Source organism: Anas platyrhynchos, chromosome 6 (assembly GCF_047663525.1).
Source record: "Anas platyrhynchos isolate ZD024472 breed Pekin duck chromosome 6, IASCAAS_PekinDuck_T2T, whole genome shotgun sequence".
In the NCBI taxonomy this organism is placed as follows: domain Eukaryota; kingdom Metazoa; phylum Chordata; class Aves; order Anseriformes; family Anatidae; genus Anas; species Anas platyrhynchos.
Genome location: NC_092592.1, coordinates 19,348,910 through 20,502,342, shown reverse-complemented (window position 1 = coordinate 20,502,342; position 1,153,433 = coordinate 19,348,910). Strand labels below are relative to the sequence as shown.

At 43.2% G+C, this 1,153,433-nt stretch overlaps 21 protein-coding genes and 5 long non-coding RNA genes across 157 annotated transcripts in view; 15 read left to right on the top strand and 11 right to left on the bottom strand.

Moving 5' to 3' along the window:
- TM9SF3 (transmembrane 9 superfamily member 3) overlaps positions 1–11,670 on the top strand; it is a 43,810-nt gene extending 32,140 nt beyond the window's left edge. The window contains exons 10-15 of the mRNA XM_038180928.2: positions 3,654–3,793; positions 5,291–5,359; positions 5,449–5,595; positions 6,022–6,105; positions 6,210–6,286; positions 10,314–11,670. Of these exons, the coding sequence (XP_038036856.2) occupies positions 3,654–3,793; positions 5,291–5,359; positions 5,449–5,595; positions 6,022–6,105; positions 6,210–6,286; positions 10,314–10,381 (585 nt within the window). The 3' untranslated portion in view covers positions 10,382–11,670. The remainder of the gene's footprint in view (positions 1–3,653; positions 3,794–5,290; positions 5,360–5,448; positions 5,596–6,021; positions 6,106–6,209; positions 6,287–10,313) is intronic.
- A 1,547-nt stretch (positions 11,671–13,217) lies between these two features.
- Positions 13,218–21,535, bottom strand: LOC140002807 (uncharacterized). Its single transcript, XR_011810366.1, has 2 exons — positions 19,504–21,535; positions 13,218–13,405 (listed from the first exon to the last, which is right to left on the bottom strand). It is a non-coding gene; the product is annotated as an uncharacterized lncRNA (long non-coding RNA).
- Positions 21,536–21,603: 68 nt separating this feature from the next.
- On the top strand, positions 21,604–113,833 carry TLL2 (tolloid like 2). Of its 6 annotated transcripts, XM_072040175.1 has the most exons (28): positions 21,605–21,846; positions 50,375–50,485; positions 70,052–70,126; positions 72,604–72,774; positions 74,433–74,550; positions 74,905–75,083; positions 75,379–75,484; positions 80,449–80,573; positions 85,971–86,086; positions 87,592–87,694; positions 90,470–90,586; positions 94,688–94,833; positions 95,794–95,989; positions 98,219–98,344; positions 99,181–99,341; positions 100,082–100,262; positions 100,581–100,706; positions 101,295–101,422; positions 101,509–101,722; positions 102,496–102,746; positions 104,183–106,953; positions 107,080–107,350; positions 107,640–107,755; positions 110,567–110,602; positions 111,563–111,613; positions 111,870–111,986; positions 113,059–113,124; positions 113,498–113,833. In XM_072040175.1, the coding sequence occupies exons 1-21, from the start codon at positions 21,693–21,695 to the stop codon at positions 104,315–104,317; spliced, it is 3,039 nt and encodes a 1,012-aa protein (XP_071896276.1). In that variant the 5' UTR covers positions 21,605–21,692; the 3' UTR covers positions 104,318–106,953; positions 107,080–107,350; positions 107,640–107,755; positions 110,567–110,602; positions 111,563–111,613; positions 111,870–111,986; positions 113,059–113,124; positions 113,498–113,833. The 6 variants fall into 6 exon arrangements, with proteins under 6 accessions (XP_071896280.1, XP_071896276.1, XP_071896279.1 ...); XM_072040179.1 differs by lacking the exon at positions 100,581–100,706 and having other exon boundaries at positions 21,604–21,846; XM_072040178.1 differs by lacking the exon at positions 50,375–50,485.
- Positions 113,834–115,359: 1,526 nt separating this feature from the next.
- Positions 115,360–121,369, bottom strand: LOC101805432 (cytochrome P450 2C9). Its single transcript, XM_027460066.3, has 9 exons — positions 121,136–121,369; positions 120,646–120,808; positions 119,967–120,116; positions 119,414–119,574; positions 118,993–119,169; positions 118,317–118,458; positions 117,695–117,882; positions 116,367–116,508; positions 115,360–115,868 (listed from the first exon to the last, which is right to left on the bottom strand). The coding sequence occupies exons 1-9, from the start codon at positions 121,313–121,315 to the stop codon at positions 115,687–115,689; spliced, it is 1,485 nt and encodes a 494-aa protein (XP_027315867.1). The 5' UTR covers positions 121,316–121,369; the 3' UTR covers positions 115,360–115,686.
- Positions 121,370–125,955: 4,586 nt separating this feature from the next.
- Positions 125,956–130,483, top strand: ZP4 (zona pellucida glycoprotein 4). Its single transcript, XM_027460067.3, has 12 exons — positions 125,956–126,188; positions 126,502–126,623; positions 126,703–126,805; positions 127,132–127,287; positions 127,657–127,844; positions 128,011–128,108; positions 128,440–128,570; positions 128,768–128,957; positions 129,028–129,175; positions 129,759–129,837; positions 130,144–130,260; positions 130,335–130,483. Exons 1-12 carry the CDS (start codon positions 125,990–125,992, stop codon positions 130,463–130,465), a joined length of 1,662 nt encoding a protein of 553 aa, XP_027315868.1. The 5' UTR covers positions 125,956–125,989; the 3' UTR covers positions 130,466–130,483.
- A 1,410-nt stretch (positions 130,484–131,893) lies between these two features.
- Positions 131,894–163,207, bottom strand: LOC101799848 (uncharacterized). 3 transcript variants are annotated; one of them, XM_027460069.3, is made up of 9 exons: positions 162,823–163,207; positions 152,463–153,316; positions 145,884–146,045; positions 142,903–143,089; positions 141,757–141,911; positions 140,523–140,549; positions 138,755–138,873; positions 134,359–134,487; positions 131,894–133,884 (listed from the first exon to the last, which is right to left on the bottom strand). In XM_027460069.3, exons 1-8 carry the CDS (start codon positions 162,869–162,871, stop codon positions 134,391–134,393), a joined length of 1,650 nt encoding a protein of 549 aa, XP_027315870.1. In that variant the 5' UTR covers positions 162,872–163,207; the 3' UTR covers positions 131,894–133,884; positions 134,359–134,390. The 3 variants fall into 3 exon arrangements, with proteins under 3 accessions (XP_027315870.1, XP_027315869.1, XP_027315871.1); XM_027460068.3 differs by having other exon boundaries at positions 134,368–134,487; XM_027460070.3 differs by lacking the exon at positions 162,823–163,207 and adding an exon at positions 162,658–162,804 and having other exon boundaries at positions 134,368–134,487.
- On the top strand, positions 155,881–162,594 carry LOC106015786 (uncharacterized). 2 transcript variants are annotated; one of them, XR_005266657.2, is made up of 4 exons: positions 155,881–156,106; positions 160,177–160,277; positions 160,698–160,790; positions 161,638–162,594. It is a non-coding gene; the product is annotated as an uncharacterized lncRNA (long non-coding RNA). The 2 variants fall into 2 exon arrangements; XR_011810359.1 differs by having other exon boundaries at positions 160,177–160,323.
- Positions 163,208–182,223: 19,016 nt separating the features above from the next.
- HELLS (helicase, lymphoid specific) lies at positions 182,224–207,152 on the top strand. The gene is made up of 22 exons (XM_027460887.3): positions 182,224–182,379; positions 182,492–182,604; positions 185,227–185,349; positions 186,620–186,679; positions 187,730–187,766; positions 187,863–187,927; positions 188,384–188,425; positions 189,211–189,435; positions 190,830–191,012; positions 191,287–191,430; positions 192,018–192,214; positions 192,927–193,023; positions 193,944–194,105; positions 194,607–194,749; positions 195,833–195,971; positions 197,179–197,262; positions 197,344–197,463; positions 200,529–200,645; positions 201,268–201,427; positions 204,408–204,504; positions 204,713–204,789; positions 205,960–207,152. Exons 1-22 carry the CDS (start codon positions 182,349–182,351, stop codon positions 206,055–206,057), a joined length of 2,514 nt encoding a protein of 837 aa, XP_027316688.1. The 5' UTR covers positions 182,224–182,348; the 3' UTR covers positions 206,058–207,152.
- A 3,734-nt stretch (positions 207,153–210,886) lies between these two features.
- On the bottom strand, positions 210,887–251,254 carry PDLIM1 (PDZ and LIM domain 1). 3 transcript variants are annotated; one of them, XM_027460901.3, is made up of 8 exons: positions 251,058–251,254; positions 240,968–241,119; positions 231,969–232,053; positions 221,705–221,766; positions 219,972–220,265; positions 216,164–216,318; positions 212,994–213,111; positions 210,887–211,423 (listed from the first exon to the last, which is right to left on the bottom strand). In XM_027460901.3, exons 1-8 carry the CDS (start codon positions 251,151–251,153, stop codon positions 211,237–211,239), a joined length of 1,149 nt encoding a protein of 382 aa, XP_027316702.1. In that variant the 5' UTR covers positions 251,154–251,254; the 3' UTR covers positions 210,887–211,236. The 3 variants fall into 3 exon arrangements, with proteins under 3 accessions (XP_027316702.1, XP_027316706.1, XP_027316704.1); XM_027460905.3 differs by lacking the exon at positions 219,972–220,265 and having other exon boundaries at positions 251,058–251,252; XM_027460903.3 differs by lacking the exons at positions 219,972–220,265; positions 221,705–221,766 and adding an exon at positions 221,964–222,154 and having other exon boundaries at positions 251,058–251,249.
- A 1,280-nt stretch (positions 251,255–252,534) lies between these two features.
- On the bottom strand, positions 252,535–487,962 carry SORBS1 (sorbin and SH3 domain containing 1). 50 transcript variants are annotated; one of them, XM_072040126.1, is made up of 40 exons: positions 487,820–487,962; positions 483,057–485,312; positions 447,874–447,974; positions 422,471–422,569; positions 375,652–375,710; positions 335,321–335,426; positions 319,789–319,844; positions 317,704–317,769; positions 315,577–315,672; positions 311,642–311,761; positions 310,021–310,047; positions 309,767–309,882; positions 306,627–307,424; positions 305,649–306,020; positions 302,646–302,793; positions 298,201–298,230; positions 295,776–295,951; positions 294,879–294,942; positions 293,670–293,744; positions 293,273–293,335; positions 289,320–289,367; positions 289,076–289,205; positions 287,592–287,706; positions 284,939–285,022; positions 281,526–281,591; positions 280,853–280,954; positions 279,437–279,486; positions 275,947–276,122; positions 271,975–272,060; positions 270,162–270,329; positions 268,703–268,749; positions 267,251–267,365; positions 267,028–267,153; positions 265,985–266,179; positions 263,334–264,062; positions 261,777–261,893; positions 257,171–257,230; positions 256,356–256,546; positions 255,495–255,607; positions 252,535–254,682 (listed from the first exon to the last, which is right to left on the bottom strand). In XM_072040126.1, exons 7-40 carry the CDS (start codon positions 319,796–319,798, stop codon positions 254,615–254,617), a joined length of 4,947 nt encoding a protein of 1,648 aa, XP_071896227.1. In that variant the 5' UTR covers positions 319,799–319,844; positions 335,321–335,426; positions 375,652–375,710; positions 422,471–422,569; positions 447,874–447,974; positions 483,057–485,312; positions 487,820–487,962; the 3' UTR covers positions 252,535–254,614. The 50 variants fall into 50 exon arrangements, with proteins under 50 accessions (XP_071896227.1, XP_071896228.1, XP_071896232.1 ...); XM_072040127.1 differs by having other exon boundaries at positions 483,057–483,172; positions 487,820–487,960; XM_072040131.1 differs by lacking the exon at positions 483,057–485,312 and having other exon boundaries at positions 487,820–487,960.
- EIF3F (eukaryotic translation initiation factor 3 subunit F) lies at positions 476,894–481,600 on the top strand. The gene is made up of 8 exons (XM_027460898.2): positions 476,894–477,263; positions 477,362–477,432; positions 477,510–477,589; positions 478,599–478,736; positions 479,769–479,860; positions 480,063–480,199; positions 480,334–480,447; positions 481,212–481,600. Exons 1-8 carry the CDS (start codon positions 476,909–476,911, stop codon positions 481,287–481,289), a joined length of 1,065 nt encoding a protein of 354 aa, XP_027316699.1. The 5' UTR covers positions 476,894–476,908; the 3' UTR covers positions 481,290–481,600.
- A 5-nt stretch (positions 487,963–487,967) lies between the features above and the next one.
- On the top strand, positions 487,968–503,264 carry ANXA7 (annexin A7). 2 transcript variants are annotated; one of them, XM_038181435.1, is made up of 14 exons: positions 488,012–488,083; positions 491,807–491,861; positions 493,056–493,165; positions 493,503–493,692; positions 494,014–494,121; positions 495,273–495,313; positions 496,230–496,332; positions 496,662–496,756; positions 497,485–497,598; positions 498,862–499,032; positions 500,549–500,719; positions 500,825–500,900; positions 502,133–502,245; positions 502,916–503,264. In XM_038181435.1, exons 4-14 carry the CDS (start codon positions 493,674–493,676, stop codon positions 503,036–503,038), a joined length of 1,134 nt encoding a protein of 377 aa, XP_038037363.1. In that variant the 5' UTR covers positions 488,012–488,083; positions 491,807–491,861; positions 493,056–493,165; positions 493,503–493,673; the 3' UTR covers positions 503,039–503,264. The 2 variants fall into 2 exon arrangements, with proteins under 2 accessions (XP_038037362.1, XP_038037363.1); XM_038181434.2 differs by lacking the exon at positions 493,056–493,165 and having other exon boundaries at positions 487,968–488,083.
- On the bottom strand, positions 499,812–551,391 carry PPP3CB (protein phosphatase 3 catalytic subunit beta). 9 transcript variants are annotated; one of them, XR_005266719.2, is made up of 16 exons: positions 550,942–551,391; positions 538,776–538,976; positions 536,516–536,640; positions 533,344–533,455; positions 532,608–532,753; positions 525,332–525,471; positions 525,156–525,233; positions 524,966–525,060; positions 523,268–523,393; positions 521,091–521,168; positions 519,443–519,469; positions 516,801–516,885; positions 515,779–515,876; positions 506,282–506,341; positions 505,675–505,751; positions 499,812–502,345 (listed from the first exon to the last, which is right to left on the bottom strand). XR_005266719.2 is itself a non-coding variant. In XM_038181431.2 (15 exons), exons 1-15 carry the CDS (start codon positions 551,009–551,011, stop codon positions 508,405–508,407), a joined length of 1,590 nt encoding a protein of 529 aa, XP_038037359.1. In that variant the 5' UTR covers positions 551,012–551,391; the 3' UTR covers positions 506,885–508,404. The 9 variants fall into 9 exon arrangements, 7 of the variants coding, with proteins under 7 accessions (XP_038037359.1, XP_071896286.1, XP_038037360.1 ...); XR_005266718.2 differs by having other exon boundaries at positions 499,812–500,183; XM_038181431.2 differs by lacking the exons at positions 499,812–502,345; positions 505,675–505,751; positions 506,282–506,341 and adding exons at positions 506,885–508,583; positions 510,258–510,287.
- A 9,631-nt stretch (positions 551,392–561,022) lies between these two features.
- On the bottom strand, positions 561,023–659,899 carry USP54 (ubiquitin specific peptidase 54). 12 transcript variants are annotated; one of them, XM_072040108.1, is made up of 23 exons: positions 659,573–659,899; positions 611,039–611,902; positions 608,382–608,474; positions 598,428–598,562; positions 596,838–596,951; positions 596,582–596,664; positions 594,707–594,812; positions 591,717–591,863; positions 590,223–590,372; positions 588,633–588,801; positions 585,523–585,693; positions 581,303–581,434; positions 580,681–581,064; positions 579,022–579,253; positions 578,047–578,186; positions 576,840–577,013; positions 573,808–573,927; positions 572,449–572,641; positions 568,734–570,190; positions 566,048–566,184; positions 564,933–565,073; positions 563,216–563,402; positions 561,023–562,452 (listed from the first exon to the last, which is right to left on the bottom strand). In XM_072040108.1, the coding sequence occupies exons 2-23, from the start codon at positions 611,183–611,185 to the stop codon at positions 561,794–561,796; spliced, it is 5,271 nt and encodes a 1,756-aa protein (XP_071896209.1). In that variant the 5' UTR covers positions 611,186–611,902; positions 659,573–659,899; the 3' UTR covers positions 561,023–561,793. The 12 variants fall into 12 exon arrangements, with proteins under 12 accessions (XP_071896209.1, XP_027316679.1, XP_071896214.1 ...); XM_027460878.3 differs by having other exon boundaries at positions 566,066–566,184; XM_072040113.1 differs by lacking the exon at positions 659,573–659,899 and adding an exon at positions 646,056–646,200.
- A 106-nt stretch (positions 659,900–660,005) lies between these two features.
- On the top strand, positions 660,006–677,754 carry LOC113843972 (uncharacterized). 3 transcript variants are annotated; one of them, XR_011810364.1, is made up of 5 exons: positions 660,006–660,379; positions 660,859–660,914; positions 665,638–665,717; positions 671,124–671,246; positions 675,912–676,510. It is a non-coding gene; the product is annotated as an uncharacterized lncRNA (long non-coding RNA). The 3 variants fall into 3 exon arrangements; XR_011810363.1 differs by lacking the exon at positions 675,912–676,510 and adding an exon at positions 677,597–677,754 and having other exon boundaries at positions 660,014–660,379; XR_003497981.3 differs by lacking the exon at positions 675,912–676,510 and having other exon boundaries at positions 660,023–660,379; positions 671,124–671,534.
- MYOZ1 (myozenin 1) lies at positions 666,191–681,069 on the bottom strand. Of its 2 annotated transcripts, XM_005015683.6 has the most exons (6): positions 680,869–681,069; positions 678,672–678,773; positions 676,910–677,091; positions 669,019–669,253; positions 667,638–667,797; positions 666,191–666,776 (listed from the first exon to the last, which is right to left on the bottom strand). In XM_005015683.6, exons 2-6 carry the CDS (start codon positions 678,745–678,747, stop codon positions 666,545–666,547), a joined length of 885 nt encoding a protein of 294 aa, XP_005015740.1. In that variant the 5' UTR covers positions 678,748–678,773; positions 680,869–681,069; the 3' UTR covers positions 666,191–666,544. The 2 variants fall into 2 exon arrangements, with proteins under 2 accessions (XP_005015740.1, XP_005015741.1); XM_005015684.6 differs by lacking the exon at positions 678,672–678,773 and having other exon boundaries at positions 680,869–681,068.
- Positions 681,070–686,033: 4,964 nt separating this feature from the next.
- Positions 686,034–721,607, bottom strand: SYNPO2L (synaptopodin 2 like). Of its 2 annotated transcripts, none has more exons than XM_038181243.2 (4): positions 721,350–721,607; positions 707,630–707,781; positions 704,691–705,352; positions 686,034–692,096 (listed from the first exon to the last, which is right to left on the bottom strand). In XM_038181243.2, the coding sequence occupies exons 1-4, from the start codon at positions 721,452–721,454 to the stop codon at positions 689,758–689,760; spliced, it is 3,258 nt and encodes a 1,085-aa protein (XP_038037171.1). In that variant the 5' UTR covers positions 721,455–721,607; the 3' UTR covers positions 686,034–689,757. The 2 variants fall into 2 exon arrangements, with proteins under 2 accessions (XP_038037171.1, XP_038037172.1); XM_038181244.2 differs by lacking the exon at positions 721,350–721,607 and adding an exon at positions 719,276–719,297.
- A 473-nt stretch (positions 721,608–722,080) lies between these two features.
- On the top strand, positions 722,081–755,588 carry SEC24C (SEC24 homolog C, COPII coat complex component). 7 transcript variants are annotated; one of them, XM_038181242.2, is made up of 25 exons: positions 722,081–722,233; positions 729,176–729,378; positions 731,524–731,607; positions 734,182–734,302; positions 735,000–735,178; positions 735,758–735,967; positions 737,227–737,357; positions 738,623–738,691; positions 740,417–740,528; positions 741,160–741,287; positions 743,932–744,070; positions 745,182–745,297; positions 745,619–745,743; positions 746,009–746,200; positions 747,120–747,213; positions 748,343–748,459; positions 748,935–749,105; positions 749,435–749,531; positions 749,816–749,961; positions 750,432–750,570; positions 751,203–751,321; positions 751,551–751,730; positions 752,354–752,545; positions 752,973–753,062; positions 753,498–755,588. In XM_038181242.2, the coding sequence occupies exons 2-25, from the start codon at positions 729,204–729,206 to the stop codon at positions 753,636–753,638; spliced, it is 3,267 nt and encodes a 1,088-aa protein (XP_038037170.1). In that variant the 5' UTR covers positions 722,081–722,233; positions 729,176–729,203; the 3' UTR covers positions 753,639–755,588. The 7 variants fall into 7 exon arrangements, with proteins under 7 accessions (XP_038037170.1, XP_027316011.1, XP_038037169.1 ...); XM_027460210.3 differs by having other exon boundaries at positions 735,515–735,967; XM_027460211.3 differs by having other exon boundaries at positions 722,097–722,218; positions 735,515–735,967.
- Positions 755,589–756,936: 1,348 nt separating this feature from the next.
- FUT11 (fucosyltransferase 11) lies at positions 756,937–767,405 on the top strand. 3 transcript variants are annotated; one of them, XR_011810355.1, is made up of 5 exons: positions 756,937–758,028; positions 759,261–759,886; positions 764,042–764,319; positions 764,858–764,920; positions 765,094–767,405. XR_011810355.1 is itself a non-coding variant. In XM_072040186.1 (3 exons), exons 1-3 carry the CDS (start codon positions 757,315–757,317, stop codon positions 764,187–764,189), a joined length of 1,488 nt encoding a protein of 495 aa, XP_071896287.1. In that variant the 5' UTR covers positions 756,937–757,314; the 3' UTR covers positions 764,190–764,588. The 3 variants fall into 3 exon arrangements, 1 of the variants encoding a protein (XP_071896287.1); XR_011810356.1 differs by lacking the exon at positions 764,858–764,920; XM_072040186.1 differs by lacking the exons at positions 764,858–764,920; positions 765,094–767,405 and having other exon boundaries at positions 764,042–764,588.
- A 4,315-nt stretch (positions 767,406–771,720) lies between these two features.
- CHCHD1 (coiled-coil-helix-coiled-coil-helix domain containing 1) lies at positions 771,721–774,372 on the top strand. The gene is made up of 3 exons (XM_021269766.4): positions 771,721–771,908; positions 772,600–772,718; positions 773,579–774,372. Exons 1-3 carry the CDS (start codon positions 771,767–771,769, stop codon positions 773,690–773,692), a joined length of 375 nt encoding a protein of 124 aa, XP_021125441.2. The 5' UTR covers positions 771,721–771,766; the 3' UTR covers positions 773,693–774,372.
- Positions 774,373–775,210: 838 nt separating this feature from the next.
- Positions 775,211–805,411, top strand: LOC101802664 (neurotrypsin). 4 transcript variants are annotated; one of them, XR_011810354.1, is made up of 17 exons: positions 775,211–779,840; positions 781,932–781,977; positions 783,295–783,531; positions 784,373–784,496; positions 785,239–785,414; positions 785,949–786,096; positions 786,906–787,084; positions 787,355–787,496; positions 788,131–788,333; positions 789,349–789,490; positions 789,762–789,967; positions 790,539–790,617; positions 790,850–790,972; positions 791,496–791,776; positions 793,546–793,808; positions 799,199–799,716; positions 801,838–804,803. XR_011810354.1 is itself a non-coding variant. In XM_038181245.2 (17 exons), the coding sequence occupies exons 2-17, from the start codon at positions 779,769–779,771 to the stop codon at positions 799,334–799,336; spliced, it is 2,559 nt and encodes an 852-aa protein (XP_038037173.2). In that variant the 5' UTR covers positions 775,211–779,438; positions 779,609–779,768; the 3' UTR covers positions 799,337–805,411. The 4 variants fall into 4 exon arrangements, 3 of the variants coding, with proteins under 3 accessions (XP_038037173.2, XP_021125353.3, XP_021125352.3); XM_038181245.2 differs by having other exon boundaries at positions 775,211–779,438; positions 779,609–779,840; positions 799,199–805,411; XM_021269678.4 differs by lacking the exons at positions 793,546–793,808; positions 801,838–804,803 and having other exon boundaries at positions 799,199–799,223.
- Positions 805,412–809,830: 4,419 nt separating this feature from the next.
- On the top strand, positions 809,831–877,168 carry ZSWIM8 (zinc finger SWIM-type containing 8). 2 transcript variants are annotated; one of them, XM_038181256.2, is made up of 26 exons: positions 809,832–810,866; positions 837,951–838,104; positions 839,275–839,369; positions 844,390–844,562; positions 846,326–846,433; positions 848,955–849,036; positions 850,027–850,147; positions 850,509–850,710; positions 851,596–851,771; positions 854,752–855,751; positions 857,515–857,646; positions 857,840–858,019; positions 859,355–859,538; positions 860,097–860,195; positions 861,077–861,201; positions 863,691–863,922; positions 864,663–864,815; positions 865,529–865,751; positions 865,947–866,236; positions 866,973–867,196; positions 867,491–867,973; positions 868,573–868,741; positions 871,085–871,258; positions 872,656–872,775; positions 873,749–873,927; positions 875,182–877,168. In XM_038181256.2, exons 1-26 carry the CDS (start codon positions 810,689–810,691, stop codon positions 875,383–875,385), a joined length of 5,460 nt encoding a protein of 1,819 aa, XP_038037184.1. In that variant the 5' UTR covers positions 809,832–810,688; the 3' UTR covers positions 875,386–877,168. The 2 variants fall into 2 exon arrangements, with proteins under 2 accessions (XP_038037185.1, XP_038037184.1); XM_038181257.2 differs by lacking the exon at positions 871,085–871,258 and having other exon boundaries at positions 809,831–810,866.
- Positions 877,169–882,732: 5,564 nt separating this feature from the next.
- Positions 882,733–1,012,871, bottom strand: NDST2 (N-deacetylase and N-sulfotransferase 2). Of its 8 annotated transcripts, XM_027459795.3 has the most exons (18): positions 1,012,681–1,012,871; positions 986,821–986,900; positions 963,032–963,125; positions 931,872–931,932; positions 921,489–921,758; positions 905,063–906,462; positions 899,749–899,836; positions 899,274–899,428; positions 897,573–897,758; positions 897,031–897,159; positions 892,401–892,583; positions 891,500–891,596; positions 890,037–890,160; positions 888,682–888,856; positions 888,300–888,470; positions 886,430–886,539; positions 884,834–884,936; positions 882,733–884,655 (listed from the first exon to the last, which is right to left on the bottom strand). In XM_027459795.3, exons 6-18 carry the CDS (start codon positions 906,053–906,055, stop codon positions 884,530–884,532), a joined length of 2,640 nt encoding a protein of 879 aa, XP_027315596.1. In that variant the 5' UTR covers positions 906,056–906,462; positions 921,489–921,758; positions 931,872–931,932; positions 963,032–963,125; positions 986,821–986,900; positions 1,012,681–1,012,871; the 3' UTR covers positions 882,733–884,529. The 8 variants fall into 8 exon arrangements, with proteins under 8 accessions (XP_027315596.1, XP_027315593.1, XP_027315599.1 ...); XM_027459792.3 differs by lacking the exon at positions 921,489–921,758; XM_027459798.3 differs by lacking the exons at positions 921,489–921,758; positions 931,872–931,932.
- On the top strand, positions 933,673–936,632 carry LOC140002730 (uncharacterized). The gene is made up of 3 exons (XR_011810020.1): positions 933,673–933,879; positions 934,400–934,518; positions 935,771–936,632. It is a non-coding gene; the product is annotated as an uncharacterized lncRNA (long non-coding RNA).
- LOC140002729 (uncharacterized) lies at positions 995,349–1,000,772 on the top strand. The gene is made up of 3 exons (XR_011810019.1): positions 995,349–997,222; positions 997,404–997,543; positions 998,150–1,000,772. It is a non-coding gene; the product is annotated as an uncharacterized lncRNA (long non-coding RNA).
- Positions 1,012,872–1,017,446: 4,575 nt separating the features above from the next.
- On the bottom strand, positions 1,017,447–1,126,751 carry CAMK2G (calcium/calmodulin dependent protein kinase II gamma). Of its 30 annotated transcripts, none has more exons than XM_027459811.3 (23): positions 1,126,446–1,126,751; positions 1,124,628–1,124,722; positions 1,078,271–1,078,330; positions 1,064,326–1,064,380; positions 1,063,699–1,063,764; positions 1,061,272–1,061,344; positions 1,057,968–1,058,070; positions 1,057,006–1,057,089; positions 1,056,067–1,056,161; positions 1,053,442–1,053,564; positions 1,051,087–1,051,170; positions 1,050,391–1,050,433; positions 1,045,205–1,045,245; positions 1,037,458–1,037,490; positions 1,033,554–1,033,622; positions 1,031,923–1,031,967; positions 1,031,189–1,031,237; positions 1,029,042–1,029,155; positions 1,027,459–1,027,584; positions 1,025,173–1,025,248; positions 1,024,556–1,024,650; positions 1,023,191–1,023,436; positions 1,017,447–1,020,210 (listed from the first exon to the last, which is right to left on the bottom strand). In XM_027459811.3, exons 1-22 carry the CDS (start codon positions 1,126,508–1,126,510, stop codon positions 1,023,204–1,023,206), a joined length of 1,827 nt encoding a protein of 608 aa, XP_027315612.1. In that variant the 5' UTR covers positions 1,126,511–1,126,751; the 3' UTR covers positions 1,017,447–1,020,210; positions 1,023,191–1,023,203. The 30 variants fall into 30 exon arrangements, with proteins under 30 accessions (XP_027315612.1, XP_012951445.2, XP_038037177.1 ...); XM_013095991.5 differs by lacking the exon at positions 1,126,446–1,126,751 and adding an exon at positions 1,126,088–1,126,143; XM_038181249.2 differs by lacking the exon at positions 1,126,446–1,126,751 and adding an exon at positions 1,126,088–1,126,143 and having other exon boundaries at positions 1,017,447–1,019,861.
- Positions 1,126,752–1,153,433: the final 26,682 nt, after the last annotated feature.

Here is a 1,153,433-nt window from a genome sequence, read left to right as displayed (position 1 = left end):
TGTGTGCTTGCTTTTTCACTGAAAAACTGGGATTTCAGATGTTGTAGATCTGTCTGTTCACATAATTTGTGTTTTCTGAAATGGTAGGTAACACCGTTCTCTGAATTCCTCTTGGATGATGTTACAATAATACTTCTCTTAAAAGGCGCATTAAGACCTAATTCCCACACCTCTGCCTGCTATTATTGATTCTTTTTAAAAATTAAAAAAAAAAAACAAACTTTAGCCTCCCTCTGCCAGGAGGCGCTTCTGCGGGAAGGCAGAGCATGCCTCTGTGTTGATCCTTCCTCCGTTTCCTCTTACCATTTGTGATGGTGAACCAGAGACCAGCTGAGCTCCTCTTGCCATTGTAATCTCATTCTTTGAAGGTCGTGAAGCAGAAATCATTCTTCTTCAGGTTTTTTGTTTGTTTGTTTGTTTGTTTTCAGATAAGATACTTATTTACCCTACTACCTTGTGTTTGCTTCAGATAGGCTTTACACTCTCTAGGCTTAGGCATTGCCCAGTCTGCATCATCACTGCCCTAAGAAATCTGTGGCAACACGCAATACCCCTTTAATTTGGGAGGGAGTATTGTTTTCACATCAGATCTAAAATTTAAAGGAATATGCCTGAAATGGCAGAAGCAAAAAAAGCTGGTTTTCTCCAGTCATCTCTCACATCCAGAGAAGACTGTTACTGCCAGGAATGAAGAAAGTAATTTTCAGCAAGCATCAGTCTGAGCAGGTAGGCTACCTTGGGGGTCAGACGGTGAGTTGAGAGCAAGGAAGAAGGCACACATCAGCAGTGTGTGTTGACTAAACAACACCGGTTGTTTTGGCCAACCTTGTAAGACTTGCAGGTTGCTTTCACCAGGGCAGGGTTATTTCAGAAGACAGAACGTCAGCTTGGACAGCCTGTCAGAGACAGGTATAAGTGGGAGATATCGCAGAGCCTTCCCATTCCTCATTTAGTTTGTCCTTCTTTGTACTGCAGAATCATCTCAGATGATTTTTAGACTCCTTAGTGACTCTAGGAGAAAAGCATACTCCAAATGCAACTGTCCTCAGAACGCAGCATTGCGTTAAGACAGACAGTGCGTTGTTTAACAAAGCACTGGTTTATCTTAGTGCTGCTTACTAGATCTCACCAAAGGTTCTAGTTGTTCTGTCTGAAATGTCTTCATTTTTCAACCGAGTAGAATGGAAGATAGTATAACATCATCGGTCATGGCTTGGCTGATCTGATAGTGAAACCACAAGCACTCAATTTTTCTGATGTATGCCAACTGCAGCTGTACTGGGGACAGGTTGGCAGTACTTACTGAAGCCATTATTCAAGGAGCATTGGTCTGTCCTGGCTTGTTTTTATGTAGGTAAACAGTTTTTAGGTTTCAGTGCTGCTGGTGAGTCAGTCTCCCAGACAACAACCATGCCCAGCAGGAGGAAGTTGGGCCTGCTCCTTGCCCACCTGGTTTGAAGGCACTTAGCTCTGTAGTTAGTGTTAATGGAGTGGGATGCTACTGACTGCCTTTCCTCCTCTCTGAGTCTGCTAGATAAGCAATAAAACCTGGATGATTCCTTCCCTGAGGTTATATTATTTCCATGCAGATTCTCTGGTAGATGAATTGTGCAAGACAAACAATTACAGGCTTGGAGGTTTGAGCTTGGAATTCAGGGCTGTTGCTGGATAGTTTCTTTCTACAGTAGAATAGTGGATTTGCTCTCTACCAGTATCCCCAGCCAAAGGCTATTTCTAAGATCCAGAAGTGAAGCTGTGAACACTTTGATAACGGCACTGTAAAGGGCGGTTCTAACTGGATGAGTCGTGTGGATGCCCAGCCCCGCTGCTGCTGAGCTTTGTGTTTGAGCCAGGCCTGAAGCCTACGTGCCAGCACGTGTGGGGAGCACCATGGACAGAGCCAGCCCAGCGCGCCCTGTGCACGCAGGATGCAGAGCAACCTCTTCTTGAAATGGAAATGGTTTCAATATGGTCAGCTCGGAAATTCTTTGGATCCTGTCCAGGCCTTAATTCGTGAATGTCATTCTTCCCCCTACGGCTCAGACAAGCTGAGATTTTTTAGTCAAGATCCGTTCAAGTTTATTTAGTAGTGATTTCAGAATGTTATTTATTTTTGTGGTAGTGCTTCTCTTGTCCTGTTATGTTGAAGGGCTTTTAAAGGATTTTAGTAAATGTGGCACTCAATATGTTGTTCTTTATTTCATAGTTCTTGGCATTTTTCTCTGAAAATTCTCATCTACTCATTCTTTTAGATTGAGTAGCTTCCAAGTGCAGGGTCTGCATCCATTAAGTGATTTATATGCTTCTGTGATTCATTCTTAAGTGACCTCAGTGGCCTACCTAAGAAATTGTGCTTGTTTGCTTGTGTTTTTCCAGTAATGAAAGATGATAAATGGGAGATATTAAATGTGTATTAAATGTATAAAATCTGCTTTATTATTGCCAAGTATAAATGCTACTTAGTTTCTCCTTATTTACTGCTGAAGCTTCAGGTTTTAGTGGCTGATGATGTAATGCTTTAAAAACATCCCCAAGAAGTACAGAGCAGTCTGGAGAGCGTTTCTGCTCATTGGCCACCTGTTTAGTGTATCCCTTCTGAGAAGCATAAAATCTTGCTCCATCTGACCCCAGGCAATGTTTTCCATTCACGTCTGGCCCAGGCTAGTGATAGTATGCAAGTCAGTAACAGAGGGATAACTCACTCTGTTTTGTCAGATGTTACCTTAAACTCATGTGATTGACTTAATGTAAAGTTTGTGTTGAGCTAATGTAGTACAAGTCCTCGACGCAAAAAGTTAACAAAATACTTGACGCTAATTCATTTTGCACTAAAGATTTGAGAGTATTTCTTGCTAAACATTTAAAATTATCCTGTTTTGGAAGATAAAAACGTATTGCCTTCCAGGAATAGCAGAACTACATAGATATGTTGAAAAAAAAAAAACTCATGATAAACTTCTAAGGAGGATGTTTCATTGCATAGCACAGGAACATTGGCTTGACTTTGCTTGTTGTGTGTAAACCTAATCTTTGCATGTAAGTAGGGCCATTGTGCTGCTGAACTGAGTATTTTTGCATACTTGTGGTCATTTGTATTTTCGGCAGCTCTTAATTACCTGGTTGGTTGGAAAAAGTCAAACCCCAAATTTTGATTGGTAGCATTCTGACATGGCTTCACAATTCTTGTTTGGGTTTCTTTTTGTGGCTTGGATTGAAAATCTCGTACCTGTATTTGTCGTAATTATGTATGTAACTGCCTGACTGCTAGATGGTAAGTCCGAGGGATAAATCTGCAAAAGTTAAGAGAAGCTGACAAAGCACCATGAAAATTTCAGTTGCATTCCTTTTTGATGTATTGAATGTAATGATTAGAGGAAAAACAGTTTTTAAAAAAATAAATCTATAATAGTTCTGTTTCCTGAATTGATATAAGAAAACAACCTTAAAACTTTTTAATAACATCTACTCTGAAGTTTCTTAGGAAATAAATACTTCAATAAAGTAGACATATATTGACTAATTCTTCATAACCAAGGAGTATGATTCTGCAGCAATAGCTACTAAGGACTAATATATACAGGATATATTGGTTATCTTCTTTCATCTTTTTATACCTTTTTTTAAAAAAATATTATTTTATTTTTCATTTACAGGTGGCAGTATGCTGCATTTGTTTCTTTGTCATTCTTCCACTGAACCTTGTTGGTACGATTCTTGGCAGAAATCTGTCGGGACAACCTAATTTTCCGTGTCGTGTCAATGCAGTGCCTCGTCCCATACCAGAGAAAAAATGGTAAAGACAACTGTGCATCTTAACTAGATGTATTCATTTAAAATGACATTTCAGGTGTGATCATTAAAAGCCTTTCTAAAGTAACTTTTTTATTTAATTTGAAGTGTACCTGGAAGAATACCTGTACAGAGATTTCCTGTACAGAGATTTTCTTATTTTATTTTTTTTTCTGTTGGATAAAAGCACCATGAGCGGGTAGTGGTTAATAGTTGTAGCGGTTCTGGATCACTGGTTTACATTTGGCCTTAGGTACTCTTTCTTCGGTCTCTTAGGTAAAAGCGATGATTCCGAGTCAGTTCTGATACGGTTATCTTGAAACTGAACCTCTCCTCTTTAGTTAATACCTCTTACAGATTTAGGATCGAATGTGTCTTAGAGGCATACCTGTTCTGTTTAATGGCTTCCATGTTCAAGCTGAGATATATTTGCAGGGTGAAGGTAGGGAGAAGCTTGCAATGCTCTTCTGCACTTTTGTTGATGGCACAGAGCCTAAAATACTTGAACTATACAGTTTGAATTGTGAATTAATTATTTTTGAAGTCTATGTAAAGGAGTGCTGGTTCTCAAAAAGTAGTCTTCATTTTTTGGCAAATTTGAATGCAGTCATTTTTTACTACTGATTTATTTCAGTGATGGAAGCAGCAAGCTGTGGAAATGAAAGTATCCTCAGAGGAAATTTTTAATATATTTTTCTTGCTTTTCCTGTTAAGAGGAATGGAACAGAGTGTTAAGAGGGCATTGAAATGTGTACACCCACAGTAACCAGGAAGTGCAGCACACTTAATCTCTCATTAGTGGCAGGTTGTGCAGCTCACATGCTAGGATTTGATTTATATTTGATTTATATTGTGGCATGTGTCTTGGGAATCTGATGGATTTTGCGGGATCAGGATGACAGATTAAAAGAAATAAGATGCTTTCCATGAAGAAAATGAAAGTCCTCACCACCTATTTAGACAAGTCTTCAAGTAAACAATAAAAGAAGCTGTAAATGAAGTCACAGGTTGCTAGCTAGATTCAGCATCATTGCAAGTACTGGGCAGAGATCACCTTTAGTAAGTGACAGGACCATCTGTGGGTAGCTGAGTATCAATTTTTAGCCATGTGCTTATGACTCAGTATAGCATTAAAATGAACACTGGTTCTTAATTATATAAGCATTGCTCTGAAATTTTCATTGCAGTATCTGTGGTCATCAACAGCACTGAGTTTTTACTGTCTTCATTGAAGGCTGGTGGATGTTACGGGGTTTGATTGTTTAGGCCCTTTTCAGGCAAAAGAGATCCTTTCTTAGTTGGTAAGACTGGTTAGATTCTTGACCGTAGACCTGTAAAGAAGTGTGAGCCTTATGTTTGTTTATTTCCCCCAAGAAGGACTCCTCCTACCCATACATGACATCCTATTAATTAATCCATGTTATTTTCCTGGTTATATGTCTTAATATGTTTATAAATAAAATAATAAAATGGTCCCTAAACTAGTTTTAATGTCTTTCAGGTTCATGGAACCGGCTGTTATTGTTTGCCTAGGTGGAATTCTTCCTTTTGGATCAATTTTTATTGAAATGTGAGTTTGTCAGAGATTTCTCCATTTAATTTAAAAATAATTTAAGTACAATTACAGTATCATCTGCATATTTTGTTTGCTTTCTACAGGTATTTCATTTTTACTTCATTCTGGGCTTATAAGATCTACTATGTTTATGGCTTTATGATGTTGGTTCTGGTTATCCTCTGCATTGTGACAGTTTGTGTGACTATCGTTTGTACCTATTTCCTGCTAAATGCAGAGGATTACAGGTGGTAAGTATTCTGTTATTTGCTTAGTTGAACAGACTGTGAAAGTATTATGGAAAAGCTATGTCTCGTCAGTGTAGACAGGTCTTTTCAAAGTATCCCACAAACAGATTTTAGCTGTAGGAAATAAAAGCAATTCTCGGACCCTTTCTATCCAGGAGATTTCTCAGTGAGTGCACATCTGTCCATGCATGTATATATGCATAAAAAATATGCTGAGGCACGAAGGAATATAAAGAAGGGTCATCACTGATATTAGTGACAGATGTTGCAATGGAAGCTTTTGGCACCTCTAGCAGACATGTAGATTTCGTTAAATAAATCTATAGAACAAAGATGCTTTGTTTTTAGGACAAGTTTTTAGTGCATTGTGCATTTTCTTGGGAAGATTTTTGGTTTAGATGTATGATGGGCATGCATGTTTACTTTCAGGCAATGGACAAGCTTTCTTTCTGCTGCATCAACTGCGATATATGTTTACATGTACTCCTTTTACTACTACTTTTTCAAGACAAAGTAAGTGGTAGTTCTTCTTGAATATCAGATTGCCATATTGTCAAAGACAAACGTATTGAGAAAGATGAGGAAAAATAACTAGCATAATTTCCTCTCTTTTTCAGGATGTATGGCTTGTTTCAAACATCATTTTACTTCGGTTATATGGCAGTATTTAGCACAGCTTTGGGAATAATGTGTGGTAAGTTTCAAGTATACTGAAATTTTTCTATCAGAATTTTCAGACTGTCATGTTTCTGGCTTTAGCTCTGTGTTTTGGTGGAGTATGTATGTGGTGCAAGATCTGGTCAAAAAAGTGTACAATCCTTAAAATTAAACTTACATTTCTCTGTTTATACTTCATTCCTACATAATATAGAAGTTTCCCATAGACTGTGTCTTCTGATAATTGATTTTAAATTTTAAGGAAGAACATTTATGTATTGTGCAGAGAATTTCAGCCTTCATGCAATGTTGAAAGACTCAGTATTGGGCAAGAATACAGTAATAGGTTACATTTTTAATGCAATCTAAATTCTTCAAAGTTCCAATTTTTAGTTGAGTCCATGTTAATTTTTTTTTTGGTTTTGAGTTTTTACCGTTGCTCTGAGACAAGAAGCTAGGTACACACAATAAGCTATCGGTGGTGCAATGCTGATGGCGCTGCCTTCTGCGTCCTGTGACATGTATATGTGAGGGTGACAGTCCAGAAAGGACTGATACCTCAAGACAGCGTTTGAAAAATGAATATTGGAATATCCACAGGTGAAGAGAACACAAAGTGCTCCTGTGTGCAGCTGGGTTTCATTGCTTTTTTAAGATACTGTTTTGAGAGATGTTTAGAGGAAAACATCTCTCTTGGCATGGAAGTCATCTGATGAAGCCATGCATGATTATTTACTTGTTAGCTTTGTTTTTAGTCTTTGCTTTATGACTTTCAGGAAGTCATAGTCAGGAAGTCAAAGTGCTACTTTGTTCTTTTGCACTTTCCTATGATATTACTTGCTTTTCAAGTATGATCCTTATTTAATACTTCCCTTCCTACCAGTGAGTAGTCCTATAGCCTCTAGTGGAAGGCTTTCTCTCAGTTAGATATTTGAGACCCATCCCTGGAGGGTAATTTTACTATGCTTTTTGAACAGGGGAGGCAAGGAATCAGCTCTTAGCTGCCGAGTACCTGTTACCCATTTCTCTCATGAAATCTAATCTTGCCTCATTGGGTTCTTGGCACATTACAAGACTTCCCTGCTGTTCTGGTAGTCTTGCAGCCATTTTTTTTCTTTAATAGGCTTATACTTTTCAGCTCTAATCTTTTCTTTATAAAGTGCTCAGGCTGGTATTGATTAAAACGTCTGTGATGCAGAAGCCAAGCTTGCCCACCAGTTCTAGTAATTAAAATGTTTTGTGTTCTTTTTAACATGGAAAAGGAAGGTTGTAAAATGCTTTTCTGTCATGGTAGGACACTACCTGATAGAATATTGGAACAAATTCTAAATTTATTCAGAATCAGAACATACTTGTATGTATGAAATCTGATTTCTACAACTGTATTGAGATTTTTCTTTTCCTTTTTCTTCTTTAATTGTGTTGGAAGAGAAGCCGTGAGATTCCTTTTTACTGAGAACTCATACTTTCAGCATGCTGGGGGAAGAAAAAAAAATCCCTATCAAAAAGCATTTGTCCAGTGAACTTGCTGTCATTGAGATCTAATGACGTATCAGCACACGCTGCACAATTGCATAGTGACTATATCTCCGGTGAAAGTGTGTAGAGCTGTGCTTTGGATGCTCATGTAACTTAGCAGGTTCAGTATCATACAGCTGGATATACAGCAAACTAGTTCGGACCAAGGCAGTAAGCTAGTATCTTCCAACTCTATTTTCAGTGTTTCTGGTTATGCTTACAGAACTCAAATCCCACATGCAGTGGGATGCTTTGATCCAAAGTTTTTTGCCCTCTACAGAGCATCTAAGCCCAGGGACTGGACAGTAGGGAGCCATGAGAACTTCCAAATCTTTTGAGCTTCTCATACTTGCCTCTTAGTGCCAGAGAACAAAATTGATTCATGAACTCAGTGTATGGCTTAGGAATTAAGTAGTATAGAATGGTCTTTTGCAATACTGCACATTGGCATCCAGATAATACTGTAAGTATGACTGAAGGATGTTTGAAAAGCTTACGTGCTTACAAAGACACAGCTGTAGTAAGTGCTAATTGGCTTGAAATAATAGATGGGAAATAATCTATGATTTCTTTGCAGCTGCTCTTCCTTGCTATTTGGATTCTTTTGGGTTCTGTTCATTTAAAGGCTTGTTCTGCTGAAATACACTTACAGTCTATTTCTGCTAAACCTATGTAGGCTAGAACCAAATTAAAGCACCTTATCAGGTGATTAAAAAATAATGTGATTGCTTTTTTATTTAAACAAGCCTGCATTTGTCTCAGGAGGGCATTCCTTAATTGTTTGTCATCATTGTCTAGTGTTCCTCACCCTTCCGCTACTTTTACTCGACTCCTGTGAAGTAGCCTTGAGGATTAATTGCTGGCTTGGACATGGCCATGACTGGTAGTTCACGGATAAGGCTGCTGTGGTTCAGGATGGGTTGTGACTTGTTTATGGAGTTCAGAGCTGTGGTCTCCTGTGACTGCTGCTCTCTACTCTTCCCTCTAACTTCCATTTCATGCACACATTCTACAGATCCCAAATGAACCGCTATTAGTGCTTTGCTCTCCTAAATGTCTGTAGTATCTGGCATCACATTACTAGAGATATCCTCAAAGAACAAGTTCTATGATGCACCTGATTTTAGGATCTGAAATGAGCATTGGATCCATTCACAGTAGCTGCTTTAATAGGCAAAAAGTGATGTCTTAAAACAGGCGTCTGGTGCCCTTATTTTGTCGGTTTGCTGCCTGCAACAGAAAATGAGTTTCTCCACAGTCTACAGAACAGCCTGTTTGACTCCAAGCTTATGTCACCTCTGCATGTCATTGCCAGGCTTCCTCTCTGCTGCATCCTCAGCACACTTGCTTTTGAGCAGCAACCTGATCTTGTATGCACTGTATTAATTTTAACTGGACTCTACTTTGTCCAAGTTTGTAATACAAGTACTTCATTCTCTGACTAGTGGAATGATTGTCGTGATATCTTACACTGCTTGCAATGCCATGCAACAACACAGACTGACTCTATAGGCTCTTTATTATTCCAGCGGCACTGGAATCATTCAGCAGGTTTGCTTTGTGCAGATCTCCTGACTTCACGTGAATGTTGTGCTTTGGGGGTCTGAAAACCAGAATTCTGTGCAGGTTTAATGGCTGGACTCATGAATTACCTGAGCAATCCCCAGGATTTAAAGAATTGTTCCAGTTCTAAATAATTCTGTGGTCAGCCAAGGTAGCTGAAAGAAAAGCACTGGACAGTTCACTTCAGGCATTGTTTGACGAGGATGCTTAATCAGCCTGGCAAAACAGGTTCTGGGTTTCACCAGTAGGCTGCTGAATCTCTTTCTGAGAAGAGGTCTTGGTCCTGTACTTTTTTTTTTTTTTTTTTTTTTAATTTTCCAGGTGTCCTTAGTGCTGCAGTATTTTGGATTTAGCATAAACTGTTGCCCCTATCAAAAACACAGTGACCTGTTCTTTTACTACTGCTGTGACAATGCATAATCTGCTCATGACTCTTACTAATTTGAAAACCACAGGTTGCAATTTCCTTTAACTACTAACTGCTACTAGTTTAATCTCTTTGTACAGACCTCCTTGGAGTTTAAGGCTCCTGGGATGGGGATCTATTATTGTTTGTGCCTTGTGGGAAGGAAAAAGCCATCTGCCAATAAAACACTCATCCAGAAGGCATGCAACTTCTAATAAAAACCCGCCCTCCCATCCACCTTCCCTGCAGAGTGGGTGATTGTATGTTTTTTACCCTCTGTTCAGAAAAAGGGACCTGCTTATTGGCAGCAGTGGGGGAGCCGCTATATTTATCGAGGCCAAGTGAGCATGGCCTCTTGGTAAGATGGCTTAATAGATTTAGTTTGCTAGGCTAGGGGAGTTCTTGCCAGACATTCACTGGGAGCAGGGATAATTGGAATTTGAGAAAAATATTGCAGGTAAATAATTTTCTGTTTGCAGGGTGCATGATTTTATGTGACTTTAAGTGTGTGCGTGTTATTTCTGATTTATTGTGATCAGCTCTCTAACATATACAACATTTTCTGTTTGTTTTGCAGGAGCTATTGGTTACATGGGAACAAGTGCCTTTGTTCGTAAAATCTACACTAATGTGAAAATTGACTAAGGAAATAAGAAAATTGAACTATGGATCAGTTCCTGTTTTCAGGGGGATGAACTTGCACAACAAAAAGCGCGAGAAGAGATTTGGGTTTTAACACTGGGCACTATATGGGTCTCCATTTTGTGGATGGCTTAAAGTAACATCTATTTCATTGATCCTAGGTTCTTACTGACTGCTTTCTCCAACTGTTCACAGCAAATGCTTGGATTATATGCAGTAGGCATTACTACAGTACGTGGCTAATCTTCCCAAAAAAAAAAATAAGGAAAAAAAACCTAGCTCGTTAAAGATGAATAGACTAGCTCTCTTCAGTGAAGAGGACAAACAGTTTATTTAAAGCATTTGTTCCATTCAATAAAAAGAGGGAAACTTGGCTGCTAAAACTACTTGATTAGTAGTCTTCCTGGTACTTAACATTTCTAAATTATGTAAAAATGCTGTTCCAGAAAGATTACTTTTCTGATTTTTACTGCCATTGCCAGGATAGGAGGTATGTTTTATATTTTGAATCCAGGTGCTTTTGGGTTTATTTGCAGTATCAACTATACCCTACACATTTGTTTAAAAAATAATTTAAAAATATATAAAAAAACCCACCTGCATGTAATATATCAGCTATTGTTCTAGTTGGACCAACTTCCCTTTATTTATCTTTAAAGTAATATCCAGCTACATCTTAAATCCATCCAAAGAAAATACAGTTTGAAGACCGGGTATGTTCTCTGCAATGCAATTTACTGTACAGTTAGAAAGCAAAATGTTAAATGAAGAGGATTGTTTGTTTTTTAATAAACACTCTGAGGTCTAGATTAAAACAAAACCAACATTTTAACTGAATGTCTAAAGTGATTCTCCTTTTCTTTCCAAGTTAGTCTTGCATATTTTTTATTTTTTTTTTTTGGTTTGGGTTTGAATGAGAATTTTCCTTTAGACATACAAGGGGTAATAAGTGTATATAACATTAAATAATGTAACTTAGGTGTAGATCCCAAATGTATTTGGATGTACAGATTTACTACAGAGTACTTTTCTGATGATTCGGTGTAAAAAATGTGTGAATTTGGGTGGCTTTTTACATCTTGCCTGCCATTGCATGAAAAGTTGGGGTTTCTTCACAATGTGTGTATGTCATGCTTTTCTGTTCCTTTTCCTTTCTGAAGCTCTTACAGGAATTAAATTTGTAATTTAGAACATTTTAATTTTTGTTAATCCTATCTGGACACTTGTAACATCAAAAGCACAGTTGCTTTAGAGTGTTCAGAAAACTAAAATAAACTTTTCAGACAAAAATATTCTGATTGTGGAAATAGATGAGTTTGCAGTTGAAAGTGTTTGAAAAGGCAATACCACTGAATGCCAATTTCTGCATATGATATTAGTATGGGTTTCAAATATCAAAGCCCCACACTTTGAACTCAGAATTTGCTTGCAACTGTATTGTACAATACAGCTCCAAAGTGGATGACCAGCCCAAAAAGATTCTTCTTGGCTGAATTATATGTAGAGAAGTATGTTTTGTGATCCAGCTAGTGTACTGAGAAAAGGGGTAAGCACAGACTGAAATAAATGGGCAAATAAAGTTAAGTCTTTCTAAGATGACTGTTAATTATGCACTGTATTAGCTAGAAAAATCCCGTGTGTTTGTGACAGATTTAAGAGCCACTTGGCTTGATGGATTTGGTGTTTTTTTTTTTGTTTGTTTGTTTGTTTTTTGGGGGGGGGGATGGTGGGAGGGGGCATCTGCCATATCAGGATGTTTTTATCAGTGTGGCTGTCTGAAATACAGCACCAGCCACAGAGAAGGCAACTTCCTGAATTTAAAAAACGAGCAAAGTGGTTGTATTGATTAGTCCTGTATTGTCTCCATAAAAAGTATTGATAATGCAGTAGCCACAATGAGAAACAACCCTGCTTCTGCAGGGGTGGGTTGGGGAGTGGGGGAGCTGAACTTACAGTTAATACTGAGAAGCGATGCATCCTGCTGTATATAGCTTCTGTAACATATCTGAGCTTTCAGCTCTGAAGCTCTGATTTTCTTGGCCAATTTTAACCAATCTCTCAGAAAATAAGTTTTGTTTCAAGTGAATGGTTGGTGTCAGTAGCTGAACACTGTGCCATTTAACAGAAGATAATTCTTTTTAAAGTACAGACTGATTTTGAGATGGGCTCATAAACTGTATCAACAGTTAGTTTTCCTTTGTTCTGAAACATGGAGACCTAAAGCAAAAAATGGGGTTTGTACTCGTTCTTGCTAGTGCATATGGATGGGAGAAGCCCTCTTTTCATCCATGTTCTTGTAAATCTAAAGTGAGAAGCCATTATCTCCACACAATAAATACATTAAGTACTCCTCTGAGATACAAGTTTTTTAAAGGGAATATTTTGATAATGGGTCTGTTTCTCTATTTAGAGCACTGCTATGTGATTAGTCTATCAGAAATGTCACTAAATGGTTTGTGAATTTCATTTAATCACTTTTTAATGCCACAGAACGGTGGGCTGCCTACTTGCTTTCTCTATCCTCTGGCATTATTAGCTTTTGCATATCCAGATAGGATTGTATAGCTTTTAAAGTGACATTGAAAAGATACTTACTGCACAGGCATTGCTTTTCTTTCTGCAAGCACGTTCCTCTGGAGAAGTACTGTGCTGAAATAATTGACATTTTTGTAATTCCACCGTAGCACATGAATAAGTTGGGGTTTGACTTTGCTTTCCCCCTTTCTTTTGGTTTCTGAAAGAGTGCGAAATGTGACCAGTTTTGAACAGCTTTTCTCTATGGTTGCTGTTTGGGGTAAGGCCATTTATTTGCACCCCCCAAAAAAATGTGGATATGGTGTGAACCATCTTGCTTCATAGAATTTGGAAGTTCTCTGCTTAGATGATGTAGTCCTTCCTCTTTTATGGAAGAAATAAAGATGTTACAGACAACACTCTTATTTCCATGGTTGTTTCTTAGGATTTTCTGGTTCTTGAATTGAAGCTTTTGATGACTCCGCAGCTGGCCGTTCAGTGCTTCTCCTATTTCTGGGGCCAGAGAATTGAGCAAATAGTTGTGTAGTAATAGCCAGTATTGATCCAATGCTTTAGATAAATACAATTCAAAATCTTATATGTTGTGGCAGAGTACATGCAGAAAGCACCTCTGGTACTTTCTGTATGAGAAGTGCATAAACACTGGATTGGATGTAATGGAGACTGCAAATAAATACTACATTATGCTCTTTTCTGATGTCTGAACATTTTGAAACAAATTGTCTATTAATTCCTCTCCAGATTTACATTCCAAAGTGTGTAAAGGGCACACATTACTTTCTGTACAATAGTGTAGGAGTACTTTTCACAAGTTTCAGATATTAAATATATATATATACCATTAATATTTTGTGTGTTATAAAACTGGGTAAAATTGGTAACATGTTTTTAAAATATTTTTATCAAGGGGCATCTACTAGCTTTTGTGAAGATTTGTGTTTCTTATCACCATCATCACTGCACAGGTAACTCAGGGTTATGTTTTGCTGTGGCTTCAGCATCAACAGCATCCAGCCAATTTGCCCGCTGAAGGATATGTAGGCAGCTTTACCGAAGACAGCAGAGTTGCATAAGTGTGACTGCATCAGCAATTACTCCTGAAATGTGTCAGAAAAGTATAAGCTCAGGAAAAAAGCCATTTCTGCAGTCTGTGGGCAAGTAAACTGAGTAGTTGGAGCTAGAGTTAATTGAGGGGTCCCCTTATATTGAATTAATTCTTAAGCTTGTAGTTTAATTAATTAGTTCTTAAGCATATGCTTTAATTAAGAGTCAGTTGGGGCACTGGATTGGACAAGGATTCCATCCTCTGGATCCCTTCAGTCTTTCCTAGCACTGTGGTAGTGGCAGTCCTGCAATGGCTGTTGGCACTTCTCCTGAACCAGCAGGCTAAACCAAGTATCTCTTAACAGGGTTAACACTGAAGTCATAAAAACCACTGCTATTGTTAAAATTTTGTTGCAATAAAGCCCCTCTTCAAAATTTTGAAGCAGCGCATTCACAGCTTGCATTCTTTGGTAGCATCTTTTTGAAAAAAAAAAAAAATTATATATATATATATATGTTTTGGTGCCATTTTTGAAAGGCAGAAATGTAGAAACGAACCCTTCAAAGGACCACTTCTTTTTTTCTAAATAATTTCAGTGAGAAAATTCTCCCAGTTTTGTGAGGAGATGCATCAGCATGCAAGTTTTACAAATAGCACTAGTATTGTTTACATCTTGCAGTTTTATCCAGGAGGTTTCTTTTCAGTTATGGCGAGGGGCTGTTACTGCATTTACTTTCGTGGCTAGTTACATTATTATGGTGTTGGGTGTTTTTTGGTGTTTTTTTGGTTTGCTTTCTTTGGGGGGGGGGGGGGCGGGGGAGGGGAGGGCCGTGGGGGGGAGGGAAAGATGCTGTGAGAATCCATGAATCTTGTAAGGCTTTCTGCAGTTTCAATGAATTTGAGCAGTTACTGGACAGAATTGCGTTTAAGGGGCAGAAACCCAGCTGGGAAAAGGATAAAAGTTGCTTTATCGAGTGGACTAGTCTCTTTCAAAGACGAGCCTCTGGAGGCAAATTTTTAGTTCCAGTATCATGTGCCCCAGCCCCATATCAGCTGCTGCCTTCTTATTTTCATCAGTGTGTTCACCATGGTGCTGGGCTTTCATTTGCAATGTGTAGTGCAAATGAAGCCAGGGGGGTTGGCGGGGGTGTTAGTTGTTACAAATATTTGTGGCTGATGGGAGGGTTAATTTTCCTACTAACACAATTCTGAAATATATGTCGCACATGTCTGGAGGCTCTGTTGTGCCAAGGCTTTACTTCTTATCAAAAGAAAACCTGTAGAAACTTTCCTTACATTCTAGACCGAAGATTTCCTTCACGACCTTGGGCTTTGGAACATTCCAAAGCATATCGACTATTCAAGTTCACGTTTATCCTTCAGCTAGCTTTGCGTGACTGCCTTCCAGAAAATACGTGCATTTTTAGCGTTGGCAGCTCGTGCAATAAACAAAATACCAAACTATTTTTTTTTTTCTGTTAAGAAATAGCCTTTACTTAGAAATAAACTTTTCTAATACCATGAGGCATACTTACCCATGCAATGCAATAGTTACCTTGATAAGATTTATGCACTGTAAACTTGAAATACTATGCTGGGTCTGAGCCCAAAAGTTCAGTCTCTAGTACTATCTGAAAAGCTGAGCAAACTAGGAAAAAAAGTGTTGTAATTAGCATGCTATGACTTTTTTTTTTCTTTCCTGAAGACACTGAGTGGCAAGCTTGTACTTGGTTTATGAAAAATTTTGAGAGTGATGGGAACTTTTTGTGAAACTTCTAAACATGGCTGAGAACATCATGCAATACTGAACTCAAGGAAGCTTTTGTGTGTGGCTCATTTCTCAAAGGTTTGTGTCAAATGTTTTGGAACTGTGTGATATACTAAAGCATTAGACAAGGCATGGTTGTTTTCTGGGCTACTAGAGATGTAATGCTCCCTTGGAGTTCATGTTACTCAGTTATTTGATTCTGAATCGCTACAGTCTTGGTTTAGCCATATCACTTTACTGGGCTGAGAGTATGGTATATCCTATCCATTGCATTTCGGTATTAGCTTAGCCTGAGGCTTTTCCTTGCTTTGCTAAAGAGGTATAGTTGCAAAAATGGGGAGGACATTTTCTCATTTCCCACCTAATGTCTGGTGCAAAACAGCGAGCATTATGATGAACCAGTTTATATTAAAAAGAGATCTGGCAGTTTTACAGACACACATTTACCTGCAAGAATCAGAGATGATGCTTTTTCAAGTGATTTTTACAATAAAAAGTTGAAGAGGTGCAATTAAGTTACTTAAGTTCTGCATTCGGACTCTACAAAATCACTTTTAGTAATCTGAGTTGCTCATCTGAAAGTTGATTTCGAGTTGTTGTTTTTTTTTGTTTTTTTTTTTATCTCACCATCAGGAAGTGAATGAATGCAAACACCTACCGTTGTCTGACTCTGTAATGTAACACTTCTTTTTAATGGTATGTATAGCAAAATAAATAATGGAAAAGGAAATGGCTGTTTCTGATTCTAGCAGTGTAAAGCGCAACATGTAAGATGAACCTAAAGGATTGTTTGCCTAATTAGATGAAATGTCTGCATGGTCTGTACTGTGGCCAGGTGTGTGATTTCCTTGCAGATGCTACTATAGATAAATCCACATGCAGAAACTGTGATTGGGAGGCTTCTCTATGGCAATTCTTCATGAAGCATTACCAAAGCTTTTTTGGCAAATGCAGTCACTCTGAACTCAGGTAGCACATGCTATCAAACACTAAGAGATGCCTGTGGGTGAGCAGATAAATGCAACTATCCCATCCTTTAGGAAAGAGGGAAAAAATATCTGACAGAAGTTTTCCTGTAGCAAAATACAGGCTGTTCTTTGGAAAGACCAATGGATTCACCTTCCAGAGTTTTGAACTCGGCAGATGCTTTTCCAAAGGTGTTCCCATGCTCTCCTCTTTAACATTGCATCAGACACCACCAAAAACACCAACTGCTCAGAGCTTTCCAAACACAGCTGACTCCTGTGTGAACCCTAGAAATAGATGTTAAGTGAATTAATGGAACATCATTTCACATACCTCAGTTTGGGAAACAGTGGTCAAGCCAAAATTCGTACTTCAGATAAGACAGATTTTTCCTCCTGACTCCCACAGCTTGTCTCAGTACATCTCAAAAATGCCTCAGTTGGTAATTTGCTTTTCCTCACGGAGTTTAAGGACTGCAGTCACAATGGGATTTTTTTTTTTTTTTTCCAGTTGGGATAACTTAAACCACTGTCTGCTGCTATTTTGGAGAACAAAAATGATTTTTTCCAAATGTGAGTTACTTACTCCTAGCTTCCTGAAGAAATGTCACTGCTTGTGTCTATGTTGGGCTATGTCGATACATTTCTTTTGAATTGCTAACAGCTCTGTGTGCAGGGAGCTGTCTTGTATGGCAGATTTCAGAACCCCTGGAACATATTTCAGCAGATATGTGTCAGCACCTTTAAAGATTCCTTTTGGGCAATGAATCATTTAAGCTTAAGTGAGGTATTTGCTGGGTGGTAATGCAGTAAACTTGAAAAAAGAACAGCCCACCCCTATCCTATAGCAGGAATGACTAAATGAGGGGTGGAAGGAAGGAAGAGGTAGCAGGGATCAATAGTGACCTTTGTGATACTTCCATTTTATCATCTGGATTTGTCAATGACACTGGCCAAACTAATGAAGAAAGGGTGTCCTAGGAGGGGTCAGCTCCTGGAGCGATAATGGGGGTCTAAAGCAATAGATTGGTAGATAAAACCAGATGGAGGAAATGGGCAAGAGGAAATGGGATGGAAGAGGACAGGCTTCATCGTGTGGGAAGCCTGAAGTGATATTAACAGGCTAAATTAACCTGTGATACAGTGTCATGAAGCAGAGGGATAGCGGTGCATCTGCAGAGTGCTCAGAAGTGCCTGTAGGAAGCAATGCACATCAGGTTCAAGCTGCAGCAGTGGTTGTTTCCTACCAAAAAGGAGGCAAATAAATTTCTAAACAGAAGGGAGGGGGTACTGGAAATGCAGAGGGAAGAGAAATGAGAATTCTGTGGGTTCAGAGAAATGAGCTCCATCTCTCCAGGGCTTCATGCCCTTGTAGTGGTGATATAAATGGAAGAAGAAAATCTTTGTGTGTTTGGGGAGCTGAGACCAGGAAAGGAAATCTGCTTGTAAAGCTGGAGGAAGTAAAGGAACTAACAGTGAGACAGGCTGCAAAGTGCCTTAGTCACTTTGTTAGATTTGATGGACCCAAGTGTTGGCAAGCGGCAAGAAGCAGGTCTTGTGGAAAAACTAACAAACTTCTGTGTTTTGGCCTCAGGACATGTTGTGTGCAGAGATAGTCCATCAATGCTAAGTGGCTCCCACATAGCTTTGCTCATGGATGCTGTTCAAAACAAGCTGTGTGCATTCTTGTTCAGCGAGGCTTGAAAAGACGGTGGATTTTGTTTGCATGCATTGGGCAGGGGGGGAATTCTGAGCGCGAAGGGAAAGACTGTCTTTGACAGTGATGGATATAGATTGTGTTGTTTTCAGATATTTAACTATTGCTGTCACGAGTTGCACTGCCTATGTGTAACTTTGCCAACTGTTTTAACAGCTCAGATTTAAAAAAAAAAAAAAAAAAAAGCTTTCACAGGGATTTTTGTCCCTTATTTGCGCTGATGAGGCACCTCCAACCAAGATGACATAAACCAGTCCTCTGAACACTTAGCAGTTGTTATCCTGTGTGCACTGCTTTGGCTGCCAGTTGCAAAATGCAGTGATTGTTACTGAGAGCCATTTCTAGAAAGGTTGTGCTGCTCTCGTGTTGGGGAATGGCTTTCCAGAAAGAGTCTGCTGTAGTGGGGGAATTTCATTTACGTGGGGATAATAGTAACAGGCTCCTTTTTAAACTCTCTCATGAGCTCATTCCAACTGCATGATTAAAAAGACAATTTATTTTGTTCCCTCCTTCAAAGCTGTAAGATGTCCTCTTGTATACTCCATCTACGTATATAATAGAATTTCTATATGCAGAAGAGCTCAGGCTCCCCTACGTAGGTTGTCATCCTGGAAGAGGTCAGCAATTTCCATGCATTGAAATGGTTTTGTTCTTTTCAGTGGGTGACAGTCCAAATCTCCCCACTGCTGACAAGTGCAGAGCTTGCTCTGCTGATTCATGATGCTGATCAGAGAACCTGTCGATCAACCCCTGCAAATGTCCAAGATTTTATTTTCCAGCTTCCCACAGTACTCAAAAAGTAACGCTGCTGGAACCTCCTCTACAGAGAAGAGAGAAAGGAGCAGCTAGCCCGGTGTTCTCATCTCATAGGAATCGAGAGTCCCTCTAAAGCATGCACATCAGCCTCTCTTTAAAAGATATTAATACTCTTTGTCTGAAAATGTTGTAGAAAATAGCAAGATAATGCAGTAAAAGTTGCTAGTGTATGAACAGTATAAAATGTGGGAGATGGGGATCTGGTTAGCTCACAAAGCTTATTCTCATGGATTTTTTACTACTTTCCTCTTAAAACAAACAAACAAAACTACAGCCTACCTTTGTTCTTCATGGCAATCTGCTCCAGGGCTTCCCCATTTTACTGCTAGAAATCTTGCCTGAAACCTAAATCTTCCTTGACGCAGCTGATGCTGCTTCTTCCTTTACGTATTTGAAGCTGGCTACTGTGTTCTCCTCTGTCTTCCCTGTGGCTCTCCAGTGCTGGAATAGTTTCCAAATATTAGCCTCCTTTTTTTCATTGCTTCTGTTCAGGACACTCATCACCAAACAGGTCATCAAATCCTCATGAGTTTGATGAGGGCATGAGTTCATTTAGGGTTCCTCTCCAAAGTGACCTTATTCTCCAGGCTTGATCTCAACAGGTGGATTTGGTATTACAGCCCCATTCTGCTGATCATCAGTGAGGAGTGAAGGGCTGGTTACCAGTAAGCCCCAGTGCATTGAAGTTTGTTTCTCTTATATGTGTTTTTGCCTCATCTTGCCAAGATCAGTACAGGAAAGGCATGTTTCATTCTTCCAGTGCAAACGAGACCTTTCCCATGTGTGTTTTCTCCATCTGGTCTGTGAGCAACGGGCCCAGGAGTAGCCTGGGCTTTCCCTGGGGATTTACCCAGGCTCCCCCACCTATTGGTCCCTGTCCTTCACGTTTCTCCTCTGATTCTCTGGGACTGGCTCAGAAGCACAAAGTGGAGGAAAAGTGGTGTGTCTTTTGCTGAGTTGCCCAGCTATTGCTGGAACCTTTCATGTTAATCTGCATGCAGGTTCTGGCTGTCGCTGTGGGCTGTTGCCTGATTGCTGTGTTAATCAGGACCACAGAGTAAATGGCCAGCTTGCTCCACCTCCCATCGTGTTCCAAAGACAATGAGAAAGATTCTGAGGTGTTGGTGAACACCTGACTGCCATTGCCTTGATAACAGCCCTTCGAAAATGCAGAGTAGACAGAAAAATATGTGTTAGAAGTTTTCTTCGGGGCATTTCTGGTGCAGAGGGAAGGATCACATTCATCAGGTGTGCAGAAATGACTCATGCTGTAAAGATTTTTAGAGTGCTTTTGCTGGAACCTCTAAGCCTTTGCTGGTAGTTGTATCTGTGACTTTTTTTTTTTTTCCTTTCTTGACCTTTCCCTGAGTAGCTATGCATGTGGAGGTGGGATACCTTGTCTTAGTGCTGCCTGATACAGAAGGCAGGTGGAGAACGTGATGCTTGGAGTGGAAAGCAGGTAATTTGTGAGCGCCTCCTTGTTGGTGCTCCCAGCTGGCTGTTAGCCTTCACCTGGCAGGCTTTTCACCAGGTGCAGAAAACTTGGGCACGCGATCCACCGGGCAGCTGCAATGAGAAATGGTACTGGTGGATGCTGCCGTGGGAGCTTGGACGTAGCTGCTGACAAAGCAGAGTTATATCGTAAGAGACGGTGGTTCACCTCGAGAACCTTGCGTGGAGCCTGTAGACGTGTCAGCGCTCCCTGCTCACTGACGCCGCTCCTGCTGTGTGGCAGGAGGACAGGGGAGAGCCAGAGCGAGCCGTGACAGGAACCTCCTGCTGTGGTGACCGTGATGGAGCAGAGGCTGCCCCGAGGCTTTTATACACCTCGCACGGGCTGTCTGCTTTTCCCAGGCCATGCTGTACGTGCCTCACCCCCAAGCCCAAGTCCCCAGAGGGCACAGAGCGCACCTGAAAGCTGCAGCGGTGCCACTGAAGGAAGGAGGGGGCTGGATGCATCTCCTGCTGCTTCGTCCTGCCTTCCCTCCAGCCTTCCCACCTCCCGCACCTCGTCCTCAGAGGAAAATCCTCGACTTTAAACGAAGTCCCTCGACTAGGGACTTGGCGTGCCCCTTCCTTCGGGCGAGGCGCTCCTCAGCCCGCGGGCAGCCGCCTTTCCCCGCACCGCCCTGAGGCTCTGAGGAGCGGCCGTTGGGCGCGCGGGGCGGCCGTTGGGGGGCGCGGCGCAGCGCGGGCTGCCTGAGGGGAGCCCCCCGGGGACCCTCCCGCCCCGGGGGGCGTACGGGGTGGGCGGGGCGTCCGCGCCGGGCGCGGGCGGGATTGGCCGGCGGCTCCTGAGTGACGGCGGCGGGGGCCAGCCGGGACGGGGCCGGGCGGTGCCCCCCCCCCGCTCCCCGCCCGCCCGCGGCAGAGCGGCCGGCGGCGGCGGGCCGGCCGGCAGGGGCGGGCGCGGGGCTGCTGGCGCCGTGCAGTGCCCGCAGCCCGGGCAGCCGCGCCGTGCCACCGCCATGGGCCGCGGGGCAGCCCCGCTCCGCCGCCTGCTGCTGTCGCTTCTCCTCCTGCCCGCCCCGGGGCCGGCCGGCCGGGGGGCAGCGCTGTCCGCCCGGCAGCTGGAGCCGCCGCAGGAGGAGCCGGCGGAGTACCGGGACCCCTGCAAAGCCGGTAGGCGAGCTGGGACGGGACGGGGCGGGACGGGGCTGGTCCGGCAGGTGGCTCCGCCGCCGGGCTCAGCTCGCCGGGACTCCCTTCTGGTGCCCCCGCAGCTCCCTTCGCCGCTCGCAGCGTTCCCGGACGGGGTAACTCGGGTTGTGTTTCCCTCTGTGCCTCGCTGCTTCCCCGCCGGGAAGCTGGGCACCGGCCCCGCGCCGCTCACGCTCTGCTCGCAGAGAACTTGGTGCACAGCCCCCTGCCCGTGCCCTGGGAAGGAGTTTCTTTGTGTGCCGTGCTCCCGGTCTCTCTGCAGAGTTGGGACTTGGCCCCCCGATGCTCCCCCGGCTTTTCCCTAGCGTTCCCTGCCGGTCGCTCCCCTGTTAGCAGCCGTCCCCCACCTGTTTGCGGGGTGCTTGTGGCTGGATCTGGTCACACACCCGAGCTCTGTCCAGGCAGCATCCATCGGAGCCCCTCTGCCTCGCACTGCAAACCGTTTGGCTGCTCTGCGTTACAAGCGGTACGTTTCATCCCAAAATTCATCTCAGCCCTCCTCTCTCCAGTGTTGCTTGCACAAAACGTTCCGCGACCAGCAAATTACTTGTGATGTGATGTGTGTATATTTTTATTCATGCTTTTCCTGTCTTTGTGCCTACTTCTGAAGTGGTGATGAACTCACCTCTCCCTTCCAGTGGAGCTAGGTGCTGGTGCCATGGCTGTGGAGCAGACCTGGGCAGCTGAAGGTGCATGTCTTTGGTCTTCCCATCTGGAAAAGTCTTACCTGCTCCTTCTCCTCGAAAGCGTGGCATCGTTTGCAGTCTGCCTCATTTTCTCTTGGGACTGCTCAGTGTCACTGCCAGCTTGCCTCAAGGTGTGTTAGGTCAGGTATGCAGAGGATGGGGAATGCTCCTTTAAGGACCACATAGAGAGCCTTTACTTTAATTAACTCACCTGCATCGTACAGTGAACCTGTAGTAGAAACAGGGAAAAAAAATCCAACCTGCGTTGCTGTGAGAACCATTCTTTCTCCTGCAGTTCCCCCATCTTCCAGGCTCTCCACCTGTCACTGCTGCACATACACAGAGGAGAGCCCGGACCACCACCAGCAGCCTCCCTTCATTGTACATCCTCACTTCTCTCGTGGTTGGCAAATAAACATTTTGTGTGTTATTCCTGTCAATTCAATTCAGTCTGGATGAATTGCAGAAACTAGCTTTATGTTCTGACTTATCAGTGTTTGTCTCTAATACTTTTCCAGTGTCTTTCTAACAGAAAGAAAGGAGTGAACAAGACCTCTGGAGGTCACAGTTCTTTTCTTGAGCCAAGACCAGACTGGTGTTTGCAGCAGTGCTGGCAAACGTCTGTGGATGCTCCCAGGCAGCCAAGTCCAGCACAATTTTGGCTTTCCCATTGTCTAACCTGAGGCTCCAATACTGTGTTTTAAGTCTGGCTTTCTCACCCGATCTGTATGGGTGTGATTGACAGTACTGTGCCTTCTGCTTTGCTGCAGCCCTTTTCACCTGTGAGCACTGTTTGTTCCTGTGTTTCTTGTGTCTCAGTTGTCTTTTCTGTAGACTGTGTGACTGGCTTTTTCGGTCTGTCCTGACAGGCTGCATGTTATGGCTCTCTAATACAGTTTGTCTCCATGTGAGCTGTTTCAGCCCAAACTGAAGTACAGAGCACTTTGCCTGCAAGACCTTCCTTACATGCCATGTACCTGTCTCTGTACACTGAATGGCTCTGGTTTTTGAAGTCAGCTCAAAAATAAAGCAAGCAGGACTTTTACCACATGGACTTGTTAGACACTGCCTTTCCTCCTCCCCCTGCTTTGCATTCACATTCTTCATCTTCCAGTTTTAGACCATTAACAGACCCAAACATGGGTTCTGTGCTGAAAACATCATCCCAAAGGGTTAGTCCAGCCAGTTAATGAGAGAAGAGATGCACTTCTGTAAATGAGGTGAGGTGAAGACACCTCTAATGGAATCAGCCCTCCAAGATGGGCTGTGTAGGTGCAGTTGTCTAATGATTACACATGAAGTCTTTGAGCTCCGTTCCTGATATGCCATAGCAGTGAGTAGTCTCCTTAACTTCCTGGGGCCTGAGTTTCTACATCAGCAAGACAATGTCAATATTTATCTAGAAGAATGACCTGCAAGAGGACGATGATTGCAGACCCTACTGTGAACAGCTCAGATGCCAGATACTTTGTGAAGGCAACTTTTTGATGGTCTTTGGATACAGAGCTGGCACCGTGTGACTTGCAGAGGTATTTCCAGTGTCAGTAGTCACAGCCTCCTGCGTACAGTCCTGTGGCTGCAGATTGTATGCGGACTCAGCCCATTGCAAAGACAAGCTGCTACTCCACTTACATGTTTTCCAGAGCTGTTAAAACTATAGTGCTTTACTTCTCCTTTGCTGCAGGCTAGTGGCTGTGACCCAGAGGCTGTGATGGATTTAGATCTGGCAGGTTAAGAAGTGAAAGCTTGCCAGTTCCTCACCCCTGCAGCTCATGCCCTGAGGTTGAGTGCAGACTGTTGATGGTTCATCAACTAGACTGTGAGTGAAAAGCCTGGCATACGCTCCCCTCTGTTGCACTAGCTAAGGATGTAATAATCTCCAACAGCCAGGCAGGACAGATTGCACAGTGTGCTAACCTCGGGAATCACTGCAGCTACTGAGCTGCTAATATAAACCTGTCCAGTTACCAGGACTCATTTGATGTGTCATAACTCCACTGCTGCTCAGTCTCAAACTCCAGCCACCCAAGTTTTCCTTTTCATAATCTGTGGCTGCTTTCCTGCTTTTTTCATAGGGTAAGAGGAGAGGGCAAAGTGTGTGAACGAATGGTAAAGGGGTAAATGGTAAAATTGAGGTAGGGCTGTACAGTTGGTTGGGGTTGCCAGGGGAGATGACAGTGCTTACTCTGCTTTGTGGGTTTTGCTGAGTGTTGTGTTGTGTCACTGGGGCTTTTCAAGGGGAAGGGTACAAAGGTTCCTGCCCAGATCCCTTCTGTAGATGGAAAAATGTCATAAGCCTGATGTGTGCTTAGGATCTGCTCAGGGGGTCCAGCTCATGGATCACGGAGTCACTGCTTGCCATGCTCTTGAGCAGGCAGAACCTGGCGTAGGGAGGCAGCAAAACATGAAGATGGCACCAGAAAAGTGAGTTTGTCCCTAGGGCTTTTGAAGAGTGTTGGGGATGTGAGCTCAGAAGGAAGGAACAAAGGCAATAAGTGCAAAGGGTCTCTGGAGAACTTGGCAGTAATTCCATCTCCTCCATTTCTTTATCAGTTGAAAAGTTGTTAGAAAAGCAATTGCAATTTGTCAGTGATAGAGCAGCTTTTCCTACTAAACCGTTGCCCCCTCAAGAGTGGATGCTAGTTTGCCTGGTCACAGGATACCACTATTAAGCGTCTCTTCCTGCTCCACCTGCTGATTTGATCCACTGGATTCTGAAAGTCCCCCATCAGAGGTCTTAAGCCTTGACTGAGTCCTGCTCGGAGTGAATTTCTCAGAGGGAGATGTAAATTGTACTTTGCTTTCATTCTGTTCCTCCTAGCTCTCCTCTGTAAAGGCACAGTGCCTTTTGTTCTGGAGGCAGTGAATTTCATTTGAGTTGTGGTATAAACATCTGAAGTCACATGCAGACATTTCTGTGGGAAGCTGAGGAATTTGCTGTTAGGAACTGAAAGCCCTGGGGGGCTAATCAAATGGGAAAGGGGAGGGGGGACTCTGTGAAGTCCAGGTTTCATGAATATTGCTCGGGTTTTGAGTGCAATGCAGATGCTGTTTTCTGTGTCGGAGCATGGATCCATCACATTAGCAGGGAAACTTGAAAGCTCTTTGCAGGCTACCCGGTGGATCCAGCCCACTCCCCCTGGGACCCTGCAGGTCCTCAAGTGACAGATGTGAGCATAAGCCTGACTCTCGATCAGGGCTTTCCCGCGTTCTTGCAAGATGTCCCTTTCTGGTTTTGGCAGCAATGTGAGCACTGGCAGAGCATTTGCTAACCCGCTGTTTGCTTGGGAATCCCAGATTCCCATGGAGCAATCTCATTTACATCTTCCTGATTTTCTTATAAAGCTTTGAAGCCTCTGAGCTGGCGTGGAAAGCCCAGTGCTGCGGTGCAGGTACTGGTGTCTCTGGCTCTGAATCTTAGAAGGTGGTGGTGGGAGTTGATGACTTACCCAAGGGCAGTCAACAAGTCAAGGTGGCAGGGCTGGCAGCTGAATACAGGTCTTCTGGCATTTGAAGCCACATGGGCTTCCAAAAAATAGTTTCTATCCTTCCTTTTTTTGACATCAGTACTTACATGTGTGCTTTGAGGTGTGAGAGAGAAGAGAACCCAGCCTGTGGATTCCTTGATGCTGATGCAGAAATGTACAGAGGAAGCAGCAAGCTGTCACAAGCAATCATGCCCCCTTCTGTTTCTTTCTTCAGCAGGTCGCAGGAAGGGTTAAAACCCCAAGGAGGAAGTTGAGTGAGTCTTTTTGGGTGGTCTGGGAAAGAATGAGAGAACAGGCTATTCAGTCTTTAATTTACCTGCTTTGGGGAGGTGACAGCAGTTAAAGAATGGGAAAACAGGTGGGTGAAGACTACTGTGGGCACTCGGTGTTTATATGCGTTCAGCGAGATGCCTGTTTGCTGTTGGGGAGGCTCCACTTTGCAGTGGGGTAGAGCTGTGGCAGAAACTTCCTCCTTAAAGGGAAGATTTATGGTAGCTTCTGTTATAATCGTAGCCAAGCACAAGCTGATGGCTGAGGCTTAAAGTAAAAATAACCACTAACCATTTTCTTGCAGCTTGAAGTTCCCAGGTAGAGAATCCATTGGTGTGGGGAATTTGAGAGCAAAACCTTACGATCACTGGGCAAAGAAACTCTTGAAATCTGGGTTTGGAGTCTTCCCACCATTTAGCTGTCTTCTCGGTATCTGAAAAAAATCACACTTGATCTTTGATACTTCTTGGGATTATGTTGGATCTGCTTGTCCTGCATGAGATTTAACACTTAGTGCTATACCTACACCTCAAGATTTAGCAATGGACAGGACAAGGGATGGGCAAACATGGCATGTAGGACTTTTATTTCCAAAAGGAAGGCTGGTAGAGCGGGGAAGAAATGTTTGGAGTTGTCATGAATATTTTTCTACAAAGAACTTGTAGAGCTTTTATTGAACATTGCAGTCTTAGTGCAGTTCACAGGTGTATGCCCTTGACTGTAACCTGTGCAGGTTTGATCAATGAGGACAGCTCATTCCTCAGGTGTTCCATAAAATGAGTAGTCATAAAGCCCCAGCCAAAGGAATTTAGAAACTATGCTGCATATCTTCCAGGCTTCAAAAGTCCACAAAGCTCTCTTAACTCCCTTCCAGAAGCAGTTGCTTCTCTCCTTTCCATCTCAGGCATTGTGAGGTGTTTTCTGCCTCAGTCTGTGTTTGTGGGGTACCCTCTCCTTTCCCCTGTCCCAGCAGCGACTCAAGCCATTTTTCCTCTTATCTGTAGGTTCTTATATCTTTGCTCACCTTCACAACAGCCCTGTGCTATGGTGTGCTTTTACCTGTTGCGTTGCACTTAATGAACTTGTTCTGTGGAAAAGGCCGTTTGCTGTGGTATGTGGGCTGCTTTGCCAGGCTCCTGTTTCCCACAGAGTCCAGAGAGAAATGACTGGCCTGACACCTGTCTGTACCAGGACCAGACCTGTCTGTACCAAAGTGATGGTGCTGGGACTGGGAAGAACACTGACCTGATGGGGGGTCTGTATGCTGTTTTTGGAGACAGGCAAACTTAGAAGGAAGGAGGCACCTCTGACAGTGAATGACCTCGTTGTCCTGGATCGTGAGTATTGCAGGTATGAACCTGCAACAAAACTGCTTTCACCTGGTGATGAAATGTGCTTTCACGACTCAGAAAGGATGGATGATTGAGTAGAAACTGGTTGTTGTTTTGATTCAGCTACTCAGGTTTTCTGCTTTTTATCCCCTTTGTTGTAGCTGTGCTCCCTGAAAACGCTGATCTCAACTGGTGGGTATACTTTGATGTTCACATCCCCACTTCCTGAACAGGAAGGGTCTCTGTCAATAGAAACTGCTTAAATGTGCAAAGAGGCCTTTGATTAAACAACTGTCAATGATTGATTGCTCTTTCTCAGCCAGTTTGTGTCAGCCCAGCTTGGAATGGAGAAAAATGTTTAACTGTGAGTTATGAAGGAAGCCCACACTAAACCCCAGCCACTGGTAAATCACCCTCTGGTTTGACTAATGCAGATTGTCAAAGACCAGCAGCTGCTGTTGGTTCGTGAATCAGCTCAGCTTTAGACCCAAACAGAAATTCATGCCCTCTCGAGGCATTCACGCAAATGTCAGCACCCGAACAACACAGCATCTGTTTCACCTCCCCATCCACAAACTCCAAACTATTTCCAGAGAAAAACATACCAGAAGTTCATAACCATAAAACAGAAGTCCAAGTCCATGGAGTATTTCGTCTCTTTCTGTTCAGAATTAGTGTTGGAGTACTGTTGAGTCCCTTTGTCTCCATATCATAAACTGATTGATGCATCCTGGACATTACTGAGAATTACTTTTCTCCAGTTCTCATGTCATAGCAGTGGGCGTTGCCAGTCTCCCATGCCTCATCAGCACGACTATGAATTTAGTTAACATTGCCTGCAAAAAAAGTGTTTTATAATCAACAGTGTTTTAATTTGCTTAGAACTTCACCAAAATTGTATGGTTTGGTTAGTATTTTCACACAGAATTTCAGGTCAGACCTGCTGGGGATTGTTTGTTCCTTGCAGAGAACAGGGTTTGGAGGAGAGAGACTTATTTACAGACTGTGCCCTGCCTTCCACGAGCATTGTCTGTACGTAACAGAAGGGGCTCTTCCCTGCTCCAGTGGGAGATGGCTGCTGTGGAAGGGCAGGACTGTCTGCACTGGTGTGTGTGTTGGCAGGATGCTGTGTGATGAAGGTATTTGTTCCTTAAGGCTTTGGTTTTGCTTTAAAATTCTCCAGGTTTCAAAATAGTTAGATGCACTAGACTGCCAGAATTAAGTCTACTTTGGAGCTTGTAGTGTAGCTCCTTGGGCAAGAAGGGAGACCTAAATGATGCGCAACTCTGGAACTCTGTGCCTATTCTGAGACTGCACCAAATATGGGTAACAAAGGGGACTTCTGGCTGCATTGCCCATGTCTCTGTTGCAGAAGATGGGTAGTGCACAGAAAAGGAGGCAACTGCTGCAGGAAAACCTTGGGTAGCTGCATGACAAAGGAATTTGAGCTGTGCTGCTGGACCCCAGACTGAAGCAGCAGTGGGTAAATGATCCTGCCAGGCCAAGGAGCTGGCAGGCAGTGGGGAAACCTAATATAGTGATCTGCAAGTTAGGGGACTTTGGAAAGGATGGAAATCATGCACCTGCATTTCCCTTACTGAGTATCTTGGGCTTAAGTGAGACTTCCTCAGGTGGCCCATTGTAAGTAGCTCAAGCTAGATACAGGCGGAGGAGTGACAAGACAGCAAGGGTCTGCAGTTCCTTAATGGAGCCTCTTTGTAGGGCTCCAGGCAATAGAAGTTGTAGCTCCAAGTTATATGCACCTGGCTGTGGAGTATCAATGCATTTGATACTCCAGAGCTCTAATTTAGGCTTCTGTGGCCACCAGATCTTGTATGCTGCTGTTATCCACACACTTCTGTGTTGGTTTACCTGCTGCCTGTGTATTCCTGACAAGAGAAAGGCATGGCTCTTTCACTACAAGTGAATTTTGAGAAGTTTTGGCTGCTGGGCCAAGAGCTTTCTGAGTTATTTGCACAGTGCGAGTTCTCGTGTGGGCTTTTTTTTTTTTTTTTTTTTTTTTTTTTGTGGTTCCATTGCAGTTACTCTGATTAGAGGCCTATAGTCTAGTTTGTTTTGTCCCTGCTGACCTGGAAAAGCAGAGGTGCTCCAGTTCTTGGGGGTCACTCTCGGGGGGAGCTGGGGTGGCCTGTTTGGCTGCTTTTGCAGTGGAAGAGGAGCCTGTTATTTGCTATACTGCTGATGTTGGAAGTGTATTTTGCTCAGTGACACACTGAGCTGCAGCTGGCCCTTGTATTAAGATGCTGATGTGCTGTGCAGTTGAACGCTGCCTGGATTTAATCTCTAACCTTTGATTGTTCTTGAAAGCATGTTCTAGGGATTGCATTCCCACCCACACTGCTCCTGTGACCCTTTCCATTTCCTGGGTGTCTAAGTACAGAACAGAAAAGATTCATTAACCTGGCAAGTAACCTCTTTTTATGGGGGAAGTGATTTTCTGTCACGCTCTGTTAGATCCTATTGATTTCTGTTTTTCCCCTCTTTGGCCTCTTCTGCCATATATTCTCTTCTTTGTCATGCTTCAGTTAGGAGGTGATATGTGATATTCTGTGTTGTGTTTTTGTTTCGTGGGCAGAGAGCTGGGATCTCCTAAGGCCATTGCTGAAGTTCTGCCTTTTCTTGGAAAGCTTTTCTGTTAAGGTAAACTGCTGTTTAGTAATGGGATGTTGACACTAGGATTAAAATCTCCTGGCTGCTGTCTTTTTTCTTGACAGCAAAGAGCACTTTATATCCTTTTGCCCTCTTCATACATTGTAATTATGAATCTCCTGGCGAAGGTGTAACGTGTTTGCTGTGGGGTTTAGAGCTATGTGTGAAATAGGGACCCTCGAATGTACTGCGCCTGCTCTTCCTGTCTTCCTAGGCAGCGCTGACTGCTGGGTCCTGAGACTGTGCCTGTGCACTTTACAGCTAAGTCTCTGCTTTCAGAGCTGAATCTTTGCAGATTTGAAGAGCATGGCTGGACCCAAAAGGGTCCAGAGTCGTGAGCACAAGTGGCATGCAGTGCTGTGCTTGGCCATGCGCTTGCAATCTCTTGTCTCACCTGCAGGCTGGAGGAGGACGTGGGGATGCCTTCCTGTGTCCCAGGAAGAACAGGACATTCTGTACAGAATTTCACAAAAAGGTTGTAGAAAATATTTTCTTCCCGGCAAGTTCCACTTTTCCTGTGTACGACTAATGCAGCTATTTCAAATATAAAGTATTACAGAGGTAAATGCTAAATATATGCTCTCTGGGCAGGTTTCCTCAGCTTTGAGAAGGCTGCTGCTATTTACTGATGTATTTGACTTCTAGACAGAGCCTTTCTGTGGTTCGAGGCAGACTCATAGATATTTCAGTAAGTAACTAGTTGGAGAAATAGTGTCCCTTCCAAAAATACACTTTCACTTTTCATATTAATTTATTAGCTTTAGCAGTTCTTGCGAAATTCCTCTTTTTTACATCTGAATAATTTATGGTAGCCCCATACAGAAGTATTGCAACTCCAGTGTCAAAAACTTAAAATCTAGGGGAACATTGTTGTTTCCTTTAGGTGTTTGTTTTATTACAAGAAGCTGTATTGTGCAGAAATGGTTGGCCTTTATGCTGCCTGTCCTGCTGCTGCTCAGGTTCAGCTGATCAGAATTAGGACCTCTGTCCAAAGAGAAATAAAACTCACTACAGCAAGGCTTGTCACTTAGGTTGTGCTAAAGGAAGATGCATGAACAGTTCCTATTCATATCCAAATCTTAGTCTGTAATTTCCTTAAAATAGCCAATTAAAAATAGGCTAATACTGGCTATTTTGGAGGACATTTCTCTGTAGTACAAGAAAGTATTTTATTGGAGATTGGTCTTGCATGTGGTAATGGCTAAAGACATCTGTCAACCAAGAATATTTCTTTGGTGTAAGATGTTGTGATACAGGATTTGATTCACAGAAGCATTTTTGACTAAAACTCCCCAAAATGCTGTGTGACTGATGTTTCTGAATTTTATGTGAGAGTCTGGCAAGGTAGCCATGGATATTTTGTGTGTGTGTGTGTGTGTGTGTTTGGAAAAGGGCTGTCTTTGGAGGATAAGAAGGTATGTGGAGTTGGGAGGTCTCATAGCAAAACGGGGAAAGCTGGCAATGTTGTTGTCAGCAGAAGGCACCATCAAGGGAGCAACTGATGGCTAGGGAGGTTTGAGACTCTAAAATATGCTTGGGAGGGATACTTGCTATCCCTTGTGAGTGCTGGACTGGAGCTGGGTGAGCAGTCCCTGCAGGACTGTTTCCAGAATGCCCTTTCAATCACTATGGAGGCTCAAGGGATTGTGATTAGGGGTGTTCAGGTCTGTCCTGCATGAGGAGTGGACCTCTGCTCTGCGATGCTGCTGTGTGATGCAGGCAACCGCTACGTCCTCGAGGGCTGGCCTGAGGGTGGTGTTCCCTCTGGAGACAGAAATTTCGGAGTCAGCCATGTCCTGGAGAGACTGGAGGTGAAGGATGGGGTTGTGTTGCTGGTGGTTCTTCTCCCAATCTTCTGCTGCCACTGAGGCAGGGAGGGTGACAGATAAACCAGAAGTCTGGTGCCTTTTGGGGTTTTTGTTACTCATTATCAAAAACCTGCCAGCAACCTCCTTTGCACTGACACAAGCCAAGGTCCTGGCTTTGTCTCCATCCCCCTGCCTTACCCTGCATTTTGCTAACATGCATGAATGCAAAGTCCTGAAATTTAGGTTCATGGTTCCAAAGTTCATGGTCTTGAGAATAAACAAAAAACTATTGTGGTGGCTGCGAGCTGGGTACCCCATTAACCCAGAATCATGAATATTTATTACATTGGATTACAAAAGAACATAGAGACTATATTGTATTTCCTATAACTTTATTTCCATGGCATCTTTTCGTGGCGGGTCACTTTAATGTAAGCTTTGCTTATTTAGTTGCACACTTTAAGCCGATTAACTTTTTACTAATAAAATGTGTGTTGACTCCCTTTGTCCCAGCTCCTGTTTGTTTGTACCTACACTCCTGTGACAAAGAGTCACAGAGAACTGCTTTAAGCTTTGGCTAAATCCCCCTGCTGGAAGCTTTGAGCGAGCTGAATGTGTCTGGGGGTTATTTCAGCCTTGCATTTTCTCTCTTGCCCTGTCACTGCCTGGAAGTTGGGCCTTGCAAAGCAAAATCTTCTGAACACCTCCTTCATTTCTGAAGCCATTTGTGCTGCTACGGGGTTTGGCAAGAACAATCCAGCCTGTTATTGTCACTCTCTGAGCTGGGTCAGAATAAAAGTGGGAAGGAATTGGAGAAACTTTCCAGACGTGAAGACTGATCTGTGGTTCTGTATGTTTGGTAGTTTTCTGGCTGGAAACTGTGGAATAACCACATTATTCCTTCTTTGCTTGCATTCCTCGCCCTGCCATTCAGTGCCCAGCATATCATATGTTCTACTGTGGGATGTTCCCAGAGAGATGACTACATCATATCTTTTTATAAAAGGTGCTCAGTGAAAATTCCATGCCCAGCTCTTTTTAATAGCGTAAAATACTCATCCTTTGCTATTGCAAGAAAATCTTTTCTTTATGGATTCCACAGTCAGTGGCTATTGAAATAGAGAGGATGTGTTCAGGGGAGTAGTAGCCATGCTTCACACCCCATGGAAGTTGTTTAGTACATCCCTGCAGCAGATTTTCCAGGTGAGTATTGGACCATTCAGAAATTGTTTGAGGGGTAGTTTTGAATGTGCTCATTATCTTGCATACAACAGAGAGGGGATGCCTGGAGTCATTTCTTCCCCGTTGCCTGTGCTCTGCAGGGAAGTGTCTAACAAACTGTGGTGGGTGGCGATGGAAGGAAGGATGGTGTAGGAATCCAGAGGGAATGTACTCACTTGCTCACCACTGCAGTATCTGGGCATCTTGTACTGGGAGTTTGAAGCTTTTGTTACTTCATTAGATTTTTTTTTGTTTAGTGAGTTTTGTAGCTTGAGGCATGGTTTCAAAAAGTACCTTCAGTTCGTGATGGCAAGGCTTTCAGGGAAGGACATCCTGCCTTTGCTGCTGTCCTCCTGAGAGAACGATTAGTTTGTATCATGGCCTAACTCTGCTCTTGTTGGGGGACTCACAGTACCTCTGAAGGAGCAGAGGTGGGAAGTGCTTGCAGGTGATGTGGTGTGAAGCTGTCTGGGTGATAAACAAGTGGTTCTTCACTACTCTCAGCTAAGGTTAATATAGAAGTACAGGTGCGTACCATGCAGGGAGGCACTGGCATTTGGTAGATTAAAAGTTGTGTTGGTGATGGAGCTGCAGAGGAATAACTGACAGGAGCGGGGTGGGAGATCTGCTGGTACTTGCTACTGGGTTGTTAGAATAGTCAGTAGCTGGAAAGCTTTTTTTTTTTTAATGGGGGCTGCCTTTCTGGAATCTGCTTGCTTTCTGTTTTCTGCTGATGTGGAACTGGCACTGGGATCCTGCTCCCCGAGCTGGTAAGCTGGGAGCAGCGTGTGTGTTTCCATGAGGAGATGGATCCGTGGACGGGGAGGTGGCTGGGACTGGGTACCTATCCCTGCTCATCCTTTCAGCTACCTTAGTAGATGATAACATGGGGCTTTCCAGTGGGGCTGGTGACTGTCTTCTGCAGATATCCAGGAGTGCCCCTGACAAGGTCTCACTTACAGCTGTGGGAAACTGGAACCAGTTTTTAGTTTGCAGTTCTTTGGGCTGGATTTTTTCCTGACATTGGTCTGCTTGGGAATGGGAATTGTTTTTAGAGCCTGAGCCAACAAATGGCTTCACTGCCTCAGAACAAGGCTAATGCAGAGAGACCTTGCTGGCAGTGTTAAATTCTGGCAGCTGTCTTGTGGCAGCTCTGGGCCCGCTCCCCTTTGCCCTCTGCTTTTGTCAAACTGCAACCTCCCACTTCAAAGCCAGGCACACTCCTGACACAAGACTGTTTGCTATCCAGAAGGCACAAGCATCTTGTCAGGGGAAGAAGTTGTCTTCATTGTGAAGACATTTTATTAAGGCTGGAAAATGTGAAAACTGAAGTTTCTTTTGCACATCCAATCCAGCCCTGTTTATGTGTAGTGATAATCACTAGTTATATGATTGCATTACGCTGCCTCTGGAATTGATCCAGCTCTGGGGTGAAGCAGACTGATGATGACTGGGATCCTTTCTCTTCTCTTGCAGAGCTGGGGACGTGCACAGTGAGCAAGGATGAAAAAGCTTCTGTCTTTTAGACAGCTGAGTGGTACCATGGCAGTGCATGCTGATGCTTTGCATCAGTGTTCCTACATGTTCTTAAGCAAGCTGTGGCACCAGGCTTTGCAAGGATTCTTACACCTTTGTGCTTTTCTGGGTGTTTGACGCCCCTGGCTGCACGTACAGACTGGGCGATGAGACGCTGGAGAGCAGCCTAGAAGAGAGGGATCTGGGGGTCGTGGTAGACAGCAAGTTGAATAGTAGCCGGCAGTGTGCCCTGGCAGCCAGGAGGGCCAACCGTGTCCTGGGGTGCATCAAGCACGGCATCGCTAGTAGGTCAAGGGAGGTGATTGTCCCGCTCTACTCTGCGCTGGTGCGGCCTCACCTTGAGTACTGTGTGCAGTTCTGGGCACCACAGTATAAAAAGGACATGAAACTGTTGGAGAGTGTCCAGAGGAGGGCTACGAAGATGGTGAAAGGCCTGGAGGGGAAGACGTACGAGGAACGGCTGAGGGCACTGGGCCTGTTCAGCCTGGAGAAGAGGAGGCTGAGGGGAGACCTCATCGCAGTCTACAACTTCCTCGTAAGGGGGTGTCGAGAGGCGGGAGACCTTTTCTCCATTAACACCAGCGACAGGACCCGCGGGAACGGGGTTAAGCTGAGGCAGGGGAAGTTTAGGCTTGACATCAGGAGGAAGTTCTTCACAGAGAGAGTGGTTGCACACTGGAACAGGCTCCCCAGGGAAGTGGTCACTGCACCGAGCCTGACTGAATTTAAGAAGAGATTGGACTGTGCGCTTAGTCACATGGTCTGAACTTTTGGGTAGACCTGTGCGGTGTCAAGAGTTGGACTTGATGATCCTTAAGGGTCCCTTCCAACTCAGGATGTTCTATGATTCTATGATTCTATGACATGGGAACGTATGGGTTATTTGCTGAAGTGCTTGCTACCACAAGGGAGGAAGCTGAGCTCTGACACAGAGAGGACTGGGCTAATGTACAGGACTCAGCCGGAGTCTTTCAGAGAGGGTTGGCCAGCACAAGTGGTTGTGGTGCCCATTTGGGGTTGTGTATTTAATGTAACCTTGTGAGTAACAATGCATCCTTCAAATTACTTACTGTAATAAGTAGTCATCCTGACTCTTGATATCTGTTGTGATGTGATACAATGTAGTTTGTCATGACGGGCCTTTAAATGGCCAACAACTTCCACCTGAGATCCTTCTGGCTTCGGAGCCTTGGATTCCAGTCTGGGTCTGGAATGATGAACAATGATATTTGGTATGAATTCCACCTTGCCTTTTCAGGTGGCCATGAGCTGATTTTCCTTCTGTACAGAATCTCCAGTGTACTCATTTCCATTCCTGAGAAGACTTGTGTTTTCTGCAGTAATATTCCCAAAAGCTACATCTCACTGTGATGAGACAGACTGTAATGGACAACCTGGGTGTGTTCCTAGCACTCTCTGAGGGCAGCTTTCCATTACTATAGCTTCACAATTCCATGTGCTCCAGGCTCCCTGCAGAGTTCAGGGCATGAAGTTTCTTCCGTAACTTGGACCCAAGGAAAGATCCTGAACCGAAGACCCCACACTACTAGTGGAGAAAGCAGAGGTGGCTGCCACTGGCATGCTGAATTGCACAGCGTTTTCATTCATTCCATCTGTTTAACGGGATTACATGAGGAGTGGCTTCTGCCTCCAGGCACTTAGTGCCTATGGAAATCTGCAGCTGTCTGGATCAGTTATGTGCAAATCTGATGCCTCTCCTTTATGCAAAGGAATTTATGAATTACGGAAACCATGTGAATCAGTCGCATGAGTAATTTTTTATGTGCTGCACTGTATGTCAGATTTGAGGGAGACTTTGTTAACCGTGTCTTATCCCTGACAGCTTCCCCAAAAAGGGAGGAGATGCTTAAGGACGGCCACTAGGTGTAGGAGTAGGATAGCTTTGGTGAATGTGAATCTCCTTGCCTTGGACAATGGGAAAAAGCCCATTGTGCATGTGAACTGTGGTTGCTTGGTCTGCCTGCCCTTCAGTAGCATGACTCACTTGTGAAGTGACAAGGACTTGAAATCCTTTAGCCTCAGGAGGGAAGGTAACTAGTACCCGAGTGCCACCCAACAGCAGATGGTCTGTCTTGTGTATGAAGCACTGGATTGAGGAGCTGGGACATCCATCTCTGCTTTGGCTTCTGTGAGAAAAAATGCTTTGCTTTTTCAGGACATCTTGAGAAATATATCTTTGGAGGACTATTTGGGACATCTGTTTGAGGCCTAATTCAACAAGCTTTGTCTAAAGAAATAAGGCAGATTTTACTGTGCAGGGATTATTGCAGTGGATGCAGGTTGTGCATTGCACTTTCTTAGGGTACAAGTACATGCCGTTATTGACAGGCAAAATACTGGCATCTATTTCCCTTTCCCCTTTGAATTGTTAAATCATTTTAGTAGCCTCCCCTGCGTTTTCAAGCAGATATTTATTGTCTAGGTCCCTGACCAGATCTGTTTTTAGGAGAGCAGTGACCCTGAGTGAAGTCCTTACCTATCTGCTCAGTCTGCCTGTCCACCCAACTACAGACTTAGTTTGGACGTGGTCTAGCTGGAACATGACAAATGACCTGCTGCCAGGATGGATCTGAGCAGGAAGCCACAGCAGGTGCAATGAAAGTGAGATCCTAATTTCAGATGTACAGCAAGATGTTGAAACATAAAATTGTAGCTTACATGGAGTCTCAGAGCCTCACTTATGCTTCAGGGAACTGTAACAGCTACAGCCTAGCACCCAGTGGTAATGCCTGGATGAGGGCTGGGCAGAAAACACGCCTGTCCCATGAGTAACTGCTTTGGAACCAGGAGCACTGTGCTTGCACTGTGCGAATCGATAGACCTTCTTCACCTGCTTAGGTGTTCATTACAGGTCTTCTCCAAAGTCTGCTGGCTCCAGCTCTGTAAAAGCGTGTTGCTGCAGTGGTGGATCCCGGTAGGAGGCAGCATTTAGAGCAGTCAGCAGCACTGGACTGCGATAGGCACTGGAGAAGCCCAGGCACACCGGGGAACAAAGGAGCTGTTGCTCAGAGCTGCGTGATAAAACCTTTCTCTGTGGAAGCCAGACAATCTACCCATTTATTTGTAAGTGGCATTCGGTCACAGTTTTTTGGCAACATATGGAAACTGTTTAAATCAGTCCTATGAGCCATACGTGAAACAGATGCATATTCTTGAGCAGGCTTTTGTCATTCATGCTTGAGCGAGTGAAGGGTGCAGCTGGCTTGCTTGTGGAGTGGGGAGCATGTCCTCACCCGCATGTAGTTAAGTGCTGGGAGTGAAACAGAGAACCAGACATTGAGAATGACCAACTTCTCGCAGGGATCTACTGCGTAAATAAGATGGATGGATGTAACGGCACTTGATCCTTCGCTACCTTCCTGATGGCTCACTGCTGGCGCAGGATCAGTTGTGTGAACGGAAGGCTGTATGGTCCATGGCTGTCCTGCTTGTGTCCTCCACCTGTACGCTAGTTTATCAACAGAATAGTTTAAAGCTTGGAGGTTTGATCAGAGCATAATTCTCTGCCTTTTTGAGCCATCTGAGTAATCAGAGGGCTACAAGACCTTGTTGAAGAAAGCAGAACATCATGACTGCTGTGGCTTTTGAATATGCATCCTAAGAGAAATTTTGTGTGGGGAGAAACTGCACCCAAACTGATCCCTCTGTAACTGGACCTGTGACAGCCTCTGAACTCGTGGAGCTCTGTACACAGGGAGGATTGTGTTGCTGCACAGCCCTATGTGCTCCCTGTGGTGTCTATGGCTGGAACAATAAAAGTGGCTTTGAATAGTAAGATTGACTTTACGTGTGCCAACTGTTAAGGAATAGACTAAGGTGGGAGCTGCTGAGACTGCAGTGATGGTTGTTGTGGGTGTTTGCATGGCTGAGTTTAAATGTAGGTCAGCAACACTGGAAGACAAGACTGGGAGAGTTTATGTCATGGGGTTCACCAGTGGGCAAAGAAACGGTAAAAGAGCTCTGGGATGAGTGATGTTAGGGCTGACTGAAAAGGAAGTAGGTTTTGGGGCATCAACAGGAACCATCCTGGCCAAAGGAAGGCCATGGCAGGATGTGAATCACTCCTACAATGGCACCACTGATTTTGTGTGCCATGCGGGGATGTTTGTACAGTAAAACATTAATTCATGGGTGTGATGCTGACAGTCTTGTAATGCTTGCCATCACAAAATAGACTTCATGAGGACTGAGCTGGGCTGGGTGACTAGATCCCTTCCCACATGTATGTCTAAAGGTACAAATCCAGAGAGGTGTTTGAACAGGCTGCTGACAAGGCTTATGAGTGGCAGAAGGGGAAGTAAGAGATCCTGTTTACTTTATTAAACATTAAAAGACAATCACCATTTTTTTTTCTGAATTGATTATAGGAGTTTAAAACATGCAGGGAATTACCAGAGAGGTCTGAGGTGTTTTAGGGGGCTCTAGTTGTCTCCCTGAACCTGGTGTCCCTCACAGCAGCTGGTACTCTGGGCTGTGCCACGCTGAGCTAGCAATGTGGTTCGAGTCTGGAGCATCACTACATCCTGTAGGATTCTTCCATCTGTGAAAAACCTGTTTGGATTACATGGCAGTGCAGGCCAGGTTTCTGTGGTCAAGGTGAGTTATTTGGCAAATGCCTGTTTCTAGATGAATTGGTGGTGTGGAGCACAAAGAAAACTTCCACGTGTTGTACTCTCCTCTGGGAGCTCAGCCTGGGACCAGAACAGAGGTTCTGTAGAAAGGTGACCAGATTTCACTGCAGCACAGGTGGTAAACTTGTCCAAATGTAGAAACAACTTGTTTTTAAACTTAACAGGTGAGCCAAACATCTGTTTAACATCTTCTCCGTGACAAATGCTGGTATTTTGGCTTGTGGGTAAACCTGGGTGAAACATTTCTTGTGTTTTGACCTCTCCTTTTTTGGTTTTGTTCATGTTTCTTTGAGTTGTTTTTGCCAGTGGTGAGACCTATCCGGGAGCATCCTTGTCACATGCATTACTCTAGTAATGTTTTGCATACTGTAGGGGGTGGAGCGCTTCATTTTCAAGGTTATTTTTAACCCCCAAATACTTGTCTTGAAGCCACTCAGAACGGTGGCTCGATTTTTCACAAGGAACTGCTGTGCTCTGCTGCCAGGGTGAGTGATTTCCACTCTTCCTGCTTGGGGTGCTGCTATAATTTTCCATGCATAGTATCTCCCTCTGGAGAGTGTTTGTGCAGTTTGATTTTAAAGGGAAGAGGGGAAAGGAGGTAACATCTGCTGGGCTCCTTTTGTGGATTTTTTTGTCTTTTGCCCTTTAACAATGCAGTGCAAATGCCACGTTTCACACTGCATCTCAGCTCAGCATGTGCCTGAGACAGTGCTGGTGTCTTTTGTGACCAACCTGCTTCCTTGGTTTCTCTCCTAAACTTGTGGTGCTTAGTGTTTTGCTGGGTTAAGCTACAACACAGTCACCTGTTTCCCCTGTTGTGAAAACCTCTTGGTTTTTCTTGGCACTGTGATTTAACAGCTTTCAAGAGTCCCAGTGCTGTGGGGTTGCTGAGCCTTTTATTGCCTGCGGTGAGCGCAGTGGTCTCTGACGGTTCTTGCTGGTTTGCAGAGCAGGAATGTGACATCTGCCCGTTTCCTGAGATCTCATACAAGGATGGATTTTTTATTTATTTATTTTTTGTTTGTTTGTTTTTGTTTTCATATTTTCTGCTGGGACACCTATGCCTGGTTTAGGGCACAAACTTCAGTATAGTCTGGGGGTGTTTTGGGGTACACGCCTTGCCCCCACGATGCCATTCAGTGCTGCAGCCATTCTGGCTGCTAATCTCATTCTGATCTTTTCATTGTTGTGTTTTTGGCAATCAAAATTCCCCACCCAGGCCTGAGAATTTAACATCAGCACATTTGCATGACTGATCAGATTTGTCTCGCTTCTATGACGACATTGTTTCTATGGAAAATTAATGGATTCTCACGTTGTATTTTTAATGGCTGAAACCACCCCCCTGCCACCCTTCCATCCCCGAGCTCAGAGGGGAAATCTGTAAACAGCTCAAATTAGCTTTCCTCCATAAATGGTTCCCATTTCTTTCCTGCCTGCTGTCCATTTCTTTGCGTTCCTCCAACAGTGCTGCAACACTCCTCTCCTAGTGTTGGTAGATAAGGAACGATGAGTAAAAATGAGCCTGTTTGCTTTCCTTGTCTGGCCCTTGAATAGATGTGATCTATCATGGACTATCCCCTTTCATCCAGCACTGTGATTTTAAATTGTTAGCCTGCCCTGAGGTTTGCTCCAAGCAGGCTTAAGCAGTTACCTTCTTTTTTCTCAGGATGTTACTAAGCTAATGGTTCTGTTCCTGTTCATTTCTTCAATGAACTAATTTCTTCTACGTGGGAGCATTTGGTAGTATATTTCCTGTATGTCTGCTTAGGATCACCTGTTCCCCTGCTGCATTGCTTGGGGCTCCAAGCGGGTGGAAACACTGAGGTTTGGATACCTAGTGTGTCAGGGAAAAGCGTCATTTTTTGGCAAGAAAGGTGCCACCTGAAGGAAGAACACCCCTCCCCAAATGTTGCAGTTAAATAAGCTGTAATGGTTCACTTTGCTTTGTGGTCATTACTGGTGAAATGTCTTTAATGGTTGAAGTGCTTAGTTAATGAACCTGTCCAAGTCAAACTTGGGGTTGCAGCAGTTTTAATTTTAAATTTTCTTCTGCATCTCTAAGGTTGCTATTCCTCAAATTCATTTCAAGGAATATATCCAGGACAATTCCCATGAGTCAGAAACACCTGAGTCAGAAACTGCTGGCACCCAATCCCTGCATGTGTGCCTGCCCTTAGGTGATGGTGGAGATGAGTCCACAAGGCTTAACTACGTGTAAATGCCCTGTTCCTGCCTTCTCCAGGGAGCTCAAGGGCATCCTTTGTGGCATCCCACCTTAGACAGACCTCACAAGGTGGAGGGGAAGGGCCTGTTGAAAAGAGCTTGTTCCGTTGAGCAATGCTGGACTGCACCAGACTGTCCTTTTCCTGTCTAACCCAAACTTGGCTTGTGGACTAGAGTATGCTTGCCGCTAAGGGCCCTGCTTTCAGTCCTACAAGCCCAAGGTGGGGTGGTGTTTCTTTTTAAAGGTAGGTGGAGGTATTGGGGAGCTCATCTGAACTTGGTATTCCTACCTTCCACTTTTATGTTGGTGTGTGGAGTAGCAGCCCAGCCTGGTACCTCAGGCAGGAGGTTGTGTTTGCAAGTGGAATGGGCTTTCCCATAGCACTTTGGTAATTAAGATGTGCTGCTACTGGAAACGTATGGGGAGGAAAATTGCTTAGCTACTGGGGACAACTTCTTTGCCAGTTTGGGAAGTAAAAATGCTGGAGATAAGGAGATAAGGTGGTTGATTTGAATCTTTGCAGTGCGGGGAGGAAAGGGGCAAGAGAGAATCTGCTCTGGGCTGGCAGAAGCTGGGCTGAAGTACCCGACTGCAAAGTGTTACATTGCTGGATGTGCTTGTTGCTTGGGGCTTTGGATTATATTAGCATGGAAAAAAAGCCTCCAAGTGAAGGGCCGCAAATCATATCTGGGCCTATAGGGAGGGAAAGAGGACTATAAAACAGGAAATCAATTTAATACTCAGTGGGTGTTTGCAGCGTGCTCACCCTTCCTTCAAATTGCCAAAGGAAGGATTAATTAAAGTTATATTGAGCAGCAAAAATGATGGAGGGTGTGAGATGGGGCTTGTGTGGTATGGCTTTCTCCATAGCTAATTGACAAAGGCATGCTTGGATTTCATTACCCAGAACCTTGCCATCTCCAGCTCTTAAAGGGCAGCTGATGTGGTGCTGTATTTGCTGTGTTTCCAAGCCAGCCTTGCTGCCTTGCAGGGTGAGCTAGTGAGGAACATTTCATATGCACTTGGGGAAGGTGAAGTAGAGATGGAGGGAAAACGTGCTGCCTCTATCAAGTAGAGTATCTTTGTCAAGTGCCACCGTGCTGTTTATGGGGCCTATCATTTAGGATCTGACCACAAAATGCTTTTTTCTGCTGGTGGTTTTGGTTCCTAGCTCCCACTTCCGCTGTGGTTGGGAGCTGTGTGCACCGCAAGGTGTAGGTGTTGGCAGGGGATGGTGGTGGCTGGAGCCTACTTCTCTTGTCTCCGTCTGCTGACTTTTAGTTAGTTAGTATAATTTTTGAACAGGGCATGACAAAGCCATAAGAGACCAAAACTGCTTTCTGAAACAGAGAGGGAAGAGTGTACGGCTTCCCTTTCACTGCTAGCATGATCCAGTTGCTGTGTGTGTCCCTTTATTTTAATGAAATACTGTACTTGATCAATGCTAACTCCCTGAGAGGTTTTTCCTGCTCTTGCACTGGCTGCTTATTGGGACAACTGCATGTTACTTTCTCTCTGCCTTTCTGGATTAGGCTTTGGAGACACCAGGGTTTTGCATTCATGGAGTTTCAGAAGGAACCAACTCCTGTAAACCAAAATGCAGCCCACGCTGCCAGCTCCTACCTATCAGTGACTATAACATTTTCTCCTGAATTTTCCCGTTGAGATCTTAATTTGATTTCATGCCAACACTTGCCTTGAACTGGGCTGGTTACAAAGCTTCCTGTTCTTGTCCTGAAAAGTAGCAGTGCCATTCTTCTCTAGGGGTGTCTAAACAATTTGTGGTGTAAGAGGGAGTTTCTACATACTGAGCTGTTATAAGGGGAAGGCTCTGCTATCCGCCCAGTAGGTCTGCCAATCCTGGAAGCCTGTTTTCTCTGTTGATTTCTGTCATAAATTACTGAATATGCTCACTAGTGCAGGGCTGAGAGATGTAGTGCAGGCTGAGGCTTTAGATTAATTGGATGCAGCAGCTCTAGCCCGTATTGGCAACTTCTGTGCCATGGCCATGTCCAAGCTCTGTTTGTTGTGCATTACGGCTGTGATGGCTGATAGCACCTGGCTGTGAGATGCTGCAGAAAATAACTAATTTGTTTAAAAAAAAATGTTTGTGTTTAATGGTCTCTTGAAGCAAGGCCAGCACAAGGTGTTCCTAAAACCAAATGTAATTGACTACACAAAGAAGATGAAAAAGTGATTGCAGCTTACTGTAAGTATTGGGTATGGTACTTCTTATACCAGCTAGGACAGAAGAAACAATGGCTGAGTTGGTTAAATTACACGAAGTTGAGAAATCATGGGGGATTTTTCCCCTCTTGCCTCCCCCTGTCCTCCCTTTTTCCTCTGCACAGTCAACTAGAGGAGCAAGCAGAGTGCAAGAATGGTATTAAGGTCACATAGCTCAATTTCCTTTGCATGGAAACGTGAGGGGTTAAGCCAGACCCTTGGGGTTTGCATACTGCATTACAAGGAAGTAGCATCCTGAAACCTGTAAGTGCTGTGAAGTATTAGGCAATGAACATCCTCCTGCAGTACTCTTTTATGAAGAGATGGGTGTTTAACCATTTAAGAGCCCATAGAGGGAGCTGCTTTGCTGTTTGTGGCACGGATTTTCTGTTCTGTGTTCACTTATGGTCTCCTGCGTTGCTCACTGTACTAAGAATGGATTCATAGATCTCTGGGCAGAAGCGAGTGCCATGTAGAGATGCAAAATATATAGACCTTGAGAGAGGAAGCAGCCAGCAGCAGTAGAGTTATGACTATTACAAGGAAAAGATCTTTCTCCTAACCTAATTTTGGCAAGCAGTACAATTCATGCCATTGAATTTTTCAGTTTTGTGTTAAAATAATGTATCATTTAGCCAAGAGAGAGTATGTATCGTTCCTTAAAGCATGTATTTATGTAGGATCACATATATGCTTTCAGCCTTGGACAAATTCAAGCCAAAAGTTTTTGATCATTATAGCATCATTGCCTTCCAGGAAAGGAAATCCATGAATTGGAATTTCTGGCCTCGTTCTGTCTCCTGCAGATAACTTCCCAAGAGAGGGTACTGTGGAAACACTGCACATGATAATTCAGGCAGTTCAAATTTCTGCGAAAGTCTGAACAGGGCTTCAGACTGATTCCCAGGATGTTTTGATGTTCTCGAAGTATTTGCGGTAATTTAGAAGTGGAACGTGTTCTTAGTCACTCTTCCACAAACTGTGTCTCTGAAATGAAATATGATTCCTGGGCAGGGGAACTTCTGCTTACTGGAAAGTGAATTGTTGAGTCTCTGTTGCTGAGGAACCATGCTCATGCCAGACAGCAGCTCTGGCTCTAGACACCCTTGTTATGTGGACTAGTTTACAGCCAGAGCCTTCGGGTCAGTTTATCCCTAAAGCTAGCCAATGGGAAATTTCTGATTATTCCTACTGAGTAGAAACAAGCTGATGCAGATAAAAGCATAACAGCTGAATGTAGTGGTCTTGATGCTTTTCTAGTAACCATTGCTGTTGCTTGTTTTTCATCCTTTGGCAATTTCCAAAGCCATCCTTCAGCTTTGGAGATAGGTCTGGCCCTGTTTCCAAAGTCTGTGTTTAGGATCTTTTTCACTTTTCTTTCACTGGTTTCTGCCTTATTTTGAGGCATTGCTCTTCTCTCTGACACAGTTGTTACTTTGCCCAAAGGAATGTGTTGAGTTTTTTTCTTTTTTAAGGTATGAATCTTTCTCAGCATACATCAGAATACTTTCCTACTGGTTCCTGGGTCAGCACGTAGTGCAGCAGCAGCAGACCGATCTTCCTGCACGTCAGCGTGCAAAGAGAAAGAAATATGGATGTGCTGGAAACTCACTTTGATCTGTTGATTTACTTACTTATTGCTAGACTGCAGAGTGTTAGCCCTAATGAAAGCATGGCCAGCCCTGAAAATTTAATTTCCCAGTACTCAGACCTGTCAGGCTGGAAGTCAGCAAATGCTTATAAGTAACTTGTTTTTGCCAGTGAACCAATAACCATAGTGTGCCAGGAGATGACCCTCGTTATTACCTACCTGTGTGTGCATGTACCCAGCACTCCTTGCCTGTAGCTTTTGTTGCCGAGGTGGGACACTGGCTTTCCCTGGTGCTATTCTGATAAGGTTCAATCATCTCTGGAACAACAGGAGGGAAATAGGTCTGTGCAGGGACAAATATTGCCCCTTCGAAATACATGTGGGATTGGTCTTGGGGGGGTTGTTAAGAGCACATCCTTTGGTTGCGGTGTGAGCCGCAAGCAGCTGGTGTAGCTCATGACTTGGGTGACACAGTTGAGTCTGCTGCTTGGGCTGCCTGACACTTGCATCTGCTGATGGCCACAAAATTGGAAATGCCAGGATTAATTGTGCAAACACATCTTCTTTGGATGTTTTGCACTGACACGCACATACTCAAGTAGTCGTGAAGCGTTCCTTCTTGTGAATCCAGGTTTCATTTACACACAGTGCTTGTGGACACGAGCAGAAACTGAGTTTGAGTCGTGAGCATTGCTGAAACAAGCGTGAGGCATCTGTTTGGGTTCACGTAGCTATTTGTTTTCTGTGCTCATTGCTATGCTGCACTGTAGGAAATCTGCTGGGCAAGAGTAAAGTCCTTCCAGCAAAAAAGCTGCACTGGAATAACTGCGATGAAGTCTGTCAGCACGAGCTGTGCCAGATGGCTGCAAGTTCGGACTAGGCCCTTGGGCTAATGGCATACGTGAGCTTAGCATGCCTCTGTCCCCACAGAAAGAAGATTCCTTTGACTCAACTCATAGGGCAGAGTCCTCAGTTGAGGTTCAGATCCCATTCAGCATCTAAAACTTGCCATTTCTTAATACAGCTTCCATCAGTGAGTCTGTATCCGAGATGCAGTGGGATGGGGGGAGTTTTCTTGGCAGGCAGAGTATGCCCGTTTCCAAGGCCTGGTTCTCTGTGAATGTCACAGCTGTTCCTGATGGGTGCTTCAAAGAAAATTCCTGTGGTCTCCCGTGGTGTCCAAAGGCCAACTGCTTTGTAGATCCCTGTCATCAGAGTAAATCTGCAGGCTATGCTGATCCATTGGTGCTGGAATGGGGTCTTCCTACAGGGGGTCATTGCAAGCACATGGGTGAAAGTTTTTCTTCTAGTCATGGTTGGTGGCTGGAGATCAGTTCAAACACAGACACGGGATGATGTTTCTCAAGCATGGAGTTAAATTATTCTGACAACTCAAGTGGCTTTCATATACTTGTGTAAACTTGGAGCTGGTGTTGGTTGGGGCTAAGGATAGCTGTCCGTAGGTATTTTTCTGGAAGTCTTAGAGACCAGCCTGCTTTTAACAAATTGTAACATTGCATTTTGTTTTGATGTTTATTTTTAGGAACAATGTTATTTAAGTTTATGGTTGAATACCAGAAGCTTTTATTTTGTATTTTTTTTTCTACTTGCTGCTTTTGGAAAAAAAGAAAAATAGAAAGGAAAGGAATTTCATTAAAAGGCCTGCATGAAGCACAGTTTCATGGAAAATGAATATTTTAAACTGTTGTGAACATTTTTGTATTGAATTTTCATAAGATACATCAAATTTTTTTTTTTTTCCCCTGAATTCCAAGTCTGACTCAAAACTAGGGAAAGGAGAAAGTGAAGGAAGTGGGAGAAAGGAGTTGCTTGGGGGCATTGTAAGAAGAAATAGGTCAGGGAAGAGAGGTAAAGATATTAGAAGGAAGATGCTTTGTACAGTCACATTGCTCTGAAGTCAGAAAATGCAAAGAGTCCTCCAGACGTGTTATTGTGGAAAATGGGCTGTGAAGACATTGCTGGGTTCAGACTCTGTGCCTGTGTGTGAAGCACAAGAAGAAGCTGTTCGGCCTTTTCTCTGACCAGAAAGAGGTGTTTTCCTTCCAGGTGCCACGGTGCCTCTGTGGTTAGGACACAATGCAAACGCCAGTGTGTGGGTATTCAGTATGTTCTCCTGGGGGAAAATGTACTGAAACTCATACTTCCCCTTTGCCCCAACAGACACATGCTCTCCAGTTGCATATGCTCAAAGGTTAAACGTTTTGGGTAGTTGGTGCTGACTACTAGTCCAGCATGGAAGCAAACTCTGTCATATTGGCTGCATCAGCATCAGTAAGAGCTGCTCTGTTCTTACTATCCAGCACGATTAATGCTTCATCTTAAACAAAAGCTGGCATGCTATTGCACTGAGTGTTAAGAGTTTGCACCTGGCTGTACGCTGCAGAGATTCCTGCCAAGAGAAATACTGGTTTCCAAGTTTGTTATCCTACTGTTTGGAGATTTTAATTTTTTGTTTGTTTTTGTTTTCTCTTTTGGAAATCCTCCCACATTAAATTAAAAAGGAGACATTGATAAAGGAAATCAGAAGGGATGCTTTGAGAGATTTCATTTGCCAGCAGTCTCTGAACTTGTGACCCTTTAAAATAAAATACTTGGGCTTTCCTGTGGGACAGCTCCCTTGGGGTGGAAGCAAGCATCTTTATGGCTTGCCTGCCTTTAGGAAGGAGCCTTTGAGAGGAGAAGTTGCAGTGCAGCATTCCCAGCCAGGACTTCCAGTAAGGAAAGTTGTTCAGCTGGCTTGAGACTGTGATAAATCATGGTTCCCCTAGAGCATGCTGGGACTACAGAGAGCTGGAAATAAATGCTAGGGAAATTCGGCTTTTGTTGTGGGCCATCTTTCAGGATGATGTATGGCTTTGTAACAGAAAGAGAATCCTTTGCTGGGGATGGGAGAAAACTGCTGCCTTGTATTGGGAAGGAAAATGTAACAATTCCTTTGCGTAAATCCTTGCTGCAGCTTTGCCTTGAAAACTGTGTTTTGGCGTGGACTACCTGATCCTGAAAAAATCTGTGGTGGAGATTAGGCTGGGGATGAAATTATGCTATTGGCTTGTATTAGGGTGGGAATGATACCTGGTTGGCCAGTATAATAGTGATCTAGTTGGCCGGTATAAATGTGGCTGGGGAAGGAACTGGATGACACGGGATGCTGTTTGCATCTCTGCCCCTTGACTCTGCATTGTCCTGAGCAAGTCACTTCTCCATATGGATAAAATGTCTTCAAACTGTAGTCACAGGAATGTTGTGTCCCTGTTTCTTTCACTGGTTGTTGTCAATTAGCCTGCCTCATGGCCACACTGGTTGGCACACTCTTGGTTAGCTGGTAGTGAGCTGACAGTATTTTAGGTTCTTCTCTGTTCTGTGGGAGGACTTGGGTTGCCAAGGCATTGGGGAGAGCCTGAGCTGTGTGTTTGTGTAGGCTCCATCCTCGTTACAACTGATGCTAGTTAGCACGTAGGCTTGCCTGCACTGACTATGGCCTCTTCTGGAGCTTTTGCTGTACTAACTCTCTGAGTTAACTCTTTAAAATTCATTTGCCAGAGATCCAACTGCTGATTTCTGATATACAGACAAACGCCCAAATTTCAATTGATCCTGGCAGTAAAAGTGAAATGACGAGTAAAGCTCATTGGTTTCTCAGACCTAACATAGTTTGCTGCTGCTAGCATAGCAATGGGACACTTTTTTTTCCTCAGGAGTGTAAAAGTTGTGTTGTTTGACAAGAAAAGAAAGTGTTTCCATCCCATTCACTGTTGAGACGACTCAGCATTGCCACTTGTCTGATGTCCTGAGTTCTCTTGAACTGTACCAGAGATTAATTTGCTGTTTTTCTTTTTCATCAGCTTATGCAGGCTCTGAGTTTTAACTGTTCATAACCTGATTGTTATCTCTGAAGGATCTGTTCCGTTTAGTGAACTGCTTCATCATCTGTGCTTCCTTTGTTGAAATTCCACAAACGGTAACTGTACACTGTGCAGCATCATCTGTATTCCAGCATTATCATTTATTTTTTTTTTACTCAAGAGGTTTCCAATCTATTCCTTTGAGCTGTGAGTGTTGAGGTATCAGTTTGTTTATTTTCATGGCTTTTGGCTGAAACCCAAGGATTTTTACAAAATTAAAAACTCTGCAAACTTAGGTCAGGTTAACTAACCTCAAGGGGACAAATAACCGGTGTTTCTCCAGCCAAGTGGAAATGGTGGGCTGGCTGTCTGCTTGGCTTTAGACCAGCGCAGTGTGTCTGAGCGCTAACCATGTGTAGTAGGTCCTACAGGCTGATGCTGTAGCCTTGACATTTGCACTGATGAGCTTGAGTGCTTTGCGTTTTTCCTCCTGTCTTAACTGTTAGCCTGGGGATGGTGAGGATGCAATATCTCAGTCAGAACCTGAGCTGCTGCAATGTAGTTCACTCCTTCACACTAACTAGGGAAATATCAGTAATTGCCCCTGTGTAGGCTTTAATGTGCAGTGACCAGTACCACCTTACAGCCTGGTACAGCCAGGCCTGTAACAAGACTAACAGGAGGCACCTCTGCTAATCAGCTCCTCCCTGTGCATCTGCACAGTGGCTCATTTTAAATACTGTCACCTGGCCTCCACTATGTCTACTCTCTCTGTACTTTTAAAACTGCTACTATATATTATTGCCTTTTTCTGGTCCATTGAGTAATCGCCTTTGAGGTGCGGTATGGTATGGGCCTCATAGGAATTATACTTTCCTTCCAAAATAAAACTAAACTAATTGCAGTTTGTTTCTCTCCAGCTGCCTTTTGGGGAGATATCGCTTTAGATGAAGATGATCTGAAGCTGTTTCAAATAGACAGAACTGTTGACTTAAGAAAGCACTCAGATGGCAACGCAAGACACACTTCAGGTAAGGGCAGCCCAGAGGTGGCGATGCCTTCTTTCCCCTGGTTTTGTTGTTAGGTAGAAAGGAGTTCCCCATCACTCATGATGCTTCTTCGCACAGGCAAGGAAGTGCATGTAGAGGGAGCTTAGTTATGTGGCTGAGGGTGGGATCCAACTCTGAAATTTGTTAAGTAAAACCAGAATCATGATGTGCATAGAGGGCAGTGATGCAGCCTTTCTATCTGGCCTGAGGGAGAAGAGTTTAAAATTTACAGCACTCGTCTCTTCCTGTGAGGATCTATCTCTACAAATTTGTAAGGAAATGTGTTTGAAGTAGGGACACTCAGTTTGGCACTCAATTTGACTCTTACTGTCCTCCCCTCCCTTCCTTTTTAATGTATGGTCTTAACGGAATAATGTATTTTTTCAGCTTTTTACCTAAGTGAAAAATATTGAAGTCTAGCATACAGACTACCCTTGAAGTGATGATGCAGTCGTCATTGGTTAACAATCATTGTGATTTTTTAAAAAACTGATAGGTGGGGTAACATACGCTTATGTTGCCCTCTGCCCCTACACAGCTCTTATGTATACTCAGTTTTTGTGCCAGACCAGAGTTGTTACGTGAGTCAGAAGTTCTGCTTTGAGTCCATCTCAACAGTCTCTGAAACACTGCAAATGGTTTGAAGGCTGTGAGGGACTTCCCTCAGTATCATTACTTCTACTCCACTTTATGATGGCAAGAGAGAAATGGTTGGAAATCTGAGCTGTGAGAGACACCAGTGGGACTGGAGACAGGGCAGGCCAGGACAACCTTTTTCTTTCTGTGCTGTTATGCTCTTAGGTTAGTACTGTGAAAAGTTGTGTTGAGACTCAAATCAGTGTTTTGTTCAGCTGACCCATGTGCTCATGTTGTATCATTCATAAGAACTGGCAGCTGGTTCTGTATCTTTGTGGCTGCCTACCTTTGGTTAGGAGTATCTAAGAGTATCTAAGCCCTGCGTAGGTTCTGTTCAGTGCTCTAGCTTCCTCTTGGAACAAGTGTGAAAGATGACATCCATCACCCAACACAGATGTGTGGTTTTGATGTCAGCATATCTAGTTTAAACTTATGCTGATGCTGAAATTCTGGGCAGAGGAGGTCTGCATGTTTCTTTATATTACTGATTGTTCCCTGTAAGTGCCATTATCCTGCATAGTCGTGTCACTTAGCCTATTCATGTCATGTTTTGAGCTGCGATGTATTCTCAGGTGATAAGTGATTAGAAGCTGGTTGCCTTCAGAGCAGAAGGTAAGTCAAAAAATGAGGATTAAGTAGGTGGGACAGGCAGCATTCATCTCTTCCATGTCCCTTTGTCAGTTTCTGAAGTTAGATGAAACTGCTGGAGAAGCAAATCCAAGTGGTGTTTGAATGTGTCAGTTTGCTGTGGTGGTTTTTTTTAGTTGTCAAATCACACACATTTTTTGTGCTCAGCACTTATGCTGGACAAACTAGCAACTTAACTGAATTTTATAACCCACTGGTCTCCAACAACCGTGTCTCCTGTTGTGTAGTTAGGCTAGTGTATTCCCAGCACCCTTTATTGCCTGAGGCAAAGTTGGTGCATCATGAGATGCACTGCATAGGGGTATTGTGCTGTAGTGCTCATTTGGCCCTGTCCTCATCTCCAGCAGGTTTCATTCATCGTGCTAGCTTTCAACCCTTGGAAGTGTGAGCTGACAAATGGCCAGCCCCTGTGACTGTCACAGTGAGCTTAGCTTTCTGCAGAGTACACATAGAGGGTTTTCTGTATTCACCTGCCCTGCAAGGGGGCTCTCAACAGGGGCAGGAAGGGTTGATTCTTCTCCTGTGGGACTTACTTGACACTCTTGTGAATTGTAAGAGGGTGGTCTACATAAGCATGGCGGGGATTGGGACCCATTCTTCCCTGGGAGAAAGTCTTGCTCTCTGCTCTTTTATTTCCAGTGGGAAGAATGCAACCTCTGTACAGAAACAGTCTAAGACCTTTTATGAGTGGGACCCCTTGAATTATAACATTTCAGAATTTCCTAAAGCTGCTAATCGGATTAGTTGTATAGTGGAGGAAGTACTTAATACGTATGTACAGACACACAGGCTCTTCGTATCTGGGAGCTGCAGTTCTGAACAAGCTATTAGGCCAGGCATTCTTCTTTCCCTGTGTTGTTTCCTTGTCCCCAGAAAATGTTGTTTAGCTGCGAGGAGTGGGAGGAGGGGTGAAAAAAGTGCTACTTGACACTCTTGGGCTGTTTGTAGGCATACACTCTATGAGCTTGTTGCAGGCTCCAGAGGAAGAATGCAGTTTGCATGCCCTGATGAGTGATGAGGGACAGCCTTCTCCAGTAAACCTAGATCTACCTGCAGATGATCTATTTTTGTAAAGGCTGTGTGTTGGCTCATAAGGGATGAGACTTCCAGATGTGGAAAGGTTTCCCATTCCAGTTCCCCTTTGCCGCCTTCTAGTATCCTGTCTAGAAAGATAGCTAGTGCACTTCTCTAGGTCTTTGAGAAAGAGGCAGAGAATCTGGTCTGAGGACAGCCTGGCTTCTGCTGCAGAGCTCTGTGCTGAGCTTAATTTCAGCATGGAGGTGCTCAAACCTTGGTTCCTGCATTAATTTCCTCCTTGCAGAAATTTAGACCCTTAAAACTTGTAAACCTACTTGAGAATGGGATGCCTTTTATTTTGCTGAAGCATCTTTGCCCTTGTTTTGGCATCTGTGAGAATGCTTTGAAATTCACTGTCCCTGAGCATTTTCTCAGTAAACATCAGAGCTAGTGTTTCATTGCCTGTGTCTGGGACCAAGTAACATTGTCCTCCTGGTGGAGTTACAGAGCAGGGTCACAATTCCTTTCCCTTGAGGGACATTGGCTGAGAACTCTCTGGAGGTCCCCTTGAAGAATGGTCACATGTGGCTTACAGTTAGGGGTAGCTTTTGCTTTGGTACCCAGCTTGGTACCTTGCTTCAGAGCTCCAGTAATGATGGCCTTGTCTGGATGTCTCTGTCCAGTGTGCCTCGATTTTTTTGTGTGAGTGGTCATGCAGGGAATTGGCATTACACAGGAAATTGCACCTCTTGTTTTATGTATTTAAAGTACATGTCAAGACTATGACATGAAAGTCCTTTATTCACACGGGGAGTCTCCTTTCACAGAATCATCTAGTTTGGAAGAGACCTCCAAGATCGTCAAGTCTAACCTCTGACCTAACGCTAACAAGCCCTCCACTAAAACATATTTGTTCCAAAGGAGCTTCCTTTTCAAGCATTTGTTAGGGAGAGCACAAGTGAGGCAGCTGAATACTGCAGAAGGCAGTATCAATAGCATCTTGCATGCAAAGCATCATTCTCAGATACTTCTGTAGCAGTGGGGTTTTCTTCAGGCTCTGTAGAGGGAAAGACAGACACGATGACAGTCTATAGCTAATTGTAGCCCATTTAATCCAAGCAGGTTTTGTGGAGTATGTGTGCTGATCTCCGTCCACTCAGTTAAAACTCTGAGCTGTGAGTTAACAGAGAGTTTTTGCAAACGGTGCAGGTGAACTCTGAGTGAATGCCACAAGACATGCTCTTACAAGAGAGCTCATAACTACCAACTAGTTCATTTCTCATCTTGACCCTTTCAGGATTTTCCTGAAGATTTATTCCCAATTCTAAACATCCAGTGTTGTTTCTTTCCTCCTTCTTCTCTCCTTTGAACTTAGGTCCTAAGGTCATAGAATTGCATGTGTTCTTTTTGTTTGTTGCTTTTTATACTAGTAGAGATTCTGTAGGCCAAATTGTGTCCTCCGTACCCTCCTGTTGCTACAACATGTAATGCCATATAAAAATATGCCAAACAGGAAATTTCTCCCTTCTGCCTAAAATGGTTTTCAGCTAAAGGGGTGAAAAAGAATAAGGGATGTTGGTAAAGGGAAAGTGTTACTTTGCATTTAGAATGTTTGATAGCTGCCTCCCTGCCTCTGTGGGATGAAGCCTGCATGTCGTGTTCGCTATGAAAATCAGTTGTTCTCATAGGATAGTGTTGAAGTGGATACCCTTAGGATTTAGTCCAGCAGAGCTACAGTAATGGCTCAAAACATAATGAAACAAATAAAGTGTCTGGAGATCTGCCAGTGGGTGCTATTCTCAGCATGTCCTTCACCAATTCCTTATAATTTTGATGAAAAAATGTCCAACAGCTTATGGTTTTGAAAAGTCTTATAGATTTTTAAGTTTATTGAAAAGACTTGCTTTACAATATCAATCGTTCAGAAGAAATTTGAGTCTAAGGTTTGAGGATTCCTGTGCTGCTGAAACCCACTGATGGCTTTGAAAGGTGGGGAAACAAGAAAGTCCACTGGCAGGCTGTGAAAATGCACAGTCGCTCAGATCGAGTCCTCAGGTGCAAAGTGATCCTCTTTGCTGTATTGCTTTATTTGCTGAAGCATTAGTCACAGAGGAAGAAGGCCTTTTCTTTTCTCGCTGTGCCTTGGGAATGATGTGCCTATTTAATCTTAACGGCCTAATTTAAGTCTTTTCAGGCAGTTTAGGGATTAAGTGGAATTTACTGGTATATTATCTCTTTTTCCTGATTTCTGTATCACTGAGGCAACTTCAAGTCCTGAAAGGCACCCCTGTGAGTGAGAAGGGGCAAGTCTGTCTCGTGTTTGTTCTACTTTGGCAAATCAGAAGACATGGGAGTCTGGCTGCCCTCAGTGCTACCACGCTGTGTTAGACTTGCTGCTGAGGCAGTGACTACATCCTGCTGCAGCCAAGAATGCTTTTCAAGAACACTCAAACTAGGTTTTCTTGGCCTCTGATACTGAGAGATTTTTAGGCTCATGGCTTGAAGGCCTTGATGAAGCTTTCGCACTTGCACAGATCAGTTTCAGGAAGGATTTATAGAGCATCTTCATGGGATAGAATAGGTAATACTTCAGATAACAGTGTGGTCAGAACGGGGGTATGTATGATCTCAGGGATTTTACTGAAATAACAGTGGGAACTGCCTTTGAACCATGTAAGGTATTTAATAACTCGTGTTGTGACAGGGGCTGCCACGAATGGCTGGAGGCTCTGGTATCAAATTCATGAGCCCAGTGCAAGCAAGTTATTCTCTGGTGAATTAAGCAAAGGGGAGTTCTGAATTAAACTTTCTATTAATAATAGCAGGGAGCTGGTTTGTTGGCACACTTTTTTTTGCACAGCTTTGCTGTTCTTGAGCATGTTGTGAAGCAGCACAGTAGATACTTTTACCAGCTCTGCACAAGGCCCACATCTACAGCAGACTGCTTTTCTTTTTTTTGTGTGTGTTTTGGGATGTCTGTGGTCACCTTGTTTCACCCTGTTTCACAGGACTTTTTCTGTTTCAGGACTTGCTCATGGCAAGTACTGTGCATAAACTGCTTTGGGGTATGGAGGCAAACCCTGAAGAAATCTGGAAGGGAACGCAGGACTGTGCAGTGCTGTGGAAGTGCATACCTAGAAGGTTTGCATGCTGCAGGGGGGATGACTGCAGTGCTTTTCTAGTTGCATAGCAGCTTTCCTTTCAAAGTGTGGTGGGTTGGCAGCCGCTGAAACATATTTCACTTCTCTCTGGTTACATTACTGAGACAAGGCATTAATTCCCACATAAATTTGGATCGTTTGCAGGACCTTTTACTACAGTGCAGCTCTCCTTCTAAGAGCTATATTGTTTAGCCTCAGACTGGAGAATAAGACTTCTTCACCAGTGGCATGCTTGAGGTGTTCAAAGCAGTCACAAGCAGGACTTCCACTGCTTCACGCTGGGAGAGATTGCTTAGTTTAGGAGCTGAAGGTATTGTGAGATGTGATTGACTGATATTCCAGGGAAGATCTGAGCTGTGTTTACCGTAACTGGCCAGGAGCAACACAAATACTATGCATGTGTATAACTCACATCTGAGAGCTCTTCCACCGGGAAATCTTTGGTGAAGGCTGCTTCCTCTTATATGGGTAGAGGAACATCTTTATTTTGGGAGAGCTGTCTGAGGGCTCAGTTCATCTGTGTCTATACTTCCTTTCAGTTTTCCACAATGTGATATGCATGCTAGGGATATCTCTTTGCAATCCATGCAGTCTCTGAAAAGGAAGAGGAGTCTCAGCCCATTCTGTGGAAAAGTAGGTGGCACATGCCTGATGCTTGGCCTGATGATAAAGTTTGTTTAGCTGTGCCAAATGATTTTTCCATGACTAGCCCCAATGTTCACCTTTCTGAGTCCATTCAGTCAGGGGTTTTACCAGAGAAGGCAACCATGAAATGAATTTTCCATAGTTATGTAGTTTTACAAAGGCAGGGCAAGAGTTCTGCTTTGGAAGAATTGGATAAATCCTCTAGGGCTGAGTGCTCATTTTTTTGTGCAGTAAGCCAGTCAACTTTTCTTTGCAGAAAAGCAGATACTGTGCTTTTTTTTTTGTTTGTTTTGTTTTTGTTTTTGTTTTTATTTTCTGTGATCCCAGAATCTTACAAGCCTGTTGCAGCCTTCTGAAACCTACCAGATTTTCTCCAGCATAAACGTGATAGCCTCGTGACCCTTGGCTGTAGCTGATGAACCTTCTAATTCCTCCTGTGTGTAAGGCTGTACTGATAACAAATACTAATCTTTAGGGTTGATACTTTCACTCCAAATGCGTCTCTTTTTCTTTGTTTCTTGAGTGCCATCTTGTAGTCCTTTTGGGAACATGTTGAGGGAGATTTTTCTTTCTAATTGCTGGGGGATGCCCTTTTGCTAGTCATAGGAACATAGTCTGCCAGTCTCGTACCTGTGGGATTTGTCTGTCAGGCAGGCAGTGTCTGTGGGGTTATCCCACAAGCTTCAGGTCTAGAGAGCTGGTGATATGTTCTTGGCCATCCAGTGAGCTGCGGCTCAGTTCACAGGAACATATTCTGCTCTGGAAGGCCTTGCAGCTGACACTTCCAAAAGCACACCACAGGCCAGCTTTGTGCTTTTGGCTGTGCTGTTTTATCCTTTCCGCACTGCTTGCTTCCAGTAAGGAAGAATTCCATTAGTGGTTTAATGTGGGAGCACAAGAGAGGTGTAGAGCAGCAGCTCATTTCTTTGCTTTGCCCTTGTATGTTCAAGTGATTCTTCTGACTTCCTTTCTCTGTGAGCTCCTGTGTGTTGCACATTCAGCTTTCCTGCTCTAGAGATTCCCTGTCTTACTTCAGTCCTCTGTAGCCCCTTGCCCTGAATACAGTATTCTCCTTCCTCGTGGGGCAGTTTCACTTTGCCCCCTGCTCAGACAGGGTCCTGTGCATTTGGTCTTCCATTACAGGTTAATACAGGTTCTTCCTTCTTCTATTTACCAAAGAGAGTTAATTCTTCTCCTTAGCTGCCTCCTAAGAAGCTCTCCTTAAGGGATACCTGTGGAGAGCTTTCACATGCTGGTAAGTGCTGTCTTAGTGTTCCCTTACCCTTGCTTCACAAGTGCGTGTGTTTTTTTGTTTGTTTGTTTGTTGGTGGTGTTTTTTTTCCTACTTTCGTACCACTTTGAGGCTGTGGTTTGTACAGTCCCTATGTGTCCTTGAAGTATGATGAGGTAAGAGAGTGGTCCTTGAGTACTAAATAATGTTTGAGTCAACATCAGATGTTAATGGAAGACTGCCGATGAGTGAGATGCTGCTTGTGATGTGTGTATGTAGTAACAAGAGGTATTCCACCTGTTGCACTAAAAGGTACGTGGGATCTGATTTTCTTTGAACTAGGGAATTTCCAGGATGACACTTTACTTCAGAACCGCTTAGGACAGGCGTTGTGGTGTTCCTTCATGCAGTGGGCTGTGGTATTCCAAACACAGTTTATGACAAACAGAGAAATGCTTCGCTCACGACAAGAGAAATAAAAGTCTATCTCCTCTTCCCCCTTCGCTTGTGATAAATGTGATAAATGTCCTGCAGGACAGACTAAAGAAGGTCCCAAGCAGTAAGTCAGCATACCATTTGGCCCTTGCCAGAGCAGAACCTGAACAACACAGCCCTGCTACTTGCTCTGTGTCCCCCTTGGAGTAAGATTTTGTTTTGTTTTGTTTTTGTTTTCCCTCTTGTCTAGGTTCCTGATGGCAACTGGTCACATACACGACAAAGTTTGTTTTGGAAATACATTGTACCCTGAAATCAAGTTTTCTGAATTTCTCCCACCTGTCAAAATAATTAGTTTCAATTTTGTTTTGCACTCAACACTCAGCTTTTCATAGGTTTTTATTTCTTTTTTTTTTTTAAATGATTTTGAGCTCTGAAATTTTGCTCAAATTAAAATGCTGTTAACAAATGGCATTGTAACAAAATTCCCCAGCTATTTCTTTTCCCAGATATATTACTTATCCACTCTTAGTGGTAACTTTGGTAGTATTTACCCTATGAATCTAATTCATATGCTTCTTTCAGAAATAAACCAGGAAGATGACAACTCAATATCACTCTTGTCAAATGCTGAATATCAGAAATCAATTAGCTTAGATTTTGTTAGAGAGCAGGTAACTTACTTTAAGCACCCAAACGCAACTGCAAAAACTGTATACATTGATGCTGTAGTCCAAGCTGCTTCCAAGCAGCCTGTTTCTATAGCTTCTTCTTGTTCATTGTGGTGCCATCACCCGATTTGGGCATAGCTGCAGATCAGAGCAGTAGCTGTTACACACTGTCACTGCACAGGCAGTGCCGAATCCCTGTTGCTACCTGCTTGGCTTTGCCTGTCTTTGGCTCCCAGCCCCACAGCTTTGTCCGTCCCCCAGGTTCTGTTTTGGCGAGGTCTCAGGTACCTGGAAGTTGGTGCAAGATGGCATTATTAATCTTTTAAGGAGCTGGGGTAGTCACCATGTAGAGCATTTATAACATCTGATTGCTGTTTGCAACTGTCTTGCTCTTGATCGCTCTTAATTAAATTTTCTTTAGGTCTTGTCTACAGCTGGTGTATCACACTGGGAGACTGTTCCTTTTACTGGTGCCAGAAGAGTCTGAATAGTCTTTTGTGTTTAAGTGGAGGTTATTAAATAGATTTATATTAATTAACTGTGATGCTGGGAACACATGGGCAAATGTACTTGAGGAGATTGGTTTATCCATATGGAAATTACATTGGAAGTTAAATCCATTACCCTAATTGTAAAATTCGACAGCGCTTAGCCAATAACTGTGGAATTGCCTAACTCATGCATTTGTTTCAGAGCTGGGCAAGTGCCTAATTTCCTTGAATACTTGCTCAAATTAAAAATTGAATTTGCCTCAACTGTGTATGCTTCTTTGTCATTTCTATGAGTGGCCTAGCAATTGAATTTGGAGATAGGAATGGTCAGTGAAAGACTAAGATCTAAGAAGCTATGAGAGGAGCCATTGCAGGATGGTAACTCTGGGAGGCTAGCTTGGATGCTCTGAACTTCAGGCTCTTTCCTTTAAAGCAGGGATGTTGATGTGCCCACAAAATAAAAGTTGCTTACCCCATTCAGTGAAATAGCTGGCAGGTCCAAGAAACAATCAGCAGCCAAAATGACTTGAATAATAGAAAATAACAAATAAATTAGAAAAAGTTGTAAACTGCTCATGGTTGATTGTGAACAGAAAGGAGTTAGGTTTGTGGAATAAATGTGTTTGCCTCAAGCTGGTTGTTCAGGCCTAATTTGGAAAGAAGGCTGGCGTTTGTAGCTACAGTGGACAAAAAAAAAAAAAAAAAAAACTTCACTGCAGCTCCCCTTTTCAAATGGCAAGGACAAAGTATTTATTCAGCTGTCAAGTGGGGAAAGAAAGCAAATTAGTTTTAGGCTGAAATGCTGTGCTGTGTTTGCCGCTGCAGTTCTGAGGCCAGATGGTGACTTGAACAGCCCTGGGGAATGGGTAACAAGTTTCTCTGGGGCAAAGATCACAGGCAAAAGGAAATATTCAGCTTATCCTGCTGTTTCACTTCCTAGAGCTGTTCTGCAGAGAAGATAGTGTGAGATTTAGAAAGCTGTGTCTGTTGGGGGGATTCACTGCTGTTCTTGAAACTGATGGAGTTGCTGAATCCTTGAGTCGGTTTGTGGCAGAGATGCAGAGGTCTGAGAGTTGCTTTTCTACCAATTTGATTCTTGCACTGAAGTGCAGCTGTCCCTGGGCCAGGTTGGGTAACTTCTCTGCCAGCAGCTCTCAGTGCGGCAGTGTGCTGTGGTGAAGAAAGTTCACTTTGCCACTTACACCCCAACTCCCCCGCTGTTTTTTTAATGACTGCAAACGGTTCAGACATCTGTTTCACCAAGGAGCTGAGAGATGGCACCTGGAGCAGAGTGGCATCGTGCATAGGTCCACTGTGAAAATGTAGGTCTTGTGCTCCTGAGGCAGTGCTGCTTTTGGTCTGTGACCTGCTGAGGTACCAGCTCCTGGCCTTGCAACAGCAGCAACAGAAATCCATGCCTGAATGGTTAGCCCCATGCTCAGAGAAGCTCTTTCTCAGGTTCAGGCCTTCTTTGGGCTCCTTTATCTGCATGCCACCTGGAGTTGCTGGCTCAGGTGTAGCTCCTGCTCCACCTGCTGCCTGTCATGGTCTCGCTCCCCCTGGCCTGCAGAGCTTCCCTGGGTGCCCACTGGGGAGGCTGGTGCCCTGGCTGAGCAGCTCCTGGTGCTGCGGCTCACAGCTGGGGTGCAGGCAGGGGTCTGCTGGGTGTGGGGCTGGAGTTGACCTGAGGCTACCCAACGGCAGCCACATCTGTGCTCCCAAAGCCTTTTGAGCCCTGAGCCAGGCCCCACTTGCCCTATGGCCTCTGTACTGGCTCATTCCTCAGTTTCCTACCCAGTCAGGGGTGTCCTTTAAATGAGCTCTGCTTGAGCTGGTGGGTAACCAAGCAAATGGAGTGTCTCTACTGCTGTATCTGCTTAGGGTCCTCATCCGTCTGTTAGCTATGGCACAGACCCCATGAGGGAGCAGAAGGCATCAAAAACTCTCCAAGAAGCTACAGGACTTTTTTTTTGAACTTTTGTTTGAATATGCAGGCAGAAAGCAGTCTGGAAGAAAGTACCCCGTGCTGGCACCACACGTTCTCTGTGGAAGGAGTTTTAATTGCTTTTAAACAAAATTCAGCTTCCAGTGTAATGTTTTCATTTAGACTTAATTGTTATCCAGTATAAACAAGGTAAGGGGAAAACAAAAGGATTAGAAGGGCTCAGTGGGAGGAGAGCTGGCTGGCTGTGCCTGGGAGCCCACAGCTGGAATGGAGCAGGGGGATGCTGCAAGAGAGCACAGAAAGGCTGAAGCAATTAGATTGTGCAGGTCAGAGGGAAAGGGATGTTAACAGGAGGGGGCCAGGAGGTTTTGTACTGCCCACCAGAACAGCATTGGATGAACCCCAGCCAGCTCTTACCATTTCTTTAACACCTGGGGGTTCGCTTCTGTTTTCCTGTACTTTCAAAGGAGAGACAGGTAAGAGGAGGATTATTGTGAATCAAGAAGGTTGTCATGGAGAAGCAGACACCTGTTAGAAACAGAACTTGATCGTTTGGATTCACAGGAAATCTAATACAACAGAGCATAGTTGGTGCTACACATTGCTGCTTTGAGGTGTTGGAGGGGAGAGATTGCATGCTGGGTTTGCAAACCTGGTTGTGCAACAGAGACATGCACGTGGTGGAAGTAGTTGTGTACTCGCTTTGGCCTTTCATTTTCACTTGGCTGAGTTTTTTGAGTTAAAAAACCTTGCAGGACTCTCACTGGAAGAAACAGGCTGTAGGTTGCTTGCTTTCTTTTCTCTCCCATCTGTCTGTCCCTTTTTTACCCCAAGGGAAAGAGGTGGTTGGTAATAGCCTGCAGGAAAAGGCCCTCTTCCATTCTTCTCAGTCCTTCCCAGTCTCCAGAAAGTATTGCTCCTTTCAGCACTGACTCTTGGTTTAAGGACTGGTGAAGAGGTCAGTTCAGATTCTTCCACTCCTTGCAACACCTTCTTTAAAAATAGAAGACGCATCACAGTGTAAAAGTGATGCAGCCACTTCCAGAAAACCCAGAAGTGCCCAGGGAAAACACAGGGTGTTGGGGAGTCATGCTGCTGGTGCTTCTGCTCTGCCTGCAGAGGATGGCCAGCAGAAGGACACATTAAGTGCTTTACAGCTCATGTTTTCTGCATTTACTTATCTGTGATCACCTTTCCCTTCTTGTGAACTTTTCTGGCAGGCTGATGTCTTGTTCCTGCACGAGCATTTGCAGAGCTGACGTGGACATGACACACCTGCTTGTCAAACCTCTGAACCCCGAGACTCTCCTGAGTTACTGCAGCTAGTCAGATTACTCTGAATAAGAAAAACTTACTCTGAATAAGAAAAACAGATTCCTGAAGGGAATTTGGAGTTCAGAAATCTTTTCCTCTTTACTTTATTTTTTCTTAAGTAAATTGAGGGAACGTCAGCTATTCCACTGACAGGAAATGGTAAAGGATCTATCTCAAATCATTTGCTTAGATCTCCAGGGCCCTGGGGTTTATGAAAAGGTTTTTCTATAGACTCTACCAGTTCTGGGAAACATCTGTTCTGCATTCTGAATGCATTTTCCCAACAGAGCTTGTTTTAATAAAATCATCACTTTCTCTGTGGTTAGAAAATCCAGTGCAACAAAGGGTTTTGTGTGCCCTAAAAAGTTGTTGACCACTGGTTAATGAGGAAATTAAAAAGCAGCATGTAACATCATTTGTCTTACCCTATGCTTTTAGAAGCTTCCCTGATGGTCATAATATGACAGAGTTTACCAGAACTAAAACTCTGAAAAGAGATGGGTGCTTAATGTTACCTATACTTCTCATTTTATATTTTGATGCTTCATTGTAGCCTCTGTTTGAAATCCAGACTCTAAGCTATGGTGTGTGACTAACACACGTGTTGAATAAAACTATTAAAGCGAAGAGTTTTAAGGCATGAGGAGGGGAGATTAAATTGTAAATCTTTTTTTGAATTTATGATGCATTTTTCCTTGATTTTGCCTGAGCTCTGAAATGGCTTTTCCTCCACCATAAGACATATTAAAAAGTCTTGCTGAGGTTCAGTTCACGTGAGACCAGATAATTATCTGTACAGTCAAGTTCTTTGCTGAATTAGAAAAGCAGGAGAGACTGGCAAAGTCACCAGGGCTCACTGGAGAGTCCTTTGTCCTTGATGGAGGTGACAAGCGTAGTGGTTGAATCTACTGCCCAAGTTCAGCTATGTAGCCCTTCCCCTGTATGAAAAGCAGCCAGAGAAAGAAGAGGATATCCAGTGAACATGGTTGAGAGAGGTCTGGAGAGAAAAAATTATCCTGGGGTGGAACTGCATTGAAGGTGAGAGGGCTTGATCTGGACATTATCTGTTCTTTCATCTTGGAAAAAAGGGAGATGTTGGAGCTTCATCTCATCCAGCTGCCCATGTAGGAACATTTTGTGTTCTCAATCTGCAAGTTTTCAGACACCTACAATTCTTCTTGACTATCATTGGGTTTTAAACTAAAATTCTAGATAAACGTAGTCTGAAAATTAAGGTTCTAGTAATTTTGCTTAGTGGGTAACTCAACGGACTCTGAACTAGTTTTCAGATAAAACTTTTCAGATAAAAACTTGAATACAGGTGTTGTTACAGCAGCCTCTCAAGCAGTTTTGCAGTGTTATGGGGGTATTATACAGTGTGCACCCTCAATAGGACGGTGGTGTGTATTTTCAGGCCCACAGCTTGTGTCCTAATTAGCAGACTGCTTAGCTGCTTTGCCTGGCTTTCCTCTCCTTTGTTAAACAACAAGGCCTTCATGCTTTTTGATCAAGTGGAAGGAAGCATGGAATTTTTATTTTGCAAGGGATCTCATCACCCTGTCTTCTGTAGTTCAGTCTACTTGCATTTTACAACAAACAAACAAAAAAGCAGAATGCATGCAACAATAAATATATTCTCAACCCTAACTGGCATCTGGTAGAAGACAAATTTACAGTTCAAACAAATTACTAAGGTGTCCTCCTTGTCCCAACCTCTCCTGTGGGCATTATGGATACTGTATGGAGTCTGCTTCTGCTCTTTGTTTGGATTACATGTCTTTTTGCCTGTGCTAGTGGCAGAAGGAAACTGCAAATAGTACAGTTTTATCCAACTCTTGGCATACTTTGTGCTCGCTTTCTCTTAATCTGCTGCCTTTTATTTTGGTCCCAGCTGAGCAACTTGGACTCCTTTAAACAAAATTGGGTTTTCATTTTTCTCTTCTGGAAGAGGGGGAGAAACTGCTTTCTTTCCGACAATGCCACAGCCTGCTGCTTTCTGCTTCACTGGACCCTTACATATCATCTCAAGCTGCCTCTGTAGTTTTTGCAAACAATTTAGGCACCTGTTCTTCAGCCATGATTGTAAGCGTGGTGGATTTAACTCAGACTTACAGTGCATTTAAGCTACTGGAAGCAAGCTCCCTTGGCAGTGCTGGTCTGTGGGGAATAGAAAAATGAATTGTCATGCAAGTGCACTCTAGGCTGAAGGTGAAATATTCCAGCCTGGGAGGAGAATCTTTTGTGTCTTTGTCAGGCTGTGCACAGGAGCTAAGTTATCGAGCAAGGGACTCCAGCAATGCTCAGCTGGGGTTGTTAATTCCTACAAATCGTTAGGAAGGAGAGAATCATAAGTGTGGGAGCTAAAAGAACATTGAGGATTTAGTACAGCTCCCTACACAGAGGCATGATCAAACAAAATCTATAGATTTGTGATCTATACCAGCCATCTATAGCCATCAAACCAGTGTGATGGCTGGTCTGGCACAGCAACAGGTAGGAAGTACTGAGGATGAAAGTGATTTTAGAGGGCTTGATAACTGCTGTTTTTAACTACATTAAAAAAACAAAAAAAGTCAGCCCTCTTTTGCTTATGTTACTAAAGGTTACTGTAAGTAGTAGATCAGGTCTGCCTTTTTATTACTATACAGGGCATTGCATCAAACTGAAAATTTGCATTCTCCCTTTCAATGTTTCTAGTGATAATAGGCTTAAATGCATACATGGGCATTTCATGCTCTGGAGCAGTGATGGCTGGAATCCACTCTGCTCTCTGATGTGACAGAATAGTCTGACAGAAAGGTGCAACTTCAGGGACTTGTTGAGGGAGCAACAGGACCCACACATTGCCTGCAGTCTATGTGCAGTTGCTTCTGGACACAAGGTACATTTCTTGAATTTATTGATAACATGCCAGTGACTTATCCTTAGATAGTCCTGCCACTATCATGCACTATCCTTCTCTTGGGAAGAATAAGGAGAGAGGATTAAATGTCTGTCAATTCACTTTAATCTTTGGGATGGATGTGTTTAGGTATCATAAGGATAGGAGATGTTTAAAAGCCCAATCAGAATCAGAAGAGTGTCTTCCAAAATTCTCAAATATGATTTCAAAATACCCCTGGGGGAGAGAAGGGTATGGGTGCTCCCTGGCTGTCCTAGTGCGATTAGTAATGTTTGAAAATATCTGGTGTATCTGCGCACCCATATCTGGCTTTTGTGTAGTGCTTTCCCGTTTCATGGGCTACAATGAGACAAAATATGCAAAGATGTTTTAGATTTCATTAGTCACACTCGTTTATTCAAACATCTCCTTTGCATAAGAAACCAAGGCTTGCACTGATCTCTGGGAAAGAATGTGTTCACAGCTTGGAAAAGCAGTCTGTGCAAATGACACTGCTGCACGGCAGAGGTCAGCAGCCTGGGTGCAGGAGAAGGGGCCCTGCTGCAGGGTTTGGTGCCATCATTTGCAATTCAATCCCATGCAGTTCCCTTTTAGGGGAACAATTCACTCAATGCAGAGTTGTTCTTTTTTCCTAATTCACCATATAATTCACCTCCCAATTTCAATTAAGAAGCAATCTGTTTGTGACTGCAAGCTGCATTTGTTTAGAAATACGAAATTATCCTTTGCTTCAGCAAAACCCACATACGTTAATAATTCTGGTGGTGAATGGCTGGTTGAGGTTTCCTTTAAATGCAATGGGATGTTGTGTGAAGAATAGCGTACTTTGGGAGGGTGAAAAGTCCTGGGGATGTAAAATTTAACTAAGAAGAGGAACTTTTGTTGAGCTTGGGCTTAAGGAAGTGACAAGGACTGGGTATGAAAGAAAACAAAGGGAAATCTTAGGATGGGACATTGGGGCTGGAAAAGAGTGATAGAGTTCAGAGCAATCCATCTTGTTGAATCAGGCTTGTTCCTGTTCACACATCTAGTGGCTTTTGTCCAGTCAAGCTCTGTTAAATTATGGCACTTCCTTTTGGAGACAATTCCCTGATTTAGTGTGTCTCTTGGACCAGGAAGCTTTAACCTATAGTCATCTGAGAGTCTGGGTATTTTATTTTCCTCTGGTTCATTTTATTGCTCTCTTCGAATCATGCCTTTCCTGGTATGCTAATTAGTTATTGTAATATAATATTGGGGGGATAGAATTTGATGCCTTCCTCCCAGGTGTCAGAGATGTACCTTTCCCCGTGTCCTTGCCTACTTGGAGGGGGTGGAGGAGGTTTTGCAGGAAGCCAGCTCCAGAGCAGAGTATCTTCCAGCTGGCAAAACTAGACTGTTACATGCAATGGAACATTTCCAGCTCTCTTGAAAGTGGGACATCTCTCTTGAAGCATCTACACGGGGTGCAGCAGTGCTGCATGAGTAACACTATCCCCCTTGCTGCATCTGATGGTTCACAGAATCACAGAATTTCTAGGTTGGAAGAGACCTCAAGATCATCGAGTCCAACCTCTAACCTAACACTAACAGTCCCCACTAAACCATATCCCTAAGCTCTACATCTAAACGTCTTTTGAAGACTTCCAGGGATGGTGACTCCACCACCTCCCTGGGCAGCCCGTTCCAGTGCCTAACAACCCTTTCAGTAAAGAAATTCTTCCTAACATCTAACCTAAAACTCCCCTGGTGTAACTTTAGCCCATTCCCCCTCGTCCTGTCACCAGGCACATGGGAGAACAGGCCAACCCCCACCTCGCTACAGCCTCCTTTAAGGTACTTATACAGAGCAATAAGGTCACCCCTGAGCCTCCTCTTCTCTAGGCTGAACAAGCCCAGCTCCTTCAGCCGCTCCTCATAGGACTTGCTCTCCAGGCCCCTCACCAGCTTCGTCGCCCTTCTTTGGACCCGCTCAAGCACCTCGATGTCCTTCTTGTAGTGAGGGGCCCAAAACTGAACACAGTACTCGAGGTGCGGCCTCACCAGAGCCGAGTACAGGGGGACGATCACCTCCCTAGCCCTGCTGGTCACAGTGTTTCTGATACAAGCCAGGATGCCGTTGGCCTTCTTGGCCACCTGAGCACACTGCTGGCTCATATTCAGCCGACTGTCCACCATCACTCCCAGGTCCTTCTCTGCCTGGCAGCTCTCCAACCATTCCTCTCCCAGCCTGTAGCTCTGCTTGGGGTTATTGCGCCCCAGGTGCAGGACCCGGTACTTGGCCTTGTTGAACTTCATACAGTTGACCTCAGCCCATCGGTGCAGCCTATCCAGATCCTCCTGCAGAGCCTTCCTACCCTCGAGCAGATCGACACACGCACCTAGCTTGGTGTCATCTGCAAACTTACTGAGGGTGCACTCAGTGCCGTCATCCAGATCATCGATGAAGATGTTAAAGAGGACCGGCCCCAGCACCGAGCCCTGGGGGACGCCACTAGTGACTGGCCTCCAACTGGACTTGGTTCCATTTACCACAACTCTTTGGGCCCGGCTATCTAGCCAGTTTCTAACCCAACGAAGCGTGCGCCAGTCGAAGCCAAGAGCAGCCAGTTTCTTGAGGAGAATGCTGTGGGAGACGGTGTCAAAAGCCTTGCTGAAGTCAAGGTAGACCACATCCACAGCCTTTCCCTCATCCACCCAGCGCGTCACTTTGTCGTAGAAGGAGATCAGGTTCGTCAAGCAGGACCTGCCTTCCATAAACCCATGCTGGCTGGGCCTGATCGCCTGCTTGCCCTTCAAGTGCCGCATGATGACTCCCAAGAGGATCTGCTCCATGAGCTTCCCTGGTACTGAGGTCAAACTGACCGGCCTGTAGTTCCCCGGGTCTGCCCTCCGGCCCTTCTTGTAGATGGGCATCATATTTGCTAGTCGCCAGTCAGCTGGGACCTCCCCCGATAGCCAGGACTGCTGATAAATGATGGATAGGGGCTTGGCCAGCTCCTCTGCCAGTTCTCTCAGTACCCTCGGGTGGATCCCATCCGGCCCCATCGATTTGTGGACATCCAAGTGCCGTAGCAGGTCACCAACCAGTTCTTTGTGGATGGTGAGGGCCACATCCTGCTCCCCGTCCCCTTCCACCAGTTCTGGGTACTGGGTATCCAGAGAGCAACCAGTTTTGCCGCTAAAGACTGAGGCAAAGAAGGCATTAAGCACCTCCGCCTTTTCCTCATCTCTTGTAACTAAGTTTCCCCCTGCATCCAGTAAAGGATGGAGATTCTCCCTAGTCCTCCTTTTGGTGTTGATGTATTTATAAAAGCGTTTTTTGTTATCTTTAACAGCAGTAGCCAGATTGAGCTCCAGATGAGCTTTGGCCTTCCTAATCTTGTCCCTGCACAGCCTCGCTACATCCTTATAGTCCTCCTTAGTGGCCTGCCCAATTTTCCAAAGATTATAAACCCTCTTTTTCCTCCTAAGCTCAAGCCACAATTCTCTGTTGAGCCAGGCTGGTCTTCTTCCCCGCTGGCTCATCTTTGGGCGCATGGGAATAGACTGCTCCTGCGCCATTAGGATTTGCCTCTTAAGGAGCGCCCAGCCTTTCTGGACCCCTCTGCCCTTCAGAACCGCCTCCCATGGGACTCCACCAACTAGCGTCCTGAGCAGCCCAAAGTCAGCCCTCCGAAAGTCCAATACAGTGGTTTTACTGGTTCCCTTCCTGGCCCCGCCAAGAATAGTGAACTCCACCATTTTGTGGTCACTCTGCCCAAATTTGTTGATCATGTTCTTCCTACTTCACCTTGCCACCAAGACTATAGAAGCTTGCTCTTGCTGATACTTCTGCAGAGATCAGCCCAGTCCCTTCTTCTCCCAAGGGACCCATGATACTAGGGTGGGAAATGAGGGAGGGTGACAACAAGGACGGTGTTAGAGGCACTGCTTAAGGCAGTGGATGTAGTCCCAAAGCACATTTTATTTGTTATACATCTCGTTGTCTCGTGTTGTGCTCTTTGACCCTAGGCATGATTTTTGAATTTTTCTTCCTACTACAGTAACATGGAGAGCTTTCCTGCCAAAGAGATGCTGGGTTGATTTTCCATGTTGTTTCTGTGTCTTCAGTGGCTTGTTGCCCAGGCTTCTGTGCTGTGTATAGCTGCTCTTTGGTGTCTGTGGTTTTCCTAAGTTGGAATGTGCAGAATGGAAAGGCTTCCCTAGAGGAGACTTTTTGCATTTTCAGTATATGGGGAAACTGAGGTACAGGGTGATTATGAGTTGAAAGGTACCATTGTAGTCTAGGAAGATATCCAGGAAAAGAGCCCAGCATTATCAGGTTTTTAATTCCTGCTCCCTGTACAGGTAAAGCAGCCAGTTTCTGTGACCAGCAGACACACAAATGGCCTCACTGACAGCAGTTGTCCTTCCTGTGTCCGAGTTCTGACAGCGTACTCACCAGATGTCTCTCCTCTTTTTCTTTTGCAGGAGGCCTTGGAGAACAGTCTGTTGCGCCAAGCGAGAACGCCACTTCAACCGACAGTAAAAAAGCAGTTAAAAAGGGTAATGTGGTACCCCACCCAGACCTTTGGGTATCTTTTGTTTACTATTTTATCCTCTGTAAAACAAAGCTTTGTCCTGTGTATAGGCGTGTGACTCCATGCCTGGGAGACCAGCCCTTCCCAGGCATCTGTATTGGTGCATTTGTTGGTGTTGGTGGACTCTCTGCAAGGGTGTGTTTGCCTTTCATGGTGTGGTGGGTTGACCCAAGCATCCACACTTGAGCTCACTCAATTCCCTCTCCCCCAGTTGGATGGGGGAGAGAACAGGAAGAGCAAAAGCAAGAGAACTCATGGGTTAAGATTAAGACAGTTTAAGAAGTGAAGAAAAGGGGCTGGGGGGGGGGGGGGGGGGAACACAAATCAATGACAAATGAACAAGTGATGTAAAAACACTCACTCACCCCCTAACACAAGCAGAGTAATGCTCAGCCAGTTTCTGAGCAATGTCTACCTTGGAATAGAAAACCCTGCAGTTTTATTGCTGAGCATGGTGTCAGATGGTATGAAATATCGTTTAGACTAATTTGAGTCAGCTGTCCCAGCTGCATCCTACACCACGCCTACTCACTTGGGTGGAGAGGGCTCAGCAGAGTGAGAAAAAGAAAGCCTTGACACAGTGCAAGCACCATTCAGCAATAGCCAGGACATTGGTGTGTTATCAGCGCTGTTATAGCCACAAATCCATAGCAGCACCATATGGGCTGCTATTAAGAAAAGTAACTCCATCCCAGCCATACCCAATGCATATAGGTGGCCACAAGTGTTACTGGGCAGCAAAACAATTTGTCTCCAAAGCAGAGTGTGTAATGCTAGCTGTCTGCTTCTTGCTGTTGGGATGTTTCAGCTAAACTCATTTAATCTTCTGTTCCCCTGAAGCTGGGAGATCATCCAGGCCGAGTTTTGCAGTTGTTTTTTTCCCACTCTTGTAGGGAGGGTATTGCTTACAGGATCAGTCCAAACCTGCAATATTACAGGTATTCCCACAGGGTTGCTGTGCTCTGTACAAGACGTTTGTGACCACTGTGTGCAAGAGGGACTGGTGTTTCCCCCTGGTAGACAGAGGCACTGAAGCAGAGAGACCACACAGCAGGTCAGTCTGTGGGGGGCATGTCCCGTTCATGAGCTCAGTACTGTATTCCCATGTCAGGGCTGCTCACATCTCCTGAACAGTTGGCAGGCCTAAGGTAGTGAAGCAGTGGGCAAGAGCACTTGAGAAAGATGCTTCTGCTTGCAAAGCTGTGTTGGTCGCTTCTACCTCACTGTTTCGCCTTAGAGGTTGGCTGGTGCTGCTGTCAGAATGAACCTGAGCTGCCTCTGCTAGCCAGAAGAGTCTGAGAGAGCCCTGAGTGAGTTTCAGAGGGCAGCTGTGGCCTTCTAAGGCCCCAGCAGTACTTTTGTGGGATAGATGTATGCAAACAAGGGAAGGGCAGTTCTTATTTAATTGTGGGAACCCTGCAACAGTGGAGCATCTTCCTTCCAGGATCCAGCAGCCGGTTTAAGGATGGGAGAACTTCTGAAGTGGCTGGTGCGGCCAGCATGCTGGGGAGGTGCTCCAGAGTTAAATGGAACAAAAGGCAAACTTCCAGCCTTGTCCTACAGCTGAGAGCAAGCCCTCTAGCCGGAAGGGCAGGGCCTGATGAAACAGGAGGAAGGGTTTGAACTTCATTCCTTCCATTCCTCTGCACTGCCTCTATTTCCTTCCAATTGTTTTGGTCCCTTCAGGCTTGACAGTAGCGGTTTGCTTTACCCGTGTTTCTGCTGGCGGGATGAATAGGAGAAGACACTCTCAGCAGCCCCTCTAATCACAGGAGGAAGGGCTCAGCGCGGCTGGTGTTTTTTTCACAACCCAGCAGCCCATGGCCCTGACTGGAGAAACAAAGCTGTAGCCAGTCTTGATGATTTCCATACGAATCACAAGACCGCAGCTGGATTTTAGATCTCTCCTCTTGGAGCTTCTAAAATGCCTGCCAGCACCGAGGAGCCACTGTCAGCAGAGTTGCCTCTTCAGAGCAAGAAATGGGATACCCGTTCAGTTTTTCTTCGTACATTATTGCTCCTTTTCATTAAAAAGAAGAGGTTCAGCAAGGAGATTTGTACTAGGTATAGAATGCATCAACTTTTCCACCTTAAACATCCCTCCTCTAGCAGTGATCGTCTGTCCAATCTGTATATGTTTCCTGTATTGAGAGAGTGCTGCTATTTGAGAGAGCAGGTAGCCCAAGACAGCCCTTTACACCTTTCTGGGAGAATAGGTTTGTCATAGTGCATAGTGAGAGTCCATGACAAGAAGGGCCAGGTTTCCACAGATTAACTGTCACCAAGTCCCAAATAAATCACTGGCAAATCTGGCTATGGCTTCTGGTTTGGTTTAACATCTTGCCTTTTCTGTTTTTCTTTTTCTGAAGCTCCAGGGTATTACCTGAGGGCTGCACATGGAACTAAAGAGGATTTAAATGGTGTTGCCACTCTGTCTTGCAGACGGCAGGCAGAACACAACGCTCGTGAGGAGACCGAAGAAGGAGGAATATAAAGATGAGTCAGGGATGGATACACAACCCTCTCCCAGAGTGCGCAGGGCAACCACATCCAGGGCTGAGAGGATCTGGCCAGGGGGAGTCATCCCCTACGTGATCGGAGGAAATTTCACAGGTCAGTAGTGAAAATGTTGCTCCCTGTTTGCTCAGGGGTGAGTGTCACAAAATGTGTGAGAGATCTTGGGAGCAGTTTTCCCACAAATGGCTTGGATTTTGGGGAACATTTTTGCTGAGGCAGGGTGGTGAGTGTGTGATTGCACAAGGAACTGTGTGCTGTGGAAGCCTGAGATGGAAGTGTGCGGAGAGATGGTTCTCCTCTTGGAGTCCAAGAAATAACTGGGTGACTTGGTTGCTTTTCTTGATTGCTTCAGGGACTGGCATCTGTGAACTACAGTTACACCCCGTGTTCCCAGAAAGGGACCCTCTCTGCAGCTGGAAGAGCAGGGCAGTGTGGGAACCGCTCTTGTACAGTGTGGGGTTACCTCCCCAGTCCTGCTCCTCCTACCAGTTAGGGGTGATCCTCAAGACTTCCTTAACAAGTTCACTAAGATCCTGTCTCATTCTGGCACCCAAGCTTCTGCTAGGAGTCCATGAAGCCCTAATGGGAAGGTCTGTTCACCTCATAAAAAAGGAATGGCATATGTAACCTAGTAGGATATTGAGTAGCCTGTTAGCTACAGGTTTCCCACAAATTTGTCAGAGAATAGACATCCACATCCTTCAGAGTCTGACAAGAGAGTCTTCTCTATATTGTGTGTGTCCCACTGCCCTAACCATCCAGAGAAGGTGACACCATCCTTCCTTTTGGGTGACTGTAAGAAGCAGCTCTCGCAGTAGTGCAATTCTATCTTACATTCAGCTTGGTGTCTTGTCTCAGATAAGCGTCCCCTGTGAAACTCGTCTCTGCATTCCTTGTACTTTTTCAATGTATTTCTGGCCTTTCCCCACATTTTAGTCTTCCTTGAGAGTGGCAGCTTACTCTGTAGCCCTGTGTATCCCAGAGGCTATGTTGGAAAGACAGTACTGTAGTGAGGCCTCCTGGAGCCACGTCTGGAGCATCACTTTCTGGCTGTCCGTGTGAATGTTCTGGAAGAACCTGAATGACCACTGCCGGTATCCCGCTCCCTGGGGAGGCAAAGTGTTGTCGCCTGTCTTGCTAGTATGAGCCAGGCATAATACCCTTCTTGCAGGCGTCTTCCTGTTCAACTCCTGATTTGTCCCTGAGTTCAAGCACAGACCAGCAGTGTATCTCTGCCTTCTTACACAGCCCTCAGACCACTCCACCTCTAGCTACAATACTGCTTTTGGTTCTGATTTTAAAGATAAATTATCTGGCAATAGTTTTGCCTCCGTTTTGTAGAGCACATGTAGCAGTGATGTGAGATTCCTGGGCCTTGAAAGCCGTGCATGGTGATTTTATGTTGCAGCATGCCACTGAGTAACTGGTGCACAAAGCAGAATACTCAACAGCTATGCCAGAGTGACCTTTACCTGATGAGGTGACTTTTTTTATGAAGAAACACTGATGTGCTTAATCAAGTTTGTAGCCTGTTTAATTAGAGCCATTAATTCATCAAACACAGAAAGAGAGAAAAGTATGATACAGTAAGTTAGTGCAGAAGTAGGAATAGGGTTCCAGATTCCTGTAGGTGTCTACAGGTATGGGATTGACTATTGGAAAGGTTGGCTGTACCCCTATTCCTATAACGTCTGTTAGAGATTTTCTTGAAAGCCAGGCCTTCACTGTTTGCTATTCTTGGATTTATATTTCAGGAACCCAAAGAGCTATCTTCAAGCAAGCTATGAGGCACTGGGAGAAGCACACTTGTGTGACATTTGTGGAGAGAACTGATGAAGAGAGTTTCATAGTGTTCACATACAGAACATGTGGGTAAGCAATACATACATTCCCTGAAGCTATGTTGCAAACGTGTCTTTCATTATATGGCTTTGTAAGTCTATCTCTGGTCAGAATAAATACGGGGGGAATCTGTCCTTTATGAATTCTTTTCTTAGGATAACACTTAAGGTGAATGTATGCATTTTTACAGACATGCAATTATTTCTTTCTAGGTACACATACACATACAACTGTGTGCATGCATACATATATATATATATGTATATATATATACACACTTGCACACTTAAGTACATATAGTGTATGAAACTGATGGTCTGTCCCTGTCTCAGACATTCCCAATTCAATGATGACCTGTATGGGTTTGTGGGTTTTCTTTTCCAGATGCTGCTCATATGTGGGCCGCCGAGGTGGGGGCCCTCAGGCCATATCCATTGGAAAGAACTGTGACAAATTTGGGATTGTGGCTCATGAGCTGGGTCATGTGGTAGGTTTCTGGCATGAGCACACACGGCCTGACAGAGACCAGCATGTCACAATCATCAGGGAGAATATACAGCAAGGTAAAATGGCACTTCTGGTTATTCTGCTTTGCTTTTGGCTGGGTGGAAATTGTCTTCCTTGCTGGGCTTATGCAAAACCCTAGTGGTCTGTGAACTGAGATGAAATAAAAATACTGCTAGTCCTTCCCTAGAATAAGGGCCAAAATAGTTGAACAAATAGAGATTTTTGATGTCCAGCTAGAACTGCTGGAATGTAGGAGGATATTCCTTTAATTCTAGATTCTTAGATTAGGAAGGATTTTTTTAAAAAACTTTTTAAGTGATTTTTTTTTTTTCACTTTGTATGGTAACACAGGTCAGGAGTACAACTTTTTAAAGATGGAAGCTGGGGAAGTGAACTCGCTGGGAGAGACTTACGACTTTGACAGCATCATGCACTATGCTAGGAACACATTTTCCAGGTGAGAATTATAGACTATCTGTCCTTACTACTATTTTTAGCAGTCATCATTAGCTGTGTAGAATACCTGGAGAAATACCTGTTTGAAAAAGCAAGGTATGTGAAGAGAGTTATTGCAGACTACTGTTTTTTCCCTGCTTACCGTATTCACCTAATACTGGTAATCCAAGAGACTTTCCAAAGCTGTGTTAGCATGTTTTGCAGCCTTCCCAGCCAGTATGTGTGTTTATCTGCCCGCCTGCAAGGGGATAATGCTAAAATCAGCTTTGAATCTCATGGTTGTGCAGCTCTTGCTTTTGAGTTACAATATTGCCTTCTGAGCCCCCAGCAACTTTGCCAAGGACTTGAAACTGTAGGTCACGATTTTTAATTGCTTGGGTATTTTTAACCATTTGTGTATGTGTTCTAGATCATAGCCTTGCAACTTTGTAATTCTCTGTGATTGGGTTCCTCATGGAGTACTTTTCAGTCCCATTCCTGACCCAGCTAATTGGCCAGTTTCTTTGTGGGATGTTATTTGCCCTTAACTCCCATGTCGTCCCTCCAGATGCAGCCCATTTTCTGAGTAGAGAGCTCTGCTGGGAAGGTGTGGTGAGGTGAAATTAGTATACTTATTTATGTCCTGTATTTGGAATGAGAGCTACTGGATGACCAGCTCCATTTTGCTACACTTTGAAGGTTTTTCCATAAATAGAATAGGAGCTTTCCTTCATGATATATCCCAAGTGAAGGGGATGAGAGGTAGAGCCCAAATATTCATGCTCTCAAGAGCTTTTTTGTTGCTGAAATTAAATATGCCTTTGGGGCTTTTTTATTTTATTTGCCAGCTGTATGGGAGTACTGAGCCTATTGTTTTGTGCTTTTGTTTCTGAAACTTTGCATCAACCGGGGAAAATTATCAAACTTGCTAAAGTGTTGCTAGTTCTGGCAGGAGGAGATGGTGGCTGGGCAAGGGTGCTTTGCAGCCTTTAGAGATTTCTTTGGATCAGATACCCAAAGCAAACAATTTTTCTTCCCTTGAGGCATCTGCTAGATCCTTCCAGCATTCGCTAGGCTCTAAATGGTTGGAATTGTCTTGCACAAAAGCAGGATTAAGTTATTACTGCCATTTATATTGTGGATACCTTTGAGTCTGTCTCTCTTGAAAACCAGGGTCCTTCAGAACACTGCTGGGCCAAAAAGGGATAAAAATGGCAAGAGTCCTTCTAAATTTAAATTGGTGCTTAATAGGATTTTTAAGTCTGTTTTCTTTAAGTCTTTTGTCTCTGTGACCCACCCTCACCCCAGTACCAATCTTTGTGCAGTAATTGAACTGAGCACTAAGTGGATCTGTGGGCTGATTGTGCTTTCAGGGTAAATAGGCAGTGCTGGGAACAGGCTTTTATTTTACCAAAGCCTGTCTTGAGATCTGCTGACCTGAGGGAATGACGCTTGCTTTGACCAATGAGCATGGATACAGATTTGTGAGTGTGTGCATGTCTCCTTCCTACCTTACTGAATTTTACAGGTATTAGACAACTGCAACTAATAAAGGCATAGAGCCCATGAAGACACTAAGTTCTAGCAAGGTTCATTATTCCTAGTAGCTAGATGTGAGAGACGCTGCATAACCTTAGAAGAAGAAGGACTGTAGCAGGTTAATACATCAGCAGACTATAGAAAGTCCATGTAGGAAAAAGATGGTATGAGCACCATACCAGTGGAGAACAACATATGAATGAGGAGAACATGAAGGATTATGAATAATCTGGCACAAGAGTCTCTAAAGCTGCACCTGCAACGCATTGTCTTGAAGCAGCTCCTACATAGCAGTCAGCACAACTCTTTGTTGCTTATAACTCCTAGTGAATACTGGTGATAACAAATCATGTGGTGTTTCACATATTCAAATACTGCTGCAATTCCTAGGCCATTTTTATTCTAATCTTTGTGCCTAGGACAGAAATGTACAGTTTTTCTGAGACACAATGAGCCCTAGCAGTGGAAATTGCTTCCAATGGTGCTTTTGAAAAATGTGGCTTTTATTTCCCGGTGCATTCTTTACAAACATGGAAGCAAATTATGTTGAATTTTGCTGTCTCATAAAACAATTTCTGTTATTGCTTTCAAGATCTACAAATGGCAGTCTAACAATAAGAGAGTTTAAACCTTTAGACTCCTAAGCAAATAGTGGATTACCTTAGTTCAGTAAGCCTCTTGGTAGTAGGCATGGCAGTACGTCCTGGAGTTACAGCACATGGCTCTGCTTTTCTGCGAAGCTTCTGTTGGAGTCAGGGTGCAGGAAGCACTGTCTGCAAGGCAAGGGGAATCTTCTTCATGTATTTGCAACACACCATCCTAATCCTCCACACTTACATCCTCCACAGGTTTTACTGTGTGAAGTAGGGTTATGTTGTCTCTCTTCTTCAGATGGGGTTGTAACTACAGAGTAGGAACAAACTGTAGCTGTCTAAAGTTGGGTGCTTAACCTGCATTAAATATATGCTTCCTTGAGTGGTGGTTAAAACACCTGCCTCTATTGACCTCAGATGGGACAGTGAATTATCAGCATTTCTCAAGATTAGTTGATAACTTCATGATATTTGCATAACATTTGTGGTGCTACATGAATCTTAAAGACTCTTAGGAATCTTAATGACTTTTCAGTAGAGCATCTCTGCTGAAACTCTGTCATTCTCAGCTGAAAGCGGTGGTGGGTTGTGCTTGACTTAACCAATGCATTGGGCAACTAGTGCATGCTCTGCCTATGCCTTCACATCAGGAGAAAGGGGCATATGGTATTCTGGTTCTCTTCCTCCGTCTGGCAGAAGAGGTTAGGTATCTTATTCAAGTATGGTTCTGGTGTTATACTGCCTGAACTGCTTTGTTTAATGGTATCTGCTTGGTGTTTATTAATTTGTGAAGCAAAGTATTGGTGCTCTTAGAGACACTTACCAAACATGCATCTTAACATCATCAGTATTGCTAACCAAATGGGGTTTGGTTGGGCAGCATGGAACTGCTGGAACCTATGAGGTTTAGGCCAGAAAGACTCTCCTTTGTTCTCAGTTCGACTGTGAAATGATAGGAATATTGCTTCCTTAGAGCTGTGTTCAGCAATGCTTGTCAGGGGAGTACAAAATTCAGTTGGTGGAAAAAAGTGAAACCTTAAATCTTCCTGCCCCAGCCTAGGGTACATCCTTCTGGAAGAAAATGTGCTTGGCAGGTAATAAGGGATCACAAGGTAATTTGAAGTTGTGGGTTGTTTGCTTTGTGTGAGCAATACCTTAGATGTATGTTACGTGCAGGAGGCTGGAGGCTATGTGTATGCAGTTGTGTGGGCTGGAATGGTCAAAAGAACCAAAGGTTTACATGCACAAGTGGTGGTTGCTCAGTTAAACTTTGTTAGTCCTCACTGGTTGAGCCTGGGAATCAGCAGAAAGCCTTTCACTGCCACAGAACTATGTCCCTGCCACATGCCAAGCTCTTTTATGAACTCCAGAAATGGCTTGCAAAATTGCTTTGAGCAGATTGATCTGCCTCTATGTTCATGTTGTTTCTGGAATTGCAGTATTTATTTTTGATACATAAATAAATTCATATTGAAGCATGCAGCTGGCTTGTAGAACGCCAGCCTGAATTTGTCAATCAACATTTGATGGGCTTACCTCAGAGCTCGTAAGCACTGATTTTATTGCTGATCAGGAATTTTCATACCGCTGGGAAAAAAAGAAAAAAAAAAACACAAAACCCTTCCTTGCAAGAGTCGATTCATTTCTTAAGCAGATTAAATTCCTTCCCCTCTATTTCTTCTGTCAAATTGAATATTTACAAAAGATTTTTTTCCCACAAAATATGTTTAATTGAATGATATTTTCTGTTCAAGAATGCTAACTACAGCTTTGGACAGCTGTGATCTGCATACTCTGCTTGCAGTATTTATTTAAAATTAAGCCACAGCAAAAACTATCTGAAACTTCTTGATGTCCTTACTCAGCTGAGCAGCCCAATGAATAAGCTTAACCCATACCTGAAGACTCTTATATCAGGACTTGCAGCACTAAAATTACTGCTTCTGCCCTGACTTTTCCATTTGACTCTGTGAACTAGTATTCATTCCTTCAGAAAGAGAACTGCATCACGGAGCTGATGCCGAAGCTTCAAACTCATTGTTAGCATTGGCACTGTCAGGCCCATCAGACATTCAGGGATGCGGTGAAATGGCTCCTGTGAACCAGACAGCCTGACTACTAGAGCTTCAATTTTTACCAACCTGGCATTCCATTTTCTGATTCTTCCCTCCTACATTAGCTGTGCAGCCTTAATGTTCTCTTGCGTGCAGGCTCTTGTATGTGTGCATTGACTTTGCATTTGGATGGAAGTGAGGCCTGAGCTTAAATCCTTTGCTGGACTGAGATCAGAAGTGCAGTAGAGAGCTCCCAGGTATGAAGTACAATGTGGAAGAAATAGTAGCAAGGGAAAAAAGGCAGAGACAAATGGAGTTATTAGCCTGGAAACTCATGCAGAACAAAGGTAGAGCACTCGATCTGTTTCTCATCTGTGGCAACCACAGCCACTGCTGGTCCAACCCCACCTGCTACTGAACAAACAGCCCTTCCCTCTGCTCATGTGTCCAATCTGTGCTCCTGCTAAGCCAGATGTGCCGTGAACCTTCTGCAAGAATATTTCATTGCTTTTTCTGATTTATGGCAATGGATGTGTCTATGCTGAAGCACCAAACAGTGGCAATTCTGATATATCAAAATAATTTACTGGCTTAGCAGACTTGCCTGTACATTTGGAAGCTATCTGTGATAGGGAGAGGGCCACCTCAAGACATGCAGTTGTTAAAATCCGTATTACTCTTTCTTGTTAGCATGGGATACTTACAAGGAAATGGAGTGGGAGGCCTGCCAGGATAGCTTTCTGTGCATTATGTCACTTTTCTTACTTCACTACTCTTTGTCTCTCTGTTCTTCCCTTTAGAGGGGTTTTCCTCGACACCATCCTTCCCCGTCGTGATGATAATGGGGTCCGGCCAACTATTGGTCAGCGTGTTCGCCTGAGTCAGGGAGACATTGCTCAGGCGAGGAAGTTGTACAAGTGCCCAGGTAAATATGGCTTGTGGGAAGAGCTCCTGCTTTGTCATAGACAATGCTGAAAAGCATGGGAGTTCAAGAGCACGTTAACAATCTCTTTGATGAAAGGACTCAGGAAATGTAGGCCATCCAGTGCTTCAAGCTGAAGCTGTGGGAGAACTGATCTTGTCTAACATGTGTCTCCTATTAGTACTTTGCCAGTATTCCTGTTTTAGGGCTTTGGTATCTGGTAGGTTGAAGTCTCCTCATACCAGCTGACAAACTGTTGATTTTTTATATAGGTGTTGTCCCAAGGGAGAGCTTTGTTATGGTGTGTGTTGCACTAAGACTGTGGGAGTAACATGGAAGACAGCTCAAAGATTTTTGAAACAGCCAGGTACTAGAAGCCATTGCTTTGGACTGCTGAGGGGAGGGTTGCATCCTTCTTTCTGCTGCAGAAGATGTGATAGACTGGGAAGAGCTTTGATTGAGAACCTGTCTAAATGTATATGAATACTAAAGACAGATAGTCTGAATCCTGCTTTATCTGAAGTCTGCAAAGATTGGCAAAAGGAGCATTGGTGTCACAGCTATGATTTAGAGACTAAATTTATCCACCAGAATAAAAGAATCCTTTTAAATTGGAGATGTTAGTAAAAGCTTATGCAACAGTTTTAGCTGAATAGATCAATAGAGAAAAACAGATTTCAGAGAAGAATCCTGCCAGACTTAAGAACAAGTAGAGTATCAGGATGTAAAGAGATGCTTCAAGGAAAGATGGCACTCTGTCTGGCACCTGTGTCGTGGACTGCAGCAAATGAGAACAGAGGTAGCATGGAAGGTGTAATGGTTGGAGGGAGAAAATTTAACGAGCTCTGAGTATCTGCTGGTAGCAGAACATCTATGAGAAGACACTAGATAATGAGAGAGTTGCCCTAGTTTTGCAGAATGACTCTTAACATTTGTAATAATGCAGGGAGGGAAAAAAGGACTTTTGCAAGTGTGGTTGGGAGGTTTATCGAAGTCGGTGAGTCTGGCCAGCATATCGATCTGATTGAGAATGGCTTCGATTGATCGTAAACCTTTCCCAGATCAGTGTGTGCTAAACAGAACAAAAGGTTAATCTGCCTAGGATAAGCATATAACAGGGAAAGGGGAGAAGGTGGGAAGGAGAGAGAAGTTTTACTGGTATACAAAGTCATATTGTAAGTTAACAGCTGGCTAGCACTGATCTGTGCTGAAATGCCACAGAAAATGGTCTGTAGTTGGTGTGCAAATCCTCTCTCTAGGTATTTGTCTTCTCTAGGTATAGATCAGAGAATATGGGTTCATAAGGGTCTAGAATAAATTGTGAGGATCAGCAGTACTTCAGGGTCCATGATGTTTGGGGACCACTGCTTAGTTTATAGTGAGGGATGTAACTTTCCTAGGTGTGCTAATCTTAATTAACAATTTTTTTTTCTTTTTACAAATCCTATTTTTTTCAAGTAAATCCCCTTTTGGCTGAAGAAGATGAAGTTCTAGAAAAATTACCTCAATTTGCTTTAGGGATTGTGTTGTTAGAATACTCCAAAAATAAATGAATAAATAGGGATGCCTTGCATCACGTTTTTGATTGAGTGAGACTTAATCAAGTTAGACTTTTCAGCCTCTTAGCTGGAAGCATTGACTACAAATTCAGATTTCTTGAGGCAAACTGAAAAGCTGCTTTTGGCCTGAGGTTAAAGTCAAACTAAAAGCTATGAAGCAACTTTTTTTTAAAAAAGAGGACCCTTCTGATTCTCAAGATTTCTACTTGCAAAGTAAAAACTTTTTTTTTTTTTTTTTTCCCCACAAAACTTAGCAGAGGGGTTATTTCTGTTCAGAAAATATTTGGCAGCAGAATGATCAGAGCTTTAAGCCTACTAAACCAACTTTCTTCAAGTATCTATTGTTTTGTTTGTTTTGTTTCACATCAAAATTTATACACAGGTTGCATTTGAAGAGAAGGGGTGCAGTATTTTTAATGAAACAGACATCTGCAGCTGTAGTTTGAATCTGTAGCTTGGAAAATGTTCTTCTGCAAAATGCAAAGCTCAGGAGTTCAAAACCAAGGGGCTTGGTTGTATGTTCGAGCAGGATCTGACTGAGATTTTTGGTTAAGGACAACTTTGTTCAATAGTCAAGCTGAGGACTTTTAGGTGAAATACAGCCACATGATCCAGGAGTTGAAGGACAGGTGGTTTCCTGTTTAGTAAGAGAGTATCTGAATCCCCACTGCCAAAAAAATCTAGAATGATGGAAGAAGAGTTATAAGCGTGCACTGGTATGAGCCAGAACGACTGTTGTCTATTATAAGAGACATGGCTTTCCAACTCATTAGACTTTTGGCTGCTACATTTTGGGCTGTCTTAACTTTTCTGTCTAAAACTTTGCTGTTTTAAATTGCTTTTAATTCCCTGAAGCTTACACCTGCTGGGTTAAAGTTAGTGCCAAGCCAGGTGGAACCGGATGAAATTTGCTGAAGGAATTTCTGAAAGGCAAGATGAATTCTACTGCAGTAAATGCTGGTTTTGATATGGCTGCATAGTAGAGGCTTTGATGAATATAGTCACTATAAAAGCCTGTCCTGCTATCTTGTACAGTGCTAAAGGAAACAGGCCCGTATGGCTCTGTTATCTGTATCATGGTTATACATTGAGAATGGTCCTGCATTGTTATCCCATCCAATTCCCTGTGAATTTTCAAAAAGATGTACTGGTGAACAGTAAGTGCTTGCTTCTCAACTACTTCATTTACAAATGAGTTTTGAAGTATTCACCTCTTCTGCTTTGGTTTTCACCTCCATTCCTTTCTAGCAGCTTGGGTATGCATTAGCCTCTTAATCACGTGCAAAAAACACCTTGGCTCAGTTTCTTGGATCCCAGAAGCACCAAGCACTAATCTTATTGGACCTCTTGTCTTCTTTGATACTAAGCAGAGTACATTTGTAATGCTTATTGGTGTCCTCTGCAAGAGACTGCTCCACACCTAGGTATGTGTTGCTTCTTAGTATCCTGATTCCCCAGCATGTGCAGGCAATCACCTTCCTCTCCACTGAAAGGCCAGCCTCTCCCAGCATGTCTGGAGAGCCTCCTCTGCAACGTGTAGATAGTTAGCTAGGTCATGACTCTTAAGCAGAATAGTGTTTGGTAGTAGATGTGTTAGTACCTGCTCTGTAATTACACATTCTTTCCAGTTACTGTGTAATTACACTTAGGAGAACTAGGTCTGGACTGTCAGAAATCTTCACTGGGGTTCAGGGTAGCAGTCTTCTTTATCCTGTGTCCTTATGATAATATAGTGTGTGTTCCTAGTTTCTTTATAATTTCATGGGGACAGCTTTGTTTAGATAGATTTTTGAGCAGAGAAAAAGAACATCTGTATACCTTGGTGAGTTGTGTACCTGGAATCCCCTGTTTACTAAGACAGCTTGTCAGATATTGGCATTCTTAAAACAATCCTAAGCTGGTGGCCACTCCAGACCAAGTATTGAGATATTTATTTGTTGGGCCATTATGTTTTTCCTGCCTAAGAGTCCCAGGAGCATCCTGGAAACTGGAAATAGATCCTAACAGATTATGCCACAGATAGCAATGTGCTGCATCTTTTCAAGAGATGGAAAGGAAACAAGTGTGTTTGTTCTGAAAATAATTGTCCAGATTTCTTCTCCAGTGAATGCAGGCCTTTTACCACCAGCCAACCTCTGCCCACCTGAAGATTAGAGATGGCATTACCATGCTGGGAGAGTCTGGGGAGAGAGAAGCTATTTCTGCAGGGTACTTTGAAACTAAATCTTGCTGTGCAATGCTCCTTTGTAGTTGCATAATGGTAAGGGAAGTTCTCAGGGCTCCAACCTGAGGAGGGAGCAGGGTGTAGGTTTTGAACTCTCATTTATTTGCTTCTTTCTATAGGGCAGATGTATGTATTTTCCTGCCTGTTTTCCTCAGTGGTGCTTCTTTCTAGTAGTTTTAAATACCTTTGGCTTTCCTGACAGGAAAAACCCATACTGACCTGTGCCTTGAAATATGTGCAATTTGTTCCTAGTAGTGACTTACCTTCCAGAGCAACCCTAGGAGCTGCTTGGTTGAACAAAATAAAACCCTTTTGTGTCCCTGCCCTTTGTTCATCTAGTCTGACATGTCAAACTGTGGGTCAAAGTACTTCAGGGAAATTAAGAAATTCTGGCCTACGTGACTCCCTCTCTCCTTTTTAAAGATATTAAACTTTTTGAATGGGACGGGTCTCTTTTCACCTCCAGCTTCCGATCCGCCCATCTAATAGTGATCATGGCTGAAAAATTAGTGACTGTGTGATAGCATGAGGCCGAGGAACATCCCCTGACATTTCCATGAGAAAGGGAGCCAGATGTTCGGTCTTGTCAGATCTTTTAAAGGACTGCTGCTTAACAAGGGATTTTTGGAAGCTTCCTTGCTATTGCTGAGGAAACCAAGCTGCAGCTCAAGGGGAGCTTTATAACATCAGTGGTTTATGATGTTAGGAAAACAACCTGAAAGTAGGCAAGCTAAGGTCCCCGCTCCTTGGAATGGGTGTTTGCATGTGCCTAGTGAGTATTCTCAAGGATGGGGATAGGAACTTTGATACGTGTGATTCTACAACCTAGGCAGTCAGCTGCTCTGGGCATATACACCATCATTCCTTGCTCCAGTGAAGTTCTCCAGGCGCAGAGAACAGGAACTACAATTAGCTGTTGCTTTCCCACACATTGGAAGCTGCAGTTCCCTAAAGGAACGCATGCAAACTATTCACTTCCCAGAAGTCACTCTGGGATCTACATTTTGTCAGCTGCAGCAGGACAGCAGAGTGGGCTGTGGTGTTCGTATTTTATCCTGTGCTGTGTGACACCAGGGTAGATGCTGGACAGACAAAGTCTGGTGTCACTGGTGTTTGTCATGCTTTTTTTTTTTTTTTTTTTTTTTTTTTACAATGTTTTAACCCAAAAGACATTTAACAGTGGTAAACTAGGGTGAACTTCACAGAGAAGTGGGTAATAAGAGAAAACAGATTTGCTGGCAGTAATCTTGGGGTTGCAAGGTGGAATAGGCTATTATTTTTTGTTCTATCAGTGGATGAGATATTCGTCAGTAGGACTGAAACCTTGAAAGTGCTGTTGTGTGTAAAGATGAAGGAAGTGTGCCTTTCTAAAAGTTGTTTCTCCTGTGTCCTTTTACTTACAATCTTCTATTCTAGGAACCCTGACAAATTTCACATCATGCCTCTTTGGTGAGGTCTCACGTGGTAGCTGGCCTTGTGCCAGTACCATGAATGAACATCCTTAGACTACAAGCCACCAACCTCCACCTAGCAGCCATCTGCAAACATTGCATTAGACCCCAGTATCCTTTAGAGTCACTCCTTTTGCTGTTTTGTTATTTTTCCGCTCTCTTGTAGCTTGTGGAGAGACCTTGCAGGATACAACAGGGAATTTCTCAGCCCCTGGCTTTCCAAACGGCTACCCCTCCTATTCCCACTGTGTCTGGAGAATCTCGGTGACCCCAGGGGAGAAGGTAGGTGCCACACAAGGACAAAGTATACTCTGCACTTCTGCATGTGTGTTTTTGCCTGTGATGACACTGTTAGTAGCTGCCAAAAATTGTGCTGCACATCTCTGCATGCGTGGAGTGCAGGGAGGAAGCCTGGAAAGGCTCCTGGGTGCTGTTGTTGTCCTCCCAGAGATGGGATCAGGAATATGCGGTCCTTAGAAGAGGTAATTCTGGAACAGAGCCCCCTTGCAGGTCTGGGCTGTGAGTTGATCTCTGATCCCTTCTCTCAAATCACAGTTAGACCCTGCCTGGACAGTTTCCTCAGCTACTCAGTGTGCCACCTGGTATATCTGATTGAGTTGAGAGCTGAGGAAATTACCTTTCAAACATAATGCTGGTCAGATAAGTTAAGTAAAATGGACCAGCAAGATGGGGCCCTGCAGGGAGCTGAGGAGTCATGAGTGACAGCAGGGGTCTGCCCCTGTCATACCGGCATAACATCCCTGTCAGGGGACCCCTGCTCTCAGCCTTGAAATGCTGAGGCCAGCTCCACATTGGTTAGCTGCTCTGTCCACTTTCCAGTTCCTTTTGTGTTATTGATCTTCCTGTGAAAATGAAACCTTTCCTTAATCCACTAATGCCAGCCCCTCAGCCTTTCATGTCGTACCAGGCTGCAATAATTCATGTTCCGGCTTGGGAGCTTCTTGGCAGAGCAGCTTTGCTGAGGACCACCCTTAAGACACGCTTAGGACTGAGACTCAAATGAACAAATGAAAGCAGAGCTTACTTGTTTTGAGTCTTCCCCATTGGCTTCAGGGAGAACTTTGCAAGGAGGAAAAGGTACCAAGAGCAGGCCAGGTTTTGAAACAATTTCTGTGGCAGACAATATACATAAATTAACATCAGGGTCAAATTGTGCAAAGACAAAAGTGCCACAAATACATCTCATCCTGTGACTTCCTTAGGCCCAGAGCAAGGCCAGTAATCCTTGTTACAGAGGAAGGAGACAAGCAGGATAACGTTTTCTTGCTGAACTCTGTTCTGTAAAGCCAGTGAACATAATTGTATCGCAGTGATTATGTGAATATAAGTGTCAGAACGTGGAAGCTTGTCAGCAAAATCAGCTGTTTATTAGTGGAAACATTTATATGAGGGAATAAACCCCAAACATATGTATTTTGGGGAAATGTGTGTCTCCATAATATTTGCATTAATCAAAACCAAGGATTCTGTTTTCAATTTAAAAAAAATGTCTTTTTTAGTAGCATTTTAGTAACTGTGGAGCAGTGACTGTGTGAATTACAGAATGGATAGCAAAATGCTGTCTTCTGTAATGTACTGTATAGTATAATTAAAATTCCTTGAGAAGCCTTCTTTTTTCAAGGAAAGCTCATTTAAAACTCCAACCAGTTGTCCAACTATTTTTTCCTGCTTACTCACATACACGCTGTAGCAAAGATGAAGCACGCAGTCTATAGGATCTTCATTTTAAAATAGTTCCTATTCCAAAGAAAAATCTGTTCTTTCAGATTATGTTGAATTTCACGTCAATGGATTTATTTAAAAGTCGCCTTTGTTGGTATGATTATGTGGAGGTGCGTGATGGCTACTGGAGGAAGGCTCCATTACTGGGTGAGTAGCTGTTTCATATTAATTGCATTTTGTGTGTTCTACTTCAAGCTTATTGCGGGGGAAAAAAACAACAGAGCAAACAAACAAACAAAACACCATAAACCAGCTGGTTTACCTGGAAGGAGGCTGTGTACAGGCAGTGTGCACTGGCCATGCATTAAAGTCAGAGTTCCCTCTTACTTTTCCCAGCTTTGCCACTGGCTCTGATCCTGACCTCCTCACTTCAGTGTCCTTACATGCAAACAGTTACTTCCACCCAAAAGTAAAGAAGCAATCAGCTTGTGTAGCATCACCAGCTGCGTTAGAGGTGCTGTGCCCAGTGCTGCAGCACATATCTGTGCTAGCGTGAGGTCAGTGGGGTGATGGAAGTTTAGGAGCCGCGCTCACCTTAGCCCCATGGGAAATTCCAGCTGTAACACAGAATGAAGTTCTTAGGCTGGAGCTGTACTGCTCTCTAGAGGTTTCTATGGGCCTGTGTTTCAGCACGGAGTTGGCTGCTGTTTTTATTGCTTCCTGTTTGTTTTGGGGTTGGTAGCAGCTATTGTTTTCTGCTGCACATATATCAGGTAACATTGCTCCAGTGGCTTTAACTTAGGTCCCCGTTATTTATTTTTTTTCTGTGGAGTAATTTGAAGGTATTTCAGAAGCCAAGCCACCTCCCTGTCACCTTCATGCAGGTGTACTTGTGAGTGTTTCCATCTGGAATGAGACACTGCTTGAGTGGCCACAGCTCCCGCAAGGGGCTGAGCCCATGAAATTAGCTCGGAAGAGGCAGACAGACGGCAATTCAGCAGGGGGCGGGGAGGGGGATTAGTGTGAATTGTGAAAGCTTGGACTTCTTGCAAAGAAAAAAAAAAAAGTATATGTGCGCTGCATATTTTCCCAGGGAAGTGTGTGAAAACCCAACCTTTAAATGGTATATAACTTTTTATGAATGGGCCCTTTATCATGCGCTGAGGAGCTTGATCATTCTAGTTCCTCATCTGCGTTTCCTCTCCTTGACACCCGTGTTAAACTGCAAGTATAAATCCAGGAGGCAGTTGCTCGGTGACCCTAGAGGAAGGAGCTTTTTGCAGCACTGATGCTGTTTGTTAGTATCTGGGAGTGGAGATGGGAGATGCTATTGTTATGCTGCAGGCCTGTGTCATGCTTCCCCAGCAGTGCTGGGCAACTTTGGGGCACAGAGGCTCAGAATAGAGTAGCTGAGTATAGCTCAGGTGTAGACTAATATTTGAGTGAGGGACTCCACAAGGGGAAAAAGTTGAAACTGCTATTGGAGAGAAGCGAAATTCGCAACTCCCTTTCTGTGCATTCTCATTTGCCCTGACCGGCCTGTCACGGGGGCAGAACTCTTGCATCCCTGAAGGTCATCAGCTTCCTGAGGCTGCCAAATGGTGAAGATGAGGCAGGCAGAGACAAAAGTGGCAACAGCTGATTAAGGGCAGACAACTACACAGGGGGCCTCTTGGCTTCTAGTGCACAAGATTCATGCCAACCGTTCCTCCCTGCATACACAGGAAAGTCACAATCTTCTCTGCCAGTCAGTCAGTAGAACTCAAAAAATCCATCTCTTTATCCACTGTAGGGAACCACTAATACAGTCTGCTAGTGGAAACTAAGGTGTTGTCTTGCCAGTAAGGCATTAACCAGGTTTTCACCCAATTGAGGGTTTTCAAAGGAGAGAAAAATTGTCTGGTTTCACAAGGCCAGGATCAGGATCCTTATCACTACTGTCCTGACTGAATTTTAAGGATCCTTATCACTACTGTCCCGACTGAATTTTAACCTAAGTAACTGCTCTCTGCCCCTGTCAAACTCCTACTGGGAATTCAGTCGGACAAGGTGCCAAGGCCTTCAGCACATAGACCTGCTGGTGTCAGCTGAAGTGAAGAACTGTGTTTGCAGTATGTGCTCTTTGTGCATACTTAGTGTTTGCTCTGTTTGCCTGGGGAGCTTCTGGGTGAGACAGGCGGAGGAACACTAGAACTGAGGGTTGTTGAGGTGTTTTGGGCTGTTTTGGCAGAGGCCTTTTGCAGCTGTTCTGTTTTAGGATTGTCCATTGCTGAGGGTTTCAGGTATATACCAGTGCTGATGCATACTAGAGAGCTCATGGCAGAGTGCATGATGGACCAAAAAGGCTCTTGGTCACAAAGATACTGAATGGGAAAGAGATTGAATGGCTATGAAGGTTTAACCTGAAAGAAGTAGGTTTACTGGAGGAGTAAGACCAGAGGATGAGATAAGGGATTTTTAGCACCAGTAACAGGATGAACTGTGTTAGATGGTTCTTTAGGGATTCCGCATAATCCTCTTAGCCACATCCCACCCTCGGTTTGACTTGGACAATTTGGTCTTGGGTACAAATAGCTGAAGAAGTGTCCAAGTTTTAACAGGTGGAAAGGGTATTCCCTAATGTCCTCTCCAGAACGACAGGGAATGGTTCTCCACCTTTGTCAGCTCATTTGTCCAATCACGTAATTACAACAAGGACCCCTTTGAACTTAACAGGGCAACAAAAGCTGAATCTATGACTACTGGATTCTCCTCCCAGCTGAAGGAAATCTCTATTTAATAATTGAAGAGAATTAAAATTAATGGGGAAAAAAGAGAAACTCATTCAAAAGTATTCATGGTGGGAGTGAAAGGGTGTTTTACACAAGCACTGCTCCTTTAACCACAGATTCTCTTTGCTTCCTAGAACCACCGGTGCCTGCTACCAGTAGGTGTGCTGCCAGTCAGCCAGGAGATCTTGATCGTCTCTTTCCTGCCTTCTAGGTAGATTTTGTGGTGACAAGATCCCTGATCCAGTAATCTCCACGGACAGCAGGCTGTGGATCGAGTTCCGGAGCAGCAGTAACATCCTGGGCAAAGGCTTCTTTGTGGTCTATGAAGGTACAGCCTCTAGCTAGAAGTATGTTGCATTGCATGGAGCAGTCAGAACAGGATGCAGGGATTTTTGGAGTCACTAGGAGTTCAGCTTCACCGTGTAGTTAGACACAGAACCCACTCTTGCTTTTATGGGAATTGTCAGAATTTGTGGACTGTTTCAGCAGACCAAGATATGGATCTTCCAACCAGATCGTCACATTTTTTCTGGAGAATAGGATAGCAGCACAGGGTGATGGCTTCTGCTCATAAGCCAGGGTGCTGTTTGCCCTAAGCAGCCTCTGCAAGCAGCCTTGTTATATGTAGCAAGGGTTGCTTCTAGTAATTTAACAAAGTTCTGTTTTAGGCCATATGCTTTACATTACTTAATGCAGCTTATTTTGTTGGTGTTTTTTTGCTTAACTCAAATGCAAAGCCTGTGCTTTGGTTTCTCCCTTGTGTTTTACTTACAGAAGATTAGAAATTAGCATGACACATTTTCTGCAGATCAGGTACTTTCAAAGTTTGCATGACACTGGAATGCTGAGACTGCTTCAAAGGAGGAGCAAAGTCACTAGTAACATCCCCTTTCCATATATACTTATTTTTGACAATAACAGTTCTAAGATATATTAAAAGCTTTCATTGTTCTCTGAGCAACAGGCATTTTCTTAGAAGTACCAGTGTCCTCAGCAGTAGTGAGTTTGAGTGGAATGGTACCAATGATACATCATCTTTCTGCAGCTGCAGGAACAAGCATGACATTGGACACTCAGCACTGGGCTTCCAATATACTCATGAATAATGATATTAACAGAGGAAAGGAAAGAAAATGCAGGACTGTTGGAGAGGTGCAAATAAAGCATATCAGGACTTCACAACAGAGTGCGGTTGGCACATACTTTACGCAGAAGAAATGTCTGTTTTCTGCAGGAATTGTTGGCCAGAGGCAGAGGTAGCTTGCTTGATTTTTATGTTTCTCCTGAGAAGCAGCTATTGCCTGGACCATGCGGTTTGTAACACCCCTTTTATGGTAGTTCACATGAATGAGAAGTGATCATATTAGTGGGTCTCTAATAGACTGTTTTATTTAGGTTTATTGCTTTTGTGGGCCAGTCAGCTTAGTTCTTTGCACTGGAGGATAACCCACTGTGTCTGCTCTAACTTTGAAAGAAAAAAGAAACACAAGGAATGTTCTTGGGAAGCAACTTCTCTGTTCTTCATGATGTGTGTTCATATGGCATCATGGTTTATATTGATAAGTGATATTGAAGTGTTCTTTTATATATATACGTATGTATATATGTATGTATGTATTTGCTACAACCAAAAGTCAGTTTGCAAAACTTCATTTTCTTTGGATAACTGTCCGTATATCCTATTAATGAATAAGTGACCCCTATAGGTTCATTAAAGATGAGCAATAATTGTTTCCCTTAATTTCTGAGGAGAGCAAATGGAAATGGTATGTGTATCTAGTGGGTCAGACTTTGCGTCCCTCTGACTGTTCATATTTTCCTGCTTCTTCAGGGTTTCAGCTTTCTATGTAATCCTTTCCTGTAAGCAACTTCCCTTTGGAAAGGTGGGAAATCTATTGCCAATTCTGAGAGCAAGTACAGATTATGACTTGTGGAAGCCAGTTTGTAGAAGTGATGGCCCACTTTTCTTTTCTTAACTCAGCCTCATCTTGTTAGAGGAGCAGGTAATGAGATTGTCTGCATCTCTCTGGATATTTTATTTGCTGAAGTGGGAGAGTTTCCAAAAATCCTCCACAATCTCAATTTCCCTCTGATTCAACTGCAGATAGATAATAGCTTGTTTCTTGCCTTCATTGTCAAGTAGTTTGGATGCTTTATGACTTCTGTGTCTAGGCAATAAGGGTAATTTTGATTTCCAAGAGAGACTGCTCTGAAGTCTTTAATTTTCTGTTATTTTTTGTTGTAAAGTTTTCTGCATTGTTGTTAGTTACTCTTTTTCTTTTGAACTCTTCTCCGTCACATATTGAAAAGTAAAGGTGGGTCTTACCACTGCTTCTCTGTCCTCTTCTTTTCTGGGAGTGCATCTAAACTTCCATGCATTCAAACTTTGCTGGGAGTTCTGTGGGTGAGGACTGATTTTTGGATTAGATTCCTCCAGTTCTTGTCTCTAAGGTTTTAAATAGATGGGAGAAAAGAGGTAGAAGCACATAGCCAGGTAATGGTAGAATTATTGTACAGTAAAAGACAGGAAGTCAGTTTAGTGAAAATGTCCTCATTTTTTTCAGTCATATTGTTCCTTTTCTTTTGTTATATTCAAAATGGAGAAGATGCTGGTGGTTTTGTCCTATAGGACTGCTGGCAGCCTCAAATTTATCATTGTTATTGCCTTCTCAGGCTCTGTCAACAGATGTTCTTTTAATTTAGCAGTTAAACTCTTCCAGTACAGTTAACCACTTAACTGAATATTAGTGTGAACTACTGCCATGGGTAGAGAAAAAACTGTTTGCAGGCTGACAGTTTTATAGCCATTAAAAAAAGAAAAAAGACTGTCACTTTTTTTGGCTCTTGTAGTTCTCTTTCTGTTAGGTGGGAATACAGTTCACTAAAGGGTGCCTCGGAGGTTCTAGCACCACTTGTAGTTCTGAATATGTGACCTTGAACTACAATCTGAATTGTGTTCTGCAGCTGAATTTCAGGTGCAGCTACTTGGTTGTGCCTTAGCTCTGATTCTCTAAGAAAGAAGTTAGCACTGCACTAGTGAAGTGCTTCTTTTAAATAGGTTGCAGTTAAATATCAGCAACTCACAAAACAAAACCAAGACAATGTTACCCGCTGTAAGCAATTTTTAGGACGTAAGAAGGCTCATATCCGCACAGCTAACTCCCTCCAGATGCAGGACCTTGCACTTGCCTTTGTTAAATTCCAAGAGGTTCCTGTCTGCCCATCTCTCCAGCCTGTTGAGATCCTTCCGAATAGCAGCACAGCACTCTGCAGTATCAGCTACTTCTTCCTGTTTTGTATATTCAGCAAACCTGCTGAGGAGGCACTCTATTCATTCATCCAAGTCACTGGTTTAATTTATCACTCAGTTAAACAATACCAGACCCAGTATTGACCCCTGGTGGACACCACTAGCTATAGGTCTCTAACTAGACTGCCGCTCATGACATTCTACTGAGACCTGCCATCCAGCCAGTTCTCAGTCCAACTCACCATCCACTCATCCAGCCTGCACTGACTGAGCTTGCCTATGAGGATGTCATGGGAGATGGTGTCAAAAGCCTTGCTGAAGTCCAGGCAGACAACATCCACTGTTCTGTCATCTGTCCAGCCAGTTGTCCCATCACAGAAGGCAATTAGGTTGGTTAAGCGTGATTTCCCTCTGGTGAATCTATTATGCTGACTAGTCCTGATCACCTTCTTGTCTTCCACATGCTTAAAGATTCCTCCAGGATAAGTTTTTCCATCACCTTTCCAGGGACTGAGGAGAGGCTGACTGGCCTGAAGTTCTCTGGGTTCTCTTTCTTGCCCTTCTTGAAGACTGGGGTGATGCTTTCTTTCGGTTTTCAGGCATCTCTCCTGCTTGCCACTATGCTGAATTGCTATTGTCTTTGAGGTCTCTTCTATTTTTGTATGAAAACAGATTTTGTATTAAGTTATCTGTTCTTGGTCTTGATCTTTATTCATTTTTTCATCTAGCACAAACTTAATTTTTCATGCACGGAGTCATCCTGATGGTCTCCTGGTGAACAGCTCAACTCACGCTTGTTAATACTGCCATCTTGTGGTTGGATTAGATTTGCAGCTGTTCGTTTTTTTTTTGTTGTTGTTTGTTTTTTTCCTTCCATCTTTTCGTGGTCCTTATTACTAATTGTAGGTGTTGAGCAGTTATGGAGGTGACCTAGAGTGTGAAACACACAAATCCATAAAATTCTTTGTCTCAGTGAGTTCGCCTTCTAAAGAGGTTGGTACAGCACAACCGGAGATGCTATTAAAGACGTAATGTTAGATTTTTAAAACCTGCCATGACATTTGTGTTGCCTTTGTGCAAGAAGTGTTACTGATTCAGATTTGAATGAGGAAGAATGCTAACTATGGAGCAGGCTTTACCCCTGCAATGTCATGTTTTTGATGCTTGTTTTTTACGAAGCTATTTGTGGTGGAGAAATTCACAAAGATGCTGGCCAGATCCAATCTCCTAATTACCCAGATGACTACAGACCTTCCAAAGAGTGCATATGGAAGATCACAGTTTCTGAGGGCTTTCACATAGGAATCACGTTCCAAGCCTTTGAGGTGAGAAATGGCATTGTAAGCTCTTGAATAGATATTGTTTCAGCTCTTTAGGTCCTTTAAAATTAAAAGGGAAGTAATATAAATAATAATACTAACTTAAAGATTTTTTTAAAAAAAGTTCAGACCATTATTTATCCTCACCAGAAGTTTGCTCAGAAATTTTGAAGCCAAGTTTAAAATATGATGAGTTTTCAAAAACCGTTAGTCCAGATAGGAAGAATAAGAAGGGGCACAAAATTGCTGATTATGTTAACTAGGGGATTCACGAGTGCTTAATACTTCACTCTGGTCAAATGAAATTGAATGTTCACAATCCAAGCAAAAAACCTCCCATTGGCGTTACTGGGACTTGGCAGATTCCAGGGTGTTTGTAACTATCCAAAGAAACATCACACTTCCACATGGCAGACAGTCCGTGAAAAGCTCAAAAAGATTTTCTACTATTATAGGATGTCTTACGCTCTTAAGTGCTTGATGATCTATTTCTGATTACTAATGTGTTAGTCACAGTCAGGAGTGGACAGGACCTGGGTTTGTACATAAATCCCATCTAACTAATTGTTTGCTGTGGCTTGTGCACCCTTACTGTGATTGTCCAAGAAAGAGCTGACACCACTACTCCCTGACTGTAACCCCAAGGCTATTCCTTGAGCACATTTGTTTGTAGTTGCTCTTCTCTATTACTTAGAGCTTCTCATGAAAAAGTAGCTTGTCATAGAAAAAGTAAAGGACTGAGTTTCACTGGAGGGTAGCCATGAAATAGTTGTAGACCTGAGATGTATCCGTGTTTGAATGTGATTTCAGCTGCAGGAGTGACAGCAGCCATGAGATATGCAGCTCGTTGTGACCAGTTTGGAATGCTGCTTTCAAAGCTGATCTCTGGCCAGTGTCTAACTGGGTAGCGATCCTGACTCAGCTGTCATGCTAATGAGCTATAGGCCCACCCTTTTCTATTTGCAGATTGAATGGCATGACACATGTTCCTATGACTACCTGGAGATCCGAGATGGCCTCACTGAATACAGCCCATTGATCGGTCAATTCTGTGGCTATGAGAAGCCAGGAGATATCAAGTCCAGCTCAAATAAAGTATGGATGAAGTTTACATCTGATGCAACCATCAATAAAGCAGGCTTTGCAGCAAATTTCTTTAAAGGTATGTGATCTCTGGTACCTCTCAAGGTTGAACTTGGGGACCACTCATCCCCTAACCTACTGCCAAACTGAAGTTAGCATTTTATCTGCTTTCAGTTAAAAGCTTTTCGACTTATCTGTACAACTGCCAAAATCAAGTCTATACACAAGTTGCTTTGAGTGTATAGAAAGGTTTGATGATGAGGCATGAACATCACCTTACTCATGATCACCCTCAAAAAAGGGCAGCCTTTCTTTGATGGGTCATCACGAGCACAGACACTAGCACCTTGTTTGGAGTAACACAGGTATTAGCCTGTGATCTTATTTTCACTTGTTACATAGTCTTTCAGAAAATTATCACACACTACTCCACTAGACTGTGACCCCCATTTATTTGTGCCAGGGGATCCTGATATTTTCAAAGAAGGCATTAGTACTGTATAAAGAGTGTTAAAAATAACCCTCTGCTTTAGTTCTATTCCAAAAGTATCTGTTGGAAAGAAGGTAAATTGAAATATAAGTAGAATCACAATGAAAATTTTAGAACGCTTTTAGAAACAAACATGTTCCTAATCTGAGATCCTTTTCAGGAAGATGCGAATGAAGACAAAGATTTTTCTTAAAAGCTGAATCCAAGACATGGTTCTTTACCAGCACCCTGGCTTGATAGAGGCAGAAACCAAATATATAACTATTTGGAAAAATACCCTGATGCAATATACCCTGATGAAAATAAACTGATGCAGTTGCTGTGAGGTAGTACCTAATAGCTGCAATGCCAATATTTGGATTGCATAAGTCCTTTATTTATTTCTAATTCAACTTGTGGCTTTGTATTAAGGGTGTTTACAAGATCACTGACAAATACTGTGATGTTTCATTCCAGTCCCTGGACAATTCTCAGAGTGCCTGGGTTAAATTTCTCAGGTTCCATAGAGATACGGATAGTATTTCTTCCTCAAGACACGTTGGGTTCTTTCAGGAGCTGGTAGTGCAGGGTGATTGTGGCAGGAGTATAAAACTGCTTAGAGTGAATTGTTAGTACAGGTGCAGACATAGGTATTGTCTGTGCAATTTTTGCTGGCAGACTAGAATTTGCAAAGTCTGCTCAAACTTGCATGTATGAACAAGAACAATGCAGTTTGTGGATGTTAAGGGTGTTGCTGAGTCCCTGCTAGTCAGTCCAGCTGAGGAGCGTAAGTGTCTTTGCTTTGGCCAAGCACCACAGTAGCCACAGTTACACATTTTCTAGCCAACTTGCACTGTGAGCAGAGCTGATGATGGTTTGCAAAAGCTGGGTAGACATACCCATAGTCTGTGTGGAATCCCAAGCTGGGATCTGAAGTCTGCAGACTACCTCCATATCCAGAGGGATGTTGTGTGAGTACCAGCCACTCCCTGAACAAAATAAATGAACAAATTGGATGTCTCTGCAGGCACTCAGACTACCATCCATACCTGATTGAGCCAATGGGTCAGCTTTGCCCTAATATACTATGAAAGAAATAGAGCATAAATCACATGTCTTACAACACTGAAAGAAAATAACTCAGCTTAAAACAAAAGAAAAATTGATTTTAAATTTATGCCTTGTGACAAGTTGCAGTGGTAACTTCTAACTTCTCAGAGAAAATAAACCTGCAAGCACCTCAGAGAGGGTAAGTCATTGATCATGTCCGAGAGAGAATGTCAAGAAGATATGAAGAACAATTAATTCTTGTCCAACCTTTCGTGTATATCTCAAGGGAAAGCTCTAAGGTTGTGCTTCGTTACTTATCTTCGTTTTGGTAACAGGTTGTTTATATCACTGAAGCATACATATACATATTCTGTACATGGTTAAAGTATTAGTTGTGATGTGTTTGACTTATGCTCATGTTGTGCCTTTCTACCTGATGGCAAATATTAGTGGAAAGACAATACTTAGTGAAATATAGCTGCCCGTGGCCAGGACGTGAGAATTCATGTCCCTCCCATTGTGAAGACTATTTACAGTTTTTTGTTTGTTTGTTTTATGATTGTAGGAGAGAACACCTCTCTTTCCTCTCAAGCACATAATTTAACAGCCAGATTAGAAGCTATTATACTGTGTCCAAGTGCGGAGCAACAAAGGAATGCTCTACTTTGTTCATAGTGAATCCACAAACAGAAACCAGAAAACGAAACCTCTATGTACTATCCTTCTGTCCAAAAGTGTTGCCTGAGGAATGTGAGGGAAGTGTGACTTTTTCTGGTTTTCTCCTGACAGAGATGGATGAATGTTCTCTGCCGGATAATGGTGGGTGTGAGCAGCACTGTGAGAACACACTGGGCAGCTACAAGTGCACCTGCGAGCCTGGCTATGAGTTGACAGCTGATAAAAGGAGCTGTGAAGGTGGGTGATGTAGAGATTGAGGCATCTCTCCGTAGGGTGGGTACTACAGATAACAAAGGAATTGAACAAGCTTGGAGATGATTCTCCTTTTCCCTCCAACATCTCTGGTTCTGTTTATCCCACCTCCCCATCAACTCCCTCCAAAGTTATTTTTGTTAACATTAAGTTTAGTGAGAAAAACTGAAAATAGAGTGATTGTTTACTGCTAAATCCCTCTAAAAACTGTTGTCCTTGGTCAGAGCAGATCTCCCATGATACACCACATGGGGTAGGGGGAACATTGGAAGCTGACAGCTAAAGCTCCTGGTCTGGCTTTCTTAGGCTGGATGCCTAATGCTATCCTGCCTTCTCAGTGCAGAGCATGTCTTTGTTACGGAGCAGACAGCAGCAGGTGCAGATCCGTGGAAAGGACAGTGGGGCTCCCCTTTCTGTCACTGCTACCTGCTCTCATGCAGAACACGGGTGATTTGTGTGGGTAGATAGCCTAGACAGTGTTGCCCACTCTGATGGAGGGAAATGTAAATGCGACCACATTGTCCCCCAGATGAGGTGGTTGTTCTACCTCTGCTAAAACTCGTGAGGTGCTAAGAGTAATAAGCAAGTGAGTTGGAAAGTTTGGGTGAAACTCCAAATGCTTTGTGCAATTTTTGTTTTGTTAGGTTCTACGACAGTCTTGATTTCATATTACTCTTTGCTCTATCAAGTCCATAAAACACTTGCTGCACTTCTTTGCATTGAAGCTGCCCCCTTGTGTTAATTCTCTAAATGCAATATTATGCCAGCTCTGTGTCTGAATAAAACTAAGCAAACCTTGTGTTCATTTATTGCCTCTCCAGCTGCCTGTGGGGGCTTCATCACCAAGCTCAACGGGACCATTACTAGCCCTGGATGGCCCAAGGAATATCCTACTAATAAAAACTGCATCTGGCAGGTGGTAGCTCCAGCTCAATACCGGATCTCTCTGCAGTTTGAAGTGTTTGATCTGGAAGGCAATGATGTACGTAACCAACCCCTGCATCTCAGAAGTGTGACTATTGGCTAACTTGGGACTGGGTAAATCCTTCGGGTACAAGCCAGAGGAGCCTGACTTGCTGGTGGAGCTTCTGGTTGTTTCCTGACCCTTGGTATAATAGGCCAGTAATGCTGATTGTTCTGCTTGAAGTCTGAATCTTCTTTCTCCAGGGAGTGGAGAATTAAAGTTGTTCTGTTATAAATGGACTTCTTTCCTCGGCCAGTTCTGCAAAATAGTAGGTGTTCTCCATCCTTAATAGGTGTCCCATCCCTCCCTTCCCTAGGGCTGCCTTTGTAAGAAAATAGAAATGAGTAGAGAGGTCGTTCTTCAAGGGTAAAGCAAATAACCATGAAAAGAGACCATTCTCTGCCCTGCCAAGGACAGGATGGATTCTGAACAAAGCATTCAGGTTTCACTTCCTCCACTGGAAATGGCTCTTCCTTAATTTGGGAAGCTGCTGAAGTTCATTCAATACCACTAGGCTCTTGAATAAGGTAGGATTCATTATTTTACCTAAATTAAATGGAAACCCTACTATTCCAATAAACACAGTCCTGCTGGAAGACTAGGGCAACAAGGGAATGGGGTAAGAACACTGACAAAAGAGAATTAAGGGAAATCAGGAGTGTGTATGCGTATACGGATATTTTCTTTCCCTGTCAGTCAAGCCCCTGTCCCATCTCTCTGAAATGCTCTATTCTGAGTGCAATGCCTCTTCTTGGCAGGTGTGTAAATACGACTATGTTGAGGTTCGTAGTGGGTTGGCTTCTGACTCCAAGCTGCATGGCAAATTCTGTGGCTCAGAGAAGCCCGAAGTAATCACATCATACGGCAACAACATGAGACTGGAATTCAAATCAGACAACACGGTATCCAAGAAAGGATTCAAAGTCCACTTCTTCTCTGGTATGTGTCTATGTGATTCCTATCCTGGTCCCTATTTGAAAAGAAAGAGGTGTTGCTCTAGGTTTCTTTTAGATAGGGAGTCTTTAATAATTCAAAACCTGCGTTATGTAATGCACTTTTGTGATGCATCTTATGGACTGAGAAACAGTTGAAGAAAACTCTGTATGGGCTAATAAGGTGGTGACTGGACTAATCCAGCAATAGGGGTTGGAGGCTTGTGTTTGTATTCTCCAGTCTGGATATGGGGTTCAAGGCTGGTGACGGCGGTAGTCTGCTTCTCACTGGCAACTCAGTATTTATTGGTTTGATCTTGCCCAGACAAGGACGAATGCTCCAAAGACAATGGTGGTTGCCAGCATGAATGTATCAACACTTTTGGAAGCTACGTATGCCAGTGCAGAAATGGCTTTATGCTGCATGAAAATGGCCACGATTGTAAAGAAGGTAGGTCCCTGCTCTCTGCAGTCAGGAAAGATGAACTACCACAAACACAAAGAGTGCTTCAGGCCTATGTTGGAAGCTAGTTTGTGCTGCCAAGTGCCGTACCAGTCTGGGGCCCTGAAAAAGCCCTTGCTAGCTGAAAAACTACTTTGGGGAAGGAAAAACAGGGCTTGTTTTCAGCTCCACCCATTTCCCAGTCAACACGGTGGCAGGGTTGGAGACCGTGTGACCGGGAGCAGGGCAGAGGAGACAGAGGAGCAGGAGAACACATTTGGGAGTGAGGGTGCAGATGAGGTTAATGGGGCCCAGGGGAATAAACTGGTTTCTTTCACCAGCTGACCAGTTAACTCAGCCAGCTAGTGCGGCTGCACCAGGGGATGCCAAACATATAGGCCTTCCGGGGGACAAACCCAGCAGAATTGGGCAGTAATCCTGAAAGACTTTCTCCAGTGACTGAAGCCTCCCCTAGTTCTGCCATGCTTAGGGTCTCAGTGGGCGGGAAGAAGCATGTAGGCCATTTCAGTGATGCAGTTCCTGTATGAGACCTACCTTGATGCCTCTGTCTCATGATCTCCCTCTGTTTTTCTCAAGCTGGTTGTGAGCATAAGCTGAGCAGTGCAGAGGGAATGATGAGCAGTCCAAACTGGCCTGACAAGTACCCAAGCCGGAAAGAGTGCACCTGGAATATCTCTGCAACATCTGGCCACCGAGTGAAAGTAGTGAGTGACCAGAGAATGGGAGTGCCAGGGGAGAAACATGCTCAGAATTGTAAGTGTCTCTGTCATTTGCCTTATTCTTGCTGTAGATCTTCAATGAGTTTGAGATTGAACAGCACCAAGAATGTGCCTATGACCACTTGGAAATGTATGATGGGCCCAACAGCAAGTCACCTATCCTCGGTCGCTTCTGTGGCAGCAAGAAACCAGACCCTGTGGTAGCTTCTACCAACAAGATGTTCCTTAGGTTTTACTCTGATGCTTCTGTGCAAAGAAAAGGTTTCCAGGCAAAACACAGCACAGGTAAGCTGATTCCCTGCCAATATCCCAGTGTGATGAGATGTCATCAGATCTCGCTGTGTTGTTTACCAGTGAAGATCAGACCCACTTTTTTGCAAAAGGAGCTTAGCATGGGTTTTATTTGGTTGTAAATTGTGCTAATCAGCTCTCAGACCATTGCTGGCACCATACCATAGATGCTAGCTGAGAGGTGTACTGACATCAGGTGTTCCTACTCATCTTCCCTTGTTTAAATTGAAGATGGTTGGTTGAGCAGCAGCCGCATCTGTTCCTCATCCATCCTCAGAAAATGAGGTGATACAGCTTAGCTTAGCAAGGGATGCTGCTCAGGTATATTGGCCCACACACGGAATGAGCGTATACCAGATTGATTATGGTGGAAGTAGAGATGTGCTGTGAACGGACACAGCAAACTTGGTCTTCTATTTGTGGCAGCCCAGAGGTGGGTGTGTTGTGCAGAGGTTCACTTTTCTGAAACCTTTGCCAATAAATGAAGGAAGCAGACTGAGCAGCAGTACATGTGAGAGGCATCTTCCTCACTGGCAGCGGGGAAACCAAAAGGATCAGGCTGCTCTATATTATGTGGGTCATTGGCTTTGTGGATGACTGAAGACTTCACTGTTTTGTCTTAATCGGGTGCAGTGGTTAGTTACCTTCCCTGTTGTACGTGTGCTGGAGGTTTTCTTTTCCCACAGATGGCCCAAAAGCGAGATGGCAAGTCTTTGTCATGAGGTAGGGCCTTTGTGGAGACTGTTTTGTGCCCTTTCTTCCTTCAGTGTGTGGCGGGCTCTTAAAGGCTGAAGTACAAACTAAGGAGCTGTATTCCCATGCTCAGTTTGGGGACAACAACTATCCAGGTCAAGCCAACTGTGACTGGGTGATTGTAGCTGAAGATGGTTATGGGGTGGAGCTGATATTCCAGACATTTGAGGTCGAGGAAGAAGCTGACTGTGGGTACGACTACATGGAGATCTACGATGGTTACGACAGCACTGCACCCCGCCTGGGACGCTTCTGTGGTTCAGGGGTAAGCCATAGTGATGGGGAATTCACAGTGCTGGCTGGAGGTGGGAAAGAAGGGAACTCGTGTCCTTTTTGGGAGAGGGTCAGCAGTCACAAATTGGTGATGAGAATGCCTTGTGTGTCTGTGTTTTCCTTCTTCCCCTCTTGGTAAAGATTACGGTCATTTTATCTGCTATACAGAGTTGGTCTGAGAACCTTTCCAGCTGGCTTTCCCTTGCTAAGCTAGGGCTGTGTGCAATCAGCATGGGACTGCTGCATTGCTGTGCCCTAGCCTGGCCCCAAAAGCATTGTGTGAAAGTAAGAAACTACTTCCAGAGACTGGTTTAATCCTCAGTTACTTCCTGCCTGCAGCCAAGGTACATTGCAGTCATGCTCTGGAGAGAGTGAAGGGTGGAGCCGTTTGTCGACTCCGGGATGGTGTCCTGTCCCCTAAATTGTTATCTGTGTCCCCCTTTAACAGAAGTGACTCCGGAATTGGAGTCACTCACTCCAACAGTGTGTGGTATTTAAAACCAGAGGTTCCATGCTTGGTTTCTCTAGGACTTCAGTGATGAAACAGAGAATGTGCTTATTGAATTTAAAGAGAGACAATCAGGCAGCCCGTGTGTCACACCAGCCTGTGCAAACTGGGGAAATGGTCTGGAAAACAAACAAAGGCATAGCAGATTGGTGCGGAGAAGTTCAGGACAGGGGGGCAGTAATCACCTACCTGCATGCTGTCAAACAGAGCGGTGGGGAAGCATCAGTCCTGCAGAGAAGCACAGGGAGGTTATAGCAGGACACAACAGCGAGGGAAATCACCAGTTTGCTTGTAAGAGATATGGCTATATATTAGCCATATATATATAATATATATATATTTATATATATATAATATATATAATATATTATATTATATATTATATTATATATTATATATATTATTATATATATTATATTATATATTATATATATATAATATATATATATAAATATATATATTTATATATATATTATATATAATACATAATATATATATATTAGCAGCAAGTTATTTTGCTGCTAATCGATCTTGGAGGGGCCTCAGCTGCCTACAGGGTCCACTTGGCATTGTGTCATTTCCTGAAAAGATTAGGACAAATTAGAGCATACTCAGAAGACTGGAACAAGAATGTCCAGGGAGTCCTGTGAATGTGACCTACCAAAACCAACCGGAAGAACTGGGATTGTAGAATGGACTGGCATCAGACGTCACATGTTAAAAGGCATGCATGCAAAGAGCAAGGGTATATACTCAGGAAAGCAGGCAGGGCAGGAGGTACTGAGTTCTCAGTATTTGTGTTCTCCGGCCAGTCTGTCTTCACTGTGATCTTGAACTCTGGTATCATAATGCAGTTATTTAGCATGCAAACTTGACCGATCTATGTTCTCTCTCTCTTTTTTGGTCTTCCTTTTCTGCAGCCTCTGGAAGAAATCTACTCTGCAGGGGATTCCATCATGATTCGGTTTCACACAGATGACACCATTAACAAGACAGGCTTTCACGCCCGATACATAAGTACCAAATTTCAGGATGCACTGCATATGAGAAAGTAATGTGACTGCTCCTTTCAGACATTCCCCATCTGAAGACTGAGACATTTAACTGTGATCTTTGTCTTTTTTTTAAGCTTCTGTGCACCTGGCCTAAAGCAGTGTACAGCATTTTCTGTAACTAAAACTAAATCCAGTCACAAAAGTTTGCCTCTGAACTCATTAGCTTGACCCTCTCTTGTTAACATACCCAGGACCAAAAATTGTCTTCTAATCATATCCGTCAGGGCATAATCATTGTATTTTGCACAGCTTCCCGTGGGGTTGAGTGAAGACTGAGCTTGAGCTGAGAGAAGTCTCGGTCTCTTGAATATCCTGTCTCTAGGTGACATTTCCTAGGCATCCTGTACATGAGCTGTGTGAATGCATTTTCTGCTCCTTCTATCCTATCTATTTATTGTCTTGGTTATCGTGGATTGTGAGGTTGAAACGGTACGGGGAAGTTCTCTTTAGGTGTCTATTTCATTAAGGCACTCATGGGCAATTATGAGCTAAAAGCTGAGGTATGTTAGCTTTAATAAAGTATTTATTATCCAGGGATTACTATGTTTACAGAACCAATGTACTGTCAGGCTCTGGGGTGACACCTTCTGCTTGGGTGTATGACTGTGAAGTGGGGGGCCAGCGCCACTGTCAGGCACCAATGACCTTTCTGGAGGTGAGGCCTTTTCCAGATGGATAACAAATTGACCCATCCCTCTCCAGAAGTCCTTGAACAGAATACAATCCAAGTATTGTGAATACTATGGGAAGCAAATGCATGACAATATTTTCTTGCTTGGAACAAGAAAAATAAAATTTATACACACACACACGGTTGTATGTATATAAAATGTGCATGTAGAAGACCGGTAGTCAAAGCCTTAATTGTCATGTGACCAATACCAATCCATTGACTATAGCTTTACTGCAGACTGCATAAAACCATGTTATTTCTGTTTGTTTTTCTAGCTCTGTTTTGTTTCTGTTTTCATTTTGTGTGGGCTTTTTACAGGCAAGGTCTTTTGTCTCAAGCTGTTTGTCCATACAGGTCTGGGAAAATGCAGTCTGCTAGCCGGGGTCTCTTCCTTGCCCCCATTCAAGCAAAAGTGCAGTGACTCAGGTCTGGAAATAAAAGCCAGATGCCAGTCCCTGTGAAGCAGAAGGAAAGTTCCAGGTGGCGAGCAGCAGTTCAGATTTCCTGGCTCTCTAACGGAAGTAATGACTCTGGAGAGAAGTTACTGCAGAAGCTTCCTGTGTACTTCAACATCTGTGCTCTCTGTTCCGATATTTTCTCATCTTTCTCAGACTGTGTTCAATGCTCTGGTTTGTTGCAATAGGGTTTGATGGATCTACTGCACTTGTTACCATTCAAGCAGGTGTCTCTTGTGACAGTGTACTCACAACTGTTGTACTGTACGTTTCAACCAATGATCTGTGTGGAATATTTCTGCTGTACTGACTGGGCTTGACAGTCAATTCTAAATGTGTGAAAGTTTCTTAAGGAAAAAAAAGTGAGACCCTCTAAGGTGTATCTACACATTCTGGTCTTCGTGTGGTTTTACCTTTCACTAACTAAAATAATTTTTTTAGAGGGGGAGGGAGAGGGAGGGTGTGGGGGCAACCAAAATGTACGTGTGCAGAATGAGTCTCTGCATTCATTAAAGACTGGATTCAGTTGCATGTTCTGTTGTATGCATGCGTTTACCACGTTGTCGAGGGGAGAGAATTTCTCAATACATTTCTTGTTTCTGATGTGTCCGCTGGTAATAGTGGGTGGGATTTCCTGTCTGCAGAAAGTAGCCTTCGCTTGATCGTGGTTTTGGGAATCAGAAGGACACTTAGGCAGTGACACTTGGTCAGCCAAAGGCTACATCATTGTCTTGTGTTCTGTGCTGATCCTTTAGTGATCTGGGATGTAGATCTAGAGTGATAAACATGGATGTGGAAATTAGTCCATAAGTAGATTTCAAAAGAGAAAGCCCATATAGTGCTCTACAGGGTAGAGCCTTCAGCAGCAGGTCCCACAGTCTCTGGGACGTGAAACTCGTGTGTAAAGGACAGCAGAATGAGCATAAGGCAGGTGTTCCTTACTGCAGCCTTCTGGTCTACACTCCCACTCTAGCAGCAAAATGTCCGGTAGCCAAGCAGCACGTAGGATGCTTTTCTTCCTCTTTTTGCCCTCTGCTTGATGCCTGTCGTGCTTCCTTAAGGATCGTATCTCTGTTATTCCCCCAACACATACCCAGTTCATGCATGTCCCACCACCCAGTACGCTTCCTGTGGTGTGTGTCAGGGCCACTCAGAACTTCATAGTGACTGAATTTCCTCCCAGCTGCTCCCAAAGGCAGAGCAGCAACAGAAACACAGTAAGGAATGAGCATCCCCGTGCAGCCTCCTGCACCAGAGTGGTGTTGCACAGCATGACTCTGGAATGAGCCTGGATGCTGACAGTCAAGTCACTTGGTAGACATGATTTCCAAAATGAGGGCCAGGAAGCCTTCAGTCACATAGACGGTTATGGGCTGAAGTGATGTTGAAGCCTTGGAAACGATGCAGACCAAGGGAAGCCAGTGGGGAATGGGAGGTAAAATAGAAGATGGAATATGAACCAATGCAGCAGCTCACGGAGAAACACTGACATCTGCAGTTGCAGCAAGGTATGTTCTCACTGTGTACATGATCTATCTGTTGTACGTGTGGGGACCTTTCACAGGCTTATATATATATTCCCTGTGGTTCAAATAGCATTGTCCTTTAATTTCTCTTTCCGCTCTGATTGCCAGCTACCAGTGCTGTGGGAAATGGCCAAGCCTCATTTTAAGAGACGGGACTTAATGTTCCAGAAAGTGCCCAAGAACCGTCCAGTCACCATGCGTGAGATGCTGAAGGGAATATCTGTCGTCTGCCAGGAGATGCTTCATCCTCTGAAAGCATGAATTCAGTGGTACACCACAGTTGAGACAGAGAAGGTTGTCCACAGCAGAGAGCCCTTGGTCTCAGCATCAGGCATGAAAGAAGCTGGCAGAAATCCTCCACTTTGTCCTGGCATTCCCAGTAAGCGTGCTCTGTCAGACAAGGTGTTAGCCTTAGAGAATAAAAGTAGGATTCCCCTCAGGCTGGGCTCTGGTACGTATTAAACACATCATCTGAGCCAGGAGCACTTTTGCTTGCCATAAGGCAGATAAAAGAAGAGGTGGAGTCCTCAGTGCCCTGAAGCTCAGCTTTCCGTGTGCTGGCCAGACTCTGCCCCCGGCAGAGGAGCTGTTTTACCAGGTGTGCTGGGACCCAGCCAGGTTACTTGACTCACCCTGACAGAAATGCCATCGTCTCTTCCTCTTTACAGGTCTGCAGTTTGTTTTTTAGCAGGAAGAGAAGCGTATCTTAAAAGGAGTGCTAACCTGGAGCAGGACGGTCAGCTGTTAGCGCGTGCAGGGATTTCTCGGGGAGGAGAGCGAAATGGTGAGTGGGAGCCGTGCTGTCTCTCTCGGTTGATGGATGAACTTGGGGGAGCGGTCCGGGCAGGAGAGGTGAGGCCATGGGAACGCTCAGGTGTTTGGTGGAACGAGCATTCAGCCCTCCTGTTCTCTGCCCCAACCGAGTCAGTCAAGCTGGCCCTTCTGCTATCTCTGCATTTCCCTGTTGTGCAACCAATGCTTTCTGACGCCTGACTGGGTTTTAGTGTCTATCCCAGCTTTTCTGTCCTGGAGGTGTCACCTGGTGTTGGGCAGTTGGGGCAAAGCGGAAGCATGGTTGTGTTGTTTTCTGTTTTAAGCTAAACTGCAGTATAAAGCTTTCTCTTGCCCAGGATGTGCCCTCGGCAGGCAGTAGCTCCTGTAGTTAATGCTGCAGGGAAATCTACCCAACTCACGTCAGGTCACTGACACTCAGAGCCCTGTAAACATTATGCTCGAGTAATCTGGGCAATCGGCAAACAAAAGCAGGGGCACTGCAGGCATTTGTCTGCAACCACTATGTTGAATTATGCTCACTTTAAGTTTTGAAATTTCAGAGCAGGCAGATGATCAGGATTTTCAGCTGAGACAACTAGAAGTATTTATACATTGGAAGTCAACAGTAATTTACTTGTAAAGATCCTTTCACAATGGTTAGTGTACAAATTTCCATACTTATATTTTTTTTGGGACTGACTGGAGACAATTGCTTTAAGCTCTTGTACACTTGAGAGAAACGGGTTAGTTCTGTGTCTTGCTCCAGTGCAGAACCAGGCTTTTCCTTTAAATAAGGGCTTACTTTATACTTTCTGTCCTCAAGTGTTAAGGGATTAAGTCTTTACCCCCGGTCTGAAACTAGGATTAAATAAGCTAGGAAAAGCATTTCTACTCAAATCAAGGGCTACCAGTCAGGTTATTGCAAGGAACAAATAGACCTGTTGCTAGCTGGCAAGTTAATTTTGTCAACAGTCAACTGCACACACAGATCTCGTTTCACAAATACCTTGAGCACAGAGAGGTGAACAGAGGTAAACAACACATTCTGTGTGGCTCCTTCTCTTCAGACTTTGATTTAACCTGCATATGCACAGTCCTGGAAATAATCACGAAGTCCATTAAGTGTACGGTCTTTCACCGAGAAGAAGGAAATAAAATAAATGTACAGCTTCAGAGAAGATAAATACCCAAGAGATAAATATCCAAGCTCAAACATTAACAGGTCAGCTGTTCAGAAAGGTATGTGTCAGTGAGGAAGCTCAAAGAATGCACAATAGAAAGTTCGGGTGAGAACATCTCTGTTGTGTTTCATTCCCAGCTGGCGAATGTTTCATTCGCAGCGGTACCTGGGCCTCTGGGGAGTTAGGAAGAAATCAATCCTTCTCACTTGGTGACTGGATGTTAACTGGGTCTGCTCAGAGGCATTTCCCAACATCTGCAGTCCCTACGACAAGCTGTTGAAAGGTTATACTTCCAGTTCAATGTCCACGGCCTGCCTGTAAAGGCCATAGTTCTGAACATGCCTCCAGCTGCAGTCTGTAGTGGGAGGATCAGTTCTGGACCTCTCAATGAGCATTATGATCCTTCACGCCCAGTGATGTGTCCTGCTCCTAGGCCACAGGACTCAGACTGGGCTGAGACTGAAGAGCCAAATCTCTCTCAGCTTGCTTGCGTTCCGAGCCTTCCTTCTCCATAAACTGCAATGCCCAGACTTTTATTGGCATGCTTTGACCTCCCTGATCTGAAATAACCATGCCCAACTCAGGGCATGGCAGCAGAACTTCCTGCAGGCAGAAAAAGGGCAGCTTTCTGCCAGCTCCCTCCCTACTGGCTTTTGGTGGATGCAAAGAGAAGCTCCCTTTCAGTCTTCTCCTGTCCCCTTCCACATCAGTTCCAGCGGAGATCTCAGCAGATTTGCTCTTTCGCTCCATTTTATTTAACTCCTATGTGTTTCTGGTGCTGACCAGGGTTCAGTAATAACATTGAACCTACATGTCTTAACAGAGTTGCTTCCTGTGGATTAAAGAAGAGGAGGGAAAAGCTTCTGCAGTGCTTGCCCTCATTGCCAGCCCCAAAGCTAAGCTTCCCTTCCCAGCACTGTCAGTAGCACGGGTCCCTACAGGCGGCCTCAGCTGCCCACAGAGCTCACCATATAATGGACTCAGTGCTGCTTCCAACAGTACAGCTACACCAGCAAGAGAGACTGAGAGCAGCTTTTAGCTTTCTCCAAGCCTCTTTCTGCATTCCTCCTAGAATGGTAGTGTCTGTATCCCAGCTGCCCCAGGCAGCAAAACATCACCAAACAGCTCTTGTTCTGCCTGGGGAAACAATTTAGTCAGGAAGGAGTTAGTCTTTTTTTCATCTGTCTGTTGAATCAACAAGAGCAGGAACTGCAGCTGGTCTGGGGCTCAGAGGCTGCAGGTGGAGGTGCTTGCTGTCTTACAAGCTGCCACTTTCCTGTAGCTCCCCAGCCACTATGGGGACAAACAGCCTTGTCCTCCCTCGCTGGGAGCTAGCTGCCGGGGTGAGCTCCTTGCACGATAATCCCCGACTACTCAGAGGAGGCTCTGCATGGCGTAAGCAATTCCAGTAAACCTGTTCAAGTTTGTTTATTTGTATTGCTTTCTTAAATAGTATGACATGCTCTTTGTTTTCTCTGGAGTACCTATCACAACTTAATATTCAGATCACATCGGTATATTCTCATGCCGTCACCTCCAGTCACTTCGGAAATATCCCTGCCCACTCCCACAGATGGTCAGGGCACCTGACACTCAATTCTGTTTTTTATTTTTTATTCTTATTTGTTATTTCTCTTCAGACAACAACGTTTTCCAAACCCTTTTACAACACAACAGTAAGTACACTGCATAGGATGAAGATCTATTGCCTACTCAGCACTGTGGTACATATAGGAGCTGGGGAAGTTCTGGAAGAGAAGTTCCAGAAGAGAAGGAGGTGCTGTTACGGGTGGGCGGCTGCTGGGGATCTTCTCTGACATGCTGTCCTAACGCCACTGACCTTATATTGTAGCACTAAGGACAGGTGAGATGCTTACAGAACCCCCAATCCTGCCTTTGTGCCTGTTTTCTCGTTTATTTAGAAATGGGCAAATCCAGTATGTTTGCAGTGTTTTACTGCATGAGCTGTCAGCTGCAGGCGGTGGGTCAGTGTGGGCAAGGGAATAACAAGCGATGCGCTTGCCACCATCACTGTGTGATAGGCTTTCATGTCGTGGGGCCTCAGGTGCCTTTGGAGCCGGGTGGGACATTTTTCAATGGCTAGAAAAATCCAGAGGGTTTTGTTTTGGGTTACACGCAGTTTTCAGGGCCCTGCACTACACGCATTGCTTCTGTGAACCCAGGCAGAGTGTGCAGCACTCTCCACTGACTGATGCTCGAGGGAAGGCCAAGCAGGCAGATGACGTGGCAGGGACAAAGAGCAGCCTGTTGCAAAAGCACATCATTTTTGGGGGCTTCCTGCTACCCTTTTTGCAGCTTTCCCTTCAGAGTCCAGCTTTCTCTGGCATATATTTGTGCTTATTTCCTGCGTACGCTTTTTTTTTCCAGCCCTAAGCCCCTTTCTGAGGAAGAACATGTATTCCTTCCAGGCAGAGCCATTGCTGGAAGGACCAAAGTCTGGGTTCTTGCTTATGACTGGCACTCACAGGCCACAACCTCAGGGTGCAGCCGAGTTCTCCGTGGGTTACCTACCATGTGCTGTTATTGAAGTCTTGCAACTGCTTGCTTAGCCTCTGTCCATGTTTGCTTTATATGAAATATATTTTCGCAATGTTCTTTAACCATCTTATTTCTAGACTTCTGCAACTACAACAGGAAACACAGCTGCCCAAGCAGATTGCAATGGGGTAAGACTTTGCTTCGTTATTTAATGTGATTGTTTACAGGGAACATTTTCCCTCTAAAATCAAATCTTTGCTACCTTTGTCCATTCCCATGTGCGGTGCAGCTGGGCTAGATGCCGCTGTTGTGGCCCAGGGCTGCAGTTTTGTCTCTCACATTGGCTATCCTTGTTGCATGCTAGCCCCACGCTCTGCTACTGAGCACAGCATTAAAGGATCACCATGCATGCGTTTGACCTGATTCTCTTTCTTTGTGAGGTAGTACCAGCCCTGGGTGATTGGAGTAGCTGCAGGGATACCCAGCTTCCTGGCCTTGGTCCTTGCAGTCATCTTGGCAGTGGTCTGTGTTCTCCAGTGGTCAAACTTCAGATGGAAGCAGGTAAATACCTTCCATCTCCTGGATGCCTTGCCACTTCCGAGCCTAGTCCTCTCCATCAGAGTTCTGATTCAGTACCTTCTGCAGCTCTTAGGATGTTCAAGACCGAACCCCTAGGCACCCCTACCCACAAAGCGTCACTGCTCTGCTTAGGAGTTACAGGATCATAAAGATAAAAGAGAAATTCATGTGAAAATATGGGAGCGTTACTGCCAAGTGGTCTGTTAACTAGCAGGAAGTAACCAAAAAATCTCTCATCCTTGTTGTTCAGTGGATTTCTCTTGTTATTTGCTACAGGAAATCATTCGTTTAGGAATCCTCTGACTACAAAATAGTGTTATTTAGTTCCCAAAACACTGCTGCATCGTTTCATACTATGTGGTCAACTTTTTCTCTGTTCCAGCCCATGGGGTGGGTTTAAATGCCCACCTCCCCATTGGTGGGGTAGAGCGAGGGGGTTGTGTAGTACCCTGCCTTGTTCCTCTGGGGTGAAAAAGCATTCATGTGTCCACGGAAGAGGAAAATCAGGAAGCATTGTGGCAACCAAACACTGACAGTTCTGTGGCCCTTTCCTCCCCCTACCACTTTTATAGGTGTTTTAACCAGCTCTAGGGCTTGCATGGCTCATTGTTTTCTTACTTCAGAAAGAAACCTGTAACAGTACTGAGGGAGGTAGTTTCCATGTTGTTGTTGTTGGTTAATGTTTTTTTGATTTGTTTTGTTTTCTCTGTGTGTAGTTGTGCTAGTGAGTGTTTTCCCCTGCATTAAAGGGAACCAGGTGGATTTAGGATGATGTAGTGAAAGCGATTCTTGGGCATCAGGGGTTCACTGCTACAAGGTAATTCCCATGGGCTGGCATCAAGTGGCCTGTGTGATTGTCCCAGATGAAAAATCATTTTGACGTCCAGCTTAGATTGTTAGATACTATTCCATGTGGTTATTTATGCCCCGAGTATGTTCTGAGTTCTGAGCAGTTTGGTAACAGAACATTTTTTCCCTGCTCTGTATTTCTTGCACTGTTGTTGGTGAATTGTAGAGAGGTGGTGTTTGTCACTCTTTCTGCTCATCTCTTCAGACAAGTGGGTGTCCTGAGATACGGGAAGAACACGAATATGAACGATCTCCTCCCAGACCTCCAGATGTAAGTCATCTGTTAACTGATTCTTACTGTAGCACACAGGCTTCCGAGTGAGTTACTCAACAAAGGACTGGCTTTAAGGGTAGCCCTAGACAAATAATAGAGACTTCATGGAAAGCTCTCCCCCCATGCTTGCCTGTGGCTCCTACACTACTGCTGTTTCTAGCTGTATGTCTGTCCGATGCAATCTCAGATGAGGGGCCAGCAATAGATTGCCATTGTTTTTAGAGTACACAGGTATTACAGCTGCATCCATACATTTTCTTCAAAATACTGCCAACTATTTCCAAAGAAAGGCAGGAATTCTCATGCACTGTATTCTCTGTAGCCTGCGTACTTTGTTACAGCCATCACAGAAATAATCTTTTGCTTCTAGGACTTTTATCTGACCATGATGGATCAACAAAAACACTTCAGACCAGACATCCAAGCACAGGCAAAGCCCCCAAGGATGAATAAGCCCAGAAGAGAGCCACCTGTGGTGGAATACATTTATGAAAATCATCCTCCCTTTCACTGAGAGAAAAGCACCAAACAGTGGCTGTTTGGCTGTGTGGGAAAGAACCTCTTTCGAATTATGCCTCTGAGATATGGAAGCAAAATGAGATTCCCCCCATTTCGAAAGTAACAAAGTGCTGTGGGAGAGGTGGTCTTGCTGTTCTCCTGAATTTAATTTATTTTAATAAAGAACATCTAAATCCTTGTAGTGATAGTAGAGTGGACAACTAGAGTGTTTGCTGGAATCCCCATCGGTCAGGTTCTTGAGCTCCTCACAACTGCCTGGGAAAACATGAATGAACCCTTGTTTTCATTTTACAGAAGGAGACGAGACTGTAAATGAGGTGAAGTGATAAGCCCAAGAAAACTGGAGGGAGTGAAGTTCCAGCTGCTGACTTTAGCTCCAGGGTTGGCAATTTCCCTTAGTTCTCGGCTAATCCTTACCCACAGTGGTGTCTCACTCACACTATTTTCTCTGTGCCCCTACAAGAGGTATTTCAGCTGGGAGGTGAAGTAGGAATGTTTATTCTCCTATGATTTCAGTAAGAGACACCGTTCAGAGAAATGGTCTCCTCTGCAGCCCCATCTTGATTCATGCGAGGATGCTGGGTGGCCACGGTGACAGGCAGGGTTGTGTTGGAAAATGCTTTGGGAAGAAAGAGGAGCCATAGGGAAGATGCACCCTGCCTGTGGAAAGGCTGGGCCATGGAGTACCCTAGGAATGAGAGGGGCACCCAGGCGGAGGCAGAGGTCCCACCAAAGGGGCACAGCATTGAAAGTAGCCAGAGCTTCAGCCCGTGAATGGAGGAGTGCTGTCATCCTAGAGTGTACTGGGTCTGGCTGGAATGTTAACTTTCCCGGCAGCAGCCCATACAGTGCCGTACTCTGTACTTGTAGCTGGAACAGCAGTGTTATCACACCAGTGTTGTGTCTACTGCTGAGCAGCAGTGGCACAGCATTGGGCCTCTCTCTAACCCTCCTAGGGGGTGGGCCAAAAGGGAGGAGAGAAACATCACTAGGGCAGCTGACCTAAACCAGTCAAAGGGATATTCCATAGCATGTGATGTCACACTCAGCAATAAAAGGTGGAAACAGGAAGAAGAGGGGAGGGCTCTCGTTGAGAAAACGCTGGTCCTCCTCTTGAACACTGGCTGCGTGCGTTGAGGCCTTGCTTCAAGGACGTGGTCAATCATCGCTCATTTGTGGGAAGTAGAGAGTAATTTCTTTCCTCTGCACTTCCATATAGCCTTCATTTATTTTGTTTGTTTGTTTTCCTCCCTTCTTTTTATTTTTCCTTTTCCCCTCCCTTTTCCCCTTTCCCTTTTTATTTCCCCTTAGTTAAATTGCTTAGTTCATGGTAGTCTTTATTTAATTGTAATTATTATTTCCCTTTAATTAAATTATCCTTATCTCAACCCGTGAGTTGTTCTTTGCTTTACTTCTCCCCCTCCTCATCTAAAGGAGGGGGAGTGAGAGAGTGGTTGTGGGGTTCAGCTGCCCAGCACGGTAAAACCACCACAAAGAGGGTTGCTGCTGCTGTTCTTCTGCGGGCTGCAGGGCTGGCAGGGTTCCTTGCAGGCAGCAGCAGCAATCTGGTGCTGAAGCAGGCAGGGGTTTTCGCCCTGGGAAGGTCAGCTCTTCTGGCAGCGCCGTGGCCACAGGCACTGTGACCTGCTCTGCAGTCGAGCAGTTGCTGCGGGGACAGCCCCAACCCAAAGAAAGCAGCAGCTCAAGGCCTCATAAATAGATTTTTCTTTATTGGGCTGTTAATGTACACGTACCATACTGTCCATCAGCAGAGCATGCTGCCCTCAGTGGGACACGTGCTGCAGGTCGTGGGCAGCCACAGGAGCCCTGTTTGTAAGCAATTTGGCTGTTCAGTGGGACTTCTGCACCTTCAGTGAGCACACACAGTGTCAGTGGTTTGAAGAGCCTGGGACTCTGGGAGCGATCTTCCTGGAGGTGTTGTGTAGGTGAGCCAATACTCCTGTCATTGGATTTAGTAGAGGCGTAGAGATAGAGAGGACTAGATGGGCTAGGGAACACCGCACAGAGGTTTCGTGCCCTTCAGCGGGGAAGAGCACAGAGCTGGTAAGAGGGAGGAACGTTTCCTAATCCACTCAGTGTAGGGGTTATGCTGAGCTCCTCAGGCTTGAGGACAGCCTTCAAGGTGAAGTTCTGCAAGATGGTGGTCAGGAACAAGAATATTTCCATGCGTGCCAGGCCCTCTCCAGGGCATATTCGCTTCCCTAGAAGTAAAGACAACAAATAGCGCTGAGCAGGTGCTGCTGTGTGGGTTGGAGTTTGTGCTAGGCCTACGTGCTATGCAGCTTTGTTTACTAGGTGCAGCTAGTAAATAGCAGCAGGGAGGTGACTGACTGGGTGTGTGAAAGAAGAACAGGAGAAGCCTGGAGGGTGGAGGAGGCATCACGTGGAGAGGTCGAGAGAGTGAGGTGACACAGCGTGGGTGAGAAAGAGGGTTGGGGCTGTTGGTAGGTGAGTGGTTGCGAGTAGCCTACTTAAAGGTGCCCAGAAAGAGTGGCAGCTCCCAGTAGGAGTTCTAAAAAGCCCCCAAAAGAGAGGGCTGATGTGGGTGGGAAGGAACAGCAGAGAGGACGTACACAGAGAGCAGCGAGCCCCGGAGAAGTAGTGGCAGGACCACCCGGGGAGCAGGTGTCATGGGAAAAAGCAGGGTGGTTCCCCCAGGGGAGGACAGCAGCTCCTGGGAGAGGAAGCCTGTGTGTTACCTGCTGAGAAGGGCATGAAGAGTTCACTCTTCCTAAAGGTGCCGTTCTCGTTCAAGAAGTGTCCAGGATTAAACTCATGTGGGTTTGGGAACTCCTTGCTGTTATACAGCACAGAACTGAGGACGGGGAAGATCGTGGTGCCCTGCAGTAAGACAAGAAGAGCAGAAGTGAAGGGGAGGTGACTTAGGTCACTTAACCCAACTGCCTGTCAAGTTAAGGCTGAGCTGACTGGTGCAATCCTCTCAGAGCCTTCAGTGGCCCTTTGGGGACTCTCCCTTTGGAGAGGCACATTTAGGGAGGCCCTGCTAGATGTTACAGCATAGACAGTTGTTCTGGCTGCCCCTCCTGTGTTCCCTTTCTGTTTCAGCCCATTTATCCTCTCCTTTCTCTGGTTGTTTAGGGACACCCCACCTAATTCTTCTTTCTTGGTGTTTCACTATAATGAACTTGTAGATGTACAATGTTCCTTCTTTTGTGTGAGCCCTGAAAAGCACACAAGATTGTAGCTCTCTTCTCTTCTGACAATTTTTTCCTGCCTCCATCCTCTTTCTTCTTACTTTCTGAGCAGCCCCTGACTGGGGAACAGGATAAATGATCGAGAAGCGATGACAAAAGAGCACTCTGCTAGAAGCTGGACTCTGCTAGTTCCCTGGGTGCTGTCTTGATTTTACGCTGACAGATGAAAATTGTGACGCCAACAGGCCCCATGTTGCTGTTCCCCCAGTGTTTGTGGTCCCTCAGAAGATGGGAAGTAACATGAGCATCACTGCAGTGGTCCAGGCCAAACCAGGCCATGGGCTGCCCTAGCCTATCAGGCTGTCTCTGGGAGTGGCCAACAATGATTGCCTCAGTAAGCGTGTAAGAACAGAGCAAACAGGTTGTGTTCATTCATCTGAATGTAAATACAGTTTCCATCACGTTTTGCCTTGGGGTCTCTTTGCTCTCAATAACCACAGACTGACTCTGCCTCCAAGGAGATGCCCAGGCTCCCCCAGATGGCAGTGAGCAGTTCCCCAGCTTTGCTGCCTTTGCGAGGAGACACTGCTCTGTTTTTTTGTGAGCTCAGCATGTTTCTACTGACAGGTCAACCCACAGAGCAAGTGAGCAGAGGTGTTGGGCAGACCTAGTGTTCCAGTCTCAGCCCAGGGGACAGCAACAAGAATTGCAGGTATGCTACAGCAGCCTGGGGATCTGAGGAAAACTCTATGAAGGCCCAGGTGCTGACATGGTCAGGTCACAGCATTTCTAGCTTCTGGCTTGTAACCGACAGCCTGAGAGCAAGCATGCTGCCACCTTGTTGCTGGACTTGAGGGAGCTTGCCCACTAACCTTGGGAATGAAATGCTCTCTGAAGTAGATGTCTTTGGTCACAGCATGAGGGACGCTCAAGGGGATGAGGGTGATAAAGCGCTGGATTTCATGGGCCACTGCATCTGTGTAGGGCATCTGTGTCCGGTCAGCCACACAAGGTCTTCGTGATCGTCCTACGACCCGGTCAATCTCTTCTTGAACTTTCTCTGTCAAGAGAAGCACAAACCATAAGATGGGTGAATAAAGCCAAACCCACCCAAACAGCTTGTCCTAAGCTGTCCACAAACCTCATGGATTTGCTAGCAAATGATGGGAGCAGTTATATTGATTTTGGTGCTGTCTGGAAAGCAACTCCACTGCAGCCTGTGCAAACAATGCCCTTATAACAAACTTGGCTAAATAGGAGTACCGAGAGAGAAAGATGTGGACACAGCCAAATCCCTCGCTGATGAGGGGATGCATTTGCTGTTGATGGCCAGTGAAGCTGAGGGATGTGTAATGGCCCTTGAGGGGTATGAGCATACAAGGACTTTGCCCATTTAGGTAGAATATGAGAGAAGAAAAGTTGAAAAGGCAGTAGCATTGGATCTGTGTCCAGCCCAAGGGAATGGCTAGAGGAGAAGAGATCATAGAGTGGTACCTTGTATATGCGGGTATTTGAGAAGAAGCAGAAACCCATATTTTAAGGTGGTGCTAGTTGTCTCAGTTCCACCAATGAACAAGTCAAAGACTGTGGTTATCAGGTTCTTCAAGTGGAAGCTGGAATTGGGATTGTCTTTTTCCTAGAGAAAACGCTGGGTTATTTCTCTGGTTGAACTGAGAAAAGGGCCCTTTCTTGTGTCATCCTGGGCCCTACTTTCCACCCAGAGCTGTTGCATTTCTCTGAGAAGGTGCGGCAGCCATGTGGCACATTGCAATGCTATCTCTGTGCAGTAAGCAAGACCCCAGAGCAGCCTTCTTTGAACTGCACACTGTATGTTAGGTATATAGCCGTCTGCTTGCCCTTGCTGTGCCAACTGCTTTCCAGTGCAAGAGCTGCAAGACCAGCCTGCAGATGCCCCTGTGTTTTGCTGCAAGCAGTTGTAGGTCTTGGTGTCCAAGCAGCTGTGGGTAATGAATGCAGAGTGTGCAGACCACTAGCTCTAAGGGGTGTTGTCACATCAACCCATCACATCAGGGGTGTTGTCAGTGCCTTTCCACTTGCACAGATCAGTTGCTTGTGTTCAGCCCTCACAAGGGGATATCCCAATATTTGTATTAGTTAGGAAAGGAAAGGGTGTTTGGGGATGAGCTGGGGCTGTGTGCTCTCTCCTTACCTCCTGCATTTTGCTGAGAAAGCAGTCAATGAAATCCTGAGGAGAGCTGGGATCCAGGTAGGCTTGGTGCGTCTTCACTTCCTCTGCTACAAAGGCTTTTACAGCATCAATTTCTTTGAATATTCTGTTGTGTGGGCCAGGGAAGTAATCCAGGATCTCTGGGAACATCTGGTATAGCTGGAAGGAAAGAAAGAGGAGGTCTTAGTAGAATTCTCAGAAGTGGAGAAAAAGAGTGGTTAGGACTAGGGAGAAGCTACACTGAGCTGGCAAAACCAGCTGCACGTGCAAGGGTGTTTCTTGCTCTTGAGCAGCAGAACATTGATGGGTCCTGGTTTGAAGGTTGAAGTGAGACTTCGTTGGGAGGGAAGCCTCCTGCTCCCCTGGGGGAATGTCACCACTGTGAACTAGTTGCTGAAGGTACCTGTCCCCAGCGGGAGCTGAGCATCTCAAAGATGTTGTTCATGTTGTTCATCAGAGACAGGAACTTCTTGTCTTTATAGTCATATCGTTTCCCAAAGATAATGGAGCATATGACATTGGAGACGGTGCAGCTCAGCATAAATGTTGGGTCGAAGGGCATTTCTGTGAGTTCAGAAAAGTTATAAGCCATTAAGAAAGAAATCACAAAAAAAGGCAAAACCTAAAAACCTACAGCTACCGTGGGTAACCTGACCTCTGGTGGTTAGTGGAAACTCACAGGTTAGTGGAAACTCACAGTGCTTTGTAACGAGGGGCAGCTGTTGCAAAGACCAAATGCATGGGAACATCAATTCACAGAATCACAAAATGGTTGGCAAACCTCTGGAAATCATCTTGTCCAGCCCCTTCTAGAACCACTTGCCCAGGACCATGTCCAGACACCTTCTGAATACCTCTAAGGATGGAGACTCCAGAGCTTATCCTTAAGAACGTGGGCTCCCTAAATGCAGTCTTTTTTTTTTTTTTTAATAAACTATATTAAAAATAGGCTATACTCTTTGTTTTTCTGAGCTCTTCAAGCAAGTGCTCGGCTTCCTCTTGGATCCTCTCTTCAATGCTCCTCTTCCCCATCCCAAAGTTGCGCAGAGTGCTGAGAGCAAACCGACGGACATGTAGCCACCCCTCGTTGTTGCTGAAAATAATGCCTGCAGAGGAAAAAGAAAGAGCGAAGACCTGACTTTGGTGCGCTGGATGTAAGATAAATGGAGACTCATGATGACAGTGAATCCTAGCCCTGTAGATAGCAATGACATAGCATCTCAGAGTACTGTGGTCTGGAGACAACCTCTGGAGGTCCCGCAGTCCAGCTGCCTGCTTTTGGCCTTCTCCAGCACATCCCCAACCTCCTTGCGAACAATTCATCCCTCACATCCACACAGAACTTCCTGTGCTGCAGCCTGAGGCTGTTGCTGCTTGCCTTTCCACTGTGCATCAGTGAGATAAATCGAGCCCCATTTCTTAGAAATCCTCTTTGGGTGGTGGAAGCCAGCAGTTGCAGGCTGCCCTGCCTGCCGTTCTGCAGGTGGGACCCCCCCACATCACTCAGTCTGTCCTTGTGCATGGGATGTCCCATGCATACCCTGCCACATACCCTGCATACCCTGGGATGTCCCATGCATACCCTGTCCTCAGCCCTTCCCTTAGCCTCAGGAGGAGCTCAGTCAGTGAACATACCTAATCCTTCGTTAGCCCGGTCTCCCAGTGGCATCCTTCCTCTGGCAGCAAACTCATCCCCACGATCAATCAAGGCTTCTTTTACCACGTCATGTCCACACAGCACCACCACTGGATCAGTGCCCAGGTGCACTGTGAAAACTGGCCCATACTCTTCGCTGAGCTGTCAAAATGCAAGAGAGAACTCAGCCATGTAGAGAGGAGGAGTTGAAAAGTGACCACACCGCTGCATTGTTCTGCGGGCAGTGCAGCCTCACAGACCAACAGGGTTAAGATCTGGTCCTCTTATGGCAAATGTCAGTCAGCCATCAGATCCTAAGCAAGGGTGAGAGCGGGGGGGAGAGGGGACGACGACAGCTGAGATCCCCATGGCTTTTCTGCTCCTCCGGGGTTGGCAGTCATCAGGTTATAGCCACATGTTGTCCCCATGCACAGAGCACACACACTTCTCACCCCCAGAAGAAACCGAGGGGAAAAAGAGAGTCCTTACCTTCTCAAGGGTTTTGGCTAAGTCCTTTGGTTTCACCTGGAGCAGATTCCCTAGGATGGGAAGAGGAGCTGGTCCTGGAGGCATCTTCCCCTTTCCAGACCTGATTTTCCATCTTGCGACGTTGAGCAGGCAAACAACACAAACCAGGAGGACAACAGATGCTGCCCCCAGCAGCTCCATATTCCAGGTAGAGGAGAGCTTAAGAGGCTAAGGAGGAATTGAGTTGGGCTGCCAAGCCTGAGCTTATATACTGAAGAGCTCTGCTCTGTTAGGTCAACATCACGTTTTTGATCACGTGGCTGAGTTATCCAATGTTACTAGTCAATCGTTTGAGACTGCCGTGTTGCGAAACCAGGACTGAACTTCTCCAAAGTTAATTGGTCATTAACAACACACCTCCTCTCAAGCAACTGCAGAGGCCAACAGAGATTAAGTTAAAAATGTGCTCATAAGACTTGATTTGTTTCACTTAAACTTCATTGTTATGGAGATAATAGTATGGGCTGGGCGTTCCACTTGAGGTGCTCCCAGAAATTTGCTGTTATGAGAGCACCTTCCGCGTACCTCGGTGCCGTGTGGGTTTCCCATTCTTCAGCATTGTTTGCGTTAGTTCTCAGTGGGGACAGCCATCCCTGCTTGTTCCTGAAGGCTTCCTGGTGCTAGCAGGGGAGGTCACACTGCAGGCAGCGTGCTGAACACACGGATGTGTTGTCTTGTGATCAAAGTAAGTGCCTCAGTTTCTCTCCCTAGGGGATGGTATGGCCTCACAAGAGAGGAAGGTATAACATATCCACCTAGCACAGGCAGAAAGATCTCCGGGCATGGTGATAGACAACAAAGGGCCTGCTAGAAGAGAGACGTATGAAAAGGGACCTTGAGACTCTGACCTCTTCAAGCTTTTGTAAAGGAAAGAGGGAGATGAGGAGGTAGAGAAGAGAGTAATCAAGAACTTGAGAGGGCTTCTAGGGAATGGGTTCCCAGGCTGAGAAGGAGCTGAACTTGTGAGAGACTGAGTAAAGGTTAGTGCAAACTGAGAAACAGTTTGCAGTTGCAAAGACAAAAACGCCCACCCAACCTACTTCTGGAACATGGCATCATCAAAATAAGTTATTCTTTTGTTAATGTTTGATGGGTGCACCCTCAGCAAGTCTGTGGCTGATGCCAGCTGAGTGGTGCAGTGGAAACTCTAGAGGGAAGGGATGCCACCCAGAGGGACACTGACATAGAGAGGTGGGCCCATGTAAATCTTGGGAAGTTCAACAAGGCCAAGTGCAAGGTCCTGCGCCTGGGCTGGGGCAATTCCAAACACCAGAGCAGACTAGGTGGTGAACAGGTTGAGAACAGACCTTTGGAGAATGACTTGCAGGTACTGGTGTATGAAAATCTCAATGTGAGCTGGCAGTGTGCACTTGCAGCACAGAAATCCAGTCATCTCCTGGGCTGTCACAGGAAATGTGGCCAATAGGTGAAGGGAGGCAATTCTCCCTCTCTATTCTGCACTCGTGACACCCCCCATGGAGTACTGCATTCAGCCCTGGGGGCTCCAGCGCAAGGGAGACATGGACCTGTTGGAGTGGGACCAGAGCAGAGCCACGGGGATGATCAGAGGGCTGGAGCACCTCTCCTAGGAAGATTTGGGGTTACTTAACCTAAAGTAGAGAAGGTTCCAGGGATGCCTTATAGTGACCTTCCAGTACTTAAAGGAGGTTGGGTCACAAGCAAGACGGAGAGAAACTCTTTACCAGGGTGTGCAGCAGTAGTACAAGAGGTAATGGTTTCAAATTAAAAGATTTAGAGTAGATCTAAGGAAGAAATTCCTCATGATGAAGGTGGTTGGATAGTGGAACAGGCTGCCCAGAAAATCTGTGACTCTTGCAAGCTGACAGATCTCATCCAACGAGGTTAGGGGATGGGTGACTTGGTGGGAATTAGCTGAGGGCCTGGGTGAACTGGATGCTTGGTTGGAGTGTGCTGGGTTTGCGGTGCAGCAGCACATTCATGTGAGTTTTGCCTTCACTCAGAGATGCTAGTGAAGGTCTCCACCCCCTGCAAAAATTTCAATAGCTTACCTATGAGTTTTTAAGTCACCCTTGCTCTCTAACATAGGTGCAATAATTTGCTTATCTTTCTAAAATGTTTTAATATTTTTATCTTTACTTGTTTTTCTTTTTTAAACTCTTTTCACTTCTTATAGACTGGTATCTGATTATTGCCAATAAGTTCAAGCTAGTTTGTGATCTTCTGATCTCATCTGCTGTATCAGCTCAGGCCTTGCCAGGGCAGTTCATGGAAGTTTATGTGTGTCTAAGGACGTCTAGCCAGTGACAGTGGAGTTCACGGGAGTTCGCCCTGCTGCATGTGGCCTCTCTGCTGCTAGTTCATGACTCCGTCACCTTTTCTGTAAAGTTCTTCTGTTCCTGGGAGGAAGGGTTCATTTCTCAGTTCTGCCTCACAGTTTGTATATTTTAGGCAAAATATTCCCCAGCAGAAATATTTTCAAGGTTTCTCTCTCTCTCTTTCTCTCTCTTTTATTTTTAATCAAGATGAAATCAGTGTATTCCAAATATCCCCACCCCCAGCAGACACACTGAGGATTTACAAGGCAGGAAAACTCAGACAATTAGTCACACCGACCTTTGCCCGAGGGAAGCCATGGGCATTTTCATGTCATCCAAGTGACACTATTTTCTGGGTGCTTGCTTCTACTTGCAGAAGCCATGAGTACGCAGGGCTGGTTGTTCCTCTCCATCCATGTGAAAGTGCAGGGAAGCCAAGCTCAAAGCCCCTCCCTCCATCTTCTCCAGGAACTTTGTCTTAAATCCTTTGGTGGCAGGCATTTGGGATTTTCAAATAAAGGGCTAACAGTGTCATAGCTTTGCCTCTTCTTTCTAAAATAAAGCTTAAGCTTGAAGAAAATAGCATAACTGTGCAGATTCTCTTGCAGGCTTGGTGTCTGCTCCTTTTCTTCTTGGACCTTGGTTCAGAAGGTGACACTGCCAGTGCCACCTCTGCCCACTATGCAGCCAGCACTCCTCTTCCACAGGATGCTCCGTGTGGATATCCCTGCTGTCTGCAGATGCCTTTTGGCTTCTGGGGGCAGTGTGTCAACTGTGGTACACCTCTGTGAACAGCTGATCTGCACAATGCTGCAGGCTGTAGCCTTGGCTCTCATCTTCCAAGAGGTTGGGTGGACAGTCTTTTATTTAGTGTGAAGGTGAGGAGATCATATCTGGGGTTTGGCATCTCAAGCTGAGGGGATATGGCAGTGCTGAGTACCCCTCCATCAACTGGCACTAGAGTCCCAAAGGTCCAAAGGCTCGCTTTTGGGGAGCCAAAACTGGGGAAGGGAACTTAACTGAAACTGTTCTCAGCACAGGTATTGCTGTGGTGAGTCGACAGCACTCCAGCTGTTTTTTCAAATAGAGTTTTCTTCAAGTACCTGTAAATATTTTTCCTATTGGCATAAACAAACAATTGGCGAGTTAAAATTTAATGAAAACTGTCTCTTTAACTCCAAAGTACTTTATTTATTTGTTTTCGTTATCCTAATTATCAGCAAATAATCCAGTCGAGTACACCATTCAGGTGTTCACAGTGGCTGTGAGACTTGGGCAAGGTTTCTTGGCACACCTCTCCATATGACATCAGTTTCTACAGAGATCACAGGCTTATACAGCAGTCCACATTAGAAGGGACTTTGAAAGATCATCTGGACCAGCCTTTTGTGGAAAAGGGTGCTAGCTGAGGTTGAAGCTTCCCTCCCTGCCAAAGTCCAAATGTTTTCCCCAGTGCCTCTCCACCACGGCTGCCCAGTGCCCAGGAGGTGCTGGGGAGGGCATGAGTAGTTCATGAGGGCTGCTCAAAAGCAGGCAGCCTGTCAGGATCCATTCCCTCAATCCCAGCTGTGCAAAGCTGCTGAGAAGGTCTTGTGCTTTGTGGAGCAGTACTTTTAGTCCGAGAGCAGAAGGGCTGACACGTTGCAAGGGAAAGACTGTATGTGCGAGGGTGTGAGATGCATTGCAGTTATGGGCAGGCAGTGGGTACTGGCAGGCAAAATGTTCCCTGGGATCACGGAGGTTCACCCTTATCTGTGTTTCTGGGCCATTTTAGGCTTCCCAAAGGAAACCAGTCAGCTTCTGAGGGTCAATGTCCCACAGAGTGTATGGGCCTGCCACCCAACAGCCTGCCCTGGAACAGTCCTGCAGCTATCCCCACACAAGCTGCACTGCAAAGAGGGCTGCAGTCCAGAGTTGGGAGTATTCAAGGGCATCGACTCTTTTTGCTTGTGCAAAGCTCCCTGAGCTTCCTAGTTTTCCAGAGGTTTCATGTGGAGCATTGTTCTGTGCTTCCATGTCAGCACCCTGTGTCTAGCATTTGAAGCAGTGGCACCTTTAAAAGAGAAAAAGAGCATTGACACTTGGCTTTTTGCACTTCTGTGGTGTAATAAGTAATCAAAGCAGCAGTAGGGTCCATGGGGAAAAGAAGGTACATCTCCTGGATGGGCACATCTCCTGGATTCTTCTGGTGATGGGAAGAAGTCAGAAAAGGGTCAGAAAAGGAGTTTGAAGGCTCTTCTGAGGCTCCAGAGTAAATTGCACAGATGAGCCACGCTCAGCTCTGTGATGTGAACGCAAACACATCTCTTGACATTAGCTCAGCTCCTACCTGTTGGTTTGCTGGAAGGGATGCAAACAGCCTGTGACCAATTCAGAGCCAGGTGAGAGCAATAGAAGGTGTTAAACTGCTGGGCTGGGTCCACCTGGACACGCCAGGAATTGGTGGTCCCAGCTGGCTCCACAACTTAAAAGGCCAGACTAGGAGCAGGTGCTTCATGGTCCTCAGCAGGAGAGCAGGATGGGTGTTGTAGGGCAGGCTAGGCCTGTGTGTGGAGCTCTGTTCTTCTGGGGGTTGCTTGGTCCCTTTGCTTTGGTTGTGGGGTCTCAGGGTAGCTTTCTTGATGAACCTGGCCTGCTGGCTTGTGGTCAAGATAGCTTGCAGCTCACCTTACCCGTGGGCTGGGAAGGGAATGTTTCCTTTGTGCTGACTGCTTGGGGTAAGTGAGAGCGATGTCAAGGGGCCTTCTGGCTGCTGCTGTCTTTACACAGTGCAGAGGTATGGCTGGAATGAGAAGAGGAGGGCTGGCTATGATGTGAAGTGCTAACAGCTTCGGTGCTTTGTGCGTGACTTGGCAGCTGATGATAAGACCCAGCCCTCATGGGCAAGGTTTAGGTGGCCCTGGCTGCTGGGTTCCCTTGTGTTCCTCTGCTGGTTGGGCCCCTGTTTCCTACAGAAAGTTGGGGTTATTGCAGGTCCCTGTCTTTGGTGTGGCATGCTGAAGCCCCTGCTGCTGTCTGCTTTTCCTCTAGACACTGAGGGGAAGGCACATGCCCTGCACAATGACTCTGGCTGTGGGCTCTGGGTTTCGGGGGCTCCAGATGGCTCCAGGAAAGTGTCAGTCTCCTACACCAGCTGCTATGTCTTTGAATGGGTGAGTGACCCCAGGGACCCTGCTGGGGCTGGTCTTTACTGCTGCTCTGGCTGCCCTGACTGGTGTGGTTCTCCCCCAGGATGGCAACTACCTCATGATTGTGGGGCTTGAAGGCACAGATGCAACTGGGCAAAGGGTTCTTCAGGAAGAGAAGCTGCTCAGGTGCCCTGTGGACCTTCCTGGTAAGACTCTGACAGCTCCTTAGGAAACCCTGCCTGTGCCTAGTGGCTGCTCCAAGTCAGCCTGGGGTTGGGAAGGGGAGCTCATGGCTGCCCAGGAGACTCCCTGGGGAAGGATGCGGATGCAGGAGCCCAGCTTGCTGGGCACTTGTGCCTCAGCCAGCTGTGGGCCATGTGTTTGACTCTCACCTGAGTCCTTGAAACTTCCCTTGACTTATATGCAGAGTCATCAGGACAGCTTACACCGCTGCCCTCTGTGTTTTTGTCACACACACACATACCCCTACTGTTCCTGTGCTCTTTCTGAAAACTTATGCTACCTCTTGCAGCCCTGGATGCCCCAAGCAGCAGTGTCTGCTCTGCTGTCCGCAGCCAGGACCGGCTGCCCTGTGCCTCCTCCCCTGTCAGCCAGGGAGACTGTGAAGCACGGGGCTGTTGTTACAACCCCAGGGACAGGGTGAAGACTTGCTACTATGGCAACACGGGTAAGTGTAGGCCCCTGTTCTCCCCTCCTGGAGGAGCTGCTGGCTGGGAAGCTTCCTTTCCTTGGCAGAGCAGGGTTGGTGCATAGCAGGCCCACAGGTGGCTTAGGGTTGTGGTTTTGGCTGTCAAGGATACTGCCTCATGGAAGTGTCCAGTCGCTTTGATTATTGCAACAGAGCTGGCTTTAGGGCCAGGACCAGTGTTACTGTGGGGCACAAGTCTATAGAGCTGGCTGCAGTTGCACGTTGTTGTGCTCAGTGTGTGCTCTGGGGATTAGAGGCAGGAGGACCTGCAGTACTTGCTGCTCTTGTCTCTGCTGTAATGTGTAGGGCTGTTTCTCCCTGAACTCAAAGCTGACTGTTTTCCTCCAGTGACAGCTCACTGCACACCAGATGGCCAGTTTTCCATTGCTGTCTCTCGGGATGTGACTCTGCCACCTGTTATCCTGGACTCTGTGCATCTGGCCAGTGGGCCAAGTGCTGGCTGCACCCCTGTAGTGAAGAACAGTGCCTTTGTTGTGTACCAGTTCCCACTTTCTGCCTGTGGCACTACTTTTCAGGTAAGAGCTGCAGCTGTCACCAGGCAGGACTGCGAGCTCCAGATAGACCTGGAGAAGCCTGAGGCGGCTTTGGCTGTTTAGTGGGCACCCTACAGGCTTCTGGAGGCCAAGCACTGTTCTGCAGCCTGGCTTTACTGCAGCCACAGAGCCTGGTCTGTTGTTGCAGGTCACTGGAGGCCACGCTGTGTATGAGAATGAGTTGGTGGCATCCAGGGATGTGAGGACTGGGAGCCTTGGCTCTGTCACTAGGGACAGCACTTTCAGGTAACGTTCTGGAGCTGGGACTGCTGCTATGTGCAGCCTTCCTGGAGGCGTTCTTGCTTGTTGCAAGTTCTGAGCTCACAACAGGGACACTGGTGTAGGGTAGGGACTGGCGTGTCCCTGATTAGAGGGAGGAGTAAAGCTGTTGCTGATTAGTGACACTACAGATTCCCATCTGAACTCCAGGGAACTTCTAGTAGGTAAAAGGAAGTGTTGGTGGGGAGACTGGGAATATAACTAACTTAAGAAGATAATTAGGTTGCAGCCTTGGAGAAAGGTAGATACTCAGCATCAGAGTGAACTTGCTTGACTTGGGGTGTTCCTGTTCTACCAGGCTACATGTCCGCTGTAGTTACTTGATCACTGGGAGCTTCATCCCCTTGAGTGTTCAGGTCTTCACGCTGCCACCACTCCCTGCTGTGTCCCAGCCGGGTCCTCTGTCCTTGGAGCTGCGTGTTGCTTCAGGTATGAGGTCCATGCTACTTGCTCTAGCTTCTTGGGGTGGGACTCTGGTCTTCACTGGGTATTAAGGGACTCCTAATGGGTGTACCTAGTGGGTACTGCTTTTCCCCTGCCCCACTAGGGACTTAATGATATAACTATGAAGGACATGCTCTGTCTGATTATTCGTGCTCTAAAATGACTTGTTTCTTCTCTCCCAGATAAAAGCTATAGTTCCTACTACACTGACAGTGACTATCCTGTTGTGAAGGCTCTGAGAGACCCTGTTTATGTTGAAGTTAGGATCCTTCAGAGAACAGACCCTGAGCTGGTTCTGGTCCTGCACCACTGCTGGGCCACTCCAAGTATCAATCCCCACCAACAGATGCAGTGGCCTGTGTTGGTGGATGGGTAAGTATATTGTAAATAGCTTTGGGGATCAGGGGAGTGATATGCACTTAAATTTCTGGCCCTTTCTTAGGTGCCCTTATGCAGGGGACAACTATCAAACACAGCTGGTGCCTCTGAGTATTGCCTCAGGACTACAGTTCCCATTGCATTACCAGCGTTTCACCCTCTACACATTCACCTTTGTGGACTCCATTTCCCAAGAGATGCTCTCTGGACTGGTAAGATGGTGTATTGGTTGCTTAGCTCCTTCCTGAGCAAGTAATATGTGAACAATAAACTCTTTCATGTCTGAGACTCTTCTTGTCCTTTTGGTACCTGGGAGGTATCTGGACTGAATCTAGCTCCATAGTACTTAGGTGATGTTCACCAAATGCAACCAAGCAGGTATGGAGTAGCCTAGAAGCAGGGAGGTCAGCTCATATAGCTGACCCAATTGGCCAAGGGGATATTCAATACTACATGACAACATGCTCAGGAATGAAAACTGCAGGGATTTTTCTGATTAGTCTACTGTTCAGACACTGGCTGGACTTCCCTCCCACTGTGGGAAGGGGTGTGTGAGGAATTGCCTTTGTATCACCTGTCATTTAGTTTTTGTTTTCTCTGCTCCCACTTCCTCCACTTATTAAACTTTTTCCTCTTAAGCCACAAGCTTTCTTGGTTCTGCTCTTCTACTTCTCTCCCTGTCCTGCTGGGTGAGCGAGTGGTATGTGGGTGTTTAGCCGCTGGTCAGATCAATGTACCACACTGAGATATCTGCCCACAGATACTGGGTGATTCAAGGCTATGTCCCCTTTCTAGGTGTACCTGCACTGCAGTGCCTCAGTGTGCCACCGGTCTGCGCAGGAGTCTTGCACCACCACTTGTCCTGCTGGAGCCAGTAAGTGTCCTAGCCTTACTGCATCCCCATCCAGAGGGGCAGCAGGGGTCTGGGCTCCCAGCTAGTGAATAGGGCCCATGTGCAATGGGCTGGATCCCTGGTACAGCTTGGCAGGCCCTTCCTGCTCATTTCCACTGAGGAAGGGCTCTTGCCCTCATGGCAAAAAGATAGGGGGTCTTCAGACTTAACTCTGTTCTGACTCATGCAGAAGACTTGGCCATGTGGTGAGAAGGCGAGCTGGACAAAGTGTGCTGACCTTCATAGTTTAGTCATCTTGTCACCTAAAACTTTCCTGCTATTCCACAGGGGGTAAGAGGAGTGCTGACCATAACATCCAGGATGGTGCTTCCCATGTCTCCAGCAAAGGCCCTGTTATCTTCCTCCAGAATGAGCTAAGACAAGGAGCTGCTGTGGATAGCCTCAGTAAGTATGGAGCACAGTCAGGCTGGGTAAGAGGGCTGTTTTCTCTCTTAACCAGAGCTTTGTTTCCCTTACAGGAGCAGCTGTGCTTGCTGCAGCCCCCTGGGCTCTTGGCTTTGCTGCTGTGGCAACTGTGGTGGTGGTAGTGGCTTCTGTGCTGAGGTGGAGGAAGGTGCCTGTAGCACATGAAGTCAATGCACTGCAATAAAGTGGCTCCCAAACAGTCTGTCTGTGGGTATCTCCTTCTGCTTGGCCTGGGGCATGAGAAGTGGAACGGGGTAAGCCCTGGATGTAACTTTTTTTCTTGCAAGAGCTTTCCAAATGCTCTTGAGATAAATGCATCTTGCTTTCTGGCTGTTCTGGAATTGGTGTTAACTCTCCTCTTGTCAAGAAGGAGCCCCTGTTGTGCCCTGGGAAGCTGCAGGCTGAACCAGGAGCGATGCTGGGTGGGGTCTGTGTTTGTCAGTGGCTAAGCTAGCATTTGGTAAGTACTTCTAAAGTGCTTATCTTGGTTCCTCTCAAAGACTGAGCATGACTGCTATGAAACTAATGCAAAGCAGATTCTGCATGTGCTCTGTCTCTTGGGGGGCATATAGTCCTCCCTATAGCCATATAGCTGCTCTATCATTTTTAAGTTTAAGCTGTCTTTTTCAGTAGAACTGCTCTCTCCTGGCATCTCTAGGACAGGACAGTAAATGCTCTTAGTCCTGACTTCTTTTCCTGACTCTAGTTAGGACAAGAGCAGATGATATTCTCCTCTAAGTTTTGCGGGAGTGAGTGGGTGGTATCACAGGCTGGAGAAATCATCAGCTGGGGATAGGTCCAATACCTTCCTCCTTTAGGGAGTGCCTCTTGCAGTTAAATGGTTTTGGTACAGGTGGAGCTCTGTCTGGCAAAGCAGTGCATGAACTCATAATGTGCCTCATGATCAGTGTTTGGCAGCCTGTAATGTTAATTATCTGGGCAATTGAAGGAATAGTGCTTGCCACACCTCTTCAGTACACCAGTCAGGGTCCTCTTGCACTGCTCTTAATTGCATGTGCTAGCTGATATCTACAAGCATGTTCTGGGCTCCTACTGGAGCCTTCCCATGCATCTGTAAGGCATGCAGTACTTGTGCAGAAAGCTTATGATAAGGTGCAGGGCGGTTGGTTGAGGAGAGGACAGTCCCTGCCTAAATACTCTGCTGCCTTCCATGGGTTGCTGAACTGACTCAGAGTGGTGGGACTTCAGGCTTTGTTTTTTTTTTTCCTCTCCTTTGCTGGGTCTCACTTATTCTCCTTGATTTGCTTTCTTTAAGTGCATCTGATTCCTTGTGTCAGCACCTTCTCTAGCTTACTGTGAATGGAGATAACACGCACTGACTGGCCTCAGGGCTGCTTGTCCTCAGCCTGTGTCTCAGTCACAGGCTGTGCCACCCTCCTGAACGGAACAGCTTTCCTTCATCTGAAGGGGTCTAAAACAATGCCTACAGTGACCCACAACACTTTTAGTTCAGCTGTACAACTATGTGGTATGGAGCATAGGGTCAGTGCTGCCAAACTCCCTCCATCATTGCAGCTGTGGTGAGGCCAAGATCATGCTTTTATTCATGCATTTATTTATTGGTGTTCACCAATAAAACATCTGAAACTGGTTATTTTGTAAGTGGTGCTTTTTATTATTAAACTTATTACATTGTAATACAAGCATAGCTTGGAGTGGAGAACTATACAGTATGTTACATGTTATAAATATTTCTGAAAATACATGAATATATTTAATATAATGCTGTAATTAGAGTGCTAGTTTCTTATTAAAAAAACTAAAAATGAATGGGGTGGGGGAATGGGGAAATACCAGTCCATGACTGTCTTAAAAAAAAGTCCAGTTCTACACTGATTCACATTCCTCATGGCCTCTGTAAAGCTGGAGGGATGAAGGAGGGTGTAAGTTAAGGCAGGATTTTTAGCCCCCTGTATTTATGGAGTTATACAGACTATTCACAGAATAATCAAGTTATAAATCTTTCTAGCTTTGGGTGAAGCTAGCAAGATATACAGTGAATAACCAAGTCTCACAACAGCAGCTACAACTAAGGACAACTGAAATATTATATGCAGCACCTTTTTTTTAGGGTGCTAACTGAGTCAGCATGGACCTGTTTGTATATTTGTTTTTGAGATAAGTAACAACAATCACAATGAACTTCACCTGTGAACTGTAGGTGTGCTGAGCAAGGGTGACCTGTTTTTCCAGTGAGCAGCAGCTCTTTGCCTCATGTTACCACCTGCTACTAGAACTGGGACCAGACCAGCCTTCTGGGGCTGGGGTACTCTGCATCTCAGGAGGAATCCTGCTCTGGATTTGAAGTCCGCTTTGAGGACTTCAGGGGCTCCAGCTGATCTGGGTGAGCAAAGGGAAGCACCTGCTACTGAAAGGCTAAGCTTGGTGAAACTTACCCACTCCTGCCAGTTTCAAATCTCCATTCACAGGGAAGAATGGATTGGAAGGCATTTTAAACAACAATTGTTTGACTTGCAATTATATTACAACTTAGGGCAGTAGAATATCCTTTAATAAGAGGCTAAGTTGGCTTATTTGAATCTTTACTCCATGTGCATGAATTGTTGTGCTACTACCAATAAGAGCTGGTGAGCAGTTCACTGCTCCCATGGGACCTTCAGAAGCAGGTGCTGTCTGTCCTCTGAGTCAGATCAGTGGGCACACAGCAATAAGGCAGCCACCAAGCAGGGCCACAGCGTTACACAGAAGTTAACAGACCCAAAAGAACAGCCCTGGGGAAAAAGGCACAGATTATAGAGGATGTATATATTTGAACTACTCATCCTTGCAGCTCTGCTCTTTGAGAAGATGAGTATCTTGGCCTGTCGGGGAGCTGGGCTGTCAGGTGGGCAAGGTGCTGCCCTTGGTGTGCCCTCCCATCTCTCAAAAGGCCTGTTTCTGCAGAGCTACTCGATATAGTGACTTCTGCATAGGTTGCTACTGAAGTCAAGGGTTGCAGAAGGTGCAGCCCCAGGGAGGTAGAAGTTGGTGGTGGATTTGGGAAGGGACCTGAAAAAAATTTGTTTTTTTTTTTTTCTGTTGGAGTTGAGTAAAACTGCAGAGCTAGCAGGACGCTGCTCTGAAGGAAGGAACTCTGCTGGAGACAAGCAGATGGCAAGTTGAACCCCCCCAGGAATGTAGCTGCCCACCCCAGCAGCACCTAGCACCCCCTGGGATGCTGCTGTCTACTGTGAGGATTAAGTTTATTTCAGCTGGAGGTGGTCCCCACAAAGCAATGACAACTTAAAAGCTTCAGCATTTTGGGTAGTTCTGTTCTGGACCCAGATAGGAAGAACAGTTACCAAATCTCATTTAAAAGTCTCTGCTGATTATACTGCCAAGATGTGGGCTGCAGTTTTTGTCTGCTGCCTGATTCTGCATGTATATTTCAGTTTCAGGAGTGAAGCCGTATGTAGCTGAGCACGTGCCTGTCCTCGGACCTTTCTTCACCTCCCCCTTCCTTCTTTCCCTTTCAGCGCTCAAGTCAGAGTTGCTCTGTCAACAGCTGGAGGATGCGTGGTGTGCACAAAGCAACCCCAGACTTTTCAATTTTGTGTCCATTGCTGCTCTAGCTTCTCCTTTCTGAAACAGAAACACATTGTGAACGTGAGAGATAAGAAAGGGGTTCTCTGCATTTACTCAGTGGGCTGAGTTGAGATGGAAGATGAGGATGAGTCTGTTTTGATAATGGGCAGATGGTTTCCCAAGACATGTGGTTGGCTTATTATTTGGGGCCCTTCTGACTGAGTGCAGATAATTGAATTTTCTGATGCACTTCTTTGTGCAATGCAAAACAGCTGTGTGATACAGACTAAATGACTATGGTTGCCTTAAATTGACTGCCTTAAAAAAGGGAAGGAGGGAAGGTGAGATGTCTTCCATTAATACAAAGGTATATGGGCCAGTCAATTTGAACTTCAAGAATCTGTCCTGTTCCTGCCTTTGCATGTTGGAGGATGTTTGGATGAAGGAACAGAACTGTGTTATTTCTGTGCTGTGTGGAGACAAAAAAGAAAAGAGGAAAAAAAAAAAAAAGAGCAAGACCTGCTGCTTTACCTATTTTACCTTGTTCCATTTGATTGAGGTTATCAGAAAGGCCATATGTTTTCATTCTTTGTGTTTTGCCCCAGAACGATCATGGAGTTCCTCTCAGTTTTCCTCAGCTCTGAAGTCGTAATATCTGGCCTTAACAAATAGAAAAATACAATTAAAGTTGACAGCAGTCAGAACACATGGTGGTGCTTTTAGTATTAATAGGCCATGCATCTGTACCCAATGTCCAAGCAGCACTCAGAGCAGCTTTCCCCCTCACCAGTCAGAAATTCCAAAACAGATGCTGTCCAGGTACTTGTGGCAGCATCCAGAAGGAGGGGAAAAAACAAAACAAAACAAAAAAACACACAAAATATGTTTTCTGCCTAGCTAGAGGTCAGGGAAGAGACTGGTGGGCAAACATCACAGGGAAGTTAAAAATTCTGGCCTGAAGGAGTAAATAGGAAATAAAGGATTTTAAAGAACAGGACTAAGCTAACCGCTGTGGACTGTCCCCATCTTAATTCTTTTGTTCATTATTTATTGCTTCCAAGTGCAAGACATCCTGTTTGGTTTGAGCTTAGGCCTCCAGGACTTAGGAAAGAGATACCTCTTGAAAAAGCTTTTTTTAACCTTTATAAAAACAACTGTTGTTTAAGAAAGAGGAGCTGTGAGCTTTTTTTAATGCACTACTTCAAATCTATTCAAAGCTATTTATGGATAGATAACAACTAATAGCTATCTTCAACTTGAAAAATTGTTCAAGTCAAAGCTACAACTGATGTGGTTCAGACTTTTATTTTGTAGCTACTAATTTATTTTCTTTCTAATCTAAATGTTGTAGTATTTTTGTTTCATTGACATATGTCTTTTGCAGTGAAATGGCCCCATTTGTACCTTGATGATTTTCTTTAATCCTTTGGCTGCCTCTGAACACTGAGATCTCCCTTGGTAGTAACCTTCCCTCTGAAGAGCAGTGTTCAAACCTGTGTCTGCAAGCTCTAAGAATTTTTTCAGCCTTCGTGCTCGGTAGTTCTGAAAAGGGTTTTGTCACATTGGAGTTGTGCTGCCCTTCCTCGCTCACTTTGGAATAACCACCAAGTAGTTGTCATACAGCTCTGAGCTTTCCGTGGCTGTCACGTTGAAACTAACATCCTTACCACGAAAGATAGTGTAACTTGAGGTTAGCTCAAGCCCACGCAGCTACCTTAAAGCTGCAACTCCCATAGATAAATAGATGGATGTGTCTGAACAGGAATGCCAGGCTGGGATTGTCCAAAGCTGCCTAAATTAGATCCTGCCCTAGCAAGGGACTGTGGGATAGCATCAGTGAAGCTCCTGAGCTCAACTGCTTTTATCAAGATGGCTGGGATAAGAACAAGTGCTGGGCCAGGCTGCTTCTCAGCTGCAGTCAGGGTAAGCAGCAGGGGACTAAAAGTCTCCTCTGTCCTCAAAGGGAGCTGGGAAAAATAAGGAAAAATTAATTAATTAATTAAAGGAGCACTCCAGCTTGACCCTGGAGTTCTGGGGATTGGTAGCAACATTGATCTAGCTAGAGACAATTTCACATGTATTTAGTAGAGTCAGATAGACTGGCAATAAATGAGCTAAATTTATCAAGGTGGGCTCCAGCAGAACTTGCAGCCCAGCTTTCACAGACTAGGCTGGCTTCTCTGTTCTGTTCAGAACAGCAGCAGACTGTGTGATTATTTAATGAAGGTGAATATTTGACCTTCTGATGCTCAACTACCATTTGAAAACAGTCTTCTGTCACTAAAGCCAGTCACAGTGGAAAGTGAAAAATTATTTTCTTGAGGGTCATTTGAGCTGGAAGTAAGCTGCTTGCTCTTTGTGGAGGGTTCATTCACAGAATCACAGAATTAGAGAATCACAGAATTTCTAGGTTGGAAGAGACCTCAAGATCATCGAGTCCAACCTCTAACCTATATTCTGCAATGACTTGAGGAAGAAATCTACTTTTCTGCTGTGTGTCAGATCCATGTCTGTGTGCTGTTCATAACACTGTGATCAAGAAATTCATCAGCTTGTTCTGGCCCTCTGTACAGAACAGACTTTGCTTTGAGGTAGTATAAATGCTAGCAGGAAAAAGAAAATGAAATGAAAACCTGAGCATGTTTGAAACAATGTGTGAGAAACCACTGAGTCTTGTGCCAGTGTGTTTACCTTGGCAGGCCCCCATCTCTCCCTCTGGAAGAACCAAATTCTCTCTCTACTATAAGAATTCTTTTGTGGATGTTTTTAAAAGAAAGAGAAAAAAATAAAAAAAAAAACACAAAAAACAACACGCACAAAAAAACACCACCCTGGAGCAGATCATTCATCATAAACAGAGTGGGAGCATGAAAGGGGATTTGCTTTGACCTAGTTACAAAAACAAAAACAAAGAGACTTTCTCTAATTGCCTGAATGACTCAAGTGGGACCCAGTGTCAAAAGCAACAAATCTCTGCTTCCTTCAGAGCTGTATGCTAATACAGGACCCTGGGCTCCTGCCTGCTCCAGTTCAAGACCTCATGCAATGTCTCTGAGCCTGAGGAAGCCTGGGTAAGCAAAAGCCAGCCAATTCTGTATGCCTGCATGTACAAACAGGACCAGGAGCCAGGACAAACACGTTTCATAAATTGTAGCAAAGACAGTGACTTTAAATGCTGAGACTATCAGGGCTTCAACACTTGCTTTGCCAAGAGCTGTAGACAGGTACTACCGTAGGAAGCACCTGGCTTTCTATCCAGCAGCATTTACAGGGCTGTCACTGATCCACAAAGGCTTAACCTTCTATTTTAAATGAGTCAGTGTAGCTAGGTACCCAAAATGCTATTGGAGCAAGGTGCCCAACTTTTCCAGGCACCAGTGAAAAGCCCAATGTCAATGCATTGCTACTGCCGGACATGGGCTGGAATCACAGAATGGGTTTGGTTGGAAGGTGCCTTAAAGCTCACCTAATTCCAAGTCCCTGCTGTGGGCAGGGACACCTCCCACCAGATCAGCAAGGCAAGAGCAAATAGAGAACAGAGCTAAGAGAAGAAGAGGGAATAGAGGAATTTAAGGGGCATGGGCAAGGAGTGTATGCGGATGTGTCAGAGAAAGCCATTTATCAGCTAAAGGAAGCAGTCTGGAAAATTCAGTGTGCAAGATCTTTGGGTCTTGAAGGTCAGTTCCAGCCAGGTAAAGAAATTTCTCTTTGAAGTCTCATTCTCCAGCCTTCCCATGACAGTTTTAGTCGTTCAATATGCATGCAAGAATAACAAAAGAGATTTAAGAGCTACTGGGGTGGCCTTTTTGTGTGAGAGCATTGATTTATCTAGCCTGTAATTGTCAGGCAAGGAGCCCTGGCAGCATCCTCAGCCCTTCAGAGGAAAGGCCAAGCAGGAGGTTACAGCGACAGGACTTTTCTGAAGCCCAAATAAAGTCTCAGTTTTTCATATTTAAGAGGGAAGGTTCACAAGAGTTTGAATGTTTTCCCCAGCTGGTTCACCATCTATTTTAGATAGAACTGTTTGATCTCTTTCTGCTTTGTGTTTCTTTCGGTTTCCCAAACAATGGGAGGAAGCTTGCCTGTTACGTGTGTTTGGGCCCCAACTAAGCTTTTCCCAGCTGGAAAAATCACTCCATGAACTGCAGAGGTGTTTTTTTTTTTCTTTTTTTCCCCCAGCTGTAATTACAAGATTCCCAATTCCCTTATGAGCCTTGTAAGGTAGGAACAGGCCATCCAAGGGGGAACAATGGGACATTCCTGAGTGCTTAAACAACTGCCGTTTCCCCACCATCGCCCCCTCTAAAACCCGAGGAGGGCTTAAGCACATCCAAGCTGTTCCCCTCAAGGTTACTGAAACCTCAGCTGAAAAAACACAGGGAGGTGCCCAGTTCTCTATGTAATGCTCCTGCTTTGGTGAATAAGATACCCAAGCTCTTCCTGTTACCCGCTTATGTACACAAATACCACAAATCCAGCAGGCCAGCTGGGAGGACTTGGCAAGCACGCAGAGTATCTGTGCAATGGGTGGCTGGTGGTGCTGTTGTCATCTCCGACAGACACGGTGCTGTACAGCTCAGGTGCCGGGATATGACCAGCCCAGCAGACAAAATTCCCTGAGGGACCAGCACAGATCTCCTAACAAAAATAGTAGTTAGGTGATGGAATGGCTCTGGCTGGTGGTGAGTGGGGGTGAGCACCTCCTTTTGGGTACCCGAATGTCTCCATTATTCTCACACAGGTAACATCAGGTGGGATTTTAGAGTGCCTGGGCACTAAGGAAGCAAATGTGCTGGCCAGGATCCCCATCCGTAACAGAGAGAAGGTAAGGAGGGGTCTTCTGCTCAGAAAAACACAACAACCAAAGGTAAATCTCTCACCAGCTCCTCTCATCACCAAGTGAAATCCTCCTGCAGCCCTGCCTTACCTGTACAACTGTGGGCACGACCTCTTCAGAGCAGCAGAGGACAGCCCCAGCTTGCTCTGGTTTCGCAGTCGTGTCTTCCTCATGAGATCTCTCATTCTCCCCCAAGCATGGCTCTCACCCTAGGGAGCAAAAAGAAACCATAACTTGAAGGACCAGAGGGAGGTTGCTGGCCACCTTACAATACTTTGGGTACTCCAGGGTGATGGGAAGGGCTTCCCACTCAGAATATGTCCCTAGCAAGAGCCTCACTCCTGACAGAGCTGGTGCAGGGCTGGGACTCCCCGGTTTTGCAGCTCACCAGTGCATATGGTGCCATGCTTTCAGCTGCTTTATTTTGGAGAGATGGGGAGAACCTTATTTTTAATTCAGCCTAGGTTGTCTGGGGTTAGGTCTCACAAAGAAGATTTTAATACCCTGCAGCAGAGCCTGGTAGCCAGCCTGTACCTACACGGGGCACAGTGGAACAGGATGGGTCAACCATCAGTAGTAGTGCCCTTCTTGTATTTGTCCCATATCATTTCTGTGCCTAGGGCCCTTCTGTTCCTTCTGACTTCACATTGCAGAGAGTGAGAGCACTTCACTGGGGAGTGTTGAGTAGCTGCCTAAAGGCACGTTTTACCTTATTGTTATACTGTACTAAAGGAAAAGAAAAGTAGTTTGGTTTTCTACCTACTTATATGCACCCCAGGAGGCAGAGGTGGGGGGGCAGTAGCTTTACATAGCAAACAACCCAAAAAAAGCAGCTTGGCTCTCTTCTCCTTTCTGTTAGGCCAGGTGCCTTGGTATCAGCCCTTTTAAAGGTGTCAACTTTTTTTTTGCGGACCATGAATTAGAAGAGATCAGGCCTTTGTTTCTGTGTCACGTCTGCAAGCCACAGCTATAGGGCACTTACATTTGAAATGCTAATAGTGATTATCAGGAGGTCAGGGATTCTCATGAGGCTCTCCCTAATGTTTGCTCTCTTAGGACTGAACTCATTTAGACTCATGAATTCAGAAGTAACCATGTATTAAATTTTTTCAATTTCTTTGTTTAAAACAACCATTGTTTTAAATTTTCTAAAATAATGGTTGAAAACCCTGGGAACAGAGTGAAAAAGATCATGTTCTAGGGCTAACGTGATGAGCAGAAACGATGTCAGTGCCCATTTCAGTGAAGTTCTCAGTGGCATTGTCACATTTGGGGCATTGTCTTGCCCTGTCTCGAGGTGCCTTCCTACTGTGCCAGCAGCAGAGCCATTGCTCTGTGAGTTGTGGGCACCTCAGAGCACAGCTTGGCAGCTATTGCAGTAATTCCTGAGGCTCTGCTAAGTTTTCAGTTCAAAGCTTTAGATGAGGTCAGCGGCTCAGCTGAAAACTGCACCACTGGTTTTTGTGCTATTGAGTTAATTGCCAGTAAGTGGGACTGTTTACTCATGGAAATATCAAATCTTTGTGTTTGTTACTAGGATTAATGAGAGCTTTGAAGGCCTCAGCAGTTCACTTGCTGTGCTGGTGTCCCAGACGAGCCAGCACTGCTAACATCAGAGGAAGCCTAAGCAGTTGCCTGTTCCTGAAGGCTAGCTAGCTGCTGCCTACAGTGGGAGTGGGAGAACAACGGAAGAGTGCAGTAAGTCACACTAAGGACACATGCCGTCTGTTACTTTGATAGTAAACTTTGGGGGTCAGTGAATCTCTTTTTTGTTTTTGTGAACTGCTGTGTGCTTCAGAGGCTTTCTCCATGACAAAGCAGATACAAGTGAAATACATTTCAGAAAGGTATTACATACCAAGCAGTTCTTGCTGGTGTCCAGACCCTAAAAACAAAGGGAAATAAACTGGTAAATAACATGACAGTGAGACCAGGCTGGGCTCTGTTCTCAGCTCTGCCCTAGGCTTCACCCATGGCCTTATTCAAGTCCTCTATCCCTTTGTGGTTCTGTCCCTCACATGTGCATGACAATTTTGTTTCCTTTACCTTTTGCCTCTCTTTTGTATTTAGACTGTCAGTTCGTGTATATAGCACCTTGATTGGTGTGGCAGGACCCCCATACAGTGCTGCAGCTGTAGAAGGAAATGGGGCACTCCATGCTGAGAGTACAAAATGCAGGAGCAACAATACCAGGGTGTGGTGTAAGAAAACAGTGCTAAGATTCAGCTTAAGGAGTGTGGATCTTGATTCTGCAGTCCTGTGAAGCCATCATGGGACTGTGATGCATGAAATAATGCTAAAAGCCAGAGCTTTGCTAGACACAAGCACTGAGCACCTTTCAGGATTCATCTTTGACTGGGTTCCTGAAGACCATCCAAATGTTCACAACCCATTTGCAACTTTGGGTGGAAACTTCATGAGAAAGTCTTTCCCGTGAGAGACCTACTCCTTCCTTTTTCCTGTAGAGCTGGGAATACTTTGATTAGGGCTTCTGCCCTGGCATTTTAGCACTTCTGATCCCCACTGGAACAGCAAAGTGCTGAGGCAGCCACAAACAATGGGAAAGAGAGGGAGAGGAAAAACATTCGTCCTGGCTTCCTTGGAATTCAGCGATAGGGTTTCCCTGAAACAAGCTTTGGGGGCTGCTGTTAATTACACTGATATGCAGCCAGTCTGGCAGTAAGTTTTTTCAGCTATGGACTGACACAGAATTTTTTATATGGTAATGAATGTGTGCTTGGTTTATCCTTGTTAGCAGCAGTAGTGAAGGCTCTTTACAACTGACTTCATGCATCAAACTACCTGGAGTTAGTGAGGGCTAAAGCCCATGTTGCTGCCTGCAGTGCTTCTTTCCCCTGCACCAGGTACCTGTTCTGTGCCTTTCTTGCCCCATCAGCATATCCTTCATCATTATTTAAGCCTGAGATCAGATACATACAGAGCACCCCGGCCCACACAGCCCCAGCTCTGGTCGGGAGCAGGCAATGTTGGCTTGTTCTCCTGGTACCTTGCTCTGCACTTGCGTGAGCAGAACTTCTCCCTGCTTCCCCCACCGACCCCACTCGGAGCCTGGCTCCAAGCTTATCACTCACCTTTCGGGCTGCAGGGTCCTTTGACGGAAAAGCCTGCCCCTCAGCCATGCTACCAGCTTCTGTGAACTCATTCTCCTTGTTGTTCCTATTGTTTGACAGCTTCCTGAGCCCCGACATTGGCTGGCTGTTTCCTGATTCCGGGTATCTCTCACTTCCTGCAGTGAAACACAAGGACTTGCTCACATTTCTCAGCAGTGTCCTGCTAGGACAGCCTTTGGACAGTGCTGGCAAAACTGGATGAAACCCCTTAGGACTTCCTGATGGGATGAAACCTTTTGTGTCTTCATGACATGCTTTAGTGCAAAGAAGGGAAATGATTCAAGCAAGTGTCTGGCCAGGGCAAACTTTCTAATGGCTTCCTCAAGGTCTTATTTTCTTTCTGGGCCTGCTCTGAAACTGTCAGGGAAGAGTTTCTTCCCTGAAAGAAGTGCTCAGCACTAGAGATCCCAAAGGACATTTACAGCGACTCAATCCCATTAGGAGGTGTTGATGTGGTGTTTCACCAGGTATGAAGGCAGGCTTAAGTCCAGGGTTTGAAATGAACTAATCAGCCTCATTTAGTGGGCTGATTCACATCTAATGTTGGATACAGACTTTCCAGCTGGTTTTATTGTCAGTAGTCTTAGCCTACTTTTTCTCAGCTTTCTGGAAAAGTTGGTCTCTGGTTCCAAGCCTTGCAGCTGGGGCTTATTTCCACATGGTCTATAGAGTAAGTCATCCTCCAGGAGCATGTTCTGTGCCTGCTTGAGAGGGTAGGAGACTAATAACAGGTGTAAGGCTTTCCACCTTAGATAAAATCTCATCCCAGCTGGGAGGATTTTACAGCCACATGGAGGACTTACACTAATGGATTCAGGCAGGTATGCCAAGTTTCCAAAAGAGAGTGACATTTGATAACGTATTTGTCCCAATATCTGTAGCCATAGCTACAGTGGGCAAGAAGTCCTGCTTCACACATGAAGGAGTAATCCTAGATGTAGACAAAGTATTTTAAAAAGCACCTCTTAGTGGAACTAAGCCTTAGCTGGGAAGCTGACACTTTGCTCTATTCCCATCTGTCTGTCGTAGGGAAAAGGAAGCTGCTGGTCAGCTTATCTCACCAGCTGGTGACAAGCAGGAGGGCAGGTTAGAGGCAGTCGAACTCACCGCTGCAGCTGCTCAGCTTTTCGGTGTTGGCTCCTATTTCTGGGATGATGGAAAGATCAGAAGGGTTTCCCGTCTGAACCAAGAGGCTGTGAGGTCTGCTTCTTCCTGCAAAAAATGTCTTCATGTCTTGGTACGAGTTGAGGAACACGCTGGCAGCTCCGCAGGAGCAATGCTGCATGAGGTACTCCTACACCAGACAAGAAAGAAGAAAGCATGCAGACTTTCAGGCTGCAGCAGCTCAAGGTAATGGGCAATGCAATGGCTCAGACAAATTGCAAGTATCCCAGCTCAGCCTTGTCCCAAGACCCAGACAAGCAATTTTACTCCCTAAAAAACTGAGCAGCCTGGAGGCAGTAATGCAAGAGTTTTCATGGGTTCGTTGGTGTTTGCCTTGAATTGCCTGGTACTACTCGGCATCTTTTGGGTTTGTTTCCCAGAAAAAGCTGAAGACAAGTTTCTGAACACATAGCTGCTCAGCTGAGGCAATTGTGTAAATAAACAAATCGATTATAACAGTGACTCACATTTTATGATAATGTTATTTGATTTGGAACACGCACAGACAACAGTATCTTGTATTTTTATTGATGGGAGGTCATAGTTTGCTTATGTGTTATCAAACACTCACTGTATGTGGTACTTTAGCTGGTGTACTTCTGTAGCTGATGTGGTGGAAAGGGGAGATTTTCAGATTTGCATGATCATGTTGTGCAAGAGTTTAGGAGGGCAGGAAGCAAAGAACAGCTTTGTACAGTCAAAGTGGAAAGAGAATCACACTGTGTTGGAACTTGGACAAGCCAACACCAGTTTAGACCCACAAGTGATTGACAGATTTAATGTAATATGTCATTTGGATAAGTTGCCACAGCAGCATGGCACTTTGCAGTACCTATGCCTTTGACGAGTGCTTTGAAAATCTGATTAAATATGTTGCTTTTGGCCTATGGCATTGAGCACTTCCTTTTGAAGCAAAGGATGTGGAGTATGTGCTCCCTGTGCATCCCAGGATCAACACTTTTTTTTTTTCTTTTTTTAATCCATGGTTCCTTTGGTAAAAGCTGTGTTCTGCACAGAATTTTGCAAAAGATTAACTACTTCTCTGGGCAAGACATGCTTAGGAGAGTTATGACAAAAGGTTTCTCAAATGTTTGAAGTTTTCAGTCATCCTACCTGATGAAGGCTAGTCCTGCAAGCTATGGACTGCTATCAGCCTTTGGTGTTATAGACTGCCTGGTGCTTTATAGAAGAAACCAGTATAGCTCTATCAGCTTTAGGAACCTGCATAGTCTGAGTGTTTCTGGAAATATCATCAGTTTCTGTCCATCCCCCAAACCAGCTCTTATTACCCCAGTAACCCATTTCTGTGCTGGGAATGTGTTGTGTCTTTCCTGGGCATGGAAACTTTTCTATGCTCTCACTCTGCATGGAGAGTGAATGTGGTTTGGAAAGTAACCTGAGAATGCCCCCCAGATTGTGATGTGGACAGCAACCACCATCTCCCATGGCAAATGAGAGTAGTAGTGGTTCTCTTCTACACAGAGATGCTATGGGACTGAAAAAGGAAATGATTGAGAGCTACTTGGATATAGGAGAAGCAGGCACACAGGCATTACAAGGATACCCAAGAGAGACAGCACCATTTTGTAGAGCAAGTGCTGAGTGTTATAGTCAGGGGTCCAATTCCCTGCTGAGTATCATGAGACTTGTGCAGTTGAGAAGGCTGTGGTGAGAGACCTTGGAAAATACTGAAAAGACCGGTTTCAAATATTTACGTGAAAGAACAGTGCCTTTCATTTCAGTGGGAGCTGGGGAGGAGGAGGCCTTTACACCAGATGAGGATTTGACCCTGAATTTTCAGCTTGGAAGAGTTACTTTGAGCAATGACTCAGTTGTAGAGCTTCAGGAAATGTGCTAACAATTCCCAGGCTCTATGTAGGAGGCTGCATTCCTCTGAGAATCAGAGATGGGTACATGGAAATGACAGGCTACGCTGTTCTGCAACCTGACTCATGACTTGGCTTTGGCTCTGAGGAGTCGGTCACCTACTGCAGATCCAGCCCCAGCAGGTGGGAGAGCAGCACCAGGGGAGGAACGACGCTGTCAGCAGAATGAAAGAGTCACCACAGCATGGTGGGGATGAGATAGCTGAGTGTGACAAACCCCTTCTGTTCCTTTGGGGGTGATACAAAAAATACAAAGGGAAAAAGTGGGGGGTGGCAAAAAGCTGGAAACCTGGTGTAGTGGCCAAAGAAAAGGACCCAAGAATAAAAGGTGGGGTGGAGCTGAACAGAGTATGCAGGGGCTAAAAAAAAAAAAAATGCTGTTTAGGAGGAAGATGAAATGATTTGAAAATTTAAATCAAATTCCACAGCTAGCTCTGGCTCTCTTTATAAAAAAAAAAAAAAAGACAAATGGGAACACTGAGATGTTCATGTCAGAGATTTTCATTTAGCAGCTCAGAAGAGCAGGGAGGGAAAGGGAGCATCAGGGTTGGGCAGTGGTGGGCAGTGGTACTGCCACTACTTCCTATTGTATCCATTTTGTGGAAAATTCTGGGATTTTGACAGCTTGAAATCAGAAGGATAAGAGCTTTTAATTCAAAATGCAATTGCTAGGGAGGTCCATGGAAACATTTTGTTTTGATAGCACTGACAGAAGGAGGTGCCTTCTTGGGAAGTTTTCAACTGCAGAGAAGCAAAAGCTACCAACTGAGCTGTCCATCGCCTGAGGCGAGGGGACTCTGTAACTCACCAGAGGCAAGCAAATGGCAACTAGGACATCTGAGAGCAAAAAGGAACAAGAAGGCTGACCTAAGGGAAGCTGAGCCCACCATGGTGGGCAGAGGTTCCCTGAAGACCAGAACACCCAGCCCAGGTGGGTAAGGGGTCAAGTAAGTTAGCATCATCTCTTAGATGGACTTGAAACTGCATGTGGGCTTTGAGTTATATCATTTAATGAAAGATTCTCTGGTGTCTGCTTACCTCTTTTAGCTGGCTCATCTTCTGCTCTTTCTGCAAGCTGCAGACCTGCTTCTGGAGCCGCAGGTTGTGCTCCTGCAGCTGCCCAATCTTCTCTATCAGTTGGCAGATGTGTTCCAGGTATCCCAGGCCTGATCCCAGGGCCTTGCTGTTCCCTTGGTTCACCTGCAATGACAACACAGCTTGGGCTAGGGCGCAGAGGCAGGGCAGTCCTTACCAGCTCCTTGTGGTTGTGTGGGCTGGGGTAAAGACTCTCAGGCTTTCACCTGCAAGGAGCTTTGGTTGTGATCGTACTGAGCTGTACATTGCTGGCTCACGGCTCTTCTCTAAATTAGCCCACAAGAAGCTCCATCAGAGGGACTGATCACAGGCTGACACTGAGGGAAATGAGGGAAACCTTGTGAGAGCCTCCCAGGTTTTTATTTTTTTTTCCTGGTGACAGCACCCCTACAAACAGGTGAGACCCTACTGCATGGTATGGATGGATGGGCCCGTGCACAGGCAGGGCAAATATGGACAGCTATTTGCTGCTAGCAAATACGGACAGCGTCTCACTTCCACCTTGGCGCTGCTTGCTGGCGTGCGTGTGATATCGGTAAGTAAAATAAGCTTCAGTCTTTACAAAAGCAGTACTCTAAGTTTATCTTACTTCAAAAAATAAGTTCCCTCTACAAAAGCAGGAAGCCTACTCTGTCTCCTTTCCCACAACAATCTACATTTTTGGGGAAATGCCAGCCTTGGGACTCTTCCTGTCTTTTCATTATGTCAGAAAGCTCATGGTGCGTTCAAAAATAATCAGCATTAGGATTTACTTCTCTTTAAACAAATGATGATACAATGTTGTTTATAAATAGGCATTATTATGTCCAGATGCTTTTGTGTCTGAAGCTGGGACAGAGGTCACATGAAATCATATGAAAAGCTACAGTAACTCCGAGCCGGTCTGCCCCTCACATTTATGACTTCAGTGCTCCTCGGGCAGCGCCTGTAGGAGCGGCGGCAGGACAGAGGTCACAGCCGCAGAACTGAGCCCTTGGTGTACCAGTGCTGCAGGAAAGGACCATCCTAGGGCTTGCAGGGGGAACAGAGCCCAGCTGGCACCCACTGGGAAGAGCTGGACTCCACTGTGCTGTTCCTCAAGTATCTGAAAGCAGTTAGTGGCTCTGGCGTGCACAGCTTCAGGAGAAGGTTTTTCAGAAAGTACGTGTCAGCTTCTGAAAATTTGGCTTTTCTAAGCTGCCCCAAAATGGGTAGTCAGAAGTTCCTCGTTCCCCTTGAAAATGTAGGCTTTCTGACACACTGTACCCTCTTTCTGCACATTTAACTGTTCCCCTTCTGCTAGAGAACCCCATTTCCCCATCTCACAGCCCTCCTTCAGAGGATGCTCAGGGCAGGAAGTTTGGGCTATTTAATAGGGAATTAATTGGCTTTTTGTTGCAGTGATCCCAGCAAGTGCAAATGAGCAGAAGGCCAACCAGGCAGAGCCAGCAGTGCTTGCCGATCCATGTAGGGCCAGCCATCTCTGTGGTCAGCATGCAAGGGTAAAAGCTTTTAAAGAGATGCTTCACCTTGCTTGCCCTGCCACAATGCCCGTTAGCATCGGGATTGCTCAGACATGGCAGGCATTCAACACAGAAAATGTGTCATTTGGCAGGATGCCCCCAAAATGAGGGGGTTGCCCTCAGAAAAGGCCTCTCCAGGGACTCTTCCTGGACCCTTTTGTTCTGTAGACTGGAAACACCTACACATCCCTATCTTCTGGTCATACCATGTGCAGCACAGAACCTGCTCTGTCACTTACTGGTCTGAATATGTTCCTCTCAGCAACTATCAGAGTTTTATGCTTGAAGTTGAGGGGGAGCTACCACAGGAAAACTGCAAACATTTTCCAGGAGGAGTCCCTTTCTGTCTCTGTCCTCCCAAAACAAGCTTCCCAAAACATTCACCTAATGGGGATGACATTTTTCCCATTCCCCATATGGAGATTGTTAAGTAGTATTGGAACAAAAGCCATGTACCCATTTTGGGGTACCTGAAACCTATTGAGAAGGAAAATCATCTCACCTACTTTTTTGAAGGTGAAGATGCAGAGGATGAGGTAGGCACAACTTAAAAATCAGATGGTTAAAGCTGCAATAGGAAAGCAACAACATAACGTACAAATAGGTGCCAGCTTTTGCTTTCAGGTACATCAGAGGGAACCAGACCTCAGCTGAAAGAAAAGGATGGCAAGGCCCTCAGCCATACTGTGCTGCTCCTACTAAGGATTTGACCCTATGGAGTTAAGGGAACTGAAGATACTGAAGATCTCTGCCCTTGTGAGTACTCACCTAAGTTTTGGGGACAGGTTTTTAGCACACAGAGCCCTGCTCAGTTAGCAATAAATCCTCACAGCTCTGCTAGCTCACGTATTTCATAGGAAGCCTAAAAATACAGAGTCAATATATGTAGTGGCAACTTTAGCTCTTATCTAGAGCCAGTATTTTGACTGGTATAAAATCACACTTCTGAAGTCACCAGAGTCCCTCTGTCTTGCTGCTGTACCCGGTCACTACAGAGGTATGAAGTTCAGTGGGAGCTGCAGGAAAGACAGATGTTTACCAGTCCCGTGCCCAACTGAGATAAAATAAAAATCTTTGTTACTGATCATCTACTCGGCACTCTGTCCTGCCAGATCTCAGTCCTGATCTGTTGCTTTGATGCGTTTCTTCAGTTGGGCTTGATGGAAAACAGCTCTGCGCTGGACCTGGCAGCAACAGCTGGAGCTGGTGGTGGGACTTGCTTCATTCAGATGAGAGCTCGCCAATATTCCTTGCAGTGACTTAGGTTCCTGGATGTTCGTTGCTTTCTCTCAGTGCTTCATCCTCCCAGAAATCCCTACCCGCTCTCCCACACCATGTTGGCATGGCCAGCGAGGATGGCATGCAGTGAACGTGCCAACAGCTGAGGAATGTAATCACACAATGCACATTTTGGGCTTGGGGTGACTGATCAGTGACGCCATAGGCTGAGCGGGAAACATTTGTCAGTGGGAGCTGACAGCACCACGAGGCTTGTGAATAACAGGAAAGAGAGGGATCGTGCTGTATATTTCTGACTGCTCCACCCTGATGTCCAGGAGTGGTCATGCTGGCTGATAGCTTCTGGTTTCCTCCGTATGGCACGCACAGGGCAGAGCGTCACAGCTTGCTGTATCCTTCCCCTGAACCATGCCGCTCTCCAGAGAAGTATTTTGACTTCTTTGGACAAGGATAATTAATGCTATGTGATTAATAGCCTTTTTTTAATTTTTTTATTTTTTTTCCATTTAGTGACGACAGTGCTCCCACCCTGTCTCTTCTTCTAGGGGTCTGGGCTGACTTTAAATGTAAACTTTATGAAACGCAAGGAAATGTTTGCAAAGCAAAAGCATCAAAAGCTATGCGTCTTCAAACTGACCCAAAACATTTCATTTGGCTTAAAAGGAAATGCTTTTATTTAGGCTTCAAAGTTCTTTCATTTGTTGTTTAACAGCTTCCACTCTCTTTCATCTTTTTAAATGTAGACACATTTCAAAATAATGACAGTACAAAATAAAAGATCAGAAAGATTTGTTTAAGAAGTGCCAGACTGAAATGGTGTGATGTATATTTTAAGCCAAACCCATTCACCAAATGAATCTAAACCACCAAAACGTTTGGTCTTTTCCAGCCTCTCTCTTTCAGCATTTTCCCTCCCCTTCTCTCAGAAGCAGCCTCAGCAGCGAGGGAGGCTGGAGGATGTTGGGGGCCATCCTCATCCAGCACTGCCTCCTTGCTGGGCAGCAGCATGCCGGTAAACTCAGTGCCATTGCCACAGCCAGTGGGGTCAGGGAAACTCATCTGCACTCCTGGTGCTTGGGACTTAATAATTCACCTATAATTAAATAATACTTTCACCTGGCATTAAATAGACAGGCAAGAGTGCTTGCACTGGTTTATATCAATACAAATTTAATGCACTGGGAATTAATTTGAAGGGGCATGCTGTTTGCCAAGCGGAGTGGGAATACTTTGTACTAGCCTGCTGTCTTTTAGACAACACTGACTGCATTTCCATTGACTGGCAGGGTCTCAGGGACACACAGAAAAGGTTGGCTCCTAACAACCGTGTTGCATCTTGGACAGGTGACAGGAACATGTGAAAACCACTGTGTCAGCCTGGAGCAGAGCCTCAGCTGGGGCAAACCAAGGTACATGGATAGAGGGCCATCTGGGTCTCACCCTGCCTCTGTTGCATGATCGACAGAACAATTGCATGACAGCAAGGACAGGAAAACCTTGTGCAGGTTTAGAGAGGGCACAAAGCTCTGTTGCTGTCCCTGTGCTCTGAGGCACAAACCACAGCAGCAGCAGCACTGGGCACTGGGCATTGCCTGTCATCCCAGCAGTCAGCAGAGTGCTGCTCCTGAGATACAGCAGCCTGGAGGGGCTCTGTGAAGAGGGGCAAGCTTCCCTGGTGTCCAGGTCACAGCTGTATTTATACAGCTCAGAAAACAAACACAGAAAAGTGCTCTGGGGCACAGAGCTTTAGCGCTCAGCCAGTGAGGATATTAAAAAGGAGGGGAGATAAGCCACCAAGCCTTCATTTCCTCTTCAGCCTCTTTCTAATTTATTCTTTTGTTTATTTAAATGCTCTGCTTTGGGAAACTGAGTCTCCATTTCGCATGGGATTTAAAGGAATTTCATGGGCAGCCAGAGCTGTTGGATGAGATCAAGTTAGCTGCAAGACCTCCAGAGAGCAACGGAGAATTTGGGTAACTTCATAAAAAGTCTCCTTGTGTTCAAAGTCTCCTGCTCCAATCTTTTCTGAACCATCTGTCAGAAGGCCAGGTTGCTGTCTGGGAACCATGCAAAGTCTCTTCCTCCCACCTCCCCCAAAAAGTGAGACAGCTCTGGGGAAGAAGAGGGTGCTCAGTTTGATCATGCATGCTTGTGCTGCCCAGACACTTAGTGTTAAGGGAGACAGGCCTGGCCTACAGTGCCATCTCTGACCTTCCTCACTGCTTGGGAGGGTTTAGCCTGCTGGAGAGGGTGGCCATCACCTCGTGGTTCAGGGCCTGGGCAGAGGTCATGGTGAAATACACTCATCATGTGCACAGCAACACCTCTCACTTGGCTCTCTCTGCCTTCCAATCCATCGCTGTTACCCTGGATGGGAAGCGATGGCTGGGCATGCCCAGAAACATGGCCCCAAATTCTGATCCTCCAGGCTGCATCTCCAGGCCTGATGTGAGCATGGAGCGGCTCCCTCGGCAGTGCCTCTAACACGTCCTGCCTCTCGGGGGGCTTGGGGTGGCACTTTCTGGCAGCTGCTCCCTGTGTCATCTTTCAGGTTGAGCCATCAGAAATTGCAGTTTCCCAAAACACAGGAAATACTGGCTTTCTTTAAGGCATCCAAGCACCTAATGCCCTCTAAAATAGGAGGCAGCTAGGATGCTTAAACACATATTTAGGATCCAAGACTTCACTACATCACATCTTTCTGACCTCTTTCTTCCCTCTCAAAGTGAAAAAAGAAAATGTGAGTGGTACACCCCACTGCTCTGATGCAGAAGGAAAACGAGCAGCAGAGAGAAGAGCAGCGTGCTGTATCTGTCTGTAAAAGTCACCATTATGCACCGTTTCATGTGTCCCTCTGCACCTAGCCTGCCCTCTCCTTTCCCTCTGCCCATGGGGACTTTGGTCTGGCTCTTACTCAGGCATTAACCCCCCAGTGAGATCTTTCTGTCACTGGCTTCTGGAACCCCTGCAGCAGCAGGCCTGCGATCTGTCAGCGTGCCTGTGTGCCTCTGGGCACAGCTCTGGCCTGAGCACTTGCCAGCATTCAGTGTGGGAGCGGGGGCACAGAGGGCATTTTATTCTCCTGTGTGTTGCACAGTGTACCTGGTTAATGGAGAAAGAGCTAGTCTGGAGTAGGACAACTGCTGGAAATATTATGTCTTTGCAGTTAGGTCAGTCTCTGAACACAAGAGTTTCCATCACAGCTGTTCTAGCAAAGCAAAGCGGGAGCTCCAGCTCTACCCCAGCAAAGATTTGAATTTATACATTAAATCCCTGTCCACTCAATATTCAAGGGCTGGCTCTTGAGACAGCTTCAGACCTGGACAGAAATGAACTACCCTTTAGATGAATTATTCCCAAACTTCAGAGCCCCAGAGCGCCCATTCAGCTTTTCCCAGGAACAGGAATAACCTGACCTTGAAACTGTGTTCTGCTCCCACCCCATGTATCAGAGCTGGTGTGGCTCTGCAAGGTGACTTACCTTACAGTTTTCACTTGAAGCACAGACGCAAGCACATGCTTTAATCTAAAGCTTTTTGAAAACATCAGACCCTCCTGAACTGTTAGTCATCCTTACCTAGAGACTACACGGGAATCACTTCAGAATTTCACTGCTATGAAAAGAGACCTTAAACATCAACTGCCACAATTTGCTGCTCACAGCAGTTTCAGGGGAGATTTTCTAACTCAGACGTGTCCTGACCTGAGACAGATAACAGCACTCTGACAGAGGTATTTGGACAGGCCTAGCTACAAGATTCAGTTCAGGTGCCTTCCTTACCTCACTCAGTCGACAGCATTCATCCATGTATTCATCCAGGCTGTCACTTGTGGGGTACTTCTTCAGTGGATGCCCAGGGATCTGAAGGTCTTGCATGCTGCCAAAGCTCTCTGGGTAATTGTCAGCAATTGTCTTTGGCTCTTCTACAGGATCTGGGGTGGGAAGAGTGCTTTCCCTGGGTAGGTCCATCTCTGGTGCAGGTTCCTTTTCCAGAGATTGCCTTTCGCTCTGGTCAAAATGTTCACCAGGATTTTCTCCTTCCTGAGGGACACTGAAGTTGTCAAGGGGAGCTGTGGGAACCTGCACAGCATCAGACTCCTGGCTGTAGCACTCAGCTTGCTTTTCACTCTCTGGACCTTGGTGACTGACTTTTCTGGCACGTTCTTTACATGTTCTCGTTATCAGATGGTCAATTTCTGGGGACGAAGAGGTGCTAAGCACGCCCGAGTCGCAAAATGAGTCTCTGTTGTGAAGCACAAAGCTCTTCTCTGAACCTGTTGGCGTCGATGGAGAATTAGCCCCACTTGGCAATTCGACCCCTGAGTCCTCAGACTCAAATTTGGAGAATCTGTGAAGCTGGCACTTGGACTCAAAGGTGCTGAGGTCAGGCAGTGTGGCTACATAGTCTGTGCCTGCCGGGGCATCTGCACAGTCTGGGTCTGCCTCCGGGGCCACAGCATTGGGACTTCCCTGGCAGTCCTGGGGGAGGCTGGCACCAGGGAGATGGGGCTCTTCGGTGCAGGCTGCATCAGTGGGGGTCTCTGGTGTTAGCGCTGGGTTCTGAATTCCTTCGTTGGTCAGTATCTTCATGTGTGTTAGCACTACTTTGTCCTCAGCAGGTGGGCTCTTCTTACCTGCATAAAGGAAAACAAGTAGAAAGTCACAAGGGGCTGCAAAGCTCAGTCTAATCTATACTGCATTGCCTGAGGGATGTGGGATTGAAAGCTGTCTATATAGTAACGCAGTAGAAGGGGGCAGCCCTGGTTTGTTTTTCTTAAGCTATATGAGACTTTCTTGTAGACTTTGCTGTAACAGAAGTGTTTTGTTTCACAGACTCTGTGTCCTTCGGGGGAGGGTTACAAATGCACAGAGTTCTGATTTAGTAGGTAGGTAGGAAACAGTACAAAAAGTCACATGAATTTTAGTGATTACTTGCATGCAGACACAGATAAGCACAATACATTAATTTAAGGCTAAACTATTTCTTCTGATTAAATGTATTCTGAGGCAGCAGCAGAAAAAAATGTGCAAAACTAAATGTGTATTTCTGGAGATTTGAGTGGATTTCAGATTGCAACAAGTAATTTGCAAACTGTTTGGTCAGTAGTGCTCTGCACACATACAGGTGATGAAAAGCAAGTACTGATAGGAAAAGTAAATGAGGCATTGTAGATCTTTTGTAGTCCCTGCATGGCTTTATCTATGAAGTCATTTCTTTAAATGAACTCTTACCTTCCCTTTAAAGAGAAAGGGCATGGGAGCAGCTTTGTTCATGAGTTTTTGCACGTGGGCAAAGACGACGCATTTCCACATCACAACTATTTTATGCAGTGATGTGGATGAAGTGTTGAACAGCTTCTGGATGAAAGGCTGACCTACGTGAGCTGAATATCTGGCCCCAGGTTTTTTCACAGTTTTTCTGGACCTAGCATTTCACAGAGCAGAATCCTGAGCCCTTATTACCATCTGATCCAGGGTACCTCGGAGGGCTACAATGCGCACACACGTCAGGATATCTTACTTCCTACTTCATTTCCTTTCAATCCCCTCTCCTACCTTCCTTCCTTTTTGCCTAGCATCAAACATGCAGCTGCTTTAGAAACTCACTCCTGGTAGCATAACTGTCCCTAAGCAGGTAGAAAAGTCTGAAGCCCAGTGGAAGGGAGTTCTGCTCTGTGCAGCCTTCCTTCGTGGGAACCCAGAAAAAATCCTGTTTCTGAAACAACCCATTTTCCAGCCTTCCCTCCTCCAGCTTGCTTTCCGCAATGTCAGCAAACGAGAGAATTTTACTCATCAAGTCCAAGCTAGCTATTATATGAGTCATTTTCTACTTTATTTAAATATTCCTTCTATTTGATCTTAAGAATTTCTTGGAACACCACTGAAACATGCCCTTCGCTGCTCATTGGCAGACACAGATTTAATATTTCACACTGGATTTTCAAAAAGGCTGAGAGTGACAAAGACTCCTATCTGATGGGAATACTTTGGGGCTTTCTATGAGCATGTAGTGCTTTTAACCCCTCATAAAAGATCTTGTTTATCCAATACAGACCTATGCTCACTTCCCTTGACAGCATTCACAGGCATCTCTCCGCTGCAAAGAGCCACATTTGAGTCAGTGCTGGACTGTCAGCAATGCAACGCCAGAGCATTGTTGGGACGGGTGACAAGAGAAAGACATTGCCAATGGAATGGTTTTCTTTTTAAGAGCATATCATGCAGCTGTCATTCCTACCAGGAATGACTGAACGCAGTAGTAGTCTATTCCCACAGGATCTGATTGCCTTCTCTTATTAATCATGCCATGTTCTCGTTTGATTGGAGATTCTCTCACTGTCTTTCAACCTGCCCCTTTTTTTTCTTGCTTAACCGGTTTCACCCTGGCCTACACAAATATTTCTTTGTCTGAAATCAGGAAGCAGCGTAATAACGTGAGGTCTTGCTGCTTACAGAAGGAGATGTCAGATGCTTTAATTCCTATCTCTTATGAATACCAAAGCTGCAATGTGAGCTGCAAAGTTTGGTGGAGACAGAAAAAATAAAAAAGAGATGAACGCCCTGACCCTCGTGAGAAGGTCCCCTCAATTCCACCAGCTCCAGAGCTGAGAAAGTTGCCCCCATTCCATGACCATTAGCAATATCAAATAGTTTCACAACAATTTATTGTTTATCTCTTGTAGGCTGCAAACCATTGATCTTGTCACTGACAGGCCCTGTAACCACAGTGCTTAATTTATTTCTGATTTATCCTCCCAGCCCCTTGTGATGATGCAAAATGTTATCATCTTCCACCACAAGTTTAGAATGGATGCAAAAGACAGCAGGATTTTGCAACATGTTTAGGCACCTGATCCTCATTCATTCAATGATACTTTCCCATGATCAGCAAGGTCATCCATGCTACCGCAGAGATCAGCTGTGATAAAGGCAGCAACCTGAAACTGGAGTTCTTGCTTCATCTCACATAAGTAATAGTCTCTTATTCCTCTTTGTTGACTGGGTTATGGACTCTAAGCCATGGGCCTTCCAAGATGCAGACTGTTTCTGCTACAGATCTTGAAAGAGGCTAACAACAATGCTCAGCTCTTTGAAACCTGGTGCCAACAAAGCCTAGAATGGTGCAATTAAAGTTCACCTGTGCAACTTACAAAAAAAAAAAAAATTGGCCTGACCATCAGCTGCTATAAATTAGCTCATTAGGTGGGGTCCTAACAAAGTTGTGGTAGTTACGTTGAGATGAGATGTTAGCCTGCCAGTGTTTTGTCCAACAACACCCAAGGGGCCTGAGCAAAGCTGGGCAGGTGGCCTCCTGCTTGGTGCTGGCTGGAGCATGCTGCGGGGGTAGAGTTACGGGGCTGTGCGGCGGCTTCTGAAAGAAGGTGTCAAGCACTTCAGAGAGCTGAAGGGTGGCGTTAAAGCTGGTAAGATGTATTTACTTGTCCTGGAGGCTGGCCAGCTTTGACACTGCTGCTCCCTGGGAAATCAGCCAAGATGTTTTGTTTTGCTTTGCTTCCCTTCCTCAGGCTGGTTTTCTACACCCCTGTTGGGGTAGGGGTAAGGTACTATAAGATCCAGCGTTCAGACAGCTGGCTGGGATGCTGGTGAGGCAGTGCTGGAGGGAACGGAGCTGTATGTGCATGTTTAGGAATCAATATAGCTTCCTGCAGCATCTCTGGCAATGCGTGCCCAGACCAAGTGTTGTCTCAGGTTAACTTGTGCTACTTGCATAGTAGCCTTCTCAAGGGATTATATGGTTCTTTAATTGCACTAGAGATAAACAGCATTCTCTGGGTTGTAATACATCTATAAATGACAGTGACTGATGAGGTATAACCTTGGGCAAGTTGCTGGGCTTCCTGCACTTGCAGAACTGGAGGATAAGGCTGCTTCCCCCTAGCAGGGAGGCAGTAACAGTGCAGCAGCTAATATCTGGAGGTAACTGGTAGGGAGCAAAAGGAGCTGATGTACCCAGCTAAATCTCTAGAACTTTGCTTTGCTTCACTTCCAAATTGCTTTCTAGGATACTTCTCTGTTGGCAGTTAGCAAAGCCTGGCAGAGAGGCTTAAATCCTTCAGAGATGATTACTCTCACATCCTCTTTCCTTTCCTTGGGGGTTTAAGTCCCAGAGCTTTCCTTTCCTTGGAGGTTTAAATCCAAGTGCATTTTTCCTGTTTCACAATAACCAGCAGCTGCCAGGGCACAGCCTAGTACATTAATCCAGAGATCTTTGACCTAAGGAAGGAGGATGGGTGTCTAAGCATGAAAATGCTTTCAAGCAATTTCTTTATCCCAAGTAAGCTACATGTAAGAAAAACACACAGACAACTGTCTAGACAAAACTCCTAGGCATTCCCAGTCCTGCCCAGACCCAACTCCTGTGAAAGCTCCAAACCTTCTAGTAAACAGCAGCCTGCGTTTATATCCCTGTACTCCAAAATATTTGAAGTCAAAGTCTAGTCTTTTCTCTTTTGACTTTGTGCCTTTGCCTCTGATGTACTGACTCGTGTCATATCGTAGCATTATCAGGCTAGTAGAAGGACCGATGATGGAAGAGGCCAGGCTGTTAGTGGGGTGACTGCTGCTAGTGGTAGTACAAAGCTTCCAGAGGAGCTGGCATGGTGCAAATGCTTCTGATCATACTATGCTGTAAACCATATGGTGCTGCTTTCCTCCCTTCTGATCTGTGTCCGTCTGTCTTCTCAAAACGTTCACCCTGATTTGTGCACTGACACAGCTGGAGCCATGCTTTGTTTGTCTCTCTCTGCACTTGTGCTACAAGTGACAGCAGCGTTAGAGCCATCAAAGCCCTCTGCTTGTCCCTAGAGCTACTGCAAGGTTCATGGGCAGAACAAACCCTTCTACAGTGTGCGGTGCTGGCAGGGTTTTTGAGGCTGGCAGTCCTAGGCAGAGGTGTGAGCTGAGCAGTCCTGAGGTGCTCAGGGAGCCTCTTCCACTCCTGCCTACCACAAGACACACAACTCTCTCTAGATCCAAGTCTGGAAGGCCTGTAGTGTGCCACAGGGAGCAGAGCACCAGGAACAAAGAGCATTGCCAATGACTTGAGTCATTGGAGCAGCAGGAATTGTGCACAGCTGCCCAGCAAAGGACGACCAAAGTCAGACCCACCGGTCTGCTCACCTCTGAACACTACTAAAGAAAACATAAAAGGCTTTTTTTCTTTTTTGGCACTGCAGAGAGGACCAACACAGCCTGTGTAGTAACGCCTCTGTATCTCCAGTGGTGCCAAAGGTTCAGTCTTGTCCAGTGATAGGGCTGGGGTCTCCAGGTAACACACTAAGAGATAACCACTTTGTACCAGCTTGAGAAGAATCACAAGGCAGCACTGAGTAGCAAGTGGAGTCACGCTCATGACCTGGAAATGAAAGGCTGCCTCTCCCTCTCAGTCCTCACATTCCATCATTTTCCTTCCTTTACAGCCTACCCCCAGCTCAGTTGCCTGCTATGTTCTCTCATGTTGCTGGCAGCACAGCTCAGGTGGCATTTCCCTTTCACTGCAAAGAGGGGATTTCTTTTTTTCCTCACCAGTGATGAGGTTTCAATTTCCCAGCATTTAAGAGAAAAGGGTCACTTCCTTTCTGAAACAATAGGCATTTTTTGCTGCTGACTCTTCCACCATATGTGCTGGGAGGTGGGGCTGGGTTGTCACCTCCTTCTGAGCCCTGGCCCACCAGCTGGCCCTGATGCAGGGTGTGCAGGAGCTGTTACTTCTGCAGCTGGGCAATGGCTTCTCTCACAGTCCTGTGTTGTTGCATGGATGGGAGTCCTGTACTTAGAAAAATTGGATCGCTCTTAGGCTGTTGGGAAAAACAAGTAGCAGCCACTCCCTGATTGACCTTCTGAGAAGGAAATCTAGCTCTATGAAGTTTTTCCATCAACTCCCATAGGGTGAGAATTTCCCCACCTCCTGATGTCTGTTGAAGGCCAGATCCTAGTATTGGTGATGCCGGGGGTGCTACTGGGCACAAAGTTTCTGCATTCCCAAGTCTTTCAAGCAAAGCTAGTCAGTGAGCACAGTACTGTGTCTTGGGCTGCCTGCTCTGAGCGAGGGCTTTTCCTAAGCAATTAGGGTGATCTGGAGTCTTGGAAGTTCTAGGAGCTTCTAGAAAGGTGTTGTGGCCTCAGCTCACCAGTTACAACCTCTGTCTGCAGGGGTGGAAATCTGTGAAGGCTTGAATTTTATTATTTTTCTTTTTCGGGGGGGGGGGGAAGACGTGTGTAACTGCAAAACCCGTATTTGCAGAAGAATGTATTCCCATGTGGTAGCTGAATGTTTGAGTGATAGACCTGGTTCTCAGAATTTGTATTTATATTCACCTGCATTTGAATTTTTTGGGAGTATAAATACAGTTTGATTAGTTAGAAATGTCAAGTGTAAAGGAAAGTTTATGACCAAGCTGATATCTTGAACAGTCCTTCCTTGAACAGAAAGTTCTTGGGTTGTTTGGTTTTGAGGTGCTCTCCAATGTCACTATTAGTTAAGTGTATGAAGTTCCTCTGGATGATAGTTTCGTAATATAATGTGACCAGAGACATTATAGATAACCCCAGAGCTGCAGCAGGTAATGATGATTCCATATAAAATAAATGCTGTGAGAAAGATAACAGGGTTCAGGGACTCTGAAGAGGTGTTCATTGCTTTAATATGTATGTTTTGGAAGAGGAGGAGATAATGATAGCTGTTTTCAGGCATTTGAGGAGCAATGAGCTGGAGATGGATTGTTTACTGATGGATATAGTTGGGGGAACTAAAGAGGAAATGGTTTTCCAAATAGTGAGGCCACTTGACATTTTTACTGCTTGCTCCTATTGATTCCAAGTGACCTGTTAAGTTTTTGAAACAGGGCAACAGGTCTGATAAATTAGTGACCTCTGGCAGAGTGCTGAGGCCCAGCAGGTCCCCACAGGCCACCTGGTTTATCAGGTGCTTGTGCAGGCTGGCAGCCACCATTCTTAGGCTGACACCTGACCTCGTGCATAGCACCAGCTAAAGAGCATCACCCAGTCATTACTGCATTTCCCTTGCAATTTATTTCTCTCAATACGCAGCCCAGAAGAGAAATCGGGCCAAGGGGAATTCCAGTGCACAGGATCCCTGCCTAAATCCTCCATGCTCTGCCTCATAATTGCTCCTGGGGAGGGGGTGGCTCGGCTCCAGCAGGCACCTGTGGGGCTTTCTGGGGAGGCTCCACCAGGGAGGATCACAGCTCTTGCTAAAGACCTGTGAATAGTTCTCCATGGCCACTCCTGTGCCCTCCTTCATGAGGGAGATTCAAAACAGATTTTTATTTTATTATTATTTTTTTATCTTGCCCCTGGATCTGCTAGGAGTAGATAATAGGCTAACTGCAGGTACTGGAGGCTAGCACAGAGGAAAGATCTCCAACCTACGGTGCAGGGCTAAACACTGGGAAGTCTTGTAGGTACAATGCCTTCCTGGTGAACTTCTTCACATTCAGATATCTGTCTCTAGGATGAAATATCAGAAATCGTCTTGCATAAATACTCTGGCCTCCTTGACTGGGGACACTGCAGAAACTAACCTTTACCTCATCAGAGGTGTGACAACTGCTGGTATGTCCTGTGTCCCTTCATGTGGGAATGTGACAGAAGGAAACAGGCCAGTATCTTTACAGTATTATATACATAGTAGTAATAGTATACAATTTGTATACTGTTATGATAGTGTAGTAACAGTATATGCTTGTTAGTATATTTGATATTTTCATATTGTTAATATATTTAATGCATTAATATTAGTATATTTAACATATTAATAGTATACAATTACAATTATTAAACTATTACTATAGTAATAGTATGCAATTTGTATAGTTATTTCTACCTCTGTATTTCACAAACAGCCAAGCATAAGAGCAATGTTAACTAGTTATCTAGCATGCAGCTTGATAATGCATCTGAGTAGAAAATGAAAACACCTTGGCAAAACTGCTTAAATTAGAAGACCTTTCCCTTCCTGTCTGATTTTTCAAGCCACCTCATATCATAAAGGTGTATTTGGCCAGAAACGTGCTGGGAGACAGGAGGCCCTCTGCAGGGATGGAACTTGCCCCCCAGGGATGACAGGTATGTAGTAATTCAGGTTTTATTGCCTATAATAAGCCTGGATAAACAATTGTTCAATAGCCCTACAGACTAAAGTCATTAAGACCCCAATGCTTCTGCTGAAGTCAAAGGAACTCACGAATGGTGTCAGAAAGGTCGCAGGAGCTATTAACCCATTCTTCATGCGCAGCCATTGCTGTCCCTAGGTAAAACCCTGGAAAGCTTCTTCAGCTCAAACAAGGTAGCAGTAGGCAGGTATAACTGTACCAAAGGTGATGTCTCAAATCTTATGGTGACAGTAACAGTGGTGAGGATTCTTGGTTTTGTTGCTTTCACTGGGGCCAGATGACAAGGAGAGGCAGGTGATGCAGCACCCTGCAGCTGCATTAGACCAAATTCTCTGTTAGGAGAGGTCCTGCCACCCTCATACCCTCTGCTCCAGCAGCTTTCCCAACAATGGGAGCCAGATCCAGCCTAGACCTCTGGTATTGAGCTGCCATTCTGAAAACATTATTTGGATTGTATTCTGTCTCCTAAACTGCATTTCTATCTGCAACTTTAAAGTTCCTGCCACAAAACTTGCAAGAAACAGCAAATTCTTGGCTCTTTCCATATAGAGAGGGGGCCCAAACTGGGATGGAAATAGTATTTGATGTCCCTTTCCAGATGAGGTGATTAGAGAGTGCCCTCCTTATTTCGTTCTTAGATTCCAGCTGAATCTCTTTTGATTCCTCTGTGCCCTGTGTGATTAGTCTGTTCCCCTTACCAAGTCCTCTAGCAATCCCATGGCAATAGGGCTGTCTGGGTGATGAGGGACACTTCCATGTATAAGAACAAGCTTCCTTTCCTCTCCCAACCCTTCTGGAAGGTCTATGCTATACCACTGGGAAACAAGTTCATGGCCAAGTAACACCCAGGGAAAAAAAAAAAGCTCAGTTTCCACCGTTCTGTAAAAAGGCATCTCTTCAAACACTCTCTGCATCTTGTGGCAATGCTGGAGCGCTTTCACAGAGCACTGCTCTAGAGCAGCTTTCTGTTCGAGCCAGCCCTTTGCACTGGGGAGATGCCCACTGGCACAGCAGTTGCAGTGGCTCCCCAGGAGCTCCCTGCCCTGGAGCAGTCCAAGTTCAGCATGCAGATGGGAAGTCAGAACCCCGGGCAGCAAAATCACTCCAACACGGTGCCTTGCAACATCTTTACCGTCCTGCTGTTGCGCAGCACAGTCTGCTGAGACCCTGGCAAACCGCAGCCACCTCCGTGCCAAGCAAACCAATGCACTGCAGCCATGTCAGTGGGGACAAACCACACGCTCTGCTTCCAGCTGGTACAAGCCAAGCTGATGGGCACGCAAGAATGCCACGGGGATTCTGGTCTCAAAGCCTACAGAACTGGCTAAGGGATAAAATGCGCTTTGACCTATTGTGCCTGAAAAAGGCTGAGACCACATCATCTGACAGACTCACGAAGTTACAACTCGTCCACAGTGGGGCCAAAGATGCCTTCTCTGCCCGGGTCACCTCAACTCCATCGAAGAGGAGGGAGCGAGTAGAATAAAACCGCTCAGCCCGGTGGCAATCCCCGTTGGATGGGGATGCGTGAGCTGATGCCCGGCGCGGTGGCAGGCATGCAGCGCTGAGGGCAGAGCTGCTCTGCCTCGCCTTCCTGAGATGCCCGAGGAGACAGGGTGCACGCAGCCCCTGCGGGTGCTGATCCCATCTTCCTTCCCCTCTCCCGAAGCAGTTTGCCCTCCCTCACCCTCTCGCAGCCGGGACACCCCTGCCTCTCAGGAGCCCCTCTCTGCTCCCAGCTGCCACAGCAGCCTCTCCTGAAGGGAGAGCCGGGTCCTTCCCTGCGGGGCCGGGGGCAGCAGCCGTCGGGGCCGCCTTACCTGCGTGGGGACAGAGGCAGCCGGAGAGCAGCGAGCGCAGCATCGGGCCGGCGGCGGGGCGGGCAGGGCCGTGCTGCCCGCAGCGGGCCGGGCACCGCCCGGGCGGCCCCGGCCGGGAGGGAGGAGCGGGGCCGGGGGTGTGCCGCGGGGGGCGGCCGGGCTCACCTCGCCTCCAGGGCGCTGCCAGCGCGAAGCTCCGGTGCCAGCTGAACATGCCGCCAGCCTCAGCGCCGGGACGGGGCCGGGGGTGGAGGCATCGTCGCCGGGGTGCGGAGAGTCCCCCCCCTCCGCGGCCGGGGGTCCGGGCTAGGGCATGGCCGGGAGCGGAGCTGGGTTCCCGGCGAGGGCTGCGGAGCGGCGGGCGGGCGGCCAGCAGCGGCTTATAAAGGGAGCAGCCCTGAGGAATGCATCTCCCTCGGCTGATAAGCCGAGATGACTGGAGGGGTTTGAACTACCTTTGCAACCCCCAGAGGAGGGAGGGGGGAGGAGGAAGAGAAGACGGGAGAGAAGCAAAAGGAAAAATATTTCAGCACTTGCATAATGTCAATAAACAACCCCCCTCTCAAGTGGCAGGAAAGGAAAGGCTGGAATGCTCTGGGTGGGGAGGAGCGAGAGAGGAGTGGGCTCCTCTTCTCTCCCTCTCCCATTTCTCTCCTCTCCCATTTAAATTCCAGGTTTTGTGCATTCATATTGCAAAACTCTGCCTTGATCGTACCTCGGGCTGCAAGCTATGGGAAAGAGGGGTGAGGGACATGGCAGGACGGCCCCAAACATGAGCTTCTATGGGCAAGTTCATGGTGCCACCCCGGTGCAGTGAGCTTTAAATATGCAGGGCTCTGGTGTGCCCTGGGCACGGCTGCATACACCACAGTGCTGTGCCAGGAGCCAGCCTTGCTCATGCTCTGTTAGCACACACAACAGATTACTTCTGAGCTAGATTTGAGCACTACAAGCTCCCTATGAGCAACAGCCCCATAACTGATATGGGGTCTGTCTGCTAAGAGTGCCCATCCCTGCATTACTCTCCCATCCAGACTTGTGCTGACTCCGGTGCTGTCAGCTGGAAACGTGCTGCCCTGCCGGTTAAACCAGCCCAGGTCAGTGGACAGGATCAGCGGCCCCATGCAGACAGCAGAGACAGTGGTGTTACCTAGGGTTGGATCGGCCTGGGACCGGCCCTACAGTGAACCAGTCCTGCTACCAGTGCCATGAGGAAGGCAGCGGGAAGGGAGCTGTCAGGGGAGATCCAGTCCAGCCGCCCCTCCCTACACTCCCAGTACTCCTCATCCCATGCCTCTGAAATAAATGGCCAGATACCAGCTGAAGTGAATCAACTTTTTGCTGTAGTGAGGTTTGCTGATTGTGTTGTATTGCATTATTATTTTATTGCTCCCAATCTCCCATCACCCAGCAAAAGAACATCCCTCCTCCCCACGCTGAGAGATCCATTGTGCTGCACCCTGCTCCCCTGCTGAGGCGGGACGGTGTGCTTGCAGGCTTCATCTAACACCTTTGTCCTGGCCTTGCGGCTCTCAGTGAGCATCCAGCACCCCTGCTCCTGTTTTTTTGGTAAAGCAAAAGAGGGTCACATCCAAGGCTAGTGAGAAGGAGAGGCCATAAGGTCACTTGAGGAAGGAGGTCTCTGTGTAACCCACCTGGTGCAGGGGTTTTCCTCTCTGAAACCTCCTGCCACATGCAGATGTGGAGTGTTTGGGTGAAACAGCTGGGGAGGCTGTGGCCCTGGTGGCTTTCAGGAGAGATAGAGCTGGGACTGTTTGTGGTGGCCTCTTCTTCATCCTGCTGTGAGGTGTTCTTCGATTAGAGACTGTTTTGTAGGAACAAAAACAGGGTATTGCTTTTGGGTAGATCTGAACTCTGGCTTAAGGTAGCCTTGATAGCTACAGTAGATGATAAAGTGCCTCTTGCTTTACAGTGTTTAAAATGAATTTCCCATTCTTCAGCCTCGTGTTGCAAATGGTGCCAGCTTTCAGATGGTGGTAGGTGTTGGGCACCTACTCACATAACGTATTTTCCAGGATGAAGAGATGGTGTCAGTGCATTAAATTGTTGGAGTGGAAGGAGAATTACAGGCGCCTTAGGCTCAACTCAGTAGCAGGCAAAGGGATGTGGCAACAAAGCATTGCCTTCTCACCTCTGAGGGCATGTCATATACCTTCCCTGACTCGGTTTGCACACTGCTTTCTTCCTGCCATAGACCTCCACTGTTTTATACACTGCTGAGCATACTTCTATACTACCCAGAATATATATATATTTTTTTTAAGTAAGTAGTTTGGAGATGAAAAAGAAAAAAAAAATTACTGTGCTGATGTCTTTATACAGTTGCAATTCAAAGTGCTCTGGGCTGGACTAAATGCATACAATAATTATTGCACGGGACTTTCCCTTTTTAATAGGTATATGGCATGCTTTTTCATCTCTGCGAGGCTTCTCCTACCCAGCCCTTCTCCAGAAGACATCCCTTTAAGTTGCTTTCAGCTCAGATCAAACCTGAAAGTTACAGAGGATTACATCCAGCATTTTCAGAAATGTCTTGTGATCTGGGTTCTGCAGTTCTGGGGTCTTATTACCAGAGAAATGTTTCTAATACGCAGTGAGCAACAAGTTCGATGCTGTCAGAAAACCAGGTTGATAGTCTCAAGCTGGCTGTTTCTAAGCTCAGTTTACCTCCCTGTGTTCAGCAAATGCTTGGGGCCAACAAAATATAATAAATAAAAGAATCCGGTGACAGCTTTTGAACAGGAATAGAACATCCTCTGGAGTGCACGCAGGCCAAGCACTCCAGCCCAGGGCTAGGGCAAAACTTGAAGTGAAAATGGCTGGAAATGAGTGCAAGATTTTAATGCTCTAGGTGCTCTTATGAGAGGGTGTGTGTGCGTGTATGCAACTGACAATTACTACTGGAAGTGCCCTTTGTTGACACAACGTATGACGGTGTTCAGAGTCTAGCGGGCCCCATAAAGCTATTGTTAGCTGTTGTGCATGGTTATTTTTGTCTGCACTTAACAAATCTTAGTAGCATAACTTTTTTTTTTTTTAAATAAGATTTGTGTTTTAATTTTTTTTTCTATTTTCCAGTATAGGTTATTTGCATATTAGCATTAAAATGGAACCAGCCGGAGAGGCAAGCAGGCTGCTCAGCTGCTGCCAGGCGCCTTGTGGGGTTGCTGTGAGCTGCCAGCACTGGCCTGGACCCTGTGCCAGGGCTCCTTCCTGTCCATCCATGTGCTGAGTGTGTGGGATGGGTTCTCCAAATCGCAACTGGGCAGGAAATTCCCTCTCGAGCTGCAGAGGATGTAAGAGGAAGAGGAAAAACCTCTTAGTCAGCATCAGCTTGGTTTCTGATGGACGCATCGGTTTCCTTACCCATAAGAAAACTCTCCACCCAGAGAAGTCCCCGAGTGTGGAGAGCTGTTGTGTCTCTGGATCCCCCGGGCGTACAGCTGCATCCTATCTCTCTTGTCAACTTTGTGAGACTTGGGGCTGGTAGGAAGCGACTTGAGAGCAGAGGGCACTTCCCTACAGCAGAGGCGTGAGCTTCCCAGGGTTGCCCAGTCTTTGCTGAGCTCCTCAGGCTCTTCAGATTAAAATGCCGGGCAAAATCTGCCTTCTGTAGTATGATTCCCAAGTTAGGCTCTTGGAAAGCAAGACATCTGTATTTAGAGGTGACTTTTGAAACCAACTTGTGCAACAGCGGTTGAAATCCCCCCCCCCCAGATCTTCCACAGTAAGTGACTTACAGTGTCTGCTGAGAGGCTCTGCAGTTGCAAAGGAGGTTGACTGTCAAACGTGATCTTTTCTTCAAAAAACTCCCCAAAAGCCAAATTAAGCAGTGGCAGGGCAGAGCCCTGAGTGTGTGCAGCTATACATGGGTGGGACAGGTGTTCCTCTGCTGTTTTGCTTTAGGCAAGTCCCCTGTGCAAATAACTTCATCTCCCGCTGCTGCAGCTTGTCTGGCAGAACAGGATTTTTGTAGGTAGTTTCAGGACCCTTCTTCTTCAAGGTACACAGCCCCCAAATCACAGAAATTTTCGTGCATGCAAGGGACCCCTCCACCTGGTGCAAATTATTCATGGTAAAGAAAAACACATTCCAGTATCATTGTTGCTGTGGTTTTCTTACTGATGCACACAATGAAATAATTGTCAACCTTTCATCGTATGCGTATATCAGACATTATTTTCCATCCTGTTCCCTGACCCTTATTTAAAGGACAGATCTGGACAGGTTGCTCGACTGCCTCCTGGCTGGGTTTGTGCACCTGCAGCGCGGCACAGAAGGACCCTGTGCAATGCTATCAGCTCCTCAGCTGGAATGTGTTGTCCTTCATCCTGGTGCAAGCAAGGTTTTGGGACTGGATCTATGTGACAAGTGGGAGAGAATGGGGGATGTAATGTCATGCTGTTGGGGGCTCCCCATCAGCAGAGGAAGAGCAGGGAGGGGACAGTTTGTGCAGCAGCCTTCAGGGTTGGCTTGGACCTGTCCCCACCAGGAGACCATCGGGCTGCTCTTTGCCTTAACTTTTTCCTGTCTTTGCCTTGCACGGATTGTTGCAGCCCATGCTGCCTCAGCCAGCAGCCCCTCAGACAAGAGCTGGGTCGAGGGCATGGCCGAAAGATCAAAAAGAGAGGGGGTGTTTGAGGAGGAAACGCATGACATTTGTGTTCCTGTAGGGAGAAGTTTCCAAAAGACCCCAGTTTCCTGTGAATGGCTCTCCAGCTAACTTGGCAGTGGCCTGCACGTGTACAGCCTGCTCAGGTGAAGGTTTGGGGTCAGAAAAGAGGAAGTTGTTTCACTGCAATGTCCTTACGGTGCAAAAAATAGCCTGCTGGGACAGCAAGTGGCCCTCAGCTCCCTCAGAAGCAGCATGTTAACCCCTGTGAGTCCTGGGACCTGCTCCATCTAGATGCATTGCAACATTTGTTCTCTGATCAAGGAATCTGATAAATGCAGCAAAACTCAGAAGGAGCAAAGCCTGCCTGTACAAGCAAAGCCCCTCTGCACCTTCTCTGTCCTTTGCACAGTCACTGCTACTGAACCACAGAGGAGGAATAAATCTGCCACCCTGCTGCCCTATTTGCCCCTGCTGCTCACTGCTCACCACCATGAGCAGAGAAGGCTACCAAGTTGGGATCCTGGAGCAGATATGTTTGAGTATATGGGTGCTGGGAGAGGAGGCTGGGGAGCTGGCGAGGGGGGGGGAAGAGCAGCAGAGGTGCCTGAGGAGTGGGACAGCCCCTTGGGAGGGAGGGAAGGGCAGGTTGGAGAGGGAGGCACCTTGTTTTTCTGCTGGGACCTGCATGTCCTGAGTGGGCTGTGAGCCATTGCCCTGCCCCGGGGGGACCTGAGCCTGCTCACGCCAAGCACCTGGCAGCACCCCTTGGTACGAGGGGTGCCTACCCCCAGGGTTTTCCTAGGAGGAGCACTGCCGCAGCTGTGTGTCACAGGGACTGTCAGTGTGTCCCAAAGCTGGGCCCAGCTTTGCTCCTGTGGGCCATGTCACTGAGACCATCCCACTGGAGTGTGGGACATCACGCCTGACCTCACATTCAGGTGTGCCCCAGAATACACAGGGGGTGAGGGTGAGGCAAGGGTTGGGGCATGCCAGCATAGCTCACTGGGGCTGGGTGCATGGCTGCGGGCAGCCTTCTCCTTTGCAGAGCCCTAGCTGAGCACTCTGGACCTGCTGCAGAGCTTTGTGCTCAGCTTTGTCAAGAGGAGACTGGTAAAGCTAGATGGGAAACCAGGGCACCGTGACAGAAGAGATCAGAGAGCACAGGGGCAGGGAGTTTCCCACCATGAAATCAAGGAAGAGGTGACAGGGAGGGGCTCCCAGGGCTCAGAAGAGGTGCTTTTGACCTCCTTTTCCCCTCTCCGTGGTGTTTGCCAACACCATGGCCAGCACTGGTGAGTGCTAGTGTCCCAAGCATCCCTCAGCCTGGTTGTTGTTTGCTTGATTTTTATCCCTTGAAAATCTTGTGGACTGTGAAAGTGCTGTTTAAACCTTGCAATTACCAGGTCTGAGAGTCTGGCAATCCTTTGTCTCATTTTAAATGCTGCATTGTTGTAAATGCTGCAGTTGCTTTAGTTTGGAACCACTCACTCCCATTTTAAAGGAATCTGTTTCAGTGGAGTGCAAGAGAAGAGTTAGGCGTGTGACTTGCTAAGCACATCACCTGAGTTTAAAGCAGTACAAATAGCAATTCATGAGGTCTGCTTCCCCGGAATATATGTACACACATCAGGAGAACTAAATATTTTTCTTGTGTAGTGATTTAATTAGAACTGATTAAAGTAAACATGTCCTGAAGGCTTGAATATGACAGAAGCATTGCATTATAAATGTTGTTTTGATTAAATAATCACCTCTTTCCTCGAATGGGATAGCTATCCACCCGAAACACAGAGGTGAAACTTTAGTTAATAATAAAACTCCCACCGACTTCAATAGAGCTATATTTCACCTTAATTGTGCTCATAATTATACTTTCACAGCTTGATTACAGAGTTGACCACTTGGAGGGGGCATACATTGTTGTGCTCCTCCAGAAGAAAACTGGGAACCAAGAGCTGCAGCAAACCTGGTCAGGAGCGAGATGATTGGCACTGCTCAGGGCAGCAATGGAGATCCTTGTCCATGAGCACACCAAGTTGCTCCATGGACTTTTCCACTAAAAGAGATACCAAAAGGTAAGCCAGGAGCAGTGTGTGCCAGTTCCTGTAGACCTAGTGACTCTGGTAGTCAGAAGTAACTGTGGAAATCAGGCTGACTGTGACTGGGTTTAAATATGCTTCACAAGACCTCATCTCCACCATAAAAATTTACAGGGCTTCCCTGACCGAAAAAAGTTGAAAACTATTGTCCTTGGTGGTGTAGTATTCAGTAGCCAAAGACTTGTCTGGATAACCCCAGGACATACTTTACAAATAGCATCTGTTTCTGCAAACCTGTTATTTAAAAACTCTCTTGCTGAAGCCAGATCAGTGCTCTTTCATTTGTGTACAGCCCTGATATCCAGTTCTTGGGTGTGTATTTCCTCTGGACATCCCGGAGGATATCTCTGGCTCCACTGTTTGTGAAATCAAGTCGGTAACGTGACTGTGGACCTTACGCCATGGTCTGTGTACATGACTGCGTGCAAGCAGCAGGTGTGTGCTGTTATGTGGCCCCACATCTAGCACCTCTTTTACGCAGTCGAGAGGGCACAGGAGCTCAAATTTGGCACAAGCATTGAGCACCTGCCTCCCGAGCACAGTGGTCCATAGCTCTACTTTTCATCTTTCTGCCCATGAAAAGAGGTGAAATGAGTCTCCTCTCTAAAGGTGCCTGGGCATTAAAGCTGTGAGTCTGCACTGAACTCGGTGTTTCTATGAGCAGTGAGTGACCACTGCTGTCCAGAGTAACACCGGAAAGTTCATCATAAAGAGACATTTTTTTCCCTCTTCAAACTAACCCCAGAGCAGGGCTCTTCTAGGTCTGGATGGGGAACACTGGTGATACTTTCTCTGTCCAGACCGGATCCAAGTCCACTAAAGGAGATGAAATACTACCAAGGACTTTCAGGGGTTTGGGACCAGGACTTCTGTAACTTCTGTCTTAGCAGTGGTACTTGTGCTTTTATCTATAAATCTCTGCTTCTCTTGGTATTCCTGTTTAGTGTGGGGTGAATGGAGACAGTCTGCTATTCCACTGCACACTTCCCTGTGCTTCTAATTTAAGACTGCCATTCAGACTGAAATTTCCAGGTTGGCTCGTGATGAATCCATAGTCTATATGCAGTGCTTGAGAGATATTTCCGTATCCTGAAATAACAGAAGGTTTGTGATACATCACTTCATGACCCCACAGCACTCTGCAACTTATAGTGTGGAGGACTGATGTCACCAAGCTGTTATACAACAAAACAGTCGCTGTGTAACAACCCTTCACTTAAAGCCAAGGGAACTGAGCTGATGAGGAAAAAACATGCATTTTTCCATGCCAGGTAAAAATAATGGGCATATGTATTTCTGTATTTGTACAAGGACAGATTGCTTTCTTTGGTGCCTTCCAAAGAGTTGCTGGCAGTGCTCTTAACAGAAAAAAAAAAAAAAAAGAGAGAGAGAGAGAGAGCAAGAGTGAATACTGACCTCCAGGTGACCCAGCCTTCAATGTCAGTGATTTGCAGTCCCACAGCACAATTTGCTCGCTCCTGAGTTAGTTTTAATATGACAGAACAGGCAAAGACACAATAAAATATTGTCCCAAGTTTGTAAACTGCATCAGTCAAGTTCGCATCTGTCAAAATCAGAAGCAGGTGGGGGCTAGGCTCGTATTTGCCCTGGTAGCCCATGTTCATATAAGCTCAGAAGGCAGCGGAACAAGGGAAAGGTTGCAAGGGCTGCAGAGCAGACTCCAGTTATGCTTGGCTGCAGGGAGGCACCTGGCTGGAGTCTGATTTTACAACAAAGGCCCCACATCTAACTGTTTTGGGGATGTTTAAAGCTGTGTTTTCAAAGCACGCCATTACAGCGAGCCCTCTGGGAAGAGCTGGCTGCAACTTTTAGTGCCCAAAAATGCAGGCTAAGCTGTTCTGAAGATCTAGCTCTGCTTGTGGCTGCTGAACTGTTGTGAAAGCCGAACCCTTTTTTCATATAAACACCAAACTGCCTGGTGTCAAGTCAGGCTTGCAAGATAAGATAAGCGTGCTTCAGTGAGGGATAAATGGAGGAGAGTTTATGGAAACTGAGTTATGGCAAAGAGATAGCATCGAGAATCGGGGGGTTATGTGGTACTTTGCACAGCAAAGGTGGGTAGAGAGTGTATATGGTCTTCAGAGCTGTGGGAGGGTTGGGTTTCCCCACCCTGTCACTGTGACATCCATGAACCCAATGTGAGAGGTGCAAGCAAGGGACCTGGAGGCCCATGGCAGGGCTGGCAGGACCTCGGAGGCAAGCAGAGAGGAGGGCGATGAGAGGAATGGAGGGAATGTGATAAGGCTGGGGGAGGACTCGTGGAGGGAAGGGGAAGGAGCAACCCAGGGAAAAGAGGAGGTGAGGGAGGTTAGGGTCCCTCAGATGAGATGCCAGAGAACTGCTCTACTGAGGGGTGTCCCTATTCAACAGCAGATATCTGGCCAGTGTGCCTCCAGCCATCCCCGATGGCAGGCACAGAGGGCAGTGTGCTGCAGGCAGACATTTGCCCTAGGCACCAGCATCCTCAGAAATAACAAGCCTCTGTTGCCGTTGTCCTTGTGTTTGTGGGTGATTTGGCCCAAGCAAAGATGAAAGCTGGTGGAGGTGCATAAGTTGTGGAAGTTCCTGTGCAGGTAGCACAGGTTTGTGTGCTTGTACCTTAGAGACTTTATTTTGTTTAAAGAGAGAGCTCTTGCTCATTTAAAAGGTTTTCAGAGCCACTTGTTATCTGTGTTGCTCTCACTAGCTGCTTTAACAGTATCTGCAGTAATAAGTTAGAGATGCTGTCATTGTGCTTTTGTTGGCTGATACCTCCTAAAATGATCGTGCCTGAGTCACACAGGTGGAGCAGTGTAATTCCCCGGTACAGGAAAGCTCGGGGCATGGTGAGTGGTTGCGTTGCAGCAGGGGAGCGGGCTGAGCTGTGCTGAGCACTGCCGCGCTGCTGGAGCCACAGCCCTGTCAGATCTGGTGTAACGTTTCTGGCTCCAGCACTAACCCAAGCGTCTGCACATCGTTATCAGCAAGCCTTGCAGGTAGCGTTACGTGTTTGTCCACTTGGAATAAAAATATTCCTTAACTCTGAACATCCCTGGCTTCTGTCTTCATATGCTATCCTCTCTTGGTGGTCGATGTACTCTGTTGACTGATACACCTCCTGGCCTTAACCTTTATGGATATGTAAATTCATGCTTGCAATGTCTCATGACCTTTAGAATTGTAAAAAAAAAAAAAAACACTATTAGAGAAAATCCATCATGATGCAAATGTACAAGTGAGTCTGCATCATCTCATCCCCCCGCATGCGAGCTAATGATCAGGTGGCTATGAAACATGAAAATAACCAAAGCCCTGTATCCAAACAACTGGACTTTTACAGAGATTTAAATCAAACTGGGATTTAGTAGCTCAGAAACACTTTGAGAAAGCTCTAGGAGAAACATGGGCAAACTTTAAAGCTGTGAGTGGAGCAAGTCAGTGAAACATAGGACAGACAGAGCTAGGCAGGCTAGAGATTGTAGTTAGCGCTCGACTCTGATTTACCTAGAGTTTACAGAGGATTCTTTGGCATAGATCCTAAATTTTTGCAGTCAACTGATCAATTTAAACTCTCAGCTTCTTGCAGACCATCATACATTTAGCTGAAAGTATTAGAAGGAGGGTGCTCTGTAGATTTCCTGGCCTCCCAGACCAGACTTTGTTGCTGGCACAGAAAATACTGTGTGGAAAGAGCTGTGGTGAGGAAAGATTTCACAATGTCAGCAGTACCCAAAGGGAGGACAAGGTGGAGCTCTTGATGAGTAATGGGACCAGCAGGTCTGAATGTCTCAGACAAAAGTTGTGATTTCATCCTGGTATTTGGATGAAGATCTGGTCTGCCAAGTGGGCTATGGCCACCCTGGTTTCTCCTAGCAAAAAAAAGGAGTAACCTCCCCTCCCTTGCCATCTGGGTGCCGGCAAGGGAAAGCATTGCACCCCTGTTCTTGCTCCATCCAACCAGCCAGCAAAAAGGCCTCCTGATCTTTGCAGGGTTGCTTCCCAGGCAGTGTTCCCAGGTGGTTTGAAGAGCCTGTGGCTCTTCAAAGCCCTCCTCCTTTTCCCCAAACCAGCTGCTCCTTTCCTATCACCACGTATACTTGCAATGTCTTGCTGTCTTCAGCAGAAACTCCTGCTCCTTCAGGAGGTGCCAACACTGCCACACCACCCTGGGAAAGGCGGCTGAACTCTGTGCTGCAGCTGGATTTCAGTGAGATATTTTGATCTTGGGGTAATAAGATGTGCCAGTGAAAAAGAAGTGTGTGATCAGTGTGCTGTTGTTGTGAGCTGGAGCAGAACATGGCGAGGAGCCTGCATTAATTAGTATTAAACCACAGTTGGCAGATGCTGACTCCTCCATAGAGTTGCTCGAGGGCACAAAAACTGCATTTGGATGGATGGGTGAGGTGCAGAGACAGCACAAGGAAGCAGGGCTTACACCATGATGGCGCAGAAACGTGCATGGTGGACTTGGGCAAAGAACCACGTCAAAGCAAGAGGAGATGCCTGTGAGTTACATCTCCCTTTTCACTTGGACAACAAAGTCAGCTGTAAGCAGAGAGAAAATGATTGGCCTCTTCTGGCCAGGAAAATGCAACTGTGATTGCTGATCACTGCCTGAGAGGGCTCAGGGAGTAGGGGCAGAGTGAGGAGGAATATCCCAGTATATGAAAACAGGGAGCCTTTTTTCACCAGTAGATCTCAATGTGTTTTGCAGAGAAAGTCTCTACGGTTATTTCCATTTATTTGTATTTATTTATTTTCAGGGGGAATACAGAGTTCAGGTACCTGAGGCACAGAAAGGGGAGGGGAGTCAGGTGTCATAGGAAATCTGCATTAACTGTTCCTAACTCTTTAGGGACCTATGATAATTAAGGACAACATACGGAGAGCCTTTGGCTGCTATGAAGTCTCCATAAACTAAAACAGAGCTACCTGCAATTCATTGCTTCTATTTTGTGATTGTCCTTTGAGTATAAGATCAAGTCCTGTACAGGAATAGGGATTTTTTTACCTGTTTCCCTTTTACCAGCAGTAAGTAATGTTTCCAATAAAGAATGCAGGGTACCAACATTGCTGGCAAAAGACTTAACTCCCCCGGGCTCTCAGGTTGGTACTCATCTGCTAGGAAGCACTGCCTTGCTCGGAGTGCTGTGGGCATATTCAGTCATGTTCTCATGGACTTCAGGAGAAGACGAAGTGTCACTTCAGCTTCTTTCCCACAAATGGTTGGTTTTCCCACCACCACCCGAACAAGAGCCTCCAGCACTGAACACAATGGATTGTTAAACCTAAATTGATGCCCTTAGTATTACTGGAATACAAGTAAAGAAAGTTTCAACACAGCATTAAAAATGTCACCTTCGCTGTGGCATTGTAGGCGAGCTGACACGAATACTTATTTTGTTTGCCTGTGGAAGAAAACTGTCATTTTCATTACTAAAATATTTGCTCATTGGATGGAAATGATTACAAATGGAACAAAACAAAATGTTTTGATTAAATACAGGGCTGGTCTTGTTTTTTCCAGTAAATGTTTGATGTTTTCAGTTCTCTTCCCCCTCTCCCGGGGATAACATAACAGACAGTTATAGATCACCTTCCATCCCACAAGATTCCTGATTGTGTAGGGATCGCTTCCTTTGGCACTGAGATGTTGCTGCCCATGGGCCAAACAGCATTTAACTGTGTAGCTGCCCAAGGTACTGCAGTGAAGGCCGTCTTCCACCGGGCAGGGGAGTCTTCAGGAGGCAGACTCCAGACCATAATCCATGCCAAACCCGGGGGTTAACGCTGAAGTGTCAGATCTGGCTGCCCCATGGCTGAGGAATGCAAACCAGCGGCTGTCCAAATTCCAGGCACGGTGCTGGGAACAGCTGCAACAAAACCAAGTCCCACCAACTTTGATCTTGGATCTCCTGCACAGGATTAAAGGGGTAACCAAGCCTGGGCCTGAGGCACAGGCGTTTGGGGAAGCAGCACTGGGAGTCTGCAGAGTTTTCATGGGAGTTTCTGGGCATATGACGATAAGGCAAAGAAAACTCTCCTTTATTGTCATGATCCATTTCTTTCACTGTGAGTGCTTCAAGGCCCATGCAGGATCACAGCAGGGACATTGGCAGATATGTGGTACTCTCTGCATCATGCTTCTTTGTTTGGGTTGAAGGGGTGATGCTTTGCCCTGGATCAACTTTGTAAACAGTGCTGGAGTGAGAAAAGATTTGTTTGCACAGATCCAAACACTCTCCTTGCTCCTCCTGCTTTTCTCCGGGGTTTGATGTGATGGGTTCACATACCTCTCACTTCCCTGGGATATGAGCAGCTGCCAGAACCCCCTCTGGCTGCTGTCAGTCCAGCTCAAGACACCTTTGCAGGAGTGGCTCAAACAGAAAAGAGTGCTGTCTGTACTCATACAGCATTCAAACCCCACCATAGTCAGTGCGAGGAATCGTATTTCCCCCACCCTTGCCCTCCGGGTAAGAAAAGACAAACATATCATAAAGGTACCGTAATAAGTCTGCTAGAGATGTCTTCGCAGCCTCTTGCTCCTCCCCAAACTGGAATGTGCCTAAGCTCCTTCTGGTCTGCTTTTTTTTTTATTTTATTTTTCTGGCAGCCCTTGGGGAAGGCACCTAATACTTTTTAGCAAACATTATTTATGGACTCAGAACACCAGGAACGTGTCTTTACAAATAGTCTGTACAATATGTCCTAAGCCTTCCTGTCTGGCACCTATTTATGTACGTCCACAATGCTCAGATTTCTTTGGCTTTTTGCTGCAAGCCAGATTTATTGATCCTGTGTTGTTTCCACGTGACCAGAGTACTGTAATGACTGATGATCTGTGCTTGTATGAGTTGCACAGTAGTGTCTCCAACTTCACAGCTTCTGGTGATTCCTGCTTTGGTCCTAGTGCCAATATTTGGTGCTTCAGGAAAAGAGAAAGGTCAGTGCTAGCCCCCAAGGACTGGTGTTACATCGCACAGCACCCTAGGATGCTACAGACTTGCCCCTCAGAGGGTGAGCTCACTTGGTCTGTAGTGCATCATCTCTTACCCAGCATCACTCTGTTCTGTGAGGTCCATAGTAGTTAGATGCATCTATAGGTCCTTGTGGGAGCTCTGCTTATGCAGCCAGCACAGAGGTTAAAGAGGGGGTTTGCACAAGAGAGGCAGCTGTAGGTAAACTTTTTTTATCAAAGCTACCAATGAAAACTACCTTCCTTTCAATGAAAACCACTGTCTTTGTTAGCATTTCTGCCTTTTCAAGATGAAGATCACAGCATAAAATCTTCTGAGAGAAGTTCCCATGTTTGTCTTCAAGGAAGGCTCTATCTTGTTGACTGGTGTTTTCTGAATGCTGGCAGAGATGGTCGGACTTGCTGAATTCAGACAAGATGCCAAAGCATGCAGAGAGGACTCCACTGTAAACAATACCTTAAAATTCATTTTAAAAGGAGAAAGAGATGAGGGGAGGAAAAACAAAATACTCAGAGACGCTGACTTGCCCTCTACAGTCATACTCCCTCACTGGTGATTAATCATCTCCCCCTTTGAGCCCAACAGACCAGCTACATTACATTCCTCATTTTCTTTATTGCTGGCAAGAAATTTGCTTTCTGGCATACCTTTTGTAGGATTCAAAATGCCTTTGTGCTGCGGTGAGTGTGAGGGAAGGGAGTTTAACTTCTTCGAAGATATGCTAAAAGCATACATTATGGGCTGAGCTCTGCACCCCACCCAGGTTGCAGGGAGCCATTTTTGGTTCCCTGGTCCCTTATCTCTGGCACCTAATGGACTTAACAGGCTGGAGAGCGGCTCTGGGTACATCGCTGCCTGCTGCGGGAGGTCAGTGTTGTCTTGCCGGGTGCAAGCCCCTTCTGACTCATTGAAAAACTGAAAGGAATCTGAAGGAATGGGATTTCAAATGAGATAGTAACTTCCATTTGCTCTCTGCAAGCTGTGAACCAAGTGAATTTTGTGCCCTGTCTGTATTACAAAGCTCAAGTAAATTACATTTATAAGTACAGTTGCAGGAAAAGCATGTATAATGTAGATTCCCCTGATAGTCTGAGCTTGGTAAAGGTGTTGTCTGTGCCCTAGGAAAAGGTTCTCAATGGCACCAAAAGGTCTCTTTCCACCATGGCTGTGGTGTGGCTCACAGGGTGATGTCAATGTGATTCTGGTCCTCTTTACTGCAGGGTTAAACCATGGTCTGGCTAATAATGCAGCATTTCCTGGTGTTTGTTATGACAAATGGATGGGTAGAGAACATTTTCCTGCTGATAAAGCTTGTATGCTAGCCCACTTCTGAAGAAGTTACAAAAGAACTAGACTGGTCATCTCAGGCAAACCAGCTGTCATGCGATGGGACTGAATCAGTGATCAAAAGCCACAGAAGAAGGAACTGGTGTGCTGCCCACGGATGGATGGTGCTTGGAACACACTTGCATGCTATCAGTGCTGGTGTATGCCCACACGTGTGTCTCCTCTCTCTGTGCTCTCAGCCTGTACCAAGCTCTCAACCTGCATGTTTGGTACATTTGGCCTACCGATGTTTGTGTTCCCCCTTTGCCTGCCAGCAAACGTTTCACAACAGTTTTTCTTTACCATAACTTAGAGGTCATTGTCTCATGTGACAGCTCAAAAATGTAATCTTTCCTGGTCAGAGTTGACTCAGACCATGAGGAGAAGCAGGGGGCTGGTGTGTACAAATGCAGGAGAAGGCTCTCTGGACTTGTATGTCTATGGGTTGCAGTGCAGCAATTGCAAAGTTGCACCCTGTGATCATTTTTCTAGATCCCTTAGAAACAGCCTGCAAACTCCCCACAGATCTTAGGCTGTGCTCTCCCTCTCTGCCTCACCAGTAATGTTTTCATTTCTGGCAGACAAAAGCAAGGAGATGGTTTAGGGACCAACTAAATTGGATGCTTTCTAGGGTCTGGATACACCTTGTACTCCAGGGATGACTGGAAATGAGGCTTTAAGATCTGATCCTAGTATGTGTTTGCATCAGGTAAGAACAGCCTGGAGTTTTGTAGCAGGTTATTGGGATGAGTTCTGCTTCTCATACAGTCATGTACAAAGTTGGTGCCTGTCTGAAAGCACAGCCACAAATCATTGCAGAGGTAGGCATTTGTGGTCAGAGAAACTAGGAGAGGATTTTGTTACAGTTACCTGATTATAAGTCAGGAAATTCATTGCTGGCAGAGCTTACACTTGAAAGATTTGGACCAGGTGATGAGCTGGATAAAACTGTCATTTCTTAACAGACATCGTATTCTAAGTTACAAGTGAAAGTGCTGTAACACCCAGATTTAATCATAGTGAACACAAGCAATCTTTTAAGCAATGCACGAATACGGTCTGTATTCAAGCACCGGGTTAAGAGCTGACTGTAATGGTCAGATGAACGTGGTGAATTTATTTTTTTTTTGCCACTTTTGCAGCAGCTTTTTTGAGGGAGGGTCCTGCCCTCCAAGAGAACTGCTTACCTGCTGAACTACGTTATCAATCCTTATCCCTGACAACCTTAATCCTGTTCTGGTTTGTCTGGGCTGCATGCTGCAGCAGAAGCTAGAAAACTGTGAGATGTGTGCAGAAAAATCTTGAGATGTTGAAGTACAGAATGGTGGGTGGTGTTATTTAGATGTCTTTGGAAACAAACAAATACACCTGATTAAAGCCGGCTGCCCATGGAGGTTTCTGCTTCTCTGTGCACACCCCACCCTTTTCTCTGCAGCTATGGGGATTTCAGGTTACTCGAAAGGCCAGCTTGGAAATGGGTGTCTCAGGTGCTGCTTTACACGTGGTTCAGCTCCTGCTGGTGGAGATGGAGCAAATCTGGAGGAAGGCTGCTTCACTGCAGCACGATATTTTTGTCATTTGGTGAAGAGCTTCAGTCCAGCCATCAGCAAACACCGTTCCTAGTACCCTGCAGCTCTGGCTGCCAGCTCAGAGGAGAACTAGTTTACTACTACTACAGAGGGGATTGCGCACAAACACGCTCCTGCCTCACTCATCAACACATCTCACCTTGCATGTTTTGGGTCCACAAGCTACGTAATTGAACTTGAAGGCAAGAGCCCCTTCTCGGAGGCTGTGCAGCCATCTAGCGTTACTGCACATATAGCACGCCGAGTAACATCTGAGCCCCCAGGTCACTTCTAAACGGCCTCCCAGCTGAATGTTTAACTCTAGGTAAAGGAAATTTAGTTAAACCTGCTAATCCACTAATCTTGGTGACCACTGATATTTTTGCCACATAAAAAATGGTAGTTGTGGATGGAGAAGTGGCTCCTATTACAGTATTTCTTTTATCTATAGAAGGAGAGGGGAGGAGAGAGGGAGAGGGAGAGGGCTACCAGGGTGTCTTGGCTGCTGCTGCATGCTAGCAGCACTGAGGACAGGAGATTTGAAGACCAGTGAGCAAACCTAAGGAATGCCACTGCTATCTGCCAGTATGCAGGTTCCAAAGTGCTTTGGAGACTTTCTTATGTGTTCAGGAGTAGGAAAGCTTTTTACATATATTGTGAATGAGTAGGACAAATGTCCTGAATCTATATTTCTCACTTTTCTCATCTAGAGAAAAACAGCTTATTTCAAAGTCTCAGCTTCCCTTTTGGTCCTTCAGCAGGCAGGGCAATTAGTACAAGGCACTGCTTTTACAGTTTGGAATAAATTTATTAGGAAAAGCGTGTAGGCATGGAGCATGATGAAACAGCACACATTCTTGTGTTGCATACCAGAGCGACAAGTAAATTTCAAAGGTGACAGCCTAGGGTTACTGTGTCTTAGCGGCAGCCACTTGGCTGACCTGAGAACAGAACTGTCTTTGTTTACAATCTGCATTTTTCTAACTCTTATCTCCTCTCTTGCACTGTAATTTCCCCCATCCCCCTCTGTGCCTCTAGGTTCATCTTTCTCTGCACCTTGCCTTGTACTGTGTAAATGTCCAGGTGTGTTACAAGGGACGTTCATCTTCCAAAACAAAAGGTGATAGACCGGCAACTTTCTACACCTCAGTAACAAGTCAACAACTACTGGAATAAAAGACATTTCTTCTGGATAGAGGTTACATGTTACAGACTCTTTGCCTGGGCTTTACGGTGAATGGAGATCTATGCCATGAAGACACACCATTTTCTGGATCCTGCTGCACTTCTGGAAGGGCCTACCAGCTCTGTCCATTTAACATCTCACAGCATTTACCTAACATAGTTTTTGAAAGGCACTCTTTACAAGGAGTCTTTCACTGCATCAAGTTTTGTGGGTATAAGACATCTGAATGTCCCTCTTTGTGAAAGGGATGGCAATCATGATGCTGGGAAGTGCAAGGGGAGGGGGCCACCCTGAGCCATAGCCCCACTACCTGCCAGCACATCCCCTTGCCCCAAAAAGCTTACTGCCACAGTATCGGGCATAGCAGACACAGATGAAACAAAATTGTCTGATTCAAAGTGATAACTGATATAAGGCAGCTCAGTCTTACAATTCTAAGCTAGTTTTAATGATATCACAAAGTAACATGTATGGATACAGGAGTGAGATGGAACATTTGGATTGTGTTAAGTATTGTACTGGGAGGCTTATTTTGATAAGGTATGTAAATTAAATTGTGCAGATCTTACAGTGACTTGTTTGTTTTAAGAAGCAGAGGTGTTAACATTTATATCCCAATCAAAATCTTCGCAATTTCATTTTCCCAAGTGCTCCTGAAGCTCTTGTGGCACCTTCATCCTTGCTTCCTGCCTGGAACTGGTGCTGGGAGTCTCTTAAGCCACCACTATGTTCCAGCTGGGCTGCATTTCTGCAGTAGTCTAGGTGATTACTCTAACAATATAGTTTAGTAAGTATTTTAAAGCCTCACAGAATGGAAGATACCTTAAAAAATAAAAGTTTTGTTTGTTTATTTATTGTGATGTTTTGAGAATAGTGAACTAGAAAAGTGAACTAGAATCTTGAAAAAGGTTGCATTCATTTGCCACAATGCCAGTAAAATACTTTATTAGGGGTTAATAACATTCTTCCCTTTTAACATTTCCTCATGTCAGTGTAGAACCATCTCGTGCTAGCCTCCAAACTATGTCTTGCAAAACAGAATCACTTTTCCATAAACCGCATTACAACATCCAGAATCAGCCTCTAAGGCCTGGGAATGAGAAGAATGCCATCCACCTCAGTTGTTACTGGAGTTGTTTGTTCTGCTGCTGCTTCTCTCTGCCCCTTTTCTCCCTTCCCAAGTCTCTTTCAGAGCCGGGAGCTCCGCTCCCCATGTGTTTGGAGTTCAAACTAGTGACCCCTCAGACGGTCAGGTGTGAGATATTGCTAGCACAGTATTTTTTTTTATGGATCGGAGGCGATGAGATAAGCCCAGAGCTATTTTGACAGCTGGTGTTTTTGGGGTCAAGCTGCAGTGTTTGTGTTCTCAACACCAGAAATATTTACTTGAATGCAATCTGCGCAGCGGGAAAGGTTTTCCATCAGTGGTGGCGGTGGCGGTGCAGCTCTCGCTCGGTTTTAAGCGTTCCCCTGCCCTCTCGTGGCACAGACGAGAAAAAGTCCAAGGAAATGGTGGAGTCACCACCCCTGCGGGCGTTCGGGGAGAGGTTGGACGCGGTGCTTGGGGACACGGTGCAGCGGGTGACTGCTGGCAGGGCGATGGTTGGACCAGGTGATCTTGGAGGGCTTTTCCAACCCTAATGATTCTGTGATTGTATGAAATACACGTGTCTGCAGGGGCAGGAACCAACTGACACGCCCGGGGCGAGCAGGCAATGCACGCGGGGTGTTTCCGTAGGGCCCTTCCCCGTGACAGGGGGCGGGCCCCCCCGCGGAAGCCATTTCGGGAGCCGCCCCCACCTCGCGAGAGCTCGGCGCCATCTCGCGCGGCCCGCTGAGCGCGCGGTTTTTGGTCTCGCGAGGCGGGCGGCGCGCGGCGGAGCCGGTGCAGGGCGCGCCATGCCGGCACGGAGCGCGGGCGGCAGCGGCGGTGGGCGCCGGGACGGCACCGGGGCGGGGCGGGCAGGGTCCGGGTGGGACGGGGCGGGCAGGGCCGGGCCCCGCGGTAACCGTGCCCCGCGGTAACCGTGCCGTCGTTGCAGAGTCGCCGGGAGCCGAGATGGGCGAGCAGGCGGTGATCACGCCGGCCATGCTGGCGGAGGAGGAGCAGCTGGAGGCGGCGGGGCTGGAGAAGGAGCGGCAGATGCTGGAGAAGGTGAGCGGGGAGCGGGGGCAGCCGCCTGCCTGCCGGCTGGGTGTGTGTGGAGCAGCCCCCGGGAGGTGAAGCCTCCCTAGCACATCTGGCACGGTCACGGCTGTGTCTCGTATTTTTCCTGCGCTGGGTGTTTGCGAGTGCTGGTGTTACGAGTCTGTTTTGGGGAGACAGCCCGAAAACAGGGTGCTTCGGCACTGCTGGCACAAATCATCACGGTACCAGCGTGCCAGAAATAAAAGGCACTGTACTTCAGCCATAAGGCAATGTAAGTGTGGAAGAACACGCATCCCAAATGCTCTCCTGAGATTTTTTCCAAGAAGCTAATGCTGCTACTCAAAACACCTGAGAAATCCCCCCCCCCATCTTTCCACATTATTCTTTTTGCTCAACCATCTGCCTTTGTACTGAACAGCCCACAGGAGAATGGTAGCTGCAGGTTGAAATGTTACTTTAGGGACATGAAAAATACAGCTTCTAAGGCCCAGAACCAATTTCATCTCCTATTTCTGTCTTTACTGAAAAAAGATTTTCGTTTACTAAGTACATTTTCAGGCTGCAACATTGTGATTCTGTGGTTAGAAAGTATTACTTTATTTATTACTTCATTCTCCCAGAAGTCTCATAGTCATCTTTCTTGCAGACAATAACTCATGATAGAGCCTGGCTGAACTTTTCTTCAGGTATTCCTTGATCTGCCTTGGAACTGAAAATCTGATGGCAATCCTTTTGGAGAATCCTTTTGGAGATAAGGAGGAAACTCGTGTAGAGTAAACATCTCATTGCACAGGAAATATTGAGAAAAGGACAACTTACTTTCTTTCACAACCAGCCACTTAGGTGTCATAGCTGTAATATGATACTGCTTTGTATTTCCTTTTTATGTTGTTGTGGTGGAGGTGGTTGAGTTTTTTTGCCACTCACTATTCTTTCAATTTCCTAAGGATCTGCAGAGCTTACCTCTAACAAGGGTGTTGTTCCTGTGTTTCTACCATGCCTTCACTCTGTGCTCAGGGGTCTGCCGGACCAAGGGAGATTACCCATGTCACTGAACTTGGGCTTACTGGCATCCTGGGGACAGTTGATATTTTTGAAGCTCCTGTTTTGTTTCTTTTTTTATGTTTGTCACTTCTGCAATCCCCTTGCCAGGTGACTTGTGCAGTTCAACAAATGAGTCACTTGCTCTTTTTGTGGTCTAAGAGCAAAATACCACAATGCAAATATTTGAGAATGTAGAGTAATGAAAAATGAGTGGCAGTTTTGCCATAGTCCATATAACAGGTATAAAAACAACCTTGTTGAGGCTTGGAGGTTCCTTCAAAGGATGAAGTCCTTCAGATAAAGTAATTAACGGAAAGAAGCTGGGTTCCACACCAACAGGAATTGAGTAATACCACCTCAATGAATGAAGTACTTCAGTTTCACTTATATTGCTTCTTGGCATTGCCATCAAGGGTTGGTTTTCCTGGACTCAGGTACATTCTGCCTGAAGGAAAATACCTGGAATGAGGAGAGCAGTAGCAAACAAAACCTTTATGGAGAATTTGCAAGAAGGTCACATAGCCCCCAAGGAACACTTGGAGATACATCTTCCGCTCACAAACAAATAGAGAGATTGCTACTTACAAGGATGACATGGCGTACCATTAGTGGAAAAGGGTGATTTTTGGGATGAAGAAACACTGATTTTTTTGCAGTTTCTCATCTCAGTCAGCTAATACCTCTTTTTGCTACTTATTAATCTATTTAGTTCCAGAAAATTCTCTTGCTTTTCTGTCTCTGTGTGCCCTTCCCCCAGTGTTCCTTCGGAAGGCAATGGCACAGATAAGCATCTTGTAAAGCTCTGCATCTTGTGTTTCCTGGGTTTCTTTTGGAGATGCTAATTTATACCTTTTCACTTCCTTGACATCTCCATCTAACAGGCAAGTCTCCACCTAACAGGCAATTTATTTTATGTGACGGCTGCAGGGTGAACGCTCTTTTACTTTTTGGAGAAGTCTTGATCAATTACACAGTTTTGACTAATTCAACAGGTATCCTGTTTTAAAAATAGTGGCAATTCAAGCACTTGGATTTTGTAAGTAAAACAAAGAGAAGTTGCTGTTTTCACACTGGGAATTCACTTGGCCACTGTAAATCAAGCACTAATGACTTTGTAGCCACCTGAATATCTTGCTAATGAAAAACTACCTGTGTGCAGATGGTATACAGAAGTGTCCCAGTTACTACTTAGGAAACTGCTGAATTTTTTTTTAACCCAGATTTTACAGGCTATGAATAAACTTAGATTTCCTTGTAACTCTAAATCTACAAATCAGAGATGAGACTTCTTTAAGCCCTTGAATGCTTTGTGCTGTTGCACTGGAAGCAGGTATATTCTGCAGAGCTGTTTACATGTGCAAGTGAATCTGTCCCTCAGTTACACTGATCTTGCAGCAAGTGCTTCATAGAGAGATATGTATGGGTCAGTACATCCATGAATTATAAATGTATAATGACTCAAAGAGTAAAAGCTTGCACAGGTGTGAGACGATTGTGATTATCCTCTAAAAGAACCCTTTCTTATGTGTAAGGCATTAAATTTGAAGCATCTTTAAATACTTGACCTCTTTTTGTGTTGGCCAGGCTCGCACTTCTTGGGACAGGGAGTCAAGTGATATGCGGTATAAGAGGCTTCAGCATTTGCTTGAAAAAAGCAACATTTACTCAAAGTTCTTGCTAACCAAAATGGAACAGCAGCAACTGGAGGTAAGTGTATTCTCTGTGGTGGGGATTCTTAAGATGAACTGTCACCTGCTTTTTTGCTTCAGTTCTGCTGAGAAGCTACGGAAGGTACTGCCCTGGAATGAGGTGGTGCTTTACGTAATACTCAGAGTTTGTCCTATAAATTTATATACAAATCAGTCTGGAAAGAGCATGAATTTTAATCACAGTATAAAGGTAGTGGTGATGTCTTTACAATTTTTCTGTTGGCCTGAGAGATAAGACAAAATTTAAGGAAACTAGAAAATCTGTAAGGAGGACAGAAGGATGCAAAGAATTGACATGTAGAAGTTGTGCAGCCTGGTTTTGTTGATTACTGAAGGCTGAGGATGAGGCTTGTCTTCAGGATGATAATGTAGGACAAACATAAATTACAGTGATCTCAGACCATGCTGTTCCCAAACAAGAGCTTCCATGAAATGATTTTGTGTTCTGCTTTTTAAATCTATGAGTTGCTGAGTTCACATCTGGCTTTGTCTTTACTTTCTTAATCGTCCTTGTACGTACAAACTTGTGAGAATTTGAGCCTGAGGGAGGAAGAATCTCAAGAAAAGATTCAGGATAATCACGTGCTCAGAAAAGTGATACTTGACAAGCTGCAGAAACATCCTTTCTAAAATACTTCTCTAGTGTCTACTGTCAGCTCAAATTCATGATTACTACAATGATAGAATGCCTATTTCAATATTAAGTTTTACTGCTCCATCTGATAGTTATAAAGGTTCCTTATCTTTCTTTTTCCCCAAAGTCCTTTTGCTTTCAGCAAGTAAAAATAATAGATGAAATGAAAATCTTAGATTCTTAAAGATATGAAAGCATTTCTTCCTTAAAGGCATTGTAGGCTACTTACATTGCATTCTGTTTGACAGTGAACACAAGTGGTAACTCGTAGAAGTTAAAGAGAAGATACACACATGGAAAACTTGCTGTAGTAAATGTGATCTCTACAGGAGTTTGCAATTGGGTATATTTTTGTTGGCATCTTCTTAAATTACTGTATTTGAAAATGTTTAAAGTAGTCACTGACAAGCAATTCAGAGCAGCTGCACTTACATGCCCAAGTTCTGTTTTATGATTTTTAACAATGTCAGCATAGAGGCTTTTACTGAGACTGCTAAAACACTCCAAGTCTGTAGAGTACACAGCAGTCTACATTACCAATGTAATCTGCATCTGTTTTTATTTCTATAATGGATAGTTCTCTTGTGAGTGTCATTTAAATACAAGAAACGTGTCTTTTTGTTTGTTTTTTCAGGAACAGAGAAGGAAAGAGAAGTTAGAAAAAAAGAGAGAGATGATGTTAAAATCTGCAAAGGTGAGATTAACTAGAGGTTTTACGCAACTTTTCTTTGCTATAAGTCTGTCAAATTGCCATGTCAATTTTGATCATCTGGTCAAGGTAGCTAAAGTTAGACTTACCCAGCATTTGACTTGCAGTAAGATCTATTGTACCATATTTTTAACCATAGTAAGACTGTTTAAATCTACTCAAAAATCACATAGCATGACAGTCCTACTAAGGAGACTTTTCTGACTAATTGGGCCCTCAGTATAATAAGGACCTATTATATTACAGCATGTCCAGCATGTCCCGTAAGGATGATCAGAGGGCTGGAGCACCTCTCTTTTGAAGACAGGCTGAGACAATTGCAGTTGTTGTTGAGCCTGGAGAAGAGAGCCCTAAGATGTACTAGCCTGGAGAAGAAAAGGCTCCAGGGAGATGTGGAGTTGTCTTATAGGCCCCCTTTAGGTACTAGAAGATAGCTGGTGAAGGACTCTTTGTCAGGGAGTATAGTGATAGGACAAGGAGTAGTGGCTTTAAACTAAAAAGTGTGGGTTTAGATTAGATATAAGGGAGAAATTGCTTACTATGAGGGTGGTGAGTCACTGGCACAGGTTCCCCGTAGAAGCTGTGGATGCCCCGTCCCTGGAAGTTCTTAAGGTCAGGTTGGATGTGGCATTCAGCAACCTGGTCTAGGGGGAGGCCCCCCTGCCCATGGCAGGGGGGTTGGAGTTAGATGATCTTTAAGGTCCCTTCCAACCCAAACCATTCTGTGATTCTGTAACTTTCATTCAAGGAAATTTGGATTTGCCTTGTGGGGGTTGCCTTTTAGTTGATTTTTTTTTTTATGAATGATTGCTCATCTTATTCAGTAGGCTAAGTGCTGGCATACCAAATAAAGCAAGGTTGAAAAAGATAAACAATAACTACTTCTGCTATACTTTTTATAAATTACATAATACTAAGTCTTTCAAAAAGATTTCCAAGACAATGCTTGAAGTTGGATTGCATATTTCTCTCATTTGTGCCATGATAGTTAGACATGCATGAGATGATGATCATCTTCCTATATTTATTTTCTAGGGTCAAAGTCCAGCGGATGGCAAAGAGGAGAAATCAGGTAAAGTATTAGGTTCTGCCTTCAGTTAGTACGTACTGGTGTTTTCAGTTTCTTTCACATTTGATGTGTTGTATAAACTCAAATGTTATCTTATAGCTGCAAAAAAGAAGAGAGGAAGAGAAGACGGAACATACAACATCTCAGAAATTATGTCCAAAGAGGTAGGCTGTATTTGTAAATGGACTTGTTTGGGTTTTTGTCACTCAAATTTTAACTGGTGAGACTATCACTGTGTGACATCTGTATTTTGGAGCAATGCATTCTTATATGTTATTGTCAGAAATTATTGTCTGACAGCCAACAGTAGCCTACCTATAAGGTATGACTTCCTCCCAGCAAAATTCTATATAATAAGCAGTGTTGTCGGACCTGTAGAATCCAAATGCTTTTCTTAAATTTTTGGGGAGGCAAGCTGTGAAGATGTATTAATTTATCTTTTGTGATCGAAATACATTTGCTGTTGTGTTGCCTTCTTACAGTCACATATGTTAGATGATGTATGGAAATTTGCTTCAAGTATGTAAATGCTCTTCAATTAAAAGATTTCTTGAAATACAAATTGTAGTAGCCTTTAAAGTTGAAAAGCACATACGTGTAATTTTTTTTTTTTCTTGCAGGAAATCTTATCAGTGGCAAAAAAAAGTAAAGTGGAAAATCAAGTATGTTGTCAACGTGTTCTTATGGTTTGTGTGTTAAGCCAAAAGGGAGTGAGGACATTTTATACTTGATAGCATACCTTTAAACTTTTCTTGTAAATAAATATCTTTTAGCTATGTATTGTAGTTCTGAGTTAGTAGTTTTAAAGCATGGTGCAAGTAAATGCACTTAAACACCTATTCTTATATAACAGGTGAAAACTTCTGAATTTTACTGTAGTTTTCAAAAATGAAGGAAATAATTTACTAAAGAAATGCTTGTGCTAGTATATAAGACCTTACTTAAGATGCAGCCATTTTTAAGCATTTAAATTGTGGAGACAAAAGGTGTGGCCTTTTTTGCTTCTACTGTGGCTTAAGAACTACAAGCACAGTACTATATACTACTTTCTAATATTATCTAGAATCCACTTACAGAAAAGAAATTGCTGCATTAAATGTCAGCCTCTTGGCAATGTTTTACGTCTGCTTGCTTTCATGGGTAGAATAGCCTAATTGTTCTGGAAGCTATCACTGCTCTTCAGTTCCAAAGGAGTAAAGGATGCCAGTAAGGTATTGAAATTTTGCATGGTTACTTCTGCTTTTGTGGTGATACTAATCCTAAAAATAAATTTTACTCTTTCATTGACAGTTACTCAGTCTTTGTGTCAGGGGCTCACTTGTTTTGCTACATAATAACAGGCTGGCAGAAATTTACCACAAGTTTCAGCACCTGGCATAAGTGTGTCTTAGATGGGTTTTGTTAAAGTATGCCACTTGTCACATGTTCCTTGAACTTTCCTCTATAGGATGAAAGCTCTTCTGATAACCTGTGTCCAGAAGACCTGCAGAAAAATGGAGACTCAAATAGTGTCATTAAGGATAGATTGTGTCAAGCCGTACGACACAGTGCCAAGCAATTCCTTGATCCAGTACGGAAATTTAATGGACAACCAGTGCCCTTTCAACAGCCAAAGATTTTTACTGGAGGTGTCATGAGGTGGTACCAGGTGGAAGGCATGGAGTGGCTAAGGGTAAGGAGCAATTGTTTACAAAATTGAATGTGTTGCTGACTGGAGACGGAAACAAAGGGGAAGAGACACTAGAAATTTTTGGTTATATAACACCAGATTCTTATATAATGAAAAAAGTTGCCAATCCACAAATAGAAAGTTACAAACCCAAATATCCTCCCCACCCTGTAAAGACTTCTATAAGACTTCTTCTTGGTTGGTATTCTCCACCTTTCCGTTCTCCATCTATTTTCACGTTCAACTCAACTGTCCTTTCAGTCTCTTCTTATAAGTGCTTTGTGAAAGCAGTAGGTCTATGTATACTTAACTTGAGGGACAGTCTTACTGTTTTTCCTCTTTCAAGGACTTGAATACCTGGCCTGCAAAGTGAGTATTTTAAACACCTAACACAAATAAGCTTTCAATTCTCTCTGCATTATGGACTCTTAACTAGTGGTATTAGCATAATGTCTTTAAATTGTTTTGTCTTTAACATTTGATTTCAAAAGCCAGTGAAACTTACGTATGTGGGCATTTCTCTTATTATATTTTTCCCCTTTTCTTCCTTGCAAGCCATATTAGAACAGCTTTTTTTGTTGTTGTCAGAATCATGCATAACTAACTTTTCTTCTGCTGATGATCTATTTCCTTTTTTATCTCTTTCTTGCTCCCTCAAGCATGTATATCCTGTTTTAACAGGCTTAAATTCATCTCACAAGTGAGTGCCACTAAACCCACTCATTCTGTTCTGTCTCTGGGAGGTGCCTGAGGAAGGCTGGCCTGTTCTGGGGGAATAAACAGCTTCTGTTGTTGGACCATCACTCATAACCTTTAAGAACAGTAGATTGAATAGTCAAAGGGCGCTTCCTTTCTGTTCTGTTGTGAGAAGTTGCTCTGTGACTTGTTGAAATAGGCAGTGTCTGTACAAATAATTTTTGCCAGAACAGCAGGCAGTGTTGGTCAGGTATTGCACCTTTTTCCTATGCTGAAGTAGCCATGGCTATAAAAGCTACTTGAAAAGATAAAACTGAAACACAGTAACTTGGTCTTTTGGAAATAGAAATTATGGGAATAATTTAGAATCAGGACGAGTAAAAGTCAGAGTATTGTGAGGTATATTTGCTGTTGAAGTACTTTTGATATAACGATAATTCACATCCTTTCCTTTGATAGTGTTCTTTTTTTTTCCTCCTAGTCAGGCAATTAACTTGCTCAAAGCACATTACCCTACATATGACAGTCTGGGGTTTACAAGATGCTGGTGTTTTATTTTCATCATGGAGAAATCTTATTCACCTCCAATATAGAATGTGCCCAGTAGAGAGTTTCCACAGATGTTACATTCCTATGGATGTTTGTTGTTCCTAAGGTGTGATAGTTAATCGATGCTTATGTATTTTTCTTTGTGTGTGCAGATGCTTTGGGAAAATGGTATCAACGGCATTTTAGCTGATGAAATGGGGTTGGGGAAGACAATCCAGTGTATTGCAACAATAGCACTGATGGTGGAGCGAGGAGTCCCTGGTCCCTTCTTAGTATGTGGTCCTTTGTCTACTCTTCCAAATTGGATGTCTGAATTCAAAAGATTTACTCCAGAGGTAAGAGAAACAAAGGTTTTTCTTCCTCGGGTCTAACAGAACTATTTTTTAAAATTCCTACCTCGGTTCTTAGTTTTAATTATTTGCATCAAAACATTCTCTATATAGAACATCAAGTTAACTATAGTTCTTTATGTTGTTAGCACACGGTATGCTATGTCTTACTATGTATTTACAGCCTTCTTGTAACTAAGCTAATTATTTCTATTACCTGTGAGGTTTGCTGTTTTAAGTGAGCTTAATTCAACTGACTTCAAAGTCTTATTTCTTTCAGATTCCGATAATGCTGTATCATGGAGCTCAGCAGGAACGTCGTAAACTGGTTCGAAAAATTCATGTGCGACAAGGATCACTGCAAATCCATCCTGTGGTCATTACTTCCTTTGAAATCGCAATGCGAGACAGAAATGCCCTGCAGGTATCTACGATCTACTGAAAATCCTGTGACAGGTGGAATGCTGCCTCATCACTAATGGCAGTGCTTTTCCTACATGCTGCTTTTTCAATGAGTGTTATACTGCAGCAGCTATGTTGGCATTCAGTTCTGCTGTGATATGTTTCTTTGGTAGAAATGGCTCTTTTTTTTTTTATTGAGAAATTCTTCAAATCTTTTCTTCTGTTTTAAAAAGTGAAGCAAGCAGATCATTACAACACAGTTGTAATTAACATATTACAGCTTTTTCCCCATTATCTCTCTAGGTAATGGAAGGGAGACACTTGGAGAAAAGTTTTCCTTTTTATATAAGTAACAGAGTTAATATTAGAGTGGTTGCTTCAGTGAGAAGAGCTTCTTGTAGAAGTTTTCACTGTAATCATCAAAACTAAATGCAGTCATTGTGAAGCATAAACTGTTTGGACTCTGCTCTTCCAGTCTGACAAAGTGAGAAACAAGCAAATTAGAATCTTTCTAATGGTCAAGATCAGGCAGTCTTACTAGTGCTGCTCATTGGGCACATTTTGATGGAATGAGCTAAGATCTACTGAAATATTGTTTCTTGTTTGTAGAACTGCTTTTGGAAATACCTGATAGTAGATGAAGGTCACAGGATTAAAAATATGAACTGCCGCCTTATCAGAGAATTGAAACGATTTAATGCAGACAATAAACTGCTGTTGACTGGTACCCCCCTGCAAAACAACTTGGCAGAACTTTGGTCGTTGCTTAACTTCCTGTTGCCAGATGTGTTTGATGATTTGAAAAGGTGAGTTGCAGTCTGGTTAAGAAAGAATGATTCCTCTTTGTTCTGTTTGGGCATTATTCTTACTCTTTAATAATTAAACTTCTATCAGCCTTTAAAGAGTTCTTTTATGATATGGTTGTAATTTGGTATAATCATCTGGTTATAAAGACTTTGAAATGTGTGTTGTCTTCACGCTAGTAGTTTCAGAAAGGAAGGAAGTAATTGTCAGCTCCATGGGTAGTGGAAATTCAATTCTGAACTAAGACATGGGCACTGGGGGGAGACGGGAGATGGTTGTCTGATCATAAGTGTCTGGAGTTGCTTGAGATTTTGTAAGGTGTTACAGACAGTTGTGTGAGGCTGTCAAACATAGGACCCATGGGAGACTGACACTTTCATGAAGCAGTACAGGGAGGTCAGGAACATTGCCAAAACCAGTCAAATTTGAATTTAGTCAAAATTTGGAAAAAAGCTACAGACTACGTTGAATATAATTGATCATAGTGAATATTCAAACTAATACAGGTATTTTTATTGATTGATTTTAAAATCTCAAGCATGTGAATTGACGGGTATATTTCAGAAATGTCTCTTGTTCACCCTTTGTACGTGATAGATACCAGTGCTTTGTTTCCTTAAGTCACAGGATGAGAAGAAAAATAGCATAGTTATATAAGGAAGGAGAATCATAGCTATGAAACAAGCTATTCCTTTTTTTGTTTTGTTTTTATAGTTTTGAATCATGGTTTGACATTACCAGCATTACAGAAACTGCCGAAGACATCATTGCTAAAGAAAGGGAGCAAAACATCTTGCATATGCTACATCAGGTTTTCATTTTTTTGTGTTATTTTTTCATGGTTTATTTCTGACATTGACCATTATTATGAAGTGTACCAAAATCTTGTTTGTGGATCTGACTTCTGATCCTGAGGCTTTTATTGTGGCACTTCTACACTTAGGTATCTCCTTTTTTTTCCTCCAATATTTAAGGCGTTTATAAATGCTGAAAGGAACAATGTACTTCTTTGATAAAGACTCTTTTTTGTTCTTGGAACTGAACTGAGTTCAGTTAAACTTAATTGCTGTTGCTTACTTCAGTCTGCCAAAAGATTTAATTTGTATATTGAACTTGTGGAAATATAACTTTGAGAGAACTTATGCAGCTCTGAGGTGTTGAACAGAAAGCCTTTTAACAAACTAGTTTTATAACTTGCTTCTCTTCAAAGGCAAAACAAAGCTAACATTCAAAATGTTTTTTAAGGAGTGGTGGAGGGGAAAGTAAGTGCTTTCAAAACACATTTTCCCATTGAAGCTGATGGTGTGAGATGCGATTTATGTTTTTTAGATATGATTGTTGATGGCAACTTATATATTGCTTTTAAAGGTTTATGGCTATCCTGGAATAAGTTGAAGAAATATAACAAGCAAAATGAGCTAATTTGTAATAAGATTACTTTCATTTATGAAAATTATTTGAAAGGCCTGCAACCCTTATTAAAGACAATTTTTAACATGTCCATAGACGTGGGGTTTTGTTTTTCTTTTAACACACATGACCAGTATGTGTGTAAAAGTTTTGGAGCAGGCATCTCTATTTAAAAATGAAGCGTGGAGCTCTGCAGATTACATCCCTTAGTTTAAATTGTAAAAATAATGTTTTATTAGTAAACTTATTTGTGTGTCTTTTCTTTTAACTAGCCCTGTTGAGAGCTTTGAGTAATTATAACACAACTGCTCAACGTTTCAGATTCTGACGCCTTTCTTATTGAGAAGACTGAAATCCGATGTTGCTCTTGAGGTTCCTCCCAAACGAGAAGTTGTGGTATATGCGCCCCTGGCAAAGAAGCAAGAAACATTCTATACTGCTATTGTAAATCGCACCATTAGGAAACTGCTTGGAAATAACGAGGTATCTACTGATACGGGTGTTATAAATGCGCTTGCTAGTAATGGTTTATAAGCAAAACCACGCTGACATTGCTTCATTACTAGTGTAACCAAAATGTTGTTTGCTTACATTTTGAGTCTGACCCTTTCAGCGTTTCAGTAACAGTTGATGTGACTGGCCTCTGTGGTCACAGAACTGGTAATACATGAGTGTTAGTGTGCTTTTGGTTGCTTGTAGCTTAGTGGAAAAAGACAGTTTTAATTGAACTGACAGTTTCTGCAGTGAAATCAGTATGGTACTAATGCAGCTTTTAAAAAATGAGCAGAAGCTTTCAAGATCTACAATTAAAGACCTTTAGAGTTCGGACCACTCTTTCTGCTTAACAAAATTTACAGCTGCAGAAACTAAGTATTAGATGGAGCATGTTGCTGAGACCTCTCTTCAGGATTGAAAATTCTTGAGTCTGCACAGGCCTTTGAATTTGGAGCTATCTGCTGTTGATGACAATGCTGTTTCCCACAGGAAGAAGTAATAGAGTTGAGTCCAACAGGCCGACCAAAACGCCGTAGTCGAAAACTGGTTGATTATTGTGAAGAACATAATGGTTCACCTGATGACTTGGAAAAATTGATCAGCAAAATGCAAGAGGAAGTGGAAAAAGAGAGGTACCTGCTATAAAAGAATATCTTTTTTTGTTGTACTGAGTATTGTCCTCTTAAGATTCCTTCAGAGCTTTGCTTATATGATTTTACTGCTCAATTCTTGCACCCTTTGCGAAGTTCAGGTAAAACTTTTGTCTATGTTGTTCAGTTACATTTGTGTCAGCTGTATCTTTCATTGGCTCAATGATAGGACAAGGGATAACATCGGTGTATTAATTACAGTTAACTCCCAGACTTTTGCAGAGTTCCTCAGGAATACTTGAAGCTAAGTTTGGGCTCAGGACTGGAGTAAAGGGATAACTGATTTACTTGCTAAGTTTTATGAAATAAAAACTTAGATTAAAACTTAAGTTTAAACTGAGAGCTAGAACCCAAATAGCCAGTATGGTTACTGCTGTGTTTGTGGCGTGCAGCTCACTTACTGCTTGGTGATTATGATCAAAATGGAGGACCAAGACTGAGGGTGCTGAGTAATCCTGAGTTTGACAAGATCTGTTGGTGGCTCTAAATTGGTTGGAACTCCTTTGGGCAGAAGGAAAGCCAGGATTGGTCTTAAATTACAGGGCTGAACTGTATTTATTTTGTTAGATTTTTAGTCCAGTGTACTCTGAAAGAATGGGTATTAAATATTTGCTTGTGTTAGTGTTATGACATGCATGGTTCCCTTATGCTGGATATAGTTCTTAGGTTTGGAAAGAGCAAAAGAGCTGTAGTAGAATCCTGTAGTGTGTTATGTGGCTGAACTGGGATAGGCCAAGAGCTGATTTTGGAGTAGTTCACGTACTGTTCAGTGGGAGATATGACAGTTTCAGAGTTCCCTTTTCTGTTCCATTTTTTTGCTTCTGATTACGACTTTACCATCCTTCTGTATTTTAAACCAATAGTGGCAAACTCTAGTGCCTTTAGTGTCAAGCATGACACTAAAGGAAGTCTTCTCTGGTAATAGCTTTATTAACTGTGAGGAGTTTAAAAGAAGTTTGACACAGCATGTGAATCTTGCTTTCTATTTTATTTATTATTCTGGGGAGGGGGTGTGTATTTTTTCTGTAACACTTTCTATACTAATAAGATGGCACGTCTTTCAAGGCCGGTGGTAGAAGTGAGCATGCCCATGGATTCAGAGGTGAACCTTAAACTACAGAATATTATGATGTTACTGAGGAAATGCTGTAATCACCCCTATCTTATTGAATACCCATTGGACCCTGCTACGCAACAATTCAAGGTACGTATATTAAAAGGATTAGAAGAGGAATTATTCTAGGCATTTAGAAGCAATAGATCATGAGCTGACAGCAGTTAGGAATGACCTTTACAATGTATTTACATATGCCTCCCTACTGAATTCCAGCATGTGACTGAATCATTATTTGAAGCAGCAGTTGCAAAGAGCAGTTCAAGCTTCTGTGTCTTTAGCCTCTGTAGTAAGCAATACTGTGGTGTTCTCCATTATGAAGGCGCTCATCTGCTGGAAGCAAGTTATTGAGCTAAAACAATAGCTGGCTTCTGCTTATTCAAGCTATTTTAGGGTCTGCCTTAAGCTGTCCTCAAAAAGGCTTATTTTCCAAACTAAAAATGCTGATGTTTGTGAACTGTTCATGATGTAGACTGTAAACACTGCAAAAGGTATGATGGCAGTTTTTAAGAGTGAGGTGCTAAGGGCAGACAAGTACAAGAGGATCGTCTACTTTGGTTTACAGCATCAGATCTATGCCTTGAAAGGGAGAAAGTCCAATGGAAGTACATCATAAAGACCAGTTGGCAGTTTAATCTAGACAAGGCAATTGGTAATATAGGAAAATGGAAAGTACTTTGAGTTAAAGGAAAGCTCAATCAACTTGAAGTTGCTTTGTTTGTACACTTCTAAATGAAGTTTGTAGCCCCTTGTAGGCATGTTTCCTGCTTGGTGTGTGGTTAACAGATTTGGCTGCACTGTGGAGAAAACTGTTAAAGTTTATCAATGCAAGGTCAGTGCATAAAAGAAGGTAACACCATGCTAGCATGTAGAAAACAGATTGTTTCACACTTGCAGGAGCTAGTACCTGTAGCTTGTTCAGCTAGTGCTTCCTTGTCTCCAGCAGGTGGAAGCCTCATGCATGAATTACCACTGATATAAGCTGGGAAAGAAACTACTTTTCCATGTGAAGAGAGAAACCTTCATGACTTTTTTCCTTCCAGAAATGGGATGAAAGTTAATTCATCTAAAAAAATATTTGGGCATATAAAACAGTGGGGTTTGATTTAATTTCATCATGATTTAACTGATTTGGCTTACTTTGCAATTTGTCAATTTCAATATTATGGCTTTTAGTTAAAAGGATTTTACAAGTTTATTTCAGTAAGCATTTGTTGATGCTTCTGAATGATGAAAGCCTTTGACATCCTTCCTTCTAATGTACAACTGCTTCTCCCCTTTTTCCCCCTCTTCTAAGGTTGATGAAGATTTAGTAAAGAATTCAGGCAAGTTCCTTCTCTTGGACCGGATGCTTCCAGAATTGAAAAAGAGAGGACATAAGGTAAAACCAATTTTTCTTTTTGGCACAGTTGTCTCTTGATGACCAAAAATGGTACTAAGGAATCTTCTTGGTTTTTTTTAGGTCTTGTTGTTCTCACAAATGACTCTAATGCTTGACATCTTGATGGATTACTGCTATTTGAGAGACTTCAAATTTAGTCGATTGGATGGGTCTATGTCTTACTCAGACAGAGAAGAAAATGTAAGTACATGCTCATGTCCTTTGAGCCTGTTACCAAATTGTGCCTGTTAATGTGACATTGGAATGAGACTTTGCACAGCATTTAGTCTTCAACAGGCAACAGACATCTGTGTTGAAAACTGATGTTCTTGCTGCTGCTTTAAAAACTGCAGTTGAGAAACACTGAAGTAGTGAAATACGTTACCAAACAACATCCTGGTATGCCTAGAATGATGAATGCTTGTGTTGGGTTTGTCTGAGCTGGAGCCACCTTTTCCCTGGAGCAGCCCACACGGTGCTGTGCTCTGCACTCATAGCTGGAACAACACTGGTATCACTCCCGTGTTGTGTCTATTGCTGCATAGTGCTGGCACAGCATCAGGACTTCTTCCAAGTCCCCAAGAGCCAGCAGGCTGGGGGTGGGTGAGTGATGGGGAGGGGACATCGCCAGGGCAGCTGACCTAAGCCAACCAAAGGGATATCCCATAACGCCTGATGTCACACTCAGCAATAAAAAAGGGAGGCTCTCGTGGAGGAGTGGTCTGTTCCTCCTGAACAACCACTACACGTTTTGAGGCCCTGCTTCCCAGGATGTGGCCAAACATCGCTCGTTGATGGGAAGTAGAGAATAATTGTTTTTCCCTCTCTCTGTGCTTCTGCGCAGACTTACTTTTTCTTTTGTTTCTTTCTCTCCCCATTCCCTTTCCCTTTAATTAAACCTTTCTCATCTCAAACCTCAAGTTCTCTGTGTTGTATTTTCTCCCCCTTCCTCTTTGAGGAGAGGGGGAGTGAGAGAGCGGTTGTGGTGGAGCTCGGCTGCCCACCTGAGTAAAACCACCACAATGCTCATGTATTCTTGTTGCCCAGATGTAAAGTATGCAATTTATGCAGATTGCAACAGGTGCTAATCCCAGTGTTACCCCTGGCCCTATTGTTTCCTAGTGTCCAGGGTGTTATACCAGTGTCTGTGGGAGTGTGCTGCAAGTCTAACACCAAATAGGTGTTAGAGTAGATAAGAATAGATTTCCAGGAAGTGGTGTTGTGTACCTAGGTGCACACTTGTAACTTCAGCCTGAAAGTAAACATGGATTCATTACAGTGTAATCCTTTGTTCTTGCATGCTTGTAATGAAAAGATGACAGAATACCTTACTGTTGAGGCACGTATTTGTCATGAAGGGCAGCCACATAGGGTGGTTTTGGAAAAGCTTTGAGGATTTGCAGGGATATGAAAAAGCAATACATACAGAGTGTGGAAGAAGAACACAGAACATATCTAGGCGATGTGCTGCAACTGCAGCACGATCTTGCAAGTATGTACCAGTATTTATGCAGATAAGGAAAAACAGTGACTTGCTGATCATCTAGCTCAAACTGCTTTTGTTTGCACTGTTTTTTCTCTGCCACAACGTGGCTGAGGATAGCCACACCCCTCAACATTTAAGTTACTATTGTTAAAAATGATTCTGAAAGACAGAAGGCTAACTAGCAATGTGACTTACATGAAGCAGGTAAAATTTTGTGCTGCTGGTTTCTAGGCATTTTTAGGAGTTGATTACGCAGTTATGTGGTTGTAAATTGTCAGCAAATAGAATGTGAATGGCTTTTGGAGAGTATGAATTTCGTACTGTTCCATACTGTTTTGTGATCTGACATGCACACTTTTACTCCGTATTGCTGCTTTTCACCTCCTCACAAATTTTCATCCTATGATGTGGTTGAAACTTTTGAAAAGAGGCATTCTGTGCCTTGCTTTTGGACGTTTGATTGTTGTAGGGGAGTTAAAAGAAATAAAAAAATCAATGTAGAAGTGTACAGCTGTAAAAATCTGAAGAAATCAGGTGTTTACATGCTTGAGCAAGGAGAACCTTATTCCCTTCCAATGAAAACTCCCAGCAGGGTATGCATAGCTCAGTTGAGAAAGAACAGCCTCTCAGGGTAACAAGAGGTGAGTTGGAACATTACTTCATTTAGTAATATGTATCCAGCAAACCGTGCTTTGGAGGAAGAGTCACTTGGAGATCAGCTTCTGTATTCTACAAAATGATTTGGAAGCTAGAGGGAATCTTGGTGTAAAATGAAACCTGAGTGCAGATAGACCCAATGCAGGCCCAAGAGGTACAAGAGAAGTTCAAAGTAGCGCATGCATCCGAGCACATATATTTGATAGAGAAAATGTAACCAGAACATGCCTGCTAATATGTCTGTATTTTGAAGTTGAGATGTTGTGTTTCATTCGTGGGTTAAGAATTGCATATGGTACTTCCTCTTATGAGAAGACATGCAGTTACATCCATCTTCTGTCTCCTGCGACTTTTATTATTTTTTCCCTTCATTGAAGTATCTGTGTTAAGCATGATATTTTTTTGTCTGTTAGGTTTTTTAGTATACAGTTAAAATGTCTTGGCATTAGGTTCCCACTGTTTCAGCTGCATAAACAGCAACGGGTGGCTCAAGAAAGCCATGGGAGCAATGGATAAGTGCAGCACGTTTTAAAGGTGCTGGTCTGGTCCAATTTGATTCTTTTCCTCTCTGTTCCTGGCTTCAGTGCCTACCACAGAGTGGTGTAGGTGCAGAACAAGAGAACAGATTTAACTGCTCGTAGACCTGGTAGGAGTTCTAATGGTGCTTGGAAGGATCTTGCTATGAAAGTAGGTTAGATGCTGAGTAGAAGTTGAGAAAGTTGTTCTTAGTTTTGAAATAAGAAAAGGAGATATACAAGGAGGCTGGAAGTTAGAGTCAAGATGGCATCAGAATTTTAGATTGCTCTGGATGGTAGATTACGTGGGGGTAAATGTGACTGGGATTATGTTACTGTAGTTATCTGCACTCTGTGTTGGACAGCTCGTTGACTAACATTGACTAAAATTGGCAGATAAGAAAATACAGTTGTTTTACTTCTTGCTCTTGCCCCGTCCCAGATGCACATAATGTCTCTTAAAACTTTAGTTTGCCTCTGGCAGCATGTGTTATATTCTACCTGTTTACATTTTAAATTACAGACGTGGATTTTTTTTTTTAAATAAAATGTTGGATATGTTTTGTTTGATCAATCTGCTGTTTTGTAATAGTCTTATTCTCTTCCAGATGCATCGATTTAATAATGACCCTGAAGTCTTCCTGTTCTTAGTGAGTACAAGAGCTGGAGGCTTGGGCATTAACCTAACTGCGGCAGATACAGTTATCATATACGATAGTGACTGGGTATGTTGACAGACTCTACCTAATGATGTCGTAAAATGCTTTCTTTACGGATGCTTTCAATAATTGTTTAGTAAGCCATTATGGTGTGGGGCACTTTGTTATTTAATGATGTGTTACATAATGACAATATAAGCCATGTATGCTACCATGTTATACGTTAAATATACAGCCTGATTTGAAAATAGCTTCTCAAACAATGTTAGAGCTGGTTTGCAAAACCAGCATGTTTGTCCCCTGGGTTATACCAAAAGTAGGAGCATTTTTTGGTTTCTGTTACTATTTTATTTGCATTTCTTTTTTTCTAAGATATTATTTGTAATTTGAATGTAACAACAACCTTGGCTAAATTTTCGATACAAAAAAAGTTAATTTGTTGAAAACTGCAGCATATAATGGAGAAGCAGTCAAGCTAGCTGGGTTGCTTTGGCTGTGCAGCTATACCAGCAGAGCTTGGCACGGGCATGTTTTAAGAGCGAAGAGATGTACGGTTTTATTATACAATAGCTGCCCTGATGTTTGCTTCAGCTGTGACTCAGCTCACTGACTGAAAATGCTGCCTGTGGTAGCATTTAAAAAGCTGCACTGTTAACTTTTCTCTAACTTGGTTTTCTTATCTCCTCAGAACCCCCAGTCGGACTTGCAGGCCCAAGACAGGTGTCATAGAATTGGCCAGACAAAACCAGTGGTTGTCTATCGTCTTGTGACAGCAAACACAATTGATCAGAAGATTGTGGAGAGAGCTGCTGCCAAGAGGAAGTTGGAGAAGCTGATTATCCACAAAAGTTAGTATCCTCTTATGCCTTCCATTAAGCATGTGTTGCTTCTTCAAATCTTGGAGACATCTACTCTGTTTTGAGACTCTTCAGTATTTTTTCCTCAAACACGAATAGCTTCATCCTTCCAACAATGGCTGTACAAAACTGCTCCTCAAAATGTGTTCTTAGACGTATTACAGATAACTTCTACAGCAAATTAAAGGAAAGCACTTGTATTATTTCAGGGGTTACCATGTTATTAATACTACTTTACTGGTAGGTAATTTAGAAAAAAAAAAAGTGATGGGATGTTGAGCCTGCCTGGAATAAATAAAAGTAAAAACAGGCAATGAGGGAGTACAGCTCTGGGGCTTGTTAGCAGCTTGTCAGCAAGATGATACTTTGTTCAACCCAAATGTTTTAGAATTCTAGGATGGAAAATGTCAAGGCTGGGAGTAAGTGACAAGTCTGAGCTGACTGTCTTTTTTCTTATGACCAAATTAAATGAATCAGAATATAAATGGAAAAGCAGACAAAAATTGCCATATTGCTTGCAGTTTAGCTTATAACAATTCTTCATCTGAAGCAGTAGGCTTACCTAATTATATTTAAAGCTGTGTTTAATGATACGAAGTTTATCAATAGGTTTTCTAGCTGCACTAGCAAACTTGCTTGAATAGGGAGCATTCCATTAAAATTGGTAAAATAAGCAGGGACTATATGAAGCTGGTTTCTGGGAGTTCCTAGTGAATGTGGCTGAGACTGCAAGTCTTAGACCTGTAAAATCACTAGAAAATTTCAGAATCCTTTCTGCATCTGTCTTCCTAAACTTAAGAATTGTCTGTTATAACCACAGTAGAATAAGCCCTCTTCTGGGGCAATTGCTGAATGGCACCATAGTCCTCTTTTTTGTGTCTGTGTTTGCAGAACAATGGTGATTCTTGTGTTCTAGATCATCTAGCTGGTCATACTAAAGTGTCTTTAAAAAATGTTTGGGGTAAAGCTTCTCTTTTGGGGTAAATTTGTTTTGTTTAAGTTCTGTAGGAATCCTGCTCTGCTTCTGTAGCATACTCTGCGTTATATTTGGATGCTAGCTTGCTATAGCATTTTCCAAACAGTAAGCTCAGTTGGGGAGGGAAAAAAAATCTTGCAACCTCTGACAATACATGTAATTAGCTGTGTATTAAACTTGTAGGATTTAAAAACGTCTTGTAGTATATAAAGGGGAAAAAAAATACCACAATGTTTTGGAAAGGCAGAAGGGGGGCAGAAAGGCCACACCTGCAACTGTCTACTGCACGGTGTTTGTCATGACTAAGCTGTGGATTGTTTGGATGATGTTGGCTAATGGTTCAGTACTTCCTTTGTCCTAGCCTTTTTGTAACTGCTGTCTTCATGTGACTGTTAGGATTGCCATCTGACTTTTCTCTAGAGGAGCTAATGCCATCAGCCCACAAAGCAGATGGACTCAAACATTTAGATGACTGCCATATGCTAAAGTAGCAGTGGGAACTAGGACTAGGCAGTGTACAGGAAGGAAACTGAGCAGCAAGGGTTGTGTCTTTGGTTTTGCAGCGAGTTGAATGTTTATCTGGCTAGCTTTTGGTGAAGCCTGTCGGTAGGAATGTTCCCTGCAGGAGCCTTTGGGGCTCATTCAGTAATTGTAAAGGTGATGTAATGTATCCTGTAATTCTGAATACTTAGAAGTTATCAGAAATTGAGGAATAAATGAGGAAGTAATATCATAAAGTCTGCATGTCTGTCAGACCTTTCTATGGTGTCAACTATGTAGGGTGTACAGTACAAGTACCAGACCTGAAGGATTGAAATATATTGCAAAGCTGTGTTTCTGTTGAGCTCAGCACTATGTTGTGCCTTCTGTCTTGTTTCTGTTTTCTTATAGAAAGATGCCTAGGTAACTGTGTGAGAACCAGCACGATTTTAGTTAACTTAGTAGATGTTAGACTAAGATGAAGTGATGCACATAAACTCTAATTTATGTTATGTGCATTTCCTGTAGCTTTCTCTATGTCACTACTACAGCCGAAGATCTGTACAGCCGTATAGTTTGTGAAACTCTGAAAACTTATCCAAATGAGTAAAGGGAGAAATTCCATCACTACCAATGTGGGATGTGACCTGGGTCCTGTGTGTCACAGCAGGAGAGAAATTGTATAGCCCTAACCTCTCTGGAACTCTCATTTGATTTGCACTTTGCTGAGAAACAGCTAGTCCTTGGAGGAAGATGGGGAGAGGTGTGGGAAGGTATTCTGAGACCAAGACACAGGAAACAACAGCAGTAAGGCTGATAAAAGGGTATGAGGGAGACTTGCTATGAAATGGGTACATGTGTTAATAAAAACTGGGGAAGCACGGGACAGTAGGCCTTGCCGTGCACAGACCGAGCTTAGCTTCATCCATGCTTAGATTTAGCAAGGTAATAAATAATCTTGTATAACTTTTTGAATGTTGGTGCTGACATTGTGATAACTGTTAGGTTGGTTTCTTGAAGAAACTATGCTATCAGATGTATTTTGTCATTTCTGTAAAATTATTAAATTGAAGGAGTTCCTACAGTGGAACAACATTATCCTTCTTATATTTCCTGTCTTGTGGTTAATGCTGCTTACTTTGTTCCAACCAGCTTACATTACAAAGCGAACAAACTTCAGCACCTACCATCTAACTTTATTTGCAATCTTTTTACTGTAAGTAGAACTAATGGCTTTTCTGCTCTGTGTGTGTGTGCATGGTGAATTGGTGTTTCAGTCAGTTTTCTGCATACTACAGCTAGAAGGTGAAAGGCCTGCATGTAAACTTCTCGTGCACCTCTGTTTTTTTGACCAGTTAGCCTATTAGCTTAAGGTGTGTTTAGTTCAGGGCTGAAACAATGAAACATAGCATTAGCCTTGATATGCAAAAGTAGATTTGTTCCATCTGTGCCTAGAATTGTTGTAACAGTTTATGGAATTTTTCTGTCTCCACTTAAAATTTCTACTTTCTACAGATCAGTTTAAAGGTGGCAAATCTGGCCTAGCACAGTCAAAGAGCTGTCTGGACCCTCAGGAATTACTAGAATTACTGAAATCCAGAGACTATGAAAGGTATGTAAAATTTTACTTTTTTTGTTGACCATTAAGTCTGTAACTTGCAGCTTGCAAGCAGCTGTCAATAGTTCTCATGTTTTACAAAGTGGGTCTTCAGAGTGAAAAGAATGTCCTAGGGATTCTGCTATGTGCAAAACTGACTTCTGTGCTTCATTAACTCTTACGCACTTTTATCTGTATTGAGAGAGTGTTTCTTCTTCAACAGAGAGGTTAAAGGATCTAAAGAAAAAGTAATCAGTGATAAAGACCTTGAGTTACTCTTGGATAGAAGCGATCTTATTGGTAAGTCAGAATTCTCATCCATCTCTTATGTTAAACAGTAAATAATATTTTTAAGATTCTTTATATGTAGAAAATAGTCAGTTTCACTTCCCCACAACTGTTGTACATGTGAAGAAAGACACTTTGGCCCCAAGGCTGATGTTTCCAATAGGATCTGCTGAAGAGGATGACTTTGACAAAAGTATTCCAGAAAACCTCATTCATGCATAGTGTGCCCCAAGCATACATACTGTAAAGGAAAAGCAGATGTTTTGCAAAGAAATTTTCCCTGCAAGTTGCTGTAATTGGTCAAAGTAGAAGTCATTCTCAGGAAAAAAAAGCTTATTTCAGCAAACCTATTTGAAAACCTATTTTGATACTTTCGTAATTCAAAATATAGCCTAGTAAAACTTAAAGGAGAAAAAACTAAACTTAGAGGGTTACCATGCCTCGTCCGTAGATCAAATATTTTTTTGGGGGGAAAAAAAATTCAGTTGTCTGTTTTTGTAAATAGACCAGACAAAGATACTATAAAAACCTTAATTCTACTGAGAAATTGTTTAGAGGAACTTCTAGTTTCTCTAAACATTAGATAGAAGATGATGAAGGAAATAAAGGAGAGATGAGACTCCAAACATAGATACAGAAGAAAAAACAGTCATTATAGAATTAATAAATAATTCGTAGGTAGTCTTAAATACATATGGTATGTGAATTTTGAGTAAAATAACTTGCCTGAGGAGAAGAGAACAGTTACTACACTTGGAAATTTCTCCTGGTTTATCTAAAGAATATTTCAATGTACTGTTGATATAGAAATGGTTCGTGATGTGCTGACACAATATAATCCATTTTTATCTTTACAAGTTCCAGCTATGAAATAATCAGATTTGTCCTTTCAGGTTGGAAAAGGTGTCATTTTTTTGTGGTGTTATTAGCAGGCATCATATTTTATAATGGTTGCTTCTTTTTTCTTATCCACTGTAAGCAGAATTTGATACACAACTGTAAAATATTTTCAAGCACGAACTTTTAGTTGCTGAGTGGTTATGAAGGAGCAAAATGATCTATCAACTTGATTTTCAAATCCAGATGAAATAAGAGTATATATGACTTTTCACTTTGCATTGCTGAACTTGAAAAGAAAGGTTGCAGACAATTCACCTATTGGTTGTTTTTTTTAAATTCTAGATCAAATGAAAACTCCTGAAGCAATTAAGAAGGAAAAAGTGGGTGTCTTCAAGGTCTTGGAGGAATCATCGGATTCCAATGCAGAATGTGTCTTTTAATGTGCAAATGGCCTGTTGTCTTACATGACAAACATGACTGACATCAGCTCTCAGAGATGTCATTATACGTACTGATCCTTTATGCTGACTCTTCATGGCCTTTTTCAAATCCCCCAGTTCTTTCAAAGAATGTTAACATGTTCTAAAGTGTAATGCTTGTTATAGTTTCATGTTTGTAGATTTGTTAGCCTCTGATAAAGGATTAAGAGAATGAGCGTGTTTCACATTTTCAGCTAGCTTTTGTGATCAGTGATAAAAACTGGCAAACTTGTGTAAAATCTTCCTGTGGAAGTCCTAAAACACTTTTTTTTTTTTTTTTAAATACGGTGTTACGATTTTATTTGGAAGGGAAAGAGCATATGCCTTTGTTACAGCTTCTGTTTTGTTTTTTTTTTAACTTCTGCAAATTATTTTGATAAATAAATAAATGTCTGGTTTGTCCGAAGCATTGCAGGTTTTTTGACATGGATACCACCTAGGCTTTGCTTATTTAAAAATCTTATTATTCACTTTTTCTCTATTCGTGTAACCCTTTAGCCCATTTCACACATCAAAATAACACCCAACTATAATAAACCTCTAAAATGAGGGAGCTAAGAGTACCCAAACAAAACTGTAAGGTTTCCTGCTGCAGACAGCAATTATCTATTGACTGGCCTCTAAAGTATGTAGAGGGAGCTCTGGGTACTGGAAAGAGGAGAATGTGTGGATATGTGGAAGACCAAGGACTAACTCTCGGCAAGGGTCAGTCTGAGACTATACTGGGGCAGAAAAGACAGGAATTCAAATTCCAAATCAGCGGGAAGCCTGGTTTTATTCCAGGAGTGACAGGAGGGGAAGTAGATAATAAAGCAGGTGAAGTATATAACTAATTGCATATCTATCCTCTAACAGACAGCTGCAGGCAATATTTTTCAACATGGGCATCAGCTTTTAAACTGTATTATGCTTTGTGAAATGTCTTTTAGGCTTAATGGGAAATGGCAGTTATGGCATTGCAGCTGGAGCTGTCACAATTACAGTTACACTAGTTATACTAAGGCATGGGTAATGTTTCAGAATAAACTACTTAATTCATCAAACTATTGGAAACTACTTTCTTGTTGCTTTATGATCATTTGTAGATGAGACATATAAACACCAGGTGAGTGCCACCTCGCAAGTAGGGAATTCATGTTCTCCATTGGGAGTAATATATTAGCTGATGTGGAGTTATTTTATACTCACACAAAATACATGGTGCCTTACAGAAGTAAAGATAAACAAATAACTGTTAATGAGTATGCTGGCTTTGACTTTTGCCTGTTGAAAGCTGTGTCTCGTGTGCAGTTATTGAAGACTGAAGTTTTCAAGTTTTTGTTCAGTTACTTATTATCCTGACTAACACAAAGTCCAACCTGTGTTGTCTCCGTGTGTTCCTTATATTTGCTGAGCTGCCATCCTAGTTTCTTATGCCTTGTTTTATGCTAGTAAAGACCTACCACAGGAACTGAGAGTAAATGATAGGCATACAATAGAATCTAAATGGAATCATTGCAACAGTTTTTATTAAAACTGACATAACTGCTTCCACACAAGCTTACCCAATTTTAGAAGATTAATTTACTGTGTTCATCCAGCACAGCTATGTGTCACGGCAGGACTGTATGATAGGAAATAAAAATGAACAACTATTTCTAACCCATACACTAGCACAGCTAGGATTTAGTCATAACTGCTTCCTACCTAAGGATGCATAAGCTAGTATTAAGACTAAGGGTAGCATTAGGGAAATGTGTTCACTGTTCAGTGATGTGTTATTTAGAGACTTGCTTTGCAGAGGTGTGACTGCTTTTTTAGCCCACTTCCAGAAGGTAAAAGCAATGCCAGGTTTTGCATTTACTGCTGTAGAAGAGCCCAATTCTCTTTTTTTTTTTTCTTTTGGCTCCCAAGCTCCCAAAGTACTGAGAATATAGTTGATGAAAGCAAACGCGGTATCTTCTTGGCATGACCTTGCCTTTCTTATGCCAACAGTCAAGAACAGTTTTCATGCTTGCTACTCACCTGAACTGTGCAGGTACCCCCCAGCCGCTCAAAGCAGTTGAACATTTGTGCCCTTAATGTCTATAAGCTGGGACACACTTCCTGGTGTTTCAGAAAGCAGCCTTCTTTTCCAGAGGTGGAGGAGATACACAAGTAAATGTGGTAATGGTAATGTAAGGGTGCTTGGACAGTGGAGGGGATGACTGAGGCTAACAGCTTTATAATGTTTTGGATGAAGTAATGTCCTCTTGATTGGCCATTAGAGGGAAAAAAATATTTTAAAACATAGTTGATAAAGACAAATTCTTGATGCATAGGCGTGTCCTGGCGACTTGGAAGCAGTGCTCCTTGTCACATGCTGCACCCTAATACATTCAACTATTGTTCCTCCTGTTGGGAGTGTGTGGGAGATGTCTGTGTTGTTTGAGACCAAATGCAGGGACTGGAAAGCTGGCATCTCTGCTTGCCTGTTCCTACTGTTTGTCTACATGCAGATTTTTTTTTTTATTTTTAGCTGATGAGCAGCTCATATTCTTATCTGGAAGCTGGGCGGAGAGAGAAACTGCTGGTGGCTTTTCCAGGTGATAACATAAGAAAATGCATGTGGTGAATTTATCTCATGCATTAGATTCTCCTTAATGGCATTTCAACAGAACTTGAATAAATTAGCACATACCACCACTCAGGTATTTTTACTTACCTGCCTAGCAAACACGTTGCTTGAGCTGGCAAGCCCTCACCATGACAAGAATCTCTGTGCTTATCAGAATGCCATTAGCAAATGAAATTTAAATGTGCAAGCTGGAGCAACTGGCCATGCTGCTCCAGCTTGCATGTTGGCTGGGGGTGGAACGACAATAAGAGGTCTGTCTTCATTATGCTGCTGGGCTTGATTATGCTCTGAGACTTTTGCAGCCCTTTTCTACCTGCAGGTTTCCAGTTCAATGTGCTGTGCCTAGGAGGGCCCTGCAAGCCAGCAGGGAGCAGCAGGGCACGAGGAGAAAGGACGATGTGGCAGCAGCAGGGAGAGGCCGTGACCAAAAACCCAAGTAGTCTGTCAAAATGATAGACTGTGCCAGGCTGCACACCCACGGGAACCAGTCCCTCTATGGGAAGATGCTAGCTCAGTTTCAAACTGCCCGACGCTTTAAATTGGAATCTTTTACGTATTTCTTGCTTTATTTTTATACTTTTTGAGTAGGCGGCTCAGTGGTGCAGGCTTGACCCCACTTTGCCTATTTTTTTATTGTTGACAAACTCCAGATGCCAACTGCTAAACTCAAGAGGAATTTGGAAAGTCAGACTACAGTGAATGCTGCAGTTGCCAAATATTTTGGGCTGCATCATAAAAAATGAACGCATTCCTTTTTCCAATGAGCTACAACAGAGAGTGAGCAATGAATGTAGACTGCCTTGGCCAGCCTGTTCCCATAGTAATAAATTGGATCAACACTGGTATCTGCATTAGAAACCTCCACTTCCAGAGCTGGCCCACAAACCTTTTGTAGTTCCCGGCTCGTGCGTCAGGCCCCGCACAATCAGTGTTTTCCCAGCAGCACCGCCAACCTTCGCCGCAGGAGCTCGGCTGGGTGATAAAGCATGCGGCCTGGGACAAAGCAGTGCTTGTTGTCTGTTTACAGCGAGGGGCTGGGGCTGGGGCTGGGGAAATACCGGGTATGGCTCAGGCTCTCTGCAAGAGCCAGCTCGCGAGGTTAGCTGGAGCCAGCCGCTTTTTGCTGACAGGCGTTATACAGTGTGGAAAGATTTAGGGACTTTGCACAGCCTGCAGGGCACAGGCGGAGTGCTGGTGTCAGTGTGCAGTACAACAGAGGGAGCCCCTGGCCAGCATTTTTGCCCCATGAGGCAAACATTCAGCCACACATGGTGTGTGGCCAGCAGCCTGCTGAGAGAGTGGGCAACGAGGAGTTTGCCCTGCTGGGGAAGCCACAGTTCCTTGCCAGGGCTAGGCCTGAGCATGAAGGTGTCAGAACCTTCAGTTTAATGTGCCTGTGGGACCTGAACTGAATACCTGGGACGTTCCCATACCTGTGAGCAGTACTTTGCAGTGAACATGTGGACTGTGTCCTGCTCAAGCCTGGCAACCAGCACTCAGGAAGGTGATGCTGTGACTGACCAGGCTCCTGCCCAGCCTGTCTGCACTGGCCAGTACAGCAGCAGAGAGACATCATTTCCCTGGGAAAAATGTGCAGTGGAAGGGAAGGTACTAACTCTGTAACAGCACTGAGGGAAAATGTCATCAAGGCAGGCCATAAATAAATAAATAAATAAATCACACCCTCACAATAAAGCTACCTGTGTTAGTATCAGGAGCTGTGTGTGTATGCACATGCACGCACCAGCAGCACGGACAAATCAGCCTATCCCCAGGGATGAGCCAGCTGAGGATGCCGGCCGAGCTATTCCGTCATTGCTCGCTCACCACTGCCCATAGAAGGAGCCTGAGGAGAGGAGCTAAATTTAGTTGGGTTTGTGAATTATTCCCATTCCCAACCCACCAAAAAAGCTGCACAGTTGATCTGGACAGTTGGAGGCAGAGTCTTAGTGGCAGGTCAGCCTTACCTAAGAAGAGGCTTGTGATGTTGTGGTGGTTTGTTTACTAATTTTTGGAAAGGCAGCATCCTGAATGTCTGGGGGTCTGGCAGCAGCTGGGCGACATGTGAGGCTATTGTGCCCCAGTTCAGCAATTCCCTCCCGCTGTTCCCCAGAGCAGGCACAGCCACATGCTGGGCACCTCCATCAGGCACCCAGGAAGCCCAGTCCAGGAGAAAGTGGACACAGCCACCTGGTGGAGTCACCCCGTTTATTGAATGCAAACAGAAGGCAAATAACTGGGACATGGTGGGGCTGTGATCTGACATTGGCTTCCAATTTTCCTGTGCAATTGGCAGCACAAAGGAGGAGGAAAAAACATAAAAATCTGTGTATTAAAAAAAATGTGAAAGAGAAGATGAAAAGAATGTTGAATGATTAGTGACACCTCGCGTGAACAGATGGGAGGATTAATGTGGCAAGGAAACTCAAAGCCGTGCCTAGCATTCCTTATTGCAAACAAGATTCGGCAAGAGGGCAAGGGCGACACTTTCCAAGGAAGAGCAGCAGAGGAGAAACCATCCACGCCGGCCCCGCAGCAGCGCAGTTACTTGGGGAAGACGGTGACCACCTCGTAGCCCTCTGGGGGAACCACCCGCTCCCGTGCGTGCTTCTCGCAGTAGATTTGGTCTTCCACGAAGAAGTGTCCTTTCTGCTTGAGGTTGGTGCCGCAGTCGCTGCACACATAGCACTCGGGGTGACGCTGCTTGTCCCGGATCTTCACAAACACGCCTCTGGGGAAGGAACCGGCACCCTCAGCACCGGGCACGCACCAACGCTGTCCCCACCCCAGCCACCTCACACAGGCCTGACCCCCTCCGGGTCTGACAGGCGACCATCTTCCCAAATACACCCTGCCTCTGCTCGAGCTGGTGCTGACAGATCAGTTATGCCCAGCAGGGGAGCCCTGCTCTGGAAACCATATCCTAGCCTAAATTTCCCTAATCTCCCTAAATTTCACAGGGCCAATCCTACCGCCTGTGGCAGCATGAATCACTGTGGTGATTCCGAAGGCGGCCCACCAGCCTCCAGAGGCCTGGATGAAATGAGGGGAGCAGCTTGGCCATTGTGTGGGGAACAAAATCCATGTGGGTCGACAACTACTGGTTTCCAGAACAAACCCAGGAACAACTGCCAGCAGCAACAGTGGGGACACTGCTAGCGACTGCGACGCCTGAGGCAGGAGCACAGGGTGACCAGCTCCTGGCCCCAGCCTCAGGTGCTGCTGCTCGGGAGCAGCGGTCCCACTCAGCATGAGTCAGTCTGACTGGAAACCCTCACAGCTTGACCCAACACTTGACAAGAGAAACTACATAGCAACTTGCTAGCTAGCACCAGCAGCAGCACCGGTTGCCAGGAGTATGATTTGGTTTCGGCAGCCACCTATATTTTCCATAATTCATTAGTTTTTACAGCTATTCACAGACCTGTCCTGTGCTTTCCCTCCAGATCCCCCTAGCTGACAGAGTAATTGTAGGATTTGTGTCAGATTCACATTTACAGCCTACAGATTGCCTCTGTAATGACTCTGCTGGTCCTTGGTGATGGAGGTGTGTGAGGACCACGCAGTTACAGCGCCCCGGGTCTCAGGAGGCAGTGTGACAGTCTGATCACACAGGAGAAATCTGAGTTTGTCCGTGGCGGTGCAGGGGGCTCCCAGCACTCGGCTGCTGGAGCCCGCTGCTAAGCTAAGGGGGTTGCGGGGAACTGAAGGAGAAAATGAGTGAAGAAGAACTATTGGTTGAGAAACCAGAGGGTGAATAAAAGACATGGGCTGTTTCCCTTGTGCTGTCACACAGTACAGAAGCTCTGTATTGTCCTTGCTGTGCTACAAGTCAGGCGTACCCTTACACGGGCAACAAAAATTAATTTTGCCTCAGCACAGCAGAGATGTTCCGTCCTGCAGCAGAGCAGGGAGCAGAAGGCAGCTCTCCCAGTCCACATTGCCTCTGACTGCCAGGGCACTGCGCTGCTGTATTGCTGGGAGCACCAAAACGTGAAAATCATTAAATACTGTCCCTAAAGGGAAAGGTCAGTTTGTTTCTGAGCACTATAAACAGGATTCAGGTAGGAAGAGAAACACTGCAGCCACAACTGCACCGGGGGTTGTCTCACAGTGACGTGCTTTGATACAGATCTGTAGAGGGAAACCCAACTCCGCCTTGCTGCAGGGATTTGCAGGGTGAGCGCTACCAAAGCTGGTGAGAACCAACATGCCTGGGCCGGCTCCTGGGCACGCTGGAGGTGAGAGGTGAGGTGTGCGCAGGCACATGGGGTGCCTGGGACAGGGACAGGCTTACTTACACAATGCCAGATCCACACTTGTCGCACATGGGCAGCTTCTGGGCATTCCCAATCGATGAGGCCACCTTTGTGGTGGGGGCCTTGACGCTCCTAAATCCAGATGGTTTGGTGGGGTCTCCTGGGGGTGGAAGGAGAGTGCTTCAGAGCATGTGAGATGCGTGGCTGTAGGCTCTCCTCCCAAGCAGATAGTCTGCTAGGGAGGGGTGAGGTCCTTCAACACCAGCTCTGAGGCAGGGATTCATGCATGGGAAGGAGGCAAGGCATTTAGGGTGTGTGAGGAGGAAGGAGACAAGGGACACAGCTTAGCCTGGCCCTGGAAAACTGAGGGCCTGAGGTTGTGGGCAGTAAGAAGAGCTTCTGCCCCGTCTCATCTTCAAAGCCCTTTGGACATCAGCTAATGTATCTTGCATGCACAGAGACACAAAGCAAAGCAAAGCCTCAGCTCCAGCCTCAGCAACACCAGAGCCTGCCTGCCATGTCCTGAGCACCCACTCAGAGTCAAGCTGATGGCCAGATTTGGGTTCAGAAAATGGAGACGGGTGTCCTGGCAGACAAGAAGGCCTGTCAAAGCCTTTTTCCACTCTGCTGTCTGCTGTAGGATGGAGCTGACTCCCCCACAACTCCTGGAGGATTTGTTTAACGAACCCCTTGTTGTTGCAGGGACACAGGGTGTGTGGCATGCTCCAGGGATGGCACCTCCCTAGTGCAACCTCTCTGGGGCAGGGATGTTCTGCAGGACCTTCACAAGAGACATCTGCTGACCTGGGTGCCTACAGGCAGTGGATCCTAGATGCAGGATAGGAGGCAAGCCTTCAAACATCTGCAGTGTAAAAGCAGCCTCTTACAACATGACACGATTGGTACAACTAGCCTTATCTGTATGACTTTTGCAAGAGGTTCAATACCAGGCAGGAAGGGAAGGAGGGCTGCAGAGGCTCCCACGACGTTTCACCAGGAACAGAGGAGGCTGATGGGCAGGCATGTGCCACCTCAGAGGGGAAGGCTGACAAAACCCCTCAGCCTAGCACCAAGCCAACATCGAACTGCACCCATTGTTAGTGGTGGAAAGGGACAAAGAATCCCACAGAAGCTCACCCTGGTGACTAGCACGTTCTGGGACATGTTGCAGCCCAGGGCAGGGCCTCCGACAGATGAACTGAGGGGAAAATTTGGGGCACTACCCATCCCACATTCCTGTCACCAAGCCCAAGTACCACTGCATTGCCTCATGCAGCCCCACACAGCACACTCCAGGCTGAGCTTACAGTCACTTCTGATGTGCCTCAGCATTTAGCCCAGGGACTTGAAGGAGCTCAGTGCTGAGATGCTGCCCCAGAAGTGCAATGCCCTGATGGGGACAGGAGTCCATGGACCCTTCAATCACACCGGCAAGCACCTGGCCCCCTTTACCGTCACTGCAGGTGACCCTTGCTGGGAAGGGCAGCAGCCCCATTTTCAGGCTCTACCCTATCACCCCTGCTTGTTCCCTCTGCTTCAGACAGCACTTAGTTCACACCAGTAACACTGACAGCACATTTTTAAATCTTTCTAAGGGAATCAGCTTAATAAAATACCCACAGGAAATATAACCTGTTCCACCTTGCCAAACACCCTAAGCCTCAGCGTGCAGGCTCAAGTCTAAACAGCGAGCAGCCGCCGTGCCTCCACGCACCAGCGCCCACACACAGACCCCAGGTCCTCCCAGCTGGTGTGGCTCAGCGCAGCCCACACCCCGGGGACCAGCCCCAGCTGGGGAGATGACAGCTCCCTGCTGCTGCACGCAAGCCATTGCCTGAAGACAGGATCAGGGAAGCATCCCACAAGGGTGCTGTTTATCACCATGGATGTTATCAGTCAGCAGCAGTGGTGTTTGAGTAGGGGCGAGTGGCGCGGCTGGGGCACTGTCTCCTCTGGGGCTGTGTAACCCCGCTCTGCACGGGTGATTACAGCTCACTGTGGAGCAGTGCCCAAGCCTATCCCGGCCTGTGATCAGGCAGGCAAACCTCGTGCCAGAGAATCCCAGTAATGCTGCAAATCTTCAAAGCCTGATAAAATAGAGAGGCTTTTGCTTCTTATCTTCTTCAGCACTACTAGGCACGGGGGAGGACCTCGGAGGCGTGAGAAGTCCTGGCTCCTCCAGTCCCTTCCTTGCAGGAGCTGAACTCTGAGGGGCGAGCTGCAAACACTCACAATTTAACAGATGCTTTCAGGTAGGTATTTTAATATCAGATTAAAGACTCCGAAATCCTGGTTTCTTTCTTCCTATAATTTCCTTACTTCCTTCATTTTGCTGTTCCCTTACAGATCACTCAGACCTAAGAGCACTTGGCTGAGCTGTTTCCCCTTCTGGTGAGTATCTCGGCACCAGGCTTTTGTTGGATGAAATTAAATGTTCCTCTGCCAAGCTAATAACACAACAGACAAAGTCTCAACTGGTCTAAAGGGGGAAAAAAGTCATTCTTTGAATTCTTTTCCTAATTATTTGTTTATTTTATTCTATTTAAGGGGAGAAGGGAGTATGATTTGGCTCCCACCTAAGTTAATCAGAGTTTTTATCTATAAGTCTATAGCCTTGAACTATACTAGTCCAGATGTCAGATCAAGAGTGCCAAGTAGTGTGAAGTTTCAGAGGTTCAAAGCTGTGAACTGATTGCTGTAACTCAGTTTCCAAATTTTTACATTCAGCTGCAGAAGTCGATCTCTTTCTTGTGTAGAGGGATGGAGACCAGAAGCTCTAGGACTCACTAAATAGTGCTATCTCGTGGTACCTTTAGAAGTCTTGACTCTAAGATGTTCCTTAATCAGTGAATATTATCCTAGAGGGGCAAAACTTTAGAAAGTGTAGAAGGGTTTTTGTAACTTTTAGAATTCCTTCTTGACAAATAAACACTGCAGGGGTTTATTTCTTTAGCCCTCAGTCAATGAATGAGCAACAATAATAGGCCCACAGACGCTGAAAAGAACCAAGGAAAAGAAATTTAAAAGAGTAAAGTTAGTGAAAGGGTCTGTAGGTTGTTTTTTTTGGAAACCATCTACACATGTTATCTTGAAGAAGCAACAGCTGAGAAAGGAGAACAAAGTTTCAGGTGTTACTCTGAGACACTGTATACAGCTGAAGAAATGTCAAAAGGGAAGAGCACACCCAGGTTAGGTGTGCAGCAAGGGCTTACCTTTCTCTTCTGACTCCAAAATCTCTTGCAGCACCAGGAAGGAAGCCGATTGCCTGGGTGGCTCATGCGACTCTTGGTTCTCTTGGAGCATCTTGTAAACCTCAGATTCTCTGTCTATGACGATACTGCCCGGGGGCTGGTTGTGCTGATCTAAACTGAGAATGAAACAGAGTACAGGCTTGTTAAATGGCTGAAAACTAAAGCCAACTCCTCCAGCAAAACCATCACGATGCATCATATGACTGAGAAATGAACGTGCAAAATGAAGGCAGAACAGGATGCCATGAGACATGGAAGTGCTGGACGTGCTTGCACAAGACAGCTGCAGCCCCGGTGGGATTGAGGCACTGGGCCACCCGCACGCCCCACTGTCAGTGAGTCCTTGCCCACTGCCCCCAGCCAGCCTCTATGTGTTCCCCCAGCTTCACAACTGCTGTGTGCTCCAGAAACTAAACCTTCCTGTCCAGGAACCAGGAAAATAAAGAACGAATGTGCCGGGATGGGAATCCCACATGGTAGCTGTGTCATTACTGCATGGTCCCCACATGCACAAACCACCTGAGACTGCTACCTTAAGCTGCTGTGATTTTCAAATTCAGTATGCTTTATTCTGTCAAAAAATATTTGCAAGTATACTCTGAATTGGTCCTGAAGGCCACCTTCACACAGTAACAGCTGTAAGATGCAGCTAAAAAGATCCTCTGATTGGAAAGAGTTCTCTGTGGTTTTCAAGTGGGCATTATTATTTCCGTTTTCTAGGTGGAAACCCATAATCACAGCCTATTAACTGGAGTTAATGAGCACGTCAAGAGCAAGGAGAGATTTCTGCCTGCTAAGACTAAGCCCACATTTCAACTGCTTTCTGAGGCACTGCTGCTGCCACTCATGTCACGAGCGACTTGCATCCTAAGCCTAGAGCTTGCAGTGCTACTGCACAGGGTTGCTCCACACTGGAGCTGAACCTGTGGTCACTGTGCCACCAGCAGGGTCCTCAAGGGAAAAAATATATATAAAGATGCCAGAGGCAATAGTTTGGATGTTCTCCATGTCCAGTAGGTACAGGACAAACCATGGGATTGATCTGCAGGAGGATATTCAGAGTATCCCTTGGGAAAAGCTTTCCAGCAGACAAGACTCCGAAATGCCATGGATTGCTGTGGACAGGTGAGCAAGCTCTGCACTGAAGAATTTAACAGAAGTCTGGACAAATATCTACTGTCTACTAGTTTAAATCAGTGGCTTAAATGGATGAAATGCTGGGGTAGGTCTTGTACTACGTGGCATGGGAGGTTCCTCCCATCCAAGTGTTCTGTGGATGGAATAAAACGTCTCTGGAAAAATGAGGTAAAAACTGACAAGTCTCCTCTGATGGCTCAATTACATAACACAGTCATATAAAAGTAAATGCTCTATTGGGTTTCACTATTCCTGCACCCTGTGATTGCCTGACATGTACATAAACATCCTGAAGTTCAGACTGAATTGAAGGGGGAAATCTTTTTAATGAGGAGGCGACTGCAGACTTTCCATGCCAATGTGCAATTGAGTCATCTGGGAGGTACTCTGCAGAATGAACTCTCTAAGCATCAGAGGTATAATCATTGCACATGCTATACAATGCTATTTCCATAAACAATTAGTTCATAAAATGTTTCCATCTTCAGTAATTCTCACTGGAGCAGGAAGCACATTAGACTTGCAAGTAGTTGAACTCTTGAAGCCTGAATCTCGTTTACTGAAGCGTCTCACCCGATATAAAATAATATTTCAATTACACGGAAAATGGCCCAAGTTATCCCAAATGAATACATGCTCCATATTACATTCCTCTTACATAAACTGATATACTGCCTCTACTCTGTCTACCTACAAAAACATTGGACAAGAAGCCTGTCCTTACAATGTGCATACTGAGAACGTTTCACAAACATGCATTTGAAAAGCAAAGGCTAAATCATCTTAACAAGCACAAGAGTCAAACAGAGCCATCACATTTCAACCATGCATTGTGATAGTGTGCAAAACATACAGATCAGCTCTCCCAGATAGATACACTTGCATGTACAAGACGTCAGAAAAGCTACATTAAAAAAAACTCAAACCCTAGAGAGTGAAACACCTCCACTTGTCAGGGCAGAAGACTGCACTACTTGAAGAAAATCTAAACAAAGCACATACATGTACATTTTTAGAATGGGCAGGGACAAATGAATGTAGAGCATGCAGGATAACAAGTATCCCTATGTTAGCAGACGCATGGTACCTGCTGTCACCCAGGCACTCCACCTGCAGCAAACACCACAAGCTGGCGTCCTTGCTCAAGCACAGGAGTACCCTGACACAGCAATTTTGCAGGGGACAGCTTCAGCCACCTTTACTGGACTTCAAACTCCAGCAACTGTTGCTGGATTTCACTGCTTCTGCCCCAGGCAACTTGCAACACTGAAGGAATAATGCTGGATTACTGAGCTTTGAAAATTGGCAGGAAAATGGTAATAAAAGCCACAAAGACAGCCTTGTACAGCATCTTCAGGGAAGCACAGCATACTCATTACTAATGCGATTTTACTATTTTATGTTAGCACATTTTGTAAAGTTTACAGGGGTCTTAAAGCCAGGCTTCAGGAAGGTTTCGTACTTGCCTGTGCCACAAAACAACTGCTGATGCCTGGGGCTCCTTTGTTAGCAGGCATCAGCTCTCTGGCACAGCAAAAGACAGCCAGCAGTGTGCCAGCTCCTGGAGAGCTCAGCACTGACCACAGGCCTGAGCAGTGACTTGCTGCAAATAACTAGGCTGAGAAACAACGTGGGAGCAAATCCACAGCTCCCATTATCACTTGGCTGCTGACAAATGGCAAAGCCTGGCCGTGGGTGCCCAGGGGCCACAGGGGACTGGGAGCAGCCAAGGAGCTATGAGTCAAACACACGGGATGAAGACAAGCAGCTCCCTGGCCACATGGCAGCAAGACACTTGGTAATGTACAGGGGAATTGCTGAAGGTTCACCTCCTCTGAACAGTCCAGCCCTGGCTGGAGCCGTCCCACAAGATGGCAGAGTGTGCCTTGTGCTTCATGTCTCGATACCAAAGTCCTCCCTGTAAAACCCCATGGGCTGTCACTTAGAGGCACGGTCCCAAACCGCCACAAAGAGCAACCACCAAAGAGCACCAAGGCCTTGTGGTGCTGAGGCTCTCCCCAGGTCCTGCAGCCTTCAGAGCACATCAAGCATCCTCTCATGGGCAAAAAGAGCCCCAAGAGCCTGGGTCCTTCACACACCTGGTCCCACCTCGGCTGTGCTAAACTCTGGAGCATTATCAGCCAAAGAGGGAGACCTGTGGGCACCTGCATCATGCAGAAATGAAACACTCCTCAAAGGCCAGTGCACACCTGTGGCACAGACAAAGAAAGGAAAGCCACAGATCACTGTGCAGATGTGCAGCAGCACCCAGTAACAGCCCTTTTGGGCCAGGAGAACGACTAGCTTTCAGGATAAGATGCCCTGCACCCCCAAATCTGTCTGCTGCAAGCAACTCCTCCAGGAAAACCACCGAACTCCCTGCTGCATGGAGTTACAGACACGTGGGCAGGCTGAAATGATGTTTTGGTGCTCGTCACGGCGCTGGACACAGACACGATGCAGAGAAAGCTCCCGTGGTGTCATGCACTGCCCTTGGGAAGGCGAAATGTAACCGCTGGTTTCTTGTGACCACCAATGCTGTGAGCCACAGACAGGGATGAGGCACTCGTGGACACCAAGATGCGGATGAGCGGATGCGCTGCGCTGGCCGCAGAGGCAGCAGGCAGGTTACCTGGGGAAATCGGGGCTGACGGAGGAGATCTGCCCCTGCAGGGAATCCAGGATGTTGCTCTGCGAATAGAGCTGCAGGGGAGAATTGAACTGCACGTGCAGCACCTTCAGTCCTGGCACCTCCACCTCCACGGGGCTTTTGGGGCAGACCTGGGCCGCGTGCTTCAACTGCTCCGGCCCCACACGGACCTGGCTGGAGGGGCTGTGCCTACGCTGCTGCTCCATGCCGGGCGACTGCAGGGGGTTATAGACGGTGGCGAAGGGAGCCTGCTGCGCGCTCGTCGGCGATGGGCGGCTGCAGGCACGGGTGCCCACGTGGGATGGGCAGTGAGAGTTGTGTTTGTTTGAGGTGTTTGTTTTTTATGTGGTAGAATCGAGCGAAAGTGGCAGAGGAGGAAGAAAGGGAAAGAAGGAAGTAGTTAATGAAGAGCTAAACCAAATACACCAAGTGACATAAACAGAACACCACCTGTTGCTTGTGCCGGAGGGATATGCCACTGAATACATCACTTTACATTAAAAGCTTCTAGCTGATGCTGGAACACCAGTCTCACACTCCAGGTGTGTCCACACACAAAGCAAAACGCAGTCACACCACTTGCAGCCACTCCACTTACAGAAGCAATGAAGACGGCAGCAGGTGTGAGCACGAATCCATGGTCCCACTATCTAGGCATGACACTTTCACTTCTGCCCTACCCAAAGCTGGCCTGGGCATCCCACTGAGCAGCAATATCAAGTCCAATACCAAAATGGCCATGCTTAGTGGTATGGCTTTGTCCTGCCCTCCCCCTCTGCTCTGAGACCAAACCCTACAATTTATTAGCCTCACTGACAAATTAATTGTTAAATAGTCTTGGCTTCCAGGGAGCACTCTCAACTGGAGGGGACTCTAGGCTAGTCCAGAGGTGGAATTTGACTGCCAAGTGGTCCCAGCAGGTTAACACAAAGCCAGATTTCCCTTGTCCCTGCTCTGCCTTGACTCAGCTCTTGAATGAGGCCACTGAGGTCTACCAGAAGCAAATGAGGAGTGAATACCCATTACCCTGTCCACCAGCTGCAGCACCATTGCTCTGCCCAGAAAAGCCAATGCTGCTAGCTGGGCAAGAAACTGGTTTCAGCCAAGAAAACTTTCCATGCTTGTATTAAACCACGCTTTGTACACTGCAAAAGCAGTGTCTCAAGTTACTTTTGTCTCCTTAGTCACAAGTGAGAAATTTAGTCAAATATCTCCAAAAGCATGGATCTTGCAGCTTTTGTTTTAGAAGTAGCCAAAGTCTTCCAGGCAGCTTGGTACTGCTATACAGAGACTTGGGGCAGTTCAGCAACACAGCCAGAAAGATTTCAGAAAGCTTCTGGCTTCTGGTTTATAGCTTCTATTAAAGAAAAAAAATAAAAAAAAAGGAACCTTGTACCTCTGGGAAAAAGCCCTGGTCTTGGCAAAGCTCAGGTGCAACCACAAACCTTTCAAGGTTGGGACCGTTTTCAGTCCCATACATAAAATCACTCATACAGGTATAAAAGCTTAAGCTACTTTTTAAAACTGGTGTGACAAACTGAGTTTGATAATAAAAATAGAAAGATCCGAGCCTGTCTGTGAACGCTGGGCCAGCCGGGAGCTGGGACGGACGGACGTGCTTCCTGCGCTAGCCATACCCTTCCTGCCCCGCACTGCCCACACAGCCAAAACAAGACGCCGAGTGTACAAAGTGCTCATAACAAGCGGTCAGGCACCTGTTCAGACCAGAGGGCTGGTATGTCATGCTGAACGCACGCGGAAACTGCGTCGGTCTCTGCTAAACAAAGAAAGACAAGAGCATTAATTTCATTCCCACACCGCACGAAACGCTCCCTGCTCCTCTGAGCCCTGCCCCTGGGTGCCACGTCTGCTGCTGCCTCTGTCCTGAAAGAGAGCTTTTTGGGTTAAACCAGGACCCTGCCAGCGAGCCTCCCCCAGGCCGGGCAGGGAGGGAGAGGTGAGGGCAATACTTACGGCTTGCTAGGCTCGGGGGCCCCGGGAGATGTCTTTGACTCCACGGCATTGTTGAAGGTCTGGATGTTTTCTGAGGAGTAGAGGCCCGCCGGGCTGTTGTACTGAGCAGTGATCACTTTGGGGGCAGAAGCCGTGGCAGCAGTGAAGGGGACCGCGCTCCGGTTGTGTGCGCTTCCTATGTGCCTTATTTCCTGCATGCAAAGGAGCAAAGGCACAAATCAGAGGTGCTCAGGCGTGCGGGTGGGACGTGGCGGGCAGCATGGTGCGAGCAGCTGCTGCAAGGCACGTGGGTCACCTGAGGCTCACACCACCCCAGACCAGACCACCAAAGCTGGCGAGGGTCCTCCAGACATCAGCAGCGTCCCCGTCCCCCTCCTGGTTAGTCAACATACCCTTCCTTGGGCTGGCACTTAGGAGGTTTTGGAGGTGATGCACCAGGAAAGAAAGAGCTCAGAAATATGGCCAGAGCAATTAGCTCCAGCTGCCACACGCCTGGGAGCTCTGCAAACCACAGACCCACCTTCTCACACGAGACTACAGATTGTAAGTATTCTTTGCAATTTCTGGAAGCAGGAATTCTATGGGAAAGTGGAGATGAGGGGCAGAAGGAGGAATACTCTTCAGTGGCAGCCCAAAAGAAGGGATTTGTCATGGCTACAAATGCTCTGGAGTATGTCTGTGCCTTCATTGGAGACAGAAGTTCACAGCTGTCTTTCATGAACAACTTTGTTCTCTCTGGACAAGAAAACGCCACGGTAAAGGTGGGAAGATGATCCTTGTTAAACAAAGCATTGTCCAGAGGCAGTGACAGCTAAATGCCTTGACAAGACCAGAGACTTCTTTAGTACCAGAAATCACCCAGATGTTCTGGGTTTACAGCAAACCAGAGGCTTCTAGAGGCATTAGTGGATACTTTATTGGCCAAATCCAAGTTAAATTAGACGTGACACGAGACTCTTCCAAATCGCTAACAAAAAGGGGAAATTTTGTAACGCCAGCTCTAGTTCAGAGTCTGGGAATTGCAGCCCTGGGGCAGAGCTAAGGACAGCCGGGGCTTGTTCCTCCTTGACCAAACCAAGGTGAGCTTAACGGGGCCTCAAGAGAGGAGGCAGAAGAAAGTTCACAGAGGAAGCTGAAATAGCCAGGGCAAACAGATGGCACCAAAATGTGCATTTTGAAATGTTCCAGCCAGAGGCTGGGAATGGCTTCGTTACAGGGCTAACGCCCAATGGCACAGGATGAAACAGGGCCCTTCTCAGCATGCTGGGCTCCCAGCTCCCAGCCCTAATTACCACAACCGGTTTCCCTCCCACTCCGTATACACACTGCCTTCGACAGCCACGATGTGAGCCTTCGCTGCCCTTTGAACGTCTCACGGCACTTGTTTGATAGAGCTATAGTTACAGAATAAACACTCGTTAGAAACAAGTATGACTAAATTCCCCTACAGATTTTCCTTTAAATCACTTATATGCCCCCAGATTTCCTTCTGCAGCTGGCTTGCCTTCCCAAACTTACAGCTGGGAGTCATCGTGCTCCATGGCACACATCAGGTGCAGCACAGGACCCCTTACAGAAGAGGAACGTAGCTCCAAACTCACTCATGAGTCACAAACCATTTGAAATCAGTAGGGCAGCTCGAGAAGTTCAGGTGTGGGGTGGCAGGACTGCTCTCCCACGGCTTTTTGGCCAACACAAATGGAAGTCAGCCACAAAACTTTCCCACACACCGAAGGAAGAAAGACCCTGGAGTAATTAGCTAATCTCTCTTTGTTACAATCTCATTCAAAGCACATGACAGGGCTCATAAAAATAGTCTTTCCCATGGCAGAAACTGTGGATATTAGCAAAAAATAATCATTACTTCAGCATGTAAATCACACCATGGGGAAAAGTATCAGTGCTCTTTTATCAGCATTAAGCGCACATGTTAGAACTCTATTCAGAGGCCGCAAGCTGGAGAGGGGATATGCTGTGTGTATGAGCAGCTGGTTTAATGAAAGACAGAGGCAGGAGTTTTAGGACAAAGGGGTTATACTTTTAGGTCACATAGGCTCAAAGTTTAAATCATGTCACAATCTGTATTATGGAAACATTTAACTACTAACCAAGAATTACAGAAAGGGAAGTCATTTAGGGTATTTTTTTAAAAAAAGATCTGGTTTCCTAAGGAAGTAAGGCATCTCAATTACATGCTTTGTATGCATGTGGGCGTGTTTCCACCCCACCAAGGACTTCTGAATCTGTCAGCCAAGCCCAGATCACTGTGACAGAGTGACATAGGCCTCAAGGATGGTTAAGCTCCTACAAGCTTTGAGAGAATAGGCAGCCAGATGGAGAAAAGAGACTGAAATCATGTTAGTGCCTTGACTCCATGAACTGCAAGTTGTGCTTGGGCACAGAAGCCTCATTGGGGATTTTGGCCCACTTGTGGCCCCCTGTTGTGTAATGGCAACCAAGTCCATAAATGAAGCTTCCAGAATTGTCATCTGTAGCAGCACTCATGGCTAAGGTCCACAGGAGACTTTAAGGCAGTTTAAAATAGCTTAAATAGAGATAGCTGGGCTGAAGGTGGTGTCTGAAGATTAGGTTAGAAAAATCCCATCTCAGGAAGAATGTAAGTCTGTAACCTGAGAGCCTACAGACAATATCACAAGAGCAATAACATTATAAAGGACGTTTGGATAATCCAAATTCTCCAGTGCTTCCTGTTGTGCTGTGCTGCTTTTTCTGCTTGAGCTGTGGAAGGAATTTGCAAAGAACAAGTGCTTTCATGTACCAAAACCAAGATGAAAAGATAACTTCTTCTCACTGTCAAATATATTTACATAGTGATTTGCCAGACTTGCCAACCAGGCCCTGTGTTGGGCATTAGTTTTGTGAAAGCCCCAGCTCCTGAGATCATTTGTTTATGTGAGGAACTCTGATTTAACACTGGAAAAAAAAAATCAGAAATGTGGCACTCCCAGGCACCTGACCACCAGCAGGCAAGCAAAAAAATGTTAGCACAAAACCACCGGGATGCTGCATGTACTTGTGTGGGGGCAGTGCCAGATTTAGGCAGTCGAAATGTTTGGGGTCTGCAGCATCTCTGCAGCTGCAGATCTCCCAGAACCAACCCAAGAGGGGGAAAGAGGCATCATGTGCAGCATCCCCAGCGGGAGCACGGCCTGCAAGAGCACAGCAAGCGATGCTCTGCTTGCGGAGGCAAGCCAGCAGCCAGACACATGGAAATGCAGGGCTTGACCCGCTCTTTCTTTCCCCATAGCACAGAGGAGTGTGGCCAATACTTTCCTGAACTGTGTCTTCATGGAGGCTGGAGGGTGGCAGAACAGGGTAAAACCTACCAGCAACTGCACAGACATCTCTGCCAGCACGCTTCTGAATTTAGAGCAGTCCCGTCTTGCTTTCCTTTCAAAATGATGTGGGCTTTCAGAGAGAAAAGAAGCTACACAACCAACAAGGTTCGTAGCACCCTGGTTCTAGTTCATATGCACAGGTCTCCTGCCGGATGGGATTTTGGGGCAGCCTATTCCGGGCAGGGAGCCACCAGCCACTTCGGTGCCAGCTGTGGGGACGGGGACAACGTCCCTGTGGCGGGGCAGGAAGCGGCTCAGCATTTCCTACCGCGCCGGCGTCATGGGGAATTATCTGGGAGAACAATGGCCCCTTCCTCCTGCTCGCGCCAGGCCACGCTCGGGGACGCCCGAGCCTGTGAAATCCCCTCGGCTGTGCCTGCTCTGGTGGCACGGCTGGCTGCTTCCCCTGCCACTCATCTCGGATGCTGAATCATGACCGAAGGCCACTTGAGGCACTGTCTGAAGCTCCAGGTCATAGTGTCAGTGGAGCTCAAGGGACTCACTCATATTTTATGGTACAAATTGGGAAAAAAAAAAAGCACCCAGCAAGTTCAGCAACAGCAGCCCTGCAGGCCCCAGAGCAGCACAGCGAGCTGGCCAAGCCGTCGACCTCACCGGGCTGCAGAAACGGAGGCTCGGGGCAGACGATGCCAGCATGTGCGCCTTGAGAGCCACGCCAAGAGGAAACACGATTAAACGTTTCTCAGTCCAACTGTTTACTCAGCTCGAAGAAAATGGGCCCCTGACCAAACCTCAGCAAAGGAGAGTGCTCCAGTCATGCTCTGGGTGGGGAAGGAGAGCAGAGACCGGCAGCCAAACTGCCCAGCCCCATCCTTGCCCTCGCAATGCCGTGCAGGGAGCGAAAGCTGCATCGTGCCCATGGAGCACATCAGCCAAACACAGCAACACCTCTGCAGAGGACATCTTCACGGCAAGCTCCAGCTGATGCTGCATCCCACCAGCTGCAGCTGCAAGGAGAAATGCCTTCATTTTCACCTCTCCCTCTGTTATTGTTTGGGGTTTTTTCTGCTATGGAAAAAATCTTCTGCAATGCTTTGAAATCTGATTAGAAATTAGGAAGGGTCTGGGGCTTTGTTATTGTAGGGGGGTAAAACAACAAGGCTGGCTTCCCACATCCTCTCCCTCTGAGTCCCCAAAGCATTCCACATCCATGCAGTAACGCCTTTTAACCGAAAACAGCGGGTCACCATACTTTGTTACTTTATATACCTATTGCTTCATACATTGCCCACGCATGCAAGGCCTTATCAAAGGCCAGGCCAGCCACACACCCAGTTTCTATAGCCCCAGCCTTCTCAGTATCCAAGGAGATAAAATACACAAGGCGGAAACAATGACATCACTCGGCAAGGACGGCGATGGGGACGGGGACAGGGACAGGGCAGGCACTCTCTCAAGAAGCCTCGGGAGGACAGAAGCAGCTGTCTGTTCCTGCCATCCCACAAGTACCATGATTCACCTCCAGAACTCCCCTGGCTACATGTCTGGATGTTATTTCTCTCTCTCTCTTTTTTTTTTTTTTTTAAAGCATTCTTGAGTTTAAAAGCCCGTATCTTTTGTGGTTAAAAAGAGGTGGTGTCAAACCGAGAGCTTTCAGCTTTTTTTGGAGACAGTCCTGGTGTTGACCACCCTCAAAACTGGTTTCTCTCGGCTCACTTCCTACATGAGCTCACCCAGAGCAAACAGAGACCTCGGCCCCATTGACCTCAGTGTCGTACAAACACAGGAAAAAGACAAATCTTCTCCCGGAGAGCCCGAATCTGGCACAGCCTGAGGGATAACAAGTTTTATGGTTCATTTTACCAACGGGCAACACAGCCACGCACAGCAGCCCGTGGCTCTGGAGCTTAATGCCCAGGCCAGGTTACCGGAGTGTGGCAGTTCCAAGTTATCCTCATCTCTGGCCAGTGCCACAAGAACTGAAATCACCTTAGTCACCAGAATAAGTTGTTCTCCCTCACTTCAATCATTTTTATCAAAAAAAGTTAAGCAGAAGGGACAGGCAGACATTATTTTAATCTTTCCCACCACGGTAAGGAAAAGCTCTTGATGGGAAAATGACACTGAGTGATCGCCCTCATGATGTGGGTGAGAAGTGCAAGTGAAATAATTGAGTAAATATACGAAGAAGTCTCGTCATTTCCTTCCCCTGATGTAGCCATAGCCACATCCAAAACAAAGCTTGTTCAGCCCCTGAGCCATCACGACTGACAGGCTGCTGCACCTTTTGATGAAATGTGATTTTGTCATCACTCTTGCCTCAGTTTAAATTAATTTAGAAAGATAAAGATAATGGTAATGAAACAATAATAAGGCTGTAGCTCTTTCATTTGCAAAGATCAGCACAGACAATGAAGTCAGTCTTAGGATTCAGGACTTTGGGGAATGCATGGGAGGTTGTGGAATGTCTTTTTTTTTTTTTTTTTTTTTTTCCGAAGGCCCTTAGAAGCATCTTGAAGTTGCATTCCAAGTAAGGGAAAATACTTCCACAGACAGACGCAGCATTTCACCAAGTATCAGCCTCTTAACAGGACTACAGCAGTAAACAAAAAGCCTATTTCAAATAGTAAAACGTGTGAAAACAGAGATCTTAATGTCTATTTAGTCATAGAGTTCTTGACAAAAAAAAAAAATAATTTCTTTTGTAAGATCATTTGCAAAGACTTAAGTTATTTAACTGCACAAATAAAATGGGAACAGGAAAAAAAGGTGGACAAATACTGTGAGAAGTTTCAGTTTAGATGGTGAATTTTGGGAGCAACATCAAACAGAACCTCATTTTAAGAAAGTGTGGAACTTATTTGAATAATTGCAGCCTAATCTCTTCAGCAAAGGCTTTAAACCCCCCCTTTTTTTTTTTTTTTTTTTTTTTTTTGAGTCTGCAGTAACTCTATTTACATATATGATGATGTTTCTGCATGCAAAGGGCTGTGTGCGAAAACTATGAGAAACATCTTCAGAGGACCCTGGATCAGGCCATAAATGAACTACTTGGACTCAGTATGTCTTATTTTCTTTGGTAAGTGAATTAATAAGTGCTCTGTATAAGGCAGCTGCCAAGGAAAGCACATGGGTTGTTTTCACTGGCGAGGCAGCTAGAAAAAAAACTAAACAGCTCAGACAGCACTGCCTTCGAAGAGTCAGCTCCACTCACAACTTCTAACAGCTCTGTTGGGAAATGAGATCGGCACCTTTGTGGGGAAATTCCTACCAGTTTGCCATGCTGGTATAGAGGCACAGCACCTTCTGCACGCTGCTGCTGCTTTGCAGCAAGCCTGGCTGAGGGCTCTGGGCATGCTACAAAGATGCAGCCCCAGAGAAACGCGGCCAAGGGCTCACCACGGATCTGGCAGAAGTCAGCACGCTGCGCTGACATCATGCTGCGAGCAGACAGCCCTCGCCACTAAACCTTCCCTGCTGCACTCAGCTACTGAAAAAGGAAACGGGTGTACATTAAAAAAAAAAACACAAAAGAGCACACCTTAACACTTGGTGGTGTTCATGCCACTTTCCCTCGGCACAGCAGACTAGGATGTTCAGGCACTGTGGAGCAGGAAGGGTAAATGGCAGCTTGTGGTTTGGAGACATGAGCCGAACAGCTCACACTGCGAAATTCCTCTGCTCCAGTCCACGCCCACGTGAAGGAAAGCCCCATGCTCCACACACCAGCAAGAACCACTCACATAGGCCACCACAGATGACTTAACTGGCTTTGTTTTCAAAATAAAGGGAAAAAAGGCAAGAGTTCTATGGGAGCTTGACACCAGGTTTGAGCTTGACACCAGTGTTGCTTTTACACCAGGAAATACATGTAAATCTCTCCTAGCATCAACTGTAACAAGGGCTCAGAGCCTAATTTTCAGGCGACAGGTGGCTCCTAGTGCCAGACTAAAACAGGGGTCCCTGCTTAGACACAAGGTTTGTAACAGGAATCTTGCTACAGTCAGTTTCTCTCCAAGTTCCTCAGTTAAGGGTGGGTATCACAGATGCAGTCATGTCACACTTGCAAGCTGGCAGCATCAGGGTATCTACACAGCAGCCAGAGCCGAGCCAGGGGTAGGGCTAAGGCTAGGGTTTAACAGGAATGCACCCTGCAGCCAGGGCTATTGATGAATCCTGTGCCATCTGATCTTTGTGATGCCATTTACTCGGACTTTAGGAAGCAAAGCATGACTTGCAAGCCAAAGACAAGAGTTAAGATTAGTTCCTCACACCCTTGTTTCTTCCAGAGTTGCAGCAGGCTTCCCCAGGCAGTCAAGGGCTGACTCATGCAGCCAGCACTCTGAAGTGCCCCCAAGGACAGCTGACTAAAGAAGAACTATTGATTAGGGTTAAACATGCCAGAGTAAATGAGTTAAAGTAAGAGGTGATATCAGAGGATTAAAATAGCCTGTGTGTAATGTTTGACCAGTGGCAGATGTCTGTCCAGTGACCTAGGCTGGACTGGGGGAAAAGGGGGGTGGTGGTGGTGCGGTGGCTGGTGGCAAGGGGGCTGCAGCAGCAGGTGCCTTGCAGCAGGTAACTCAGCTTCGTGAGCCAAGTTAAGTTCCTCCTGGCATGTATAGTACCCCAGGGTGGGAGAAAGGGTGAAGATTTAGCTAAATTCTGGTTAATGCCTGGGTTAGGGTCTTGGTCTCCAGGGTGAGGTCTCCTGCTGAATCCTCTGCTGCTAAGAAGCTCCCTCCAGGCTGGGGGGGTCTAAGCAGGGACATCCACTGCCTCCCCCAGTACTCAGGGTCCCATCCAGCCCCGCACCATGGTAAGGACCTGCACAAAGCTGTAGGAGAGGATGCTTTTACAGGGCTTTTTCTCACTTAGTTCTGCTGAGCACATTGAAATGAACTCAGGTCCTTATCAGGTTGGTGGCCTAGTTTTAGATTTTTGGGCTACAGCCCTTATCTCTGTTCAGACCCAGGCATCAGGTGATTTCTACATCTAGTTCTTCCTGATTTCTGCCAACATTGATCCAAGGATCACTCAGGAGAAGCAGGGCTGCAGTACATATACATACTGAAAGCCACTGAAGGCTCTCACTTTGATTTCTACAGGTCAAGGTGAAGTTTCTGCTTCAGCTGACAACAGGCACAGACACTGTGGCTGGACCACCTCTTCCTTTGCCCTGTAGCATTGCTTGAGTTGCACTTCAGAAGCATGAATTTTCTCTGTGTGTTGGAGTTTGGAGCCCTTCAACACTGAGTTCTAGAGAAACACACTATTCAAAATAGAGTGCTTCAGGGAGATTTAGTGAGCAGTGAAATTGTGCCATAAAGCAGCTGCACAGTCAGATTCACCAGCCAACACTGGGTTTTACAAAGCACCAAGACAAATTCTGTTGTGTTCCAAGATGAAGCACCAGCAGGGCACTGAGCTATCTTTGCCTTTTATGAGAGCACTAGATGAGGTTATTTTCAAAGGCTGTGGGTTATCCACCTTTCCCAAAACATGCTGTTTAAACAACAGCCCTCTGCAGCCTTGCAGGGGAGCCTCTTCTGCACTCCTTTGGCAAGAGTTGGCCCCACAGTCTCGAGGTTTGCAGCAGAGCATCTTCGGAGCAGAAGACACAGAGCAGATCCCAGCTCAACAGTGTCACAGGCAAGTGTCACTGCAGGGCCCCAGCCCAACCTAAGTCCAAGCAGCTCAGTCTCGCACTGTGCCTTGGCTAAGTCATGAAATACCTGCAGAATGCAGCACCACGCTCTCAAGCCAAGTAAAACACAGCAGCTTGGTGTGAAAAGGAGCATGGATCGATCCCAAGCCAAGGTCTGAGCTGGGCATTGCTGCACACATGCTACTTTAGGTTCGGGTCCTTTACATCCCAAACAGATATATTAGCACTTAATTAATCGCAGAGTCAAACTATTTTTCTCTTTACTCATTTTGCTAGAAAGACTCACAGGGGAAATGTGCTAGGGCCAGAATCCAAGTCATTACCCCAGTGAAATCCAGAGCAATGCCTTTGATTTTAGCACAGCTGTAGATTTCTGCAGTGTAATCTTCCGAGCCTAGCCCAGGCAATGCCCTTGCACAGGTCACTGTTATTACTACGTTTACTTGACAGAGGCAGCAGACCGATGAAGCAAGGCTACCAACAGTTTACAGAACCAATCTCCTAGAAAGGAGTTGCAAGATCTGCCACACAGATAAAAATATAGAAGGCTGGTATATTTCTCTTCCACTTTTTCCAGGGCTAGACTGCTGATAAGAGTCTATTAGTAAGAGGAAAAAAAAGAGAAGCAAAACCAGAAAACATTGCAAATCACTTTACTCTCCTCTCGAGACCTTTCTTATCTATGAAAATCAACAGGCTTCGCAACGGTAGTGATGATTTATTGAGCCACACCTCCACAGTGCCTTCTGTGCGCCCTGTGACAGGTGTGAGCATGCACATGGCAGGAGACACCACCTCCAGCCCAAGCAGCTTACCTGCGGCGAGGTATCCGACTAGCTCTGACCATGTCTGTCTGTCTGTCTCTGCAGGTTTCCAAGGGAGGTAAGGGGCACGCGCTGTCCCCAGTGTGACCAGTGGAGTGACACATGCTTGACTCCTTGGAGGATCAGGCCAGAAACTGCTCCAAAGCCAGCCAGGAGTAAGCGGGAACGGGAACATGCAGATACTCTTACTTACCTGGGGCTGGGAGGCCAGATTCATCTTATAAGGATGCGTCTTCCCCTCTTCATTTACAAGTGGTGACCAGACTTTTGATTCTGTCCTGCAACACATGAATTTTCAATAGTTAACCTACCTCCATCACAGAGCAACATTATTGTTATTAAAGGATTTGAAGTTCATCAGCTAAAAACATCTCCCCCAGAATTTTGTATGCAGCGCTACCATACTAGAGGGAATCCATACTAGAGCCTCATTCCAGGTACGTAATTCGGATGGCTGTGTAATGCTGTAAGAGGTCCTTGGAGCAAGACAGGATCTCAGCAGCGACTGCCCTGGCTTGTCCTTTGGGACTCCACTGGCGACACAACAAGCACAGGCTCCAGCCCAGGCAGTAGAGCTGGGAGTCACCCAACAGCAGAAGCTGGAAATACCCCTGGGATGCAGATCCTTTAACTAAGTGGGACAATTCAAATTACTGCATGTTTCAGCTTTTATGGGTAGCAGGGAAATGGAACGATTCTAGTCTGTATTGAATACACAGAGAACATTTTGTTCTTGAAGTTGAGCTGCCGGAAATGTTTCTTGGTTTGGGTCTTCAGAATTTCCTTATTTATGCAGTGGTATCCATGCAGAGCAAACAGAAATGTTTGGAAGTTATGAAAAAATGGGTCAAAGTCTGCAATAGGACTAAGAACTGAGACGACATAATGTGTCCAAGGGAAAGTCTGCATAACCTTTGCTGCTCTGTGGTCTGACCCAATTACTCACAGCGGCCTGAAACACAAATCAAGACCTCTGACCAAAGCCAATCACTTCTACCATCATCATTCTGGAGTTTTGCTATGCCCCACAGAACAGTAGACAAGCAAGCAGTGAGGGAGAATTAAGAATTAAGCTTAGATTTGCTTGAGATATATTATGGGAAACACATGCTACCTAAGTTTCTCGGACCTACAGAGAGCAGCTAGCATCGAGGAGGGACCAAACAGTGCTACTTTTGCAAACTTTTTAATAGTAGGGAACGAGTTGCTGTAGAATTGCTGATTGAAACCTATTGTTCGATGTTACACATTGCACAGTGCAGCAACTAGATAGCTGATAAACTCTTAGGATTAATTTTGAAAGCCATGTCCTGTTTTGACAGCAGATCCCGCAACTTTGTGACTCTGCAACTGCAGATAGATGTTCTTCCCAGATATCTGTGGGGCCAGGGCCAGCTACAGTTTAAGTTCTTAGTTAGCAAAACAGGAATGTTTCCACTGAGAATTAACTGGACAACTGGAAAGATACTTTAAACAGAAAAGGCTTATAAAACTGACAGGGGTAGAGAAGCAGGGTGTAGAGCTACCCACAATAAATTAATTCTCATCTACCTCATTTCTCTAAAAGCCCTCCAATGTCAGTACATTTTAAAATAAAATCAAGCAAAAAAAGCCTAACTGTGATACACGTGTATACTCCAGACACTTGCTGCATAAATTGTATTTTAATGCTTAACATCCAGAGGGTAGCTCAGTGGGAGGAGGTGGGAGCCAACACTCTTACTCAAGGAAGAGATTTTTTATAGGACGTTTATTTACCTATTAGCTATTGCACTCTGGACTTTACACAGAAGAAGCCTTGACGGAATCCTGCTGTACTGTACCTGCTGTACCTCCTTTCTCAGGAAACTTCACAGACACAGGTCACACCTGATGGTAGGCTTTACACACCATGAGTCAGGCAGAGCAAACCTTTGCCTCTGGGCTATTGCATCCTGTGGGCACAGCTGCAGCACCAATAGCCCACAGCCTACTTCACCCAAATCCTGGCATCTGATGCTCTGGAGAACACATAGACTGACAACTATGGATGTAAGAGCTGCATGAGGTCAACTCTATGACAATCTGATCATTGTCTTGCCCCAACAGCTGCTGTTGCTGGATGTACAACACCCCAGGTGAGTGTAAAACAGTCATTCCAACCTTACTTCTGGCCACCAGTGCTTTAAGGGGCCAGAGGAATCAGCAGCTTTACTCAGATGACAGCTATCAAGCATAACAAAGTCACAGACACCTCTCAGATGGTTGCTTTTTGCACTTGAAGACTTGTATTTGCACAGAGGGGAGCAGCCCATTGAGCAAAGCAAAGCCTTACTCTTTGGAAATGCTTGCAGATCACATGTGACTGGGTTTTCACCTCTTCTGGAAATACAGGGGACACAGCAAAGCACATGGAAATTAAATACCCTGCCAGCCAGGCTGCAAGCAAGTGGACGCTGGCTGGAGATAAAAGAACAGTTCAGAAAGCATTAAACACTTCAGCTGATTTCTAGCATGAGGTAGCCCTGGTGCCAATTCTCACTAGTATTTTCCAGGCAGTACTTTCTCTTGCAGCAGGTTAACATTACCAGATTTCAGAAGCACTGAAAAGCCTTTTTCAGACTGTGGATTTAATCTCAGAGCAGGCCTGTGTATGAGCACAGAGCAGAAACCTCCCCTCAGGTCCCTGGGTGCTTGCTCTCGTCCCATTGCCCTGGCTCGGTGCATTGGAGGTGGCAGAGCGCGTTGGTCTCCAGCTTTTGGGAGGCACCTTGGGTTAGTTACCACAGCCAAATTTGGGTTTCTGACCAGATTTTTCTCCCTTTTTTAATAGCGAGGCAAAAAGCCCCAGTTTGATTCCCAGCCTGCTGCCATTCCAGTCTGTCACTGGATATAAATGGAAGCAGCAAGGTCACTCCAGGCTTTACTTTCAATTCAGCTTAAAAGTTATCCAAACAGAAAGGTTAAATAGCCGGCACGGTTGTCCCTCTAAGGCCAGGAGGACAAAGCTTCCCTTTGTCTTTACAACAGCTGTTACAGAGCCCCTCACTTGCTCTCTCAACACCCATTTATGGCCCCAGCAAAGATGAGGCAGCTTTGCTGTGGATGCCCTGCCTGGAGGGGCCAGCACAGTACGTGTCCTGTCCCACCACACCACCCGTGGAGCTGCTATCCCAGCTCTTGGCCATGCTCCTGCCATCAGCATCTGCACTTGTACTGAAGCATGGCAGTAAAAAGAGGACAAGCACCCAAATGCTCACCTATGTCCCATTTCTGACGCAGAACTTGATTTCTGTAAGGCTGGGAAGTACAGGTACGAGACATGAGTCGGGTGGATTGGTTAGACGTCATATCTCTGTCATATCTGCCTGTGCTTGTATCGTTTATGTGAAGCTGGAATCAGCTGTTGGAGTGGCTAGCTCAAATCCAAATTTATTTTATAACATGGTTTCTCCTCTATATTCCAGCAAAAGGGACTCCAACAGAGAGTGACATCTGAACAGTGAAAAGACAAAAACATGACAGCCAAACAAGCCCAGAAACAACTGCCAGACAAATTAATAGTGGGCATACAAATAGACAAACTTCATTGTGTTTGCAGTTTACACTTCTGTGCTATTTTCTTACCACAGGACAGTGAGCAATCAAGGCAGGGCCAGGGAGCGAGCCATGCATTTGGTGTTCCATCCAGGCAGAAAACAAGACCCAAGATTAGAAAATTTGTCTGAGGTTAGCTTGGATGGGAAGGTACTGGTAGGAAGGAGAGGAAGGAAACTGCATGCAAGTCAAGGCAAGAATGTGGAGAGGTATTTGTGAAATACAACATTTTTCAAGAAGCTTGGCTCGAACACGGTATAATATAAACATCATAAGAGGCTACATTTTGCTATCAATGGGGTTTGCGTGCAGGGCTGGGCCATAGCTTCAAGGGAAATTTCAGTGCTGGAAAATGAGGGTCTAATTCTGTAGCCAGGAACTGCGTAAGTAACTTCTGCAGGGCAGAGGCACATTTACATTCCCCTTTCAAACACGGGAATGGACACAACTAATTTACCCAAGTAGCAACTAAACCCCTAAATACTAAAAAGTTTCTTGCACATCAGAAGGTTTGACGGCTGAAAAACAAGGAAAGGATTAGGCAATTCCTCTTTCAACAGCCCCCAGGGTTTTAGGCAGGCATTTTAACAGCTTTAGTGACTAACTACAGGAGCTTTCAGGCTACCGGGAAGGTACCTGTTTACTCAGCCTGTTAGCTATGGAAGTACGTGCCCTTGGATTTAAACACCAGCAGACTCTTTTAGCAAGCCCTCCATTAACGGACAAATTCGCTTTGGCAAGCAAAACCGTCTCGAACAGCAATGCTAGTCACAACTTCCTTGAGACAAGAGGTCCCGAATTAATTTCTTATTTCACTTCATACTGCCACTAAAAGCAAAAGGGCAACTCTGGCTTCAGTAGCAGCACCAGAGGAGCACCACGAGCCCTTTCATCGCAGCATGGAGGAGGACAAGGCACACCTGGCTGCTCACACTGCTCCTCCACCAGCCAGCTGCAGCGTTGCCAGCTTTTGCCTTCCCAAAGAGGCTGTAACAACACCTCAAAAGCCAGGCTTGACTTGCCAAAATGCCTTTGAGTGCCCCCATCACTGGTAAAAGCTGCTGGCGGGCACCTGCGAGGGCTGGGGAGCAGCAGGGCGAGCTGTCGGTGTGCATGGCCTTATATAGCTGCTGCACAGCACCGGCCCTTCCCAGGGCCACGAGCATTATTAGCAAGATGACAGAGCTGGAAAACTCTTGCTGGCAGGGAAGCAAAAAGCAAGCCTAAATGAGTCAACAAACTCTGCAGACTTCCCAGAAAGCAACCTCGAGCCTATTGTGGCTTTGTGCAGCCACGGCCGAACACAGGGGACAAGCAGAGTGAGGATGGGGAGCTTCCCGCAGTGGGGGTGCAGCCAAGCCTACCAAGTAAAGCCCAGATGGCATTTTCTCTCTCTCCCCTGCCCTCCACTCCTTCTCCATAAGCATCTACACACGATCCTTTGTGACAATGCACTTAACATCTGCTGTTAGGACATCTGACTTCTCTGATTTGAGCAGTTTTCAAAGAAAAAAAATGCATAGCTTCATTCCTTGGCATCACTCTTAGCAGAGTAACAGACTGTTTTGCAAACAAAGAAAAGGTGTATCAATATATCATATGCTGGCAGCGGAGGTGCAGAAGAGCAGCTGGATATTTGAAGAAAAGGACAGCAGGAGCAGAAAAAGAGATTACATTTGCAATCCCTTTTCACAAATATTCCTCTCCTGTTACCACCCCAACCTGCCTCCAGACACAAAAGAAGGGCAGGCTCACTGTAGGAATATTTCTTTTTTGTTCACCAAACATAAATAAACAGTTTACCTTTGAGTTGCTCATGGCTGCATATGAGCACAGATCCATTACACACTTGGTGACATGGGCAAAAAGCCATTTCTTTTAGAGATTACTTTCACCTGTACTGCAACTGGAATTAGCGTTTGTCTGCTCTTGTCCATCTGTAGCTACAGACACAGAGCTGGGTGCCAAATTCCTTGTGAGCATTACCAGTGACATGGGTGATGTTGGACCTTTTGGATATCAGGTGAGTTTTGTTTTCAAGCCTTCCTGTCTTGAGACCTCTCTCAACAAAGTGAGTTCATTTCCCCAAATTCATTAAGCTTCCAAAGCAAGCTGACAGCATTCTCCAGGCTGCTGGACATGTCGCTGCTTACCTCTGTCAAAGGAAAATCAGTGTTGCAATTGGGAGGGGGGCAGCCAAGGGCAACACTTTGTTTGACCCTATACTGTCAGTGCTGAGGTACACACCCTCACTGGAAAAAAAGAAAAAAAAAAGAAAAAAAAAAAAAAGAGGTCTTCCCAAAGATTTAAGATCCCAAACTTCCTTTTTTCTGCAAAGCCAAGAGGCTCACAACCCTGCCTGTGAAATTTCTTGCTTTAGCAACTGGGTGGTTCTGAATTAACTGAAGTGCAAAGTCTGCTGTAGGTTGGTCTTTCTATGTGTACTAAAGAAAACCACCATGCAGAGCTTGACCGCACACTGATGAAGACAATAATGGAAATTTTACCTCCATTTTTTGTGAACTATGATTCTAAGAGGACTCTCTAGCCTGAAATAAAAAGCAAAATGAAGGAACAAACAGGCTGAGAAGAGAGCAGCGATCTGCTGGAGATGCAAAGTCCAGCAGGAATTTGGTGTGTGTGCCAACATTGTAAAACAACTGCTTCCAAGGCAGAAAGCAGACCTTTCCAGTTCTGTTCACATGTCAGGCAGTAAAGCACCTGGCAGTGCCACTTAGAGAGGCACACTCAGAGAAAACAATTTGTGGCTGGTTCTGAATCCTAGGAAATAAACAGATTTTCACCAATAAATTCGCCCCTTTGGGTGAAAAAAGCAGACCAGGCATGTTTTCTTCTGCTAGAAATTCAATCCATTTTTAACAGTGACATGTGTTAGACTAGATTTCCTGCCTACAATCTGATCTGAAATATTTTTGGACTGCTACCATCGTTAAGGAAAATACCGAAACAGGAAACATTGGAATGCTGTTGATATTTGCAATCAAGTACACAGTGCAAACAGCATTTCCTTTACCAGAAGTGTTTAAGTCCTTTTGGTTCTCTGCATTTACATTTCTCTTAAATAATCATTAGTGCAGCCAAAGATAAGGACATTTTAACCACTCAGCCACCATTAAAAGCAAAGAGGGTTGCATAGATGCTGAGTGCACATAAGGTTTGTTTAGGCCTGGGGAAGAGGCACAAGAACAGGACAAGCATAGCCCCGTACTTCCCCAAAATGCTCCCAGCCTTCACGTCTTTGCAGCTTAGGGGCTTTCTGCAGCAGAGGTACTACTGTGGTACATACTAGCCTTTACAGGTTTTATTTGCATGAATTCATCCCATCTCCTCTTGAACACTTGCATTTTCAGCATTCACAAGGTATGTCCTCACTGTCACAATGGTAATATCCCTTTGTGGAAATAAAATTCCCAATGTAAGCTCCAACCTGTGTCTGTAAAATCCCTCTTGGCCCATCTCTGCTGCCACCCCAAATGCAGATCTGACAGCATTTTGCACACCTGGCTCTCAAAGAAATCATTTAAAATTAATCAGCTATCAAATTAATAATCAATAAAGGTTTCTTCTTTCACAAGACATCTCTATGATGATGAGTAAAATGAAGGACTGGAAAATTTCTCTCTCCAGAAACCCGGCACAGCTGGGCACACCGGCAGCACCAGCTGCAGTGCCGCCCAGCCCGTGGAGCTGCTGCCGTCAGACCTGGAGCCCTGGCCAGCACGGCTGCTTGGCACAAGGGACCAACTAACAAGCCACGACTGCAGAGCATGGAGACCTGACCCAGGAGCTGGCAGTGTTGAAGCACAAGTGATATCCTTTTGTTTTCATACACAACTACCTACAAAGCCAGGTGGACAAAGAGATGCAGTTACAGGGGCCCAGAAGGGGACAGCTCAGAGCTTGGGATAAAATATCCTCAACAGAAAACAACCAGGAAGGACAGCATGATGCACATGTCTGTCTTTTGGCATTAAAGCAGAGCTTTCTCCTCTGAGAAAGCATCCTGTAGTATCATATTCCTGATAGAAACACATCTCTAGCAGCTATCAAATCTCCAAACAAGTAAGCGATTCCCTAAGCAGAATTTTAGTCCCAAAAAATGAGGAGGACCAAAGACTTAAAGTTCCCTGGAACTACCTGAAATGGATTTCATACCAAGTAATGGGCAGAAATATCAAACCCTGGGGTGGATGAGTAGTTAGATCACTGCTTTTTTCACATCCTTGCAGTCTTTACACTCTCCTTGGCCATTTTGTCATTTGTACTTGCTGGTCAGTAAAGCAGCAGGGTCTACCACACTCTTCATGCTTCCACATTTAAAGACAGTCTTGAGTTTTCACTCAAAGCTCCTGCGTGGCTTTACACAGCTGCACAGAAATCTCCCTCTGGGCAGCTTCCACATCCAAGGCTGAAAAAACACGCATTGAGTGGCTATAAAGCTAACGACTTGATAATGAACATTTGCAAACATATTTTCCAGACTCATGACTGGTAAGAGTGAGCTTGCCCACAGGCTCAAAGAGCCCCCCTCTCCCTCTCCCTCTCCCTCTCCCTCTCCCTCTCCCTCTCCCTCTCCCTCTCCCTCTCCCTCTCCCTCTCCCTCTCCCTCTCCCTCTCCCTCTCCCTCTCCCTCTCCCTCTCCCTCTCCCTCTCCCTCTCCCCTCTCTCAGCCAGAACCAGGCAGCATTGGCTTGCTAAGATCTAGAAGCCAGATATTTGGGGGCAGACAAGAAGCACTCCCTCACAGGAACACTACAGGCTGCCAAGCTAGGGGCGAGCATGAGAAATGCTGGGGCTAACACGCTGCTGTAATGCTCACCACCCATTCACACTGCCTTCCTCTGCTCGGGTCTTCTCTCTGTGAACTCCCTTGATGAATTGTCAGGCTTGTTTTGGCCAAGGCCCATCACTTCCTCCTGAACTGGGAAATGCCTGCTGAACTGCTGCCCCTGTGCAAGCTACAGAAAGAGTTCCCTTATCACAGGAGAGCCGCAGCAACTGAGCTACCGTGTCACTTAGGGCATGCTTTTGTGCTTCCCCTGCCTTGAAGCTGGTACCTGTGGCTGCAATTCGGGTAAATCCCCTGCACCCCTGAAATGCCAGGCCCCAGTACTTTTAAGAAGCTGAATCAAGAGACTCCAAAATGCACAATCTTTCTGAATCTGTGAGTGACAAAACCTTGGTAACTAATAGCTTGGACAGCACACAGCCATGTATTTTAACTGCTAAATTCATGCAACAGGAAGAAAGGTCATCTCTGGTCACACCTCCTCTGCTATGAGTGAAGTTTTTGTGAGACCCATCTTGGAGTTCTTGCTGTAAGGAGCCACAGAGCAGGCTGACAGACTCTGCCACAAATTATCAGCCGATTTCTCACAGGGAAATTTGTTTTCATAAGGTCAAAGTGCAGCAAATGCAAGCAGCACTAGGATTAAAGGCTGAAATGCAGTTCCCCCTTGCCATTCAGTGCCTGGCCAGACAAAGCACTAAGAGGTCAAATTAAACAAACCAGCCAGGGATGTCAAACCAAAACACAGCTACTGTCCACTCCACCTCCCTCCTTTTCCCTGTCCCCAGTCTCACCAGGCGACCTACCTGCTGACCGTCAGGGTTAGCTCGTCTCCGCAGCCCTTGATTTTGTTCTGCGCCTCGAGGTGCGTCATGTTATCTGTGTTCACGCCATCAATGGCTATGATCTGGTCGCCTATACACAAGTTGGCTGTTGCAGCTTTGCTACCTGGAGTCACCTGCGAGAAGACAAAATGAGTGAATGGACTGTCCAGAGAGCCACTTTCCAAGAGACATCTGAAAAGCAGCTGCAGCGCTCAGGGCTTCTCTTGATGGTACCTGGAAACAAGGAGGTGAAAACTAAAGCAAATCTCAGCAGAAATCTATATGGATACAGGTCTTTTAGATAACCAACTCTATTAAAATGAGGAACCGGCTTCTGTTTTGGCACCCGCATATAGAGATTTAGCAGGGAAGAGACAGGTAAATGGCAAAAATTTTATTTTCATTTGAAGCAACTGGCTTTGTAATAGAGAGTAACAACAGAGGAAGCAACTCTGTTCTTTGCTGGACAGAGAAGTGCTCTCCAAAGCAGAGGGTGCTGAGAAAAGCAAGGTAGCCCAAGCCGCTAAGAAAAGAGATGCCAGAAAAGAGAGAGAGAATTTGAGTCAATGCTAATCATAAACACCTTCATCTGCATCACAATGTCTTTTGGTTCCTTCCTTGGGAAAAAGGTTTGGGCACAAGATTTTGGATTGCATCTTTAGTAAGCTGGTTCAGCCCAGGGGCAGGTGGAGCAGACTCACTGACTACAGTGCGATCGATTCCAAAGCAGTGCTTGATCTAACAAGCAGAAGGGGAGGCAGAAAGGCATCACAAACCTCATCTTTAAAGCACAATCTGACAGTACTATCTGAAAAATTGGCAGCATGATCCCCAGCCTCCCAGTCTGACCTCACCTTGATACATTCTGCCATATTGCACCTCCCTTTCCTCTTCATGCTTGTTTTGTTTCCCAGATACACTATGGCACTGCTAAAGAGCTGCTGTGCTCTGCCTGAGAAATGTGGGATGGGAAGGAGCTCAGGGTAATCTGCTGAAATCCCAGACAGAAGACATGATGCAGCAATGCCACCGGTATGGTACTCCTTGTGAAAAAAAAAGATCCCCGCTAAAACTTGGCATTTTCAAGCTAGTCAAGTGAAGAGCTCATTCACTTTTCTCTATTTCTGCTAAAGAGGTGTCCTCTTAACAACCAAGACCTCTCTGGGGAAAAATTATTGCCAGGGTTGAAGGTGAAGAATGTCACATTTGCTGGTGGCTTTGCAATCGCTATGTAAGATTTTGTGCAGTGTTAATGACTTTGTGGGAGGGGCATCATGATTAATGTGGGCTTTCATCAATTATTTAACAGGCAGAGGAAATGAGAAGGGTGGACTGCTTCCACCCTTCTCCAACTAAAACATGCCTTGCAGCTGGGACACACCTCATTTATGAGTCCGTTGCAACTGGTATTCTTTCTACGCATTCGTGCTAGGTTTCAGCATGCTGGAAAGCAGCTGAGCAAACCCAGCAGGACCGTCAGGCATAAATAAACACTGTTCAGAAGATTTAGAGTGCTCCTAAGGTGGGACAGGATGGCAAACCATTCCCCCTAGGGAAATGTTCTCTTCCTAGAGGTGTCACCCATTATCTGCAATCACTGCTTTCCCTGGGCCAAAAATGAGGCTATTCAGCACATCCCCTCGCAGCTGCAGTGGGATATTTTCCCTAACCAGAAGGAAGATGACAAGATGCTTTTTTTTTTTCCACCTCTCTGCTAAGTCATTAATTTATGGAAAAGGGAAGGACACAGATGCGTATCACGGATGTCCAACTTGGCTAAGGTGCTCAACATTAACCCCAGGACCTTCGGAGGGGTCAACGAACAGTGCCTGTCTACCTGCTCCCTGCTTGTAATGCTGTAAGCGGACTGTGAACAGAGGAAGTGCTAATGGAAAGCCCAGACAAGGCACCAGCTGGATAGAGAAAATCTGTGGCCACCAGTCCCATGGGATTTGGGAGCTGCTGCTAGAGAAGCTGTGAGACAGATCCCTGAAGACACCATTGCAGCAGAGGGAGCTCGCAGGAGACACATTGTGGGTCCTGGCCTGGTTGCTGGGCCTTTACCTAGTCCCTTCTCAGTGCCTTTATTTCGCCCGAGACAGGAGAGGGGCACATTACTCAACCCCATGAAGAGCGCTGAGCTCAGCACACAATTACCGTGATTCATTTTCAATCAGACAAGGCTGCGAAGTGGTCAAGAATAACGCTGGATTAACACCACCACTGGCACGCTGCTGAAGGCTCAGCCATATAGCTTGTATTTAAAGACCGACAGCCTATGCAGCATTTGGCAGGCTGCTGGAAACGATCCTGGACCACAAGGAGCAGCTGAGCTGGACACTGATACTGAAGCCTCCTGGAGAAACCCCAAAAACCACCAGAATGAAAGAGTGGCACCCACAGAAACACCTCAGTGCTTTGCCTGGGCTTGCGGTTCCTCTTCTGTGTCCACTTCAGAGGAATTTGAAATTTGAGTGCTGATCTCCATCAGATAAGAGCTGGTGATTACACCCATTAGGTACCCTGCAAACCTCTCCCCTAAGGGGAAGCCACAAGGATGCACAGTAATGAAGAAGATAAGCAAACTTGCCAAAAGGAAACTTGCTTAAACACCCAGCTCCAGTTCTTGAAATAACTTGCCCTGAAATGTAACCTTCCACAAACCATTTCCCTGCAACATCCAGCTCATGCTCTCTGCCAGGACTGCTCATAGCAAACGTGCCTACACAAGAGCTCAGCACCGCAGGGAACCCATCCCCCAGCCTTTTAGCATGATTAATAACTCCTAATGATGCTCCCTCCCCCCTTGCAGCATGGTCTGTTCTCATCTCAGTGCTGCTTTTGAGAGGTGCTCACCAGCCAGTTAGCGTCAAGATAGCAGAAAGCCAGCAGTTATTAAACAAGGACCTTTTTCTGCCTTTATTTGCGTGGTGCCCCTCTCTGGGCCGTGGCAGCATGGCAGGCAGGGTGCTCAGAGCACTGGCAGCTACTGGCCAGCTTGCACAACCCAACAAGGACTCCAAAAATGAACAGCCTACAGGCTCACAAGCTGCACAAGGGCATCGATGCTGCACTGCCTGACCCTGCTTTGCTCCTCTCAGACCACCTAAAGCTCTGCACCAGCCTCTCCCCCTTCTCCCTTCTCAACCAACATCAGAGCAGCAGCCTGGGAGAACAGAGGGGATGGTGGCACAGCCACCTCGCACACCATGGGATGCAGCTGCACCTCTGTGTGGGAGGGCGAGGAGGGCTGAAAGATGCTGTGAGGAGCAAAACCTGCAAGCACGACTGCACAAGTTACATCTTGTGCAAAGGCTGAGCCTCCTGCCTCCTTAAAAACTGCTCCCAGCTGGCTTCCGCACTGGGTCCGGCAGCCTCTGGCAGAGGGGACGTGCCTCACCACAGGCCCTCAGGACACTACATGGGATGAATAAAGCTCTGCACATCCTGTAACATCATGCCCTGAGGCTTCCTTTGGAAGCAAGCCATGCCCTACCTCCCGGTGCTTGCTCCAGTGCAATTGTGTAAGACTTTGCCATTAGGTCATTCCACTGTTGAGCAGACAATGCTGAGACACGCTGGCAGTACTGCGTGATATTGTACCTGAAATAGGTCCCAGAGCTCAACTGTTTTTTAGGTGTTGCCCATGGAAACATCAGCGATGTTGGCTGGCTGGTGTAGGTATCTGGCCTGGGTCCATCCATGCAAGTGAAGCTGTCTCGTGTCAAGCAGTTGCCACAAGAAATGCCAGTTGTGACATGGGAACAGGCCCAGCTTGCAGGGGCAGTCCTCCAGCAACTGGGCCAGGAGCAACTTCACCCTCCAAAGACCCACCTCTGGAGGTGGGGAGGGTGTGCGGCTGGAGATGTGACAGGCAAGATCTTCCTGTCCCACGTAACCTGGGCTACTACTGCAATAATCCAGTCACTTACAACCAGACCATCCAACCAGGCCCCTGACACCAGCTCCGTAAAACTAAGAAGCAGCTCAGACTCATTTGCCAGAGTACAGAAGAAGCCCCATCGTCCATGGGCTTGATTATGACATTTATACTGAAGTAATGAATGTATGCTTGGACCCCTCTTTTTGAAGTGGTCCCTCAGATTCAGGGTTGGTATGGCTGGGAGAAAAACCTACCCTCTTTTGTCATACTATAAAGTGAGGTTTTGTGTCCATGGGCACCACCTGGCCCCACTCTGCCTTCCCAGTGCACATGCTTTGGGCTCCGCCTTGCCAACACCATGGGGATTTTGCAAAGTCTAGGTTTCAGACTCCCAGGTGGTTTTCCTGCTGTCACTCCCTCGCACTGGGGGCCAGGCAGCCAACAAAGGTCTGGGCTGTGACATGTTAATCCCTCAGCTAGTATCTTTGGGAAAGAGCATTTGCACTAGGAGAGAAAATGCTTTGATTTAGCAGAGGGAATGAGATGTATTTGGCTGCTTACCCAGCTCCAAGGCCCTCTTTATAAAACCTCTGTCTGTCCCAGAGCTAGCCAAACACAACCACACTTTACATTTGCTGCAATTAACTCCATACATACTCTCTAGCAAGCCTTGTGAGCCCTTTGCAGAGATACACGGCATCTCCTTTCCTTCTGCAGGCGAGGATCCGAGAAGCAGCAGTGGGATTATTAAGGGAAAGCTGCTGCCCGCAGCAAACGAGAGAGAGGAAGGGTGGGAAGCATGAACAAAATGCTGCATAAAGCAGCTCAGAGTGAGTCAAGACATGTGGGCAGGTCTGAAATTCAGTGCCCTTTCTGCCCTTCTCCCTATCCATTCAGGCACACTGCTTGCTTACTCCATCAAACCTCTGCAGTTTCTCACAGACCCTACAGCCTCCGGCACCACCCATCACTCCACACCTAGACACACATCTCAAGAAGCGATGAAGAGATAAGAAAACAAGAAAATTAAGAACAACAGTGAGGGAAGAGATCTGGATTAACAGCACCTATCTGTGCTGGAGAGGAAAATCCAGCTGCATCCCTGCTGGACAGAACAGACGTGCAGCAACATACTTATAAGGCCACCAGTGACGAGACATCCCTGACATTGTTTAAGCCTCCCCACCCGCGCACACTGCTGTTTTACCATGAGTAATGTACTCAGCACCGGAGCATTATGCTAAGCAGCCACAGCTTCTCTCAGCAAAAGCATGCAGCTGGGTCAGCAGAGATCAGAGGCTATGAGAAAATGCAGGCAGGCACGTTCCCCACCCCTGCTCTTTTTAAGGGAGGGGGGCCACGGGCTGGTTCCTTAAAGCAGCTCCAGGAGATTGCTCTTCCAGGCTGCCACCACCCCGTGCACTGCTGCGGTCAGACACTGCCCAGCCCAGGGCTCGCCCAGGGGATTCTCAACACAGAAAAGGGAAGGCATCAGACACCGTGTGGAGAGGGCTGACCTCAGGAAGGCAATGCAAAACGTGGGTCAGACTCCCTGCATTGCACAGGAGTAATGCTGGAGGCTGCGCATTCCCACAGCTCATTTTGTAATGTGCTCTGTATTTAAAAAAAAAAAAAAAAAAAAAAAAAAGGAACACAACCACAGAAGTATAAAGTTTTCTTACAAGGGCTCAAAACATTACAGAATGCTGCTCATCAGCTGAGCCTTTCCTGATGGTTTATTTCATCCTCTAAATAAAACAAGATGTGGTGTAATCAGCAACCATCTAAGATACTGTGTCATGGTCCAGAACTGCATCAATTGTTTATGCAGTTTAGGCCTCTCTCAATTTCCGTGTTTACAATGAAAAAAAAAAATCCTTCCCTGTTTATACTGAAAATAAAAAAAAATATTTAAAAAATCCATTTGCTGCAGTTATTTTGATGTAGCACCCTTAAAACCCAAAGCATTTTACAACCCCTGCCCAGGGGTGCCCCAGGGCCCAACAGGGCGAACATCCCTGCCATGATGTGGGGCACGCAGCAGTCCCGTGGGGCAGGAGAACAGGATGGGAACAGACAGATATCCATTTCTGTGCTAAGTGTGAGTGAAAATGGAAACGGCTGGGGGAGCTGGCAGCCATCAGCTCCCAGCAGCTGCAGGGAGGCGAGTGGGGAAGTTTTGGTGCTCGGTTTGGCAGGTAGTGACTTGGCGCCTGGCTGCCCTTGAGATCGCAGGATGCTGCACAGAGGACAGGGGTGTTCCCAGCACCATGAGCTGTGCAGGCAGCGCTATGGGGCTGAGCACGGCGTGGCTGCTCCTGCTCAGGCCGCTAGGCAAGATGGGAACAGAGGGGCAACCGAAATCTGCATCTGCAGCACCCACTCCAAATCCACCAGGGCCACCTCCGCCCAGGGCAGGCCTGTCAGACGTGATGTGGCCTGAGGAGAGGACAGGGGGACGGCTCTTCCCCGGCATGCACAGCAAATGCTCAGGCATGCGCTGGGCAGATCACCCCCACATACCATGTCAGCCCGCCATTTTGCTGTGGTTCAGCTTCACGCCCCTCCCCACATCCCTGAAAATCCCAGCCAGCCATGTCTCCTCCCGCCTGGCAGCCTAGGAGCCCCGGGTATCTCGCGAGTCACTGCCTGCCACACACACATACGATACCATGAGGTAATCCGACTCACACCCCCTCACGCAGGTTTTGGGCTGGCGCCGCTCCCCCTGTGTGTGTGTGACAGTGCCAAGCCAAACCCGACAGCTTCACACCCCAGGCACTTAGTTCGGCGTCTGACTTCAGGCCATTGGGCCTGGTTTTAGCACTGAGTCACGTCTCTGGGTGTAAGGAACCAACATCTGATTACCTTCCAGTTCTATACATGCTATAAATCCAGAGATGTTCAAGCACCATGAGTAGATGAAATATCAGACCGAGCATGGATGAATTCCTGTCACTGTTGTTGAAATCAGCAACATGCGTAATGTTGGGCGTTCAGGTCTTTAATATATCTGCAGAACTAGGTTGTCTTTAAACCACTCTTTCAATGGGAAAATGCTCAGTGTCATACCAAAATGTGGATACTGAGGTGCTCTGCCTTTGGCCAGTGCCACAGATTATGGCAGACATCACTCCTCAGTGGGGCTGGGGATTCTTGGCCTGACAAAGTGTAAATCAAAACTCCCTTTTACCTGTATTTTGTGTCAGCCATGAAAGATCAACACACCACTAGTACAAAATATAAATTTAGTTCAAGAGCAGGGCTTATGGAACAGTTCCATGTGTATATTCAAGTGCAAACAGAAATCCAGTGTTTATCAACATAAAATGCAAACTAACAGGAAAGAGCTCGTATTACCTGAAGGACAGAGGGGGATGGGGTCTGTTATCTGTGCAGCTTTATCAGCTGTCTCACTATGCAGCTGCTTGCTTCCTCTGCCAGCCCTGCTGGTCTCACAGGAATTTAACAGGGAACTACCCCGTGCACAGGGCAGCCCCACCATCACCACCATCCTGTAACATGTCAGTCCACAGCTCGGGCAGGAGCTGGGAAAAGCTCTGCCCCATGGGCTCACTGCTGCTATCACCCAAAGGGTGATAAAGACAATGGTCTTGCCTACTCCTGCAAGCAAATCCTGCAGGGTTTGGTCTCAGGTTCATTACACTGACCAACACAATGCTTGTTCTGAGCAAAGATTGAAATAAAATGTCCACCATAACCCCACATTTTTTTAAAAGAAACGTAAGCCAGGAATGCCTATGAAGAAAGGAAGAAATGAGGGATTTCTATGAAGAAATCCCTCTGAAAGAAATGGGAGATCCACTAGAAAGTCACACGTGGAGCACTTGGGAAATCCCCACGTTTGGCTCTTGCTGGGCAGACTGGTCCAACACAACCTAGGAACCAACCTAGGAACCAGGAGCATTTGCACCAGAAGATGCTCCTGAAGTATTTGAGCCTGAGGTAGTGCCAAACACACAGTTCAAGTGGAAAGGGAGTTAGGGAAGTAATGAAAGACAGGGCAAGAGCAGCTGTGGAAATACACTTATCTTTCATCTGCTACTCTTGTAAAACACAACAGGACATTGGTGCCATATAGCCACTGCCAGCTGGGAGCTCACAGCCTGGCTGCTCTGTCGGTTCCCATGTCCATGGCACCACTGCTCCCCACTTGGCCCTGAAATTGAGGCTCCAGGCTCCAACAATTCATGTTTACATCTCAAACAGTGCTGCCTCCCACCAGCAGGACCGGGATAAGCCCCCCTTGCAGCAGTCGCAGGTTGCGAAGATAAAAGCCAGTGGTAAGGCGCTGAGGTACAATGGTGATGAGGGCCATAAATACCAAGACCAGCTGAACAGCTCACCCTGAGGGTCAGCAGAGGCCAAATCTGAGCTGCTGACAGGCAACACAGGCTGAACGTAGGCACCTTGGTTCACAGGGAGGTGTAAGACACCCAGCTCAAGCCCGTGGGCAGATGGACGCAACCCTCTGGGCATGCCTGCGCCACGGCCCCACGACTTACATGCTGCAGCACAGAGCAAACATAACACTGCTGGGGAGGGACAGCCGCACCGCACCCTCCCTGCTGCAGGCGATGCTCTCATCACACTCCCCTCCCTCCTGTTCACCTCAGCTTGCCCCCCCACCTCGCACCTTGGTGGGACCGAAGCCCTCACAACCCTTTTTTACATGGTGAAGGGGGGAGCTCGCTGAGAGCTTTGTCACTAAGCCAAGGGGAGAAACCCAGCAGCCTTCAGAGTGAACCACAGGAAAGATTAATGGTTTGAAGGCTTGGAGGGTGAATTAACAATGTCAGAGGAGCTGCCAATTGTCAGCGTTTTCGTCACCAAAACCAGAAAGGCTATTTTACTACATTTCAGTCTCCAGAGTCACAACCAATTTCTCACGAGGCAGTTATTTTTGCCGCTTTGCTGATCTACATCCCTTGGTATGCGACCATGAGCGCTGGCACAGACAGTCATGGAGAAGAGGTAGGAGCAGCGAGGTGGAACTTCAGACATAGTGCTGCCTTCAGACATAGTTCTGCCTGAGTCTCTCGCTGGAAGGAAATGGCAGCAATTACCATAACAATGTACTAAATATCACTTCCCCTACGCTAAACCTACTTTCATGTCCCAAACAAATGCTTTACAGGAATGTGGCGTTATGACTGCAATTGAAGGAGAACAGAGGGAAAATTAATAACGGCCCCCCCGCTGTGGGTCTGACCTCACCAGCGCTGCCATCCTGCAGCCCGGCGGCAGGACCAGCGGCGGGGGATCCCAGGACAGGAGGCATTTAGAAAAATCACAAGTTTTTGCCACCCTCAGAGGGATTCACAGAATGCGGTGGCCTGGTCCCAGTTCTGCGCTGCCTTCAAATCCCAATGGCCCCAGGTGAGGAAGGGCCGTGGGAAGTGGGATGTATCGGACATTTCCATGACATCAGAGGGACAACCGCAGGCAGCCCCGATGGGATGCTGAGCAGGGCACCCCACGTGAAGCAACGGGTGGCTTGGGGTGCGTTGTCCCCAGCACGAAGAGATGGGCACACTCGGCCCCACTTTTCATGGGTGTGTGGCAAGCAGCTCGGGGCAGGGCCCAGCTCTTTGCCAGAGCACCACAGGACGTGAGCACCCATAGGCGGTGACAGCGGGGTGCAGGTGGGAGCAGGGCAGCCACAAGGAGCCCTCAAGTTTTGCCGTCTGGAGCAGAGAGAGGCAAGTTAAGTTACACCTCTGAAACCGTTTGGATGTGAAACTTTAAACTGCCATTTCCCAATTTTTCCTTAAGTGGGGGTAAGAAGGGCTTGCAACAGAAGCAGGGAGAGGCTTGCAGAGGTCAGTGCGGCTCCTGTAAACAAAGGCTGCTCCTGTAGCTATACAAGGCAAGCCGAAGCGGCCGGTCCCACAGCGGGGGCAGCTCCCCGGCACGGGCACCGGCTGCCGCGGATTTCTCCCAGATCGTCCAAAATCATATAGAGAAAAACGGGGAAGAAAAGGAAAAGACCCCCACGGACACCTGGCTGTGTGACCACCCCCGTCTCGGCACCAGCAGCCACCTGTCAGCCCCGGCTCCCCTCCCGCGGACCCGCTGCCGCTCCGAGCCGAGCCGTGCCAGCCTCCAGGGGTCCCGGGCAGCCCCTGTCCCCCTCCCAGCCACCACCCCGGCCCCGCCGAGCCCTACCCGAGAGATGGTGAGGGGCTGCTCGAAGTCCCGGCCGCCCACCAGGCGGAAACCCCAGGGCCCGGGGCCCTGCAGCACGATGCGGAGCGTCCCCATGTGCACCTCGCCGCACAGCCCGGCACCACCGGCACGGCACGGCCCGGCTCGGCTCAGCTCGGCACGGCTCGGCCCGCCCTCGGCCCGCCCCCGGCCCGCCCCGGCCCGCCCCGGGCTCCCGGCCCCGCGGCCCCGGGCAGGAGGAGAAGGGCTGAGCCGTGGCCGGCCCCGGAGGCGGAGCGGCGGCCGCGGTGCGGAGCTGCTGGTGCCGGAGCTGCTGAACCCCGCGGCACCACCCAGCCGCAGGCGAGAGTGCCCCGGTGCGGCACCTCCGGGGCAAACGGGGCTCGTCCCGCCTCGGGGAGCTGCCGTGTTAACTCTGAAACCTAATGGTGGCGGGGGAGATGAGTTTTGCGGTTTCCCAAAGGGAGGGACACGCCTCTGGGAGCTGCTGAGTGCGAGTGGAGCCTGGCAAGGGGATTATGTGTTCACTAGTTTAGCTCTGATTAGTCTCCGCTTTAGGCAGGATGCTGCTTTTATTGATTTTTTTCCCAGTACCCTTACAGGTGGCATCACCAACAAAAGAAGGAATTCTTCAGACAGGTCAGCAAGCGAGGCTGAGGCACTTGCTAGGATTAATTATCCAGGAGAGCGTGATCACGAGCAATCCCCCCCTTACAGACGTCAGTTATTGCCCTCAGCTTACTGCCGCCCACCGCACCACGTGCAACATCACGTACACATCTACGTAGGCGCACCACCTCCAGCAGGGATCCGGCGCAGCGTGATTCAATTCATCGTTCATTTAATCACTCAGTTCATTCAGCAGTGAAGCCACAACCTCCAGCACTTGAATTAAAGTTAAAAGCTTTCCTATGAGCTGTACACATAATTAATGGGCTGATCTAGCTGGAGCTACTGTAAGTGCAGGGGGTAAGGCTCGGACACGGAGGAGCAGCCAGCTGAGGAGCGGACCTGCTGCCCAAGGCTCGCAGCCCCCAGCCCCTGCCTGCAGTGCTGCTGACACCAAAGAGCAGGGTCTGGCAGGACTGCTCAGGTACAAAGCCAAGGGTGAGGTTTAAAAGCACCTTTTATTAAGTATGAAATCACAAGATGCTCTACAAGTGGCACAGAAAAGTATCAAAGCAGCCACTGAACCAGGACATTGGTGACCAGGTGCAGGACCCTGGAGCAAGAGCCTGCCTCAGGTGGCAGATGCATGTTAAGGACATAGCCTTCCCATCAGCATTTTTAGACCTAATTTTCTTAATCATTAAGAAAAGCAGGATGTGGAGGTGCAGGATGCTAGGGAAGACCTGAGGCAGACATCTACCACTCAGTGTGGCCACAGCCACACAGTGGGGCTTTGGTACAAAAGTGCATTGCTACAGGAACAGCAGGAATAGGCTTTATTTAATAATCTGTACAAGAAACACAGTAGTAATTCAATACTTCCATTTATTAATCATCAAATAGTAATCCACTGCAATAAGAAACAAAAATCAACACAAAAATAAGTTGTGGGGTGTGTGTGTGTGCGCGCGTGTGTGTGCGCAACTTAAAATGGCAAGAGCAAGAACAGAAAATAAACCTTTACATGAGTAGGTTATATACAGTCAGTATCATCGTGTTAACTTGCTGGATAGATTAATTTGGTGTTATCCAATCTTAACAACAGGTCTAAATATTGCTGCAAATAACTGGAGGACAAACCCAAAGCAGAAAAACAAACCCATAAATAAGATGCAGGATTAATGATATGTCCTGTAGAAAAAAAACAAAACAGTGGTACTTTGTGTCATATTTGAAACCTTTTCATAGTGGATATTTTGTGCTAAAACTCTATGTGAACACACATGGAATTCCATCATTTAAATAAAAGTGGAAAAAATCCCAACCTTTCACAACTGCCTTTCGTTTCCTCCCTTCGCTCAATGTGTTTAAATTATTTTTCTATACAAGGTAAGTACATTGTCTGTACAAAGTTAAATATACATATTTACAGTCAAACTTCTGAGACACCGAGTCTTCTCTTCCGCTGACCTAGGCGGAAGACAAGCCTACTTGATTTTAAACCCAGGAGCATGGCTAATTTATCAAAACATATTGCAAGTCGTGCTAACAGTTAGTTGTAGTTATTCTTAATAAATCTGTATAAAAGCATCAGCATAAAAATAGGCATTTTATATTATTAAATACGGCTTATGACAAAATAGCAATCTAACCCTTTGCTATTTGTATGGTAACTGTAGGAAGCAGAGTCTGAGAGAACTGGTTTTGTTTATGCTTTTTCTTAATAACAAAATGTCTATCAAAAGAGTATTCTTAGTGGGTTTACAGGCAAGCACACAGGCAAGCCATGTTTGTTTTTTTTTTTCTCAAGGAAATACAAATCTCTGTAACTGGTAATAACCGTTGGAAACACAGCTTTCCAAATGGATTAGACTTTTTTTGTCTGACTAAGAGGCGGCCAAAATGCGTGTATTTATCAGAGATCTAGCATCAACGTTGTCAACCACCTCCCTCCCACCCCCACCCCCAAAAAAAGGCACCCTCAATGACACGTTGCTCAGATTTATCAACGCCACTAAGATTTAATGCCAGGAAAAAAGCAAAGTCTTCATCCCAAATAGCATGCTTCAAATCCTCTAGGGCTACCAACAGGACAGGAGAAGCCGAGAAAGTGACCAGCCATAGGACTCAGAAGCAGGATTTGCTCTCACTGACGTTTTGTTTATTGGTTCTAGTCTTTGTGCAGATAAATTTCAAAAACAGGCTGATTTCTCTTTAAAAAAGGTTTGTTTTGATGCACACAATACACTCGCACACACACACCCTGCACAAAAGAAAAAAACCCTGCAGAAGTAGGTAATATGTTACGTATATGAAGGGGTTTGGGCTTTTTGCGCATTTGCAGTATGTTTTGGCTGACCCCTCCGGATTAAATACCAGTCCCAAACTCCTTTTCCACTCAGAGCTCTGCAGTTAAACCATACCAACTATCCTCTGCCTGTGCTGGGTCTTAAGGTGCATGACATGAAGGAAAGGTTTTCTGTGGAAATGGAAGGCAGAGCAGAGTAAGTCTCCAGCAAGGCAGAAAGCCTGGCCTTCCTGAACCTTGCCAGTGAAAGGGAGCAGCTGCAAGGCTGCGTACTTTCCAAAAGCACTATCATTTCTCAACACACAAACAAAACCCATACCATTTGCTTCCCTGAAGCCTTCTCAGAGGTAAAGTACTCCATACAAATTAAGATTATCACCAGAACTCTTGCTGGGGAGGGGAGAAGAATACACAAAGGCAGCACTGTAAACTAGAAACTGTCTCTTCTTCAGCAAACAAATCATACCCTGAATCAGTGGAAGCAGGGCTGCACATTCAACTCAATACTGTACCACATAACCACATCCTCCTAACACTTTGTCTCCTGTCTATTACATTCATAAATTGTCTCTTTCATTGCTGATTAAAAACACCACCTGGAAAACAACCCCATCTTTGTGACTGTGGGATCGCTGTTACTTTACAGGTACAGAAGCTTCACGTAGTTGCCTGGGAAGGTGCCGAATTGCCTTGTTCTCCTGGACGTACCTGTAGCAAAATAAAACACACGGAAGCCAGAGTAAGACAGAGCCATGCAAGGAAGATTTAGGGGTTTAACAAGGTTGAGAGGGCAGCCCTTTCTGTTTCCAGGCATTGCTTTCTAAAATAAATAGGAGTCTGGGCCAAAGGGCCTTTTGGTATAGAAGAGATCAGAACTAGTTCTGCTAATCATCATCTTTGGTCTTTCCTTTTAACAATGGATAGGGTGCTGGTGAAAGCTTCTGGGCCTATAGTCTAGAAGCCAAACTCCTACCAGTTCAGATGAGCTAATCTTCCTCAACAACCAAGGATGAGCCTAATTTGCACTGCTGAGACAGATAGCACTGTCCAGACTTGACTATTTGAAGATACAGGGCTAGATTTTGCTAAATACACATCTACAAATGAGGCTGGGTTTCCAGGGACTCCAACTCCCATACAAGTGTTCCCTCTGTCCCCTACTTGCCACTTTCTGTAACTCATCATAGCTCCCTCAGCTTTGGAAAAGATACAGAAATCCAGCTTTCCTTGGTTCCCTCTGCTGCTCTGCTATCTGTGTGAGCAAGGAGGATCAGGAGAAAAAGGAAAATCAAAGGCACAAAAAGGAAAATCTAGACAGCTAGCAAAGAAAACAAAGTTCCATCACCCTGCAGCCTAATTTTAATGTTCTTGGTGTGAAAAGATGAGAAACCACCAAAAAAGTTGAGTTGATTTTTTTCACCGTCTTTTGATTCTTCAGATGAAAGCATCTTCTAGATGCTCTGCAAAATCGCTCATCTGCATCTCAAAGAGCCCTGCTGCCTGCCAAGTGTCACACTCACCCACAAACCAGCCATCATCACATTTCTCCATGACATCGACAATATCACCATCCCTCAGTTCCAGCTCATCATCGTTCTGAGGAGTGTAGCTGTAGAGGGCTTGGTAGCTAACTCTGAAACCAGAAAAATAGCACACGTTAGCTGTTGGATTGTTCTGACATCCTTTTGTTAAGAAATTTCTGGGCAAATTTGGTGGATGCTTGGGTCCCCTGGCTGTGGGGAGTGAAAATAAAGCTGATGTGAGACTTTCAATTCTCCATGAGGAGGCTGGGGGAAGTAAAGACTCATTTTAGGAGCCAATTGTCAGTGAACTTCAGTCACCAGTGCACAGTGCAGGTTACTGCTCTGTGGCAGCTTCAGGTTTAAATCTAACAGAAACCACTGAAGATCTCAGCCTTAGTCTCTCAGATCATTAAACCAGATACTCTCCCCTGGACCTAGACAACAATGCATGAGGTGGCTGGTGTTGGGACTGCTCATTGTGCTGTGAGAAGCTAAGAAAAGGGATGAACATAACAATTCATGCCATATGAGCCAGGTGTAGCTAATGGATGCTAATTCACCTCCAGCTTCAGATACGAAGCCAGTGAGAGAACCTCTGTAAGCAGCATGAATCAAGAGCCCAAAGGCGACCCAGTCTTGGATCATGAGGTCATTGCCTCAGGTGGTATACAGAAAAAAAGGTCCCAGTTTTAGAATTCTCACTATGATCATGTGGCTCTTTTTGTTCTTCAAAAAAAAGCTGTCACTTTCCCATTATTTGAATGTAACCCCTGAGATGCTGAAGCTTTCACACCACCCCATCTTCACCACCAGTAAGAGACAAGGCTCCTGGAAGAGACAGGAGCCAAAAGGACTTACATGTCTCGTGGTGTATGACTTCTGTCAGGGCTGGCTCCTTGCTGCTGTGCTTGAGGTTGCTGAGAAATGATGAGAGATGGTTTATTGTCATTAGAGGTCACCTTGTGGCGAGAGTCAAGAGGCTGAGAAATAGTACTGCAGTAATGAACAGACTTTTCTGCAATGTTTATGATCTCATTGCAAACAGCTTCCTGCGTGGTAGGCAGCATTGACATCCAAGAACACCCAAAGAACAGTCAACAGGGGGGAGGGAGGGGAAAATATAGACAGGAAGAGATGGGACATTCCAGATGCAGTACATAAGTCCAGTTAAAAAAAAAAAAAAAAGAAAAAAGTTGTAGATCCAGGTAAACATCCAGGTAGTGGAGTGCAGAAGGGATCCAGGTGTAAGCATGGAAAAACAGGCAAGATACAGAAGAATTTGGCATTTAGTTTGAAGATTTGTCACAAATACATATACATATATTTTAAAAAGCAGCAGCATAAGAGGTTGCAATTAGTTCTGCAGTGGCATCATTAAAAATGCTATGAAGTCAGTTCAAGACCACAAGGTGGGCTGCTCCATTCATGCATTTGGCTTCATTTAGCTTATATCCAGGGATGGGCAGCACAATTAGCCCACCTTCTTGTTGAATATGGCAGTTTTTCTAAGTGCTAAATTCCCCGCTTCCGTTGCAAACAAGACAACGTAAATAGATAAAAATGTACCTACTTTGCAGCTAAAAATGGTGCTGGCATATTATACTCTACTGAGATGTTTCTGCCTGGGTGAAGAGAGGCTAGGACTACACATCTGATTTAAACAGTGGCCTTACCACATAGCTCTTTTCAGACTCTGTGAGATCTGGTCCAGCTCTCAATGAATGGTGGGAAGGCTGTGTGATCACCAAGCAAATGATAAGGAAGACATTTTAGCAGATGTCATACTGGTCAGAATTAAAAATAAATAAATAAATGGTGTGCAGACAACAAAAGAAAAAGAACAACTCCTCCCCTCCCCACCCCAACACCACTCTTTTTGGACAACAAGGTCTTTCATTTAAACATTAGGACTACAGCAATGCAGCACACAGGATGCTGCAAAGAGGAAGGTGACAGCGAAACAGAAGCTTAGAGCAGGGACTGAGAGGATGAGCTGGAAGATTACGGACACAGCTACAACCAGAAATGATACACAGCATCATGTTGCATTCCTGTAGGGGTGAAAAACAAGGACAGAAGCACGTGCTTGAGTGCATCAAACTCACTGAGAGGAATCTGCTGCTGGTTTTAGAAAAATTCTCAGTGACTTTGACACAGGAGAGAACTTGCTTGCTTCTTAAAAAAAAAAAAAAAAAAAAAAAGAAAAGAAAAAGACCAGTTCAGGTCCTCAAAAGGCACAATGCAGTGTAGCCCCATCACCAACATCACTCTAGCTTGTACCACGTGAGGATGCAAACTGCTCTGTTAATTCCCCAAACAAGGCAGAGCTCCTCCAGGTCAGAGGAGGCCTTGAGTGAAAACTCAGCTCCAAACACCACCACCTTTGACTCTGCCTTCCTCCCTAGCCACACCTCTTCACAGGAGCTCACACGTCCTAGGGCACAGCAAGGAAAACCAGGCTTTAAGGGGGTGGAGGTTTTATGGGGAAGGGGACTGTCACTGAGACAGTCACACAGATATCCAGAGCCTAGTTTTGCATGCTTTTGTAGATTCGAACACCTACTGAAAGCAAGGGGAATGCTGTGTGTGTGCTCTAGTAAATGGGAAGCCTGAACTAGTCCAGTTCTAACAGTCCGTGCAGTACTGATTAGCAAACCGGACCAGATAAGATACAGAACGTTGCCTTCTTCTGTGATCACTCAGTATAATATTCCACCCAAATGCCTCAAATTTATGCTTTCCCTCCTCCTCTTTACTTCAACAGTGCCCTTCTGTCATCCTGTGCTCTCAAAGATGTGGCTGCAGCGCAGTTTTAGGGAAAGGCTTGCTTTCTCATGGCATCCTGACACAGAGCAGAAGCAGAGGATAAAGATGTTTTGTGACACCTTCAGCACAAGCATGCTCAAGGAGTTTGGATAAGCGTGGGGTGATGAGCTCATCCCTGCCTACTTCCCGTTCTCAGAGCTCCTCTGAACCACATCTCGGACCTCTAATACAATGGGCATGGTTCCAAAAGAGCTGTCTGTTTTCTCAAGGACTGTGACCCAGTCCGAGCCAACCCAACCCCACAACAACGCCCCCTTAATCAGCTGTGCTGCCTGGGGCTGGGATCTGGGATCACTGCCCTAAGACACAATGTCCTATTACTGTGCATATTTCTGTAGAGAGAAAATAAAATGTCATCGGGATGGGATAATTGCAGTGGAATTTGTCTTCAAAGCCTGAAATAATGACAGAATTTCTGGAAGTCATTTCTGCCTGTCTGTCATCAGCCCTGAAAGGTTAACAGAATAATTAGAAGTTTAAAATTAATGTTGTGCAGAGCAACTGAATATAGTGCATCAAATCCGATGTGATCAGACTAACACAGGTGGTAAAGTAGCTGGGAAAACCAATTTCCAGTCTGAGGTGAGAGACAGCTGTAAGAACGATTTTTTAAAATTCAAGAAAGTGCTTCCTTGCTCCTTACTAATACATTGACAGCTGGAATTGCTCCATGAGCTCCTTAAGACCGCATGGTCCATTTCTCACTGATTATTTGTGAACTCCCTGGCCAGCTTTTCTCTAAAAAGCATTAATAACTCTGAATTAAATTAATTACTTGAGAGCTAAAAAATTAGCACTACTTCTGAATGCTCCATGGTACTGGCTTATATCTGTAATACCAGCAGACACAGCCTACTAACATCAGAAACTTGGCCACGTTCCCTTTCCTGGTACCTTGGAAGCACAAAACACAGGGGTTCCCCCAAAAAGCTGATCCAGTCCTGCAGCTGCTGCAGTTAAACTGAGGGCCCTACAAGTGACAAAGCATTCGCGAACCATCAAGACAACCCAAGTGCTACCCTCTCAGTCACACTAAGTGCTTTGTTAAGACTAAGCAGATGCTTAAGTGTCTCTGTCTCCAGACTACACAAATATGCAAGACAGTCGGTTCTGAAGCACAGCTGGCCGCTGTTTCCATCTCATATGGGGTCTGAGAACGGATCTAAGGAGCACCACAGGTCTGTGGGAATATCAGAAAGATGTTCCATGTTAAGAGCCTACAGGAGTCCCCAGACAGGTGTTTACTGTTAGGAAGAAAGATCCTGGGGCTACTCAATAGTGCTTTCACCACGCTCCTAGCAGAATCAAGGGTCATCAGTGGGGTGTCTACCTGTTGCAGCTCTTGTTTATGTGTTGTCTTCCAATCCTTTTCTGGTGGGAGTTAAAAGGACCACATGAGCAAAGAAAGCTAAGCAGAACAGACCAACAAGACAGACGGACGAAGGCAGACAAATTGGCATCCCTCAGAGACAGGCACACAGCAGCAGCAACGTTCCTGCACGTGGACAGAGAACCATGAGCAGGGAGGACTGCTCAGGAAAACTGCTGCACATGCCAAACCCCAGCTCCAGTGGGAGTGAGGGGAAAGCTGGCCCAAGAGCTCTCACAAAGGATGCTGAAAAAGCTGCAGTGCACAGCAGCCTGACCTAAAGGCTGTCAGAGTTAACACAAATACTCCCTGGCCCCAGGAGCAGGAGCTAAAGGTTGTGTCTACAGCAGAAAAATGAATCTCCACTGTGTGTGAGGTGCCAGTGCCTGCTGCAGGATGTGCAGCTGTGGCTTGGATAACCAGCCTTGTGGTGCTGGACCAGTGCAGCAGCAGCAAACCACTGGGTGGGGGTAAAAGCTTACCATGGAGGCAGTGCTAAGTAATGAACACAGCATAGCTGGTCTGTGCTGATGCCTGAGCAGGCCTGTTCTGCCACTCCTCTCCTTTTTGCCAGCACAAACTGAGTGAAATTACTCACATCTCTGCCTGCCTCTGCACAAGCAGAAAGGAGCAGGCTGTCCCCAGACTGAGACTCCTCACACTGCCAGGGCAAAGGACCCTCGTCCAGCTGCTCACGAAGACACAGCCCTGCCTTCCCAATGTCTGCAATGTCTCGTTTCCATGTCTACTAAATGCTCTTCTCATTTGATTACAATCAATGAAAAGACAACAGACTTTTGAGAAGGCCCCCAGGGGATTAGCAGCAGTTCTGCTGAAGGTATCAGCCTCTGTATGGGCCATGCAGGTGATGGGAAAGTCATTTGCACATATAAATCCCACTCCTGCTCCCTAAATAGCTGTAGGCTCAGAGCTGGAAAGGAGGCCAAGACTACTGACTGTCAAACAATTTTAACTTGACACTGACAATGGGCCGATTGTCAAGGCACATAACATAAATTTTGGCTTGACTTCAACTCCAAAAAAAAAAGGCCATGGAGTCCTGTTACATCCAGGTGTGACACCCAAAATAGAAGTGCACGCTAGTCAGCATGGGAAATGAGGTGAGTAAAGGACACAGGGAAACTTCAGGGTTAAAACTGGATCTCTCTCTCAGAAAGCAATCAAGAAAATAAGTATAATTGGCAACTCTTTCCCAAACTCATTCTGTGTGAGCAATTGCTTGATTCACTGACCAAGCCATGAGTGCTGCCCCCAAACCCGCTGCTCCAACCTCAGTCCGTTTTTTGCTGATTCTGAGCATTTTGTTTCAAACATCGCCATCGTGTGGGAGTTGCCTGTAAAGACTGAGGAGTCACCAGAAGCATTGCTCCTTCCTGGAGCCGGGAAGAGCCACCACACAGTGCTGAGGCCGAGCTGGTTACTGCACACAGACACTGCTGTGCCCCTCTTTAAAGATGACTGTAGCTCTCAGCAGCTGAGCTGAGAACCTCTGAACTACAGCTATCCTACCTGAGAGGCTGCGACAGGTCCCCAGCACAGCTGATACCAACCTGAGCGTGCCTCATCCCAGCTCTGAGACACTCAAGCCCTGAATCCTGATCTCAGGTGGTTAAACAAAAGCGGAAACAAAGTACCTTACATTATATTGTTCCTGCTAACAAAGCACCGATACTGCCTTGCAATGAAATCAAGCTGTAGGAATGCAAGGTCAGAACCTATCAACAGCTGAGGAACTGAAAGGTCCTGAGTTAATCCTTTGAAAGAACAGAAAATCAGATCAGCTGGTGCAAACTGGCAGAAACCCACGGACTTGCAAAGCTATGTGGGTTTGCACCAGCTGAAGATTTTGCTCATACCTGTCCTTCTGCACAGCCTGGAAATTGTTTAAAATTATTTTATTTTATTTTATTTATTTATTTATTTATTTAATGAAAATGCTTACTTAAATGGCAGGAGAAATATCTCATCTGTTGAATCAGTGAATGGATAAACATATGACAAAACAATGTCGTGGCATGGAAACAACTCTAGGTAATGGAAGAGTAATCAGCAAAGATGATTACCTGTGGCTTATTGACTCTGCGTGTATGTCTGGGAGGTGGCTGTGTTGTGACAGTAGAGGAAGAGAGGGCAGAGGAAGAGAGAGGAGCAGATGAAGAGAATGCTTTTGAGTCTGCAGTCTTTTGAAGAAAAGAAAAGTTGGTCAGCTTGGCACATGCACTCTTATCACAATCACTCCTAGTGATAAGAGCATTTGCTATGCAGTAAAATTTGATGCACACACAGCAAACTGAACTCCATGCAAGGGCAGGTGCAGTTTCCTAGCTGGTTTGTCTGAACTCACCACCTCATTCTGTTTTAAACATGCAAGTTACGCCTGTAGAAAATGCTGCTAAAAATATATCCAGATGGTAAACAGCATAGATTTTACACAGCTTTCAATATGCTTCTGGTTATGATTCAAGCAGAAATCAAGCAATTTGTCCTAAGATTTCCCAGTGTGAAATGTGTCATCTTAGAAACCACAGTCCTTCATTATTTAACATCGGCCAGATAGGGCATGCCAAGGAGGCTATCACATTGCATTCAAGAAGCTACTTATAACACTATGATGTTGAGCTCTCAAAACTCCCACTCCTGTACAAGGTAGCATGAGGATGCTCTCACGTCTTTTGGGTGGCTGTAGCCCACAACGGACACCAAGCCAACTGAGGGCTGCAAAGTAAGGCAGAAGACTGCGGGCAGAAGATGTAGAAACCACTAGAGGGTTCCCCTGTGTTCCTTCTAATAACATACCTAAATACTCTTGGGGGAAAATAACACTTGGTCTAATTCGCATTTGGGGCTGGACTATGTCACAGCATTTTGGATATGCAAAATTAATAAATTCCACTCAAAGCACAGATAAGAAGCAAACCTCCATGAGTTAGTCTTGCACATCCAAAACTAAAGCTCACTAATGCACAGACTCCACGATCAACCATCCTGCACTTCCACAGCAAGGAATCGTTTTTGTGATTCCACAGGCCAGGCTGACATTTACAAGAAGTGCTTGCATTAAAGGGGAAGAAATAAATCCCATTACCAAAGATGGTCCATTGCACACTGGAAAATCTTTGAATATCAAATAATTGCCTGTATTCTATGTGGTGAATTACAGGGGCATGAGGCCTGTGTGATACTTTTATCCAATCTAGGTTGGATGGGACTTTGAGCAACCTGATTTAGTGGGAGGTGTCCCTGCCGTGGCAGGGGGGCTGGAACTAGATGATGTTTAAGGTCCCTTCCAACCCAAACCATTCTGTGATTCTATGATCTGACACATCTGATAACAGCCACTGTCTGGGACAGTCACCTCTTTAGACAGGACCAATTGAGTCAGTCCTGTGCTATTATCTACTCTAGAATAATTCTCACTACACTACTCCTGAGCCCTGTTCTAAAATTTTTTGACCTGCTGTCCAGTGAATGCCACTGGTGAATCCTGGATGAAGGTCTTACAGTCACCAACAGGACACGTGGCAGCCACTGGCTTTGTGTGGCCAGCAGAGCAGCACAAACCCCAACACACTGGTAAAATCAGGGATTCAGAGCAGTGCACACACATGCAGGAGAAGTACCTTATTTTCCCCGCTTTGAAACTTTCCCAGATCACCTTTCCTCACGCCTCTTTTCTCTGCTTTACCTCCCTGCACAATAGCCATTAGCTCCTGACACAACTGGTTGTCCTCATAGGAACTCAGAGGTCTCTTTTCTGGGCTCACACGCATGTCTAGCTGGGACGGTTTCAGGCAGCGCTCAACAGAGATCTTGGGGCCAGCATAGGAACCCTGCTCGGGGTTACTGCTGCCCTCTCTGGTCTTCTGGAGCCAGGCTTGGCTGCCAGGGGTGCCACGCTGCTCTGCGAGGACGCTTTCAGGGCTCCCACCTGCCCAGCGAGGGGAGTTAGAGTAGCTCGCGCCGGGAGACGGGGAGCCAACAAACTTTTCTTCGCTCTGCGGAGTGGCCTGATAGGAACTGCGAGCGGAGGACTGAGGCCTGGATGAATAAGAGGGCAATGGGGATTTAATGGACCTGGGAGTCGAGGAGCCCGAGAGATGAGAGTGGTGGAGGCTGACCGAGGGGGAAGGGCTGGCTGCAGCAGAAGGCGCGAGAGAGTCAGTGTGAGGGAGGGAGGCTTCAGGCGGAGGAGGCAATGGAGGAGTTATGGCAGGAGTGGTGCTAGGAGACACTCCCACGGTCAGAGCAATCCACTCGGATGTGACCGCCTGCACCTCTGGAGATAAGGCGCGGCGTGCGAAAGGCAAAGGCGGAGGAGTTGGTGTATGGAGCAGCTCAGAGCTGGGAGACTTGAAGGAGACAAAAGCAGAAGAGAAAAAGAAAGAAATGAACAAAAATAAGAAAGGAAAATACAAAGCAACTGAGCAAAAGTAAAAGGAGAGTGAGCGAGCATGGAGAGGAGCAGATCTGTGATCAAGCATGTGTGTAGTTTTCCACGGACAGGCGCACCCTGTCAGAGAACGTGCTGTCCACAGCTACCCCAACCACAGAGTCCAGTCCTCATCTGTGCTCCTAATACATTTCCCCAGTCTTTACCAGTATTCCAGACACAAAATGCCTTGTGGAAGATCTTACACTTCTTACCATATGCCCTAAGTCCCTCAGGGAGCAGTTGAAGCCATCATCCGGGATAGCAACATAGCGTTTGACTGGCCTGGCAGTAATACCCAGGACTTCAGCAGCTCACATTATGAAACCAGTCAGAATTCATTGCTGCATTGAATTTTGACTTTATCCAACCCTACAATGAGTAACGCCTGCTCCTCAAGAAAATTGCATTGCTGAAGCCATGGGGGAGAAACGGATCAAAAAAAACAACAGCTATGGCTATTTGGACTCTGGATGATTAAAGTCCTATGTTTATAAAGGTAGAGCACAGGACCAAATTCTGCCCTAGGCTGTTACTATCAGCAACATCAGTGAGATCAACTACTTTAGCACTGATTAGATTGTTTCTCAGTTCTCTGCCAAGTTAGGTGGAAAAGTATGGAAGAGAACTGCTTTACTAAGAAGGAATCAAAGGAGTAGCAAAGGAAACCAAAGAAAGTTGGTTACAATCCCTTCCACCAAAGGGAGAAGAGCTTGCAGAGAGCTGGTGGCAGAGGGGCCACAGCTACAAAGAGACTGCCAAGCTCAAATGGAAAAATGCACCTGGGGACCACTCTCACAGGGAACCCCAAAGAAGCAACAAGCCTCTCTTCCTTACACAGGAGGTAAGAATAAAACCACTCCTTTTAGGGACAATCCACACAAACTCCAGGCTCGAGTCACAGAAGTCTTTCCCGTCTGTCCTGTACTGTACATCCCCTCCTCCTGATCCCAATTCTTAACTTTCATTCCTTGCAGTCTCGACCTCAGAACAACCTTACTTCAGTCCCAAGTGATAAAAGGGATGCACCAGAACCTCACAGACACATCCTCGACATGTATGCTGACCTTCGAAAGTGTGAGTATTTGCAGAATGAGAGCAAAACAAAGGGATTTAGAGACTCACTGCCTCCCTGACACCTTTTCCATGGCAAACATTCTGGGATTCCCACATTCCCCATGCAGTTATCTGCTGCTATTTTGATTTCTGGTTTGAACTGTAGTATGGTTTATAATGAAATCATGAGAGATCCCAGAGAGGTCTGCTCTCTAAACTTGAGCTCATTTAGCAAGAGTTGCAAATACTGCAGCACACCCTCGTGACCTTGTCTCCTAAAATCTTGGTCCTGATCTGGAACATTTTGGAGTAAAGGTATAGCACGATTCAAACCCACTGGGATCCATAGTAACAGCTCCTATGGCACATAACAGTCCATGATAATGCTCTTTTAATAATCATTATAAAAAATCCACTCATCACAGTGGAGGCCTGTAAACACCCACTCAGGAGAGGTTGGATCACCGATTCATTCCATCTTTGGCAGTGAAACTTATTCGGATGGCTATTAACTATAGCCCTTTTGCCCTGGCTTGAATTCAAGCTACAGATCAGAGAAGAAAAACTGAGTCTCCAAATCCCCAAATTACCCATTCATTAACCTTTCTGGTAAATGAAACATCACCTTTTCCTGCAGTTTCAGCATACTGCAGGGAGCACAAGGGCTTTTCTGTGCAGATTACTAGTGTTAGCTAGATCTTTTCCCACCTATTGTTTCCTGCACAATAATGGCAACATCCCTCTGTTCCACAAGGTGCAGTAACTGGCTGCAGCCAGTCCAAATACCTGTGGTGAAGCTGTCATGCTGCGGTTAGGGGAGAGGGACATAGGTGGGTCTGGATAATCAATGGCATTCTTGACCACTGGCCGTTTGAGTACTTCCACGTAAGTGACGGGGAAGATGCCTTGGCGACTGGTGCCAGGGATTCTTCCTTCATACCAATTCTCATCCACTCGTCGAATCAATGTGATCCTTTCACCCTGTCGAAAGAATGGCAATGGAGTTCCAACTTCAACATATTAACATATGATCATTCCAAAGCATATTACGCTTTTAATCTTGCTGCAGATGATTTAAAATAATCTGTGGCTCTCAGCCTCCCTTATTCCCAAATCATGTGGTTCTTACACTAACCTCTGGGTGGGAATGATACTTGTCTGTTCAGAGAAGGAGATGCAGATCTTCTGGTGCTCTTTCATGCTGCCTACAGACTCAGTTACACTTACCTCATGTTTTCAAGACTATATGTACTAAAGCCACATAAAAAAATTGAATGACTGTGAGACCTTTAGGGGTATGAGGTGTACAGGGAGTAAGCACCAATCTGCAGTTTAAACTAGGTGTCTGTATGATCTCTCATGTTTTGCTGACAAATGAAGTGACTTCCAGACTCTTAATATAAACTACAAGTGCCACCTTCACTTATAATGCAAAGAAGGCTGACAAGATCTAAATTGATCATCAAAAAACTTGAGTTGGTTGAGAGATTAAATAGCATTTCTCCGTAAATATGCCTGACTGCTCTGAACAGCCATTCCACAACCCATTCCTATTCTCTGACTCTGCAATCAAATGTAGGCAGTCACTCCAGCACCACAGAACCTTGCCTGCCTGTGCTTAACAATGTAGCTTGTAGAGTAAAAGAAGGGGAAAACAGCTTTCTTCTTGTCAAATCACCATTTTCATATGACTGTATGCATCTCCACTGGGGGGGATCAGACCACTAAACACTTGATCTTATTGTAGCTTTCATTTGGAAATTGCAAGTTGCTAGCATAAAAAAAACCTTTTGTCTGGGTTCAATTCAACAGCACAACAGAAATCCCACCTTTCTGAAGGACATTTCCACTTGGGTGTCCCCATTGAAGTTGAACTTAGCAATGGCATCTCCATATTCCAATACTTGCAATGGTGATGGCTTTTTGGGCTGAGCTTTCTCAGCTGGTGGAAGGAGCTAGAATGAACAAACAAAATCAAGTGATAAACATGCAAAAAGTTCATGAAGTGGTCACTGGAGAAAGGGAGTGAGAAAAGAGAACATTTGCAGCTACCTCTATGTATGATCGTGGGAAGATGCCAACTCTGCCATGGTGTTCACCTTCATACCAGTTCTGGTCAATCTGCTTGTAAATGTAAACAATATCTCCTTTTTGCAGAGGAAGTTCCCTGTTAACAACACAAGCACTCCATCAGAATATCACTGGAGATCAGATGTGTTAACTGGCCAGCAACTCATAGGTACCAAGATCTGCATCAGCCCTATTGATATATCGCACTCCAACCAAAGTGAAAGCTACATGCTGAGAATTATTATCCTGTTCACACTGCAATGTGCAAGGACTCTCTTGTTCTTTTGGATTGTGTCAGAAAAGCAGACCTATGAGGGCCCTACTGACCACACAACCTCCCAGCAGGATTGGGGTCAAACTCAAGCAACAGATGCCACTGGCTGGTTTCTGTGTTGGATATGGAAGGACTGAAAGTTGTGCTCAATTCCTGTTTTGAAAACAGGCATTACACAAGAGCCTTCGAAAAGGACACATGATTTTAATGGAAACTAATTTGCTGATTAGATGACCTCTCTCACACACAAATGTTGATCCTTATTATGCTTATGGTCAGCCAGTACAACCACTGACCTCACCTGGCCTAAAAACTGGGATTTCAACCCAGAGTCTTCTGTCCTAGATTTATCAATATCTGCACCTTGAGGAACAACCACTGTGGGAAGCTTGTACTAGGCTTATAAACCTACTACATGGGTCCTCACAAAAAAATCCAGCCTTTCTTACCATGATTTTCATGAGCTCTGCTTTATTTTTGTTTGGTACTTTGGTATGTTCTCCTCTAGGGATACATCAGTTAATCCTTACATTTGCTTCAGTTTTATTACAGGTCCTGGGGAGATGTTGTGTAAATCATTACAAATCATCACCTATAGAATATATAACAAAACCATCCCAGGGCATTAGCACCTGAGAAGGAAAACAGCTGCTCCGCTCCTTCACTGAAATCTGCTTTTCTTTCTCCCCTCCTTAGCAATGTTAAAATGAGAGACTCTCCAGGTTCATGAAAAGGCAAATGCAAAAAGTAAGGTTCTTGTTCTTGTTTGATTCATCACAAGGACCACAACAGAGTTTGAAGGTACAATGCCACTAGAAACATCTGCTGGTTTTTCCACAGATATCAGGGGAGCGGTGACCAGTCTGTATCCTTACAGTTCCTGAATCAGGAAAATCCTGAGTCAAAGGCCCAGCTACATGAACTAGGCACCTGTTTAAATCTCTTGCTGACCCTGAGAAAGAAGACATTTTCCTAAAGGACCATTACAGGCTATGACCTGCAAGATTCGTATTACTTTCACCTGCCATATTGTGAACTTTGTTTCGACTGAGTTGGAAAGATACACTTAAATCCAATGGCATGAAACTTCATAAATGCTGCATCCTAGGGGAAAAGACAGAGGAAGAACACCAAAAGCAATAGTAACAAGCTATACTCACTTCAGCGTCTGCGCTTTAAAGTCAAACTTGGCTCTAGCAGGTCTCATCTAGAGATCAAAAAAATATAATAATTAGCACATTAAGATAATAATTAGGTTTTCCATCCTCTTCTAAGGAAAAACAACCCAAACTCTTCTATAGCTACCATTAGTCTAGGGAAGGATGTTGAATGCAGGTATTCTGCTACAAGCTGGTGTGCAACTGGTATGACAGTTCAAATATGCTGGATGGGTCTCCCTTACCAAGGCAAAAAGTGGTATAACACTTTTGGTTTAATCATAATTAATGCTCTAAAGAAAATGGATTTAACAGCAGTAAACATTTAAATTTGACAAACCCTGGTTAACAAGAGCTGCTCCAGTAACTACAGTTACCGGGACTCGAAAAATAATCCTCTCAGTGTCTGAATCAGAAAGCAAAATTAACCAGCTGGGGAAAAAAAATAAAAAAAATATGGATTGGTAGCAAAGAGACGAAGGTGAGGAGGAAGTACGAATAAATCAGGCCTGTACATAAAAAACATCTTCAGTGGCTAAAAAGCCAAAGAGGACATGTTGACAGCAGGCCTGGGCTTCAAAACATGATTTAGCTGGCTGTTTTCTAATAGCTACTGAATACTCAGACAATTTAAAAGTCATTTTGGTAATGAAGCATAAAATAAGAAGTAGATGCATTTATATGGCACAACTGCATTTGAAGCTATGTAAACAAGGGGCAGACAAATGTACCCCATCCACATGGTGACCACCTCACCCACTGCCACTGTGCTGCACCTCTGGGGAAACACAGGAGCTGTAAATAGCCACAGCAGCAATCTGTAAGGCAGGAGATAGCATGTGGCCAGCACACCTGGCCTAGCATCCAGGGAGAGTCTAGGGAGAACTGCCTTGGGCTCATGAAAAAAAAATACATCTATCTCCTCCTTTGTCTCTTTCTGAAAGGCTGACCAGGTTTTACTCAGTGGAACATGCTGAGACCATTTTTTTTCCATTTTTTTCCCAAGGACATCTTTAGATAGGAGAAGAAACAATCTATTTTTTTTTTTTTTTTAAAAAACAACAACAACTATGAAAACAGTCGCATGGCCAGAATCAACAAGACATGAAGTTTCTAAGCATAAGGCACAGACAAGAAGGCGATGTAGCAATATGATGCAAAGGATGTAGAATGCCTTTGATTTACTACAAGTAGCTGATATTTAAAGGCATGCATCACAGGTGTGCACCAGCAATTCTCAGCAGGCATGCTTTAACATATGCAGCTTGGTATAGAGGTATCTATTAAATTACCAGGCACAAGAGTCAAAGCAGTTCTAAATGAAGCCAGAATGGGAAAGGGGAAAAGGGATAAAAAAAACAAACGACATTCTCCGAAGAGCTAATGTTGGCCTACAGCACAACATTGTGAGAGGCAAATATCGCTTTGGGTCAAGCAGCAGACTGAGGTAACTAAAACAGACCTCTGACCCAGATTTCCTCTTTGCTGTATCGTCTACATTTAGGAGGTCCCCAAATCGTTCATTAGTGATAAACTGATGGTGCGTTGGAATAACCCCTGTGTGCCTTCTAGCTGCAATATCAGCTTCTTCTTGCTCACGTTTAAGCCGTCTCTGGTCCTCTAAAAGTTTCTGCCATAAAATTGCATAAAATGGGCAGTAAATTATCTAGTTAAGGCCATTTGAAAGCTGCCACAAATGTGACTTGAATAAAATTCCTGAGGTCCCAGCAAAAAGCTGGAACTTTACAGTTCAACATAAAACACTGATTCTACTAACTACACAATACCCTTTGGTTTAGCAAGCACAAAAGTACATTCCCTTTATCACATAACAGCAATCCAGCTCATACAGTGGATCTGATCCAACACTGATGGAAGTCAATGAGGTTTTCTAAGTTTTGGCCAGGTCTTGGGAACTTCTAAGAAAATTGGAAGCTCGCTGATAATGCAGGGGGCTGATGCAACACCCCCTCCAGCCAATAAGGAGTTTCTCTCGACTTCCAAGAGACCTGAATCAGATCCACAGGTAAGTTGAGGCACCAAACCCCTCTGAGCTTTGAAAGGAGCTTGGGAGAGTGCCTAACCCACCTTCAGGTATCAGATTCTCCCATACTTCCTTTTGGGTTCATGTAACACACTTCATAAAATAAACAAACCCCACAGAAATATTTTGGACTTCTTTAGGCTCTGGCACATTAATGGAAATGAGAATTCTCGAGAACCATGCAGAAGGGTTCTTGCATGTTTTGGGGCTGACTGTAGGCTGAAGAGTTAGGTTCTTTGGTAACTCATTTGGCGGTTGAAGTTGATGACCTTTGTAGGTCCCTTCCAACTGAATGATTTTATAATTTGAAGCCAGCATGTCTCAGTGAACTCAGAGTTTTGCTCTTAGATGAGCTTTCTTGCTGGCTTTTGGCAGTGGGGGGATTACTGTTTCATGGGAGAAGAAAGCTAAAGGTATATTTTTCACATTGGAATTAAGAACAGATTTTACACACATTTCAAAACCCACACAAACATAATTTGAACTCAGAAAGGTAACATGATTCTTCAGTAAAATTGTTACTTGGTTTTATTTTTATTTATTAAACAAGCTCCCTAGAACGCAAACACTTTATAATTTCTTTAACCCAACTTGAATATGGTCAGTGCTGAACATCCTTTGTTGCTCTCTTAGTATTTCAGCTTGTCCATACATCACCTAGCCATTTCAAAAAGGGCTGATACATTCTGTTGACAATTTGAGATATCAAAGAATTCTAATCTGCATTGGGGAAAAGCTTCACACTTCCTGGTGGCTTGATACGCCTTACATTTGTTATTCAAAACCTGAGGACTCTTGCATGAAAATAAACCCTTTCTGACCAGCTTGATTAATACTGACTCAGGTGGCTTTCGTGGAGAACAATAAAAATATAATTCACTTGTAGAAATACCATTTCAGCTTTATCTGCAAGTACCGAGGTGTTATACCGCATCTCACATACCTCTCCAGCCTTTATACATTTTTAAAGCCCCCATATATTGTTTTGTGCAATTGATAAGAACTATCAGGTTCCTTTTGAATAAAAGCTAAACTGGACTACACATTATACAGTAAATTAGTGGCAAAAGTAGTATTAAAAATAAAATATACTGGGTCTACCTTTTTGCTATAACTTCCAATATACATATCAATGCACATATAAGTTGTCCTTCTAAAAGAATTACTGCTTTATTTCTTGCATGTAGAGCTGCCGTAACTGTTACTAGGCCATAAAAGAAGGCATTATTACCTCTTTATCATCATAGCGTCTGCGGAGAATTTCTTCGGGAGTTTCCATGTAATCAAATGGTGCAAAATGCCTTGGTGATTCTGAATCTACTTCGAAACAACATAAGGAAGTTAAAATACAGATGGATTTATCTAGCATAACCAGAAAGGAAAAAAATAAATATATTTTAAAAATTTGCTTCCATTACAACGGTAAGGATTCTCAATTGTCATTTACCAAATTGCCAATCAGATGTTGATAATTTAACCATTTTCATTTTTTTCCCTTTTGGACTATACTTGTTAACAAAGATCCAAAACCAGGAAGAAAATAAAGGTACGGGAAAGAGTAAAAACACAGAAGGACTTTGTGAAGAAAAGATTTGCTGCCATCAAAATATGATTTGGCATTTTACTACTGAGAAAAGTTTAACACACACACACACACACACACACACACACACACAAACATACACACACAACATGACCTTGAGAAACTGCTCCTTACAGCAAATCATCTGGGTTTGTTTTATACTCCCATGTCTGCAAATGATATAGGACTAGAAATAACTCATGTTGAGATTCTTGCATCCCAGGAGCTGCTTGAGACCAACTGAACACGATGTGATTAGAAAGGCAGCAGAAATCGTTTCTCAGAAGTGCAGCTGTTAATATGTCCTGAACAAAAATGCTCAGCAAGACACGCAAAGGACATTAGACATACCAGAAAAAAATAAAATAAAATAAAAAATAGAGAGTCAGGGGATGCAAAGATGGGGGGTAAAAATGCAGGGATTGTGGAAGAAAAGGGGAGGAGAAAGGAAAGCAAGAAGACAGATGAAGGGACACTGGTAAAGAACACAAAAAGCCACCTCCTAGGTACGTCCCAAGTTCACTTTGCGGGTTGTTGTTTGTGTCCAAGCTGTGATATAGAGCGTATGGGACTGGGTTCCCATTGTGTAAGGAGTCAGGAGTACCAGACCGGCCCATGGAGCTATCTCGGCTAGATCCCCTGGTGGGGAAATAGCTAAGCCTCTCCACAATGTCAAAGGAAGACAGGCGCCTGGGAGCCAGCGGCCTGCTTCTGGAGCACAGTCTGTGCTGGGAGTGGTGACTCTCATCTCCTGTGCTCCCCTGCAGCTGTATGGGGTCATCTGGGCTGTCGGGCCTGGGCATTGCTTGGGTTTCCAGGCAGCCTGGGGGTGGAGTCCTGCTGGACTTGTGTTGGAAGGGTTTTTTCAATCGGAAGGGGAGTGGGCTCATCAGGTAGACATTTCTGGGGAGTGTGTGTCTGTCCCCAAAGATATCCCCTTTGGAATCAGGGTTCCTGGAGGCCTGCTGCTGCTCATGCCTTCGGATGGTAGTGAACCTGGTGTAGGAAGCTGGGCATGTGCCTTTGCACCTGTTGATTTTATGCTTCTGAGGTCCGTTGAGGTTGCTGCTGCTGCCACCACTGTCATTGGATGCATTTGAGAGGAGATCTATCTCATCTGTGCAAACTGAAAGTGTGTCCATAGGGATAGCATCACTGACATCCGAAGCTGTGTCCTCCACATTGCTGCAGGAGCGGGAGGATTTGTCTGCCAAGCTGGTGGCATCCTTCTCTTCTCGGTGTGTTTTTGGCAAATCCAGAAGAAACTCTGCGGAGTAGGCAGAACTCAGACAAGTTTTAGATTGGAGAGAAGTGGTGAACTTGCTTGGTCCGGTAGAAAAATCAAGTGCGGGCATTGATCGGGATCTCTGGATCAGCTGCTCAAAGGCACTGATACGGGAGGAAACGGTGTGTTTGGGGATCTGCTCTGAATCCTCTCGACTAAGGCTGTGCTCCATCCTGTCCTTTGCTTCATTCTCAAACTGAGACGCGATGTCTCTCACGCTGCAGGAGGAGACTGTGCTCAAATTGATCCTGGACCGGTTGATCTGGTGCATGTCTTTATACAGCATTGTGAACTCCATCCCGCTCTTCCTGGAGGCAGGGAACAGGTAGCCTTTCCTAGAGTTGGTGCCATACTCCTGTAGGCTCATAGTACTGCCAGATTTGATGGCATACTCCTGCTTCGACTTCATCAACATGTCTTCTATGCTTTCCCCTATGTCTACCATAAAAGCTTTTTTATTATCAAACAAGGCAATGGAGCTACGAAGGTTTTCGCAGCTTTGAGCTTTCTCATGAGATAGCAAGATACCCTTCTTGTCCTGCACAAGAGCAGCTGGAGCTGCTAGTTTGGGTTTGAATTTGGAAGGGAGGATTTCAGTAATGCAGGCTTTTGCAGCTGATAAGGGCTTCTTATTTTTACATGAGTGACCTAACATACCGGTATGACTAGCGTTAAAGGTTCGGCTATTAACTGAAGAGGGTGCAGTCATATGAGCATTCCCACCTTTACGATCCACTGGTAAGCATGCAGAATAAAATAAATACAACCTGTTAGCTTAAGTGCTAGAAAGCTATTGAGAAAGGAGAGAGAACATGCTTGGATTTCATACAATGCACTTTAAAGAAACAAAGTTCCAAAACATAAAGAAAAGCAGGAAGACACCGCACAACAAGCTGCACTTACAGGAGTAGGTGAAGTGCTGCTAATGTTTCTAAGCTGAGAGGCTTGGCCAGAAACAGGCCTGTTGCACTTTCAAGGTACCCTCCTAAAAAGTGCTGAGCATCATCAGCTTCCAGGGGAGCTGTGGCACTATGGAAAAGGGCGGCTGAACTCTGGGCAGGATCAGGGTGTCAGCACGAATGCAGAGGCACTAACATTGCAAAAATGGCGTAATGCACCAAGCCTGTAATCACACCTACACCATAGTGCATCTCACCACAGTGTGTGCCACAGAGTTTATTCCTGAGAGGGAGAAGAAAATCAAGGGCTGACTGTGCAAGCACAAGCATGCCACATTAGCTGGCCTGGTCAAAGACCTGCTTGCTTAGAGATTTCCCATTCCAGGAATAAGCTGAGTGTGCTTCAGACAGCGTGGTGTGGCCTGTGTTTGCTTTAAAAATCAAGAAGTCAAATAAGAACATTTTTTTGACATCAGATCCAGACTGAGCTGAGCCGTGACTGCATTTTTTTAGGTCTGTTTCCAATCTGAGTTCAAATTAAACTGTCAAAATAACCATTCAGGTTCAACTGCAGTTTGGGGAACAATTACTGTTTGACCAGATTTTTTTTTGTTCATCTCCAGTTTGACTCCTTGCCCTATAGGCCGGACATAACACTGAAAAACAGCTGGAAGATGGAGACAGAGACCTTTTTGGTGTGATGCACTATTTTTAGGGAGAGCAGTTCAGAAACCCAAAGCATTCCTTCCCCTGTCCTCTCCCCATCTCAATCCATTTTTAGGTTGAAGTTGGCTCAGGGACACATTCCCCAGTATAACTCCCTGATGGGAGTCAGACTCTTCCTTGACCTAATCTTCTTGAAAGTCCACGATGGGGGGAGGAAGGGGGAGGAGAATGCAGCAGCCTCTACTGTCTTGGTGCCTCAGAGACTGCAGGGTGTTGCTGGTTCAATGTCCTGTGCATTCTCTGTACAACCCTCGCAGGCAGGAGGCTGCAGAGCACATGGTGCTGGCTACGCCAGGGTGGCCAGGCCAGCAGCCATGGTGTCGCCTGCTGAGACCCCCCAGCAGGAAGAGCAGGAAAGGCAGGGAAGGGCTCTAGCATGACAAGGCAGTGGGAGCAGATGGACAGCAAGGCCAGCCTGAGCAGCCTGGAGGAAGAACAGGAGGGTGTGGAATGTGGCTGAGGTGCAGGAGGGAGAGAGCTGGTTCCTGGTAAGAAGAGGAACCTGGATCAGATAAAGGGGTCATGAAAAATACTGGCCAGTGTAGTCTGAGAGATAAAAAGAGAGAAAACCAGGGATGGCAAAGAGGAAGGACAGAGGAAACCTTGACTGGCTTGAATAGGACTCTAAACCCTGCAGGAGTTTGCCCCATATCACCAGACTTTTGACACTTTGTTCAGAACAAAGGTCAGGTTAGGACCCTGACCGCCTACCTTTTGTGGAAGCAGAGCTAGAAGGTCGCTTGAGACCACTCAGCCCCTGGAACGGGATATCTCCACCTTCCAGCACACTCTTGTAAATCTGTCTTTCATTCTCCAAGCCAGCAAAGTCCCCTGGTGCTGATTCTGTCTCCCTCTTCGCTGCGTGGTAGCTGGGAGAATACGTGGAGCTGGAAAACAGTTTGCAAAACAGAAAAACAGCAAAGAACGTCAGTGGTCACTTCTGTTTGCTGAGAGCTTCATGCAATGAAAGAGAACACCACACTTATAAACCCAAAATAGACTGTGCATGAAGAACTGATGCTGAATGAGGAGGTTATGAGTACATTGCAATAGTGCTGCAAGTATTGCACTACCACAACATTCTCCACATGAGGGAACTCTCCCAGCCCAATCCCCCAGAAAACAGGAGGCAGGAAAGCATTCCTCCTTTATTTTACAGACGAGACAACGGGGTCACAGAGCAAATGCATGAAGTCCTTGCAAACATACAGAAATTCAGTGGCTAGCTAGCAGTAGCACATACATTTTCCAGCTCTAGCCCTCTCTTCTTAAACGCCAGCCATTCCTGTCCCCTGGTTACAAAGCACAGCTGCTCAGGAATTCATCTCAACCAGTTCGGCCTCCCAGCCATCATTATAAACCAAAACTCCCAGAGCAATTTTCCAAGCCAATCAGTGAGGGACTGTGCAGAGAAGCACAAGCACTGGGCTACAGACACTACTGTTTAAACACCAGCAAAATTTCCCAGACAGGCACAATTCTGCTCAGCTTTGCCTCAAGCTTGCACTAGAGGAAATACGAAGTCACAGACTCTAGGTCTACCATGCAGACATACAAACAAAATGCTGGATTCTGAAATATATGTTAAAAGTGGGCACAACCGTAATTTCTTCGGCCCTTAAATAGTGAAGGAATTACAAATGGAATTACAAAAGGAATTACAAATCCCTTTCCCCTGTCCTAAAACAGAACCAGTAATCTCCCACATGATTTCTAAATTTCACTGTATTCTCTCTAAAAAAGAAAACCAAACCAAACCAAAAACAATTATTTCGTGGTATGAATGGTTTTCCCAGGTGCAAAAGATTTGCTGAACAATCAGGCAGACTGTGTTTTCCTAAAAGCTGAGCTCATCCAATACCACTCCTCGTACATGCTCAACCAGGCTCTTTGGAATAAGATGCAGTCTCACACACAAAGCTATTCTGAGGCCAAAGCACGTCTGCTAGAAAGTTAAAACAAAACCAAACAAACAAAAAAAAGTTTTTTGCCAAATCACGGAAACTTTTGAAAGCTTCTTTTCACTGTGATGTCCAGGGGTGATTCAAATTTCTGAGAGTGTGGAAATGCTTGTGGTTAAGCCTGCTTGTTGTGGCTAAATTTGTACGTGCATCTGGTTATTTTGGATGAACACTGTAGTTACAGGGTAAAGAGAAAGCTTTCAAACACATCAGAGGACTGGCTATGGGGGTGGAATTACACAATGCCTGGATCACAAAGAAGATTTTAGTTTCTGGACAAGGAAAATCAGGTCATATGCAGTCCCATCAATTATTTTCTGAAGTGAAAGGGCTTGTGAAAAACGCCACTAAAGAGAAATGGAATAATGTCACCACTTCTACCTAGGCAATGCTCAAATAGAAGCAAGGGCCTGAGCCATAACCATAGCTACAGAGCTGTTCTGTCTCGTGCGTGTTACTCCAGTGCCTCTATTTGTCAGGTTCCTGAGGAAACCCTGCCAGCTGCTGCAGGGACCCATGACTGCCTTGAGGTTCCTCACCTGAGATGTGAGAGCACTTGAGCCCAGCTGTTAAAAACAAAGGGTTAAAATAATTTTGCTGCTTTGGGAAAGCACGTAGGGGAGAGAGAGGAGGTACTTGGCAAAGGAGTCCCTATACTGGTTTCTTCCCCAACAGGGCCAGCCAGCTGTATTTAAGAGCTGGGGCAGTCTGCAAGAAGGTTAGAATCAGGTGAGCAGAGGGAAGAGCAACACCAAAGAGAGAAGAAAAAAAAAAAAAAAAGCAATAAACTCCAGGTAGCTCTTCTTCATGTTCTCTATCAGCAGGCTAGGGAAGAATGTATGACTTCATCAGCCCTCTCTGTTTCCTCCCATTCCCACCCTACCCAGGTTGCTTCTCATCTGCCAGCACAGACGTTGGCACTCCTGAATGCTTTGCATGGTATCAGAAAGGGCACAGACAGTGCTGCCATGGGTGGAAACCTTGGCCTTTGCTAACAGATCAGTCTGTGCACAGGGGAGAGATGCCTTGCAGAACAGAATGCTGTTCTGTGTAATGAAAAGTAGAGGTAAGATGGCTTTAAAATGTATGATAACACACATACATTATGCACATGCTTATGCACAGCTTTTGGTGCATTGTGCATTATGCACAGCTTTTAGCTGAAGGGTAATTTCCTTGACTTGAGTTGTAAATATTAATTCTGTATGTACAGATGCAGCTTTCAAGGTCCAGAACAGCTCCTACAACCATCAGTGGCAACTAACATGGGCTCTATAAGATGACTTGAATGCAGGAGAGCAAAGCTGGCCTGCCTAGCAAAAACAAACAGAAGATTCACAGCTTTTGTAACACTTGGGGGACAGTCAGGATTTGAGGATTCTTACCAGTCTTTGGCAAATATAAGCTATCCTTTTATGCTAATCTCTGGGATTTCCATGTATTTTATTGTTCTCTCCCTGCCAAAACAAAACTAAAAAGTCATAGGAACAACGAACAAAATGATGTCAATGGGTGTCTGGAGGAGAGAGTGCCTTTCCTAATAATCCATGCATGCAGGGGAGATTGTGTCTATGAGAAATGCGATGCACCTAGTCCAGTTACATGGACAACTCAGCATATTGCCCTCGATTTTTTTCTCTTCCTCTTTCAAAATGAACCAGTTCAATGTATAACTCATTTAGACAGAGTTCACTGTTATATTAAGTATTCAGCCAGAAAACCAGTGCCACACTGGATCTGAGAAATATTGCAACTGCAACTACTTTTCCCTTCCTGGAAACTAGAAAATTATTGTGTTTCATCAACAGCATCCTTTTCCTCTGGAATGCATAATTGGAAACTTCTAACAGGAACCAATCTGCCATACACAAGGAACTTTTTTTTTTTTTTTTTCCCCTCCAGGCAATAAAGTTGTTTGCAAATAGGCTGTGGCTTCATGCAGTTTCATAAAGATGGAGTTAAGATTCCGTTTGATTTTTTGAAAGTAGCTGCCTAGGCACAATAGCAATTCTTAACTAGACAATGCAATCACTTAAGTAATCACTTCAAAATTAATTCAAGATCAAAGAGCAGACGGAGTATCTGGATTCATCTAAAGCACACACATAATTCCCATGGGATATATGGCTGGCTATATCCATCACCAAAAAATAAAGCCAGCCCATTTCCAACACCCTAAACCCTGCCCCACATGCCCTCAGACTGTACGAGAGACATCAAAAAGCAATTTGAAAACTTACTAGGAAGAATGGTCTGTGGAAGTTTCCAGAGGAGTAACACCTGCTGTATTCTGCAAAAGTCCAAACAAAGGAGTCATTGATATCCACTTATACACGAGGAGAAAGAAAAAGGCTTGCTTAAGTAATTTTCCATTTATTGCTTGAATATTAGCCTTTATGAGACATTGAAGTTTAAGTCTAAATGCAATTTAAGCTGTCAATGTCTGCAGAAAAGCGACAATTTTCCTGAGTTCCATCAGGGCAGTGACAGGTTTTTAGCACAGCCGATGCCTTTTTGCAGCGCCTATTCTTTTGTCTGCCAATGAGTCATTGTGCGTAAAGCCAAAAGCAAGAAGAGATAACCAGCTGGGCCAGGACCAGGAGACATGCTCATAATTATTTCCCCAAGCTTTTCCCCCAACCAGTCACTGCCCGCCTTTGCTTTAAAGGTACATTACATTTCCGCAGCACAATACATTCCTAAGCGTTCAGATGAATATCAAAGCACTAACAAGAAAAGCAATGTTTCAGTTCAGTTTCCTTACTTAAGAGAAGCAATGCCAGCTGCACAGGTTCAATAGCAAAAGCCAGTTCTTATCCGCTTGCTTTAAATCCATCTAACACTTCCTAGGTATGCTTATTTAAAAAATTGATGGCAATTTAAAAAGAAATGCTGCACTAGGTCTCCTCTCATCTACCTGAGGATTCCTACGTAGGAAAAAAAAATAAAAATAAAAAAATAAAAAGCAAATCTTGTGTTTGGAAAAGAAGCTTTTTCAAGTCCTGGTGAAATGCTGCAGCTTAAAAAAAAAAAAAAAAAGCCAACAACAAAGGGAAAAAATGGCGTGTTACCAAATTAATCTGTCATTTCACGGTTCAAGTCCTGCAGACCCTCGGACCAGCAGCAGCAGCTGACCTGCCCTAGAAGGCCATGACAAGGTGCAGCGTAAGGAAAATTGTGCAAAATCTCTTGGGAATATTCAAATCTTGGGTAGGCATGCGCTCCTAGCAGGGAGCAGCAGGGTTTGTACGAAGGGAGGGTTGATGGCAACACGCTTGAAAGGCACGAGATGATGACGTGACACCAACCAAGAATTTTAATCTGATTGCTGCTGCCTATTCATGTGAAAAATAGAGAGGGTTTTTTTTTTTGCAGACACCGAACTCAAAACCCTGAAGGGGGAAAGGGGTGGGTGGGGGTGGAGGACAGCTGAAAGGGAATGGGGGGAGAGGAAATCACTCTATCTGAAATGGATTTCAAGCCGGATTCTCAGCATCACATTCTATTATTTCTGACAGCGACACAGCAAGCCATGCAGTCAGAATGGTCAGAACCATTATTTATCCCAACCTCATTTAATAATCATCCAGCAGTGAATAGATTAGAGCAGAGAGTTTGGAAACAGGGATTGGCAGCATGAAAAGAATAGGAAATACCTTCTGTGGCTTTTTATGTGGCACTTTATAAAGCTTCTCCATTTTTTCTAAATCTGCCTCTAACTCAGTCTGGTAGAGGTAGAGGTCTTTTTCTAGATCAGTCTGGTTAAAGAAGGAGAAGAAGAATGGGAAAATAATGCTTAGGGTTAGGGGAAACCAAAGGAATGTTAATTTTGAAAAAAAAATAAGCGAGCCTTTTTAATTGAAAAAGACAAAGATGGTATGGACAATACACAGAAATTCACTAGTAATTAATCACATTTCAATCATTACAGAGGAAATTGATTTAGGCATTTAAGATCCAAAATTAAAAGATGCACAGCAGGCCTACTAGAATCTACTTCTACAAACCATAAAGTTATAAAACCCACCTGTAAAAAAAAAAAAAAAGATACTGTAACAATATTCGATAGTATGTTAGTATAATTATCATTGCAAGTCAGATAGCAAAACCACCACTCTAAACTACTGTTGATTATGTTTTTGAGAATTGTTTATTAAATCAATTCACTAGCTACTTGTTAGGCTAATGAGCTGAAGCCCAATTAAAAAAAAAAAAATCACAAGCACACAAAACCCAAGCAGTGCTACGAAAGAAATAAAGAAATAAATCCACATACACACATACATACGCACTGGATGCTGTAGTACAACGTATGCGAGACACAATTACCTTTCTATCCTCTCTAGTAAGGATAGAGCAATCTCCAGGAGTATAATCCCAAATCTTTTTTGGAGGCTGATGGAAAGCAGAGGAAGGAAATGAGGAAATGAAGATAAGGAAAGACATCACAGAGAATATGGAAACTGGATTAGAACAGAGAGGGAATACAATAGGGGTTTTGCATCAACACTGAAAAGAAATTATATATATATAAAAAAAACAAAACAACAACAGAGAAAGAGAGAGAGAGAGGGATAAAACCACTCTAGCACAAATATCAGGAGATCATGGGAGGTAAAAGGGAGCATACATGCAAGTCAGGGAGGGGTTGTTTTCAGCAATGTTTGAGGACAGTTTTGTTTTTTCAAGGTGCTCTAAGGCATTTTGGACTCTCTAGGAGGAGCCCACAGCTGGTGGTTAAAGCATTCGTAACACACACAAAAAAAAGGAAAAAAAATAATAAAAGAAAAAAACACAAAGCAAAACAAGGAAAAAAACACATGGTCATAAAAAGCGTTTGTTTTGCTCATTCTTCTTTTCAAAAGGAAAGGGTAAAACAAGGGCCTTTGATAAAGAAAAGGGAGGTATCTTTCCCACCCCCGGCAGACTCTGAATACATACCATGTGAACAAATGGCTGAATTTCCAGTGTTGGCATTGTGGGGCAATGAGAACGCAGAGTTGTTATTTTCTATTTTTCTATTTTGGAGGAGGGGGGTGTTTGTGGTGGTTTTTGTTTTTTGTTTTTTTTTTTCATTGGAGATAGTGAAGTTTGGAAACAAGTTATTTAAAATATATTCTACAGGAAAAGGCTCCTATTTCAAAATAGGATTTTTCCTGTTTTATATACATGTAAATATATCGGGAAGGAATATTCAAAATGTAAGACCTTTGTCATATCCAAATAATGCCACGATAACCGTCTCTGATCAAACATGCACTTCACCGATAAGCTCAAACAGACTTTGTTATTACTTTGTGAAATCAAAATACGTTTACTCTGTGTTTCCAAACAAAAATAACCTTTGTTGGTTGGCAAGCTCAACTTCACCCTGTATGTATGTCCATACTGGCTTATATAACTATTTTATCAAAGCATCTCTGACAGAGAATCTCCCGGTGTCAGTCCATCAAAGGTAAGACTGACCTACAATGCTCAGGTCTTGGTCCAAAGTCCTTCAGGTTTCTGTACAGCCTGGATCTGTAGTGTGAACTAGATCCACTTCTAAACTTGGACAGCCACCGTGGGGATTGCAAACACTGTAAATCCCTATTTCTTATCTATAAGATCGGCAGCTGCAGGTGAATAGGTAAGATGGTGCTACAAAGATTTAGGTTTGAGATGTGGAGGGTAGGAGGTAAGAAGACAGGACACAGACCCTTTTTTTTGTTCCAACCCCCTGCTTCTCTGTTACTAGAAAAGAGCTTGCCCACTGCCATCGCAGGAGAGGCCAGGAGAAAAGTGCCCACAATCACAACAGAAGGCAACTGAGCTCTAGACTTACTGACCATCAGGTTTTTTGGGGGGGGCTTCATGGAGCTGTGAAGTCACAGTCAGGAGGAAGAAGAAAGAAACCTGTGGGAATTCAGTATCAGCAGCACCCTGGAAAATCATCCATGCTGCGGAGTGATCTCCATGTCCGTAGATCTGCCTAGAAATGCATCTGGGATGCTGGACAAGCAGAGCATTGCTTTGGCTGCCCTAGGAAGTGCACGTGCTTTCCTCAATGTAAATCCCTATTCATGGTCATTCTGGTGTGTTCGGGGAGCAATACCACAGCCTCATAAGAATCCTGTGCTTTCAGCAAGGGTGTTTCTTGCCCGTGTCACATAATTGCAGTTAAAGCCATAAAATTAGGGGAAATCATGCTTTTAGAAGGATATATTATCTGCAGCACTAGTGGGGGGAAGCTTATTCAAACAGAATTTTTGAAAATCACAGGCCCTAGCAGATGTCACTTGAAATGCTCTGTGCCTAACCACATAACAAAAATCTGGTCCTCTCATGGCTGAACTGAGCACAGTTCACAGTACTCCATAAAGAGTACTCTGCTGGCTCTGGCCACTGAGCTCAGATGGAGCTTTGCTGAATTTGTCAGGTTCAAGAGCAGCTATCTATAGAAGTCTGAGATGGCATCCTCAATTAAAGTGCCTGATGTAATGCTGAAACAGTATGTGCTGAAACACAGAGTGGAACATCCAGACACCAATCAAGTCTGTTTTTCAGTAGAAATTACATTATTTCTATGATGTGATCAGACTAGGTATCCAAATTCAGGCAGCTATATTCTGTGCAGAGGAATTTTGTCACTTTCTTGAGAAGCATGAGCAAAGCTTCGTTTTAAAGAAAGTCTGCCCTCTGGTGTCCACGTTCAATAGCCTTTGAAGCCAGTACTGAACCCTAAAATGTTTTTGTTTTGGAAGGAAATCCCAGCAGTGCTCAGAAGTGGAGTGCACGAGCATTTGACAACTGACCTCAAGGAGAAAGGAGAAATCGCTGCTACACTTGAATAAATGTGAAAGGCTGATGCTGACCCTCTGATGCAGTAAGAACAGATTATTAAACAGTATTTAATAATGAAATGCAGAGCATTTAATCAGGGTAGCATTTTGTGGCCTGATTCTCAAAGTCCACTACCTCTTTTTTTCTGCAGGTAGCCCTCACCACTGATGTGTTCCTCCATCAGAAAGGTCCTTTGACAAATAATTCAAATAATTAAGCTTTGCTTCATCCTTTTCCCGAGTAAGAAATCAAGGCTATGCTTTTTCACGCATAGCAACACAGCTCCATTTGAAAAGAAAGAACACTGTTCTCAAACTCCTTTGGTTTCAAGGAATGGTCGGGGCTGCTCAAACAGACTGATGCACCCCATTCAGACAACGGGTAGCTAAGTGCATAATGAAAGGAGCAGGAAGTGGGGTCATAATCTGTTATGGATAGCTGGAAACTACTTATCTATAGCTTGCAAACCAAGGCCAGAAACAAATGAGTGATTCACTTTGAATTAAAGCTACCCCAAATATTTTTAGGAAGAGAAAGAGAATAAGAGCATTGAAAGAAGACTTTCATTAGTAAGAACGGGACGTTACTGCTACTGTTAACAATAAAAATGGGGCTTGAACTGTGGTGTAAAAAAATATTGCCTTCTTGGTAAATATAGCTGGAAGGTGGGGAGTGTTGGTAAATGGTTTCAAAGTACTTTAAAGCAGTCGCACAAGAGCTGTTTTACATCAACACCAGAATGATGTTATGAACAATCACATTTTTAAATGAGTAAAACAGCTGTTCCAGGTTTAGGGCCTAGCAAGAGATGTGACAATAATTAAAAATAATAATAATAATAAAAAAGAAGGAAAGAAAGAAAGAAAAAAGAAAAAAAATGGTAGGTTGATTTTATTGGTCACTGCAACTATCAAACTTACCGGTTTCCCAAACTCCAATTCCGAAAAGAATTTATACCAAGGTTCATTCTTTAAATCTATCTCTTCTGGGCTTATATCCCGAGTCTAAAGGAGTTGGTGACAGGGGAATGGAAGAAAGAGAAGGATAACATTATGCAAAGAATACACGGAAAGGGACTGTTAAAGATGCAGATCCCATGGTTTCCATTCTAAAATGCCGATATTTAGCCTTATAATTTAGAATTTCTATAGCACCTCTCTCACAAAAGCCACAGACGCTTTGCAAACATCAGTTAAGCCTAATGGCATCATTGTGAGAGACATGAATATGAATGAATTCCATTTTACAGATCAGGAGACCTACACAGAGAGATTATGCAGCTTGCCCAGAGTCACAGGGAGACTCAATGGAAGAGCTGGGAGTCAACCAGTCCCTCAGTCCTACTATCAGACGATTCCACTAAGACCAAAGCTGCACGTACTTCTTGAACTTTTTTAAATCATCCTTTGGTTTAAAAAAAGGCAGTTTCAGTGAGACACAAATCAAATACAGCAAAATACTGCATCTTTAACAGTACATGAATATGTGAGAAACCCTGTTCTATACACTGCAAACAGCATGAAAGGTGGTTTTCTAAAACAAAGGGGAGACAGGTCAGACAGAGAGCATTTCTGAAATTTCTGAAGGGACAGAGAGAGAGAGACATTATTACTTGTTTCTGCACAAATAAATGTTAGAGAATCAGAAAAAACTAAAATGAAGGAAAATCAGACAGGACAGAAAACAGTACAGTTGAAAAGAAAATTCCCTTTTGATCATACAAAACAAAGTCTGTCCCAATGCTTCATATGATGGGGGATTCTGATAGCCACAGCTCTGGGTGTGATTACTAGCAGATATTCACAAATCTGCAGCCTCCTCAGAAAAACAAAAAAAGATCTAGTTGCTAAACAGCATATTACTGTTGTATTTAATGAGACTGATGGAGACCACAAAGCCACTATTTCAAGATGTTTCTTTCTATTGCTTGAAATTAAAGCTCAAAAAATAACATTGGAAGTAATACAGCTATCACATTCTTCTCAACTTTGATGAGCTCTGTACAATTTTTTTCAATTATGCTGATGATGATCCTGTTCATGGCTTTTAGATTCTGATTCAACAGCTCAATTAAATACTCTCTGAAGTCTGAACATGTAAACAGTGACACTGGTGAGATCAGAAGTTTTGCAAAGGCTTAAATACGCAGATGAAGCAGGCCTTTTGCCACAAGGTTTAATCTTGGCTGTTTATCATGAGACAAAACTGCCACTGAAGTCAGCAGAAATCTTGCTCCAGGATGGGCTGCAGGAATGGAGTAGTCATACTATGTTCAAACCACTCCTCACTTGCTCTTTTTGTACTGGGCTGAGGCAGCTCCCATCACAATCAAGGGAGTAATCCATTGCCTACTTCAATCGGCACTAGATCATGCTCCAACCAGGAGCGACTTCGCTGAAGTCAATGAAGGGACACAGGTGTGAAAAGAAGTTGGTTTCAGGATTTTTAAAAAGTGATGGACCTTGATTGCACTTGGAGGGAAAAAAGACACAGTAATAAGAAACACCAGGTCCCAGATCAGACTTGATTCTTATGTTTCTATTGATTTAAACTGCTGTACAATGCTTGTGTTTCAGCACAAAATCCATGGTATGTTTTTCAGGATCGGTCATCTACCTACTCCATGTATAGATCAATGTCTGAGCTATTAAGGCATAGAGTCCGGTTTACATTTGGAATCCCACATGCAATTAGCACTTCCAATCAAATCCTTTAAATTAATGCCTATATCGAACAATTACATCTTTATCTAACAAACCGGCTATTCACTAATAACCCCACTCAAGTGCTTACAGTATTGAACTTGTAGCCTGAAGGATACTGATTCGCGGTGATTTATGCAGGACTGGCTGAGGTTAGCACCACCTCTCTGCCTTGCCCCGTACCAAGTCTTCCTAGTTAAGCCTGCAGAATGAGACTTCTATATGTCTCCTAGCCATCAAAACTGACGGCATACTCACTAACTCAAACTGAAATCAGTAACAGTTCACTTAGTACTCCAGGTTATGCACCTGTGTAGCTGGGGAGCCTGCTCACGTTCAGTTTTGCCACCCCAGCCATGGCTGAGGAATAAAGCAGCCAAGGGGCCATATCCCAGTGCACCTCAGAAGCATCCCCTAAAGCACATTACAGGCACTCTAAAAATTACTTTTTTTGGTGTTTAAAGCTAATGGCATCAGAGGAACACATAAATTGAACCATTCTGCTTTGTTGTATAATTCCTTCAACCCTACTGCTGTGCCCTAGAAAAAGTACAACTGGCAAAACAGCTACTGAAGAAGTCAGTGTCAAACATGGATTAAAAACTAGGGTTAGTGATCCATACTTAACACAGAAAACAACATGTCCAAAAGTAAAGAAGCCTCTCAGTCACCCTGGATCTTGCTTTATAGAGAGAGACAATGTTAAGAAGTTATGCAAAACAGTTTTCTAAACAAAATATACAGGAAATACACCACATGAGCACTGCAATGCAAACATAAGGAGTCATATTGGAATGGAACTGGACAAGCACTCAGGGAGTGTATTACATTCATGGGATCAAGGCACAGAGTAGGATAAGACAAACATTACCATCTTTTCGCTGTTCAGAACTGAGGACTTTCCTGGCTGATAGTCATAAATGCTCCTGGGCTCCGCACGGTATTTTCTAGTGTCCACCTTCTTGTCTGGAGGCTCCCAGTCAGTCCTGAGGAAAGAAAGATCAATTAACACAAAATGCTGTGGTTTCCACGGAGACAAATACTTTCTTTTGACAGACGCCTTCCCCTGTTAATCCTGGTTTAATCAGGGTACTTCTTTCATCTAGGAGAGAAACCTGCTGCAAGAGGCCCAGTTTAGATAGGGCTCTGAGCATGTAGTTGTTTTTCTACAGCAGGCAGAGTTTGACAGAACTCAAATACTGAAACCACTGGAACATAAGGGCTTCTTCCTTGTACTTTCAATAAACTGCCAGACTTTCATATCTTTCCTGATTGGAAATAGCTTAATAATGGACTTCAACTAAACTCACAAGTACCAACACATCCAAGTTTTGAGCAGAACTCAGATAAAATCTCATTTTGCTAAATCCCTTCTTTTTGGTCACGTCACTGATTAACTGACTACTGTGCAGTACCTGGAACTGCTCTTGACTCTGGTGGCACTCTGGGGTCCAAGAAATGGTCTTTTCTACAGACAAGAACCCATTATCTCTGACTGACATTTCTAAAAATAGCTTGTAAATAATAGCTTGTAAAAATAGTCCATTATCTATCCAAACAACTATAATTTTGTTCTGTATACACACTGGCACAGTTCAGACAGTATCAGTCATAACATATGTAGTGTCCATATCCTATGATGTCCAGTGCCTTCTCAAAAAGTAGTATATTCAAAGCGGGGAGAATTCTGCAGGACATTAAATATTCATTGCCCAATTTTTTTCCTTCATTTGGTAAATATATTCTTTGCTGTTACAATGAGATTTAAAATACATGGTAACAAATAAAACAAAAGATCAGAATAGAAGTAATACTGATATATCAGAAATGACACACCTAACTAGAACCTGCTTCCAATAAAGTCCATGTGGGTGGGACTTCTCAGAGAAGAATAGTATAGAATTTATTTTATTTATTTATTTATTAACCAAGGCTCAACATAAATTCAAATGCTTTTCCTCTGCAATTATTGCTATTTGCTTGTATTCTGAGGTGCCTTTACAGTGTCACACTGAGCAGAGACCTTTCGCTATGCTCCTGTGGTAGGCACTGTATAGACATGATATCTAGGAAACACTCCTCACCCCAGCAGGAAGCTACCTATCTAACAGAGGGTGCGATGCCTGGTAACAACAAAATACAACCACAGAGAGACTTGAAATGGGTGACTGCACTATGACAATAAAGGAGTTCATTGGTGCCTGGTAGAATAATCTGAATTGAAACTACACTTCTACCTCCCCAGAAAAGTTTAACTGGAGTTGTGGACCTAGATCCTCCACCTTTGTTCCCTTCCCATTTATAGCTTTCAGAGATTCTTCCAGTACTGAAAAAACATATCTTAGTTTAGGTCACCTTTCTGGGCTTGACTTCCGTGATGAAGAACGGTTTGGCAATGGCAAAGTGGCAGACCTCTTAAACACCTTCTCCGAGTCAATATTGTCCATCTCACTCTTGGAGCGGGGAACTGAAGGCTGGCTTCTGGCTGTAGAGTAAATCAAATGTAGGAATGTTAGTGAACAGGACGGGAGGCCAACAAATATATCCTTTACTTACCCCTTATGTTTGAAAGATTACACAAGAAATAGGAATTACTTACTATCATCAGAATAGGAGTAACGAGGGGAGTATGAATCAGAATCTTCATCTGAAAGACAAAAGCATTTTGCAAGTGAGATGAAAAAGCCCCAGAGAAGCATCAGAGACCCTTTTCATTTCTTATACTAATACACTGGACATAATATGAGAGTAATCTGCCCAATACTTACCACAAAGAGGATCCTAAAAAAAGAAAAATCTTTTTGAGGTTTAGATTGCATGTAAAAATAATTTATAGATGAGATATAAATATTAATGTTGTACTTACACTAATACCTTTCTCTAGTCTCTCAAAGCACTTTAAAAATAATCACTTTTTGTCACAAAACACCTCTAGAGCAAGTGTTATTAGATCCACTTTATCAAAAGCTGAAAGATAAATCAAGGATCTAAAAGATGAAGTATATACCTAAAATTACTCATCAAGTGTTAGACACAGTAATAGGTCTGAGGAGTCCTGCTCTCAATCACACATGATAATCAGTGGGCCATCTTCCTTGTATTAAGTAGCGCACCAAACTGAAGTATGTTCACAGACTCAGATTATCTTTTAAGCACGGATATACATGTGTGTATTGTGCCAGGAATGTTACTTAGACCAAGAGACTGTCCTTGTCTGAAGAGCTTACATTTTAAATAAGAAAGATACACCTAGATAATGTAATTGAGATGTTCAAGCAGCTCTATAAGGGCTAGCAGTGAACATCATCCTAAAGAGTATTTCTGGCTTGATCAAAAGCCTAGCACTATCTTTCTACCCTCTTCAGCATGCTTTGGAGTAAATCCTCAATGAACCACATGTAGTAGCAGGGGGAGTTGGGCTCAAAACTGGAAAGTAGACCCACAAGCCCATCACTTTTCTCTACAGATGAGGTTCAAACTAGCCAGGAAATATACATGAGATATATACAGGACTTAAAGGCAAAATGCAGGAAAATATAATGCAATGACTGCAAAGAGAACTGCAAGCAAAGGTATTACTATTATCTCTGTGAATAAACAACTCAAAGTGTCAGAGAAAAATACAGAAAACCAGAAATATACAAAGAAAAGATTATACTATACGAGTGTCACATGAACTTAGTGATGTCAATCAACAGATTGAAACAATCTGCAGCTTCTCTCTCAAGAAGGACGTCAAGGAGCTGCTTCACCCAACTTCATCCCCTGGAAAAACAATTTGGCTAATACAGCTGACCTCAGCTTGCACTTTTAGCTTAATCGAGCCTTTCAGAAAGGCTCAAAGAAGTCTTAACTCTTAGCTCCTCTGTTGGGTTCTCGTGGTGAATGAATTAAACTGAAGGTTTAAGTTCCAAGCAGATGGTTATTGATTCTTCAGTGCTTATTATAACCTTCAGGCTAAAAAAGTAATGAAGGACAATTTTCAGGCCAATTTCCATGATTTAGACCTAAATGACAGAAAATAAATATTGATCTACTTTATGTTATTATACTGAATTGTTGAAAAAGTTGACTGCTATTCCCATATAAAAGATGGGTTTATTCAGGTAGCAAAATACTCGGTAAGCCACTGTCTGTCCCTACAAAAACGTAAACGTATCTAAAACTATCTTCGCACCCATTCAGTTCTTGTATTTAATGTTAGTGATCAATGAAAAAATCGATCTACTTACTTGAAGAGAAATATCAATATTTGTTATCGATTATCATTCAGATAGGAAAAACAGGAAAAAAGATCACTTCAGATAAATGCAAGACTCCAATTGCAAATATTTTAATATCTACAATAAGGAATACAGTTATAATGTTTTATCTCTTCAAGTACCTTTTGAAGAATAATATCTGTGTTTTCTCCCCTTTTACAACAATGAATACTAAAACACAGAAAACTGGAATGACTCAATAAAGTTTAAAGAGTAAACCAGAGATGAACATTAGAATAAGATCTCCTGCTTCTCAGAGCTGCATTTTATCTATGGGACGCTCCTTACTGGAGCTGGGTATCACCAGTTTGTACTTTCAAAATATGTTTCTTCTTTGTGAGAAGAGACAGCTCCCCTGTACTTTCTAGCAAATCTGTAGTTTTTCCTTTTTTGTAAAGAAAAAAAAGGGGGGGGTATTTTTTTCTTTGGCCAAAATCTCTAGATTTCGATATCCTTAAACTTTGAAGGTATTTTAAAGAGAAATGCAAATCTTAGTGTTTTTAGATCATCAACCCAAGGCAAAAAGACTATGACACTTAGATTGCATGAAATTTGAGGCTCAAGGTTTCAACCCCTCTGTGTATAAGTACTCTGCAGTTGAATGCATCACTTTCAATAGATATATAGATATATATATCTTAGATATATAGATAACATAATAGATAAAATGTTATATCCTATATATAACATTCCTATCCTATAATCCTATATATATCCTTCATATAACATGAAACATGGACTTCAACCCTGCTATGTCATTAGATATTCTGGATTCCTTATCGATAAAGGAATCCAAGCGTGTGTTAGAGAAGCATTTCCCAATGTATTGAGAATAAAGAGCAAGCATTCGGTCCAATAAAATTTCAACTACCTAAACCAGCAAATTACTTTCATCTGCACACTTGTAAGTGCATAGGGGACATTTATGGGAAAGCAGACTTTTAATACACTAAGATCATTGGTTTTGCAAACTATGTTAGTTCAGACAAGAGTAAAATGAATTCTCAAACTTCATTACAAACAAGAAAATTGAATCACTGTAAAATTCCTTTAGCAACTAGTTATTGAGGCTCTTTGTTTCTCTCTCATCCATACTGAAATGCCATTCTGCCAACAGAAGATGATTTACACTACATTGTGATTTGCTAGACAGGATTCTTCACCTGCAGGTTTCACCAAGAAATAAACATATTAGATACCTCTATGACACTAGTCCATATTAATTGTCACACTGAAATGCACCTTACATCTCCTATTCTTTGAGCATCTTAGCTGGAACCCAGGTTGAATGCTTTTTTTTTTTTTTTTTTTTTTAAACAGTACCCACCAAATGTTTAATACAAACACTGAATAAAATGGTTAATTAACAGTCTCACTAGGGTTGGCTTGAGGCACAGGCTAAATAGGCAAGTTCCTAAATTGCAGGATCCAAAGAAATAGCAAAACACCAAGCCAACAAGGCTGTCACCACCAACAAATTTCTAATCAGGAAACATCTGTATGCCCAATATATGCAGCAGATTCCAATGTTTTTCATATATCAGTATTTTCACACACATGTATATGGTTATAGGGTTGTAATGACAGTAAATACAATTCCATCATCCCTGAAACATGACTGACAAAGGATTCTAGGTTGTACTTGAAGTTTAAAAGAATCTGCTGGGCACGTGAGGAAGCTGGTGTAACTACAGTGTTACAAGTTGTAAGATATGCTGATGAGACTGTCAAAATCTGTCCTTGCCTAGATATGCCAGTGCACATAAGACCAGCCCTGAACCCGTATTACTAAGTTATATTTATTTTAAAGGACTACATCAAGGGACTGATCCAAAACCCACTGAAGCAAGCAGTCATTTCACCAGACTTCAGTGGAATTTTGGTCTGGCCCTATTACTGTGTTAATAGTTAAAACCAGAAGTGAATAATTAAAGAAACATATTGATTTAAAGGGGGGGGGGGCAGAATAAATCTCAGTTAAACCGCATGTTTACATGTATGTCAGCGTTTTAGGCATGTTAAATAATCACTGCACACACATGGCTAAGTACAACTGATAAGCGCATAAAACCAAGCAAACCCCAGGTCTGCAGCATTAGTCAACTACTAGTTAGAAAGCCAGAGGAGCACTGCAAAGCCGAAAGGCGGCATACAGTCAAGGCAATGCTTAGAGTGCAGCAAATAATTATGATGCAGGATAATGCTCAGCAACTAGAAAAAACTCCAGGAAGAAAATAAATGGACAAGGCAGCATTTGTGCAGAAAAATATATAGGGTCCTTTATTTTTACCTTCAGAGATAGGGCTAGGAGTAGACGCAGGAAACTGGTATGTAGGAGAATAAGGATTGTCTTCTGCAGCAGAGAAAAGCAGTGGATTTTGAGACTATCCACAGTGAAGCGGAGGTTCTGCTTCATCCCCCAATTTCCTACCACCAGATGGTTTTATCGTTTACTTTAATAACACTTGTGTAAACATCATTGTACTTTTAAAAAGATTAATGGATTAGCAAAGATTTAGTTATTTTATGCATCACACGAGAAGGTATGCTGGGCATAACTGAATTTCCAGCTAGTGTAACAAATGGATAACAGAAATCTAGAACCTGAATCTAGTTACTATTACGGTGCTATAGTACAGTTAACTCAAAGCACGAGACAACATACACTCTGACTAAGCTTCTGGTACCTTCAGGTTTTTGCTGGATTTCAGGAAGTTCAGGAAATATGTAGGTAGGGCAATAAGGGTTTTCTTCAGGAGTGTCTAAGGAGAGGAACATGGTTTGAAAAAAGAACAGAGAGTAAAGATTTAAAGGGGAAGAATGGAGAGACAAGAATCCACACAAGCTGCAGAACAGTCTCTCACATGCTGACATTACAGCATAAAACTACCCAGATGCTTTCTTGCTCATTGCTGCCTTGCATGTAGAGGCCCTGGGGGAGATCCTGGAGGCACAAAGTACTGAGCTGATTCTCTACATCCTGAAGTACAGGCTCTGGCTGAGCTGAAGAACCTCTGTTAGGAGCGCTGGGAGGAGGAAATTGTTCAACTCTTTCTCATTCCATCCAATACAATGCAGTGCCTATATATGCATAAAGCTCACCATCACAGCATCTGCAGTGGCAAATACAGCTCCAGTTTTGCATGCTATAGGGTTTGTTATGTAAGCGCAGTTCTGAATTGCATTTGCCTGGACATCAGGCTGGTCAGAGCGTTCAGTCTGCACACACTACTGCAGCCATTTCTCACACAGAAGAAAATGTGAATGTATCAGCAGCCAGGCACAGAAGTGCCTCAAAGTAGTGGATTCCTTGAGAACACACCATGATGATGTTTGTAAGAGCTTACCACAATTTTGAATTTTGAAAGAAGAAAATCTGAGGTTTTGAAGAGCGAATTCAGATTCTGAACTCCCCCATATCAATGCAAATCTTTCCATTGGTTTCAGTGTGCCTCAAACCAAGCTCTATTAGGCAGGTACTAAAGCTTTAAAGTGTAAAAAGTTCTCTTGTGTACAGTGCTGTTTCAGAGAGGACTTCCTAGAAGTGTTAGGGGCAGGGAGGGTCAGCTGCTAAAGATGAAGTTCAGGGATCTGTTTTCTCTAAGTATGAAATTAATGACAGCCTTCTGATTTCGGTTCTCAAACAGCACTCGTATTTCATGAAGGCACTGCAGTACACCTCAGAATAACTCAGACATTTCTTTGGACTTCACTATTTTTTCACCTTTGTCTCTGGAGATGTTAAATACATCAGTTGTGTTCTGTGGTGCAGAGAAAATACTAGTTAACATAAAAGGCTTTTATTGATCATCCATAGTACAATTCTTCACATATCTGAAACAAAGTGTTGTTATGATGGTCTTTTGAAGTAAATAAAAATATTTGTTTTACAGTACCTCTGTTTAGCTTGTGGATCTGTTTGAACATCGTCTTGTACCAGTCCTTCGATCTGTCTGTATTCTATCAGAAACATAAACATGCAAATAAATAATCACAGACATGAATTCTACCAGCACTTCAAAGCGTTTTTCTTAAAAAAAAAAAAAAAAAAACAAACAAAAACCACAGATCTTGCAGCAGCAGTATGGTTAGAACCCTGATTCCTAGTTCATTTATTATGTTTACCTGAAAATCAAGGCTATAATAAAATATGAGTAATTTCACTCTGACATAGAATTTCGTATCTAATGAAGCTACAGGCTCTAGTTTAATAATACTTTGATAATACTTTGAAAGTTCTTTAGGGGTTATGTTCTAGCCTGTGTAGAACTTTACATTGTGCAGAAGATTGTCCGCTGTAATCCGATTTTATTATATTCATCTAAAAGTAGACACTATGCCTAGTTTAGCCATATATGCCGATTTCCTCTGTATCCAATGGACAGTCAGACACACATAGTGCTCAAGTCACTCCAGACACTAGTTGTAAGAATGAGTTGTTGTTTTCATTACGATTTCCCCAATCACTGAAGGAACTTACACATGCTGTTTAGAAGAGATAACTGCCTTTAAGATGGTTAAAATAATGCAAGATTAATCTCTCTCCCTCAGCTGCTAGCAGTGAATGAACAATATTCTCAAGTAGGATGAAAAGAGATGATCATATTTATTTTTTTAACCTGATACAGCTGAAACATGTTATTGATAACAAAGCTGGTAATAAGATATGCTGGAACTAGAATTACGTCTTCTATCTTTGCAGCCCCTGCAGCTTTAGGGAATTTCGTAAGTCTCACGACAGGCAGAATCTGGCCCCCATTTTTGCAGTGATCACTCGTCCAGCGTTGTCTTACCCTCAGTGGAATGCCAATATCATCAATGGAGGTATCAGGCATGTGCTGAGGGCTCCTGACAATTCTTCTCTTCTCCTCCATTGCCCTCTTTTCACTTGGCGCTATCTCCTGAACTGGCTTGTCCCGTGTGAGTCCCAAATCTACTTTATCAGAAACTAGTCTGTCTGGCACTGAATCTGGAAATGAAAACAGGAGATTATCATCTCATTCCAGCATTCTACCACCTCACTGTATTTCACATTTTTTAAGGCAAAAATCCTAGCAAATAGTTGATGAGACAGACTGCGTCACCATCTGCTGTGGCCAGCAGATGGACTGAAGGAATCTACCAAGAAAATATTTGGTATGAGCAAAAGCAGGTTAGCATCTCTGTGGTAGTCACCTTCACACACCTCGAGATAGGCTCAGCTATTATGTAGGACAAGAGATATTTGGTTTTGGAGACTGCTTTTTTGGTCTAATTAGCAACTCCGTAATCTCATTCTTCACACCTTTTTCTGCTGGTGATTTCAATCTAACAGAGCATCCAGAGCATCCCACGTGGTAGTGAGGCACTATTTTTTAACAGCTTGCACTCACCTGCCTGACAATCCTATTTGTTAGTCAGTATGTGATATTTCCAGGTCATCTTTGTGCCCTAATCAGAATTTGCAAACAACAAATTGTACTCTTGGTTAGCACAAGCACGATTCCTCTCTCTGAGGGCAAACAACTAATTGCTGCAGCCTGCTTTGCTTCCACCTGGAATCCCTTGATGCTGCCTGACTGACAGCCATAGGTAGTAGCAAGCACCAGCACCCCTGGGCAAGGAACCAAGGGAGCTTGCACTGCTCTGAAGATCTGCTATGCTCTGGAGCGCTGCAGCACTGCAATCCTTAGGCTCTGCTGAAAACTTTTTCTGTGTGCATGTCTGGGGAGGAAACATCTGTGATTTCACAGTCTGCCTCATCAAGGCTTTGCTGGGTCCTATCCTTTTTACATCACTGCATGCATTGAAGAGAGAGAAAGTGGGTTTATTTACATGCACATCACCATGCTGCCCAAAGCCATTAAAGGTGAAAGAAAATGAAAGAGGCAGTTAGCAGAGGAAAAGCTCATGCATAACAAAGCTTTGGTCTATTGGTACCCCGAGCAAACACAATTCTGTCCTGTGAAACTGTACTTGAAGGATTTGCATTTGAGTGATTGGCTTGAAATCACCAATCTTTGTCTTCTTCCTCTTAAAAAAAAATTAAATAACATTTATGAAAGGTCAAGATGGGACAAAGCATCAATTAAATCCTTGTTTAGCTTTTTCATCCTGTTTCCCTTCCCTGGGAATGCAGATGCACTTTTGGTCCTTCTATGTTCCTGGTGCAAAGGACTATTTTATATGAAGTTCTCGGTTTGTTCCCCTACAACTGGAAGAATTAACAGCTAAATTCCACACTGAACTATTTGCCACAGCTCTGATGATTTCATAAGTACTGGTGGAGGTATATACCAGGCTCTGAGGTATTTAAAAATCAAATAGCCAAATCTGGTGCCTGACCATACAGATAACCAGGCTGCACCACGTAGTACATCCCATGGCACCTGAGTCATCCTTTTCCAGAGCAGCATCATCAATATGGGGTCATGCAGCAACAGTTTTACTGCTGTGACCAAGAATATGTGAAAAGCAGGGGGACAAGGTGGCAGGCAGCACCTTTGTGGTTATTTGGACACACTGAGAGCAGGTGCAGGCCCAGCTGTGCAAAACAGGCTTCATTTGCAGATCAAGGATCAGTTGGGCCAGAACAAGCTGCACCATGAATTAGCTCTAGTTTAGAGACTTAGAGAGGAAAAAAAAAAAAAAAAAAAAAAAAAAAAAGAGTTCCTGATCATGAAGGGAAACCTCTGTCTGGGCTTGCAGACCAGCATTAAACTCACAGCTGAGCGGTGTCCACTTGGCACCACCAAGGGAAGGAGCAGGGAGACAGCTGGGGGCAGCCCATCACCTCAATAGGGGGCAGCATAGAAGAGGGACAGGCTGGTGCAGCAGCCAGAGGAGCCTGGTGGAAGAAGTTAGACTAGGTCTGCACCTGCCTTAGGGGCAGGCTCTGCACACCCTGCTAGACCGGGTCCCCCACAGCAGAGCCAGAGCACAGAGTAGTGGCTTCCTTGTATTTTTATATGTAATGTTTTAAAGGGTTTTATGGTTTAAGGAGGAATAAACTAATAATTTAGGACCTAAGTACATTAGCATGTCCAGAGAGTAACATTTGAAGAGACTGAAATCAGACATTTCAGTGATCTAGATGAAACCAGGACAAACATTTATTTATTGTTACAGTTCCCAGGACGTGTGCTTGCTCAAGGTACTCCACAAGCTAACAGAGCTGAAGGAGCAGCTTTGCTCCAGCAGAGGCAGCAGTTGGGAGGTAGTAGACCTTTCACATCATACCTGCCAGGCTACTAAGCCTTTTTTGCTGTTCTGTGGTAAAGGAAGAAACAAAACAAAAAGAAATACAGAACAAATGGGTGAGACAAACAGCAAGTGCTCTGGTGCTGCACTTCTGACAGGCAAGAAATATGCTGTAGACAGAACAGCAGCAGCTGCTGGAGAGAATCTGTTTTCAAATACCCTGCCAAAGTGACAATCCACAGCCTCTTCTCCACACAGCAGCCTCGTGGATAACACAAATCTTATGATGCAGTGACCAATACATTTGCAAAGAGGTGTTTTTTGTTTTTTATTTTTTAATAGAGAGAATGGAAAAAGTTGGACAGGAGACAATTTTAAAAATAATAGACTCTCAGTCAAACAACTTGATAAATAACTGTTACCATTAAGTACATTTTAAAACAATAATGCTGTAGCATGTTGTAGGGATATAGGAAAGGACCAAGCCACTGTTGGTGTGCTGAGTCTCATCACACACTACTGTGCCACAGACTGAGTGATTTGCCCCCAGCCACAGTTTCAGAATGATCACTGTTTTAGGGCCTTCCATCTCTGAGTTCCCAGACTAGACATTTGTGGTAGCTTCCACAGTTTCACCACCGTGAAGCTGACACTAGGAACTGCTTTCTAATAGATGCCCAAATGACTTGTCCAAGTCATGGCTAGGAATAAAGAAAGGATTCTTAGATCTACGTTCTCTGCTCTACCCGCTCCCCAGCGATCAATCCAGTCAACCAACACAAAAGACATTTGAAAAGAAGCTATTTTACTGACATACAAAATGCAAACACTCTTGAATGCTCATAGAGTTAATGCAAAGATACCAAAACTTGAATATATTAATCACACCTGTTAAATATTCATAATAAATCATGCCATGCAATGTCTACCCCTGTGTAGTAGGTAAAACACATCCTCCAGTTGTATGTTGTTTACTAGCAGAACCTACCTTCAATGGACATTTATACTAAATGGAGCAACTTAGCAAGGGAGGACGGTATGTCTCTTCACTAAGGGCAGGTCCCTTGCCAGTATGTATGAACTTTGTTCTTTAATCCCAGTGTTTTTGCTCTGTTAACCACCAAGGGCAAGCTGCTTGCGTGCATTATGCTCATGTGATAGTTGTCAACATTTGACTGTGTGCAATTAGGACAAGAAAGGGTTTGCAATCTGAAGCCAATAAATAGATGGGAATCACCTACTGCAGGATTTGCTCTTCCATGCAGGCCATCAGGAGTCAGTCTTGTGTATTATGAGAGAGGAGAAAGGATGCAAGGATGATCTCAGCTTCAGTCACTGCTATTGCTGAAGAGAACTGTGTTCAGTCACTAAGGTCTTCTGGCAAAAAAATGGTGTTTTAAAGATCCATGCTAGAGAGTTCTTCCCTGTCTCTTCTTCCATGGGGGAGAGAATATCATGGATGAATAGAATTTTCATGAAAAAAAATGTATTTATCTGAAGTGTGGGTTTTCTTTTCACTTCTGTCTCTGACTAGAGAAGAGAGCTGTTGACAGATAGAAGCTGAGGAGGGGGAGGTATCTGCTATTTCACTCTCCCACCTGACCAAAATCAGCTTGTAGCCCCAGGTCCACACCTGCTAATGAGGATTTTATCCTTGATCTTGTGTTCCAGGATCGTAGGCAAAGGCCAAAGACTTGTAAGCCTCTCAGAGAAAGGGCTGAGTAGAGGAATATAACTGCTGGCAATAGTAAAGGAATGATTAAACATGCCTTGAGAGTTCCCAGAGGAGCAGTGGAAGAGACTAACATTTGAAACCAATAACAAAAGGGGGAAGAGGAAACAAATATTTGAGTAGATTTATTAAAAAATTATGTCAAAAAAAAATGATCAAGGCACCAACAACTGTGAAGGGAAGAAATTCTTACTTTGGTGCTAGGAATGAACTAGAGGATGTGAAATGACTTGTTTATAAGCATTAATGGTATTGTTCGCATTGCTGTCAGTAATGCCAGTTGGTATCACTGAAATCCGGTAGAAACAAACAGATCTCTCATCATGACATACCAAGATCAAGCAGACAAAAAAAAGAGAGGATATGCAGTATCTTCTGTGCTTCAAAAATCATTACCTGTTTCTAAGACTTTTATAGCACCAAAGCAAAGTATCTTACATGCTTATATATTAATGAACTAGCAAATAAAGTATAAGATAGGACAGTAGGTGATATTTGCTACAACTGTCCCTCCAAAGAATAAGATAACAAGCTCCTGAAAAATTAATCAATAATCTACTGAAGAGAAAAAAAACACACACACATTATTCATCAGGAAGACTAACTGAACTACTGGAGACTTCAGACTACCAGCATTCAGACTACCTTGAAATTTCTAACTCTAAGGGTATTCATAGCACATAAGAGGAATTTATATTAAACCTGTTCTTGACATAAAGAAATTGATTTGAGAACAAAATATAATTAACTATCAGGGGAAGGGGAACCATAATCCAATAAAAATGTTATGTGCCATTAGACCAAAACAGCTTTGAATGGATAAGATCCATAAAGATGAAACCAAATATGAATCATGTCAGCCAGGGGAAAAACACAGAAGATCACTAAAATCTAAGAACCACTTAAAAAACACATCAGTTACACTACAAAAAAAAAAAAGTCTTAATGTTATGCTGGAATAAAGTCTAGATAGGAGAGGAAGCATAAGTAACTGAGAAACTCTTAATGCATTGATAGAAAAGTAAGAAAACATACCTATGAGTAAATAATACATGCTAGAAAGTACAAGATGACAATGGAAGTGAAAAGTCACAGAATGTTCAAGAAGACTCATCAAGAGAATTCAAGGTTCATGAAGAATAAACAGAAACCTAGTGATAGTCTTGGTATTTTACCAAATAGGCATACTGGAACTGCTTGTAAGAGGGCTGCCTGTAAGAGGGATGATGCATACAATCATTATTTACATTCTGTATTTTGAAGAGGGGATGAAGAAAAAAAGTCTGACGTCCTACTGCCTGGTGGAGAAATGCTTTCCACTTCAACAGTACCTAAGGTCCATGCTGAATGACAACAACTGAGGTCATCTGCTTGAAAATCAGCATGCTCATGTAAACTGTACTGAAGACTTTCAGAACAGTTTTCTAAATAAAGCATTTTCAGGAAGGGCAGCTTGCTGGACTGTTGACATTCATTCTCAGTATGATTTGGAATACAAAGGAAAGTCCACAGGACAGGAAGGAGGTAGATGTGATAATATTTGAGAAGCATAAATGTGACTGCCAGATGTCTGTCACGTTGACAGTAATCCCAGGAAAAGAATATATCGTAATGACTAATACAAGATTTTATTATTGAAAACGGCATGGCACATACAGCATCAGTTGATACAGATTGATGATTAAGGTGCCTTGTCAAACCAGCTCAATATGATTCTTGCAAATTACAGGTTTGATTAATAAAGACTGGAAAACATGCATCAGAATACAGATACCATAGCTCAGTCATGTTGCTTATCTAGTTGTGATCTATACACTGTCAAAAAACGTCGTAAGAGAAGCTCTTCAATATATCAGGCTACAGTATCATGAGGGCTGATGGTCAGAGGCAAGACATTCAAGACAGAACAAATTTTTGTTTGTGAAGGTAATTGATCAAGAGAACAACTTGACATCACTTGTCTCAACGCCAGTGTGTATATGGACCATTGTATTATACGAGTTTGTCCCTTGTGCTCTTAAGATCTACAGAGAGAATATTCTTGTTTGGCACATGCTTCAAAATAGTCCAGATTTAATACCAAAAACCTACTAAAAATATCCCTGCTTAAGGAAGGCAACAAAAAGATTTGAGATAAAATGGCTGCCTCAGATAATGTTCTCTCCTCTCGATACAGATAAAACATTTGGGAATCTAGGCACCCTCATTCAGGAGGGCATAAACAAAGCTGCTTCAGATGCTAGCAGAAAAGAAAAGATATAATCTACTTACATGAGTGATACAATCAGCTGGGCTACAGTGAGGACACTATCTTTGCAGCCAAAGACAGAAGACTGTTTTACAAAGGCATTGAAGAAAAAAATAAAATACCTTGAGAAACACAAATGAATGGACCAATGAATGCTTTTAATTAGACTGATTAAAAGGAGATGAGCGCAGGCCTTTCCTTTATTTTCTGATATATTTTTTTTTCTTTGGAAAATGCAACTTGCCATAGCTTATACACATGTCCAGTTACAGACCTTTCCTTCAATGTCAGAGTGGCTTCTGATCTACAGGTTCTAAGTAGAAAAAGTAGGCATTGCCCCTCACCTCTGTATTGTATGCTCTGGTCACTACAATTCATGAAGGCAGCTTTATTATCTCGTAGTAGCATGGACTTCACTGTCCATGGCACACACGTTCTCCAGTTTCTTGCAGTTCAACAGATTACTCAGTTTGAGTCCAAATACCTATCTGGAAGTCTCCTTACCTCGATTGTGCTGCAAGAGGACAATAGTGGGATTGACGATTGTGGTAGAGGGATAGGCAGATGATGACTTGTTGATTGACGTGAAGGAGGTTGAGTAGTCAGTGCCAGTGCTAGGCTGGGACACTTCATTTAGCACAGGACCTGGGTCCTGAAAAGTAGAGCAACATACCATCAGCATGCAGGAAAATTACAACACTGGGAAAATCTGAAGAAAAAAGCCATTTTAGACTGAACGATAAGCATAATCACAGCAAGTTTTAGTAAAAAGAGGCATAAGCACGAGCATTACCTTGCTTCACATATGTACCCTGCTCTTTGTTAACGTGATTAGTTTGCTAAGGCATTACTATGGTTCTTTGGTGTTGGGTTTCACAACTCCAACCCCAAAAGAAAGCACTAAATTAATTCCGCTTCCTGAAGCAAACACAGGGTGCCAAAAAAAAAAAAAAAAAAATCTGGTTGTGGGGAAAGATGCAGACACCCTTCCCCTGATACATACACACACAAACATTTTTTTTTTGGGGGGGGGGAAGTTGTTTTAAAAGAATTCCTTTCATTGCAAGAAGTCAAGCATGCAAAACTCATGCAGTTCTGGAGTGAAACATTATTACTGCAGCTGGTATGGTAAAGAAGGTCCAGGAAATTAGGTTAGCACCATCGTTCAGGAGACCGCGACACATCTACATGGTTAAAATCACGAAAAACAAAACAAAACAGATAGAGCATAAATGGCAGGATTCTTGCAAGGAAGATACTCAACATGGCTTTGCTGCTGGAACATGTTTAGCAAGCTGCTCTTGCTTTCCTAATGCATCCAGCTCCATTGTTTATTTATTTCAAACCCACCTTTAGTATCACCACAGCTCTGGTTGTTCTGTAGAAATACAAGTTGTGGCCACAGGGAGACTTTAAAAACTAGTTCATCTTTGAAAACTCTCAGTCCAAGAATATCAAGCTTTTGTTGACAGTAAGGGGAAAAGATAAAGAAGGGGTGATGGCATAAGAATGCATGCACCAGTTTAGGCTGAGATTTTTCAAAGCTTCTTGAGGAATCTGGACACATGATTACAATTAAAGTTAAGGGGGAATAAGCATCTAATCAGAGTGAATGTGGAATAATGGTGTACCAAATTTCTGCACTTCTACTATTCCATCATCAGATTGGAATGCTGCAGGCTACTGGTGTGTGAAATGGAGCTGAGCATTCAGGGGGATTTTAATCACTGTTGAAAAAAAATAAAAATCAATAGACAGACTATTACTCCAGAAGAATCCTTTCTCCTGGTGTTTACGGCTATGTGCAAGTCAGTGCCCTTCACACCCACCAGTGTCAGTGGAAAGGACTTACAGGTTCAGATAAGGGGCTGAGCCTGGGCCAGAGATCAGAGACAAATCATACCAAGAATTTGCTGTAATCTGAAGAAGCATCTACAGTCAGTCCAGCCTAGAGGAGAAGGGTAGGCTGGATAGAGCTATGTTGCTCCAAGAAGCATCTTGATCAGCCAATAGACATTTCGTAAGGACAGAACAGAAGGTTTCTAACCAACAGTCTTCAGAAATAAGGGTCTAAGAGACATTTTGCCCTATTTCACTGGTTGGGACAATATTCTCAGCAATGCAATCTGGGAGAGGGAGGAGAGATATGCTTGAGCTTCACCTTGATAACTAACATAGAAAGAATCCTAAAAAGAGAAGGGGACTCCTAAGCTTAGGAGTCCCAGTTAAGTCACCAATCTAGGTGAACAAAGACCACTTAAATCACTGTGGAAAACAGCTCTCTGGCCACATGCCTGAAGTGAGAATGCATGAAAATAATGTTTCAAAACTCATCATATGAAAGCCAGGTAGAAAAAAATTTCTACTACTCCCCTATGATTTGGATGCCTGCCGAATTTTTCTGATGCCTGCAGACAGGCTCCATAAAAATACTTCTACTATTCTCAACAATAAAAGCCCACTGATTCCAGCAGGAGCAGAAAGGCCAATGCTAAAAACTTTAAAAAAAAATCATCCTTGGTTGTTTTTTTCCCTTTGTGCCCTGTCCCCATATGCCTGTTCAGGGCACATGTTTGAATATAGATTCAAAGGCCAAAGAAAGTAAAGGAAGTACCATCCTAAGAGAAGGGAACATTTGCTGAGCTGCTTACTTGCCCTCAAGCTGCCATATAAGAGATCTGGCTGTTTTAAGACTTTCTCTACAAGGAGGGAGGAGGGTCAGGTTTTTTTTTTTTTCCCTCCTGTTCTGCAACTTTAACTTACAGCCATTTTCCTCCTTATTCCTAAAGACTTTTTAAAAGAAGGTGATGAGCTTGTAAAAAAAATAACCCAGGAAGAAAGCAGTAAAGTTCAAGCTGAAATTACTGCAGTACATTTTGAAAACTGTGAAGACTTCCGTGAAAGACGGAATTCCAAACTGAACAGATACTCTCCCCTGATCTATCCCATGGCACCTACGTACTTGGTAGAGTCTTAGCTCAGTAACTGATATTATTGCTTCTAGGTCATTGAATACCGGCAATCTTACACTGCCTTCAGCAGGAATTTGTGTAGACACCATACAGTCTTGTGGCTCCAAGTGGAACAGAAAGCCAGCCCTAACCTTTAACTGGTCTGCTGTCACTACTTCAAATGTTATTGAAACACAATTAATGATGCTATTAAAAGAGCCTGAAGAGATCAGTTAGTCGCAGCTATTCTGTTTACACAGTTAATTATTCTCAGATAATTTTGGTGAACACTCTTAAGATATGTATCACCTAGCAGAATGGACACAAAGGTAGACAGTCAAATGTCATGTAGGAGAAGTCAATAAGAAGTTCAAAGCTGCACAAGGCAGGCAACATGCATGCACTAGCACAGGACGTAAACAAGGTTTCAGTTGTCATGCTGCTAGCAGGGAGTGAGTCATCACTCCTCTCAAGTTTAGTATGCCAAGGAGAAAGTCATTTTTATCTGGGTATATAAATTTAGGAAAAGGGTGAGGAGGGTACTTGGCAAGCTTACTGTACGTGAGATGACTCCAGTGATTTCAGGCTTCAAGCCCCTGTGCAAAGCCCCCGTTACCGGAGGGACAAGTGAAGGTGGTGATGAGAAGAATGGCAGTTTCGGGTAAGCAGAGGGCAATGTGTCAGATGGAGAGGGTGCTTTGTTATGGTGGAGACCCCTCTGGAGATGTGGGGGAATGAAATCATCTAAAGTCGGAAAAGTCAAGGGTGTGCCAGGAGAAACAGTCTCAGGGAATACGGAGCCTTGCCCGAAAGGAACCAGAGGCGGTGGTGGAGTGCTGGAGCTGCCTTCTTGCTGTCTGTCTGGATTAACCTGGAGGAGGGGGACTACTATAACTCCAGGCTGAGTTGTGGTGGTGGCAGTGGCATCCTGTAGGAAACAAGGTGTTGTTATGCAATGGGGAAGACCGGTACTTTAGTCTAACGCAGCCATATAGTGTCATGCAAAGATGCACCCAAAACGATATAAAGCCCCAGCAGATTTTCTTTCCCTAGGGAAACATACTTCTTCAGTCTTTTGGCCTTGGCCTCCATGAACACACACACACAACTTCTTGCAAAAAATAATAATAATAAATAATAAAAATATATCTTCCTTCCCCTCACCACCCCTCTCTCCTGTCATTTGCAGTGAGGCTAAATCAAACCACAAAACAGTGCTGCACTCACCCATCACTTGAGAAGCACTAACCATCCCATTACAGAGTTTCATCCTTTTACACCTTCCTAAAATAGCAAGATCCTAACCAGTCCAACCCAACCCCCTGCAAACAACACACACACACAAACACACAGATCAATGTTGGGGGGCACAGAGTGTTAAATATTATCAGGTGGAAGACCAAAAGACTCAGGTGGCATATCAGATGCTCAGAAATTAGGAAGGAGGGGGATAAAGCATTAAGGGAACATTACAATGAATTAAAGAACCGTTCACGTGGCTGAAAGAAAACAAGGTTACAGAGAAAACATGTACCATGCTGCGTCCCATTGCCTTGTACGGCGGCTGCCGCTGCTGAGTAAGGTAAGGCTCTTTTCTCATTCTGTCCTCTGCGGCAGCTGTGCTCTGGGGCTCTAGCACTTTCTCCCTCAAAGCTTGCGGAGGTGATGACTGAGTCCAGGAAGGCTGGCCCGCACCATAACTAACTGCGTCTTTATTGAGGACAATGTAAAAGTACGGCCTGGGAGGAATAGGAGGAGGAGAAGGAGCAGGAAGAGCTTTTCCCGGTACAGAGGAAACAATATCGGTGGCTGGTGCCTGAGTGAGCTCAGCACCCAAACTGGTGCTGGCTGCTGGGTCATGTGTGGTGCCAGTGGAATTTTCAGATGCGGCCGAGCAAGTGTTGTTAGATAAACAAGCTACATATAGTCTGGTGACCTTTTTATCCGCCTTCGTCTCATGACTGGAATTCATTCCAGCCTTACTACTGGGATCTGCCCTGTCAGAGCTGCGTTGTATGGATGATGCATTTGACAAGGAGCAACTTTCCGAGAGTGGCTGCCCAGCATGCACCTCATCTCTGGAACCTGAAGAAAAATGCCCTGCTGGCAAGCCTTGCTTCCCACTGGGGACTGCCCCATAGGGGGTGGGTGATGAGAAGTAAGTCCGTGCACTGGCATTTGGTGATGCACGCTGCGCATAAGGCTTGGGCGCATTCAGGTACACGCAGTCCATGATGGGCACCGGCAGCAGGTTGGTCACTTTAGTGTCAGTGCGAGGACGCCATGCAAAGCTTTCCTCTTTGGGAAGAGGGGGACGGGGAGGAGGAAGGGCCTGCCCAGGCAGAGTCAAGAAGCAACAGAGGGATAGAAGAAGCAGCACAAAATGAAAAGAAAAAAGGAGGGAAAAAATAAATTTGAAGAATGAATTCGGTCATTAGACTTGGGTTAAGCAGGTTTTAATACAGCAAGAACAAAAAGCAAATACAGTGTCTGGAAGGCCAGCGCAGAACTCATCCACATACATCAACTCACACAGCCTCTCTCAGCACTGCTCACTGCAGCACACAAGCATTACTCAGATCTCAAGGCCCTGCCTACACACTGCTGAATTAAGATCTAACATCCTGGCGAACTAAACCCTGGCTCATGTCTCTGTAACCACATGCTTTCCAGCACTGGGTACATCTGAATCACAAAGCTGAATTCAGAGCTCTAGCCCATCTCTGCTTCACATTAAGTGCATCGCCAGAAGATGAATGTTACGCAGTTTTGCCAGGGCTATTGAAAGCAAACATCTTGTGAACACAATGGATTGTCACAGATGACTAAGTAAAAAGTCAGCATTTATCCCACTGAAAAACTGGCTCTTAAGTTTTCTTCAGGACTTTTCCGTCTTAAAAATGCTCTTGACAAAACCAGAACAATTAAAGTTTCTTGAGAAACTGAGATCATAATTTGTCTCCAGAACCAAAATAGGGGTGAGAAAGCGGAGTAAGGGTTAGGGGAGCAGCTTTACTGTTTTTTGGTACTTTGCAACATGTTGGTACTCCATAACTGCCTGCTGATTGAAACTCTAATTCCAACCACAGTGAATTTTTGCTGAAATCCAGATTGTTCTGAAGTAAAGTAACAATGCAATAGAAAGTTGTTTTTTTGTTTTTTTTTTTTTTTTCTTTGTTGTTGCCAGTAGCCAAAACTAATGAACTACTGAAAAGAATAGAACTAAAACACCAGCCTAGTGAACAGTAGCTCCCTGCATTCCTGCAAGTTAACCCTCTGGAGACTATAAAAGGAGGTTTTACACATACACACCATTGTTGTATCTTTATGGGCTAACACTGGCTAAATCACTGCTAAAATAGTTTAAAATGCACACACACACACAAAAAAAAAGCAGAGAATTAAGATGCCTTAACAGTTGACAACATCCAAATCTGAAAGAATATCACCTTTAAAATTCATCCACACAGCAGGATGAATTGGGACCAGCATATATTCTTGTTACATGGATATAGGTTTAGAATAGTTTCATAAAACTGCAGCTACTGTCTCATGATCTACTGAACTCATGCTACTCCTCTTTCATCCTCATCCCTGATGTGCAAGAACTGCAGAAGTGAGTTGGTAGGTGCTCCTTTTGAAGGGCTTCTGGCTTTGGAAGAGGTTCATCTTTTTTGGTTCCTTAAGGAAAGTAGCTTCAGTTTGGAAGAATTCAAATTGCCACAGTATTTCCCTAAATGATTGGGCTAAGCCTCCTGTTATCACTGTATGGTATCAGGAAATACTAATTTACTACCTGCAATTTCCTTTTTCCATTTTGTTCCATTTCATCTCTGTTCAGACAATAGTCCTTGTGACTTCTGTAAGAACTACCAACTGCATCAGTGCTCTGTCTGTTCATCAACAAGATCAGTAAGTGACTACAGCTGTAAATATCAGACAGTAAATGGACCTCTTCATTAGGGTGCTGCTCCCTTCCCCATCATCTTCTGAGCTGCACCATATTCCACTTTCACTTACAATTTCAAGAACGGTGTCTGTTCTGTAGCATTGCTACAGGTCCCTGATGATGGGAAAAGTCACCCTGCTAGGAGACAAAGGGACTTCCAAGGGACTCCATTTCATACAAGAAAGCAGCTTCTAACAAAGGGCTTCCTTATCAGACTGCTTCTCTACAGACCAACCACCCAGAAGAAAAAGGATGAAGTTACACCTCTTTTAATAGATTCATTTCAGCAATTTATCTTAGGGTTCAAATAACCTTTCCCTTGATAGCCTTAGAAGGCTTGTATCAGTTACAGCATTAAAACTGAAGGGTATTTCCCCAGTAACTTGTTTTAATATCCTGTCTAACTTTGCTTTCAGTCTGCAGCAGGAAATAAACCAACACAAAAGACAGACTAATAGATGGCTACTTCACCTTTTTCTTGCAAAGAAATAGCATTGTTACCCTTCTTCATCCACCAAGGAAACACTGTGGTCTGTCTGAACACAAAAGCTCCACAGCATTCTGCTGACATCAGCATTGTCCCCGTTTGACAGGTAGGAAAAACTGAGGCATGGCAACTTACCCAAGTCTGCAGCAAAGCTTGGAGTTCAACCCAGGACTCCTGACCATGAAATGAGTGCTTGAACCCAGAAGATCACCCTCAGAGCCGCAGAAGAAAGGCTTACCTGTGGCTTGCTGTCTGAGGAAAGGTTTGGACGCACACTCCTGTAGCCCTTGGCAGCCAGAGAAGACGGTTGGGCATCCCCATTGGCATCAGTAGTAGATGATGACCTCCAATCATCTAGAAGCAGAAGGAAGAAAGTCAGATCACAGAGGATTCCCTCCAGCTACAGAATGAGTGAAAGGAGGGGATTTTTTTTTTCCAGTCAACAAGAAATACTTCCAAGAAAGCAACAACAAATGCAGCCAATGTTTGTACCTGTTTCTGTGTTTTCTGGCTCCAGACCTAGGCATTTCACAGAAAAGAGGGATAGAAGAGATGGGGGTGGAGGATAAGCATAAAGGAAAAGAAAGGGGTGGTGGGGGGGAAGAAATAAACTGTTACATTTACGGAAAACATGTACCAACTGAAGTTAAGAGTCAAATTACTTCATTTCACACATAAAATGCTCTCTGACAGGGCTGCCTAATTACCATAGAGACCAGCCCTAAACATGATGCCCTCCTTGTTTCTGACCTTTGTAAACACAAGGCAATTCATTCAGAGCAATGAAGAAACAATTGTTCATTGACATTCTTATTTCAGAGGCAAAAAGGCAGCCCAGCTAGCTAGTTTCTAAAGCTGCAGCTTTTAAGTCCAAACACCACACATTACTGGAAATACAGGGACCCCGTATTCAGCCCTAATAGAGCCTATGAAGAGATATCTACCCTTGTCAACATCACTGTGTATGATTAACAGGGGGAGAGGACTGCCAGCAAACAGATCAGGTTTTGATGACTAAGGGCACGCATATGAAGAGGATTAAAAAAAATAAAATACAACGTCACTTTACAACCGAGTCCCTGCAGACAGATGCTTTAGTCTCACCAACTATTTACCCACCTCCCACTGGGTTCTTCCCCACTGACTCTCCCCCTGCTAGTCATTTTGCTGTTCGAGTTACATGCAAAAAGGACTTCCAGCTCCAAAGTACATTTCATAAAGTGACTGAGAGAGTAAGCAAAAGTAGTATTAATGATCTCATTTCCATAGTAATAGGCTCATTGCCATTCAGGCTGCAGGAAATTTATGAAGCCATCAGCAGAAAGGAGTGAGGCAATGGTGGGGGGCAGGAATGAAGAAATAGGGAATGGCAAGCATGAAAAGAGGGGAGGTCATAGGTGGAGCAGAAGGGGGAGGAGAAGACAGAGCAGAAAGTGGCACATTGAGGCTGGAATTAATGGAATCACCCTTCCTACAACAATGTATCCAGAAATGATGTGTGTTTTGCTTTCAGGAGCAAGTTTGACCCCCTCTTTCCCCTTAACAGCATCTTGCCTTTGGGAGTTCATCCTCTCTGCCAGACCCACGACACTGGACAGGTTTATTATGCTTTGCCTGTCTCCTACAATTAAGTAATTACACGTCTGCTATTGAACGATGGCAGAACTCTGTGGCGACACTGCCTGTCTGGGATGCCATCCCTGCTGCCTTGACAACCCAAGTGAATGCTGTGGTGGCAGCAGCACCACCCAGCCTCTTTCTGGTCCACCTTGGCTTGGGATAAAAGGAGGTGGATAGGAGCCTGCCAGGAAAACAGAACTAAAGAATACCAACCAGCTGAGATTTTTTGCTGCTCCTGACAGCGAAAGGGAGCTGTAAGCAAGCTATAGACAAAGAGTGAGTGGTCATGAAACCTGTTCTAGGAGACTGCAGGACTTCATCTCCCTCTGCTGGTCTGGGTCTTACAAGAGGTTTCTGACTAGTACAGGATCTGGGGCTTTAAGTCTTAGTTTAAAAGTTAAACAACAACACCTTCCCAGGACTCTGGACTGACCTCATATGAGCTTACCATGAGGTAACATATTCCAGTTAACCTCGCACCCACTACACTTACTTTCAGGTTGCTCAGCATCCTGAGGACACGGTGAAGAGAGATTCTGATTCTCTTCATAGGCTGGAGATGCCCGGAGGGTCACAGCTCCTTTTCCGCTGCAGACTCTAGTGGGATCCATTTCTACAGGAAATGCACAGGCCCAGAGGAGACACATTGAAAGAGATATTAGATGAAAACTATTAGAAGCCATCAGAGCTCTATGGAGTATTTTTAGCATGGCTGTCTTTGGGTGACTTGATCTAGTAATGTTTATGTTGATGAAGATTAGCTCTGGATTTAAAGCATTGAGAAATCAAAGCAGTTTTGTATTCAAGTAACTGATGAACGTAGAAATAAGTTCTGAGCCAGTGTAACAGAGCTAAGAGAGGAGGAAAAAAGCATGAGTGTTTGAACCAAATTTAATGAGTCCACTTGCTTTATTAGGCCTGCTTTGCATGAATTAGCAGGACACAATTATACCCAAGACTTTTCTGTAGGTTCTGTAGGGATGTCACAGTGGTATAAAGCAACAGGATTTTCATGCTAAGGCCTTAAAAATTCCTTTTGTGCTGGACTGAAAAAGACTTAGGCCTACTGGAGGACAAAGTCTTGCAACTATGCCAAATACAATCTAACAGCAGGACAATGCAAGCTACCTCCTTGCCATCTCCTCCCATTTCATGGTGGTATTGCAGCTTTTTGACACAGGAACCCAAATCACTAAAGCAGGAGATTTAACATACCTGCTTAGATCACCCTGTGGAGCACAACACCAGGTCATGCCAGCTTTCTGGCTAAGGCCTGATTCAGCACAGCGTCAGTGCACACTTAGCCTTTTGCATTTCAGTCCATGGTTTGGGGTTTTTCCCTGTCATCCTATTCATTATCCTTGAAGTTCAAGTTTGTTATCTTCTTACCCTTATTTAAAAACCTTTCCGGAGAGTTGTTTCCTCTAACATATCTGTAGAAACAATAAGCCTAAAGAGACTCTTACTTACCCAAGCTACTTCCACAGCAAAACACATCACCTCCCTTTCTTATGCACTATTACTGCCCCTGCAGCTGCCAGACTTCTCATTTTGACCTACCTAAACAGAAGCGCTTGTCCTACCATGACAACACACATGGAGCCTGAAGGTGTTCTGAGGATGTGCTGTGTTGCACAAGTGACAACATGATGATTTTTAACTTTACGGGGTGAGGATTAAGCTCCCTATGCCCCAGGAGGAATGCAGCTGCTCTTTAGGAAGTGTTATTATAGTGACAGTTATGCCTCCAGACTGGACAGAGGGGGCAAAAGCTGCTGCTTGCTGCCCAAATAACAGCTCATGCTTACTGCAAAACTGCATCGCCTGGCTGACATCAGTAAGACAATGCTCAACTACATCCACATCATGCCTGCAGACCATGACGACACCTCTGCCACGGTTGCAGAACACTGCCACAACGTAATGAAACACCAAGAGCAGAGGTGGACAAGAGCAGTAAGGGAAAAGACTGACACTAGAATCACCATGGTGAAGGCTTTTACTTAGGCTTTCAATGCTTTAGGGCTTTCTCAAAAACAAGTTTCAGGTAGCGGATCCACACTTAGCAAATGCTGCTGAAGTATGCCAACTTCACCCTCATACCACACAACTGACCACGCTTTAAGGTCACCCACATGGCTGTTGAAATAGAAAGTGACTTTTCTGACCGAGAAGCATTTAATACGTCTGTGTAGATAGTTTTGCCCCTCTAGAGGCTGCCTCAATGTTGCAAATTAAGTAAAGGCTGTACTGATAGAAAATATCCTGATTCTCTACTTAATCCACCTTTCCTGTAGTCCTACACGTGAATCTGCTACCTGAAGCTATCGTTTCTGAAAAAGTCCTGAAGAACTGGATGCAGAACAAGGTTAGGAAATGCTCTTGTACAGGACACTATTTCTGGCTACATTTCACATCCACACAGCACAACACACAGCCTCAGGACTCTTTGGACTCATATTCAAACCAGAGTACCAAGGTTTAAGCTCTGTGAATCCAGTTTCAAGAGTACTTTGACCGAGGCATAGATATATTGCTGGGAGTCACCACACCTGATTCAGACATCCACAGAGTAAAGGGTTGCTGTTGTTCTACATTCTTCCCCTATATACCCTTCACATGCACTGGAGAGAGAAAAAAAAAAAAACTAGAGCTCACGACAAAATAGAAGTGTCTCCGTTATATTGGAGGAAAAGAACCCTGGAATTGACCACGGACTATTAGTCCAGGAAAAAAACAGTAAGTGCTCTGTGCCTGACTCCTCTTGTCATTTCTGTACTCCATTTAGATACTAAGTTTCGGGTGGCAGGACCCTTGACAATAGAGAAAAATGTTGGGACTGACCCCTCTGTAGAGATTGAGGAGAGATGTTTTAGCAGGACATGGAAGACTTCACCTGTGCTGTCCAGCAAATACCAGCAGCTTGCACAAGGGACTAAGGCCAACACCCAAAAACCAGCACTGAACTACAGCTGGATCCTGAAACTCTCCTCTGTGCTCTGACTCCACTATTTTGCTTGTTTGGTTAATGCTGCACACTCTCCTTGTTTGTATCAGGCTTCTTTTATCACATTTGCTGGGCTGCTTTGCAACAAATATTGCACATACATTGTGATTTGGTGAGGTGTCAGGTATGATCTTGGCCACTGTTATTAACAGCAATAGGATATTGCTGCTCGTTATTCTTCCAGAGGTAACTGGATAAACAATAGTCAAATCATCATTGATGAGTGAATACTCAAATGCATAGTTCTAACCTTCAGGGTCCATAAAACAACACTTTTAAAAGGTCTACCATGGTGTGAAGAAAAACATTCACTAGCTAGTCTCTTAAGCTTACCATAAAAAAAAAACTAAGAGATGGGACTGGATTTCTCTCATCAGATCTGACCGTCCCTGAACTTTGAGTTTTCAAAAATCCAGATATAGATGTAATCTGCCGAGAATTTTCCACTAGAAGTTGTGTTTGAAAACAGTGACTCAACAAAATAAAAATATTAAGAAACCAATCAAGTTAATAGAAATTCTCATGGGATACTACCAAAGCACTTCACTATAATATAACAAATTACAAATGTATTACAAATCAAAGCAGTAAGAGTTGGGAAAAAAAAAAAAGTCTGAACTCAAAAAAATCAGGGTGTTTTAAAAAGGGTTGAAAATAAAGTTGTCAGACTATTTCACTTTGGGAAAGGAAGACAAACAGCTAAGATGTTGAAGTCCCTCACAATTTAGGTGAAAAATAAAACAAATATCCAGATCTCTCATTACAGGAGTCCACCAGATGTTAACAAACATGAGGACATCAGCCCTGTACTTCTTACAGCAAAACATGTGTGGCAGATCAGAAGAGACAAGCAGTATCAGCTAACCTAGCATGACTGTCCAAATCCAGCAGAGTACAAAAATAATTTTGTACTTTTAGCAGGAAAACATGTGCTTGGGGGCGGGGGGTATAACAGAGCCTGACATCCTTATTTACAGATTCTTTACATGGATAAAGTCAGCGTGCGCATAGATGTCTGTTTACTTTCATAAAAACTAAAAGATAGGCAGGAAATATTCTTTGATTCATCAGGAGCTTGTTTCACAATGAGGCTGTACTAACAATATCATTCATAACCAAGCATTAGTAGAAGAGCTTACTACGATCCCAGATTCAAGTAGACACAATTATGTCTGCAGAAGAGCAGCATAATTGAGAACAGTGCATTGTGCCGTCAGGAGCTAACTTTATTACCTACTGATGAAATCCACAGCTCTGGAAACAGTGAGAAGGATGAAGCTGAAAACTAGCCAAAGCATGTGGGTGAAGCAGAGAAAGAGAGAGAGGAGACAGACAGAGAGAGAGAAAGATGATGGATGGCCAACTAATGCGGGGGGGAGGAGGGGGGGAAGGGAGGAGAGGCTGGGGTGGGGAGAAGATACCTGTAGGCAGCACTAGGTGAGGAGAAGTTTTCACTTTCTTCACAGGGATTATTTTAACGGCAGAAATAGAGCGTGTATATAAAGGGACATCAACAGCTGCAAACACAAAAGTGTAAATGGCACATCCAAAAGGGAAGAACAGAGTTTGGGAAGCATGCCACAAAAATTTCTAATGTACTTGGAGACACAATAGCAGGAAATTTCAAATACAAAAGCAGTCCAGAGAGCACTGATGCAACCGTTAAAAATATCCCTTCGCTTGTCCTAAATCAGGACATGTCTGTTTTATGCAGTGTGCAGAACTGCTTACTGAATCGACTAACTGCTGACTGTCACTGCGCTGCAGGGGATGAGAATCTGGAAGCATTAGTTTTTAGAAGCCATCAAAAACTTTTAGTGTAATCATTTTGCTGAGACACACTACATGCAAAAAAATAAAAATATTAAGTCAATGTTAAAACGGCTCAGTTAAAGTGAAAAAAACACAAAGATGGAGAAGTTCAGAGTGGATAATTAAACTAGCGCATTACATAAATTCTGGATTTTATGGCACGTGCTTTACAAGTTCAACAGAGAGTAGAGAAACACAAAATAATTCTGAAAACACTCTCATGACAGAGTGCAGCATCAAATACCCAGTTCAGAAATAAGTATCGGTTTAAGAATTAAAAATTTCTACTGCACTTCACCATTTTGCATACTAATTATGCCAGGCATAGTAACACAGGGGAAAATCATATTACACTGTGCAAAGTACTAGCAATTATTGCAAAACTCTCCAGAATACCTGCTACTTCCTCTCCAACTCTTTATTGCTACTAATGTAGAACTATTAGAAACGACAACAAAAAACACCCTACTCATTGGTAAAGCTTAACGAGACCTGCCAAGATAAACACCTTTTAAGTCACAGCTCCACAAGAGTAATGAATTGTACTGTTGATTTCTGTAGATCCAGAATTTTCTCCTTTAAAACCTGCTAGTTTTCTGCAAGTATTGACAGGAAAATGCCAGGTGCTCCCTTCTTTCCACCTCCTTCAGGCCTGCATAATCAGGAGCAAGAACTACATTACTAATATTTAACACACCAATTCTCAGTGCTGGGCCACTTTGAGGCAGGCATGGACATCAGGATGGTGTGTACACCCCCTCTTGGGGGATCTTTCTAGTCCCAGGCTAAACTGGAAAACAGAGATTTCAACCTGGCAAAGGGATTTCAAGCAAGAGGATAGGAGAAGAGCTTGATAAGAGTTTTTTCTAACTCCAGATAAAATTGTTATTTTTATTTGATGAGATGGTTTTAAATCCACTTGTATTAAAAAAAGGAACCCAAATCAAACCCTGTTCTCCAAGCTTCTCCCTGAACACTGCAAATCCTGTGAAAACAATAGATCCCAACTCCAAACAGTCTACAGTTTGGGGAAAAACCTTAATTCTGTTCTGCTCAGTAACTGATGGAATTCAGCCATCTACAAAGCAGTCAAAATACTAACCACTATACAAAGGCATCAAAGGAAAAGAAAGGAAATGAACCCTGCAGACAACCAACCCATACACTCATATACTTTCACTGTGCCAAAACACACCCCATCGTTATACAATATTGAATGCTGTAAAGCACGCTTCAGACCTGTTGACATTAACGTGATGACCAGTTTGTTCAGGTAAGCTGGGATTTAAAATCCTTGTTGCTAATGACAGATTTCTTCATTACCTAAACAGTTAGTTCCAGCTCTTTAATCCTGGGCTCAAACCTTCACCTCCCTCTGAAATGAACAGGATTCATACATAGGTACCCCAAAATCCATGCTGTCTAAACACACTGAAATATGGATTCTCAGGTGGTGACAATTAACACAGGCAGTGCACATATTTCTTCAAAACAGCACTGGAAATATACAAAGATGCAAATCTAGCCTGTCACCTTTTGTTACTTAAGAGACAAAGAACACTTGTTCAGCTAAAAAATGCTGCTGGCATGCTGTAGAACAAAGCCTTTCTTGTATGAGTCGCCAGGCAAACTAAATTTGGAAACCCCTGCTGCAGTGAATGCCCAGGAAATCAACCACATCACTCAGTTGACATGCAGGGGGAGCTGCAGAGGTGCGTCTGAAGCTCTTAACCCACCTTTGTCCTGTCCATTGCTGCTAAGCCCATTCACAACAGTTTTTGCAACATCAATTTCTTTGTGTTCTGCAAGACAAACAAAGAAACAGATTATTTCTGGGTTAAAGTATTTGCAACTGAATTTAAAATCTGACTATGCCATGGGTCAGAGCTATTGATTCAGGAGTTAGGTAGTATTCCTACTGTCTCATGAGATGTTGCTTGGAGACAGATCTCCCTCGAATGACAGCTCTGTTTCTCCTTCCTCTTTGCCTACTTGGACTGCAGCCTCTTTTAACCGGGGACTCTCTCTATACATGCACATTGCACCCAGCTCAGAGGTGTTCCAGCTCTGAACGGGACATACACATTCTAGCACGGGAAAAAGCAAATACTCTTCACTATTGCATCAGCCAGATGTGTGTAGAAACCCAAAGATAATGGAGTTGGCCTGCAATCCCCAGTATTCAAGCTGCATGCTACATTATGGCACTCTGGACTGCTTTGCTATTTCCCAATAATTACTGACTTTTGGGCCCAAGGGGAACAAGGAGAACAACCACCTTTTGCTACAAGTATCTTTCACACTGAAGCCTTGCTTCTTAAAGCTGATGGGATAACTCTTTTGCACCATTTCAAATATGAGATTTGAAGGAAATTTAATGTGAAATCCAGCTTATTGAGAAAACATTTGCTGAACTCAGGGCCAATATAAAGATCACAATGTTCTCTACGGAAAAAGAGAGATGTGAGCCTGCAGGGTCCTCAGCTGACATGAATAAAACTGGCTTTTGTGAATTCAGAGAAACACAGAAGACAATGCTGGAAAGAACCTGCAAAAGTCATCTAATGCTCTATTCCTGACCCACGGCAGAAACAACTCTACCTCTGTCATTGCTGACAAACATTTGCCTAAACAGTTCTTACAAACTTATGGTATCACCCTAGAGCAGTCTACTCCAGTGTTTTACAAGCTGTAAAAGTTTTAGCAACTTTTAATTCAAATTCCCAGATCGTGTTTTTCAGACTTCTGATTAGTTTTCTATAATTCCTCTAGGCTGTCTCCAAATGGTTCATGTTTTTATCAAAATGTGGTGCTAAACGTTGGACATGATACTCCCGCTGAGACATGATAAAGTGCTAAAATCAGTCGAGAATATTATTCCATGGGTCCTACATATGGCATTTCAATATGGTGTCTGCTTTAGTTTTTCACTGTGGCTTGCCTGTTACCTAGACAAGCCCAGCAGTTTTACTCTTGCCAACTAGCCCCATTTCCTCTTCCCTCATTTTTGTTTGAGCAGCTGATTTTTCATGTCCAGATGTCAAATTTTGCATTCACCACTACTAAAACATACCCACTTCTTTCAGATCTTTTATTTTTTCAAGTAGTCACAATAATTTTGAATTCTAATCTTGTATTACAAAGTAAAAGAAGCTGAAGGGACCTACCTTGTCTCAAAATATTTCTAGTTATTTGAGCTTTATACGCCAAATTAACACAGCAAAGGTCAATCCATGACGCTATTTATTAAGAAGCCTCCCCATTCTTTCTCCAATAGTTAGGTTCCCTGAGATTTTCCTCAGAGAGCTGCAGCACCTCTCTTATGAGAAAGGGCTGAGAGAGCTGGTGTTGTTCAGCATGGCGAAGAAAAAGCTCCAGGGAGACCTTATAGTAGCCTTGCAGTACCTGAAGAGGGCTTACAATAAAGCTGGAGACGGACTCTTTATCAGGGATCGTAGTGATAGGACATGGGATACCAGCTTTAAACTTAAAAGAGGGGAGATTTAGATTAGATGTTAGTAGCAAATCCTTTACTCCACAGGCGGTAAGGCACTAGAACGGGGTTGCCCAGAGATGTTGTGGATGCCCCATCCCTGGAGGTGTTTGAGGCCAGGTTGGATAGGGTCCTGGACAACCTGACCTAGTGGGTGGCATCCCTGCCTGGGGCAAGGTGGTTGGAACTAGATGGTCTATAAGGTCCCTTCCAACCCAAACCATTCTGTGATGCCAGGGCTTTGCCTGCCAAGATGCAGAAGAAGAATAAAAGAATGTATCAATGAAGAGGTAGGCTAATGATTGCAAATAGAAAATAACAGACTTACCAGAGCTCATTGTGGCAGAAGGACTTGCCCTTTTCACTTCTGGATTTTGTTTATCTCTGTTTAAAGTGAAAGACAGAATGGTTAATTTCTTTCATGCCTGCCCAGGCAGCAGTAGATACGATGCTGAACAATCACTACAAAAGTCAAGGTAAGAATTGTAGTTTCATCAAGAAATTTAGTTCAAAACCCAAACGAATTTATGTCAGTCAGCAGTTACAATTTTTATTCATAATCATCAGAAACTGATGAGTATTTCCACCCAATTACAGGTACTACTTTCAAACCTTAAAGTGAATCCTCAACACCAAATCATGAGATACTGATTAAAGCATATGTCTATATATGGAAAATTACAAGTCTGGTTAGCTTTTAACATATGAAGTGTATCACTTTCAGGGAGAAAAAAAAATCATAGTGAGACCATCTTTAAGCTAAAACCCTCAGCTTAGGCCACTGCCAGATTTCAAGACAATCTGCTGCTCATATCAAAGTCAGCCTCTCCTCTGGAAGATGTTACAGTGAAGAAGAGACATTTGTAGAAATGCATATTAACTTCTGTGCTAACCATTTCCAGTCCTGCAGTGCTACTGGTATCTTTAGGAACAGACTCTGATAAGTGAAACTTAAAATTAGAAGCTTTAATCCTCCTGGAACCAAAGGCAATGAAATCACCAACCCGAGAGGAAAAACTATCAGCCTGGGACTGGAAGAGAAAAGTCAATTTTCAGTCATGAGAAACTACAGGGGACAACTGTGGAGCCTACTCTTACCCAGTACCCACTCCAGGCAGGATTTGATGTGTGCAGCCTAACAGCTTTCACAGCATCACACTGTTGATGTTGGTCTCGACAGTGAAAGAACAGCATGTCTACAAAACATGTCTATGTTTGCCAGGATGTCTTAACTCTCTAAAGGCCCTAGATTGAATTCAAAACCCTTTCAACCACTCCCACAAAAAAAAAATAAAAAATAACACTAATGAGAGCAAGAGTGACTCCGGGTAATTAAATGCATCCCAGGGCATGAATAGGAGTAGGTATCACAAGCTGTACAATTGTGCATAACCAAAGACACTGATCTGTGAAACATGGGAGAAAGGGGATACAACACCTTCCCCACCTTCTCTCCTTCCAAGTTGCTAGGAACAAGAAGCTGAAGAAGAGAATTGGAGATATTTGTTTTCCTGTTACTAGAACTGGAATCAGCAATACAGCATGGTAAGAGGTAGAAATTGTCTTCAGGGAAGGAAATTTGCCCTTTTGCCCGAAATCCCCCCATTCTTATCCAGTATTCATTTTGTATCAGCCGGAGTATAATGAGCATGTTCAACAGATAATCAAAAAGGAAAATAAAGAAAATTAAACAAGCAGATATAGTAACAGACTAGTCTGTAAAACTACCCAATACCTGGGCTCCAGGCACGTCACTCTAGGAAGAGCTACCAACACCGAATTATTTTATTCATTAAAATGTCCACATAAGATATACATTGTGGGCCAGGGAAGGCTCAGCAAGACACAGCCCAACTTGAAGCTGATCCCACCAGAACACAGTGTGGGTTCAGGGGGTACAGTCTCAAACCACCTGAACAGGAACTTAAAGGCCCGCTTCCCTACTTTGCCTGCCAATACAGGATCTGTCTTTGATTTCTACCAACCATATCCTGGGTACAGCAGGCACAGCACAGCCAGCTGGTTGAGGGAAGTGATCATCCTGGTGCAACCTCACCTGGAGCACTGTGTGCAGTTTTGGGCACCGCAGTATAAAATTATCAGTCAGTGTCAAAATAAGGGTTACAAGGATGGTGAAGGATCTAGAGAGCAAGATGTATGAGAAGTGGTTGAAGTCACTTCGCTTGTTCAGCCTAGAGCAGAGGAGACTGAGGAGAGGCCAAGAAACCCTACACCTACAAACCTCAATTATTTCGCCTTAAAAGAACAAATTACTTTCTCACAAAAAGTGATCTGAGATTAAAAATAAAGTTGCAATTACAGAAATAAGCTTTCTAAAATTAAATGAAGGTGTACAAACTCATTAGTACTAGATGTAGAAAAATGACTTTTCTACATATCCCCATTCTGATTTCAGAATTCAATTAAAATAACAAGCATTCAGCGTTCATTAACTGTGAAGCCAATCAGCATTACTCAAGCACTCCAGTGAATGCACACTTAACACAGGTTCCCTTACAAAGAATGGATTCAGAGGGCTGGGGGTTACCATAAACAGTCCAGAGTGCTTCAACTCCTGTAACTCCAGAGGTTCAGTTTTAAAGTTGATTTTAAAGTTGATGTAGGTCACTTGCAGTTCTTTGTGCAGATTCACTGCGCACAGGTAGAAATACCTGCTGTTTAGATTGAAGAAATTATGGTGCATGTTTGAAGTTGAGAACATGCTTCAGTGCCTTTTTGGCATCAGGGCTACGGAGTTATTCCTACCTGTCTCCCACATGCTTAATCTAAACCACACACTGAAGTGCTGTTACATCCATGCTGTATTTTATGGAGTAGCCTAAGGCTGCTCTTGGGACCAGACACCTGGTTCAGACAGAGCACATTTGGCTCCATGGCCCCCACACAGCAGAGTGCTGCCCTCTAGCACTTGGGGATGTACACACGAGGTCAGTGCTCTGCGAGTATTTGGGTGGTGCATCCTTGAGCAGAGCATCTCTGCCAGGTTAGCCAGACAGCCTGCCCATGGGCTGCAAAAGGGATGGATCTGGAAGCACTTGCTGCTCCCAATTGCTCTAGAGAACTTCCTGTAGACACAGCGAAGCCGGTCCCATAGACATGGGCAGTATGCTCACCCACACCTCGTAACTGAGCCATTCAAAAGGAACCAGAAAGAGATCCCTCGTGTCAGTCTTAGAAACTGAAAACTGGTACTGCCAAGATCACACAAAACAAAAACCAAACCACACACACACAAAATCACCCAAGTATCTCCTTCCAGCTCCCTGACGTAACCAGCAGTCCCCTGTCTCCTTGCCAGGCTTTCATGCCTTTCCTGAAATACGACAGATGTAGCAACAACGGTTTCAAAGCTGCAAACATTCAAAACACAATGAAAGGTAATGAATTCCTAAGGGCATATGCCAGCAACTGTAGTCCTGAAGATGCCAGTGTCTGTACTTAATGTCCACCAGCTCCTTGCCAGTTCCCTCGTGCATCTAGGCAGATGTTCAACGGCTCCTTCCTCCCTTTCACCCCAGCACATTTCTCCGAAGGCTGCAGCTCCTTCCCTACTTGGTGTGGAAACACAGCACAGCGGATTCAGAGCCCTATTTAGGAGGAATGCAGATAAGTGGTGACTACTGCTGTGCAACATGTCTCTGGATTATCTCACATGCTCTAAACATTCAAGTACTCCCCCTGCAATGGCCAGAGGTAACAAACAGCTCATTAATAGTCCCAAGTAAGGACACACGCTCTTAAGTCACTGGTATCTCAGCTAAGAGTCACAGGCAGTGGTTATTTTCGGTGGTCTAATGTACACGTGGGGAAGAGTAATTTCCTTTGGTTTCTTCTCTTGTTACTGATAGCTTTGATGACTTGCTTAGGATTTAAAAACAATTGCTAACCACAAGCATTCAAGATTTATCAGACAGGCCCCTTAAATCCCTGAGACTCAGACTCCTACGTTAGCTTCCCAGTTTTGAGTTTTTATATTTGCAAAAGTTTCTCTCCATGTACAAGAGCTTTAAGAGTTTAGTGGCTGCATTTAAAAGGAAAAAAATCTTATGTATAAATAATCTATGAGATAAGGCTTTTAGAAAAACGAGAGACTTTCAGACTTAAGGGAGGATCGGCAATCACAAAAACTCGTCAGATTTCATACATCACTGATGGCACTCAGTCTTTTAGTCCCTGGCTCAGACCCTTTCTCACATTGTCACCAGTGTTTCTGATCCAGATCCTCTGCTCAACCAGCTGTGCTGGCAACATGGGTTCCCAAAGCTGGAAAGAAGGCAAAGGGCTGCGCTGCAGCCAGTGTCTCCTACCAGGAGGTTCTGTTTAAAGGAAGTCTCTGGAAAGTACATCTCTGCTGCACCTCTCACACTGTCATATGAAATGTGGCAATAGAAAATAACTAGAATCTAATAGGCAGCTGCAGGTTAACCCATGCAATCATCTCTCTCTAAGTATCATTATTCTCTTATCCTGAAATAAGAGAGAAACGTGTTGGCTGTCATTTTTATTTTAAGAGTTAAAGAACATTCTGTCATTCCTTCAGAAGACATTATGCTCCTAAGAATAAATGTCATGAAAGGACTATGAATAAGCAGTACACAGAAGAGTCATACTGATTCTGAACAACACAGCCTCCCCACACTCCTCAGCAAGTGTTAAAACAGCAAAGAGAGAGCAGCAAAGGCTCAGCTACATGAAACAAATGGCAGCACTGAACACAAGCTGAAATAGTGTGTTCTTATAAATAATTGAACTTACAGCTGTTGGAATAAACAAGCATAGCACATTTCATATGCAATATCGCTGTCTTTTTTTTTATATGGTGCTTGTTTGTTTTCTTCCTAATGGGTATATCTGGGGCATGTGCCAAGTTCTGTGCAATTTAGCAGTAACATGTCACTGCATAGATAAGAAAAGTCAAATAGGAAATGTAAACCGGGAGATGTGGCTTTAAGAAACCAGATGCTTTTGAATCAAGTCATCTTCCAGTCACCAACTTCAGAGTAAACAAAATTTACCAATAACCTGAGTTGAACTGAGTTCAAGGTCACCACTTTGGAACACAGGGCAGAAAAGGATCTCCGGGGTCATCAAAGCCTACTCCCATGCTATTGCAGGCAACTGTGTCATACAATCCTGGGCAGGAACATTTCAAGTTCCAGCTTGAAACTGGTAACATGGCCTGCCTCCACAACTCCTTTCTTATAGCTGGAACAAAGTTTCTGACTTGCAGCCTAAATTTAGTTTACAAACAGCTAGCACTCCACTGTTTTGCATGAACATTGTTTTTCTGTTTCAGTAGCACGTGTGCTCCCCCCTCCATGCATTTTCAGAAAGAGATCGCACCTCAGAGCCTTCATTTCACAAACCCATAAACAAATGTTTCCAAAGCAACTGGTCTGCATGTTGTCATCCAGCTCATTACAATCTAGTAAACAGCAGTAGGTTTTAAAAGGTTGGCAGTCCAAACCCTAAACTCTGCTTAATATCACAGAAGCAGAGCAAAGCCTACAGCTGGCACGCCCAAGAGCTGAAAAGGCAAGGTTTAAAATGCAGATCAGCTTCTTTGGTCCACTCTAATTCTGGCCTGCCTACTAGACACAGCTAGTTCAGACAGTGACTTGATGTCTACACAGACCTCCCTTGTAAAGAAACAGACTGGAAAAATTTCATCAGCTGCTGAACCCTCATTAAGTGATGAGGGCTTATACCTGCAGGGTTTCGGGGCTCAAAGGTGGCTCCTGCTTGAGTGAGCCATCAGCCTTCTGCTCAGCCACAGATCCAGGGCTTGTAAAACAGCAGTCCAGAGGGTTGCTTGGCACAGAGGAGACAAATTAGTAACTTGACATGCAGTGGGTCACTGGTTCCCTCTGAATAAGTTAACCACTCTTATCAGCAGCTTTCCAGTCAAAAACATTTCTTCTTATGACAATAGGTTTTTAAATGCGCTGTAACTGGGCTTTGACTTCCTCCTGAGTCTGCCATGACCACCCTTTATTTTTTGTATTTTGTGGCTGAGATCACAGTGACGTTAGCTGCAGCTTGGGTATCATCTGTGCCTACTAAAGAAACAAATGCTTTTGTGCCGCACCTATATGCCCAAGCAGCTCATAGAACATCGCAGATTCAGACAGAAAAAAAATCTGGAATATTTTAAAGTCTTGTACTCATTTTAGCAGGAGATCCAAGGCACGGCATCTGAGAACATTAGAGATGGGCTTTTCTGCTCAGATGTATCTGTGATAAGTACGCTAACACCTCATGAGCAGCCTGTGCATGGGAACTCTGGGCACAGCTCTCGGATTGCCAGCTCCAGAGGGAAAGCAGCAAATGATTTAACAGCCTGCCACAACCTGGGACAGTTCAGGACACTTAACTGAGACACAGGAACTCAAGCAGGGCACACATAGCTACTGAAACCACAATTTACAGTTAATAAGGGGAAATTAATTCAACGCCAGATTTACCTTTCTGCAAAAGGGAAATCTTTTGGGCAATCTGCAGTGACCACACCTAGCCACGAGGATGCTGGTTTTACACTTCAGCTGGAAGAAACAGAAGATTCATTGAGTTCCATCTGGTTTGAGACTGTTTGTACGCTCTGTGCAGCTGGGGTGCTGTGTGCTGTGCTCAGCTCTGTGTACACCTCTGATATGGGGCCACTTGTGTCTCTGCTGAACAATTGCTGTAAATAAACAAACCCAAGTTCCAGAAGCCCTAATTATGTATAACAATGGATCTATTCAGCCAACCACAGGATGGAGGGGCACACATACACTACATCGCATTTAATACAGTGAATGGCATTCTGTAAATACAATTAATTAGATCATCTAAACAACATCCAGCAGCTTCTCTTGCATGATTTTGTATAGTGAAGACTACAATGGCTGTTTTCACTGCTGTCATATGCTCCCAAACAGTGAAGTAGTAAATAAGTGGAAGTTGCATTAAGTAGAAATATCAATTAGAGACTGACTAGTGTCACAAAGTTCAGATCTGCACTAGCCTATTTTTTTGTGAGATGTTTGTAGAGAAAAGATTCTTGTGTGCCTCGGACATATAAAGCAGATAACTTTAATACTACAGATCACCCTATACAAACCCAGATACATTCTGGGATTCCTAGTTGTGTAAGGCAGAAGAGTTGCACTGGTATTGAATGCTCACACTGGCACCCATATCGAACAATTTTTATTCCCAACCTCTGCTAGCACTAGCTGTTTTCAAGCTCTGCACAAACCAACACTAAGCTACACCTTGCAAGCCATATAGCTGATACTATTACACACAGAGGGAAGATTCAAGCCTCTTCACGCAATACCTGAAATTAACTGAGCCAGCACAGTGCAAACAAGGTGTGTGTGTCAGTTGTATGGGTGTTTTACGATGGCTTCAGAATAAGCAAAACCAGTTTGAAAGTTGCTCTCATATAAACACAACTGCAATGACCTCCAAGAAACCACAGGAAAAGCTAAGTTTAGGCTACGCATAAGGGGACTTGGGCATACCCTACCTCCACCTATAGCCCTGTCAGAGGTGCACTAGAAGTTAGACAGGGTCATTCTCCTTAGCTTTTGCCAAGCTGGAGGCACTGCTACTCAGGAAAAATTCCCGCAGAACCAGTTCATCTACCTAAATATCAGGCACAAAAAGGTCCCAGCAAAACCCAGAAGGGCTGGTCACTGTCACGCATCCCAGGCCAGGCAATAAAGCCACGCCTGCCAGGGAGTCCAGGCTGAAGTCCTGGCTGGCTAACCTCACTGGACAGCACTGCCTCTAAAGCCACCTAACATGCTGGAATGGGGACACAGTGATTCCTCCTCTGCTAAGTACTGAAAATGTTGAGAGAAAATAAAACTGCTGGGTTAAGTAATGGTCTAACACTTGAAGTGTCTCCAGAAGTAGCAGGATGTCACATTCCAGAAACCAAACCTCATCCTTGCTTCCCTGACTCTTCCAGCCTCAGGTGACCAAGTTCCCTATTGCTGAGAGTTCCACATCCATTCTCACTTTCATTTTAGCAACAGCCTTGGAATCTGCTCTAGGAACCGCTCTCAACTACTCCTTCCCGTAAAATTAGTCAGGAGAAAGATGCAAGAATTTGGGTATGGAGGTGAGGACCTGACTGTTCCTCCAAAACAAAGCACAAGCCCATGTAAGCACAAGCCCATTTTAGATACCTCCCCTCTCTTTTCAAGCAGCAACTGGAAATACTTACACAAACAAGAGAAGCAATTTCAAAATCAGTTAGTAGTGCCACAACAGACCTACCCACTCACTGCATGTCAGCAATGTCAGCAGATGCCAGTGCCACGTGAAGTCCTGGGAGCTCAGCTCACAGCAGCTCCAGGAGATCCAGCTTCGACCAACTGGGAACAAACATAGTGCCCTTACCTTGATTCAGACTTTTCAGTTAATGGTGCCATTTTCTTAGTCCCTCGATTTCACCCCATACGAGGCACTAACGAGTTAAGGAACCCTTTCACTGTGCTGCCCAGTCACTTGGCTGCAGAAGTATAACAAGAAATTTGTGGAGGCCTCTCTCCCCCTCTCTGGCACCCTTAAATACTTTGCTCCTCCTCCTCCTGTGCTTTAATTAGCCAGCTGGTTCTTAGTCACACCATCCTGTCACTAGGCTTGCTCACCAGCAGCCACCCCCACCCAGCCTGCCTGTCACTCGCATGCCACTGTCATCATGCAAGACAGTGACTGTGCGTGGCTCCAGAGCTGGGGGTAGGAGAGAAAGTTGGGAGATGACACCCCGTGGTAGCAGGGGGACAGGAAGCGACAGGCAGACCCTGAAGAAATACTTGATTAAAGTACAGGGGAAGTACTTGAAAAAGCACTTTAATAACCAGGGAGCGTCTGCTTGTCAAGGGAGGGGTATTTTCATTAGCACTAGACATGACAGATCTTATTTCAATGGGTTGGAGCTGAAGGGTCAGCTAAAGTTTCCACACTTGGCAGCCCAGATTTGTCGCATAAACACCTCACGTGACACAAACTAATCACTTGCATGGCCACCCCACGGGGCATTAGCAACCTTTTGAGCCATAAGCTGTACTAGGATGTCCAAGTGTGGAACAACCCCACCACAGCACAGCCTGGCTCCCCCTTAGCCCGAGGCACACGCTGCAGGGGAAGCGGTGCCAGCTCTCAGGAGGGCAAGGGGCTGCTCTGCCTCTTGGTGAGGATGCTGTGGTAGCAGCACAGCATCATCTCTCCTTCCACAGCAAACATCCACACAACAAGTAACTGAGAACAGGACCTCCTGAAACCAGAACTTAGAGTTTGGTTCATGCAAGGCCAATTGGCAGTTTAATAGGGGAAGTAATTTGAAGAAGAGCCCCAGATCTCTCAGTACTGTCTTTGTCACCAGACCACAGCACCCAGAGCTTCAAGCACTGCAGGCTTTTGTGACTGACACTCCAGAGTGTCTTTGCCTGCAGCCTGTCTCCAGATTTTGATGCCTCAAACATGCACGTACAGGCACTGATCTATTGCCAAAATTAGGAATTGGAAAAAAATGTACTGAAAATCACTGCAAGACAGGCAGCTCAGCACTCAAGACCTAAAAAGCAACACTGATAGCAAGAGTTGCTGATAGTAGAAGGACACAGAGCAGAAGTTGCTACACTTACTGTACCTTTAGACTCTCAGTAAAGTGTTAGTGAAGGACACAGAACAAAGGTCTCCAAATACCCATGCGTATAAACCCCTACCAATGTGTTGTGAAATGCTGACTGAGATTCTGATATTCAACACAAGATGTTCTTTTTCCCCCTCTCCAATATACCTTTTGGTATCACAATACCTATCCCCCACCAAATGAAGCATTTATTATCCAATATAGGCATAGCTCTGATTCAGTAAACTGGCCAAGGGGCCAGAAGAGGCCAGAAAGTTCTACTTTATTTTTATTTATTATTTTTAAAGACCAATCCCACGCCTCAATGTGACCATGTCACTGGTAGTATCTGATTACAGAAAAACAAAGGGGCTCCATGCCTGTGTTTATTACCAAATCCCAAAAGACTAATGTTGGGGAGAGCTTGGATTTGGAGTTTTGATTTCATCTACCCCAAATTCAGGTCTGAATCTAGGTTTAGGCTCCAGCCCCTTAAGTCAGGTATATTTGGTTTAGGTGGAAGAGGAAGGTTTAGACATATTTTAGACATAACAGTCAAAATAAAGGACGATAGAAAAAAGTTCGAGTGGTCAGACCCTACTGTCCCCTCTACAAAAATAAAAAAGAACAAAAATACAACAAAAAAACAAACTGGGGGAAAAAAGTTGTTCTCACCAGTAAACTAGGAAAGCCAAGAAAAACAAACAAAAAAAAAACACACAAAGCAAAACACTACATTCTCCAAAGTAAACTCTGCAATCATCACCAGCTTCAATTACTTGAAGCAAACTTGTTTATACAACAGTGCACAATAGGGGACCTCCCTCACTACCCAAGATAACCTCCTTGATCTCCTCCTCAGGTCTGTTCTGGAGCCTGACCACGTGAGAGTTTCTATCAGCTGGGAGCCCTGCTTGTATGTAGCAGGGGGTTATAAACAAGCCTCTGACAGTTCGTCTTCAGTGACTGTGATTAAAGTGTCAAGAGAGCAGAAACCGTACTGTAAAATAATTCTCTCTAGTCAATGAGAGAATGGCAGCTCTGGAGAAGCAAAGTAGGGAAGGATCCAGCGGCTGGCCCAAAGCCAAATTCAGATTGGTAAATTTAGGTCAAGAATTGGGTCCAAAACACTTCTGGTCTTTGCAGAAACCAGCCTAGACAGCCTTCAAGTAGCTTGGCAAGGAGAGAAGAGTTTCTGCTACAGACAAACACTTGGATGGAAAACTGAAGGACTTTCACAGAAATCGCTATTCCACATGGGTGAAGGGAGGACTGGGCAGCACGCGCAGCACAGCCAAATGTCTTGTTCCCTGCCCCCCAGACGTCAGCCATGACTACAAGATATAAAGCTTTACGAAGTTTTGTTGCTGTTTTACCATCAACCCCTAGCAAGAGTGTAGTATCCATTGCAATCATCCCAGAACTTAGTGCTGCACAGCCACTGCCACATTATTCCCCACAATAACCATGTCTTTATTTCAACAGCTGAAGGAAAAGGCAAAATAGACTAAACAAGGAGGTCTTTGGCATAACAGAGACAGTTACCAGTTCTAGAATGTCCTGGACCACAGCTCTAGCCCCTGGACAAGACTACCCTCATCACATCTGTTTTGCTGTCACAGCCATTCATAAATCCTGTCACTGGAGGGAGTGGGTTGTTCTCATAATAAGCTACCCTGGAAAGCCTGCTGCACAACTGATAGTTTGTTTTGATAAACATCATACAGCCACACTTGTTCTTTTATGCCACCCCGATATGCCATGGGGCTGGATCTTCCCTGGTCAAAGAGAAACCATGAAAAGTAGTTTAGAAAAGAAGGTACTTTTGATAGATCCAGGAGATATTAAAAGTGAAAGTTCATTTGGTTCTGCAGATGGAAGACAATAGCAAACTTGCATCGTGCTCATGTTTTTAGTTCAGTTTCCTCTGAGAAACTGGGGTTTGAATTGCACAGCAAAGCTTGGCCAAAATAACACGCTGTTGCTAGAGTTACACCCAGCACCATTATCGAGCAAAATCACTCACCCGGAATCCTCGCCCTACTGGGCTGGAGCTTCTGCTGAGTTACAAAACAGCCTCTCGGGTTCTGGTTAGGATAGTTTTACAGCACTTCTGCTCAGAGATGAGCCCTAGCTTGCCCCAAAGCTCCCAACACCCAGATGCCCTTGCATGTCTCAGACCCGAGCCTGAAGCCCACAGTTCAGACCTCCCCAGCTGAAAGCTAAGGGAACCGGTGCCACCACGGAATGAAACACTGCAGCCAGCAGCCCCTGCAGCCTGCCAGCCAGCTCAGTGCAATCGCACAAGGACTCAGGAAGCACTTACAGCTGATCTGTGTGGCACGAAGGAGTTCAGACTGTCACCAGAGACTGAGCAAGGCTCCTTGCAATGATATGTACAGGCCTTTTAGGAACCTGAGACAGGAATGTAATCTGCTAGTAGGAACAAATTTGCAAGGCAGAAGTTAAGAGCTAGCAAGAGGCCCTGGTAACAGTAACCTGCGTATCAATACAGTGAAAGCAAGTACCCAGCTAAGCCTGTAGAGCAACAGCTAGAATATTGTTTCTTACAACTGGAAAATAAAAAAGGCATAAATTGGCTTCCTTGCTGGACTGAAGAACTACATGTCCCTTCTGGCTGTTGGAGATAAGGGACATGTTGTAAGAGTATTTAAAACAGCCAGACTTACTAACTGGTAGGGTTACAGCTGATCAGGATCTCAGGTCTGCAGCATCTTAAGAGAGCCTGCAAAGAGAGGCATGGCTCCTGCTGAACTGAGGACTCAGAAGGATTTGTGAAGCGATGCCTCACGCTGACACAAGCAGGGAGTGATCAGCTGTTGAGCAGCCTCCTAGCAGCAGTTTCTCCCAGATCCCACTGAGCTGCTCTCCTATTTAAACTCTCATGCATTAAAGAAAGTACAACCTTGCCCATCTACCTTGAATAGTTACTGATCTCGATCCCAGCGATCATGTATAATTAAAGGCCTGCTAAATGCAACATTGCAGGAGAAAAAAACAAACAAACTTAGGACTCAGCTATGCTTACCCAAATCCTAAGGAAATTAGTGGTAGTTACACCATACAACCAAGGAAACGTGCACCGTCACCTGCACATTAGCATCCCCAGCCCTTTGTACCCAACATTGCCACTTACCATTCAGGCAAAGTGGAAGCAAAACTTGCACTGTGATTTGTGGATTAGGCTCAGTGATCACTGGAGTGTGTGGCAAGAGAATGCAGGCTCTGATCCCCTACTGCAGAAAATGATGACACTTCCCAAAGTAAGCTTAGCTAACCAGTGTCCAGACTCCTCAATCCTTACTAACCCAACCAGCACCACATTTAATGAAAGGTACTGCTGGCTGTGAAAGTAACAGAATACAACCCAACCAATATTAAAAGCTGTGTAATAGCGCTAGCTATTTACCAGTGTTATTGACCTTTGTGCTGTAGAGCTTGAATCAACATTAAGGTTGAATCAGGAGAAAATCATCTCCTACATTACATGCAAGGAAGCTTTTTTTTTTTTTGTAAAATCCTCTTACCTTTTTTGCAGACTCAAAATACTCAGATATTTGGCACAGTTTCCAGGCCAGCAGATGAGCTTACTGGCTATTTGAACAACAGTGATTTTATATGTTGGTCCAGGGTAAAAAAAGGAGAGGTAGAACAGTAAAGAAAGAAACTAGCAGAAGCAGCAACAAAGAAAACACAGACTGTGCTGTCTACCCATCTCAGTATTTTCCTACAATGCATCTTCTCTGCACCCTAATAGCTAAAGACAAGTGAATATCAAATCAGAATACCCCCAGCTGGTTCTCTGTTCTCCAGGAACACAACCATACAGCCAAAAGAGGCAACATGTTTTCCAGTAGAGAAGCCTGTGCATTCATGGAAATCTGGTCCCAGCAGCTCTGCCCACTGCACTTACTGAATATGTCATTAACAAAGATCCAGCCCAAAACACCAGGCTGAAGAGAAATTTGCATTTGACTCTAACTTGGCCAGCTGGCTGGAATTATTAACCAGTTACATTTGTAATGATGAAAGCTAATGAGAGGATAGTCAGATTTCACAGTTCACAGCAAGTCACTGCCTTGTGGAGTTAAGAAAGGTTTAACAACCCCATCTCATTGATTCCTCTCACAAACTGGCTGCCACATAATGCTTTGAATGCATCAGTGAACTTTTATCTGTCCTCTAAGGGAAACACCTGAATATGTTTATTGAAAGTGTGTCCATGAAGAGGTTCAAGCCTAAGAGAAAAAACTAATCTTCCCCCATGCCCTCCCCACTGCTCCAATATTTCTTGTCAGAGCAGAGAAACAGCGACTGGATGACTAAGTAATGATAATGACTGCTGTTGAGTGCACTGCTGGGCTCTGATTAGATTCTTCTTGGCTTCTAAATAGATTAAAAAATAACAGCAAGAAGGCTGTTTGGAAAGGCAGGACTAGCCTATTAGCGCCAGTACAGGGCTCAGTCAAGACACTCCTGGGTCATTATGCAGAAAGTCCAGACCCTTTGCCATGGAAGCTTGGAATGGAGTAAACAAAGATGTTGCCTATCAGGCTATGAGCTGCTCCCACAACCCTTTGTGTCAAATGTCCCTTAGACCAAAAAACACAAGGAGAGCTCTGGGGCACTGAAGTTCTCATGTCCTACACTAACTACCCTGTACTGAATAAGCAAGAACTATGAGTCTATGAGCAAACTGGGAAGACGTTAAGGAAAACATTTGAAACACACTGTCCCTTCCAGCATCTCTGCCTCATCAGCTCTCCATCTGTTCCCAGAAGTTCAATGGAAAACATGAAAATGCCATTTTCCTGCTTTCTACAAACTCACTTTTACTGCTCTGGTTTCTGGTGCAGCATGGCACTGTTTAAACCCCTTTTGCAGTGCAACACAGGTAGAGCTGGTGTGATCAGCTGCCTGTAGCCAAAATAATGTTTTGTGCAACATCTTCCTCTAAGAGATAGTCAGGTGAAGTAGTGGAAAGAGGTCTTTTTGCACTTCACAGCATCCTGAATAACCTTCAGCTTTCACTTGAAGCAATGAATTAAGGAACTGAGAAAGGCAACAGCTACTGACCCGCAAGCCCTGGGAAATCCAGCCACCAGTGAGAACAGCAGCCCTTTAGCATTCTCTGCAACTGTTCTCTGCATGCACTTAATATTTTAACAGGTAGTTTCACTCTCTTTTGAGAGAAAGAAAAGAATCAACATCTAGTCTAGCCTTGGAGTTGCTTAGTAGCATTTTCCACACCTTGCTCCTCCACATACGACAGCAAAAGATACGATCAGGATTTACCCACTGTGTTCTCCTAGGTTGCAGGTCATGGTAAAAAAAAAATAATACAGTGCCCTAATTAGATCTTAAACAATAAATGCAAACTAGCATGGTGTGTGTGTACTCTCCCGCATTCCCATAAGCTTCTGGAAAAAGGAAGAGTCAGACCGAAGAAGAGATATGAGCAACCCTTGAGAATCATAGGGTCAGTATGTATGCAACTCTGGCACAGAGATAAGCATCAGGTACAGTGTTACGTGGGGAAGGAGTCAAGATGATCGTACCAAGCTGAAGTTTGAGATCACTAGAGCATCTGTACAGAGAAAAGGGAAGGGTAGAGGCAGGAGAGACTGCTCCCCTGATGCTTTCAGTCTCTTTAGAGAGTAAAATATATGTAGCACAAAGAAGTTGTATTTGCCGCTTCTTGGATGCAGCCCTCCCAGTCCTCACTGCAATTCCAAAATATAACCAGCACCATATGTTCTTGACCTAGACTAAGTCACAAAGTATCTGCTGTTTATTCTGATCCTGGTGACAACAAAGGATATCACAAGTGCAGATAACAAGTGAGGAACATATCTGAGAACATATCCAAAGATACAATAAGTAAATTAGATAAAACATCGTAGTTCCAGCAAGGATCAAATACATCCAGGAGTCACCACAAAATAGCACTTAGAGCTTGATCCTTTTTCAAGCACTGGAGCTTTTGATTGGTCACCTACAATAAACCCCAAATGATACAGTGGTGCTCTGACCAACACAGCTTTCTGCTGCACAGCCCAAGTAGACTGTTACTAGGAAGAAAACTCTTTCACTGCTGAAGTGAGAAAGCAATAGATACAATTTTGGTGCCCTAGGTCAGGATTAGGTCTCTAAGCCATGTGCTCCATCCCCTTCCCTTCAGGGTACTCACCACAGTCGACAAACTCTTCAGACCCAGCTGAGAAGGATGGGATCCTCCACCAGTAACTTCCACTCCAGCTTCTTTTCACATGCAACTGTTCTGTTACAGCACATACCTACAAAAGGTAAATGGGGAGAAAAGATGAGTGCCACTGGTCCGGCTGCTCAACAAAACTACAGAGAGGTCTGTACCAAAGCAATCAGCTGTTCACAGAAATAGCATTACTTTCAGGAAAAAAAAATCCCTCTACTCACCATGCAGGAAGCATAGTTAACATAAACAGCAGGCTGCCCAGATCCACATCATAGCATCATCCCCTATGTGAGAACTAATGTTTTGGGTTGTCTCCAGGGAAGGCTGAAACCACATCCGTTTTCCTGCCTTTCTGCTGGAGATCCCCCCAAGCAGCAAGGACAGCTGAATAGCAGAAATACTCACGCCTCCCCACAACCTACAGTCTATTTACTGATGTAAATCACTGCTGATATCAGCTTAATTTAATATACTTGTTCGCAAAAATGCAGAGAAAGAGGAGTGAATACACATCTTATTCAGCTATCCCTGATGCATGAATAGGCTTGTCTGATACAGAGCCTAGGCTGGGAGTTGGGGTAGCAACAACTGTGAGATGGGAACTCCCTGACACAAGGAGCAAACACCCTCAGAAAGAAGGGGAGAGGCACTAAGAAACACATATCAGTTTCTCTTCAGACATTCTTTGGTTAGGGTATACAGCTAGACAGACAGCCATGGAGGCTGAATTTGCAGAGGACAAATTCCCTTTTAGTGGGTTGATGGTTACTAAATGTGACAATTTAACTCCAGTCCAGTATTAAATCTAAATGGTCAGATTTGACATTGATTTGATAGATGGCTGTGCAGCTTTATTGTTTCACTCAATAACATTAACAGCAGCCTGGCTTTAGTAAGCTGTTTTTGCAGGTTGATTTATAAGGTAAATATTGACACCATTCAACTTTAATCATGTCATTTATGGCATTGAACTAGTCAGTCTCCATAGGTTTCTTCTGCACTGAATGGAGAGGGGGGTTCTCCAGTGGGCAATTCAGCCTCTTCCCCCACGCTGCCTTCTTGGCACTTGCCTGTATACAATTTTATAAAGAACTTGGGGAGACCAACTGACCAAGTTACATGCCCACATTGGAAGACTAAACAAATCCCCATGTGTGCTTTAACCAAGCTCTGAGGGCAGTGGAATCACGTTTCCTTGGACAAGCAATGCAGGTCCAGATCCTCCAAGGGCCTGGTATGACACCAGCCTGTCAGCCAGCGAGCCTCGCAGGTTGGATGTACTCGTGACCGTACAGGGTGCACATGAACATGGCACAGAGAAAACAGAAGGTAAAAAGTCAGATTGCAGCAATCGTATTTGGGAGCCATCTCAGAACATGCTCACATGGCGCCAGTAATAACTTCAAAGAAGCTCATGATTTCATTAAGGAACCACTGACATCCTGAAGAATGAGCCTAGGAGAATCAGGACAGTTTTTCAATAAAACTGGAGCAGTTCTAGGAAGACACAAGATGAAACAAATCAGAGTTTTCTGTCCAGGACAGCCTACTAATTCCATCTCCAACAGTTAAAAAGGGACAGATGAAAGTACCCAAATATCTCCCTACATTAAGCAGCACACTTGATTATTTGATAGCACTGGGAAGACAGCTTCCTATAAAGAGTTAACACTCCAGTTACAAGGTCAAGTCTGGTTTTGCTGGGAGACAAGGAGCTGCCATGCTGGCACAAACTGCTGTTTGTTTGCTCTTCCAACCTGACCTGTCCTTGCGAGTTGGCAAAAGGCTGAAGCTGGCCTGAGTCCCAGCTACCAAAAGCTGCCCAAAGCAGAGAATGTGTTGGACTAGCAGCTAGGTGGAGAGAGGGAGGAGAGAATAAGCAGTACAAAAAGCAACTGATAGGATCTCCTCTGATGCTGGGAGCTGCTCTGGAGAAGGCTCCCACCTGGCACACAGCCACGGAGCACAGGAAGATGAGGGAACACAGACACCAACTGTGGTCAGTTCAGTGTCACAGTCTTGAAGAGACAGCTCAACATTCAAAGTTCCTCCTTGGAAATATGCCTCACATTGGCTACTGGAGGACTATAGGAAATTATTTTTGGTAAAAATCAATTTAGGATTGACAAGAAGATTGAGCTTGGACAAACACTGTGCCCACTATAGTCAGTGGCAAAACTTCCTTTCCTGCCAGTGGTAGCAAAACTAGGGAACCCAGCAGTGCAGAGATGAATTTTAACATTTTAATTATGTTAAAACTCCAGCCATATTCTATGTTATGTGCTGTTAGAATTTGATCTCTGCTGTAACAGAGGAGTCGACTGAAGGAGTCTGCTGGAAGACTTTGCACTGAATAGTGCAAAAGCTACTTGACAGATCCTATGTGAGCAGCTGCCAGGCCCCCCAACAGCGACTGAGCCACTGGGCCAGCCACAAAATCAGCACACAGGAGCACGTAACCACGCCAGGGCTCCCACCCAGGCACTTCGAGTGTATGTGGCCATGTAAGAGGGGAGTGCTGAAATCAAGCAAACTGAGGGGAAGAAAAAAAATATATTTAAAACAAAAATCCAACAGTGATGGTGAAGTCTAAACACTCCTTGAGTTTACAACATTCCGATCCTTAATTCATTAAATCACTGCTGCTTATGGCACACTGCAGTACAACCTCAGCTGGTCCCAGTACCAAGACAGGATTAGGGGGCATTTCACAAGACACAGGAAGGGGATAGCAGGAACCAGATGGGAATGAGCAGCAAGTACAAAAGTAGCAAGGTCCACGATTTTACAAAAGTGTTTCTTGAAGCTGCTCTATTCATGCTGAGGGCTGTTACAATGCCCTGGTAGCACAAAATCAAACTGTCCAGCTCTTTTTCCCTTTCTCAGATCAACAACCAGTAACCTAGCACTTCTTAAAAGGGCTGGCCACAGGCCACACTTGCTCAAACCACATCTCCATGGAGAAAGGAACATTGCCAAAAGCAGAAAGGAGAGGTGAGAAACAGGAGAGAACTATCCCAAACAGAAGCCAAGCATGACCCAGCAAGACAAGCCTATGTGAGCCCAGGTAACCCCTGATCCACTGTAGACATGGACACATCCTCAGCACACTGCTATCCATTGATTTTTCCATTCTTCACAGCTTGAGCTCCTGCAACCACAAAGCAGACCGCACAGCTTCCTGTCCCCTCCTAGGCAGCAATGGAAAAACCCTGTCCAAGTGATCTCGCACCTGAGCACGACAGGAGGGCAGCAGACACACACAGAGCCTCAAGCCCAAGAACTAAAGGTGCCAAGCAAAAGAAACCCGGGAGTTCCACATTGTTTCCAAGGTAAAAAGAGAAAGGGGTTGACCCTGCTTGACTTCATCATGTTGTTTGTCCAGGGCCCTGTGCTTTGCGCACTGAGCTGCAAAATCAAAGCAAGTACAATGGCAATGAAAACAATCAAACACATCAGCGTGGGGCCAGCTTTGCAATGGAAAAGCAAAGGTTTGGAAAGAAAAAACAATACTCAGATTTAAAGGCCATTTCTACAGCCATTTCGGAAAAGAGCTGCTTGAAGTTGTTAAGATTAGCAGGATAACAATATTTTTATTTCGCCATTGTCCAGCATAAGAACAGGCAGTCCATTTTCCAAGGAATCTAAATGGACAAGACGGATGAAGGGGAAACACATTCATAGATGAGGAGTGATTTGACCCCGATCACATAACACCAGGATCAGTGCCAGGAAGAAACTGGCTCCCAGCACAATGCTTTTCACTAGTCCATACTGCTTCCAAAGCTGGAAGCAGACACCCATCTTTTGGGCCTAGCTAGAGAAACTGAAGGTGTTTCCATCACAAGGTGCCTGTCACCATCCCATCAGCTGTAGGTTAGCAGACTTCGCTCATGTGCATTGTGCAGCTGGTAAAGCTGTGAGCAAATATAGCAACAAGCAGGAGCAGGGAAGGGAAGACGAGGGTAACATCTTCAGCCAGAGCAATTACTTTTGTTCATGGCCTCATATGGTCATGTTCAACTCTGGAAATCATAAGACTGGTGGTTCAGATAAGAACAGCTATCAATGCATCTTTTAAAAGCATCCTATCTGAACCACTCCATCATGTGAGTTCTAGTTTAATTAAGTCACATCCAACAAAAATGCTGTCCTTAGCTAATGCAGCAAAGATGAGATTCTGGATGCGTTTTAGCTAATTATAGTTAGGACTGAATCAGCTTGTTATTGACAAACCATCTCCAATGTTATTGGCTGTTAACTTTTTGTTAGATTTTACCAAGCTGTTTGTACGTCACCTATATGGACTGCTCGTGGACATCAGGCCAGTCCCTATCAGATGACCAGTGTTCAGGGTCTATGGACTGAATGACTCACAGAAGACTGCTTTGGGCCAAAAGGAAGAGTAAAAAGAACAGTGATATTATTATGAATCTGCATTCAAGGCCAAACCCTGCAAAGGCATACGATTCCCAGAGAGGTCAACAGAAAAGGCACAAGTAAATTCCAGGGCAGATCTCTAAAAGCTGTCTTAGATTTTCTCCAATGTGAAACCAAACTCTCTAACTGATGGACCTTTTACCTCAGAGAGCTAATGTAAACCAGTAGCTTCACTCAACTACTGCTCAGCAAATGTGCCCTATATAGTATGTGATCTCCGAACACAAATTCCTTACACGGACTACTTGGGATTCAACTGTGTTGAAGAAACACTGTTGGCACATAGCACGTTAGCTCAAGCTTTCTCAGAAGCAGCAACACTTAGCTGCCACTGAAATTCCTCTCAGGTTTGCTCAGCCTATGTCTGAAGGCCTGCTTTTACTCACCCAAGTGAGTCAGCAAGATCCATTTCACCTCTTCCCCAGTGGTGCGGGCAGCACACACGCTTTCTGGTCAGCAGTGCCAGCTCAGTACATAATACCCTTCTCTGCTCAGGCATGGCAGTCTTTTAGGTAGGCCTTGTAGAGAAAAATTGCTCGGAAGCAGCTAATATACACCAGTAACGTGTCCAAAAGCACAGCCTTCCCAGCAAATGCATAGGCAGGAAGCTGGATGTGGAGAATGCCCAGTGGCAGCTCACAGTCTAACGCGGAGTTTAAGACCCCATTTGCACACAAAGGGAGAAGAGAATGGGATAGCTACAGGGCAGATACAGCATTGTCTTTCAAGGAACTTTTCTTTGATCAGGAAAGCACATTAGAACAAGAAAAACTTGTGTGCTACAAGCCTGGTTTCTTGAATCTTCTGCATCCCCAGCTCAATACAGTGGACAGGAACAATCAGAAAAATGCACACTGCGAAATAAAGGAACAAAGTCATGGTACGTCTTCATGGTCACAGAGAATCGAGGCTGTGTATCAGCTCTTCTCAAATTTAGTCCTCGAGATATAATTTCAGCAATGTGCAGTTGCCTACCCCTGTAATTCAGTGGTTACCTCTTGAAAGAGAAAAAGTGTCAGCACCATGTAGAGATTGAACTGAAAGAACAGTATCACTGCGACGCCAGAGCTCAGGGCGCATTCTCACTTTGTCTCCGTTTTCCATTAGCTAATATTGTCAGCTCCACAGAGGCGATGTATGACTTACTGCAGAGTAATACCATCCAGATACAGAGGTTACTCTTGCCTGACCCCAACCTACATGAGATTAGAATCACCCCCTCCCACTCCCACCTCTTTCAGCACCTCTATATTTAACTGCAGATTAACTCATTTCCTCTTTCCACATGTGAGATTAAAGTGTCCCAAGTTCAGTCGGCTCCAGCAGAGCCTCAGTGCATCCTCATGTAAGTCACCACTCATTACATGTACTAAAGCATGTCAAGGAGGAGAATGAGTCACACTGTTCACTCTCAAACTAAACACTTGCTCCTCAAGAAGTAGAGCTGGCAGGCAGCCCAGGCCCCAAGATAGTAGGAGATACCTGCAGTTCTAATCTTCCCTGTCTGGTACAGGAATCTTAAAGACATAAGAAGTGCCACTATTTACCAACGTGTTTGAATGAAATGTGGGTCAGTGACCAAGGCAAAGGGTCAAATACACAGTGACTTGGCCTCTGGGCATAGCATCGATTACAGGTCTAAGACTCAATAGCCAGTATATACCAGGAAGGGTGGGGAATTAAAAAAAAAAAAAAAAAGCACAACAAAATCTCACTGAGGTTAAGCCCACCATTCTTGGTTCAAAACAGCTGAGACAGTAAAATTGCCTGGGAGAGTGGGATTGGGGCAGGAGGCACCAGCAGAAAAGAGGAGGCAGCAAATGCCTTCCTCACCATGTGCCACACCGCTCACAAAGGGCTGGGTGCCAAGGATGAAAATGCTGCAGTCAGACTGTGATTCTCCACCCACAGCTCTGTGGGGCACACGGGAAGATTAACCATAAGGAAGAGAGGCATTTCCACTTGGGGAGGGGCAGCAGCCACAGGGAGGTGCAGGAGCCCTGTGCAGGCTGCAGCCCTGCTGCACTCACACTGCAGCCCCAACCAGCACCTAGCATCACCAGGGAAAGCAGGATCTTTTTGCTCCCACAGCCTCCCTCCCTTTGCATCTCAACAGCACTGTGCAAGAAAGACTGTATTTCTATATCTACCTGACCTTCCTGCAAATCACTTTAAGCCCTAGGGTACAAAATCTTTGTTCACTGGTTGAGAGAAACATTAAGTGGCTGTAAATAAAGCTGGGACTTTAAATCCAGCCGCATGAGTCAACTCCATGGTGAATATAATTTTTCATAGCTAACAACTGTGGTAATGAATTTTATCTCAATGAACACAGAAAAGATGAAGCATACAGAATCCAGAACAGGAATAAGTTTCTTGGCCTTAGATTTTATATCAATAATCCTTTAAAGTACAAGTACTTATTTTCCTCATCCTCATAATGGTAAAACCTCTCTTGTTCTAACACTTCAAGAGAAGAGGCCCCCTTAATTTTAAGTGGCTGTAATAATGGGCCTCAGAATTTCTGCCAAGAAAAACAGAAAATCAATGTGGACCGGGAGCGGGGAGACACGCAGGAGAGCCACTGGCATTTGCTTGAGCAGAACAGCTGGAGTAAGTTGTCAGTTCCCCTTACTGTATCTTCAACTGCACTGCTTGGCAAAGGGGGCTATTAAAGGAAAGAAAATGCCTACAATGAGCTTATGACACATCTCAAAAGCAATAGCAGCCTCTCCACGATTCGAGGAACAATGGAATGACAAACAGATGGAAATGAGAAATACAGCTGTGGAATGGCATAGGGAGGGCTCTGCTATGGATTGCAGGAGCAATGGGGCATGGCAGGCAGACGTCTTGTTGCCAGAGCAGAATCTGTCGGATCTAATTCAGTGACTGCATTGCCTGCAAATGAAATCACAACAGGCTAGACAGAAACAACTGTTACAATTTGGTGCTGCTGTGCATACACCAAGAGAAAGACTATCATACTCTTTCCTCTATATTTTGGTGTAAAGTGGCTGAATTCTTCCATGAATAAAAGAACCTAGTCTGTGGAGATCAATAACCACTAGGGTCATAGTGATTCTCTTTCAGTTCAATTATTCCCAGAGGATTACAAATAGACTGCAGCGATTTGGAAACATCCTCCTTTTATTTGAGGGTAGACTGAAAGTGTCCTGAAATCATTTTTTCTGCCAGTATGAGGTCACTGTATAAAATATACATCAAACCGAGGATGCATCTCAAAATCAATAGTAGGCTTCCAGTCATTTGAGAAACTGGAAAGATGAACAGATGGAAACGAGAAGAGGAAAAGTGCATCGCACAGGGTCACTATCAGCTCACAGAGAAGCTAGTACAAATATACCAACCAAGAGCTGCGTAACTGACAGAAACGCCCCTCTGCTTCTTCTCTATGCAAGTTCCAAGTTGGAATAAAACCACAACTGTGTCTTATGGCAGCAAGCCTCATTCCTTGCTTCCATTTAACTGTGCACATGCTTACACACCTTCGCACACATCTGTTCATATATTTGCCTAATTTTTGCAGAGACTTAGTACATAGGGATATTCTTCTCTTTGTTGCTCTCCTAATTGAGGAAGATTAGGCTCAGATCTTTAATCTAAAACATGACCTGCTCCTGACAAAAAGAACAAATGCTAGGGGTCTATACCAGGAATACAGAAAAAAAAAAAAAGCTTCCTGTTCTAAAGAATAAATTCGAATTTCCATATTTCTTTAAGCTTCACGCTGTTTTGATGCTGTTATATAGAACACAAAAGAAATTTCATTGTAATTGCTATGTGAAAGATACTCAGGAGATTCCCTGCCAACTCTGCATCTTATGCTCGAACACAGCAAGTGACAAAGTAGCTGGCAAAGTGACATCAGGTACAATTGCAGTTACACTAATTGCAAGGCACCCTTACAATGGGTGAAAACAACTCAATAAGAAACTTTCTGCTAAGAAGACTTTCAAGGAATTTAAAAAGCAAACGAATAGAAGCTCTCAGAGCACTCTGGGTTACATCTACCATATACTGCAGGGTACTGCTACAGGATACTGAAAGGGGAAATGCAGGAAGGGTTTACAAGGATGCTATGATTGCTGCTAGACTGGGGAGCTCCCTGCTGCACCACAGACATGTTTTAGGAGAATTTCTGCTCATTTCAAGCACAGAAAGCAAGGAATGGAAAAACTAGGTTTGCTACAGCAAAGGCTGAGCAGCCCCAGAGCAGGTACCTGTAAGCTGTTGAACTCCTGGGGACCACATCACTCCCTGGGTTGAGATTTGCAGTGCTCCAGGACCAGGCAGACCCTTGGAGCAGCCACCCAAGAAACCTGACTCACTAGCCAGTGTATAATTAAATAATAGCAGGGAACTTCAAAAAAAAATTAGACAGCTGAGTCAAATTAATGCTTGAGAGACCAAAAGCAGCAAACATACATTGAGGTTATAATGAAAGATTAGAGGAATATTTAGCTGGAAAAGATGGAAGCAAAGAAGAAAAGCTGATTGATTTCAGGCTACAAGTAAAGCAATGAATAATTGTGAAGCAAGATTGGAATGTGCTCATTTATCCTGTTTCATGCTATAGAAAGGCAGTAAATGTAATTGATATTCTTTTATTAAAATTATAATAAAGTAGCATAAAATCAGTCTGAGGAATTTATTACCACAGGGCAAGGACGGATACTAGAGTTGTACTGGCTTTCAGAAAGGATTAGATAATTTTATTAGCATAAATAATACCTACAGCTGGGAGAGCTACATGAAGAGTTACACAAATAATCAGCTCAAAGGCATCGTTCTCTATTCCATTTGCCATCCTGTATTTGCACCTTCAGGCAGAGTGTGCATTTTCCAAGTCATCGTCAGAATTAGAAAGGATGTAAAATTCCTGTTTGGCCTTTAAATCGTCTTGTGAGATGGGCGCTCAGACTCTGAGGGAACACTGATTCAAGTTCTTCTGAAGAATTTTGGATTGTACCAATGCCAAGAAGAAAGCCTACAGCAGAAGTCTGGTACAGCAACTGCTATTTCTACTCCTCCAGCGAGCTGGAAAGCTAACAAGCACTGCAGCAAGTTGCTTACTTTAGATCAACAGCCTTTCTCCCCCTAGAATCTGTCCCAGCGATGACTCAGTCCACTGCTACGAATGAAGATGAAGACCAAAACACTCCATCTTTGGTCTTCATACTCAGACCACCACAAAGCATGCAGACTTTGACAGAGATTCATTTCTTGTGAACTGGCTTGAAAAACCACCCTGTCTCCAACAATGCCCTGGTGCTAAAATACCAGTCCAGATTTTTAGCTTCCGCTGTTTAGCAGCTGCACTAGTTCCAAAGTGTCATTGCAAAAATACTGAAGTCTTCTCACATAGCTCTAGCATCCAGTCTTTAACTAAAGAATATTCTGGGGAATTCTCTAAGCTTGAACCTGTCCAGAATTGCCTGTAAGAAATTATGATCTGCTCTAAACATTATAAAATCTCTCAGTTAAGAATGGGCACAGCACTAGATGCCATCTCCCAGTTTGATACACCTCTGAGCACCACACATCTAGTAGGGTGTTGTCAGATTTTACAATGTGTGATTTCATAAAGTCTGACCTGATGGAAACAGAAGATTGCACAAGAATCTCAGCTTTCAACTAAAATACATAGAAAAAACAACTCCCCAAAACACATACAGTAAGTTACTGACATGATGAATAGAAAGACTTGAACAACCAGAATGGATCAGGAACCAGGAGGCAAATTAAATTTATTCTAATGTATTTTCTCATGACAAACAAAAACCCCTCATGATTCTTTAAGTGAAATCCCTTAATTTGGGGCAGGGGGTAATGCCCATGATAATTCAAGAATATTTAAAGTGGCAGAATGACAAAGTTAAAGCACATGACGTCTCAGCATGCTCTGACCATTCTCTTTTGGGAAACACAGATCCTATTTTAATGCAAAGACCTCCAGAACCAGAGGACAAGAGAGGAGAGTGCCAAAATAAGAAGCTGAAAAGATGCCAAGCAGAATAATTGTTGAAATACTTTGTGACATTTCTCAGGAGCCACTGCTTCCCTTTGATCGTTGCACAAGTGCTCTAGAGGCAGGATGATGCTAGTGGTCCTGGCTATGCTGGATTTAGGAACCCCCAGTTGGACTCCATCATTCTCCCACCTGCAGGCACCAAGCAAAAAGTGTCTCAGATTGCTGCTGCATCCTGCCAGGTGCCAAACATCACTAAAAAAAAAGAGCAAGCCTGGACAAAGTCAGAGGTTTTCTTCAGTCTCTTCACACTGAGGTCTAACATATCCAGTAATTCCAAAAGCTCAAGAAAGGGGAGAGTTAAATTTAACAGGGGATGTTGTTTCCCCATCTGTCTTTATGAATGTATGGCAGGAAGCTCTGTCCTTTTCTTCTGATGCCAGGAGAACACGCCTTGCTTAGCTTTGACTTGAGAAACACAAGAGCCTATCTAGCTCTGTGAAAAGGCAGCGTAAGAGTCTAAGCAGTAACTCCCCTTGGGTCCAACGCCTTCCACAGTTTACATCACAGTGGGCACAACACAGAATTTGTACCCTTGTCCCAGGGGTTTTCTTCCTTGTGAAGTCAAAGCACAGTAAGAAGCTGAAAGTAGGATGTGAACTGAATACAAAAGGCCCAGTCATGCCAACTCCTGTGTTTGAACCGCAATTCCTATGATAGCTGTTTTTTTTTTTCCTGTAAGATCTGAGCTGCTGAAACTTATGCAGTAACCAGGAATCTTATATTTCAACTAAATAAAGTGTTCTGGGAATGTCTATTCTACATAATGCAGAGATGTGCATGAGCCCTGAGCTAGCTGCTACATAGCTGCCTTAGCACTGTGCTCCAGGGCACAAGACAGGCTGCTCAGGGTCTCCAGGTGAGATCAATTAAGTGTTCACATCGGTATTCCTAATGTAAATACACGCAAGGCTTAGGCACTGTTTACTTCACACATTCCTGAAGACTTAGCTCCCTGTAGAGGCACTATTTATCACCTTTGAAGGCCCAAGCTGTAAGCACCATCCTCCAGAGCTGACAACTACCTGCTCTTTCTGCAGCAGTGAGCATTGTACTTCCATGGCAGAGGAGCACAGTAATGGCACCATCACCTTGCAGATTAGGCATCTTCATTCTTACAGGAAGACTTTTTTTTTCTTGGCCTTGCCTTCTTAATTTCTACTTTTAAAAAACACATGAATATGTAACAACCAAAGCCGTCTTTGCGGCTTCAGAAAATAAGTTTGAAAGATGTATTGAAGGCTCAGAAGAAAAAATAATAAAAAAAATCAAAGGGGCAGAGAAAATACTGGTATACTTTTAAAAAATCCAATAGATTCTTATCTGTATCATAATGAATTAACTATGACAACCTTGTTTGTCCATCAAAGGTGCTTCTATGCATTGAGATTCTGTCCAAATGCAGATGCAGATACATTTCGTAGCTAAATATCCCATGGGGTGGGAGACATCATGCTAATCCAGTTAAGAATAGAGCATACCTTCTCAGGTTGTGCAGAATACATCACAGAATCTATCTACAAGAAAGCACGTGTTGTGGTTATAACTTTCTCATTCTGCACCATGATGGTGGTCCTCAACATTTTAGGGGTGTCACTTGGAATGGTGAAAGAACAGGATGATGTACATACCTTTGTACCTCCTCCAAGAAGACTTGTATTCTACAAGTGACCAAGAGGTCACTTGTCAGAATAGTTGCAACCCATGAACATGATTGACTAGACGTTTCTTGTATCTCCTGTGAGATATTAAAACCCTCATGTCGGTGAATCAGCCAAGCTTTGATTACTCGGCTGTTGTTTACATCTCTGCATAAGATACAAGCCATTAAGTCAAGTTGTTTTTCAAATTCTCTAAGCATGCTAAACTTTCAGTACTAATCCTATAAACTAGGTTCTCTGGGCTTTCAGAGCTTCCCTAATATGGTCATTAAATATCTGAGAGATGAGGACACCTCACAAATACTCAAATGAACTATAAACTTTTCAGATTTATCATTAAAAAAGTCAGAGACAAAAGATATGGCAGATTACACGTTGGAGCCAAGAGACAACAGGACTACGTGCTTGACAAATGCAACAGATGTCTAGGATAGCTCAGACAAAACAGTCAAATATGGTTGCAGAATTTAAAAAGGGACGAAGGATACCATTGCAGGGCTATGAGAAAGTTATCCAGTAATCTTGTGATTTGCAAAAATGTTACTGAAATGCAATTGTTCCATTTTTCTATTTTTAAAACATGAAAACACGTTGAAATCCAAGAAGTACAAGCAAGCCTAACTTTTCTGATATCAAACACCCAGATCAAACCCAGCTTGCTTCTTATTCAGCACTGTGTAAAGTTCTGCTACTCTTACTGATGGCTTTGCAAATGTTTATACATTCAATCCAAGTCAACATTTTCACTCTGAGACAGTGCTGCCATTTATGAGACCACATATTGGTTGGATGAATTCTGTACTAACCCTATGCCAGAGCTCATGCAGACTGTCTTCCACTTCTTCACATTTTACTATTTTAGCTTCGTGGAAGCTAGACCACATCAGTGCTGTGCAGAAACTAGTATACCAACAGAGAAAGGATAAATTCTCTTCACATCCCCTTCACTCATTCATCAATTCTACCTATGCTCCTTTTAACAGAGGCAGGGAAATCAGCAAACACTCCCCTATAAGTTTGCTTGACCTAACCAAGGGGCTGATAAGCAGAGCCTGGCCATTCATTCAAAAGCAGAGAATGCTTTGGCCCAAGCAGACAGTTTTATCCAAATAGCAGGGGCTGACAGACCTTTTGAATGTAACTTCACAGTAAAAGCAGCCCATTTCAGGAGATCTGTAACTCAACTGCTTCACATCTAGCCCATAATGTGATGACAAATACCTTTTTCCTTCCCATCCATTCAGATAATAGAAAGCTTGGCTTTATTATAACATAACTGAGCTAGTTATAAGGACACTTGGCCAAAATATTTTCAACAACTTGTTCAAACATTATTGGTTTTGTCCTAAAAAGAGCAAGGTACTCACTTGTCTTTTTGCAAGTGAACATCTGTTTAGTTAGCAAACCACAGGACATGCAATGTCCATTAGCTAAACTGCCAGGATCTTGGGAACTTCCCCTGCATTGTACTTCTGATCTCGGCAAGCGTTAGGCAGCATTGTTCCACCACATTTCCCTGTGATCAGGGCAAACAGGGCTGCTCCAGCATGACAGGACTGGAAAGAGTTAGGAAGACATTCCCATTCCAAAGATCAATAGCAGCAGCCAGCATTACAGACTCAGTTCTTTATTATTCAGCTGCTAAAATCCACAGGGCCTGAGAGCAGTGAAGGTGACTGTTCGACTGTTATATTTATTTGCAATGTGTGCTCACGGCTAACATATTTCACTTCTGAAACAGATTCTGACCTTAGAAGGAGAACTATTTCATTCTAAACTCCCCATGGCTCACATATGGTATAGAAACTTCCAGCTGTATCATGTGCCAAGAGAAGCTGAACAAGCTTTCACAGTAGTTATGAAAAATTTTCTCCCCCTTTCCCACATTTTATTAAAATAGACACTTCAAACTTTTATTTGGTTTTGTTCTCATTTTCCTTCCAGCCAGGACTCCACAAGACAGGTCCAAGGAGATTCTTTAACAGTTCGAAGCACTATGCACTACCTTGACCACCAAGGTACATCCATGCCATGGAAATAGCTCAATAGACAGAGACTGTTCATACAGCTTTCTTCACCCCAGTCACCTCCATACCAGAAGAAGTCCTGAGCTCAGCACATCACTTTTCACAGCCCCATTGAGGCAGCACTTACCACACGTCTTGCATTTGCTGATGATGCAATTAGGATAAATCATCTAAGTTCAGGACTCGTACTTACAAACTCCATGGCAAAACATTTACTGATTTTCAGGTGAAGCAGATCCCTAAGGCTTCATTGTAGAAAAAAAAATTAGGCACCTGTATGTAAATGAATTCTTGAGCTCCACAAGAAAGAAACAGAGTGCAAAGAGTGTCATCTTTATTACAACAGGACCCATAAAAAGGAAGGGAGCTGATGAGGGGAAAATAGATCTACTGAGATGAAGCAAGATCCAAGACCAACTTTACCAAGCTCACGTCAGTGCAGTTATATCCATGCACTGGGATTCTACTGGTTTTTTTTGTTTTTTTTTTTTTTTTCCTCCTCTCTTTCTCAAGAAAGAGGGAGGTGGGGTCATCGGCACCCAGAAGGTGCAGTTTTTCCATAACTTACATTCACAGTACACATACTTCTGTCACAGCATACCAGCCATACATTTCATGTGGGCCTAACTTCTTGTACAAATTAATCCCCTCTTGTTTTGCTATCAGAGTATTGTCATGTAGGAACAAGGAAAGAGGAATGCTACATGTGCTCAGTGAAGAGGTCAGTGACTAAACATATTCTAATGCAGTCTAGACTACAGAAAGTGAATTATCTCAATGGTACAGGATGAGATCTTCCATAAAAGACTGATTTACTGAAGTCACTGGTATGTGTGTTTCCTGGAAGAAGACTATTCTGAAATACAAAAAAATTCTACTTCACTAACTTCTGTAAACCAAGTTTGGATATATACTGGCTTGTTTTATTCTCCTTATCATTTGCATAATTCATGGGAAAGTATTCAGCAAGCCTAAGATAAGTAAAAGGACAAATTCTAACTTACAGCTTTCAGAATGCAGAAGTCCATATATAGATGATGATACAACAGATTTAATAGTGGTAACTAAGTAGCGTCTGCAGTTAATTAACTTGCAGTGTTTGAGATGTTTCCTGTAATAGCTTTAAGAAAACAAGACCAGAACAGTTGGCATTTTATCCTTTTATGCATAACTAAATTGTATCACAAATTAGAGATCTTCCTACCAGCAGGAAAGTAGCAACAAGCCCTAACAGCACTGGGAAGTTCCAATAGCATCTGCCTTTGAACAAAGCACTACAGGGGCTCTTCAGCAAGAGAAGCCTGAACTCTCATCTCATGCTGAACCTCATCTTTACACTGCATCATATTACAGAGCTGTTCTAGGGCTTCAGTTCAGAGGTAGTTCTCTCATGACCACAGGCTGGCCTCCAGCAGGCAGGAGACAAGGCAACTCCTTGGGGGTCTACAGCTTTTTTCGATCTCTATTTGCCATTCAAATCCCTGCACTTTGCTAGCCCCAGGGTTCCTCCTTTGCCCAGACTGAGTGGGATGTATTTCACATCTTAGCTGAAGTAAATCACAGAAACGCTTTGCATATTTGGCAAGCAACAGCCCTCCCCAACCTCTTCTATAACTAGGTGCCAAGTCATGCTGTTTCACTGACTCAACTGCTAGGAATCAGAACAGCACTTTCTATTGCTCTAAGACTAAAGTCTGAGGGGTTGGAGATTGTGGCTTTTATTCTGAAAGAATGACAATATCAAGCTGCTTTACCATGTGGGCTTTTGGGCTATCAGTGCCCCTAAAGTGGTATTGTCACACACACCCCTCTGGGTGTAAGCCATCCCTCACCCCCAGCTCCTGTGCACAGAAAACTAAGGGTATCTTCTATGTAGGTAGCCACATCGTGCAGAAAGTTGGCTTCCATCAATGCTTTTTAGGAAGCAGACGGCAAAAGTTAAAATAATGCTCTTTACTGAATGTGGTATGTTATAGCACATCTTATGACCCACATGGTAATTACTCGAAGATGCAGAGAGGTAGTATTTAATTACAAATAGTGGCAGGTGACAATGCTGTTGGCAATTAGTCTGAATTGTCATGCAAATTGCCAGCAGCAGCATCTTACCAGATATAGACCTCTTAGGAGAATCGCTGTGAGAACAGACAGAGCGCACTGTTACCTTCAGGGCTGGCTGCCAGCTCCAAATGTCAGGGCTGTGCAACTGCAGGTCTCCCAACCCTGTCCACCATACAAGCTACTTGACATCTTAATAGGTTTGCCAAAACAAGGAGGGTTGGCAATTCAAACCCCTGTCTCCCTCTTGCATCAACAAGTCACTTGTATTTTAAACATTGCTAACAGCACTTACTGACTATGCACAAGGGTGATCAGCACTCAGGAAAGCAGACATGCTTCTCTCGATGCCAGCATAATAAGTAAGGTGAAGAGGAAACAGAACAAAAATATTTAAGCCTTATTTAGTCTCAGCAAAACCTTGGGTAGTTCAACCTGATCCGCTGCCAACCCTCTGCATCTGGATTTAGTTTCTGATGAAAGCATCTATAGAGACAAATAAAGTGACATAAGCTAGTCCTAAATTATGAGCAAAGCTTAGAAATAGTCTGTCATGGCAAATGGAAACTATGCTGTTACAAATAGCAGGAACCTGTCCTGTGAGGCAGTAAGAGAACTGCTATAGGTACAAAAGCCCCAGCCTACTCTTCATATCAAGAACCACAAGGGGAATGGTAATGCTGCATTTCAGTCAGAAAAAAGAAAAGATGCATTTCTATAGCATGCCATCTCAACTTCACAGCAGCTCTAAGAAGTCCCTATTACTATGACTATGCAAGTGTCGCTCCCACTCCACTGATGCAGAAATTGGAGCACAGGCAGGATCTGACTTTTCTGAAGTCCCCAAGGAAGTCACAAGCAGCCACATGAACTGAGTCTGCGGTGTAATCAGTTGCCAGTAGACTCCCAAACCACAAAGGGAATCCTTAATAAAAGGGCAAGCCCTCTCCACACTGTTTCTCTAAATAACCAGTGTGATTTGGGAATACATGTCTACAATCAAGATATTAAGAGTTAATTAATAAGCTTGTACAATGAAGTGTTGACACCCTTCAACAGTCACTCACTCCACAAATGTGCCTGGAGAAGCATGTAAACAGCATAACAGAAGTTGGATGACTCCAAAGAGAGCTGCTCTGTGTGGTGAGCATCCCACTAGAACACTATTTTGAAACTGGTCCAGGAGCGAACAAAAGACTCCCCCAGATGAGCTGCCCAGTGCCTTGTGAAGAGAAGCTCACCACACATGCACGACAGCACCTTCTATCCAAACCTGTGCCACCAGCAAACAGCTTGGGTCATGTCAGAGCGAGGTAGACATTGCTATCTGCAAAGTGAGATTTGACGTTGCTTCTGCCCATGGTACATGAGGCCTGTGACTAAAGGAATTCAGTGCGCTTGGCAATCAAATTAGTTTTTTTTTTTTCTTCCATCAATCCAAAAAGAGAAGACATGCACAGACAGTATCGTATTGCATCTCTTTTCTCCCACCCCTGACAGAAGGAAAACAAACAGTATGCCAGCCCCTGTGCCAAAAGAAAAACCTGGATCTCTCCATGCAATGTTTGTTAAGGAATCCCTGGTGTAGCTTGGATTCCAGCAGGTCCAGGTTTCAAAAAACCCACAGAACTAGAATATACTCCTGCAGCTATGTAACTCTGTGCACATGATCAGTGTCACTAACCAGAATTACGCAGTACTGTAACTTTAGGCATGTATAAAACTGCAGTTGCAGATGGCTTCTGAGGCAGCAAACAACAAGCAAGTGCCATTGCACTTTGCTAGACAGATTCAACTTTGTCCCTAACTTCCTCCAGACACTTCTGTTCTTTGCTAGAACTGAGCTCCCTTCACATTGCAGACATTCAGTTTTCATCTTTACACAGATCTGCAGTTTTTTCTTTTCAGCCTGCCAAGTATTTACTGAACAAAAAGACAAGTAGGTAAACCTGAAGAGTTTCTAACCCCTAATCTGTTAAGATAGGCAAGTAAAAAAAATAAACAAACTGTATAGCAACTTTTCGTTTATTATCTTTAAGCAAAGGTGTTATGTGCACAGCACATATAAGGATGGCCCTCCTTATAATAAGAATATTTATGGGATAGTTTAAGAGCCACATGGAATAAAGTAATACAGTGACAGAACACTAGAGACCTCAGAAATTAATAACAGTAAGTTTTCACAGCAATTATGTGACACATTCAGAGCAAAACTCTGTTCCTTGTTAACAACTTCACACAGGCAAACAGGTAAAATCCCATTTGGCTCTAAATAACCACCAAACATACCACACATCTGAAACATTAGTAGCCTTAAACTCTCAAGGTTTTATTTTTTCAGAAGTTTTAGATCTTGCTGACTGCTGCAGGTGTAATCTCTCTGTAATCCTCTATTTTTTATTTCCCAACAAGATCAGCCACTCAGTGCTCTTCAGCAGCAGGAATCCACATCCCCTTCCCCTCCAAAAAGCATTGTCAAAGTGTGACTTGCAAACGAACTTTGTAAAACATAACCCTCACTCAAGATAACAATGAAAACAATTTGCTATTCTGTTGATTCTAAAAATGGACATTTCCGCATGCACAAACAAAGGATAAATAATCCTTTAATGACAGGATCCGCTTCACCTCAGGAGAGCTAAAGAAATGTCAGCCTTTTAGACCACTACCTCTGCAGTCAGTGACAAGGGCTTGCAGAGGACAAGTCATCCTGTCCAAAGGCAGGCATACAAGCTGGAACGAAGCACCCCACAGCAGTGCTGTTCTTTCTCTGCTAACTAGAGAGAGCCTAGGAACACAGTTTAAGAGATGTACCTCACCTTAGTAAGCACAGCAATAAGCCCGCTGTCACAGGCCCAGGTGGAACAGCTGAGATGATAGCAACTAGCTAGACCTAGGTCACGGCACCCCAGCAGCAGCTCCTCTTTGCAGGGCTCCCCTCTTTCCCTGCTACATGTAGATACTTAGCCCTTTACAAAAAGAAAAAGGAAATATTGAACAAACAGCTGTTGCCTTTTCCTACAAGAACAGTAAATACATAGTCAGGTCGTGTCAGCTTGTAATAGACCTCAAGCTGTGGGTTTTAAACTTGTGGTTTGTGTTTTGACAGCAATGTGGTTTGGACACAACCACACAGTACAAATACCACAGCTGAAGGTGTCAATTCCAGACTGTAAGTGGGGTTGTACTTAAAATGTAGACCAGCCTGTGATGGAGTATTTGGGATCCTGTGACATTAAAGATCACTAACCAGATGCCTACAGTTCCTTGATGGAAGTCTTGATCATTAAAACAGCAATTTCGTAACACTTTCACCTTCCCAAAGATCCCACACGGGTTGTACATTTGAGTGCTCAAATGAGACTCAAAAGTCCCAGCACCCCTCCCTGCTCTGATACAGATGAGGTCAGGGCTCTTTTCTTAAGGCACAATTTGGGTTTAGACTCCTCAGAGAAAATGCACACTCTGGTTGCAGCCTTACTCTGACTGTTCATCACTGGGGGGTTTCTGGATACAGCCCATTTGGCATACTGGGAGATCTGGACAACTGTATCAGTTATAAAATATTGTAGCTGATAAAATATAATGCATTTAGAAACAAGATGCTTTACATGCACTGTGCATCTGAGATGGTAAGGAGCCCTCTCAGCTACCTGCACAGTTATTGGAAGAGCACTGGTTTACCCATTTCCAGCCTACTTTACGACACCCATATTCACAAACCACAGTTAATTTTTCTATGGGTGAACCAATTTGCATTCCAAAAGAAGTCAATATTGTTAGCTGTATTTAATAATCTGTTCTGGCAGATCCTGTTTATTTCAATGTTGAAAGGGATTAAGTATGCCACCATGAAAAAGGAAATACAGATTAAGCCCATGAAAGATTTATGTACATTATTGATCACGTAAATCCAGAGACAGCACTAAGGAACAGAAGTGAAATGAGGTCTTCTGAAGTAAGATTTTAGATCACAATCAATTTTGCACCATACTCACTTATTTGAAGGGAAGGCAGAAGCCCTACAACTCAACTAGTCCCCCACTTCCACAGAATAGCCATGGTGCATTCTGTATTTAGGATGTGATTTTGCACCATCATATGCAAACAGCCTTTTCATGAGCGATTTCACCAACAGCAAAGCAATTGCTCATGTAACCAAGGATTTTTCTTGCAATCGCAGGGTTTACAGGCATCTGTTTAGTATGGCAATCTGTGTTCATATTAAATCAACACTTAATATAGTGGTTTCTTAAATTACCTAACAACTGCTCATACAACAAGATCATGTAACAAGAACACCCTAAAATACATTTTTTATTTACTGTTAGCACTTTAATACAAATTGAGCGATGTTATCCTGAGCTACAGGGCGTGGTATTAATTTGAGCTTCAGAATGTCAACGGCAGAAGAAAAGGCAGTTCATTTCAGTAACAAAATGCTTTATTATCTATCTGCAAAATACCCGTGGCATTTAGAAGACAGTGATCCTCGTATCTTTGTGAACTTTAGCAAGGATCTGTTACAAAATGCCATGCGCAAATGATGGATTGTTGTAGCGTTACGACAGAAAGAAATTGGCTTCCAATAACAGTCTTGTGACCTGCAGCACGGTTAGCACAGCACAACAACCATCCACATCGCAAGTCCATAACATGTCTTAGGCTCTCCAATTCATAATCAATACTTTGTTTTTCTTCATAAAACTAAACGACTTGGATTTGGGAATGTTTCTAAAGGAGACAAAAAAAATACCATGTACACTTCACTGATTAGCAGACAAATTAGTTCAAGCTGGTGTTGCTAGTTGACACTCACATAGCACCAGACAACTTCAGATGGCTGTGCAAACATTAATTTAGCTTTACTGCAATTGTATGAGATAAGTATGTGTTATTAGGCCTATTTTAACAGTCAGGAAACGAAGAAGAATAAAACAAAATTTTAAGAAAGCCACTACATTTGTTTAATTTTCCTTCCACTGAAGTCAATGGAAAATTTGCCAGGGCCAGATTTGCATTTGCATGAGGTCCCTTTATACTCCTCTGGCAGAGCAAAAAGCCTAGTTTTAAGGATCCTGACCTTGCCAAGCAGCATAATGAAACCTTAGTGGAAATAAGAATTGGGCCTCCATCAGCTTGAATGGGAACAGATTTTACTGTGCTATATACTTCTGAAATTCCTACCCACAACAGCTTGATAGTTTGACCAATATGACACAACAGGCTTGCAACAGAGAAGAATAATGACAACTCCGTCTGACACAAGCGAGCAATATTGCAAACCAGCCCACCTGAATACACTTCTTGCTTTGCAGAGGGCTCAGTAAGTCACACATTTTAAATTATGGAGGATTTTTTTAAAATAGAATCAGATGCAAGACATGTGACCTGACAGCTCTGCCAACCATCCATTGCTGACCTGCTCCCAAGTGCTGTCTGCACTAAGGTGTGCATTGTTAGAAGATGGCAGTGGTGAAGTTATTTCTTTAGGGTGTGTGTAAGAGATAGATGAAGGCATAAAGGCTGAAGGGAGAAATACCACCTCAGAAGAGGCTCCTTGCTCAGATAGGCCTGGATGGAGAATTAAAGCTGGCTGCTCTTGTATGCAAACACCATGGCATTCACTGTACATGGACCTACTTCCATTAGCTATGCTGGAAGCTAAGACGGAGATGCCCCCTATATGAACGTACACATCTGACTTTGAGGGGACCAAAATGCTGTTTTGAGAAAACCACTCAAGTTTGTTTAAAGCTATCAGTTTAGTAAGTTGTTCCCTCCATCCTCCCCCTCCACCTCCAAGCAGCAGTTACACTTTAACCATGTATGGAAGAGACTTCAGAGTCTGAGTCATTAAAACCTACAGAGAATAAAAGAACTTGGCAAATATGAAAGCAAAGCATTTTAAATGGCTCTGAGACAGCCTGCTCCCCCTTGCTACTGAAGATGTGATAGATGAGTTACCATTTATGTGTAGGAGCTGACAATCTGAGGTTTTGGACAAGTCCCTAAACTTAATTACACACAATGTGCCCCAAACAGTTCAAATACAAATTATGCCAAAAACTGTGGGAAACCTTTTGATCTTACCAAAGAAAAAAAGAAACCAACGTTTAAAGTAGTAGTCTTGTGTGTTATCTGCAGACAAACTTCCTGCCAAATGTTATAGTGCCTGCCAAGAGCTACAGTATTTTTGGATAGTTTCTTATTTACAGCCCCTCAGCGTGCATGAAACAGTGATGTTTTGCCATTTTTAGGAGTGGCTGATCACATGAAAAGCTCTAACAATTTAAAGTTACAAATTCTTTTCACAGTACTTGTCTTAATGGAGGGAGTATTACAGCAGTCTTCAACTTCCCTATAAAAAAACAAACATATCAGAGGGGGAGAAAATGCCAACAACAACAAAATCACAACTCAATGTGCTGAGGAAAGATCCAGGAGATGTCGTGTGGAAGCTCAGACAACCAAATGACATTACCCATGAGCATGTGGGATTTAACAGGGACAATATCCTGCTCCTGGTATTACTGTAATATGCAAATAAAATCAATGCTTATGTTTTTTCTTCTCTCTCTCTCCCCCCCCTCCCCCCCATACTTTTAGAAGATGTGTAGCCACACATCAGCAAGATTCACCTGTATGAAAAACAGACTGTTAACAGTCAACTTTCAAACCTTTTAGGATGCTCCCAGAGTGCTGCTAAGTAATCACAATTCAGCATCATGCTTCCTCCCTCAAGATAATTTGGCAGGACTCGGATTCTCAAAGAGTTTGTTGATGAACTGGGATTCAGGAAATTCAAGCTTTATTCCCTGCCTTCTGCTACCTCTGCACAGCACCTCATTTTCTCAGTTAAAAACCAGGACTAAAACCACCAATTTTTAAGTGCTTGAAAAGGAGGTAATCAATATCATGTACAAACTATGCACTTATTCAGCCTCCCCACCCCCAAAACAACAGAATTTTGACATTTACTTGCTATATACTCCTGAAATACTCTGGCTAATATTTATTCAATCATAGCAGCATTTCTCAACAGCAGAAACTTCACTTACCCATTTCTACCCAGCATAAATCCCAAACACATTTACTCTGGAGTTCAGTTTTACTGCTGTAAACCCAACCTCTGGTCCTCATTATGGCATCCGATCCATGCCAGCACTTGCAGCCACACAGATCCCCACCAGAAGGGCTGTGTTTACCCAATTACAAAAAGCATTTGGGATGAATAACACAGAGAAAAACTGGTCCAAAGTGATTCCTAGTGCCATTTGATTTCCATTGGCATCATTAATGATTACTTCACTTGAGAACCCCACCTTCTCTCCCACTCCGACCGCTCCCCAATTCACAACATGAATAAGTTCAGAAGAGTGAGAATACCAAGTACACTGAAGGCAAAATCCACCCATACATTTTCAGTACATCATGGATAACAATCCTTCTACATATACTATCCACAATTAAGTACATTGTTACAGATAATACTCTATTCTTCATAAAGTATATAATCTTTAAGAGTATATATCTTTAAGGAGCCACACACCATGCAGAAAATCATATTTAAACACGTTCTCTACAGTTTTTTTTTGTTTTTTTGTTTTAATATATATTACCTACTCCTCCTTTCTTGGTAAGGGGGGCTCAAATTTGTTCTGTTTATCCAGTATTTGCTCAATTTGTTCTTTTTTCCTCAACACTGCAATCAACAGAGTTGAAAGCAATTAAGTCACAAAGAAATTATCAGGACACGGTGAGAATAAAAACTCTGAAGAAGCATCTGAGAGGGAGCTGCAAAACAGGTTAGCACAGATTTGAGTGCCAAAAGCTTCTCACGAACATGGCAAGATGATGAGAGGTAAACAAAAAGAAATAGGCTTTTCTCTGTTTCTCATGGTTTATTCTCTGAAAATTAAGTAGGTCTTAAGAGTTTTGGAAGCTTATAACACAGTTTTTGGAATTCAGAAATGGAGGATTTTTTTTATATGGGGTTTCTTGTACAACAGGACACCCCTGAGTTATGCAGTTTTGGCCTTGGGGTATCTTTACCACATACAGAGAGAGCCAGCAGATTTCAACGGAATCTAAAAATAATTTAGAATGGTACATTAAAACATATTCACGTGCTAAACATCACTGCAGCCTGCCTCACAGGGCACATTCAACACACATCTGTGCTTGCCTCCATTCAGATACTACCAGAACTTGAAATCAGAAATAAGAAACCAAGACCTCACTTTTACCAATTAATTGAAATAAATCAAAGTAAAATAGATATGCTGTGTGACACATGCAATTCTTTCCCAATAAAGCTTGCAGCAGATATTTAGTTCAGCAAATGCTTTCTATATGGATACATGCTGATGACGCAGTTACCTCAAAGAATCAGTTTTCATATCTCAATGTTTTTATTAGAGCAGTATCTAATAGTTCAGTCACATCCCATCCCTAACATGCTAGGTACATTCAGGACTGCAGTCCTTATCAGACTAGTTCAGAGCCGATACAAACAACACAGACAAATAAAGCATTATTACTTTCACAGGTGGGGAAACTTGATGCAGATGGATCAAATAACATGCTAGAGATCACACTGTGTGCAGCAGAGCTAGGTATTCAGCTTATTCCTCCTAGTGAGCCCCAGTTCACTGCCAAAACTAATTTTCACCTGCCATAGGGAGGTTAGACTTCCCAGGCTGCTGTGCCCAGTTATTTTCTCTCTCATTGGGCGGGAACTGATAGCTGTACAGGACAGTAAGCTATCATGCAGGTTATAACAGAGAGGATTTTCTATAATGGGAGACTATTCAGCCACCTCAGAGGAGCCTTACAAGGGGAATCCTCCTGTAGGACAGGCTGAAAGCTCTATACAAGGTAGTTTACCAGCTATTAGCAACCAGGCTCTGGGTTCTGGCTCTAAGTGTCTGCCTCTGCTGGACTGTTTGCCTCAGAATGCTCTAAAATAGCAAACTTGGTATTTAAATCTCAAGGAAATCATCTGGGAGAACTTAACAGGGACATGAGGCACAGCATTCAGTTCTGTTCAGCCTCCTGAGCTCAGACCACTAACAGCTGTCTCCAGTCACGGATGGGGGGACTGGGAAGCTGCTCAGGGTGCTTTGAAAGGTGCTGGCAAGCATGAAATATACCTCATGAAAGCATTAAAACCAGTCACAATCAGGAGAAAGAGACAGGGTTACAATCTTCAGTTATCACCCCAATCTACCTAAAAGCAAACATTTGGGTTTGGTTCTAGATTGAGGCTGGTCTAAATGGTTCCAGCTGCAGCACACCAAATGATTTGACTCAGTAATTCCTATCACAGTTAAAACAATTTACATGAGACCTAAGATTTAATTCTTCTGGTTATGCTGATATAAATATGGGAAAATTCATTTTAAAAGTCCCAGTCGGTGTGAGTATGTGGACACTTGGACTGTAAGGCAGGAATAGTGACTGATATTTGGGCTGGATCTTTGATCTTTTTCTCCAGTTTTATTCTAGTCCCATAATGACCTGCATCTGCCCTTAGAAACTTAATTTCTAAGGCTTCCTGTCAGCCTCAATTTTCTGATAAATTAAGGCAATTTCAGCCCCAAATTAGCACCTCTTAAGAAGACTTAAAGTTGAACTCATTTTATTCCCAGTTTCAGTTAAGAACTTCTCAACTTGAACTTGCAGTTATACACATGGCATCCATGGCATCCGTCTTACTTTTGTTTCAGGATGTTCGTTTGGGGAAATTTCACAGGCAAAAGACGCCCATCAGAGAATGGAATCAATCAGGAATGCAGCTACAACAGAAAGAATTTCAGCACACCATAAAAGAGAGAGAGAAAAAAGCAAACCCTGCTACAAGAATAGTCCTGCGAAACGCAACTGTAGCGAGCTTGGGCTGCTTCCCAGTACTCCATAGGGAATTCTGCTATTTGCTGAGTTTAGTGAATGTAATCTAGTGCTGAAGGAAAACCAGAAAAAAAAAAAAAAAAGAAACACAGAAGTACTGCTGCTTTCACCATTTTCTCAGTTCTGCTCAGTATGAGAAAGCATACGGAAAACAGAGAAATGATTGTGTTGCTGTGGAAGCGGACAGAAACTTGCAAAGCAGATGTTCTCAGCACAAATGAGAGCGACTGATTAGACATTGAACAAAACTACACAGCCAGGCTTTTTACATTCTGTTTTTTTAAAGTCATTCAGCTGGCAGAGAAAAAGCAAGGAAAAGGAGACTCAAAAAACTATTTCGGACACAACATCTGTAGATATAAGTAAGTCCCACTTAGTTATACAGCCAAAAGGAATCGATACTCTCCACTGCACATCACATACAACACCATTTGAGCTACTTCCCTCCGTGAATCTCAGCGTACAACATTAGGCAAGAATTTCTAAATCGCTCAGAAGAGATTCAAACAGTTAACAGGAAATGTAACATAAAACAACTCCAACAGAATCTCCTTCCAAAGACAACAGATACACCACAAGTTATTTATAGTGGAAAAATTAGAAGAGATTGGAAAGGTCTTAAATCTTCTGAGGTTTTAAATACTTACTTCTTGCAGCCAAAATCACGTCAAACAAACATCCAGGAAATTTTTAAAAAGCTTGCATTAAGGAGCTTAACCAGCTGAGAACATGATGTAGCCCTTCCTTTGGGCTGTCCAGCCACAGGCATTTACTCATTCACCAGAAGCACAGAGCACGATACTGTAGTGCAGCCTTTTACATACCGATGCCAGGAGGGGGGGCGAAAGGAGAGGAAAGCCCTTCCCCAAAGGTTTAAGTTCAGCCCACTCATTAAAATATAGAGTGCAAACAGCTGCCATAGAAAGGAAAAGGATGTCCAGGCAGTTTTTGATTAAGTTTCCTGGGTGTAAAATAGTTTAGTTCTGGAATCTTTATAAGAAAAACATTTTTTCTTCTTAATTTCATTCTTAGTCTGCAATGGGAAAGGACAGGACAGGACAGGAAAGGAAAGGAAATCTGTCTTTAACTCAGCTCAGAAATTAATATAACATACTGGATAGTTATCTCTCCATTTTCAAAATCATTGCACTGTATTAGGGGAAATAGATCCCTAAAAGACCCTCCTTCTCCTCCCTACAAGAACTAGTGTGAGTATGCGTGCACTTTCAGAGGCTTAAATCTGCCTGTAATGTAATACTCCATTCATCTAGAATGACTGCCCACCAAGAAGTCCCAAGCAAACAGCAAGTACTAATTCATGAATTGCAACATCTAGAATTGATAGCGTGCCACTTACAGATTAGCACCTTGAAGTTAAAACTAGATAAGGAAGACAAGAAGGGGGTAACAACAATCAAAGACCCAGAACTGTCTCTTGACAAGGAAATGCTGAATAAGTGAGGATTCTTCAGTCTGAGAAAGTGTTGACAAAGGGGAAATGAGAGAGTTCTATGAAATCTTGAAATGCATCAAATCTGCTACTCTGGGAATGGTGGTTCATTCCTTCTGGTAACACAAGAACTAAGTGGCACTGAAAGAAACCCACAGGCAGAAGTTTTAGAACAAAGGACCATACCTTTTCATGGAGTACATAACTGGACTGCAAACCTCATTGCCACAGGAGGTCGTGGAGCTCTCTGCTCTGTAAGCAAGCTCAAAAATGAAACATATATATATTAAAAAAAAAAAAAAAAGGTATGATCCCAAGCTAAAACACTTAGCTTGGAAAGTTTTTGGCCCCAAGTTACTAAAAGGTGCAGATACCTCAGGTGAAGTAGTAGTTTGCATTTGCCTTCTACATTAACTCTTTCCCTAAACCTGTGACACTGGTCAGTGCCAAGACAGCAGACTGAATTAGGAGGATCTCTGAGCCACACCTGTGGTTGTATATTCTCATTTACCTAATTTTCACTACAGTGAATTTCCCTTAATGGAAAATTGTCAGTAGTATTAGGTCTACTTCACAAACAGGGCATTAACTATGTACATTAAGATTCCAAGTATCAAACTACTTAGAAATTCTGACCACTAACCAAATTGAGAAAGTTGGATACTGCCCTTAAAAGTTGGCCTGAGGTGACTTTGTGCTTCCTCAAAGGCAGCACCCAAAGTGTCCTGATTTTCACGTTGCTGCCTATGTCTCTTCCCTGCTATATCATTCACTCCAGTATAACCACTTCATGTACAAAATTTCTCACCAACAGTTTTTCCCTAACAGATTTCAGAAGTCGTTTTTCCTATTTTCTCTTCTCTGTCCCTTTGCCTACAGTTACACTAGCTAACGCGTTCTGGTAGTGAAATCTGATATTTAACATCTAAGCTAATTTAAATACATATGTGACTTTTATATACTGTCAGTTGGCAGTTTTCAATGTAAGGCAAGCAGACAATCACTGGGTAATGACTGTTCTTATAGCAAAGAGCTGGACAATGAAGGTTCCTTTTTTTCTTTTTCCTTTTTTTTTTTTTTTTTTTTTTTTTTTTTAATGAGAGACATACTTTAAAAATAGACTTGTAGTAGCCAAGCATTCACTGTGTGGCAAAAGGTGAAACTGCCCACTGGCTCTTGCTGGTTCGACAGCTGGTGTTAATTAATATTCAGAAACAAGATACTTCTATGCAAAATAAACCAATTGACTCGAGATCCTTTTCAGACTTGGTCTGAGAAAAGCAGCCACAAACTCTGCTTCCCTTCTCCACTTAATTTGAAACTGGGACTTAAGAGCTGTTTGTCTGTCTTTGTGTGTTTAATGTTTCCTGTAGGCCTGCAAAAGCACGCAAAATATTTTAGTTCAAGGCCTCTATATGGTTGTAATAGGAAATAGATGTCTCCCTTAAAGAGCTGGGTTAGTATAGAAACAGAGATTGTCTGAATGACAGTGAAGTCTTTAGTGTTTATTTCAAAGGGAAGGAAAGGACGGATAAATATTTACTGCCTTCCGTACACACCGTAGAGTTCAAATGCTGCCTATTTTTGGTTACTTCTCGTGTAAGCAATCTCCAGGCTAAGGTCTGGTACTGTTGTTCTCTTTGTCAGATTTTTTTTCATATCAAAAGAAAGCTCTGCTACCACCTTTGCCAGACAGTTCCTCTAAGCTGCAAAACACCTCTAGAAACGAAAGGTGGTTTCTAAATCCTCGGCTGGTCAAGCCTTCCTGCTCATGCAAGAAGCATGGTCACCAGAAACAAATCGGATCACCAGAATCAAATCACAGACCTCAGAAAGTTGCAAATTATCAAATCACAGACCTTTTGGTCTACCTCAGAAAGTGAGTGCTTCCTGTGCAAGGCTTCACACCGATATTGAAAGAGCCTTCTGAGAAATGTTTCAGTGCTAAGCTTGAGAAACGGTGAAGACAGCCATGTCATCAAGACTCTGTTTCCTAGTTCCATACTCTCTATACTCTCTCACTTAACCCATTCTGAAGAGCAAGTAACATCCCCTCCATAGCAAGTGCATGGGAAGCTAAAGCAAGAACTGATGTTCTCCTTCCTCCTGCACAGGAGGAACACCCGAACAATCTTCAGGTCCTGGTCTTTGACCCATTCATGGAAGCAAACTGTGGTCCTGAGTTGTCTTCACTACTGTGTCCTGACAAGTCCATCCTTTCTCTTTCACTTTACCATGCACTTACTGCTAGAGAACCAACAGGATTAAAAGTCACTTTGAGAAAATTTGCCTTTCCTAAATATGGTCCTACCTTCCCTTCTTCAAGGCTTGACTAAAAATGCTATTTCCATCCATTCCCCCTTTCTTTCCCTCTTTTAAATAAGAGTCACATGGTAAATCAAGAGAAGATCAGAGGAAATGTCATTACCTTCATGTAGTTGCAACTACACCTCCTGGCAGAAGACGTTCAGGGAAGTAGTGATGGAGTAACCCATGTAACTACAGGGCAGGGGAATCTAGTTTATCCCAACAGCCAAGGTGCCGCCAGATACTTGGTCAGTAGGTGAATGAGAGCTCAGGACACTGATGGGACACGTTCTTGGATGCTCACATCCATGGACTTTCCTCCTTACACAGCAACTGCACCAAAATCTACTAAAATAAGCAGACTTATGACAATTCAAGAGCTGAATAGGAAGTCCCTTAGGTGTTACAGAGGGAGACAGTGGTTCAGTGAATTATGTTCTCCTCTGAACAAGTGCCTTAGCACAAAGCCTTCAAACACATGGACTTGTACAGATAGGAGAGTCACTAGAGGGTCTGAGGGTCCACCCATACAGACTTCTGTATGCCCAGCTGGCAAGAATTATTCATGCATTATGGTCTAAAGCAGCTTAATATAATTTATTGCAGCAACTGTAACCCGGTAAGATTTTCTGTACAGTTCCTCAGAGTTTTTGTATTGTCTCTTTTTTTTTTTTTAAAGTAATACAATAGCTTAGGTGTATCCATAAGTTTCTACCAAGTTCTCCTTACCCCTCTTCCATTGGATGGAGCAAAGAAATGAAAAGGAAAGGAAAGCAAAGGTATTCAGGTGAAGGAAGGGGAAATTATAGATTGATTTTCAAGGAAAAAATTGATCTACAAGTTGAAAAGTGAAAAACATTTTTTCCCGGTTTTGAAAGCATAGCACAGCTAATCCTACCATTAAAATGTAAGATCTTCTTTTGCCACATTGTTTTACAGTTTTCATTAGCAATCGTTGCTTTCCGGAAACACTCATAACTACTTCAAATTAAATACTGAGAGAGAGAGAAGCTGCAATATAAACAGACTGGATGGCTAAATGTATCAAAACAATGACTTTCCAGTTTTTGGTTCTGAAATGGCACGCACTGATTTACTAGTGATGCTATTATCTTTGGAAAATTCCTGGTGATCTTATCAATACCCAGATTGGCTTTAGACCACCATTTCTATGACATAATGAGGGGGCTCGTAGGATCTTTCCCATATTTTGCCATATTTGAATTTTTCAAGCCATCTCTATAGTCTACCTTGAAAAACAGCTTTGTGCTTTCACAGAGACAAAGACCACTGAAAGGCTGTTGGTGGACAAGTTATATCCCAGCTGGTCTCTCATCACAGAAGCTAACAGATAATGAAAGGCCACTGCTCCTTAACTAGCATCTGCAAGCAAATCTGTTCTCCTTAAAAATCAAACATGATCCTGGACTTTAAGTGCAGTACTTTTGGATAAACTCTCAATCACCACTTTCAACCTAACATATCCTAATTCTTTTTCTCAGCAGTGCAATCTTTTCAAAAACATAAACACTTCCTCAACAGAGACTAGCAGGGTGCCCATGCCCAGCATCTTTCTTGACCAAGGAAAATAATTTATATGGAAGTCCAATGGGATATTTTAATATTCATTCTGAGCACAGAGGGCTCAAGTGTCTCAGGATTCTTCCAAAAAATGCACATGCTGTATAAAACCGGAGATTGACCTAACTCAGAAATCTGGCAAGCTGAGGAAATGCAACCAAGCATCAGAGATGCTGAACAGAACCTCGATGGTCTGAATCTGTTCTTTGGAGCACAAAGCCTCTCTCTTCCAGCTAACTTCCCCACCCACCCTAAAAGCATTCTGCTTTGGGAGTGGCTCTTCTCACCAGGGAGGCAAAACTTATTTTTATTGTGGTTCATGGAAAGTTTTGCCTTTCTTTCCTTCTGCAGCCCACCTAGCCTGGAAAAAAATATTAGTCCAAACCAAAATGCAGTATTAGCAACTCTTCCCATCTGTGGATAGTTCTTTTCAACTAGTAAGGAAGCAATCCCACAACTGCATTTCTTGTGGTTCATTATGGGAATGGTGCTGTAGCACAACCACAGGAAGACTTGTACTGGAATGGTTTGAGCAGTCATTGTAGAGCACTTTGAGGCGCTTTCATCCAAAAAAAGATTTATGAAAATAGGGATTAGATCAATTCTAGGGCAATTGTGGTCTTTAAGTGTAGGAAGGCTTCCCATAAATTCATATGGTAATAAGAGACAATTGGGTACATAGGATGAATTTTATTCCAACTTATCTTTTATTATACATTATGAGATATAGAGACTGAGCTGGGGAGTATAAACAGTACAATCCCCAGGCACAATAACCGAGTTTATTACTGATCCAAAGTCTGCTATCAGTAACATGAATCCTATTATTGCTTTCAGTGGGATTTGGATCTGTCTCCCAAAAGCAATGTGGAAAAAAAAAAAAAGGAAAAAAAAAAAAAAGGAAAAAAAAAAAAACCCAAAAAAACAGACAATGAGAAAAAAAGACAGTTTAATTTTAGCAATGGAGGGAAAATTTTTACTTTTCAGAAAAAAACAGGAGCTGGGAGTTGCCACCATTGGTCAGATCATTGATTTATTTAATCTAAAAGCCTTCAGTACCAGAAGCCTCAAAGTCACATACAAGAAATTGATCAGCACTTCTGGGAAAGCAGCAGCTGGGCACCTCTCCTGCTTAAGACGACACAAAGCAGCTTCCCTGCATCAGTGAGGCACCATTTTGTATTTGATGGATACGTTTTTAGCTGGATCAGTTCCCAATTTACCTCACCAGTGCTAGCCAGGAGTTGGATCAGTTTACACTAGTCATGAAAAGATAGCTCCACAGAACTTAAAGTGAAATTTCTTAGAGTTGGAAATCTTTTACCAAGTAGAAACCAAGAGAACAAGTCAGGTTTGGTTAAGACAAACATTTGGGAACAAGTAGGATTGCCTGTATGTCTGGAGAAATGCACCTGGCACTTCTAAAGAGTTGGAACCAAACACCTGAATCTACTCATAAGTGCTCTGGTCAAGGTCACCTAAAGAACCTCTCACACAGCAAAAAGCAGAGTCTGGAAGCCCTAACTTAGCACCATCCCTCTTTGGATGGTTGGATGTTCTCCAGAGAGCTCAGTTCCCTCGTGATTACAGGGTGCTAAGATCCTCTTTTTGAAGGAGGCACCATTTCAGCACAAATCCAGTGCCCTGTACCTTTCCCCGAGCTGGGTCTGGGTTAGAGGCAGTGCACTACCCACACACCCTCCAGATTTTCACCTTCAGTCTAGACTAGAGAGGCACCTCAGCCACAAAGCTGTGGTCTAGGTCCTTACTCTGCCTGTTTCTCAGGTCTGGTTGAAACCTTACCACTAGCTCTCCTCTCCAATCCTCTTTGTCATTGCAGCTGTGGTGGTCTCCTGCAAGCAGCACAGCTGCTTCTCCTGCCCTCTTGCTGAAGCTTATTTCTAAAGAGCCTCCTCGGAGCAGATGTTTCCCATGTGCTTTAACCTTTATTTTCTCTCCACCCCCCTATTTGTTCCCATGCAAGTAACAATTTATCTCCTTGATCTTTCAGATCCAAACCTGAAATAGCACAAGCTTTATCAATCTACCCAGCTTGGTTCCAGAACAGGAGAAAAACATTATTTTTTATTTTTTTTTTTGACTTTTCCCTGTGATAATATGTGGGAAAGAAAAAAAAGGTTTAATGTTGGCACAGCCTTTGGTTCCCATTTCACCTCCACATCACCAGCTTTAGTCTGGCACTTTTTGTTTTCTTTCCAGGAATGAAATTTAATTTCTTAGCAATATTTTGCAGAGCAGAATTACTTATAATCTCAATTATTTTTCACTTTCTTTTCTACGTCTTTCCCTTGTTTTCTAGCTGCCACTAAACTGTGATTTGGAAATAGAAATCTTCAGTTTATGGATATCTCATGTGCCCCATCCCCCTTCTCTGTGACATTTCCCTCTCCAGCTGTTTGTCCTTGGCACCAGGGCCTGCAGTGGCCCTATACTTTTACACAAATTACCTTTGCTCTGCTTCATGTTTCCAAAACTGCTTTCAATATCAAGCCAATTCAGGACAGTTTCACAGTCTTATGCTACCTAAATTAAATCTAAAAGGAACACGCTTTAGCAGATGGATACTGTAATCCCAGCTTTAGGATATTACAAATTTAGCTTCTCTTATGTAGAGATAGGTTTTGCTGGGAGAAAGATGGCTCCCCATGCAGTATGATGTTTCTCTAAGCAGGACTACTCACCTAGGCCAAAGCCTGAAAGTGCCGTCAGCCTACAAAGGAGCACGTAACTGTGCCACGTCGGCTGGTCTGTCAGCCCCGCCACAAAAGGCAGATAAGACTATGAATTTCTAGCAGCTTCCAAAGGATCAGATGAAGCTCTCAGAAACATGAAACCAAGTCACCCAGGTTTTGCCCAAACCAGGGGCAGAGAGCTCTAGATGGAGACTTAAATGGAGACAATCTATGAAGTCCTTGTTGACACGGACTTGGTTCTTTAAAGCCCTCACTCCGGTCCCAGCCCCAGGCAGGAGCTACCCAGTAGCTATGCTGTCTGTGCGCCTGTCCTCCCCACCGTGGCCTTTGTTACATTGCTCACAAATGGACTTGAGCTGGCAGAGCCGGCCAGGCAGGACGGATGGTGTGACCGACCGCTCACTTTGCTGGTAACTGTGTCGGAGTACAAGAGCTGGTGACAGGACGTCCCTTTCCTGACAGCTTGCTCCTGAATTCGCTGCCTCTGTGCAAGTAGCTCTCCAGCGTGTGATTTCTCACATTCCATGAGCGCTCTGATAAAAATTGCTGCATTCAGCCAAATGTTTAGTAACTCCTCTGATAGCTATGTATTAAAAATGACCATGGGAGTGAGAAAAAAGAGTAATGGTCTGAGATCATTAAGTGCAGTCCTGGGGCAAAGAAAAATTTTCCTCTCCAAATGCCACACGCAGATTTACTGTGGGGACATAATGGGTGGGTGTGTAGGCACTGAGAAGCCCCAGGCAAAAACTTTAGTTTCATTTTCAGCCTTGCCCAGAATCGATGACTCTCGATGACTTCAGCTAAGTCACTTCATATTCTGCTTTTTCAAAAACAGGCAAAAGTCTACATTAGTGCTACATATAGCAAGTCTGTAATGCTACATACAGCAAATCTGTATATTCACAGTGCACCCTCCTCATAGTGGCAATTGTCTTTCACTTTACTTGCACCATGCCTAGATCTTAGATGAAACCTCAAGGTAACATAAAATTTGCAGAAACCTATATCATTTCACAGTACTACCATGAAATTACTTGTATGGACTACTAAGAACTAGCACTAGTTGGTTTTAACAGGCTAAAAGCTTCCCAGCAGTATGGACAAAATTGAATGCATCTGAATGATGGATCTGGCTGTGTCAAAGCTGTCGAGGAGCCCCGCTGCTCCTGATGCTGTCAACAGAGCAAAGAGGAAAAACAGAAACTGATGCTTATGGAAGGTGCCACTCCTTTCTCAACACCAACTAGCCCTCTGTTTTATATAGTCTTTCTGTCAGCAGCGCCCCAGTGGAGTCAGCCTGGTTTTTGGGACCAGAGAGTACCTGTACCCTAGACAGGTTTGCTTAGAGCCAGCCCCAGATAATACTACCATTATTTCTCTCTTCCCATACAGTTCACTAGACTAATCATGCAGTGTTTTCTGTAGCTCCCTTACAGGACAGGCTCCAGACAACAGATACAAGCATCTATACAACCCTTCATTTTTCAATTCCTTGATACTGCTGTAAGAAAAATAATAGTAATAAAAGCTGAGAGGGAACATAGATTGAATGAACCTAGAGAGAATAAATCCAGTACTGGAAGTTCCCAGGCAAACAAAGAAGCTTCCCAGGTGGAGCATAATGAGCGCTTGTTCAGGATAAAGTGCAAAGCTCAGAAGATCAATAGGTATTGAAGGAACACTGTCGTGTTTTGATCAGGGTAAACCAAAGAAATTATATTAATTGCTTTTCAAGACAGAGACTTCCACAGACTTTATTCCATTTTGCTATTATGCAGAGAAAGTTGGTAGAAAGCCACTTAAGAGTGTCCCATCGAGCTTGAATGTTGAAAAAATGATAAAAACAGTGAATTCTCCAATCTATTTAATGTTAAATTTATCTTATAACAACTTCTTCTTTGTTCCTTACTACCTCCTAAACCTATTTTCACTGTTTTGCACCTTTTCATTTTTTATTTCATAGACTTGCAAATCCCCTTCTCCAGTCACCATCTTCTCAGAAATCACTTTTCTTTCAAACTGTTCTCACCCTTCCTCCTACAAGCAGCTGTACTGTATGTCATCGTCTGGGCATGATTTAGACTGGGAGCTCTACAGTGCAAAGAACAGGTCTTATTTATGTTTGTGAATCCTCGTCTAACTTTATACTGCTGTATAAATGTTTAATAGGTAATAATGCATTTGCTGGAACAAGCTGTGCGCTACTCCTCATTGAGACTGTTTGGATACAATCCTTGCTGACTGTCAGAAGCTTCTGGAATAATAAATAAATAAATGCAGCTGTTTGGTGACACTGCAGTCTCAATGTTAAAGGATGCAATAGTTGAAATGGTCCATGAACATCCATCATAGCACTGGAAATGGCCATATCTCCTCTTTTCAGTTTTGAATTAGCATAGAGCTCAAGAGCTCGGTGCTATGGATGTATGCTCAGCTTCAGCCATTGAGCTTTATCTCCTTGATGTTATCTATATCCAGGCCTCCACAATGACACAATTTTAAAGAAGTATTTCAAATTTTTGTTTCCTCTTTAATGTTGGCTAAAGACTCTAGAATGGTTCTGTCCATTTTCTACTCCACTCTTAGCATGATGTTTCTTTGAGTGTATCACGACCTGTGTTAGAAATAATTCTGAAAGAGAAAACCCAGTAGCAGATCGGACGCATAGTTTTTATTTCATGGACCAAATAGGAGCCAGATGATTCATCACTGACACCACACAAATAATGAATGCTCAAGCAAACAGGGAATGTATCATGTCTTGGCCTCAGGGCCAATAAATAAAATATGGTGATGCTAACGGAGAATATGCAATAGGGCAGCAAGCATCTCAGGTCTTCATGTTATCTAGCCTAAGGTTAACATTCATAGAGACAAACCGCAACATAAATTTCCACAACCTGCACAAATAGATATCTTTGGGATTTGTTCTGCCCATGTTCTCTCTGTATCAGGTTGCTACTGATGGTGAAGCTAGTGATGACAAGTCTTATCCCTTCATCTCAACAATTTGTGCACTGTTGACATGAAATCCAGGGATATATTAAGAATTGCTACTGTGGCATGCTTGTAGGGGCTCTGAAAGGAGGAGTGAAATGGGGCCCCTGTCTAGCCATCTATCTCCAATAACACATCTTAGGGTTCAGATCTTTTTCCTATGAATTTTTATACAGTTTCACTAATAAGATATTTTATCCTTGAAAGAGATTTGACTAAGTGATGAATTAAGAAGATTTGACAATTGTCAGTGGGCAGTAGGAAAAAAAAAGGAGCTGTATCCAAGAGAAGTCAGTTTAAAATGCAGAAGATGACTCTACTATGAAAAAATCCTATTACAGGCATATCTCATGGACTTTATATAGTTTCTTCAGTTTCATAAACCACCACTGTAGCAATTTAAAAGTAGATTTGACCAAGCAGTATTGCAGGGAACACAGATATATCATCATGGATGAGCTAAGAACCCCCTTTTCTCCCATTTTCACAATTGTGCATGACAAGATTTCAGTACTAGTCAAAGTTTATTTACCTGTAACCGGCACAATTTTCAGGGTTTAGATTTTAGTGACAATAACTCTTTAGGAAGAAAGTTGTCTGCTATTTATCAAGTTAGAAATATTACAGGGGCAAAGAGAGGCATGGCTCCTAAGTGAAGATGAGCTAGCAGCATAGAATTTGGAAAGATCAGAACTGAAAAACTTCAGAAAATCTGCTCCCATATGACTGGAAGCTAACCTGTTTACAGATTCTCACTCAGTTGCAAGCATTCGGCTCTTGCAAGAAAACTGGCTACAGTTCTCTACCTATACTAACTGGTATCAGAAATGCATTCCCTGGAGCTATAATAATTTTCATTAACTTTTCATCTCATCAAATACCAGAGCTTACATGTGAAAGCTGTGTTCTATAAGGCCAAATACTTACAATCAAACTAAAACAGGAAGGGTCTTCAAACAGACCACATTGAAAGTCCACTCTCTTATTCTGCCTAGTCAGAGACCATCAAAAAACACTTTTAAGTACAGTGTAAGCCTCTTGGTACAAGAGGACAAGTGGTACAATGCCTTCATGCTTAACACAAAGTAATTTGAAGTGAAGAAAATAAAACTGAGAGTTGTTAGTTATTTTATTTTGCCTCTAAAGAACATGGTTTCAAGTACCCAAATGTATAGCTAAAATGAATAGTTAACAACTAATTTTACACAGCTTATTTAGAGCTCACAGCTTGTAGGAACTGCAAACCTGTTGCCCCCTCCTCCCCCTCCACCACCTCATTGTTTTTGTCAAGGAATCCATATCTAATTCACAAAAATATATTTCTGTAGAAACTATAAAACTTCTTTCATGACCACTTTGCTTTGTCTCTAGTTCATTTAAAATGTAACAAGCTCTGACTCAGATATAATTAGAATAATTTGCATTAATTCTAGTACTTAACGATTTATGATACCTCATGTATTCACAGAAGAGTCCCATCTTCAAAAGGTTTCAAGGATGAACTGCTATGCCTCAGAGACAAAAAACCCTTTAAGATTGGGGTCAAGCTGGGCATTTAGATTCAAAAATAATAAATAAATCCATTTGGAGACAAAAGCCTATTGTATATTGCTCCTCCAGGAAAACCCATGGGTGGTTGAGAATTACTTGGGAAAACTTTGTGTAAATTAGTTCTGAATCACTCTCAGTTCTTTCTTCCACACTGAAAAGAGGGGTCTATGGAGGGAGAAAAGCATTGGTGAGTTCACACAGGGTCACGGAATATCTGGCTTTCCAAATGCAGCACTAGAAACCATTCATGCTTCTTGGGATGTTGAAAGGCAGACTGAGCATATTCCCTGCCCATGGCTCACTGAGGAACTGGGGCACCCTCTCTACATGTACCCAACTAAAAATGACGTGGGGGAAGTGGTGTGGGGCTAGAAGGTACAGAGGGGAGCACAAACTGCAGCAGTAAAAGCTTATGCATTGTGATGGTTCAAAGGCACCACTTCCTGCTCTCTGCTCAAAAGCAAAAAAAAAATATCTATATATATAGATAAATAAATAAATAAATAAATCAGTCCCACTGTTCCTCATCCAACATTGCTTTCTCTGCTACTGGGCAGACACTGCCAAGCTGACAAAGCAGACACATGGAAATCTAGAGTTTGTTACAAACCACAGAATTTTACTCAGGCATTTTGCAACATCCTATAGAATTAAATAGAAACTAATAACCAGACTACAGAGTTATTTACATTAGTTCAGAAAAACTGGAAATATGAAGTTATATTCTGGTCTTTCATAGTAACATTTATAGAAAAAAAAAAAAAAAAAAAAAAAACGATTCTTTATTCTTAACTCTGTAATCATATGCTAACAATTATCGCCACAAAAGCTATTTCAATTCTTCCAAGTTATAAAACAAACTAGACAGCAGGAACAGCTTTGAACCTTTGAACATCAGGTTCTTATTTACTTTGCCATCCTATCTTTAGGTCAAAATCTTACACATCTGCTGAAAGCACGTTCTCCACCTGAGGCAATTCTCCTGGTAGAACTGCTTCAGGTACCAAGCTGCTGAGGAGGAGCAGTACAACCTTGATTCAGTCCTTGATTAGAAAACAAGACCTCCTTACAGAGGTCTGTGGAGACTCTCAGATTCAGCAAGTGAAGGACACAGCACTTCCATTATGTCTCGTATTTGCCCAGGAGTGAAAACTGAGTGAGTTAGGGCATAACCCTGGGGAACTATGTTAATCAACACACACTGGCCATGATTTTGAAGTCAGCGTATACATACATGCTATATAGTTTGGTTCTTGTCCTGAAGCCTCTGAAACCAAGTGTTTTCCTATTACCACAAAGCCCAGTCTTTAACATCATTCACGGGAGACAGTACAAGCAGGGTGGTAAACGATGTACAGATTGACTTGATTTCTCAAGCTTAGTTCTAATTCAATGCAACTCTCTGAGGAAGACATATATCTGGTGTTTAAAATATTGCATTCAAAATCAAGCAAGTATTCTTCTACCAATGGCTTTGCAAGACACTTTACTGAAAGTTTCCATACTGTGTTTGAGATGAATACTGGGGAGTGTAACAATGCATGAAGTACATACCTTTGGCAGAGCTTGCAGAAAGAGAAGCCACAGCTCCACAGGTATGCCCTGGCCTCCTCCTGGAAAAAGAGAAAAGCAGCAAGTGTTTTACAATATAATAATCTAATGCATCTATTGGAAAAATGAACTATAAAATAGTCTCTTAGACTAAAATAGAAGAAACCACCATGACACTGGGGTCTGTGAGAAATCTATATGATTTTTTCTAGCCTATCTACTTCAACTAGTATTGTTATTTTTTAAAAGCTAAAAGTCACCATTTGACTATGAGTATGCTTTTATGAGGAAAGAGCCTCCATGTCTACGTGAAACCCAAAGCAACATCATCTGTGTTTATTATTCTGTAAAGAGAAACAGTGCCAAACTTCCTGCAACACCCACTTTAGCTGCTGAAATCCAGAGAACTGAATGTGCTGCTGTTAGCATTTGGAAACAGAAATATGTTTTGATCTAATATATTAGACACAGGCTTGCTTGGTAACTAGAAGGTACTGGATTCCAGAGCAGGTTGAAGTAGTGCAAAATACTCAACTCATACAGGATAACTTCTATTCACCATCTTTGAAAATCTCCAAGTGTTCTACACACCCTAAAAATACCACGAAAGTCAGTAAACAGTTGAATTCTCCCAGGTCATCACATAAATCGCAGCTTAATTGATGCATACTAATGTTTTAACACTACTCTTACTACATTGTACTTAATACAAAGATACTCATGAGACAGGACTAAGACAAAACTTCTCATGAAGAGAGATTTCTGTGTTGCAGTTGGGGCTATTGCTGTTTGGTCAGGTGTCTTCCTACTGGCAGAGGATGCAGCTTGTAGATATGCACAAGTAGGGATACAGTGGGATACAGGGCCAGCTCTCTCCTGTGGACACTATGCTGATGCTTCTCGTCTTACAGTCTCTCAGAAAAGTGCCTCCTTCTGTCTCTTGCCTGTCTCTTCCTGAACATCTCCCTAAGAATCAAGTGGGAAAACAGCTGCCCAGAAAGACAAATCTACAAAAGTTGTCTAGAACATTTCAGTGAGATCTAAACCCTGCAGAAGTTCTGCTTTCAGGATTCAAATTTCAGGATTCTATTAAAAATTATTTCTAGGATTTAATTCTAAATCCTAGAATTCTAAATTCTAAAATAATTCTAAATCCTAGAATTCTAAATTCTAAAATTTAATTCTAGGTTCTGGGCTTTTCTGACCTCATTAAGGCTGTACAATGGGAACTCACCTATCCGTTTCCCTGCCCACAACAGGCAATTCTCTACATGTCTTCAACAAGTGACAGCAGATAGGAAATTCATTCTCTGCTGTTACCACCATAGACAAGTAATCAGAAACGCCAAAAAGCAGCAGATTTCAACTGCTGCTCTCCAAGTCCAGTGCGGATGATACGAGCAGGGCCTATACTCCAAGCTGTCCCCCTGCCACAGAGCCTTGGGATGGGGAGAGCTCACAGTTTAGCAACATCATCGTGCTATGACCATGACAAGGGTCCTGTATACTCTGAATGAAAAGCTGTCAGTTAGCAATATATAAGTAGGCACTTTTCAAAACTGAAAACCTCCTCCCTGCTTCTTTCTTTGCTTCTCAAGTGGTAGCCCATAGCTACCTCTGGATGGGGAAAAGACACCAGCTTCTCCCCTGCAGGAAGGGCATTATAGGACTAAAAGTATTCCTTCAGCTGAATATATTATATCCAAACTTCCCTTTCTCGTCATACAAGTTCTATCTCTGTCAGGACAGTTGCAGTCCAGAAATGGGAGGAAGAAAAAGTCTCCCCAGCACGCTTCCAGCCAGGGGGAAGGGCTCCGGCCTACGCCGGCAAGTGATCCCTCATGCCTGCCGCCCTGTGCACTAGCAGGCCCCCGGGGAGCTGCTCCACATGAGACAGCCTGTCTCTTCTGTCCTGCTCTTCCTTCTCAGTTGTAAGGTTGATGCACTCATTGGTATGTCCTTGCCAGTCAGTGAGGAGTTTATCCCTTTCAACAGTGTTGTTTTGGGGAGCAAGTAAAATGCTTCAAGTGTTCCCACCTCTTTCTTCCTCTCAGGAACCAATCCACCTCACCAGTTGCATCAACCCAGAAGCAAGGACTAAGGCACTACACACACCTCAACCCTCAGGTTCTGAGGCTCATTCTCCTCACAATTCAATGCATCAAGCCCGCCACATTGGACAGTGGAACCCATAACCATGCCATAACACTACTGGGTATACCTGTAAGACGTGGTGTGATACCACTGTTACCCTAAAGCCTCTTCCACCAACAGACACATTTTTGCCAGCCCAGCTTGGCTGTCTGTCTTTCCATGGTATTCAGCTTTTCATTTCTCATTTACTACCTCTTGAGAGAAAAGTAATGCTATTATACCCTACTTGGGTGCTGTGACAATCTAAGATCCCTACAGAAAAGCTCTAATAAAGAAAAAAGGCACACCCGTATATTTTCTTTCTATCCTAAACTTAACTTGGGATCAAATCTCTTATCCAATGCCTTTCCTTTAGGTGTGGGGTCAACTAAGCCTACTCAAATCATAATCTGACTTACTCTTGGTCTAATGCCAGTGCTGTTATGGAAAACATAAAGGTACAACACATTTTTCTTTTCTATTAATTTACCTAGGGAGGAAATGCTGAGCACACACTACCTGTAATGTGTCAAACTTGGATTGTTTACCTGCAAAAATAGCTTTTTGACTCAAATCACACCCTATCCCTGGCCATACTTAGAAAAAAAAATGTTTCTGAAAATAGTAATAAACAAAAGTCAGACCTCATTTCAAGAAAAACTATTGGATGGTTTTGGCTAAAATCTAGAGTCCAAAGATAGACAACATGAAGCAAAATACTTAAGCCCTGATTCCAAGAACGTTATTCAAGGAAATTGACACTTTCCACTTGCCAGAAGACAGCAAAACACGTAAGTATAACTGGAGCACACAACATTATGAATAGCAGTAACAGTTAGTGTTGCCATTAGATAAGCAACTCTGACACGAACCACTCTTATCTAATGTTGATTTGGAATGCCAAAGGACTGTTATTTCCACTCGTTTGCCACAGAGGAGAAATTCTTTGAGAGCCCAATTAAGTTCAATCATGAACACATGCTTCCTACAGATATCCCTGAGGATCAGGCACATATTACAACTACATTCCTAACAGCCAGAAGGGCAGTAACAGCACAACCAAATTCTACTTTCAAACTGCTGGATTACAGCTTGAAGAAACAGTGCCCAGGATGCTGCCTGCTCCCTGCAGAATGGTCTGGTGCGGGCAAAGTATGTATAAATTTCCACTCTGGCAAGCCCAACAGTCTAACCTGCTTATGTGACAGCCATGCAGCATCCAGACAGCTTGAGAAAGATGAAGTAAAATATCTGAATTACTATCTTTTAAATTAAATAGTATAAATAATGTACAGAACATATGTTCTGACTGGGACACTATTTTAGGGTTCAAGTAAATTTTCTAAGTTACTTACGAGGGTGGAAATGTTTGGATATCAAAGTATTAACAGCAAAAGTGCACATCCTGGATACCAAGAACAAAGACGTTATGATACTGGAAGCTGCTGGAGGTACAATGAGATATATTCTGGGCAATCTTTCCTGCATCTCATGCAGAAACCTCATTCATAACTATTCCACGTCATTGCCTCCTCTCAACCCAACCTCGACCATGGGCTTTGATCTTTTCACACACTCTCTGCTCATCCTCCCAGTCTATACTTTTACTACCCCTGTTAAGCCTTTAAAGCAGAAATTAAATTAAAAATAAAAATTAAAAAAAAAAAACAAACAAAACAAAACACACCAGTGCCTTCATGGAATACAAGCACACGTCAGAAAGCAAAGAGCATGTATATCCATCCTGCTACCCACAAGAGTCTAACACCATTTCAATTCTGCCCTGCAAAAATTAGTCTTGCACATCAAAGGATGGCTGCTGTGCCACTTGTAGCAGTATGAAGGCCATCATTTTCCACACACCTTCTTGTGAAGGAGAAACATGCCCAGCTCTGCACTGTATGTGATGCACCACAGAGTCAGCATTCATGTCTGTAAAACTTGAGTGTGGGGGAGCAGAGATGAAGGAGAGGGAAAACAAAACTGTCACTGCCTCTGCCGCTTTGGAGTGCTTGCCCCTTTTCATCACAAATTAAAATAGCCCCCAGACAAGACACTGAAGGTTCAACTCAGAGCACAGAATGAAATTAAGTCATTTTCTCCAGCTTAGTCACTGACTTTCCATGCCTTTCAAACAAAAAGCCAGGAAGAGCATTGAGGAGCACAGCAGCAGCAGCAACAGCACTGCTGCTGAGAGGTCTTACAACAAATGCCTTTGGAAAAAATGACGTCAGTAATGCAAAGAAGAACAGAAGATCACAAAAGGAAGCTGATGACGAAGGGACATTTCCCATCCCCAGCCTTATGAGTACTGTAATCCTAGCAACCAGAGCTGTTCAAAAGTGTGTGTAGGAGGACAGAGGGAAGAAAGGGTAGCACTGTTTATAGTACATAGAAATAGAGGCTGCAGCAGTAGCCAAATGAAGAGAATAACTTTTATGCATGAACGGAAGAATGGAAGGAAATGGGTAGGTAAGGACAATTGTAGGATTTGTACTGTACAGAAGAGAATCACAAAGGATGCAATTTCTTCCATGGAAAAGATGTTTCACCCATGGAGTTGGATGAAATAACTCATCTGGAATAGTAACCTTGTAATATTTGTTACCTGTGGTTCTGTTACTAGACAGGTTGCAGTTTTTACTTATAATTAGCACTTTATCAGCTAAAAAGTCAAGGCATTCTGTGCATCAATCCATTTTGTCTTACATCACCTTTACAAGATGCTTATCAACCAAGACTGAAAGGAATGCCTGGTGTGACTCACAAATACTTTAAAGGGTTCTCAAAGTTTGAATACTCAACACTTTCTGAAAATAAACTTCCTGGAATAAGCTTTTAGGTCATTTCGTATCACTAAGCCTTTCTGATATCCTGGCCATTTCCTCTCTTCTATTGCAAACAAAATGGAAGTGCACAGAGGCACCAAACAGTTTGTTTAAAAAATGCTTATTTATAAACCTAAAAGAAAGCAGTTGTTTTTTCACCAGTTGTCAAGCACTTCAGATCTCACTAGGAAAATTATATCCCACCCTCAGAACGTCATAGTATATTTTGAAAATCTATTAGGGGGCATCTAATAAATCCCACAGGATTTCAAACAAATGCCTATAAAAATGCATTGCATTCATCTAGAGCCCACACAGGCTTCTCTATTGGCAGATAAAGAAAACTGGTCTGCTCACAGACCTGCTTACATATGACATTAATGACCCAGTCCACAAGTATGAAAATACTTTCCGAACTGAATTGCTTTGCATCAGGGTAGGAAATGCATGCAGAACCGATATGTTTATTTATTTATTTATTTTTACTAATGGGCACTTTTACCACAATTACTTCTGTGTGGACTCCTTCTCCATGGCACTAGGTGAGCTGAATGAAGCTGCTGCTTACCACTGATATTTTTCAGTGGTTTTCTGTGCATGAAGAAAAGCAAGTCTGCTGCCAAGCGGCTTAAGTCAGGTACTGGGGGTATCTGGGGCTAATAAAAAAAATTAAGGGTCCACACAAAGAAAAAATGTTGAAAAACACTTATGCTGACAGTATATTAATTACTGTCCTGCAAGTAATTCTATTACACCTCTATAGAGAATCCAAATATTCACACAATTATTTGGTGCAATCAAGATAACATCTTAATGATCTGGAAATGTAAATTGCAGCAAGGCAAAAATACACTAAAACAAAGTGAAAGGGGATCCTCGCGATTTGACGGACCTCTGACAAACATCCAAAAAAACCAGACACATTTCACCACTAACATTCTTCATATTATTTCCAACTGATTTTTGACACTGGAATTGGTTTTTAATAGATGCAAAGGAGATAAATGTCTCATTACCAAAAATAAATCCGTCTGTTAAGGATGACAGAGAGAAGCAGAAGCGCTGCACTGCCTATTATGGTATTAAGCAACAGATTTCATTCCCTCTGCTACATGCCCATTAATTAAAAATCTGACAAGCTTTTCCAAAGAATTTCTGAGCTTCTTTGGTCCTCTTTAATTCATCCATAATTCTTTGTATATATAAACATGTCAGGCCTGGAAAGAAGTGGGACATGCCCATAATTTACCACAGAATTCTTTTTCTATTCAAACACAAATACTGGTAAAGAAACAATAACAGACAAAAGGGGGAATAATGCAAGAAATTATTGCAATGAAACAAATGTGCCTGCAATTCCCTGTGCAGTCACCAGATGAAGCTGCTTAAAACACCAGCTCCAACATGTTTGTCTGCCTTTTTGACCACAGAGACCTCATATGTCTGTGCCAGAACTAGATGCATCAGCTCCCAGTAAGTTAAATCACTTTGCATTACAGCCTCTCACGAATGTGAGATACTACTTTAATAGGAAATGGTAGCTTGCTTTGCATTAACAGTGTGCTGCACAGAGCCACAATGCAGTGAGGCCTTTGTTCTCTTTGCAATGTGTTGCCTTTGTAAAATTCCTTCCCCCATGGTTTGGCAGAGTAGCCATTTTGTTCTTACAATTAGTATAACATGGACAGAGCTGTCAAACACACACACACACACTTACTTGCACTCTCATAGCTAACCATACTCACAGATTTTTGCCTTTACTTCTTGTTCTTCTTCAATGAGAAAAATTCACCACAGAGCAAAATTGCACATCTGTGCAATCAGAACTGCCCCAGTTCAGCCTGTTGTTATACTTTAAGTCAAAAAAAAAATATTTCTGTGGGCTATTGCTGCTTATAAGGTTCAAAGGTAGATGCAAATGTAAAAACTGAAGCACAGAGGGGCTTCCACCCTGTCACACAGGAAAATGCTATCCTATGTTTTACCCAGCTATTCTTCTCTCCTCTAAAGCCAATCCAAATGAAACAATTCTTCACTGGCATGCAGGAGGGCTAGATAGCCTAATAGCTCTCTTCTACCTCTAAGCAATTCATGCCTTGCATGGCTTGTTTTTATTGACTTATCTTACTGGCTGTTTGTGGGCAGAAGCACGTGCCTCATGCAAATGCCAAAACCTCTCTTGCTTTGCGATGCTACTGTACAAGTGCAAGTAATCAGAATTAAAACAACAACAAAAAACATTTTTTTCTTTCTGTCGGACTCTGTATCGCTTTGCATAATTTTTACATATGCAGACGTAAGGTTCAACAATACCACACCAGAAATAGTATATTAACCAATCTAATCCTTCCAGTTCAGGGCCACAAGCTTTAGATATCCTGATTCACCAAAGCTAATACCTGAGCTGCTCTTCAAAGACCTGAACTTTAGCAGAGATTCCCAGTCCCAGTGAATGAAAGCAGAAGTCATGACACCTGAGACAATCAGGAAGACAGAATAAATATGTGTTTTGAACATATCACTCTGCTAAGACAGAAAAAACATTCTTTGTGCACCTTTTTTAAAGAAAAAAATAAAATGTCAACAGAGACTGGCAGTGACATTTCAAGTCAGCAGCAGAAAAGGAGGCATTTCCTCAGAGTACATTTACAGCTGTGGCTTGGGGTAGCACTTTGGTAGACTTAACGGGAGCATGACTTTAATCCCTGTCCTACGGAGCACCCACAGTTTTGTACAGCTAAAATCATTTTGCTTACTACATTAAGAGTTAAGAGAGATGATGAGAAGTACACAATGGGCAAAAGCCTCCTGGGCTTTCCATGTGAGGGGTTGATTTTTTGGAAAATTATGAGTTACTGAGGGAAATAGATTTGAATAGATCTTGAATTAGATGAAAAACAAATAAAAAGCCTCTCTGAAAGCACAGTAGGTTGTGTCTAGTTCATGCACTCTCACAGCAGACTTTGCCATTAAAAGTTATTTAGAAACTCTGTTAATGATAAAAAGACTCCAATGCAAGTCAAAAAAGATTATCTAATATAAAATCCTGCTGCTGCCAGATTAAAAAAAAAAAAAAAAAGCAGAGTTAAGCCAAGTTACAGTAAACACAGTTAAGACAAGGAAGAAATTTGTTAAGAGGCTAATATTTCTTCTTAGATTTGTTGAAAGTACAAGTCAAGTCCTCAGCAAATATGAAAGGGGTCGGCTATGTGTGTTCTAACACAATAGGAATGCTATTCTGATTTTGCCTAAAGGAGTTACTGTAGCATCAATACCAAATCACAATATGTATTAATACTGCCTTTCTGACTAAAAGAGCAAGCATTGAACTTGTACTTCTAAGCTCAAGTGCAGAGGAAAAATATCAGCCCCTTACCTTGAAAAAAAACTTATTATATGTTTCAGCATTAATGTTCTGCATGAGATTTTTCCACTAAGTCTATCACCTGGAAAGGAGAAGCAGCCCTGGTCAGAGCACTTGAGAAACAGAGGACTCGTGATTTTTAATGTTTAACCACATTAAAATAATGACCAAGCAAGCTGTAGTTTTGAAGGTTAACAGCAAAACTTAACTACAGGAAAGGAAAGTCTGCTTTCACTGCTTGGAAGTGTTCCTGATTTTTTCAGCGAGAACATTCAATACTACATGTTAAATATTTAACTCTGTGTTTTTCCAGTATTACACCAGTTTTCCTCCGGGGATACAAAGGAAGGCAGTGGCATAGCTGAACCATTACTGTCCTTTAAAAGTAAAAAGGAGAATAGCCACTACTCACAGAAAACAGCTACAGAAAAATAAAATAAAGAGGAAAAAAGTTTCTGTAAAGAAACTTTCTGTATATCACATCACAAGAACATCATAGTAAGTCAGCATTTCATATAGGCAGTAAGTGATGAAAAAGATGTAAATAAAAATCATCATCTGTCCTCTTTACAGATGTTTGGAGAGTGACAGTACTGCTCTACTTCATCACTTAGTCTTTCTGAACATGTAACAGGTTAATTTTTGAGGAAACTTTCAATTGCTGGCTAGCGAACATCTGTTCCTATCTACAGCTAGTTATCTATGGCTGCTGCAGCTTCCAAGGCAAGCAAAACACGCTCATTTGATGTCCTGCCCCCCCTATTGCAAGGCACTCTTACTGTCTAGTTTTCTGTAATCTTGTTATGAGACATCCCTTCCTTCTGCCTCCTCATTTTTTCTTTCTTTCTTCCTGAATGTTTTCCAAGTCCATTTCCTTGATTTTTGAGTTAGCAAGAAACAAGACTTTCAAATTCCATGCTGAAAGGAATCCACCCACACTCACAGTAAGCCATAAGGAAGAAACAACTGGATGTTCACGAGTGGCAGCACTTGGTACCCTCTGGTGAATACTCCCTTCACATCCCCCTCATGCCCCACTACCAGAGCACAGGGATATGGGACATTTGCAGCCCCATTCTTCAAACACGCTGGTTGAGAGAATGTGATGCTGACAGCTCTAATGGGAACCAGTGATACTTAGGAGCAGCCAGCACCTTTGAAAGGCAAAAGCCACATCGTGTTGGTGCTCAGATCACTCTGGACTTAAAAGCCTTTAATGTTAGAAAATATGATGACTGAATGAAAGATGGCATGTATTTTCCAGATGCAAACTTCACTGTAATGAGATGCAGAAGGAAAACCAATACTCCTGCAGACAGTAAAAGCCTCACAGTGTCAGAGCCTTCTATCCTTCCAACACTCTGTTCAGCACCTTTAAATCGAAGATGTTCTGCAGCCTTTCACACTTGACCTCTTAATTAAAGCATGGTAAAATTAATATCTCAGACACAATATATCCTTTACCCACCTATATCAGTAATTAAACTAATTCTCAAGGGAGTGAGAACATTTGTTATGTGTAATGTAATTTGAGCAGGGGTATTCTAAAGAGAGAAAAGGAGCTGATGTTATAAATGCAGTCATTTATATTTTAAAGGGAGCTATTGTAAATGAAAGAACACCACCTGTGTTGGCTTGAGGCAGCCCCCAGCCAAATGAAATCTTTTGTGTCACCTGGGACAGTTCATTGCATATGGTCTCCTCATCTCTGGCTGTAATACTGAATATCTACATGGCACAGAAAACAGACTTCATGCATTCTCTGTGATGCTAGCACGAAAATCCACTTTCAAAACCAATGGAACTGTATTTAATAGTAATTTCACATTTGTTCTACATGTAAAGTAGGACAGATCTAAGCAGGTCTAAGGTGTTTTTTGTTTGTTAGTTTTTTTGTTTGGTTGGTTTTGTTTGTTAGGTTTTTTGTTTGGTTGGTTGGTTGGTTGTTTTTTTCCCCAGGGGCAATATAGGCTGTTTGTTTTGCATTTGTAGAAAGCCTGGATGTGAAGACCTTGACTCATGACTGAAACAATCACAATACAAATGAATCATCATATAGAAAAATTATATGTAACTAAAGCTATCTAACAAATAGTTTAACACTGAAAAACAGGAATCAATGGCATCAAACCTGCTACGAATTATTTACTGTTTTTATTTCAGCAGTTCCAAAATTGCTCTGTTATCAAACATCTATACCTAAAGCCAAACTACCCAAAGTAATGCAGTAAGAAAATAATTTTGCCTTTAGGTAAAAAGAGAAAGTTACATATCTCTTGGTACAATGACAAGCAACTATGTGAGCAGTATAAACAATCGCCCCAGTGGGAACAAGATGAGAGTACATCTTGGGAACAAGTGTACATCTTGCTCCGAACAACACCCAGTCAGAATGGCAAAATTTAATCTCTTCGTGCTGATGTACAAAGGACCAAGCAATGTGAAATACATCCTAGAAAGTAACTAAAAACATATATACACAACTAAGGAGGTACAGAGGATACACGAAGTGCTACAATAAGTAGCACAGAAGACAACACCCATTCCTTCAGGAACAAGACTCATCTGCTGACATCTTCTCAGGTGCAAGTTTGGGGAATTTAATTCATGCTTGAGGCTGAAGCGTGAACAGCACTATTTCAGTTATCAAATCTGAGCCTTGCTCAAAAGCCCTATTTACTTAGTCAAGGCATAACTGTTGATAAACATGGCCCAGCAAAGGTCTGCTCCCCTGCACAGTGACCAGGTAACCCTTTCTGAGGAGCTGTCTTAGGCTGCATATGGGCAAGGCAGACCTGCCTGAGCTTCAGGGATTCCCCACAGATGTCCCCTACTGGGGGGACAGAGGCTGTTGTTGAGCTGCTTAGAAGTCGACACAATACTGAATCACCAGCCCTGTCTGGGGTTTATCAAATGAGCAGCCACGCCTTCAAACCTCAAGGGAAACATAGCCACATCTGCCACTGGTATTAATCATTAGACTGCTTGCTATAGACTAATCAAAGACCAAGAAATGGGCTCAGCAAGTTTAGCCCTGCATATCTGATCACAAAACAAGTTGTTTGCGGTTGTTGTGAATTCTGCACCATGTTAACAAAGTATTAATTTCAAGCAAACATCATCAGGAAAACTATGTAATTTCTGATCTATTTCCACCATCTTTTTCTTGGTTTGTATCACTCTCTGTGATTAATCTTTAAAATATTGCTAAGGAAATAAGATAGCTAAATGGCCATTGCTTTAAGTATACATTGAACATCTTATAGCACAGTCAGTTTATTCCAATTCTGCTATGCAAAGCATCAAATACTGAGCACATGACAGCTAAAATAATCAGAGGCATTCAGTTGTGAATAAACAAGGCCAAAGCAGAACATGAATGTAGGAAGAGAGGATTTTAAATCTTTTATAAACAGATTGTTATCAGCCCATGGAAGGCAAAATTGAGTGGGCAAGTTCCCATCATATCCAGGGCACCATCTGGAAAACGAAGAGAACATTTTTAGAAGTAATTAAGATAACTTATTATGATATTAGCAGCATTAATTGGAGTATATATAGGCTCAAAAGACCAGATCCTCAACTGGTACAGTGAAAGTATCTTCTCAAGCTAATGGTGTTACACCAGTTTAAAGTGTAATGCCACAATACCAATACTAACACATAATTTTACTTCACTTCCATCTGCTTTTGTTTACCAGCACTGCAATTTCAAGCCCTCATATATCTGAGTTTCTCTCAGATAGATTCTATACAAGCTTCTGATCTTCATTACACTGGAGCCAACACCTTCACTCTAAGAGTATTACTCCAGATTTATATCAGTGTAGGTACGAATGAGATGCAGTATCTTTGATACATAAGGCATTTGATACTAGTCCAATTCCTCACATTGTTTCAGGTAAAACAATACTCAGTACAAATGTACAAGAATACTTTACAGACTATACAATCCGGACCTTAAACTTGCAGATTTGACTCTTCACCCCATGCAATGGAAATGTACCGATGTCAAGACCCAATACATTCCTTTGTCCATCTCAGTGCAGAGCCAATTATTTGTCACTTTTAACAAACCTTATGAAATATATCCCAGGATAATGCAGACAACCTTATATTCACAACAGTGGCATATTCAACTTATTTGGATAAGCAAGATTATTTGTATGAGCAAGAACTGGTTTCAACTCAATAATCATATCCAAAGATTTGGGAAGGAAAGACTACGATAATGTAGGGGGAATAAGCCAAACATTTTTTTTTTTTTTTAATAAAGAATAATTTTTGAAAATTTCAGATGTGAAATGCCACAGTGAAACTTGTTTGTGAACCTCTGACATATAGCAGTAGCCACAGATCATGAGAAACTTCAATAAATAAACATGAACTTCAGTGGGCTGATTAAGGCAGTACAGATAAAGGTTCATAATTAGTCAGAAGATGACATGCTTTCCCTTTATGTACAGACAGAAATCTGTTTTGACTTCACTGGGGGTACTATGGTATATAAAGCAAAATTTGTCTCTCTGGTGTTTCTGGAGGAGTTAGCTTCCAGCAGGTGCTTCCAAGTTCTAACTTCTGCTAGAAGCATCCCTAAAGATGGTGGGAATGAATGGAGAATAACGTTCCAAAACTACATTGCCAAAAATGTGAGTGTCTCCACCCAGAGATGCTGGAATGCATTAGTTTTGAGGTCACTAGAATATTTCTTTTCTGTGGGAGAAGGCAACAGGGCAAGAGACGCTAAGCCATTGACCTGAGAAACTCTCCCAGAAGTTGTCTTGGAACCAAGAGGATCTAAGCTGTTCCAAAGCTGCAGTAAGATAGCTGCAACTCAAGGAAAACAGATCAATCATGACAAGCCAAGAACACACCTGCAGACTTTTGGGGACACAAGACAGACAGAACTTTGTCAAAAAATACAATGACACCAGCAAGGTTTTAGCTAACCCCCTGGAGTCCTTCAGACTGCCTCATTCAGCCTGTATTCTCCATCGTCACCATTTGGCAGGTGACCTGAAAATTTGGTCTGAAGGAAGAACATACAGGACTGAACCACACAATGCATTTGAAATGTGTGGAAGATAACATAATGACAGTGTCCAAGGCATACTGTAAGACATGTAAAGATTCCTTGGCGAAGTCTGTTTAGGATTTAATCCCACACTCCATCAAAAGAGACCCAGTGTCTGACCAGGTGTCTGACCTAATTCCACTTGAAAAAGGGTGCAGTGGGAAGTCAGAGGCAATATACATATTCTGATTCAGCTCCTGCTGCTTATTTTCTGAATCTCCTTTAACTATTCTGAAAGAAAAAGGGGGTTGGGGGGCAAGGGTAAAGTTTCACACTGTATCTCATCGTTCGAATGACTCTGTAATGACAAAACACTAAATCCTCACAATTATACACTAAAATCTTGATCAGATCCCAGCTAATCATCACTTCAAGACAGCAACATCATCCACTTTTCCTCTCAGAAACAACAGTTTAGGGTTCCTGTTCTATTTACAGTCTCCTTGTTACCCTGAGGCTGCCAGAAAATGAAAATTATGGTTGTAAAATAGCAGCATTTTTCATTAAAATCCCAAGGAGCTAATTACATAAATACTGTTGTACACTGCACTTCACATCCTCTCCCCAGGAAACTTGTTAGGCCCTTTTAATAATGCACAAGCATCATCTTATTCCCATGAAATGGAGGAAATCGTGTTCAGCACAGCCACAGATGTCACTGTGAGGTGTTCCTGCACAAAGATAACAGCGATCAGCTTCTACACATATCCAATGGCAGAAACTGGCCTTTATTAAGGTTGCATGTCCAATGATATCAGAGGGGATAAAATATTTCATGAGGACAAGGGCAACGGTGCTCTGTTCAAGGGCTTGTCATCACTTCCGATTAGGAGCGCACAAACGCAAAGCCTGTTGTCACTCTAGAGATGCAGGCAAAATAGCACCAGCCTCAGCAGCACAAGTGAGAAACAAAATAAAAATGAAGGAGAAGAAAAGGAGGGAAAAAAAATATCCAAATTATGAAGAGCAAGGCTGCCGTGTAATCACACTTCCACAGTGAGAAAGAAAACACTTGTAGCCTCGGTTGGGGGCTGGCTATACAGACTCTGAAGAATGGGGAATGTTTTCTCGTTTTTCACAGCTTTTCTTTACATCCAGTTACATTTCGTTAAGGCATAAGAAGGTGCTAAAGGACATAGGGGCTGAAACAAGCACATCTCCTCCTCCTCAGCCCAATAACTCCTGCCAGATTTTAATCTTCTGTAACTACTGGGTGTTAGTACATATTCCCTCAGGAAGACAGGACAGCTCTAATTAGTCTACGATAATGAAAGATACTTTTCAACTGCTATATCCTTTCCACCACAAGCTGGAGGCCATCAGAAATTTTCACAAACTAAATGATGCAGGGACATGACCCAGACCAGCTGTGCCCGTATTCCTGCTAGCCCTAGTGGCCCATGGCCACCAGCTGGGACTCCTGAATAATAATGCCAGCATGCTGACAGGGAGAGGACACCAGGCAGCAATTAAAATATCAGCAGCTGTAACTGCTGTGAGCACTAGTGCAGCTGAGGGAAGGGAAATGCTACTGGAGATAAGGTCAGCAACTTCTGTGGATGTTTCCTGTTTTTGCCAAGCTGTGTTAAAGCTAAATAAGAAACAGAACAATAAAGAAAATATGATCTAAGTCTACCAGTTTTTAGTTTAAAAGCTAAGAAAGTAGAAGTCTCCCCCAACTTCACCCACTTGCCTCTCTTGAGCATTATGTGGCTGAACCATAGCACATAACAAGATGTCTGTATTTATAGCTGAAGTACACAGGAACAGATCTTCTGATTTAGTTACAATTCATACCATCACCCAGAACTGCAGCAGCACACCCACACGGGCACCTGGAGCCAGCACTCAAGTGGGAAGAAGAAGGTTCCACTTCACAACATGAGCGATGCCATTACAGCCAAAGAGACCATCAAACACCACGACTGCCAGCAGGAATACAGCGGAAAGGTTTCAGTGCTGAAGATCACACCGGTTTTGTTTCGTAAGGGAAAGCAGGGTGACCCAGCGTTAAAGGCTGAAGAGCTGAGTTCAGCTTCCTTTGAAGGAAGCTTTCTGAACAATGTGGACAAATCTTTCAGTTTCACAGTACCTCCCCCAGCACAATCCAAAAAGTAAGGATAGCGTTAATATTCTGCTGTGCAGGAACAAAATACCTAAGTTGTCCTTCTACGTGCCACCAGGATACATGTTCTAGAATGGTGCACAAAAAGGCAATTCTTACTCACAGGGAAATTTTCCATCTTGAATTATTTTTTCCTCTTCTTTAGAATGAAAGAGTATCAAGCCTAATCCATTCTCTGAGAAAAGGTGCAGAGGTCCAGGGGAAGTTGGGGTCCTGGCCACCTGGAGCTCAGAGAGGGTACACTTAGGATCTCCCGAAGGCAGCGACTCAGAGGCCAGGCAAGCCAGCAAATGGACAACCAAGGAACCAGACAGGCACCCAGACAGGAAATGTGTTTGGCAGTTAGGATCCTGTCAACGTTTTGTCAAAGTTGAGCTATCTCTGCAGCACATTTCGATTTCAAGGAATTTGTGACTTGCTAAATATATTGTACTGGAATTTTTCCAAAACATTGCAGTCACTGGAAACAAACTGTAATGTGCTTTAATGTGCATCAGCGTTATCTAACCTACAGAAAGTATTTATAGGTTTAATGTGAAGAGTTTTCATGGTCAGAAGAATTTTTGGTTTCATGCATTGGCTAAGATTGTTCATTCTGATGAGTGATATTTGGGTTTGAGTGAAATTTGGGTAATTTTTTATTTTATTTTATTAAAAAAAAAAAAAAAGCTTTTAGTATGTGCCTTGCTTGGCAGGAGTCCACCACAGCTAGAATTTCCTATGTATGTTTTGCTTTGGGACCATCTGAATAGAAGGGCCATTTATTGTTCAATATCTCAAATAAAAAGGCTTCAACCGTTTCACAGGATTTAAACCACAACTGACTCAGCTATTCCATTAAAAAAAAAATAAAAAAAATCAACAAGCTTCTTCAATGTTAGAAGAACAACATATTCCCTGTGGAAACGTATCTAGCATTTTGCTAGAAAGATATAACCAAATTCTGGTCACAATGAAGAAGCTACTGTAACAGTGCTAAAAAAAAAAAAAAAAACACACATTATGTAACATTTATATGCTTTTCCTGACTCCTTAGGACATAACACTTCTGCCATTCTAACAAAGTATTTTTCCTCATTTTTTTAAACCATTGTAGAAGTTTGGTGATTTGACAAGAAACCTAAAGTCAATGTGATTTGCTGAGTGAATTTAATATATAAAGAAATACCCTCCCTTATGTAACCTCCTAACATTATTTATTTCAGCATGGACTGCTGCACCAAGAATCTGGAGCATTATACTTGCTCGGAAAGCTCTCAAAGCCACGAGGCCTGAACTCATTTTGCTTTACTACTGTCTTCTGTGGTATGCACAAGTCGAACAGATCTGTCGCGTAGCTGAAATTAAAATGTTCTTCCTGTAATGAGGCATTTAAAAAAGCCATGAAGAATTGATTCTAAAAGCACATCCATATTTCAACCCATAATTTTATCTGTACTGTGGATGCACACACAGTAACATGTATGCTCAAAATATACTGCAAAATGAGCCAAGGTAACAAGAGAAGATAAAAGACTTTCAAATAAAGATTTTTTTTTGGTTGGCTGTTTTTTTGTTTTTGTTTTTTTTTTGACACACAATATACACAGCTTTCTTTGCTGAGTTAGTACTGGTGAACTGATACAACATTTTAATTCAGAAATGCCTTTGTTGATGGTCAAAAGGTAGCTAGACTTATATTCAGGATGTATATGTCAAATTAAATGAGAATAAAATAATTGGAAGATGTCTGAGCCGAAATTAGATAAGGCGAGGTTCAGTAGCAGCCATTGCTATAGTTTATGAGTATGCAAAAGCACTCAACAATGTCATAAGCCAGAATTACACTGTATTGTTTTAGGCCACTTCATTATACTATTCTTCAGCTAGACTGGTAAGCGAAGACATTTTCCTTTGGCCACAGACAAAATGTCCTATAATGTCTGCTTGAACTGTAAGCTTTTTGGGGCAGGAACTAAATTTACCTTTGTTCAGAGCCTAATTAATAGAATCTGTGGTCCTGACTGTTTAACAGCAGTTAAAAGATAACTTCAGATTTTCTTCCCACCTATGAAGTGCTAGATCCATCAAATGTAGCCATATAGAAAAAGGAGGAACAACATTTTTTCATCCTTCCCACTCTCTGTTAACACGCAGGCTGTGGTAGACAACAACTTATCATTTTGGTCTTCCTAGTCAAAGAGCAGATAAACTGAATGACCTGGGGAAAACCAGTCTCAGGGAACTCCATAAGGTACTTTGAAAATTAGCCTCCTTTCCTTTGTCTCAGTATCTGCTGAGAAAAGATCATGGAGTTTAAATCCTAAGACAACAAACAAAATTTAATACCATTTCCTGAGTCTGGATCTTTTTCTTGGCTGTACACAAAGAATAATATCCACAGATCTCACAACAATGGGGTGTTAGTTTTTTTTTAAATTATTTTTTTAAACAGTTTTTTCCATGATACAAAGATTTCCCACAGCACACACTGAGGTATCTGATCAAGGCTTTAGACTTTTATCTTACAGTCCCTGTCTCTTGTTTGTTAGTGAGCTCATCTCTCCGAGAATAGTGCTACAAAAAGCACTGAAAAGAACAAGACATTACAAAGGAACTTGCATGAAAAGCAATTTTGCTTAAAGTGTTTTAAATTTAAATGGCATTTCATTCTGATTCCCCAACAAATGATTTTAGTTCATTTTTAATGAAAGCTAAAACACACACACACACACACACAGCTTCAAGGTAGATTATCATAGATGAATTGCTACTGTCAATGAACCATTCAAACTCTCAGTAGGAGAACCAAATGCCTGTCAAACAAATAAACATAATGTTTAGGACACTCCAGGCATGCTATCAAATGGACAGATCGTTACATTGGACAGATCACTTCATGTAACAGAGTTACTCTGCTCTCAAGCTACAATGTCATTTATCAAAACACTGTTTGTCTGAGCATTCAATGCCCTATTTGTGGGGATTTTGCACTAATTCGCTATCCACACCCACAAGCAACCTGACGCCTGTTAAGCAGTAAACCAGACTGGCCAAACCACAGTGCAACCTGTTGCTGCATACAGAAGAGAACGACCATCTTGAAGGACAAATTCATTTGGGGGTTTAGATATGAAGATGTACATCAGTTTTTCTGATGGTTTGAGATTGTTTACCTTTACAGAATCAAACATCACAACACTTTTCCTTATTTTGATCCTTCCCCTTTTAGCAAGTTCAATAATCTGGCAACTCCCATCATGATCACAAGAAAAACACAGTAGAACATCGAGCTTTCACACCAAGCCATTTCAAAGATAATTTAAATTGGAATAAACTAGCAACCTTTCCAGAAGTGGACTTAGAATAAATATTTAGAACTCCATTTCCAATATGAGGACAGGTCTGAGGCTTTTCTTGAACAATATAATTTCCTATGTAACAAGAGTCTCTGCATTAATGGCAATTAAATATTTATTAACTAACTGTACTTGGTATTCAAGCCAGCACAAACAAAAACTGCCTATTGTAGCAAAAAATAAAAGGAGGCAGACGCATTCAAGAACCTGAAGTGGAAAACTTTAAAAGGTATATTAATGGACTTCCATTTAACAGCTTATTACAGAGTTTCAGCATTTTCAAATGACAGCAGCATGCCATTACAACTGTGAGTATAATAATGTTTCCCCAGCTCTATTTGCAGCCTTTTGCAAACCACTGTTCAAAAACAGGTGTTTTATTTTCTCCATCTGGTACATTCTCAGAAGAGTGTTATTGACTTCTCCTACTCCAAATATTCAGAGAGGCTCAAGGTATTTGGGAACCCAACTGTTATCAACAATTTCATGCCTTTCAGCACCTGTGAAATTCCCAGCTGAAGAAAGAAAGGAATTTGTCTTGACTTTTCAAAGTTGGTTTTTGAGACAAAACAGTTTTTTGGAATTTGTCCATTGTCATTTACGTTTAAGACATCACTGAGCATTTCAGACTATCTAAAACTCCTTACACCATCTGTGAAAGACTGTAACATAATGTCTCTGTTGCACGCCTATAACTGGAATTTGCATATAGCCCAAGGTGATATCCCAGGTAGGTCATAAGATTCTCAACCCACAGAATATTCATACAGATATATCAACACTGATATAAGTCGGCATAACACAGAAGCGGAGAATAGGTGAGCTGGATCAACTTACTGCTTAGCTGAGTTTAGTCTCAGGCTTGGAATGAAACTTCTCTCTTGCACAAGAACCTTCTTAATTGTTTGTTAAGAGCTTAGTAACAATGCTCTGAGACATATGAAATCAGTAATGATCATATTAATTCCAAATATTTAAAAGTCAGACTGCCATACAACTTGAAGTACTAGGTTTAATGGATAAATTTAAAACATTTTCAATAAATTTCTTTGGAAACAAACAGAAGTTCCCAAAGAACTGCCTACTAAACATACGTCCAAAGGACAAACTTGAGGCTGAATGAAAGCGATCATTCAAGGAAAGGCAATAAAGAGCACTGAGGTCCATGGATCTCTCTGACAGTTGCTAGCACCTCTTCTAGGATTTTATTAATTTTTATAGGAAGAAGCATGAAATGGCTCCAGACTGTAGACCAACTGATGCTGAAGGAGCATAGGCTACGTCTGCATCCTATCAGCCCCACGTTCGCTCCAGCCCAGCCCTACAATATGGGCTCACTCAAGCTTGTGACTCAGTGCTCTGGAAGACAAACATAAATAATAAAATCGAGAGCTTTTCACATCTTCAGTAATTTAAATACTACTCATTTCAAAATCCATCTGAAACTATTGCGTTCTGACCAACGTTTCATGGCCTTCAGGGACTGCCTTTCAGGCTAGGGAACTAGCCTGCTTTCAGGCTAGTTCCTAGTATCCAGCAGGCAGCTATCCGAAGGTGTTTAGGCACCTACAAATACATGGAGCCTCATAATCAGATCTACAGTGTGAATTAGGAGCCTAATTTACTTAGGCAATTCTGAAATCCCATTTAGAGTCTAATGGCTCTTAAGCAAATAAATACCTTTGAAAATCTGACTCTAGGTCACTTAAAGTATAAAGATCATAACAACAGATGACAGCAGTTGGTAGTCACAATGCAATGGCTGCGTGCCTTGTCAGGCATGCAATTTGGCTTTTAATTCCAGAGGTAAATCCTCTGCAGAAGGAATAAAGGATCTATTAGAAAATATATGGAGAAAACTAGGTAGCTGTATTATAATGGCTGTTTGCTACTTACAGCAGAAGATGCTGGTTCTGCACTTTAAAATGAGCATTCAGTGGCATAATTATATATAATATTATACATATACATCACTTTTAAAACATTTTCTCTAAGTTAAAAGATCACGTCATACCAGTTATTACCTACAAGTATTCTGAACAAGCACCGAATGATGCCTCAAGCATAAAAAGACTCCAGATGATTTCTTTGGGATGGCATAATGCCGAATTAAAAATACAGTCAAACAAATAGGCTTCCCTTACCACTCTTTGGGGATCCACCCTAAGGGAAGCTGTCCTGTGAGCAAATACCCTGCTGCCCTTCCCGGAGCTGAACAGTTCTACACCATATCCTTAGGTCGGACTGCTGCAGAAGTGCCACAATGTGATCACAAGGACAACAGCTTAAATAAAGGCTCTTGATTTCACTGATGAAGACTATCTGCTGGTTTAGTGGATATTCTTCATCCCATTTATAATTTTGTTCAAATAAGAGTAGTTAATGAGTTTATGAAGGCTGAGATGTGAAAGCTGCAACCAGTGCTCGCAATGGTTTAAATGGTCTGGTTATGTTAAAGGCAATGTTGATTAACACCCCAACAGGGGATTTAAGTTTTTTTTGGTGGTGGTGGTGGTGTTTTTTTGTTGTTGTTTTTTAATATACCCTCTTCTTGTTACAGAAGGGTTTCATTCCTCAGTAGCTAAACTGAGAGCACAGTGATTTTGAAATGTGTTTTTAAATGAAATGTTTAAAAAAACACACCAGCCTGCACCTGAAAATTCCTGTCTCTTCCCTGAAAGAGAGCAGAATTGCAGAACAATGTAGTTCCCTCATCAAACTGGCCAATGCACATAAACACAAATGAAACTATGGCTCACTAAAAAACATTTTCTAGCTACCCACTAAAATAGCTTTGAGAGGCCAGGTCCATACATGGAATAAAATGGCTTTCACTGCAGTCCTAAGCCAAACTCTCGTCTGGAATGACATTTTAGGTAACATAAACAGTTTAAGGCAAATGTAGAGCAGAGCAGCCTAGTTTTATACAATCTGTGCAACAAAACTGAGATTTATTCTGTGCTGGATTAAGCTCTTTATATTGTTTCTACTTAAAAAGGAAATGTATTGAATGCAACACTTATTATAAATTTCTCTTTCATAACAAACACTTCTATAATCTACTTTATATTTCACCAAACAACACGAGCCCCGCTCAAAGCAAAGGCAGAATTTCAGCCCTACTCATTTGATAAAAGTGGAATAGCTTTGCCCTTTCTACTCTTCAAGCAACCTCCCTGGTGATTCAAGTCCTCACACTGTTGTTGCAATAAACTTTTAACAAAAGTTACATAAAGCTCTCAGACAGCATGACTTAGATGCAGACGGGTGCTTTTCAGAGTACCTGCTTTCAGCCCTCACCATAGATCAGAGGCAGAATCTGTATTTAGACATAAAAACCCTGTCAAGAACTCTATACACATTGAAAGCACTGTGGGATGAGTAATTAACCCTCGCTACTTCCTGGTGCACTGTATACCACGATTCCCGTTTTATCTGGGAGCAGAGGGGGGAAAAAAAAGAAATACGTTGATCAGCAACATACTGCATAAAGACAGACTGTAAATATCTCTTAGCTCTGCTTCACAATCTTTACTGAATGCCTGAAAATAAGTCTATCAAAATTGCTAGAAGAACTGTGTGGGTTTACACAGAAACAGAATCACCAAAATAAACAGACAGAAAGCCACTTGAAACACAGTGCTCCACAGAGCCTGTCCCTACATCCATCTCCTTCCTCTAGGACCCTCTAGAACCCATTTCTATCCCTTGGGGCTTCCTGCCGCAGTATGTTGTAGCTGAAGCCTCCACAGCACGTCACAAACATTTATCAAAGTGTGTTTCCACTCATGCTATAGGCACAGGAGTGGATTTGTTGGAATAGGTAGCATTCCTCCCTGTTTCACGTGTGATTTAAGCACAGCGTAAAGTGGTGGGTGGCCCTCAGCAGAAACACAGGCCTGTGACAGATGCCAGCAGCCCTGTGGGCTGGGGAGTCTCAATTCAGGCAGCAAGCAACAGCGTGAAACTGGGATGCTTCGCCACGACTGTCCATCATGGCCTGTGGCGCCTGCCTGTCACAGCACTTTTGGTTCACGAGCCATAAGGCATAGGAATGAAGGAGTTTGCCCGACGTGACAGTCGGACCCCACCAGAGCTGGTATCAGAAGCACAGAGTGATTCAGAGCTCCTCTCTCTAAACACCAGCCCCCGTGCTTTATTGCCACCTATGAAACACATGGGAGAGCAACCAGTACAACACGTGCTGTGGCACAACAGAACACGTCTGATAGAAAGTGGGTGGGCATTTTATGCCAAAGCCTACCTGTGTGCATGGAAATGATTAGCAGGATCTGTTCAATAACCTGCATCTAGATGCATCAGAGTAATAGCTAAGAGACTGATAAGCCTGTCTGAGAAAAACATACATACATGTATATACATATACATATATATATGTATATGTATAAGTATTTCATTTTTACTTCTTGGGTTCAAAGCTTTTAGAAATCACATTTTGATGCTTTCCTTAAAATTTCCTCTGATGCTTTGCAGAGGAAAAACAATCCACCACCTCAGTACTGCCATGGAATAACTCTTCACTTTTTCTTTTCCAAGGAAGTTAAGAGGGAGGTTGGGTAGGAGAAAGGGACTCTTACTTAATCATCTGAAGTACCTACTAAATCATTTTAAATGCCTGAGAAACATCAATAACTAATAAACTAATTTAGGTCTGACCATTTGAGCCTGAGACATCCAATTTTGATCTCAGTTTTAAAATACCACATAAATGCAAATGCTCAGATGAAGGATGCTAGTTCAAGCCTTGCTAGTGAAAGAAGAAGGAAGACAAAATGGAATTCTGCGAGCAGAGAATTCTGAGAGCTCAGACCTCATTTTGGGGAATCAGCTCTGGAGATACCCACATACGCAAGTCAAGAACTGCTGTAGATACTTTACATGATCATTGAACAATTTCTTACTGCCACTCAGCTCCTCACAGTTCACCAGCACCCTGCTCGTGAGGGGAAATACTAAAATCCATGCCTAAGGTTCCAAACAGAAACCATGACGATATAAATAATATGCTGACTTTAAATTCTAGTATAGATTGATTATCTTGAAATATGAGTCAGAGTGAAATGATGTCAGGTTCAGCGAACTAAATGTAAAGGTTTTTAGCATTACATTGGCTTCTTTGCCTCTGTTGCAGGTGTCATTGGCTATATTTCAATACTGTAGAATACAAAGGTTCCTTGAAGCATGAGCTAAAAATAACTGAAAGCATTTTCCCTTAGAGAAAATGGACAGGCACTGTATTCTACAGGAAAACACACACTAATGATCACTCCAAACTCACAATGACAATGTTTGTAAGGCCAAAAGGACTGACTGATGCACTGGGACACCCCATGTCTCACACAACAGGTACTTACGCACACAGAATTATAAGGATGAAATCTAAACCTGACTATTCCAGATACCTCCAGCTCAAACCCAGATGGAGAGGAAATTCAGATTCACACCTTGCTGGGACGGTCCAGTGTTAGTAACAGCCTATATTGCTACTACTGTGTGAGCAGCTCTAGTGAGAACAGTTTGCTCAAATCCATGTCAAAACTCTATTCTTAAGGTAGCCTGGACCTTAAGCCTGAGTTTAAAGTGATCCAGTTACTGAAGAACGTATCACCTCCTCATCCATTCTTAAAAGAAAGCATCAACAATCTGGCGATGAGCTGAGGCTGTAGACTCATCTAGGATTCTCCTCTTGCAGTCTGCATTCTCCTCAATGTCATCTTCTTGTAGTTGCTTTCTCTCACACAGTGAAACACTGAGAGACATATTTCCCATAATATCTATAAAACAACAGCTTGTGCAAACAATGAGCACCTTAGTGCAGTAACACTGTGCAGCCTTGCTGAGTACAACACGCACATTACCTGGGGCAACACAGCACACTGCATTTGTGGTTCCTCAGTGAGGATGGCAAGCACACCCTCTTGCCCCAAAAGCAGCAATCCCTAAGCTAGGAGATAGTGAATACTTAGCAGCTACTTCAAAGGCAGCGGAGAACTTAGGATACATAGGTGAATGGCTCCCATGTATCCTGCAGAGTACTGAGTGTACCCACATACAAACGTGATACAGTATTTAACAGGAACCTGAACTCTCCAGTGCTGCTGTGCACAAAACCAGCCCATCACAAACCGTAAGTACTTCACAATCCCAAACACCTAATGAGAAAAACAAATCTATATATCTGGAAGCCTTCTTAAAAAAATAAAATAAAATAAAATAAAATAAAATAAAATAAAATAAAATAAAATAAAATAAAATAAAATAAAATAAAATAAAATAAAAATAAAGACCTAATCTGAAAGATCTAAGACATATTCACAAGGGCATTAACAAGATACGTGGAGATAACTAAGAGAAAAGCAGGAGTAAAGCATTTGTTTTCTGCCTGGAACCAAAGGACAGGGTGTGACTTTATGACTTATCTTGTTTCCTAGGCAAGGAGAACAACCCTGCTCTGTATTGCCAGACAGTCTCTGCCTAGCAGCCTCCCCAGCCCTTCCTTCCCAGCCTTGTTCGTCTCTCACCCCCAGTCACACCAGCACACCGACAGAAGCACTGAGCCTTTATTCAAGTCAGCTTTTATACAGCAACTACTGTGCCATGATCAGGACCTGATCAAATGAAAGGAAAACCCTCACACACAAAGAAATGGAATCACTCCCTGAAGCCAGAGTAATTACAAATCATCAACAGCAGTAAAAACGGATGTTCTCTAAACTCCTCCATTTTCAATGGCACAGAAATTGTGAAGCTGTGTGACTGGTGAGGGAAAAAAAAAAGTTGCAACTCAAAGACAATTTTTTCCACTTAGAGCAAACAGCAGAGGCTTGACTAACTTCATACAAAAAGACTTGTTCAACATATTTATTTAATATTTACTGACATAAGTATTATCTTGCTTAACAGTCTAATTTACTTAGCATTGACTTCTACAGTAAAATACATAAAAGATGACCTTTCAAGCTCTGTATCCTCTTTTGCTAATACTTAAAGGTCTGAAAACTGTTTAAAATGAGAGAAAAGAGTGTTTGGGACACTTTTTTTTGCTGCCTACCCTTTTCATTAAAAAATATCTCATCGTCATTTTGAACTTTGTAGTTTCCTTAGAGGTATTAGATGTAGACTTAGAGCTCCTTAAGCCATCTATCTGAGCAAGCTATTACATTCTACAAAAGAACAACTTCTCTCCCGTATTTTTTTTCAGGTGCTTGAATGCTTGGGGGTTTTGTTTGTATTAAACTTTTAAGCAATCTGAATGAAAATACCTCTTCCCTAGACAGTTAGTTAGTTTTCATTCTCTTAATATTCTTTAGATAATTCTACCAGATAATCAGTTATGATTATACACCCTGGCAGAAGCAAATAAATAAATAGAGGAAATGAGAAATGCTTCTTCTCCTATTGAAGAAGACCAGAGGTTAAAAAAAAAAGGGGTGGGGGGGAGGGACCCTTTTGGCCTATTTTTTATATTGAACAGGGGAAAAAATATATCACGTGTACTTTTTATCCTTTACAGATTACTTAATGATAGCTTGAAAAATCCCCAGAAGGACATTAAATATTTCATTCATTTAGTTCATCCACTTTGCATATGAGGAGTAAGGGGTACAGAAATAAAAATATCTGCTTGAGGACAACCATCTAGCAGGCATTTAGCTGCTCTGCATTCATATGATAAATACAAATGTTAGATTCATAATTATGTTATCTTATAAAATATTAAAGTAGGATGAAGGGAAATTATCATAAGATTTGCATAACAAGCTAAATTTTTTTGGACTAAAAACATACAATTTTAAACCCTAGACACTTTTGATCTTTTTAAGATTAAGGAAAGAAAACAGTTGCATGAGACATCAGCTGACTGAAGTCTGTGTGCTGAGTTGCTTGCTCCCCAGGCTAAGTGTATTTGTTTTCTGCTTCCTTGTGCTCCTTGCCTTATGTGCTTCCAGCTTTCCTAATTTGGGCATCCAAAAGTTAACCTAGGACTTGTTGTGTAGATTCCTTCTATAGTAAATGGAGCTGGGATAACTTATCAGAGTAACCAGAGAAGGCTACAGTGAAATACAAAGAAGCACACACATTTTATCTTTTTGGTGTTCCTTGTCCATGGACAGTTCAGTCCCTGGACTGAACTCTTTGAAGACAGATTGTTATTTTGTTCTGGCTGGGACAGCACAGAGCACAATAGTCTCCTCGTCCATAACTGGGGCTCTTATGCAGAAGAACCCAATTTTGCCAGCAGGAAGACTACACACATTACTTGAATAGTTGCAGTGAGCTTTGTGCACAGCCCCTTCCTCAGTGTAAATCCAAATCTGTATTACATGCTACGTAAGCAGCTGCCACAACAACAACAACAACAAAAACAGTTAATTCCATCACAGCCACAGCCCTGCTTGATTCTGAATTAGCTGGGGGAAAAAAAAAAAAAAAAAAGGCAGAGGCAGACAGCCTTTCAGGCATAGGTTGGTAACCCCTTATTAGAATAATGCTAATAAAAATGGAGTAAAATTACATGGGTACTTTGGGAGGGCTCAAGCATGTAATTCACACAGAAGGATGTGAATGCTGTGCGCATACTGGGTGAACTTAGCAATCACTTTGGCTGATACTCATGAAATAGTGGCTCTTCTATAGCAACAGTATGGACCTTGGGAAGATGCATGGGACTTATTAATTTATGTGACATGTAAGTGTTTTGAGGTATAAAATGACTTGGGAAAGTGACAGTCTGTTATTTCATTTCTTTAACACCCAGGGTATCTAGTGGACTGAATGGATGTTCCTCTATTTCATTGTGTATCCGCCTCAGTGCCCCTGCACTCTTAGATGTTTCAGGAGCATAAACAATGCTCCTCTATCCTTGATCATGCCAGGACAATTTCTGGATGTGTTCTCTGTTGCATACAACTAAACAAGTCATTTTTTCCTCATTCAGATTCAGATCCTGATTTGGTTAGGTTCTAAATACTTGAGCTGTGCTTTGTGTTGAAGTCTCAGCCTCAGTACTGTACTGAGCTGGGGTTACAATGCAGCATGTCAAATCAGTAGGTATTCCAGCATGTAGAGCACGTCCAGAATGGCTTAATAGAAACAGAAGTCCTCAGTGGGAAATGATAGCTTTTTACAGGAACATATGGTCCACAACCACTCAGTGGCTATAAAAGTGCTTATCTCAACACTTCATGGAAGGCAAAGCAAAACAGAAATGAAAGAGCACACACATGGCTTCTGAAACTCGTGTGATTAGTGGACTCGCATAAAATACTGACCGAACAATAGAAAATGTAGAAAGCTCCAATATTTAGAGCAGAAGCTTATGGTAATGAAGATCATTAAGACAACTTTTTTTTTTTTTTCTTAATTTTAAATCCGAAGATAGAGTCTCACACATCTGCTGCACTTTCCACTTATAATGACTCAAAAATCACTCCCACAAACCACAGGCGGGGAGTTCCTCCACTCACTGCAGGGAACCCAGATGCTTCTGGGGTAGGTTAAAATGGATGCTGGGAACTGTGCCCCTATGTCATATCCAAAAAATGGGCTATTACCTGAATTAATGCCTCTGTACACTTGCAAAGTGCCAGGCAGAGATGATGAGAACTCCTTCTCACATTTATGAGTTCTCTATCTACTCACCATGTAGTCATCATACTCATCATGGTATCACGATCAGCATGCACCTAGCAGGACTGCCTTGCACTAAGCCATCAACATTGCTTCCTGCATCATTTATGTTTTCACGTAAATTTGAATATTAGCGATGGAACAAAACACTCCCTGCCCACCTCAAAAAATCACAGCCTTGAGCACCAGCACAAAAAAAAACAAGGTTCTTACTTACTGTACAGCAGAACACAACACTTACTGGCAGGCAAAAATTCTCCAGTCATATCATAGATGGGAGAGTGGAAGCATAAAAGAAGGTTGTGTAATTTACCCGTCACCCTGCTCTATATCAGTAACAGAGCTGGAAATAGAAACCTCCCCTATTAAAGACACCACATCAAGAGGCATGACAGGTGCTTCACGGAGCTCTGTTCCAAAGCATGTGCAAACTAGAACATGGGCATAACGTCAAGGGGAGACAAGGACGGGTGCTGAGACAGGCTCACTTAGGCTTGCTGGCGAATGCTTTCCCCTGCATCTATCCTGCATGCAGTCAACAGCTTGCAGGAGATGAATTTTATCGTTCTGTCTGCACCTACGTGATGACAAGAGGAGGTAACAGAACTGTGACTCACTTCTGATAGAGCCTTGATAATGAAAGGCAATAATCCCAAGGCTCTTCACTCATGCAGAATGGTCTTCATTTCAGTGGGAGCCTTCCCAAATACAAAATGAATTGCATTCTCAGATTTGACCTTAGTTTACTAAGCTATTAGAAACAGAATTAATTAATTCTGACTAATGCAAGGATGGATCATGGTTTGGCAGGATGCCAAGTAAAGCAGACTTTTCACAGGATTAAGCTTTGTCTGAGAAGCTAACTGTCAGCCATTAACTAACTCAGCATCAAGAAGTTGCCTAGAATAAGGAGGTCTCTGGCATCCAGCAGCTCAAGAAGCCAGAATTTGTCACTCACTGCTAGCAGGCGAGCAGAAGGCTCTGGTGTGCCCTTGTACTCATACCTTGGGATTCATGAAGGACTTTTGTTGCCAGGTGACTGAATTCTTGTCTTAGTTGATGTGCCAGAGAAGCAGCATGATATTCTTGAAGGTCATGAGTCTATGTAAAATTACCCTTTTTAAAATAAATAAATAAATAAATAAATAAATCATTTCAATGGCTGGATTTCACTTGTAAAAACTTCCCTGAATTGACTTACGTGTGTATATAACCTGGACAGAATCCAATTGCAGATTCATGAGCAACTATCCCCTAACAGTGATTTTGCTTTACCTCAAGTAACAGGGAACATACTAGTGCACAATTAAAGTCCATAATCAGCCTGAAATTCCTACAGACTTTTCTGTCTTTGTAACAAAAATAGGGGACCCAGTGGTCTAGAACTGCTACAGTACTGACAGATATTACTAGAGGACTAAAAACTATGATAGACAGGAAATCGTTTGTCATAAAATTTTAATCTTCCTGTAAAATAAAAGGAACAATCTACTAAGTGAAACATCTATCATCTCTCCTCTCCAATGGCTTATAATCTTTTATAAGAGAACAAGGGTATGCCATGAATTAGTCACAGTATTTCATATGGCTGACCTATGAGTCTTTATGAATACCAGGCTCTGTAATTTAAACAATAATTACCTTTTTAAAAACAAACAAACTAAAATACACAGTAATGCATCTAAGAAAAAAGCAGGACAAAATTTGACAAAAACAGCTGACACTTCATATTTAATGGAAAAGGAAAAAACAAAAGTCCACTCAGTTTTAGTGACAATCAAAAAAGTAAGTAAATGTTGTGCATACAGAATAAGATTGGGGAAATTTCTAACATCTTTGCTTTGGGAGGGAGAGGTGGAGATGCCCACATTGTCCTCACTTGCTGTGCTGAGCTGGCAATGCCCTGGGCCCTCTCCAGAGCTCCTCCATTAACTGCCCTTGAGGAATGTGTGGAGGCCTGAGACCACCAGCGAGCACTGAACCGCTGGTGCCTGGGCCTTCCCTGCGGGCTGGACTCTGCCTGCACCAGCCCTTGTCAGCACAGGCCCTCCACACCATCAGGGAGAATCGCAGGGCCAGAGGTGTGGTGTTTGACAGGACTTCTGTGAACCCTGCCGACTGTGGGACATCTGTAAGGGGCTTCCAGCCTTTGAGCCTACAGCACTGCTTGAAAGGAACAAAGAACTGAAGTGCCACTGCAGTGGTTCTACATTCTCTCTCACTCCGGATTAATTCCAGGCCAACTTATTCCAATTTAAAAACCAAAAGGGAGAATTTATTTGACATCCTGTCCGGAGGCTCAGCCCAAAACCTTCCTGGATGAATCTAGTTCACTGAAGCCAACAAGATTGTTTCCATCCAGTACATTTGGATCAGGTCTGGGGTCCCTTGCGCTGGCAAGAAGAATCTGAGGCTGGAAGGCAGCTCGCAGAGTCTGATGAAGCATGAGTCACCACACACCACAGCTCGCAGTGTCTGAGCTCTATTGAGTGCAGTATCAGCAGCAGAACATTTGTTTGGGTCAACACAATGAGCGCATGCCTGACACTATGGTTTTCAGTGAGCACACATATGCAAATCTGAGTGCTGTCATAGCTTGTTTGTTCCAGTAAAATACAAAGCAAGACAGCAAGAAAGAACAAAAATGAAGGCTGGGAAATGGCAGACAGTTGTTGCCCTCTCTTAAATAAGGCCTCACAAAATAGCAGGTGACTCTCCAGCAGCTATCTCCCAACTTCACAACTATGCACATCAGAGCCATTAATGTTATAAACCTTCCTCCAAGGGAGGAGATGCCAGGAGACAGAGGAGTCAAGTGGAGATGCTGAGGTACTCCTAATTCTGCCAGCAACCTGATTGCAAAACAAGACACTTGGGTTCCTTTTAATCAAAATTCCACCCAAAGAGAAACAGACGTACCAAATATGTAAATCGAGGAAAAAGACTTACTGGCAGGAGTGCCACGAGTTAAAGCCAGATGCAGTGAGAAGGAACACCTCTGCCTCTTTCATTTCCTGCACCTAACAAAATGATTTTATGTGGAATGCCTGACTGCCCAGCCTATCCCACTTTCCATCCTTCTGAGCTAAATAACAGGATTCCCTTTTGTCCTTCCATGGATTCTTACCCAAGAATCTCCAGCATATTTATTTGCTTGATATACCATTTCTCATAGAATTCTTACTGCTTGTTTTTAGCACCAAGAGACAGACTAGCATTTTTATAGATCATAACCATCACGTAAAAATATGTGCATCACATTTCTCAGCTAATTAGAAATAAAACATAAACAGCCTGATGTAACTGTAATAATCTCTCATTCAGTATCATAAGCAAAAAGATTGATTGCCAGTCATTTTCCCCATTCACATCCATCTGTTATACAAAGAGACACATTGACCCAGGAACTCTAATATGAAACAGTCTTTGGGGGCTTTCTTCATTTCATTTTTCTCTATATAAATAATTTTTAATAAAACAAGCTCAGTAAAATATTAAAATATTAACACTATAATTTTTAATAGCATCAATATTAAAATATTGATGCTATTTTAAATATAGATTTCCAGAGATTGATCAGCAAACTGAAGCTATAAATGATATATATTTTAAGAATTTTTTAAATAAAAACCTCATCATTAATAAAGACCAAGTGTATCCAGGCCTGAAGATCTGTTCTATCCTGAGTATCAGTCTCACAGTCAGATAGCCATCTCTGTGTGAAGATGTTGTTAGTTTCTTCTTCTAAGTACTTTCTGTCCTTTTTTCTATGGATAATGTATCTCATGATTGAATGAGCAGTGTATTATTTATGAAAGTCTTCATTTCATAGGAGAACTCTTGTAAAACTACACAGACTGATAAGAAAGAAAGGACAGAAAGCCTATGGGTTTTCTACTGCTAGTTTTGTCTCACCTGTCTGTGGCAGAAGAGGACTCACTACTGAATACACAAACTGTCCAAGGATGCTAGGTCACAGACCAAAGTCAAGCTGCAAAGCCACAGATAGGAAAAGGCATCAGCCTGCAAGGCTCCATCTCAGTCCTCACACTGGAGTCCATGTCAGCAGCACTATGCCTCTCTGCCCTTCTGTCCTCCTAATCCTCCAACTCCCAGTCTTCTGACTTATTTGGACTAAAAGTGTGCTCGTTGCCATCTCTGGCATATTTGCACAAGGCCTATTGTTATAAGGACTTTGCCCTTGGTTGGTGCCTATGCTGTTTGAATCCAAGCAATAAAATAGAACCTGCTCCAAAAAAAGACCAAGAGCACCTTACAGTTACAATCATACATTGTTTGTGTTACAGCACTGCCATGATACATGTAATCAAGCACTGCTTTTAGGAGAACCACAACACAGTTTGTGCAAGTCTTTGCAAAATCCAGATGCCAGAACAGCAAGCAAAGGCTGTTGACGTGCACAAGGTACTATGTTCAGCTCCAAGTATCCTCAATGTTGAAGAAACGTGATTTCCAGGTTTGGGTTCTCTGATTCTGTGATTTTTCACACATCTGTGTAGTTGGCATATATGTGAGTTGTGTGTCTCTACAGCCAAGAGCCAGGTGCCTAACAGCATGGCAAAGGAGGAGCCAAACTAAGAATTCTTCATTAATGTTTGTCTCACCTGGTCTTACAACACCATGCCACCCTTGCTTGGTATATCTTACCTTGTAGAAAGTAATTCTTCTGCCACATGGATTTGCATTTATTCTACATTCACATAACACTTTGCATAACTTTGCTGGACATACAAATGTACAACAGAAACCTCTTTTTAGAAAAACAAAACAAAACAAAAAAATCACCACCCACAAAATCATTTCCTTGGTTACTTACCCAAGAAAACAGACTCAGAGAGGTGCTGTACAGAAAGAGAGAAAGAAGAAACTAAAGCAAAGATGCAGCAAGGAAACAAATATTTACAGAATCTTTGTTCTTTTTGAATCTTTTATAGGGAGACATACAGGTTCTTAGCGCATACTGTGAGTAGGTTTTCCTCTGCTGTTGTAAACTCTTAGAAGAGGAAAAATATCAATAGATAAGATAAAAAGATAAAAAATATAAAGGTGTAAAATATTTAGAGGGTTCTTTTAATAATTAATCAGCCCAAGAGCTTTTCAGACTAGCTGTACTGACAGCACAGCCAGACCTTTCAAGAGAAGAAATAAAACTAAATACCTAGTCATCTATTAAAATGTGTTGTCAGAGTGCTATTTCTAGCCCTCTGAATGTCACACTGCATCAGAAGAAACTGCAAAACCTAATCATTTTTTCTGAAGCTGTAAGTCTGGGGCATGTGTAGCTTTTAACTGTCACCCAACATGTTTGAGCATGTGACGTGTTCTTTCCCAATGTCTTTGTGATGCTGACTTGTGCCCAACGCACTTCTGAGATTTCTTCTTCAGGGACACATTATGCTGGTACAGGGTGCTAAGCAGTATTTCATCATAATTTTCTTTGCAGCACAAAACTTGACTGGTAAGTCTAAGATGACGTACAGAATACTATGTGCAGTACCTTTCCCAGTACGTGAGGAAGGGGGCTCCATTGTAATTAATACAAAGTTCCGTTGTAAGGCTTCTGGAGATAGAGATTGTATCCTGTTAGTTGTATAGAGCAGTGAAACCACCTCCTAGAAGGAACCTCAGGATGGACCTCAAGTGACCCTGCTGGTGTTCCCAGAGAAAGCTCAGACACAGGCAGCACTGTGAGGAGACCTGACGTGGTACAGACCCTAGTCATACCATCTACCCTTGCAGTAATGATTTCAGGTGGGTAAGATGAGGCGGGAATCCTTTGAAAATACCCCTCAGCCTCACATCACCCGAAGCAAGGACAGGTAGGATTTTTAGGCAACCTGAGCTCACCCTGAATTCAGACTTTGCAAGGGACAGCATTGTCAGATCCCTGGTGCTGGCGGGTTACCCAGCATCTGGGACCTCAGTCATTCTCCAACATAAAATGTGGATATGGACAGATCACATTAGTCTTCCTGGTTTTTACACCTTTTACCTAGCTCTGGCTGAGCTGCCTCTTATGATGACCGAACATGCCTCAACGAGGAATTAAGCAAAAGACAGCCAGCCACACTTCAAAATCCACTACGTGCTTGTGGAGCTCAGTACTGCATGACTGGTTGCTCCCTCAGTACCTCCTCCCCAAGCACAAGAATGACTTTCCACAAGGATAAGAGGTAGTTCGTGTGCAAATAAATTCCACCCATTATTTTAGAAAAGCAACCATTTGTAAGAGCAACACTTTCCTCCCCAAAATTCTACAAAATTATAAATTAGAGTTACAAAAACCACCACTGCAAAGACAACTTATTTGAAGAACCGCTTGCAAGTAGTTTATCACAGTACTTAGCTCAAAGCATACTGCAAAAAATGAACACAAAGAGTAGGAAACAGTTGTCTGTTGAGCAGAACAGACCTGGCATGACCTAATACTACCCGTTGTTTAAATAACACCAGCCATATATGGCTAATACCTATAAATTTTCCTAGACTGGGATAGTTTTGTGAACGTACCATGATCTACCATAAATACTGTATAAACTCTCGGATGAGTTGATCTGAATATTTCTGGGATAATGATAGCTATAATCTGACATCACATCATACCAGATTCTGTTCCAACACAGGAATCATTGCTATTTTTCAGCTCTTCTGAACTACGGGATTGACCTGAGCTAGGCAAGGGCTAAGGCTACCTTTCATGTCGTTGCTGCTATTGACACAGCTGGGCAAAATTCCAAGCAGACAGTCCCTAAATCTGGCCTCTTCCCCTCCTGTGGTCTCACATGACTATCTGGCCCTGCATGATCTGGAAGAGCCATGGCTATGATTGCAAAGGGCATTTGACTGTGAGGACTTTGGCTTGGCCTTCCTGTGAGAGGACCGCTGCTGATCTTTGTAACAGCGATGTTGTGGGCTCTGGAAAGTGGGCTGAAATCACAAAACCCATAATAACAACTGCTACTTCTGATCTTTACATGCTAGGATCAATACAAACATAGAAACAAATTAAAATGGACTTGCATTCTTTTATGAGTCTCCCTTTCCACACAGTTACTTTCAGCTTAATTGTGCTCCTTCTGATTTAAGGAAAGGTAACTTCTGCTGTTTGTGTGAGTGAGTGCCACTGTGTTTATTCAAGACAAGAAGAGTCTCCTGGTCTTAGGGTGTATTTCATGGATATTATGTAAACAATCAATTCTTTGAAAGACCAGAATAGCTATAAATCAAACCTGTAGGCAAACTGTTTTCATGCATGCTGCTGTGTTTCCTGTTTACTCATTTTGATACAGACATTGCAGATCCCAGCCATTAGAGCACTGAGTAGTTTTCTCTTGGTTCTCAGGATAAGAGGAAATGGAATTATTTCAGTAGTCATCCTAACAAAGAATAATTTTAGCAACAGTTTGCTTTCTAAGATAAGGCTACTCACTTCAAAGTTTGCATTGTTTTTTTAAGAGGGCAAACATCAATAAATTATTACAAGATTGGCTGTGGATATCAAAGATAATGTCTTGTAGAAATTGCTTCTTCTCTCCACATGTCATTTTTCTCAGCTGTAAAATGGTGGCAAAGTTGCCTGCCTATGCTGGCATCTGTAGATAAACAGATTTAGTGCTATTCTGTAATGCTAGAGGGACTGAACACAGGATATAAGACAAAAATACTTGAAAATCAATTCAGATTGTTTCCCCTTATTGTGAATGGGTAAGAAATCCAAACACACGGGTTTACGCTGTATACATTGGACAGGTGTGAAAGTAAAGGAAAAAGAGAGAGAGAATAAGACACTGGCTGGCATATAGGCATTCACACCCCAAATTCAGATATGAATTTTCTGATTGGAAAAGCACATCACTAAACCAGTTCCTCTACCTAATTACTCTCATCTAATACTATTTGTTTTCCTAAGCACATTCCAATGAACAGCATCTATGACACGGGGATCCAAAATTATTTAATCATGTTTCATGACATCTTAGTGAGACCATGAGAAGGTATACATGTATATAAAGGTGTTACTCCTTCCAGTTTTTAAACAGTGTTTATCTGTGGGATGGCACATAGTGTCCGTTTTAGCAACATTCAGCGCCCATACGCAAGAAGCAGAATGAAGCATAACTGCACCTGGTTAGCAGTGTTATTGCAGTGTGGCCAGGCACCACTACCCATGCTGCAGTTTGGCAGAGACCAATCCTCATGCAGAAAGAACAGTGGAGTTCTGAGGAACCAGAGCGTGTGTGGTAGTGTAATGCCTTCTGTGAACATCTCCAGGAGCACCTTTGCCTTTACTTCCATGCTTGGTTGGATAAATGCTGTCTCAGCTGAGACTGAAGACATGGCATCATCATTACCTGAACCCTCTCCACTAGCTGATCCCAATACCAAGTCAGACCAAAACCTGCACAGAGAAGGGTAGCAGCACAGGAACAGGGTCTGCACAGGAAACGAGACTGAAATCACACTGAAGTTGAAGGTCAGGTTCATAAATGCCTATTTAGGTATATAGATTAAGCTCCAATCACTCAAGGAAAACAAAAGATGTGAAGGGAAGCATCTGGATACTCAGCATTGTTGAAAACTCAGTCTTTTGATAGACTCCTATTTCAGAAATCTTGAGCTGCAAGAAAAAGCCTCAGCATATTCTTTTGCATGATAAGAGCAATGAATAAAATAACCTACCCATGGCTAAGAACTTCAAAGGCCTCAATCAAAAAAAATAATAATTGTTGGAACACTGGACGTTATCCTTCTGCCAGTGCATTTCCCAGTGGGAAATAAATCCAAAACAAAAAATCTCACAAAAAAAAAAAAAAAAGCTTCCCTGTTGAAAACTTCTTGTTCACTTTTAGAGGTGCAAGCATTTTCTACAACTCTTCTGGTAGTCTCTGCTATGACATAAATTAGGCTTAGCAATGAAAGTGTTGACCCTGTCTTAGCACTTGCACCAGAAATGACACATACTGTACAACCTAATTCCGTAATGCTCATTCACATATATAGCTCCACAGAAGTTAATGGGATTATGGAGGGGATTGAAGACTTCAGGATTAGACCAACAGAACCTCTCTGGCTCATTGCAAAGGACTCACAATGACTGTTCATCCATCTTAGGAGACATATACCACAGACTTTGCTCAAACAAAATAAATAAAAACATTAACAACACTGCTTCGGTCTCCCTGTCTGCCCTATTCTGTACCTGAACAAAGAGGCATTTAATGAAGTTAAAGACCAGGAAACTCAAAAAAAACACCCGTGAAACATACAGGCACAGGTAATTAACTGGTATAGCTCTCTGCTGCAGGATACCATTGAGACAGAGCATTTTCTATTAGTTTCATCAATTGATTATCACACTGGATATAGCAACAAATCAATCAATAAATACGTTCTGTGACCAACATCTGCTGCCATCTCTTAATAGAGACCTGTGTGCCTGCACACACATGAATGCACCTGAGCATACATACGCAGAGCACATTCTTAAACACGGAACATGTAACTTGGACAAAGGTTTAACATTCTTGGTTTTCTTCCAGACTCAACTTCTGCAAAAACAGTAAACTCAGCCACTCCACATTTGCAAGGTGCTTCGAAGTTTCCCTGAGCTCTCCTTTTTCCTCACACCCCCCCAAATACTTTCCCTCCCCTACATACAAAAAACACAAGAAGAGACCTGCTCATCACATGACCTTCCTCTGGAGGAATCCTCACATTTGTACTCTCTGAGCTGCCTATGTGTTGGAGAAAAAGGAAGCTGCAAATAGCATTCACAGAGAAAACACAATTCTTACCTTCCTGACTTTTAGGTTAGCCTTCTGGGCATGTGCAAGTTACTGGGCACTTTCTTTCTTGTAGACAGGCTAGGCATGAGCTTGTGTGTTTATGTTTGCAATAAATCTGATACATTGCAAAGAAGGCACAATCACTGTGTTTCGACTGCCTAAATATAACTACTTCTGTCTTTTTATGATTTTATCAATGTTATTGGCTTTATAGAACGGAATTATCTTTAAGGTAATAAATATACTTACTGTACCAGAAAAAGGAACACAGAAGAAATGAGAGTCAACAGGGACACTAATGCGACACATATGTATGTTTTCTGTATGCACCTATATGCAGCGGAACCAACATGGTCCAGTCCCTACAACTCAGGAGACAGTACCTCTGCTGGTAACCTTGAGCAAGCTAAGCGTCCCCTTGCCTTCCCAGTACCTTCTTGGTAGAGAAGCTGTCCAGGACAAACGCTTCCTTTTTGTGACACAGAAGTAACAGACACAAAGAGAGCAGTCTTTCAGTGGCACAATTCATAAAAACAAATTACTAATTTAACAGAGATCGTCCTGGAACAGCAGCATGAACAGCAGTACTGGGCAGAATAAAGAAGCTGAAACTGCAAGCGAGCAAACATTGCTCTTCGGATGGAAAAGTGAAGAGCATATTGAGCTTAGAACAACCCCCAGCAGCATCCTGTGGGCTCCACTCTGATCCCCATGACCGGGGAGCCGCGATCAGTAGCCACGCGTGGAGGCACAGCAGCTGCAGCGCTGCCATGAGCACAGGGCACTCACTGGTTAAAAATCAAACATGGGTAGCAGCAGGAGCACAGGCAGTTTTGCTGAAATGAGATCTGCACAGCAGGGCATGCATGGCTTTTCTTCATTACCCTAATAGCCTAATAAATAAATAAGGTCCATGACAATCATGCTGGTGATTTTTTTTCTTTCCAAGATGACTTAGGAGAGAGGTAGCCATATCGGGGCTGCAGACTCTGATAATGTAAATAGAAAACAGAGAGCCAAATGAAGCCCTTTTTGTGACAGAATTTAATTAAACCACTGTGAATTCTCAAGCATCTAAACCGTTCACCAAGCACTGGGGCTACCTGAAGCTGCCAGTGATCCTTTTTTGCTCCTGAATTGCTTATGAGCGGATCACAAAAGGTACTTACACCTCTGCATAGAAGCACACAAAATCCAAGTCCTCAGAAGTGACAGTGACCAAGGCTAACCTGCAGCCTCTCTACCTCAAGCACCAGGGTTTCATCCCCAGCTCCTGTTTTACCCAAACTATGGCAAGCGTTGGGTTCCCGAGGTACCGTACCCTCAGCGTGTCACACGCAGGGCAGCCCTCATGCGCTGCTGACTTGGTAATTGCATTATCCGCAGGCGCTGATGAATGAACAACTGTAATGCATACATCCTGGCCCCAGCTCTCCCGGGACAAGGAGGTGCAGCCTCCCCACGCCAGCCTCGCTCAGTTCGCTGAGTCCGAAGGCGCACAGAAAATGCCCGTGCGCATTGCCTTTAATTTTAAAGGCAGCCTTACGTTCTCCTCCCTCTTCCCACCGACGGAAGAATACCGTTTCAATTCTCAAGCAGGAGAAAGTCCTTCCCAAACCTACTTCTCTGCACCCGCGATCTCTTTAACCTGCAAATAACACCGCGTGAATCACAGCGCGCAAAACCCGCGGCGTAACGCCGACCTCATACATCTACAGCCCTACACCCGGAGGGGCTGGCATCCCCGGCAGAGCGGCCCTTTAAAGAACACCGAGTCCTTATGGCTATAAATAAGCTCCGGAATAAAATGGAGCCAAAGACATTGCAAGCGCGGAGCCGGGGCAGCCCCCGGCCGCCGCCCCCGGCCAGCCCGACACCCGGCGCTGCTTACCGGGCAGCCCAGGCGGCGGCTCCCCCGGTCCCGGCTCCCTCGGTCCCCGGTTCTCCCGGCCCTCGGTTCTCCCGGCTCGGCCCGGCCCGGCCCCGGCTCTCCCCGGCAGGCGGGGGCCGATCGGCGCCGCCTCCCCTCCCTCCGCCCCCCCGCGGCACCGAGCGGGCCCTGCCACAGCACCCGGGGAGGGGGGGGGGGGGGGGTCGGAAAAATAAGAAATAAATCAAATTTTTAAAATGAAAATTGGGGAGGGGGGAGAGCCACCCGTGGGGCTCCAGCCCCCGGCGACCTGTTGCCGGGGGGGGAAGCGGGGGTGCGGGGCTGGGGGCGATAGGAGCGGGCTTACCGGTGCTGGGCGAGGGGGGCTCCGGTGCATCCGCCGCCGGGTTTAATGTGGGTTACACGGCAAGGAGGAAGGGGTGAAGGAAGGGCGAGGAGAGAACCGGTACATTGCTGACTGCTTCATCCGGAGAGGAAAAAAAAATAAAAAATCAAAGAGAGAGGGGAAATCCCTAACAGATCCCTGCCCCATTCACCCTGTTTTACGTAGGGTCGGTATTGCCATTTAGGCTCCGTTCATGCTTAGAGGCACGGCATCAGCCTAGGTGCTCTCCTAAAGTGAGGGTAAGGCAGCCGGTCCTGAGCAGAGCACATGCACACAACACCGAAATGAATCAATCCACGCTAGGTCTGATTGGAGCTCCTTTGTGTAAGGAGGAAACGCAGTGGACACGGAGGGAATTTCATCTTCCCCAGACTACCATGACATCTTGCATCCCTTTCTCCAGCACCCACAATTCTGTTTTCTTTCTTTTTCTCCTTCAAAGTTCTTTTTACCTTTAATATGCTGAAAGGCATATTAATCTAGCTTGTCTTAACCTGATTGCTACCCATGGATCAAAAATATCCCCGAATAATTCAAAGCAATTGCCAGAAGAAATGAAGTAGACATCAATCTGTCCAGCTGAGAAATTATCAAATGTATTTTGGCTACAATTGCCCTAAGATGCAAAGGAAGTTCGGCACCAGACTTTGCCCCATTCAAAAGCCCACTAACCTCTCAAGGACAGCTGGAAAAACCTCCTTAGTTTCAGGGAGCTGAACCCATACAAAAGGCAAGCTCTCTGCCTTCCAGATGGGGAGCGGAAGTTTGCCGCGATGAGCTGAGCAGCCCTCCGCTTCTCGCAATCCCCACGGGAGAGGGACGTGACCGCAATCGCAGAGCAGGATGGCCAGCCAGGAAATCCCAAATCTGAAATCCAGCTTGGGCAGAAAATAACTCGCGGGGCAAGCACTCGCCACACCTGTCCGCTTCTCTCTCGCCCAATGGGGAGAAGGGAGATAAAATTTGTGGCATCCTGCCAAAACCATTGAACCAATGTAGGCATGAAACCTCACAGTACTCGTGCTGAATATCATCAAGGAGAAAAAAACTGATGAGATTTTATTCAATGATTCACCCCTCTCCCTGCAAAAGACTCCCTGTGTTGTCAGGATAGCAGTCTGTGAGAATTATCCCAGGGGTAACCCCCTGGGGTTGACCTAACACCTGAAGCGCTCATTTTTGATTTAGGGATTTGCTGAAGTGCAAAATATGTGTGAATTTGCGTGAGCCCAAGAACAACGTACAGCCAGATAACTGTTGTAGCATTGATCTCTCTTGACCTGGTCAGGATCTGTAAAGGTTATTTGTCTGCCTTGAAACAGTGCTTCTATGGACCAGTTCAAGGACCTTCAATTTAAGCAGTAAATTTGCGAGTTTGTCCCTGGATCTAGGAATGCCAATGCTGATCTAGAAATGCCAATGCTGATCTAGAATACCTGTCCTGTCACAGGCTCCAGCATGGGGAAGGCAGACAGGTGCTAAACACGACAGGTCTTTATATCAGACAGATACATGAGGGGCACAAAGCGAAGCTGGCCATACCCTTCTACCTCATTAGCACCTCTCAGTGCTAGAGGTCCTGGGCCTTGTGTCTTCACTGTCAGTATACACTCCTACAATCCTTAGAAAGATTACACAGCTGCTTTATGGACCTGCATCAGTACAAATGAGATGACAGGATCACAAGGCATGCATGAGTGATGGTCTTTCTTGCTTGGAACAGAGGAGACAGGTCTGTTAGGACTCGAGCTGAGCACTGACATCTGAGGAATGACCACCAAGTGTCCTACCTCCAGCAGCAGGCTGCTGTAAGTCAAACCATGGACAAACTATGACTGCATACTTACATACACAACCCAATTTTCAAGACCTGTCAAGCTTTTCTGAACATCTACCTAAATTAGAGCAGACAGCTTTCAAGAATGCATCCCCAGAAAAACAAGCCTGCACCACTTAGTTCATATGGATAAAAGACCACCAAAATATATTCAGGCTGTCCATGAGAAGCCAGCATTTCCTGTGTAATAGGAGAGGGCTTTGCACCTTACTGATGTCAGCAGGTTAATTTACAGATGCCCACCTGCTAAGAGTTTTGGAAACTGCAAAAGCTTGTCTCTTGAAATGCCCCATCCCTAAACTCCACTCAGGAGGAGGAAGCCTGCCTTCCTGCTTGTGCCCCCGCTGTATTGAAGACCTGTCATTGACTGTTATGTTACTAGCAGCTAGCCATTTCACTTCTAGGATGACACAGAGAGAAAAGAGCAAGAACGCGGGTACATAGCAGGGCCAGTCAATTGTTAGGAAGTGAGCTCAGCCCCTCCCATGAGGTGCTGCGTTAGCAGAGGGAGTGAATCTTTCATCACAAAGCTGCTGGTGAGGTTACCCACTAGGTTTCGTCATAGAATTTGAGTGTCTGAAGGTGCTTAGCAGAGGCAGCTCAGTCTGAATGAATATTCCCTGTGATGATGTCCATCTTCAGCAAAACTGCCCCAGAGGGCAAGGACTGAGCTCTATTTTTCTCTTGAATGGTTTCTTTCTAGGACAAGTACAGGGAGGAGGCTGCTCGCACTGATACTTCAATTAAAGGCCTGTAAAAACGTCTAATGGTCTTCACGGTGACACCAACTGACAGGCATCCATCTCGCTCTTTTAAGGGTTTGTCCCATATGCTAATTTAATGACTGTCCCACACTTGCAACCTTGAGACATTACCCAGGTGCTTTGGAATTTTAATTCTAAACTAAATACCCTCACCGAAACAAGATAAATGTAATGGCTAAATAGCTGCTATGAGAAAACAGAGATAAACGGATTACGGTGCAACACAGACAAAAAGCACTCAAAAGCAGATCAGAATCTTTCTTACTAGGAAGGCTTTGGCTTCACCACATTTGCTTTTCTCCCCTTTTAGAATGAAATTCTGAATTTTTGAACAAAAATATAAACACAAACATTCAACAGACAGCTGAGTCTGCATTTGAGTCCGCATTCAGGTTGCAGGAGCTGTGATACCTCCCTTGAATTTTTCTGTACTCTCACAAAAGATGCAACATCATTGTACCTTCTAAATGATAAATATTCGGATAAATATACAGTCACACATACTCCAAAGTCATTGAAGTCTGTGAGACTTTTGTGATCATCATCATGATGATGAGGGTTTACCCAATTGACCATTACATTCCCCAAACTGTACCTCTAGATTATGTTGGAGAAGGCACCCATCAGGTCTTTGCAAAAACAGGCTCAGTGCTGCCATGAAGTACTGGGAGGGGGATGCCCTGAGTGGGAACTGGACGGGACACCGCTTGCCAGTACCTTGCTGGCAGTGATTGGAGAGGAAGAAAAATCCCTGCTTGACTCAAACCCATATACACATTGCACAGCAGAATGCCATCTTATTTAAACATGCATCTTATTATTTAAAAATACAAACATCTTATTATTTAAAAATACAAACATATTTTTAAAACAAAATCTTTGACAGCACTGATCCCAAAGCATGACATTTCCATAGCTATTTTCTGAGCAAAAGTGCACCTTGAAGGTGAACTACCCCACATAATAGACAGCAGCTTAGACAAGCAAATCAAGTGATGTAGCTAGGGTCAGCCTCTCATCTTCACAGCCTCAGTGCAGGTATACCAACAGCAGGCTCCTCTTCGGGGCTACTCTTCAACATCATACTGTTTGAACCAGACACAAAGGCATGCTTATTCTGTGAAGGCATCCAGACAGAACAACTGCAACATTTTCCAAAGGCAAAATCATAGAGTGTAGTGAAAGGGAAATTGTATTGAATTTTGCATTACTAACAAGGGATTTATGAGCATGCAGGCTATGTTTGTTCAATCAGAGCTGAAAAGAAAAACAGAATGATATGAAACATCCCTCTAATCCATGATCCCAGTGAACAGGATGGCCCCGGCTATTGTCTCAGTACATGTGGCTTGGGGTTCTTAATCCTTTAAATTATTGGCATGGTGCACTTGTTCTGTGACAGCTCTTTCAGACCTTTTCCCATCTCTATTGTTTTGTTTTCTGCTTGAGTAAATGGTAGAGCAAAAGTGAGACACATTTGTTTCTGCTGTCAGGATGAATGGGCCTGGATCATCATCACACTGCTGTTTCTGTCGACTTTGTATCTTGGCTAAGGCACACGGGCTTCCATCAAAAGAGGAGTACTCTCCCATTTAGTCTTGTATGAAAAGTGCAGGGAGGAAATGATGATGTGAACTACAAAGCTGCAGAGTGTGAGGACCCAAATATAAAAGGCAAATTAAAAGGCAGAATCCACCTCATCTATATCATAGACCTCCATCCACATCTGTGGTGAGCCAAGGTAAGGTGACAATCTTGCCTCCATTTTTACAAATGGAGAAACTGAGGCAGAGTGGCAATATGACCGTGGCCAGCCAACAAACCAGTGGCAGAGCAGAGCAGTGATCCCAGTCTTTCTTAATGCTGATCTCACCTTGTATCCACTACGCAGCACTGCCCTGGTTTTACATCTGAATCATTTCAAATTATTAAATCGGGATTACAGTGATTTATACCAATTTTTCACAGACTAACGAGGGGAGCTGCTCTCTGGAAAGGCTCACCTATGAGGTGATCTCAAACAACACAAGGATTTTGTGTCACAGTCTTCAACCCTGGTGGTCTGCAGCACTGGATATGGTAAATGCTGCAGACTTCCAGCTGATATGAGAAGAGTAAAGATACCATTGTCTTCTAGGAATGCTTATAAAAAAAGATTTGCACTTGTTCTATTAGCAGCCCTTATTTGTCCTTGAAAGACTCAGAATTACTTTAAAACCATTTAAGAGTCTCCAGAGAGTTCTGCTACCATTATTCTTCAAAATATAAATGGAATCACAGTAAAGAAATATGGTTCTTGTTGGTATCGATAGGAAAAAGGGAAGAAAGCCACATTCTGTGTGTGCTTACTCCAGAGCCTCACTGGAGAGAGAGGACAAAGATAACCTTGGCATCTGTTGTTATATTCTGATCCCAGGAGGAATGAGGGCTCTCAGTGCTGGTTTAACACTTCTCTTGCTGGGAACTAGGTGAATGGAACAAGCAGGCTCTGCCAACTGAGACGGTTTCTTCTGAACAGAGGGATATTTGGACTTTTCCTGCACTGGCATCCACCATCACCGCCTACTCCTCTCTCTGCCTGGTAGACAGAGTGATACGGAGGAGGATATACAGACTTATGTGTTCAGAGACCTTGCTCTGTTTCTAGCTTTGCCACCACTTCTGTGTACAGCCTTGTACAAAACACTTCTCCCCCCTGTGGCATTGTCCCTTCATTTCAAGCAAGGGCTGCCATGCATACCAGTTTCCACAGAGATGTTCCCTGTCTCTAACGCAGAAATTCAAGAAAGTTTGTATTCAGCTGAGTTGATTGCAGACCATATGTGCAAGAAATCCATGCTTCCTCAAAGGCAATGTCTTGCTGTGCAGTTGTGACAGGGTGTGTGGGCGCATGTTTCTGCCTGGCATAATTAATCATTAAACCACTTCAACAAATGATTCTTTTCTGGCAGGCTGTGCAGGGTCATTTGTATATATGAATATATATACACATGTACACACACAAAATACAAAGCCATCTTTGTTAGTTTAACACAGCTCATTATTTTAACAGGTAATGTTGTATTCCCTGATAAGATATAGATAAAGCTTAGAATAAGGTTTTCCATAAAAATGGTAATCACTTATGAACCTGAAGTACTTTCCATAAATGCATTATAATGGTTACTTCAGCTTGTTGTGAAGAATAGTTCTGACAACCGACCAGAATGTTTGCGAGCAAATAATAATAAATAGCATTAAAAGAGCACAAAGAGAGCCCAAGTGCATTTCAGGATTTGGTTTGAGGAAATCTAAACATATTTTTCTTTAACTGATATGTTCTCATCTCTGTTCAAAATCTATAGGGAAATCCAGTCCTCAAGAATGATAAGATCTAAACTAGGGAACAACCACATTCACGTTAGAAGACTTTTCCCCCTCCCTCTCTAAAGGTAGCAACATAATTTTTCTAGATAGAAACTAAAGCTTGGCAATACATCAAGTGTGTCAGATCTCAAAAGTCAATATTGAGGAAACTGCAAAACAATCAATAAGACCGTGCAATGTCCATGACTACCTGTAAAAATACAGTCGGATCAGCTGTGTTTCCTGTGATCTCCCTTTCCAAGATTTCATATTATTCCTACCTTAAAAGAACAGGAATCGTCTGTGACTCAGGACAATTTCTTCCCTTCCACTCAAGGAAGAATGGAAGGCCTCTTCTGTCCCTTCTTGCTCCATCCACCCTGAGAAAGAGAGTGAATAAATAAATAAATAAATAAAAATGGTATGAGAAGCTGAGCTGTGTTGTTTAGGGCACATCTGAAAAGTGAAATTGCTGAAAGAACATAGGTTTAGAGACAGATTTAGTTGTTGGCATGGACAAATTGATGAGCAAAAGTACAGGTGATGATAGATTTTATCCTTTATTCAGAACCATTTAAGGCTGTTTGCTTTGGATAAAATACAAATCCAGATTCTGCAGCCTAATTTTTCATTATAAATACAACTTAAACTGAACAGATCTGGAAAAGATCTGTTATTTCCTTTAGGATTTCTGCATCTTTGCATTTCTTTACACCTGTTCTTAACGCAAATGTAAGAACAGAAACCACCCAAGAGATGTGCTGAATCTAAATGTCTTTGGAAATGAATATGGCGAGAGAGCCCAAGCTTGTGATATTTTAGACCAAGGTCCATTCCCAGAGCCCCAACCTGTTGATTCTCACTCAGCAGCACTGACTGCCAGGCTTACTTACTCCTCACTACTGCCACTTGAAAACTCAAGTCTTAAATGCAGTTTGAGAGAGTAGTAAAGTAGTCTCTGCTAGGAGTTAATTTGTTTTCTCACTGTATTTCTGTCAGCAATGAGGAAGTCTTTCTCCATTCACAGAAAACCTAAAACATCTACAGTGTGAAGGAACATTATACAGACTGGAAAACCCAAAATAAACCTAAGGTTAATAAATAAATAAATAAATAAATAAATTAGGAAAAACAAACAAACAAACAAAACAAACAAACAAACAAAAAGATTCCTTCATCTTTCCTTAATCATGGAAATTTCAGCTTGCATATAACATTAGATCTAAGTTCAGATTGATCTTGCATAAAGAACCTTAATAAATAATGGTAAACTTATATCTCAGAATGTGAAGTAATAATAATCATCATCATCATAATCCTGCTTTCCTTTAAAGGCTCTAAAGGCATTTTGGGGTCATCAGTGAAGTAATTTTCACAGCCCAGCTATTAGAGAGACAGGAAATTTCTTTTCCATCAAAGAATGAAGTAAAACGGCGTGAGTGCTCCCTCTCACCTCCTTACAACTTAGGCTAAAAACAGTCACTACCTGCAAAGCCTCACTCAAAAGCCCAGCTCAAAACATGCTCGGGGAGACTTGTTTCCAGCTTCAGAGCCCTTCTCCACTCCTAAGCTCCCAAAATAGTCCTTTTCCCACTTGGAGAGCCTCTTATCCTAATGAGTGGACATTTAGCATTAAACCTGCACAATGCCAGGGCCAGGGTAAAAGAGTAACTCCAGCTCCTTGTCCTTCGACAAACCTCCCCAGCACTGGGCTGCTAACTCCTGCTGAGCCCCAGCCCGTCATGGGGAGCCCGCTTCCAGCACCCGGTTCAGTGCCAGGCCTTTGCATCCCTCACAGCTGATTTAAGTGTAACGCCTTGTTGACTCATCCATTTTCTCTTCTAATTCCTAAATCTATCTGTTATATACATCCTAAAAAGCATCTCTTCCAAGTAGTTGCCATTCCTCTGAGGTAAATTAAGTGTTATTCACAAGCCTCAGGCATGGGCCCAGCAGCTGACTGACCGAGTAGCTTGAGCTGGGATTCCAGTACTGGAGTCCTAGGGGAGACCGTGGTACATGAGGTATACTTCATGCATACAGAGCCCACATCCTGCTCTGCGCCCCCTTTACAGGGCAGTTAATTCCAGCTGAGGGGCAAAAAGGAAAACTGGGGGCAGCAATGTTTTAGGTTCTCACAAGCGGTCAAGCAAAACTCTGAGTCCTCACATTTGTGTTCTGCTACACCATTTATGTCTGTCTCCATCTCAGGCTTAAAACTGTGAGACATGCACTCTGTATACAGAATCCCTAATGCTCTGAAATACTTAGCTAATTTCACGTCATTGTGCTAGCATTTGTTTGAAATAAACATATACAAATTATGGAGAATTACTTAAAGACATACCCTGAGTCACCGGGCTTTCACTGAATAAACCTCTCCACTCTGGGAGTGTCAGTGCTTTATACTGTACACACAAAGGATCAAAGAGCCACATTTTTATGACATGCATCTTATAAGCATATAGAAATACTTCTGCTATTTAATTTGGGATACCCTTAATGACCAAGCTGGGAGTCACCTTTCCTCTGTAGCTTTCAAGCAGTTTCAGACAGAAAGCAAAGCTCATTATTTCTGAGACTCAGAAAATTAAATGGCTGGCACAGTCTAAAATCAAGCCAGAGACCTGGGACAGAAACCCTGCTGTTCTGAGTCCCAGTCTAAGGTCCTGTGCACAAACCCTTCTTCAGTGGACACTGCCTGCAAGGCACGATCCTTTCTGTTAACTCAAATTGAGACAGCTTTTATATTCCAGAATAGAAATATGCTCTTTCATACCTGTGAATTACCCTCAAAATTTCCCTCATTATCTGCAAGCCATTAGTATAATCTCAGTTTTATTTCACAGACCCAGCACTTCCATTAGTTGCGAGCCTATCTGTATTAAGGCTTTTGTCCGCAAGCTGTTATCAAGACAAACCTTATCTATGATAAATAAAACTGTATTTTTTTTTTAAAGCAGGTAACATAACGTAGCAGAAGGAGGGAAATATAGAGCTTCCACCTAAGGATTATGGATATGAAACCACACTGGGTTAAACAGTGACAGATATTGTTACTACTGGAGTATTTCAGTGGTGTGTTTGTATTATTGCCTTTGTGCTCAGACTGTTGCAAGACCATTCCTAATGAACAAGCAGCCTCCTTATTCAGCTGGCCCCTTGCTTGACTGACTCCGATGGGACAGACAAAGGCAAACAGACCAGGAACCTTTTAGCACATGTACTCCAGAAGTGACTGTATGATAACAACATTGGGGACTGCTGGGCAAAGCCTTGGGGTGCTGATTTAGATGCTGGACTGCAATGATGAATCTCAAGTGCCAAGGTAGTCTGATTGCCACTATTGCCCAGAAGCTTGGGAACAGATTTTTGTCTTCTGCATATTAACTAAGTGAATATATGCAAATGCAACAAATATTAAAACTATCAGTCATATGGCTTTACTTAATAAATATATTCAGATATGGCATCAGGACCACTCATGGCATCCATACTGGCTGTGGCAACCATTTTAAGAACATAGCCACATGTCAGTTTATAGCACTGTGTCCAGAGAGAGTACCATTGTTTTTTTCTTTATTTATTTCTTTTTATTTATGAGAGCTTTATTGTGATTGCTATAAGGACACAGCTACTAGCAATTTTGATAGCCAGGCACAGCCACAATCTAAGGTATGGAGAAATACAATCCTGCAAGATACATTCTTATGCAAAAACCTATGCAAGTATGTACGTACATATGTATATTCTCATGCCCAAGGCACACAATGCATTATGTAAAAATCATTATCCTTTGTGAACATTGTCTTCTGGTGATGCTTGAAGCTACACAGATTAAAGAAATTGCTCTGCCTTCTACTGAACATTTAATTTGCCTGAATGTTGGCTGTTATGATAAACAGATTGTAATAAATGTGGTCTTGGAAAATTTAATCCATTTCTCTGTTATTTCATTGCAGCTAAAGTCTGTAAAAGGTGCTCAGTGGGTAAGGAAAATTAACTGCATATAATAGAGAAAGTCTATTACCAGCTTACTAGTGCTTCAAAACAATATAAAAATTACACATCCCTTCGTGAGTTGGGTGCATTCATGGAGTCATCCTATGCCTTCACTGACCAGGTAAAAATGGTCTTTGTCAGGAGGACAAAAGTGCAATAGAGACTACTGCAGTAGAATCAGAAACAGTTCACACCGTATGTGGTTTGCAGAAAATATCAGATGTTAACATAATTTGAAAGCACTTTTCACGTAAATAGAAGTTGCTGGACTAGATGGTAATTGTCTTCTGTCAATGACACAAACCCTGCTGCATCAGGTGTTAGGGGATTAGACTTCAAAGATTTTCAGGAAAAAATGTGATGGACAAAAGATCGCCTTGGAAAGAAGAATGGTGATCTGATGGCTACTCTAGAGATCATCTTTCAATCTCAAGGTACAACTCCTGCCACTGATGCCAGCATTTTTGATGGAGCAATATTTGTGAACATGTTGAAACCTGATGCTAGCAACATGCTTAATGACTATGCTATGAAATGTTTTCTGTCATAACTTTGAGTCGCAGCAGCAGGATTGTAGGCTAAGCTGTGCTGCCAAAAGTCTCAAAACTCAGACTAGAAGTAGAAAAGGAGACATCCAGAGGTTTTCCAAACCTCTGGCATAAAGCTAGCCATACTTTTATCAACAGTGAATTTAAAAAAAAAAAAAAAGGCTGTAGAAAGCAAAGGTATAATTACTGCAGGTGATCAAGCTGTGGGGTACAAACTTACATGTTTTAAGACCTGCCTTTCCTTCTAACAGCGTGAGGAAGCAGACACCAGAGTGACACTGCGTATGTCTAGCTGCACTGGAGCTCTCCTGCATAGCTGGGGCAGAGAAGGCAGCCTGCACAACAGTGTCCATACAAACAGGCCAGGTTCCTGAGGTGTAGAAAGGTCTTGGGATGTTCAGTCAAGACGTTTCTTTTACCTGGACCAAGAAAGTCAAAGGCCCCAACAAGCGTGCTATGGCAAAACAGACTGCAGCACAGCTGCCTTTGCTTGGAGAAGGAAAACGAACACATCAGAGACATGGGAGGCAGAACAGGAATGAACTGTGCTTTCAGATCACTGTGTTGGGTTTGTCTTCAACAAAATCAACAGATGATGCAATTCAGTCCTTGGCAGAGACTTCATGACATTGCTGAACGCATCCCATCAGTGCTAATAACGCCTCAAAGCAGGGCAGTGCTCTGGAACTGCTCGCACTGGGCAAAGCTGCTCTGGCGCAACACAGCACACAAGCTACGTGCTGAACAGGTCCATGGTGGCTTTATGCACATCACCCCTGCACCTGAGTTACCTTCATCTCAGAATATGGATGGATTGGGACCAAACTGAGAAAGGCCCCTCCACAAGTAAGAGTTTGGCAACGCTGAATTGCAATGCCCCAGGGGCCCCGAGGGAGGCATGCAAAGCAGGCACTGACAGTTAGGAAAGCCTTTATCGCTTCCTTATTCATTTTATGCTGCATGCTTCTGTAAATTCCTTTTTCTGTCTTTTATAAATGTTTATAAGTCTGTGTATATTCATGAAACACGATATCTTCTTATGCATGCACCAATCTGGGTTATTACTATTAGGAAAGAGAAAGAGAAGACAACTTTTCCAAATAATAATTATATAGAGAATTGGATTGATGACATGCCACATGATACGTTAATGCTAATATTTTTTTATATAAGCTTAATTCACTAAAATTCATTACTTTGGTTTCAGGAACCCTTAGACAGGAATATATACATACGAAAATAAAAAGTAAGTGGGATGTGGTAGCAGAATAAACAGTCAGTACTAGGAAAATACTAGGGCTCAGATTTCAGGCAAGCCACCACTGGCAACATAGAAAGGTTTAGTAAAAACTTCATATTTTAATGTCTTTACTAGCTGTCATCTTAAAATGGTCACAAACTTCAGGTTTCATCATGAAACATGGAACTTTTCATAATTTTTGTTGTTGCTGTTTTTGTGATTAGACAGAGTAATAGAGAGGCATATAAAACCCAGCATCACTTTCAATCTTGCTAAATCTTGACCTGTGACATTCATCAACAGTAAGCTCTGCTCCTTAAATATTTGCTGTATGAAAAAAATAATATATATATTTCTTTTATAGCTACATCACCGCATTTTGTTGTTTTTTATTGTTGTTCCCTCTTTGTTGCAGCAGCAAGGCACATTACAAACCCAGAAGAACCATACAATTAAGCAACTCAGATGCTGGAACTAACTGAACATCTCAAAGCAGCTAAACATTATTTATACACAACCTGGAATGTGTAGATAGATTTACATCTCCTATGTGAAGCATACTTCAATTCAAAGAACAAAAGACCAAATCCCTTGTGAAACTCCACTTAAACTGATAAGGTTCACTTCAAGCTGGCTACACATTAAAATAGATTCCTAGGAACATACTATCAGCAGAGATCTGACCTGATCTCTCTTTAAAATAAATCATTCTGTAATCAGTTTCTGTGCAAAACTAATAGTCAGAGTTCCCCCTCTGCCTCTGACTGTAAAAAGCTGCTCCATACCATATTATCAGCCCCTTTTGACTTCTCAGCCTCCGGGGGTTGTATCTGTGTGTGGTCTGCTCACCCTGGGAAGTATGACCAGCAACTCACGTCTGTCTGCCACATTTGCTCAACAGCCATGCGTGGCCCAAAGTTTGTGCTGCAGAATGATGCACACATGGCGATGATTAATGGGGACTGGGAAATAAATGAACTGCCCGAGTCACAGGGGAGCTTTGGAAGGGGCACAGGATGGAGGAGAACAAAGCATCCCTCTCCAGTTTCATCATGCGTTCACACCAACTGTAAGAGTGAAGATAGTGTCTACTCTTAGAAGTAAGAGAAAACAAATTAAATGAGCTTATTATGACCAGGATTTATAATACAATAAAAATGAGAATATCTGGAAAGGTCATCATAAAAGCATCAGCTTCATGGCAGTTCTGAAACTGACAGCAGGACTACTAGATTAGAGAGATTCAAGCAGTATTTGATAAAGAAATAAGGGGAGATTAAGAAAAATACCATCCCTTATGTTAACCCACAGAACTCTGTGATGTAACATTTCAGAATGCATCTTTCACATAAAAATACCCACAAATCATCCACAAAATACCTGTGTAAGGACACAGAGATGTGTACAGAATAACATGCTACATGAGGCTGGGGGTCAGCAGTGTTCACATCTTGTTGATCGTAGTCTTCTTCCTCCTGCCACGTCCTTATTCCATGTATCACCAAGTGTTATGTTTATGTGCGTGTGTAGCTGAAGAAAAGATGAGTTTTCACAGCTGCTGAGTTTGCTTGCTATGCCCAGCTCAGCCCCACAAGGCAGCCATCCCCCCCACATAAACATGGGAACTGGAAGGCAGCGCTCAGCCCTATGCCTTTTACTTCACAGATCATTCAGTACTGCTGGTCAGTCTCAGGGCACCCTAAAACCAGAAGGAAATATTCTTGAAATCTCTCTCCCTTCTTTTGCCTGACCAGACCAAGTATGAAATACTGTGAATTAAATACTTTTTTTTTTTTTCCCCTGAAAATCTCTGTAGAAAATACATGGATAAGTAATATATATATCACAGGCAAGCTTCTCTACACATCACAGCCCACAGCGCTTCACTGTCTCTGCTAGTGGCTGTGATAAGAATGATGAGGCCATCCAGTTCCAGAGTTTCTGTGTATTTCACATGCCTTATACAGCTTTCCTAATGCTCAGATGGGAGAGATTTTGAGACATCTGGCCACGTGCATCACTTCAGGTGGGGAAGATGATAGTATATTATAAAAAAAAATAATTATTAAAAAAAAAAAAACAAAACACAACAGTCAAAGGAAATGGCAGAAGTTATGTCTGCTTTCTATTTTTTTTTCTACTAATATTTGCAGTTAGCTGTATGTTTTTAGCTTCTTGTCTACTTTGACATATTCAAACAGTTGTGGTAGTCAATGGCATTTATATTTATCAGTTTTTGCAGCAAAGGGCAAAGGCTGTTCCTTTTCAATTTAGACATTATTCACTGTCTCTCAGCCAGGATGGATTGCAATCACTCCAGTGAAATACACCTTAGTGGAAGACCACTCTGAAATTCCAACTAATGGAGAACAGTGCTGCATAGGGTTGATATTTTCATTAGTTTGAGTACTACCTCCATCTCTGTGTGACAGCAGTGCTTCCGCACCGACTGAAATGGCTCGAGAGGACAGTGCCCAGACTGTAAGTATAAGCGTGGGACAGGACATCCTTAGAAAAGAGACTCCCCAGCCTGGCACCCAGCAGCGTCCCCTGTCATTGGCAGGACAGCAGCTCCTGGTGGGGCACAAGGCGAGTCCGGTCTGAGTGGCAAGGGAGTGGGCTGAGGACAGAGCAAGAAAGTGGGATGTTCTGTGTAGCAGGGCAAAAAGGGCTGTCAAAAGCTGGATTGCAGTGGAAATAGTTGTATTTACTTACGGACTTGTATGCACTTGTATGAAGTGCAGAGCTCTGGAAAGGTAATTTAAAACAAAACTCAAACATTATTTTTGAAGAGGTTATCCTATAAAGCATGAATTAGTATTACTTGACATCTCTCATCCAAGTACCACCTGTATTGCACTTAGTTAAATCCGAAGTACAATGCCATAGAAATTAATAAGCAGGACAGTGCATAGAAGAGCTGTACACACTCCATGCTTGTTTATGTACTCTCTGGTCACTGCTTGGGTAATAAAACACTAATACTGTACTCTCTGGTTCTGTGGCATGAGCAGAGCTCCTTTAGTGAATTATGACATTGTATTAATTCATTCCAGGTCTAGCTATTAGCCAGCACAGCGACAGCTCCATTTCCATGTTCTGAGGTTTGCACATATAATAAATCATTGTGGCAGCACAGGGATTTATGTGAGCAGTTCCTCATACACTTACAAATTCATACACCTATCAAAGGCTGTCTTGTTTTGCACCTCACTTCAGCCACCACCTGCAAAAAGCTTGCTGAAGTTTCAGGATCTGACATGCTCATCGGATCGAGTTATGCAGCAAGAGAGAGCCAGTGGCACCAAATATTTGCAGGACCTCTTGGAGAAATGCTTAACATGGAAACCCTTACTGTTACCTTTTTGTTCCCCCTCTACATTCCCAAGCACATTCAGCACACTCACATACTGAAACCAGAATTGTAGTAATCCATACATTTTGATTGTTCCCACATTTGAAGGCAATCACCATGTCCCAGTTACACTGGCATGGTAGTTTCAGACAAGCAGAGGTACACAGCACGTTTTCAGCATATTCGGTTGATACACAGAGGAAAGAAATCCCTTCCAGTCCTAAGCTGTGTGGAACAAGAGGGACAGGACAGGATTTTCAGAGAAGTTCCAGGAGCTGGACATCCAAATCTCATTAAAAATGGCTGTGACTTCATCGTTTTTTAAAAATACTAGCTGCAATTATTCAAAGAACACATCAGTTAATATATTTGGATGTCACGATTCTGGTTTATAAAAATAGGAGCCTAAATTAAGCTCCTAAACCATACTAAGGCATTGAGGTAAGCGTCCTGGTTTGCAAAAGTGCTGAATACCAGCCACTCCCACTGACTCACAGAGTGCACTCAGCACCTTGCTAGAAAATCAGGCTCAAATTAGAGCACTGAGATGAAACTATTAATCAGCAGAGTCTCAAACCAAAAACAGCTCATCAGGGGAAGCAAGGAATAGAGAAAAAAGGGGACTACAGGGAAGACTAAAGAGATTGCTTTGCAAAGGCAGCTTGAGTTTGTTCCAGGAGAATTTCCTTCAGAAGTTTGACATTATTAGCATATGTAACATGAAACAGTTCCACAAAAAGCAGTCCTTTGCTTGAGTCTGCTAGGACAACAATAACACCAGTTTCACATAATGCGCCAGGCATCCCCAGAGACTTGCACTAAATCATTTTGACAAGAAAATCAAGACAGAAAACATGCAGGAGAGCTTTGAGAAATAAATCAAAAAGGTTAAGCTGATTCTGCACCACGGATCTGTGCATATATAAACCCTCTTCCACCAAAATCATCTCAGACTGACGCTACGGTGTATAAAAATGTAGAAGGCAGGACAAGGGCAATGAACAGATTACATGTCATATAAGGCTATGAAAAATAAATAATCCTCACTTAACAGCTCGGTAATTCTGTCCTGACTATGTCAACCATCTACTGTTGCTTCAGCAGTGGCAGGATTGGGCCCCCATTGTTGAATATAGCATGTATCTCTGAAATGTTTGAACTACCATGAGTTGATTTTATACCTGCTAGATACAGGGTCTTCCATATTATTTATCTTCTGATGAATATAACAAGGTATTTTTTTACATAGATTCAAGTGTTTCCCACTTACATCCATTCCTAGATTGCCTTAATATAGTTTTATAAAAAGGTAAATGTTTGGCCTCTTTCCAGAGAGGCATGGCAGCCATAAAGCTCTTCTAACTTGTCCCTTGAAAATTCTCCAGGACAGAGGAGACACAGGACAAATCTACCAGAGAAATCTCTGTCACACTGTGCCCTCTTCTCAGCTACCAGCACTGGGGGCTTACATGCATGTCCCAAAGTGTCAAAGCCCTGGTGAGCCCTGGGAGACAACTGCACCCTGAGAGCTATGAAAGACAAGAAAATTCAGAACGGCTTCAAGGCTACACTAAGTTAGATTGAGGCTTGGCTAGATTTAATGATAGTGAGTGTTATGTCACCACGGTCCTTCCAGTCTTTGGCTTGATCAGTGATTCTGGCCTACATACCTCAGTAGATATGTCCTTCTCTGTAATTATATTTGATACAATCTTGTTTTGACAAATATGCACTCCAAACATATTATTATTTCTCAATATATTTTTCACAAAGCTCTGCTTGATCTATTTTGCACCTCTTATTCATTACTTTAGGCAGTTCCCACCCCAGACTCTTTGCACTCCATGTTCCCAAGACAAGAAAAAATACAGTGACTAAGGGGAAAATGTGTACAAGAAGGTGGTGTGAATAACAAAGATGGGTGTGCTTCCATAAATCAGCAGTCACCATGGTCACAGATGGCCTCCAGCTCCAAGCTACTAGGTGACAGTGATTTGTAGGCAGTGCAGCAAAGAAAGGCCTTGAGGAGGCTTGTGAAGGACAGCTGGGGAGTAGCTGAAGTTCGGTAAAGGAGTCCCTCCCACTATAGGAAAGGTGCCTGAGCAGAAAAAAGCAGTCAAACAAGGAGATAAATATCGATGGTACAAAGCAGACACAAGAATTCCAGTGTAATTGCATTAAACAGAAGGTGAAATTTTAGCTATGAAAAATAAATTGCTTCTCTGGCTTTGTTATATGTACCAAACCTGATATTTTTCTAGTAAAACATGATTTTTGTTTTGTTTTCAAAACAAAATGTTTTCCGACTTATCCTATCTAAACAAGCATGTTGGTTGGTTGGTTGTTTTTTTTTCCTTCCTTTTTCTTGAAGAAGCAATGAGCACCCATGTTCTGAAAACACTAACAACTTCCACTGGAAGAGCCGTGAAAGCAGTGTATATTAATGTATTGTTAAGAAACCAGGTGCATGAGAAATCAATCTGATACAATATAATTTAATACTTAATACTTGGTACTTAACCAGATAGTATCTTTCACTAATACCATGTTTGAGTATGGGTAATGCTTACCAAACCCCAGCTATGAGTTAGGTTACTAGTAAAATCCTTTGGAGCAAGTTTTATAGACAAAGATAATATCTCTTTGTAAATTAACTGATACAAGTGAGTAAAAACAGGCAAGTTTCTGGTAATGTCTGCTTCCTAAGTCTTTGGCAGAAACACTCCATCATTCACAGTGGATTTACCTTCTCTGACCCTCTGACTCAAACCTTTGACTATGCCATTCAACTCATCAGCAATATAACTACAGAGAATAATAAAGTCCTGGGTGAAACACAGACATGTTTAGACTACTTACTTCTGTAATAAATATGTTCACTGAAAAGGCTTGTTCCAAAGGACCTACTGTTTAAAAAGCCAAAATCTGACATTCCCAATGAGCACTGTTCTAGGACAAATTTCCAAGGCTGGGTCCCAGCCTGCTAAAGGCCTGCCAGACAGACATCATGCCTTTCATCTGCCTCTGGGAGTGATCAAAGGACGTTCAAGTATCATTTGGCCATCTAGCAAATTGTCACCCAATTTCTCTGCATCAGTGGAGAAAGAGGAGGCAAAATCCTATTCACTGATTTCCTTAGATTTCAGGTGGAGAGTAATTTCACACCTTCCTTACTGCCATGTATTGCAGATAAAAATCCAAGCATAAAACACCACAGCTGTAGGAGCCACTCACTGGCTCATTTCAGCATTACGCTAACCTACAGAACCAGCTTGTTCTTTGCAAGACAAAAATTCTGCTTCTGGGCATGTATCTGACTCCTGAAAGTGACGCTTTACAGCTTGAGCAGTGTGCTGCTCTTCAAAGAGAAACTTCAAACAAGCCGACTGTGCTTGAAATATATCCACGGTACACCGTTACCTTAAAAAAATAAAAATCAAAGAAGAGGAGTGCCTCGGTAGAAATGATCTGGCAAGAAGGACTCTTCCAGTAACAGGTATCTGACATTGCTAGTTAATGACCAGCTCTGACTTCAGCACTTGTAAGGAGGGAGACGAGTGGGAGGAAGCAGGAGCTCCTTGGGCTTTGCCAACCCACACACTTCTCTCCCGCATTCAGGGCGCGTTGTATGAAGCAGGAGGTTCCTGCTCCGTTTGGTGTGTCCAAACTCCTGCTGAGCACATCACCGATCTGCACAAGGCTCACACACAAGCTGGAACCAGGCCAGCACTGGTAACACAATCCATGCATCCATGGAGTAAATCTAAATGCTAACTGCAATGTCCCCTCCCTCAGCTATTTTGAGGTTGGGTCAGATGGGAGTTTGGACATGGCTAATACTTTTTCCAGTTGTAGACTACAAGGTGCTACAAAATCCAAGATTCATTTGAGGGCAACTTTCTCTTCCTGGAACCAAAAAGCAGCTAAAGTCACATCTCACAAGGACTACAAATTCCTGACCTGAATCCTGCCTAAAGCTTCCACACCTCAAATGCCACCTTTTTGCTCTACCCTCGAGAAAAGACAGGAAACCAAAGGCATCTAAACCAACAAGAAGTCTTGGCAAACCAGTCCTGTTACTTTATGAAAAGGTCAGGACATAGTTGTGGAGGTTGTGTTTATCCAAAGATGTTGTTTTTTTTTTTTTTTAATGCCATAAAGTGATCAGAATTTTGGCAAGCTTATTTTACTTGCATTTAAGAGAAGCTGTTGACATTTCTACTTGACAGAATTGTCATGCTTTTGTGTGTCATATTACTTTTTTTTTTTTTTATTATTACTACTTGATATTCTGCTAAGAGAAACATTTATTAAGGGACTATATTGGAATTGAAGTAAGACTGAGGTTCTGTTGAGACTGTGTAGTCAGCACTTGTGTGGTAATCAGAACAACCAAAGACTCATTGGAGCCTGGGGGAATGTACATTATTTGCTCCCTCCAGTTCCAGTGAGGGAAGACCTTGCAGGTCCTGGGTGCCTGAAAGTCCAAGTCCATCTATTTTCCCTGCCCCCTTTGCTAACTCACATGGTGTTCGTGAACTTAAGTAATAACAACCTCAAGAATCCCAAGGGAGAAGCTCTAACAGCAAGTGCTCACTTTTTCCTCCCTGTAGTAGAAACAGCCATACAGTTGCCAAGTAACTGATAGCGTCTTAATTGCTTTTATATAAATGCCATGTTCCATCTGTTTTCTTTCCCCTTTCTTTTTTTCCTGGTTTCCTTCTGTCCCAAAAGGTACGTCTGCTTTCCTCCACTGACTGGTTTCCTTACACAAGCTCTTTCACAGCACTGCTCTCCATAGCGGCACTTCCTTTATTCTGACAGAAACTGTTCTGTATCTACCTGCAGACTCTCCTAAAGGAAATTCCCCTGCTCTGTGTGATTGCCATTCCTGTAAAAATGAGATCTATGCCATCTGGATGTATTCACATTTCTGACAAACATTTTCTACATTCTCTTCCTGTTGCATCCAGGCATCCACAAAGCGCTCAGCACAGAGGGGTTGCTTTTCTCTTTTCCTTTTTTTATTCTTTTTTTTTTTTTTCCTTAAACATCATCAGAGAGCTCTTTTTGCTTTAGAAGGAGAGGGTAATAGATTCCACACGGTGCAGGGTCAAGCACACAAGGTGTGAGTGATCCATCACACGTAGGCTTCTCTTTGTGTTCTGTTATCAGATCTTTCTCTTTCAGAAGTTGTCAGTGCTGTAGATCCCTGTTATCCAAACACAAACACAGGGGTACTTAGCTCTGCACCTCAAAACTCAAGGTCACTGCAGTGTTCCAAATATCTCCACGTAATCATGAAATCCCAGGTAATCTAAGAATCTATTAATTATTCTTGACAAACGAGGAAGCCCTTGAAGAGGCAGATGAAACTTGTCCAAGGCCAGTCAGCAAGCAGCCGTGCTACAAGAAGTATTTCCTGGCCTCTGATCCCAAACCTCAAACCATGCAGGCTCTGGTGAGCCTGAGCTAGAGCTCAGCAAACACAGGCAAAGCATAAACTGTAACCAAATGTGCTCATAGTTTTATTTTGCAAAAATCATTGCACATAGCAGGCTCTTTTTCTATGACTGTGTATTGGGATAATTTGATGGCTGTAGTTTCCAAAAATCAGTGTTGGTGAGTGAGTTGTTGTAACACTCACAGCGTTCTCCGAAGTATTAAAATGAGAAATGTTTATTTAAAACTGACACTCTGAATGCACAAATCAAGTATCTCGGTGTCATAACTGTCAAATAAATTAAATGTGGTGAGGTAGAAACATGTCCCCTAGCATTATTTACATGACATTAGGAATGCACTAGCATGGAAATTAAAAACAGAGCTGTGCTGGGGAAGGAGAAGTAATAAAAGAAAAAGAAGAGCAGCAAATGCAAGGAGTAAAGATTAAGTGACTGCTGATTGCCGGTGCCCAGTTGGAATTTTCTTGGACTTGTATGCCTTTCCTCACAAATGTTGAGTGTCTGCAGTGTGCAGAATTTTTGAAAATAGTTAAATTATATGGATTTTAATTTTAAAATATCAGGGATGAGGATTTCTCCAAATGTTCACTTTCTCCCTTTGCCCCTCTTTTCTACCCCAACATCAGCGAAGTCATCTTCAGCAATTTTTCTCAATTTATTTAGTGTCCCTGACAAAGGGAATGACTTAGCTGGATCTCAACTACATTTTGGCCTGCCTGGTTTTGTAACTAGAGAGATTTAAAGCACACAAGGATGGGTTCAGCACAGGTAACGTGGAACAGGGAAATGAAACTGATCTGCCACCGCCTCTTGGGTGACAACAGAAAAGGCCCTTCCCTGACTCAACTTCCCCCTCTGCATCATGCTGGTAAGATTTACCCCTCCCTTGTAATGTTGGGGCAGACACTTCTTTTTCCTTTCCTCTCACCCTTCTGTGAATACAGGCAGATCTCACACACTGTTCTGCTCACAGATTCTTCTGTTTCAAGGTAGGTGCTAAAATGTTCTTCAGGAAATAAATTTCTGTTCATTAGCACCTCTGCTGGAGGCTGCAATAAGAGCCCTAGCTGGTTGTGCCAGAGTGAAGGGTCACCTCGTCACAGCCTTCAGGTCACATCACACAAAGCTGCAGCTTTTTATTAAGGGGAATATTGAAGCTTCCCCAGAAATGCCATTTGATGAGAAAGCAGAGCACATGTCTCATAGTACCATCTCTCAGCCAGTGCTGAGAAGCTAGAAAGCTCCAGCGCTAGCCTATTTTCATCATCTCAGGTTTAAAATTAATTTTGAAGTCAAATATCAAAGGCAAAGTCCCCCAGCCTATTGCCACACATACCTATCTCCAGGATGCACACCTTGTTTTCACTCAGATAATTCCTACGTAAAGACTACAAGTCTCTCAAATACAACAGGAATGGGAAAGATAAATATCTAAAATACAATCTTGTTTCAGGGGAAGAGGTTTGTTATACACATGCTTTTATATTCCAAAAACCACCTAAAGACTGGACTTGACAGCTTAAAAACTGTGTTAGCTGTCATATCTCAAACATGGCTTCTCACAGCAAGCACAAGCCTCCTAAAACAATTGCCATGAAGAGCAGATCGAGCACAAATCTGTTTGCTTTGTATGAGCCATACTTAGCACAGCACCTAGCAAGAAACCTAGTTCTCCAACTGCTGCTTATGGAGGGGGGGAGGGGGTGGGGAGAAAGCACTTTGCAAGCTTGCATTTGTTAAAATTTTCTGTGAATTTCACAAGCTGAATGAGAGCAGCAGGAATTTGAACGAACACTGGCACAGTATTTCAAAACTGGCGGAGGAAAAGAAACTTGACTCATGCATCAGTGCATGGTGCTTCAGCATCAGCTGTGGAGGGAGATGAAGGTGAAGGTTACAGTGCATCAAACTGGTAGGTACTGGTTTGGCAAAGCCAGGGTTTCCCCTTTGTGAATGTGTCTTGCACCTATGCAAGGGGCTACTAGGTGACTGCTTAGCGTAAGTTAGCGCTCTAGCAGCACAGCTGCCACAGGCAGAGAATTTCTCTTAGACAGAAACTTCACAGCCCAGTCTTCCAGAGAAAAGGAACCAAATCCTCAGAGAGCGTAAGTCAGCTCCAGCCCATGTAACGCTGTGCTATTTATAGAGCCTCTGGGAATCTGTCCCCACATAAGCTGACTGTCGCTACTGCTGAGTCGCATAGATGGCATGAAGTTTCCCACTACACCGTCTATAATTTTGCCAATGAGCATATCCAATCTCAGCTTAAAATCATCTGAGGCTTTCAGCACAGAAAATCACCGCAGGGTGAGATGTCTGACACCTCTTTGTCAATGCTAGCAAAGTTTCTTTTATGGGAGTTCCAGAAACCAAACCTCTTCCTCTTGCAATGTGTCCCAGGAGGCTGCAGAGAATGGCTTTCCCCAGCAGAGATGACCCTGGGTCTGCTCAACAGTGATAAGAGTTCAAACCACCGGCAATCTTTCCTGTGTTGCCCTAAGCAACGCTGCTATCAAAATAAGGCTAGATACCATCATGATAAGAACACCTGGAGTACTAGTCAGACTGTTTAAAGAGGAACACGGCTTTCTATTTTGCTAGCACAGATACAGCCCAAATAAAACCTTCAGCGCTAATACCTGCCTTTCTTTCAAGCAGATTGTGCTGGGAGCTTGGCTGTGCTGTTCCTACACACTTCTGTGGCTGTATCAGCCAAACGTCCCCTCTCTGTGTTTAAGCTGACTGGTTTGGGTAACGGGGCAGCCAATGATCTGTAGCAACCCCATCTGCTCCCTCGCCCATCCAGTAATGAAAGATCTCAGAGATAAGCTAGGAGGAGAGGAGACTCACTGCAGTTCTCCCACCACCATGTGCAGTTTATTGTTGTCACAGACCTGCAGTCTGGCTTTAGGCAAGTCCCTTTGCCCCACGCTCGTTTCCCTTACAGTTCACAGGACAAAAGGTGGGATGATGCTTACTGTCCCGCAGACCTTCACGTTGGGCTGGGCCTAGCACAGCATCTCTCAGACGAAGCCACCAGGAGCACTGTGCAAGGCCTGCACAGATCCAAGTAACCCCTAGCGCAGCCTCCAGGACTCCATCCACCATGGACTTTCCATAGCTACGTGTGCTGTCACAGCAAACATCTGTTTGGAAACTTCTCATCTAGCATGTGTTGATCAGCTTTACAAAGTGTTTCATATCAGAAGCTTACAGGAATTAAATTCTAGGAAATGTGTGGGCATCATATTGCTGTTTACTACCGCAGTAATTACGTGGCTTGCACTGTGATTTTACTGCTATTTTCCAGGCAAACTATCAGGGAACATGAAGGAATTTTCTATGCTTAAGTAAATATTCTGTTCATGGAACAAGATGACCTCCATCAGGGAAAGCAACTACCACAATTCTGGCTGGGACAGATGCCACAGTGTTTTATTTTATTAAAAGGAACAGAAATTTGTTGATAAAATTCTTACCCACATGACCTGTTGTTCAAGGACTCAGTAAAATGTTAGGTGTTCAAAACCCACAATAAAATTACAGCACTTAGAACACAGCATTTTGGTTGTTCTGACCAGTCTTCTAGAATCTGTGGATTTGTTCAGAAGATTTGCACTATGGATAAACCTTATATTTTCATTTTAGTTACACTTATCCTAAAATCAAGCCACTGCTAAGCATTTCTAATCCCAAAGATCTGTACCTAAACAGCAAGGATGACAGGGTACTGCCGGGGGCTTCTCACATCTAACAGGCCAGTATGACCTCTCGAAGAAACAGCAACTGCTTCTGCATTTCATTTCTGCCAGTAATCTCGCTAATGCTTTGTGAAACAGACCTAGTCAATACGATTTATTTTTAATAAAGAAGAGATCACCGGGACTGATGGAAGGAGAGACCAAGGTGAAATACCCATGTAGCAGGCACGGTTAGCTACCTACATCACCGGTAGGACTACGACATCCACATAAGATATGAGAAGGCAAAGGCAGTACATTAAGCTATGGAAAGAGACTTTACAGTTAGATATATGGTTTGAGAAAGAGGATGTAATTTCATGTAGCACTCTACCCAGAAAGATGAATCCTTTTTGGGGACAGCAGAGCATTACTGTCAGAGATGGTACTACTTACAAGGCCCTGAAACCTCACGGTTACAGATTAACTGTGCTAATTATAGACAACTGCAAGCCACATATGTAATGCCTAATGGGATGCACAAGGACTACACACTGAAATCCATGAAAGGCAAACATCAAAAAAGGCATTCTGACACCACTTCTTAGAAATCAGCTGTTCTGCACCAAGGGTTATCTTTGAAAGACCCAATTCTGAAGCTGTTACAGCTGCCTTATGTCTGACACTAAGCAGGCTTAAATGCTAGTGAATCCACTCAGCAGGGGATTTCTCCTGTGGGAGGGAATCCTTCTGCAGCATGGGACAATTGCAGCTGTTCCTTCCTCGGCTCCTCCTGTCGGAAATGCAGCTGGGAAAGTTAGCAAAGCCTGGACAGCAACAATTCCTGTTCTCAGCAACAGTCCAGATAACTTTTAGAGCAAGATACAAAGGGCCAATTTTTGCTGGGCCAGTTTTAGCACACCATTTGCCACAAACCAGGGAAACCACTTTGTTCATTGTGACCCTAGCCTTCTCTCCTGCCCTATTCCCATCTGCATTCTGCACTTAATTACATTTGAGAAAACAGCCCTGTAGGATACAGGTCTTTCAGAGAGCTGGTGTCCAATTAATTCAGAACCTCGCTAGATAACATCTGCTCACAGGTTCGCAGTGGCTGGCACAGAGCTCAACTACCATTTCAAATGCATTTGCCAACATCTTCTACAGAAGGGAAGCAGAACTTGACTAGAATTTGATTAGAACATTAGAAAATGATTTTTTTCTTCAAAAATTGGAAGATCCATTTCAAACACTGTATATAAGTATTTGTAGATGTGCCTATACAAAGAGGAGCCCTGCTAGCTTATGCTGCATGACTGTCACTCCAAACCAAAAGGGTTACCCTATATCTATTGATTGGTCAAAGTGATAGGCAGGGGATTTTGGTAATGTTTTCAAAGATGCTTTTACAGTACTAGGGCACACACTGCAGCCTTCTGTACTCCTTATCTTAGGCCCATCACTCAAATATAAATATTCATCACCCTCCCTCAACTGAGGCAGGTTGTAAGGCTTTGCTCAGCTTGAGTTTACTTAGTTCTCTTGACTTGGATCCAATTTCTGGGAAAGTTGTGGAGTAGTCAGACACCAATTCAAGAAGGGCACTTGAGAACATCCTTAAGTCTCATTAACATCAATAGACCTAAGCACCTGGGTTGTTACAGCCTTGCTTATCAGCATTCATTCGAGAAACTATATAAGCAAGGCATTTAGGGACACCAGAGTTTCTGTTATAGCCTAAAGTTGTGCTGCTTGAGCACACAGCTAGGAGCCTAGCAAAATTATAGTTCTCAGACAACTAAATTAGATTATTCTGAACTCCATTACTTTGCAAATTAGGGTTGCTGGTATCCATCAGTCTAGTTTAGACAGCTCTCAAGTAGTAATTTTATCTCTACCTTCCTCTCACACATTTCTGCACTACGGAAAAAGCCATGTGTAGGAGATTCTGCCATGAGTGCAAGCAAAACACTGAACAGGACAAGATACATAAGAACAAGAAAATTCAAGCGATTAAAAAAGAAAAAAAAAGAAAAAAGTATTTTCAGCTAAGGTATCAATCAGCCCTTCTTTGACTTAATCAGCCTTTCCCTGGCCAGAGCAGTCACACTCCAACAGATCTATGGCAACACATGGGGAAAAGAGAACAAATCCACTTGTAAAGGAATTTCAGTAGTCAGTGATATGATTCTAGGTGTGAATTAGCCTAAGTAGTTTATCCTCTAGTCATTTTCAAACTCCTGTGCCAACCCATACTTTTCCAAAGGCAGAAAACTGCCTGCCAAATCTTATCTTGTAGTTAAGCACAGTGCTACATCTTGAAAACCCATTTTGGGAGAAGGGCTGGGCTCAGAGATGATAAACAGGATAGGAGAGTTCAATGCTATGTGACCGCTCCTCAGTTCCTTCCAAAAATAAACTACTATACCCCTTAAAACAAACCTTGACCACGCAAGATATTAAAGCCCTTAGCTCAAGCACTCTTTGTACATGACAGGAGGAGATGTTATCATGAGCAGGCCAGCCAACAGAAACAACTGCTAAAGCAAAATGCTTTTGTGACCAGTGCATTGTTTCTGAACACCCAGCAAGAACCAGTGGGTGTCCCTCACTGGAACGGAACGACCCTGTGTAACAGCAAGAAGCTTTGCAAATATTGTTAACTACCATTCAAAACAGCAAGACACTGAAAAAACACAATGTGAGGGCTCACATATGCTTTGTCACTCCTCTGCCTACACACAGCCGCCATCCCAAACAATAAAAGGGAAGGAGGCTGCTGTGCAGTGAGTGGAAGGGGACACGGTAAGGCAGGACCTCCTGGAGCCAGGCTCAGAGAGAACTGCGAGCTGCTACACAGCACGCGGCAGGAGCCTGCAGTCTGACTGAAGTTCTGGCTACGCTACTGTACCAGGGAGCAAGGGCACCCAAGGACATTTACCATGCCTTGCACAGATGATCTGCGGTTGGAATTACGCTGCCTCCTTACGCAGCTGAGCACAGACTGCCCCATGCAGGTGGGTTAATGCCCTGTGGAAAGCCATCCAGGCCTTTTGGAGATGAGTAACTGTTTCCTCGCCAGAGGAGGAAGGGGTACCGGAGACTCACGAGAGTCAAACTTGGTGACTGGTCTTTGGAACACCATCCACACAAGAGCCCTTATTCAAGGCATATGAGAAAGTCAGACAGAGGACAAGCAGGAATTACGTTGTTATAGGTCATACAGCCAGAACAAGAAGAGGTATAAAACAAGAAAAGTAGCTAGTAGGAGAATGTAAGAAGATACGAGACGGAGCGGTCCCACCCGAGGATGTGCTGCCAGTATTTTAAAATAACAGCTCCCAGCAGCATCTCCCCATCATGTGACGGATCCCACACAGCAGGAGTGGCCGTGCTGCAGGGAGAAGTGCTGGGTGGGTCAAGGAATCTGTTTGCTCTTCTCTTGTTTCTCCCCATTTAAGCAGCGTTTTCATAAACACAACCAAGGAGGGAGGTGGCTCCACTTGGCAGACAGGTTCCTCCTGAGTAAATAGGCTGCAAGTGTTTATTCTCTGCTCTTGAAAGCTGGAGTGAGCACACTCAATAGCTGTGCACAGTGCTCAGCAGGCATAACCAAAAGCAGCGCTGAAGGCTTTGTGAAGGAAATGAGATTGATCTTTCCCTCAATATTCCTCCTTTTCCTTCCCCAAATACCTGCTCTTCAAGGATAAGAAGATGCATTTTAAAAGCAACATAGTTTTACTCCCCAAAATTGCTTGCATGAACCTCAAAAAGAGATGACTGAGTAATAACCACAAAACTCAATGTGACCTCTTCTGCCAGTACTGGTTCCCAAAATTTCAGTGACTATCCTCCCAATGCATGCACAGTTTGCCAAACCTCACAGACTGACACATTTGCAGCGTGGGATAAGAAGGCCTGAGACTGCTTTCCCACAAGCCCTCCTCCTGTTAGACTCTCATTTGTTTCCTGAGCACTTTTTGGGTCCTCAAAACAGAAAAGATGTAAAAAAAACACTGCAGTGAAGCACAGCTCACCCCCGTGCTCACTCGGAGATGCAGTGTGGGAGGAACTTGCTCTTAAATCACCCATTTCAGTCCTTTTCCCCCACACACATACAGATGATGCTTAATTATAACTGACATATTTCTGCTGCAAGGATTGCTTCATGTATTTCAGCCACCAAATGCTAAAAAATCCAAATCTTTAGTCCCAAACCAGGTTCCCAAAAATCTAAGCTTGCCAGCTCATTTTATGCTGGGTAAGAGGGAGACAAATGAATCTACCTTACATACTCCTGTCTTTTCACACTTAATAGGCAGGTGTTGGATCATCCTCCAGGGAAGGGTCCTATCAAGGCTGAGACACTGAGGTATTGCAAAGCAGCTTACATGGAGGCTGCTAATGATTTATGCGCTATATGATTAGCCAGAATCAGTCCCTAGGGCTCAGCTTGCAGATACTAGTTTGCCATAGACAGAAATAGTAAGTGATCTAAGCAAGTATTTTGCTATTTAATATATAGTCTAATTAAGAGATTATTAAATATTCAAGAAGTAACATAAGGTCCGTGCCCTGTAAGAGATTTCTCGTAACACGAGAAAATCACTTTTGTATAGGTTTGGAGTGATCAATGAGAGGAAACCAGCATTAGAAAAATAAATAAATAAGAACCAGAAACATGCAGGAATGTTGGCAAAGAAAGAAAGAGGCCCACCAGCAAATAAGAGCAACACTGTGATCTGGGCTGGAAATAGTTCCCCAAGTAAATTTATCATCTTTGGTACATTTAGTAAATCCGTGTGCGTGGTGTTTGGGAAATGGCACACAGCGCTGAAGATGCTCAAAGTACCGGTAAGGGAAGGTCTGGGTCACCATTAGTCATTTAAAAGGGTCAGGTTCTTCACCCCAGGGTGAAACAAAGGTAATCTTGTTTCAGAGAAAGCAAGACAAAAAAGGATTTGTGCTCTCTGCAGGACTGCTGTTCAAGGCAAGGAAAACATAGTGACAGCAGACAAAATCCTTACTCCCAGTAGCTTAAACGTAATCTGCACTAATAGGCTGAACTTGTCCAAAGGGTCTGAGTGAGGATCAGAGCCAGAATCCACAGCATGAGAGAGCTAAAAGTCAGCTTCAGCATCTTTGCCACGGCATCCAACCTGATCCCACCAGATCTGGGGAAAGGACCCCCTCCATCACATACTGCACCCTCTCCATAATGTGTCCAAGCACAACCGCGGAGCAACCTGAGCTGCCTCGCACAGCCAGCTTCCCCGGTGCCCCATCTCACATCAGTCACAGCATTCCTCGTTTGATGGTTCTGAGCCCTCTGCTCTGTGTTTTGGATACAAACCATTATTGGTAGCTGGAGGCCAAGACTCCCAGAGCGCGTGTAAGTCGCACAAAAACACAGGCAGGCTCCAAAAGGTGCATTAAGCTCCTACTCTTCCAACTGCAGAACATCTGCCTCTGGAGGCAGCAGGCTAGTAGCTGGGGATAAACCACAAAGCTGAACGAGAATATTAATGTGTGGTTTCCCATGGCTAGCATCAACTTAGGCAAAGAAAAATTGCCAGAGCCAAGCCACGACTGTGATGATTCAGCCTGTCAGGGACCACCTGCTGGCACCCCCTAACCTGGTAGCAATGATGCTTTCCACAGGGCCTGTGCTCTGCCACTGTGATTCAAGAACTGCTCAGGAGGAGGAGGAGGAGGCCAGTCACTATTTGAGGACTAGAGGGAAAGCATGATATAAAGATGTCAAGTTACATAAAGCTCACTCCATTCTAGGCACACTTTGCAGCCATTCATTTATTCACAGCATTAAGAGCTTACATATCATTTCTAGTTTAATTTGCTGACTTCTGCCTACCACCACTATCTGTCTGTGCTTTAGTCTGAGCTATCTAGGTTTCATTGCCATGGTGAGATATTTCACTCTGCCAAATTCAGCTAAAACCATGAACTATAAGCACATATATATTTTTTTAAATTGCACCAGATTTGTACTAGCTGTAGAAATTCTCAGTTTTACTGAGAAAACTATATTCAGTTCATTGAATTTCTGAATGGCAGTTACTAGGATCCCCAGCAGATAGCTGAAGAACAACCTTTTTTATTATTATTATTTTTAAAATAAAGAGGTAAATTCAGCTGCATGAGCTAGACAGAAACTAAAATCTGGCTTATTTCAGAGGCTCCACCTTGAAAATTCCCCTGCAGGATATGGCCTGGCTACAAACAGGACCAATTCAGAGCCCGATAACAACATTGGATTAGAAAACATTACTGACTGTATATCTCATGCACAGAGTAGTGTTAAAGTTGTGTAGGTTTTAAACCCAGCTACCTCATCTAGTCATCATCTGCCTTTCAAAATTCCTCAAGCTTTTCAATCCTCAATTGTTTCTTCATCATACCAAGAAGAGTTTTTCTATTACTTTATACTTTTCTGTTTGTTTGTTTTTTTTTTGTAAAATTTAGCTCTGGTCAGCTTAGAAGCTTTTTCTGAAGCGCAGTTTAACAAAATTTCACAAGCTGCCAGGTCTTATGAACTCACCAAGGTCAAAATGTTTAATATAATTTTCTTCTTGAGAGACAATCCTGTGGTACATGGTGATTATCATGGCTTAGCAGAAAAAAGCAACCTGATAATCTAAGGTGCTTTATAGTTAGGATTTTATTCAAGTCACTTTTTTAACATTTAAAATGCTTAGAAACACATTTAGCAGGGAAAAGAATTGCCACTTGCAAAATTACAGATGACAAGAAAAAAAATTTAATCCACTACATTGTGCAATTACTACAAGACAGCAGTTAAAGATTCATGTCAATAGCAGTGATTGAACATCTTTTGCAAATAAAAGATAACATCAAAAATAGCCAATATTTTACCCTTATTACAGATAATGATACAGTGACTGCTACTGCTGAGCCGATCTGAGCAGCATATTGTAGATAATGAGGCCAATCTCCATGTTACCAGAACCTCAGTGTTACCTCACGTTAGAAGTATAGGAATGAGTAAGCATATTAATGTAGTCATGTATTTTTAAAACACACACTTTAAGCTTTCCCTGAGTCTAGCACTCCTTAAGGCAGTAATCCCTGCAGGGACTACTCTGACAGTTACTCCGTGCATGGATGTTACTAGGCAACATTCACATCATCTTAAGCAGTTGGCCATGCTTGTGTAAGACCAAGCAAGGAAGGGTGACGCTGCAAAACTGCAGGCAGAGCTGGATCCGGACACTTTGAATACAATGGAGCAGCCCAGCAATGTGACCGTAAAGAGCTGTGTGGCTGCCACTTCGTGTATATTAGGTTGTACCACAGGAAGCATACAATTCTTTTAGTCTCTAACACACATTTATTCTGGCAAAGTTTATACCTACTTGCACAAAAATGGTGACTGATCTTCACTGGCCTTGTCTGTTGTGAAATTTTCTTCTCTGCGCTGAGTACATGTCCCTTTTTTTAGGCTTCTTTTTCATAGCTGCAAAGAAGAGCAAGCAAATGAGATTCTGGAAAACTCAATGAAGGAGGTAAATATTTTTCTCTGAGCTTTTCCATCATTCTTGGGCACAGATATTTTATGACCAAATAAAGTAAGAGGTCTGTTCTCGTTAAGATGAAGTTTTGGAGAATTTAAAAGCAATTTTTACAGTCAGGAAGCAACCTGATGGCAAAGTAGCAGTAAGCTTGTAATGCTACTGTTAGATGCACTTTATGTGAAAAGCATGGACAGCACAAAAAGGTTTTATAGCAAGTTGTAAGTGCAGGGGATCCAGTGACCTCAGCAGACCCACATCCCCTTATATTTGCAACACTTGTCCCAACCAGACTTTCCAGGCCTGTATCTAGCTATGCATTTGCAGCATTTTCTAAATGAAGTCCAGCATTAGGCTGTACTTTCATTATTCTATAAAGGAACCTGTTTAATTCAGTGAATCTATTTCTGTAAAGCAATCAACTGCATTGGGAAGATGTAGAGTATAGATCTATTTGCAAAAGTTGTTGTGGTTCAGATTTTTGAGTACGCTCCGCTGTGAAGTCATGGTTCTAATTAATTTTGCAAAACATGCTTGAAAACTGATGTAAGCAATTGCTTATAACAGAAGTCTCCAACAAACATTTATGAAATTGTTAAATAAAAAAGGAACACTGTGTTTAGAAGTGTGCTCTTTATTCATTACATGAGCTCCTAGTAGCATGAATAAATTGGCAGTTTTAAGGCAGCCAATTTGAGGCTGTTTTACGTCAGTCACCCACCATCTTTTTTTCATTCTCCTAACCTACATGGTACCCATTTGTGGCTCACTGCATGACTCAAACCACAGCAAGTACACAAAATCATGCACAAGTGCTCATGCAAGCACATTCTGCAATTATTTCATTCTTCTTTTCCCAGGAACGTTCTTGTGAGCAAAAGGCTGCATGGATAAATACCAATAAACAATAAGTACAGTAAGATTCAAGGCTTTTCAGTTCATTTTTTTTTTGTTTGTTGGTCTGTTTGTGCTATCCTTTACTCTTGCAGAAAAGTTGTGGCATTTTCCTATTTCTGCCATGCACGTTTTTATATCCTGTGCTAACAGAAGTGGCATCAGTTGCACAAAGCCAGGCACTAGTGCAAGCTGGAAGGCAGCTGGGCTGTGTCAGAGCCTAAGTTGGCAATCTTTGCAGCTCTTCTGATCCAGTTTTGGGATGACTAACACCAACCAACGATCCTGCCCTTTACACACTGTCAAAAGGGGAGGACTGTGGAAAGTGATTCCCACGGGATCAGGTTTTGTGTACATCTCCTGCCTTTTTTTTATCTGCAGTTTTCCATTAGTCTAGTTCATAATTTTACGAAATGTCACTCCAATTATCTTTGGTTTTGCAATTATGTAATTCCACTCCCCTTCACACCCCAACTCCACTACTGCTAAGGATTCAAATATAAAGTCTAGAAACAGTTGTAGGGTTCTGGGCTCTACAGAACTGTATTCCCTTCTGTGGCACAGTAACCAGCTGAGCTGTCAATTAAACAGATGGGGGGGGGGGGACGGACACAAAAAGAGAAAGAAACCCAACTGCAGACAAGTAAAAGGTTCTGAATCTTCTCCTGTTGGCACAGCAGAACTACAGCACAACACAAACTTGTCCAGGCTTGCTAGCTCCAGTAGGACTGGATGCATAATACCCACTGTTACTGCTGTGCAGATTATCAAATCCATGTAAATAGTAGGATGCAATGTACTAAGAGAATATCTGTCACAACTCTTCCATACAGTAAAAAGTCAATGTCCCATTCCTGCAAACTGTAGGTCTTCTGCAGGGCTCCATAAAGAAAAAAAGACTCAATTGCATCGATTGTTTGTATACTGGAGCCTGATTTTTTTTTTCTGGGCTCATGTCCTAGGTGGAACTATGGCCTCATAACAGACTGATATCTCCTACCGTAACTGTTAACTATGGCTTCAATGTTTTTTTTTTGTTTTGTTTTGTTTTTATAAACAAAGTCATTATTAAATTATTACTTGCTATAGTTTCATTCACTTAATTTTCACTTTGTTTCCACAGCTCCCAGATCGGTGAAATGCCAAGCACCTCCAAGTCCGAGCCAATTCCTGTGTTGTAAGAGAAGTGTCATTCAGGACACAGAAGTCTCTTCAGAGCCTAACAGCATTTCAGGTTTATCATAGAGACAGTCCTAAACTTATCGATGACTGCTCATGGAGTGCCTAAAAGAGGGCATCTTCTTAGGCTGGGACTTCCAAACTACATCAGTGACTATTATTTCTGAGCCAATCTGAGCACACACACAACCCTAGTAAAGCTACCAAGTACACTAAAATTTCACCTCCAGAACAGGAGTTTTTAGGATTTCAGCCCCTTTAAACAAAGGAATCATGTTCCAAACCTTCCAACCTAGCCATCCAACATTTTTAATCCATCATTTTTGAAGAAACAAAGCAGGTAAGACTCACGAAGTCAAGATGGGAGTCCTACATGGTATTCACAAAGGCTACAAAACTAAATTCTAGATTGAAAAGAATTGGCAACCACTTCATGCCAAATTCATCACTAGCACAAGCAGATGTAATTTCCAAATTTATGCCAGCTTGCAGCCACTTATTCTGAGAATGTGACCTTTCTCGTTCCTGCTTCCCCCTGCCCCCCAGCCCCCTCTTGGTTTTGGCACACAGCCCAAGACTGCGTGCACCAGTTATGCAGTTATAATACTCCAGTCTTAGTTTCCTGTAAGTGGTAAGGACACCCAAAACGCACATCACAGGGCCGTTATAAATAGTTAAATCTAGACAGCACTCCTAGAAAAAGCACACATTGAAAATAACAGCAAAGAGCTAGATCTCACAAGACACAAAATGCTGAAAACTGAGGAATCAGACTTAGTTTGATGGAGAAGTCAGCACAGAAGGCAGTACAGTTTCAAATATGCTTTCGCATCTGTTAACAGGAGTTCAAAAATATATTACATTTCGGTCAAGCACAAGGTATTGGGCACACACGGATATATGTCAAACAGCAGGCTAAAGGTTAAAGAGGGATTCAGTTAACTATTACTGCACAGAGACTTCATTAACCCAAGGATGCCTCATCCAGATGTTTAGGTATCCAAAGGCTTAAAGTGTAAGCAAGCCAATAGGTCAGCAACACAGGCTTTTCTATTAATCTAATAGGGGATTTTAAAAGCTATGTGGATTAGCCAGGCCTGGCTGTCTGCTAACCATTTAAAGATTTTGCTGTCTCTTTTCATGCCAAGTCTCAGGTTTCTCCAGGACAAAACTGCTTAAAATAGCAATTTTAAACAAAGTTTTGAATAAAACATCCTTATGGATAATTTTTTGTTGTGGCTTGGAGGTCCATTTACAGTCTGCATCAAAACTCCTGTCTTATATCCCTTCACTTTCAGTTGAAGGCGGCTTTGACAGTCTCTTGCATTAAGTCACTTGTTTTTAGTTTTATACTCTAGCGGTTCAGTAAGATCTCTATGTCAAAGGACATTAGCACAAGACGTATCAGGTTAACAGCTCTGAAGACAAAAGACCTGGCTACAGAGAGCACCCGCCACAGGGGAGCAGAGGACCAGGCTTTCATCCTCCTCACCAGGATCCAGCTGGCAGATGTAAATGTGGGCTTCAGCAACATGTTTCTCTGCATGCTATATTGGTAGCCACTCTCAAAAGCTGTAGATATCTAACTTGCACATGCACAGAGCTGAACAAGCACTGAAGAAACAGCAATGAGAGGACAACAAGATTTAAAACACCATCCTAGAAACTTAAGGTCTTCTTGCTGTCATCTACCCTTTGAATCATGCACAGAGGGTCGCTCTAGATCCAGTTTAGGAGCTGAGATGTGGTAGCTGGTGAACTCAGTTATATAGATTAGTTTTAAAGAATGAACAGTATATGAATGAGCATAACCTGCTAGGTACATGTGAATTCTTGAAGTTGGGCAGTGGCCACCAAAGCCATTTAGCAAAAGCTAAATACCGAATTGCAACCTATGGTTCCCTACATCATACCTGCAACACCAGGCCTTTGGTATGGAGGGAGCCTCAGCAGCTCGAACAACTGCAGAATAAACCATAAACAACCCATTTGCAGTGCTAATAGAAGGTTGGAGGGCAAAAAGAAATCACATCATGTATTCATTATGAACAGCTACTACACGTAGATAAAGGCTCAAGGCTAACGAACCATCCTGGGCTGTGTTCTTGGGCAGGCTTCAGTTCTAAACTCAGCTGAAGTTACTATGGTGACAGGAGTGTTAATCCACATGGGTTATATCCTGATTCCTGCTACTGATCACATTTGAAAAACCTAATAGGCTATCAATTTACATGCAGTTGTCTCCTTCTTTGGGATATGAAGTGCGCTTTGCTGGGTTGCAGGGATTATATGGCTCTTTTCTTTTCATGTGGTGTTTAATTACAAAGATTTTAAACAGAACTTGAGCAAAGCATTAAACTACAATTAAAAAGTAAATGGGGTCAGTAGTTTGTTGTTACTTTTCCCCGTTTTCTTCTTGAAGAGGCATCAGTGGGCAGGGCTTGTCTACACCTCCCAGGGACCTGCTGGCAGTCCGGAGTCATGGGAGCTCGTGGCAGAGACAAGGATTCACCGTGCTCCCTGAGGCCTGGCTCCAGACCAACATCAGTCACCAGCAGTTGCTCTAAAACGAGCGTGTTTCTTTAAAAATAAGAAGGTAGCGCTCGTCTTTTAGGGGATATTTTACAGCAAGAGTACTCCCTTTAAGGAATTATGGTTGTTTCTCCCCATTCAAGTGTTTTCACTGATTTCAAACTATGAGTTATTTTCAACTATTAGAGCTTACCAGTTGAATTCCAAAATAATGTAATCAGTTTCATAAAGCTGCTTAAATTAAAAGTGAAGTTAATTTGAAGCTTAGTCTTGGGGGAAAAAAAGCAAACCCAACAACAATATTTAGCAGCTTTGAATATTTAGCAGTCTTAAAATTAGAATTTCATATTTTTTCCAATAATTAGTATTTGTAGCATAATTACAGTTTGCCTGTCATTTTACTAATCCTTAAAGAGCTTAGCTGCAAGTAGAGAGCAGTTATCCAATGCACAAGAATATTGCTATCTAGTGGGAAACATTCAAAGTCCCTTCAGCTACAGGGTTTAGAGATCCCCATGGGTGCGGGGGAGAAGGGGCAACATAGACATCACACACATCATTTCCAGACATTTAAAGCTTGTGAATTGAATTATAATTTGAGATCATAGTCAAGTGCCACCAGAGAGGCTCCATCATTTGGTTCAGTAAACATTCGGTAATGTCATCATTCCAAAACTTCTGTAGAAGTCTGAGTGTCCTCAGAGTCTGACTCTCAGCTCAGCTCAGACTTCGCAGAAAGCAATTTCATTTTCCAGTTTTACCACTTCACCCCAAACCTTTTCCTCAGGTACCATGTTGGCTTGGTACCAGCCATTCCCCCAGAGGTAAAGTTTTCCCATCGATAGCCTCTGGACCCAGACAAAAGATTTCAAGATGGTCTCTTGAAACTCTGGCCCAGTCAGAGAAGTTATTGAAAAGCCTCCAACAAGCCCTGCCCCAGACATCATATCACCTGGGAAATTTATGATATATCAGCCTCTACCTGCTGTTCACATATTCATTAAAGAGCCTCTTCAGAAGTTTGTACATGTTATGCCATCTCCTTATCTGGGTCACAAGTACAAAACATACTACCCTGACCTTTAATTTTGACAGAGAAGCCTCAAAGACATCCATGACTGATGTTAGACAACATAAGAGGAACACTTCGTTATGATTAGTTTTAAGATCACACATGAGACTTTTTCAGGCTGAAATCCACACTAAGAGGAGACTGTTTTCAGTAGCTATGTTTCTTAATGTTTTTCTGCACAAGTTCAAGCTACTGAACAGCTAAGTCATTCATTTAGCATATGAATAAGAGATATTTCTTAAAATACAGGGCTTTTCATGCAGGCCTTTTTATAGCTGTAGGGACCCATTGTGAAGTCTGTTCAGAACAGTAGTTTCTGGGACAGCTTTATTTGCACAGAGTGGAAACTCCACTAACCAATCCAAGGTTCAGCAGTTTTGTTCCTTCCTTGTCTGCTCTGGCTTTTTTAGTTCAGTGACTCTCCAATTTCAGCTACGATATCCTTCCAAAAGCAACATTTCTGTGCTCAGATTTTTGCATGCAGCATCAGTCATTTAAATACCAAAAATCAAGGACTTAAAATCACACTGCAAAACTGGAAAAAATGTTCCCCAGAACTAGGGATGGGTGAGGATAATGATTCCTCATAAATATGTACAATTTGCAGATCAATTTTGTTGTGCCAAGCACTAATTTGTGCTTTTATACTTTGATAGTATTCTGTAGTTGCTAGCGAACTTAGCAAGACGATGCTTTAACCACCTGGTCAAGTGCTTTGGAAAAATAATGACATTGATCATTTTAAATGGGCAGTAGATTAAATGGAGTACTTAGTCCTGACATAATTTTTGACATTTAAATCACAACAAATATTTTTGTCTGACATTACCATTTCTCTCCCTGTCAATCTCCTTCTCCACATACAGCTGCAAGTGTTTGATCCTTGAATGAAAAAGAAATCTAGGAGTTCAGGGCTCTGCAGAGCATCTCCTCAATCTGTAAAAAATAGTTGAGTCTGGTAACAGTAGAAACCATTGAACAGAAGGTCGTCTCTGTTACAAGGCAACTTTACCATCACAACAAGCTGGAGTTCATGCTGCATGACGAGTTTGCAAGTATTTTTTCTGGGGAAAGGAGATGATTTTGCATACCAGTAATCAGTTAAAGTGTTCACAGTTCCAGCTACTTCTTCCCTCTGAAAAGGGAAAGGGGGTATCAAAAAAATCCACAAGTGGTAGAGTTTTCCTAATAGAATTAAACACCTTTATGGGAAGTGTTAAACAGGGGAGAGAGGAAAAAAAAAAAAAAAAAGCATCTTGTTGGATTCCTGTTGCTCTTAAGTAGAGTCATGATTCTATGGGAGTTTCCTTAAACTGCAGTATATGAACAATGTTATGCATTTGCGTGTTATGTATATTGTTACGCAAGGTGCAACGTTAAAACAACAGAGCACAAAGAACACAGCAGCTCCCAGCATTTCAGACTATGTTATGCAAGCATAGAAATCAGCATGGCAATGCTATTCAACCTCCAGCACTTAGCCTCTTTTTCTGTGTTTCCTTCTAATTTCTTTTCCAGTTTTTGTCTTGCAATAACTCTTATAAGGCAAAGCTTAAAGATAAAGGAAAACATAAGAAAGAGCAAGAACAAATTACCACTTAAGCTACTTCTCAAATATATTTTACACTCATGTTGGCCTGCAGAAGGTCAGTTCAGATGTATATACTGCCAGCTTGGTTTTGAACTCCTTTCAGGCAGTATATACAGACCACTGGAACAGTCTTCCAGGAAGACCTTAAAACATCTGGTGATGACTTAGTGTCATTACCATGTGATATACTACACTGAGTACTGCGATGCGTCCTGCAGTCTTCTGCAACAGCCTTTCCCTGCAAAAATGTAAAAATTCTCCAACACACATGCATGACTTCTTCCAAAGCAGCTCACGAGAAGCTGCAGTCTCTCATTCTCTGCATTGGCACTACGCACTGCAGAGTATTGTCTCAACTGCCTGGAGGAGCGTTATCTTCTGGCAGAATGCAAATGAACAAATGGTTGGGAAGTCTGTGTAGAAAAGAAGGAACCAAACTCTATAAAGTCAGTAGCGCAGGCTATCAGGTTTCCAGGAAGCAGCAGAGAACCCTCTGGCTTCATGCCCCATAAAGCACTGTGCTACCAAACAAACCAGTTACTGACAGAGGAGCAAACAGCAGAGAAGTAGCCACCTGAGGAACCCATGGCTTCAGGTCCTGCTGACCCTGGGCAGTTTTCTGCGCTGCCCATTGCATAACGTGAATGACAGAGTGACACTGGCACCACCTTCTGCTGCTAAGAAATATTTGCTGTAAACAGTGAAGTGATCCTGTAACTTCAATCTTTCTCATTTTTATTGGTTTGTTAACTGCCTTTTTGGGCAAAATCTTTGTTGTTTAATTAACAGAGCCTGTTAGAGGATAATTGCTACACCCACCTCTTCTCTAACAATAAGCAGTTTTCAGAGTTTATACAACAAACAGTAATTATATCAACCAAGCCAGACATTCCCCATTTACATCTGTTAGGAGCCCACAGAGAAGATTAATTTTATTTTATTTTTTATTTTTGACAAGCAGGTGAGTATCATTGCCATCACTTAATACTACCTACCAGTCATCAAGAGAAAGGATTTTGTTTATCATTGGCTGTAAACTACAGTCCTGCATTAAAACTCCCATTAGGCAGTGGTTAATGAACACCAGATTTACAAGAACACAGGGCTGGGAACTATGTATTCAGATCAATGCTCAAGTCATGCCATGAGTCCCACATGTCCCACAGCTGGGAGACAAAAGAGAATGGGACAAGGACTAAACACATGCAGGAAAAAGCCAGAAACAGACTGAGCTTGGCTAACAAGAGAGAGTTCTGCTATCTGTTGTCTTCTGATTTCTTCTACCAGCAGCAAAGCTTTCCTTGTTTTCTGAAAGTCATCGTCCATAACTCCCTTGAGAGGATGCTTTTAAAAGGTGAGTAAAACAAGAAGACCATCTTCTTTCTGCTTGTATGTTATCTCATGGAAGCAGTATGCATGCAAGTCTTCCACGTGGTAGGAAGCAGCAAACAGCCTATTGGGCCACAGCATTTATTTATTTATTTATTTGCAAATGTATCATGCAAAACCTTATGACCTTCATCAGAAACAGATCACTATCAAGGGGATCTCTGACTCTGCTGGTTGTCTATTATTCCAACCAGGTTAACTCCTGGCCCTGCTGTAAGCCAGCATACCAAAATGCCATTCTGTATCTGTCAAGCATGCAAGATGTTCCCCACTGCCACTGCACTGCCTATTTTAATCTGAACTGGGAAGGGAGAAAGAATTATTGCAGAGTTTGGCACTGTAATCAGTTGTACTAACAGTATTTCTAAGGTCATAGCTAGATAGGTTTTAGGTAAATGATGATTAAAATAGTATCTGGACATTTGGGAGCGGGGGGTAGGGGTAGTGGTGGAGAAGGGCAGAAATGAAAAAGTGATTGGGGATGAATGAGACAATTCATCAACTTAGCAATAGACTTCAGAACTCCAGGAAAAAAATATATATATATATGCACATGAATAAGAATTCTCTTCAACTGTTTAATTCACTACAAGAGAATAACCCCACTTCTCATCTGAAAAGAATAAGAAGTTCCATCTCAAGACAGCTCAAAACTGGATGCTTTAAATCTGAGCCCTTGCTAGGAATGGACTCAACTCAGAGAGCTCCTGGGTAGGAATTTTCTGGCTTGTGCCTATTTTGGAAAATATTCTCCATTGCCAAAAGAGAAAGGTCAACCCCAAATACCACAAACTCCATTGCAGGGTTAAACAATATGACCTTTCACATGCCTATCACAAACCATCTTCTCTGTCTTTCAGGTCACCTATATTTACTGATTGAATATTCTATTCAAGTGCTTTTGACAAATTTAGGGCTCATGACTTAAACTGAACTTTACTGGTACTGACCCTAAGGGGAAATTAAATGAGGAATGAAGAGAAGGACTAGATACTAAGTTTATACCCTCACGTCTTCTATGGTGCACTTATTTAGTAATTTTCCATTCTGCGGCAATTGCTTTGATTTTCTGAACAATTTTGTGCTCAGCAGAACACACCTAACTGCGTAGCTCCTGCCAGTATGCCCAACCAGCTTTGCAGCAACTACTGCTATTTATATGGAAGGCGTCCCATATCGCCCTGTAAGAGACTCAGACCCTTTTCAGACAGGTATCATGACAGAAAACATTTATCCAATTTCCTCTCCAGGCAGTTATTTCAGCACACAGACAATTGCTCCAAAAATTTCTGGGCATGGAGGGGTCAGGTACAGAATCAGCCATGTATAGTTTCATTGTATAATATTCTATTAATATCAGATTATTTTTCCAAAAATGCTACTGAATTGATTCTCAGAAGAACTCTTATGAATAAATTCTGAACCAGCAGACACAGAGAACCTACGTGCCAGATTTGCCCTTTCAGTCATATTTTAAACTTAACAAACGGGATCCAAAATTCCATCTGGTCTCCAACTTAAAAAAAAAAAAAAAAAAAAATGTTCCAAAAGACACAAATCCAAGTTGCCCAAGAGCTATAGTATATAAAAATAGTGTGGTTTTTTTTTTCCCCCCTCTCAGCTGGAGATGGTGTTGAGCTACTTTAATTGGATCAGCTATCTTTCAGATTAACATATAATGCCAGATATACCTAATGTCAAAACAGAACTGTATATGGAACTGTATATTCCATGTAACCCTCAGTTATTTTTGGAAGAGTTTTAGCTCATACCAGTAGAAATTGCATTTCCAGAACAGTAAACTTGAGCTAGATTTTTTTTTTTTTTTTTGACTTGCTAATGCAACAGAGTACTCTGTGATGAAACACACAATAGAGGAAATATCCTTCAAAATAATATTGGCTGGAAAAACAATCAAACAAACAACAACAAACAAACCACACCATAACAGTATTGAGCTGATGTCAAGAATAGAAAGAAATAGTGCTTTGCTTTACACCGAGAGCTCAGTTAGGATATGTTCCCTGCAAGTATCAGCTCTGACCGTGCTCTGTGGCTTGAATAATGAGCAAGTGGCCAATGACTTCGGTTCATTTTATTGGTAACAGCATTGATACTATGCTTAAGGGTCATGAGTGGCCCTCAAAGCCTTATGAGCTGAAAAGTCACTATCCTAAAGAGCTTATAATTATGCATATGATGGGAAGATAGGAAATACAGACCTATGGTTACAAGATGATCAAGAGAAGTTTGTGGTAAGATCCAGGTATTTAAATCAACACCATTGTTCAAGTGATTTTGCCAGACCCTTACCGTCTCCAGTCCAACAGTAACTGGGAAAGAGCAGCCCATCTAGAGCTGACAAAGCAAACAGCATTGAGGGTAACACAGTCAGCTAGTAATAAGCAACAGAGACAGCTCCTGCAACCATGCTTTGAAGGAATAGGAAGACAATTCAGCCTAACTTCAAGTCTCCAAACCCTTTTTCTTGCAAGCATAAGATTACGACTAAAGGAAATAAATGGCTGGTTTACAAGCCTGCAGGAAACCCACGATAATTCTTTGCAGAACTGTAAACACAGCGCTTTCCTGAATAAAGAAGTTGATTGATAGAAGCAGAATTTTCCGAGGAGCAGCAAGAATTCAAAAGAGGAATTAGCAAGTAGATATGTTAAGACCAACTTCATATTTCTTAGCCATGGCAAGGATTTTAGTAGGCCACCATCTTACAGCTTTGTGTGCTTCCTTCTTCACAGATTCTTTTTCTTACATTTGAAAGATTCCCGACAGCAATGGAATTTGGATCTTGCCGTTCATCCGGAGCCAGAGACACAGGCGATATTAGTTACAAGTTCTTTCATCTCTTTTCTTACCCTTTTGCTCTGGCCTCCCACTAGAGCTTTTCTCACCTGATATATTCAGAAATTTTACAGACAATCCCCAGAATGCTTCAGTTCTCACGTTTTAACATTAGTATCACCCCCACCCCATCAGTTATCCATTAGACTGGACACATTTCATCCAATTCCTGACTTGTTCCTAGCCCCTAGCTCTCTGGAAAACACTTGGGTCCTTCTCCATCTCAAGAAGGCAGACGGCCTGCTAGAAAGAAAAACTACGGTACACATCTTCAAATCAATGGTATCGGATATGCTGAGTTGATGCAAAACCCTACCTTTCTACTATCACTTGTGTGTTCTCCACTGTAAATGCCCTTCCGTATTGATCTTTGTATCAAATGCCCACTCAACAAACATGAGGATCACTGAGCTGACTGGTGGTCTCAAACATCTGATGATACTTCCAAGATCTGTCCTAAAAAATCAAACCTATATTTGTCAATAAACAGCATAGTCTTGCACACAGAAAGCACAGCTTATAAGGTTCTCTGTATACTGCAGATCAGAACTCCCAGCTCCTCCGGCTCACTGTTGTTTGCCAGCTCTGCCTTACTGCTATCTGGTGCAAGTATCCCTTCTTGTGGGATCTTGACAGTGCCACACACCACGGTGTTACACAGGGTTTTGCAGAAGTGATTAGATGCCACTCCCTTGACCTCCCAAAACAGCAGGAAGGCAGCCAGAGTTCATCAAAGTGGAGGCCAAGGCTGGCCTCCTTAGGGAGTTGAAAACATCAAGATCACCTATGGGAAATGCTTTGAATGCCTGCATGCTCAGGTTGCATAACACACTGGGGAGTGCTCTCCTGGAATTGGTTCCCACCCTCCGAGCACAGGAGAACCACCCTGAGATGTTTGGGTTGAGGGTGGATCTGTCAATTCTTCAGATGCTCATGGAGTCAGTCCTTAAGCCACATCCCTTTATCTGAAAAGGGAACAGATGGCATACTCAGGAACTTGTTATTTCATGTTAGTTTTGGTTCTTCATCTAACATTTTTTTATTCCTTCAGGAAGACACCTTCATGGTGCAGAGTGTCTTCCCACCCCTTGCAATGGCCTGGAAGGAATTGCAAGTATGTATTCATGGAGAGAAGGGTACTGGCCTAGAAACCCAAACCGACTAAATGTGGCAGTTCCGATTTACTTGCTATGTGTTTACAGCTGTCAGAGGCAAGGAATCCCAACAAAGAAGGTCACTTTCCCACATGAAGTCCTGAGAACAACTACAAAACAAAGCCATCAACTTTCATCTAGTCAGACTCAGTCATATGGAGAGGCAGTTGAAGAGCTGATACACAACCTTCTTTTCCTCCCAATAAAGCTTAATATTGACCTGAAGTCCCACCTCATGAGGCCACTTACATCATAAGGGGAGGTAAACTTTAATTTATTCCTGTAGGACAGAAATACCACTAAACCCATCAGCAAAACCAAGCACAGGAAACTTCAGCTAAAACAGAGGATGCAACACAAATGATGCCATTTAAAACAAACAAATGAAAACAACAACAACAAAAAACAAACGCTTCCAATTCATCCTAAGTAAGAAAGAGTTTTTTTATTCAATGTTATACCATCAGCTGACTTACCCTGATGTCATATTCAGGCAGGTGGAGGTATGACAGCTTTTGATAAAAATAATTGTGTAATTTTCTATAGAAAACGCTTTTACCTTTCTCACTAGTATAGTGCTCAAAGAACATGTTCAGAAACCTGATCAATACTTTAGAAGACTCAGAAGAGTAAGTCCAGCTTTAAAAAGAAAGGTTTATCTGGAAACAAAATACTTCAGAAGTAATGCTTTGAGAACTTTCAAGTGCAGCTCGTTGTCATACATGGGAAAAGTCTTGGATCAATCAAAAGCAGATGAAATTCTGTTATTAGGTGGATCAAAATCAGCTGCCAGAGCTCTAAGGACTTCACTACCCTAAAACATGTTGTCCTCCACTTACAGGAGGGTTGTAAATCACAAAGATGTGATAAATTGCATAAACATGATCAGAAAAAAAAGCTTACAGGAACATTTGCTATTTATCTTCTTTAACTGAAGAACAAATTGGTCTCATCTGTGTCATACTAGACTTTCAGAAGCATACCCTAATTTGCTAGGAGCTGCAAGAGCAAAGCAGCCATTGTGTTTCTTAATTCATCTGTGTCCTTGCCCTTCTCACTTCCAACCCACACAACAACAACAAAAGGGAGCAGAAGAGGATCACAGAGCCCTGGTATAAGGTCCTAAGTAAGAGGTATTATTGCATCCATTTCCTTTCTAGTTGCCAGTGCACTTATCTGTGCTAAATTATGAGCCAATTTCAAGTCCAAGAAAACTGAGAAACCCAAGCTAAATTGTGAGACAATCTCAGACCCAAGAAAACTGAGAAACCCAAGCACATCTTCAAGTAAGATCACATTAATGACATAGAGGACACTGGTAGAGCTGGAGTCATCCCTATTCTGTTCAGCTGTTCTGTGCTGCTCAGCACCTCATTGTGTAAGAAGCAAACAGGTGACTTCAGTCAGCAGCTGCCATTTCCAAGGGGGCATGTAAAATTTTCTGATTTTCACATTGCTGCAAGCTGTGGTTCTATTCTGAACTTGTATACGCATGAGCTAAGATTTCCTGTGTGCCAGAAACACTGCAAGTTAACAGTGCTCGAGAATAAATATTGCTTGTACTCCGGTTTTGTACAGCAGCAGTAAGTGCTTGGAGAGTTGCGAATGTCTTTTTCATGGTAGCACTCAAAACTGCCTGAAACACACCAAAGAAGTTAATCTCAGCAATTGAGTTGCTTTTTTTTTTTTTTTTTTTTGAATTGAAATATTGCACAAGGTCAGAGAGAAACTGGAGGAAAAACATGTGCATCCCATTACAGAGAATGACATGCCTGCTCCTTGAGACATTTTTTTTTTCCCCATGGCATTTTCTATTCCATGAACAGCATTTCTTTCTTGTTGTGACTTTGTCTACCCTGAAAGAGAGACAGCTGGTTTCAGATTATGTTAAGTCCCTCTCTGAAGATAAAGTTCCTTGTAGTTACCCCAAAGCAACCACATCTAGCTTCTGCTAGATGGAACCTGAATGGCTAACTTACGTGTTAGACCCAGCACTGTTAAATGAAGAGCCTTAGCCAAACTTGTAGGAGTTCTTTAATATCAGGTATCAGAGGTTTATTCCCACTTCCACAGGAACTGAACAATTCTTAGTATATCGTCTGTCAATTGCTGCACCCTGTGGCATGTTGCTACGCTTTCATTAACTTGAAGCTGAAGCCAATACTCCAGTTTTTACCACAAACCACTAAGGTTTTTTAAACATAGGACAGAGAAAACCTCTTCTACCAGACCTCACAAGATCTGGACCAGTGAGCAAATCAAAGTTCAAACATCCCCCAACAGCAGCCCTAGCCAAACCATACAAACCAAGCAGTCTGCAGTGCAGCAATCTTGTTCAAGATGTGCCCAAATTGACCCCTAGGAAACATAGGGAACGTTTTCTGGCAGGGCTCTTTCCTCAGATGCACTCTTGGTAACCCAGCACTGCTACATACTACAGACTTATAGGAGAGTCAGATGCTCTTAGTCAAGCTGAGCTTTTCAGTGTATTGCCCTGGGTCCTGACTTCCTGAGAACTTTGCCTGCTTATGCCACCTCATTAGAGTACTATCAGGATATTCATTTACCCAGATTGCAAAAACCCCAGCTCAGTGCCTTTGGGACCCCCTTTGCCCAACAAAAGCTACTGGAGACAAGGTGAGCCAGCACCTTCTGAAGGACATCTCCTGTTCACGATGAGTACTGCTTGGCCACTAACCTCTTTTTGGTTGTATCCTGTCAGAGCACAGCATGCTTCTGCCAAAGCGTACGCTGGCTATTTTTAAGTGCAAATGACTCCCATTTTGAAGCAATCCATGTCTTTCTCCCAGCACCATTCTCCTCTGTGATTCTGGAGTTACAGTTATGGAAGATTACCTTAGATTCGGACATGCTGGAGTTTATATAAAGGAGCATTAATCACATTGTACGATTTCCATGGGCAAAGCCTTCACAGGAGCAGCCAAGGCAAAGCTCCTTCTGAATTTTGTCTGAGGAAGAAACCCGGTGCCAAAGCTAGTCTAAATAAATAGAGCCACACATACCAAAACCCACCTGCTTCTTTGAATGTAGATGTTTTTGAACAGGGTTGGTATCCTTGCCACTTGCCCTTCTTTCCTCACCACTCCTCTTCCCCTCAAACTCCAGAAAACGTCAGTTTCACAAGACATCCTGCTATCAGTTACACCAGACAGAAGACCTCTTCCAGCATACCCCAAAGTCAGCGAGATAAGAATCTGTCCCAGCCTCTGTTGCAGCACAAAGCACAACTAGCATATATTTAGCTTTCGCCTTGAGCGCTGACACTTGCTATTTCTTAACTCGAACAAAGCTATCTAGAGTGACTGCCTGTTTCCAGAAGAGCAGCAATTAGCTGCTTAGATCCTGGTGAGATCTGTGCCTCCAGTCTGAACAGTTCTGGTTATTGATCAAATATCTCTGTGCCCCAGGAAAGCTGATCAGCTTGGTTGTCCTCACCTCTCCTCACTTCCAGGACCTGGTAAATGACCAAGTCCTTATGCTGCAGTTTCAGAGAAACTGTCCTAGAATAGCACCATCAGGCTGTATTTCCACAACAACCCAAACCAATCCAGCTGCTGGCCACCACAGTCCTGCTCTGTCCTTGCCTCAGAGTCCCAAACCCCTACGTTGCACTAAGAAAAAACACACCAAGAAAGTTAGTAGGTTTCTCACCAGATCTGAGCACAAAGACAGCATCCTATGGAGGACTGACAAGGCCAGAACCAGCAAATGGGAAGGAAAGGAGAGCTGTGTAGCCAAGTAGATCAATCTCAATTATCAAAGTAGCACAGCTTTCACAGTTCTTGAATCTCATCTGATTATTATTATTATTATTATTACTATTATTACAAGCTCCAGTGTTAGATGCGTTATGAAAAGCAGGAATGGAAAGCCACAGCAGAACCTCTTAATGCAAAGAGTTCCCACTATTCAAGCTAAACAGAGTCTATTAGGAAAGGATGACATTGGATTCCTCGGCTGTCATGTACAGAAGGCCTGTTGGAGACTACAGCAAGAACTGGGTTAAGCCGTAGAAGCTGAAGTGAGGTGGCAAGCAGACCAGAGAAGTCTTGTAGCTGGCAGAGCAGTGGGACAGAAGAGATGAAGCTTGCCCACACGGTAAATCAGGAGCAGAACTGGCTGGCTGTCCTTCCCATTCTTTCAACAATTTTAGCTGTTCAGTCTAGTGCTCTCTAGGCTAAGCATCTGCTGGGGCTTATTTTGGCTCAGCTTCAGGACTGCCGTGTTCCTGGGAAGGTATTTAGCCAAATGAAATAGCAACCTTTTGGCTCCAGAGCTTGTGAGCAGATATTTAAAATATTGTTTTTGTCAAGGACGACTTCTTTTGATAGGCTGCAAAAGAGCCAAATTCAACCTGAGACATTATTACAGTCCCTGGAAGCCCTGGTTCACATTTGATTAAAGGACAGTATATTTCTCCCTAACTGGAGCAGTCTTGGGACCTTTCAAAAGTTCTACCCAAAACCCAGATGATTTCCCCCTGCAGTGACAGCAGCTGGACATAGCACCTAAAACAATTAAGAGCCATGTTGTGTTTGCATAGCATGTATCTTGTAATTTGCCTTCAGCTGACAAAACAAATACATTGAACAACAATTAAATCACTCAAATCAGTACTGCTATGAACCCGTGGTCAGAATTAAGTTTTAGGAAAGGCCTACTATTGCACAGGAAACATAATTCTAGTTCCTATGCTGCACAAAGATGATAAACACTGAACACTAACTTAAGTAAAATTGGAAGAGCTCTGTCCTAGCATCCACAGGCACCCAGGGGTAACAGGCACACCAAGGGAAAGCTTTGCTAACTTGCCGTGGCCAACCATCAACAGCTCTGCCAGTCTTAAACAACAACATCCATATATCTGTGAGCCTACCTGTAAAAAAGTGCAAAGCTCCCACAGACATGAAGAAGTTTGTTCCATACACACCCTTTTTGTCCACAGCCCCCAGACTCACTGTAGATGGTGTATGACGGATCACCTGGCAGCTGTGCTAGTTGAGCAAGTTAGCCTGGGCACGCTACATAAGAGCTGCCTGAGTACAGAAATTAAGTGGCCCCGCTGATAAGAGTGTATTAACCCAAAGGGGCTGCTCTGCTGACATGGCCTTAGGGCTTCTTGCACTTCCACTGGATTTGCCATGCATTGGTCTAACTGCATATGTATGTTGGTGTGTTGTTTTTTTCTTCTTGACAGTGATACAGTGATGCTATATTGCCATCGGCTTTCAACATATCAAATATCCTTTCAAAGCTTTCAAATATCCTAATTAAAACTCCCCAAAATTGTGAAAGGGGTTTTAAAATCTGAAGAAGCGTGTGAAAGTTTTTGCGTATTGATAAAGCAATAGTTATTTGATATAATGTGCATAATTTTCTTTGCAATGGTGAGAATTAAAACCATAAAAAAAATCTAAAAGCTAATATTATCACTTCCTTTAGCATTCCTGTAACCTTTCAAAAGGAAAAAATAAAAAGAAAAATAAAAAAGAAAAGAAGCAAACCCCAGAAACAAAACCAAGCAAATATTGCAAGACTCACAACAAAGCCATGTGTTTGGCCTCACAGGTCTGGTGGCAATACTGTGGCATGACACCTTAAACAAAAGGAGCTCAGGTCTCAGAACAGCCGTGGACAGAACTGCACATGCTTCAGGGGTTTTCACGCCCAGAGGCTGCTACAAGCTACATTAAGGATTCCCTGCCTGCCCCCTATAGGCACAAGTACACTCAGGCAAACCACTGACTTCCTTATTTCCATCTGTACTGCAAACCCTTCGGAGCCATATATCCTTTTGTGCCTGTGGAGCTCCAGGTGAGCAGATGATCATCCAGATCCCGGACTCAAGAGGCTACTGAACATTTAAGGTCCCACAACCCAAATTCTGTTTGCAAAACAAATTTCTTGCAAAGTCCCTCTAGGCTCATAAGCATAGTTCTGTTTCCAGTAACATGTTTCTATTTAACATGTTTTCTGCATTAAAAATATAATCCTTCGATAACTTTGGGAATATTTGGAAAAGATTAAATATATATATTAAAAAAAATAAATAAATCCAGAAAGTGGTTGGGCATCCCTGGAGTTGATTGTTTATATGAAAAACTATGGAACAAATAAAGGGCCAAAATAGCCATGGTAATAATTCCCAGTGCTCATTCAAATAAATTAAAAGCAGGCCAGGAAGCTGCATCTAAATGTGTTTTCAATTGATCTTTGTTCTTTACTGTGTTTAATGGTCAGCTGTTTAAGAAACCCTCTGGGGGTTGGTTTCAAACTGAGAAACAGCGAACTACCACAGAGAGCAAGATGCTTTTCTTTTCAAGAGACTGAATTTAAACACTGATGAAAGGTTGCAGACTGCCAGTCTCTGAAGTGCTTTAAAGAAGAAATGTTGCAGAGAAGCTTTTTTCACTCCCTTTATTTTTCTAGAGTACTCATATATCTCCCAGAACAGAATATCTGAGCTTCTAACAAACTAAAAAAATTATCTCCATAATTCTCCTGCAAGGCAAGGTGGTGCTGTGATCCATATCTTCTTCTGATGCAGACAGACTCCAGGCTACATTCAAATGACCAATATTTCCATCCGTGCCCCTAAGCATAGTTTTTCCTACACGCTAGGTATCTCTGAAGGTGATGTCAGCCAATACAGGGACTGAGTGCAGGGACTGAGGAAAAATCTGACTCAGTTCCACTGAGCATAACATATGTCTGACCTCTACTTCTCTGAGAGCTTCTGTTTCCTTGTCCAATGTTCCAGACTTTCATTTGCTGGAGAGATGCTATACTACCTTCAAAACTAGTCTTTAGCATTACTTCTTCTTTTTCTAATCACTCATTCAATTGTTTAAAATATAAGCAAAGGAAACAACAACATTGCAACAAACAAAACCCTTCCTGCGAAAGTAGATAATTAATAGAGATAATATTTTTTATAATACTTTTTTTTTTTTTTTTTTGAGCTGTATTTTACAGACATTTGAAGCCATAGCAGCAGGCTTGCTCAGAATGAGAAAGAATGCATAAATGAACTGGAATATGGTGATCAGAGTGCAGAAGCAAGAACAGAAAAGCAAGCTGTTAGCACAGCCTCCCACTCTTTCCCAAATATTCAGAACACAGATGCCCTTCTGCAGGCCAGCACTAGCTGGCCTCGGGTCTATGCCATCCCAGTACTTTGTCTCATGCTGGAATCTTCTTTTCACAGGTTAGGACTGCGTTCCGACAGTTTGTATGAAGCAGGTCAATTGGATGCTTACGTCGGACATGTAGGCTCTGCAGACTCTCCATACAACCAACACTCAGGAAGACAACTGCCTTCAGAGGGCAACTGAGAGCATCTACGTTAGACTGCAGCAAGGTGCCCAAATCACCTGCTGAGGGTACTTATTTTACCACTGGCTACAGAGTGAATATCTGGAGTCCAAGCTCCAGATATGAGCAGTCATCTAAAAAACAGATAAACTGTGGAAATATTCCATGGTATGTCCCTTGGCCTAAAGTTATCAGAAAAGTATCTCCTAGTAACTTTTTGGCTACCGAATTTTTAAAATGTCAAGTGAGATATAAGAGGAATGAATATTAAACAGTACTTCTCAAGGCTGCAAAACCTACATGCTCCTACCATCCAGAGCCCTTGGGAGACACCTTATGAAGAAGTCAAAACAATGCCTTTTTCTGGGTAGGCCTCTCTTACCATTCAAAAATCTTTTGTTTCAGAAATGAAGAAGGGATTTATCTCTCAGATTTGCTAAAAAGGGACAAGCAATTGTAAATGCAAAAGGCTGGTCTTTCAGATAACATGTACTTACTAAATTGGACCAATCTGTTAAGAGGCTCCATAGAATATCCCAAGGCATATACAGATGAAATGTATGATCCTGGAAACACATTTTAAAGTGGGGAAATATATTTAGATTTGGTATGGAAAAATTCTACTAACAAAAGGATCTGGGAGAGAAGTTTTACAGTATTTTTTGAGACAGAATCCACTGCAGATTTGAGAAGGCAGAGAATGAAAAGGACAGATTTCTAGACAGAGCTCGCTAAGGGATGACAGGGCATGGAGAGGGATGTCTCATAAATTCTGCCATTGGCAGAGGGCAGCCTTGCTGGCAGCTCTGGAAACAAATGACCGGGCTGGTATTTCAGTGATGGATCAGCTCTTGTTATTTATTCCAATGCAAAAAAGATATGCAGAGGGATGTAATCCAGAGTATTAAATGGCAAATATTTGAGAGAATTAGAACAGAAAATCCCCAGAACACCTAAAACCCACCCTGGAAATGATGAAGTTTTCAGGTCAAATTACACTGTGTGTACAAAATCATCTGTGAAGTTGTATCTGCAAACAAAACCTCACTTTTCAGAAGGGGCCTGGATATCTCACCGGAACAGCCTTATTACTCATGTTCATGTACTCCTCTACCTGCCACAGGAACTTAGGTTGAGCGCAGAGGTAGAGGCTTGGGATTCTGCTGAAGTATTGAGCAGCTTGGAATTAGCTCTTCGTGCAGATCAGTCCAACCAGCCCTGTGCAGCTCTCTCAGCCAGTGCTGAATCTTGCTTTCTGATGCAGAAAGGCAGATTAACAAACAGATTATAGAAGGAGAATTTATATGCCAGTGCTTGGGGCATTTCAGATCCAGACTGATTGGCTGGGACAGCATTTAGCAAAAGCAGCCCTTGCAAATACTGTAGCACAGCCCCAACTTTCCTGATGAACAGGATTGATATAAAATACAATCATGTTTTGCTGCTATATCTGAGGTCTCAGCAGCATGAACTCACCTCATCTAAAGAATTACTTCTGTTTATTATTAGAAAACAGCACAGACAGCTACTTTCCTCCTCCCCCCTAGGCTAGTTGAACGCTTCCTCCCTTTCCAAAGTTCAGTCTCTAGGTCAGGAAATGCACTCTCCAGCTTCCTCTCGAAGCTGTCTCCTCAAAGAGCAAGGGCTTTCCTGTCTTTCCTCTGAAGACTGTCTGTGGGTGTCCTATAAGCAAACTTAGCCAGTCGAATATCATCAGTCAGTATGACAGAAGTGGAAAACTGAGATATAAATGTTAAATGACTTCCCCAAAGTCAGTGGCAGAGATAGGAGCGGAATAACACTATCTAACTGTTATCAAATGCTACGTCAGAAGAGCTAAGATACTGCCCAAAGCATGCTTCTGCCACTGCTCCAGCTATATGGACAACTTGCTCCTACCCAAGATGCCAGTGACAGAAATGCAATGGGCACTTCTGGCTCCCAAGCTCCTATATAGTAACTGTCCCCTAGATTTTACTGCCTCAGCTCCCATTTCTGTATGCAAATGATTATCTTCTCACCTTCTCCCTCATTGCCCCCATATTTATCATGATGCAGCTGCTTTATGCTAAAAAAAAAAAAAAAAGGAACCAGACAACACTGTCAGACATTAATGGTGTAAAAATCACTTCAGAGTTTGCAAACAAAATCCTTGGAGCTCACAAAATAGCAGGATTTTTGCCATTCCATCTCCAGGCAGGCTTCCCTACCCCATGAAATGCAATTCAGATTTTCCAGTCTAGTTATTTCACCTCGTATGCAGGTTCCACCTCAAGGTACCAAGTCAGAAGCTGTGCTGAGTGACGCCGCTTGCAGCACCAGTCCCAAGGGCCCGGCTCAGGGCCTCTGGGGTCACGTGTGATTTTGGTCTGGGCTGCAGTGAACAGAAAGTGGTGACTTTGACCCAAGCTGTAAATGACACCAAGGAAAGGACATGCTTGCTCATAAAAGAAGCAAAGCTGAGCTGTAAAATTATTTTGTAAAACCAAGGGACCAGAGGGAAGAGATTATATTTTCCCACAAATGGCACTAAGTGTTACAAGTGTGAAAAATGTTTAATATTTGAAATCTGCCTGCACAAGGACTTCCATGCGTATCTGCAATTGGTGACATTACATTTCACTCTATTTGGCTGTCAGTAGGTACATAAGGACATGGCACTGCTCTGTTACAAACATGTTTGAGCCAAGCACAGTAGCAGCAAGTTAGCAGCCGAAGGGGCCCTGTGTTGAAGGCTGCCTGCCTCACGCAGTGCGATTACACCGCGAGGATGGTAGCGCTGCCACACTTCTGCCCCGCGTTACACAGGAAAAAAAGAAAAGCCAGGAGTCACATCTAGATTTTCTTTGCTTCTCACTGCAGGGGGTAGGCAGGAGGAATGTAATGTAATATCATGACACGAGTTTGATCTTGCAAAGCAGTGTGTGTAACTGCCTTGAGAGGTCAGTGCGAGCACATTCTTTCTTAGTTTTAAGCCCGAGCAGTAGATAGCATGCCTCTGACCTGAAACCTGACTCTGAGCATGATTTCAGTCAAAAGCAGAAACTAATCACAGCCATAGATCATCCAGATGCTGGAATGTCCTGAAGCAGCTGGAGAGCCTGTGTTTTCACCAAGGGCCCCAAATACCTTTCATTATCATATATTTCAGTTAAATTGGAGGTTGTACAGCACGTCTCAGGCTTGTACCACTATGTCATCCATACCTACAGCTCCACGTGCCATTTTTCTGTGAAACACCACACAGAAACATTAATTTCACCTCAGTTAATTCTACCTCATGATCCTACCTTAATTTTATAAACTAAAGAAAGAAACTGGCATGCCACAGAAACATCTACAATAAATATGAGAGGCAAAAGTGCCACGCACAAACTTCTACTCACACAACTCACCTCAAACCAGGCCGAGTTAAGTCACTAATTAATCAGAGTTAAGTGATTACAAAGGTGGTGGTTTGGTTGTCTGCGGATGACAAAACAGCACCTGCCAGCAATGATGGGCACGGCCAGCTGCCAGCAGGGTGCAGGGGTACACCACAGAGCCTCACCTTCCCCAAATCCAAGCTCCTCTTCCCTGCCCCTTGTACACATGCAGAGATGAGCAATCCTTGTCGCATCCCTGCGCTTCCCTCCTGGCACTTCTCCTGCATTCTCAAAAGCAAAGCCTGCACAGCAGCACACACAGCAAGGCCTGTTCCTGGTGCCTTCCCTTCAGTGGATCTGAAGCCCTCATGATGGTCTGTACAGTGCCTAAAGTAAGACAAATGCCTCACAGATAACTGCTCTGGCAACATCTCTCTTCCTGCAAATGTTTGCAATGTGTCTGTGTAAGCTGGGGTGTCACTACTGACTAGTTCCAATTTTCCTCAACGTGCTGGTATGGCACTTGACTTACAGGGCAATGCCTGCGCAGGGATCCTGCCTTGTTGGCTTCTCCAGCACCATCTGAGTAACCTTAGAGCCTGACGTGGGTGTTTGGACACCCCGCAGCCAGAACGGAGCACCGGTAAGAGGGGATGCAAGACTGCCCTTTTAAGCACCTTGATTTAATTCTTGGAGAACTATACAGTCTTGGCCAGGACATGAAAACAGCCAGGACCCTCCATCTAAGGATATTTCAGAGCATTTGCAAAAGCAGCTAACACAGCTAGGGATAAGTGTAGTGATAAAGTCAACACACATTAGAGTTAACAGTTCAAAATACAGCGCAGTTATTCAAGATACGATATATCTGATGATAAAGTATAAGAACCGTTCTCTAAACTATTCAAGGAATACATTTGACTGTGCAAAATTACTTATAATTTTTTTTTTATCTATTCTTTATTGAAGTACTAGGTTTACTATAACTCCAGAAAAAACAAGGAGGCAGAACCCCTCAAACCTACAAACTCAGCTCCTGTTCTCTGGGCCATGGAGTAATTTCTTACATCTCATTTCAGTGCCTTGAAACAGCTCAGAATTTTTTATTTTTTGCATTTAACAAGTTTTCCTCCTTTTAACAAGGCAATCTGTGGCATCTTTTTCTGATACAAAAGAGATGTAAATATGGCAAAGAAATAAATGATTTTTTTTTTTTTTTCAGAATTTATCCTTGGCAGCTATTCTGAAATGTCCTCCTCTATGTAGAAAATGAGAGGTTTATAATCATTTACTGGGATTTAGTATCAACTTTTCTCGCTCACTTATCAGAAGGTACTCCATTTTCTTGGAATTTTCTGTTACCTCACACTTTCTATAAATAAAGATTTCTCTTGTCCATATACCTGTCTGTCGCTCCTTCCTAAACTTTAAACTTTCTTTGTCATTTCTTATTTAATTGCCACCTTTTTAAATAATCCTCCAGTTTTTCACTAACAAAAAAAATTTCATTTTACTTTTCTCCACTTTTTTGCATTTTTATTCAGTTGATTCTTTTATTTTTCTCAGTGTATTTCTGGTCCTCCCCCTGCCCCTTCTTTTTTCTTTCATTTCTGGGTTGTTCCTCCAGACACAGAGCATTTACCCTGCATGTCAGAATTTAATGTGCTACAATGTGCCACTTCCTTTTCTCCTGGGTAACAGGCTATCATGTAAAAATAAAATAATAAATAATAATAATAAATAAGTAATAATAATAAGTAAAACAAAAACAAGTACACACAAACAAACAAACAAAACTTCAAAACCCACTCTATTTTCAGGAAAAGCCTGCTCCAACTTATTACTGATATATTCTCACTGATATCTGAGGGAATTACTGTACAGCCTCTTCAGGTTGGAAGTTAGGAGAAATTTCTTCTTGTAAAGAATGGTTTGGCATTGGAACAGGTTGTGCAGGGAGGTGGTGGAGTCTCTGTCCCTGGGGGTGTTTAAGGAAAGGTTGGCCATGGCACCTAGGGACATGGTGTAGTGGGTGACATTGGTGGTTGGGGGACAGTTAAACCAGATGGTCTTAGAGGTCTTTTCCAACCTTATTTTTTGTTTATTATTATTTTGTTTTGTTTTGTTTTGTTAGCTCCCACCATCAGAAGCAAAGGATCTGGTACATACAAGAATAATGAACAGCTAAATAAATGGCATGGGGACACATTTCTACAATTTAAAAATGTCAACATTTACCTCAGCCAATTACGTCGTACCTCTGGGGGTTTTCTAGTGCTTGGGTTTCTGTTTTTTTTTTTTTTTTTTTTTTTTTAAATTTCCACCTACATCCTTTGTTCAATATGTGTCTCTATTTCCCCATCTTCAGTGACTTTAAAATTCTAACTACAAAGTATCTGTTGCCCTACATATGCCAACTTGCGTACATTTCTCTCAGTCACTCTTCACTGCCAGTTATTCTGTGAAGTTACTTCTATTTTAGCTTGGATTTCTGTATTTCTGCATAGTGACTAACAAGCACACAGCAGTCTCCGGTGTGCTATTTTTGAACACCTGATGATAACTTTCATTATCACTCTAACATTAGAGAAGGGATATTTTTATATCAGTGTGGTATGCAATTAACAGTACACCTCATTATTTTTTGGTAGTATTTGGGTTTTCACTATAGCATTACCTCAGTAGTTCCCTGTTCTCTTCTCTGATAATTAAGGCAGTCCTGTAAAACATTATGCAAATGTGGGGAAGGGCTTGAATTCCTCTTGCTAACACAAAGATGAATCAGCTGACCCATTACGCTGGGAATTAGGCTGCTGCCAACAACCACCTTTCATCTACTAGCAATCCCAAAAGCACGGGAAGCAGGTGAGTAAGATGTTCCATGAAGACTAAACAAGAAAACTACTACCTTTTTTAATTAAACAAACAGAGAGGCTGCTGCCCATCACTACTTCCTATACAGAAGGAAGCCTGGACAGATGGTAGAACATTTGGGTCCTGAAAAACACAGATAACCCAGAGACAACACAAGTGGGGCCACTTGACTGTGAGTGAAGGTGAAGAGGGAGCTCTGTGAGCACAGCGAAGGATGGAGGCAGACTTGAGATCCCAAGAAGAAAAACTGACTTCCCTCCTTTGACCCCAAAGCGATTCAGAAAATGAGATTTGATATTAATTTTTTCCAAAATAAGAAAGATTAATGAAATGTATGTCAAGCTCAATGACAGACTTTTCTCTTGGCAGAAATGACAGAAAGGCTCTCCTAACTTCTTAGACACAACAGAAAATTATTTTTTAATAGCAGAATAAAAGTGCCAGATCTAATCCTACAAAACTAACCAGATAAAACTATGCCCTGAAATGAGAAGTCAAATAAATTGTAAATATTTTATTTTACCTGTAACACAATATTTTTTTTTCCTCTGGTGCAAGAGATGCTGCTGCTTCCAGTAATACAAGCAAGATGAGAAGATAGCCACTGATACAGAAATTATATATCATCTGTGAAAATGCAGCTGACATAACAGTATATGCAATAATCATGACTCAGTCACACATAAGGACTGTGAAATCATACGAAAGCTAGATAGAAGGTTAATTATATTCATTGTCAAAATCAGATGCAGGGAAACCAAGCAAGGAAAAATGGAAAATCAGAAGGCCCTGTGTTATCACACTGATCCGCTTTTATGTGACAATGTGTCTTCTGTTCTCCTCCAGACAGACTTCATTGTAATGGGGTGGTATACAAACATGTTAATTTTACTGTAATGGGGTGGTATACAAACATCTTAATTGCCTCACAGAGATGGACACACAGTTTTCAACAACTGGCACCACAAATATGCGTCACTGGTAACTGCTCCCCTCAGACTGTACACTGATCATTTACAGAACGATATTAATTATGAAGGTCTCTATTTTTCACCAGTCACTCAGCAAAGAAAAACAGTTTTATAGCTTGGACACCTTTGCTCCAAGCACTCTCCCATGATTGATTTTCTTACCCTTAGACAGAAAGATTTATACAAGCTTTGTACAAAGCAGGCTCTGCATGACCGCAGATCTTTGACTTTGGAGATAAATGCTACCCATCCTAACTCACTACATACACTCTGGCATGCTGTCCAGCAGCTTGTTGCCAACATATTAAACAAAGAGTGTCACAGTTGCCAGTTTCAAAGCACAGCTGCAGGTGTGTGTTAAGTTGCCCAATTTTAAAGGTGGCAATGTGAAGATATAATGGGCAGATGTTAAAGAACTTGCTTACTTCACATGAACTCTCCGCTGACTATGCAAAATTAAGCGCTGAGGCTTAGTTTGATGCAAACAAAATGAGATCAAACAGCTGCTTTCTAGCAAGCACGCCTCACACATTAAACTTCTCAGTGACGCACCAAAGCTCCTGGAGCAGGAAGGTTTTAAAGCCTTACGCAATTTGACCGGGCACGCCTATAGGAAGTGAAGGGTTCACTGTGAATGCCTAACAGGAGATCCAGTTTTCACAGGTGCACACACTAGGGGATGCACTTTTAGGAAAAAATTAAAACTGCTTGTTTTTAGCATTTACCCTCCTTCGTGGCTTTTACAGGTGTTCCCCAAATTGCTAGCATGAGTAGGAAGTATTTTCTTTTTATTGGGCTGCTCCCGATATGCTTCAGTAGTCAGGTTGAAGCTGCTCACCACCTGGTGGGATTTGTCCCTCAGCTAATGAAGCCAGCTGGAACTGAGAAGCCCCCTGCTCAAACAGTTTGTGATGTGGGAAGGCGCTGAAGAGGGAACCCAGCCACGGGGAGCAGAGGTGTGGGAGCCACCTCTGCGCTCTTCCGTCCTGCAGAACAGCGCCCTGGAGATGTTTTGGGTTATTTAAAGCCCCACACGACGGGCACAGCAGTGCCAGAGCGCTGATGCAGGTTTTGGCTGGCGCAGCCTCACCCCACTGCGTATTTTATTCGGGGGGGAGACCGCTGGCTCCTTCGGCGCTCCCAGGAGCACCAACAGCCTCGAGTGAAAGCACCGCTAGGGGCGAAAAGCAAGCGCTGCAGCCACCTGCTGTTGCTGTTCCCGTAGTGCCGTCGGAGGCTGCGTGAGGCAGGCTCTGAGCGAGGCCGGGCAGGGGCAGGGGCAGGGGCAGGCTTGGGATAGGGACGGGCCGGGACCGGCGGCGCCCCCCGCCCTCCTGCGGCCGCTGCGCGCTGGCGCAGCACCGCCCGAGTGCCTCGGGCTGACGGACGGGAGTTAAGAGCGGCGCCGCCCAATGAGCGAGCTGAGGGGCAGGGAGGCGGCGCGAGCCACGGCCCAATCAAAGAAGCTGCCGGCGCCGAGGGGGCGGGACCAAGGCCATGCTCCATCCGCAGCAGCGTGCTGTGCCCCAACGGGAGCACCACCCTCACCTAAGGCGGTCCTTAGCGCACCCGTTTCTCCAATAGCAACGCGGCGCTGCGTGACAGACACCCCGCTCAGCCAATCGCTACCCCCGCCGCCCCTCCTGCCCTCTCTCTTTCGCAAAATGGCGGCTCCGGCACCCGCTGCGGCCCCGGCGCCTCCCGCCGCCCCCCCGGCTCCCAGCCCGCCGGCGGCGCCCCCCGCAGCCGCCTCAGCTGCGCCCGCCCCCTCCGCGCCTCCCCCCGCCGCCGCCACCGCCCCCCCGGCCCCGGCCCCGGCCTCGACCCCAACCCCGACCCCAACCCCGGCGCCGCCGCCTCAGCCCCAGCCCCAGCCCGCGCCGCCGCTGTCCGCAGCGCTGTCGGGCCCGTTCCCCGGCGGGCGCGTGGTGCGGCTGCACCCGGTGGTGCTCGCCTCCATCGTGGACAGCTTCGAGCGGCGCAACGAGGGCGCGGCGCGGGTCATCGGCACGCTGCTGGGTGAGCGCCGCGGGGACGGGGACAGGGCGGGACGGGGGGGCAGGGGGGGCGGCCGCCGAGCCCCTCAGCCCCCCGCTGACCGCGCCCTCTCCCCGCAGGCACCGTGGACAAGCACTCGGTGGAGGTGACCAACTGCTTCTCCGTGCCGCACAACGAGTCCGAGGATGAGGTAGGGCGGGACGGGGCTGCCCCCCCTGCGCTCCCCCTCGCCGCAAAGAGGTGACCCGGCCCTGTCCCGTTTTGCAGGTGGCGGTGGATATGGAGTTCGCCAAGAACATGTATGAGCTGCACAAGAAGGTGTCGCCCAGCGAGATCATCCTGGGCTGGTGAGTTCTGAGGGAGTCCCTGCGCTGCTCAAAATACCTCTTCCTCCTCATAGTACGGCCCCTGTTAGACAGCCAGCTGTAAAAGTGCTCTAACTTAGAACAGGACACACACCTGGAGTTCTGGAGGGTTTGGTTTTGCTTAGGTCTAGAAAAAGTATCACAAAAGTGATAAAGAGAATGCTTGCGTGGATCTGCTATTGCCTAGCCACTTGTAATGCAGCCTGCACTGTGGGAGGTGACTGGTTGGAGTGAAGAACATAAAAGAGTAGCTTCGAGTTTAGCTTCAAAGGCCTCATGAGGAGTCTGATGTCACCCTGAGCACCTGGATGCTGAGAAAAGGTGGCAGGACTTGGTGGTGCCAAGCAAGTTCAGTAGGGTGCAATAGGGACAGAACATGTGTGTGCGTGGATAGTTTTGTTAGGCTTTTCATCTCTTCTCTGATGCTACAAAATAGTTAATGCTGTTCCTGTGGAGCAAAATCCTGCAAGCACAGAATTCCTACCTTCCTCAGCAACCTCTTAATGGCATGGCAAAGTGCGCTTCTAATGACAGGAGTTTTTCTGCGTATGTGGGAAGCTAATTGCAGAGCAGCTGAAGGAGCTAGATGAACAAGTCTTGCCTCCTGAACAGAGATGTGTGATTTGTTTAAGATCTAGTTGGGTGGTCCAAATTTGCTTGGCATGCTTCTGTTTGCAAGGAAATAAAGGTTTGGTCCAGAGCATAGTGACCAATAACGGACTGTTCAGTGTCTGATGACGACTGGACTCCTTGTAGATGGTACTACAAAGACCTTTGCACATTTTGGGCATGCATGTGCCCAGCCTGAATCCTAAAACTCTAGGACAGCTGGCCATAAAGTTAAAAATTCCTTAGTTAAAACACTTGTACTTACTACGCTCTGCAGTTCAGTGGTTGGAAATTAGGGTTTTAGGATACAAAGCTGTTAAATACCAGATGCTGGGCACTTGAATGTTAGAAGAATGGCTCTTCAATGTTTGCTTTTTTGAAGGTATGCAACAGGTCACGACATCACAGAACACTCTGTCCTGATCCACGAGTATTACAGCCGGGAAGCGCACAATCCAATCCACCTGACTGTGGACACAAGTCTGCAGAATTCACGCATGAGCATTAAAGCCTACGTCAGGTACTCTGGGAAGGGGCTGTCTGAATTACCAAGAAAGACCATATGAGAATAATGAGAAACTTAGTGGGCTGCAGCATCCTCTATTTTGGACAATACTGTGCAGTAGCTGAACTATAACTGAGCCAGAGATCATAGCTTTCTTCCCACTGAAATGTCTTGACCAGTGTATATACGTTGACAGACTTAACCTTCATAAGGTGGTTCCTCATTGTGGGTGGGAAGCTGGGTTTTAACAGTGTTCTGAACATATTCATGGCGCTTCACAGGATTCATATAGCTAGCATTAATGTCATTAACTTCCATCATACTCTGAATGCTAGCCTTTATTCACTGAGCCTTACTGCTCAGCAGTCCAAGTTCTAGTGCAATCAGAATGTGATTGAGAGAACATCTTATTGGTCAGTCTTTTTTCCCCTCATCCCCTTCCATTTGCAATTATCAACTGATAATAGAGATTAGATACTATGAAATGAAACTATTCCACCTCACTGTTCTTCCCCGTACTTGTTGAAGAACTCTCCTCCTTCCAAGATAAAACCCCAGCCTTTCTTGTAGCAGAAATCATTCTGCTTTCTGCCTGTGCATCTTCAAAAAGAAAGCTGTTCCATGACATCTTCCATACTGAAATCATAAACAAACTTTAAATACTCTCAATAATAATACGGAGTTTTGTTCTTGAATTTTTGTTTGTCCCTTAAATGAATTCTCAAAGAGCATGGAGTATTCCAGGATAGAAAAAATAAGCGCTGTACAAGCCAGAAGAAACTGGCTAAGATAGCACCTAGCGCTTCATGTTGTCATGTCAACAAATGTCAGACCAGCTAGGAATATTCTTAGATAAAAATGAGCAGTTAATAATACGCCTGTATTGATTTTCTGTCCTCACTTATTCTGGGTCTTCATATTGCTGATTTTAGTGAGAATGAGTAACCAACACTTGCTCAGACATCAGTGCTAATAGAGATCACTGGGATGGAAGTATATTTCCTTTCTTTTATATGTCAATACTGAAAACTTTTTCTTTTCTCCTAGTGCCCCGATGGGAGTCCCTGGTAAAACTATGGGCGTGATGTTCACACCTCTAACAGTGAAGTATGTTTATTATGATACAGAGCGGATAGGAGGTGAATGTTTTCTTCCTATTTTGATTCTAACCATTGTTGTGACACTGTTCAAGTACTTTTCTTTTTTTAATCCTGGTAAAACTGCCATTCCGCAGGGAATTAAACAGTCTTACTTAACCATCTAAAGATCTGCAACAAGTTAAGGATTTAAGTTGTCTTCAGTGGCATTCAGTTTTCTTACTGATCCTTCTTTTGCTTCCAGTGGATCTTATCATGAAGACCTGTTTTAGCCCTAATCGAGTGATTGGCTTGTCCAGTGACTTACAACAGGTGGGGTCAGCCTCGGCCAGGATTCAGGATACCCTCACTATGGTGCTGCAGTATGCAGAGGATGTATTGGTAAGGCCAACTATTAATGACCCAGCAGATAAGTTTGATAATACGATTACACATCTATTTTCTCTTTTTGTATGTTTTCTTTCTGGATCATAAACTCACAGTTTTACTCACGCTAATTTTTTTTCTTATTTCAGTCAGGCAAAGTGGCTGCTGACAACACTGTTGGGCGTTTCCTGATGGATCTCATTAACCAGGTGCCAAAGATTTCAGCAGAGGACTTTGAGACAATGCTAAACAGCAACATTAATGTAAGTTTGTTGTCTTATTTTTTCAGTGTATTGCCAATAATTTTGAAAATCTGTCCTACAGACACAGATTTGTCTATGATCAAAACTACTCTTTCATACCAACATGTTCATAGAAAATACAGCCCTTTCTCGTCTCTAGTTTGATGTTTTAAAAGCTGAAGGTGGATGAAGGAGCTCATTATAATTTAAAGACAACTGCAAATGAGAGAATTAATTTAAAAGCACTTATGAATTATGCAAGTAATCTGAAAGGCAGTGCTGATTGTTTTTTTAGAGTGGCAGGAAAATATGAATTACCAAGCTTAATGCATTATAGATTTCAAGGATAATTGGTGATTTGCCACCTTTCTTTGCCTGAGCTGAAGTTCTTGTCTCATTACATGACACTTAGAGCATGAGCAAGGTTTTAGTGTGCTACCTCATTTCTGTCACAGATTTTTAGAAGGCTAAGTTTCTGAATCTGTTGTTCATCCTTAGTCTGCAAGACCAGAAATAATTTTTAATTTTGCTTATACCCTTTGACTTGCCTGGTTAACATGGATGAACTCAGAGTTAAACTTTCACAAGTAGTGTCTCATGTTCCAGGAATACCAAAACCTCCTTCCTGTGAGGGAAGCATTCCTCAGGGCAGGACACTGAAGACAGCAATAGTTCCAGTAGCTGATTTTACACTGCTTTACAGCTGTTAAAAATTCACATCTCCATAATAGGCTATAATCTTTGTTAATATTTCTGATCATTGCTTTTATTTCCCTTCCTCTCAGGACCTGCTGATGGTAACCTACTTGGCAAACCTCACGCAGTCACAGATTGCTCTCAATGAAAAACTTCTGAGTTTATAAAGAAACTTCTGCCACTCGACCCTTCCTTCAAAAAGCCTCAAGAATGAGCAGATCATCACTTCTGTGGTGGTACAAATTGCCTTGGACCATAACTTAATTACCTAGATGACTTGGTTTATGTCTTTATTTCTACTTCCCTGAAAAAGCCCTAGCAGTGCAGGTAATGAATGGGAACTCATGCAGACTGGATGAGCCCACAATCTTAAAATGGAATAAGTGAATTTTTTGTCTTCTGGGTTTATTTACTTGTATTACAAAATACAGCTTTATTGTAAGAACTTGAAATAAAAGTTCAATTTTATTGGCAAGAACACCTGTCCAGAAAAAAAAAATGTTCTCTTTTTTTGTATAATGAATCCCCTTTTGGAGGAAAGAGGGGATAACATGGTATCAGGAATGCAAACTAAAGTGGATGCAAGTCATCTCAAATTCTGCAGCTTTCTTTGTTTTCCCCCTAACTTTTAAAGCACACAGGGAGGCGTCTTGCACTGCACATAATACACTTTTCCAGAGGGACTACAGAACAGTCACTGGCTCATAAATGGTGCTGTATATATGGCCTTCATTGATGGGATATGAGACACCAGATTCAGTTTACATTGCTCTATTATTTCTATGCATATTTGATCCTTCAGGAAAGGAAATAAAGTATAATGGAATTACACCCTCATAAAGTAGGGCTTCGGAGAATTGAACTAACAACTAAGTTCATATGGCTAGAAAACCTCACAAACCATTGCTACTGGAATTTCCCTGTTTGCAAAAGAAAAGCACAGCAATATACTTTGGTGAGGGATGCCATCAAATAGGAATTCCCTGTTCCATGACCCTTGTACTGCTGGGTCAGAAACTTCCAATTTTTTCCCCCAAACCTATTTCACCTGGAATTAATTTTAACAGAAGGAAAGCCATTCTGATTTGTAACTTTTTACAATTTCAGCTAATATAAAATCTTTGGTAGTCTGTTCAGCTGTACTGCAGTGGATTCACCTAATACAGTAGAAGTACCCCTCTTCTACAACATACTTGTTCATGCTTATGTACTAATGACTATTTCTGATGCATTTGCACACGTCTGTTTTGATAAATGAATTAGAAACATCATAGAGAAAGCTGCAAAACCAGTGTTCACCTCAAATACCTTTGTGCAAAATTTGCCACATTCATCCAGAAGTGAAAAACCCATTAAAAATCTATAAATTCTGTTCTAGTTGTTCCTATCTGGGGAATTCCGAGTGGTTCAGTGCTAAATTCTAATTTCTAATTGCAAGGGCAAGGCACCTGAAAACTGAAAGCACAGCAAAGATTTCACCTCTTTTCAAAGTGAGCATTAAATGTGTTAAAACTTGCCTCATTTTTACTGGTCTCACTGATGTTTTGTTTCTCTTCTTTAAGCTTAATATTCAATCTTTGGCCACTTACACACATTTTTCAGGTCACAGTGTTCTTTTTAAAATAAGCCTTGAAATAGATAGAGGAAAAGAATGAGCAGCAAAGCTGGATAGGTCTCCGATAACTATTGCAATAAGCAGAGGAAAAAAAGCATATTATTTCTCTGATCTGTCCCTCTGTAGTAAACTCTTGTCATTCTCTGTTAAGAAAATTAACATGTAAGAAAGATTCGGAGTTGAAAGATTTCAAGTTGAACAGCTATTGTATTTAGTCAGCAGCTGTGTACGAAATGCAAAGTTCTGAGAAGAAAGATCAATTTGTGATCATTACTTATAGAAAACGTATTGTGGAATTTGCCACAGTCTTTACAAGTACCTGAAGATGAACGATGATGCGTTACGAGGGATTGAAGCTGTCTCTTCCCGTGTGGAATGATGCACTGCAAAACCGGCGTGTCAGAAGAGCCCATAATCTGTAGGTTCAGCTGTATGCTAGACATCACAGTGACAAATACAAAGAATCGGAGTAGAAAAACAGTTGCCATCTTAAAAATGCTATATTTGATTCCATTCATTCAGTTAGTGGGTGAGTCAAATAAAAACCTTGCTTTGCAGAATTTTCAAATTTCAGTGGCCACTCTTGTGAAGGACAATATTGCAAGCACATTGTAATGCATCATTTTGCTTGATTGTAAAGCCTGTGCTGTGTCATTATTACTTAGGAGGCTGAAGAAAGAGGCATTGCCTTCTCTGAAGTTTGAAAATCTAGGCAAGAAATCCTAAAGGTCTTCTATTGCTCCACTGTAGGGAATCTCATCTAAAAACCTGAAACTGCATAAGTAACCTGGTGGAAAAAGCTTGGGAGTCAAGAAACATCAAGGATTTCAAGCTCTAATTTGCTATTATTTGTAAATCACTGAGTCCTTGGATCTATTAGGGGCATTTCTTCCTTTTCTGTTTAGGATGCATTTCTCCAAATAGTTTTGACAAAGCTATTGTTATTATTATTTTTTTAATTTTATTGTTAATTATTTGTTAATTGTCTTTTCATTGAGCATGGTAACCTCTGATAACCTGCAGTTTAATTAGCATACAGACATGCTTTTTTTTTTCTGACATCTTCCTAGTATAAGATTGTGCTTAGTTGCCTCTTTGAGCAAGCGAATGTAAAATCCACAAGCACATGAAGGTCCTCTGTGTAGTTTACCAAAATAAATACTTGCTGGACGAACTCTAATAGAAATGCCTTATTAAAACCACAATATTTCTTAAATGATTACAGTTTCAGCAGTAGAAACAAAAGTTGTATACCACAATGGAAATCGCAGATGCATGATGGTAATTAGCTTCCTTGTTGCTCTGTCATGCTGCAGGGTTTGCAGATGACAATTAGATGATTCTTCATGAGAAGTTTATGGATAGGCAGGATGCAACAGTCAGGTTTCCTATGACATCTGTAAAGTACTTAGGACTGATGATGCACAGAACAATTCTAGTAATGGTGACTGTAGGATTAGACTAAGATCTAAAGTAAGTCCTTGCGAACTGCATTGTGTTGGCTAAAAAAAAAAAAAGCAATTACAGTCTGACATCCTAAATTCACGTGATGGAAGAAAAAGGCTAATGCTATGCATTTCTCTGAATAGAGAAAGAAGTTTGTGTTGCTAGTTGTGGTATATTTAACAGCCACTACTTCATTGTCGCCACCTCTGGTTCCCTGTATCCACTAGCTTTACTTCAGAGGGAGTTTCCCGAATCATGAATTCAGTTCTTTCCTGTTTTGACCAACCACATCTTAAAATCTGTTTTAAATACACCTAAATACCCTTTGTCCTTATTAAATTTCACTTCATATTCTTCCTGGTATTTATACATCTTCTGTTATAGATAGTCATCATGCAGCAGCCTTCCTTTTGCTACACTAAACATATTAAGCTGCATCTCCTCTCTTCTCCTGCCCTGTTTATGCTTTGTTCACTTAGCTGCCCATTTTAAACTTATTTTCAGTCTTTCTTGTTGGTACAGACCATACCTGTATCAGTGTATAGATCAATGGATATAAGAATATATAATACTTCCCTGTTAGAAATTTCTTGTTTGCTTCTTGGTGTCTGTCATTTTCAATGGCTGAGCACCACCCTAATCCTTTCACTGCTGTCACTTGAAGTTGAACTCCAAATTACCATAGAAATTATTAGTTTAAATGCATGACCTGGCGTTACAGCACTTCTTAATTAGCAAATCTAGATGTTATAACAATCCCCATACTTATTCTGGTTTGGATTATTCTCAGTATTGGTGATACTGCAGTTTCATCCGCAGGTACCATTGGCTTGTTCCTAACTTTTAAGAACTTCTGTGCTCACATCAAGAGAAAACTTGGAACTGATTCCAGACCAACTTAGCAGAATTCAACAAATTCCTTTTTCAACATGGCCTTTGTGCTTACTTTCAAATTCTTCCTCCTTGGTCATGCTAATTTCTGTCTTCTCTAGTTTAATTATAGGTTCTTCTTGTCAAGTTCAAGCGACTTACACTGAGTTCCTCATTCAGAATAAACGTTGTGTCAGCCTGATCCAGCATGTCCAGTGATTCATCTTTAACATGAACATCTTTGTGTTTGGTTGTAAGCCTTGGAAAGTGGAGATAAGAGTAAGTGTTTTACGTTGTTGAAAGTAACAAATAAAACTTGTAATCTGCAATTTGATATTTAAAAAGTATCCTTGCTGCCAGAATCACAATTTCATTTGCTGATTATTTCAGTATACTGGGATGAAGGTCACTAACTTTGCCATGTCAGCTGAGTCATTTAAGTTTCTTGGCAAAATCCTTCAGTCTGCTGCAAAACGTTGTGAGCCTGTGGATGGATGCCATCTACTTATTAGTAACGAATCTGAAATACGTAGTTTTAATCATAAGGAGTAAAATATCAATGGTGAAAATTGTTGGACATGCTATTTCAAGTAATCTAGCAGAACAACCTGCTGTTCTCCTTGCATGCTCTGAGTAAGGATGAAGTGTCTGTTTTTACTGTGGTTCCACCCAGCAGAACTGCGGACCCTGACAGCAGTTGTAAGGTTTGCGTGAAACCCTGATGTTTGGACTACAGTGGGTGGAGTCCTAACATGACTCACTGGGTAGTAACTCTCATTTCAGCAAACCAAACATTTTCTGGAGTGAACTGCACTTGCTCTGCTCCCTGTTCACACAGGAGGTTAACTCAACAGCTAACTTCGACTATCTGCATTTTAATTACTGCAGTCACAAGGTACTGTAAGAGGGAAAATACCTTTAGTACTTAACTTTGACTTGGATCACTGCAGTATCCTGTTGGTTTGTTATACTTTGACCCACGGTTCAAAGCTGACCAGATCTTGTTGCTTACTGCAAACTATAGGAAACTTTCCCCTTTAACTGTACTGACTAAAATATAAGATCAAAAGCAATGCTTTATATTAAGCGTGAAGGACTCCAACCAGGATACACATCACTGAGAAGCAGCAATGCATTTAGTGCCCTATGTTACAGGCAATAAATTACTTGGGGGGGGGGAAAGGGGGGGAAGTTTTGTTTTGTATGTACTGATAGCACACGGTACAAGTATATAGTTGAGACAAGTTCCTCTGGGCCAGAATTCTGTCCAGTATCATGTCTTTGCAGAAGATGCAAGGATATTACAAAAGAGAAGAGCAACAGTTTGTCTCCCTATTTTACTGAACTTGATTTTTCTAGAACTGGGAGGTTTTCTTGACTCTAGGGAGTTTAAGAAGCATTCCTATACATACAGCTCCAACTGTGGTAACAAGACAATGGATTTTCTTGAATATAGAGTGAAGTTTGATGACCACAATGGTCCCATTCCAATGCTTTAAAAGTCATTCCAGATATTCCTGTTAACAAACACACATGCAACACATTGAACATAGATTGGGATTCTTCAGATGTATGCTATTTTGTTTTCTCTCACTCTTTTCCCACTTGTTTGTAAAAACAGATGGTTCCTTTCTTGAATAGTTCAAATCCAAACAGTCCACTAAATACAAGAGATAAAGAATCGTGTTTTATAAGTGTGTTTGGTTCCTATGGAAACAGGGATTTTAATATATACCTATTCTGAAAGAAATGAGCTTAGCAGAGGTAAAGTATACTACACATCTGCTAGAAGCATAAATTGAAAAATGCTGTAAGGATTAAATTCTTAAAGCTGTTCATGATGTGTTCTGGACAAAGAAGATAAAAGCCCAATATTGCTGAAGATAGATCATTTATATTAGATTCTTTATATGTTTTTAGGTGCTTTTCACTTGAAGTGGGCAGGCATGGTAAATTATTAGCCACCTATTTTCTGCTGCCTGCACCTAATGCTATTTTACAGACAAAGAGAACAGTGGATTACTTGGCATCTAGCATTCAGGTACCACACAAAGTTACAGGATAAGATTGTTTGCATTTTAATGGTCTCTAAACTGCTAACATATGCTAATCATAAAGAGTAGGAAGAAGTTATTTTGAATAATCACAAGTAACCACTGCATAACAGCATGGGTGGATCCTTCATAAACTGTACCTTGCTGGTCAGAATCTCTTACAATTAGCCACAGGGTAAAGACAGGAATACGTGTGTGTAGGGTTTGTGCTAAATATAATATGAATAAGCATTACAATAGACTTAAAACACAAAACACTGACTGCACTTCCCACAGCAGTTAGTTGCATACAGGTGACAACAATAGAGATTTCGCCTAGGGAAAGGGGTGTATTAGTCAGGACAGTCCTACCTTTACGCCTTCTTGGGACCTAGATCTTGAGTAACTCTAAGGAAAAGAGGAACTCCCGCAGGCCTGACGGAGTCCTTGCTGTGCTTTGCCACTGCGCTGTTCTGGGGGTCTAGGTGACTTGGCTGACTGACTGCCAGCTACCGGACGAGAGATTTGAGCTGCACCCTCACGTGTTGCTAGCAAACAGACCTATTTCAAAGCCACACGCGCTAGGTAGGGTGCGATTTCACGGCACCGGTGCCAAGGGGAAGCCGCTCCGAGGCCGCCCCCCCGGCCTGCCGGGCGGGTGACCGAGGGCTCAGGTGTGGCGGCAGCGCCTCCCTCACGCAGCCCCCCCGCGGCACCGCCGCCCGCCGCTTACCTCCCCGCCGCTCCGAGGGAGGAGGGCGCATACCGCCGCCTCCGGGGACACGGGGCGAGCCTGCACGGACGGGAAAAGGGGTCCTGGGTTAGCAGGGGCGGCACCGCAGCGATCCGCTTGCCCGGGCCGGGGCGCGGCGGCCCTGCCCGCGGGCAGCGGGGCGGGCCCGGTGGCGGGGGCGGGGCGGGCCCCGCCTGGCCCCACAGCCTCCATTTTGCGGGGCGGCTGCGGGACAGAGGCCGGCGGCTCCGCGGCTTCCCTCAGGTGAGGCGGCGGGGAGGGGGGGTGGGATGTGGGCAGCTGACGAGACTCGCGCGTCCCCCGCCTTCAGCAGCCCGGCCTGGCCCCGCCGCCTCCGGGCGGGCTCGGGATCAGCCCCCTGGACCCCGGGGAGACCCCACAGCCTCGGGGGCTCGTCAGGGCAAGGAGCCGGCCCGCCCCGCAGCCCCGCTCTCCTCGGGAGGAGCAACCAGAACGGCTGCTACCTGTGGCCGTGCCTCGCCTCGCCTCGCCGCGCCCGGGGAGCTGCGGACCCCCGGGGGGAGCCCGCAGAGCTCCGTGACCGCCCTGCCCTGCCCCGGGCGGGTGGTGGCCCCTGGCCCCATGGGCAGGGCAGGGCAGAGCTGGGCGGGGCGGCCCCCGGGGGTCCTTTAAAGACGCCGGGGGTGGGTTCGGGGCTGATTCGAGCCCCCTGCCCTGCCCTGCCCGCACCCTGTCCCCACCCCTCCTGTCCCCACCCCGGGCCCTCCTCCGCCCGCCCGGTGTTGCGCAGGCAGCGCCCCCGCCCCGCCCAACTGACCAAAAAAACACCAAAAATTTGGACGCCGGGGGTCGGCTGGGCCGGCAGCGTGCCGGGAGCCCCCACAGGCTGAGGCGGTGCGGCTGGGCGGGCGGTAACGGGCCCGGCCTCAGGTGCTGTGAGGGAGGCGGTGAGCCAGGGGAGCAGCTGCGGTTTGTTATGAAGTACTTGGTGTTGTGTAAGGGAATTCGTGCCTCTCCATGTGTGTATGAAGGCTGTTTCAGTCAGTACTGCTGGCTGGGCACTGTAAGGTCTTCAGAGACTCGGGTACCTGAGGCGAGTCTCAAAGCCCCGCTTGGCACTGAAGGTACCGCCCAGAACGATCAAGGAAACTGACAAAAATTTTGTCGTCCTCCTGAGTTACAAACACAAAATAAGAAATATTGATGGGGTCTGGGTAGAGGGGGATGATTAAATGAAACGCTGCCATTCCCAAAAGAATTTGGGTCACAAATTATCCAAATCCTAGAAAAGGAACTGAAACAGTGACAGTAAGGAAGGTGTTAAGCAGTTTTAGCGTGCTCTTTGTCATCAGTGTACACAGGTGGTTAATTTGGGTCCCATTTACATACAAATTAAACTTTTTACAGTTGTCAAAACAGCTGACCTGCAGTCACCAGCTGTTGATTTTGCACTATGAAAAGCAAAGAAAGTAATAACAGGGGAAATGATACTGTGCACACCTTCAAGTTTTACGTGTTATTGTTTTGCTAACAGTGTAACTTTAATTGAATTATATAAAGCTGAAAAACAGAAGTTTTGGGGTTTTATTTTTTAATATTCAGTTTTGCGGGCAGTATTTTCCTCTAAGCAAGAGGAGTGGCACTGAAATCCAGAGGAAGTGTTGCTAGTCATCTTGTTCCTGAATAGAGTTACAGTTGGTGTTTAAGTAACAGAAATACCAGAAGAAATGTGTTGTTGAGAGCCAGAATTAAAAGTCAACTCAGATAGCTGTCAGCAGTAAATACTGTACGGGCATTGGTTTAAGGAGTTTCCTCTTAGGGAAACAAATAGCAATTAGTGGTGTTTATGATCAAAGCATAGATCCACAAGTACACCTCATACCGTTCTTCACCCCCTCTAAGAGATGATCATAGTTTATCAGTAGGAGACCGTATAGTTGTACTGTTCTACAAGTTTGTTTTGGCTCTTGTTTGAACTAACTTGCTCTACGTTTTAATGTTTTCCACATTAAATCTGAGATATTTCAGGCAATAAGTTCTTCTGCAATTAATGGTACAATGCAGTAGGAATACTGCTTTCATAACCATTTGTTTTGGCCACCAAGTAACTATAAACATAAATAGTCATTAACTGTATTACATGTGTAGTTATATATCCAATTTCCTTTGATTTATGCAGCTAAGATACTGTCTTATAAACGTGCAGGGAGTAACTCCCAGTCCCTGATCAGGGAATCTGGCTCGTTAGCATTAACAGGATTTTTTCCCCTGCCATTAGTAGTTTGTAGATGTTTAGTAGTGTGGCTAATGACGTCAAAACTCCTTGCCCAACTGGTTGGGGACATGGTCGACGATCTCTGGCCTATTCTGCTTCTACTCCCCAGGTCCCTCTATTAAAAATGTGACTAAAACAAATAGTTACTACCAGGAAACAGAAATTTCCTACACAAATTAAATAATGTTGAGGGATTACAAATGATGTGTGGTGGAAATTGGGAAGCTGAACTCATGCCTGGACGCTTCCTCATTTTGGTGTTTTGTTTGAGCACGAGGGCGATAGTATTAAAGTAAGAAACAAAAACAATTCCATCAGCATAAAGTATTTGTAGAGAGGCTAAATTCACTCTTTCTCTTCGTAAATTCTAAAAATAGCAGCTTAATTAATTTTTAAACAATTTTAAAACAAACAACAAAAAAACCCACAACAGATTTCCTCCCTTCCCAGCCCAAGCAGTTCTTACACACGTGACAATATGCATGGGTTACTGAGGAGCTGCTCTGAAGGTGGGTTTCGTGCTGGGATCTCCCCCTCCAGCAGGTTTCCCGCCTCTTTCCCTCTTCAGCGACCTTTATGCAAGACAGGAATGTCTCACGGAGGCACTCCTTGGCAGAATAGTCAATGAAACACTAAAAGGCATGCATGCTCAAAACTAGGCACCTTTGCTACTTCTTTTGTCTGACCTTTTCCTCCCATTTTTTGGCACTGCTTATCTGTAAATTTGTATTATGCTAATAGCTTTTTTAAAAATTTCTTTTCCAACCTTAATGATTCTAAAACATTTAGATTATAAACCTCCATTTATAGAGTTTTCTTTCTTATCATTAAGTACTCATTTTAGCTAAAAATTTAGATCTTTGCAAGCCTTTTTCATGGTGCACTGACCAGCATCTGGTGCAGTTTAATTTTAAAGGATGTCCCATGTCATCAACACCAGAAAGTCTGAGTCACTGTGCTTTGCAGGAGTCAGACAACTGTGGAATTTTGAAAGAGACTTAAAGGTCAAAGTAACTGAGTTGTGATTGCTCAACCACCATGGTCCTCCCATGCTTGAGCTTGCCATTAACATGTGCATAGTGAAGCTGTCCTGCTGTCATACCTGTAACAGCTCGCGTAAATTTTGTGTGTGTTATTTTTAGTTTAATCACTTTATTTGATCTTTTAAATCATTGGTCTGCATTTAGCAGTGCACACAGATCAGAATAGCCAAAAGCAGGTAATAGTTGGCCACAAATGATCGAATGATCCTTTTCTCTGGGATTGATAAGGAACTACTCTCCTCACAATAACTATTCCTGTGAATGGAGGAGTGCAGGCTGACAGGAGAAATGCTTGATGCGTTACAGAATTGAGACCTACTTTAGCCTGACTCTTCTGTCTCTATTCTGGCAGAGGCTCAGCCCCCTTCTGCTGGCACTTCAAGGTCTGAAAATCTCTATTTCAGAATTATTAGGGAGTCAGGTCTCTTACCATGTGTCAGTATCTCTTTGACACTAATTAAGGGCAGCAGTTAATTGCAAAGTTGATGATGGTTCTCTTCAGAATCCTGCTTGCTGCTGTCATGTGTATGGAAAAGGGAAAGGTTTTGTGGTTTAGTAGCTGACAAATACTCTTAGCAATACCGAATGCACTGAACACGTTGTTCAAGTGATGTCACGGGTAATTAGCCAGCAAATAGCTAGTGCAAACTCATCTACAGTGCCTGACAATTTTTTTTTTCTTTCCAGAATGTCATACCCAGGCTATCCCCCTTCTGGCTACCCTGGTTTCCCTGGCTATCCTGTAAGTATGGTTGTTAAATGTGCTGCACTTCTAACGCATTTATGTGCTGTCAGTAGCCCTTCTTACCATGCTGTGCGTGTGTGTAAATAGCAGCTGTTAGTCCATATAAAGGATTTGCTATAGATGATGGTCTTTGTTGTCATCCACATATCTATCCCCAAGTGAGACTCTACAGTTGTCTCACATGAATTCCAAGAAGGAAGTTTATGACCTATTTTTTTAATATTGCCTGTTGTTCCAGAAGGGTTTTTGGTCGGTTGGTTGGTTCTGCTTTGGTCTGATGCCCTGGTCTTGAGGGTTGTTTTTTCTCTCTCTCTATAGCTAACTATCTCAGCAAATAATTTTTTGAAGTATCAGTAGTTCTTACATAAATGGAAGGGTCTTTAGGTACAGGATCAGAGGTATTGTCTGAACCAGTCTCTACCAAATAACGTGTGTACCCGTATCGCAGTATTTACAGAGATGCTGAACAAACTTAAGTGACTATTACACTCAGGAAGAGTAAAGCTGCTGAGCAATCCAAGCTCACGTATGCAGCTTTCATACAACACCAAGTAAATATTTTTCTGAGGATACAGGACACTGTAGCTTGACTTTGACCCCCCCAATCCTTCAGCCACAGTACTTTGTTCCACCTTCAGCTCATGACTGAACGGACTATATATTCCAACAAAACACAGGAGGATGGAACGTATCAGGTGTGGCTGATACTGCAGTGTTTTTGATATGCCTGCATCATTTTTCAAAGCTAGATGCAGCTCTATGCTTTTGTTAGTACAGTGCTGATAATGTGATTGTGGGAATTTTATATGGTTTGTTTTATGCTGTACTGAACTAGACTTAAGGATGGAGCTCACTGTATCCTGCTAAAATACTGAAAAGCTCTAAAGCTGTAATTTATCCTGCTTGCCACTTTAACTATATTGTATGATTTATTTTTATTTTTTATTTTTTTTTTAAGCTAGCATCTAAAATGTAGCCAACTTTAGTGGATGAATTTAAAAAAAACCTTTAAATGCTAGATGAGTCATTCTAGGTTTTCTAGTCTTACTCATGATGCCCAAAGCAATAACCTGTGCAAAAAAATCAATATGAAAGATTTCCTTCTATAATGGCCATCCTAGCAGGGCTTTTGGGGATCCTTACTTTGGATTTGTGAATTTAAATTCCATTAAAATCTTTTTGTTGAGTCAGGCTGAGAAAGGTTAGACTACCGCTATGGAAGTGGATCTCACTGTACTATGGGCACAGTAATCTGGGGCTAAGAAATATTGGAGCAACCAAACCTGAGGAAAACATCTGAGGTAGACTTTACTATTTTGCTTTTTATGTGTTTTCTGTATGCAAGAATGGGTGTGTACTGTACGTAATGTGTGGCTCACCCTTCTATTGTTTGTGAGTAAGGACTGTTTCCACTAAGTATTAAGTCCATATGGTACGTGTTATAAAGCTGATTTTAAATACCTGTTTTTTAAGAGCAAGAGAACCCATCTGGAAGGCCCACACCCAGGCTTAGGGAATACTGAAGCTGCTCCTAAGAGCTAAATCTAATCACAGCATTATATACATGGACACTTTGAGAGTTTTTACTCTAGCATCCTGATAATGGGCACACAGAGATCTTTGGGCTTTGTGTTTCAGCCAACAGGGCAGGAGTCTGTCTATCCACCAGCTGGTCAGTACACCTACCCTGCAGGATACCCCCCTGCAGGAGGAGGGACCTACCCTGCGGCACCACCAAATGCTGGGTATCCAGGGGCAGCGGGATATCCTGCCCCAGGGGGCTACCCTGGAGCTCCCCAGGCTGGAGGAATGCCATCTTACCCTGGAGGTAAGGTCCTTTGTTACAGCACCACTTGGGAGTTATTTCTGTTGTAACTGTTCTTTGTGCTTGGTAGATGTAGTAATGAAAAGCAGCTTTGTTCAGTGATCAATTTAGGCAGCAGCATTTAGACAGCTAGACAGATTGCTATCTAGCATAAATACTTGCATGCTGATAGCAGGGCCTTGATACCTTTGGGTTTTAGGCCACTGCACACACACAGAAAAAGAAAATTAATCTCTTGCATAGCTCTGCTCAATAACCTGGCTCATGTTGTGCCAGAAATCACTTACAAAATTTCTTTTGCTAAAATCTGCCATCTTCTCTTAGCCCCTGCAGGCCCTGGGTTTGGTGTGCCTCCTGCTGGCCCTGCCTTTGGTGGCTATCCCCAGCCTCCTGTCCAAAGCTATGGTGGAGGTGGACCAGCGCAAATTCCAGGTACGTGGCTGTTTCCCTGCCATATGTTAAGATACTTCAAGCATCCGAAGTTAAACTAGGAGAGCCCAAGACAGGTAGCAACAAAACAGGCCCTTATCTTTGCTACTTTTAGCTAGGTTTGTATGCTGTACACATCCTGCCACCTTTCTTGATGAGACCAGTAAAGAGCAGATGAGAACCATCTGTATACATTACATCCAAAAGGGACGTCTGTCACTGGTTAATGATCATGATGTGGTCATTTAGGTGCTTGTCGTTCTTCAGACTGCAAGTATTTGACCAGAACTGTGAAATCCAGAGGCAACATTCACCAAGTACCTAGCTGCTCTCTTAATCTCAAAGAAATGGATGTGTTTTTCAGAATCTGAGCAGCTCTGTGTTCATGGTGATCATGGGCATTGAGGGGGAAGTGGAAAGGAGAATACACACCATTGCTTAAAAACAGTGCAGTTTTTTTTTTTATACTTTGAGTAGTCAGTTACCATTAAGAACATTTTTATCCTAGAACATGTCAGTTGTGGCTGCAAGAAATTCAGAGTAGCAAAACCTTTCTTTTAAACATTGTTTCACTGATTCTAATAACTAAGCTGCTGTTAAAAAAAATAACTGTACATATGTACTATGGATAAAAATAAACTTCTAGCATAATAAATGTAGTTGCAACATTGGTATTCACAGTGCTTTTGATCACAAAATGAGATTCCTTCAGTTCTTTTTGCACCAATGAATTCTCAGTATTTATTGTTAATTTGTTAGACATTTTAACAGAGTAATACAACTTTGCAAGACAGCACAGGACATGCATTCTTCATTGGCATGGCCTACATTAGTTTTTGTCAAGAATAGTACTATTTAATAAGGAGAGATCCTTCCAGCGCCCACACCACCAGTAAATTTAGTATTTTTAGAATTCCCTTGCTAGTGTGTATACCAGAATGCTTCTGTGATTACTTCTTCCCATTGTTCCCAAGGGCAAGAACTTCAGTTACTGATCATTAAAACTACTGTTCCTTAGCAAACAGGTTTTGTGCAGTGGTAGACCTGTAACTTACCAAGTCTGTAAATGGCTTTATTTTCAGATTAGATAGCATTTACATAATAAAAGGAATTAATTATATTTCTTATCTTGTTCTTTAATTCATTTTCAATAGACTATAGTGGTGGACAAGCACCGTCACCAATGCCTGGTCTGGTATGTGTTGTATCTTCTTCTATAATCAACCTTAAAGTGGCTTCTGTATTTTTTTCACCTTGCTGTTACTGGGGTAGAGCAGTGTCTTTACAATTGGTTGTGTGGCAGGGGGTAGGGAGGAGGACTGAATATGAGCTGGGGATATGTCGTAGAGGAAAGGGCATGTGATGGCTGAAAATGTATTTTGATGTTAGCATTACACATTGTTCAGTAACAATTGTTCAATAATTGTCCTTGTCCATAATGCAAGGAAGAACTGCTATGAGAGGCAATTTTGAGCAAGGGGAAACTCAAGTAATTAAGTTCTGAAAGCACAGTGTCACTCACTGCAGCATTTGGGTCATCCATGATGTTATTTTAGAGGGACACTGTGCTAAAGGCAAAAAAAAAAGTACCAATCTTGGCCACACAGAAAAGTAATTTGTTGCCATTGCTTTCAATAGGATTCATATTTACACCTCTGTAACTTGAAAAAAATAAATGTAAGCATATTTGCATGCAGACATTTTAATATAGCTTTTCTTAATGAGTTTGATATGAAAGGGTATAAAATGGTTTAAAAGCAGCAAACTGTCCTTTACCAAAAAAGATGTCTTTGCAGATGAAGTTAATGTACAGAGTATTCTGCATCAAGAGCTCCCAGCTACGCTCAGAATATAACCCAAACAAAACCATAACACTGTACCTGTGTATACTCATCATGTCGATCCTCATCCATGCCACTGTATAAAGGCATTGGTGGGCCCAAACCGTTGAACACAATTAAATGCCATCCTGCTTCTGGGTTAGAAAAAATGGTGAACTCATAGAACGAACCATTCTGTGATTTCTGCTGAAGCGCTGACTCCAAAGTTGTGATTTTAACTTTAATTTATATTGTGCAGGACAGCTAGTTAAACACAGCTCTTATTTTCAGCCTGCAGCAACGGTTCAGTATACCCAGGGCACAATTCAAGCTGCTCCAAACTTTGATGCTAACAGGGATGCAGAAATTCTGCGCAAAGCTATGAAGGGGTTTGGTAAGTAAGCAACAGCTACTTAAATTTCTGTTTGTCTAACTTACTAAGACTATTTGGTCTTTTTCTTCAGTTTTTACTGTATTTTTTTTTTCTATTTTATTTTCTATTATTTATTTTCTATTTCATTTTCTCAAAAATCACACTTCCAAAATGACTTGGTCAATTTAATAGACTAAGATAAATAGGAAATTTGGTAAATTGACCTAATTGATATTCATGCATGTATTAGGTAACTATGCCCAAACTGGCAATTATAAAATGCATAGTGTTGGAAGGATTACTACATGGATTCTATGATTAAGCTCTTACATTGCCTTTCTGTGTTCAAGGAACTGATGAGCAGGCTATCATCAATGTTGTAGCTAACCGCTCCAATGATCAAAGGCAAAAAATCAAGGCAGCCTTCAAGACTATGTATGGCAAGGTATGTTCGCTAGCTCTTTGAATCAGTAAACAAAAAAAAACACAAACTTTCAGCTGCTGCTATAACTGCCTGACTGCATTTTAGTCCTGGGAAGTGGTTTGGGGCACTTTTAAAATGCACCTCTTTTGGTTAACTTTTTGTTGCATACCAGGTGAACAGCTGCTATTTACCAGTGTTGTTCTGATATCTGGTAGAAGCGAGGGCACAGGGGAGTCTGGCTAGGACCCTGACTGAACAAGCAGATTCTCTGAGTTTGCTATGATTATTAGATAAGAAAATAATCAAGCATCAACTGTTTATGTATTAGTCTGAAAATAATGAGCTTTTCATGTGCACAAACAAGCTCAAAAATATTTTTTTTTTCCACTCATAAGAACCAAACTGAGGAATTGGTTGAGAATGGTGGTGATTCCACACCAAGGGCTTAGCTCGCTAGAGTAATTCAGCGCCATGCCATTATTACACTCATTGTGCTCATTTTAAAAGTGCAGGCCGGTACCTAACTCCTGTTTCCTTTTTTATGATCCATAAGGAAAGGAGCGATGTCTGTGCTTTATAGGGAATGGTAGGGATAACAATGTGCTGTAGCAAACAGGAGCACAAAAAGATCATCAGCTGCTCAAAGTGGATGGTTTGGGATACGTTTGTGCCACTTGAACAGTGTCACAAAATATTTTCTAGCCCCCACACTATATAATTACTAAATTTTTATATTTATAATTGGACAGGATTTAATTAAAGATCTGAAATCTGAATTAAGTGGAAATGTGGAAGAATTGATTCTAGCACTCTTCATGCCTAGCACCTACTATGACGCCTGGAGTTTACGTCATGCGATGAAGGTACGGTTCTCATCTGAACAAATAGTTAAAACCATCTTAAAGCACTCATCTAAGAGAGCAGAATACCTGATCCCTGCATTGTTGAAAAATGCTGTGGTGGAAAGTAAATGTAGAGACTGGGGATTAAAATTATTTTCTGCTTTATGCCCCAGTGCTGACCAATTTTTGCAGGATTGGCCAATTTGCAGCAGATGTACCACAGGGGATGAAGTGCTGCAGGATGGAATTTTGTTCTCTGACACTCTCTTAGTCACTTTTTGCTACAATCTAGTAAGAGCCATGGTGCTTTTAAGCTGTAACCACTGTTTAAATTGAAATTTACATACCTCTCCTTGCTGGGAACAAGCCACTGGTACAGAAAGATATTTTTGGATTATCTCAGGTTTTTCAACAGAACAAAAATGAAAGAATATTTTCTTAAGGTCAGGTGATGCACGTTCAGGTGTTAAGACTGCACTGGAATTTAGATCAGCTACTTGGATTAAACTTTTCATTCAGGTAAACTGGTATGTCCAGCTTGCTTGAGTTACAGTAGTGAGCAAGTGCCTGATTACTGGAAACAAGTCACTTAACCCATGTATGAATGTGGAGCTCTAAAGAATATGGAGCACAAATGGAGATCTAGCTTTACTGGAGGCAAAAAACACTCAACTTTTTTTTTTTTTTTTAATTTATATTACAATACTGCTTATAAGTCTCACATAGATCTACTCCTTGCTTGAATAGAAATGGGCCATGCCAGTAAGATCTGACTGTACACAGAACCCACAGTTAATTTCTATCCTGAGAGGGAAGCATCTATGAAAAGTTCCTGATGACACTCTGTGTTGAGGAAGCAGCCACATTTGGAATGGGGAACACACTTGTACACTGATCAAGATAGGGTTTACATGCATACAGTAGCCTTTAAAGCAAGAGATAAGGCTCTGCCTTCCTCCGATATGTTCCCACAATAAGGCTGACAAATAATTTCTTCATTTTCTTCCTAAACCTTTTTCCTGTTATCATGGCTGATGTCACCATTGTGGGCGTGCAGTTGTGGGGTATTTCTTAAGCTAGTGCAGAATTTAATGTTTTGGAAATTTTCATTCCTTTTTAAGTAAGCATACAGTAAACTTGGTGCTTTCACACTGCAAGAATACCATTCTTACAATGTAGATTGTATTGAGTTTTAAAGTAACAGGTGACTGCTTTTCTTCCTCCACAATAGAACAAAAAGTAGGTGGCGTTTTGCAGTTACACCTTCTTTTCCTCTGCTTACAGGGAGTAGGCACCCAGGAGAGAGTGCTGATTGAGATCCTTTGCACGAGGACAAATCAGGAAATACGAGACATAGTGAACTGCTATAAGTCAGAATTTGGAAGGGATATCGAACAAGACATCAGAGCAGACACTTCTGGACACTTTGAACGATTACTTGTATCTATGTGCCAAGTAAGCTTGAATTTTTCTTGCTTATTTTGTTAAGATATGGGTATACACTCTTTGCGTATGTTTATAATTGCTCCGTAAATAAATTGCCTGTGCATGCTTAGCTAGAGCTAGGTTTTGTTAGAATTTAGCACTAGACTACTAAAACATTCCCTAATGATAAGACAAAGCACCTCAGCCCCTCCTCAAGGAAGAGTTGCTTCCTTTCTATATGATGATCTGAGTGACTTAATTGAGCACCCTATTCACCTCAGAGAACTTGTGTTTTTTTTTTTTTTTTGTTTACTGAGCAGATGCAATCAAACTGTAAATAGCACAACCATTGTTCCACGCTGCTGTTAAAGCCAGACACTATTCCTTTTTTTGCATAAACAAAATCATTTGGGTAATACTGATACGATAAACTTTACGGTAGGTAAAATATCTGTGAGAACCCCCCAAACAAGCCTAGAGGCACTGTAAACCAAAACTTACCTCCCAAGTCACATCGCAGCCCTCCCTTCAGAAAACTAGAATTAGTTACGTGCTGCTGCTGAACTCAGTTGAACATTGAAGGCTGCTTATTTCGTATCATTAATAGGGCTCTTTTTTGCGTTGAAGATTAGTAAGTTGCAGTTTAGGAAGAAATACATAATAAATGTAACTTCCCAAATTTTTGTGATAAGTCTGCCTATTTGCTGTTAGAATTTCTATGACTATCTTGTTTGCTTCTACCTTTATGAAAGTTCAGCTATTCACTAGGTATTAGGATTACAAAGTCAAAATCCACAAGAAAGCAAAGCTTGAGAAGCTCATGCTAATTTTTATTTCGATAAATCCAGTACTTTACAGTAACTGACAACCACATAATTTAAATATTAACTGCTACAGACACAACAGTATTTAAGAGCATGTATTTAGCCTACTCAGCCAGTATATTTAGCAGTATCCATCCATGCATTGTGCAGAAAAAAAAACAAACAAATCCCAAAGCACATAAAATGTCACACAAGCCCTACTTGACATATAACAACTATACTAAGTGCTTTTTAAAGACATTCATACTTGAAATTAGCAAATTCTAAATATAATAGAAAGCCTGAGATATTTCAGGTGTGCATATTCAGTAAGATAATTCATTAGTTCATTTGGGAAGATTCTTTGCAACTTGAAGCCTAGAAACAAATCAAGAGAAAAACTTACATTATTAAGTAAAACAGAGAATTGATCATAGCTCCTGAAAAAGACTAGACCTATGAGATGGTACGTATAGGCAAAATTATGTGCCAGTACGTATACAGTATATCTACAGCTTAAACCAAACACTACAGATAGAAAAGTGGCCCAAAAGTCCTATTTTCTACTTACAAGAATTATTAAACCAAAAACGTAACCTTAAAACAACGTAATATATTTCAAACTGGTGTTACTCTCCCTACTTCTAGCTTTGGACATACGCGTGCGGGGTCTACACTTCAAGCAATTAAAACATAGCCTTGTCCATGTAACAATGTTCAATATCTGCTATCTTTGCTTTTAGGGGAATCGGGATGAGAATCAAAATGTGGATTATCAAAAAGCTCAAGAAGATGCTCAGCGTCTTTACCAAGCAGGAGAAGGAAAACTTGGGACTGATGAATCATGCTTTAATATGGTTCTGGCAAGCAGAAGTTTTCCCCAATTAAAAGCAACAGTTGAGGCATACTCGAGGGTAGGAGTTCTTCACTGATTTCAAATGAGTTTGTACAGCATTTTTTGAATTAAGTTTCCACTTGTTGCATTTCACTATCCACATGTTAATCTAATTTATTTGTAGATTGCTAATCGTGATTTGTTAAGCAGCATCGATCGAGAATTTTCTGGAAACGTGGAACGTGGCTTGAAGGCTATTTGTAAGTAATACGTTCTTCCCTCTCCTTATCTTTTGGCAATAAAACCTTCTAAATGTAATTGAAGAAGAACCCAATTCAGCACTGTCCATATGGCAAACGGATACACAGTCTGAGACTCCACTAATACAAAAGTAACTTCAGTTATTCAAATTACTCACTATTCACTTAGTTTGAAGAAAGTAAGCATCTAGTTTGAAGAAGTCAGTTTGAAATGAGGAAAGGTTACATAGAAACTACTTGTCACTTTTCTGGAAAGACATGTAACTACACAGAAATGGGTCAATGTTTAGAGCTGGTGGTTCTGTGTGTCAGCACTCTGCAAAATTATGTGAGTACCAGTGTAACAGAGCAGTGGTGGTGGTTGTGTGGCACCTCAGCACAGACAGCTGAACCACCTCCACACGAGTGCAGAACCAAGAAGAACCTCCTTTAGGCACAATTTACTTTCTAGTTCTCTTCTCCACCATCACCTACTCCAAAAAGTTCAGCATTTTCTAAAGCAAATGTCACCAAAATAGAATAGCTGTTTTGAATTCGCTATTCGCTATTCCCTGCTGACTTATTGTACTAAAGCACTACAAATTTATCATGATTCGCTGTTAGTGAGAACCAGTATGATTTACTACTAATGAAACAAATACTCCATGCCCAAGTCCCACCAATGCTTAACAAAGTGACTGCATTTCTGCAGCCATAACCATTAAAACCTATTGTATTAAACAAAATCTTCCCAGATAATATTCTACTAAAGAGTTCTACTGGAAAAATTCACCTCTGAAATCATGTAAAATAAAGGCTTTGAGAAGGAAGAAACTAACTGAAACAAAATCAATTCCACAGATACTTGAGAATGAGAACTTTTTACCTTTGTACTTTTGCTAGTGAGACTCTACCAATGGACCAAAAGTTGAATACCTCATATCCTAGTACTAGCTAGCCAAAGAAAAGATCTGTGCATAGATTTGGTAAATTAAGGTTTCAGCCAGCTTTCAAAAGCACTTCTAGGCAAGTTAACTGGTAATAACTGTAACTTTTCTTGTGAAAGGTTAACTGATTTGTTCAGATACAAAATAAACTCAGCTTTATAAAGCAGTTCCTGTAATCTACAGTATTGAATCTTTATTGATATCTACCTCTAGCTGTCTACAGCATAAATCTTGACTTTATCATGCTAGGTATCACCATACAGCATACTATACTAGAACTAATCCTAAAAATATACTTTATTGCAGTGCAATGTGCTTTAAATCGCCCAGCCTTTTTTGCAGAAAGACTTTATTATTCTATGAAAGGAGCTGGCACGGATGATTCCACTCTCATCAGGATTATAGTCACTCGCAGCGAGGTAAGAAACTTCCTCTTCTGTAGACCTCACATGTAGCCAGCCTTCTATGTAGTCCCTCCTTCACAGCTGTAGAAATCATGTACTGTAATGAAGCTTTTATCTGGTTCAGATGTGGATGAACAAAACAATTGGTTTTAACGCCAGGTTTCATACAGTAGTTTAATTATCTCTAGCTAAATAGTGATATTACATGTCTACCTTCCTAAATGTGGTTGCCCATCTCTGTAGCAGAAAAGCATCTCAACTCCAAAGGTTCAACTGCATGAACTAAGGATACTACAGTCCTAGCAAATTTAGGTAAGGTTCTCAGGTTGCCCAGAGAGTTGCAGAAGTGTTCAAGGCCAGGCTGGATGGGGCTTTGAGCAACCTGGTCTAGTGGGAGGCGTCCCTGCCCATGGCAGCGGGGTTGGAAGCAGATGAACTTTAAGGTCCCTTCCAACCCAAACCTTTCTGTGATTCTCTGAAAGCAAGGAGCACCTGTTAAGACTGCTTTGGGAGCTGCTTATCTGTCTGTAGAGGGAACTGAGGGCTTGTACAATGTGCACAGTTAATCAGTTGCACATTACACCCTTGGCTGGTATTCTATAGTCTGTGAGGGAGATGGGGGTAAGTGTCTAAGAGTTCAGATCATGCATATGTTTAAGCTTTGTGCTTTTTTTTTTCTTTGCAGATTGATCTTGTGCAAATTAAACAGGTGTTCTCACAAATGTATCAGAAGACTTTGGCTTCAATGATATCAAGTGATACAAGTGGTGATTACAGGCGTTTGCTACTGGCAATTGTTGGTCAATAGAAGAGGATTATCTGTTCGTTGGTTTTCATTTTTAAAACAAACTGGAGGACATGTAACATGCTTTATGCAGACACTGACCCCTTGTGCGTAAAAGAGTAATTTTAAACACTATATAATCAAAGATGCCTTCTTGGTGATTTAATAAGCTTTTTGCACTTACCCTTGCCTTAAATTTACAGCACATAATATTCTTTATTGTATAATAAAAGATGTATCTTGTCTATTAGCCTTAAGTCTTAGTTCTTTTGGCCCAGACAAAACCATCTCCCCTCTGCCAACCTCCTGCATAATTAGACTTCCTTGAAAAATCTAAATTTAACTGCTGAACTAACCATGGATTACAAAAAAGCCTGAGGCGATGACGTAAAACATTTTACAAAAACCCAGCCAGGTTCTCTAACAAAAGCCCTCTTTGAAGTCCTTCCATGCTAATACTAAAACACAAGTGCTCAGTTTAAGTCACATTACACTAACTGTTTAAGTACCTAAGCAGAATTTGACTGTACCCCCCTATTTAAGTTCTTAAGTTAATTATGTTTAGCAGTTAGTTATGATTGTGATTAAGGCAGAAAAAAAAATAAAATCTAACCTAATTTTGAAGAATCACCTTGTAAAGGAGTCGGTTATGCTCTTTGTTCATTGTCCAGTAATTTGCTGTAAGTAGATGCTAACACTACAGAACATGTGTAAATTCAAACTGGAAGTGACAGCAACATAGATGATACAATTGACTATGTGGATGGTTTCATAGCATTAAAAAAACAAACAGCTTTGACAGTACATTTGTTTTTTCGAAAACCACAGCAAATCTGTCCCCAGGCAGCTGTGAAGTCCAGCAGCTAACAATGTATTTCCTAACATTTCTAAGCAATGCTTTATCAAGTAAAACAAATAAATATATATATATATATACATATATATATATATATACACATATATATATATACATAGAAACTTCACATAAACAGCATAGCTCTATTTTTGTTGGTCCTCAAACAGAATTAGCTAGCAAGAGTAGGGTTTATTCTAATAGGGAAAACCTTTCACTCATGCACACCAAGTACATAAAAGTTTTTGCAAAACAATGGCAGATACCAAGTCTACTATAAAAAAAGACTCAAGTACTTCACTTATATAAAACACTCTACAGCTGTGTTCTCTGATATTATACTTAGAAACACAGTCCAATTTAAAATTTCTGAGTCAGATCAAAGCTAAATAATCCAAATGTGAATGACGCAGATAAGTTGATTTGGGGAGACTAAAGGACATTCCACTGCGTATTACTTTTGTCATCACTGGTGCAAGTATCCACAGTGAGATACAAGTGTATATATATATACACACAGAGACACGTTTTTATATATATATATATATATAATTTATATATATAATTTATATATATGTTTATATATAATTATATGTCAATAGGCTTCCAAGCATAACCAAGACTCTCATGAGGTTTGGTTCTTGTTTCTTTAATCTTGAGCAAACTTCCTTACATGTGAAGAAACTTTGAATTTAATAATTAAAGTGTATTAATGCACCTGCATCTTTTCATGCAACTCAAATATCCCCACGCATTTGTCATGCAAAGCAGAATGTTGATTCAATCTGTATCATACATGCTGTCACTACAAGAAAATGAACAGATGAAGAGACTTCTATGTCCTAATGTCATTCACATGTTTTATGGCAAAAAGTTATTTTCCTTACATGCTACTAATAAAGAATTATTAAATGGGTAATAAAAATTGAATGAAGCGATGCAAGAGAAGAATGAACAATATTAGGAAGAATACTATCTATCCTGCCTCTGAAACAGCCTAATTTTTACATATAACTAACATAATGGTGTTTCAAGATTAAACATTAGAAAAAAGAAAGCCATTTATGAGACTATGCCTGTTAAAAACTGTTCAGACTCAAACCAGGATTCTACCTCAAAGAAAAAAACATCCCCATCCCAAACACTTGTCTTTTTGCTAAAAAGACCAATCTTCTTCACAATTAAGTTTTTCAATTTCACAATTTGGAATTTAATTATCTTTGAAAGGAAAACTATTATATAACACTAGGTAATTTCAGATGATGAGGTTATGTTCACCATTTAACTAAATGCAAGCAGAACATGTAAATTAGGCTGATCTTCCCTATTTGGCTCACCAGGTGGCAGCAAGCTTCTCGACAGTACCAAGTCCTGTTTTAGCATGACCCCAGAACACCACACTCAAACACATTCTGTACTTTCAGGCCTGCTTTTCAGTTTCACTAAAATGCATTCAGATTTCTCAGAGCAGCCGGAACACCTCCCCCAATCCCCAGCCATCTGTGAATTCTCATTGCATGTCGCAGCACTACAGGTGCTGTTGAGATTCAGCAGCTCAGGGCAGGACGTGGCCAGGTCCCTGGGCCCTCCGGGGGTGCCCACTGAGCCCCATGCAGTGGAGCAGGAAAGCAGTGACTGCTCCAGCTCGAGCCAGGAACCAGCCATACTTTGCTGCTTGCATCCTTCAGCTCACAAAGCTATCTTCCAAGCGTTCTGCTCTTCCTACCCAAGAACAGTCAGGTGACATACAGCCTTCCCCCCACTTAAAACACTGAAAGCAGAAAACATACAAAGCAAAACTACTTACGGTTTTCTGGGAGGGAGGATACTTTTTTTTTTTTTCTCGTCAACAATACAAGAATTAGAGACAGCTGCAGGCTCCACCTTTCAGAAACACAGTAGCAAAAAATGAGTACTTGCTTCCTAAACAGAGGAAGTCCACAGACACAATCCTGTCACCTGAGGGCTTGCTTAAAGGGCAACATGAAAAGTACACAGCAGGAGAAGAGGCTGAAAAAAATTGCCCAGAAATTTTCCTCTACTGCACCTCTGCCTTCATACCTGGCAACAACTACTCATACAACTGATTGTTGTTGGAGAATCAGAGCACTGACTGCTGGACAAGAAGCTGTTCTCTCCAACCACTGCGAGCTCCACACGCAGACTGAATTTGTATTTTTTCTGAGTACACAATTCCAGCTAGTCAGAATAGTAACGGGAACTAAGATCTGAGTATCAGATCATGGATATACTGTCTTGTGAGGCTGAGACGTTTTCATTAGTGCTTATAAGGAGGAAGGTACCATCATAATGTTTGCCATCAGTAGCTCGCGTTTGGTCTGCTCTATCACAACATCACACACAGACCATACAGCTCAGTAGTATGGAGGTTGTTTCATAAAAAAACAACTTACCATTTTTTGACTTGATCTTCTGCACACAAACTTTGAGAATAGTTTCCAATCAGAACACATCTGCAATAAAGTAAAATCAGACATTAAAATCCCACTAGTGTCACATTTTTTTCACCTTCATTCTCATCCTGTTCAGCAGCTTGCCCTACATACTTCAAAGACAATATACCAAGAAGACTAGATCAGATAACTGTGCTGACTGTCAAAACAGCCCTCCCCAAAGCAGTCCAAACACACTTCACTAGTGTCTTGAACACTAAGTCAAAGCAACATACAAGATGTGGCTGTGCTTCACAGCCTCTCTATAAACAACTAACACTGTTCTTACATCTCTGTACAAACTAACAATGGATGTCTGGTCTAGCACACAGAAAATGTTCAGGTGCTTAGTATATGAGAAAGAACTCAAAAAGAAAAAAAAATCAGGAGTAACACTTTAATTAAATAGCATTTATGGTAAACTAGTTCTTTGCAAGCTAAATCTCACCTCCTAGGCTATATTTTCAATAGCTTAAGTTTTGAACAGTATTTCATTTCAAAACAATTTTCAGAGTCAGAGTCAGATTAGACCTAAATATGCCAAATAAAACCAATACACAATGATAAGAGCCGCAGCCCATGCACAAAATTTATTGTGTGCTACTGTTTATAAAATACTTCAATAGTTCAGAACATGCATAAAATTTTCAACTTAGACAGGGGTATGTACAGATCGTACTTCATGGCAAACAAAAAAAAAAGGGAGATGAACTCTAGTGACATAAGTTTCAAGTCGTGTTCCAGGGGATGAGAAGGACACGTAGCAAATGTCAAAATATGTAACAAAGTACAGTGGCAATCAGTACAGTCCATTATTTGTGAACAAATTAGCACAGGGCTTCAATTTTTATTTTAACCAAGCAGTCCTGTAGATATCAAAATACATGCAGTCTCAAGTTTACACTTTCACTAATGCCTTAGCAGTTGAACAGAGCAATTGCTTACGCGCTGCTTTGCCTAGAACAAAAAGTATGTCCAATACAGTTTCAATTTCCTTTGCAGCTTAAAAAATAATAAAAAGCTTGCAGCTATTCAGCCCAGTGATTACTAGCTATTTATGCAACTGTAATACTCACAATAAAGTAAAAGTACCCATAACATCTACGTAACCTATAGATGTACATCATAGGTCTATATATTAAATATTTGCAAAATGAAAACATGCATACACAAAATACAATGCCAAGCTTTACAGACTTGATATGAATCAAAATTTACTTAAACAATGTACAAAGTTCAATTAAAAGTACCTTAAAATTAACACTTCCATATTTTTCTTACTTTTAAAATTAGTATATATAATATTTTTTTTTAAAATTCAAGATGGGGAAGAGTCTTGAAAAAGCTGGGCAAAAATGTTTCTAAATTAAATATTTTTTAAAATCTGTGTTCAAGTAATAAACATTCCTACATAGAAATCTTCTGATAAGCTGTAACTAAAAAATACAGTGAATACAATATAGAATTAGCAACATCTAAGGAGTAAACCTGAGGTCAGCATTTTACAGAATGACCAACTGAGATTTTTTTGGCATTTTTTTTCTATTTAAAATACAGTTTTTGCAGCCTCAGATATTTTAAGACCTTTCTAATCTATTGTTTTAAAGACATTTCATGAAACCAATGTCCATTAATAAATAGTTAGCTCTTAGGGTTGTATTTGAAAGTCTGATTTAAAAAAACAAACAAACAAACGAGCTACCTCTACTGAAAGAAAATCCCATTTGTAAACTTAAAAGTGTTGACAACAATAAGCGTAAGATGCTAGTCTAGATGTGCTTTAGTGATAACAGCCCGATTCTCTCCTCAGATCTCTTCTGAAGATGCAGCAACCAGCGATGGACTGTGTGTAAATCCACGAAGCATGCTCCCAGGAGGTCGTGTCACCATGTAAAGAGAGGGGCTGTTGTCTCAAAAGCACGATGGTTTTTCTTCAGCGGGATCAAGTTAAATGGTTTTCCACCTCTTACTAAGTGGTCACTTCAGCTGATCCCCCTGGCTATTTCATCTGTTGTCACATCAAAAAGCAGTAATCTAGGAATTCTCAGGCAAGACATAAGTGAGTAAACCAGAAGTTGACGTGGTCACTGTGCATTGTTGTTGCCAGTTCCATTGTTTCCATTGGCATTTGTTGTGTTTATAGTATTAATACCATCTTGTTGAAGAGCATCTTTTCTTGGTGGCATTCTCTCATTGATCCTATCCAAACCTTTTGCTTCTTCAAAACTGCAGATTTTATGTTGCGGAGAGAATCCTCGTATTGCTTAACAAAATGCAAATTTGATATGTCAGTAATGGAAAAATAAGTTGAAATCATATACTTTTTCTAATAAATGATGTTTAAAAACAGGTAAGAAATCAGCCAAAGAAATGTGTGGCTCTGTATCTATACTAGGTAAAAGCTAATCTGCTCTCTTAATATGTTCAATGGCTATCATTAGGTTTATAACAAAAAGAACAAAGTATGGCAAATATTCTGCAAGTAGGAATCAAGGCGCTTAAGCCCACTTGATTGCTTCTGCATGTCCCTGGTGTGGCCAGCTCTAAGCACCAATTGCTTCTGCTGCCACGTTCATCAGGCTCATCTTTTAACATCCCCGTTGTCTTCAATGGAATGTCAGTAAGATCTAAGCAGCACAGCAAGTGCAGTGGAGGCAAAGCAGCAAAGGGTTACAAAAGTACCAGGAGATTTATGTCCTGCATACACGTTGATGGCCTGATCCTGCAGTTTTCATGCAGGCAAAACTGCGGGATATGGATCACATTCTGTGCTAATCGTGTGGATGATGGAAATGGACACAACCACAATCACTGGGTTAGCACTCTGTTCAAACAATGGAATTGTTTAAATACGTATGTATTTAAAATACGTATAGAAAATAGGCATTATTTTTCTACTGATTATTTTAATGAATGAGGTCTGTAGTTGAATTTAGACCTGAAAATGGTTGACCACATAGTAAGACTGAAGCCTTTGGGATGAAATAATTCTTTGGAGATTTAAGTACAGCTTTCCACTCACAACAACGGAACCTCTTGCACGTGTGTGAGAGAACAGAATATGGCCCTTGTTTATATTTTTGGACATCTGACTTCCTTAATTAAAAAACAAACAATGCAGTTATTAAATGGTGCTTTGTGACCAAATCAGAATACACACAAAGGTAGCTCTCCCAATTGCTATGCTGTTTGTCATTCACTTCATTGAATATAGAGCAAGAGGGAATTAAAGGGTCTATGAAGAAACTTCAACAATCTGAATTTGAGTACTTGAATACCAAATAATTTGATGGCATTTTACTCAACACTGCTAAAAAAGGATGTATATACAACAGCTTATTTAGCACAGAAGCACTGATAATCCATGGAATTTAATATGCCTTATACTGGCAGGTTAGCCTATATACTGGAAATAAATTTGGTCATCAAATTATGTGCAAAACCCATAGGGAAAAAATTACAGTTGTATGTCTTGCACTACCAGAACAGTTAGAGGAAGTATTTAAAAATTACGTTCAAAGCCATTAAAAATAGATTTTATGAAAAAAAGCATGCATAAACAACCCTCCTTCAACAGGTAACCCATCCCTCCAACAAACCCTTGCAGTTGAATGCAGAAAAAAAACACACTAAACACTATCATTTTAACGATTTCAAGACAACACCACATATCACAACATGCTATTATACAAAAACCTACTGCATATTTCGTAAAAACAAACAAAAGACCCCAAACCCCAAGAATATCCCTAAAATATTAAAAGATAATCATCATCCTGAAGCCAGAAATGAATGTTACATGTCAAAGGGATGAATCAATACAGTTGATTCATCTCTGCTTGTGCAAGTTGAAAGTAAAACACACCCACACAGAGTACTTTTGAATTCCCTCCCAGACACCACAGATCTCTGCCAATGGCAAAGACTCTGATCATACCTTTTTCAGCCTCAATTGCCTCTACAGTGGCTGTACAGAAGTGAGCAGATGCATGCAAAATGAATGAGAAAGATGAAGAGTGTAATATCGCATAGCAGAAAAGGCAATGATCAATTTAATATAGTATGCTACGCCAGATTAGATTACAATTATTTAAAATTATAATTAAGGTTTTGGGGGTCGTTTTTAATCTTAAAGTGAAATTTCTCCTACATTTTAACTATTACAATTTATCAACTAAAAGTATATCAAGAGAAACACTAATTACTGGAACTTCATTTATGGTTTTAAATGCACATTTCTAAAATATATATATATATGTATTTTAAAGGCAGCAACATAAAATCTCAACTAATGTTAAAGTTGTGGTATGGTTAAAAAGAAAATCTGTGAGATTACCCTTTCCGACGATTAAAATATATTACTGAGCTTCATTAAATTACCAGGAAATATGCAATAAATACAATACTGTCAGTGTTCTAATAACATGTTTTTCTTGTTATGGCTAGCTCCCTGAGGTTAAACTAGTCATTCAATTTCTCACCATATTTTATGCTTAAATGTGTGTCTCTGAGAACTGAACTGTGAAATTCAAACCATAAAAGACAAATTTAGCAAGTGATATTTACAAAGCCTCATAAATTGTTTAGTTGAATCCACAACAAAGTCTAGATCAGGAAGAGCTCTGGATTTAACAGTCTTGGTGGATAACTTCATGTGGATAGGAATAAAAACCTAGTTTACTCTGTTTTTTGAACTAAGTAACCACGACAAATGCTGTAATGTAGTAGGTGTAAGATTTTTCCATTGTTTATTGTTTTAGATCTAAAGTCAAAGCTATAACGTAAGGCTATTAGGATAGGAAAATCATCTTCTATTGGACCAGACAAATAAACCACTTATAACTAAGATCTAAATAGTAGCTAAATTTAAATAATGGTAACAACTTTTTACCTCCCCTACTATTTACCATGCCTCTTAATCTCATAAAGTAATATTCTTTAACAAAAAATTGTATACATAGTTGTAAACCTACTTGCGTGGTGCTTGATACAGATTAATAACAACGGATATCATTAAGGAGTATTCAAGCAAGTGTTAGGCAAACTATCTAAATTAAGAAAATTTTAATAAGAAGAAGATTTTAAATGTAGGTTTGTGCTTAGTATGTGCTGAAGAATAGAATTCTTTAAGGTGAATTAAAAGCTTAGTACTTCTAGTTTCCTACTGAGCATAAACCAGACACAGCAGATGTATAATCAACTGCCTACACTCTGCCTTAACCTATTACATCAAATTATCATTTCCACTGAGATGCTCTAAAAAATAAAATAAAAAACTTGAATTCCTAATAAAATAATATGGAATATGTTAAGGGTAATGCAGTGTTTTAATTTTTACATACTGCATATTCCCAGCTGCCAAAAAAAATAAAAATAAAAAAATCTTGTGCAAATCTAAAGAGGCAAGGGGAATCCCAATTATATCAAAAAGCCACTTGAACAGATCACTATTTATGTTTACATTAGTGAAAAAGCTTTCTCAATTTGTAAAAAATAATTATTTTAGAAAGTTACCAAATACATATATTTATACTATAACCAATTTGCCATGTAAATATAAAACTACATCAGAAAAACCACCTCTTTCCACCATTTCCTGTTACCCGTGAAGTCTTTGTTTTCAATCTTTTCCTGAAAAGATCACGAATACTAATTTATCTCTGTAAATTATGTAGCTTCATAATACAGATTTTAAAATTTACTCCTAATTCATTCTACTTTTATCACTACCTTATCTCCAAAATATATCTTGGAATATACAATGCACTGAAGAAAAGATAACTTCCACCTTGACATAAAAGAACAAACTGACTGGAAAATACAATACTTAAAAAACACACTGTAAAAACTCAATTTGGAATATAATTTTGTTGGATTCTCTTTTGCAGGTACCTCTAAATTAAAATGATATCCTTGATAGATCCTCATAAATCTAGAAAAAATACTGCATCATATTAATATATTTTATAAACCTGAACTCTTCATTCTGAAAATTCTCACTTTCCCAGCAAATTTTAAGCATTTCCATTCTCAACTCCAACTCTCGCCCTGTTTTACTTAGGAGACAGATCTGATACAAAGTCAAAAAAAAAATTCTCATTGTCACTCTGACTAACAGTAACATTAGCAATGACTCTGATCAAAAAGTATTTGTGTAATTAAACTGATTTCTGTGGAAGTATTAAAATTTTAAATTTAGGCTTGTGGCTTTTTACGTGCTGAATAAGGCTTTTTAGGGTGGTTTTGTTGTTTTAAACAGAGGTTGACTATTTCAGTTAATAGTTCACTAAGCAATGATACTTAAGGGTGGTCATTAACATTTGAGATTCTATAATGTAAGTAATGTAATTAATCAAAACCATAAATCCAGAGTTTATAGAGACATATCAAAGGCTATAATTTCTCAAAGTGTATTTTTATCCTAGTAAAATAAAGCTCTCTAGAAATAATTTTTGATTGTTTTTCAAAAATTATACCCATGTGTTTCTAAAAAAAAAAAAAAAATCAGATATTGACTCCTATAGGATGTAGTTTTACACTGATTTTCAAAATTGTCTTTGTTTAATGTTTTCACTGCAGTTAGAATTTCTATTTTACCCTCAGAATTCTTTCTTTTGCAGTAAGAATCTGTTCAACCATCTCCCATAAAGCAGTTGTATTTGATTAACATTTTTGGTGCCCTTCTCTGCATCCCATCAATGCCAACAAGCTTCACTCCTGTGAGAATGGCCTCTATCTTACCAAAGACAGCAGGCATGGTTGAACAAATTCTTGAAACAGTATTGGTATATGCGAAGATTTAGCACAAAACACGTTATTGACATTAAGAATTTATTGTGCTTATGATGCTTCAAAATAAAATACTATTCCAATTCAGATTTTACTACCCCAATAGATGAAGCTGGATCTGAACATAATCCAATTCAGAGCAACTAAGACACCATTAATGCAATACATATGCAATGTTTGCATATATTTTGGCCTGATAAAAAAAATTCCGCCCAGATCTCTAGAGGAATGTAGACATACACTCCAATTTCTTATAACTTTCTCAGCTTCTTAGAGATTTACTGGGAAACAGCCCACATAGATCTTCATGAATTTTTTCATGAATAAAACAGGATAAGCAAAAAGAGTACGACAATGAATATTATTTATTTTCCCAAATCTAGGGATTTGAGATAAGTTATTGATAGTATATTGATCAACACGCTACAATATACTTCAAGAAGTAATTAAAAATTTGTAATACAAAAATCATACTATGCTAAATCATACTATGCTATCAGTGACCATATTTCGCCACGAATATGTATTCACTGGTATTGTGAAGGCTTAGTAAAGTATCAATTAGTGAAGTTTTATTTTATTTTTGGTTTACTTTTAGTTTTGCAGTTGAGCATAGCAAATTTGAAAACTTCTTTTTGAAAAACGAGACAGTAGAATTCATATAGGTAAAAAGAAGTTACTGCAATTTAAGGAGAACTAACAGCATGAGTTATTTTGAACAATCAACATGATTAAACAAATGAGGTATATTAATGTAATGCTTCAAGGAATATTGCCATTAAAAATTCTAGTAAAAAAAAAAAACCACCCACAAAAATCCAAAATGCATTTTGCATACTTTCCAAATGACCCACATTTTCAATAATGGTACAAAGTTTTATTTAAAAAAAATTTTCTAGTCAGTTTGATCCTCTCTAATATTTGCAATGCAACATGGTTTTAAATCTCTTAAATGAATGAGAGGAGTACAAACTCTTTTAAGCATATAGAGTAACTTATTAAACAATGAAAATTAAAACTAGGACATATGCTTTTGGAAAAGTTGGATGAATTAGGAAACAAACATCACTTCTTGTTATAGACATTCACAAAACAATCACATACACACACTGGACATATAAACTTACTTGCAGACATTATATGTCCACTGAGAAATGACTTAAAATGTGACATTCATGTTTCAAAGCTATAAGAGAACAGCTTTGATAGTTTAATAGAAAATGTAGTGAAAGGGTTTAAAAAACAAAAAAACACTACATAGAAAATTTAAAAGTATACACGTAAATATCCTAAATCCCAAAATGAGAAAAGCAGCAACTCTTGGAAAAAATGGTGTTCAGCTCATCAATATATCACAGTCTTTCAACTGCTATAAAATTAATTGGTCAAATATGACATTTTTATACGTTCTATTAAAACCTAAGATTGGCAAATAAAAATATCTTTTGATATATCTTTTGTCATTGAATAATTTATGTTGAGTGCTGCTGATAGGAAGTCCAGTTTCAGATGGATATATTTTAGTTATCCACCGCTGTGAACAGAAACCTGGACTTCATTTTGTAATATATTTGGTACAATCTCACAGTGTTCTTCCTAAGCCTAGCTAATTGTTTATGGGCCTTGTGAAAAATATGATCCAATGATTCAACAAACTAAAAAAAAAAGAAAAGCCTTTTACAAAATATTCAATGAGCCAGATTACAGGTATATTTTGTATAGAGTTCTTTTTATTTTCATGCAAAAAATATATGCACACTTAATAACACCCTTTTATTTTGATTTATTTACAAGTTTTAAATTCAATCCCTTTATTCTCAACTGATTTTATAACAATTACTGAATACTTTTCAAGTACATTATTGTTCAAAATGCACAGACATTGTGCAGCAGCAAATGCAGCAAACCTCAAAAACAAGGTGCTACAACATTGCTTCTACATCAAGAGACAGACAAGTGTCTGGGATAGTGGTTTAATTTTAACACTTATACAGACATACATCTATACCTAGAGAGAGACAGACAGATCTAAGAAAGCAGCTACATCTGCAGAGGAAGGAAACAGCATGTTACAAGGACAATTCAGGGAGGTCAATTATACATAGAACATTTGACAAACAACATAGAGAACAAACTTTGGCATTAATTACCAGGGTACAAAACGTAGCACATTTCAATCTATCAATGGAGTGTAATATGGAACTCTGCAGCCTGTAGTTGTTTGTTAAGATTAGTATCAGTGAGAATTTGATATCGTCAATGAAAATACTAATACATAATAAAATCATTTTAATGGAAAGCAGACAAGTAAGGATGCAAAATTACATTGTAATTCTTGTATCTTTAACAACCAAATACCTTAATATCAGATTTATAAGGTCACTCCACCTGAGACATCTGCATCACCTGAAAAATTGTAAACTACGGAAGCTTGAAGTCTGAAAAATGTGGCCTGACACGGCTGAACTCAATTGCTTTTAGTTTTATACCCTGGTTAAGTATCCATTTCACATTGCCTGATTAACACATAACACTATGCTTATTTCAGCCGCTAAGACAAGAACTGAAAAGCATAAGAAACTCCCTGCATGCATTATGTGTAGTGTTAGCAAAAGAGTGAGATGTGCCCCAGTCCATCTGAGGCACAGCAAGTTGCATAACATCATTACCACTTTGCAGGGTCTGTCGTCCTCCGGCCAACACTCCACTAGGTAACATTCCAGTGGGAGTCAAACCCTTGAGTGTCAGCACACTTTCACTCTCCTCCCTGGTGTAAGAAAAAACAGTACAAAAAACTTAAGTGCCTGCTCATGAAACCTGTATTAAAGCAAAATAAGGAACTGGGAAAGGGACAGCCTGTTTTTGCTGTCCTTTATCCATGCCAAGGTTTACAAGAATTCAAATTTAATCAACAACAAATTCAATTTAATCATCAACAAATATTTCTATGCCATACTATTCTTTCCTGTCTAGGAGTTATAAACACTGATTACTTCTGAAATAACTTAGAAGCAATTATTCGCATGCAGGTCCATTAATTTTGAATGCCTCATGAGGTACTGTGCATAACTCAGTGCCATAAAACAACCCACAATTTCACTGAACGTGTCTGTGCTTCAGGAGATACCAACTTCAAAAAAAATAATCCCTATCTGAACAATTATAGTCTGTGGAAAGCTACACACACACACACAATACACGTACTGTAACATACTACTTCTATTTTGTGTAAATGTGATCATGAAATCTCTAAATCTAGATCAGTAGGAGAAAACGGTATTTTTAAAAGCTGGAAGCAAACAAACAAGAGAGTCCCAAACCAGCAACTAACCTCCTCCTTCCCCCACCCCAAACAACAACAACAACAAACAACACAAACAAAGTCCTGAACTTTCAGTTATGACAGAAATTTTCCCAGCCAGCCCAGATCTTCTCCTTCACACCTTTGATTTCAGTATGTTGCTTTTCCAACACTTACAGTTAATGCCTGGGCATGTCTCAAAAATAACTTAAAAATATTTTTTTAACAAAAACACCAACATCAATGGGGTGCATCGATATGCAAAGTAAGATTCTGACACACAGTGACCTCTTTGAAAAACATTTGGTATCTATTACCGTGGAACAGAGATTTGTTTTCCTAATATACAGATTAAGAGGGGTTTTAGGAAAGCAGAAACCACCCAAGTACCTGAGAACAGAGAAGACTCTTGCCATCTTGCCAATTGCACGAATTTTGTTTCTGATTATTTCTTTCCGTGCTGCAGCTGTACCTACTTTCAATGGAATAAGAGAGAGTCTCAAGCTCATCGATATTTACAAAGCCACCATTTTACAGCATATCAAATTCAATACAACTGTTTAAATTCAGTATTATTCACAGGAGGGCAGTACCCAAACACTTACAAAACACCACATTATAAAATTCTGGCTTCAGAATACCACCAAAACCATCATCACCCTCTGTGTCCACAAAACACACACAAAAAAAGTTTAGGATGTTCACAATGATTTGCTAAAGCTAGCAAGCATCTAAATTACTGTCATTACAACAGAGTAACTATCATAATTCATCTGCCTAATTTTATGCATGAAATTATTCACTGACATCTGTGTTTATTAAGACGTAGCTATGTAGCTCAATACAGAAGCCAGATATTAAAGCCACAAAAAAAAAAAGTTGCTAATTCTTACACAGCTGTCCATGAGAAAACAGTTTTTGATTTGCTGGTTTTTAAGTCAACTTCCCAAAACATACACCTGCACGAACTAAAAATCAAAACAAAATGCCAAAGAATTGCAGTGTTACCTCCCTTACCAACTAATTCTATGTTCTATATATCATCTTAGGTTTGCATCACTTGCAGAAATTACAAATACCAAAGATATGGAGTAAATACTGCATATTCCACAGAGCAGAGAAATACCATTTGTGATAGATAAAAGTGAAGACAAAATTCTGAAAGGAGGCTTTGGGTTTGGAACGAAAGCTACCTTTGCCTGCACTGATATTATAAAAACAGAAGTGCCTTTCTTCAACATTGGTTTTTGTTTTGTTCAATGTATAATAGTCAAAGTCATCCTCCTTTCCTTTTGCGGACAGCCCAGGTCCCCTAAAAAAGTATAGGCAGATGAGGAGATATCAAAACAGCACAACAGTCAACCTTGTCAGACCACCACTTCAAGAACGCAAAAGGCCTTCTGTTGAAGAAGAGTGAGTGGACTTCAAATCCTGAACACCAAACCAAATGAAATACAGAAGATAAGAGCACATTGGGGTAAACAACAACAGCTACAAAAATCCACACGAAAAGGAAAACGTGTAGTAGAGACAAAGAAAAAAAAGGCAGGAAGACAGGAAGAGACGACCTTTGTATGAACATGATGAAAGAATTCTGGGGTAGAACAAATCTCTTAATCCATTTAAATGAAATATAACCAGAAGCTGCTGAGTTACATTTTTTTTTTTAGACAAAGAACAACTTTAACGAACTGCAGACATCAAACAAAAAAAAAAAAAGAAAAAAAAGGAAGCCAATGAAAAAAATGAGGATAGACTGAATAAAAAAAAATCAATGTTTACTGAAAATAACTCAGCTTAAAAGTTACTTTTTAATATTCTATATGTTTTCACTTTCTCTCTCTGAACACTATTAAATAACAGCTTGATGATCTGGAATGAGAAAGCTTTTTCAGAGTTTTTGTCAAAGTTAGTGGCAGATGAGGGACCATACACCTTCCATGCAAGTCACTCAGTTTTCTTCCCACCTACAACTACTTCTTGAAGGCTACACTGCTGCAGAGCCGTAACATCCAGGGTGGGAAGATTACAGGCAGTGCTAGGGCCCGTATTTCTACTCTGGCAGGTCACTATGCCATAAAAGAGAAATGCTGGTCTATGGTATTACGGAGAATGCATTACTCCAGGAGGCAGCATTGCACAACATCTAGCCACTGAATCCTGGTTAGTTCAGAGAACAGTCAAGTAGCATCTGCCTGGAGAAGAAAGTCAGAAAGTCTTGATCTCACCCTAAATTAGAGGGGATCCGACAAAGAACTCTCCCATTGCGCATTCCTAATGCCTGCACAAGAAACAAGTTCTGAAATGCTCATACTATTATGCTCCAAAGAATTAACATAAACTTTCCAAGTATCCCTATAACCAAATGTACTCCCAAATACTAGAAATACTCTCTTGAAGTGGCAAATATATGCAGAGAGCAAACTGACTATTAGGTAAGTAATGGTCAGAAGAATTTTCCTGCACAGAAAAATTCTAAATATCTACCCTGGGATTTCAGAAAAGCAGGTGATATGCTATGAATTTAAATTAGTAGACAACTTCTGAAATTTTGCATCAAACCATTTTCAAAATTGCACATACAAAGTATCTTTTTAACATCTCAGTTGAAGGAAACTAAAGTTCTAGACAAGCCAGGTTTTGGAACACTATAAACACATTCCATGCACAATCTTAAAAAATGCTTACAACTAAATTATTAAAAATCAAGACAGACAACTGAATGCTCCCTACACATGCAGGGCCAAAGATAAAGATTTAGAAATAGGTAAGAGAATGAAATTCTACAAAGAAAAAAAAAAAAGAAGGAATGGAAGAAAGGAGGAAAAAATTCATGCACAGAAAGACAGATGTCTTGGAATATGACTTCTGATAACAAAATTCACAAACCTTTACAAACATCCCATTAAAACGGGTAATAAAATAAAGTGCTGTACGTCTTTCAACACAAAGATATTTTCTGCATTAATACTTGTACTAGCAGGTTCTATGAAGTCATATTTCAAAACATTCCTACTCTGTCTGGTCTGTACCTTTTTTATTGCCATATATGAGTCGCTCTTCAGATGGAGAGTCCAGAAAAAAAGGAAGTGAACGATGGAGAAAAAGGTGAGTGAGACAAATAAAATAAAGATATTTAACTTGGCAGTGGAAGGAATGGAGAAGAAATGTGAAAAAAAAAAAAAAGAAAATGGAAAATTGCAACGCTTAAAAATGTTTTCTTTGAACAAGAAGTGGAATTGTAGAGTGTGTTTTAAAATTTGATGATAAACAAGTGAAAGCTTGAAAAGTCAACAGTTAAAAAAAATAATTCACATAGAAAGATAAAGCATAGACAGTACCTAGGTGGCATTAAGACATACGCACCAAGCAAAGAAATTGTTAGAGACAGAAAAATAAAATAATTCAAATTAGGAAACTGCATCTGCTGTACTGTATTGTACCGCATTGCCTGTAAGACACGGCATATGCAATCAACTGATGAGTGTACTTTTATACTGGACAACCTAAATCCTAGCATCCCAGAAAACCACCACACCCTATGTACTGCAAATGTTTTGTATAATTGTTTTATGTTCAATTCAGTACGATTACTTTCATCAAAAACAAATTCACTGTTTGCAGAATCACATTTGAAACAATTTCTAATTTTTTATGTAAATGACAGCAAAGTTCAAGTGGCTCATAACCAATGCATTCCTATATAAAACACACAGCTACTTTAGAACACCACAATTCTGCTACTAGATTTTAACATAGTAACTGCTAAACATTAAGAATTGGACCACATCTCTAATATCTTTACAAATGATCTTTAGTGTTTCTCAAAGGCTGCTGAAACTTTTCTTCTTCCTACACTGTCATCAAACCATCCAACAAATTAATTCTCTTATTGGACAGAATGAAGCAAGTCTGAAAAACTTTCAGGTGTGATGTTAAGCACTACCGTAGGGAAAAAAAAAGTATGATGCGCTGTCTCAATGCTATGTACCTCTTGATCACCATCTTAATCTCGTTGCAAACATCTCCTTAACAATCCACTGTATCATAGTTTACAAGATGTTACCATTTATTACATGAATATTTGTTATACAATGCACACAAAGATCTAACTATCATGCTTGAAGCTCAAACACCAAGATTTAAACGCATTTCATACTTCAAGTCTATAGTCTATATATACTTTGCCACAAGAAATACTGTATCTGGTTTTTGCCTCTATCAACTCTTCACTGAAGAGCAATCATTAAGAAAATTAAGAGCTTATAATAAATTTATTCTAGATAATTAATGTCCAATTTAGATGTTTATTAATTGTATACATCAGACGATGTAGTTCTGCAAAATAAGTTTAGTACATTTCAAATACTAACGTTTAGTTATGTTTTCAAATAAAGTGCCAACAAATTCTGGGAATTCTTCACAAAGCTTCAGCTTTCAGTACAGAGTACGTATGATTTTTTGCAAAGGATACAATTACTGCTTCTTGATGACAAACATGAAAAAACAATTCCCTTCCCTTCCCTCCCCCAGAATTCTCATCACCTAAGGAAAAATTTGACAGCAATTTTCTTCAAATTTCAGGTAATAAATTGTACCACTATGCCAATTACTGTTTCACATGTGATTTCCATTAAAAAAAAAAAAAAACAAAAAAAAAACACTAAAGTTAATCCCTACCGTCAAATTGATCTTCTCCCTCTGTCATCAGTTCATCATCAGAACAAATGCTCAAAACATTCACCAACATTTCTGTAACTGTATATGAAAAAAAAATAATTAACTGCTTGAAGAATTTTAAATATTTCCAAGCATATAAGATGTAACTCGTCACCAGCAACTGTAGTGAATGAACTTCCCACCTCCTAAACTCTGCTCACTAATTTAGTCTCTAAAATATGTGGTTTTCTTGATGTGCGCTGTCACAGAATTTTAAAAATTCACAAAAAAAAAAAAAAAAGCCAGAAATTACACCACCTACCAAAGAACACTGCATAGCTTTCTCTCCTATCTTACAAGGAGTTCATTTAGATAAGAATTCTCTTCTTGTGCATTAGTATTTTTACATCAGGGTAAGTCTTTATTTGAAGTAAATTTTATGCAAAATTTACTTAAATAGGAAAATATTTGGACAGCTCAAAATTAGGTATAAAAGGTGAAAACTATTCAATCTCTGGCAGCTGCAGGCATTTAGCAGAAGCAGTGAAGCAGAAAAATATTATGGCATAAATATGGTACAAACTCTGTGTCTTTTCAAACTCTCCTTGAACATTGACATAGAGGATACACAAACTTGTTTCAAAAATCTTACATTTTCTACCTCCAGGAATCTCCTTATTCTACCACTCAATCTTTCACACATGCATCAGCCTTTTCCTTAAAACAGTTAAGTTTCCCCTTCCTCCTAGAGGGCTTAGTAACTTACTCCAGAAGTTCAATCAGGTGTTTAAAAACCTTGTAATTTCTTGTCTGCATTTATTCATGACTAATTTATACAGTCCAGGCATTATCTGCTATGCTATTCGTTACCATTCTTGCAAGCTACTCTCTACTTTACTGAACAAGTACAACAAATAATTCTGATTTTGATCTGTTCAATGTAGACCAAACAACATTGGCACCATATCTTTCATTGAAAGTTGAAGTATGCACGTGTCCAAAGGTCATGACAAATTACAAGTTCCATTATTCCAGCAGTCTTAGGCATACAGTGGGGCAATGAGGAACTTATTTAATAGTTCTTGGTGTCTCATTACCAGTATTATACAAAAGTAAAATAAACAACATTAACATTTTCAATGGCAAAGGGTTATTTACTGCATTATCAGGCAAGAGAAACAAACTATCTCCTTTCAAACATCAGGTCCCTTAGTTTAAAAATCACCAAAAAAAAATGTTGAAAGGACTAACCATTATAAAAAATGTCTAAGCTATTTGTTTGTATCTGCTCACTAAGGACAACATGAAGACAACATGAACAAATCTAGAATCCTGGGTCTGTATGACTCTTAAACGAATTATCTCTAGAGTATTTTGCAAAGAAATACAGAGAGCTTTCCAGATCTTCTTTATGAAGAGAGCAGTTCCTGTCATGGAGACATTTTAAATAGACCCAAATAACCTCTAACCTCATTGCTTTTTAACTGAGGACTACTTGGAGCTCTAGTGTCCTAGATTTAGAGTTATTAACTCTAGAGGGGAAAAAAGTGGACCTGTGCTAAATTACCTTTTATAAGAAAAGATTATAACTGAAAAGAGTTATTTTAATGAAGGTCAATCTGTTATAGCTACCTAATAAAATTAAAATTTTACAGGAACATCTCAACATAGTTTACACCTATAACTATACAAGATTAATTATTATATATAACCTAGCCTTTTGTAGAATATGAACACCTTTCATATTGACTTCAAATGAAGTTCAAAAGGTATATCCTAACAATGCAGGTATATATACACTCAATGGAAATTATAATTTGTATTAACACTTTTCCTTTATTAGATCCAGGTTATCTTGACCGAAACAGCTGAAGAAAACAGCCAAAACTGAAGGACATGTTTTACTTCAGTCTACCTTTTCCCAGACATATTATCTTTATGTCCCAAAAAAACCCTCATCAGGGTCAGCTTAACAACCAAATTTTCTTCCTAATCAAGCATCCAGGAAGTCTACCCGATAAAGACAAATGCAGATAACCATCTTCACAAAAATAATGAAATTAATCTTTACTTGGTAAATATTAAAACAAACAAAAAACCCAAGCCAAACAAAAACAAAAGGAAACAAATAAACCCTTCACAACAACAAACTGGGAGATACAGAAAAGAAATTAATTTGGTGTGTAACTCTTGCATACCTTTTTCTCCAACAAATGGCAAGGACCATGTAAAAACATCCATAAAATTTGGTAGCCAGTAAGGATGAGGAGAACAATTGAACTGACGAATATTCATCACATTGTTTTCATATTTTAATACAGCAGCTAAAATAAAATTCAGACATTTTGGAAAGACTGTTTAAAACTTGCAAGTATCACAAATGTAAAAACACTTTTATACTACAGACAAAATAAAAGCAGAGATACTCCATTCTCTTTCTTTCACAGTATTTAAATGATAGATTTCTAGTGGAGAATTTTGGATTTTATTTTACTGTGATTACTGCAGTTTAAAGTACTGTTACTTATCAGTTTAGTCCTGTACTATCCCATTAAAAGTCTACAATGAACAATGATTTCAAGAAGTCCTGAAAAGGATTTTAAACAAAATCCTAACTCAGAACAGCAGCATGCCCAGTCTCAGGTTTTACTCTTGGCATGTGTCTTCCTGCACTGGAACATGAAGTCTCAGAATGCAGGCTTACAGAGTGGAAGAAAGCCAGGGAAATCTAAAAAAAAATCAGGGAGAAAGTGCAGAGAAACAAAACAGGAAAAAAAAAAAAAGCATTCCAAGGCTAAATAAGCCTTGATTGCACTTTTCCATACTTAAGCTTGCACTACACTGGGAATAGCTGAGGGGGAAAAGATTCTTAAAAAGTGATATCCACGAAGATGGTGGAAAAACATAAAAAAAAAAAAAACAAAAAAAAAAACAGTTGAAGCTCCTTTACTTTAAAGTGCAAGTAACAACAGCTCATCTTTCCCTCTATGCAATTAATCACCCTACATAAATGGTATGGGTTGGGTGAGTCAGAGTTCTTCGGAGGTGAGCGTGAGAAAATTCAATGTATTGTATAGTAAATCATATTCAATAATATTCATTCACAGTTAAGTTCTCTGTAATTCTGACTTTTATGTCTTTCTCTGCACTATTAAGCATGTCTCCTGTGCAACTTTATACTGCATCTCTAACATAGTATGGACAAAAATTGTTTGACACCTCCCTAATAACATTTCCAAAGGTGATCAGTATTTAGATCAATATTTGCTGTTCCCTGATCTCCCAGACACAGCCACTGTTGTCCTGTAAGATCACAGAACACGTATCTCCCATGTCTCATTTTCTTCCCTGTGACTACCTATTATTTATAAGCACAGGGGTTTTGTCCATTTCTCTTTCCTCACCAAGGTACCTACCACAATTGACTGTCCTGGATTTCATCCACATGTAATTTCTTCTGTCCATAATTAAAGACTCTCAGATGCCATGATACACAACATGAACTACCTCATGCACATGCTACTTACCAATGCCTTCTCCCTTCCTTACTTTAGTTCACAAACTAAAGACAATCAGAGGAGTGAAAACTCACAGCACTGCAAAGCCTTGCCTGACTGGAAAACACCAGGTGATGCGTTTTTAAGTATTAAATAGCAACAATTTTTACAACAGAAACTTCTGCCCACATGTCAGCTCCAAGGTACTCTTACATGAGACTGTAATTTATGTCATGTGTGTTACTTCACAACACAATTTTCATTCAGGATTTTTTGGTCCTTTAATTTCTTAACTGGCAGAAAAATGTTGACATTAGATGACTTATGTAGTAAGACATTTATTTTAACAACACGTTTTTATTTCAGCATTGCATACAGATATTAATTACAAGTTCTTACCTTTATTATTGTAGACATCAAGGTAATTAGGTGCTGAAAAAATTGTTATTAATGATGGGAACCCTGTAGTTTGACTTTTCCTGTACATTCTATAACTGTAAAACCAAACAGATTATTTTACACCTTACAGCAATAAGCAATTATTTTTATATTTTGCACTGTGAATAATTTCTTGAAGGAATGTACTTACCCTGCATCTTGTGCTTCGTGTGCTCTAATGATTGACAACAAATTATTATTTTGCAAAAATTCACAAACTGCTGGATAGCTGTGAAAAGAAAACAATCATGAGTAAAAGAAACCCTCTATCAAATACGCAGGAAGACTTAGTATGAACATATTAAATAGATCCTTGCATACTCTCACCTATAAAAGTATGAGCATCCTCTGACCGTATTGTGACTGAAGTGCTCTGGTGAACTTTCATTTCCAAAATCTTCTGAAGGATCTGACCACAGTAAGTCACACATTGGTCCAAATGCTGGAGGCTCTTTGAATCTATCTAACTGTTTGAGAAAAAGCAAGAGCATAAAGATTCTTTAAATATTAAATCTGTAAGTTTTACACATTTGTTAGACTACATATCCATCAATACCAAGCATTTACAGAATAAAACCCAACCATATCAAAGAGAAATAGGTTCTGTATATTTTTTCCTCTCCTCGTCATGAAATAAGGCAGAGGCATGCCAAAAGAACCAAACCTGTTAAGAGCAATAGGATTTATTAGTTGTAAGGAGAAAAGAGAGAAATTCCAGACTGATGGATATGTGTAATATAAAGTCAAGTTACAGACAAGGAACTAGATGGTCCTTTTTCATGCACATGCCGTATCTACCAATCTGGAGACACTACCAGGAATTAGCAAAGAGAAACAGTACAGAAAACAAGAATGGCAAAAGAAAAGCATGAATAATTAGCACTGACTAGAATAAAGTAAATATATACAAAAAACTCAAACCCAAACCAAACCCCTGAAACAGCCATCTCCATAAGGGATTGTTCAACAATGTAATGAAGAGATGACTAACATAGCCATCTTAGACTTCTTTCATACAGGCTTTATTTCTCAAATATAGCCCTGCTGTAATGGGCCATAAGCATTTTGGGAGAGGGGAGAGACTTTGTTTGCTTTTCTTTCCTTTAGCTGCTTTTTTTATTTTTATTTTTTTTTTTTTTTACAGATTTCCACTTGGAAATGCTTGCTCTAGCAGCCTGTAACATCACTAGTAACCACAGTGAAAAGAGCCAGAGGTAAGGAGGACAGCACATTTGTTAACGTAAAAGGAAAATACCCTGTTTAAGTACCATTCAATCAATCTTTGACATCCCAGAAATGAGATTTCCCAGTTTCAATGTAAAGCTTATTTGATCTTTATGTAGCTGGAGTTTGTTCACAAGATGATTTTATCCAAGAAATGTAGGAACGGTTCTTTGATGGACAGTGCATTTATCTCACTTTACCTCCCATACCAAAGAAGATGACTTTGATGGTACTAGAGAACACTTAACTCTTCATGACAGGTTCGAAGGGAGGTTTGGTGAGCACCTGGTGAATTTGAGTCTAACGGTCCATAGGAATCCATTCAAATATGGAACCAGCAGTAGTGCCAAGCTCTCTCATGCCCTGGAAAATCAGAGCTCCCGAGGCTGCCACCTGTAACATAAGTGGAAAGGTCCAGATCTTTACAAATTCCTGCCAGATAATGGCAAGGCAGGTATTAACTGAAGTTGTTGTTGGAATTTATTCAATATTAAAAGTCCAGTGGTTTAACATTTCGCACACTGGATGATAAACCCGGCATGGAATACTCCTTCCAGATTGAAGAAATCAGTCCATCAACTTCTGCAAGTACCTGAATTTCTGTAGATTAAACCATCAAGTTTCTAAACCTCCAGCAATAAATTTGTGTCTAGAAGCTAATAGAAGCATTTAAATAAGGAAGATTCAATTCTGTGCTTAGTGATGTTTCCTGCAACGTAGAAGGCTGAAAGTCTAGAAAACATTTCTAACAAATCTTCTTGAGTTTTTCTTCAAGGATTTTCCTTATGACTTTGGCCAAATGGATAGAGGAAGACATTATAAATAAAATGTTTTCACTGCTGCAAGCAACACACCTCTCCCAAGCTACTTTTTCTTAGCATTTGAAACAATAATGTAGACATTTCTTGAAGTAAGGAGGTCAGCTTGTAAAAAATATACTCACATACATATCCAATCAGCATCTCCCTCACTAGACCATCTAAAAACTGGCATATTTCCCAAGAAATTTCAAAATTTAAGGAAATGTCACTTCTATTCAACCCAGATTGCATACATCAAATCAGAATAATCAGGTTAAGGTTTCTCTAAGTGTGGACAGCAGTAAAGTTAATGAAGAACAAGTCAATTCAAAACACTTGTTAATGATTACCTATTTCTGAGTATGTTGTGACTACAGCAAAGCAGAATCTCAATATAAATTAGCTTAACATATTTCTAAGCAAGATTAAGGTAACTGAGAATGACACAATTTTATTCAAGAATAACAATCGCTGTATCTGGTGTTAAAACAGAAATGGGTAGCATTTTTTAATGCACACTGTAAAATAATTAAGTCTAAATTAATTTACTAGGACTATGAAGTCAAGGCTACTATACTGAAGTGCACCATACCTCCACACGAATGCTCAAATTAAGGAATAGCAAAACCTTGGAGATATATTAAGGAATAGAAAATTAAAAATACTTTAATTTTGAAGCAGAAGACCTTCAGAGAAGTTTCATATACTTGAAGATACAGACAGGTTTTAATTAACCTAATTTTCCTGATAACTATCACATATTAAAAGCCCTAAAAATCATGTGAAGGCCAGTAAAGAGTGGCAGACAGACATTAATAAAGAAAAGAAAATTTCAGAATACCACAGAAAAGAAGTAAGGGATTATAAAGAGATGCCTAGGAGTGCACTCATAAATTTCAAGGCACTTTACTGATCAAGCCTTACTGCCACAACAAGAACTAAACAAAAGAATTACCATCATCTTGGCACTCAAAGGGAAAAAATAAAATAAAATCTCTTTGCCTCTCTTCTTTAAGAGACCCGATAACCTTATCTAGACATTTTCGTATCAATCATTAGTCTTAGAGTCAAGATCCATGGAATTCTGTTTCAGCAGTAGTCTTGGCAGTGTAAATGAAATCAACTAAACAGAATCTCTACATTGACGGTCACACATCTGAAAGAGACACTACCAACATAAACATAACATTTGTGTAAATGAACTTCAGAGGATAAAAATCAGATTACTTTAAGTTTCATAAACCTGCAGTTTCTTGGAAATAAGAAGCACTTGCAGCAATCTTGCTGGTTAGGCTTTACTGTCATATCTACTATGACAGCTGTCCTCTACTGTAAATAAGAGTACGCCAGCAAAAACAATAATTTCATTCATGTAGTTTTATCACCTTATTGAATGTCAATACTGACATAAGACTTCATTCAGAAAAAAAAATCATCTATACAGATTTTTATTTTTTTTTTTTTGAGTTGACTCCTATGCTGCTTAAAGCTGATTTCCGTTCTTATGCCAGATGATGAAGTCGAAGTCTATACGTGTTTGCAGAGGAGATCTGTCCTTATTAAGAACTTCTGCTAATAAACCAGAAGGCTTACAATAGTATACAATTGTCTTGGTTGTTTACAGAAGTCATTTCACACATCACACTTGTATCACAAGTGTATGGTATTTTCCTAGATATAAAACGAGCATTTCACATCACCTATTTAATTTAAATAAATTTACAATATCATTGTATGCCAAGTTCTAATGCAGCTCCTGAAACTGCTGCCAACCGATGACTACTGCTTTTTCCAAGAGTTACCAGATGATTCTTTAAAAAACAACAAAAAATGCCCCTAGGAACAGTTCTAATAACATTGTCTTACATTTATAAACGTGGTTTTCATCAGAAGCAATATACAACGCAGATTTTCATATATATGTATACACACACACACATAAACACACAAGCTTATAACTCATCCTAATGTAACCTAGAGCCTGTAAAAGTACAGGCCAACCCTACAGAATTGCCTTTTAAGTTTACTTGACACTTTGAAACTTGATTAGTTGCAAGACTTGAGACTAAAACAAAAATGAATCACAATCCTATTGGATGTGGCTCTATAAAGTGTTTTTCCAGACTTTGTTTCATTTGTGCTACTTTCCAGAAAGCTCTGACCATGTTTCTTTTCATCTGTAATGTGAGAAGAGCTAAGACCTCCTCAGAATGGCACAATGTACTCGCTTTGCCTTCTCACTTCTCTCTGCACAATGCATACAGATTTCTGTACATGTTAATATTGCCTCAAAAATGCAAATTGCTTCAGTACATCTTGCCGTTTACACCACTGAGCTTGTAAATATTCTTCCTCTCTTTTTCTACCATTTTCTTCTCACATCATTCTGCTTGGCTGTGTAAGATTTCTAAGTGAAATCCGTTGACATTCCAGTCTCTGAAATGGTCCAAGTCAGTACAAAAACCTGGTGAATTTAAAAATGAGATACAACCGGACAGCCTGTAATTCCAAGGAAAGGGAGAAGTAAAAAAAGAAAATGGAGCACAAGTAGTAGAGAAACTTCTAAGAAAACACAAAATACAGTAAATGAAGACAGAAAAAAATAAAAGGAGTGATCAATATTTATATACTACGAAACTAAACTAGGTATGTACTTTTCCCTTTTCTCTGACATTTGCATCGTTTTGAAATAGGCCTCATATGGAACATACCTTGTTCCATATGCATATAAAATTTTTCTTCCATCCTCACCTATAATTCCAAAATTTTCTTAGAACCAACTGTTCATATTTTAAACTGCTATCAACTACACTTTAGCTGTCACTAATCCTAACAGGAATGGTCTTGATCTGGATATGCATGGAGCAAAATACAAAGGATACATTCACACCTCTCACAAAAGGAACAAAAAATAGGAAAAACAGAAAAACGCTTATCCAAAATTACAAGTTTCTCTAACACTCAGACTCTGTTTTGTCTTTCAGCTTTTGAAAATTCTGACTTCGTAAGAAACCCCTCTACTGCTATAGCAGCGTTGTTATTTGTACACTCTTATGTAGAAGAGGAGTAACAGCAGGCAAGACTCCCAGCTACCTTGCCAAAACGATTAAGATCAGACACAGATAAATAACTCCAAAGAAAATAAATTAAGCATAAAGTTATGCTTGCTGTTTCAGTTTCAAAAATCATATTTCATGTCCTATTCAAGTCTACAAAAAAAGTTTATCAGCTGTTGGACAGTTTGCTTGCTACACTCATTCAGCAAACTGAAACTTGATTCCAAACTTATGTACTTCCCTTTAGATCTCTGTAAATACTTCCCCCTGTTCTGAAAACGATGCAGCTATTTTAACTTCCACAACTCGCCAAAAGGAACTTTGTAACTCATTTTGTACGTAAAATCTTCTATAAGCGGCGCATGAAAAGGCTTATGATTATTTTTAATAGTAGTTTCATTTAAGTTCATCATAAACATAAAACTAATAATCTTACGGAGGCCATAAAACTTAATCAGATCTATGCCAAATACAGCTATTAGATTTCCCATTATGGAATACTTTCAGAATTTCAACCCTTTATTTTATTTATAGCCTCCGTTTCTTGTACCAAAATTCATTTCATGAAGTAAAAGAACTGTGAATTCACATCTACAACAGAACAAAACACTGAAAGTGATAGAATGTCATGTACTGTAGACTGGACACACACTTCAAAAGGTTCTGCTTTTGCATGCTGCTAAAACCAACTTCTGTGAACACAATGCAACACAATAGCCCCTTTTTTCTCTGTATTTTTCAGATATTGCATATATACTAAAACCACAATTTCCTTCATTAAATTATAGAAGATATTCCAATATGCAGGGAAAAAGTCATCTTATGGGAAAGCATTAGTTATACCAATACTCCTTAACTAGAGGTCTTGCTCTATATATCTAAAACCAGAATACCCACAAATGTTCTAAAGCAATCTTTACTATTACAAATAAAACAAACTATTGTCTTCTTTCTTTTGAATCTTTAATGAAGAAGGTATAATTTTATTATTTCTCTTTGTTTAGTGAAACAGTACTTGAATGACTACAGAGCCATTACAGATATTATCACATTTTCTGACCAAGTAGCAATGGCATATCTGGGGAAAGGTTCTCAGTACAACCGATAAAGATTTTAGAGCAGCTGGATCTTTACAGAAGAGGTGTACATCTTAAGTTTCGTAAGACCTGACTGTCCAAAAAGCCTGACAAAAGAGTTTTGTTGTTGTTTTCTTGGTCTCCTCAGAAGTTCTGTTTTTCAATAGAACTTATCCGGTGTCCAACAGTTCCTCCTAGAATTTAGGAAACTAGAAAATATGTCACGACATATTTTCCACACCAGGAACCGTGGAAGAAAACAAACTTCACTCATGCACTCATCCAACATAAGATGAAGCACTCTTTTCTCCCATCCCTCATCTCTAGTACCTGACCTCCAAAGACATTAGCAGGAATGACCTAGGGAAGGCAGGGATTCTGCTCAAGCAGTTTTATTTCCAGTCCTCAAACACCTGGTTATCTTTTTTTATCCCCTGTTGAATAATCCAGATTTTGAAAATAAGATCCAATATGACAAAACATCACTCCTGTCAGGCTGGATGCCGGCTTTCCAAAAATTTAAAAATATCTATACTCTTTCCTGGAAGATCTGTGTCCTTTATTCAAGATGCCAGCTGTGTTAACTAAAGTAAGTTGAAAAGGATTATACAAAAACAAAAGCAATTGAACTTGAAAATTTGCATCCAATACAATCTTCATTTGACTTTAGCACTCCATGCAAGCTGAAACCAACTTATTAGAAATGGGTACCTTATTTCATCACTAACTTTCTTCCCTTTAAATTACTATTAAACTATTCAGTGTTTTCATTGTTCATTTTTAAAAACTTGTTCTCATTCTTATTATTTGTGATATATTATTATTATTATTTATGTGATATACTCAGCACATTTACTACAATGTAAAATATTCGACAACTGTTAATTAATTGCCTGCCAAATTTACCATTTTAAATAGCAATCTGACTTTCTACTAAGTATTGCAATTTCATCCTCTTTCAAAAAAAGAGAAAAATCCTTTTGTTCAAAAGAATAAAAGCAAAACAAAACTTTTCAAAGAAACATAAATGAAATATGATGTTTGATATACCAAACAATTTCAAGACTACAACTTCTACAAGTTTAGTTCTAAAAGCCATGAGAACTCTAGTTTTCATCTAGAAAGAAATAAAAACACTATTTAGATTGGATATGAAGTTCTTTACATGCACTACAAATCTCAAGAGACTGTGGAATTTTTGAGGGTTTTTGTGTGTGTTTTGTTAACAGTTTAAGCTGTCCCAACTGAGATCAAGTAATGAAATATGTGCTAGATAGGCTTAGCAGGATCATACTTAAAAACTTTTGGTCTCAATTTCAGATCCCGATTTACACTGTCAAAACAGACAAGAACAGAAACCAATACATTGACAACTTCACATACATGAACTGTATATCATCATAAATATCTGTATTTCCACTTATTTTCAAGTGCACAAAATACTCACTCTCCTAATGTCATCTAGTGTATTAATTTCTGGTGAGAGTCCACCATGAACACAAAGAAACTGTTGATTTAGAAGAGCAGCAAGGGGAAGACAATCAAAAGCTTCCATACAAGCATCATAGACTCTTTCTGAGTACTTTATTTTACCTGCAGGAAAGAAAATGTAAAATGTTAAGAATTCCATGTTCATCTCCATGTTCCATGGAAAAAGTAATCTAGTAGATGATAAATATAAGAGCCAACATCACAAAATGAACACTTAAAACATATTAAAACAAACAAATATTTTAAAGTTGCATTTTAAGATGCAACTTGCATCACCAAAAGAGTTATTTTAGAAGAACAGTTAAAGACAATTCCCAAATGGAAAAAAATATTCAGCAGCAGGGTTATTTTTCTTGCTGGCTCCACAATACTGGACAGCAACTTACTTCGTGCTCCTGGTTATAGCCAAGATAAAAAAAATAACCTACTTCTCTCAAGGATTTTAAAAACAAGTTGCATCAAAATGTACTCAATAATGTATCATTACAAATACAAGTCTTCTCATGCTTGCACTCCAATGCCTTACTTACCATCAAGCAATTCTACATAAGTCAGTGGTTTGTAAAAGTTCACGTAATTCCACTTGTTTGCAAAAATTTGATTAAACTAACAAACACCTCTCAAGCAAAATGAGAGACCAGAGATCAGTAGCTTTGAAGTAAGCTAATCGTACATCCTTAGACAGTACTTACATTCCTGTTTAAAGGTAAAATACTCCGTTAGGTGTCTGCATTCATGGTTGCCTCTCAAAAGAAATAATGTGCTTGGATAGAGAATTTTCAGGACCCATAAGTACAGCACACACTGTTGAAAAACAAAGATACACAGTAAATTACACTTTAAAAATTATTATTACTCAGAAACTTTGAGTAAGAATGTTAACAGCTTCAAATGTAAGTACAGCTTAATGTGCCATTCTGAAATACAACATTACATCCCTGAGTCAACACACTGGTTTTGGACCCAAGTTGCAAAAATTATTACTTTTCCTAAGAACCAATGCACAGAATGCTGAAGAAATATTTGTATTTACTGGACAATCAATAATAAGTCAAATTCAACAGAATTATACTACCAAACACTCCTTCATCTAGATAATGTATGTGTTTGTGCATAAAATATGATTTCAAAAATATAATTCTAAAGACTGGCGTAAGAAGGAGTGCAAACAGTTATTACTAAAGACAGGAAAACAAACGAACAAAAAACATCATGCTAGGGTGTTTTCAACTAGGAATGGACAGAGTTGATCTCCCCACCCTCCCAGAACTCGGAAAGCTGCTTGTTCATTCACTTATCAAGCACCAAATTCAAAGGAGTATGTAAGTTTCCATGTACTGTTATCATTGCAACATTAGTAGCAAACAGTGTTGTGAAACACGCACAATCTTTGAAGTTTAGAGCTTGTTTTCGCTGTCATTCCTAAACACCCAAAATGTATTTCTTATCTTCAAATTTGATACTTGTATTTTTAACTGAGCACAGAAAAATTAAAATCCCAGTAGTTCTGGACCACGTTGAAGTCACCTACAAGTTATTACTACCATATTGTTAACCAATACAAGAACCCTGAAGGTATCATTCTTCAAACTTTTTTTGCGTAGTACAATGAGTACATGAAGGAAGAAAGAAAACAAAGGAACACTTTAAAAACAATACATACATATAGACAAATACACCAACGACTTCTATTGAGAAGTTTAGATTAACTATTACTGATTTTTTATCTTAGTAAAAATATGCAAATTAATTATTTTGCTAATCATACCCATTTTTCCCCCAATGTGTTTGTAACTGCAAAATCTTGATGTCTTGCAAATTCCCAGACTCTTTAAAACCATTTCCCAGCAGCAAGCATAATCGGTTTGTGATAAAATGACTGCTTATCATCAGATGAATATGTGAACTAATTTGGCAAATTTCACAATTGTGAACTGTTTTGAGTCAGTCTGTATGAAAAAACTATAAATATTGGCAACCTTAAAGACTTGTAACACAAGAGTGGAAAAGCAGTTCCTTCCTTTCAATAAACAAATACTACATTTAATTAAATTGCTGAAATTTACCATATTCTCAAGCATGATACCTACTAAGTAAACAAAGACCATTTTTGAACTGTTCCTGTACCAACGTATTTCTCTTATTATTACATACAGACTAATGTCAGAGTTCTTTATCATCCATTACTTTCAGTGCAGAAAAAAAAAAAGAGAACAGACTGATTAAAGAATTTATTAGTGAAAAAATCAAATTTCAGTTTTTCTACATTTTAAGAAGGTTTCACCCTCTCTGTTCTGTGAAAAATAAAATATTTTACCAAAAGTATATTACATTTCCAAGGACTAAAAGAGAATCTGAAGTGACCATATGTGAACAGTCTCAGACTTAACCTGGAGGTTAACTCACATTTCATAAATATTAAAGATGAACAAGCAAAAAGTTACCTACGATTTGTTTTTTCTTATTTTATTTAAGCAAAAAGTTGGAGGCAAAAGTCTGACCTTAAGATTTTAGAATACTATTTTTTAATTTCTCAACAGGTTCGCAAAGCACATGCAAACCTCCATGTACTTACAGCATTTCAACTTCATGCAGATAATCTGCCATGTACTTTACTGATGTTCCAATAGTCACTTTGGGAAAGAGACACAGATTATCCCAACGAAGAGAGACAAGCATTTTAAGAACCTTGGAGGGGTTTTCAAGAGTATATTTAGCATATCTTTATGTATTCTGTAAGTGTATTTAGCATCCCAAATATTATATTAAAAATTAAATTATGAACACATGAAGGAAAAAAAAAGTGAGACTGTTCTTATTGAAATATTCAAGCACGTTCATCGCTCAAAAGTTTTTCCTAACTATAATGACTGAAAAGTTGTTGCATTGTTGCGATAGTTCATTGCTGCTATGCAAATGTCTTTTCAAGGACAATTACATTATTTGTCATCATCAAGAACAAGCCATGAGGATCAAATGAAATAGGGAATGTCTGCTGTAATTTTTCCTTACAAATGACATTCTGAGGCTATCATTCTTGCTCTATCTTCTGTCTACTATCCCTAAGAATCCCAAAACATACTGTGCATGTCCTTCATAGTATACACACACACACGCATTATTAGAACAGTACCATTTTAATATAAAGTCTCATACACCATGCTTTGCAAAATACTATTTCAAATGCTAAGCCACTCTAATAGATCTGGTATCTTTGACAAGATCCCAAGCTAAGGAAATTTCCATGCTAGCTCCAGAAAAGCCTAAAAATCATAGCTATGAAACTAATTGGTATGAATACATGAATATCTCCATAATATAACATATCTTAATGGCAGATACATGTCATCCTTAGGGAGTATCTGTAATGGCCCTCAGAATTTTAGTAAAGAAAAATATTAATAATTATTAAATAACATTTGATTATGTAAGTGAAAGGAGTCTTCTTTGTACAGATAAACATTTTTAATAAAAGAGAAAGACCTCCCAGTCATAACTCACCTGTTCTCCAAACTTACAAATGTACCTTACTGCATATTACTAAAGAAACAAAATTATGTATAATAATGCTATAGAATTCAACTTAAAAAAAAAAACAACAACAACACAGCAACAACAATAAAACACAAAACAAACAAACAAAAAAAACTAGCTAAAGAAATAGGACGAAAAATGAGTAAGTCTGATGACAGTCCAAACCGCTGGTCAATATCCTCCTGTAAGCAGGCCTTGGTATTAGGACAAAGCACAGCAAAGAAGAACACATTCGCATGTTAAAGCAGACCTAAAATTTCATTTGAAAATCTCCATGAAGGTGTGCTTATAGAAAAATTTAGGACAAAACAGATTAATATATTCAGTTACCTCTATACTAAAATAACCTCTGTCTACATAGTCACCGAGGAAGAGGTATCTTGTGTTAGCAGGTGATCCTCCCACTTCAAACAGCTTCATTAGATCAAAGAACTGGCCATGAATATCACCACACACTGCAAGCAAAAATTTTGTTCAAATTAATTTAAAAAAAAAAATCTAACAGAAAAGCTACTAAGTTATACTTAACAGCTACAAAGTACTTCTAACAAAGAGAAAAAAGATATATAAAGCAGGAATAACCAAAGATTTGAAGCTTCACCATCTGCTTTTCATTCAGACACTGTTCTCACTACCTGTGACCACACAGATAATAACCAGATTTGCATCTGGCTGACTGCGGAATATTCCTCAAAAGCAGTTAATGCACTGAGCATCAAAGTCTTGAAAGCTGTCAGTCAACAGCTCTTTACTGTCCTCCCCAACCCCTTATCTATCTTCAGGAATGTGCCTTGGTATGAATTTGCTTTGCAACAATTTGCTGTGTCCATGTGGGACTGAAAAAAGCAGGGAGAATATGCCTTTGTTTCTGAGTCAGACTAACATACCTTTTAATATCATCATATCTTCTCTTTGCTCAGTTACTTTTCTCCTTCAAATAACCATGTTCACTATTTCAACAGTGGACTTTTCTTGTGTTTTTAGAATATGAGACAGGACAAGATCAGTGGTCAGCAACCTAAGGCAGAAGTGCCAAAGATAGCAGATGGGAAGACTTTGAAGAGCATGCAGCAAAGCCAGGTCATCTCACAATCAGGAAAATAATCACATGGAAGAGAAGTGCTCCTAACTCCTCATTCCCACAGGAATTTCCAGTGCAATGGAAGTCAGGAGCTACTTTCTTGTTTCTGCATGAAGGTATTGCTGATAACAATTAACAGACATTCAAGAGCCTATGCCTTCTGTTGATGCAAAATGTCACTGATCAGCTTACCAACAGCCTCTTTTGACTTCTCAGTGTTTATTAGTAAATTTTGGGGGAAAAAAGTACTTCTAATTTTGAAAAGAAATATCAGATATGGCACACATGAAAGGTTGTTATTCCCTTGGAGCAAACCAATTGTCACAGTGACCTATAAAACAGTAGACCAAATACAATATATCCTCTTGTGTGTGACTTTTCTTAAGATTTCTACTCTAACACTGCAAGAACTTTCCCCCTTTTTCAGCTTCCAATACATCAGTAACTCAGGATAACTACCTGAATGAACTGAAATATAAGAATTCTAAACATACGGAAAATACTGTACTTTTGAGCATGATCTGGAGCATCAAGAGACTCAGTTCATTCATTTAGTTATTTCTACCATTTCAACAGTTTAATTTTCTTTAAAATGTCAGTAATAATGACTTATTATTTAAATGTTTTCATTTACCTGATGCTAACAAATTAACACAAGCTGATACCCTAAAATAAGCTTTTGATACACTTATTTTACAAAGGTCCATTTCAAAGATAAAACATTCAAACTAAAGACTGGCCAACTTGAACACAAAAATCAAATCTACATGCATTATTTTAATTGACATTTATGTCATATAAAATATTTTCTACAAGCATGGATTATTTATAAATAAAAGTAGTAATACCATCTTTCTGTGATTCTATAATTATCCAGGTCAAACAGAAACAGAACTAGTCCAAATAGGAAAATAGCCCCCAAAACCTCAAAAGGCAGTTTTGTATCACAATGGGTCTAGTCCTGTTGTGTTAAAGATGCCAAAACAATCTTACAATACTTTCCAGAACTACTACCCTCAGAAGAACTCTTTTACAAACAGTTGTCACTCTCACCTAGAGGGCAACTACGAGGTGTGTTTTTTAGTCAGAAATCCAGGTCACAGTATTTGCTTCAAACAACAGCAATTAGCTTCTCCTCAAGTATTTAGATTTCATAATAATTCTGATCTCACTTTTCTATTCCACAGAGATGTCCTTATTCCCATTTACACTATTACAGGAATTAGAAATCCATAATTTACCAGCATGTAACTCCTTTCTCTTTTGTCATTATAATACTGATTACACTATTTTTTCCTAACAGGTTTAATGCCTTCATTTTGCACAATAATGTGCAGTATATTTTTTCAGACCATATGAGTACTGCTAAGCAAATGAAATCGTGGAAGATTATTCAAAAAGATTATAGAGAATTTTTATTCTAACAATTTTTAAGATAAATTTTACTGGTGAAAAAATCTGACCGTTTTTTTTAATTTAATTATGAATGAAATCATCTAGAAATATTACCTGTGATTGGAGCTTCAACTTCTATCATAGTTTTTTCCCTCCGTAATATTGCAGCACCCTCATTGATGATTCTAAGTGCAATTTCTTCATCAACTCGACCTTCCTTTATCAAGTGGTTCTTCAAAATGTCAACCCTGGGTTTTCCATCTGTGTCAAAAACTTCTTCAGATGTCAGGCGATGCGTTGGTGGAAAAGGGACAGCTAAAATTTAAAAAGAAGAAACACTAGTCATATCAATGCAATTCTAAATATATACTCCAACTAGAGGGAACAGAACTGGATCTATCATGGAACAGCTGCTATGCAAAGTAGCAAATTTGTCTTTCAATCAATCAACTCAATGACATCATTAAAAGCTGGACGGAATAGCATTATCTGTGTATGTATTAACAGAATTAACCTCTATAACATGCAAGTTCATAGAAGCTATAAAATATACTGTGCTGGATGGCACAGTAGAATATACAACATTTGGAAGAGTCAAAACTGCCTTTCAAAGAGACATGATCTCTCCCAAATACACTGGCATTCTCTGAAGGTCTCAACAAGTATTGGGGATAAGATCCATTTAATATCCACTCAGACTTGCAAAAGTCATTTTAAAATATGTCCATCATCAAAGACTCTTCAATAATCAAATTAACAAACAAGAAAAACTGCAAAGCTAGCAACAAAAGGACACAATGCTGTTTAAAGGACTGTAATCAAAGGGAGGTAATAGCCAGCACATGGAAAGGAAGCTCACTACGTAGCCCCACTAGGATTTGTGCTATTTAACATATTTGTAAATTACACTGAGAAAAAAAAAAAAAAAAAGGTAACTCGAGGAGGAATGCAGGTTTCAGATGGCAACAAATAGTCTGGACAATGAAGCATAGGGCAGGTTAGGATGACCTACAGAAGAAATCATGCTACTGAATGGCTCGAAGAAAAAAAACATTAAATATGAATGATTGAGAATTAATGAAGTCAAATATACCCTTACACATAAAAATCACAGATTATGAGCTTACTATTCAAAAGCAAGGTCCTTCCTATTGTTCTATGAAAATACTCTATACTGACAAGTCAAAAAACAAACAAACAAACAACAGAACAAGCAGTTATTAGCAAAGGAATCAAAAACAAGATACAACTACGCCACTGATAAGCCCAGTAGGTATTTCTGGCTCACCCATCTTATAAAAGGGAAAGAATAATTTAAAAGGTATTCAAAGAACAAAGAAAAACAAGAAGTTAGAATGGTTTCTGCTATAGGAATAACTAAGGTAAGCTACAATTCTTCAGCCTAAAATCATGAAAACTAAGGGGGGGGCTCTAACAGAGGTGTATGACAGCATTAATGGAGAAGGTGAAGGCAAAACAACTCCCTCAGCCCCCAAATGGCAAAAAGGCTGCAGGATGGACTCTGACAGCCTGAAGGTCTGTCAAACCACTGATTAAGCAACAGAACAAGTTCATACTACCAGAAAAATCTGTAATTTGGGGCGCCTACAGCATAACCATTATGGATAGAAAATCCTTCTTTGAGCTTGTTTTCTTTATTTTCCTGTTGTACTGTCTCTAAGAATTTAAACTGAGTTGAGGCTGTCCATATACTAGACACAATGTCGGAGACAACTGGAGGGTAAAACTTTAGTAAAAGTTAAGTTTTTAAGTAAAACTTTACACCCCAGATTCAATTCTTAAATACTAAGGCATTCACTGACTTCATTTAAATTGACTTCTAGATCACTAGCAACATATTGCTACCCTTCTGTTGTAATAAAAATCCATCAATAAAACAACTGATGCATATATCACATACATATACTCACTGAAACTAAATTATATTAGAAAATAAACTGCATAATTGTCTATTTTTCCTCTTATAAAGAGGTTCATAAGCCGAAGAAGCTGAAAAACTTGCCTTGACATTACACAGTGTAGAACAAGTTTGGCACTTTGTTTTTGGACATAAAACATTTTACTAAGAAAAGTAAACGGCATGCCTTTCCTTCCAGCCTTCTCTAGTAATCAGTCAGGTTTCATTTGAAAGTGTTAAAATTCCATGTAGCCCAAATGCTAACAAGCTTAATGTATTTAAGAAATCAGAAGACAACCACTTCTGTTCCATGTACAACAAGTATTTACAAACAGAAATCCATCTCTGAAAAGAGAAATCCCTCATTCCAGCAGGACAAGAATGTAATTCACTTTTAGAAGCATCATTTAATTATGACCATACAACCTCTATGCTAGCATCCACTGTTTTTTGAGCTTGACTTTGCAATCTTTATATTCTCTTAATGTTATTTTTTACTGTTTGGAAATTAATATTAATCTGAACACAATTTATTTTTAGACACCCCCCCCCTTTTTCTAAACATGCTATTTGTACCACAATCATGTGCTATAACACACTACTTGTGCCACAAAATCTGCTCCACGTAAACTGCAGATCAAGTATTATCTAATGAAGTAGGTCTGTTTCTTTTCTTGTTTTGCCAGATATGGTTTCCATGACTGGATTCCGGCACCAGCGCTGGGGTACTGGCACAAGCCCATTACTGTACAGCACTGTCCAGAACTAGGAAGCGACGCTTTCCAAAGTTCAGATGGAGAAAGGGAGGAGCAGAGCTCAACAAAGGTCACACGAGGCACCGGTGACCAGTCACGTAAGACTGACGGAGAAACTTGTGCTTCTCAATCTAGGTCCATCCTGAACGTAGCTGGTGCGAGTACCCGACCGTACGCGCTGTGAACGTGTGCCAACGAGCACGCACAACACGAGCCGCTAGGTGAGAAAGCCAGTTACTAAAACAGGGCCATGGCGTCTGTTGGCAGGTGTCAAGTTCATGGAAGCTTATAAAAGCAGGCGGGTCCTTTGAGGAGATGGGACCACGAGTGCCTTCAGCAATGCAAAGTTGAGCTCACCCTTTTATGAGATATCTGACAACTCACGAGGTAGGCTTCTCCTGCCCTAAATGTCACAAAAGCATTAGAGATTGTATCTTCCCAGGACCAAAGCCGATCAACACAAAGACTCAGTTTTGCAGAAATTGTGCTTCATTAGTCCCAGCATCACTCCTGGATAATGACCTACTTCAGTGAAAGACAACCCTTCTCGCTTTTGGGTGACTCTTCTGGTAGAAGCAGGGTGTGGGGGAGAACCACCTATGGCCAGCTGATCTTCTCTGCCCCTGTGCAAAATGCTCGGATTTGTGGCCTACCAGCGGCCACAGCACTCAGGAAGATGGTGCTGAAATGTCATCCCTGTGACAGGTGTGAAATACTTCAAGGGCTCTAAGCACAAGGCAGGAGAAATTTTCTTCTCTTAACAAAGTTCTACTGTCCACGTAATATTTTTCAGATCAGATCCTCACAAAAAACAATTCTGTTTTAACAACTACTGGTAGTTGAGTTCAACTAGCAAGCTGCATTTTCTGTGACACTGAAAGCAGAAGTTTCTGTCTAGTGTCTGGGAAAAACTGTATCAAATTATTTCAATTAATATATTCACAGAAATTATATTTCAAATGAAAACTGTATATCCAGGGGTTATCCTTAATGCCCCCAAATCGTGTTACTGTCGGAAGTAGTTAGGCATCTATAAAGCTCTATTTGCCTCATGAAAAAAACAGTCTTAAAATCAGTTCCTCCGAATTTAACAGAATCCTTTTCTGCAATATACATATATATAAATATATTTCCTATTGCTCAAGAAGGATATTTTTTAGAATAAAGATTTAATCTGCACCACCCAACTGGAATAAAACAGCAAGACTTACTATAAAAAACATTTCTTTCAGATCCATACTTAATTTTTGTCTCAATAATAGTTAACATAGCTAATATATTAGAGCTCACACCTTTGAAAAAATATTACAAATAACATTTTAATAGGTTAAGTATGATAATTTTGAAGCATTTAGACAATTTCTGCAAACTAATGGGTTTAATTAAACCTTTGATTAAGTAGTAATAGAATGTTATAGCCTACGGTAAAAGAATTGCAGCATGATGTATTCCAAGACAGAAATATAATCCATGTTACAAAGTCTTTGTTCATAACCTGTGCTCTTGGGACTGTAACAGAATGGTAATTAAGAGGAATTACCCGAAGGAAATAACATGGTGCTGGTCATTAAAGGATTCCCTTCTACCACTCCCTGCAAAGCTAAGCAATGGATACGCATTTCGAGATGAAACCCTAAAGCAGTACACACTGTGGTACAAAATAACAGACTATGTCCTATTAGTATAAGTAGAGATCTTTGTCAAAACAGTAATGTCATGGTTCACAACAACACTCCGGACTTTCTAAAACAAACTGTTGTTTACTAGCCAAAATTAGTCAATTTTGCTTTTAAAATATGTATTGATGATGTAATTTTAAGTATATTGATTCAAAATCTTAAACACTAAACCTGGAGAAAAAAAAGTGGGTAATTTTTCTTTTTTTGTTAGCAAAAAGGTTGTGATTATTTTATTACTATTCACGTGTATTTGCAAAGAGGAAAACAACTGATCTTGCTTTACACTGCAGTACTACTTAGAACAGAGATATCAAAAGCAAAAAACAATTCTCTAAACCTGATTCTACAGGCAGACTTTCTACAAACATCTGGTACGTTTTTACCTTACAAAAAAGCATGTTACATAGATTCAAGAGTTAGCATCAAGCTGAATGGATATATTTGCAGTACATTGTAAAGAGGTTCAAAAGCAGCAAAGCTACATTAGCATAGCACTTCACCCAACATACTAATCCCTGTGGAGAGGTGCAGTATGGCACCTAACACAAACACGCTACTTCGAGACCCAAAGCAGATCTCACATTGCCTAGTAACTGCTACAGTACAACAGTAGCTGCTAATAAAATCTAACGTGTAGATACTGTAAATTTAAACCACACTGATACATATGCCCATTTTAATAACGGTGGTTAAATCTGGCTTGTATCAGAGGCACTCTGTTGGAACAGGCTCATGAAACAAGATGAGATCAAAGCCACTAGACAAATGGTAGGAAAAAGCATCAGGGACCAACCGTACGAGGTACTCTGCTTCCACAACCAAAGTATTTTCTGCTCCTTGGGCCTTAAAACTGAACTATTTTCTCTGTCATTGAAAGAAAACCAGCCATTTTTCCTCTATAATCAGGACCCCATGACATGTTCCATAAACCTAGCTTTGGCTGTAAAAGCATGCCCAACAGCCCAGTTTTCATTTTTCTAAGAGTGTTTTTAGTTTCACAGATCAAGCCACAGTTCCCATTACCAGGGTTACTAACACAGACACGGTGTTTGTGTAAGCCTTTCCAACGTAATGCAAGGACACAACTCGACGCCTTGGTGGCAGGTATACGTGAAGTATCAGATTGTGGAGAGGGATGCTATGCATCATAGTGGCACAACTATGGTGTCCTGTAAAGATGGGCCAGGAACGTTCACTTTGCCAACTGTTTTATTACCTCCACAGCCTGTTTTTCCTTCTGTTCTTTGGTTGTGTTCTGTGGGCTTTTGTGAGGGGCTGGGAAGGGAAGGGTGGTAGAGGTGCATGTGTTGGTTTGTATAAAGGCATGGCTATTTACATTCTGACATTCAGAAGAAGCACAAAGCCTAATTCCCAGATGATCTTCCAGCCTGTCCCTGGAGCTTTCACCCCTCTGTGCCAACATCTATAACGAACAAAGAAGTGCAGTACCCATGACTCCTATGAGGACAGAATAGATCCAATTGTCCTCTTGCACTCGGCAGGACAGATTTGAAAAGAAATAGCATGAAGACATCCCAGATGGTCTATGGACCTGCAACCTTGAAAACATTAGTTAAACACAAACACAGGGCAGCCATCTACTAGTTGAACCAGAAAGCTCAAATCAATAGTCGTCAAAAAATACAAGTTTCCCTATTCATCCCAAACAACAAAGCACAGATTCAGCAACGTCAGTTCCTCGTGAATTACGGTATTATTCCTAAATGCCACAAAAATTATCCCTTTACTCAAGTTTCTTTAAAGGCATGTCTCTTGCTACAATGTCAAGAATTCTTAAAGCAAAGAAAAATGACCCTGTAAACCTTGAAACCTTACAAAAGCACCGCAGGCACTATTTATTTTATTTCTACATAGCATGTACTTGCAGCCTTAGAAGTTCCATAAAATTTTAAGTCTCAGATGAAACAATTGATATGCCCTAATAATAATACCTTCTATGCTGTGTAATTTTCCTATTAATTTGGTTAATACTCTTGAAAATTTATCTCAGTAAAAATATTATTTGCCTGAGTATCATTAATGGGAGGACAATCCATAAAAATGACCATAGGGTGCTATGCTTGAAGACCATTTAGTGCTTAAATGTCATTCTGGCACTGATGGATTCATAGTGCTTTTCCTCACCATACTCCATTCTCCAAGCAGGGTGGTTTAAGGATTTCCTCTAGAGGTAAGCGTCATCACATTTATGACCACTAAGTAGGACTGTTTTTCAGTATTTTGCTCAGACCCTCAATAGATACATTTATACTTTTCACATTCAATGAATATAATTGCTATGAATTCCAGAATTTTAGCTGTACATTATATGAAAAAGTATTTCACCTTTCTTTTATACTCACTTCAGAAAAAACGTACCGCTTTTCTCCTTTTCACAGGGAGACAAAAATAGCAGTTGTTACCTATTAATCTTTTCCATTAAATACCACTCACAATGTAAGCAATATCCAACACCACCCCCTACTCATCTACCCTTTTTCCAAGTCTCAGATTTGTAATTTTTAGTTCCACCCTGCATAAAAGACACTCTGTTCTGCTGAACATGTCCTCTAGAAAAAGCAGAAAAGCAGGAAGGGGGACCAAAAATTACACGCTACTGTTGAAGATGCACATATAACTCAAGATGTATGTAGTTGATGATGGTGCTTTCTCTAAACTGATCTAATTCCAACCCCCCTGCCATAGGCAGGGACACCAGCCTGGTCTGGAGGGAGGTGTCCCTGCCCATGGCAGGGGGTTGGAGTTAGGTGGGCTCTCAGGCCCCTTCCAACCCAAACCATTCTTTGATTCTATGATCTTCCAGTAAACTCTAAATTCCCATCAGCCTGTTCAACTGCCACCAAGCTAGTATTTTCTGAAAACTATCCATATGGACCCTACCATTTATTTCCTGAGTTCCCCACTCACCAAAACGAGGGCTGCTCTTTCCCTCGTAGTGTCTGCTCCTTGGCGTTTATCACAACAGTGCCTCTTACAACTTCGCTGCCTAGTTACTCGGTCTAACAAAAACCTTCTGAAACACCTCTGGAAGTTAACTAGCCCAAGTAAGTGTTATTGTGCTATTTGCTCTGTTTTCTGAAGACAAACGTTAATCTCCCTCAAGCGTGGAAGTTTATTACCTATTATCTTTCCCAATTAATTCTGATCCAAAAGAGGACATTTCCTCTTTTGCTTACTTTAAAGACTCTGATGAGGGTACCGAATGAACAGTTTTGCCTGGATCAATCAGACTACTGGCTACTGCAAAAAAAATCTAACAATTTCTCTTGATTTCCTTCTATGAAAACCATCCCTTCTCTTCTTTAATACTATATTCCGCCAGGGACTGAATTAGTCTACTCTTTCACAAGTGCTATGAGTCTGCTTAAATTAAACTTACTGATCTACAGCTCTTCAGCGCAATCTGGAGCTTTTTAAAAATGCTGCTGTGCTCCATTTCTCAGACTCAGAAGATGAGTTATGCCACAGGCTATGGAAAATAGATGAGCAATTTTGCACTCAAAAACCCCAAAGAACTCCATTAGTGCCACTAGAAAAATATCTTCTGGTCTTGGGCTTTTTTTTTTTTTTTAAACATTCATATTGTTGATATGTTCTGAAACCACTTACATTTCAGTGAGAATTCTTCAGTCCCATTCAGCAAAAAAAAAAATAAAAAAAAAAATTGACTTGTCTGAAAGAGTTGTTAGGTCTTTACATAACAAACACAGACAAAAGTAGCTGCCAGATTTCTGCTCCGGCCTTCCCGTCCCAAACCTCAAGCACCAGCTGGCCCTACTGACACTAAGGCTTACATGTTGTTCTTGTTTGTTTGCTTGTTTGAGTTTGTTGCTGTTGTTTAAGATTCATTCACTCTAATTACCCTCTCAGGAAATGTAAAAGAAAGTATAAGGCCAATCAAACACTAACTTGTCAAAATTCAGTTCCATTCCATTTCCTCTCCCAGACCAAAAACTGTGATGTTTTTTCAAAGCATGACTTCTTAATGTTCTCTCTACTCTCCTGCTTTCCTGGATTATTTCAGAATCACTGCTGACCAGCAGCATAAAGGCACTCTAAGTGCCTTTACTATATTTTTTAAACAGTCTTCATGTTGTCTGTAAACCTTTATCCTTTTACCAGTTCTTTTTCTTTAACACAGACTCCATATTTTGAAGTTCAATACTACAGTGATTTATTTTAACAATGACATCCATGTAGCAGGAAAAAAAGTAGCTATTGGTATCTTAATTATCTTAATGATCCTGCTCAGGGCTAAATCATGGGTTACTTTTCTTAGGGGTTCGTTGAATAGTTGCTTCAATAAGTTATCATTTTGTTACTACGACGACTGTTTGCCTACCACACTGCATCATGACTTTTATCCAAAACAAAGGAACACTGAAGCCTCCCGTCTCCAGAAGAACAGACACCATCTTCAAATTTAGCAAAAAACCTCCACAAGCTCAGCAACAAGGCACTCCAGATTGTGTCCCAAATCCTGGTGAGACATTTCTAGCAGACAAAGAGCAGTGTTCCAAGCACCACGTTGCCGCGTAGCTACTCACAGGTGTGTCACACAAGCCCAGGTGCTTTTCATGCAAAGGAACGCCAGAGAAGGCTCACCCCTGCCATTTTCAGGATCATCACAAAACATAAAAAAAAGAAAAGAACCAGATACGGCAGTTAAATATCAGTGGCAGTTTAAAAAGGTGGTTTTTCTGTGATTTTGACAGAACATAATAGAGGAAAGTGCTAACTTCCACAAGGCAACGAAATGCTAAGCATCATTCTTCAAGGATGAAGAGGGCACCTTAGAAAACAGTGAATCCAGAAGACACGTACCTTTCCTCATCTCTGTTAAAGGCAGCAACAAAAGCCTTTCCACTAGACATTTTTTGGGAACCAAATGCCACCAACTGACTTTACACATTTTAATTCTATAGCTACCCATCAGTTGGTAAGAAAAATTTCAAGTACGAATTACATTTTAACTGAGAAATGAACAGAGACAGCTTGAGCTTTTTATATACGTTTAATAAAAGCAGCCAATGATCTGTGATGATACAACTCGTATATGGAAGGCATGCCAGCCCAACACAGCTAAACTGCATACACTGCATATTTAAAACCATTATTATATTTATTATCATATAATTATTATGTTTATTATCATATTATTATCTATATGCCCAATGTTGAGCATTATACCTGATAACATTTCCGGTGCTCTTCCAGACACACGCACCTCTGATGAATACCTAAATATACAGGTCAAAATATAATGGGGAAGGGCATATCCTAATTATTACCCTTCCTTATTAGAAGAGATTAGTTACTGATGATACAGTAATTTAACCATTTTTTTTCTTGGATGAGCATCTCTAGCTCATTTCTGCCAACACGTATTATTAATGATTAAGGATTTAATTTCTCACAGCCTCTTGTCTTCGATGGTTTCTTACTTCTTCCCCTTTCCCAGTAATACAGAGGAAGAAAAATAAAGCTAAAATAAAAGCAAGAGATAAAACAATGCAAACACCAGTGAGCATTAAATCCTGAATTCATGTTTCCTCCCCAGAAGACCTAATACCTGAAATTGAAGACCTAATCCATGAAAGTTGAAACAATGACCAATACTCTATGGCGCAGACACACCAGGTAATGTTACCGCATTTGTCTTCCAAGTTCTGCAGCTGTTCTCAAGGACCTAAGATATTATAAATGAAAGGCCTCAGCAACTAGAGTCAGAAAACAGAACTGGCAGCATGAAAAAAAATCAGAACACCTCTATATATTTTTTGTCCTATAGTGCTTTCTATTTTCTTGATGAAAAATTATTCCCTTAAAAGAATCTCAAAAACTTATTACAGTAAATAAATTCTTTAGTACCTATCAATAAATAACTTGATACTTATGAAAAAAATCACCAATTTCAACAATGATTTGTAAACATTCAAGAAGTAAAATGGCATTATTTAACCATTTAAATTCATCTTTAACACTTTCAGCAACCCACCCAGTCCACATGTTTCCATTAAAAGAAATTAATACTTTTAGGTCCCCTGCTATAGAGCGTTGTCTTGACAAAAGCAGAGGGCCCACCTGTTTTAAAAGCATACCAGCCCATCTGTGATCTGTTCACCATACCATAGGTAGGAGCATGGCGAACATATCTTGGTATGTGAGAGGTAACACGTCTATTTGTGAACAGAGATGTCACATTTTAACATGCTTTCAACAAATGTATTTCTGTTGCATAGATACTCCCGCTTAGCGCTGACATAACCTGCAATCTTGCACCCCTGGGGTTGCTGTCTAAAAAAATATTTCAAACTGCATTGCATCTCATGGGGGGTGGTGGAAAAACCTGTCCTTCCTACAAGGAACACAGACAGCTTCGCACAGCTGGCCAGGCTTTCTCCAGAAACCAGTGATTCAGCATGATAGCTCTAGACAGGACAGGTCACCAGAAAGAACAGAAAAATGGTGCTATGTGAACATTTAACTAGCTGTAATTATGTCAGATGACGATATCAAGCCTGATTACAAGAGTTCTGTATCCCACACACCCAGGTCCAAAGAAATACTGTAACCCCAGGCTGTAATCCTGTCAGAATGAAGCAGGTCTTAACTACCATTTTTAACAACCAGATGCATAGGTAGCATTTAATAAGCTGAACTATTAAGGTTTGGGAAATCAGCAGGTATTCCAGTGCACTCTGAAGTAGCTAATCACTTACCAATAGTTCTCCTGCATTGTTTGAAGAACTTAGATTTGTTACAAGGGATTGCTGTAAAGGTACAAGCATTCAGCAAGTCCAAACACCATACCGTATGTGAAAGTAACAGTCTCACACCAACAGCACAAATTAATACAAGCTCCTAGTAGGCTAGTTCTACCATTTTCTACTTTTACTCTCACAATTTGTTCAAACAAATCAACAAGTTAAGCAATCCAAAATGAGTAACAACTTATTGCGAGTGAAGGTTTCCAGCCTACTGGAAAACACGCTGATTTCCAAAACATACTATGGGATTCCAAGGCCCTGATTAAGCCTTGCTAAAGACAAAAACATCCTCTTTGTTTCTCAAGAACCCCTATTAAGTTAAACGAACAGATCTCCTCTCCCGTGAAATCGGTTAGATTGTGTGTTCTTTGGAATTCTGATCTGAAAAACAGGCCGCTTTGTATACAGCCATGAATTTCTGATTGCCCAGGTCTGCTGCCTCACACCGATGTCCACACTGTCATGGGTAAATACAGGGTGACATCAGAGCTCTGGGAGCATATCTGCAATTTGAGTAAACAAAAACCAGGAATTCTTTAAAGCGCAACCAATGGTACCCTCTTTGCTGGAGACATAGACCTAGCAAGAAATGCTCAGAGCACTACAGGTGCAAAGGAATATTCCCCTCAAAATGCTATGATGACACACGGCATGCTCTGGAGCACGGATCATGTTCTACGGCCCCACGACCATCTCGCTGTGACAGGGCTGTATCTGCTCTCAGACGTTTCACTTCTGCGAGGCACAACGTTCGGCTTTAACGCCTCCCCGTGAGACCCTGACACCGGGGAGGCCGGGAAGAAACCGACCACGGCGAGTTTCCTCCTCGGCACCGGCAGCGCCAGGCCGACACCCAGCAGCAGCAGCAGCAGCAGCAGCAGCAGCAGCAGCGGAGGCAGCGGCTCCCCCCCGCCTGCCCCCCGCGCTGTCACCGCCTGCGGGCACAACCGGGCCAGGCCCCGGGGCTGCGGGGGGACGGCTGCGGGCCCACGGAGCCCACCCGCGGGCTGTGCGGCCCCCACAGGCCCCGGCGCGGCTCCGAGCCCCGCACAGCGGCCGCCTCCCCCGCCACCCCCGGCCGAGGCCCCGCACCGTGTCGCCCCCCATCCCCCCGGTGCCGTGCCGGGGGTGCCTCACCCTTGACGGCTCGCTCGCTGGTGGCGTGCGGCGGCAGCAGCAGCACCTTGCTCCCCTCCTTGGCGGACATCGCTGGGCGCTGCCGGGCTCCGCTGGCGGCTGCTGCTGGGCGCGGCGGCGCCTTCGTCCGCCTCCTCCGCCCCCGGGCCGGCGGGGAGAGGGGCGCGGGGCGTTGCGGCGGGGCTGGGGGCGCCTACAGGCCCCGGCGGAACATGGCGGCAGGCGCGGCTCGCAGCTCCTCGCGCAGCCAGGGGACAGTCGGTCCGCCTCGGGCCCGGCATGCACCGCGCCGCCGCCCCGCCAGGGGACTACGGGAGCGTGGCGAAACTCCCCGCGCCGCCAGCGCGGCCGGCAGGGAGCGTGGCCAAACTCCCCCGCGCCGCCGCACGAGCCCCGCCGGGGCGGCGCCTCCGCCGCGGGGAGGGGCGGCGCGGCCGCGGCCCCCGCCGGCACGGAGCGCCCCCGCCGCCACCGCCAGCGGGCCGCGAGGGGGCCAGGCCGAGGCCGGGGGGCCGGGGAGGGGAGGGGAGGCGCGGCCCGGCCCCGCGGCCACCATGGAGAGCTCCGCGGGGCCGCCCCTCAGCGCCGGGCAGCGCGCGGGGAGCCATTTTGTGAGGCGGCCGCGGCCCCGCTGGGCGCGGGGGGCAGCGGTGACAGGGAAGGGAGATTTGAGCCATTCTCTATCTATGGAGATGGTGCTTTCAGCTATTGATAAAGAAAATGTGTAAGATGTATTGAGTTATGGTACCCACTTGACACAATAAATCAGTAACAGGCTCCTGTGAGGGCTTTCCATTTTCACCTGAACACGGCAAGAGCAAGGATGACAGGAGGTATCTGTCATCTGCATGAAAAGCTCATGGTTGACAACCAAAAATACCTCAAAACTGAGAGTTCATAGAGGAAGCTGGTTTGATTGTGCCCTCCCCTCCTTTTCTTAAATTACATGAGCAAACTTCTGATAAGCAAATCACTCTAACACACTCATGAGAAGCAGTTGATAAATTTAAGGGAATCAGAATTATAGTCCTTATTTATCTATTAATGGAACACGTAAGCCTTCAAAACACAGCTTTTGAAAACACAGCTCTATTAATTCCATGTAAAATGTGTGCATGCACACAGAGAGCTGGGACAGAGTATCACAAAAGAAATCCTGGACCACTATTCTACGTTTAATCATTATTTAACCATTATGTTTTCCAGTAGTAGGAATTACCACTTCATACCCCATGTTTGGCAAATGTCTGTCATTGTACAACCAATTTAAAGGGCATGGCTTTTAAATAGGAAAAAACTCATTAGCTTCAGCACCATCCATACCCATAAGATCAGAATATGCAGCAAGAGCATAGGAGAGGAAGGGCAGTAAGTAAACACTGCTCCAATTGACTTAGAATTAGATTAAGTAGATCTGCTGGAAGAGGGAGGGGGGGAATTAATTCAGTGTTGTTCAGTGAATTTAGTAGCAAGAGAAGCTCAGTAATAAATGCAGTTTCAATGTTTGACAATGTGAAACAGAGGCTGAAATAAATTCAGTTGTCTATACAATGCTGAACACAGGGAACCTGAGACCTTGCTGGGTGTTGCCAGGAATTACCTCTGTAGCTGAAGTGCTGCTGCAAAAAGAGGTGCCTCTCAGTTACTCTCTTCTCTCATGAGCCTACAGCCAACATGCCTCTTTATCCCTTGGGGTATGAAGTAAAAGGAGCTGATAGAATTCTGGTTGAGGAAAAAGCTTAGCACAGTTTTATTTTATTCTGATGGTGTGGCAGGAGGAGCTTCCAGAGTGCCTTGCAAACTGAAATGCTTCTAGTGCTATCCTGGCACCTGAGGAAAAGGCTCATCCAGAGGAAGCTTGCTGTACCCCACTGCCCAAATACATCAGGTTGGCTTGATGAATGGCATTGTCTCCCTATAAACCATATATCTTTAAAACATTAAAATAATAATTTGAATGACTATTTTTGAATAACAACAGATAGAGAAGTTAGCTAGCATGTTTACTTTGGGCTTTTATTGTTGTCCATTTTTTGGTTTTAATATATTCCATCTTGCCTTATTAAAATACAAAGGAAGTGCCTTTTTCATTAGGACAATGCCAAAACCTGTATTAGTGAGAAACACAGAAGTAAAGAATTATGCCCAAGCCCTTTAGCTTACCATTGAAGCTTTCATGTTGTGTCATCTCTAAATCTGCTAGAGATTCTCGAAGGGGCATCCATATTGCCCTAGCTCAACTAACATAACTTCATGGTGAAAGCAAAGCTGTTTGATTCTGTATGGCTTGTCTTCAATGAACTACAAATAGCGTTATCGCTATAGGAAGTTAGCAACACAATTACAAATAGAAACACAGATTTGCAAGTAAAAGTCAACGTGCCTTTATAAACTCAACAGTTTACCACATCTCTCTCATAAATGCCAGACAAAAGCATTTCTAAAAAAACATAATTACATTTTATTTCCCATTCCACTTTGCCACCAAGTGGCCATTTCATTCCACACATTTTAATACCTAAAAAAAAAAAAGGCCAATTGCTATTCTAACTGGTATACTAAATCTTCCTCTAGCCTGCAATGGACTACTGCTTTGAGCAACTGCTTTTGTTACAGAGAAAAAAAAAAAGCAGCAAGAAGTACAGGGAAAGATCAAGCCAATCCATCTTTTTCTACACCATGGGAAATAGAGTCATTTGTTAAACAAAAAGGTGTTATATTAAAACCTAGAATTTTCTGATACCTAAACAGTAAAAGATACAGTAAAAAATAAGTAAATAGTCACCTCAGACAACAAATGATGTTTAAGTTCAGACAGAAGCTAGGCATAAAAATGACTGTGAAATTCTGTATCCATCTCATGCAAGAGGTCAGATGATCAGAACAGTCCCCTCTGACTGTAACAGCCATATATCTTTAAAACTGGCACAATGCAATGTCCCAGAATCATCTAATTACCCAACGAGGACTTTTTGAAAACTCTAAGAAAGAAATTGAATCACAGGAGAGAGAGAGATATATTCCAGATCCCAGGAGAAAGATGCATAGAGCAAATCTTGCAGAGATAAACCAGGTCTGAGAAGGAAAGATGTGCTACAAGCAGGAGAATAACATGAAGAGAAACTTCAAAACTTTTAAGAGGTTGTTCCATTTCGTTGACTCTCACTAGTGACTGTTAGAAACCGTCCTTTCTGAATTGCCAGAAATGGTATTGTGGTTCATATAAACTGTGAGACTGACTCAGAACAAGCCACATTTTAAATACATTTTGACACATTGCTATACTGTAAAGTATTCAATGTGAAGTTTTCTCTGAAGACATCAGATTTCCCTGCTGTCCAAAGACAGTTTTTATGGCAAACCTTATTGCCCATAACACAACAGCATCATTCTAAAAGGCTGAAAGCACAGTCCTAGGCCATTTTCTCCAGCATCATAAAATGATCATCACTGCAATACACTAAGTTGCCAATGTCAGACAAATTAATGACTTGGAATGGGAATGGAATTTTTTTTATTATTATTTTTGGCCTCTCCATGCTGCTATGGTATGTCATCATGGACAAGGAAAACTTTTTGGCCAGCAATGTAGCTGTCCGGCACCCCAAAAAAAAAAAAAGGCCACAAGGTTTTACAGTTCATCTGATACTGAGAAACTGCACTGACTTAAAAAGCAAAAAATGTCCTCAGATAGTTTATAGTATAAATTACAAGCAACTTTACTACAGTTCTGGCCTATTGCACTCCCTACACATTCCCTTCATTCTCTGGTTAGCTCTATGAACTGGCTGCAGAAATAGGCTACATTTTAAAAGCTAGTCAAGGCCCCTCTCATTTTTGACATCATATCACAAATGCAAAATAAAAAAAAAAGCTGAGGCAATACACCCTGCACCACCTGCATAGCTCGACTCTAGAATTTTAGGTGATGTTTTTCTTGCCAAAATGTTTCAGCCACAACTCTAAATCTCACACCTCTGGGGTGATGGTACCTCAAACTCTTCCTTCGATTTCCCAAAACATTGCTCAACTGCTCTGCTTAAAGCATTCCTTCCCCCTCTTATTATCTAGTTCAAACTTTTCCTTCCTTAGCCTTAAGCTATTGCTCTTTCTCCTACCACCTGAGACAAGCAATTCCCTCTCTTCATTTATCTTACTACCTTGATGATATTAATAGACTATGAGCCAGTCACCTCTACTCACTCTGAAAATTGAGTTCACTCTGCTTTTTGCTGCCCTCCTTTGTGTTCTCTCTGGTGTGTTTTTTTTTTTAAAGCCTTCACAAGCATGAGACTTAACTGGCAAAGTATTAAAAGGTAAGCAGGCCTACATATAGGAGAATATCATTAGAAAACACTTTGCTTTACTATATGTAAGCTATAATGTAAAATGTTTTAATATGTAACTATTATATAAAATTGAGAATTCCTACTTCGATGAGTCGTGTTGATCCATGTACAAGATGTCCTATAGATAAGAGAAATCCCAAATCCCATGCAGCTATGCCTTCATCTTACCCCTCTGCAACTTTTTAAACAAGCTACTGAAACCAAATACCATTAAATATTAATATGCATTAATCAGAATTAATTGATCCATTGGGACTGGATAGCTTAAATAAAATTGTGCAAAAAATAACCCTCACAAATGGGAAAACCTGAGGGTATGACTAATAGTTAAATGAATGAAGAAAAGGATATCCCAGAATAATACCACATGATGATTAAAGCTTTTCTACTATGTATTTTGTCCCAATAAGTTTATATACAAATAGAAATTTATAAAGCCACTAAAGAGATAGGGGCTTTTTTCCCTTCAAACTGCAGGGAGATTTTTTTTACATTTATTTTCTGATATGTACTGTCTTGGCTCTTCACATCAATTATATCATTGTGTTCAAATCAGCAGTTTATTATGAAAAATCACTTGAGATGACCCTCCTCCATGTTTGGATGATTAAGGTACCATAAACACCTAACTGCTATATCAGCTACAGCATCGCTTCTTTCAAGCCTCTAATAGAAGTCCATCAAAACCAGCCTATAGAGCTGAAATGGTTCTTTAACATTAACAGAGCCTTTTTCATCTATCTGGAGAAACTGTGAACTACCAAAACAAATGGAAAATTTAGTTACAGATTGTTTCACCCAATTCAAAACAATTAATACATGGGGTCATGAACAATTGGTTATTTCTTCTTAAATATACTTAAGAATACATACTGGATTTCTAATACTTGTAGCTTACTCAATGGTATAACACTTATTTGTATTTAAACTAACATATATTGTATTAAAAAAAAAAAAATCAGTCAACCTGTATAAGAAACTGAAAAGTTTAGTATGCTGTGTTGGTATTACTGGATTTTGAAAGCAAATTATTTTCAAGTAATAAAACAAGTAGCCTCACTGCAAGCAGAACCCAGAAATTTTTCAAATAACATATAAGCTATGCTCTACAAATATTTATCAACGTGTAAGACAAGAGAGGAAGAAACAAGCATTCATTAAACTAGCTTTATGTGCAGCATTTCAGCAAGTAATCCAAAGTTACTAAGTCAAGATTAATAAATCAAAGCAAGTTAATTGCTTTGATTTATTAATCTTGATTAATCTTAATATTGTTTACACTTCACACATACTGCATGTTAACATGCACATGCTCTAATGTGCTTTAATCTACTTAACGCAACCTTGTATAGTTAATCAGCAGTTGTTGTCTGGAATTCCCACAAAAGACAATCACATAGCAATTAGTACAAATTCTGAGTTAAAAAAATTACATGATATGAAACTGTAGACCATCATCAAAATCACTTTGCCAGACTAGTAAAAAAAAGTTAAACTAAATTTTAACAGTATGAAATTATTCTCAGATTTGATTATTAAAATGCAGCATAATTTATACTCACTTTTCTCAGGTATGTTTAATTATTTTGATTAATAACATATACACCCATAAAGCCTATGATTCTCTATCTGGGACTGTGCCATCCTAAATTTAAGGTAAACATCCTGCAATAAAGCTAGTTCAAGTTAATTTACAAATACACTAATGAGCAAGAAGATTAACAGTCTATTCAATGTTCACTCACCCAAGCGTGAATACTAAAAAAAAAAAATTGTTGATGTCATTAAGGAAGTTTAGATTTCTTCAGCTGAACTCATCCATTTGTATATGCTTCCACAAACATACTACAAAACATATTCTGCAGTGCTCTGAAGCAACCGTGTCACTGGTCTTAGCTGATATTTTTCCATCATATATATATATATATATATTTTATTTTTTTTAAAAAACTTTTTAAGGGGGCTTTATTTTAAAGTGTTAAAATTCCTTGATAGAAGAATGATGCAGATATAAAATAATTTTAATGGTAGTGCAATAGGATTTAATGAAAAAATAATTAAAAAAAAAAAAAACAAACAAAAAACAACACAAAGCCAATCTAATGTGCTTCTAAAACATTTCCTAAGCTTTAAAAAGCTAATTCCATTGCTGAAAGTAATCGTAGAACTGGTATGGAAGGAGCATTGCAGACATGTCTAATTAGGCTTGAAAAGGTTCTGAACTATGCAGTGATAGAAATCTAACTTCTGCTTTTTGCTACCCATAGTGCTAAGCAGCAAACAGCACAGTGGTAGGCAATTCCAAAACACATCTAGTGCAAGTGAGGGATCTGTAAAAACATAAGCACATTTTGTCTTTGCCTCAGCTGATATAAACACTAACCTGATTATTACACTGTTTGCCCAGTGACTATTTATACATCCAGCAGAGGTATGTAATATGTTTCTGCATAGTTTAACTTACAGCTGCATGAACATTATTAAAGTCCTATAAAGAACATCACCTACTCTCTACAGTCTTCCCTTCTCAAAAGCTTCAGCAGCAGACCAGTGCTAAGGACCTGCTCTGTCCAGGAATCCATCCCTTGAAAGAAAGTAATGGGTCTGTCTGAATTGCCCAAGTGTTCTCCAAAAAGATGGAGACTTCTGAGTGAAGAGACATAATGCATAAATGTTCTTGTAACATTTTTTTTAACCTATCCGTCTATTTCTCCTCCATCTCCAATCCACCCAACCCCTGCTTTTTTCCTTCCTTCTCTTCTCCCCACACCTCCACCCTGATCCCCTCCACCAAAAAAGATGCACAGATATTCCCTTTCATTCTTCACTTCAGTGCCTAGTTCAGGTTAGTCAATCATGAAAAAAGGTGGAGTTCATTTCCACTGTGAAAAACATGTAAATGCGTTAAGTGACATGAAACGTAGAATATGCATTGGGAATGCTCTCTACTGTTCATACTTCTTTCCCTAACTGTCACTGTCAGCAGTGTTAAGAAACAGAAAACAGAAACAAAGTTAAACGGTTCCTTCCCTCTTCCCAAAGACCATGTGTTTTAATGTGGGTGCTGCAGCCTTTGTTTAGGAAGGCCCAGGCACATACCTCACGCTTCTGTAGCTCACTTCTCTAAAGCACGGTTCACTTGAATTGAATGACTGGTAAGTCTCTCCAGCACATGCTCCACTTGAACAAATCAGATGTTCAGCAGATCCGAACATGATTTCTATAAACAGCGTGCACATACTCTGCTGCTTTGAAGAGAAATAACTGCTAGGTAACTCCTTCTGCACATACAGAAAAAACTGTATTTACACACATTTGCTACTGCTATAACACCAAATCACTGTTTTTTTAGTTTTGCTCTTCCTCCCCACCCCACAATCCAGGTCTACATATGAATTACAACACACTGAGAAATCAAATACCAGGATTTTTTTTTTTTGAGAATGGGAATTAACTTCAAAATATGTATTTAAGATTTTTTTTTTAATTTAACTTAAATTATATCCACTAACCTACTCTGCAGCCAGTGACAGTTACTTTAGAAAGAAAACCACAGCTACGTTGCATCAAAGTTTATAAGCTTTAAGGGACTGTTCCAAAATAGCTGCTGAATTCCTAGTTGAAGCTTCCTCCTCACCCTTCTTATGGGCAACAGTGATTTTTAATGAGCTATTTAACTAATACATAATTGATTTAGTAGGGTTCAAATAGCCAATAAATATCACTGAAGAAAGTGAAAAGCTACCAGTTAGTCAAATTGCAATTAACTTACTAATGTCTCTAGGATTGCAGGCATGAGCTACAAATGAAGTGATGTTATTTCTTCAGGTTCACGTTCTCTCCCAGGTTAAATGTATTGCTGAATCTACTTCAGTTTGTTTCTATACTGATAGATTACCATACTGCTCAATATGGAAATATTTCAGAGGTTAACGTTCCAGTTTGCCCATTTCAGGCCTCTAGTTCAGTTAATTTCATAGTAAGCAATTAATATACACAGGTAATTTACAAATCAATTTTGAAACATGGTAGCTAGAACTACAATGACAGAGTAAAAACAATACACAATTCCTTTTTAAAGAAAAAAGGATAACACCAGTGGTAGTATGATTAAAATGAGTTGCCTCACCTCAGGATTATTCTGCACAGCAATCTGGAAGTGTACTTCCTCCTTCACAGTAGCTAGGATTATAATATTTTAATAAAAATCTAAGCATATACATTTTCTTTACTTGCAAATGTTTCATTCTACATTTTGCTTCTTTAAGGTGTGATTTTGTGATTTGTTTCAGTGGACTTTTGTTTTAGGTAATTATTGAGTTCAAGGCTACTTAAGCCTCACTTTGTGACCTGATTTTTTTTTTTTTTTTTTAAAGGTATACCACACAAAGTGTCAAATACCTACCTATGTCCTCATTTGGATCCTGGGTCTACTATAACTTTGACTGCTAAAGGTTAGTAAGTAAAGCTGAAAACAAACAGGGACTGCTGTCTAGAGTGATATGATTTGTATAAAAGGAATCTAACAACAAGAAAGCTGCAGCTGCAACAGGAATGTTTCCATCAGTTATATGTGATGCAACCATCCACCTCTGCACTGGAGCTACTTCCTATAAGCAGACTTGTACCTTCTACAGCTAGGAACTTTGCAGCTCATTATCACGTGTCCACGTCGAGCCAAGGAGACCAACAGTTCCACCTGCTTGGAAACAAACCTTAATCAAACAGCTGTTTCAGTAAAATAATGCTCCATTTCTTTAAATAATTAGTAAAAAGAACAGTAGAACTGTCAAAAGTTTCAAGATATTAAACTGGTTAAAATGTTCTGTGAAAAAGTTTTTTTGTTTGTTGTTTTTTTGTTTGTTTGTTTTAGGAATAGTAGGGTGTAAGAAGTGTTTGTGTCCTGCCCCCAAGCTAGTGGGGGGCAGTTATGTAAAGAGAAATGCACCACATAACCCCAACACACGCTTGAAAACTATGTAATTACATCAAATTGTAACAATAACAGACATCACAGCTATTATTTAGAAAGGAGAAACTGAGAAATGACATTCAGTAAAGTGAATGAAACTCAATCTCAGCCTAAACAGCAAGAACAGATTAAATTTCATCGAGTTTCAAGTATCATGTGCAAATCATGAAATTAACGGGAAATGAAGATTAAAAGATTCAACCTAGAACACCATTGAAAACAGATGAGCAAAACCATGCACTAGAGGGCAGACCAGACCTTCCACTGGCTGGCTGGGATAGGACAGAGTCTGCAGTCCCAGTTTTTATGTAAGTATTAAAACTTGCACTGTTACATCACTTGTAACCACTACATCTGAAAGCATTTGCAAGAGTATGACTTCAACTCTTATTACAATGAGATTTCTCATTACACCAATCATTTCTAATGACCCTTATGTACAAGATTAAGAATCCTACGTGCATTCATTTTGCACAGATTCTATACTGTCATCCCCCCACACCCCTCCCAAGACATCTCAAAACACCTTTCAAAGGACAGTTAATTACTGCCTGTTATGAGGGGAAAGTTAAGCACAGTAGTGTGAAACATCAAATTTAGAACAAAATTACATCTTCATGACATCCTTCAATCTAGTTAAACACTGATTACATACATTTTGTAAATGAAGTATAATAAGTAACTCAGTGTATAAGAAAATCAATCAGCAATTTCAGGCCAATTGATCAGTAAAGGCAAATAAAGCTCATAAACAGGTGAATATAACTATTTTCATAGATTTATTTGAAAAATACTTACAAAAGCAAGTATGTTTGACACTAAAATAGTTAAAACTTATTCTGTGTTTACAATGGTGTAATTAAGCGTGCAGCATTAACAGTCTTTTGTTTGAAGCATTGTTAGTTTGCCTTAAGGAAGTGGGGAAAATTCTGTTTTACCAATGAACAATGTTTCCCTACCACTTCCTCAGCAGCAGCTATAGCTGTGATCTCTGCCTGAGATCTCAGCACACTGAAAATCAGGTTTGGTTTGCTAACTGCCAGCCTACCAAGCATAGATTTACTAGAACCTGGAAGGTTGGTTAGTTTTTGTTTTCCACTATGAAGGAACAAGGTGAGGAAGGAGAGGAAAACAAAAGGATTGGCTTTGTACACAAAGAATTTACCAAAGCTACATTTCATGAAAAAGTCCTTAAAATGTCTTCCCGTTAATGGCCATCTTCCTTCAAAACATGCACATACTTCTGAACTTACCCGTAAACCAGTGCCCCTGACATTTACCATTCCTACAGCACTTCTTGCTAGGAGAGGCCAGGACTATAATAGCTAAGATTCCCCACCCAGACAGCAGTTCAGTAGTGTCAGAAAAGAAATACAGTGCAATTAGTTTCCACATATCGTATAGCTACATTTTAAGACAAAACTGGCAGATACTGATTGAAAGAGTTTGCTGTCTCCACATAATCCACACTATAGCAACAGCTATAGACTGTTCAGAGTGACTTATCAGGGTGCACGGAGTGGACAGGACCTCACCAGCCGTTATTGTGCATGGTGCCAGTAGCTGTTGCTGCTCGAGCCAGCATGTTTCTGTGCGTCTCCGAAGCAGAAGAAAAAGTCCCATCTTTCACATGCACTGGCAGCATTCGTCTTCTGCCCGGCTGAGGGGTGTAGCTGTTTTGTCGCCAGTCTTCATCTGGGGGCATATCAACTCTCCTCGGACCCGGGGCCTTAACACAGGAAGGGGGCACAGGACAGCCTTGAGGGGCACTGGGGTCCCATGAAGGCTCATGTGGCATTCTTAAAGTGCTGTAGTCTGTGCTGGCTGGCAGCCTGCAACCGATGGCGTAAGACTCATGCATTTGATGTTGCGAAGGCTGCTGGAAGAAGCCTTCCTGTAAACTCTTGCCTGTCTGGCCGGCGTGTTTCCCCCAGAGCGCCGTTCGTTTATCTGGTAAGGTGGCTGTTTGTCTGGCAGGGTAGCTCATGTTCAGCCAACGGCCAGAGACATTTGATGCTCCACCTCCTAAAGGCAGATTAACAAGAGGCTTTTGCCCCTGGGAGAGGGTGCCTCTGGGTGCACAAGGGAGACTCCCGTAGCTCAGTGCCACACCTGGGTAGTCGTCACCTTGGAAAGCTTCACCCCTGTCAGGCACAACCAAAAGTTTCTGGATGACGTTCTTCTGATCTCCTGCGGAAAGATAATAAATACAAAGGTTGCTCAGTTACGTTCTGTGTATTATTGCTTCCTCACAGAACTGCCAGCTGTGGCCAACATGCAGCAGCAGAAGATAAACTAAACCAGTAATACATCCAGTTAATGGTTGACGTGGAATTCTGAATGAAAGCTAATTGCACCCTAAGTATTCACTTTCCTTTCTGCATTTCCTCCTTATATTACTTCAGTTACCGTCAGACACTTCACAAGGCAAAAGATTTCTTTAATAGCCATCTCTCTTGCATCATCAAGGAGAAGCCCATCGAAGTATCTCAATGCTGGTAGATTAAATTGTTTCTGATGTCTTTCACAGGGAAATTAATTCATATAGAAAAAAAACGCAGGAGTTAGTTATTTCTATTAACACAATTACATGTGTAATTTGCTGGAGCTAGCAGCTTGTTGAAGTACTCTAATACATGACAAAAAAAAAGGTGGGGTTTACTGCTATTTTAGCACTAAAGAAAATTCCTCACAAAAATGTGAATATGATTTCATATTAAAAGTAACTATAATGTTTCCATGAAGATAATTCATTTTTGTTATGTTCAGTGATTCTGTGCTAAGTGGACAATGCACAAGGGCAGAGAAAGAGAAAAAGAATGTGTTTCATCCTTCCAAATTTCTGGAGGAATTCAGGCTGATGGTGAAGTATCATAATGAAAGACAAGACCTGCATAGTCATATTTCAGCAACATTTCTCATCACGAAGGAGGTTGAAAAGTCCTGTGATTACCTGACGGTTTACGTGCCTTGCCCACCATGCTGGGCATCAGTACATCATGGGGTAGGTGCTGCACCTGGTTTGGGGTGTGCTGGGGATCAAAGGGAAACACAGGAGGATCGTGGGGGAAAGGAAGGGAAGTGGAGCTGGAAGAACGGTGGCTGGTTTCCATTGGCATTTTCCTCATATTTGGTGCTTCCTTTTATAAAATGAGAAAGGAGAAGAAAAAACAAAATGATGAGTAAACAGAGTTGGGTTGAATCAAGCAACAATGGTGTTGATCCAAGGAAAGGGATGAATTACTGGGAAAAAAATGACATGCATTTGTATGTGAAAAAGGAATACAAATAAAATCTGCGCCAATCCGGTAAGGCTTTTACTGCAGTGGCGAGCTATTTCACTTGAATATACCTGGAGAAATATGTCAAAGAAACTTGGTATATACCAAAATTTAAATATACCAAGGAGAAAAAGAACACACAAATTAATCATGAAGGTTTGGTTCACAAATCGAAACCACAGATCAACAGAAGGTCAGAGTTTAAATGCCATACTACACTAGCCATGAAATCAAATAAGGGTATTTCTGATCCTTCTTAGTTTCTAGCAGGGTTTACTGAGAGCTCTGATTGAAGACTGAAAAGATTTACCTGGCGCAATTGAAGGATTTACCAGTACTGTACCAGTACACTCTGTTAGAAGCTACCCACCCCAAAGCAGTGCTGACTAAATAGGATGCATACCCTCTCCCCAATCATTGCGTAACTGAACACGATAACAAGCCAACACTGACTTGAGCCTAGTGATTAACTTCAACAGTGGTGACAGACAGCCATCCTCTTGGCTTCTTCTGCTGTGGGGACAAAAACCTTCAGCAGAGGGAGGGGTGGACAACTAGAGGTTTTTGACCATTTCTGCCAGCACCTCCAGGTATGCATTAAAGATCTCAGTAAAGTATGCTGAGGAGCAAACATTGAGAATTTTACATACATATGCTTAACTTACTGTGTGCAGCAGAAAGTTACAATCACATCAGCCAGTCTACATGACTGATCTTGCAACTAAGACTCTTCTACATTTATTTTGCAGTTGGTTTCCAATAAAAATCTAAGTATATTTAACAAAAAACAGATCCAAGCTAAACATTCACATTATAGCTGGTTATGCTACTTTATACTGGTTTATACTACTTTAACAGAGATAAAGGAGAAAAAAAATCAACCCTACCTATTCTTAGTTACTTCCTATATGTAATTGGCTGCATGTTATGTACCGATTCTAGAATCATCTCCCATTTTTGCTTACCTTTGCTTGCTAAAAATGCCACTTGCTGTATATACACACAGGAGAGCAAAAACTTTCTTATGGCTAGTGCAATTTTTTTTTAAGATCAAAGCCTTATTAGAAGTATTATTGAAAAATTACTACGTCAAATGAAAAGATTATACTGGATGTCCTTTTATACTGGGCAAGGAATATTAGCTCACGTGCTTACCAGCCACAGCAAGTATTACTCTGCAATGACTCCTGAAGAAAATGCCTTTGTTATTTAAATAAAAGCTCATTCTTCTACCAGAAAGAGAACAAAATTCACAAAGACAAACTTTCACCTTGGCTTATTGTTCAAGTTGCCTGCCATCTTGTTCATTAACTACTAAATACGGACAGAAAACAGCAACTGTACATGCAGATAATGCCTCTTTTTAAAGCTACACATCATTCTACTTACAAAACTGTGAGAAGAGACCAAGGTCTCTTCTCTGTTCGAGACAACTGTCCCACTGAGACTGCGAGCAATGCGACGGAAATTCTCTGCACTGTACATTTCCTCCTCTTCTGGTTCCCTGCTATGTTCTCTGGTATACGTGACCTGCAGACAATATCACACAGTTCAGAAAAGGCTTTCTGTAACATCAATTTTGTGTAATAATTATAGGGAATTGATCAATATACATCTAACAGACTGCTTATGAAATGAAATTCTTAATGAAATGCTTAATGAAATTCCATGACCTTTCCTCTTTTGAAATCCTTCATTGAAGTCTTGAGAACTTAAAGCAATTGGGTCTTTCTGGATCTGATTATCAAAAATATTATCCTTTATAGCCATTTCTTTCTATAGCAAAATACAGTAAAGTACTACAGTCCTCTCATAACTAAAAACCCACCAGGATGATTTGATGAGTGCTGGAAGCTTACTGATCTTATGTTAGCAAGGAAAATGATTATTTTCTTTCTTTTTCTTTTCACTTGTTCTATATAAACAAAACCATTTAATGAGTATGGAATTGCTACAGAAAGTATGATTTCCCCCACAAAATACTTGTATGAATACATATTCATATACAGACACTGATATGCAACTGCCAGTTATTTAAACAGGTTCTCCTCAGAAAAAAAAAAGAAAAAAGCATCTTCTTCCCCTCTGAGGTGATCATCTACCAACTGCAGCAAATATAGCATTAAACCCTTGTCTATCAAAACATGCAGTGACACAGTCAAAAATGGGAAAAAAACTCTGTCCCTGTAAGTGGTAATATCCAGAAGAAGTTACCTTAAGTTGGAACACAAAGCCAACATTTTCAAAGACTAGATCTTCAAGTTTTCTCAGAGGGTATGTGATCTCGGAGTCAGAATTTTGATAATGTGATTGCATGCAAGCTACGCATAGCATGAATTGCTCATGTTTCCACTAATTAATTCTGAACTAGACTGTACTTAAAATTCTCTCTAATATTAGTATTGATGATCCCACTACTTTTATTTTTTAAAATATATTCCACTTCTCCCAACTGTAACTTTTTTCACTCGTACAAAGTGCTTCCTTCCCTTCCCTAAGCACACCTTAGTAAACGTCATCACCTTGGAGACAGAAGAGACAGCGGATCCATACAGATTGCGCTCGATCTCTGCTGTTGGGGTTTTCGAGAGACCCATGCCAGCTGTAGTATGCAGCTTCCTCACATTCAGGTTTGCAGAGACTGGGAAAGAAAATGTTATGGTTAATCTCGGGCCTTAATTGTACATTACGTCACATTTCTGTCTATCTTGGCAGAAGACAAACAGGCTAAATACACAGAATGAGAAGTAATCACAAATTCCTGGAAGGTCAATACATAAGCTAACTCCCAACATTGTCAAAGGGGGAGTCCAAGACACTCACTCCTGTTTCATTTGCCCCTTTACAGGGTTTCTAGGGAACAGGGAATTGAACTATTTAACAGAGTTAAGACTTAATGATTTAGCTGCACACCAGTACTTGGTTGATACAAAGGTAAGACAGTTTATGGGGCTAAAGAAGTTCCAGCTAAATATGAGAAAACACTTCTTTACTGTGAGGGTGACAGTGACAGAGCACTGGAACAGGTTGCCCAGAGAGGCTGGGGAGTCTCCTCTGGAGATATTCAAAATCCACCTGGATGCCATCCTGCGCAATGTGCTCTAGGTGACCCTGCTTGGCAGGATGGTTGGACTAAATCTCCAGAGAGATCAATTCCCACCTCAACCTTGCTGTGGTTCTGTCAATGGACAGAAAATCAGCCACCAAGACAGTTACCTGAAGTTACTTGGGATAAACAAGACCCATCTTTTAAGATCCCCACATGTCCATCTGCTTGTGGCCACCCAACTCTACAGTTTGCCAGCCATTCATTCTTCTGGCTAAGCAGCTGAAAGTGCTATTTATAACAAAGATCACTACAGTTACTTTATTTTAGTGTGCCGCCAACCAGATATAATCCTAAGATTTCTCAAGAAATATACAGGTAGATCAATGGCCTAATAAAAATGGTTACAGGGAATCTATGAAGGAAGGAAAGTGAGGTGGCTGGTAACAACACCCTTTCTGCATAGGGGAGGCATTTGGAGGATTGGGTCTTTGGGCTTTTACTCTCTATTATAAAGCTCCAGTAAAGCTTCAGAGGCATTTTCACCGTGAATTTGGATGTAGAAGTCTAATAAAAACAGTTGATAAGGTATAGAAAGCTTAAACTGTATTTCCAAATGAAGAAGTAATTCAAGTTAAGAGAGAGAGAGCGCTGTGCAAGATCTACTCAGGTGATTTTCACCTAGTTCATTACATAGATATTTTGTTTGAAAACAGAATTTGCAGAGCTTAGGAAGAAGCATTTGAAAGTCACAGCAAATAAGAAGCAAAAATCTCAAACACAAACTTCAAAAAAATATCTGTATCTCATCCCTCATGATGTGGTGGGAAAACAGGCAAGAAAAGTGTTAGTGTAAGAACTAGGGCATGACAGAATTCTGGGGCCCTGGTTAACATTAAAGCAAGCGGGCTCTATCCTGCTAGGTTTCTATAAAGAAGTTCCCAAATGAGTGTGCTAAAAGGGAACACATGAGACCTTCTGATCCAAGCCCATGCAAGAGAGTATCTGTGTGGGGAGATCTTGCCTAATTCTGAAGAAAAAAAAAAAAAAAAAAAAGAAAATGGCTTACTTAGGATCAGGTCTGCCAGGAGAGTGTAAGATGAGAATTTCATGGAATATTTGAGCTGTTGTATAAAAGCCTGTTCAAGAGCTTACTAGGGTATTCACTCTGGTCACAGCCTGGCTTGATTTACAAGGAAAAACAGAGGTTCCTACCCCTCCCCACAGTTGCAGGGCATAGGGAAACCTGTCTTGTGTATATATTGCTATGTATTTTGTACATGCACATACTTTGGTATCCATCAAGGTTTGGGCTGCTTTGCATTTGATCAGAAAATTCGTAGCTCTGATACAAAGCCATGGATCAAAAAGAAGTTTGTTTCAGTTGTGCTAGGCTGAGAATCAATGTTGTCCTATCCCAGAAGATTAGAACAGCTTAAGTGGAACTGGGCTGCAATCGTCACACTCAAACAGGTATCTCCAGCAATGTCAGAGCTGTTCTCACCAAGAGCACCAGAATCTCTTAGTTTACTTTTGGTACCAACTCATCTACAAGGTCTCAAGGATCTTAGCACAGACCATGTACCCTCAGTGCCACTTTCACAAGTCCTTTTCCAGAACTTAAAGCATATGTTCCTTAGCCAAAAAAAACAGAAGTTCAACTCCCATAGACCTAGTAACACTTCTAAAAAAGTTACTCCCCTCAACCACATACAGACTAAACTCTCAAATACAATACAATTACAGTTAAAATTCACAAGTTTGGAGAACATTCATTCCAGGCATAGGAACAGTTTAACGAATTGCAGAGGTGATGCAGAATTTTCAAACAGCAAAATTCAGTAGCCTGACCTAAACAGCTGGCTCCCTACTTGAAAAAAGGAATTGATTATTTCCAGATAACAAGATACTAACAGATATTGCTGCTTGGCAAGATCAACAGCTACTGCAGCCTTCCCAGACAGTACGATCACAGTGCTTCTGTATCCCTATGGGTAGAATGGTTTCAGAATCCTCAACCTGAATCTTTCTGCATCTTTGCACAAATTTTTCTGCTTTTAATTAAACTGACTGAAAAATACACCTTCAACTATAATGAAATACATAGGCAGGTCAACCAAGAAAAACAACTGCAGCATTCTTACCTGATTGGTCAAATGGATACCTAGCACTGTCCTGTCTTCCCAAGAAAGGCCTAGTGGCCTGAGATGCCTGCAGACTAGTCTGATAGAGGGATTCCAGTTCTGAGAGCTCCTGTTCTGTGTCTTGATTCCACTGTGGATGCAGATGTACTGGGATCCTGCTCAAGTCATCTCCAACTGCTCTCTGATCAGAAAGGGATGGACTTCTCCCAGGTACAGGAAGCCATTCAGTATTCTTATTATCCTTCTGAGAACTGTAATACCTAGTAACATTATCCACCCAACGGTCCACAGGCATAGAGGCAACCATGCTACTAGTAGCTCCATCATCCACCTGTTTCATTCCTCCATCATGACAGTGCCTTTCCAGGTAGGATGCAGGGTCTGCTATATTCTGTCCACCTCTTCTACACAGCTCTTCACTGTGAGCACAAACACTCTTAGAAGCAACATGCTGGGCACTAAAACCCTCCAAAGAAACTACCCCATCCCTAATATCCACAGTTGAATATAATTTTTCAGAAGACTGGTTTTTGTTCTCTTGGTTTTGATGGATTAGCTGTCTGTAACCAGAGGGTGAAGGGTTGATGAAAGATTTTTGTATTAACTTTGGAGACTTCTCATCCTGACATACTGCAGCAATCCAGCCTTTTTCATGAGTACCTTTTATCTGGGAGACTGCATGCATTTTCTGAAACTGCTCTGCCAAGGAGCGAACATGTCCCTTTGTACTAACACCCTCAGATGTGCAACTTTCTGCTGTGCCATGTTCATCCTGCGAGGGTAATAAAATCTCATGGCTGTTTGCTCTGGAGTACTTATTTGTTTTCTGCAAAGGATCCAGGGAGCATTGCGGTGAAGGGGATGAAGTTGCAGGGGTCATTGCATGATAGCCCCCTAAATGATCAATGCTGGGTCGCACTGGAGAGCTTGCAAGTTTGGAACAAGGACTGCGCTGGTTGTCCTTTTCAGGAGATGCTGCTTGTGGTGGATGTGGACAGTGCAACAGTGTAGGCAAAGATCCACAGTTTACTGTGTTAGCCTTGGATTTGTACTGAGGTGTGAGAATGGGTGTTATGCTATGAACCTCTTCTAACTTGCTGCTACTGCAGCATTCCCTATAGTCTTTTGGCCCTGTGGCTGTGGTGTCAATAAATTCCACACTATAGTGGGCATCATTCTCAGTTCTTGCAGGCCTCTCTGCCAACCCTTGCCTATAGGGAAAAGAGGGAACTTGGTCATGAAAATCAGCAGAAGCAGACTGGAAGTTTGGAGATATCCTGTTGGATGGATTGCTTTCAGTAGGGGACAGGGAGGAAGACTCTGGATATAATGATGAGTGCAATTCATGGCAGGAAGCAGGTGGGTGGAAGAAAGAACTGGACCCAAATTCCACTTCTTTGTTGGGTTCCAGTGGTACCTCCTGGCTCAGCAGTACTTGGAGCGGGCCAGTCTGTTCACTAAAACACACAGAAGGGTAAATGATTAGCAGTAGTCATTGCTTACGTTTATCCCTAGGGTTCAGAACTTACCCTATGCTACATACTCCTCAAAACACACTTTTTTTTTTTGCTAACTGAATTCTGATGAAGACTTGGTATTAAAATTCTGTAGATACATACATGCTAGTCCTTTGCTTCTAAGTCTGATTTCCTACTATAATTGAACTGCTGAATCCATTTCATATTTTGAATATTACTTTACTACAGTTATGCTTTATAGAAACTTTCACAGTATTCTTGTACAGCACCCTAGGCACTTTAACCAGCAGACTGAGTGTGTGAGAAGGAATAATTTTAAGAATAGTAAAAATAGCATTTACATAAAATAAAATTGGTTTCCAACATTAACATCTTAGATTTTTTGGTAAATACTTTGGACAAGTTCATGATCTGAGTATGAACTGATATTTCCATAACGTCCTCTCTCTCTAGGTAACTTCACATAAAATAACTTGACAAATGGAAAGAACAGGTTGAAATCTCACACATGTTATTGCTGTATTCTCAGCTTTGAGATATATATCCAACAGGTTAAATAAAGTTCATGTTAAATATAACCACTATTTTGCAATAATTTGCATTCTATGTATACTTCTAAATAAGAATTTGTATTCTTATATACCAATGTAAGACAATTATGTCCTTAGGTCATACATGTCCTTGGCATTTTTCTGCATTTAGTTCAGCATTTAAATATGCAGACCTAAAAAGCAGTTCCAAGTTCACGCCCCTGTGAGGAGACAATAGGCTACAAACAGCTCCAACAGAGAACTTGAAGGAACTGTAACATCAATGCTTTACTTCCTCCTTGAGACATATAAAATGGAAGTTAACATCATGAGGACCTAGTTGTGTATAGCAGAATGACCTTGTCTGTGACTAATTGCAAGGTTTGCACTGTCTACAACTTTTTTTTTTTTTTTTTTTAAATCAAAGTAAGAGTTCAAAACTCTGGCTATGAGTAGATTTTTTTCACTGGCTGCGATATTAGTATTTTGTTCAATACAACTTTTGGAAAAGTAACGTTCTTTTCACAACGCAGCAGAGAGAAAGCACAACATGAACAACATTAGTTTAGGAAGTTTTTTGTTTTTTAATTTTCTTAAAATCTGCCAAAATGCATAACTGGGGCTCTGCATTTTTCCTTTGAAGGAGAATACAAGGGACCCCTGATTGACAAAATGATCAGCCCTCATTATGTACAATCCGGGTACTGCAGGAAAAGAACATTATGATCTATAACTTGTCTGTGTGTAAATTAATTGAGTTTTAGTATATACCTGTATGTGGCATTTTAAAAACAGGAAAAGGAAAAGATTCTCATCTGAGATTTCATCTAAGTTTATGATAATACAGCATATAAGAAAGGAGAAAGGAAAGAAAAGTAACAGTTCAAGAAACATCCTAAGAATTAGACAGGGATGGTCTAGTGCTAGGAGGGAATGGCATGGGAAGAAAGAAGGGTTAAACTGCATGCTAAAGAGGGTAAGAAGGATCAGTTATAGCACAGAGTTAATTATGCTGGAGTTGAAGTTCATATGGAAGAAAAAAATCATGAAGAGATGTTGAAGAGCCTGCTAGGACAGGCTACAGGAAGCTGGGAAGCACAGAAGGAAAATGAAGAATGACAGAGCATCAGGGAGAGTAAGTCAAGGTGACAGAATCAGGATCTAGATCCAAGAGCTGTACCACAGCACCACTACAGAAGTGAACTAGAAAGAAGAGACCAGTGTACCTGATGTTTTTCAGACTACAGTGCACTAAAACATGTTGGTTACTGTTCCCAATATAAAAGCAGCTATAGCAAGACTTCTATGATAGTCCAGTCTTTTACTGACTGAGCCCTCAAAGTGCTCCTGATAGTAAAGAGTTGCACGTTATACCCTAAGACCCCTCCCTCTGGCCAGGTTATCATCTAACATTCTTTCTCTCTGTACACAAAAATCAATGCTGCAAGGCACTGACTGCTACAATTCTCTGTCAAAGCCCACATTTTGAACACGTGCACAGTGAACTATAATCTAAAAAGATTGGGGAGGGGGAGAAAAAAGGTAGCTGACCCTCTTAAAATATGATTTAACCTAAAGAAGAAAGTAATGAGGAACAACACTAGGATTTGGACTATCCAGGGGAATATATATAGTTGGCTACTGTTTTTCAGACTGCACTGCTCAGGTGCAGCTCAGATCTGGGTCTAGGTGATATACTTGGACTACCTTGTAGACTGGGCCATGGTGCCGCCCTGTGGTGGGTGGCAGGTTGGCGACGGCAGCGGCTGCGATGGCTGTTGGTGCTGCATGCGATCCTGGAGGCTCCGGGCTTTTCGGATACTGATTTGCAGCTTCTTATCGACTAGGGCTCTGCTGTGAGTGCTAGAGCTGGCATCATGCATGGCAAGTCTTAGTTTAGCTAAAATGCAAAAGAAAACATAGCAGAAAAACAAACAGAAAAAAGGAATAAAATTGAAAAGAAAAAAAAAAGAAAAAAGATGCAGCAAAACATAAAACATGGACCATGCAAATACTGCCACACAAGAGATCACAAGGATGCTACTGTTTCCATTAATGCACATTCAGCTTAGCCAGGTGTCCAAACAAGTTAATTGAAACTAAACCAAAATAAAGTCAAAAGAAAAAACTGATCAAGTTTTAGCCCAACTTCTCATCCCCTTGACACAGACTCTTTCCAACCCTACCACATTGCTGCTTCATTCATCTTTCCTCCTTCTGTATGCTCCATACCTGGGACTCCCTTTATGTGCAGGAATACCAAGCTGGGATCTGAAATTCAGCACATACCTTGCTGGAATGAAAGCTAAGAGAGATTTCACAATAGCTGTATATTGCCCCTTATTCTGCAGCCCATAAGAGGCAATTTCAATTTCAACAAATGCACAGAAACCGCCTACCCTGTCTGCAGCCATTCTATACAGACAGAGAGGAGCATGGGGTGAGACAGCCAGCCAGTCATAATGGAAAAAGACCAAAAAAAAAAAAAAAAAGAAATCACATAGCACACATTCTCAAAGGTCACAATGCATTTAAGCACTTCTATGTCCTATTGCCTTTCTTCTTGAGCATTAGGTACAGCATAGGCTCATTTTTTTTATTAATCCAAAGGATGTAAAGAGTAGGCTACTGTTTTCTTCCCTATGCTACATCCTCCACGAGAAACAGGGGAGCTTAATGCCCTTTGTAATTTGGCCTGAGGATTGGGAAAAATTGCTAAGTGAGGGCCAAGTGGCACAAAGAGTTACCTATGGGGTGCTTGCTGAAATGCAGCATTTAGCACCAGAAAGGACACATCAACATCCCAGTGCTGTTATCGCCTTAGCGCTGGAGAGAACAACAAAAACAGATGCAAACATGAAAATACAGAGATGAAGAAGAATAGGACTACAACCCCAAAAACAAGATACTTGAAAAAAAAAAAAAAGATTTTGTCACCCAGCACTTTCTAAAGACCATGTGGATTCCCGTATTACAACCTGACAATTTAACATGATTAAATATTTCACAGTTTAAGATATTAGCACTGTCAAAAGCGCAATAGCTCAAGCGGTTAGAGTTACTTACATATAGCTTCGTTACAGAGAGCCAAAGCTGCAGCACAATCCCCCTTCTGCTCCTGATTCAGTGACTCTTCAAAGATTGAGTCTGCCTCCTGCATGGACTTCTCAAAGTCATCATTCCTCCCTGCAATGGGCAGCACCCTTCATTTTGGTTTCATTCTGTGCAGAACCCTCGTTTACCCTCATCCCATTTGTGATCGCCAAATTGTTCCACACATTGACTCATTGGTAGCAGGCCTCTTGCAAGGGCTACACATATCCCAAACCACCTATGGTAACACCTAAACTTTCCTAAGCAGGAGTATAACTTAAGCACCCTTGACACACAGATGTGCTTGACACACAGAGTAGAACTATATAAACCATTTTTTTCCCCTCAAACGTTGCTTGCTTCAGAGACCTGTATTTGCATAATACACTGCTTTCAACAGTCTGAATTAGTATAAAAAAAGGCAGCATGGACATGTTACAGAGCTAATTCTGATGACTTCTATCAATTAGAAGTAACTTAAATTTAGAATTCATCAAAAAATAAATCAGACATCCAGTGTCTTCAGACATCCAATTACTTCCATACAAAATGTCTTCAAACTGAACCTACTGAGATATCCACAGAACAATACTCAGACTTGAATGCGTGTATGAATGCAAAAAATAGTTCCATGAATGTGTCGAGTGCATACACTCAACTGCTGAAAGAGACATACAGACTATGAAAACCTAATGGTCTAGTAGCTTTAGAAGAAAAACATGGGGAAGGAACTGAAAAGATATGGAAATCAGTCAGTAATTCTTTTTACATCGCTTTAGAAAATAGCACTGGAGAATGAGAATAAATCATCCTTAGACACCACAGGGAAAGATGAGACACTGTGTCCTGGCATCAGAACATCCAGTTCTGAGAGGAGAAAATGCCCAGACATGCTGGTGTCATCTATTAAACATTATGCAAGTTGTATCCTAAAATGTACACAAATGAGGCCAGAGAAAACAGAAAACAATAATAGACTGTTTCATTTGGAGGTGGGCTACTTTTCTGGAAGGTCTCTGTTATGACAGGGAACATCAATATATTTTTGACCAACTTGTACAGCACACACTATGGCCTGACCTGCTCCCCAGCACACTTGTGTACAAATGCAAACACGCAAATCCCAAAGAACTTATGAAAAGCAATTACTGCTGAGAGAAGTGAGATTTGTTAGAGCAGTGAGTTAATCAAGCAGCACATTCAGTTTCAAAATCAAGGCTACTGAGGCTCATAACCAAGGCCAGTATTCTAAAGTTAGCTTTCTTTGCATGAGTTTAGCATTTTACTTGAGGGGAAAATGAGTCACAAGTGTTCTGGAGCTCTGTGTACAAGCAAGCATTCCAGGCAATCAAGCAGTCTGTTAATGTTAAGCAATTACATCTCTGACTGGGGTGGGGAAAGGCTTAAAAGGAACAAATGAATACCTTCCCAGCTCTCAGGTCAATAACTAACTCAAATATTCCACTGAAGTCTTTTTGGATTAAGCATTATTCTAGTTCGCTTTCTTCCTAACAATGAAAACCCAAGCTATTTTTGCTTCTACCAATTAATGCAACAAGAGGTCAAAGAGGGGCCGTTTCTTGGAAAACGGTGATATTCCCTTTGGGCACGAAAAGCAAATAAGACAACATCCTCGTGCTCAAGAACAGAAGTTCCCATTTCAACTTTTACATCATTATCATTTATGCTACGAAAATAAACTATACTAATAAAAAGGTATCTGTTATGTTAGATCATAACTTGTCAACTGGCCACTTGCAGGTCACAGCAGAACCATAAAGGATAACCTAGTGGCTCACTGAAAGCACAAACCATAACAACATTCAGTGAGACATTCTCATAAAGATCCTATTTTTCAGCTGCCACTGATACAGTGACATTCTGGCTCTGAGCAGCTGGCACAGCCGTGGGCTGCAGAGTGCTGGCTGCATTGTGCCCTCAGCTGGCACTGTTGTGGGTGCCCCTATCCATCCTTCACTTCTGTCCTGTACAACAACAGCATCTTAGCTCTCCTCTCCTACACCAGGTAGGAGAGTAGCGTAGGGGTCTCAGGAAGCTTGTCAACACAGGAGACTACAGTGCCTTGGTAGGATTGCCCCAGTCGTTTGGGAGGGCAGAGCCTAGGCATTTTACCAGACCCCTTGCCTCTGATGGCCACCAAGAACCCCATGCTTACATGCTACACTAGGTGGTTCACCCCACCTTCTCTGACTCCCCTTACTGGCTGATGCAGACTAGGAATAAAACAGAAGTTGCTACATGTGAATCCTGTCACCAAGCTCCTTCTGTTGCAGTTCCATTCTTCCCATTAAATTCCTATTAAACCCTTTCTGCTGCCATCCCCAGCCAGAAACATGAGGAGTCTTGGAAAAGTCATAATAGAAAATAAAAAGCCAAATATTAACTCTTGTTTTTTCTCAATTCTTGTCCCTTCTGAAAGGTATGTATGCCAAACCCTGCTCAGATTTTCAACACTAGACCAGATAAGCTTGCCCCAGTACTTGTTCCCACCCCTGTGCTGCGGCTGCACAGCTGAGCAGGGAGGGAGAGTGGAAAGTATAAGGGCAGAAACAAGCAGAATTGCTTAGGTCAGTGGTGCTACCAGACAGAAACGAAAACAAAACGGTGGTCTAAGTGAACCAGTTATGTTGCAGGTGGATCTGAGCCATCTAAAAAGTGCTCATTCCAAGATGCTGGTTGAACCCTTATAGCTAAATCTAGGTATCACTAGTACACATAAAAATGTAAAGGTGTAAATATATACAAACACTATACATTAGGAAATATGTTGTTGTTATTGTCACATTCAAGAAGGAATTCGGTTAAAATAACAAATTGCTTTCTGTATTCAACAGGATTGAAATTGATGGTCTTTCACTAACTGAAGATACAAAATTCTAATACTGGGTGGGTGGGGAGAGACATATAGTAGAAAATTAAGTTCAAAGGTTCAAAAAAAATTCAGCACCACAATCTTGCAAAATATACTGCATTCAAAAGGTTACCCTGATTCTGCAGTTCATCTAGATCCATGAACCTGCTGGGACGGGGATTAAAGCCCATTGCTGCCTCCATTTCCTTTTCTCTTTTCCTGCGCAGTTCTTGTTCATGTGCTCTCCTTGCCACCTCCTCTTGCAATTCATCCAGTTCACTCTTTAAAGGGCCAAAGATCTCCCCACCTTCCAAAAAAATATTTTTGATAGTAAAATCTCTCAAAGTATCCATTAACAGACAAGTAATGTTAATGAAAAATACAACTGCCATTAGCAAGTAGCATACTGACCAAACAAAGGCTACAGAATTTCAGATGAATTCTGCTTTGTTAAATTTTAGTTTTAAAACCCTGCCCAAGCTATTTGGTTTCAAATTCCCCTCTCTGCGTCAGTGACTCTGGTAGAATCATTGCAGTGTTGCTTCATGATCCCCTGTAGCACAGTCCATCCTTTAATCCACTGACCCAAGAAACAGCAAATTTGAACAGAGCAAATCATCAGAAGAGAACCCTAAATGGCTGCTGAAATCTTGAGACTTTTTATTGTGCCTGTAATTTGTATCATTAGCTTTAGAAAGTAAAACAGATTCCAACTGAGATAGTTTTCATCCAGGTGCAGAAGCAGATAAAAATGGGAGGAAAAAAAAGCTTATCAATGTTCTACTCAGCACAGAAGAAATTAGTCTTCACTCTCATTTCAACTATGACCTATGTTCAGAAAGCAACTCCCCTCCTCCCTTCCCCAGACATTCTCTGGAATAAAGTATTTGCTCAGTATAATCAGAATGTGTATCTGCAGAAAAGCTCAGCTTTAGCCCAAACATCCTGTAAATATCCACTCTCACTTGTGACAATTTTCAATGCTGTACACCATTACAAGCTTCTTTTCAGTAGTTATTACCAGTTATGCTCAAGACAACATTTTGCACTGACAGCAGAACACTGAATTATGGGAAAGAATAGGGAAAAAACTTTATCAGTTAAGTCAATCTTTGTTGAAAAAGATACCAGAACAACATGATCAAAGGAATATTCCAATAAAGTTTTTTACAATCCCCTTTGGAAAAGCAAATTACATCTTGTAAAACTGTGCTATATTGCTCAGTGTTTCATTTCCCCTTCCTCGTAATTCCACTGTAAAGAAAAGCATCCAGAAGGTAAAGAACAACTCCAGTACAATTTATCTTGTGGAACCACAACTACTGAGATGTACATCCTACCATTTCCAATGGTGCGTGTGCTGTTTGTCCAGCTCCCACTTGAAGAATTAGACTCCACTTCCAGGATGCTGCTACTATGAGACTTGGGAATACTGCGCCAAGCAGGAACCAATCCACCTGCCCGTTTCATGTGAACATCCCTCCAAAAGGAGAACAATTACAGTACACAATGTTACTACTATCTTCAGGAGAAATTGTGTGTGCATTTTCTATGATCACAAAAATATTTACTCACATTTTACTTTTATATCCTCATGGGGAAAAAAAAAAAAAAAAGTCTACCACAGGAAAGTCTTTGGAAAAACAGAGTAAGAGAAAGCAAACAAGGGGAAGGGACCATAATTCTAATCTACTCCAAAGACTACCCAATGCATATTAAAACCATGGTCTGATAGCTGTTTTCAACTTTTAACAGCTGAAAATCTACTGTTCTGGCTATAAACATGACTGGTTTGTGACTGCATCAGCCCTCCAAGCCAAGGAGAGAAACACATTATGATGCCTATTTATTTTTGCACATAAATATTGTAAAATATCTTACAAGACTTCAGTGAATTTTTCAAACTGGCAGGGTCATACGACTGTTGAATTCTGATTTTCTAAACAGATTAAAAAAATCAAACAATGGTTTATCAAAAGGTCAATCAGATGGTTCAAAGGACATGCAAAGTTTGATATTTGAGTTTTCAAATCAGAGACTAATTGTACGGCTATTTCAAATGCATCATTTTAACATTCTTCATTCAACTGAACGTCATTTATTTCCTCCTCACTTGCAGTAAGCTATCACTATACCGACAAGAAAAGGAATCAATCTCACTCAGATGCTTATTTCCCTTGCCTCAATAAATTTGCACTGTAAGCTCAGACCACTCTTTCTTGTTGCTTTTGTTTTGTTTTTAATGTCCTACGTCATTATGTAACAACAAAAAAGAAACAGATCTCACTCCAAAAATGAAGTTTGTTAAAATCTACCTGTGGTTGCTTGAGCTTTCAGACAAGGGCATATCCAGACTAACTGGACTGTTACTGTTGCGCTCACTGCTTTCATATCCAGACTCCATTCTCTGTATTAGATGAGGATGTTGATCCACCATATGCTGGGTGCCACGGCTTAGTACACCACGTTTGTATCTGACGTTTGACTGGCTTGATCTTGTTTCTTGAACAGCACGTTCCTTCACCTCATTCTCCATAAGCTCTTTACCTGTTGAGATAAAAGAATATAGCCTAGTAGAAGATCCAAGTTTCTTAACAGCAAATCATCTACACATTTTTGCTTCTCAATTATACTTAAACCAGAAACACTTTAATATCACTTAATATCAGCAACAGGAATAAAAAAAAATTTACTTTTCTGATAACATGAAGCAATAACCTCTTCAGCAAATTCATTTTCAAATCTCTCCCATTTAATGCTACCACATTCCCCCCAAGCAACAATCAGTTGCAGAAAGAAAAATCCCTTCCTCCCTGTAACAACTCATATTTGTCCAAAATCATTTTTACAGTATACCCAACTGTGCCTTTAGTATTTCCACTTCATAGTTGTTATTGTACTGTCACATGTACTTCAGATGCTGCACTTTTTACTTCATTTTGCCATTTACAATTTGATGAAGCTCATCCATTGTGTCATTCATGTAGGACAGGAGAACTGGAAAACTTTTTAAATTCTTCCTTGCTGATCTTACTTCATTCCCACTTGCCTCATGTTTACTCCCCTTGTTTCCCGTTCTTGAAGCTGTGTTCTCCCTTCATCTTCCCTATAAATGGATGTTCCTTCACGCTGCCCCATTCTTTTCAACCTTTAGCTCCTTCCGGTTGTCCCTGTCCCTCTCAAGACTCCAGAATTTCTGCAGGTGTCCTCATTAACCACAATCCTGCTGCCAGTCACACAAATCTCTCCCTTCTCATCCACACACTGTCCCCCTTTAAGCACTTAAGAAAGGAGAGTAGCAGTTCCAGTAGCATGACAGTATAAAAGATGGGAATGGGTAAACACCTGCTCTCCACACCCTTTATAGTTTCAGGAGCATCCACTTATTGATAGAGGAGGAAAATAACTGTTACATTCATTTGCAGACCATGGAAAGGGAAGCAGGGGGAACAAAAGATACCTGAAATTGTTTCACAAGAGATTCCATTACCTTCAAAAAAACCTGCAAAGCCTAGGACAAAGTCTTTACATACAAGTTACAGAACTTGCTGTAGAGCAAAATGGTCCCAGATAAATCATCATTAGCTGCTCTTATACTCACAAAAGGAACTCCGTGCTAATGCATGAGGTACTTGCTGCACCAGTCTGTGCAATCATGCTAAAATAGCAGGAGCCAGAAAAAATAACCAATAAAAAAGCTACTCCAAGCAATGAACTTCCATATATTTCGCAGGGTCTGTTTAAGTAGCAAGAACAGTAAAGTCTCCCTTATAAACTTCCCGAAATGTGAAATTTTACACGGAAAATAAATATCACATGCAACATAAATACACACAGAAATTAGCCTTCAAGGACACAAATCACCACCAACCTACATGCCATCTTCAAAATTTCACTTCTCAACTTAAAAAGGAAGAGTAGAAGACTGTAAATTCCACATATTTGTAAGTAAATCTTTCTTTCCAACTGCTTACCTGCCTCTTCAGAGAAGGGACTAAGCTGTGTGTAGCCACAATGTTTCCTCTTGTCTTTACTGAAGATGCTGTCTATATTCAGAGATTCTCTTTTGGGTCTCCAGGTTGGCCGGTACCTGCTAGATGAACTGGATTTAGACTCACTACTGGTACTCTCCACTTCCCAGTCTCGAGCATGTGCAGATGACAGGCTTTTTGAAGGCCGTGTTTCTGCCTGATCCGTACTACTCCCTCCATGAGAGGAATTTTGGTTGGTTTGAGAAATTTGCTGTGGTCTGCTGTGGATCATATTGCTCACTGTTTCTTTAAATTCCCTCAGTCGGCTTGTGCTGCTGGATGGTTTGGGGGCAGCTCTGGGGGCTTGTTTCTCTTTCAAGGTTTCTCCTGCATTTTATAAAAGAGAGGGCAACAGCCACAAATATAACTCCAGATTAAGCCAGCAGCCCTACTCACAGCATCTTCATACAGTCTTCGAAAAGTAAAATAAAAACACAAACACAAAAGCAAAGACAAGACAAAATGCTATGATGTACAAAACGAGAAAAGAAATGCACATACACTCTGAGGATCTTAAAGACATTTAGAAAGGTATTGATATTTCAAATAAAATAATGTTTCTTGCCTTCACTGTGGTATCCTGATGACTGAGCCTCATCTCCTTTTCGCCGAGACCGGCTAGAACTCCTTTTGCGGTCTGCCAGTGAGCCCTTTTTGGAAATATGCCTCTGATTACACTCACTGTCAGTCAGGTGCCCTGAAAGAACAGAAGAACACATCTGAGATGACAAGAGCCTTCGGACCAATTGCTCTCTGTGCTGAAACAGTAGGGCTCTCCTCCTTAGGAGCTGCAGACACTCCAATGCTAACTGGCAGGTTTGGATAACTTCGTATCCAGAAGTTATTCATTTTGTCCTGCGGGTGGGGTGTATTTTAAGGTCACAAACAATACAGCCCCTCCAAGGACCCTGGTTAGTGACAGATATCCAAAGGGAGCAGAAAAAGTTGAGCATGCCTTGTCTTCTAATACTCTAAGGGTGTTACTTTCTTGCTGTCTGAATACTTGGTCAGTTTTAAGAGCCACCAACAAAAAGTTGAGGACAGCTTGCTTGACATTAGTCTGTTGAATGAAGGCTCAAACACATGAACAAGTCAGCATGTAGTAATAAATTACTGCACACCATTTGCTTCTCCGTACTGTGTTCTCTTTGCAGAAGTAATTTGAGTTAGCTTAGGCCACAATGAAGAAGCCTCAGTTGGCTCTCAAGGGCTACGCCAGCTAATTCACATCTGCCACAAACTAAGAACATACACACAAATTATCAGCACGAATCAGCTGACACACAATGTTCCCTTACTCCCTTGCTCATGTGTCCAAGTCCTAGCATTTTCTCTTGCACACAATTTGTTCTCCTTTTCCTCACATAAAAGGTGAGTTAAGTGTATATGACATTTAATTACAGGTTTTCTCTACTGCCATTTCTTTTAACATTACAGTTCTCACACACAGTCCTAAGCCTGCAAGCACAAACACACGCATGGCTTTACTCACGTGAGTAGTCCCAAGCAGAGATGCAGGGTAAGAAGGGAATTTATGAATAAGCTACAAAGACTTCTCTAGCCTTTACATCACCAAATTTCACCTTGTATAGGATGACAGCAGAGAAAAACCCCTACTACCCAACAGTGGATTAACAGCCCCCACACTACACAGTTGGCATTTCTGAGCCTACCCCTTGTCTAGAAATTAGCATAAAAATCAACAATATTCAAAGCAGATTTTGAAAGTAAAAATCATACTTTTAAACAGTTGAAGAAATAACTCACTTTGACTACAATTGAGATACTATAATATCAGTGGGAAGGAGTCCAGACTACAAAAACCAAGCTACGCAAGAATTGTGTTTCTATTAGTTTGCAAACTGGAGAGTAATTTTTGTAGCTAAATCTTTAGGGGAAAAAAGAATACATAAAAGAACTAAGGGAATAGAAGAGAAACATTGGCAATGAAAACAAGATGTGTGACATTTAGGTGATTGAGCATGAGTCAGTCAGCACTTTGGGAGAAATTTCCCCCCCACAGCACGTACTGTCATACCTCTTCTAGGGACTGAAAGAACAGTATCTTTTATCTTGACGGGAACCACTACAAGGTAAAAGAAGCTTACACTTCACTAGAGAAGTTGTGTACTCCGAAGCAAAACATTTTTCCCCGAAGTTTGCGACCTGATAGGAATGACTGGCTAATATCCACTACTATGTTAGTGTATTCTTGTCCTGTAACAGAAACTATTTAAAGATATTCAGTGGTGCTGGAGTTAGCTTCGGGTCTGCACAGACAAATGCAAGAACACAACTTAGCCTTGCAGAACAAAGGCTGCTTGCTGTACATAAATATCTCTCCTTATTTCATAAATTGTAAATTTTGTCATATTCTCACTGAACATTTTATAGCCTTAGAGGAGATACCAAGAACCACAAGTCTGCAGGACACTGATTGTGTTGTTTCTGCCTGGACCCTCTGGAACAAAGACTAAACCCAATGGAATGCATGAATAGAGGAATTGTAGCACCAGATCTACGAGCTAAAACTTCACACATTTTATTTCTTTTATTAAAATAAAAGGCCAGGATTTCTGAGTGCCTAATCACACCCCTAAAAAGGTGTCCATTGCTGAACACATTCCTAAATGTCTCATCCTCCATGGGTAGGACAGTTTTATGAGCAAACAGTGGTATTCAAAGGAATGTTCAAAGGAACATTTTCTGGTGGTAGTGGTCTCTGGTTTTTGGAGGGTGAGGAGGAAAACGGACAGAATATGCTAAGCGAAAAGAATGAAATCAAACAGGTTAAGACAGAATGTCCCCTACTCCATCCCAAGAAAAACTCAGTTGCAAAACTCAGTTGCATGAATAGGGCAGCCAGAATACGCACTTTTTCTCAGCAGCACAGGTTGGTAGGAGCAAGAGAGTGCTCATGCAGCCACTCTTCATGCCCTCATCCTGAAGAACCCAGGTGTCTGAGGTCATAAGACCCAATGGTGGTCCTTCCCAGGAGGGCGATGTGGGATACGGTCCATAAAATTCTGGGCTGCAGTAGTGGGGTAAATGGCCATTACATGAAGAATCCTGCTCTTGCCCAGAATTACTCAATAGCAGCAACAGTTGACAGGTCAATGTGGATGGCTTCTTTATAGCCCCACAGATCAGCATTTGATGACTAAGCAGTTGTATGATTCAGCAGACTGGCTTTTTGGAAAGGTTTTAGGTAGGCAAAAATAAAAGGGAAAAACGTCCAGACAGGTGACTAGCTAAGGGGACAGACTGACTATAGCTAAGGCTGAATCAGGGAAGATGAGGATGACTGAAACTAGGTAGTGAGAGGTAGGCTAGAGCTGGAGGAATAACATAGGACAGAATCAGTAGGAGAAAAAAGAAAAAGGAGGAGAATATTACTACAAAGTTATAGAAAACAAAGGTATATGTTGAAATTCACCTGCTTACATGTTGGCAGCTATCTCACTACTGTCTTTTTTTTTTTTTTTTAAAACAGACTTGAGACAAATTTTGTAGGGAAGAACCTAATTCAATCAACTGCCTGCCACTTCTATAGATTATATAAATAACACTCTGCTAGCATTTTCAGTTTGGGCTTCTCAGAACTCTTCAGTTCAACATAAATTGTGTTTCCTTACCACTCTCAAATTCTGCTTCAACTTTCCCTTCTTTCTCACACTCTACTGAGGACAAATACCAGAACCTACAGTGCTAAATATTTCATAAAACATTGAAAGTACCTTTAAATTACCTAAAACCATGAATTACAATCGCTTAGACTTTTGATGAAGAATGAAAAAGCACTGAAGAAAGCCTACCCAAACCATTTTCTTCTAGGTTTAGATGTGAAAAATACTTTCAACATAGATGGTTTCAAATGAACTAAAGATAAATATATTATCACAAGACAGCAACTATTTTGCAACTAAAAGGACATAGTGGTGTGTTAGCTGTTGACACTGCTGCAACCAACAGTTGCTGATTCAACAGTTTTGTCATCTTAGAAAGTTTTTTTAAGGCACAATAAAATAACTTCAAATGAATTTAGTAGGTCACATTTCTGACACTTGAGAAGCCTGCCCTTGACTCATGCACTACTTTTTGAGAACTGAAGTTAGTACTGTACACAGGAACAGACTGACTGGGGTCACTAGGCATGAGTAATACAGATTTAAGCCTTCAGACTTCCAGCTAACCTCTTTTCAACTAGTCTTTGGGCTGACTGTTCAGCTGCCTGAAGGAATATAAAGACAGACTTCCTTCCCATTGTGAATGCTTGGTCAACTTGTCTCCACAGCACAGGCAGGAGAACAGGAAAATCTTATGCTCCTCCTTAGTGCAGTAAATACTAACAACATCCACTTACACAGGAAGTCTTTAGTACCCACGTATGTGAGATTCTGGTGATGGAAGTGCCTTTCCCAGACAGCTGCAACTCCTGAAATGAACTAACCGCACATACAACACTTACCAGACTGTACAATGGTACTGCACAACAGACTCTAGATTCCAGGATTTTGTATGACACAAAGAGCAGGTGGATAGTGGATAACAGAAATAGCATCTGTAAACTTTTACCTGGCTAGATGCTAGTCTACAAAGGTCAATAGCAGTTAAAATTACGTAGATCTTTGTCAATACTATGGTTCATTGCAAACCAAAACCATGCTGGATACTAAGCACTGCTCATTATTCTGTTACGGGTTACATTAAAAGATTTTCATGGGGCTCCACTGTATTCATCATATTTAATGACAATGACTACTCAGATATAATGGTATCTGCTACCTGTATCCCTGCTGCTTTGTGAAGCTGCATCATTCTCCACATTGTAGATGACGGTCCCCTGCGAGTCGGAAGAGAAGTGACTGACCACAGACTCATGGTGTGCCTGTTTATAAGGATAGCTGTCGGTAGAGGAATCTGTCCTGGTATCACTTGAGATGGAAGGTTCTCTCCCTAGTAAAGAAAGTAATGTCAAATTACAGAACAGAATAGAAGCAGCTACACATAAGTTAACTGGAAGAACAGAGTACTTAATATACAAGATCAAATCCTGGAACACCCCATCTTATTGGAAAAGTTGTCTCCTTTGGGAGGATAAAGGGGTGTCATACCTCTTAAAACCTTTATTTCTCTCTCTCTGGTAACTTGAAATTTATCAGACCTATTTATTATGCAAAATTAAACTATGTCAATTAGCCTACCGAAGTATACACTACTACCACACTGAAATTAACAAAACTAGTCAAGAACAAAACATTATTAAAGATAACAATAACACCAAAAGTCATAACAACAACATTTTATCTATTATGAAGCAGAAGCCCATCTGGAACTTCATACTGTTTCTTCTATAGAAGCTGGTGCTGGTCCACTGGGATACTGAAATGGATGAACCACCATGATTCAATTTCAGTATAGTACTTAAATTTGTTAAAACAAAAGAAAAGGACAACCTCCTCCCAACACCTTCATTATACAAAAGTAAAAATCTGAACAGCAGGGAGACTGTTGGCCATTTTATGTTTTGTATACGCTCCAGAATATACAGAATGTTTGTTTCATACTTGTTTGTCAGTGGAGAAACTAAAAAAATGCAGAAAAATAAAGAAGAAAATTATGGTTCATTTTGCACAAAGCCTGAGGCCGCCTCATAGTTTTGTTGAGACCAAGTCCCGTAAGATGATGTCCTACTTCATGCAATGTAAAAGCTTTTACACTCAAAATTCTCCCCACTTCCTGACTGGTTAAAAATCTTAAAGTCCAAGGAAATACAGAACAGAGCCTGTTACAGGAAATGACAGTTTCAGAAAGAAAAACGAATATAGGAAAAAGGAATCAGTGCTGTGGAACTGAGTAGTAAAGAACAATTCATAAACTGAAGTCTCCATTCAGCAGAAAATCAAAAACATTAAGAGAAATTATATGGACTTCGCTCCACATTTCATACCAGGATCTTCGACAATCTTTCCTCCACAATTTGTGGTATTACATTTTGATGTGAATAGATGCATTTACCTGAACCCATCAACAACAGTTCAGGTACGATATTGTGATTAACAGTTTAAGAATAAGCAATTTCAGTTAATTTCTCAATTATGGGCTGTGGATATTTGATAACACTGAGCAGTCCTGAAGTATTCACACTCAGTGTGAGACAAAAAGGTCATTCTAAAAAGCTAGCTTAGGATAGAAAACTCTGGATATCAACAAGACTAAAAAACAATCCATTTATATTTGATTGGAGAATTATGTAGAGTATGATTTTTTCTGGCACATCAACCTACAGTATCTCACAAATTCTTTCAGAAGTTCTGTATCGATGTTGAGCACTGCAGACAACACAAGCAAGCCTGAGCAACTCAAGTGTTTTTGAAATGAGAGAGCAGGTTACTCATTGCAACCTTCTGACTGTAATTTGAAAGAAAGCACTTTTTTTTTTTTAATGTTTTTTTAATGTATTTTTATGTTCAGCTTCCTGAGGTCATTTTAGAACACAATAATATTAGATACTGAGGAGACACTGAGAAGTAGCGTTAGCTAGGTATTTCCTGGAGAGAAAAAAAAAAGCAGAACCACAAGGTCAGTTTATATATAGCATATATTGACCTGATACTTGTAGAGATGCTCACAACTGATGGATAGCATCAAAGGCCCTCTCCCCACTTCCTGGTTTTCTTCAGAACAGGAAGATCGATTTATGAATTGTAAAGCATCTCGTCAAGTAAGAAGTGAAGGTTTTCTTCCTTCTGCTTTTATTTGCATTTATTTTAAGAAGAGTTGGAGATTTACTTCATTATGAGTAGATTGTCAACACATAACTAAGGGGATAACAAATGTTCTCTACGGATTAGCTAATTTTATGTTTCCTGGTCAACTATTGTCCGCAAAAAACATAAAATATTCCTGGAATTACACTGTATAAATAGGCTAGAATTCTGGAAAAATACTGTATTTCTGGGTTTAGTCTTGCCTTGCTGCTCTTGGCAACCTGTAAACCCATCTCTGACACAGGATATTCTCCGCAAATATACAAAAATAGAAACCATCTTCTTTTGCTAAACCATTATAATAAGCCCACACCCAGTTTCTATTCGTCATCCTATCTAGATTGCAATTGCATGTCTTTCTCAGAACGTCTCTAGAGGCCTCATTTAACATCCAAAACCATCCCAGAAATTCAGTAAACCAATAGCCCATCAGAACTTTGTTCAGCATGTTGGTAGCGGTCTAAGCTCTGAAGCACCTTAGTAGGACAGACGTTTCTGATTCAATGCAATACCTACAATACAAAGGATTCAGGAAGCAGAGATACGTTGAAAGCCTCTTTGATAGAAAGTGCTATACATCTGCAGCTGTAATCTTTTTTGATGCAAAACAGACCATGAAGAATTAAGTAGTAATCATCACCTACAGGCATATGCCTTCACCAATCCCTTTCCCTTTAGTCTCCCACAAACCAGTTCATATTTCACAGATTAAATTCAGGAGTGAAGTTAGGGATAAAGTAATTCTGCAGCTCCCTTTCATTTCTATGAGTTTGTGCAACTCAGCTATTATTCCCTTCCTGTTAAATCTGATTATGAATTTATGAACCCAGTCCTTGAAGTCATCATTTATTGTTCCTCTCTGCTTCCACTCCACAACAGATCTTTCACTGCTTTTTTTTTTTTTTTTTAAACTTCTTCTCCAACATTTTTTGGAAACATTTACTACGCAAACAATCAACAGAGTCTTAGACTGAAAGAGAAGTTCAAAGGTGAAATACTGGAAGTCCTCCAGATCAGCTTTGACAACCAAAGACCCCACTAACAAAAACACACACAGACAACAAAAAAATAGATCACACACAACACTACAGCATAAGGCATAAGCTTGCAGTCCAGACTGCTTACCTGAGTCTTCGCTATCATAGCAGGTCCTGCTATATTGCTGTAAATCCACTTGGGGGGGCAAGTCTTGTGTTGACACGGGAGTTCCTCTTGGATCTGCATACAGCAGCAGCAAAGGCTGATAATGACCCTTAATACATTTTGTCACAACATCTTTCCATTTTGGACCAATCTGATTTGAAAACAACGACAAGATAACACAAGAAAGACTGTCAACGTTTTCTATAACAGTGTCTATTCCCCCCCTTCTTTCAGAGTTCAATTTTTTCTCCTCTGACATTCTTTAACTCCTTCCATATCCAGTATTGAACAGGAATCATCAAGAAAGCTCTGACCAGTGGTCACGTATTGGAAAACACTTCAAAACTGCCTCTTAAAATAGGCATTTCCATTCCTCTGAGACTCACCTTATCTAAGAAAAAAGGCACCATTTATGACACCAGCTATGAACACATCTGGAACACAGAGGAACCAACTCAACTAAAATCAAGATATTCCTTATGACTAAACAAATTATAATTTTTGCAAAAAACATGACCACAAAAATAATCTTTCCTTTCTAGAGGGTTGGATTTTTGTTTTTAATAAAAAGCTGTTCGTCCTTTGAACTGTTCTGGTTTTGCAGCAAAGCCAAAGATTTAACAAAATTTCTTAATCCATCCACCAGCATAAACAAAATGAAAATTAAAAAAAATCGCATTTACAACACGACATCAAATTTAATTCAAAGCTAGCTACTTTGGCGTGTGAACCTGTTCTGCTATTAGAATAATCTCCACAAGCATTCTGATAGCCAGGCAACAATCATTATAGCCATATTCGTCTCAAAAATCTTCCCCATATACTAATATGGGTTTCACTTAATATGCTTAACATCTGCTCTAACAAATCTACTCCATACACAGTTACTCAACTGAAGCACTGCAGTACCTATCCCTGGCAGTTTTGCTGCAGATAAATGTGACTGAACTAATAGAAAGATTAGTTTTCCCTGCGAGATTCTACTTGGCATAACTAGCAGACAGTTTTCCTCTCTCATATTTGTACCTCCATGACTAGAAGAAATAAAAGGAAAGTGGTGTGAAATAAAGCAAAACAAACTAATGGGATGTAGTAACACTGTGCCAAGATTCCAGCACTGGTATCTGTAATGTCAAGGACCCCATGCTTGGTGAGAATTAAAATAAAGGGACAAACAAGTAGAAAATTGGTTGTTGGCAGCAACCACCACGGAAGTCTGGCATCTAGATACTTCAACAAGCAACTCCAAAAGCAGGCACTAAATAGCAACACCACTCATCAGTAAGGGAAAGCGAAGCACATCAACTGTGTGCACAAATAAACAATGGGGGTTCAAACAACAACATGAAAGCAAGATTGGCAGCCAACAGAACAACTAAGAATAGGGCTTCTGAGATTTCTGGTACGCTTTCCTATGAATGCTTTACTTTGCTCACAAAAAGGTACAGAGCTACAGAACTAGAGTAGCAAAACACACACGATTTCTCAAAATCTTTGAAGAACAGTATGGATTTGTATACAATTAGTTAGAAAAATAATCTCTTAGGAATTTGTTGAGCATTACTTTCTTACCTCCTTGACATGAGCATCATCAAAGTACATCCATTTGCGGATTTTCGTTTGGAAGAAGAAGGTAGAATAATGCTTTCCATAGTAACAAATCATTCCCACCAAATACAGCTCTGAGTGTTTTGCTCTGTCATCAGTTACTCTGAAGAAGAGCTTCAAGAAAGGAAATAAGAAAAATGAAAGCAGAAATCAATAAAATACCCAGCATTTTATATACTGTTTTGCATCTCAAGGCCTTAAAGTACTACAAGAGAGGCATCAGTTGTTTTTGCTTAGATTAAGAAAACAAGTCAAAGACTAAAGTAATAGATCAATGTTTAAACAAACCTAGAGACACAGACCAGGAACAGACTGCTATCAACTCACCAAATGCCCAAGAATTGAGTCAGTCTTGGAGACTGTGGCCATGCTTTAAAGATGTTTATAGTGATAGATAACTTCTCAGATTTTCTAGTGTGGTTCTACTCTAAAAATGAATACAAGCAAAACTACTCTGCACTGGAAGAAATTCTCCATATACTCTGTTATGCTTGCTGATTATATGAAATACCATTTAGGACTGTTACTCCTCATCACTTTGTAGAAATAAAGCAGTTCTGACAGTAAACAAGTGGCATTTATTTTAATTTAAGCAAAGAAGATGAAATGAAGACAACAGTAGGTCAAAAGAATTTGGCACATACAACGTTTTCTGAATTTAATTGACCATGTTTTATTTAAAAATGCACTGGACTCATTTTTTAGCGAGTTACTGCTTTACTATGCAAGTACCATGCATTCTTAACCACACTTCCATTAACTTGCTCTGATTTTAGTTCACTAAGCACTAGATGTTTTCTTCTTCTGTACATGTATTTTAATGTAATATCTCAGTGCTAGAATATGGCACAGTCAAGATTAAGTATATGAATTACTCAGCTCTAAAACAAACTGATGTAGAATAAGTGCATCCTCTGATACATAAAGCTCCATATCCCATACACTAGTTAATTTAACCTATCAGTCAGTCACACAATGCCAGCCACCCACCATTTCTCAGAGACTGCTTGGTTATAAGTTATTTCTCCTTGTTACAACTACAGGTGTAAACAAAGAGAGGATTTAAACAAACAGAAACTGTATTTTATGTTCAAAAGTAATAAACTTCTGTTCTTTGTAGTGGAAAGTGTACAAATGTATTTTAATTGAAACCAGCACAAACCGCAATCTAATTTCTCTCACACTTCTATATATTTAATTCGAACTGTTTTCTGAAGTAATTTTCTCTTATTTTCAAGCACCTTACTCATTAATGTCACATAGCTGAAAACACGCAATTATACTAGTACTTTCACAGTTTTTATGAAGCATTCAGAATCAGACCAGATCTTTGGGTCTGCCCTCTATTCAGAGGCTGAAAAATTAGAGGTGGTGACTTATTTTTCTTAATCCAGCACTACAGACTATCACGAGAAAGGTTGCATGCTTTTAGGCACTGTGAAATTACAAAAAACTCACATCTCCCAGCTTAAGGCAAGTGCCCAGACTGTGAATAACATCCTCAGCCAGATCAGAGTGGTCCGAGTCCCAAACCAAGCCAATGGTGATGATCTGTGGAGAGTTCATCAGCACACGACGAATACGTATCTTTTCCCCACAATTACTCTGAGGATTTAAAACAAAAACATAGAAAATAAACATTTTCCATTTATTATAACATTAGTTATAACAATTCTTTATTATGAAGAATATATTTTTATATTCTCATTATTTAATATATTGTTAGTTTTAAAAGCTCTTCAGAGAGAAACTTGCTTTTAAAGCTAACAAATTTGCCTTTAAAGCTAACATTTTTTTCAGTGTTCCTTCCTATCCGTTATCTGTTGGAACTATCAGCATCTTTAAAGCATTATGAAAAAAGTTCACCTACTGAATTAAGAAATTATCACAGTCATTTTAGCAAAGAGCACATTGTCATCTTATTTTTAAGGATAATTACGAAGAAGTCTCTTAGAACTCACTTTCCCCCCATGGCAGGTCATACAGGCACCTCTGGAAAAAGATTCCAGAAAAAACATTTTCCTACTGAGAATAGTTTTTCATGTCTGCACGGAACAGTTTCACCATTTAATATAGTCATGCCTGACACTACAACTTTGGAAGAGAACACAAAAGGCTTCCTCCCCACAACAATCTAGAAAGGTAAGCAGAATTTCAGTCCCAATTATCAAAAAACCAGGCAAAACCAAAAGAAAATAAAAAGGAAAAGTTTCAGTTTAGTGACAAGTCAATGATGAGAAAGTAGGCTAGAGGTATTTTGGTTTGTTTTGTGTGGTTGCTTTTTTTGTTCATTTCTTTTATGGGTAGAAGACTGACGTTACAGGTATTTATCAGGCTTTAATATTAAGATGACTATGTTCACACACGTTTTGTAAGGGATAAAGTACAAGCACTCCTGTGGATTACCTCACCAAAACCAACCAAACAAAAAACCAAACCAGCTCAAATTGACATCACCTGTGTTTCAACTAGTTAACAGAAGCAATTTTTGTAATGGAATCCTAATAAGTCATGCAAGTGAAGCTTTATTAGTCCAGCCTTAGCTAAGCCTCAATAAGATTTTGCGACGAAACAAAGAGGCAGAAAGGGCCAGCTGGCAAGCAATTTTACCCCACTGAGTATTTCAGATACAAAGCAGCTCACCTTGACAAGGAATGTCTTTCTAGCAAATTTTCCTTGTTTTAGTTATTAGCTAAGATTTGTGAATCTCTTAAGCAATAAAACAGTATCTATTTGCGTTTATTTTTTTTTTTTAAATCATAAGTAAACCACTATTTGACAACAGCCAAAACAGAATTTAACATTTATATAGAGGCTAAAAGTGAATGTTTCAAAGTTACAAGCTACAGAAGGCTAAGGGGGAGGCAGGCAGGCATAAAATGGAAATGCTTACACCACCCTCAGGGAATAGGCACACAAGCTATTCCTGTTAGAGCCTGGTATTGCTTCACTTCAGGCTCCTGAGATGTCAAACAGTAGCATTACACAAAGCAGCAATTATGCAGCTGTTTCCTGCCCTACCTATTAATCAATATGTAAAAAAAAGTTTGATGATCACTATTTTTGCATAACTACCTAATGCCCTAGATCTGAATATACCTAAATTAGAAGGTAGAACAAAATATTAAACTCCTGTTTTAGAAACCAAGCCCTTATGATTTAAAAACAAAAATGTCTTCATGCTTACCCAAAACTATTTGTATTTTTTTCAACCCAACTGATATAAGGTCTTAAGTCAGCTGAACTTTGTCAGACTTTTACCGCATAGCAGAATGGAACATTTTTAGGAACAGTAACCTATAGCTATCAGTTAGGCATATTCTTTTTAAGAATTTATGTCAGTTAAATTCCAATCATCACTCATGACAACTATAACCTACGCTTTCTGGTCAGTTTCTCCATACTCTGGATTATGTCAGCCAGAAATCCAGAACAGTACTCCCTCAAATTTTCTGTGGTGGTTTTTGCCTTTCACATAGCTCTTGCAAGTACACTGTGTAGCCTACAAGCCCTTGCTGTTGGAATATCCTCTGGCAGTGAGAAGTGGCTGTTCTTTTCTCTTCGCCTCTGACCAACATTTTGGCTATATGATGCAAGAACAACAGTGTGTTCAACAGTATAATTTATCCCAGCTGAACAGTAGTGATGAAGTTGAATGGAATCTCATCCAGGCAAAACAATCAATCTTGTACATGTAATTACAACAACCGGTACAAGAGTAGTTACATTTGTGTCATAGCATGGTGTTACTGAGATGATTCTACAAGAAGTAAGTACTTTCTTTCCTATGCTCTTATTACAGGTGGTACACCCTACTTTCACAGAAAAGAATAACACACCAGAGTAACTGGACAGATTTTGGGAACACTACTAAAAAGCTAGATAATCTAAACTACTGTCAACACAGAGACATCTCCTATATAAAGATATAGCTTCCAAATTCTTTGTCATCTCTGTTTCTTAAGATAAGATCCCAGAACTTTCTTCATACAATAAAAGCAGACAATTGCTGCTTCATGTTAGTGTTAGAGTCCTCACCAAGTTTCAGTGAGATTGAACGGAAACATATTATAGGTACTTCTAGCAGCCATACGGACTTGAACAGGAGTAGACTGCATGCACATGCCCTGTGGGCAATGTAAACATTTCCAAGTTTTTCTCACCACCTTTTTGTGTGGATCCTAGCTCAATAAAAACATTTGTTTTTATTCCCCATCCAAACACTATATCCTTGCCTATTCTTAGCACTTACCTCTAGACAAGAAAGCACACAGCATCAGTTTTTAATTTCCTTTGTTGAGTAACTGAGAAGTACCAAAATCAAGCCCAATCACTACAATGAACTAAATCTTGAAAATGCTCATGAATTAAAAGGTATATGTCAGTGTAATCTATTAACTCTCTTCTGTCCCGTCTGTTGTCCTCATAAGAAAATTGAGCATACTAACTGGACAGTTTCTCAGGTCTCCCATAGTGCTGGCATTCTGCAGAAGCTCTCCGAACATATCTGGAGTGGGTTTCTCTCGTCTCTCCAGCATACAAATAGCTTGATTGCTTTAGTATAGAGAAAGGATGGGAAACAAAAGGTTAACAAAAATATAAAAATGAACAAAAAACACATTAAGCAAGAATGTTGCCCTTAAATTATGTAAGAAGTTAAGAACCTTAAAATACACAACATTTTTTATATTTAATGTAGTACAAAAACCACCATTATTAACTGTGAATTATGTCACTTGCTATAGTAATATGGAAGAAAAAAATATTAAAAAACAGAAAAGGTTTCTGATTTGACTTAAAATTTACACCTTAAAAACAAGCTTTAGCATTTTGAGAAATACTTAATTTCAAAATGAAGCATTTGTTCAAAATGCTTCCCTTTGGCTACCACAACAGTGATGTTAGCACAGTAAAGCACATCCCTACAGAGGAAACTAGACAAAAAATAGCACAGTATTTAATTGATTTCACTGTCCAGTTTAAAAGAAAGATAAGTACATAAAAAGACTAACAGTTAAAGGACATTAAACCCTAACATAGTTTAAGATGTAGATAAACATTTTTTCTTGGTATTTTTAAAATAATATCCAACTCAAGAGTTACTGAGATTTTTTATATATAACACTGAATACCATTTACATAATTATTTTCATGCAATTCTAATAAATAATATTCTAATACACAGTCTCTGCCTGTAACTTAAAGAAGCACAGCACGGTGAAATGGCAGATAGCAGCCACAAGGGAGAATGAAACTTAGCTTTACATTACGCCTAATATACTGCTAGTAGTAGCCTTTAACAGAGATCTGAATGAGAAGAGCAACTAGCAGTTTAAGACAACCTTTTCAGGCTTGCTCTCTAATGCTGGCCAACACACACAGTTTTTCATCCCAATCAAAATTTAGTGATGGGAATGAACAACAGAATTCTACCTCTATCAGGTTTAGGCAGACTGTAACTGAAGAGCAGCTTACTAAAGGAAGAGAAAAATCAACTTAGCTCTTCTAGCATTCACTCAACAGCATTCTAACAGAACTAGAGCAGCAAAAGCTCCTTTAATGAAAGGTCATGATGCCAACAACTATTAAAAAGCAAGTGCTATATCTATCTTCAACATTAATAAGAAAGAGGAGTCAAGGAACTAAATACGGCTGGTCAATCTTGCTCTACCATCTGGGGAAAAGGTAGACCAAATGCCCTTGGAAATCATCTCCAGGCATAAGATGGACAAGAAGGTAAGTCAAACCAGTCAGCATGGATTTACCAATGGCAAACCACGCATGACCAACTTGATTATCTCCTATCATAAGAAGACTGCCCCTGTTGATAAGGGGAAAATAGTGAAAAAGTTTCACAGAGCGGTTAAGCTCTGGAACAGGTAACCTAGAGAGACCATGGAATTTCTGTCCCCGAACATTTCCCAAATTCAACAAAACCCTGAACAGACTGATTTGGCTTTGAGGTTATCCCTGTTTTGAACGGGAAGACAGACTAAGCATCCGAAGGTCCTCTCCAGCTTTTTTCCCCCACTTATCATAACTCACCTGTTCACATACTAAGGTCTTTTAAAAGATACATGAGTCCTTGGCACTAGAGTTGTCGGATACAGAATCGTAAACAAGAAGACACACTGATCCATGCCTAAGTTGATAACTTCTGCTCCACTAAGCCCTCATGCTCCTTATCATGGTTATAAAATATCCTCCAACTTCAAACAAACCACATTCCTGACATTTAGTGTTGAAGGTAAAGATAAAATCACAATACTAGTATAAATAAGAAGCTCTTTTCCCTGTGAAAAAAAAAAAAAGTCTCAACTCACCAAAGTGAGGTTGTGGAGATATAATGTACCATCTGGATAAAAGGTAATGGGTCGGAGGTGGCACCACAGCTGGTACAAACACACTAAAGAGAATGAAAAAGTAGTATATCGACAAGATTAAAAACACAAGTGGGAGCATTGCTGTGAAAATGCATCTTTTTTTTTTTTTTTAATACCATGGCAATGCATATCTTTGGATTGAAAAATGTGAAACTGAGAATTTGTGATTTGTATACAACATGCATCATCACCTCACCTGTTCAAACAAGGTCATCGCAAACTTCTGATGGGAAACACAATGTGGTGCAGTGCAAATATCTTCCTTTGTCTCGTCCGCAATGTGGAAGTGAATTCGCATTAGCAGGTTTTCCTAGTCCAAGAGAGAAGTGAAAAAGCATTAAGTCATTTCAGATGTAGACATAAGTAGAATATAAATCACAAAAGCACATCAGATGCAATGTATAATGTTATAAATACTATTTAAAGAGACAAGACACATTTTTCAAACCTGCTTAGAAAACAAGGGATTTGGCATTTCTTTGCTGTAAGAGAAAATGGCTACCACATCTGAGTTTAAATGCTGTATCAGTTAACCATTTATTTACAGGTACCTCTGAAGATTCTGCTATTGATTATCCTGTCCAATTATCAAAATTAGTAGATTTGACCTAATGTAACAGGTACAGCAGCTCTGCAGTTTTAAAATCAGTTGGTTGCAAATAACTTCCCATCGACACCAAATAACTCTAGCCAATTTCTGTATTCCACAAAGGGTTTGAAATATGGTTAATCTGCATTCTGTAAAAGTGGAGGACAACTAGTAAATGAAGAAGCAGACTAAATCCTACATGAAACAAAAGCTCTGAACATTTTCTAGACAACTCCATCTGTTTTAAAGCTCCCAGGATTTCTTCTCCACTAAGACCTCTGCTCCTCCCGTTGTTGCCAACATTATCTGTTGGTGACATCAGGCTGCTGCCACCTCCTCCAGCAGCAGTTTCCACCACCAGCATAAGTTGCCTGGATAGTTGATAAGCCTTCGATAACCAGGTCAAAATTAATCGGTAGGCAAAATAACTCTGACCTACTACTGCTTCCTTTGAACTTTAATACCTAAGTTCTTCCTCTGCCATTTAAATCTCTGTCCTTAGGGCTGAAAACGTTAACCAAGTGAAAAGCTATGGAATAATCTCTGCCTTAAAGTTTAACCTCAAAATAGAACTCTTACCACTCTTAAATGTCTTTGTACCAGTATGGTTAACCTAACATGCTTGTGGGGACTCTTCCTGTATAAATAGATGGGCTATTTAGATTTCTCGAGAAAGGAACAAAACCTGAAGTTCCCATGTTCTACTATGTACAGACCACTTTTAATGTGCTGGGCTACACACAAAGATTTATCACCGCTGTGTTGACAGGGGCTCCTGTATAGGCTCACCTCCCTTATTTCACTTCAAGGCTTCATTGACACGATCTATTTCCATTTTAAATAGTCCTATTAAACTATACTGTTTTTCTAGACAATTATTCTCTGTCATGGTATTCTACAAAATGGGATAGTTTGGGCTATCATAAGCTCAGTTAGAGGGCTAGGAGAAGACCTACAACAGGTATATGAATTTAGCATTTCTATAACTTCCTCCAGTGCTACTGTCGAATTGGGTAGGTACAGGAAGCGAAAGATGTAATGTACAGAAAGGGCTCCACTCTGAATGGTGCTTTGCCTGAGAGGATTCAAATCCAGTAGCAAATCTGGCATGCTTGTACTTGGATTAAGAATTGATTTGGTTAAGAATCAATTTGATTAAGAATCTATGCCTTCAAACCATCTTTCAACTGTACTTACAAAACATTCAGCAGCATCATCCATGATGCCCAGCTGGAACCGTTGCTCATCCTGAAACGTCTTCGCGAGAGCGGTACGCAGGGCATCAGAAGGCAGTACCTTCTCACTGCTACATTGAAACTGGTTGAAGATACTCTAATAAGAAAAACAAAAAATAGTTTAGTCACTGTATTTTTTCTAACACGTGACTAATACATTGTTTGAAAAGAAACAAGAAACCTTTAACTCACTTTGATCAAGCAACACATATTTGTATTGCACAGGGACTACAAGCGACAGTCCTAGGAGTTTCTCCTTTGAAACCACATCTATCTCTGTGGTGTTTCCCTTCCTTTCATTTCAAAGAGCACATTTGCAAAGAACTAAGGGTTGGGAGCCTAGGGGCAAATTTTCCTCTATATTAATCACCCTTGGACCTTCTCCCAGAGCAAATACAAGACATCAAAACATCCACACTTTTTATTCCTATTTCTCCCTCTTGATTCTTACATTCCACACCAATAGCTTTCTTATACGTGACTTCTGTTTCCCTCTCACTCAACTTTTTCCAAACTTCTCAGCCCACAATGCATTGCTTGTAATCTTGCAGGAATTTACTTTCCAGCAAATTCTTACCCAAGTAAGAATCGGATGATGCCTGGGTCAGCACACAGGAGGAGAAAAGGCACAACCTGAATAGCAGCTCCAGTACATGGCCAGCTGTTTTGCTGCCATACACCTGCATTTTCATAATCGCAACTCACAGCTCATCTGGGTAATCACTTGCAAGGACAAGTAGTTTAATAGAGATGCATTATCACCTTAAACACAGGTTATACACATGAAAGTCCAGCACATATTCCCAGCTGACTAAAACCCCACTTTTACTGTGTGCACATGTAATCTCCAAGAGATCTTCTGAACAGTTATTTCATTTTCATTTCACCCTCCCGAAAAACAAAGATCTGTATGCAAGATCCTCAGTCTAAGTCAAAAATTCTAGCCCTTATTTCCAGACAATTCTTACTCTTACAACACTCTATTCCTCCTACCTCGTTTCATATGGCAACCAAATATTTTCATCAGCGTCAGTAGCAAAATTCTGCATCTATTTCCCTATAATCCCCTATAAAACTTCCCTAAAGACTTCAGAAGACTACTCTTACTCTAGTAAAAAGAAAAAACATCTTCAATTATACACTACTTGGCTTCTCTACCTTCTAAACAAATCAAACAAAAATGAGAAAGCTAGTCTCAAACCAGTTTGAGGATTTATTTTTCTTTCAAATCGATCATGAGAATCTGTAACAATGTTCATTCCTGGGGGACTTCCCTTACTTACAGAAAGCTTCTCCCCAACATACTGAGAATTAACGTTCATTGGAAATAAATAACCTCAACCTTTTTCTCCTTTAACTACCTTTATTTGTTTCTTATCAGAAAGTGAATAGTCAGTCGCGAGAAGGTTTGCCAAGCTCTGCCACCTCATCTGCTTGGAAGAAGATGAAAAAGTGCAGAACACATCTGTCATTGCACAGCCCAAACAAACCAACCTCTGTGTCTGCTCCATCTCTGGCTGTAGAAATCACACAATTTATAGCGCTGACATGATCTGACACACAGGTCAAACCCAAATCTCTCTTTACTGCTTTTTATTTTAAATTTTATTTTGGTAGTGCTTATGGTGCTTATTCATAGGTGAGGGACCATTGTGCTGAAGACTGTTGTTCTTCTATTACTGCATTTATTAGTGGAAAATGAAATGGAAAATGATAACAAAGAGAAGGGTGTGAGGCAATGAAGTCTCACGCTTCTTGAGTTACAGACAACACCTTTCCTCAGCTACCTTTCATATATACACACACATACAAAAATGAGTCTCTATCCGTAACAATCCTGACTCCAATTTCTGTCACACTGGTAACAGAGCCAAATTTCACATTTCCTTAATAAATTTCTTCATTTCAGTGAACCTCAAAAACCAAAAGCAGTGAAAAATAGTTCCATCCTACTGGAACACTTCATTAAGCAATTTAGGAGCACTTGAAAATATTCATGACTGTGCTTTAGAAACATGTTCATTCTGGTTATCATCAGTCTCACTTCATAGAACTGGAAACTGATGCACTTGTCTAGCGGCTGGCACGCAACCTAACTCGGGGAGCTGATGGACAGGACCCGTTCGCTCCAATGAGAGCTCTGAAATAACTCTGAATGCTTGGCAGGGGGAGAATCAGCCCAGGCTTCTAATGAGGGAAAATCAGAAGCCAACAAGCAAGCAGACTAAAACCATCTTTGAGAAAATAATGCATACTCTACTTTTACCTGCAACGTACCCTGTTAGTTAACACAGATTCAATAAAGAAAAATGTGATCCTGATGCTTATAAGCAACTGTTTCAGAGTTAATTCCATAAGATCCTGAAGTTTTGCTGCTTTGTGGTGTTTGTTTTTTTCATTACAAAATTGCAGCCTTCACAACTAAAAATAAAGATTATAAAAACAAACAGAACAACTTTCATTAAATACAATAGCAGAAAATTGTGAAATTTGTTACCACAACCACAGAACAGAAATAATTCAGTAACAAAGAATGCTGTAAAGAATTTAAATATATAAAATCAAGCTGCAGAAGTTCCCAGTGCTGTCTAAAAGACTACATAGAAGAATGTCTTTCAAGATTTGTAATGACATGGAACTCAGTGGTATAGTCTTCTTTAAATTTTGAGGACTAAAATGTTTTAAAAATAGTAATTGTGCATTTTAACCTAACAAAGATCAAATCTTACTTTATCTTTGCACAGCATAGTTTAAAACACTTTGAAGCACAACACAGCAGCTTGTAGGAAGCCCTAAATGCACCTGCAATGGAGTCAAACTCACCTGGAACACAAGGTTTGGTGGTTTTTTTTGTCTTGTTTGTTTTCTGCTTGGGGAGGTGCAGAGGGAGACAGGGGAGTTGTTTCCCCTTTTTTTCATTTTTCAAGATAGGCTCTTCACTCCCCTTTTATTCAGAACAGGTCAGTCTTGTCTCTCAGCCTTAGATGGACAGGTGTGGCATTTCCTGATGTTTCATCACTTTAAGTTATCTAAGTTGGATCTCTCTCCTTAACTTCAGATCTTGCCCTCGAGTTACACTGTTAACCACTAAACATTTGCTCCATATGCAGTCTGAAAGCCAGCTGGGCGCAGACCAGGAAAGCACTGCTGGTCCTGCTACAGGAGTTTTGATGACAACTTTTCTCCAAGTGCTTCTGGAACTTAATGATAGCTTCATATACAAAACATTCAAACTTAATTCTCTTCCAAACTTCCCGATAGCAAAAACCCCACTAGCATATTCACTGCACCGAAGTTCTCTTGCAATGGCTACATTCCAATACAGTTGAGAGTATCCTTAACAGCCACAATATGAAAAGACACCACTAAAAACCTTATGAATAAGCTAAGCTTTTCCTATTTTTACTAGTTTTAATGAAAACAAATCAAGGCATCAGAACTGAAAGAGAAAAATGTACTGGCTTAGCACAGAACATGAGCAATTCCTAATACTGAATTAACTGCATTTCTTTGATTTTTATACTGATGATCTGTTCTTGGCATGTTGGGATGAGCCATTACAGAAGAGCATGAGAAAGGGATTTCAGCCAGGAAGTTTGCACTCTAGTAACACCGCGTTCCTGATGTCTCTATTAAAAAAAAAAAAAAAAAAGAAAAAAGCCTGTCTCTCTCTGTATTTCCTTCCCTTCAGATCCACAAAGGTCTGGAAAGGACAGCGCAGACAGCAGAATTGGGAAGCACAACTGTTCCTTACAGAAATAAATTGCTGAAGCCCATCTCGTAGCATCTGGTCCATGCCCAAGTACTAAGTCAAGATCAACTATATTCTTCACATAGCTGATCTTAGGCCAGCTTGCTGTCAGATGTATCCAAATCTGGAAATTCCTTAACCACCCCAGGCAATCTATTCTAAGGCCTCACTTGGTTTATTGCCATTCAAAAGGGTTTTGTTTGTTTTTCCCCCTAGTTTCTAACTGGAAGCTTCTTGTCCTTTCTGCTACAGGTTTGGGCTTCTGCAACCTGTCAGAACATGGGCTTGCAGAGTCAGTGATCTTCTGGAATCACCTCCTCCACTTTGGGAAGTCTGGGGATCAATACCAACTTTCTAAAGCTTCAAAGGAAGCTTTATGGCTTGAGATAAGGAACACAACTGATATTATGGAACTGCTGAAGTTAAAACTTGCCTTTGTTTCAGACTGCTGAAATTCGCATGCAAGATCATAAAATGAGTTATGCTTCACACTTGGTTAGAAAACAAGACAGTAATTATTCTTCGAGATAATCCCTGGGATTGAAGTTTCAGACTTATTTTTAAAGTTGTGAAGCTGAAATATCTGTGAATCCTGCCCCCTCTTCCCAGTCTAAGAGATCATTTAAATCACCTAGGAACAAAGTATTCAGTTTGGGGGTACGGTGACATTTGCACTATGTATCTGACCAGACTGATGGAACAAACCCTCCACTTGATGCACGTTTACCAGTGACTTTTAACCCAGCACGTAGAAGCAGCCTGGCGTAAAAATAAATTGATGACTGAATACAACAGGCAACAGCTAGTGAATCAGATCAGTGTCCATGCACTGTAAATTTGAGTCCTGTCCTTGGCAGCCTTCTGAGAATCAATTATTCTCTTCCAGCACCAAGCAGAAGTTACTTCTGGATGTGGATAGCACTGCAGCATGCATTTGTTTCAAAGAACAAAACACATTCTCTCCAAATGCTTTAGTATTGCCTATGTTAACAGTTTCTGCCTTTTAGTAAAAGCTACAAATATTAACATAGCCAATCCTTATCCCATTGCTCAACATATCAATACTATCCTTGCTCTAACTCAATTGAAAGTTCGTCATTTTAAAGCTTTTTCTCGTCTACAATACTTAACCTCACATCTAGAGCATCACTCTCCTCCTGCTCAGTACAGCAATCTGGTTCAATAGAAATTCTGGCTGCTAAACTCCCTTTTCTCCCATCCAGCTACATACACCTCCACCTACCTGATTTCCACTAGCTCAAACTTCTTCCTTATTATTTCCTTATATTTGCCTTAAGGTGTGCCAATAATTCTGACCCTATTTGTCTCTGCATCACTTTCAAAAACCTACAAGTCTGATAACAATCAACCTAGACCTCCCTTTATTCCTTTCTTTTATGGTCTATTCTACAATATATATTTCTGATACTGCTGTAGCCCAAGATATACTAAAAAAGCACAAAAGAAGAGAACAAGATTTTTGCAGCCAACCTATTGTCTCAGCCATGTCATGAACTTTTCATAACAAACCCTTCAAATAGGCACCTAATCAGACCCATGAATTACTGCAATTCCAGTTCTTTAAGCATTCCAATATCCTATTGTTCTCAGTTTTCGCCTTAGAAAACAATCATTTCTAAGCAGAAAATTCACATTCTTCCTGTTTTTGTTGCATGACAGAATTACAAAAAAGAACAGCCCTGTTGGAATTTATCAATCAATAGAGCATTCTTTCTTGCAAACTACAAAAAACACTCTGTCCTATATCCTGGCACTATAGAGCTCCCAGCACAATCCCTGGAAGGAGAACAAACTCCGTAGCATGCTCAGCACAGTGGACGGATTTCCCCCTTCCTGCCCCCTTCCAGCTGTAATAAACAAACACCACAGCAAAGTCATGCTCTAGAAAAAGGAAAACAAAACAGAACACAGTAGATTTCAACATTAATAATAAATCAAAAAGCTGCTCCAGTGTTACAGCAGGCAAACGACACAGCGGTAAGGACAGCTAGTGTACTAAACAAACAAACAACCTTGAATAACGCCACAACATCTTAAGGAACAGTGTTTGGGATTCCAGTACAGTCTCTGCAGCTCTTCCTTGTATTTTACAGCCGTTGATGCAATGTTCCTTCAAAATGGCCAACGAACAGATGCCTGGAAGGATTTCAAGGCTCACTTTGTAGCCATAGACAGCCAGGTAGCTTAGCAAGTTTTTAAATTACTTCAAGTATTTATGCAGTAAATGTCTTCAATGTGGCACAAAACTAAAATGGGATTTGATATCCAGTAACAAACATCACTGTCCTGCGATCCCTCATTTTATAAAGTAAATTAAAATCAAATAATATTTATGGGACTAGCTGAGCATTTACAGTAAATACTGTGCATGACATCAGAATCCCTAGAAATAGCTGCAGCAAGCCAAGCAAGCACAAAAAAAATAACTACTTTAGTGTTATTCAAAGGCTAAATTTAGCCTGGTGAAGACTCTCTTCCTCTGAAGTCAACGGGAAGTGTCTCCTTTGGCAACCATTCCAGTCGGGGAAGGAGCACGAACCCTCTCTGACCAACACAGAAGGTATCCTGCGAAGGCAAATGGAGAGCAGGGGTGGCAAATAGACTATTTCCCCCAAGTCCTGCCCCCTTCACAAGCTAGGCTGGAATCAGAACATGCCAGCATGCTTTGGAGAAAAGCAAACGCGTCCTGCTCCATCCTCGCTTGCTCTGGCCAGCATCTCGGGCAGTTCCACCTGATAGCATGCAAGGCTAGTTACCTCTCCCCAGACCCTAATGGGACATTTTCGCATGGTATAGAGATCCAAATTCTTGGCTTCCCACTGGATCCAGCCATATCTTCTCCCTCATCTTAGCAAAGCCTAAGGCAAGATTCAAGAGAAACAGGATGTCAAAGAGCTGGAGGCTAGGCTGCCATTACCCTGGCAGGACAACAGTTAGAGGCTTCCAGAGCAGGCAAGAACAGCAGGGCAGGGGAGGAGATGAGCAAGGATGGGAAGGGCTGATCCTGCTGCAGCAGGACACAGAACGCTCCTGGTGATGCCTGCAGTAATAGGTACGTATTACACATATTATCCCATTTGTCATATACAAGTTTACACGTACTGTGTGTGCCAGGCAGCATTGACATTTTCAGGAGAGGAAGAGAAGACTTATCCAGAGGGCAGCAGAGGACAAGTAAATGCTTTTCAACAGCCTTTTGGGATTTTTTGTTTTTCATGTACTGTTTTGCTTAAGGAGTTTATGAAGATGAATGCAATTATCTCTGTAGTCTGGGGCTATGCCTGGTGCATCCCTTTGTTATTTAGTATCCCCACATTTTCAGTTACACACGTGTGAGACAAGCAACATCTCTGGTGTTAGTGGAGGTTTTATTGTACTGTAGTTGTTCTTTTCTTTGCTTCTTGGGGGAGGGAGGGCTACATCCCCAATTTCAAATCAAGTGACACTCTTTATTACACATCTTTATAATATTTGAATTGGTAACACTGATTATCAGGGAATTTTTCAAATACGTACAAATATCAACATTTCATACAATTTAATTACGGTGGAAACTTGTCATGACATTGCTCAGAGAAAAAACAAAATTGTGAGATGCTTTCAATTAATAAACATACAGGAACCAGGAGTAAGACAGTTCTGTAACTTCTTACAAGCATATTCCTGCACAATTTTTCTCTTGCATACTTATACAATAAGTGTCTGTAAACATTCTAAGGGTTGTAGAATAGGCTTGGGTAGATCACTGGTATTTCCCACAAAGAACAGACTGCAGGATGAAAATACATAATAATTTTGGTTTGGATTAAAGCCTGCTGAAATTCAATTTTTTTCTTTGTCAAGTACTCATTACTGCCCACATTCAGAAATACTCGTCCACATGATTGTTGATGCGTTTCTTCAGAATTTTTCATTGTGCACCGAGTTTTGTGAGCTATTACAATTCCACACGCAGCCAGATTTAAGTTGTCTAAAACGTGCAAAACACCTTCGGGATTTAGCACAATGCGAGGACTTTGCTGAAAACTTAAGTGTTACAACGTCTTACAGCTGAAGATGGCATTGGTAGGAACTTCAGATAGGAAACAAACCAAAGTCCTCAAAGATGCTTGTGAGCAAGAAGACAGAGCAGCGTTTTTTCAAAGGCTGCATAATTTCAAAGTAGGCATATGGCTACTGGCATGAGATTTGTGAATTCTACTGCTCTACCTGTCACTTAAGAGGTTTATAATGACACACTTTTGCTGTCTTGCTGAAATGTGCAGTAAGAATTTTATCAACAAAACTTAACACGCTCTGACCCAATGTATGCTTTTTAGTACATATTGCAGAGATTCTGCCACCTTCCAGTCTTACAGAAGTGCTTGTGCTTTGCTCTTTTGTACCGGTACTGCTAATCCAGAAGCATCTTGTTTCACAGTTCACTTTTCCATACCAGTTAGATAAGTGTTCATCTTCTCCTCTTTCACATGGCTTTTTTCCTCTCCTTTTTCAGTGCTCTCGTGTCAAGTAAGGCTTCAACTACTATCCCTATTAGCCCAAGCAACTCCACCTCAGAGTTCACTCGACTTTCAGTGAAATGACAGAACCTGTCGGACTTTTGGTATCTCCTTGCCATATCCTACTGTTAGGTTAAACACCAGAATAGTAAAAATTTACAGAGATCATCATTTCCCAAATCCTTTTCTCTCTGCCCTCAGCTACCAAAGAATGCCAGCAATCACCTGGCAATACTTGAGGGAATGATCCAAAAAACAAGCTTCAAATCACTTATCCTGCTGAACTTCACAAACTCAAACCAGATCATGTCTGTCTCAGCCATTTCACTACAAGGAAGGGGATATACTCAATATCTCTTATTTGTCTGCATAGCTGTATTTCTCTCTTTGGATGTGCTATCCTGCTCCTTACTTACCACAACATCCTCTTCTGAAGATACCACCGTAAATATCATCCTGTCTCTTCATTTCAACAGATGTGTTGATATAGATTCCCCTCCAAAAGGAAATTACTTATCTCTTTCATGCCTTAAGAGTCTCCTCTTTGCTGTTCTTTTGCAATGGAAAAATCCCTTCAGAACAATCAAAAACCTTCCTGGATATCTCATTTCAAGTCTGTCTCTCACCTTCACAGTCACTTATCAGCAACAAGACAGCTGTTATAGTACATCACCTGTGAACTTCAAATGATCTTAATTTAAACCTTGCACTCTCTATTTTGCCATATGGTTAGACATGCTGTCTCTCCTTTTCATTTCTGAACACAGAATTCATATTACATTAAGTTCTCCCAAAATGAATTTAAATATTTACTTAAGTTTTACCATCCGTTTGTGATCAAATAAAATATCTCAGTACCAATTTCAGAGAGAGAAATAACTACTCAGGAAAACTAAAGGTAGATTTTTTCATCCTGTTTTGATTATGTCCATTTCTCTCACCAGATAAGAGGCAGCACTGGGTTTACAGAATTTAAGAGGACACAAACCAAAACAGCAGAAGCACTAAAAATTAATGGGTAGAAACAAAGGGAGATGTAGGAAGTACACAAGAGTACTTGGAATCAGAACTAGTATCTATATCTGACTGTCCAGGCAGCATCTATGACAGTTACTGTATCAGCATTTAAAACCAGAATTGATGTTTTCTAAAACTGAGACCACAAAGAGTTGCGCCTTTTGATGCAAACATCAATATTTACAGTAGAAAATACCTTTTAGCCTTACATAATCAACAGCTTTGAACAGAAAAGCCTTCCATGCTGACATTTAAAGCAGCTCTGAAGGAAAGGTAAATTCTGAAGAACATATTAACCATAAGCAATAAAATATTTATAAACCAAATGACAAATTAGAAAAACACACAAAGAAAATAGACGTTTTTCTGCATGAAGTGATCATTTCAAACACAGAGGCTCATGATGATCCGCACTTCACTGATGAGAGTCCTTTTATCTGTAACTTCACCTACAGTATTTTCACAACGTAGTGGAACATTTTAAGAACAGCACTATGAGTATCATCACCCAGCCACTAATCAGATTCACCTTTACTCTCACCAATTTACAGATGCATGTTAATTAAATATTGGTGATATATTACGCTTTTTTTTTTTTAAATAAATGAAATTTATTTCCAACCTTTACCTTGAGAGCACAGAAGATGCAAGAATCACCCATACACTTGTGCGTCGTGATTTGTCGGAAACTGCGACGAAAAATGTCCAGGTGCCAGAGAACCTGAAACACAAAGAGGAGCACAAATGATTTTATATGCTGCATAAAGCTTTGATTAAAAATGCATGTTAAACGATTCCAGAAGCACATTAGTGTTAATGAATGTCACTTTTAACACAGTGTGCCTCTTAGCTATCTGCAAGCTGGTATTTTCACCTTACTTTCTCAAGAACTGTAATACTCGGGAATTAACTTAGAGCAGGACATACCTCTCAGTTTCTTTTCACGTGCTAAAAACATGTTGCTTTGCCTCTGTGGCATTGCGGGCTCCAACTGCAGGTGCCCTGACTGCTCCCCGGTGCTTGGACCATATTGAGCAGTCGCATGGCCACACTGCGAACCTCAGCAGAGCTGTCAGAAGCCCCAACAGCCATGCAGGTAAGCTCCTTGGCACTTCACTCCTCCTCCCCAGCAGCCTCAATGTTCTGAGCAGAAAGGCCACGTGTCAGAAGGAGCAACACATGAACAAGATCTTCCACATCAAAACAATAAATGACTAAAATTCCCTGTGCCCACTGTTATCGTTACTAAGTGCATTTACATCTTCTGATGACCAGTGGATTTCTAACCCTACACAGTGTGGGTAGTTATTATGGTAATGATCACAGGACATAAAAACAAGCAGGCTTCGTACGCCCTTCTAGCACCAGTGCAAGGCAGTTTGCTGCGATAGCACCAAGCTTTATTGCTGTTTTACCACCAAACCTGCGCAACCTTGGGCAAGCATCTAAATTTCCACATGTACAGCAGCGACATTACTGCTTTGAGGTGCTTCACAGTCAGCTTCGTGGTTGCTGCTAGCTCTTTCAACCTCAGCTAACAGCAACTGGGCTCTCCTGCAAGCCCTGCCCTCAGTCCCACCAGCCTGGCAGGGGGCAGAGGCTTGTGTTGAAAGAAACCCTGACCTAAATCGCCCCGTGCCAGGCTCCAGACGGAACGGGAAGGTTGAGGCTGGCATGTGACTGACTAAACACTTCGTTAGCAGGAGCAGAGGGACCGAACAGCTAATTCTGATTAACTGGTCCAGTACAATGCACTAGAAAAATGTAGTATTCTGAAAAAAACTGTACTGCTCTCAAGAAGTGTTGCTAGCTTTCACAATTCGTTAGCTAAATTATAGCACCCAAACGTTACCTTTACTTGTATTACGAAATCAATGCATTTAGAGAAACTTTAATCTGTCAGGTTTCCAAACCTGCTGAATTGTGAGGGGTATGTTTATACTCAAACTCTCCCAATACTTAAGGGCCTGGGAGGCAATGTAAACCTTTGAAGCATCTGATTACATACAACATTCCTGAAGAGCTACTACAGACTTCACAAAAAGAAGAAATAATACATTTAGGAACGAGTCCAATTTTTAAATGTAATTGCCTCTGGAGTTTATCTTGAATGTTTATAGAAATACTTAATAGTAAGGAGCAACAACATTCAAGAGTCTCTCAGACTCGCACAATGTTAAAAATAAGATGAAAAAACAGAAGTATATATTATTGCAAAATGGTAATCATCTTGTTTTCTGTTTTATTTGTATTCAGCTTTAACTGTAAATATTTTAGGTATACTATCTCTCTTGAGCTTCAGAAGGAAACGGCTTATGCAGCACACTGCAGGCCAGGTCGCAGGCTTGGCTATTTCTTGTACGCTGTGCAGCTGCCATTAGGCTCCGCTTAGTTCTGACCTCGGATTAACTCAGCATCAGGAGGCAGCCAGTGATTACACCTTACAGCTTCACAGAACAATACAGCACATCACTGGAAACTCCACTTTTCTTGTGAGCACTTTCCTTTGTACCTGGTCCTGTACTTCCTGGCATATTAAGCTGTTTGAGGGTCACAAGAGTTTCCATTTGTATTATTCGTATCACCAGGCTATCCTGAAGCCTGAAGCTATCTGAGCAGCTCATTTTTCTCATGGAAAAAGGCACAGTGACCCAGTCTGTGCTACACAAACAAGTCATATGAAGGGAAGGAGCCTGAAGTGGGGAAAGGATTTGAAACCCTTCAGCTAGAAGGGCCGAAACTCAAACAGCCATTCCAAATATGCAAACAATGACAATGCAAGCAGAGCAGCCACTTCACCACATTTTGACAGAGGAAAATTATTTTCTCTAAATCAAAAGGTAAGTACTCAAATATGTAAACTAAACTACAAATCAGCAATTAAAGAAAACTGGACTGCGTAAAAATATTCCGTACAGATATCGTTAACCCTTTGGGTCATCAAAAAATTACTTTTAGGAGTAGACATACTGAAACCTATTCAATATTCTCTTATTTTAAAATAAATTTTCTACACATGTTCACCTTTGGTTGATACATAACAAGTTTTCACAGAAAGGAATCACTATGTGATTGTACAAATGCTGTCAATTTCACCAAGAAAAACTGGAAATTCCCAGAGCTGTTCTGTAACACAGCTAACCTGCATTTCCCAACTTTGCTTTCTTCTACCTAGACTCACAAACAATTACACAGTCAAGCCTGGCTGTACATGCTGCACAGCACAGAAAGTATTGCAATAGACAGAAGGAGATGACAAAAGCAGTTTGCATTCTGTGATCTTACCTGTAGCGCGCTGTTCAGGAAGCAACTGTTCTGTCCCGGTTCATTGCTCAGACCTTTACTGGGTGCTATTGAGGTTGTATTTCGTGGAGTAAACATCCCCTGGACATTCCCCCGACCCACAGAGAAGTAACTTCTTTTCCAAGACATCTTCCAGTTTTAGCTGTAGAACATACAAGCTTTGGCTGGTACAGTGTTTTACGTGATCAGATCTTCCCTTTCTTTCACCAAAATTCAGAACTGGAACAACGTCCAATATTCTGTTATTTATAGTTTAAATTCGATTTATCTTTTCTTGAGGACAGAAGCAGGTTCTTTTAAATCCAGCCCAGGATGCTAGTCTTCATTTGATGCTTACATATGCAAAACCCTCTTTTATAAGCAGCCACAGACAAAGTTTGCAGAGGGAAGGAATCCATCGTCTTGCAAGTTCATCTGTTATGCTGTTTCTCCCTTTTCCAAGTGGGTAGTGACTTCAGGGAACAAATGGCAGATTAAGGAGGTCCCTGAATCAAGAGGAGAAAAACAACAGCTACCTCCCGCCCCCCTTCCACCCTCCCCCCAAAACAGTTTTTCTAATTCTTTTATAATCCTCCCACAGAAGACGGGAAAAATCCAATTAGTAAGAGAGCACTGAAACCAAAACCATAACAAAGTCTTTGCAGCTCCCTTTCAGTTCCTTCTGTCTTGGGTGATGAAAGAGACATTATCCTCACAGGAAAAAAGCAGCAACTCCAGAACTTGAGAGTGACGAGCTTTAGAGTAGCGAGGAGTCTGATACAGTCCCTCTAATTCTGAGTGCAATCTTTAGAAGTTCCTCCTCCTGATCCTCCTTTTGCAATCGGAATGCCCAGCCGTGCCAGAAAGCTTGAGAGAGAAAAATAATCAAAGGCTTGCGTCATTTAATTACTCTCTTGGTTTTGTGGTGTTCTGCCAAGACCAGTGTTGCCTCACCTCCCACAATACACTGAATCTTCTGAGACAAAGCAAAAAATATAAGCCCTCCTCCACCCAAAAAATAAAATAACACGGAAAAGAACGCAGAGTTATAAGAAAAGCATGGTAGAGCAGGAGGGCTGACCTATGTCAGTAGAGTTAAGAAGGAAGTTAGATTTAAGAAGAGAAAACACATTCACACAACTATCATGCCAGTGTTCATACATACCCTTTGCAATCCTTAAATATTATATTTCTTTAAGATCTTAGTATTTCAGATAGTAGTGGGAGGATTTTGTGAATAGATGTTAATACACTGTCCGCACTAGAATTGGGATTTTCCATTGATAGAACACTGAAATGAAGACAAGTCTCTGCACTGACTCAGAAGGCCAGAGCTGTCTTCAAAACAAAATACTCTCCATGATTTATTAACCATAGACAATGATTTTATATATACACACACACACACGTATATATATATAAAGTTGCTTAACTGAGGTACACAGAATAATACAATGTCTTCTAGGAGACACTGATGCTTATGAAGAAATCAGCATCATTCAATAAACACTGCTCTTCTTACCCTAAACTCACTTTTGCTGTTGTCTTGCAGAGAACATTAAAAAAAAAAAAAGAATTTGTTCTAAAAAATTCCTATAAACTGCAAGAATTTATGGTAATTAAAAAAAAACTTCTTGTAAGAGTATGCCACCTCTTTGCCACCTCTATTTACTTTACAGCCAATCATATAGCATTTTTGTGGGACACTGTTAATGAGGTTTAGGATTACCCCATTATCAATAATAGAACAACTGAATATACCCAGCATGAACAAGACAGATCTATTCCACGTGTTCTGAGGAAGTAATTGCACCACAAAATAAGCACATGCAAAATTTGTGCATCAGCAAAACATAATTAGGAGTGTAACTCCTTACAGATATACCCCTGGGTGTCTGCAAAGGCACATTTTTCACCTTCACCACAATGATAAGTAATTCATCTTCTGTCAAAACACAGGATTTCCTTAACATCCATGGATGTCTTACAGTAGCCTAACCCAGTCCCTGCTAGTAATATTTTGTTCGTACTTCTATTAAGCTAATTCTACAAATATTAACGAAGTCTCAGTGTTGCTGTAAGGCAGGCAAACATCTCTATACAGATGAATATTATTCCTAGTTGCCAATATGCCATGCAAAATTTTCAGATGTGCTTGCAAGCCTGCAGACACAGTCCATTATCATGCCAGTCGTGCAACATTCCTGAGCACTGAACATATACAGGTTTCATTTCAAAGCAATTTCAGCCTCAACCCCCCTTTTCTTTGCTCAATGCCTTAATGAATCACGAGCCAAACACACTGTGTGAGGTAATTGACTTTCAAGCAACAATTTAAGAACCTCTGTAAACCAACGCTACTTGCAATAGGTGCAGCGCTAAGCCTGAGCTGCAAGAGCCAGGAGCGCGATGCCCTGGGAATGGGCTGAGGTAGGCAGACTCGGTGCTAACTCACAGAAAGTCCCTGAGCCAAGCACTCTGCCATCCCCTTTCCACAGCACCTATGGGAAGATGGAAAACACAATCCACAAGACATCCCAGAAGCACAGGAGTGAGTAAATACTCATGAACTTCAATTCAAGATTCTGCTCTCAAACTGGGCTATAAGTCTTCAAGCCAAAGTGTCCAGTTATTACAAACTGCATACATTTTTCTACTGGTTTTTATTGTTGTGGGACCAGAATCAAATTAGCAGCTTTGTATTCTGCCTGTCATCACAAGAGGAGTATTGCAAGCTGGCAGGACTCTTGCAGTAATCACACAAGCTTCTTACGTTTATACAAGGCTTAGCAGAACTGACTTCTTAGCCTACCTTCCCCGTGATTTTTCACAGGGAGAAGTTCAGCCTGCTCATTTAGCTAGATGGCTGTTGCAGAGCTAAGAGAATGAGCAGGAAGCCTGTAATCAGGTAACCACCCAGTTAGGACAGAACCACATCTCTGGAGATTAATGGCAGTGTCACACTTGACCAAACACTATAAACTTACCAACGCTACAGAAGAGCTACAAAATGGAAGCCTAATTAGTCCAAAATATATGTATGACAATATTCATATGGATCCTCTGTTCTACCATGAAAATCACAAAAAGGATAGCAAAAAGCAGGAAAAAAAAAAAGAACTTAAGGAAAAGAGCTATCATCACTATTAAAATATTCTGCTTTGCTTTCACCACCAACACAGCCACCACCAGAGAAAAAGCTAAGCCTCTTGTATTTTCAACTCACAATAGATAATTAAAAAAAAACAAAACAAAACAAAACAAACCACCAGTGGTTTGTAAGGGAACGGAAGGGCACTGCCACACAAGCTTGTCCGCAGGCGGAGGTGTTCTCCAAACACGCTACTTCTCCCTGATATTGTGTGAGCTTGAAAACGATCCCAACCACAAAACTAAAGAAAAATAAATTTACTCTCTGAAATGAAATCACAATAACACAATGATACACACAACGTGCTTCAGAGAACTGAATAGTTAAGCGAGAAGAAAATACTTTCACATATTATTTCTGATTAAGGAAGTTTTTGAGCAAAACTGTTCTCCTACAAAGGACAAAAGAAAAGTTTTTTAATAGGACAAGGAAAACCCTTATAATTCAACTGCTAATGAGGTTTCCCAGCTTTCTCCAGCATTTTAATATTAGGTCACAACAAGTGCAGCTCCATATAGCTCTTACATTACACATGAAAGTTACTCAAAACCTGTAGCTCCATGTGGCATACTGGCATGACCCCAAGCAAGTGAGTTTGAAGTAAAGGAGAACGGCATTATCAGATCTGAGAAAACTGTTCCTACACAGAACAGATGATTCTCATTGCTGGAAACTTTACTAGTCCAGAAATATGACCAAAACAAGAGTGCCAAATGCAAAAACATAAACGATGCTCTTGGTTCATTACTCAACATGTTATCTTAGAGACACAGTGAATGGACGCAGACAGCCTAAAAGCTTCTAATGCACTTGAGTTTTGTTTATCATATGAAGAACACTATTCACTGGAATAAAGCACAAAAGTAATCCAGCCAGCATGATTAAGTAAAGCTAACTAGATCCCTGATAAGTTGCACAGACATAATAGAATTGTTATAATAAAGAGCAAATCATTTATAAAGATTATATAGCTAGAAAGCAGAAGCTTATCATTCTAGATTCTCCCTCAAATTCATCTAGCTTCCATGCTGTTGGGAAGAGCTTCCTTGGGGGGGAGGGAGGGCTCCCAGACAGCAGCAGGCTCCCAGACAAGAGCAGTGCATGGGAGCAGCACTCACGTAGCCTCTCCAGCAGTCCACCCCCGGAGCAGTGCTGGCCACAGCTCAGCACGTACCTCTGGCCTGAAGAAACCTGACAGTCTGTCCTTGGGACAGCAGGGCACAGGGCTCTCACAGATGTGAGAAAGAAGAGTTCAGGTCCCAATTCGTTCTAATATTTATTTGCACATCACACAAATGTAGCATCTCAAGTTGTATCCTTCCTTCTCTGGTGTGGTCCCACTATTTTACTTCGCTTTAAGGCAAAAAAAATAAAAAATTGCCACATTCCTCTTACTTCAGCTTCATGTCTCTCCATACGTTTTAGGCTCCTGCTCGATGAATCATTCCAGGCACAAGGCTGAATTCAAACAGCCAAATTAGGAAAGGAGACGCTTCCATTTAGTTCTAGGTATGGCTGAAGCCACCAATTAAGTATTTATCACACTTAGATAAGAGCAGAGGTCCAGAACTTATTTTTAGTGACTTGTGTTTCTACATTGGTGTTTTCAGAAAAGAATGTGTTCCCCACCCCTGTGATCCTACCACCTTTTCAGGCAGTAGAGACCAGATAACTCATGTTGAGAATAAATTGTCCTTTCACATACTAAAAACAACTATGAAAGCATAAACAGATGAGAAATGGCTTGGAAATCCCCTATTTTAGTAGTTTTCATAACACAGAAGATAATTGTCCAAGATGATGCATTTCAGTGGGAGCTCTCACGCAGCTGGCTCCCAGCAGGGTCCCCTTTCAGCGCAGACGCAGAGGAACAGCCCCCTGTCCCCTGCCCCATCCCAAGGCTCGAGGGGGAGTGCCCTCACAACCAGAGGCTCAGCAACTTCCTCTGTGTAACTGAAACAATGCAAGTAATGGCTAATTTCTACATGAATTATATTAATTTAATCGCAGAGCTCAACAACATGAAGACCTTCATTGACAGTTCAGACCTCCCTAAATATCCAGCTTGGTATCTCAGCCTATGCTCAATCTTGAAGGTGATGAGATAAAAGAGGGATAGAATGAGTACTCACTACCTAATAGCCATAAGGCTAGATGAAGTAAAGAGTGAGCAGTGCAGAGATCTTAATATCCCTGAGAAGAGCCAGCTGCCTCAGTACCAGAGGAGATCACATCCTCTGGAGAGCCTCGTCTCTTTCTGAGAACTGCAGCTAGCTGGAAATATTGGGCAGATCTCTCTGTGCACCTAGAAGATATACTGTAACTACTGAGAAGTACAATCATTTCCATTTATCTCCATCCCCACGAACTTTCTGATAGCACAAATGGGACAACAAAGAAAAATCTTTCTGCTTTATGCATGCTTTTTCCTCAGTGCTGATTGCTGTGCTGGGAGAAAGAGGAAAAATGCCTGCAATGCTTTTGCTGTCAAGCTTACACCCATTTTTTAGTCTTCCGCTTAAACGGGTAACTTAATTACAAGGCTTTACCTTACTTCTGCCTACAGGGTGGAACTGGGAACTGACAGCACAGCTGATGCCCACGACATACTCACACCGGTCTTTCTTATCTTTCATTCTGCTGTTGCACAATTCCTTGTCTGCAAAGCATTGTAAAGGTATGACAAAGCTCTGAGTATCAGCTGGCTCCCAGGAACCACATCAGAAAACACATTGGGAGTTTCTGTGAAGTTCAGATGAGCGTTCCTTTAGACACCAGGGAAGTGGTTCACTTACCAGATACACAGCAATTACCCAGATGCTAAGCTACAATTTGCTAGTAAATGCCATTAACATGATCTCCAAGTAAAGATAAAAAACAAAATTCCCCCAGACTCAAAGCTGGGCTCTGTTACAGCACGAGGGCATGACAAGCCGTGACAAACACGGCAGGTTTCTCAGCAGACACAAGGAAGGCCATTTCTCCAAGAGCCTGCCCCAAGATAATGGAAGCCAATGGGGAAGGGTCTCAACAGAACAGCGAGCAAGCCAGGCTGCCCTACGGTCTTGACAAAGACTGCAGTGATTTCAAGCACTACCACTTGTACAGCCTACGAACCACTAGAAGAAACTGCAGGCAGGACACTGAAAGGGCCCAAGCTTCTTGGGATTACCACTCCGTGAAGCAGAAGCGTTGGCATTTCTGCACTGCAATACAGCTTAATATTTCTACAGAGAGAGAAAACTGAGTGCTCTTTTTAAACGAAGAAATATATTCTTGTACTGACTTTCCAAACCAGCAGATAACAGGAAAAAACAAACCCACTCCATGTTCCTGTTAACAACGGAGACCAACAAGGGGTGTGGAGAGACTGAGTGCTGCAGAAACACCCAAAAGTGAGACTCTGCAAGCTGCTGAGGTCAAGCACAGCTTTACATTGCATAAAGGTGGTTTAATCTTTGCAGCAAGCGTAAGTGCTTGCCAGCATTTTATAAAATTATAGTGGACTGTGTCTTAATACAGTCTAATGAAATACTGTGAACACTCATCTAATCCGGACCATTTGATTTTAAGCCCAACAGTCAGCCAAACCTCTTTGAAGAGCATCTCTCTCTCAGTTTAAAAAAAAAAAAAAAAAAAAAGTGGCAGAAAGCCATGGGCTTTGAACTGCAGACAGCTCAGTGATGGTGGAGGGCTGGAAATCTCCCCCTGCTGTAGCTCAAAAGGAGCTATCCTCTGCTCATCCCCAGCTGCCTGGGGATGCTTCTGCAGGGTTACAGAGGCTCAGTGGTCATTTCTGCAGCCCTTCCTGGAATTAGTACATCAGCTGGGAAACATCTGTCTTCTGTTCAAACCTGGGAACATGCAGACTTCTGTACAAAACAGTGAAAAAATATGCATCTATCCCATATAGCTACAGAGAAAGAAAAATAGGGTAGCCACATCCAGACTTCCATAAAGCAGTTAACTGGACCCAAAGTATCAGCTGGCTCTCAAACAATTGGAAAAGCTATTAAAAACCTTCCAGTAAAGACCTGGCAACCATTAAAAGGCATATTGCAATAAAAAAGGTATTCAGAGCTGCGGGTTTATTTATAAAAACCAGCATCACAGCCTTTTCTGATCACATACAACTTCACCTGCAAGATGATCTAGAAGTTTCAGGACCACCTCTCTTGTTAGAGACTGCAGTTTTTAGGAACACAATGTGGGATAATCGAACAATAAAGGGCTTCTGTTGGAAGACAAACAACAAGAGATGTGAGGTCATAGCCAGAGACGCAAAGGCCACGTTATTTACTTTGTGTGGGCTTATTGCCAAAACACACTTCACTCCCCAGATAAAACCTTTACTCATATCAAAAACACTATATTAATAACCAGTGATCTCATGCATCACAGGACTTCCAGCACATGCGTTTGCTGCAGAGCCGATGGGAATGGAGGCAGGCAGATCCCAGCTTGGTGTCCTCCCCCCAGCCCCTTGGGAAGCATCTTGCTCCCCTGTTCTCTTATGCAACCCAAAGGAGCTGTTATCTCAACAGCTTTTCTCTGACACTTGAAGTGGGAAGGAACAGACATAGGTAAGAAAGTCATCTAGCCAGAAGTAAACCCAAAGAATTTCAAAATAAGACTCCAGAATAATTTGCATTCCCTTCAGATCCTCACTCTGCAGTTGCCCAGCTCTTTAAGACTGCTGCACAGGGTAAGAAAAGCAGGCATCTGAATACAACTGCGTGGAAGAGGATTTCTGAAGTACTTCCCCTAAGTTTCATATCACCTTCTAAATAAATACTCCCCAAAGATTACATTTTAAAAAAAGCCCTATATTATCCATGTTAGACTTGGTGCTGGACGTTTCATAACGGGAAGGGGAGAGTGAAACCAGCTTCTCATCCCACTCCATATGGAATCTGGGGAGTTAGGATAAGCAGGGAAAATGCAGCAGCTTCAAATGTTATGCAAGTGCTCAAAAATCAGTAAAACATCACTGTTCAATCCTGTCTAACATAGAAAATGATGACAAATAGGAACAGGACAGCTGTCAACCATATGGTGAAATGGAAAGTTCGGGTTTTATTCTAGCGGATGCCCAGACAGCCTCCTGCTACCAGTTATTTCCCTCCTAAAACTTTACCTAGGCTTTCCAAGGGGGAACTCCAAGACTAATTCAGTATTTAATTCAAACTCCAAGTACAATAATTTTCTTTGCAAAATTCTGCGTTTTACAGCCATATGCCTGAGCAACAAGATTTCAAAGCTTTGTCTTTTGGCACCTTTATTCACAAGCAAATAATCTCATCCTTCTTCCAATAATACTACTGACCCAGGAAAACAATTGTTTTCTGCTTTGACTTGCAAATTCTAGCTTGAGAATGACCAAAGTGTGCCTACAATAGCATTCAGTAACACAAGGCTTCATGACTGAGAACTTGAAATCTTAAAGCCCTGCTGCCACTCTTTTCCTGACCTTGCAGACTTTTCCTGTTAAGCAGCACCACAAAAATTTGCAGAAAAAACTCAGCCTTTTCTAGAACAGCTACCATGCCATAACTACGAATTCTCCTATCAATCTTCATACCGCTTTCCTTCCTTAAAGGAAAAGTCAGTAGCTATCAATCCTAAATCACGTGCTGTTCACATTACAGCACCACAAATCCCTCTATTTCACTAACCTGTTTCATTATACCTCTATTCCAGTAATGTTTGAAAGAGATGAATGCCTTAATACATATACATTCACACAGAATAACCAACACAGGTAAGCAAGGTACGTACTTCCCAGGGAAAGAGGCAAGCAGAAAAACTCCAGCACCACCAGCAGCTGAATTTCAAAGGAAAGAGAGCACATAATAAGCACAGGCACGAACATGCAGAAAGCAGCAACAGACTTTGACCAGGCAGATGGACAGCCTTTGGGTGGAAATTAGTCTTTGCAGTGATGTATTAAGAACCTCAAAGTTAAACACTGCAAGGCACTGACTTCCCCGGGTAGCATTCAGGCAAAAAGACCCCCAGGGAAGAAAACTGCTTCCTCTGTACAGAGGCACAATGGACTTTTTGACACCACTGCCTACTGAGGACATCTCCAGAGGGTGGGCAGACACGATGCCCACCTCTGTCACGATCAACAGCTGGGGGCCAGACAGCACACTTTACAGTAAATGCATTTAGGAAATTACTCCCTATTTTTTCTTAAGCTCAGGATAGTTTGGGATATTAAAGTAATACTTATTTTCAACCTATTAGATGAAACACAAAATGCAGTGAATCATCCCACCGTCACCACTTATCAGGATGGCTTCTAACACTCACTTTCTTGCTGGACTGGTAACGTACCAAGGTGCCAAACTGAAGCAGTTCAGAGGAACTCATGAAGACAAAGCATAAGCAGAGCAAAGAAAAAGAACAGCAGTTTAAGGTGTTTATGCCTTGTTCCAGTATTAAACATTTAAATCTTTTTCCCTGCCTTGCTAAAACTGACAAGCAGAAGCGCTCCCGCACTGCGGAGCATTGCATGGATTAGTAGTTCTACATAGATACAAAACAATGCACCCAGCATCCACAATATGCTGCTTTTTCCTCTTTTTTAAGCAGTCATCTGTGCTGTAGAACTATAAATAACACTTGAGCAGAATCACGAGTGTGCATGCACATGCATAAGCACTTAATCTTAACTTGGTTTTAAGATCATTATTTGTTAGTTTAGAGAAATAAGCATAACTAACAATAGAGAAATTCCATTTTGCTTGATTTCGCTTTGTAAAGGGAAGCATTTTTCTGCAAAAAATCACCAAAACCTTCAGAACCTGGATAGGAAGATCACCTGAATAGATCACAAGAAAAAACTTTTAATGAATCAGAACATCTCATCTCCTGGTGGCAATTAGCATATGGGAAAAGTACAGCAAACAAACAAGTTGGGGGAAACATACTCCTGTACCTTACCAGCAGTCTGGAACAGGCAAAGAGAGGGAGTAATCAAAGACTGATTCACTGTTTTGTATCAAAGTAGGAGACCTGATTCACTGTTTTCTGTAAACTAGCAAAATAACACATCTGATTGATGGATTTACAGAGGAAAAGACACTTTTCACAAGCTGGTGACTCTTTTCTTTTGTAAATAGGAAGCAAGTAGACGTAACCAGCCTCCGAACTTCATGTTCAGAACTGGCATACAGGGCTCTGGTCTCCCCCTGGCAAACAGAGCATTTGCAATACATTGCCAAAGCCTCTCCCCAAGGCCTTTGCACCCCAGGATTAGGCCTAACTGCCCGGCTCACTGCCCCCTGAGCAGACAGTCACGGACGTGTGGTGCCTCTCTTCAGCTGCAGCCCTGCCTGTTACTGTCTCAAAGCAAGTGCCCACTTTGCACAGATCTGTTTTAAAACAGAGGATAAGTGACAAATGAATGCACAACAGCCCTGAACTCACAGCTAAATACAAAGTCATGCAATGATACCCACAAACCCGGAAAAGGAGCCCCTGTATAATACGATGCACTACTATGTCCAATACCAGAAATTTTTCTCTCATTAAGAAGCCCTACAAATAGGCAATTTATTTTTGCCTAAATTCTGATATTCTATTAATTTAAATAATAGATTGCTAATAAACTGGTCAATAAAAACAGATCTAAGCATTCTTAGTATAAATCTTCTTATCTATAAACATAATCATAACACATTTAAAACATGACCATTCTGCTGATGAAAAAAATCTGGCCGATAATACCTACAGCAGTTTCCTCTTGTGAAAAAACATCTTTATGCTGGTATAAGTCATTCTGACAGATATAGGAAAATAAATATTTGGAAGACAAAAAGCCCCAGCATCTATTTCTCAAGCAGTTGTAAAGAAAATAAAAAAAAAAAAAAACAACACAAAACGAACCACACAAAGCTTCAAATCCAGTTTAATGTACTTCATTGTGTGAAATTTGCAGTAGATGGCTAAAAAACAGGCAAATTATTTTATTTGACTTTCACGTATAGCATATTAGTCAGAAATACATTTCAGGAACTAAAATACTGCGTAATATGAATAGCACACATTGATGAAGGTTTTATGAGTGCAAAACAGATTATATCTTATAAACAAGATTTCTGACACACAACTCCTTTATTTTATGTTAGAACTGGAAGCAAGGTAACGCTGTAAGATTTCCAAACAAACTTCTCCAGAACTCCAACCTCCTTCAATGCAAAAATCTGAATTCAGGTTTCTAATACATTTATTTTTAAGATCATCTGTACTATCCTTACCAGATGCTACTACTATGTAACTACTTCCACATAGATTTTAAAAACTTATACAACTCTTCCCTTGTAGATTCTAACATCTTTAAATCTTGTGATCTGCTCGGGAAAAAAAAGCCACTGTTCATTCTCTAAAACACAAAAACCATGAGAAAATTACCTTGCATCAAATACAGACTCATGAAGATGTTATTTTTTTCATTTTGAAAGATTATTTCATCTTTACCAGAGAAATACTGTGACACTACCAAATGCAAAAGGGATTATTCTGTGTCCTGCTGTGGCCTGGAGAGATCCACAAAGCATGAAAGAGACTCTTGTAAAATACAAGCAGGCTCTGTCCTAATGGATCACAGAAGCAGAAGCTGTGCAAATGCACTATAACACAAGCTGAACAGACTAGTTGGGTGTTGGGGTAAGGAAAAGAAGAATGATGTCAACAGCTTTGATTTATTTTTGCTCTGCCTGGCAACGAAATGACACTGCTGAGTGGCACCAGAAGCTCTCTACAAAAAAAACAGAAAGGGCTCAAGAGGAGGTAGATACCACAAAAGGAATCTCTGCACATTATTTGTGGATTGTGCACGGGCAGAAGAAAGTGAGGAGGCAATTTTAAAAGTTCCTGCATTTGCAATTAAAAGACAACTGGTAAATATGAAATTAAAACAGAATTCTCTGAGTGCCCTGAGAAGTTATACTTTTAACCAACCAATAGGTGTGGAAAGATACCCTTAAATAACTTTGTTATTGTTATTTTAAAACACAATGAGAAAGAACAAGCTTGAGGATACATTACGTGCCCCCATACAAAAAAGCGAGGCCTGGCCCTACAGGCCTGCAAAGTACCCAGGCAACAAGTTTTTAAGCCACTGAATTCAATGCTGAAAGAGGAGCTAGAGGAAACTGCAACCTTGCTGAACTTCAGGCAAGATTTCAACCTGGACTACAAACAAAAGGATGCTGACCTGAAGAGTTACAGTTTAACTTCTTTCAGGAGAGGTTAGACCATTTCAGTGCTGCTACAGTGCGTTTTTGTTTCTTTGGGTTTTGGTGAAAAGCAAGCAGTTACTTCTGTTATACCCTCAGACTGATCCTACACTAACTGATGAAATCACTTTGAAAATAAAACACCCCTGGCTGAAACCCCCTAACTTTCCAGCGACCACTCTCCTCACTGCAAAGTTAAGCAGAGAGGATTACACATTTTCTTAGTGCACCCCCGAATGGGTGAAATGCAGGAAGCACAGAGCTTTAAACTGTGTTATTCTATGTACTGGGTTCATCTTTTATCTCCCCTGTAGAGTGAAGTACCCAGCCTAAAATGGCATCTCATTCCTTCAGAGTACCCCAGGGAACGAGATGCTTTGGGGAAAGGGCTCAGGCAAGACACGACAGCAGCTCCGAGGGCTCTTCCGCTCCACCACACACAGCAAGGGACGGGGACATGTCTGGTCTCGGGATGACACAGTTTTATGTAAGTGTTCACTTTCTTGCTTCTAACTGTGCCTGTGATCCTTTAAGATATGGCTGTGCCATGCAGCTCCCTTAGGGGCAGGGACAGAGCCCCGTTTTGCCTTGTCCCCCTGGGAGAGGTACCAAGGATGCTGAGAGGAGAGGGGCTTCCAGGGGCTGCAGGTACCACAGGACAGAGATGCCTGGGCTGGCCTCAGACGTAGCACAGCATTTCTTACAGACCTACGGGGCTACTCAGTGACTGACAGACCAGGAAACAGAGCCAGTGGGCAACAAGAAGGTTGTATACAACAAGCACAGCTCTGTTTTACTCCCTGTAGTTCCCTAGAAGTTCTCTTTTTAAAAAGCTAAATTTCTATTTCTTACTTAAATAAAACTTGGCTTGGTCAATCTTAAAATCCTTCTGGGGTCTCTCCACAGAAGGCTTAGGCCCCTCAAACCTGTGGAGGGCTCCACATACTGCTATAGCTGCCCATGGTGGTCCCTGGGGCTCGCTGCGGCCCACAGCAGCCCCACAGCCTGCAGCTGGCACGGGGCGCAGCCTTCTCCTTCCAGTCACAACTGCACCAACAGCTCAGCCTCACGTTGCCCACAGCTACTCTTGCCAAATCCTGTTAAGACAAGACCCGTCAATATGCTCCAGGCCCAGGTCTCCAAGCATTGTAACCCGCACAATGCAACTCGGTTTCCCCACAAGTCCCCAGACAATACGCTGGCAAGAGGAAAAGCTGCTGAGGGGACGAGGCTCTTGCACTTGCCAGAACAGGGTGTGAGGAAGATTAGCAACTTGATACAAAAACAAATGCAGATCCAGAACACCAGCAAGACAGCGAAAAGGCAAAAACAAATACTGCTCTGTTACAAGCCCTCTCCCTCAGAATAACCAGCCTTCACAGAACAATCACCTGACATCTGGAAAAGCAACATTACTAAAAGCTACCCTTATCACGGAGTTAGCACACCATGATGGTATTTTCGGTCACCACATCACACCACAATAAGTGCTGTGTTGAGAAATCGCAACTGCTGAATTCTCCTTCAATACTAGAAGAAAGCATTCACACGCACTGTTACTTAACATTATTCTTGCTGTGCATTGCTTCACCAGCATTACAACATATCCCGCTTCCTTATGCACACCTGTAAGGGAGACAGGAAAAAACACAAATATTCTATCCAGATTAAGAGCCTGTGCATCCTTCCTCTGTGATTAATAAATCATACACACATATGCATGCACACGCACAACCAAGTGGCTGACCTGGAAAACTCTTACACTTCTGGCCAAGCAGGCCTAAAGTCAATCCATTTGAAGTTAAACTACTCTGAGCTTGATCCAAAATGTGCGATGTCGGGTACATTCTGTCTGCTAGCCTAGAAAGAAATCCTTCTGTCTTTTTAGCACTCATTTCTTCCCAGTCTCCTCAAGTTCCCCAGTTCCAATACACTGTGGTGACCCAGGTACTCACTGACAGGAATTGTAATATACGTCCTCTTCTGCAACCAAGTACATTAAAAACTTGAAGAAAACTTGTGGAAGTATACATGTATTAATTCATCAATTAGAAGATTGTTATTGTGATTCAAAACATCAGAACATGAAAAGATGCAACTGGAAAACGGGTGAAATGCCATGGCTGTGACACATTGTTCCTTGGGAGAAGTAATCTCATCCCAGAGCTCACATCTGTGACAACTCCCAGGAGTTAACAGCAACTGATTAACATCACTTGGCTCTTGGTAGAGCTGAGAACTGTGCCATACTGAAAAATTTTCCCACGTATACATTTGTTCCAGCTCTCTTCATTTTGCTTCCTGATTACTAAAGAAACCTACTCTTTTTTTCTTGCATAAAAGTAGTTTCCTTCTGTTTATATCTGTTCAGAAGTGCAGTAAGAGTACAGTTTTCTCCATCGCACTGCTCTGACTATATTGCAGTATTCCCCCTTCCTACAGTACACCACTCCCTGCATTCACTTCTAAGGGCCTTTGCATCTAACATAATCTTGACTTCTCAATTTTTAAGAGCATGATTAAATCCTGCCCCCATATTTGATGATGCCAGCCTTCACTAGCCATTTGTTAGACTTTAAAAGCAAGTGCTTCTGTTTTGCCTCCCCCGGAGAAGATGGAAACATACCAAAAACATCTACAAAGCTATTCTGTTATCCTCCAAATCATTCCTTTCCTGCCAAGCATAGAAAAGCTCAGCAGTTAGGCAGCAGGTGTGCCAAAGCCATTGTTCATCCTGACAGCCACCACAGTCTGTTTCCTTTACTTCTCTAGCTGTTTATCATGTTTCTCTGGCCTTGCAGTGGGAACTCTCTAAGCTGGAATCAGCCTGTTCTGTTTTGTAAGGCACCTAAATCAGAGACTTGAGCCTGTAGGTGTAACTACATTACAAATGAAGACAAAACACATAAAACACTATGTCCAGAATGCTTTTCCATTAAAGCAAGAGATTCTTGAACTGAAAGTGTGTTGGGTTTTGGTGTTTTGTTTCAAGGAAAAAGCATAATTAGCGATGACAACGTTCCTAAGGCTTCTGTAACTCCCATGAAGTCCAACATGCTAGGAAGAAATACCCACTGAACTTTTTAATAATGCAGATGAATGCAAGCAGCTCCCTGATGTGCTTCAGTCTGCAAACCGTCAGATGGGCTGGCCTCTGTCCTTTCAGGCTAATTCCACATTCAGCAGCTCATCACGCAATGGAAATCTGACCTTGTATCAAACGCAAGTTCATGCTTGTCTTCCTGTACAATTAGCCAGAGGTGGTGATACAGCGTTCTTGCTATCTGTGGGAGGACAGGCGACTTCTGGGGATGACATTTTATATGGACAAATGAACCAGAAATCTCACTGCCACCAAAGCAGGGAGGACACTTCCCTCTCCACCACAGAGCTCATGGGCAGGCAGGCCACATCCCTGCCCTCTGGATCACAAGAGCAAATTCAGCTCAGAAAATTAGCACTTTGAGGGGGATGGGAAAAGAGGAGAAGGGCTTGCTTTATTTCCTGCAAGTTTAATGAGCTGAATTACCTTGCCAAGAAGTTGGAGCTGGGGACAAGGGAAGCAGGCAGTGTGCAGGAGCGCGGGCTTCCACGCTCAGCTCCACATCAGCTCAACCCACCCAACAGAGACCTACCTCGGCAGCTACAACCCATGTCAGGCATCCTAAAACATGTGGGGGATTATAAAAAAAGTATTCCTTCAAAAAAAGACTGGAATTTGTTTATTATAAAGAATGATGAGCAGTGGAAGTGATATATAGCTTTTTTTTCCTGTTTGCCCCACCTCCAGTGATGGATTTTAGAACTGGATTTATCATTTGGTGGAATTAAAGCCTGTTTACTCTCACCAAATGTATGAAAATGGTTTGTGTATTCTCCAAATCTACAAATTTAAACAAAGATATATTTCATGCTGAAAGATGCAGCAATGAGAAGTATGGAACAATCATGGTAGAGCTCCAGAATTCACATAATAATTAGTATTTATTTTGGAAACGAGACACTTCAACAAAAGGCAGGGAATCAGGAAAGCTGCCAAAGCAAGTCCTTACTTTCACAAATCAACACATTAAAAATAATTTTAAAAGTCCTACCTATATTTAATACCTCATTTTATTACCAATTTTCTTTCAAACAGAATTCAAGCTAACGAGTAGTGGGAAACAAAACTGCATCCATATTATGAAAAAGCAGGCTTAAGAGCTTCTGATTAGGCATAGTTATACTATAAAATAACAACCATAGGAAACAAATTGCCAATATCCCTTCCAGTTGCCACAAACATTAAGGTGCAAAGAGATTTTGATTGGCTTCATCTTTGCATTTATTACGGATAGTACTAGTCACCAAAAGCTCTGGTATGATGGACCCAAGGCAGCTTATGGCTTCGGGAGTGTGTTTCAGACAAGCACACTTGAGAACATACGTAAAATGTACACATAGAAACAGCATTTAGGAAGTACGGCCTGAATGTTCAAAAGCAAATTAATGGCAAACTGAAGCAACGCTACTTCTTTGCATCTCAGAAATAAGACAGTCCACGCTGAAAAGCAGCATTTTCTACTTCTCAGTAGCATATATAGATGAGCACTCCTGTGAAACTCAGATTTAATCAGAAAAAGTAGTCACAACAGTGGCGACGCTGAATTTAAACAACAGATTTCAAAATTAGGAAGACCTACCTTTAGAAGCCAGTTTCTATTGTGTAAATTCCACATCGGTATTGCAACAAAAGCTGGAGATCAGAGCAGGCTGAAAAAACTCTCAGAGGACATTCTACTGGAGAAACTGCTCTGAGTAATACTTACATGGAAAAATTATTTAAGGGAGGAGGAAAGGGCTTGAAGAGTGTGGGAGGGGACAACCTGCAGATTCAAACAATAGGAAGCTGTTAAAACAAAACATAAAAACCCAAGGGCCTCCGTCAACACAGGAAAGTCCCATTTGAAAAGCATTGCCCCCCCACTGCCACCTACCAGGCAGGCAGCTCTGCCAACAGAGATAAGACCAGAACCTGCTTACTAACAATTCACTTTGGAAACAGGGCCATGAAAGAGGGAGGAAAGTTTTACAGCCCCCTTCATGAAAGAGATGTGGCTGGGAGGAGGCAGAGGAGACTGGGCTGTAACGGATTACTTCTATTTACAGCACCCTCTGCAAAGCAGGGCTCACCTCAACTGCATGTGACAAGCAAACTGGCAAAGTTCCTGCAAATTGTTTAGTTAAACACGAAGGATGTTTTCTCATAGGAGGGGTTGATAACCAGGAGTGACATGAAACCATTGAACAGAACAAACGAGAGGACTCAAAGATTGCATCAGCTTTGTTCCCTCAGTTTAGAGCACCGTGGTTCCAATGCAAACGTTAAATCAGTCTTTTAAAGAACAATTCTTGCAGGACAATTCCTGGAACCATCTTGTGTGTTTCAGAACTAGTGATGTTAATCAAGAGAAAAAAAAAAAAAGGAAGCTTGTCCAGAAAATCAGCTTTCTATCCCAGAAACCTACCACAGGCTCAGTTACTTAAGCTCTGAATCAGCATTACATGATGATTCTCAAACTCTTACAGTGCAGCTCCTGGGACACTGATGCCATCCACATTCAGCATCCATTTCTTTTTCTGACATGGTCACATGCACAGCACAGATAAGAGGAGTTCCAGTGCATATCCAAGAACAAAACAACTTGAAAGAAAACTTCAGTTATGTTACAAAAAAAAAAAACAATGCACCCCATTGTCTTTCTATCCTAGCACAATATAATGCTAACAAGCAGAATCAGATTGAAATATAGTAACGCCTTGGACCATACGAGGTACTGAAGATACTATCCCCACCGGGACCATTTACCTAACAGAAACAAACAATGTAAAAAGGAAGCAGTTGGAATACAATTCAGTCATTTCACCTCAAAAACAATCGAGTCTTGCAGGATAGAATAGGCTGAGCCAAGTTTTAACTATGTCATTCCATAACGATGCAGGTTTGGTCAGATAAAAACAGGATTAAGAGCAAGAAAGGAAAAATATGTGGCAAAGCACAATACTCTAAGCAGTGTTTTATCTTATGATACTTCTGTACGCTCTCCTTACCCCCAGGTTTTAGATTTGCCCACACAAATCCCAAATCATTTTTGAAGCGTCCTAATAGTGGCACAACTGTGAACAAAACCTAGTACAATATTCAATAATCATGCTGGGCTCAAAATATGTTCTACAGTTGCGTACGTCATGTTAACTCAATAGCACTTGTTCCTCAAACAGCTTGTTTCAAATAAGCCAAAACACTTAAAAGTACAGTTTATAATATCAACACAGATCTCTTCCAGCCAGAAATCCTTGTTTTCATCACACACAAAGAACAACTGAGCCTCCCTGGTGTCTTGCACCATTACTGGGACCTGCAGGTTTCCTTACCAAGAGTTAGCTAGTCCATCTGCTTAAGCTGCATCATGTCCAGGGCTCAGTGACCTTAAGTTGGCAAGCACCCTTGCAGAGAAAACACTGGTCTCTATGTTCCCTTCCTCCTCCTTATCCCGCAGAAGGAAGCATTTGCCTATTGCTCCTCAGACACGCACGGAGCACAGAGTGCCTCACGTGGCTCCACTGATTTCCTCGCTGAAGCAGTGTGGGCCAAAAGGCATGGCAGGAGCACCTAAATCTGTAATACCAAAGGATTTGCAGAACCAATCCTTACAAATTTGTTTCAGCTTCAGTCTCCATCATTCCAGAACTCCATTCTCTGCTCCTCCTAAAATGTTTCAAGTGACCAGACATACTTGAGTAACAACCAGAAGTACAGATCAAACTGAGGACTTTTTCAAACACCCACTTTTACGTCATTTTACACAGAAACTTGCAGTTACCCGTATAAACAATATCTGGTTCTTCAATGTTTCCATAACTAAAGAAAGCATGAGAAGTATTTCTAGAATTGGCCCTGCTTTCTGCTTCCGTCACACCTAAAACTCAAGCTTGACAAATCACGCAGCAGCAAGGAACAGGTAAGGCTTTTCCTGCTAAAACAAATCCCTCTGCATCAGGCAGAAACCAGGACCTCACTCCCTACCGCCAGAGGCCAAAGAGTTGAGGCAGCAAGCAGGGTTCCACGCCCCACCAGAAGCCAAGGGACACTTCCCTCGCTGGAGTGCAAGAGCTCTGCCAAACACACCATCTAAGCATCTGACTCACTGCCACCAAACGAAGAAGGAATTCATAGTAATTACCATATTTCTGCACAGAATAGGGAAAAAAAAAAAAAGTGTTCCCACTCTTCCAATGTCATTTCACCTAAATTAGGACAGTACAGCAACCCTCAAACAGCTCCAGTCAAGTACAGCAGACCCTAGGGCTATTAAGACCTGATAGCAATGCTGGCAATTATGCAGTCAACCACACAGTTGCCTCAGACTGAAATAAGGCAGGAAAACGAGTGAAGATAAAGCAACAGAAACAAGCACACAGTCTCTCTCCCCGTTCCTTGCTTTTCTGTTTGTTTTAAAGATCAATAAGCTGAGAAGCAAACATATTTGCAGACAACCCCATCTATTAAATGTGTGTGCCTGCAGCATCTATTCACAGTTGGCAAGATAAACAGATACTGTCTAAGAAAACGACAAAAGCATATGTTTAAAAGAATATCTTTAGAAACAAGGTATAGATGACAGAGCTGCATGTGCTTTCATTTTGAATACTGAGAACAGTCCTCCTCCCAGCATCTGCAAACTCCCTGGATTTCAGCTCCCTTCTGCCACCGCAGATCACATTGCTTCCTACCAAGCAAAGACGACGCTAGCCATTCCCTTCACCCCTGAAAAATTTTCCACCACAGCACTCCCACTCATAGAGCTTTAAATGTCAGCACATTTAGTATAGTTTAAGTAACATAAGTTTGTCTACATGGAGACATTTGTCAGGAGCGAAGGATAAGGAGTGAACTCCACACCACGCTGCAGATGCAGTTTCTGACTGGCTTCCATGAGCTGGTTCCAGAAGTTCCTGAGCACCTTTCACAGCTCTCAATCCTGGTCTCATGCCTTGCTGTTCTGCAGACGGCAGCCTGCATAGGACCACATTACCAACTGCTTCATGAGAACATCCTGGGTTAAAAATAACTAGAAAATAAAGCTCTGAAGGGGACTACTTTTATGATTTCTGTTGTTCAGAACACAGAGCAGCCCTACAGTAAGCAGCCTTCACTGACCCAACAGAGACTAGCAAACCGCCAGAGACAGAGAAAGACGACTTAGGGTAGCTTCTCATATCATCTTTGCTACCAGTCAAGATACCCTGGAAACATGCTAATTTCTTGCATAGGTAGTTCACAGCATGTTTTCATGATACAGCTATACCAACCTGACAACTGCTACCAGGGTGGATCCATTCCCAACACGTGCCCCTTCTGATCCCCTTATGCTCAGGCTAAGCAGTCCACAGAACAAGCTAGTATAGAAAAAAATCAGAAAAAAACACAAGACTACTAAAGGAATGACAGTTTTTTTTTTTTTTTCCCCTCCATCAGCTAGTTCACTCAGAATTCAGAAAGCAGACATGGAAAGCATCAGCCTGCAGTCAGACTCCCTTACCCAGATAACGAAGCTGCTCCTCAATCTGCCTTCAGATGCCTGCACAGCAGTCAGTGACAGACTAAGGTGTGGTGGTTTCATGCAGTGTGGGAAACACCAGGCGGTGTCAGGTTGTTTACTTTCCCCAGCCTCACGCTCCCACTGCTTCCAGGCAGTGCACCAGCAGGGAGCTGAGCAGGGAGGGGAGCACCCAACCCAGCCCCTTCCCAAAGCAGCCACAGCAAAGCTGCATCAGGTTAGCATCAAGCTGCTCTCCAGGAAAGATGAGTTCAGAACAACTGCTGCAAACGGGCCCCCTGGTTAATCTTTTCTAGCCTCCTTGTTATAAGCAAGCCAACGTTTTGTTGACTTCCAGAACACATCCCCTGGAATTTTAGGAAGTCTGATTGCCCCCTTCATTGAAAAATGCTGAGGTCAAAAAGGTTAATTCAGTGAAGTGGACACAAAGCAGCGACCACCAAGAATTCTTGATTTATTTATTTGGGGTGGGAGGAGGGCTGGTTGAGGCAGGGGAGCTGGTGTTGCCGTATCAGTGGTGCATTTTTCAAGAGGAAGGAAAAAAGCCAATGAAAAATCTAACAACAGTTGAACGAACTTCAGGGCAATGTGTTCAAAAATATTAGCCAAACAACACATATGCTGTACTCAGCTGACCTTCTCCACGTGGCAGGACAACTGTTTCAATACTGTCTGAGGGGAAAAAAAAAAAAAAGGCATGGTTTACTCTGTCAGATAGCCTTAAAGCCAAACGGAGCCACTGATAAAAACCCATATGGCTTTCTCCCTTGCCTTTTGAGCAATTCTCTTATTAATAGCTCTAGGTAACCTGGTTTTAAAGTCACTTGTAAATTGCAAGATGAACAAAAAGCTTTTCTGCTGTTCCTCAGTTTTTCTGAAGAACAATCGAGCATACTATTGCTTTGGGAGTTCTCAACAAACAATCAGAAAGTCTTCAAGACTACCGTGTTATACAGAGAGCGGCTAAGGTGTGGCCGTACTCGTTATGCCCTCCACTTTCCTTCAGCCTCCCAAGCATTCTGATTCTTGCACATTCTGATCCTTGCACAAGCCGTTCCCATCTGGCAACACAAGCGTTCGAGTGGCCGGAGACAACCAGGTCAGGGAAAGCACTGAGTGGGTGGAAATACAGACCCCGGCCTGTATACAGTCACATCTGTTCCTCAGTGCTCCCTACGTCACCTCACAGTATCTGTGCAGGATGCCTCAGAGAGGTAATGCCAGCTGAATAGTTTGAGAAACTGTCGTCTGTAGTCTCATCCAAAACTTCAGCTAGCTTTAAAAATCCACTTGGGAGCACTGAAGCGGGAAGGATTCCTTGATATGTCAAGTCCAATCCTTGGCTACCAAGAGCACTATCACTGCAACTCCTTGTCAGATGCTTACCGTTTGATTAATGAAGCTGGCCCATTTACAACTTTAAACCTAAGAACAGTCTGCGTATACTTCATATTTTCCTCTTGTCTTCTGCCTCATGTATATGTTGAAGGCAGAGAGCTCGTCATTGAGACCAGTCTTCCTTTTGGCATATGACTCAAAAGAAAAAAAAAGAAATACCAGGAGAAAGCATTATAGCCTAAGCACCTCATTCTGAGCAAACAGACCCTGCTGGCAGATCCTTCAAATCCTTAGGTCTAGGAACTCCTACCCAGTGCTCCACAGTAACTCAAACTGCAGCACTGGGAGGTACGGGAGGCCACAAAACAGCCACAGTTCAAAGGTTAAAGAAACACATGCAGGAACCGAAGTACCACTCCTTATGATACCGAGGAACCCCCACAAATACTACAAATAACTACATTCTTCTTGCTACTACACTCAAAAACAAATAAAAAAAACTCAACTGCATTACAGTCTTAATCTAAGTGACTGCAAAATGCAGCGTGCTACATTTAATCCACCCTGGGTTTTGCGACTTCCACTTCAGTACATGGACCAGAGCCAAAAGAGCATTTTATAAATATCCTATCAAAAAGAGATGGTAAAAGGTTTTTTCAACAAGAAGCAACACACTAGCTCACAGATGCCTGTTAACCAAACAAACCATTATTTTTTTATTTTAACAACACACAAGCAAATCCTTTCAGTGAGCATGAGTCTATGCCACACCAAAGCCGCAGACAAGCCTCCTGTCACCTGCACAGGTGGAGCAGACAAGAATCACTGTTTTACAACCTGAAAGACATGGTACAAAATTTGTTACCTCACAGGAAAAGGAATTTCCTGTGCTTTAGATAAGACCCGGAGACACAAAAGAATTAATTTACAGTTTAACCAGGTCTGGAATGAGAAAATACCTTTCCTCACATAAAACATGCACATGGCATTGGTTCAGAGTAAATGGAGCAATAAAGCCATATCTGCTTTTCCCAGCATCAAGTTCTTAGAAAAGTTTGTGACCCGAAACTGAGGCACCCAACTTTGATACACCAGGATCTCTGCAACGGTGTGGTCCTTGACTGAGGCTTGCAAAAATGTCTTATGAAAGAAGACTCTGCAAGATTGTTTCAGCACTTCCATCAACTCAAACTGATGCTTTTCAGGCTCTTATTTGACACAAAAAAGGAGATGACAGATTGGAGGTGGAAGATTCACTTTGGGAACTTACATCCGTATGACACCAAAAAAGAAAGTAAGCTCTCCAGCAAACCCTCCATGTTTGTTCCCTTTGATATTTTAGTTCCTTGGCTTTATTAGTTTACTTTTGTATCACTTATTTTAACAACAGAAAAATAGAAGATCACAAAGACGTGGCTGCAAAGAAGGCAATCAGACTCATAAAATTTTATCTTAGATCGTTTTACATTTCCTGCCCTAATTATTTTCCTCTGTGTCTTATTTTTAGTGTCTGTCCTATAATTGAACCTTGGCAGACTGACACGCAGTCAGGATGTATGGCACAGAACTCCCCAAAGCATTCAAATCCATAACGCAATATTTGAAGGGCTGAAAACAAGTCAATGACACATACAACTCCAGGAATCACTCCAATCACTGAATAAATATTTTAAAACAAACTGTAATTTGCAACTCATAAAACTGATTCGTCTATAAAAAAATGAGCTATTATAAAGAGAGGGAGTAACAGCATTTATGTTATCTTTCTTTCCATCTTGAAATGTTTTCGATGTGTTTCATTAGAACAGCCACTATCTCTTCAATTTGTATGCACCTACAAAAGCTTCTGCAGATGCTTAAAATCCAGTGATTTTTCCAACTGCATATACAACCACACAGTTTTACTGTTTGTTTCACAGCTAGTGAAATTAAATTGGCTTGAGATGCTGAAATATCAACAAGCTTTAAAGTAACATTTTCAAGGAGGGTGGGAAATGGCTAAGGGCTTCCAGAAAAAACAATGAGCCACTTGCCAAATTTCTATGGAAAGTCACATCCATCACACTAATAGGTGCTGTAGTGAAAAAAAATATATACTTAGCAGTTAAAGAGATTTTCAGGTTGAAAAGTAATTGACCAGATTTCACTCTGTAGGCTAATCCTCTCATATGTCCTGCATGACTTATTTGTTCACCTTTGCCTGGCAACCTAAATTGCATCACCTCTTCAGACTGCAAATCTGCTTCTGACAGAACACCGGTATTCTCTACATAGGTAGCATAAAAAAATTAGTATTAAACACTAAAGCAACGTGACACTCAGAGGTTCCTCTTCCCCAGATGTGAGGAGCACACAAATCACAAATATGCATTAATATATCCAAATAAAAAGACTCCATTGGTCTTAAACCATGACAGATTAACATGCTTAGCCCTTTAGAAAGCCCACTGTTGATACAAGTCAACTGGGACAATGTAGATCTCAGGATGAGGCCAATCTATCAGTGCAGGATGCCCACTGCAAAGAGCAATACAGAATACCAAGCAGAGTACTAACATCAGCAGCTAAATATAGACACTAAAAACATCTTCTGTTGCATACTGATTAGATTGAAACACTGTCAAGGCAGCTGCTGAAAGAAACCTGCAGGAAAGATGAATTCCTAGGTATATGGCCAAACCTAAAAATAGCAGGTATTGCAACAATTACATGTGGCCATACATTAAAGTATTTTTATTTTAATAAGGACTTGCTCCAGAATCCTGCTCTGCAGATTTAGGAACTAAGTCTGCTTTGGAATAAATTAGATGTGGTAAGAGATTGGAACCTGACCTGTGCCTTTTCAATTTAAGGCTTAAAGAGAAGTCAGACTACATTTTTAGCATAAGAATACCAGAGATACCTTCAGCTAGTCAAGAGAAAAACCTGTGAAAGCCTTGCTTCACTTTGTCACATCCTTCTGCTACATAAGACAATAAGAAGTCCTTCTGCCAGACTTATCTTCATCCAATATTTCCCCTGAGCAGATTTTTTTCTAGTATTCATTTCCAGCAATTTAAACATACCTAGTGAAAAGTGAACACGTGAGGTCAGAAATGAAAGATGTAGAGTATGAGTCTGATTAGCACAGAGATTAAATCAATCTTTAAAAAAGAGATTTCAATGTTCCTACTGCCCTTATTGAAAAAGCAAACGCCGCAACAAAGGCCATTGTCAATTCTTTGCCTTTAACCAGCAAATGCAGCTCCTGGGCGCGGGAAGATTCCCTTGGTGGGAGTTCTGCGTGAGCTAGTGCATTCCCACCTAGCTGGTGGAGGGCACAGACATCACCTCCTCCAGCAATAGCCTACCAGCTTCCCATCGGCAACGGGGGGGAGGCAGCTGTAAAACACCTTACAGCCCTCCTCGTACTCCAAACTCCTGCATCTTGGACCGCCTCCATTCAGCGAAGTACCGTGAGCTGTATTTAAAACAGCAGCTCCACCAAGGGCAGCAGGTACGCGGCACGATTTACCACCCCGAGCAGCAGCAGCAGTGAAGGCAGTGCCTAGTGTACACCTGCTAACTCAGCAACAGCTCCAACAAATAAACGTAACCGACGCGGTACGGAGGAACAGGTAGAGGTGCGGGCAGAAGGCAAAACGCCCAAATAATAAACATTTGCAAATAATAAAGCGCGGTTGTAAGGAAAGTGGCGATACGGCAGCGAGCACGGCGCTGTAACGCCGCAGAGGAAACCCACCCAGGCTGCAGCGGACCCGCAGCCACACGGGGACCACCCGCGCCCCGCCGTCAGCAGCCCCCGGCCGTGCTCCCGTCCCGTCCCGGTGCCTGTCCCGGTGCCGGTTCCGCACTCACCGCGGCCGCCCCGGGCCGTGCCGCCCCGCACCCACGTGCGCAGCCGCCGCCGTTTCCCGCGGCGCGCTGAGCGCGGGAGCGGCAGCCCAAGCCCCGCCTCCTGCTGCATGACGTCACCGGCGCGCACCTGACCGGCGCGGGAAGGTCGCGCCTTAAAGGGGCCGCGGGGCGGGGGGCAGGTACAGGCTCTGCGGGGTCACCCCTCGGGACGCTGCAGCACAGCCCCGCACCGAAACCCGGCTCCTTGCCAGGGAACAGGGAAGGTGCAGCGAAGAGATACACCTAGTAAGATACCCCCGTGGCATTCAACTCTCTTTTTCCCCCTACAGATATTATTCATTTTTTTTTTTCCCCTGACATTTTTAGGCATTTAGAGGTCTAAACATTTTTTCATGCTCGGATTTTTCTAAAAAATATGGGAATATTGGTACGTGTGGGAAATTGTAAAATAGAATTTATAGAACAGTTCATCCCTGTCTGCTAATAATAGAATTGCCCATACTTACTGATTTCAGACTGTACACGGACAGAAGTCATATGATAATGCTCTAATTATTTTTTTAAGTAGCTAAAGCATCTGAGTTAAATAGATATTGGTTGTAAACACCAAATGTTAAACGCTTTTACAACTAGGAGATATCATCCTCAGCTCTCCAAGCTATTACTCAAACAGTCAAGAAAGTTTCCTCAGTTGCTTTTCCATCTTTCATTCTAAGCTGAGAAACAGCGCGCCACAATCAAACTGTTACATCTACACTGTAATTACAAGAAACAACACTTGTCAAAAGCTAGGCTGGTAATTTGTTAGTGCTGGTTTCAATTCAGCATCTCACTGTCTGAAATACTAGTGGCAAACAAGCAGCGAGGTTTTATTTCAAAGTATGTTTAGAACAAGTTACCTTAATTATCGACAGCTTTCAATGTGGAACTTACACAGAACGGCCAAGGTTGGAAGGGGCCTCTGAAGATAATGTAGTGTATTTAAATACATTTTGGACTAACGTATTTTTCACCCTCAATGAAAATGTATTTTAAAATACATTTTAATCACTTTTAAATGTCACAAAAAAAACAAAACAAAACAAAACAAAAAAAAACACCATCACCACCACCTCAGTTGATTGTTACCCATCCTGTCTGGTGTCCTTTTGATCACCGAGCTCCCGCCCTCCCAGCCGGCTGCGCTGCTCGGGTTGGAGCCTGGAAGTCGGCTCTTCACCGCTGACAGCTCAGCTATTGTCTGCAGCGTGTTTGCAGTGCTCCTGCTTATCCAGACCATTGTGTTGCCTTCCTGTTGCTTTCCCCTAGAAGCAGCTATTAAATTAAACCAACATTACACGTATTCTAATCCAACACAGCTTTCCACTGGCAATCTTAATATTAAAATCTTAATAATTAAAATTACAGTTTGGCTCTGTTTTGCACAGCGAGATCACGACCAAATCACTACTAGATAGACCTTATTCTAATTTTATGTAAAGAACGGTGATTTATTTTTTTCCCAACTGTCATCAGCCTAAATAAATTAGATGCCATTTCAGAGCACCAGCTACGAGGTTTCTAACATAAGATGTTCCATTTACTTTTATTGCAAGGAGAGAGTTCAAACTCCACGTTACACCGAAAATGGGTGTATCTGTCTCATAGTCCATGCTTATGCACATAAAAATCCTTGCATGGAAATACTGCTGAGGGGTAACAGAACTGTAGAGGTTAGCACTATGGTCTGTACTGCAGAAAGCAGGCAGCACTAGAAAACTCCAAGTATTTAAACAATTTGCACAGGACGTACTCATTAGCCTCCATTTTTCACATCAATCAATCAATCACCTACAGTGTTTGCAAACAACAATGAACTTACACTTCCAAAATGAGTTAGGCTTATCTTTGTTGTATCAGCACCCGCTGCTCTACTAAGCGTTGGCCCTCCTCTATTTTATTCAGAAGTTTAGTCCATTGATTGAACAAGAGATTTTTTTGTGCCATCACTAAATTGCGTTTTTGGATCCTAATCGTTCTAACAGAGACTTCATAACACCATACTTACTTATGCTTACAAACAAAGCTTCTATCATGTATCTTAATGCTGCAATTCTAGAAAAAGAAAGAAAAATGCTAGGTACTTGAGAAGGACCTCCAACAACCTAGCCCAGCATCCCAACGTGGGCAGCAGCCTGCCTGTACCAAACAAAGAGATGCGAGGAACTTTAGTTGGTCAATCGTAAGTTAATAGTTACCTTATTTTCCTTAAGTTAAGCACAGGAAGTGCAACATGCTGCACCACAAACAGTAAGGCAGATGGTCTGCGCTCACTCGGGAGATTTTCTAAAGCAGCAAAGCGAGGTAGAAGTCCAACTCCATGAAAAACTAAATGATTTAAGGCACCCGCATTCCAGCTCTTGAAAAGAAAGCCCTGAGTTTTCTGACCTACCTATTGCTAAAACAAACATTTCCTCCTGCTTTCAAAAGCAATAGGTGAGATGCAACATGCAATTATGCTTCTCATTTAGGTCTTCATGGTAATGTGAAAGCATGGGGTTTCCCACGTGTGTGTCCCACAGTACTCAAATGCTTAAATTATTTGTTGTCCTATCTCCAAAATACAGCTTAATGAACTAGAGGCTGGGATCCAATTAATACTGTATTTGTTCTTTCACACTGGCAAGGATTCTGAGTTCTGGAGAAGAATTTGCTCATTAAGTCCTTTTTTTTTTCCTTTAATAAGTGCTACATTTTTTCTGACCAACTAGCCTTTCTGTCCATCTCATATCCTCACTGATCCACCAAAATGCACATTAAGCATGGAAACCTACCCTTAGGTTAGGTGCTTGGGAGGCAGAAACACAGGGAACAACTTCGCCACAGCACCAACCCTTCGCTGCCGTTGCGAGCCCCTCCATTAGCCCTGTTTTTCCACCGCACACCCAGAAGCATCGGCGCTGCTTAGAGCTGCTTAATGAGGTTGCAACATCTTGCATTTTCTGTAGTATGGTATATCCTTATTATACATTCCTCCTACATAGTTGTCTCATCCTTCCAATACCAGCGGCACACACTATTGGCATTCTCAGAGATTTAAGCATTTTTTGGCTTACTTTTCAAAGACAATTTTTATCACCGAGTGTTCATCAGCAATAAACAGTGTTACCTTGCATTCCACCACAGTAATGATCACACACACTCCAAGTATCTACATCACTTGCTAAATTCATACAAGCAGCTCTAAATTTTTAATTTCAAGTAAGACTTTTAAAGTAAGACTTAAAAGTAAGCTGGTTTTCATGGTTCAAAAGCATACCATTTAAATACGACCAGAGCTTGGACAAGCACAAACTTGTGAGTTTTTCCCCACATATTTGTCTGGAAATTTGAAAGCCAGTGATGAACATATTTAAATAATCAATACTAGCTATAACTTCCTTTGCAGATAACATGAACACAAACATCCAGCTTCAAAAGCGAGATATGGGAAGAAGGAAAAACATTATAGGATGTTGCAAGATGCTGGGCCCCTAAAGCTTCCCAGTCAGACACCTCCCTTGTTGTTAGGTATTAGAATGGGCTGCCCAGGGAAGTGGTTGAGTCACCATCCCTGGAGGTCTTTAAAAGACATTTAGATGTAGAGCTTAGTGATATGGTTTAGTGGAGGACTGGTTAGTGTTAGGTCAGAGGTTGGACTTGGTGATCTTGGAGGTCTCTTCCAACCTAGAAATTCTGTGATTTAAAGGCTGCTCATCACCTCTTGTCCAGCTGTCTGAACTTCCACATTCCCACAACAGAAACATCTCAAAATGGCAACATAGTAATAATAGCATAAATGAAAATGGCAAAAATGTAAACTGAAAGCAGTACATAGTAAGTTATTAGAGAGAAGAAACACTGAAATGATGGAATTTCCTTCATATTTACTTAAACAAAAACCTCCATTAAAGATTGCTTGAAGCTGACACAAATTCCACTCTCAGGCACAGAATTCAGGTTTGGCTTGCTATGCTGCACACAGGCTGTTGGCTTTGACTCATGCAATCGCTTATTCCTCTTTGAGGAAATAGGAACTAAAATTGCAAAGCAAGGTAATTTCCAACTGTGATGATTAAAGAAGTGTGTTCTAGGGTATAATAATGCAAATACAGACTTGAAGGATGCTAACAACACATGTTACAGCCTCAGGTAACTGAGGCTGCGCTCATTTCTCAGTGGAGAAATATACAATGGATATTGGGAAAGTTGTCATAAACAAAACAATTACCTACAGTACACTCCTCGTTTTCTTATGATAATAACACGTTGAGTCCCCAACGTGCTGGACTGACAACTGAAGTCATTATGAAAATAAGGAAGAAACAAAAACAAAAAACTATTAACTATGCCTGTCAAGGGCATAATGTAGGAATAGTGAGCTGAAAATCTTGTATGGCATACCTTGTACTTACGGAATGAGGTACCAACACAAACAAGATGAAGGCTACTGACTTGGGAGACTTTCAAAGCGTTAGACCGGCAGCAGGCAGGTTGGCTGCACTACAGCTTTCTCGGGTGCATACTGACTCAGGGTATGTCATCTCCATTTACAAAATATTTTTTTAAATCACTAATATGAAAAAATAGTCAAGAAACATCCATATCTAGGGTGCATGGGTTTTAAAATAATGTTATACACAAACACACACACAACAGCAACACTCTGCAGTTCTCTTCCTGGGGCTTGCATACTTCTCTCTTCCCCACTCTCATTAGTTCTGCCTTTCCTATCTGGCCCCATTTTCCAGACCTCAAATCATTTGACTACTCAGCTTCTTTTTAGCTGAAATGGATTTTCTCAAAGGGTTTGCCCAAACTAGATGCAATACTTCAACTGAGGTCTTCTCTGAGATAAAAAGCTTATTTCCTATGTTTTACAGGCTGTACTTATTTTTAGCCCTCCTCATGTAACATTTGTCCTTTTATAATAGTAGGAATCGTGGAGAGTTGTCTTCTATTTAATTATTCCTTGCTCTATTTTTGCATATTTCGTGATTTCCATAGAATTTCAAATTGCCTCTATTTATTTCCTAAGATTTTCTCAATTTCCTCCAAACAGGTTTTGACTCGTAAACTTGTATTCTATACATCTGTACTCCCTCCAAGTTCAGGGGGCATTTTTAGTGAAAGAATTTTGCAAGCACAATCGCTTTCTATCCTATCACCAAGGTCATTAACAAAAACACTGAAGTGAACCAGAACGAGAACAGACCCAGCAGACCGTGCTGGATCCGCATTCAATACAGCCATTTCATTCTGGCAGACGATCATTAATAACCACCCACTGGGCACAGTCATCCACATCTCGCACCTACCCTACCATACTTCCTTTCAGGACGTGTTTCTTCACTTTTTTATAAGATTATTGCATGAAACAGTGTCAGAGACCTCACAAACATTAAAATACTAATGTTTGCTCTTTTCTCGTCAATTCACAGATCTTATCATGTTACAGAAGAAAATTAAACTGGCACAACTATCTGCTCCTCCTATATTTGTGGTGGTTGTGACTCATGTTCTTGCTGTCTCTCAAAGCCTGATAATGTGTGCAAGAATTCTGCACAAGGATTTGTTCAAAACACTGAAGACAGAATAATCTATGATCTCCTGTCTCCTCCTTCCCTGCCTGCCCTGTTCATTTTCAAATCTTCCAGCATCTCAGATAACAGCTAGTGGTACTAAGGGAGCTCTGGGCACTGAGGGGGGGAAGAGGGTTGGAATTTTTGGATGTTTTTGGTGGTGGGTGGTGTGGTTTTTTTGTTTGTTTTTTAATATGTCAAAGGATGAATTTCATCAGGTACAACTTAGCAACCTACCCAAATACTAAGAAGTATGCAGAAGGCTAGCTTCAGACTTGCCATCCATCTTAAACGTCCTCTGTGCTTTTTATTTTCTCCGTGTGCTAACTGCTGTTCACTTCTGTTCCTCTTCTGCTAATGTTTTGAGAACACGTTCATGGTACATGCCTCACATTCATCTTACATGACTATGCTGCCTATCAAAAAAAATAATAATAAAAGTCACATCGGAGGCATGCATATTTAGGCAGCTAGGAACACCGAGTGGCAAGGATTGCTCACGAAGCACCAGTGCTGCAGAGCTGTCTGCAGGCAGCACAGGCCCCACACAAAGGTTTAACAAGCAGCAGGTACTTCCAGCCCAGGTGGCAATTGCTAGTTCAAAGGCCATCCAGAGAAAGTCTGCATTAAGGCAGTGAAACTAACAGAACCAGAGCTCTGCAATCCAGAGCTGCAGCCACACCAGCCCAATTACAGGGCAGCCCAATTAGCAGACCATTTGCAGCATAGCTTGTGTCCATATAACATCCCTGTACACCTAACTAGGCACCCACAGCCAGGCTGGATGTGCCAGTGTGGGTACTTTATTCACATACACACATACTAAAGCAAGGATTGCAAATACAAACCAGATTACAACCCGACACTGATGATACTTCAGATACTTTGGCTGTAGCAATGTATTTATTCTGACAGCACAGTGCACAAAACCAGAGCGCCTTCAGTACATTCCTACGTTGTTACACCACTGCATTTAGAAATGTTACTTGCTGTCATTGCCCAAAATCTAACTACATAATAATAGAGTCTTATTATAGAACATGGGTATGTGGCAACTTAAGATTTAAATGTTTGATTTCATTATTTTAAAATAGCAACAAAGAGCAAGAAGAAGAAAAAGTTTAAAGACAGCAGCAGCTCTGGTGCAGCTCTGCTGATTTTTGCCAGATGACTAATACCTACATTCTCCTAAGCGTACTGTAGGGTATTTATCATGCACCCAAATTGTTTATTTCCTTTTCACAAGAGTTATACAATGATTACACAAAACAGAAAACTGTTTGTTGTCTTCTGTGTACACTAAGCACACTCAAAACCTTCTAGTTGTTCCCCTTACTGAAAAAAAAAACAAAACCACTCATACCTAGCCATACGTAACAAAATAAGTATGACAGCTTTACACAGTTGTAAATTAATAAAAATGGTTAGGATAACAAAAGCATCTCAACATTACGTAGTTCTCCTAACGGGTGCCCAAAGTTCATCTGGCACACTGTATAGTTTTGTGATAATTCATAAAACACAGAGAATCTAACAAGTTTAACATTAAAGGAAAAAGACTGAAAAAAACTACCTATGTAGGTTAAGATGGTAATTTAGTATTTAACTTTTGAGAATTATCTCATTTATCTATTTAATAGTACAAATACTAATGCTTTTAAAGAGGACAAAGCCATTCCAGACATACTGTTTTGCCCACCACAGAAGAATGATGCTAAAACAGTTATTTATTATGACTTAACGTGACACTGACCATCAGCTCAAGTGTGTGAACTGACTAATACACTTCTAGTCCAATTATGCTGAGAAGCAAAATGTGTTAGTATAAACTACTAGTGAGCTGAGCATAGATGCTCAAGGGAAGTTTTGGATAATATACTAACCAAAAACGATTTACATTGCAACTGTTCACTGATTTACAGCTAACCACATTTTGACAAATGAAGCAATGTTTTAAGGACAAATATTCAGGCTTTCACTGATAGGATTTTAGAGGTATTTGGTGTGTTGTTTTTTTCTTTTGCGCTAGAGGCACACTAAAAAAAAAAAAAAAGATGAATGTATTGGAAACCAGTAGGAATGTTACAAATGAAACTGTTCTTTTTATGGATCCTGCTAGCAACATTGAACACTAATCACTGTTAGATAGCACTGTACTGGCCAATTTGCACTAGGCTGGCATTCAGTACATTTTGAAAGTGACACTAAATAACAACCAGTTTAGATTTTCTTTTAAATGAAACAGATGAATTTCTATTACTTCCATAACATAATAATTTCAACCGGGAACTCAAGAACATAATGTGTTGAGGAAAATTAACGTGGTAAGAGGCATACTTTGCAGATGTGAGTTCCACTGCTGCTTCATGTCACAGCTATTTCCATCCATTAAAAATAACAATAACAAAAAAGACACCGATGCAGGCTCCTAACATTATCTTTAAACTTGGAAAAACATAAGAACTCTTTCCTATCTCGTTCACTATCTACTTCATGATTAGCTTCTCTGCTGTATTCATAACAGCACCGTAATTCAGTCCAAATACACATTGAGTTTAACAATTCTCTAACAGGAATGGAATGGGTACTACTATCTGTATTCAGCTGTATTCACAATGCTTGATTACACTTGGTTGTAGCTTAGTTTCATCCTGTCTATGCAGTCAGAACCCGTAACAAGAAGTAGTCACTGCTAATTAATCCTAATCTTGAAAAGACTGAAATATGCAGGTCAGCTTCTGAATTAAATCTAATCTTGTCTTGTGTATAGATATGCTCTTAAGAGACATTAGCAGAATTATCTGCTAGTTCATAAGAACTCATTGTAATGCAGTCTCATTATGTTACTTCGCACATCCTCCAAGAACTTCATTCTTCCCCACAAGAAGAAGTTAACAGATTTTAGAACTATTTCTGTAAGAAGGCAGACAGCGCAAGATCTGGATGCTGTTCTCACTGAACCAGGGATGTAACAGCACTGGAACAGCCAGAACGCCTGAAATCTATTCCTAGTTCAGCAGTAACATCCTCTGACAAGCCAAACCTCTGTGTCCATCCGTTCTGTCTACCTGTAACACCTTACCAAAGGAAAATTTGTTGTAATCACTGGACTGAAAGACTCAAAACAGAATTACAGTAAAAAAACAAAAGGTGAAAAATATGCTGAGAAATGAGCTCATCTCAATTACTTTGAAATTTCAAACAGTAAAAGGAACGCTGCCTACTTACATAGCAAAGATGATGAATAAATCCTCAGACACCAGCTTGCCGGGGAAAGCCTTGTTTCTGAACATCCATCCCAACAAACAACGTAGCAGTGCCACAGAAAGCAGCTGATTCTCATTCCATCAGATTTCAGCCTGCATAACAGCAGGGCACAATTTTACAGTGAAGGCTGGAATGGAAGCTGAGGTAATAAAGACACAGTGGAAACTAACACTGTATTGGCCCAGTTTTCATTCCACTAAAATTTTAAGTGCTGTCATCTTTTCCATAATATCAACCCACCCATACTTGTTCTTTGAACAGATAAGCTGAACCTAAAGGCATTACGAAGCAAAATGAAAAAGTGCATACCCCTGTCTTATGCAAGAGCCTGCGCTTGGCAATGAACGAAAGTGCCAACCTGCTCTCATTTGTATTTACTTCCCCTTAGATGAGTCAACAGTTTGGCAACTTAAAAGCTGGATACTTTGAAACTGCAAAGTTTAAACTGATTGCATTTATGAAAATTAGATCGTGTCCATAGCTCTATTGAAAAATGTGCTTATATTTTACTGAGTAAACAACTTTTGCCAGTGTTATTACTTCTGCAGACACAGATGTTCGTTATCCCTGCTTAATTGGGCACAGCAAGAATTAATCTGGAGCCAGGGCAAAGACAGAAGAACTTAGACAACATACTGTCTCGCTAAAACCACCTTCCACCAGCAACCTAAAAAGCTGTGCCACCCCACAGAGCACTGCGGGATCATTAGGCACAAATTTACTCCCAGTAAGGGCTGGCCTACCCCACAGAGAACAAGGCTGCAGTCGAACACTTTTGATAAACATGCGAAAATGTGTATGCATCAAAGACCATAGATCACACAGTCCTGTATACAGACCTTATGGAGACCTTCCTGGAGCACAGAAAATTAACAAGTATTTTGTGCATAAAGCCACTATGCTTCTAAAGGTTGGCTCTCTCATAATTCTTGCCACCGCAGCCCAGAAATATTCAAATAGAGCCAAAAAATATATAGCAAAAGAAAATGAAAAGAATTGGATTTGTTTTCCTGATTCCCTTCCTATAAAATTATGAGTGGTTCTGCATTATTTCACAATAATCTGCAAAGTAAAGAAGTCATGAGGTAACAGGCTTAAAAACAAGTATAAAGAAACAACTTGACAATACATCACGAATTGTGGAATTCCCTACCACAGAAAGGTGATTAAGTCAAAACACCATTTGCATCAAAAAGGTTAGGTTTGTTAATGGAGCACATGCCCATCAGAAACAACTGCAAGTTACTGTCTAGATGCAGGTTTCAGTTCAGGATATCCCTGAACTACTGCCCATTGGAAAATTAAAAGTCAAACAACAACAAAACACAACGGAAGACACATTCCAGACTTGCCTTGGTTTTTATAATCTTTCTCTAGGCACTTCTTTAGGTCACAGTTGATACAGCTTGGCCAGTAGGAATGAGGCAACCCTAGCCAAAAGCCTTTCTTGGAAAAATAAATAATAAGAAACACTACCTAGCAAACAAAAAGGCATAAAAGCTAAGAGAAAGAATTAATTGTCAATTGATTTCTGGGGACAAAGAATAAGGAAGAGTTGACTCAGGCGAAGAACAAATTTTTAAATAAGGCAACCAGACAGGGACCCTAAGCAAAGTTTCTGCCTTTATTAACCATTCTCCCTGTTGCCATCTAGCAGCTCACCAATGCAGGAAGACAATAAAGGAAGGATGAAATGAAGTTCAAGTATATGGACCCTGGTAGCAACAAGCATAAACCTAAACTAAGAGAATCATCAGCTACAACTCTGTCATAAAACCAAGGGCAAGGAGGAGGACATAACCCCATAAAAGCAGAAAATGAAGTGATACTGGAAGGCAGCCAGTGGGAATAAAATGGGGTGGTACAAGTTCAAAGCTTCAGAAATGTAAAATAAGTGAGCTGAAAGAGAATCCCAAACCCCCTTATCGACTACTACCAGAATAAGAATACCACACAAGTTGTTCTGTGTTTTTCCCTGCATTTTTCTTCACCTCACTTCAAAGAGTCTGGAGGAGCTGAGTAAGCAAGCTATGTCGTCGTGCTTCCTAAAAGAGGCAGACCCTGTATAAAGTGCAAACACACAAGGTGCGGAAATTTATCTCCCAGTTACTTAAGTAATAGGTATTGTTGCTTTTTATTAGTACATCTTGCAATTTTATGCCATTTCAAAGATGCATGCTGATACTTTGCCCAGCAAATCTACCTGATTTGGTCTGCTACTGGGCAGAGTTATATTTCTGACCAAAACATAGCAGCTATATATGCAGCTGAGTGACACAAAACCCACATCACTCCAAACATAAAGCTTTCAATGCTGGCATCCTGGCTGCATCCAGAAGCCAGACAGTACCAGCAAACGCATTTTCCTGTTACTTCATTCCGTGGCCAATTCCCAAGTAAGAAGCTTACACAGCACAAGAAAACAGGACTGACTGCAGCCATTAAAATACCCTTTTCTCCAGTCTCGTGTTGTAGTCTGAGGCTGCAACAGCCGCTGATGTCAAAGGAATTCTCTCCAGAGAAACTTCTGGCTGTACCAGAGAGTACTCCAGCTGTGCAAGCAGAAGAACAGATACCATTAAGAAGACAAGTGCAGTTCTACATCATCCTACTTTAAAATCCAAACAATTTCTCCAGTACCAGTATATACTGATGAAATCCTAGAGAAACAGGAAAAATTTCCCTTATGACAAAAGAATTTCCAAAACTGTTTTGCCTTGAAACTACACAAAGATGCTGGTATTTCCTTCAGGAAGACATGTTTCTTTACTAAAATGTCACATCGGTTTTTGGCACTAGTATAGTTTTCTTACTCCAATTTCCAAAACCGTGACTTCAAAGAGTCTGCCAACAGGGCAAGGAGATAAACAAGTTGTGACATTAAGTCCAAGTAAGCTTGGAGAAAGGCACTGCATTTAACATTGATTTTTCCAAGAAAAATGCAGATAACAGGCAAACAGACACAAATGCTCAAATTCCCCCTCTCCCTTCAAATTCAGAAATCAAGACATAAGTAAATGCTGTTGAGACAGAAGAATATTGTTTTCCCTCTCTGAAGTGATTTGGATAATTATAGCATGCAAATAGTGTTGAGCACTTCAAGAACTACTAAGTAATTAGATTTTGCAGGTATAATTTATTCTGAAAAGCAAAGACATGAGAAAAAAAAATTGATGCATGCACCTATTTCACCATTAGCTTCTTCAGGAAAATCCTATTATTATAGAAATGTACAACTGCCCATGTTTCAAAAGCCAGAATTCAAATGATGAAGCATTAGTTCTGTCTAGGCTTACATGTGCAGTGCTCCATTAGTATTATTATCGTTTTACTAGATCAATAATAAAATCATATCTGAAAGCTGATTGAAAAAAACAACATTTTTCAGGAAGCATGAGGACAGAAAATCTTACTGTAGGGCAGTGGGAAGTGCTACCTATCAGCTACTGCTGCAAACAGGCTCCTTGTTCAAGAAGGACCTCATGGCACACGGCGCTCCTTCCGAGAAAGTACAACTGCTTGTCAGCTGAATGGTTACAGACAGATCTGCTCAGCGTAACAGCCGTCAAGTCCCGAGCCAGGGAACCTATGACAAAGTAAAATCCTATCTCTCATTAAATGGACTGAGGGTTTATCATCCTCCTGAAGAAGACCAGGAATTTTTCCAAATTATCTTTACAGGTTGTTGTCATTTAGTTTGATGATACTCTCCTCCACATTCATTAGGTTGTTGGATATTTTTTTATTTATTTATATATATATTTTTTTAACTTTTAGAACAAAGGAAATACCCTTTGTATTTGGCAGAAATATTAAAACCACATGACTACACACCTAAGTAATAGGAAAAGGCAGAGTCAGGAAGTTTTAAACAATAATTTCTACACTAAAATTCTATTTATTGCCTACCTGACCACAGTCTGCATTCCCAGCAGGAAGCCTCGCCAGCACCCACCGCAGAGCAATGCGCGTGGCAGTGCCCATGCAGAACACAGCCACACAGCACCAAAAGCTCTGCAAAGACAAGCCCCGAACCTGGAGCTGCCCTTAAAAATGCCCAAGTGAAAACCAACTACCTGATCTGCCTCCAGCACCAAAGGCTTATACTGAAATGTAAAATGGGTCCTTAAAACAGAACTGACCTCAGGTCAATCTAGGACAAGTTGCATTAAGAAAAACATCACTACTGAAGAAGTAAGGTTTCTTCCTTCCCAATCCCTTCTGTAACCTCCAGCTGGAATTAACCTCTTCATAAAGCTATAATAATTACACTATAAAGACATGAATTATGTTACTTTCTAAATACAAATCTAAATTCTTCCATCTGAAAAGGAGTGCAAAGGAACTGCTAGTGCTATGCTTTCAGAACATTTCTGCAGTTAGGTCTCCCCACAAACTGGTTGCAATTAAACAAAAATTATCTTTATCCTCTTTTTGCCTTTGTTTATAACATTAACACCAAAAAACAGCTAGTGGAAGGAACAAGCTCAGCAACAGGCACATATTTACAGTACTTTGGTGACTCCCTGCTTAAATGCTGTGCTGAACTCCTAAGATAGGTCTCCTAAGATAAGTTGTGTCTCAGTTTTATTAGGAGAAGCATTGTGCTGAGCCTCTTGCTCTAATTTTTGTGCGCGCTATATCAACGTTGTGGTATATCCGACCAACAGATGGTATTTATCCTGAATAGTATTTTGTTCCAAGTGTCAGAAACCTCCAGTTCTTGTACAGAAATGGTTTACTCACTCAGGTTCCTCTGTAATTTATTAAGAACTAGAACATGAAACTTCATAGTTTGGTTAAATCCTGTGTGCAAAACAGCTTAATCTACATTAAATCCTCACAAAAATATTCTTCAAGGCAGGAGTTAATCTGTCCATGGCCTCAGCCACCACTCAAGACAGTTGGACAACACTTTCTCACCGCTCCTGTTCTTCCCAAGCCAGTGCCTCTAATTTTCCAGTCTCACATGATTCTGTTCTTCAGGAAAGAATTTAACAAGCACTCAAAATGAGCGGCTCATGCTGTTCGATAATAAGAAAGCCAAAGAAGAATGTGATGAACAAGTAAATCACAATCACAGAACAATTAAGGCTACAAAGGACCTCAGAGGAAGTGCCTACGGTAAGCTCATGCTCAGAGCATGAGATCAGATCAAGCTACCCAGTTGGTTCCTGAAATCCACTAAGGATGGAGACTGTACCACCTCTCAGTAAAATGCAAGATTGTCTTAAAAGAGAAAAAAAAGTTTCTTACTAGCAGTTGGAACATCTCATGCTTTAGTTTATGCTCATAAATTTGTAAAATACTTCACATGCTTCTGATTTAAGTTCCTACTGCCTAATCAGGAGTAATTTTCTCAAACCAAATGAGGTTATCTCTGACTGGACCAATGAAGACATTGCTATGTCCTAGTTCAGATAGAGACCTACTGGCACTCCCATATCAGCTCTAGGGGCAGGGATCACACAGTAGTGACAATCTGATATGCAGAAAACCAGGAATTGCCTTTGAAAACTCTGAGCTCAGCAAGAACTGCGTTGCCATTGTTATACTGAGGTAAGCGTGGGAATTTGAGTGGATTAAATATTTAAGGCCATTCACAGCCATTAGCAATTCCACACAACATGTATATAGTAATTAATTCACCTCTTAGCATGACAATATGGGCCCTGGCATTTAGCATTCATGTCATTATTCAAATTAATTCCAGACAACCAGGAATAAGAAGAGGAAGGGAAGCCCACAAACAACCTACAGTATTGTTGTACTTCTGTTGTGATACCATCAAAATAAACCAGACGGGTAGAGACACGAGGAAAAAGCACCACAACTAGCATACCATTTTCAAACCAGCCAGGCACAGTTAAGTCTGAGGTAAAACAACGTAGACTGATATCTCATGTTTACTGCTGTGAAAATCCAAATGACAAAAGCATCCACGGCTGTTAAAAGATTTTTTTGTTTAACTAGAAATCTTACTTTAAGCTTTGGATTCCTGTTCAAACTTTTTGTTCAAACATGTTCAAACATACTTTTTGATTTACTGTGCATACATGAGATACAGTATCTCAAAGGTTAAAGGATTGATATGTCATTATCAATGGATTAACTCCTGTACAAACAGTACACAAACTCCTTTATCAGAAGAAAAAGGTGATATAAATGTGTAACTGATGCTTGAAATTACCTGATGCTGAAAATTCTGCTGTATCTTTTACAGCAGAATGAAGCAATTCAGTTGGGCATGAAACTGCAGGAGTCATATTTTCCACCTTTTCTCCCCCAAAACCTCACATATACCTTTCCTGAAAAAGATCTTGCCAGTACTGCTGCTTCTACCTAGAAGCATTCCCAGTGCTACACAGTCAGACAACGCAACTTCAACTTGAAAATGCCACTCTTTACCCTTCACACAGAAAAGCTCTCTGTTCTGGTAGAGCTGACAGGACTCCACCATCTTTTGTCTCTGAACATCGCCAGTTCCTACCAGCAAGAGGAATGCATACAGTGAAATTGCCCAGGTATCTTTTCAGCCTGCTGCTGTGACAGCTGACAGACAGGCAGAGGAGAACTGACTACAAGCAAAAGCAAGCCAAGAAAGGCAATGGAGAAGTAACACAGCTTGATTCATGTGATAATGATATTGCCGAATACAACTGAAAATTAATACCAGTAAATGGACTGATTGCAGAACTAAATTACCAAGTTTAACTACCTTCCTATATCTCCCAGAAAGGAAGCCCTTTGCTTTAAGAAAATGCACTTAGACACCAAAATGTATTTCTTCTCAAAAGATGACTATTTCCAGACCAAACCCACAGTCTGAAACCTACCAATCTGAAAGGAGTAGATGATATAAATACCTTTCTGCTAACAGGAAGGTCACATTCTCTACCTGCCCATTCTTTCCTAAACCAATGCATTTTTAAGAGAAGCATTTCAAACAACGCTTTAAAAAACCTTTCCAGAAAAATTAGTGTCTAGTCTAGAGAATTTAAACAAATTAGGAGGACCTTAAAAACAGCAATTTCAGTGAAAACTGTTGTTCATCCTGCAGCACTGCCAGGCTCACACTGCATCCTTCACTGTTTCCCTTTTTAAAAGGGTAATGAAATCTATATTTCAAATCTACATAGTATCCGGAATCAAAAGGAATTAAGTTCTTTATTGGCATCTCCTTTTTTTTTTTTTTAAAAAAAAAAAAACATACTTCAACAATATTGACATGAATTCTCCAGATATCATCTATTCTGCTATAAGGACTGCATAGATTTGCTACTAACAATAGTAACATTCATAACAGAGAACACAGACAGAGTACAGAGAGCATTATACTTTATTAATCGCAAGTTTTATGAAACTTTGCTGTGTTTATTTGCACATCTCAGGTAGAATATAATGAAAAAGCTTTAGAGAACAGGCAACATATACAATTAACATTTTTTATTCCTATTTTCTTTCCCTTCCATGACCTATTTTCTTGAATAACATGCAGATCTAGTGAGGACATTAACCTGTTTCCATGTCATAGCAAAGCTCGTGTACCAATGTGCATTAGCTGTTGTTTATTGATCCGTTTATAAATTCATTCCACTAGGAACACCAGCAGGAGGATTAGAAAGTGTTTTGCTATGCTATGCGACACTTCATTGGTTAACTATTTCCCAGAATATATTTATTTTAACATTTTGTGGAAATACTTACAGGAGAATCCTCCTCTTCAAACAGTCTCCCACATCTGAATCACTCGTGTATTTTTAGCCCATTCATTACTTCCAAAAGTCAAAATGTAATAAATCACATAGAAGTGTAACGTACAAGAATTACATTGTCTGCTACAAATACTAGTTTACATGTTACCAACTGTTAGAATTAACAAGCTAGCTGGTCTCTGCTCAAGAGTGTGAAATGACAAATCAAGTTTCATGTGCACAGGAAAAAAAAAAGAAATAAAAGGCAGTTTCCTCTTCCCCAAAGACATCTCATCTGCAAATTGTTCCCCCCACACAGTATGCGACGCGTGCTTCTGTATAAATGTGAATGAGCCAAACTGCACCATAAAAGAGAATTCTAGACAAGACACTAATCCGTGATCATTTTTTATTTATTACAGATCATCCTACCTGCTTCTGCCGTTAGTATAATTAACCTTTGGAACAGCAATTACATACTGCTTATTTGCAATGTACACACTCATAAAAAAAAAAAAAAGTCTTTGTGCTAAGAGGTGTTTATACCATTTTGTGAGCTTAAGTACTTTTTAAAAATAGAGGCCTACAATAAACCCACATTCACTGTCCCGATTTAAGCAGGCGGGGAAAGCAGCTGAGCTTTATAGCTCCAAAAATTCAAACTGCTACAGATGACGGGGAAAGTAATTCCAAAAGCAGGAAAGTAATTCCAGCCTTCAAATCTGAGGACTGCAAGCTTGACCAAATCCACACATCAAATGAATTCTGGCAGAACATAACAAGCCAGGGCATACTGCAAAATAATTAAGGAAAAGATCACTGTGGTTCATGGCCTGGCACACTTTTAAAGCCAACTACAATTCAATGAAGTTTTATCCACAACATAAAATGGTATCATTCCAGGCTTGGAGAGACATTCAGAAGAAGGAACCATTCATAGTTTTAAGTCTGAAGTTTAAAAACCCTATTCCTCTGACTGAAAAAAATAAAGAGGTCATTTGACATTTTGCTTTTAGTGACAGAAGCCTTGAAAAATGAGTGAAATGCAAAGGAGTGGCAAAAAGTGACAGAACAGATAGCAATCACAGCCTGTGGACCAGAAATGCTGTGCAAAAGGGGAAGATGTTACTCTAAGTGGGGTGCTCTGACCAAAAAAAGAGGGAGAAAACAAATGGGACAAAGGAAATGTTAGACAGCATGATCATATAAGCCTCATTTCAGTAATAAATGAGGCAGCAAATTACATTTTTCTCGCCTGCAGAAACATCTGACCAGTATCAGTTTTCTTCCAACACCTCTTTAATCCATTATCCAATTTCCAACATTTTGAAATAAGAAACAAGAGATCACAGAAGTAATTACATTCCTACAGACTACATGAAAATTGATGGTCAGGTAGAGGAAAAACAACCAATTTGTAATTTTGGTGAGGAGGACGTAGAAAAATTCACCCCTCGCATATTTGATTTGTCAGCGGTTCAATGAGTACAGAATGTCCACAACACTGTTTCTTGTTATGGAATACAGTGGGGTTAAAGACTGGAGGAAAAGAGATAAGGAGATAAAGAGACAATTGAAATACAGAGGAATGTAAATTTCATTATTTCTGCAGTTCACTGAAACTGACCCACAAACAGTAACTTGTTTTAATAGCCTTAAAAAATGAGAATAACATGGGCAAGTATTAAATTTATTGACCTCCTCCCATTAAGTGGGTTGCCTAGAAACACCTTACTTCAGAATGAATGGGGAAATGGATTACGTTCTCCTATCCGCATATTTCAAACATTTTGTAGAATTTATTTCATGAGATCTATGGAATACAAGTCTTTTCCCCATTCTGCTTTTACAGCATTGAGCACACTGTAGATACTCAATGAAGAGTAAAAAAAAGCTGATATGCAACAATAACAATAATACACTCTGAAAAAAGCCTCCATAGATAAATACAAACCTGTATAGAGCATGCAGAAGTGCTGGTGTGATGACTCAGCTGCTAATGTATTTCATTTACGTTCATTTTCTTAGCAGCAGCCTGAGGTTATTAATAACTCCCAGGATGCCACTTAGCACTGTGGATTCATTTTCCCGTTAATGGTAGCAATGGGTTCCTTGTTAATGGTTTTAAGATAATGCTGGATTTTACCATATGGTTGGGTTTGTACGAGGGTTTCTCATGAAAAGCCAGAGAGTGTAAGAAATTGTTGCTATATTTAACTTCAGTGTCCTCACATGCACAGCAGGCAATTGGAATGGACAGTGTTCCAGCATTCACAAGTGCAAAGGATGCTCGATATTTACTGCACGTTGTGTTTAAGAGGACTACAGGGACTTTAAACAAAAGAACATATGGATAGATCAGAGGGCGGGTAATGGAATGATGAGCTTTTCACCTCTGGGTCACTGGTTCAAAACTAAACTGGTTGGTAATGAAGGAAGCTATTACTATCCGACAGCTCTGGCTTTTACAAATTGATTTGTCAGGCTTAGTGCAGCTCTCACCAAACTCAAAACTCACCATTATAATTTGCACTCCTGCAAACAGTTTCACCCCAGCCAAGTAACTGAAACTTGAAAAGAGAGAGAAGTAACCTTTTTTCCTCTGGCCCCATCTCCAGAGCAGGGATTGCCAGAGGAACGGTGAAAATTACGCCGCCCACAACACAGCACGTCATTCTATGGATAAAGACAACCTCTGCATCTCAGACACCTCTTTATGACAGTGTTAAGGGCTTTTAATACTGAAGAAGGCAAGGAAGAAGACACACCAACATGGATGCTTCGAAACTAAAATTTTAGTGTTGCGTAAAGATTTCTTTGGAAAAGAAATTTGGAAAAGAAACCTTTACTCAAAGATGTATTTCCTACGTCTAAAGATTACAAAGAAAATGGTCAGAGTGCTCTCTGAAAGGAACATCCCACCTTTAACATCCACTTTGTTATAATGCATTTGTAGCCAAAACATATAAACTACATTTGTAGGAACAACATGGACTTCAGTTTTTAAAGTATTTCTTCACAGCTTTGTTAGTAAATTTGCGGATTAGTCCAGAACAGTGCATAACTTTCCACATGCTTTCATAATTTGAAAAAAAAAAAAAAAAAAAAAAAAAAAAAAAAAAAAAAAACAACAAAAAAACCTTTCAGCCTCAAAACCCTTCTTCCTTTGCCTCTTAATATTTTGACAACAGTCACAGCAAGTGCTCCGCAGGTTTACTGGATGGTAACTGCTACAGAGGTGAATAGACACAAAGTTTTAATGTAGCACCTTCATGATCACCTTTACTTCAAATATTTAGGGTATCACACAACAAAGTCTACTGGAATTTTTACAAATTTTTACAAAACATTACATGTACATTACATGTACATTAAAGACTGTAACAGAATACGCGCAGCTCACAGATCTTGTGAAGTGCTGAAAAATCAACATATGAAAGAGCCTCCTCTCTTCCTGGCAGCCTTCTCATTTTCTACTAAGTTGTTTCTAACATACTGAAGTTTTTCCTTCCTTTTTCCAACAACTCCAGAAACAGAATGTTTCCACTAACTTTAAGACAGCCACGAGAAGTTCACTTCCCAACTGAGTGCCTGCATCTAAATTCAGCAAGTTGAATATCCTGAGGTGGAAGGGACCCACAGCGATCATGAAGATGGCACGTGGTCCACTGCTACAAAATTAAAGTCACGTAACTAAGCGAGACCCTATTTCAGCTAAGCACTTCTCCCGTGTCCCACAGACGGCCTGGTGAGATCCCCCTAAGAATTTAATTTCATCAGGACACAGCACAAGAAATCCCACGCATCAAGTGTTATAACACAGAGAAGAGATGGAAGTGGAATAAACTGCTTGCTCAACTTGCTTGTCAAGAGACCTACATGTTGTGTAATATCATTTAAAAACTGTCCAGGCTGCAGCCAAGAGATGTTTCTCATAGAAGTCTCACGCACAGGGTACAAGCCTTGGAAAGGAGGCTCCCTACAGATAAAGACCAGATTTTAAAGACTAAGCCTGTAATTTCACTTGCAGTTAAAAGGAACAATAGAGAGATATTTGTACAAAACAAATCAAAATTCCTTGACAGTCAGTAGCAAGATTCTTGCTGCTCCTCTCTGCCATGAAGTACTGCGTATCTGTGCCAAGAAATGAACTTGAGTGATGAAAACACACAATAATGTTGGAAGGGTGACTGCAGCTGTCACTGATAAAAAGAAAGAAGTTAAAATGCCAAGTTTAGACAAAGGCAAGAAGTGGGATATCAGTGAACAAAAAAAAACGTTTGAATAAATGTGAGGGGAATATATGTTAGGAAACCGAAGAATGTTTAAGTAATTTACATTTCAGAATGTTACATGAAAAACTGAAACAACTAATAAGTTCTGCAAGTGTTAATAAGCATGTCCATTACAGGACACACTTTTATTCTTTATGAACAGTAAGTCATGCACACACAAAAAATGAATAGCTGTGGCTTTTTATTACTCTTTCATCCTCCTGCCTCAGTTTGCATTTGTATCACCTGCTGCACTTTGCATAGTTGCACTGCACATTATTTGGGACAGCAGTTCTTCCTATCGATGCTTATCCAGCTCTCAGATACAATGGAACCTAAATTCTGATTAGTGTGGATACAACCTATCTTTAAGTAATGCTGTTTATGAAGCGCCAAAAACTGAAAAATAAGAATACTTTCTCTTTTATGTACTCTTCATGAAAATTCACATAAGAAGGCTTACTGCCTAATAACAACATCAGGACTGGATAAAGAAGGATTTAAATTCCCATTACCCTTGTTTAATGAACTAGTGAGTACAGTACCAAAATAGACTATTAACCCAGAACAGGGAGAAGAACCAATATAATTTTACCTGCACTGACTGAAAGAGATGAACTGAAATGCTTTCACAGTCATCAGCAGTAAAATTTCTAAATTCTCTAAGATACCTCTAAGTTTGTACCGGACAAATGAAGCACACCCTCCTCCCATACCCCACCCCAAGATCCCTGTGGCTTCCTGACTGTCACCACAGAGCAGAGGAAGAAAACCCTCCTGTTTAGTTCTGCATGAACGATACGCAGCGTGCTTGATTAGACATACTCTCGATTAAGTGAAGGAACAGAATTTTAGGAGCAGCCTGTCTACTAAAAGTATTAGTATTTCCACCACTTTCTAAATAAGAATAGATTTTAAAGACTCATTTTTCTTTATTATTATTATTTTTTTTGAGTCCGTATTACATTTTTGGTCATCATTTTTAAAAGCTGTCACGTTCCAGTTACACATTAACTCAACAGACTTCTTCTCTGCACAGCAACGTTTTCCTTCCCAGAAATAAGCACGCTGCTCTACCTTGCTGTTGTTTCCCGAAACTGCAATTGAACTCCAGGTAAATTGCAGCACAAACCCTTTCAGCCTGGGATTTACGTCCCAAAGCCTGAAGAGCAGCGCGAACCCAGAGGGGTTTGTTTTCCTTACAAACTTCATTATTTCAAACTGCATGGTTATTTTGCCCCGAATTTGGCACGCATGCTGTCTCCACGGACCGTAACAGGGAGAATTTGTTCCAAACCTCCCAAACCTCCGCGGGTCCCTGTCCCATGTGGCAGCAGCCCCGGTGCCAACAGGAGGTGTGTGCGCACCGGCAGGGCGCTAATCCCCGGTAATCCCCACCCATCCCCACCCCTAATCCTCCTGCCGAACCGAGGCTTTCAAACGCAATGAGATGCTGGAAAAGCGGAAAACTGCTGGTTTTAAAGAAAAAAAAAAAAAACATCATACATACTTCGCCTTCCTCGGGCTGTGCTGCAGCGAGCAGGGCAGGGGAGCCGAGCGGCGCCTTCCAGCCGAGAGCCTCCCCGCCAGCCCGGGCTGTAGGGGCAGGCAGCCGGCCGTCAGCGGGGTGCCGATCTCCCCGGGAGCCGCCGTCCCCGGGGCTCCGCGGTACCCCCGAGGGGACGGGACAGGGGGAGGAGGAAGAAGCGGCGGCGAACCCCGCGTGTCTCCGAGCGGGAAACTCCCCGGGGAGCCGCTGAGGGGCGGTGAGCGGGACCCGGCGACGGTCGGTCCCCACCTGGCGGCGGCCGCTCCCTACCTGGCGGCGCCGCGTCCCCGCCGCCAGCCGCCCTCCTCCCGCTGCTATAGCTACGGGCAGCCGCCGCGCCCGCGCTCTCGCGAGAGCCGCCATTTGCCTGCCACAGCCCCGGGCCGCGCCGCCGGCGGCCGCCTCCTCTCGCGAGAGCGCCGCGGGGCGGCGGGCAGCGGGCGCCTGCCCTCAGGACGGGGCGGCGGCCGCGGGTCCCCTCAGCGGGTCCCGTTCTGTCACGTCCGCTCCTGTCATGTCCAGGGCAGCCTGACCCTCGCAGCTGGGCCTTCAGCAGAACTCGCTGCATCGAGCTGCCCGGGCACAAACGCCTTTTTCTTGGTGGAGGGAAAATAAGCGTGCTCGCAGAGCGTGTGTAACCCCCAAGGGCTGCGGAGCGCCGTGTGTGAGCGCTGTGGGACGCGGCTCTGGCCGAAGGGAGCAGGCCGCAACGTCCAGTTACACCAAAAGTTTGGGTGTAGTCAGCACTAGAGCTGGATTTATTCACAGGTTAGAGCCCTAGCATCAGCAGCATCCATTCAAGTGATGTAAATTAGACTTTCACAAGGTCCGGGAGAATTTAAATAAGTTCTTGTATACATTTGTGGTTTGATTTTCTAAGTACTAGACAACGTGTAAGATTAATATTAAGCTCACATTCCCCAAATTGCATTGGCTGTGGTATGTGATTTTCCTGTTACCGCCACAGTGTACCAGTGAAATGCTGCCAGAGGCAGCAGTAGTTCCAGAGATACCCAAAAAATATATCAACCCCACTGGAGCAAGTTCATTTCCTATCAATTCAGGACTGTGTGTGTGAAGAGAGACTGAAAATGAGTGGACAGTCCCTGAACTGTCCACGTTCCCACAAATAGTTGGTATCTCCATGCTAGTATTACACCCACCTGGATAAACTGTAATTAATTACTCAAAAAGAAGCATAAAGACATGAGGGCTAATGCACTTTATTCTGTGCTGTTGTATTTCAGTGCTCCCAAGGTCTCAGAGATGCTGTAACAGTCCTCAGAGCCATGCCACCAATTCTGTAAGTTCTGGAAGAAATTCTTTATAATGAGTTGCTGAGCCCCATTTTACATGTAAGAAGTGAGTTGATGCATAATGGTATATATTTAAAAGATTTATTTCTGTATGCCAGAATTTCCAACTTCAGGTAATTCATGTATACCTTCAATAGTGTACCAGGTGCATAAGGTATGCCTGGAGGACTGGAACTACTTTTTGTTCTTCACTTAGAGTGTACTAGAATGGTATGTACGGGTATCTGCTATTGGTAATATGACATCTCTAGCACTACTGAAATAATACAAAAAATATTCATGCATTTGGAAAGATACTTGCTTATTTGTTGTGACTTTATACCCCATTTCAGTCTTTTGCTTTGGCAATCAAGCCAAGCATATTGGTAGAGAGAGCAACTAAGGAAGGCCTCAACCCTCTCTTGGGGACCAAAGATAATTAAGAGAAACATTTAGAGAGAGCAGATATAATGAAGCCCTGAATCCATGCTAGCTTCCAGCCCATTAAAATATGGCTGTTTTTATAATAGAATATGGAAGTAATTATTCATCTGAGCCAGGCACCGTGGAGTTAGACTAAAGCACTCTTCAGTGTAATTGAATTTGTACAGCATCTATGAGCAGGGGAGGTCCTGTGCGATATGGCCCACAGATTGTCCTTAGGCTGGCCAACAGGCAGTTTCTCATTTTTCTGTTCATTCTCCTTCCAGGGGCCACTTTGTTTTCCCTGTGGTGAGTGATGTATAATGAGATTGCTGCTCAAGGCAGGAACTTTCCCCAGTGAGAAGGGAAAGTCTGGAGAGTCCTTATTTACCCTTTTGTGTAGAGGGATGTTATGCAAAAAATGCTTTGCGGTACAAACAAAGCATTGCTTAGTGGGTAGCCTTTTTCATTCCTCAGTGCCCTCCATGTATTGTTTCTTCTCCCCAGCTCCAAATGTAGGGACCTGGAGTGAAAAAGCAGTGCTGCCCTTGGCTCATGTCTGCGCCAGGGAAGGGTTTAGACATTTATCAGCCTTTCATAATGTCATGCCTTCCCTGTTCAGATTTCCAAAAAATAAGCATTCCCAGTAAGTCCTGTTAGAAAAGCAAAGAAGAAAAACTCTTTTGGCTTAATGCTAAAATAATAACTTATAACCATAAATTGATCTCTCCTTATTTTACACATTTATTTGTTCACTGTGGACTTTTGAAAATGTTCATTATAACTTTGGCTGGAGCTATACCTCTAACCTTTTCTTGGTTTTAGAGGAGAGTGGTCATTGTCTGCAAATTTATCTGTGCCAATTCTCTCTGAAATTAGACCAGATGGAATTTGCTTTAAATTAAAAACAGATTTTTAAAACTAAAACTTTGCACATTTTTTTATAGTTAATCAGAACAAAAAAGAAAAACAGCCTGCATGTTTTCTTAAAAAAAAATAGAAAATACACATGTTAAGGTTTGATATGTAATAAGTAATGTTTCTAAAACATTTAATTGAAAATTAAAGGGAGAGTTTACATCTGAGATTTTTTTTAAATCTGACTGGAGTTTAGGTTGCCTTTAGAAGCATTCCTTCTGGGAGATTTATGTGGTTCTCTCCCCTTTGCTGCATATGTTAATTAGCACAATATATATCTGAGCAAGTACTTGGACTCATTAGAGCATCATTTATGGTCTACTGTAAGCAGGAGATGAACATCAGAGAGAAGATGACAATCCCTCTGTTAAATACATAGAGAATAAGAGCTGCAGCGCAAAGGCGCTACTAATTTATTATGCTAGCTGAAGATACTTCTACTAGTAGATATATGATGCCATGAATACAATTAAGTGTCTTGAATCCCATATACTCAGCAGTTCAAAAAAGTTGTAGGGTTCCACAAAATGTGTGCAATCTTGCTTCTGCATGTGTCTGCAAATTCTGCTTATCTGTGGTCCTAGTCAGGCACACCTCCAAGACAGACCGCACAACTTGTCTAAGCTAGTTTGTAAGTTGCAATTTGAGGACTTTGGCATGGAGGAGATTGCATATAAATGTATTAATGTGCTCTGAGCCAGCAGTTTGGCTTGCAAACTTTTCTAATACGCATCCAAGAGGAGTTAGCGTACAAGCTGCTGATGGGCAGCTGTGGACCCCATAAGTTGCCAGAGAAGTGCTCACAGCAGCTTGCTGTGCCAAGGGACAGTCCTTTGGAAGTGGGATGTTTGCCAGATGATCACACCTGTGGCAGTCAGTCTTGTGTGGAAGAGAGCATATACTTCTGGCAGGACAAGCTATGGAGGAGGAAAAAAGCCTTAGTGCAATGAATGTTCAAGCCTTGTACCACAAATCAGTGCTCCCTGTGCAGGGACAGCCACATGTAAACCTCTTTGCTCCATAGCAGAACAATTGTTTTCAGGCTCGCTGTTTGATGCCCACACGGTATAGAAGAGGTGTGAATGCGTAAAATGTATACATACATTTTGTATGTGTGTAAAATGAATATGTAATGTTTTGTATGCACATAAATGCAAAATGAATGCATACTATGTATTCACAGGATGATTTTAAAAAGCCAAACAAGACAAAGCTGTGTTCTACTAACAGCCTGAAACTGTTCGAGATTTTATCTGAGAGTCCCTAAGCCTAATGACAAAGCCATCTCCTCTAAATGCTCTGTCAATAACAGCATCAAATGTAATTCCCAGATGTTAGTTGTATAAATTATTTCATCATCACCACTAATGGCAAGCAGCTCATGTGAGGCAGTCTATTATGAGATGCAAAACCTTTGATTAGGGAATACATTGCAGTCAAATAGAAGATCTGCTCAACACAGAAAAGCTGTGCCACTACCTGCCTTACAATTTATGCCATCAGATATAACTTCAGATAGATTTTAAAACACATCAGTGCATATTTGTGGATAGTAACGTTGAAATCCGTTGAGCACCTTTCTTCTACATTAAAGGTATGCACTACTTTTTTTATGTGTTTTCAGTATGACTTGAGTTCTTCATCATACAAGTTGTGTTACATGAGAGAAACATTTCAGAGCCTGGAAACTTCAAGATAGTATTCCTAAAAATGACACTGTAAATAACTACAAACGTAAGAACTTTTTGTTCTAAATGGAAGAATGTCACAAAATTCTATCCAATCTTTTTTTCATGGGTCAGCCCCTTTCTATTAAACACATTCTTGGCTGCCGTTCCATGGAATATGAGGTTAAGATAAAATCAGTTCAGTACATCGTCTAAGAGGGGACCGTATCCTGCCTGTACAAGAGGATGGGCTCAATAATTTGTTAGGTCTTTTTTGTCTGTGACTACTATGATCCTGCTTAAAATCAGATGACTGAGTTTCCATTCTGCAGCTTCCAGTATGTTGCGGAAATCCACTGTAATTAAATCTTATAAAATCCTCTTATTCCCCATATAAATAATTCTCTGACATAGGAGATTCCCCTGAGTCTACATCATAGCCAAAGGAAAACAAAGAGCAGAAGCAGTTACTTACATTCTCTTAAATATTTGATCATTTTGGACAAATTTCTGCACTGATTACATTAGCTGCAAGCCTCACTGAAATTAACAGAGATGTACCAATGATTTTTGTGACAGAATTTGGATTATTGATTTTTGTCACTTTTAGCATTAGTTTGAACAATGACTAAACTAGCGAATAGTTTGAACTGTATAAACAGCAAGATGGTAGTTGTCTGAATTGTTCTAAGAAGTGAAGTGTAGGATTTCCCATTTTGTACTAGAAGCAAAAGCACATAAATCCTGCTTGACAGGATTTAAGATTGAAAGTGTTCTGGCAAATAAGAGCTATATGCCTCATTAAGCTGATTTACCAAAACTGAAGGATCCTCTTAGCTTACAAGTAGGAACTACAGCAATATTAGTAATAATTTGTAATGATAAATACTTATTCCGAGCACATTGCCACTTCCAATCCCCATTTAGGGTTTGAGATAAAGAGACACACAGACAAAAATTCTTGTCCAACAATACCTTATGAACCAGAGAGTGCTTTGGGAATACACCCAGTCCTTTGACCTACTTGCTGAATGATGCCATCTCCCTTGTATGCAAAAACTTTGAAACTACACCACCAGAGAGCACTGTCCTATTTCTGCATTCACCTTTTCCTGCATGTTTGAGGATCTATTTTATTTAGTCTTCCTTATTTATTTACTTATTTTTAATTTAGTCTTTTGTTTTCAGTCTTTTTTTGGGGAACTTAAACACTTTTTAAATTTAATCACAAAACTGAGTTATGGATACGTCTTAATCATTAAATAGGGCATATAATAAATGTTCTCTAACCATTTCAGCAGAATGGTTGGGGAAGTACTCAGTCATGACTTCTGCAGTTCAATGCCATTAGCATGATTTTTAAAAAATCTCAGGGTACCCCTGGCAGACTGGCCCTTTTAGAGGGGTGTAATAAACCCAACCTCATACCTATACAAAAAATAAATATCAAATATCCAATTGTATGGATTTCTAAACAAGGGGGTAAAACTCCTAAATTAAAAGTGCTTCAATGGAAACTGTCCCTGGAAATAAGCTGTTTAGTCCTGTTCAGCTGTTTAGTCAAAGAAGACATCCAGACAGGAAATTCCAACCAGTCTCTGTGCAGGTTGAGCCAGGGTACAGTGGTAAAACGGTGGTCTGTATGTTATGTGTCACCATGCAAGAATCCATGAAACAGAGCATTTTGTGAAGAAAAACAATGCTCTTCATTTGTTTTCCACAGTGCCTGGCTTTCTGCCCGTATGTGTGGCATCGATACAACTGTTACAAGAAATTGAATAGATTTTGAAGCTGCATATTTGAGTAAGTATTGGTTGTAGTGGGTGTCAAAGTATTTCTGTTGTAGTTAAGACTTCTTACTGCTTGCTCTGGAACTTTAGGCATCTCACTTGGGTGTGCCTCTGTTTCCTCCCAGCCCATTGCCTTCTTGTTCTGTCTATATGAAAAACAAGTGCTTGAGCTATCACCTGAGTTATACTGTGGAGAACTGGGAGATTTCAGGTGACACTGGAATACTTTATTCTGTCTGTTACATTTACAGACCAACTTGCTAGTTTATCTCTGATGATATTATGATTACCCGTATCATTTCCTTACAAAGTAATCATTCTTCATCAGTTTTAAGGTCTTTATCCAAGCCACCTTAATGTATACCTGCCTATCTTATGACCGTTAGTCCCATATCTTTCTTCCCATGACAGCAGACTTGTGAGACTGAATCTTCTGTTATTGCTAATCCCCAAATAGATTCAGCAGTATTTTCAAGAGAAAAAAAATTTTTTTTTTCATCTTCATGTTTTATTACTTGTTAATATATGACAAAACAAATTTATTAAGAAGCAGACAGGTAGCATTTAGCATTGCTAAACAGAAAAAATTGTTCTAAATTTGCCCTTTTATGCCCTGGTGAATAAAAAGCTCCTTTCCCTTAAACTGTTTCTGATACAGATTAACATCACAGCAAAGATTAAGTTTAGAAGCTACCAGGAGCTTGTCAGGGTTAAGGACAAAAGAAACGAAGGACTCACAGGACTAGAATTGCACTTTTCACCTCCTTACTATCAACTTGCAAATAGAAAGGGTTGAAAAGAAGAAAAAAAAATAAACAGAAAGACTTTGGGGGCAGGGATTTATAGCTCTTCTGTTTCACCACTTCTTGGCACATTGACCTCAGTATGATACTCAGAGGACTCTCCTGAAGGCATCCAAGGTATTGGGGTTCTGTTGAAGGAGGGTCTGTTTCTGAAATTTTGATTATATAACATGATAGATTCTGGAAGCAAAGGGCAAATATCAAACTGAGGCACCTTGAAAGTCATCCGTTTGGCTGCTTTCTCATAACCCCCATAAGGCATGGCAGTCCTGGCATAGGAGAACAAATGGAGTTAGCGCACAGAACATAGGTAAACAATGGGACTTAGAAAATAAATTTATTGAGAATGTAAATTTTACAACTGTTGCAGTTAACTGGCCAACAAATCCTACCCAAATACATACATAACCATTGCCTATGTGCTAAAAAAATTATTTAAAAAACAAAACAAAACAAAAAAACACAACCACAAACAAATCCCCTCTGCTCCTGTGTACTTCTTTAATCCCTGCTGCATCAACCTCTGTAAAACCATACACCTTTCACATCTGTTGGTATCCCATACATGTTGGAGGCAAAGGCTGTGTTATTGCAGACTCAAGTGGAATTTGGTTTGTCCTGGGTAATGATGTCCTGAGGCTATGTAAGTAGGTGGCAAAATAGAGAGGCTAACAGAAAGTTGATGCTGCACTAGAAAATCTGTCAAACTTTTCATTCTTATCAGAAGCAGCAGGAAGATCCTAATTCTTATCTCAAGTACTGGAGGCACTGATGGCTTCTGATGTTAAGTATTTTTCCTGAACTCTTGAAATTTAAATGGCTGCAGTAATAAGTAGTAGCATGCCAAATTTCCCTGGTCAAATGTGGGGAGAAAGAAAGTGAAATAGGATTAAAGTTGTATTATCCTGCTACATAGGCTTCCTATCCATAAGGTGAATTCAAATCTGTAGCTCTTAACGTGTCTTCTCTTTGTAGACCTCCAAGCTTTTCATCCACGGGAGATTGCAGTAAGCAAAATGACATGAAACTAATACTTATTTACATTGCACAAGACAGGAGAGCTATGTCCAGGGCTACTGTAGTTTTTCTTCATGCAAAGTAAATGGAATTCAATATCCCTGAACACTTACCTGTTAAAAGATTTGTAATGGGGGAAATCAGCTTTGGGACTGTAGGACAGTAAGTCAATGGTCAACTGACTTTTATCCTCAGGGCTAATACCCATCGCTCGTTCCCAGGGGGAGATGTAAGTTTTAAATATAGTGACTTTTTTGCCTCCTGACTTTCCATCTGTAAACAGAGGAAAGTAAAACACTCAAGTTAGATGACAGGTACTCCAAATACAACACCTTTCTATACTCTACTATTGAAACTGGGACATCAGCTTTGTCTTTTTGGATCCTTTGTAACTCTTAGATCAAGTCACAGAATGTATGGTAAGATTTCTCTTAAAAGAAACTGTTGTGGGCCACTTCCATCATTATCCACAAAAGTAGAAGTACCACAATCTAAGAGCCACTCATCCAGGAACTTGCATTAAAGCATATACTTGAAAGCTAGTTTTTCATTGTTCCCTCTGGTTACTCAGGTAGAAACCTCTTCCCCTAAGAACAAATGTCTTAGGTACATCATCTCTTCCGCTACCTTAGGGGAAATTTTTATGCAAGGCAAAATGCTAACCTCATTTCACAGATTTATATTTCATGGGGATATCCCGAAATATCAAAGCAGATTTTGATATAAAATGCACACTCTTCCAGAATGTAAATGAAAAACCTTGGATTTTACAAGTCACTCAAAGTCATTTACAGAAGCTGTTCGCAGTTCCCAAGCAAATTTGCTTTTTGTTGTTAAAATGCCATAGGAACTGTTAAAATAACAATTTCACCAGCTGATTTTCATACAAGAGATTTGATTCCAGAGGCTTCTGGCCAAACTAAATGGAAGTTAAAATTATGCAAGGACTAAAATCAGTGAAAGATACCCTGCCTCGTAGAGATATTGCTTCAGTTCACTAGTGTTGATTAGCAGATAACATTTAGAAATATTGCTGCTTCTTTCTTACTATTATCCACAAAGTGCTGTTCATTCAAATGAAAACTTTGATTTGAAATTAGAATTGATACATGCACGACTGATGCGTCAGGTCAGACTGCTGAGCTAAAGAGCTACTGCTACTGTCTCCAGTACTGGTCAGTATGAAACCCTTGGAAGGGAAGGTAGAGCTCCCTACTCGTGTACTGCTGTCTCAACCTCAAATCAGGAGTTTCCCATCATTTCTTTTGTTCAGCCAAGGCTGGTATTTCTGCTTCTTGCTTATGAATGAGCAACACAGAAACATGCAATCAAAATTGTCAAGCTAAAGGCAATTCAACTTTTTAGACTTTGCAATGCAATTTAATTCGGAAGAATTGAGGTGTTACTCAAATTCATTTACTGGTCCCTAAAATTAACGCAGCCACAAGCCCTGATAGCTTTATCTATTTCTTGCTCTTTCAGAGAGATACTTGCCTTTCTCAGTACCATCACCTCCTTCTCCACCACTTCCAGCTGATTCCCCTGCATGCTCCCCTTCGCCGTCCCCAGGATCTCCTTTGCTTCCAGGCCTTCCAGGAACGGCGGAATATTGCTGCTTACCAGAGCCGTGCTGCCCTGCTGTCACTCCTCCTACCATCCGCCCGTGGGCATAGCTATCAGCATCTTCCCCGTAATGCCCGCCCGGTGGGATAAACTTCTGAAAGTGATCCTAGGGCAGAAAGAAAGAGAGTGGAGGTCACTGTTACGGGGCAGAGTCTGTTCACACTTACAGGCTTGGTACTCCTGAGTCCCTGTGGTCTGACCAGCCTTGTCCTGATTACAAAACCCATGGCAGAACTTTGTGTGAGTTATTCTCTTTATTCAATATAGGAGCACTTTCAGAACATCAGCAAGGGCAACTGAAGGACACTTTTTCATGCGCGCCTCATAGCCATTTTATATGAACAGGGTGAGAAGAGGGGTTCTGTGTACTGTCCCCAGTGGTGATCAGTATGAAATACAAGGGAAGGAAATGCAGCTTTTGCTAGATCAGCTGAAGGTCTAAGCAGAGATATATTGGTCAAGCTGTGAGAAAGCAAGCTGGACAAGAAATAGAAAATGTTTCATGTGGGAGCTAAGTGTTAGAGGGCACCAGAACAACGGGATAACGGTGAAAACATAAAGCCTGCCAGTTAACTGCCAATATGTCTGCCTTCCATACATATGAAGGTCTGCATAGAGAGAGGTATTTACACGCTGAGATTTACACTAAAGAGATAGCAGCCTAGTTTATGTCTTTTCTGTGGGACTAGGGCATTGGCTATAGGTACGCAAATGTAACTAATAAATGAAATAAAGCTGAAACTGACTGAATCTGTCTTTCCTTATGCAGCAATTCTGCTTCTCTAAATTCCTCTCAGGCAGTCTATGGGAGGTGCCAATCTCAGGGCTCCCAAAGGGTTAAGGCTTTCTCCGGGCTCTTACACCTAGTACAGTTTAGCAAAAAGAAGCTTTCCAGGCTGTAAACAGGCTTCCAAGGCCAGCTGTTCAGTCAGCTAAAAATAGATGAGAAGTGAAAACCCCACAAGGCTCTAGGCAGAATTATCTAACCCTCTGCTCCCTGTGTCTCCAGCAACAGTGTCCAGGGTTTCACAGCAGGTCACCAGGCTGCAACCCAGGCAGGGAGCCAGCTGCAGGCTGAAGTGGCAGAGCTGGTGCCTCCAGGGCCTTTAGGGACTGTCTGTCCTTCTCCTAGCTGCAGGGAATTCCCTTTTTAGGAACAGTGGAGATAATGTTCCCCTGAATGTCAGGAAGCACTGAGAAGGGAGAGGATTGTGAGCATGAAGCTTAAGCTGTACACAGGATCTAGCAGGGCAATCTGTTCAATTATGTGTGGGAGCCATGTAACTGTAAAAAGGCAACCTGAAACAAGGATTTTGTTGTTGTTGGCATGTAGGGGTCAGAATGAGGTTATTCTCAAAGCCTAATATATGTGGAAGGTTAATGCTTCCACTGATTTGCTCAGTAATTTCAAGGCAGTGTTTGCATCTATTTTCCTTTCACCCATGCTATGTGCCATTCCTCAGAATTAAATACTTATTTCTTTTTTCTTCTGCTAACTTACATTCAATTTCACCCCCCAAAAATAAATGAATAAATCACAAAGCATAAGCGTAACATGAGCTACAGTAAAACGGGCTGCTTTGATCTTGTGTGCAACAGCAGTATTTGATGTGGCCAGGAAGGGGCATCATTGTCATCTTGTGTTATTTTAAATTGCAATATTATCACTAAGCAGGAGTGAAGTTTTTCTGAAACACAAAGTGTGCCTCAGGAAACCCACACTTAAATACTATTTAGCTGCAAATGAAATCAGTTGCTGGGTCTTCAGCCTAGTTCATGATTCTACATGGACCCACTAGGTCTATGTTCAGGAGACGTTTCCATTCAGATAGGAAAGATCCATGGAACATGGGTTTTCCATGCAACACCCCAAGTCTACTCACCTGCTAGAATAAAAGTCATGCTTTCTTTACTTTTGGCTATCACAGTGGATTTTCTTAACTAATTTACATAGAGATCCTCTTTTTATATAACAGGAGGCAACAGCAAATTCATCTTTTTGAAATCTTGAACCTTGCTGGCTTCAAACAAGCTCACTCCAAGACAGTGTTGCTCAGGAACAGCACTTCAAACAGGAGTCTTAACGCAGTCAAAGCTGGGTAAGTGCAGCTTTGTCTTTGGTATTTGCAGCATGCCTCTCGGCAGGGTGTTTGGAATGGAGATTTTACTTGGGTGGAAAGCGTGGCTCATGCCATTGGTAACAAGTTGTGGAGGTTTACATATATGCATATTCACATCACAAAAGCCACTTCTCAGTTGGGGTTGACTGAGCCTGTTGGTGGAAGTCCCAGAAGAGAAGCCCAGGAGTGTCAACTGAGAAGGCTGATAACCCTCTCCACTTTGCCCAGGGGACAGATCGCTGTCCCTCTGTGGTAAGGTCTGCCTTGTCTGTGTGTTTCTGGAGGAAGTGGGCAGTGTCAGTCCCTGGACACCTCTAAATCTGCTCAAAGAGAAGAACAGTTGTGGCAAGTTCATGTAATGCATAGTCCCCTGGCTTGCCTAAAAATTTTGGGCTCTTGTCTTTTAAGTTGGTATCACTAGCAAGAGCCTGATCCTGCAGGCTGAGTGCCTGGATCAGATTAATTCTGAATTCTCAAGGGCTGCTCCATGTGTCTCATGAAAAATAGATAATGAAAGATGATCCAGCTAATAGAGCTGAGATCTCTAAGTATCTCAAGGCCCTGACGTCACTGCAGGCAGTCCCCAGGAGGAGACACCGTGTGCTCCCCGTCAGCTCCTCACTGTGCCCTAAAGAAAATGATTGAGGCCAGCAAATGTGTTTCTATTTCCGCCTCACCGATAAAGAGCTTCCCAAAGGCTTGATGCCTATGTGGTTACTAACACTTCTGAAGTTACCACGACCGCGTCCTCTCAGTAGCAGCCACTCAAATGTTCCTTAGTGGTGGGATGGGTGGTTTAAAATTCAGACACTTGAATATGAGAGTAGGGTTGACTGCATAAGAGTGCCTGCTGTTTTATCAAAAATAAGGTAATGAAGTGCCCATTGGTCCTTAATTTGGCATTGCACAACCTTAAACCTGTGATTCACTTTTTAAAAAAGGGTGAACATAAAAAGTAATCTCAGCTGTTAAAGTATCTTAAGCTATTTTTTAATCACATTCCCCCAAGAGGCATAGTTTAGTTGGTTGAGCTCCTGCTTTCTATTTCCAGCTCTACTTCTGACTCGCTGTTTAATCTTAGAGAAAGAATTTTTCACCTCATGCTTGTGCCTTAAACTGAGTATAATAACTGCACAATAACTTTTCTGTTCCTTCATCTAAGGATGGAGGATGCTCTCATTCACATACTGTATCATGTCTGGCTATTTAACATGTAAGATCTGTGATGCAGGTTGGTTGTGTACTTTTGTCTGTTGTGATGCACCACTTCTGGCATTGTAACCTCAGCACTTCCATTTTCTACCTGCCACTTCTGCTTACTACTCTGGGTTCTTGTTCAGCAGCAAAATAAAATAAAATAAAATAAAATAAAATGCAGAGTAACTCCTGCCATTGTCCAGAAGAACAGGAATCCAATTCGTTAACTGTTTTTTACTTCCTATGTTTTGTGTCACATTTGGAATCTTAACTGATCTGAAAAGACCTCCTGACCTGAAGCCCAACAGAAATTACCTACCAACGTATTGCTCAGCTTGTTTTCCTATGAGCATTGCCAAGATACGGCAACTGCCTCTGTTTAACTGGTGGGCTACTCTGAGAATGTATCAAGGTGGTTTTTTGTTTGTGGTTGCTGATTTTTTTTTGATGTACTACTGCTGATAATTGCCTCCTCACATATTATGCTGCCTTCCTAGTGCTTTAAATTTAAGATATGGTAGGTAAAGCAGAAAGAAAAAAAATACAGACAAATCAAGTCTTTCTGTAAGATGTTTGCTGCATGTAGCCCAAATCAGGCCACAGATTTTGACTATTAGAAAGACTATTTTTAAGGATCCTCGCTAGAAGATAAACATCATACCAGCGACATCCAAAAAGAATAACTATGGTTTTGTTCTCAATTTCTATCAACTGATAGTAGGAAGGTCTTAGACAGAGGTTCCCAAAGCACAAGTGGGATCTTGAGATGAATTACAGCAATAACAAGTGGAGCTACAAGGCTAAGAAATGCAGTTTCACACAATGTTGATGTATTTGACAACAAATAACTTAGTGTTATGAAGTGGAATAAAGGCCTGTGAACTACTGATCTAATTTCTGAACAGTAAAATGGGATTTAGGAGACCCAGAGGTAAGATGAGCCCCTCTCTGTGATACTGGGTGATTCATTAATATACCCCATGTCTCAGTTTGACCTTTAAAAATGGATGTAGTGATTTTCTTCCTGCTGTGGTCAGTCAGATGCTACAGTAATAGAGCCACAGGTAGCTAGGATTTTGTAATGGTCTTTAGTCAGTAACAAATTGCATCTTGCAACTCCACTATGCGGTCGATAATGTCCTCAGAGGCATGGATTGAATCACAGTTTCTTCGATATGAATGGCACAACATGGGGTAGGAAGAAGAAGTCCTTCTTTTAGTTATTAGCCAGGGCAAGGCAGAGCCCAGCTCATGGTACCAAACAAGGAGAACTTCACAAGAACTCTCCCTGTTCGACAAGATACCACTATGCTGTAAGTGTCAGACTCAGTCCTTCCTAAAAACATCCCCTTGTACTGTATTCTTGCAAGAGAAGAGGGACAATATTGAAAATTGCTACACAGCAATTCATTGTGTGCATTTCATTGTGCTCACATCAGTAACATTCAATTGTTTTGACTGGGATTTAGCTACAGTTTGCCTTTAACTGGATGCCCACAGCAGCGATAAGAGAGGGAGTGGCAGGTTCTCACTTCTGTGTGGGTCTGTCTGGCATTTATGCACATGCAATGCATACGTTTTCTCTGCTACAAGTAAGGAGAGTGACCTGGTTGCCCAGGGTGGTTGTTTGGGTGGAGGAGGAGGAGGTGGAGGAGGGAAGCAGGAGGGTAGATCAATGACACATGACTGCTGAGATCTTTTCCCATGTGTGGAAGGTTTATGGCTTTAGTACAGGCTATTCTGGGACCCCTTATATGGTTTGGAATTATTTTTAATAACCTTTCTCTTTGTCCTGTTTTTATATAACATTACCTTACTTTTTCTGGGGGAAAGAAACAACCTGTACTCCATTCCAGCCCTTTCTTGCTCTGCTTTGTCCTCAGAACTTTTTCAGACAGTTAATGAATCCATGATATAAAAACAAAAACCAAACCACCAGCTTTAAATCCCTTCACTGTCCCACAGCCTTGAAGGCACAGGGACTTCTTTGGGACAGGTAGCAAAGGACACGAAAACTAACTGAGAGGAGGAAGTGACTGGAAGAAGCAGTAGGAATTCTCTGCTCTGCCATTAGCTTCCTCTCACAGTTCCTTTTTGTTTAAGCCTTCTTTTCTGTATCCTCCTTTGAGCAGAGCCAGGAGCAAGGAAGGAAACGAATAGAGAACTAATCAAAAATTGCAATCAAAAAGGTTTTTTGATAAAGTGATTTGGTGCTAAGGTCAGGCATTGTCCTGATGGTTTGGAAGACAACAGTGAGGCCACAGATCTGCTGCCTTTAGCTGCCTGATAGCAACCAGTCCTCTGAGGGGGTTGCTTCGTTGCTGAGATCTCTCAGCTTTTATTCTTGCTGCTCTGGCTGCCAGCAAAGGTGCTAATTCATGCTGGCTGTGATGATGAGAACAGTTATCCACAGAAACAGTGGATGCAGCCTGGCAGAGCCCTCACACAGAGCACACAGAGCAGCCAGCAAATGGTAACAATCATGTTTGTAATCCTGCTAAAATGGCCCTGTGCAAGGACGGTATGGCAGACTGAAGTCTTCCTGCACCAACTGATTCATTACCTGTACCATGAGTGTGGAGAAAAGAGAGCCCTGAAAGTGAGTCATGGAGGATTCTAAAGCAGAGCACCAGCTCCTCTTTGGAGCCTCTGCCATTGTTGCCATTTAGCAAAGCCATGAAAAAAATCCTAGGCTTGCTAGGGTCTTGTCTAACCCCCAAATACATCTCCACAGCAAAATGTCTTAACAGTCTTGCTCAAAAAGCAGGGGAGCAGGGGTTTTCTTGCAGAAAAAAATGTAGAGGTTCACTACAGAACAGGTATGGAGTGAATGTCAGGTGTGGATGAATAAACAGAACAAAACAGGAAAAACGGTGAACAGAGAGTAAGTGGTTGTCTTCAGCCTTTGTAATCTAAGTCTTGGAGAGACCCAGTGTCTCTATTAATACTTCAGGGCCTCTTTGTTTTTGCATATCCAGTTATTCATACTCGGTTTTGCATATCCAGTGAGCTCGTTTGTCACAACTCATTGACTGTATTTCTCTGATTGGACTCTCAATTTTTTGAATGTTTTGATTTCAGCCTTTTTATTCCCATACATTATTATTTTCTCACTCCTCCTGTGATCCTCACTGCAGTCTTCAGACTCTGACATATGAAGTTGGCCCTCATACATTTTAGGAGCTCTGAGATTGCTGAGTATTTATAAAAACAGCTTGCATTTCTCTAAGGTTTTCATTCAGAGAGTTCAAAGTTCAACACACCAGTCATTCTGACATCCCTTCTAGGAGGGAGCTAATTGAAGAGAGGAACTGCCTAAGGCACAAAGAGATGAAGAAACTGCACGAAGTCCAACAACACCAGATATACTTGCTGTATCTCTGGTGTGTCATCCCTGATCTGCAGTCTGACCTACTGTGACAATTTTAATGATTTCTTTTATTTCAGGCATCTTTCCACATCCTGCTTCCCAAATTGTCATTTTTAGAAGTCAACTACAAAGGTCTACTTGCTGCTTTTTAAAACATCAGAGAGCTAAAAAATAGCATGTTTTCATTTGACAGAACATTAACTTCAGCTTGACTTTTATTATTTTGCTTGAGTTTCCCTGGACTGGAAAACAGATGCCATAAAGGGATAAAACGACACCAAATAAAATTTAAAGAGCATCAGAAGATGAGATGCTGCATCACAATGTGTGTGAACCTGAAACATTTTCTATTTGTTTTACTGAATTCCTGACAATCACATGAAAGGGAAGTTTCCATTTGTAAACGTTTAAGTATCTTCAGAAGGTCTTACTGAAGAAAGAAGTTCAAAGGTTAGCTAACAGAACTATCTCACGGGAAAGGGGAAAACAAGATACCATGTCTTATAGGGAAATACTCCAGAAAAACAAAACAAAACAAAAAACCAACCATAGATTCTAGCAAGTAAACTGAAGATACTGCAGTATCATCTTAGAGCTTTCTGTCTGAATTTTCATTTACAGAGCTTCTTGCAAAAATGAGCAGAGGACTCTGCACAGTAGGAAGAATAAAAGTGTATCCTAGGCTAAAAATAAAACTGCACCCACTGGTGCTGAAGTCAGACCTGACTGGATCATTTCCATCTTGCAAAGAAAAATAAGGGAATGTGTACAACAACAATTAGTCCTGCCCTGTGCAGCTATGAACACCTGCTGTACACACAGTTCTCCCTCTTCACTCAGTACTGGCTTTTCTCATGCTTCTGCGTGATACCAAAGTATTTGCCAAAGGAAAATAATGCTGCTGCCAAAAGGAAATAAAACTTGTGTGTCCCTATATATATATTTATTTTTCTGCACTCCTTTGCCAGTGGATCCCCCCCTCGCCCATGCATATGCATTCAGACAGAGACGAGCTCAGGCACTTTCTATTCCTATTTCCCCTGGGGGTATGGAGCGGTTTTAATTTCCAACCTACCACAGAATTGTCAGTGAAGGCATCAGGGTTATTCTCATAAATGAACTTCTCCACCCTCAGCTGTCGTAATTTGAACATCTTGGATCCTTTGTTCGTGAGGAGAGAAAGCTCTTCTAGCATCACATCTCTGGGGATGCTGATCTTCTTCCCCAGGTTCAGCTTGGATACCTCTTGTGGCATGTCTACAAAACATATGAAACAGGACACTTTAGGAAGTGCTCTGGTCCAGCTCTCTTGTCCATTGCTTCCCAGCATCAGGGATTTCAAAGTAGCCAAATTCTCTTCTAAATTTCTAAATTAAGTTTTTAGGAAATAACCCATGTACTTTTTTTTTTTTTTTTTTTTTTTTTTTTTTTTTTTTTGTGCAGTGATGAAATTTTTTATATAGGTGGGTGAAATTTACTGTGGATTGGAATCAGGACATAAGGGTGCATGTATTCTACATGTAGCCACATCTGAAGCACCTCAGTGCAGCAGAAGTTATTGGTATTGCCTCAAAATGTGCCCCTGGCTTATCCAGTTACTGCCTGATACTCCCCTCCTCTGGACTGAAATGAGTGGCAGTCAGCTCTTCAGATCGCGCTGTCACACAGTGAACAAAGACAATTCTGGCATGCTTTGGTTTAAACATTATTCTGTAACCATGGCAAGATTTAATGAAGTTATATCATGTTTGTTTGTTTTAAGGGGAACTTCTGGAAGGAAAAGTGGTGGACCTTCTCTTCAAGACAATAGGCTGCTTACTGGATAAGTCCCTTTCCATATAATTTGGTACCCCCAATTCTCTGTCAGAGCAATGGATTCAAACATTTTCAGTGTAAAAATCTTGCAGAAATGTGGTTAAAGCTTTTCATCCTGAAACAAGCAACTTTTCTACTTTTCTTTTTTTTTATTATGTGTCTGTATTAAGTAAGGTTAAGACCACTTATCTGTCTCTACTTATAATTTACAACAGAGAATAAATCTCCCTCCTTAAACTGGTATAAGATTAGTATAAGCCCATTAATTTTAATAGACGTTCTTTGAAGAAATTCTCTTTTTTTTTTTTTAAGCAAGCTAATCACATCTGACACTATGTCCTAGGGCAAGAGGAAATGCCCTTTAATGGAAAATTGGATTTTTACTTGCTCATTTACATGAATGCAGGATTAGGATGAATAGAAAAATAAATACAAGTACCCTAATAAAGAAGTTTAAATAGTCCTTTTCGGGAGCTGAAGAAAGGGCCAGCACTGAATTACTACTTTACAAAACCTCTGAAAACCTTTCCCATGTTGTTAAAAGTAAAGAGGAAAATATCACATTTAATTAAAAGTCACCCTACCCAATACACATGTATTCTGTAGAAAGAGAAGTGTCCCAAGTCATATTCTTCCTGCTGTGTTAACCCCACTGAGAGATTTTGCCTTTTTCCACTAATGAGTGCTGGAATCAAAGGAATTCTCTCACAAAGAGGAAAAAGAGGCGAAGATTGCAAGAGAGAGATTAACGTAGAATATAACCAGGCATTGCAATATTGATGCCCAGAAATGATCATATTCTCTTTCCATTCACACTGACATGGTGTATACAACACATTTAACAGAACATTACAGAATGTGGTGTGCTTGAAGGCTGCGCTTTAGTAATAGTTGTGACCTCCTGGTAAGTTCAATGCATATCTTGCTGTAGGAGTTCAGTCAGATGTGGTGTGAAATTTTGAAAGCTAAAATTTAAGTTGGAACCCAAACAGTTCTCATGTGTGCAGTTTTGCATATCTTACCTTCGTGTGTCAGCTTCCCAATGAGTTTAGTGGACTTTTTCCTTTTAACAGGAGCAGGAGTCCCTGCAAGGGGCATTCCCACAAAGAGTTCTCTGCTTTGCTCTAAACACACAAGGAAATGGAGAATGAAACACTGGAAGTTATCTCTTGCCTCTCTTTCAGTTGCCATCTACAGTTAAGAGACACATGGTCTTCATTTCACACACAGGCTCTTTTCCATCCCTTCCACATGGAAGAGGTAGCAAATGGTATCATCCTATGCAGAATATCCTGCTGTTCTTTGGAGACATAGTATTACGACACAAAATATGGCAACTGGTCACAGCAGAGGCATTGCCATCCAAACTACACAGTATAATTACAACATAGCAGTCTCCCAGCCTGTGTGTGCCACAGTGCTGCTCTGTTACATTATTGTGCTGGAGTAACAAAACGTCAGTTTGAAAATTCACTACCATAACATACTCTAATAGCGGGCAGTTATCATTCAGTGGTGATGTATGCTTTGGTATTAAGATGTTGAGTCTGCCCATGAGTTATCTGGGAGCATTTTGAATAATGTGTTAGTTTGGTTTAGATGTTTAGATAGTTCTATTGAAATTGGAATAAAAAAAAAGGAAGAAAAAAAAAAAAGAAACCCTATGTAATTCTAACTTGTTACAGAAGGGCTGGAGAAAGAAGGCACAGGCAAGCTTGTTGAAGGAAAAGTTGTTCACCCAAGTTGTTTGAAGTCACTTGCACCAGTATCTTATTTATTGGTCTTATCACATTTCATTTTGGAGAGTAGGCGAGAGGAAGAGGGAGATTTCTTCTGGTACACTGTTTTCCATCTTTGTCCCCAAAAGGATAAAAGATGTGTGCTTCAAAGTCAGGGAAAGTTAGGAGAAATCTCAGCAATTTCACTTCACACAGCTTTTCACAGTTCCTCTGGAGGTTATCACACATAACATGAGTAGAGCCAAAGTCTTGCCTTTGCTTTAGCACTGTCAGTGCCCGAATAGCAGCATACAGGGGGACAGATCCTCACCTAATACCACTGTACACAGTGCAGATGAAAAAGAGCAAAGGTCCACTGGCTTCCTCAGTGGAATACAGTAACTGATCATCTCCATCCTTGTGCCTCTTTGCACCTTTAGTTGCTTAACACTTCAGAACTGAATAGACTGAACTAGGAGTTATATTTATGTAACCATGAGCACATATATATATATAAACTAGCAAGCAAACAACTAGCTCTGGGAGCTTGTGCGCTGCCCTTGATGTGATCAAGACATTTTTATCTTCTGTGTATTTTTCAGTTTTATTCCACTGTTGCTCCTTTTGCAACGTGATTTTCATGTGATGAGGTGATGATAACTGCTAAAGCAGCCCAGCCCCACCAAACCAGCTCCAATCACACTGGCAGATATTCTCATGGATATTATTTTTACTTTCTGATTTCCAAGCTTTACTTTTCCCTGAGATGCTGCCTATGTAGTTCACATGGCAGAAGAGCCCATCCTGGTGTATTCGCAAAGCAAGCGTAAGCAGGTGCAGCCATAAAGCATGTGCTGCACATTCTCCTCGAGCAGACGGACATCTGCTTGGCTATTTAAAAGAAGCGGGCCCTGCTTGACAGGAAAGGGGCAATGCTGCCAGGAGGCAGGGGGGTTGGAAGGTTATGGCCCATCTGATGGGTCACAAGACTGCCAAAACAGAGGGAAAATCATCTGCATGCCCCAAATGTGGTCTCCTTGGGGCAAGAGAGGAAGGGCTGGCACTGGTAGGGAGCCGTGCCCTTCCAGCACTCCCATTACGGAGGAGCAGTGAGGGCAAGGCTGTCCCATTCTGCTGTCCTTCACTAGTCCATCAGGACTGGGGAGTGGAAAACCTGCTCCATGGAAGTGGTTTAACGTAAGGAAAAGGGCAACGGTCTTCAGTATGGACAGGGCTGAGAGCCACACCGTGACTCTTCCTGCTACGCCACCACGGGGGAGGCTGCTGGAGCCTCAGTCCCCAGCCTCCCCACTGTCCCATGCATAAAGCCAGGGCCACAATTGTCCTTTTCTCCCCTCAGCCTTATCCCTCAGTGCAACTCCTCTGTCTTTTCCTGCATGAGTCTTTGCAGCAGTCATTTTCTTGGTTTTGCTTCAAAGCAACCTAGTTTTCACCCTCTCCAGCCCCTGCCCTAAACTATTTTGCTTCGAGGTCAACTCACCTCAGGCTTGCAGTGCCCCGCTCAGCTCGGCTCATGCGCCTGCCCCACAGCTCGGCAGGGGGCTGCTTCCTCCCAGCCCGTCCTTGGGTGCTGCTGGGGAGGCTGGTCCGGCAGCCCCGCTCGCCCAGGGGGCCTGGGTGCAGGCAAGCTCTGCCCAGCACAAAGTGCTGATGCAGAGTGCTGTGAATTTGACTCTTGAAGTCTGCTTGCACAGGCATCCTGCGGTTATTAATAGCTGACAGCCTGGAGCGTAGGGTCTCAGATAGCACTGCCACCGGCCCCGAGGAGAGGGGAAAGGAAAAGGTTGCTCCTTGGGCCTCCTGCAGTCGCTGTCTCCGTGCCCAGGAAGACCAGGCACCCCGTAGGTGCCTCACTCAAATCAATATTGCATTCCTCTTCCTCCTCCTGTTCCATTTTAGTAATCCTTTCTCAATATCATGTTTCTCAGCAATGCTTCAAAAACTCTCTGGGGTTTTGCTCTTATTTACATGTTTCTTCTGCCCCCTCCTCACTCCATCATTCAGCTTGGCCTCCTCAAGGCTCTCATACACAATTCCTAAAATGCCAGGCATTCAAGTAATGCATCTGAAGGCACAGAAGTAAAGTGATCATATGCATGAACCAAGAAGTAGTGAGAAAACCACAAAGTCTGGAAAGCTATTTAGAGAGTCTTAGGAAGTAGCTGTGCAATGTGTATGGGAGACCCAGAAGGATCAAACAGCAAGGAAACTCATTTCCTGATTCATGGCAGAAATGGGGTTGATTGCCTGCATTTTGTGTAGCTCTGTGCATGCCAACGACACCCCTACCATCGCTCCTTTGTCTGTGAATAGGAAGTAGGGACCTACGGGCAATAAACTGCCTTTATACCCTGCTTGGAATCAGGGCACATATGGCCATCTCCTAGCCTAAAGTTTGATGTGCTGATAATTGCTCAAAATCAGCAGCCCTTTGCCTCTCCTTTCTCAAAGGCATGAGATAGAGTTGCCTCAGATTTAAGAAGTTTCTGCCTCCATTTTGGTAATCAACTAAGAATTAATGTGATTTATATTATGAGGTAGGAAGCTGAGAAGTGCAGCTACCATTATACGGCACCTTCCTGCAGTCACTGGAACGATGCTAAACTCTGCCTCCTCTCTGCTTGCCTCCAGCAGCTGTTTTCAGACCATTTTTTAGCTGCTATATTATTTCTCCAGTCATCTCCAGCACCTTCATGAGCACAAATTACACCTTAGGTGAACAATCTGTGCTAGATGGATATCACAGGGAAACCTGTTGGGTTTTGAGGCATGGTGTAGCTCTAGAAGATGTTGTAGCAGGGAAATATGTGTTTATTCTTCCCTACCACACAGCACGACCTGCTGCTTCTCTGCTTCCTCCCATCCCAGTGGAGAGATGGTCCAGATGCATGCAGAAGAGCTGTGCAGGATGGAAGGAGAGGGCCTCAAGACTAGTGGGAGATCGATGGAAACCCTCTTACAAAACTCTAGAGAGAGTAGGGAAAAGCAATAGGAAGGAGATGAAGGGAAGGTGTGCAGTGTCTGTGAATCTCAGACAGGATACTGGCAGGCATGCCCAGCAGAAAGGACTGGGCACTGATGGCAATTCGGGGTGAGATGCCTCCAGGAGACCAGATTCCTCTGAGGATCCCCATCCCAAAGGGTAAGAAACAAGTGGGGTTAAGGGAAGGCAGGTATCCATACACAGGGTGAGGTGTGGGACCTAACGGTGCTGTTGGTGTGTACTGCACGGAGCTGGAGCCTTGATCCCAGAGGGAATGTAAGAGAGGGTTTATTCTGTTAGTATGGCACCAGGATTTACAGGGTGATTTGGATAAAGCAGTCTTGTGTCTGACACTTAAGCACCAAGGCACATCTTTAACTGAGATTCCCACCTCCTACTCTAGCTTCAAATAAAATCGTATGGCTCCATTTTCAGTTGCCAGGCTGAGAACTAAATGCTGCTCATTCTCCTCTCTCTGCACAGTTTCCCTGAGAGATAGAAATACGTAGTTCACTAGTCTAGAAATGTCTTGGGCGGGCGTAGCAGAGATGGCACTTGTGCCCTGCCACGATGCCAGGTTCAGCAGCTCAGTGGCTTTTTGCATGGGTAGTGTTGTCCCAGTCTGATAGCCCTGCCTTTGGTAATAGGATGAAAACAGGAGAGCTAAGAAGTAATGTAGGGCTCTTACTCTTATCTTGTAACCCACTCATGCTCAAGGCTCAGGCTTGTAAATCATTACAAGACTTGGTTGATGAGTTACCTTTTTTTTTTTTTTTTTCCCCTGGATTGTAGTGAGATATGGGGGCTAAATTCAGTCCTTGCTTGAGAGTGGAGCTTCCACTTAGGTCAGTGGTAATAGTACCTGTCCTGCCTTCAGGACATTTCAGCACTTCAGAGAGGAGTTTTTAATCACACAAGGGACTGTCTGTATTTCACTGCGACTACCTCCCTCTTTCCAAATATATGCTTTGCTTAAGTGGCTTTAAGAACAGCTTGCACAATGCTTTGCTTTGTCTGACCTGTACCTTCAAAAGTTGTTTATTTTTCTGCTGAATTCCCATGCACCTAATTTTAAACAGGCAACTTCGGAATGTTGATGTCTGGAAAATCATTTCAAGCACAGCAGATGAGACCTGTCTCATTCCATAGTGCTAGATGGCCGTAAGTAGCAGCCAAGACAAAAGTCATCGGCAGGGCTGCCTCCTGAGCACATTTTGATCATGTGAAAGTCTGGCAAGCAGAGTCAGTCTGGCAAAGAGTCTTCACCATTTTAGTTTTCCAAAGATATGGAGTTAAATATTCACCTTGCTCCCCTTTCTCCCTGGAGCCCAGGACTGTTATGTGCTGAAAATATTCGTAAGCAGCGGATTTTAACACAATTTGATCTGTCCTGAAAAGAACATGCAAAGCTCTTGGGTCGGCTTTTGTGGGGGAGGTTGCTTTTCATTTTGAAATACATATATATATATATTGATCTTTTAAAATATTTTGTATATGCCTAATCTCTTCCACTTCTACACAGACAGCAGGAAGACTTGTCAGTAGCTTGTAGCAACACAATAGGACAAATAGTTAACACCCGGCTCTCTCCTGCCATTAAATGGGCTTAGGTGATGATGATGCATAGGTCTGGGACAGAAAGATGTAGGATTTGATCACAAAGCTGTGTGTTGGAATAGCTGGGTACCTATGGTGTGTTACTCGCCGGCAGTCTGCCTGCATGCCCCACATGCTGCCACCCAGGAATCCCCCCCAAGCCGCAGCAAGCCTCCCACTGCCAAAACTGCCCGGCATGAGGCTGGTCTTCTCCTCTGGTATGTGGCATTAAGAAACACCATATGTGAATGCCAAAAGAGGTTGATTAGGAGGGAAGGATTCCCTAAGATTTTAAACCCTCCAAGTTTAACACCACATCAGGTGAATGCCAAAACTCCGGATAATTTAGAGAACAGTGGCAACATCTAGTGGCCATTGCAGCTATAGGTATGTAGTGCCTGGGAATATCCTTATTCTTCACACATGCCACATACCTGCCTGGCTTTGCACTTTGCTGGACACTTCTCCTTCCATCCAACATAAGTCTTTGGGGGTAGGTACCCCCCCCATGGCACCTTACTATTTTCTATTTTTAAAATACTCTCTGAGGAGCTCACTGGAGTCCATGTTCGTCCCTAGCCTGCCAACAAAGGTTCAGTAACCCTGTGGCTTTGCTTTGGGCCAGTAGTCTCGGGGCTGGTTCCCCCTCCACATTTGAAAGTCTGATTGTCTGATCCTTCTGACACGGTCTGTTGTGAGAAGAAATGACTCTCACTTGAGAAGGTTGTAGAGGTTAACATGGAATTTAATCATAGCCCTGGACACAACAACTGTCCTGCAATGTGTCAAACCATCTGGAGTAGCTCGTAATCCTACTATGTCAGCTTTATTAAGCAAAACAAGATGCAGCCCTAATCTGCAGCTTGTGCATCTGTAGTTTTATCTCTTTGGGAACTGCACTTCTGGTTGGGCTTGAAGCTCAGGTTTGGCATCATCAGACATTGCTACCCCTTTGGATTTTTTACTTTCCACAAATCAATCAGAAATAGGCTGGATAGTCCCAAAACCCACCTCCAGACACTGTGTAAGGGACGCCTCCTAGCAGTTAATCTGAGAAACATCCCCAAAACAGTGCCTGGGCAAGTGTCCAGACTGCATTCTAATCCTATAGCTGACCCCAGCAGCTCCTGCAATGCTCAGGAATTGCTATCTGTGAGTGACATACATCTGGAAAAGTAATGCCTGACAACACTCGTCTGAAACTGAGCACAATGAACCTCTCAGGACCCAGGGCTGGAGCCTGAGGATGTAGTGGGATATATTTGTTTTTCTGATGGATTGGGTTTCCTGATTTCTCAGTACGTTAAGAATACAGTGAGTAGTAGTACGATGTGGGTTTGTATGTGAACTTAGTGGAGCTGACAACCTGTTGTTAATACCAGATTTATAAGCAGGGGATAGCAGAGGAATCCCTTAACAGGGATTCAGGAGCTAACAAATGAGGATTTAGGCTAAGTCTGGAAAAGGTGACTAAATCAATTTTAGGTTATGCTAGGTGTTTTGTCCCATCCCTTCACTGTTAAAATTTGGACCCATCTTTTGCTAGGGCAGGGACTGTTATGGCAGGGACAGCCTAGGACAAGAGCAGGTTGCTGGGCCAGATTTCATACTGACAGGTCCTATCTGCACAATAACTGGGACAAGAAGAGGTGGTTGGGATAGGTTTCTAGCTGGCACCTCTGTAAATTCCTGTCTGGATTTTGTTCTGTTTTAGCCATAGCCACTGGGCTGGAGCAGAGCAGGGCTATGAGTGGTTATGCTGAGGGTGAACAGGAACGGGCAGAGCTGATTGTAGCACCAGGCTGTGACACCACCCCTAAGGAAATTTCTTCTTTGCCCTATCAGTGAGTGGTTTATAACCCTTTACACCAAAATTTACATCTGACTTAATTTTTGATTGTTTTGCTTAGTTGTTTTTATTACCAGGACATCCCATCTTTTTTTGGACTCCTTATATTGTCTTGGCCTTAGCAGTAGTAATAGATTGTGGTGGTGGTGAACTGCATGTGATGTACACAGCAGTCCTTTCTTGGTGCTAGGCAAAGAAGGTGACAAAATGCCACGTGTAAAGTGCATATCACAAGTTTATTCTTCTGCACAAACAAATAGAAAGTGACTGTAAATTGCAAAAACGACAAAACAGAAAAGGAAAAAAGTATTTCCATAAACAGAGACGCCACCTCTGTTCTCCTTCTGGGGTCACATCTTCCACCAGAGCACTGCTGTGAGGCTCCCATCTTCAGAGCACCGACAAGTCTCCTCTAAGAAGAGGGTCTGGTAGAGTGTGCTGGATGGTAGCAGAAAGGGAGTGAATTCTGTCAGAGGAACAATCTTGGGTTATTCTGTGCTGCATCTGGTGAACAGTGACTCCTCGTCACACCAGTCTCTTCCGAGATTCTTCCTCTCAGCTGCTACAGGAACTTGAGGTTATCTCTGGCAAGTGTTGCCATACATTCAGAGGGAAGAGAAGCCAAGATAAACCCCCAGGATTGCCATAGCTGCAATGTAGAACCAGCAGCATGCTAGAGAGGAGGCCGTTTTAAATCAGAGCCCATGTAGACGTCTTCAAATGCTTACCTAAGGGATACTGGGGGTTGGCCTACCACTGCAGCTCATAACTTAGCAGGTGGGAGCTAAAACTTGTCCAGCAACTGTTTACATGTGTGCTTGTTCAACAGCTGAGGAATTAGGAATTTGGAGAGGCTCAAGACAATCTTAGACGGTTCAAAAGTATTCCTTGTAACCTCAACCGTGACCTTTCTAACAGGCAGCCACATTATTTTCATGAGCAGACACTAGCAGAGCTGCACAAAGCCAGCAGTTGTGCAAGTTTCTTCCCTATAGCTTAGCAGATGCATCTCAGTATTAGTTCTCATCTCATGCTACTTGCAGCCACAGGCCTTATTTGGGATACTCCACAAGCACTGTAGGCCTCATCTGCAGCACCCTCTGCTTCTGCAGAGCCCCTTCTGTCCTCAGCACAGGACCCAGAAAAGACTGGGAGAGGCTGATGCCATCAAACTAGCGTTCCTTCCAAACCTAGTTTTGAACCAAGGATGGTAGAGGTGAAATGCAGGATCCCTTGCCTCCCGATTCTTTTCCTTGCTCTGATGTTTAGCATTAATTCTCCTATCAGACCTAACATTTTTTCATCTCCTGCCCACTACATTATCAGAAATTATGGGCCGAATCCAGTTACTGCACTCAGGTCCTGCCATGTAACATTCCACAGTGTTTGGCCATCATTGTTTGACTTGCATCAGTGTCTCCTAGAGATCTGGTGCAGCACCACCCAAATACAGGCCAGATGCAATCTCCTGAACATACTAAAAACAGACTTCTCTCTCTTTTATTTTATTTTTTATTTTATTTTATTTTTTTTCTTCCCAGTGGCAGAATAAATTCCTGAGACACTCAGGTCCTGAATGCACTTGATTTTTAGGTCCGTGAGGGTCAGGAACACTGGAGTAAGATTCAGACTTTCTGAGGTTATTTCTTCACTGCAGAATTATCCTGAACACCCTTTCTCTGGTCCACGTAACCCCTCCTCTACACCTGAGTTCAGTGATGCTTTCAGCCTGGGCAAGCTGGTCTGTCAGTGCCAGCCAGCCAGCACTCCACAAGGAGATTACAGACTAAACTTTTGCAGCACTACCAGTCCTTTAGTTCCTCCCCACAGGTTAATTAGAAAAATGGAAGACTCCTTCTTTCTGTGGGAAGAATTACAGACATTTATCTTGCTAGAGCACATGGCAATATGTGCAGCAACAATGGCAATACAGTGCAGCACAGGATGAGTGAGAAAGCAATCATCCAAGTCAGGTTTTGTAGCGTGGCTGCTCCCCCCCACAGTGAAGTGGATTCTGGTGATCTGAGTTAACTCTGCAGTGATGACGTCTCCTAAGACCTCCCCTCTAAGGCTTTCCAGGAACATGGACCATCACCTCATCATTTGAGGTCGACTGCTCCTCTGTCATACAACCAGGTGCAGCACCTCCCCTTTTCTTATTAACTCAGGGCATGCCCTAAGTTTTTTTCTCCAGCCTCTCCCATGGCTGATAGCCTTCCGAGAGAGGTGTCACTGCTGTCCTCCTCCCTGCCCAGCACACTCATCCTACATTCCAGGGCTCCCAGCAATGTGCACTGCAAACACAGGCCTGCAGAGCGAGGCCAGCCAGACACAGAGGATTCAAAGGGACTTGGCAGGATTGTGTATCGCTTTTCCTTTTCTCTCATTCCCTCCCTCTCAGGCTTGTCCAGGACTAGAGTTGCTAGCTGGGTTCTCCAGCCCACTCTGTGAGGTTGCCACAGAAAGGGGAGCAAGGGCAGAAAAACAAATGTCAGGGGGTTGTGCAGACTGGAGTGTAGGTGATGGGCACACACACATGCACAGGCCCTACTGATATCCTGAATTCTTTCCTGGGAGAGGGAATGCTTTCTTCTTGTATACCTTTGGTGTAGGGATTAGGTCTGAGGCTAGCCTGGGGCAATCAAAGAATAACCAGTCCTACTTCCCCCGCACTGCCAGCAAACTGAGCTCTGTATGTGTGTGTCAGAGAATGCTGATCCTCTGGGAATCTCAAAGCACTTCAGTTTTTATCAATTAGTCTTGAGGATACTTAAATCATTTAGCATGCAATTCCATTTGTAACTCTGTTCCCCTGTACTCCACTCTCCTGATGAGACTCTCTGTAAAAGGGGCTCCATTTTCCAGCTCAACAGAGAGTTTTCAGGAAGTTTTATGTCAAGACCCATTTCCAATCTAGCCACTCTTCTGTCCACTAAACAAAAAGCTGAAATGCAAACGCTTATTCAATCCTGCCTCCTTTTAAAGCCAACTTTACCTTCTCCCACACAATCCTTCTTTATACTTACAGCATCTGCATCCTGTTCCAGTGAGACTAATGCTGCAGGGACTGCTTGGAGCTAACCAGCCACTGCCTGAGCTTAGCTTTGCCCTTTGTGTATCTCCAAAAATTGATAGCTCCTGCTGTGGGGAATTTGTGGTAGCCCCACCAAGTCCATTCAACACCTCTCTGGCAACCTGCTCCCAGACCTGATGGCTGAGTTTCGCACCAGCTGGGATGACTGCTTCGTTCAGTCCCCGCCTGGCGACCAGAGGAACAGGCACACATCGCCATCCTCCTGTGCAGGACACGCTGCCTACCTGTGCACGTGCAAACCTCCCCACTCTGCTCTCTTGCCTTCTTTCCCATGGAGGGAAATCTGGCAGAAGTGTCCAAGGCAGAGCCCCACTTCTCCTTCCTCTCCCTGCTGACTGCTGCTGTGTGTGTAGGGGTGTGCCTATGTACGGCCTCACAGGCTCTCAAAAAAGCAGTCTGATGGGGAAGGTAGGACTTCTGTTTTGTAATCCTGTCTCCAACCCGTCCTTCCTGGAAGGCTCTTGTCCGCCAAGGCCCCTCCATTCAGGGTTGGCTCCAAAGACCTTGGGAGGAAACCACTGCATGTCCTCGTTGAGACCACACCTGCCATTCACCCTCTCCAGACACGGGTTTTGCTGGTGCAGTCGAGTTCCCAGTCCCTGTGTACCACACGTGCCCTCTCTCCACATTCTTCCTCCATCTGTAGCCACAGCCGTAAGCCTTGCCATGAAGCTGCCCATCTGAGACCAAGGGGAGGTTGGGGGAGAGGGTGGTGCAGAAGGGGAGCAATTTTTTTTTTCTCTTTTCTTCATTTTACATCACTCACCCCAATGTACTGAGCTGACATGAAAGACAAAACGAGCACTATCTCTGTGGGGCCGTGGATGGGATGGTAGCGGCGCCTGCCTCAGTGGTGGCCAAAGCTCGGCCGCCACACGTTGGCCTGCATCCCCGTTCTGGCTGCTGAGAATTTGGGCCTGGCCACCTGAAACCGAGAGGCTGAGGCAGGGTTTGGGGAAGGCCCCAGGCTCGCCTGAACAAGCTCAGGGGAGCTCTGGTATGGCTTAGGGGACTGGCTGAGCTCCACCTGGAAGGGCGCTGGGGTAGCGGGGGCAGAAGAGGCCATTTCTGTTCTCCACACGGGCTCATCCAGCGTGGTGGCCGAGCGGGGCACAAGCACAGTGGGTGCCATGCTGCCTGAGGCCGGCGCGGGAGCCGGGGTGGAGAAGCGACGAATCTCCTGGGCCTTGGCTGTTTTCACCGGGACCTGCTTGGCTGCGGGGAAGGACGAGCCGGGCTGCGGGGCTGCCTGAGCAGGAGGCTCCTGCGTGCTGGGGCTTGGGGGATCTCCAAAACAGAACATGGCTGACTTTAGCTGGTAGGGCTGATGGCGCATGAAATCGATGACCTTGAGCCCTGATTTCTGGCCAGGTGCCTTTTTCACTTTGCTCTCTGCTTTGCTAGCCTGAGACTTGCTGGCAGCCAGAGGATAGAAAGGGGAATGCATCGGGTTGTAAGCTATCGGAGGGGGGGCCCGGATGTTGGGTGAATATTTCCAGGATGAAGGTAGAGAAGGGGAAGGAGAGGGGGTCCTGGGCTTGGACTCCGGCTTCGGCGTTGTCTCCACCACAAATTTGTCCATGCGGCTCTGGCGTTTGGCAAAGAGCTCTGCCCCCTTGCCCTTAAGCTGAGGCATGTCGTGGGCCCCATTTACCAGTCCAGCATCTTGCTGCTGAGGCTTCGGAGCCACTGGAGGTGGGGTTTTGAACTTGCGGCCAGAGGACTGCATGAAGTTGCAGGCCTCGGCGCCCAGGCTGAGGAAGTCCTCTTCGGGCCCAGACTCAAAGCCTGCCCCAGGGTGGTCACCTTTTGGCTTCTCATCCAGGTTCTGCACCAGAGACAGGAGCTCGGGGTTGGGTGAGTTCTTCTTCTTCTCCTCAATCTTACTGAACATGGGTTTCTTGTTGCCCCGCCGGCGGGCCTCCTGCAGGATGCCTGTGCGGGGAGCCGGCACGGAGATCCTCTGCTCCCTGGAGGTGAGGGGCTCGGAAGGAGGCCGTGGCGTCGCCGGTGAGGTGGCAGGAGAAGGCTGCGCTGGCAGCGGGGAGCTGCTCACCACGTGCTGCGGTGGCGCTGGGCTGATATACAAAGACGAGGAGGCTGTTCCAGGGGCTCGTGGCTGGGCCGCTGCAGAGGCCACCTCCCCTCCTGGCTTTGAGGGAGTTGATAGAAATATGGAGGCAGTGGATGTCCGGGCAGTGTTGGTGGAAGGCTTAGCCTCTGGAGCGCTTCCTCCTGCTCTCGGCTGTGATTCTACTGGTGGTGTTGGCCTTCCTGGTGCGGGAATATACAGAGATGTGGAGGAGCTCACTGCACCGCGGTGTGCCGGCACTGGGGCGCTGGCAGGTGATCCTGGAGCCTGAGGCGAGAAAGGGGGAACCGCCGTGCTTTGCCCACCCAGGCTTTCAGTGGGCTTTTTGGGTGCAGATGGCCTGAAGATGACGGAGGATGTCGCTGGGCGTTGGCCAGAAAAGCCAGGGGTGAAGGGCCGTGCGGATCTGTTGAACATACTGGCTGTGCTTGCAGAGAAGGGGTCGGGGGTGCCAGGGGCTGGCTGGAAGACAGTGGGGCTGGAGGGAGCCAGGAGCGGAGCGGGCAGAGTGGCTGGCTGCTTGCTGGGCACTGGCACACCTTCCAGGTGGATGCTGAGGGGCACGCTGCTTGTCTTCTGGGGCACAGGCATCTCTCCATTCAGCATGCCCGGCTGCGGCTGCACAGCTGGGGCGAGCTGGGGGCCCTTCTCTGCAGGGACTTTCTCTACTGTGTACTTCCCAGCACGTTCCCTCTGCTGCTCAAATAAGCGGGCTCCTTTACCCGAGGCCTCACTCAAACCTTTTTGCTTCTCGTCTTTCTGCTCAGAGTCTGACTTGGACTTTTCAATGTCCAGGTAAGTGTTGTCCCAGTCTGAGTTATTCGTTAAGCTTCGGGCATCAGAGAAACCTTCCTCGTCAAATTCAGACTCACTGGTTGGAAAAACTCCGTCTTCCTCCTCGTAGGAGCGGTCTTCGTCGACACTGCCAAAGCTTACCAGTGTGTACTTCTTGGCCCTCTGCCTGCGCTTCTTGAACATCAACACCCCCTTGGAGTGGGGGTTTGGTGCATCTGTCAGCAGGGAGGCAATGGTTCTGCACTTGGTTTTGGCTTCTTTCACGTTCTTCTCTTGGATGCTCTCGTGGCGGTGGAGCTCTGCAAGAGACAAAGAGAGGCAAGCTCAGAGCTCAGCAAGAGGCTGGATGGGCAGAGATGGAGAGCGATACGGCTGTAGGTATTCAAGTGCTCATACAAGAAGGCACACTGTCACCCCCTGCCCTTCCTTTTCTTTCCAACATTTGCTCATAGTATCTTTAAGACCTACTGATACAAACCCATGTTCAGTTTTCTCTTTTCCTGCAAACACAGTCAAAAAAGTTCATACAGGTCAACTCTCCTTACTCCAAAGATACTGGAGTCACAAAGACCTCAAGAGGGACAATCGGGGCCTGAGCCCTGCAGTGAATATCTTGCAGCAACACTGTGTGTAGGGCTGTTTGCTGCTCCCTGCAGCGGCCCCACAGCAGCAGGAGGCAGGTTTTCACCCTTGCTGTAGTCCCTTGCCTGTGCCCCATGCCCAGCAAGGAAACAGAGCATTTGCTCCCAAGCAAGAATCCCAGACCTCCACGACCGATCAGCCAGGCCAGAAGGAATCCACTTACACAGGCTTGCCTGGAAAAGCCAACACCTGTTGGGACGCTGGCATGAAAGGGCGGGATAATCATTTTCCACCTGCTCTGCCAGTCCAATGGACACTAAAGCCCCAGGGAGGAACGCTGAGTTCTTTGCCCGGCATGCAGGGAAGTTGGGGTGAGCAAGATTCAACAGAAAACCAAACTCAGCTGCCCTAGGGAAAGCGGGAACTTGCCTAGAATTGGTGTTCAAGTGAGAGAAATTTGCACTACACTTGCCCTGAAAAAAATTATGCCCTGTTGAAGGTGGGGGGAAGAGAGGACAGGACAGGATAGGACAGGACGGGACAGGATAGGACAGGACAGGAGAGCTGCAGGCAGTGCTAGTGGATGGGGTTAGGTCAAGAAAGGATGGAAGCTGCTCAGTCCTCTTTGAATCTCATTTTGTTTCATCACAGAGCATCCATTCAATGGGGACCAGCTAATGTGGCAGTTATTTGCACTGGGGACAGCAGGGGAGAGGGATCTTAGCTAGGAAGGACACCAGCTTTCCTGGGGGCTGCAGATGTCCCCTAAAACCTGGCTGGGCTGCACAGTTGTGGCAGATGTCATTGTTCCATACTGCACCAGCTTAACCACAGCAGAAATAGCCTCCCTCTCCTACCCCATGCTAAAAATAAGGAGTTGGTCTGCACAGCAGTCATTCTTCCACAAAGCTTAAGATAAAGACAAAGAAAGACTCGTCTCAAGGTCTGCAGCAATTCCAGAGCACATGCTGCTGCCTTGTGATGTCAGCAAGGGGACTTCTCTGGTTTGAAATCCCCTTACTTGGGTGCTCAGTCTGCTCTTCCCCTTTGCACCCAGAAAACAAGAAAAAGCAAAATCAGTGCTGACCTGAAAAAATGGCCCACCATTTGTATTTACACTTGGAGAGTGAAGGCTGTCTTCAAAAGTTTCCTTACATACCAAATTTAAGCTGAACCAAGACGAATGTAGCGTTCAGGATTTTGTGGAGATGTAGTGCTCTTCAGCACAGTTGAGGACTTGCCCTCAAAGATCTGCTGCCCATGATGGAAACGAGTTCCAGTCCCTGAAGGTCACTCCACCTAGAAGTCTGCACGCCTGTGTCTGGGGGTTTTCACAGTGGAGGAAGTAAGAGAGATTTCTTTCTTTCTACAAGGATGCAGTCACTACACCTCACCAGGCTCCTATTTTGCTTCTAAATTTACAAGGAGGATGAGCATCACAACAGAATCTACATCAAGTCCAGACTATGTCAACTCTGCATGAGTGACTCAGAGGAAGATTTCTGGCATCAGGAGCTAACATCCAGGGAGCTACACCGTCCAAAGGGAGTGTCTGGGCAGCCCTTCTGGCAGCAGAGCACCATGAAAGGGCCCAACTCTAGCAAATGTAGTTAGAGAAAATAGAACAGTAGATGGTCTTGGTTATGCCTCAACCAATTCTTGGGCCAGGCCCAGCACTAATGTCCACGTGCAGCTTCCTTAGCAAGTTGTTCTGAACTACTCTGTGCTCTGAAGCAGCTGGAAACTGAGGCCCTCTGGGACCTGCAGCTTGCCTCTCTGTTCTGTTCTTCCTACATCCCTACTTATAAAGGCTAAAGCACATAACAAATTACACCCATTCTCCCAACAGAAAAAATGATCATGGTATTCAAGGTACAATCTCCCACAATGGTTTAAGAAAAACAGGAAAAGAGAAATCGTCCCAAAATGACTTGCTGAAGAAAAAGGATGAAGAAAAAGGAGAGTGAAAGCAGAATAGAGAAATGAACTGGGAAAAGGGAGGAGTGGAAACAGAAAAGGGGAAGAGAGGAGAGGAAAGCGAGAAGAGAAGAGAAGAGAAGAGAAGAGAAGAGAAGAGAAGAGAAGAGAAGAGAAGAGAAGAGAAGAGAAGAGAAGAGAAGAGAAGAGAAGAGAAGAGAAGAGAAGAGAGAAGAAAAAGAAAAAAAGAAAAAAAGAAAAAAAGAAAAAAAGAAAAAAAGAAAAAAAGAAAAAAAGAAAAAGAAAAAAAAAGAAAAAGAAAAGAAGAAAAAGAAAAAGAAAAAGAAAAAAAGAAAAAAAAAGTAAAAAGAAAAAAAGAAAAAGAAAAAGAAAAAGAAAAAGAAAAAGAAAAAGAAAAAGAAAAAGAAAAAGAAAAAGAAAAAGAAAAAGAAAAAGAAAAAGAAAATAAAAATAAAAATAAAAAAAGGACAGAAAAAGGAAAGAGGAGACATCTGTACCTGCATAAGGCTGATCCAAGCTTGAGAAGGCAGAGTCCAGACCTGGAGAGCTGGGCATGTCACAAAGCCCGTTTAATTCACAACTCCCCATAAACAGAGAGAGGCAATGAGAGAGAAGCAAAGCAGTTCCCTGCTGGAGCAGAACCAAAACTCTGAGGTGTCCAAGCCCTTTGCTATCAGCTTCACAAGCCTTTTAAAGCCTCTCTTTTGTCTCATAGGCATTGCTGCCTAAAGCCATGAGGTCACTTGGTCTATTTTTGCCTTCTTAGCTTCATCACTGAGCAGTGTGATGGACATTGTCACCTGGCACTTAAACAGCCTCCTTCTTTCCCCCACTCCCTGGGAGGAGAAACTCTTCTCTTTTTTTTCTTAAAATAAATTAAAATAAATCTCTACTCTTACTGCTTCAGTGGTGCAAGCTTCAGGTTAGAGGCTTTGTTTCTAAGCAGCACCTCAATGTCCTGCAAACAGACAAGGCTAACACAGTGCTCATGTCCAGGGTGGGAAACAGGGAAACCCAGCCAAGTGGAAAGCAACTTTCCTTCTCTGAAACCCTCAGAGAGCACCCAACTCCAGGCAAATACAAAGAACAAAAGAGGTTGGAGGAGAGGTTTTCTTTTCCTATGTATATCAATTGTGTTTCATGTCTGAGGAGTACCAGTCCATGGCACTGATTCCTGTTGTGTGGCAGGACTGAGGAATATTTAACAGAGGAGCATTAGGATCCTCAGTGCCTGTAGTGGTTTAGTTGAATTAAAGTGGCAAAGGCTGTTGCCTACAATAATGAAGCGTGGCTGTGCCCAGGGAGGGCGACAGAGGGTTTGGAGGCAAGGAGTGCGTTTTGGCAGTACCACGCAGCGCTCCAGCACTGGAGACTGAGCGGTGATGAGAGATGAGTTGATGACAATAAGGACTGGGGTGGACAAAGAGGAAGGGAACAAAGGGTGCTGGGAGCCTACACATCTCCACAGCTGTGGCCCTGTGAGCTGCTCAGCATCTCCCATGCTTTGGCTAGGCCTTGTAGGCCTTGTCCTACTGCCTCTTCCTGTACATGAGCAATAGGGCTTGGGAGCGAATCCCGGAGCTGCAGCTGTGGGACACTGCCCTGTGATCCTCCCATACAGCAGGCGTACAGCACTAGCAGTACCTTAGCCCAGGACTTGAGCATACCATCTCAGGTGTTAGTGAGTCTACAAAAAGGAAGGTCTGACCGTGCCTCCTAAAATCCATTAACCACTGCTGAATGCCAAGAAAGCCAATTTCCGCAGGCAGTGTTGCTGTAAGAGAGGCCTGACAGGCCTCGTACAGAGGTTTTTACAGCAAGAGCAATGAAAGCAGCTCAGTTGCTTCTTCCCTGGTTAAAACTTACACATACAGGGATACAGTCTCTTTGAAAGAGCCTTGTCAGATCTGATCCATGCAGTATGCAATTGGAAATGAAAATATAGCTCTGCAGTGCTGAAAAAATCTCTAATAAGAACATTCAAATGGAATGGATAAGAGAGTAAAGAGAAGGGTTATAAAACTCTTACATTCTGCTGGTGTGGTGGACAATTTCTATAGAAAACTTTTTGCTAATTTGTAGAGCACTCAAATTTTGTTCCTATTAAATTCTGCTGGAGTAATACACACACACACACACACAAATCATCAGGCAAAGCCTTCAAAGACTTTTCTATGTACTGATTTAACTAAATTTAATTGAAGTTGAATAAATTAAGCTACTAATTACAGTAAAGAGAAGTGCAAAAACTTTTGAAGATAAGGACTCGCTACAAGAAAGCATTGTAATGTATACTCAAGAAAACTTCTGAACAAGGAGGCTTACACAATGTCAGATACTGTTCATGTTCACTAGGAAATAAAGCTGGTAAATTTTATTACTAAAGACCAAATTCTAGAAAAGCCAATACCACAGAAAATAAGCATGTTACTAATTTCAGATTAAAAAAGCTATTCCTGTGTGATGAAATACTATTTTGTCTACTATTTTTTTCATATGGGATCAACTTCAATTTTGTTTTTCCAGCTATTTATGTTGGGCAAGGTCATTTTTCCATGGCTAATGTTGCAAATATCTCAGTAAGTCATTAGAGGATATAGACATCTCATGCTCTTCATACCTGGAGTCCTTTCAAAATAAGATTTGAATAGGTTATATTGGCCTTCCAAGTATTTCCCTGTCGAAAGCCAGCCTTTCAAGCTACAGCTAATGTTTGAATTGCAGAATATGGCAGAGGACTATATATTCATTTACTCAAAAGAAGCGTTGTAACTCTTGGGACAGAAAACTTATTTCTCATTCTTGGATGTTTGCACACTTCCATCACACAAGCTGTGCATGATATAAAAGATGAATACTGGCTTCACCTCCAGTTAGCACAGTACAGACAAATGCTGTGGTCGTACTGAAGTCTGCAACGCTTAAGCATGTAGCTAGAGTTAAAAGTACAGTTAAGTACTTGTGAAACCAGTGCAGTTTCTTAAATGGCTACTGATTTTAAGAGTTACTAGTGAGACACTGCCCCACTACAATCTGCTGGTGCTAGAAAGACAGAAATCAAGCTTCTTAACAGGGGAATCAACAGCCGTGAGAAAAAATGTGCTCAGTCCCTTAGTAGATTTTTTACCATTCTTTGCCATTCTTTGACTCTCACACTGCTACTGAAGAACCCTGCTAGGCTAAGAAGGTTCAGAGACATTGCTATGCATGGCAGCGATTTGTCTCTGTGTTAGCCTCATGGTATCCTGCTTGTTCACTCAAAAAAATCTTCAGTTGATTGAGAGTTTGACTTTTTTTCCTGAGCTGGAGGGAAATGTGTCTTCAGAGCAAAAGGCAGCACACATGGCCAGCTTCCCTCTCACACCTGGGCCCTGAATATTCCCTACATAGCCTTCTACAACAAAACTGCCAAAGGAGAGCTTTCTTTTTGCCAGGACAGCAAGTCGAAAGTAGTAGTGAATCTGTCCTTTGCATTTTTAGACTGATTTCCTAAGAAAGGTTTATGTGGTCACACTGCAGGTTTTGTGTTGTTGTTTTCATCTCTGTTTTTTGATTTATGTGATTCACCCTAGACACTTATGAGCTCATTTGTTAATTTCAGTCTGAAGTCACAAAGATACGAAGCCTCCTATGAGTTACATGAAAATAGGTGGCTAGACAGAGATAGACCCCACCATAGGAAGCAGAAAGCCAGAGTGTGGTCTTCATTAGGCACCAAAAACTGAAGATCACGCAGAAAAGATTGTAAGTTCCCATTTTGAATATGAGAAGCATCAGGCAGGTTTGCATTTAGTAGACATGAGAGAATGAGATGTCAAATATGAGACATAAATTAAAAGGACACCAGGATCTGTTCATTCTGCTGCTCGCAGGTTTGCCTGCTGTCTGACAGCAGGCTAGTACTGATTCATCTTCCCTTTGTCCTTCAGTGTTTCCAGCATCCACTCTCTGGTAATACAGGCAAGCATATGTTCACCATCTGGGTCTGTGCACTTGATTAGTCCTGTAGCACTTGTCATATATTTTGTTTTCTAATTGATTTTAGTCCCTTCCTGTGCCCTGTCAAGCTCCCACCTCATTCTAAAAATCCAGCCTTCACAAGACAACTGTACGTACTTGCCATGCTTTATGTCATCTGCTGATTAACATGCTGCAATCTCACTGAATCCTCAGGCCATCCATTAAAAATGGTATTGCTGCCATTTGCTGTTACTGCTTGCTAGGTACAACACACTCAAGAGAAGCAACGATATTTAAAAAGATTCACTAGGAAGAATTTGCAGTTCAAAAAGCAGATACGAAGACAATGGTGGTGGACCTGGGAACGCTTCTGAGCTCCTCAGTCCAGATAACCCGCCTCCCTCCCCCTGTTCCCCACACACCTGGGTTTCTGTGGGAAGAAAGACCAGAGAAAAGCTGCAAGGTGTCCAAGCCAGGTCCCAGTTCTGAGTAACAGCAGTTTAGGGGCTCTGGGGTGCCCCTCAGCACACACTGCCTGGTCTGTCTGGGTGCTGCCAGAGGACAAGATCCACTGGCAGAAGAGAGGAGGGTTGGGATTTTTAATCATCTGTCTTTTTGCCAGTCATATAACATTGAGGTGGAGAGGACATTTGATTGACATACGTTAGTGTTTAAAGCTCCATGGATGAAAATATAGAGGTAGTCCCACTGGATTCAGAAGCCTAGTGAAACACCACTACCAACGTAGCCAGTTAGCTACCCTGACATCATGAGCCATTAATAGGTACGTTTTCTGCTCTATACTTAGCCAATTGTGTAGTCACCTTACAGTAGTCCCTTCTCTCCCATATTTCTCTAGTTGGAAAAGTCATGTAGAACCATATCAGGTATCTTGTAGAAGTCATCATACACTGTGTCCACCTTCGTTTTTCAGCTACAAAGTATGTTGCCTTACTGAGCAGGTCACTGATCGGGGTCCTTTTGTTGTTTTGAGTCCATGTTTTTTTTACTGATCATTTTGTTTCTCACAAAGTGTGCTCAAAAGAACTACTTCATTCACCTCACTGAAGCTAAAATTTTTTTTATTTTTTTTTTCAGCCCATGCCTGTAAGAAGGGTGCTATTCTTGGTCTCCTTTTCTGAGTCCCTTCCCATTATCCCAGGGTATTAACAAAGACCTGGGGGTTGTTCTAATACAATTTTCACTAAGTCCTTACATTTCACCTGTACAGAGGCTATGATTCAGCCTTGTCCTTTTCAGTATACTCAGTGTGTCAAGATATGCCAAATCTTCTCCCCCTCATTCCTGCCCCTCTTTCTTGTATACTGAGGGCCAGATCCTTGGTTAACATGAGCAGTAGATACGCTGATGACAGCTTTACAGATTTCACAACAAACAGATCTCCCTTCCTGCAATGGATTTAAGGGAAACTGCTGAATTATATTTGTCAGGTTCACAGCTTTCTCCTTCCTACTATAATTTTCTCTCACTCTTGTTGAGCAATGACCTATTGCTTAATTACCCCTTGTCAAAGTCCTTTTATGCCTCACCCTTTAATGCTTCTCCCTCCCCCATCACTATCATTTTTTCTCATTTCAGTGTTGTCTCTGAGTGGCTTTGCCTACTTGTCCCAACCTTTTCAGCAAGTCCCATATCACTTTCAGACCTGATCGAAACAAAATTAGACAGGGAGAGGAATTCTTGTTGACTGTTTGCATTACAATTTCTTTCAACTCAGCTCTGAAAATCCCAGAACCCAGAAATTTTCAGGCAATCTCTGCTCAAGCAACTAATACATCAGTCTGAAAATATCACCTCTGTGCTTTTGGTAGAAAACGTAACATACTCAAGCCTAAAACTAGATGGAGGGAGCTCCAGACGCACACTTTATGTCACTGCTGTCTTCTTTAATACAAGCATTCCAAGCTGCAGAGAATTCAAAACTGACTGATCTAAGTGATAGATTCATAAGCAAAGGCAGAAAGGCATGCAGCTAGATTGCATACACCAGTGTATGTGAACTGATTTCCCAAGTGTAGGCAATTTCTAGTTCAATGCATGCTGAAGTGAGGTCGGACTCTCCATCTGTGATTCAACCACGGAGGCCGTTCTTGTTTTCCTAGGGGCTGGCTGCTTACTGAGTAGCAAGGACCAAGGGTTATTCAGCACTGAATACTGCATACTGCAAGCAACAGTCTTCCAGTCAGATCAATAGTTCAGGTGATTAATTTTAATCTCCTGATCTGAGCAGAATGTTTTTCTGTTCTACTTTTATGCAGGTAGAATGGGGATCTTTCTGGTCTTCTACATTGCAGTGAATTGCAAAACCATGAAGCTAGCCTACCAACGATGCAGTTATTAGTCACAGTTGTCAAAGGTGAAAGGCAAGTAGAGAACGTGGTGCAGTAAGTTCAAACTGCCATTCAGATACTTTATCTTCTTCGCAGCTCCTGTGGCCTGTGTGCATTGTAATCGGCTGGTAGTTGGCTTGTTGCTCGCACACTCTACAGAGAAATGTGTCTGTGCTGTTAGAAGAGGTAATCTGTGTGACCCTCCAATGAATAGCCCACTTATTTATAAGCATCCTATCTCCGCAAGTGATGCTGCCATACATCCGCTTTGAACAAGAAGGATTTCCTTTTCTGATATGGAATGTAGTAACTTTGATGAATGTGTACCCACAGCCAGACCCTTATAAAGCAGAAGAGGAAATTTCCCCACCCATTTTTCCCTCCCTTTCCTTGCCGTACATGGCAAGACTCTTGAGTCCTAGGAACTAAAAATAGTCCAGTGGATAAGTTTAAATTGAGATATTTTGAAGCACTTCTTGCACTGACATAAATTCCTACAGTGTGATAGCAAGTTAGGACTAGACCACTGTCCTGGTATGCCTGTCTTGTGCCAGCAATAGGTATTGCCAGGTGGGAGAAAATCTGAGCCCATTGCAGATGATTGGGGATGGGGGTGAAAATACAGTGCACCTCGAGGAGCACGGGTGGATGAGGAGAGGAGGTCCTAGCTTCAGAAGGATCCCAAGCCTCTGAGAGGGGGGTGAGCATTTGTGCAGAGGGGGACACTGCAGGAGCTGTTGGGAACCAAGGGTCCTCACTAGCAATTGCTTGTAATGTCTGTAGTGTGAATCTCCCTGCCACAACCCCCTGCTCTTTGCTGACCTTCAGGAACTCATTCAGATTCCCACCACTTAGGTGTGTGGCTCCCCACGCTGCCCCACTAGTCAGCATCAGCAATGCTCCGAGTGGGTTTGAGCAGGCACATTAGAGTCGTGTGTCCTGTGGGAAGCTGGGATGATGCAGGTGCTTATCGCACATGATGGAAAAAATTGAGTCAACAAAAATGTGCCAATTGTGAGAGGGCAGGAACTTTGGAGAGAGACAGGCCCGCACCTCACTGCACAGGCTGTTGCCTGAAAGAGCTCTGAGCCCTTGCACCCTTTCCAGGGTAGGAGAGCCCCAGCACAGCAGCTGCCTACACACAGGGCATCCTAAGGTGGCACCATCAGCTGCTGTCCCCTCCTCCCTGAGCTTCTTTTGTTCCATCCCATCCACTGCCAAATCCTCTTTCACTGTCTGTACTCGCCACCATGCTGTGTTCTGCTCCCAGGGTCAAACCCTGGGCTCGTGTGAGTGAGTGAGCTCTGTGTGCTCCTGTGGCACTGAGGCCAGAGCAGGTGACAGATAGCAGTGTCACCTCCGGCAACGGCCACGTGATTTATATCCTCTTAGCAAAAGCAGGGAAAGCAACTGTAGTTGTCAAAAGTTGGTGGATCTGTTGAAAAAGATGTGTACTGGAGTCAGTCAGACACAAATTAACAGAAAAGGAATCAGTAAGAATCAGACCATAAAAGACTGATCGTTCTTTATAGTGAAGGCAGGAAAAAGAATGAGGGGAATGTGGGGGGCATTTTGTAGTTTGACTAATGTTCTTGAGGATGGTAGGCAATCAGCCCAGATCAGAAATTTACCTCTAATTCTGTTTGCCTGAGGTGCAGGGACAGGTAGGAACGGGAGAATGTAGCTTAGGAATGACAATGAGAAGTTAAAAAAGAGTGAATACAAAGAACAAGAGAAATACCCCCAGCATTGGAGAAAACATCCCAGCAGGCAGAGAAAGCTGCAGGAGTACATTACAGACAGAAAAGGGTGAGGAACTGGTTAACACTGCCAACAAACAAACCAACAAGAAGAGTTACTCATATTGTGGTGCAGTGGTGGGAGCCATGACAAAGAGGAGGTCAGGGCAAGGCAAGGAGGGTGTGCTGCACAGGAGCACTGGGATTATATTTAGAGAGGTGGTGCTCCAAAAGGCAGATATCTGATTAGGTGCCAGAATGGTTCTCACCTGTCTACTGTGTCTACATCAGGTTCCTATGACCGATTGTCCAAGTCACCTAGGCTACTTGACTCAGTTTTTAAAATCTTCTTTAACTTCTGAACCTTCTTGATTGTGCATTCCTGCTTAGAAGAAAACAGGAGTTCCCCTGTCCAAAGCAGGCTGTGGTGCTATGGGTACTGCTAAGGAGGGGCAGAGAAACAGAGCTTTAAACTCCTTTGGCTCCATGGGAGCCTGGCACAACCATAGGAGCTGAACCGTTGCACGTCCCAGCACCCTTGCAAGGCCAATTTCTGGCACCACGTGCAGTGCTGGGAACCTCCGGTACCAGGCAGCCTCCCTCCAGGAGCCAGCACAGCTCCGCGGTCCCGCGCCCTCCTGGGTTCATTGCAGGTGTAGGTGCTCCTCAGCTCTGCTCCCCACATAGCGAACGCCTCCCATCCTTCTTCCCTCCTTGCTTCCATCCTTCCTAGAGTTACTGGCTGCTGATCATTTTTGTTTTTTTTATTGGGTACTGTGCCCCAGCACAATCAGGACATCGAGTTTTGCTTTCATCATTCCTGCCAAGATTCCTAACCCAAGAAAAGGCCAAGCTGGCCATGTGAACTGCCATCCACGACAGAGCAGCTCTTACATAAGGACACCCATGGCCAAACCTAATCCAGAAGGGGGGGGTGAGGGGTGGAGGGGTAATAGGAGAATAAAATATTAGCATGGTGTGTAATGCTTCTAGGAACCCTACCTCTAGCTGGCAATAGAATTGCATCACCTTCTGCCATGGGGTATTATTTTGCCACCAGAAATGCTCTGCATTAAATACGTGGCTTTCCTGGGAGCCTTCTGCGCTGACGCTATCCATGGAAATAGGCCTTGATGTAAAGCAATTGCTTATCCGCTGCTGGGACTATCGGGTGGCAGGGAGCAGCTGAACATGCCTTTCTCACCATTCACCTCATGCTTGTACATTATTCAAAGGGGGAAAAAATAGCTTCATCCTCACAGAGGCTGAAATCACTGCTTTCTTTGCTCTCCCAAGGAAAGGGAGTGCTAAAGACTAGAAAGAAATCCCGCAAGGCACCACATTGGTTGCATTGCCTAGCGGGGCCTGACACAAGGCACCCAGCTGAGTCCGTGCCCCCAGTACAGGGCAGAGCAGGAAGCCAGCACCCTGCCTGAAGGATGCAGCCTGGGTATGAAAGTTACCTCTAAAGAACCAAGAAAAAGAGCAGGGAGTGGCTTACCAACTGCCTTGCAATATTAGCTGGTCTGGGGAAAAGATGCCTTGCACGTGGAGTAGAGAACGAGAAGTGAGAATCTGGGTGGTTTATCTGAATCAGCCTGATAACTTTCCTAAGCTTCCCAATCTGTCCCTCAGTTAAGTCAGATGTTTGAAACCTGCTTTATTTCTAGGCTCAGAGAAGTCCATTAGCCACTCATACTGTGCACTGAGATACGCCTATGACAAAAGCTATTGAGTACTTTTTATCTAATATTATTGGGTAATCATAATCAAAAGCAATAATATTTGACTCCACAACTGTGAAGTCAAATAACATCTTACCTTGCCTTTGTGTTTGGGTTTGAAATACGACGTGTAGCAGAAACCAGGAAAGCTATCCACAGTTAAGGTCACTTCAGGCCTATCACCCAAGTACTACATGACATTCTCCAGTGCTTTATCCCACCTGGAAAGGTCTCGACTTCCTACAAGGACCCGTTGGAATTAACTGACTGACCAGCTCCCCCCTGCCCTTGCGGGTACCCCTCTAGAAAGGCATCAGCTCTACCAGGGCTCACTGCACAGTTGTGTGGCTGCAGCTCCTAGAAGTGACTCCTGCACGCCCGGCCCTTTCTCTCATCTGTTGCTTGGGACACCTTGGGTGATCTAGACCCCGGTGCCAAAGCTGCAACAGGAGGCCCCTGTCTGCCCAGGACTGACTCGACTCTTGCTTCTTCCCAAGCTGAGGAGCTAACCCACTTGCCATTTGCAGGCGTGAGGCTTTGGAAAGGAGCTCAAGCACGGGAAGAGGACGTGGGGCAGTGGCAGGGTGCAGAGGACTTACTGGCCTGCTTGGCTTTCTCCGCATACGTGGTGGTCAGGTCTTCATCAACTGGGTGCTCCACGGGCCCCACCATGGGGATGAGGTGGCGCTCCGCTCGGATGGCCTTGGTGGCGTGGGGCAGGAGCATCGCCTCCGGGGAAGGCTCCCGGCCCTCGGCTGAGGGCGGCCGCAGCGCTCCATCGCTCTCCGAGAACGGCGTGTCCGTGCGGCTGCCAGGTGGGCAGGCGATCTCCCTCTTGGCCACCCCGCCGGAGCTGGCCACCTCGGCTCCCCCCTGCGTGGCGGCCTCCGGCGTGCTCTCGTAGCCGCTCTGCTCGGACAGGGACACCTCGTCCTGGGGCACGTCCGCCTTGCTGTTGGTGCTGCCGGGCGGGGAGCGTGGGCTCTTCTTGCGGGCCCGGCGGTGCTTCTCCTGGGCCACATTGTCGGCGTCGCTGTCAGTCTCGCCGTAGTAGGCCTCGCTGTCGGGCGGGGAGGTGAGGCTGTCCAGGTGCCGCGGTGCCCTCCGGGGCTGCGGGGGCTGCGTGGTGGCCGGGGCTCCTGCCGGCCCGGAGCTCAGCAGCTGTGCCGGGGGGCTGAGCGGGGATGGCGGGGAGAGCACTCGCTGCCCTGGGGAAGGGGAGCGCTGCAGCCGTGGGCCCGTCTGGTCCCCACCAACTATCCTGCAGGAGAATGAAAAGCAGTGAGTGAGGTGTGGGGAGCTGGAAGAAAACCCTGCCGTGAGAAGAGGGAGGGCTAAGGGCTGAGCTGGTGTTTCAGGTGTCTTCCACATGGTACAGATCGATACCTACAGGGCAGGCACATGTCTGACATCAGCTACTTGCTCTCATCCTGATTTTCTGCTTCATGACCTCTTTGAAAACCAGGTGTTAAACACTTGGAAATCAGAACGTCCTGAAAGCATAAAAATCTACCCAGCTTGCTTAATCAGCTCCCAGGCATTTCTCCATGGGAGGTAGATTCCTGCCCAGCATGCAGTCCTCAGCACAGCTGGCCGTGCCCACTCAGCCTGCCGGGCAGGGCCGCGAGGTGGTGCCCTGGCCATGACGCAGCTCCCCAGCTGCTCCTGCAGCTGGAACTGCATCTTAGAGCTGTGCCAGCTCTGCACACCAGGGCATCCTCCAAAACACTCCAGCAGTTTAGTTATCTGAAGGAAGAAGGTGCTGTTTGCTTGCCCAGCCTTCTAGATGGGAGCAAATAGCAAATACTTCTATGAAAAGGAGCCAAGCACTCTGTGGAGGCAGGACCATGCTGGTAGAAAGGTCAGATGTGTGGCCAGCTCGCTGCGGGGCTGCTTCACAAGCTAACTGCCAGTGTCTGGTTTTGACGACTGCGTTGCAGACATGCCAGCCCAGTCCGTGCTGGCATTTGCCTTTGGCTTAGACATAGCAAGCTCCATGCTGTGAGTCAGCTGGGAGGACGGCTGGGGTAGGAGCAGGACAGACTGGGGCAGTCAGTCCAGCTGCTGACTGCCAGAGGGAGAACTGGCTCTGCTGGTGGGAAACCAGTCAGCTCTGTCCTCCCTCTCCTCAGGAGCAAGCCCAGAGTTCAAAGGCAGTTTAATTCTGGACCCCAGAGATGGGGCGGGGAAAATCTTCCTGCCCTTGCCAGAGTCACCAGGGCTTGTTGGGTTTATAAGGGAGCCTCGCGTATTTGCCTTTTGAGCACGCATACAGGGAAGCCAGGAAGAGTATTGCCTCTGTAAAGCTGTGGAGTTCCGGACTTGAATCCCAGTTCTTTTTTATCTAGCCTCTGAACTGTGAAAAATTTATATGTGTATCAAGTATAAGCCTTGTTGGAAGCGAAGGGTGGGACAATTTCTCTGTTTATTTTTTTAAATAATATTTGTATTATGAACTCTTACTGGGGAGCAAACACAAACCTCCCTAAGCAAAACGAAGAAGTCCTTCCTCTTCTTTAAACACTTGATCAAATAGCTGAAAATCATTGCTGCTTCTAAGCCAGTTTCTGTGGTTCTGCACTGTCCGTTCAGGTCACCATCTTTCTGTTTCTCTCTTCACACACATCCCACACCAACAGCCCTGCATACTGCAGCCACCTCTCCTCTCTGAAAATAACTAATTGGTGTTTTCCTTGGGAATGTAGATGTAGAGTGAGAATAGCGCTGTGATGAGGAAGCACTATTTGATGATTCTCCAGTACCCCAGAAGGAAGCCAACTTCATTGACTAGCTACGTTATCCCCAAGCCATCTGGTGTTGGCTCCCCGAGGGCTGATCCATGCACCCCACGAGAAGCCTTCCTTTGTCACTTTGCTAATTCAAAGAGTGCTGATTTTGGCCCAGAGGAATTTGCCGGGGCACCTGTGGCTGCAGATGGGCTCCAGTGGGGTGAGATAAAGCCTCGGCAAGGAGCCAGGCGCTATTCTGGCCACCTTGCTCAGGGCTCACTTGTCCCACTTAATCACAGCAGCACAGGCAGAGCGCATCAGAAGGCACCGTCACCTTCCCAGAAGCCAAGGGAAGGAGCCTACATGTTCTTGTTTTCCTTTGTCTTTGTGTTTCTGCCTGTGTTTCCTTTGTCTTTGTCTTGGCTCAGTTATCCAATGCATCATCAAATCCATTTCTACAGAATGAACTGTGTCTCTGTTAATTCCTGAGCTGAATTGCCCTATGGCAACTGTTTGGTTGTAGCCTAAATTGCTCATTCTTAGCAGCACAGTCCTCACACTGCATTTCCCTCCAGCCTAAGGGGCTGGGACATGGAAATCCGGGATGAGTTCAACCCCACTGCCAGGCACTCAGGAGAGCAGCACAGAGAACTTTTGGTTGGCCACATGTTAGCCATGGGGAACTCCCAGGATGGCTCACAGGATGGAGAAACCAAAGGCTCCCTGCCTGCCTCCTTCCTGCCTGCTGTGCTGGGTGAAGCTGCTGTGCTGCCTGCACCGTCTCAGCATGGCGCTGGGGAAGCAGTTACCTTTTCACCCGGATGTTGAGCGTGCCGTTGGAGGAGTCGATGATCTGCATGGCAGTAGCATGGGAGAGGCCGGCACACGACTTGCCATTGATAGATACTAGCACATCATTTTCCCACAGGCCTCCACGGCATGCTTTGCTTCTCTTTCGGATCTGGAAAAACAGAACAGAGAGGATGGGGATGATAGTAAGAACAGCAGCTTTTCAGTGCAGGTGCTTGTCTCCTGCTGACCCTTTTGTCGCTCTATCCCTGAAAGAATAAAATAAGGCCTAAGACTACTGTGCTGCCACTGTGATGGACCAGGCCCTGTGCCTTTCAGTATCTGCACTTGTGGTAATTCCTTATTCCAGACTTTTCCTGTATGTGGCTGCGTGTCAGCACTTCCAGCTGTACCCCCTCCTGTGAATCTGTGGTGTGATCCCTGACACACAAACAGCCCCTGTAGATGCCGTCCTCGGGGAAGCTGACATCAGGAAGAGTAGGGGGCTCTCTGGCACTTCCTGCTGTCAGGTATTCCTGCTCAAACGGCTTTGGCCAATATATTTCTGGACATCTGCATCACGCCGTTGGTGTCCTGTTACACAAGAGTAAATGTGGAGTAAATCTTTAGCCTTAACAGGAGCTGTGTGAGATATGCGTTGCTTTGTCTGAGAAGGGAGTCTGGGGCTCTAGTTCCAGACTAGTCCCTAACCTGGCCTCTTGTGGCCATCTTACACCAAGTGTTTCCTCTTCCTTCTGTTCTCAGTTATCCGAGTTATCTCCTGTATCTCAGTTAAACTACTCACTGAAACCCACAACACAGTCTAGTGTTTCTGTTAGGGCAAGCAAGCAAACCAAGTGCCCACTCAGCCCAAAAACACAGAGCTCACCCATGTAGGTAGCAATAGGACAGTTTTCTTGTAGCACCCGTAATGCACTCATTTTGCATATTGGAATTTCCAGAGAAAAACACTGCACGATGGCAAATCAGGCCTAAATGCACTAACTTTGTAAATACTTCTAGAAATTTTATTCAGATCTTGCAGTTAAGTGAGAGACTTAAACAGTGCAGAGCTGTTTAATGGGGTGCAGTGAACAAACTGTCGCAGATCCCTGAAGAGAGGTAATGCACAGCAGGGCACCTTCTCCCATATCTTAGAGTTTGCTGCTTGAGCAACCAGACTCAGCCCTAATCCTCCGAGGGGCACGAGCAGCACTTCTTGCAGGTCAGCCTGTCAGCGGAACTGGGAGGTACTGGGGTAGAAGATGGAAAGAGGGGGGATATGCTCTGAGTTGCCTGTGCGTTCACTGGCACTTTATCACCCTGTAGCCTCTCCAGCTTGACCCCGAATTTTGCCTCTGTGCTTAAAATAGGGACTCTCTCATCCCAGCTGCCATATCCATCAGCCGCTGTCATTTTAGGCCTTTATCTCCCTCCTTGTTAATAAAAGCCAGGAATGAGAACATGTGGGTCTGTAATGAACCACTGCTGAAGAGCCACTTTTCTGCTGTTACAGTACAAATGCTGCTTCCTGACACTCCCTCAAGGTGCAGCTGCTAACTGATAGGGGACAGCAGGCTCATTTTCCAGTGCTGCCTACTGAGACCGCAGCTAATGCAGAGGGTTAGGGGGCTGCAGGGAGGGCAGAAGGAAGACATCCCCCTGGTATTCCTCAGAAGGCCAACTGCTGCTCCACACCAAGTGCTTCGCGCTCAGCCCTGGATAGGAACACACTTGCTGAGCACCTCTCCCAGTTTTGGAGCGAGGGAAGCGGGGGTTAAAGACTGTCAGCAGGTGCTGAGAGCATTCTTCACATCCCATCATACTCCTCCATGCTCACTGAAACCAGCTGGCCGTGGGCTGTGACCACCCAGCCCAGAGCTGCTCGGCCTCACCAGCATCCCACCAGCCCCTGGTCCCTCGGCACTGCAGGAACCTGCCAGGAGCACTCAGCACTGCCAGGCCAGTGCCTGCTGTGCCTCAGCACCCCTAGATCAGAGCAGGCTGCTGGGACATTAGCTGCCCCATGTGGGCAGAGCAAGGTGGGCAGGCAGTGCATGTATTTTATGGTTAGCACACGTGCCGGCCCAGCAGCTCTGGCTTGGTCTGTGCTCAGCCTTTCCCAGGGTGGCAGGAGGTCTGCAGGTAAAAGCAGCTCTAGTTACTGCAGTGCTACTGCAGGAGCTGCAAGCTAGCTCTGTAATCCAGGAGGAGAGGTCTCCCTGTCCCCATTCCTCCTTGGGAAAACAAGCCCAGTGTCCAGCCCAGGAAGAGACCTTCAGAGTCTGAAAATAGCACAACAGTGATCCTGGTTGTCAGTCCCCACAGGTTTATAAATCCTTCCCCGGAACTTTGTGAATCTGCTTCCCTGGGGCAGAGGGAAACCTGCTCACATTTTAATGACAACTCCCACCCCACTGCGTTTGCCAGAGAGGAGATCAAAGGGGTTAAAGGCAGAAGGGGAATGAATCTGCAGGGAGACAGCACACCCCACAGAAAGGACAGGACCTAATGCACAACCACGTCAGCAGACTGCAGGCCTGCTTCATTACTTCACAGGAGTGCCAGCACAGTGCTGCAGAGCCCTTCAATGACAGCCCGGAGCCTGCACAGCTCACAGCTCACTCACAGGGAGGGCAGCAGTGAGCCCTCGGGGCACCAGGCCAGGCCAGCTGCCCACCCTGAAGGTCAGGCTGCCCTCCCGGCCACTTGCTGCCCATGTCGGAAAGATGCCCTCTCCTGGGCGCCCAGCAGCCTCAGAGCCCTGCACAGGCTGCAGACAGGGAGGACGGTGCCACCCAGCAGCTCTGTGGAAGCGGATGGGGAAAGGATGGGAAAGAAATCCTTCTGTAGGGATGGGACAAGTGGGATTTCAAAGAGAAATCCTCTCTGCTTTCTGAAGCAGATCCCTTGAGCGCTTTCTTGTGCAAGTGAGAGGCAGCAGTGAGGGACTGTCAGAAAGCAAGGGGTAGCTCCAGGGGATTACACTACCCGATCTGCAAGGATTGGCCTCTCCCTTTGGAGGTGAAAACTGCACAAATTCTCTTCTACCTACCTATCTGGTACACCTTCCACTCCATGCCTCAGTAGACACCACCCCCTCCCCATTGCACACTTTGGCTCACTTGGGAGACACGTCCTGCTTATGTTTCAGCTGGGTTTCGGGAATCCCAGTGTCCGGGCCTTACTGATCCATGCTCCTCAAAATACAAAACAGTACAGAATACCTGAACGACAAAGTAATGAAATACACTGACACAGGATATTGTCCCACTTCCTGCACTCACACCAAGACTTCTGTTGTGACAGAAGAGCTCTTGTCAGAGAGGTTTGGTTGTCCACAGTGGCTACGTATGTGCACATATATATGCCTGTTTTCCTTTATGATATTGCCCTGTTCCTCTAATTGATCACATTGAATGAGACAGGGAAGGGACAGAAGCAGCTGCAGTCAAAAAAGGAAGAGCAAAAGCAACAAATGACAAAGCAAGTAAGAAGAAATGGTGTTGAAGGGAAGGCCAGTGCTAGGAGAGGCTGAGAAGGCTAGGACTGGGCTGAGGCTCTAGCAGAGCTTTCTCAGCACAGCCCTGAGGAGACAAAAGGACATGCTGCTCACTGGACGTGTTTTGGGCGAATTCAGCCTAGCTTTCGGGAATGCAAGGGAGGAGGGGGTCAGATGCAACTCGGCAGCATCTGTCCTTCAGTATGGACTATATTTAGGTAGTGGTATGTGGGGGGTGAACACACGCTGGGATGCTAATAATAGAGAAGTCCTGATAGTAACTCAGTGGCTTCCCATCTTGCCTGAGTACAGCCCAGGGAACCTGTCCTGAAACTCTGCAACCACCGTCCCTACTGGCCACAACCCCTTCCTCATAAAAAAAAAAAAAAGGAAAGATGCTGTGGGTAATCAGAAGTGGTTCACAGTGCCTTTCAGGAATCTAAGAGGTACGTGCCATCTTTGCCCTTGCCTCCCCAAGGCACTCAACACCTCCCTCATCAGCAGAGCTCAATCCATACAGCAGGAAGACAAATTACATTATACTAAAATCCACCCAGCAGCAGCTGAGCAAGCTCAGGCCAAGTAAGAGTTGGATGTTGACTACAAGTGGTCTTTCTCCTTCCCCTCTCTGATTGCATCTCAAGTTGTATAGCTGCCCCCTTTCCCTCAGCAGCTACAGCGGAGTAGTTGCACCCTATGGCAATTCAGCAGTATTCACATTTTATTTCCAGTCTGAAGTGAAATGTAGTCATGTCACGGGGTCCCCAAGGAGGGGTAAGAGCTGCCTTGTTGTAGTATGAAGCAATACAAAGCATTACCAAGGGGGAATGAACTCAGGCAAGATCTGAAGAGCCAAGCAACATCAAGGTCTGCTCCTCCCAGCACTTCCTGCTCAGCTGAACCACAACCACAGCAGCTGATAGCTGCAAGAGAAGAAGCAAACCCTCCATCTCTTCTTTCAGCACATCTGTGTTAACATCATTTTGGTTACTGGAACAGTTTGGTTTTCCTACAGGGCCAGGGCCAAATCTTTATTTGTGCAAGGAAAAAAACAACCCTGTGGTTAAAGCACTAGACTGGCATCCAGGAGGCCTGGAGGAGTTTTTGTGTGACCTCGGAGAAAACACTCACACTGAACTGTAAATGACAGGAGCCTGGATATCAAAAGGTTTTTCTAATCATTTGCTCTGACTCTTAAATTTCTTTCTCTCAGCTGCCCATCTGAACATAATGATCCAGTAAGATACTATTTCTATGCTTTGCCTGTTAGGGATGCAAGTAGCATCACATCTTTGTGTTACTGCTGTATTTTTATTAGAGGAGAATATTTACTCTAACCTATTATAATTACACCAACCATTACAATTACACGTCTTTATTTCGTTCCAATAACTTCTGCCCTAACACCTTGTTCCAGTTTAAGAGGTGCCACTGCATTGCATCTTGGTAAAGCAGGTCCATTGTCCCTGCAGACCTATTTCAAAGGTCATCCACAGTGAAGCTTAAGCAGAAGGTGTTTAACTAGAGAAAGAAGGGAGAAAACAGACATTTTCTGGAATGATAAACAAATACAGCAAGACAGGGTGGTAAAAGAAGGTATCTTGAGCACAAGGACAGATTGGGTGGTTTCTGGGCAAGGGGTCTGGAGATGAAACCTGGTGGTGGCAAAGGATGCTGGTGCTAGACAATCCACTGAGTGTGTATAAGACTCCTCTAGTCTGTTACCACCTAGAGGGAGTGCACTGGTGAGGGATACAGCTATCCTAGTGTTGGGAAGAGAACACATCTTCAGTGCACCAGGCCTAATTCTGATTTGTACCAGTGGGTACAACTGATGCAAAACAAACACAGCCAAGTGGGGGCTGTTAGTTTTGCCTGTCTGTTGAAACCAAGCACCTTGAAAATACATTTTGTGCTGATATTACCTGGGAGAAAACCAGAAAACAACCCCAAACAATCTACCTTCTTTGCCTAAGCAGAGTTTAGCGTGGAGCTTGCTGCTGGGAACAAGTGCCTCGCCAGAGCTGACTGCAGGTAGACAAAAAGAGGCTTTATCTCTGTGGCCTTTTGTTACTTGATAGAAGAGTAGCTGAAAAGTGAGTGAAGTGTTATACCACTGACAAAGAATAATGCCACATGTACTACAAGAGATACTAAAAGTATTTGGTAAGCATTTTGCTTTCAACAGACTGAAGCAGCAGGATATCAAGTTGTATGTTTTTTTTGTATGAAGCAAGGATTCAGAAGGAACAGATAGGTTTGCCAAAAAGCAAGAGTCCTGGTGCTCATGTCTAGCTGCTGGGACAAGAGATGGGAGTGTTCAGAAGAAACATGCTCACCTATTTCATGTAGATCTCTTTCTAGATGTTCAACCTTCCTCTTCATGACGTAAAAGATATTAGGATTGAAATCTAAGGGAATTAAATGTTCACAAGCAAATCCAGCTACCAACATTTTACAGTGTCAGGCACTGAGCTGGGACAGGAGTGAGCGGGCCTTGAACACAGGGCAGAGTCATCCAGAGACATGGCTTCAATCCTCCAGAACAAGATGCTCTCAACCTTAGCACTGTGCGCTGGTGCTGTGCAGTGAGGATTAACAAACTTTGAATAAAACCCTTATTCAGAACAGAGGACTTTTAGTTACTGTCTATTGTTGAACAGCTGCAGTCTCAAGTATAATACATGTATGCCTCCAAAGCATTACACTTAGGTAGGAGCAACTTGAAGACGACATACCTGCTATTATTTTGGTAGAATTAGGATACAATCCAGGTCAAAACTCATGTCTGTAAGAAGTTATTGTACACAACATTCATCGTATTTTCAAGTATGGGCTACTGCACCAAATGACAGCACTCATTAACCTTAATAGAGCCTCTCTGAAGTTGTCTGAGACGGATGAGCACCACACCTCTGCAGCTCTGTGGCCAGGACAGAACCAGCCAGGACAGAAAGGGATTAGACAAGCAGCCCTTTCACCTGAAGGATTCAGAGAGACTTTGGCACAGAAACATACCAGTAGCAGGCTGAATAATGCCAGCAAAGTGCCTGTTACTGTCAAACCATTGAAATGGTCCTGGTCCTACCTTTGGCTCTGGCCAGGTAGTGCTCTCCTGAACAATTCCCAGGCACAGTCTGGGAGCTAGAACAGGGCACTGCCTATGGACAGCTTACATGTGGCCACCCAATTCAGAAGAGGAGAAGAATTCTAACTGCTAGTCATTGCTCCATGCCACACCAGCAAACCTCTGTGCCAGTGCGGTCCCAGGCACATTTAATACACCACATACAGGTGTAGCTCGTGTGGTTTCCCCACAGCTGCTGATAGTCATCTGACAGACATTCTTCCTGCCTGCTACAGCATAAATAGGATGCAAGGACAGAACTGCCTAGTCTCTTCATCTCTGCAAGGAGGAGAGTGGAAGCTTTTGTCACAGTGTCCTTCAAGCAGAAGTCTTAGATGAGCTGTGAAAGCGAAAAGCATGAGGCAGCACAGCTGTGGTCACATGGCAGAGGAGAAATTCAGGACAGTAATGTGTGGAGGACCAGAAGACAACATCCCATTTTTTCATAGGTGTGACTTCATCATGCCTTTTGGAACATGAAGGTAGGCAGGGAAAAGAAAAGATTTAACAGAGTGAAATGGCTTGAGGAGTGAGAGAGGAGTACTATACCAAGGGTTAAAGATTAGCTGAGAGCAAGTGTAGACTAAAATTCAGTTCCTAATTGTTTTCTAACTATCATAGGCTTCCCAGTCAGATGGGAGAGCAATCTTTCAGTTAGTGTTCTGGAGAGAAAAAGATATATCTAGTACCCTACATTAGGGTGAAGTTAATGAATTTATGAAGTCCTTCTAGTCTTGTTTTAAAATAAGTAGATACTGCCACTTAGCATTTCCTGTGTCATTTCACTGAATAAAAGCTCTTTTTGGTCTAAACCACAATCCTGTACTCCACAGTAAAGACAGTTTGTAGGGAATGGCATAACCAGTGATCCCTGTCATCCACACAGCCTGCTCTCCATGCTTGTTTGAAAGGGAGTGCCTGTGTAATGCTACTTCCTTGCAGGTAGCTCCAAGCCCCTGGTGATACAGAGGGAGTTGTGAATCAGATCCTTGGATGATACATGTACAAATCAGTGATGGTGATTTGCAGCTGCAATAGCATGATTTTCTCTTTAGGCCATCTTCCTATGACTATCTTGGAGGTCCTATCCCCTCATCCCTGCTGGGAAGGGCAGAGCTCTCCTTCCAAGCTCTGCACCTTGCTTTCTGCCATCCCAGCGCTGCACTGAACTTGCAGCTCCTCAGTGGCAGAGCAGCCCTGGAGCCCTGTGTCCTTCGGGCACACAGTAACTGCCAGGCTCCTCTGAAAGTCCCACCAGCGCTGCAGCCAGCTCTCCTTTACTGGCAGCCAGTGGTGGCACCTGTCTAGGCACTGACAGGCCATAAAACATGTCCAGGAGCACTCCCAAAACTGCCTGAGTAACTCCTTCCGCAGCACTGCCAGCCGTATGCGGCCCTCCAAAGCCAGCATTAGTGACTGCTATAGGCAAGGCTACCAGGCACACCTTCCACACCTTCCTGGATGTGACATTAAATGTCTGCAGGAACAGGTATAGACCTGCCTGTCCACCTTTCACTGTACGGAGGAGAGGCAGAGAGTGCTTGCGAGTCTGCAAGCCATCAGCCCTATTTGGGATGGAGCTGGCAGCCTTCAGCAGGAATAATGTCACACGAGCAAAGGCGAACAGGACACAGCAGCCAGGCCATGCGTCACAGGGAGCAGTGGCACGGCACATGGCAGCAGGGCTCTCTGTGTCTGGCAGAGGAGACAGTAGAGACAGAGGATTTGCAGCAGAGGAACACAGGAAAGTAGAGATAGGTAAGAAAGAGGTCAAAAGGAGGTTGTGATGAACTGCTCTTAAACGACAAAACAGTTGTTGCTTTTAATAGCTATCCAGTCCCGTGGCCACTGCTTCCCCTAACAATTCACTCCATTGCTGCAGAGTATTTGTGCAGAAGTGGGAACTGAAAGAAGCCTCCTGAGTTAAAAGGGCCAATCCTCTGTTGTTTCACATGCCAGGCTGTTTGCTCCAGCTCATAACCTGATTTTAAGAGGTTTTTAGTTGTTTGCCTGGGTTGGAAAGTTGTTGCTGAGCCTCCCTGGTTAGTTACTGCTGGTCTTTCTGTGCACGCTTGATCGTTGACAATGCTGTCCTATATTTGAACAGTGCTGCTGGTGTTTGCCCAACATCTATTTGTAGACAGCAATCATATCTCTCAACCTTTGTGCTAGATGAAAGAAGCCTTCTCTCCTGTCCTTTTCTATAGCTGCTCTACCTGAAATTAATTTTTTTTCAAAGTGGCCGGCTCCATAGGTGTGGTAATTCCAGTGAATGCTCACTTGTACATCAGACAGCAACATCAATGCCTTCTTGTTTTGGTTACATGTAGCTCAGCTGAGGCTCACTTGTTTGCCTTTTTCTCAGCAATGCATCATTTTGCTGGCTCGTTATCCTCTTGTGATGCACTAACATGCCCAGATCTCTCTCCTCTACCATCAGTACCTCTTGGAAAGCTTCCAGTTTCCACTAATTTCTTCAGTAGTACTTGTGGACCAGACTAAGCTGGAGGTACAAGTGTCTTCCGTGCTGCTTTTTATAGTAATTAACTGGGTTTCCCTCTAATGGAATAAATCTTGTTCTGTAGAAAACTCCCTAAAGGCAGTACATGTACTTGTACCATCTTAAAGCTACCCCTGTTGATCCTAAAAATGATTTCCCTAATACAGCTCCATGTTATGTTTATGCTTTGGCTGATGATGGATTTAATGCTTATGTCCTATCTTATGACTTTTCTCAGACTAGCTATTTCACATTTTATTTAGTTTCAAGTGCATTTGATGCACATACCGTTAGTGCAAAGAAATCCTCCAGGACCTGATGGTATTATTCTCCATTACTGTACACTCTTTTCAGAGTGGGTGAACCTTCTCATCATGAAGGCTTCCCCTTGCAAGGTGTGCTGTGCATTTCAGGAAAATGTGCTTTTTCCTCAGCCTTTCTAAAATAAAAATCTTACCATCTACAGACACTTTTTGTTTCTTACTTCTGAGCTTATTTTCTCTTCCCTGCTGACTGTTTCTGGCCAAAGATCTGTTGTGTCGTGTTGCTGTGTTGTGTTGCTACCACACAGCCACTGAGCTATACAAAGTCACCTTTGGTTTGGTAAGGGGTAGCGTGAATTCTCATTATCCTTTATCTGCTTCACTGGGTAAGAGTTAAAAGATTCATTACAAATGATAATAAGCTAAATGTGAAAGCACAGTAGTTCAACTGATTTCAGTTATAAGGACATTGCTGTAACTACGAACAGAATAGAGATTTTGTTTTCCTTTTTGGGTTCTTTAATCTTATATTTTCCCTTTATTTGTTTCTCTAGTTCCCCGTATTTCAACCCTTCCTAATTTCTGCAGAATTATTCATGTCCTCTGTTGATCTTTTATCCTGCTGTGTATCTGCCTGCTGAGCATATCAATGTCTGTTGTTTTTTCAGCTTACTCATTACCAAGTTGATATTTTAATATAACTCTAATTTAAAAATCATCTACTCTTTTCCATGGAGGGTTCCCCAGACACTAATAAATTCTCTTTTGCTTCTTCTTTTGCCTCACCCTCTACTCCTACCACATCTCCACATCTGTTTTTATGAGACTGAACTGTTATGGTACCACCAATCCTTCATACACACATCAGACATTTTTTAGCACAAAGACACTGCAAATGATTGTTAGGGTGGAACAAAACATTCAGTGTGTGCTTTTGTAGGAGAGTTTATGACAAAAGGAAAGACATACACAGTTACAGATCTGGAACCATGTAATCAGTAGAAAATAATATTAGCATTTCAATCTTGCTTATGTTATTTAAACTTGAGCTTTTTTGTCAATACCCACTGGGAGGGAGGAGGGAAGGGAACAGAAGGGATACAACAGGCTTAAAGAGTTTTCAGAAATAACAGATATCAAGAACAGAAATTAAAGTGATTGATCATTTGATTGCTATCAATCAGATTGATAATAATCTTCCATATGGAAAAACAATAACAAGATGATGATACAAACATTAGAAAGAAGAAAGGCAAGAGGAACTGTGACTGTGTAAAATGATCATTTAAGGTAATGAGTTTTCCATGGATTTGTAATACAACAAAGAGTGACTCAAAACGGGAAATCCTACTTTGTGCAACATTTAGTCTTCGGAATGTCTGACTGCATGATGTTATTGAATCTTCATTGGGAAACAGTTGAGATTTAATCAGACAGGTAACACCAGCTGTTCACAAATAATTATCTGTTTATGTATAGGCTAAAATAGCAGGACTGTCAATTCTCATGTACTTCATAGAGCATGCTGATAATCAGCTGGGGGGTGAAAGAATTTTCCTCCGCATTGCGTTACTAGAAAATTAGGTGCATTGCTGAAGTTTAGAGTTTCCTCTGACACACCTGTGTTGCAAGAAACACAAAGGAGACAGGAAGCAGGAGGTGGACTGCCCATTAACCTTGTCTGTTATAGCAATTCCAGCATTTCTACATAACTACAGTGCAAACCGTTTCTACATAACTTGTTATACCTGATTCATTTCCACTCATTGGGCCCAAATAAGTTTTTTATCTGCTTAGCTCTTCTTCAGCCAGAATGGTATAGGGAAACAATTTAATTCAACATCCAAGGGTAAGCATTTTTCCTTCGTGCTACTCCTATGACTTTTCTAGTCTAGAGGTTGAAATTGCCTGAAACGACAGCACTGGAATCCCCAGAGACACCCAACTGTATCCACTCAAGTGTTTCCTGATACCTCCAGGATATTCATGTCTGTATCTTCTTTCATATTTTCTACAGTTTCATCCATGTTCCTGTTCTATTCTTCCCCATCCTGTCCAAATAGATTTTGCTCTAAGAACCAAAGCACTAGTAACAATTTCTGTTCTGCTAAGACAAAGCTTTCCTGGCTTAGAACTTCTCTTTCTCCCCAAGAGTCCTTTCTTTGACAGCAACTAGCTTACTAATTGACCCTTCTCATTTATCTAATCTGTCTTTCCATGCACGCACAACATGTTCTTCACCATGCTAACAAACACTCTGTTATTTGACCTTACCTCTGCGAGGCAGGCTCAGTCTCAGTGACACCTCCCTCTGACACCACATGTCCCAGTGCTGTGCAGTGGCTCTGATATCATGGAATGGAGGCAAACTGCACATCCACAACTAAAGGGTCCCAGCTCTAACAAACCAATACAGCTCTAACAAACACAACACCGCCCTCTTTCTCTGTGTGATACCACATGGCCACAGTCTCTGGTCAGGATTCCTTAGTGCTGGGACCATTCCCATCTTTGGCTCCCAGAAGATCCAGACGCTGCTAATGATGTTAGAGATTTGGTGGATGCTTTGCAGTCAACATTTTGGCCCAGGCTACATCCTACAGGTGTCAATAGCAGAATCCTAACTGCAGAAGAATGAGGAGTTGATCTTTCAACTCAGCCAAAACTGGAGATTCAAACTTCTGCTCTCTGCCTGGTAACAGAGGAGTCAGGCTACTCCCTGAATTCTGGGGGTTTATTCTCTTCTAAGCATTCTACAATCAGATAGGACCTTACTAGGTTCCCAGTAAGCATCCATAAAGCCTTTCTTTGGAGACTGACTAAACAGTGTTGTCTCTACAACAGCGAGTGTTTATGGTCACTGGGATGCCAGTAAATTCAGGTTAATAATAGCCCCAAACAATAATCATAAAAGCAGTCCTACATGAAGAATGATTTATGCTCAAATGGATTTATATCAACTATATTTTCATTTTTTTTTCCTCAGATTGAAAATACATTTATATATTTGCATTGTTAGACTTAAGGTACAAGACCAAGTTTGGGATGAAAGCTAGTTTTAGTTAATATCTTTCTGGAAGTGCCACTAATCCTGGAGCAATATTCCAGGCGCCTTAAGGTGCAACTTGGTCTGGGCACTGGCTAGTTCTTGCTCCTGTTCTTCCCCAAGTAATCTTTACAAGATACTCAGTACCTCCTTCCTCTTCCAATTCCAGTTTCTTGACCATTGAAGGAAAACAATGAGTCAGAACAATTCTGCAAAATTTATGTGGCCAATGAAAAGCCCATTTTGCTAATAACCACCGATTCCAGATACCTGTTTCGAGGGTATTCCTTCTCTTCAGCACCTGAAGCTTTCTGAATATGTTGGTTTTCCTACAGATAATCTTTATTTATGGAAGAAATGCCTACTTCAGGGCCAAGCTGCGGGGATTCAAACAGTTTGTTACAGATGAACACTCCTTGACCTGGGGGCACAGAATACTTCGTTTTAAAATTCTCTGTCAGACCCACAATCTACTTAAGGAAACAGAAAGGGTTGGGCAAAGCATTTTTTCATGCCTGCTGCTGGGTGCCTTCCAGCAAGATATCCCAAGATATCATTGTGTCAAAGCTAATGCAGCTGTTAGGAGCTTAATAAACACAGGACTTTTTTTTTTTTTCCCCTTAATTTTTAACCTACTCAGTCATCTTTATGTAAAGAAAACAAGGACAGCTGTTAATCAAAATTAGTGCAACACAAAGTTCGTATTTGTTCCTTTTTTATTATTTCAACTCTTCCAAACAACCGTTTTCCTTCTGTCCTTGAATGTGAACCCATACTTGCTGCTTAGAGCATCAAAAATACTTCAGACTGTATTGAGAAAGCTCCGGCAATGTAAGAGCCCCTAAGAAAAGCACAGGTATTTTGAAAGCTGGAAAATAATGAAGTGTTAGAGACAGTGTCATTGAAATACAGCTTCTGTTGCTTTCACTTCAGTTGGTTTTGACTTCGTTGGATGCCTTACCCAAACACCGAAGCCTCTGAATGTGAACGCGAGCCCTTTCCCTGGGCTGTCGCTGCTGTTCTATCTCTGCAGACAACTGGGGGCATTGCACAGGTTGTGTGCAAACTGTGTGCGCTATCCGACCTGCCCTGAGAAAGCAGGCAGATCTGCCCCTGACGCTTCTCTATTTCTGCCTCGGTAGCACCGTTTCAGGACCCGCATCCCACCCCACTCCCTGCCTGCCCACTGCCCCGTTTTCCCTTTCAGAGCTCTGGCACAGCAAGGAGCTCCCGCGGTCCTTGCTGGCAGCGAGCTGCCCGGCTCGGCACAGCCTGCCCGCAGCTCGCACCCTGCGGTCCTACCTTGGACACCTGGAGGGGCTTTTTCTGCTCAGAGCCCCCTTGCAGGCGGAAGCCCCAGGGGGCGCCTCCAGACAGCGTGATCACCATTTCTTCCTCGGCTCCCATGGCTCCTGCGCTGCGGGTCCTTTATCTCCCCAACGCCGGCAGAGCGCGGCTCTCAGCAGGCAGCATCGCCCCGGCCCTGCCTCCCCCCGCTGCCCCCGAGCCCCTCTCCTCGCTGCCTCCCCCAGCTCCGCGCACCCCGGACCCGCCCCGCCCCGCCGGGACACCCGATGCTGCCGCTGGGCCGCGGCCAGCGCCGTCCCGCACACGTGTGCCGTCAATCTCAGCCCGTGCCCGCGGCCCCAGCGCGGCAGCGGGGCTCAAAATAGCTCGGCCCTGACCTGCGGGGCGGGACGGGGCCGCTCGGCGGCCGCTTCACGTCCCCGGCCCCCGGGCACAGCCCCGCGGCAGGGGCAGGGCGGCACCTCGGGGACACCTCTCCTCGGCTCCAGGCGCCAGCACCCGCCCCGTGGCCGAACGGGGGCAGGCAGCCGGCGCCTCGCCGCCCGCTGGGGGCCCCTCCGCGGCCCCGCGGCCCGGGGAGCGGCTCCGGGCCCGGCTCCATCCCCAGCCCCCCCCCTGCTGCCCCCCGCCCGCCGCCATCGCGGGGCGCTCCCCGGGCCCCGGCGGCCGCCGTGACGTCAGCGCCGTGCCCGCGGGCGGGGCGCGCGCCTGCGCGCCGCCGGCTCCGGCGCGCGTGCGCGGCATCCGGGCCCTGGCGGGCGGGGCGCGGCGGCGGCCGGGGGTTGGCGGGGAGTGCGGACGTGGCAGGCGGCGGGCGGCGGGGCCGGCGGCCGGAAGCGGGCCCGGCAGCGGCAGCGGCCCCGGTACCGGCAGCGGCGGTGAGCGGGGGGCTGGCGGGCGGGGGGGGGCCGCGGGGGCGCCCTGAGGCGCGGCCACAGCTCCCCGCTGCGGGGCCGGGGCCTGCGGGGCGCTGCGTGGGGCCCGCTCCGTCCCCGCGCTGCCTCCGCGCACGGCCCCGCCCGGCCCCGCCGCGCTCCCGCGGGGGCCCCGCGCTCCCTCACGGCGCCGGGCAGCGCTGAGGGGCCCCTACGGCGCGGGGACGGAGCTCGGCGGCCTGCGGGAGGCGAGGGGAAGGGAAGGGAAGGGAGGCGGCCCGGCGGGGCCTCGGGCCGAGGCGGGCTGCTGTGGGCCGCCGCCGGGCGGCTGCGGGTTGCCCCGGGCTGAGGGTGCGGGGGGGGCTCGGCTGCCCCGGTCCTGGGCCACAGCTCCGCATCCGCCGCCTGTGCGTGTGGCGGGCCCGCACCCGCGGGGTTCCGCTGGCAGCTTCACGCCGTGCCCTGAGCCCTGCCTGAGCTGCCCCGCGCTGCGGCAGGAGCACGGGTGGGCTGCTTGCAACCACATCACGAGCACCTGCCAGGGTTGTTATCGTTTTTTACAATAACACGAAAAACAGATCTTCAGTTTGATGCACAGCATTAATTTTCAGCTGTTAACGTGGTAGCTTCATAGCAAACAGCTCTAGTTTCTTTCTGTCACAGGGTTCCTTAGTAAACTGCACTAAAAGTTTAGGGGAAACGTTAGAGGGGAGAAGCAGCCATCTGACATACAACGCACAAGGCCAGGCTTCGTTTACGTGCTGTGTCAAGTCCCATCCCTAGAGCGAGGTGGCTGGTTGCAGGTGCTGTCTTAGGCCTTAGCCTTCAGTAATGTGGAGTTGTTCAGAATAGATCTGCAGATCTTTGGCGTTGATGTATTTTGTTTTTTTCTTTTCCCTTGTCATAGAATAGGTATTCTGGCTGTGGGATTGTTAGAAATACATTTGGCCTAAAACTCCCCCTTAGAGGAGGCTTGCTGTACGCTGTCAGCAGAAGTACGAGCATCTCTCTCCATTTTTGTGTGGGAGAGGTTCCCACTCCTGGAACTGCCCCTTTCTGCTTAAAGCTGCACCACTCAGAATAATCCTTTCTTGCTATAGACAGTGGGAAGTGGAAGGTGATGAAGGCAATACTGCTTTTTAATTTGCTGGGACAGTCACTACAGGTTCTAATGTCGTGGCTAAAAGCTGAATACTTACAGAGAGCAGATGTCTAGAGGATTATTTCTTTAATGAGTTGTTCAATGCTTGTACCTTTTTGAGTGTTTACTTCTGCTACTTACTGTAGAACTAAATTTTCTTCCTGTAACATTTATTATCAGAAGGGTCAAAAATCCAAGAAAGAATTGATAGTTGGCTGAGGAAGGGCAAAGTACAAAGAACGACTGAAAATAATCACCAACAAAGTCTCACAGAACAGACAAGGTGGATGTTTCTTGTTATTTAGGTTTCATCAGCAATGAGTTATGAAGAGAAAGCTTGTTTTTATGTGTTCAGTGAGGTTCATTGTTAGCACAGAAATCATTAAACTATGAGCCGGGCAGTCATGCACCGGGAAAAGCTAATTGTGAGACTTTCTGGTTTCCTGCGAGTGATGGGAATTGCGTAATGCATGTTTGCATAGAGGAAGTCAGAGTATAGATGCTTTAGGTGAAAAATAGGCAGTGTTACAATGTATGTGCAGAAAGGTTGTGCACCATTATAATAAGCCTTTGGCCTTACTAGTTATTTACCTGTTTGTTTGTTCTTCCTTCTGGCCTCTTCTATAAACTTTAAATAACTTTCAACTTTTCCTAATCGATTATACTTGTGCAGAGTTCACCGAAGTGAGTCAGATGACTTCACACATCATAACGTGTACATGGAGTTAAAGCTAAGGAAGGAGATAAATCTTTCACCGTCTTTTTTTTGAGGTGTAATTTCCAATGACTTTTGCCCCTACAGGACTGCTTTTCAGGAGTAATGCCAGTGACTGAGTGTTGGTGATTTTTTTTTTTTTAGGGCTTTATTCCAGAGGTAGAGGTGAGGTGTAAATCAGTCCTACCATTCAACTTCAATCAGTTTTATCTATCTTTTTTTTTTTTGACTTAAAATTCTAGTGATGATGATAGGGATTGGAAATAGTGGTAGGCTTAAAGTCTGGTAAAGACTAAGACTTTTAAATTCCGTATTTAGCCACTTCTGCGCTCTTGTAACTTAAATGTTGTCTTGGACCTTGCCCAAGATGATGAAACAATCTAACAAAATAGGGTTTAAGGTGGCTCTTACTTAGAAGAACATGGAATGATCATACCTCAGAAGTGAATGATAGTTTGAAAGACCTTTTCAAAACAGTCCACGAAGGACTGGCCTCCAAAATTCTGCACCAGAACCTGTTGTGTCAGTGAGGTTCTAGCAGCTACTCTCTTTAGTTTTCCTGAAAGTCTTTGATGAGAATACTGAGGCTTCTGGACTTTCACTGGTGACATTAAATTGTAAAGTCTTATTTTTAAAACTAGATGTCTTACACCTCTTGTGAGCTGTCAAAACACATGTTGTTGGCTCAGAGAGTCAATTCCAGTAGTGTCACTTGGGTTGTTTTGGACAAATGTATGGAGTGCATGCTGCTGTAACGGCCTGAGTACTTCCAGATCAATTGCCAGTCTTTGGTTTCCAGGATATGAACTTTTTTTTCCATGTTTTTCTGTAGAAAAACAAGACAGGAGCTTCTTGGAGTTGAGGAGAAGTCAAGTGTTCTGTGAATGCTTGTAGAGGACATCATAAAATCGTATCTGATGAAAAAAATGAAGGATGTCTCTCTTTCAGGAGAGTGATCTGAGAATGGTGCAACTTTGCTTTGTCTCCAAAAAAGTTACAGCCTAGATGCTTTAGAAGCCCTGTAGGTAATACTCTGAATTGATCTGTGGAGATGCCAACTGTGCCTTTCTGTCCCATCTTCTGGAATGGGTTTTAGTATCTGTGGTCAGAAATCAAGTTGGCATATTTCCTTCAGGTCCAGCAAAACATAGCAGGCCGTGCTATCCTCTTCTTTTATATTTTTTTTTTAAACAAAGATCAAGTCAGTCCAGAAGTTGAAACTAACAAGGCTTTTATTTCTCTGGGACCAGTGAAAAAGGGACTAACATCTTTCTGGAGAAAAAGAATTTCACTGTACGCACTTGGTTTAGAAAGCAGTCAAGAACTGATGAGATCAAGCATCTCAGTTTCAAAAGGGAATTAAGTGAATGCAAACAAAAAAAAAAAAAAGATGAGCTTGCAGTTTGCAAAGACTGGGGAGACTTGCTGATTGAAATGCTCATGTGAATCACTAGTTGTTTTTTTTTTTTTTTTAAATAGGCCATAAAAACTGAACTGTAGTCTTTGTTTGGAAACTAAGGAATACAGAAACCATTACAGAAGTGTAAGATCTATTCCCAGTATTACTGTGTATTTTTCTCCCATCAGTTTGCTGCTTACCAGCTTTGGTTGTCAATCTTATTTAACGGTATCCCAGTATAAAGTTTGACTGTGTGCACTGACACTATTTTGACCAAAATGTGCATGGTCAACTGCCTTTGTACAGAGGAATAAAAGAAAATGGCAGAGTGACGGCTGTATATTCTGCAAGAGAATTATTTGACTTATTTGTAGTAACATCCACTTGTTGTCATAGTATTTACCACTCGTATCAGTCCTGGTTATTGGAGCTTTGTGTATGGTACCTTGTGAGCAGTAATAGGATGTTCGATAGCATCTTAAAATATTACGTTTGGCTTAGCTCTGGTAATGTGTTACCATGTACAAATGAACGTCCTCAGTACTTCTGTCAAGTGGGAGAGCTTTCTCCATTTCTCACTGTATGGTGTATGTATTTCATTCTTTCTGTCACCTTTCTTCATGTCATAAGAAATAGAGCATAAAATCCTCCATTTTCCCACTTCTCCTTGAGTGACCAGCTTCTAATTTATGTACACAGTTTTGGATGCAGGCAAAATGAAAGCTGTTTGATAAAAATGACTGGTGCTGGGGAAGAGGGAAAATGGATTAATTCAGTGACAATTCTTTTCTGCCTTCTCAGAGGTGGATACTCCTGGCCCTGCCCTTCATGATACTCCACATCGGTTATGAGCAAGCGTGCCACAAGCCTTACATTTAGAGCAGGTTGAGCAGCCAAGATAAATGAAGCAGCCTTGTCCGCAGTTTCAACACCAAGCTAATTCTCGAGTCTTCCTCTTCTGTTCAGCTCCCTCTTTGACCCTCTGCTGCTACAGAGCAAGCGTCAGCTTGTGTTGTGGTGGAGGTCGGCCTGTGCTGGCTGTCACGTGGCCAGCTAAAGGTTTGAGGTGTATCTTGCCTTCCTCTCATTTGGGGCACTTTGTAACCCAACAAAGGAGATAATTGCCTAGTACTAATTTACATAGAGTCTATCTCAAAACGTTTTTCTCTGGAAGGTTTGTATTAAATGAGCGTGCCTCTTGGTTTCAGTATTACTGAGGAGAGAGCAAGAAGCAGACAATACAATAAAAAAGTCAGAAGTTGTTTGCTAGAATAGAAATAGAATGAAATATTGAGCTGTTCTAGCCCTGTTGCAATTGCTTGGGCAACCCTGAGATATGTTCAGGAATATCCACGCTGAGTCCTGCAGAGTCCTGTAAGTGTGATGTGTAGAGTGTCTTAATGATTGTAGCTCAGGAGGTGTCCTGCAGGATGCTGCTGCTTAGACTGCAGCTTTTCCTGGAAGAAGGACCTGTTTGTAGGAACAGTGACTGGAAGCCAAATTCCTCATAGACAATCCAAAAAGAAATAGTGAGGGGCAGGAAGAAGAGAAAGCAGCCCTCCTTCCTCAACATGCCCATATGTTCTGAGCTGCTTAGGTAGAGCAATCTTCTGCCATATTCTCCCTTTCTTTAACCCCCAGCTTTGCAGGAGGAGCTGTCCTGCTTGTCTGGTTGCAGTGGGCAGAAAAAGGATGTGGGTAGGTGTGTGAGTGCAATCTGGTCCTAGTTGCCTGCCCAGGGAGGAAGAGGTTAACCTTCAGGGGAGCTGGGGAAGGGTGCTGGTCCCAAAGTCCAGATTTCGTGGCCCCGTGGCTGCTCAGGTTAGACTGTTCTGCAGAACTAAGTCAAAGGTGGAGTGGGAAACCTGAATTTTTAGCAGTGACCCTCTTGCTTGCTGTAAGCATGTTTAGAAACTTGGCAGGCTGATAAAAAATGTGTAATAAGCTGTTGTAAATGGCATTATATGTTACTCTGAGCAGTAGATTACCTTTAAATATTAAAGAGAAGTTTTTCTAGACAAAAGCCTTCTCACTGCCTCTGTGCAGCTTGAAAAACAGATATGAAACTTCATTTCCTTTCATGTAAAGTTAAATACCTCATTTTCAGAGTAAGCATTGGCATGCTTAGCATTAAGACTTACTGTATTTACTAGCTCTGGGAGGTTAAATATCGAATGCATGGTATTACGCTAGCTGTCTTCTGTAAAGAAATAGATGATTTTGATGTAAATGTTTTCTCTTCATATAATGTATGTGGACCTGAAAAAATTCATTTGTACATGGATGGTTCTTACAGGTCTGTAGTTACTTTAGTACCCTTGCGTACAATTGTTGTGCCAGTTGTTGAAATAATACTTAAGCATCATATTTTTGATAATGTAAAAAGTCAACCTTAGCATTAGTTGGCATCCTGTAATCAATGAATAGGCAAAACAGCTCGGCTGTCTGTTATCCGCTTGCGTTAAGCTGCAGATTCCTCACTGGGATTTACCTCAATTGGCTAATGGCTGTTGCAGATGTATTTGTCTCCTCTGTGTTAAGATTTACTATTTATCTTTAATGTGCAAGTTCATCGTGGGGTTGGGGGCAAATACAGTTATTCACTTAAGCTTGCGTTTTTATATAAACTGAAGTCTTTTTTGATAAATCAAATTGCTCTCCAAACACAGGTATGTTTATGTTGTTACTGCAGAGACAGCATTAGCTGAAGGGTAACAGCAACACATGGAGCATCCAAAGGAGAGCAGGGGATGCGAAAATGTCCTTGAGACTGCAAGGCAATCTCCTGCCAGCGGAGGGCCTCATTTGTGTGGCACTTTGCAACTGAAGGGCCCTGTAGCTTATCTGTCTGCTTGGTACCATGGCTGTACGAACTGCCTGCCTGGTTTGGGGTCTCCCAATGTCCTTTCTATTTTTCTCTTTATAAAGTTAGAGGGCTTGGGAATGCATCTATTAAGATCTCTTGCATAGCTTTGCTAAGAAACTTATCTTCTGTCTCTGATGTTTTGTTTCCAGTCTTACACTTTCGTATAACTCCTTTAATGACATCTTAGCCTGTGCTGCTTTTCTATTTCAAAGATCTTTCTTAGATGAGCATGCTGCTTGTGGAACATTCTAGGTTTCTGAAAATTATGTATGTAAGGACTTTAAATGATTTACTGTTTGAAAAATCTCAAAATTCTACATTGTCCCTGTTCAAGGTACTTGCAAACACTTCAAGAAGCAGCCTGTGTGGATATTGTCTTATAGCAAGGAAGCAGGGTAGCATAGAGCTAAAGGGTGAACTCGTGGAGTGTTACGTTAAGGAATCTTTCATCTAAGTAATGAAATGTGTTTTTCATTGGTCTGGTGATTTTAGAGGCAGAAGTAATTTGTGAGGTGTCTGAGGGAGCTTGATAATATCTGATATGGAGTGACAATCTTTTTTTCTAAGAAGTTGATCAGAAGTTGATCAGAAGTCTAACCAGTATAGAACAGCGAGTAAGTTGGTTGGAAAATCTCTGAGAATATTGTTCGCTAGCTCTTATAAAGCATTTACCTTACTTGAAAAACTGCTGTGCATGAGTAAATTACTGTTAACATTTTAACATCACTAGTGTCTCAGGATCTCTCATTTCTGTGAAAACAGTAGAGAAGTTGGCCAGTTTGGTTTTATGTCTACTAAAAGCCATTTTTCGCCCCTTTTTGCAGGTGAGATTAGTTTGGGGATGTGAATACAATGAGTGTAAACCAGCAGACTCACACAGGGCCTCCTTATGGGCAACCTCAGCCTGGATATCAGGGATACCAGCAGCCTGCCTACGGAGGACAGCCATTGCCAGGGGTTCCTCACGCGCAATATGGAGCTTATAATGGTCCGGTGCCAGGATACCAACAGCCAGTCCCTCCACAAGGTACTTCTCAGTCAAAACTTAATGATTGATAACCTGTGAATTGTTACGTGTGGAATTTTTTCTTTATAATTCCTATTGTTAGCTTTTATGGTAGCAATTATCTTCTGTATGTAGCTTGCGTGATGTTAAAAATCGTGTTCTTTCTGTATATGCTCAAGTTATTGATCTGCCACTTGTCTGTTTCAGTGGGGTTTACTCTTTTCCTAATAACTCATAAAATTAACGTGTTGAGGAACATGGCCTAGCTTTGTTCTGCATGTCCTTGCCCCATGGTACTGAAGCTCTTGAGCAGAACAGTATTCCTGAAGAGGTCATGCTGAGGGGCAGTGGTTGATGACTTAGAGATTTATAATAGAGTCCTTGTTACATTACCATGGAGAAGGATTAGTGCTCTGTCTTGAAGGATTAAGATGTACAGCTCTGGATAGAAAGCATGTTCAGAGCTAGTTTCTCCAGTATCTTTAAAACCAATAGAAAGCTTTTAGACATGTGAGCATACTAATGTGTTCCAGAACTTCCTTGGTTCTGCAGGATCGTGTCACTTGTTCAGGTTTTTTGTGTTTGAGTACCTAAATTGTACTGAGAGATGAACAGTGACTTTAACATCAGAAATGTAGAGGAGAAAATACTCCATTTTTGCATTGATTTTCTGAGGAAAGGAGGAGTGTGCTAATGGTCTCTGTGTCAATGAGAAGGACAGAACAACCAAAGTGCGTCCTGCTGAAGTGAAACTAACTCAAGTGAGAGACTAAAATTTGTGTACTGAGGAAGAGACTTCAAGGGGAGATAAGTGGTTACCCTGGATTTTATTTTATTTTATTTTGGTTGGAGATAGAAATGTGGTATGCATAAGAACTGGTGTTACTCAGTTTTGCTCCATCTTCCTCTTCTTTCTTTAATTCTGTTCCTCCCCTTCTCCTGGTGAATCTCTTCCAACAGCACTCTCAATCCATGGGTTTTGATCTAGTTTCAAAAAGGGTTTGAATTCCTATAAAAGTGATGAAAGTCAGAGCTCGGCAGAGGAAAGAAATCCTGCTTCCTGGAAAGATGCAGGCAGAGCTTTGAGCACTCTGGCCACTCAGCGTAGATAATGACCAAGTAGTGTTTCCTGCCCCATGGAAGGAATAGGGAGAAGTTGGACTCAAATCTCAGTTGTCAGGTTGCACATTTTGTACCTGCTCTTGTAAATTCAGGATTCCTGTCTTTAGAAGGAAGGAATGTAAAACTCTGAGCACTAACACAATAACCAGAAGTTGACCTTTTGTTAGCTGCTGAATATAGGATCCAGCTAGAAACAAGAGGCAAACAGTGCATTAACAAACAAAAAGAGCAGCCAGGTGATAGTGCCAGTTTCTACTCCCATCTTTATCATGTTATGTTCATTGTAGGTCTTCGCAGCAAAATGGGTTGTAACTACATAATGTAGAGGGGAGAGAATTCATTTCAGAAGTGCTAGTGTGACAGGACTTTAGAGAACACTGAGGGGTAGAAGGAGAACTGCTGATGCTACTTTGTGATCTCAACATATTTGTCTTAAGGGGGTATTTGAGGGGAAAAAACACAGTGAAAAGGGCTTGGAGGGACTGAATGGCGAAGTGTTGGCAGCAGGTGCCATCCTCAGTCAGGGAGCGTTCATGTTTGAGTTAGACGACAAACCCTAGCTCTAACTGATGGAAACATGGAAGTGTTGTGCCAGTGGTGCTAGCGTTGCTCAGGAACAGAAGAGGAGTACTGCGCTGCTAGCTGAGAACAGCAGCTTCCTGCTATGAGAAGAACCAGGACAACTTTGCACAAATTTTTCATTCAATCTCTCAGTTTTGCTTTTGATGAGACTGTACAGTTGAAAGTGTACAGATAACTGTACAGTTATCTGAATACCAGTGACAGTTAGGTTGCTGCTGGATTATCATACATAGACTCAGTTTATGATCCTTTTTACACTTGTGTTCATGTTAATATATAAACTGTGTTGGTAGCGTACGTGGTAGAACAGTGAGGAGTATAGAGTAAGGAATAAATAGTAAATGTGATAAGGATTTTGTGTACCTGATGCTTTCTGTACAACAGACTGTCCTCAGCATTGGAAACACTGTCTCTCGGTGCTTTCTCTCTGGCTTGATTTACTGGTGTATTCTGTCTTTCCAGGTTATTTTCCTTCCTTGGGGTTCCCTTCGAAGGGCTCTCCTGTTTCTCTCAACTCTGACACTTCTCTTGCACCTAATTTCATAGGTAAATGGTGTCCTTTCTGTGGGAGCGTTTGTGGCGTGCCACTCCTACTGTGGGGAAGGGGTGGTTCTGGTTCTCTTAACTGTCTTCTGTGCCAAGTTTCCTTTCAACATGGATGTTTATCTCAAAGGTGTGGGTACCTGATTATTCAGGCAGAGGTGGATGGGACTCTTCCAACTCTATATGTAGGCAGCACTCCAAAAACATGAATAGGATATGAAGAAATAATTCTAGTAGAAATCCCTTATGCCTGCAGATTTATAGATTAAAAACTGACTTGTGACTGTTTTCTAAAGGTTGATTTCAAAACCTGAATTGGTCCTTGCAGGTTTTGTCAAGAAGCCTTAGTTTAAAAGAATGTCGTGTCCTGCTTGGGAAAGAACTAAAATGTGAGGTCTGAAATAAAAGCATTGTAATGCAGAAATGAAGAATCTCCCCAGCTATGGGGAATTTGGTCTTAAAAGTTACGGGATCTCTATAGCTTGGGTTTAAACTTAAGGGGAAAACAAGTTTTTACTTCTTTAGATACAGCGTAGAAGCTAGGAATAATTATGATTCAAAAGCTGTGGGTTGAAGAAAGTAATGTTTTTGCAGAGGTAGCAACGAAGATACAAGAACTAGAAACATTTCAAGAAATCGTATTATTTGTCCTTCTTTCTAACTAGTGGTATTTTGGAAGAGCTATTTCCAGCAGCGTCTATTTGTTTAGAAGAATAGGGAGGCAGAACTGGGCCAAGTTCTTATAGTCTCAGGGCTTTGAGTAAAATCACAGGCATTTCCCGTTATGCTGTCATCTGCCTCTGTTTTGAGGTCTGTTATGAGTAAGGACAGTATCTCAAAGGTATTGAAGAGGAACCTCAAGATTCCTCAAGAGCAGTGAACCTTAAGATGATAAACCACTAGATATTCATACCCCTTTAAGTTATTTTTTTTTCCAGTGGTTATTTGATCAGTCTGTGCTAATGGTTAGAGGAGTATGTTTGTGACAAGGACTAGAAAAAGATGACTTTTGAAACTTTCTCTGAATTAAACATGCGTTTGTCAAATTGTATGCATGTTAAAGCTGAAAAAGTATGTAAACTTAATGTAAAAAAAAAAAAAAAAGAAAAAAGTGTATGCTTTTGAAGACAAAAGATGACAATGCCAAACAGTTCAGATGTACTATGAAATGAAATGTTTTGAAACAAATGAAAGTATATTATATTAACAAAAAAAATGTCACAAAAGACATTCAGAAATAGAAATACCACAGAAAGTGACAACATAAAAATGGTTAGGGATCAGGAGATGCTTGGCCAGAGGAACAATAAGACAGAGGTGTGCTGTAACAGGTGATATAAAGAAAATGTTTAATGAGATAAAGGTATGTAAAAATAATAATTTTATCTGTAAATTGAGTTCTGAATCTCAAAGTGAAGACCAGGAGGAGGTTTAGTAAAACTTAAAACCAAAAGGGGGAAAAAATCAAAAGCTACTGGTCATTCATAAAAAATCTAGTTAACTCCTTGAATTTACTCCCACAAGCTTCCTAAAATGTACATGTAACAGATAAGATAAAAATGTGAGTTGAAACCTCATGCTTTGGTAAGTAACTTATGCTACAGAATTGAGAACTGGCTTCTCTTACATGTTTTCTATTTCGTAATGGTTCCTCACAAGAAGGCTTCGGAGTCCCTTCTGAACTTGTCACGCTGTCGGAAGACACAGCAGTGTCTATTGGCTGCTCTGGTCTTCTCGCAGTTTAAGGTGTTTGAGTCACCTGTGTTGAACCATACCCCATACATGAAATAAGTTCCATTGTGGTTAGCAGGCATGGTCACATGGCTGTTCTATTTAACAGCATCTTTTAATATAATACTATTAAAATAGAAGTTTATATTCTCTTTTTTTTTTTTTTTGGAAGTAAATGCTGCTGTTGATCTCTTGGCATTGTATCCAGCATTGTGTGGTCTTGAAAGTGATGAAACTTAATTCTGAAGCAAATCATTTGGTCTGTGACTGAACCAGTTGACTTTGAAAAATGAGGAAGTATTCTTGTTACCCTCCAACCTTAAGAGGCTGGGATTGGCCCCCTGTGGTGGCCCACACTATGCTCTGTATAAAAACAGCTGGTAGAATTCAGTTTTTCAAAACTGAATCTATTTGCATAACATGCTTACCCCTCAAGTAGAGAAAATTGACCTGTAATGAACATTAGGTACCACTACAATACTCTTCATACTCTGGATAAAAAGTAACTGGACTTGGAGGGGGAAGAACCTAATGCCTTTCTGACAAGAACATGGTTGGTTCTTTGTCAGAAGATGAAGTTCTTTTTTGAAGAACTCTCCATGGTGCATACTTTGTACTTGATCTGTGTGGGGGTGTGACTGGTGACAATGGCTAAAAATACTTGTTTTCAGTTTTGCTTCTACTAATATGGTTGTATAAATGATTTGTTGCTGGAGGAGTATTGATGCATCAATTTGGCCATCACTAAACTCCTTGTTCGCTTTTTTCCTCCTTTGATTTTTCATGGTAGCTGTTTGAAGCCCTTGTTTCTGTGAATAATTTGTGACTTTTTTTTAATGTCTGCAGGTTCGGTAAGAGCGCCTTCAACCTCTGGAACATCTCTTTCTTCTGGCCACCTGGGGTACAGTCCGTTTGGACAAGGAGATGTGCAGAATGGGATTCCAGCTTCAACAGCACCAATGCAGAGGTATGCACAAGAAAAGAAAGTTGTAACAAAGGCCTACCTTGGTAGACCTAGGCTATGTCTAGACCTTTTAGGCTATAAAACAAACTAAATGCATTGTTTTTGCTGTGGTGGGCATTGACTTTTTTTTCTTATTGTTTTGAATCAACATTTTACTGTAAGGAAGGGTATTTGTTAGAAAATAGGAATCTTTTTAGATAAAAAGCTTATGGAAGGATATGGGTCAGTGACTGATTGATTAAAGCCACTTTTCCTCCAAAGACTTCTTTTTTTTTTTGTGGTAGTCATTTTCCCATAAGGAATTTCCTGATTTCTGGAAAGGATTTGGCTGGAGAGTCCAAATCCTTTGAACAACGGAGCCTTCTTAGATATCTGTGCTGGCACTATTGCTTCTTACCCTGTAGACTCCCTTGCAGTATTTCTGATTTGTTATGATAACTAAAATGGAATTAACAAAAAATATTTTAAACATAAATTTTGTGTTTTTAAGAAACAATAGATGTTTATGATGAAAGGGGTTTGGACATGTGCAGAATACGTAATTACTTTTCAGAAACATAGCTATAGTGCTCAGTTTTTAGTTTATGTACGCTGTTGACACCAGCTGGTGTTGATACGGTAGAACAACTTCTAAGGCATGGGGAATTGTAACTGCTTGCATAATGGAGGACCCAGTGAAGATTCTCTTCTCCCCTCTCAGGCCGCCTACTTCTCAGCCGTTTCTGCCAGGCTCAGCACCCGTGCCTGTCAGCCAGACATCTACGTTCCAGCAATATGGTCCCCCTCCAGCCAGTGTACAGCAGCTCAGCAATCACATGGCTGGGATGACAATTGGCAGTACTTCAACCTCTGCTCCTCCCCCAGCTGGACTGGGCTATGGTAAGGTTTCCTGTCCCTGAATCCCGAAATGCATTCAGGTTATAGAAAATGCGCAGCTTAGGCTCTGAAGTGGGGGACAGGGCAGGGGGGAGAAAGAAGGCATTGAAGGAACTGTCAAGTTTCGGATCCCTTAGCTGTTTGAATTTTAAGAGTATGATTACTTAAGGTTTATCTCTGTTAGTACCGGAATGTCCATCTGAAGATAAGAAAATGATATATATGCACCAGCTGAGATGCTCTAGAGTGAAGGGGTTTTGAGTCTTCTGTGATCTATTTGGAATTAAATGTTTTGAGGATTGAAAAAATGATGGTAATGTCCTCTTTTCTTCTTAAAAGGTCCCCCAACATCGGTTCCCCCAGTCTCAGGGAGCTTTAGTGCAACAGGATCTGGTCTCTACACACCTTACACTGCGAGCCAAGGACCCCCTCCTCCCAGTGTGTCTCAGGGTCTTCCTTTGGCACAGCCTCCCTTTTCTGGTCAACCAGTATCAACTCAGCGCCTGCCTACTCAAGTCCCTGGTTTTGCTCCACCTCCATCTTCTACAGGGATTGGACCTTCCTCTTATCCTCCTACCACAGGTGCCCCAAGGCCACCTACCATGCCAGGCCCGCCGCTGCCTGGGCAGACAGCTGCTGGACCACCAACATCACAGCCTAATCATGTATCCTCACCACCACCACCTCCATCAACTCTGTCAGGGCCCCACCCGGGGCCTCCCATGAGTGGCCTCCATGGACCACCTCCTCCCACTCATCCTCCTCAGCCAGGTTACCAAATGCAGCAGAACGGTGAGTATTTCTAGGGTAGGAATTGTAAGTTAGGTGTGTTCTCCGTGTGCTGCAAACTGAGAAACAGCTTTCAGGTTTGTAACTTGCAGGCTTCTGGCTACACTTCAGGGCTTCCCTCGTTTCCTTGGTGCGAAGGACAAATCTAAGACAAAGAGTAGGATTTATCATTCTAAGCTGTTTGTCATGCAGGTTTTATTCAGGTTAATGAAATTAAAAGAACACTAGTTCACTTGGCTAAAAAATTGTTCAATGCTTAGTGCCATAAGACTACAATTGGACCACAATTTTTTGTACTACAAACTTAAATTTGATGTCTGCAACCTTGTCCTTTCAAAAGTAGAGATTTGAAATCCTGAAAATCATTATTATAGTTTTTAACAATATACACACTGGGTGTGAATATACACTGTGTATGAGAGGAGTGTTATACATTGAAAAGGAGTTGCAACTTTTTCTTCTTTAATTCACAAAGCTGTATTTTTCTCCTTGTAAAACCCTTTACAATTCCTGTGTGCTTAGAAGTAATATCATTTGAACTTTCTGGATTATAAAACAGTTTTGGCTGATTTTTAATCAATAACATCTGCAGATAGCTAGGATAAAGTAATCACGTGCAACTGTCAGGATTGAAAATCCTGCCCCCCACGTGCAGCCTTGCACAAGTGGCCAGGTAAATTACTTGTTTAAACATTTGTCCAAATTGCTATGAACTGTAAAAACACTTGTGGGGTGAATCACGACGTTATTCCGTAATTGACTGGAATTGTGTAAAGTGGTGTGAAATTACTTCCATGAGTTACAAAACAAAAGAAGTTGTCATGTGCTAACTTATTACTGTGCTTTTAGGCAGTACAAAACTGCCTGAGAGAAATCCTTGCATAACTTGAGTTTGAGGCATTATGGGTCATCTGCTGGCTATTTGGCTGTTCTGTGTGCACTTTCTATTAGGTAGTTCTGCAGCTCAACCTGAATATTCATAGTACATGATCTTAATGCATGTTTTAATAATATATTCTAAAACTAGTTACGTTAGTCTTAAAACACAGGTTTCTTTACGTCTGGTTTTAAGGAAGACTGTGTCAGACTGAGTTGAAACATTGACAAATGCATTTAAACCTAATTGACTGAAAAGCATGTAGTTTCCTGTCGTAGCTTCTTGTTTTTTGTTATTTTTATGATGACAGGAAAAATGGGAGGTGTTTGATGAGGAATTGCCTAATGTTAGCTAATGTTTGATTCCATTGTCTCTTTCTTGTAAGGTTCCTTTGGACAGGTGAGGGGCCCCCAACCAAACTATGGAGGAGCTTATCCAGGAACACCAAATTACGGAAGTCAGCCTGGACCACCACCGCCACCAAAACGCTTGGATCCAGATTCCATTCCTAGCCCTGTAAGCCTACTTTGTTCTTAAGTGTGAACTCTCCCATAGTGTCTTTATGTTAAACAGAACTGACAAAATCCAGAGCTGAAAGCAGGTTTCTTCTTCCAAAGAACAGCAGCATATTTTTCTGTTTGCTTTTCTCCAGTATATCCAAGCTTCAGTCATTTGTTATGAATAAGCCCAGAAGACTAAAGAAAGGCATTGCATATGCAAGTCACTGCTCTAATTTCTCGGCTGGTCTTCTGTACCATGTTATGGTTTACATTTTAGAAATCCTGCAGGGCTTTGATTATACTTGCTTGACCATTTCTGAATTCCTGCTTAACTACTTTCCAAGGTGAACTAATTGCTGGTTTTGGGGTGGCAAGCTATCAACTGCATATTCCAGGTTTAAAGTAAGGTTCATAGGAGATGGTTGTAGTACTTTTCCTTTCCTTTTTCTGTAAAGAGCTGGTTAGCTTTCTTTGTGTCATTAAGTCAGGACACTGCTTCAGTCAAATATGGGCAACTTCTCAAATTAGAACTATCTTTTGGAATGGAGTCTCTGCGAAAAGAGGAGCAATGATGTGTGATGGCTGACAATGATGAGTAATACTAAGCCTGGGAGCATTGTTGCCCCTAGTCTGCTGTTCTCTTCCTTCCACTGCTCCTGATGCTGTTCCGTTGTCTCAGAAGGCTACAATCATTTGATAACAGGAAGCATTTCCAGGACAGTGCTTACAATCAGTTTACTTAAAAACTATAAAAAAATAATGTAGTTGTGAGTTATAGCTGAGATCTTGACTGTTGCTGTTCAAAAATTGTTGCTATTCAGAAATGGTGAGCTGTTTAGACTTCAGATTTATGCAAGGCTTGGGGCTGCAAATTTTTTTATGTGGAATATATGAACTTGTAATTGCTTGTCTGCTTCTCTTCTCTCCCACTAAATGAAATCTCAAATGGCTTGTATCAGTTACCTTCATTTCAGCATGTTCTTAAAACATAAATCCGCAATTTCTAACCAAAGTGAGCACGTGAGCCACTACGTCTGTTAGCAATGTGTTCGGTGCCCAGGCCCAATACAACCTGAAGACTCATTTTTAGGTTCAGTGAATGCTGCAGAAGCTGGTGTTTCTTGTTGCATGAACCAATGTCCAAATACCTAATTCCAGTGCTACAAGTTTGGGTAGAGAGAAGTAACGCTGTTACTCTTTGTTTTATTATTCTCTTCTCTTCTCTTTCTTTTCTTTTTTTTTTTTTGTGGCACTCTTTATTTAAAAAATAAATAAATAAAGCAACTTAATGAGCTGCCACCCCAGCAGAAACCCAGGCACAGAATAGACCCTGATGCAATTCCTAGTCCAGTAAGTGCTGTATCTATGTCAATTGTAGTCTGTGTGTTGGTGACCATCTGTGCATGCCTGATATCTGACTTTCACCTTACTAACCCTCCATCATTAATCCTTTATCCTTTCCTTGCTGTCTTCTGTTTGCCTTACCAAAATGAGTAGCGTAACACCACAAGAGGTTGTTTAAAATCTTCTCTTCTGCAATGACTGGTGAGGCAATAGAAAGCAGACCATTGCAGAAACAGATCATGAAGAATGTCTCCCCTTTACTTTTCTGATCCTTAAAATACCTCCGTCAGATTCCAACTGGCATTTTCAGTGTAAGCCATCAGTATAATTGTCCGTACAGCACATGCCATGTTAACATACACACAGCATGAGCCTTTGTAGCCGTGTCTTCTACCAGTTCTAAGCAGAACTTGATTACAGTTCGTGTTGATACCGATACTGGGCTAGTGCTTTGAAACTCTAAAACTGAGGAGAAACTATTTTTGTTTGGATGTTAACTCCTGTAAATCTTAGTTGACTAATACGAGGTCCGGGGAGCCGTAAACATTCTTTCATTATCTGTGCTCATAAATAACCATTACATTTTGATTTTGAAAATAGAATGGTTATGTCTAGAGAACTCTACCTAAAGAAAAAGCAGCTACCTTTTGCATTGGAAGAAAAAAAAAAAAGCAATGACCCTTGTATCAATTCTTCCTTGTTTAACCAAATTTGGTCATACAACAGCTACAAGCAGTGAAGTCAGAAATGTCAATCAGTCTGTAGGCTTTTGAGATGGAACTAGATTTATCCTAGAAGTCAGTCTGATGCTATGGGGGTGGTGTTTTTGCTGGCTCCTTGGAAGCCAGAGTGAGAGGGTAGAAGTTTTGCTGTGCAAAATTCTGCATTTTGCAATTTGACTCTAAGCAAAGGTATGTGTGTTTGGTGGCAAGACAGCTGCTGGCTTTCATGCTTAGATTCAAGCACTGGAATGGTAAAGGTAGTTAAAAATGTGTAAGAATAATCTTCTGTTCTTATGGATATTTTAGTCAAGTAAAACTGATGTGTTTCTGTTTTCTTAAGTACATTTGCATTAATGAAGAAATTGAAATTGTAAGAAATTTACCATTTTTTGGCTGTTTTCTGCTTTTGTGAAGTTTAAGCTTGAATAATTTTCAGCTCTAGTGAAACTTCACTTTCCGCATCCCCAGAATTCAAATCATAAATTCTTGAGCACTACAGTGCAGTAAAGATTTACAGTTGAGCTGGCAAGCGTGTCTTTAGGTGAGAGCTGCAGTGGATGAAAATAAACACATGCTATGAAAAAGCATTGGGAGCACAACAGAAAGGAAAATCCAGGTCATGTATAGAACTTCACCCTGAGGCTTAAAAAAGCTTCTGATTTTAATTTGGCTAGGACTAGTAAACAGAAACACTAGCAAAAAAATCCTTTCTTGACTTAAGTTTGCTTGTTATGAGTTCAGATTAGTCCCTAAAACACAAAGTATGCTACTACTCAGTACTTGGGGAAAATACCATTTATATTTTATTGTTAGTCATTCAGTAATAATTGAAATCCAACTGAGAGGTGACTGCTTGACAAAACCTGCTTGCCTTAGACCTCTTATTTTTAGAGCTAGTGATGTTTGCCTCAGGTTCCCTTTCCACTGTCTTACAGATGCAAGTGTGTTATTTTGTGGTACTTTAATCTTTGGAGGTTTGATTTCAATGTGATGTTTTCTTCGATCGTAGATTCAAGTGATTGAAGATGACAGAAGTAACCGTGGATCAGAACCATTTGTCACTGGAGTAAGAGGACAGGTCCCACCGCTCGTTACTACCAATTTCTTGGTCAAGGATCAAGGTAAAATATTTTTAACAATGAATTCAAGCAATGAACACAAGCCTAAAAAAGTGGTGGAATTGTCTTTAATCATTCAGGTCAGAACTGAAATTTACTAGTAGTAGTGTTTGAGTTGGACTGGAAACAGTGTATTTTTTTTTTAAGTATGGGACGCTATTTGGTTCATGGATTTTAGAGAAAGAATTTAATCTTTTTATTTCCCATGACTTTATTTGGAGATCTTAAGCTCCCTTAAAACTTCAGAATCCAATTCTGTAATCAAGTGCTTCGCTCTTCAGCCAGACTTACAAAATCAGACATTAGAAATGTCTGAGTTGAGATCTTTGCCCATAGTATGATTTAGTCTGCAAAAAGAGTGGAGTGGGAATACTTTAGATGTTAAGTTGATATGGAGTCAAATTCACTTGTTTTGAGTTAAAGGCTTTTATTATGCATAGTTGTAAAGAGGCTTTTGGTTGGGAATTAAGTTCTATGTCTTTTTTTTTTTAAATACATTCTTATTCTGTGACTCAGCAGCAGAACTGAAGCTATCTTGTTCTTCATATAAAGAAGAACAAGAAAAGAAAGAAAGATTCTGTTCTTAATATAAACTTTACTGAAACTTGTCGGCATTTTTTCCTTTGTTCTCCAGGGAACGCAAGCCCCCGGTATATAAGATGTACATCGTACAATATTCCCTGCACATCAGATATGGCCAAACAGTCCCAAGTTCCTCTAGCTGCTGTCATAAAACCGCTGGCTACCCTACCCCCAGATGAGGTGAGAACTGTTTGTGAAGTCACACTCGCACTGTATGCAATCTGATCTCATCAGGAGAATGCTATTAGATGTTGCTATTTTGCAGATAACCTTGTTTAACTTTCAACAGTAGGCATGTTTAAGTAACAAAGCCTAGGTAAATGTTGGTTCTTTCACAAGTGTGTGGTAGAGATCTGTAAGGCAGAAGAATGTTGTGTTCAAAACATTTAATATTTTGATTGCTATGAGAATCTCAGCTTTCTTTTTTGCAGTAACTGTCAAGCATCATTCTGACTAAATGACCAAAATACTAGGATGCTAATAAACGTGTGCGCTTTGAGTTGATCTCAATTTCTTTCTTGGTCTGCAGTATTGAAATGGTAACAAATCACTGATAGTGTTTTCTGGGATATCAAGTTGTGGAGTTGGATGAGAATATATCAAGCAGTGCTGGTTAAGCTACCTGATGTTGTGTCCATGCACAGCACTGTGTGGGATAGCAGACAGCATGAGACTGAGTTCCAGGCTCTGCTGAACTTGAATTTCTGCACTTTCTCTGTGCACCGCTTGTTTCCTTCTAGGTGTCATATGTGGCTAGCTAGCCAGCCTTTTACCTGCTGTATCTGGTTGCTGAATAGATAAAAGCTTTGAGAATGAGAGCTGGAAACTGTATTAAAAGTATGGCAAATACTCTGGGTGTTGTGTAGCATTAGTTCACTTAGAGCAGTGACATAAAGACAAATATGCTTGTGAAATTTTAGTATGTTTGCAGTGTTCTCTGCCTTGTAAAACTTGACTTTAACATCTCATGAAGAAAGGAACATTCTCTGGTGTTTAAGGGTGATTTTTGTTTCATTTGGCTAATGTTCCTAAACTACAATTTGGATTCTGAAAATTAGCTTGTGATAAAACTGAGTTGTGAAATTAATTTCTGTATTTGGCTGGAGTTTAAAAGGAGAGCAATAGGCAAATGTTATCTTACTTGAGAAACCTGGGGGTGCATTTTCAGACAAGTTTCACAAACCAGCTATTAGTGCTCATGGTGTGTTTATGCTTTGAACAAACACTTGTGTTATCCAGAAAAAACATCTCTAGGACTGGAAAATTGTGCTGGAGATTGTGGAAAGTTTTTTATGGCAAGGGCAAACTCCCTGTGGAGGAGCCCTTCTGATAGATGTAGGCTCAGCTGCTGAGAGCAATAGGACTAAGTAGAGCTAATGTTTAACGTATCAGAGGTAAGAGGATAAATAAAATAGGACTGCTGAAAATGCAACATCTGGATAAATCTAGAACCTACGAGAATTCAGCATCTGGTTGCAAGATACAGGGCTTTTGCCCTGTGTTAATGCACAGTTCAGAAAGCAAAACTTGGGAGTTCTAGTAAGAAGTATGTGTGCCTTCTGGTAGTAAGTGGTAAGTAGCAAGTTATGTATAGTACTACTTATTTTCGCAGGGGGGTAAGACGGGAAGAGGCTTATTGTGTGGAAACTTAATACTAATATTGCCTAGCAGTCAGAAAACTTGAAATTTTGTTTCCTCGGAGGAGGTCAGCCTAGTGGGTAGGAACTGAGACACACTGGCAGCAAAGCCATTGTATTGTCAACAAAGGACTAGTGGGGGTGAATGAGACATTTGATACATCTGCAGCGTGAAGAAGAATTAAGTGTCAAGGGCATTTGTTCAACTTAAGCTCAAGGAATACATTCTTTCTTGAAAATGACCAGAGATTTAGGGTGCGTGGAAGAATTAAGATTGGACGCCTTAAATGTCATAGTTTAAAAGTAATTAAACATCTTGAGCTAGATTCTTAGTTACCGAAAGGTGTCTTGAACTATGAATGTAGCTTGCAGCTTGCGAAAGCTCTGTCTTAATCATTTTAAAGTGCTTTTGCTCATTCTGAGGTTAAAAAGCTGAAGAAGTTGCCAAGCATCTTCCTCTGGTTGGGCTGCAAAAAGACTATCTTGCCAGTAATAGTTGAGAAATGGTATCACTAAATGATAGCAAGTCCTTTAAAATTACATGTGGTGTCAAGACAAGCAGAACATATGGATATGTTGTATTTCATGGAGAACTTGAAAAAGAAGTTTTAACCATTTAAATTTTTTAAGATAATCCGGATACTTTAAACTCTTGAATTTGTGGAATGCAGTGACTGGCTTCTATTTTGTCAAAAAAAAAAATGTTTTTTTACAAGGGAAAAACAGGAGGTAAAGAGTTGCTTCTAAAAAAAATCAACCTGGGGTGAGGTGGAAATGGTGTTCGCTCCCATGATGTTATCACAGCCACTGTTTGCATGGCTTCAGTCTTCAGTGTTCACTTGGGATCCATCTGTGCTGTGCAGCGTGTCTTTCCTTCTAGAGCTCATGCTCCTCAAGCAGGCTACTGTGTAAGGTGGTGCAGCACCATGCCTGAGTACTTGTTTGTGTCTAAGTGGGATAGCCTGTTAATGACTGCAGCCCACAAAGGAACTGCTGTGTTAACAGCTAGAGCTGAAAAATATTTGTAAAATATTTGTTTGGGCTTCCCCTGCATTCTCTCTCACAGCTGCCAAAAATACTAAATTCTATACAATTTACAAGGAAATAGTTTTAAGCTTTGCAGTATATGCGGTTGCATTTTTCTCATCATCAAGTGACCTTTTTGATTTTTTTTCCTGTTTCCACAGACCCTTCCTTATTTAGTAGATCATGGAGAATCTGGTCCTGTCCGGTGTAATAGGTGCAAGGCCTACATGTGCCCTTTTATGCAGTTTATTGAGGGTGGAAGGAGGTTCCAGTGCTGTTTCTGCAGCTGTGTCACTGAGGGTAAGGCTTCTTCTGAAAACCATCCTACAGGCACTACTGTAGTGATCTTCAAAAAAAGATGTGAAGAAATGAATCTTAATCATGTTACGGTCATATCTAATGTATGCTATGCTGTAATGTGTTTACTGTTGGGAAAAAAAAATGAATAAAACATGTTCACTGCACAGTTATTAAATGATGTTCAAATTAAGCAGGTGCTTATGTTTTGTAGTTTCATCATACCAAAGCTTTTAATGTGAGGTACTTGTTGCATGATGTATAGTGTTCTGAGAAATTATTTGTGTTATTGAGATGAATATCTAGTTAGTAGCATGAGTTAGGATTTTTTTTCTTGCTCACAAAGCCTGTTTGGACACTGCTTAAAGATGAGATTGCAGGTAAATCTGCTACAGTTGAATAGGAGTATTCAATATATGCCATTTTATCTTCACTGCTCTTCTAAATCAATAGAAAACATGCTTCCTCTTAAGAGATGTGAAAATCTAATGTAGTTGTACCTAATGCTTCAGAGCAATTCCTGTTTTCTGTGAAAAAGAAATCAAGTAATTAGCTTGTACTGGATGTGTACTTAGAGAGTAGAGAGTGGTATCTGCTTACTTACACAGTGTTAATAGTATCACAGTGTTCTTCTGAATTGTTGGCGCTTTGATTGTTTTGAATAACTCATAATAAAAAGAGGGGCTTAGTTTTTTGGTATGTCTGAACTGTCTCAGTAATAGTGAAGCTTGTAGCTTGTTGCAAATGCTGTTGCAAGTCATTTTTTACTACTTTTACAAGACCTACATTTCTCCTTGGGACTAAATCACTCGGGAAAACTCAAAGTGCATGTTGCAGTGACCTTTCTGATAAGAAATACAAAATCAGAATGTAAAAGATTCAAGAAAAATACAATAGTGACTGTTATGTGCCACCTGGTGCGTAAGGCCAAAGGAACTATTTATTTTTTTTTTTTGGATGTAATGATTCTCTTAATTGCATCAATATTTCTTGTAATACTTGCGTGGTAGCACAGAAGTCTAGCTAGCTATTTTTCCAGGAGTTTTATTTGAACCATCTGTGACAGTGCTTATCATAGTTTGTCACTGAACTTCATGTTTTTTTCTTTACCCAGTGCCACCTCACTACTTCCAGCATTTGGATCACACGGGAAAGCGAGTAGACTTCTATGATCGACCTGAGTTATCATTGGGGTCCTATGAGTTTCTGGCAACAGTTGACTACTGCAAGGTACAGTAGTATATGTTTATTACTATGTTATGCTTTTAAATAAAACCCGAACGTTTTCAGAAAAACTAAAGTCATCTGCTGTTTGTTGAGAGATATCAAAATTTGTCGGGGTACATAGTAGCGCTGCATTTCAAGCACAGTGCACTTAGATTTCTGTTAGATGGGCAGGAATGTGAAAGTAATCCGAAGAAACAATCACTTATGAGTGAAAAGTATATGAGTACCGTAGGAGTTTTGACCTGCATTTGTTTGTTCATGTTGCAGAGCTGTTGTGGATTGTGTTACATGACCTTAATGTGACTTCTTCCCCTTCTTCCACAGAATAACAAATTTCCTAGTCCACCTGCTTTCATTTTCATGATTGATGTGTCTTACAATGCTGTGAAGAGTGGCTTAGTGAGGCTAATATGTGAAGAATTAAAGTCACTCTTGGATTACCTGCCCAGGTATGTATAATGTGTACTATTGTAGCCAGTCAAAACAGGGGAAACTCACTTTCTCCTTTTTAAAAAAAGCCAGGGGTTAAACATAATAATAATAAAAAAAAAAGATAATCCTGTCAAGCTTTTGTTTGCAAAGAGATCAAGCAGGACATCTGAGTACTTTTCTAGCTGAAAGATTTTTCCTTCCTTTCATTTTCTCCTTTACCCTTTACTGTGTTGTATTCTGTGTAATGATTTTGCGATCGACTTAGAAGTATGTCTCTTACAGAGAAGGAAACATGGAAGAATCAGCCATTCGAGTAGGCTTTGTCACTTACAACAAGGTATTACACTTCTATAACGTGAAGAGCTCATTGGCGCAGCCGCAAATGATGGTTGTCTCAGATGTGGCAGACATGTTTGTGCCACTCCTTGATGGTTTCCTGGTGAATGTGAACGAGTCCAGGACAGTTATTGTCAGGTAACAGAAACTGAATTATGTTGTGCAGAGTAAACATTTTGTTTGGTAGACTCAAGTGTTTCATTTACAAGTGTCATGTTCACTGCTTATTTGTTGTGTTACGTGCCTAGAAGTCTATACTCTTTGAGATGAAACCGACAAAGGAGAGGATGGGAAAATTTATGGAGTGTAAGGGTTTATTTGGCTTCCAGACCAGCTTGGCAGAGGCTATATTTAATGGGATTTAGTGCAGAAGTGTCTGTCTAGGGGAGGAAAAAAAAAAATCAAAATGGTGGAGAATGAAAGTTACAGGAATACAGAATCATCATCTTTAAGACAGATGCCCAGGTAAATTATAAATGAAGACAACAATGGTGTCTGATTTTGGTTCAATGGAAAAATTGAATAGGGTTAGGGAAAGGTGAAATCTAGAAGGAAAGAAAGAAATTAACAAAATTTTGGCAAGCTATTTAACACTATACTTGAATTGCAATTAAACTATGGTGTGTAGCTAAGTAGGTTTGGGGAACTAGACGCAGTTCATGTTGTTAATGAAAATTGCCTGCCTGTTCTGTAGTGCATTAACAAAAGCAAGTACAAATCTGTGAATGAAGTCTATTAATCTTTGAATAGCACATTGGATGTTTGGCAAACAGAGGTGAAGTATTGCTAGTCTTCCCTAAGAATTTACCTAGCAATATGTGTTGGTATATATTAAAAGAGCACAAACAGCTATTGAAGTATGAGGTTTTTCACACATAAGCAATGGGTGGCAAATACTGTGTTTAAAACAAAACAAAAAAACAAAGTATCTTCAGAAAACATACACGTTAGGAACTTGTGTTTAAACCACCTCAGTCTCATAGGTCAACAACTAACTAAAACTGTGGCTTTACCACTTACATAGATTCTTCCTGAATTCCTCCTTTTTCCTTGCTAGTTTGCTGGACCAGATTCCAGAAATGTTTGCAGACACAAGAGAAACAGAAACTGTTTTTGGACCTGTGATTCAAGCAGGACTGGAAGCATTGAAGGTTGGTAAATGCATTGTCATAGCAAATTTTCAGTCTGAGTACTCTGAAGTTCATGTTCCGTCATTCTCTACTTGGCCCATTAAAGTGCACGTACCTCCAGTTCTATGTAGCCAGCTATCTCTTCTCTATATAATTTTTTAAAGCATTTTTGCTGAGAATACAAGAAATGAGGCTTAATCTTGGTGACATGGCAGTGTTTTTGCTTTGACCAGTTTCCAGAACCTACAGAAAAGACCTTTCAGTGTTAAAACCAGGTGCTGAACTCCTTCACATATCATTTAGGAGGAGTTCTGTAACACAGTGTCTTTCTAATCCTGTGCTGGAAGCTCTGGTATAAATTTAAATAAAAGGAGAGAGTGCGATCTGTTGAAGTTATCCATACCAATATGTAAAATTTTATTATATAGCAGTAAAATTTTCCAAAAGTTCTTCCATTCTAGTACTTCAGGTAATTGCATGTGTGATCTAACTCAGACTTGTATGTATTGATCAAATGGATTTCCTGTATGATTCCACCAAATCTGTTCTTACAACTTCATTTGTCTGTCATATAAGTCCTTACAAGTCTCCCCTAAACTCAGGTTTGGTAACTACTTCAGTCAAGAAGCAATTCGAACTACTAATTGATTGCTTACTCTATGTATCAGAGAAAATGACCTACTAAACATTGGTGGGAGTCTACGTAGACTATTGATTTAAAATTAATGATCTTTTGGAAGTCAGATTATGACATCCTTTTCCATTTCTGTGACTTAACTTATTCCCACAAATTCAGTAGCTGAAAGCAATCTAACTCATTTGTGCAAAACTTTTTGTAGCTGAGTCCTGCCTTTAGAGAATTTATTGCTCTTTGTCTCCTTGAAGCCAGACCTCTTCTCCCTGCCATAGAACTAGCACAGGTCCAGTAGAACTGAAACTTCCTTTTCTGTAACAGATCATCAAGCTGTGCTCTCTGTGATGGGTACCATTGATATAGCCAAGTGATTACTGAGCCTGTGTGTAGTACCTTCTTGACATGAAGAAATGAAGTAATAAAGATGCTTGGATGTGTGTCCTTGAATCACATTTTGGCCTAAATGTTTTTATTAAATGTTTCTAACTTGAGCAATTTCACCCCCCTCTTCTGTAGGCAGCTGAGTGTGCTGGCAAGCTCTTCATTTTCCACACCTCTCTGCCCATTGCAGAGGCCCCAGGGAAGCTGAAGAACAGGGACGATAAGAAACTAATCAACACAGATAAGGAGAAGGTAATAACGATGCTTATGATTCATTTCTACATTATACTCCTTACAGGGTAAAATAGCTCTGAAGTATCACTGAAAGAGTGACAAGGGTAGCATGCAGTGTAACCATCGCAGTTATTATCTTTTAACATTACACTTCATTGGCTGTTCTCAGGCACAGCTGTGTAAAGTTGATATCATAAGGATAGCTCTGGTATAAGAAAAAGAAGTAGATCTGTATTCTTACACGGCATGAAGTACTATAGATGATGTGTTAAAGTAAACATGCAGAATTTAGGATTAATGCAAGATGTGTAGTAATTTTTATGACATTACAGTCATTTTCAAAGGCAGGGTCAGGAAGGATGTCATATAATCTGAATTTTGCAGAATGGAGACTTGAAGCATTAAATGTGTTTTTTCCTGTGATTATAATCTGCCTCTTGCTTTCCTTCTCTTAGCACAAACTTTTGATCTCACATCTGACTTCCTTTCTTAGACTTTGTTTCAACCTCAGACAAGCTTCTACAACAACTTGGCTAAGGACTGTGTGGCCCAAGGCTGCTGTGTGGATCTGTTCCTATTTCCAAACCAGTATTTGGATGTGGCAACGCTAGGCATAGTAACTTACCAGACAGGAGGCTCCATTTATAAGTATGCGTATTTCCAGGTAAGAGCTCCATTGAGTCAGACTCGTATTTGATTTGAGTAAAAGTTGCTCTTTAGCTGCCAGTTCTTTTTTGTTGTGTAAATCATAGCAAACAAATACTTCTTTGGAGATAAAAAATGCTACTTTGAGTTTTTCACCAAGAATATTTTGTTAGCTTTGTCTTTGCACAATCTCTGTGAACAAGAACAACAAGCTATGCTGTTAACTTTTATCATGACATTATATTAGTAGGACACTGAGCTGATTTTTTAAGGTAAAACTGCAAGTGGTGTATCTTTTTTTTTTAATTGTGATTTATGGTGAAACTTGAATTACTGATTGTGTTTTAGCTGGAGACAGACCAGGATAGGTTCCTAAATGACTTGAGAAGAGATGTCCAGAAAGAAGTGGGATTTGATGCTGTGATGAGAGTACGCACAAGCACAGGTGGGTGTTAGCATGAATGAGTCTTAAAAAATTTACTACTTCAAGTATATCACATGGGAAGTAACAGATTTTTCCCCTAATTTAAGCCTTTTGAGACTAGACTATGCAAAAAGCTCTCTTAAAGCTCTGACCTTGAAGCACTTTGTCAAGACTGAACAAAGATTCCTTTTGAAATCTGTCAAGATAATTAGTGTCCCTAGTGACAGGATTTTCAGGGCTCTAAAAGCTGTCTTTTTATTCTGTCGAAAAGCACAGCTCATTTATCATGTATCCTTCTTTTGTAGGCATTCGAGCAACTGACTTTTTTGGAGCTTTCTATATGAGCAACACAACTGACGTAGAGATGGCAGGTTTGGACTGTGATAAAACCATCACAGTGGAATTCAAGCATGATGACAAACTGAGTGAAGACAGTGGTGCACTCCTTCAGGTGAGGCAGGGGAGGGTGAAGGCTTTCATAGAAGAAGGAAGGCAGTTAACAATTGAAAAAATGTCAGCAAGAATGTGTCAAAACAAGAACCAATGCCTAACTGTGGGAGTGTGCCAGTTGCAGATGATTATCGCTCTAAAGCTGAATTATTAGACACTCAAGGAACTGTGAAGTCTTCCTGTCACTTTCTGTATCCCTAACCTTTCAGAATACATGGTCTCAGGGTGAGACCTGAGAGCTCAGCTTCAATCCACAATCTGTCTTCGAAGACAACTGCTAGCATTTGCTGCCTGTTACCTTTCATTGACTCATCCTTAGCATATGCTTTTAAGTTATTGTGCAAATCCTCTACGTAATTTTCTTGTCTGGACACCTGAATCCTGATTTTTAATGAAGTATATTCAAACCCCACCTTTCTTACTGTAGCAGGACCTCACTTTCCTGTATCTTGGCATTTTTGTCTTTTGCAGTGTGCTTTGCTATATACAAGTTGTGCCGGACAGCGACGACTCCGCATTCACAACCTCTCACTAAACTGTTGCACACAGCTTGCTGACCTCTATCGAAACTGTGAGACAGACACACTCATCAATTACTTGGCTAAATATGGTAAGGCTAAATATGGTAACAAGAAACATAACCTCTAACTGTGCTAAAATGCCTCTTGTCATTCAGTGACACCTGTTTAGTCTTTTTGCATCAAGTGTCAGGTGGCAATCCTGATGTTTCAATCACTTATCACAGATTTGTACTCTTTCCCATAGTACTGTTGTTTAGGGCAAGAGGTGCAGATAGAGGGTGTAGGTTTATCCATCCTACAAAATCTTATCGATATTTTTAAGAGGTTTGTATTGAAAGCTGTCTGAATTCATGTTTGTATTTATTTTTGGACTGGTCTAGTTATTCCTGGAGGAAAAATTGGGAAGTCAAAAGAATAGGAAACAGTGGCCTTTGTTCATGAATATGGGTTAAATATAATACTTGTATGTATTGTACTCTACTTAACTTTGTTTGTACCTATTATTTTAAGTGTATTTTAAAGCATATGAGAGATGGCGAGTAGAACTATATGTAATAAGAGGAGGGAAAATGAGCTTCTTTAGGTTTTCAGTAGGAATTCATCTCTTTCATTACTATAAAAAAACAAAAACTTAGATTTGTTTTATGGAAGTAGTGTTTATTTTACTGTTCATGAGCCATCTTTTGATAGCTGTCCATTTCTTTTCTCTCTTTCTGTGCAGCATATCGTGGAGTTCTGAACAGCCCAGTAAAGACTGTCCGAGATGCACTGATTAACCAGTGTGCCCAGATCCTAGCTTGCTATCGAAAGAACTGTGCTAGTCCATCTTCTGCTGGCCAGGTAAACACTAATGCTTTAAATTTGAACCAGGGGCTCAGGTATTAAAAGGGACTGTAAGCTTCTTCCAGAGAAGTTTTGCACTATTTTTGCAGGTCCACATTATGATTAGACTGTCAGTTTCACTTCTCACATATGAACCACACTGTTGGCTCATGTAAGCTTTGTTCTGTCAAGCATAAACTTATTCAGCAAGAGAGCTGGCCAACTTCTGTCTGCTTGTGACTTGCAGCTGATCCTCCCTGAATGCATGAAGCTGCTTCCTGTGTACTTGAACTGTGTGTTGAAGAGTGATGTCCTTCAGCCTGGTCCGGAGGTCACGACAGATGACCGTGCCTACATTCGCCAGTTAGTCACATCCATGGATGTGGCAGAAACAAATGTTTTCTTTTACCCCAGGCTCTTGCCCCTGGTGAGTAATTCAGTTTCTTAACACTGGAGACTTGCTGTTGTCTTGACTTACCTTAAGGACTGGCATTTGTATTTTATTAGTGGGAAGTAATTTGAGAAGTATTTGGGATCTGCCATCTGTTGGGATACGTCATTTAGTTCTTTTCAGTGATAGGTACATTACTGCCTCTTGTGAATTTGCTGAGATCTTCTCTGAGCTGTGAGCACATGACAACAATCTTCTGATTCTTTAGTAGTCTTTCAAAAATCCTAAGCCATCTTGTAATTTTATGTAGTAATTATAATTGTTGCAGGGAAAATCCACCTACTATTCTCACTTTTAAGTAACATAGTTGCTGGAATAACAGTAAATACCAATTTGGCTCCAGAAAGCAATATTGGAACTACAGAATACTTTCACAACAATCTGTTGTTCTCTTTTGCTAACCAAGAGTCTCTAATCTGCTTCTGTGTCGTGTTCAGTAAGAAAGCTAAGCTAAGAAAATGAATACTTAAGTCTGAGCTATTGCAGTATTATGAGTCCTAGCAATTGGTAAACCACTGGGGTCTTAGTGGCAGAAATTTTCAGAACTTAATGTTTTTATTTTATAACCTTGACTTTTTTTTTACTTCACTCTAAAACAGACCAAAGCAGATGTTGACAGTGACTCCTTACCAGCAGCAATCCGCAACTCAGAGGAACGTCTCTCCAAGGGTGACATATACCTGCTGGAGAATGGGCTGAACATCTTCGTGTGGGTGGGAGTGAATGTGCAGCAAGGCCTGATCCAGAACCTCTTTGGAGTGTCATCCTTCAGTCAGATTAGCAGCACTTTGGTGAGCTGGGTAACAGTGTGGGAGATGTTGTCTATAATAATCACTCAATAGTTAAAACAATGAGAAAGAAAGTTGGGAAAAAATTTAAAGATATTTACTTCTTACTAACAATGAGAAGCGCAGATATGTGAAACTAATGGAGACATCCCTCATCTGGGCATGTTGACGTTTTTTTGGCTGGCTTTATTTGACAAGCCACATTTCCACTGACAGTAAGGAGAACAGGTGATACATAAATGGGACTGAAAACTGACCTTCATTTCTGTTGCTATGTTTTATTTTCTTTTAATTAGCTGAGGTCAAATAAATGGTATGCTAGTGGTGGTAAATATATTTGTAATGTTACATAATACGGTGAAACTGCTGAGATCTTTTAAATTGCACTCTATTTATTTGTCTAACGGGAATTGAATGTTTTTAATTTCAGAATACCCTGCCTGTTTTGGAAAATCCCTTTTCAAAGAAAGTACGATCTATTGTTGACATGCTTCAGGTGCAAAGATCCCGCTACATGAAGGTAAAAATGTTGCCTCTCATTCATTGCTCTAAGTCCCCTTCCCTGTTACTCTTACCAGAGCAGGTGATACCAGTCTTATTCATGTAAAGGCTAATGCTGAATTTACTCTTAAAACTGTGATTCAAACATAAGTTTTCAAGCATCTCAAAAAACTTCAGGTATTAGATTTGGAGTTCTGTGTTTAACGTAGTTCTGAAACTAGAATTATTTCGGACATAATATACTACTGCACAAACCACATACCATGCGGTAAATTCCTTCTAAGTTTGGCTGAGACTTAATCCAACTTAATTATAGAAGTGAAAGCACATAAGCAATATATGCAGTGGTTCTAGTTATCTTTGTTGGATTTTTTGAGCTAGTTAATTTTTTTCTCTTTTTCTTTCCTCTGGAACATTAGTTCTGTTAACTATCCACTATTGCTTTTGTTTGCAGTTAATAATTGTGAAGCAAGAAGATAAGCTGGAAATGCTCTTCAAACACTTTTTGGTGGAGGATAAGAGCCTGACTGGGGGAGCTTCATATGTGGACTTCCTGTGTCACATGCACAAGGAGATTCGGCAGCTACTGAGCTAGAGGAGGGAGTGGTGCTGGAACTCAGCAGTGACATTTCAGCCTCCACTAATGACCTGATCAGAAGGCCCAGCGCCCTCAAAAAGGACAACGTAGAAATCTGTACAATTCCATAATTTTTAATACACATTGCATAAGCAGAAATCCTTTCAACCTTTCCCAGTCCCATATGAGAGATAATTTCTTTTTTCCTGGTGAGGGCTAAAAAAAACAAACAAACAAAAAGGCCTTTGATACCAGGTCTTTTACTTGTATCTAAATTGTTTCCTGTGCTTGGCAGGAGTTCACCCCCCCCCCCATGCTCGCTAATCCTGTTGTAATGAATGTAGTTTTTTTCAGTTCACTGTACATGATTCAACATTGGGTGAAAAAGCGATAACTCTTCAAAATTTCTGGTAGTTGCTGTGTGTTTGTATGGGCGCGTGTGCATGCTCTAAGTGTGAAGAGGATGCGCAGGATGGGAGGACAAGAGGCATGTCAGGTGATGGTAGCTAAAGCAGCCAAACATTTTGCCTCTTTCTCTTTTTAGAGGGAAACGTGACATTGCAGAGCACAAATGTATCATGTGGCTGTCTGAACCAGAAATCCTTGAAAAAAGAAATAAGTGGTAAGCCAGGAGGCAGGAGGGCAAATTTCTTTCCACAATCGTCCCTGTACTATAAGTTGCTGTGCAGATCTGTACTGGAGGAATTAATAGTTCAGTGAACAACAATAACTAGCTTCTGAACAGCATAGGGGTAGAGTCAGAGCTTCCTGTTCGTGTGAGTGGTGACTCCTTTCCTTCTCATTGCACAGCTCCGTGATGTCCTACATGTTCCATGGCCTCTCTTCTTCTGCAGAGCTTACCTGTCTATCCAGATGGTGGTGGGAACAAAAGCCTCTTACGGTTAAGCAGAAAATACTTTTAAACAAGGTGATGTGTGGGAACTGGATGAAAAGGAGGTGGCCATTTTCAACCACGCTATTCTGAATCATAGCAAACAAGCAGGAATTTGAGTTTTACTGATGCGAATTTGAGACTGCTTTGGACCCTGTATTAGAAGGAAGGGGATACAAAAACAGATTTAGACTGTACTGTATTAGGTATGGCAAGTACCTGATTTCAGTTACTGGAAAGGATCGGGGCCGTAGTGAAGAGTTTCATCACTGGATGTTTATGCCCTCCCCCATTCAGCCTAGCGATCAGCTTGCACAAAACCTTTTTATAAGCCTGTTTGTTAAACTAAAATACCTCAGATTAGTCCATCCATTTTGGCCACTCTGCCACTCCATTCTGCAAGGGTGAATGAGAAGACTCCTATGAAAAGGGAGCAAGTGTAAATCAAATTCAGAATCCTAAGGGCTTTGATTATTCACTTCTGAAAGGGGGCTTGTATATTTTAGCTTGAACACTTACCAAGTGTTCCTAAAATACCCAGGAGTTTGAGTCACCAATAGTACTAAAAGTATGAGGAAAAAGTGTGGGTGGATTAAAGGAGATATGACCTGGGCTTGACATCTCAAAAGAAAGTCCTTGTTTAGATCAGAAAAATATTTGATTGTGGTTTTAGTTCCATATACTGTAGCGTGTATATAAATCCATTTTTCTTCTAATGCTGCTAGTTTGTCTTCCCTCCCATCACTACAGAGAAAGGGGAGTATGGAAATTGTAATGGAGGAACTTTCACAATGACAGAACCTTCCTCATTTTTGTATGAATGTGGCTGACTTTTTACTCCATGTGTTGCCTCCAGCCCAAAATCTAGAGGATTTTTAACCAGAGGGGGGGAAAAAACAACTTCCCAGGAATATAAGGCTCAGCAACCACAGACTTCCACAAATACTAATTTCTAGTATTAATATTGGGGGGTGTGGGGGTGGAAATGAGATCATAAATGAACCTTTTGTTTTCTTCACTTGTTTTTTCCAATGCATCTTTTAATTTGTAAAGAAATAAAAATATATTAAGATGTATTTTATGTCATTGTTAGTAAATAAACACTGCTTATTTTTCCAAACCCTGTATTTTGCGGGAGGGAGGAAATGGGAAGGGCTGAAGTCTAGCTAAGTGGTCCTTTACAATCCAATCTTCTGCTGACCAGGTTCAGTCTTTTTTTTCTTATTCACAGTGAATGGCAGTAAGAAATTCAGCAAGAGCCAACAGACAAAAGGTGCTGTTTAATCTCAGTATTACTTCGCTTAGATGAACGGTTTTAATTTTCTGCCCCTTCTGAACTTTCATTTTGCAAAGACTTCATTTTTCTGTTCTTTTTTTTTTTTTTTTTTTTTTTTTGTCTAATTGGAAAAGTATTGCTGTTACCTTGTGACAAGGCCAGCTTGAAGACTTCTGCAGTCTTCATTTTTCAGAGAAATAGAGTTACTACTTTGGAGTCAAGATAACAGGGAAGCTGATTTTCTTTTCTCCTGTTTCTTGGGGTTTGATTTTTTTTCTTCTTTTTTTGACTAATTGCAGAAATAAAGTTCAGATTGAACTGGCAGTGCAACTGGACTGTAGCCTAGAGCATTGATACTGTACACTTCATTGCTAACCTTGCAACAGTGTGTATGAAAGCACAAGACGGTCATTGCTAGAAACATCCAATTTCTTAGTTTGCTATGGAATATTTTGCAGATTAGTCTCTTCTACAGAATGTGCATTATGTTCAGAATCCACTACTGGACAGATACATTGCAATAATGATGGGCCTTGTGCATCTTGTACATTAATTTTGGAGTAAATTGTGCTTGCAGGAACCTTTGTGGTAGTACAGTGTGTATGGAGATTGCCTTGCTGAGCCAGTGTCTACTGGGATTGAGCCCCTGTTGTGCTGGGACTGAGCGAGTGGTGGAGCTGACGAGGGTGGCACGCAGGGCAGTCTTTCTGCACCCATATGATGACCATAATGCTTCTGAATCAAGTCTGAGCAGCGTTAAGACCAACCTTCCCAGAAGAAAACATGAATATTCCAGGATTTTTAGCCTGTTCCTTAAACAGAGAGTGCTTCTCTGCTTGTGTAACTACTAATAGGTGTCCTTTATTGCCTACATCAAACTTGATCTGATCCCACAATACTTGTAATTATCTCTTAAGGGAACGAATTTGAAGCTTATATCATTTCTATTACTAGCAAATCTAGAACTGTTCTGTTAGATTTTTATAATGTAGTCTAAATACAAATATCAATTTACCATTCCGATAATATTTCAGTATCGAGTTATCCCAGGTTGGTAGAGAAGCGCACCTTACGTGACCTTTGCGCTGAGGTGTAGCTCCTCCCCGCCACCCGTTCTGTTCCTCGATGTTTTGTTTGCCCTTTGTGGCCGCCAGCTGGAGATAACACTCGCTGTACTTTCTTGCAGTGTCTGCGTGCCTGCTTGGGGCCGGAGCCGCGTAGCAGCAGCTGGAGGCGTTTTTGCTATCGCTGGGTGAGCTGGCAGCACGCCGTGAGGTGCAGGGGCGTTGGGGGCAGGGAGGCTTCACAACAACCTCAGCAGGCTGGCGTTACATTTCGCTGCCCCCATCACCCTCCTCCGAGGGGCAGAGCTCTCCTGGCGGGCCCCCCCCCCAGCCCCTTCCCCGGGTCCCCGCCGTGCTCCTGCCGCCCCTGGCGGCCGCTCCCCGCGCTGCTCCCGGCGGAAGGCCGGCTCCGGGCGGGGCCGCGGCGGCCGTTTCCTGGCGGCCGTGGCCGGGCAGGCGGCGATGTGGGGCTGCGGGGCGCGGCGGGGGCCCGGCTGCCTCTGGCTGGCGCTGGCGCTGGCGCTGGCGTGGGGCGGCCCGCGGGTGCTGGCGGCGGAGGGGGAGGCGGGCGGCGAGGCGCCGTGCGGGGCCGAGGGCTGGGCGCAGGCCGCCGGCCCACCGGGCCCGGTCGTGGCGGCCGCGGCGTCGTACCGCGGGCCGGGCAACAACGACACGCGGGGCAACAAGGCGCTGCCCATCGTGCTGTGGTGGAGCGGCAGCCTCTTCCCGCACTTCCCCGGGGACACGGAGCGCATCGACTGCCCGCGGGGCTCCTGCCTGGCCACGCGCAGCCGGCGGGTGGCGCGGCACCGCCGCACCAAGGCGCTCATCTTCTACGGCACCGACTTCAGGGCCTACGAGGCGCCGCTGCCCCGCCTGCCCCACCAGACGTGGGCGTTGTTCCACGAGGAGTCCCCCATGAACAACTACCTGCTCTCGCACCCGCCCGGCATCCGCCTCTTCAACTACACGGCCACCTTCCGCAGGGAGTCGGACTACCCGCTCACCCTGCAGTGGCTGCCCAGCATCGCCTACCTGCGGGGCCCGCCGCTGGCCCTGGCCGAGAAGGACGCGTGGCGGCGGCGGGGCTACGGGCCCGTGCTGTACATGCAGTCCCACTGCGACGTGCCCTCGGACAGGGACCGCTACGTGCGGGAGCTCATGAAGTACATCCAGGTGGGTGCCGTGCGGGGAGGCTGTGGCACCACCTGGCCGCCCCCGTCCGCCTGCAGGTTCTCGTTTTAACGGGGTTTGTTTGTCCTCGTTTCTAGCCAAGACGCGAGTCGTAACGGGAAGCATGCCGACCGCAAGCTGGACAGAAAGACTAGTTGTATGCCTCCCAAAAGCATGGTCTAGACTGCACCACGCGGCAGTAGGTAGGCCTGATGGTAGTTGTTAGTCACGGAGTTGGCCAGACTTGGCGTCAGTCGCAAGTTGTACTAAGCCTGAATGAGATCAGTCTTGCTAGAAGTTCCTGAGATCCCAGGAGCTTGAAGTTAGCGTAAAGGAAGGCTGTCCGTTTACAAGCCTTGCCTGCATTTAACAATATAAGCGTGTAATGAGAAATTTGCTGTGTTTTGAGAGTCTGCTCCACACCTGCATTGGTAGAACTGTGTTATTCTATGGTGATTTGCACTGCTGTGGCACAGCTGATGGAGAGTAGCTTCATGAACTGAAATAATGCAGTTTCTTTCGAGTAGAAAAACAGTCTAATGCTTTTTTCTTAAAAATTCTGAAGGATAATAGATGAGGGAAAAAGCATCTGGTTTTACTCCTTATCTGAAACATCCTTTTCCTAGCTAATTCTGCTGTTTCCAAAGGTAGTGATTCATTTCTTTCCATCGTTTGCTCAGTAATGAAGAAAAGACAAAACCATTTAAAAATATAATTGCATTGTCAAAGTATAAAACAGACTCCAGATCAAGCATCCTGTCTTTCATTTTTATCTACCTCCCTCCATCAAATTTTTTCAGTCTAACAAATTGAAAATATTTTAGCCAACTTTCTGGGATTTGAGGGAGCTGTGTGAATTCACTGTTTGGAAAAGCCCTGGATTTCTGTTAAGTAGAAAGATGACTTTTAAATTAATATGGAGGAAGGTGGATGTCTTTCTTCATCTCTCAGTTTCTGATCTATCCTCTAATAAGTACAATTTTTCTTTAATTTTTTTTCTGCGTTTCCCTCTGCCTTATCTGTAGTGTAGTTTGTGCTACTTTTGAAGCTGAGCGTTCATTTTCTTCTACAGCTGTTAAAGGACAACTGTGACTCTAGAGTACTCAAAATGGAAAGAAGTTGGAGAGAAAGTGAGGCTAAACTAAGTAGCTAGGAACTGATCAAAATTAGGAATTTTATAAGGACTACAATCTCTGGGCAAAAAATCCTTTTGTAAAGATGACTTGTTATTTTAGGTTGACTCTTACGGGAAGTGCCTGCATAACCGTGAGCTTCCCAGTGAGCGACTGAAAGACACTTCTACAGCCACTACAGAAGATTCCGAATTTATGGCTTTTATTGCCAGGTACAAGTTTCACCTGGCCTTGGAGAATGCCATATGTAATGACTACATGACAGAAAAGCTGTGGCGTCCAATGCATTTGGGCGCTGTCCCAGTATACCGAGGCTCCCCATCTGTACGGGACTGGATGCCAAACAACCTCTCCATCATTCTTATAGATGACTTTGAAAGCCCTCAAGAGCTGGCTAAGTATCTTCATTTCCTGGATGAGAATGGAGAGGAATACATGAAGTATCTAGAGTATAAAAACCCCGGGGGAATCAAAAACCAGTTCTTGTTAGAGACCTTGGAGAGGCGGGAGTGGGGTGTGAATGACATGACTTTGCCCAACTACCTGAATGGCTTCGAGTGTTTCGTCTGTGACAGGGAGAACGCCCGGATCAAAGAGGAGCAGGAACACAAAAAGTCTCGTGGGAAAGTTCCAGCTCCTAGGCCTCGCGTAGCTCATTTCCAGCACATGGGATGCCCTATGCCAACCCCTGGGTTTGGAAGTGTTGAGGACCTCTCTGGAGGAGACAGGTAATGTACCAGTATTATGCTTTTTGAAGAAAAAAGCTTTAAATAATAGCAGCTGTAATTTTCAATGATGCTTGGCACTTGAAGGATCTCTTAATACATCTCCAGTTACAATTCATATTATGCCTTGTGGGCGGCATGGTTGTTCTCATGTTGTGTGACACTGAAGCTGAAAAAGAGACTTGAATGGTAATGTTGGTTAGTGGCTTAATGATGAATGTGAGAGACCCTTAGTAATATGTTCAAATGATCTGTGACCTTGTGTGATTTGGTTATCCTTTGTCTGCCTTTGGCTTTCCTTTCCTTTTCTTTTTGTTTGTTTGGAGGACAAGTGTTTTCCAGGACAAGTATTTTCCAGTACAGTGCACTTGATTTTCATAGTTCATATTACTAGCATAACATGTCTAGATCCCCCAGGTTTGTCATTTTCTCCACTTTAACTGCAATGATTCCTGTCCTTTTAGACTATTATGCAAACGTATGCAATTCAGTTTCTCTGAGCCATCATAAAGCTAAACCCTCAGCTGTAGCTTTCTTGCAGTATGTTCAATAGCTACCAATCTGTTACCGAAGATTTTAATTTTCAGCTGTTAGTGCCACTGTAGTATTAATGACTTTTTGAAAATACTGGAAAGATCTGATGTCCTGTCCAGAAAGAAGTTGTTAATATATTCTATCATGGCTTATATCAGTTGAGAGCTTTGTTAATACTTCTGTAGACCAAGGTATTGAACCACTTGAGAGCATTAAAATGTTAGAGAGATGATGAAAATGTAGACTCCATCATTTCAAGTACTCCGTAACCTAGAAATAAATTCTGCGTGGATATAAAGCTCTAAAAAAGTTTTTGTTAGGTTATCCATCCACAAAATTATGAAACATTTTGTAACTGGAAGAAAGGGCAGGGAACTGCTTCTTCATATGTTTGGATGCTTTCAAAAAATGGCCAACTGAAATGAAAAAAAGGAAAATAAGACAGAGGTAATTCAGGTGGTGTTTTTTTTGTTTGTTTGTTTTAGGAAATTCCTATTCCACAAAACATATGATGTCTTTCACTAAAAAGCATTTTTCACAATAGAAATAATTATCACATTGAGTAATTGATAAGTTATACTTGTAGGTAAAAAGGGCCTGAAAATTCTAGGATTATCTGATAAATGCCTTTTTAATCTCTTGTTTTCTGTTGGCTGATTTATTTATTGGAGCTTTTATATAGCAATACCTTTTTCAGTTTTGATAGCAAAATGTGCTTTTCCCTTATAACGTGCTGTGCAGTGTCCTGCATAGTCCATAAAAGTCCATAAAAGTGAGTGTTCTCTACTTGTTCAAAAATTTTCTTTTCCTTGAGCAGCAGATGGCAGTAGAGAAATACCTTAGAAGACATAGCATGGGTGTCTATGTGACTTACGTACAAATTAAGATACTCCATCGTTCTGTGTAGTCGTTATCAGCAAGGAGTTCTGTACAGTTGGTCCATAACTGAAGATACAGCTGCATGCTATGGAGGTTTCTGTGTCTCGCTGAACCATAGTATGTTGTTTTCCCACTGTTGTAGACATAAGATGTCTCCAAAAAAGTAAATGTTTATGTACCTTCGGAGGTACGATTAAGATGATTTCCAGCGAAGTACAGTGGCTTCTGTCTCATAACCAATATATAAAGTCTGACTATAAACATACAGGGTGACTTTGGGCTCTGGAGGCTTCTGGAACAGAAAATAACAGAGGCAATTAAAGTCTCTATATTTTTAGAACTAGTACCTAATTACAATATGGTTACCCTGCACATCTGTATGTGCTTTAACTCTTATTTTACGGATGTAATTTGTTTCTAGTGTTGACAAATGTGCTGAATTAACAGAATCTCTCTCTTGAGCGTATGTAGCCAGAGCAAATTATTATCTTCACCTTGCTGTCCTTAGCTCAGAGTGTGGAGATGTGTTCCCTAGATCCTTATGCTTTCAGCCTCACTTGTGTTTGGACTTCTGGGCTTCACACCAAAATAAATGTAAAAAATGTTGTGGAATAACCATTTGTATGTGTTAGGATACAGGTTGTTAGCTATGATCTATTGAATTCTTGTCTGCTTTGTACAAAAAAATAGTGAGTTCCGGTGCTCCTTGTGATTGGAACATCTGTTCAATAGGAACTGGAACCTGCAATTATTCTTGGACTGGATAATGGTTTCTCATCACCTTTGTGAAGAGAAATGTTTTGTTTGTTTCCGTGATATGGATTCATTTTCTAAAGGCAGAGAATTTGCAAGGATAAATTTAAAAAGACTAAGTGACAGCACCTTTCTAGTTACCTAAACAGTTTTAATCTGCAGTATCGCATTCTTTTTTTATCCTCTCAAGAACAGAGAAGCCAGTGTGCCTTTGATAAAGAAATACTTTGAAACCATCATAGTTTTGCTAGTTCTATTTTATGTTGATGTCACAGTTTATTTAGGATGAGAGAAAAAGAGCTTAGAAGGGTATTACCTTTGCCAGTGTAAGGTGTCCCTTGCAATAGAATTTAAAAAACAACCAATATTAAGATAGATCCTTAGCTCATGGTCATAGTGTTTCAGTGGATGTAGTTGATAATTTCAGAATATTTGTGCAGTCCTGTTCATCCTGGTATACCTTTTTTTTTTTCAAGCTACAGAATCAGAGTAAAATTTGTTTCTTAAAAACAATAAGAGCAGTGTAAAAAGAAAAATGTCGTGTTCATTTAATGTTTTTGACAAAGTGTTCACTTGGATATTGGAATTTATTTCAGTGTTGCCATAGAATTCAGCTGCAGAACATTTTATTTTTTCTGTTACCTGCTGCCTCTTATCCTTGTGTCTAGGACATATGCTGGTATACTTGCTTTCCTAATGTGTGCTCTAAAAAACATATAACTCATATTGGCAATCCTTGAACAGAAGTTAATGAATTTAGTTGTTAAGTAGCATGATCTCATGGTATGTCCAAGTGATTCATTTTACAAAAGAACCTGTAGGCAGACTTTTTTGTATGCAGAAGTAAGTCGCAGTCTGTGATCCTTCACATGGTAATCGATGTTAAAAGCTTTATTTTGAGGTCTTTGTTGGTGTACTCTGCAGAAACGTCCCACTGTAGATGACACTGTTGACTCCCAAAAACTAATTCTTATGGCATACATGTTGTGTGCTGCTTCACAATGAAAGTCCCACTGATGTGCGTTCTGCATTTCTTTTGCTGTTCCCAGTATAACGGGTGAGATCTGCTTCTGGGCAGTGCAGTCATGCTTGCTTTAATATATGGTGTCTAGAGTGAATGTGGAAGGCACTGTACTTTTTTCTGTGACTAGGAGGAGAAGCAAAAGTTCTGTAGATAAATTAACAAGTATTGGGCAACTCTCATGGACAAATTAAAAAGAACATAACCTTTGATCCTTCTTGCTGGAATGTGTGATGGTTTGATATGGCTGGGTAGCAGCTGTAATGGAGAAAAGATAATCAGTTAATCATAAGAAGGAAGGATATTAATTATTAGCTAAATTATTGTTATACCTCAATATAATACAAATGAGAGCAGTAGTCCACCAGATCATGAATGGGACGGGAATTGTGACATTGTCTGTGCTATGAAATGTTCAAGAATATGTGCATTGAAAAAGAAATGATGTACTTAGCCACATGGTCTGGAGATAAAGAAGAAAGTCAGTTGAGGGACATGGAGATTTTTCTCTCTGTTGTGCATTACCTGAGCTTGTAATGACTAGCTGTAATTCTGTAGTTGTTAAATGTTTTGTCCGAAAAGATTGATTCCTAGTCTAACTGCTGCAATATGCATACTGGCCATGGAAAGCTACTCTTAAAATCATATGAGGACTCTGTAAGATTTTATTTTAATACAAGGTTTTATTCTCAACAATGAATAGTTTAGTTGCTTTGGCTAACTCTATGGTTAATGCTGGTATTTCTAAAATACTCTGAAGCTAATATTAACTTTGTTTTTCATAGTGAATTCTCATGGCAAGCTCCTTTAAATGAGTTGGAGCGCAATGGCACATAAACAACACATTTTGTCATGACCTTGGGCCTGTTTTCCTCCTAGGTGAAAGAAAAAAAAAGGTTTTACTGCTATTACAGCTGCAGACCCTTTTGTTTTTTTAATGGTTTATGGTGATGTCTCTTTTTGTGTTTCAGTTGGAAAGAGATGTGGCTGCAGGATTATTGGCAAAGCCTGGATCAGGGTGAGGCCCTTACTGCTATGATTCATCGGAATGAGTCGCATCAGGGAAGATTTTGGGATTATATGCATGAGATTTTTCTCAAGAGGACCAGGCAACACTGACCCATCTTTACAAGAGCTTGATCTGAAAACTGCATTGAAAGTTGAGACTGAGAATTCTTACTTCACTCCAAATGTTTGCCTTGAAGTAGGAGAAAAGCCTCCTGCAGACACTGTTTTTCTGGTGCATGAAGTGAGTAGTTCTCTGTTGTCGTTGGATTTCATCTCTGGAGATGTGAGCAACTGCTTTTATTTGAATTTCAGCTCTGTGGTGTGAAGGTGCTCTTGAAGTACAGGTGTCTACATAAGATGCACAAGAAGAGTTTACTCTCATTTTGCATTTGGTATAGTTTCTCTGTGGCTTCTGTGACTACAGAGGAAGATGTTTTCAGACTGCTCAAGTACCCTAACTTATTTCAGGGGCTTTTTTATATCCAAAATCCTCATTGTTTTTTTTTTTTTTTTTTAAATAAATATTTCACCACTTACTCTCCTCAATAAAAGTTTACTATTACCTGCTATTAACAAATACTTTTTCTATTAAAGGAATTATAAAAGACTGATGTCCTTGGAGAGCAGCTGTGCCTTATGAAATTGCAGCAATAAAGACTTTTCTCTCCAAGTAAATGTGCCTCAAATGTTCCTGCTTTTTCAGGGTAACTGGATACCTATAGGCAGGTCATTTTCTTTCTGCTAATTTTGCTAATTTTCCTATTTTGCTAACTTTCCAGGTGCAACAATGGGATGAGAGACTAAATTATTTAACTCACAACTTTCAACCAAGTATTTGAAAGGTATTGTGCAGAACCACAGTAGAATTAGTATGCTTTGGTGCTTCTAAGTTTCCATAAAATCTGAAATCCCAGCTATAATCTTGACTTCTTGTTCTCTTCTTAATGCCAGCAGTTCAGGGGCTTTTGATTTGTTCTTTTTTTTTTTTTTTTTTTTTTTTTTTCTGTATCTGCAGCTTTCTGCAAAGACAAATACTTTTTAAGGATGGTGCCTTTCCAATAGTCTCTACAGTCTGGATACAAACCATGCAGTCTTTCTGTACTGAGGTGGATGATCACAATCAAGAGCAGTGAGATTGTTTTTGTATCTATACCTAATCTTAAATCATTATGATCCTGGTCTGTGACTGGAATTCCTAAAAGTAAGTGATGACACATAAATGTTCTTTACTGCATAGCCTGTATCTCTTACAAAAATAAATAAAATCCCCTGTTCCCTGGTATGCTGGTACCTTTCTGAAAAAATTGATTTTGCACTGGAGGAAGATGAGTTGCCTTAGCGTGAGGGATTTCAAATCACAGGTCACACTGCAGCAATGTTTGTAATGATACAATAGTATTTTTTTTTTCCCCATTTCTCCCCCCCTGTTCAGAAGTAACTACTGACTAAATAGCTAGAGTTTATCCATGCCTAAGATAAATTTTTGGTAATGAAAGTGTAGAATCCTTGTTGTTAGCTGATTTTTATAAGGTAGTTCATGCATTGCTAGGGCAAGCCTGAAGCCTATTAGTAAAAGTAGAGAACCAGGCTGCATTCACATTCTGTCCTTAATTAAGCCATTATCTGTTGCTTTTCTGTGTATGGATCACTTAATCTATTTTTTTTCTCAAATTCATAATATTCTAGGTATAGATACAATACTAGCATAGGTAACGATATACATCCCAGTGTGTGCTTCTCAGATGATACCACAGTGTTGCAGTGTTAAAATACGGGCACTGGAACAGAGCAGATCTACAACTGTTGCTGTGTTCATGCAGATGTGGAAAGTGCACGACTTTAGCATAAAATATGCATCTGATTTTTTTGTATAAAATAAGGAGAAATTTGCTTTTTTACAATCTCCCTTCTATAATAATAATAAGAAGAAATGTCTCTTCAGCCAAAATGCCTTCACCAGTTTATATTCCTTTTTTCGGGTATTCAGGGTATAGGAATACTTAAGTGAATCTATCTGAATTAATTTTTAAAGTAGATTACTCAAATCAGATTAAGATTGTAGATAGGTGTATTCAGGATTAAAGTGGTCACAGTGCTTGAGAAGTAAATTAAGATAAAACAAATTAAGGCTGCATTAGTTCTGAATAGGAACTTCTACTGAACAGCTTAGTGAGATTTAAATAAATTGTTTGAATTTGTCTTGAGTTACTTCAGATTCTCTTTGTTTCACATATTTGTATAGAAAATCATTCAGGTCCCTTTGACTGTCTTTAATTACCGATATCTCAAAACCCTTTCTGATCCAAGTTTTGTTGGGATAGGCAGGAGGAGAAATTCTGATCTTGCTTTTTGTACTAAACATAAAAAATAAAAATTCCAGGTGCTAGCACATTCTGCTTTTTGCTATTTTATCCTATAATTTAAGCAGATTATCTGGAAGTGGGGGACAAACAACCAAGTCCCATCTGTTTTTTTTTTTTATATTTTTTCTGCTTTTACCAGAATTAGACATGATGAATTTAATGTATCGTCCTTACAGGAGTAACAGTATTAAGTATCAATAGCAACCATCTGTGTATCATAACACTTGTTTAGTTTTTGATTAACGGGGTCCTATACCCTCACTTTACCTTTCTTCACAGCAAAATGAACATACTATTGTCAACTGAAGATACGATCAAGTATCTTCATATTGTCAAGTCGAAGATACGGTGTACAAACTTAAGAGTAGCTAGCAACCTGGATAAAAACCTACTGTTTGGTACTCTTCATGAATTAATTCAAAACCCTTACCACCAGTATTCCTTCACCATTGTTTATTATCTGTATTCAGTACATTGTATCCCCCAGTCCAACAAGCTTGTTTCTTTGTTTTACAGTCTTTTTTCCTCTACAGAAGGCTGTTGCTTTGAGCTTTGTGACAGTTGCCAAAGACGAGTATTTCTAATTGCAACATTCCTTCCTAATGCTGGTATAAAAGTAGCATAGATATAAAGTAACTTTGTTACAAATGTTTGCTTATTTTTTGTCTAAAGCTTTCAGAATACAACTTAGAGGTTGTTAGTCACAAGCCAACTTCAACAGCTTTCTCTTCTTAGTCACCATCTTCATAGATTTAACTGTTTTTGCAGTCTCACAATTGGTGAACTTCGCAGAAGGTAATGAATATCAGGTACCAATCTACAGCAATGACATTCACCCAAACTTTGTTTCTCTTGTACCTACAGAATTTTTCTTGAAATAATAGATTGTTCTACCTGTATCTTCTCCTATATGTCACAATTAATGTTTGTGATTTATAAAGTGTTTTTTTTTTTTTTTTTTTTTGTATACTAAATGTGTTTTACTTGTTGTAAGGGGTGCACAAGTATTAAGGTTAAAATGCTTCTTCCAGTTTGTAGTATGAATAACTTCTGTACCTGCCAGGGAAACTCTTCTGTGGCAGGAGAAGCGCTAATCTTCCCAGCTGGCTGAAGAGTTGTGGCTGCAGTTCTTTTCTGGGCTGCTGACTGACCTTCCCAACCTTTGCTTCTCTGGACACCAAGGACTAAAAAATGCTGAATAATGGTAGTTCTTCCCACCAGGATTCTGCTTTCATCTCTCTCTTTTTTTTTTTGGAGGAGGCAGAAGGAGTAGCTGGCTTTCATAGCCTAGAAGGGCATATGCATTTTGTTACTGTCCACTTTGCTTGTACCTTACACCAGTACTGTAATAAGAATATCCACTACCCTACAAATACTCCCTTATAAGTGCAATATTTGTAACTGTTTGATAATCTTAGATTCTAATTTTTATATATATTTTTTCTGGTTTTATTTTCTTTTTTTCTTCTTTCTCTTTGGTCAAAGTGTTCTTTCTGAGAATGCGTGTCTTTAAGACTGAATTATTTCAGGAATAAAGAATTTGAGATTGATCTACATAATCATTCATTTGAAAGGATTGTTCTGTAACATTTAAAGACTACTGCCAGCTTTAGCCAAAGTGAATTCAGTTTATGATCCTAGTCATCTTTCTACTAATGCAAATATCCGGATTCAGTAAAGGAGGAAGGTCACTGCAGCAACTATTAATATTTTGGAGAAAGGTATTATGTAAGTTCTTGACTGCTATTTGTGGATTTCTCGTTTCACTGCTTTAAATCCAAACCAGCTTGATAATGGCTGAATGTCATCACTTGTGTTGTGACTACTAGGAGGATTACATGATACTCAGACTGAGCGGTGTATACAACCCCCTATGTTAATCCTGTTCTTACTGTGCAGGTGCCCATATTTATGAAAACACAACTGAGACTAATCAGGAATTTTAGCAAAGATATCAAATACTAAGGTGATAAAGAGATTACCCTTGTAAACCCATTGGCAAGCCTCTACCAGCCAGGGTGAGTCACTTCACTGCTTGTCATGCATTTTGCCTGTTTACTGTGTGACTAGAGGGAGGATTTCAAAGCTGCCAAGACAGCTTTATTCGCTAGCATTAATGTTCTAAAAATAGCTGTCTCCTCGTAACTGCTTATATGAAACAGCAGCAGATTCTATTGATGCTGTGTCTCAAAATTGACTTGAAAAAGTACGATAAGTTTATGGCATCTTGAAATTTGAGAAAGGAGTAATAAAAGTCCAATGGAAGGTTAAAAATCCAGCAATCCATTTCAGGGAAAAAGTAATGATAATAAAAAAAAACACTTCTGTTTCTTTTACTGTAGTAATTTTCGAACTGAACTGTTTTATGGGTCATTTTTGATGGTAAGTAGAATGAAACAATTTAAGAGCCAAGCAACAATGGAAGTGTATGTTTGGGGAGAAAAAAGAATGAACTGTTTTGCCTGGAAATGGTCTCCAAAATGTAACTGCTTGGAGAATCAGAGCAAAAAATCTCCAGTCATACCTTGACAGAAGGTAATTTTAACTGGCTTGTGAAACAGTAGATGGTGGAAGAACAAATAACTCCTTAAGGGCTAGGAACAGAATAAATTGAATTGGTACACTGCCATCGGGGACATCACTGTTTAAACAGGCTTTGCTGTGTTAGACAAGCAGCCATCTGTCCCCCATACCATCCCTGCATACCCACTCTTCACCCATTGTCCCAAGAGTGCCACTCCCTTAATGATTAGCTGTCATCAATTTGGTTGGATTTAATTAAGGTTGTTGATGGATCTCCAGGCACCTTCTGAGAAGTTGTATTTAATCGGAAACATACAGGGCGGCCACTTCCTTAGTTCTGCTCAGAGACCTCTACTGACAAGTTGAAATTAATCAGAGACAAAATCCTTTTAGTGATATGACCAGCTGAGCCAAAGCCTATGTCAAGCTATAACAAAGTGCTCTTCTCTTATGATTCAGTGTCTCAGAGCTGGCAGCGAGAGATACATGGCCCTGCAAAAAGATTAGGAAGGGTGGAGAGGAATGGAACTGCAGGATTTGTTCCAGAACCCTGACATGACTGGCATCTTAATTTCTATTGTTATATACACTCTTTCCTGCAGAAAAGACCAATCTAATACTGAAGTGGCTCAGCTAGAGATGGTTTGGGGGATCTTGGAATGGATCAAAACAGACCATGACACTTAAAGACATCTCTGAGCAAATAAGGAGACATCAGGTAACTTGTAGTAGCGCAGACTGGAATAAAATAGGTCTGGGAGTCAGGGATTAGGGATGGCAGCTCAGATCTAATCAGGTGAGCAAAGTAGTTCAGGGAGGCTGATCTGATTGAGATAGCTCAGGATAAGGTAGGCTAGCATTGGAGTGTGGGGAGAGTGACATGAGGAAAGAAATTGCCTCTGTCATTGTGCTAATGAATGCATTAAGTGTTAGTAACATCCAAATACAATAGCTCAGCAGACAGGACTAAGTCTGAACTGACTGGAATCTTAGAAAACTGGTTAGTTTTACTGTTAAAGTGAGGCACCTCTTAGTGGGGCTAGTTAAAAGTTAAGGCACCTCCAATTAAACTGAGATGCCCTAGGGCAGCTCACATTGAGGTTAAGGAGGTCAGGGTGAGATAACTGAGAATAAATAGTGATAGGCAAGGGTTTTATGAGGTTGTATGGGAAGAGTAAACTTGGGTGAATTTACCCAGGAAATTTACCCAAAGAAAGATGGATCCAAACAGTTCAGAAAGATGTGGTTATGATATCTTGAATGTATTTTAGGACTGCATTGTTAGCATGCATTTATTGCAGCATCATAACTGCCCCTTATTCCAGTTGTGTTGTAGGTTTTCTTTTCAGATCTAGTGCTAATAGTTTCATCTCTGGTTCATTTTGTTTTTGACACTGAATTCAGCTGGAACACAGCCTAGGATTCACCTTTTAATAATACTCATTCAAGTAAAGAAAAACTGCAAACAAAGTTAGAATTTCACATGTTCTTTATAGGTGTATGCTCAGGATGCACAGTGAAACTTCGGTGGGGTTCACTGTTCAGTTTGTTGAGAGAACTGTTTTTCTGACTTCTCCTGAAAAGTCAGGACTTCTGCTCCATCCATTTGTGACTCTGTGATAACAGTTGTAAAAAATACAGGCTATAGGGAGAGTTGGCTATTGGGTATCAAGCCTCTTCTGTGGTTCTACATTCTCCCTTTGAAACCAAGGTTTGTGCCATGCTTCAGATGCATCAGTGTGGGGTGTGCAGACAATTGCATACATTTTTTGGCGTCTTGGGAATTTCTTAGGCTGATGCTCCACTCCCAGGCTGAATGCCAAAAAAAGAAAAAAGTTTATAATGCAGAGAGCAGTAAGTGGCAGGAAGCTATTAAAATTCTCCTTGTGTAGCTTGCCTTTCTCTTTCCCAGCTTCCCCCCTATTTTTCTTGAAATTGTTTAAAACAGAGATCAGCTTTTGAAGGTGAATGTACCTGAAGGTGCTGCCACCATTAGCTAATGTAATTTGGAAAAAGGGAGGTTGATTTACAGTGAATGCAGCTCAACTTCTCTTACGTCCTAACATTTGCTGCTTCCCTTTTGTTCTTGTGGAAGGCATGTTAGTAATTACAGCAGTCAAATGCAGCAGAGAAAAGTGTTTATCGGGGGGGTAAATAGAAGAGGCAAATTACGAGCAGCTCAACCACACAAGAATGGGAATGTTGAACACTGAAGTGACATCTCTGTATTGAGCTGAAAGACTTCTAACATTTAGAGTTGCAGATGCAAGCCCTCTGTGTTGAACGTGTCAGCTTGTTTTTCTTTTCCAGTGGTAGCCAAGCTAGAACTATAGCTCATTTCCTGTACTATCAGGAAAAAATAAAAAAAGGAAGCAGAGAAATGTAAATATTCCCTACCAAAATGCTTCAGAACTTCCAGTCAGTGTCTGAATTTGGATCTGAAGAAATGCCAGTCTGGTTCTGAAGAGGACAAAGCAAAATCACTTTTGTTTACTTGGAAATGTGTTCTCGTATTTTTAAAATTGGACTCTTAAGAAAATACTATTTTAAAAATAACACAAAAAAATGATTCCCAGGGGGTTTTCAGCAGAAAAGGGTTGGAGGTGTGAACTGGGGGAGCTGTTAGCGTGTAGCACTGAAGCTGCGAAGAGGTGCTGACTTTTTCACGGACTTTGGGACAGAGAATCCCGCTCACGGCACAGGCGGCTTCACTCGCCCTGCCTCAGGGCGCCGTGAGGGGCCCGCCTTGCGCCGCCCGCCCGCCCGCGTGCCGCCTCACGGGGGCGGCCTCTCGCACACAAGATGGCGGCGCCCGCGTACCCGGCCTGGGTGGGCCGCTGGGTCAGCGGGCAGTGGCGGCAGAAGAAGCGGCCCCCGCTCGTCCGCCCCACCCGGCCGCTGGTGCTGGCCGACCAGGTGGCGAACCGCAGGGAGACGGCGGGCGGTGAGTTCCCGGCGGCGGGGCAGGAAAACGCGGCGTCCCCGAGCCTCGTCCCTGGCAGCTGGCCCCGCTGCCTCAGCCCGGGAAGGGGAAGGGTCGTGTGGTGTCAGGGCGTGCTCAGGTCCCTGCTGGGGAGCGTCCTGTGCTCTGAGAGGCGCTTCTGTAAGGTTTCTAAATGTTGCAGTGGGAAAGCTGTGGTATAGCTCCGTTTGCTGAACGTTAAGGAAATGCAGAGGAAGAACGCAAAACAAAAATTGTGTGGTAGCTGTTCAGCATCCCCTTGGGAAGTCGGACAAAAGACCAGGAGCATTTCAGCAGGCAAGGGGGTCCAGTTTGTGCCGTGGAATTTGTGCACGAGGTGTTTAGAAAAGAGTATTTTCCCATACTCCAACCCTCTGTCTGTATTTTACAATATTCCATGTGCAAGTCCTGCATATAAAGCGCTTTGAATTGTTAACATAAATGCTTTATCAAAATGTAACAACTAGATGGCTCTGACTGTGCTAATCCTTGTGCTAGGAACTTCTTCTCTAATGGAAGCAATGATGAGATACTGCTGTTTACTTCACTTTTGTTTTTTCTCATCTTCCTCTACCTCATTTTAAACTTCTCTTTGAAGATTTATGTACTGTGGAGGATGTTAGAATCAAATCTTGCATACCTAAGCTTTCATTGTTTTATTTTTCCCTTCTAGATGCAACTTGCATTACAGAGATGTCAATAATGATGGCCTGCTGGAAGCAGAATGACTTCAATGATACAGCTTGCGCCAAGGAGATCCAGATGTTCTATGACTGCGTGGCAAGGGCAGAAGTAATTAAAGCCAATTTGGTGTTCTTTAGGGCTAGTGGTAGGAAAGGAAGAGAAGTCATTTTTGTGTACCAACAATAAGTGTTCCATGAACAATTTGATTTGAGCTAAAGCCAGCTGAACTGTAGGAGAGATGCAGGATGATGTACATCAGGAACACAGCTCTTCCTTTTTGAATTTGGAATTTCCTTAAAATAAAGGAGCATAGGAGGGGACTAGATGTTTTGTATGTTATAACTAGGGATAAAACAATAGTCACATCCAGTCCTTTCTGTGTTGTCAAATTCTTGAAGTAGAGTTTATTTGCTGTTGGCCAACTCTCTTAATTTCTCTTAATATGCTCCAGTTTTTAATCTCTAAAATTTCAACACTGTTGAAGCAAAGTCTAAAGGTTGATACAGGTACAAAACTTGTCCTTAAACTGATTTCAAGTTTTTATGTTTTTAGTAATAGGATCATCATTTAATAAATAGCTTTTTAGTGCTGCAGTTTGACATCATAAATGAAAAATTGTCCTCCAATTATTTGGTAGATTACAATAAAAACAAATAGAAAACTGGAAAGTAAAAGGTAAAACATGTTTGTATTGCTATTATAAGATTATAATATTTTTAATTAAGAATATGGAAAGATATAATCTTCACAAAATGTTAGTTATTTATTAATTTCACAATTTAAAGAAGACTATTTGGTTTTTAAAAGCCTTGTGATTATTTAGCCAAATGTTATTATGTGTTTTCTTTAAAGAAATAGTGTTCTTCTGAAATAAACATTCCAATACAATTATTAGCACTCTATGAGAGTGAGTGTTAAGGTGGCAAATAAACAGAGATAATATTCTGGGCTTTCTTTTCCTGTTTCAGAAGGAGCGCAGGGAGAATGAGGATGAGAAGACACTGTCACCCCAGAGAAACTTAACTTCAAGCAAAGTGAACAAACTCCTGAGGAGGTTTCCTAATATCACACGTTGTGCATAATGTGCTGTTTTAAAGGGACTGCAGACAAGCAATTAAAGATGGGGTCTTTGGATAATAAGTGAAAAATACAGTTCTGTGAGTGTTTGAAATCAAGTGATATGTCAGTACTGCTGTGTGGATCTCGACAGCATCTTTGTTTCCAGGGTGGAAGAACAGCCTTCTTGACCATTGGCTGAGTTTGTTGGCATGAAGTTCTTGGGTCTTGCAGTCTTAAGGATTTCTGCAGTGAGTTGTCCAGCCAGCAACAGTGTGGAGTCAGGTACTCACTGTGAAATTATATCTTCTAGGAATGTGTGTAAACATATTTTTGAAGTTAAAGGGTAACCTCTCTTTGTATATAAGTTTTTTGCCTAACTTAGGAGCTGCTATCAGTAAGTATTCAGGCCCAGAGATTTGGCCAACTTAAAATGGATAGTAACACCGTGACTCATATTCATACTGGTATTTATACACAGTTTGGTTCCTCTTGAAATTTTTTTAATTCCTGCTGATGTACAAGAAGGCTGCAGAACGAGAAAGAAATCTTCAGCAAAATACCTTGCTAATACACAATATATTGGTAAGGATGAAATACAGCTTTAATATAGACACTTGTGATTTAGATCCTCTGATCTGCAGGTACAGTGTCATGTGAGATTGATAATGTTGTCTGTACTGTAATAAAATAATACAAGACTGTTGGTCGGTGTGGGTAAATAATAGTCTACAGCAAAATGCCCCATTGTTTATTTGAGGGGCAGCATGGCTAAAATGTGGAAAGATCAAGCATGTACTGATACTGAAATTGTATAATTAACTGTTAGTTTTGTTATTTTTCATTAGAGTAACACAAAACTGCAAACAGGTCCTAGTTTAAGGACCAGTACCCAATTGATACTAAAAAAAAAATGCAGTTCCTCAGAGAACTAGCAATATAACCATTTATGTTATGAATTCTTTGGAGCATAAAGAAAAAGTAACAGTCAAATGGGGAATGTGATACCTGCAGACTTTATGAATGTGTAGTTGGCTTGAAGATGACTTCTGTGGAGCCCCAGGTCTACACCTCTTCATCACATAAATCGTGCTCAAGCGTATGCTTTCAAGTTACTGAAGCAGTTGCCATTGAGTGTTACTTAAATGTTCATTAGTGGGTTATCCCAGAGAGTAATTTACTGTGCTGTTGCAATCATGGCATAGATGGAGCCTTCGGAGGACTCGGGGGTCACTAAGAACATTACATTCACACCTGAGTTTGGGAAAATGCTTCTGTTATATGACATTGTATTTTCAGTCTGTAAGATGCTCTCTGAGAAGGAGAGCTACCTGCTAATTCTTTTTTCTGCAGGAGACAAGCTAAGGTGGTAATGAGGAACAAATTAATTCTAAATTCACTTGTATTGGTGATAGCTTTTCTTTCTTTGTATTAAAATACAATATAAAGTTTTTGTTTTGCACCTCTTAAGCTAGCAACTATGCTAAATGTACCAAATGTAGTGTCTGTCGAGAACCATATCATTTTGAAAGAATCTGTAACAGCAAATGTAATACTTTTTTGTTGTATTTTTACTTCTGAAATTTTGCTCAGTTCTCACTAGTTGAGATTCTCACTAAGTCTTGTTTATTACTGCTTCACAGTGAGCTTCTCAAGTTCAGTTTTTATTTTCCCTGACTCTTTGTATGCCTACTGTAAACTTAAAACTACCATGCTAAGGTTTTCCAGTCAGTAAAGGAATGTGTATATTTGGAGGAAGAAGGGAGGAAAGGGAATGCTTTTCAGATGCATTTATCTAAAATATGCAGGTTTTATAGTTTCTTTAAAAAGTACTCAAGCAGCTCTTTTGGCTGAGAATCCCATGCAGTAACCAAAAAGACTCATGTTACTGATTGTCATTTGTAATTTGAGTTGCAGTTTCTCCACATCTCATGTTAAGCTTATATTGGGTGTATAAACATGTTTCATGACATGCTTACATTTAGGGTCATTCCACTGATGGTTACTATGTGTAACTGCAGTACGTGACAACATCTACTCTGAGTTCAGGGCTTGTACCACTCCATAATATTGTTGCTGGGTCATAAAAGAAAACTAGGTTCTGTTGCTCCTGGTGCTGAGCCCACTGGTTAAGAAAATTGCTGTGGAGACCTGTACGTGACTGCATGGTGGGGAAAGAATTATGCAAAAGCTGACTAGCTGTTCTACCCTTCTAAGTAGGATTTACAGGATTGAAGCAAATCTGCTGGAATTCCTTGATCTTATTCTCGTTCGTTATAGCCTGAATATTTTACCAGCTCTGTGTATGATTGCTGTTTCTTTTAGGGTTTCACTGAAGATCTCTTACGGAGGAAATACTGATTATTTTTTTTCTTGATTTTCCTGAACTTCAGACCTCAGTCTCTCTGCTTAAGGGTAGGAAATCTTCAGAAACTCTTGACAAACACAGATGTAAAGAGAATAGCTACATTTAATCTAAAGCAGTTGTCATTTTTGACCTAACAGTCAAAGAAGTTTAAAAAGATGATTTAATACCACTGTTTATTTCTTTTTAGGCTGGCTGGCATCTAGGCCCAGAACCAGAGGGAGATTTATTGATTTTTTGTTTTGTTTGCTTAGATTTGCAAAATAGCTATGATTATTCTGACTTTTTAAAATACCCTTTGCTCCCTAATACTCCTGTTGGAAATGGGCTATTGATTAGTTTTTCTGTTGAGCAGATAACCTTCAGTATCTGCATGCCTGATGTCCTTAGAGGGTCAGAATAAGATTTATATTTCTATATTTAAAAAATATTTTTCTTTCTCCATTTGCACCTTAGTTATCAGTTAGAAACAGACTTATTGTGCTTTTGTAATTAGTCTGCAAACAAAGCTGAGAAGGATTAACAATTTCTACTGGCTACCAACAAGAATTCAGTAGATGCACAAGAGAATAGCCGATAGCAGCTCTGTATAAGTGACATTTTCACTAAAATGATCACTTGAGAAAGCAAAGAACCACCTCTGTTGAGGGATGTGCACTTCCATCAGTTTCTAATCCTTAATTATGTTTGCCCTGCATTCTCCGCTGAGGACATGCAGCTATGAGACTAGCAAAAGCACTAAGGCCCAGTTCCTGGTGCCAAGTCAGTCTTGTCAGTGACTTGGACCTGTTCTTATTCCTAATGTGGCAAGCAAAATTACTTTCTTCGTAGCTTAGAGAGATTAAGATATACCTTTAATGGGAAGACTTGGTCTTCAGCTGGGTTCTATGAATAGTAGTCCTGCCAGTTCAGGAGTTTAATTCCTGAGATGTAAATTTGTTTTAGAAGGCAGGTGTTTTGTTTTTTTTTGGATTTGGAAGGGTCTATGTGGAATAATCTGGAAAACAAAACACAAACAAAAAAGACAGACTGTTGGGAATTGTAGATTGTTACTACAGAATATGCTTATATCGGGGTGAGAAGGTGATTTATGTTAACTAGTGGACTTTGATAATCACAGCTACTTCAAACTTGCACTTATGGGAAAGTTCTAAATAAGTAATGTATCTAGAGGTGAAGTAAAGCATATTTAAAGTGCCATGGTTACAGTGGTATGATTTCCTTCTTGGTCAGTCTTAGACAAGGCTAATTTAGTTTGTGGTGTCTTGGAAATCGTTAAAGCTAAGAGAGTCCAGAGAAAACTGATGCCAGTATAACTAGATGTAAAATTGTGGTCACTTAAATAGCAAAACCCTTCTGTGTAGGCAAATATTTTGATATTGTTTGACTCATAGCAGAGTATAAGCAAATAAGGGAAAGAAGAGATGCATAGCCATGAGAAGCTCTTTTTGTATCTGAAATCCATCTCAAGGAAATGTCATTAGAAGTGCAAGAAAACCAGGGGGAGGTCTTTGCAAGAAGGAAATAGTTACAAAAGAGGACCCACCATAGAGGAGACTACTGCAAACACCAGTGTATATTGGCATGGTTTGTTCATCAGGACGCTGAATAACAAACTTGGACTTCTCTTGCTTTTGGTGCACTGGTCTGTGTTTTCCTTTTGAGTAAATCACTTCAAAATATCTAGAAAAGCCTTTACTTAAGAGGGAAGCAAGCTACTGTGAGAGAAGTCCAGTACAGGCTTTTGCTGTAGGTTCTAAACAAAATTAGTACATGTCAGATAGAGGTCGAATGCATCTGTTCCTTTCCAGTTCTAACGGGTTAAATAGATGAGCATCATCTTGAGAGTTTTGAAGTGGCATCAAAAACCTCTAAACTCCTGGCTAAGGAGTGGAGTTCTTTAAGTGCTGGTGGATTTTCTGTTATTGTTAGTAGTACATCCTTTCCTCATGTTTTCACGGGAGTAGTGGTTCTAAAATTCCAACACATTCTCATCTTTGCTTTTTGTTTTGCTCCTTTTTACAAATGCTGCTTGAGAGTTACAGAATGCTATAGCATCTAAGCTATTTCCATCTTCTGTTGACCTGATCATCTGCCTCCTGAGCTACGAGGATCATAGGATATAGGAGATTTGCTTCTAATTAACTGAGTGTAATTCTTTGCCAAATCCACCGTGTCCAGAATGCACTGTGGTACAAATCCACTCAAGAAACTGCTCCCTCCTACCACTCACTCAGTCCTCCTGTGAAAGATCCAGCTGTAGTGGAATTTCATTGCATTTGATGAGTGACTAAAGATGAGGCAACACAAAACTGTCATGTGAAGTGAGTAATGGGCAATAAGTGGGAAAAGAAAAAAAGAGGCTTTTCATCAAGCCAATGGATTTGTATCAGCCTGTTTCTTGTTTTTATGCTGAAGGTGTCTTTGGAAATGCTTCTCCGCAGGTTTGGCCAGAAGTGAGCTCATTTCTTAAGGTGACCTTCGTGGGTTATGCTGCAGAACACTAAGAGTTAATCCCTCCATAATCAGAATATAAATGTAGGAAATGTTCATTAGACTGAGCTAAGGAGCAGCATGGGGAACATGTTAAAAAAATATATAAATCAAAAATTGAACAGCTTCAAATTGAGCATTAGCCTTCTTAGATTTAATAATGTTTAAAACTTCTGTTATAGCCTTTAGCTCTAATTTATATGAAGGAGCAGTAAGCTGGAAAAAATAAGATTATTTGTAGCAATAAAATAATGATTAATCCTCTAGAAATCACCCTAGCCAATCAAATAAAAAATCATGTTACAGTCCAAGGTCAAGAAGACACTTGATGAAAAAGATCTCTGGAGGCTATACCCTTAATGACAAGATGCAGAGCTGAAAAGTGGGAATGCATCCTAGAGAGGGCTGTGACACTTGTTTTTTTTCTCCTGGGGAAATCTGGAAGCTTCTTAAAATAATTTTCTGGGACCCGTTTACCTGTGTTCAAGCCTGAGGAAAGTCTGACCTCAGGAAGCTGCAAGCAGCTAATCAAGGAGGCAGCGGAAGGGGGATAAAGTCCAGATTCCTTCCAACAAGTATAATCTCTGGCAAATGTGCGTGTACGAGCCGTTTCCTTTTTCAGTTTCACTGCTGGAGCTGTTGCAGGAGGAAGCCCCAGATCCCTGCTGCTGCTGCAGCCTTTGTGCTTACGGGAGGGAAGGAAGAGTCAGCTGTGGAAAAAAGGAATTTCAGGAGAAGAGAGCGGCTGGGCAGACAGCAGTGGAGAGGCGGAGGCTGGCACTCGGGAGAAAAGCATACCCACAGCAAAACGAGAGGCTGGGACAGCGAGCGAAAGGGAGGGGACAGCTGAGGTGCCGGAGCAAGCTGAGGGCTGTGCCCTACCCGTCTGCGCTTGCCTCCTGCTGTTTTTAAAGGTGATAGAGAAATTCTGGGGCATGTTCTCCTCCCTTATTTCTCTCCCTTCCTTTTCCCTTTCTGAGGAGAAGAGTCAAGCAGAAGAGATGGGGAGAGGAAGAGGACAGTGAAATTTTAAGATGCTCTTGGGAACTTTGATTCCTTCCCTTCCATCCCTTTCCCCACGCAGAAATGAAAGAGGCATCCCACTACCTCCGATGTGTAGCAGCTAGTGCCCTGCACCTGGGGAAACCGAGCTGGAGAGCAAGAAGAGGAGGCAGCAGCTGAGCCCAGCGGCAAAATGAGACTGTGAAGCTTGAAAGAGCTTCTGCCCACTTTGAACAGGAAGGATGAAGATTCCTAAAGTACTCACGCTCTTGGTAGAGCTCTCGAGTCTGTTATCCTGTCTCAGAAGCAGGGAGGTAAGAAATTATTGTTCTATCTGCTTGTAAAAAGTCACATGGCTTTTTTTTTTTTTAATATCATCACTGTGAGTGGATCATGTTCTCACTGAATATGTTTTCTCAAGTATCTAGGCAGCTGTGGTCTCTGGGAAGGGTTGAGGATTTGGGGAGGGATTTATTTCATTTTGCATATGAAATTCAGGAAAGGAAACAAAGCAGATGCACAAGGGCTTGCAGATGCTTTGGCTCAGGTTCCCCACGTTACTCAAGCACTGCAGTGACCCTGGCAGGAAGGATCCTTTGTTTCTGTTCTTCACTGATGGACTGATTATCCCTATTGCTGTTGTGGACTGATGATCTATAGCCACCCAGACCTGGGGCAGTGACTGCAGCACAGGTTGCGTGCACTAAAATTTGGTGATGATGACTACTGAGGGATTTTGGAAACTGCTACAGAAACTGGCAACTAGTTTTTCATTAAAAGAGAAGCATATTACTTGGAATGCGGTTCTTTCATTTATGGTCAGTCTCCACGAAGAGGATGTTTGGTCGTTCATATAGGCAGTTATTAATCCCTCTGTCTCTTGCAGGTTTATATGTGTGTATGAGTGCACACTAGAAGCCGGATGTCAGGGTACCCGGATTATGCCTCGATCACCTGTCTTGTGCGTGATCTTGGACAGTCACAAAAGCATAGAGAGCTTTGAGATTCTCAGATGAGTCCTTCAGCATTGCTATTTTACAAAACATAGTGTAGGTTCAGAATAGCTGGATACGTGAAGACAGATGGATTTTTGGCTGAATAGGCTTTTGGCAGTTAATTACTGTTTTATCTGTGCATCCCCTCGCGTGCATGCACCTGAGGTCTGATGTGCAGTTCCTGAACTGTGTCAGGAATTCATTTGCAATATGCAGTGTCACGTTCTGAGTTCTGGAGGATGATGGTGAAGCTTGGCTGTGGTTCTCAACACCTGCTGGACCGTTACTCATAAGCTCGATCTGTAAATGAAATCAGCTATGAGGAGGTGTGTGCTGTCTGTTGGGACTGTCCTGGCTTACTCCAGAGGTGGATTTGGTTTAATTCCCAAAGTTTGCTCTTAGCCTTTTCCAAGGAGAAGTGAAGCTGAAAGAAGCAAAATTGCTGCATTTTGAAGAAAAACAGAACTATTTGCAATAGCCAGTTTTCTTTACATGCACACCTCTGTTCTGTGAATTAGAAGTCTGTTCATAAGCAGCTGCATTTAGAAAAGAGTTAAACTACACAGAGCTAGCAGAAGCACGTACAGTTCCTTCTTTTCACTCTGGGTCTGTGAAGATCCTGCACCTGCCTGCATACCATGTAATGGTGTTGAAGTGGAGATCCCTATCTCTCAACCAGCAGTCAAGTTATAATCACCCAAAACACTGCCTACAAGAGGAAATGCAGTTTTGGGGCTGGGCAGGATGCTGGAATTCTTTGTTCCATATTCTTTGTTTTTAGTTATATTACTACATTTGGATAATAATCCCATAGGACATATCATACTTTGATGTAGTAAAAACAAAATCCTCAAAAAGCCATGTTGGATTTTCTTCTTTACATGCTTCCCACTCCGTATATGGATGTTTATTACTATTTTAACAGGGATTCCTGGGAGCATCATCCCATCAGGTAGATATATCTGTTTACTCGTGTGGTCATAGATGGCTTACCCTTTACATGGAGAGAGAATGCATGGCTGTTCATTTTTTCTTACTGGTAATGACGATTTTCTTCCACCTTTTCTTTCCGTAGGCATCTCAGTCTGACTTCCAGTTCTGTTTGCTCAGAGCATTGGGGCTGAAACCCTGGAAAGAGCAAGCAGAGCCCTGTAAATGAAATTTACCCTTAGATCAAGGGTAAATCTCTGTAGGCCAGTAATTATTCTTTTTTTTTTTTTTTTTTTTTTTTTTGTTAGTGGGCAGAGCTGTGATTGGGTTTGAAGAAGAGCAATAGGGAGAACAGGGAAGAGGCTGGTTACCAAGGTGTGTTTGCCTAAAGCAGCAAAAGGCCGAGCTGCTTTCAGAACATGCCCATGTTTATTTCATCGGATAATCATCTCTCTGCTTTTGCTCTGTTTCTTTTCCCAGGCTCTCCTGGGATCCCAGCCCAGCCAAAACCATTTGCAGAGTGCAGGTAAGAACAAGAAGTTATTAATTCAGTCATCAAGCAGACTCTTTTCTGCAGTGGTGAGCTGAGACTACAGGTACGATGAACCACTGCTATCTGGCTTCTTTGCTTTCTTTTCACCATTTCTTTTTTCCTGTGTAACTCAATGTCTGTTTATCTCTTTCACCAGTATGGTCAGACTTCTTTCTCTTCTTCATGTCTAATACTCTTGCAATTTTCTTCCTTTACCACATTCTTTTCCTTTCATCTGTTTTTCTGTTTAGTCTTTTCTGCATGCTTGCTCCTCCTAGTAAGTACTGTCCTGTCATATGCCCTCCTTTTAGGGTCCCAGTCAATCCAAGAAGCACGGTGTGTTTTCCAGACAGCTAACTGGAACTCTCACTTTTGTCCCTTGTAGCTAACCTTTAGCTGTCAGTTACCGCTGCTGTTTGCCTTACATGTCTTTACAGCAGAAGGATTTTCTGAAATCTTTTTGTTTATTCCGTGAATATTCAATGAATTGAACTATAACTGTTACCAACTTCTGAGTTGTCTTTTCCCATTTTATGCACACTTAAAAAGCACACCTTCACACACAATGTTATTCTGGTTTCCCTATTTCTTATTTCAGGGTCATGAATAATGAATTTTCTTTTCTTTCTCTCTCTCGACCATATTTAATTATTTGTTGGGGCTTCTTTGCATAAGGTAATTCATGTAGGCACTGGCCTAGAATATTGGCTTCTACGCTCCCCACTGAAAGTGGTTCCCTTTCCCTTTCCTTTCCTATAAGTTCAGACAAGCCAGGTTATATGTTAATATGTAGAAGGAACATACATACAGTGAAGTACAGTACCCACCTTCTTGTTTTATAGAAATGACAGATAATTTTAAACTCTTCTTAGTTGTAATCAGTTTAGACAGACAGTAAATCTTTTGAAGAGCCTAGGATCAAACTTAAGAGTATCATACTCAGGTACCAAAGCAGGTAGAGGCAAAGAGTCTGCCACGCTCATCTGCTGGCCCAGAGAAAGGGAATACCTCTACTGAAATAATCAGTAATGGGAACTATTTCAAATAGTCCGTGTTTGGGCCCACACTTATCATGTTTTAAAGGTCTATGCATTTTGTTTTTTACAGATCAACTTGGGTTTTAGGTAGTATATATAAACATCCTTGTAGCAGCTGCCTTAAAGAGCGATATAACTGAAATCAAACACACAAGTAGTAGTCAAGATTGTAGACACAAAAGAGGTTCAGGAAATCAGCCAGTATGTCCAGTATTGTTTGTGCCTCCATGTGAGATGCCTTATGTTATCCTAACAGCTTCCTTTCTGTGCCCAGTGTCCAGCGTGTGTGGCATCGGACCTCTTGGGTATTACAACGGCTCGCTGGCAGTCACTGAGGCTGGGGCAGAGTGCCTGAACTGGGCAGATTTCCCTGACTATGTGCAGCAGTACCCAGACCGTGGCTTAGGGGACCACAACCACTGCAGGAACCCAGAAGGGGGAACTACACCCTGGTGCTTCTACCGGCTTGCATCAGGGACTATCGGCTGGGCTAACTGTGACTGTAACCAGGGTAAGAGCAGCTTGGTATCCTTGCCAGAGCCTGGGCTACACTGTCTCAAGGGGTTCAGGCCAGAAACGGGTGCTGCACAGACTTGCAAGTAGCAGATAAAATAATACCCTATGAAAGAATCACAGTACACTAATTGTCCCAAATTGTCAAATGAATTAGAACTAAAAACAAATCTGTATGAGAGAAAAACATCTGTATATAGTATGGAATTGATTTAAGCTGCATAATGCCTTGTATAAATGTTTTAATTCTCATATAAAGAGACTTCTTTTTCTTATGCCATTTTGAAAGCAGTTGAAGTTATGTGGAAAACAACCTTCTCCAACTCCTTAAGTGTCCATATCTGAGCTCTCCTCATATAATTGCAGCAGTTCAAATAAAACAAGGACAAATATTCTGTGGATAGGATTGTAAATCTTCTGCAGCAAGGTGGGTCCTAGACTTACTATAGAAGTCCTGGCTGTGCCGATACAAGGACTGCTGCTTATCTTGAGGCATGCGGAGGAGCTGAGCTCTCTCCATATACCAACTCACGAGCAACACTTCCATTTGTCCTCCTGTTTTCTGATGCTTCTTCTTTTAACTGCATTTTGCAGAACAGATAATAAATGAAATAGCAAAGTCTCTTCCCTCACCTGAGTAAGTGCTTTCAAATTTGGCTTCGTTAAAGTGAAGGATACAGGTGTAGGTGTGCTGTGTGCCCGTGTCGAGGTGCCACTTTCTGCACATACAGATCATTTCAGTAACAGCACCCCAAAACAAGGATGAGAGAAGTCAGGTTTAGCTCAGCTCAACTACACCCAAGTCCAAACCTTTTTTTTTTTTTTTTTTTTTTTTGAAGGTGCTCTGCGGTTGGCTGAAGATAGTAGTGTGGAGCTCTACTTTGGTGGACTCTGGGGCACCATCTGTGCTGACCACTGGACGGACTGGGATGCCAGTGTTGTCTGCAGGCAACTAGGTCTCAGGTGAGAGCCTCATTATGGTTGCAAGTGTTACATGCACATACAGTCTCTGAGAGAACAACCTCTTTGGTTACTGTTCTTCTGGCATAATACATTGGCTGGGAGAGAAGTTTGTTTTGTGGACTGATTGCCCGCTTACCAGGGTCCTTTACCAGATTTTCTTTTTTCTTTTTTCTTTTTTTTTTCCACATGATTTTGTCCAAGCCCAATCAGCATTTGCAAGAACTTTTTAAAACAGCAGTTTCTGAAACTTTGTGTTTGAGTCTGTGATGAGTGACCATATTCCCTTTTTAGTATTAACAGCTGGAATTACTGTACTGATCTATTAGAGATTTTGAGACTATGAACCTTCTCAGGGAATCTGTTATTTGGACTTATTCAAACTTCCAAACAACAAGGAGATGAGACTAACAGAGAAAGAAAAAGTTTATTCAGATATTTAGATGTGCTGACATGTTACAATCTGTTGATAGGTTGTTTCATTCAGTCACTCTCAAATGAGGGTGCCGTTTCTGAGTTCAACTCCACTGCTGTAAGTGGGAAGACAGAATGGATTACGTGGGGAGGGAGAGGGGGAGTTGCTTTGGGCTTGTTTGAATTTTTCCACTGGACTGAAAATTGACACTCCATCATGCACTCCCAGTCAACTGGGCTCACTAGATGTGAAATGTCACAGCTGGGCTGGAAAACAGTGTGACTTAAGCAATATAAGTGTTTCATCATCCCGTTGCATTCTCCATTCCAGTGAGATTGGCACAGCTGGAAAGAAGAGTCATCCTGGACTGTGGCCTATTCCCCTGCACCTGCAGTCAGCAAACTGCCATGGGGATGAGAAAGCCCTGCTGCAATGTGGCTATCAGGAAGCTGTGTCAGGAACTTGTAACCAGGGAAGCGCCATGGCAATGTGTGTCCCTCCAGAAGGTAAATCTCCAGGGGAGGTTCATTACCTGTTTCTTGTGTGTATGTTACCTGAAATCCACTGTTACTGCTCAGATGCTAAATCTGAGGTCAGGAAACTGTGGAGAGCAAAACATTGGAGTGTGTTCTACTTTCACCTGCTGTGCAGATTATTTCCTTACAGTGGAAAATGATCTCTCTTTTCTCAATCCCAAATACTCAAAGTGGGCACACTTCTAAAATCATTGCAAGGTAGCAGTTGCTTATGAGCACATCCCCTCTTATTAAAAATGTTTTGTTTTGTTTTGTTTTCAGATAGCAACGTCCTTGTCATTGTAGGAGCCAGTTAAAGAGCTATCTGTGGACCAGTTGCACCCCATGCTGTGGCATGCAGTCATGGATGCTTCTGGGGGGTTTGGAGGGGAGGATGTGGTAGGGTGGGATGAGAGCATCCTAACAGATCCTCTGGCTTGTGAATAGTTCTACAACCTCAACTGCTGGATGTGCTTTGTCTCTGTCTTGCTCTGCTTTGATCTCTTTTTCTTTTCTGCAACACAGGTGTAGGTGTCCCATTGCGTTTAGTTGGGGGAAAGGAGAGCTTTGAAGGACGAGTAGAGGTTTACCACGATGGCAAGTGGGGTACCATCTGTGATGACCAGTGGGATGACCGGGATGCTGAAGTGGTTTGTAGGCAGCTTGGACTCAGGTAATTTGCCTACTGTTCATCACGGAGTGATAACAGAAGTAGCAGAAGTAGTTTGAATAAAGAATGTGAGAGCATCTCCTTTCACTATAGCACCAACCCTTTCTATGGAAAGGGTACAAAACCTCAGTCATCCTATAAAGGGATTTTGTACTTAATTCAGTATAAAATCAGTCAGTTTTGTGGGTTTATGCTGTATAAAAGAATTGGTGTATCCCTATCCAAGGCTTGTTTGTGTTGATCCCTGTTCCTTAGTTTTACATACATGTCCTAATGCATATCTTCTTGGCCTCATTGATAGCTTGTAATGGTGATTTCCATAGGTGAACTGCAGTCATTAAGTTTAAATATCTTCAGTTTCAGTGACTGCCCCTATCCTCTTCAGTCAGGGAAAGCAAGAGAACACCTCATTCTCTGTGCCATCCAGCATTTAACATGGGAGCTGTTGTATACTGAGCAATCTTGAAAACCAAATAGGCACAGGATTGTTTAAAAATAGTTAAGTCAAATTTGAAATCCTTCCAACTTTGACAATTTTGCCTGTCATTGAGATTGAGGCATTGTTGTCCGCAGAATTTCTCAAGTATCTGAACCATTCTTGTTATGGACGCATTTTTTTTATGTATTGGGAGGTCTCATTACAAGACTTTCCATCATTAACCATTTTGGTTAACAATTGGCAACACCACTGTGCCAGAAATACACATTACTTATGGAAGGATGTAAGTCAGAGAGTCCTTGTGCAAGGCGGAATGCAAGTGAACAAGACTGTGACCTTCCTTACTGAGCGTATGTGTGTATATCATTTGCAGTGGGAACCCAAAAGCCTTGTCATGGGCTCACTTTGGGCAGGGATCTGGCCCAATCCTGCTGGATGAAGTGGAGTGCTCAGGCAATGAACTCTCACTTGACCAGTGCAAGAAAAGTGACTGGGGACAACAAAACTGTGACCACATTGAAGATGCTGGGGTCTCCTGTGACCCTTTCACAGGTACATACCTACAGCTCTGTGCCATCCAAATGCAGCCTTACTGCCATATTACACAGGTGGGAATGAATCAGAGCCAGCCTAGGTGGTGTTCTCATTGCTTTCCACAGGTGGCATGGAAAGGCTGAGGGATGTCTGTTTTTTGAGTACCCACAACTATCTGCGCCTTTTGGTTTCTTCCTCTTGTGGGCTGTAGAGGGTTTTCAGAAGCGGGGTTCAGCCTATTTTTCTCCCTTACTGAGCTCTGGTCTGTTGTTCTCCCACCCCTTGCAGAGGGCACTGTCAGGCTGGCTGGTGGTCGCAGCTCCAGCGAAGGCAGGGTGGAAGTTTATTACAACGGAGACTGGGGCACAGTGTGTGATGACGGCTGGACAGACCTTGGTGCCCAGGTGGTCTGCAGGCAGCTGGGCTTCAGGTAGGACTGAGTGTTTGTAGTATCTGTGCTTCCTAATTTCAAGGATTAGATTCCATGTCTCTTTAATGGGTTTGGCTAGACATTACTTCCTTGAATTCTGTCTTTGTTGGAAGGGTTATTACCATTATGCAGTTTTACTCAGGAAAAATTATTGGGTGTCCACGTACTTTCTCAGGAAAAAGATATCTTTGTTACCTCTTGTTTTGACCTGTTTTGAAAGCAGATAACAGGCTTGATACTGTTTTATGGCTCCTTAAATTTCCAGATATATCAGCTCAGCACTCCCAGCCTGTCTACTCTGTCAGCTAAACTTTATTACCCATTTGCTCTGTAGCTAAACTGTACCAACTGCTTCAGTGCTTGAATGAAGACCATCAGGACAAAACAGTGTAGTGTTAAGGATTTTCTTAATGGCCTGATTGGGCCTTCCTGAAAGCTGATGTTGGTGAGATGTGCAAGCTGCTTGGCTGCCAGCCGGTGTGTCACTGAGTAGCTTAGGTAGGGAGGGCACCAGTACCAGAGCTGATGTCTGCAGGGGAGTTGCCTGGCTTCCCTTTGGGTCTGAACTTGGGCCCCTCTGTGGGATTAGCTAGTTGTAATGAATCTGATGTCGTGTTCTGTTTCTTTCCTCTAGTGGTCCTGCTACCCTGGCCTCTGAAGGGGACTACGCTGCTGGCCAAGGCTTGATCTTGCTGGATGATGTGGCTTGTGTGGGGACAGAGCTCTCCCTCCTGGACTGTCCCCATAGCAACTGGGGGCAGCACGACTGCTCGCACACTGAGGACGTGGGGGTCCGCTGCTCCCCTGAGAGCAACACAGTCGCTGATGGCAGCCTGGGTAACTTGTCTTGCATCTTGCTCTGGGCAGTAAGAAAGTATCTCGTGCTGGTTTGTTCCTTTGGAAACTCTGGCAGATATGGGACTTTTCCCTGTGCAGGCTCAATGAGAAGACTGCTTTCTGAGAAGGATTTGTAGGAATGAGCCCTGGCTGTTCGGGGGCAGAGCCACAGAGCTGTGGCTCTGCTACCAGCTGTACAGCCAGACCTGTAGAGAAATGGAAACTGGAGAGAATTATGTTGGCAGCCTCTAATACAAACCTGAGAAACTGAGGAATGGTGGCTGCCTTCCTGTGCTATTGCTCCCTGATGAAATGCCTCAGCCCTATGTCTATGGAAACATGGGAACCCTTTGACTAGACACATCAGGCAACTGATGTAGTTACACTAGTGTCACACCTTGTCAAGGCAAGAGGACTTCAGATGTTAGGGGCTGTTGTGTGGTTACTGGCACTCTCTTCTTTGGATGGCACCCTCTTAATTCAAACTGTAAATTTATCTTAAGTTAGCACCGTACATTTTGTTTATATGAGGCCTGATAGACTTTGCTTTGTCTACTGCAGGAGACTTTGCAATTTGTCAGCTGTTTTTCATTGAAATATGCAGCATCTTATTTTTTGTTATTGTTTTTCCTGGACATAGAACTCCTTTTCTTGCCTTGAATAATGCAGTAGTTTTATCAGTTAATGGATTTATTTCCAAGGCATGTTTAAGCTTGTCCATTCTTGCCTAAGCACTTAATACCTTTCCTTCTGTTCTTGTTCTTGTCTTTACTCAGCTTTCAGAATATGAATTACAGAGTGTATTAAATAAATTAATATGCATGCAGTCTACTGATTTAGCAAGAAGGTGAAATGAGGGATATAGTTTTCATATATGGTCTCCACCCTCCAACACCACCCTTTTTTTAAGCTTACTGATCTCTAGGGTTTGTTTTTTCCTGTAGAACCCAAGTTCTAGACACTTTGTGTCCTTTGGTATTTTTGCTTGCAGCAACCCGTGTGTTTTCTCTTGCAGGGCCTCCTGTGCGGTTAGTGGATGGAGAAAGCACCAAGGAGGGACGGGTTGAAGTATTTGTGAATGGGCAGTGGGGCAGCGTCTGTGATGATGGCTGGACAGACAGAGATGCTGCAGTAGTTTGCAGGCAACTTGGTTTCAGGTAAGAGATCTGATAGATACATCTTACAGATAGAAATAACTCTTGGGGGGAACGGTGTCTTTCTGGGGCTGTTGCCAGGAGCTTCATTTCTTAGTTCTGGCAGACCTGTATCTGCTTGAGGGATTAGAATCCTATTCTCATGCTGCCTTCAGCAGGTACTGGGCTACTGTCTGTGTGTGGAGTGATCTACAAATATCATTTCTCTTAAAACGTGCTGAGTTTCACCTGCCTCCTGCTTATTGCAGGTTAGCCACCCTCTCTCTCATTGCAGTGGTACAGCAAAAGCCAGGGCAATGGCTTATTTTGGTGAAGGCCAAGGGCCCATCCATCTGAACAATGTAGAATGCAGTGGCGTGGAGCACACCCTGGGACAGTGTGGCAGGCCTGACACTGGGATTCACGGCTGCTGGCACAGTGAAGATGCTGGTGTGATCTGTGACTATGTGGAAGAGAAGGTCCAAGATATGAGGAGAACAGGTGATATGCCCATTTTTTCTACAGAGAAGTCTGGAGCTTGAGCTGTAGGATCTGTGCATGCTTTTGCACTGTAGTTTTTCTCTTTTTTTTTTTTTTTTTTTTTTTCTGAAGCTTTAGCTACAAAATAAGCATGTAGTCTCCTGCACCTCCTACTCTTTTTTTTCTTTTTTTTCGCTGTCTCTTTTCAGAAGCACAGAGTGCTCCAGCCTACTCTCAGGAGCTCTACCTTGTGTCAGGTCTTTGGCCCTTCAGAACTCCCCTTGAGCTATGTCATTATACCCTTCTTAGAGCAGTAACTACGAGCAAACTTTGGGTTTTAGAGCACCGAGGAAATAGCTGTAGATGTCCCATTCCTGGCATAAGACTACAAATACTGGAGGTGAACACCTCCACTAAAACTGAGGAAAGCTTTGGGAACAAATCTGTAAATTCCTTTGCACAGCACAATGCAGACAGCTACCAGGAAGATTAATGCCCTCAGGGAAGGAGAATGATATCTTGGCTCTTTGACAGCAGTTGTTGATATTTAAGCTGAAGATATCTACCCAGCTGTTCTAACTTTGCTGTGCAGGTCCAGAGTCTGGTGTGTGTGGCATGCGCCTGCTTCACCGTCGCAAGAAAAGGATCATAGGTGGAAACAAGGCTCTCAGGTAATTGCTGAAAAAGCTAGAACTGGTTCCAGCTTCCCAAAGTCTCTGGAAATAGCCTGGCAGATGGTGAATTTATTAAAACATTTTCCCTTGTGACTTTTTGAACTTCATTTGTACCAATGGGCCCATCTAGAGGAGAATGCATGCCAACTGAGCCCAGATAGGGCAGAGCAAATGGGAAAAGAAAACAGCTCCTGTGTATGTGATGCTTATTCTTCTGTTTCTTCTTCAGAGGCGGTTGGCCGTGGCAGGTCTCACTGCGGCTGAAGGGTTTTCATAGAGATACCCGACTGCTGTGTGGGGCAACACTGATCAGCAGCTGCTGGGTAGTGACTGCAGCCCACTGCTTCAAAAGGTGTGTTTGTGAGTGGGGAGCCCTGAGGAATTCTCAAAGACAAACAAGATAACCTCTAATGAGGTTAACCTCCCAGTGCACTGGAACTACATGGGAAAAGTTTCTAAACCAAAACCTTCAGGTTATGTTATGTGTGATCTTGGAGCTCTTACAGGGATGTCTCATGACAGGCTTGCTTTATCCCTCACTGCTTACACCTGCCTTCTGAACTTCAAGGTTTTACACTTAAAGGGAACCAACATTTTGTCATTCTTCCTGTGGTTTAAGGAACTGTGAAAAGATAAGACTATAAGCCTATTGCAACTGCTGTAGCCCTTTTTATGGAAAAAAAATCCAGTGTGTGGTAGATAGTGATTGCAACAGCTGTCATTATCACATCAGCTAAAGAGATCCCACAGTTCTGAACCTGGCACTGCTTTATCAGTTTGGGAGGAGGTGGTTCAGTCTCAAAGCAATTGAGACTTGCATCAGTCTGTTTCTCTCTTGGTAGGAGTATCAAGGTCTTGCCTGTCTTTTTCTCTAGGTTTGGTGTTGATGTACGACGCTACCTGCTGCGGGTGGGCGATTACCACACAGGTGTGAAGGATGAGTTTGAGAGGGAGCTGCCTGTGGAGAGGATTGTCCTCCACAGGAACTACTGGGCCGGCAGCAATGATAACGACATTGCCCTGGTCCGAATGCGGGGCAGAGAAGGTCACTGTCTCTCCTTCAATCACCACGTTCTGCCTGTCTGCCTTCCTGATAGGAAAGAGAAGTCTGACATCAACAGGCAAGCCTGCATCATCTCTGGCTGGGGAGACACAGGTAAGTGACAGGGCTTTGAGGAGCAAGATGGATGGGGGATTCTGGACTGAGGAGTCTATATGCACTATTAATTTACATCTGCCCAACCCAAGGCCAGGTTCTTAATGCTCCTGTTGTCTGTGTCAAGGAGCAGGAAATAAGGTGATTTTTGTGGCAGTGATCACTGTTTTCTGATTTTTGAAGCTGTCTTGGATCTGCCCATGATGGAAGTTTTAGTAGCCATAGCATCCTTCTGAAGTGGTGGGAGAGAGGAATGCTGCCACCTGGTCATAGTACTCTCTTTCTCCCCTCTTCTACATGCATTTTTACCCACTGTAAAACCTTTAGACAACAACTTGTGCAGAGCTGGTGCACAAAACCTGTCTACTGTTCAGGGAGGCCCTCGTGTTTCCATGACCTCCTGCTGTTGTAGTGGGAGCTCAGCAATGGAAAGAATCTTTCTCAGACCATCTTGTTTATAAAGAGCATGTGCAGGGGGAGATACCTGAGACAGTGTTCTTCCTGTGCAGTAGCTGACCTTTCTTGGAAGCCAGGTCACTGAATCTCCCTGGATGTTGCTCCAGGGACAGCTGGGCTCTGATGTTGGTTTCTGCACTAGGTTTGAGACAGCCTGTGCCTGCCATCTTGCATTGCTATGACGCTTCCTAGGTAAAAGAAAGCAGGAAATATTCTAAAAAGTATTAATTACTAAATCCTTAGCTCTCTCAATGCGATGTTTTAAAATGCTGGGATCGGTGGTGTCCTTACATGGATGCATTCGTCTGGAGACAGCTTTAAACACTAAACAAAGCTTTGTGACTGGCTGAGCAGTCCTTCCACGTTTGGGGTTCATAGATGCAAAACATGGATTTAGGAAAGGAGGCCTTTCTAGGGCTGCTGTAACTGGAGAAAATCCATATGTTTAGAAGGACTTGCTGCCAAAAAGCAAATAGCCTCAGGGGCTTGTATGTTGATTTTGGCCTTACCCATCCTTTCCAGCTGTTTCTCTAGCTGTTACTCAAGTGTTTAACTGAGAATATACATTTGCCTTTGGAGTCATTTTGGGGTGCCTGGGAAGGATCAAGGAGCAACTTAGCCATATGACTCCCTTAAGCTGTACTGGGACTTACTGGCTAGAATCCCTCACACACAACAAACCCAGCTTTCCAAACGAGTCACCTACTACCTTGTGAACTTACAGTAAGTCTGTAAATTACTGTAAATCTTGGGTACAGAAAGTTTATACTGTAATATAGCACATGATCCTTACGTTCTGACCAAGTCTGTGGTAATAAAGAGATCAGAGCAAATAGAGACAAGCCTGGCCAAAGATGAAGTAAGCTCCGTTTGAATAATATTTGGATGCCTCTGAAACATGTTCCAAAACTTCTCTGAGGAGTGAGCACATCACAAATGTTACTGCATTTATTCCCTTGTGAAAACACTGTCCTTGTTTTATAGAGGAGGAAATGGAGGCTCAGAGAGGTGAAATAAATTACACAAGGTTCAAGTTACTTGTTGGCAAAACCAGGAGTAAGACTCATCCTTTGATCTAACCTCTTTCTCTAACCTCTTCCCCATTTCTTTGATCTTAGGTTTCTTTTTTGTGGTCTGGCTTTGCAGTACTGTTTTCTGAAGTTCTGATGGTTCAGAGATGCTGAGTTTGGCCTATTTCTGTGCCACGTTCTTGACACGAAATGTACAAATATCTGGTTTTGTGCTGAGAACTGTTGCTCTTGGTTGCGTCTTGTCTATGTGTGAATTGGTTTGGCTGATCTGTTCTGTTCCAGGGAAGTCCTATTCGAGAACACTGCTGCAGGGGGTGGTGCCTCTTCTCCCCCGGGAAGATTGTGAGGCCCGCTATGGACAGAAGTTCACTAACCGCATGATTTGTGCCGGGAACCTCTCTGAAGATAAACGGGTGGACAGCTGCCAGGGTGACAGTGGAGGCCCACTCATGTGTCAGAGGTCAAATGGACGTTGGATCATTTTGGGAATCACTTCCTGGGGTTATGGCTGTGGTCGAAAGGATTCCCCTGGTGTGTACACAAAGGTCAGCAAATACGTACCCTGGATCAAGAAAGTGACCAAGCTAAAATGAAAATGTCTGAGCCCTAGGAACTTCAATGTACTGTTCTTCTGCCCTGCAGCAGCTGAAGGCTGTGGCTTCTGGCCTGTGACTGGTGGAGGTTTATGTTGTCATTTGGACGCTGGGAAAAGACTTTAATATAGAACTGGGAGAAAACCAGTTATGGATGATTCTTTCTTTGGTTTCCTTTTAGTCCCAAATATCTGAGCAGAGAAAGCAGGTGTACACTGGTAGGGCAAATAAGTCTGTGTTGCTCTGACCATCCAAGTCCTGTAAGGCAGTTGCAGTTACTCCTTTGCCCTGGCTCACAGAAAAGGTAGAATTGGAGATGCCTGTCTCAGTAAACCTATTACCCAATTTTTCTATGTTTAACATTTGAAAAACACTGAAAGGGGAGGTGAGATACTCGGAGATGGCAACAGGCTCTGGCATAGTGGAAATCTTCAGATATTTTTTCATAAAGTGTCTCTCTTCAGTTGCAGGAATCAGAAGATTTGACCTGAGCTGATCAACAGGCTCAGTTGGGTTCTTTTTCCTTCCTTGTTAGATCTCTAGGGGGAACCTTTTCACTTCTGAATAGCAGATCCTCTGCAACATGATTCCTTTAGTGTCTGTCCCTCCTAAGAGGTGCTTATCCCTCCAGTTGTAATCCCGTGCCACACATTTCTGGTTGTCAGATGCTATGGTTTTGTTGCTGCTTTCTCAATATAGTGATTCTTTGGTGTTTGTTTTTCCATAAAGTAGTGTCTCCAGAAATCAGTTGTTTGTGTGAGAGTAAATCTTCATTTTTAAGAGACAACAGCTTTCTTGCCCTCATGATTACTGTGAATAATTTAAAAATGTGACCCCAAAAGGCTGAATAGACATGTTACTTTCCTTTAAATCCAAATATAATGTTAATCTCAAAGAGGTGTTGACACAATTTAACAGCATGGCAGGGACTTTCTCTTGGTACCTTAGTCATCATAGTTATTAACTGCCCTTTATTTGTGCTCTTAGTCTTTAACATCTCTGTGTTCACAGTTCTCCCGTGAAACATGGGAATACGCTGGGGTATAGGTACAGAACAAACACAAGGAGTGAGTAATTTGCTCGAGGTGTAAAACAGCAAGCGTGCTGCGAAGCAGCTTCCTGCTTTTCTGAAGTGTGTGCTATTCTTGCAACCTTTGGACTATGCTTCCTCTCTTCTCTCTGCACTATTTCTCTTCTCATTCCTCTCAGTGAAAGTAAACTGGTTTAAGAGTATGAGAGCAGTGCCATTAAGCTATAGTTTAGGCTCAGACCTTTCAGCCTGAACAGATAAAATACTGAGAGAAAGCAGGGGTTGTTGAATACTTCAATTTCTTCCTTCCCTCTTATCAAAACAAGTGAATAGTTTCCTACTCTTAGGTCTTCCTTACTTTTGGAAGCTAACTTATTGTTCTTGAGTGCGTAAAGAAATATACAAATAGAGGGGCTAAGTGTGTTAACAGCTGTGCAATGCACAACAATGTGTTCTAGCTGTGTGGCCAAGCCAGAGAGAAGTCTGTTCAGGAGCAACTTTGCTGCATAACTGATGATCCAAACATGGCCTAATAAAATGGTATGGGACATGTGGAACTTGTGCCAAATGTGCATGTTTGGGGCTCCCTCATGCACCGTGGTGTGGGCATTGATTGGGTCAGACACTGGCCTGCTGTCTGGGAGGTGTGGACTCCAGGCACCGAGGTGTTCGGTACCTAGGGATTAGCAAGGCGAGAACGGAAGGCAGAGTGCAGCCTGTGGATTAGCCGTGTCATCTCACTGGACGGGTGGTGACAGCGTCCTAGAAATTGTCTTGGATTCAACTAGCAGTGATTGCCTAAAGTTTTCATCTGTCATCTATAAAGCAGCTTAATCTAAAGGTGCTGACCTGGTGAGGTATCTGGTTGTTGTGCGTGAATGTTAAACCAAACAGTTGCATTTACTCTCTCCAGTAGATTACAAGGCAGTTGGGTTACAGCTGCTGCAATGGGCTGTTTAAATATCCTGCTTGGAAACTTTACTTTGAAAAAGAATTATAGGAATCTCTAAAACATGCAGTGTAAGAACCCCTGCAAATTGGCACTTGAGACTGATCTGATCTGTTGGTGCCTCTTCTCATGGGGATGAATGTCTGCAGTTGGCTTGTGCTGATAACCCCGTCTGAAGAGCCAGGTTTGGTCCTTCAGTAGTGCCCTGCTTGGCTCCATGCTGGCTAAGTTGTCCTACACCTGCTGGCAGAGAGTCCCTAAGAAATAAGCTGAGGACTGTTCCTTATTGCCCAGGAATTAAAACAACAGGAGGACCGAGGACAATTACATTACAGACCTCTTGTCTTGCAGAGCGTTAAATCCCAAGTTCCACGCCAGCAGTAGCAGTACCTGTTTGGGAATAGAAAGGGATTTGGCTTTAACTGTCAGCTTCCCAAACCAGAATGCTGCAGGTGCCTTGAGTGCTGTCACACCTCTAGCTTAACCTGGTTTGATCTTCCAGGTCATGCCTATAACCCAAAGAGGCATAGAAATATAGAAAGGATTGAAACTGTAAGATTATTTCCTTAAGCCTACTGGTTGCCGTTCAGGAGTTATTAAAAATGACCGTGTAACAAGTATGAGACAGGCCTGGCAGTGTAACCTGAGATTCCCATGTTCGAACCCAAAATATTTCTCTTGGATTTTGTCACCGTGAAAGCTGTGAGAATCATTGTAGCTAATGTTCTGTGAGTCCTGCAGGAGCCAGGAGGAGGGAAGGAAGTATCTTATCTCCATCTAATTTTGCACCTTACTTGTACTGTATGCAAGCCTGCAAATACTCTCCTCAGTTGTCCTGACCTGTTTCAGAACACCACTATCGCTCTTTGCAGCCCAAGCCAAACTCACGTACTTTGCCGCTGGGCTTACTGGAATTGTCTGGTTGGATGAGTAGCGCCCAGCCACTCGGACTTGTATTTTGTACCTAATGTTGCCCAGCGGCAGACATTTCAAAGGACAGTGCGTGTGCATTTTTACTGAGCAAGTTTTAACAGCCTTCTCTTTTGGGAAATTTTGTGGCCCGTTTAAGTTAATCACTTGCATTGCTATCATGATTAAAATAAAAGTGCAAGTACTCAGCCTTCTAGGTATTGCACAAACACTGTGCACTATTTTTTTTAAATTTTCCTAAATGTCAGAGTTCATGTCCCTAACTTTTTAAAAAATGTTTAATCTAACCAAATTTCATATTCCATATAAATGTTTAATCTCTTCTTTAATCCAACTAAGCCTCAGTGTTTTCTGGCAATGAGAACCAATATCATTTTATACTCTGTAGCACATTGTTTCTTTTTATAGATCCAGAATGAATTGCCTTTTGTTTTCATTGAATCCCATCTATCCATGTGTTCTCAGCTCTAAGTGGAAATAAGGGGCCTTGCTTTATATTGTCATCTTTTACTCTACAGATAGTTCCCTTCCTAAAACTGTGGCTTCTCTGTTTCTCTTCAACTCAAACTGTCCATCTATCTGATAAGATGCTAACTATCTCTCCATGCCTTCTCTTTCTGCTGGTGTTTAAGCTTTGGTAGCCAGAACTGAATACAGTTTGAGAAAATAATCTGCTGATGATTTTCAGTACTGTTTTCTATAGTAGGCAATGCTGTAAGTGATTTCAGCACTGTATGTATATTACGTATGTATACTGGAGATAACTTTAAACTTGCTGGTATAGTTTTGGTGGCAGCTACAATGGGGAGAACACCAGCCAAGGTCAATTTACCCTGTGTCTCTGGCAGGTGCAGCAGCACCTCTAAGCTCAGAGCAGTTGCTGTAGGTATGTCTGTGGAGCATAACGCAGCTCTGGGCAGAGAACACCTGCTGATCTGTGTGGAGTGTTGCCCTGGCTGACATACCTGTAGGACAGAGGCAGTCTGTCTTAGCAGCATTAGTCAGTGGAATGAGGCAGCGCTCCTAGGAGCTGACAGCTCAGTTACTCTTGCTGGCAACTGCACTGTGCCATGGGAACGCTGTGTGAGACAAGTTCCTGTAGCAACGTGGTACACACTGGCTGTGTGAGAAAGACAGGTGACTAGGTGGTGTGTATGTGAAGTGTCGAAGGAGCAGCTATTAATGCTCCAGTTACCCCTCTTCCTAAGAGAATGCCCTGGTGTTCTGCGAAGGCTGACCCAGTGCTGGTGTTGCCCTGACCTGTAGTGCCTGCCTGGGTACCCTCGTCTGCCCTGTCTTGACACCAACCCAGGCTTTGGCCAGCTGAAGCTGGGTTAAAGATTTAACCTATTCGTGCAGTTGAATGCTGTTCAGAGGATTTCTAGGAGTTGTTCTGTGCTATAATTAATCAGGCAGCTGTTTATGAACCTGGACAGAATGTCAATTACTCTTGTAATCCTTGTACCTTTATAGCAGAGAATAGTAGATCAGTTCCTCAAAGGTATTAGCGGAGTGATTGGTTAGGAGATGGGAACATGGATATTTGCGTTCTCAGGGGTAGGAGAACTAGGCTTGCTTTTTGTCTATCTGCCTTCCTTTCTGAAACCAATATCCTGAAGTTGTGATGATCCATCAGTCACTTGAAGACAACTTTTTATGTGTATCTTCAACAATCAGAGGAAAGCTTTTGGCAGATGAACTGTATTTAAGTAACACCATATTGATAGATTTGCTGGGAGTTTCTTGTACCTAGAGAATGTGGACACAGGAACAGAAGAGCCCCTGGTGGTTACCAGCTGGGGACAGCTCCCTGTGCAATGAGGCATTGTGACTTGGACCAATGTCTTGGGCTTTAATTATTCAAGAAAATGTTTAATTCCCTACATCGAGGAGGAACACTCAGCCCACTCAGTCCTATTAAAACCCCTTTCTACTAACTGGGGACTGAGTACCTCTAAAATCAGGCTGTTGCCAAAACTGTTGAGTCCCTTGGATCAACACCAATGGCTCATGAGATATGTTAATAAATGGATTATACTGTGACTGCATGGGGCTCTGTCTTATTTTTAATAAAGGAACCTGTTCCAAGGGCATGTTTTAGTTTGTGTTTTTTTTGGTGTTATTTTTTTTTTCTCTTTCTTTTTCAGCACTGAATTATGCTAATTAACTATTTGTGTAAATGTTATTTTTGGAACAGTTTTAATATGTGTAAGAATGTTATAAAGTCAGTATCATATTAGCTACCATAAAAATGAAATGCAACAGGTCTTTGAATGCCATGTTTTATGGCCATTTGGAACAAGTGAAGGGTATCAGCAAAGCAATTAATTGCACTTAAAACTCAACACAGTTTTATGTATCAGGTTCATAATTCATTGCTATTGTTATCTTTACATACTAGTTTTGAACAAACTTGATCTTGTCTCCTTCCAGGGTAGGATTCATATATCACCACTTGAAGGAACAAAGCCAAACTTTGGAAAAATGGAAGCAAAATGCAATTTGAATGAAACACTGATGCAAGAACGTTGTCCTCCCCCTGCAAAAGCTGAAATCTGTATTGTTGTGTAAAACGCCTGCTTTGAAAAGTAACTCACCGACTGCTACAGTGACTTTTCCCAAGTCATTATGATTAGACTGGGGCTTGGTGTAGCAATGCCTGCAGACTCTAAGTATTATAGCGTACAATTTTTTGTGCATACCATCTTTAGCTTGCTGTTGGGAACCAGTAGGCACTCACTGAAGAGAGAGCTGTTTGTGGTTAACACCTCCCTTGCTTCATTTTGTACTTAGGGTTGTTGTACACCTACTTGTATTTACTCTCTTCCCTGTGAGAAGCTGAGAGCTCATGGCTGAGGTTTTGCAAGAATAGCTGGCGCATATCAGTGATGAAGCAGAGTCGGGTGCATTTTAGACGGCCTTACAAACATCAGTGAGAGCTGTTTCACCAAGTAAGTTCCAAAGCACATAGTCACTGCTTGGAAATAAACAATGTCAAAACTGAAGCTAAGGTTCCAAGTCTGTCAGGTCTCATACTTTGTATTAAAGAACTTGACTTTTGCCTTCAGGTTGTACAAAGGCTTGGGAGGAGGATACTCATTTCAGATCGTCAGCTATAAGGTACTTTTGATTTCAAAAATAATGTAAGAAATCAGGAGAAAACAGGGCTTTAGTACATGCAGTTTTCTAACTAGGATAGCTACCATAGCTACTGGAGTTACTAAGGGAGGAACACAAGAATTCAGGTTTTACCACTGACAGTAAAATAATAATAAAAAAATCTTGAACACTAATTCCTCTTTCTAATGGAGGAAGATGGCGTGCTGCTCAGGCAACCTTGGACTGCTGGGCTGGATGCTGTGCCACTCTTTAACAAACCTGGCATTTTCCTGGGGGGAGTACCTAGCACTGGTAAGAGAATTGGATTTGCAATAGGATTGTGTTTGTGTGAAAGTGAAAAGAGGAAGCAGAGCTGGCAACGTGGGTCTTTAAGTAGTGGACGATCCATCTAGAATCATTTATGTTTAGAAAAACCTTGAATTTAAGAGATGCTGATAGGGACAGGAGTAGGACAGACAAATCCTAGCCATTTGGTGAAATTCTGATGCTACCACCTGATCTTTCCCTTCCAGCTTTCCAAATCCATCGCGTTGTGCCAAAACCTAAAGGGCACCTTTATATTTACAGATTTTCAAAGCTACCCTGTCTTTTGAAAGGAAGAGGCAGCTGCTTTGAATCAGCCTTACCAGAAGAGAAGCTGTGCTACTCTGCTGTCAGCCGAACAAAAAGCCTTGTTTCTTCTGTTTATATCTGTGCTGGCCTTCCCACAGTCATTATGGCAGCTTGGGCTCAAAGGGCTGAGCTGGAAACAGGTGTAGCTCGGTGCTGGGCTCACACCAACTTGCTGCCCCATGGGAGAAACAAACTGGCAGGAATTAAAATTGCAACGAATTAATCCTGCTGTGAAGCCCTGGCTAACATGTTGACAACTCAAGCCCATGCCAGCCCTGTGGCTCCCAGGCCAGCAGCAGGTAGCTGTCAGGTGTTTCCATGAGGAGGGGTCAAGCAGTGACTTGCTGTCCCAGTTGCATGGGATGCTAGCCTGGTAGTGAGGCCCCTCACTGTCATGGGAGAGAGTTTGGGAGAGATTTTTGATGGAAATGTAGCTGGACAGCTCAGCAGAAACCATTTAAAAAGTTTACATTTCTGTGCTATTTCCTTCCCAAAATTAGAACAAAAAGCCCTTTGAACAACAACAAAAATAAACACTTTCTTCTTTGTGGTTTAATTAATCTGCCCTGTATAAAATTGAGCTGGCTGCAAAGAAGAAAATGTACTTCTAAAGATTATTTCTTCCTTGCTATTTTTCCACTCCCCCTTGCATGCACAGGCTTGCTGGAGATCAAATAGGATTATAACATCCAATCATGGGATAGAGACCTCTTTAGGAGAGGTCAAGTGAACTATTCAGATGTCTGCACGCTTGGCGTTTGATTATTTTTTATAGAACCAGTAACCAAGCGCACCAGAGAAAAGCTCTCTTACTTTAGGCTGACCATTTCATTATCTCCAGCAAGACTAAGGAGAGGGGGGTCCTGTGATTCAGCACAAATTGTGAGGTCTCAACAGAAACCTTTTCAACTCTACAAATATTTAAACTACAGCTAGGTTGATTAAGACTTGAGAAATCTTTATTGTCATACAGGGTTTGCCTTTGTAGTTACGGGGGTTTACCAATTTGTTTAAATTGATGCAATTTTGTTGCTGACACTTGGTGGAGGGGTGCAGAATGTGCTGCTTCAGTTGGGGCACCCTGCTCAGTTGAAACAGGAGTGTCTACTCACAGAAGATACCTGGTGAAATAAACAATTAACATGATTCTATTCATTAAATTCCTACTATTTATCCTCAATAAGTATAGGTTGCTAGATTTAACACGGATTGAGAGGACAATTGCAATAATAGAATTTTACAAATCTACTTTTATTACCCCAAGAAGATGTGAAATTACTTTGGGAAATGCATTAAATTATTGGACAGAATTTACAGGAATTTGTCACAACATTTTGCAGGTACATGGCTGGAAAGGAAGATCTGCCTAAAAAGGATAGTAGACTCTGAGTCAGCTCACAGCCTTCAGTATCTTCTACAGACTGGTCAGTTACCTAGAGAAGAAAGCTGAAAATAGAAGCAGCTGATGTAATCCAGGCTCCCTAAGTCTCTTAATGGAGGAGAAATCTAGTTCAAAGAGCTTGCTTCTTGAATGGATCTGGTCTATGACGTTTGCAGGTAAAAAAGAAAGAAAAGCACTACTTGTAAGAATCCATATGATTTTAAAGGTCAACTGATTCGTATTTACTGAGCACCCTGCAGTAGATCCTGCTTTGTCAAGTAGGTCTAAGAAAAGGAATATGTTTTCTCTCTCACTTTTTACAGAAACAGAAAAGTGACTGAGGTCCAAGGTACAGCAGCCCAGGTAATTTTCAGTCATCGTGTACTGCACAGTATTTGTATTAATGTCTCCCCCAAACGTTGCATAAAAGAGGCCAGTTAAACAATACATAGCATAGAAAGTACTGACCCTCACCTGTGTTTGTGAATACAAAACTTGAAGTATGTTTTTCTTAAATGGAGTACTGGTGCGTGGTCATAGAGACAACGTTTTTACTAAGAGAAAACCTTACATTGAATTGACTTGGCTTCTTAAACTTCTGATGGGATATAACATTAATTACATTTTTTAAATTAAAAAAGTCACATCACTAACTCTGAGGTTAGATTATTTTCCTGAGGAATATCTGTGCAGAAATGGAGAGGCTACTATCCATTTAATGTTGTATAGTGCTGTTCTTTCACTTCAAAATCATCTGTTATTCCAATATTTAAGTACTAAGGTGTCTAATCTTTATATTTTGAAAGACTGAAGTGCTGAGAGACACCCACAGTGCAAATTTTGCTATGGCCACTTTTATCTAAAGTAGCAGGTTTCATAGCATGTGGAAAGCTTCCTCTCCTGAAGATGTAAGAAGCACATAAAGTAGAGCAAGGTTACTCTAAGTTTGCTGGATCATTTCTTCTAGCCAAGATTTGCTTACATATATAGCAGAATAGTGAATATTGGGCTTGATATGAATAAACGGACATCCTTTGTCTCCCTAACAGTAAGACTTTACTTACTAGTCAGCTGTCTGTACCCTCAACAACAAATGTAGAAACGTGAGATCTGCAGCAAAGGCATGTTGAGAATCACCGAATGTAGCACCTCTTCCTTTTACTAACATTTTTCATTTCAAACACTGTAGGTTGATAGAGAAGGAATATCACATTTAGGAACTTTGATCATTTCTCAGCAGACTGAAATCAAAATAAGCTAGGGACTTAATGCCTGCTTTTCAGAGTACTTAAGAAGCTTTCAAGTATGTAACGCTACTAGCTAGGGTAATACTTTCTCTAGACAAACTGCATTATCAATTGCTAAATTTCTATAAATGAGGTATCAAATGTGTTAGCCGCAAAAGGCAGAGAGATTATTGCTTTCACATTTTTTTTTCACTTTTGCTGGGGAAACATACAAATGTGGTCTAAAACAAAAAACAAACAAACTAGCAGTTTAACAGTTGTTTTTCTCTGAGAAATTGAGAACATCTCTTTGTGGTTCCTTTTAGCTCGGTGCTGCTTCTTTAATTTATCTGTGAATTTACATTGTATATTAGATCCTACCAGACAGTTTGGGCAATGGTGGAAGAATGAACAAAGTGTGAAAAAGAAAACAAATGCTCCTATAGGTTACTCTAAGGGAAAGAGGAATATATACTTCTAACCTTTGAAATACAAGAGGCCAGCCTAATTATGCTCAGTAATCCTTACAGACATCATTATCTATAAACAGCATCTTATGCTTTCTGAAGCTTAATAGTTTGTACATGAGACCTCAGTCACAACTGTAGTCTGCATTATAACAATAATGTTAACAGCTGTTGCAAAGTGTCCCCCTAATGACTCGATTTTCCATGTATGTATCAGTAATTCATCTCACAAATACTGAATTCATTTTTAATACAGCTTTAATATTAGGCATATGTTCCCGTTATATACAATTTCAAAGACAGAACCTATGATGCTATCAGTTCAAACTCTCCTGTGAATAGGATTAACTAAAGATTGGAAACTGCTCAATCCAAATGGAGGGAACTTGTTTTCCAGAGCTTCTGATTCCTCAGGGTAGTTTTGCTTTCAGCTTTTCTGTATTCAGTGTCTGAGAAAGCTCTGTCCTTCTGGCACAGGCACTTGTGTAGTTAAACGCAGATCAAATGAGAATGGGCTGTGCGCTGTCCCTTATTTTGTGTTATAACAATATTTGTTCTATCTGCTCTCCAGTCCCAGTGCTTTGAAATAAATAATAATGGTGGTTGGTTGTGATTTCTCTGGAGGTATTCGATATTTATTATTAACAATGCTTGGTATATCATGAAACAGTGATCTTGAAGGAGAAGCAATTTTTCAAAGCAGACTGCTGTCCTACCACCGTTACTTTCCAAGGAACAGGAACTTAAGATACAAAAATTATCTGCAGTCATGATGCCAGAGCACAAGAACCACAATTCTGCACTACCAGTGTTTTACTTGGAAACAAAACCATAAGTGTGCTTTAAAAATTTGCCTTTATTTGTCATTTCTGATTGCATGGCTGCATGTGGAAAGACAATGAAGTCTTGCAGATTCAGAATGTCGCTGAACAGCTGGGTCTCATTGCATTAGCAGTGATAAAATCTCAAGAGTGCTTTATTTGTTATTGAGTCTGTTAGATTCCAGCCATACCAAGGATGTGTTTTACTTTCTGTGCATTGAGAAATAAAAACACACTGGATGTGACTGGTAGGGTACCACATGACTCAGTGAAAAGCAGACAGTTCTGGGGTGCAACACAGACTCTTTGATTTTCAGTCTCTGGTGAGACCTTAAGACCGGAAACAAATGTAAATGTAAATTCTGTAAATGTAAATTCTGCTTCAGGGTATGTGTGAGTGCTTGTCTTTCTAATATGAGATGCTGCATTCTGAAAATTGCATGTAATAGATGCAAAAGAATTTTGAACAGTAATTTCACTCCTCTGAAATCAAAAAGGAAGCTAAAAAAAAAAAAAAGTACTACCCCTGTAAAGGAAAAAACATCCTAGTTGCAATTTTGTCATCTCTGCAGAATTTCTTATTGAATTTCTGTCCTAGCAGAGCACTGATGTAATCATCAGATACTATTTTTCATGGCCTCCTCAGCAGTGACTATGGCTTCTGTCTTTTGGGAGATCCACAAGTGAAAATGCATGCCTGTCTCATGCAATACATTGACTGGAAAAAGATGAATGAGTGTTTATGAACTGTGCCTTTACAAGCCATAGCCCTGAGGACGAGGAGAAGCTAGCAATCACCCCTGCATTCCCTCATGTTGGCCAGAGAAAGAACACACCCAAATCTGGTCTGCACAGGCCAGAAGACATATTTTTTTTCAGTCTCCTGATGTACGTTTTAAGATAGAAGTGCAAATTTGTTTGCCTGCTTTGCTTGCCTCACTGCTTTCATCACCTCTTTCATGCTTTCAGCCTGTGATGTTTGAGAAAGTGGAAACAAGATTTATTTGGAAATTTCTGCAACTTGTGATACATGAAAGCTGGAAGGAGAAAGAATGTGAATTAGGATTGCTCCAGTTTAACGTAGGTAAACATAATGTGCTGAAGCCCCCTTATAATTTTGAAGTACATCACATTAGTAAAGCTTTTACCATGTCTTCTGTCCTCTGTCTTTTCTTGTTGCAACTTGTGTTTTCTACTGAATTCTGGTAAGAGCTAATAGTGTTGTGTTGCATGTAATGTTGACAAAAGATACCAGTGAGCAGTACTAGGCTTATGCCATAAGTATGTCCCTGCCTATTAATGCTATTTCACGTCCTACAACAGGTCATGTCAGGGTGCAGAATCTCCCCCTAGTTATCTCTTCATTCTGTGGACAAAATCTTTAGTTTCTTAGTTTGCTCTACTTTTATCTCCTTTCAGCTGTCAAAACACACTTCAAAATTTCAGCTGTATTTTTAGATTCTATTTAACTCCCAGCGTTTTCTAAATCATTTTTCCTCACTAGTGAAGCACTGTTCCTGGAGGTCAAACCCTTCTTTCATGCAATGCAATGAAACCCTTCTTTCATGCAGTGAAAATCAACAAAATATTGTGATACCTTCAGGTATTTCTGCTTTCTCATAGGGCAGAGATTCTCTGCAGTGTATCAAAGCTCATGACCCAGACTGCTTTTGATGTAAACCATCAGAACTGCCATTATCAGTAAGGTGTGTGTCTCTAATTACTGCTGATGCTGTGCACTAACAGCTCATTTGGCAGTACAAATTTGATCTGTCTGCGTATCAGTGCACAACAACTTTTCTGTCAGATTAGCAAGGGACATATGAGACAGAACTTGCTGTTACATGGTACAGCATATTGCCTGGTTCCTGGCTTGCATGGTGTCCTGCCTCTGCCCTTCTGCCAAGCGCTCTACAGGACGTTGGCTTTGTTGCATTGTGGGGATGTGTATAGTAGGTCCCTTGGAAGAAGAACCTGTCACCAATGTTAGCTGCAATGTGGGGAAAAGTCTTGGGAGAAGCACCAAAACTGTCAGGATGCCATTTATATCCAGGTCTGACCAGCCAGTAACATGGTGAAAAGAGGAAAAGCCATTTTTACCTCTGTTTTCTGTCTGTACTCAGCACTGAGGAACAGGCAGCGACTCTGTGGTAAAAGGGCATTGCTTTGTTATATGAAATGTTGTGCCTACTGTAGAAATTCAGTTTGTCCTTTCTGTGTATGTGTCTGTTCATCTGTTTAAGAGTTGTCAGCTGCAGCAGCCACAGGAAGTTCAACAGAAGGTATGTGAAACACCTGGGGCAGGGCAGCACTGGATGCCATACCAAGGCTGAGGAGAGAGCGTGGTGGGCATGCCCTGCCCAGCTGGACAGGCTGCGGAGCCGTGGCCGTGACACCAGCCTGGGAGCACGGCATGCAGGAGAAGTACACACTCAGACAGAAGTGGTGGGAGTGAAGAGCCTGAGAGCTGCTGCTTGGCAAAGAGCCTGGTGCTTGGCAGAACACCCAGAAACAAACCAAGACAAAACAGAACCATTCCAAATTCCCAAATCAATGAAGGGACCCACTAAGCAAGGCTTTTATGCTTGGAGTAGTGGTATGCATACTTTCTAGAGGCTAAGCATCTTCTTGTAGCATCTGATTCAGATAATTGACATTGGAAGTATGATTCTGCCCCTCCATAGTCTCTTCTGTCATGGTATTCCTCTTTCTTTGCATTGGAGAATGCAAATTGTCCTTGAACCTGGGGAGACCCACATGCTGTTGGATTTAGGAATTATTTCTGCATCTTAGTTTAAGAAGTGATAATCTTCCTCATGCCATGAAACAGAATACAAGTAATTCATTATTGACAGTACTCTTGTGAGCCCAGCTTAGAACCAGTACTCTGCATTGGTTCAGGTCCCTAAGGTGTCCACACAAGCATCCGAGCACAGAGTCTGTGGCAAACTGTATCTTTCTGCAAATTGTCATATTGGACCATGCATGGGAATTCCTTCCTCCCCAAACCAAACAGCTCTGGTACCTCTGTCTGGTAAGATTGCTGTGGGCTATGTCTGAGGAAAATTATCCTTCATCAGACAGTTGAAGAAAATCTTCAGAGTTGCACTCTGCACTGTGACCTACTGTTGTTTCAAGCATGGCTATGACTTAGGCCAGGTTTGGGTTGATTAGCATTGTTTTATTTATTTATTTTTTTCAATGGCTAGTTATTGTATCGCATTTTGAGACAGCTAGTCTTAATGGAAGTCATTTGTTAGGAGTGCTAGGAGCTTAACAAAGCCCCAGCTCTGGTAAACTCTTAATTGAGAGGATACTTAAAAAAAAAAAAAAAAAAAAAAAAAAGAGAGAGAGAGAGAGAAGTGATGTAGTGATGTTCAGGTTCCTGACCCTCATATCATTGAAAATGGAAAAGAACCTCTGGGCCGGACGGTGAAGTACCAAGTGTGGAGAAGAATAGGGTACCAGCTAGGTCACACTGATAAAGATACTCCTTCAGACAACTTTTTATCAGTAGTCAGTGTTTGACACCCTGCTGTTGTGTTTAAGTATCCTGTCATTGTTATCTTTATGGAGCCAAGGTCTAAACATTTGACTTTGTAGAACTAGGGGCAAAGCATTTTACTCTGCTTGAAGCTCTAAATCACTAGGTTCTAAAGAATAGCATTTTCTGCTTGCCCCTGCACACCGTAAAAAGGGACAGTAATTACCTAACTACCTGACTGACTGTCATTAGCTCACAGGGTAATTACAGCAACTATAGTTAATTAATAGTATTTCTGGCTAGCTGAAAAACAGGTTCTAGGCTCCACACCCCTTCCCCTCCCAAAAGGTGAATTTCAGAGCTCCTGAATTGATTTTAACAGGTTTTAATACATGCATTCTTGTGTAACAGACTATTAGGGATAATACCATCCTTCAGATATGCCATATGCATGTATGCATGACTATGAATGAGTTCTTCCTGTGAAATAAAAATGTTTACAGGCAGCCTGTTGGCAAAAAAAAAAAAAATATCAGAGAAAAAAGAACAGGGAGCCTACTAGTGTTGTAAGACTTTATTTAGCAAAAAAAAAAAAAAAAAAAAAAAAAAAAAGATTTCTGTAAAAAGACATGCAGTGACTACATTTATCATGTATCTGTTAACTCAGATATCTCCTCAGGAAGATCCCTTAAAGGAATTGTGCAAGTATTTTTAGAACAGCCACTTTGGACAAGCAACATATTAAGTCAGATGAAGTCTAGGAGAAAGATTTGAGGATTAAGAAACTGTGGACTGCTCCCTTTTGCCTTACTGGTAGGAAGCACTGAAGGATCTGACATTTATACAGGTAACCATACTTTTTGCAGTTGATGGACATTTATTAATGCACATTTCTGTGTTCAAGATCTTAAATACTATACTGGTAAGCATTGTAGTTTCCCTTCAGGTCCAAGGGGTATCTTTTGAGACCCACTATGAGGATTCATCAACTATTTTTATTTATTTATTTATGTTTTGATCAGGGACTATGGTGAATTGAGATGAGTGACATGCTAATTGTTCCCAGACAAAGCACTTCAGTTTCTCTTAGCTCTAGGAATAGTTTCCTAATACTTCATTCTGTTTCCCTTAGCTCTTCTTTTTCCCGTGAGTCATCTCCTCTCCTCACGCAAATACATGAAGGAAAATGCAGGTCCAGCCTGCAGTTGCTCAGCTGACGCTTTCTCACTTTATAGAGAAAACTTACCGTTAGGGTTTACGGCAGCATACTCTCACAATGAAACAATTACATAGGTCTCCGAAATAGAATAGAATTTTAGAAAAAGCTCACAATAAGACCTGTTTTCAAAGTCGGTATGATGCATAAACCTAGCCTAACTCCTCGTGTAACTGGGTTGGGCGGTGTTTTATTTTTAATCTCCGAGTTGTTCAGGCTCCACGCCCCCAGCCCCCTGCCTCCTTCCCTCGGGGCTGTGCTGGGGGTAACGGGGATGTGTTAGCCCGAAGCAAGAGCTCGCTGCAGTCTGACTCTTTATTTTTCAATACAGCTCCTTCCCCTTATTCCTGTAGGAGCGGTACTCCCCTCACGTTTTATTTCCCTTTTCCTTTACTCAGCTTTCTCTCCCAGCAGCTGTGTGTAAGGAGCAGCGCGCCCCGTGGCTCCGCCTTTCCCCCACCTCCCTTCAGGTGAGCGGGGCTGCCCTTTCCCCCTCGGGTGCCCGAGGTGCGGTCTATGCCGGGGGCAGGGGGTGTTTTAGCACAAGCTGCGCTCCCCCATCCCCTTTGGTTGTCAAAAAAGAAGGAAAACAGCAAAAACGAGACCCCCGCCCCCACGGGACCCCCTCAGGGGCGCCTCACTCTGGGCACCCCCCTCCCCCCCCGTCATGCCGCGCGCGGCCGCCTGGCGGCGGAAGCCGGAAGCGCGGCGGCGGAAGCGGGGCTCAGCTGGCGGGGGGGTGTCGCAGGTGAAGCTGGGAAGCGCGGAGCCATCTTGGTGCCCGCGCCGGGCACCCACCCGCCGCCGCCGCCGGTACCGCGCCAGCACCGCGAGCCGCCGCCGGGCCGGGCACGGGAGGGGGCGTCCGCGCGCGGGGGCCCGGCGGCCATGGGCCCCTAGGAGCGCGGGGCGCGGCAGCGGCAGCGGCGGCGGCCGCCCCCCCCCCCTCCCCCCGGCCCCTATCTCCGGGCTGTGCCCGCCGCCCGCGCCCCCATGAGGCCGGAGCCGCTGCCCAACGGCCGCCGGTGCCGGTGGCGGTGCTGAGGCGCCCCGAGGCCGCGCTGCCCCTGTCCCCGCCCCCGCCCCGCGGGCGTTTGAACGGCGCCGGGCGGCCCGGGGGAAGTTGGCCCCCGCCCCGCAGGCGGCGCTGCCCCGGCCCGGGGCTGCCGGGGGGGTCGGGGCGGCCCGGCAGTGAGCCAGGCACCGGCTGAGGGGCGCGGGGGGCACGGGACGGGGCGCGCTGAGGCGGCTCCGCGCAGCCCCGCCGGGCTCGTACACGCCGCGGACACACACTTCGTGTTTGTTTTTATTATTTTTTTTTTTCTAAGAAACAACTTTTTTTAAACCGAACGAAACTTGTCTCCCGGGATTTTCTACACGCGCCCGTTACGTTGCGATGGTTGCCTGCTTCTCCCGCGGCCAGACTGCACTCGCTCCGTCTCTGCTGGAACCGTAGCGTGGGGATCTGAACGGGATCGAGATCTTCAGCGGTACCGAGTCCTCCAGCCCATCCACCTGTTAAAGCCAGCACTTCTCTTTCTGTTTGTTGTTTTGTTTTGTTTTTTTTTTTTTCCCCCACGTTGCTTGTCGGATGTGATGGAACTCATGTTTGCCGAGTGGGAGGACGGGGAGAGGTTTTCCTTTGAAGACTCTGATCACTTTGAAGAGGACTCTCTTTGTTCCTTCATCTCTGAGGCCGAGAGCCTTTGCCAGAACTGGAGAGGATGGAGGAAGCAATCAGCTGGACCCAATTCTCCCACTGTCAAAATGAAAGGTGAGGTCACACGGTGCCCCCGGGCTGTGCGCTGGCCGTGTGGGAGCTGTGGGGTGAGGGGGCGTTGCTGGGCTGGGAGATCTGCAGAAGTACCAGCGGTGCAAAGAGAAGTCAAACGCAGGCTAGTTGTGAGGCTAACTTTTGAACAAAGACCAAAACTGGGAATTTACTGGGGTTCTTACGAAAAAGTAGTCTTTTGGGTGACTTCATCTGCCTCTTCTCCGTATGATTGTACTTCTGCTTTTCTGAGTTGATTTTCTGTCTTGCTCTCAGAAATCCAAAAACAACCTTCTGTAAACAAACCACAAACATATTTGGAAATAATTATACATAGGTTGGTTCCCAACTGCACTGATTGCGTTACACAAAGGTTTCACAGAGGTCTTTATAATTGCTGTAAAACTACTCATGTACAGGCATCTTTGTATAGAGCAATCTATTTTTCTCATTCTTTATTTTTCTCTCTTCTTCAAAACTTTCTTTTGTAGTAAAGCAAGAGGGCCTTATGTCTGTGACAAAGGAATGAGCAAACTGCTGTGTGTCAGCTTCAAAACGGTTGTTTTATTTCTTTTTTTTTTTTTTGACAAGTCTTTCTAATAGCAGACAAAAATATACAGCATTAGAAATTAAAAAAAATAATAATTATGGTATAGCTACTAAATATTTTATTTATTTATTTATTTATTTAAATTGAAATGTATTTTGTCTTTTATTGTGATGCATTATGACCCTAGAATTCAGGTGGCATTTACACTCAGAAGGGCCAGACATACAGTGAACAGAAGTTACGCGAGCCCTTTCTGCTCTTCCTTTTATCTGCTGCCTTTTTTTCAGTCCAGCATCAGTACTTTTCCTGTTACTGCTGACCTTCGTGACCATCAGCTGCCTTATTAATATCTCCCTGTCTGAACTGCAAAGCTTCATTCTCTTCTGAATGTTGGCCTTCCATGAACAGAGAGTGCAATTTATAATGAATTGTGCTGAAATCTGGCAGTGCTATGCTATGGACAAACGTTCACTTGTCACTGGATTAGGACCAGAAAGTACACTTTGCATTAACCATAGGCTTTCCAGAGTAGCTTAAGTTCTAAATTTTTAATAAAGATTAGAACTGTCCCAGCTCCTAGATAGGAAACTGTCTGCATCTGTCAACTTGTCAGTAGTAGAATTCAGGGTGGGATGGAAACTTTTTTTTTTTTTTTTTTTTTTTTTAAAAAAAAAAAAAAAAGTTGGGGGGGGAAGGAAGAGAGAGAGAAATGCTGAATAGTGCTCTGTATCTGCTCCTGCTGGTGGGCTGCACTGGTTTTCATATGGAACATCCTGACGGTGTAAAGCAGTGTTGGAACTGTGTTTGTTTTCTTAAAGGTGTAAATCCTGAGATGCAGAAGGAAGGGATAGGCACAGTAAACTTCGCGTTGCTTTAAGCCTTGTTGTGTATATTAACTTGTCTGAAAAGAGCTGAAGTTTTGACAACGTGTTGCTGCGGAAAATCTGTAGTTCAACAGAGGTGTATGAAACTGGTTTGTATGAGATCAGCAGGTCAGAATGATACTTGGAAAGGTGGTGGTGCTTTTAGTTGCCTGCTCTCCAGTGCTTCAGTGTATGATTTTGTGTTTTTCTAGGTCCTGGCCTACTTCCTTTAGCTCTCTTGACCGAATTAAAAGCAAGCAGCAATTCCTCTATCTACTGTCATCCAGTTGTTGCATTAAAATGGAAAATTGCTTCAATAGATTGTAGATAATTGCAGTCTTTGGTCTCTTTCCTGACGGAAAACTAAGCAGCTAACATCACTGTTGTGATACTTGTCATTATTTACACCATGTGGAGATGTTGCTGTTCCAGGTTCTGCAGACCTGTGTAGGCAAAGGTTGTGGTTTTTGTATTTGGTTCATACTTTTTAGGTTTTATCTGTCGGAAGACTTAATTTCTTTGTGCTAAAGTTTTGCTCTAACAAGAGAGACATTCTGAAGGGATGCTGTTGCCTGCTATTGAGGCATTTGCTGGCGGTCCCAGGCTCTGGTCAGGGTTATTTTGAGAGGTGTGTGAACATGGATTGCTACCTAAATAATTATTTGTCCACTCTATTGGTTCACATATGGTATTACTAATATGCAGGTACTTTACTGTACACAGCATGTTGCCAGTGAGTCCGTTCTGGCTTGGAATCTTTCATCATCTGGGATCTGTTTGGATTCCAGAAAGCCTGTACAAATTTAACTATTTTTAACACCTCTTTTTGAGATATTTTTTTTTGCAGTCAGAAAAATAGTTTCTGTCAAGAACTTGCTGGATCCTGGGGCTGTCAGTTGTAGTGAGTCTTCTAAAATGTGATAATTCTAAGTACAGCTTGTGTGTTTTTTACTTCCACAGTTTACCATTTTGCAGTGGCCTGTGATGTAGCTGCCTATGCAAACATGAAATGAGGTTAGACACAGAGAGCTTTGATTTTAAAAGCTACAGGAAAGTAAGAGGAACTATAATCTGTTAGCCTTTTCCTCCAGTTTGGAACTCAGCCTGTGTTTTGATTTGGAATCAGTCAGACAAGTTATGTAATAGAGACAATTTCTAGCTTTTTCAATTGTTTTGAGTTTGTCTTTGTGAGAGTCCAATTCTTCTGTAATTAGTTCAAAGAGAATCCCCTTGAGACTGAAGGAAGTGCTGCTGGCTGAGGATTCTTCTTAAACAAACTAACAAACCACCATCCACACCACTTACAGCTTTTTTACTTTTTGCAACATTTTACTTTGTGCTTGAGTGTTTTCTGTGCTATGGTTATGCTTACAGCAAATTTAACAATAAGTCTTGTTGCAAATAGAGACAGTGTTCACTGCTGAGCTATTTACTTATTTGTTAGGCACTCTGTCAATGTGCTAGAAAAAAATAATGAAAGGTCTTATAATGAAAATAATGAAAAATGTCTGTTTTTTTCTAATATGATCCTTGGAACTGAATTCTTTGTAAAATCAAGTATCTTGAGTAGTTGTGTCAGAAAAATAGGACTGTAGCTGGTCGTTTTTCCTCAACTTGATTTTTACCGGTTTGTGATAAATTCCTCATGTTACTTTATTCTATAGAGGAGTTTTCTTTTTAAATGTAGGATTGATAATATACAGGATGAATGCATTGTGTCCACTTAATGTCCTTGGATTTTGAGACTCCTCACAATTTCCATGGGTTCACCTGTACTGAAATCCCAGGCAAGATTTCAGCGAAACATATCAGTTCTTGGAAAACCAAGAGTCGTTTAGAACTTACTAAATAATTTTGTATCTCTGCTTTAGAAATGACTTCTTCTCACACTAGGCTTCCTTGATTGCTTGTTTTTACCCCGTCTGTTTTCATTTTGAGTGAGATAATCCTAGTAATATATTTGACTATATACATCATTGATGAGAAGCTTGCAGTTGTACTACCTGAATAAAGTAACAGGAGGACTGAATTCATCGCCGAAGTTCATGTGAACCGACGTTTTGAAGAACAATGTCTTTGCAGCGTTTTCAGAAGCGCCTGCTTCCTCAAGTTGGTTTATGGCTCTAACTCACTTTCTGCCATATCAAGCTACATTTCACCAATTTATCACCTTTCTGCCAATGATTTTGCCATTTCCCCAATTTTCTAGACAGTCTTTTGTTCCCTGGAAACCATTCTGAGAGGCAGTATGGTTGTCTGATTGCCCTTCTCACTTTTAAAAATAGCTGCATTTTTTTCATTGGCAATTGAAGTCATCCTGGTGTACCTGCAAAGGTTTTGTCATCAGTTGTGATTACATAAGTATTTTTGCAACAGAGGTCTTAGAGTGCGTGTTGAAGTACGCTCCAAACCTACCACGCCTTTGTTTCTTCTTGAAAGCGTCTAAGCTTTTTCCCACCCTTAGTCTTTTACAGTTTCTGAAGCATCAATGTTTACCAAACACTTAAGAAGTTGCTGTAAATACTGTAGGATTGCTAAATAATGTGTTCACAATACTTTCTGCTCAGTTTGCATTTATTTATTCACACTGGCTTACACTGGAAGTGTAATAATGAGTTGCATTGAAACTGTAATCAATAGTGATTATAGTGCTAAAGCTTGATCTTTCTTTCTTTCCTTTAACTGTTGCATACTGTATGGCAAAAACCTCTTAAACTACACTAAGAACTGATGCAGGCAGTAATCTTCTACAAAATATTGTTATCCAGCCCCAGAAAATTTGTATACTTCCAAGCTGTTAGGAATGCCCACAGTGTTAAGTACCAGGTACAGTACCTCAAAAATACAAGCCATAGTGAGGGAAAGGTTGGCAGAGAATATGCAGAGCCTGAGGTAAGGGTGTGATCACTTTAGAGAGACAACCTGATCAAAGCTGGAACAGTGTCTGCACTGGAAAAATGGCAGCGACTGATCTTCATTCATTTATAAGGATAAAGAATAAATAGCTTAGAGAGCAATACTTCTTTCTCAGAGTTGCCAATAACAGCTTAATAAATTAAAATTAACCCTTGCTCAAAGAGCAATTCAAAATCAAAATCAAACCAAAAGACTAAACCCAACAACAAAACAAGAAAAAAACATACTCTCTTTCAAATTTATACTGTGCTCTTCAGACTCTTGTTCTTTGTTGAGAAGAGTGTTGGTGTCATCCAGAGTATCCACTCAGAGCCTGAGGAAGCTGGAAATGAACACCATGGTTTGCTGCAGTTTTGTTGCTGACTGTTACTGAGTATTATAGCTACAATTGATTTTTTTTCCTACTTTATTTGTGCCTCTGGTATTGAGAGGGAGCTTATGTAATCAGCTTTTACTTCTGGGAGATACAGATGTAATGCATCTTATTTGTGCGAGTTTTTTAATGTAAAATAATGTGACAAATCTGTTTTAGCTCAAGTATCTGTTATAATATGTCCAAGTTCGCTGGTAACATTAAAAAAAAAAAAAAACAAACAATAACCATTAAGCAAGAGTATTGTACGTGTATAGCTGCCTGATGAGTTCCTTCACAGGAATTAAAAATCTGAAAGTTAGTGAGAGATATTGCAAATGCTTATGAAAAGAGTGGAGATCAGCTGTCTAAAGAGGAAAGGTAACATGAAAGTGAAGGCTTAGCTCTTAGTAGAAAATAGGTTTTTCTATATTTTTTCACCCTAGTAAGTGGATTTCACCTGTTTTTGTACTCCATTTCATTATGCATAGTGGTTGGTAGTGTTGACTCACTGTATAGCAGCAGCAAAAGTTCCAAGTTGAGGGTTGTGCAGAGGTTGTGCAAGGTGCAGAAGTGATGTCAATTCATTAGAGCTGAAGGTGCTGAAGAAACTCTGGAGACTGCCATTTATCAAGACTGATTGGCATAATTAAATGCACTGCTTCGGAGTGGGGATGCAGATTTCAGAAGCTGTCTAGAAGTTTCTACTAAACAAAAAGATTGTTTCATAAAGCAGTGATACCTCTGCCTTTTGGAAGGATGACAAGCTGAATGACTCTCACACATTTGCCACTTATTTTGCATTTTCCCGAGCCTTTTCGAGATACCTGCAAGTGTGTACCCTTCTCTTCGGGAATGGAATTGGGGAATCCACGTAAAGAAGCTATCAGGAAAAGATGTACCTTTACTACTGCAATTTTAAATGGCCGAATTTAAATGGTGTAATTCTCTTGCTGTCTTCTGACCTCTTCCTTTAAATAAGCTTCTCCTCATGAGAAGTCTTGCCCATTCTTTCCATATTTTTATGTCTCATCTTTGTACTGGGAGACCTTCCTGATTCCCATGGATTTTTCTTTTTGTGTTCGTTTTCTCCCTCCTTTCACCTTGTGTTGCTGAATGACCAGAGATCCCAGATGCTCTGTTTGAATTTCAGGTGGACTGAAGCTATAGGGATTCTTCTCTGTGACATGCTCACTTCCAGGGAAGCAATGACAAGGATTCAGCTTTGATTCTAGACTCTGGATCATGCTCTCTTCCTTTGTTTCTTATCCATGTCTTTATATCCAACATCCTTCCCACCATATTCTTCTTTGACCTGTTCTTTATTGCTAGAGGGTGAGTTTTATTTATTTATTTTATTTGTTTTTAACCTGTAAGTAACTAGCTCTTTCCTGAGGTAAAAAACAAAGTGAAGACAAAAACACCTCAAGCTACACTTCATGTTTGAAGTATGTGGTTATCTGGACAAATTCATTTGACGATGAATTGCAAATGTCTTTTATTGATTATTTTACCCAGAACAATGCATGTTCACAGAATCACAGAATTGTCTAGGTTGGAAGAGACCTCGAGATCATCAAGTCCAACCTCTGACCTAACATTAACAAGTCCTCCACTAAACCATATCGCTAAGTTCAACATCTAAACATCTTTTAAAGACCTTGAGGGATGGTGACTCCACCGCTTCCCTGGGCAACCTATTTCAATGCCTCACAACCCTCTCAGTAAAGAAGTTCTTCCAAATATCCAACCTAAAACACCCCTGGCACAACTTTAGCCCATTCCCCCTCATTCTGTCACCAGGCACATGGGAGAACAGACCAACCCCCACCTTGCTACAGCTTCCTTTAAGGTACCTGTAGAGAGTGATAAGGTCACCCCTGAGCCTTCTCTTTTCCAGGCTGAACAAGCCCAGCTCCCTCAGCCGCTCCTCATAGGACTTGTTCTCCAGGCCCCTCACCAGCTTTGTTGCCCTTCTCTGAACTCTCTCGAGCACCTTCTTGTAACAAGGGGCCCAAAACTGAACACAGTACTCGAGGTGCGTCCTCACCAGAGCCGAGTACAGGGGGACAATCACTGCCCTAGCCCTGCTGGCCACACTGCTTCTTATACAAGCCAGGATGCCGTTGGCCTTCTTGGCCACCTGAGCACACTGCTGGCTCGTATTCAGCCAACTATCCACCAATACTCCCAGGTCCTTCTCTGCCTGGCAGCTCTCCAACCACTCATCTCCCAGCCTGTAGCTCTGCTTGGGGTTATTGCGCCCCAGGTGCAGGACCCGGCACTTGGCCTTGTTGAACTTCATGCAGTTGGCCTCAGCCCATCGGTGCAGCCTATCCAGATCCTCCTGCAGAGCTTTCCTACCCTCGAGCAGATCGACACACACACCTAGCTTGGTGTCATCTGCAAACTTACTGAGGGTGCACTCAATGCCCTCACCCAGAACTGCTGTTAAAACAGCATCTTTTTTTAATGCTTATACATGTGTTTCTTGCATAAGTTACATCTTTGAATGCTGACAGCAAAAGTTGTTTTCTTCATTAAATTAATGTGTTTAAATATTTGTATGATCTGGTGCTGCAAGCAAGCAGAGCAAGTGGGAGACTAATTTTGTGTGCCTTACAGCCACTGCATGAGCCTGGTGCTTTGAGCCATGACCCCTCTGTGTGGCTGGGGTCACCCGTCAGAGAAGCTGTGGGGAATGAAACTGAAAATGTTGCTGCTGCTTCTGCAGTGTTGCTGATTATATCAGGAGCAAAAGAGACCAGATTTTTCTTTTTCCCATGATAATTCTTAAAAAGTATAGGAGAAGATGTAAATCCTGTCCTAATGTAAACCTTGGGAGATTTAAAATTAGAGCTTGGCTACTCACAAGATGCATCTTCATTTGTAGGCAGATGACTCAATTTCAAAACCTGCATTTTCTGGGTCTGCTTTTGAAGAGTTAACATCCCACACTGGGGGTGAATCCTTGTGACTCTTCACTTGACCGTTGGAGATCTTTTTGCAAGTTGCTGAGTTCAGAAAGCAGTGGGAGCTTTCAGAAGCCAGGCAGGCTTGTTCACTACGCAGAAGTGGCCTGGTAGCTTCATAAATTGCATTCGGCTATCGTCAGCTTCATGCATCTCTTATTCTGTAGTGGTGTTGCTTAATATAGTGGCATGATCTTTATGTTTGAAGAGGCACCGGTTAAACGCAGTTTAATATGCAGGTTTACAAGTCTGGAATTGCACTTCTGTTTGGGGAGCAGCAATAAAGTCATAACATAGCCTGTTTATGGAAAAATAGCACCTTTTGTGCTGTGTAAATTTCTTGGGTCTTTGGTGAGAAAAGAAGAAGTGAGAAAAGAATGAACTTGTGTGGTAACTATGGTAAAGTTCATTCTTAAGCAAACGTAAATTCAGTAATTACAGCTATGAAAGTTTGGTAGCAGATTAGAAATGGTTTAAATACTTAAATGGATATTCATTTTCAGAGTAACTGAGAAAGCTGCTTTTTGTACAGCCTACTTTATGAACCTTCGCTTGGTTTTGATGCCCAGTTTGTTAAGAGTTAAGTTACTCTACAAGCTCCCAAGTGTAACAAAGGTGTCTTTACATGTTTTAAACTTGCACAGAATTGAAGGGAAATGTGTACATATTACTGTGACTTGGTTTAGTGAGTGGGAGAGTGGTTTCTTGTCCATAGCAAGTTATTGATAGTCGGTAGTTGCTGAGTGATGCAACTTATTCCAGTGTGTTGAGAAAAAAATAACACAGTTGAATGTTAAGAAATATGAACCCGAAATAAATAAATAAAAGTAAATGGCAAGGGTCATAGGGTAATCTTTATATAAACAGATAAAAAACCCCTCTTCCCTTCCTGCAGTATACCTTTGAGGGAATAGAAATGGACGTCAGTGATTGACCAACATTTTGTGCGCCAGTTGTAAAACTGGGACCAGAAACCGTCTCCTTTTAATGGTCTGGTGTCCTAGTTACAGTACTTTGTTCCAGGGGAAGAAAGGAATGTACAGCTTCAAAAGATGTTTTACATACTTTAATGAAGTTTTGGAGTAAATGTTTGTCTGTTTAAAATATCTATAATTAGTTTTGGTATGCTTTTTTTTTTCATATCTTTAAGTAAAAAGTTGAAGAGTCAAAACAAATTTATACTTTAGCTCTTAAAGTGTAGACATCTCTTTAAGATATTTTTTTTTCTTTACCAACAGCTTTTTTTCTGTCACCTATACAAATGTAAGACTAAAAAGCAGTTGTAAAGGTAATTTAAAAGTGTCATGGCTAAATGTTAATTTTCAACTTTATTTTAATGCACTTTATTTGTATTAAGCGCTTTCCTCCCTCCTTCCCTTTTGCGACCCCCGTCTAAACGCTCCAATAGTAAAATTGAAAGAACATATATATCAACTCTTTAAAACACTTGGATTTATTTTTTTTTTAAGATTAAGGAACAATGATGCATAATATACAAAATATTTAAAATGATAGTTCTAATTTTAAAGTACCATATCACACTTTTCTAAGTTTCTTCCTCTGATCCTGTAGTCTGGGGCCAGAAGCATAGGGTTACCAACCAGAAGATTCTCATACTCCTTTGAATTTGTGTGGTTTTTGATGTGTCCTTTTTGGTTTCTTCATCTGTGGAATGGCAGTAACACTCTGGCAGGGCTATGGATTGTGCCGCTTACTAGTTTTCCGACATTTGTATCAGAAAACACTGAAACTGGTATCTTTGACCACATTTTTTGATGGTGCTTTAAAAGTTAAGGGCAGGGCTTATGGAAAGTCTGTTGGTTTTGGTATGTTTAATTTATTTATGTTTGCTTACATACAGCTGGAAACATAATGTCTTCTAAAATAATGAAACAAAGGAACTCTCAGGCTATACTTGTCTGGAATTGCATATTTTGAGAAAAATGATGCTGTGAAAAGTGTCTGTTTTTAATGAAATAGTATTGGTCTTCTGAGTTATTAGTGCTCCTAGGTTGTTCCAACAAAACATAAAAAAGGAGAAAATGTAAGTATTGTACAGTATAAACTAGGTCAAACATGTTTAAGATGCATTATATTCAATGGGCAAATCTTTGTGCTGATTTTTCTTTATTTAAATAAAAGTCTGTCGTTAAATTGGCAGCACTGAAAAAAACTGGAAATTAAGACATTCTCTTTTCACAGAAGAGGGAATCCTGAAAAGGTTGCAGGAATAGTGTCTTTACAGAAATGTGTAACACCCTCATTTGGCTGCTGCAGGCAGCAGACCCAACTGTTATTTCCTGATGCCTCGATGATTTTTATGCCTTTCTTTGGTCCACTAGTTTGGTTTAGTTTGTGGCTGTGGGACAAATAGTAGAGCTTTCAAGCTCCTTTTTTTTTTTTTTTTTTTTTTTTCTATGAGATTGGCATGTATGAGAAAGGGAAAGGATAAGATAGGGGAAGGATGAAAAAATCTGTCTTCAGAAGAAATCCTGTTTGCCCGTGGGAGAAAATCTGGATGCTGTCATGCAGGAGAAGGGAGAATAGATTCAACAAAATGAAAAAGGAGGTCAGAGACACCCTGCCAAAAATAGGAGAAAGGTCCACATTTTTTACAAAAATGTAGATTGTGTGCTAAAGGAAGTGTTACACGGAATTTGTCTGCAAGCAATGAGAATATTTACAGGAGGGCATCCAGCCATATTTAGACCTCACGAGTTAAGACATTTACTGAGGTGGGCTGGTGAGCACCTGCACCACCAATTCTGGCTTCCTCTTCATTTAGAGAGGGGAAAAATGTGAGTAGGTGATGATCATTCTTTGCCACCCAGAAGTGCTGGTAAACAGGATTAATGCACTGTGGAGCTCTGAAAATGAAAACACTGATATTTTAAAATCTAATTAGTATGGGACTTACTGTTTTACTTTTTGTTCCAGATAAACTAGTGCAAAAAGTTAATTGCTGCTTTTTTGTTCATGAGGCTAAAGATCATTAAAGATCCAGCTTTGAGCATGTCTCCTTGGCCAGAATTCAAGAATGGAAAAAGTGAGGTGGCCTTAAAGTGAATGCAGCCAAGTTACCATCTGGACTCTTTTAGATGGATTCGTTAAAACAATGCCTACGTGTAGCCGAACCGTTATTACTGGCATCTTGCCAATGGATGTGACAGATTCTTTCTTGAAATACAAAAAAATGTGCTGAAGCTGTGAACATTGAACGCTGTATGACCTTACGGAATCTGTCCATGTCTTGTTTCTTGTGTTTGAAGGGCTTCAGCTTTTACAGATTTCAACTGATGTTCAAATTTGTCTGACTTCATGTATTAACAAAATGTTATTCTTGAGACTTACCCTTTATTTATTTTTTTTCCTTTGTAATATCCCTGTACTGGAATTCTTACTTGATAAATTTGCATCTGGCCCATCCTCTGGAGAGTGTACAAACACGAATCCTTGTTAATCCGTGTTAGAGGCTAATTGAAGAGCTTGATGATGGCTTGAATGCCTAAGTTTCATGCTTTTAGGAAGCACTGATGGCTGATGTAAAAATTATTGTTAAGTATTTGACATTTAAGCTTCATTGTAGTCCTGCTGGTAAGTAAAGATGTAATTAATAGCTCTACAAATGAAATGACTACTTCTTATGAGACTCTAATACCTTGGTGAAGTCTGTAGGGCATCACTTAATAATTCTCTTAAGCTGTTTACAGTTTCTGCTGCATATTATGTGTAATTACATTTGCTACCTCATATTTAGGTCAGTAGATGCTGAGATGGGAGAAAAAGGGAAAAGCAGCTGTAAATGCATTTGCCGGAGCTAGCTGGATGGGCCAGGTGTGAAAATATTTGCAGCTTATGCTTGCATATAACTTTCGTGCATGGTTTGAAGGGAAGGTGATCTGACACGGATACATTAGTTGTATGTGACCCTGAATGCCTTTGGAAGTTTTCATTGACTAATGGATTGCTTTTAAAGCGGTCGTGTGCGGGGTCAGCTAAGCTGCTTAACCTTCTCAAGGGCAGGGAGTTAGTGTTTCCTTACTGGTTATGAGCAGCAAATGCTTCAGGACTTCTGCAGCCATTTTCAGAAGGTGGTTGGCTTTGCTTCAGTCCTGTGATGTTGGAAATACCTTGGAAGGTCTTGCCCATCTGGCTAAGCAAATTCATGCAGTGGATTGTATTTAATCAGTGCCTCATAGCTTTCTTGTGTTGCATTTGTCATTATTTTTGTGTACTGAAAATGATAGATGTACTTGTCATTAGTTCCTCTGTGCACACTGTGTAGCTGCTGGCTTGTTCCTGTATTCCTCGAGACTCAGCTTTGTGTCGAGGCGGCCTCTCCGCCCTGTTGTTCCCTCTCCAGGGGAGGGGAGGGAAGTGGAAGAGAAGTCATTTCTTGTTAGAGGAGGAACTTTTTCCAACCGCAGGATATCAAGGAATGATCAGACAGATGCCTTACTTCTAGTGAAAAGAAATGGCAATGCTGAGGGATGGAGAGCTTGAGGAAGGCTGGGGGCTGCTGCCTTTGGGGGCTTGTGTCCTGCAGCAGCACTTTGCGCTGGCCGTGGGCTGCTGTGCCGCACCTCTCAGCTGCAGAGAGAGACCCTAGAGTTGAGGGATAGCACTGAGTGGGCTTTGTAACCTCCCATAAAGCTGTAGACCCAAGGTTAGAATTGGGGGAGATTTTAACAAAACCAAAGGAGGTAAAAATAGGAGTCAGGTGAGAGTTTTTCTGAAACATTTAGGTATCTAACTTCTTTTGGCTCTTGTCTGTGGAAACAGTTTTTTAAACCTGTAATGGTTTTGCGTTGGTGATACTAAAAGGTGGTGTCTTCTTTTAGGTTCTGACAGACGTTTAATTAATTTTTTTCACCCTAGAGATGAGATTGCCTCATCCTTGATCTGTTCTTTTCAGCCAACAACTTTCCCATAAGCCCAATAAAATTGGCCTGATCTCATTCTGATAATGCTCAGTAATGTAGCGCCTCAGTGTTTGCCAGTGCATTTGTTTGGAGGCCAAGTGATACCGCTCTGGGATTTAGGCATAGGAGAAAGCTGGTTAGAGATTAATTTTGCATGTAATACTTCAGGATGGATGCTAATGGTAGAGAGCAACACATTAAGTGCTGCATGCTGCATGGTGTTTTGTGTGACATCCTCGCAGCGTTAGAAAACCTATCAATACTTCTGGGTACAGATGCTCAGCTGGGCTGCAGTCTGGGTTTTTGATTTGTGTTTGTCTTCCACTGTCTGTGTTCAGCATAATAGCTGCTCCCTGGTGGTCTTTGTAACTTGCTTGTTTGTTGTCGGCCGCAGCGGTTAATTTTGAATTCTGAGATTATAAAATACTTTGTGCGGGGCAGAAGTGGAAATAAGTGGTGGCACTGAGCCTTCCTTTCAGGAAACAGAAGGCGTTTGATCTCTGTGCTCTGAATGCACAATGCAGGTTATGCAGTGTGCTTCTGCATGGGGCGCGAGGGGGAACAGCGCCGGGAAAATGCCTCAGCCTGCAGCTGATCTGCTTCATCAGCTGCGGAGTTATTCTGAATGCGAGCTGCCCAATTTGTTGTGAAACCTTGGCCAGCACTGGCATGAATACAGTGTTTTGTAGCACTGTCTGTCTTTCTTTACAAAAATCTGCTGTTCATTTTAGGTTTTCTAACAGCTATCAGTTGCTTGCCCAGGCTGCTCTTTTTTTGAAATGAGTTCTTTTTTTTTTTGTTTTTCTTTAGGAAGGGAAACAGAAGGGTGATGGGTGATTGGATTAAGAACTTACTTGTCTGCATTTCCAGAGGAGGTTGTCAGGTTGTGAATGCTGCATTGCCTGCCTAATGCTGGTATTACAGTTTTTGGACCTCAATCATGTTAGAGTGGGTGAGAGTTGAGAAAAGAGCTTGCTGACATTTTGTTCTTGAGATTCAGAGCTTATGGAGAGACAAATAGATCTAATCTCGCACAAGGCATCAGCATAACATCAGATACTCCAATTTCATCAGCGCAGCTCTGTGCACAAGATTTTCACAGTCATTGTACAGGTGAAGCAATAGAATTAAGTGGAAAATACAGCTTTCCTTTCTGATCTGGTTTTGAGAGAGTTTGGAGAGATTCTGACATATGCTGAGAGCAGATGCTTTCTCTAGGTACTTTGTATGTTTTTGCAACAAAATGGTTTGTGAACTGTGAGGCAGAACTGAAGTGACTAGAATCTTAGGAGTTCGACTTTAATGATGGAGAAAAGTTCAGGTTTTTCTGTCCTGGAGTTTAGAAATCATGGATTTTGGTTTCACCTTTATCTCTCTCCCTTTCTTTATCAAACATCTTTTTGGTTATTAAATATAATGTGTAGCTTTCCACCTTTGCCTTGTCCAGAGGTTCTGATGATTGAATCAAGTGTTCTTTCCTAGAGGTCTGGTTTCCAATATATGAAGAGTGTGTAACTATGATGCTTTAAGGACATGAGGGCAAGTTAGTAAGGAAGGAAAGTAAATGCTCTTCAGCCAGCTGACTGTTGGAGTGTAGAAAAAGTTTTCATATGTGTGGCTCTTCTTCAGCCTAGAAAGTGCAGGAGGGCGTTTAAAGGTTACTTGGACATACTGAATTCTTTAGTCAAGGTCACTAGTGGTGAAAAAAGGAATAACAGAACAGAAGTGATTATTTTTCTTATTATCATGTCATAGTGCCCTGAAGAGAGGATTCCTTCAGGTATTTTGTCTCTGAAAGTATTCTCCCTGACATAGGAAGCTACAGATGAAGTTGGGAGGGGTACAAGTGAACAAGCTGCTCCAAAACAGTGTGTTGAGAAGCTTGTCTCCATCTTCATGCACATTGTAGCTTCTTCTTGTGAGGAGCTGCTTCTTGCATCATTTTCTAAAAAGTCCTGTAGCAGAAAGCATCAGCCTTTTTCTTCTGGTTTAGGTCTGTTCAGCAGTCCTAAGACTGCCCCAGATCTTCCCTGGTAATGCCAGTACTACATGACTTGGTTAAATTGTAATTTCTTCTAATTAAGTCGTGATAAGAGTAGCAGTCACTGCTCTGGTTGTTGTTGCAGTAGGATTATGGTAGACACTATATTTTGTGGGATGAGATGATGTTTCTGAATCATTTTGTGGAAGTTTCAAGCAAAATTGTGTTTGGGATGTCTGACAACATGATTTGAGTAGCTGATCTGGCAGAGGATGTTAAACCTGCTGTCCATGTCTCTCCAGTTCTCTCATCTGTGTGACACAGAGGTAAGGACTCTGATTCTCAAGGGAGAAGGCTAATTTGAAAAGAGTGCAGGAAGAAAGAGCCATTTTCCCACTAATCTCAAGAAATTCAACAGAAATTTGAGGGTGGTTAAACACCGGTGGCTGATGCCCCATGCCTGTCAGTGTTCAAAAGGCATGTAGATAATGCCCTCAATAAATTGCTTTAACTTCTGGTTAGCCTTGAAGTGGTCAGGCAGTTGGACTCCATGTTTTTATGTCCCTTCCAACTGAACTATATTGTTCTGTTCAATTCTAAGTAGGCGCTGCATTCATCTGTGGTTGCTTGTTCTTCTCAGCATTGTTTTAGCATTAAAAGCAGGGGTACTGGTAACTAGAGCATCTCAGAAGAATGCTCTGAAGGTAAGTCACAAGCGTTTTATATGGCAGTGGATGGTGGCTGATGGTGCTGTAGAGCAGGGAGAAATGAAGAATTCTATAGGGGAAGCTGAGACGTGGCTGTGGGATTTTTGGTATACTCTTACTGATTTAGACATGAAGTAGGTTCAGACTCTTGGGCCTTACACAAACATCATGCATCTTCTAAGGTTTAGTTCTCTTATCAGGTATGGGATAGGATTATAAAGACTCATTGGCTTTTTTTGTGCTTAGTGAAATCTTGTGGAAGTGTTTTGAGGAGTTGGCCTAATACTTGAACACTTTACGATTTCAAAGATGTAACTTTAAAAACAATAACCTCAAGATAAAATACTTCTTAACTCACTCCAATATTGAAACAGCCACCAGTAGGAATTGAATATAAGTAGGAGAATATGTAGGATTCCAAATATGAGTAGGAGTGAGCATGTAGGGTCCCTACCTAGTTAGGTTCTTGACTTCTTTAACAATTTTTTTTTTGGGTTGCAGTCTCTATATTTGGTCTTAGGACAGTGGTGATGTTACTTCTCTGACAGCAAAGTTAAGTCAGCTGTTTTATTTATTTATTGATTTATTTATTTAGCTCTGTATGCATGCAGAGCGAGTATAAAAAATGATTGTAAAGTAAGTTTGTCAGTTTTTTTTTTTTAATAATTCAGGTGACCAGAAGGAGACCTGCAGGACTTAGCAGGTTTAAACTTACTGACACTTGAAAACAAAACAAATTATTATATTAACAAAACACTTATTCAACAGAAATCCAGAGTGTAATTGAGTATTGTATTTTGCAAATCTATTAGAATGTGCAAAACAAACAAAAGTGTTATTTTTTGGTGTTCAGGTGTATTTTAAGATCTGCATTAAAGAAAAAATACTTTCTTGCTTCCTAATCATAGAGACAGAAATCATGTTGTCAGGATATGTCTATACATTTAGCCAAACTACATGTATATACTTACTTGATTTTGAAATGAGGTGTGAATACAGGAACAAAAAGGTAGTTTGAGCAATCAGGTATTTTTTATATTTGTAGCATATTTGCTACCTATATGAGCTGTTTGTGACACAGTATTAAGCAATTTTCAGAAACCAAATTGAGCTGAGATTTGGCTTTGTGCTATGGCTTTTGTTGCAGATAATAGAGACTTTAAGGATGAATTGGACACCCTCTTGTGATAAAATTAGCCTGTGCTTTGGATAAAATAATAAATAGCTATTCTTAAAATGTTACTGTGGTTGCAATGAAATTAGTATAGTAATAGTTGCTGCAGTTTGTCAGTTAAATGTGAGGTTTCCAGTTGTTGACCATAATCTGCCCATCTGGGATTTATTTGTATTTTTAAAAGCTTTTGGCTATGGATCTCTTGATTGTTATGTAGTATGCCCTAATGAAAAAGTTCTGTTACTTGTTCCACTTCTCAAATATTTAGTACATTAAAATGTCATTCTGTGGCTTCAGCCTGATGTAGGTTCACCCAAATTCTCCTTTTTGCTTTCAGCATGGTGTTATATATCTCCTCATTTGCTACCCTACCACATTATTCTCAGTGTAATTTCACTGCTAAAAAATGGTTATGGAAACCAGACAGAGCTGTATAACTGTAGGTGGGGGAAATGAGAGGTATAAGAAAGTCTTATTAACACTGATCCCATTAAGGTTTTAAAATGTTAGCTGCACTTGCTAACCTGTTCTGAGTATGTGGATATTTTAACAAGTACAAAAACATTTTCAAAATGAAACAAAACAAAAGGGGCCCTCAAATCAGAATGCTCCTTTCAGTCATCTTTTCTGAGCAAGCTTGATTAACGATCAGCAGCAGTGTTTGTAGCATACCTTCTCCATCACTTAAAACCTATTTTTTCATCTAACCTTCTTGTTCTGTCTCAGCATCTGAACAACTTGCATGGATGAATTCCACTGAAGAGTTTCTTCCAGAGTTTGCTGCTCTCCGTTATTGCAGCTGCCTTGTTAATGCTGAGGTGTTGTGCAGAAGAATTGGTTTGAAGCAGTATCTGAGAAACAAATTGCTGAACCTTTATTTGGTATAAAAGCTGTTCTAGTGTAAAGGAGTTGCTTACTTTCTGAAGATTGACACTGCTTGACTGGCTTAAGAGCCAGGAACATGCATTTTCATGTTTGTTTCTTAATCTGTAAGTAAAAGAACCCCCTACTTTTTAGCAATACTGTGGTTTGCTTGGTTTCAACAAGCAACAACATTGGTTTTTCCCCTTTGCATAAGATGGCATGGAATTGTTAATCTGAAACAGGGGAATGCCAGTTGAAGACACCGGGGAGACAGTATTCGAGTATTATGCTGAATCTTCAGCTTCTCAGGTTGCGTCATGCCGTAGGTAGTCAAGCTAGACCTGGATTAGGGTGGGGAGGTGTGTGTGGAGGAGCCTCTTGTGTCCATTAAGTTGTCCAGGTCTGGTATTGCAGGGTCTTGGTTCGGTCTTGGGGTCTGAATTGCCCCATCTGTGGGGTGACAATACAGCACAGCTTCAACACCCCTCGGCTTGCCAGTTTGTGTTTCTTCTCTGCTGTTTGGGGCAAGAAGTTACACTCTTTGTGCTTGTTCAGTCTTTGGCAGGTCTACTGAGAACACCAATTTGCTCCAATTGTGCTGGAACAATCCGTGATGTGTATGTGTGTGTGTCCACTGTGAACTGCCCAGACACCAGCTGTCTGGTTCCAAAAGGTCATTACAATGCAGAGTGTGGTGATTTTTTGAGGGAAATGACTTCCTAATTGTAAGAATCACCATATGAGCCTGAAAGAGGGCATCTTGAGTGAGATTTTTCTTTTTTATCTAATGTGCTTTATTAGATAGCCTATTCTAAGCACAGGTCTAGCTAATCTTTCTTTTACTACATATTACAGCTTTATAGCTGCTCCAGCAGTTTGCCTCTGAGCCTTTACAATGAAATTTTCTCAAGCGGTTCAATTTAGTTTAAACTCTTTTATCTTAAATCCTCCCTCCCCCAGCTTGGGCACATTTTGGCATAGGTTTTTAAAGGTGAATAATGCTATTGTTTAAAATGCTTGTTTGTTACCTCTCTTTCTTCTATATGTTTAAAACTATTAGCTATTTTGGTTGCATCATGTTGTAAATATTTAGTTTCTTTTTTTGGAGCTTGGTGGTTGTGGGCAAATATTTCATATTTCACAAAGTCTTTCTGGCAAAGAGTAGAGTGGCTGCAATACCTCTTCAGCTCTGATGGAGAAGAACTCTTCCTTTTTTCGTTTGGAAACATAGCTGCTACATTTGTGACTGAGTCATGAAGCTTCCATTTAACTGTGCTTAGGTAATTTGCTTCAAAGATCATTATCCCAAGACTATTCCAGGATGCTCTTAATATTCTACCATTTGTATGTGTGCTGTACTACCGTATTATGGATGTGCTGTATTTTCTAATAGTGTGACCTCAAGTTTGGATGTTGTACAGGACAGGTATTGGCTTCGTGTCTCACAAGTGTGTGATTGAAAGCCACAAACCAGCAAGCTGACAGAAATGCATCCTTACTGCTTCCGTGGGCTGCAAGTACATTAGTTCAACACTTCTGATCTTCCCTTTCTGATGACTTTATAGGGCTGGGATCTGCTTGGGCACAATGTTAATGTGACAGAAAACTGAGTGGTGGTGGTGGTGGTGTGTTTGTTACTCATTGAGATTGTTCTGCTCCTACCTGAATGCCTTTTCTTTGGAAAAAGGACTAAAGTAACTGGGCCTTGTGGAAGGAGCTTTGGATGAGAAATGCTTTTGAAGGAAGAGAATATATCCTGTTTTCAGGCATTTGCAATGTACCGTGTGTTTTATCCTCAGTTCAGAAGTGAATTTTGATTATTAAAAAAAAAACAACACACATATATCCTGCTTTTTGTAGGGTGTTGATTATACAGAAAAATGGAAGAATAATAAGGAAAGAAGTATAACTAATAGCCTAAATAGTTTGGGTCTAACCTTTATTCAAAATGAAGAGAAATTTTTAATTTCAGTGGTCATGTTTCATTCTGCAGTGTTCACCTTGGGAAGCTGTGCATTCAAAGCATTCACCATAGAGTATTACAGAGTTCAAGACAAAGGCAGAGTTTTTTGATGTTTGTTGCAAAGTTGGAGACAGAAAGGATTATATTGACTTTGCACGTACTTCTTAAAGATATTAACACCAAGAATAAATTTTTAGAAAGCAAAAATAGAGATTAAAGTAAAACAAACAGCAGAATTTTGGAAAGAAATGTACAGAAAACAGTCAGAAACCAAACATTTTTGAAGAGGTTTGTTTTAGGTATGTTATAGGTAAATGCAAAGCTTGCTCTGCTGGCCTGTATTTGAGAGTTCTCAGCACTTTTTTTGGTTTCAAGGGGTATAAGAGAGACTATGTCACTGCCTGAAGTCAAGGGGCACTTTACTAATGTGTATTTCTGCTTGATTTATTTTAGTTAAATGCCTAAGTGGCATTCCACAGTGGCAGATTTATCTTTCTACGTGACAAATCCTGTAAAAAGGAAAGTAATATTTACCATTAAAAAAAAAAAGAGGTTTGTAAAACAAGTTTTATAATGGGCCCACACACACCTCCTTCACCAGTCAAGATTGCACTCTGTTTTTTCTGTTAGTTTTTCTGTTCTTCTCGTTTTCTCTTTTGATAACAGAAGTGCCTCACTTCATTTCCCCCATCTCCTTGTTCTATCTATAGTTGGATTACTTTGTTCCACTGTGTTACATTTTGGACTGAGGCCAATGGTAGAGGTGAGAGGAAATGTGAGATGTGGGCTAGGGATAGCTATAAAATCAAGCTGTAGACTGATCTTTCAAAAGATAATGCAGCCTAAGATGTCGTATGATGTAGTTTACTTGTTCTGCTAAAAATGCCACCCTATTTTCTTTAAGGTATATGTAAAAAGACAATGAGTCTTGTCTTTGTGCTGTCTTATGTCATACTGCGAGATTTGTTAACTTGCATTTGTATTTATTCACTTGTACGTATAGTTTATTTTTAGGGTCATGTGTCAACTGAAAGTAACCCAATGGAAATAATGTAATTAGATAACAAAACATTCCGTGCTTGGCCAACTTGGATTTGTTTCAGTTCCATTTGATAACTCTTTTGTATTCTCTTTGGTCCTATTTTGCTGATTATTCAAGCAGTTTCTTCTCCCTCTCCTTGTTTGACATGCAAACTCTATTATTGTACTGAAGAAAACATAGCTTAGTTGGAACATGATCAGTTTTTATGAAAAGTGTTGGCTGCAATTCCTACAGCCTTGCCTATACTAGGAAAGGTTAAGCAATGTAGCACACCTGTGTCAGTAAGTCCTGCTGGTACAGAATTTTCTTCCACTGGTGAAAATGCATGTGTGTGTGAATAGCTTGTATTAGCTGTTTGGGGGCTGGGTTTATTTTGTTTTGTTTTGTGTTTTGTTGTTGGTTTTACTGTTACTGTTATTGTCCCTGCAGGAATAATAATAGCTATTAGAAAACTGTGATAAAAATCAAACCTGTAATTCACATGAAACAGTAGCAAAAAGTGTGGGATGGTTCTCATGTTTCACATGACAATAGATGGATGGGATGTAATTTATTCAGAATGGTTTAGATGTGTTTGGTCCTGCCTCTCAGATAGGATGTACAGATTAGATGATCTCTAAAGTTTTTTTCTAGACCTGGACTTTGGGTTTTGCTAGTCATTTAATGTGTAGGTCAGAATTGATGAGGGTTGCTTATGTTTCCAAGACTTGAAGAGTTTCCTTTGTTCTGCTTGGGCAATCATGTCTGCTTCCCAAGAGGAAGCCGAGATTCTTGCTATTGTGCTTCACAGTTTAAAATAGTCTTCTCCCTCAGGTAGATTTATCGTTCAAGTGTGTCAATGTTCCATTACATCTTTGATTTCATTACTGTATCCATTTTTTACACTGTTTGCAATCTTCTTTGCTGTCTTTATCATTGCATTCTGAGTGCATGCTTTCTCCTTTTCTTTGCTAGCAGACTTTAATTTTTTGTTCTTGCCCAAAACGTATTTATGTAGTACTTGAGAGTACCTTTTGTCTGTCTTATTGATAATACCTTTTGATACAAGCAGGTGTGAATTCGCCAGTAGTAGATGTGTGTATCTAGAGATAAACTTTTGGAAAACGTTTTGTTTAGGACTCAAAAGAAAGTATTCAGAGTCTAATTTAAGCACTTAGCTGGGGCTGTCCAGCTGATTTCACAGGAAGCCTAATCATGTGCTAGGTAAGTGTCTCTCTCACCTTAGGGACTCCCCCCTTGAAACTTAGGGCAGTTTAACATTGCAATTTTAGTAGTCACAGTATGTGCCAGCTTAGCTACTGTGAATTCGCCTATTCTTAAAGTATCATTAAAAATTTATTTTCTACTTTTCAGTTATCTTCTACCCTTTGTTCTCCATGGCTCTTTTCCTTATAGAAAATTAACCATTTTAGACAGATTCATGGCCTTACATATAAGACTATTGCTTTTCAGATTATTTTTCCCCAACAGGTGTTAATGCTTTCACCTTTTTCTGAAGAGGTCTAAGCTGTGTGCTCTGAATGTCTGAATGCATGTTGAAGCAATATTATGATGGTTAGTTTACTGCTGTCTTCTGCAGATTACTACTGACACAGAACAGCTGACAAAGCTGAGGTCAATGCAGAGTGAACTGGTTACCTTAGTTCACTGTGTAACTCTGTTAAAGTCATGGGCTGACTTGCACTGGAGCAGATGAGGAGGTCTCTTGTTGTCTGGTCCATTGACTCTTCTGTGAAAATCATGATTTTCACTTCCCAAAGCACAATGTTTAATTCCTTGGTCATATGCAAGGCCATCCTTAGAAGAAAATGGGCTTGCTTAGGTTTCAATTCTTTTTTCTTTTTTCCCCCACTGCTGATTTCCATGACAGCATCTGAATTTTTCTTCCTGATTAGGTTTCTAAAAGATTAATACTTAAGTGTGTTTGGCATCTGGTTTAGCCTACATTGTCTCATCTGTTTTGGTCTTACTGTTTTTGACTGAGTCTACCCATCATAGCACTCTAAAATATTTTATTTCATATCCATTCTCTGCCATGTTTATAAATGGTTATACTCCAGCATTATGATTTATTCCAAAGTGCTTCAATATTCTGCATTTTCACACACAACTCTTAAGTTGTTGTATTTCCTATACTCTGTCTTCTTTTCCTACTTGTCCATTTCACTTAATGTAGCACAAGTGTTTGACAAGGAAGAGAAAAGCTCTAAAAGTCATGTGCTACTTGTGCTGGGATGCCTGGTACCACCCCCAGTATCTTTCTTACAGAGTAAATTCAACAGACTCCTCAAATAGGGCTGACTTCCATACAGTTACAGTGGATTTTTTTTGTCCCGAAGTCATTGTCATCCGTGATCAATTTAAGACTACCATGGCAAGGGGTTTTGCAGGCATATAAGTTTGTGAGCTGACACAACACTGCTGAAGTGAGTCATCTTCCTCAGTAAAGCTGCAATTTCTTCTCATAGTATGAAATCTTGATAGACGATGCAGAACAGATGACGCTGGCTACACTGTTTCCTGGGAAGTTATTTCGTCCAAAGGAGCCTTTTGCTAATATATAATGTGATTGTGAGAGGGAGGCAGGGATCTGTGGGGAAAAGTAGCAGCTGGAAGTAGGGTCCTGCTGGTGTCAGGACTATTTATCCATCCTACTCCCTGCTGGTGTCTGAAAAGCACTTGAGAAAAGATGAGAGTTGTAAGTACACTATGTAGTACATAAATTGCTCTAATGATGGTTATTCACTCTTGACTTCCCTTTTTGGGGTGAGGTACCCTGTGGGCAGGGAATGGACATAGCGTGCAGCAGCAAGAAATCACTGTGGGGTTCTCGTGATGAGGTTGAGTACTACTGCCTTATTGACAGAAAGGTCCTGAAAATTGTTAGATCAGGGGCTACAAAGTTGTCTGATACATCAGAAAGCACGTGTTTCTTATGTGTAGTAGCAATCTCTCTTTCCCACTTGGAATACAGATGTTTTTTCAGGAGGGGTAATTTCAGTAATGGTTGTCAAAGTATTTTTCTTGAGCTAGTTTAGATTGAAAGAAAACAGTCATGCTGTGTAATGAAGTGAGTGGAGGGTAATTGCAGTGATCGTACTAGTGCTCCTAGTACTACTATTCCTCTGCTAGCACTACTGAGACCTAGTAACTGATTGTATGCAGTAGTCCATTGCAACTATGAAGAAAAGTATTTTTAGGCATGAGTATTTTAAGGCATACTGATAGAATAATAAGCAGAATGCTTTTGCTTTGCTGTTTTTCTGTCAACCCAGTCTGACTTTAGCATTTCTAATCTGACCTTCACAACCCGCAGCAAATAGCTGTAAAAAGGAATACCATCCACTTGTAGTCATAGAGCTCTTTGAAAAAATGCACAGACATTTCACATGATACTGAAGTCTTTTTTTTTCAATTGTTATACCTTTGTGGGTAGAGGTCATGTAGGCGTTACCTCTTTTTTAGTACTGTGTAATGAAAGACTTGGATAAAGTGCCTCTATACAAAAAGTGTGGTTAAACCCACAAAAACTACCTCTCCTTTCATTGCTCAGAGTTATTTCAAGGATTGATGTGCCTCAGTTTGCACCTTCTGTTGTATCTACTACTGCTGCAGTAACAGCAGTGATATTTAAGATGATTGTGTTGTACTAATTAAAAATAGTGATTATTTTACTGACGTGCATTGGCTGTCAAAAGTGGAAATAAGAAGACTTGTCCACCAGATCTTTTTTATCTCCTTGCTGTAAAGAAAAGGAAAATCCACTTTACCATCACTGTTCATTTTACATTCTGCTGCTTTCACATTTGTGGATGGGATTACAGAAAAAAATAGAGGCTCCGTATAGAATGTAGAATAAAAAACACAGGCAATGGAGAAATAATGCTGTGAAGGTAAAAGACTCTATCTGTGAGAAGGGAATGCTGCCTAATGAATCCAATTTCACTGCAACCAAAAAGTCACAAAAGTGGATTTTTGCAAACTGTATGTTCTTTCCATATTTATGTAATCCTACTGTTTGACAGGTCTGTTCAGTACTGGGGGAGATGCTGGCTGTTTTGCTGCGTGCATGCATTTTCAAAGCCCTCTCCCTTCCTCTCTGGTTTGCAGCTGCTCTGACTGGAGGGCATCTCTGGGCAGTGGGCGAGAAAGCATTGCCGACATCAGGGCTGCAGCTCTCCCTGGATATGTTGCGTGGAGGCCAGTGGAGAGGGGAAGCTGAGGGACTGATTGGTTTACATGCTGGCTTCTAAGGGTGGGTAAGAAGCTGATTAGGGAGGTGAAGAGATGTAACACTGAATGCCTGAAACTCTATTAATTAGGCTTTTGGCAACAGGGTCGGGAAGCCAGGGAACCAAGGCTGCCGTAGGACAGGAGGTGATCTCAGTAAAGCAGTGGGGTCCTTGCATGGAGAGCTGTGATGTTATTGGCATAAGCAAAACTTAGAAGAGTGCTGTGACTGGTGTGTTAGGATGCATGGTTACAGGCTTTTCTGAAGGGACAGGCAGGGCAGGCGAGGCATGGGTTGGCACCGCGTGTAATGGAGGGGCTTGCTGCTGGCAATGGCATGGTTGAAAGCCTGTGGAAAAGGATTAAGGGACAAGCAAATAAAGTGGATGTTGTTGTGGGAGTCTTCTGTAGGCCACCCAGCCAGGATGATGCCAATAAATTAATCATAAAGGAACTAAGAGATGAGATACCTCTAGATTTAGCACCCTTGTTCTTATGGATGATTTTAACTGGCCAGATGTGAACTGGGAATGTCCCACAGATATGATAAAAACAGGCCCAGGAGATTGCTAAAACACCTTGGTGATAGCTTCTTGGTACAGGTACTGAGGGAGCCGACTAGGAAAGGGGCCCCCCCAAATGTGCTGCTTGTTAACAGAGAGGGTCTGGTGAAGGGGCGGTTGGCGGCCATCTTGTGCGCAGTCACCATGTGGTGGTTGAGTTTAACATCTGTGGTGATAGGAGGCAGAGCCCTGAGCTGGAGGACCGTGACTATGGGAACAGTAAACTCGCAGGCAACACTAAACTTGTGGGAAATTTGCTGCTCTAGGTGGGTGCACGTAAGTCTATGGGGCCCGATAGGTCTCATATCAGCTTATTCGGAGAGCTGGCGGATCTTACCGAGTCTTGGGAATCTGGAGAGGTCCCAGTCAACTGGAAGCTGGCAAACATTGTTCCGGTTTACAAGAAGGGCATGAAAGAAGACCGTGATGATTACAGGCCTGTCAGTATCACTTCTGTTCCTGGTAAAGTTATGGAGAAAGTTATTCTGGGAGTCACTAAAAAATGCCTGAAAGACAATGCGGTCATTGGTCACAGCCAACACATGTTGATGAGGGGAAAAGTCCTGTTTAATGAACTAAATTTCCTTCAAGTTTCTTCATTTCCTTTAAGATAAGGTTACCCATCTAGTACCTAGAGGGCAAGACGTATGAGGAGCGGCTGAGGGCCCTTGGTTTGTTCAGCCCTGAGCAGAGCAGGCTGAGGGGAGGCCTCATGGCGGCCTGCAGCTCCCTCACAAGGGTAGCGGAGGGGCAGGCGCTGAGCTCTGCTCTCTGGGGACAGCGACAGGACCCGAGGGAACAGCATGGAGCTGGGACAGGGGAGGGTCAGGCTGGGGGTTAGGGAAAGGTTCTGCACCCAGAGGGTGGTCGGGCACTGGGACAGGCTCCCCAGGGTAGATTTTAAACTCAACCACCGCATGGTGACTGTGCACAAGATGGCCGCCAATAGCCACTTCACCAGACCCTCTCTGTTAACAAGCAACACATCTGGGGGGCCCCTTTCCTAGTCGGCTCCCCAGGTCACGGCACCGAGCCTGACAGAATTCAAGCAGAGTTTGGACATTGGTCTCAGACACGTGGTTTGATTTTTGGGTAGTGCTGTGTAGAGCCAGGAACTGGACTCCATGATCCTTGTGGCTCCCTTCCAACTTAGGATACTCTATGATTCTATGAACATAAACCTGGTATTTCATTATAGAGTGTAATGTAGCTCAGAGCAAAGCAGAAACATAGGGTTCCCTTAGCCTCATGATAAGAAATATTTATCTGTGCTTAAAAATGTAAAAAGTAATTTGGTAGAAAGAGTGTGATGAATTTTATTTATAGAAGGCTCTTATGCCCTTAGTTAAGATCCTCAGAAGTTCACTGTAGTCAGCAGTGTACAAATGTGAATTCCCAGTTGCTTTTGTAAAGAACTTGAAATATAAAGACAGATAGAAGAAAGGTAGAGGAGAGGGGTGAAAACAAAAATTCTATTTTAAATGAAAGCCTTGCAAATAGCAAAATCCTGGACGTAACCAAAAAGTCAACACTAAGGTTCCCGGACAATCTTTCCATTGCTCTCTTGTGCATATACATTGTACTAGTTCTTCTCTGTGTAATCATGTGGTGTTCACAGGATGTTGGCTGCCATATTGTAAAATATGTGAAGTATTTGCTTACCACAAGTCTTACTAAATGGTTTTAGCTTTGTCAGGAGACAAAGTTAGAGTTACCAACATCCACTATACAGGCTAGTGCAGCTGTCCTGATGAAGGACTGGATATTCATCAGTGTGTTCCTACCTATGCCTTGTAGGGGCTGAAAACAAACACAAAGTTGGCAGGCAGTTCTTCAGAAAACTTCTGTGCTGCATTTACTGTATTATCAAAATTGGTCTTTGGTGAGATAAGAGAGGAAGTGGAAGAGCTGCCTGCTCCAATCTCTTTAGCCTCTCTTGAGTTCAGTTCTCTCAATGGTTAATTGCATTTTGTTTCTTCTCTTGCCAGATGGGCTGGTGATCCCATTGGTGGAACTGTCTGCAAAGCAGGTTGCATTTCACATTCCATTCGAGGTCGTGGAGAAAGTTTATCCTCCAGTGCCTGAGCAACTGCAGCTTCGGATCGCCTTCTGGAGTTTCCCTGAAAATGAGGAAGATATTAGGTAATGCATACTGTTGCTGCTTCATTGTCTTATGGAAAAATTCTCTTCACTAGAGATTTACTGTCCATTTAATGTCCTGTATGACCACTGCTCCTGCTGTTGGTATGTGCATTTTGTAAAATGTGGATGGGTTAATGTGGGATGTGCCATGATACGGATTTTTACTGTGGGGTGAGCTGCTCTGCATGTTTCCCAGGAAGAAAACATACACGTGCATGTTCTGTGTGTAAATGCACACTTTAGTTTGCTGACAAAAACCTGTTTGTAAAGTTTTGTCCTTTCATAAGTCTTATGTAGTGTTCTGTCCAGTTTGAATCTGTTTCTTGAATTAGAACTTAACTGAGCTCAGAAATGATTGGGGAAGGCTATCTCTACATGTTGTGCAAGCTTTTTTATTGGTGTAAGTAGGAGAATAGGAATTTGCTGAGTACGTCAGTGGTTAGAGTGAATATAGCCAGGGAGATGATCATATTTCTTATGTTTCCACATAAATTGTCTGAGCACGTAGTCAAAAAAAACTCTGTTATTAGATCTTTTAGCAATGTAACTTGCTGAAGCTTTTTTTTTTTTTTTAACAACTATAGGATGCCTACCTGTGTAAATGTGCATCCATAATTTTGTGGGAAAGTATGGTATTATTGTCTTCTGGAAAGAATCATCCTGATAATTCTTAGATTTTTGTGCCTAACATTCTGGTATCAGGTGGGGGGAGGTGGTGTCAGAAGTGCTGATATATAAAGAATTATGAAGATCACCTGTGATGGACTAGAGCAAGCCAGGAGCTGGTTGTACATGCTCATTATTCTGATGAGCACAGGTGTAAAAGTCTCAGATGATCATGTGGGTAACTCATCCAGAAATAGGAATTTTACTTTTGCTTGCTAACATTGGACCCTGAAGTGATTTTAAGTTGTGAATGTATTTGTATTCCAGAGTCTTTAGGTTGAAATTACTAGAAATGTCAGTGGCTGTATGCAAACCTGGTTAGGAACAGACTAATGGTTTTTATGGTTGAAGTGTAATAGAGAAATGACAGAAAAAAAGCTAGATTTCACCTTAAAGATGAAGATAGTAAGTATTTGTTGAAAGCTAAGTTAGAAATGCAAAAGTATAGTAATGTGAAGCTTCTCAAAAACAGATGATCTTATATGTTATGTTTATCTCTTACAGGTTGTACTCATGTTTGGCAAATGGCAGTGCAGATGAGTTCCAACGAGGGGAACAGCTTTTCCGGGTGAGGGCAGTCAAAGACCCTCTCCAGATAGGTAAGAATTCTACAGTTTCATGTCTCAATACATTTCAGATTCACCAAACCATATCTCCAGTGATATGACCATGTCTCAAAACTAGCTTTTTTGGTATCCTAGACCCTGTGCTACATGTATTTTTGTAATGCGTTGAGCTAAATAGTATGTTTATTTCAGTATCAATCAACTCAACTGTAAAATTGAGTGAAAAGACAGAAATGTCCTACAAATTGGATCCTTAATCTGCCTCAGCATTTTGGGAAAAACTTAATAGAATGCTTTTGTCTCCATAATGCTTAAATTTCTCATTAATAAAGGGAACTTGGCTTTCTGGTAGTCTGATCCAATTAATGCCTTGCCTAACATGTATGTATGGCAGAGTGAAGTTTACAAGTCTTAAATATTATTCTTATAGCAAAAGAATTGTATTTATAATACAGCTACTCTTGTAGTACTAAGGCAGAAAGAAAACCCTGTTGCTGGATAGTGAGTTTTATCCCTTCTCACTTACCTTGCTCATTTTACATTTTACAGTTATGAAAACTAATTTTATCTTAAACAAGGAACTGGACTCTGGATTTTTCATGAAATCCTTTGAAGTGAGGAATAATGTTGAGTTAGTTTTTCTAGTGACAGCTATAAGACAGGAAGGAGTTATGTGAAATGGGCAACTCTAATAATGATAGCAGGCATCTTGGGAATAGAAGCGAAGTACTTCCTCATACCTAAGGTATATTAAAGTTGTCAGTAAGACCAGGTAGTAATTTTGCATCATCAACAAAACTGAGATATATAGAATAAAATTGAATTTTGCCTACATAGACCTCCGACGTCAGGACTGAGATGCTGTAAGAGCCCTTTAAGGCTGAACTTCAGGAGGACAAATGTTTGAGACAAAATGACTTAACAATGAAACTGGCAGAAATTCAGTAATTCCTGGGACTTTAATAGTGGAAAAGAGCAAAATATTTAATACACAATGCTAAGACTGTGTTTAAAACCTGTTTCAGTAATAAATTAAAATTGAAAGGAGGTATGGAAAAACTTAAATGAACAAAGTCTGGGAATGTTAGTTCAAAACCTATGCTTGGGGGAGGAGGAAAGGAGTAGGAAAAAGAGGGGGTGGTGAACGACACAAGGGAGGAACTTCTTGACCATGCATACAGCAACTGAACTTCTTAACAAAGGATTGTGTGTGGAAGGGAAGGAAGTAACTTTGTTTAAATAGTAGCATTGTTTCCTCCTTTGGAGAGGAACTTTGTCTAAGGAAGGATTTTTTTCTCTGAATAGCAGCTCAGAAGAGAGGCAGTACGTGTTGGGTGGATGTCAGTTCACTTGTTTACTGTAAATGATTTTACAGTGTGTGGTTGCAGTTTGAATTTCATATATGGACAAACATTAAAATAAATGTAGGAAATGAAGCAACCATTTGAGAGGGGATTTGATTTTGGGGAGTCAGCAGTGTATTGTGATTTTATGATCAGTTGGACAAAGGTTGAAATGTGCTTTGTGCTCTTCTCTCTGTGGTGGTTTCACTGATGGGCAGCTAATCTTCACCACAAGTGCTCTTTTGCTACTGCTCCTCAAAGGAAGAGAGGGAGAAAATACGATAGGAGAAGGCTCAAGGACTGTGATAAAGACAGGGAGATTGCTCACAAATTACTGTCACAGGCAAAACAGACTATGTGTAAGGAGATAATTCTTAATAGGCAATAACTAAAAGCAAACTAAAAACACCTTCCCCCCTATATCTACCCCCTTCTATCTCCTATCCCAAGCAGTGCAGATGAATGGGGCTGTGGTCAGTCCATAACACGTCATCTGCTGCTCCTTCAGGGTCACTCTTGGCCCCTGCTCTAGCGTGGGGTCCCTCGCATGGGATGCTGTCCTTCCCAAACAGATCTTGTGTGGGCTTCCCACACGCTGTAGCTCTTCAAGAGCTGCTCTAGTATGGGTCCATACCATGGGGTCTATCTTTTGGGAACAGATTGCTCTAGAAAGGGTCTCCTTAGCTCCCAGAGAACTGTCTATTCAACAACTCCCACCAGATCCCCTGCTCCTGTGTGGGCTCCTCTGTGTGGGTTGCGGTGCCAGGAGTTGGACTTGATGATCCTTATAGGTCCCTTCCAACTCAGGATATTCTATTCTATGATTCTCTCCACGGGCTGCAGCTCCAGCCCAGGGAGCTGGGGAGCAAATAAAAGACATCTGTGTTTCATGGGACCTAGTCTGGGTAGCAGCTGATTTTTTTTTAGCTTTTCTGTTTGATCAAACCATGTGTCTTAATTGAATATCACGGACGACAGTATGCTGCTACCTCTTCACTGTGCTAAGACCTGCTTCATGAGTGCAGTAGATTGCTCCTGGCATGTTGTGTAGTGCATCCTAGCTGAATACCTTCTGAAGTGCTGGTACTGGCTGCTTGACAAATTTGGTCTAGGCATAGGTTCACTGTTGGACTTGATCTCAGAGATCTTTTCCAACCCAAATGATTCTATAAGTAGTAAATGTTGTGCCTGTAAGAAGTCTAAGATGCACTTTATGTGTAGAAGCCTAAATGCTTTCACAGAAGCGCTAATCTTGCTCTGTGCAGAGAATTTAAGAAAAATGGTAGTGAGACTCGTGACAAAGCGATTCCTCTGGCCTGCAGCCCATTTGTGAGGTCTCCTGGAGTGGAGCTAGCTAAGAATAGAAATAAATACATCTCTTTTTTTTTTTTTTTTTTTTTTTGGTGGGCTATGTGCAGTTGTAGAATGAATGCTACTGGTACGTTTAGACAGTTTTTAAAAATGTACGGCTATGCATGGAGTAGATAAGCTGGTACCAGATAGAGAGTGCAGGGGGTGAATGGGAGGGAAGAACACTCCTTGGCCTTGTGACCTCCTTGGGGTAACTGGGTCAGTAAGTGCATGGTGCAGTGAGCATGATTCTTGTCTTCATGTTTAAGTAGGCAAGTAAGAGCTGCGATCTGCAAATAGTTGCAGTTTGACTGTAAACAAGTACAGTTTGATGGCCATTTCTTTAAACAGGAGTTTTGGGGTAGGGAGTCCAGAATGGTCTCCCTCACTGCCACCGTTTCAGTCTCTGCAGGTTCAGACTTGTATAAGCTGTGCAGTGAACTGAATTGTGGTATTAGTTTCCTGTGCCATCCCCCAAGCAGTTGTTCAGTACAGCAACATGGCAGTGCAAAGGGATCAGATGGATCTGCTTGAATTGGCATTGCCAGTGGCAGACATGTTCATTAAGCTACAGTTTGAGTTGAAGCTTGTGATAGGTCATGCTGAAGCCCTGAAGTTTTCTTTGTCTCTCTTTATACTAATTCTTCCCTCTTTGCCTTTAATCAGTTAGCTGTCTTCATATGCAAATAAAAAAATCACGGTAGGAGCTTGAGAAGAGTGCATAGCTGTGACCCACTCTTCTCTAACACCTTTAGAATACTTCTTTTTCTTGGTGAAATAGAATTGCTGCAATTACAATTTGTGAAGTGCTTAATTTGCTTTTGTGAAAATTAGGGCATTTTGGCATTAGTCTGAGATGCTTCTAGTATACCAGAAGGACTAGCTGAACTGTTTGGGTTCTATTATCCAAGTGTGGAATACAAAATAGAACTGTAGCTAGTAATAAGCAGTGCAGTAATTTTGTGGTGAATGCCTTCTTTTGTTTTGATTCTGTTCCAATTGCTAAAATGGCTGAAGAATTTGGGTGGCATTATGTGTACTAATCAAAATAATCACCCACATCAGGAAGAGGATTTTAGTTCTGGTGAACAAGAGAAATAGAAAGGTTAAGTAAGGTAAGAGCAAGTTTGTATTGGCATGGGGATTGTATTTTGAGGAGGAAATACTGCACATCGTTTTAAATGAGATTTAGTAGGTCATGTGCACTCTTAACACTGTTACTGTAATATTCTCGCAATATCGTAATAAAAGTTCAGTAGTGTGGGTTGATAATGTACTTGCCTTTGCTGATGATGGAGAAACTGTTTGAATCATTTGTCACAAGCCGTATTTTTTCACTTAAAGTAGATTGTTGGACTGAATGTTGGTTGCAGCTTTGATACGCTTTGTGCTTTCCATATTTTTTGTGCTGCAAATTTGTGCTGCATTAAAACTGAATTTAAGACTGGTGAAAAGGTTTTGAGGCTGATATTCATTGCTATAAATGATGATGAACTGGTGATTGGAACCTTAAAGACAAACAGGAGATTCATTCTCCTGATGGCCTTTTCCTGCTTGTAATATGTGTGCCTTTGGATAATCATATCTGCAGAGGAAGCCTCGTTTTGAGTACCACTGGTATGCACTGTACATGAGGTTATATGAAGCCAAGTCTTGTTAAAGTGTTTTGTTACCCTGCCTGAGATGAGGTTCATAATTTGTGTGTTTGATCACAAATGAATGAGGCTGGATTCTTTTAAGTGTTATTTTTGAAATTTTCCTTTTTTGGTATTTTAGTCTGAGCAAGTGTTGTTTGTATGTTTTCTGAGTGCAGGGTTTGTAAAAGTGGGGTTTTGCAAAATTTCAAGTAGGTATATAATTTGTGAGAAATTGGTAGCCTGTGAAGCCACAACTTGACAGTAAGTGTTCAGGTATAAGTGCTGCCTTCTTTAGTTCACTGCAGAATTGTGAAAATTAATAGAGTGGGAACTAATTCTGAAGAAGCCACCTAACCTGTTCTTTTGCATTATTGCTAGAGTTCATAAACGTGGTAATCATGCCTGAAATATGTGTAGTCTGACTTCGACCCTGTGATCAAAAAGTCCCCCTTTCCAGTGCTAGCTTTATCCGGTCCCGCTTGTCTTTGTAAAATATAAATTAATATATTAAAATCTGGTAATTTTAAACCTTTTACTGTGTGTTTTGCTTTTCTGCTAATACACAGCTGATTGGGAAGAAAGGAGTGCTAGAGACTAACTTGTAGGTGTCATTGCTAGACATAGAGTTTTGCTGTTTAAATGACACATACCTAAATTTCCATGCTATCTGAATATGTTTTCCAGGCACCAGTATAGTAACCTTTGACTTTTGAATTTTAACAGGTTTCCATCTGAGCGCCACTGTGGTACCCCCACAGATGGTGCCACCCAAAGGTGCATACAACGTGGCAGTGATGTTTGACCGATGCAGGATCACGTCATGCAGCTGTACCTGCGGAGCTGGGGCCAAGTGGTGTGCTCACGTCGTGGCGCTCTGCCTCTTCCGGATACACAATGTAGGCCTTTAAATACACTTCTACTCTCCCCTAGGTATCCTCTTCTCTGAGTCTCTTGTCATTACCGTTTTATGCAGCATGCACTCTCTTTAGGGAAATTGTTTTTGGCACTCCTTTTGGTTACAGATTGTGGAAATGTGCGCTCACAGTTGCAGTCTGCAGTGTGAATTGACTGAGGCTCTAAACTGCAGAATGTCCTTTGATAATGTACAAATTGCTAAGAGTAGATGCAGAGTCCTTTTTGGACCCTTCCTGTTTCTCATTTCAATGCAAAAATTACTCATGCTTTCTTCAGTCTGCAGGAGTGGAAGGTCACCAATACTTAATCTTTTATTAAAAGTCTTGGGAAATGTGGGATTTGAAAGCTCTTTCTTGAGGTTGTTTGATCATTCAGAGTGCAGAAGAAGTCATTTTGATCACAATTGGCCTTTATGTCCACCAGTTCACTTACACACATAGTGAGACAGATAAGTGTCATTTTTACTTGTAGATTTCAAACAGTACGTTTATAATTTTACTTGACTGCTAGCATTCTGCATGGCCTTGCATAGAGTGAAAAATAGGTACTTCTTGCGCAGGGACTCCAGGTGAAAACAGGTGGAATTGACATGAGACACAGAAGTTGAGGGTTCAGACTTGCATGCAGATTTATTTCTTCAGTCTTTAGGAAGCAATGAGAAATATATCTTAAGGAAGGATTAAGCTTGGTTGATTGAAGGAAACAGAAGATTATCTGCTGTTACGGAACCTTTTATAGCTAACATGGTTATTTATGATTAATTCCAGATTCTTAAATGAGTGCTGATAACCTCCTGAAGCTTGTTTACATTTCACACTGGACAATCATAATAGGATTAAATTAATACTTGGATGTAGTCTCATTCAAATATCAGTATACTTTTTGTACTCAGAGCAGGAGAATTGGCAAAAAAATAGGTTCTGCTTTGAAAGACTTCCATTATAAAAAGTGGATATTAAAAGTGAGGGTAGGAAACAAATTCTAAATTACACTATTTATGTTCAGAAAGTTTGGATCCTCTGTAAGACAGAAATCACCCTTTCCCTTGATCCTTTCTTCCACCTGAAAGTGACAGTGAAATCATTTTCATGTTTGTGTATTCTGACTGCTGACACTAGTGAGATACAAGCCAAGGGATATTGCTCTGGGTAGACAAATCAATATCAGAAGCATCTTTATTACCAAAGTGCTCTCTCCTGATTCCACCTTAAATTTTATGTGTGTTTCATTTGGGTACTTTTTTTCTGTATATTGAAAAAGGTTAAGAAACTAGTATTCGTTTTATGATCTATTGTTTTAAGATACGGAGAAGGAGTGATTTTAAGATTGAAGTCAAAATCTCAAATGAGATAAATGAGGCAGTTGTGATTCTGTGAAACGGTCCCCTACAGAGCCGGTTGCTTTGCCAGAAGCTTAAAGAATAATGTCCTATTTTAGAGGTTTGTTTGTGAAATTCCTGCCAGTATTTGTGCAATTGCTAGCAACAACAGATCTTAAGCACAGCTGTTAAAGCAGTTTCCTTGACAAGAAACTCTTAAAAACAGTTTTGATAAAACTTAGACAGCTTATTTGCATCTTATCTGCTACACTCCACATAATTACAGGGGGGAAGAATTGTCTGCCAAGGCCAAGCATGATATGCATCAACATGGCCACTGTTCATGACACTTTATCTGCTCACTGGGCACAGGTTCATTATGTCTGACCTGGTAATGACAGTTTATATCTCCTTTTCTTTCTTAAGGCATCTGCGGTATGCTTACGAGCACCTGTTTCTGAGTCCTTGTCTCGGCTACAAAGAGACCAATTGCAAAAATTTGCTCAGTACCTAATCAGCGAACTTCCACAACAGGTAAATTGGGACGATCAATAGGACTGATTTTTTGTTAAATTGAGTTATTGCTATTTTGGGTGAATTTATGTGATGTCTTTTGTTGCAAGATCACCAGTTATGCTATTTGATTGTGAGTTGCCGGAAAAGCTTTTAGTTCTTGCCCTTTTCAAGCTTGCCATTCTATTATTTGACAATTGTCTGTTGTCAAATAAAAGATTAAAAGTGTCTTAAAAGAAGAAAGAAGAGTGATGTCGATTCATGTTAGCATAAATGTGCACTTAGCTTGTGGAAGTAAAGTTCGAACCCAGTAAAATAAAGCACAGTTGTGAAAAACATGGGTCAGAATAAAACAGGTTATTCTTTTTGTGTTTTATGGATGGATAAATGGAGAAGGCTACACTAGGGATGCACTGTATATACATAGCCTAGGTAGGTACTTTCTAATGTACCCAACTGGTGACCTTTTGACTTTGCCCAATGCAGCCTCTTGATTCAAAAGAATCATTTGGGTTATGCAAAGTAATAGATGTGATGTTTTGTTAGTCAAAGGCAAAATCTGCTTTATTATTCCTTAAATATCTACACCATTTAAGGTCAGGTCATTTCTATAATCTGCCTAAAATGCTAGCTCAAATTGCATAAAATTACACAAGTAACTGCAAAATGTTTGCTTTAAAATTAAGAATATAAGGGTTTGGGAACTTTTTATGATGGCTCAACCAAATGAGGCTGAGAAACGCTGGCCTACATGAGTCTGTCACATTTCGGTAGTGTGTGTATTAATTATGTCTAAGACTTACAATACTGTCAGTGTGCACCTAGAATTTGTATTATGACAGTGTGCCTGGGACACTAAGATATTGTATTGCTAAAACATCCCCTGACTTTCCTACAGAAATAGTAATCTTCTTATGAGATCGTATAATATGAAAATGATTAAAAAAAAGAAAAGAACTGTTTTTTGTTGCTGAAATTTAAACACCAACAGTGTGTGCTTCTTGCTTTGTTACATAAAAGACAAAGCTTTTCTTTTCTCCTTAAGATCTGAAAGTCATATGTCACTAGTCTGTTTGAAAAGGAGGGTTTTAAAAGGTTCATAGTGGTACTACTAGTTTCCTGAGGATCATGAGAATTGCGTGTGATATAATGCTTTCATATATTCTGTCTACATATATTCTTCATATATTCTGATCATCACAGAGTTACAGAATGGCTTGAGTTGAAAGGGACCTTAAAGATCATCTGCTTCCAACCATTCTATCATAGACAGGGATGCCACCCACTAGATCAGGTTGGCAAGGGCCCCATCCAAACTGACCCTGAACACCTCCAGGGATGGGGCATCCACAACTTCTCCGGGCAACCAGTTCCAGTGCCTCACCAGTCTCTGAGTAAAGGATTTCTTCCTTATATCTAATCTAAATCTACCTTCATTTAGTTTAAAGCCATTACTCCTTGTCCTATCACTACACTCCCTGAGAAAGGGTACCTCCCCAACTTTCTTGTAGGCCCCCTTTGGGTATTGGAAGGCCTATATTCTATTTTGTAGAAATGTAAAATGTCCTTCTGAAATGTTTTCTTCTGTCTGTTTGGATGCGTCCATGTTATTTGCAAATATGATGGTGTATTGAATATTCCTTGCTTTACAGTAAATGTGATCTTTAACCACAGTTGTGCAGGGAGAGGTGGGGGGTTATCAGATGTTCTGCCGCAAGTCATTTAAATCCGAACTATTTTATATGCCCAACCTGTTGTTAGTGTGTGCATGATACGGACTAAATGGATCCAAGGTCTCTCAGCCCAGACTTAGATTGAAAGTGAGGGAAGAACTGTTTTCTGCTATGCATTTTTCTTTCAAAAAGGCCAAATTATGTGTATGTCTACTCAGGATTTTGCTGTCAGGTGCGAGTCTTATCTGCTTATGCTATGAACTGGCCGGTAGCTATGATGGTATTTAGTGCTGAGATTCTATTAGTTTACTGCTGAGCCATGTATACATGTATGTGGTTTCTGTGCTAAAGGCATGGTAAATGAGCTAAAGGCTGTCTGAAAAGTTATGTATAGATGTAACTTACAGTTTGTTCCTCTGTTCCTATTAGTTTATTTTAGTGAAATGAATTTTGGAACATGAAATAAAGAACATTCAAAGTGTAGGAAAACGGTGATCGTGACTACAGTCACTTCCATATCGCCCAGAACTGGCTGCAGTAGCACAGTACGTTGTCTCCTCCTCAAGAAAAGAGAAAGGAACTAATAACCTACAATGCTTTTGTTTACTTCTTAGAGTGTGAGCATAGAAAGGAAGTCTTGCATGTAGGTTTGCTTTGAGAAAGGAGAGAAGGAAGTCTAACAGCTAGTTTGCTGTTGGATTATCTTTAGCACCCTCTACCGTCCTTTCTGAAAACATGACTGTGTATTTGATACTTCTGATGTGAGAGTCCTTCAGTTGGGAAAATCCAGGCAAATATTTGGCTGCATATATTGGGGTAAGAAACACTATGCATATTGTATATATTGAAAGTTTCCTTCATGTTTGCAGATTCTTCCAACTGCTCAGCGCTTGCTCGATGAGCTGTTATCTTCTCAGTCCACTGCCATCAACACAGTGTGTGGAGCCCCAGGTAACCTTGATATATGTTATTTCAGTAATTTGTGTTAAAGATAGGAAGCAGATGTATTTCCATTGCTTTGAGTTTTTGAAATGATGGGTTACAAACTACCTGGGATTGCAGGTGGAGGTCAAAGTACATGTAAAAGGGGTAAGTACAAGCATGCATGTGGTTCAGCTACCAGAAATTGTTAGTGTGATGGACTCCTTGGAGTATATGCAGGGGAAGGGAGCATCAGGCAGTGCACCTTTTCTAACAGAAGATTTTTCTGTTTAGCTCTGTGTTAATTATGGACTCCTGGAAATGCTGGTTGGAGTGAACTTCTCCAGCCTGCTACTTGAAACAAGATTATTGGCAACCCTCAAATGGGTTAGCTGTGTCTTGGGCTAACTTAGCTAAGTCTTGGTTACCAGAGAAGTTACAGAGTATTGCAGTACTACTGCATTACTCTAATGGTCAAGAATTTTTTCCTACTATCCACTATAAGTACCCCATTTTTATTATCTTGCACTGCTAATAAGAGTTTGTGACTCCAAGTAGTTGTAGGATGTTAATGATAACCCTTCACCTTTTTTTTCTTAGTTGGAACAGTCCCAGCCTGTCTTCACAGATCAGTGTTCCATTCCCCCCACTGTTTTCATATCCCTCTGCTATCTCCTATCTGGTTTCTCAGTATCATTCCTGGACTGAAAGATTCAAAACTGAATACAGTATTTCAGGTGTAGCTTTAGCAGTGATGAACAGAGGGGGGATAAAATAAGTTCATTGAATTGGCTAGCTGTGCTTTTTTTAAAATGGGAGTCACGTCTCCTGTGTAAGTGTTGCCAGTTGTTCAGGTAATGTAACAATAACATTTTGAGATATTTCTGAATAGTGAGTTCGAAAATGGGTGAAATAAACTGAGTAACACTGCTTGTATGCTCATCATAATCTCTGTGGTTGGGCAACAGAGGAGAATCTCTTTAAAATCTGCAAAACCTTTGTATGTGTTCTTGTGTCAAGATCCCACTGCTGGACCCTCTGCATCAGATCAAAGCACCTGGTACTTAGATGAATCTACTCTGAGTGACAACATAAAGAAAACCCTTCATAAATTCTGTGGACCCTCTCCTGTTGTTTTCAGGTAAATTGTTTCCTACTGAAGGGAAAATGTAATATTCATGTAATCTGTGAGCTTATTCACTGTATAGTATGTACCCTTACGCAATTCTGTCGCATGAAGGATGCTTAGTTTTGAGGTAACTTTTCTGGATTGTATTTTTGCATCAGTTGTCCAATGTTACTTCAGTAGAGCACATTGTATTTGCACAGTACCTTATGGTGCGGTTTTCTCAGTCTCATTATGTGTCCTCTCTTCTAAATTATGCATATCTGTCCCATTTAAGATGCAAATATACTTTTGGATATAGCATATACTCAGGATTTTGTGTGACTTTGCTTGATTTCATTTTTTTCTCATCCCTGCGCTTCTATTTTATCCACAGTGATGTGAATTCAATGTACCTCTCTTCCACGGAGCCACCAGCTGCTGCTGAGTGGGCCTGTCTCCTGCGTCCCCTGCGAGGAAGAGAGCCTGAGGGAATCTGGAACCTGCTTTCTATCGTGCGGGAGATGTTTAAGAGACGGGATAGCAATGCTGCTCCTTTGCTGGAGATTCTGACTGACCAGTGTCTCAACTATGAACAGGTATCTGAGCCTCTTTGCTACAGAGGAAAAAATTCTGGGGAATCAGGCTGAGTCAATGACTGATCCTACATGTCTGTACAATCCATCTCTAAATAACTTTTTTGATAACAGCCTATATTCATTATGGGCATATATTTCTCCACACTAAACTTATGTTGTAGCTTGCTCTTGCTCTGGCTCAGTGTTGCCCCAGCAACACTGTATCCCTGAAATACCTCAACCCTTTTAACACCGATATATGGAGTCTGAACTGTTTTGTTCCGCAAATTTGTTCTGATTTCTGGCCAGTCAAGGTGATTTATTGTAATGATTTTTTTCCTAAACAAGTACATCACATATGAGCTGTCACTTTCATAAAGCCTAAAGAAATGTGTTGGGTGATAGAACCTCAAGTTCTTTGGTTGTTGTTGTAGATAATATATTTTGATGGGTCTAAGTAGTGATTTTTTTGATATTTTTGTAATTAATATTGGGAAAAATGTTTTCTTTGGCAGTTTAGGACACTGATCTCACTCTAATATAAAATGTAGTGCACGTTTCCTTATTACCTTATCACATACTTCAGCTTCAAGCAGGAGAAAGGAAATGCTTCATTTATCACATTTGTTCACTTTTCTTCCTCCAGATGTGAAGGCCTCTAGCAAGAGAACCTCCTGCAAGTGCTTTGTTTTGTTCTGTGGGCATGTGCCTTCCAAACAGAAAAAAAAAATGAGGCCCTTAGTTCTCACAAACCAATACAGCTTTAATGTTCTCAGCTATTTTGAAGTCAAATGAAAACATGGTACTAACTTCAGCTTCTGTTTCCTTGTGGGTATTGTAGTTAAGTGAGAACAAGGAGTGGGATGTTAACCACAACACAGCTCCACTGAACATTTTCTTCTGCAGATAACCGGCTGGTGGTACAGTGTGAGAACGTCTGCATCACACAGCAGTGCTAGCGGCCACACCGGGCGCAGCAATGGCCAGTCAGAAGTAGCTGCTCATGCCTGTGCGAGTATGTGTGATGAGATGGTAGTTCTTTGGAGGCTGGCTGTCCTAGACCCAACTATTAGTCCACAGAGGTGAGTACCAACGTCAGATAATCTAATGGGAGCTAGAACTCTTTAACCAATGGACACTGTCCTTGTTTATTTTTGTCACGTGCAAATACACTCAGGAGTTTTTTCCTGTAGATGACCTGTGTTTGTATCATTACCTCATTGACTGTTCAACTGTCACCCAGTCCTTTTGGAGCGTGTGCTATGTAAGGCTGAAGAGCATTGTGATTGCCTTTAACTTAATTGCTTTTGCTGCTTAGTTTTAGCAACATCATGTAGTGTGAATAATTTGTTGTTTTCTGGGAGTTTTGTTTTACACATGAGTGTATGTCTGCATTTCAGTGTCCCAGTGGAGAACATTTATTTGAGTGGTAATACAGGCTTCTAATAAATTTTAATGCTTTTTGAATTTAACTGTTTGGCAATTTAATGTATTTTGCTATTGTCTATTTCAAGATGAACCATTTATTGCTTTCTGTGTACTTACGGAGCTTATTCTCTACAGTGTATTGACAAACAGTGTCACTGGTGTATTATTTTCTGTCAGTGTTTTCAATCATCTGAGGAAATACTGACAAGCTTATGCAGGCTTCTGAACCAGATTGTGCCTTGGTAAATCACTGCCAACTTTATGTAGCACAACTTGAATAGCAGTTGAGATATTGATGGCTCACGTTGAAAAACTGTGGTCAGCATTGTGATAATATTTTTAGTACACGCAGTCTGTGAAGTGTAGGGTGCTAAATATATTGAAAAAGTCTAATGTGAAATATATGGTCAGAAAAAGTTTTTCAGAACAGATGAAAACAGGATGGTATTTTAAATACAATCACACGTGAACAGCATTTGCTTTTGGTGAATTGTTGCATAACATTAGTACAGTGCTGTATCCTTGCAAGGTACACCAGGGACACTAAATATGTGCAGTTTCTGTCTTGTAAAGTTTACGGTATGAAGTAGGTAAATACAGCAGATGAAGACAAGTCAAAAATTGTAGGAAACTGGGAATGAGGTTTAAAATAAACACAAACATCAATCAAATCATATAGAAAAACCACAAAAGGCTTTTAATAAAGTATGTAATAGTGCTACATACATTCACATTCCAGTTATCTGGTGCAGTTCAAATTTGCTCAGATCTACTTGAGCTCATGTATAATTGAAATATTCTGCTTGATTTCCTATTCTCTTGGCATTTTAATAGTCACCAAAAGAACCTTCTTCTATCCATCCTTGCTGTTCTTTCCATTGAATCATATGAAGACTTGCTACCTAAATCCGAATTCATTGTGGGCACTCCACCTTAAGTTACCTTTCCTGAATAATTCCCTCTCCTTTTTCCTTCTGAAAATTCTCTCCTCAGTTAAGCCCCACTGCCCTGCTCCCTTGAGAATTAAATTCTTTAGATAACTAGAAGCAGTCTATTCTGTTGAGCTTATTTTGTTCTAATACCCTTTTCACCTAATTTGGGTCACCCCATTTTGATTTTGTTTGGTTTTCTTTAGCTTTTGATAGGAAATCTGAGTGGATTGAAGTGTTGGACTTGTACCTCAAATCTCTTAGATGTGACAGAAACAACATGGCAGTTGATTGAGACACTTGGTGCAGAGCTAAAAGACTTTCTAGAAACTTCTTGAATTAGTTTGTCTAAACATTGTTATCCATTCAGACTATCTGGTTTGCATGCTTAGGCCGTATGTGAGATTCAGAGCTGTGAAATGCAGAAATGCTTTGTTCTTCCTGTGATAATATGGGACATGGGACTACCTGCTGTGTAATTTAAGTGAATTTAAGCCTTCTAGCTTGCTTCTTCCTCGGTTGCTTAAACATCAATTACATATTTGTTTTGCTTGTTTTGTGCCTATGGTTTGCAATAGTTCAGTCTCCAGAGGACAGCCTGCTACAGCCTAAATTAAATTGCTGGGCTCTAGATAGGCGTATCGGGGAAGAAAGATACATGCCTAGGAGGTAGATTACGTGATCCTATCTGCCATAGTACTTCTCTGGACAGGCTGTATAGGTTGTTCTTCTGAATGTCTTGACTGGATTTGTTCACAATGCCATTTCGCAGCTGCTGCAAAATGTTTTATCACAGAATCATAGAGTATCCTAAGTTGGAAAGGAGCCGCAAGGATCATGGAGTCCAATTCCTGGCTCTACACAGCACCACCCCAAAGCCAAACCACATGTCTGAGAGCAGTGTCCAAACTCTGCTTGAACTCCAGCTGGCTCGGTGCCGTGACCAGTACCTTGGGGAGCCTGTCCCAGTGCCCGACTACCCTCTGGGAGCAGAACCTTTCCCTAACCCCCAGCCTGACCCTCCCCATCCCAGCTCCATGCCGTTCCCTCAGGTCCTGTCGCTGTCCCCAGAGAGCAGAGCTCAGCGCCTGCCCCTCCGCTCCCCTCATGAGGGAGCTGCAGGCCGCCATGAGGCCTCCCCTCAGCCTGCTCTGCTCGGGGCTGAACAAACCAAGGGCCCTCAGCTGCTCCTCGTATGTCTTCCTCTCTGGACCCTTCACCATCTTGCTAGCCCTCCTTTGGATGCTCTCTAATAGTTTTATGTCCTTTTTATATTGTGGTGCTCAAAACTGTATGCTGTACTTGAGGTGAGGCCACACCTGTGCTGAGTTCAGTTAATGATTCCTGCAGCAGTTTCTTGTGGCACTTGCTGGTCTGAGACTGCTGAGGCTCACATCACTAATGCCCTATCTGAGGCAGATAATCAGGGCAGATGGCATTTCATTTTAAACCTTCCAGATTGTATCATGTTTTCATGATGGCACTCTTTGCATTTTGTTTCTATGTCATGGGCCTATTCAGGACTTCATTGTTAGTAGACCTGTTTCCTTTTTTTAGCTTGTCTTCTTATTAATGTTGTTTATAGTCAATTCAGCAGAAGAGTTTTCTGATCAAAAGGAGGAGGTGTTTTGTGGGTTAAGAGGTAGTTTGGTGGTGGTGTGTTTTGTGTTTGCTTTCTAACCTGTCCTCTTACTTCTTCTCTTAGGCGCAGGGACCTTTGCTCACAGCTCAGACAGTGGCAGCTGAAAGTCATAGATAATGTTAAGAGGGGTCAGCACAAGAAATCACTGGAGAAGCTGTTCCAGGGTTTCAAGCCAGCTGTGGAAGCCTGTTACTTCAACTGGGAGGAAGCTTATCCCATTCCTGGGATCACCTACAGCAGCTCTGACAAGAAGAACTCATTCTGTTGGGTAAAGGCCATCCAGCAGAGGAGCTGCCGGTTGCAGTGTGCAGAAACTGCTTGTGAGGCTGGTAGAGCCCATGGACAGGAGCCCGGGGGATCATGTCTGCAGCCTGGGGACCGGCTGCGGCCCTCTCCCCAGGAGCCAGCGGTTCGTCCAAAGGAACTCACTGGAAAGCGGAAAGTTGTGTCTGAAACGCCACAGAGGGTTCTGAGACGACTTTCAGCAGAAGGTGATAAAGCTGTGTACAAGACTGCAGTGGGCAAAGCCAAATTGCCAGTGAGCAAAGGCTTGACCAGTAAACATAGTGGGAAACGGCGCATGAGCAGTGAGGACAGCTCCCTGGAGCCAGACTTAGCAGAGATGAGCCTGGATGACAGCAGCTTGGCTCTGGGGGCAGAAGCCAGCAACACGTTTAGTTTTACAGAAAGCCCTCTGAGCAGGAGCTACAGGGATACCTTTGAGGAGGACGGCGGGGTGTACTTCTCCGAGGGACCTGAGCCAAGTGTCAGGTCCACAGCCAAGAAATCAACCAAGGATCCTGTGGGGGAAATGTGTAGTGGTGATGATGATCTGCCTTCTGCAGACGAGAATGGCGGTATGAGCCTGAAGCCAGAAGAAGTAGGAGAGAATGGTGCAGCAGGGGGAGGGGACGATGGAGAAGAGGAAGACGATTACCAGGTGTACTATCTGAATCCACAAGAGGTAGCCAAGGAAGATGATGACAAAGCTGAAGGGGGAAATGAAGAGGAGCAGGATATATTTGCTGGTATAAAGCCTCTGGAGCAGGAAAACCGGATGGAGGTGAGCTGAGTCTAGTTCAAAACATTGTTTTGTGTTGTTTTTCCATGTATTGATTACATCACGTTCTTGCCATCCTCCCAACTGTCACACTTAACCTAGTCTGTTGTTATAGCAAGTGCTTAACTATAAAGTCATCATAACCCATTATATCATAAGCTATCTACAGTCTTAATGTATTGATACCACATTTCTCTGTTTCTCTCAAGTTTGATTCCCTTTTGCTGTGCTCACTCCAAATGTGTCCAGTTTTAGCTGCTCCATCTCGCACTCCAGAACTTACACATGTACGCAAAACATGCTTGCTTTTTCCTCTAGCCATTTGGAAATGGTAGAATAATGCTCCACAGGCCAGTATTGGGTCCAGTCCTGTTCAAAATCTTCATTGATGATCTGGATGATGGGGTAGAGTGCATCCCTAGTAAATTCACAGATGACATGAAAACAGGGGTAGTGCAGGGTAAACCAGAGGATCGTGCTGCCATCCAGAGGGACCTTGAATGACTGGAGAGGTGGGCTGACAGGAATCTCACAGAATTTAGCAAGGAGAACCGCAAAATCCTGCAGCTGGGGAGGAACAACCCTGGGCACTAGTTCATGCTGGGGGCTACCCAGCTGGAAAGCAGTTTTATGAATATGGTTGAGGAGTCCTGGGGGACACCAAGTTGAACACAAGTCAGCAGTGTGCCCTTGTCACTAAGAAGACTAACAATATTCTTGGCTGCGTTTGGCAAAGTATTGCCAGCAGGTCAAGAGAGGTGATCCTTCCTCTCTCCTCAGTGTTGGTCTGGTCTGGGGACCCCACCCCCCCACAGTACAAAAGAGACCTGGACATGCTGGAAAGAGTCTAGTGGAGGGCCATGAAGATGAAGGGATTGCAGCACCTTTCCTCTGGGGAGAGGCTGAGAGAGCTGGGACTGTTCAGCCTACAGAAGAGGAGGCTCAGGAGGGATCTTATCCATGTCCATAAATACCTGAAGACAGGTGCAAAGAAGATGGAGCCAGGCTCTTTTCAGTGATGCCCAGTGCTAGGACAGGAGGCAGTGCGCATGAACTGGAACACAGGAGGTTCTGTCTAAACATCAGGAAGCACTATAGTTTGTGGGTGACTGAGTGGTGGTGCAGGTTGTCTGGAGAGGTTGGTGGAGTGTCCCTCCTTGGAGATCTTCACAACCTGCCTGGACCTGGTTCTGGGCAACCTGCTCTAGGTGTCCCCTGCTTGAGCAGGGGGCTTGGACCAGGTGACCTCCAGGGGACCTTTCCAATCTCAGCCATTCCGTGATTCTGTGAAGACTGAGCTGAAACTCATAATGAGTAAGATTGAGGCATGCCCAGCAGGAAAAAATTAAATCCAGCTATGTAAGCAGAAGTTCTCTGGAAGGCAAGAGATGATATAAATAGATGGTATCACATTTCTGTAGTAACCTCAAAATATGTTTAGGGTTTGCACCTATATAAGCAAGCAGCCAAAATGGGATGCATGGAAACAGTTATTGTCAGTCAATTTGAATTTTATTCTTTGAGTTATTCTCTGATCTCTTATAGTATTGGAGGGAAGATGGGACCTAATCATGTGAGATAAGGCTTTTTAGGTCAGCATGTAAAAGTATAGAGGTGACGACTGAGGAAGGAGTTCTCTGGGAGCACCCGCTGCTGAGGTTAATTGTGAATTATATTTGCAAAGGCTTTGAGACAAGTGGTTTGAGCAGGCTGGCTCCAGCATGGGGGAATGTGGTTTGAATATTACCATATGTTCTTTCTCACAGATCCTGTTTGCCTGCGCAGAGGCCCTGTATGCACATGGATACAGCAATGAAGCATGTCGCTTAACTGTAGAGCTTGCCAGGGACCTGTTAGCCAACCCTCCGGATCTCAAAGTGGAGCAGCCACCAACTAAGGTAGAGAGAATACTTGTCTAGTTTCAAGGGTGGAGGGTAACATAGAAGGAAGGTGTGGGATGGGTACAACACCATTCCCAGGCATTTCGCATTTACTGTGATTCCAGGCCCTTTATTGATGCTGATTTTGGGTTGAACTCCTCTGGGTGTCATTCGTGTGCCTGATCTTGATTACAAATCCCTCCTCAAACAGGGCAAAAAGAACAAAGTATCAACCAGCAAGCAGACCTGGATGGCAACCAACACCTTGTCCAAAGCTGCTTTCCTGCTGACTGTGTTGAGTGAGCGGCTGGAGTACCACAACCTGGCCTTTCGAATAGGAATGTTTGCTCTGGAGCTGCAGAGACCACCTGCTTCTACCAAGGCTCTGGAGGTACAAAACATTTTGAAAAGGCAGTATCCATAAGAAATATTGTGCTGCTTAAGTGCTTATGTTTATATGGTTCCCATTTTAACTATTGAAGTTTGGTTATGCTTTTATATGTTTCCTTAAAATTGAGTACACTGGGACAAAAGGGGGTGTTCACAAATCCCAAGCACACGTTGATCTGCCAGAAACTTGATTAGAAATATCATTTCTAATATCTATATTAGAAATATCTATCTAATATCATATCATCTGGGTTTATCTCCATTGAAAGGAAGATCAGACCTCAGTGCCAAAAGGCCTATGATTTCAACAAAGTTACAGATGTGAGAACAATAAATGAGGGCAATATCTTCTATGAATATTTTATTTCAATTGGAGCAGTTTAGTTGTTGTTATCTCAAACACATGTACGTTTCCAGTTTTATTAGCTAATCTAGGGAAGAAAAAGACATTTGTAAACTGAATTGTATGTATTTGTGTTGGTGAAGTGGTTTGAAGTGTATTCCTTAGGGTGAACTGGAGTAATTGTTTCATGTTTGAAAACTGTTGCTTTACCTGATATTTCATTTGTTGGCCTGTGAGCACGTGCACAGCGCAGGCATATTGTTTTGGACACTGCCTGATTACTGCTAGGCTTCCTGTTTAGAAAGAGAAGTGTCCAATTAAGACCTTGTCTATGTGATTTGCAGCCACCTTGCAGGATTGAGCAGTCCCTGGAGATGTGTATTATTGCTAGTAATCCACCAAGTACACTTGTTCCACTGATTATCTCTACTTCTTACAGTCTGATTAGAAGATTAAGTGTGAGATTGGCAGTCACTAGCTACCCAAGCTGTTGCAGAGAAAACAATCACTTTCACACGTTAAAAATGGAGAGAATGCAGGAATGACACAGGGTAGTGAAATGTAGTAGGTCTTCATCCTGGTGTGCTAATACACATCGATGTCACCCCATGCCATTCAGCTGCTAATCAATCCCTCGTCTCTAATGGGTGTATTACTTAACTTAGCATGCTTTTTCCTATAATTGTGAGTCATCTTTTCCGGGGACTTAGCCAAATACTTCTCCTGATGTTCCTATGAAAGCTGATGCATTTTTCTGTATGCAGCTCAAGAATGAATAATTTGAGTAAAAACAGAGGTTGTGCATAAATCTGAGGCAAGACTTGCATTAAACTTGAATGTCTGTGTTCACTGCGGAGGGAATGGTTAAGGTGGCTTGGGTGCTAAGAGCTATTGTAATTCAATAATCCAATACTATCGTTTTACTTCAACATATGCATAGGGAAGAATGGCGCTGATGACACCTTCTTCTCTTTCTTTGTGGATACTAACCAGGTGAAGCTGGCTTATCAGGAGTCTGAGATTGTAGCTCTCTTGAAGAAGATTCCCTTGGTCACTAATGAGATGAATACTATTCGAGGAAGAGCTGAAGAACTCCGAGAAGGAACATTATGTGATTATCGTCCAGTCCTGCCTCTTATGTTGGCTAGCTTTATATTTGATGTCCTGTGCACTCCAGGTACTGTCTGCATTGGTTTGAATGTGCAAAGGGAACCTTCTGAGATTCCAGGTCTTGAGAGGATTTCAAAGAGAAACTGTCTCCAGGATAAGGCAACCTAATTGTGATTCTTCCCACACTGTTGCTTGTTCTTCCTTCCATGTTGCTCTGGAGATAAGAATTCTCTCTCCTTCTGCCTACATTTGAAACTTAGCATATTTCAGCACTGTTTGTGTGCTTTTGTAAAATAGTTACAATGATTAACTTTTTCTGCTCTTATGCTGGTTATATTCAGAGGAAGATAATATGAATCTAGTATTTAAAAAAAAGAACCCAACAGTGTTGGATTACATGACTTACTTGGCATATACCTGGCTAGTTTGGAGGCTTCTGAGTTTAGAGAGAGAAAGTGTGTGTGTGTTGGGGGGGGGAACAAGGCAGTGATGTGATTCTGGAACTGATAAAAGGATTAGGAATAGGACCACTGGAAGCTCTGCAAATTCAGAGAGTTCAGAAATAGCTTTTGCCCTGAGGTCCTAGTTCTGAAAGCTGAGCATTAATTCTCTTGTCTCCTTTCAGTGGTTTCTCCTACAGGTTGTAGACCCCCAAGTCGTAATTGGAATAATGAAATGCCTGGAGATGAAGAGCTTGGTTTTGAAGCAGCTGTTGCTGCTCTTGGTAAGAATCTTTTACAATATAAGTTTTTTCCTCATCCATGTTCTGCATCCTGCCTCATTTTGGATGGTGAGAGATTATTCCAGTTTGGTACAAAAATTAAAGGTTTGCACAGTTTATCAGAACAAGATGCAGAAAAATTCTGTACATCAGATTTGAGGTGTCTTTGCAAAGCAGTAAAAAATGGAGGGGTGATATGGGACAGGAACTTGAATGTTAAAGCAGTGAGTGTAGTTTAGCTTTCTTTCTCTTTTGTTGTGGAAAAAGTATTGCCTAGGCTTTGATGGAGATGGGTAGTTTCAAAGAACAAAAGGCAATCATTTCAGAAGAGGTTAGACAAAGATGGTGAAAGACTAGCAGAAGTACTCTCAAGTATTATCATGTACTGGGTTCCTGCCTCTCATTTAGCAGCTTCAGCAACAAAGCGGTGGTTATACGTATTATGTTGATAATAGTATATGCCTGTTTTAAAGCTGCATGCAAAAGAAGGAGTAGAACGGGTTAAACAAGTCCTGTCCCTCTGTTGCCTCCTATCTGAAAGGGCAAAGATGAGTTCTGTATGGTGAGGGAATGCTGGCCTGTAACACCTGCAGAAACTGGAAAAGTTTATTTCAAGATGAAGTGGACTTACCTGGGCTCTTTTTCATGGCATATTATGATCAGGTTGCTCTGACGCTTGTAGCAAGCTGAGTATTCTGGGGACAGACAGCAGCTCCTGTTTATTCATGACCTGTTTTTGAAGTTAACAGTAGAATAGGTAAAATTCTTCTTTTGCCTGACAGTGAGGTGAATAAAATAGTCTGAGGTGTATATCTAGTGCTAAGGATGTGGTGTAGTCCCATGGGCTCACTTGTCTTTTCATCCCTCTCTTTTCTGGCCTGTAGGCATGAAGACAACTGTCAGTGAAGCAGAACATCCTCTGTTGTGTGAAGGCACCCGAAGGGAGAAAGGTGATCTGGCACTAGCCCTGATGATTACTTACAAGGATGATCAGTCTAAGCTGAAGAAGGTGAGCCTCCCTTTAAAAGGGGAGAGGGAGGTGCAGAGCAAACCATGTTTGGATTTTGATGGATTGCAGAGTTTTCCAGTAAGCATAAGTCGCTATGTCATGTACTGATGGTTTACAAGCCACGTTGTGTTTTTCTTGTCTCACTGATGCAAAATCTGACTGCACAGTGCGCATTGGCCTGGAAGAGGCACTCTTACCAAAGGCTTCTTAAGCTCCAGCTGAGGGATGCTTTCTGACTGTATTTAACGCTTTCGCTTACCTGCTAAGCAAGTCCTTTGTCCCAGGGGCTTTCCGTGTGCTCTCTGTGTGTTGTATGGGGATTGATTCTGTTTTGCTGCAGGGATGTTGCCTTGCTGAACAGTGTATCTAGCAAAACCTTTGTTTGTTAATCTCTCACCTCTTCTATTTACAAGTTCAATCCACCTGTGCCTTAATTTTCCATACAAGAGAGAGTACCGTTCTGCCCCTCCTCCCCACCCCATGCCCCAAAGGAAAAACAAAAATACCAAAAACTGCTGAAGCTTCAGGATTATTTTTTTTAATATTTTATACTCAGAAGCACTTCTACCCGGCAAGAATATGATTAATCATAGAATCATAGAATATCCTGAGTTGGAAGGGACCCTTAAGGATCATCAAGTCCAACTCTTGACACCGCACAGGTCTACCCAAGTTCAGACCATGTGACTAAGTGCACAGTCCAATCTCTTCTTAAATTCAGTCAGGCTCGGTGCAGTGACCACTTCCCTGGGGAGCCTGTTCCAGTGTGCAACCACTCTCTCTGTGAAGAACCCCTTCCTGATGTCCAGCCTAAACTTCCCCTGCCTCAGCTTAACTCCATTCCCGCGGGTCCTGTCGCTGGTGTTAATGGAGAAAAGGTCTCCTGCCTCTCGACACCCCCTTACGAGGAAGTTGTAGACTGCGATGAGGTCTCCCCTCAGCCTCCTCTTCTCCAGGCTGAACAGGCCCAGTGCCCTCAGCCGTTCCTCGTACGTCTTCCCCTCCAGGCCTTTCACCATCTTCGTAGCCCTCCTCTGGACACTCTCCAACAGTTTCATGTCCTTTTTATACTGTGGTGCCCAGAACTGCACACAGTACTCGAGGTGAGGCCGCACCAGCGCAGAGTAGAGCGGGACAATCACCTCCCTCAACCTACTAGCGATGCCGTGCTTGATGCACCCCAGGACACGGTTGGCCCTCCTGGCTGCCAGGGCACACTGCCGGCTCATATTCAACTTGTTGTCTACCACGACCCCCAGATCCCTCTCTTCTAGGCTGCTCTCCAGCGTCTCATCGCCCAGTCTGTACGTGCAGCCAGGGTTTCCCCGTCCCAGGTGCAGGACCCGGCACTTGCTCTTATTGAACTTCATGCGGTTGGCGATCGCCCAGCTCTCCAACCTATCCAGATCCCTCTGCAAGGCCTTTCCACCCTCATTCGAGTCCACAACTCCTCCAAGTTTGGTGTCATCAGCAAACTTGCTCAAAATGCCTTCTATTCCTACATCCAGATCGTTTATAAAAATATTGAAAAGTACCGGCCCTAAAATGGAGCCTTGAGGGACCCCACTGGTGACCGCCCGCCAGCCTGACGCAGCCCCATTCACCATAACCCTTTGGGCCCTGCCCGTTAGCCAATTGCTCACCCATCGTATGATGTTTTTATTTAGCTGTATGCTGGACATTTTGTCCAGTAGGATCCTATGGGAAACCGTGTCAAAAGCCTTGCTGAAGTCCAAAAAAATCACATCAGCTGGTTTCCCTTGGTCTAATGTCTTTCTGTCTCCTAAAGGAGAAGCTCTTTTGCTAGTCTTCTCTGCTATAGTGAATAACAGGGAGACTGTGATACTAAATATTAAAAATAAGTGCTCTGTCACACTCATGATGTTTATTTCATGTAGAAAGTGAACAGTAGAAACGGACAAGCCTAAAATACATGGTCATGCCTTGTTCCCCAATTCTGTAATTAATAAGGATAAGAAAGTGTTACTGTAGATTAGTGGAAAACAATTTCTCTAGTGTTTGAAAATCTAAAAAAGCTTTGCCAGTTCCTCAGTAATGGTACGATGGTGTTTTTTGGATGATGAGCACGGAATTTTAGTGACTTAAACAAGAACATATAATGACTGGCACTAAATATAGAGTCCTCTGTTCTGTCCTTGATGTGCCAGAATTACTTCTGTATTGTGAGTTTTGGATGCTTTCCAAATAAAGCCAATGGCTTTTTGAAGTGAAAAGGGGGATAATACTGAGTACAAATGAAGCATTGCTTCCTCAGCAGTGCAGGCCACATGGCTGTCAACTGTGCATAAGTGATGTTTAGTGCAAGAAGATGTTTATTCTCTTGAAAGCAGGAATCATTTTTCTCCAACCAAATGGAGTTTGTTGTCCACCTGGAAGTTGGTTTGATACTTTCCCACTATTTTGTAGTGTAATGCCTGTTCTCTTACCTGCCTGGAAAGCTCTTCTTTGTTTTTTCCTTGCTGTTAAAGATTTTAGACAAGCTCCTGGACAGAGAGAGTCAGACTCACAAGCCACAGACTCTGAGTTCCTTCTACTCCTCCAGCAAGCCTACAGTAGCAAATCAAAAATCTCCTTCCAAACATGCAGCCCAGTCCACTGCAGCTATCCAGCAGCTTCCAGGGACTTCTGTCACTCAGCAACCTGGTGTAAGCCCAGCAGTCCAGAGCAGTCCTGAGAACTTTGTGGAGAAGAGTGCACAGGGTAAGATGTGATTTATAAGGGCTATGCTATGTTCTTGTCTGTATTGAGAAGTAGTCAGAGTGACTTTATGTACTTTATGTTACCATCTGGCTGCTTGGTAGTTACTAGACTGTCATTCCTCTGTTGTTTGGCTGAATCCATTTCTGTACTCATGTAGAAATTCAAGCTAATTTTCAGGCTTTCCTATCTTGACCCAGCTGTGTAAGCCAGTTACCATGAAACTACCGTGTTTCCATCTTTTAGGTTTGTATCAGAGGTGTAGTGTTCAAAAAGTCACATACTGAGTCAGGTGCCTTCATGCAAAATAAATAACTAAGATTGCTGAAGGTCATTAGAGGAGATAAATGGGGTGTGATTTTCTTCCATCTGTGCTTGCTCTTCGTTGGCAAGCATTACATCTGTTGGAAAGTGGATGCTCTCTTAACTGTTCCCAAAAAGATCAGTTATGACTGAGGATAAATGCAATAAGGTTAGGGTTGCTGGAGCATTTTTCTTGTAAAACTTTGTCCACAATTGCAGCAAATTTTCCAAATCTTGATTTAAGCTTAAGTGTTCTTGGCCTGGTATCTGATGAAATGCTTAATAAAGAAAGAAAATTGAGATAATCCTATTCATAAATACCACTCATTTTAAAAATGCATTACTCTTTTCATATTTATACTTCTGAAGTGACCACATCTGGTTTTAGAGATGCAGAAACAAACCATAATGTTTACCATGTCACTGTCCTGTTTATGCAGAGAGCTCTCAGAGGCCCCCCTGTGAGCCAGCTGGTGAGTCTGCTGTCCTGAAGCAAGAGGGAAAGGTGCCCAGTCGTCTGGCCCTTGGAAACCGAGGTGGATACAACGGGAGATGCTGGGGTTCACCTGTTAGACAGAAGAAGAAACACACAGGTAGGAACTGACAATTCGTACAGCATCTAGTGCCGTGCTAGGCATTGCTCTGGGGTTTCAGTTGTTCCCTTGCTACTTCATTCCACTTTTCAGCCTTTCCTGTACTACAGGATTGTCTCTGAGATGTTTGGTACGGCAGAACAGGTTTTGATCCATAGATTTCCTCCCCACCTTTTTCTGAATTGCAGTTTACCATGTGCATACTTTTCTCACAGCAGCTGTACTCCGGGTGATAGATAAGGTATCTGGAACAGAATGTTTGTTGGGCTCTGGGAGCAGAGCACTGTCCTCCTGTGTACAGAAACAAATTCAGAGGAGTTGCTGCCTCTCACACTCCTCTTCAGAAGGGTGTAAGTTAGAGGCTAGAGGATATGAAAAATCTTTGTATAAATTCTGCAGCAGGGTACCTGTAGAACCTAACTTTGTATGTATATTTGTTTCTTGTTGTTATACTCTGCCATAAAGCTTGGCAGATGGAGTGAGGGGCTGGGACGATGCGAAGGAGGAAATAAACACATTGTTCTTGGACTGTTCTGCTTTTTAGTCCAAGAACTGTAAAACGTCAGTGCTATCTGTGGCCAAACTGGCTGATTTAATCTCTTTTAGTTTGCAAAGTTAAATGCTCACTGACATGACTGATCTTAGTTGGGACTGTAGGTGATGTGGGTAGAAGTTTACCTGCTGACTGTACTGTGTTTGTTCTGGTGTTGTAGGCATGGCTAGCATTGACAGCAGCGCTCCTGAAACCACCTCCGACAGTTCTCCAACGCTCAGTCGGCGACCACTACGTGGGGGGTGGGCAACAACATCGTGGGGCAGAGGACAGGACAGTGACAGTATCAGCAGTTCTTCGAGTGATTCGCTGGGATCTTCCTCTTCCAGTGGCAGTAGGAGAGCCAGTGGGGGAGCCCGTGCAAAGACTGTGGAAGTTGGCAGGTAATGAGTGGTGTCACTGCACAGAATCAACCTCTAGGCCTGATGTCAGAGAACTGGCGTGTGTGCATCAGGAAGTACTTCCTTGGGAGAGTTTGCTTTGTCTCCTCTGGACCCTAAAATAGGAACTCTGCACCCAAGTTAGTGAACTTGGAATATTGTTGCTATCTGAAAGTTTCCTCTGTGCCTTTCCCCTAGGTATAAAGGGAGGCGGCTGGAGAGCCATGCTCCTCATGTTCCAAACCAGCCGTCAGAGGCAGCTGCTCACTTCTACTTTGAATTGGCCAAGACAGTCCTCATCAAAGCTGGTGGAAACAGCAGTACCTCCATCTTCACCCACCCTTCCTCCAGTGGTGGGCACCAGGGACCACACCGCAACCTTCACCTCTGCGCCTTTGAGATCGGGCTGTATGCGCTAGGGCTGCACAACTTCGTGTCCCCCAACTGGCTTTCTCGAACTTACTCCTCCCATGTCTCCTGGATCACAGGTTACAGCAGAACTTCATCGGGAAGCTTGCTTTTGGGCAGGAAGGGGTGGGGGACGAGCTTATTCCCAAATGTGATGATGATGATGTGCTATGGGAGTTGTGTAAGCTGCTGGCACAGCTGGCAGCACAAGCTGAGCACCAGCGATTTACATACACAGTGTTTTGCTTCAGTCCTCCGAGCCACAGACCTTTCTCAGAAGGTTTTTGGAAAGGGAGGTACACAGACTGGTTTTAACCTATCCTTTGGGGGTCTGCCAAAGAGAAAGATATTTGTCAAGTTTGAGTGTGCTCTTTGGCTGTGTTCAGCATTTCACTTTCCTCCTCCCTGTTTGTACCCAGACCTACTGCCTGCTTTCTACCCACATGGTTTCCAGAGCCTGAAAAACACACCTTTGAAAATTCATGTTTTCCTGACATGACAGAAATAGAGCAAGAGTCCAGGCTGTGGTTTCTGGGTACTAAAATCAACTATAGCAAGTTCCTCTCACTGTTTGAAATGCATCTTTAGTTTAACTTTGATTATGGCACCCTCACTTTCTGCTGGCTTATCAAGAGCTCTTCCCTGCCCTGCGTTTTGGGAGGAAGAGCCTACATTTGACTTGAAGTGTGAGAAGAGTCACTGGGCTCTGTTGCTGCTACTGAAGGAAGTAATGAGTGCATCTCCTTTTGAGGGAGAGCTGGCAGGAATTTTGTTGGGTACGGTCAGTAGTGTGAGAGTCTTCTCTTGTACTCTTAGGGCAGGCTATGGAGATTGGTAGCGCAGCCTTGAACATCTTGGTGGAGTGTTGGGATGGACATCTGACCCCCCCAGAGGTGGCATCGTTGGCAGACAGAGCCTCGCGGGCCAGAGACTCCAACATGGTGCGGGCGGCTGCTGAACTGGCGCTCAGCTGCCTGCCCCATGCCCACGCCCTGAACCCAAATGAGATCCAGAGGGCTCTGGTGCAGTGCAAGGAACAGGTGAGCATCGCGTCGGGGCTGCCTAGCACAAGCTGACTGCCAGCATCAGGGACGTACTGTTACTTGGGGGCTTGGCCCCTCTCTGCTACTGGATAATCCTAGTCTTATTTCTGTGGGTTTGTCTTAATAAATAGCTGAGGTTATTCTGCTGCATAGTTGTGATCTAGCTGCTCCCCTTAGCATCAGTCATTTTAGAGTGCCTTGTACTTCTCTCTGCTTGTAGTTTTGCCCTCTGTTTCTGGGTTTGCATTCTTCACTTCACCTCTGGTTTTGCTTTTTTCTCACCACCCTCAGGACAATCTGATGCTGGAAAAGGCCTGCATGGCAGTAGAAGAGGCAGCGAAGGGAGGTGGCGTGTACCCAGAAGTCCTCTTTGAAGTAGCGCACCAGTGGTACTGGCTGTATGAACAGACTGTCGGTGGGACCCCGGCCCAGAGAGAAGGCGCCACGGGCTGCAGCGCCAGCGGTGCACGGGCTGCCTCCGAAACAACACGAGGGTTGACAGACAACCGGGTGACCACTGAGCCGACCACTGTAACAGTAGCAGCTGCAGTGACTGCAGCAGCAACGGTCATGCCAGTGATCTCTGTGGGGTCAACCATGTACCAGCAGCACACAATGGCAGGACCGGCGATGGCGCACACACACACGCAGGGCCTCCACCCCTACACCACCCTTCAGACTCACATTCCCTGTAATCCCCAGTATATCGGACACACTATCCAGCACATGCCGCGTCCAGCTGTCTTCCCAGTGCCTGGCTCAGCATACCCACAGGTGAGTTTTGCCTGTAGCTTGTTTATTTACAGTAATTTTGTGTGACTGCTGCAAGAAGTATCTGTGGCTGGGGAGAGTGTGGGGCAGGACCTGCTGTGGCTTGAGATCTGGCTTCTGTGCTCACTTACTTGCTGATTTGTGATACCTATTTAGACTTCCCAGCTTGGCTTTTGAGGTGATAAGGAGCCTTCTGTGGGCGCGTGTAATGTCTCAGGAAAAAGCAAAAGATAACATATCACTAGTTTTTAATTTTAATTGCCCTATAGTTTCTCAGAATATGCAAGGCACTTGACAGAAAGTTTGTCATCTTGACACTACATAGAAACTACAGAGGGAAAATTAAAAAAAGTTATTTTAACCTCTGCCTATTTTTGAAAGTTCTTGGAATGTGTTTGTGGAAAGATTAGATTTAAATGGAGGAAGAGCAAGCAGATGTAATAGTCATGTGGTGCAAGTTAGTTACTGTGCTGCTTACTGAGCTTCCTCCTCCTTGTACGATTGGATTTCCCATGCTCTGGGTTTTGTGTGGGGGCATCATGTTTTGAACTTCTAAATGGTCAAATAGAGTAGGCATGACTGTTGCTCATCTTCTTTTTTAGGGTGTCCATCCAGCGTTCATAGGAGCTCAATACCCTTACTCGGTAACAACGCCATCACTGGCAGCTACAGCAGTGTCATTCCCTGGTGTGCCAGTCCCATCCATGACGCAGATTGCGGTGCATCCCTATCACAGCGAGACGGGACTGTCACTGTCTTCCAATGTAGCGAGTAAGTGTTACAGCCCTGGACTGGGCGTAGCATAGGAGGTACAGCCTCACAGCTGTACCCCAGCCACGTCCTGCTCCTCACCAACATTGGTTGGTTGGCACCAGAGTTATTGCTCTGAGAAGTTCTGAACAAATCCACCCCAGCCTAAAGATGCGCATGCTCAGGGGTACTGGTTCATTATGGGGCCTGATTCAGCTAGTGGAGCTTTAATTTCTGTGTAGATACATTTCCAGTACTGAGCTCTCTGTTTGGAGGTGTCCTGGCCCTTCTGACCTCTAACTTGCTAGAGCTTTAGCCCTCTTTGTTATTTTTTTCCCCCTCAGCAGCCTCTCCTCAAGACAAGGTGAGCATAGATGATCTTGAGCAGTGGTTCCTTTGGATCAGACGAACAGGCAGTAGCATTAATAGGTGTCTTTCATGCCCTGAGGAATTTGAGGCAGCCGGTACCTGAAACGTGGAACCTCTGTAGAGAGGACAGATGTTTTGGCAGTCATGGCAATGGCAGTCTGAACGACTGCTCACACGTTGTGTTGGGGCTTGAGTGGTGGTGGAGATCATCAGGCAGTGAGCAGCACTGGAACAGCATATGTTGACTGAGTTGTGGACGTGTTCTCATTGCCACGGGGTTCTGCACTAGCAAGTTGTGGTTGGACCCAGGCTCTGTTATGCCCTAACTGCAGTGGCTATGATGTGTCTGTTTATGAATTTGTTTATCTATCAGTGTGTTGCAACTCACTAGGTTCTGGAAACTTGGCATGTGGGAAAACACTTAAGAGATGTGCTGGCCTCCTTCATATCCAGATTATCAGGAGAAAGGGGATTCCTTTTCAGTTACTTTTAAGTGCGCTATCTTTAATTTCAATGCCAAAAGACACCGCAAAAGGAAATACAAGAGTCCTGAAGGCCTCAGGATATAAAGAGTATCTTTTGCTGACAGCCTTAGTCCTAGGCTGATGCTGCGACTCTTAGCAATGAGAAGCCATTTCTGTAAGAGTTATGAATCTTCTAGAAGTGTTAACTAATCCTAGAGCACTTACACTAACAAAAGAATAAAACAACCCCACCCTTCCCACTTGCCATTGTTTATGGTTTTCAGAAACTTGTTTTCAGTTCTTAAAATACGGTTTTGCTGTTCCTGGAGTACATAGGCACATGGTGATGCTCAGGCTCTGGCAACAGTTCAGCTTAGCTCATTCTTGTGGGTTTTTCTCCTCGGCCAGACGTCAAATGCAGCGTGGATTTTGCCCCACTTTGTGGATTGTTTGGCACTGTGTGTTTGCTTGGCTGAGGAGGTCAGACAGATCTGTCCTGGGAGGCACATTGTTCTCAGTTATTCAGCTGTTCACTAGTAAACATTAAAAAAAATGTTGGAGGGGTCAGGGGAAGAGAGAAATCAGAATTTGGAGCATTGCCCAAATGTGTAGTAGCACCACATGAGAACTACCACTACCATGGTGTAATAGTATCACAGAGAACCTGTGAAATACAAGTGGCAATGTGCACCCACCTAATAGCATCTCTGCTCTGAAATGCTCAAGAAAACCTTGTTTTTCCTTCTCCATGCCTTTCTTGAGAGAAAGATTAACTTGAGTCCCTTGTCAGAATACAGCTTACTGGCTCAGTATTAGCTGCTGTCTATACAAGCTTGTGTAGTACAATGTGTAATGGGTTTTCCTGTGATTTCCCTTGAATTTGCCCATATTAGTTCACTGTCTGAACGTGACAGAACCTTCTCAAGTTCCCTTGCAGTTTTTACTGTAGATAACTGCTGCCAGTGTATGCAACAGCTGTTCTTTACAAGGTTTGATTGGAAGCTAGCCTCCAGTAATGTTCTTCCCACATAGTATCTGGATGGAGTCATAGCTGACTTAAACAGGAGTGGAAGAACTTTGCAATGTTAGACTTTCTTTGAGAGACTTAATACTGTTCTGGCTCAGGGATTTTCCTCAGCAGTTTCACATCAGATGTAGATGTGCATGTGTGTGTTTCCGTAGACAAGAAATCAGAACCAAACATCATTTAGTAATAGCAAAGGCCTTGGAGTCAATACCTCTATTTACATGTAAAACATGGATGATATGCACGTCCATGGTATATTGCAGAAGAGATGGGCAAGTGTGTAAATTGACCCCCTTCAGGCCCTGCTTGCAAATAAAATAGAGATATTCTTAGCCCCTTGTATTTCAGTTTTAAGTCTGTGGTTTTCAGTTGCTGTATTGTTCTGTTTAGGGGAACAGGACAGTACATTGGCAGGGGGTGGTCAGTTGAGGGAGATGACGGCCCAAGTAAACCTTCTTCTAGGCTTGGTGGTGGGTCCTAATGCTGCTGTTTTGCTCTCTTCAGTAGGAAGTGTCCATGCAGGATCAACGTTCCCAGCGATTCAGGGGGCTTCCTTGACAACTCTGTCCTCACAGCCCAACTCCCTTGTTACAGGGGGTTTTCCTGCCGAGGATGAGCAGCACAGTCAGCCTGTGAGCCCTCAGGGTCTGCACTACCTCCACTCCGCATACCGAGTTGGTAAGGATGGCCAAGTGGGTTTCTATGGCCCCGTCAGAGGGATTCAGGGCAGGGCTGCAGGTTTTCACTCTTGTTTGGTAATTCGCTACTGCACCTGTTGGGGGCGATGGCATCCTAGCTACCTGGGGAAAGCCAGTTTATAAGGGAGGCATAGCAATCCTTCCTCCTTTGCTATGAAGGTTGAAAAGTTGCTGCTGAGAGCTATGAGAGTAGAAGAGAAAGCTCAGTGGGTTAGAACGGGGAAGAGTCTTGCCTCTCAGCTGGTGTATTCTAAAGGAGTCTGGAGGGCGTTCTGAGGATGTGGTTGTGGAAGTTGTGACAGTGTGAAACAGTGGAGTTCAGTTCCTGCTGCTCACAGATGGTGCAGGCACACCTCTAGCTTAACACCAGTTGAGTCTTCAGAGGCACAGAGGGATGTGACCTGTGCCTCTCCAACTAGGTTGTTGAAGACTGACACGGAGCGTGGGGATGTAATGGTGTTCTCACAGCCACACTGGTTGTGAGGAAACTGTCTCTGCCTTACAGTGTCGCTGGTACAGGGCTGTCAGTCAGTTGTGGGGTTTGTCATTGAGCGTAGACTGCAGGGAGCTACTCAGATACGGTCACAGTCCAACCCAGCAGGTACTTGGGGAGGGAGGAGGAAGCCTCCTAGGATAAGCAAAGCCAGCGCAGGACAGCAAAAGAAGTGAAACAGCAAGAAAATGGAAGAAAAACTGCCTGGATGTTGCCTGAGTTTTTTTTTTGAAAGCTAGAGAAGGAAGTACTGAGTCAGAAGGAAGTCTGAGTAAGAAAGGGGTGCAGATGTCATGGGAAGCATCATAGCAGTAAGTAGTAAGCCATAAAAGGCATTTAATAGCCCAAGTAACAGAATAGGGGATGGGGGAAGAGGATCTGGAAGATCAAGACAGGCTTTTGCATTACATAGCACCTGCTGGTATTTTAAAGCTGTTTAAATGGGAGAGTTTGTGTGAGGAACTGTAACAGAATGAGTGAAAAGTTTGCAGATTGATGCTACTGCAGCTCCCTGTTGGCCTGTTGTCTTTGCAGCTAAGTAGTTTGATTTGAGTAGCCTCTCTGAGCAAATCTGTTGCTCTCCGGACAACTTTTGTAGTGCAGCCTTTGGGGCTGGACCCTGCTGTAGATCCCAGTGGAGCGTCTCTTGGCAGCTCTGTGAGCTGTGATGGCTGTGCATGTTCCCAGCCTGGAGCAGACCCAGCTGCTTCCTTTGGTGACAGTCTCCAAGATGGGCCTTCTGTTTCTCTGTGGACTTTTTGCAGCCAGGGAATTTTATGCTGGAGAAGGGCAGGCCAATGAGGTGGTGTTGCAGTGAGTGAAGTGCTAGACTAAGTCTTACAGGGCAGAAGTGCTGCTTGACTCTGGCTGCCCCTCTCTCACAGGGATGCTGGCTCTGGAGATGCTTGGCCGAAGAGCTCACAACGACCATCCCAACAACTTCTCCCGCAGCCCACCCTACACGGAGGATGTAAAATGGCTCCTTGGGTTAGCTGCAAAGTTAGGTAAGGCTCAGAGCAGTACTTCAGCAGAAATCCACTTCTTGGGATTTGGACCATGGGGGGAAAAAAGCTCTCCTAAGAGTGGAACTTCAAAGACTGGGTGAGCCTGCTGTCTGATTCCATTTCTGAGGGTTTCAGAAGATCCTTGCTGCTCTTTCACCCAGGCAGTCTTCCCTTTTTTGGGTTCTGTAGGCTTGCTATTGAATTTTGAGGCACTGGATGCATGGGGTTGGATGGGGCTCAGAACTTCCATTCTGTAACAATAACCTTTTCTTTTCCCTTTCCGCTATCTCAGAGGTATTCTTTTCTTCTTTGTGTGCATTTATGCCTTCTGTGAAGACCTTTTATAGGAGAAGATGCTTAACCCACCAAACATTTGGGTTTTCCTTTCCTTTTTTGGGGGGATTTGTTTTACTTACACTTTTATCTTGGATCTTTTTTTTTTTTCTTTTTTTTTTCCTTCTTACGTTCTTAATTCTTTCATCAGCACTAAGAACTTAAAAGCAACTCTACAAACAGCCTGCTTAGTGGCATGACTGCTGCTGCTGCTGCAAGGGAGCTCCACTGCAGACAGCAGTGGGGAAGCTTGAATCTCCTTCCAGCATCCACAAGACTTGGGTGCTGGTGCTGCAGGTGCTTCCTAGATGGGAGGCTGGAAGAGATAGGAGGAGGTGCAGTGCATTCTTTTCTCTGTAGTTACCTTGCCACACCAGTTTTCTTTCATATCTCTTTTTAAAGACAGGTCAGCTGGGAATATCAGTGACTGAGGGGTACTTGGTCTCTACTCAGACCTGATGGATGCATCAGAATAATCTCTTATCCCCATGAGTTTGCTAGACTCTTCCCTAAGCCTGCTGGGAGGATACATTACACTGAGAAGAAGGTGTTCCAAGTCCAGGTTCTTGCTGGGAAGTGCATGATTTTTTGAGTGTCTCTCACCTTAACACCGTTGTTCTGACCTCTCCTTCCTGTGCAGGTGTAAACTACGTGCATCAGTTTTGTGTTGGTGCAGCCAAAGGGGTGCTGAGCCCTTTCGTGCTGCAGGAGATCATCATGGAAGCTCTACAGCGGCTCAACCCTGCCCATGTGCACAACCACCTGCGCACCCCAGCCTTCCACCAGCTGGTGCAGAGGTGCCAGCAGGCCTACTTGCAGGTAATCTGTGGTCTGTCTTCCTGCCCTGCAAAGCTGCCTGCCCTGCAGGAGCTGTCCGTGTGTGCACATGCAGAGAGGGGAAGGGGCCTTGGTTACTGGTAGCTGAACTGGTGCGCTGCCTGATGCATGCCTCGCCCTCAGCAGGGACTGCAGCGGGCACAGCTTGCCTGTGTGGAGGCTGCATACAGAGGGCCACACTGCTGATTCTTCTAAGGCCACTCACCACACTGGATGGAGTGGTTTTACGTTCCCTGTCCTCCTTCTTTCTCACTCCAAGAGCTACACAGGTCTTTTAACTTTTTCCTTGCTTTGTTTTCAAGACACCTATCCAACTCTTTCTAGCCTTTTTATTCTTTCCTCTTTTGTAGTCTGTCTTCACGACATCACAAAGCCCTGGCTGGCTGGTGTGCCAGTGCTGGCATGAATAGGGGAAGTAGCTTGGTCACCTACCAGTACAGATGAGATAGCTCAGGTTTTACAAGTTTTTTACTAGGATAAATGTGTTTCCATGAGCCAGCTGCCTGTTCCTTAAAACGGTGTAAACAGGACACCCTCCATACACCCTTTTCTCTGAATAAGCGACCATAAGGGTGGTTCTGTAGACATGCTGTCCAGGTTTGGTTAGCTGTCCTATCACCTGGCTGGTATTTCTGGCAATGACAGCTTCTTCACTTGAGCTGTTTTACTGAGCTCCATTAGGGAAACAGATTTCTCAAAGGCTGGACTGGCAATTTTGGAGCCTGAGTTGATAAACTGATGGAAGTAGCAGGTGACGACAGAGTGCTGGCCCTAGAGGTATTCTGTAGCAACTTAGTGCAAACCTCACTCTTGCCATACCCCTCAGTGCAGATGATGTCCAGTGACTGTGCCGGGTCCCCACATGTAACCTGCAGAACGAACAGTGTGAGGGCTGGGTGCTGCTGGGCAATGGAGCAGAGCTTTAGCTGACCCTTTTGCTCTGTACTACGCCACCAAATGGTGCTCATGAAGAAGAGAGTGCCTGCTGATGCTGTGTGGTGCATTTGGTACTCTGAGGTCAGCAGCTGCCTTGGCCACGTTAGGATGTAAGATACAACACTACTGTCTGTTGAGCTAACTCTCCTCTCTGTCAGAGCCTCTGAGTCTCGGGACCTCTCGCAGGGTAACGTGAGCGCGTGACGTATCACCTTTGGAGCTCTTGAGTCCTGCTAAGAATGTCACCAGCTTGCGGGTGGTGAGCAAATACCTTAAGGCTTTTTCCCTGTTCCCATCCAGTACATCCATCACCGGCTGATCCATCTCATTCCAGCTGACTACGATGACTTTGTGAATGCCATCCGCAGCGCCAGAAGCGCCTTCTGCCTGACTCCCGTGGGCATGATGCAGTTTAATGATATTCTCCAGAACCTAAAGCGCAGCAAGCAGACAAAGGAGCTGTGGCAAAGGGTGTCTCTGGAAATGACCACCTTCTCACCATGACAGCAGGCGGAGCTCCACGGACACACAACCCTTTGCCCTGCATAGTTGTAGTTCCATTTACACCATCCTTCCTTCTGGTGTCTTTTTTATTTTAGTTTTAACTTGTTGGAAACCACTGATTTGATGTATTTATACCATAACATTCCTCTCCAGCACTGTTGCGTGTTGGCGCTCTGCTTTGCTCGCTCTTCCTCCACCTTCCCAGTGGGTTGCAGGCTTCAGAGGCATCAGGTAATGAGAAGGAAGTCGAGCTGGCTGCCCTGTGGTGTAGTCACTGCTTTTTTCCCTGAGCCCCTGGAGGCTGTCCTGCGAGCAGTCTGCAGTGTGATTACGCACGTGTTTGAGGGGTGGGGGAGTCTGTCTTAAATATTTATTTTGGCATTTATAAATATGTAAACTTTTTTTTTTGTTTTTGTATGGGCTTCTCTTACTCCACACACCATCTCCTGTTGGGAGAGGCTGGGACTGCCGTGCACAGCCAGTGCTCCCTCCATTCCTTTCAGCACCTCCTGCTGAGAGAAGCTGAGACTGGAGTAGCAGGGCCGGGGCCACCTCTGCAGCTTTCTGCAGCAGCTGCTGCTGGCAGAGGCTGGAGCTGGGGCAGTCAAAGTCCAAGACTGCCCTGAGCTGCCTGGAGGCTGCCAGAAGTGCTCAGGCTCTTTCTCAAGAGTGTCCCTCACTGGGCACTCCTGGCTCTTAGGACGTTTTGATCCTGGTCGTTCGGAGTTGTACAATCGTGTTTCTTTTGGCTGGGGTATTACTCTCCTGTAATCAGTTTCTTATCCCTTGTCTCTTCTCGTTTCCTGATTAAACACTCGTTTTCTTAGACTGACTCTCTCTTCTCTCTGCTGTGATGTTGACAGCGATGGAACTGGCCAGCTGTGTGTCAGTGGGAGCTCCTGTGAGCTGCTAGCTAGCTGTCTTGCCTTGGGAAATAGCAGCCAGCACGAGGCAGGTGGCCAGAGTCAAAAGTTTCTTGCCTGGTACTGCTCTGAGAATGACGTGTCTCTGCAGAGGCTGAGGTACGTGCTGACTGGGTGGTGAGGGGCGTGAGCGGAGCTGGTGGCCTGGGGCATCCCGTGCAGCGTCTACTCTTCTGCCAGCCTCTGGGTTCCTCTTCCAGTGCGGACAGCAGCAATACCGTGTGGTGACGGCAGCTCTGTATTTCCAAAACCTTATGCAAAACAGTAGCTGCTCGCACTTGGTGTAATTGATAAGGACTAGTGGTGTGCTTCCATGAGTTTTAAGAGGTATTTGGTGGACTATCTCAGAGATGCAGTAGGGACAGTGTTGCAGAAAGTTAATTTTAGAAAGCTTTTATTTTTGTGCCAAGGAAATTTAAAAGGCTACTGCCGTCTGTAAGCATACAAGCACAGAAATTTCAGGGTTTTTTAAATTGGTAATCAGAGAATTGATGGATGTTAAGAATCTTAATGTCTCACTGGTAATATATTTTTGCTTCTTACTTGGATTTAAGCAACGGCAATAGGGAGCTTTTAGTTTCTGCAAGCTAAAAATGTATGCCTGTGTGATCTTTTCAATGATGCTCTTAAGAAAGTTAACTAAATAGGGCAAAGCAGATGAACAGGCTCCTTTGGTTTTCTTCCTTTACAACACAGGCCAGCAAGAGTAATCAAGGTTGTGCTTTTGATTGTACAACTATTTAAGTATCTCCTTAGAGCCCTTTGTATACCTCCATAAGGTGTTCTGCTGTCTAGTTACATGCTAATTATAAATGCTGATGCTTGTAAGAATGTGTTAAATTTTGTGTTTTTCAAACTAATTCTGTGTTGGTTGTGAGTTGTCTGTTATTGAGCAAAAGTCCAAGCTTTTGAAAGGACAGACACCCCCATCTCTGGAAGGTCAAGGTTCCTGGAGCACTTTCTCTGGTTCTTATATGTTCAGAACTGGGAAAGTAGTTTGGAGAAAAAATGAGTTTTCTAATAAAGTCTAATCTTTTCCTTTCCACTACACTTAGACCCTGAACGGGCAAGTTTTCAGACTCTTGCAATTAAAATACATCAGGAGCATGAGAACATTGTCACCAGTATCTTCGGTTTGAGGAAATACAGTGGAGCTGCTTACAGTGAGGTTAGAATGGAATATATAGGGAAGTGTACTTGCTCGCTTTTTGTGTAGTCCCCATAAAGTGTGTAAGAGAAAACAAACAGCAATACCCATTTTCTTTTACTGTGCTCGAAACTTTCTCTTTGATTGTTTTACCTGCTCTAGTCCTTATACAGAGATTGCGCTGCTTCCATTTGACAGACCCTGTCAGAGTTGTCTTCCAGCAGCTGCAGAGCCCATGCAGGAAGAGCCAGGGAATCTCACCTCAGACTGACATCGACCAAACAAGCAGCTCAGTGGTATGAGCCACAGGTCAGTAGTTTCAGAAGTTTCCAGTCTTTTCTCAGGAAAAAAGAGAGTACACACAAGCAGCTGTGAGAAAGAGGAGCTGTGTGGCGATGCTGCCTTCTCATTTAGTCACATCTGTCTCAACACACTCCACCCTGGGTCTCTGGAGCTATTTATCTTGTTTCTGAGCTGTATCCTATGGAAATGTAGCTGAGCAAGGACAGGAAAACAGTGAGATAGGAGATGATGTTTTCTTTTTCCTGCCTTGTGGTGGGTAGACTTGAAGTAATTTTCCCTTATATGAGATTAAGTGAGCCCTGGTGGCCCCAGATTTGTTAATTTACCATTAAGCTAGAAAAATTAATTCCCAGTGCAATTTTGTTATCTTGGTCACTATTCCAGGTGTGGGGAAAGTACTTAGGCTCAGAAATTCTGAAGATACTTCAGCAGAAAACCTGTGAAAGAGCAGAGGTCACAGCCACCTCAAATTCCCTCTGACTTCAGTTAACCATTGTTTTTTCATGTTGAGTACGTGTTCTCTAGGGTCCAAACCCTCACCAGCAACACATGTGCTCAGTGCAGGTTAGACTATCTGCCAGGCAGCTGCCTACTCTAGAGTTCTTCCAGTGTAGAAATGTCCTTTATGTAGCTGAGAAGCTGTTTTGTGTTTTTTTTGGGGGGGGATTGGCTACTGCTACTTCTCAGGCTTGGCAACAAATGCTGAATTTAGTCAGCATTAATAGTGACAGGTATTTGTCCCCACTTACGTGAAGATGGATGAAATTCTGTGACAGGTGACCTTGCAATGGGTTAATGTCTTGTTTGCTGAAGTCTAATTCGTGGTCCATTCCTTGAAGGTAGGCGGAATTAGGTCTTTAGATTGTCTGTCTTCCTTTGTCCTCTGTTTATGATGACTTTTTCTTCTTTGCCAGATTTATTTTTCTCATGTGACCATAGGAAATACTTTTTCTCTCCCCTTCCCTGAAGAAGTTATTATCCATTTAGTGTCTTTTCCCCTTACCTATATGTGGTCTTGTCCTTAAAAATAAAGCTGTATCTAGGACAATACCAGATCTAGACCTTAATCATTTGATCCCTGCATAATTTCTGAGTCTTTAGGGGGTAACATCTCGGCTTTATTGACTTGGTAAATGTGCCACAACTACAGCTGGACTTTGGGCTATTTGGCTTCTCAAGAAGGAATGGTGTGATGTTTTGCTCTTACACAGTGGATAAAATTGTGCTTGGTCCACATCTCTTGCTACAGATATGCCTTTTTTTCTGTATGACTCAGGTAGGTACACCAGGCTCCGTGAGAGCCTCCTTCCTGCTGTAGGGGAACATGGAGGACATACTCACCTTCAACCATCTTTCTTGCCAGTGAAAGTTTTCCCTTGGAAGCCCTTTCCAGGAATCCGAGTTAGCAGAACATTGCTTGCCTTTGGCCCGCAGTGTCTTTACAGCCAGTGAACAATCTGAGTTGGAGCTGTCATCTGATGATGTGACATGCCTAGCAGGTAGGACTAGAGTCAGCTGAAAAGCGTGTTTCTTTATATGCTTTCTTAACTCCTCTTTGGGATATGTATTCTGTGTACCCTAATTAGAGCACCATATGACGTGATTATGGTGAAATAACAAGAAAGAGGGTCTTAAATAGTTCCTTTTTGGTTTACTACCTTCCCTCTCATGCCCTAGCATAATTCAGATATGGATTTTTGAACTCCTTTCTGCTTCTTGTTCCTATTTTAAGGATACTTGAACTTGAGGCAAGGTAGGCAAGGCTCCTGTCAAGGAGTGTCATTAATCTGTGAAAACTGCAAGTGCAGTTTGGGGATATTCTGTGCTAGGGTTTCAGTTTGAGCCTATGATTGATTAAAGTGTTTTCTCAGGGCTAACTGCCAAATGCAAGCCTTGTGAGCTGTCACAAGGTAACTTCACTGCTGCGTATTGTTAATTGTTGGTACAGTAACAGTGTCTGTACTCTGTAAGCAATTGTTTTCTGTTCAATGTTGCCTGTTTGCAGTTATAGCATAGCTACTTAATACTGTACAGTCTGCACTGCACAATTACTCAATTGCTGTAAGGGGATGGTGAGCTACAAGAAGGGTAATGCATTAAAAACCTATTGTGTATAGTATGTGTACGTAGATGGCATGCAGTTTGACTGTGGAATGGTCCCTCGTAATTTCCTTTGATTTCATGCTTTACTTCACCTTGTTTAAGTCAACCAGGAGTGTATCGCTGTTAGAAATGCTGGGGCTTTAAGGGCAAAAATCGTGCAGGGCCTTAGTGTCAACACGTTGTTAAAAAACTTGTCATGCGCCTTTTTCAATACTTGACTAGACAGAATTCTGAGAACAGTCTGATTTGTGATCCTTTGTTACCAATGCAAAGTAAAGAAGCTGGTTTTCAGCCTGCTCTTGCAGTGTCAGAATTATGGATATATGGTCTGCAAGCATTTTGGAGAGACTAGACAAGTCAATAAAGTGATACGGATGAGAATGGGGAGGACTTGTGTCTTGAAAGGCAAATAGCCTTTACAGTCAACAGTAGTTTGAGGAGGTTAATAAATTATTTGTACATATTCCACAACAGTATTATAGATGAAAGTGTCAGGCGTGCTTTGTTGTACCAAAACCAACTTGTAAAGTGCTTTTCAGTGATAAGAGTTAGTTCTTAAACTTAACTCTAAATGTTTACTCTTTTTTTTTTTAATTCCACAAGCCATTACTAACAGGGGGACAGAACCAAACAAGAGTTAAAGCCCAAATAACCGGAGGGACGGTACCACTACTCACTCTGTTGCCTACTGAGTGAATGGATTTTTTCTTCCTAGCGTGAGGCAGCCTGCTGTAAGCACTTGTGTTTGTTAGATTACAGTGACTTGGTGGCCTACTCACAGGTGCACAGTGAGTCAGCAAAGGGATGAACGACCAGCTTCATTTGGCACGTTCAGGTCAGTTTGTCACTAATTTTCTTGCTCTGTTGTTATTGCTACAGCAAAATGACCAGTAAGGAACCAAAGGAGCCTCTTAGTCAACTGTGCATTTGAGACCACTGAAAAGCAACAGGACCAGCTTATTTGTTCAAGATGCTTGTTAGATTAATGTAACTTCAGATCAATGTTTCTTTCTGATTTCCAGTATCTGTAGGCTTCTGCCAGGATTATGCCTTTGTGGTGCTGTCATCCATTTAAAAAAAAAAAAGGCAATTTTCAGGGATCAGATTGTATGTAGAATTGAGCCATGCTACCTACATAGAAATTCAGGACCTTTAAAAGTTTTTTTTACTCTTTAATTGGAGGCTCATACCAGTTGTCAGCATTGCCCTGTGTTTCCTGTACTGAATAAAAAGCAGTCTATTACTAAGTATCTTTCTGATTGAATTCCAGAGGTCGTGAGTGAGTAAAAGTTTCAACTTAATGTTGCTGAGCATTCTTTGCTAAGGTTAAAAAAAATAAATAAATAAAAGTTTTCTTAGCATTTGTTTTGCCCATTCTCACCTGCCATGCACATTTCCAGTTCTGAAGTGATGTTATCCTGCTACTATTTTAAAGTCACTGACCTTTCTGATGGCTCAATTTCCTATGCATCAGACAAAAAAAATACATTACAAAACAATTTTCAGGTAATGTTCTGTGATTAACATTATCCTTGTCTTGAAAGCTGACTACTTACCATGAAATTTTCCTTACTGAACAGGGAGTTAAGATAAGGTTTATTTAGTACTTACTTCCACTGTTAAAATGAGTTGTGAGGGTAAGTGACTGTGTCAGTACCTAGTAATCAGCGTATCTCACTGGAAAAGACTTCTGTTGGCTTTTTGAAATTAGACCTTCTGCTATTGTAAGAGCTTCTTTTAAAATGTGGGGGAGGCTCTTCCCACAGCTTTGAAGGGATGACTGGAAAATGGGATGCTTTTACTGCAGCGTGCTCAAAGAGGAAGTTACCAGCTTTGGGAATGACTCTTCAGCAGCTAAATCAGATAAGAACATCCTACATCTGGATCTGGCCACAGCAGGTGATTTGTTTTCCATTACTGTATGCAGTGAAGAACTAGCGTAGCATAGAAATGAAGTGATCAGTGGGAATGAGGATATAGAGCTGCCTCTTGCTGCCTTGACTGAGGGACCATCACCAGTTTAACAACCCCGACATTTAGAAAGCCCCTCATACATTTATTCTTGGTACTATTATTATTATTATTATTATTATTATTATTATTATTATTATTATTATTATTATTATTATTATTATTAATTTATTTATTTCCTATTTCTATTATCTATTTCTATTTTCTATTGAAAATTTACCACAATCTTGAGGTAAAGTATGAAGTAATTGTCTAAGTGACAACCTGTAAGGGATTAAAAGAAGGAAGATGTGCATAACACCAGCAGTAGCACAGTTCCTGGGATCCTTCTGTGTAAAAAATAATAGTAATAATAATAACAATAATAACAACAATGATAATACCTGCTCTTTTGATGCTGTATTTGTTTCTGAAGTGCCTGGTGAAGTGAGAGCTGAAAGGTGGTTTTACAATTCTGTCACTACTGTGACTACTTAAATAATACTTTCTTACCACATGGATGTAAGGTAGGTTTACCTATGGGCTGCTGGCCAAGGCCAGGCAATGGATGCATGTCTGGACAGAACGTTGACAGCAAAGCTCTGTTGCTGCAGCTGGGAGCTACTGCAGTATAGGTGGGAATAGCTCTAAAGTCATCACTAGTACAAACCAGTAGGAATGAGTCTCCAACCACAGGTTCTCTGTGCCGAGCTGGGACCTGCAACCCTATAGATGCACGTGCAGAGAAAGACATCTTTAGTACACTGTTACTGCTGCAGAAAGAGCTTACAATTGTTATTAAAACAAACACCTCCCAGATATCAGCTGTAAGAGCTGGAGTAGGTTTTTCTTTTTTTTTTTTTACTTTACCATTTTAGCAGCTGACGGTCCATGACATCACCCCAAAGCATCACAAAGAAGAAAAATAAGTAGTACATTTATTGAATCCACTTACTACTACTTCTAGCTTTTATTCAGACACTTGTGCTCAGTTTCGAGAGCCAAGAATTTCTTCATTATCATTCAATGTGAATGATGCTGTACATGATCCAGTGCAGGAAGTTGGGCTCTTCTCTCCACCAGGAGTGAGAGAGGTGTTTCTAGTCTTTCTGTCCTGTTTTTTTTTTTTTTTTTTTTTGGCTGCACAAAATAACCCTTTCCAAGGGCACATGAAATAAAATACTATATTGCATACTATATACATTTACATACAACGGTAAATGCACCATTCATTCAGAAATACACAATACCTAAGGCTCAATGGAAAAGCTTGGTTGAAGCAACTTCTCTCCCCCAACAGGAGAAAAGACGCTCACGACAGTTGTGGAAGTTCCCATGATCTGTGGTCGCATGGATCCTGCCCCCCTCACACTGCAGCAATAGTTACGGGCCATCTGTGTCCAGAAAGGGGGGGACAATGGCCCATGTGACTTCAGAAGCCCACGGCTCAGCAACAGAAAACCTGTACAACCATGACGGAGGATTTCCTCTGAGAAAAATTATCTGGCAACTGCTGGAGGAGGCACAGCACCTTAGTGTACTTACTTGACTATGTGCAGAAGTATTAATCTAAACAACGAGCCCCTTTTGGATACAGGAAACCACTTAGAACTCTAAGCTTCCCCTTTATATCTGAATAGTACTTACTCTTGACTGTTTTTTGCATTTCTCCTTGGACTGTTGGACTGCTGGGGGACTAAACAGGTGTTAGCTATCAGCATACATGGTAGAGACCCTGGAGCTGTTGAAAAGACAAAAAAGTTGCTTTTTTTTTTTTAAAGCTGATCAGACACAGGGAATTGAACAATCTGTTTCAGCCTTATTTAACAATACCTGAGCTTTGCCTCCCTTAGCTACTGTGCTCTGCTAACACAGGCCTCCAAAGTGCTCTAAAGGGGACTTACCATTCCTTCCATTACCTTCTGAAATGGCTAAAGTCCTTACAGAGAAATCTTTGCCACGTTGTAACATATGGCAACCTTTTCCCTAAGATAAGAAAATTCTGTGTCAGTATCTGCAGCTTTGCCTTATCTCCCACTGCCCATTGACCAGAGTCATTGGACATCGTATCATACCTGCAAGGCTGCAGATAAGGAGAGGCAATCTTATTTCTGTTACATCTGTCTCCAAAAAGGTGCAGTCCACAACACCCACACACAGTGGCACTGTAAGTAATAACCGTGGCCACTATCCTGGGGAGGAACAAGGTGTTCTTGTACCTTGCTGTTGCCAAACACACTGCTAGATAAAAACTGGGGTTCAAGGGACCAGATTCCCCTTTTATTAAGCTGCTCCTCTTTTCTCAGCAGCGGGCCCAATACCTTACCTCTTAAATCTTTTTTTTTTTTTTTCTGGACTCATAAGGGAAAGACATCAACCCTCCAGCTAGTGCCCATTTCATATACTGAGAAGAGTAATTTAAACATAAAATGTTAACGGCTCTCTCTCCTGCTTGAAGTAGGGCAGGCAACACAAATCCTTCCTGCAAGTAAGAGTCAGAGTGTAACACACCAATAATACCCAAGAATGAGATTTGTACTCCATGCCCCAGGGCAGTGTCAGAGGCAGCAGCCCCTCCCAATGGCAGGGAAAGGTTCCACGCACACGTTCTCTGCTACTGCTCATTTGTCCAGTTGTTCTGGCTTGACAAGAGATGGCGTCACAGCAGGTGTTGGAGCACCACACATCCCAATGGCACTGGGGACAAGGGAGTCCCCCTCAGCTCCAGCTGGAGTTCTGCAGTTCCTCCCTCAGCCAGGTTGGAAGGGGCTGTCCAAGTCTGTTCATCAGCTTGGATAATTCAATGTTGTGCTCCCGGTAGAAGTCTCTTAGGAACAACCGTGACTGTGTGGAAAAGACAAACCAAATTAGCGTAAAAGAAAATATTACCCTGAGCACGTTTCTGTCCCTGTTCCACATGTCATTTCCTACCACTGATGGTAGGAAAATCCAGGTTTGTTTGCTCGTTGTGTTTCGTGTTTCTGTATCTCTTGCCACCAATAAATTTGAGACAGTTACTCACCGAGGAATCCATATCAGGGTATTTTCTTCCTTTACTCTTTCCTAGGCATTTAGTCTTTCCTCCATCTAGCAGCTGGCACCAAAATCCTTTTGCTTCATCAAATCTGAAAAGGACACTTGTGTTTAGAAGATACAGCCACACGCTCAATTAGTAGCAGCAGAAATTAAATAACTCCACAGCTATTTTGCATTTCAATGCTTTTTTTTTTTTTGGTTTTGTGCTATTCAGTTGTTGTTCTTGTTGTTTTTAGCACTTCACTACTGTGACAAGAAAACCTTTACAACCACAATTGGTTCAGCTTTATGCAAATTTGAGAGATAACTTAGTGTTACTACATTTGTCTGTCAAGCTTTGGTGAAAAAAAATAATCAATGCTTTAATGTATATAAAATTCTTTTAAAACTTCTCTTTAGTTGAGAGGTGTTAGACGATCCCCCTGTGTGTTTGAAGCCTCAGTGCTTCTTCTCTTGCTAAAACACAGGTATAAGGCAATGCTGGGAACCATGTCAGGTCTATCCTGTCCCTCAATCAACCAAAGGTGAGCTTGAGGGTTGAACAAGTACCAAACTCTGAGGCAAGCTGACCAACACTGCTTCTTTTCTGACCCAGGGTGAAGGGGAGGGGAATTGTAACAGTCAGTATCACTACTGTAAGTAGTCCATTTACTATCATGACATGTGCTTCAGCAAGTAAGGCTTTCAAGTAATCTGGTATTTCCTTAAATGTGCACACACCCCTTTAGAAAACTCCTGTAGGAGGAGAGGGCCTGAATTGGTACTGCTATCTTTACCATTGAAGGAAGGACAACTGCAGTGTGCCTACACACACCGACACACCTACCACCCTCAGCTAGCATAGGCTGAGGTAGCAGAGAAGATGCGAAAACAGGTTTCAGCTGCAGAGAGCAATATTACATGATTCAAGATTGCCGGCAGGCTTACAGAGTTTCTACTGATATTGCTACAGTTCACCTTGAGCTAGGACTTATTTAATCTGTTCAGATTAATTGCACTTACACTGTGGACAACATCACAGTAATGGCTGAGTAACATCCTTCAACTTAGCAGCAGCAAGGTACTGCCTCTGCTAACTCTTCCTCAGACAGCTCTGGGCACCTGTCAAGTCCACGTCTTCTGTAATAATAAGCTCTTTACCTCGAAACTGTGTGATGGGTCCCTAATCTCCATCTAGGTGAACATAAGAGCAGCCTGTCACACATTTTTATCATACCTTTTTCTGCTTTCTGTCAGATTCAATGTGTAACACCAAGCATAAGGAGCTCTAGTAATTCCAGCACCTTTAGTGAAACCACAAAGACCAAATGGAAAACATCATAATTACTGCTGTGAGCAGCTTCATGCTTCTCCATGACAGTGCCAAAAAACACCCCTCCCCTTTCATTTCTGGAAAGACTAAGTGATGATTTCAGTCTAGTATCTCATGCTATCCAAACACGACCATCTGAACCTAATTTTGGGGTTTAGACATAACTTCTGAAACCTCGGCAGGTCGTGCAGTCAGAGATGACATATTCTTCCAATCAAGTTAGTATCACACGTGGCTGAGAAAGCAGCTTCCCCCAAAACAATTCCCTACCTGAGGGCCTGGGTGTAGTTGAAGAGTGGTGTAACTCCCAAGAACTTCTGGATGTTGTCCATTACAGAGGCAGGGTTGTGTCTCAGCTCCTGACCATCCACAATGAGAATCTGAAATAAAAGCAGCCACTTTAACCTCTGGCAGCTTGTGCTGAGTGACAGTTGTGAGCTTTCTGGCTCTCAGAACTGCCCTGGGCCTTCACTCACGTGAGTAAAGGCTACTGACATCTGTCTATTCCAGAGCCACATGGGGGGATGTGGCCCAATGAACCCCAATAGGCTTTGCTTAATAAACTTGTCTTTGGTCAAACTCCCCTGGAACTGAGCACTGAGGCGCAGCAGTAGCATGATTTATAGATTGTCTCATGTATCCTTTTTTAGAAGTCAACCATTAGGCTAAGTATTCTTCTGTAACCTAAGATTGCTCTCCTGTTAAATGTATGATAGACAATAATGAACACTTGTGCTAATAAATTACCTATTCCAAAGTACACAGCAGAAAAACAGTCCTGTGAGCAGGAGACCCTGACAAATAGAAAGTACAAGGACGGTGTAACAATACAAAGGTACCACCACAAAGAGCAGCCGTGCAATGTGATTTATTTCATTATTTTAAACAGTGACCACACCCGTTGGTTTCACTGGCTCTATCATTCCTCACAGGAATAGTAAAGCAATGAGATTCGAGTCCAAGAATGTGACGGTACATTTATGTAGGAACAGTTGATGTTTGTCTGCTCCAGCTCCACAGACATGGAGGAAAGCAGTAACTATGAAGGAGGCAGGCTGAGCTATTGGTTAAATTCCTAATTCTCACACACAGAAGGCATGGGTGGCAGTATTGATCACGCTGTCCTGAAGGAGTTCCTACTTGCCACTTCTCCTTGCAGTGTGGCACCAGTGACTTGCTCTTTCTGCTAAATACTCCATGACAAATAGCTGGATTGCACCAGTCCTATTCTGACAGTAACCAGGGATATAGGTCTTGCTTTATTCTCCCTTCTCTCTTTTAGTCTTGGCAGATCTATCACATGCAGTTATTCTCTGCCAAAAGAGCAGCCTAAAGTGACTAATGGGCATTGTAACGCTGCTGGAGTACAGACTGTCTGAGCAGAACTGCAGTAACAGAAAGGAATTGAAAAAATATTTTCCGACTCACAATGTATTAGACAGCTTATAAATGTCTTGGGAATTTAGAGACAGAAATGGTCTGTAGTGTATATTAATTGACCTTTTGCAAATTTGTACACAAAACATAGAAACCTGACATGTCTGCAGTGAAATTTCCCCTCAGCAGACATCTAAAGACTTCACAACATGGAAAATACAAGACCAAGAGTCCAAGAGCCTCTCTTTAAAGCAAGGAAACCACAAGTGGATGAATACCCGCTGGGCCTGTAGAGGGTCCCAGGGCTGCAGGCTGCCTAGAAGAAAGGAAGGGAGTGCTGACACTGCTGTTTGTCCTGAACCTCTCAAGCCTGGGAGATCACAGAATTGCCTTGTACTCATTTATGTTTACAAATGCAGTAAAGTACAAAATTGAAGCATTCAAGTCTGATTTCTTACCAGCTCATAATAGGAAGAAGCAAGTGGTGGTTCTTGCTCCAAAAGACAAGACAGAATGTGAAATGAAAACAGAACATAAAGGGTTGGGGGTGAGGGAGTTAGGAGGAGAGAGAGGGGTTTGTTCCCAGCTCCCCAACAGTAAACCTCAAAAGGGCCCCAAGAGACCACTCCCTGCTTTGTCATCTCAGTTTCAGGCCAGCCAGCAGGGTTCATCCCGTGGGCCCAAGGGCTTTGCACGATCTCATCCAAACTCAGCAATGTCAAGGCATCATCAGTCTATTTCACCCTACTGCCAAACGTCCTACCTGCCCAGAGGGGTAGTACGTCAGCCAGCGCTCCAGGTGAGTTGAGTACCAGCCAGGGAGCAGGCATCGGCTCTGCAGGTTGCGCAGTTCCTGAGGGGCCTGGGATTTTGCAGAGATCACTTGGAAGAAGGTGTAATTGAGCGCCACAGGGTCATTGTGAGCACGCTGGTGCTGAAAAATACAAGCTGAATTAAGGAGCAGGAAAACAAAATTCTACCCTTCCTGCACCAGCTTACACACCAATGCGCACACCCTTTGTACCTGACCCTGCAGGCAGCCTGCATCACCTCCCCTGGCCTGCCTGTGGAAATGGATCCATGGTTTTCTGCCCCACTGGAACATTTGTCTCACTCTCACCCAAAGAACAGTGTAGGAAAGTTACCTGGTACCATGAGTAGGCTCGGTCAGCAGGGTTGATCAGAACTGTAATGATTTTGGCTCGAGGAAGCAGGGCTGCACCGCGTTTTGGTACCACCTCTGTGTCAAAGTAATTGGCACTCTTCTCAAACATGAAGTCTGTGCTGGCATTGGAGGGGATGGGAAAGAATTCCATGTACCTGCCGAACAGACGGGACGCTGGTGAACAGCATGGCCTGGTAAAGACAAGGCACTGCAAGCTCTAGGAGAAAGATTCTGTTCACAAAAAAGGCCAGAACCAGCCACCTGCCCTGCCACTGACCGTTTGTTTAGACCTAAATCATTTGTCTCTTTGTACCTCTGTTCATAGCTGAGACATGGGGTCAAGAACTTTGCTGTGCCTCACAGAAGCCTGTAAAATCGGTAACACAGAAACTCTAAGACATTTGAATAATGGGAAGGGAGAGGGTAAAGAGGACAAGACACTGTAAATCACTGGAAGACTGCTCTGCTGGACTTTAGGCTTAAGAACTCAGATTGTATCCTAAACATAAACGTTGCCCTCTTGCATGTGGTGCTACATTCAGCTCAAGTTGGACGGCTTCTCCAGGGGATGCACATGAAAGCCCACGCTTTCTATGCCCATCTCTCAGCTAGCAGTACTGCTCTGCAGCACAGACTCACGGGAGCTTCACTCAAGTACCAAATACCTTCTGGTATCTTTTCACCAGTCCTCTAAGTGTACAGAGAGGTCACACAAGGTCCTGCATTGCGTGGGGAAGGAAATCCCATGGCAGAAATCTGACAGCTGTCCCTCAGAGCCAGACACAGGGGAGTGGTGGCACAGTGCACCCAACTGTCATGCTTCAAGCAAGACGCACGGGCAGTATCTCTGCCCAGAAACACAGTGGCATGATAGTGCCATTGTGGCTTTGTATCTCTCTGCCAGGTGGAAACACTTTACCGTAACTGCACACTTGTACAGGTGGAGATCAGGGTATGCACGTGGCCAAAGAGACACTGCCGTCAGCGTAAGAACCCAGGAAGAACTTTTCAGTGAGCACACTGCTGTCTGTTTTACGTGTCAAAGGAGAAGAAACCTCATGACAGCAGTGGGTTCAACAAAGAATAAATTTTTAAAGCTAAATCATGCCCTCAAGTATCTCCTGGTGAACAGTTACTAAGATCACAAACTACCTGTCCTGCTCCTGGGAATAAACAGTTGGATGAGCAGGAAAACAATGTGCTGAGCAATAGCAATGAAAACAATTGGTCAGAAATGGAGAAGCTACTAACAAGTCTAAGGTGGACACAGAGACAGACTCGGGAAAAGATAACACGTGCAACTTATCACAAAAGAACTAATGTCAGGATTCTTACCAATCGATTCCTTTATGATAGTTGGGTCCATTGAAAAACTGGATCTCCTCAAAGGTGGATGGACTTGGGAAGTTACTGGTGACGGCTGGATGCAAGGTCAAGAAAAAGTGCACAGCTGTGGTGCCTGCAACAAGAACCAGTTAACGGGACCAGGGTCACACACAGTTGGCTGAATGAAAGGCTTTCTCTGCACAGAACAGTCCCAGATGGCCACGCTCCTGTTACACACAGCTAACACACCCCTCAGCACACGCAGGTTACAACAGCAGACACACCAAACACTTTGGGGCTGAGCATAGGTCAGAAGTTCAGTCCCAGACTTTAACTCATGCAGCTGGTTTAAATCACCTCCTCAGCACAGCAGCTGCCACCCATGGTGACTATATTGTGTTCTTGTCATGGCTGGGCTACTCCCATCCTTTTTTTCCCTGTTAGCACAGCCACACTGTCACGTGGCAGAACCCAGACCTGCTAAACAGACGTGACCTGGGCACTGCAGGACAACACCACACACTTGGGAAGGAGATGTACTAGAGGCATTATTTTCCTCAGATGAGAATTCAGCCGGACGTACAGCTCGGCCTGCCTCTGCTGTGGATGTTTCCCTTAACCCAGCCTAGCCTGACAACCCGGCTCTGCACCCCGCTGTCGGGCTCCAGCAGGTCAGTATATCGTATGCCAGGGGAAGGTTTTCTTACTGTGCCACTGCAAGCAGCCTGGGCCACGACATAGGACCCGCACTGCACACACACCAGCAGAGCTTCACAGCGACACCGGCAGGAGACAGTAGTTTGGCTGGGAGAGCTTCCTGCCACAGGCAGGATCACCATTTGCTGCGCATGACTGGTGGCTGCTGTTTCAATGCACTACAGAGAAAGCCAAGGTTTGAAAACCTGGCTTTGGGTGAAGAGATCTTGCTGTCTTCAGACTAGAAGGGAGTCCTCAGGACAGTACGTACAGCTGCCAACCACGATGCCACAGCAGTTAAGAGCTGGTGACAGAGGTCAGACAAAAGAGGATCTCAGCCTCCTACTGGCAGTGACATGGAGCATGCAGTGCGCACAGAGATCTGTCGCAATAAAAGCACTAGGGGACATTCATCGTAACCTTTGCTAAGCGTGTGTTTAGTCCTGCTGACAGCTTGTGTCTTGTGAAAATCTAAGAAAGGTCATGGTTTCTCTGAGCTCGTGGGGAAAAGCCAAAACACAGCTCTGCAGGTAGGGCTTCTTCCTGCAAATCAGGACTGATCTGAGGAAACTGCCAACATGCAAAGTGACAGACTTGCCAGATTTAATTTAGACCAAATCTGACATTCTCTGAAATATCCTCTGTGGTCATTTGGCAGCTTGCACAAAGGGCAGCCATACAGATCTACAACAGAGATCCTTCCAGCTCTCCTCTCTAGAGGAATGAGATGAAAGTTGCAATCTACTTTTTAGATAAATTAGAAAGATAAACATTACCAGTTTTCTGAGGTCCCACGATGAGGAACTTGGGGAGTCGATCACATGTTTTCTCTTTGGACCAGATATCCTTGTGCCTCTTATCATCGCAGGGATTCTGCAGCATAAGAGATGGGATTAAGCATTACCACAGGAGCAAATGGAAAGGGGAGGAAAAGCTGCCAGGCCAGTCCTCCAGGGAAGATGCTATTAGCATATGAAGAACACTTCACAGCCACACTGCTGCTCTGCCAGGCATCAAGAAGAATTAGAGAAAACAGGAGGGAACATTTTCAAACTCCAAAGTGATACAGGAGCCAAAGTCCCCCTGAGAGTGTTAACCACAGGTCTTGCCCTACGCAGCCACACTGGGTGGGGCCCCCCCGATAGTACAGCTCAGCATCTGTGGAATTCTGGCAGACAGACAACTCTATCACCCTCAGCTAATTTCATCTGCTCATTACCATGCAGAGAGCTGCTGTGCTGGGATAAAATGGAATAAACATGTTTTTATTTAATGAACATGAATTCTGCGGTGTGAAATTACTTTACGATTAATCACATTAACATGCCTGCAAGCTTTTCCAGCAACAAACAGGGCTCCTTTCCTCATACACTTAACATTTCACAGCGCCTTGCTCTAATATAAGCCCTTTCATGATCCAAACTTCCACCAACCTCCTTCCAGTCACCTCTGACAGCCATCCTTGCCTCCAAGCTCACACTGTGACTGCGGCCTACCACCCCTGGTCCCCCATCCCTTCCACTTTGCGATTTGCCCCCTGCAGCCTGAAGCCACAAAGGTTAAACCTAACGACTTCATGCATTACCACGCTGTGCTCTGCAGCAGCAGTCTCTCTGCTGTAAGTGTGGGACACACCTCTTGGAAAACCACTAAGAGCGGTTAAAACTGCCTTCTCACCTGCCACAAGGGATTCTTCTCCTGGGGAAAGATTTCGAAGTACTTTTTTGCAAGTTGGACAGGGGGCAGTGTTTGCAGGCGAAGATTGGTCCAGCACTGCACAAACTTGACCAGGCTCTCAAAGGTGTACAGTCCCAGGCGGTCATTCCCATAGTTAGACAGGTGGGTCATGAAGATGCTGATCTGAAAAGAAGGAGGACATGGGATGCTGCTAAAGCAGGTAATGGTGCTGTTTCCTCCTGGCTTGTTTGTGCTGCCAGGAAGAGGCCGTTCGCACCTCAGGCTGCCCTGCCTGTCTGGGCTGACAAACAGCACTGCACCGCTGAAAAATTAAATATATTTTGTGTTTGCAAGGCAGCAGAAACTCAGGACGGAAGGAGGGACACGCACCTCTCAGTAACCTCTGGGAGTGGCGGCAGAGGTAAGCTCTGCCTGTGAGTCCCGAACAGTTTCAAAAGCCCCTTCAGGTGGCTCTGGGACATATTGGGGAACAGGCAGTGACTCTCTCTAGACAAAAACAGGAGCTTCCCCTTCTCTCTCCAAGGCACTGCCAGGGCAGCTGTAGCTGCAGCATCTGCTCCAACCAGCAGGGCAGCCGCTGGGAGCGGGGCAGCATGCTGCACACCAGGGCACAGGACAAGTTTTCACAGGAGTTATTGCAGGCCTGCAGCCTGTGCCTAGGGGAATGCAGTGGATTTCTGTCAATTCAACCCAGCAGCGCTTTGCCAGAAACGAGGCTAGAACCACACCAAGGCTAGAAGTCAGCAAAACAAAAGCAGCACGTTAAGGCCAATGGAAGAATGACTTATGTGTGACAGAGCCCTCCGCATCCAGTGCCTGCTGCTGCAGGGAGGGGAGGGGACCTCAGTAATGGCACTGCTCAATCCTGGTGAGGCCAGCAGCCAACAAGAGGCTGTGTTGGCAGGGGGCAGGAATGGCCTTCCTTCTCCTAGTAGGGAAGAGCAAAAGGAGGAGGGGGGAGACAGATGGGTTTGGATGAAGAGGTTTGCTGGCACTCAGGAGGTCTGAATTCAGTTTTCTGCCCAGTGTCACCACGGGCTGTTACCAGTGCATCTCAGCTGGAGCTGCTGAGCGATAGTACCTCTGTGACTGACCATCCCCAAGACACTGGAAATTAATTTAATCCTGTCCATGAAGGGATCACACATCAGGGTCTTTGCATATGCAACAGCAAATAGTGGTGGCACTCTGGGACACGCAGAAACTGAATGGAGTTAGAGAGTTAGCACATTTGTCTGCCTGTGAATTTTTCACTTCTGGTTTCCTACCAAGCTGACAGGGGCCCTGCTAGACAGGCTGTGGCACCCACACTTCAAAGAGCAGCGTGCACTTGGTGCTGTTGTGCAAAAAGGATGTGCTCAGTTCGACACAGCAAAGCACAGAAAGATCTGGGCTGTAGTATGGAGCACACTGGAAGGCAAAAGGATGCGTCTCCTGTTGTCTTTTTCCCATTTTTGAGAGACACCAGGAGGTGGTGTGATAGCAAAGGGTGCCTCATCCCCTGACATACTGGTGGAACATTTAGAGGAAAGGTTTGCTGCACGAAGTGCCTGACCCACTGCCATAATCCAAGCACTGCAGCAGGGAGGACACAGAGCACCATCAGGAACACTTTCAAGGTTTGCAGAATAAAAAGCTTGCATGGGACCAAGGTTAGCCACTATGTCTCAAGACTAATTGCATTCAGTAAGATCTTCATGCCATCTGTGTCTCACATAAGTAATGCTATCATCTGCAGACAGTCTCAAGCAACGTGGCTCACAAGACAAGACCAACCAAAGAGACATTTCCCCAAGTGTGCAGCCACGTCCTGCGATACCTGTACACTGGTAGCCAAGGCCAGGCAGCTTGCTGTGCCTTGCCACAGCTATGGCTACCAAAACAGCTCTGTGCGTTCCTTCTGGTATAACCTACATTCACAATGGCATGCTTTTCTTTCTTTCACGCTGAGAAAAATTCAGAGGAAATGGCACAGAGAGCCTCAAATACAGAAAACAGGAGGGTAAGAGCATCCTTACAATACATAAAAGAAGCAGCTGTGGGCACAGCATTAACCTGCTGGGTGTGCAGTATGAGCAAAAGCCTTTGTGAGGATGATCAGAAAGACGCCCTTTGCTTCTGGGAAAGAGACTGGGCACAAGGCAGCCCATCCACCGAACAACAACCATTCTTTTTACTGACACCAGACCGTATTCACTAGTCAGAAGATCAAACATCATCTGTTTGCACTGTGGAGTTAATTACATGCACACAGGCTTGGAGACTCCTGCATGTGTATATCCACTCAAAGAGAGCTGGAAGCACCAGAAAGGACTGAAAGAGACTGGTCCAAGTTTGCCATGGATCACTGCTGGGGCCGTGGGGTTAGCCAGCTTTCTATCAAGTCCGTGAGATGGCTCTATCAGTGAGGGAAGGAATGTGAGGGCCTGAGTCACTGTGCAAACACAAGCAATGAAGAGGAGCTTAGAGCACGAACCTCCACTGCTGACAGAGAGAGAAATGCTCCGCTGCCAAAAGGAAACGGAAATGTAAACATGGAAAACACAAGAAGGTGTCTGAAAGAATTTTAAAAGTCACCCTGAAGAGCCAACAGTAACTCTGACAAATAAAGCTAATCCTGCACCAGAGCACAATCTTTCCAAACTTTTACGATCATGGATCACTGCCAGCTGCCTCGATCATCATATGCTTATCAGCAAAGTTTACCAGGTAGCTCTAGAAACTATGTTTCTACAAATTCCTTGGCACAGCCTCCTAGACCAGCAATGACCTCTTCATTAGTCTGGTAACTGGTTTTCCAAGAGAGACCTATGTCTCTTAAGTTTCACAGTGGTTATTTCTGCAGGCATTCTTTAAGATCTGACTATTATAGTGGGACAAGGTAGAATAAACCCTACATATGGAAACAGCAATCCAGAAAAGCAGGGGTTACAGAGAACAGATCAGTTTCTTTCTATCCGACCAATGATGTCAAAGATCACTCAATATGCACAGCCAAGATTAGGTTTTGCCTTACGACAGACTTTTATTAAGGAGGTTTTATTAACGAGGCGGATTTAATTGTTGTATGTAAAGCTCGCAATTTTGTCTCTGGTGATGGGGACTGAAGGTTGGCTTCCAGAACGGGAAGTATAAACCCCTACGGTTTTGTGGCTAGGCTGTAGTAGACTCATACTTCCACAGATCATATACCAGGCCAGAGATGGTATCATTCAGAGAAACGCAGGGCCTGTCTGTGAACTACAACCTGCGTGTGATGCACCCAGAATGTACTGCAAGGGCTTTTTCACTATCAGGGGTCTAGCATTAGAGAGGGACTGAGCTGTAGGGAAAAAATAAATAAATAAATAAATTAAAATTAAAATTAAAATTAAGCTCATTACGGGACAAAGTTTGACTTCTGATTCACTGAGCTTCTGCAGCCCCAACCAAAGGTGACTAAAGCCACACATTCAACTCTGCAACCAGAGCCACTGATGTTACGTGACAAATCCCACAAAACAAGTACTCAGTGGCTGTGACCAGGGTGCGCACCTAGTCAGAAAGAACGTACTTTCTCTCAGATCTGCTTGCATGGTTTCTTACCCAAACTTGGTCAGCACTAGTGGAAAAGATACATAAAGGAGAAGAAAGAAGGTAGAAATTTGGAAGTTCCAAGAAAAACCATCAGGAATGGCTAGAGAGTTAGACATTCTAACATCACGATCTGAATCTGTCAGGGCGATGCCCATTCAGAAGACGAGATGACAATAGGTGCCAAATCAGATTTAATTAGAAACAAACTCAGGTGAAGAATAGAAAGTTACTGTATATATGATCAATCAAAAGGAGCAGCAAGTTTTCCTACTGCAGCCAGTAAGTGAGGGATTGCAATCTATGGTTGGAGAGGGCTATGAAGCTTCATCTCCTAATTCTATCCATTCAGCATTTTTTAAAAATGGCTTTTTTTTTTTTTTTTTTGTCTCTTGACACCTAGCACATGTTCCCAGCTTCAACGGGAAGTGAGAAATGCATGTGATTAGCCATCTGTGACTGAGAATTGGGAAGTGGCTGCAGTGTGTTGGGGTTACTACAGTAGTTTGGTGGTTTGATGGAAATGATTAGTATTAAAGGGGAAAGAGAAACAACTGCGTCAGACCCAGATCTCCCAAAACTGCCTTAGGGTGACAGCTACATCACAAAAAACAGCATCCAGAAATTGCTTCAATATACATTATGAAAGAAAGCGGAGAACATCCCATGACAAAAGCCCAGAGAAAGCATTTGTTCTGAACAAAAGACACCAAGGCACATCTCACCTCTGATTCATGAAGGTGCAGCGCCCTAGGTAACACCCACTCCATGTTGGGCCATGCTCACCACATCACCCTGGCTAGCTTCTATCTGAGGAGCGTTGTGCTTGTTGATGCCCAATACTGATGTTTCCTTGGCAGTGTGCAAAGCAAAGCAGTCTTAAGTAGCAAGTGCTTCCTTGGCCCTCTTTTTCACATCTCTTTACCCTCACGTTGGAGATACCCACAATGCAATAAGTTATTACACTGAATCCCCCAGAGGATTCAGTCCTTTCCCATATGTGCATTAACTGAGACACCCTTTCAGATGAGCTTACCGGGTTCAGGAGGACTGTCAGGAAGAGTTCACCACCACGAATGCTCTTGTCCAACTCCTTCGAGCCACCAGGATATTCATTATAGAAGATAGTGTGAGTAAAAAGACCGCAGGTCTGTCGAGGCAAAACCTGACAGAGAAAAAGAAAACGAGACTAGATGCAGATGCAGCAGAAATCCATGAATGTGTCAAAGCATCCCTCAATAGATCAATACAAAGAGTAAGGGATATAAGTAGCATAGGTTCAGCGGACTCTGATATTTCTTCCAGCCATTTACTCATCACAGTGCAAACGAGTCAGTTGAACCTCAATTTAGTCTCGTTGTGCTTCATTGTGCTCTCCGTTCAGTACTGACCTCTGAATTGCACTGATATACAAAAAACTGGCTTTAGCCAAGTTCCTTCACTTCACTCCATGATTTTGGAAACACGGGTGATACTGAGATTCATGTGTGTGGTGTAGGTTATCAGGAGAGTGTTCCTCAGGCAGGAATTCTGCCCTGCCCAGGAGCCCATGGGCTCCGCTTCCCCAGCTGTGCTCACCATGATTCCATTATGGATGAATCCACGCCGGTACCGGGCAGGTCGCAGGTGTGGGTATTCCTCTGTGCTCGTTACCTGGATGCTCCAAACAGATTTCCACGCCTCATAGAGTTGTGTGTGGACAGGATAAACCCCAGAATGATGTGGAGCTACAGCATAGCCCAAGTCTGTGGGAATCCCATGCTCCTGAAAGCAGAATATGCAACTTGATCATTCAATATTGAACTATCCTTACTAGGGGTCATACTTAGCAACAGCCTTCAAGTTGGAGCAAAGGGACAGAGTAGTAAGAAATCTCTCTGAATTAGGAAACATGAAACGCTTCTTGTACTTCTTGCATTATACATCTATAGAAATAGGAAGGGTGATTCCATATCAACAAGGACATTCAGCACTTGGAACAGCTGCTGCAAGAACAATCTTGTAGCTTGCACGTGTGATAAGTCAGATTAATTCAAAGCCTCAGGTCAGGCTCCTTGGTTACTGAAGACAAACTAATCAATGCTGTTAAGTGACACAACTCACTCCCACAATGCCTAGACCTAAGTCACTAGAGGAGGAAATCAAAATTTCCTTAACTGTTATAGAAGGAAAGGAAGACAACAGCTGGGATCTGCCCTGAAGACAGCAATTCGAAGAGAAGCAGGCATGAAGTAAGAGGCTGCTCAGGCTGAAGATATTGGGCCTGAAGCTATACTAAAATTACAGGAAATATCTGAATTTCATGGTTTTTAATTCCACTATGTAGTTCTGGTAACAATATGAATGATGACAGCTCTGCCCTCATGGTGTACAATAAAACCAGAGCCCCTAAATGAAGCAACAGCCTTCCTTTCCCACTCGTAGCCTGTTTTATGTTAAATACGTATAATTGTGTTCTGCGCTTTGTCTCTCTTTGCAAGAGACTGCAATGTTACTTAAGCATGAATAGAAGGAGACTAAATTGTTTCTATAATGCTGCAACTGTGCTCTGAATTCAGGATCATTCCAACTCTGCATGTGTCATGGGAACATGAGACAGCAGCCTGCTATTCCCAAGGGGATTACCATCAACAGAACCAAACTAGGGGTGAAAAGGACGTATCTTTTCAGAGAAACATGTACACTACATTCAACTCCGTGCTGTAAGCACAAAGCAGGCATTGTCTCAGCAATGCAGGATGTTCAAGGTTTCCCCCCTCCTCTGCCAAAACCCATGGAGTTTCCCCTGGACTTCCTAGATAAGTAACTCCCTCCAGCGCTGTCTGGGGAGGCCAGAGCCAGGCCTGGTAGCACACAGAGAATTTTATGCTACCATGTAGGTGACTTTGTACAAAGCCACTGTGCACAAGGATGGAACAGGAAATGCTTTCTCACTGCCAGGGTTTATACATTAATTGGATTTGGATGGTAATGCTACAACAAGTTCACACCTCAGCAAACCAGAGCCTTGGGATTTGCACCCTGGAATGTGGCGGAGCTGCCTGGAGCCATGCAGGTGCCAGGAAACACTTCCCACTGCACAGGCAGGCATGCGAATTCTATTTCTTGCCTGAAGACAGCAGGAGGCATGCACCTATTTAAATTTTCAGGGCAGGCTTTTTTAAATGCAGCTGTGTTACTAGGCTAGTATTTGTGTTCAGCAGGGTCTGAGCAGCTACTCCGTGGGAAGAATACTTTAGGATTAGTACTATAAAGGAGATAAAATGTGATGCCCCTTACCACAGCAAACTGTTTGTTGAGCTTCATCTGCTCAGCCAGCACAGTGACGTTGTGGAAAAGGTGAGGCTGCATGTGACTCCACATGTGAGGGAACCACCAGAACTCCTTCCTGTGCTTGAGCAGCATGTCATCCCCTTCATCTTCCTCATCTGTACCTACAAGGAGCAGAAAGGAAGCGTAAAAACACAAAGCAGAAGAGGGGCTCTGTGTTTCTAAGCAGTAGCTAATCCCCTGCAATGCTGAGTCGCTCCAACAGAGAATCAAGATTTAATGTGTTACACACACACATACGGGGAGCAAGGCAAGGAGCTGCCAAAAGCTGCAAGTGCTAGTAGAGATGCATCAAATCCGTCAAGAGCCACTAGAGAGCCACATGGGAATGTGCCCCATACATTGCCATAGCACCATGCAGCAACTGCAAACATCTGGGCTGTACAGAGGTGTGGGGACAACGAGGTGCCAGGAGCTTGCTTACCTGTGTGGTAGAATTTCCCTGAGAAGCCCAGGTTGAAGGTGAAATTTGGGACTAAAGTTCTCAGCTTATTCTGGGTGCTCAGCAAAGCCTGTTTGGATTAAAGGAAAAAGAAATGGTCATACTCAGTTGTTCTGTAACACTCCTCTGTGCTCTGCTGGTGCCCAGTTCAGCCTGAAGTATCAGAGGGGATGGAGCTAAGGCACTGCTATCTGTGGGTTGGAGCAGGGTAACCCAGGGTTCCACATACACAGCCCCTCCGTGAGGTACCACCTTGCCTGACTGAATGCTGCCACTTTAAAACCACAGCCACATACATCCCCCACTCACGCTCTCCACCTCACTGTAAAGGACCCAGAGTGTCTGTGCTAAGGCAAAGGGACAAAAATCTCACCTCCATGGAACAGGCCTTAAATCTTCCCAGGCTCAACCTCAACGCTCCCTTCCTCTCCCTTCTGGGCTGGGACCTTGCTATTGAACCCATGACAGAGAGGTATCCCTGGCTCTGTGTCCCTTGAAAGTGCCAAAATCCTTTTACAGCAGTAAAGTTTCCTGGATTCTGGACAGAAAGCCTGGGGGAGCTGACATTCACAGTCATGTCATCTCCTGCAGGTTCTCTCTTGCTCACTTGTGTCTGCTTTAAACGTCTGAGGTAATTGTTACAGCCAAAGGGAAGGAGCCCTGTGCCCCAACCCCAAGGTCTAGCGCACAGAGTAAGACAGCAGACAGACTTGACAGAAAAAAAGCAGCTCAGTGTGCAAGAAGGACACAAACTAATTCCAGCCAAATTTCTCCTGTTCTAAAAGAGTAAAAAGTGCAGCCCTGAAATGCATGCTCTGCTACTACCCGTGTGCTTTGGGGAAACTGTCCCTGGTGGAGCTCCCTACGGGAGCAGTTCTTAATCAAACAGGGACCTGGCAGGAGCGCTGCTGGCAGGTGCCAGAGGCGGTCCCGTCCCAGACAGTTACTTACATGTTAATAGCTTTTCTAGAAAAGCAGCGGTTGCACCAAGGTGATGACTTCTCAACAGCAGATTTGGGCTAAATGCAAACATACAAGCAACTTGGCACACAACACTGCAGAAAGCATCCAGACTGCACAGAGATGGGCACATCTTCCTTCAGAGGTGTCCCTCCTTTATGGGGCACAAAGGAGCACAGCGGCACTGCCTGCACACAGCTCACGCCCTCTCTGAGGGCCTGAAGTAACCAAGCTTCCACACCTTTCCCTAGAAGCACTTAATCACTTCTTCCACCTCTCCACACAAACCAGATGCAGCCTGGGACAAACTTGTAGCAAAGATCCCCACTCCTACATGAACACACACCTACCACATCCTCATCCCAGTTCCCACCCTGGAGTGGTATTTAAGGGACAGATGGCACATGACATCTCCAGTACCCACCACACGCGCATGTGAGGCTTTAAAAGGTGGCCCGCCAGCAGCACTGCTGGCTGAAGCCTTCCTTGCTGCACAAGATCCAAAACAAGCAATGGGAAGCCGAGTTCCCCTCCCGTAAGGCTTGGGGACTCAACCCCAGACCAGGGAGCACAGTTTAAGAGCTGTGCACCTCTCTGCAAAGAAGCCAGCAGGGTGACAATACCACTCCTGGCGTAGGACCAGCACTTGGAACACATCGCCCAGTACCTTCAGCAGGAAAATGCCCCCAGAGCTGTCCCAGGCACATCCCATTCCTCAAGCTCGGGCAGGGAGGTGGAGGGAGGAAAGACAGCAGCTAAGAGGCTTAGCATTCCTCTGCATGGAGGGAGATTTAAAGCCTGGCTGGGGTTACCATGACGACACATCTGACAGTAAATCCCAAAAAGCTGTGCTCTGGCAGGCAGCAATCCTTTGTGTTCGGAGAGGGACCCAGGGAGAGCCTGCAGAGTCCTGCCCTCCTGGCAGGTGTGAGTGGTGTGCCATCCCTGCATGGGTACTGCTCCTTCTCATGGCCACAGCCATGGGGTGGCACAGCTCATGTCTGAATAAATGTCTTTCCCCTGCATGGGATAGAAGAGACAAAGGTGCCAAGCAAAATATTTGGAAATTCCTTCCAAAAAATGATGCATTCACCATCCCCTAGCATATGGGAACATGTGAGTAGTATGGTGAGACAAGGCAGCTGTGGGAACGGGCTAGGAAGATGGCACTTCTCTCTTCTGACACCTCTGCACTCTGCTTTTCTATAAGGAAGGATGAATATGATCCTACTAATAATATCTTCCAGGTGACTCAAGTGGCATTTCATTTATAGCCATAACGTGCCCTGAGATTCTTAAGTGAAAGGCAATCAAGGAATGTGGAGTACGTTATGCAGTAAGATATAAAATAACTAGCCAGCTGCAAACAGATCTTCATATTTAAGACATTTGGTACTGGACACAGAACTAATAGTTTAGTTGTCCCCCATCTCTGAAAAGGTAAGTTTCTTACCCTAGAAAACCAACCTCCCAACCCCTCCAAGTATTTCTCTTTTCTAACTATCTTCCCTCCCCAAAATCCTTCTCCTTCCAAGAGGTATGTGTGTCCACCTACAAGCCCTTCCCTGTCTCAGCTCCCTGCTAGAAACAGAGGAAGGCTCACCCCAGGAGGAAAACATGGGGTCTCCAGGAGATTCTCAGAAAAGTGCTGCCCATCAGAGCTCATAAGTCCACGGCCACCAAGGCCAGGCTGACTTCCCACTTGTCACATCCCATCAGAGTCTATCAGCTGCCATCAGTAATACAGGGCTCAGCTTTAAGTAACTCTGCTATGAAATTTTTATCTTCCAAGAGTGTTTGCAGTGATTTTAGCTGCTTCATACCAACCCTGAATATTACCTCCCCTATCTCAGATCTCTCTAGAAAGCAGCAAAAGAAAAGTGGGAAACAAGGATGAAAGGTAGATCCTGGGGACCCTGAGGATACTGTGAGTTTAGGAAAACAGTAAATGGACAAATGAACAGGATAAAAAATGGAATAAAAAAACTAAGTGCTTTGACATGCCCTTCTCAACTGCTCATGCAAAGTATACTAGGAACGTGTTGCAGAAACACCTTTTCCATACGAACTGCCCTTATGGACAGCAGAACATTCTCAAAAGATTTCAAAACAGATTCTCAGTTTTTCTGCAGTTTTCTCACTGCCTGGCAGTAGCACTGGCACAGCTCAAAACAGTGCTGTCAAAGAGATTACCACCAGAGAGGCAAAAAATCATCTACTTAATTTTCTTTCCTCAAACCTAATGCAGACCAGGAATGATCATAAAAGCCAGAAGCTTTTCCATTAGAAACAGCTAAGTCTTTGTTGGCCGGTTCCATGGAGGTTTGGTAAATTCTGAGGATTACGATTTTACAAGAGACCCAATGTGGAATAATTGATAAGAGAAGGTATTTTCCAGGATTTTTTTTTTGTTGTTGTTAATTACGTGCAGCTCAATCCCTGTTAAAGCTTACAAGGAAAAAATATTTTCCTTGTGCAACTCCCAACCGCTTCACTTAACTGAGGAGTGCAAGTTCTTGCTGCAGCCCTTCGGCAGAAACAGGAACTCAAGGGGTTATCATCTTTAAACTAAAAGCAAACACGATTCCTTTTTTTCTTTTGAAAGATAAAAAGCTAACCAGCCCTCCTTTAAGCATCACAAATGAAAACATTGCTCCTCTCACTGAGGACAGCTACCACAGGCATGCATTTGATCAAATTATATTTAGCATTTTCTTTTAATAGTCATTTTGTCTGGGAAGCTCTTTGGATGCGGGCCTGCATACGGCAAACAGGCTCATTGGGATAGCAGAGTCAATTTTAAACCTTCACGCAACCTCCAATCTTCTAACCACTGCTACCCTGACCACTGTAATCTAAGCTTTAAGATAAGGAGCTGTGTGTTGAGATAGCAGCCCTGAAACACAGCTTTCATATAAAAGGCCAAAGAAAATGCCAGCTGTTTTGTCACCATTATATTCCCTGCTCTCCCCACAGCAAGAGACTATCAACAAATCCATGTAGTTATTTCTCGCTTTTAAAAACTAAAAATTCATTAACCTCTCGTGGCTCTGCAATCAGAGAGCTTCTTTTAAATGGATAAATCTGGGCTTTATCTGCTTTGCCCGAGATTCACTGCTTACTGATCACAGATTATTCCTCCATTTCACCCCGTTAAAACCCAAACAAAGCATCTTTTGGAATTATCTTGTCTGGGTTTGTTTTTAAAATCACTAGAATAGCCTTTGTCCCAAAGAGCTGTGGCCAACTATCTCCTGTTTTCTCACACTGGTCTGTAACCCACACAAACACCACGGAGGTGGGAATCTCTGCAAGTCTGGGCGAGAGGGTGCAAGATAAGATTGTGATCCTTCAAAAAATGTGCTTTCAGAGCATTTTAACATCTCAAAACACAAGGGCACTGTAGTGAAATTAAGGAAATGGTAGCATTTCCTTTAAAGGAGTATTACATCCAACCGTTCAATTTTTCTATACCTGCTTGTTTGGGAACACAGAGTTATGGTCAAAGGTGGTCGTAAAGGATCGTTAAAGAATGAAGCAAGTAAAACAGTCAATGGTCTGCAATTAGAGGTGCTTCAGGTATGCAGCTTCAAATGAATTGAAAAGATAATGCTAGCTCTAAACACAATACAAAGGCTTCCTTTCCCCTAAGCTAAACTTGGGATCAGAGCCAGAACTTGGTATCTCACACCTGAAGAAAGATGAGCTGAGAAATACATCCTGCATGGGTGTGTAAAAAATGTAGAAAAACCTAAATAACAAAACAAAACAACAGAATGTACAAAAGACTCTCAGTGAGGTGTGAGTGCTCTTGGGAACACATTATGGATGTGGTTCAGTTCGAGTTAAGGGGATACACATGCAAAACATTACTTTGTTTATACCTTTGCCCCTAATGTTCTGTGCCCTTGGCTGCAAGCATACAGCGTGCTGCATTTTGAAGGTCTGGAAACACGCTGCTATCACAGCCCTGTTTGCCATCATGGCTGGTGCCAGCCATTCCCTTATGGGCTTATTTACAGGCTTCAAGCTAAGTGTATTCCATGTGTTGAAGAGGATACAGGACAGACCATCACAGGCATCCTCATCCTAAATTCAGAGATGCCAGCTACAGGTCCTACAAAGCAAAATGCTCCATTTAAACCTGAAAAAAACAGCTTGTTAGGAGTATCACATACTGTGCCTCAGCATCTTTGCAGGTTACTTCTCTGTGTCTAAGATGAGAAAAATTGTAGCAATCAACTCTTTCACTCAAACTAAACGCAACCTTGACAATCCTGGCATACCACACACATGGGGATTTTATCTGGGGCCTGTGATTTTCTGGGGATTTTACCTCTACATCAGACACTTTCATGCGAGTGCCCTCTTTTCCCACAAATATATCATCAATGTCGACAAGGAGATAGCGATCGAGCGTGAGACACAGGCGCTTGCCAGTCAAATAGGCAATGGCATCCACGAAAATCAGTTTGTGCAGCCAAAAATTGAGGTTATTGCCAAAGAGAACCCGCTGGATCCCATCGTGCAGACCCAGGTCCTGCACCACCGTGGCATGCAACGCTTTGTGGGTGGCCAGGTGGGCAATGGACTCCGAGGACTTGGTGCTGGCCAACAGCACCGGCTCGTAGGTGCTGTGGTTCGACTGGAACACGGTCCAGTCATCGCCGGGCAGGGGACCCTGCTCCACCTCATTAGCCCGGGTGACATAGAGCAGGGGAGCGCTGGGGTTGATGTGGTAGTCCCGCAGCCCCAGGTTGGAATGTAGGAAAAGGGGGAAACCCTTGAGCTGTGCACTGAGTAGGCTGTTCTCGTTGGCTTTGAAAAAGCCTATAATCCCCACTCCATACTCTACACAGTATTTGTCCAGCAGCTCTCGGTTCCAAGCGTCCAGATTCACATATTTGAGGATATTCTCATAGATAATAAGAGCATAGCGTCCCCTATCTTTGTCTGTCAGGGTGGGCATATCCCCTTTGCCAGGGGCGATCTCTGTCCTGTATTTAAACCGGCTGGATTCCAGGATGGCCACTATTTCCTGCCCCAGCTGGGAGTAAATGCTTTCCACGAAGACGAGCACCACAGGATCTGTGCGGGAGGTGTCCACAGATTTCGTAAGCCTCCAGCTGGCCTGCGGTGGGATCAGGATGCGGTGCTGGTTGCTGCAGTCACTGAAGGGCAGGGGTGGCGGCTCCTTAATTTTGGGACTGTTGGTGACGTAGTAAGCCAGGATGCACATGGAGATCAGGCTGAAGGCAATGAGCAGCAGGATCAATCTGTGGAGCTCCAGCTGTCGCACATGCCGCACTACTTTCCACAACTGAATCATGGTGAGGCGGGCTGCCCACCCCCTCCTCACACCCTGCAACCACGTCGCTCTTGAAATCTACAGTGCCGCCGTGGCAGTACCCAGCAGCAGCTTGCAAAAAAGAAAGAGCAGCTGCGGAGAGAGACAAAGCTAAAGCAAACAGCTACCAGGCTAGACTCCCAGGGATCTGCCATTTATCTCAAGTAACCATGGCCCTCAATTCCCATCGCTCTTTTGTGTGCTTCCTCCTGCTCTTCTCCTCTCACTCACGAAAGTCTTTTGGAGGAGGGAGGTTTCCTGACTCTTGTCTCCAACAGCAGATCAGTCTGTCATTCTGTGCACAAGCACTTTCAGCTCAGCCTTCCCAGGTGTCCCGTTTTCTCATTTAGCGGTTTTGCATTCACATGATGGCACCTTCTCTTTGCATCCTGCAATTTAAAAAGAAAAAGTCAATTCTCAGGATGGATTCATGGTATTTAATGTGCTTGAAATGAAATGGCAAGATCAGTAGGTGCAAACCTGTTCCCTGGGAAGTGACGCACACCTTTTGTACAGGAGCTTGGCAGAGCTGCAGAACAACCATCAGAGCCTCTGCAAGAGGCACGGGGACTCAGCACTCTTCTTGGGTGAGGTTCTCACATACCCCAGCAAACAGAGCCAGGGTATCTGGCCTTCCCCGACTCCTCTTCATGCCACTGAGCACATGATATGAACCCCTTTTATTCTAGCCTAGATTTCAAAATTAACAGAGGAGGGGAGAGCTTCACACTGTCTGTCTTGTCCTGTTCTAGCAATGATGTGTGGTTCCCTAGGCCCCCAGTATATGGATGTCCTGAACCCAGCAGGATGCTTCAAATTCCTGCCAGCGTTCCTGCCCTACAGCTCTCAATTTCCGTGGTTTCCACCCGCTCTATGAGGCTGCCTCACTTCTCCCAGGAACTCACGTTGTACCAGGGCTCTTGAAACACTCTGGGGATGCATCGTTTCCCAGGCACACAGAGGGCACAGGCTGCCCGTACACTGCCCGGCTCACCACTGCCAGCTGACCCAGCGGCAGGCGGAGAAGAAACACCTCCTGAAACCTTCCTCACCTTCTCACCCGCCACTCATGTGAAAGCTTCATGTTACAAAGCTCCCTCACCTCCTGCCTTGTGTTTATGACAGCAGACTACTTCACCATATGTTTTTATGTTTCCAGAATAAAATGTTCAACAAAGCCAACAAACACCAACCCATCTAAAATGCAAACACTACGGAAAGCGACTAGATTGACCCTTGGCTTGAAAATAAATTAAAATCACTGTGTAAGTTTCTCTCCCTTACCAAAATGTGACTACCTACAGCAGTAACACCCAGGCGTGCATTACTTGGGACACAGGCCTATTTTTGGTGAGCACCTGCTGCCCCTCCCAGAACAGGTAGGTCCGAGGGCAGCGCAAGAACACCCTGTACAAGAGGTGCTGCTCACCAAGTCAGCTGTGCCCGCAGTGAGCCCTCCGGAGCACTTTCAAACTTCTCTCAAATCTCTCTTACTCGCACACCCACACTCCTGCAGATGTGCTCCACCACATTCGGTCCCTCTAGCCACCTCCTCAGCCGGCATAGCTCCCAGAACCACGAGGCACCAGGGCAACAACAACAACAAGGAGTACTTCCAAAACAGTTCATCACCTCTTTTCCATTTCTCCCATTTCTGAGCCTTTTTATTATTATCATTCTGACAAACAAATAATATCAAAAGGCCAGTTCTTCCACGAGCTTCAGACAGACAGAAGGTTTTTTATGTCATGAGGGTTTTAACAACTAGCTCCAACAGAAAAGAAACCACTTGTGAGACAGATGCTTATTTTGTAATATGTATCACTAAACAGAAAGAAATCCTTCTGACTCAGGGAAAAGATCAGTTAACAGATGAGGCCAGAAGTCCCACTCTAAAGATTCCCAACTGACTCTTTTCCAAACCTTTGGTACAGCTTGAAGCAGAGGAAAAAACAAAACAAAACAAAACACAAAACAAGCAGATTTTATGTGAAATGATATAATATTGCTAACTTTGTGACAGGGGTGGCAAGTAGTCAGAGTACTCTTTATACAAGCCTTGTAGTGCCCATCAAGTGTTATCTATAACAACTTCTATGCTATAAGCTCAGAAGAGCAGGTACTGGCTTGCTTAGTGCATAACAAAACCTTAGCCCTGATGAGGGCTTCAGAAAAGCCGCAGTCTGTAAATATAAAATATATTACGTGCTATGTGCCACTGGATAACTTGAGACACAGCAAATCTTATTGAAGGTCACACTGCAAGGCAGCAAACGAATAAAGGTTAAAAAAATCTGCTTCCCAGACTCCAGATGGATCGAGTCTGCATCCCCAAATGGCCATCTCCAATGACAGAACTGGCTTTGAAGTCCAGCTCAGCCAGCGACAATAAGCTGTGATTTCTTCGACCCAGACAACTGATCATCTTTCAGTTTTTTCTCTACATACTGAGGCAGAATTTGGCAGGGCAGGTAGAGGTTAGACAGAAACATGTAATAAATGCTCTATCTTTTTAAGAGCTGAGTTCTGTACAAGATACCCCATATACGCAGCTCCAGGCACATCAGTTGCTATAAGAAGCGGTCTTCATTCTACTCCTGTGCAATAAATTCTTAGAAAACACCCCTCTCAGATTCCTACATACTCAATTTTGACTGAGAACACTGAGAGCTGTAAGTCAACATCTTCCTAAATAGCTCACGTCTTTTTGGTTTTGAATCCCATTATATGAAATAGAATAATCAGACTATTTTGGATTCCCAGATAGATTCCCGATCTTCACATGCATTACACAAGAAGTTGTTTTTACAGGAGAAAATAATGCAAAGAGGGACTTAAAAGCTCAGGAGCCCATGTGTTGCCTGCAATTTCCAAGCAAGTGCTTCCTGGGTGGAATTTCGAATCTAAACACCACGGTAGCAGTAAGAAAACAGAGCGTACCGATCTGCGTGGAAGCCTGGCAAAGTCCTACAGTACTTCTATGACGCTACTCTCACAGGCTGAATCTGGAAACCACTTCTCTGCTCTGGTTATACTCACTCACCTCTCCAACTTCATTTTTAGCATTGAACCGAGTCTCTGTTTTACAAAGAGCTGAAGCTTCAGATTCCTGGTTATCAGTTCAAAGATGAAAAACACAAGACAACCAGATTATTCTGTAGAATAAGGATGAAACTAGAGTTTAAGCTAGGCTGCCACACCTGCAGTGCCCAGCTGAGGGGCAAGAAGGAGAGGAAGCCCCTTTGCTGGGCACTTCTGAATCACAGCAGTGTTTTGATAACAATGACTCCATTCAAGCCTCTAGCGAAGCTCCCAAACAAGCCCCCATTTGTTACATGGGTAAGCTCGAAAAAACAAATAAAAAAAAGGCCTGTATCAGATTGCTGCTCAAGAATCTGTCAGCTCTGATCTCTTTAACAAGGCTTCACAGCCAGAGGGCATGCCAGCTGGCACAGTACGCGTTAAGCTCTTTGGGGACCACATCAGCTGGTTTAGGTTCAAAGAAAAAAAAGTAACAAAACAAAAACACCAACCAAAATTTATATTAAAAGTTAAGAGATGTCAGAAACCACCCATAAACAAAATACAAAGCCCTGAAAAATCTATACTGGAAACAAAACAAAACAAACAAACAAACAAACAAAAAAACAACATCACACTGAAAAATAATCCCTCTTAAAGGAAACAAAAATACCTGGCTCCTCTTTTGAGATCACACTCCTTGGAATCCAACACCACAAAACCTTCAGGTTTACAGATAAATTAAGGTCCTCTCCAAACGCCTTTACTGCAAGCTCGCCGGGACTGCCTGAGTGCTACCGGCAGGAGGAGGCAGTCAGAACGCACAGCGAGGAGGAAGTATTTCGTTGGTGTAAGGATGCAGGCTCAGCAGGCTCCCGTCCTACCAGAAAAGTAGCACTAGATCTGAGAGCATCAATTCCTTTGTCAGCTATCTCACAAACCACCAGCATTCAAACAAATGCCTTATAAAACTTAGATGCTCTGTTTCCTAGTGATATACAATGTTAATGTGAAACACTAACCGTTTTGTGAATTATCAGCTGCTAAACCACTTGGCAACTGATGTGATACGAATGTAAGATAATAATCGGAATTGTGTGGTTGCAGTGTCTGATCTCCAGATATTTCCAACGCCTTGAAATTATTGTGGGGATAGTACAAATGCTCAAGCCCAGTCAGCACTCAGCCAGAACCAATGAGCAGAATATATTTGGGGCTGCTGGTACACTCATGACAAGGCACATAGGAGATGGTGGATGTCATATGACACATTTACCAATAACTTCTGACATACAGCTCCCTCCTAGCTGAGCCCCAGAATGTCCTACCACCCTAAGACCCAGCATCACGAGTACATCTCCACATCTCTTTTATTACTTAGAATATAACCCAACTTTCTGAAATGCACAGTGGCAGGACCTTGTTCTTGTCTACAACAGCTCTAATTTAGAGGTCTTCTACGCTTCCTGCGAGACAGTTGTTGCTTTGGACCCCAGAGGGACTGCAGTAATTGAGTTACACAGTAATCAGAGGAGGAATCTGATTGATTTTCCATCCCATTCCATTTTAACGGTGTAATCATGACACAAAGTTCCTCATTTGCCTGCTTCCCTGTGAGACACTGCAACCTCTCCCTTGTCTGCAGCGATAGCCGTATGCCAGGCCTGCAGGTACAGCCGCGCTCTCCTGTGAATACGAAGCATCTGGTGCCATCAGCAGGGCACAGCGAGCCATGCTGCAAGCCCTCAGACGGAGGAGCGATGGCTGTATTCCATAAACTGGACTAAAAAAATATACTGGGGAAGTTACAGCCACGTTGTAATGTAATTGCCAGCCAAGCTCATATCTGGGCTCTGGGTGTGTGCTTCTGCTGGCATTCACTGCCAGTAAAACCCTGTGGTGAGGGACTGCCCAAAGAGTACCAAACTCAGATCAAAGAGGTGAGAAACACTAATGGTGCCTACCCTGCTCCGGCAGATCCACTTGGAGCCTTGAGGCAATGCTCTGCAATGCTTAGGCAAGTCCCCATGCAGGGACAGGCCTCTCCTGGTACAGACCTGTGGTAAGCAGGAAAGCTGCCAGCTGGCCAGCCGGCTTGATACCCATCAGCCTGATACGAGGAAAAGACCTGTGCAATGAAGTAGTAATTACTTTTTTTTTTTTTTAATTATCCCCAGACAGGTGTGCAACTTCGCACCTTCTACAAGAGCAACAAACTGCAGATCTGAATTAATTAAAACAAAAAAACAACCCCAAACCCACAAACAACTTCAGCCTTCAACGGTTGCTGATACTACCTACTTAACACAATTACTATGCAGCTATGTAAGTGTTCTGGTAGTGGAAGAGCCCACAGCAGGCTGAGCTTTCCACCAGCTGGCGGGATGTAACTGCTCTGCTTCTCTAACGCACCTGCTCCTATGAGACAAAGGAGGCACTTTCCTCGGAGATGCCCAAAGGGGCATCCCCAGTTCTTTCTTTCATGTGCTACTGAAGCTCTAATACCCAGCTATCAACCTGCCACAAACACCTCACAGTTTTGATCTGGACTTACCTTTCCTTTTGTTTCATGCCTCTTCTGACACCTGCATCTACACACACTCCAACCCTAGGGCTTTTCCCAAAGCAGGTAATGACACCACACCTGCTGTGGGACAGAGAACTACAGCGAGTGCAGGTTCAGTGCCTGCCACACCAGGGGCTCTCCAGTCCCACCCAGGTGACAAGTGAGTATCTCAGCAACCCAAATGGTGGGACCGTCTTCAGCCTCCTCTATGTCAACCAGTCAACCAGTTTGCTCTATCATGGCAGAACATCTTCAATGCAACTGTGAGAACAGGAAATAAATGCAGTTCCTTCCGCATTAGATATGAACACGGATCTAATTTCCATTCCCTCGTGCACCCTGCTTATCAGAACTCAGATAAATGATCCTGCTGCAGAGAGCAAAATGTATTCTCTGCTGTCTTCTCCTAAGTAATTCAATCCAGTGGGGAAACAAAGTGTGGCAAAAAGAGGACAACTTAGAGTTAACATGTCTCTGAGAAATACAGAAATGTACATTCTGAAAGTTAATCCACAATAGTTATGAAAGCAGCCTATCTGTTCTTCCTTTGAGCTATACATTAAAAATTTCACCTCAATTAGCAAGAGACTAATCTATATTCAATTGCTTCAGGTAACACATAGGAACTCATCTTCTCTTCTAATCTATTTTATCTAGGAACATATGACAGCAGGGACCAACTAAAACAGTTTTAGTACCTTTATGCTGAAAGCTTGTCCAATTTAAGACCAGAAATGTGCTGTAAAAGTATGCTCTGCCGAAGTATAAAGCCTCAGAAAAGGCTCTTCTACTTACCTGTTCTCATGTATTTGCACATGGACAGTGTTTGGTGGACTTCTAAACAGTACATGTTCCCTACCTGTTTACAGCAGCTCCCTCCCTGCCTTCTTTCAGCTGAGATCTTCTATTCAAGAGACTTCTATCCCATGTAAAGCTAGAAGCACACCTCCCAGAATTTGTAGTTTCAAATATTCATTTCACTATTACCTTGGTAAGACTGAAATAAGTAAGTTTTCCAGACTCAGAAAACAATTATTGGCTATTGCAAGACAGTTTTTAACACAGTGTAGACTCAGTTTCAGAAAAAAAGGCAGAAAAGGCGATAAAAAAAAAAGCTATAAATCTGGCTTAGGAAAGGCAAAATGAGTAAATAAGCTAAGGGAAGGAGAGTGGAACCGGTGGAAGAGGGAGAAAGGGAGGATGACTTGAGACCTATGGAGATTACACTGACTGGCTATGACAGTGGTTTGGAAGCTTGGGTGTCCAAAAGACGGGAACTGATGCAAAGAGCTCTATTGCCTTCCCTAAGCCTTTATGGCAGCCTGTGCATTGAAAATCATAATCTGTTTTTTTCACAAGGGTTATGGCAGAAATGGTTCTTGAGGGGGAACTCTACAAGGAAGACTGCCGGGGCCCTGCACACAGCAGCAGTCTCTGAGTTCCCTGAGCAGTCTCCACCCGCTGACCTGTGAGCTGTACCCAAGATCAGGCCCTGACATGAACTACATTACATGTGCGTTCTGCCTTTGCCGACCCAAAGTTGGACCCACCTGGTGATGAACCTGGCAGCTGTCACCAACTGCTTTCAGTTGTTTTATTTGCGTGCTGCGGGGCTGCACCCTTGCTGCTGAGGATGCTGCCCATGCCAGCTTCATATCCTGCCTGGCTCCCGTCTCCTCCTCCCTGGCGGAGCATCCAGCACTTGCTGCTCCCCGGCAGTCAGCTCAGGCCATCTCCAGCCTCCCACCGGCACCACGCAGCCTGGCGACTGGGATGTGCACAAGCTTTTCCTCGGAATCACCCATGGCTCAGGGCTGATCTCCAAACCTTGCAGGAGAACGCAGCCAGCCTACGCATCAGGTCACACAGCTGTTTCCCAAAGCTTCTCACACTTAGTTTGCAATGCATGAAGCAGCAGGAGAGAGTCTTGCTAGAGAAACAGGCTGATAAGAAGCTGTGGCTATTGGTAGACTCCCGTCTTAATGTGGGTGGAATTAGTTAATTTTCTCTCAAACCGTTTGTGTTTGTAGCCGTTACACCACAAGCAATGCACACCTACTTCCACACCGGTTTGTGCTACTCCATGTTTACTATCACACCTAAACAACAATTTCAAAACCCTGCCCTCTGCTCCTCCTTACAGAAACCTCGCTTTTTAGATGATCAATACAAACAAAATTGATGGTTTCAAATTAAATACACCTCAAATATATTAATTCATTTAAACGTGTTAGAGTAATTACACGCCACTAGTTCTTTACCTTCCTCCCATTTTATAGACTTAATTACTAAAGAGGGTGCTGAATTCTTACATTTTTAATTAGTCACCTGATTATGGGTAGAATGTTTTTCTGCTCTGAAGCAGCATCTTTAGAATACTTGTTCATGCAGACTAAGACCAGAGGCCTCATTAACATCCTAATTAACAGTACTGACAAACTCAGAAACAAAAGCTGCCATATCTGCAATCAAATCAACCCTTTGATAAACTGAATTTTGGTCAAGAAAGCTCAAGAATTTTAAGCAAGATGCACATCTCAGTTAGGAACTGCAGCTGAAGACAAAAGGGTCTGGGTACTGAGAACTGTTAGGTGCCCAAATAGTGGTTGCAGAGACTGTCAGCTACGCTGGAGCCATTTTTCCAAAGTATGCATGTAGTAAAATTCCCAATAAAATAAATTAAGCTACTGAAAATCTGATTCATTTTTCATTAACAAGAAGACTATTTTTGTCCTGAAATTATTTTTTCATGAAGAAATTTAGACTTAAAGTCCAATTTTTGATTCTGATAACACTGATAATATAAAAACATATGCCAAACCTTCATGTAAAAATTAATTGGGTTAGTCTTGTGTGCCACTTTGCAAGCTCCAGTAAGTACCTACAGAATACATTTAAATATGAGAATATTACTGCTCCACACATAGCAGTAAGGTATTAGGTCAGATATTAACAGAAATGAGACTTAAGAAAACAAGCATTCAGAACCCTATTTATTATGAAACTTGGTCTAAAGCTATAATATTTTCAGGTGTTTTGCTTTTTATTCTAAATAAATATCTGACTTGGTCTAGAAAAGTAAATTGAAAACAGATAATCCCGACAACTTTTCATTTTTTAAATGGATGATCAGATTGCCTTGCACTCAGTTGGAAAAGGAAAGAACTGAGTTGCCAGAAAAACAAAAACTCTCTGCAGGTAGAAGGGTAAAAGTTCTCTTCTGCTGCTATGGTGAGGGATTCAGTAAAGACAACCCACTTCTAGTGTAGTCTGACAGAAGACATCCAGCCTATCTCTATGCAAGCCTGTAAGAGCTTATACATAACAGCAGTCACGGCACCACAGTTACCCCAGCAGCGAAGCCATGCAATGGCAGTACTAGTGCTGAGCATCAGATTTGCCCACAGCCCTTCGTTTTCTACCACCATTTCACGCACGTTGGTAAACACAGCTGAACTTCGCCTCTATGGCTAGCTGACGGCACGTGCTGTAATACAGACACTCATTTTCACAGCCTAGCAATTACCTTAAGATAAAACAGGGCTGTTCTTTCATAGCACACAGTTAAGAGCGAATTATAGCTTAGTGAAAAAATCTGCACTCAAATACTAAGGAGAATTTATTAGTTATCATTATATAAAGAGCTAATGTAAACAATACACCACAAAACAGTGGCAAATATACTCCTTATCCTGCAATATGTCATCTCTCACATAAAAAAAACATGATCCGGAACAACAAATACAGGAAAGAAAGCACAGAGAGAGACGATTAATCAGGTAAACAACTTAGAAGCAATTGCTGTAAGAAACAGGTTCGCAAGAGCAGAGAGGGAGGGAGGCTTTGGCAGCGCAGACTGGGAGGCTGTTCCAGGAATAGGAGGCAGCATGAAACTAAATGCAAAGCTGAGAGTAGGAGGAAGAGATAAAGGGAGGAGTGCACGGGGAGTCAGAGGGGAGTAGGAGAAAATGACAGCTCACATTGTTTAAGGAGGCAGACACATAGCGGCTAAAGACAAAATTTGACTCAGATGTTAGGTCTAGCTTGCCTAACTGAAAAAAAAAAATGGATTGTTGAATAGCCAAAGGAAGCAGAAACTAAAAGATTAACATCTTCAGAGATGAATTTCCAGCAGAAATACACTAGCATGCTTCCAGCTCATGTATGTAATGGTCCTGGAGGAGGGCTCATCCAGTCTACAAGGGTGAAGTTCAGCATGTCTTGCAACAACCCGGAGACATTATTTCATCTATATCCTGACTAAAGCCACTGCTGGTTTGGTTGTGAAAATTGAGTATGCTTGCAGAACTAACTGCTTTCATCTGCTTCTTTTGTCCAGAGAAAAGCATTAGGGAGAAGGACTGCAAAGGCAGGAAAGTTGCCCCAACTATGTCCTTACAGCACTTTCTGCTCCTTCAGGTGAGATCACTGCCCATAATCAGACAAAAGCAGTATTAGTAAGGTGCGCTAGCTGGCAGTGTAGATCACTTAAACTAAAGAACACCCACAATAAAATGTTATAAATGCTGAAATTCCCTGAAAATGCTCATTTGTGTTAAAGTCTCAAGTACAATTGCGCTAACTGATCCCAGCGAGATAACGCTTTAACGTTTTCAGATCACTTAACACTAAATCTTATGCACAGTTGTGATGAGAAGAGAAACAATCACATTTAGAGCATTCACATATTCAAACTTGACTTTGTAGCGACACTGTAACTAACTAATTCATGCTTTTTAGGAGCCCCAAATAAGATTAACACTGTACTTACAGAAAAGATTGTTACTTCTTTTTTTACTCTACATTGCTGTAAAAGGGAGAGGAAAGGTAGCCTGGGATGTCCAAACTGAATTTTATCTTCTTCACTGTAGCCAAAACACAGTGACTAAATATTTTTTAGCTACAGCAATGTTGAAGAGCTATAATTGTGTTACTTAAAAATACACCATGATAAACATCTTTTAAAATTTTAGACACTAAATTTAAAGTTAAATACACAAATTAATTTTAGCTCTAATTATTTGGTCTATTTAATTCTCACGTAATTAGCTTGGTAGCTGGAATGTACGAATTACAGCTTTTGGAAGACGTGCTCTGTTTTTGTACACAACAAAGAAGCGAAGCCTCTACCCGAATCGCAGAATCCAGCCTGCATTAGGGATCCGGGCTAGTGCTGCGGCAACAGACTGCAAGCTTTGACTTTGTTCTCATCCTCCCGTGAAGCGCTAAGTGGCTCGCAGAACATCTGCCACTGGAAGCGATAATGGAAAGCTCATTCAATGGATCTGCTGACACCTTGATACCTGTAGCAAGAATCTTGCCCTGGTGCTTTTATGCTGATTTTTGCCCGCATTGCCTGCCTGCACCATCCCAACCACCTTACCTGCCATGACCAGGCAAGCATCAGGAGGCAGCAGCCTGCCTCTGGAAGCAACGTGGCCTCCCTTTGTTCATTATGGCCTGCCAGGCGCCGGTGCCACTGCCCAAAACCCCTCTGTGCTAGGAGGTGGTGCAAATCCAGCAGCATCCCCTGCTCAGGAGAGCAGACGCACACATCCTCCTCCTCCTCGGCCACACAGGGCTGCCTGTTGAACAAATGCGTTGGTCATCCCAGCTCCAGGAAACCCAGTGCTCGGTTTCAGCCTCTGTTTTCCCTCTGCTCAGCAGGGCAGCCCTCTGGCAGCAGCAAACTCCTTCCAGGCAGTGCCCAGGGGCATGGGAGTGAGGCTGTCAGGCTGTATGCTGCTGCCCTTCAGCTCCTCCAAGAGCTAACACAGGGGGACTGGTTTTGAACTCATTCCCGCACACATACACTGAAGACCCAATTTTGTCCTTTTATCCAGATGCAGGCTTTCCAGGGCATTCAGGGAGGAAGACTCCACAGCTGAGACAGAACTGGGGGCTCCACGGTCAGGAAACCAACACTGGGAACTGCCAGGGAAACTTCAGGGCCATTTTTGGCTTTCTCTCCTTGAACAGAAGGGGCGTAAGGAAGGGGAGCAGTAGCATAGGAGACAACAGGGTGGGATATTAAAAGCTTCAACTTCCCCTTTGCATGTTCCACAAGCACTGGAAATGGGTTCAAAGACCTTTTTTGAGACAGTGAGAACTCTTCATTACCTTCCTTCTACAAGGCACCTAGATATCATCTTTAGAGCTAGGGAATTTGAGAGTAAGCCTGAGTTCAGTTCACTATTCCACTTTTAATTTGACATAGTTACACATCGCCTGAACCTCATCTATTAAATGAGAATCAAGTTACGCAGAAAGACTATGACCAGCAGTGCCTCAAGAGCACTTCTTGAACGTATCAGAATGAATTGTTACCCCGATGCTAGCTGTGTAAAACCCAAACTTCAAAGCAGTGATACAGGTGGGATTGCTACCACTCACTGATCTACTCTAAACACTCCAGATAATGAGATTTGAGACAGACAGAAGGTGAAATATCTTCTTGCAGTTCTCAATTAGAACAACAACTGTAACTTTGCTTTGCTTGCTTGCAACACAGAGGTTGGTCCATGAAAAGGGTGGAAATTCTTTTCCCCTCCACTCTATTTGCCAAGCTCTCATACATTTCTTTCTTTATTGCTGCTGTTTGCGTCAAACAGGACCTGCACTCATTCAGCAAGGGCCACCTCAGAGGTTAAACTGCTGGCGATGGCATTTAATTTATTGGCAAGGGGGGTGACAGTGAATTTGTTTTAGGTCAAATTGCTTATATGAAGGATCACCTTGGACTTTGCAAATGCTAGGAATACAAACAAGCGGAGATATTTAAACCCTCTACCTTCTTAGAGAGAGGTACACTTTCCTTCATGATTCTAAACAGATTGATGCCAATCGACCAACTTAACATACACAGACTGAACCGATGCCACAAACCCTACTCCCGAGTATCCTACTGTTTCAGAGGAGACTCCTTAACTGGTCTCCCGTACCCCTTATAGAAATCCAAACCACAGCAGTTGTATAGGTACCAGTGGGGGACACTGGAGGTCTGTTACACGCTCTCCCATACCCGCCACCCCCCTAAGAAACATTTGCCCATCACACAAATATATTCTGCACTTCAATTTTCAGTATAAAACTGATTACTTACTCTGAAATGAAGCACACAATATGGAGTGGCCAGTAAGCGTCACAGAAAGGCTGAAAGCCACAACACGCTAAAGCACAGAGAGGTGAGCTTCTCCGTTCGGTCTTTTTCAGTTCTAAAAAGGAGGGTGTCTGCATAACCTCAGCTCATACATGAAGCTAGGAAAAAGCAACATTATGCATCCTTTGCTGTACAATACCTAACTTTACAACCTTTTGTTTGGAAGAAGGCATCACACTGGATTGAAGGCAGCTTTTGAAATGGTAAGCAACAAAAATCCCTTTGAGGAATATTTTGCATTAAAGATGGCTTCAAATTCACAGTGAAAGACTCCAGTACCAGCCATATTCTGAGAACAATGTGTGCTCGCTCTCTGCCAGCCCTTGTGCCTGGCTTGCTGGCTTCTACAGGGAGTTTGTTATTGCCCTGAGGGAGTATTAGATAATGAAGAGCTCCGAGTTTTTCTTTCGCTTCATGCCTGGGCTCATCCTAATGTGTATAAGTAGGCTTAGCTTGCAGACTGTCTTTCTCAACCTCTTCCCCCTCCTGTTTTCCAGCAACCCAGCAACATTTTTTATAAATGAGCACTACCAATTGCCTCTCTTGAAACACACTTATTGAATCCATCACCTTATTTAGAGTGTTCCAGAGATGAAAATGAGGTTCACAGCTCTCAAACACACCCGAGCGCTTTCTTTGCACTGGGTGACTCCATCATGAAGCATCAAAAAACAGGCACCCCGCTGAGTGGTAACTACTCAAGTACCTGCTCCAGTCCAGCACAGCGCCCTAGCTGGCACACTGTCCTGCTAGAAGGAAACTTCAGCAGGGGACAGACAGGTTTGTGGAACAAGGTGTGACAACAGAGACGTACCTATACACACCAACAAGGTAATACCAAGCAGAACAGGAGCTCAGCAACCAGACCTTAATTGTGGTTTCAAGCAAATGGCTGCGTCCACTCATGAAATGCCTCTGACATGCCAGAACATTTTGCTAAGTGCATAAAATGGTTGTTTTAGGATGAAGGACAGCAGTAGCGCTAATGACTTTTCACTGTATTTCATCTAAGATGAACAGACTTGATACATCATTTCCGGATGGTTTAAAACAACGGAGAACATTTTTATGAAAAGATCATTTATATTTTTATAGTTATTTCTTTCAAACCGTTAAAGCAAAAAGCCATATGGGAGGTTGCTTGTCAAATCCAGCAGTGAGGTACGACCCAAGATTCCTGGAGTTATCAGTATGTGACCTTTGACAGGTTACTTCAGCTCTGTATTGCTGAAATGCACCTGTCAACTTACACCATTTCATTCTCTCTTTTAGATTGTGGAATTTAATAGCATATAGAAAGGCCACAGTCTTAAAGTAACTACGATAACAGAGAAAAAAAATTCATTGCAAGCCTGAAACATATCACATCGCTTAAGCAGAGAGCACCACCCTTCCTAATCCTTTATGAGCTGAAGCTGGGGAGTGAAGGGAATTGAAAATGTCTCCTTTTTGCATAGTCACATAGTAGAGAGAAGGTTTTAGGCTGCAGGAGCTGCATCTACACAATAGCCTCATCATCTGACTACACTCATGACAGCAAGAGGAAGAAACTAAGACCCTTAAGAGAAGAGGCCCTGTGAGAAGTTTCTGGTCTGTGCTCCAGGCCAAGCTCTTGTTTCCTACATCTGCAGTGTTTGGCTGCACCACAGAAGCAGCACTATTACCAGCATGAAATTGACGGGTTAATTGAAGGACATTTTTTAAGGTCCCGATTCTGTTTAGTGTGCCCCGACCAAGAGAATGGCAGCTGCATCTCAGCTCAAGGGTCAGAAATTTCTTCATGACCAGAAAATCTTCAGTGTTCCAAGTGAATCTTATTTCCCAGGGAGTTCAAAAACAAAAATCAAACACACAGTTAGCCAAATACCTTTCTTTTCCTAGTTCCTGGTGAAACAAAAGAAGAACATTTACCAAAAAAAATATCTATTCCTAATCTTTCAAGTTGCTTAATATTAACAAAGCACAACTAGCTCTGCTCTTGAGATGCAAATGAGATTTTAGATTGCTGTATGACAAACCACTAGAAAAAGTGGTTGCATTAGTCCTTGGGGAACACACACGATATTATCTGATTTTAAAATGTTCTGTCTGTAATGGCTCTAACCTTTACAAAGATTTCATCAGTTACCAGTACTGCTGATATCTGTTCAATTTCTGATCAGGTATTGAGGACATAAAGAAGGGCCAGGTCAGTATGTATATTCAGCAGAACACGAGCATTAGTCTAGGCAAAGGCGTGCAGCAGTTAAAACCTGCTTTTTTGAAAGATTTTGTCTTTCTCCCAGCACATTTCAGAACCTGACTGTAACCCATTAGCAAGGTTAGATGCAGAAACATCCTATCACCATAACATGTCCTATCAGGGAAGGAAAGGGAGAGCAGCGGAAGGAGGAGGAGAAGGAACTAGCAAAGAGCTTAATGACCAAGGAACATAGCAGGCATATCAGTGCGCGATACAAGCCCTGCCAACTCCACTTAGTGCACTGCCTAACAGTCAGCAAAGAACAGCTCCTCCATCCTCCTCTCAAAGCGCTGTCCTTGCAAATGGTGACTGGTTAAACAAACAGTCAAATAACAAAGCATGAAAGCAAACAATGTTTTCTCGTAACAGCCTAAGAAACAATTAGATAAGGAACAGCATGCACAAGTGCAAATACCCAAATTCCTACCTTTAAAAGCGGTGTCCACAGGTGAAGTTGCTCTCTCAAAAAGAGTCTGACAGACAGCAGCCCAAGGAAATACATGAAGCCAAAGGCAAAGCAAGGGGAGTGGAAAGCCCGAGAACTGCTCTTCACAGGAATCATAAATAAAGTAAGCTGGCCTTTCCCAAGAAGGGCAGCTGGGCTGCACAGTTGGTAGATGGCTGAACCATTAGTACCAGCAGTGGCTGCCTTCCCTTCACTCAGTGTTGCCAAAATCTCTCAAATCATGTTGTGAACCTAAAAATACAGGAATTTTAAATACAGACAAATGGAAAAATGTAAACAAATTAACGCTAAAAAAGAGCACACCACTGCTGAGCCAAACACACACCATTAACCACTAGCTGGTGTATCACACTGCAGCTACAGGTGGGTGGTGGGCAAAGCACAGTCCCACATAAGCAGCCCAAAAGCACAGCAGCTTTCCCCCAGAAATTATCTCGCCTTGCAGCTCCCCTCTGAAAAGCTTCCACATCACTCCCTGAAATCCCAGGAACAATGAAGGGAAAGTAAGAGAAGCATGGTCCAGTGTTCAGCTTATCATGGCACACCGCAGATCCGAGATGCTCCTTCAGGGTGGGGATACAGCTCCATTCCTTCCTCCTCTTAACACACTGTGCATCTCATCGCAGTGGGGCGTTGAACTCCATTTGCACGGCAGACAATGGGATCTGGCAGCAGTTCAAAGGCATTTCAAGCAAAGTGACTGAACGAGCTCGCTGCCGGCTCAGGCAGAGCGCGATGCAGGGCTCCCACTCTCCTCCCCTCCGCTCCCCGGACTGCACGGGCAGGTGCTGCACCGCTGGCAGCCAGCTCCCCTTTTGTTCCTGTGGCAGGAGATCAAGGGGGAAAGCAAAAAGGTGCTGTCGTGGAGAAGAGCAGCACCTAAAACCACACCAATAAGGTAGAGGGACGCAGGGCGGGGGGAAGAGAGGCGGGTGGACAGAGGGAGGGTGAGTGGGGGAGAGGGGAGGAAGGCAGCCCACACAGCCAGCAGTGCCTGGCACCCTGACAGCTTGCTGCCGGAGTTTGTCTTCTGAAGCTGTCACGGGTTTATGGATGCCTTCAGACTGACAAGCTGACAAGCTGAGGGAAACTATGCTCCGCAAATGCATTCGGCAGCAGTAAATTGCTTCTCTTGCCCTAATGTGGCTCACAGTTTCACTCAGTGAACTGATCTCATTATCAGAGGGGGGGGGAAAAAAAAGGCAAACCAAACCAAATGCACACCAGCTAAGTATATTCAGCCACTATTATTGGAATCTGAGACTGGAATAAATCTGCAGATGGACACAGAAAAATCACCTCCTTGTACACCACTAATAAAAAATTAACATGCTAAAAGAACAAGTACATAAACCTGAGAGTATGCTCTGTCATTAACCAAGTGTGTTTGGTCGTAATGGTGGGAGGGATAAACTCTCATTAAACCCCCAAAAGAATGTCACGAGAGCGGTTCTGTATTTCAGAACATGATAGGCAGTGTTGCTCTAGAAGAGCGGAGAGGCAGGCAGGATGCACTGGAAGAAACAAGATGAGCATGGCAGGGTACCCTGCTCTTTGAAGACACAGTGCCCTAGGTACACTCAAAGTTGTATCCTTTCCCAGACAGGGTTTGGAAGAAAAGGGTTTTCAGACAGGATGACACACTAGCACACATCTCTAGAAGAGTTATTTTAACGGGAGCTGACAGCCCCCAGCGAACACTTCTGTAATAAGACACTGCAAACTTCATGCAACAGAGTATTACAGGGTATTCGAGAGCTTTGGAAGAGGCCTGAATCTGATCGATCCAGTCGCTGCCTCTATTATACAGCAAACAAAGCACCTCCTTCAAATTTTCTCCTGACACGACCAAGCTAAAAAGAAAAATCAGAAACAAGGGTCAATGATTAGGCCCTTGCAGTTACCTCCTGTGACTTCACCTGCTTCTGTGGGATGGCTAGTTTCTCACAGTTAAAAAGACCAGGTAGCTGCAGTAAGAACTGTCTGAAAGATATGTATTTTCTAGTGTCGCATTGCTCTGGTGGAACAAGAACAAGTCCCGGAAGCAAGGGCTAAAATGGTTTAAATTGTTTATTATAAATTAGATGATTTTCCTTTCAAATTAACAATAAAACTAACTCAGAATGCACATATGTATTTGTTCTGTCCCATAATAACACAATGATTTGCTCAATGCTGTTTCATCCTGGAAGATACATTACAAAAACACAGCAAATTATTTATTCATTTAATATGAAAACTGAAAGAAGCATTGAAGTCTTTCAGAAGGAAAAGCACCCAGACATACTGATATTTACTGCTAAGCAGTGAATAAATGATGAGGTGCTGAGGGATACAGATTACACACAAGAAACTGACGCAGCTGCCCTAATTAATCAACAAAAGCTAAATGGATGTTGAGTACCTTTTAAAAACAGGGGTTCCACATCTAACAGAGGAGACAACTCTCTATCTTGCCTCTTTAAAACAAACAAACTTCTCACAGAATTGTCATGCTACAATGCAGCCCTGCAACTCTGCAGGCCTCTTTAACTTTGTGAATTGCAGATGGATGATGCTGACAAAAATTTTCATTTATACATAACCTAAAATCATTTAAATTTTTAGCTTCTGGCTGCCATCCTTGCCAGTAAACATATCGTTTCCATTCAAGCCACAGCGAGCAAAAGGCAGATGTTGGAAACCTCTCAATACTCCACTAATCACAAAGACGACAGAAAATCCTGACTCCACACAATGCAGGCCTGATTTTTAAAATAACCCTGACTTTCATGACCAGTTTTCACCAAACACTTAATACATTTTCCTCCAGCCTCCAGTGTTTTACAGGGATTCTGGTTTATTGGACACTTGCAGGTAGTCTTTTCCAATTTACTCACTTAGAAAATGTTAGAAGAATTACTGTTGTTCCACGTACATGAAGACAGGCAATTTTTGCTCACTGCCTGAAGTCAAAACTTCAGTGTCTTTCGCAGAGGCTAGATCTCCTCCACCCTCTCTACCCAAACCTCCCTCAGTTTCCTACTCGACCCCACCTTCCAGGACCATCCCATGCTGTGCCTCAGGTCAATGGCAAGCAGACAAGAAAATCAACAGCTTTCTGTTGAGCATCCCTTACAGGCAAGTACATCCACTATGTCCTCATACTAGCAGGCAGCAACAGTAAGATTTCAGAGATATTTTCCTAACAGCCAGTCCTAACTACCCAGGCAGGACACAAGCTCTAGCACTGCTCAACGTTGCTTTGTGGCGATCCTCTTCAAAGAGCCCTGGCAATACAGCAGAAGACGCTTCGTGCTGATACCAGTGACCGGACAGCCTGTAGTGCTGCATGCTTAAGTACAGCCTCCCCTTCCCAGACACGCTCCCCTTCATGAAGGCTGGGACAACCATGTAGGTCTCTCTACACCATTCCCTGAGCAGGCTGTGGTATACATTAAGACCTTTCTGACACCATTACTTGATCTCTGCATTCACTACTCAATTTATTTTAATAACTAGTGAGAGCTGAAGCACAGCTGCAGAGTTATGTAACATCAGAGCAGTGGTTTTCCACCAGGATCAGCAGACTGTTTCTGAGGGGGCAAGGAATGGTTACCAAAAAAATAAAACCAATCATCAGTAGCTTTAATTCTCTGTAGAGGAGTCGATATCTTCTTTATACAATTTTTGTAGAACTGTGAATTAGAACAGACTTTAAATGATGTTCATCAGGGTGATACCCAGGAAAATGAAGGTAAATTCAAAACATCTAGTCATGATTCAGATAAAAGCCTGCCTTCTGTCACTGTCTGAAACTGTGTGTCCACTGCAGCATTTCTGAAACAACCCAAATCTTTCCTCTATTTTAAGGATTCATAATCTGGAAAACCTACCTGAATAACAGAACCAACTGTCAGTAGAAGGCTTTTTAGAGTCTCTATCCCTAAACTAAGAATGGTGATAGTTACAAAATATTAGCAGTATTTGCATAATTTCTGCTGACCGGGGTCATATTGTGTAACGACATCATTTCCAGGATGTTGGTTAGACCAAACCTCTCACCGTGCTTTGTATTAGTAGTAGCTTAAAAGGGTATATGGTATCAAGGTAAACATGTTTGAAGTGGCCTTAGTTCGTAAATAACCCAATCTTGAAAAGTTAAATAAAAAGGAGCAAAGTCCCACTGTTCAAGCAGATCTCCTAACAGACCTATCTTGTAGTCCTGGCTTGATAACCCAAAACAGACTTCATAATTCTCCCAGATGTATCACTTATTGGGCTTTACTATAAGCTGTTACTTGAACCTTTAAAATGATTTGAAACAGGGACGCAAAACAGATTTTTTGTGCCCTGCCGCATCAGACAGACATGCTTTTCTGTTGTGTAGTTTTCAAAATACCTCAGGTTTAGGATGCAATTTACATTGTTTGCACTTGAGAAACAGACAGAGCCTAACTGGTTCTGGAACCACCAAGACATAGCAAGATACGTGTTCATTTAGTTTGCATTCTTTGAAAAATCTTCTTGACCAAGCCTGGATTCTTACTTGTAAGCCAGCATGGCTTGACAGCCCTGTTAGTACTATCCTTGGACAGTTCTTGACCTCCAGACATAAACACATAACAAATCTAGCAGGGTTTACAGTCATGTGCCAAACAAGAATTTCCCACCCAGTTCTTCAGTATCAAACATGCAGCAGTCTCCTCTGTGCACAGATTCTGTCCCCCCACTTCTTTGCTCACCATTGCACTCCTTCATCTTGCTTCACTACAGGTAGAAACAACACACTGAATGTGCTGCAGCCAGTCCCTCAAATCTTGCTGAAGACAGCGAAAACCAAATATGTTTGCATTTTTCCTCTGGAAAAATACTAACAAAGGCAAAACACCTTCTTCACTGCCATTCTGTTCACAGATAAAGCTGAAGGTCAGTTTAATAACTTCGTCCCTGCCAATGTGATAAATCAATTTGATTTGAAAACTGGACTGAAGGAGGTTACCTCTTCACAGACTTTCCCTGAGGTTTAAAAGTGAAAGTCCATCAAAAGACAGAAGTCTGCACCCATTTCAGCCCCTGCGGAGTTTGAACCAAGGGTTTATGTTTCTGGCAGCACCAAAGGATCATCTCTTCTACCATTCCTCTGGTATAAATCATTAGTGAGGTACTTTAATACCACACTAATACCTGAAAAAATTAAACGTCTTTTGAGTTCCTTCCATCCTCCCTCACTCAAATATTGATAAAGAATCCTAATTACCTCAGTTCTTCTCAAAAGATACTTAAATACAAAGCAAATTTTCCATGGATCACCAAGGGAGGAGGAAAAACTTTTCACCCTTTGTAGCAGCTGCAGAAACGACAGGAGAAGATTTAAGGATGCATTTATCCCAGACAGAATCTGTTTGTTAACAGAGAAACGGCTTCCTGTCCTGAATTTATCCTTTAACTGAGGTTAACAAGAGATCCACTTCATAGCACAAGGAAAAAACTACAATGAAGCCCAACAATAACTTAGTGGCATAACAAGATATATATAAAAATGTCAGTATTGGGAAGGGCATGGGGGGCAACAGAGTAGATGGACCTTGAAGACTTGTGTAGGTCAAATATGTGCAAATAAAATGTTTTTAGTAGAATTAAAAAGATTTAGGTAGACTTATAGCTGTTTTCAATGTTTATATTGTCACTGGTGAAATCTACCCTACTTCTATTTCAAAGACAATTAAGTCATACTATTTTTTTTCAGCCTGCCACTGAAATAGAAAACTAGTTCTTGAGAAGGTCTTGGTGTAGTTGACTATGGGATTAAGGGAAACAAACAAACAGACAAAAACCTGTAAAAGGTTTATATCCCTAAAAACGTACCTCTGTCTCTTAGATAAGGTGACCAGTGAGCCATCACCCACACTGTTTGGAATGAACTGCCCATTTCAGGGATGACAAGAATTTCAGGGGCCAGGATAAGCATGTGATGGAAGACCCTTTTCTTCCTCTTCAGAGAAACAAAGGGGATCTGCTATAGGCACCAGTTATATCATTATAATCTGTGAGAGATGACAGCATGCAGAGCAAGCAACTTTTCCTTGTCTTTAACCTGTTCCACAGGACCCTGTGGATGTCATTAGCACTCAGTGGCAGGGACCATCCTCATGCAGGATCTGCACTCACCCCTCTACTTATGGCCCAGCTGTCCCAGTTAAAGCTCGGGTCTGGGCCTTTGCCCTTTGCCTGAGCTGTGTTGTAGGTGTATCTGCCTGCAGCCCTGCCTCTGGCCGCATCTCCTGGGTGGACCTCAGCCTTATGCTGGAGGCAGCTCATCTCCTAGAAAGACCCCTTGTTTAGATGCTGTAGCTTGTACCCAGTCCTGCCTTTGGCCCTGTCACCTGTGTGGACTTCGGGCCCACGCTGTAGCCTTGTCTCCAGCCCTGTCTTTTATACCCCAGATGGAGGCTGGGCCTGGTTATTCTCTCACCTTGCCTGTTAGTGTCGATGGACCAGCACCCAGCTCTGCTGGCTGTGCTGAGAACTGTGGGACAGCATCAGTTAGGGTACGGCCTGCACTGGGGTCACCCTTGCCTCCTGCCTCTTACTGTGCCCTGACAAGGGGCTGGTATAACCACGGTTGCAAAAACAGATTTAAAAATCAATGGAAACAATATTCATCTCTTCTGACTAGTGATCGGACAGGTCTTTTCTGGGAAGCCCTCCAAGTTGTCCGTAATCACAACCTAAGTTGATTTCCAAGCCTTTAAGCATGGCTCTAGGACAGACCTTGGCAGTTTGGCGAATGCCAAATGGATCAACAGCTTTAATGCCAGATACAGAAAATATAATCTGAGAGACTAATATAGTTTTGTAATATATAAAGACATGAATCATAACTTGGGTTTCATTTTATGGAAGAAGGTGAAAGAAAGAAAGAACATGGGTTTGCATTTACAGGTGAAAACTTAAGGGCAATGTGCTATTTTTCCTCCTCCAAATAGAAGTAGAAAGAAAAAGCTCTTGATGTATTGAACACAGCATTTCCTAACCGTCAGATTACATTCACTTAAAATGCATGGCAAGAAGGGTGGAAAGGGTTGGAGTGAAGCCATTCAATTGACAAATAGGTAATACATTTAGAAGACAGCAAGTGACCCCATCAGAGCACCAGACTCATGCCCTTACACTTCGTAATTAATTTTTTTGTCTCTGTTCAGCTGTGCTCACATTTTTTTCATCTCCCAACAGATCTCCAAAAACCACTTGTGGATAAAACAAGTTATTATGGAAGAAAGGATAATGAAGTTACAGGTGTTGCTATGCAGGTAGCTAGCCTTATACATTCCTCATACTCGCTTAGAAGTGCCTACAGTTTGAGACAGTTCTATTTTAGTTTTTATTCATTTTAATACTCAACAGGCTCATCTTAAGCAACAGCCAATCTTTATAAATTTATATAAATTGTAATCGGCAAAAACCCACCACTGTAACCTGCCAGTTCTCTTAAAACTTCAGTCCAAAAAAACAATTAAAATGTTCAAGACCTGATCCTGTCCAAGCACTAGAATTCATCTCTGTTGCTTAGAGGTGCCATGACGTCATGATGACACACCAGAAGTAAATCAGCATATTTCTGGAGATGTTTCAAGGACTTCACTGATGGGATTAGATCAACTCTGAAAGTTTCAGAGGAACTGGTTACTATAACCTACCCCAGACAAAGAGATGAACTTGTGACTGCAAAGAAATACCTGGCAGAAAAGTCCTTAACAGAACCAACTGACATGACAAAACAGACACAGTTAGGAATGGTAAAAAGATAACGTGTAATGGAAGAGAAAAGGTGTAATTTTTCCCTCTGCTTCAGCTATGACTGTACAGAGTTGAGAGAAAGGTTTTTAGGAACATAAAGGCTTATATAAAGATTTTTTGAAAATTATGCAAGTAAGCTGCTAGCATTTTGTGGTACTATCTCTTTTTCTGACATTTAAGTGTGTAGCATTATTGGCACATGCATCTCATTGTAGGTAACATTAAAACATTATTAACCAAAAGGAAGTATCGCTAACACAAGGGCTGAACTAACCACGGGTTAGCACAAAGAAAGCCCAAAGTCCACTGCTAAAATAGCAGTAACTTACAGTTTCCAGTGCTTCCACTTTCAAATACAGTCAAATGGCTTCTGCCTGGCCTACCTGGCTATATATTCTACTGCATGATCCCTTCTTCATCTGCTAAAATTTCTACATTTGTCTATTCCCCCATTGCCTACCTTTTCTTTCACAATGAACCCAAAGGCGCGGTGGCAATTTATTGTGGCCGTATCTGAAACGAAACATTATTCTCCCTTTGCTCTCACAGCCATGTCACATATGCACTGACATTAATAGAACGTATAAAGCATGAATTCCATTAATGGTATCTTCACTGCCTCATTTATTATATTTAATTTAACAATTTCTCATGTGAATATTACACCAAGCATCTACGGAATAACACAACTATTCAAGCTGTACAGAATGCCAATTTGCTCACTACACTCATTCCACACTATCACAAATTTTTATATAATTTATTCTGTTTCTACTTTGGAGTTTGCAACAGTCGTCCTGGCTTCTGTTACCACCCTACTCATCACAACAGTTACAAAAATCTTTATCATGTGTTTCAAGTTATTTTTTTCTCCTTTACTAGTCTCTGCAGATTGTACTTTCCAAATTAACAACAAAAAGTTTACAGAAGACAGGTTTACACATTTACTATTTGAATCATACCAGAAGAATGAACTATGAAAATGAAGAAACACCAGCTATATGGGACCTACTGCTTTTTTTCCAACCCTCTGAAATCCTTATATCAATGCTCGAGGCCCTATTCTACATATCACCAGAAAAATCAGGGTGAGGAAGAAAAAGCATAGTGCTGTAGTATGAACTGGGCTGGGAAGGGGGGGTTGCCTAAGGAAAGTGGGAGCTACAAGAAGACCTGCCCTGTAAGGTATCTTTCATTTGGGCAACAGTATCACTCATCTATGGCTTCCCAGGATAATTAGGGTTGGAGTTTAGCTTTTGGTTGAGAGGAAGTTCGGATCTGTAGTGTGAGAAGGGCTCAAAGAATCTGAAGTTGTCCTTTTAGTACATTTTTCTCACCACCTGAGTTTCTGTACACTAGAACTCAGCATTAAGTACGAGCTCCTGTAATTTCATTTTTATAAACCCAGCCTACTTCCATAACAAATGCACTGTTCCATTCTCCATTTTTTCGCCATCTAATTTTCTGCACAGCTGAAGCCATAATGACCTGCCTGCATAAAGCAATCTGAGATATCCTTGTAAGCAAGATTACTCTTCAGGCATTCTGGTGAAAAAGTATTTCAATCAGACTTCTCCAGCACACACACAAAAGCAAATTTCTGTGTTGTTTGAGGCAAGGAATCAAGGAACCTTTCAATGGACGAAAAGACATGGCCACGCCATCCCTCTTCTGCAGCAATGACTGTAGGAATTACAACCATTAAGACAGGATTGGCATTTTCAACGTACCACAGTGTCTGAAAGCCATAAATACCACAGGATCCAGATGCAAGTTCTGCATCAGGCACCTGGACAGGACCAGTGCTTTTTTGCTAGAGTATAATATTCAAGCTTATGAGCTAAACATAATTCACAAGAATTACTTTCCCTCACTATTCATACAGACAGAACTGAGGAAAAAAAGTAGGGCTCCTTTCCTCCAGCACAGAATTTAGACCACACCAATATTTCTATTTTTAATTACATTTATGATATTTCCTGTGGGTATAAGTCATGAATGCAGTTCCAGTATGCTGGGAGCAACATAAATATAATCATTCCCAAAGGGATCTTACAGCTGTTATGCACAGGTCAGAGATTCTGTGAAATGCAATATGTGAAACTTTAAAAGCTTTCTAGCCCACATCCTTCCCATTCCTCTTCAAATTTAGAATTAATGGCATACTGAAAAATGTTGCCCCAAATTTTGCCCACAAAGTATGCAAATGTTCACTTAATTCAAATAAAATAATATTTAGCATTAAACAAACACCTATTCCTATCTCACTCAGGAGCTACATCAGAAATTCCTTTCTAATCCAAACCAACTCTGCTGTCACTCCATGCTGACAGCTGTGTGACTGAAGACAAAAAAATGTGGAATTGTTTCCTCTGAAAATCATTCTAAGGTTGGGAAGGAGGAGTGCAACATCACATTTCTGCATTTAAGTCTAGCCTCCTCCTTCTACCTGATTCCTTAACTCTTATTTTGACACATGACCACTCAAAAGGACAGAAATAAGCTCTTCCCTTTGCCAAATCTAGAGATAGCAGACCATAGAGACAGAAAAGATTCTTCACTTACCTCTGATCGCAGTTTGGGAAAGGAAAAACACTCATCAGATGCTTCTCTCAGCAATTACGTTCTGTTTTAAAATAAATAAAAAAGAAACAAGACTTTAAGCACAGCCTCTGTCTCTCTTCCCTAAAGTTAGCCTCCATCAGTGTTTGTAAACATTTACTTAGCAGGAGCACCTTCGCTCTCCAGAACCAAGGTAATGATTACGTTACACTAACCATGGCATGAGGACAGAACAAGGCCATTACAACAGCCTTGCTGGCACTGACTAGACAGTGATGTCGGGTTGTACTTTAGCAGGCTCAGTTGTGCAAGACTGAGAAAGAGAGTTGTGAGATGAGAAATGACAAGCACAGGAGAGAAGAAAAAAAAGAAACAAAACAAAACAAAAAAAAAAACAGGAACCTGGACTCAGAGGTAAACCACAAAGAAAAATGAAAGTTCACAGAACAAGCAAATGCGGTTGAGCTGAGAGAACTGGACAAGCCAGAGTCGTTCTAATGTGATTTCTCACATCTGTTCATTAGGATTGCTGCCTTTGAAACAGTGAACAAAGCAAACTATAAGATGCTATTTCTTTAGTGTTAGCCACAGCTGAATCAGTTCAGTAAAACTTTAGTGGTGTGACAAAGTTTGCGTAGTGTACTGGCAAAGCCTTTAAAAGAGTCAGGCCCATAAGGTATACTATGAATCAAAAACAAACCTCCTGAGTACTGAGTTACACCCTTCCTCCACCCCTCTACCTGGCTGGTGATCACACAGATGAAAGTTACTGTGTGAAACTAAGCGAAGCTCAGGTGACTTCTGTGCAGGTACACACACAGGCAACATACGCCAGCTTGCCAGTGGAAAGCCCTCAGTGGAGCTGATGAAATCCACAAAGACAGCTCATATTAGAACAGGGCTGGGGCTAGAAGGGTGATTTTATCGTGCCTGTTGTACAGAGCCTCTAAAGGCAGATGATCTACCTCAGCAGTGTATCAGATACACAAGTACTCTGTTGTAGCTTTCCAGCTCACACAGACCTTGATTCAGCAGACACACTGACCTTTGAGTTTCCAATAATCTTTAATACCTCTACAGCCAACTAGTAAACAAGAACTACACCTGTACTGCCTGTAAATAAAACCAAGCATTCCCAGATCCCTGCTTTCCTCACATTTAAACTGCAGATTTAAAAGAGCAGCAAAATTTTCTCTTTTCATTTTTCCAGGTTTGATAAGGATTAGTTTAGAAAAACACACCTACTCTTCCTCTGCCGTCCTCAGTACACAACCTTCCTCTTTTCCTGTGATACAAGAACCACCAAATATCCTGAGTTGAACGGGATCCTCAAGGATCATGGAGTCCAGCTCCTGGCTCCACACAGCACCACCCCAAAATCAAACCACGTACCTGAGAGTGTTGTCCAACCAGTGCTTGAACTCTGTCAGGCTCGGTGTTGTGGCCAACCGCCAGTTGGTTCTTCAGTGAAGCACCTTTTCTTAACAGAAAAGGTTGGTTCTCCAGTGCAGAACCTTTCCCTAACCCCCATCCTGACCCTCCCCTGTCCCAGCTCCATGCCGTTCCCTCGGGTCCTGTCGCTGTCCCCAGAGAGCAGAGCTCAGCACCTGCCCCTCCGCTCCCCTCATGAGGGAGCTGCAGGCCGCCATGAGGCCTCCCCTCAGCCTGCTCTGCTTGGGGCTGAACAAACCCAGGGCCCTCAGCCGCTCCTCGTATGTCTTCCTCTCTGGACCCTTCACTATTTTGTAGCCCTCATTTTGGCATGCACTAACAGTTTCATGTCCTCCTTACATTGTGGCACGCAAAGCTATGGTTGGTGACTGCCCGGCCGCCCTTTTGTTTGGAAAGTTCTAGAATTCTTACGTAACTGCACTGAGGAGTTCTGGAAGGCGGGAAGAGGAAGCCTGCATCCCTGGTCTCCACAAATCCTAACACATTAGGATAAACACTATCTTGTCCTTATCCTGGTAGGATAGGACAGGAGGGCAGTATTTAACATCAATTGAATAAGGTAACAAGAAATTTAAACTAAATGCAATAAGTAGCCAGTGACAAAATATGGATTGCTATTATTAAGCAGACAGACTTTTCCGTCAGAGATGTATGACTGGAATTGGCCAAATCTGATTGCACCGCAAGATTTATTGTAAAGACCCATAAGCTAACAGACTGGTATAAAACAACACTGATGGATGACACTGCTACAACATCCATGGAAAGCCAAGTTAGGTGGGAAAAACCTTGCCTAACAACTTTCCCTTTTCCTCCTTCATACATAGTCATCTGCCCATGTTGTCCATGAGAAGTAGATGTATTTGTATGTTTGGAAAGCACCAGCACAAAGTGCACGTTACCACCATCATCAACAGCTGCTAAACTCCCAAACGCTTCACAGAGAATAACACATTTCATCTCCCGGCATCAAAGTATTCACTAATGGCATGAACCTCTGCCTAGCACGCAATTAAGTGACTTTGCAAAGATGTCATTAACTCTAGGAGCTTCACATCTTTTCCCATGTTTGTATTTAGTTTCCAATCTACCAGCCATAACAGTAGAGTGGGAAAGCTCCTGAAGCACGCAGGAACCCAGCCAGGCAAGTTCCTTAAGGAGCTCCTCTGAGACGAGGGGTGCACCGTATGGAGACTCAGTAAGCAATGACTTTTATTTTCCTGACAGTTTTATTTCTCAAACACCACCCTCATTGAAAATTTCACTTGATTTTTTACCCTGGAAAAAAAGCCAAACCTAAACATAACAGATGCTCTCTGGAACACCCAGGACACATACAAGAGCATGTGTGTGGTCCACTTCACCACTACAGGACAAAACAGCTTTCTGGAAAATGAGAAGGGTGCTTAGTTTTTCTCAGCAGAAAAACCTTAATGTTTACGCTAATTTGATATAACAGGGTCCACTCAGTTAAAAGAAAAGTATTCACACAGGAGCTCAACCAAGTATAACTACTTTCCCATGAAGATCTTATCCTCAGTGTGGGCAAACAGTCCAAGGAACACCATACAGACAGCAGTTCTGTTCTGTGTGTCTCTGTAATTACCGCAGAGAAACAGTGCTAATGACAGACCCTAGTTTAAAAACAGTAATAATAATAAAAGCCCAAAAGAGAAGCATAGTGAAAATATATAATGAGGAAGCATATATTGGGAAACATAAAACCTTGATAAGGTCTAAATATTAAAGGATTTAAAGGGACACAAACAACAAGTAGGAGGCCCTGATTAGTAGTAGATTGGGGAGGATTTTTAGTTAATTTCTGTAAAAGAACAAGATAGAGAATAAAAAGCAGAGAAACTTGAAATCTGCATTTCTTCCCAAATAACATATATTTTATAAGATCACCAAAATACTTGTGTAGGTTTACAGTTTGAAGCTGCACAAAGGCAACACAGACCAAAAACAGAGTTGACATTTAGTGCACAGGGGAGAGAAGGATGGATGGATGGATCACAGCAGCCGAACAGAAAAACAGAGGAAAGTGCAGGGAGGGAGGAAAGAAAAGACATGCAGTTATATGGGAAAGCGTGAAACCAAGGAGAAATTACCAGAAAAAGTCACTGTCAGAAAATGCAAGTGCTCTTGGAAAGAAGCACCACAAAGTAAAGTGCACCTCCAAGTAATTGAAAGAGAAGGAAACTTGGCAGTAAGGATATACCTGAAATAGTTAATCAAGGATATCTACCATCAGGGTATGTGCAGGTTATCTTAACACATAAAGCTCACTTATGTGCATCCTGCAGAACTGTTTTGAGAAGAGAAATTGTTTTGGAGACCCAGTAAAGCTCTTAAGTGAATTTGTATTTCTGATAATAAGGGAAAGCAGCCTCATTTTCAAAGTTCTAGAAATGATCTCTTAAACTCCTCCCCTCTCTCTTGTATGACAGGTTGCTCTCAACATAGTTCACTGGAGAAGCTTTCAAAACAGAAGAAAAAGGCAGAGGCATATGAGGGAGGAACAGCATCAGTTAGATGACATGAAGCAAATGGCTTAGTCTGATTCACCACTCAGCCAATGCCCTATTTCAGGTCTTGCATATCCTCCTTGTGTGGTATCATCCTGTCTGCAGACAATAAAAGCAAGCTTTCCTCCCTGTATGCCTCCTCATGTTATGGAAGGCCCAGTCCCAGTCTGTCATCAGCATGACTGTGCTTGTTTGCAACCTGTACTGCTCAGAAATGCCCATGACCCTGACAGCTCCAGCAGTTCTTAAAAAGGGTAATGCAAGCAGTGAAGTGTTAAAACTGTAATTCTATTCCGTCTTTGTCTCTGTTCTTTCCTCTCTTGCTATCAGTTAGCTGCGTATCTCCCAACAAGCAAAAAAGCTAGCCAATTGCTACCAAGGCCAATGGGAAAAAAGATAGTAACAACCTTCTTCGCAACATTGCAGCCTGGCAGCTAAAATCATGCCAACTCTGAGAGAAGAAATATAGAAGAAAAAAAAAAGAACAAAAAAAGAAAAAAAAAAGAAAAAAAGAGGGAGGGGGAGAGGGAGGGAGGGGGAGATGGCAACAGCTAAAACATTGGGAAAAGACCTTTCCTTGTTCTATGCTTTCTGTTCTCATCACGTGGGTGGGAAGGAAACAGCTTTCTCAACTGACAAACTTCCATTGATACAAGCCTTTTTTTTTCCCTTTGTTTCTGTCTGTTCCATCAACAGGCACAGAATGGTCTTGAAAGAAGGAAAAAATGTGATTTAAGTATTAGACAGATATATCTTAAAAGACTGTCAGTTCCAGCAGCAGTGTTGTATTGAAAAGACAAGGGTTTTAAACTAAAAGAGGGGAGTTTTAAATTATGTAGTAATAAGAAATCCTTCAGTCAGAGGGTGGTGAGGCACTGGACCAGGTTGCCCAGAGGAGCTGTGGGTGCCCCATCCCTGGAGGTGTTCAAGGCCAGGCTGGATGTCCAGGCAATCTGGTCTAGTGGTGGATGTCCCTGTCCACGCCAGGGGGGTTGGAACTAGTTGGTCTTTAAGGTCCCTTCCAACCCAAAGCATTCTATGACTTTATGTTTCCCATTCTGCCACAGAGCCACTGCCTCCTAACAATAATGCTGCAATTAAGATGATAGCACTGAGCATTCCCTCAACTACTGGGTTAAAGAGCAGAGCTCTATATTTAAACTTTTCGCTCCATTCAGATCATTTAAGCAATTCTGCTCATGACTTTAAATTTAGACTCCTCCTCCTCAAGACAGTCAAAGTGAAGAGCACCCCAAAAAACTAACCGCAACCAGGTTGGTACTAGTCCTTCCCTGGTCCTAATAAACTATGGCTCCTACAGACAAAGCAACGCCACATCTCCCCTGTACCAGTCCTAGAGTCATCACCATCTCAATAAAAATAGCATTTGTTAAAAATCAGCAAACAAATTACCAGCTGGATGAAAGGCAGTCCAGTGTTCAGCTTCCAGACAGACAGCCTGAAAACACCTGGGAACTGGATTCCCAGGAAAGGACCTGATGGCAACAGAATGCTATAGAAATACTTCATGCCTAAGTGGTGACCCCCCCCAACTGACAGCAAAGTTGACAGATACCATGGGGAATTTCAAGAGGAAGAGGGTCACATTTTATTCCTCCTTTATATACAGCAAATAAAGTCAGAAGCCTGCTGACTTTAAGTCCATGTAATTCCCTTTCTACATTTTTCATTTATCACTGTCAATATTTGATCTGGACAGTGTTGCCTCTTCAGGCTCCTTATGCTTACTTTTATCTCTGTCTTTTATCATAATATGAAGTGCACTCTACATTGCACAGGAGATTCCTCCAATAACTGAGAATATGAGGGGGGGAAACTAATAAAGTTTAAGCATCTCCTCACTTAACCCCACAAATGTGCCCATAGTGTTATGAATTGGCAGTTCCAAGATATGATACTCCACCACCAAGGAAGCAATTAAAATTAAAATTAACAATGTTTATTTTCTGTAAAAAGGTGAAAAGACAATAAAGTTAATAATCTATTCCCGAATAAAAGGTATAAAACACAAGCTTGATATGACTGTAAAGGCACACTACGATGAAGAAAATGGAGTTTTGTCCATAATTCAGCTTTAATGCACTGTTTAAACAGCTTTCCTTGTATGTACTTTCAGGTTCACAGTAATAACTTCTAAGATGCCCAGTAAGCAGCCGTATCACAGCTGGTTGCACACAAAAGATACTTAATGAGAAGAGATACTCCATCCAATAAACAAAATAAAAATTACAGATAGAGGTCTTCTTCCTGGATGCAAAAACACAAAGCTGAACGAAAGCCAAATCTGAAAACAGAATAAATATAGTATCTTGAAGCCAAATTGCGAAAGGATTAGACTTGTTAGCAGATTGGCCATATCCACACCTTTTTAATTAGGTGCATTATGCCTTTTTCAATAGGTGAGAGAAATAAATTTGCATACAAGGAAACAGAAAAAATGTAAAAATAATTGATGCTTTTAGGAGGATTAGGGGAATGAAGAAACTGAAACTTCTTACCCAATTACATTTTCCATGCTTAGCCACCATTCAGCCCCAGTTTCAGCTTAGCCAATGCTCAGAAACAGCCCTGTACCTTCAGGATTTTTCCCACACTGAGGTGTGACAGTTTTCTTTCTCTTTCCCCACAGTTTTCTCAAGATCTGCTCCTGACTGATGGTGCTTTCCAAAACGCCTCTATAGCTGGCTGCTGATGGCGAGCACTGCAGGTGCAGTCAGCTGGTGAGGAATGCACAAATGTCGAACAGACTGCTCCCTCTTCCCTGGCGGCTCCCAGTCGCCACCAAGGTTGGCTATAGAAATGCTCAAATAGTTGCCAAGCCTTGCCACAGCTGAAAATAATATACCTGATCCACCCACAGAAGTCTCCACTCCCATATAAGTGTGTCTGGAAGAACACACAAATGAACCATTTTAACTCTACTTCTCATCCCTATCCCTTTATACATCCTGCAACACAGAGGTAAAACAACCCGGCACCCAAAATCCATTTTAAAAGAAAATAAACAATGCAGCTGCTCGATCCAATTCTTTACTACACCTGGAAAAAGATCTTTGCATGTACCAGTAATTCTTTTCTCCTTACTCTCCATGAGACAACGCTCCATACAGACTGTGGCTGGTGAAAGAGCAGCACAAGAACAATGTGAGAAGAGGAGTGTTGATTCTTTCAGTGCCACAGGTGCAAGGACTTGGCCACATCCTTTCACTTGGTCTTTTGAAGTCAACAAATTGACTGTGGCTAAATTGCCAGGAAGAATGGCATCTGAAAAAGGTACACATGATCAACCAACCTGAGTTCAAGGAACACCATAAATGCTTTGAGATTAGCTAGTCAGAAAAGCCTGCAGATCCTCTAGGCCACTGGGTTACGATCAGGGAGAAGCGTCAGTACTTAGAGACTGACTCGTGGAAGCACGACTAAAGCAGCTCTGTGCGGCATTGTTTGAGAACCACTGACCCAGAAAGGCACTAAAGCAAAGCCGTGCATAACACAGGCACTCAGCCCTGTGCTCTGCTGTTGGAAGGAAAACCCTGCACAGAGCTCCACGATTTCACAGTCCACATACACAGCTAAGGGAGCTTTTGTGCTGACGGTGAAATGAAAATGCCCACTTCCCTTCTTACTTTCTCCTCAAGTCTCAAGTTAAAAGCTGTCTGCTGCTTTCCTGCTTTCTCTTCCCCCTTCTTATTTCACCCTTCCACAGCAATTCCAGCTCAATCAATCAGTCATTAAATTCCATGTGTTTTCATGTGAACATCTGATTTTTTTTTGGCTTCCCTGGAACATTACCGAAGGCCCCCCTGCCACTCCTCTCCCATTCCCCGAGATCGAAATATACACAACTTTGTCTCAGCACCATTTCTCAGTAAGGCCACACTTGTGTTTTTAAGAGAGGCATCCAGCCAGCTGGAGGTTTCTTTATGGCTTCACTAAGTGCAAAGCCTTTTAGACCTGTAAATTGAGCCAAAACCCAGACCTACCATGCCCTTGTGGGATCAACAATATTCTTGCATTACTTGAAAAAGATAATACATGAACCATCAGACTAAAAAGCATGTGACATGGCATCTGAATATTATCACTGTAGGATACTATCAGTGTTTCAGCAGATGAAACACAGCGGGGCCCAGTGTGCAAGATAATTGTTTTTTAAGACAATCAGCTATGCTGCATTTTAAGGTAGGTAGAAAAAAGTCCTAAAGCAGAAACGTTGCTGGAGTTTTATACAACATTTACACGCCCATGTGAGAATCAGATCTAATGCTCAGCACAACCAGCAGAAGTATTTCCATTGAATTCAATAGGCACAGGGTCGGGATTTACATTGATGTTGTGCTGGTACATGCACATATGTTTATGCATATAAACACCATGCCATGCAGTATTATAATATTTTTTTTCTGGCATGGAACTGTCTATGCATTACACATGAATCACAGCAAAGTGTTTTTTCTGTTGGTGCTGGTGTGGTTTTCTTTTTGTATTAAAAAATATCTTTCTCCTTTGGGACGTAACCATAGACCACTGTAATCTCTATGATAACATGGATTTTCTTCTTGCTAATAATCTTCTCCCCTCCTCAGTATAGAAAGTGAGCTTGTAAAGTGAATGACCTACCAAATCCCCTTCAGTTAAGGAACACTCTGTTCAGATGCATTGATACTCCTAAACTACATTTTCTTACTCACGTTTTGAAGATGCATGTTCCTTTTGTTTTAACAGATTTACAATAGACAAAGTCAGTGACAACCCCCTGAGTTAGCTCATAAATCAGCAAAAAAAGTCAGGGGAAACTGCCTTTTTTATCCTAGCAGTGTGAACAGAAACTGCCCTTATCCAGCATTATTTACCAGACCATCTTCCTGGTGAATTGTATAACCCTTGCAAACAGGTCCTGAACACATCCATGCTCCTAGGGACTCAGGCAGTTGCAGATCATAGGGCTATTCATTGGAAATGTTTTTTTCTGATTCTTACCCTTCAGCTTAACTACCAGTCTAACCTGAATATTATCAAAACAGACAAAAGGGAAATCATTGCCCCAATAACAACACTGAAACCACTTTGTACTTCTAACCACTATTTTCCTCAGGCAAAGGCTCTGCCATCTCACCCTGACTCAAGTCTGACTCAAATGTCAAAAGAAAAGCAGAGCTGTTTAAATGAAATAGCATTTAAAGTCCTACTTCTACAGAATAACAGCAAAGTTCTCACTAAAACAGGGGAAGTCTAATTTTTCTGGCTTACAGGGTAGAGAAGCTGAGGAACAGAGCACAGGCACGGGCACTTACCAGGTCAGCAGCAGAACCACAGTCCAAGGTAAGAGCCACTGAGCACACAGACTGCTAACCACTGCCTGCTTCCTCCGGAGCACTATTCTCTGCCAGCTCAGAGCACCCTTGAGTTTTTGGCTCGCATGGAGCACCAGCCACACTGCACTTTCCGAGGTTGCTGGCATAGCCAGGACAGGACTGTGGCTCAAAGTTCTGTCCTCCAGCTTCAATTCTTCGTCACCACAGATGTGATATACATTATGTTCAGTACAGGGCACCTTCAAGTGCTTACTAAAGGCCATCATTTGATGCAAAACCAGTTTCCCAATAAAAATCACTATCCTTTCTTTTTTTCTACCACCTTCCTGTCAATTCCAACTCATAATTAGTTGTGCATTTTCACTACCAAAGGACATCCCACAGTGCAACACAACATTTAAGAAAATATTTTTTCAACAAGCCTGATACCTTCTTACCAAACAGAACAAGAACAGTTCTTTTTACAAAATCAGATTTTAAATGTTATCAGAGCTGTCTCTTCTCCATCTCAATGGCGACTGGATGACAATTTTCTGTCCTTTTTGCTGCCTTTCTTGTCTATCTCAGCTGGACTCAAGCTAATAAGCTTCTCATTAATGAAATGACTATGCCAAGGTACTGGCAGATGGCCCTGTGTTCCAAGCACATCTTTCCATTCCCTCCCTCCCAGAAGTCCTAATCTACACACAGTGTAATCGTCACAAAAACATATGCTCCCTGACAGAAAGCTTCCCTTCCATTATCTCTGTACTCTAAGGGATTGACCCCTGAAACCTCAGGGACATGAAGCAACTCCCTTCTTACTCAAGTCTCAGTTTCCTCTGTGCCTGAAAACACATTCACCAGGTCCTGGCCAAAGTGCCTGTACCATGCTAATCTCCCTCATTGTACTACTGTCCGTATCCTATTCTGTTACTAAGCACAATGCATATACACATATATGTCCATACTAAAAAAAATATTAAAGTAATACATATATGGTATTTCTTGCATGCTTTGCTTTGCCACTGTTTTATATACAGGTCCCCGTGACAGTACATGAGCCTTCCTCTCAGAAAAAGTATATACTATAACTTATGTTGGTTACCCGTAAACCTCTTGTGCACCACTTCCATTGTAATGCCGAGTGAGTCAGTCACTAATTGTGTATCTCATGTATCTTAAAATAATCTATTTGTATCATCTGTTGGCTCCCTCTCCCCCATCAATTTAATCAGATTATTGTGATTGATGAATTCATTAATACAGTCATCATATCCTGAGAGCACAGCAACTTCTAGAGAGAGGCTCAGGAAGGAAGAACTCCCTTTTGCACACGCAAAGCATTATGAGCAGGGGAGTAAATGAGTACTATCTGCTTCCCAGTTGTGGAAGGACTACAGAAAGGTTATTTCTTGACATTTAGGATCAACCTGGCTGGAGCCCCTCAGAGAAGGCTGGCGGCACGATGGGTGCTGACAGGCCACCATAGTGAGATGGGCTATTTTAGGTATCCAAATTGATTCTGGGCCTTCTGATCTTTTTTATTTATTTATTTTTTTTCCAGAGGAAGAGAAAATTTGATTGACAGTTCTCTTCTGCATTTAAGCCCAACAGTAGTGAACAGTTTTCCTCAGCAATATAATGCAGAAAAGCGTGCCTTTAATCTTTGCCCCCCTCTTTTTCAACTTCAAGTTGGAAGTCTTCAAAGCCAGACCCTTCCTCACCGAACAAGTCACTCCTGATTGTATGGAATAACTTAAGCCTGGCAGCTCCAACACTAGCTACTTTATGACAGGTAAAATAGAACAAATGTGCACTCATATTCTATACTGAAACAAACAAACAATAGGTCAAATACAAATATCAGTAAGACAAGAAACAAAAAAGAGAAATATTATTTAGACAGTGGTAGAGACAGCATAATTATACTTTATGTTTCTGTAGCTTTTGTCAACCAAAAATAAATAAGCTAAAACACTTTGAGAGCACACCTTCCCAATCCTGTCGAGTAGTAAATAAAATGAAAATAGAAGGAGCATGGCACTTACCCTGAGAAACAGCGACAGCAGAAAAGCATGTAACAACACCGTTCAAATACCCAGGAGTTGTGACTGCCTGAGGAGGGTGATATAAATGACATCCACCAGAGCTCACTATTTGAGAAAAGCTATTCACAACTGAGACATCTTTGCCTTCAGCTGTAACTTTGTTTCTTTCTAAAAACATCATAAACCAGATTTAAAAGGTTTTAGTTAAAAATACGGTAAGATACCAAATTTCTAGCAAGAAAACCTAGTCTCTACATTCTGTTGGCTGCCAGCGCAACACCCAAGATGACACTGAGCATCAGAGGATCAAAAGATCGCAGTGAGCGTCTGTTGAGCAGAGAACACAGAATTTGGATAAGGATTATTTTGGGAGGATGGCCAGCCTGGTAAACAGCAGCAAGCAAACAGGAAAGGCTACTTGTTGCAGGCAGAAATGCACAATAGGCTTCCAGAAACTAAACACACCATATGTAATTAAAGCAATTTATTACAGCTATGTGGCTTCACACATTTGCAAATGTATTTTCCCCTTTTTAGTCTCAGAGTGATGTGCTTATTCATGCAAACTGAAAGGAAATATGTAAACAGTTTTGAAAATACAAGCAGAAAGTGTGAGAACAGAACATTTGATATGGCATTATCTTACAATTGCCTCCAGATTCCTCTCTGGTCACTGTGTGGGCAGCACATTCCCAGGACAGGGTGGGGGTGGGCAGGAGAAGGGGACTGTACCGCTATTCATGAACTTGGTTTTGTCTTTTCCTGCTGAGGTTCATTAGTGACCCACTGGAGCACTGAGGAGGAGGGAGGAGAGCTTGTTCCGCTGGAAAAAGCAGGCCCAAGGAGCCCCTGAGGCTGAAGGTGCCTGCAGAGACCAGGCCAGGCCTCTCGCTGAGGTGCTGGCCAGCCCAGGCTGCCAACTGCTGCCCACACAGACCTGTAACTCCCCGCTCATGCTTTCACGTCACTTTATGGCCTCTCACTTGGATGTACCCTATGCAATCATTGAAGAGAAAGTTAATTTATCACAGCGAAGTTCTTACAAAACAGGCCACCCTCTCCCCAGCCCCTGGGGAGATGAGCCCGAGATGTCGGCAACAGCTACTTGGGACAGATGGGCCACAAAGGACAGCAATATTTGCAGCCACACTGACAACCAACGCCTGCAGGCATTCCCACTGGAGAAATGAAGCATTCCCATCTTGCACCATACATCTGGCTGCTATAGGCAGAGGAACCATCCCACCACCTCGCTCCAGCAAGCATCAGGGAATGCCCCATCAGACAGCATGTTGTTGGTGACAGCTGAAGATGCTGCTAAAACCTCCTGTTTACTGGGAAAGGACTCTGCCCGTAGATTTTCCTCTCAACAATCTCCTGCCAGCAGATACTCCTTTCCATCAGTCACCCGGACCCTCTGTAACACCGACCAGCTTTATAGCCAAGGCGACACGGAAAAGCAAGGGCTCTCTGCAGCTCTGAAGACAGGGAGAGATTTTGAAGCTGTGGTATGGAAATAATGCGTGATTGCTGACAAGTGGATGATAAGCCCTGAGCACATAACAGATAGCTATTGTTGGAGGCTGGCTATGGCCGGAGGGGCACTGAGTCATGCCGACAAATTAGGTGGTAAAGGAAAAGGTGGGGGGTGGGACACAGTTGGGGATTTTGGATAACTGTTTTTTTCTGAGCAGCCCACTGTTAGCCCAGGTATTCCTCACAGCAGAGGGATGTGGAAATGACAGAGCTGTGATTTAGCCCAGGCCCCTTTCAAAACCTCTCCCTGTGAGAGATATCAAGAATGCCTTCATACGCTGGAGCCTATAAAAATGGTAAAAGATAGTGTTTGAGGTCTTCTCAGTTGAGTGTTAATTTCTGTTCCATTTTTAAACCGGTAACATCTGGGGCATAAAAGCCAGAAAATTATTCTGCCATGTAAGAAGAAAATAATACAACAAGCGAGACTGAAGCACAGTAGAATGACAGAAGCCACTAGACTGTGATCACAGTGAGTTATAAACCAGAATACATCACATTAATGAGGTAGGAAAAGATTTGCTATGTGTAGAGGATTACAAAGAGTCTAATAAAAACATTCTCTATTAAGAGAAAAACATAATCCAATCCATAGGGAAACAACTTTCAAATTATACAAATCATGATACAAAGTGCAGAATATAAAAATTCAGGAAAAATGGCATGCAGCACTGACATAAAGCAAGTTGCCAACAAAAACTGGTAAAATTGTAGCACTGGTGAATGACGAACGTATCTATTTGATCTAACCAAACTGATGGTAGGAAGAGATTTTAAAGACTTAAACTAGCACTGTGCTCTGAGGCAACACAGATGATGGCACAGAGAGATTTAGATTAATAAACCCGATTTCTTTAGCTAGAAAAGGAGTTGAAATTATTATTATTATTACTTTTTTTTTTTTTTTTTTTTTTTTTGGTGTGTGTCTGATGCATTTAAAGAGTACCCAAAGCAGCTTGCACGTGACCTATGACGAGAACTGTATGTACTCTGGCAATACAAGCCAATTGTAATCCAAAAAATAATTTACATATGTATTACCTTCAGACAAATCAAAGAAGAAGAAACACAATAGCACATTGTATTTAAGGTTAATAAAAGCAAAGTACCAAAATGTGGAAAGTATAATCACACATACTTTTTTTTTTTTAAAGGTCATAGATGAATTACTAACTCATAAAAAAGGTAAAAAAAAAACATAGACACCTTCATGAAGGTATGCTGTGTGCTTAATAAGCAGTGACAGTAAAAATGCTAATTAAGTTTATATATATGCATATGAGGAATGAAAATGTGAGTAGCACAAGAATTAATATGCTCTCTCCCCCGTGAAAACACTGGCCAGTTCCTACCTCTTCATCCTAAAACAACAGAACATTGAAGTCATGGATTGAAATTGCTAATGAAAAAGAATAACATAAATAAACCAATCTAAAGTCTAACATTAAAGTTTTAATCTGAAGTCTGTTTGTGCGTGCTCCCACTCCCTCAAAATCAGAAAGGGAATAGGCTCAAGAGGCACATTAAAAAGCCCTAAACAGTCAAGAGGAGAAACTAGACTGATTAAGAACGATTAATTAGTATTCATAATAAAAGACCAAGGGAATACACAGTGAAACTCAGAGGCAAAAACTTGTCTGATTTGAGATGATATAGTTTCACATCATACAAAATTAGCCAGTAGCGCTCACCATAACATTAGCACTGATGTTGAGAAAAGTATGAATATATATGTATGAATATATAATAGTATATAAGTATATATAAAAGTATGAATATATAATAAACATATTTGAATTAATTGTAATGAACATCAGGAAGCACAGAAACTCTCCAGTTTTAAGGTACAAGAGTTTTTTCTACTCCTGAAGATTCATGATAAACATCTAGGAAAAGTGTAATTTAATCACCTTCTACAAAATTTTTTTCTTAAGCAGTAAGAGGCTGTCAGTAGCAGGACTGTGAGTCTTGATGGACAGATGCTCTGATCCACTAGAAGCAGTGGAGGAGACAACACTAGCAGTTTCTTTTTCAGGAAAAACATGTTTGTAAATTATATCACTGTAGCCACAGTGATGTAAAGCCTTACAAAGTGTGCAATACAAATGCAGAACAAAAAAAAAAGCATCTAGTTTAAGGATAAGAAGGGAGAAAACAGGCACATACATAGGTAAAAAAAACTGCAACAGATGTCAGGAGAAAGGGCCTAACTTTTCCGAATCTTTTTTTTTTTTGTATGTATTTTGAACATTTCTAGAGACCTTCCTGAGCAGGAGTAGCCACAGGGGAGGATGATACTTAGTTTATTAAGTTAGGGGTGGAGGCTGTTATCAGTGACCTGAGAAAAAATAATCTGTACGGTACCACAAAAAGGAAGAATTATTACATATTTTTTGATGAGGAATAGTAGTAGGGTATAAAGAAATATAATCAAAAGAATGTGTCAGAAAAGTGATCTTGGCAGCAGCTTTCTGAATGGCGATGACAGCAGAAACGCAGCATTTACTGAGACAAGAGACTGAGGACCTAGATGTGATTTATTCTCTTAGAAACATAACATAAAGAAAAAATAGTTACAGTCCAGACACATGGACCTACCTGTAAAGTTCCACACTGATTCAGATTATGGGCTTGAGTGACGAGTAATGATTAAAAAGGAAGTTTTTTTCACTTAAGCTCTACAGAAGAAAGACTATATAAACACGGGAAAACACAGTTTGAGTTTCACAACTCCAAAATGCTTCTAACAGAACAGTGAAACCTGTTAAACACTGTACGAAAACAAAGTGGCTGGGGTCTCTGAGGAAAAGCGTGAGCTATAAAGACTAAATGGGCCGTCAGCAGAGAATATCTTCATCGAACCTTGCTACTTCCAGAGAATGCTGGAGTGCTCCATTTGGGGGCAAGCATTCTCTGTAACAGTGGATGTAGGTATTCAGCAAGACCACAGTGAAAAATGAAAGATAAGAACCAAAATATAAAGGGCACTCCCTCAACCACTGCAGTAAAGGTACAGAAGAAAAAAAGGAAAAAAAAAAAAAGCCCAACTGAAACCGCTCTCAGGATACAAATACACAAACGTAATTTTGGATTTAGTATTTAAGATGCTAGAGAGCAAGTAGGAACTAGAAACACCCAAGAGAGTTAGCAACAGAATTATTGCCTAAATCACATTAAGCGTGTCTCCGACAAGGTGAAGGAGGGATGTGTAGAAGCAGTAGCAGTGTGTTATGTTCACCCCACTCTGCTGGAAAGAAATGACCTTCGAATGCAAAATATACCTGAGCAGTAAAGATAGTTAGAGTAAGAGACTTGTTTCAGACAGACACACTAGGAGCTCTCCATTACCCCTGTTAATATATTAAATATTTCAACAACTCTGGAAATCAATCAGCAAAATTTCAGCAGCAATCACTTTCTGGCTAGTCCTCTGAATCTTATAGAGTATAAAATGATAGAGTACGAAAGACGTCTCAGACAGTTCTACCAATACAAATCCTTTATGCTTTTCCTTGAAATTCTCACATAAGAAAAGGAGCATTAACCTAGAAGCCATATTCTTTTCCTAGCTGCTCCTATCCTTCATTTGAAAACCTTAAAAGTTCTGCTGTAACTAACGAATAAGGACAGACATACCTGAGACCCTTTTAAAACTGCCACTCTGGACAAGAACAGTAGAGTGGGTTTAGCCTCTTCATTCAGCAACAAAGCTTCTTGCTGGAGAAGCTGAAAGGGCCCAACTACGTACAGATGCACACAGGTTTGAAAACAGACATGTTGAAGCCATCCTATTACAAGAAGACCCAAAACAGAAGCCACTGAGGGCGGTGGAAAGGTAGCTCACCAATGTTCTCCCTCAGAATTACAGCTTCTGACACAACAAAGGTTTCTGGGCAGATGGGGATCCTAGGTGAGGCTGCTCAGGGCACTGCCGTCCTCAGGACTAACACTTGGCTGGTTTCTGCAGCCTCTGAGCCAAAGGAAGGTCTGCTTACAGCTGAAGGAATAGACATGACAAAAGATGCAGTACCAATGGTGGTTTACATTCACACGTTCTACTGTCCCAATAGGAAGATACACAAATTACAGGGATCTGAAAGCAGATTTCCCCATGAGAATATAGACAAAAATACAGATACGAGAGCAGTTTTCCCTACCAATCATGTAAAAATATTCCTGTCAAACAGTGGAGATTTTTTTTCCCTACTTTAACCACACTGGAGTGCTCTTTTGTATTTGTTCTTTCAACCCATGTTGGCCTCTCCATACCAGTGCAACCTCCACTCAGCTGTATCTTAAAAGGTGGGAAGCGGAGCTGTGCCTCCAGCAATCACCATCCCAAGTGTTACAAAGCTCTTGACAACACAGGCAATACACTTGCATGTGCTTTTTAGATGCTTTGCTGCTGTCTCTCACGCAGCCTCTAAAAACAAAGACAAGGGAAGGGAGCCTCACCTGCAAGAGAAAGCAGTGCTGGAAGTTATAAGGTAGGAGAACAGTGAGGAGGTGTGACATCAGCCAGGAACAGCAACCCTAAGCAGAAGATAAAATCTTCTGGACTGATTCCTTCTATCCAAGCAGCGCTGGGCTTGTCCATACCGATACTCTTCTTAAAAATTTCTCCAGTTTCACTGCTGCCAGTGCCTGCAGGGGTTGCAGTGTGAAGTGCTGCTCCATACCAGTTTCCCAGGCATAGCCATTATGTCTGTACAACAGTTTGAAAGGAAGATACTCCACACATCCCTTTCGCCTGGGATTTCCTTGCTTTATAACAACTGACAAGTATGGTTCAAAGTTTGAAAACATAAATACACGCTTCTCTGCATGTTTGAGGAAAAATCGAGGCCTCAGAGTTTCATGTCATACATTTAATTAGGCCATGAAGAAAAATACTATGGATACAGAAAAAAAAAAACAAAAAAACAAACAAACAAAAAAAACCACCAGCCTTCTGCAATTCACTGATTTTTACTACACAAAATTTTAAATTATTAAATTTCCAATTAAAAATCATACTCCTAAAATTTCTGTTTGGTCAAACAGCTTAAAAATGTAAAAGTACACAAAGTCGTTATCAATGTTCAGCCAACAGTTACAACACACTGACCTCTACCTTAACTCAACAAAGCTCTAACTTCAAAGCCCGCTTACAACCATTTAAATACCAACATCATTAAGCATGGCAGGCATGCTGAATACTCAAATGGAGCCAGCATGCTTTATGTGAAACACAGGCTCTGCAGTTCCTCCCCCTTGTTTCCCAGGCTAAGCTTACCTGTTCTCCAGAGCAGGACTTTCCTGTCACACTTCTGACAGAGAGGAGTGGTGTTCCCCTGCTTTCTCATCCTTGGACTCCGTCTTTTTCTTTCCTAATCTCTTCCCCCTTCTACTGACTGCGAAGTAGACATATAAGCACACAGCCCCTTTGTTTCAAGCCACCAGCTTGCACCTTACTCCTTGCAGCCCCACAGGCAGATTCTCAATTGCTAATGGGAGAAAGTGGAGGCTGGACTGAAATCCAAGCACGGGTCTCCCACTGGAGGTAAATGGAGACCCCCGCAACCATGGACTGTGCTGGGGGTGGGCACGAGGGCTCCTGCACCTGCTTATGCTACTTTAAAGAGACTGTAATGAAGATTTCTTGCACACAGGCAGCATATAAGGAGTCTGCAAGCATTCCCTACAGAAGGGCAAGATCTTCCTGTAAAGCAATATGGGGATTTTTGCAATCATTGACAAAATTAGCAAAGAACAGATATACTCTGAGAGGCTCCATCTCATAAGATTACAGGCAAGTGGTAGAAAAGCCTGGACTGCTGAAGTCCTTCAACTTCCTGAAACTTCTGGCATCTTTTTCACTGCAACTGCTTACTGATCATACATACTGCTTGACACTACAGCAAAAACACCACACTAAGAAAATTATCTGCCATCAGCAGTGGTTATAGGAAAATGCCATACCTGAACCAATGGCAGAATGCTTAACTGCTTAACTATTAAATGCTTAGCATACCTGAGAAGACAAAACTTTCAACTCATTTTCTCAACCATCACCCAAAGGCTTCCATTGGTAACATCTGGATTCCAACAACATTCAGTAGTGTGCACTGCTATCTACCAGCAAAAGAAATGTTCAGCCGCTTTAAAGGGGTAAAACCACAACAGCTCATTTTACATGTAGCTATGAGGCTGCAAAATCAAGAGCGCAGTCCTAGAGGTACAACCTTCACAAGTCCCCACAAGAATGATTTATTTATTCTTTCCACTCTTCTTCTTTCTGTATCTTCAAGAGCCCTGGAAGCAGTTACAGCACCCAGGCTAGTACTAATCACTGTGCTCCATCTATCATTTGCCTCCTGGTCCTTACTGCTGTGGTCCAAACCCCTTTAGTATCTCCTGAAAATCAGAGCCTGGTGAGATACACTGTTCACTGAGACCCTTTATTCCAGACTGCTGGACTCCAAAGCAAAGCCTTTAAACAAAATTATTCTTATGATTTCTTTCAGGTAGCAAATGCATCAAATTCTTGGCTCTGATAAAAACAAAGTAACTCCCCCCAACCCAGAAGACACATACTTTCCAAGGTAAAATTTTCAGAATTGTCTTTTACCTAAAAGTCCCAGAGCTAAGCCCTCTAAGTAATAAATGGCTTTTTAAAATATTATCCTTGAACGTGTTTTTCTGTAAGTGGAAAAGAAAAAGGATAAATTTGGATATAAAGAGTCTGTAACATTTGTGGAAATCTGTGTTCTGTGTTCAGAAGTCAACCCGTACTTGGCACAGATCCTGCTTTTTCCACCACAAGTTCACTTTTTCTGCCTCCAAAGTAATATATTTTAGTCCTACCTACAAAAGGTATATAGAGTAAATCTAAGTTTATGTACCAGCAAAGGACATCTATTTACAGTCACTTTGTCTAATCCCTTCCCAAAGTTACTCCTAGCTGCTGAGTGAGGTCATTCTCCACTAGTTTGCAATAACCTCTTTTACATTCTGAATACTTGCTGTGAAACCTCAGAGGAGCTGGGGGATGGACAGCGAGTAAAAGCTGGATATAGGAGACCTCTCCAGCACAAATATCTCCGATCAATTACCTATATAGATCCATTGCATTAGAAGTCTTCTGTTTCTGAACCCTTCTAAAAGCTCCCTTGTGCACACTCCTGCTGTACATTACAGTGGGGTAAGTTAAAACTGGGAAGAGAAGGAAGAAGGGATGGGAACAGAAACAAAGAATCCTAAACACGAGGAGCTTACTGAGAAAATGTTCAAAGAGACAATCACAAACACAGCAACACCTACTCTGACCAGGCTGGAATGACGGATTTCTGGTATTCGATCCAGAACTCATTGACAAGTCTTGGCTACTACAGTCGATCTGAACATGCCAAAGCCTTCTACAGCAAAGCTCTCCATAGCATCAGTTGGAAAGCTTAGAGGACTTGCTCATCGCGCAGCTACAAGACGTATCCTTTAAAACTTGGAAAACATACTTTGACAAGGGAGTGTAAAGTATGGAGGGACCCCAGGACCTTATACACAGGTTCAAGGGTTCTTTCTCTTGCTTCACTGCAGAGTATTCTTGAGCACTTTTCTCCCAGATCAGAGTTGAAATCTGTTTTCTCCTCTTTCAGACACGCTTCTATCCCCTCAACACACTGCCAGAATTATTACGTTGGAAGTTCCATGTCAACGCATCACTACAGGGTTAATTTCCTTTTACCTTCTACTACCACACTGAGTGCAGAGTGCTCAGCGTGGCTCAAAGGGCATGAATAATGTACGAGGACTCAGCTATGAGGACCATTAATACCTCAGAAAGGCTTCTATGATTCTCCCACCAGTTCTCACTCGCCGCATCTTTCATTTCCTTTAAATGCCACAGTGCCAGCGCTAAATCAAACTCCAAGCTCTCACACCCAGCACCTCCCCACCGGCAGTGCACCGACAGGCTACAGGGACTTAGGAGGTAAAGGGGGGCCGGGAGGGAGCAGCCCCTGTGGCCTGCCAGCTCTGCCTACCTCCACTCTGCTCCTGCACCTTCCCAGCCGGACACCCCGCTGGCCCCAGCCAGCGCTGCCCAAGCAGGCAGGGGCTGTCACAGCCACGGCCCCGCTCTTCCCCTCTGCTCACAATCCAAAACGCAGTGTGCAGGCTTTGGGAAAGAAGCAAGCCATCTCCCTTTGCTGTGAAGCACTGTAAAGCAAATAAATCCACATAGGCAGTTTACAGCCCATCATGTTATGGCCACTAACTGTGCATCTTCAGCTTGCATTTGGAGCAGACATCCAGCCAGGCCTAGGACAAGCAGCTCTCTGAAGGAAGCAGCCTTTCCTGAACTCCATGCCACACACAATGACTGACAGCATTACAAAATCATGCCCTACACGCTGCCTGCTCCTCAGCTTCTTTCACTTTTGCCTTCAGCAATGAAATATTACATCCTTCATTTAAGTAAATTCCTCTCATCTGTCTTTGTGTTACATAAGGACTTAAAAAAAGGCAAGAAATAGTTTTAATACTTCAAAAAAGTACTCCGCTCTTCCAAGGACGGCTGACACCCAACTGAACTATTCATCTCATAGTACAACATGGACATTGACCTTACTACGTGACCCATATCATATTAAGTTTGGGAAAAACTGGCAATAAAATGAGCTGTGGTTACAAGAAAAGCCAGCCAGGTGCATGCAACGGAGGGAAATGGTGTGTCTGAACGTTATCGGATGAGCCACAAACTTGATACATCACACATCTATGAAATTACATATACTTCTTAATTGGATCATTCCAAATCAAATCAGGAAAACACAACCAGAATTACAGGAAATACTGGGATCTTGGGCAAATTGCCTTCAGTGTCTGCTCTCAGTTATGCTATCTGTAAAACACAATCAATAAATGTAACCATTAAGTAAATGCAAAATGTGATTAGTCTGATTCTTGAACAGAAAAAATTAGGCAGTGACTTGTTCAGAGTTGTGTGTCAGATATCTGCTTTGTGCTACATTACAACTATAATACAATTTCCAAATGCTGAAGAGGCTGGAAAATGGAAGCTGGAAAAACACATTATGGGCACACAAACTGAACCTAGAAAATCCTTCGATTTGCATACGCACAATTAGTAGTGGTATCAGCTTTCCCTACACACGTAAACTGAAGTAATAAAATATATAAAAGCAAACGGTGAGGACTTAAGGAAACATGTCTACACCCATAGGTACGATACTAACACTGCATATGTAAAAGTTATCCTCTGCCCTTGAATTTTCGGTTACTTTGGCAAAACCCATGGCAGAAGTTTTAAGTAATGCTGCAAGTAGGCACCAAGGAGTACGTTAAGGAAAAGATGGGAAATCGCAACTATTATCTGTGTTGATCAATTTTAAAAGAAAACGGAAGAGGAAAAGCATGAAGAGCACTAAAGATTCAAAGACTGGCTGGGAAGGATTACTTAGAAGTAGTTCAAAGCTGAGGTTTGAAATGTTTCATGTCTCCTTCTATAATCATCTGTTGTGTCCTTTAAAGGGTTAACTCAAACCTTCTTCTGCAAGCTACATAAACTGAGTTCCCTGGAAGGAATCACCGGATGACTACATTGTATTAAACATTAAAAATTGTAATACAAGACATCTGCTGAAGTTATAAAAATGTCCTGTAGCTCCTTGAATGTGTAAATTTGCTTTGGTCATCATATTACCTAATGCATTTTTCCAATATCAAACACGATTGTGTGAAGTGCTTTGAAATGATAGATGCTATATAAGTGCAAAACATTAATGCAACACACTTTACTTAATTTGGACATGCTATAGTAGGATGTCTCCATTATTGAGACATCTGCTAGGAAACTGATTTGGCCAAATCACCGTGAGTGATAATGACTGCTGTTTAATCAAGACAGTATTAACATAAATTTTAACTTCTGTCAAGCAGCTTAATGGTAAATTACTGAATGTTAAACTGTCATGGAATTTTACACTCTGGTCTTTTAATAAACAACTTCTCAGTTATACTGAAATGTGCGGTGTCTTCAATGTGCACTCAGAAAGAGCTACATACGGTCAGAAGAGTTTTGAAGTCAAGCAACACAAGACTTGAAACCTTAAACTTAATTTTTGATTTTAAAAAGGTTCAGCACTGGAATGGTCTTCATTTTTGAACTAAATATGAGATCTTTAACAAGAACAGTACATCCAGATGTGCTTATAACTAGAAAGCAATCAGTATTTTAATTAATTTCTGCCTTTGACATTTCTGGCTTGGATGCTTAACCTTGAACAGCTTTTTAGATTTTATACAGATAAGAATCAGTGAATTTCTGGCCTTAGTACTGTAAAGATGGCTATAAACATTGTGCCTTTCCAAGACAATCTCAGATTATGTGGTTTTATCCATTACTCATTAATTTTGCTAATCAGTGCATCCACTTACAAATCTGCCTGAGAGAAATATAAAATTTCTGGCATCCTTACTCAAAACTACTAGGAATTAAAATACTAATGGTGGCGAGTCACCACACTATGGCATCAAGGAGAAGCCTCTCCTGTGCAAAAGCCTAACAATGACAGATACTGCCTTAGTTATTCACTCTTAAAGGAAGGGAAATCCCAGAATCCAATATTAATTATATAATTGACTTGCCTGAATTTTAAACGAAAAATAATTTTAAATTATTCCACAAGTTACTCAGTCAGTGAGCTTGTTACAAGCAGAATAGCACTTATTACAACACACCTGAGAACACGCACATCCCTAAGAAAGGGAAGAGAAATAAAGGAGACAAAAACCATCACAGACAGCAGCTTAGCACCACAAATCATATGTTCTGCATGAAAGGATGACGGTTCAGTTCTAAGGACAAGCATTCTAAGGAAGAAGCAAACTAAAAAAAATATTGAAAAATAAGCAACTATATTTAGGTTTCCATAATGCACCAATGTAAGAGACTACTTTCTTAACTATGGATGAAAAAAGCCAACCCCAGCAAGATGCTGGTATCAAACCATATACTGTTTCTGTTCTCACTCACCTCTAAACAATAACAAGAAGGGGCAATTAACTGATCTATGGAAATATTTTATAAACTGAAAGCACCTTAGTCTTCCAGGCAGCAGAAAATGTAGAGACTGGTATGCGTACTTGAGTTTGAAAGGAAGTGCTGTGTTGCCCACAGGAAGTATCATGTCTTAACATAGGGAAAAAGAGAGCATAACATTTCTTTCCTATTTCAGAGGAGCAATTAAACGTAACACTTCCCCTCCCTACAATGCTAGTATGAACACTAGATTAGGTTTCCTATTGTGACATGAACACACAAAGTGTCTGTGAGCAGAAGAATGTACATCTGGTTTTGTACCATGCATGAACACATGCACGAACTGGACATGGGTCCTACATGACTGCAAGAGCACGTGCAAAGGGCTAAAACGATCACTGCTAATGTCACAGTCCCACGCCTTTCATTCACAGAGCCTAGAGAGAGCCAACATTTTCAACACTTTCACTTTATTAAGGCTGAAACCCATAATTAAGTAGGACTCATTCCTTCCACTGTCACTTCACACCACGCCACCAACGGTCACTCTCTCCCAGTCCCACTCCTCCCACTCTTGATCTGTGCCAGCTGAAATCACGACAGGGGACAAGAAGGCCAAGCTTTTCCGCAGGTCTAATTCTCAAAGCAACAGCCACCTTTAGATGGGAGAGAAAAAAAAAGAAGGAAAGTGTGCTGTTGCTGTGGAAACAAGGCTCAAAAATACTACTAATAGATCAAGCAGCTCTCAGAGGATCAAGCACACTAGCGAACAGTTACTGGAACTTCCTTCAGCACGCAGGAAGGGTTAGAACAGGGAACAGAGTCAGCCCAGATGTCTCCATCATTTCCCTTCTTTTAGGGGATTTGTGCCAGCTTTTCGAGTGAGTCCCTCCCTACGCTTCATGAGGAAAGGTAGCTTGATTTTGAAAACATTTACTATCACACGATGGCCTTAAACTGGAAAGAGGATTGCACAGCTTGCTTAAATTCTTGATAGACATATTAATACAGAATCTAGGGCAGGGTGTTTAAAAGAGGGCTGCTGAAATTCATGGGCCTGCCCCAAGAGTTTACATGCTGAATTCAGAACCAATGCTGCTGAATGGTAAAAGAGAAAATTAAACTACATCCTAGCACAGTTCTTCAGTTCCTAATTCCCTAAAAGGTGAGAAAGGATAAATACAATGTGATCATGTAACTAAAGACTGCATGATGATTGACACACAAAAATGAATCAAGACCACATAGACACTATCGACATCAGACTGCTCTAACTTTTGAATGACTTGACTTTAAAACCATTCTTGTGCATAAATCTTGTTTTGTTCCTCTCTCTATTCCCTTTGAGATCCCTTAACTGCATAACTTGTTCACACCCTACTACACAGGCTCATATAGTTTAATACCAACCAGCAGGGTAGAACACCATAGTTAAACACGGTATTAATGAGAATATCACATACAAAAAAGCCAGCTCCAGGTTTTCAGGACAAAAAGAATTGCCGAGTGTGAAGATTGTAACTCCTCATACTATCAAAGATCAGGTAAAACCAACAACCAGTAGCTATTTGACACTCTGAAACGCTGATTTTGCTAAGACACTTTAAATGTCAGATGGAGATGGCAGGGGATTCCAGCAGGTTAGAAATTTGTTCAGCTTAGCAATGCTACAGTGCTACCGGGCATTAATTCCCCAACTCTGAATCTTCTACCCTTCCTTCTTATCCCCACAAAACATCTCATATTAAAAGAAACTAGACATTGGCAAGCTAGAAGAATGATTTATTTTACAAGGGTGTTGTGAAGCTTAATTCATGTTTGTAAAGCCCTTTGTATTGTGCCTTTCATCTACTGTGGGAACCTCACAGTATTATCAATAAGGTCTTTTCTACAGTAGAAAGGCTTTGCTAAAATAGCTATACTAGCAAATCTGCCTAGTGAGATGTGGTTTACACAGGCAAAAAGGTTATTTTGACAGAAGAGCTAATACAAATGCCCTAAAAACACATGCTGCACTGGCAGCAGCACATTTGTGGTAGTATCTAACTGGATAGGATATTTTATGGCAACTAAGTTTAATTTCTGCAGGATCTTAACAAAACACAGCTATGCTGGAAACACCTTGAAGAGTAACTCTCATCAGCATATTTTGGAGACTGCAGATAAAGGAAGTGCTTTTACTACTTTCATAATACAAATTCTCTGCATTTGTTTATTCATGTGAATTAGCCAGAAGTAACAGAGCCCTCTGTGAAGAGATCCCCTTAGCAGCAAATGCATTAAGATAAAGCCTTGGTCAGATATATTCTGCCAAATAGAAAAAGAATGGAATATTAACGATTCTGGAATGAATGCCTAGAAATGACTCTTATGACGGCAAAGAACACGGATTGTGGTACAAGAAACTAGCTCATATGTCAATCATTTTTAAATGTGCTATTATTCTTCTTATTTTCTATTCAAAACTCCAGCTTTCTCACTCGAGTTTAGAGCAACATCAAATAGCCAACTGTTATTTGTCTTGTAACAAAGGTGGAGAGGTGCCTTCACGCCAGGTTCCCAAATGACTGTTGCCGTTTTCTTTCTAGTCGTGTTTAGTTTTATCCTGAGCTGTTTACTTGGCTAGCCTGTGGCTACCAGCAGTAGTGCATTTACATTCTGCCTTGCAGTGTTTTCACATCTTGCTAGAAGTCTGTAGCAATTCTTAACACAAAATGGCTTGCTTACACAGGGAAAGGAAGCTCACCTGTCTCAGCTCTGGAAGGCTTTTCTTCCATAGATAACTGCATTTATTTTCGATGGATGTCTCTACATACCCATCTGCAGAAGCACAGAGTTTTTGAAAACCTACGTGCACCACAGTGTAACACTACACAGAGCCATACCTCAAATCTGTGGCTGGTCACAAATTAGCTACATAGTTTCCCACAAACTGATGCAGGTCTGACATGCTTGGACCTGGAACAGAACTCAAAATTCAAAGACAGAAATTGCCACAGTTAAGAGAAGTAGGAATCTTAACAACATGGAAAATCTGTTTTCCATATGAAAGATGTTTTCATTACCAAAATGTAAGCAGGTGTATTCAGTTGCTTTCCACTGAAAGGTAAAGCTAAATCTACTTTAAAGCAAAACTAAACATCAAACTCCATCTTCTCTGCTGTTTAGACAAATTAGAAAAATGCTAGCTACAATACATTAATCAGTAAGGTAATATTTACCGAAATAGCACTGTGGAATCCATAGCCCATGTACCAGATCTACTCGATGTGTTGTTTTGTAACACCTAAGAATTATTTATGTGACCTCTGAAATGATAAGCATAATAAAAATTATTGATTTCTGTTACACATTTATCCACAACCTTTACTCATTCACTGATGTACCTGTCTATACTACATGCAGAATGGCATTAACCTAAAAAACAGACTTGTTTCATTTTAAGCCTGGACCAGAACTGACAAGGTTCAAATGAGAGTCAAAGTATATGAAATGTTTTGCAGATTTGCTAAGCTGTGCAACAACGCTGTAGTACTAAGGGCTGGGCTTTCCTGCTTTCAGTTAAGAAGCCCTTTATTGCCATGAGAGCATAAAAAAAGCTGGATTATGTTTCCTTTTCCCACTTGTATACATTTTGCATGTAAGTGGCTGCTCCTGATCAATTGAGACTTAGATATTAAATGACATTAAAAATTATGTCACAGCTCACTTACAAAAACTATAAAGACGTCCCCACTAGCTCTACACCACAGGCCAGACCATTCTCCATTTGCTCTACCTACAGCACCAGCAGCCATGTACCCTTCCATCTTCCATGACATCCTCCCCTGATACCGCCAGAAGAAGGTTTACATGAAGATCAAGCGCAGAATAAGGTATTAGACAGTAGCTACACTTCCAGCTGGAACAGTTCATTCTTGCCTTTGGATTACTCAGCAGAAGAACTTAACCACCTTTAAAAATAAGGCTGTCCTGCCCCACTGCTTCTTCCCATTGTAGCCACTTCTCTGTTTTAGCTCCTTCCCTCTCTTACTGCCTTCTTATCCCTGTCTCATTATCATCCTCCTTTGGCTTCTGATCATGCTGACCGATCCTTTGGTTTCTTCCCAGGAACAGAGCTGACAGGGAATTTGAAAGGTTCAATGTCTGTTTCCGTATGCCCTGGGTTCTCACTACACAGAACTGCTGCCTTGCTAGCATGTCATGGCACTAAACTTTAGCTAAAACATTTTAGAAAAAGGCTAAGAGCAACTATGTGGAGGCGTAGGCCTCAGGCTGATCCCGGCGGAAGGTCACCTACTGAGAAACGTCCCTCCAGCACTGACAAAGATATCCCACATTTATCATTCTCAAGTTCAAGTACACTTCAAGGCTAACTTTGTGTCTTCCATTCGCATTTGTTACAAAAGGCACACACTCTCAGGCTTTGCTTTTGTATTTTGTGTTTATTTGTTGTTGTTGTTGTGGTATTCTTACTTTTTCTAAGTTTTATAACTGCTCCAAAGTTTCTGTAGGGGTAGAAGGGAAATTTTACTGGGTTGAAATGACAGTTATTTGGCATTAACAGCTGTGCTGTTCTACACTGAAGCATGAAGCTGCTCCATAAAAGAAATGCACAGTTACAAGCTGAGGAGCCCGCTTCTACTTAGAGACAACTGAAGCAGCCCTGAATGGCAGGGGAAGGCTGAGGCTGCATGTTCTCAGCACGACCTCACAAATAAGCTCAAGGTGTTGCTTTTAACTTTTGATACCCTTCATGATTTAGGTCCTGAACCACTAAGATCAGGAAAGAGTCCAGGATAGGTTAAAGATTTAGTTACTCAAGAGCATTTACATTTCAATGATGAACTTCCTACTTCTAAAAGAACAGAGCTGCACTGACTTTCAGAGCCTGCTAGGACTTACATACTCAGCCTTTACGGGGATGATGGGAGGAAGGATCAATACTGAGGAACAGAAGATTTAGCTGTTAGAGAGACAGTTTTATAGCTCCCAAATCATCTCTATAGATGAAGTATACACCTATAGCTAACTGCACCTAGGGACATGTATGGTAAAGAAACAACACAATTTGGAAAAAAAATACACAGAACTGAAGATGCACTAATTTTGCACAGAGCACTGCAGTACAAACAAAAATCCAGAATTTCTCACATGGCTAAAAAAAAAAAAAAAAAAGCCCACCACAGATGCATACACTATTTCTCTGAATGTAAAATACAGGCTTCAAATGCACCTACTTTGCAAATTCACATCTTCACGTATCTATGAAGGCAGCATATCAGCCTCTGCTTACATATAAGGTGTCTAAAACAAATCATCAGTCCTAATTGAGGAAGATTATACATACAGTATTTTGAAAACTACTTGCTTTTTGGCCTCTCAAAAACAGCACTGGAATTCCGAACAACCTTCACCTGTTAAAAACCAGCACACTTGCATGCAGTTTTGTAATTTCTTTCACAAAGGAAAAGAGCAGTCACTTCATGGCTGAAAACTGGTCAGAAAAAATATCACCTTACGACGGACCATGCAGAAGACTTTAAATGCAAGTGCATCTGTTGTCAAAATATTAGCGCTCCTAACACCGCATATCCTCAAACGTTTTATTCAAAAACAATTATTTCATAAGGTTTCCATGAAAAAGCTGTAAAACAACCAGAACAAAACTGCATGATGCATGTCACGTTGCTTCCGTCTTTCCAGGATATGTGTGAGAGCCAGTATCTCATGCAGGAATACAGAAGGGTAGCTCCAAACCAGTAAACAAACCCACTGTCTGAAAGTCTGTAATGTGATCTTATAATAGCTGATCCTGAATTAATTTTTGAATCCTAAGATTTGAAGAGGTGAAGGAAAAAAGTCAGTGCTGGGTAAGTTTCACATAATGATCTGAATGCCTCTATTGTCTCTTCGTCATGCTAAACTTTGCTTTGTTGTTGTTTTCATCTTTCCTTTTAAAATAGCCTCCTGCAGCTCTAAGCTAAATATCTTCCTGGAGCTTCTATGTGACAGCTGCAGTATCTTAGCCATCTGTTTAATTTATATTTGCTAATGCAGCTCCTGCTGTTTTCAACTGACAGCTTTTTTCTCTCTTATTACCCCCACACGGGAAATCATTGCACTTGCCAAAGTTTCTCTCTAGTCTCAGATGTCAAATCAAGTCTGGTGACAAAAGGTGATGAATGAGGCCCTTGTGCACCTCTCTTTTGTTTTATTAAAACTTTGAAAATTTTAAATGGGCTTTTATGTTAATTTTTTAAAGAAAAAATATTAAAAAAAAAAAAAAAAAAAGAAAGGAAGTGGTACAGAAACAAAGAGGAAGACAGTAAAGAGAAATCATACCCCCTTCCTCTCAACATGGCAATTCTGTGGGAAGGTTGAGGCTGAAGTCTCTCCAAGATACTCTCAGAAGCAGATCTGTTCCTCGTCCGTTCACTAAAGCCACGCATGATTCAGTGAGCTATGCCCACCTACCAAGCTAAGGGTTTGGCTGACCGCTGAGCTCCCCTCACTTGCAACCAGCATGCCTCCTACTTTTTCTGGAGCGCTCCGCAGCTCAGACGCTTTCACAAACCAAGGGGAAGCAATATAGCACCAAAGCCCACTTGTTGCAAAGCGAGTACTCAGTGCCATCCTCTAAAGCCTCCTGCAGGAAGGTGCTGGGGCTGCACACTGTGCTACTAAGAGACACTGGATAAAGGCACAAACTTGGCTCCTGAAACAGTAGCCAGCCAGCCTTACATAGCAAGCACTGATGTTACTATCACTGTAACTCTCCTAGAGAATGTAAAGAGTGTAGCCCTGCTGAAAAGTGACATCAGGTTTAATATAAAACTGAAATTTAACATAGATAACCCTGTGCTGCTTAAAACCCTACCAGCTGAATCACAGAGAACTCTGCAGTCCCTGTTGCAGGTTATGCAACACCACACTAACTGGTGACTAGCCCCAACCCAGAAACCTTACACACAAAGAGCTGCACATACCAAGAAAAATATCAACAACAAAAAATCACCTCAACGATAATACAGGCCTGAAAACCTGAAGAGTCACTACTCATCTTCAGCTGATTACTTGTACTTTATAGCATTTCATAAATAACACTCAAGAAAGCATAAAGTATTAAACTCTAATCTGTTTCTACGTGTATAATGTCCTGAGTCAAAGAAAATTATTCTGTCCCCCATCTACTATACTACCTAGACCAAAATTATCCCTTACAGCAATTCTTCCTTACCTCAAGAAGTGCGTGTGCAGTCTGAAAAAGAGCTGTGTAGATGCAGACTGAGCGAAGCTGTTATACCAGATGCAGACTGAGCAAAAACACCAACCTGGGGGGAGAGAAGAAATTTTGGATAAATATGTGTACCTGATGGTGTAAGGCACAACAACGTTTTCTGAACTGGAAACATTCTCTGGCCAGGGCATCTGATCCACTTCAATACCTGAATTACTGCAGTTTCCAGTTCAGGAAATTACAGTAAAGCAGTTCTGATTCTAGTGCTTTGAATTTAATCCACTTTTGCATGCTTGCTGGAGTGCCGGAGGATGCACCTGCCCCTTTGTGACTCTTTTGGCCAGAAAGAAATAGGAATAACTGAACTGACTATATATAACTGACTGTTACCCAAAGCTGCAAACATAAAGATTAAAGAAGAACTGTAAATTAAGCACAATGGCCTATTTCTTATTCAGCCAGGTTTTTTTTTTGTATGTTTTCCCTCTTCCTTCTGGGTTAATGAGAGCTATATCCCAAGCTCCCGAAGGAAAAAGGAGCATCTACCACATGCTCAGCCTGGCACACCCTACTGTAACTGTTAAATAGAAAGGCTAAGCTGGGGACTGGGAAGACCACGTACTTCCCACTGAAAGGAGACAACCAGCGAACACTGAGGTGCTCTCCAAAGCCACCAAAAGATGTCTTGCCCAACATGACACTTTACTTCCTAAGACCCGGCTTAACAAATTTTTCAAAACCATGTGCAGGAAACAAAAGATGCCTGTAAGAAGGCAACAGATTTTACAGCTATCAAATGGGGTTAATTTCTTCTTTGTCAACTACCACAGCCCAAGGACAGACCAATATTTTTCTACCCATTAGCAGCAAACACAAGTAAATATTAGCATTGCTTCCCACGGAAGGTTACATTACAGCAGGTACTCTCTTCACTCACATCTCCTTTTGCACATCTTTTCACAATCTGACAACAAAAGCTTATCATAGTCTGCAAGTAAAAAAAAAACCACCCCCAAAAAAAAACAAAAAACAAACAAACAAACAAAAAAAAAAACAACAAAACAACAAAAAAAACTTCTCACCAAAAAAAAAAAACTGCTTTATTTTCACAAAATTCCTCTGTTATCCAACTTCCTAGCACATGCAAACCATGCAGGCTTGTGGATGTTGCTCGAAACAAAAAATAAAAAAGTGCCTTTGCTGTTCATACTGCAGAGATAGATTTCACTAAGAAAAACATACAGCAAAATGAGTAAGTTTGTTTTGAGGATGAAAGGCATTATCCAAGGGTAGATGAATTTTGCAGTAGAGCCAGGCCCAGGATTATCTGCCCTCTCTAAATGTTCTGAACACTGAACATGCCATCAGAAAACATCTGAACTAAACACTTTGTTCTTAGCCTGGTCAGACTTCGCTTCACCCAAGCATTAACAAATTAAGTCAGCTCTCTACTACCCAGGATAACAAGGGACTGGAACACCCAAATAATGAGCAAGCCCTGACCACACAAACCCAGCTGCACAGAGGCTACAGCCCAGAGCCAGCCCAGAATCTATGCACTGTGCTCTCCAGTGCTGCAGGTTCTGGGAAGTCTCTTACCCGAGGCAGAGGGTCAGCCCCACAACAAAACCCAGCTAACAGACCTCTCAAAGCAGCAAGGATCACAGTGCAGGTAACGTGTTACTCTTTCATCAGCTCCACGTCTCTATGTCTTGCAGAGCCTGAGCTGCAGCCCAAGGCTGCAAGCGGTGGATCCTGGCTGGCTCCTGAATGCCCAACTCGTCCAAATCCTGCTTCCCAGTGGCTTGTGCTCTGGGAGCACAAGGCAGAGACATCAGCGGTGGCTCTGAATAAAGCTGGCAAAGGTTCAGCAGGTCAATTAGCTCGGGGTGTAAGCCATGCAGGAACAGACGCACCGCTTTCAGGTCCAAGCCTGGGGTCTGTGCATGGATAACCTGCAACCTGAATCATCTACTCAGAGAAAATAAAGCCTTAGCTGTAAGAAATAAATGGCGAAAAGGCCAATTTAAGTTCCTATGCAGTAATTCAGAGGTCAAAAGTTAACCTGTCATGCTTGCAAAGGCAACCTGCAACATCCTCCATACATTGTTTAAAGTCCTTTCCTCTCAAGTTCTGCCCGTGTGCATTCCTCTTCACTTCCCAGTATCCTCAGGCATTCCCCAAGTGCCACTTCTGCAAAGTGTATACAGAGTCTCAAGAAAATCAGACTTGACTCTGTAGTATCTCCAATATATGCAAGTAGTAATATACTTAGCTAAGCAGAACAGTCCATATATATCCATATATATACACACAGCATTTCAAACTCAAAGCGTTACAGACCTTAATACTTACTACCATGAACCTTTAATCTGAGCTCCAACAAACAGGTCATCATAGCCTTCCTCAAAAAGGCAATGCTAGTTCATTTTCAGCACAGAGGCAACAGCTTTCAACAAATCCCAAAGAATTTTAAAGTTTCACTTGCCAAAAAACGAAGTTCTATTGCTCATCTGCACTTTAGCTGCTCAGATTTAAAATGAAGAGGCAAGTACAGCTGCTCACAGTTGATAAGGCCTCCTGCTACTGGTACTATTTATAAACAAGAACCAGAGTAACAAACCCATGTACTCTAAAAAATGAAATAACTGTTGGATAAAACACAGAAATAGGAAGATGGGACTAGAAGCCACCTTCTTTACTGGATAAATCTCTCTCCTGTAAGTCAAGGAAGAGCCCATTTTGGTGAAGGTGGTAAAAGATCCATACTCTCTCTGAAGATCAGCCACCAAAGCAGAGAATCTCAAAAACAATTTCTAAGTCAGTACACGACGGCAGCTCCTGACAGGATCTTCTGGGTTCTCATCTGAATGCTGGGGCAAGCACCTCTGCCAAGCCACTAATGCCTTTTGCCTGAGGTCACTGACTCGCTGTTCTGTGTACAGGCTGCTGCTGCCGCCCAGGAGCGGAGGCATGGCAGGATGACGTATGGGAGCACAGCTTTAGTGCTTGTAATTAACCTCACACGATGCCTGATTTGTGGGGTTGTAAAGCATAGATGGAAACACAAGCTTAGGGTCCCAGGAAGGAGCTCTGCAATAATAAGGAACAGGTCATGTGGCCTAAGGGGCAAAACAGAGCAAAAATGAGAGAAGAAAAGAGAGAGGAGGATGGAACTGCAGCGTGCTTCCGCCTGTGCCCATGCTAGCTTGGCCCAGAGCTGCCGTTACTCCTGCAGGTGATGTTCAGCCCGAATGAGTCTGAAACCCCCAGCCTAAGAGGATGTCACAACCCACATGTACACAGTGATGATGCTACACTGAGATACTGCTTATAGGAGAGGAAACTGCAGCTTGTCCTGCATATATCTGCAAAATGCTATCACTCAGTGCTCAGTCGGGTACCCAAAGTGTGTTACAGAGGAGTGTTAATAGGGTCAGGGTACAGTTTCACAAGCAGCAGAAACTAATGTTAGTGGCTACTAGCAAAAAAGGTCGATCCACATCCCTGGCTGTTCACAGCACACTGGTCCAAATAAGTGATCCACCAAAAATGATTAGAAGTCAGTCAGATTTATGAGCCGACACACGCACCCTCCAGCTGCCCGGCTGCAGGAACTGAAGCGAGACAGAAATGCCACAACTGTGGGAGATGAGAGCAACACTGACCTTTCCAGGAGAAGCACGGTCTGAGATCACCTTTCACAAAACAACACCTCTATTGTACAAATGAGAGCAGAAGGCAGGGAATACAAAGGCTGGCTAGAGAATATCCTAGACCGTTAGACCATATTCTCCCCAAGCTACTTGTTTTGGGGGGAAATTCTGGTCTTGGACATGCATTTTATTAACTTTGTGACCTCCAGTTTCTTCCATAATGTTACTCTGCTACAAAATACGATAAGTTTTATTTAAAACAGAAGAAAATACCACTTCCTCTTATCCCTTCCCCTACTTCCATCCTTTTGCTCTACTAACAAATCCAGTCACTGCAGAAGTCCAGTGTTCCAGCTAGGGAAAAGCAAATACAGCCAACAAACAATAAGCAGACCGGGCAGCGAGGGGTGTAGGGAACACATTGGTATTGAGTGCTGCAGCTCCGGAACAAGACTAAAGGGCAGGATTTCACAGGGACAAATCCGAAACAGCTCGCAGCTGGCCTAGAGGCACACGCTGTACAACTCGATCTGATTACAAGGGACATCCCTCACGCTGCTCTCAGATCTGACTGTCCCTCACTAGCCTGCTGTTCCTAGTCTTCGTGGTAAACCGCCATCAAACACCTACTCAGAAATCCAAGGGTAGAGGGAATGGTATTTATGTTAAAGAGATTAATCCCACTTCTTGTCATGCTTCCCGTGCTATATGCTGGTTTACGGTTTTTCATTTTGATTTTGTGTTCAGTCAAATTTGGGCAAGACAACAGCAATTTCAGTTGCAGTGCATCATGTAAAAAGAACAAAACAAAAATTCTCAGCTCTGAGAATCCAGCGTTCTGCATCTGCAGACAATGCAAACACCAATACTACATGCATGATGTTTAGGCACAAAATCAGTCTCAGACACTGATCAAGGGGATTTTAAGTTTAAAGCATGCAACAGTGACTGGGATAAGACTACACACAAACACAGAGTACCTGAAATTGCCATGTTTTTCCAGTCAAACTCTCACAAGTGTTCACCAGTGAATCCAGTCTCCCCATCCCAGATGAGCAGACACACTGCATATCTGAGCCTTTTAACTAATGGCCACATGGTTTGTGGAGCAGCAGCTCTGCCAGGTGAGGAGAAATGATCTCCTGCTGTGCTGACCTAGCACAGAAACATGTTTTGTCTCGGCTGGAAATTGTTCTTACATAACCGGTGCTCTCAATGCACTAGAAAATAGCTTAGATATCCGGTATCACAGATTTTAATATTCTCACTATGGATATGGCATCAAAATCCCCACTGCCTCTCATTCCTCACACACTTAATATGTTGATTGAACTATACACCTGTAATTCAGTTTACAATTTACAGGAGGCAAAAGGTAGAGAGATTCCAGTAAATGACACTTGAGATAAGAGAATGAGTGACTGGAGAGCACAGCACTCATTCTTTGCATATAGCCCAGCCGATACAGGGCTTAGAAATCCACTTGACCAGAACAGGTAGGAAGCTCTGGTGAAAGACAAACTACAATTAATTTTCCAGACTTTAAGGCTGTAACATACAAATGAAGGGCTGTCTTCCTGAGGCTAGGGACAGACGGCTTCAGTCTCCTGCTCTGCTCAGGGCTCTCCCAGCTGCACGGCACAAAGCCGCCTCCTTTCTCACTGCCTCGGCGTTAAGCAGCGGCAGGCAGGAGTGAAACTGAAGCAAATGAGGTCAGTCCCACGTTGTGCTGGCTGGGAAAGCTCAAAACAGAAACCCAGGCACTATTCACTGCGGAAAAGGTGAAGTAAAACATTTAGCAAACAGGAGAAGGTCTAGAGCTCAATCTTCCTCCAGCTGCCTGCACAACAGAGCAGAGCAGCCAGGACAGGAGGCTGTGGGGCGAGACATGAGAGTGCCAGGCTCTGGCTACTGTCTAGGTGGGAAAGGAGGAGGGAAAGATGATGGCAGGGGAAGTACAGCGAGGAAAGACTGCAGGGAGAAAACAGCACATTTAGGGAAGAGGTAAGCAGTAGGAGGAAAGGGGGAGACAGACAGAAGTCCCAAATAATGCTGGCACAATGCAGAAAAAAAAATTAAATACCCTAATTTCCATTAAGGGACAACTGGAGCGAAACGTGAATAAAAGACGAAAACTGGGATTAGAAATAATAACCAGCTGAAGAACAATCAAGTTATCCAACCAATTTTCCTAGTCTTAATGCAACAATTCATTTGTTCAATATTTTTCTCCAGAATTATTAAGTTCTCTAAGAGATCTAGCAGTCTTTGTCAAAGACACTGTAATGACAGATAACAAGGAAGCCAGAATAATACATTTGACAAATTTATTTTACTTCTGTTCAAACTAGCTGTAGTATTAATTGAGATGTTATTTAAACATATTAAGCAAGAAGTTAGCTAGCAAAATGCTTCTTGGGCTTAATTAGACATACAAAGCCATTTCACTCCTGTAAGCCACAGCAGGAACACCACTAAGATGTTCTTCAGCCTCTCTTTGCTGGGTACAGCATCACTGTCTGCTGGTGTTCCTCATGTTACCATTTTTACTTAATCTAAAAATATCATTTATTTATAACTATTAATTTCTAGAGTCAAAGATCCCAGGCATATGGGCACAAAGGGCTTCCTATATCCAAGAGTTCCCCTACTACGTGACAAACTCCTCAGGATCCGTGATGCTCTGTCGTGACAGAGCCTGTGGAAGCCTCAACAAACGCACTGATGGGGAATCGCAGAGTCCAACGGAAGGGAACAGCACTGACACTCTGGAACACCTTTTGCTTGCTGTATTTTCAAATCCAACTTACTTTTAAGGCTTAAGGAAGACATTTTAGAAAAACAACCCATTTGAAAAGCAGGGAATTGAATAAGTAGTTGAAATAGACATGAAATCACATAGTATTTGGTGTTTGTACTATGTATTGAGTGATTACATTTTGTACAATATAAAGGACAGATCTCAAGTGTTTCAGGCTGTTGCAGAATTAAGAATGAGTGAACTCAAGAACAAAAGAGCCAATACAAGAACTAGACTCCAATAACCAAAAATTAAGGCAAAGTGTAAAATCTTCAGGATTTCCATAGCTGGGGACCTTACAGCACTTTGCCTCTAGAAAAACCTTGACAGCAGTACACTAATAAACTGTGTCAGAAGGAATCAGCCTTCAGAATAGGAAAAGTAACACCGTAAGAGAACTGTATGTGCCAGGAAGGATCACTGGATTATAATAGCTACCACCTAAGCACCAATTGCTGAAGTTGGGAGGTATTTCCAGGTATAATATAAAAGTCACCTTTAGTGGTTAATACTACCAACCACGGTATGCTCATGAAAATCTCAGAACCCATAAAAGGCCCAAGTGACAGTTTACAGAGGAGCAGTTACAGAACTACTATTTTGCTGCTCTCAATCTAAAAACAGTGGGACATGAACATTTCTTTTCAAAGAATAATTTAACTGAAGGCCGGATGGAACGAAGCAGGGAAGCTACCAGGAGCATCCTGAGAATAAAATTTGTTGTTGTTACAAAGTCGGTGCAATTCTCATGGGGGGAAACAAAAACAAACAAATAGGAAGGGTTTATATTGGGAGGGGGGGAAAGACAGAGGCATTTCAGAGGGCAAATGGAATCTAAATATATCTGTGCTGCAAACTGGGAGACTTTTCTTTTTCTTAAGTTGAAACCTGTCAAAAATATCCAGAAAAAACTTTTGACAATCTCTACAATTATTAACATAACAATCCTCACAAACAGAGCGGGAGACAAAGATCAGGGATTTCATTTCATGCAAACTCAAAACCAGGTAGAAGTATATTTTTTCTATAGAGAAGGCAGCATGTAAATCAAAAAAACCCAGCAGGGTAACAGAATAAATTGAAATACACAACCCAAGTCTTAGTGCTGATTCTGTTTCAGCTCCCTCAAAATCAAACTGTTAAATAAAACAGATGCTCACCCTTTCCCCTACCCCTTATGAATGGTAACATGAAGCTGATGCCTATTAGGAAGCTAATCCCAAACCACAGTACCATGCAGTATCCCACAGGACTTCCCCCCTTTTTCCTCACCGTATCACTTTCTCTCAACTCCATCTGACATGGGTGACATATTTCTGGTAAAAAGCTGCTTCAGCAGTATATTTTTGTAAATGTATTTTTTTTGCAGCCAACCAGTTTCAAACCAGAAAACCAAAGTCCTGCTCATTATTTTATGTGACTAAAAATCACAAGTCCACTATGCATGGAATATATCTATATCTATGCCTAACGAGCTTTGAGATAAAACAATATTAGGATCTTTACAATAAATTAACTAAAGAATGGGATGGTATATTCACATATATTTCATATATATAATATTTATTTTTGTTTTATATATATTCACACACAGCCATGCCTTTCTGCTGCAGTAATTAGAAAATTCCCTTTTAACACAGCAGTGGCCAAGCTGCTAACCTCTTAGCATTTTGGAAGCAGCTTCCACAAGAGGAAAAGCTACCTTGCAGCAGGAAAACTCCAGCAGGGTGACAAGAGTCAAACAACAACAGGCCAGAGAGCATCAAATGGAAAGTGAACTCTTGTGAAGCTCAGCCATGCAAAAGCTGCTGGTGGTACTGGGGAAGATGTATTTGTTCAGCAAGTTTAGGAACATACAGAAGGTTATTAATAGTTTGGTATAGAAATATTTTTCACTGCAATGATTTGAAGAGATACACCGAAAGAAAGAGCTCGCAATCGCTTATTAGCAATAGCACAGCTTTTCAAAAGCACACATAACAAATTTGCACTTATGACCTTAAATTGGAACGCCACCCACTGATGTATAATTCCTGTGCTGGTATGGTCCTGACACATCAGGTTTTAGCTGAAAGGTCATAAAAATATTTTCCCTCTCCTAACAAGTTAATGTATACGGAATCCTTATAGTTGGAAAAAATGCCTGAATGTAAATTCTACACCATTACTTCCAAAAGTGAAATCCACACACCAACAAACAATGCCGGGTAGTCGCTTCTCCCAAACTATTGGGTGGCCATCAGTCAAAACAACCCCTTCAGTAAACAGGAGAACCTTAAGCCTTCCGCCATTAACTAAGAATTCTCCCAATTCCTTGTAAAGCCATAGTCATCTTGCATGAAACGTAATAAATCACAACAAAAGAAATATTTTCTGTGATATTTTAGTGCTATCATTTGGATTTTTCTGCTTTGTAGCCCCATTTCATGCACTGCAGCAGTAACCCCAACACCACATTTCAACCCTGGGCCTGTTAAAATCCATGATGCTCCAATATTTGCTTTAATAAGTACCTTATTCAGGAGGCTGTTTTAACACTACCAATAATCCCGTAAGTAGGCAACCAGTGCACACGGGGATTCCTGGACTCACACTAAGCACAGGTTCCTGCTAACTTCAGCATCCCAGCCACAAACCCAGGCAAGTCAGACTGCAGAAATTCCGCTTCTCGCGTGAGGCAGCACTAAAACGAAGTCTAAAAGAAGTATCTCTGAGAGAAAGAGGTTATGCCAGAGCACGCACTATATCGACTCATTCCTTACCTTTCCCTTTAAGTTGCAGAGGTTACCTCACCCCTCCAAACATAGCCATAAACAGAAGCAAGAGTCATGTATGAATCTTCTTTCCCTGGGTGCTTTGGGGAAGCAGGAGCACGCACTCAAGTGAGCATTCATGCCTCAGCCAGCTTGAGGACAAGGCTCTGCACCAAAGTCCTTAAGACCTTCTCACGGCTGCTGATTTCATCCAAGGAACTGAAAAAGCATCTCAGCAGGACACTGCCAGCCTCCTTTTCAGTTCCCTCTCTCTGACTGCCAGTCCCTGGCAAGTGAAATGTCAAGAACCAGGCAGGGGCGGTGTTTGGAGAAGGAGGGATAAGAGATTCTCACCATCCATCAACCTCAAAACCTATTCAGCCGACAACTTGAATGGAACTGGCATTTCATTCTCCATGGTAACACGAGATGGAAGGAGGTTGGAAAGAGAGAGAGAGAAAGAGAGGACAGACCCAGGAAAATCTGATGCTGAAGAAGCAGGGAAAGTTGTAAACTTTGCAACTTCTCTTAGCTGTGCAAGTTGCGCATAGAAGGGGGAAAAGCCCTTTCCTTGCTCACACAGCCCCAGGACAAGCGGACCCCCAGTCACGGCGAGGTGCCCCTTCTGTGAGCAGCGTACCATGCGGAGGAGGAAATCCCTTCTGCACACAAGTTCCCCTTGAACACAGGGAATTAGGGAAAGCGGCAGATTATGGATAATTACCCCACAGCGAAGGGAACTGCCTGAAAGGGAAGATACTGTCGTTCCCCGGACAGTACTTCGTTGCTACAGATCGAAACCACCGATGCTTAACAAGTTCGTGTGCCAGCACCAGCCACAAACTGAAGTGGAGAATTAGCATCAACCCTTTTGCCTGCTTTGAACGTTACTTTATTAAGCCTTATCACCTAGATGCAGAGACACACGGACTATTTCATCTTTTCCAAGGCACACCAAAATTAAGCACGGAAGCAGCTAAACTTAAAACTCGGGCAGCACCTTCGCCGAACTCACAGGAGCTCTGGGTAATTCAATTCTTATTAACATTGCAGGCCTGGCCATCTTCTGAACTTTATTCTGCTATTTTACATTCATAACTTGAGCTGTCACAGCCAGAATGTGCACAACAGGGAAATTACATTTGGATTCATGCACGTTTGTGTTCCAAGCCGGCCCCATGCAGCTACTGAAAGAGTCTCTGGCTAAAGCACTTATGCAAGATAACCAAACAAAGGACTGAAAAGCTCTGCAAATCCTGGCTGCTGCCGCTGCCATCTTATTTCTTTCTCAATTCTTTACACAGATTCTTTCCTGAAGGCCACATTTAAATCTCCCTCCCCCACCCAAGCCCACCACCTCTCAATTTGCAGTTTGTTCTCACTTGGGTTTCGTATCCGGGACAGGCTGTTGTGTGGTACCTTTTAAACCCCTATCTATACAGTCAGCTTTTTGTTAGAGGTGACCTGCAGAGTTGGTTTGAATTCTCCCAGTAGTCATCAGGTGTCAGCAAGTATGTTAAAAATGTATTTTTTTTTTAAGCTATCATTTTTCTTCATTATTCCTATTTCAATTTTGGACATTCACCTTGCAGGTTCTTACATAAGTCTTTATTTATCATTCATGACACTTCAACCCATATGGCATGTTAATACACGCCCCTGTCCACAGAACTTCAGCTTTTATCTATCAGCCACGTCGAAGCTATGCGAATACATTCTTGCTTCTGGAAAATACTTTCATCCTGGGAGAAAATGTGGTTTTCTCCTTTGTCTCCCAAGACTCGGAATCTTGTAAAAAAACAAACGGCAGCCTCAGAGGGAGCAACCCTAGTCACTTCACTTCTGCAGCCACTTCCTACTGCTCTCCAACACATCTTCCTGAGAGCTCCTTCACCTCAGGCAGAGGGTGACATATCTACCTTTTGAAATGTACTTCAGGAGCATGGATGTAGTTTCCTTCTTCCCTCACGACTTTAACAAGAGAAATGAGGCTGTTCCATTCTCTCTCTCCCAGCCAAAGCCAACTGAACTGAGAGTGACACAGCAGCTGCAAGATGTTACTCCCCTACAAATCTAAATAGGCAAATAAATGCTGTGAAATGCATCCACACAAACAGATGAATTCAGTTCTTTTCACTTGCTTTTGAAGATAGATGGGAATTCCGAGAAGGCATTTGCATCCTTCTTTTAAAATCTATTCTACCCACATCTATTAAGATGAGGATATCTGAGACAAAAAGCTTCTAATGTTCCTTTCATAGAACAACCTCAGAGTACTTTGTTATTTTGCTTTGTTAAGGAAGCACGAAAAGAAAGACAGTATTTTTGCCACTTGTCACAAAGCAGCAGCATCTCCCCTGCAGTTGCTGTTCACTGAGTTTCACCTTGATCCTCTTCAAGGTTTGAAAGCATTATTGTTTATCTGTAGCTCAGGGAAGGGATTTTCTTTCTCTCTGAAGCTGATTGTAACATACTTCAAAGACTTGCAGTCTACTAATATCATCCACTTGTCTTGCTGTGATCCAGACTCCACACCAATGGAAAAGGAGAGCTTTCCCAAATCCATTCTAGCAGTGTACTTCAGGCAAGGGGGAAAGATACTACCACAGTGTTACCAGTCAGAAATGTGCCAAAAAGCATTCCAAGAGCAAAGAGTCATACCGACCATATTTTTCTACTGCACAGTTTCCTACAACCACCAGAAAGGGAACGTAGATGTGCCTCACCAGCAAGAAACATGTTTTGGAAATTAAATCTCCAACGCATAGACTAAAGCTAGCATCACAAGGCACCCTACAGAGAGGTACTGAAGTGCAGCGAGAAGCATGCCCACACAGAATCAAGGTCTCACCCAGCTTCCTAAGCAGAAGAATAAACAGTACAGTGTGGCCAACATTCAAAGGACTGCCCACCATGTGTGCCTGTCATGCAAGAATAAAAGCTGGAATACAGCAATAGCTTCAGGCTGGCTGAGAATGAAGCCGACTTTGGTTGTGATCGAGTTTGGTGGTCTGCACACAGTCACAAGAGCTGCCATCTCGCCTGGCTGCCATCTCACAGAGCAGCGAGGCAGCAGTGAGCCGCGCTGCTGGGACTGGCTGGCAACGCCACACCACAGCAGCCCACGGTGCACCTGCTCGGGGAACAAACACAGCTTCAGTGGCCACAACTGGGAACCCAGCACCAAATGCACTGCTTTTCCATGCAAGTGTCCACTCTAAAAACCATGCATAGCAAGAAAATTAACAGGAGAAGTTACTACACCCTCACAGTGCTATGACTTAGCGGTAGAACATTTCACTGCAGCTATTCACTGAAGTACCACATTAAAAGAGCAAAATGAGCATGTATTTTAAAAGTAAATTAATTAGAACTTAGCAAATATGATAGATTTGGAGTTGAGTATCCATCTACCCTACTAGCACAGCAGAAACTGAGACAGAAGTTAGAGTCCAAGAGGAGATGTCTTGAAAGATGCTTTAACACAATGGACAGATGCCTCAGCCTGATTCACTTTACATGTGAAAACACTGGGGACAGGAACTCTCCCGTTCCTGCTCACAACCTTGAGGAAAAGCTCAGTCAGTCAGATATTCCATATCCACAAGTACTCACAGAGAGGGATACTGCGCAATAAATTAACACAAGAGCAAAAAAAAACAAAACAGCAAAAAGATGGAAGAGCTGAGGGACTGGCAGGGCAGCCAGGCCTGACACCCACAAGTCAATGTCAACTATTATGCTTTTCTGGTCCTCGGTGCCCTTTTATTTCATATAAACCAGAACCCTTCAGCCCCAGAATAATGACACATTTATCAACTTGACAGGGCAAAAGATTCATGTCCAGGAATCTCCACCCAGGTCTGCAGATACCCCACTGAATGCCATGGATAAAAATAAAAGGCAATGCCTCTGGCTTCTGCACCTCTAAAGACAATTTCTAATCAACGTGGCAAAATAATGAGTTCACTCTTATGAGCAACATGAAATAAAACTCAGATTTTACCTGGCTGAAATGAAGATGGGAGAAAGAACAAGCAAGAAAGACAGATATTTAATTATAAAGATGCAGAAAATGAAACAATCAAAACAACTCCACGTGCATCTTTCAAAGCATACATTAAAAGGGCTTCTAGGAATAAAACAGACTAAAAAAACAAACATGGTGAGAAAGAGAAAGCACACAGAAATCTTCCAACAAGTTCAGAGCTCAAACAATTCTGAGGACGGCATTCTGGAAATCCAAAGCATCCTGATTTAAATTGACAACCATAGCTCAAATATCTCTGAGCTATTCTCAATAAAAGTCATTCCAAGGTAGGAATGAACATGGCTGGAGAGAACACGAAGCAAGTTGACCTGGTTGCATAACGCGGTGTCATCAGCCAAAGAGCACACGGTACCGCTGAATTTCCAGTCATGTCCCACTTCAGCCACACAACCCCAAAAGGAAAGGGGTCCTAACCAATCTTCTTATTTTCCTAACTCAGCATCTCAGCAGCTTAACTATCTATAAATACACTTCTCTCAAGGAGAAACCGACTTCATTTAATTTTGTATCATTCTGCAAATACGAGGGCAGTATTTAGACCAGATGGCACAATTTACTTCAGCCTTTCTGCTACAAGTAACTAATCCAGGATTTCTAAACTACTTTCTAGTTTTACACACAGTAATTCTGGCTGGCAAAAAACAAAGAAACTTCCCCTTCATTGGGCAAAGGGAAAAGCAGAATCAAACACTTCCTAACGTGCCAGCTGTGCAAAATGTTGCATATAAATACAAAGAAGAACTATAAATTACATTATTATTTTTTTTACTCACCCCCACTCCAAAGATATCAAAATAATGCAAAAACCAGATGAGGTACCGTGCAGATGTGACCTAAGAAGCCTCAGGCACTGACAAATGAGTAACTTCTGTAACTTTCAAGGCAACCCAAGTTCCCAGCTGCCTGCTTCTCTTCCCCAGTGTAATAAGATATAACACGAATTCAGTTTACAGTATGATGCCATATTTTGGCTGGAAGGCATATGAGATCTGAATTTAACAATGTGTTAAATTGGAGTGTAGCACCTGTGTCTTACTACCAGCCTGCTTGATTTCCCCAGGGCCAGAGATGTGCCTGCCACCTGGAGATGGGCAGTGCTGCCTGACTTGCTCTTCCTGGGCAGAGCAACGTGGGCTCCAAGTCCCAAGCCTGCCTGCAGCCCTTAGGCACCTAAATAGTGGTGGAGATGGAAAGGGCACTTTGAATGCTATCAGACGCTTCAGTGAAAAGGGATCATCCCTGAAAGAAAATAGCTGCCTCTGTTTACAAGCATCTCTCTCATTATCCCCTCCCACTTGCCCGAGCCGATACAAGAAAGGTGGGCATACATTATAGTTCAGACAACTGCTTCAAATGACCACACCGTAGACAGAAACAGCAAGACCTGCTACAAACAGACATGTCAGGGGATGCTGGTCTCTCCTACCGAATACTTTAAAACAAGCCTCTCGGCCACAGCAAGGGTTCCCATCAAACGCTTGCATTCTCTCAAGGTATCTTGCTGGCAAACATGGGTAGTACAATGCATAATGAAAAGGATCAAGCCTTGCTGCCCAAAAAATAAAATCAGACAGCTTTTTACCAAGGGTTAAAAAAAGAAAAAGGAAAAAAAGAAAAGGTTGCAGCTCTCACTAATGGCTTTGTAAGTGCCTGATTGCTAATGCTAAAAGCTTCCTACATTTAGGTTGTGAATTTGGAAGGCAGAAATTAAAAAAGGTGTGTTACATGCTGTCTCACAGGCATGTCAACTTCTGCCTCTTCTCTGAGATAATTTGTACATTGCAGATTTTTGCATTTCAGAATTTCATCTTCATTTGGAGCAGCAATAAAGGGGATGTGTTGCTGAAAGCACTTTGTATTTCTCGGCTGACCTTCTGTTCACTGCTTCCCCACACAGACAAACGCCAAAATAACAAACCAGTTCTTCTGTCCTGCTGCCTTTTCTCTCTGACCTCCAGTAGTTATTCAACTACTCCCAAATATTCTGTGACTGTTTGGAAAAATCTACTTTATATTCCCACCCCCTCAAACCATTCCTCTGTAAAACAGTTAATCTTGAAAATACAGTGCTGTCACCTTCCTTGTGCAGGTTTCTGCCATTGCTGTCTCTATGGAAACAATCACAACATCAAATATGTCAGGAAGAATCATTTATAAAATATGAAAGCACCAAAGGTAAAGATTCTACATAAAAACCAATCAAGACAAAATTAGCTTGTTAGCATGGAAACATTGGCTTTAAAGATCTTCAAGTTCATGTGAAGTCCTAGGGTGAAGCTGCAGTCAGCTTTGGCTAGGAGAGAGGTGCCAGTGCAGCACCAAGCATAAAGTCACACAGCCAAAGGCTGCGAGTATCAGCTGGGACAGAGCATTGCAATCATCCCTTTTCCATCCATTTTAAACACACAAATGCAGACACTAAACAAAAGTAAGCCAGTGTGTCTCCAAAACATAACACCAGCATGAGAAACAGACATGCAAGGAATGGGATTTGTTTCCTCTGAGATTTAAAAATCATTAAGTAAGGCCCTTGTAGCTTGCTTTGCCTGTATCTCAACAGCAATTCAGTCATCTTCTCCTCTGTTCACCAACTTCTTTCAAATCCACAACAGAAGCAAAGATAAAGCCAATTATTCTTAGCTTCCCAACCAAACAAAGATTTAAAGCATTTCTTAGAGAAACATCGGCTACAGAGCCTGGCTGGACAGCTATTCTGCTGTGTTGTGGCTTCAGCAATGCAAAAGCAGAGTGCTTATTATTGCTGTAAGAATGGGTTCATCCAAGCCCTGTATGTGCAGAAGCAGTTTTCCCCCACTCGCAAAGCTCGCCACATACTTCACTTTGACATGTTGACTCAATTATAGCACACGGGAGCCTCCAGGGAACAAACACAGCTTTTTGAGACAACTCCCTCCCCACCACACACACACATGCTCTCCGTGCTTTTTTAGAAGCTCATTTCAGTGAATGTTTTGCCTTTCATCATCCCATTATTCTCTCTTTCTCTCCCCTCTGTGCATTACTGCGATGTACCTCCTTTGTGTTGCTGCTTTTCCTCACCTGTACTGGCTTAGAAAGTAAGCTACCTCAAATTCAGCTACTGAAGTTAAAACACTGAAAGCAAAAGCAAGAGGGATTCGTTATGCCAGCCTAAGAAAACAGAGCAAGAAAACAGCTCAAACACAAATTAGAGCCACAGAGCATGAGGGACTTTAACATGAGGTAAATTGAAAAAAAAAACAACAAACACACAAAAACACGATAAACCAGAAAACATCATGGACCCTAAAGACTAAATGTACTACTTTCTTAATAGTTCCATGGCAGATGGTAAGCGCCAGGGGCCATTTCAGGTAGAGGATACAGGCTGCCAACTAGTCAGTGGTGGATGGGTGATCCTGAAGATTGTTCGCTGCCTTTAGGGCTTGGCTGAAGAACTTCTGCACACCCCCTGCCGTGAGCACTATGGACACATACAGCAAACTGCTGCTCCCTTACATTCATATACTCCCAAGTGGCTCACTAAAAGAAATAGTCTACAGCATTCTCAACTTAAAAATGATTTTTTGACTGGATAATATTTTCCTGACTGTTAAAAACTTGTCAGATTACTTTCTTTTTGTCACAGAACTGGCCACTTGAGCAGCAGCTCAGGTACTGTAAGATGGAGTTACTCCTTTTATCACTTGAAACATATGCTTTTGATTTTCAATTTCCAAAACATGAGATTACACAGTTTGGCTGAGATTTCCTCTATTAGACTGCAGCAGTCAGCTGGGATGAATCCAGAAGGGAACGGGAAGGAGAGAATGACTGAAGGAATTCTGCACCATCGGTATGGTCAGGAAGAACAAAAGTTATGAATTACAGGACTGAGAGGAAACACAGAACAGAGAACAAGGTAGACTGAATTAACCACAGTCTTCTGTGGGGGCTCCCCCTCCACCCAGAAGCATCTTCTAGAAACAGAACTTCAATGCATTGTTTCCCTGGTAGTTAATGATTGCATTACTTCAAAATATCAGGAGACTTTATGGTAGTACAGAAGACAATAAGTCAGAGCAGGAGTTTATCTTGTTCAAATATTGGACAGTTTGGGAGTAAGCCACTCCCTTCTGGTTGAAAAGTTTCAAGAAATCCTAAATTAAAATATTCATGGACATAATCAGTATTTAGAAACTGGCGGACACATTGTACTGTATGAGCTCTTATCCTCTTCCATCTAGTTCTTGTTTTCCCTTTTTTTCTCTTTTCCTTTCCATCAGTCATGCATGCCCAGTCCCACTGATTGCTATCTGCACCTCAGAATTAAGAACAAGCATGGCCATGAATTCCCCAGACAAATCAGGGCATAACAAAAAGCACCGCCTGTCTGCAGTTCAGGTTTGCTTCTCTTTGGCTCTTCTGAGTAACTTTGTTCTTGTGTGGATGAAGATATGTAAAAAATGAGGTTTTAAACTACCTGTGCTGAAGCATTCACTAATTCCAAAATATATCATTTCACCTTTGTCACATACTCAAGGAAGTTTCAAACTTTTAAACTTTGAATTGTATTTGTGTGTCACCATGCTACTTGCTGTTTGTGTGGGTACCTCTGTCCCTCTTGCAGCCTTTTCACTGCCTTAAAAGAGAGTGGAGAACTGCACTTTGAAGTGCAGGTAACAGTATGGTATCAGTGCAGTATTTTCAGTATTATCACCTGTTGTGTACTTCGAGGGACTATAGTACAACTCTCAGACCAATTATAATAGGCTACTCTAATCAGTTTGATGTTAATTACAGCGTGACCTCTAGTAAAAACTGCTCTTAGGACTCTGAACAGTATCAAAGTCAGTGCCACAACATCGAGCTGAGAAAATCTAAGTGGTAAACACTACAAGCTTCTGCATTTACTGTATGACTACTGCTGGATCAGTCATACCACTGAGATCAATAGGAGAGATCGTTAGCAAAACTCCTTCATGTACACAGAGGGAGCTTTCATTTGGGGGTTATTACAGAGCACTTGGAAAGGAAGCTTAAAGAACAGCAAATCCAGGTTAAATTATCTCTGAATAAGAAGCCCAGAGCATGATTTAAGATACCTTAGTTTACTACATATTGACTTCCTATCTTTAACATTTTAATTTCACCTTTCCCAATGCACCTGGGAAAAGAGGTCTTCAGCAGTCAATGCACTGAAGTTCTCCCACCCTCCACAAGCATTCAGAAAACAAAGTGCAAGGTAGAACGGCTGTTTCAAGTGAAAACATTGTCTTGTGATGGCAGATTTATCAAAAAATGAAAGCTGATTTACCAGACTCTGAGATGGGTACTTTGTATTGATGGAGAAAAGGACCCCAGAAGGGTCATTATGTCACAATAAATGTCATCCCCTATAGCCCTGAGATTGGTTACTTTCAATCTCATTACTTGGATATAACTTTCAAAGATCCTCTTAACAGGAAAGATCTTAGTAAAAAATGAATACTAAAACTTATCCAATTTATGAAGGGAAGACCTAGTCAGCTGGGGCCAAGGTTATCTTATCAGCTTCTCACCTCCGCAGAAATACTTAGGGCAGGGAAAATGAAGTCCCTCGATAAAGTCCCCGAAACCTGATGTATCATGTACGTAAGCAGTCAGAAATGTTGCTTTCTTAGTGTGACTAGAAGCATAGCCACAGTTAATCATCTAAAGCAATATTTGGACATGTACCCAAACACATCTGAAGTCCCTGCTTTGGCTGCACGAGTTGACCAGTGGGCACTAAAGGCTGAAGAAACCAGGCAAACCTGGGGTAAGAGACTGATATCAGAGAACAGAGCAGTTTCACAAGCAATTATCATCACGGCAAACCAGTATTGGTGTGATTCAGTTGAAGACGACAAAAAATTTTGCAGGTCTTGCTTACAGAAGGGCATATGAAGGAAGCAAATATAGAACCAAAAAGAAGCAAGAGGTCATCACTAGTCTTTGCAGTGATGTAGTGCTGTCTAATGGAAAAATGTACATAAAGGCTGAAGCAGATACGCATTTAATCTTCTCAGAATATTCTTCCTTCGCATATCCAGAAAATAAATTTGTGTCCGTTACCTCATCCCTCTTTGATTATCTGATTAGCGTACTAAATGTCATCTTCTTACTCTGTCTTGGACTTTCACCCTAATAGATTAATGAAAATTGAAAAGCTGAAACATGGGGTAGAAAACACTCTATTTTCTATTTTCTATCCTTTTCACATGGCATTGCAAACTGAAAGATACTTTTCATACACGTTCCAAGGTTCACAGGTACAAATCACAGCCAAAAAGGAGGAAACAAGGCCCTGCACGCAGTATAACCAAGCCACAAATGTGGGCTAGTCAGATACTGACTCATTACCAGCAATAGTCTGAACATGCTCCAAACATTCTGATACTCTAAAACAGAGCACCAGCAAGGCAAATAAGCTTCAGAAGATTTATTTCTTTTGGCAAATGAGTGATTTTCAGTCACATAACAGCTTTCTTTAAAGAAAATAAACGAAATCCAAACCATCCTACTGATTCTTCACTGTTCAAGAGGCCACACTGAACACTGCCTACAGCCGAATGCAGCTCTCCCAGAGCCCAGCAGGCTCCCTGGAGCGATCACACACTACCAGAACAGTCAAAATCAACATGTGAACCCAGGTCCCCATTCTTCATGGTATTCCCCAGCTACCTCAGATATCCCTCCATATTAACATGAAAGGTACAGATTACCCGCCTGGTAAAAATGAGCTGAACTGCTCAGTAAATAATACATTAATTCCGCAAATGAATTCCCTCGGTGCTATTTGTACCCCTTTTCTTTGACATAGCAAACTAAGTAGTTATCCTGCTGACAGAATACAACCTCTAAATCCAGACGAAGTTTGCCATCCATGTGGAGAAGAAACAGGACAACAATCATGTAACACGCCTTCATCACATTTTTAACACGCCTCTGGAAACTGGGTATGTTCAGCAAAAAGCACAGTGTAGGAATTTAGACAGAACAAAATGAAACGCCTGAAAGCAAGACTGTTGGCAAGGAGCTACTCTCATCCAGATGAGGAAGGACTGCACTTCTCAGCAATTTTTCAGATGCTACACAAATTCAAAGCTTGTACTTTGAAGAATTTCTCCTGCCTTTCCTAGTTCACGGGAAATTCCATCTCTGCCAGCCAATTCAAGGGGAACTGAACAGCAAATTCCATTAACTTGAACTCTGAGAAGGCAACTCGGCTACTGTGAGTCACTGACAGCTGGGAACAATCCTACCAACTTTGGAGACTCACCAAATTCAGTGCAATATCCACCCCCATGTACTCTAGTCCACAAAAGCCAGCAAATCGGAAAGGAATCGCAACGATGCTGCTACAGTCTACTTTAAAAAATCCCTCAACAGAAAGAGCCTGCTGCAGGCAGTTACTGATAATTCAGCCCTGTGTGCCTACAGCTCCTCAGAAAAGCACTTTATGTTCAAACCCTTCATTTCTAAAACAGAGCTCTGAACTTCTGGTTCAGAAAGCCTGAGCTTCTGGTTTGGGTGATGATCTGAAAAGGAGGCTGAGACAGCTTTCCTGCAGTACGTGCTCTTACAGCCACCTCCAAACCATCAGTTCTCTGGGTACACAAAATGAAGAGCAGCAGGTAATGCGTTAACATACGGAGTCCAAAGATCCCTCTACACTTTCCACACGCATCAAAGGCAGTGTTCAAACCTTCCTCCATCACAAATCAGAGCACAAAGAAACAGATACCACAGAACGTCAGGGATGAACCATCAGCTCCTTTCAATACCTAAAATTACATTGCTGAATCCAACATTTTTTTCCAAATGAAGAAATGTTCTATACCTCTGGCCTCATCGGGATTAAGGAAAGCCTGCACTATGCCTGTTCCTGAAAGGCCTCAAACTCTCATTTTATTTCCTGCCTGTCCTCACACTAAAAAAAGCACCCCAGATCTGAAACAGGTGTCGCCAAATAGGCTGCTTGATGAACAGATCCCACTTTTGCATTGTATACTGCTCTCGTTAGCCATGTGAACCTACTGCATCTCCACAGCTTGGCCAAGTACACAAATACCATGGAATGCATACAGTACATCATTCAAAAGGATGAAAGAAGTGACAAGAGGAAAACAGCACCTTGATTCAGATCACCAAAACTCTATCTTTATAAAAGAGCATTTGGAAATAAAGAAGCTGGGTGGGGTTTTTTGTCCTTTTTTTTTTTTTTTTTTTTTTTTCTGATTGAGTTTTTGTGTGTATTCCTTTCCTTAGGAATCCATTCCTTTTGAGAGGACAACAAAAACAGAAGTCTCCTTAATAAGTGGCCTGACACTTTTCAACATATAAGATTTGTTTGGTTTTAGGGCCTTGTATGCAACAGCAAGCTTTAGGGAAAAAACACGTAACCTCCAACTCAGTCATACCATTGAGTCTTGCGTGACTTAGCTGCTAAACATAAAAACACCAAAGATACTTAGCCTCAAAAGTACCACAGGAATTGCTGAAATAGACCTTGCTGGAAATGATTATTCTCAACAACCCCCCAGGTACAGAGAATTATTCCTTGTGATTAGTAATAAAATTACAACCTCATATCTACAAATTCTTCTAGGCCTCACATCTACCTCCTCACATTTACCTGCCATCTCCTGCTATTAAGTTCACGTCTTGCTTGCATGCAAATCCTTCTGCATGTGATATTCCTCATGATTGCTCTTCACCGCATCCTGACAGCAGAAACATGCTGAGCACAACTGGCAACTGCAATCGGTATCGTTGTGCCAAATGTCAGCCAGGGACAGCCTTCTGACACACAGAACTAGCGGTGAGTTTTATGCAGTATACTACTTATTTTAGTGTCCTTCTGTTAAGAGACTCTGCGTCTCCTTAGTCAGGAGGGCTTCTCTGATAGCTGTTATAAAGGAATCACAGAACAACACTTTGCTCCACCTGGCATACTTATCTATGCACGAAAACAGGATGAGAATCTTCCCTTGCCTTTCAAGATTTCAAAGGTATGCCCTGAAACTCATTAGGCTTTGTTTTTTTTTTTTTTTGAAATGAGCAAAGTAAAAGAAAAAAGGAAAAAACAGAAAAAAATAATAATAATACCTTTTAGACTTTAAACATCTCTATTAAAAGCTTTACTATGGGAAACAATACCAGTAACAGACCAAATTTCAATCTATCTCAGTATGTTCAAGAACTAGAAATGCAAGTTTCAAGTCCGAGAGTCCAGCTTTCTAATGGAATATACAATATTTGCTTTTAATCTTGAACATTCTCAGATATTTTTCTTCATAAAGTCAAGATATTTACTTTATATACTTTATTGTATATAAAAAGCCTCTTTAGTCTACTAGTTGCAAGTTTCTAGAATGTTTTACCCATGACTCTCTTCAGATCCTAAAATATTAAGCTAATGCCTCTAATGCAGGGCGCTTTTATGGGTACAAGTAGATAACACCCATGTTTTTAAATAAAGAGCATGAATGAAGAAAATTGTCTGCAGAAGACCAATACACACATAATACCTAACAGCATAAAGTTTTATGGATGCTCTTGAAGAATGAACTTCAAACATTATGCATCCCCATTTCTGACGGTTAATGCAGTCATATGAAAAACAGACCAATACAGACTTTATGGCATCACATATTTACTTTCATCTACCCTTCCTTCAGGTTCTAATACCGTTCTATATACACAGTTTTGTTTGTGTGTAGATATTAATCTATAAAATCTACAAACACTATTTCACAACCATAAAGCTCCGAGATGTTTTCAAAAGTTCCCTTCTGTGCTAATCCTCTGTTGTTTTAATCTATACACTGCCAATTGAAAACACTTGTAAAATGACATCCTCACCCCCACGCTGCACCTTCACATGTCTGGCACACTCAGTACTTCACTGACTCAAGGGATATATTTCTAGAAATTCCTGCTGAATTACTAACAGTCCCTTCTTTGTCTTGGCAGTGCAACAGAATTAAACTTATTCCCCATCTCACAAGTAGCCTTTTCTAGTTGATAAAAGCCTGTTTTCTTTTTCATTTTCTTTCAAGTAATGCTTGGGTACCTCAGTCAGTTTCAGAAGACAACTGATGTGTTAGATGTCAGATCTGATGAAGAATTCATACAACTATGTATCAAATGGGTAGTCAAGCACCCCTCATAGCCATCCTTTTCCATATTGGTCACTCAGTAGGAATCATATTTGCATTACTGTTTATTTTCAAGGTCTTTGAGATTTCTGTTGCTCTAAATGCAGATCTGCGAATTCAGAGGCCAGAGATGCTCACCTTTCAGCTTCTCTGGTCTGTGGTACTGCAGAATGCCACACAATTTACACTAAACCAGAATTTAACACTGCTTTGATGGCTGATGCTCAAAGCTTTATGAGCTGGTAGATTAGATTCTTTCCACAGCAAACCTAGATACACTTCAAGGTGACAGGTTTGGTGAGTTTAAATTTATCAGTTCCTAGGAACATAAATCTACATCAAAGAGGATGTAAGTTAAATACTCACCCTTTCAGCAGCACCTTTGTTCAGAAGCCAGCATACAGAGCAAAAGCCAACAATGCCTGGCTCACAATTGCACCCTCCAGCTGGGGGAAAAAAAAAAAAAAAAGAGCAAAATGAGTCTGGAGCGGAGATAGATGGAAAAGAAAGATCAAAGATTACTTTATATGAGTATAAAGATCATTGCACACACATTGAACAAATCATCATATTTTGTTCTAAACTTGTATCATTCAATGAGACGGTTGTGCACATTATTGTGCCTCCTTAAAACCCAGCAAGTAGAAGTAACAACTGTATTTCTTAGTCACCGAAAGTGATCCCAAATTATGTAAAATGTAAAGTAGGAAGGGAACGAATACGGTAAGAACCTCCTGGCTTGTTTAAGAGTTGACAGTTCACCAGTCAGAGTTACAACTTCCACGCTGGTACACATCACGGCACTCAGAACCTGGCTTTAAATTTCACGTGAAGACTTTTCCTCATAATGGAAGAGATAAAACACCCCCTTAGATTAAGCCCTCTATATATTGGAGCTCAGACAGCAGCTTAAATCCTTGTACAGATCCATGTAGAGACCATGTACCGAAATGCAATGGAGCGTCATAAATTAGCTTTGTCTTAGCGCTGTTTGAAAACTAAGGTTCCACTTCTATGCTTTATAAAGGAAAACCCCCCAAACTGGTACACTTCCCAAATTCTTTACATAATCTCCTCATGTTAATTCCAGGGCTGCTTCCCAGCCAACAGGAGTCAGCCAGCAAATGCCAAGCACAGCCACGTATTTCCTCTCACGAGCCAGCGACGTGGGCTGCTGCTTCACGGGGTGACTCCTCATCACCTCCATTTCAGCACACCAGAGCCAACCAGGCACCTGACAGCCCATCCAGAAAAGAAGCAACTGGCACCGCACAAGGTTTTCAGTTTCATGGCCAATTTGGCACAAACCAAACCAGAAGTTTAGGGCAGCTCTCCATTCTCTCAGATGCAGTCAAACTGACTTTCTGGCTGCAATTTAAGACACAGTTTGGTTCATTAAGGAAAAATTCTCTGCTGCTAAAAAGGTTTACTCCTGATCTTACCATCCCTTCCCTTGCAGGCTGGCCGAACGTAACACAAGTAGTAACTCACACTCTGGGAGTTCCATCCCCACCATTTACCGAGATGAAATCAGAAACAAAACAGCGCAACCAGACCTCCATATCTGAATATTAGTTAGCTCCTATTCATTTCCAACCGCAGCTTCTAGGCAGTGTGCAGCAACATAATGCTGTTGAAAGTCACTCACAAAGCTTATTCACCTTTCTCCTCCCCTTTCATCTTTTTACATTGTTTGCACTAATGCTCCTTTTTTAAACATATTTTCTAACGAAAGGCAGCATCGAGCATTGGTATGCAATAACGCAGATAGGAATCAGCAGGAAGCATTAGGGATGCAAAAATACAGAGTTAAGAAAGGCTGCCAACTTTCCTTAATACCTCAAAAGCAAACAGAAACTAAATGGGTGAAAGAGCCTTACTAAATTATCCAATCTATTTTCATCTGAAAGCTGACTCTTTGATGTTAGATTATTTTCTGAAATTTTCTACCAGTTTGTATAATATATGTCCTTCCACCCTTTCCTTTCGGGAGACTAGGCCATGCTTTAATATATTTTATAATCTCATTCCCTTGTTCCTAGTTATATCCCTTTTTACCTGATTAAATTAATTAGTATTCACCTTTCAAGTATGTGCCTCTCAAATATTCGTAGACTGTTATCAGACAAACATGTGCCTCCCTACATTCATAGACTGTTATCACGCCTCATAACAGCACTTCTGGTTATCACATAGGCAAGGCAAGCACATTTGCCCATCAGTCCCTCAGTCTGCAGTCATTTGTCATTTTTCCCTCAGCTCTCTTCAATTGGTTTACATCTGTCTAGAAACAAGATTTTGGGGCCTGCAGTCTTGGCAAATTAACTCTCAAACTTGTTAAAGAAGGGAACTCCTCTTTAATTTGTATAACCCAAAATCATATTAATTTGATGCTTGCTGTCACAATGCATCTGCAAACTGACTTATCTGCTGCACAGCCACCCACCCCAAAGCACACTAGTGTTTTTCTAGCTTCAGTCTCCCCCAAAACAGACTTCAGGTTAACATTTTTGACTGTATTCTCTCCATTAGCTCCCTACAAAAGAAAAATACCTGATTTTTATACTCCTTCCCTATTTTTAACATCTCTAGTGCTTGGTTGTTGTGTCCTTTCTTCACCTGCATTTGATTCACTTCCAACTCAGCATCAGAAGTTAGGAAAAAAAAAAAGCCTGCAATAACGTTCTAAAAAACATACATTTCTCAGTAAGCTACAGTAAGACAGGGTCTCCACGTGGCTAACCATGATTTTCAGTGCTGCTGGTAATGTGTTTACATTTCTGCGATTCCCTGTTGAGAATTTCCTACTCTCAGCTTAACTTATCTAATTTAATAAGACAAGACCAAACCAGACAATCCGACATATCTTAAGCTATGTATGATACACAGTTAAACCAACAGCACTGTCAAAACAAGGCATTTATCTTCCTTCCCCTTCCTTTCCCACACATTAACCAGACGCACGCTGCTTTTGTCCAGCCACCACTGCCCTGTGAAGCTATACGCTGTGATGACCGAGTCACTTTTCATTTTTAGACTCAATTCATTGTGAATCTGCCCGCTTCTAATGGCACTCACTATGCACGCAACTGTGCAGGGGCTGGAGTAAAGTGGGACTGTGCATGAAGCCATGCCAATGAAAAATGCCCACTGTATATGGGCCTTGTATTTCCATTTGTCAGCAACACCTCGGTACAGGAACATAAAACTGAAAGACTGTAAATTGGGAAGCCTGCAAAAACCCCAGGGCTTTTCAAGAACAAAGGGAAGACGAATCACTTGGAGCACGTGAACACTGAAGATTTTAGCATGGATGCAGGGACAAGATGAATTGAACACAAGGTAGATCTGTTAAGGAGCTGAATTCTTTCAAGGATTAGGAAAAAAAAAAACCTGTGGAGCAAAGGCATACAAGAACACATTGTTTATTGGAACCTTCTCAAAAGATTTTGTGAAGTCCTTCACAAAGGGCTACTCAAGTCACTGTGCAGGCAAGGAGAACAAAGTACTGTCACAAGCGGGAAGCTGGCAAAAAGAAACAAAACGAGAATCACCGATGAGTTTTGAGCGTGGAAGAAGGGTATTTGGGGAGCTCTCAAAGATTAGCATCGATTTTCTTGGTTTGTTATTAAATATTTGCAAGAGGAAGCAAACATAAAATTTCAACGGAATACAACTTTCAGTGTATGTTTTAAACGCACAGAAGATTCTAACACAGAGAGAGCCCTTGGGCACTTCGCACCCAGAGCAACGAAGCGCATGAGAAGGAAATAAAAAAAAAAAAAAAAAAAAAAAAGAGAGAGGTCTTCTGATTATGAGCTCTGAATTACCTCTAGTAAGCCTCTAAGAATTTATGTCACATCAGTCATTTGGTCAGTATGGAAAAAAAAAAAAAAAAAGTAAACAAGACATTTAAAAAAATATATTGACATTATCTATAGTAGCATTCTTTAACATAAACTTTCTTAACATGCTTCCACCTTCAATGTGTTTCAGTCCACCGTGGCTGAAAATGTATTTAGCAGAGAGAGAAATCCTCAAGAAAATGATAAGGGCAAAGAATATGCTTAAAACCAAGGAACACTACAGAAACAATTTTGGTACGCTTAAAATCACACAGAACAGGCTTGGAAGGAAATTCTTTCTGGTAGGATCAGTGACAACTAAAGCATTCCTGACACATGCGCCTTTTATCTCTGCTAAAGTCTTCCAAAGCAGAACTTCAGGAGGTCCCTAGTCAATCCAGTCTACTTCTTAACTACTTGCACTGCTGGAAAGCTTTTCCTAAAGTCTACTCTAAATTCTGCAATTTAAGCCCTTCACATCTGGTCTTACTCTGTGTGAACACAGAGGAAAAACCGTTCTTCTTCTCTTTGCAGCACACTTTAAAGTTTTTAAACTAATTTACCTTCTCCAGCCTGAACAATCCTGTCTCTTTCTTTCTTTTCTTGTAGGTCAGCTTTTCATTGCAATTGCTTTCTCATGAGCTATTTCCAGTTGGTCCTGATCTTTCCTAAGTATGGTGTGCAAATCCGTCTGCAGCATTCCAGCTGACATCTTACCAGTTCACGCTAGAGAGAAAGATTACGTGTCTCAAACGCTGGGCTCCTTCACATGCATTATTTGCATTGTTGACTCATGTACAAGGTATGATCTTCTACACCACCTGCTTCTTTTCCACAAGCCTGCTAACTTAGCTAGCTAGCCTTCTCTGTTCAGTATTTGTGCAGCTAATAAATCTTGATTAAACAAGTTGTTTACTTTAAGCGATAACAACACACAGTAAAATCAAAAGTTAAGTTATTTAAAATGGAAGGGCAGAATTAGAGAAGAAGCAGCCATGCATATCTATGTAAACCATTATCAGAGCAATATTTTTTTAAGAGCTAGTAAAACATATGAAAACATAAATAAATTTAGTTTCAGACACAAAGGAGACAGGCATTTACACCATTTTGTTGTGCTTGTTTTTTTTATAGTCTCCTTGCTGTTCAGCAGGACGTATGTGCTTAAATCTCTGAAGTGTTTCTGAAACTCTCACACCTAATGACATAATTGTCCATAATGGAGATGTTAGCACTTCCCCCAAAACAATTGACCATCAGGCACCACTGGAAACAGAACACTGTATCGTACATATATCACTGCTCTGCCTGGGTGTGACATTCTCATCCTATCCGTTTCTCTGTTTCTCCTAAGTGCATTTTGTGATGCAAAATAAGGCACAAAGGAGATTGGGTTGTATAGCAATAAGAATTATGATATCAAAGAAATAAAGTTATGAAATGATGGATATAAATTTTTCTTGTATATATTTGATCACTGACCTATGAATTCAGAAAGCCATCATACGGTATTTATGCCAAGACCTAAAAACACCACCTACAGTTAAAACAAGAAGTTGTATTTCATGACCAGATTGTTGAGAAAGTATCGTATCATTTTTGTTTCAGCTATATTCTCATTGCTATTTATATTACAGCACACAGCAAGAAGCTTCAGACAAGATTAGGATTGCTATATATTATGAAATCTATCCAAACACATACACAGGCACACATCCGTATCTGTGTATATAATCTGATTTCTGTATACCAAACAGAAGACAGTCCCTGTCCCACATGTTTTTCTAAAGAAACAGAGACAACACATTAGAACATAAGTCTTATCCTAGTTGAAAAGAACAGAACTAAAGCAGCAATGAAATAAATTACCAAAGCTAACGTGAAAAGCAGAACGAGGGACCCACGTCAAATTTTCTAATCCCAGCTACAGCATATTAAGCACAAAACAATCCTTCTACATTCCTTTCCCTAATCACCAAATCATACTGATGTAAGATGTCTACACTTAACACTCATTCACAGTAATACTGGTGCTAAACAGCACATTACAATTCTCCAAGAGCAAGCAATACTTCCACATGCCTGAAATCCATGAATTCATTCTTTACCATCGTGAATTTAGGAAACCTGCATCACTGCTTTCCTTCTTCCTTCTTTGTCAGTTCATACAAGAGGCCTACAAAGATACAGTTTAAGCAAATGATTTATTCCATAACTTAAACAAATTCGGAACTCAGTTACTGCAGTCTAACTGCTAGCGATTGGTTAAGTAAGGAAAACTAAAAAACTGTTTTAGATACTGGATCCTTAAATCAAAAGTATCATGGAGTGCTACTAGAACAGTTCGGGTGGAAGAGGGGAATCACATTTGGAATAAAGTACAGCACCTCTACATGTGAATAAACTTTAAGAAACAGAGGATTAACTGAAAAAAAAATCACTAAAACTGTCAGATATTTTCTTCCACGCTTGAAAAAAGCATGGAAAAAGAGGTAACTGAGCATATATTTTCATGAAGAAAATCAGAAACACTCTATGAAATGATGGAAAAGAGAATAGCTGAACCAGAAACGAGGTTAGAAAGTGACATCTCTTCAGAGCCCTAACAAATGCATTACAAGACCCCAGGGAGATGTTAAAAAACAAGGGACTTTTGTAGAGATGTTTAACACTCCTTTATGTGACAAAGTGGTTATGTATTTGCCACAAAGAGTAATAAAGTGCATTGAAACTAAAACCACAATTGCATATTGAAAGAAGTTAAAAAGACAAGACAGCTTTTGATCAGACACACAGACAAGGTAACGTATTTGGGAAGGGTATAAATAATGTGAGAAAAATGGATATGGATGTATTTCAAAGAATTGGGAAGAATCCGCAAAAGAATCCCAAAAGCTGGCAGAAAATATCATGGGCATTATTCTTGCAGTTTAGTAAAAAGCCTTGTGCAGCATTACCACAAAGCACAACCTGCAACAAGCAAACAAAAGAACCAAGTACTGATGTGCATGGTGGGCAAAGCACGCCTAACAGGGTACTTTTATGACCTATTTTGTTCCTTTTACATTAATGATTTCTAATCACTTTATGTTAGTATCCAAGCAACAGGACCAACCATGCATATAAAAGATCAGGATGCTATTAATATATCTTTAAGCTGGGACAGATGACAAATTTTTACAGAGGCACTGAAGAATCCCAGGTCTTGCTCTCTCCCTACCAACAGGGGAAAAAAAAAAAAAGAAAAGAAAAAAAAGCCAGTCACATTCCCAATTACACACCCTAATACAATAAAGCAAGCAAACTACTCCCATTGCATAAATGGTCATGTGATACGCACCAACTCCACTCTACGCCATGTGAAACAACAACTTCCAGTCATTGAACAGAGAAACCTCACTGAAAGTCGGTGTGAAATGGGTTACTGGAACACAAACTCCACAACTTGCTTTTGTACCGCCTCTGCAGACTCCTGAGAAAAGAGGATAGACTAGGGGACAGATTAACTTCTCTGTTGCCGTGGATCCATTTCACTGTCAAATTTTCTCGCCTTTGAGTGATATATTACAGTCCTCACTTTCATCCTTTATCTCTCACATAGAGCTTTTGATCTAGCAACATCAGAAAGCCTTACAGAAGAAAATAGAAGAGTCCTCCCAGTAAAGATAAGGTAATGTATGTGAACAGCTAAATGGCAACAGGATTTGCTGGCTCGTGTTGGAAAGAGTAGTACACTGACCTCAGCTAAATACAAAATCCACCCCATCTATCTAAAAGAAATGCCTGTACTCTATTAATATCACAAGATGAACCTCAGCTGTATAAATAAAATCTCTCATTTCAGCTGAGTCTTCATCATCTCTCTGGCATCCACCACCTTTTCTTCTTCACAACAAAACTCCAGGAGGGCGTTCAGTGTAGGCTTTCATAGCAAGCCTGTTGCTCAAGTACACAGGACAGGAACGTACGTCTATTTTTTATTATCACCTCTGAGTTAACATTTACAAAAAATGAGGTGGAAATTAAGAAAAAAAAGTCAAACAATGAAGTTCTGAAGGAAATGCTCAAATAAGTATTTTGCAAGTCAGCACGGTTTAAAATGGAAACATTGTCTGGAAGTCAAGAGGACCTGCATTCTCTTTCAAGAGACTCGCTGACATGCTGGATGACCTCAAGCGTATCACTTGATCTTTCCCACATTAAAAAAAATCTCCTTACATGACCTTCCTAGGTACCTCACTTTGAGAATTAAAAAATAAATACACTGTAAATCCTCCTATTATTATTACTGCTGTTACTATGGGGGCTGAAACTGTCGTCAGCAAACAGGCAGGACATAATTTAATTTTCTTCAAATATTTATTACAAGACAACATAGCCATCTGTTTAACACTCACTATATTTAGTTTCTGTCTTAAAAAACACAGGGAAAGAAAATATCAGCTTCTGCCTCTCACTTCCACATATCCTTTCCAGCCACATATGCACTAACACACAGCCAATATCCTTTCAACTACAGCACACAATAAATTGCAGGCAAAATTTCAGCTTGGATGAAACAATTCCAACCACAAATTTCTTCTCCAGTACCAGAATTGCTGGTTTTATAAATATTAAATAAATTTTATTTTTAGCTTTGAGGACAAAGGACAGAATAAGAAGGGAAATGGAGGGATGAGAGTAGATAGATGGTAATAAAGCACAGTATACAAAGGCCATATGCTAAAAGAGGGCAGAATATTATGTTTCTATAAAGAAATAGGAACTCTTCAGTAGAATTATTTCTCTCCAGTACATTACAAAGTAAACCATCATTCTCAAGTCACAATGGCTACACAAAGGTGCCTTTGGTTTCTGAATATATTCTATTCAGACAGGTTTGTGAAAAGGCTTCTCTTCCCTTAGCTTGCACTGTATTCATCCAACAGCACATATGCAAAAATCTAACGTGCCATATACTGAGACTTTGAGATAATACAAGCCAAGGAGGTAGCAAAAATTACCTTATTCGTTAATTAATTAATATGCACTGACTGAACTTACTGATGAGAAAAAAAGAAGATACTGGCTACAGTGCACTAACTTCCTTTTCTTCTCCCCCATTCCCTCCTCAGCAAGCCAACGCATGACGCTGATCTAGGACAACCTCTCCTCTTCCAGTCCCGGCATCACAAATCGCCCCCAGTGCCCCTCAGCTCCTGGCCAGCATCCCTTACCACACCAGCCCTGTCCCACAGGCATAATTCCAGCACACAGCTCAGCCCTAACCCGGAGTACACCTTTGTTTTGTAGAGCTATTTATAAGCTGTGACACCACAGGCCGACCACACCTGTCACAGAGGCCAGTATCTGTCACCTCAACAACAAAATGCACAGAGCTAGACACACCTGATCATTGGGAGGAGATAGAGAGATACCGATTATTTTGAAATTATCTCTACATTTGGGTCTACACACCAGCAGCACCACGCAGCACAGCTGCCCTCGCACGATGCACACTCGTGAAGTGAGGGCAGAGTGCAGGCCACGGCACAGGCCTCTGGCCCCTCTTCACTTCCTGAACAAGGACAAAGGGTTCAGACAAACAAATCGGCAAATAAATTTTAGTACAAAATGAGATAACACTGGATTTTGTTTAAAAAGAACATGATTGGAGAGCAGGTTAAAAAAGTGCCACCATCTGTCTGAACAAGGTGCAGGTAACTGGGTCTGCTCTGTCACAGTTCTTGAGGATGGTTCTAGAACATTCCACGTTATTCCTCAACCCCACCAAAAGCCTGCATTTACTTTAAGTAGCCTGCCTGCACTGCAGAACATGTTTCTGCCTAATATTTTATCAGCAACGTAATGATCTGAATACACCACCTTGTAGTTAGAAACTGTTTTTCAGGAACTGCAGTTTACTAGAGAGACACTCCTCCCTTGATGGCGGAAACAGCTGGAACAGCCATGGGAATCAGCCCTTTACTGGGGTACTGCTCATCTGAACTTGCCATCAAATCTCATTCCTAAATGCAGGATGTGAAGCTTGCAGAAGCCAATGCTTTCATGAAGTTGTTTTACAGAATTAAAAAAGCAGCATATATAAAAAATGTAGATATAAAAAACAGGCAAAAATGCCTAAAAAATACTGGAAGAGGTTACTTAGCTGACTGACAGAAAGAAAGAAATACACTGAAAACCCTCTTATAGGTTCCGATATTTCTTCATCCACCCCAAATTGTTAGTGTGGGCTAAGCAAGTAATTTCCTTATACCTATCACAGACATGAGTGTTTTATGTCCTGACCTGGCCAGAACTACCAACAAAGCTAAAGCCAAAACCCCTGTCAGTGTGCTTGCTGACTTCCCCTCTATCATCTGAAAACCTTGATAGGAAATGCATGACCCTCTCGCCAATTAAGAAGCCTCGCATAGCCAGTAATTCATCTCTTCCAATTACAGGTGGCCCTGAAATAGATTAAATATTCTGCTATCCATCTTCAGAGGTACTCTTATTTCATTTTATTTTTTATTGTATTGACAACTAGAAAACACAGAAATCTACATACTCTAAGAAGATCTAGTATTATTTCCCTGACATTAGAAGTAAGGGCTTCACTTGCGTCAAGTAATCTCTCCATTTATTAGAACAATTCTGGATGATTCAACAGTTGTTACAGTATTAAACTGAAGGATATCTCCGATAGGCCTGACGATGAGATCACCACTGTGTCTGAAATGGCAGAAGCTCATGCAATGGTTTTGAGTCATTCGATGCTGGCAACAACCAAATATCAATGACATCATTTTGTCAGGACATATTAAAAAAAGGTCTTCTGGCACATTACCCAGGGGCTGTGGCCAAAAGCACTCAATCTGAATGAGCCGAAGACACTTGGATTGGTCATATATCAAAACATCAGTGAAACACTCAGCATTTTGGTGAGTTTTACAGTGTTTACCTAATGCTAAGATGTTAAATATGATGGGTATTTGCTGAGTTCCTCCTTTTCAATACAGGCTGTAACTGAAGATGGTCCCACTTTCCCAACCCTTTATTCCCCCTCTGAAGTAGCAGAGGTACAAACACTGCAGCTACAGCTACCCCTTCCACTGCACACAGGCTCCCAGTAAATCTGTGACACGATGCAGTGACGCCTACTTGGAAAACCAAGGTTTTAGCAGGCCCTGTGAAAAAAAAGGCAACAGCGTGGGATCCACCCACAAGTACTAAGAAAGGACAAGACCTGCGCTGCACATAAGGTACTGTTTTCCTATTTCTCTCCTCTTATTGATGAGAATTCAGTTTAACTATCTACAAAGCGTAATCTGCGTTCTTCTCAACCCACCTGTTTTTACCTCTCTGAAATAGTACTGACAAATAACTAAAAATAGTTACTTGCTAATTAAGGAGTCAAGGGGGAGGAACAGACACAGCAGGCACCTCCCATTGATGCATGCTATGCAGATGAGATAAAAGGCAGAACACCTTACAAAAAGGCCTCCAGCAAATGCCATTTTTCTGTTTGATCCTGAAAAATAACTTTTGGCACAGTCAAACTATCTAGAGCTTAAAAATAGCTGAATCCAATGCTGGGTGCAAAATGAAAAGGTCAATTACAAATCAACATCTCCTATAAGTTTCTTTTTAAAACATTCAAACAGTCCTTCTTCAATTTTCCCAGTGCTGCCTAAATTTTGCTTCCAACCCTCAACACCTTTTCCTACCTATTGTGTTTGTTATTTAATATGGAAACCATGTATCCATCAGCTTTTTCCTTTCAGTGCTGCTAACAGAGGCAGTGGAACATGACTCACTTCCTGTTTGTTTTTTGTTGTGTGTGTTTTTGTTTTTTTTTAATCCACCAGAAAAATCTGTGCCTGTCTCCCATCCCGACCTTCTGCTCCAGAAGATTTGAAGCCACATCCCGCAGCCAGCTCACCAGCCTTCCTTCTACCCTGCTTAAAAAGACAGGAGGCTCAAAAACATATTTGCACAGCCCACAGAGCTGGAAAGGCACAGCAAGCCACTGGTCACCAGGCAGCCTCGCCGACATTTGCTGTGCCCCACTTCTCGTTACATCTGTATGCTGCCTACTCCAAGTAGTAAGCTTCTGGATGCAATGGCTGCCTCTTCCCTTCCAGAGTAGACATTTCCTAGAGCTAAATAAACCAGAATAGCATTTAAATACCAAACAAAACTCGTAGCATGACGTAAAATGAATTGCCACATCATTACAGGAAAAGCGGACATCCTAAATACTGCATGCAGGTTGCCAACAGTGGTCTTCCAAAAAGGTGGCTTTGTAACAGAGCAGAGGCAAAGCATTTGTTTTAGCAAAGACTAAGTGACCAAGTGAACTGTTAATCTCTTTGGTCTCTCCTAAGTGAAGACACGGATTTGAACTAAGTAATATGGAAAAATTGGTCTGCTTTAATTATAGTGCCTAATGAAACACAGGAGATCCTTGTTTGAAACTGATTCAGAAAAAAGCACCAGATCACAGGGCTGCTGAGCTACATCAGCTAGTTCAATGCAAGTAGGGCTAATGTAACAGGTCTGCAGAAAACACAGCAGCTCCAGTAAGAGCCCCCAAATTTAAATCACTACCAATATAAATCTAAAGAAAAGGAGCAATCCTCCTGGGAAAATAACATGAAATCTTCGATGTAGAAAACAATAATAGAAAATGTGGGATTTTTTTTCCTCATAATTAAAAGTTACTTGAAAAAGTGTAACTGCTGAAAACATTCTGTGGCAATATGCCACTGAGATGAAAAGGGAGTCAGACCTCTCTGAATTGTTGTTTCAGTCTTGAATCTAAAAGGATTTCTTTACAATCATTCACAGTAACTTGTCCTGTCTAAAGACTTCGCATGTCAGCTATTACGGCAGAGTATGTTCTAAAGAGGCACACTTCTTCACTGGCCAGCTCAAGGTGGGCAGCGTTTTGGGTTGTCTAGGTAAGCAGGAGGGGGATCTGAGCAGCATTTATGCCATGAGCTTCGTGGTCTGCTGCTCCAGCAGAGGATTCCTGTCTCTTTGCTCTTCCTGTCCGTTTTATGGCCTGAAAAACACCTGTGCCACTGCACACTATTTTTGCATTTTTTTTTCCCTTTAAAAAAAAAAAGCTGGCTTGAGGAGGGAAAAGAAAATACCCCATCTGGACAAGAAAACTGCAAAAGGAAAGAGGAAATTACTGACTCACAAGTCGTATATTAAGCTATTTCACAGGACCTCCCACCCTCAATCTCTCCACTTCCTTTTTCCTTAAAAGCACTTAGATTTATGTTTTTTGCTCCCTGTATCCTAGCAAAGCTTTGCCATCATTTAGGCCAAAACACTAACGTTACTATCACAGAAGAGAAGACCAAATGACAAAACACAGGAAACAATTCAAGGTAGGACTTTTTTGCAACTCACTCCCCAAAGACAGGGAAAACAATCCTTGCAAACACAGCAAGCTGAGCTCCCAAGATCCAGTACTTTAAGGCTGTGAATTGCACATACCACTCTTGAAACACCACCAAGAAGAATTAATACACAAACAATGCCAGCTTAACACACATTGTTGGGTTCCAAAAATTCAACTAATACCAGTAAATTAAAATCTTTGATCTGTAGCATGTTTTCTTGCTCACAGTAAGTACAGTAAAACATGTATAGATGGTAAGAACAAGTTTTGGAAAATGAATTTTTTCCCCTGTATCTTCATGAACCACGTAAGTCCAAAATTGTTCTTTGTAAGGGTGATGCATCAAGGTTGCACAGGCAAAATTAATTCTGATACGTTCCATCCTTCCAGTGCTTGTCTTTACAACTCTCGAAGCACCTGAATGTGATGGTGTACAACACACGCATGTACACATCTCCGCATGAGTCCCTCCTCCTGTCTCCAACCTCTACGTTGAACATTATCCTAAAGGAGGAGTTCCATTACATAATCACCACACTGATACAGGCAGTGCTGTCAGTGTCTGCTCTGACACAGAGGCATCCTTGAGCCAACCATAAATTATAACAACTCTAAGTGGTAGTTCTCGGTATAGAAGAAATACAGAAAGGGAAAAGCATTGCCAGAAGGTTTTAGGTATTTTCTTATAGCAAAGTCTTCAGATTCAGAGACCTGGATTCCACTCTAAAGCACAAGAAGGTACTACAAACCTTCGTATCTTCTGGTTTTTATCTCTCTTAGTTATATCATTTTCTTTTCTTCTCCAAAGCCTGTCTCTCCCATCTAATCTGTTATAATCCAACCTTCTTACGTTCCTCATACCATGTGTGCCCACCCTTGCTGGTCACCCATTAATTCTCCGTCTGATTTTCTCTCCCTGGCAACACAAGCTGGGAGATGCAGTACCCCCTTAATGCAGTATTTTCCATTTCATTAGCACACAAACCGTACTAGCAACTCAGCATGTCCACTGTTTCTTTGAATCCCATTCATTTCCTAGAAACAGGCATTTTTTTCCAACACCCATACTCTCTAGTTTCCTCACCTTGCAGCTTCAGTTTCCATCTACCGTAAGGATCTTCACGGTTCGGTCTGAACACTGTCACATTCTGGTGCACAACCCTGGGATGCTCCGGTACAGATGCTCCCTCCTGTCCCCTCTACACCTCTGTTCAGGACAGCCTCAGTTCTGGTGACAACTCCAGTCGGTGCTGGCCATACCCACCGGGCAGGGACCTGCAGTTCACGGGAGATTCCAGGGTCAGCCCCAGGGTCATGCATGCTTGATGTGGGTGGGATCTTCAGAGTCTCTAAGCAGCTCTGCAAAGCCTTCAGCATGTGCCATCTACATATGCATATATGCATATACATCTCTATTAATTTTGATAGAAACACAGTAACAGACACTCATTTTCATGGAATCATTTAGGTTGGAAAGGGCCTTTAAGACCATCAAGTCCAACCATCCACCTAACACCACAAGTCCACCACATCCCTAAGTGCCACATCACACATCTCTTAAATACCTCCACGGATGGGGTCTCCACCACCCCCCTTGGGCAGCCTGTTCCAAAGCATAACAACTGTTTCCACGAGGAAATCCTTCCTGATACCCAATCTAACCCTACCCTGGCACAACTTGAGGCCGTTGCTTGCATCCTGTCGCTCATCACCTGAGAAAAGCCCAACACTCTCCTCACTGCAACCTCCTTCCAGATAGCTATAGAGAACAACGAGGACTCCCCTCCGACTCAAGAGAGGTCAGATACATTTCCCTATCCCACCTCTCCAAACCAGTGAAAAAAGCAGCAGCCTTAAGGTTCTCTAGAGTGTAGCCACAAACTTGCTATGCTCCTTAGTTAAGTTACCAATTCTCTTATCACTTAACCACCTACTAAAAATAAAAATGAGAATACTTTTCCCCTGGAAGGAGAATTGAAGTGTATTGTGAAAGAGTAAAGCTGCAGCAGAAAATGCTGCTATCATTTTAAGTATTAGCCGCAAAAAAAGACTCAATTCTTCCACTATCTTCTGATGAAAATTTACGTGGCAAAGTGCTGAAGTTGACCTGACTCTATTTATAAATACTTTAAATGCTTTTATCTCTTGCTGAAAAGTAAACCCAACGTTTTCCAAGACAAAGGTAACGTGTATTATATACTTTGAAAACATAGTGTGATTTGGTAAATGCTTATCGTTAGTCACTGACAGGAAGAAAAAAAACGAAGCAAGTAAAAAAAAACTTTCTAAAGAGAATTGAATTATCTCCCTTTTCCAATTTGTGTACATGCAATGGGAGGGTCTTTTGATAAAGCCAGTGGCCAAACGGCACATGCTGTTTAATTGTGATGAGCAGCACGATGTGGTGTGATAAGAACAGCTCAGAAGGCTGAGAAATAGCATTTGCCGAAAAATCAATAGAATCTGTTGGGGTGGAAATCTTCACAGGCCCTCGGATGTACGGACGTCACAGATCTCTCTGTGCAATGAACTTTCCCGAGATGAAACTGCTCTTTAGAAGAAAGCAAGTCCCATTGTGCAAAGCACAGCCCATGCAAAGTCATACAATGAACAGCTCTTCTAACCAGAAATAAGCTGCTATAGAAAATGTAGCTTTTTATTAGAACTGACTTTTGGGTCTCCTCCTGACAGCTGACATCTTTCTCCAAAGCAACACAGCCGAATGTCTGATAACTGTAAACTACTTTAGATCTCATAGTAACAGGAGAAAACATTACATTCCCTGTTTAAACAAAGCAATCAGGAAGTACTCTTGCAGAAATTGCCACGTCAGATATCACGACTGGGTGGCAACTGGTTTGTAATCTCGGCTGTGGGGCCTTACATTCCCAGCACCTTCTTTCAGGAAAATAGCAGCTGACACACAAAGATCAGAAATACCAATATTGACTGAAGTTACATTCCAATGTGAACACTTTAAAGCCATATGAAGTGTTCAGATTGCTGGGCACTGGGGAAAAAAAGCAAAGCTGACTTTCAAAACAGGTCTCTGATCTCCGGGAAAATCCATATTGGTAATGTAGTAAAGCCAACATACCAGCAAGGCTGAGGGTCCTGTGAGCAGAACAAGGGTGCTCTCAACCTTACCACACACATCCTCCTTTTCTCACAAACCATCCGAGTGCAAATGGTCAGAAAGAACAGGGTTTATCTCAAATTGGTAAGAGGTTGACACACTTCACTGGACTTAGAAGTAGATAAATATGGCAGGGGCAAATCTTATGAGCGTCTGGCTCTTGGAAGGGCTGGGGGGGCTCTGGTGAACCTATTTATTGCTGTAATCTTGAGCCAAATGCCTAAGGGTAACTGCTATTGCAAATCCTCTAAAGCCTGTGAAAACAGATAATCCATTGTTTAAAGACTTTAACTAAAAAAGGCCAAGGTTGCAAAGCCTCAGGCAGAACGAACAATGAAACACTAGACAGGAGAGTACTTTGCATTAGTTCGCTGCCCACATATTGCCATGCCCCGCACACTGTACAAGGAACAGCAGCAATTGGACCTCTGTGTCGAGAAAGAGCTTTTATTGAAGAGGAAGGAGAAAGGGGATTCCTCTGCCCAGCCTCGCAGCTACGTGCTCCCAGATGCACTAAAGGTTTTATGTCTCAGTAGTGATTAGCTATGCCCAATATGAGCTACATTAAACAGGCACAGAATTTTTAAAGCACTTGGCGCTTGTTCTGGGTAATGAGGCCCCTTTAATAAAATGCTCCAAGCTGAATACTTAAATATTGCAGCATTCAAAAATCAGTAGTCATTTATAACCTCTGCAGTTAGTACATTTAAAGCACCATGATGCTGTGCTACCAGTGTAATGGGAACACTGACCTTGGGCAGGAAGTTTGCCAAGCCAAAAAAATGCACAGTATGACTTGTTCCCTAGGAGAGAGACCATACTCGAGCAACCACAACAGAGGGGGAATTACTTCACTCATGGCTGTCATGTACTGGTTCCCAGAATTGTCATTTCCAAAAATTAAAACAATTAACATACATTCGTAAGTGTTTTTAGGTGACATTTTCTCATCACTGTTTAAGATGCTCCTGGGTGCAGTGACAGAACAAGGAGCTTTTTGCTCTGGGCAGGAGCATTACCCACTCAGAGCGAGATCCAGATCGGTACTAACTAAGAGCCCACTTTTTTTCTCATACTCCCCACTGATCTCTATTTCTGCAGTTTCAGTGCATCCAGCCCAGGAAAAGGAAGGAATGGGAAGGCTCCTTGCACTCACAGAATAGATGTCGCCCACCGCAGTACCCAGTCTGTTCCCATAGCTTCCCATGAAACAAGGCATTTCTTGCTGCTTCCTTCTGTTCCTTCCAGTCAGGTGCAATCAGGTTAGATGGCAAAATTGCACTAAAAATATTACCTAAGGATAATTAATTCTAGGGTATCTAAACTTGAGATGTGAGTGCCAGATTATGCCCTAATGTCTGCGCAGACAGGGTCATTCCATTCACTTGGCTGTGAGCTCCTTTTTCTTATTCTGGCCATGGAGAGAAGTCTGACCTCTGCGCTCACAGGCCTTGCAGCCCCTTGCCCAGCTCCATCAGCAGTTTCACAGCTGCACTGGAAGGTGGCTATCAGAAAAGATATTGACTGCAGCGTACAATGAAACTTCACACAGGCCCAGGAACAGTTTCTGTCATCCCAACAGCGACACAACAGAGGCTGTATGAGCACGGGGGTTCCTGCTTCACCAGCCAACGAAGACTGCACAAGCTCTCCATGCCTACCAAATGCTTTTTCCAGATGAAGATGAAGCCTGATGACAGGGGAGAAAAAGAATCTTTCATTTGTGGTTTACACCCTACACCTACTACGAAGAGGTGTTTGTCTTAATTTTGTTTAAACTTCATTCTTTTTAGAACTATTGAATATAGACTGTATGACAAAATGGTTTGCAGACACCCCTTTCACAAAAAGCCTCAGTTCCAGCACAGACACTGCATCAACTCCCACTGCTTTGTCTTGCAGCCTTGTCTCTGGCTGATCTTCACCCTTGTACAGGATGCATTTCAGGAAGATATAATTGCAGGAAGGGGAAGGGGCCCGAGCACACACAGTAATTTCAGTTCTCAAAGATCTGTTCAGAACAGTACCATGGGTCACCCTGTCAGTGGCGGGGTGCTAAGATACTGAGGAAAACACAGAAACATCTCTTTTTTAAGAAGGCACGAAAAGAAGAACCCCAGACCAAGAACCACGCTACACAAACCTAACTAGTTTTCTGACATAACATGTCTGGTAAATCGCACAGGAATGTAACAATAACGAAGCATTCCTCATCAGAGAAGCTGACAGGTCCTGGAGTACAATTCAGGAACCCGAGTGCAGAACCTGTGACCATGGGTCTGGTCTGTACCTGGATCGAAGGCACAGCTTCCCTCTTCCTCTGGCTCCGTCTCCTCTAGAAACACTGACTGCTTTGATTTCTTCAATCTTCCTCCTCATAGAAAATCACTGATAAAATAAATTCACTGCCCAATTAAAAGTGGAAAAGAAGAGGAAGCAATGAAGCTGTAGTTACTGGCTCACAGTCTGCTGGGCACGCAGCTCGTCTGTTACGTTGCGTGTTCCTGACACCCTTTTGGAGTTCAGCACCACTGTTAATTATCACCAATGTCTAACCTTGATAAATTTGACATTTTAAAATTTTGCTGGACTTGCTGGACTGATGCAAAGAGAAGTAGTGTGAGACTCCCTTCAGATTACACCACATGAAATTGTACTCTAAAGGTGATAATTTGGCATGTATTTATTTAGGTGACTGCACCTCTCCTCTCCTCCAAAGACAGCAGTCCTGACACCTCATCAACCCGCCAGGACCTGAGGCACTCTGCAGTGTGCCATCACAAAAACATCTGAGCCTGACTGGGTTTCCAACTGATGAACTGAAAAATAACTCCCCCCACGCACACACGTTACAGAACAATAACATAGGAAAAAAGAAGGCTTGTTGTGTTCTGTTTATTTTAAATTCCACATCAGTTTCCTGATCCTGCTTTCTGAGTGCTTGTGCCAATATTGAGAAGGGTCAGCAGAGGATGGGATCGCTTTTCTCAGCAGTAGCATCAGCCTGAATGTAATCCAAGAGGGGAGTGTGCTGAAAGGGCATCTTCACCCTCTTTGCATTTAGCAATGGGAAAAAGCTTCAAGGGACATGCAAGTATGGTGATTACACAACAGCTCTACAACATGCTAAAGAATTACCTGTAACAACCTCAGAAAAATGTTATACACAACGCCAGCTGCAAGGAGGACAATTCCTGAGCACTAGCTCATCCTTAACCTGCCCACAGACACCACAGACACCTCTGAGCTCTGCCCTCTACCACAGGCACTGTACCATCACATGTGGTTAGTGAGGAATCTGTATCTAAAAGTAATGCTAGGAAGGCAAACACCATTATTTCATCCGAGGCAAAGCAAGTTTTCCTGCAGAAATCTCTGTCTTTCTATGGACTCGGGCCATGGAAACCTCCCCTGTTCCCACGCTGTCACACGACGCTAACCCATAGGTGCTAACACATCGCAGCACGTTTTCGTGGTAGCCTTGACTCAGGGAAGTAGACTTGTTCACACCACGCTTTGATACAAGCGGCCAGATCTGAAACGGGAACATAAAAGGATATGGATGGAAGCCTGCAGACAAAACTAAATCAGGAGACAGTGACAGATCTCTGCTTAGGAGGAAGATGATTATGACTCAGCCAAAAGTAAAGCACATGCAGTTTGAGCTGAAGTATCGCTGACTGAATCCAGAACATTTAAAGAGGAGAAAAAAAAAAAAAAAAAAAAAGGAAATGAAAAGTAACAAATTAAAAATATGTGATTTGTAACTGAAATGGAGAAGGGAAGGCTTGATGTTTCAGAGGTGCTCTGGACAATAGCTAGACATGGAGACTAGCAGTTTACGCCAGGCTTCGATGCTGAAATGAATCTGCCTCTTTGCAACCTTTGGACTAGCCCAAGACCCCATTTATGCTACTGAAAAGACAGGTTCGATATGGTTCTCCTGAAAGGGGGTTCAAAAGCTGAGAGACAGGGAGCTCCAGCAGTCCTCTCACAAGGCGGTTCGTTCAGTGCTGATCGATGCACTGCCTTCGTTAGTTTCTGCCTGCTCTTCTTGTATCTCCCAGCCTGCACTAACTGGAAGGGCAGGGGGTTCAGTGGCAGGAGCGTGCTGCCGATTCCAGTTCCCCACCTCCTCAGCTGGCACGATGCCACTTCCAAGATGTCCCTAGGCTCAGAGCAGACGGCCGCGCAGATGATCCCCGGAAGAGAAGCACAAGCCAGACATGGGCAATGACAGGTGGAAGAGGACGACGCTTTAAGGAGTCAGCCAAGGCATCAGCCTTTTCTCCACTGACAATTTCTGCCTTTTATCAGCTCGCACTGTGTTCCCAGTCTTACTGGGCTCCTCATTCACCTTGGGCCATGAAATATTAAGTGGTATTCAGCTCACTGTGAAATTATTTTATGCCTCTCGAGCAGTGACCTAGAAACAACGTGCCACCGTTCTGGTCCGTCCCAACCCTGAACTCATCGTTTGTTGATAAATAAAACTTCCAACAGTGCAAAGTAGGGCAGGAGAGAAGCCTGCCTCTTTGCTGAAAAAAGCCACATAGGACATTACAGGTCATTTTGACATTCAGCTTGCTCCCAGAGCCAAGCATAACCTCAACTGTTCAGATCCTGTGTCGAACACAGACCTGCTTGTGACCTGGTGTGGTTTCTCTAGAACAGACACGGCTGGCCAGGACCACAGTAAGGTCCTGGTCACCAGCTGGAGGGGGACCCTGACCGCTGAACAACTTAACCACAGAGCTAAGAGCAAAAAGGCGATCAACAGTTGCAGAGCACGGCATTTGCAAAAGCTTTCAGAATGACGGGTGAGTGTCACAGAGTCTCCACCTCAGAAATAATACCCCCAAAAAAAGAAGAAAACTAAAGAAAAAGCGCTGTAAAGAAGACAGGTAGGAGAGCTGAGTTCAGAAGAGTCAAATTTACATATATCAATTGTCAGTGAAGGCATTAAAAGTGCTGCACTGAAAGGAGCCCAGGATGAGAAGCGAGTGAGCGTCCCTCTGGGAGGTGTTCAGCTTCTCTCCTGTTAGATGCCTGTCCTGCTGACATTTCCTACATCTGCACCAAGCATCCTCAGTCTCAATTATAGTCAGTGGAAAGACAAAAGAAGACTTCTTTTGTGATCCATCTCCCCAGAGGTGACCTTCTGCTTTAGGATGAAACGGGCTATGCCCTAATGCAAAAGGAACACACAGCGGCCAGCTCAGATGGGGCCACCTCAGATGTAGACCTTCATGTACAGTCAGATGACTCTACAACCCTCATCAGCCCTGAGATGATTAAATTAGCTGTCCTAAAAGCCCTTTCTGATGTGAAATTTCCTGTGTGCTCAAAAGCATCAAGTTAGGCCAAGAGCTAACACAAAGCTGTTTAGTAAGACAAAAATACACGTTTACAAGATCTTCTGGGGTTCTTCTAAGCTTCCTGAAGCAAAGCTGCACTTTTGTGTTTTCTAAATTGATCTCTATTACTCAGAAATTATCACAGCTAGGGCCTGTCATCCTACTATTTCCTTTAAAGAATTTATACCAAAGTGATTGAAAATTTAAGAGTTAATATCTGATGAGGAGCTCAAAACTCCACATGCAAACTCTGATTTTACTACAGAAGTACTGCCAAACAAATTAGCATTAATTTGAGACAAGCTGAAAGACCAATAAAGTATTAGGCTAATGGAATCATCCGGAACCGTAAGGCTAAACACAACCAAAGAAAACCAAGCTGCTCCACCAGGTAACCTAGCGGTGCTGACATGCAGGCCTCCCAGCAGGAGCTGCTCGGAGGAAAGCCATCTTCTTGGAAGTTTCTGGTGCAGAAATGAAAGATGTGTGAGACCAGGGAAACAGAGGAGGAAGACCAGATGGCAGACTAGAACTGCAGAAAAAATAGATGAAGGAAGGAGGGATAAAATTGTCATCTCGCTGTCCCTCTTCCCTCCTTCCTTCTTGCATTATCTATGCCAACCCGGCTCCCAAGAGGGTTGCTGGATACAGAGGACAACTGCACATCAATAAATAAAAGCAGCAGCGGTCCCCAGGCCCGGGGAGGGCCGTGACCCCTTGGCATGTCGTTTATCACACACAGTGTCATGTCCTACTCTCTCCCCTCCTGGGGAAACCCTCCCTCCCTGAGGAGATGCCCGCAAGCCCTCATCTCCTCCTGTAAGCAGGGAGGTAGGACGGGAGGAACAGCCTCTGCTGGCTCTTGCTTTGCAGGGAATGCCCCGCACAGCCTTTTCCACACACATAGACACTTCCAAAGGGAAAAAAAGGGAAGAAAAAGCGAATTCAGGATAATGGGAACACTGCACTGCAGCCCAGGAAGAAAACAGATCAGCCTGGCGCAGTACGGCTGTATTCTGGTCCTGCTCCCTCTCTTCCACCCCGCACACAAAGCACTGCCCCAGGCACTGGAGATGGTAACTGCGGGGTGACGCACACGGCTTGGGACCGGCAGTAGGATCTGCCCACGCCCCATGCACCAAGGAGAGGACAAAACATGTTTCTCCTTTCCGCGTCCGGAAATGCAGCGTGCAGTGTTTTAGGCTATGTTATGTATTAATGTTTCAGCCTGAGAGCAGGCGCAAACACTGGCAATATTTTGTGGTTGCAACGCCAGCAGGAAGGACAGTGTTGGTTACACGCAGCTACAAACGCAGTTAAGGGACAGGTATTTCTGAACATCCCTTCGGTGTTGTCAGTGCATGTGCAAGTGCTGCGTGAAGCTGTTCTGATTTATTTCGTGCTGTCCATTTTACTAAACGAAATCCAAAGCAGGCTCAGTCTATATATAGAGACAGGCCGTGACCATCCCTCTTCTCGTCTGGGGAGTTTGTGCCACTTTCAAAAACAAGCAAACACCAATTCCTGCTTCTGTGAAAACAGATCTTGGGACCTTACCCAGTAAAAGCCACAAATATTTTGAGAAGGCCCGGGCTGCGTTTCACAATATTATCAGCCACCTCCCCTTCGCTGGGCCATCAGTTAGCTTACTAAAAATATTACAGCTGGCAATAACGTGATGGAGGATAGATATCTTCCTGATGTAGAAATTAATTCATCACGCACATCTACAGGTTTCTACTGCATTTTTAATAGGGCACATATGGATTCAGTCTAGCGATCTGTAGCACATCCTTTCTGGATATTGGTCTGTATTGAAAAAACATCCCCAAACAGCAACTGCCGGGGCCCGAGACCTTCAAATACTGCTATGCCGACAGAACAGCTAGGGCTCCAGTTTACGCACTCCAGGCAGTCCTTCAGAGGGATTTGAGAGGCAGCTGTGCACAGCTCTGCTGGAGATTGCTGCTGGAGAGCAGGAGCAGCCACACACAAGTACCTGAGCTGCTGCAGCACGGCCTGGCAGCCGGGCTGGGGCGGCTCCAGCAGCGCTCACGTTCCCCTCTGATGTCAGCGGAGTGGGAAAACCAGCAGCACAAGGGCAACAGGCACAGCTCATGGAAAACACGGCCTCTGAGATTTCCAGAGCTGGAATCAGCACTGAGACCAGGCGTGTGCTGCGCTTGCAGACCGGGCTGGCGCAGGCCAGGGGTGAAGTGCCTCCGCACAGGCATAATGAAAGGCAGAGCTTCACCTCTTCATGTTACGTTCAATTAACCAAAGCGACCGCACTCGGGAAAATCACAGCACGTTTTACAAAGGCAGCTAATGTTGCTCCAGGCCTTCTAAAAATAAGCTCCCAGCGCCAGGCTTCTGCCAGTTCTGAGCTGTTCAAAGCCTGTCCTCGCAGACAGCAGCAGCAACTCGGCGGTATTTACACTCAATCACCGAGACTGGAAAGACAGCTAGAAAGGGAAAAATTGAACTCCGAGACCCTTGCTTCAGCAGCGCCTACGTAAAGGCTAGAGGAGCGGAGCCAACAAGCGGGAGCATTCACCCCAATTATTTCCAGGAGCGGCGACGGAAGCGGCGCTCGCGCCCAGCGGCCCCGGCACAGACTGTGTGTGTGCTGCTGCCGCATCGCCGCCTGGCACCCCAAACCGCGCTGCGGCGGCCCTTGGGCTGCAAACGTGATGTGCTGCAAAGGCTGCTGACAGCCAGAGGCTCTTCCCTCGTCTGCAAAACACCCCGTAATAAATTTTGTTAGGGGCTGGGGAGAAGGATTTGAGAAGAGAGAGAATTTAAGCGCAACCTTATGAGAGGTAAATGAGACCAATTAGAGGAGATTTGCTGAGAGTGCTGAGGGATTTTGACCTGAGCTGTAATCAGGGACAGATACGCATTCCTTTAAAAGAGGAAAACGAGTGAGAGATCATGTGTAAACAACTCTGCCAATTAAAATGAAACAGATTATCTTATCTATGCAGCTCTGCTCTGAGAACCACTGCATATTCCAGATACACCACAGAGAGATCAGAGATAGGCATTTAAACCCCTCACACAGGGCACAGTAAGAGGAGATATGCTGTGGTTCAGGCCACATCAGGGCCTCATCTGCATTTGGATATCCCCTCTCCCCCCATTTTATTTCTTAAGGAGCCATAGAAATGCTAATATAAAACCAGCCCCAGTCTTTTTATTTTTACCAGCTAATCGATGTAAGATTAGGCACCAGGACACTAAGATGTGCCTTACACAAAAACCATGCAGCAGGCAGCACCATCGCTGCAACTACTGGATACTGCCGAAAACACACGGCATACCTGTGTACGTGCTCCTGGACTGACAGACACTCACAGGTATTACTCTAAACCTTAAAACAGCAATTCTCAGCTTGTTCTGTACCGTACCCCCATTGTGCTCCCGGTGCCCCAGAACTCCCTCCCCAGGGGGCAGCACTGGCTCTGACGCCAGGTTCGGGAGCCCAGCAGCAGCACTGGGTTGTGTGACCCGAGCACAGCTCTGATGAGGCCAGATGTGCCACTAGTTCTGCTCCGTGCCCCAGCTCTGCAGCTCATTTACACTGCGCTCTGAGATTTCCAGTGATTCATAGGTCAAAATCATACAGAGGGCCAAAAAACCTTTATATAGGCTGAAAAAATATCAAAATAGAGGAAGGAGAGATGCAATAGGAAAACATGTTGGAGAAGTAACAGCAAAGAGGGCAATAGGGAAAAAGAAAATCCTAAAGGAAAGAAATGAGAAGAAAGAACAATCTGGGGTGAGAAGGAAAAATCTTAAAAGAGAACAGTGAGCGTACCAAACAATAACGCTACGAGATACATCCATGTTCACAGCTGCTGACAGTGGAAAAGTTTTAGAATATTTGATGCCGGCTGCCAGACCCTAGCAGGGAGTTTTTCCACTGGCTCAGCGCGGGCCTAGCGCAGTTCGGCTGCTCTTGGAAGCGGCCGGGCCCTCAGCACGGCACAGCCGCCCCGAGCGGCGAGGGGCACGGGCTGGGGAGCTGCTGCGGGGGCAGCTGCCAGGAGCCGGCTCCGTGAGCCCGGCCGTGGCGCTGAGCAGCCCGCTGCAGATGGGGCACCTCGGCTGTCCCCGCGCTCCGGTCCTGGGGCTCTGCTCCCGCGGTGTGGATGCACGGCCCCGAGCCGAGGGCACCGGGCTGAGGAGCGAGCACATGGGGCCGCTCCGTGCCCGTGCATACCTGTGGCTCTCGGGGTGCTCTCGCAGCGAGGCGCGCAGCCAGCACAGCGCTACCCCGGCTCCTGCCCGGCGCTCCACCGCCGCCGTGAGCGTGCCTCGGGCCCGGGGCTGGAGCCCAGCGGCCGGGAGCCCGCGGGGAGCGAGCCCTGGCGGCCCGGCCCCTCGCCCCGCTGCCCCGCCGGGCCCGCACAGGTGGCTGCCGGCCCCCGCCGCCCCCCGAGGCCGGGCCGCCGCCGCCCTCCTCCTCCTCGTCCTCGCCCTCCTCACCTGCCGCAGGAGCCGCGCCGGGCGGGCTGGGGGCCGGGCTCCGGGCTCGCTGGGGGCCGCCGTCCCCCCGGCGCCGCGGGGAGCTCTGCCTCAGGCCGGCCGCGGCCCGCCGGCTGCCGGCCGCTGGGCGTCCCTCCGGCCGCTGGGGGAGCCGCCGCCGCGCCGCCCGGCCGCCATCTTCCGCGGGCAGGGAGCGAGGGGAGGCGGGGAGGAGGAGCCGCCACACCGACACCGACACCGACACGCCCCGGGCCCGGGAGGAGCGGGGACGGGGCCGGGCCCGGCCGCAGGGGGCAGGGGCAGGGCTGGGGGTGGCCGGGGGGTGACCGAGGCACAGCACAGCCCCAGCCGCAGGTGCAGCAGGGGGCGAAGATGCAGCGGGGAGCAGCGCTGCGGGGGCTGGGGCATCGTTCAGCCCCTGCCTGCTGACACCCCGCTGGAGGAGAGCAGCGGGGTGAAGGGGGGGTGGGGAACCCCAATCCCTGCCCCAGGCCCTGCAGCACGCCACGGACAAGGGCTGAGGCGGGGGCAGGAGCAGGGGACGGCCCCAAAGCACCAGGGGGAAGCTGCCAGACTTCAGCGCTGGGTGGGGTGTTGTGGTAGAATTTGAGATCCTGGACCACATTCCATGAAATGAGATTTGCGAGATTTACTACTTCCAACCACAATTTGAGATACTGATATAAGAAGAGGTGTGGGTTTTTTTGGGTAATTGCCCTCCCGTCCCCAGTCCAAGCAATCTCAAGTAGTAGAAGACACAGCTGGGATCACTGCTGGGACAGCACATCACACACCACACAGGTGCAACAATACTGCCTTACACTCACATTTAAAACTGTAGTGGAAGAAGTAGCCCCAAAATATACCCCGTCCCCCCCAAACTTTTACTCCTTCCTCACACCTCCAGAACAGCAGTCACTTGCCTTTCTTCTGGTTTCACCATGTCACAACACCTCCATCCCTTATTCATCTTTTAGTTTTGTCCTGTGTCACACATAGCCTTCTCTACTAACCTGCAAGAGGTTTTACATCCATTTTGCAGCTCCTCGTCTCCCTGCACCAGCCTCCTCACACTCCAACACGTGCCCAGGACTCTGCTGTGTAACTCCCTTTCCATCTTCCAGGCTATACATTGCTCTGTGCCTGCTTAGGACGGAGCACGTGCCATTCCTGCTAAGACTGCATTTCTCTGAAACATCTTTCTCCTCCTGAAGATATAAAACAAAAATAAAAGAGCAAGCTTCCCTACATATTCAGTTAAAAAAAAAAAAAAAAAAGAAAAGAAAAGAAAAAAAGAAAGCTATATTGAATATTTCTAATTTGCCCACTTCTACTGAAATTTTACTGTGTCAGGAAACCCATTTCTTTCTACAGGGAAAGTCAAAGCATAATGTTGTATAAAAGAAACATGTTACCACATGTCGAAACTCAAAGGTTAATGAAGTATTTATAATTGGTTTGAGAGACTTTTATTGATATTGCACATGTGTAGGAGATCAGGTGTTCAAACTTGCTGACAATTAAAATACCATCAGCATTAATACTACTGTGGGATGAACACAGGTGAAATCTATTTATGATTCCTAAAAACATTTAGACTATCTCAAAGTTTGGGCCACTTAGATAGGAAAGACATGTTCTACTCATAAGCTGTTTGAAATCCATCTCTTTGGATTTACCATACTTTTCATTTCATTCCAAGAAAAATATGATAAATCCAAAGAGATGGATTTTCCAGTATAAAAAAAATACCAATAAAAATACAATGGATCCAAAGAGATGAATTTCAAACAACATAGGTGAGCAGAACATGTCCTTCTTATAATAGGTAAGGTTTGTGTTGTTTTTTTTTTAGTTTAAAATAAACTTCCAAATATGTAAGAAGCAGCAAACTGGCAAATTGTTTTATAGAACTGCATTGCCCTATCTACTAATACAGGCCATGAGAAGTTCCAGTGCAAGTAAGGCCTTGGAAGCACACCCAGCTCCTTTTTTCAGGCTCCCCTCTGTTGGTACGAACACTGCAGGTCGTGATGAGAGAGTATTTCATCCCAGCAAGAACTAGCCAAGTCTCAGCTCTGTCAATATGCGGTGTTAGGGTGGATTATTTCTGTGAATAAAAGTCACCCTGCCCAACCATTCATGGCTAATTATGATGAATAAAATTATGTAAATTGTCACAGATAAGGGCAAGCAACCTTCCTCCTCTTCCCCTATACCACTGTGCTTTAGATTACCCCTCCACAGCACAAGGATGTTTCAGATTGAGACTGTATTTTGACTTAATTTTTTGCATCCTTCCACTGTGGTCAGGTTGCCATAAAAAAACACGAGCATGTGTCTTTCTGTTTTCTATCTAAGGCTTCTTATAGCACAGAGGAAATTGCTTCCTTACCACCTTTGTGGTACTACACGCCAGTAAATTCCTGTTCCTAACCAGCAGGCAGGCAGGCAGGCAAGGCATTCCTGCAGGTGAGGAGTTCTCAGGCACTCAGGGTCTCACGGGGAAGATTCATAACCCTCCACTCAAGCCACTTTAAGTGCCCCCAAGGACCACCTTTCCCAGCTCTAAAATAAATCCATTTCAACCCCAAATAAACAAGCATTCCAGGTGCATTACTCTGCAGCCCTAAACCTTTCCAGTTCTCAGGGAAAAAAAGAAAAAAAAACAGTCTGTGATGTGTAGCAGCAATACCACCCAGCTGCTGTGCATCACTCTTCATCAGTCTGTTTCTAGTTGCTACAGAGGTCAGCCTTGTTATCAGCACATACAAAGGGAAAGAGTGAAGCACACAGCACACAAGTGGGTTGTCTACAGTCACCCTGCAGAACTGTAACACAAACCAGGAACAGATCATGCCTTCTGATCACTAGTCAAATACTCCATCCCTTTGTCTACATTATCAGTTGTACATAAAGAAGAAGGTAATAATTTTCATAATAAAATGGAAAGGATACAATCACTGGAGATCTAATGCTGTTCCTGCTTCTCCCCAGCTCTCACACATACTACAGTGTTAAAACATCCTGCCCAAATTTGTTCTGCTAACCCATCAAGTGACAGCAGACCAGTCCTGGTTTAAAGGGAAATCAGATTTAGGCACAAATAAAAGCTACCATTAATCCAGTCCCCCAGAGCATAATCAGCCCATGTGTACCAGTGTGCATGTGCATATACTGGGAGGGAGAGGCACACTTGGGAGACCACACTCAGCCACTCCTCTTATGTAGCAAGATGGCAAATGCCATCCAACAGAATGAGCAAATGGTAATTAGACAGGCACACTGGAAAGTAAGTCTGTGAAAAAGTTGCAGCTTTAGATCTAATGTTAGAGGTATTGAGCTGCAGATCAATGCCATTCCCAATCCCTGCTGCCAGAGAAGAAAACAAGAGGCCTTTCTAGAGAAAATTTATCAGACTTACACATTTCTCAGAGCTCCTGTCCAAGACAGACTAACAGAGCAATTGTGAGTGGTGAAGGCACATAAAGAGCAACTTAAACCAACATCATCTTTTTTCAATTAATGTACTTAAATCTCACAAACACACACATGAACCCTCTGAAAGGCCCCGTATATATAGTCCATAAATATTCCTGACAGAAGAATTAGCCTGCCTATTGTACTTCCAATAGCAGCATTTAAATGACTCTGGTTAAATGTGCTGGTTAAGAGAGCTACAACGAACACAGATGACTAGCGCTGACTTTATGGGCATCGTTTCCTTGTGAATATTGGATTGTACTGCCACATTTCTTCCAAGACCATTAAGGTATGGTTAGCTGCTTCAGCAGAGAGCTTACTGACTGAATGATGCTGCCTTGAATGCCAGAAGCAGTAGCAGCAGCTCTCTTTGCTGCTGCACTAGCAGGAGCTATCTGATGGCCATGAACAGGTCAGCTCAAGCAGGCTGTAAAACCCTTACTTTCTCCCTTTAAACTAAGGACAATTTTCCTGCTGTTTGATCAGGCAGGAAAAGCAGTTGCCTCCTCAAGCAGCACCGACACCTACTTCCTAGGGATCCACAGGACTCCCCTAGGACAGGCCAAACATGGGGAGCAGCACCACCTCACCACAGGCTGGGGAGCTGGAAGGGGTGGCTGTGGCATGGGCCTGCGTGCCACTGGCAGCCACGGGGCAGCTCTCGGCAGATAGCACCTGGCCGCCCTTTTGTGAGCGGCCTGAGTGGTACGAGGCTGGAAGTGAAAGGAAAATGCACGAGAGGAAAGAAAGCCTGCCAACAGGTGAAACAGAGCCAAACCACAGCCTTCTGGTTTGCAAAGCCATCACTCTGCTAGAGCGGGCAGCTCTGCACGCATTGCCGGACACATCTGTGCCTCTGCAGGAGCGTCCCCATCCCATCTAGAATATGAAATAAATCCACCAGCTAGCAGACCTAGGAGCTGCCCAACAGCTTGAGTTCAGCATGTTTACATCAAGCAAACCTAAATGCAAGACAGTTTATTCCACAAAAAAAGCTGAAATACTGGTAAAGACAACACAGCAAGCAAGCAGATAACAGCATAGCTAGGCTAGACCACCAGGAACTGAACCAACCATTTTCACAGGTTCTACTATCCCTTTGCTTTTTTTATTAATGTTTTTTTTAATGATACCACTTACCTTTTCATTTTTTCAAAACGTGGCTTTTTAATCACATGATATATTGAAATATAAAACAGCTTTGTGGAATGATTTTTATCCCAGAAGTGCCAATTACACATCGTCCCATGGTTTAAATGAAAAGTGTGACACTCAAAACTGTGCACTGTTTAAATGTTATTTTATTAAATATCTTCAGTTCAAGGTTTCATTGTAACAAAGCTATGAAGGTTCTACCAACATTCAGACCAAACAAACAAACACTAGCTAACTTTAATTATTTCTATATCATGCAAAAATTCTGCATCAAATGCCTTCCATTTCCTGTTTAAAATGTGATATTTATAATATATATTATATAGATGCTTATATTAGCCCCATAAGAGAACATTAAGAATGCTAAAGGTGTACAGCTGTGTTTGATAATGGCCATACCAAGCTAAGGTTCTCATTAACTTAAAAAGGAAACAAAACAAACAAACAAAAAAAAAAAGAGTTTGTCTCCAAGACTGTGCAAAACCAAAAAACCCAACAGTTCTTTTCCTTTTAATTTTTCTCTGAAAGATGCAGGTACGTAATACAGAGGGTTTTCTTTTTATGTATTAATCATCATCAGGTAAAGAGACAAGGAAGATCAGACCTAAAGAAGGCATGCATAATGTTTTGTATTTATCTTTTTTAAAATGGCATAATTGTAATCTCCTGTTTGCTCTCTCTTTGTGGCTTAGAAAAAAAAAACAAACAACAACTGAATAAAATATCAAGGCTTCTTGTTTTTCCACTTCACTCAGTGGCTTAGTGCTGTCTTTAAAATGTTTTGAAATAATAACATTTAGTGTTTGCCCCCTACGGGTTCAAGCCCCACAAGTCCTCCCCAGGATGGTGGAGGGAGGAATAAAAGAGTATTTACTCTGACAAACCTGGGGCGTGTAGATGGTCTTTTCCTTCCTCACGGGTTAGCTGATCTAATCCTGGTGTGGGTTAGCACCTCTCTGACAAAGGGAGCAGACAGCTATCCGGGGCAGACAGCCACACTTTGTGCAACAGCTTTTACTTTCTGCATGCTGTTAAATAAGGATTAAAATTTCAAATTAGCTTTCTTCAGTTCCGTAGTCTGTAAAAAGGTTACCTCACATTTTGTATGCTGTCAACACAATCACATCAATTGCCTTGAAAGATCCAAAAAATAATTAGGGGGTAGACAGAAATTTAGGTAAAAGCCCATCCCAGATGCTATAAAGAATGAGTAACACTGTCCTTTCCCTTGGTCAAGACAAACCCTGTTACTGAAAGGGTCCACCAAAAAGGCAGTTTTCTGCTTGGGGCTAGGATCAGTTCTTGGTAAGGTCAACAAAATAATTCCATATTCCCCAACTAATGAATAAAGAAAATGGACTCCCTTTCCAGCAAAGAAAAGAAAGGAAGATGAATTGGCCCAAAGGACAAACATCAGATCACATGTGCTAAGTCCCTTTCCCCTCTGCTTCATGAGGTATCCTCTAACACCCAGAGGCAACACCAGGAGGCGGCCTGGAGTCCTACAGCTACGGTTTGAGGTTCTGATCTGATAGTTTTCTGTGTTACAACATCACTGTAAAAAATAGAAAAATTACCCAAATAAACACTAGGAAACATGACACTTACAAACATCAGATGGGTTAGTGGTGGGGACAAGCACCTGGCTGGGGCTGCTGGCTCCCACTGCTTTTTTCATCGGAGATCAAACAAACCAAACAGGAGGCCAGGTAACCCCGTTATTTCTATGGTGCATATATTTCAGTATAAAAAACACACGCTATTTATGCCTCGTATAGGAGTGTATGTGCAAGTCTTCATGAAGAACATAACACTAAGTTTCTTGTCTGCTTCCTAAGGAACACGTGTTCTGCAGCACTGTGGATCCCAACTATGCTACTAGAAAGAAAAAAAATAGAAAATCCCATACATGTACCCTCTTCCTCTAAAATCTCTGCTCTTAATGCTGTTTTTAGCGCTTTTTCTTTTTTCTTTCTTTTTTTTTTTTTTTTTAATTAAATAAGCTGGCTTCAAACATCCATGTTTGGCCAGGTAGTGGCTGTTTCTAAAACCTGTATCTTTGAAGAGCAAGCTTCTATTTAAGTTATATTCACTTAAACCCACTTTTTTTTAATCCTTACTTACACCATTAGTTTTAAATCAACATCCCATTTTGTTTTTTCTTTAAAAAAAAAAAGTCTATTTTGGGATCCAGCAGCTGAGCAACCAGCTTTCCATAACGTTTTTGCTGTGCAGAAATCGAAGAAGAAACTCAGGCTGAAGTCAGTCTGCTGGGCAATAGGAAGAGAAGCGCCTCCTCACTCTTGCGCCCCAGTCTTCACACTGGCTCCTCTGGGGTCTCCTCGCCACCGCTCACTGATTGAAGTCACAGCACAGCCTGAACACGATGTTAACTTCCACCAAGGCTTTGCGGAGCACAGTTCAGCCATCCGCTGCTCAAGCCGCCTCCTTTTTTTGCTCTCCCTCTCTCTCTCTCCTTCACTTTTGCTTTCCCCCTCACTTCATTTCCGAAAGATGTTCCAGCTGCTGCCATTTTCTTAGCCCTGGGGGAGGGGGCATGTTGGATAATCTGTCATTTATTTAGCATTACTCCTGTTTGTTTTTTTATTATTTTATACAAACAACATGTCTTTTTTTTTTTTTCTTTTTTAGATTTAAAAACACCTTCGTACAGCAGAAACAGACACGATGGATCCATGGAAAACAACAGAAAGGCAGCGCCCGGAGCATCAGATGCATGCAGGGTTTCGTGCATTTGGCTGCTGCCTGTTTGTAATTTGTATTTTTTTTTTTTTTAATGTCAAAACAGACATGACCGTTGCTGTCACTCAGGCACTCCAGAGCTGCGTGCTAAGAAGATATTGCCCTCCAGCTGAGTATCTCCACAAGTTGCTGCAGTCATGAAGAGGTAGCGTCCACCCAGATAGAAGAGAGAAGAAGAGGGCAGAAGATGAAAGGAAATAAAGCCAAATGTTAGCTCAATTAATAAAACAAGTTTTTCTATGGGTAAGTATTTGGTGTAGGGAAAAACCCTTCCTAAATCAGACTGGAACTCATTAGCAGAGCCCTGAAGACATGAGGAACACACTTTCCCTTCCAGGTGGCTGAGTGTGCCAACAAAATTGAGCTACTTGCTCAAACGAATTACTTGCTTGATTGGAGCATATCTGGGTCCACTATCTAATAGCGGCATGTGCCAGAAGTTGAAGAAGTTTCCCCAAAGGGGTGATCAAAGAGTCTGGCCCTAAGGAACAATTTCCACCTCACTGCCAATTGGCGTTTGCCTTGAATAGAAAGATCTATAACTATTATTTTAAAGTCTTCAGCATTTTCTGCTCTGGATGTCCTTAATATCTAAACAAATGTATGACCTTTTCTGCAGTTTTGCAAATTTGTAGCCTTAGTGATGGCTTTTAGCAAAGGGTCCTCCTGGCTGATCTCATTGCATCAAACTACTAGATTTATTTTGATCAGTTAAGTTTGGTTGATTTTTTTTCATATTTATATATAGAAAGATGATTTTTGGCACAGCCAAAATCATCTTTCTACAATTTCTTACTTTGCTTATTTTTTTCCAACTCTCTTACTAGTTCTCTCCCTTCTTGGTTACTCTTCTCTCCTCATACAGAAGTCCTCTGATTATCCTCAAATTTCTTTTATAGCTGTTGTATCTTTTCATGCTGACTTACCCAAAACTGAACTCTGCCTTGCAGGTGAGAACAAACCATTGATTTCTATTTAAGCATTATTATTCACCTCATTCCTTCTTCATCCTTAACCTTCAATGCACATAGGCCAACACGGCTCACAAATGATTCCATGTGGTTCACTGGGGGCTGAACCACTTGTAACTGCATGTGGTTACACTTCCTTCAGAACCCAGAAATGCATGCAAATACTTCAACTTCATTTTATTTTTTAAATATTGTTTTAACCAACATTTTGTGGTTTGGAAATGGGTTCTACTCTGCAGTTTTCAAAAGCTCTCCAGTACATACTTTTGGAAGAGGTGCAGTGTTTCAGCAGCTGAGTCAAGGAAACAAAACTCCTCTGTAGCAGCTATGACACTTCACTCCTAAGCTTTCTCAGAACTTCTAGGCATAGCCACCGAGCCATACCAGTCTTCAATTTTTTAATTTGTTCTGCATCTTTTTTTGAGACTTCACAGCAGATTATGTCTAAGATGTAAGTCTCCCTCAACACTTCCATGATGAAGAACAATGAAAAGAAGTTATTTTTTGTTTCCCTCCAATGGCATTATCCTTCTCATTGCCTTACTCCCTGCTGAAAAAAATCAGCTGATTGTCCAGCTCTCTTGAAAGCTTCCCTGGTTTTTAGGACATCCTGACTTCTGCTTCCCAAATTCCATTTGTGACCTCTGCAATCTGCTTGTGGTAGTTCACATTCCTTTCCATTGCCTTCACTAGGGCTCAATCCCTCACAATCCAAATGAATGCAAACTGCTTCTGGCTTAGTTCTTAGTAGTACACATGGTGCAGTAACTATACTCAAGTGGCTTGTTCTCAAATGAATACATTTTAAAAAGATTGCCTCCCCGGTGTAGAAGTGTTGTTGTTTTTGTTTGAAATGGAGAATTATGAGTAAAAAGGTTTTAAGATTAGGAAGCTTAGATCTTTAAAATGAATGTGTCATATACTTCAGTATACAATGAAAGAAAGCAGAAAGATTTTGTACATCTCAATAAGAGTAAAGTAATAAAGACACCAAAATGCCTAAAAAGCATACTTCAAGAAGTAAGTGGAACCATACTGTTCTCCTTCAAGAGCAAGAAACAATTGTTGCTTCAAGTCAAATTTTATAATTGAAGTTTCCTCCCATGCTGAATTGTGTCAAGCTAATTGGGGAATGTTTTAAAACCTCTAACATTATCATTTGTTTAGATTTCTTTTCCTCTGAGTTTTTCAACATTGTAAGCTAAATAGCTTCTGCTCATCAGCAAATTGGTAGCAAATTTTATAAAAATACATCTTTATTCTTATGTCATAGAAATTGTTCTCTACAGATTTTTTAATGTACTCTTTAGAGTATGACATTCTCATTAAAAAGTTCTCTGAAATCACCAACATGGCATTCAAATTCTCCAAACTACCCTACCTGCTCTGTCCATTCCCTGATTCATAGACAAGGTATTAAACTAGCCTAAGAAGACAAGTAATTTCCCCAGGGTTTGGCAGTACATTATATGAAAAGAACCTTTCACTGCCAGTTTTTCTCCCAAGCTTGCCTTTTTCTCCTTGTACACCAACACTTACAGCTTGTGCTGAAGGCTGGATTCACTCCTCTGTCTGACAGCCTGTATCTGCCCTCGCTGGTAGTTTTAATCACCTGTGCTGTTGGCATTATCAGAACAGGTCTGTTAGATCGAGGCATTATTCAGCACCTGCTAACTGACCTCTTTGCTTTTGTCAAAGCTCAAGATTTTACCAGCTTTATCTGGCAATGCTACATTAACCAAAGAAGAATCCTTTCTGTAATGAAGTACAAGAAAGGTAGATCCCTGACAGCTGGGAAACAGCAAACCTGTGCACGTGCACACTATGAGATACTCTGCTGTGTGCTCTGTCTGAGCACAAAGCTAAATATACAGGAGCAAGTACTGCAGGTACAAGGGTATCTATGCTCAGGAGCAACCATCTGGCACATGGCTTTGGTTTGTCAGGAGTGTCAGATAATCCTCCAGAGACCAGAGGACAAGGCTGCAACAGACCAGTGGACGTTTTTAGCCTGCAGACAACTAAAAATGGTTCTCTCACAGCTAAACACCCTTGAATAGTCTGGGAGTATGGCACTGAATTCCCACATACAGCAGCCTTGGATGTGCATGATATATTCTTTCCCAGGTAGTCCATACCCATGTATGATCCTCACTGGAGAGGTGCTGCAGGGGCTCCAGAGCAGTGGTAGTGGACGTTCAGCCACTTGCCATCTCGGCGGTGCCAGACACGAGTCTCTTCAGACTGCGTGGTGCGGGGCCGGCCTTGGCCGTCGATGTACTGTGTCAGGCGGATGTATGCGATGCAGGCAGCATCTTCACCGATGACATGGACGTGGGGGTTCAGGATGGTGGTGTGTATTGGCTTGCTGTTCTTCGACAGTACTGGCAGAACACACAAAACCATCAGCTTCATTTTACCACTACGAGAACAGCTCCCCCCGCAGCCTCCAATTTTTGTAGTCTACTCACCTCCAGCTTGATTCTGGGATACAACAAAAATTGCTCCTGTAATTTCCAGGCAAAATCCAAGCCTATCTTTGCCCTATCACCTGTCTTTCAAAACTTAGCCCTTATTATTGCCTAGAACCCCCCCGGTTTCTTTGTTCTCACTTCTTTTACAAAGGACACTTGCTACTCTTTCAACATCAGTATTGCCGTTTCCTTAGTTATAGGAAAAAATGTTTCAATTATCAGAAATGTAGCAAGAGCCAACAGTCAGGATATCTGTACACCAGGCCTGCATTAAATACAAACAGGTCTCAGAGAAGCGTAAAATTTACTCCAGGACAGGCTTTTTAGAGAGACAAAGTCTCTGCATGGTTAGAGCACTAGTAATGGCCTATACTAAGGACCTTGACATATCTCCCAAAAATCAAAGAAATTGAACAGCTCAGGATTTAAATGTCAGTTACTTCATCCTGTGGAAACACGCAGGGAGGGAGGCAAATCCATTGGTATAAATGATAGCATTTTTCCCAACTCTTTTTCCTGTCCCAGACTGAAAAAGGTGACCCTCGTATCCTAATGAACTTAAGGGATTCATTCGGTGGTAGAGATCAGAAACCACCCAGAGAAACCTCCAAGTTCACACATGTCAGCAGTTTGTGCATAATACACTTCACATCTGACCATTCAGTATATCTATCCCAAACATACAGGTTGTTTCCATGCAAATGTGTTCATTTTTTCCATTTCCATATCAGTAGGAAATCCGGTGCCTCAAACTTTTAGAGCTCCTGTTATCAACACTTACAAAACACTTGCATCAGGCAAATCATATCTGTACAGTGAAGGGATCAGGGGGTTAGAACTGAACTTGGTGCTGAAAAATGCTTTTGAGAGAAAGAATGCTGTCTCTTATAAATGCATCACAACCCATGTAAAACCAAGTCCTTGCTGGTTATGATAGGCAGTAAAAACAAGAGCAATTTTTCCCCGAAAAGGTGAAATAAATGAAGATTAGAGAAAAGGCTGATGGTGTTACCAAATCTACCCACTCACAGTTCTCAAAGTAAAACTTATGGAAATCCATTCCTTCAACCAGGTTCCCCAGTGCTTCAGGTTCAAACGAGGTCAAACCAGGATCACAGATTTTTCTGCAAAGAAAAGCAATACAGCCTTACAGCCTGCATCTAAGCCCAAAGGCTAATTACACAATGCAGTATTGGTATGGCATGGGACTTGCACTGTGTCCTCCTAAACATTTCACTAGTCTGATTAAGTTCTTAGAGGATGGGGTACTGCTGCAACCACAGGGTTGGTGGTAGTTGGCATTTCATGTCAAACAAGCCTCTGTGCTTCTGGTATACAACCTTTTATTCTTTATGCTCATCTCACTGTCTCTCCTCCTCCCCCCAAACACACACACAGCTTACAAAGACAGGGCATTTTCCTTTTGCCACTCCTGTTGCTGTTTGATATCTGACTTCTACTTCAAGTTCATTTAAACAGCTCTACTGTATTCCTGACTACAAGTGAGAGAGGCTAAGAAGCACACCAATATTTATCATACCCAATTGTACGACTCTTACTCATACCCGGAAGCCACAACATAACTTGCACACAAACTGATTGGTGACCTGTCAGAAGGTATCTATGCACAAACCAACAGTACTTACGTATAAGCCTCAAAGTCTCCATTGTTGATGGCTTCTATCAGCTGCTCTGTTATCTTAATGATCTCCTGCTTACGCACTGCGAACAAGAAGAAAGAGCAATTTAACTGCACGTAAGACTTCGATAGGAATATGGGGCTAGTGGGTGCTTTGTACAAGCAATTTGCAGAGCACCATTAGTGTAGATCTCATAGGATGCTGCTCCCTGCATTTTGGAGATATGCAGTAACGACAGCCATCCATATGAGAGTAGGGGGGCAGTGGTATGATAGGGGAATGGTGATCCCATAATGCAGGGAGAAATGAAATAAAGATGTCATATTCAATTATTTTTTTTTTTCCTTTTCTTCTAGAAAGGCCTGTCTCACGCACCGGAGGTGTCTCCTGAATGACAGCTCTAGGTGCTTCCAGGGATTCTGACCAATAAATGTCAGTGAACCTGCCCATGTGAAGCATTTGTCTAGCAGCTTAAGTTGTAGAAACTCTTCACCACAGTAGCCATGGGCCAATGGCCACCACACAGACCAAGCGAATTGGAAAAAATCTCCCAACAACTTGCCTATCACCATCACCAATACCTCAGCTATTATGAATGCTGCAAACAAGCAACTGGGACATGTAGGGATGACTTCCACAAGCTAGAAAGACAACCGCAGCAGGATGGATGGGTTGGATGAACAGGCCCTAGGTATACACTAGTATGCACTCTGTCCCTCAGGCAGATCCCTATGGCAGAGCCCTTACCAGCACTGCCGTTAACCCAGCCCCAGCACACTGAACTTCAAGATGAGCAAAGACAGCTGGCTAGCTGTCTACTGCTGATTCGACCTTGCTCTGGAATGCACCTCTGCACTTCCTTCTCTTGGTTTACCACAGCTGATGCCCCATCCCCTTTGAAGCCTTCCATCACCCTTACTGATATCTGGAGTCCTTCAAACTGACAGAGTTTGGCTCAGCTCTGTGAAGTAACACTACTTAAGGTCTATGACTGTATGCACACCCAACAGATCTTCAGCCTTCCCCACAGTTTCCCTTGAGGTAGGCTATGGTACACATCATACAAGTGTATAGGAGGTGCTCTATCATTGTCTTCACCATCACCATTACCACATAATTTCTAATCCCTACCACCAGAACTGTAATTCATCTGCCCTTAGGCATCTGAAGTGTAGGTGTCTGAAATGGAACTAGTCACCAGTCTTCTCCTTTAGGCCCTGAAAGAAGTAAGCAACTCTGCAAGCCTCACCTGAGGTATTTCAGATGCCTATCATTAGGAGCACAGCCCTGAAACACAACCTACCATCTTTAGGTGTCCAATTCAGAAAAGCTGACTCCCACTGTAGATGCCAGAAGATGTTAGTGCAAACTCCCCTCCACCTTAAACTTTCATCCACATGCGCGTATCATCCCAGCACTGGGAAGCACAGCTGAAGAGCAACAAGGTGATAATCCCAGTGGCTCAGAAAGATGCCTGCACCCACTCTGGAAATCTATTAAGAGGATTATACTACCCAGTTAGCCACGGGAACATCTTGGTTAGGGAACAACTGGCTCGTGGTGGTAAGGGAGCTAGTTTTACTGCTCGGGCTGTATAAATTTCCACATACGAAGTGACATATAGAAGGAATGGATCAAAATGACACAGTGGGCTATGCCTATTATGAAAAACACTTTCACAAGCAAATCGCCTGGAACGGCTTCCCCACGAAGCATGGCTACACATTGGATCCCCCTCCTGAACATGTGCCACACCTGTAAAACATGGTCCATGGGAAAGGCTCCACTTGGGATGAATGCCAAATCTGCAGACCGCAGCCACCGTGTGCTGGCTCGTCTCAAGACCTGCACCCGTCTCCCAAACGTCACCACACAGCAGCGCTGACCCTTCAGCGCAAATCCTCTCCATCAGACTGCGCTTGCCTTCTGGCTTCTCCTACATGTCCCGAGCCCGCAGTGACACACAGAAGGCGACCCGCGTTTTGCAGCGGGCAGCGTCCCCGGACCGGGGGCAGGACGGCGTTCCCACCAGCTGTGCTGCACCCCCGAGGGGGCCGCGCAGCGCGGGCCCGGCCCCGGGGCTCCCCCCGGCGGCCTCCGCCGCTCCCCGCAGCCGGCCCAGGCCCGGCCCGGGAGCGCCGCCTGGGGGCGGCCCGAGGCCTGCGGCCTGCCCGGGGCTCGCCGTGCCCGGCCGGCCCGGGGGGGTGAGGTGTTGGGGAGAAGGGGAGCCCGGCGCCTAGGGGAGCTAGTCAGTCGCACTACTCGGCTACTGCTACCCAGCTGCTAACTTACACGGTGCACTGCTGTGCACAAAGGGAACTACTGGAGTTAGCAAGGGCTCCGACCGAGCACGCTCTAACTCCAGTGTCTGCCCTGGGCTGTCCCAGGCAAGAAGCTTCTCTTCACAAGACTGGGTAGCTGCAAAACAAACGTAAGCGTTAAAATAATGAACAAACGAACGTAAACCAGAAAGCAAAATAAAGACCAACACAGAAATACAAACACACGCAAGCCCCAACCCGTGGGCACACAGAGACGCCCCCGTCCCAGCGAGCTGTGCCCGCTCTGCTCCGCAGCCTGTCCCGTGGGGCACCCCTCGGAGTGCTGGGGGTGCTCTGAGGGAGAGCTCACGCTGGCCAGGAGGGTGACAGAGCAGCAGAGGGCAAGTACGAGGTGGGAGAGAGGGAGAAAGGAAGCAGGGCAGCCAAACCACTGCACACCAACCCGGAGAGGAGCGGGGAGGGAGAACGCTGCCCCGCACTGCTCGCTGCTGCTCCTCGGGGCTCCACGCAGGGCCTCGCCAAGAACAAGAGGAACGAGGTAATAAGGAAGCGGTGATGGACAGTTCACTGCAAAACGGACTCGAGATCATTTCCCTTCCATTCTGGCTAGACAAAACACCATGCCCATTATGCCTCACAAACCAGCAGTTTGACATTCTTAGAGCTACTTCAGAAACATTAACACGGAGGCTCTGACTGCTGCATCATGAGGCACTGGCGCTGTGCGCAGGAAACCAGGAATAGATGACAGGAGGAGACAGAAGAGGGCATGCCTGCTCCTCTCTTCCCACCAGACTGCCCTGAGCAGAATCAAATACTTCAGGTGTACCCAACTCACATTAAGGATCTGTCGCAGCATTAAGCAGTCAGACAACTAGTAAGGTACATGTGTAGGGGGAAGGCTGAGACCCCACCTAAATGTCCGACCTGCTAGCATTCTCACACCTCATTTCAGAGGTGTTCAGCCACAGATTCCTCTACGGAGACAGCTGGTTCGGGAGGGATCAGGGCAACATAGTTGACAGACTAACCACGCTACCAGCAACTGAGCACGGCAGACATGCAAAGTAAAGCACAACAGAGAGAAAGATGCCCCTCAGAGCCAACATTATTCAAGGATTTTCACTAGGTGCACCTGATGCACCATCAGCATCCAGGGAGCTCCTAAGTTCTTGCCAAGTGAGACTGAATTCAGCCTCACACATCCCCCTCCATTGCAGAACTGCACCACTGACCCCATTTACAGAAAAGGAACCTACAGAGATGCAGCGACTTTCCCAGGGAAACCCCAAGAGACATCTCTCCTAAGAAGCCCACACCTCACCCAGATGAAAGCAAAGGAATGAAATTGATCTGGATGAGATTCTGCCTTTTCAAAAGGGGAAGGAAAAGCTTGGAAGTTTTCAGTGTGCAAAGGAGGGTATTTTGGAGGAAGGGAGATGATTTCTTTTTATTCTGGAATACTAGAAATGAAAAAAATCAACATTTTGGAAAGAAGTTCAGGAAAGGAAAAATCTGGGGGAAGGAGAAATGGGAAAGGTAGAGGGAGGAGTAGGAAAAAGATGCCGTGAAGCACTGCACCCCTGGACTTACTGGCTGAGAAACAGAGAGAAAGCTGGGACTGCATGGACTCAGTCTGTGTTTTGCTCTCACTGTGCCTCCGTCCTTCAAGCACTGAGCTGCCGTCCCCGGTGGAGAGAGGGGGAGCTAGCATGGCAGGGAATTAAAACACAAACACAAACAAAACACGCAAGTTCAGTAAATAAAAAAAGAGAAAGGAAATAGGAGAACATTAAAGAAACCACAATGCTGGGCACAAAACATGCAGGAGTATCCTCCAGGGCAAAGCCAAGTAGACAGCTTGACAACATGGATCTACTGTGCAATTTATAGTGACACGGGGGGGCTGCTACCTTCAGCCCCACCGCTCTGGAAACAACATAGCCCTGAGGCAACTGTCACTGATGTATCAAGATGATGTCTCCTACAACACAGAATAGATCTGCATAACCTGCGCCTATTGAAAGCAAGAGGTCAGAAACAGAGCTGCACAAGCGCTTCCTTTTTCCCAGTCATGTTTAACCAGAATGCTGAGAACTTCAATATCCCCAAACCCCTGATCTATTTAGCCTTGCTTAAGTGCTTGCTTTTCTTGAAACCAGAAGGGCCGGGAGCGGAAAAGTAGTAGTTATAAACCAAAGCACTAAAATTACCAGATAGAGCTGGCCATAGCACAAACCAGTACTGTGCGAGCTCAACAAGTTTTCAAATGATCCCTTCTATTAAAATCATAACAAAATATTTTAACCTCTGAAGAAATCTCAGTTTTGATCTGCAACAATGTGGCCCTATATAATTCTGCACAGATTTAGTCCTGGCCAGCTGCCCTCCTTCCCCCACCATCTATCCCTGTCCTAGCCTTCCTCTCTTCACAGCATTCGTATTCTTGACTTGCAGGACACCCACTGGCTCAACTGGCTCAAGGCTGGGACCTCTCCTGAACAAAAGCTGCCAAAGAAGACTAGGTTCTGGACAAGTAGCTATTCTGGACAGATAGCCAGCAGAGATGAGATAAATCAGTCTCATTACCACACTACAAAAGTCATCCAGTTCCCTTCCCTCCAAACTGGGTTCTTAAATCCCAAATTACTCTCTGGCAAAAAGGTGGGAGCTGGAATACTACGCTGTAATGGGGCCAGGTCTAATCTAAAACAACCAGTACTGTGGAGAATTTCTGCTCCTTGCAACTCCTCATAAGAGAAGCCAGCAGCTTCTGATAAACCACAGGAAAAGCACTAGGAATTAGCCCAGCTGGCTGAGGTGACATTGCTGCTACACCACAGAGCCAGCATTGATTTTTCCCTGGCTACGTAACTCTGACTGACTGCAGGGAGAATGAGAATACCTCTGCCTCAAAATGTAAACTACTATCACATTTGCCTCTGAATGACAACTGCATTCACCCATCCCGGACGCGTTCAGGAAAAAATTTCCTACTTCAGGAAAATTTCTTTCTTCTCTTCCTTCTTTAGGGGATCGGGAAGAGGACAGCTGCTTGAACAACATGAGCAGACACGGGACTCAGAGCTCCTTCACCTAGAGAGTTTTACCAGCACAGAATATTTATGATGTGGTCACTGACAGGCACAAAATTGCTTCTCTTCTTAGCCTCTCCCTCTACCAACTTCTCTGTCAGGGACATGAGAAATCATTTCCAGTGACAGACAACAGGCTGAGAATCATCTGTCTTTGAAACCAAAATAGACCCAAAGGGGAGGGGTAGGGGAAAGAAAGGTGTGTGCACATCACTGAAGAGATTCCCAGAAAGAGGCAAGAAGAGAGACTGCTTCTTTTGCAAGTGAGCAACAACAGAGAGGTTTCAGCTCCCTGTAACCTGCAGAGGACCACAAAAAACACAGCCAGCTTCCAAACCTTTAGGGACTAGTAAAGATTTTCCATGTCTAGAAATGGACTGGAGATGAACAGATACTTGCAAGGAAAGAGTTCCAACTCTGAGACAAAAATTAGCTCAGGACAAACAGGGTTTATATACTGCAAAGGCCAAGTCAGCTGGTTCCCCAGCATATCATCCCACTGTGACAGGAATGACAGTGTCATGGCAAATTTATGAACTGAGTCACACACGGAAATCTGGGAGGCTAGATCAGGGCAGTTCTCAAATCTTCAGGAACCCCTGCCTGCACTCTACACGTATTAGAAGTTACAGGCAGAACACCTACCTTTCAGATCCTCATCTTCAGTAGTGGTGTTACAGCTCTCTGTGGAACCCTGCATGGCAGAACAGAGCATTACCAGGCATCAGCAGTCAGGAGTGTTAGTAAGTAGTTTGATTTTTTTTTTTTTTTTTTTTTTTTTTTTTTTTTTTTTTGTGAAGGAAGGTAGGGAAAGCATGAACACATGGGCAAGGGTGGCCAGGACAGGAGGACACAAATGAAGATTTGGATGAAAGCAGGCCAGATATTGGCAGAACTTAATTGCATCGCTGCTTAACTTCTGCATGTACAAGCAGTTCAAGCCATCCACACAGCGCTCTTACAAGACCAGAAGTAACCAAACCATCAAATCAAATGGGAGATCAAATGGGAGTTGCTTCTTTTTGGAAGAAGAATAGCCGCAAGAAGCTAAGGAAAGGCTTCTAACCTTTCTCAATGTAACAAGTTCTCAATTTCCAGAAGAAATAAGTGCACAAGCACCTGTACCTTCTCATCCACCCCAGATAAGAGAGTGGTGATTAAACACCACTGTAGAAAAGAGATACTTGAACTGTTGTCCCTACTCGGCTTCTTCTAGGGATCTAGATCCATACAATACAGCCCTCCCAGTCCACTGCTGCCCACAGTGTTCAGGAGCATGCTACACACCAAACACCAGAAAGGCAGAAACTAAACTCAGACACACAGATGAGAATGACGAGAGAAGCGGAGGTTTCTCTGGCAACACTCCCATCCCTTACCTTTATGCCATCTGTAGCATTATGGACAACAGTTGTTTGAGGCTCCTAGGAAAGGATGGAAGAATCATTAAACTATAGTACCAAAGCATTCCCTCATTTGCTTTCACTCCCCAGCAAGTGGAGAAAAGGTGACTGACATAAAAATCAAACCACAAACTCCAAACAGCACACGTGTGCTTGCGTGCGCACGCACACACTTCCTGCACAGAAGGTTTCCTGAAGAGAGAGACTGCACTAAAAGCTACGGTTACAAGGAGACAAAGCCCCCAGGATCCCTGCAATCGCCCCTAATCCCCAGTTTGCCTCCAGAGAAGCAGGCTGGCACAAATGCCAGAGAGCACCACACTCGTCAGCCCCCGCTCTCTACAGCTGTTGATGAAGTAATGACCCCTCAGCAGCACCTTCACCAGAGAATGCTTTGGAAGGGGGAAAAGGATAATCCTGGGCTGGGGCCTTTGTCTCCCAGGTTTTCGGAAAGTTTACCAGGTGTTTTTCCCTTATAATGGGACACTCATAATTTCCTTATTACAAGGGAGATAAGCCAGACTACCTCAATGGCTCTCCTGAGGAGTTGCTAAGGGAACTGGGCTGTAAAAAAAAAAAAAAAGGCTCATTTTTCTACCGGTCTCTAAAGTGGAATCCAATTTTAATAATAACAATAATAAATAATTTAGAAAGGGTTCTTCAGTATCAAATCCTTAATGAACAAAGCTAGTGAAGGGAGAGCAGAAAATTATGAAGTGTCCCAAGAACCCTTCACTCTGCAACAAACACAGCAAGAACAAACTCTCTCCTTCCATCCCCCAAAAATGCCAAATCCAACTCTCCAGTGACACAAAGAGCAGCTTCCAGGCCGAGGGGTGCTAACTACCTCCTGCACTCATCCCTTTGTTACCGGGACAAGACTTCAGGGTCCTTCTCCGTCTCCTCCTGCTGCCATCTCTCTGGCAGGGTGGCTCAGCGAGGCCACCGGGGACCATGATGGTGCTGTGATATAGGCTCACCCACCCACCTCTGTCACCCATTTCCCTGCTGCCTGATCTCCCAAGCCTCCTGAAGCAGCCTACACTGAGCTGTGCCACTACACTTACTCGGCACAGGGCACCCTATGGAGCCTGCTGCACGCAGCCTTGAAGCAGAAAACGCTAGCCCAGCAAGCCAGCGAGCTGCAGAGGGGCAAGCACACAAGTGAGCAGGCCAAATGGGCCACCTAAGGACTCCTCTGAAAACCCTTTTTTCTTTGGTGTCCTGAAGTCCATCCTCAGCTTCCTGGATGTTGGAGAGCGGATGGAGCTGGCCACTCTCTTCTTCCAAACCAGCCTCCCCAAAGCCAGCAGGACCAGTTGGATGGGACACACAGAACTATACAGGGATGATGGCACAAGGGGAAGTTCAGGCAAGCTGCGATCCCCACATCCAACCACAGCTCTGCTCAGCACCCCCACCCCAAAGCCTGTGAGGCTGTGACCAGGCCCACAGCAGCACAGGGACACGGACAGAACGAAGCCAAAACACAAGCTGAAACAGAGCAGCACAAGCAGCACTCGGGGTGGGGGTAAGGAGAGAAGGGGTGAGGACAGAATCAAAATTAAACCAAACAGGAAAAAAAAAATAGTGGTTGGGGAAGATACCATGGACGTCTGCACTGGGGGTGTTTCTTTTGCAGTGCTTACTATACTGGTTTTGTTGTTGCTCTGTGGCTGAGACAGAAAAACATGGTTTTAGTTCCCCTGCTGGGCAGAGGCAGCAAGAAAAAGACAGCATTGCTCCAACCCCAACCATCTCCTCAGACCCACCCCTCCCCACCAGCTCCATCAAGAAGGAGGAGGAAGGAGTGCTGTCCGGGTCGCTGGACATCATCCTTCCCTCAGAGGTAACAGAGGTTGTAAGGGAGGTACCAAAACCCAAATGTGCATGGACTGCTAGAGCTATAAGGAAGGAAAACAGAGGGGAAAAGGCAGCAGCCCAAAGGGATGGGGTAAAATCCTGGAATGAGCACCAGCAAAACTATTTGGTGAAGAAGAATGAGGGATGGCAGAGGTCCTAAGAGAAAGAGACTACAAAAGTGAGAGAGAGACAATAGCCATGGTGCCATCCCAAACAAGGGACAAACAGGACTTGTGACTGAAAAGTCCCAAAGTGCACAGGAACAGTTATAGATAGGTGATGATGCTGAGGCTCCCAGAGAATTTACTGATGTAAGAGAACACATGGTCAACCCTAGAGAAGGCAGAGAAAAAGTGAGGCACGGTGTGTCGTGTCCCTGCTGTGACCTGAACAGAGCTGGCAGGACTGAAATATGGGAAGGGGAGGGGAGGGTGCCTGCAAGGAAGTCTGTGTAGTTCCCAAAGCAGCAAGTCCTCTGGACGGTGCCCAGTAGTTTTTCCATCATTTCTCTCTTCGGTTTCTTGTAGCTGTGGTTAAGAATAAAATTCCCATTTCCTGCATTCTCAGAGCACAAGTGTGAGGCAGTCACCAGCCTGCTGCAAAGGACCGTCCCACTGAGTCACAAGTGTCCCTTGTCAGGAATGAGCACACTGTTTGCGGGAAGACAAACCTGTGCCCACTAGTACACGTCCTAGCCCCCAGCTCCAGGCATTTGCTGGGGAAGGAGGCCCACGGTTCACCCTGCTGTGTAACCCCCCCGCCAGGTGTACCGCTCTCCTGCTGTGCACCAGCAGCAGTGTCAGAATCAGCTCTGTGGGAGCCTCACTCGGACTCCTTGGTTGACAGATGGGGATGACTGGAGCTGAGCTCACAGCAAGGTGACCTCACTGCAGCTGCTCTTGATTCCACCATTCTTGGTGAGAGCAAACTGACACTGCAAAACATCAGGCCCTCATCACCCAGTAACCAGCACAAAGAATGCAGGAGTCAAACGCTGAGCTGGAAAACATCTGCCAAGTTTTAGTTATGTCAACCAGAGACAGATCCTGTGAGGCTGAAACTTCACACACACCCACAAATACTTCAGTTGTTCTTCATGAGCAGCATGCCTTGGCTTAGCTATCCCTTTTGGAGAGGGAGAGAGGGCAAAGAGAAGAGGAGGATGGGACAGGTGGAGAGGAGAGAAAGTAGGAGAGACAGATGGGAATGAATACTTTAAAAATCCATGGAAAAGAAAAGAATATGTAACACACTCGTCCCCAAAGCTAAGAAACGAGAAACTTCACAAGTTACTGTTTATTGCCTCTTCCTACACATTGTCCTAAGACTTTGGCCTTCCAAGAGCTTTGCTTCCTGCAAGTTATTTCCAACCTAATAGCAGAAGAGATAACAGCTGCTGTGGGTATAATAGGAGCATGTTGACCTGAAAACATGAATCCCAACTTATTTTGTGGCATACACAACCAGGCTTCTGGCAATGTTTGGATCTACCCATCCACACAGAACAAGGTTCCCATACATCTTCAGAAACAGTGATCCTAATGCAGAGATCTTCCAAACCTCTTCCAGTGAGAAGAGCACAACTCATTTTTTCTTAGTCCACTGGAATAAGATGATCAAGTTACCATGAAAGAAGGTGTGCAAAAATGCTTTTGATTTTTTTTTTTGAAAGGCATTGTAACTTGGGCCAAATGGGTAAAACCACTGCTCTGGAAAAAAGTTGACAGCAGCTTCTTAGGTGTGGGATGTCGCCTTACTACGCACAAATCCACGCACACCCAAAACACGCAGCCTACCCTCCGAGCTGCATTGAACACCCAGCCCACTCGTCATACTCCTGCCCATCCAGTGGACAGGAGGCAGAGCACCATGTTTCCCAGCCTGGATTCACACAGTATTTTACTGCAGGACAGAGTCTGAAGGAAACGTGAGGTAGAGGACTTAGGCTAAACATTTTTCGTAGTTCTTCCTCTGATAAAGGTGCCTGATGTACTGAGTTTCCCACACAGATGTTTGTGTCTTCTGGCCACCTAACCCATGGCCCTTTGCTTGAAAGGCCTGGCGTGCCCATCCCCGAGCCCAGGGGCCACAGCCAGCCCTTACCCCTCCTTCCCCTCCTGCTCCCAGCCAGGCTGTGATTCACAGCAGTACAGCTCAAGTTAAAAGAGGCCGATTCACCTATAAAGGTGCCAGGCCGTTCTTCAGATCTATGTAACACGATTAGTTTTGGCACAGCACTTGGCAGTGCTTCCTGAGCTAGACAAGAGACAGACAGACAGGCACAAGCAACACAGAGGGTGGAAGAGAAAGAAAACAGACCAGTGATCATATCGCTAGGGACTCCCAATTCTAGCCAACTAAAAGCAAGCCAGTACCAACACACGGGCTGTCTCTGGTTATAGAGCCACCTTCGCTGCTTCTCTGTTTTCTGAGGCTGACACTTAAATGGTTTACATATCCCAACTGCTTTAAAACAACATGCAGAGGGATTGGCAGTGGGCAGAAAAGCAAGGCTAGAAAGGCACAAAGGACTCCTGCCCTCGAGTTTCGTAAAGGCAAGGCTGGTGAAAAGCAAGTCCCTTGCATCAGATTTTCCAAGCATTACTTTGGGATTACTTGGTGTGTTTACATAGCTTTATGATACCACTGAAGGAGGAAGAGGAGAAACATCTTCCAGACAGTAACATAGAGACAAATGGTTCTGCTTTCTCAGTACTTACAACGCTCCTGTTCCTACCCACAGTAGGGAGAAAAATATCCTGTTCTTTTTCTGTCTAGAGGAGAAAATGCAATCACTCATTTTTGTACTTGAGTTACTGTTCATACCTCGGGTCAGAGGGACAGGCATTACCTAATGGGCTGTATATGACTCCTTACAATATGGCACTGGCCAATTTTCTCTTTGCTCCCTTGAGAGTGGATTTGACTCCTTTTCTGACAAGTTCTATGGAAGTCAAACATCTGGATGGATGAAAAAAGGAAATGAATAGGGCGGGGAGGCAGTTACTGGGTATTTGGTCATGCTGGGACACATAAATGAGATCAGGACAAAGGGAAATTTTGGATTATAAAGGCTCTGACAAACCTTTTCAGTAAGAATGCTAAAAAAAGAGGTGACCGGCAGCTCTGAGCCACCCGGCGGTGCTGTGCCCACACATTTCATCTGAACAGTGGAGCCCCATCAGCCTCTGCCACATTTGGAGCGACTCCCAGTTTGCTCTACACTGCAGGGCTCCCACCAAGGATGACGGCACCAACGCCAGGCAAAGCACCTGCTGCTCTTTTTGGCACCTCTGCAACAGAAGGACAAAGCCCCATGTCCAGGCAAGGCACACACCTGCCCTGCTGAGCCCAGGAGAACAACTGCCTTGCTTGTTTCACACTCAGACCAGACACCGATAGCAGGCAAGGTCAAACTGCGTTTCCAGCAGCTGATTTTCTGCACAAAATGGGAACTGTGTGGCTGGCCGGGGGCCAGACGATCACAGGGCCCTTTTAGTGAGGACATGGACCTTTCAGTGCACAACGAGCCCCCCGCACCGCCCCCCTGCACAGACATGCTATGTAGGGTGATGAGCACAAGCCGAGCGTGCATGGCATGAGAATGGCGGACGCACGAATCGCAGGCAGCTTACGGGAGGTGCTCACCATCAAATGCACACTGGAGCTCGACTTCCTTTTCTGGACACACCATTGAGAGAGGGAAAGAGAAGGGAAGAGAGGAGATGAGAAGAAAAGCACAGAAACTATTCACACATTAGTGTGCCAGCAAGGGCCCCCCTGCCAATAACACTCCCCTAGGGCAGGTTTACGCAGCAGCAACAGAAATGCACAGACACACGAGAAGGTGCAGACAGGTCCCTGCTACACAGCTCTGCTACACACCGGGGGACAGGGCAGGGCTGCAGGCCCCCATCCACTCAAATGTCGAGGTCAGAGCACAGGTGCCCCACACATTGATAGAAGGAGAGGAGAAGAGGGAGGAATATATAAATAGATATGCACAGGACAGAGGATGCAAGGGGGCGTCTGTACGTGCTTTCCCCCTTCAGACAATGGTGCAATTCCCCCAGGCCCACTGAAGAGGTAAGCAGCACACCCCCATACATGCACACTTGGAAGAAGCACAGGTGGTTTTTTTGCAACTAGACTCGGAGGGTGGGGAGGAAGGCACAGCAGAAGAGGCGTCCTCAAGGGTTAAAGAAAAAGAGAGGGAACTCGTGTGCGTAGAACAGGAAGCAGAAAGCCTCCCTCACACAGAAATGAGGGCTGAGTGAAGAGGCAAGGTACACCCATGCTCAGACACGGAGGAAAGGCAAGGAAGGCAAAAAGGCACTCCACAGCCAGAACACCCTGCGCTCTCAGATACTGGGAGAAGAACAAAAAGGGAGCAATGCTCAAGCACTACCCATCTTTCCAGGAGTTTATTCTTGCTCAAAGACATCTTCAGTCACCTTCAAGGACACCTTTGCACCAAACTCCACTCTCCAGTGAGCCAGGCTCTGCACGCATGCCTCTGTTCTGTCACTGCACTCTCAGCGCCTCACCCTGTCCATGCTGCACTCAGCAGGTTTTCAGCACGACAATGGTACTTCTACACACACATTCCCCTCCGCTCAACACTGCTGCATACTTTTACCACCTGCTCTTCTCCTTTGGTGTTATCTAGGCTCTGAATCCCACTGATCTGCTCACCAATCTTTCTTTTTGTAGAGGCAAAATGGGACTTGCCATTATCTGTTTTACAGCCTTCTAATTCCTTTCATCTTCTTTTAAGATAGTTTAGCTTTTCCACATGCTTTGCCTTAGGTTAGGGTAAAATGAGATGAACCACCAGTGCATGAATACGAAGCTCAGACCACCAACTACTCAGAGGAATCCTTGACTGGGAATAGAGGAAATCCACATCAGCTGAGGAACTGCTCCAACACTTGAGTTATTTTTAATGTATCCTTTAAGGGGTAGCAGAAGGAGACTACACAGATACTGAAGGGAAACTCCTCTCTAAGGAAGACAGAATCATTTGAAGTTTTGATGAGTTATCAAAAAACAAGAAGAGGAGTAGAAAGTGTTGAAAGAACCGAAAGTTCAAGAGAACAAGGAGAGTCAACCAATCCACACAGGAAAAAAAATTCATGCTCCTATTTTTCTCCTTAGAAACTACAGGCCCAATTAACACTAACAATAACGTTACAAGTGGAAAGAGAACCCTCTGCAGACCAGAATTTAATTAGAGTACAACCTAAATTTAAAACACTGTTGGTGTATTAACATGACATGAGAGACTGGAAACCTCGGAAAGCACATCATTACTGGCTAGCATCATAACAGGGAAAAAACAACTAGCTAGGCAATGCGAAAAGGATGGGAACACAGTAAGTGTTAAAGCATCAAAACTTAAGTCAAAACATACTCATGGAAATTACTAACAGCAAGCCAGTCTCTAAATTCCCTGATGTGTGGAAGTCAGGTGGTCACTTCAGAAAGAGGAGCAGATTCTCTGCAACTAAGCTTACAGAAGAATCTTGCTTTAGGTAATAATCAGAAGTTACCAGATGACAGAACACGCCCCGAAGAATCACCGTATCCTCAGCATAGCTGCAGTACTAGAAAGAGCAAGTGTAAACTACTCTGAGCACCTACAGAAAATGCAATACGTACTAGAAGAGGCTATAGGAAGTAGAGTGATTCCAGGCAACATCCCAGTGACAGTTCTAGGCACCTCACAGGGATATCTTCTTATAAAAGCCTTTTGCATTTCAGTTGTCTGCATGCAGTTCCTCAGTTTGAAACAGAGTATAAACAAGTTAAAATCCCGTACTTGCTGCAACTATCATTCCTATCTACACAGAGCAAAGTCACTTCAGGACTTCGCTTTAGTCCTTTTGTGTGATGCTGAGCAAATCATTTCACGTTTCTGAATCCTCCTTTTCTCTTGCCCTTTGTCAGCTTGTCTATTTAAATTGTCAGCTAAGAGGCAGGGATTTTCTGCTTACGCACTGCCACAGTGCTAAGCACACTGGACCCTTGATCTCAGCTGCAGTTTCCAGGCATTACAACAATACAGGGAAAAGCCTGAATGCATCAAAGGTGGGTAGGATATGTTACTGGATGTCAGCACTTAAACAGATCTGAAGGGCTCCCTGAGCATCTTGCATAAAACAACTCAGCAAGAACTGTGGCATTCAGGTCCTCTTGGGTTCTCCTCATTTCACTTCAGCATAACCACCTTTAAACAGCGTGGCTTAAGGATCACGAGATGTCCACAGACAGAAGTCAAAGCATTAACTTGTGTTGATCACTGCATGGATGTTACTTGACCCCTTACAGATTTCAACACAGGTAATTTTCTGAGGATTCCCTGTTGGTTCACCTTGCTACTGTGCCTTCTGTCTAAAGCATGCTTTCTCAAGCTGCTTTCTCAGCGGCAATGCCAGCTTACAGAGCATTCCAGCCTTCCCCATGTGCTTTTTATTGGGCAAATGGTAGGCAGGCTGGTACCCACCAGGCATAAGATGTATGTTTACAGCAATATTCCTTATGAACAGCAGAACAAATGGTATTTGGTGCCTCTTTGAAGTTAAACAAGATGATGGGAAGGTTTTACAACATTACAGCATTAACCTTCTCACACCAAAATCGGGATTTTTGCTCTTTCAGCTGTGTTCTCCTTTCAGCTGTACTAGTCAGCTTTTACTGGACAAGAGAACTGTATGCATGCAGCAGAGAGACAAGGTAAGAAGTCAACAAATTTAGTGGAGCATTGCAAATGAATGCTGTTAAACCTTTTTACATCCCATAGCATTCTACACAAGTTTCTATTTATATCAAGTATTACGCTGGCCTGAAAAACATGATTAGTATCATTTTGTATCCTCAAACCAAAGTGCTCAGGGAAAAAAAAAAAACATGGGAAGAAGACGAAACTGACAAAGAGCTTAGAGAAGATCTAATTTTAAAATACTTACAATTATATACTTAACTAAAAATAGCACTTTGTGCATTAATGTATTCTGATTACAAAGATGGAACTGACAGGCCCTCCTAGAACTAGAAACAAACTCATCCTCTCACACTAGCAGGAAGGGAAATTCCCCTTTAGAAGAAAAAGGAAAACAACTGTTTGAAGTGCTGCCCAGAGACAAAATCAACATCAGGACTGTGACACCAACTACAGGGAGCCCAGACCTTGACAAGGTCAGAGAAAGGCCATTCATCATAAAGAGTCCTTAATCTTCACCCAGTTGTCTGCCCCAGCCCATCCCTTAACCCCTCCCTCACCTTGCAGGGAATGGCAAATCCAGATTACAGACAGAAAGGGAACAAGGAAGCAAGTAGATTTGATATGAAACTAAGTAAAGTAACTCTTAAAATGGCAGCTGCACAATGTTGCCCATAAATTTAGAATCTTTAAAATACGTAATTATATATACCTGGGACCTACAGTGCTGGCCACAAGATAGGTGGCATGTTAGGTGGCTCTGCAATTCATCACCCAGTATCTTCTAGCCTCACTTTCTGGATTTGAAAGCAGAAAAGCATGTTCCTTGGGTATAAAACCTGGGCCTTCCTCTTGTTGCTACTCCATCAGCTTGGATCCAAATTCTGCCTGAAGAAAGTGAGTGCAGCACTACCAACAAAGGTTTGATGAGCAGGGACAATTTAAGATTCAAGGCAGTTTAAATCATTCATTATTTAAGATAACGGAAAAGTTCTCAAGTGCCAAGCTGATGAAATATCTACCAATTAGCAGAATTAGTACTTTAAATAGAAGCGGCAGAGCAAAATGAAAACCAGGAATGCTTCAAATAGACACACAAGGAATTAGCTAGAGGAGAAGGTCATCCATACAGAAATTCATCAAAATAATCCCACTGTGGGCACGCTTACATTGGAATAAAAATGTTTCCTTCCTGCCCTCACCTTCTGATTTTAGCCTCCCCCCCACCCCTTCCCAAAACAGTCTGAGGCAAGTAAAATGTATGCATCCCCATCGCTTCAGCATCTTAGGCTTGCTTAAGCGAAGTATTAAAGTCAGTTCCTACAGAAACAAGTATAACCTGTGTTTGGTTCTTACAGCTAACATCATATCAACACGCTGCTCTTATCAGCGCATGTGCCTGGTGTATCACTTCTCATTTGTGCTAAACCAGCAACAACCTCCTGCACCTTGCATCATATATACACTAACGCACGTGTGCATGAAGTTCTTGGGAATAATAACCAAGATACACAGCCCTCACTCAAACTCAGCTAACACTACACAGCATGATTTCCTACAGTATTTGTGAAATAATATAGGACTCTAGCATAGATATTTCTGAATACCAGCTGAAGATGGGAAAAATACCTTGAATAGAAAGTAAATTAGGACAAACTGATTGTGCTTTCTTCTCAATAAGCTGAAAGCCATTAATTTTTTACATTAGTATAATCATCGGTTCATGGCACAAATACTCTTTCCATTCCATCTACTGTGTGGATATCTCCAACAACACTCTTCTGGAGCACAGCCAGCCTGGACCAGATAAAAATCAATGGAGAAACTGAAACATTTTCTTACAAATCTACACAATGAATTAATTTCTAAGAAGACTTAAAAAAAAAAAAAAAGAAAAGCAGAAGTCTCTATATCTAGTGGGAACATGAGAAACAGCCTAGCCACATGGCACGTGGTCAGTAGTAGACTACAGCTGAAAATAGAGCAGGCAGTGCTTGTTCTAAGTCTGCATCCTATGTAAAATAATTTATATAGGAAGTGGGAGGGAAAAGGATACCACAAAGCTGAAAGTGTATCTGCTGCTCAAGTCATGCTAGGTTCTGCATTATTGCAACAGGCAACAAAAAAAAAAAAGATACTTCACTACAAACAATGCAAGATCAGATGATCTTAACTGAACCCATCACTAGCACAAGTTTTTTCTCACCCTAGCTAGTTCTGACAAAATCAACGCGGTTAAGATAACGTTTCCTGCAAGAGAAACAATGCTTGAAAAGCAGGCTGGTCACAACAGCGAGGCCACCAACTAGAGACTGGCACAGGGACTGCTTCACAGCAGTCAAGTGTGGCAGTGCCACTCAGATGAGCAAATGGGGTGGTAAAAGCCTGTATTTCCATGGTATGGCTACTGGGAAGCACCACCTTACAAGGAGGCAGCAAGGCCGAGGAAGGAGATACACTTGTAGTTGCAGAAGTCCTTCAATAGAAGTGCACAGTGTAGTTACTACACACAGAGGCCACTACGTGCTGCTGTCCTATCCAACCTGAGCACTGCAGCAAAGGGACCTGTACTTCTAAAAGGTCTCCATTTTTAAGCAACAGGGTTACTCAAAACACCAGCTTTAGAAGGAAATATATAGTTTCTTTCTGAGTTAGAAGGCTCACTGAAACAAGGACTCAAAAGCCCCACCTGAAGATAGATGCCATTTGGGGAAAAGGCAGAGCCCAAGCTGAGCATGTGTGGTGCCAGGCAATGCCCTTCCCGGACACCACTCAGGTTGATACCTCAGAGCAGGACTGCTCTAACACGTAGGAGGAAATTTCTTGCTAACACTTCACTGCAGGTCTCCACTGCCATGCAGAAATAGAGTGGAGGTTCTCAGAGGACAACCCGTTTCACTGCGTACAGAAAAGGCTGTGCTCTCTAATCCAGCATCCAATTCATCACAACTATTCCTTTATGTATAAGGAACAACGCACACCGTGAAGAGTTGAAGAATACTTCAAGTCAGCTGGAAAAGCAAATCCAGTTTTACTCCCTTCACAGAGGAAGATGCTGTGTTCTAGCCACATCTCACAACATGCTCTTCTTATGAACTGGAAGCCTCTTCCAATCGTACAGGTCTCCTTGTGACTACACGACCAGGAAGCTGTGCCTCACCACCAGTGTGAATATTATCTGTTTCTGGAAGATCTTTACCCAAGTAACATCCCCTGAGAGGATATCAGAAATCAAGAATTCTAAGAAAGACTTATTTCTAATTAGGTGATAAAAAAATACGTAGATGTGTTATCTGCTGCTCTTCCAGTTGCTTCTCACCTGTCACATTGGGATTTTGAAGCACTTATCTGTTGGTTCTTGGTGTACAAGATTTGGGATCACCCATTTTTATTCCACTGGGATTTTACTGTAATGTTTTCCAAACTGACAGATGTGACAGCTCAAACATACTCACTACATTATTGTTTGTGTTTGATGTGTGTCTGTACAGAAGATGCAGGCATGTGCAAAAAGGCACACTAACTCACCCTTGCAGACGCATTGCAAAATATGAGTATGCTAGGGCAAAATTCACATAGCTTTTTGGGCAAAAAATCCCAATGACTTGGGCAATGTTAGGGTAGAACTTAGCAGAACTGCAGGAATGCAGGTTTTACCAGAGCAGTCCCCAAAATAAACACCAGTTTTCTGAAACCATCTCTTTTTTTTCCAGTAGCCTCGTTATAATTGTGAGTCCTTTGGAAATAGTCTCATTACAATGGAAACAGGCTGAGAGAGGAGAGAACAAGTGTGCTGGTCAACCCCCACAGCTGGGGCAGAAGGAAGACAACACAGAGCAAAACCGGGAGATGACCTATTCCATTTAATAGCTGTAGAGAAAGGTTTTGGCTTCAAATGGAAATGCACACAGGGAGAACAAACCCACTCTTACCACGTGGAGGACTGTTATTCCTTCAGGTAGGGGAAGATGGTACTCAAGTCCCTGTCTAGTCCAGTAACAGATGGTAAAAATCCACAGCCTACAATAACATAGCCTTGGGAATAGCCTGTCTGATCTCCAGGAACAAGAGGATGACCACGCACACAAAGAGTGAAATTTAAGTGAGGAAAAAATAATTCCCCTCAGAAGGGAATGTGAGAGTGCCTGGACCTCAGGGATGTTGGCTGAACTCTAACACAAGGCTCTGGTTCCATTCTGTCCAAACAGGAACATCTGAAAGCTCTTCCTTCCCCACCCCAACCTTTGGTATCTGTCAAAGGGGAGAGACAAAGATTTCCATCAGATCAGCTGGGTATCATCAGCCACTGACAACTGCTCTTGGCAATGTTGATACCCAGAAGCATTCTGCACTGAAAAGAATAAGACTAGTCAGAGGCACGTGTCACACTTGAGCAAGTCCTTGATCTTTCTAATCCGTAGCATCAACCAGCTCTCCGTACTTCAGAGAAGGGGGGAAAAGAAAATTTTTATCTAGCTGGTTGTGTTACATATATGGTAGATGTGAGGAACATTAAGATCCCACCTGGGGCTCCATAACCATACACTGATCAGAACAATTCAAGCCACAAGACAGGGCTGTGCTTTTACCCTATAAAGGGATGGGCACCAGAGAAGTGGCTGCCTTCTGTTCAGGTGGTGGGAGGGAAAGTGAAATGGGAAAGCAAGAACTTACCTTCACTCCATCTGATTTCTTGTTCAGAAGGCTTTTGGCAGCTGTGGAGAGAAGCAGAAGTAGGTCAGATTTTGTTTTCAAGACTCCTCTCTCCCCACTTTCCACAGAACTGCACGAGACTTCAGGAGCTAATTTAATTAGCATTCTGCTAATCCCTCTCTAACAAATAGAGTGCTGGAAGACCACACAAGTCAACCATGAAATCTATCCTGGTAGCAGAGGAACACCCATCCCATCTATTGCCCACCTAATTAGGCAAAAATGCTCCCACTATCAGAATCTCAGAAAGACCAACTCTGAAATGAGTCTTCAGAGCTCCTCTGTTTCTACTTGCAAACTGTGACCCATCCAGGAGAATCAGCAGTTATAGGGGGAAAATCAAAAGAAATCTGCCATATCTCTGCAACAGGATAAAGTTTATCCTCAAGTACAGCCATTTACATAACAGACTTACAGGGTCAGGATGCTCTGAACATCCATTTTAGACCCTGGAGACTGAATGCTCCAGTCCATCCCAAATTCAAGAGATCACAAAAACTACAAGAGCACCACCCTCACAGCATTACAAAATCTTTTCCTCACAAGCCAAGAAATGAAAGGGTAAAGGGCAAACATAACAAGAGAAGATATTCACAGAATTCTTGCGAACCTCAGGGAGAGGAGAATGGAAGTAAAGGGAATCATTTAAATCCATTTCTGATGATGCAGCACGCTCTCAGGCTATAATGATAAACACTTAAATGCAACATAAGATCCATGTGATTCTGGGAAGTTGCAAAACATAAGTTTACTTATTGAAGTACATCACTTCAGCAGGCCCACACTGCAGTAGCTGTGCATCACTCTGAAATCCCTGCCTATTTCTTAAGCAATTTCACAGACAGAGAAAGAAGTGACTAAAGACAACTTAATATTTCATTAAATGTGACCTCATCTTCTGCTTGGGAAATGTAGCTCCCACTGCTCTCGTACTCATTTATTCAAATGTCTCTGGAAATTTCTCGATGAACTGCTCCTCCATCTTTTCATCCTCGGGATTCACACCAAGAGGTTAGTGTTTACAGCAGTCAGGTGTAAATAGGTGTGTAAATTTCTGGTCCTGAATGCATATTTACCTACGTAACACAACACAGCAGAAGCTGCAAATATATTACCTGCACAATTTTTAATGTACTTGGATTAAAGGAAAGAGACCAAGCTTCTATCTGAGCATAAATATGTATGTACACACACTAGCAAAAACTTGGCCTTACAAACACTTCTGGTATAACAAGATAATGAAATGTTTCAGTGCTACTTCATTAATTGTATTATTTCCTTCTTCTTGCTCTTTAGGCAGCTCAGAAACATCTCTGCACAGTTTACGCCAGCCAGGCACAAGCATATTCAGCCCTTCTTTCCTTAGCTAGAAAGCACTGCTCCCTGCATCTGCCTCCAGCCTTTCTCAACCTCATGTAACTAGTTAAAAACCCAAAACTTCACATCAGAAAGTCAGTAAGGATACAAGAAATGAATTCTAGTTATTGTCACAAGCTGCCTCACAAAATTGTTGTCTTCAGCGAGCACTGACAATTCCAAAGGAAAAAAAAAAAAAAAGACAAACCTCAGCATCAGTCAGAGGTTTCAGGCATAAGGCTTAATTACCTTGAACGTCTGCCTTAGGCTTTGTTTTGAACACGGGGTAGCACACATGACTCATGCTGCAACACTTGAGACAAGCGAATTTCATGCAGCATGAAAGTTTGTGGAACAACTCCTCTCTAAACTAACAGTTGCAATCCAGAGTCCGGAAAACACCGCTAAGGATTTCATGCAGTCCACTTTAAGTCTTACAGAGAAAAGCCATTTCTCAGCACTTCGTGAAGATGTGTGTTTCTAAAATGAAAACCCAAATTTTCCAACCTTGAAGTAGGTTTGGAGCAGGCTCTTTCAGAATTTCATCTACATAGATGAATCCAGGCTCCCCCAGAGACTACAGCTATCTGGGATCTCTGAAAACCTTGCCAGTTTTCTCCTGGCAATAAATGTATGTTTACTTCTCAGAAGATGATTTAGGAGTTACTTGCCTATGATCTAATCAATTGATTTATCGACTGTACTTTTGTATTCTGTAAGCAAATGCAGATCAGGTCACATCAATACTTGCTTGGATCGTCTGAACATCAGAAGTCACAAGTGATCACCCAAATCAGCATGTGCATACCCTGATGTGACTCCAAAGATCCCGTAATTGAAGTTCATCCTGCAATGCTCTCGCAGCAGAGCAAATACACACCACAGAGCAGACAGGAGTTACAAACCTTATTAGAACCTCAGCTTCCTGACTTAGATTCAAAGTAATGCAACTGTATCTGCTTTTAATAAATAGCCTACAGCTGCTAAGAGACAATGTTTTAAAAAGAACCACAAACAGCCCATATTAATTGTTGAATATATTGTAACTGGGGAAAGGAGCCAGATCACATTCCTTTACCCTTTAGGAGCTGACCCCACAAAAGGAACCTAGCAAGCAACAGATTACTCACAAAACAGAAACTTCGTTGTTCTGCAAAGGAAAGATATTTTGATGGAAAAAAAGTAGTGCTACAGACCCTTTAAGCACAAGTTAAAACTACACTGTCAAATGAATGAACTCCTAGGCACACTATGTTTGACAGAGGAGATAGGAGAAACCCTCTTAAATCCTGTCATCGTTGCTATTTCCTGCAGATAGTACTACCTCACCTAATTAATCGATACCAGGGTCACATGAGCTTTCATTTTCCTCTTGGCTCAAAACATCTGTGAAGTTTTAGAAGATCTCATCCCCAGACAGGAAAAAGCTTCTCTTCATAGATCCAGGTCCCTCCTTACTGGGAATGCAGCTTTTAAGAGGCCCACAAAACAATGTCACTCTATTAGAGAAATCAAAACCCCTCCAGGTCTTTAGGGAAAGAATTAAGTACTGCTTCAGGACTTCTCAAGTGTAGTTGGATGACCTGTCATGATTGGAAGAGTCTGAGCTCTATCCCAAGCTCCCAGTTGGACGTTCTACCTTTTGACTTTGAGTTAGTGCCATTACTCTTCAGTTCCATCAGATGTATGTATTTCAACTGCAGCAATTAAGAAACCCAAGCAAAAAAAAAAAAAAAAAAAGAAAGAAAACAAAACAATAATAATCAAGGTTATGTTACACACAGTCACGCAAAGAAAACTAGATTAAGCTGATCTCTCCACTTCCAAAAGGCATCAAGATATTAAGAATAGCTACTACCTACAAATGCTGTGAATGCTTTGCATCTAAATTCGTATTTCTTTCTGGACAGTTTTTCAGAGCATCTCATTACCTGGGATCAGAGCTTATACTCAAAGCAAAGCTCTCTCATACTGAGAACTTAGCAGGACTCACTACAGAACACCTAGGATTTCCTTTTCTTCTCTTCAGCTGTTAACTGAAGGGGATCCAACAGCTTCAGCCCTTGAGACAAAAGAATGAGCAAGGCAGAGCAAGCCTCCTCCTCCTTAATACTAGCTCAGGGAATAAGTGGCTGCATAGGTCACACACCATTAAGGAGAACCCTTCTCTCAGGCATTTCATGTACTCAAAATCTGGGCCACAGGAGATGTTCTTACCCAAGCACTTCTGCAGCTTCATTAGAAGTGACATTTCTAGACTAAAAATGAACCTAAAACTGCTGTTTAAAAAATAAACTATTTCAGAATCATCAAGTGAAGTAAAAACTAGCTAGCTGTGTGAACAGATCAGATTGATCATACCAGCAGTAAACCCAAAAGAATGTTTTCTAAGGTTCTGCTGAAGCCCTGCAGTTCTGCGTTCCCAGCCGTTCTTTCAAAATCCTTCTCAGAAAACAATGTATAATTTCCACATCCTGTCATAACGTAATCCTGGGACAAGTGAACGGAGGAAGTGATTCTGTCCTTGCAATTGAAACAATCAGAAATACAGTGAAGGGGAAATGAATGACAGTAGTCACATTTACTTTTTGCACAGTCTGTCCTAACGTAGAAGTTAGGTAGGTTCAAGTTCACATCGGTTCAATTTCAAGCAAGAAGCAAGGCAAAACAACTCTGAAGTTATTAAAGGCTCTTCCTTAATTGTACCTTGCTTTAACATTCTGTAGTTTAATTTGATAACCACCACTGAAATCACCTGAATCCATATAGGAGGTTAAAAACATTGCCTTGATTTCACAAAAGACTGCATGCATAAGTGTGCCCTTCGAATGCTGGAATGATGATTTCACAGAGGTTTTTATTCCACTTAGATATTTATTGTAACGTCACACAATGTAAGGATTGGTTTCCACCATTAGTAAACAGGCAGATGAAATTAATATGCTTCCTTTTCATTCATCATCACTTATAATGCATAGAGCAGACTTGCACTTGAAAGTAACTGGAGTCAGGTGCAATAAAAATCTGACTCATGGATTCAATGATCATCCTTTTTAAAAGAGAAAAAAATGGCAGTGAGGGCAAAGAAGCAGACAACCCCATAAACCAAAAGCACTTGCAAATAAAGGTTTTCCACCCAAATGGAAATGAACACAGATAAGAGTGCACCACAAATGTGCTGAGCCAAGACAATCATCTTCCAAAAAGCACTGATTTGCATGTTGAGATCTGCGTCTTCGGTAAGTGCACTACGTAATGCAGTTGGGTGGAAGCCAGACTGCCAGTTATTAAGCTTGAAAGGATGAAAAACACTTCTGAGACTCCAGGAAGGAAAATTCTAATAGTTGGATGCTTCAGACCTGTTTTTGCCGAGTCAAAGTAATACAATACTCAAATAGCTTTTTCCCCCTCCCCCCCCAGCAACATTTCTACTTGTCCTGTCTCCCCACGTCAGGTCTAAAGAAATCATTACTACCAAGTCAGAGTTCCTGACTCCTGGTTTCAGACAGGAAAACTAACAAACACCAGCTAGAATTTTCCCCAAATTACAAAATATCGTAACAGCTGACTTTGCTTCTCTCTCGTGCCAGACTACAGCTCCATGTGGTGCTTCTCAAAAATAAAACTCCCTTTTTCACACTGGTCACCAGCCAAGACAATGTGACCACCATTACACCATAACAAGTTTTGGGCATGTTTACTCCTCTCCTACTCAATCTCAGACCGGTTAAAACATCCCACAACTCACACAAAACAAAACCAGGGAAGGGATGGGAACAGTAAAATCTTACCTGAAAAATTCCGAGACACAAGCATCGTTGTGAGGATTGCGCCCTGTGAGGAAGAGAAAGCAGGGATAACAAACAGTGTCACTCACTGCAGGAAGGGGCTAGGCTATCTGTGGAGAATAGAGAGAATTAGGTAACAAAGCAGAGGCATCCCAGTGCTGCCCTGGAAAGACCTAGCATACCCAGGTCGTGGCCGTTAGACCTGTCATAGGACCTCTCAGAGTCCGACTTGTCAATAGGCCCAGAGGCTGGGCAGGATATAGTCTAAGACATGTAAAATGGCACCAAGAATGGTGTTTAGAAACACCACTGCTTTCTAGTTCTCAAATAACAAATAGCTGCTCCATACACAATCCAGAGGCTTTCCTGTAGCTATATGTATCTGATAAACTAAGAGGAAAAGATTAAGTGATCAGAACTCAAAATCACCAAAACTTAAAAATAGTTCTCCTTCAATTCTCTTGCAGGGAAGTAGAAAAGGTGATTATACAGCAGAAGAGGCAGGGGAAACTTACAGCCTCAAATAAAGAAACTACACAGCTCCTCAATACAGTTCTTTCATACCCAGTACTGGAGTACCACAAAAGGTACTTCCCTAACACTAGTGAGTTAATCATAAAAAATATTGTTGTTAGGAATGCATTTAGCTCACATTCAAAAAATTAAAAACAAAAGACACCTATAAACTAACATTCTTACCTTCAGCTTCCTTCTAGCATTGAACTTTCTCAAGCATTCCACAGTCTCCTGCCTGTGCATCATTGAAGCAACAGTAGATCGTTGCTGGAAAAAAAAAAAAAAAAGAACTGAACAAAATCAGCAGCTTCCCCTAACCAAATCAGCCAGGGGAGTTCTCTCCACCTGCACATAGCCAGAACATGCAAACTGACACGGCTGATGCTCCCACCACTGCAGGGCTGCAAAACACTGCAGCTAGTTCTTAACTTACAAATATCACAAAAGAGCAAATAGTGTTAAAGTCAGCATGGTTATTATAAGTACAGATGAGTATCAGCACTCCCTGTCTCTCTGACACACGAATGGGTCAAAATATTGATATGATAAGTCAAACCAACAGCATGCCTATGAGGGACTGAGGTGGAAGCTCTGCAGAAAAAGATGCAGATTGTATTAGTAACAACCTTTAAGGGAAAATTCCAAGCAGTAAGTAAATAATAGTGAGTGGCAGCCATACTGCCAGCTCCCTGAATGCAAGTGCTTGATTAGCAGAGGCCTCAGCATCTTTGCATCAGATTGGCATACAAAGATTTTCAGTGTTTAAGAGGAATAACAACATGGATCTATTGCACCAATGCCAAAACCTTAGCACAACCTCTGGCCAGTGATGCACACCTGTCACCCACAGTAGACCAGGATCCCATCAGCAGCAAAAAGAGAACTTCCCAGAAGTGTTGACAGTCATTTAGAGCACATGAGGAAACCAGAGACTGATGGTGCCAGGCATTTAGAGCACATGAGGAAACCAGAGACTAATGCCAAAGGAGCTGTTGCTCTTGCACAGAGCTGCAAGCCTGTATTCCCTTTACAAGGACAGTGGAAGAATAACTAACTTGGCAGATCAGACTGTTCAAACCAACCATTACCTTTCTCCTGCTTGGAAGAAAACCTGCAGTACCCAAAAGAACTGTAAACAATGCTCAGATCAGCTAGTTCCATGGGAAATCTCTTCCATCCTGACATGGAAGCTAGTCACCTGCTGCAGCATGCACCTTAGTGTGGAGGGAGAAGGTAGCTAAACTGTCCCCTTTAACAACTTCAATGGTCACTGTTCATCCAGCCTCCTTTGGAGTGACACAGGTGCCCAGTTGTTCAATCCTGCCTTAAGAGAGTCAGCACACACACTTCAGAGATGCCAAGAAGCTCAGTGATTCAGATAAAATGTTAAGACTCGCCACCTCCTTTACTTCAGAGGAGCAGCACATCTCCGGTAAGAACATCTCTGTTGTGTATATGGAAGCTGCAGGGCACACAGAAACAGCAGACTTAACAACAGGCAGTTTGGGTGAGAGACTGGAATGGCTATGAAGTGAATTCAAACTCCCGATAAATCAAGAGACAGAAAGCCTCTCTTAAACCATTATAGATTACATTGCAATCAGGAGTGAGTTATAATACATAGAGATTTGGTTACAGGCATTGGGACAAAAGTTAAATATAAAGAAACCACTATTAATTAAAAGCATGCACAGCGGGGAAAAAAACTCAGATGCACAAAGCCTCAGCTAGCGTACAGCATGAAGTTTTGACTTCCAAGTGACTCGCCACTTGACAGCTCACACTACACTACTGTTACACAGATGTTCACATAAATTAGGTTAAATTGCTAATTTGTTTTGTGGTGAGAGGAAAAAAATGCCACAATTTCTCAAGAACAAATGAGTTAAGCAACATAGACACATCCTAGAAAGCAGAAGTATGCTATGGTATTACAAGAGCATCTGGTTAGACTTAGGTGGAACTATTTCCTCCTGCAGAGATAAGAGTGCCGCTGCTGCCCTTCCCTACGCCTGCTCCCTGCTGCATTCTGGGATTTCCTTGCCAACTTTACAAAACAAGAAAAACACCCCTGCGTGGGGTCTGGCAATGCAAAGTCTATATGGGAAGAACAGCAAAAGAGGTTTTGCTGCTGTCAGGTTTACAGCCAGTTAAGCTGCATCACGGTGGAAACGTTCCAACACCGCAAAGATGCAATGCAATAAGCTGAAGTAGAGATGAAGAAAATATTCCTAAAATTTTCTGTCTGATGCGAAACTCCATCTGATGTTTTAGGATGATACGTATTGGAACAGAAGATGTGGAGAATAACAGAAACTGTAGATATTCACCAAACTTTTCAAAGGAGACAGCATTTTGTCTCCCTACAGTGGCAATAAAAGCACCACAGCATGACAAAGTTGGCTTACTGAAGGTCAGCCTCTGAAAATCACAATCTGGAAGATTTAAAATATTCTGGGCTCCTCTGCAGCTAAGTCTTCTTGACATGTCAGTTCAGAGTAAACCACAAATCAATCTGTAATAGAGAAAAACACTTACGCAGACCCATGGATGTTTGAGAGCCTGGTCAGCTGTGATGCGCTTTGCTGGGTTTATCGTCAGCATCTGGTTGATCAAATTCTTCGCTTCAGGAGTCACAGTGTCCCACTCAGGTGATGGGAACTGAAAGAGTTAGAAGGAAGAGATGATGAACTAAAAATATCTTCTCCCAATTCTCCCTCCTACACAGCTGAAATCCAGCTTTTGCCCTTTTAATATCAGGGCTAACATCTTTGCAGGAAACTATACATTTTGGGGAAAAGCCACATTGAATAAAAATTATACGTAATCCAGCAAATAAAAGGTACTGGACAGCAGGACACACCTGTACCATTCACCAGAGACAGGCAGGAAAATTAACAGCTGAAAAAGCCTTTTAGGAACCACTCAACACCTTTGAACTTCTTTCATACTCAGCAGTCAAGGTAAATTCATAAATCTTTTAAACAGAGTTCTGACATAAACACAAGTACTACCTTTTACACCCGACCTTGCTTTTCCTCCACCATGCTCAGAAGCTATAACAGCATATGCAAAATCATAAACACTACAGCAAAACCTTGTGAAAGCAATAACCACTGACATAGGACTCCCATCAGGTATGCTTCCCCTGCCACAAAACACAACATACTGGAACAATACCAGCCACCTAGGTGCAGCAATGCACCAGCAAGTTGCTTGCAAGCATCTACTACACTAGAAAACATTACTTGGGGAGCAAGAGAGATGCAAGGGGGGAGGAGAGCACAGAAGCATGGAAACAAAAGAATCTCAAGTATTTCAGCTGCTGATCATCCACGAGGGGTTAACTGCTCTCTCCTATAATTCCAGTAATGATGAGATACTTATGCCATCCTCCAGATGCTGGTATGTGGTACAGATGACAGCATGCCAATACTAAATGCAGCGTGTCTCACTGCTGTGAAACAGCTGCACAATCACAGGTGAACTTAAGACCACAAAGATGAATCTGCTGTTGGGTTAACTGTCCCGTCTTTACAAGGGGAGAAGACTGATCTATCTTGAGTGCTTCCTCACAGTACTACAACACTGAGACAAAGTTTATCCCATCTCTTTTCTCCTGCACTTTGTACTTCGCTCCGTTGGGTCATGAAAATACAGCCATCATGTTCAGTCATCTCACTCCTGCGTCCTCAGACAGCAGCAAAGCATTATGCAATTTGTTCTGCAAACATTGAAGGGGGCTACTGAGAAACGGCAATACTGAGCTTTCAGCCACAACGCTTCCCCCCAACACACACTAACTTGGAAATACTCATAGCAATGCCTTGCAAAAATCCCTATCCTACAGCACGAGACCCAATACATGATTCACTTCCTCTACAGGTAAGAGACAACAGAAGAGTCCAGTGCTGGGGTAAGGACACCAGGATCACGAGCATCAGTAAAACTTCAGCTGGTTTCTGACATGCAAACAGGGGAAGAAACTACTGTAATTAGCTCATTATAGATAAGAATCCAAAAGCAACAGGTAGATGAAGTATTGGAGGCACTGGGATCCAGCACTTCACTCCTCACGACTTACAGAAAAAGCTGGCTATTTAACCCCTGAAGTGCTTTGAAAACCCCCATCAGTATCATTAGTGCAAGAACACTTCAAACATGAACAAGCAACACAGAAAGAACACAGGAACGAGAGGGGCAGGAAGGCAAGAGAAGACCACAAGTCTATTTAAGGCTATCAAATACAAAGACATCACTTTTCTTTCACTCAGGAAGCCACTGAGCCAGGGCATGGGGTCAGGCAGACCTTTGTTCTCACCAGTACAGCCATTCTCACGGTCTCAGGCAAAGAAGCTGGGAAGTAGCCCAGGTCCAGCAGAACCTCAACCCCTTCCCCCCACAAACCCCAATGCAGCCCACAAAATGAACTCCCCAACTTCTGCTGAACACTCACATCTACAGGCTGTGAGCTAAGATTTCCAGGAATTACTTTTTTCCTCCCAAGCCTCTCTTCGCTCAGAAGAACTCATGGCAGACTTTCAAGCTGCTCTACCTAGACCATACCCCGCGTAACCTTTGCTCCCTAGCACCCATCTCCTTGCTACTCCCCTCATTCAGTCACCTCAGTTCTGCCATTCTCTGAGAGCTGTTTCAGGAAGTTTTTTCAGGAAGTGCTTGGCTTTTGACCAGAGCCTCCAACCCCCCACACCAACCCCACCACAGCCACTCCTCCCAAAGGCTCCCACCATGCGAAGCCGCCTCACTGGGCTCCACACACTTTGCACTGCTAGAATAAGTTCTTCAGAACAGTTCCCAACAATTTTAATCAGGCCTTGATGAAGAGCCTTCTTCATTCTACCTCCCCTCTGCTTCCCTTGAAGTGTTAGCATTGGCTATGCTTTCACTGCTTTGTGCCCACCATCTGCGTTTCCAGCTCTGCATTTCCCTAACCAACGTCTCAGTGCCCACTGCGATGCTGTCCACGGCTCCTCTCAGTAGTCCCCAACGGGACCGTATCCCAGGCTGTGAAGACGAGGTGTGTGAACACGCCAAACATCACTTTGCACAGCAGCTCAGGGCCTGCTGCTGGACGCCAAGACAAGGCCATGTTTTGGATGGCTTCTACACCCATGCAGGTACTCAGCAAGGAAGTGCCCTTACGTCATAGGCTCCGGCTTTGATCTGCTGATAGAGTTTGTGCTGATCTTCATCCCAAAAGGGAGGGTACCCCACTAGTAATATGTACAGAATCACTCCTGGGAGGGAGAGACACAGATACACTATGGTTAGGCTAATATGCCAATTACTCCTTCAGCCCATCTACTTTCCCTCTTGACAGTCCCCAAGGCAATCACTGCTCTGTAGCATCTTTTGCCATCATATTTAGTTTTCTAAGGTACTAAAAGACAGTACAAAGCTCTCCTCTGCTGAACCTCATCCCAGCACTACGTGTTCAGCTCTGAACCCCATCTGCCAGGAGCTAGAACAAGGTACATCGTGTACTTCTACCCTCCTCCCCTGCTACCACGGCCGGTGAGCCTCAGCTCCCAGCTGCTCTCAGGATAAATGAAGGCACATCCCCTGGGGTCGCTGTGCAGCAAGGGACTTTTTAGGAAGGAATCAGCTTTTAGACACTTGCTGTGCATGGTCTTGGGACAAATGTCATTGACAAAACTAACACTCGTGGCCTGCAGAGAACCATTTATTCCATGTCAGGCAACGCTGATATCACATATCTCTGAACTTATCAGTCTCAGATACGTTTACAGCTCTTTTCAGTATTTCATTTTCTACACAGTTAGTGTAATAGGAAATTGCTGCAGTGGCCTGAACAACTGACTCTGCAAAGCACAGAAAGTGCTATCTCTTGCATCTCACACAGCTGATGAATGGCCTAAGGAAAGAATTAGGAGCCAGAATCAAATGAGTGCAGGCTCCAGTATTAACTCCTCCCACACAAGGTGCTTATTCTCAAGCATCTTCACCTCTCCACCCAACAAGCAGCAGCACTGCACACCCTCCCAGCAATATACTGTAAGGAGTTGCTCCTCTACGTGAAAAGGTGTCAATTAAGAATAAAATGTTTTGACAGAATCTTACCACATGCCCATATATCCACCGGTTTTCCATATGGATCTTTTCTTAAGACTTCAGGGGAGAGGTAGCCTGGAGTGCCAGCAAACCCTGCCATGGAAGGGATAACATGAAGTACAATCCTCAAGCTTAAGAGGTATCTTGCTGTATCACAAAATCAACTAATGGTAACCAAAAAATTTCAAAACCCACCATCCCTGCCCCATGTTTCCTAAAGCTACATCTAGGTAGACCAACAGAAAGGGACAAAAAAGGGGAAAAAAAGTAAAGAAAAATAGATGAGGCTGAGTGTCTATGTATTGCAAGAAGAATGGAAAACAAGGAGGGACCATGTCAGCCAGCTGGGCACAACCCTGTATGCTACACATCTCTCTTGCTTCATATCATTGTTACATTTACTGGATTGGAGTGTGAAAGTGCTAAAACACTGATGGAACACACCCTGTTCCCAAACGGTGTGGGCAGACCAAGAGCAGCCACCATCTCTCCAGAATCTCTGCAGCACTGCAGTCTCAGAGCTAACATTAAGCCTGAGGTGGTCTCGTTTCTAATTATGTTTTACCTAAACATGGATACGGTCGGATTCAAACGTGCCTGAGAAAGTCAGTTCAAGTGCATTTCTGTAAAATGACCACACAAAATTCCAGATCTCTACGCTTCTAAGTAGCAGGAAAGTTTGGATCAGGGTCTAAACTTAGCAACTGCATTCATCTCTGACACTAATATCTACTGAACACCGACAAGAAAAATGGAGGAATACATAGACCATTTTTTTCTGTCTTCATCATATTCTTTCCTGTATTGCACCTAAGTTCATGCCCAAGGACCCAGGGGCTGGGATGCTGGGAAAAGTAGCAATGCCAAATACATGCAAGTGTGTTGGAAGAGCTGAGAGAAAACACTCAGGGAGGTGGTGATTCAACCAGCCTCCATGGTGAGCAGAACTGGAAAACCTCAAACGTTCTTACCAAACCAGGCCTGCTGCTCTCCCTGCACTTCTATAGCCAGTCCGAAGTCAGCCAGTTTGACAGCAGCACCTTTACATTTACTTGCCAGTAGCAAATTCTCAGGCTGGGAAGAAGAAGAAAAAAAACAGGGGTAAGAATGAAAGACTGATATCCTCATCAAAGCCTCCCACCTCTGTATTCACATCATTAAAATCAATCTGCTGATAGGAGGCACATACTAAAGCTGTTCAGATGAAGACAAAACAACAGTAACAAGTGGCCTTTACCTAGAGTTGCAGAAAACACTCAGGTCTAACAAAAATCCTTTATAGGAGCCAGAGTCTCTCCCAGCCCAGCCCATACATTACAAGCTGACAGCAGAGGGCACTGACAGTACAGTTCCTGCAACACAGGACCCAAAATTTGTTGTTGTCGTCCTTGCAGAAAGTAATTTGAGGGGAGGAGGGAGGGGGGAGAATGGGATGCAGCAGATACAATCTACAGTGATGTTTCTCCCCATGAACATTACACAGTCCCCAAGGCACTGGAAAAGTAAATATGATGCTAATAAGGCCTGCCAAATACAGAGCTGTAATGTAGGAAGGCATCATCTAGCTAGGCGGTAGCTTTCATCCCTTACAGGAAAAAAACTCAGCCTCAAATTGGCAAAAGGAAAACAGCAGAGTATTCTTGTAAGCTGTTTTTTTCGTGCTACAAGTCCTTATTTACAGCAGTGTTAAATACGCTATCTTGCCACTGCCACCTATACTACAGGTAGCCTGACACTTCTCTCATATGCCAGGAATGGGAGACAGACGTGGGTCCCCCACCATGGACCCAACTTGAATCATAACTGTAGAGTTCCAGTGCAAGACTTGAGCAGAAGGCTCACCACATAGCCAAAAATTGTACTGCGACAGTCAGCAGCTTGCCCCGAAGCACCAGAGCAGCTCATTACCACAGACCCTTTGCAAGCCCAGAGCTTTTAAGGTGGTGGCTCTCACAGCTCAACAGGAAACCCAACTTGGAGACAAAGAAGGACAAATGGGATTTCTGATCCTATTCCCTTCTGATCATTTGTGCAATTCCTATCAGCCTGAGTTTTTAACCTGGCCAGATGGAAGCCCAGAAATCCAGAAACAGGACTTCATGTCAGTTCCACAAACGTGGTAAAGGTCTGTCTTTGCACAGCCTGCTCACCATTTCATCCCTCAGCAACCCTCCCATCCTGTTCTGCCTGACAGGAACAAGAGGCTGTACTCATTCACCTGCCCTGAAGTACCGGGCACGTGCTCTGCTTCTGCTCTGAAGGGAAGCCAGCCTTGCCCACCGCAGTCCCTGCCATAAGCAGCATGGAAGGAAGGGGAACTGGGTCTCAACACATTTCAATGCCACTGGCTTTTCACCATATGGAATGTGGGAAAGACTGGGTTAAGCAAACCATGTTGATGAAAATTTGCCAGCGTAAACAAGTCCCTAAAGCTGAAGGCCAATGAAGTATTCTGGAAATCCCTTCCAACTTCAGATCACACCTGGGCTTGGCCTCAAACACTGCAATTTAGGTCAGGCTTATGCTAGCTAAGCACTATTTGCTTCTAAAATACAGCTACAAACACCTTAGGCTAAGGGTGCTTATCCATGCACATTTGCCAACATATGGATTGTCTCAGGTTTCACGCACTTTTTGGTAAGGATGTGAATGCATTCCCCAATTTTTTATGGTCCCCACGGGCAGCTCAATATTTGAAGTTCTTTAAGAGCATGACAGCCAAACAGCTTATGAGAGGGAGGTGCAAGAGACAACTTCACATGAAGCAAGCTCTGCAGTTATTACATGCTGATCCCAAAGGCCAAGCTTTTGGCAAAGAACTGGAATATTAAATAAAGAGCATGGGCTCATTTATTGCTAAAAGGAATGGCTACTCCTCAGGCCTGGATAGCTTCAGTGAATTGGAGCAAGCAACAGAAAACATGTTAAGTACAGTGGGGAGTGTCCAGCAACTGCTAAGTTTAAACAGGTTCACAACTTTCACACAAACAAAACCTGGGAAGCAAAACAGACCGTGTATCAGCGCAGGATGCAGAGGGAAACTTTTACCAGTCCCTAATGAAAACACGACGTATTTTCACAGAGGCCCTAACTTAGGGCAGCAATGCCTCGTGGAGGTTGCCTTTCCCAAAGCAGGTGTCAGCTATAACTCACAGCAGCCATCCCGCAGGAGATCACTTTCGCCTTTCCATAGTGCTCCAAATCAAAAAGCCAACAGTGCTGCATGGGAGTTTGCCAGAACCGCTACAGGTTTACAGCTGTCTGCTAGATCAAAACACTGGGACAGTCACAGAATGGTTTGGGTTGGAAGGGACCCTAAAGATCACCTGCCATGGGCAGTGACTCCTTTCCCCAGACCAGTCTGTGGGAGAACGCTGCCAATGAGTTCACAGCACATTTCCACCTTGTTCTGGGCCAAGTATTTTTATACCTTTCTGTTATGCACAATCCCAAACCAACATAACTAGCAGGTGTCGTCCTGCATTAATTTCACTGGGCCGCTGGTGGTCATCACCATTCCCTCTTTGGACAGCGAGGGCTGCAGGGCAGGCAGACTTCCCGCACAAAGCCCTCGTTCTGGAGCCTGCCCAGCTCCCAGTACAGCTGGCACTGTGTGGGAAGGGAGTTTAAGCAACTCTACTGCGGGGGCTCTGGGTCTATAAATGTGTCAGAATGTGGCAAGTGGCCGATTCACGCAGGGTTTAACTGGCCAGCAGTTTGGGTTTTAGATTAAATGCTTTTACTGATGAGAGAAGAAAGATATGACATGAAAAATTCTTGTTGTGCATCTCTGTCCTAGCCCAATGGCATGTGGTTGGCAACAGTGCAGAATAAAAATATACGTGCTCTGTGCAGACAAACTCATCCTGGCAGATTGAACAGAGAGTGCCCCAGGTCTCTAGAGATCTCTTCAACAGCTGACTAGGAAGTGTCCTTCATTATAATGAATCCTACCCAAATTTCTCTGAAAGCCTATTGCTCCCCAGAGATCACAACTACCCCATCCTGGAGATGCCTCGGAGAGGCTGAGAGCTGACAAAGTTCATGAAGACAGAAAACTTCTTTGGGAATTCAGTACACCCTCTAGAAAAATCTGAAGGAATGAAAATTGTACTTGAGGAACTTCTGAGCCCAGTTCTAGTGGAGGGGGGATTAAAAAAAAAAAAAAAAAAAAGAGAAGGCCCTGCCAGCTGGCAACACACTATTCCTGTCTTGCCTCTTCCAATGATCCCCTGGCTGCTCTCCTCAGCCTCTGTGGCACGGAGGAAATATTACCTTCAAGTCCCTGTGCACGATATCATGCTGGTGAATGTGATTCACACTCTCCAGTATCTGATGAATACAGTGGCTGCAAAATAAAAGGAGAGATACACAGTTACACATGTACAGACCAACTTGGCATCTCATCCCTGACCATTTCCTTATCTTTTGTATTCGCACCTGGGAGAGTTCAGGCCCCCAGGCTGAATCCCTTCATCAGGCCCACTAGCTGCCACAGCTTGGCACTGTCACTGCTGGACACCCCCCGCCCCGCTCAGCAGCAGGGCGATAAATATCCCAGCTGCAGCAGGACCACTGAGCCCCTCTCCTACCTACCATCATCTCCATTCCTTCCTCTCCACCACGGCACGCATCTCGCTTTTCTTCAGCCAGCACTGCCCACCCCACAGAGGATCAATGAGGCCCCCACGGATCTGTGAACAGCAGCTGAGACCAGGCAAGCACGGCCCAAGCGCTGCGGGGAGCATCCAGCGGGGCCAGGCCACACAGAGTAAACTTTGGAGAGCAGCAGCCCGCTCCTGCAACTTCGGGATGAAGGCTCCTGGGCGCTTGCCAGCTTGCAAAGCTTTCAGAGCAGCATCTCAAGCACTTCACATACACAATGTGTGCACACACCCGCTTGCTGGGTGCCTTTTAAGTACAGGTCCCACTTAAGGGGTTAGAGATCTGAAAAGCAGGCTCGGCCCCCGTTGAGTGCAGTGCGCGGCGCTGCCCTGGCTCACAGCAAACTCCCGTCCCTGCCGCGCTCTGCTGTAACCCGCTGATGCACACCTGATGCGCTGGAACAGCACAGCGTGCCCCTGGGAGAGCTTTCTGGCTGAAACCAGCCATTCTGCCAAAATTTACCCGGCTCCTAGGTGAGTGGAAAAGGAGCAAGGGGCTGTGGCACCTCGCACGGATGGGCAGGAAGCACCCAGATGGGGGCAACTCAGCTAGCTCTGGGTTCGTGTCTGCGCTGCAGGACCAGTCCCTCATCAAATTCTGCTCCACAAAGGGGAACTGATTGGAAATATTTCAGGGAAGGGAAACTGGCTACTGAAAAAGATGGGAAGAGGGTGAGGGGAGAAAGAGGAGAGGAGGTGCAGCACTGTGTATTTGCTACCCCCGCCCCTCCAGAGCTGGCAGTACAGCCCTCAGGGTCGGAGTCCATGAATATCTCCCCGCTCCCAAAACAAAAATGTATAATTAGAACAGCCGAGTCTGAGCGAGAGAGATTTTCTGGCCAAAAATGGCAAAAGTGTGAGGTGTCCCAGGCGAGCCAAGCGCGGCGGATTGGCACAGAGCTCGCTCCCTCGCTCTCCCAGCCTGCTCTGGAATTCAGCTCCGCATGGGGAGAGAAAGGGAGGAGTTTCACTCTGTCATCCTGGGCACTTCGGGCCCTGGCCAGCTGCAACTCAGAGGGCTGAGCGCCCCCACGAAGGCTTGGACAGCTACAGACAGTTTGCCTTTTCCCCTAGCCTGGCCAAAATTTTCCTGAGAAGTGTCGGTCTCTGCCAGCTCCTCACCATTTTAGGGAACTTGCACTGGCAAGAGGGGCAAGGGGGAAGGCTGCTGCTGATAACCTCAGCACTTCCCATCCTCAAGGTGGGATGGGTTGAGTGGTTGTCTTGCTGTTCCAGATGCTGTGCCTGCAGCATCGCTACACCCCAATGAAGACATCTACAGGACTTCCAGACCTCTCTCTGCCCAACCCCAGGTCTGTTTCCAGGTGCTCCGACAGACAGACGGGTCAGGGGCACCCTCAGCTGTGCTACACTGGTCACTCACTGAATTAATAGCACATGGACAAGCGCAGTCCATTTCAGGAAGCTTACATATAGGAGAGAGGGGGCACAGAACAAGAAGAGCACAGCTTCAAGTCCTTTTAACACCGAAACAGAAAGGCACACACGCTTTTTTCACTGTAACCATCAGCTCACCGTCAGAGGGCCCTCACAGAACCATAGCCTTCAAAGCCTCCTTTCCCCTCCCACCCCAGAAACCATTACCTAGACACAGACAAATTGACCAGCTCTGCCCAAAAGCAGCAGCACATCACTGGAAGCCCTGCTGCGGGAAGGCAGAGGCCAGGCAGCCGCCGCTCTCACACAGCCAGAGGACAGCTCTGCCCTGCATTTGCTCAGTAAGGACACGCTGTCGCCAGCCACCAGAAAGGTCAGAGGCACACAAAGCCGCTAGCAACAGGTCTCCCAGCAAAGAGCACGCCGAGACAGCAGCATCTGCAGGCAGCAAGGGCTAGGGCCGCAGTGAGTCAGGCTGAGCGGTGACAATAGTTTATGCTAATGGCAGAAAGAGGAATTGCTTTTTCCAGACAGGGAGCGAGAGTTTCAGAACAAAGCCATGCACAACAGCGGTCAGGAAACTCATTCCGCTTGCCAACACACATGGCACACGCACAGAAGGGTCTGGAAACAGTCTTACCTGGCATCTGCTTCACTGTAGTATTCTCTGGCAACGATATCTTCAAAGAGCTCCCCACCAGTAACCCTGCAGTGTAAAAGAAGGGACGTTACAGAGCCTGCCCAGGGCTGCCTGGGAGGCTGCATGGGACTGGCACTGCCTCCCTGCCTGTACCCTTTCCCCAGGAGCCCTGCTGCAGCCAGCCCCAAGCAGCCTCTGCAGCAACCCGAGGCACTGGGGAGCCACAGCCGAGCTCCACAGCCAGCAGGGGCACAGCCACACGACCCCCAGGCCATCACTGCACCAGCAGCGCACAGGGCACTGAGGATGCACCACACCCAAGCTGCCCGTGCCCTTCTACAGGGCTCTAAACACCAAGTCGGGGCAGAGGAGTCTTAGAGACAAAGGTCAGATGTAGCCACCCCGCACAGGATAGCTGCCCTTGGCCATCCCACACCTGCTGCCAGGAGCGTTTTTTTCCCCTGCCACACAGGAAAGGGAGTTTTGTCAAGTGGACTAGTTACGTGCAGGTCGTGGAAGAGAAAAGGAGAATTATATTAATTCAGGTGCTTTTTATTCCAACTCTTAGTCAACCATCTGCATGTCTGTGTCGTTGATGAAGCATCAAAGCCAAAGAAAGACACTTACAGATCAAAGACGAGGTAATGGAAACCTTCTTCTGAAATACTGTCATGGAGCCGAACTGCGAAAACACAACCAAGAAATGGAGATGTACTGAGCGTGGAGCAAATATGACACTTCACAAATCAAACCTAGCCACAGAACCAAGCTCTCCCTCAACCCCATCAGTCTATTAATCCTCCCTGTCCTTCACTTTGTGTGCTCACTTAGTGACCCACTTCCTTCTGTTATCTCAGAGGAACAGATGGGTGTCCTTCACATACACCCACCCCTCCCCAGCGTCAAAACAAACTCAGAGAAGAGCAAATGGTCAAAGGCATTCGAACGCTTCAGAGCCCTCCTTTCACATCTACCCACTCTTTCCTCCATGCACACATTTTGCAGTCTCTCCCCACCCATTCTTATTTCCCCACCTCCTTTTCAGAACCTCCAAATAGAAAAAATACCAAAAAAAAATACTAGCCGAGCAAAAATCCATTTCCAACCCTAGCTGCACGTCAGTGCTGTCCCTCTGCTTCTGCCTTTCATCCACAAAGCTCACTGCATCCAGCACCTTCCCTTCGCTTCCTTTTCCTGACTTCATGCTGACTGACACTCCAAACCCTTACCCCAAATGCAGAGCCTCTGTCACCTCTTTTTTCTGATGCACTTGTTACCATGGACATATCTGACCACAATCCCCTTCTTAAAATGCCAACCCCCCTCAGGTTCCTCACCCGTCCCCTCCTAGTTCTGGCTCCTATGCCCTAACTTAACCTCTCTTTTCCCCTTGCTTGCCCCCTTCTCCACCAGGACTGAGCTGCCCCGTGACAGGCTGCTGTCCCTGGGTGCTGGGGGGGCTCTCGGGCTCTGCCCTCCTCCCCCCCCGTTACAAGGAGGCACTAACAATAACTGCATCTGTGCAGCCAGCAGAGCCGCATTGCTCCTCCAGTGTCATTTCCTCCTGTCTGAATCAAAAGCTCACTTTCTTTGATGTTTTTTGACTAATTCTAGCCTAATTCTAGGTATTAATTCCAACCTGAGAGGAAAAACAGCTCAGTTTCATATTGCTACCCCCCTCTCCTCTTTGCTTTTCTCCCCTGCTGGCAAACATCACTGTTAGCCCTGCCATCAGAGTCCGGACCAAGCAATACTATTTGACTCTGTCCCTAAAGCCCAACTCCCCGCCTAGGCCAGGAGCTATTTACAGGACTCCACCTCCAGGATTTCCCTATGGATTCACACAAGTAGCTGAGCCTGGGCTGGGTCTCAGCCCCCGCAGCACCCTGTAATCGACCATTGCCTGAAGTACATCAATCTTCTCAGCTGTACAAGAGGGGTATCGTGCTCTGTCGCTCTGACGGCACCTCGCATCCCTTCCTTGTCTTCCCTTCTTCCCCACATGAAGCACATGCAACCTGTCCTGGCTTTCCCCAACAGGACGATGATCTCTGCCAGCACCAGGTCAGCCTGCCCCTCTTATGGCCCGTGACGTCTGCCACCAGCACCACCTTGGGACCGCTCCAAACCAGCGCTTGGCACAGGCTCTCTCATAAGGAACAGCTTTTGCAGATGTTCTCAGTGCTCTCCTTTAATCCTCTTTGCAGCTCTCCTTTGCCAGGGCACACTTCCACATGCAGAGACACATGGACTGAGCGTAGCACAGCAGGGCAGAGAGCACTTCGAGTACCTTCCCTAAAGGCAGGTCCTGCTTTCCTTAGTCCCTCCTCCTGTATGCTCCTGTTTTTCCCAGACTTAATCTGCAAGCTCTCTACTGCTCCCTTGACCAAATTCTTCTCCTCAGCATTCCCTCTGCATCTAACCGGGGGGGCTGGGAGTATCCCAAGGGGCACAATGCTGCCAACAAGCATGCACAGTCAGAGAACAGGACGGCAGGGGTTCCAGGTACAACTGCTCCCACAGCAGGAAAACAGAGACAGGACCTGTAAGAATCGAGTTCCTTCCGTAATTCTCAGCAAAACAGGTAACAAAAATAATTATCTCTACCACATAAGCAGTTTTGGTCTGCTTTGTAATAACTTCTTCACAGCTCCGCTTTGTGTTTGTGCACAAACTTGCCTCCTGAGCACTTGGCAGAGCCTGGCTGAGGTGGCACTACACAACTACGGGGCAGGAGGGTCCTCCATGGGAGGAAAGATTGCCGGTCAGGGCAGAACGTGGCTGAAACAAGCACTTGGATTTCCAGCACAGGGTAGGTTTTCACCCGATGCCATGAGGTTTTCAGTGCAGTGCAGAAGGCTGTTTGATGTGCACACACGAGACAGCCACATCAGCAAGACCTAAGGCCCAGGACACAGTCAGAAGTCTGCAAAGGAACACTGGGAGAAGGAAATGGTGAACAGATGGTGAAACTTCAAGGAAAGCTGAATGTGCTCATAAGGTCACGTCAGGTGATGCTCAGCATGCAAGAAAGCGTTTGCCTCCCTCTGGCACCTGAAAGGTCAGCAAAGCTCTGCCAGAAATGGCGAGTCCGGGGGGAGGCAGCACGGACAAGGCCCTGCCAGAGGAGGAGGGCAGCCACCAGCGGGCCCAGAGCAGGGGCTGGGAACGAGGAGCAGCAAGCACGTCTGCAGGTTGGAGGGAGAGACAGTGAGCTGTCAACTCTGACACACAGACGCAGACAGCAAGTTCCATCAGAAAATAACACAGAAAGGAGCTGATTGGCGCTACTTCTCTGTCCTGAGGAAATGGATTTTGTCAGACACGTTCTGAAAAAGGAAGGAAGCAGCAACTCAGCTGGCAAAGACTGGCAGAGGCAGCAGAAAGAGCCTTCAAGGTCAGCCAGGCGCTGTTTGTGTAGTTAGGTGTGGAACCGTGAGAGCAGGACGGAGAATTGCATTTACAGCCCCAGCACAGCACCCCACAGCCCCAGCACAGAAGAGCATGGGCCTCAGGGGCAGGAGGAGCCATTAACTTAACGAGGGAGCTGCTTCCTCGCCACCTCCCCAAGCAGTGCTGAACAGAATCTGCCAGGATTTGATGTGCTGAGGTAACAAAGCTCCGGGGGTAATGGAAACAAGAAGAGCAATGGGAAAGATGGCAGCGGGCACCACCACCCTGCAGAGGAATAATTAACAACAGCTCAACAGCTCAAAACACCGGGCTTCAACTGTGGAGGGGGAGTGGTGATGTGGGGGGGTTGAGAAAGGTGAAGACAAGGCTGAATATACCAAAACTCTGGTGACTTTCACTCGCAGCCCACACCTGCTTCACACTAGTGCTGATGGGGAGACACAGAAGCCATACCTGGTGGGGCACTGCAAGAGCACATGGTGCATTTCCACACTAGCTGACTATCCATAAGAAAAAGTGATCAATCCAAAATAAAACCTAACACAGCTATTCTTTTCCTCCAAAATATTGCAGACCCCTCCTCTCGCTCTCGTCAGGGGCAGGGCTGCCTGTGCCCAGCACAGCAGGCCTGACAAATGCACACCCCGTGTAACGCCTCGGGTCCCAGCAACAGGGATGTTGCACAACAGGAACGTGGGGGCTCCTGAAAGGCGACCAAGCTACAAAGCAGCCCGGTACTTGCCAAAGGAACCTGACCTCACTCTATTCACCAGAGGATGAGGCAGATTATTTCTACTAGCTGCTTCTGTCGCCCAGAAGCAGCAATTCAAACCGTGCTTCCTCCCCAGACAAACACTGTTACCGCAGGAATTTGTACAGATGTAGGAAATCAGCCCCTGCCAGCACCAGGCGCGCTCGGGGTCACCTTATGACTGTTCCCATGTCAAAGGTCTCTGGTGGAGGAAAGAGCACTTACTCTGAAGGTTAGCAGGCACAAACAAGCAGAGAGGAGTAAGAAAGAAAACAGAAGCAAGTCCGACAGCAAGGCGCTAAATCAGTTACAGGATATGGTGAAAGACTTTGCCCAAGGTTTTAGTCAGAGCACAGAAACCAGCTCTATCTGCACCAAGCACAGAGGGCTCCTACAGTCCCTGAGCACATTATTAACTCTCTAAGACTCACGTCTTACTCATAACTTCAGAAATAATAAATAAAAACCACAGCGCTAGAAAGCAGCGCCAGGACAGCTGCTAAGCCAAGGAGCAGAATCAGGAGCGGTACTCCCCCTGTGCAACACAGCCTGCTGCCTAACACTGCCCCTCCTTTAGGTGCACACCTGTAGCTGCCCTGAGGAAGAGCTGCCACACATCACTACATGCAAGGCACAGCCTCGCTGGCTGGTTTGAGCTTCATTTTCTTCTGTCTGCTCTCCAGCCTCAACACCAGCAAACTACAGGTCTCGTCCTACGTGAACGGGTACCACCAGTACAGAAAGCATCACCCACAATGCTGGTTTCTTGGAAAAAGTAACTAACAACACAAGAACTGGGAGACCAAGCCACCCCCTTTCTCAGAAACCCACATCTTCAACCCCGCCAAATGTAAGCTATGCAAATCATTTTCTCTGCCTCGTGTGGGTCTGTGTGGGTCTGATGCCCTAATGCACCCCAGAGCATTTCAAAGAGCCTGATCTCACAGCGAGAGGCTCAGGGGGACAAGCTACACTCCCTGAACCTCCCAGCAGCTGGCACCAGGAGTTCAAGCATTTACTAAGAGCACATGCTGTGAATATTACTTTTTCTCTGCTCTGCCTTCAGGGTCTCCCTGGAAATCTTGCCTCGAAAACAAAACTTCAAGCTGATACTTTAAAGTACTTCAATATCCTCATGCACATACACTTAAACAAAACAAAACACATCAATAAGCAATGCTATTAGCTACAGAAAGCAAAGCATTTTAGTGAGAAACAGTTATACCACATTTTGCAATCCCTTCCTGAACGAAGTGACCTGGTACAGGCAGCTGCAGCTCCCTGAGGCCCCAGCACGCTGCAAAGCACCCAATGATCGGAGGAAAGGCTCCCTGAAAACAGAGGGTGCAGCCTGAGTCAAGTCGCTGCTGAGTCACGCAAAGCAAGACAGCGAATGCAAAAGTTGAAGCAAATCACGAAGAAATCAGAAGGAAGCTTTCAATTTTTATTGAGGTTCACCTACACAACAGGAAAATAAGAGTACATTGAAAGGCTACTGGCATCTTATTTTTAAAGGGTCACTTTTCAAAGGCCAATTAACATCTGGGTCACAATCAGCTTATGGCTAGCCTTCATGTGACCCAGATCTTCCCTTTGCTCTGCCTGCTGTGCTGAATATGATCACCATTTACTCGTCTCCAGAACAGCAGGCCAGGAGCTCGGGCCTGCCTCCCCAGGCCCCAGGACGAGCTCTCCCCCGTAATCCATGTCCAGACCCCAGCAAGGGGCGCAGTGGGGCTGCCAGGGGCTCAGCCTGCCACAGGCTCTTCTCAGGCACCCTGGTTTCTGGCAACCTGCTGCAAGTAAACTCTGCAAGCAAAGCAGTTACCCAAGTCACAGCACAAGGCAAAAATACAAGGAGAAAAATAGTTTCATGGGGTGATTTGTGTTTTCTTCACAATTGTACATCGGAACATGAAATTTCCTAATTGTACAATTAGGAAAAGGTGATGTGGGCTGAAACACACTTGCTCCTATATACTGATGGTCTTTCCCTGTCCTTAAGGACAGCTCTCCAGGATAGGATACATTGACCTTGGAAGCTAAATCTAGGTTCACTAGTGATCCTAGAGCATTTAGCATTTGGATGTTATCAGAAAATAATGCACACCATTGGCCAACCACCTCTGCACCACCGAAGAGTGTGTGCTGTGATTATGTAACAGCTCTCAAATTAAGGGGCTCTCAATTTAAGTCGCCTTCATTGCAGTACCTGCAGCAGAGCCAATACAAGGCAACAGAGATTTCTGCTTGTCTCCTGGGCCGTGGTAATTGCAGTGCTCTAACTCTTTCACACGGCCTTAGTAGTGCAAACTTAAAAGTGCTCTGGGATCTGCCGGACTGAAGGATGCTATTAGAAGGTCAGCCACTCATTACAAACAGCCACAGCTTCACTTCGCAGCAGCTCCCAGCCAGACATTTGCCTGTATCACAGAGAACGGAAGGAAGAAAGAGATACCACAAGGGGCATATTTCAAGAGACAGAGCATGCCAGTAGCAGAAAAAATTGGAGGCTAAAAGCTGCCTGATGTCCTCTTCCAAAAGATCTTCTCCCTTGTGCCAGGAGATGCTGCAGCTACAGACACAAACCCACACGGCCCGGCGGGCTGTAAACGGAGCGCCGCTGCCTGTGGCAGCACAGGAGACGAGCGAGCTGGCGCAGATGGCTGCCACCCACAGCCCAGCACCCCAGCTGCTCACCAGCCCGAGAGCCGGGCCGGGAAGTGCCCCACCGGCCCCGAGCCTGCCTTCCCACATGGCTCGCATCACTCGGGACGGCCGTCCCGCGAGGAGCCACCGCCAACCTGCGAGCGCCTGGGAGCCGGGTGCTCGGCTCCTGCCCCAGCTGTTGCTCTAATTACATTAAACACACGGAATTCAGCTGCAGCTGCTCAGGCTGCTTCCAAAAGGACTCTCCTTTTAATTAAAAATTTGCTATTAAAGAGCATTAAATTGTGTAACGCAAATAATCCTCTCGAAATGATCTGTTCCGGCAGCTAATGACCAGCTTTGCTGCGGCGGTAACCAGCAGCAGCAGGACAGTTAGCTAACAGGATGGGGCGTGCTGCTGCTAACCAGTCCCTCAGGATCACCGATTCCTTCCTCCTGCCTCCGAATCTGCCACAGAGCAGTTAGAGGATGCTGGATATCTACCAGCTAGCTGCTAACTCCCCAGGCCCACAGCATTTCACACCAATTGCAGTTTTAAAGCTTTGGAAAATGGAAGAGAAGAAGGGCTTGTTAGCGCTGCTCCGCTCAGAAGGAACCAGGCTGCTGAACACTGCGAGGAAAGACAAGGAAGAGTCCTGCGGGAGCATGAAATGCCACACGCGCTGTTGTTTTTCTTTCCACATTGTTCACACTGAAACCTTTTTAATGCTCTGACCCTAAATAATAAGGTCAAGGCAGTGCCCTTCCTGGGGGTGCACAGCAATCCACAGCCCAGACAGAAGCTGTAGGGAGAGCAGTATCTTTCCTGTTGAGAAACCCGTCCTTCTGCACAGATAAAAAGTAAAGAAAAGAACACATTCAAAGTGCCTTTAAACATTTCACTGCCAACTAAATATTTTTTTTTCATTTTGCAAAGCCTGTAGTGCGAGGCTGAAGTTCAGTACACGATCCATAACATTCCCTGTGCCCTACACAAACATGACATGAGCCCAAGGAGCGCGTTAGCAGGAAGATTTCCTACTCTCCCGATAACAGGGCCATCGGGGCCATCCAGAGCTGTTGTTATTAATTTCCGATTATCCGCCTAGCAGATAAGCCAAGCACTTCTGATAACCACAAATGTTATATTGGAGCATTTTCTAAATAAAATCAAGTAACAACAAGAAGCCAACTTCAGTGCTATCTCAAAGAAAATACACAGAAAACATCTACTTCATTAGAATAAATAACATGTTTTTAAAAAAGAAACCACAACAAATTTTAGGTCCCTCCCAAGGTGCTGCAGCTCTGCTACTCACATGTCCATCATCAGGGCAAAACAGCTTGTGGGAGCCACCTGTTTGGTGCTCGGGCAGGGACAGCCCCAAGGGAGGGTCCTTCCCTTGCCTCTGTGCTATTCCAGCCAGGGGAAAAACGGCAGGGGAATCCTCCTCTGCCTTCTGCAGTATTGTTGAGTTTAAGCCCCATGAGCTGGCTGGCATCCCACTTGCTTTTTTTTTTTAATTTTATTTTTTAAGGAATTGCTTGAGTACGGCTAAATCTCCCAGCTAGAGAGATGAATAATGCAACCCGAGCATCTCGCTAGCACAGACCACACAGACATACAGAATAAACACTTCCCTGGCAAGGAAGAAAACGCAATTGTCACTCCAGCCCCAAATTGAGCAGGATTATGGAGAAATGCTTCTTATAAACTACAGGCAAAATGACAGGCAGAGGATGCAGAAGGGAGAAAACAAAGGGTAAGTAAGCAATAGCTAGTGAAAGAAACAGAAGGAAGGAAGAGAAATAAGAAGCTGGACTAATAAAAACCTGGAGTGTTGGGGAGCCTCCTCACATCTGGGTGAGCAGTGAATTACAACCTGCAGCTCACAGGAGAGCAACTTAGAGGTGCCAAGCCAAGATCACCTTGGCTTGACCTGTGCTCCGTAGCTCTACAGCTAAGAAAGCCACAAACCATAACTCTTCCACAAGGCCTCTTCCCTTCCACCATTCCCACTCCCCACTTGGGTTTCAGCTGAGAACAGCAGCCCCCAGTGACTCAGAGCGCAGGCAGCAGTTGGACATGGCTGGCCAGGTCTGGGAGCATCCCACCTGGAACCACCGAGCTGCCACAAGGGAGCAAGTGCAGCCAAACCACCGGGGAATGCCCGGCCTCTCAGCTACTCTTCGGGCACGGCATCCTTCCTGTCCCACTGGCAAAGGCAGCCTGGATGTCTGCAGCCAAATGAAAACAAGGAAATCTGCTGTTTACAGCAAAACACAGCCTACAGTTTTTTTCATACTCACTTAGGAAGCAATTCAAATCTCTTGTTAAAAAAAAAAAAAAAAAAAAAAAAAGGTGATAGGAAAACACCAGAAGGTGGGGAAAAGCGAGGGCCTGCTCTGCGAGAGGAGTTTGTCGTGATGAGCAATTGAGGAACGAGTAAACCTCGGTGGTGGCTGACACCATGACGCTAGCACAACCAGTGCTGGCTCGGCAGGCCAGGCACCCCACTTTCTACCCGGGCTACTTCTGAGTGCTGGGGGATTCTCCAAGGGGCTGCAGACACAAGCACCAGATCTTTCCCTGTCCTTACAGCAACTTACACCTTGATCATAGCCATCACTTAAGCACACAGGGACTGTAAGACTGGAAGCTTTTTTGTAATTTTAAATAAATATCCATTAAAATCACTCCCACGAGACACAGGTACTAGGAGGACACACTTGTCAAAGGAAATAAAACTGAACTGGGTCAAAATAAATTCTGCTAATCCACACGAGATTTCTGGGCCATTTTCTCCCTATGTTAAATAAGGAATTATCCAAAATCACAGTTCATTATTTAAGAAGATGGAAGTTAAAATTACAAGAATTCAACTGCAAGTGTATTTTAGAGAAAAGCTCCGAAGCAGGAAAAACCTGAAAAAGCAATAATTCTGATAGATGCTGAGACAGCGTTTCACTGCTGCTATAAATTCCCTCAAAGAAATTAACTCTGAAGCAATTCAGAAAAGGATATGGAGGCAGAAATCAGAACCAGAATTTGGCTCTGTCACTTGGCTACTATCAGCCTCGCTTAAATATGTTTTTGTTGTTATAGACGTAAGTGCACGCAGTTCCTCACAGCAAAGGCTGCAGTAAGCTGGGACACAATAACTGCCTTGAAGAAGGTCAAAATAATGAAGTGCTCAGTTTGAGCTATGAACAAAAGATATTCAAGAGCTACTTTTGTACAGCTGGGTTAAAAATACTCAAGAAAGAGGACAGATCATCTGGTGACAAGTCCAAAGAATAGGGACATATTTAGACTAGCGTAATAAAGAAAATTTAAAAGGAGAAGGGTAACACCTAAAAACACGGTGGACAAACACAGTAATGCTAGAGGAAAGTTTTCCGAACTATGAATAAGAATTATCCAATTCTGCGTTGTCATTGCTTTGAGAATCCTAGAAGAGGAGAGCACTGCACGTTTCACATCTGGATAGGAAAATACCAGGCTTCCCTGATGTCACTGCTCTGGTATTTGATAGGTAGCATGGGTAAAAAAATGAATTCTCCACCAGAGAATCCCTAGGTAGTGGCTGAATTACAGGACTTAAATCTAACACACAGGCTGATTGAAATAAAGTTTACAACTAAGCAGAAGTAAGCAAGAGATGATACTCAAAACACTGCAAGTTTAGCTCTGCAACAAAAAGAAAGCAATGGTGAAGTTTATTTTATCTTGGCCTTTGCTCAAGCTGCAGTAGCACAACTGGGAAAACACCTGCAAGTGAAGGGGCTGAGCTATGAGCCCGCTTACAGAAACCTGCTTCTTTCCTGCAAAGTGGGGACCAAGGGCAGGAAGTGCCACATCATCCCCTTCTATTCCGTATGTTCCCAGACACACCCATGTCAAATGCCTGCAAGGTGCACAGGTACACGAACCACTAAAACGCCAGGTTGCTCATGGTGAAGCCATTCCCCGTGGAGCCACAACTCTTGCTGCTGACTTCCACAAGCATTTTGTCTGCTTCTGGACACGGAGGTTTCAGCAGTGCTGCTATCTGCCTCATTCTGAGGCTCCCGTATCCTCGGTAACTGCTGCATCCATCTTCCCTCTAAAACAGACCACTGATCTGTTCAATTTGGCGGTATTTGGTGAGCGTGTCTGGCAAGTGGTTTCTCTGAGCCTGAACACTAAATATTAGAAAGCTGTCAGGAGTATTGAAAACACAAGTTGAAAGTCAAGGAAATCCTTCCTCTAGTGAAATCAAGTCTGATGTGACCACTCGTAATGGCACTTGCAGATGGATGGCTCCCAGTGAGAACACGGTACGGATCCCAAAAGCCTTCGGGAGTCAGAGAATGGCCTCAGGTCAACTTTCTTCTGTCCAGAGACAGAAACGCTCTCTGGATCAAGGACTAACCACGCTGCAGAGCACTAAGCTCTTTGAAGGATTACTCCACTGTGATTACCTTCACCATAATGTGCATCTAAAGACAAGCAAAACACCCAATTACAGAGCAAGAGCCTATAATTAGGGCTGAGGTTTGATGAAGGCATGCGAGGATAACTCAGAGAGCAGTCATTTCACAAAGAGCAACAACAAATGGAAATACCACTATTCCTTTTGCCCAAATAAACCTTTATTTTATCAGAGTAGGAGTGTTAGAGTCAGCATGCTGCAGCCTGGAATCACCACACCAGAATCAACTGCAAATGGGTGAGAAATAAATTCAATGGGTTTGCTTTATATCCCACGTGCAGGCAGAATGAGGAGAAAAGGGAGCCCACCTCACAGGGCTTTAACTTGCCATCCTCTGCCCTGGACCCACTACAGGCTCGGGTCACTGCAGAACAGCAGGACGTGCTGCAATGCAGTTTCCAACAAAAACGGTAACAACAAAACTTTATTTCTTCATTAAAGTGAGTGCAAAGCATGCAAAATCTGCATAATCCTTCAGGATTGGTGCAGTGTTGCTAGCACAGCTCACACCGAGGCAACAAAGCAAGTATTCATCCAGAAGATGTTACAACAGGGAGCTGCAGTAACTAGGTGATTACTAACTGCCAATACGACTCAAGGAAAAAACCTACCTCTATATCAAAACAATACAATTTCCCTCTGTGACAGCATAACAAGTGCAAGGAACATGGAAGCAGCAATGCACGTACTATCTGAACTCCAACGAGGCTTCTGACAGCATCTTACATGCTATTTCCATAAGTGATTTTGAAAATATGTGTATATGTGATTGTAAGCTAGCTCTGGATACAAGTCACTGAGAAGACATACCCAGAATTGTTACTGTCAAACTGGAACAACATATCGAGTGAGATCTTGAAATGTTTGTGCAGAGTCCAACAGTATTCAACAGCTTCATTAACCAGCTACATGACACAATATACAGCATTGTTATTGAAAGGCATGTTACTGTGGGAGTTGCAAGCATATTTTAGTATCAGAAAGTAAGTCAAAATGGTCTTGACAAATTTGGGGAGAACCCATACAGTGGTTTTTTTTTTAAACACTTCTTTTACTTTCATATTATAATGGGGACAAATGTAATACCCACTTTGATAGGAATCCTCATCTATAAAAGTACAAGATGGAAAAACGATTTGCTTGCCAGAAGTTCTGCAGAAAGCAGTCAGAGACAATAATGTGTCGGAAAACAAATGTGCATCAACAATATGCTTAAACATCCATGACCTGCGAAACTTGCCAAAAGAAGAATAGCTTTTGTCTGACAGGTGAAGCAATTATCCCCCTATAGCTATTGCTAACACGGCCTTAAACTCCCACGTACAGTTTTGGGCATCCCATTTCAAGATAGATATTAAGTCTCTGGACAGAATCCAAAGGAGAAAGGGAAAAAAAAAAAAGACTAGAGCTAGAGGTCTAAAAACATGACGTATGAGAGCAGAATGAAAGAACTGGGTTTGTTTAGTCTGAAGAAAAAAGACTAAAAAGAGACATGATAACAGTCTTCAAATATGTAAAAGATAGTTACGCTAAAGAAAAACTACTTTCTACATATACACTGGATAGAAATAGAAACAACAAGCTAAGACAGCAGCAAAGTATGTTTTTTCTAATGTCTGACAGAAGAATTAAACATTTGAGAGATTGCTGCTAGAGGCTGTGTTATTATTATATGGTTTTAAGAGCAAACATGCCTGAATGAGCGAGGTATAAAATTTTTTCACAGAACTGCTGAATGGACCATACAACTTCCTGAGGTCTTTTTCACCACACTTCAACTCTGTGTTGTAGGCAGAAGACACAATTGCATTATTGCTATTTGCAACCACCCATTGAGTTTAGAATGACTCGTCTCTTTTCTCTTAAAATAAGAACTGTTCTTTCTAGGAAGACAAAATATGCTCTGCAGAGAATGCAAGAACCACTGACATTCCCCCAAACGCTCTTCCAAACCACAATACAGCAGGAGACAAGCATCACTACTCGCTGCAGATGAAGAACCAGCTGTAGAATTAACGAGGAACGTGACATGTTTCTGTTTCCAGTTGGGTTTACTTACAAAAGTGCTTATTCTCTTGGGTACAACATTTAATCTGTGAGAGGCCTGACAAGAAAAGATGTCAGAACTGATAAAAGGAAAGATGATAAAAGTTAAGTCCAGGCCAAAATAAAAAATGACATCACCTACTAAACTAAGGGCAACGAGCCTTATGGGGCAAATGAAGCTCAGTAGCTAGCTAGTAGCATGAGTTTTGTAATTCTAAACACTGTCAAGCACTAAGTTTACTGGCTGGTATATTCATCACTTCAATCACTGCACATTACTGTAGAAGGTGCTCACTGCTCCTCTCCTCATGCCAGAACTCCATAATTGCACTCAGATCCAACAAGCTTTCTGCTGAAAAGCTGCCGCTAAGGTGATGTGCATGTCGTAAAGTCCTACCCTAGTTGAAATTACTTCATCACATGTGGAACAGCTTAAAGATACCGGTCCGTGAGGCATGCTGTAAGTAAATTTCCTCTCCCAGGTCGTTAGAGGATAAGAGCATACCATTAGGAAGCTGGAAGTGAGGAGACCACACAGATGCCCTAAAGTTACCTATGGTGACAGAACTAAGCAAAAGAAAGACCATCCAATCACACTACAGGTTTCCCACACATTTAGCATTGGTTTTGTTGAAGGTGGCAACTTGGTGTATCTGAGCGTTTTGCCCCCAAAATGAAATTAAATTAGACCTTTGCTAGTGTCCTACAGGTTTTACCTAGAGCCTAAAAAAGGGAGGATAAGTGGTGCAAATACCTTGCTCAAGGTAACTTCCAGCACCATAAAAGGTCACTAAAAGAAACCTTTAAGCAAAATATTCCATAGTGCTTTGGAACAAGATTAAATTCATGCCCTCCTTCTACAGTTCATTACAAACTGTGTTTTTGGCTTGAAGATGTGTCTTATTTTTGCCTTCTTGTATTTCAAGATAAAATTATTCCATTTTTTTAAAATTATTTTTTTTAACCACATTGTGCATCACCTATAGAGCAGGAGAAGCTCTGCATGGGAAGCGAACACACACATACAGCACACTTGGGTGTGCTGCTGGGCCTGGATGCTAAAGGAACAGGACAGGGTCATATGCAGAATTTGTCAAAGAGAAATTGAGGTGATGCCAACAGGCGTGTTTGACAAGCTCTGGTGAACATTTGGAATCCATCTGCTCCCTTACTGCATGCTCCACGAGACGCTTTCCTCCTGTCTCACCCCTGACCCTCTGAACCCAGAGAAGCTTACCAATATTTGGATGCTTCAGAAGTCGGCAGATTCGAGCTTCACGTTCCAGTTTCTGGTGATCTGAAAGAGTAAGAAACAAGGTGTTCAGCTCCACAACTCTGAGCTCAACTCTTTTTCATATTCAACAAAGAAAGGGACACGGTGACCCAGCAGACATCCGGAGGCCCAGGTAAGACCCGGAATTGCTGGAACCATCTCCCAAAACCTCACACCTCTTGCAGACGAGGGCGGTACAGGCACCTGCATTCAAGGCTGCAGAGGACCTCTGCTCCTGCTACAGAGTTAGTGCTGCACTGATATTCCTGTGTGGATTCAAAGTGAGCAGCAGCACGACACCATTCTTCCATCAGGCACACAAACACACAAAGCCGCTCCCAGTGAAGTCTCTTCTGAGACTTACCCCTTCCCCAAAGCTGGAGAAGAGGAAGAACAGCCTCTGAAGAAACAGCCCAGATGAAATGGTAAAGGACCTGCTGCCACCTCAGAGAAACAGTGGGGAAGAAAGGCAGAGCAGGAGGGAGAAATACACAGCTACTGCTTGGGCACAGCCGCCACACTGCCAGCTCCACCGAGCCGTAAAGGTAACCGTGCTGCAGCACCCATGGCCCACGGCACTGGGGAAATGCTGACCCAGCACTTCCAGACCTCCAGGCGAGAAGCCCTGCCCAAATGCTAAACATGCCCATTCCAGCCCAAAGGCAGTATCAGTTTAAGCAGGACAGTCAGCTGGATTAACGACAAACACATCAAGGAGAGCAGAAAATAGTTTCTCCTGCTTAGAAATGTAATATGCATGAGGGCAAGGAAAGGAGAGGGAGCTAGGGCAACTCTGCCCATCTCAGCCAAAAAGCAGAGGCCTGTTGGCTGCTGAGGCTCAGACAGGAGATTTTTACTCCATTAAAGCACAGTTTCACTGAGAGGAGTTGAGGGAGGCAAACGTTTGGGGGCAGCCCCAGAAGCTGCTGAACTCTTAACCCTTGGGGATGCAGATGTGGAGAAAGAAGCAAGAGAAGAGGACTGCCCTCCCTCCCAGCCCAACCAGATAAAGAGAACAGCAAAGTAGACTGCCAGATCTTGATGTTTCTTCTCCAGCAGATCTTCAGCACATAGGGTTGAAAACACACCTCTGCATCCCCAGGGCCACCCAAGATTTTCCCCAGGAGTAAGCAGGGCCTTGGCTGCTTGGCAGACCCCTGGTAGAAGTGCAGCATCCTCTGATTTACACGAACCCCACTGGACACCCACATCAACACTGCCCTGCCTGAGAACAGCCTGCAGAGCTCCACGGTCTCTGTGTAGTCTTCCCTTCCCCCTGCACAGAGCAGCTTTGAGACACTGTTCTCTTCCCCATGAGCAGAAGAGACAGACCACAGCAGACTGCAGCTCAGAACACCTCTCCTGAGCTGGGAATAGCAGCTCAGGGCACTGCAGGATTTCTGTCTTCTTTCCCACTGCTGAACTGTAGAAAATGTCCCAATTAATATTTTATATGGGCTGAGATGTGCTTACATCCTCATCTGCTGCTGTTCAGGGAGGGGGAAGGTAAATTACTCCTTTCATCTCTCCTTCCTTCTCAGTTCTGGAAATTATTGTTGTTATTGCATATATTTTACAGCTCCGTGCCAGAACCACTCCAGCAAAGCAGCAGGCGGCAGGAGCCTGGAGAGGATCCACGCAGTGCACCAGGGCCCGGGGAGCCAGCGCTTCCTCGCCTGCATTGCCGGGGGCCCTGGCTCCCCTTTCAGCAGCACCTCACAACTGAAGTTTTGCAGATCAGTTGCAAGGCAGCAGCCTGCGCTAGCACCCTGCAGCCAGGCCACGCTCTCGCAGCAGGCCCCTGGTTTCAGACGAGGTATTTGGACCCCGTGCGCACGCCCGGGGCTCGCAAATTCCCCGCTTACCCTCCCAGCTCCACTTGGAACCCCTACAGGAGGGGATCCTTCGCCCACCCAGATCACGTTGCCTTCGTGCACAGTTACACACGCTGGGAATCTGTTCCCGAGCACAAGGACACGGGGAAGCAGACGGCAAAAACAGCTGAGCAAAGGGGGAAGGAGAGGTAAGGCCTCATCACGTGCTCCTCAGCCACCGAGCCCTGACAGCCAGGACGGACAGCTGACGGAGCGAGGCTCAAACAAAATGACATAACCATCAAGATGCCACGGGAGATGTAAATCAAGAGCAATTGCTCCCCTGCAACCCTACACCCGCTTGCAGAGGGAGGGGAGCGGGCAGGGCCGGCAGCGATCACGGGCAGCAGGCACGGCACAACTTGTGACAGGAGGTCAGCACCCCGCTCCACGGCCCTCCAGCACCGCACGGCCTGGCCACGGACCAGCAGAGGAGTACAGCGCCCCAGTCACAAGGTACAGGAAACTATTTCTGGTCGGGGGAAAGCATACCACACTGCTCTGTCTCCAGGGCAACAAAACAGGCCAACTCAAGCACAGCTCGTGGAGAGAAAGCACGCTCCCCGGCGTGCGGCCGCGCCAGCCCGGCAGCACCAGCACGGCAGCACCAACCCCGCAGCGAAAGGTCAGCCTGGGCTGGGCCGGGCTCCTCGCCTGCCTGCAGGATCACCCCTCCCAGGCAGCGCCACATCACGGCCCAGCTCGTGACCTGCCAAACAGCGCCCATGGCCCAGGAGAGCCCCTGCATCCCCTGGGGAGCCTTTGAGGGCAGCACAGGCGCTGCGCTCCCCCAGCATCAGTGGCAGAGTCAAGGCAGTGCTTGGGGCAAACAACCCAGTACCCAAATACTTGAGCAATAAGCAAGAGTTGAAGTCTTTCTTCTCTCTCTCTGCTCTGACAGCTGTTATTCACAATAGGAAACAGAAAAAATTGCCAGCCCAGTAGAGCCGAAGGTTGGGCTCGAGGACACGTTCTGCAGTGGCTCCCAGAACCACAGCTCTCCTTGACTGCATTAGGAGAAGGACGAGGAGAAGATGCAGGTTCAGAGCCCTGCCTCATCAAGAGCTTGCAAAGCTAGTCATTTCTCCTCCCTCTCCCCAAAAGACCAAGATGATTTCTGCAAGCCACCTGTGGAGTGAAGGTGGAAGCAGGTGAGCGCAGCAGCACACCCCGAGCCACCGCAGGATCCCCTGCCTGGGGCATCAGGCCCAGCTCCTGCTTCTCACCAGCCACACGACTTCGACCAGCAACCTCCACACCTTGCCTGAAACATCCTTTAAGAAACAGAACCAAGACTTGAAGTAGTAAATAAAGCCATATATCCACAGGAGTTACTCCAAGCGTTAGTTACCCTTCCTGTCAGAACTCTGCACTGCTGTTCCAAGTCTGAATTCACCCATCTCCTGTTTCCAAATATTGGATTTCATTAGGCTCTTTTCCTGCTAAGTTCCAGAGCCGTCTAGCCCTGAACAATAGCTGATGCTTAAAACTTAAGTACAGGATATTACAAGCACTCATCTAATATTCATTTCATGCTTTCCAGCCAAAAAAGAGGCTCCTGCTGTTTGGACAGCCCTTCTATCTGAATCTGAACCAGTGACTATCCACCTGCACAGAGAAGCACAGTTTATGCAGGCTATCTTGTAGCAAAATTTAAAACATAAATGCTTCAGGAGATGGAGCTTAAAAGCAGCAGGACAACACTTCCCCACGTTGGACACGCAAACTAAGGTGCGAATGTTTATGCCTGGTTATCAGGCCTTTGTAGGGGTAAGATTTCTGCATTTGTGTCCAACAGCTGGAACTACATGGAGCCAAGTATCTCGTTTCATTGCTGTGCAAACACTGCTCTAGGATGTGCACCGTTACTCCAGCCCCGTTCCAGTAACGCTCACACCACAGTTCCTCAGAAGACACCTGATAAGAAACAAACTGCTCAGAGAACCAGGATTTCTGAGGTTTGGGTTCCGACCTGTCTGGGGTTTGCTTGAACACTGAACAAGAATATTGTCTGCAGCCTTGGTCCAAGTGAAGGACCTGCAAAAGTGAAACTGCATCTTGTGATGTGAGCACGCAGCCCCTGCAGCTGCGCGGCCCCCACAGCAGCTGGGCAGCAGTGGTAGTGCTCAGCCCACGTCCCGGCTGTAACCATCACTAACAGAGCTGGGTACATCCAAAACCCAGCCCAAGATCAAGAGACACCAAACCCCGGTAATTCAGCCCGTATAGTATAAATGCATCAGACTTCAGCAGGAAAATAGGAAGTGATGTAAAACAGAGGTGCCCCAAACAGAAATGAAAAGCAAAAGGCAGGTGGCTTTCCCTCACAAAGAACTGAGGATCTCCAGCATGGAGGGGAGCACGGCTGGTTGTGAAACAAAAGAGCGTTTCTGACTCTTCTGTAAGAAAATCCTTTCAGTGTCTGGCCACCTCGGTCTGTTGCCATGAAGATGCTGTGGCAGAGATGGGTGGAGAATGAAAAACCAGCTTCTGGGCTCCGTTTTACTCAAGGCAATCAGTTCTCAATTTTCTGCTCTAGCATCTGTCTACAAGCCCTGCTGCTCGGCATGTTTACTCCTCACCAGTTCCTTCTCCTCCAAGGGTAGCAGAGGCCTGGGGAAGAACATTTTCAGCCACACAGACAGGGCACAGGACACCTACAAATTGCTGCAGCCTAGAGCTGTCAAGTGAGAACATTTATATAACACCACCAAAAAAAAGATGAAGAAAAAGGTCACTGCGCTTCATCAGCCTGTTAGGAAGCAGGGGGGGGCTGCAGGGGAAGCAGAGGGAAACGCGCCTGCATGGAGCTGCGAGGCACTTACAGAAGGCTGGCTCCAGAAAAAGCCACCTGCAACCAAGCCAGGAGCGAGACGAGTCCCAGGCAAGCAGGGTTCAGGCTGAATGTGAGCTGGGGAAGGCAGCGAGGTGGCTGGTGCTGACACTGCCACCCTGCACATGCTGCTAGCACAGGTCCCAGCATCACTGGGTGAAGCTCTGATGCCCTGACTCTCCCCAGAGCTGCAGAGGGATGGATGGATGTGTTTCGGCCGCGATACAAACACAGTGTCCAGCCAGCCTCCTGCTGCAAGCTCCCCAAAGGAGCTGTGAGCAAAGAGTTTTAGGAGCCCTGCCTTTCGTTCACCCCTCCTGTCCTGGAGAAGCCTGGTTTGCTCCAGGAGCACACATCAGCAAAACCATGCCTGCTTCAGGTTGCTCCTGCTCCTGGCAAGCAGAAGACAGCATTGAGAAGTAATTGAAAGAGCGGACAAAACAGTTACAGAAATAAAGCCAAACACCATGTTATCAGAGAGAACAATTAATTTCACACCTACCCAAAAACATGGTGGAAAAAGCGAGCTCTACCATCATTTCTTCAACCAGCACCACAACCAGCACTGCTTGGCGATGGCCCCAGACGCCGAGGAGCACACCCACTGCTCTGTTTATTTGCTCACTTTACCCAACAACAACTACACAGAGGTCATGTGGCTAAAGCTCGCCCTTTATTTAGCACACCTGCCTCAAAAGAGAAAGAAAGCAAAGGAGGTTTCTCAAGCTATCTAGAAGTTTAAGCACCCCAATGGGAGGGCAGATTCTTCCCCAAGCACAGGAAAAAGAAAAAACCTCACACTTAGATCTTCTGTATTTAATGAAAAACTGTGCTAGGAAGAAAACCCCTGCTTCTCTCTTTGCCAGGAGGTAACCTTGCTGCTCCCAGCTGGCCCCCGTCATGTGGGCTGCTTGGGAACACAGCCCACCTGCCCTCACCCCACACCAGGACCTCGCTTTCCCCCCACAGCGGAGGGAGGCCTGAAGACAGCATTCCTGCAGGAACGCGCTCTGGGGTGCATTTCTCAGAAGGGGAAGAGGCCGGAAGAGGAATCAAACCCAAGACAATAAATCCCGTTTGATTGCTGTCATCATGCCAATTCCAGGAGAGTCAATTGGTGCCAGCTGCTGTGGTATCTTGCGAGTCGCTTCAAGACAGAAATCGAATTTGCATCAGATGCTTTGTGTAGCACGAGACCAGCCTGAGCCCTCAGGTTGCTTCACGCTTCCGTGTGCTTGGCTAAGGTCATGCTTCCTGAGACATTCCCAGCAGAAGGAGCAAGCTCCCTGTTCCCGGAGCTCAGGCCACAGGCTTAGCCCAGCCTCCGCCTTCCCCCAGCACCGCTGAGGGCTCAGCAGCGGGCTCAGGCAGGCAGGAGGCAGCAAGCTGTGCTGCACTGCCTGCTCAGACCCAAATACCAGCAGGTCTCCAGGCACCTCCATCCACCCTTCTGAAAGAGCCATGAGAAGGAAGCAGATGATACCAACCCCTAAGTGTGACCAGAGGCCTGTGTACACTCGGTGTATTCTTTCTGACAATTGCTAACAGCAGCTGCCTAAAGGAAAATGTAAGGAAAGCAAGCATGGAACAGCCCTTCCCAAACGCTCGCCCTCCTTCCAGCTCTCTGCAGCTCAGGACTCCTCCATTTCCATGGTACCGCTGGGATCCCAGCACACAGACCAGCTCTCAGGAATAAATCCATGGCAGCGCACTGCCCTCCTTCCAGAAAACACTACTGGAATCCAAGTGCAGTTTTTACCGCCCCCCCCCCCAGTGCAGGAGGACCCCAGCAGCGCCACGTCCCAAGGGCGCGGGCACCCAGCACCTCCCCACTCCCACCGGGAAGCCCTCTGCTGCGGCAGCCCTGCAAGAGCCGCGAAAGAAGCAGGGAGCAAACACTGCTTGTCCACACAGCAGCAACTGGAAACCCCCTGGTATTGCTGTTCTGGGAAAACAAAGCAAAAAATGGAAGGAACAAACTGCATGAACTTCGACGTGCTACCACTTCTTTTTGCTCAAAGAACGCAGCAATCAGATCACCCACAGCACACAGCAGAAGACGCGATGCTTTAAGTCATCGTGGGCATCCCTGACTAGTGCCCTGAGGACCACCCAGATAAACTCATCCTTTTCTCCTGCATTTCTTCACATTGTACTTAGCAAAGAATTTGACTGAAGGCAGATAGGAACATAGGTACAACAGTGGCAAAAGGAAAAAAAATAAAAATATTAAAAATAGATGGATCTTTAATCAAAAAAGACAATCTCCATCCTTTTCATTGCAATTTCTCTTCTTTCTGTCCTTCAAGGCTTCCTTTCCTTTTCACGTGCACGTTTTGCCGTTGACCAGCACAGCCCATCCGACACAGAGATAACCTCAGGGTTACCCAGCAGGCGGACGGGTGGGCAGAGGAGTTCCTGTGCTCTGCTTCTCAGAGGAACGCTCCCCGGGCACGGGCTCCTGCCCACCTCACAGAGCAAAGGCAGAGCAGCCCGGGGCATGCAGCAGGAGGAAGCGGGGAGCTCGGTCACACACACACAGCAACTTTCCAAGAACTTCACGAGTCGCAGGCGGCCCCGTCCCTGACTCAGCGCCACGCCTAGAAGCGAGTCGCCCCAGCCACTGCTGCTGAGGTGGCATCTTGGGGGGCAGGCCTGCCGTGCCACCCCTGCCTACCAAGGCGCAGATCAAGCCAAACTGCAGTTGTACTGCCTCTCCCTCATGGGTCTGATCTGTATTGTTTGTCTCCTCCAGCGATTTTACCAGGTGATCCTTCACACATGCTCTGGCCAAGGGTTTCTGAGCGCTTCTGGGGCATTTGTGGTTCAGCAGCACCCACTGCGTGCCACGGCACCACAAACAGCTGCCAGCAGCCCTCCGGCTCCAGGGAGGCAGAGGGGACCTATGTCTGACACCACCCACGGGCACCTCTAAATGGGCTACACTGGAGAACATGAAAATGACATCAACAGAGTGAGCCCCCCCCCCGGTGTGCTCTAAATCCCATCACTCAGCTGAAGTTGCTGCCTGCAGCAGATCCCATGGTGTCACCAACGCCGGCACTGCCAAGCAACATGAAGGCTGAACCTACTCGCGTGCACCAGCATATGGAAAGGGAAGGGGCAAGCAGCCGAGTGATCCACTGTGGTGATCCACCGCAGGTATAGCTCAGAACAACACAACCTTGGCAACGGAGCTGTTCCTGAGCTTGCTGCAGCACTCCAAGCAGGATTTTGGTTCCCAGCAGTTCACTGCTGAGGTTACCCTCCTGTGCCGAGTTACCAGCTCTGGCCACAGAAGTCCGTACCACAGCCCTCTGCTGTGCCCAGGAGTCCTACCAGCAACCTGCCCTTACCATTTCACCTCCACCTGCTGCACTGGCCCAAGAGCCACTTCGTGCTTCAGCAAGATGTCTCCTTGCAGAGAGACGCCTCCTTGGTTCCTCCTGCCTCGTCCTCCAGGATGAGACATGAGGAAGGCCCGCCCTGCAGCGGGGGACTCCGGGAGCCAAACTGCAGCAGCACATCCCAGCACCTCCCTGCAGCAGTGTGCCTCCAACACACAGCCACCTTCCTCCTGTCCTGCTGGGCCAGAGGTCAGCACCCGCAGACACAGCCAGGCAGGTAAAAGCTCAGCAAAGGGCAGGAATTCTCTCATCTCCTTCCATCTGCTGCAGCCTGAATGTGACTAGGAAAAGAAATGGAGTTTTCAACCCAGAAGATGCTGAGCTCCACGGCCAGGCAAACAATTTCACCCTTGCACCAACAGAGCAAAAATGAGTGCGTGGTCACCTCCGACCCCGTATCCCCCAAGGCCATCCCACATCCTTGGGCTCAGAGCGTGTCTACCCAGCTGTTGTACCGTGCCCCCCTCCACGGGCTGCACCCCAGCACTGCCCCAGACCCAGCCCTTTCCCCCCGCCCCTCGCAGCGTGCCGTGGGGCTGCGGTTCAGCCGTTCCCCCACACTTTGCCTCCTGCAGCTCGCGCTTTCCTCTGCAGCCCCACATCCTGCAGCACGCGTTCCCCCAGCCCCACGTCTCCGGGCACCCCCAGCTTCTCCTAATCCACAGGGCAGCTGTCCCCTCCCGGCCCACAAACCCAGCTGCATGCAGGGCAGCCCCGGTCGAGCCCTCCCACCCCAGGTTCCCACCCGCAATGGCACCAGCTTCTTAAGCTGCATTTTGCAAGTAAATCACGTGCTCGGCCGCTAGTTTGGGTGCAGAGCCAAGAAACACTCCAGTGCATGGGGGAGGGGAGCTGGTGTAGTTTTTGTTTCATGTGCCCAGCTCACCAGCAGCTTGGCTGAGAGCAAGAGCAGAACTTGGCCCTCACACTCCCTATCCCCCAGATGCTCTTGCTTGGTAGTAGGAGAAAAAATACAGTATTAAAGGTAGGACAGAGGGGAGGAACATGCTCTGCTCTTCCACAAGTGCTGGGCTGGTTTTTCCTACCCGGCTGGAAGCTGGAGAGCCCCCTGAAATGCTGCAGCACAAACCACAGCTCATGTCTCACCACAGCACCTCCAGGCAAAGGGTCTGGGGCCGTTTGTCCCCATGTCACAGCCCCGTGCCCAGCAGGAGGCAGAGATGAGGACTTGAGGCCCAAGGAGGCAGGAGGCTGCAGCTGCACCACCAACTTGCACACGCCGAGCTACGTTTTTTGGTCAGAAAGGTGGGGAGGCACTGTCTGAGAGCAGGCAGGCTGGCTGTACAGCACGTGGTTAAGTCAACGGCAACCCAACAGGATTTTTTTGCAGGGTTTAAGGAAGGAAAACTGCTTTGTGCGATGAAGAGATGATGCATTCATGGAGTCCCATACACTTTCTGCAAGGAGCTGGGGAGCCAAACACACGCAGCAGCCTCTCAGCTCACACAGCACCAGGCAATGTTTTCCTTAGCCGCCCTTTGCAGCTCGCTCCCATTGTCCCTAGGCCTACAGACCACAAGCAGAGATTTTGGGAAATTGAAGTTTCGATGAAGTTCTGGAAGACAGATATTTACATGGGGGAAAAGTCATCTTGGGAAACAAACGGACAAGAAGTTCCCATACGAGACCAGCCACTTCTGGTCAGGGAACCTCCAGGCACGTACCATTTACTACGCAGCCCGACAAGCCCCGCAGCACAAGGGTTTTTCCCGTCTTTAAAGGGATGGAGGAAACCAAAGCAGAGGTACTGAAGCCAGAGCCCATGTCAGCAACAAATCCGTGAACAAGCTCAGATCTTTGGAATTGCAGGCCCTCGCTACCGGATTTTTCACCCTTCTGCAGAAAGAGAGATGAGGACAGAACCAAGGCAGCTCACATCTCATGGATTTTGAGCCATTTCTCAGAGCACGAAGTGACAGGAGCAGCATTACCACTGCTGCAATACCTCACCCCATCTCCCCTCGGGAAGCACGAAACCCCACCTCACTGCCATACTAGGTCCTAGCCAAGCGTTATTATGAGGCCCAGTGCTCGGCAGAAGTGCAAATAATTAAATAAAGCTCAACATTTACCCTGTTTGGGTGGAACTGCCGCCCAACCAAGGCTGCTTCGTGCTGGGCAAGAGGGCCCTGGCGTGGCACGGGGCGGGCTGGAAGGCGTCATGCCGCGCGTCACCGTGCCTGCTTGCACATTTCCAGGGAAAGAGGCTCTTGACGCACCTCTTCTCCAAAAAAGCAGCTGCTGTGCTCCGCTTCTGATGTATTGCCTGGCTAAGTTAATTTCTTGTTGTGATGAATGTTTAATGCTTCTGGCTAGAAGATTCAGATCTTGTTTGTCTGGGGGCATTTAATGCTGCGACTTTACTGTAATACTAATTGTACGGCCTCCTGCAGCTTCTTCCCCAACAAGTCCTCTGCTGTCGTTAGGATCTCAGTTACGTGGTACATTCTGGCACCCAATTCCACCGCACCACACCAAGATGACTGATGCTCACCAAACCTCAAGGGACAGATAAATTCTGCGACTGACAGACAGACAGCAGCCCATGAAGAGCTGTCCCCGCTGATGAAGTCCACCCTGCACACCGCCCAGCAGCACGGGCTAACTGAGGTCTTGGGGATGGGGCCACAGCTCTCGTGGGATCCCAAAGCACGCAGATCTTACGTTGCTGCCTATCCCAACCAAAAAAAGAGAGGGGAAAAGGAAGGCGAGTCAGGAGGAAAAAAGACAATGCTGTGAATCAATTACCGAAATGCTAACATCAGTACTACAAAGCTACTTCCTCTCCTGAGGTTGAGGTTTCATTTTGGGGGTGGCGCTAGGGACGAAGCTGAGCCAACACGTCTGAAGACTAAATCCTCCTTTTTCTCCAGAACACACGAATGAGGAGTAGCGGAAAGCAAGCTGCTCCCACACTGCCCACCAGACAGCCTCAGCTCTCCCACCAGCAGAGCCCAAGCAGCCTTCCACAGCCCCACAGGTGCTGCACGAGGCCAGGACCCAGCCCGCAGCACCCCTATTAGAAGAGGCTCCCCAGCAGCCACCGCTTCCAGCGAGCAGCGAGGTGAAAGCAGCTCCTCGTGCTCCCTTTTTGCCACTTGCACCTGAGCAGATGAGGCTCGGGACCCTGCCCATCTCATCACCAACACCACCATCCCCCTTCTTCAGCCTCTCCCTTCTTGGTCCCCTCTCCAGGCAGTGTACCTGGCTGCTGGGGCCCGGCAGCAGAGCAGCCTGAGTGCTGCGTGCCGTGCCCAGGGAGCGCTGCAGCCCCAGCACAGAGCCACAGAGCATCCCCTGAGCTGCTTACATCTGACGAGCACGATCCAACAAGACAGCCGCCGAAGGGCAGGGAGGCCTAGAAAGCGTGTCCTCGGGGCACTAGTAAATACCAGCAGGAGATGTGCCTCTGAAAGACAAACATTAAGGGCACGCTGAGCCAGGAACACGGGCGGGAGGCAATGAGGAGGACTCAGGAGGTGTCTAAAGGGATGCCAAAGCCAGGAGAGAAAGAACAGAGCAGGGGAAGGAGAGAGCAGCACACGGAAAACAGGATTACATGGGAAGAGAAAGCCCGGCTCAGATGAGATTTGCCGGCCTCGGCAAAGGGGAGCGGAGGGCAGCCCAGTGCCTGCCTGGGGAGGCCTTCCTCCTGCCCCAGCCCCGCTGACCGCGTCACCCACAGCTCCACAGAAAGCGAGCCTGGCAGCCTCTGCTGAGGGCACAGCTGCTGTCACAGAGGGCCATCAGTTTTCCTTTTTAACCACTATTTCAAGGAGTTCCTGCACTGCTCTCTGCCCCCACACTCATCTTCCACCACGCCAGGAGATGCGTTTCTCTCGGTTCAGATGGGGCAAAGCCATCCGAGCCTCCCGTCACCACGGCTGAGGTGGTGCCCACAGAGGGAAATTCAGCCTCCGAGCAGCAGCCAACATCCAGAGCAGCGACCGTGGTGTTGGCTGATCAGCTTAGGAAGTTTCTGCCTCCAGCCCATCTGCTTGTTCTCACCTCCTCAGCCGAGTGCAGTGCCAGATCAGCTGCTCGGGTGGCAGCCCTGGGAGCAGGGAGGGCAGAAAAGACAAAAAAGAGGCAGAAAAGACAATTTTAAGTCTACCCTGAAGGCAGCTGAGCTTCGAAGGCAGCTGATAAAATTAACAGCCTTAACAGAAACTGCCCACTGCAAACAGCAACCAAATAAAGCTGCTAGTTCCCAAATGGCTGATGACCAAGCCACAGCTGTGCCGGGGGGAGGCGAGGGGGAGAGCGCGCATGAATCCTTGAATGAGTCACTCGCTCCCTGCATCCCTGCTGGCCTAGATAAGCGCTGCTGCCAGCCGGCGATGGGTGCCACACACCAACCCTTAAGCCCACAGCATCCCTGCTGCTCAGCCCCTGGTGGGCACGGAGCCCGCCCTGAGCACTGCAATCACTGTGTGGGTGCATGAGCAGGAGAGGGGCTCACAGCAGGAGGGCTCCTGGCTCCCTTCACGGTACCAGAGACCTCTCCTCGTCCTTTTGCCTGCTGGCAGATGTCCCCCTTAGGGGCTGGGGTCTGTGGCAGGTGAGAACGCACCATAAAGCTCCCTTTCCGAAGAGGAAAAGGCTGCAAAAATGTGAAGGCAAAGTAAAACACAGTGATGAAGGCTCTGTGCACGAGGCTACTGCCCATCCCTGCACTGACACTGCTTTGTTTGCAGCACTGGCTGCCCACTTGCACCACCCGAGGAACGAGCTCTGATGGAGCACATCAGGGCTGCCTTGCCTCAGCGATGGGCTTCAGAAAGAGGGCAGCAGCAAGCCTGTGAACTACCCCAGAGCAGAAAACACATGGGAATTAAGAGCAAATTACATCGAGTCTAAACTAATGCCTCCCCTACAGACGCACCAAGGACAGGGAACCGGTTTGAAACTGCCAGTACAGCTAGCTACATCCCTGCAACACAAAAGCAAGCCTTAAGTGGTGAAACGCTGAGGCGCCACAGCTGTATGTCCCGCAGTAAAGTCAGTCGGTGTTTTGAGAACAGAGGGTTTTAAATAAGTGCATACTGCAGTCACCATGGGAAAGCTATTAAAAGTTAACTGTCCTCACCCACCGAATATGCCACAGCTTGCCTTCCCCCAGTTTCACCGTGTACAAACACTCCAGGAGGAACAGGGGAGGGAAAAGGAAAGGAACCTTGAAAGCCCAGGAAGATCGTGTTTGCTGCGTCTGCAACAGTGGCACACTGCTGGGTGCTCAGGACTGCAGCAGCAGAAGCTGGCTGTGCTGAGAGTGACGGCAAAAAGAGAGGGTCAGGCCACAACGCTGGGTTTCAAGCTAATGGTGTGGCACACCAATTTGTAAAGTCTGCCTTTGACACCACGCAGGTCTGAAAAACTTCCCTCACCCCTTAATTCATCTGGTCACAAAGTGACGAACCACAGAGGACCTGTGTAACATATGGCTGTGCTCACACTCGGTTATAACCGCCTGAGACACCTCTAACTCTTCCAGGCTGCATCAGAAGTATTTGGGGGAATGAAAAGAAATAAACCAGCAGCTTCTCCTTTGCCAAACCCATCGATTTCTGTAGGGCTTTTCTGGGTTTGAAGATTTACTTTACACCCTGCCACAAAAAAAAAACCAAACACAAAAACAAAAACCATCACCACTTCAGATGCAAGTGCAAATCTTCCTTGGTTACACTTTTTAGGACATGAGATACGCAGACAGATCGCAGCGCGCTGTCACGCACGTCTAAAGGCACGGAGCACGCACAAAGAGCCGCCCGAGGCAGAAGGCGAGGTGCTGCTCAGGGCACCTGGCTCAGCCACCCGAGCGGTGACAGCAAATCCCGCCGGACACCCAAACACACCAGGCAGGGTCGCTGATACGTTCAGGATCGAGGAATATCAACAGGGCAAGGCAAGGCAGCAGTGCTATGAGGGAAGGTGAACAGCTTGATACCACTTGTACGCTCCTCCCACAGCACCTTGGACAGGCAGGATTGCTTGAATGCTTTGAGACCAGGCTTCCCTAAGGAAACAGCAGATCAAACACACCTTATCCCATGTACCATAATACTAAAATGCAAAGAGAGGAGCACTTCTGCAGTGTTCAGGTCAACATAGCTCACACCAAGAAACGGAGGCCTCTGAAGTCTCCTGGAAAGCCAACACAAAGATGCCCTGGCTTACAAGGCCTGTCTCCTGCCCAGCTCCAGCAAATGTACTCCCAAACACAGCAAATCCCTGCCCTGAGATGTGGCCCAGGGACCCAGTGAACTATGTGGAGCCAGAGGGCAAAAACTCCCAGTTCTGCTGCGCTCCAAAACAGCACATGGAAACGCAGCAAGGGACAGCTCAACCACTGGCCTCAGAGACCTGGAAAAACGTCTTTATTTCCCTCGATGGGTCAACTTGGTCAATCCACCACTGCTGCAGTGTAATCTCTGCTTAACTTCCCCGAGCATCTGGCTGCTGAGCACTGAGCGCACGTCACACGCCCCCGCGCTCATACATCTGGGTTGGAGGCAGATTTCCATCAACTGGCTCTGGTCCTGCTCAGGCAATCGATCACCAGTTGTTGTATTTGAAGCTGGCATTTTGGCATTTCTTTAGCCAAATGCTGGGACCTGAGGCAAGGGAGTGCTTATCAAACTGCCTGGGAGCACAAGAACGCAAAGCCAGAGGGGCTCCGGGAGAAAGCCGCTGGGCTGCAGCGCCCACAGCACAGCTGCATTCTCCTGGGGGGCCGATGCTGTTCTTTTACCAGCATCTTATGCTAACAGAGGTGATGAATGTTTCCCTTTTGGGACCAGAGCTTGATTTCATGTCTAATTCCAGGTCTCTCGCCTCTGAGGTCCATTTCCCTCTCTTGCTCCTCCCATCTCTACCTACTTCAGGACTTTCGTACTTCTCACTGTGACTGATGGGCGTTCTTCCTAAATCAGCATCATTTCGAAGCAGATATAACTAATGGAAAAGGCCTACAGAAGAAAATGCACACTTCAGCTCTTGGTAATAAAGTCAGCAAGTAATTGCACACACCTCTCAATTCAGAAGGCACCCAAAAGATAGCTGAGAGCCACCGGTGGCCACAGAAGCCCTGCGGACACATGACACTGGGCTACGCGCTGCGGCGGGCACCCAGCGGACTCGTGAGGGCAAGCGGAGCAGGAGCCAGCAGCGCCCTGCCAGGGGAGCAGCAGCCAAGGGCAGCTCTGAGATGGACATCCAGGGGGGAGAGCGGGGTGGAGAGCTGGGGTCACAGCAGGACAGCAGGGAACGTGACTGCAGCAACCGGGGCACCGCGTGGCTGGGGAGAAGGGCAGGACGGGGGGTGCAGAGCTGGGGACACAATGAAGCACACTCCTGCCAACGGACTGGACAAATAAATAAAAAATACATAGGAATTTATTGAAAACTCCCTTTTGCAGCATCACAATGACACGTGAACTACTGCTCCAGCAGCCACAGAGATGGCAGGTGAATGAGACAGAGGTGGGTTTGCACAGAGAGGGACGGAGGACGATGCACTTGGCATCCCCCAAGGAGGACACAGGGCCCAAGCACTGCTCTGCTTTGCTCTCTTCAGCAGGTTCCACGAGGCAGAGCTGGAAGGACAGCACCCTTCTGCCCTTGCTGCCTTGAGAACAGCAATATTTGATGGGCAGAACAAGCAGACCAGGCTTGCAAGCAGTATTCTAGATTTCTTTTCAGTAAAGGTCAATGTGACAAGCTCAGACAGGCTTTTAGGGAATCCGCTTGCCAGATCCAAGACAGCGCTCAAGAGCAGTCCTGCTCAGGTCTGCCACGGATCTGTCTCAGCCCATGATTAACCTTTGGGACCACGGAAACAGTTCACAGAGCAGGGCCTGGAGAACTTCTGCTACAAATTCTCAGTTTGATACACCATTTCCATCCAGAACTCGGCTTTCTATTGAATTGCAAGTCCTGTTTCTTGATAGCACCCTTACCAACTCAGGAGTATCTCCACACACGTCTCGGTGAATATTGTTTCAGGTTCTTCTGGGTGGCTTGTTACCATACTGCCTGCTTTGGGAGGGACAGGCAGCACAGCACCAGAAGCAGTAAGCTTTCTCCAAGAGTTTTTAGCAAACCCACGTGCATCCTCACCTGTGGGCTGGAAGCTGGCTGTTGGTAGCACCAGGACAAAAAAGGGATAAGAGAGATGCTTCTCCTAGGACGAGACACACCGCCAGGAGAAGGCATCCTAAGCACGGCCCAACATGCAGGACTGCCAGCATGCTGACAGAAGTTTCACCTAGCTCAATATTCAATGAAACAAGGTAAAGGGAGGTTTGGTTCTCCTACAGCACCTGGATTTGCAGCAACGACTCAGGTTCCAGTCTGAGAAGGAAACACCACCATATGGAAGAGAAGACCTCTCCAAGTGTGCTGTGACCCTAACAAAACAAATGCACAAATTGCCATCTGGAATTACATTTCGCATAAGGAAAAGGGGCACCACTACGAGTGAAATGAAACAAGAGCAAAGAGATGCCATCAGCAGCCTTGCTCTGAGCAACGGCTTTTATTTTAGTGAGACAGAAGGGGGTGGGGGAGGGAAAAAAAAGCCTTCATTAGTCACTGATAGGATAAGTTGTATTTACAATGAGTGCATTAGTCATCCCCTGGTTTTGTTCCAGAGGGAGCAGAGGAGGGCTCTGTCTTCCTGGCTTGCACTGGAGACAAGGCCTCCGTGCCCAAAAGCGCAGCCACTGCTCCCGCACGTGCTGCTCCAGAAAATGCAGGGCTGCAGCACGGGCTGGGCGCCCCACAGCCAGCCCCTCCCTGCCTCCTGCTCCCTCACAGTGCTGCTGGAAGCACGGCCTCCTGCCTTCTGCCTCTGCCCCACGGCGGCACGGCGAGCTGCGCTGGGAGCAAGGCACAGGGAAACACTGAGGCTGCAGTGCTGCCAGAAGCTGTCACTGCCCACAGGAAAACTCATCCACAGAGGGAGGTGGGACTGCAAGGCAAGCACTTAGAGGCACTGCAAGGACTGCTGCTCCTCTTGCCCTCCCTGAAGTCGCAGCATGCTGCAGGAAGCCTAAAAATGCACGTAGACCCTACCCTGACCAGGCGGTTTGGTGTGCCTGGACTACACACTACTTGACCCCAGTGGGGCCTCCCTGCATGCCCCAGCTCTCCAAACAAGCATTATCCCCTGCACACCTCCTCCCCCATGTGCCAGCTACGGGCATCCTGAAAGGAGGGGACAGGCGGGACTTGCTCCTCAGCATGCCGAGAGCACCAAGGAAACAGCAGCTGTGTGGGGCAGGCAGGCTGCGGAGCACAAGACAGCACAAAAATGCTGTCCCCACCAATGCTCTGCCACGAGCTGCTGGGGAGCCTCTGAGTCGCGGGGAATCTCAGTTCAGCTCAGCCGGGAAACTCGAGAAGTTCTCCAAGCCCCGAGGGCTGCCAGCTTCACACAGGTTTTACTGCTGCTGTCCTACACGGCTACTCATTCCTGTTCAAAAGAAAATCAGATCCAACCTGTAGCCACTCTCATGTCTTCCCTCTTAGCAGCGATCCTGCTGCTTGTCCCCACCCCCAGAGCCGCTCATTCATCTCCACGCAGACCAGCCGCAGGATTACGCAGATGCTGCCTTGCCATCCCGACCTGCTTAACCTCTGCCAGCGCAGTGCCCGGGATGCTGTGCGTTCACCGGCCCCCATCCAGACGTTAGCGCCCAGTTCCCTTCTGGCCGCAGCCCCCGTCAGCAGCCGGGGGGATCCTCTCCTGCTGGGCAGCTTCACAGGCACACAGACAGAAGCAGGAGCGGCTCCCCTGCAGGATTGCAACATGGACAGGGACACAATGGTAACCAAATGCTCAGAGAGGAGGGGACAGAGCAGAGCATTGGGAGATGTGCAGCTGTGGAGTAAGGGGGAGAGGGGTCTGCACCACGAGGAATGGGACCCAGCGGGAGAAGAAGCTCAAATAGAGCTGATGCTGTAGCAAAGGAGCTGCATCAGTAAGCACGCAGACTGATCTCAGCTGCTGCAGAAAGTTCCCTTTGACCCGCAGTGAAAGGGTGCACGAGTGCTGCAAAACAGGTCAGCGAGGATGTCACTGACATCACTTGGCCACACCGTGGGGACAGGGTGGTCACACCCAGAGAGGACAGGCTGCTGTCCCTGCCCACCCCCTGCCTTCAGGGAGCCCGAGAACAGAGCTGCCGGGGCAGCCTGGAGAGACCCAGGGGGTGCCCAGAGCTGTGGAACAAACCCCGTGGGGCTCAGAGCAACTGGGGAAATGGGGCGGCCACCCAGAAGGTGGGTGGTGAGGATTTACTGGGTCACTGAGGCCAACTGCTGGCTTGCTCCAAAACCAGAGGAAGGAGACTGCAGGCACAGAAGGTGGCAGGGGAAGGCTTCTGGCAGGGCCAGGAGGTAATTTCTGCATGGCCATCACGGCAGCCAGCGCTGCCAGGGAGCCCCGTGGCAGGAACTGAGCAGCAGCGAGGCGCAGCTGTCAGCACCTGTCCGCCGTCAGCAGCAGGTATCTGTTACTTGGCTTCCAGGAATCAGACCAAAGGCGGTCCCATGCTTGGCCCTGCTGTCCCCAGTCCTCCCCTAACCTCTGCAGGCTCTGGGGAGCCGCAGGGCCGGCCCGTGCACAGGGCAGAGCGGTCTCCTTCCCAACAACCCGCTCCAGAGCATTGGAAAACCAGGACCTGCCCTAACCAACCGCCTGACAAAGCACTGGCCAGCTGCTGGGACCTGGACACCAGCTTTGCTACAGCTCCCCAGTTTCCTGCGGCGTGACCGCAGGTAGGAACGCGCCTGCCCCAGCTGCACTGCTGCTGCTCTGGCAGCGATCGCGCATGGAGGAGCGAAGCACAGCCTGCTGCAGCACGTGGGGGTTGCTGCGCTTTCACATCCTCTTTCCCCATGGTCCAGAAGCTGTGAAAGTCCCAGCAACTCCCCACGCACACCAGCACCACAGCACTAATTTCCTTGACCCTCAGGGCACTGGGAACACAGGGTCCCTAACGCACTGCAGGCCACCAAGACCCCAGGCCTGCCACTGCCCCCTCTCTGCTGCCCTGAAGGGATGCGCAGCTCCCCGCAGCACCTCCAGCCCGGCTGTCTCCTCACCCCTAAGAGAGGGGACAGAAATCACCATCCCCATGGACCAACAATGACACATGCGGCACTGTGGGCAAGCTGTTGCCTGTAACAACTCGAGTGGTCACAGGGTTTTTTTCCCCTCCGTAAGGTTATGTGCTGGAAAAGGTCCAGGAGGCCGGGCTTGAGTGAACGAGACCCCGTGCAAGGGGATACCAGAAGCAGCTGTTCTCTGGGAAGCCAAGACCTCCACTTGAAAAGTGCAGCAACAGACAGAGAGCTGGAGTAAAAGTGAAGTGCTAAGCAAGCTGCCTAACAATTTCCTCTGGAGCTGGCACTCGCAAGCAGGAGACAGACACCCAGCTTCGGGTACTGCTCCTGCTGGGCACCTTCTGTCCTTGCAAGAGAGCCTCAAAGCTTTGTGGAGATGTCTACCCTGCAATCAAAGGTTTAATCGCAGCATGAACAGGCCAAGTCATGTTCGCACTGTACTCACTAGCAGGAGCAGTAACAGCGGGATTCAGGGACTCAAGCACAAGTGGTACAGCCCTGCTGGGGACCTGCACATGTGCCCAAGCTGCTAGCCCACACCAAAACCTACACCGCCGTGACTTCAGTACTGTCACCTCCACACTGCTGAGCCTGAAGTTCGGGAGGTACAGCTTCGTGCTGCCAGCATGCTGCTGCACTGTCAGCACAGACACCGAGCTCTCTGGGTGTCAGCTTCAGGTGCTCAGTGCTTCCACAGACTGGGAGAAGAGGGTTACGAGGAAGAGGGGAAAACCAGACACATACATGTACATGGAGACATTTCTGATGAAGCTTAGTTTGCCCAGGCCCGTACATCTTCCACTAAAACTCGTAACACATCTAGAAACACATTCTACAGACGAAAAGTAACCAAACCAAGAGGCATACAAAGACAGAAAGCCATATGAAGAGCAGCTCCTGGTACCCACAGCACGCGTGGGTGAGGTGCTAACACCTCACATCTCAACTACGCTGCCTGCAGCCAACTCCCTTCTTAGTGCACGAGTGAGCAGTGCTAGGTACCAACCCCCAGCTCGGCCAGTGCTGAGATTGATGAACCTGCTCGCAGTGTTTCGAGTCACAGCCATTCCTGCACACGACTCCGGGCAGCCACAGGCACCCTGCTCCAGCTCCGTGTTTCAAAACCAGCACTACAGGGGAGGAAGCAAACAGCAGCTTTAAAGCCAGCACCCTGGAGCAGAGCCAGGAACGCTCGGTCACACGCAGGACTCGCTTGCCTGGACCACAGAGCGGTCCCCTATCAGCACGCCGACAGGAGCACCAAAACCTGCCGCCACCTTCCAGCTGCGTGCGCACAGCACATCGCCAGGCAGACAGGGTGATACCCGCAGCCACTGGGATCAGCTTAGGCCTCAGCTCTCCACTTAGCAGAGAGCTAGGCAGAGCTAACCATCCCTCAGAGCTACCTTTCCAAAGGCTTTCAAATTCCACGAGAAAAGAGACGGTGAAGAAAAACAGGGGGGTGTCCAGCACCCAGGACTTCGTCTGTTCCCCTCCAAACTCAGGGTATCAGAAAGAGGTTTGCAAAAATCAGTCTCTGAATTTTGTAGAGATTGGACCACCCTAAAATATGCGGGAACAAGAATGAGGGCACAGAACTGCAGGATTTCAGCCAGAAAGGTCAGAAGAATGACCCCGGCTCAGCCGTAAGCAATGGCACTGAGCTCCATCTGAGTGAAGCACGAGCTTGCTGCACTGCCAGCACACTGCCAAGAGCTCAGGAGCCTGAGCATAACTCCAACCACGAGCTGTGGCTGGCTACCTGAGGCCACGGAGCCGAGGCCATGGAGAAGCAGATCAGTCACAATCACGTTGCTACCAGCTTTGGACGTGTGGTTTGAGACTTCGGGAACAATGAGGGCAAACAAGGTTCACGAGGGCTCCAGCATAATGCCACCGGAAAAGCAAATCCCCATCATCCCTCAGATTATTAAGTCTTTCCTTCATTTCTCTTCCACAAACAAAACCTTAAAAATAAATAACCTCAAAAATAACCTCTCTTGTTACAAAAGCAGTGAACAGCTGATCGCAATCCCTTGCTCCTTAAAAATTCAGATGTTGTAAATCTGTGCAAAAAATCTCCATGAAATTGCAGATGCACGTGCTAACAGAAACAGCAGAGAGCAAAGAGCTGCAGTCCTGGGACCTGTGAACAGTTCACTCTCAGGACATGAGGTAGCTGGGAAATAGGGAACGAGAAGGAAGGGGCAGAAGAAAACGTCCTGCTCAGCCGGCACTGCCACCAGCCCACCACCAGGCAAAGGAAAGCACATAGCACTACTCCTTTATTCACACCTTTGCCACGCCAGAAAAGCAAAGCAATGAAACCAGGTGTAAGAGCGAATGCACAAACTGCTACTAGAGCCCTGCAGAATCCTCGAGAGAGGCCAGGGATCTTGCCTGTGAATTCAACATGATGCTTTAAAAGCTCAAAGGGGGCACACTGTCTCAATTGGAACAGAAAGCTCACAGAAAACAAAAACACATTAGTTGGTTTGTTTTTTTTTTTTTCAGGACTCTTCCTGATGAAGAGAAAGGCAGCATGGTGCCAGGACCTGTGGGAAGATCAGAAACTTCCTGAGAGGTCCCGATGGCAAAGGTGCCAGGATGGGAAGCAGCAGTGTGCCCAGCTCGCCTTCCTCGCAGGGAAAGCACGCTGCCCGTGTGTGCACGCACAGCCACGTGCGGGGAGAGGCATTCCTCCCAGCTCCAGCACCCGGTAATGGCAAGGTCTGAGTGACGTCCTGCCAGGGCACGCAGGGGACAGGGCCCCGGTGCTGGCCCAGGAAAAGCTGCGCCTTGAGATGCACAAAAGCACAGAGGCGGCAGCTGAGGGGGAAGGCCTAGGGAGATTAACGTGTTTATCTCCCCGCTTAAGTCTCTTACTGGCCAATGGCTTCAGCCTGATGGCAGCAACAGGACTAAAAATAAGAACTCAGGCATTACCAGTGACTCACCGTGTGGGCAATGACACCGCCAGGGATCACAGACAAACCTGCTCCCACCCGGGAGCTTAGCCCTTCCTCCAGCCGCAGGCAATGAGTCCCCAGAAAGACAAGGCAAGGGAGATGCCACTGAGATCTCCTCATTCGACTGTAAGACATCCTCCTCAACCACACGATGGCTTTCAATAGATAACCCGAGGAAAACTGAGGCTTACATGAGAGGGGCAAGACAACACCATGGCATTGAGTCCCCATTTCCAAACCATGAGAACTCTCTGCTAGAGGTGATGCTAACTGCTGCTGGTCCTCCTTGCTGCCTGGATCACGCCTCCCTGAAGACACATTTCACAGGCACAGCAATTCCTGCACACCTCATTAGAACAGCTCTTTCAGCAAAGACAAGCACACAGCAGCAAAGCCAACACCACAACAAGACACCACACAGACTGAAGAACCACCCTAGCCTTCAGACGCCGTTTCAGTAACTCAGCCACGCAGAAATGCACTGGCATCTCCAGTTCCCAAGCCAGGCTACCGGAACCACGGATTTCAGCAGTGCAGCTGCATGAGCTGAACATCCCGCTCTTCTCCAAAAGGCCAGAGCCAAGACAAATCCTGTTGTTTGGGGTGGTGTTTTGTTGTTGTTGTTTTGCTTTTTAATTTATTTTTTTAATATCTCTATTGAGAAAGGTCACTCCTCCGGCACTGCCTGTGGTGCAGATGAGTGCTCCAGCAGGTAGGTGCAGGAGGCTCCTGTGCTCTCACGCTGCCAGGCACTGCAGTGCCATCCTTCCCCTGCCCTTTTTCCTAATGGCCCTGCATCCTCTTTGCTCCTGATGCTGTCGCAAGCATTTGTGCAGCAGAGCACTGAAGTGGAGAGCTGAACTGATCCATCATTAACCTGGTTCACCATGGAACTATATAAAGAATTTGTGCTAGTGCGAGGAGGGAACAAATGGCCAGGAGAAAGGCGGCTGCTTTCAGCAGCAGCACGTGGCTCTCACTGGCTACAACTGCTCAGGCAGCTACAGTGTGACTTCACTATCCTTGCTACAACACTCCAATAATTAGTGCCCACAAGAGGCTTATGTCAGCCCATATGATGTTCTCGTCTTCTGACTGAAGTAACCTGCCTCTAATTTTCGATTCATCACAAGAGACGACTGTTCAGAGCTCCCTCAGCTTTCTCCCTTTGTAACTCCTGGCATTCTGGTAAGAGGTCATCGTTTTTATAGGAACAGAATGAAGATGGATCTTCACCATCCCCTCATCACACAGTGAAGAAAAATATCCAAGTTTGCAGATTAAAAAGAAAAGTGAAAATAAAGCCAATCTATTTGAAAATCTCAAGGAGTCAGCAGTACAGCCAGGACTGCAACTCGAGCAACCCTAGAGATCCCACACCTAAAGAAAGAAGCAAAACTCAATAATGTAATGCCAGGAGACCTGGATTATAACAACACAAATACGATGCGGCTATTGAGACAGCACTGCTTGAGAGACTGGCTGTTCAGCAGCTAGTGAAACACGCCGAGTTCCCAAAAAGCAATTATACAGCTGGCTATGGACAGGCAGAACCGGGGAGCTCACCAGGGAGAAAAACAGCCAGTGCCTCATACCCACCAGGCTGCTACTGCTCTTTAAGAGGCATAGCCAAAACCAGAGTACACCAACTCCCAGACGCAGCGAGCAGCATCCCCTCCTGCGTCTGTGATCACACACAGCAACTCCCTCTCCTGCTCTAGCTGGCAAGGAAGCCGGCAGGCAGGAGCACAGAAAAATTTGTGTGATCTGAAGTTGAAAGTGGAGACTGTTAAGGCTCCCAGTTTGCCCTACAAGGACAGAATGGAGACCACACATTGAGAACGATTTGAGTATTGAAATGATGGTACACTTGGCTCCGTGATGAAAATTAATGGAAGCTTTAAGGGTACGAAAACATAGTGAGTAGCAGATCTAGAAAAACACATTACTGTCTGCTTAAGGAAAGGACTTATTTACTACACAGTATGGTAACTCCACAAAGAAAAAAATTGCAGAGATGGCACCAGAGGAACACAGAAAGTGAAGAAAGGTCTGGGGAAGGCAATGCTCACACTGCCACAGTAGATATGGCAGGCAAGAGTTTGAGAAGAGAGATCCAGGAGACCAGAGCAAGACCCCAGGCTGGCAGGAAGCACTGCCAGCATCACGCTGGAGGCAGCCTGCAGTACCATGGACTAACACAGACCAGGTTTGGCCTCTCTAATCAGCAGCACAGTGAAGGCATTGCAAGCATTCAATCCAGAAAGAAAGAGCATCCAGATTAACAAGGAAAGACTCAGCCAGAGTTTGGAGGGGGTGGTTTTATTTTCCCAAACGAGCAGGTTCTCCATGTAGAAGGAGCTGGGACAGACCATGGGAAGAAGAGGGCAGTGCCTCTCAGAAAACTCAAGAGCTGCAGCTCCAAGGTATTTCTGCAGTGCTGTCTGCTTCCTGCCAAGCTCCAATCTGTTTCACCCTGTCCAAGGCAGCTGTTCTGAGAGGCTGTCTTCAGGGACGTGCCTTCGTGATACTAAGATGCATTCTTGAGTCTTAACCACTGGGCAAAATCAGTTTGTGGCTCTGTGGTGATCAAATGCTCTCAGGAACATAATTTGGAAAAGAAACAATGAGTCATATTTGGGCAGAAATATAGCCTAGTAGAGACCCCAGATATTTATTTTGCATCTTCCTGTGTTCATCAGTGGAAGTTAAGCCCAGCTGATTCCCTTAGTTTCTCACACTATTAAAAGAGCAACAACAGAAAAGGAAGTTCTATTATTTCTCCTGATTTTATGCTGAAGCATCATATTCCCAACACGCTGACTGCCTCATGTCCAAGTCAGGCAGTAGAAACCCTCAGGCTCAACTCCAACTTGAGAAACACCCTTGGTCCGTGATTCCCCACCCCCGGACTGCAATTCAGGGGTCCTGTTAGCGCAGTCACCTCGGGACGTTTGCTTCGAGAGCCCTCAGCATATGAGATCTTATTACACAGATAAAATATTTGCTCCTGATTTAGTTCATAAGATTCTGGTTAGTAAAGCTCTGAGGGCATCATTAAGCTATTTCTAATCATCTACCTCAGTACACATTGGAACGACCAAAGCCTTGATAGCTTATTAGCAAATATTTTACACGTGCTATGGTAAAAAGACTTCCACTTTGCCTGTAAATTGGTGAAGTCACCGTTTATCATACAGTAAATGCACAACAGCACATAGACAAGTTATGACTAAGCATCAAAAAATGACTTGAAATGCCCTTCAGATAACAGAGGTCCAGATTGCTAGTACAGGCTGCAAGAACACCTAGCATTTCCCACACCCTACGGCACTGCATTTTCAAGTGCTTTTAATGGTAATTAATTTAGCTGAATAGAACCAGTAGCACAAAAGGGAGAATGCACTGTTTTGCAGAAACACAGTCAGAAGCTCCGAATGGTCCACTTTAAGGCCCAACATTGCTCTGCTTTCCATAGCTGCTGCCTGCCCAACAATCTGACATGCTTTGGTTAGACTTCGGCTACTTCTGAAAAGGGAATGGAGATACGAAAAGGGAAGAAAAAAGAAGAGGGTTTGTCTGTCCAAGTGTAACACCAAGGCTGAACAACCAGCTGAATGCAATTACTTGCTTATTGCCACACAAGCTGTGAGTAAGTCAGAATCAAACAACAGGTATCTCACCATCCACAACCCTCTTGCAAGGGAGAGGCTAATACTGCCTCAGATGCCCATTTGATACAGGCACTTCCAACAAAGGGCACTTTTTTCCTATAAATGGTACCTCCTCTTCAACACAAGCTACTCAAAGGGCTGACATCCACACTTGAAAGGCATCTTGAAGCGGCACCCAGCCATTTATGCTCTTATTGACCCATTCTGGTCAAAAGATGTTCCAGGCATCTCGTAAGACACCATTTGCCATAGCCTGCCATGTCTTCCCCAGGCTTTTCTACACACTTTTCAAGAGCCACAGTAAGAGAGAGAAAAAGGAGATGAAGTGGCAGCTACTGCAAAAGACATCATCCCTTAGTGAAGAATTCACAGACGTAAAAGCCTTCCTTCTGCACCGGCCAACACAGTCAAGTCAGGAGTGTGAGTAATACAACTCGGGGCTGCAGCACTGAATGAACAGGCAGAGGAAAAAAAAACAACATTTATCTAGGCACTGTAGGCATAACACATGTAAAATAAAATTTGAGAAGTAATACTTCAGTTCTACACCCAAAAGATGGCTTTGCAAAACACTTTAAGAAATAGCAGAATCAGTGTTGCCTATGCCAGCTGGCAGTGCCACCACCCCACTGATGTGATTACCAAACACACGATGCCGTACCTCATTGCGAGGGGTACCCACAGACTGGATGTTCAGCAACACTGGATATGCCAAGGTAAATTACACCCAGCAGGAGCATGGATGCTCAGTGCACCCACCTCTAAAACAGGAGCTGAGGAGACTGAAGAGTGAGTGATATTCGCAAGGCCTGAGCTGAAGCACATGCTCACAGCACCAGGTTCAGTTTTGCAACTGCCTTTTCCCCTCCTTGTATTAATGCTGTGTTAGAGCACACTGCAGCCTGGGGGAGCCTTCACAAGGTTGATTTCTCAGTAAGAACCCCCACCTTTGCCAATGCAGCAGGCTGAGTGAACAGAGCACAGCACCTCCTGCAGTTCTGGGTCCAACTCCCCAACCTTGGCCTTGCAGCAACCTACAGCAGCAGCAAGACCTGGAAAAGAAAACCCAGCCGAGCAGCACGGCCGCAAACCTGGCATCGCCGAGTGTTTCTGGCTGCCAGCCCACCAGGGGTTTTGCACCCAGAGCGAACTTCCCTCCCCTCGGCAGCAGCGCTCGGACTGCCCTGCCAGCAGCCCGCTCCCCGCCACTTCCTGCGCTGGGCGCCAGCCCCGCTTCCGCTGCACGAGCTCGTGGCCTCGCCGCTCCTCGGCGCGCACCGTCCTTGGCTCCGCTCTAAGCCAGGCTGCTCGCCAGCGCTCCCGCATGCCTCCGGTTTCCCCTTCCCCTGTGTGAACGGCCCCAGCTTCCTTTCAAGCGGGTGAGGGTCTCCCGCGGAGAGCTCAGCAGTGCCCACGGTAGGGTTGGGGTGCTTTGCAGCAACCATGCCAACCCCATCTCCTGCCAAGGGCAAGTGTGCAAGCAGGTAACGCACCCCAAAAAGTTACACCAGCCCCCCAAGACTCTCTACCTCCACGTGGATGATGAGGCTGCTAGAGACAAGGGCAAGGTGGTGTGAGATGCTTTTGTGACAGCCCAGAAAAGGCTGCTTGGGGAGCAGACCCTGCAAAAAGGAGACAGAGGAACCTGCACCAAGCTGCCCAGTGAGGAGCACCAGGCTCCAGGCACACGGTCCTGCCACAGAGGGTAGGTAAGAGGCCTTAAGGGTGTCTCACCAGAAGATGAAGTCCAATTAAAACGCTGAAGGGCCTGATACCCTTAGAGCAAGGTGGCAGCCAGGGGATAGAGGAAAGAAAGCATATCTCTCTCTCCAACCTTCTCCAGCAAACCATGCTGCCTCCAAAATGGGCGAAGAAATATCCCCTTCATATGAAACAATCCCTCCTCCGCCATAAAACCCTTGCACTGCATGAAAATGCTCCCAAGATACACAATCCCTATAAATCCCAATCCTCCTGTTTCTTAAGGAGAACACAGCACAAACAGAAGCGTAAGAGAACAAGCAGAGAAATCCTTTTCAATGAGGATGGACAAGCTGGTCCCATATTAGGGGAAGCTATTCCAAGCCTGCAGCGTGGCATGACAGGCTGTCCTATCTCAAAAGGAAATTATTAGCGTGGACGTGTGGCTATAGCACAGAGTGGGAGGATGCTAAGGCAAACAGATAAAGGGAGCTTCCACTTCTCCAGACTTGCCCTGTAATGATTATTCATATGAATAAGCAGTAAGGCATCATCCACGCAGTCTTCTCATATCAGTTCCTACGCAGGAATGTGGTGGGGACTTGTTTTGTATTTTTAATCCAATATAGTTGCTGCCAGTCCTCCTGTTTCCTTAAGCAGAATTATTCACGCGCTGCAAAGCAATGCACATCCTTCCCAACTAAAACAGCACATGATGTGGAGGTGGCAACGCACTAAAACACAAACACAGCCCCATGAATAATTATGTGAAAACATCACTTTCCTACTCCACACAACAACTCCATGGTGCTGAGTCAGATCTGCTCCTTCCTAAGGCGAGAAGCTGGGTTTGCTGCTGCCAGCCCTGCCGAGGCTGGGGAAGGAGAAGGCCAGAGCACACCAGGCTCAGCTCCTCGAGGAGCCCCAGCCCCACAAGTCCCCCATGGGAGCTGCAGATCGCGGGCACATTTGTAGGAGAATAATTAGTTTCAGAGCAGAGACGGCGCTCCTCCCCCACCCTCTAAATTAAATAAGCCAAGAAAGAGTATGCAGCCATCCCGTCATTCTCGGGCAATCATTTTTCTGACTAGCTCTGCACTTTAAGGCTGCCATTTTTCATTATTGTTAATAGGCCTCATTAACAAGAAGCTCTTAAGCACAAGACCATTACTAAATGCAGTTTACATCGCACAACAGCAATACCTTTATTGTGGCAAGGGCAGGAGGGAAGGAAACGGTTTGCCTTTCCATCAACACCAATAATTCAAAACCAAGCACTATTCGCCCTTCATTTGGGTTCTCAGTTACTCCAAATGAGCTGATAGTTTAAGAGAAGGATGGCTTTAAGATCTCCGCTTTGCAATTAAGGTACACCTGGGGACTTAAAAATGAACACCACTTCATTTTGTAACACGAGAACTGCAAAAAAAATAAAACAACTCTTTTTTGCTTGAGACAAACTCTAACAGCTACTGGGGGTCAGCAAATGCTTTGTGGACTTAGACAGATCTTTACCTCTGATATGCAACCACATCCTTAAATTACAGGCACACAGGCAACTAGAACGAACAAGCAAACCAGTAAGTAACCCCCTGTCCAAAGAGCCAGACTCAGGATAGCGAACTTGAGCTGAAATCCTCAGTGTGCTCCTGGAAGGGAAGGGGAGGCTGGCCGAGCTGCCTTCCACTCCCCCGGAGCTGCAGAGCGGCTGAGCACAGGAGCTGGCACGCTCCTTGCTGGCACGCAGCCTGGACAGGAGTTCAAACCCACCCGCAAAGCCAGAGAGGGCCCTGCCCAATTTGTTCCCATGCTTCAGCTTGCTCCACAGAACCCGCAGAATCACCGGGGCTCCCAGTTCCTTGCACAGCCTGCATTCCTGAGCCTGGTGCACTGAATCAGCTAATTACCTGTAGCATCATTTGCCACAGAGAAGGTGTGAAGTTTTACTCCTCATGCTTTCCATTCAAGTACGGCTTACATCTAGTCCTGAGCAGAAGCCCTGTTTACGGGGCGACCAGCGTAACACCCCTGAGAAGCAGCACGATGTTCACAGCTCCAGAGCAAAAGTTCTTTCCAAGCACTCGCCACATGCAGCAGCCCACAGGACTAAAAATAAATTAAAAACCAAACATACACACTACTATCCCACAGAAAAGTACCTTGTAACCTGGAGGCTAAGAGGTTACATGCAATAGTGCTAGCGTGGGTGCGCACAGCAGCAGCAGCCCTCGGTAGCATTATGTTGCACTAACATGCTAAGGATGCAGAAAACAGAGCTAAGATGCAAGCAAGGACAAAAACCATTTCAAAAAGCAGACAAAGTCAAACCGCAATGGTCAGCGCTGTGAGCTGTTGCGTTTAATATACATTCAGTGCCAGGTCACCAGCTCGTTTTGTCTCCCATTCCCTGACCGACTGTGGCTGGAGCCTGCTCTCTCAGGTAGAGCAAAAACATTTCAGCCTACAACAGGCTGGAGTGTTAGGACAGCCAGATGGCAGAAAAGATCGACTGAAAAAGGGCTGCTGCTGACTGGATGTCCTTCTTGATTTTCTTGTTTTCCTATCAAGCTGTGGGAGAGATCGCTGTCAGTGCTGGAGTCAAACCCGCACCCCTTCTCTCACCTTGCGCTCTCCTGCGCTGCAGTGCCAGGAGAGGGGACGTCTCCAGAGGGAGGCTGGAGACAGGGGAAATCTTGTCTTCGGCTCTGAAGCTGGGGACAGAGCAACTGCAAATACCAGAGGCAGGGAGCTGTGTTTCAGGGCTGTCCCAGTCACCTCACATAAAGGGGAAAAGGGATTTATCTCCCAGTGCCAAACACAAATAACCTGAAGAAATAAGTCCTTAAGCCCTTCCCTTCCTAAAACGAATTCCTCTCCACATATGCTGACTTTAATTACACACAAGACCCTCATCCTTTTTTCCAATCTGTGATATGTGTCTCAAGGCAGCAAGTTTGAAATGAATTATTGAAAAGATAAATTTTCAATTTGTTGCATAACCAAATTTGTCTCTTATTACAGAAAGGGCACACACGAATATCTAACTAGTTTTTGCAGCACGCTTTAATTAACCTTTATCACATTCCAGCCCTCCCTAGGATTTTCCTTGTCCCTCGGCTCCCCCCACATGGATACTCCTCCCCACACCTCTGCAGCATGCCTGCTAACTGCCTTCTGAAGAAAACTCAAGTCCTGCTGTTGGAAAAGAGGGCATTATCCCTGGCACACGCACTATGAAGCACAGAATGGCTTTCCGGTCACTCCCTCCCACTTTTTATTCCCTACCCTGAACCAGTTTTCAATTAATGACAGCTCATCAGCTCTGTCCCATAACTTCTAATTATTCCTGCTGACGAGCTAACAGTAATCTTCTTAAACCCATCCAAGATTTTATTCCTCCCTGGGTGGCAAAGGATGTTCCACTCTTGAAGACTTCATACCAGCTTGACATTATCATATGATCAGGAGGGCTTGCAGCAGTATACCTTGTACATCCACAGCTGTTTCTTTTGGAAAGACTTCAAATGCCTCAACCATACATTAGCTCAAATGTTTACAAGTTCTCCGGGAGGCAGGAAACCATTGCACAGACTGATTTCTTAGCTAGGGACATGGTGAGTAGGGAAGGGGAACAGCATCCCATGATCTATGTTTTCGCAACTGCCTCAATGACTTAGATCCTGAATCGAAGCCAATTTGAGCGTTTATCTGAATTCTCATCCTAAGACTGATGTTATTTTCTCTCAGGTACAGCTGCTGATTTCAGGTACAAGTTGTACATTTATGGGTAATGCAACTCCTCTGGATCCCTGGGCTCCACCTTCTCACTTTTGCCATCTTCCTTTTACCCTTTCAGAGAGCAACCCAGCACAAAAGTTACCGCCCCAGCTCCCGCAGCTGGCACCAACGCAGTCACAAGGACACAGCTCTCTGCCTCAGTGCTTTCTTTGACTTTTCTGTTTGGTCTTCACAAACACGTTCAGTCTACTGGCACCTGTAAAAGTCTCCTGTACAAAATGCAATTGCCTCTGGCTTCCAAACTGACTCTTCTCACCTGGAAAAATAACAGATTGGTGGCGAATCCAAGCTCACTGGCATGGCCTGCCTGACACAACATACATCAGCATGTGTTCCATGAACAGGCAGATGAGAGGGAAAAGTAGCACAGGGAACATGCACAAACTTTATTCCAATACCCAGCAGACTCCATGACAACTCCTCTTCACACTGTATGTTTCAGTTCACATTGTTTCCTCCCAAATGCCCACAGTCCATTTTCTACCTCTGCTCTTTGTATCACTGCTACAGCAAAGAATAAGACTTGGACTCTTTTCCTAACTCGTCATAGCTTATTGTCAAGTGCTCTGGAAAGCACCTTAAATTCTGCGTCGCCCTCAGTTTTTCCAAGTGCAACCCAGTGCTAAGAGTTGCCTGCCCAACAGTGGGACAGGGAGGAAGAGGGTGTCAGATCACAAATCACTCAATGACAGCTACTGACTCATGAGGTCGATGCTGAGGGGAACAGCAGAGCAAGACTGGGGGTACATGGTAAAAGAAACAAAAAAAGTTTCAGGAACACTTCCCTAGTGGTGCAGAGGAGCATGTCTGCATGCTCCTACCGTGAGCATTAAGCAGAAAGCCTTCTCCCTCACTGCATGAGACATAGTGGGGCCTGTGTCTGCAGGACTGCAAGCCGGCACCCATCGCTTCCCTTTCAGCCTTTCCAACCAGTGGGGAGAGGGAGGGACGCTGGAAATGCTGCCTGGTTTGGTACTGGAGGGACAGGAGCTAGAGGAGCCAACTAAACACAAAGCCTTCTTGAAGGCATAGCTGAGCAGCTCCGCACCCAAGCGCTGAGTGACTCCTCTCCAGACGAGACAACACCTGTCCAACAGGCTCCTCTGACAGCAAGAAGAAAAACCGCATCTCAGCGGATTAGAATAATTAAAGAAAAAGGCCAAGCCATCTATTTTCAGACTAAGTTCCCTTCCCGATACTAGGATAATTTTAAATTCAGCAGAGAAAGCTGTAACTACAGAACAGGCTACCAGGAAACCTGAGCAAGAGAGGACTTGAAATGCACCCCTGTGCCACACCAGTATCATGCATTGCTGAGCCCCCAGACACCTGTACCAAAGGGCAAAATGCACCACGTGTCAGTAAGCCCACCCAGCAGTCAGGAACATTGGGGGGGGGATAAAAAGAAAGCTGCCTGTGGCTCCTGAGGAGTCCGGAAACCTGTCCCTGCACGCACAACGTGCACAGGTACTTCCAGCTGCTGACCAGGAACGGGATAACAAGAAGACTTTTTAACAGAAGAAGTTGCCACTGGGTAAAGCAAGTTTAAACGTAAGGATCGCCTAAAAAAAACAACACACAAACCTGTTTCTAAGCTCCACTAACTTGACAGGCGCCACCTTGTCAGGGAGCGGCATCCCCCAGCCCTTGTGCAGCCATGGCACAGTTGTCAGCTCGGGCTGGGCGCTGTAACGTGCCCAGCTCTGCCAGCTGCTGGAAGCTGCCATAAAACCCACTGCCTACAGGTGCTGGAGCAGCAGGCCTGGGGCGGGAGGTGGGAGAGGTGCTTCAGAGGAAAAAGCACACATCTCCTCTGGTCCCAGCCAGGCATTTGGCAGTGCCCCAGTGCAACCTAATACAGCTGTACAAGGAGCAAACTGCCTGTTAGGGTCAGCCCTGTGCAGCCACACATGGCTCTGCAGCACTGACATCCCTCTGTCCAAAATAACGTAAAAAAAACAGAGAAACTCCAGTGCATCCAAGGCGAGCCTTTTTGTGCTCTCTCTTTTTAATTTTTCCCCTTTTTTTTTTTTCTGGGTCAACTCAGTAGCAATACGACCCCCTTACCGCGGGCACTCAGTGTGCTTTTCACAGGGAGCGGCGCTGCAGGGCCGCTGGGGCTGTGCCCTGGCCGCAGGTGATGCTGTGCGGGGGGACTCCTCTCCCCCACGAGCACCCTTACAACAGAAAGAGCAGGCATGCCAGCAATGAGCTGGGAGTCCTTTATACGTCTCAGTGACATTTTCATCACCATAACTGGCCACGGGTAGAATATCCCAGGAAGCAAACCCTAAAAATAACTTCTTACAACAAGTCAGCCAGTCCCCCGGCAAAAGGGGAGGGCACATTGCTTATGCATGGTTAGCACAATTCAGTTATTACAACAGGGACAATGAATGTCCAAACAGCAGAGAGGGGAAACAAAGAGGAGAAAAAGCAGGTGGTGAGTTGTACAGCTATTTCTCCCGCATCACCAACGGCTGGAGTTGCTTTCCCAGGTGGAAATTAAGGAACCCAAGCAGAAAGCCATGGCAAAATCCACCTAGATTTTAAGCGCAGCAAAAGACGGAGCCTTGGCTGTGAAGCACTGGCATTAGAAGCAGCAGGGATCTTCTGCTGCCTTCGAGGATGGGGCCAGGGGCACTGCCCAGCTCTGGCCCATGGGGCTCCGGGGAGATCGCTGTGAAGACACCCTGCTTCCTGGCCACCTCGCTGCAGAAACCACAGAGGACTTGATCCACAAGAACATCCTCAGAAATTCATGGCCAGGGAGCCGCAGGCAACCTCACAGGCATTCCCCAGGCTCTCTCCACAGGGCCTTTGCACGCTGGGGAAGCCCGGGGCCAGGGGAGGAGCAGAAGAGCAAGCCCCTTGCTCCTCACCACTTGCTCAAAACCCCACGATGAGCCTGAGGGGCTGCAACCCCCAACACACGTCTGACCCTCTTGCAGCAGGGCTACCGCAGCACTTGGCCCTGCTCTTCCTCGTCCTCCCAGCGGGTTGCTCAGCCTGCCAGGGGCAGCAGCGCAGCATCCCCGCAGGTGGGCAGCGAGCAGAGGAGAGCAGAGCAGCACAGCCGTGGCTGCCAGGCCCCTGAGCCTTGCGGAGTCACGTGCAGAACTCCCCGGCTCCGAAGGGTAACAGGACATCCTGTGTGAGAAGGGAGTGTGCAATAAAGCCCTCTGACAGGATCGGCCCTAAGCAAACACCTGGTTAGGCTCCATGGCAAGGGAGCAAGGAGGCAAAAAGCACGACAGGATTTTCCAGTTCCGGGGCTGCTGCCCATTGTGCTTGTTCACCTTTTCCAGCCCCTGAACAGGCAGGGACACGAGCAGGAGGGGCCCCTACATCTGCACCGTGCTGCTGCCGCCCCTTCCTCCTCCTGCAAGCCTTTCTCAGCAACTTTCCCTGGGCTGTGAGGAGGACCCAGCCACAACTGCAGGCAGCGGGCTCGCCTGCGCTCACTGCCTCTTGATTTACACAACTTCCCTGCTAACAGCTGCATTGCAGATGAACCCTCTTAAAGTGGACATGCCGTGAGGGAGACGGGGCACGGAGCCACTCCAGCCACACGGGTGCCCTCTCCAGAGGGTGACTGAGAGCTGCGTAGGAGCTCCAGCCCCTCTGCCTCCATCCTGCAACACAGAGGGTCCAAAAGCACACAGCTTAGCAAAGGGAAACCCCACTGAGGGAGCTCAGTTCTGGCCAGGAGCTCTTTTCTTCTCCCACCACCTGACCACATTGGGTGCTGGTGCCTTTGGATGGAGCAGCTCGCTCAGTGCCAGTCCGACTGCAGCTGGTTGGCAGCCGAGGGCAGCAGGTCTCAGCAGCACCCAGTCACTGCAATGCAGGATCCAGGAATTCAGGGATGCAGGAGGGAGAATGTAAATTCCTCGGGCTCAATGGAGCTGCATACTTCCTTGCTCCCATTTCATCCCCCAGTGCCCCTTCAGATAAGGTAACTTCACAAGTTGTGTTTCCAATACGGAGAATGATTTTCAGGTGTTTTTCATGAGAAAAACTTCCACTGTTAACACATTTCACCAGGGAGGAGAGCAGGCTGCAAAGCCTGTGAAAGCCAAGAAACTTCTTGATCATTTGTAGGGTGGTGGGAGGGAAAGCTTTTATAGCTGTGCTTCAGGCCTCCTGAGGAAGCCAGGCATCCACAGCCACAAAGAGTTAAGGAGGCACAACGCGCTTGCTCAGAGCTGGGGAACCAGCTCTGCAGGAACACGAACTGCCAGCAGCAGCCAGAGTCACCAGCACTTGTCAGCAGTATTTGATAACGGTTATCAAAATAGCAAACTACCTCGTTCCTCTTTTTTCATCCCTGATGCTGAACTCGACTGTCTGGAGAAGACAAGTGCGCCGAGAGCTTGGCTCCCAGGCTGCTGCCGTGGGAGTGCCTCCACACGCAGAGGCGCTGACCAACGCTTCGCTGCTCTTCCTCAACCGTGCTAAGTGCGAGACTAATGCAGACGCAGCGAGGGGGTGGATCATTGCTCAGCACTCATCAGGCAACACTGAAAATTGTAAACTGGGCAACTTCCTAACAAGCAGTAGGCGCAACACAATATCCTAATCTGCAGAGTTGGCCAAATCCATCCCAGATGCCGGTCAAATCAGACAAAGATGGGCAGAGCTGGAAGCCACTTTTCAAAGCTGCAGTCCAAAAATGAGGAATATTTAAAGTAACACAAGATCTATGAATCACTACTTGGACTTGCACTGAAGAAGCACATCCATCACGCACCAGCTCTCTCTGCTCTGGCACTAGCTCTAAACCAAAGCCGTGCAGCTTTAACACGCGTAATCTCTCCGACACAATCGCAACAGGGGACATTTGATACCCAGAGCTTACATGGAAAGGCCCCGAGGCAGGCAAAATAAAACTTAACAGCATACCACCTCTTTGGGCAAAGAGCAGGAGGAAGTCCTGCTTGGCATCACCGGGCTGGACCCGGCATCAGCCTCCAAGAGCCCTCCAGCAAGTCCCTCTGGGTTACGGGGCACCGGAGACAGCTTCCTTCTTCCACATCTATTTTTTCTCCAGCCATCCTGGGTGATCTCTTGGCCCACCACCCATGAAATGTTATACGCTTCGATACAAGGGGAGTGGAAAAAAAAGAGACACGTACACATTTTCAGAATGGCAGCTGCACCACTACAGTAGAAATGCTAAGTATATTTGGCAGGCACTGGGGACCAATACAAGACGAGGTCTAACAGGCTGGCTTCCCTGCAAGAGCTTCCAGGGCACCCATGCTATTTCACATGTGCATCTAATGCGGGCGGCCCAGAGGAAGGGGCTGTCCCCTGGGAAGTCACATTTCAAGGCAGGTATATGACACCAGGCCCCCAGCAGCGAGCACTCCACCAAGCCCCACACACCTCCCAGGGCAGCAGGAGCTTCCCATGCTGGCTGTATTCTGCTGGGAGACCGCCACACAGAAGCAAGACCAAGCACACTGCCCCGGGACACCCGGCACACTTGGAGCAAAGCAACAGTTTCAGGAAATTATCTGCTTCGAGAGAGAAGTTGCAGTGAAACTCACCCTCTGAGCTACCGTATGCACTTCTCCTTCTCTCACTCTTCTCCTTCTTCTCTCACTACTCCCCGGGGACTGAGAAAAGCCCACCCTTCAAAGGAGCCTTGTCTTCATCACCAAGAAATGACAGCTCTCTCCTCATGGCTGTCACTTCCCAGCTGGCCCGCTGGAGGTGGTGCAGAAGACAAAGCCCCTCCAGATGCTGAGCTCCAGCACCAGGCAAGCTGCAGCCTACCCAGCTAAGTCACAAGCCTGCAAGAGAACTGCTAGCGAGGGAAGGGCAAAGCATCCCTTCCACAGGCCTTTGGGAGCCTTACATCCTTGCTCTCTCACAGCCCTAATTCAAAAGGGCTTCAAAAACCCACTGACACTTGGGCTAGTGGGCAAGACCCATACAATTAATTTTGATAAAAAATAATTTCTTCTTTCATAAGCAAGCATTTTAAGGTAAGCTGAAAAAGCCTTTCTGGAGAGAAACTAGCTTTAATTACTGCAATGCTGCAGGCAAACATTTTAGGCTTGTAAGAGTATTGTTGACCAGAGGTTCACGGAGCAAGACCAGGTCGGTCTCTCCCAAAGCAGACTGCAGCAAGGCACCCCGCTAATTGGCAGTACTGCCACCTATCACGCGGTACCACCTTCTGAGCCACGGGGCACTGAGATTTTGGGAGCCGTGGACAGACACCCCCATTACCAGCTCCTTGCTCCTCAGCCAACCCTGACATGGGCAGGACTAGTCCGTACAGCGGTCACACAGCGCAGACAAGCCAGCATGTAGCATCAAGAGCACGGCACTGACCGTGCTGACATGCTTTTGCACCACACGCTTTCGGTGACAGCAGCCTTGCATTTCCAATACCACTCGTGCAGGCTTCATGTTCAATAGCCTGAAACCTGCAAGCAACAACAAAACCCGATGACTTGCACCAACCCTGCCGCGGAAAAGCTCCAGGCACGAGGTAGGCAAACAAAGCTAGTGCAAGGGAACGCGAAAAAAGGCTGATAAAAAAAAAAAAAAAGACTTTTACCACTTCTTACTTTTCATCTGCCAAAATAATGCAAATCCTGCCAATTCACCCAGTAAAGCAGGATGTGTTCACACCCACTTCAATGAGGGAATCTGTCCGAGTAGCGTTACCCAGAGTTCAGCTGCACGCTCAGGGGCAGGGACTGCAGGAGCAGTGTCAGCGCTCGTCCCCTCCCTGCCATCCCGTCGGCTTGAGGGCAGCGAGCCTGGTATTTCTCACCAGGATGCTGTCCTTCGTTAATACTTCATCACCCGCCCTCCTCCCCTCCCTCCCCTCCTATGAGAAAGTTTAATCCTTTGGCTCACATGCATCTGGTGAATTTTTCAGTCCCTGTTTGCCACTGTCATCATGGCAACAGCCCCCAGAGATCCGGCAGCAGCTCTGCCCCAGCAGGCGCGCTGCCGCTCCCAGGCCTGGCTGCCACAGAGCACCCGGCTCCGCGGGCCTGCCGAGGGCTCTGCCCGCTCCCAGCCTCATCTTTGCGGGCACCTTCCTTCCCCAGAGATGCATTTGCATTGTTTTTGTTTTTCTTTCAAATTAACTTCGTCTTCGTTCCCACAACGCCTGCTCCCTCTCAGCGCAATTTCTGGGCCTCTGACAGATTCCCATCCACAATAGCATTTCCAAAGGAGAAGCTACCCCAGCAAAAAGGAGTGTGTGTTTAGCAGCCAAAGCACCTCTGGCTTCCAGCAAGAGAAGAGGTTGGCCAGCCCCTTTCTCAGGAGCATGACACGAACCCGGCCTCGTCCCAGCATCCCCAGCCACGGGGCAGATAGGACAGCCCGGGGCAACCGGTGCCTGGAAGGCAGCGAGCTCAAGGTGGGAGCTTGGGATGGAAGCAGCAGAGCAGCGAGTCAGCGCTCCAGAGGGTGATGTAACTCATGCTCAGGAACCTAACGCGAAAGTGCTGAGAGCACGGTATCACATCCACACACACGCGCGCGTTCTCGGAAAGGTCATCGCATTTACTCAACTCATCTCACAGACGGGGAATTCTCCCCCTGCCTCTGCCAGAACAGAGCGAGACAGCCTCCGACACATGGAGCAAAGGCACACGTCTCCTCCTCTCCTGACCCCGTGCTGAATAGGCGAGGTGCAGCAACCAGCCCTGCTGACACCCCTCAGCTACCCTCGGATGCGCCAGGAACTCGCCACTTACAGCAGCCAGCAGCTTCCCCCGTCCGCTGATCTAAAAGCTGAGAGTGACCGGGATCCTGCAGTACCAGCTGGGAGGGAAGGACGAGGAGAAAGCAGCATCACTGACAGCGTGTCTCCAATCAAAGCCTCATGGATCACTAGAACTACTGTTAATTGATCTCTGTCAGCAAACTGATCATTCAAAGAAAGTGGAAAATTGAGACACAAACAAAAAGAGAACTGGAGAGAACAAGTTGAAAAAGTTACTGAGAATCCGAAACTTACAACTCCCTTTCCCCAGAAGGCTAAACCTGCATCCCACTGATCTTCAGCTACCCTCAGTGGCGTGAATGTTGATTTCTAAGATGCTGCCAGCCCACTTCTTCAAGTAGCATCCTGCCACTCTTCTCCACAAATCCTGTAGGCAGCCACACCACAAGGCTTGGGCAGCCGTAGCAGCAGCACATAGTGACATTTAAATAGACAGTAAATTTAAGAAGGTAAATAAAAGCAACCTGCCGGCAGCCTAGCTCGCAGGACCCCATGTTTTGGAGCATTAAGCTTATTGCCCTAAGGGTCAGCAGCAACAACAGCTGTTGATGTTATAGTTTGATGTTTCCTCCATACATTAAAAAAAATCCTGTGACACCTCAGAATTCAGTACCTATTAGCTCACCAGAAAGCAACCACCATGCCTGCACCCACCTCTGCTTCTCAAGACTGCGGCTCTACGGACTGCTAGAGGTGAATATGGCCAAGTGAAATACTCCCAATTTCTCTGACACTGGCAAATTAACATGGGTTTTGGTAAAGCCTGGCATCTTGGTGAAAGCTTGGAGGTTTCAAGAACAGAGGAAAGGAGGGAAAAAAAGCTACCACATCTGGAACTCCAAAACAGGTGACACGTAGGTATTAACTAAAGGGGAGTGATGCCTGGGTTTTAAGGGTAGCAAGACAAACAGATGGTGCTCAAAGGTGGCAGAGTGGAGAGAGATTCCATGCTATATGAGCAAGCCTCCCTTTTAAAGATGGTGTTCACCCAATTCACAGGGTCAAAAATAATTGTTCATGGGACTGCAATGGACATGGTTGTCACAGTCCTCTCTTGAAAACAGCTGGGTAAATAGCCTGCCATTTTGTGGAGATGTAGGGGATAAAAAAGCAGCAATTTCTTTATGATCCATGGATGGGTCCTCTCTGGTGGCGATGGTTTTAGCACTGCCCGGAGAAGGATTCGGGGAGGCTGTGAGATTTCCATGCTACACTCCAAAGGCAATAACAACAACCATCTCTGGTTGCACCGGACCCTGCTTACAAGGGATTCAGGCAGCTCTCCCTGCCCCAAATTCCTCCGGTGCTTCAGCGCCCTGCTCTTCACTCACAGGACACCTGGAAATATTTCCATCATGGCTCGCTGAGCAGGATAAATGCCCTAGAGCCGAGGGCTTCGGGACACGTGCAGGACTTAGTCTAATCACTTCTCTGCCTCACGCAAATCCAGGTTATATTGGGAAAACAAGAAACCTGACTCTCTCACCAAGCCCCTTTCCCCAACCTCGCTGCGGCTCTAGGAGCTCCTGCCCAATCTGGGTGCCCGCTGCCCCCCCTCCTCATTGTTAATGCTGGAAATTTAATACTCAATGTGACCACACAGAAGACAGACACGAGCTGAAATCCTGTCTGCTCTGTTCCAGCTCCTTTATAAAATATACAGCGTAAACTGAGAGGCAACCTGGGGTAACCCCAGCCATCACTGAAATCCACAGAGGGAGGAAGCCAGCTTCTGGCCACAGCGAGCCCCAGCAAAAGCCCGGGTGCTCTCCCACACCGTTTGCCACGCTGGGGCAGGCGAGGAGCCAGGCAGACAGACCTCCAGCATCCCCCCGTTTCCAGCCCAAGGTCAGGGTCCCTCCTGTTCTCCAAGCATGCCTCGAGGGAAACGTTCCCCAGCGCCTGCTGCCTGAGCCCTTCTCCTCTCCCAGGCAGTGCCGCTCGCTGCAGGGGGAGGTCCAGGGCTGCAGCTTACGACAGCAGCACAGCAGCCCCCTCCTCCCCGCTGCCAGCCTGCCGCCCCACGCATGTGTACTGCGGCTCCCAGCACAGCAGTTTGGCCGCCTGCTCTCCGTGCGTCCCCCTGACACAGCGATCACCCCTTGGCACCCCTCTCAGCAGTGCTCTGCCCCTTGTCCCCAGCTTCACACAGCCCCCATCACAGGAGGCACCTCCACAAAAATCTCCATCCATCACAGCAGCTCCTCTGCTACGTGCTCCCCAAGCACAGCATCCCCCAGCCTGCTCGCAGGAGGAAGAGGAGGAGGAGCAGGGGCACAGCGAAGCACTCCCTGCTCGGTCTAAGGCGCCCTGTAGGAAGGGCAGCTCCCCTCCCACGCCGAATGACCAGACCTGATTTGGCTGCTCAGCAAGTACAGCCGAGAGGACATAGCTTCATTTGCTGCCCTCTGCAAGAAAGGGCGTTTGTCCCCAACCTACAAACAGGCACAGCCAGAGGACACCTCTCGCAGGGCACTTGCACCCGAGTTGGGATTTGTGCTCGGGCTGCCCGTGATCACCGTGCCGGGCCCCCCGCTCTGCCGCACGGAGCCGGCGTGGCAGGCTGCAGTGCAGCAGTGCTGCGTGCTGCCTTCAGCCGGCCGGGCTATGGCCACAGGGGCTTGAAAGCTGCTGGTCACAGGAGCAGCCCCGGAGTCCTAACCCCAACGCAGGCAAGAGCATCTACAGAGCACATCAAAGCAGAGGCTGGCAACTGATGTCGCTCAACTTTCTTTGCAGCAGCAAGCTCAGTGTTTCAGCAGCCAGGGAAGCCACCACTGACATCTCCAACAAAACACACTACAAAGCCCAGGTCAACAACCACTCTGGATCTGAAAGACTAGGACAAGAGAGCTGCATGGGAGAAAAAAAAAAAAAAAAAAAAAGGCTGAATTAAAACTGTAAAGAGCGCTTTTTCCTGGTGAGATTTGATATACAGAAGTAATTCCCTGCTCCTCCCACAATCCACATAATCTCCTAGAGGAACAACAAAAAATAACTGAGTAGACTGCAAATTTTGATCTCACTTACAAATTTGTAAAGACTTAAAGCAGGGCGAGATTCCACCCCTTTATTCCACAGGCAAGAGCAAAGACACAGCAGGGAGAAAGCAGGGAAGAGGTCTAACTTCCAGAGCAGCTGCTTTTAATTTTTTCTTCAAAAGGCATCACTTCCAGGAGTTGAAAGACAGATTTTTAGCAGTGAAGAAAATTTAACAATTGAGGTAACACACCAAGAATTCTCCCCCCACTTCCCACAAAAAGGGGCCACAAATGCTGTCGCCCTACACCTGCTGTAGGCTCACTACGTGCATTTTGGTATAAACATCATCCTAGGAATTATCACAGGAGAGAACTCTGCCTACATCCTTCCAGTGCAGGACAATCCCATGAAATACATTCAGGACGCTTGCTCTCAAGGTGAGTGATAACTGGGCTTTCCATCACCAACCCCAAGAAACTTCCTCCATACCCAAGACACTAATACTGCAGAGTCAGATCCCAGACATTTCCCAGCTGCTACTGAAGCTACTGCTCCTCTCTTCATCCTTTTTTTGACCATTGCAAGTACCTTTAGTTGATCTGAAGTTCATTGCTGCCCACAAACTGAAGCTTTGTTTGCTACAGATTTTCATTCTCAAAACTTCCAAAAAATTACCGATACTACTTGTGTCTGCCCACAGCTCTGGTGAAAGCCCGGGCGTTCAGTCCCGCAGGAATTTCAGATGACTGCGGCATTGTATTTCCCCCATGTGTAATAACCACTGCTCTTATACGTCAATTGAATGCTGACTAAGGTAAAGTCTGCTTCCTCTCCCTTTCCACAAGCATTTGGCCCCTATTTACTGTTAAAGTTCTTGGCATACTCTTCACCAGACAGTCTGAAGCATCAACACAGTAGGAATAATATCAAATACTTCATTAAAGCCCAAGTATGAATTTTAATCTAGACCAGCTCTGATTAACATGATTTAATAAAAGAGAGAACAGACATCTGAAAATCATTGACAAAAAAGAAATGAGAGATTCTCCTCTCAACATCTGACTTCGTGTTTTCCTACCTTACAAAAGATTTTACTAGACTGAAGTTGTTAGAACCACCCTTCACAGAGAGTGGCACTGCATTCATCCTTCTATCTTTCAGGCACAAGCCCTGTAACAACACCAAGCCTCTTCAGCTCCTCACTGCTTTGAGGGAACAGTGACAAACATGCCAGGTAATACAGAGTCCTCCAAATACACACAATTCATCCTCAAGTGTTCCTCTTCCTCCTTTTCAGCTACATGCACCAAGCTATTCAGCATTTCCCAGCCCGCTATTATTTCTTCACCAAGAGCCTTGAAAACTAAAGGTAACAAGTACTGTGAAAGGAGATGGAGGCTTTGTTACCATTTCCCTGGACAATCAAGGGAAGCACAGCAGTAGCAACGCTTCCACGAGGCCACAACGGGCCGTACTCCTCAGCAGCAGCAAGGCTCTGGCTCTTGGAGCAGCAGTTACTACGTCAAGTAGGTTCAGTTTTTGCTAGAGAAGGCATTGCTAAATCTATGATTTTGTGCCCAAGTTGCAGAGGGACAGTGTCCCCCCACACGAGGGAATATTCTGGCACCGTGGCCAAACCCAGGAGAAAACCCTTCTGTGGGAGGCAGGTCGGGGGGTGGGTTAAGGCACGCAGCAGACAGGCTGGGCACGCAGGGAGCCCCGTGCGTGTGTCCTGCCAGGCAGAGCCTCCCCGGGGAGAGGTGCCAGCTCTGGGAAAGGAAGCATCAGGCGACGTATAGCCAGGGTACTGCAGAATTAACGCTGTAATTCTCCCCGTGGCAGACAGCTTTCTAAAATGCCAGTCCTCGAGACTTCCATTTTCAGGCTGCTGAATCGAATCTCTCTAATCACTGATTTACAGCTGCAACGTCCAAACAGCACGCATTTTTCCATCAGTCCTTTAAAGCCCTACTCCAAGGTGAACTCACTAAGTTGCCATCAAAGCATTGGGTTCCTTCTTGTAGTAACCTCTCGTGGGATCAGTGAGCACAGCTGGAGTAAGTGAGGAAACCATACATTCACCCGAAGTCACCAGCCACTTCTCATTGTAAACAGATTCTTTACTCCTCACTTAGACTTGAAGGAAACCTGATCAATTACTTCTTGTTTCTGACATTCTTCTGTATTACCAGAAACATCCAGTTCATTTCTTGGCTCCCCCCACACCTGCACTCTAACTAACCAATACCTTCCTAAAGAAATCATTGCCAACTGCCCCAAGTTAAGAAGCTGAGGACCAGATTAGCATCCTCAACGTATTTCATTTACAGGAAGGTATGAGATATAGAAAGCAAGTAGTAGATCAAAACATTCTGTATTCATCCACACTTACTTTTCCTACTTCCTGGATCATAAAACTGTTATCAACTTACCACAAAAAAACAATCAGGATCTATATAGTGCTCCCTCTGTAACTCTTTGGGTGCTCAAACACAAGTTTTCTCAATCAGTTCTGCTACTTTTGGGTTTGTGCTAGTATGTTTCTGAATTGTTTCAACTCTATTAAACCTGCATCCTTCCACAGTTCTCTTATCTCCAGAGTTAATTTCAACATCACCTCCTTTGCAGGAAAACAGCTTCTACTTTGCAATCAGTTTATCAAGCCACCAACAAAGCAAAACCACCCCCTAAACCTCTCCCAGACCAAGTTGAATTAATTCTGAGCTCAAAAGATGGGATATCCCACCTACGACAGTAGTGGCTTCACCTGACCAGGAAGGGGACACCAATGCACATGGGATCTGCTGCTACTTCCTAAACGATCCACAGCTACACCGGCTGGATCCCAACATGACTTCATTCATGCGACACACCGAAAACTGTCACATATTCGTACCTCCACGAGTCACAGGGACGAGGGGTGGGAAAAAAATCAGCTCTCTCATCACAGCACCCTCTACTCCTGATGCTATTTCTCCATGTAAATAGAGTAAACAAAAATTTTTCACCATTCTCCAAGCCATCTTACACTCATCATCACATTTCATATTCTGGCAAGAGGGAGAAGGCATATCCTATTTTTCTTCTTTTGTAGGGATCGAGCAAAATATTCTCCACTTCTATACCATTTATAAAGATCACTTGCCTCCTCCTCCTGCCTTATTTTCATTTCTCAGCCAACCCCCCTGATAATCCATCTATTCAGATAGCAAGGCAGACAAGGCCTAACACATCAATTTTGTCAAATCTGAAAGGCCTCTAAGGACCACAACCTTCTAGAAATAGTCTCCTCTGGCATCTCAACTTGTTGCACTCTGCTTTCAGCATCTTTTACTGCAATTCGATTTCTCTCATTTTCTCCATTAGGCTGGCTAGCCCCAAAGCAACTTTAACCCCTGCAAAGGATTCCCTCTGCATTCGAAGACACACACTCCCTACACATTAGAGTATACAGTACCCTTTGCGTACACGCACGTCCCCAGAAATCAGAGGTCCAACAGCTTGGGGAAAAAGTTAAGATTTTTTCTCTCTTCTTAAAAATACAGTCAGCTTTTTCAGCTTTAGGAAACCCCGGCATTGAGGAAAGCAAGCAGTACTTGTTTTACTTCACTGAGAAGTCAAATTTGCAAGAAAAAATTGGCATTTACCCAGCCAGCCAAATTCTGCCTTTGAAGGCAAACTCGTTAATTCCCAAACCCACCACATTTAACTACAACATGATAGGAGCAAGGTGCGTAGCATTCATAAAGAAAGAAAAAACAACCAACAAAACCACACATCTGTTCAGGTAAGACAGATCTCCTATGTAGAAAAAGCATTCAACAAAATCACTCCAGAACACTTGTCTGTATCTCGAATGATCAGAACACACACACACCAAGATAAGCTTGCTATAAACCTACCTCTAGCTCAGCTTGCAGGAGAAAGATCCCCAAAAGAAAAGACAACGTGACTTCACAGAGTACCCACTTCCAGACACAGGAATTTTTCTATCCTCCTATGCTAACCTCCTTTTAATCTGGTATTTGCCACATAACTCAATTGCTTTGTAAGAAACAAACAGTGACCCAGACAAACAACTCCAGATCCCTTAAACTTATTACAGCTTCAACTGCAGCAAAGCATTTTCTATTAATAAAAAGAACAAGAGTAGATTTAGACACTAACCTCTGGCTGACAGCTTTTTGGTGTTGATGATTTTTGCAGCATATTCCTGTGACGAATTTTTCTTTACACATCTGCGGACGACAGAGAAGGCTCCCCTAAAAGAAAAATAAAGAGGATAGGCGCTATGAAACTGAAAATAAGAATGCAACAGCAGCAGTTTCTATCCCCAGAATGGACTAGATTAAGGACAGCACAGAAGACATACAGAGGAGGGAAATGACACACGGGAATCCGATGGACAGTGCATGCTGCCTGTTCAGCAAATAAACCCTCATATATGCAGTACTCCAACGCCCACCTGAAGCCCCCGCAAGCCCCCTCACGGACAGACCAGCGGGAACAGGGAGGGGACCATACGGGCACAGAGACAGAACACGAGGGGACAGATGAACAGAAGACAAGCAGCCCAGAACGACGCCGCAAACACCAGCTGTGAGTCCATCTCCCAAAGACAGCATCCCCCGCGGGTACATCAGACAACTCGGACTCATCTCGCCCATGTTCAAGCGCTAGCTCTGCCACAAAATCCCTGCAACACTTGGCAGAAGTTACTACTCTTACAGCTGTCTACCCACTTGCAAAATGGGGATAAGCATGTACCTAGTAATGAAGTGAGTAGGAAGCTACGAGGCTTCGTACATTTTCTCAAGCTGGAACTATTGATATTATTACAACTACTCCAAAGAGCCACTCGGAGAAGAGGTCTGAGAGAGAGGGAAGAAGGATTTCTGTGAGGAAAAAAAGAGATAATACAACAGAGACCAAGGTGAAAAGATAGGGACTCAAAATCTACAGGATTAAACAGATGAGTGCTTGAAAGCGGTCCCTTCTTTAAAAAGGACAGAGAAAAAAAAAAAAAAAAGGTGGGAAAAAGAGTAACAACTGGCTTTACAGGAAAGGTTTGGAATGGGGAAAAGGACAAATAAAAGAAAGCCGGCAGAAAACTGCAAGTTCTTTTACAACAGGAACGTGAGCCCACGTCCATGGACAAACGCACGTAGTGACACCGTGAGGAACGGGCACTGAAGCTGCTCACGGGCCCCAGAAGACAGCTCGCCCTACAGACCGCCTGCAATAGCTCCAGCCCTCCCGGCACTGCGGAGTCCTGCCTTTCTCTCCCCTTCCTCAACCTCTGCCTACAAACCAACAAGCGGCGCCGAGAGCACGGGGCCCGGGCTTGGCGACACACAGCTGCGGCAGCGTGGGGACGGATGGGGACACCGGGGAGCGGAGATGCAGCAGAGCCCGGTGCTTGGTGCAGGAAGGGGGGGGAGCAGCAGCAGCACCCAGGGAGGCACCGTCCCCGTAATCCCACCCTGGCGGCCGCTGCGCTGCTCTGCTGCCCCACCGGGTCCCCCTGCAGAGCCCCGTCCTAGGGCGCAGCGGCTCTGCCAATGCAGAGACAAGTGCGAAGGGAGGAAGGGAGGGCGGAGGGAGGGCGAAGCGCTGTGCAGCAGCACCTGGTCCTTTCACAGGGACGAGGAAGTGGGGACCGAAGCATCGCGGAGCGGCAACCGAGTACCGCGTCCCGGCCGAAGGGAAGGGCACCGTGCGGCGGAGGGGAGAGGCAGTAAGGGGAGGAGAAGGGGGCAGCCGGGCCCGGGGAGGGCGAGGGGGAAGAGAGGAAGTCCCGGGCTGCAACAGGAGCGCGCAGCCGGGGCAGGCTGCGGGGACACCTTCCCCTGCAGCCGGGGGGCTCAGGGAGCAGGAGCGGAGCTCGGCGGCTCATCCCCTTCCTCCTCCTCCTCCTCGTCCTCCTGCAGCCGGGACGCGGCCCCGGGGCCGGGCGGGCGGCGGGGCGCGCAGCGGGCTCCGTACTTGCCGAGCTCCTCGTAGAGCTGGTACTCGTCGGTGAAGCGGGTGCACGTTGCCGTGGTGGCCATGTTCGGGCTGCGGGAGGCTCAGCGCCGCTGGGGCATGGGGCAGGGCGGCCGGGCCGGGCCGTGCCGAGCCGTGCCGTGCCCGCCGCTCGGCGGCCCCTGTCCCTGCCGGCCGTGCGGGGCGCCGCGGGCTCCCCCCGCTGCCGGCTGGGCGCTCCCCGCTCCGCCGTGCACAGTCACCGCTCGCCGGGGAGGGGAAGGAGGCTGAGCCTGGCCAGCACCGCGAGAACTGGCTCGGAGACACCCCGCGCCGGCCCCCTCCTTCCCTCCCTTCCCTTCCCTTCCCTCCGCCCCTCTCGGCCCCGGCCCCGGCCCCGGCCCCGGCCCCGGCCCCGGGGTGTGGCCGCCGGGGGCGCTCCGGGGCGGCACCGCCCGGCCCGGGGGAGCGGGGCTGGGGGGGGGCCCGGGGGCAGCCCCCTCCTCGCACAGCCGTGGGGGGCCCGCGGCCGGGAAACTTCCTGCATGCAGCGGCAGGGCAGGGGTGCTGCTCCCTGCTGCAGGGAGGAGGAGGAGGAGGAGGAGAGGGAGGAAGGCAGCGCCGGGCAGCCCCAGGCCGCCCTTAGCCCCCAGGGGAAGGGGAAACCAAAGGTCGAGGCCCGGGGGGCGGCCGGAGCGGGGTGGGGAGGGCAGCGGGACACACGGGGGCAGCCCCAAAGCTGCAGCCCGCAGCCGTGGCAGGGAGCCGAGCAGCCCCCGGGGCGCAGCGCCCGGCAGTGCTGCCCGCGGCGCCTTCCCGAGCAACTTTGTTTTCGCCTCTCGTTCGAGCGAGCCCGGCTGGGTCTGAACGCTCGCCAAATGTGCTTAATGTGCAGGTTTATATAGGGCAGCCGCTGAGCCAGGCGAGAGGGAAGGACGGCTCCGGCCTCCGCTGCGCCCCGGAGCGCAGGCTCTGTTCCGGGCAGGGGCAGATGAGCGTGCCGTAAGCCAGGAGCAGCATTAAACTGATCTGCAGATGAAAAGTACCGTGTAAGTACCATGCATTACCGCCCTGCAACTGGACTGCGAAATCGTCGTGTTACTCAACCACAAAAAGCAGCGGCGGCATCTGTCAGCATCGCCCCCCTCGCCCTCAGCCTCCGGGTTAAAGGCAAAGCCCGCACCTGAGCGATGCGGCGGGTCCAAACCCGAGCAGCCTGTGCAGAAAGGAGAGAGCAGACGTAGGGCAGTACAACGGCAGTGCTACAACAAAGCACTTCCAGAAGGAGATTATGAAACAGGAGCATTCTGTGTCTTACACCATGCCGACACTTAAACCTGGAAACCTGCTGACCCAGCAGAATAAGTCAGGGACCAACAAATGACCTAAGCAACAGGTGCCAACTGCTGAGTATAAGTAGCGCTGAGCTAAAGCTGCTCCCACAGCCTCATTCAGTGGCCCACCAGTTTCTCAGAGGAGAGCTGCGGATGAGGAGGAAGGCGGTCTGACTCAGCCACACTCCTCTCCTTGTGGGAGCAATCAGCTGGAAGCACAAATCCCAAGTGGGAGATCCTACAGGCAGTGGTGGCAGCCAGTGTCACTGATGCACAACCTGCAGCGTGCCTCCACTGCCCACAATTCAATTCTGTTTGCTGGGCAGGAAAGGCGAGCTGGTAAGTTTGTGATGTGGTTGCACCAAGCAATGTAGTCAGACATGCAACCAAGTCCCCAATGTAAAGCTGTGTGGATGCACCTGGAACAGGACTGTACTCCGCTCTTTGGCTATTCCTACCCACAGAAATTGAGGGGTGGACATTTAAGACCAGATTTTAGCACAGTGAGCAGCCAGAGGGAGAGAATGTAAGCTGTTGTGTTTGTCCTGTGTTCCTACAAACTAAGGAAAGATGATGAAGATGGGAGGGGACGCAAGGCACCACAAAGAAGTACAGCAACAGGGGAAGTTTGCCTAAAGATATGCATGAACACAAGGGAGACTGGCAGTCCGAGCATACACTCTAAACAGTGCAGGCAGTAGGCAGGGAGGAAGACATTCACCACCAGAAAAGGCCGCATGTTTCTTGTTGACTCATGATGAAAGAAATGCATGGAAGCAGGAAGATTTGTAATTCTTAGGATTTAACTGGGACCTGCTAAAACACATAGCAGATGAGGCGGTTACAATGGGAGACAAGAAGGGATGCATAACAGAAAAAATAAAAACCCAGGGTGGGTGGGACATGTAGAAACAGAGAAATAAAAAAGTGTTAGATGCTTAAGTTGCTTCAAAGAATGTTTCAGTGCCACCCACTGAAGGACTCCAAAGAAGTTTGACAACATTATTATCTATGCATTTTACCAGACGCTCAGCTAAAGGCAGCTCCTGCCCTAGAGGACTCTTTGGGTATGATTTTTTTTTTAAACTTGAAAACTGTTTAACCGGACCCAAAGACTGTGCTGGGGAGAAGGCACCCCATGGTATTTAAGAAGCCCCGAATGCAGAGGTCTCATAAAAACACGTAGAACATAAAAAGAGGGAGACAGAAGAGGAAGTCTCTAATCTTGAAGTGTTACAAGGAAAAGTGAAGTCTGGAGATAAGAAAGGGAACAGAGAAGCAAGAGTGGAAAGAAAAGCTAACCATGTGTTATGCATAGCAAGCGCTATAGAACAGATTGCTAACTGAGAAACTTGTGTGAAGCGAGAAGTGGGATATAAATTGAGTGACAGACTTGATTAAACCAAGTATTGAGTGGGAGACTAAATTACGGGAGTAGAGTTTTCAAAAGGAATGTAGACAAAATGAAGCAGGAGGAGGGGTGGCAATATGGATGAGAGCGTATTGTGTCAACAGGAAGAAATATTGATGTTCTGGCTGACATAGCACTCTACTCGTACTGAGAATAAAACTGCAAACGGGTGAATCTTCAATGGTGCCAGGGCAGAGCAATGTTGCAGAGACCAGGAAATATATATTTGAACAGCAAGAAACATTCTTGAGAGCCTCTGTGCTAGTAACAGGAGATTCAGCTAATGAATAGTAAGAGAGATTCTGACCTCAGTTATGCCGGAATGAAATCTGGAAGTAATGCCTTGCTTTTAGTGGGCCAGCTTCAGATTTCACATTAGTGGAATAGCGGTTTTGGTCTCTATCTTTTGAAGTAGCACTGCCTTGCTTATACAGTGCGCTGAACTGTCAGGGATATGTCAGAGATTAATCTGATTTTAATAACCGGAGCTGAGTAAGAGGCACTAAAGAAAGTAAGTAAAATACAAAGGATTTGATGCAAAGCTGATGGGCATAAATGGACATTTCCTCTGATGTTAATGGATTTTGGATCAGGCCCCATCTGTCCACGGAGCCTAAGGTCAGCTTTGGCATGTTAAAGACTGTCCGTGGGAAGGCAACAACACAAAAGCCTTGGTCTTCAGGGAAGCAGAGAGAAGGGCTACAAAATGAGTTCACAGAAGCTAACTGCAATTCAACCTGCTGTGGAAAATGGGAAGTACAACATCAACCTGCTGGAGAAGCTGCACGATAGCGCCTTTCCAGCAACGCTAAATGAGCCAAAGGGCAGCTTGTATCAGCCAGCCAAGCGGAGCAGTGCTGACTGGTGCCAGATATGAAGAGAGGGCGTTAGCAAAAATAAAGGACCTGGGAAGGGTAAGAATGGGTGGAGTTAGAAAGCAGTCTGGGAGGCTGAAAGCAAGAAGGAAAAAAAATAAAAAATAAAAAATAAAAAATAACAACAACAACAAAAACTGGAATGAGTAGGCATATTTTTAAAACATGCATCCTCTGGTTTTCTGTCATTAACTGAGGGTCTCTCAAAGAATCAAGCCATTTCTAGTCCCTATACCTCTGCTGTCCATTGAGAGCGAGTAGTTCCAGGGTAGGTTTTATTGCTCACAGGGCACCTACAGGACATGCGACTCAACCTGCCCTGCTCTTACATGAGCTTCCTGGTGCTACTACAATATAGTAACAACTGAAAATACAAAACAAAACACTGACACCTCAAGAATTTTATAAAATATTGTATCATCTTAAAATGAACCTTTTTTGGCAGGTGGAAGGGAAGACAGTGCTAAAATTCTTAACAGCTAGTTTGCTTCTGACTCTACAGAATGCAGAGTGTTACCTCAATGAAACATAATTTTACTGTGACTGACAATGGACTCACTGTCACGTATACAGAAAAAAGTAACTTATTTTTGTAGGTGATTATTCATGTTGGCTATATGATACAAGATCTCTCTCTCAAAATAAGCCCTGTCTTAAGCATTTGCTGAGTATCTACCATAAAAAACAGGTTCCTTTAATGTGTCTGGTTGTTCTGTTCCTTCCTTCAAAATCAGGTTCATTTGCTGCCTCTGAAAAATCATGAATCAAATGAGTCCAAGTGGATTTGTAGGTAAGGTGTAGCTGACAAAAAGTAGCACGCACAGAAGGAAGGATGGAAAGAGATGAACTTTTTAGCCAATGAATATAAAATTTATATTTGAAATAAACATTAGATTCTAGAGTTCTGGAAAGATACAAACATTAAATTAGCCTATTAGTACAGACCATTCAGCCATTCATCTAGTTTAGTGTCTTGTCTTCAGCAGTGACCTATTCCAGATGATAAATGTGAGGGTAGGAGAACAGGAGGGGATGAGAGGAAGACAGAGAAGGAGAAGGGAAAGGAATCAAAACAAGCCAATAAAGAGATTGGTACAACCCACCTGCATACTGCACACTACTCAGAGCACGGCTCTCCTCCTGACCCCAAGCTGATGATCAAAATATGCCCTGAAGCTCAAGGATTGGTAGCCCTTGCAATTTTGATCCTAGCTTGTGTCAGTACATATGCTATTCTGTTTCATGTCAATGCCTAATCCTTTTTGATTCTTACTAAGCTATTTAAGTCAATAATATCCCATGGCACTGAGTGTCGCATGTTAATTATATGGCTCATAAAACATATAACCTGATAGCACTGCAAATTTGTTCTATTTTAATGTCACAGAGTGCTCTCTCCTGTTACGAGGCAGGGTCAGTAGGTATGTCCAAATGGCCACTGAGTTCTGCACATCTCCGCTCCTCAGTGCCACGGGCCTCTGCCCACAGGGGGTTCAGGCAAAGGAGGGGGCAGCAATGGGCTGGCAGGCTCTGGTGTTGGGGTGCCCCCCAGCACGCTGCATGTACCTGCTGGTGGCCTGCCTCTGGTCCCCCACCTCCCCCAGCAACTCATAGGGACACACGCCTTTCATTAGGACTTTTGCAAGCCACCTAGACAAGCTGTTTTAGGTCTCAGCTTGAAGTACTTGACACTTTGGATTTCAAAAGCATGCTTTAGGTTTCCATCTATGAAAAGGAAGCATTCAGTATATGTACAGCTCTTTTATCTGCCGTAAGCTCACTTCACACAGTCTTGACTCTGGAGCCTTATCCTACCTTTGCTGAGGGATCAATGCCAAGTTTATTGGCCGATTTCACAGTCTGTTCTGGATTCCTGCACAACGACACAGGACACCTGGACAAAGCCTCATGGAGAAGAGCACACGTGCAGTCTTGAAGACCCGAGTACTTCATCCACAGACCCATGCAGAAGGGGCAATAGCAGCCTCATTTTATGTTTTTCATGAAAATCCAAGTCCATCCAATACTATTCCATCTACTACTCTAGGATAGAAAACGTGTGCTACACAAGAGAAGCCTTTCCAGCCTCCTCTTTAAAGCTTCCTTCGCTAGAGAAACACCATAAAATCATGTCTGAATCCTGAGCTGCAGTGTCCACTGGCTGCTTTCATAACTGATCGCTTTTACAAAATATTTATGCTTTTATCATTTTTAACTATTCTTTGAAATGTATGAATAGACCTTTATAAAAAACTCCAGTGAGAATTACAGGTATTAGACAAATGTTCTGAGCAACAAGAATGATTTCCTCTACGTCTATCTACTGCAACATTAATAATGCTACATTGAAAGAATTTCAAGCTTTCATCCCTATCTTCTTTATACTGTCCAATGTCAATTGTTAATCAGGTGCAGAGCAGGATTCCCCACCATTTACATGGCAACACGGTCACGTTCTATGAATTGCTCTAATAATTATCAGTAACTGTAATGGTTAAAATCTCCCTCAGATGGCCTTAGCCTCAAAATGTTCCACGTCTGCCGTCTCCCTTGGTGAGCAGACGACAGAGAAGCAGATTTCGCTGCTTTATCAGAGCAAATGACCAGATCTGTGTTTCCAGTGCTCAGTGTAGCTTAACACTGTCTAGAAGGCTCTGCTGTCACTGAAGGGTTACAGTGTTGGTATACGATAGTGGGGAAACATCTTGAACATTCATTTGAATATGGCCATCGCCATGGAATGTCCAGGGGCTATTTTAAGATTCACACTGTTTGTTTAAACAGGATTGCGTGACTCTTACGTAAAGGATGAACACGGATTCTCCCTATATCCCAGATATCTCCCCCAACTTAAAACACCGTATAGCATTATACATGTGACATACTGAATGGCGATGATTACTGAATGAATACTGGATACTAATGCCCTGAGCTGTGGTGGGGTCTCCCTCTTTTTTTTAATACTTATCTGTCCAGGGGGAGGGTAATCCTGCAAAAAAGATGATGGATGGACAGTCCTGATGAACTGAATGCTGTCTTTCAGAGTGTTGAGAAGAATATGCACAAGCAACTCCCTCATTGCTGTGGGTCACCCATAACCAAAAGGAATGAGAAATGAGCAGTGTGGTTTCTGTGGATCAGTCCATCATTGCCTTCTATTGCTACTGCTAAAAGGCTTCCATTCAGTGCCAGCTACAACACATTTTGTTTCTTTGCTTTTTAAAATGGAGAGCAGATCACTGCGAAAACAACTTTCCATTTAACTCTCACCAGCAAAGTCATCATCCCACTTGGCCATTACTAGCTGTTTGAACTCAACTCAAAGATAAACTGCATATATCTTATACTATCAATCTTGTAATTCCTTCCTCTTGTCATCTCAGTTGTATTTATGGCACTGTCCTTGGGGAGATTCTAATTTTTTTCCATGAAATTCTCCATTAGGTCTGGATTTAAATGGCTCTAGATTATTGTCCTGGAATAAGAGTACTAGGAGAGGCCTCACAAGCAACTTTTCTGAGCCTCCTCGACCACTGTGAAGCACAAAGCAGTATACATCCACATCACAGACGTCACTGCTGAAATCAGCATGAACTGGCCCCTCCTGGCCCTCTCAGGAAGTCAACATTTAGAGAGTCTGCGCTTTCCTGTCATCACCAGGCAGAAGTCCTTTCAACTCAGGACTAAGGCAGGAAGGGTGTATGTTCATTAGCAATGGCTACGGTGTAAGCACAACTGAACAGATGCAGAAGCAGCCAGCCTCCAAAGTATTTCACCATCACTTTCATGAGCACTACACTCTCAAGTAACACCTGTTAACATAAAATACTGGTTTTCATTTTTTTTTATCTCTGAATCCTCTTAGTCCAGTGCTTCATCTCCTCAGTTTAAACAGTAACTGTTTAAACATGACCTTGACATTTTTAAAGGAGCCTGTAAAGCCTCTCTGCTGTAAAACAGCCAGATTAGCATTTATGCATAGTTAAAAAAAATAAACACTTTAACCAAAATTGCCTGAATGTTTATGTGAGGGGAGAGATGGCTCACAGGACTCTTCAAAGAACATTGGCAGCAATTTCCTACCCTGAGTAAAGTAAATTAATTAACACACACATCCTGTTTAACATCAAAAGAAAATCTGGCTCCAAAGAACAATCCAAACGAGAGGGCCTGTGAGTGTTTACAAACACAGCCCGAGCCAACAAATGCAGCAAAAGGGTATCTGGGAACCGCAGCAAAGCCTCCACCCAGTAGCTGGCCTCTCCATTTTCTCCAAGGTTCAGATCTCCCTGTATGTGAGAAAGCATGCAGTGAGAAAGATGGGCCTGAGGTCCCAGCCAGAGCAACAGTAAGGCAGTGATTTACACTCCCCACTTACAGCCATGAAACCTGTGGGAATAAGCAAAGTAAATCACGTTTCACAAAGGGCGAAATGAGGCAGAGAGGGACGGTGCCTCTCGCATGACCCCACAGGCATGCAGTGGCCGAGGGCAGGGCAGAACCCAGGGTGCTCCCCCAGCACGGACAGACACGGGCAGTTCCCCACCGATCTCGATTTTGGGCACTGCTGTGAGTTAAATGTGCAGCTCTCGCCAGATTTCTCCCCCAAACTATGCCTTCGGCATGGAGTGCCACTTACAATTAAAAACTCACTAAGCCTTTGTTATGCTCCTGCGACACTTTTATGTGGAGTGGCTGCAAATTTTATTGCTGCTGCTTCTGAGTGTACTTCACTCTTTGTATCTTGTTAATAAAAGTAAAATGGAAAAGAAAAAAAGATGGTTCTTGACAGGTTAAAAAAATACATCCACGATCTGTCAGTTTGGGTTGGGATCCCCATTAAGAATCCACCACCGTGAGGCTGCAGTGACACAGACTTCCTGCCTCTGAAGGGCAGAAGGCAAATACACCTGACTTTGTGGAAACACAAATATTTGCACATTCACAAGTCCTCAAAAACTTTAAGGAATTTGTGTGCTGCAGAGGAGGGGTTTATTCCCGTGTTTAATGTCCTCATGTTACATCACAAACGTACGAGCAAACACCCATCACAGCAGCAGAATAAGATTCTGGTTTGTGGCTGTTTGTTTCCTGAATATTTGCAAATCCCAGCAGTGCATGTGAACACAGGAGGCAGAGCTGCATTTCCAGCCGTGATGATGTGGACAAGGTGACTCATGCTCGAGGTGTGCATGTGTACATGCAGCTGGATGGTGCACAGCCCTTGTGTACACATGCACTACAGCCCCTTAGCTGTTACCCCAAGCAAAGAGTGACTGCAAACTGTGCAGGGACAGACAAAAGGCACTTTTACGTACATATTCCAACACAAAAAATGTCAGAATGTGTGAAGGGCAAGGATCCCGAGACAATGGCAGTGAGCAGAGTCAGCTCCCTACAGCAAAGACAGACTGGTGGGTGGGTCAGAGAAAGAGTGACAAAGCATTATTTTATCTTCATGTGAAAAGGTGACCAACTAGAGCACCGGTCCGTGGGGCACACGTGACTGTCCAATCCCTGGTAACATCTGTTCCTTTCTGTACAGGAAACACTGTGATAGACACAGGTTTGAGCTATGACTCCCGTATAGCTGATTTAGAGATGTAGACTTCTTATAGAAACCATGCAGTAAACTCATCTGTGCCCGTTTGTCTCAGTCCCTCTGCTAACAGGCAAACCTTGCAGGAAGTTACCTGGCTGCCAGAGATGAGGGTCTGGCCTTCTGCACCTCCCACTCCTTTCTCTCAGCCCAAACTTTGTCAGCTACAAGGCTTATAGACGGAACAGTAGCAAGTGAGGTAAGAAGTGAAAAGAACACTTACTCCCCATGGCTGCTGGTTGCCAGGCATCTACCACCCCACCATCTCAGCATACCGTTTATACCCAGCGCACAGCACCGGGTGCTGGGGCCTTATGGCTATGCCAGTACAAGCACAAGGCCCAGCGACAGCAACATGCAGAATTCACGTTTCCAGTATAACTTCTCCAAGGTGCCAGCACAGGCTGACTGGCAGCAATGCCCCCCCAACCCCGCACTGGACTTGTGTCCCACCCTGCCCACACAAGCTGATTCTGGAGCTGAGGAGCAGAGGACAGGCAACCGTCAGGACCTGCCTGCACCTTTCAGCATGGCTTGGAAGCACGTGCTGTTTGGGAAGGATTTAACAGGTAGCACTAAAAATATACAAGCTATCTGCAGTTAAAACAGACTGGTAACATCTAAGTGGAAAGTGGGGGAAGTGAAATAGTCAGTGCCTACAGGAACTGTCCTGCTACTACTGACTCAAAAAAAAGAGGCCAGTAGGAGAAGCTGCAATTCACTGCCAATGAACCTTAGCATTTATAAAACAAGCATCAGCATTGCATGCTCTCAAGTCCTACAGACAGCACTAAAACAGATCATCATTGGAAGATCATAGTTTGCAAAATTATGAAAGATGGTCCTTCTGTTCCTTATGTCAAGGAAGAAAAAATCAACAAAAAAATAGTGCAAACGAGGATTGCTGTGGCTAAATTGCGTATCGCCCTGGCACAGTTCGGATCACCGGCTGACCATCTGAGATGCTCAGCAGTGCTCAAGAAAGCGTTGCCGAGAGCCATCTAGCGGCAGCAGCAAATCTTGCTGCAGAACCGCTGCAGAGCTTGAAAGTGAACGCCTACGGCAAACACTCACTGCAATATTTAGCTGATGTGCAACTCCGGCTAAAGCTGAATAACTGCACACATAAATCATTCCCAGGTGTAAAGACCCTGGCTGCCAAGATCTCTAGACTGCCAGAGGATTCAAACCACATCCACAATGGTTATTTTACAGTATTTAACTCTGGGGTTTAATTAGCTAAGTAAATGCTTCCACTTTAAGGGTTTATGAATTACCCACATTGCAGAACTATATTCCTTTCAGTCGTCTTCAACTATGTGTGTGTCCTGCTCTTGACATTACAACTTCTGTGTTTGTTGTCCTCTCCACTTGTAAAAAACCTCTTTGTGCTCATTTGCTTGCATGCCCTTGTTTAAATCTAACCTTACAATAGGAACTTGAAGCAGGTGACCCTGCCTTCTTATCATAAAGCATTTCCTCTGCTGACCTGCTATCTTGTCTTCTCTCAGGTCAACAGAGCCCTTTAGAGATGGGCTACTTATTTACAAAAGCCAGCAAGAATTTCCAGTGATGTATGGCAATAAAAGGAGAGGAAAAAGAGTTGCAATAATAAGTCATGTCCGGACATCACTACAGAAACAGAACTAATCAAATTAAAAATAAATAAATAAATAAACTTATTAGAGAAAAGACTGAGAAGAAATTGATCTTGCCCTTTTCTGTGTCATTTACCTCAATGGAGAAATCACAAACAATCATTTACGTTCAGTTTTCTAAGCTTAAAGAGATTTCTGGCAGTTAGGAAATTATCTCAGCAGCTCTGTATTTTTTAATTATTTGAAGGGAAATTGTCAGCTGGCAATGAAATGTTTGAGGAAAACAACAGATTTACACAAGATAGCTAAATGCATATATTAACATTCATTTCTAATCATCTATTTAAAACAGTCTTTTAATACTACATATAAAAAGGATGGCGGGAAACAACAGAAAAATGTTGAAGTACATCCCATGATCCTATCAGAATTCATTTAAGGCATTTTTCTTGAAAATTAATGCAGGTCTAACATCAGGATGGGCCAGCTATGAGGTAATCACTCTTTCTGTGCATCTCAGAAACCTCCTACTGCAAAAAAAGTCTAAGCATCAGTATCTACTACAACAACTAACCAGCTTATCTCAATTATTAATTGCTTGTGTTTTTCAGAAAATAATGATTCAATTCTCTGTTTGTATGCACACTGTAACAGGGCAGAAATCAAAGACCAGAAAGCATATATTTTAGCTCCCAGGAGCTAAATTAAGGTTTTCCAGGCTAAAGGTGCCACTTGCTTCTGTCATGTGTCACACTACAGGCAAGAGAACCTCTAACCACTGTTTTTAATAGTTTGCCTAGACAACTTGTGCTGAAAGCCTAACCTCCACTAAGAGCATCTCTATAGGGTCTCTTCAAATAGTTATCCACTAGCAGGAGTAATAAGGGAGAAGTAAGCATGCTTATATATTGAGACAAAAAAAAGACAACTCACAAGAAATCTACAGTAAAAGAGAGACAACTCTAGGAACTGGAGGTGGTGAGAGAAACATTTACTTAATTGCCTGAAGTAATGGCCCCACTGTTAATGAGTACAGGAGGTGTAAGGAACCAGATCACATCTGACAGGGAGGTAGTTCCTGTATAAGGATTCTTGAAACAAACCCACAGTCTGTGCTTGAGAAATAAAGCTTGGTATTTTTATTACACGAGTGCATACTGCCCCCAAAAGGCAGCATCTCACTCTTCCACTCTCATGGTTGCTTTTTTCTGCTGGTCTCTTTTGCCTGCACTAACTTTTACTGCAGATGTCAAGTGATGCTCATCAGGAAAAAAATCCCACCTTCATGTACAAAAGGATGGAATCTGAGCAGACCGTGACTATTCACAAGTAAGAAGGGCAACAAGGATGACCACAGGTAGGTAATGCTGCGGTACGAACGAAGGCTAAGTGAACTGGGACTCTTCAGACTAGAAGGAAGACAACTGGAAAGTGACGTGATGCTTGCACAGAAAATAACAAGAGGCCTCAAACATTTAAAATTAATATTTTAAATACTAGCCCCAAAAGACACTTTGCTGTAAGCAGACCTTAGTGTTTTCCGAAATGCGTAGTCCAGTGGCAGCACACACGCTGTGATCAGAGAAGCGAAGAGGAGTGATCCAGGAGGAGGCCAGGTGCATGAGCGGGGTGCAATCCACACAGGAGAGGAGCCCAAGAATGGCCAGCAGCGAAATGCCGTGCCTCTGTGCCTCTGTGCCTCAGTGCCTCAGCGCCTCAGCCCTGCAGGGACGCCGCCCGCTGCCAGGGCGCAGGCCCACGCCTGTGAGGCAGCCAACACGGGGCTGCGGGCTCGGGGGGCTCTCTATTACCTGAGAGGAAAGTGTTGGGAGCTGGGCTCTTCTCGCAGATAACTAGCGGTAGGACTAGAGGCGATGGCCTCAGATTACACCAGGGGAGGTTTAGGTTATAATTTGGGAGATTTTTCTCCTCAGAAAGAGCGGCCAGGCGCGGGGTTGCCCAGGGAGGTGGTGGCGTCACCGTCCTGGGGGGGGTCAAGGAAAGGTTCCTGGGGACGTGGTGTGGTGGGTGGCAGTGGCAGCAGGGGGGTGGCTGGGCCAGATGCTCCTGCAGGGCTTTTCTTACCTTAGCGGCCCTGTGGCTCCGGGCTCTGCCGAGAAGCGGCAGCGGGCGGCCGCCAGGAGGAGCCCCCGGGCCGGGCCGGGCGGCTCGGGCGGGAAGAGGCGGGAAAGGGGGGGGCGGCCGAGCCCCTGCAGGGGAGCTGCTCCGAGCCTCCCAGGGGAGTGCTGCTCAAAGCGCTCTAGCTTTCAGACACAAGCTGTTTCTACTCGTTCGAAAGCTTACACTGGCTTCCATTCCACATACGACCGCTGGATTTACGCACATTACAGTGGTTTTGCGTTTTCTGCTACTCGGGGTAGCCCTAAGAGCAGCTCACGGTTCCCATGTCTGAAATCCGCCCCGGCGCAGAGGTGAGGGACCCCTGCCCCAGGGCTGCCCCCAGTGCGTGAGGTGACAGCCGGGCGAGCTGCGTGCCTTCCCCTGCCACATGGTGCTCTGCACAGGCTAATTCCTGCTGTGCCTCTGCAGGCAACAAACCCAGTCAGAGCTGGGAACCTTCTGCGAGGCACTTAACTGCAGATCCGAGTGAGAAGGAAGAATTGTTTAACAAGTATAATGCAACACGAGGAACGGCACGTTTCTGTGACAATGTCCAGTTCAAACACAACAGCCTGTGAGAGCTTACTGTTCTTGAAAAGTCCTTTTCAGATAAGGCATCTATTTGTGAGCTAGGGCACTTTGCAAGAGTTGCTTCAACACAACAAGACCGACACCACCAGGCAATTTACATTTGTAAATAGAGGTCTGCAACTGTCAGATGTTTAGTTGCTGGTTTTGCAGTGCCCTCAGACAAGCTCTACACTTCTTGCTTCTATCTCTTCATTTGCAGGATGATGATGGCACTTCTAAGCCCTATAAATCATGGACAGAGCCATGACTGGCAACTGGTCCATAAAGAATGAAGACTTGTTAACAGTCAGTGAAGTTATGCCAACTAACATCCCCCGCAAAATTGCTCTGTTCTTGCTGTGGGTGTATTCATTTAGGCAATGAATATCAGTGTGTGGGATTAACCAGACAAACCTGTAGCCAGTGAGAAATGAATATTATGTAGGGTGTGCATCACTCTCAGCAATCCATGATTAATACTTGCTTCTACCAAACTTTATGCTTTTCATAAATTCCAGAATACCAAGCTCTGGTTTGCTCAGGTGTCTTTCTTTTTCTAACTTCAGCACACTGGAGGTTGTGGCTCCCCAGGTGATTTGCAAAGAAAAAACAAGAAAAAAAAATGGGGGGGGGGACGGGGACACGAACTAGTTTTTGTGTCAAACTTTAATGCGCATCCCCACTGCAAGCAGAATTGCATTGCTGTTTGTGGTTTAAAGTCCCCAGGGCAGTTTGCCACGGCCAAAGGAAATGTTTACTACAGCTGTGAGATGTTACGTGCTGTTGATTTTAATTGCTTTTCAAAATGTGAAGACAACTGTGATATTTGGAAAAGATGGGTGAGCTGCACTAATAAGCTCTGTTTTGAAGCAGATCTAGTTCACACTGTGCCATTCAGGCTTCTCTACGAAACCTTGCCAGTACCCTGGGGAGTTGGGAAGGAAAGGAAGGATCTTAGGCATGCCCTACCTGGCCAAAGAAGTGAACCTGGTTAACAGTTTATTTGGAGCTGTATCAACAGAGGCCTGTGTCCTTTCTTGCAGGATTCTACAGTAAAAGCAGCAAGTGTTAACCACAGAGCTACAGAGATGCTGCATTAACCCCCTATTTTGAGTAAAAGCAATGCTGAACATCAGATTTAGCAAAAGTTATTTGGTTCAAGTAGGAGCTGTCTTAGGAATTAGCAGTTTGCTACTTATAGGAGAAATAGGGAGCCAGAAATGCACCTTGGTTGAGGGCTTTGAAGGGCTCCTCAGATCTTTGGGAACACTCCAGTTCCAGACTGATGTCCATCTGGAGGCTGTTCCCAAAAGGTTTTAGACCCTGTTTCCGGCTGGTGATGAATGAAGCAAATTAATTACTTCTGCTGGACAATCAGTATTCTGGGATTTTGACTCACCTAGAAGTGGGTCGGATGTGCAGTGTGGGTGCTGATGACAGCTGGGTGGTCTTGAGTGATGGGAAATGGTGCAATTCTCTTCATCCAGCCCCTGGTAATCCAAGAGCGTAGGCTTCTTCCGGGGACTTGTGTAGAGTTTCATCCCCAAACATAAGAGTGCTTTTCTCACTAGCATGAGCTGAGCCAAACAAGTGTCTTGTCAGATGGTCAGGAAGATTTGCTTCAGGAAAGCTGTACTCTGCAGACCCCACAGCCAGTTTTTTGTTTTGTTTTGTTTTCTTCAGCTGTGAGCAAACCTAGCAATAAAGTCAGACAAGACATAATCAAAGGAAACTAGTGCAACCTGGCAGATTCAAAAAGAGTAGCTGGAGCAAAGCTACTGCTATCATCCTGTCATTCCCAGATAACCAGCCGCTTTACGATAAAACAGGATGTAAATGGGATTTTTGATCGTGGCTCCCAGTTTCTATTCCTCCATGACAGCTAGGAGTGACACCTTGTATGCAAGTTGCTCAGCTCAAGCTGGAGCACCTGGAGTTACATACCTACTTAGAAATACAAGATCTTCAGAAATGCTTAAGTAATTTCAAAGCAAGCTCTGGGTGTTCAGCATCTCTGGGGAAAAATATTAAAATAAAAATAGTCTGCTGTTATGTGCCAAATATTTCTTCTTGGATGGCTGATCTCACACATTCTGGCTCACCTCTCCTTTGACCTCTCTGAGACCTATTTTCCTCCTCTAGATTATGAAAATAGTTATATCTTTCTCTGTAATTTGGCTGAACAATACAACACAAATACTAGTTATGATTAATTGCTATCATCGTCACACAACAGGAATAGATAAATCATTAATTTCACCATTTCTAAAGATATTGGCTTTCAAGCTGTTTTAATGACAGGCTATATGAAAAAAATACAGCCACTTGCACATACCTACCTTGCAGAAATTACAGCCAAAGCCACAGTCTTACTAACACGGGCATTATCTGTTAATAAACAGGCATTTAGGATTTCTTTGCATAAACAATTACAGGCAGGTCTGAGCAATCAGAGGCAAGTCCATGCCAGCTGACTTCACCGCCCAGTCCCAGGTGCCCGTGAACAAGAAGGGACTGTTGGCAAATTCTACCTGCCCAGGCCCTGAGCGCACCTCCCCTGCTCCGGGGTTTGGCTGCCTGTGCATGAGGCCCAGACTCAGCAGTAACCTGGCTCAGACTGCTGCAAGAAAGAGCTGAGGAACCGGGGCCTGCCCTGCTTTTGCTCGGGAAGTGCTGCAGCTGGAGCCCCCAGCCTTGGTCCTTGCCCAAGCTACGCTGAGGTGTGCCTGGTCTCGCATCAGCCTCACCATCCTCCTGGCCTGACCTTAGCCATGCCTGGCCACTGCAGGGCACCAGGCCAGCAGGACGTGAGGATGATGCTGGTGATGGTCACTGTGCCTGCCGGTGCGGGCACAGCCCCTCCTGCCTCATGGTGACTGGATCTGAGATGCAAGAAAAAGGATCCCAAACTGTTTATCTTGGACAAACACATATGGCTGACTACACTGGGTGAGCAGAGGTCACTTCATACTTATATGCCAGTGATGGCTCAGCTTAAAGCTATATTGTGAATCTATGCACACATTTGTGCTTAGATGGATGGGTCTCCCAGAAACTCTACCCCTACAAGACAGCTGCCTACCTGATCCTCACAGGTGAACTGTCCATGTCTGGCAAATACACACAGAAAGTTTCTGTAATCTAAAATGGAGAGTGCTGAGTGCATTCAGCACAGGTATGCGACACCACCACAGAGCTAAGCTGGAGGGCTGCAAGGTCCACAGAGATGAAGCGACTACAACTCCCAACCCACTGAGTCTGAAACAAATTGGCCTTACCCATTACACTGTGACAGCTCAGCGTAATATACACACACCTTGGCTTTTGGGCCACATCCTTACCTTTGAATACTGGCCTGTCTTTACATTATGGACGGAGCGATGCTAAGTAACACCAACCAACATTCACCTGCTGTCATCCAACCACAGTTACACACACTCAGGAGAGAGCAAAGTGTTAACTCCCTGTTGTGGCAATGCATTGTATACTAAAGAAGGAAAGTGTCTCAGTAACGAGACACTTGTCATTATCCTGCATGGAGGTAAGACCCAAAATAATCTAACAACATCTAATAATTCAGATGTAGACGCTTGGAAATGTTACTTCACTTAACTTGTACTTTCTGAGGGAGGGCAGGTCCTCCTTTTGTCTTATATTTGTACAGTAAATAGCACAACAGGGCTTTGATCTATTAGCAGTGTTCCTACTCCCTACAGCTATTCAGTAGTTAAGAGGTACTAGAAAATTGCTAATGCAACTGGCAAACAACCTCACTGGTTGTCACAGGGCACACTAAGGACTGTATAGGAAAAGATGAAAGCAGTGAAAGAAAGCAAGGTAGAGGTACAATGGTAGGACAGTTTCGTGCTCTGCCTACACCCTATGTAAGCTGAATAAAAAAGAAAGCTTATGAATAGTTGCTCTGTTTTAAAAGCCAGACATGAATTACTGTGTTAACTTCTATTTTACCAAGTAATTGAACTTAAAACACAAGAAACAAACCAACAAAAACGACAACACACACACAGCAACATAAAAGTAGTCTACCTCTTGGTAAATATAGTAATCCAGAATCACAACTGTACTATATTAATAGTATAACCCGAAGCAACATATAAGTTATTTCAGGTCCATGAAGTAGACTGAGATCATTTCAGCTAGTGCATGGTGATTCATTGCTGAGATTTTCAATATCATTAGTTTCACTCCAATTTACTCGTTTTCTCTATGCATACTTTTATAACACATTTTGGTGTTTATGAGGCCAAACATTTTATTTCCACTGTCTTCTCGAATTAGTCATAGTTGAACGATGTGACCATTAAAAATGGATTACACTGCGTGGGGTTATTTCCACTATGTCTTCAGCCTGTGCCTAATAGTGCTGTTTTTCTTACTACAAAATATTTTGGTTTCCTTGAAGAAGTCCAGCGACAGAGATGAAAACAAAGATTAAATTATCCAAACACAGATGCTCAAAAGCAAACATACGAGAAGTTCAATGTAAGGGTCCTTGGAAAAGTAATGCTTTAATCTGATGGTGAACAAATATTAAGAATATCAGGTTAAAGGGACAGTCTGCACCTCAGATTTGTCCCTGGTTGCTGCAGGAAGTCACTTCATAAAATCCTGTTTCTAAAACGATTAATTTTCAGTCTGAAACAGTGACATGCTTTCTGTTTCATTTCGTCATTTGGAAAGGTGCTCCAGACCATTAGCTGTGACCGTCAGAGAACGCCCTTCATTTCCAGCCCAAACACACAACCAGGATACAGGCTGTACAGACTGTTCCAGGGGTTCTCCTAAGTGACATTTCTTACATGAACAGCACCTACCATGCAATGCAAATGGGCCACCTACATCTTTTCCATCCAGTCATCTTTGTGAACTAAATGGTTCTTCAAATCACCTAAAACTGCAAGTTAGTCTCCACTCCTTCAGTGCTCAGCTCCCTAGAAACTCACCTGTACATACCCTTGTCTACTACCTTTTATTTCCTGGGATCCTCTAGTTCTGTCTCGGTGTTTTTAGCTTTTTGCCTGAGAAAGCAGTCATCCCCCATGCAGCGTTAGCAGATTGACCAACTGTTTTCAAAGGAAGAAAGCCTCCTTCCAGCCTTTAGGCATGCACTGGGCCTCCATCCTCCTCTCTCGCAAAGGAGTCTGCAGACAGCACAGCACATGAACAGAGTTCAGCTGGGGGAGAGGTCTTCAGCTCCAGACTGACACTTGTTGAGCCTGACAAGAAGGGGAATTCATCGCTAACACTTCTGACTGTTAACAGAATTTGCATTTACCTGCATTAAAAGATCCCATTAAAAAGATGATTCAGGAAGTTAATTTGAATAGATTTGGTTGTCACCAAAAGTAATGAATGTCTCTCCAAAACTTTGCAAGTATCTTAGGGACAGGCAAACCTTAAATTAGTGAGCCAGGAGCTTTAAATAATCTGACTGTAATAACGGTACTAACAGCCAGCGTGTGAGTCAGTGGCAGAGATGGTAGTAAAACTGGGCTTTGCAACTCATGAATCAAAGGTCTCTCCAAGGCATGAAATGGGCTTCTATAGCAAAGTAGCTTGTGTGTGTTAGCATGGTTAGAGAAGAGATGGGAAACCGTACTGATGACCTTTTGGTTACCTATCAGGTCAAAAAGCAGGATGTCAGAATGGACAGATCAAACACTTTCACCTATGATAATGTTCCTATAAGCACATGAAATATATAGCTGCCTTAACAGATTCTGTAACAGACCAGACCACTCATTACCTGGGCAACTCAAGTAGATGTGACACTCATAACTAGGTATCTGTGAATTTCCCAGTTGATCAAAAGCAATCTCTTTTTTTTTTTTTTTTTTTTTTTTTTTTTTAATTAGCTCCTCAGTGTTCCCTTATTCTTGTCTTAACCTGAATTAAAGGAAAACCCCACTGACACATGAGAGCAGGAAAACAGGCACAACAGAAATCACAGCATTGCTTAATGAATTGGGAAAGGAATGAGAATACCCTGTCTTGTAGCTTGCTGTTTACAAGGTGCTTCCTCCAACACTACTTAGGGATGTGTACTTGCCCTGCTTTTCCAATTATCAGGCAAAAAGTAACCAGGGGGTAGATTCAAGCAGGAAGCTGATGAGAGCAATGTTAATGCCCACTGTGTGTATCTGGATAGGATCTGCGTCCCCCTGGTTTGTCTAACTATACATTATGTCGTCACTTACAGGTTATGTAAACCAGATTTAAAGAGACTGAATGTGTTTGTGCTTGAAATTGCAGCAGCTTCACTAAACAGGCTCAGCATTCAGCTAAGGCAACGCTTGCTCATTTTCTCCAGTACAGATATCCCATAATAAAGTAAAGCACCATAAATGTTAAAGGATTGAACACAGTGAGTGTTCTTTGCATACCCACCTCCTAGGGCACTTTCTGCCTTAGGAAGAGAAAAAAAGAACTGAAAAATACCCTCACATTTCATTACATTGAAGAATTTCAGTGACTCACTAGTGTTAAGAGCATGAGCCACAGGTGGTTGGACAAATGGCACGGTTGTTGGCATTCCTTCTCAAAGGCTGATACGCTATGAAAAATTACTTCCACTACAGTGGCTTCTGAATGCAATGCGTGTTTCAGAAGCCTGTAACATGTCATTGGCTCTAAAGGAAGATCCTAACCCTCACCACAAATACAAGGTCTGAGGACAGGTGTAAGGATAAATTAGTTAAGTAAATACCATTTTAAGTTAGCTGATCAGTTGAGCACAGAGATTGTGGTTTCTCTAGTCACTTACGCAAGCCACTGTCAGTAACAAAACTGGAATGCAAAATCACATGGCATGTGAATCAGCACAGGCAAACACATTCACCTTCACACTGACAGTTGTGTGGAAAGGTGTAAGCCTGCAGCCAGAGTTTCTAGTTCGCTGCAGACGAAAAGGAATTATCCATTGCATTTCATATGAGGTTTCTTTCCCCTATAACATTCAGGCCCAAATCTCAATTTCAGACAAAGCACAAGGAGCACTGATACGGCTGAGCCCCATTCCCTTACAATTCCATTAGCAGTTTTCACAAACAAATCTGGGTCAGATTATCTGCAGCACCAGCTTCCTTTCCAGCAGAGCAGGAGTGGGAGCAGACCTGGTCTTCTGGTTGGCTTCCATCCACACAACAGATCAGAAGCTCCTAACATAGCTGGCATGTTACCAAGTGTTCAGCATATTACGATACAGTGCTATCTCTGTGTTCATGAAGCCCCAGACAAAATGCACTTGCAATATGCCTGTCTGTCCACCTGCAGCAAACTAGCTCCTTGAAGGTTAAATACTAGGTAGGGGAGGAAGGACATAAGTCATCCTATAAAGGTTTCCTTTATAGGATGAGCAATAATTACAATGAAAGAAAGATCATCCTGTTGAAAAGCAGTGTGAAAGGAAACATGGAACCATTTCCTCCTATTGCCACACACTCACCACGCTATTCATTCCCAGGGCAAGTATTTGGCTGCAGCTGCTAGGAGGATACCATCAGTTACATGAAGAGGGGAGATCAGCTTCTACCGTTTTCTATGGAAATCACGCAAAAACTTGATAGAAACCAAACTGAAGGCAAAGAAAGATGTTTGCTGAGTCTGGACAGAGTTTCCAAAGATGTACCTGTGTGTTGGTGCTCTTTTTCCCAGCTCATGCTATAGGTACCAATGCCATAGACATCAGAAATACACACAATCAAGGTATAGAAAGTTTTACCTATTATTTCTGTGATCAAGGCCAGAGAATTGAGCAGGAAATGTACTGAGAACTGGCTGGAGGAAAGGCCATCTTCACGATTAAATCAAATGCTTCCCACCCCTAACATTTTGTTCAAGAGCTTCATGGCTGCAGAGGTCAACTTGCCTCGGAGAGGGAAGGTCATCGAGTAAATCACGGTTTGGAAAATTTACCTCCTGAATGTTGCTGGTTGCCAAGAAAACTCATTCTGACTCAGCCACAGCCACATGTACTGTTCTATGAAAAGATATGAATGGGTGGCCCTTAAAATCAGTTACAATTTTCTTTCAGTTTAGTAGATTTCTATCCCACCCTGAAGAATTGTTCCTGTTTGCAGAGGATGCCTCCTTAGGCTCCCTGAATGCCTCTTGACCAAAAAGCAGTGTCGGGTGTCCTGCCTGGGAAAAAAAGCAGCAGAAGCACAAAAGCGGAGGTGACCTGGTAATGTGTCAGCAAGGAGTGGCAGGCCTGAAAAAGACAGTACAGAGCCAAAACGGGATACGGGCATACAATCAATGGCTAGCTTGCTAAATCAGTTCTGCCCTGCAGAGCTCCTTTTTACATCCTGTGCAGCAGGAGCCCTAAGGAAACACCACTTGACCTTCCTGCTGCTGATGCTCTGTGACTGATAATGCTGTTGATAAAACTGTCAGGTTACTTCATCAGAAGATCTGAAGAGGTCCCTCAATTGCTAACTTAGTGCTTATTTATTTCAGAAAATAAATCTTCTGACTGAAGATCTCCAGAGGTCAAAACAATTTACAAATGGAACAAAAACAAGCCTTAGAAGTGTGGACATTCAGACTGTCAAAAACATTTTCAGCTTTGCACATCTAAAAGATCTTCAGTCTTGGACAGCCACATATTTTTAATGCAGCCATTAGTCAAACTACACAGCATGTCTAGGTAAGTAAGCAAGGTAAATAACTAAATGTTACTTATTTATATGCCTACTAAATGGATATGAGCAGTGAGAAATCAAAAATTTCTGGCTTACCTGAAGCAACAAACAAGATAGTAGCAAACAATTGGAGTCTAGACAATAACACTTTGTTACTTTGCTTGGAGATACTCCTTTAAGTTAACTAGAGGAACTCTTCAACCATGTCTCCAAAACCCTTTGTGCCACGTGTGTGTGACCTTCCCATCCCACACTGGCCAGGCTGGAAGTCAGGGGCTTCTTGCCACTGAATAAATCAAACTCTGCTACATTTCAAAAAAGTTATCTGCACGTCACAAGTTTCTGTCTTCATTATCTTCATGCTTCAAATAAAATTTTAAAAATCACATCCAGTGCAGATAGGTCCCTTGCATCTAATAACTTATCACTTCCCCTGGAGTCCATGCTCCAGCTGTTGACATCTGTCTACAGAAGGGCTCGAGCATGCTGACTGCATTTAAAAGGCAGATGAAATGGCCAAGACACACCATATTCCTAGGAGACAGGGCTGCAGCCCTGACTGCAGGCTAGGGGATAGCAGACGTAGAAGAGGTACCTGCAAAAGCTGGATCAGAAAAGAGACCTAGAGCCCTTCTCTCTTACTGGCATGGGCACCAGGGCAGGACTGCCCAGATTTGGAGCCCAGCACCATTCCTGCTCTTTAAAAGCAAAAGCACTCAGACAAGTTTTTTTGCTGAGAATTTGCAGCTTGTTTTAATGTCCCCACAAACTATTTGGCAGCAGCACAAAGGTTTCTTCAGACAGCTGTGGGATATTACTGAGCACTTCATATTCCGAGCAATGCAGAAATTCCCTAACCACTATTTAATTATGGGCTTTATTGAGGTCCAGTGACATTTGTGTATTTGAAGTACTGCACCTTGTTTCTTAGATCTGATTGACACGCACCAAGAAAAAAACAACTTCTAGCCAAAGTTTTATCTGCAAAGGCAGATTCTTTAACAGTGCCTCATACTTCATGGGGCTTTAGTCCACCCCCAGCCTGTTCGTTTGCCAGCCTGTGGAACATCCCCGTGCTCCAAATCTGCTTTTAGCTACTATTACAGCCCCGGCACTCAGTAAACTGTCTTGGCACTCTCAGAAGCAGAGCAGCTAAACATTAAGTCTTTTGTTCTCATCACCCAGTGAAAGAAAATGAAATTCCTGAGTGGATGATGTGATCTTATATGATCATCGTTTATAATTTCTTCCTTTGTTTCCTGTCATGGATTTCCCTGGGAAAGAAACAAAGAAGCTTTCCCTGCCTGCTGTGTGATTTCCCTGCCCTTCTGCTGACAGGCCAGATTGCTGGTGCTGACTGGTGATAATATTACACTCCAAGCAAGAGGGAGAGGGGAAATGACCTGTCAGCACTCAAATAATAAAACTTGCGATGGCCACATTTCACTAGCGATGACTTCTTTGTATTTCTGTCTTTACAAAGACATTTTCACCCTGGAAAATCTTACTGAAATTTTAAAATACATGCAGGAATTAAAGGGTCTACCAACTTTTTGTTATGCAGGTGCTTCATGAAAGTATGCACTAAAATCACGGGATGACTCAGAGATGTCTGCAGAGACAAGCCCTGTTCTTCTCTTCTAAGTGGTAAGCACATTTACTGAGTACACCTTATGCATGCAAGATAGGAGCTCTTCTATAAAACAGTTGTCAACTGATAACATTTTAAATAACTTGAGTGGCAAACATAGGTCGCTTTCAAATGCCCATTTTTTTCTGTTGCAAGTAACATTTCATATTTCATGTCCCAGCAATGCAAAGATACAAGAACTATTTGAGAAGCTGCTGCAGTTTTCTGGTTCAGCACTATCTGTCCCTTCATGTACAGGTATTTTAGAAGATTTCAGGAATTCTGCTCAAGTTTTATATATGCACACAGAAAGATGAAATATTGTCTAAAAGAATTCTAGGATTTTTCCCAAAATCTCCACACAGATAAAAATCAGGAAAAAGGAGAAATATTTTGTTATCGGACATCAGCATATTAAGTAAAACTTGCAGTGCAGTATGTAACAGCCAAGTGATATTCTGGGCAAGTATGGGCATCACAACCTGCTGGTACAGTAGAAACTACAGACTGACTTTTCTACAGTGACTAAAACCCCTTGAGGCCTAATGTAACTTAACCTGCTTTTCTTAAGGAAGTATGTTCAACAGAGGTTTGGGCAATATTTTATTTTTCACACATGATGAATTAACCAGCAAAACATCCTGCCCTTTCTTACACAGATGAAAGGAACTGTATGATTTTCCATGTGAGATTTTCCTCTCAACAGAAGATAAAAAATAAATAAAAAAGAAAACAGAGCCAAATCCAATATAATCTCAGTTGAAAATATGATGTTTGGTAGAACACTCATCCTTACAGGAATTGAAATGAGATACCAACTTCTATCATTCTGGGGCAGTGAGACTTTGCATATCTGTTGTATCTGCAATTTATTTATTTTTTCATAACCCAAAATTCCAAAACTGACTAGGATAACTTAAAAAGTCACTCATGACTCCTCGTCTTTCTGGCCTATAAAGGACTTTGGTTAAGAAAGGCACATATCTGAGACTCATGGCATTCCTATAAAACAGATGCCCTGCAAGACAACAGGCATGGCCAGTGTTAACGCACTGCAAAATCTAACTCTGGACTGGGCCTATACCTCACCTTTCTGTCCATGAAATTAAGACTTTTTAGAACAGAAAGCCTTCAAGGCAGGGATGGTGACTTAGAAAGTATGCATAAATTCCCAGGCAGATTGGAAGCTTGATTTCTGCAATGGCCTCCAGACAAAATCTCAAAGGGTAATGCAAGAGATGATAAACTTCACTGCATCTTTCCTGTAGAGAAGGATATGGGTGATGTCAGATCATTATCTGACTCACTTGGCTGCTTGATGGCTACTACATTGCCTGCAAAGTGTTAAGTTAAATCTAATGATGGTACCTTCATATACCCACCTTAAAAAAAAAAAAAAAAAAGGAAAATATTTCAGATAACTGATAGTACAATAGATGTCAAAGGCCTCTGAGCAAACCGATGTCTATCAGGACAGTGCCACAGGATACACATTTGTTAACAGAATATTTAAAGATATGTCCAGCAGAACAGAAAAGGGGACACAAGAGCTGAAATTTTGCCTCCCAATGAGTAGAGATGCTTGGGCCTGCTTCAGTACAAAGGAAGATGCTAAGCACCAGGAATAACCTGCATACTGGCCTTTCATTGGTTTTGTTTGGTTGTTTGGTTTGGTTTGTTTCTTATATGACTCCCATTCTCTAGATGCCTAAGTATTATTTAGTTTTCCGGTTCCTAGTATCATCAAAAGACCATAGCTCCTTTCCAAACAAGTTGTTTAGAAGAAGCAGAGTGACACTGGAAGAACAATGATTGCTTAAACTATAGGCTGGAGACCCCTTCGAAACACAGTTGTAGCCAGAATGAAGAAATGACTGGCAGACTGCCATTCAAATAACTAGATCTGGATAGGTCCAAAAGAAAGGGCCAGTCCTGAGTAACAACTACTCTAACATACATATTTGTCATACAAAAGGATTTTCTTTTATTTTCTATGACTGTAATACTGCTTCTTCTAAACACCCGAATGAGCAGGTGGAGTGATTCTGGTGTAAGGCAATGTATGCAAACTATTTTGGTGTTCCAGTTAAAAATAAATGTGCTATATTATTTTTAACTCCTTGGATGTAGATGAAGCCTTCAAATTCTCACCTTCAAAACAGATATGGCATCCTCTTAAATACAAGGAATCAAGAACTGTTAAGCAGATAATGATCTGAACATGAATGTGCTCGTAGCAGCAAAACCAGTTTCTACAGGGAGATGGACATCTGTGGGTGCTGCCTTTGAATATTGTAACTTTCATGCAATTGCTAATATGGGAGCCTCCTCGCCCTCTGGTAGCTCCCTGAAAACAGATGTCATTGATACTTGGATACTTGGTTGATTTTTCATTTCTAGTTTAAGATATCTCTCCTTGTTCAAATCTGGGCTGAAAGATGATAGAAGCCTTGCTCTGGGAGACTCCATTCTGACTGGGTATCATATCCACATACATGCCTCTGTTGCTGTTTCTGTTTCTTCTTAAGCTTTGAAAGTATTAATGAGAAGATGAAGTACTGTGCCCTACCCAAGTGTATGCAAATCCCAAAGAGTTCACATTCTGAATAAGAAAACAAAAACAAACCAAAACAAAAGTAAAGTACTTTTAAAAAGTAAAGCAGAAGAAAGGACTGGCAGCTCAGTTTGATATATGAGAATCAAGTAGAAGAGACTAAAGGTCAGCCTGTTTTCTTAATGACACCTTTTTGGTGCATATGCACAGCAAGATTTTCGGAGGTTGCCGGACTAACTAAATTCCTGAAGTTCTCAGTGTAGGAGGATTATCTGCAGGCAGGGTCACGTTCCAACACAGTTCCTCTACATCCAGAACTGGAGGCCAGACCTCGGGCAGGTTAAAATCAGGTGAGACCTCTTGTGCCTGTGAGTACCAGGAGCTTAATACAGCAACCAGCTTCAGAGGCAACTGTGTGGTGCCGAGACTGGCTTATTCCATACAGCAAGTACTTTGGCTGCACTAAACCAATACCCCTTGCAGGAGAGCACCCCTTTCTTCCTGGAGGAGACACAGCATCTCCCCTCCTCAGGCTTTGGTGACCTGCAGTTGTACAATCACAAAGCATTTGTCCCCCCATATGTTACAGCACTGTTGCTATAGGCTAGCTATTCAAATCAATATGCAGTCCAAAAGGGGAGCAGCAGAAATCTA

Excerpts from the sequence above, each read along its gene's own strand:
- ZP4 (XM_027460067.3), top strand. The coding sequence starts at position 125,990 with ATGGGTGTTGTAGGGCAGGCTAGGCCTGTGTGTGGAGCTCTGTTCTTC. Across the intron at positions 128,109-128,439 it reads ACTAGGGACAGCACTTTCAG|GCTACATGTCCGCTGTAGTT; the intron begins GTAACGTTCTGG and ends CTGTTCTACCAG. Across the intron at positions 128,571-128,767 it reads GGAGCTGCGTGTTGCTTCAG|ATAAAAGCTATAGTTCCTAC; the intron begins GTATGAGGTCCA and ends CTTCTCTCCCAG.
- ANXA7 (XM_038181434.2), top strand. The coding sequence starts at position 491,808 with ATGTCATACCCAGGCTATCCCCCTTCTGGCTACCCTGGTTTCCCTGGC. Across the intron at positions 496,757-497,484 it reads TCAAGACTATGTATGGCAAG|GATTTAATTAAAGATCTGAA; the intron begins GTATGTTCGCTA and ends ATAATTGGACAG. Across the intron at positions 502,246-502,915 it reads TTATAGTCACTCGCAGCGAG|ATTGATCTTGTGCAAATTAA; the intron begins GTAAGAAACTTC and ends TTTTCTTTGCAG.
- PDLIM1 (XM_027460901.3), bottom strand. The coding sequence starts at position 251,153 with ATGGGGACGCTCCGCATCGTGCTGCAGGGCCCCGGGCCCTGGGGTTTC. Across the intron at positions 220,266-221,704 it reads CAGCCCTCTGGTCTGAACAG|CCGCCCATCGCCGACGAGCG; the intron begins GTGCCTGACCGC and ends CCGTGCCTGCAG. Across the intron at positions 216,319-219,971 it reads GTCAGCCCCGATTTCCCCAG|TTTAGATCAGCACAACCAGC; the intron begins GTAACCTGCCTG and ends TTTCATTCTCAG.
- SYNPO2L (XM_038181243.2), bottom strand. The coding sequence starts at position 721,454 with ATGGGAGCCGAGGAAGAAATGGTGATCACGCTGTCTGGAGGCGCCCCC. Across the intron at positions 705,353-707,629 it reads CTCAACATCCGGGTGAAAAG|GATAGTTGGTGGGGACCAGA; the intron begins GTAACTGCTTCC and ends ATTCTCCTGCAG. Across the intron at positions 692,097-704,690 it reads GGAGAAAGCCAAGCAGGCCA|AGCTCCACCGCCACGAGAGC; the intron begins GTAAGTCCTCTG and ends TGTCTCTTGCAG.
- HELLS (XM_027460887.3), top strand. The coding sequence starts at position 182,349 with ATGCCGGCACGGAGCGCGGGCGGCAGCGGCG. Across the intron at positions 187,928-188,383 it reads CAGAAATTATGTCCAAAGAG|GAAATCTTATCAGTGGCAAA; the intron begins GTAGGCTGTATT and ends TTTTTCTTGCAG. Across the intron at positions 188,426-189,210 it reads AAAGTAAAGTGGAAAATCAA|GATGAAAGCTCTTCTGATAA; the intron begins GTATGTTGTCAA and ends TTTCCTCTATAG.
- LOC101802664 (XM_038181245.2), top strand. The coding sequence starts at position 779,769 with ATGAAGATTCCTAAAGTACTCACGCTCTTGGTAGAGCTCTCGAGTCTG. Across the intron at positions 787,497-788,130 it reads TGCAGGCAGCTGGGCTTCAG|TGGTCCTGCTACCCTGGCCT; the intron begins GTAGGACTGAGT and ends TCTTTCCTCTAG. Across the intron at positions 789,491-789,761 it reads TGCAGGCAACTTGGTTTCAG|TGGTACAGCAAAAGCCAGGG; the intron begins GTAAGAGATCTG and ends CTCTCATTGCAG.
- USP54 (XM_072040108.1), bottom strand. The coding sequence starts at position 611,185 with ATGTCTTGGAAAAGAAGTTACTTCTCTGTGGGTCGGGGGAATGTCCAG. Across the intron at positions 590,373-591,716 it reads CTTGCCTTAAGCTGGGAGAT|CTCTTCTTCAGAGTAACTGA; the intron begins GTGAGTTTTTTG and ends CCTTTCTTGAAG. Across the intron at positions 573,928-576,839 it reads AGATGAACTGCAGAATCAGG|GGAGGAATGATGACTTTGAG; the intron begins GTAACCTTTTGA and ends TGCCCATTGCAG.
- TLL2 (XM_072040177.1), top strand. The coding sequence starts at position 21,693 with ATGGGCCGCGGGGCAGCCCCGCTCCGCCGCCTGCTGCTGTCGCTTCTC. Across the intron at positions 80,574-85,970 it reads GAAGTTGTACAAGTGCCCAG|CTTGTGGAGAGACCTTGCAG; the intron begins GTAAATATGGCT and ends GCTCTCTTGTAG. Across the intron at positions 100,263-100,580 it reads CAAAGTCCACTTCTTCTCTG|ACAAGGACGAATGCTCCAAA; the intron begins GTATGTGTCTAT and ends GATCTTGCCCAG.
- PPP3CB (XM_038181431.2), bottom strand. The coding sequence starts at position 551,011 with ATGTCCGCCAAGGAGGGGAGCAAGGTGCTGCTGCTGCCGCCGCACGCC. Across the intron at positions 525,472-532,607 it reads CACTAGATGACATTAGGAGA|TTAGATAGATTCAAAGAGCC; the intron begins GTGAGTATTTTG and ends TTTCTCAAACAG. Across the intron at positions 519,470-521,090 it reads GGGAGAAGATCAATTTGACG|AGCGACTCATATATGGCAAT; the intron begins GTAGGGATTAAC and ends CTCCATCTGAAG.
- CAMK2G (XM_027459811.3), bottom strand. The coding sequence starts at position 1,126,510 with ATGGCCACCACGGCAACGTGCACCCGCTTCACCGACGAGTACCAGCTC. Across the intron at positions 1,037,491-1,045,204 it reads AGAAATCAGATGGAGTGAAG|AAAAGGAAGTCGAGCTCCAG; the intron begins GTAAGTTCTTGC and ends TGGTGTGTCCAG. Across the intron at positions 1,025,249-1,027,458 it reads TGTGCACAGCAGTGCACCGT|TGCGTAAGCAGGAGATCATT; the intron begins GTAAGTTAGCAG and ends TCTTGTTCGCAG.
- SEC24C (XM_027460210.3), top strand. The coding sequence starts at position 729,204 with ATGAGTGTAAACCAGCAGACTCACACAGGGCCTCCTTATGGGCAACCT. Across the intron at positions 731,608-734,181 it reads TCTTGCACCTAATTTCATAG|GTTCGGTAAGAGCGCCTTCA; the intron begins GTAAATGGTGTC and ends TAATGTCTGCAG. Across the intron at positions 740,529-741,159 it reads TTTCTTGGTCAAGGATCAAG|GGAACGCAAGCCCCCGGTAT; the intron begins GTAAAATATTTT and ends TTTGTTCTCCAG.
- EIF3F (XM_027460898.2), top strand. The coding sequence starts at position 476,909 with ATGGCGGCTCCGGCACCCGCTGCGGCCCCGGCGCCTCCCGCCGCCCCC. Across the intron at positions 477,590-478,598 it reads AGCGAGATCATCCTGGGCTG|GTATGCAACAGGTCACGACA; the intron begins GTGAGTTCTGAG and ends GCTTTTTTGAAG. Across the intron at positions 478,737-479,768 it reads AGCATTAAAGCCTACGTCAG|TGCCCCGATGGGAGTCCCTG; the intron begins GTACTCTGGGAA and ends CTTTTCTCCTAG.
- LOC101799848 (XM_027460069.3), bottom strand. The coding sequence starts at position 162,871 with ATGTTCAGCTGGCACCGGAGCTTCGCGCTGGCAGCGCCCTGGAGGCGA. Across the intron at positions 146,046-152,462 it reads AATGCTGTCGACTGAGTGAG|GTGAACCAAGGGAACAGCAA; the intron begins GTAAGGAAGGCA and ends TTGTCATTGCAG. Across the intron at positions 134,488-138,754 it reads TCGTGCCCACAGTTGTACAG|GCCAGATATTACGACTTCAG; the intron begins GTAAGGCAGGGC and ends CTATTTGTTAAG.
- MYOZ1 (XM_005015683.6), bottom strand. The coding sequence starts at position 678,747 with ATGCCCCTTGCAGGGACTCCTGCTCCTGTTAAAAGGAAAAAGTCCACT. Across the intron at positions 677,092-678,671 it reads TGGGAAGCTGACACACGAAG|ACATGCCACAAGAGGTATCC; the intron begins GTAAGATATGCA and ends TATGTTTTGTAG. Across the intron at positions 667,798-669,018 it reads AGGTGATGGTACTGAGAAAG|ATGGAAAGTCAGGAGGCAAA; the intron begins GCAAGTATCTCT and ends CTCTGTTTACAG.
- LOC101805432 (XM_027460066.3), bottom strand. The coding sequence starts at position 121,315 with ATGGAGCTGCTGGGGGCAGCATCTGTTGTCCTCCTGGTTTGTGTTGTT. Across the intron at positions 120,117-120,645 it reads CCGGGCTAACGAAGGATTAG|GCATTATTTTCAGCAACAAC; the intron begins GTATGTTCACTG and ends TTTCCTCTGCAG. Across the intron at positions 116,509-117,694 it reads GAGAGCATTTCATTCCCAAG|GGCACCACGATCTTCCCCGT; the intron begins GTTAGTGGGCAA and ends GTCTTACTGCAG.
- CHCHD1 (XM_021269766.4), top strand. The coding sequence starts at position 771,767 with ATGGCGGCGCCCGCGTACCCGGCCTGGGTGGGCCGCTGGGTCAGCGGG. Across the intron at positions 771,909-772,599 it reads CCGCAGGGAGACGGCGGGCG|ATGCAACTTGCATTACAGAG; the intron begins GTGAGTTCCCGG and ends TTTCCCTTCTAG. Across the intron at positions 772,719-773,578 it reads ACTGCGTGGCAAGGGCAGAA|AAGGAGCGCAGGGAGAATGA; the intron begins GTAATTAAAGCC and ends TTCCTGTTTCAG.
- ZSWIM8 (XM_038181256.2), top strand. The coding sequence starts at position 810,689 with ATGGAACTCATGTTTGCCGAGTGGGAGGACGGGGAGAGGTTTTCCTTT. Across the intron at positions 838,105-839,274 it reads GAAAATGAGGAAGATATTAG|GTTGTACTCATGTTTGGCAA; the intron begins GTAATGCATACT and ends TATCTCTTACAG. Across the intron at positions 851,772-854,751 it reads CCAACTATTAGTCCACAGAG|GCGCAGGGACCTTTGCTCAC; the intron begins GTGAGTACCAAC and ends TTCTTCTCTTAG.
- FUT11 (XM_072040186.1), top strand. The coding sequence starts at position 757,315 with ATGTGGGGCTGCGGGGCGCGGCGGGGGCCCGGCTGCCTCTGGCTGGCG. Across the intron at positions 758,029-759,260 it reads AGCTCATGAAGTACATCCAG|GTTGACTCTTACGGGAAGTG; the intron begins GTGGGTGCCGTG and ends TTGTTATTTTAG. Across the intron at positions 759,887-764,041 it reads GACCTCTCTGGAGGAGACAG|TTGGAAAGAGATGTGGCTGC; the intron begins GTAATGTACCAG and ends TTTGTGTTTCAG.
- NDST2 (XM_027459795.3), bottom strand. The coding sequence starts at position 906,055 with ATGATTCAGTTGTGGAAAGTAGTGCGGCATGTGCGACAGCTGGAGCTC. Across the intron at positions 888,857-890,036 it reads TATCATAAAGGAATCGATTG|GTACATGGAATTCTTTCCCA; the intron begins GTAAGAATCCTG and ends TCTGTTCGGCAG. Across the intron at positions 886,540-888,299 it reads CGTACTACCCCTCTGGGCAG|ATTCTCATTGTGGATGGTCA; the intron begins GTAGGACGTTTG and ends CTTTTATTTCAG.
- SORBS1 (XM_072040119.1), bottom strand. The coding sequence starts at position 327,907 with ATGGCACCATTAACTGAAAAGTCTGAATCAAG. Across the intron at positions 306,021-306,626 it reads AGGCAATGGGACGCAGCATG|GATGCCACTGCCACCACCAC; the intron begins GTACATGTTTTC and ends TGTTTCCTACAG. Across the intron at positions 272,061-275,946 it reads TAGCTCTGCTTCCACAAAAG|ATTCAGAATCACCAAGGCAT; the intron begins GTAGGCGGTCAG and ends GTTTCGAAGTAG.